The 1,153,433-nt window shown below is 40.0% G+C and overlaps 4 protein-coding genes, 3 long non-coding RNA genes, 3 other non-coding genes and 1 pseudogene across 27 annotated transcripts; 5 read left to right on the plus strand and 6 right to left on the minus strand.

The window, feature by feature from the left end:
* Window positions 1-1,968: 1,968 nt before the first annotated feature.
* On the minus strand, window positions 1,969-24,288 carry TP53INP1 (tumor protein p53 inducible nuclear protein 1). Of its 2 annotated transcripts, XM_021673508.2 has the most exons (5): window positions 24,247-24,283; window positions 16,603-16,862; window positions 15,643-16,006; window positions 5,683-5,720; window positions 4,319-4,409 (listed from the first exon to the last, which is right to left on the minus strand). In XM_021673508.2, exons 2-4 carry the CDS (start codon window positions 16,712-16,714, stop codon window positions 5,699-5,701), a joined length of 498 nt encoding a protein of 165 aa, XP_021529183.1. In that variant the 5' UTR covers window positions 16,715-16,862; window positions 24,247-24,283; the 3' UTR covers window positions 4,319-4,409; window positions 5,683-5,698. The 2 variants fall into 2 exon arrangements, with proteins under 2 accessions (XP_021529182.1, XP_021529183.1); XM_021673507.2 differs by lacking the exon at window positions 5,683-5,720 and having other exon boundaries at window positions 1,969-4,409; window positions 24,247-24,288.
* A 301-nt stretch (window positions 24,289-24,589) lies between these two features.
* Window positions 24,590-51,050, plus strand: LOC105727825 (uncharacterized). The gene is made up of 3 exons (XR_001109865.3): window positions 24,590-24,663; window positions 33,138-33,332; window positions 50,880-51,050. It is a non-coding gene; the product is annotated as an uncharacterized LOC105727825 (long non-coding RNA).
* On the minus strand, window positions 33,924-115,229 carry LOC135278036 (uncharacterized). 2 transcript variants are annotated; one of them, XR_010345584.1, is made up of 5 exons: window positions 115,166-115,229; window positions 114,617-114,714; window positions 45,915-46,094; window positions 36,699-36,967; window positions 33,924-35,651 (listed from the first exon to the last, which is right to left on the minus strand). It is a non-coding gene; the product is annotated as an uncharacterized LOC135278036 (long non-coding RNA). The 2 variants fall into 2 exon arrangements; XR_010345585.1 differs by lacking the exons at window positions 114,617-114,714; window positions 115,166-115,229 and adding an exon at window positions 107,330-108,234.
* Window positions 53,034-147,141, plus strand: NDUFAF6 (NADH:ubiquinone oxidoreductase complex assembly factor 6). 7 transcript variants are annotated; one of them, XM_064384416.1, is made up of 10 exons: window positions 53,034-53,124; window positions 55,381-55,436; window positions 120,412-120,515; window positions 123,886-124,008; window positions 129,967-130,023; window positions 134,078-134,180; window positions 135,229-135,362; window positions 136,638-136,739; window positions 140,871-140,927; window positions 146,995-147,141. In XM_064384416.1, exons 3-10 carry the CDS (start codon window positions 120,495-120,497, stop codon window positions 147,121-147,123), a joined length of 726 nt encoding a protein of 241 aa, XP_064240486.1. In that variant the 5' UTR covers window positions 53,034-53,124; window positions 55,381-55,436; window positions 120,412-120,494; the 3' UTR covers window positions 147,124-147,141. The 7 variants fall into 7 exon arrangements, with proteins under 7 accessions (XP_064240486.1, XP_021529185.1, XP_012323372.1 ...); XM_012467952.2 differs by lacking the exons at window positions 53,034-53,124; window positions 55,381-55,436 and adding exons at window positions 115,371-115,567; window positions 146,212-146,260 and having other exon boundaries at window positions 120,412-120,511; XM_021673510.2 differs by lacking the exons at window positions 53,034-53,124; window positions 55,381-55,436 and adding an exon at window positions 115,351-115,567.
* On the minus strand, window positions 65,754-69,028 carry LOC135278096 (biorientation of chromosomes in cell division protein 1-like; annotated as a pseudogene).
* On the plus strand, window positions 144,676-144,782 carry LOC135278124 (U6 spliceosomal RNA). The gene has a single exon (XR_010345682.1). It is a non-coding gene; the product is annotated as a U6 spliceosomal RNA (small nuclear RNA).
* Window positions 147,142-154,520: 7,379 nt separating the features above from the next.
* On the minus strand, window positions 154,521-159,886 carry LOC105727826 (uncharacterized). The gene is made up of 3 exons (XR_001109866.2): window positions 159,818-159,886; window positions 159,041-159,194; window positions 154,521-156,513 (listed from the first exon to the last, which is right to left on the minus strand). It is a non-coding gene; the product is annotated as an uncharacterized LOC105727826 (long non-coding RNA).
* A 53,535-nt stretch (window positions 159,887-213,421) lies between these two features.
* PLEKHF2 (pleckstrin homology and FYVE domain containing 2) lies at window positions 213,422-933,780 on the plus strand. 7 transcript variants are annotated; one of them, XM_064384418.1, is made up of 8 exons: window positions 213,577-213,659; window positions 266,515-266,661; window positions 582,806-582,890; window positions 781,306-781,468; window positions 864,469-864,567; window positions 877,923-878,084; window positions 931,292-931,445; window positions 933,142-933,780. In XM_064384418.1, exons 6-8 carry the CDS (start codon window positions 877,999-878,001, stop codon window positions 933,157-933,159), a joined length of 258 nt encoding a protein of 85 aa, XP_064240488.1. In that variant the 5' UTR covers window positions 213,577-213,659; window positions 266,515-266,661; window positions 582,806-582,890; window positions 781,306-781,468; window positions 864,469-864,567; window positions 877,923-877,998; the 3' UTR covers window positions 933,160-933,780. The 7 variants fall into 7 exon arrangements, with proteins under 7 accessions (XP_012323377.2, XP_064240488.1, XP_064240491.1 ...); XM_064384419.1 differs by lacking the exons at window positions 213,577-213,659; window positions 266,515-266,661 and adding exons at window positions 291,229-291,279; window positions 319,815-319,960; XM_064384421.1 differs by lacking the exon at window positions 266,515-266,661 and having other exon boundaries at window positions 213,616-213,659.
* Window positions 335,171-360,896, minus strand: CFAP418 (cilia and flagella associated protein 418). 4 transcript variants are annotated; one of them, XM_012467957.2, is made up of 6 exons: window positions 360,722-360,896; window positions 355,702-355,789; window positions 352,504-352,568; window positions 351,883-351,948; window positions 342,652-342,747; window positions 335,171-338,130 (listed from the first exon to the last, which is right to left on the minus strand). In XM_012467957.2, exons 1-6 carry the CDS (start codon window positions 360,874-360,876, stop codon window positions 337,977-337,979), a joined length of 624 nt encoding a protein of 207 aa, XP_012323380.1. In that variant the 5' UTR covers window positions 360,877-360,896; the 3' UTR covers window positions 335,171-337,976. The 4 variants fall into 4 exon arrangements, with proteins under 4 accessions (XP_012323380.1, XP_012323382.1, XP_012323381.1 ...); XM_012467959.2 differs by lacking the exon at window positions 342,652-342,747; XM_012467958.2 differs by lacking the exons at window positions 335,171-338,130; window positions 342,652-342,747 and adding an exon at window positions 338,141-342,651.
* TRNAS-AGA (transfer RNA serine (anticodon AGA)) lies at window positions 361,349-361,430 on the minus strand. Its single transcript has one exon. It is a non-coding gene; the product is annotated as a tRNA-Ser (tRNA).
* LOC135278140 (U6 spliceosomal RNA) lies at window positions 676,010-676,111 on the plus strand. The gene has a single exon (XR_010345697.1). It is a non-coding gene; the product is annotated as a U6 spliceosomal RNA (small nuclear RNA).
* Window positions 933,781-1,153,433: the final 219,653 nt, after the last annotated feature.

Raw genomic sequence — 1,153,433 nt, forward strand, 5'->3', positions numbered from 1 at the left:
CCAGAAACACATTAAGAAGGCACATGGTACAGTCTACAATACTCTTCAGTCTCCATAACTCACGCCCTGCCCTTATAAAGAAAATATGTTCACGATTTTACTTGAGAAAAAAAACAAAGCCGCTTAAAAAAAAATAACACACACAATTACTAAAGTTTAAAATCTCTAGAAGAAAACAACCAAAACACAAGCAAAACCACTCATACACCCCAAGCCTGAAACACACATCTAAACTCCCCAGGTACTGGTTTGGTTTTCAGAGGTCCACCTAGAAAACAAATACTAAAACTTCAGGCAAACAGAGCAAAAATGGACATTTAACAATTACACAATGTTAAAAAAAGTCATAAAGAAAATTCTCAATGATATACAAATACTGTCCACTTAAGCTTCCTGCCTTTCCAGAGTAACTTCTCCTCCCATGCAGGAGATACTGTTGCAAATAAAAGATATCCTCATCTGCATGTTTTCCAGTACCTCTTTCTCCACCCTAAACCACTTTAACTGGTGTCAGATTTCAAGTGAAATTGATATATGGCAAGGCTGACACCACTGTATTATGTAGATTTTCTAAATAAAGCATTTTATGTATAATTTTAAGCATTAAAATAAGTAGATAGGGATGCCATTACTAATATATCAGTATAGCTGATGGCAGTGAAACCATCCATGATAGAAGCTCAACTTTCAACAGTTTAACCAATATTTATGGACCTTATAAAATAAAAAGATAATTTTAAAGTAACATTACGAACATATACTAGTGTCTCCCAGTAAAAGGAGCAGTCTCTCTTAATTGACTCAAAAGATAAAAACTAATACCTGGAAACTCTTAAACTTTCCCCACTAATCTATTTAAATGTAAATATCTATCTTCTAGTTGGAGTCCTTCATGTTTTTGTTTCCAACTCAAAGCAAATGAGAATAATGAATACATAAAGATAATATATAATGTATTTCACTGAGGAGGAAGAGAAGTAGCAAGGATTTCAATGAAGACATAATGATTACAAACCAGTGTGCTATACAGATTTGAGAAGCAGAAACAATGCTCAACAGCCCACTCAAGTTTTAAGTAAACTCTCTTCTCACTCATCAAAGTACTGATACAACAGAGAATGTATGTAAACAGGAACAGTTTGCATGGGGATTGGAAAAATGTATAGGAAATTAATACATTTTTAAAAGGTCCCTGTGATAGGAAGTCAAAAATCCAATCACTTTGCATCTTTCTGCAAAAAATTCCCCAGCCAATTGACCATATAAATGCATTGCCACAGAAGATAAATAATGGATCACTAATTTTCAACTTACAGTGCAGTACACAGTTCAATTAGTTGAGGAAGAAAAATAAACATAAGATGTACATTATAAAATGTTTTATCAACAAAAATAAACTTTGAGAAACATGGTGCAATGTAAAAGCTAAGCAACTCATTCACAAAGCACTGCTTGTGTACACCACATATTCCAGACTTTTTCCAAGTAACATTCTATGTTATCAGTTAGAGCTACTAACAGAGGGGTCTTATTTCTCACTGCTTGCATTTTAAAGATATATGACTAAAGCACATTGTAAACCACTAATAATTACAATAGCAAAAAAAAAAGCTCATAATAAAATGCATTTTGGCCATGTTTCAGAGAATACTTAACAATGTTATCGTTCTGCGTTGTGGCTGGCCTTGTGTCTTACATACAGGAGATACCTAACATCTAATGACCAAGAGCTTCAACTGAATTATATAACTATTTTCCTTAATTCTTACATGTGCCAATTTTAGGCAGAAACCACAGAATGATATTCCAGGTAGTGTGGTAATCCCAACCTTGAAAAAAAGCCCAATGAATATAATTTTTTGTTTTCTACACACAAAGCATAAAAAACTAGCCCCAGATAAGGCAAACAAAAAGTCAGTAAGGAAATCTGAAAAAAGGCCTTTGCTGTTATATACAAATCTGTTTATGCTGCCAAACAAAATCTCATGGCTGAACTTCTGCAGCTTGTGAGGTACTAACAACTTACGTGCAATGTGTGAAAAAGAGACACCGTGTATTCAGAGGCTTACAGCCCAAAGACATTAAGCCAGTCTATTTTCAAGTTACCAATGCATGGCCATATAACAAACATCGTACAAAACATACACACCTTCATGGAAACTATACCGTTTCTCCCAACTCTGGTAAACACAAATAGTAAGAAAACAACTTCTAACTCAGTTTGACAAAACTTTACAGACTTGGCCCCTAATTAGAAAACAAATAAATAAAAGAGAAGTCAAAATGGGAGGGGCAATAAGGAGAAAGGGGGGAATCTAGACTCTAGTTCTAAAGAGACATCCTGGCACTTCATCACAGCCAGGAGAAGAATATTCTAAAACCCCCATGTAACTACACATTTGACCTCTTCCACTCCAAATGCTCTAGTCTAGTCAGAAAAGAGCACAGCTCTTCCCTGAAAGTCTCCCAGGGTTCCCTGCATCAAGCCACTACAGGGTTATTGAAAAATATAATACTTCACATAAGTATATGCTGCTTTTCTCTTTGAAAACATTTTATAGACCTGTACTCATTTAATTAGGGTTGCAGAGGAGATGGAAAAACAAGCTGTTTGATTATGAAGGTGACACTTCTGTCAGCAGAATGTGCTTTGGATTGTAAATGGGTTTACTTAACTTCAGAGGAAATCAGTCAGAGTGGATGGCTCAGCAAAACCCATCACAACTGCGGAAAAAGGAAGTGACTGGCTGGAGGTAAGGAAATAGATTTTCTCTATGTTAACTGGCCTATGTGTGACTCGAACCCTGCACCCTGGCCTCATTAGCACCAACACTGTGAAGAACAGCTGTGGCAGAGAAAGTGCCACCCCATCACCAGATACAGTAGAAAGGCCCCTGGAATTTCCTACAAGGTTCAGTTCTGAACAGCCCCACTTCCAATCAGTATAGAATTCTCACAGTGACTCTGTGAGGGAGGTAAATGTCACTGCTCCCCCTGTTGGTGGAAGAAACAGAGGCCAGAGTGGTTAAAGATTTTGCCTGAAGTTAAAACTAAAAATGAAAAGTCATTTGGACTGCAAGGAAGAATACTCACAATACAAGGCAATTAAAAAAAAAAAGAAAAAACTTGAACCAACCTGTCACTTGCCATGAAAGACATCATCACCAGAAATTCCCCCACATCCTTGCTTGCCACTTGGTAGGACAGGCTTCGTGACAGAGGATTTTTCACTCTGTGTGGAAATATAAACCCTATCTCTTTTCCTGAAGGCAGAGAGAAATACGAAGTCACTCAAGTGCCTGGACAAGTACTTCCGAATTTATAGCTGATGTGAGGTGAGGAGTGGGCAGAATTGGCAGGAAGGAATCGGAACAACTTAAATACTGGACTAATGGGTTAGTTACAGACATGAATTTTTCCGAATATAATTTCACAGGTCTAATTTAGTCCCTCTGCATGAGGCAAGTCTACAACACCTGTAATGTCTGTACCACATCATGCAGTCACATTGGAATTACTGAATGCGCTCTTCACTAAAGCTTAATGTACCTCAATTCCAAATGAACTGCATGACTAATCTGGGGAAAAACCATACACACAGAAATGTATCAAGTTTTCTTTCAAAAGAAAGTCCAGCCATAATTCCATTATATCCATGGCAACTATCACCTGTTAATGCTCATGTTAGTGTGTAAAAATGTATTCATCATATACAGAGAAATTATCAAGTACTGGTCAATAAAGTGTACAGCTGACCCTGAGAATAAATTTTTGCTTGCTCAAAAGATTAAGTAATACAAAATAAAATGAAAATGAAGATGCCTATTCTCATACTTGGGAAGAAATGTCTTTAAAATGCTGACTAATGTACACTCTAATAGATTTAAAGACACCCCCAAACACCAAACACTGTAATTATATTGATATGTTTCCAGAAATAATCTGAAAAAGTGTACAAAAAAGTAAATGTTAAAGGCAAGGCATTATGTGATACACAGCATATAAATCTGGTTTTCAAGATAGTGTCTAAATACACTGATAAAACTATATGATTGGTTATCAATTGGTTTTAAAGAGACAACATTTTCATTGTACATATTCACACATCCATACACATATGCACAAACCAAGAGAAACCAACCAGCAAAACTTGAAATTCTTAGTAATTGTACTGACGCGGGCAGGGCTGGTGAACAACCCAGCCATTGTGCTTGACTTGCCGAGAGTGGCAATCCCTGGTAAGATTTTGGCGACGAAGGCTACTTCTGTTAAGAGACTGTCTTTCACTGTGTTCTTTTATCCACTGGGAAGGACGAAAGCTCTTGGGTTGTTCCAGAAAAGTTGTATGAGCAGCAAGAGCTGCAACATAACAATGAATGTGCTGCCCCATTTCATTTTGAGCTTCCACTCTGAAACAGAAAAAAGTGGGGAATGTATTAAATAACAGAGTATGTTATTAATGAAACTGGAAAAGTTACTTAGCAATTCAATTTGCCGCACTAATTTGTTTATGGCTGAATGAGAGCTTGTGTCTCATGGCTGACAGACAAGTTTATTATTCTGTGACCCACCCCCGACTGACAGTGGTGGGAAGCAGAGCCAACTGTTACTAGAAAGATGCCATGTAAGCCCCAGATGGCTCACCAAGTAGACTGTATTCTAAAAAGACACTTTATGCTTTGAATTTCATTTACAGAGCACACATATTTATATAAGCTTGTCTGGGAGGAGAGCTAACATTTATTGAATATCTGCATTTGTCAATTCTTTTGCAAATATAATCTTTAATTCTCACCATAATCTTAAAAGGAAAATATTTTAATTCCCAAATTTTACTGATCAGAAAGCAGTGTGCTCACAACACCTTCGTAAGACATTTCCTGTCTATTAGTAAAATATTCTAGGAAACATGCTTTAAATCTCTTAAGTTTTTATTTATCTCACAACAGGGCATATTTTGAGATGGTATTTACATGGCAATATCATAAGACTCTTGAATAACACAATCTTAAAATACGGCTACACACAGTATGATTATGTTTTCCATATAAAAAGCTAATCAACTAGGATTACTCTAAACTATGTCAACACATAACATGAAGAGCTTTACAATTTTTAAGGATTATTTTACACAGGAAGGGCAGTTACATATTCTGCCTAAAATCACTTGAGGAAAACAGTATTATCTTTTACTACATATATACATATGTATTTTTTTAAAGTAGAATTTCAAGAGGCCACATTAAGAAACTAATAGAAAAAAAGTTAATATACAGAAAGTTATTTTTAGGCTGGGCGCTATGGCTCACTCCTGTAATCCCAACACTTTGGGAGGCCAAGGCGGGCGGATCACCTGAGGTCAAGAGTTCAAGGCCAGCCTGACCAACATGGTGAAACTCCATCTCTACTAAAAATACAAAAATTAGCCAGGTATGGTGGCACACGCCTGTAATCCCAGCTACCTGGGAGGCTGAGACAGGAGAATCACTTGAACCCAGGAGGTGGAGGCTGCAGTGAGCTGAGATCACGCCACCTGCACTCCAGCCTGGGTGACAGAGTGAGACTCCATCTCAAAAAAAAAAAAAAAAAGAAAAGAAAAGTCATTTTTAAAAGGTGAGCATTTGGTTCCTTCGCCTCCCTATGCATACATATATTACACAGTCTCAAAGTGAATATACTTACTCTGTGCCCGTGAGTCTTATAAGCAGCTTTTCCTGGCCCTACAAATGTTAAATGGTGAACTATTAAATCACTAGTAAGATTTAAAATGCTATTGTAACTTTACTATTAGGACGTGGTCAACTTTTATTAAAACTGGTTTACTATGTGCCATTAAAGGCATGTACATGTACTTAAGATTATGACAACATGTAAAACCTTCAAAAACAATTATTTATAAAGACTAAAATGCAATGAAACATGTACCCTGAAGCCCACTGTAATTACAAAGCACCTTAATTTTCTGTGCTTTATGGTAATATCCCTAAGGATAGACACAGTGGAAGCAATTTGACTTCTGAAAGACATACGATTTATTTCCTGCTAAAAAAACAGATATTTACTACAAAACTAGCCTAATTTTGGTAACACCTAATTTCAATCTTGATTTAGCAAGACTTCCTCATAAGAATTTCAAATCTCAAAATAAGGATGTTAAAAAATTATAGTTACATTATAAAACTAATAATTTACAGGATTTTCCTATGTGCAGAAAGGATTCATATAAAATTTAGTGCATTCTGGCTGGGCACAGTGGCTCATGCCTGTAATCCCAGCACCTCAGGAGACCAAGACGGGCGGATCACTTGAGGTCAGAAGTTCGAGACCAGCCTGGCCAACCCCATCTCTACTAAAAATACAAAAAATTAGCTGGGCATGGTGGTGTGCACCTGTAATCCCCATTACTCAGCAGGCTGAGGCAGGAGAATTGCTTGAACTTGGGAGGCGGAGGTTGCAGTGAGCTGAGATCATGCCACTGCAATCCAGCCTGAGTAACAGAGACTCTGACTTAAAGTAAGTAAATGAGTAAATAAATAAATAAATAAATATTTAGTGCATTATTTTAATCCTTTATATATGGAAAAGTACATATTTATTTAACTATCCTATATGTTATGTCTATCATATATAAACGCAAAAACGAACAAGTTATAAAAACAACATTCTCACTGTACCAAAACGAGAAACATATAACAACCTTGAAAAAGAAAGAAGAAAGAAGAAGAAATCTACTGAAACAAAATGGGGGAGATCACTGCCTAAAGAAGTAGTTTATAAAATAGTATATACGGGCCAGGCGCAGTGGCTCATGCCTGTAATCCCAGCACTTTGGCAGGTCAAGGCAGGTGGATCACCTGAGGTCACAGGAGTTCGAGACCAGCCTTGTCAACATGGTAAAATCCTGTCTCTACTAAAAAACACAACAATTAGTCAGGCGTGGTGGTGTGCACCTGCAGTCTCAGCTACTCAGGAGGGTGAGGCATGAGAATTGCTTGAATCTGGGAGGCAGAGGTTGCAGTGAGCTGAGATTGCAGCACTGCACTCCATCCTGATGACAGAGCAACACTCTGTCTCAAAAAAAACAGTATATATGGCATGATGCCATTTAGGTTAAAAGTATGTATATGTACAGGCACAGAAAAAACACACAATCTGGAAGGGTATACTCTAGGATGTTAAAAGTATTCATCTCTGGGTCATGAAAAGGTAATTTCTTGAATTTTTGCATATTTTCTAATTTTTTACATTGCACATATACTATTTCTGTAAATTCTTTTGCAAAGCTGCTGACCGCCCCCCCACACACTTTAAACACTGAAAAGTAAACATATAAATGCCAGTAAGTTTCAAGTTGACTAATAATATAAATTCTTTTTTTTTTTTTGAGATGAAGCCTCGCTCTGTCACCCAGGCTGGAGTGCAATAGCACAATCTCAGTTCATGGCAACCCAAGCCTCCAGGGTTCAAGTGATTCTCCTGCTTCAGCCTCCTCAGCCTACTGAGTAGCTGGGACTACAGGCACCCACCATCACACCCAGTTAATTTTCTTATTTTTAGTAGAGACAGGGTTTTGCCATGTTGGCCATGCTGGTCTTGAACTCCTGACCTCAGGTGATCCACCTGCCTTGGCCTCCCAAAGTGTTGAGATTACAGGTGTGAGCCACCATGCCCAGCCTAATTATATAAATTATTAAGTGGAATTCCTCAGAGATCAGAAATCATAATCAGGAGGGAAGAATTTTTAAGAAATGAATCTGGACCAGGCGTGGTGGCTCACTCCTGTAATCCCAGCACTTTGGGAGGCTGAGGTGGGCAGATCACCTGAGGTCAGGAGTTTGAAACCAGTCTGGCCCACATGGCAAAACCCCGTCTCTACTAAAAATACAAAAATTAGCCAGACATGGTGGTGGGCCCCTGTAGTCCCAGCTACTCAGAAGGCTGAGGCAGGAGAATCGCTTGAACATAGGAGGTAGAGGTTGCAGTGAGCTGAGATCACGCCATTGCACTCCAGCCTGGGCGACAGAGCAAGACTCCATCTCAAAAAAAAGAAAAAGAAATGAATCTGAAGCAACTCTAAAGCAGTTAAATCAATACCAACTCCAAAAAGTTATATTTTAAATTTTTGTTGGAATGCCTGAAACACCTCTTAATAAACTTGGAGCATGGAATAAAGTGCCAGTTAAAGTAACATTCCCCACCCAAGATCTTACCTAGGATATAGCCTGGCATGATGTAACATATAAGAAAATTGTTTTTCATTTTGGTACAAAGCAAAATGAAATCTGTTTAGCCTCATAAAAGATCATCTACAATATTGAGACTTGAGAGTACAGCAAGCTCTGGTAAAGTTAACAAATTAATGTCCTGCCTAAGGTTTGTTTATATCTGGAAAACAGGAAATAGTAGACAGACATAATAGATACAATACTCTTCTTAGTAGAGTCAGAACCTGGGCATGACAGCACTAACAATAGGGATATTCTGAACTGGCCCAAAAATCCACATCCACCTGGACCCTTGGCCTAAGAGAGGGAATGCCAATGCTCCCCAAATACTTTAACAGGAAATATTTCACTAAGGTACAGGATAGAACAGCGGGACTTTCAGCTAATTAACAGGGTGCTAGGCTTTACTTTAGTGGGTGGAAGCAATCTCAGATAGTTCCTGGATATATTCTCTGGACAAAGATCACATAATGTCTTTAAGTTTGGGAAAACTTAAAAAACCAGAAGGCAGAGATTACAAGAAAGGTGACCAACAATTGCTTGGGGCAACAGACAGATTGATTAATCAAGATAATGACTGACAAATGGGCAAGGATCTATTTCTCAGTCTCTGCTGGGAACCAAAGGCCTCTCCTACACAAGTGGGTAAAATGGGGATGATGAAGATAAACTCCTGGGTCTCCTTGGTATGGGAGGCTCCATGTGCTGTGGTATCAACATCCATTGGTAAAGCCCTGATTCAAGTTACAATTAGATTAAGAGAACATAAAAATATAAGGGCTAATAGGATTATGAAAGGTAGGATGTTTAAGTCGGCTTTAAGTAAAGAAGTTATATACCCTTCACCTAATTGTTTTGTGAGAATGGATATGTCTGGCTGGAGACATACTTCCCCTACCTCGTACTGTAAAACAAAAGGCATGTAAATCTGCCCTTCAAGACAATATTAATTGGCCATGCTAAATGGGAACCAGTAACATGGCCCAGGCCCATGCAGTGTACAATAGAAGCTGGAGTGCTGGCAGGGATAAATGATCTGTCTGATAGTCCTATGTGGAATGGAAACTGGTGCTTATGGCAAAAGACTGTGAGCACCTCTCAGTAACAACTACTGAGACTTTAGAGTAAGGAATTTCCACATGAGAGGCATTTACTCCCTTGCTATGGGATATTAATTGAAGCTACCCCTATGATTGAAGGACATAAGATGATACTGAAACCTGAAATACCCATGCTATCTCTGGGGATGTCAGAGAAACACTAATTGGGAGGGCAGTGCCCAGAAGAGTTCCATAATAAATGGAAATGGCTTCTACAGGATCATGTTATGTAGGGAATGTAAGGAGGACACAACCATGAGCAGGGAGCCTCTTTCCACCTTGGACTGACTCTGGAACTCTGTGAGGATTCCACAGTGCCAATAGCTCTCAACTGAATGACAAAGAGTTTCTTGGTTGTGGATGGCAATTCCAAGGTGAAGAGATAGCATCCTGTTTCGAAGGATGCCACTTTGAGCAAAGAAGGTAAAAACAAATCAGCTCTGTGGGCTGAACTGCACGCTGTTTTCCTAGTGGTGATGGAAGCCCCTTTGTTTGGGTTTTTACTGACTCGGGCAGTGGCGAATGGCCTGTCCACATGGCCAGGCAGAATCACAATGAAAACCTGGACTTTTAAAGGGTTGGCTTCCATAGGGAGCACAACCCTATGGAAATTTGAGGGGTACATTAGGATATGCTAATGGCCATCACAAGAACTCCCTTCCAGGTTTGGAAGGTGACTGGAATTGGAAGCAGATATATCCCCATGTTCTCCCTAGAGGTGCCCTCCTGAGTTCATGAAATGTGTGGTACGGGCAATGAAGAGACAGGCTGCATCTAGACGTTCCTCTTCTACCCTCTCAGGCGCAAATGCCAATGGGAACCGTTCTGCCAGTCAGCAAAAGAGACAGACTACTGATAGCAGATTCCCTGGTGGGAAGGCCCTGAGCATAGCTGGTGCTGGCAGCCCTGGGAGCTACAAATGGGTCTTAAGAAGAATAGACAGTCTCTGGAGTGGGCTTTGCTTACCCAATGGAAGATGCAAATGCTCAGAGTACTATAAAAAGCCCAGAACAGAAGATACTACATGGATGTGGATAGTTGACTGTCATTTCTTCAGACCAAAGAACACACTATACAGCCCATAATCCCCAACACCACTTTGGGAGGCAGAGGTGGGTGGATGACTAGAGGTCATGAGTTCGAGACCAGGATGGACAATATGGTGAAACCCCCTCTCTACTAAAAGTACAAAAATTAGCCAGGTGTGGTGGCAGGAGCCTGTAATCCCAGCTACTTGGGAGGCCGAGAAAGGAGAATCACTTGAACCCGGGAGGCAGAGGCTGCAATAAGCCAAGATCCTGCCACTGAATTCCAGCCTGGTTGACAGAGTAAGACTTCATCTCAAAACAAAAACAAAAGCAAAAACAAAACGGGGAGATAAAAGTATGAAAGAGTGGCTTACACTCAACATGAGTGGGACTAAAGGAGGGCCCCCACAAGATTTTCCTATTTTTCTGGTGATCTGAGGAAGAAAGGATGGGGAGAATACTGGTATAAATTATGCAGTTCTAGCCAAGAGATGAGTATGCTGGTATAATGACTTTAACTTTTTCTTTCTTTCCCACATCACCTCATTTTCTTCCCCTACCGTATGCAGGGCTGCAACTACAAGTACTGGAAGTAGGCATGGTTCCTCAGCAAGAAGCGGTAACTATGTTTTTAAACCTTATGTCAAAATTCCTAAGGGCCTTATGGGGGTTGCCTATACCCCATCTTGTAAAACTGGAGTCAACAACAAATGCAGCTATATTGTCTGAGGGTAAAAACAGCCCACTAATTTTGCACCTACGTTATCTTACCCTATCTGAATGGGAGTGGACTGAGGGAGAAGTACTTGCTAGACTAGTATTGCTGCCTGCAATCTAGACCAGCACAGTGACTAAACCTAACGTCCCTTCCAGAGATCGAAAAATTTGGGAATAAATGAAGAGAAAGAGGATAAAGGAATGAATAAATTGGTTATGAACTGGGATCAATTCATTATATTAACACCTTGAAACAGGCTCAGATAAAAAGATGACACTGTCTCTCACCGGGCGTGGTGGCTCACATCTGTAATCGCAGCACTTTGGGAGGCTGAGGCAGGCGGATCACAAGGTCAGTAGTTCAAGATTAGCCTAACCAAAATGGTGAAACCCCACCTCTACTAAAAAAGACACAAATTAGCTGGGCATGGTGGCGTGTGCCTGTAATCCCAGCTACTTCGGAGGCTGAAGCAGGAGAATTGCTTGAAGCCGGGAGGTGGAGGTTGCAGTGAGCTGAGAGTGCGCCAGTTCACTCCAGCCTGGCGATAGAGCGAGACTCCATCTCAAAAAAAAAGATAACACTCTCTCTAAGCTCAGGTATACTAGATGCCTGAAAGGGCAAAGCTACATGTTTGCCAAGATCATTTCTGCTTTTGGAAACCAACAAGATCAATGAACCTGCAAACCTGAGTGGCCTCGCCCTGGGAGACATGCTCATAGAATACAATGATAGACTGAATGAATTACTGACTGAATGGGATTCTGGTGTTGTGCCAGTATTTTTTGAGTTCCATATGCTTTTGCTGAAAGGAATCCAAGTTTCAAGACTGAGGCTGGACTGTGATATTGTAAAATATATATTTGGTCTTATCTGTTTCCTGGCATACCACTCCTAAAATCCTTGGAATCTCCAGCACCTAGGCAGTTTCAGGATGGGATTTGGTCACTAGAAAGACCAAGGCAGGGTTAGAGTTGCGGCTTTTAGCTCCACCCCTCAAACTCTAGAGAGGGAAGAGGATCTAAAGGTTAAGCCAATCACCAATGGCCAATGATTTAATCAATTATGCCTATGTACTGATGCCTCCATAAGACCCCAAAAGTACTGGGTTCAGGGAGCCTCTGGAAAGCTGAACATGTGGAGGTTCCCGGAGGGTGGGGTGCACAGAGGGCATGGAAGCCCCATGCCCTTCCCACATGCCTTGCCCTATGCATCCCTTCATCTGTATCCTTTATAATAAACTGTTAAACATGTTCCCCCAAGTTCTATAAGATGCTCTAGCAAATTAATCAAATCCAAGGAGGGGGTCGTGAGAACCGCAGTTTACAGCTGGTTGGTCAGAAGCACAAGTAAAACCTGAGGCTTGAGATTGGCATCAGAAATGGGAGGCGGTCGTATGGGACTAAGCCTTCAACCTGTGGGATCTGATGCTATCTCCAGGTAGATATTGTCAGAATTGAATTGAATCAGAAGACACTAGAGGGTGTCTACTGCTGGAGGATTGCTTGCTTGGTGTGTGGGAAAAACCCACACATCTGTTGTCAGAAGCACTGGGTGACTGTGCAGTGTGAGTATTGCAGGAAGAAACTGAGTTTGTTATTATTAAATTCTAAAAGTTTTCAAAGTTACATCATTTGATTTTTTTGTACAGATGGGGTTACATCATTTGATGTGACCTAGCTAGAAATACTTAGAAGAAAATAAATTTTAAGACCTGATATTCTATTTGAATTTGATACCCTAAATAATCCAGTCTATAAAGTCAGAGTTACATTCTAAGACACTTAGCAGAAATGCCAGTCTTATTTCTAATCAGGAGCAGAATTTTGTAAATGAGAATGCTATTATATAACTGGGGCCACGCTACATCTAACTTTCTTAAAAAATCTAAAATAGAGGAGAGAGATCCAAGATGGCTGATCACTAGCAGCTCAGGCTCCTAGCTCCCAGCGAAAGCACAGAGAACGAGAGGACGCCACACTTTCAGACGAATTTTTGTTGCTCACGGACCAAGAGATTCCCAGCGGAGGAGCCCCACGGGTCGCCAGAGCGACTCTTGTGGTCAGCGCGGCGGTTCTGCTGGCGCCTCAACGTGGCAGTTCTTGGTGCAGAGTCCGGAGATTCCCGGGCAGAAAAGCACCATCAATCTTAACACCGCTGTTTTGGCCGGCGTAGTGGGTTGCTCAGATTTCGGCGCTGGGAATCAACAAGTTGGATGTCCGCTCAGAGACCTAGTTAGAAAGTCGGTAATTACAAAGACAACAGAGGGATAAATATATAATGAAGGGAAGAAACCAGCCTAAAAAGGCAGAGAATACTCAAAATCAGAATGCCTCTCCCTCTACAGGGGATCGCAGTTCCTCATCAACAACGGAACAAGGCTTAATGGAGAACGAGTGTGTTGCATTAACAGAAGCAGGTTTCAAAAGGTGGGTGATAAGAAACTTTTGTGAATTAAAAGATCTTGTTCTAACCCAATGCAAAGAAACTAAGAACCTTGAAAAAAGGTTTAACGAAATGCTAACGAGAATGGACAATTTAGAGAGGAATATAAGTGAATTGATGGAGCTGAAAAACACAACACGAGAACTTCGCGAAGTATGCACAAGTTTAAACAGTCGAATTGATCAAGCAGAAGAAAGGATATCAGATGTCGAGGACCAGCTTAGTGAAATGAAATGAGAAGACAAGACTGGAGAAAAAAGGATAAAAAGGAATGAGCAAAGTCTCCAGGAAATATGGGACTATGTGAAAAGACCTAATTTACGTTTGATAGGCGTACCTTAATGTGACAAAGAGAATGAATCCAAGTTGGAAAATACTCTTCAGGATATCATTCAGGAAAACTTTCCCAACCTAGCAATGCAGGGTAATATTCAACTCCAGGTAATACAGAGAACACCACAAAGATATTCTTCAAGAAGACCAACCCCAAGGCACATAATCGCCAGATTTATTAGGGTTGAAATGAAGGAGAAAATACTAAGGGCACCAGAGAGAAAGGTCAGGTTACCCGCAAAGGGAAACCTATCAGACTTACAGCAGATCTCTCAGCAGAAACCCTACAAGCCAGAAAAGAGTGGGGACCAATATTTAACATCCTTAAAGAAAAGAACTTTCAACCCATAATTTCATATCCATCCAAACTAAGCTTTACAAGCGAAGGAAAAATTAAATCTTTTGCGAACAAGCAAGTACTTAGAGACTTCACCACCACCACGCCTGCTCTACAAGAGCTTCTGAAAGAAGCACTATACATATAAAGGAACAACCAATATTAGCCTTTCCAAAAATATATCAAAAAGCAAAGAGCATCAACACAATGAAAAATTTACACCAACTAATGGGCAAAACAGCCAGCTCATCAAATGGCAGTATTAAACTCATATATATTCAAATTGGATAAAAAGCCAAAACCCATTGGTATGCTGCATCCAGACCCATTTCACATGCAATGATACACAAAGACTCAAAACAAAGAGGAGGAGGAAGATTTACCAACTAGAGAGTAAAAATAAACAAATAAATAAAAAGCAGGAGATGCAATTCTCGCCTCTGATAAAATAGACTTTAAAGCAACAAAGATCAAAAGAGGCAAAGAAGGACATTACATAATGGCAAAAGGATCAATGTAACAAGAAGAGCTAACGATTCTATAGATCAACGAGACAGAAAATTAACAAGGACATCCAGGACTTGAACTCAGACCCAGAACAAGTAAACTTAATAAACATTTATAGAACTCTCCACTTCAAATACACAAAACATACATTACCACCTCACACCTATTCCAATAGTGACTACATAATTGGAAGTAAATCGCTCCTCAGTAATCGCATAGCATTTCATAGGTTTAAATGAAATATTGGTTGGCTGCTTGTTATTTTCTTCCCTTATTCCTTCCTGTCTACATCATTAAGTATAATTATTGGTATAAAAGAGGTTTTCAATACCTATTACTAAACTGCATTCTAGCTTGGGCAAGAAAGCAATACTCCCATTCTCTCTCTCTCTTTCTCTTCCTTTTTCTTCCTCTTCTTCATTCTTTTTTTTTCTTTCTTTCTTCCTTTTTTTTAAAAAAAAAAATCTAAAATAAATAAGTTTTTTTTAAATTTTTATTTATTTTTTTTGAGACAGTCTCACTCTGTCACCCAGGCTGGAGCGCAGTGGCACAATCTTGGCTCACTGAAACCTCTGCCTCCTGGGTTCAAGCTATCCTTCCACCTCAGCCTCCTGAGAAGCTGGGACTACAGGCAGGCACCACCACACCCCGCTAATTTTTTGTTATTTTTTGTACAGATAGGGTTTCACCATGTGGCCCAGGCTGGTCTTGAACTCCTGAGCTCAAGTGATCTGCCTGCATTGGCCTCCCAAAGTGCTGGGATTACAGGTGTGAGACACCACGCTTGGTCAACAAGTTATTTTATGGCTCACCTTGTGCATTATGCACATGCTTTCATAAATCTCTAACAAAATTACTTTTGCATCTTCTAGTAACTTAGCTTTGAATTATAGTAGAAATAAAACTCATGCTCAGTGGACTGCCTACAGAGAATAAAATACTTGTAACGTACCTGGGACTATTTGGGTTATGTAATTCATCAGTCCCACAGGTGGCCTCACTGAGACCGGGGCAGGAGTTAGGCACAGCATAGACAGACATGCTGGGATGTTCAATGAGAAGGTTTTCCATAGGACTCGTTTCCACCTTGATAGTGGTTAATCCACCTGCAGTAAAACATGGGGGTGGGGTGATAAACCAGCTCTCCTCCATCGGACATGACTCAAACTGGAGGAAGCAGGAATCACTTGTATCAGCCAAGCACTCAAGAGACGCCGGTAAACAGGAAAAGACTGAAGGGTGCTCAGCAGGTGACTCTTCATTGATGTCCTCCTCTTCCTCTTCTTCCTCTTCTGCTGAGAAACCAGTGCAAGTATCTGGATCGCAGTCCATATTGCAGTCCATGTGTGTTGTTGAAGAGTCCCACAGGAGGATGATTATCACATTGGGCAGTCATTACAAAGTCACCCATCAGATTCACAGCACAGAAAAAGAAGAGATGATACTATTAGCTGATGCTCACATAACTTCTTTTAGTTCAGAAACAAACCCCTTTATATTCATTTATATGATTATAAAATTACTTCTGAGCACAGAAATTGTGTATGTGTATCACTATATGGGATGGATTATGTTAACTTTGCAGGAGTGATTTTAAGACTGTTTCTATTCTGCTGAATAAATAAGTAATGAGCCATATGGGTTACCACTTGTCTAATATAAAGCGTTTTCTATTGAAGTGCCCCTGATCTAATAAATCTATAAGAGTTGCAAAACTAAAAAGTCTGATGGATTTCAGTCAATTTCACTGATATCTAGCACAGGTGGTTTTCTGCAATTTTTTAAAGACAAACTCCTGTTTACTTTTAAGGCTTAAAAACCCTCAGTTATTGGTTTTCTTAAGCAAAAACAGAGATGCAAGTTTCCACTTTTACTGTGAAGATGAACCACCAAGTATCCAAGTATACATTACCTATGAAGTCAACAAGAATCCATTCATCATCTTCTTTCTCACTGAATTCTGGTTCTTGGTTGGAGGAAGAACTGACTTCACCCACAAACATTTTATTCAGCCTCTGGAACATTGTTAAGGCAAGACTGAGTTTGGCTGGATATCTTTTACAGCTGAGATTTCAAAACCTTGTCTTCAGTTGGCCTGACGGTACCGACAGGAGATTAAAGTGCACAGGATGCTTATTCAACTTAGATGAAAATCAAGAAAAGTCATTATCCCTAAAATGAAACAGAAAGTTATTTCAAATCAGCATACACATATGTACATAAGTACATACACATATACACATACCCCTAGAAGAAAGCATATGCCTTGGCCTACATTCTACAGCTATTATTCCCTTTCTGCAGGAGTCAAACACAAGATATGCAACATAAAGTTTTGTAAATACTCTTATTTACTCAAATTCAACCTATAAATATCTTAAAATGTGAAATAAAAGGAAAAGAGTTGGTTCTTTTTCATATCTATACTTTTATAATAAGGGATGAATTTGAGTAATATCCTTCAAACTTTTCTGCAAGCAGATGAGCAAATTCTAGATATTAACAGTCTTGCTATGTGATATTCAACTGCCCAGAAGTCCCAGCAACAGTGCCTGGTGACCACCATTATGCCAGGCCCTCACCCTCCTCTGGCTCATTTTCTCTTCCACTCTGTACTTCTTGTCTATAACTGAAGCATACCTAATACACTTAAAATCTATAAGGCCAGCAAGCACACTTTGAACTTCTGAACTATTCCTACAGCTGGCATGGAGAAATTTACACTAAAGAAAACTGAGCTTGGCTGCACCTAGCATGGGAAACACCCTTTCTGTGTAGCAGCTCAGCAGGTGGGTGCTGGGGTCAGCCACTTGCGTTCAAACCCTGGCTGGCTGCTCACTCGCTGTTTGAGTTAGAAAGTTATATGACTACAGTTGGCAACAGCTCCTACCTTAGGGAATACTGGTATACTGAGATACATATGCCCATCAGGTAGCAAGGTGGAAATGGATAAATAAATCTAGAACTCCTGCCTGCTTCCCTCTACCACTCTTATCCCTAGATTAAGCCAAACTGTTGTCTCTCTGGGACTTTGCCAAAACTACCTCCTAGACAGTCTCCCTGATCTTACTCTTGTTAAAGGCAATGGACTTAGCAAAACACTTGGAATAAAGTCCTCAGTCCAGGTCAACTGTTATTCTACATGTATTTACTGAGTACCTGTTATGCATCAAGTGCAGTGCTGGGCAGAAGGCTATGAACAAGGCCCTCCCACAGTTTAACAACCTAGTGTGTGATGAATGCCATGGAAGAAGTACTTGGTGTTCTCTAGGCTACCTGAGTGGACTCCTGCCATAAATGCCTTTACTCTTGAGTGACTGAGATCAGGAATGGAGGAAGGAGGCAAAGGAACACTATGGAAGTCTGTGCATGAGTGAGAATGTGGCAACTTCCGTACCGCTCAAGGTCCAGAGGGAGGGTCACAAGAGCAGGCTGGGGGAGCTGACCAGGAACCAGGTCCTGCAGGGCCTAGTAAGCCAGGGAAAGGGGGAGGGAAAAGTCAAAGACCTAGGTTTCTGGCTTGTCCAAAAGAGGGATGGTGGGACCATTTAGGGAAATAGGAATGAATATTGCAGGAAGTATAGGGTAGGCATTTCAAACATGGTAAATTTGGAGAATATGCAAAACAGTGCAATTGGAGATGTCTAGCATGCAGCAGGATATAGAGCTTTGAAGCTCAGGAGTGTGGTCTCAGCTAGGGGCACAGATTTGGGAGCTCTCAACACAAAGACGATGATAAAAAGCATAGGAATGGATGAGGTGGGTGTGGAAGCTTATGTCTGCAATCCTAGCATTTTGGAAGGCCAAGGCCAGAGGACTGCTTGAGCCTAGGAGTTGGAGACCAGCCTGGACAACAAAGTGAGAAACTGTTTCTACAAAAAAATTTTAAAAATTACTCAAGTGCAGTGGTATGCACCTATAGTTCTAGCTACTTGGGAGGCTAAGGTGGGAGGATCCCCTGAGCCCAGGAGTTGGAGGCTGCAGTAAGCTATGATTGTGCCACTGTACTCCAATATGAGTGACACAGAGAGACCCTGTCTCAAAAAAAAAATTTATATATATGGATGAGATCACCCAGGGCTGAAGAAATGCACCTCACTAATCACCACCTCTTTTTATCACAAGCATCGGCCTTAAATTTACAGCTTCAGACTCCTGACAGTTCACTTTCAAACTTTAGCTGTAAAAGTCATTGGGATCTGTAGCTAATGAGATTACTGGTTCAGTTCCTTGTGTATAAACTGGACTGCTACAATTGTTCGGCACACTACTACACAAGTAAAACATTTCAAATAAATGACATTAGAACACTCTGTGGTCACAATTCATCTTCTTCAGCCATTAATTATTAAAAATGGGTAAACAGGAAGTATCACTTGCATAACCAGTCTTCCTGAAACCTTCTGGAAAGCAACATGGCCAAATCATGAAGGCTAGAGCTGCAGAAGAATTCAGTCAGCTTTATGCTCTATGTAAGAGAAACAAGAAGAAAAGTGGGTTCTGTAGTTTGTTGGACCTGCTGTGGTGTGATAGCTATATTCCAAGATGAGTTATCATAAGGTCTAATGTAAATAAAGATTTTTTGAGGATGCATGCTAGGAGGGAAAAATAAATTTTCAAAATCCTTCCTTCATTTATTTTAAATTGTGGAGGCAGACATTGGCCCCACATACAATTCTGTGTTTGCTGAACCAGTGGAGAGAATAAGCCCAATTCTCCAGAGCATGGTGCTGGACTCTAGCCCTGAATCAGCTATAGCCACTGGGAGAGGAGAACCACACAGGGGAACCTTTGCTTGTCCTGAGCAAATGCCTTGTCCCCCAGGCCAGATAACTGGCAGCTATAAGGCCGAAAATGCATGGCAAATCTGCTGAGGCCATGTGGGAAGAACATAGAATGGAGTTCCTGGGGAGGGCAGAAGGGGCCTGGCCATCTGTAGCAGCAGTTCTGACTGTGGCTCTACCACAGGTGGCTGGAGCTAAACTGGCCCTTCTGAGCTTCCTTCTTACCGTTGGGAAAATGGGAAGACTGTCCTGAATCACCTCATCACTCTCTTTCCCCCTAAACTTCTAGCACAAAAAAGTGAGGCTGGTTTAACTAGCAGAGCCAAGTTCTTTTGGCCCTGCTTTCCGCAAGCATCACAAAGGGCAAGGAGCTATTGGAGAGACCTTCCCTCCATTGCTAAAACTGTCCATTGAAGTAGCCACCAGGCACGTTATGCAAATGAACACTTGACATGTGACTAGTATGATCGAGAAACTGCATTTTTCATTTTACTATTTAATCCATTTACTAAGTTTAATCCAGTTAAACTTAAAAGCTGTAATTTAGTTTTTTTAACTTTCAAGTATGTTTGGAATAGTTAGGGTATGTTAATCCACTTATTCACCTTTACATTTTATGATGTCTAAATATAGATCAAATATATCATATGAAAACTTTGTATCTGAATTGAGATGTACTGAATGTGTAAAAAAAAACACACTAGAGTGTATTTCAAAGACTTAGTAGCCCCCAAAATGCAAAAGTTTTTATACTGATTGCATGTTGAAAAAATAATTTTAGTATATTAAATACATTAATAAAAATAAACTTTTTCCTTTTTAAATATGGCTACTAGAAAATTCAATTATCACATTATCAATTTCTGTTGAACAGGGCTGTTCTAGAAAAATCTCCCTAAAATCTTAATGGCCTACCCTTCTACCGATGACACAGAGACTATCCCTGCCCAGTCACTGCCTACCCTCCTACTGATGACCCAGAGACTATCCCTGTCCAGTCACTGCTACTGTTGACCTTGGCTCCTGGCCAGGGATAGAGGCTCTTAATGGGGCTGGTTCTATGTGGAGGTAAATGAAAAAGCAGAGCTTTAGACTCCTCTCCTCCCCAGATCACTAATATTCACAACACTAGGGCAATGATATAATGAAAATTAAAATGCCACAGAAAGCATGTGTCCTAAGAGGACAAATTTACAAATACAGTTCTGGAATTCAGCAAAGAGGTGAAGCAAAGGTTAGGTGGAGTAGCACTGTTGTTCTTTGAGGCACCTGCAAGCTTTCAGCCCAGCAGTTTCCCCAAAAGAGAAAAGAAACCCCCAATAGAGAAAAGAAACAGTGTCTCGGCCCTAGCATTTCAAGAAGGCAGTTTGTCCCTGTTCTGCTTGGCTCAAAAGACCTCTATCCCTTCCTTTAAAAAATAAATTATGTCTTTTTAAATATAAAATGAACAAAACCACATTATACAAAGTTTAGAAAATAAGAAAAATAAGTATTTTTCCATTGCCTTGTTCCCATCACTTAATATATTGGTGCATTTTTTTCTGGTTTTTAATTCTATACATAGTGTTTCTTTTTATCACAGTTGTAGTCTTGTGAATGCACTGTTTTGTATCTCATATCTCACTGTTACTTAACATTTTATCATCAATGTTTTTCTTATTACTACATGAGCAGAGATGCTTTGTAGGCAGAGAAAGGTGGCTGACTGAGTCTAATACGCATGGGGAAGAGCATTCTAGTTTGACTACTTAGAAAAGCAATTGTTAATTTGGAAGATCTTGTTAGCATTATTTATTTTCTCACTTTTTTTTTTTTTTTTTGAGACGGAGTTTCGCTCTTGTTACCCAGGCTGGAGTGCAATGGCGCGATCTGGGCTCACCGCAACCTCCGTCTCCTGGGTTCAAGCAATTCTCCTGCCTCAGCCTCCCGAGTAGCTGGGACTACAGGCGTGCGCCACCATGCCCAGCTAATTTTTGTATTTTTAGTAGAGACAGGGTTTCACCATGTTGACCAGGATGGTCTCGATCTCTTGACCTCATGATCCACCCGTCTTGGCCTCCCAAAGTGCTGGGATTATAGGCGTGAGCCACCGCGCCCGGCCTATTTTCTCACTTTTAAGATAGGTAGCCCACCAAGAGGCAGTATGTTGTGGTACCTAAATAAAGCCTGGCTCTGAGGCTGGGCACAGTAGCTCATGTCTATAATCCCAGTGCTTTGGGAGGCCAAGGCAGGAGGCTCACTTTAAGCCAAGAGTTCAAAACCAGCCTGGGCAACAAAGAAAGACCCCATCTCTACAAAAAATAAATTAGCTGGGTGTGGTGGTGTGCACATGTAGTTCCAGCTACCCGGTAGGCTGAGGTAGGAAGATCGCTTGAGCCCATGAGTTTGAAGCTGCAGTGAGCTGTGATCCCACCACACTCCAGCCTGGTTGACAGAGTAAAACTCGGTCTTCCCTCCCCACCCCAAAAAAAAGACAGATCCTGGAGTTAGCCTGATCAGTTTGAAATCTTGGCTCTGCTACTTGCAACCTACGTGAATTCAGGATATTTACTAACATCTTGGGGTCTCTGTTTTCTCATCCTTAACATGGGAATGACAGTTATAATACTTCTCAGCCCATGTGTAAGGATTAAGTGTATACTACTTAGAATAGCAAACCTGCGTAAATATTAACTACAAGCTCATTCAAATCCAGTTGTGAGACTGTGAACAAGTCATTTAGCATCACAGCATTTGAGTTTATCCATAAATTGTCTACTTAATAATTAGAGCTACAATTTACAGAATGCTTGTTCTATGTAACGGGGCCTTATTTGTCCCATTTTACCGATGAGGAAACCAAGGCTCAGAAATTAAGTAACCTGTTCAAAAGTGAGAGAGCTGGTTGGGGTGGAGTCAGCATTAGGACAAAAATCCATCTGATTCCAATTCCTTGTTTTCCCTACACACGGTCTTTTAGGCTCCCAGCCTCAACCTTGTGTCTCCGAACTTCAGAAAACAGCCCTTTTCAGTTAGTTCAGGCTGCCAGTAGGCGGCTCCAAAAAAACATTAAAAAAAAAAAAAGAAGCCTGCAACTTTGATGATCTAACTTCTAAATTTGTGTACAGTTGTGGCTCATTCACAGTTTCAGGAAATCAGGTGGCTAAATGTACTGTCATTGAAAAGCAGCCTCAGAATTATCCTTCTCTTTTTATCCCACCCTCTTCCATTACTTTAAAAAAAAAAAAAAAAGCAGATTCTAGTAATTTAAAACGGATTTTGAATTGCAGAAAAAACCAAGCCAAGAAAGCTGTCTTTGCTTGTTCCACTTACATGAAGACTGTTCAACTAGTATGGAAGGGAGGCTATTCCCCCAGGGACCCACCCCTGCCTGCCCTGAAGGCTGAAAGAGTGGACAAAGACAAGAGTAAGTGGTAATTCACAGCCTGATAATCTTGAATTTTGAAAGCAGGGCCATTCTCAAGAGACATAGCAGGAAGCAATGGCAGAAAAGAACAAAAGATAGGATGAGAAAACGAGACCTTGGTCACAGAAATTAGTAAGGTCCTGGTTCCAGGCAGGAGCCTTTTAAAATTCTGCTGCCAGTTCATTATTATATTGATTGCGACTTAAAAGCTTCCCAGTGCTTTCCACATCTGCAAATGAAAATGTATTTCAATTACCACGCTGGTGATTTCAGTATCTTGAGGGAACTCATTATGACCTCTGTTCAATGACCTCAAGGGTCACAGTTTTCCCCCTTTTCCCAAAACTATTGTGCATTGAGAAAAGGTTCTTTTAGCCAGGGGATGCCCCAGTCCTTGGGAGTCACAGATGTAAAGAAGCTCTGCCTTAATCCACTCCGAACTGGAATTAACTACTGAACAGATACGATCAGGAAAAGCAAAACAAAGACTCTCCCGGTAAAATTCGGCTGCCGCTTTAAAATACAAACATCATTTCCTTTTAATAGGCTGTGTGGCCTTGAGCAACTTACTTAATCTTTCTGTGCCACGGGTTTCCTACGTGTAAGATAACCGGGCCTATTTCATAGGGTTATGAGAATCAACTGGGGCAATAAAGCAAAGTCCCCAGCATAGTATATGGCACATACTCAACACTCAGCAAGCGTGAGCGATCCAAAGGATCTCAATGTTAACGGGCAAAGAAAGCGCTCTTTCCACAGGTGCAACGCCAGGTAGCGAAGAGTAAGATCAAGCTGGGTCAAGGGACAGACCGCGGATAGGCGGAGGCCGGTGGCCGGGTCACCAAGCCCCGTAGCCGCAGGGCCTCCGGAGCTGGAGGGCAGGCGCGGGGGACGGGATCGCAGGGCCACAAGCCCAAGTGCCGCTGTCTCGGGAGACGCGTCCCGACCGTGTCCGCCGGAGCCCCGATGCCGAGTCCGGAGCTGGCGGCCCATCCAATGGCCGAGCGCAGGCGGAGGAGGAGGAGTGGAGGGGAGTGAGGAGGCGGAGTTAGAGGAGGGCCTGCCGCGGCCAAGGAAAGGAGGCAGAGACCAAACACTCAACCGCCGCCCAGCGCCGGGGCCCGGCCGGTCCCTTGTCAGGGTCGCCGCCGCCTCCGCAGGCTCCGTCCGCGCCCTGGGCCCCGGGGGCCGCCGCCGACCGACCGACGGGGTGGGCAGCCGGGCCCGGCGGCGGCGAGGGGAGACAGCGAGGGGCTCGGAGAACGTGCAACCGGCGCCCCGAGGGCAGCGCTCCCGGCCGGTCCCGCCGGGCTCTGGAGCGGGCAGCGAAGCGGCCCCAGACGCCCGCCCGCCCCCCGGCACTTACTGGGCCCGGGCCGCGCAGGGCTGCGTGGGGAAGGAGGCGGCCACCGGCTCGGCGGGGAATGACGCGGGCGGCGCGGGGCTGCTGAGGTAGCTGCAGCGGGGCCGGGGTGCGCTGCGTCTCCCTCAGGTCCCCGGACGGCGGGCGCGGAGCCGGCTCCAGCCCTCGAGTCGCTGCGCCCAGGCCGGCCAGTCCAGGTCCTTTTGTTGTTGTGCAGGGCTCGCAACAGCTGATCGGCCGCTCCGCCCGCCGTCGGGCCCCGCCGCCCCGCCCCGAGCCGTGCCGCGCCAGGCCGTGCCCCACCAATCGGCGGCGCGGGGACCCCGGGGCCGCCCTGCGAGAGGTTGTCACCAACGCACGTGACCTGGCGCCCGGCCCGCGACGAGCTCCGCTCCGAAACAAGCCCGGGCAACAAAACCCGTGAGTCCAGCGCGGAGACCGGGTCGAGCGGAAGGGTGGGAGAGAGGGGCTAGGCCGGGGAGGGGAGCTCCGGGGGAGGGGAGCTCCGGTGGAGGGGAGCTCCGGGGCCGGGGCCGGCTTCCCGGCAGCGGGCGGGAGCGGGGCGCGGAGGAGGTTCTGCCCCGCGACGGAAGGGCAGAGGAGGGGCTCGCCCTCAGCGACCCCTCTGGCCGAGTGAGATATCCTTTTGAGGCACGAAGGACGCGGAGGGTTTTTTCCTGTGAGAGGAACGTTAAGGACCCTGGGAAGGCTGGGGCTAACGCCTGCGAGAGCCCCACCTGGCCAGCCTGTGGGTAGACGTGTAGCCGGGGTGCCAGGGGCGGGGTGGGGGGCGCGCTGCTGCTGAGCCCAGTTAGAGGAGCGGAGACCACTCAGTCACTGAGCCGGGCCCCACCTGCTGTAGAAACCGCCACTGAGAGCCGGCCGGGCCTGCTGCAGGTTCTGGATTCCGCCTGCCTATGGGCGAGGCAGAAGGGACTGCGAGACCAGGCCTGAAGGCAGAGAGGTCACCCGGCTTGGGGGCCTCTGCTCCAGCGGACAACACGAGCACCCCGTGGGAGCGGCCATGCCCCCAGGCAGGCGCTGCAGCCCAGCTCTCATAGTAACCCAGGGAACTTAGCGCTCTGTTCTGTTTGCATACCTGCAAAGAAAGTGTGGGCGTTCATGCCCGGCCTGCCAACTCGACAGGTTATTTATAGTGACAAGAGAGTGAAACGGTGGGCTTGAAAGTGTTTTATCCAAACCAAGGCTCTGTCCACATATAGGTGGATTAACTGTCTGGCAAAGGCAGGTGAGTCACGTTGATGCCTGTCAGCTCTCACGTGGATCCTGTTTGGACTGCGATGTAGTTCTCTGAGCCGGGGTAAACTGTATAGCAAGCCTCGAGGGAAGCCTATCGTACATTACAGTATCTGAAAGACACTCACATTCTGACCCTCACAGGAATCCTGTAGTCAGTCCATTTCCAACAATACTGGTTTTAAAGGATGTAAATTGCAGTGCAGGGAGTTCTCAGACACTAAGGAGTAATAAAATATGGTGGTCAGTGGACCTTATCTTGGGAGAAAGAACTAAAATTGTGATCTAGATAGTCTCACAGAATTGAACATGCTTTGGATTTTAGGTTTTTGCAAATGAGGCTCATTCTAATATTTTTCTCCCAAATGCTATGGTAGGAGCCCCGTGATCTCTTGTTTCTCTCTAGGAATCCATCTAAGATGCCATCTCCACTTCAGAACCAAAGTATGATGACAATTACAAGGAGCTAATTTTTAAAAACTAAAAAAGGCCTACCTTTTTCTAGTTTGATAAGGTTTAGCACGGTTAAAGCAACATGTGAAATCATATGATCTTGTTATGATAGAAAAAAAACAATATGAAGTAGATCATTTTTCCAAAGATGACCACAACAGTATCTCCTTCATTATGAATATCTATTTTTTCTTCCCTTTGAATCTGGGCTGGCCTGGTGATTGCTCTGACCAACAGAATGTGGCAGAAAGAATGTTCTGGGACTTCCAAGACTCAGCAGTAAGCAAACCCGATAGCTTCTGCTTTGTACTTTGGAAAATGCCAGCCACCCATAAGGAGAGACCACCCTGCTGTGAGGAAGACCAAGCTACCCACAAGGAGAGGCCATGTGAAAAGACAGAGATGCCAGGCCAGCTCTAGCTCTTCAGCTCATCCCAGCTGAGCTACCAGACACATGAGTGAAAAAGCCCTTAGGAAGTTCCAGCTCCAGCAGAAACCATATGGAACAGTTAAACCATCCCCACAGAGTCCTGCCAAAATGACAGCATTGTGAACAAATAAATGATTGTTTTAAGGTGCTAAATGTTGGGGTTTAAAGCAGCAATAGATAACCAGAACAGAGCTAACAGAAATGCCCATCACAGATCGATATCTCTAAACTCCACCAAGTAAAGTGTTTGTTTGTGATGAAAACATCTTATCTCAGGAGTCACTTGCTTTCTGTTTACTCTGTTGCTCATTTATAATCTTCCCACCTGGTGCTTGTTTATCCCAGTGGCAAGGAAGGAGTGACTGGGGCAGCATAGGCAAGTCTGTCCCTAGGAGGGAGGAGTACTTTACCACTGACATTGTTTGGAATAATAAAAAGCAAACTGACTTTTAGTCAATTTTATTTTAAAATTCTTTGCAGACACACAAATTTACTGTGTACTGCCTGCACCTGGGGTGGATCACTCCCATTGCCTCCCTCCCTGGTATGCTACTGGTTTACATAAATGCTTGCAGTGAAACTCAGGAGTAATGTCATCTCCACAGCATAGAGCTGTCTGAACACAACCAAACTGTCAAATCACACAAATGCAAGCCAGCTTTTCATCTGTTCGCTGACAAAGGCCCAGCCAGGTTCCCTGCCTGGGCAGATCCAGTGAATCCAACCATCCTTTAATTCACAGAATAATTCTTAGCGTGTTGCTATAGTACCCACTTCTAGGCTGACCCCTTGCTGTGGGGGTGACCCTTTCCCCATCTGTCAGAGTCCTCCTGTCTGTTTTCCACGGAGCTCAATACACTCCCTATCTACCCTAACAAAAGGGATTCAACCTCAAGTTTTGTTTTGAAGGTTCACAATATAGGACCACATTCACACCAACAACCAGATACAATGCAACTAATGCCTCTGCCTCCTGCTTACAAAAGCAGACTGTGGCCATCACCCTGCCGGTTACATCGAGGCTGCTAAAGAATGTTGTTTCCTACCAACCCATAGGATGGCTACTCCGGGCAGCCTCAGGACACAAAGCAACAAGTTCAGTCTATAATGAGGAGAGTCCCAAAGTGAAGTCTACTTAGGTCGTTTTCTATCTACCCATCAACAGGATTGGCTGGGCTTCTACCATGGACACGACGTATTGCCAAGTGTCTGGGAAAGACAAGAATTTTTTAAAATTGCATTTTAGATAAACAATCAGCATTCCAATGACATCCATTGTCTTAAGAGAAGGAAAGAAAGGGTCTCTCTGGGTCTCCAGAAAGCCTGGAACAGAAAGAAGCAAGAAATTCTGTGATCTCTGCTTTCTAAAATAAAAACAAAACAGACATCTAACTGGGCTGCCAGTTACCATCTCAGGAAGGAGTCAAGAATTATAGCTTTTCAAGACCCTGCAACCTTTGTGACTTTTGTATGTGTGTCTGTTTGTGTAACCCTATTTCCACATGGTGATTAAAATAAAATCCTTAAAATAAAAAGGATCTGTGTGCTGGCTGAGGCAGCAGAAAGGAGAAAGTAGGTGGGCCCACATCATTCAGTCACCAGTGCTAGGGAGGAGTCCCCAAGAGCTGGGGTAGCCTGCTCTGGATTGTGGCAGACTGATGATTGCTCCAGGCCTAGAGTATTTTCTCCAGTTTCTGCAAAGTCCTAACTTTCAAGGCTTCTTAGTTTCTGGGTGAATGTACAGATAAGAACCCAATTATTTAGATTAAAACTTAGAGCAGAGTCTGGGCATGGTAGCTCATACCTGTAATCCCAGCACTTTGGGAGGCCAAGGCAGGCAGATAACCTGACATCAGAAGTTCAAGACCGGCCTGACCAACATGGAGAAACCCTGTCTCTACTAAAAACACAAGATTAGCCAGGCATGGTGGTGCATGCCTGTAATCCCAGCTACTCAGGAGGCTGAGGCACGAGAATCATTTGAACCCAGAAGGCGGAGGTTGCCGTAAGCTGAGATCGCGCCACTGCACTCCAGCATGGGCAACAAGAGCGAAACTCTGTCTCAAAAAAAAAACAAAAAACAAAAAACAACTTAGAGCAGAAAGCAAGGTCATCCCTTAATGGATATGGCCTAGAGATGTGATAGAGAAGGGCCCTTCATACACCACCCCAGCTCCAAGGAGCCCTGAAGCTTGAAGAGGCTCATTATGTGGGGCAGACATGACTCGGTCTTGGGCGGTTGTCGGAGGTTAGCTGAAGTGTGTGAGCAAAGGTCTTTTATAACTCCTGCTGCCAAAGCGACTTTTTCACTCACACCGCTACTTCTGGGCACTGCCCAACAATCCACATGTGCCAGAGGCAACCCGAGGTGGGTCTGTAACCATGAATTGCTTTGTTATGATCACAGCTTGAGTACAAGTTCCTTTCTGCCCTTTTCAAAAGGATGCAGACAATATGGTTACTACTTACATAAGCCACACACTGCCTAAGTAATCTACCTATTTAAGGAAAACTTATTTCTTGGATTCTTTTTTTTTTTTGCATGAATGAACTACCTTAAATATCCATTTTATTTTGCAAGATGAATTTGTGCTTTTTTTTTTTTTTTTTTTAAGATGGAGTCTCCTTCTAGGCTGGAGTGCAGTGGTGCCATCTCAGCTCATGGCAACTTCCGCCTCCGGGGTTCAAGCTATTCTCCTGCCTCAGCCTCCTGAGTAGGAGGATTACAGGCACCTGCCATGATGCCCGGCTAATTTTTTGTATTTTTAGTGGGGACGGGATTTCATCATGCTGGCCAGGCTGGTCTCAAATTCCTGACCTCAGTGATCCACCTGTCTCGGCCTCCCAAAGTGCTGGGATTACAGGCGTGAGCCACTGCACCCAGCTGAATTTGTGCTTTTAAATGTCCAGGTTTTTCATAGCTTTGGCAAAGCCAGGCCTATAGATTTTGATCGTCTGAGGCAAGGCTTTTGGTTTCTATTCTTTTGGGGCCTCTTTTCTTGCTTTACTTCTCTTTGATGGGAGTAGGCATTTATTTCTCTTTGCAGCTCAGACAGAGGGAGGACATGAGTAGTTAGTCTCATAAAGGTTGAACAGCCTCCACTCATTCAATCAGGTTAGATTGTGTCCTATGTGTCTTTTCTGTTCACAGCCTGCATGCACTTATTCAACAATTATTTAATGAGCACTTACTCTGTGCCAGGCACCAGGGATACAGCAGTGAACAAAATAGGTAGTCTTAGCCCTCAAGAACCTTCCATCTAGTAAGTAAATATATAATTTAGTGGGTGCTGTGAAGAAAGATAAGCTGGGTAAAGGGTTACAGAGAAGTTGGTGGGGAAGTAGTATGGTCAGGAGGGCCTCTCTGAGGAGATGGCATTTGAGCATTGAGAACAAAGGGGAATAGGGCAAGAGTGGTCCAGGAGCAGAAAGAACAAGTGCAAAGGCCCGAGGTAGAAGAGTCCTTGCTGTGTTTAAGAGAAGCACTGTGCTCAGGCTACGCAGTGTAATTGAGAATTTGGCATGACCTGGTATCTCATGGTTACCTGACTGGACCCATAGGCCTACAAGCTGAAGAGCTGTAAAACTTTGAATTCCTTTGCTGTCTTCTGGGTTTTTGCAACACTTCCAGGAAGACCCACAGATCTCTGAGAAGTCACTTTTTGTGTTTATCATTATAATGTGGAACTAAGTTGTAGAGCCCTGAGAACAGGTTTCACAGAATGGGCCTCAGTCAATTCTGTTGCATGCTGGAGATAAATACACTCTATGCAGTCCGGTAAGGAAGGAAGGAACAGATAATTACGGAGTTCCTGCTCTGGAATGGGGACAGTTACTTATCTTCTAAGTGCCTCAGTTTTCTCCCCTGTAAAAGAGGGACAATAATACCAGCCCAGAGAGACAATAAAGGCAGAAAGGTGCCCGGCACACGTAGGTCTTCGATAAGCATGTTTTCTTACCAGCACGTAGACCCTTCTTGTCTTAGTTCATTTTGTGTTGCCGTAACAGAATACCTGAGACTGGGTAATTTATAAAGAACAGAGATTTATTTCTTAGAGTTGCGGAGTCTGGCAAATCCAAGGTTGACAGACCCACAGAAGGGCAAGAAAGCACACACACACAGATGACAGAAAGAGGGTCAAACTAATCCTTTTATCAGGAGTCCACTCCTGGGTTAACAGCATTAATCCATTTATAAGGCAGAGCACTCATGACCTAATCACCTCTTAAAGGTCCACCTCTCAACGCTGTTGCCTTGGGGATTTAGTTTCTAACTCATGAACTTTGGGGAACACGTTCAAATGATAGTGCTCATTTGAAAGACTTTCTCTCTAATCACCATGTGGAAATAGGATGTTACTTATCTATTTCCCTTTTTTGAACCCCAAATGGATTAAAAGGAAACAGGATTTTAAAAGAAAATAAGAGGGAAAATGCTTAAAAGCTTGAATAGCTTCTGAGAACTTGAGCCCCCTCAAACCATAAAATCAACAGGAAAATATCTTCATCTGCTTTAATAAGTCTATAAGCAGGAACCACAGAGGTGTTCTTGACCCATGCTTGAGTGTGTGCCCACCTAACCTGCATTTTGTATTATGTGAATGTTTAAAACCATAGTTTGGAAAAGAAGTCCCTCCCTATCACACACTGATACACCTGAGTTACTTTACATGCTCAACACAAGTGCAATAGAAACCAATCAATCCTGTAAATTAAACTCCTGGAAGCCATATAATCCATAACTCAGAATAGAATTTAAAGTGAGAAGCAGCTGAATTAGTTGAATCTAATGGTTAAGAGCCCTAATTCTAGAATCAGACCTTAGTGCAACCTGAATGACTTTGGGCTTGACCTCTCTTAGCCTCCATTTCCTGATGCATAAAATGGGGATGATTAGGATGCCTCCTTCAGTGGTTCCAAGGTTAATGAGATAATGCATGTAAGCATTTAATATAATGCTTGGCACTATAGTAAGAGCTTATTAAAAGGTCGTAAGAGTAACCTGAGCATGCTGGGTTCTCCAACATTCCGGCAAGTGCTATATGAGCTGGGGGGGGGTCAAGGAAGACCTCTCCAAAAGGTGAGTTCTGAGCCAAGCCCTGCATGATGAAAGGGGCAAGCAAGCTCTGTGAAGCTCTAATCAGTGACTAGTAGTAGAGGCAAAAGGAACAGTGAGTGTGAAGGTCCCAGCATGCCACAGGGGTGCTTAGAGGACCAGCAGTGTGGCTGGAGTGCAGTGAGGGAAAGGGACTGGAGGAGACCAGATCAGAGAGGTGAGCAGGGTCTGGGCCAGGAGGGAACATGCAAACCAGAATGCAAAGTCTAGATTTCATTCAAAATGTGATGGGAAATTAGAGGGTACAATAATTTCAAAAGAATCCCCTGGCTACTGTGTAGAAAAAAGCTCGTAGTGGGTAAGATGAAAGGCAGGGAAATAAGATGCAGTGATTCAGAGGAGGGGAGGGTGGGGTTAGGAGCAGGATGGCAAAAGTGGAGGGGGAGATAAATGAATGACTGAGATGAAGACAATAAGGCTGCTTAGTGGACTGATGTGAAGTGTGAGAGAAAGAGAATCAAGGATGGTGCTTTGGGTTCTGATTTCACAGGGTGAACGATGATGCTATTAAAGGGGATGGGGGCCAGGCATGATGGCTCATGCCTGTAATCCCAGCACTTTGGGAGGCCAAGGTGGGCAGATCATTTGAGGTCAAGAGTTCAAGACCAGCCTGGCCAACATGGTGAAACCTCATCTTTACTAAAAAATACAAAAATTACCCAGGTGTGGTGGTGGGCACCTGTAATCCCAGCTATTTGGGAGGCTGAGGCAGGAGAATCTCTTGAACCTGGGAGGCAGGGGTTGCAGTGAGCTGAGATAGTGCCACTACACTCTAGCCTGGGTGACAGAGCAAGACTCCATCTCAAAAACTAAAAATAAAAATAAAAAAATAAAAAAAGGAGAGAAACAAAGGAAGGATGAGGGGACACATTGAGCTTGAAATGCTTTTTATATCCAGGTAGAAATGTCCACGGCAATTGAATATTTGGGTCTGGAGCTCAAAGAGGAGACGGGAGTAGTGATATAAATGTGCAACTTATCAGCTTTAATATTTATATCCACAGAACTGGATGGAGGGAGCTAGGGAGAGATTATGGACAGAGGAGAGGGCTGAAAGCTGGGCCCAGGGCTCTGACATTTAGAAGAAAGAAGATACCCAGCCAAGAAGAGTGAGGAGGGGCAGCCAATGGGGTGACTGAAAAATAAGAGAGTGTGGTGGCCTGGGATCCAAGTACTGAAAATGTCTTCAGAAGGAAAGTGTGACCAACTGCAGAGAAGCCGGATACGATGAGGACAGCGAGGTGGCCTCTGGATCCAGCAAGATGGTCTACAGCAGATGTACTGATAGCAATAACTTCACTTACACATACCCTGAAAATAACCTGTAGTCCAAGAAGATGTGTGTTCGGAGTTATGAGCTGAGGAATGTGGGAGTGGCCAACCAGAAATTCACTTATTATTCATGAAGAACATCTAAACCTCTGGCCTACCTTTTGGAATGAGGGTTGTACAGGGGAAGAAGGCCCTTTGTTTGGGGTTAAATGAAGGTTGCCAGGTGGAGGTTGCTAAGTGAAAATGCTATACAAACTGCATGTTTTTAACAAATGGGGATGGTGCTCCTGTTCAGCCCACTGCCACTGGACTGTCCTTGGATGTAAATCCACCCAACAAATCCTATGTCTCATTTGCTGTCTCCAGGTCTCTTCTTCGGCCTCTCTGACATAGTGCCAGCCCTACTGGAGTCAGCAGGGGTCCAGAACCACAGATCGTGGTCAATGGTGGTCAGTGGTGACTGACATGGGCAGTTCCCGAGGAATGATTGTTGGCCATGGAGTCCTGACTGGAGTGGATCAAAAAGAGGAAGGAAAATCACATTTCTAAGGGAGACTGGAGGTGAGGAAGCAGACATAGGAAGTCTAAATGTATTTATTTCTGGAGCTGCCATAACTAAGTACTGCAGATTGGGTGGCTTAAAGAACAGAAAGGTATTTTCTTGATAGTTCTGGAGGCTGGAAGTCCAAGATCAAGGTGTCAGCAGGCTGGTTTCTGCTGAGGCCTCTCTCCTTGGCTTGTGGATGGTTGTCTTCTCCCTGTGTGCCCACATGCTCTGCCTGTGTTGTCTGCATCCTAATCTCTTCTTCTCGTAAGGACACCAGTCATACTGGATTAGGGATCACCCTAATGACCTCTTGATTACCTCTTTCAAAGCCCTATCTCCATATATAGTCACATTCTTCTTCTTCTTTTTTTTGAGATGGAGTCTTGCTCTGTCACCCAGGCTAGAGTGCAGTGGCACAATCTTGGCTAACTGCAACCTCCACCTCCTGGGTTCAAGCAATTCTCCTACCTCAGTCTCCCAAGTAGCTGGGATTACAGGTGCAAACCACCATGTCCAGCTAATTTTTGTATTTTTAGTAGAGACAGGTTTCACCATATTGGTCAGGCTGGTCTCGAACTCCTGGCCTCAGGTGATCTGACAGCCTCAGCCTCCCAAAGTGCTGGGATTACAGGTGTGAACCACTGCACCTGGTCATATACAGTCACATTTGGAAGTGCTAGGGATTAGGGCCTCAACATATGAATTTGCGAGACACACAATTCAGCCCATAACACTACGCAATTCTTTTCTTAGAAATTTTGTTATAAAGGAAAGCAAAGGATTGAAGTGGAACTAGAGGGGAATGGGAAGACAGGGAGATTTTTGTCTTTTCTTTGGGTTTTTACTATGGGAAGAATAACAACTACTGGTATTGCTGGTGAGAATGGTATGGCAGAGAAGCTGAAACTGGCTGCAGGAGAGAGGGGTGATTGTGGTAGCAAAGGCTGAGTACCTGAGAAGGGATGAGATCAAGAGGTATCCAATGACTTACTCAGGTCACATAACCTGTGAGTGATGGGGCTGGCACTTGACCTCAGGAATCCTCACTCTGAGACTCTCCATTGCAACCAAGCTGCATATCAATTCCTGTCTTCGAGAGCAGCAATAACCATAACAATTTCCCAGGACATAAAGGAGGAAATGCATTCACATATCAAATTACAGCTGTCCTGGCTACCTACATACTAGGTACTCAAGGCTTGAAGAGGAGGAAGGAGGACAGTGGGTTCTTGGAAGGGGAAGAGGACAAACAGATAAGACTCCATTTGCCTGATTCACAACTAAAACACCCTCAGGAAGTCCAGTTCCAAAGGTGGTTGAATATTTTGAATCCCTGACCCAGCATTGGCCTATTTTGTTGTCGTTTTTGTTTTTATTTATTTATTTTTTTTTAGAGACAGAGTCTTGCTCTGTCTCCTAGGCTGGAGTGCAGTGACACATTCATGGCTCATTGCAGCCTCAACTTCTTGGGCTCAAGTGATCTTCCCACTTCAGCCTCCTGAGCAGTTGGGACTATGGGTACGTACCACCACACCAGGCTATTAATTTTATTATTTTTATTTTTTGTAGAGATGAGATCTCACTATGTTGCTCAGGCTGGTCTCGAATTCTTGGGCTCAAGTGATCCTCTTGCCTTGACCTCCCAAAGTGCTGAGATTATAGGCCTGAGCCACCATGCCTAGCCTGACCTATTTGTATGAACTGACCTTGGCTTTGGGTCCCCACCAGTTTCAGATATTTACATCTCATCAGCTTTTCATATGCAGATTATATTCTCTGTTCCCAGCACCAGGGAACATGTGGTTTTGTGATTTTGCTTCTACAAACTCTCTTATCACAGCACTTGCATGTTAGTGTCCAGATGTTAAACAGATCAATCAATGAGTAAACCTTGGCTTCACATTTTGTGCAGACAAACTTAACCGACACATATACAAACAAAGTCTCTTAGCTACTGCACAGCCTCTGTGTCACCAGATCTTTGCCTAAAAACACTTCTTCTTTTTTTTTTTTTTTTGGTAGCAGCTTTATAGAGAGAAAATTCATATGCTGTATAATTCATCCATTGAAGATGTGCAAATCATTGGTTTTTAGTGTTTTCATACAGCTGCCAACATTTCCTTCTTGATACTGTGGTTTTCACCTGAATAGACAGGTAAAACTCCCAAGCTCAGTACGACTCTGCTATTTTCATCATGGCAATTTCCAAACCTGTAAAGGTTATCTGAAGGCAAATGCAGATATGACTGGGACTTCCCTGGTGCCTCGTTAGCAGCTGATGACTTGTCTAAGTTCATCCGGTGGAAACTGCTCCATGTCTGTTATATGGGTGGCTGTTGTGGAACGAATGAACAAGGAATTGAGTGAGCAGTTTTAATACAGTAAGGGATGGACACCTTGGTTGGTACACAGACAATGGCATCTCAGTATTTTTATTCTAGATGGCAGAACACTAAATCCCTTTCATTTGTTTCACATCTTCTTACCAACCTTTCTGCTAAATGCTCCAATTCATTATCCTCCAAAGTGTTTGTTTTGAAACCATGTATGTCTATGTCCTCCTTCCGCTCATGGAAACCACCTGTAGCAGCAACCACTGGAGCTGCTGCAAACATTTGTTTTTGATAACAATGTATTCTGAACGCCTGTGGTTTCCATTTCTATTTTTGTCCCTGACTGTTGTAGCTTTTCGAACAAACCCTTCATACCTTTTACGGGTAGCTTTGCTTTTCCCAGGTGTTTGTACTCTGCCCAACACGTCAGCTACATAAACTGTGACAAGGCTATTGCAAGATTCTATCATTATTACCCAAGAAAATGTCTTGTGAGAGACCAAAACTCTAAAAGGCCAGCACATAGACATTTTTGGCCTTATATTAATTATATGCAATCATCTCTGAACACAAAAACAGTGTCAAGAGACTATCACTCTTTTGGAATTTTGACTAACAATACAGAGAAACAAAATAAATTACTCAGTCCCAGTTAGAAAAATTTTTCTCTTATTCATCAGTGTTCTCCATGGACACATAAAATTCACCGCTACATTCTCTCACATTTCATTTTTGTGTTTGAACTCTAAGCCTACCTCATACAAAACTTCTCCTTCCTTAGTACCACCCAACCTTTCATTCATTCAATAAGAACTTTTACCATTTTAAAATCAGTACAATTATCTAATGACTTACAGTTTTCAACATGTTTTCATCTACATCGTTTAAACTGGTCCTTACAACAATTCAGAGAATGAAGTCAGAGCCACCATTATTACTCCCATTTTATAGATGAGTTACTAGCCTGGCTAGCTAGTAACAAAACTTGTACCAAGAAATTGATGATTTGAATTCTAGTCCAGGACTTTTTCCTATCATAATACTGACCTTCATATTTGGCTATGATTCTCCAATGTCAGCTGCATCAAAATCCCCTGGAGGGCTTGTTATATCACAGGTTGCCAGGTCCCGTCCCCAGCATTTCTGATTCAGTAGGTCTGGGGTGAGGTCCAAGAATTTTCTTATTCACACCCGCACTTCTCCACTTTCTCCCTTGCCTTCCCCTTCTCAGCTTCCCTTGCAGCTAGGTGTGGCCATGTGACATAGTTATGGCCAATGAGATGTCAGCAGAAGTCTTCTAGGACAACTGTGCTTTCCTGATGAAAAGGGACAGAGTTGGCTCTTCACCCTTTCTATTTATTCCTGCCCAGAACAGGTGTACAATGCTCAGAGGCACAGCAGCCACCTTATGCCCAGCACATTAAAATGGACAGGATAGAAAGGCAGGAAGAGGCTGGGTCTCTGATGGTCCTAGGTTCCTTACCTCCAGAGTAATTTTTTTTTTTTTGAGACAGAGTCTTGCTCTGTAGCCTTGGCTAGAGTGCAGTGGCAAGATCTTGGCTCACTGCAACCTCTGCCTCCTGGGTTCAAGCAATTCTCATACCTCAGCCTCCTAAGTAGTTGGGATTACTGGCATGTGCCACCATGCCTGACTAACTTTGGTATTTTTAGTAGACATGGGGTTTTGCCATGTTGGCCAGGCTGGTCTTGAACTGGCCTCAAGTGATTCATCTGCCTTGACCTCCCAAAGTCCTGGGATCACAGGCATGAGCCACTGTGGTTGGCTCAGACTTTTTTTTTTTTTTTTTTTTTGAGACAGTATCTCACTCTGTTGCCCAGGCTTAAGTGCAGTGGTGCAATCATAGCTCACTGCAGCCTCCAATTCCTAGACTCAAGTGATCCTCCCACCTTGGCCTCCCAAAGTGCTGATATTACAGCATTAGCTACAGCACCTGGCCTCCAAACTCCTTTTTTGGAGATGGAGTCTCGCTGTGTTGCTCAGGCTGGAGTGCAGTGGCATGATCTTGGCTCATTGCAACCTCTGCTTCCCAGGTTCCAGTGATTCTCCTGCCTCAGCCTCCTGAGTAGCTGGGATTACAGGCACCCACCACCACACCCATCTAATTTTTGTATTTTTAGTAGAGACAAGGTTTCGCCAAGTTGGCCAGGCTGGTCTCGAACTCTTGATCTCAAGTGATCACCTGCCTTGGCCTCTGAAAGTGCTGGGATTACAGGTATGAGCCACTGCGCCTGGCCCAAACTCCTTTTCATATGAGAAAAAAAGAATCTCTATTAAATCATTGCAGTCAGGCTCTCAGTTACTTGCAGCCAAAAGCATGTCTTACTGATACAGAGAAAAAGGCTAGAAAAAGAACAGTACATGACAGTGTGGAGACTGCATGAAAAGTGGCATTTAACAAGCATTTTTAAGAAGTCATTCTGTAGCTGACATTGTGCTAAGTAAATGAAGCAGGTGTCCTGCCCCCGAGGTACTCATAGTCAAGGTGGAAAGACCACCATGTAAACGTATAAAGAATACACTGTGAGGGCACAGATGTATAAACAAAATGCTATGGAAACCCAGAAAAGGAACCCTACCTAAGGAGGTCAGGGAATGATCCCAGGAGATAACACATGAAGAAGGACTTGAAGGATGAATACAGTTATGTCAGGAAGCAAAGAGAAAAAATCTTTCTGTGCTTGTGTCCCTTCTTTCTTCTACCCTTGGGGGCCAGAGGTTGGCTCATCTGGAGGCTGGTTGGAACAAGGGCCGTAGCCACATGTCTAACTAGGTAATAGAGGATTCCAAAACCCAAGCTGCCTGCAGAGCCAACTTCAGGAAACTCAAAGTCCAAAGAACCAGGTGGGATATGGTGAAGGTTGGCAAATAACCCTGACAGCAGGTCTAGGGAGCCAGAAGTCTGGGGCTGAAAGACATGAGTCAGAGAGCAGAGGGCATTTAGGCAGAACAGGGCAGTAGCCAGGGAAGACAGGTAGAGGCCTACTTCTCAAGCAGGTCAGAATCTCAGTGCACAAGCTCAGCAGGTCAATAAATACCCCATTTCATTATCTTATAATTCAACTTCATTTTCACAGTCAACCCTCATCCTGTTAGGGCCGTGGGAAAGTCATGTTAGTCCTTCCTGGGGATTCCCCCTGCACGCAAGGCTATGCTGAAATTCTGTTGCCTCAGTTAGCCTGCAAGGCCCTTCAGTCCCTGGTGCTACTATTTCTGTGACATAGGAACCCTGGCTGTAGGACCCTATATTTGTCTGTTTTGCATTGCTATGAAGAAATACCTCGACAGGGCACAGTGGCTCATGCCTGCAATCCCAGCACTTTGGGAGGTTGAGGTGGCAGGACCCCTTGAGCCTAGGAGTTTGAGACCAGCCTGGGCAACACAGGGAGACCTCATCTCTACAAAAAAATTTAAAAGTTAGCTGGGCATGGTGGCACATGCCTGTAGTGTCAGCTACCTGGGAATTCAGGAGATTGAGGCAGGAGGATCCTTTGAGACCAAGAGGTTGAGGCTGCAGTGAGCCATGATGATGCCACTGCACTCCAGCCTGGGCAACAGAGAGAGACTCTGCCTCAAAAAAAAAACGGAAATACCTGAGACTGGATAATTTACAAATAAAAAAGGTTTATTTGGCTTTCAGTTCTGCAGGTTGCATGAGAAGCATGGCACTAACATCTGCTTCTGGTGAGGGCTCAGGATGCTTTTGCCCATGGCCGAAGACAAATGGGGAGCAGGCATGTTACATGGTAAGAGAGGGAGCAAGAGAGCGAGAAGGAAGTGCTAGCCTCCTTTAAACAACCAAATTTCTTTCATTTTTTTTTTTTTTTTGAGACGGAGTTTCGCTCTTGTTGCCCAGGCTGGAGTGCAATGGCGCGATCTCGGCTCACTGCAACCTCCGCCTCCTGGGTTCAAGCAATTCTCCTCCCTCAGTCTCCTGAGTAGCTGTGATTACAGGCATGCGCCACCATGCCCAGCTAATTTTTTGTATTTTTAGTAGAGACGGGGTTTCACCATGTTGACCAGGATGGTCTCGATCTCTTGACCTCGTGATCCATCCGCCTCGGCCTCCCAAAGTGCTGGCATTACAGGCATGAGCCACCGCGCCCGGCTCAACAACCAAATTTCATGTGCACTAATAGAGTGAGAACTCGCTCATCACCAAGGGGATGGCACGAAGCCATTCATGAATGATCTGCCCTGTGACCCAATATCTCCCACTAAGCCCCACCTTCAGCACTGGTGGGGGAGTCATATTTTAACATGAGATTTGGAGGAGACAAATTTCCAAGCTATATCACACTCCATCTCCCTGATGTACCATGGGAATTTCCACTCAGTGCCTGATACATCCAGAAAGCATGGCACAGTTCCCTGTCATTCATGGGCACCAGAAGTATCTCCTTCCTCTTCTCAGGCCCAGCATCTCTTCCTGGTGTGGGGGATATCCCTCCCTCTAGGGCTGTTTCCATCAGAGACCCTTGCCTCAAGCTCTGTTCACCTCAGTGAGCTTAGGGCTTGGGAAATACAAGCCAGGAAGGGAAGAGTCTGCAGTCAACTCCGTAATCACCCTGCCCAGCCTGCCCTGAGACTAAGAACAGATTCTTTTAGAATGGGGAGAGGAAAAGGGGGAACCACAGGGAGAAAAACAAATTAAACTTTTAAACAATTACTGGGCTACATTCATATTGAAGGCGATGTATAATTAAAGGACCAGGTGCAGTACACACATATTCCAATAGGTGCAGACAGTCAGGAAAGGGCTTGATCTGTCTGGAGAATGGTGAGTCCCCAGGGAATGAGGAGGAAGAGGCTGGGGTGGGGTGGGGTGGAGTGGGGACAGGGCCTTGATGGGACACCCTTGGATGACTGTTTGTAGAATTTGGATTTTATTCTAAAGGCCACAGAAGTCAGGAAAGGTCAGTAAGCTATGTTGAGACATGATCTTGTTTTTATTTTTAAGGGCACAACCTTGGTAGAAGGGTGGGAGATTAAGTTGTAAAGAACCTATGGCAATAGGAATAAGCCAGACAAGGGCTAATAAGAGTTTAAGCCAGGAGTTGCAATGGAGATAGGGAAGCAAGGTCACAGTTCTAGGATAAACTCCACAGAGTTGGTTGACTTGCCATGAGGGAATGATGGCAAATGGCAGAGAGAAGTTGAAGAAGATTCCAAGATCTCTAGTGTGGAAGACTTCGTAGTTAGTAAAGTCACTTACCTGAAGGTGAGAACTTAGAAGACAGGGAATATGGACAGGGATGGGGACAGGTGATGGGGGAGGAGAGAACTAAATGAATTTAGCTCTGGTTATATGCCAGCACTGTTTTACAGATTTTTTTTGTCATAAAACCCCTATGAAGTCATATTTTTATGCTCATTTCAGAAATAAGAAAACGAAGGCTCAGAGATCATATCTGCTCACCCATGGTTACTCAGAAAGTGAGTCAGGATCAGAAACTATAGCCAGCTGGTTTCATAATCCATAAACCATGCTTTGCTCCCTAGTATGCTTCTAAGTACCATCTAGTTTGGGACATATAGGAGTCACTCGAGACTCTGAGTCTGGAGCTTGGGAGATACTGATGAGGTACAGGCATCAGTTTGGAAGTCCTTATAAAGGAGATCATTCTTGAATTATGGGAGCAGATGAGATCACCTGGGGAGAGCATGTGGGGAAAGAAGACAGAGACGGACCCTGGGGACTTCACTTGTAAGGCTTATATCAGTAAGGTTTATGTTAAACAATTATACATGTAACAGAAAAGGCAGCTCAGGCCTGTAACCCCAGCACTTTGGGAGGCTGAGGCAGGAGGATCACTTGAGCCCAGAACTCCGAGACCAGCCTGAGCTACATGATGAATCTCATCTCTATACAAAGTCAAAAAATTAGCCAGGTGTGGTAGCACATGCCTGTGGTCCCAGCTACTTGGGAGCCTGAGGTTGGAGAATCGCTTGGAGAAGGTTGATGCTACAAGTGAGCTGTGACTGTGCCGCTGCACTCTAGCCTGGGTGACAGAGTGAGATCCTGTCTCTAAATAAATAAATAACAGAAAAGGCGATTAATAAGATTAGGATTGGTTTCTTCTCATCACAAAGTTCAGCAGTGAGGCTTTCAGGGTCAGACTCTTGGCTTCATTAGACTCTCAGGCTCTCTTTTTCTTCTACTATACTTAGTGTGTGTGGTCCATCCTCAAATTTGCTTTAGTTTCACAAAATGGTTACTATAGGTCCCACCATCCTATTTCAGGCAGGAGGAAAGAGAAAGAGGACAAAGGAAAAAGGTGTCTGCCAGCCAAGTGGGGCTGCTTTTAAGGAAGTCTCTCCAGGAGACTCACTACATAACTTCTGCTTACATTGGCTAGAACTTAGAACTATTTTCAAGGGAGGCTGGAAATGCAGTTCTTAGCTAGGCTCCTTACTGCACCAACTAAATCAGGTTCCCTTGGTAAGGAATGAAATGAATGGAAACCGGGTAGACCATTGTAATATCTGCCATAAGGGGGTAGGCAGAGGAAAGAAAAAAAAGAAGGTGGAGAGAGAGAAAAAGGGGTGAGAATGATGCCATAAAAAGTGTAATCATTAGGATGCTTTTAGTTACAAGTTATTGAAAACTGAGCCCAAACTACCTTAAACTTTGATCAAGTAGCCAAAAAAATTTGTAAGTAGGGCAGATGTGTTTGTTGGGGCTCTGGCTTTGCAACTTTGCTATTTTCTTGGATATGCCCCTCTGTGTTGGCCTTGCATCCAGGCTGACCTCACAAATTATTATGGAGTGGCTGAAGCAGTTCCAGGACTCACACCACGTTGCACACCACATAGTCCACAGCAAGACACACCATCTTCCTAGAAGAAGTCCTGAAATTCATTTATTCATTCCAAAATATTTCTGAGTACCTACTGTGTGCCAGTTTTTTTTCTAGGTGCCAGAGATAATGACAAACAGAGATCCTTTAGTCATCTATTGTTGCATTATCCTGAAACTCAGAGCTTAAAACAACAATTATTTATTATTTTACAGTTTCTGTGAGTCAGGAAACTGGGCAGGGCTTATTGGGTGCCTCTGGCTTCGGATCTCTCATAAGGCTGCAATCAAAATGTCGGCTGGGGCTGGGCATGGTGGCTCGCATCTGTAATCCCAGCACTTTGAGAGGCTAAGATGGGTGGATCACTTGAGGTCAGGAGTTTGAGACCAGCCTGGCCAACATGGTGAAACCCTGTCTCTACTAAAAATATAAAAATCAGCTTGGCATGTGGCATGTGCCTGTAGTCCCAGCTACTTGGGAGGCTGAGGCAGGAGAATTGCTTGAACCTGGGTGGCAGAGGTTGCAGTGAGCCAAGACTGCATCATTGTACTCCAGCCTGGGCAAAAGAGTAAAACTCTGTTTCCAAAAAAAAAAAAAAAAAAAAGATGTCAGCTGGGGCTATAGTCATCTTAAGGCCACCTAAGGGAGGATTCAACCCCAGCTCACTCACATGGTAGCTGGCAGGCCCCAGGTACTTGCTGGCTACTGGCCAGAGTTGTCAGCTCATTGCAACATGGACATCTCTATTGGGCTGGGAGTTGGGGGTGGGAAGGAACAGACAGAAGTCAGTCTTTTTGTAAAACATTCTCAGAAATTACATCCCATTACTTTTGCCATATTTATTTTGAATTACTTCCAATAAGTCCAGGCCATGCTGAAGGGGAGGGGATTACATAAGGGCATGAATACCAGGAAGTTCAGATCATGGGGAACCACTTTGAGGCTGCTTACCACAATATTCTAGTCAGTGGAGACAGGCAATAAACAAACATGTTGGGTGATAAGTCCTAGGAAGAAAATCAATACAGAGTAAGGAAAGGCCTTCATTATGAAATGTCATTTGAGTAAAACCTGGCACATAGGGGACAGCAAGCCATGTGGGCATCTGCAGAACAGCATTCCAGCCAGAGGGAAGAGCAGGTGCAAGCTTCCTGAGGCAGGAGCATGCTTGATGTCTTTCAGGAATCACACAACCAAGGTGGCTGGAGCTGAGTGAGCAAGGGAGGAGACCAAGTCAGAGAGGTGAGGTGGGATCACGAAGAGATTTAGAGAAGATGGTAGAGACTTTCCTGGAAGGTTCTGCACAGGGGTGTGATGTTGTGATCTGGTTTGCTTTTAAAAATCTATGGTGTGGGCAATGGACGGTACAAAGGCCAAGAGCAGAAGCAGATAAACCAGTTGGGATTCTACTGCAGTGGCCCAGGGGAGAGATAGCGAAATCTTGGATTGAGTCATATTGATGCAAGTGGGGAGAAGCAACTGGGTTCTAGATGTATTTGATAAGATTTGCTGATAGACTGACTTAGGGTGGGACAGAGGGAGGAATCAAAGATGACTCCAAGCCTTTCAGAATGAGAATCTCTAAGGTCAGGATGCCCTTTGCTCAGGTCGGGAGGACAAGCCTGAGAGAGTAAATAAAGATTTTGACTTTAGTTTTATGACCATGTTAAGTCTGGGACACCTGTTAGATAGCCAAGTGGAGATGTTGCGGAAGAAGATGGAGTCTTCAGTTCAGAGGAGATGGAGGCTGGCAATAGAAACTGGAGAGGCATCAGCATCAAGTTGTCATTTAAAGACAGAGGACTAGATGAGATGAATTGCCTAGGGAATAAGTATTAATGGGGAATGAGTCCTGGAGCACTCGGAACCTTTGGAAATAAGAGGACGAGGAGGATCTGGCAAAGGGAACTGAGAAGGAGAAACCAATGACAAAGGAGAGATGATTCTGGGGAGAAAACCAGTAGGGTTTACCTAGGAGAGCAAGACGAGAGGTGCTCTTGCCCTTTCAGATGCCTCCAAGGGTCAAGTGGTGCCACTGGATTTGAAAAGTAGTAGAAGGTCTTACTTTAGAGAGAGCAGCTTGCAAAGTCATAAGGTCAGCAGCTGGACAATACTGGATTTGGAAGGAAAATTAGCTGGGCATTAGGGTGCATGTCTGTAACACAAGCTACTTGAGAGGCTGAGGCAGGAAAATAACTTGAGCCTGGGAGTTCAAGGCTGCAGTGGGCTATGATCATGCCACTGCACTCCAGCCTGGGTGATAGAGCAAGATCCTGTCTCTAAAAAAAATAAAATAAAATAATTACAAGGGAAAACACTGTTATGAAAAATTAGAAAATATCGATATCAATAACCAAACATCATAATTAAAACCCAGAACACAGAAGGAGGTAAATTGTTTTCAGTAAATATAATGAGGCTTAGGATCTTTACAATGGGAAAAAAAAAAACATGCAAATTGATAAGAAAAATACTAAGACTCTACCAGGAAATTGACAAAGGACATGAACAGACAGTTTGAAAAGGAGGAAATACAACTAGTAAACAAAGATAAAGAAAATTGTTTGGCACCATTAGCAAGGAAAGAAATACAGATTAAAACCATAAGATGACGTGTTTTCAACTATAAAATTAGCAAAAAGCTATTAATATTATTTAACTCAGAAATTCCAGGTCAGGGAATCCTAAGAAACTAAGCCAAAATGCAAATGAAAAAGCTAGTCACAATTCTATTTATAATAGTTAACAACAGAAAATAGCAAGGCATGGTGGCTCACAACTGTAATCACAGCGGCTCAGCAGGCTGAGGCAGGAGGATCTTTTGCATCCAGGAGTTTGAGATTATAGTGAGCTATGATCTTGCCTTGCATTCCAGCCTGGGTGACATGTTCCCATCTTGAAAAAATTGAAAAATTACATAAAGTAATCAAAATGCTGAGCACCAGCAGAATGGCTTAGAAAAGTATGGCACATTTATACAATAGAATATTAAGCAACCACATACACATATAAAAAATGCTTGGGAAGAATTTATGGTAACATAGGAAAATGCCTATTAATTTTTTTAAAAAGCAGATTATAAATTGTATATACCTTATCTTCTCACCTATAGGAAAATATTTCTTTTTTTTTTGAAATGGAAGCTCGCTCTATCGCAAGGCTGGAGTGCATTGGCATGATCTTGGTTCACTGCAACCTCCGCCTCCCTGGTTCAAGCTATTCTCCTGCCTCAGCCTCCCACGTAGCTGGGATTACAGGCACCCACCACTGTGCCCAGCTAATTTTTGTATTTTTAGTAGAGATGGGGTTTCACCCTATTTGCCAGGATGATCTCCATCTCTTGACCTCATGATCTACACACCTCTGCCTCTCAAATCGCTGGGATTACAGGTGTGAGCCACCATGCCTGGCCAGGAAAATATTTCTAGAAAAAGGGAAACTCACCAAAATGTTCCCTCAGCATGACACAGGAAGACTGGCTACCATTCTTTCACGCAGCACACCTTTGTCTCGAACTCCTGGCCTCAAGCCATCCTCCCATCATGGCCTCTCAAAGTGCTAGGGTTACAGGCATGAGTCAGCACAACTTTGCTGAATTCTGTGCTGGCTTCTCTGTGCCAAGTCCTGGAAGCACAAAGATAATTCAGAAAGTCCTTCCCTTGAGGAGCTTGCATCTATGATCTGAAAACAGTTCTGTGGGAGTAAACAATCAAGTCTCAAAAGCTATAAGCATAATTGGAATCCAAGAATATCACAGCAAAAATGAACACAGATGCAAGGTAAATGTTGACCGCACAGCTGAGCCTTCAGTGATGCTGCCCAGAGGCAATAACGAATTTTGGAGTGAATTTAGCTGAGTTCTTAGAGACCTCAGTGCTAGAGTAAAGATGGCCTTGACTCTAAAGGAATGAAAGTCCAGGTGAAGCTAATAGAATTGGTAGAATGAAGCTGATACTCCCAAACAGCATTTGTTGCTTAACTTCCTGCTATAAGTGGTTTGGTGTAACAGTGCCTCTCTGCCCAGGCTCTGCTCAGCATCTGCTCAGACTCACCAGAGTGACTCCGGATAGATCATTGAGCTTCTTCGATCTTAGGTTACTTCTTGAGCCCCATTCTTTGGCAAAGACTAGCTTGGCAATTCCTGCTGCAGTGTCAGGATTGGGCCAGTGGGATTGCCTCTATTTTCAGGTTTCTCACAGGTAGAGATGACAGAATGACACCTCGTATTTCTAGACTTTTTTATGTATATTTCACATATTTTTAAAATTCTGCGCCAGGCGTGGTGGCTCACATCTTACTCCCAGCACTTTGGGAAGCTGAGGCGGTTGGCTCACCTGAGGTCAGGAGTTTGAGACCAGCCTGGCCAACATGGTGAAACCCTGTCTCTACTAAAAATGGAAAAATTAGCAGGGCGTCGTGGCGGGCGCCTATAATCCCAGCTACTTGGGAGGCTGAGGCAGGTCAGTCACTTGAACCCAGGAGGTAGAGGTTGCAGTGAGCTGAGATTGTGCCATTACACTCTAGCCTGGGCAGGCAACAACAGTGAAAAAAACCTTCCATCTCAAAATAAAAAATTCTGACTCACCTGCATATTGAAGAATGATATAGTTGGTAGCTGGAAATCAACCAGCTGTATTTAAAATTTTTCTGGCAGTGCTGCCTCCATCTTGCTTGCGTTACCTATCAAACCGTAGTTATCTGACAAACACTAAATCAGAAAAACAAGGATTCTGATAGTGTCAGAGAGAAAGCTCTCCTAGAAAGCTACTTTCTGAAAAGTCCAAGCAGGTTATTCTTTAAGTGTTTTAGTCAATGGTGTAGCAAGGCAGATTTAGAGAGCAAAGAATAGATACAATGTGATTTTTTTTCTTTTTCTTTTTCTTTTTTTTTTTTGAGATGGAGTCTCATCTATCTTGCAGGCTGCAGTAGAGTGGCTAGATCTCGGCTCACTGCAACCTCTGCCTCCTGGGTTCAAGCAATTCTCCTGCTTCAGCCTGCCAAGTAGCTGGGATTACAGGCATGCACCACCACACACGGCTAATTTTTGTATTTTTAGTAGAGACAGGGGTTTCGCATGTTAGCCAGGCTAGTCTCAAACTCCTGACCTCAGGTGATCCACCCACCTCGGCCTCCCAAAGTGCTGAGATTACAGGCATGAGCCACCATGCCTGGCCACGATGTGATCTTTAAAGTATATCAAAGAGGTCACCCTAAAGGAAAATGAGTTTCTGATCATAAAATTAAGTAATTTAAAAATTCAGTTCTCCTGTAATCCCAGCACTTTCGGAGGACAAGGTGGAAGAACTGTGTGAGCTCAGGAGTTTAGGACCAGCCTGGGCAATGTAGCAAGACACTGTCTCTACTAACACTTGAAAAAAAAAAAAAGAAAAAGAGGATCATTTGGGCATAGTGGTGCATGTCTGTAGTCCCAGCTACTCGGGAGACTGAGCTGGGAGGATTGCTTAAGCACAGCAGTTGAGGCTGAAGTGAGCCATGATTATGCCACTGCATGCAGCCTGGCCGACAGAGCAAGATGCTGTCTCATAAATAAATAAATAAGTTCTTAGTTAGGTATGGTGCCTCACACCTGTAATCTCAGCACTTTGGGAGGCCAAGGTGGGAGGACTGCTTGAGCCCAGGAGTTTGAGGCTGCGGTGAGCTATGATAGCTTCACTGCACTCCAGCCTGGGTGACAGAAAAAGACTCTGTTGCTAACTAAGTAAATAAATACTCATTTCTTTTTTTTGGAGACGGAGTTTCACTCTTGTTACCCAGGCTGGAGTGCAATGGCATGATCTCGGCTCACCGCAACCTCTGCCTCCTGGGTTCAGGCAATTCTCCTGCCTCAGCCTCCTGAGTAGCTGGGATTACAGGCATGCGCCACCATGCCCAGCTAATTTTTTGTATTTTTAGTAGAGACAGGGTTTCACCATGTTGACCAGGATGGTCTCGATCTCTTGACCTCGTGATCCACCCGCCTCGGCCTCCCAAAGTGCTGGGATTACAGGCGTGAGCCACCGCGCCCGGCCATAAATACTCATTTCTTAAGAGAAATCCTCAATAATTACCATGCGATTAGGACTGAAATGTCTGAAGGCAAACTGTCTGGGTTCAAATCCTGGCTCTGCCACTTCCTGTGTGACTTTAAGCAAGTTACTTAATTTCTCTGTGTCTCAGTATTTTTCCTCATCTGTAAAATGGAGATGTTAGGACCTTCTTTATAAGGTTGGTATGAGAACTAAATGAGTTAGTGCTGAACAGTTCCTGGACTGTAATACCTGCTATATATATGCTTGTTAAATAAAATAAAACTAAAGACTTTTTTCTCGCTATCATTTGTTAATAAAACAGTCATGACTAGTAAAACAAATATGTGAAATGTTAATAATTCTGTGACAATATAGTGAAGTATTCACTTATGTTTCTTATTTTTTTTGAGACAGAGCCTCACTCACTCTGTTGCCCTGGCTGGAGTGCGGTGGTGTGATCTTGGCACACTGCCATCTCCACCTATCAGGTTCAAGCAATTCTCCTGACTTAGCCTCCCGAGTAGTTAGGATTACAGGCACCTGCCACCACATCTGACTAATTTTTCCATTTTTAGTAGAGACGGGGTTTCATCTTGTTGGCCAGGGTGGTCGAACTCTTGACCTCAAGTGATCCTCCTGCCTTGGCCTCTCAAAGTGCTGGGATTACAGGTATCAGCTACCACCCCTGGCCTGTTTCTTCTTTCTAGAGTGCCCTTCCTTCCTCTTTTCAAGCAGGTGGCTGTGCCTTCTTCTGCATGTGGCATAAGGGACGCTTGTGAGGCAGGAAGCCCATGGGAGCAGAAGGTGCTGAAGCCAGTGGCTCCTCTTGTCTTTTATGAAAGCCTGAGCCTATTGAACTGATAGGGAATGCTGGGTGTCTCAGGAGAGGTGGAGGTGGGTAAGGCTTATGGGTGCATGAAGAGGGGATAGAGAAGGAAAGCTTCCCTGAGAGGGCAGGGAGCACTAGTCCTAAGAGTCTAGGAGCTGGGGGACCTGGGCAGAGCCCAGAGTGTCTGGCATGGCCTCACAGGGAGGGCCATGCAATGTGCTGAGGCAAGAAGCACAATCTTTCAATGCCTCATTAGTCCAGATGGCACATGCTCTGGACTCCAGGGACCCTGGGGGTCTTAGACAACGAAAATGTCAGCCTTGACCATGAGAGGTCAGAGGTCAGAGCACCACTAACCAATAGATATATGAGCCACATTTGTATTTACTAGCTACTAGAATCTAGTAGCCATGTTAAAAAAAGGTCAAAAGGCTGGGCGCGGTGGCTCATGCCTGTAATCCCAGCACTTTGGGAGGCTAAGGCGGGTGGATCATCTGAGGTCAGGAGTTCGAGACCAGCCTGACCAACATGATGAAACCCTGTCTCTACTAAAAATACAAAATTAGCTGGGTGTGGTGGCACACACCTATAATCCCAGCTACTTGAGAGGCTGAGGCAGAAGAATTGCTTGCAGTGAGCCAAGATTGCACCACTGCACTCCAGCCTGGGGAACAAGAGTGAAACTCCATCTCAAAAAACAAAAAAACAAAAAATGGTCAAAGGACACAGGTGAAATTCATTTTAATAACATTTTATTTCTATCTAAAATATTAAGATTTCAACATATAACCAATATAAAGACATTACTGTAATATTTTACTTTTCTAAATACTAAGTGTATGAAATCTAGTGTGTATTTTATACTCACAGCACATCCCAGTTCAGATTGGCCACATTTCCCAGCCTCAATAGCCCTGTGCAGCCAGTGACTACCACACTGCACAGCCCAGGGTTAGCGGCTCTTGTTTTCCTGGTTCCACATAAACTTCCTGGATTCTAAACTGACACTGACAGGAAAGGGGACTTCAAGTTGTTCACACAACAAATACTTTTGAATGCCTACCACATGCTATGGTTCCCAAAACGTATGTGGCGGCACCCTAGAACACTGCAGTGAGCTCACAGGGGCTTCGAGGGAAATTTTACATTTTCAAGGGAAACATCTGTGAGACACCACATGAACTGCTGGCTCAAAGCGGCTCCCAGTTTCAACATGAGATTGCACTGTTACACTTCTCTTTAGATGCCATCCAGTTTTGCAAAGGTGCTGCTATGATAAAAAACAAAAAACAGAACACAAGTATTGTAGAAAAATTAGTTTGGAACAGGAAGCGAGATGGTAATATCCCAAAAATTCCAATGTTTGAGGCAGTGCCCAGTAGTTTCACGTCTGATTGGTAAGTAAGGGTGGTCAAGAATAAGATAATTTTTTCAATGTGTGTGCATTATTTTTTAGATAGCTACTAAGTTGTTAGGAGGTAAGTATTTATTAAGTTGCTCAGACCTAACTATTTAATAAAACAGAACTATTAGGCATTTCTTTTGGCCTAGGAACACTGAAAAATCCACTGAGACACCAAGAGTGCTGAGAATGTTTGGAAATTGCCCTACAGGTTGCTTATCTAAATATTTGGAACACATCGGAAAATAAAACAAAGATTCTGCCTTTGTGAATGGGATTTGGTGGGGAGACAGACAATAACCAACAAGGATGACAGGTAATGCTTGAGTCAAGATTGCAGCCCAGTGGGGTGGAGTTTGGGAATCAAAATTAGGTTGTTTTTAAAGGAAATACAGAAAGTGGTATTTCTTACATACCAGATGTTGTAGACCTTGATTTATCACATGTATACCCATGCTAGACTGTGTGTCATTAGTTTAATGAAAGATTAGTTGTAAGTGTTGCTATAAACTGAAAGTTCTATGTTGAAACCTAATCCCCAAGGTGATGGTATTAGGAGGTGAGGACTTCTGGGAGGTGATCAGGTCATGAGGGTGGAGCCCTCATATATGGAACTAGTGCTCTTATAAAAGAGACTCCAGAGAGCTCCCTCATGCCTTCTTCCTTATGAGGACACAGTGAGAAGATGGCCAACTATGAATCAGAAAGTGACCTTTGGCCAGACGTGGTGGCTCACACCTGTAAACCCAGTGCTTTGGGAGTCTGAGGTGGGAGGATTGCTTGAGGCCAGGAGTTTAAGACCAGCCTGGGCAGCATAGCAAGACCCCTGTCTCTCAAAAAAAAAAAAGGCCCTCCCCAGACATGGGATCTTTGTTCTTGGACTTCCCACTCTCCAGAACTGTGAGAAATACATTTCTGTTGTTTATAAACCACCCAGTCTATAGTATTTTCATTATAGCAGCCTGAACCAATTAAGATAAGGGTGTTCATAGAAGTGAGGAAAACAAATATTGTCCTTATGGGAACTCCAGAAAGCCACTCAGCCAGTCCTCAAGGTTAGGGCAGGAACATCATACCACCCTGGAAGGTGGCCATTAATTAGGAACTGGAAGGTCATTCAGGACACTGACCAGCTCTTGTGGCCACGCCATCTCCTCATCCCTTTGCAGCAGGATTGGGTTGATATCTACCTAGAGCCAAATCTTTATTTTTTTTTTAACTCTCTTTATTATAAGGAAAAAAAACCCAGTAAAACAGACCTGGTAGGTGGTAGAGGTGGAAGACAGAAAAATATAATGACCAAACAAGCTGCCCAGACATGACTTCCTGCTACGGTGAGTTGGCCTTTACCTCCCCTGCTTTCCTGATTCAAAGAAACTTGCCCCCAGCAAGGATGGGCCCAGGAGCTCCATTTTCCAATCTCTTTTCTTCCTGGGCATTTAGGAAAGGTTGTATGGTCCTCCAGCTTTTAAGATATTGAAGACAGTATGGAGAAGAAGGGAAGGATATTATAGCCTTTTGTTTCAATGCCTTCCCCAGCTTCTGCCCTCAGGATTTGTTGACGCTGAAAACCGGAACTCCATGGAATTGGGGAACATTAGGCAGCAGTATGCTGAGCAATGAGGCTGTGTTGACGAGGAAGGAAGCAGCATCACACCTGGCATGGAAGCTGTCAGGAGGCAGCGTGCCATAGGAGAGATGCTAAGGAACTTACGGGCAGAAGTAGCTGGAGCCTGTGGTCCATCTGCTCCCAGTGTGTCAGTAGCCGAGCCTTTCCCTTAAGGGGTCTCAAAGGACGTCCCTTTCCCTGTATGCAGGAAGACATACATAGACTGCCAGCTTCAGAAGCCTGTCCAGCTAGAGGCGTGGTACTCACTTCCACACCTATAGATGTTTGTCCCAAGTGTCAACCTGAGATTCAAACCCAAGGCATTCTAGGCCCAAAACAAGCAAGCAGCAGCCCAGGAAGTAAAACCAAGATCTGCGAGGTTCCGAAATGCCAGTTCCTTGCTTCTTACTTTCTCAGCCTACCAACAGAACTGCTTGGAGGAGGCTGCACTAAGTCATATGTTTGCTATTCCCCCTATCTCATTCCAATGATGAGTTGCCCCTGGAATAAAGCGAGTCTTCCTCTGCCCGCTGTAGCTGTTAGGGCCAGGTAAAGACAGTGGGCAGGTGTGGGTGGGATGGAGGATCCCCTTTGATTCACACTTAGCAGGTGGCTTTCTTGAGCTTGTTTTTCCCTTTAAAACTGTCCTATTTTAATCAGATTTTATATTTCTATACATCTAAGGTGGAGGTTGGGGAGAAAAGAGAAGATGAAAGTATGGTGAGATGTCTACTGAACTGCTCCTGCAAAGGCCCCTCCCCATGTACTCTCACCGAAAGCTGCAGGTGAGTCTCCCATGCTGAGTCAGAATCCTGCAAAGTCTCAGGCAAAGGGAGGCTATAGCAATTAGAAAGAGCACATTCGAAGAACCCCTATGACCTGCAGCTGCTGGCCTCCTGGAAACTTCCTTTGTTGCTCTTGTTTGGAAGACTGCTATTATTAGGCTCTTTTAACTACAATCACAGGGTCTAGGATTGGGCTAGAGAAAGACAGGGTGAAAGGGCAGGTGGGAGGAAGGAGGCTGAATGAGTGCTGGGAAGAGAGGCATTGGAAGGGACTGCCTTCAAGGTCATGTCTAGTCTGATATTCAGAGCATTATTTATTTTTCTTCCAAAAATTACATGTATTTTATTTTCAGCATCTTTTGTTAATTCTTTCTAATGATAATGTGCTGTTATTTTACAGCCACCCGTTCTCATTTAGTGGCTATGATTCCCTACTTTAGTTTTCTGAGCACAAGAAATCAGCTTTGGCTGTACATTGCAAAATATCCGAGAAGCTTAAAAATACTGATGTTTGGGCCAGTTGCGGTGGCTCATGCCTGTAATCCCAGCACTTTGGGAGGCCAAGGCGGGTGATCATCTGAGGTCACAAGTTCAAGACCAGCCTGACCAATATGGTGAAAATACAAAAATTAGCTGGGTATAGGCTAGGAGCAGTGGCTTACAGCTGTAATCCCAGCACTTTGGGAGGCCAAGGTAGGTGGATCACAAGGTCAGAAGATCAAGAATATCCTGGCCAACATGGTGAAATCCTGTCTGTACTAAAAATACAAAAATTAGCTGGGTGTGGTGGCACAACCCTATAGTCCCAGCTACTTGGATGGCTAAGTTAGGAGAATCACCTGAACCCAGGAGGTGGAGGTTGCAACGAGCTGAGATCGCGTCACTGCACTCCACCCCAGCAACAGAGCAAGACTCCATCTCAAAAAAATAAAAAATAAAAAATAAAAATTAGCTGGGTGCAGTGGCGGGTGCCCATAGTCCCAGCTACTTGGGAGGCTGAGACAGGAGAATTGCTTGAACATAGGAGGTGGAGGTTGCAGTAAGCCAAGATCATGCCACTGCACTCCACCTGGGTGACAGAGTGAGACTCCATCTAAAAAAAAAAACCCTGAAACCTGATGTTTGAAGAATGATGGTCACCGGAGATTGGGAAGGAGGAAAAGGGAAGTTGCTGTTTAATGGGTATAGAGTTTCAGATTTGCAAGGTGAAGCAGTTCTGGAGATCTGTTTCACAACAATGTGAATATACTTAATATTACTGAACCATACAATTAAAAATGGTTCAGAGGCCAGATATAGTGGCTCAGGCCTATAATCTCAGCACTTTGGGAGGCCCGGTCAGGTGGATCGCTTGAGTCCAGGAGTTTGAGACCAGCCTAGGAAACATGGCAAAACCCCGTCTCTACAACAAATACAAAAATTAGCCAAGCGTGGTGGTGCACACCTGTGGTCCCACCTAGGCGAGAGGGTCAGCTCAGCCTGGGAGGTCAAGGCTGAAGTGAGCCATGATTGCACCACTGTACTCTAGCCTGGGTGACAGAGTGAGACCCTGTTTCAGACAAAAAACAAACAAACAAAACACAAAAGATTGAGATGGTAAATTTTATGTTATGCTTTTCTACTACAATAAAAAGTACATAAAAATATTGACATGGGCTGGGTGCATTGGCTCAAGTCTGTAATCCCAGTGCTTTGGGGGGCCAAGGTGGAAGGGTCACTTGAGGCCAGAAGTACAAGACCAACCTGGACAACAAAAAGAGACCCTGTCTCTACAAAAAGAAATTTTTTAAATTAGTTCTGTGTGGTGGCGCACAACGGTAGCCTTAGTACTCAGTAGTACTCAGGTGACCTGATGTGGGAGGATCGCTTGAGCCTGGGATATTGAGGCTGCTGTAAGCCATGATCACATCACTGCACTCTAGCCTGGGCAACAGACAGGACGCTGTCTCTAAAAAAACAAACAAACAAAAATTGACCTGGCTAAAATGAAGCAGGCATTAAGGGCATAAGCACCTTGCTGGGTCCTCTCTCTCTCTCTCCTGTCCTTGGACATCAGACTCCAGGTTCTTCAGCCCTTAGTCTCTGGAACTTACATTAGTGGCATTCTGGGGGTTCTCAGGCCTTTGGCTTCAGACTTAACTGATGGGCAGTTAAGTCTAGGGAATGTTTGGTCTGTGGAGTAGTGGGCAATGAATGCTGAGAAGCTCTGTGAAATTATGATATAATAAAGCATATATATTTGGTTTTCCTCCCCAGTCCCTGGCACAGAGCTCCTAAAACCCTTGTGATTTCCTGAGTGACTGGGATGCAAGGTACATCTTTTGTTGTAATATTTGGTCTTAGACTCTGATTCCTGAAAAAGAGCTCCTAAATCCCTTGGAATTTCTTGGGTACTAGAAGGGTCCTTTGTTCTATTAATTATTAAGCAACTCTTGGTGGGCTCCTAGATAGCTTTGGGATGGGAAAGACCAAGCCAAGATTAGAAGCTTGGAACATTCAGTCCCATCCCCTATTCTCCAGGAAGGGGAGCAGAGCTGGAGATTGAGTTAATAATCCATCATGCCAATGTGATGAAGCCTTCATAAGACTACAAGACTCAGAGAGCTTCTAGGTTGGTGAACACATCTGTGTGCTAGAAGGGTGGTACACTCCAATTCTTGCCCTCAGAACACTTTTGGACTCACCCTGTGTACCCCTTCATCTAGCTGTTCATCTGTATTCTCTATCATATCCTTTATAATAAGCTGGTAAACAGGCCAGGCATGGTGGCTCATGCCTATAATCCCAACACTTTGGGAGGCCAAGGTGGGAGGATCACTTGAGCTCAGGAGTTTGAGACTAGCTCTGGCAACACAATGAGACCCCATTTCCATGAAAAATAAAAACTTAGCCAGGCTTGGAGGTGCACGCCTATAGTCCAGGTACTTGGGAGGGTGAGGTGGGAGGATCGCTTGAGCCTGGGAAGTCGAGGCTGCAGTGAGCTGTAGCCATGCCACTTCACTCTAACCTGGGAGACAAAGCAAGACCCTGTCTCAAAAAAAAAAAAAAAAAAAAAAAAAAGCTGGCAAGCACAGATAAACACAAGTGTTTTCCTGAGTTCTGTGAGCCATCATAGAAAATGGGAACTTTTAATATGTAGCCAAGTTAGAAAGAAGTGTGGGTAACCTATGGACTCACTACCTGCAATTGGCATCTGAAGTTTGGGGGCAGTTTTGTGGGACTGAGTCCTTAATCTGTAGCATATGGAGTAACTCCAGGTAGTTAGCGTCATAATTAAACTGTGGTACACCTAGTTGGTGTCCAAAGAGTTAGAGGATGTTTGTGGGGGAAAAAACCCTGATACATTTTGTATCAAAAGAGTTAAATGTAGTAGAGCCAAATAGTGTTTGTTTCCTATTTAAGCTCCCAGGTGATTTGAGCGTGCAGCTAAGACTGAGAGCCGTCCTGAGGATCCAAAGTCACTACTTTTCAGGTCCTCATCATTCTGGTAATTTTCTCAGATGCAAATCCCCCCTTTTGTTGAGATTTTCTGTTTTTGATGGTGTGGGCCTTTTTCAGAGGCTGACCAAGTTTACCTTTTGCCACCTGGGCTACACCTCTGCCTACACCCTGGGCTTCCAGTCCCACCTGGAGCTGGGGCCCCTTGGCTTACTTGTGGTTTCTCATCTCCTCACTTCCTTGAGGAATGCTGCCCAGTCTTCAGAGAGAGGGTCCTTCCTTGTGTTCAAAAGTGGCTATATTGGCAGGGCGTGGTGGCTCACGCCTATGATCCCAGCACTTTGGGAGGCCGAGGTGGGTGTATCATGAGGTCAGGAGTTTGTGACCAGCCTAACCAACATGCTGAAGTCCTGTCTCTACTAAAAATACCAAAATTAGCTGGGCATGGTGGCTCATGCCTGTAATCTTAGCTACTCAGGAGGCTGAGGCAGAGAATCGCTTGAACCTGGGAGGCAGAGGTTTCAGTGAGCCAAGATAGCACCACTGCACTCTAGCCTGGGCAACAGAGCAAGACTTTGTCTCAAAAAAAAAAAAAAAAAAAAAAAGTGGCTATATTGTCTTTTTTTTTTTTTTTTTGTATCCTTAAAAAAAAATCTCTTCTTGTGGTCTTATTAAGGAGATTTCAGCATGAGTTTAGTCCACATTCCTGAGATCTGGGGATTTTACTTTTTAAACTATATATTTATGTGTTATTTGAATTATTTTTGCCAGAAATACATTGCTTTTATAATCATCTTTTCAAATATTTTTATAAAAATAAATTATATTAATAAAACCTATGTAATAACCTGGAAAATATTTATGACATAATGCTAAGGAAAAAGGCAAACATATGTGCAGGAGGATCACAACAATGTAAAAAAAGACCATGACAAAAAATGGGCTGGGAACCATGGCTCATGCCTGTAATCACAGCACTTTGGGAGGCTGAAGCAGGTGTATCGCTTGAGGTCAGTAGGTCAAGACCAGCTTGGCCAACATGGAAAAACTTCATCTCTACTAAAATTACAAAAATTAGCTTGGTGTGGTGACACACATCTGTAATCCTAGCTACTAGGGAGGCAGAGGTAGAAGAATCACTTAAACCCGGGACGCAGAGGTTACAGTGAGCGGAGATCCCACCACTGCACTGCAGCCTGGTTGATAGAGTGAGACTATCTCAAATAATAATAATAAAAAGAAATAGTGGTTATGCTTACATGATGAGGTAAGTGCTTATGTGTCGGAAAGTCTTTTGTTCTTTATGTATTTTTATTATATATATATATATTTAAAAGAGCACATTCTCTTTCTATAATGGGTAGGAAATTGGACCACTCATGTTGAATGAGTTTAGTCAACTGCAGAGGTTACATATCATAAGAAACAGTTTGTGGGAGACACCCAGGCTCAAAGGAGCTACTGGGGTGTATCCTGAAAGGTGTGATGGGAATGTGGTTATTGTTAGAACACAAAAAACACTGTAACCTGTTTTTTTCTTTTGAAGAGTCTTGCTCTGTCATCCAGGCTGGAGTGTACTGGTGTGACTTGGCTCACTGCAACCTCTGCTTCCTGGGTCCAAGCGATTCTCCAGCCTCAGCTTCCTGAGTAGCTGGGATTACAGGTGCCTGTCACCACACCTGGCTAATTTTTGTATTTTTAGTAGAGGGGGGTTTCACCATGATGGCCAGGCTGGTCTTGGATTCCTGACCTCAGGTGATCTGCCTGCCTTGGCCTCCCAAAGTGTTGAGATTACAAGAATAAGCCAACATGCTCAGCCTGTCAACTGTACTTTAATGAGGAAGGCATGAAACCTTAGTTTGGTGGACATTTGTTTACCTCCATTCTCCCTTTTCTCTAGCAAGACTACCCTGTATTTGTTTAGGTGGCCACCTTTCAACAGCCCATGCAGTGTCTAGAGCTCCACCCTTTGCTCAAGAGGAACAGCACACAACCCAGGCCTATGCCAATCAGCATTTTACATTCCTCATGATTGGTTCAAAAGTGAGCAAGTCATTGAAGCCAGTTAGATTAGTGCCACCACAAAGAGGCTCTTTCCCCACCCTGATATTGCCATGGTTTTAATATGGTTTATCCTCACAAAACTCATGTTGAGGCTCTGTCTCCAATGTGGCAGTACTGGGAGGTTGTGCCTTTAAGAGGTGATTAGATTGTTAAGAGGGATTAATGCCTTACTCTTGCAGTGAGTTCTTGTTCTCTCAGTTCTGAATCAGTTCCCATGAGAGTGGGTTGTTAAAAAGCAAGGCTGCCTTTTGCTTGCCCTTCCACTTTTCTGTCACATTATGATGCAACAGGAGGCCCTCACCAGATGCAGCTGCCTGATCTTGAACATCCCAGTCTCCAAAACTGTGAGCCTAATTAACTTCTTTCCTTTATAAATTACCCAGTCTCAGGCATATTGTTATAGCAACAGAAAATGGACTAAGGCATATGTTGTACTTGAACCTTAATGTACTTGAACTTGAAACTTGATGGCTTCAACAGCTATAGCCATCTTACTCCCATGTGAAGCCTGAAAATTAAGCAACACATGGAAGGAAACACATCATTTGAGCCGCAATTTGGCCATGAGCTGCCCTTAAATTTTTTTAGTTACGTGAGTCAATACATTTCCTAAAACAGGTAAAATTGGGTTTTTGGACACTGATAACAAAAACAGTACACACTATGCTTATGGAGATTTACTTTAACAGGAGAACTAGAAAGAGATAATTTATTGCCTTTTGACGAATGCTTCCTTGAGAGAGCTGATATTCTGATTCCTGACCTCAACCACTATTTGATTGGCAGATGTACACTTATGCTCTCCATAATTACATTTTGGTCAATGATGGGCACTTAAGTCCAGGAGGTCAAGGCTGCAGTGAGCTGTGATTGCATCACTGCACTCCAATCTAAATGACAGAGTGAGATCCTGGCTCAAAAAAAAAAAAATTATACATCTTTTCTATGCTTAGACATGTTTAGATACACAAATACTATTGTGTCACAATTGCCTATAGTATTCAGTACAGTAACATGCTGTGCAGGTTTGTAGCCTAGGAGCAATAGGCTATACCATATAGGTTAGGTGTGTAGTAGGCTAAGCCATCTAGGTTTGTGTAGGTATACTCTATGATATTTGAACAATGACAAAATCACTTAATGATGCATTTCTCAAAACATGTCCTCATCTTTAAGTGATGCATGACTGTGTATCTTCCCTGAAGAAACAGCCATTCATTTGGTTAGCCTAGTTTGATGAAACTGTCTCATCATGAAACCCAACTCCTATATTCTGGGTTTACCAAGCTGTCTTCTAATCTGTGGTTTAGCCCTTTGACTGCACTGATTATCAGGCAGGCATCCTCCCATTATGCATGAACACATGGGCATTACGTTTGTTCAGTCAGTCTTTCACGAGTTTGTTTAAGCAATTAATTGCTAGAGCATGTATGTAATAGAAACCTTGAAATTCTGACTTCAAAGCTGAGAACAGTCCCAGCTTCATGGTGACCCATCATAACATGGAAGAGCCAACCAAGCTAAGACTCTGTATCTCTCTTTAACTTCAACAAGGTCATTCACCTAAAAGGAGGATTAATAAAGATAGAGCATGCATGTTCATTATGTGGTCCTGACAATACTGGTCAGCCCTGGAACATGGTAGTCCTGGGTTTGTACAGCTACTGTTTTTGGTGTAGTCTTGGGAAGACTACCATTTCCCTAAGCCTCTATTTTGATTCTTCTACTATAAAGTGGTAAAAATAACACTTCTTGCATGTGGTCATTGCAAAAACTAAATGGAATGATATACAGGAAGTCGAGGCAAAATAAAATGATAACTACTCAGAGGCAAATTTTCTATGAAGTTAATAAAGTTTCCTGGGCCCTAAAATGTATTCATATAGTCCTATGGTTTTAAAATTGTAAATTTAAGATATCTTTGCTATTATTATTTATTTTTTTATTGTACTTTAGGTTCTGAGGTACATGTGCAGATCGTGCAGAATTTGTTGCATAGGTACATACATGGCAGTGTGTTTTGCTGCCTCCATCCTCCCATCACCTATATCTGGCATTTCTCCCCATGTTATCCCTCCCCAACCTCCCTACCCACCGCTGTCCCTCCCCTATTACCCCCCAACAGACCCCAGTGTGTGATGATTATGTTCCTTTACTCCTTTTTTTTTGTTTGAGACAGGGTCTCAGTCTGTCACCTGGACTGGAGTGCAATGGCACGATTTTGGCTCACCACAATCCCTGCCTCCCAGGCTCAAGCGATTCTCTCACTTCAGCCTCCTGAATAGCTGAGATCACAGGTGCGCGGTACCACCATCTGGCTTAATTTTTGTATTTTTAGTAGAGATGGGTTTTTACCATGTTGGCCAGGCTGGGAGGACAACTCCTGACCTCAAGTGATCCACCTGCCTCGGCCTCCCAAAGTACTAGAATTACAGGCATGATCCACCACATCCAGCTGATTTTTCTTAAGTCAAGTCCTCCAAATCTTTTACTGGTATTATTTCATTATCATGATCTCATTTAAATCTCACAACAATACTATGAGATAGCTATGGTCGATACCATTTTACAAATAAGAAAACTGAGGCTTATAGATATTAAGTAACTTTTCTAAGATCATACTATGGGTGGTAGAGCCAGGATTCAAACCACGGCAGTCTGCATCCAGAGAGTGTCCAGGGCCCATGTCTTAATCACTCACTTGGTTTCCTAAGTGTGCTGGTACTGAAGAATCACCAAGGGGCACTTATTAAAGTACAGATTCTAGGGCCGACCTCAGAGCTAGCAAATCAGGGTCTCTAGGGGAGGGACCTACTTTCTGTGGTGGTTTCCGCTCTTGAGCCTCTTGTTCCAGTGAGCTGTATTTGCCTGTCTGTCTCCATTTTGGGGGCAGCAGTTTGCCCTGTGTCCTCACCTTTCTTACAGATGCAAGAAGAGTTGTTGATTTTTCAGCCTGTCCAGCTTTGTAGTTGCTATTAAGATAGAATGGCAACTTCCAAGCTCCTTACATGCAGAAGCGGAAACCAGAGGTCCTATTCAAAATAGTTTTAAATTGTATTAAACATGCACAAAAGTACAGCAATGTACTGAATCCCTGTGTATCCATCACCTAGGTTCAACAATTGTTATAATTTTGCTAATTTTGAGAAGCATTTTAAAAATTCATAGAGACCAGTGCTTAACTGTTAAAAAAACAAAGAGTTAAATAGTCAATCAAATAATTTGGGAGATAGTTAAAATAGTTTAGTAGTCAAATAGTTAAATAGTTTATAGTCAAATAGTTAAAATAATTTAACTATTTTTAAGTAAATTTAAGTAAATGACCTAAATGATTTGGGCAAGAGCCATATATACATACATATATATATATATGGGGTGGGAGGGGAGGGACAGAGAGAGTACAAATAGCATAAAACAACAAACAGATAACGTTAATTATTTTGGTAGCTCTTTTGTGTAATATCACTTTACACAAATACCCCCCAATACTCTATTATGTGAAGAGAAACCTGTTTTTTATTACATTTCCTTCTGAAACTCAGAGGGCAGAACAGTCCAATTCAATTCACCAAACTTGTGGAGCCTGTGAGCATGTGCCACCATGCCCGGCTAATTTTTTTGTATTTTCAGTAGAGATAGGGTTTAACTGTATTAGCCAAGATGGTCTTAATCTCCTCACCTCGTGATCTGCCTGCCTCAGCCTCCCAGCGTGCTGGGATTACAGGCATGAGCCACTGCACCTGGCACAATTTTCTATTTAAAAAAAAAAATCTCATATTTAGGGCTGGGCGAGGTGGCTCACACTTGTAATTCCAGCACTTTGGGAGGCCAAGGTGGGAGGATCACGAGGTCAAGAATTCGAGATCATCCTGGCCAACACGGTGAAACCCCGTCTCTACTAAGATATAAACAATTAGTCAGGCATGGTGGTATGTGCCTATAGTCCCAACTACTCAGGAGGCTGAGACAGGGGAATTGCTTGAACACTGAGGAGTCTGAGATTGCAGCGAGCTGAGATCATGCCACTGCACTCCAGCCTGGTGACAGAAAGAGACTCTATCTAAAAAAAAAAAGTTCAGAAAATCATGCATCCCAAGTTTTATGGAAAAAATAGAGTTAAGGGCAGACCACTCAAAACATTAAGAAGTTGTAAGTAGAGCCCTGATAAAACACAACTGTCCTAATAAATATCCTGACACAGTTTGTTTTCTATTGGTGTTCGCAGCTAACCTCACAGCCAGGTCTTTTTTTGCAGCTTTATATCTGGGTACACCTGTTCCTTCCTGAGACATGAAGGTCCTTGAGGACATTTGCTTACTGGAGAGATAATTTTCACCAAAATTAAAAATACAATCTAGAGGTAGCTTTCTGAAATCATTTTAAACATAAAGAGATGTGACTTTAAAATTTTTCATCTGAACTCTGAATTTTCCTAAATAGCTTAATATAGTGAAAAATTGAGAATTTCTTGAAGCCACTAAGTCTAATAAAAGAATGCACTTCCATGGGGTTTTCAGTTTCCTGTCTTCTCCTTAGGGTCCTCACAGATGAGGAAGGCCTTTTCTTTGTGAGAAAGCTCATTCTACTCACTTCAAAACATTCTGGAAAAATAGCATATGAGCTACTTTGGTTTCTGTGATATGATGATTCTGTTCTCCTATTACCTGTCAATGAGAGCTGGTTAGGACTAAGAAAACACCAGTGTGGTTAAATGGTAAATTTTATGTTATGCATAGTTGGCTACTATATATATTTAAAAATTAAGGATCTACAGAAGCTCTTGTGTATGTGGGCTATACCTATCAATGTTTACTTTAGTAGTCATTAAAACTGGGATTTTTTTTAAAAGAACACCATTATGAATAGATGATGCTAACATTGATGTATCTACCACTCAGCTTCAGAAATAAAACTTTAGTGATAACCTTGAATTCCCATGTGTGTCCTTCCCTGAATGCATTCCTTTGTCTCCTAGAAGTAACAACTATCCAGGATTCAGTGTTCATCATTTCCATGTCTATCTTTATGGGTTTTCTAAATTTAGAATATCCCCAGAGACATATAGTTTTAAATTTTTAAGCCAACACAGCCATAGTACAGTATGTGTATTATTTTAGAACTTTTATTGACTTGGTTCATCCACCCTTACAGGTGCCATTGGTCACGCAACCCCCTCCAAAGCAGAGGTGCAATTCTCCTCAGTACTTTATTAGCATGCCTTGATGTCTTGCTTCCAGTCTCTTCAGAAATTATGGTGGGGACACACCCATACACATTAATGGAATAAACACCCTTCTCTCCTCTCCCTTGGGGCTCCCTCCCACAAACAGGTCCATTGTCCACAGTACTCATTTGTGGGACTACAATATGTTCCCAGCCACAACATAGCATTACATAGAATAGGAGCTAACATGCATGGGAATCAGAATATGTTTAGAATTACATCTTAGCACACTGAAAAATGCATTGGAAGAGCAGCCATTATTGACAGAGACAGTCCTGGCTAATAGATCTGCCTAGTTTTAGGCTGCTTAGGGGAACCGGGGTCCTGGAATAAGAAGCCCCACCCCCTCCTATGAAGAGAGGAAAGCTGGAGACAAAAAGAGGAAGCGAGAGATGAATTGCAAAAAACTAATTAGATTGCAACCTCAAGGTAGCATTTCGTATAATAAGTTCTAACAATGTTCTCTTGTTTATATCAGCCTCATTCTCTTAGCCTGGCTTACTAGGCTGGTGTTTAATTCCAATGCTTCTGAGTTCATTTATTCAACTTCATTATCCTTACCATAGTAGCCTCCACTAGGGTTCTCCCCTACCTTCAAAGATCTCATCTAAGTGTATAAAGCTATTAGATCGAGGAGAGAAATCAGGATGAACTTAACAGCATTTTCATATGGCCTGTGGGTTCTGGAGCCTATGCTTTGGCAACTGAAGCTGAACTTCAGTTGTGGTTGTTGCTAACACTGGTATATCTACCACTCAGCTTCAGAAATAAAACTTTACTGATATCATCGAATTCCATGTGTGTCCTTTCCTGAATGCTTTGTCACTCAGAGATAACAACTATCCAAAATTTGGTGCTTATTATCCCCATGTCTTTCTTTATGGGTTTTCTAAATTTGGAATATCCCTGGAGACAACTTTGGCAACTGAAGCTGAACTGTGATGGTTGTTGACCTCTGATGTGCTACTTTTTAATCAAGAACTTATTTTCCCTCTTTCTCTCTCAGCTCCCACAGGCCCACTCTAGTGACTCATGACTTATATACACAGAACAATAGAGAAAAGAAAAACAGAATTAGATAAATGGGCAGGGGAAACAGTGAGGGCTATGTCTTAAAAGGAATCTTTTTTTTAAGAGTATCAAATGATTTTATTATGAAAGATAAGCCATTTATTGACCCTTTCCTAAAAAAACACAAATGTGAGAATAAAATAAACTTACATAAGACTCACTAGCCCCTGTAGGACAGGAAGCAGCCCTGGACAGAGAGCCTGCAGATGAGTTTCCTTATACCTCATGTCTGAACTTTTCACATATTCTAAGATTTCATGTTTTGTTACCTATTACAAAGGAAAGGAAACTGGGTAGAAGGCTGCAGTACAAAAAGGTCACAACTTTAAAGCTATCTGATGCTAATGACTTGTACAATCTAGTTTGGAACTCTGAGAGACAATATCAAATAAGCACTGCAAATACTACCCCCAGTTAACCTTTACTGTCATTGTTCTTTGAAACTGTCTTTGGGATTGGTTATGTTCTCTCACTGTAGCTTTCGTTTGTCCCAGAACACAAACCCTAAAGTCCACATGCAGTCTCCATGTTCAAGTAAAGTCTGTTTCAGGACAACCATGGGTTGCTGTAGTGTTTCTCTCTCTGTAGTGTCTACTTGGTGTCATGCCCTTGGACAGGGGACTAAATGGCAGCACAATGCAGGGGTTGACACAGTCAACTTTCCCGCTGCTGAATTTGCTTCCCTTTCAATCTGTTCACTGCCCATAGTCAAGGTTGAAATCTTTAGACCAGTGACGACCTTGGCCTATCTTCAGTCTGAAGTTGCCCTCTTATGTAACTGAATCCATTTCTTCACCAAAAATTGAGCTTTCAAAAGGTGTCAGGCATATTCTTAGGAAGTGTCCTGAGATGGAGCTGGTGGGTCCTGGCCTTCGGGCTCTGGAGGTGGGGGGTGCTGGCACAGCTGCTTTTTTTTTCTGGGCGGCCAGGAACTCATGAATTGCTCGTTCTATTTGTGGCCTGAAGATGTGGTTTAGTTTTGGATCCACCACCTGAGAAATAATCCTCTCTACTCCAGCTTCCAACATCCCTGACTGAACCACACTCTGCCTCAGACCATTTCGCAATTGGTTTTTGATCATTGTAGGAATCCATTCCTGCTTGTCCAGATGTGTTGACACAAAATTATCCACTTTCTGCCTCAGGTTTTGGTAAGCTGGCTTTGTGTCCACGTCGGCCAGGCAGTCCCGACGGAAGCTGTCAAAAAAGGCCCGGGCTCTTGAGCTGCTCCAACGATGAGAGCGATGAGCTGCGGGTCACTGGGAGGCGGCGAGGCCGGGTTGATGGGGCCACTGCCCTCGCTGGCCCCAGTAGCGCCTGTCACTGCCCCGGCAGAGGCCTGGCTGGCTCCACCGCCGCTGTCCGCCTTGGCTGAGCTCTGGGCCCACAAGGGAGACCGACTATAGCTTCTTCTCCAGAACAGGAGGCCTAGAATGTGTAGAGGTGGCAAAGGGGGCGGTGAAGGAGAAGGGCCCCAAGGAGGCAGAGGCGGAGGTGACAGTGGTGGTGGTGGCGGCGGCAATGGCGGGGGCGGTGATCAAGGAATCATTTTTAATTGAATTCCTTTTCTCTCTTCAGATTCCTTTTTTCTCTCAAAAGTGGGGAAAACTCTCAAATAACAAGAGCAAACAAGAAAGTAGCCTAGTCTGCACTGCATTTGCATTTCTTAGTTTCATTCCCTATTCCAAAATATCTGAGGCAAATGTGTTCTGACAGTAGAAATGAACATGTACTTAGGCCGCGCACGATGGCTCACGCCTATAATCCCAGCACTTTGGGAGGCCGAGGCAGGTGGATCGTGAAGTCAAGAGATGAAGACCACCCTGGTCAACATGGTGAAACCCCGTCTCTACTAAAAATAAAAAAATTAGCTGGGCATGGTGGCACGCGCCTGTAGTCCCAGCTACTCAGGGAGGCTGAGGCAGGATAATTGCTTAAACCCAGGAGGCGGAGGTTGCGGTGAGCCGAGATCGCACCACTGCACTCCAGCCTGGGTAACAAGAGCAAAACTCCGTCTCAAAAAAAAAAAGGAAATGAACATGTACTTTAAAATTATGGGATCTAGTAGATTTAATGGAATGAACCCTGGATTGGGAGAGCTAGGGGAACTGGCTTAGAATGATCCCAACCCAGCTATTTATTTAGTTTCTTCACTTATAAAATTAAATACACCATCTACTGATGAATGGATAAACAAAATATGATATATCTACAGAAGGGAATATTGTTCAACCATAAGAAGGAATGAAGTATGGACATGTGCTATAACGTGGATGTGCCTTAAAGACATTATGCTAGGTGAAGGAAGCCAGACATAAAGACCATAAATTACACAATTCCACTTACATGAAATGTATAGAATAGCTAAATCTAAGGACATAAAGTAGATTAGCTAATAGGTACAGGTATCTTTCTGGGTTGATGAAATGTTCTAAAATTGATTGTGGTGATGGTTGTATTTAGAACTCTGCATATACTGAAAACCATTTAACTGTATACTTTAAATGAGTGAATTGTATAGTATGTGAATTATATCTCAATAAAGTTGTTTAAAAAAAAAGAAAAAAATGAAACAGTGATTTCTACCCAGCCCAGATATGTTGTGAGGCTCAAACGAATTGTTTTTACAAATAAGAAAACTACTTCCAAATATACAATGAAAATTATTTTAGACTGAATTATTCCTTAAATTAGAGGTTGATATAATAAAGGAATTTTCCCAGTGAGAATTGGCATTTCTATAGACCAGAGTTGTACCTCTGCTTATACAGCTCAGTGGATGAAGATCAGGGAGGAGGAGCAGTTTAAAGTCGGTGAGAATGGTGAGGGGAGGGAACAAATGGCTTTGTATAGATCTTTGAGGTCAGGGATTATTTTTATCTTGTTCTCTTTTGTAATCCCAGTACCTAGTACAATGCCTGACTCAATAAATGTGAATCAGTGAATAATGAATCAATGGTCAAACCAATGAACTGAGGGTCTGAATGAAAATGATGAGACACTTTCACTCAGCCAATAAACTTTTACTAGCCAACAAATTCAGATCTTACTTTAATGTTGGCAGTGACTTGGGCTTTTAGGGATTATACCTGTTCCATTGCTAAGAGAGAGATAGTTATCTTTTATGTGTTGTACATCCAATGGTGTCTCTCTGTCACTCAAGCTGGAGTGCAGTGGTGTGATCATGGCTCACCACAGTCTCAACCTCTTGCACTCAAGCGATCCTCCCATATTAGCCTCCTGAATAGCTGGGACTACAGGAATGTACCACCTCCCCAATAATTTTTTATTTTATTATTTTGTAGAGATAGGCTCTCACTATGTTGCCCAGGCTGGTCTTGAACTGCTGGGCTCATGCAATCTGCCTGCCTTGGCCTCCTAAAGCACATAGATTACAGGTGTGAGCTACCACACCTGGCCAAAAGTTTTAATGTATAAAAACTTCGTCAGTATTGTGGCTAAGATTCATTCTATCTTCTATTAGTTGTTATGACTCAAGGAGAGTTGGCCTCTAGAACAAAAATATCCTTAGGCTTGGGCTAGTCATGCCAAGAGCCCTGAGTGACTGTGGAGCAAGCTGAGATGTCTGCTTTGCTGAAAGACAAAGACAACGAATTCATAAGGTGGTTTGGAATTAGGGCAACAATTTTGTGTGGTCCTGTCATTGTAAGTCACTGTGATGGGACAGTAATCACAAGCCTTGGGGAGAAGCAACCATTCTCTAGTTCTCTATTTTTGCCATGTGGGAAAAGACTTGTGGGTTTGGACCAAATTCACATCATGGCAAACAAGTGCCATTTACATCCGAAAAGCTGAAGTCAAAAGGAGAGCAATTCAAGGGAAGAACATTCCACTTCCTCTGATGGGTTCTTGAGTTCCCTGCTCTTTTTTCACTAAACCTTTCCAAGAAAAGTCCCTGTCACCCAAAAACTCTAATTGAAACACCTCTGAAGGACCACTCATGTCTGATGTGTAAGTAACAGCCATGGAAATGTGGTTGAAGAACTGAACTTTAGGATCTGGACTGCTCAGAGCAACAGCTACTTCATTCAAGGCCTGGAAATTTCCATTTAGAAAATAATCTGGCTTAAGAAAGGATTTCCTCATGATGCGGAAAAAATGGACAGTCAGTCAGCTTGACAAATGAGACTTCCTCATGACAACTGGTAAAGAAAAGCTTTAGGGAACACAAGGGAAGCTTGAAACAGTGAAATTTAACTGGGTGCCAAAGCCTCCTTGCAGACAGAGGAGCTCTAGGTTTCCCCATTTATGATCAGACAGTAACCCCTTCCTATGCAGGAGACTTGGCAGCCGTGACAGCAGAAGGCTTATTTGCAAAGGGACTTTTCTTCACCTTTTATTTTCCTCCCTATACCCTCAGTCACTTACTTGGACAACATGTCCTGGAGCTAAACAGAAGTATACTCTAAACTTCAAAAGCCTCAACAAAAAATGACTTGTCTAAGAGAACAAAGTAGATCATCTTTCCATTCCCTCCTTCACTGATTTCTTCCAAAACAGACATCTGAAAAGCCAGGAAACTAAGAAAGGAACAAATAAACACAAACCACTAGTAAAACCAGCTCCCTTAATAAAAAATAGCTTCCAATCTCCAGCTCCCTGATTTGGATTTGATAAACACCTTAAATATGTTTGGCTATGACTTTGGATTATTCTGCCTCTGATGTTAATTTATTTTAGATCATAAATCCATAGTCCAGTGGCTTGTACTTGCTCAGGAGGCAGTTTGAGGGATGCTGCAGCATGAACTCTGAAGTCAGGCAGAGCTAGGCTAGAATCAGACTCTGTGCACCAGCTGTCTAAATTGGTAAACTGGGGAAGTGACTTAGCATTTCTAATTTTCATCTGTAAAATGGGGATAATAGTAGCCTCAGATTTGCTATAAGAATCTAATCATCTTATATATGTAAATGAGAAAATAATCTAGAATAATCCCATACCTGTCCCTATCTACTCCCCTTTCTCCAGATAATCAATTTTATTTCTTTCTTATCACTCCAGAGATTCTTTAGGCAAATGTAAGCAAATTAAATATATATCCTTCTTTTGCCTTCTTGCTTACATAAAAGGAGCATATAACTACTCTGTGCCTTGTTTTTTTTCTCTTAATCTATCTGGGAAATCTTTCCATATCAGTACAAGGAAAACATCCTCTTTTTTTTTTTTTTTTTAACAGCAGTATGAGATTCCATTGTGTGGCTGTAACAGAGTTTATTTAACCATTTTTTATTGGAAGACATTTGGATTATTTCCAAACATTTCCTATAATAAATAAAGCTGCAGTGAACATTCTTGTACATAGTGTCATTTTGGATGTATGTGAGTATATCTAAAGGGTTTATACATTTGAAGTTTTTTAAAACAACTTTATTACATAAAATTTATTACAGCTGTAATTTGATGGTTTTTGCCAAATTGCCCTCCAAAGGAGTTGTACCATTTTGTACTGCCCAGCAATGTATGAAGGTGTACAGTAAACTACTAGAAGTAGGCACTAGAAGGTAGGGTAGGTGGGCCCAAAGAGAATTTCAAGTTTCTTTAAAAATATGACATGTGGCTGGGCACGGTGGCTTACACCTGTAATCCTAGCACTTTTGGAGGCTGAGGTGGGTGGATCACCTGAGGTCAGGAGTTAGAGACCAGCCTGGCTAATATGGTGAAACCCTATCTCTACTAAAAGTACAAAAATCAGCTGGGCATGGTGGTACGCACCGGTAGTCCCAGCTTCTCAAGAAGCTGAGGCAAGAGAATCACTTGAACCTGGGAGGTAGAGGTTACAGTGAGCCGAGATCATGCCACTGCACTCTAGCCTGGGTGACAGAGCGAGACTCTGCCTCAAAAAAAAAAAAAAAAAAAAAGACATGTTAAAAAAATTTATATATAGGTCTATGTTCTTATAGTAAAATATGGTAAGAATTGAAAGTGCCCTTTGGCCCACACTCTTCTTCTCTCCAAGCAATCCCAGTCTTTCCCATGCTGTGAATTGTTTGGTGTGTCAGTTAACAATTGTCAAATCCAATGGCCATTTCTCAGTTTCTGTCCTCCTTGAGATATCTAAAGATCTATTCCCAAGATTCTTCCTTTGGTGTTCATGACACAAACATTCTTTCGATTTGCTCATAATTCTCTGATTCTTTAGCATCTTCTCTGGCTTCTCTTTCTTCTCTTGCCTTAAAAAACAGGCCTAATAAACAAGGCAATATTTGCTGAATGCCAATGACACACAAGAATAACAGAACCCCAACCACAGGGAGTTTAAGGTCTTAGGGGTGCAGCAGATTGCAAAGGTGGTTGAGACCATTCCTCCTCTGTAAGTGTATTAGTTTGCTAAGGCTGCTGTGACAAAATACCACAAACTGAATGACTTAAACAACAGAAACCTATTTTCTCACAATCCTGGGGTTAGAAGTCCAAGATCAAGGTGTTAGAAGGGGCTGGTTTCTTCTGAAGCCTCCTGTCTGAGGGTTAGAGATGGCCATCCTCTCCTTTGTCTTTACATTGTCTTCCCTCTGTACCTGTCAGCAACTGAATCTCCTCTTCTTATAAGGACACTAATCATATTGGATTAGGGCCCACTCTAACAAGCTCATTTTTAACCTAATTACCTCTTCAAAGACCCTATCTCCAAATACGGTCACATCCGGAGGCACTGAAAGTTAGGACTTCAGCATATGTGTTGCAGGGAACAATTCAGCCCATTCCATAAACATGCCCTTTACAGGATGATTTTGCTGTCCTTTCCATTAAGGGGTTTAATCTTTCTTCACTTCCTAAGCTAGGCTGGCCTTGTGACTTGATTTGACCAACAGAATATGGCAGACGTGATGTTGAACAACTTCCAAGTCTAGGCTTGCAGTTTCTACTTACACTTTCTTGGAACACTGCCCTGAGACCACCATGTAAGGATGGATATTGCTATATCCTCCTGGAGGATATCTGGGCATGGAGGAGGAGAACTAATGCATCTCAGCCAATAATCAGCACTGACTGCCAGTCACTTGAGTGAAGTCACCTTGGACCATCCAGCTATTCTTGCCATTATCTGTCTGCAATTGCATGAGTAAGCCCAGGTAAGACAAGCTGAAGAAGTGCCATCCAGCCCACAAAAATAATGAGAAAGAATACATGGTAGGCCAGATGCAGTGGCTCACGCCTGTAATTCCAGCAATTTGGCAGGTCGAGGTGGGTAAATCATGGGGTCAGCAATTCGAGACCAGCCTGGCCAACATGGTGAAACCCATCTCTACTAAAAATACAAAAAATTAGCTGAGTGTAGTGGCGGGTATCTGTGATCCCAGCTTCTCAGGAGGCTGAGACAGGAGAATCTCTTGAACCCAGGAGGTGGAGGTTGCAGTGAGCCAAGACAGTGCCACTGAACTCCAGCCTGGTGACAGAGTGAGACTCAGTCGCAACAACAACAACAACAAAGAATACATAGTAGTTGTTTTAAGCCACTAAAACATGATTATTGTTGTAAGTCACTATTTTTACACACAACAGTCATTGATATTGGAGGAGACAGAGAAATTAAATAAATAACTATCAGCACATAAAGTTTCATAAAAGTAAACATACATGTTGAGGCAAACAGTGGGAGTCAAACTCATGTGGGAAGGGAAGAAGAAGGTCTGGGAAAGGGATGTTTAAGTTGAGATGTTTATGATGAGTAGGAGTAGTGAGGCAAACTTGGGAGAGTAGAGGGTAGGAAGAGGAGGTATAGGTCAAATTCTATTCAAATACTCACTGTCTCCCCTGCCCTGTCCTCCATGGGAAGAATATGTTTCCTTGCCCCATTTATATTGGGCTTGGACATGCGGTTTTCTTGAACCAGTGGCTCATGGTTAGAAATGATGTGCAGTTCTGTTCCTAGGCCATAAGAGGAAATGTGTGGTTCGACTGGTCTCTGGGAGCTTCCAGTTATTTAAGGCCTTGAAGACCATGTTAAAAATGATGGGCTGGGTGCAGTGACTCACACCTGTAATCCCAGCACTTTGGGAGGCCAAAGAGAATGGATCACCTGAGGTCAGGAGTTCTAGACCAGCCTGGCCAACATGGTGAAACCCCATCTCTACTAAAAATATAAAAATTAGCTGGGTATGGTGGCTGGCGCCTGTAATCCCAGCTACTTGGGAGGCTGAGGCAGGAGAATAGCTTGAAACCAGGAGGCAGAGGTTGCAGTGAGCCAAGATCGCACCAACAGTGAAATTCCATCCCCAAAAAAAGATGGGACTTTGGTGGCTCATACCTGTAATTCCAGCACTTTGGGAAGCCAAGGTGGGATGATTGCTTGAGGTTAGGAGTTCAAGAGCAGCCTGGACAACACAGTGAGACCCTGTCTCTATAAAAATTAACAAATTAGCCAGGCATGGTGGCATGTATCTGTAGTCCTAGCTACTGGGGAGGCTAAGGCAGGAGGATAGCTTGAGCCCAGGAATTTGAAGTTACAGTGAGCTATGATCATGCCACTGCACTCCAGCCTGACTGGAGACCCTATCTCAAAAAAACCAAACCAAACCAAACAAGACAAGACAAAAAAACAAGATGGATCTTTATTCCGTTTAAAATGATACAGCTGCTATGGAAACCAGCATGGAGCTTTCTCAAAAGAATTAAAAAGTAGTACTACTATATGATTTAACAATTCCACTTCTGGGTATATATTCAAAAGAATTCAAAGCAGAATCTCAGAGAGATCGTTGTATACCCATGTTCACTGCAGCATTATTCATAATAGCCAAGAGGCAGAAACAATACAATTGTTGATTGACAGGTGAATGGATAAACAAAATGTGATCTATATATACAGTGGAATGTTATGCAGCCTTAAAAAGGAGAACCTGTCACATGCTACAACATGGAGGAATCTCAAGAACATTATGCTAAGTGAAAAAAATTCATAAAAGGACAAATACTGTGATTCTACTCATATGAGGTCTAAAGGAGTTAAAATGATAGAAACAGAGAGTAGAAAGGTAGTTGCTAAGGGCTGGGCTTTAGTGTTTAATGGGCAGAGTTTCAGTTTTGCAAAATGAAAACATTCTAAAGATCTCTTTCACAATAACATGCATATACTTAACACTCCTGAATTATACACTTCAAAATGGCTAGTGTTAAGTGTTTGTAACCACAATTAAAAATAAAATTTGAGTTGGGCATAGTGGCTTGCACACGTAATACCAGCTACTTGCTTAAGAGGCTGAGGTGGAAGGATTGCTTGAGGCCAGGAGTTTGAGCCCCCATCTTTAAGAATAAAATAAAACTTGAAAAAAAAAAAAGAATAGCAGACTATTCTACAAGCACTGAGAAACCACTTCAGAGTTTGAAACAGGGCAGGGACTTGCTCAGCATATCCTTGCCTTCAAGGACTCATCCACCATTCCAGTTTCAGTTATCAAGTCTATTCTCAAATTTGGATCTCTGGCCCTGACTTCCCTCAGTGTTCCAGGCTACATCGCTTACTCCCTTTTTGTGAGATAGAGTTTTGCTCTGTCACCCAGGCTGGAGTGCAGTGGCTCAATCTCAGCTCACTGCAACCTCTGCCTACTGGGTTCAAGCAATTCTCCTGTCTCTGTCTCCCAAGTAGCTGGGACGACAGGTGCATGCTACCACGCCCGGCTAATTTTTGTGTTTTTAGTAGAGACGAGGTTTCACCATATTGGTCAGGTTGGTCTCAAACTCTTGACCTCAGCTGATCCACTTGCCTCGAGCTCCCAAAGCGCTGAGACGACAGGTGTTAGCCACTGCACCCAGCTGCTTAATCCGTTTAAACTGTTTCTTGCCAGAGAGTAAAAAAAAGGCATCACATTAATGTATCACATTAAGTTAAACTGACTCTGGGTCAGGCACTGTTGATTCAATATAGCAATCCCAAGCCTCCAGAGTCTCCTGACAGACACAACAACCAGCTTAGTACAATGAAACAAATGCCATTCTCTTTTTCTGGAAATGCCCTCTCTCTTCCCACCCTTTCTATGCCCAGGAACCAGGTCAAGAATCACACATGTTCTCTAAGATATTTTCCTTTTACCCTGAAAATTAATCATGCCCTCCATAACTTATACCTAAGTCTCATTGCCGTTGGGTTGTCTATAACTACATTTTCATCTATTTAACTGATGAATAAGTATTAAAATGGGACATCTGAATGAGAATTCTTCATTTCTCTTTGTTACTTAAGGATAATCATTATTGCCTCTTATCTAACTAGAATTAGATAATTGGATAGTAGATCTTGTGGTGATGGAGCCTGGGTTCCAGTGACCTAGGCTGCTGAATCCAATGTCTGCTCACTGTGCAGAGAAAGTAGAAAGGATGTTTGGGTTGAATTGTGTCCCCCACAAATTCATAAGTCGAAGACTAAACCACCAGCACCTCATGATGTGGCTAGATTTGGAGATAGGGTCTTTATAGAGGTAAGTAAATCAAAATGAAGTCATTAGGGTGAGCCCTCATCCAACATGACTGCTGTTATTATAAGGAGAGACTAGGATACCAATAGGTACAGAACATGTGAAGACACAGGGAGAAGATGGTTCCCTGAAAGCCAAGGAGAGAGGCCTCATGAGAAACCAGCATCTTGATCTTGGACCTCCAGCCTCCAGAACTGTTGTTTAAGCCCCAGTCCCTGGTGTTTTGTTATGGCAGTGTGAGTTGAGTACTACAAAGGTTTATGTCACTTGCTTTACTGTAAGTCAAGGAAAGAGCTTATTTGGGAAAAGAACTTATGTTCAGAAAATATGAAGTGGAAAGGTCCCATCTCAGGGCCTTCCTGTTTGGAGTTTATCCTCCATTCTGCGAAGAGGAACGTGACAGATGCAGTAGAACGGGGCGAGCTCCCTGTGTTTTCTGGCTGGGTTGTGCAGCCACGGTGCAGGCACTGGCCTGGGGCCAATGTCATCCTGCCAGGATTTCAGCGGGCACTTAAGAAGAAAGACACACACACACACACACACACACACACACACACACACACAGAATATAAGAGACAGATTTTGAGTATTTAATGTAAAAAGGAAAACTGATTTTTTTCTTCCACTAGCAGATATGCTTAGAACATCATGATGATATCCCTGAAGTAGCCGTGAACATATTTTTGACTCACTATCATTTCAGTGACTTTAATAGAGGACATTTTACTAGGTTTTAAAAAGTCCGAAGATCTCCACAGTCATTCTTGTTCCAACATGTAGAAATAGCTGGCTCTCAATTAGCTGTTTTATTAAAAGGATTCACAGGGCTACCTATTATTAGTGTATATTATTTTTCTCAATGCTTTAGACAATTTGGCATTTATTTAATGTTGCCATAGGAACCCAGGTCTATAATAAGCAGCACTTTCAATTCTGACAATTAGGCTTATAGAAAAGAATATTTTAATGAGGTGAAGAATTTGGAGAGCCTAGCCAGAGGTCTGGCGGAAGAAGAACATTGTTCTCTGAACAGTTACAAAATTAGCTTAGATTGTCCTTTGCTATAATTGCCTTCTTTGACAACAACTGAGTGTTCATTAGTCAGACCTCCCTGAAGATGTGTGGTTTTCCATAAAGATTGAGGTTTTCTTATTTCTTAGAAAATGAAATGCTATCCAATCCCATCTCCCTCTTACACCTGGGCTGCTCTTGAGTTAGAGGGAATGCAACTTCTCCTTTTTGCTGTCAAACAGAGAAGGACTAGATTGACCTTAAGTTTCACAGAAAATAAAGACTCTTTTTTAAAAAATCATTCAAGAAAAACAATTATGCCTTTCTATATTAAGAAATATTGGAAGCCATAAATCTTGTTCTTCTTATATTAAATGCCTATAAAATATTTTGGAGGAATATTTATTAATTAATTTTAATGACAGATAACCCATGCACAAAGCATAAAAATGAAGAGGAATTCTGTGAAATATTAGTGTCCCTTCCATCCTTGGCCCCAGATGACAACCATTATTACCCAATTCCTTTGTATTCTTCTAAAGTTATTCTATGTAATCAAACACACACACGCGCGCGTGCACAATGACAGCATATTAAGGATACTGTACTGTATCTTTTTTCCCCACTTACTACTGAAAGTTGCATGCCATTCTATTTCATTACATAAAGAGCTGCCTTGTTCTTTATAAGAGCCTTTTCCCGTAATTATTTAGCAGTCATGTATTGAGTGCTACAGACATGGTGTGAGACCCTATCGACATTAAGGTGAGGACCACAAAGTCCCTGCTCTCAGAAGCCCAAATGAGTAGACGAGGCAGACACTTTTGGAAGCGGCTGCTGCCTAGTACACAGTGCTCTGAGTAAGTCGGGTGGAAGGGGAAGTGGATGCATACAGGAGGGAGTCTGGCTTTGTTCAGATGAGTCACAGAAGGGTTCAGAGGCGAGATACTCAAGCAGCATCTTGAAGGGTAAACCAGGGACTTCCAAGTAGATAAAAGAAAAGGCAACTTTATTCCTGGTAAAGGAAACAATAAATGCCAAGTCCTATAGATTATAAAACAGCATGGTGTTTTGGGGAATTGAAAGTTTGTTTGGGTTTATTATGGTTGGAGAGCAGGGTGTGTGTGTGTGTGTGTGTGTGTGTGTGTGTGTGTGAAATTAAATCAGTGGTTTTCAAATTTTTTGACCCCAATCCAGTTAAGAAATATATCTCACATAGCCACACAGTGTATATGTGTGTTTGTGTGTGTGTAAAACAGACAAAAAATGTCATGAAAAAATACCTTTATCAAATGTACTCTGGTATTTTTCTACTAAATTCCATTGTACTTTTTTTTTTTGTTTGAGATGGAGTTTCACTCTGTCACCCAGGCTGGAGTGCAGTGGTGTGATCTTGGCTCACTGCAACCTCCACCTCCTGGGTTCAAGCAATTTTCCCACCGTAGCTTCCCAGTAGCTGGGATTACAGGTACATGCCACCATACCTGACTAATTTTCATATTTTTAGTAGAGACAGGGTTTTACCAGGTTGGCCAGGCTGATCTCAAACTCTTGACCTCAGGTGATCCACCTGCCTCAGTGGATCAAAGTGCTGGGATTACAGGCATGAGCCACCACTCCGGGCCCATTCTACTTAAAATGCTAGTCATAACTTACTACATTGATTTTGCAAACTACCAATAGCCACTATCTGTGAGTTGCAAAACTCTGGACTACATTGTGTCTACAGATGCAAATATTCTATAACCTAGACAGCCTCTCCCTGATTTATATGACCTTGACCACTTTTTGAATTAGAAGATATTGACTAGAGTCAAGAAGCTTATTTGGGGGCCAGGTGTGCTGGCTCATGCCTGTAATCCCAGCACTTTGACAGGCTGATGAGGGAGGATCGCTTGAGGTCAGGCATTGGAGATCAGCCTGGACAACATAGTGAGACGTGGCTGTATTTTTTTTTTTTTTAAGAAGCTTAGCTGGGCGCTGTGGCTCACGCCTGTAATCCTAGAACTTTGGGAGGCTGAGGCAGGTGGATCACTTGAGCTCAGGAATTTGAGACCAGCCTGGGCAACATGACGAAACCCTGTCTCTACAAAAAATACAGTAATTAGCTGGGTGTGGTGGTGTGTACCTATAGTCCCAGCTACTCCAAAGGCTAAGGCAGGAGAATCACTTGAGCCCAGGAGGCAGAGGTTGCAATGAGCAGAGACTGCACCATTGCACTCCAGTCTGGGTGATGGGAATGAAACCTTGTCTCAAAAAAATAAAAGCTTATTTAGACATTCATTCAGAAATATTTATTCAGTAGCTACAATGTCTTAGACACTGTGATACATGCTAGAGATACAGTGGGAAGGGAAAACGAAACTTGGCCCCTATCCTTATAGAAACAAAAACTGGTGTCCTAAATGAATTATTTGCAATAATTAAAAAATGCAAATTCTAATCTTTTTGTTAGAATTAGATGAGTGAGATATGTAACAATGCATATTTTAATCTAAAAGTAAAATATGCTTATTGTAAAAAAAATTCAAATTATGTAAAAAAGTATAACAGTAAGCAAAAAAATGGAAAAAATCTGGCTGGGTATGGTGGCTCACACCTGTAATCCCAGCATTTTGGGAGGCTGGGGCGGTCAGATTGCTTGAGCTCAGGAGCTGGAGACCAGCCGAGGGCCAACATGGCGAAACCCTGTCACTACTAAAATTACAAAAATTGGCCAGGTGCAGAGGCAGACACCTGTACTCCCAGCTACCTAGGGAGGCTGAGACACAAAAATTGCTTGAACCCATGAGGCAGAGGTTGCAATAAACCAAGATTGCACCACTGCACTCCAGCTTGGGCAACAGAGTATGACTCTGTCTCAAAAAAAAAAAAATTACTTCCCCTTACTTTTTTCTTTGAGACAGGGTCTCACTCTGTTGCCAGGCTGGAGTACAGTGACACGATCATGGCTCATTGCAGCCTTGATGTCCCAGGCTCAAATGATACTCCTACCTCAGCCTCCAGAGTAACTGGGACTCCAGGAGCACCACCATATATGGCTAATTTTTTAAAAATTTTAATAGGGTCACGGTCTCGCTGTGTTGCCCAGGTTGGTCTGAACTCCTAAGCTCAAGTGATCCTCCCCACTTGGCCTCCCAAAGTTCTAAGATTACAGGAGTGAGCCACTGCGCCTAGCACCCACTCATTATCTTTTTACACATAGTTTCTATATTTATTTTGTTAGAACAGGAGGACGGAAATTCTGCTTGAATTTCTAACCCCCTGGGAAATATTTTAGGGGAGTGTAACTCTGCTTCCCCAAGCTTCGCCATCCCCACCTTGAGAAAGCTAGTTGAATCCAGGAAAGTTGAGCACCAGGCCCTGAACCTTTGGTGTCTCACCTTGACAATGCCATATTTCAATGACATTCTGCTTAGAGGCCAACCAACTGGTCTGTCCATATCTTAATTGCAACAGGAAAGCTTCCAGGTGACTGAGGACATTGAACAATGCCATTACTGCTAAGATGATATCATCACTTTTGGTATTTTTTGCCCAGGTATTTTTTGCCTGAATCCCCTCAAGATTATCCAAAAACTAGACTAAGATTTCTGGATTCTTGCATAAACTTCTGCTTCAATTTGGCTGTCCAGGGCTGGACTCTTAAACCTCTGAAGCAGACTAAAGAGGAAACAATGTGGGGAAGTTGGATGTAATCATGCATTGGAGGAGAAGATTTGGTTTGAGTCATTCACAGATATTCCCAGAGCATATGCAGATTGCAAATTTCTGTGTGAGGAGCCTTGGGGGCCTCAAAGTTTAAAGTTCTCCACCATTTTAACATAGAGCTAGAACAGCTAGAACACTGTAAGCCTCATGGAGCATTCTTTGGAGAAGCAGAGCATTTTACAGCCATTGTGTTCACCCAGAATTAGACACACAGAGGATCAGATTAACCTGTACTTATTTAGGTGAAGTTTGAAGACAGTGAAAAGAGGATTTAGTGACTTTTATAGTAGTTGTTAAATTATGTTCAGTGGAATGCTGCATCTGACTTCATTTAGGAGTGGTTTTGTATTTCCAGAATATTTGGTTCCTGATCTACTTATAAAATGTTTCTGATCTTGTTCCCCATTCTTTTGACACTTTCTGATAAAAATATCTTTTGCTTTCAGTCTAGAGCTTTGTTTCTCCATAAAGAATGTAAGTTACTTTCTTTCTTCTCTATTATTCATTTTCTATTCAGGCCAAGGCAAGTCACAACATTATTTGTTGAACCTGTGCTGTGAACCCTCAAGAGCAGAAACTGAGTTTCACCTCTCTTTTTTTTCCCTCTGTACAAAAGCTAACACATACAAGTCCAATTTAGAATAGTTAATTTTAGCAAACACCTACTATGCAGACGTAAGCCCTGAATCCAACTTATGTATCATCTAGTAGGGAGAGAGGGCCAAGAACACAAATAATTAATATAAGAAGCAGAATCTATAAAGTGTTACTAGGAGTCACAGGCATTTGAATGATCTTGTTTGAGGGTTTGGTATAATTTTTATTGGATCTAGATGGCTGTTAAGATTTCAACCGTTATTTAACATTACTGAGCATCTGTTATGCTAGGTGCTGGGATGCAAAGTCTCTGCAACTGTAGACGACTTAGGGACTAGTAGGGAATACAACACATACAATTGACAAGTCCAGGGGAGATGGTGTCAGGCATAAGTGGATCTGGAAACTCAAATAATGTGATCCTTGCTTAGGTCTCCTCTTTTTTTCTCCCATTACAATTGGACTTCCTCTATGTGGTAGTGGTAAGAAGGCATTGTGTGGAAATTGGCCACAGACAACTTCTGGCTTACATCATCTCAGCTGTTAGACCCAAAGAATGAGAGATCTTTTCACTTTTCATGTATATGACCCTGAGAAGAGATGCTTGTAGGCCTGGTTTGGGTCATGTGCCTACAGTTATAGGCAGAGGGCCCTGGAGTCATATTCAGGAGCTATAGCAGATCCACAATGAATGAAGGAAGGGCAATTCTCTAACTACAGAGTGCACCTGGTAGGTGGGGTGCAAAGGAGGGTGGGGCCATGGAGGAAGAGATGTTGGGCAGATGGGCAGAAGAGACTTTCAGAAGGTAAACAAAAAAATTACAATAAAATATGACAAAGGCTGTAATGGAGATATGTATTAAGTGCCATTAGAACATTGATAAAGGAGTGATTTATGTCATGGAGAGGGCATTCCTGGGATAGCAAAATATCTAAGTAAGGACACAGAAGCAGGAAAGCAGTGGAGCTATTTGTGGTCCAGTTTGGCTCAGTACTGGGTAGGTATACTGAGAGGAGCAGGAGACAGAGAAGAACTGAGAGACAGGTCTAAAATGCTATTTCTGGGCCCAGTCATTGTAAGGCTGGTTGCCTTGCCGGGAGCACGGACGCACACCAACCCCTTTTTTTCGAAAGCTCAGACGTGCTCGAGCAAGCTCGGACATGCTTGGGCATGCTTGGACATGCTCAGGCATGTTCCCTTCTCCCCTTCTCCCCTTCTCGCACAGTCTGGCATTCAAACAAAGGCTTGTAACCCTACCCAATAGTAATCCTGCTTTGCCCACACCCTGCTCTCCCACAACCAATCAAGCTCCTTCACTCCCTATAAAACCCCGTGCCTGAGAGGAGTCCGTGCGACTTCTCCAGCCCCTCCTGTCGGACCGCAGAACCTCACCCGGGAGCCTGAATAAACCCTTCGCATTGGATCTTCTTATGCTGTCCTAGTTTCTTCGTTTTAAACTTTGGGAGAACAAACCTTACAGTCATAACAGAGACTCAGCCACATTTTCTCCTCTTTCACTTACCCTTAACCCTTTGTGTCTGGCTTCACTACTATCTTTCCATTGGCGAGTTCTTGCTAAGGTCATTATTCACCTTTCTTAACTTTCTTAACTCCTTTCTCCTTTTGCAAACATTCTTTTTCCTGGGCTTCCTCGATGCCACACTCTCTTGCTTCCTTCCAAACTCTGTAGCTGCTAAGTTTTTTTTATTGTGGTAAAATACATAGAACATAAAATTTGTGATTTTAACCATCATTAAGTGTGCAGTTCACTGGCATTAATTACATTCATGCTGTCTGAATTGGGATAATTAGTGCTTTATTGGGTTTCTTCCAGCAGCCTCCTCCAAGCTGTAAGCTCCAGAAAGGAATGGAGGAGCTCTGTTCCGCTTGCCACCATAACCACTGTGCCTGTCACAGACTACACGTTCAGTGTGTATTTGCTGAGGAATGTATAGAGAGAGTGCTGGTTATTTTCCACCTGCCTCACCTGATCCATTCCCCAGCTTCTCTGCCTGGGGAGGCTGACCTGTGCAGACATGGCTCCCTGGCTGGGGGGCTTTTGATTGAGTTTGAGCAGAGGAGGATGACAGCTGATCAGATGGCAGAAGGAGAGAGAAGCTGAGTTTCTGAGCTGCCTCCCTTCATGACTCTAGCTCCTAAGAGCAGCAGTTTTTGCACATCTCCAGCTTGCTATGTGCTCCAGGAACACTTTGGTCCTTGGCATGGCTGTGGCTTCCCACTGTTGATATTTTCTGGGTGTCTCATCATTACTTTTTTTTGTTTGTTTTTGAGACAGGGTCTTGCTCTATCACCCAGGCTGGACTGCAGTGGCACAATCACAGTTCACTGAGAGGAGCAGGAAATAGAGAAGAACTGAGAGACAGGTCTAAAATGCTATTTCTGGGCCCTACTGGGCCTCAATATCCTGGGCTCAAGCAATCCTCCCACCTCAGCCTCCCAAGTAACTGGGACTACAGGTGAGTGATACCACGCCCAGCTAATTTTTTACATTTTGTAGAAATGGGATCTTGCTGTGTTGTCCAGACTGGTTTTTCACTCCTGGGCTCAAGTAATCCTCTGGCCTTGGCCTTTCAAAGTGCTGGGATTACAGACATGAGCCACCACACCTGGCCCACTTTTTTGATTTCTTAACTCTACCCACAACTCTGTAATTAGTTCTTCTGTGACCCTGACTAATAACAGAGACAAACTAAGGTAGTGAGTGCTTGTACCACAGAAAAACAGTCAGAAAAGAGAGACGAGGATAAATGTACAATAAGTGAACCCTACAAGATTTAGCAATGGATTCCCCACATGATCTGTCTGTTCTGTGAGGGCAGGAATTGTATTTCATTCAGTCTTTATCCTCAATGGCTAGTTCTTAGTAGGTACTCAATAAATATTGGTAAAATGATTTATTGGAAAAGTCAAAGATAATTCTGAGGTTCAACTTTGTAGGCTCAAGTAAGGGGGGAGTCAAGTTAATGTGCAAGTAGGAATTAAAGTTGGTAACAATGACACAGAATGACAGTATCAAAATAGCAGGATTTTTAGGGTCAGATTGATCTAAAATCCCAACTTTCCCACATAATCTTGAGCAAATGACTTGACAACCCTCTTTAAAGGTCAGTTTCCTTCTTGGTAAATTGGGAGAAAAAATCTCCAACTCAGTGTTGCTGTGAGGAGTAACTGAGATTATACAGGCTGAACATACAGTCACTCTGAGCGAGACCCCCACCAAGCTAGACATCTTGAAATGTGACACAGAGACCGAAGGGCATCAGGAACCGTTCACAAGGGTTTCTTTGAAGTATAGTTCTTGTTACCGTGAAACAAGCCATTGGTTACCTATGTCTCTTACACCCCTTCCTGGAATACTGCAGCAGATATTAATCTTCCTTCAACCCTCCATTTTGTGGAATCCTAGAAAGTCACAACTTGTGCCATCATTATTCAACAGATTGCATTTTACTTTCGAACTCTGAGCTCCTCAGGGGAGGACTGGTGATATGAGCCTTCCTCCTTTTATTGTGCCTTTGTTTTAAGCACTTGAATAAGACTGTTAGGAATACATTAACCCTGTAGCAGAGATGGATTTCAGACTCAAGCCCTCTTCCACCTTTGGTGCCCTTTGTGTCTTTTCTCCCCTATTCTTCTCTAAATGCCTTTAATTAGACCAATTCCTATTGGTCTCAAAGATAGAATGTCCCCACCTCAACTGGACAGCTGGCTTCATATTTTAGTCTGTTTAGTGGGACCAAAATGGTTTTGCTGAGTAACAATGCATGCTTCCCCAGGAGACAGTGCAGTTCCAGGAACTGGGCAGATGAGAGGAAGAACTTCCCTGTCAAGATGTTTTTAATTCAAATGATGACCTCTATTGACCTACACTCAGAATTAATCTTCCCTTTTAACTCATGAGAGCTGATTTTGCTACTGTTTCTGTTGTCACTCCTTTCTCCTTTAAGACACCTCTGTAAGGCTTACGCCTGTAATCCAAGCACTTTGGGAGGCCGAGGCAGGCAGATCACTTGAGGTCAAGAGTTTGAGACCAGCCTGGCCAACATAGTGAAGCCCTATCACTACTAAAAATACAAAAATTAGCCTGGCATGGTGGTGGGCACCTGTAATCTCAGCTACTCAGGAGGCTGAGGCAGCAGAATCGCTTGAACCTGAGAGATGGAGGTTGCAGTGAGCCAAGATCACGCCACTGCACTCTAGCCTAGGTGACAGAGCAAGACTCTGTCTTAAAAAAGAAAAAAAAGACACCTCTGTAAGACTTATCTTTCAAAGAATCTATATATATTAGGTTTTATTTTCAGATTCCAGGACTTGGTGTCCAAGAACACTTGTTCATCATCATGCAGTTTACTCTGGTTAAACATTTACCACTTTCCAGACATGCTATTGTTGTAAGTTTATGAAGGCAAGCTAGTAACTTCTGATTAAGAAAGCATGCTTTAGGCCAGGCGCAGTGGTTCACACCTGTAACCCCAGCACTTTAGGAGACTGAGGTGGGGAGATTGCTTGAGCTCACAAGTTCAAGACCAGCCTGGGAAACATGGCAAAACTGTCTCTACAAAAAACACAAAAACTAGCTGGGTGTGGTAGTGCACACCTGCAGTCCCAGCTATTCAGGAGGCTGAGATGGGAGGTTGGCTTGAGCCTAGCAGGTGGAGGAGATTGTAGTGAGCTGAGATCATGCCATTGCACTCCATCCTGGGTAACAGAACTAGACTTGTCTCAAAAAAAAAAAAAAAGCATGCTTTAAAGGGTACAGTGACTCCTTGGAGTTCATACAAGCCAATATAAAGGCAAAAAAAATATCTTGAGTTTTCATTTCAAACATACAATTTATTATTTTTGTTTTTTGAGACAGAGTCTAACTCTGTCACCCAGGCTGGAGTGCAGTGGCGCAATCTCAGCTCACTGAAACCTCTGCCTTCAGGTTCAAGCAATTCTCTGCCACAGGCTTTCAAGTAGCTGGGATTACAGGCACCCACCACGGCACACAGCTAATTTTTTTTTTCTTTTGTGTATTTTATGTAGAGACAGGGTTTCACCACGTTGGCCAGGCTGGTCTTGAACTCCTGACCTTGTGATCTACCTGCCTCGGCCTTGCAAAGTGCTGGGATTATAGGCATGAGCCACTGCGCCCAGCCAACATACAACTTATTTTTAATTATCATTATCTTTCTTTCCAGGTTTCTTATACTATAGCTCCTTTGGCTTATACAGAAATGCTCCTGCTACCTCATGGAAATACTTGTACTCTAACCAAATTATTTCAGAGCTTCTGAAAGGCTGAGAGAGACCCAAGCTGCCTTCTTTTTTTTTTTTTTTTTTTTTTGAGACTCTTTGTATATTAACATTTTTCAATGATAAAATAAGGTTTTACAAATTGTAATTAAACTTCAGAACTTCTGTACAGCAAAAGAAACAATCATTAGAGCGAACTGGCAACCAACAGAATGGGGAAAAAATTTTGCAATCTACCCATCAGACAAAGGGCTAATATCCAGAATCTACAAAGAACTAAAACAGATTTACAAGAAAAAAACAAACAAACCCATCCAAAAGTGGGCAAAGGATATCAACAGACACTTTTCAAAAGAAGACATATATGAAGCCAACAAACTTATGAAACAATGCTCATCATCACTGGTCATTAGAGAAATGCAAATCAAAACCACATTGAGATACCATCTCACGCCAGTTAGAATGGTGATCATTAAAAAATCTGGAGACAACAGATGCTGGAGAGGATGTGGTGAAATAGGAACACTTTTACATTGTTGGTGGGAGTGTAAATTAGTTCAACCATTGTGGAAGACAGTGTGGAGATTCCTCAAGGATCTAGAAATAGAAATTCCATTTGACCCAGGAATCCCATTACTGGGTATATACCCAAAGGACTATAAATCATTCTATTATAAAGACATATGCACACGTATGTTCATTGCGGCACTGTTTACAATAGCAAAGACCTGGAACCAACCCAAATGCCCATCAGTGACAAACTGGACAAAGAAAATATGGCACATATACACCATGGAATACTATGCAGCTATAAAAAACGATGCGTTCGGAACCAAAAGAGAGCCTGCATAGCCAAGTCAATTCTAAGCAAAAAGAACAAAGCAGGAGGCATCACACTACCGGACATCAAACTATACTACAAGGCTACAGTAATCAAAACAGCATGGTACTGGTACCAAAACAGAGATATAGACCAATGGAACAGAACAGAGGCCTCGGAGGCAACACAACATATCTACAACCACCCAATCTTTGACAAACCTGACAAATACAAGCAATGGGGAAAGGATTCCCTGTTTAATAAATGGTATTGGGAAGCCTGGCTAGCCATATGCAGAAAGCAGAAACTGGACCCCTTCCTTACACTTTACACTAAAATTAACTCCAGATGGATTAAAGACTTAAACATAAGACCTAACACCATAAAAATCCTAGAAGAAAATCTAGGCAAAACCATTCAGGACATAGGTGTAGGCAAGGACTTCATGACCAAAACACCAAAGGCATTGGCAACAAAAGCCAAAATAGACAAATGGGATCTAATCAAACTCCACAGCTCCTGCACGGCAAAAGAAACAGTCATTAGAGTGAATCAGCAACCAACAGAATGGGAAAAAATTTTTGCAGCCTACCCATCTGACAAAGGGCTGATATCCAGAATCTACAAAGAACTAAAACAGATTTACAAGAAAAAAACAAACAAGCCCATTCAAAAGTGGGTGAAGGATATGAACAGATACTTTACAAAAGAAGACATATATGAGGCCAACAAACATATGAAAATATGCTCATCATCACTGGTCATTAGAGAAATGCAAATCAAAACTACATTGAGATACCATCTCATGCCAGTTAGAACGGCGAGCATTAAAAAATCTGGAGACAACAGATGCTGGAGAGGATGTGGAGAAATAGGAACACTTTTACACTGTTGGTGGGAGTGTAAATTAGTTCAACCATTGTGGAAGACAGTGTGGCGATTCCTCAAGGACCTAGAAATAGAAATTTCATTTGACCCAGCAATCCCATTACTGGGTATATATCCAAAGGATTATAAATTGTTCTACTATAAGGACACATGCACATGAATGTTCACTGCAGCACAGTTTACAATAGCAAAGACCTGGAACCAACCCAAATGCCCATCGATGATAGACTGGACAGGGAAAATGTGGCACATATACACCATGGAATATTATGCAGCCATCAAAAACGATGAGTTTGCGTCCTTTGTAGGGACATGCATGAACTTGGAAACCATCATTCTCAGCAAACTGACACAAGAAAACAAAATCAAACACCTCATGTTCTAACTCATAGGTGGGTGTTGAACAATGAGAACACATGGACACAGGGAGGGGAGCACTACACACTGGGGTCTGTTGGGGGGAAATAGAGGAGGGACAGTGGGGGGTGGGGAGTTGGGGAGAGATAGCATGGAGAGAAATGCCAGATATAGGTGATGGGGAGGAAGGCAGCAAATCACACTGCCACGTATGCACCTATGCAACAATCTTGCATGTTCTTCACATGTACCCCAAAACCTAAAATGCAATAAAAAAAAAAAAACAAAACAAAACGATGAGTTCATGTCCTTTGTAGGGACATGGATGAACCTGGAAACCATCAGTCTCAGCAAACTGACACAAGAACAGAAAATCAAACACTGCATGTTCTCACTCATAGGTGGGTACTGAACAATGAGAACACGTGGACACAGAGAGGGGAGCATCATAGACTTGGGGGGGCTAGGGGAGGGATAGTGGGAGGGAGGGTGGGGAGGGATAATGTGGGGAGAAATGTCAGGTACAGATCATGGGGGGATGGAGGCAGCAAACCACCTTGCCGTAAATGTACCTATGCAGCAATCTTGCATGATCTGCACATGTACCCCAAAATCTAAAGCACAATAAAAAAAATTGTGATATTTCAAGTGTTTACATTTTAATAAACTAATGCCTGTAATACAAAAAAAATTTTTACAATACAAAATAGTTGTGCCAATAAGAAAATAGTTAAAATATTTAATTTTAAAAATCCATGGGCCAGGCACCATGACTCATGCCCATAATCCCAATACTTTGGGAGGCCAAGGCAGGATGATCACTTGAACATAGTGAGACCCCAATTCTACAAAATGTACAAAAATTAGCCAGGCATAATGGTGCATGCTTGTAGTCCTAGCTACTTGGGAGGTTGAAGTAGGAGGATTGCTTGAGCCTGGGAAGTTGAGGCTACAGTGAGCCGTGACCACGCCACTGCACTCCAGCTTGGGCAACAGTGTGAGGCTCTGTTTTTTAAAAAAAAATCCATGGTACACTAAAGATGATGTAGTTTAGTCATGGATCTCAATTTTATGTATTTATTTATTTAAGTCAGGTCTCTTCTGTTGCCCAGGCTGGAGTGGCTTGATCTAGGCTCACTGCAAACTCTGCTGCCTAGGCTCAAGCCATCTTCCCACCTCAGCCTCCTGAGTAGCTGGCACTACAGGCACACGCCACAATGCATGGTTAAGTTTTGAATTTTTAGTAGAGACAGGGGTCTCACTATGTTGCCCAGGCTGGCTTCAAGCTCCTTAGCTCAAGCAATCCTCCTGCCTTGGCCTCCCAAAATGCTGGGATTATAGGCATGAGCCACTGCGCCCAGCATTGGGTCTCAATTTTAAACTTGGAAGGAAAGTGTCTTCTTTCAATTCCACCAAAGTATCTTTGTGTAACCTCCTCTGGAGGCAGTGTTAAAAGCCTAAATTCACTGCCCTTTATAAACATGGGGCCTGGGCCAAATGGCTTTCAGCTACATGCTCACTTATCCTTCTCTCCCTTACCACAAGCCAAGAATATTTAGTTGATTTGGGAAAAGTATATTATAATTTAATAGTATGTAATGAATTAAAGATGATCATCATCAGCTCTTACCGATTTCAACTGTGTAAAGAAAATCTCTGAATAATCCAAGCTTGGGTAAGTGCAACAAAGGGCAGATTTTCAGACCAGTTTCTCTCCCAGATGATGAAACCTAGCTTTTTCTTAGCTAATTTTTATTTGTGTCAGTTTGATATGTCTTGTTTAGATCACAAGCTCCTTACAGAGGAATTTTATCCAGAGCTAGTACTAAAAACAGTAATTAATATTATTAGTTAATACCCACTTAAACTGTTTTTTTGAGATGGAGTTTTCACTCTTGTTGCCCAGGCTGGAGTGCAGTGGTGCAATCTCAGCTCACTGCAACCTCCACCTACTGGGTTCAGGTGATTCTACTACCTCAGCCTCTCGAGTAGCTGGGATTACAGGCATGTGCCACCACTCCTGTCTAATTTCTTTGTATTTTTAGTAGAGATGGGGTTTCACCATGTTGGCCATGCTGGTCTTGAACTCCTGACCTCAGGTGATCTGCCCACTTCAGCCTCCCAAAGTGCTGGGAGTATAGGTGTGAACCACTGTGCCTAGCTAAACTGTTTGTTTTAATATTTAAACTGAAAAACCATTTTCCATTTTTGAGATGGGCTACATTAACATTTACAAATTTGTATTTGTAGATATGGGCTGGGCATGGTGGCTGATGCTATAATCATAGCACTTTGGGAGGCCCAGGTGGAAGGATCACTTGAGGTCTGGAGTTTGAGACCAGTCAGAGCAACATAGCGAGATCCCAGCTCTACAATAAAAAAAAAAAAAAATTAGCCTGGCTTGGTGGCACATGCCTATAGTTCCAGCTACTTGGAAGGCTAAAGTGGGAGGATCGCTTGTGCTCAGGGGATTGAGGCTGCAGTGAGCTATGATCACACCACCACACTCCAGCCTGGACTACAGAGCAGGACCCTATCTCTAAAAAACAAACAAACAAAACAAAAATAAATAAAAATATATTTATAGATGTGGAAATATCCTGAACTCCACACTTGCAAACACAGACATTGCCTCTGTCAGCTAGCACATAACACATATATACATCCATACGTGAGCAAATATCATTCACTCACATAATTGCCTTTGATTTGAAAATACCATTTCAACTTTAATCACAGAAGAGATGCTCAAACATCTGCACGTAATCTGTAGCTGAAACTACCCTTTTGTGTAGACAAATTGGCTGTTCCATGGTGTTGATGGAAACCAGATATAGTTGGATTTAGATAATCAGCCATCTGGGTCAGTGGGTTATGGGAGAGAGGGTGGATGTCACTGAAGAGATTCCCATAGCAGCAATGGAGAAAGGTTTAGGGGTCATGGTCTTCCTAAGAGGCTGAGAAATCTCACATAACCTCATCTGCTCTGGGCCAGCCCGGACAGAAAGTAGATTAATGAAGGTTAAGCAGTCTGGATAGAAAGTTGAGCTTCTCCTTTTTGTAAAGGAGAAAGAGCCAAGCAGAGATGTAATTTCAGCAGAGATCTCAAAAGAGGGCAGAGAAAGGAGTATTTAGAGAATAAAGGGAATTGACAAATATATTCCTCTATTGAACATACAGAATACTCATTTGAATGTCAATTTCCTCCTTAATATATTAAAAAGTTTATTAAAGAAGTAATGATTGTTTCTTTTCACATTATACATTTTAAAAGTATTTTTTTGTCTTAACAAAATACAGAATGCCCTCCCCCAAGTATACTGTATCAAATTAATGTGATTGCAAAATTCCCCAGCAGAGTTTGGGAAGGTCAAGTGACAAGTGTTTCTATGTAAGGAAGGCTGCTTTTCTGAAAACAAAAACAAAAAGCTTAGTTGTCCTTTTTTTTTTTTTTTTTTTTTTTTTGAGATAGAGTTTCACTCTGTCACCCAGGCTGGAGTGCAGTGGCTTGATCTCAGCTCACTGTAACCTCAGCCTCCCAAGTTAAAGCGATTGTCCTGCCTCAGCCTCACCAGTAGCTGGGACTACAGGAGTATGCTACCATGCCTGGCTAATTTTTGTATTTTTACTACAGATGAGGTTTCGCCATGTTGGCCAGCCTGGTCTCGAACTCCTGCTGCAAGTGATCCACATGCCTTGGCCTCCCAAAGTGCTGGGATTACAGGCGTGAGTCACCACATCTGGCCAAAACTTAGTTGTATTTTTAAGAAACACAATTGATAAACTGAAAACATGAAAAGAAAAATACATCAAATTGACAAAATAAATAGATCCTAAAAATTGAACTTTCTCTCTTACTCTGATGATTTAAATGCTAGTTTATCTAGTTGGGTGTTATTACCATCTGGTATTAAAGTAATTATAAACAATGCAAACAGGAGTTATGATCATCTGGAACATTAACTGTTTTTACTAAGACACTTGTATAGCTTTTAAAAAATTCGTTTGTTTGTTTGCATTCGTAACTAGACTTTCTTTGTTTTTTTTTTTTTGAGATGAAGTCTTGCTCTTTCACTCAGGCTGGAGTACAGTGGCACATCATTGGTTCACTGCAACCTCCGCCTCTCGGGTTCAAGCAATTATCTTGCCTCAGACTCCTAAGTAGCTGGGGTTACAGGCGCCCGCCACCACAACCAGCTAATTTTTGTATTTTTAGGAGAGACAGAGTTTCATCATGTTGGCCAGTCTGGTGTTGATCTCCTGACCTCAGGTGATCTGCCCCCCTCAGCCTCCCAAAGTGCTGGGATTACAGGCATGAGTCACCAGACCTGGCCTAGATCACAATTTTCAAGGGCTCTATGGACATTTACTGTTACGCAAAGTGAGGGGCTTTAATCAAAATAAATGTCAAGATCTTTTCTAATTTTAAAATTGGAATCTATTGTTCATAAAAGTTAGAAAGTGCTGTAGCAATATTTGTTTTTTTTTTTTCCCTTTTCTTTCTCTTTAAGAGCAAAAAGAAAAAGGATTATGTTCCTGAGAGAATTTGTGATTGTTCACTAAGACAAAGTCAGTCATCAACTCAAGTTAAATAGTGACTATGCAGCAGAGAACAACTGGCAGCTATTCAGTTTTAATTCTCAAACTTGAAATTAAAATTAGAAATAGTTCCTTTCAGAGTCTTTAAAAATATCCCACTAATGTTAAACTTCAGCAGTTTCAAATGTGAGGTCTCTAATGGTGCTGGTTGGGCTCTCTGGGAAGCAAATGCTGAGACAGGGTAGGGGTGAGAAAGGTTTTGTAGGGGAGTAAAGGCTGTCAAGACAAAGGGGAAGGAAGCAGGCTTGGGCAGGAGGAGCCAGTGGACCCATGCAGACTTGACAAAGACTGGCAAAGCCAGGGGAGCCCTGAGCACAAATAGTGCATTAAAGAAGTCTTTTGTGCAGTGAAAATGTCTATGCCATTATCTACCACCTGCCTCCATCACTGCTGGGGGCTGCCCTGGAAAAAGCGGGATCTTGACTGCAAAGCTGATGCTGGTCCTTAGGGAGCTGTAAACTGGAGGCTGTCACCAGCCATGCTTCTTCCAGCTGGGCTCCATGTGTTGTGGGAGCATCAGAGAAGGAGCAGGACCTTCAGTGACACGTGCTAGCCACATTTTTACTCTCAAAACTCATCAAGAAACCTTACCTATTCCCTGCCCCTCATCTTCTCCCTTTCCAAAAAGACAAGTCTAGGTTCCTCTCACTTTGTTATGCAGAGCAATTCAGCATAATCAAAGTAACTCTTCTTTCCTTGTAGATGGTGTCATCTTCAAAGAGTATTTTTCCTGGATATGAACATGTTACTCCCTTAATCTGAGAAAATGGTTGTGGGAAACTGTTGCTTTAAGTGGCACTTTCCTCTTCTTCTTACAGAGGGAAATAACTGGGGATGGTGAGAACAGAGAGTGACATTTGGGAGCCAAAGATGAAAACGTTACTTCCCTAGATGCAGGGTGTGTCCTCCTGGTGTACACTCTTTTGACCTCTCACCTTCTAAGCTCACTTTCGGGGCTTAAAGTTTTACATAGATCAGATTTGGGTTTATGGTGGGAGCAGTATTGAAGCTAAAGAGTTACTTTCTTAAATATTCATGCCTTAACTCCTAAAACAGAATTTTAGGGATTCGGACACCACCCGTTGCCTCTTGTTGACAGTTGATAAATGTTGATTCTGATGTTTAATTAATAATTCTGTATGGAGAAGGCATTTTACTCTATAAACTCAGAAGTATAATACATGTACTTCTGAGTATTTGTTTAAAACCAAATGGACATGCCCTAGACATGCCTATCTCTTTCCTGTACTGAAATTCTGGAGCCTTACAGATATGCATCATTATGAAGACTGCTTTTTCCATAGGATAGGTTCTGAAATGTGGAATTTTCAGGTCAAAGGGTAAGTGTATTTGTATTTTGAATTTGAACTTATAGTTCCACATACTAACTCATCCTCAAAATTATGAGTGTCTGATTAACTGCACATCATGGGCCTGAAAGTCATCAATCTTTTTAGCTGCAGATGGGTAAAAAATCAATTCTGCTTTTATTTTAATTTGTATATCCCTGGCTATTGGCAAGATTGAGCACTGTTTTATACGTTTATATGGTGTCTGTACTTCCTTTGATCCACTGGATCATTTGTCTTCTTACTGCTTTGTAAAAGCCTTATGTAAGTAAGGGCTCTTAACTCTTTTCAGTGTGTTTATGCTCATTTAATTTACCATTTGTCTTCTGACTATCTATAGGCTAGCAAAGACAGTCCCCTGCCCCTCAGCTCACATTCCAGTGAGAGCATCAGATGAAAGACAGATAACTGTGTTACACACAGATAATACATCTCAATAAACGTCAGAGGGGACACTCCTAATATCTGAAGGCTAAATTTGTTTTCTCATTAAAAGTACTTTTAGGCTGGTCACAGTGGCTCATGCCTGTAATCCCAGCAATTTGGGAGGCTTAGGCAGGTGGATCGCTCGAAGGCAGAAGTTTGAGACCAGACTGGGCAATATAGCAAAACTCTGTCTCAATAAATAAATAAATAAAAATTAGCCAGGTATAGTGGCACATGCCTGGGGACCCAGCTACTTGGGAGGTGGGAGGATTGCTTGAGCATGAGAGGTAGAGGCTGCAATGAGTTATGATTGCACCATTGCATTCCAGCCTGAGCGACAGAGTAAGACTGTCTCAAAACAACAACAACAACAATAACAACACACCCTTTTTAATGAGGAATAAAAATAATGTAACTCCATAGAAGGCTACTGGCATACTTTCATTATTAAGTCAGGAAAAAGATCAGTACTTTCAGTTTTGCCAGAATTTGACCTCTCTTAAACCTCATTCAACTTCTATCCCTTCTCACAGGTCCCCTATCAACCTACCACTCCCAAATTCCTTTCTTCCTCAGAATGTTTCTTTCTATTTTTCTATTTTCAAAGGAATGGTACTTGTAAGTTTGTGATAGAGATATTGTTTCTTTTTCTTCTCCTTTTTTTTTTTTTAGAGACAGAGTCTTGCTCTCCCACCCAAACTACAGTGCAGTGACACAATCATAGTTTACTGCAGCCTCAAACTCCTGGGCTCAAATGATTCCCCCCACTCAGCCTCCCGAGTAGCTAGGAAGTAGAGGTGCATACCACCACACCTGACTGATATTTTTAAATTACTTTTTATAGAGATGGGGGTCTTGCTATGCTATCCAGGCTAGTCTTAAATTCCTAGCCTCAAGGGATCCTCCTACCACAGCCTCCCAAAGTTCTGGGATTGCAGGTGTGAGCTACTGCACCCAGACTGACAGAGATTTTGCATTGGTCTCCACTGAGCCTTTAAACTCTAAATATATACATAAATGACATCTGAGAAGTCTTGCTTTCTTTAAATAGTCGATTATGCAAAAAGAAGTTTCAGATTTTAGTATCTTAAAATCAGAGAGCCTATTTCTCTGTTTAGTATTTACTCACTTAACAGATACTGATTGCATACCTCCATACAGTAGACACTGTTTTAAGTACTGTGGGTATAACATGACATCATATGTTCATGAAACTTACATCCTAGTCAGAGGGAGAGCGTGACAGTAAGCCAGTCAAAACATAAGTATATAATATGTCAGATGGTGATATATACTGCAAAGAAAAAAATAGGGCAGCATAAGTGGGGGTTACAAGATGAATTGTGTTCCCCCATCAAATCCTAACCCCTGGTACTGAAAACGTGATATTATTTGGAAAGAAGTTCTTCACAGATGATCAGGTCAAAATGAGATCACTAGGGTAGGCCCTAATCTCAGACGACTAGTGTCCTTATACAATGGGGAAATCTGGACACAGATATGCACACAGGGAAAATGCCATGTAAAGAAAAAGGCAGAGATCAGGGCAATGCTTCTATAAGCCAAGAAACAACAAAGACTGTCAACAAACCACCGGAAGCTAGGAGAGAGGCACAGCACAGATTCTCCCTCATAGCCTGCTGAACAAAACTCAGCTGACACCCTGATCTCAGACTTCTCGCCACCAGAACTGTGAGACAATGAATTTCTGTTGTTCAAGACATCCAGTTTGTAGTGCTTTATTATGGTAGCCCTAGGCAACTAAAACAGAGGAGCAAAGAAAATTTTAGATGGGGAAAGTGAGGAAAGTTGACATGTGAACAGATAATTGAATTACATCAAGCAGTTCACTGTGAGTCACAGATACGAGGTAGAGGGAACAGCACGTGTGAAGGCCCTCTGGTGGAAGAATGCTTGGTATGTGTAAGGAACACCAAGTCCGGGTACCTGATGCATAATGAACAACGTGGGGGAAAAGGGAGAAGACAGGCTAGACCATGTTGGGACCTGTGGCCATGTGTGACCGCTGGCTTTTTCTCTGGGTAAGCTGAGAAGGTACTAGAGGGTTGTGAGCAAAGAAGTGACACCCCCATTGTCACAAGTAGAGAATTCAGTTTTTGGTTAAGCAGAAAACAAATTCCAAGTTCCTGGTTTATGGTTTTGCTTATGCATCTGTGTTAGCCAGGACTCTTGGGTTGCAAGTGACAAAGATCCAACTCAAACTCCCCTAAGCAAGAGAAATAATTTATTAGCTCACATAACCAACAACAATCCCATGAATAATAATCTGTCTCCTTTTACTCTTCTTTCAGGTCTGCTTTTTCTCTGCAGACTTCATTTGCAGGCAGGCTCTTACTGTATTGTGGCAAAAGAACCCCTACAAGCTGTAGACTTTCATGTTTCTCAGTTTTGGAAATATCAGGCAATGTTCTGTCTTCTCCACCATCTATATAATCCCCCTCAAAGTGCTGGTTGACTTCCTTAGGTCATGTGCCAAGGCCTGCAGTAATCAATGATAATTTCTAGAGATAGTACTCCAATTGGCTGGCCTGGATCACATCTACTACTGTGGAAAGAGAGCAGACCCACAGGTTGGACTGTCTGGGTAGATGAGCATTTACCAAAAGAAAGAGTTCTGTCAGGGAGGTGTTGCATAGCTCCAGACTCTAACCCATTTTATAGTCCATCTGTTTGAGACCTCCTGGAGTTGTGCAGTGTACAACTTGATAGGCCATACTGAGTGGTTCTTGGTTCTATAACGTAAATAAGGAGGAAAGGAAGCTGCGCAGCCCAAACAGCAGGCATCCCCTACTGTATCTAATTATAAAGTTAGCCATTTGTAACTTTAAAAAAGAATTTTTATAGAAAAGATTATTTATGACAAGGTCTTGGTGGGGCTTCTGGCTTCCTGGAACAAAATATGACATAAAATTCAAATCTACAGTAGATATATAAATACATTTATTTTAATTTACCCAGGGAACAATACCTAATAGTTCTAACTGAGGTATACTTTTAAACTTAGGACAAGCAAATTCACCTTTGACAGGCAGTAGTATAAATGGAGTTATAATTCATAAACGCAATGGTTCTTCCTTCTAAGAACTTTGAGGATTCACTTATTTGATAACTACTAATATTGATAGGCACTGTCAATATTGCAACTATAGTAGAATTGCAACTATAGTAAAAGAACCAAACAATCTTGGTTTCTTTCCTCAAGAGTGAGATGGACATTTAGCAATGAACATACAATATATACTTTTATCTAGTGATAAGTACCAAGAAGGAAAAGAACTGGGTTCTATCAGATAAATTAGCAGGAAGTGGAAGCTGATTTAGATTGGGATCAGGGATTTATCTAAGGTTGTGACATTTAAGAAGAATGCTAAGGGATAAATAGAAATTAGCCAGATCAAGAGTGAGAAAGAGAGGAAGAATATCCCAGGCAGAGGAAATGGCACACGTAAAGGCTTTAAAGAGCTTGAGATATCACCAGACATTCCTGGCCAGGCTCACTGTTATCCCAGATGCTTACCATTTCCATTGTTTATTGATGTCCATAATATTTCAAATTAACTAAATCATACACATCCTCTTTTCATCATTACCTGGTAGAATGAATGTTTAGATTTTCCCTTCTGATTGTGCCTTAATGTATTAATGTATGAAGATCACAAAGTGATAAAAGTGTTCAAAACGTATAATTTATTAAAGGATGATTATAATTATTTCATGTTGACGATATATCTTCAAATGTTTTGCAATCTTATGACATTTCTGTTTTTATAACTTCATGGTAGGAAAAAAGATGATGAAATGAGCTAAATGTGTTAGAAATAGCTGGAGACACCAAGTTTAGATAGGAATTTCATATTTAAAGTTAATTCTTGGAAGTTCTCTTCTGGCATCTGCTAGGTGAAGGATGGAGACCTGAATACTAACTACTAGTGAGGAGTTAAAACTTGAACGTCATGGTCTAAGTCCTTGATCAATCAGAGTCCCAAAAGAAGACAAAAGAAAATAATTTGGGGTGCTTTATACACAAAGGGACTATTTTCATAGGTCTATGTGTGCAGGCATCTGGTGCTGCTGCTGCTTCTTTTTTTTGAGACAGGGTCTTGTTCTGTGGCCCAGGCTGGAGTGCGGCAGCACAATCATGGCTCACTGCAGCTCAAATGATTCACTTGCCTCAGCCTTCTGAATAGGTAGGACCACAGGTGCGCATCGCCGTGCGCACCTAATTTTTTGTATTTTTTTTGTGTGTGTGGATACAGGGTTTCACTGTGTTGTCCAGGTTGGCCTCAAACCGCTGGGCTCAGCTGATCTGCCCATCTTGGCCTCCCAAAGTGCTGGGACTACAGGCATGAGCCACCGCATCCTGCCCATCTAGTGCTTCTTAATGAGCTATAGGCACAAAGGGATGAGGAGACTGAGGTGAGGGGTCATACAGAGGCATGTGGAGTCATGGAGCCAACCTTACAGGAAGGGAACAAGGGGATTAAGCAAATTGATTTCCCTTTCCTTCATCTCTCCCTTCCTTTCTTTGATTCTATATGAACCCAGCTAGAAGCCAGAAGTCATGAGGGTCCATCGATTTGGTCTACACAGGTCAACCCTCCAGGTAGAAAGTAGGATGAAGGAGAAGAGTAGATCTGACCTAAAGAGGCAAATGTATTTGCCACAAATTTCCATGAACTTTCTACCAACTCTTAGGTATTTAGCTAGCCAGTAGCTGGTTGTCTAGTTCTATCCAGTTCTTCCTGATAATATTTCACAGTTCATAGAGGCTGAATGTGTATTAGAAAATAGCAAAAGTGTTTATCTGCTGACTCCTAGGATGCCCTACAAATTACAAAAAAGCAGGTAGTGTCAACTCCTGCTTTTCTAGTTTCAGAGTTATTTAGTGTGTTTTTCTTTAAATATCTAGCCAGTCAACTCCTAAAAATGTACAATCCAATATACTTCTGCAATCATGTGCACTTGGAACAAGTCCCTAATTAAATGATGACATCCTTGAATAAAGACATTTTGTCATACTGCTATCACCTCCACCACTCATCTTGGTTTTTCAGTATTACAGAAGTTGCCAAACATGAAGACTATGGAGAATAAGATAATGTATATTCATATGTCTACCATCCTGATTTAGAAAATGTTAATATTCTGACATGTTTGCTTTAGAATTTTTTTTTTTGAGACAAGGTGTCGCTCTGTCACCCAGGCTGGAGTGCAGTGATCACAGCTCACTGCAGTCTCAACTTCCAAGGCTTGAAAGATCCTCCTAACTCAGCCTTTGAGTAGGTGGGACCACAGATGTGCACCAACATGCCTGGCTAATTTAAAAAAAAATTTTTTTTGTAGAGATGGGGTTTCCCAATGTTGCCCAGGCTGGTCTTGAACCTCTGGGTTCAAGCAATCCTCCCACCTTGGCCTCCCCAAGTGCTGGGATTACCATACCTGGCCTACTTTAGAATTTTTAAAAAAATAAGGTGTGAGCTACCATACCTGGCCTGCTTTAGAATTTCTAAATAAATAAAATATCACCAATACAGTGAGGGTTTCTTTTTATCTCCCATTACCTCCTATTCATTAATTCATTCATCCATTAACTTTCATGTCAGAAAAATGTTTGAGCAACTACTCACTAGATTATAAAGTCAGGGGATAAATACAAATAAGCTTAAGTCTTGTTCCCTTTCCTCAAGGTGCTCCTAATCTGTTTTGTGGGGATAAGAAAACATCTGAGAAGACAGGTGGGGGTGAGAAGAGGGGGTGTGCAACCCAGACGTTGGGATAAAAACACAAGCATAAAGATGCCCATCAAATACAAATAGTATTGAATGGATGGTACATTAGAGGACAGCAACCCAATGCAGGTGCCAAAAGAGGAATGAGAAAGAGAAGGAACAGAACAAGATGCAGAAAGAAGAAGAAATGATGATTTCTTCTTCTTTAAGCCTTTAGGCTCCTAACCACTTCCCCTTACAATACACACAATGGGTGATAGGGTGATATTCACAAATATGCTATATTCCCTGGGTATTTGACTTAGGGGCTATGGCATAGATAAGGAATTTGTAGTTTCTGGTACATAGCTGCAACTCCAGCCTTTTCTCTCACACGTTGGAATGACATTATCATCTAGATAACCTAGTCATCTCTAATATACGTGTGTGTGTGTGTGTGTGTGTGTGTGTGTGTGTATTATATGTATATATTTATTTATTTTGAGACAGTCTCACTCTGAGGCTCTGGCTGGAATGCGAAGGCATGATCTTGGCTCAAAACAACCTCCACCTCCCGGGTTCAGGTGATTCTTCTGCCTCAGCGTCCCAAGTAGCTGGGACTACAGGTGTGCACCACAACCATGCCCAGTTAATTTTTGTATTTTTAGTAGAGATAGTATTTCGCCATGTTGGCCAGGCTGGTCTCATACTCCTGGCCTCAAGTGATCTGCTTGCCTTGGACTCCCAAAGTGCTGGGGTTACAGGCATGGGCCACTGCACCCCACCCACCTCATCTCTAATGTATATACAAAGGAAACCATAGTATTTTCAAACGTTGGTTCTTTATTCTAATTAGAAACTGTGCAGTGACAACCCACCATACCCATGCGACAACTATGACAAGTCTTGTCTGCGTCTTATGTAGGAGCCACCATCAATCTTTCTTTTCACACATGTGATTTTGTGTGCATTAACTCTATGGAAAATTTAGCAGGTATGCACCAGAATGGCTGATGGTCCATTTTTGGTAGGTGTGAACCGATAGAGAAAAAAAAAAAAACTAAAGAAATTACAGATTTGGTATTGAAAAATTGGCAATATAAGAGTGAAATGGATAAAACTGCAATTGCCTAACAAAGTGACCACTTTGCCTCTTCTTGTTTCTGACAGAATAGCGTGATAGGTGTCCTTTTAGCAAATCAAAAATCTATTGCCTAATAGGCATTCGATACTGGCTAATTTTGTTAGTTTCTAGTGCCCCTTCCATACTAAATGTGTAACCAGTACTAAATGTTCAAAAACTGCTAAATTGATAGATGACTTTATTTCAGATCTAAAATTGTACAATTCTATATTTTTTAAAAATGGTAATTGAGGGCCAGGAATGGAGGCTCATGCCTGTAATCCCAGCACTTTGGGAGGCCAAGGCAAGTGGATTGCATGGGGTCAGGAGTTCGAGACCATCCTGGCCAACATGGTGAAACCCCATCTCTACTAAAATACAAAAATTAGCTGGGCATGGTGGCGGGCACAAAAATTAGCTGGGCATGGTGGCGGGCACCTGTAATCTCAGCTACTTGGGCGGGGGGGTGCTGAGGCAGGAGAATTGCTTGAACTGGGAGGCAGAGGTTGCAGTGAGCCAAGATCGTGCTGGAACCCCAGGAGGCGGAGGTTGCAGTGAGCTGAGATTGCGCCATTGCACTCCAGCTCGGCCGACAACAGAAAGACTCCATCTCAAAAAAAAAAAAAAAATTAGTTGGGCGTGGTGGCAGGCGCCTGTAATCCTAGCTACCCGGCAGGCTAAGGCAGGAGAATCACTTGAACCCAGGAGGTGGAGGTTGCAGCGAGCCAAGATCGTGCCATTGCACTCCAGCCTGGGCGACAAGAGAGAAACTCTGTCTCAAAATAAATAAATAAATAAATAAATAAATAAATAGGAAATTCAGGATAAGTAAACTACAAAAAGCATGATGCATTCAAGTTCCTCTTTTTCATAATTGGTAATAGGTTCCCTAAAATCAGATAACTATAAGGCTTGATAATAACTTTTAAACAAATAGTAGGAACTCTTCACAAGGGAAAATACTCCTTTCAATTTTGTATTTTCTTCAAAATACAAAACTTGTATTTTGTATAAACTTGCTAAGTCTGATTTGCCCTTTCAGTAAGATTGCAAGCGTGTATGGTGCCTTGTTATAAATGAGAAGTTCCCCATTTGGGCTGAGGAAGGCCTGCAGGCACACGCCTCTCTGTGTGGAGGGAAAGAGTGCTCTTCCTCTGAGCAGAGACAACCCCACATCGGCCCATACCAGCCCCTCTTGCTCCCTTAGCCAGGCATGTTTGTGCAGGGCACACACTGCATAACCTGGTCCTTATTTCCAGTGCCAAAAAACTTGGCCTTTCAATGCACTAAACACCTCCCCATGCTAGGCACTTGGCCAGGCACTGGAGATAAAAAAGAGGAGTAAGAAAACGTCTACCTTTGGCAGTCTGGGAAGAGGGCCATATAAACAGATCACCACAATAAGAGCTGGCAAATCAAACAGAAACACATAAAGTGTCATAGGATCAAAACTGAGGGAACAACTCTTTTTTTCTTGGATGGGGTTATGATCAAGGAAAATTCAGGAAGAAAGAGGCTTTAAATAGGCATTCATAGGATGAGTAGAAGTTCATGAAATGGGAAAAGGGCATTAGAACTTTTGTGGTGACAAGAACAAACTTAGAGCTCTCTTCCTATATCCGCAAATCTCAGGAAAGCCTCGGGTTGTGGCTTACTTTGATTTAGATCTTGAATCACATCATTTTTTTTGGGTTTGTCTTTCTACATATCTTTTTGCCTTTGACGTGATCCAGACAAGCTTAGAAGTGGTAAAAACTGTGTAATAAACAGTGTTCATTTGCTAGGACTGTCCACTGTGTAGCTCTCTCAGAAGTCTCTAGAGGCCATAGGTGGCTGGTTAAAGGCTGGGGATTTGGGATTATCACCAAATGGTCTACTTAAAGATATGGTACACAAGGACATTCCAGGAAGAGGGAACAGCATAATCCCACAATATTTTGTTTGCCAGATGGAAATATCTTTAGTGACAAACACTTAACTTAGCACCAGGTACGACCTTCAGTTATGCAACAGAATTGTGGATCAGCTAGGACATAGTTTCGCAAAACCTAGACTGCTTATTTCCCTAAAAGAATATTTTGTCCAGAAAAACTATCCCAAGGCAAGAGACTACATTTCCAATTCTTGTGAGCCTTTTCCCTTCTTGGCACATGCTACTGGTTGCTAGAAGAATGAGGAGAGAGTATGTGCATAGAACAGCTCCTCACAAGTCACTGTCATTCTCAGAAAGAAACTCAGTATGTGTCCATTTGGCAGGAAGTCAGAGACATGTTTTCTAGACCATTAAGAGATAGCAGTCATATGCCAGCATCAAACTGATTGCATGGGGCAGAGGTGGGGAATGACTTTTATTTCTTTACCATAGTAGGCCCTCTGACCTTGCTTTGATGTTTTGAAATAATGGTGTCCTCTGAACCTGTTTGTGGAGTTCAAGGCAGACTAGAAGCTTTACTGGGCAATATTCTACATAGTAACAACATCATCAACAACAACAAACTAATTGACTATGTTTTTACTGATTAGCTCCAACTGCCTATTTCAGGCCACACACTGATTAGTCTGGTTCTCCTTTGATGAGGTGGTGCTGAGAGGCAGCACCAGCCTTCGAGAACCTGCCCCAGGGCCCTCATTACAGCAATCCAATAAAGCAGAAAGCACTCAGGAGTACCTCTCCAATGTTTATGATCCTCTAGTGCCCAAGACATTCTTTCTGAAGCATGCCACAGACTAGGTAATGAAAAACCCAGCCCACATTAGTACCCAGGAAGGAGTCATTAAAGAGAACACGAGACAAACTCAAGAACACTTTGTAAACTCAAAAGGAACAGAGTAGGTCAAAGAATAAAGATCATGGGCAGCAGTAGAGAGTCGAGGCAGTGTCAACCTGTATTTAGGGCTCCTGCTAAAGAGAGTTATGTGTCAACAAAGAGCATCCAGGAATGTATCATGCAACAAAATATCCTCATTCAAACTTAAAGGCTTCACATTCCTCAGCTCAGGGAAAGCTTCCCCATCCCCCAGTTGCTTACGTCAAAAATTTTAAAACCATCATTTCTCCCTTTTATTTCCTTCCTCCCCCATTAAATCAATCGACCAACCAACCAATCAATTGATCAGCAAACCCAACCTCCAAATTATAGACTGATGTATCCACCTCTTTATATCTCCACTGCCTCCATCCCAGCCCAAGCCTCAAGAATTTCTTGCCTGGACAACATGAATAGCCTACCTACTGATTTTTCCACATTCACCTTGGCTCCCTAATACCCCTAATTTCTGTATGGGAAAGGTCTTTGTATATAAACAAATGATAGACATTAACAAGGAAAAAGTTCTGTAGATTTGACTGTCAGGCCTCCAACTCCAAGCCTGGCCATTATAGTCTTGGTGACCCGCATGTACACCTCTGGATGGTCCTCAGGAGCCAGAAAGTCTGAAGTAACCACAAGTAAGTAGGTGGCCACAGAAAGAAGTGAAACAACTTGTTTCTGCCTCAAATAATTGCTCTCCCCCTGCAACCTGCAACCTGCAAGCATTGTTCCTGCTCAGCCTTTTGGAATTTCCCCTCTGGACATTGGGTTTCTCAGGACTCCCACTCTATAACTATGTAATTTAGTGCACCCTCCCCTCTGCCTGCAACTGATAACCTCCACCCTTATGATCATATCTATTTATAACAGATGACCCCTACCCTTGTGATCATGCGTTCTGTAACACCCTACCCCTCCCCAAGATAGATTACTGAGCCCTACCCTGTGACCATGCATCCTGTGATGCCCTTCCCCTCCCTAACATAGATTACCATCTTTAACTGACCACTTGCCCCAACCTAGAAAACCAACTCCTATCCCACTGCCCTCCACTGGTTCTCTTTTCGGACTCAGCCCGCCCATACCTGGGTGAATAAACAGCCATGTTGCTCACACAAAGCCTGCCCGGTGGTCTCTTTATGCGAGTGACATGCCTAACTTTTGGTGCCAAAACCCAGGACAGGGGAACTCCTACAGGAGACCAAACCCCCTGTCCCTACTCCTTGTGCTCCCTCCGTGAAGAGACCTACCTATGACCTAGGTTCATCAGCCTAGCCCATGCATCCACTCACCATCCTCAGATCAGGTAAGCAGTTTGCCTCAACTCTTCTCTTTAGCCCTTCTTGCTGCCTGCCAGCTTCCTTCTCCTTTGGGTTTCATTTTCCTCTCCCTTTCAGCAGAAACAAGAAAGACTGGACTTTCTGTGAGGTTCATGACTGGAAAAAAAATCCCACGTGGGTCACAGAACTGGGAAGACAGTCTTCCCTTGGTGACTGATCATTGCAGAGACGTTTGCTCTGGTCACTCACTCGCACTCACTCGTAGCTGACGGAATCAATGCTGGGGATGCCCCCTTTGACTGATTCACCCCAGGTACAAACCAAGGTTTAGTCTGAAATGCCTGCTACACTGCTTGGTCACTCATTCATCTTCCTTGTCTCCACTGCTCTTCTTAAACTATGAGCAACCTCCTGCCCTACATTCCTCCCTCCTCTCCCTTAACCAGTGTTCTAAAAACCTCAAACCTCTCCAGCTATCACCTGACCTAAAACCTAAGCATCTGATTTTCTTCTGCAATACTGCGTGACCACAATATAAATTGGACAATGACTCTAAATGGCCATAAAATGGCACTTTCAATTTTTCTATTCTACAAGACCTAGACAATTTTTGTCAACAAACGGGCAAATGGTCTGAAGTCCTTTATGTCCAGGCATTTCTTTTACATTCCAATCCCTCCCTAATCCCTGCTGTCAATGCAACCCATCCCAAATTTTCCTTCTCTCCCTTCCACCTGCTCCTCCTACATCCTTGTCCATCGACACTTCCAACCTTTCTCCTCCCTGCCTGTTGGAACCAGACCCTAATCCAGCCCTCCTACCCCGCCCCCAGCCTCCCTCCTTCTCCTCTGCCCACAACCCACCTCCTTATGCCCCTCCGTTACCCCCCGGACCTCATACCCGGTCAGGCTTGCAGTTTAGTCCCATGGCTAACTCCTCCACCCCTGCTCAACAACTCCCCTTTCGGGAGCCTAAGGCATGGTGAGGGTGCATGTTAGTTTCTCTTTATCCAACCTTTCCCAAATCGGCCAATAGTTAGGCTCCTTTTCATCAAATCCTCCAATACTTAACCCAGTCCTATAATCTTACCTGGAGTAACTTAAATGTCATCCTTACTTCTACTCTCACCCCTAAAAAACATTTATCACCCAATTAGCCCCTAACATTAAAAAAGCTACAGAAATAGAAATCTGGCCCTCAAACCCCACAACAGGAATTAATTAATCTTGCCTTTAAGGTGTTTAACAATAGGGAGGAAGCGGTCAAGCCACAATGCATTTCAGAACTACAGATGTTTGCCTCTGCCGTAAGACAAACCTCAGCCACACCACCAGCTCACAAAGACTTCAAAGTGCTCAGACTGCAGTGTCTAGCTGCCCCTCCCAGACCTTGCTTCAAGTGTCGGAAACCTGGCCACTGGGCCAAGGAATGTCCACAGCCTGGGATTCCTGCTAAGCCCTGCCCCGTCTGTGCAGGCTCCCACAGGAAGTCGGACTGTCCGACTCATGTTGCTGTTCTTTGGCTTGGCTGCTAAAGACTGATGCTGCCCAAACATCTCAGAGGCCCCCTGGACCATAATGGACACTGAGCTTCGGGTAACTCTTACGGTGGAGGGTAAGTCCATCCCCTTCTTAATCAATACGGAGGCCCAAAACTCCACGCTAACCTGTCTCCTTGGCCTCCATAACTGTTGTGGGAATTGAAGGCAAGGCCTCCAGGCCTCTCAAAACTCCCCAAGTCTAGTGTCAGGCCAGCACTCCTTTCCACATTATTTCCTAATCACCCCCACTTAATCCAGTTTCCCTGTTAAGCCAAGATAGCCTAACAAAATTGTCTGCCTCCTTAACTGTTCCTGGGCTACAGCCACACCTCATTGCTGCCCTCCTCCCTGAACCCATACCTCCCTCAATAGCTTCCCTTATGTCCACCTACCTTACCCCCAGGGTGTGGGACACCATCTCCCCATCCATCCTGTAGTGCCAAACCCCTATACTCTCCCTAACTTCTCTGAAACTCACCCGAATTCCTGAGGAAACAAAAATGCCCTGCTCCTGCCTATCCTGCCGCTTCACCCTCTTCCTCCATTATGTGTGCCAGGACATTTCCTGGTTCCACCCCCGGCTGCCACCCTTAACTCTCTTCTAAGTAAATAAATAACCTTCTTTTCCAAGGTACCCGGTGTAACTTCTTTGCATATTCCTCCTGCTCCCTTGGCTGCTCCACATAATTACACCTATTATTTACCTGTATAAAACCCGTAACTTAACCCATTCTTTGCTAAACCAATCCAACCCAACCCTTTCCCTTATATACTGCTGAAATTCAGGGTTCTGCAATTGGAGTTCTTACACAAGAGTCAGGTCCGCATCCTGTTGCCTTCCTCTATAAACAACTTGACCTCATTGTCCTAGGTTGGCCCTCATGCCTGCGTGTGGCAGCTACCTCTGCCCTACTCATTCTTGAGGCTTTCAAAATCACAGGCTATGCCTCACTCACTTCCACATCTGTTATCTGCCCCACGTCTTATCCAACTCTATTCACTCTTTATTGAAACTCTCACTGTGACTATTGCACACGGCCCCGATTTTAATCCAGCCTCTCATTTAATACTAAACATAAACACAAGCCCTGAGCCCCATGACTGTATCTCCCTAATCCATATAGCATCCTCCCCCTTTCCACATATTTCTGTCTCTCCCATTCCAAACCCAGACCACACCTGGTTTAATGATGGCAGTTCTTCAAAGCCCAGTCAGTTGACACTGGCTAATGCTGGTTATGCAGTTGTATCCCACTCATCTATGATTGAGGCTGCCATACTCCCTCCCTCTACCACTTCTCAGCAAGCTGAACTCATTGCTTTAACCCGTGCTCTTACTCTTGCTAAGAAACTACATGTAAATACCTATACTGACGCTAAATACACCTTCCACATCCTACATCACTATGCTGCTATATGGACAGAAAGGGGCTTTCTCACGACACAGGGATCTTCCATTATCAATGCTTCTTTGATAAAACCTCTCCTTAAAGCTGCCCTTCTCTCGGCCAAGGCCAGAGTCGTCCACTGTAAAGGACACCAAAAAACTTTAGATCCCCTTGCCCAAGGAAATGCTTTTGCCAGTGAAACAGCTAAGAAGGCAGCAAACGCACCAATATCCCCTCCTAGCGGACAATATTTTTCTTTTTCATCAACTACTCCTACTTACTCTCCTGAATCCTTAACCTAATGGTCGCTTCCCACTCAAGGCAGTTGGTTTTTGGATCAAGGAAAATTCCTTCTTCCTGCCTCACAAGGAATTCTATCCTCTCTTCTTTCCATAACCATTTTCATGTGGGATATAAGTCTTTGGCCTGTCTCTTAGAACCTCTCATCTCCTTCACTTCATGAAAGTCCATCCTTAAAACAATTACATCTCAGTGCTCTATCTGTCACTCTACCAACCCCCAGGGATTTTTAAGACCTCCTCCCTTTCCCACTCACCACGCATGGGGATTCACCCCTACAAAAGATTGGCAAATTGACTTTACTCATATGCCTTGTGTCTGAAAATTCAAATATCTTCTTGTATGGGTGAGTACCTTTACAGGGTGGATTGAAGCCTTTCCTACCGGAACAGAAAAGGCCACTGCTGTTATTTCTTGTCTGTTAAATAATACCATTCCCCGATTTAGCCTGCCTACTTCCATACAGTCTGGCAATGGCCCTGCTTTCATTAGCCGAATCACACCCAAGCAGTCTTTCAGGCCCTTAGCATTCGATGGAATCTCCATGCCCCTTACCGCCCTCAGTCATCAGGAAAAGTAGAAAAAGCTAATGGTCTCCTAAAAACACATCTTACCAAACTCACCTTTCAATTAAAGGAGGACTGGGTATCCCTTCTACCTATTGCTCTTCTCCAAATTTGTGCTACTCCCCGGGAACTCACCGATACAGCCCCTTTGAACTCTTATACCTTTTTGCTTGGGCCTAACCTTCTCCTGGACACTAGCCCTCTTGGAGACTACCTTCCAGTTCTCCAACAAACTAGGCAGGAAATCTGTCAAGTTGCTAACTTCCTCTTACCCACTCCAGATACCCAGTCTTATAAGAACATCTTAGCCAGATGATCAATACTGGTCAAGGACCTAACCCATCCAGCTCTACAGCCTCAGTGGAAGGGTCCCTACCTGGTTGTCTACAGTACCCCAACTGCTGTTCATCTACAAAACCCTTCCTACTGGGTTCACTGGTCCAGGATTGAACTGTGCCCATGAGACGACCAGCCTAGCCCATCCACCTCCTCTTGGAAGTCGCAAGAACTCTCTTCTACTTCTCTAAAGCTAACTAGAATTCCTGAAAAGTAGACACAAACCACACATGATTTTAGTTTATATTCTAACATTGACAGGAATCCTTCTCTTAACTTTGCTATTTGTAGGAGGACTCTACACAATCACCCCAAAAATTTGGTGTACACCTCACAAGCTCTCTATTTCTGTTGCTTTCTATATGATAATACTTCTGATCACCCTTCTTGTCTACATTTAAATGCCCTATGCCTGCTTGCCTTGCCAGTTTGCTGTTTTCCTCCAGACCATTGTAGCTAATATCTCATGGTTCTACCCACAAACTTCTACCCTCGACTCCTTCTTTGAGTGGATAAATGACCTTGTGTGGCAAGGGACACTCCAATTCTTTCACCCTAATGAAGTTCTCCTCTTTTCTACTCACTCTTATTCCCGGTCCCATTCTGTCATTCCCTACTCCTTCCTAATTACCTTCCAACCCTTACTCCCCTAATACCCATCTTCCTTCTTTTATTCAGACCTTGCATATTCCAATTCGTCTCTCAGTTCCTACAAAACCGTATTGAGGCCATCACTAATCACTCTATACGGCAAATGCTACTTTTAACAACCCTACAATATCACCCCTGTCCCAGGACCGACAAAATGCCTTCCCAACCCTCACCATTCCTTTGTCTGCCTTATACCCAGTCCTATTTCACAGCAGAAACACCAACACATTGCTCATGAATTCCAGGCAATGCCCAGCTAATGTCAAGATGCAGCATGACACCTCTCCAGAACCCGCACATATCCCTTTCAATCCAAGTCTTCTGGGACCACCCCCATCTAACCTTGGCCCAAGGCTCCATCACCACCCACCTTAAAGCTATTATGCTTCCAAGAACTTGACCAAATACTAAACTACAAGAATCACAGGCTTTTCTTTTAGGTGTCCATGCAGCCCCCTGTCATGCTCGAAGAAACCACGAGAAACATTGCCCCTACTCTCTTCTCTAACTTTTTTCTTTACACATATATAAAAAGATGGGAATGTCAGGCCTCCAAGTCCAAGCCTTGATGACCCACATGTACACCTCCAGATGGTCCCCAGGAGCCAGAAAGTCTGAGGTAACCACAAGTAACCAGGTGGCTACAGAAAGAAGTGAAACAACTTGTTCCTGCCTCAACTAATTGTTGTCCCCTGCAACCTGCAACCGTTGTTCCTGCTCAGCCCTGCAGAATTTCTCCCCTGGACACTGGGTTTCTCAGGACTCCCACCCCTGTAACTATGTAATTTACCACACCCTCCCTCTGCTTGCAACCGATAACCCCACCCTTATGATCATGCCTATTTATAATAAATGACCCCTCTACCCTTGTGATCATGCATCCCATGATGCCCTTCCCCTCCCTAAAATAGATTACCACCCTTAACTGACCCCTTGCCCCAACCTAGAAAACCAACTTCTATCCCACCACCTTCCACTGACTCTATTTTCAGACTCAGCTCATACACCCGGGTGAATAAACAGCCATCTATCTCACACGAAGCCTGCCTGGTGGTCTCTTTATGCAAGTGACACACCTAACATTGACAACATAAAAAGCTGAAAATTTTGAAAGTCAAAAAACATCACCCCACATATTTCTTACCAGTAGGAACAAGGGGCTGGAGAAGAGAGAACTTTTACTTTGTATTATACATGCATCTATATTATTTAATTTATTCAGTGACTATGCATCTTTTAAAATAAAAAATACATACAATAAAACATGTTATAAACAATTAAAAGTAAATGCACTGATTATTTGACACAAATATGACAAGAGACTTAACGGTCTTAATATACAGAAGCTCATACAGATCAAAAGGACAAACATTAAGACCATTAAAATAAAAATGGGTAAGAAAACAATTTATACTTTGAAATGAATAAGTTTTTAAATTTAAAACATGGGTAAGGATGTTAACAAAATGTTGAAAACTGAGTACAAACGTAGTAAACAAATTAAAAATGTCTCAATAGTCAAATAAGTACAAACTAAAAATGAAATATCTAGTGACAAGTTTAAACTAGTGAAAGAAAAGAGAGAAGAAAAGTGAAATATCACTTTTTACCTATTAGAATAGCAAGACTATTTTTAAAATTTTATAAATCTAATATTTTATCCATAGTTTGTGGGAGTATATAATTTACTTGGTAAGAAATTTGGCAATGCCAGATATCTGAAAGATTCACAGTCTTGATTAGTGATTCTGTTTCTAGGAATATATTATAAGGTAATAATCACAGATATGAACAAAAATTTAACCATAATCGTAACAGTAATAAATAAATATTTGGTCTCTACCCCTGGTTCCTAACCCAGAGCTCTTAAAAGCCTTATAATTTCCTGACTGGTAGGGGTGAGAGAAGCATCTTTTGTTATAAATTTGTTATATTTGTTCTTTGACCGTCATCTATATCCTTTATAATAAACCAGTAAATATATGTAAGTGTTTCCCTGAGATGTGGGAGCCATCATAGCAAACTATCAAACCTGAGGAGGAAGGTCCTGAAAATCCTTGATTTGTAGCCAAGTCAAACAAAAGCATGGGTAACCTGAAGACTCACTAATTGCTACTGGTGTCTAACTGTGTAGTCTTAAAAATGCCTGGTGTAGAAAAGCTATACATTTAGTGTCAGGAGTGTTGCATAAGTATAGAAAAATAGATTATTTTCCTTTTTAATAGTGGTTCATCTGAAAATTATTTAATTGTGGAAATTATAAGGACTGAATAAAGGCATAGTTAATGTTTTACATCTATCAATAAGATGCATATAATGCTGTAATTAAAAATGTTTATGAAGTTTCAATATAATAAAAATACCAGTCTTCCATACATTAGGTATAAATTTAACATAGTTCCAATAAAAATACCTTCAGAATTCTTTTAATTGAAAAGCTGATCCTAAAAGTCGAATGGGAAAATAAACAAGAATGGCCAGGAAGACCGGGGAGAGAAAAAGAGTAATGAGGAAGGACCAACCCTACCAGATAGCTATGAAAACATATTGTAAAGCTGCAATAGTTAAAAGAGCTTACTACTGGAACATTAATAGATAAATGAAACATTATATACACAAAATATATACATGAGTTTATTCTGTGAAAAAGGAAGCTTCTTAAATCAAAGGAGGAAAAGATGGACTACTGAGTAAATGATAATAAGACAACTACAAGATACAAAGAAAAAAGTTGGATCCATACCTTCCTAATATTTACCCCTTCAAAAAAAAAATAAGGAAATGTAAAAAAGTGAGATCTACAAGTACTACAAGAGAAAGCAGAAGGACTAGAAGAAAGCAAGGGATAACTATTATTATTTTTTTGAGGCAGAGTCTCGCTATGTCGCCCAGGCTGGAGTGCAGTGATGCGATCTAGGCTCACCGCAACCTCCGTCTCCCAGGTTCAAGCGATTCTCCTGCCTCAGCCTCCCAAGTAGTAGCTGGGACTACAGTGTGAGCCACCACATCTGGCTAATTTTTTTGTATTTTTAGTAGAGATGGGGTTTCACCATGTTAGCAAGGATGGTCTCGATCTCCTGACTTCGTGATACGTCCGCCTCGGCCTCCCAAAGTGCTGCAATTACAGGCGTGAGCTGCCACGCCCGGCCCTGGGATAATTATTCTTTTAACACATTTAAGATGGGGAAGGTCTTTCTAAAGACCGTGCAAAATCCAGAAACCATAAAAGTAAATAACGTAAATTTAACTACATAAAAGTATATTGCAAAATTTTGGCATGGCAAAGATTCCAAAAGCAAAGACAAAACCAAACTGAGGAAGATAATAGTTATCTAAATTACTGATGAAGGACTAATCTCCCTCATGTGTCATGGCAGCTGGGTTACCACAGAGTAAGTGGAGAGACAGAGAGAAAGAGAGAGAGAGAGAGAGAGAGAGAGAGAGAGAGAGAGAGAGAGAGAGAGAGGCCCCAAAATGAAATATGTAGGTGCAAACATTTTATAACCTAATCTCAGGAGTGACATTGAGTTTTTCTTTCAAATTTTTCTGATTTGTTTCCCCGTGGTATGATTTATCTTGTTTCTTGCCTTTGTTTTTCTTATAAATTTAAAAATCAGATTTAGAAGCTTAATTAACTTTATGTTAAGGCTTTTTGCCAAGAATATTTCATATGTATACTGAATTTTATGTTTCCTTTTATTAGTGAAGCAACTTTCCCAGAAGCACCACAGTGGACTTGTTCTCAAATCTAATTGGCCAGGTCAGGGAAATATGCACCGTCCTGGACCAATCACTGGTGATGAAAAAGTAACACCCGCCACTGGGGTTCTGCTACTACACAGGATGAAGAGCGGTAATCTCTGGGTGTTAAAAAACAAAGTTGGGTGAATTGGTTAGAGTTCGTAGGTCCAGAGGACAAGGTGCTCTCCCTTGCGTTTAAACAGAAACATCAACTTGGAGTCACAAAGGGAAGTGGCCAGAGTTGGGGCAGAAAGGTAAATAGAGGCCACATGATGGAGGGACCATATATAATACACAGTAAATGCTGCCAAGTAGGAAAAGGTCATGATCAGATGGATATTTTAGAAAGAACCAGTCTGGTCACAGCATGAAAAATTTAGGCAAATCTGGAGGCAAGAGGTGTCACTGGGATTCAACTGTAGGCTGCAGCTGGCTAGGATCAGATAGTTGGTAGCAGCTAGACTCAACTCTAATATTTGAGGGGCCTGGGTAAGAGTACCAAAGGAGGCCAACATACCATGTGAACAAGTATTCAAAAGTTATAAATCAAGTTAGTAAACTGTCAAAAACTCTGTCTTCTTGCCTTGATAAATAAATCTTCCTAAGGACCTGAAAGATGAGGTTTACATTGAGAATTTTGACTCCTTGGAGTTCCATGCTGGACCTTGGAGGCCCAGAAGAGCAGGCTCTGGCCTATGGCCTTCCTCACTTCCCTTCCCTGTCCAAATAAGATTGTGGAATAACACAGATTTTTGAATGTTTGGATCTTACCCGACTACTTACTATTTATGTGAATCGAGGCACTTCAGCTTCTACAGTTTTCAAGTGACACCATTAGGGGTAAAGTAGGAAACAAAATAATGGCTCTGCCCTTATGAAACCTAGAGGATAGTGGGAGAAAAAAATCAGTAAGCAGGTGAGCTACAGGTAGTGATTGATAATAGCCTGCTGTGTGGCTTCTCTCAGAGATGTTTGGGCTTTTCTCTGGGAGGTGTTAGGTGGCCAGTAGTTCTCAAACAGGGCAACATTGCCAGAGGTCTTTGGGTGTGTGTGGGCGTTTGGTGGTCACCAAGCCTGGGCATTCACGTATGGCAAACTTCCAGCAACGTGTGGGAACAGTGCTGTTGCGCCCAAAGTGCCAAGGGCGCCCCTGTTGAGAAATAGTGCGAGGTGTTCTGTCCTCATGGGGGATTTGGGGTGTAGGGGTGGCGGGGAGTAATTTTGGCAGCTACTTCTTTCACCAGTGGCACCCGTCACTTCCTGTAGGTGCTCTGAGGTCACCTGCAGATGCACGTCGGGGAAGGGGAAGAGCCCAGGACGGTCTGGACGTACTTGGGCGGGTCGTTCCTGGAACCCAGGCCGAAGAGCCGCGCCGGCGGCCCAGATGCAGAGGACGACAGCGACACCTGGCTCTTCGAGCGGCGTCCGGAGGCGGCCTTCCAGCGACTCAAAGGCGGGAAGGGGGACCTGCAGGGGCGTGGCGGGGCGTGGCTGCGCGCCGACGGCGTGGGGTTGAAGGGCAAGAAGTGCCGGCGTCATGGCGGCCTCCGCGCAAGGTTTGGCCTGGGGGCAGTTGCGGCTCGGCACCGCCGGACTGTGCTGCCGCCGGCTGTCTCGGGGTCTGTACGCTCGCGGGCGGCGGCTGCCCGGGCCCGAGGTGTCTGGGCGGAGCGTGGCCGCGGCCAGCGGACCGGGCGCCTGGGGCACTGACAGCTACTGCCTGGAGCTGCTGCGGTGAGCGAGCACGACCTTCCCTGGAGGGAGGTCCGGAAGCGAGGTCCGGGGATGGGAGCGGCTGCGCCTGACGTTTGAGCCAGCGGACCGGCGCCTTCCTCGTGCCCCCCGGGTGTGCGTTCTAGTGGGCGCCGGGTGCGGGTGTGTGGGGGCAGCGAGCCCACAGGAACATTCACGTGGGTCACAAAATTATGGCAAAATTCCTTCGAATGCCCACGCTTATCGCCCTATCTGAACCCTAATTTTAAAAGAATTCAGCGTTTTTGCATAAATAATCTTTTTTATTAACAGAACATTTATTAATTTTAATGACCACGGTAGCCAACTTTGAGTTCTTTCTGTGTGCCCGGCATTATGCAAAGTAGGTTGAGTAATTAGTCTTCAAGTTGCGACAAATGTAGACCTATCATTTAGGGTTGTAATAGAGGAGCATTAGAACAATGTCTGGCATAAAGGGACAGTGAGTGGAAGTCATTATTATCTCATTTAACATGCAAGGAAACGAGGTTTTATAGTGATTAGAGAATTTGCCAGAGGTTCACAACAATAGCTTCATAAAGCCAAGGCCCTAAAGTGTTTGTTTGTTGGGCTCTCCTAGCGCTGGGAAGGCCTGGCATTTGGGAGTTGCTCCTTAATCGTTTGTGGAGGTGGGTTGGATCAGTCAGGTCACCTGATTCTTGCGTCAGGGGCTCCTGGGAATCCAGGCCTGACTGCTGAAACCAGTGGCTTAGCCCCTTTCCCCTTCTGCTGCGTGTCATTTGAAACAGTGGAGTAAGGTCTCCAAGTACTTGGTCTCAATGACTTACCAAAAGTACTTGAATAACTAAACTAACTTGAAGTTGATTATGCAAGTAAAACCTTTTTTTAAAATTCCATTTTAGAGAAAAGTAGCATAACACAACAAAATACATGCATTTCAGTGTTTTGTTTATAATCACTTTTTAAAAATTGTGAGCTGGGCGCAGTGGCTCACGCCTGTAATCCTAGCACTTCAGGAGGCTGAGACCGGCGGATTGGATTGCTTGAGCTCAGGTGTCTGAGACCAGCCTGGCCAACATGGTGAAACCCTATCCCTACAAAAAAAAATACAAAAATTGGCTGGGCTTTGTGTCGCACGCTTGTGGTCCCAGCTGCGTTGGAGGCGGAGGTGGGAGGATCGCTTCACGCTGGAAGGTGGAGGTTGCAGTGAGCCAAGATGGCTCCACTGCACTCTAGCCTGGGCCACAGTCTCAAAAAAAAAAGCAAAATATTATTAAACCAAAACTAAGCAAAATATTATTATTTCTTCCCTACCTTATTTGTTGATTACTTGAGAAACAAGATAGCATAGTGGAAAAACGACATTAAGAATTGTAAAAGCTAAAATTGTTAAAAGATTGCATTATTTTTACATATTTAAGTTATATTTTGAAGTTAAAAAGTTTAAGTTGCCAGAGTATACCACCCAATAGCCACTAGTGTCATAACTTTCCAGCGGTGATCGTTCTTACAAATTTCTTATCTATTCTTCCAGGGATAGTCTGTGGATTTACAAATATTTAAGGCTGGAGGGATGGCTCACACCTGTAATCTCAGTACTTTGGGAAGCCTGGGCAGAAGGGTTGCTTGAGCCCAGGAGTTTAAGACCAGCCTGGGCAACATAGTGGAACCCTGTTGCTACAAAAAGTAAAAAAAAAAAAAAAAAAATTAGCTGGGCCTGGTGGCACAGCCTGTGGTCCCAGCTACTGGAAGGCTGCGGCAGGAGGATCACTTCACTCCAGGAGGTTAAGGCTGCTGTGAGCTGAGTTTGCTTCATTACATTCCCACCTGGGCAACAGAGTGAGACCCTGTTCAAAACAAACAAAAATATTTAAATATATTATTAGTTATTTTTGACTTCAGTCCCATGCTAGCTTTTCTCAAGTATATATACTGTATTTACAAATGGTCAGGTACTTAACTTGTCCATGTTATTTGTGTGGAACGGGGGCTCTTGACTCTAGTGACTTGTTTCAAAGGCTGAATTTTGCAGGCAGACCTGATTTGAGAGTATTAATCCCAGCTTTAGCACTTGGGAAAGTTACTTTAAGGTTCCATTTTGGCTGGGCACCATGGCTCACACCTGTAACCTTAGCACTTTGCTAAGCTTTCCAGACCAGCCTCAGCAACATAGTGGGACCCCTTCTCTACAAAAAATAAAATTAGCTGGGCACGGTAGTATGCACCTGTAGTTTCAGCTACTCGGGAGGCTGAGAGGGGAGGATCACTTGAACAGGGAGGTTGAGGCTGCAGTGAGCCAAGATCTTGAGACTGCACTCCAGCTTGGGTGACAGAATGAGACTCTGTCTCCAAAAATAAATAAATAAATAGATAAATAAATTTAGTTTTTTCCTAATTTGTAAATGTTTTATAGCCTGGTTGTGAGGATTAAATGTGATGATATAGTAAAAAATGCTTAGCAGAGTTCAGCTACTTAGCAAATAATAAGTTTAAAAAATGAAAACAAAGTTGAAATCGAATTTCTGGCTTCTAATTGTCCATCAATAATCTGCAAGATTTGGCCTCTGAAATTGTTTGAGCAGGGCTGTTTTGGATGTGCATTTTATGCAAGGCCTCCAAATATCAGGAAAAATACCAGGCCATAACTTCAGGCTCGCCATCCTGGGCTCTCCTAGTAATTTAGGTTCCTGGGAAAATCTCAAGCCTAATTTACATAGGCTTCTCTGACTTTGGCTTTGAGGAGGCTAAACAGAGAACCTCAGGCTGTAGTGAGAAGGTGAGGAGGTATTACTGGTGGTGTTGGAGTGCATGAATATTCTTTACTCTCCTGCAGCTTCACCAGGGAATCACTTCCTTTGTGCCTCAATGGCACAGTCCAGGGTACTAATGCACAACAGTACTAATACCCCATGTGCTTGTTTCTCATATGTCTTTCTGTCTCGACTAAATTGAAGTCAGTGCCTATCTTCAATGTCTGGCACAGTGTCTGGCACATAGTAGGTACTGCATAAATGTTAGAATGAATGAGAGGTTATTGGTCCTATTGCCATATAAAGTTGAATTTATACGTCCTTAATATGGCATTTCTCATTATCTAGGACAGCTCTCAGGTAACTGGATCTTGGTTAGATGCTTAGGACATCCTTGTATATCCATAGTTCAATAATTCATATTTATAACAATGATCCTAAGTGATGAAGAAATGGCTAAATAATCAATATATCCTGTTTAATGTGGTGAAGGGGGTAATATTGTTTAGAAAAATTTCCATCCAAAATTTAAAAATAAATTTGTTAATAGGGCAAATCCTTAGCTGTGTAGAAGATTTTATTTTCCAAATGTTGTTACAGTTCTATGTCTTCATTTCATTTTTCATTTCCCTCTAAGAAGCTTGAAGTACTTCACATATTGCTTATTTTTAGGAGCTAACCTTGATAGGTTATCAAGTTTCATTTGCAAATTGGGAAATAGGCGTGATTAGTGTCATTTCTATTAATAACCAGTTGGGTGATGGAAGTTAAGATTGTAGTTTGATTCCCATTCAGTGTTTTTCTCACTGTTTCATGTTAACTTCAATTGTTTTAAACAATTCTGAAATTTGGAGACTTTTTTTTTTTTAAGATGGAGTTTCACTCTGGTTGCCTAGGCTGGTATGCAATGGTGTGATCTCGGCTCACTGCAACCTTCGCCTCCCGGGTTCAAGCAATTCTCCTGCCTCAGCCACCCAAGTAGCTGGGATTATAGGCATGTGGCACCATGACTGGCTAATTTTTATATTTTTAGTAGAGACAGGGTTTTACCATGTTGATTAGGCTGGATGGTTTTGAACTGCTGACCTCGGGTGAGCTAATAGAGAACTCACTTATTCCCAAGGGGATGCACCAAGTCATTCACGAGAGATCCACCCCCATGACCCAAACACCTCCCACTAGGCTCCACCTCTAACATTGTGGGGGTCACATTTCAATATGAGATTTGGAGGAGACGAATATCCAAATATCAGAGCCCTAATTTCTTTCAGTGGAGAATGGTTTTCAGAAACCAAGATCTGGGTGCTAGGTGTGTTCATCAGTACCAGGAATGTGGGGTGGTGCCTGGGGGTATTGTTACTTCTAGGCTCTTTCAGCAGATGCTGCAAGGAAATATATGTCTGTACACAGTCTGACGTGAGTTTCAATGTCTTATCTCTGCCTTTCTATGTATCTGTCTATATCTATCTATGTCTTAAAAACCATAAATTCACCCCAGTATTTACTCGAACTATTTTAACTTGATTTGTACTTTTGAAGCTCATTTGAATTCTTACTAAAACAAAAGTGATTCTAAGACAGTTAAAATGATAAGTACTATATAAGTCAAAATAAATTGATAGAGATTAGGTGGCATTGGGGTACATTTTTCATAATTTTTGAGAAACAGATATAAAAAAGAAGACATGTCAGACCTTTTCTGAACTGAAGCCTCACGTTGTTGTTTTTTGAGACAGAGTCTTGCTCTGTCTCCACCCAGGCTGGAGGGCAGTGGCATAATCTGGGCTCACTGCAACCTCCGCCTCCTGGGATCAAGCAATTCTTGGGCCTCAGCCTCTCAAATAACTGGGGTTACAGGCACGTGCCACCATGCCCAGCTAATTTTTGTATTTTTAGTAGAGACAGGGTTTCACCATGTTGGCCAGGCTGGTCTCGAACTCCTGGCTTCATGTGATCCGCCCGCCTTGGCCTCCCAAAGTGCCGGGATTACAGGCGTGAGCCACTGTGCCCGACCTGAAACCTTTTTGTTTTCAGTTAATTTTGGTCAGTATTTTTATGTGCAGCTTGGAAAGTGAGGAATAACTGTTTTTTGTTTTTTTTTTCTGTCTATTACAGGAAACGGGATTATGAAGGTTATTTATGCTCCCTGCTGCTCCCTGCAGAATCCCGAAGCTCTGCTTTTGCACTGAGGGCCTTTAATGTGGAACTGGCTCAGGCTGGTATTAAGATCCCTTAAAATATAATTTGTGAAATGGTGATGTGATATGTTTAATGCTGAACAATTAAGAAATATAGTTGTAATTTATATGTTAGATGTGTTTAAGGTCTCTACTAGTGATTTCTTTTCCCTGCCAATTGTTTAGGCTTAATAATTCAATACCAAAAATAAAACTAGCTAATGAACTTAATGTTTCCAGAAATGCCATTCTGGAATTTGTTATTTCTCTTCCTGAGGTTATTATAAAACTGTGCCATTAACATTGCACATTTGTCTGTTAATTAAATAGATTAGTCAGAAAATTACTGCTTATTCTTTCCAACAATTGCATAATTTACATGTATATAGCAGTTTTTCAAAGCACTTTTTAAATTGAGGTTTTAGCTTTAATGTGAATAGGGAATGAAAGCAATTGTAGCAAACTAGGACCTTAGATCATATTAATTCACTTTTGTCTAAGAGTTCCAAAGGAAGGAGAGATCCTTCTTTTTTCTTCTTTAGAATGGAAAGAATATGTACAAATACAAAATAAATTGAAATGGGGGATGGAGATGAGGGAGTGAAAAGTGGAACAGCTTTAGTCTTCTCAGTAATAAATTGAGAGGTCAGATACTGGGAGTGAGGGAGCAGGAGAGGGTTCAGAGTCTTGAAGAGAGCAGCAAATTTTGACACAGCTTCTCTGGGGAATATGGTAGGAAGTGAACAAGGAACAAATAAAAGGATGTGAATATGGCACCGAGGCACAACTGAGATTCACAACCGTGAATCTGCAGTGTCTAATAGACTGGCTCTTTTTTCCTCTGGTATCTTCCTGGAAGTCATGGGTCATGATTTTTCACCTCATCGTTTTTCAAGTGTAAACTCTACATTAGCATGTTAAATCAGTCACAGTTTAGCCATAAATAGTTTCTAACTTGGTCTTTATTATCCTTTTTAAATGATTAAAATTTAATTTTTTAATTTTAAATTTTAGAGACAGGTCACCGAGGTTGGAGTGCAGTGGCATGATCACAGCTTATTGCAACCTTGAACTCCTGGGCTTTAAGCCATCCTCCCACCTCAACCTCCCAAGTAGCTGAAACTGTAGGTGTGCCACTGTGCCTAGCTAATTAAAAACAATTTTTTTTTCTTCAGAGACAGAGTCTTGCTATGTTGCCCAGGCTGGTCTCAAATTCCTGGCCTCAATCATTCTCCTGCCTCAGCATCCCAAAGTGCTGGGATTACAGGCAGAAGCCACTGCACCTAGTCAATACAATTTTGTTTTTAATAAATAAACCACAGAGTTCCTTCTGAATTCTCTTCACTTTGTACCTCTTTGTACACTGTACTTCTTTGTATACTTTGTACATCTTGCTACTTCTTTGCACACGGAGTCTTGTTTATTCACTCATTTAACAAGTATTGATTGAGTGCAGGGACTTTATATAGACTGTGTTCAATGCTATATCCACATAACATAAAACAGGGTCTGCACTCAATGAACAAATAAAGAATTGTGTAATGTATCAGATGGAGACTAGTGCAATGGAGAGAAATAAAGCAGGATAAGGAGGCTGTGAAGGCTGGGTGTGCCCGGCTTACTATTTTATGTAGAATAGTTAGGAGAAACCTCATGGAGAAGGTGGCATTGGAGCAGAGATTTGAAGGAGGTGAGGGAGTGAATTGTACCGATATGTGGGCAAAGAGTATTCTGGGCAGACGGAACAGCAAGTGCCAAGTCTCTGAGGTGCAAGTGTGCTTGATCAAAGAACAGAAGAAGGTAGGCAGTGCAGCAGAGCAGGGAGGAGTGCCTGGGTGGAGATTCGGTTAGGGGCTCCTGGGTCAGAAAGGTCTTGGAGACACCATTACAGTCACTTTGGCTGAGTAAGATGGGCAGCCACTGGAGGATTCTGAGCAAAGAGACGTCACCTCTTTGGTTATATTTTGAGAGGATTACTCATGCTGCTGTCTTGCTGTACTGTATGCTACTGGAATATGAACACTAAACATTGCTAAGAAACCCACCCACCCCAGGATATTTGGAAATAATTTCACATATGGAAAAGTAAGAGTAGTACAAAGAATACTCACAGACCCTTGTTGTTAGTATTCTGTCCCATTTGCATTATCATTCTGTCTACATAGGTATGCATACACATTTCTCTTTTTATGAATCATTTCAGAGTAACTTGACTATACCATGACCCGTATCCCTATAGACTTGAGTGTGTATCTCATAAGAATAAGGACATTCTCTTGTATAACCACAGTAACCTTATGAAAAAAGAAACTTAACATTGATGCAGTACTTTTATTTGATCTACCATCTGGTTTCTGGTTTTGTCAAATGACATGATAAGGTTCTTTATGGCATTATTTTCCCCTTCTGTATGGGATCTAATCTGGGATCATATATTGCATTTAGTTTTCTGTCTCTTTAGCCTCCTTTATTCTGGAACATTTCCATAGCCTTTCTTTGCATTTTATGACGTTGACATTTTTTAAGCAGTACTGTTCCTTTTAAAAATTAGAATGGTTCTCACTTGGGATTTATTTTATATTTCATCAGGATTATATTAAAGTTACAGATTCCTAGCCTAATATTACCTAAGTGGTCTATGTTCTCTTCAGAGTCACAGGGAGGCATGAAATAGCCATCTGCCTCTCTGTGGTAATGTTAATTTTAGTCACTGAGTCAAGATGTTAATACTTTTTCCCTTGCTACTAATAGGTAGCCTGTGAGCAGACCTGTTAAGACCATGTTCCTTATCAAAATTTACCCCCTAGATTTAGCTTGTGTTGGTACTTTCCTGAGTCTAAGAAGGCCATTCTTTTTTTTTTTTTGAGATGGAGTTTCACTCTTGTCACCCAGACTGCGGTGCAGTAGCATGATCTTTGCTCACTGTAACCTCCGCCTCCTGGGTTCAAGCGCTTCTCCTGCCTTAGCCTCCCGAGTAGCTGGGATTACAGGTGCCCGCCACCACGCCAAGCTATTTTTTTATATTTTTAGTAGAGACAGGATTTCATCATGTTGGCCAGGCTGGTCTCAAACTCCTGACCTCACGGGATCCACCCGCCTTGGCCTCCCAAAGTGCAGGGATTACAGGCATGAGCCACTGCGCCTGGCCAGAAGGCCATTCTTAATCAGTAGTGAGTAAGGGAGACAATGTTATTATCTTCTTTTTAAAAATTACTTAAAGAATGAATCAATGAATTTATTTAAAAATACATGCAATAAAATTCACTCTATAGTTCTAAAAAATGTAGTTATATGTTTACCACCATAGTCATAATATAGAACAGTTACATTAACTCAAAAAATTTCTTCAAAAATACTGATTTTTTAGACAGTAGACAATGCATTTGCTAAAGTTTTAAAATCCTACTTATAGGTTAAAGACTCAATCTCTGAGAAAACAATTGGACTGATGCGAATGCAGTTTTGGAAGAAAACTGTGGAAGATATATACTGTGACAATCCACCACATCAGCCTGTGGCCATTGAACTATGGAAGGTAAAAACAACAACAACAACTACTACTTTTAATTTGTAGGAATATTATGGGAGGCTACTTTTTGATGGATACAATTTGGATGCTGGTGATTATAGTGAAATCTATCCTGAAAATATTTTTAGGCTTATATATTCAGATCTATGTTAGTTTTGGCAGAGAAGTTTAAAATTACCCACTGATAATTTACACAGGTCTTTTGTGGATTTGGTTATTAAAGGAAAAAGGAAGAATCTGTTTGCTATATAATAACTTACTTTTGTATTTTCAATATTTCCATATTTGCCTGCAGAATTTAAATCCCACACATTTTATGCAATAGCAGGTAAAATTTTCTGTTTTCTCTGCCTAGCAGGAGCTCCTTATACCGGTGTTTTAATCCAGATTCTGCGCTGTAGAACATGTGTTAATCCTTTGTGAAGGGAGACTTGCTCTTAGTGTTGTCCAGATACAAATCTAAAACTCCCTTGTCTAGGTGATAGAATTACCTATCCATTGTTGAGTTTTAGGTGTTAGAAAATGGAAACCTATGGGCTAGAGTATTATTTATATAGCTAGATGTATATCGTAAATGGTTTTATAGGAAAGCAGCTGTATGGATCCTTCACTCATAAGCAGCCACACATGGCTTAGAAATATTCTGAACTGTGAGAGGAGGAAGGGAATTAGGTACTTTTCCTAACTGATCTGTGTCCCTGTTGTAATACAATGATTGCCAAAAGAGGGTTTCTGTAACAGGAGCCACCCACAGACCTGACAGTGGCACACCTCTTCTCAGGTCTACATACCAGCAGAGGCAGGCCCAGTTTCTGAGCCCCAGATTGACTTCATAGAGCCCCAGTAAAGATGGAAAGCCAGACCCCCCCAGCCGGGGATTGAGAAGAAAAATTGGATGGGAAGCTGTGAGTATTAGATTAGTTCTTTACCTCTGTTCATCCCACTTCAAGAAGCTCAACCTAGATGACACACTAAAAAGTTTCCCTGGCCGGGTGCGGTGGCTCACGCCTGTAATCCCAGCATTTTGGGAGGCCTGGGCGGGTGGATCACTTGAGGTCAGGAGTTCGAGACCAGCCTGACCAACATGGAGAAACCCCGTCTCTACTACAGATAAAAAATTAGCTGGGCGTGGTGGCGCATGCCTGTAATCCTGGCTACTTGGGAGGTTGAGGCAGGAGAATCGCTTGAACCCGGGAGGCAGAGGTTGTGACGTGCCAAGATCACTCCATTGCACTCCAGCCTGGGCAACAGGAGTGAAACTCTGTCTCAAAAAAAAAAAGTGTCCCTAAAATCCAGAAACCCTTCTATTTATTATTTTACACGTAAACTGGAGTATAGTGGAGGTGTATGTTAAGACTTGCATAAAAGGTTTTGGCCTTTGTTGGGAAATATGTGGAAGATTAGAGAGTCCTTTGATGCATATTTATCTTTCCTTGGCTTCTCTTGAAAAAACAGAAGATGGCCGGGCGCGGTGGCTCATGGCTCACGCCTGTAATCCCAGCGCTTTGGGAGGCCGAGGCGGGTGGATCACGAGGTCAAGAGATCGAGACCATCTTGGTCAACATGGTGAAACCCTGTCTCTACTAAAAATACAAAAAAATTAGCTGGGCATGGTGGCGCGCCTGTAATTCCAGCTACTCGGGAGGCTGAGGCAGGAGAATTGCCTGAACCCAGGAGGCGGAGGTTGTGGTGAGCCGAGATTGTGCCATTGCACTCCAGCCTGGGTAACAAGAGCGAAACTCCATCTCAAAAAAAAAAAAAAGAAATTACAGAATGTTTACATCTGTGCCAGTTTAGGATTGCTAAATTGTCCAATTTTAATAACTGCTTACATTTGGATGGTTAGTGTTGGCTAGCTTTCGGACATGGCCAGTGTTGAAGCTTAATGTGAATATTTGAAAGACACAGGTCATGTTTAGTGCAGTTGTCCTTGTTGTGTGTTCCCTATCCTTCCCCATCCTGCTGGAGCATATAGGGAATATTGGGTATTTGAAGTGTTGGGTTCTTGAGAAGATTAAATAGAGGGGACAGTGACAATGTGTTATCCAGAGAGCACTTTTCTACTGCACTGTTTCATTGGTATTTTTAGGGTACAAGATAGTTGAATATTTATAATTTCTTATATATTCTACATGGGTTCCCTATTTCTCTGTATATGAATTTTAGCTGCAGTTTGAATTTATGTTTATAGCCAAGGTCTTTATTATATTGGACTTCAGTTTCCAGAGTTCAAACTACATTCAGCAAATTTCTAACTTCCTTAAAATATTTTTTTACCTTGGTCTCTGATTTCCTTCTGAATCAGAACTATATTTTGTAATCAAGGATCAACAGCCATCATAGCTTCATTAAAGCCAATAGGAGTTTGGCTTTTCATTGACTAAATACTTACTGAGTACTTTTATGTGCTAGAAATGGTGCTTGAAGGTCTACAGAATCAAAATGCCCATCTGCTCAGACATGTGTAAAATAAAACAAGAACAGCAATCCTTAATGACTCATCAGCTGATTCCTGAGATTGGAAGAGAGGCCTATAGGGAGAGTGCTGCCATGTTGTAGTAGTAGGCACAGGAGTAGGAGTAGTGCCGAAAACACTTTGGAACTAACACCATGCAACCCTTTTAGCATCTGTTAGATTCCTGCCAGGCAAAGGGGGCTTAATTATCCATGCATACACCTTTGTCATGTAATGCGTATTGATGAACATGCTGGCCTTTACATTTTACTATCAGTGACATCTGAGAGTCTTAGTTGAAGTATAGCATATCCCTAGATCTTATGTTTCACTACTATATTTATTTATTGTGAAAATATACTTAATGTTGACATGTCAGACAAAAAAACATTTTAGAAACTTATTTGGAAATAATTCCAAACTTTCAGAAATGTTACAGAATTCAAAGCAGGATAAACACCTCTATACCCTTTACACAGATTCACCAGGCTGGTGTGTGATGGTGAATGATGCAAACATGGCTCACTGCAGCCTCAACCTCCTGAGCTCAGGCGATCCTCCTGCCTTAGCCTCCTGAGTAACTGGGACCACAGGCGTGTGCCACTGCATTTGGCTAATTAAAAAATTTTTTTTGTAGAGACGTGTTGCCTCACCTGGCCTCCTGGGCTCAGGCCATCCTCCCACCCTGGCCTCCCAAAGTGTTGAGATTACAGGTGTGAGCCACTGTGCCTGGTTCACATGTTGTTAATATTTTATGCCATTTGTTTAATCATTTGTCCTCACTCACATGTGCACTTTCTTTCTCTTCTCCTCTCCTCCTTCCCCATTCCCGCATTTATCTATTCACATTCATAGTTTTTTTGTGTGACTCATTTGATTGTAAGTTATATATATCGTAATCCTAACCTAAAAAATTTAGTGAATATTTTCTTTTTTTTGACACAGGGTCTCACTCTGTCACCCAGGCTGAAGTACAGTGGCACAGTCTCGGCTCACTGCAGCTTTGATCTCCCAGGCCTGAGTAGCTGGGACTACAGGCACGTGCTACCACATGTGGCTGATTTTTTAAAAAATTTTTAGTACAGATGAGGTCTCATTGTGTTGCCCAGGCTGGTTTTGAACTCCTGAGCTCAAGTGATCCACTCACTTTGAGATTATAGGCGTGAACCACTATGCCTGGCCTCAGTAAATATTTTCTTTTTTTCTTTCTTTTTTTTTTTTGAAACAGGGTGTCACTCTGTTGCCCAGGCTGAAGTGCAGTGTTGTGATCTCGGCTCACTGCAATTTCCACCTCCTGGGCTCAAGCCATCCTCCTACCTCAGCTTCCCGAGTAGCTGGGACTACAGGCACCCGCCACCACACCTGGCTAATTTTTTTTGTAGAAATGGGATTTTACCATGTTGCCCAGGCTGGTTTCAAACTCCTGAGCTCAAGTTATCCTCCTGCCTTGTACCCCTAAAGTGCTGGGATTACAGGTATTAGCCACTGTGCCTGGCCTAATATTTTCTAAGAATAGTGATATTGTCTTACATATAATTAGAACAGTTATTTTTTTATTTCTATTTTTTTTTTTCTAGAGACAGGAGCTCACTGTGTTGCCCAGGCTAGAGTGCAGTGGGGTGATCATTGCTCACTGCAACCTTGAATTCCTGGGCTTTATCCTCCTGCTTCAGCCTCCTGAGTAGCTGGAACTACAAGCACACACCAGCACGCTCAGCTAATTTCTAAAGTTTTTGTAGAGATGAGGTTGCTGTGTTGCCCAGGCTGGTCTTGAACTCCTGAACTCAAGTGATCCTCCTGCCTTGACCTCCTAAAGTGCTGGGATTACAGGCGTGAGTCACTGTGCCCGGCCAGAACAGTTATTGGCTTTAGTAAATTTAACTTTGGTAAAACAATTTCATCTAATTTTCCATTCATATTCCAAATTTGTCAGATGACTTAATAATGTCCACGATATCATTTTTCCCTTCCAGTATAGGATCCAGTCTTGGGTCAAGTACTTAATTGTCATGTCTCTGTAGTTTGTTTTAATCTGGAACATTTCCATAGCCTTTTTTTAGCCTTTTATGACATTGACATTTTTGAAGAGTATCCCCCCAACCCTGTCTTTTTAAAATACAACACTAATTTTGGACTTGTCTGATGTTTTGTCATGATTAGATTGAGGTCACGGATTCTTAGCTGGAATCCATACTTCATAGGTGGTATATTCCTTCTCAGCGTATCACATGTAGAGGCACACTTTGTCCACCTGTCCTTTATAGCATGGTTAATTTCGATTTACTTAGTCACAATTTTGTCTGGTTTTCCCACTGTATAATTCTGCTTAAAATAATCAACAGTTTTTGAGGAGAGACTTTAAGACTGCAAATATCCTGCTCCTCATCAAAATTTCTCCCTAAACTTAGTAGCCATTAATGGTTCTTGTCTGATTTGGTCTTTACTCTTATGGTTGTAGAATGATAACTTCTCAACTTCAGCATTTGGTCCACATATACCTGTTGGCACTTAGTGTTCTGCTATAAGAATGAGCTCTTATTTTCATATATTTATTTGTTTATTAATTATTGGTATAGACTCATGATTTCTTGCTTTTTATAGTTTATAATTCACTCATGTACTGATTTTGGTGTTCAGGTTGTCCCAGCTTTGGACAATGGGAACTCCTTCACACTGGCTGCTACGTCCTTGTGACATGCTTCCATCATTTTTTTGGAGCACTTTCTTATTTTCTGGCACAATAAGATATTCTAGGATTCTCTTGAATCTCTCTCCTACCCCACCTTTGCAATCGCCCATTTCTCGACAGCCTTGATTCCTTCAAGGAGAATGGTAGTGGAGACAAGTGTCTGGGCACTAGATGTGCTCTTTCCTACTGGAGTGTCTTTACTTGCTAAAGTAACAGTTTACCATGCAGACTATTTTTGTTGGAGTTTTAGTCACTCTATTTTTCGAGAAGTGGTTATTTTTGCTAAGCAGAATCTTTATCCTGTGGAAAAAAATTTGCATGTAATGAGTAAGCATAGAAGTCAGGGTGGCTAGGCACAGTGGCTCATACCTATAATCCCAGCACTTTGGGAGGCTGAGGTGGGAGGATCATTTCAACCCAGAAGTTTAAGACCAGCAACATAGTGAGATCCTGTCTCTACAAAAAAAAAAAAAAAAAAAAAAAGTCAGGGTATATCACGTAATAGAGAAGTACAGTACTTAATGCTTAATTCTGGTTTTGTTTTTGTTTGAAAGTGGAATTGTTAAGTTACTAGCAGTATAGGAAAAGAAGACAAGTTAGTAGAAAAGTATTAGAAATATAATTTTATAAATGTTTTAAAATATTTTCTAAGGACGTTTTCTTTTTCCCTGATATTTCTTTAACATAGCTGTCTATCTGGTGATGAGTTATTACAAATGTTCCCTTACTTAGTTTTGTATTTGGTTTGTTTATTTTGTTCAGATCTACAGAAGTCATTTCTAGTACTTTCTAAAAATTTATAACACTGTTTGTTTTTTAGGCTGTTAAAAGACATAATCTGACTAAAAGATGGCTTATGAACATCATTGATGAAAGAGTAAGTTGAAATTGTTCAAGTCTTAAGTTTTTGCTTCCTGTTTAATCCTGAAGCTAATTGTTTAGGAAGGAAATATTTTGATTGTATATTAATATTTTGGATAAAGGAAACTTTCAGAGAACTATGCCGTTTTATCCATACTTTACCCTTGTATACTACCCGCATCAGCCCCCAATACCCTCACATTGAGACAGACAGGCACCCAGGCAGAGGTGTATGTATGCACAACCACAATCCGCTGTTTTGGTTTTATTCTTACATGTATCTGTCACCAGCTTTAGTAGTTATCAGCACATTTCCAATCTTGTTTTATCTGTATTCTGCCAACTCCCCTCACTAATCTGCATTGGATTATTTTAAAGAAAATCCCAGATATCTTATCATTTGATCTGCAAATGCATATGTATCTTAAAAAGATAATGACAAAAAACATAACCATAGTATGATTATCATACCTTAAAAATTACTAATTATTCCCTAACATCATCAAATACCTTTATGTATACCCCAGTACTTGGATCTGTGTCTAAATAGTAGAGGGCATAAAGAAAGTCTGACAGTTCCAGTGAATGGAATCCTGTACTAAATTCTTAGAACTGAGTTCTAGGTCCAGCCAAGTCAGTGAATTGCTGTGTGACCTGGCCTAATTTGTGTGATCTTTCTGATGTACTGTTAGGTCAGTGTTCCCCTTGGCCTGATATTAATCACATACTGTTGTCATGGAAATGTAAGTTTACTTAACTTATTTAGATACAGTTTGCTAACTATATAGGCTATAGCAATAATAAGCCAAAAAGAGATATTAGCTAAGAAGACCTATTTTCAGGTGTTTTCATTTCTGTTTATACAAAGTAAAGAAAATGAGGGAACTCAAAACAGAGATACCATTTTAGTTTAATGAAAAATAACATTTGGCTTTTGAAGGGGGGATATTTGAAAGTAAAGTACTGTGAATAAACATTGATCTATAGATTCAATGCAATCCTTATCAAAATTCCAGCTTTCTCTTTTGCAGAAATTGACAGACTGGTCCAAAAATTTATGTGGAAATGCAAGGGACCCAGAAGAGCCAGAATAATCTTAACAAAGAAGAACAAAGTTAGAGGGCTCACATTTCCTGATTTCAAAACTTAACTACAAAGCTACAGTCATCAAATTGTGTATTCCTGATATAGGGTAGACAGATAGATCAATGGAATAGAAAGTCATCAAATTGTGTATTCCTGATATAGGGTAGACGGATAGATCAATGGAATAGAAATGAGTCCTGGAAACCATCATTCTCAGCAAACTGACACAAGAACAGAAAATCAAACACTGCATCTTCTCACTTATAGGCGGGTGTTGAACAATGAGAACACATGGACACAGGGAGGGGAGCATCACACACTGGGGTCTGTCGGGGGGAAATAGGGGAGGGACAGCGGGGGGTGGGGAGTTGGGGAGAGAGAGCATGGGGAGAAATGCTAGATATAGGTGATGGGGAGGAAGGCAGCAAATCACACTGCCATGTGTGTACCTATGCAACAATCTTACATGTTCTTCACATGTACCCCCAAACCTAAAATGCAATTAAAGAAAAAAAAAAGAAATGAGAGTCCAGATATAAACCCATATATTTATATTCAATTGCGCAACAAGGGTATTAAGAGAGTTCCGTGGGGAAAGAACAGTCTTCAACAAATGGTACTGGGACAATTGGATACCCCTTGCAAAAGAATAAGTTTGAATCCCTTTCTCATACCATATACAAAAATGAACTCAAACTAGATTAAATACCTAGATGTAAGAGTTAAAACTGTGAAACTCTTAGGAAAAAACATAGGTGTAAATCTTAGTGATTTTGAGGTTAGGCAGTGGTTTCTTAGATGTGATACCAAAGGCAGAAGCAAGAAAAGAAAAAATAGATAAATTGGACTGAAAGAAAAAAATTATTTGCCAGTTATATATCTGATAAGGGACTATTATCTAAAATATACAAGAAACTCTTACAACTTAACAATAAAAAAGAACCCCAATTTAAAAATGGGGAAAGGATTTGAGTAGACATTTCTCCAAATAAGGTGTACAAATGATCAACAAGCATCTGAAAAGATGTTCAACATCTTTTCATTAAGAGAAATGCAAATCAAAACAAAGAAACATCACAGCTGTTACGATGACTGTGATTTTAAAAAAAAGATGCACAATAACAAGTATTGGTGAGAATGGGGAGATGTTAAAACCCTTCAGACATTGCTGGTGGGAATGTGAAATGGTGCAACTGCTTTGAAAAAACAGTTTGGCAATTTTTTCTTCGAAGAGTTAAACACAGAGTTATCATAGACCCAAAAATTCTACCCCTAGGTTTGTACCCAAGAGAAATGAAAACATACGTCCACACAGAACTTGTACATGAATGTAGCAGCATTATTCATGATAGCACCAAAGTAGAAAGAACTCATAGTCTGTTAATTAGTTGTTAAACAAAATGTTGTATATCCATACAATGGAATATTATTCATAATTTATTCAACTAAAGAATGAAGTATTAATAGATGAATGAACCTTGAAAACATTATGCTAATGCTAATTGAAAGAAGCCAGACACAAAAAGCTACATATTGTATGATTCCATTTTTATGAAATGCCCAGAATAGACAAATCCATGAAGACAAAAAGTAGATTAGTGGTTTGCCAGGGTTGAGGGGAGGGGGAAATGGGAAGTATCTGCTTAATGGATACAAGTTTTCTTTTGGTGGGGGGGGGGGTCCTTAAAATATTCTGGAATTAGATAGTAGTGATAGTTGCACAACTTTGTGTACATACTAAAAACCAATGAATTGTATTATTTAAAGGGATAAATTTTATGGTATATTAATTATTTCAATTTTTTAGAAAAACATAAAGGATACATTTTTATTTTTTTTCTGGAATCATTGCTGGTGTCAGTGGTGTCAGTTTCTTTTCTTTCTCTCTCTCTCTCTTTTTTTTGAGAGACAGAGTCTTGCTCTGTTGCCCAGGCTGGAGTGTAACGGCGTGATCTCGGCTCACTGCAACCTCCCCCTCCCAGGTTCAAGCGGTTCTCCTGCCTTAACCTCTTGAGTAGCTGGGATTACTAGTTAAAGTTAGCCATGGTGCCACCACACCTAGCTAATTTTTTTTTTGTGATTTTAGTAGAGATAGGGTTTCACCATGTTGGTCAGGCTGGTCTCAAACTCCTGACCTCATGATCTGGCAGGCTCGGCCTCCTAAAGTGCTGAGATTACAGACATGAGCCACTGCACCCAGCTTTTTTTTTTTTTTTTTTTAATCTTGCATGTGGCATTTGATGCTGGTGTGTTTCTTTTGATTTTTAAAGAGGGTGAAATAGGGGATAATATTTTGCTCTAATAATAGTCTTCGTAAATGTATTATTATGAAAGTGGCTAAGTGTTCTTGCTGTTAAATTCTCATTTTTCTGTTTATTGAATATAGTGTTTTTAGGGAATCAACCCTGTTATTTTTTTGAGCATGGTTTTATTTTGGGGGATGGGGTGGGCACTGGTTTCTGTTTTCTTTTTCTAGGTACCTTTTCCTTATTAAGCATGTAGATTCAAGAGTCGAATGTGTGGGTTCCCATCCCCACCCCATTTATTTATTAACCGTGTGTCTTCGGACATGTTATTTAGTGTTTCTATGCTTCAGTTTCTTCATTTGTAAAATGGGAAAAGTATTAATTCCTTATCTCTTGGTGGGGGGGTTGTTTGGGTTAAGAAGATAATGTCTAAAATGCTTAAGTAAGAGCTCAGTAAAGTTGATTTTGATAGCATGGGCTTTAGATAAAATTTTTAAAAAATGCCATGTCCGTGGTGATTTGTACATTGCAATTATTCCTGGTGTCTTATTTTGAGATGGTGATTTGAAGTATCGAATGTGTGGAACTTTAATTTTCATGTTTTATTTTATTGTGTACTAAATAACATACACCAAATTTTTTTTCTGTTATTATTCAGTTCTTTGGTGCAAAAAACAGCACCTTTTCTTTATAATACTGACCATTCAATAGACTTCATTTGCGTTTTATTTGATGTAGGAAAAAAATCTAGATGACAAAGCATATCGTAACATCAAGGAACTGGAAAATTATGCTGAAAACACACAGTGCTCTCTTCTTTACTTAACACTAGAAATATTGGGTAAGTTGTTTTTTCTGTTTCATACTTCTTTTTTCCAGTAAAATACCTTTGAGATTTCACTTTTTCATAATTTGGTAAGCTAACCAGTTTAGCACTAAAGTCTTCCTTTGTACTATCTAAAGGAACAGGTTTTTTTTTTGTTTTTTGTTGTTGTTGTTGTTGTTGTTGTTGTTAGCAAGACGAGGGAATTTATATCTCTTTCTTTGTAATGCAGAGTAATCCAAGACTCAGGCTCTCATACAGCTACTTTAGCTACCTCATGGGAATGCTGAAATTAATAATCGGGTAATTGCAGGTGACTTTACTTTTTTACTGTAGCATCTCCTGCTATTTGGAAGGCCTATAACCTGACTCTTCCTTTCCTGTTAATAACACTTCCCCATGGAAAAAGAAAAGTAGAAGTAAAACTGCATTTTTAAAAGTTTTTGAGATTTTTCTTTCTCTGCTCCTTTAAAAACAAAATTTGGATGGCAGGATTTCTCCTCTGACTTTGTTGCCAGTTAGTGAGGTCTTATTGAAATGAGGAAATTATTTGGGCCAAGGACAATATCATCTCATTTGAAGAAGGTAATATATGTCTTTATACCTCCCTCAAAGAATAATACAAGTCCCCATTGCATTTCCAAGGCCTGTTCTGGCCTGCAGCTCTGGTGACATGTTTGCCATCACAGTGAAAGGACGGAGCAAAGAGCAGAATGTTTGTTAAGCATATTCTTAAAATGAGGTCATATGGAAATTGCACAGAGAAGAAACAGAAGACTTGTAAAGTTTTTCCATGAGAGCTGATTAAAATTCTAAATGTGTTCTTGCTGTGCTGTAGTCTGAGGAAAACTCTTATTTAAAGTTGAGATTGAGATTGAGATACCTGCTAGTGGTAAATGGTCAGCTTGTTTTTGTGCCCAGTTTTTCACCCATAAATCCTGTTTTTCAGATATAAAACATAGGATAAACATCTAGTTTTACATGTTTAGGTGATTTCTCTATGCCATTTCTATTGATTTATTATGCACTTAAATAGAGAAGCCCTGTATAATTTCTGAAATCATAGGTATAAAGGATCTTCATGCAGATCATGCTGCAAGTCATATTGGAAAAGCACAAGGCATTGTCACTTGCTTGAGAGCAACGCCATATCATGTGAGCAGAAGAAAGGTGTTCCTTCCCATGGATATTTGTATGCTGGTAAGGCTGTAATTTGCACCTTCGAATAATTTTACCTCAGGAATATGGGGAAGGAAGTCATCTCTTGCTTTGTTGCTTAGTCTATTCAAGTAATTGCTTTGAAAGGAATGCTTATTGTTTACTGAAAATGGTCTTCCTCTTTTTATCCCAGAGTTATCAAATCAGAATTGTGTCCATTAGGCATTTTAGATCTCTGGAGGAGCTATGAGTAGGAAGGTCCAGAGAACCTCATTTGGTATAGATTCATGTTGATGCCATGCTCCCTTCCAAGCAATTGCAGTAATTATTCCTAGTGTTCACCTTAGCCTGTTCTTTATTTTATTCTATTGGAAGTAATCCATTTTAAGTATCTGTTTATGAGAACTTTGTTTTCTTTTCCTTTTTTTTTTTTTGAGATGGAGTCTCACTCTGTCACCCAGGCTGGAGTGCAGTGTCTCGATCTCGGCTCACTGCAACCTCCACTTCCCAGGTTCAGGCTATTCTACTGCCTCAGCCTCCTGAGTAGCTGGGACTCCAGGCTCATGCCACCTTGCCTGATTAATTTTTTTATTTTTAGTAGAGACGGGGTTTCACTCTTTAGCCAGGATGGTCTCAATCTCCTGACCTTGTGATCCACCCACCTCAGCCTCCCAAAGTGCTAGGAGTACAGGCATGAGCCACAGCACCTGGCAAGAACTTTGTTTTTGATATGAGATTCATTATTATCTGTTCTTTCAAACTTTTTGTATGTTTGTTTTCTTGCTTGTATATTTTCATTCTACCTATAACTTGTTAATTAACATCTTGTTGTAGCCAGGTTTGGTGACTCATGCCTGTAATCCCAGCACTTTGTGAGGGTCACTTGAGCCCAGGAGGTTGAGACCAGCCTGGGCAATATGGCGAAACCCCATCTCTACAAAAAATACAAAAATTAGCTGGGTTTGTTGGTGCACACCTATAGTCCCAGCTACTTGGGAAGCCAAGGTGGGAGGATCCCTTGAGCCTGGGAAGTTGGACTATAATGAGCCATGATTGTTCCACTGTACCCCAGCCTGGGTGACAGAGTGAGACCCTGTCTCAAAAAACGAAAAATCTTATTGCATGTTCCAGGTGTCTCTCTCATTCTCGTTTTCTCTCTCTACACACATGCACACACACATGCATACACACATACACATTTTAAAAGACAAAATAGGCATTAAACTGTACATACTCTTCTGTCAGTTATTTTCTTGTGCTAAGTTAGTTTTAATTGTGCTTTTAGATTCCTAATATAATGTATATTTCCCTACACAGCATGATGTTTCACAAGAGGACTTTCTACGGAGGAACCAAGATAAAAATGTGAGAGATGTAATATATGACATTGCCAGTCAGGCACACTTGCACCTAAAACATGTAAGTAGGCTTTTTTTTGCCAAATCATTTAGGGAATAATCATTTCTAGATATGGCTATTCTTAGAACATGGTTATGATATTCCCAATTTGGCAGTCTTTTATTCCATTTTTCATTGATTTCCCAGTAGATTTATCTGAGTCTGTTGAAAACTTTTCTCACCTAAAAAAGTTCCTCCCCACACCTCATAGCACGTGAATGCATCCTTTACTGAGTTAATCAAGTCTGTGCTTTCTCATGTGGCTCCTCTGTGCTCCATCCGCTTCTCTCTCGGAAGATAGGGTGTCTTTCCACCTTCCAAGGCCAATGCCTCTCCTCCCCTTCCCAGGGGCTGCATCCTCAGAAACCCCCAGCTGGTGTTTTCAGTTTGCTTCTCTGACATCTGTGCTCTTTTGTCTTCTGGTTTGTTGGTGCTGCCTTCTGAATTTACAGGCAGCCTGTGAATCCTTCTGTTGGTACTTTTCTCTCCTTCCTTCCCAGTGGGAAGGAAGTGTTCTGTGTTCACTGTTACCTCAGGCCCTTACCACCTTGGCAGTGCTCATCATGCTATGATTTGGCTTGTATCCTGCCCACTCTTAATAAACAATCACTAGTAAATACTCTCCTTATTACCAGATTTAATGGTCATTTACAACTCGTTTTCATGTACTCTTCTTCTTTTTTGAGATGGAGTCTTGCTCTGTCGCCTAGGCTGGAGTGCAGTGGTGTGATCTTAGCTCACTGCAACCTCTGTCTCCTGGGTTCAAGCGATTCTCCTTCCTCAGCCTGCTGAGTAGCTGGGACTACAGGTGAAAGCCACCATGCCAGCTAATTTTTTTGCATTTTTAGTAGAGATGGGGTTTCACCATGTTAGCTAGGTTGGTCTTTTTTGACAGCATAGACACCTTTCTCTCTGTGTCACTTTCTGACTTTTCTTCCATTGATTCTCTGACGTGACTCCTGAACTAACTCCTGATTTCTCCTGCCTGTCACTTTAGTTGTTCTCTAAGAGTTAGTTCTTCATCTCTTGAACTTTTCCAAGACTTTTGTTTGGAATTTGACATTGTTGACTATACTTATCTTTCTTGAAATTGTCTGTCATTCATCTCCATGGTGTTATTCCTTTCTGGTTCTCCTTGAAGTGTTTCCTAATTTCAGCGGCTCTTGAAGACTTGGTGAAAACTTTCTATTCCTTAGGTCCCATAATGCTCATTTTTCCTAGTACTTCTTGTTACCCTTTTTTTTTAAATCTTCAATAGATTCTAAAGAGTTGGACACTTACCTGCCTACCATGAGGGTTTTGCACTTGCTGTTTTTCCTACTTTTTCCCCTCTAACCCACCTCTACTTCAGTTAGTACTCAAATATCACCATACCAGAAAAGCTTCCCTGGCCACCTTACCTAAAATAACATCTTCCTTTTCCATCACCCTCAGTCTCCTTAATTGGCTTAGCACTTTTCACCACCTGACATTAAAAGTTTCCTTATTGGCTGGGCACAGTGGCTCACATCTGTAATCCCAGCACTTTGGGAGGCCGAGGCAGGTAGATCATGAGGATAGGAGATCGAGACCATCCTGGCTAACACGGTGAAACCCCTTCTCTACTAAAAATACAAAAAATTAACCCGGCCCAGGTGGTGACATGCACCTGTAGTCTCAGCTACTTGGGAGGCTGAGGCAGGAGAATCACTTAACCTGGGAGGCGGAGGTTTCAGTGAGCTGAGATTGCGCCACTGCACTGCAGCCTGGGTGACAGAGTGAGACTCCATCTCAATAAAAAAAAAGTTTGCTTATTGCTTCCCCACTTCATTGGAATGTAAGTGACTTTGTTTGATTCTGTGCTATACTCTTCAGCATCTAAAGTACCTGATTACATTGTAATCACTCAGTAAATATTAAATACATAAGTAATCAGAGTGTAAGCTCTTTGAGGGCAAAGTCTCTATCTTCAGCTTTTTAAAATTTCCTGAATATCTAACAGTTCTCTTCCCTGACAGAGATATAGATAAAATACATGGAACTTTAGATGAGAAATTACTTAGGACTAACTAGCAGAGTTTTGGGTAAGATCTGAGCACACTACAGAATCATGAGAGGCAGGAAAGCCTTGGGCTTGCGTGGAACCTGAGCAATCCCAGTCAAAGGACACGTAAGGCACCTGAGAAATACAGATTCCCAGGCCTCACTCCTTGGAGATTGGGGCAGTAAACCTGGGATGGGGCCAGTAATTCAAATTTCCAAATAATTTTAAACAGCCATGTTTGAACACCACTGGTGTATAGGTAATGTGGTCCTGGAAGATAGGTTTGGAATGTGGATTAAAGAAAGATTATGGAGTTGTAGAGGCTTTTGAGAGGCATTATTGTGGATGAGAGTGCAAACTCTGGAACCAGAAGCTTGACTTGAAATCCTAATTCTGCCATTTACTAATCATGTAATCTTACCCTCTCTGTGATTCAGTTTCTTCATCTGTAGTAGAGGATCATTTTAGCACCTAGCTTAAATGATCTAACTTATTTGGATAAATGAGTTAACATATATCAAGAGTTTATAATGTAGTGCAGCATATTGTAAGTGAAATATGTTAATTTTCATCATCATCATCATCAAATAAAACAGTGATATTAGTGTTGCAGAGTAGGAAACCCTGCTAGTAGTGTTTGAGACAAGAGAGTTTAGAGGTTGGGTGATCAGTTAGGAGACTTAGGAGAGGGAGAAAGAGTGTCTGATTTCGAGACAATAGATGTTTATGTATGTGTATGTATGTTTATATATGTGTATACACACATGCACACAAATAACTGAAGTAGCATTAACTAGGCTTGATAACTAATTGGATTGTGGCAAGATCAGATGGAGGGAAAGTTGAAGGCTGCATGAGGAATTCAAGTATGGCACTTTGATGGTGCCATTCAAAAGCTACAGTAATACCAGAAACAAACTAATGGTATGTTTGGTGTGGCTCATTAGACTTTGGACCAGCTGCTGAACGTAATTGAATTTGAGGGTATTAGAGGACATTTAGGGAGATGGGCTATTGAAGAATGCAGGACTGTGACTTTTAAAGGAAGTCAGGACTAAAGATGATATATTTGGGAGTTATCCACATAAAAGGCTTGTAATTGAAGCTCTAAGTTTGGATGGGGTTGCTGAAGGAGAATGTACAGAGGGCCAGGGGCAGAACCCTGAGGCCCACCTCCATTTACAAGGTAAAAGGAGAAAGGGACATTTATTAGGAAGAAGGAGAAGGAAAGAATCTTCATAGAAATAAAACTGAGAGCCAGTTTCTTGAAAATCAAGGGAGGAGAAGATTTAAGAAAGAGGAATATCAGAGTTTTACATGCTACAGAAAAGTGAAGAGAAAAGATAGCTGTGGTGATTAGTAAATCATGGATGATTATAAAGTAATTTTAGTAGATGGTTGGAGTCAAACTGGAATGTAATGAGTTAAGAAGTGAGTCAGGAAGTAGAGGGCTCTTCCGGGTGTTACGGACAATATAAATGAAGACATGGAGACAAGAGTGGGCTTGGCAAACACAGGATGATGGATATCAGCCTGAGAGACCAGGTGTTCGTAGCCCAGAGTGGTAGGGAGTTAGGTTTGATGGACAAGATTAGAGTCAAGATATGGAGGCCTTTGAATTCCAGGATGAATCGTTGAAACTTGACCAATCAGGGAATTAAAGAAGGTAAAAATGAAATGATGATGTAAGGACATTAATTTGTCTGGCTGTGTGGAACGAATTAATGGTCAGGGAACACAGGCAGGAAGATGACCTAGGAGGATCTTAGTCATTTAAACAGGAGATCATGTCAGCGTAAGCTAGGGGTGCACGAGACTTGGTAATGCAAATATTTCTTTGTTTTCCCCTTACCACAGGGCTGGGGAGTCAAAGTTATTATGAGATATTGTAAGGTAGCTGGCAGACGCTAAAGCCAATTTGTAAGAAAGGTTGGAATCTTTTAATAGAGTAGTTACTTTTTCCCAAGTCCTTTAGACTTAGAAAACTAATCTGAATCTGTGGGAGACGAGCTGTTTTCTTGCATTTGAGAGAGGCCCTATCAGTATTGTTAAACTGCTGGTGTTGCTTTCAGAGGGAGAGTGTTTATTTGCTTAATTTTAAACCAGCTTCCTTTTCTCTTTCTTTTTAGGCTAGGTCCTTTCACAAAAGTGTTCCTGTGAAAGCGTTTCCTGCTTTTCTTCAAACGGTAAGTAGATTAACAGAGAAGGCTGTATAATTAGTGAAACTGATGTGTATGATCTGTTTTTATATTTTATAAAGTTCCCAATGTATTTCTTCAGTTTGGAGCCTTTGTTTTTGTTTCCCTCCCTCGTGGTAGCTTTCATTAGTTACTGATGCTTTTGCTGAGGGTCATTTCTGTATTTCTCAGAGGCAGGTGAGCTAAGATTTTAGCACTGACTTTGCAGCCAGATTGCATTGGCTTGAATCTGTTTTGCCCCTTACTAACAATGGGACCTTAAGTTCTTTTGTTTTTTTTCAGTATAAAAGTTTACTTACCTGTGTTTTCTTTGGGGTGTTTAATGCATATTTTCTGATGAGATTCATGGAGAGGTTGGGTATCCCTTATCCAAAATGCGTGGGACCAGAGTGTTTCATATTTCAGATATTTTTTGGATTTTGGAATATTTGCATCTACATAATAAAGCATCTTGGGGACAGGACCCAAATTTAAACACATACTTCTTTTCTTTTTCATATGTACCTTATACACATAGCCTAAAAATAATTTTATGCAATATATATATATATTTTTTGTTATTGTATTTGGGCTCTGAGGTACATGTACATGTCCTGCATCCTGCAGGATTGTTACATGTGCACGTCCTGCATTCTGCAGGATTGTTGCATAGGTATATACATGCCATGGTGGTTTGCTGTCTCCATTCCCCGCCACAACCCGTTGCCTACATCAGGCATTTCTCCCAGTGTTATCCCTCCCCATTCTCCCCACCACTGCCCCACCTTAAGTTCTTAATCACCACATTCCTCAGTTTACTCATAGGTGAAATGGGAATAATAGGAGAAACTACCTTGTAGGGTTGTTAGGCTGCTTATAGCTATGTAAGTATTACTATTCTGTTCACTTTTGTCTTCATTGTGACCTGACCATACTGTAGCACTGGTTCCAGAACAGTGGTTCATAGCCCACTGCTAAGCTGGTTGCAGGGGGCTAACCTGGAAAACTTTTTTTAAATATAAATTCCTGGAGTCTTCTTACTAAGTAAGACTTTTGGGATTGAGGAGGAGGAGAACAGCTCCTAGGAGAATCTGTGATTTTAAAAAGTTCCACAGGTGATTCTGATGTATAGACAGGTTTGGGAACTGTTGTTCTAAAACATATAGAGAAATCATAATTGCTACCAAATACTTAGCACCTTTTATGAGACAGGCCTTGGGTTAGGTCATTCCATCATTATTCCTAGTCTTCCTATCAAAAATATGGTTACTTCATTTTATAGATAGAAACCAAGGTTCAAAGATTTGAAATCTTTGAAAAGTGTGAACTTACGCATTTTCTGTAATACCAAATGTATCTTCTACCTTTTTCTATTGAGAGATTAATTTCGATCACTTCACATCTTCTATCTTAGTTTCAGGTCTGTGTGTTTGAAATAATTTTGTTTCTTTATTGGGTTTGCTAATTATATAAGTAGTCCGTTAATATTTTAAATGTTCATAGTGTAACAGAATGCAAAGGAAGAAATTAGAGCTCTCACAATTCCATCCTATCTAGAGATAATATCTGCTCATCTTTCTGAACCTTTCATATTCATATAACCATGCATGTATTTTGTGTATGTCAGCACATTATTCTGTGTCATCCTGTTTAGTGGTTATTTGATGGATATGCCATCAGCTGTTTAACATTTTAAGTAAGCTTCATGAAGGTTAAGGACTTTGTTTATTAACTTCTGTGAAAAAGGTTGTTCTCAATCCTGGCTACCTATTAGAATCACTTGGAGAGCCTTAAAAAAATCTAAACCATGCTTGGCCACCCCGCCCCAGACCAATTAAATTGGCGGACCCAGGCGTTGATACTTTTTAAAAGTTTTCCCTTTACTTTTTTTTGAGGGAGGAGACAGAGTCTCACTTCATCGCCCAGGCTAGAGTGCAGTGGTATGATCTTGGCTCACTGCAGCCTCTGCCTCCCAGGTTCAAGTGATTCTCCTGCCTCAGCCTCCCAAGTAGCTGGGATTACAGATTTGCACCACCACACCCGGCTGATTTTTTTGTATTTTTAGCAGAGACAGTTTCACCATGTTGGCCAGGCTGGTCTTGAACTCCTGGCCTCAAGTGATCACCCACCTTGGCCTCCCAAAGTGCTAGGATTACAGGTGTGAGCCACGGTGCCTGGCCTTTTTTTTTTTTTTTTTTAAGACAAAATTTCACTCTGTTGCCCAGGTTGGAGTGCAGTGGTGGAGTCATGGCTCACTGCAGTCTCAACCTCCTGAGGTCAAGTGATCCTCCCTCATCCTCCCAAATAGTTGGGAGTGCAGGTGTGTACCACCACACCTAGCTAATTAGGAATTCTTTTTGGAAGAGGTGGAATCTCACTATGTTATCCAGGCTGATCTTGAACTCCTGGACTCAAGCAGTCTTCCAACCGTGGCTTCTCAGAGTGTTGGGATTACAGGCATAAGACACTGTGCCCAGCCTCCTTTAGTTTTAACTGTGAAGTGCGTCTAGGCCTAAAAACCACTATCATAGACCAGTGGTTCCCAAAATGTGGTCCCTGGATCAGCAACATCCTCCTCACTGGGGAACTTGTTAGAAATGCAGATCTTGGGCTCCACCACAGACCTGCTGAATCAGAAACTCTGGGGCTGGAGCCCAGCTCTCAACATTTTATTTTTTGAGACAGAGTCTTGCTCTGTTGCTCAGGCTGGAGTGCAGTGGCATGATCTTGGCTCACTGCAGCCTCTGCCTCCCAGGTTCAAGTGATTCTCCTGCCTCAGCCTCCCAAGTAGCTGGGATTACAGGCATGTGCCACCATGCCCCACTAATTTTTTTATTTTTAGTAGAGGAGGGATTTTGCCATGTTGGCCAGGCTGGTCTCGAACGCCTGACCTCAGGTGATCTGCCCGCCTTAGCCTCCCACAGTGCTGGGATTACAGGTGTGAGCCACCACACCCAGCCCCAGCTCTCAGTTTCTATCCTGTGCCAGAGACTAGAGGGGCAACATAGCAATTGCTGAGGAACTGCTTTCGTCATATACCCTCATTCCAGCTTGGACAGGGCTTTTACTTGTTTTATATATGGGGCATCTGTTAATTATTTTGTTCAAGGAAAGGATTTGCAGTTTACAAACTCTTTGAACATTACTAGTGTAGGTATAGTATATTCTTCATAGATGAGGTTTCCAGAATTCATATTTAGAAATTTGTAATGTCTTTGAGAATTTCACCATCAATTTGTTACTCAGTTTATTTACCATTAGCTAGACTTTCTTTTGAACAAAAGACTGATGTATAAATATCCACTTGAGCTCTGTCTAATTTTGAGATCACATTTCCTCTGTATTTTAATGGAATTTTCTCCTAATCCTAAAAGCAATACATTTTCATAGTAAAGATTTGGACAGGCCGGGCGCGGTGGCTCAAGCCTGTAATCCCAGCACTTTGGGAGGCCGAGGCGGGTGGATCACGAGGTCAAGAGATCGAGACCATCCTGGTCAACATTGTGAAACCCTGTCTCTACTAATACAAAAAAATTAGCTGGGCATGGTGGCGCGTGCCTGTAATCCCAGCTACTCAGGAGGCTGAGGCAGGAGAATTGCCTGAACCCAGGAGGCGGAGGTTGCGGTGAGCCGAGATCGCGCCATTGCACTCCAGCCTGGGTAACAAGAGCGAAACTCCGTCTCAAAAAAAAAAAAAAAAAAAAAAAAAAAAGATTTGGACAATATAAGCAGTATTAGAAGAAAATAGCAATCACCCATGCTTGCTTCGGCAGCATGTATACTAAAATTGGAATGATACAGAGAAGATTAGCATGGCCCCTGCGCAAAGATGACATGCAAATTCATGAAGCATTCCATTAAAAAAAATCACCTATAATTCTAACACTCAAAAATAACTGCTAGTCATTCTGGGGTTTTTGGAAATGAATTTTTGTGTATAGTTGAAATTACACTTCACATGTTAGTGCATTGTTTATTGAGCATTTTTTTCAATCATTTAAAAAATTTAAATATAACACTTAATGGCTATATAATCTATTGTGTCTATACCTTAATTTTGTTAACTATTATAATCAGATATCATAAAGCTATTAAAATTAATATAATTCTTACAGGTGGCAAGTCGATCACAGTATATTAAGGGATAAAAAAGTAAGTTACAGAACATCAAATAGCATGAGCTCCTTTATGCAAAAAAAGGGAGCATCTGAAAGGAAGTACACTAAAATATTTTCAAAAACAAGAACATGTGAAAGAAAGTACATGGAAATATTTTCAAAGTTTTTTTCTTTTAATCTCTTTTAAAATTGTTAATACTCACTACATATTAAATAAATATATCTGTCTAGGTGTATATATTGCAATGTAGAGCATAATAAACACCCATGAACTCACCACTCAATTCAGGAACTAGCATGTCACCATTAAATTGTACTCATGTTTTTCCCATCTCATCCCCCTGCCACTGCCTTCCTCTTTCAGGTAGCTCTCCTCAATTTTATGTGTATATTTCCTTGCTTTTATTCCAAGAAGACTTTCATTTTATATATTCCTGAACAACATATTGCTAAGTTTTGTTTTTGAGCTTTATAAAAATGGATCATTTTCTATTTATGTCTTCTAGGACGTGCACACTCTTTATGTTTTTGAGATTTGGGCATATTACTGCATCTAGCTATAGTACATTCACTTCACTGCAGTATAATATTAATATTTCATTGTACAATCTATTCCTCTTTTTTTCAAAGAATTTCTGGATTGTTTCTTTTTTTTTGAGATGGGGTCTCTGTCACCCAGGCTAGAGTGCAGGCTCACTGCAAGGCTTGACCTCCCAGCCACAAGCCATCCTCCCACCTCAGCCTCCTAAGTAGCTGGGACCACAGGCGTGCACCACCACACTCAGCTAGTTGTTTTTGTGTTTTTTGTAGAGATGTTTTTTGCATTTTTTGCCATGTTGCCCAGCTTGGTATTAACTCTTAAGCTCAAGCAATCCACCTGCCTTGGTCTTCCAAAGTGTTGGGATTATAGGTGTGAGCCACCACACCTGGTCTCTGGATTGTTTCTAAGTTTCTTGCTAATCTAAAACAAGGCAGCTGGGCACATTGATGCATATATCTCCTGTCTATGTATGTACGTTTAGGGTTTTAAAAAGTAGATAATGAATTTGTTTATATTTCACTCATGTTTATAAAAGTATAGAAAAAAGTCTGGAAGAAAATATTTTTTGTTTTCTTTGTTCTCATCTGCATATTTTAAAGAATCTATAGGCATAATACCTGCATTGATCACCCAGGTTCCGTGCTGCAGAACTCTAGGAGGCGCTGTTCATGTGGACTGAAGAGGTCTGGTGACTCAGAAAAGTGGAGCACAAAACTATGTGACCTGCCTGTTTAACAAAAATCTGATTAAACTAAAATGAAAATGTATAAATTAATCAAGACAATTGAAAACCAAAAGTAAAGATAATGCACTTCATTGGTGTTTTTTATCCTGCTGCGATCCTTGTAAAAACTTTGTAAAGTTTCTTGTGGTGAGGGAAGGATGGGGTTGATAGTTATAGAGACCTGTGATAATTTTGCCTGGTTGAAAATCATGTGTTCTGGCAACAACAGGGAGACCTGTTCAACTTCTTTACAAAATAATTTTTTTAAAAAGGCGACTTGAGCTCCCCCTCATGGTACACTACATTTTGGGGGTCGGGGTGGGGATGTTTCATTTTCCCTGATTGAAACAGCCTTATTGCATTCTACTGACTCTAGTAATAAGGGCAGGCAAACATGGTTTTGCTAATCCTTTATGTCTTGATCAAAGCTTTATATATTATGAGCAGAAGAGGCTTAGTTTTTCTGGTACTAGCTCTTTGACACCCTTTTACTGGTCTAATAGAAACTTCTTAGATGTCTTTTTATTTTCTTTCTCTCTTTAAAAGTTCTCACTTAAATTCTTATTATATAGAAGACCATCTTGGAAAATAAAATAGCCTAAATACTTGCAATTATTCTTTAGTTTTTTTGTTTTTTTTTTTTTAAGATTTGATCATTTTATGATCTGATGATCACTATTCTCTTTTTTCCAGGTTTCTATAGAGGACTTTCTAAAGAAAATTCAGCGAGTGGATTTTGATATATTCCACCCATCTTTACAGCAGAAGAATTCATTACTTCCATTATATTTGTATATTCAGTCATGGAGAAAAATATATTAAAATAATTTATGGCACTGATGTTAATTCTAGTCTATTGGTTTTATAAACGTTAGGGTTCTTATTTAGGAACAACAGGAAATGACTGTTAAAGAGAAAATGAATTTATTGGATGTGATGTTCAGTGGCTCACCAAATTGATAAGAAATTGCTGTGGGACTAGGGTGCCAAGACACTGCTGAGATTCTGGCAGAGGCACCGCCACTGTCACCACCAGCCCAGACAGTGTCTGCTGTGCTGTCCCTGGAAGCTGGAGCTCCAACAGGGAATATCGGTTTAGCTGTGCTTAGGCTGTAAGCCACACTCGAGTCAGCGGGCAGGGAGAGGGAATGTCATCCTCCCTTCACCACTGGGGAAGGAAAGGGGAAAGGGCTCAGGTTATCATAGGGGCTTACATGCTGAGCAGCTACAACTCAGGTGTTCAGAACAGCTGGAAGATGCATTTAGGGGTCACAAAGAGTGAAATTAATATTTGAGGAGTATCAGTCACGTGTTGCAGGCTTTCTATCCCTAACATTTAATCTTTACAATCTTGTGTAAACATTTATCCATGATGATGACTTCTTTAAGGTCGGAGTGGCTGTCGAGAGCTAGAGCCTTAATTTGACGTTAGCTTTGGCTGATCTGGAAGCTTTTACTTTTTTGTTAATCCCACTGCTTCACTTTGTCATTCAGCATTATCATGATCATGAACAAAACTGTATTGACAAAGTTTGTATGAGTGATATTAACAGGATTGTATTGTGCATCCATTAAGGGGGTGCTACACTTTATACTGTATATTCTGTGCTCTAAATTGTATCCCAGTGGTGAGTACTGTGCTGTATACTGTCATCAGTGTTCTTGTTTGCTTTTCCTAAAAACCTACAAAATAAGGCACATTTTTATTCATTAAACCTTTAAATTGTTTGATACCAGCCTGGGCAACATCCAAAACCCCATCTCTATCAAAAATACATAAACTAGCCAGGTGTGGTAACATGCCCAGCTACTAGGAAGGCTGAGGTGGGAGGATCACTTGAGCCCAGGAGGGTGAGGCCGCAGTGAGGAGTGAGTGTACTCCATCCTGGGTGACAGCGAGACCCTGTCTCAAAACAGATGAATAATAATTAATAATATAAAACTTTTAGATTATTAAATACATACCAATTGCGAAAATCAAAATTTTTTTACATTGCTGGCCATTGGTCGATCTGACTCTGAATGAATCTCACTCTCAGGACCAGGATTATGCCACAGTTTCCTTTTTCCTGTATTTTCAGTAGTCTTGTCTCCTGACCCATTCTGCTCTGTCTCATTTAAGTATTTGGTATCAGCTCTGAATTCGTGCCTACTTAAATTGTAAGTGGCTTAAAATGTTACATTTTTGCAAATTCAAACTGAGAGCTTTTGAAGCACAAGAACACATTGTCTCAATCATCTTGATATTACCCCCACCACACACCTAGAATGCCTTCTGTTTGAGAGCAAGTAGAGATAAATATGTAATTGAATGTATGTGCAATGTGGTTGTATATGTTAGTAGACTCTTAGTTGGTACTGATTTTGAAAGTATATTCCCTTGTTTAATTCTGTGGCTCTAGAGAGCCATTCAGCTTATCTTCAAATGAAAATACAAGGAAATGGGGCTGGGCATGGTGGCTCACGCCTATAATCTCAGCACTTTGGGAGACTGAGGCAGGTGGATCACCTGAGGTCAGGAGTTCAAGACCAGCCTGGCCAACATGCTGAAACTCTGTTTCTACTTAACATACAAAAATCAGCCAGGTGTGGTGTGGCACGTGCCTATAATCCCAGCTACTCAGGAGGCTGAAGCAGGAGAATCGCTTGAACCCGGGAGGCGGAAGTTGCAGTGAGCCGAAATCACGCCACTGCTTTCTGGCCTGGGCAATAGAGTGAGACTCCATCTCAAAAAAAAAAAAGGAAAATACAAGGAAATGGGACATGTTTCCTCTTGGGATTCTGAGTGATCCAGGGTTGAAAAGTTCGTCAGAGAGTCTTTGTCAGTGAGCATTGTCTGCAGGTCTTCTCAGGTTAAGTTTGGCAGCAATCAGCTGCTAAGCTTCTTGGTTCCTTTCTAAGGGTCTTAAAAAGGAGGATTAGTGGATTCTTTACTGGCTCAGAAGCCAATTTATTATTAAGCAAATAATTTCAAAATACTTTCTAAACCATTTTAAATTTGATCCTTAGAGATCTGGATGAACTAGAGTTACCAATCTGGAGATTCAAGTGGAGTCTGTCAGTGAAATTTACTGTACTTTTAATTTCCTGGTTTAAAAGATACCCCTTAGATGATGCTGGCATTCTTTTTGATTTTCAAATCTTCTGGGTTTTTATTAGAATATTTTAAAGGAGTCAGATACATTTTCAACCCATTTTAGATGTACTTTGATATTGAATAGGTGGATAGCCGATAACAGTAAGTATAAATGACAGATTAATCTCAATGTAGGTAAAGTTGCATATCATTATGAAATAAGTTTTGAGTAGTTCTCAATTGGCAATAGTCTTTCTCTGCTCTTGTTTAAGTCTCTCCTTTTGATGAAATTGAATTCTTGAGAAATGTAACTATGGCTAACACCTATTGAACACAAACTCGAACAGGTGGTGTACTTTGCACTTATATGCTTTAACCCTCATAGTGAAGTAGGTCTTTATTTTCCAAATGATAAAACAGTCTCAGAGTTGTGAAGTTCAAGGTCATGCAGGCATTAGTACTACAGCTGGATGCCAAACCCACGTTAATTCAATGCCAAAGCCCATTAATATTATTTTTTACCATTCTTGAGATATACAATAAACTGCCAAGTTTAAAAGCTCAAAGGTACAACATTTTTTAGAAATAAGTATTGTTGCTTAAATTTCAGATATAAATTAGTTTAAAAAGGTAATTACTACATAAATTCCATCTACAAATTAGGTAAGAGAGAAATAGGCAATTGAAATAGGTATTAGATGCTGGTCACTGGGTATATATGACAGGAATGTGGGGGGATATTTAGCCGCCTTGGCAGTCAAAGAACGTTTACCAGAGCTTGGGAATGGGGTGTTGATATTTTTGTGGGGAGGTCCTGGCCTAAGAAGCAGTATGTACAAAGGCCAGGAAACAGAGTGGATGGTCTATGTCAAGACTCTTGACTTTTTGGCTTTAACTTACTTAAGTAAAAAGAACAGAATGTCCCGAGTTCTTAGGAAAGTTTGTGAATAAGAAGTGGCCACATCTCCTGATCTACTGAAACACTGAATTAAAATCAAAGACTTGCAAGTTTCTGTTTTTTCCATTTCAGCAAATCCCTAGGTACCCTTGGATATGTTTTAGCTCATATAAATTGGACTTATCTGAAGACATTGGCTTTATCGATTGCCTTGTTCAGAAAGATCCTTAGAGTTGTAAACATTATGTGGTTGGAAACAAAACAAAACAAAACATCCTACTGTTTGTTCCTACGAGGAACACAGGTCCAGAACTGGGGAGAGTGTTGGAAATGGGTCAGAAGGAGGGGAGAAGAGTTGGGGGAATGCATTAAAATAATTTTGACACTTCATTTTACCTACTTTTTTCTATGTATAGTTTTTGGGTAACTGCAAAGTTATTTCTTAAAAATTAGGACCCTTCAAATGAGAAAGATACTGGTAGAAAAGGAAGGTGAATAAATTTATGGAACAATGAATAGATAGGTAGACATGAATTTTTCTATCATATCATCAGTATATACTAGTTAAGAGTTTGTTCAACAGCAAAAAGGAGTGTTTGGCACAATAAATTATTAAAAATGTAACTCATTCTGTAGTATAAGCTGAAAAATACAAAGAGTTATTAGCTACAGGGCAGTAGTGTATTGTACAGTGATGTGAAGTACTTTTAAGAGTGTGGGCTGGGCCTGGTGGCTCATAGCTATAATCCCAGCACTTTGGAAGGCTGAGGCAGGTGGATCCCTTGAGACCAGGAGTTCAGGACCAGACTGCGCAACATGGCGAGATCCCATCTCTACAAAAAATGTAAAATTTAGCTGGACATGGTGGCAAAGACCTGTAGTTCCAGCTACCCTGGTGGCTGAGGTGGGTGGATTGTTTGAGCACAGGAGGCAGAGGTTGTAGTAAGCCAAAGCAAGATTGCACCACTGCACTGCAGTCTGGGCGACAGAGACCATCACTCAAAAAAAAAAAGGTGTCTGAATTCTAGAGGAGCCTGTGTGGGTTCAATCCCATCTCTGCCACCCTAAGAGTTGTGTAACCTCAGCAAGTTACTCCAAGCCTGTGTTGCTCCATTTGTAAAATAGGCAAAAGCCTATCGACCTCAGTGGTGGTTGAGAATAAATGAGTTTCTCCATGTAAAGTGCTTAGAATAGTGACCTACATGTAGTAAACAACACATGTTAATATTATTGTACAAAAGACACAGACCGGCAGCCTGAACCAAATTAGGCCTGCAGGCATATTTTGTTTTGCAAGCATGGCATTTGAAAAAGAATGAGAAATGGAATGTCTTAAACAGGATGTGTCTTCCAATTGGCCACAGGTCCAGGCATGAGCTATTATCTCAAACTCAGCCTGACTCAAACATTCATGTTCCTTGCTTACTCTAAACACTTGTGCTTCTGACCAGTGGTTCAGGAGAATTGGTGGATGGTGGATTAATAACAAGGGATCTGCAATTTGAGGCTGACTTCTCAAAGCACACCTGTGCTTTCTCCCAAAATGCCTGTTGTCTTTTAACTATTGTTTATACATTTCTCTCTCAATTAGCCATGTTACTAGAGTGTAAGACAATGTTTTATTTATCTTTGTATACCCAGAACCTAAAGTAGATCCTGTTGCTGCTCCAAAAATCTTTGTGGTTTGAACGAACATGCTGTAGTATAATGTGGGGTGGGGGGCTCTCAAGAAATGTAAACTGGGGTTCTGTCTGATATGTGAAGGACAAACTAGATATGAGAAAGATGGAACTGGAAGTCTGTGTAAAGCTGTGGTGTCTGGGCAACGCCTGGGCTGTTCAAGAAACGAGGTTATTAAGTACAGCTGGAAAGCAGAGTGAGGAAGTGAGGCTGGAAGGATAAAGAAATCATACGCCACATTAAGGTGTTTGGATTTTAAGAATGACATGAAATTTGAAAACAAGTACTTCACAGATGGTCCATAACACATGTATTTCGTGTATATCCTCATGGAGATTATTTACAATGTTTCTAATGTAATCATATCTGTAGATAAGCGGTGCATTTCAAATCAGATATGAGATATCTTTATTGTTATTTGATAAGTCTGTGGGTTAACATTCATCAGATATGAATGTCTTTATTGTTATTTGATAAGTCTGTGGGTTAACATTTTATTACCCTGTGTAAATAGTGTTTTCCTGTGGTGGCTCACGCCTGTAATCCCAGCACTTTGGGAGGCCGAGGCAGGCGGATCACAAGGTCAGGAGTTAAGACCAGCCTGGTCAACATGGTGTGAAACCCCATCTCTACTAAAAATACAAAAATTATCCAGGTGTGGTGGCAGGAGCCTGTAGTCCCAGCTACTTGGGAGGCTGAGGCAGGAGAATTGTTTGAACCAGGAGGCAGGAGGCGGAGGTTGCAGTGAGCTGAGATCGTGCCACCGCACTCCAGCCTGGGCAACACAGTGAGACTCTGTCTCAAAAAAAAAAAAACAACCAAAAAAATAGTCTTGCCCTGGTGTACTGTGTGTTTTCCCTTTTATTTTTAATCATGATTAATCTTCCCAGCTGCTTAGTTATATAATAATATCCTGTGTGTTTAAACACAGGCCTACAAAATGAATTTCTCAGAGAGCAAGTTCAAGAGCTTTTTAAAACCACAGGATCTCTTTTATGGGCACCACAAGGATTCTTTAGGAGCACAACATGAATGATTTAAGCAGCTATTTCACCGTGTCCTATATTTGTTTCTTGCTACAGTTTTATATGATGTCAATTTTCTAAATTGATTAAGAAATTTTTCAAGTTAATCAACATAAAGATGCTGCCCACACCCCTTTCTTATAATCTATTCCATTTAAGATGTTAGAAAGAGATTTGTTTGAATCTTGCCTTGAGGGAATGTGTAATACACTCTTTCTTAAGAAGTCATTAGAAAAATGAGTATGTTTGTTTTCTTCTTACACAACTAACTCCCATGTGCTCGTTGCAAAAATCATGGGGAAAAAATAAACACAAAAGCGTAAAGGGAAAATACTTTTAAAATCACCCATAATTTCACCAGGTAAGAGATAGCCACTGTGATATAATTCGTGTATGTGTGTGTGTGTGCGCGCGCGCGCGCGTGATTTCTGGCTCATAACTCCCATAGTCCTTGTTACAGTCTTTTGTTAGAACGTTGGAGTGCTTTAGGCCTCAGAAGCAGGCCTCGGTAAACAATCTCTCTGACCTGCCCTCGTTTACCTGCTTCTTTTTCTTCTCAAGGCAAGACTGTACTCTTCCCTCACCTTTCTGATCGTGGGTCATAAGACTCCCATTTCAGAAGGGGTGCTGCCTTATACCCTGGGGGAAGGAATGCTCCTCAGAGAAGCCAAGAAGAATCTGAACAGACAGACCTTGCTTGGTTTCCTCACTCAGTCTACGAGCATTAAATCATACCCTTTTTTGTTCAGTCACATTTCTACACAGTTGTCTTGGCCTCTCAAAGTGCTGGGATTATGGGTGTGAGCCACTGTGCCCCAGCATGAAGGGTATTTCAAATAAATTAAAGGAAATCACTTTTAAAAGAAATGTTCTTCTTTTATTAAAAATAAAAACTGTTAAAGAAGTGGGTAGTCACTCTTCACTTGATCAGTTTCATAAATTTTAGTTTTTAAAATCACTGTCTAAAGTGGGGTAGTGTAGAGTCTAGAGAAATCAAATTTCAGTCAATCCCTTCAGCTTTCTCTTTCACTGTGTTTAATGAGAACGAGAAAACTAAGGCATTTTCTCTTTTTGGTTTCCTTTTTTGTTTTCCTCCTTCTCCCTCTTCTAACAGTGAAAAGGTAGTAGAAGCGGAGAAGAGGATAAACTCGAGATCTTCATGAACCACACTGCAAGTTAGCAGGCTTCTGAGCAAAAAATGACACATTAAGGGCTGGGTGCGGTGGCTCACGCCTGTAATCCCAGCACTTTGGGAAGCCGAAGCGGGTGGATCACGAGGTCAAGAGATCAAGACCATCCCGGTCAACATGGTGAAACCCCGTCTCTACTAAAAGTACAAAAAATTAGCTGGGCATGGTGGCGCATGCCTGTAATCCCAGCTACTCAGGAGGCTGAGGCAGGAGAATTGCCTGAACCCGGGAGGCGGAGGTTGCGGTGAGCCGAGATTGCGCCATTGCATTCCAGCCTGGGTAACAAGAGCGAAACTCCGTCTCAAAAAAAAAAAAAAAAAAAAAAAAAAAGACACATTACATATCTCTGAATCATCTTAACTATCCGCTTTGTTTTTATTCTCTTGGTTTTGGACAGGTCTGAACTAAAACGTTTTTAGTTTGTTGTCCCATCCAGTTTCCCAATGGGTGACCTAAGATGTGAAGCGTAATAACCAAGAGAAGTGGCGTGCTGGGCCCAGGGCTCCTTTTAAACTAATATTCATTCAAATACATTTTCAAGTCTCAATATGGATGGAGCTGGTGCTGGGGAGGACTATTAGTACTGCCCAGAGCACTGTCTTCCTAAACCTGTCTTGGTGAAACCAGTTTTAGCTGGCTGTTCCAACAGCAACCTAGCAGGGCCGGGGGAGCAAAGTCCAGCTTCAGCACCTGGCCTCTGTCCACAGGGAAGGGAGGGGCTCCTGGTTACTGCTGAGCAGGGTGGCAGTTCTGGATCACCATGAGGCCTCGTTACTGTTCCTTATGGCCTCCACTGACACCGTAGGGAGGTGGCTTCATTGTCACCAGGCAGTGGTAAAAGTCCTCTCTCTCCACTCCGCCTCCTCTGATACCACCCCAACAAGGAGGTGGAGGTTCTGCCTTGTTACAGCTGTGAGAGGGTGGAAGTTCAGCCTTCCAGTGTGGTCTCTGCTGACACCACGGGGGCGGGAGCTTTCTGTCAGGTGGGGATGAAAGAACCAGCTCCCTGTGGCTTTTGCTGATACTACACCAATGGAGGCGAGGCACCTTGTGATAGCCGGGACTCCCAATCCCTTGGTTGGTGTGGGTGGGAGTGGACCACAGTTTTTTTCTGTGCTATTTAGCTGGAGTAAGTAGTTACTAAGAGTTTTCTGTCTTGTGAGGTTGCCCCTGTCCTAGTCCTTTGGCTAGAGAAACAGGCTTTGTTGGAGATATTTTATTTGCTCCTGTTGGTATTTCTGGGTTGCTAGTTCTTTTAGTCCAAGTCTGGGGTACAGGAAACTCATCACCAGGTTGTTCCTTGGATCCCAAAGTCCCTGGCCAGTCTGTCTTCTTCTTACCACCTTTCAGCATCTTCTTATGCATGTTTATACATTTTGTCCAGGGTTTTAGTTGTACTCAGTGAGAGCAATAAGGAAGAGTATATCTACTCCATCTTCCTGGAAGCAGCACCAAGATATCACTTAAAAATACTATTGATAGTTGGCTTCATGTTTTTGGCATTGTACAGAGATTCATTTACTGCTGGTATGCTGAATCTCCCCCAGAACAGTGTCTGCACATGGTAGGAGCTGAATAACATTCACCAACTGAGTGAATCCTCCTTTCACAGATGAGAAAACTTAGGGAATCAAGTAATTTCCCCCAAATCACACAGCCAGCCATAGGAAGAACTGGGGTTTGAATGTGGGCAGTCTGATTCCAAAGCTCAAGCCCTCAGAAGCATCACTGGGGCAGTCATGAAATTCAAGGCCCCTTTTGTTCTCTTAGGACAATGAATGAGTGAGAGGGCACTTCCACTTGAGACAGTAACAACATGACACTTTTTTACTGAATTAAAAATGAATGTCCTTGCAGTTCTGCAAGCAAATGCCCAAGGCTGTCATCTCTCCTTCCATTCATTGCCAAACTTTCTGCCTGGTGTCCTAATTACTCCCTAATTTCTGTGCAAATGGGGTTCCACTCCAGTTTCTTTTCTGCAACTGCCTTTTTTTTTCAGCCCCAAAGACCAAATTCAATAGCGTCTTTCCCAATTCTCATTCTTTTAGGTTTTTCTGCAGTATTTCCTAATGTCTACCACTTCCCAATCTCCCTACTCTTGACTCTGCTTTCTAGGTTTGCTCTCCATTCCCCTGATTGCTTTTTATCATCTTTCTCCAGCCATCTTCAAGCTGGTGAAATTCCTCAAGAGTCCTCCTTTCTCTTCATTGTGCAGTCTCATTCTCGGTTCGTCTCAACTCACTTAGATGAATTCAACACTCACTGTTCATTTATTGAGCATCAAGCACTGCTCTGTATCCATGAACAAGGTAAACAAGATGGCTGTTCTCATGGAGCTGATATCTAATGGGGGCCACAGATAAACAAACAACAACAGTTACGGAGCACATAGCATTTCAACGATATTAATCAAACTTGTAAACTTTTGTGTGCATAATATCAATTAGCTCTTAGATTTAAAAAGCATGGAGGGTCAGAGTTGCATTACCTACATAAGACTACCGCTACCACCTTATATTTACTTGCATGATGGTTTGCTTTAAAGCTGTGCTTTCACATAGTTGGTGTTTAAAAATTCTGTTGAATTAAAAATATAAAATATTGGCTGGGTGCAGTAGCTCATGCCTATAATCCCAGCACTTTGAGAGGCCGAGGTGGATGGATTGCTTGAGGTCAGGAGGTCTGTACTAAAAATACAAAAATTAGCTGGGGGCATGGTGGTGGGCACCTGTAATCCTAGCTACGCAGGAGGCTGAGACATGAGAATTGCCGAAACCCAGTGAACTGAGACCATGCCATTGCACTCCAGCCTGAGTGACAACAGTGAGACTTGTGTCTGAAAAAAATATATATATATAGATATATATATACACACACATATATACATATATACACATACGTGTGTGTGTGTGTGTGTGTATGGTTAAGTTTTTCCAAAGGCCTTAATTCACAAATGTCTCAAAGCAGTTTAAAATATTCTTGATATTTGATAATGAATTAGAAACCTGTCCAACCACATACCAGATGCATGGGTTGGGACTGGGACAAGTTACTTGACCAATCTGGACTTTCATTCATGACTCCAGGAGTTCCTTCACTCGTGAACTATGTATCTAGACAGAGACTCAGCTCAAGGCAGGTGTTTTTATTACCTTTGTGCCTCAAGGGGAGGGCCTCCTTTTTTGAGAGGCATAGCATATGGAACAAGAATGTAGTTCTGAACCTGGGCAGCTTGGGTTTATATGCTGGCTCCTCTACTGCCTACTGATTGGCCACTAGCAAGTTATTATATTTAACCTCTCTGTGCCTTAATTTTCTCATCCATAAAATGATACAGTGATAGTGCCTACTTCCTAGAATTATCATGAAGACTAAGTTGGTTAATAGTTGTGAAGTGCTGACAATAGTGGCTGGTACTTACTAAGTGTACATGTGTTTTGCCATTTTAATATATTTATATACATACTGTGTCACTTTCAGAGAAACCCAGGCCACTAGATTTTTTGCTGTTGGAATCTTGCTAACATTAAGCCTTGAATCTTGATATTTTCCATCTTGGATGCTTTAATACAATTTCAAGTTATCTAACAAATAAATTTAAACATGTTTAAAAGTAAACACATTTTTACTTCTAACTTCAGAGAATGAGCTTCTAAAAATAAGCGTTGAGTTTCTTTCCACTTTGGATTATGAAATTAAAAAGATATACATAAACAAAACAAAAATCACATAAAAATCCATGAATTCAGAAGCTGTATTTGAAATAGGATAGATGGCAGATAATTAATATATACTAAAACCATTAATGTCACATATAAGGATTATACTGTATCAACAACTTCAAACTGGGCAGCAAATTTCTGGTATCACAGTTTACTTCTACGAGTATTTTCTGTACAATTCAACTGAAATTAAAAACAGAAAAACTCTCTATTGGTTTTGAAGCATATCTCTCACGATTTTTTCCCATTCTCTTCCCCTCCCAATCACCTGCCCTTTATTATTCGCCTTGGTCAGAGGGAGAATGTAATTTTAGAAAAACACAAGCAGTAAAAAGTAATTTCTATACCAAGGAAATAATAATGGTGATAACTCAGATCACATAGAAATTAAATCTACCCTCCTTAAACAGTAAAACCAGCTAGCTTTGCATGTGTTCATACCATATAGTTATATTAAAGCATAAGGCAGACACTACCAGCACTGCACTCTCATTAGCCAGCCAGCTTTGCAGACACACCACTCCCACAGGCTGTCCTGGAGGTTTGTGTGCCTGCAGCAGGAGCTAAGAGGTCAGCTGTTTCCCCAGAGCTGACCCCAGTAACCTTTGCAAGAAGTGAGCTGCACTGGCAGAAGGTTCAGTGCCGGTCACTGGAGATTTTCCTGCCACTTACATCCCCTTCTTTCAAGTCTTTAACTTTGCACAGACTGGAGTAACAGAAGATGCTGGTTTTGACCTCATCATATTTTACCTTCTCACCTCCAGAAATTAGTCTTTGCACAAACCTCAGGACCAGCACAATGCCTGTCTTAATAAAATGTTAGTTTCCTTTCCTTCTGTATCTTCTGTCTTCCCCTTCCTGGCCACCTACTAAGACACAGGGCCTTTATGTTGGGGTGCCCTACTTCACAGTACCCCTAGACCTGCCCAGGGCTGCTCCCGATGCCAGAACCCTCCCTGTCCCCATAAGAATCTGACTATCCTTTCTTCCATTCCCTAAAAGCCTTGCTTTTCAAGGTTGAGGCTGCAGTATCCTTTAAACTAGTGCACACTTTGATGTTTACAAGGGTCCTTGGGCATCTACCGGTACTCATCTTAGTCACCCTTGTTAACAGAGCCCTTAGATGTCAAACCAAAGCAGTGACTTACACTGAGATTTGTGGCTGCCTGGGTAGAGAAGAGAAAGGGACTAGAGTTGACCATGTTTCTCAGCTCACAAGTTCCTATGATGGCTTGGAAGCCCTGAACAGCATTTTCTTCTGAACCAACACCCGCATGGTGTGTTCAGTCTTTTTCTAGATCTCTGCAAGACAAAAATACTTGTTACTCCTGCAACTTGTTGCTCCTGCATTGAGGTTGGGCAAATTACTGGGGCACTAGTGGACAAGTTGCCCTGATCCACCCATCTGAGACCACGTATGTGTGTGGTGATGCAAGCCACTGCTTTTTCAGGCTGGTGCTGCCGGATGAGAAAGTCCCAAAGTTCTATGATTGAAGGCCCAGCACAAGAGTGAGGACAAATAGCTTCACAGGCGACAAGAAAGTGGTACACGGCAGGGAGGGCAGTGGGTACCTGGGAGAAGAGCAAGGCCCGAGGAGTGAGGGGAAGCAGGCCAACCTCGAGGATCTCCCCAGTACCCAAACGCCAAGGCTGGGGACATCCTCGAGGTTGGCCTGCTTTCCCGCCTCCTCTTACACTCCTGGAGAAGCGTGAGCCCTCTGCAGGGAGGCGGCCAGACTGGCAAGCGAGTGGCCGAGGGTTTGCATGCGTGGCTGCGGGGACTGAAGCTAGGGACAGACGCGCTGAGGGCTAGAAGGGCCCCCACCGGGCGGAGGGATGCCGGATCGCGGATCGCCGCCCCGAGCGGTGCGAGTTCAGTGCTCAGCCCCAACGGTGCCGCGAGAGCGGGTCCCCTAGGCTCTCACCCTTGTGCGCGCAGCTAGAAGCCCCTGGAAAAGAAAGGAAGCTAGCTGTCGCCCCGTCGCATTCTCAGCAGATGGGGGCGGGTAGGCAGCGCCATCTTTCCCGCGCGCCCGCGCCGCTGCACCAGCCGAGGAGGGACTGGAGGTGAAGTCGCAGGTGCACTCCCCGGGGAATATCCGGGTTCGCAGCCTACGCAGCCCCGCCCCGCGTCTCCCCGCCCCGCTGCGCCTCCTCCCCCATTTCCAGGTGTCCCTCTTTGCGTTGGCAAGCTAAACGTTCCCCTTCCTCAGGGGTCCGACAGACCCTTTTCAGTTTACATTTCCCACGAATCCCATCCACTGCCACGGCTCCCTCTAACACCTTCACTGGGTGTCTTTTTGCATAACATTTAAAATAGAAGTTGATCTCAATCTGATCCCGGCTTCCAACTTACAGGACATGTAAAAAAGTCCACCCAAGGAATGCAGTCAGCAAAGCCAGGTGTGTGGAGGTCTCTCCAGAGGGTAGGGGTAGGTGACCAGGGTGTGGTGAAGGGGAGAAGCCCAAAGAGTAAAAGAGACTTAAAAACCTGCCCACCAATCCCAACCTGTGGTCCTAATTTGGATCCTGATTCAAATCAACTGTTTTTAATGGAAACTTAAAACTTTAATGGAAATTTCACCTGATTTGATATTTGATAATATAAAAAATCATAGTTAAATTTCAAGGTATGATAATGTCATTGTGCTTATTTTTTAAAAGGTAGAGTCTTTATTTTTAGAAATTCAGACTGAAATATTTATGTCTGGAATTAGTTTCAAAACAACCCAGGGAGAAGTGGGTGAGGGTTGGGATGGAACAAGGTTGGCTATGGTTTGATCATTGTTGGGGCTGGGTAATGAAAACATGAGAGTTTGTTCTAGAATTCTTTCTACTCTTGTATATTTAAAAAATACTCTATAATAAGATTTTAAAAAGAAAAAGAAAAGAAAAAAAATTGATGCATCCCAGCTGATTAGTCTCAACGTTTTTAGGGCCACATACATGTTGGGCCCTGAGAATATATTAATGATGTGACTTCAGATCACCTGGGAGTCCTTTTTGTTACTGATATGTGTGACTTGTTTGGCTTGGTGGGCTTTCATGCTTAATCGGATTGGTCTTTAATCTGGGGCCAGGGAAGTGTTTGACCTATGGCTGAGATTTCCGCCTCTCTGTGCTTTCATTCCTGAACACTAACCAAAAGTGACCCTGGGTGTCTAACCACCTGAAGATGATTTTCCATCTCCTCCAATGTCATATGTCTAAAACTGTACAGCCTTATGCACGACCTCCTAACTTCATTTCTGTGACTAGCAGAGCATTTCCTCTGCCTCTGTCACAGACTAGAAGCCATCTAGCCATCTTTGACTTCCCCCTCCTCTTTTCTCCGTACCTCCACTTAGTCAGTCACCACGTTCTATGGATTCCTTGTTCACTGTTTCTCAGACTCATCTCTTCCTCTCCACTCTCGTTGCAACTGTCTAATCCCAGTTGTGGATTTTCTCTGTCACATTTACTTCCTCACTGGTTTCCTGTCCTTAGTGTCCTCCTTCCAGCGATCCCTCCTGCCACTGCCCATTGGAGAGCCGTGAGATCAAGGGCCTCATATTATGATTAGGCTTTGCAAACTTCAAATTCCTTCTCTTACAACCTCAAAAATTTCATTCAAAGGAAGCAGGAATGATTATCAGGCAGCCAGCAACCCCATTTCTCAAATAGAGTCTAATGTGGAAAACATTATTTCTTAATTGTTAAGCAAACACATCCCTCACTGATTGTTGGTAGGTCAACAGCAGCCTGGAGTTGGACAGTTGGCAAGCAGAACCCAGGGCCACAAGGATCCCATTCATGGGTCAACAGACAAATGAAAGAGTTCAAATGACAGAACAGTCCAGAGATTCCTGATAATTTTTCCAGCATACTCTAAAATGGAGTGATACACGAGGTTTCTAAACCACGGACACAAGAGGTGACAAATGACTTTCAGATATGTGAATTCATTCATTCAGATGAAGTTTACAAAGGTGTACAATAATATGTCATTTTTAGTTATACACTTACAATCATCTTTACTATGAAAAAAATATATTAAATAAAGTTAGGACCATCCAGGAAAATTCAGTCTGTTAGGTCACCAGGGCCATATACACAGTCTCAACATACTTGGAATGAAAACAATTTCTCTAATGCCCCCAAACAGACATTTATTATTTTGTCAGCCTAGATTAGCACTCCCTTTTTGGAGTTGGGATTTTAGCCTTCCCAGGCCAACCATAAGCATCTCATGGGGCAGAGACGGGTAAATGACCCATTACCCAAGCAGTGTTTCCCTAGAATTTTCTAGTTGGCTTGGTGAGTTTCCTCTTTGGAGGAAATTAGGGATACAGCCACTCAGGGCGTGCATCTTGCACAGCCAGCCAGCCTGAGAAAATGAAGCCAACTGGGAGAGAGATTTGAAAGACTGGAGTCTCTGGTCCCAGGCATGCCCAATTCTCCAGGTACTTGAGCCTGGAAACCTTGCTTAACTAGCTCTAGGCCAATCTTGCTTCAGTCCAATACTCACCCACTTCTCCTTGCGCTATTTTGGATTACCATAGGAGAATCTTTGAAAAACACTGGCCAATGTTGGTGTGAGCCAGACTAGGTAACTACACCAAATAAAAATCAGAAAAGGAAAGCCACTGCTAGAGTCTCCCAGAAGGCTGGTGGGGTCGACCCCAGGGCTTTGAAAGCTCTAAACAAGAGTGGTGACTCACCTCTCCTAGAAATTGACCTGGTTATGTCATAAAAGGGCTCAATTTTTACATGAGGTCTATTGAGACCTTGTAAGCACAGTCATCTCCCTTTCTCCATGTGGAACACGTTCCAAGACTCACAATGGAAGCCTGAAACCTTGGATAGTTCCAAACCCTATATATACTATGTTTTTTTCTATTGAGGCCTCATGTAAAAATTGAGCCCTTTTATGATACAACCAGGTCAATTTCTAGGAGAAGTGAGTCACCACTCTTACATGAGATCTTTTTACTTAATGTTACAGCGTTAGAAAAAAATCAACCTTTGACCAGAGGCAGTTCCCTCCATCGTCACGCAATCCACAATTTTCTGGAATTATTAATAAAAATTGCCTATCTCTAGGCAGAAGCTCTCCAATGCTAGATTTTTTACTAACATTCACATAGCATTTCCCTCAAGTTCCTCCTCTGCTCTTGACCTCTCAGGGCAGCCATAGTGCTCTCAGGGTAAATTCCAAGCACCTCACCAGCACTCAGGGGTTCAAGAATTGGACCTGACCTTAGCCATCAACATCATTTCCCACTCCAGAATGAACACTTTGCCCTGGTCATGCCGGTCTCTGCATTTCCTTTAAATGAGTCTTGCTCACTCCTTTTCCACACCTTGGTGTAAGTGGCCCTGAACCGTCCCTCCTGCCTGTGTTCTTTCTCTTTGTCTTTCTTTTTCTTCCTTTAAAAAAATTGAGTGTTCACTGTGTGCGAGATACGGCCCTGGGTGCCGAGTATAAAATGACACATAGCACCTGGTTTTTGCCTTTGTCAAAGTCCTGGCCCTCAGTACCTCACAGTGTGACTGTATTTGGAGCCAGGACCTTTAAAGAAGTGATTAAGGGGAAATCATACGGGTGGGCCTGAATCCACTATGACTGGTGTCATACAAAGAGGAGATTAAGCCACAGACGTGCATACATGTGAAGACACCCGGGGAAGATGGCCATCTACAAGTCAAGGAGGGAGGCCTTTGAAAAAAATCAGCCCTTGTGGACACCTTGATTTTGGACTTCCACCTTCCACACTGTAAGGAATAAATTTCTGTTTAGACCGCCCAGCATGGGGTATTTTGTTATGGCAGCCTTAGTAAATAAACACAAGGGGGTTACAGTCTAGGGAGGGAGACAAATAGGAAAAGAAGCAAAAAGAACACAGCCTTGTAAGCACGGTCATTCCTCCCTTCCCCATAGGGAATACATTCCAAGACTCCCAGTGGAGGCCTGAAACCTTGGCTAGTTCCAAGCCCTATATATACTGTGTTTTCTCTATCTGGTAACTGAGACAACTAGTCAGTGACTAAGGGATAGGAACGTCTGCAACGTGGAGATGCTGGACGAAAGGATGATTCATGTCCCAGGTACGATGACAGAGTGGAATGGCAGGAGATTTCAGAACTCAGAACAGCTTGCAATTTAAAACTTACAAAGTCTTTATGTCTGTAATTTTCCATTTAGTACTTTCAAGTGCAGTTGACCTTGGGTAACTGACCCTACAGAAAGCAAAACCTTGGATAAGAGGGGACTGCTCTACTATGACAGGAGAAGCATAGAACAATCAATTGTAGGAGATGAGGAGGAGTGTTATGACATTTCCCAGGGGGATGGTATTCTGGGTTGTAAAGGTCATGAGAAGTGCCTGTCCCTCCATGGGTGCAAGGGTGGACCAGAAGCAAGTTCTTAGGCATGGGTGGGCTTGCTGTGGATCACATCATCCTGCTTATACCTGAGCCAAAGGCAAGCCAGTCTCAGGTGCATGGCCAGCCCCCTGAGATGGAGCTCATGGAGAGGGACCAGCCAAGCCAATCACATCTGCCTTGGCAGATGAAGCCAGCAGCTGGTGGGGAAGAAGCGGAGAGTCACAGGAAGAAGGCAGTGAGCAGCAGCCATGGGACCACAGATATGAGGACACTCATAAAGCAGAGCCAGGAGGCAGAGAAGAGGCTTGGATAAGCAGTCAGCATGGGACAAAGGAACCCATGGAGATGATCAAAGGTGGAGATGGAGGCCATAGGCATCGTGGGGCTGCTGGAGTGGAGAGAGCTGCAGAGGGTTCCAGCCTGGGTCAGTCCCCTGAGGCGTGGCTCTGCAGCTGATATGCTTGCATAATGGCATGTACCCACCACCACAGAATCATGCAGAATAGTTTCATTGCCTTTAAAAAATCTCAGGCTGGGCACAGTGGCTCATGCTTGTAATCCCAGCACTTTGTGAGGCAAGGGCAGGAGGATCACTTGAGCCCAGAAGTTCAAGACCAGCCTGAGCAACACAATGAGACCCTGTTTCTACGAAAATAAAAAGAAAATTAGCCAGGCATGATGGCACACACCTGTAGTCCCAGCTACTCTGGAGGCTCAGTGGGGAGGATTGTTTAAGCCCAGGAATTTGAGGCTGCAGTGAACTGTGATTGTGCCATAGCACTCCAGCTTGGGAGACACAGTAAGACCCTGTCTCTATTAAAAAAAAAAAAAGAACTCCCCTGTGCTCTACCTATTCAAGCCTTCCCCTCTTCCCCAGAACCTCTGGCAATCACTGATCTGTTCGCTGTTTCTTGAGCTTCGCATCATCTAGAATGTCATATAAATGGAATCATACAGTTTGCAGGCCTCTCAACCTGATGTCTTTCACATTGCAGTGTGCAGTTCCGATTTGTCCATGTTTTTGTGTGGCTTGATAGCCCATTCTTTTTTATTGATGAATAATGCATGCAGGCATTCATTGTATGGATGCACCACGGTTTGTCTACTCACCTACTCACCTATTGGAGGACTTTTTTTTTTGAGAGGGAGTCTCACTCTGTCCCCCAGGCTGGACTGCAGTGGTGTGATCTTGGCTCACTACAGCCTCCATCTTCTGGGTTCAAGGAATTCTCCTGCCTCAGCCTCCCGAGCAGCTGGAATTACAGGCATGTGCCACCACGCCTGGCTAATTTTTGTATTTTTAGTAGAGACGGTGGTTTTGCCATGTTGGCCAGGCTGGTCTCAAACTCCTGACCTCAGGTGATCCGCCCACCTTGGCCTCCCAGAGTGTTGGGAGCCACTGTGAGCCACCACACCTGGCCCTATTGAAGGACATCTTGATTGCTTCCAGTTTGTGGCAAGAAATTCTTTTTAAAATAAAATATTTTGTAAAATTTACAATACATAAAAAATTAAGGATATCTTATTGGATTAAATCTACTTTATAAATCCCCAAGAATAGCAGGTCTTTATTTTAAAGTAAATCACTGAGATAAGTGAGGTTGCTTTGATTAGAGAGCTCCATGATTTTGGTCTTCTGTTAGTTTCAGTACCCAAGACATTCCATTCAAAGGTTTGTGGAATCACTAAGTCCTAAAGATGAAAGTTTGAAAACCGTTGAGCTAAAGAAGACTGAATGAGAAAACTGGGTAAGAGGAGGAAATTTATTGACAATAATTAAGCTATAGGACCAAACTCTTAATAGAGGAAGATAAAAACTGATTCTTGAAGGAAGAAGAAATAACTTCATGTTAATATTTTTAGATTTTTTTTTTTTTTTTTTTTGAGACAGAGTCTTGCTTTGTCTCCCAGGCTGGAGTGCAGTGGTGTGACCTCGACTCACCTCCACCCCCTAGACTCACGTGATCCTCCCACCTCAGCTTTCCTAGTAGCTGGGACCACAGGTGCCTGCCACCACGCCTGGCTAATTTTTGTATTTTTTGTGGAGATGGGGTTTCATCATGTTGCCTGCTGGTCTCAAACTCCTGGGCTCAAGCAATCCTCCTGCTTTGGCCTCCCAAAGTGCTGAGATTACAGGTGTGAGCCACTGTGCCCGGCCAAATGATTACTTTCTTTCCTTGGTGCAAGCTGTTTCTGAGCACAGCAACCACAGCATTAGCTTTGGACCAAGCTATGTTGTCCAGTATTTGATGCTGGACCCTTGGGCCATTATGTCTCAGTTCACCCACTGTGCTCTTACCCCACGTTAGCCCACTCGGCCTCGTACTCAAGGACACAGCCTCTTCTTCACGCATCCTTTCCACAAATACTGAGTGCGCATGTTGGTTGCTGCACTATCTTAGGCTCAGGAACAAAAGAATGAACAAAAGTGGGCACAGGTTCTGCCCTCTGGGAGTTTACATGGAGTCCTGAGTCCTGCATCTTTTTTTTTTTTTTTTTTTTAAGGTGGAGTCTTTCTCTCTCACTCAGGCTGGAGTGCAATGGTGCAATCTCAGCTCACTACAACCTCTGCCTCCCAAGTCCAAGCAATTCTCCTGCCTCAGCCTCCAGAGCCGCTGGGACTACAGTGCATCACCATGCCCAGCTAATTTTTATAGTTTTAGTACAGACAGGATTTCACCATGTTGGCCAGGCTGGTCTCTAATTCCTGATCTCAGGTGATCTGCCCACCTTTGCCTCCCAAAGTGCTGGGATTACAGGCATGACCCACTGCACCCGGTTAGTCTTGCGTCCTTCATTCCAAAGATCCAGTTCCCAGCTCACCACCTTTGTCAGCTTACTCAGTTTTCCTGATACCCTGATTGGTGGCCTTGAGGATGAAGGATGGTGGTAGAGGAAAACGTTTAATGACCCACGGGCTCTGATAATACTCAAGAGCACAAATACCAAGAAATTAATCAACATGAAGGGAAGAGAGATGGTAGAGAGAAACAGAGCTGAAGCTAGTGGAAATGACTGAAGTAAGAGGAATAAGAGGCGTATGGTGGAAACCAGAAAATAATTAGGCTGGGTGCAGTGGCTCACACCTGTAATCCCAGCACTTTGGGAGGCTGAGGCAGGAGGATCCTTTGAGCCCAGGAGTTTGAGTCCAGCTGGGCAACATGATGAGACCCTGTTTCATTAAAACAAAAACAAAACAAAAACTGATCGTGTAGCAGTGGTAGGAAATGGGGTGGGTGCTGTGCTGCTGCTGTTGGGATGGGAGAGTGCGAGGAGTAAATAGAGAGACCCTGGTACAAGCTGTATTCTCGTACTGTCAGAATCATTTCCTTCTGTTCAGGATCACTCGAAGGTACTTAATACACTGTATGATTTCCAGTCAGATACCTAGAATTTATGAAAATAGTTTGGATTTCCTGTTTTATGAAATAATCTCTCTCCTGTTGGGTAGGGGAGCTTTCAAACTTTCATATGTTTCTTAGCATTTTTTTTTTTTTTTGGTAGAGGCGGAGTCTGGCTTTGTTGCTCAGCCAGGTTGATCTCGAGATCTTGGCCTCAAGCAGTCCTCCCGGCTCAGCCTCCTGAAGTGCTGGGATTATAGGTGTGAGCCACAGCACTTGGCCCATGTTCCTTAGAATTCTTTCAGGGTCTTATCTGTCTTTGTTTTTACATTTAACTTTTCAATCTAAATGGAATTAATTTTAGTGAATTGTATAAGGTGACGCTAATTTTTTTTTTGATCCCTAACAGCCAGCCTATTGTCTCAGCTTCATGTAGTAAATAATTCTTCCTTTCTCCACTAAACTGGTGCTCTGTCTTTGTCATACATTACATTCTTATTTGTACCTGATCTGCTTTGAATGCTATTCTGTAGCATTTATCAGTCTAGCTATCATTACAAGTTATCCATCTAGTTATTTTTGTATCAGGACCACATCTGTTTAATTCTTGAGCTCTTTGAATGTGTTTAATACTTCATAAGACTTTTTCACATTATTCTTAAATATTAATTATAGCATTTTTCACATGCCTACTCATCTAGAACATCAGTTCTTAAGCTTTTCTGTGCATGGCTCCCTTTATTAAAATCTTTGAACTCTTTCTCAGATAATGACTTTAAATGGATAAAATAAACAGGATTAAAAAGAAAGCCAATTTTATTTCAAAGTAATCATCCAAATATTTAAACCTTATGAGTAGTAAATATGTACTTCTTTATTAATGCATTAATTACAAGATCTAGCAGCAGGTCTAATACCTACTACCACAGTCTCAAAGTGGTGATGATCATAAGTGATATTTCTTTTTTTTTTTGAAATGGAGTTTCACTCTGTAGCCAGGCTGGAGTGCTGTGGCGCGATCCTGGCTAACTGCAACCTCTGCCTCCGGATTCAAGCGATTCTCCTGCCTCAGCTTCCGGAGTAGCCAGGACTACAGGCATGTACCACCACACCCAGCTGATTTTTGTATTTTTTGTAGAGACAGGGTTTCACCATGTTGGCCAGGATGGTCTTAATCTCTTGACCTTGTGATGCACCCACCTTGGCCTCCCAAAGTGCTGGGATTATAGGATGAGCCACTGCACCTAGCCATAAGTGATATTTCTAAATAGCTATAACAAGCATAATGTAATATGAAAATAACTGTGATTTCTAATGGAGACAAAGTCCCAGGGACTGCTAATATTACCATGTTTTGCTACCTACATTCATAAGTAAAGAAAATGCTACATTTCAGTTAGAGTCTAGTAAAAAGAAAAGCATAATGTTTTCCCATTCAAGATCACAGAACCCCTTTATCCATGCAACTTAGTTTAAGAACTCCTGTCACAGATAAAATCTGGAAAAAAAAAATTGTCAAATTTTAGAAAAACCCATTAGGATATTTAATGGGAATTGTATAATTTTAATCAATCAATCTGGTATGAAAAGTTCGTTCTTCCTATATTTATTATTTCATTATTTATTTATCTAAGTACATTAGTAAACCCAAGTTTTATTGCTTTTTAGATAGAAGTTTCTCATTTCTTTAGGTGGTATTCCTAGGATTTTTTTTTTCTATTGTGAATGCAAAATTTTTCCATTTAATGAATTTTTAAAGTCCCCTAGTTATTTTGAATCAAATTTTGAACACCCTATTATTTTCTTATATATATATATTTTAGTACATATCTCTAAGAGATAAAGACTTTAAAAAATGACTACCACATCCTTTAAAAAAATAATTTCTTAATATCAGCAAACATCGTCTGTGTTTAAATCTTCCCAATTGCCTCATTAACTTTTTAAAAATTAGTGCTTTGTTTTAGTTAGGATTCAAAGAAAGTATGGCAATCAGGTACCTATCATAGGACTTAGCTTTTGCAACCAAACTTTCCCAGAAATAGAACTTGGGAAAGAATTGAGGAATGGTTAGAGGCTGCAGTACTTTTGTAGCCCTTATAGCATATAGACAGAGTCAGGTCCAAGTAATTTTGATTTAGATCTACCTGATGATCTCCATACTAAAAACATCAGTGGCCTGAATCACACTCAAAGGTGTAACACATTATAATACTGCTTGCCAACTCCTTAGTGTTTTGGCTAAAGACTGATGGCCCTTATTAATGGGTTTGGATTTGCAGCCTGAAAACCTATTGGCTATTACCTGCATATTGGACAGGGATTTGTTATCTTGGTAATTAATGCCTGCCTCAAGGATAGACCCTCACATGATCCAGGGTCGGTTTGGCCCATAAAGTTCCCTTTTTGGAAAAAGAAGTTAGAGAATGTGATTCAAGATGAGAAAAGTTAGAACTAATCTAAGTTCAAAAACTTTAACTACTGAAGAGGAATCGTGGGCTGTCTTCTCCTCCTCCCATGCGTCTTCATGCTATACTTTACAAAAGGCTTAAAGAATGAGAAAATCCCTGATACTATGGTTCAAGAATATGGTTCTCATGATCATAGAGCTCTCATGGTCATAGAAAACTTCAGCCAGAAGACTCACAAAATTGGACAGGTGGTGGTTAGAAACAGAACTGTTCTAGATATCCTAAAAGGCCTCTTAAGGAGAAACATATGCCACTTTGCTGGGCACTTTGGCACGTGCCTGTAGTCCTAGCTACTCAGGAGGCTTGAGACTGTAGTGTGCTGTGCTTGTGTCTATGAATAGCCACTGAATTCTAGCCTGGGCAATACAGTCAGATCCTAATTCTAAAAAAAAAATAATTAGAGATATTTAAAAAACTATGCCACCTTAAAAGAATGCTTTGCTTGCATTTCCACAGACCTCTCTAGACTCTAAAAAAAGATTCAAGACACAAACATGAAAATCAGATTAGATAATTTAATAATACCCCCATATCTGGTTCTGCAGTTTCTGCAGATTAGGGATGGGGCTTTTTAAATTTGAGTAAAGTGGAGTCTTGGTTTAGAAATAAACTACAAACCCTGATCATGACCTATTCTCCTAGTATTTGTGTTTAAATTTCTGATCTCCGGAGTCCCAGCTGCCAATGCAAAGCCATTGTCCTGTCACATGATCCCCAGCTTACCCAGCAACAGGAGGAACGCTGAGCTTCCTTGTGTCTACAGGCTGTGTTCTCATAACTGCCTCTAGACCAGCCGGGTTATGGTGAAAATCTAGAATAACGTCCTGTCTACCCATGGCCAAAACAGGGGACTGAAAGAGAAAAACCTGACCAGGACTGAAAGAATAAAAATCAGCTCAAACTGAGAAAGAAAAAAGCAGCCCTATCTTTAATCAGGCTGGGATGACAGAGACAGGCAAAGCCATCTGCAAACAGAAGACAAGGTTCTCCTCAAGGCTGTAACATGCCATAACCCTGTCTTTGAGTGATAACTGATTTGTTCTAAGGACACACCCGATGCACTTTGCTATTTTCATTTGTTAGTGTGGACACCCCATTGCTTAGCCCCACGGCCCTCATGGCAGCACCCAGTCCCTAGTTAATCCCTGCTTCTCCCAATCCTGTTCTCAGAAATAGCAACCTGTCCGAAATGGCCTCCTTCCCATAAACCCTCCTCAGAATCCCTCAGTGGGAAGGCAAATCTGACAAAAGGCACTGCCCTCCTTTCTCTTGTCTCTTGAGTGCCTTCTCTCTGTGTGATCAGGTCAACACATCCTAGAATCCTTGCAGGGGTGGTGGCATCGTCATCTGGGCAAGGCGTCCATTGGGTGTACCATTAGCAGTTTGTGTGAGTTAGCTGGGACCAAATACAGCTTTGCTTTTCTTTTTCTTTCTTTCTTTCTTTTTCTTTCCTTCTTTCTTTCTCCTTTCTTTCTTTTCTTTTTCTTCTTTCTTTCTCTTTCTTCCTTTCTTTCTTCTTTCTGCATGGTGCATATTTATTGTAAACATTTCAAAAATATAGGAATAGAAAAAGTTTAAAGTGGTGGATACACACACAGGCACTCTCGTTCTTAAACAGTACCAACATAGGAAAGGCCCAGAAAAATCTGCAAATACAACTTTTCATATTTGCATCTTCTGTTTTCTCTTTCCTGTAATGGTTTCCCCACCCCACCTGCTGACCGCTTCTTACACATTTACAGGCATCCCCAAGGAATTTTTTTTTAATCCCCATATCTGTGATCGCTCCTTTCTTGGAGTAAGAGGCTCTGTTTCCTCAAGACTGAAGTTCCCCATTATTATTATTATTATTATTATTATTACTATTTTGGAGATGGCATCTTGCTCTGTTGCTCAGGCTGGAGTGCAGTGGCATGATCTCAGCTCACTGCAGCCTCCGCCTCCTGGGTTCCAGCGATTTTCCTGCCTCAGCCTCCTGGGTAGCTGGGATTACAGGCGCAAACCACGATGCCCAGCTAATTTTTTTATTTTCAGTAAGGATTAAGTTTTTCATGTTGGCAAGGCTGGTCTCGAACTCCTGACCTCAGGTGATTTGCCCGCCTCAGCCTCCCAAAGTGCTGGGATTATAGGTGTGAGCCACCGCGCCTGGCTAGTTCCCTGGGACTTTTTCTCATCCCATCATTTGGTGTAGCAATTGTTCTTTTGTATTTTTCTGGCTGCTGGTTCATTTCTCTACCTGCTTCCTGTATCCATGCCTTTCATTTAAACTTCCATATAGCCAGAACTCTATTTGCAGGATAAAACCTTTCTTTGGCTTCCTCCTTTCCAAAAGCACTTTTATTTTAAAACATTTAACGACATTTCTCACCATTCTGTGCCTCCATAAAAAGAGATCCCAATTTCCTTCACTCGTCCTTCTATTTTAGTTTTCATTTCCTTCTGTTAAAACACGTGGTTGCTAACATGCTGGGCCAAGGTGACCCATCACCCAGTTTTTGAGACCTTCATTGCCACTGTCACCATAGAACCACAGTGTCTTCCCTGGTACATTTCACAACTTTCAGTCTTGCTCATGCCCTTCAGAGCTGGGGAGTGGCATACATACAATTGCAACAAAACCTACTGTTTCTCAAGATCCCCTCTTCCTCCAGCTAATTGTGGAAACTTCAGCCTCTACCCGCCCAATCAGAGTGTTTCCCGATAGCAGAGGAGAAGCAGCTCATAAACCCTCCTTGGCAGCACCGAAGAGTAGCTGATCCTGCAGATGCTGCACTGGGCCTGGCACCTTGGGTCAGCTGCTCACCACCCGCATGGAGTCACCCACAGTCAGGTGCCTGCACTGCAGCTGCTGCGATGCTTGAGGCACTGCCTGCAGACCTCATGGCTGCAAGGACCATACTGTCTCAGGCGTCCACCTGGGCTCACAGCCTCTCACAGGCTGCCTCTCACCTCTGCCACAGCTATGCCCTTCCTGGGCCCCTAGAGTCCTGGCAGTGCTGGAAGGGGACAGACATGCCCATTGGATGGGGTCCTAATGTGAGGCTGCCCTTGTCCACTCTGGATTCTTTCCATATTCCCTCTAGAAATGGTAACCAGAAGGATCAAAGAACTTGGAGTCCAATGTTGGAGGGCAGGAAACATCCAGCACTGGAGAAAAGTGTGGGCTGGGAAGCTGGGCCAGTCTCTCTTTTCATGTTTTTCTGCCTGCTTTATATTTGCTGGCAGCTGATTAGATTGTGCCCACCAGATTGAGGGTGGATCTGCCTTCCCCAGACCGCTGACTCAAATGTTAATCTCTTTTGATAACACCCTCCCAGACACACCCAGGAAAACACTTTGTATCCTTTAATCCAATCAAGTTGACTGACACTCAGTATTGTAAGGTTTGTTCTCGCTGAGTTTAAAATGAAGAAACTGAGGCCAGCACAAGAAGATCCAATGCAAAGGGTTTATTCAGACTCCCGGGTGAGGTTCTGCGGTCTGACAGGAGGGGCCGGAGAAGTCGCAGGGACTCCTCTCAGACATGGGGTTTTATAGGGAGTGAAATAGCGCGATTGGTTTGGGAGAGCAGGGTGTGGTCAAAGCAGAACTACCATTGGGTATGGTTACAGGGCTTTGTTTGCATACAGGACTTGGCTGCTATTGGCTAGTAAGACTCAACTGCTATTCGCTATTAAGACTCAACTGCTATTGGTCAAAAAGACTTGACTGCTATTGGTTAGCAAGAGGCTAGGGTTACAAGACCTTGTTTGAATACTGGGCTCTTTAAGGGAAGGCCAGGTTGTGCAAGCATGGGAGAAGGGAACATGCCCGAGCATGTCTGAGCTTGCCCGAGCTTGCCCGAGCTTGTCCGGGCTTGTCCAAGCTTTCGAAAAAAGGGTGGGGGGGTTTGCGTCCAAGCTCCTGGCGAGGCAACGGCCTTACAAGTATTAACGATTATACCTTCCTAATATTAAACAATCAACAAGAGGGAGCAGTAAGAAACTGGGGGTAGAAGATAGAGGAAATGAGAGAACCATGACTCAACTTTATCTGAAGCCCGTAGTGAAGAAAACAGGGAGGGAAGAGCAGAAGTTTCACCATAAAGAATCTCGAGTCTCCAAGAAAGGAGAAATGTTGGAACATAGAGCTAGAGACAAGGAAAGTCATGAGATAAAGGCAGAACCCAAGAAGTCAAAAACAAGAGAAGGGAGAGCCCAGACCATGAACTAAGAATGAAGTAAGCACAATCATACAACTACTCACGTTATAATACTTGAGTAGCAGATGCGGGCATGCTAGGTAAATGGCCTTGGAATGCAAAATTCTAGAGTCAGAAGGAGGGGAACCCTGATTTGATACAGAGAAGCCACTTCCTGTGCACAGAGGCAGCTGTGCGGTTCTCCCCACAACCGGTGATTTGGGAAAGGGGCCACACTGAGTAGAACCAGACATAATCTGAAATATTTTATAAATATCACCCACCTTAAGGTGTCTCGGCCTCCCAAAGTGCTGGGATTACAGGTGTGAGCCACTGCCCCTGGCCCCCTATGACATACTTTGATTCCACACTAAGTATCTCCATGCCAAACCCCAAACTGATCAGCATTTTTTCTAGAGCTATTTAATATCTCATGAAACCTTTTAAGAGCAATACAAAGTCCTATATCCATTCTTACATTTGCAGAAATAGTATCCAGAATAAATCCAGTTTCTCTACTGATTGGCAATTTCATGAGAACATTTGTCCCTAAGAATCTGAATTATAGAAAACCTATGTCGGGAGAGAGATTCAAGATGGCTGATGATTAGCAGCTCGGGCACGTACCTCCCAGTGAAACCGCAAAGAACGAGAGGACGCCACACTTTCAGACGAATATTAGTTGCTCACGGACCAGGAGATTCCCAGTGGAGGAGCTCCACGGGTCGCCAGGGCGACTCTTGTGGCTGGTGCGGCGGTTTTGCTGGTGCCTTAGCACGCCAGTTCTTGGTGCGGAGTCCGGAGATTCCGGGCAGAAAAGCACCATCAATCTTAACACCGCTGTTTTGGCCGGCTCAGTGGATTGCTCAGATTTCGGCGCAGGGAATCAACAAGTTGGACGTCAGAGACCCAGTTAGAAAGTCGGTAATTATAAAGACGACAGACGGATAAATATATAATGAAGGGAAGAAACCAGCGTAAAAAGGTAGAGAATACTCAAAATCAGAATGCCTCTCCCTCTACAGGGGATTGCAATTCCTCATCAGTAACGGAACAAGGCTTAATAGATTACACCTGTGTTCCAATAACAGAAGCAGGTTTCAAAACGTGGGTGATAAGAAACTTCTGTGAATTAAAAGAACTTGTTCTAACCCAATGCAAAGAAACTAAGAACCTTGAAAAAAGGTTTGACGAAATGTTAACGAGAATGGACAATTTAGAGAAGAATATAAGTGAATTGATGGAGCTGAAAAACACAACACGAGAACTTCGCGAAGCATGCACAAGTTTAAACAGTCGAATTGATCAAGCAGAAGGAAGGATATCAGAAGTCGAGGACCAGCTCAGTGAAATGAAACGAGAAGACAAGAATGCAGAAAAAAGGATGAAAAGGAATGAGCAAAGTCTCCAGGAAATATGGGACTATGTGAAAAGACCTAATTTACGTTTGATAGGTGTACCTGAATGTGATGAAGAGAATGAATCCAAGTTGGAAAATACTCTTCAGGATATCATTCAGGAAAATTTTCCCAACCTGGCAAGGCAGGGTAATATTCAACTCCAGGTAATACAGAGAACACCACAAAGATATTCTTCAAGAAGACCAACCCCAAGACACATAATCGCCAGATTTATTAGGGTTGAAATGAAGGAGAAAATACTAAGGGCAGCCAGAGAGAAAGGTCAGGTTACCCATAAAGGGAAACCTATCAGACTTACAGCAGATCTCTCAGCAGAAACCCTACAAGCCAGAAAAGAGTGGGGACCAATATTTAACATCCTTAAAGAAAAGAACTTTCAACCCAGAATTTCCTATCCAGCCAGACTAAGCTTTATGAGCGAAGGAAAAATTAAATCTTTTGCGAACAAACAAGTACTTAGAGAGTTCACCACCACCAGGCCTGCTTTACAAGAGCTTCTGAAAGAAGCACTATACATATAAAGGAACAACCAATATCAGCCTTTCCAAAAATATATCAAAAAGCAAAGAACTTTAACACAATAAAAAATTTACATCAACTAATGCGCAAAACAGCCAGCTAGCATCAAACACCGGTATTAAACTTATATATATTTTAATTGGATAAAAAGCCAAAACCCATCGGTATGCTGCATCCGGGCCCATCTTACATGCAACAATACACAAAGACTCAGAGAGAAGGAGGAAGATTTACCAATCAAACAGAGAGTAAAAATAAACTAATAAACAAAAAGCAGGAGATGCAATTCTCGCCTCTGATAAAGTAGACTTTAAAGCAACAAAGATCAAAAGAGGCGAGGAATGACATTACATAATGGCAAAAGGATCAATGCAACAAGAAGAGCTAACGATTCTATAGATCAACGAGATAGAAAATTAACAAGGATATTCAGAACTTGAACTCAGACCCGGAACAAGTAAACTTAATAAACATTTATAGAACTCTCCACTTCAAATACACAAAACATACATTACCACCTCACACCTATTCCAAAGGTGACTATATAATTGGAAGTAAATCACTCCTCAGTAATCGCATAGCATTTCATAGGTTTAAATTAAATATTGGTTAGCTGTTTGTTTGTTATCTTCTTCCCTTATTCCTTCCTGACTACATCATTAAGTATAATTATCAGTATAAAAGAGGTTTTCAATACCCATTACTAAATTGCATTCTAGCCTGGGCAAGAAAGCAATACTCCCATTCTCTCTCCCTCTTTCTTTTCCTTCTCCCTCCTCCCCACTCTCTCTCTCTCTTTCTCTTCCTTTTTCCTCCTTCCTATTCTCTCTCTCTCTTTCTCTTTAAAAAAAAAAAAGATGTAAACGCTCTCATGGTTTCTCCCACTAAAATAAACAAATGGATAAGCAAAACCACACTCATTAAATAGAAAAAAAAAAAAAAAGAAAAAAAAAAAGAAAACCTATGTCAAGTTCCCTGAGTCAGTTTCACTGAATTCATAACCATAGTGCTCATCCTATGCTTTTCTTCTTTTTTTAATTTTTTAAAATTTTCGTTTTGTGCCCCCTCCCCTCCTGCCCATCCTATGCTTTTCACTGGGTAGCTCTTCTAATCCCTTGGGAGTGTAAGAGGTGAGTGAGAGGGGTAACGCTGTAACTTAGGTTCTAGGGTCTGCCTTGGTGTGTTTGCATTCTGACCCACCACTAGTTTCAGGACCGTGAACAACCTACTTTATCTATGTCTTGGGTTCCTCATCAGCAAAATCAGGATGATCATATCTATCTTCAAGGTTGTGAGAAAGAAAATAAACTTCTTATTTGAGGAATGCAGGGCCCCTTTCATTAACAGGCCCAGAGAAGCACTGAAACATGACAATGTAAGACAGAAGTCACGTCTCACTGTCCCTTGAACTAAATAATTATTTCTTGAAGCCACTTGCTTATGTGAAATCTAGGCTAACTGATGTCAAGATGCCTTAAAATTGATGCAAGATCCTGGGCCAGGCGCGGTGGCTCACTCCTGTAATTCCTGCACTTTGGGAGGCTGAGACAGCCGGATCACCTGAGGTCTGGAGTTCAAGACCAGTCTGACCAACATGGACAAACCCCATCTCTACTAAAAATACCAAAGTAGCTGGGCACGGTGGTGCATGCCTGTAATCCCAGATACTTGGAAGGCATTGCACTCCAGCCTGCAAGAGTGAAACTCCTCCAAAGCAACTTGGAAGTGTCCTGGGCTACAGTCCTTAACCCTGGCCTAAACAAACTATATTAATTTTGCCTCAGTTTCTTTCCTTAGGTCAACAGTTGGGCGGCTTAGATGAGATAATATAGCAATGTCCTTAAAACAATTCTTAACACATAGTAAGTGTTCAGTTAAGGTTAGGTAGCTAGTGGTATGATTGCCACACCTCTTCCCTGCAAAGAGTTCACAGTTGTTCTTCCCTCACTTAATTAGCTACTTTATTTTCTTTTGTTTTGTCTTTCTTAGGACTTCCTTCCTTCCCTCCCTCCCTCCCTTCCTTCCTTTATTTGAGACAGAGTCTCACTCTGTCGCTCAGGCTGGAGTGCAGTGGCATGGTCTAGGCTCACTGCAACCTCTGCCTCTGGGGCTCAAGCAATTCTCCTGCTTCAGTCTCTGGAGTAGCTGGGATTACAGGCACCTGCCATCACGCCCAGCTAATTTTCATATTTTTTAGTAGAAACGGGGTTTCACCATGTTGGCCAGGAAGATCAGAATGACTCCTGACCTCAGATGATCTGCCTGCCTTTGCCTCCCAAAGTGTTGGGATTACAGGTGTGAGCCACTGCATCCGGGCTCTTTCTTTCTTTCTCTCTCTCTTTCTTTCTTCCTTTCTTTCTTTCCTTCTTTCTTTCTCTCTCTCTCTCTTTCTTTCTTCTTTTCTTTCTTTTTTTTTCCTAGAGACAGGGTCTCTGTCTGTCACCAAAGCTGGAGTGCAGTGGCATGATCATGGCTCACGGCAACTTCAAGCTCCTTGGCCCAAGACATCCTCCTGCATCAGCTTCCTGAGTAGCTGGAACTACAGGTGCACAACACCATGCCTGGCTCATTTCCTAATTTTTTGCAGAATTAGTGGGAGGTCTCACTATGTTGCCCAGGCAGGTCTTGAACTACTGGCCTCAAACTGTCTTCCCACCTCAGCCTCCCAAAGTGAGGTGGCCACCATGCCTGGCTCACATTTTTCTATTGATCCTCTGCTAAGTTTGTTTGTTGGCACCCAACAGATACTAACCATCATGAAGTTAGATGGGAGAGAGATTAAAAAAAGAAAAAGACGTGGATTCCATAGGTTTGAGTTTGACCCATGGTTGTAGAAGATTCTTTCCCTCTCACAGGCAGGTATCTATGATTAATTTTCACAGTGTGCCTTGGGGGTGCATAAGGAGAAAATCTGGTGGTTTGACCAATCCAGAGATGAGGGTGAAGCTAGCTGGGAAGACCGTCACCTTAGTGTTTCTGGGGAAGGAAGGATGTGAGGGCTGGGTGGGACACAAGTCATCCGAATGGGGAAAGAGATTCAGGTCATTAATCCTTCACCCTTCGGCTACTCTCTGTGCCCAGTGGCCTCCTCTCAACCAAGTGGTAATCCAAAGGCAATTAACCTTGGACCCCAGGGTGGAGTGCAGGGGCAGCCAGCACACCTGGGACTGTCTCATTCTGGCCTGAGGCTGTTAAATCCCTTGGGGCTGATTGTTCCTCATTCTCAATCCCTCCTAAATTCTGTGCAGTCCACGCCCATCCCACCCCCATTAACCAATGCAAGAGTTTTCTTCTGTCTAAAAAAGGTCATTTAGGTTTGTTTGTTTGTTTGTTTGTTTTTAGACCAAGTCTCACTCTGTCTTCCTGGCTGGAGGGCAGTGGTGCTATCTCAGCTCACTGCAACCTTCGCCCCCTTGGTTCAAGTGATTCTCGTGCTTCAGCCTCCCAAGTAGCTGAGATTACAGGTGCCTGCCACCATGCTTGGCTAATTTTTGTATTTTTAGTAGAGATGAGGTTTTGCAATGTTGGCCAGGCTGGTCTGGAACTCCTGGCCTCAAGTAATCCGCCCACCTTGGCCTCCCGAATTACTGAGATTACAGGGGTGAGCCACTGTACCCGGCTGATTTAGCTTTTTTTGAAGTTTAAAATGGATATTCCATTTATTAGTGTAACAGCTTCTAAAGCCTAGCTCCTCCTTCAGTTTTTAAGTTTAGGTTACACATCATTTGTTTAAGTGTAGCAGGTTTTAGCAGTTACTGTTAAGGGGTCTTTGATACTTGGCCGAATTTACACATAGTTTAATTGCTGACAAGGGGTCAAATCAGGATGCAAGGGTTCCCCTTTATTTAGAAGGGTGTGACGAGGTCAGGAGATCGAGAGCACCCTGGCTAATACAGTGAAACCCCGACTCTACTAAAAATACAAAAAAATTAACCAGAATTAGCCGGGCATGGTGGTGCCCACCTGTAGTCCAAGCTACTGGGGAGGCTGAGGCAGAAGAATCGCTTGAACCTGGGAGGTGAAGGTTGCAGCAAGCCGAGATTGTGCCACTGCACTCCAGCCTGGGTGACAGAGGAGACTCGGTCTCAAAAAATAAAAAGGTGTGAAAGTTTAGGGGCTGGGGGCAGTGGAGAGAGCACTAGCTGAGCAGAGACTTAGCAACAGCTAGGAGAGTGGAGACTGCTGGACACGGACACTGCAGCCAGGACTTCAACAAAACTATTGGCCTTTTTGGGAGGTCAGGCAGAGAAGTTCTGTTTCTCAGCCACCCTGCAATATCGCCTCAATGCCTGAGGTAAGTCACTGGCCAGAACTCCACAGGTCCAGATCCGAAACCACTTTCGGGTTTTATAAACAATCTAAATGACAAAAATGAATGGGGGGATGAAAAGAGTCTTTAGTTAATAGACCAAGAAACAATAGCTGATGAAAGACAGAATTAATGTCATTGAGCACAAGTTGCTCATTTAGGCCTCCCTGTGACCTGATAATGTAAAAATCACACCTCAAAGCCGCGTAAGTAGTAAGTAGAGGAGACTGGATTCATTCTGAAAATATTTGCAGTATGTATGTCTTATTAAAAACTATTAACATCTTGCGAAAGTATTGGATCTAATTCAAAGTAGATCCTATTGCCATGTTTTCACCTGTTTCATATTCTCCCAGCCCTTAGTCCACATGACTTCTTTCAAAACTGCCATACCAGGTTCATTACCTGAGTTTCTATGGAGCAAGAACATGCAAGTCTGATTTTGTGAATTTCTTACAAGGAAAACAGCAGGAAGGGGTTGGTTCTGTGTTTGCCAATTTCCTTGTAATTGACAAAGTGGAGGCAGAGAGGTAGAGTAGACCTCCAGGGGCTAGGCGGGGACCTCTAGCAGCTCATCAGTCACCATGCTGGTGGGATCCCACCTAACGAGGCCTAACAGGGAGTTAAGGAGAGAAGCACACTCTCTGGGCCCCTGGGCCAATGAACAGAGTCATTTGTGCATTTTTATCTCCAGCTGGAAATATACATTATGAACTTAGAACGTCCCACCTTTTCAAGCTTCCATGGGAAATTACCAAAACACAGGATGCACCTGGCCTCAGATTTCCACGTGGAGAACAGTATAGGCTCCATTCCTTGACAACAAATGAAATAAGACTAAGAATGAAGAACAAAAGAGTAAATTAAGACATCTCAATTTCACGCAGCAAAAGTACACCCTTTATTGGTAACAGCTTAATTGGTGAAAGCAGATAATTGGAAACAACCGAAATATTCAACAACAGATGTAGAATAGTATACATTAAAATACTGTTGGTTGGGCACAGTGACTCATGCCTGTAATACCAGCACTTTAGGAGGCCGAGGCAGGTGGATCACCTGAGGTCTGGAGTTCAAGACCAGCCTGGCCAATGTGGTAAAACCCCATCTCCACTAAAAATACAAAAATTAGCTGGGCGTGGTGGCATGTGCCTGTAATTCTAGATCCATCGGAGGCTGAGGCAGGAGAATCACTTGAACCAGGGAGGTAGAGGTTGCAGTGAGCCAAGATCATGCCATTGCACTTCAGCCTGGGCAATAAGAGTGAAACTCCATCTCAAAAAATAAAAATAAAAATAAATAAATAAATAAATAAAATATGGTTACAGAATCCATCTCTGCCTATATTGTTGGCTCTTCAGTTGAAAATTAAGCATTTAAAAGTTCCCAAACGACCTAACTTCTAAAATGCAAAGAAATTCCATCTCAAAATAAATAAATAAATAAATAAATAAAATACTGTTACAGAATCCCTCTTCTGCCTGTATTGTTGGCTCCTCAGTTGAAAATTAAGCATTTAGAAGTTCCCAAATGACCTAACTTCTAAAATGCAAAGGCACTGGTGAGCTTAGGATCTGATGACTGGTTAGATACCTTGCAAATTACTCATCTGTAGCTAGTGAGGGATCTCTAGACCTACTGGAACAGAGAGTAGCATGCCGCTGTTTGAGGGAGATTTGTGGTTGGTTCTGGACTTCTTTGTCTGGGGTTGCTATGCAACAGTAAGAAAGGTGAGAGGAGTTTACTTACTTTCTACAGCTCCTCATTTGTAACAGGTTTCTGTTGAGAGTAGCTCATGTCTTGATGGTGATGTTTTGATCTTGAGTTCCTTCTGCTTTCCAAAAGTGAATTTTCTTAACAGAGTAAGCAAAATGAATCTCTACTGCTACATCTGGAGCATTCCTAATTGAAGGAAAGATGGTTAGCGCAATGGATACCCCAATCTGGAGTGATCCATTTTCTTTAAAAACTGACTTCTGGCTGGGTGTGATAGCTCACACCTGTACTCCCAACAGTTTGGGAGGCCAAAGTGGGTGGATCACCTGAGGTCAGGAGTTCAAGACCAGACAGGCCAACATAGTGAAACCCTGTCTCTATTAAAAATGTATGTCTTAATAAAAACTCTATGAACATTTTGCAAAAGTATTGAATCTAATTCAAAGTAGATCATATTGCCATGTTAAAATACAAAATTAGCTGGGCGTGGTGGCACACACCTGTAATCCCAGGTACCCAGGAGAGTGAGGCAGGAGAATTGCTTGAACCTGGGAGGTGGAGGGTGCAGTGAGCCAAGATTGCGCCACTGCACTCCAGCCTAAGAGACAGAGTGAAAAAACAAACAAAATGAAGCAAAAACTGGCTTCTGGGCCAGACGTGGTGGCTCACATCTCTGTAATCCCAGAACTTTAGGAGGCTGAGGCGGATGAATCATCTGAGGTCAGGAGTTTGAGACCAGTCTATAGTCCCAGCTAATCTGGAGACTGAGGTGGGAAAATTCCTTGATCTCAGAATGTTGAGGCTGCAGTGAGCTGTGATTGCACCACTGCACTCCAGCTTGGGTGACAGAGCAAGACTCTGTCTCAAAAAAAAAAAAAAAATGCTGGATTATCTTTCAGAGTGTATTGTTTCATATTCTTTCTTCTGGGCCACTACCAGAGACCACCAGTTCTCTCAGGCTTCCAGCTGGCCAAAAAAAAAAAAAAAAGATAGAAAGACCGCTCTCACGCTCTCATCTGTGCCTTCCTCCAGATTCTCTGCCTGCACCCACTTCTGTCATCTGGCCAAAACTGCTGATAGTCCATGCAAGGGGTTGACTGTAAAGAGTTCTTAGACCAGGCATGGCATAATCCCAGCTACTAAAGAGGCTGAGGCAGGAGGGTTCCTTGAGCCCTGGAGTTCAACATCAGTCTGGGCAACATAGCAAGAGCCTATCTCAAAAATTAAAAAAAAAAAAAAAAAGAAAGAAAATAAAAAGAATAAACAAAGGATTCCTAGAGTTTCCCCTGTCCCTAGCAGAGCAGAGAGCTCCCCTAGCAATAGCTTCCGGAGACCAGATTATTGGAGGTTCTATTTTTTTCCTCCTTACTCCCAGTTATGGAGTCTGAGCTTTCATCTCACTGGGGCTTGCTGCGGGCACAAGCCATCCTGACGTTCAGCTCTCCTCATTCCTAACTACCCCACTACTGCTGTGTCATCACTAGATCAGATACGGCATCTGCAAGTGCCTATAAAATAATTCTTCATTGGAGAAGTTTAGCCTCTAAATATTTTCTCTGATGCCTTTTCATTGCCCAGGGCTTTGGGAGAACATGTGCAGATGTGTCTAGGCTCTTCAGTATTGGTCTGGGCTACAGATAATGATTCTTAAATCATATGTGAGGCTTGGAGTGAGTTGAACATGGATTAACCTATCTCATCTAGAAATTGATTTAAACCAAGTAGGGACTCAATCCAAGGCTCTCTCTGCCTTTCTTCTCTCTTAATCAATTCTTGCCTTAGTTCATAAATGGGCAATTACAAACGTTCCTGAAATGAGGATACCTATAAGAATTAGGTTTTAAAAATGATTTCCTCCTCAGGATGTGGTCTGCATGCAAAAAATAAATAAATAAATAAAATAAATAGAACAATAGTAAATAGAAGACAAAGTGAATAATTTAATTTGAAAGCAAGTTCTGCTCCACAAAAACTGTGATGGAGCTATGACTGGATTTTTTTCCTCTTGAAGAGAAAAAAATTATTGATAATGAAAAGAAAATTATCTGAAATTTTTGGTCTAGATGGCTACTCCATGTCACAGGCAAAGTTGCCTCTGCTTCCTGAATATATGTTGCCTTTCACTACACTGCATTACTGATTTACTATAGGTCTTAGTTTCACTTTGTATGTTTGTTTATGTTAAACCAATTTATCCTGTATGCCAGAGCTAGTTTTGGATTGGACATTTTGGATTGGACATCTTTAGAAGTTATATTAATTCAGAAGGGGTTGGTTAAGTATTGGCTAAATGAAACAGCTTTCGGTGTGATTTATACCTAGAAACGTTTGCGTGAAGATTCTGACTCAAAATATCTATTGTGTCCATAGACTAATACATTGTTTTCTATTTTTGTAGACATTTCCTGTTTAACTTTCACATACTCTGTAATGTAGGTGTGCCTGTTACTTTGTTCTTTTAGTTGGACAAACCAAAGCTCAGCAAAACCAAGTTATTTTGCTCTCTTTCCTCCCCACCCACCTTGCCCCAAGGTCACCATAAAAAGTGGGAATAGAATCAGTGTTGGCTGCCTCCCAGCTTAATGTTCTATTTCTTGGGTTAAGCTGATCTCGGAGCACTTTTCATTTACCTACTCACTTAAGCAATCTGAGTCAGGTAAATATGCTTGAGCCAAATTAAAACCAAGTGGTTAACGTGCTTATTTTCAGAATGATTTTATTTATAGTAATTGCTTTCCTGCAATACACTGTGTTCTTAACAAGGCAAAGAAGGCTTTATTTAAACACCCCTATCTGGTGACTTAGTCCATTTTCTTTGAATCTGATGATAACATCTGGCAGCACCCTAAGTTCCCAAGTGATTCACATAATGCACAATGTTGCCCTTGTTGGTTTTCTCTTAGCTGGGACCATCTAATAGGATTTAGGCTAAGGAATTTCTGAAAGCATAATAATAGAATCTTAGATTCAGAAGGGACTTTATAGGTTAGTTGGTTGCAGTTCCCACCCAATGTAATATCTCTTCCACAACATATCTGACAGTGGCTGGCACCCCTTGTCTCCCAACTTCCAAGGACAGTGCACTCACAGCTGGGCAGGGCAGTTCATTCCATTATTGAACACTGAATTGCTGGAAGGCTCTTCCTCATCCTGTCACGATGAACTGTCTCTGTCATTCCACCCCTTCACCCTAATTTGGTCATCATATGACAAATTATATTACAGTCATATAACTCAAGTGCACCCTAACATTGAAATTCTTCTTTCACTTGATAGACACATGCATAGTTCTCATATTGTCCCCTCAGAAGATGACTCTGCCTGGGTAAACATTTCTTGTTTTCTTAATTGTTCATTCCCCTTTTGTGACTTCTGTAATCAGGATTCTTCAATTTGACAGAGACAGAAAACTCAACTCAAAATGACTCAAGAAAAAAAAATTGGCTTCTGTAACTGAAAAGTCCAGAGGAAGAGGCAGCTTCTGACTGAGCTGGATCCAGGCTCAGCCAGTGCCATCAGGGCCTGGTGTCACCTGCTATCTGTGTCATTCGGAGTTCCATCAAGAGAGAGCAGCCACATGATCATTTGAACATTAGGAAAAGTTTAATCTAAAAAAATTTTTATTTTTGAGACAGAGTCTTACTCTTGTTCAAGCTGTTGATACCAGAAGAGGGAGAAACGGCTGATAGGCAGGCAAAAATATACTATACTGGTGGTTGTTAGGAACAGAGAGTATGGGGCCAGATACAACTTGATCAACCAATGACTGTTTTCTCAGCTGTAAAGTGAAAATAGTAATAATGCCTGTTTGAGTTGGAAGGGATAAATAAATCCTACACCTTTTTTTAGCCAAAATTAGAAACAGTTGGGCAATTGACTTGAAAATCAGTAGGATGGCAAATAAAATGTCAGCTTTATTATAGAGAAAAGTTCATATTGAATAACACTCAGGGGCTGACCCTGTGTCATGGTCTCTGGCAGTGGTGAACAGCCCGCAGGACCCTGTTCCCCGACCTCTTGCCCCTCTTGCCATGTAGATTGGCTGCTGTAAAATATATGGCATAGACATCCAGCAACCTTCTTTGGAGATAGGCAAATCTCAAAGAGAAGGATAGGAGTGAGCCGGTTCGGGCATGCATGATTCTTTTTTCTGAACTCCCAATAAAATAAGCTATTCTTTTTTTCTTAGAGAAGAAGTTAGAGTAGGGCAAAAGGACGGGAATGTGATTCTAGCAGAGTTCTCTCCACAACCCCTAGCTTTTTGTTCTCTTAATTGATTGGGCTTACTCATTAAGACTATGATCAACCAGGGCTTTAACTACCCCCTCGGGGGAGGAGATCCCGTGTCTATCAGAGCCTGCTTCTTCCTTTATAAGGCTGCTACATCGTTTCCAACCACTGCTTCTTTGGGTTTTCTCCCGGCCACTTACATTATTTTATTTTTATTTTTTTAATGTGATAGAAACAAGTCTCACCATATTGCCCAGGCTGGTCTCAAACTCCTGGTCTCAAGCAATCCTCCTGCCTCCGCCTCCCAAAGTACTAGGATTAAGGTGTGAGCCATTGCACCTGTCCACAATTTTTTAAAATTCTATTTCATTACCAATATTTAAAGGGTGGGTGATATAGCACATAAAAATTCACATTTCCTAGTTCTTTGGGAAAAAAGAGGTCAAGCAACTTGGGACCCTCATTCTTACATGGAAATAATCAGTTGGAGCTGAGTATTGGCTGCCAATTTCAAATAGAGCATGGTGTTTCCTGTCTACTGCAGTCCCTGCTATTCCCAGTTCTTAAATCTAGTCACCTTGCTCGTACACCTACCTGCCTGGCCCCTGTAGGCATTTACATTTGTAACTCCCTGTGCTAGGTCCCTATGGTTGGTGCCTTCGCTACCATTCTGGATGGCTTGGTTTAACCAGGTGGACATCTTTCCATACTCTTTTAGGTAGGGCTGGTCAACACTTACCAAGTAGAGCCTAGAAGGGCCCAGGCAAAGACTGGCCTATTTCTATGACTTAAAAGGATAAAATGAAAGTAGGCATCTTACACTTGCACTTAAGCACAAAGGTACTGACTTTCCTTTTGCTCTGGACTGTTTTTCTCAACCCTGTCTAAGGATGTTGATGTAGTGAACAGCCTTGGAAGGTATAGTGTCCCCTCTGGAGCAAAGGGCATTATAACTGCCCATTCTAAAAGAGTCATGCTTCCTAATCTTCGGCTTCCTCATCCCGTTATAACACACTCCATTGTGTGTGCAGGTGCCATTGGGCTCTCTTCACATCACCCTGTCCTCTGTGTCTCTTTTGTTATGAGACCTCAGCTCCCTCACAGCAAAGTAGATTGCTCCAGGCTGGGCACCTGACCCTCGAGCAGCACTACATTGGTTGCTCAGCACTGATCATGTGGCCTGGCTGGGAAAGATGAGCTACAGCCAGAGTTTCTCTTTGAGAAAATCAAGTTGTGAGTGACGGCGTCAGGAAATGAAAGGATGCCTAGAAAGAGAGAATATTAGGATTGGGGCCACGGAGGGTAAGAGCAAGTCAAATTTTTGAGTGTAACAGAAGCACACAGAGAAGCAATGATGCTATAAGAAACAGAGAGCTCATGTAGCCCAAGAGAAAGAAAAAGTAGCCTCGGTTCCAGATGACTTCCTAGCTTCTGTTCACAAAGATCTTTATCATAAATGGCCTTTTTCTAAGGAATAAATGAGTCTTTGTTTCCATCAACCAAGAGAGCCTGACCAAGACAGCTGGCCATGCCTCTAAGCAGATGTCTAGCTGAGGTATAACACATTGTTGCTCTATCACAAAATACTCCTCTTCTAAAAAGTGACCCTGAATTTAGGGGCAACTATTTTTTTTTTTTTTTTGAGATGGGGGTCTCACTCTGTTGCCGAGGCTGGAATGCAGTGGTGCAATCACGGCTCACTACAGCCTCAACCTTCTGCACTCCAGTGAGCCTGCCATCTCAGCGTCCCAAGTAGCTGGAATTACAGGTGCATGCCACCACAACCAGCTAATTTTTTTTTTTTTTTTGAGGCTGAGTCTCACTCTATTGCCCAGGCTGGAGTGCAGTGGTGTGATCTTGGCTTACTGTAACCTCCGCCTCCCAGGTTCAAGTGACTCCTGCCTCAGCTTCCTGAGTAGCTGGGATTAAGGTGTGCGCCACCATGTTGGGCTAATTTTTGTATTTTTGGTAGAGACGGGTTTTCACCATGTTGGCCAGGCTGCTCTCAAACTTCTGAATGATCTGCCCTCCTCGGCCTCCCAAAGTGCTGGGATTACAGATGTGAGCCACCTTGCCTGGCCTAGGGGCAACCATCTTATCATGGGAATCAGAAAATTGTCTTTAAAAATATGTGTTACTTTGAAAAGGTGAATTTTATGCTGTGATAATTATATCTCAATGAAGCTGTTATTAAAAAGTGTTTTTTTAGGCCAGGCACGGTGGCTCACGCCTGTAATCCCAGCACTTTTGGAGGCCAAGGTGGGCAGATCATGAGATCAGGAGATCAGGACCACTCTGGCTAACACAGTGAAACCCCATCTCTACTAAAAATAGGGTCATGCCTGTAATCCCAGCACTTCATGAGGCCAAGGCGGGTGGATCACCTGAGGTCAGGAGTTCGAGACCAGTCTGGCCAACATGGTGAAACCCTGCCTCTACTGAAAATACAAAAATTAGCCAGGGGTGGTGGCATGCGCCTATAATCCCAGCTACTTGGGAGACTGAGGCAGGAGAATCGCTTGAACCCGGGAGACAGTGGTTGCAGTGAGCTGAGATTGCACCACTGCACTCCAGCTTGGACAACAGAACAAGACTCCATCTAAGAAAAAAAAAAGAATTACAATTTTATCTAGTAATCTGGTAATTCCATTTCTGGGTATGTACACAAAATAATTGAAAGCAGGGATTCCAATATTGGTTAAATCATTTAAATGGTTAAAATGGTAAATTTTATGTTAGGTATATTTTACCATAATAAAAATAGATAAATAGAGCATATGTAGCAAAATTTTAATCATTGAACTAAAGTGAAGAATATACAGATATTCATTGTACTATTCTTTCATTTTTCTCAATATTTGAAAAATTTTGTGATGTTTGGGTGGAATTAGATATAGATACAATTTACAATTCATCCCATTTGCAAGTTTTTTTCCCAGGTCCAAGATTTTTCCGGATAACAAACACCTCAGAGTAAATCACCCCAAAGCCTCTCAGCTCACTTGTTTATTATGTCCTTCCAAAAACTTTAATATAAATTAGTTGGACAATAAAAATCAAAGTCTGTTTGTCCAATATAATGTACAGGCCTGTCCTTTTATAATCTTTTTAGAATTCACACAACAAAATAAACTATTAAAAAATGTAAAGCATTTGATGGATTCCTGCTGCCAACAGAATAACATCCAGAGATGCCTGTCAGGGCTGTACGGTCTTCATGGCCTGAGTCAAACTTCTTCCTTAGCTTCATCTAACTTCTTTCCATGCAGGCTGTTTATCCATTGGAAGAACATCTGGAAATCATTGTGCTCTTCAGAAAATGCATTACAATTCCATAATAATATGTAGAAATTGTTGATTTGCAGAAAATTTAATTATAGAGACGTAGATATGGATAGATCGATACCTTCATGATGAACTCATATGTCCATTCATTTGTCTTCTCATGACCTCGTATCACTTTGACCTCTTCTTCTATCGTCGCATCTTCCTTCTCTAACTCTGGATTTCCTACCTCTCTCTTATAAGGACCCTTGTGATTACATTGGGTCACCTAGACCAGCCCCTGCTCACCTTGCTGATAAGGAAATTGAAACTTAGATTGGTAAAGTGAAAGCGACTTATCCAAGATCATACAGGTGAATCTGTTTCTGCCTCTTTTTGTAGAATATTTTGCTACACTTTCAAAGAATTTGTGAAGTTGTGTCAGTATGTCCTTATAAGTATTCTTCTCCACTTTATCATCTTTGAATTATCTTAATCCAATCTCCTGGATTGTGGTAAAAAGCATTCTTATTAATTTAGGAAGAAGATTCTAATGACCCTTTATGTGTTATCCATGGAGCTGTGGCAGTTTCTCCAAGAATGGTGCCCTTAGTCCAGTAATAACAAATGATGGTGACTGGCTGTCCTTAGGAGCAGTGGCATATGCCCAAGAGATGGCTGGAGGAGCAAAGACTTTAGTTTGGAGTCATAGAACAGAATGAATATCTTTAATTCTATAGCTGTGCTGTCATTAGCATCTTGCCTAACCAACACACTGCACCAGGCAGAACATGCTTCAGCTTCTCACCCAGCAACCGTCAAGATGCCTTTGTGGAGCTCTTTATCTATAGGTACAATTTCATTGCTCTGTAAGGTACGGTTCATGGGTGCCACTTACTTAAGAAGCCAGATGGGTTAGCAAAGCCATTTCAAATATCAGTGATGTACAGTGTTGTATACATTCCAGTAAGAATAAGGTAACAAACATACATTGAGTGCTTCTATGTTTCACGCACTATTCTAAGTGCTTTTTATAATCTTCCAAACAACCCAATAAGGCAGATACTATTCTTACCCTGATTGTGCAGGTGTAGCAACAAAGATAAAAGAGAAGTTAAGCCACTGATTCAAAAACAGCAGTTAATAAGTAGCAAAGATGAGGTTTGAATCCAGAAAAGCTGTGTCCAGAGATTGTGCTTTTAAATTATGTTCTTCTGCCTCCTCTGCAACTGTTAAATTGATATCATGGATAATTAGACATTAGAACCATGTTGTTATCCAACCTCCTTAAGGAAAATTTGCCTCTCCCCTTTATTTTGCTCCATCGAGGTGTTATTGGATAATATCTTTTCTGAGTCTCACAATTCAGAGTCAGCTCCAAGATTTCTGTTGCTATGGAAAATTTCTGGCTGAATGCAGTCTTTCCTATGCTGATTGGTAAATCACTTGCAACTTCTCCAAGCAATGCATTGCTAGAAAGGAATTATTATCCCAACTCTCTGATCCCCCCCTTGGAGGTGAAGCCTGGTGGGCTGGCCTTGCTTGATTGAGCCTAGAGGCCTGGGCAGGAAGCCAGAGGTTCTTACTTACAGTTATGACAGGGGAGCCGAGACACCCAGAGCATCCAGGGGTAGCCAGCAAATTCAAGATTTTTATTGTAACAAGTAGCATCGAGGTAGGTAGAGAGAGCTGAAGCAGGGAGGAATGAGATTAGACCAGTGAAGATAGGAGCAGGAAGAGGCAAGCCAAAAGGAGTAATTGGAAGGCATTCCAGGCAATTCTGAGCAACTCTATGCAAGATCAGAGACAGGAAGCTGTTGCCAGAAGCACAGACATGTTGGAATACACTTCCCAAACATCACAGAAAATGTAAAACTCTATTCAAATCCTTACTGACATATGTATCCTTTAAATACACGTGTAATCTCAGTATGATCGATTCTGTGCACTCTTTTTACTTGGTGTTTATAAAGCGTTTCCAAGAATCCACGTATTGCACATTCCTGGGTTTATGGTAGTTTGATGACATTCTTTCCTCTTGCTGTTTAGTCATTTGCTTGTTCTTGAGATGTTTCCAGCACCTTGCTTGTGTAGGTAAGGTGTTGTGGAAATGTGCCTGCTAAAGCAGCATTCCTCCAGGCACACACACACCTGCCTGCTCATCGTGGGCACCAGTATCTTGAGCAAAATAGTCATCTGGTATTCACCATGGCCAGCTGTCCACCTCCAACAATAACCAAAGGGGTCCTGGAACTTAGGACCTTATAAAAACCTCAGAGGATTAATTGAGAAAGACCAAGTCCAGACTACAAAAGAATAAAAACATATTATTTACCCTTATCCTACACACGACCATAAATTATGTGAGTTTTAAAATACTGTTTAAGGTGCTCCTTTGTTCACTTTACATCCTCCAGCCATGGATAAGCTTTTTGTACCTGTTTCCAGTATGATTCTTCTGCTTTTGCATCCTGATTCTACTGATTTCACTCCCCTGCTTAAAACCTCCCATTGATTCCTACTGCTCTTAGAAAGAAATCCATGTTTCCAACTATGGTGGACAAAATAACGCTCCCACAAAGATGTCTTTGGAAACATCCAAGGATGTTTCTAATCCTTGGAACCTGATTATGCTATATTACGTGGCCAAAGGGGCTTTGCAGATGTGATCGAGTTAAAGATTAGGTGTGCAAAGCCCTCTGCTTTTGTATATAATTGTAATGGCTTCAATGGTGGCCCCTAGAAAGATATGTTCAAGTCTGAACCCCCAGAACCTGTGGATTTGACCTTCAAAAACTGCTCTTTGGAGATACAATAACATGAAAGGTCTCAAGATGAGGTCATCATGGGCTTAGGGTGGGCCCTAATCTAGTGACAGGTGTCCTTATAAGAGAAAGACAGGAGATTTTAGACTCAGAGACACACAGGGGAGACTGGAGCTCTGCTAACGCAAGCCAGTGAACTCCTGGAGCCACCAGAAGCTAGAAAAGGCATGGAAGGATTCTCTTCTGGAGCCTTCAGAGAGTTTGAACCTTCTGGCCTCTCAAACTATGAGAGGGTAGATTTCTGTTGTCTTTAAAGCCATTCAGTTTATGGCAATCTGTTCTGTAACACAACAATCTTCCCTACACTTCTTTATTACGCTGTAAGCCGTTAAGATCCTGTTTGCCTACCGTGTTGCAGACAAAAGACACCTTGCCATCCTGTTCCCTCCCATCCTTCCATGGTTCTGCTGATTCCTCTCTCTCCTCTCCTGTGCTTTGATGACCCATTAGTATATATATCTGTGTGACTTTGCTTTTAGCACACACAGTACAAACAACGTTAAGATTAAAAACAAACAACACTAAGATTAAAAACGTTTAGCAACCAGGATGCCCCATGGCCTGACCAATCTGAATGTTGCCATGATGGAGCAAAGTCCAGATGGCCCCCTGCCGAGCCAGGCATAACCCCCTTAGGTGCTGGATCCTGGCAAGCGGATATTGGCAAGACTCCTGGTGTTACTTCTTACTGTATACCAGGGTCCATGCCGAGTAGACTGTCTCTTTGAGGCCACCGCAGTCCTGTGGGTGAGGAAACTGAGACCGACTGGAGTTCAGTGATGTGCCGAAGGGCACACAGGTTGCAAGCAAGTGGCAGAGGAAGGGCTGGAAACCTGGCAGCCTGACTTTAGTCTTTGCTTTTTTGCGGGGAGTGTGAGGAAATGCCTGGAGAGAATCATTTCTCTATGGAATAGGGAATACTTAAAAAAGATGTTTCGCCCAGTCTGGGAGCCCTTGGAAATGAAGTTATTTATTTCAGACAAATGGTGCCAGAGGGGATAGTAGCTGACTCATTATTCAGTCCCCATTGGAGCTGCAGGTTTAGGTGCTGGGAGGGAGATCTCATAGAGTAATGATCAACTCTGTCCCATCCCCATCCCAGGGAGAAGGGAGCTCCAAGCTTATGGTACAGTGAGGTCGGAGTACACAGAGTCTGAGGGACCTCCCAGGGGTCAGGAATTGTATCTAGGTCCCAGGAGATGGGAACTTGGTGGGATTTCTTAAGCCTTGAGGGTTTCCTGCATTGACTCTTCTTTCCCTGGCTGCCTTCCTGAGGTCATCTGCAGTGAAGGCTTAGCTGGGAAAGGAAATAAATGCTTTTGTTCAGGAAGAGCAAAGACTGCATTGAACAAGCAAGCTGCACCTCCATCCTTGGACTAGAGAAGTGAAGCCAGAGATAAAATGAGTGGTATTGGCAAGAATCACTTGAACCTGGGAGGCGGAGAGGTTGCAGTGAGCCGAGATGGCTCGACTGCATTCCAGCCGGGGGACAGAGAGAGACTCTGTCTCAAAAACAAACGAACAAAAAATGAGTGGTGTTGGCCTTAAAGAGAGAAGGGCCCTAAGTGGCCTGAGGCTCGCACAAGGGAAGAAAGAAGGGTAGGAAGTGGATACCTCACCCTTAGCCAGATGCAGAGTTCTGGAGGTTTAACCACTGGACCCCAGCAGTTCTCTAGAGCTCCTGACAAGCACGTGGACGTGAGAGAGGCCCACGGGAACAGCAAGAGCAGTTGGTGCTGGGAATTCACCAGTAGGTGACTTCCTTGTGATTTCCCCCCTTACGCCAAAAGCCACGATTGCTGAAAGTCAATGTCATTTTCTGGAACTGCCTATGGAGGTGTACTTCACAGGAACTTTTAAATAACTTTAGTCCCAAGTGATTCATTATTCTATTACTTTAGTTGTTGGCAGATCTGTCACACCATATACAAAAGCTGAGCTATTTCAGTGACTGTACTTATGAGTCATCTTGCTGACTTTCTGTATATATTTTCTACCACTGTTCTATAATTGCATTATTTCATTCAGCATATACGGGTGATAATTATGTTCTTTCCTTTTCCTACATTTTTCTTTCTGTGAGATTAAAATAGCAACATCAACAAAAAATGTGGATATGGTTTTCTTTAACCTATCATTGAGATTTATAAAATGGACTTTGATACCAGTGCTTCAAATTAGATCTGAAATGAAAAATAAGCTAATGTAAATGTTCTTCTGAGATTTGCAGAAACGAATATCGAAATTAGCTGGGCATAGTGGCAGGTGCCTGTAATCCCAGCCACTTGGGAGGCTGAGGCAGGAGAATTGCTTGAACCTGGGAGGTGGAGGCTGCAGTGAGCCGAGATCATGCTACTGCACTCCAGCCTGGGGGATAGAGCAAGACTGTTTTCAAATAAACAAACAAACAAAAAAAAAAAAAAGAAAAGAAAAGAAAAGAAAAAGAAAGTGTCTATTGAGATAGCCTTGTATTTGAAGGGCCAAGCAAATCATGTTCTCAATTTGCCAGATTGCCAACTCTTCAAAAATTCTTTTCATGTTTAATGAATCTAATTCATCCATCATTTCTACTGGAGTCTAAAAAGTTTGTCTTGAACACCTCAATATTTGTCAGCACCAAGAAGGCTGAAGGAAGGAGAGAAGGAAATATTCAGTGACCCCAAAAAAATGAATTTGTATGACTGAGATGACTGCAAACCATATGTTCCATTCACTATGCTATTTCTGGAAGGCATCCCTTGGCAACTTTTAAATGTTATATTATCAATTCTTGGAGACTCCTCTAGCTGTTCAAATGTGGTGAGAAGATGAGAGTAATTATAAGAGGAGAAGGAAGAGTCTTGCTTCTCTGATTGAAAACTGTTTCTGCATTTCCCTTCTTTTTATTTTTTATTTTTTCAATTCTTGAAACTCTCTCCAGTTGACTCAGCCACACTGGTTGGAGCTCTGTTGCACATACTCAGAGGAACACACACTTCTCCATTCAAACAACCGCATTGGGAAGTTAAAAGCATAACTTTGACTCAGCCGAGGCTTTTCTATCCACATATTTCACATACATGAGCTGTCAGACCTTGGATGAGGGTCTTTACACAGCTTCAAGGTTTCTTCACAGCTGCTCCAAACATGACTGCTTGGTAGATAGTTTTGAGAGAAGGTTGGACCTCAGACTACAAGAGCTGCCCACTGGTTCAGGCAGATGCTCTAAAGTGACAGATATTGGCCAGGCCCGGTGGCTAATGCCTGTAATTCTAGCGCTTTGGGATGCTGAGGTGGGTGGATCACCTGAGGTCAGGAGTTCGAGACCAGCCTGGCCAACATGGTGAAACCCTGTCTCTACTGAAAATACAAAAATTAGCTGGGCATGGTGGTGCATGCCTGTAATCCTAGCTACTCAGGAGGCTGAGGTGGGAGAATCGCTTGAACCTGGGAGGTGAAAGAATCTCTTGAACCTGGGAGACAGAGGTTGCAGTGAGCCAAGATCACACCACCGCACTCCAGCCTGGGTGAAAGAGTGAAACTCCAACTCAAAAAAAAAAAAAAAGTGACAGATGTCTACAAATCAATGCGTAAGGAATGCTCAACATCTAGAAATCTGGAATATACTCAGTTTTTAAAGTTTTTTTCTAGATGCTGCAGATGGCGATTTGTTCTTCAGTCATGACCATAGGGGCCTGGGTCATGCTTTTTACAAATGACTATACTTGCTACTTTTTTTTGTGTGTGTGAGACAGGATCTTGCTCTGTCATCCAGGCTGGAGTGCAGTGGTGTGATCATGGCTCACTGCAGCCTCAACCTCCTGGGCTCAAGCAATCCTCCCACCTCAGCCCCCCAAGTAGCTGGGACTACAGGTGTGTGCCAACACAACCAGCTAAGTTTTCTTTCTTTTCTTCTTCTGTTTTTTTTTTTTTAAAGAGACAGGGCCTTGCTATGTTGCCCAGGCTGGTCTCAAATTTCTGTGTCCAAGTGATCCTCCTGCCTCGGCCTTCCAAAGGGCTGGAATTACAGGTGTGAGCCACTGTGCCTGGCCTGGCCTCACCACATTGAAGGCTGAGTTTAACCACAGTTTGAATTAAAAGCACATGTATTTAAGATAACTGAAAGTGACTCTTTATGACTGGATTATTGTGTTGGCGCTATTAGTTAGAAGCCTTGGTTGAAATCAATAGAAATCCCAACTTATACGGACTTAAACAATGAAAATAACTCATGGTCTCACCTAAAAAGTTTGGAGGTAGTTTAGGCTCTAGATAAAGGCTTGGTGGCCTCAAGGATCTTGTTTCTTTTCCTCTCTCTGTTCTGACTTCCACTGTATGAACTGCATCCTAGGGCAGTCTTCCTTCACAGTCCCAAGGGAGATGCCAGCAGTGCTGGGATCATATGATTCCTTGTTAATGTCAGCAAGAGAGAGAACCTCTCTGCCCTCAGATGTCAGACAATTTCCTGGGCTTCATTCTAATGGGACTGGTGGCTGTATCCAGGAGGATGGGATACCCTGCTAAGCACAGATTAGTTTACCACTGGAGCTGAGGGGGAATTAATCCCATCTAGATTATGCTTGTTTTGCTGAGAGTGAGGTTGAATGGTTATGTAAAGGAAAATTAGGATGTTGTTTTAGAAAGAGTAAATAGATGCAAGGAGGCAAACAATGCCAACACTCAGTTCTACTGAGTGTATTGGTAGAAAAACTGTGAGGTCCCTGGAAAAGTGGGCGGAGGAATGAGAGTGAAGGACTTTAAAGAGTCTGAACTTGAAATCTTTGAATGACTTTAGTCAGCAATTATCACCCAACATCCACAGAAAGCTCTCCAGTGATATTTAATATCCAGTAATATTTTTACAAATAAAGCTTTTGTGTGTATGTGGTTATAAAAGTTAGATGTCTGGAGAGTGAGTAGATGAATGCCTGTTATTTTAGGCATTGCACTTTCGTTATGTTTGGAATATTTCACAATTAAAAAGTGAAAGTAATGCACAGTCTTGACAAACATTAACAGTGTTTATCAGTGTATCATTTTTTTTCTCCTTCCTGGGTGTGGTAAGACTGCACTTCTTTGTTTGCCTTTTAGTTAGACAGACTGTATGACTAGGCTGTGGACAAAAATGACATATGTCTCTTCTAGGTTAAGGCAGCAAAGTTCCTATGCAAACTTTCAGTTCTCCCTTCTCCTTCAGAATGATAGTGGAGACCTGATATTAAGATGGTGGAGTTGTAAGAACAAAGCAGCCTGGATCACTGAGTCACTGCGTGGATGTCAGCTGCCTTGGACAGCCAGTAGATGTTCTAGTTATTGATTTCTGTGTGTCCAACCCCCCCAAAACTTAGTAGTTTCAAGCAACAATTTTACTATTATCTATTATGATTCTGTGTTGGCTGACTGGGCTCAGCTGGGCAGTTCTTTCTTGGGTTTTTCATCTGATTGCAGTCAGTTGTTGACTGGAGCTGCAGTCACCCTAAGAACTTATCTGAGCTGGATCTCCAAAATGGCTCACTTGTCTGACTGGAATTAATGCTGGCTATTGACTGGGTGTAAGTAAGCTGTCAACTGGAGCACCTATGTGGCTTGATATTCTTACTGCATGGGTTCTGGGTTCCCACCAGATGCATCCCAAGAGTGAGTATTCCAAGAGACCTAGATGGGATTCAAAAGCTTCTTACAAGCTACTCTGGGATGTCCTGGAACATCACTGCTGCCATATCCTGTTGGTCAAGGCAAGTTACTAAGACCAGTTCAGGTTCAAAGGGAGGAAAATTAGACTCCTACCATTAGTGCAGTGAGTAGCATATGCCACAGAGAGGGAAAGTATTGGTAATGGTCATCTTTTATTATCTACTACACCTGACTTACAGCTGACTTTGAGTGAGAAATAAATTTTATGCGTTAAGCCATTGAGATGTTCAGCGTTTTTTTACTGCCTCACCATCAGCCTAGCCTAAGCTGATTAATAAAATGGGAGTTGTAGACAATATAGAAAAGACTAAAAAAAAAAAAAGACTATGCTTACCCTTTTATGTAATTTCTCCTGTTTTTTATACTTTTTTAATATATTGTTATCATGCTATATAGATAGGTTTATAGTTTTTATCACTTAGCATTATAATATAAACATATCCCTTTTCTATCAGGAAGTCAGTAAAGACTTTAAATTATTGAATAATGTTTCATTGTGACAAAAGTATTCAACTGCTCTCAAATAGACATTTAGTGTTTCCCACTTATTTGGTATTAGAATACTGCAATAAACATCTTTGAGCATAAAGCATTATTTCTTATAATAGTGTCTTAGTCAGTTTGGATTGCTATAACAAAATACCATAAACTGGGCTGGGTGCCTTATCAACAACAGAAACGTATTCTTTACACTTCTAGAGGCTGAAAGTCTCAAATCAGGGTGCCAGCATGGTTGGGTTCTGGTAAGAGTTGTATACTGCTTACTTCTTATATCCTCCCATTGTGGAAAGAAGCTGAGAGAGCTCTCTGGGGTCCTTTTTATGAGGGCACTAGTCCCATTCATGAGAACTCCACTCTCATGACCTCATTAACTCTCAAAGGCTCAACCTCCTAATTCTATCACATGGGGTGCGGGGGAGGGAGTTAGGATTCTAACATGAATTTGGGAGTGACACAACATTCAGTTCATGACAGACAGATTAGAATCGTTTATCCTTGGATCTTTGATTTTGAAAAATTTTAGCCTTAAAATTTTCTTGCAGGCACCCTTAACTCTACTCTCATTCCCCTTCTCTTTGTAGACAATGCTGAAATTTGTATTTTCAGTCCTGATCTCTCCCTGTACTGTAGACTTGATATTGCTATGAGAGATCACTAATAGACATTTCAAACTAAGTATGTCAAATGATTCTTGATTCCTAGGTGACACCAGGCTACCTGCCATCTTTATTTCCTTTATTGTACTCACTGTTGTCTGCAATCATCTTGTTTATTATGTCTTTTCTCCCATTGCTAGAATGTAGGCTCCCTGAGGACAGCGACTCTATCTGTTTTTCCTACCTGCCCTACCCCAGGCCATCCCCAACTCTAGGAACAATGCTTAGTTCATAGCAGTCAATAGATATTTGTAAATAAATGAATGAACTGATATATAAATACATAAGATGAATTCACTCTATCTTTTCTTTCCACTCCAACCTTGTCCCCAGTTGGAAGATTTCTATGATAATTTTGGTCTTCAAATCCATGAGGAACATGTGTTTATTTCTCTTTACATCCACAGTACTCCATTTCTGGGAAAGTTGAATGGGTATCAGAACTCTCTTCTTGTAGGAAAGCAGAGACAAGGAGAAAATAAGGTGAAGATATGCTGGAGCTCATATGGCAGAGAAACAACAGGAGAAAATCTCAGTAAACAGAAAGTGGGAAGAAGGCATTGCGTAGTAGGAAGAGGCTGTTCCTAACTTTGCATTGCCATCAGAAAGCTATTTAACTTAGTGTTTTCCAGATCAAAATTTCCTTTCTAACACTTAGGAATTGTGACCCTCATTTTAGAAGCAGACCTTTGCACCAAGTCCTGTGGTCTCTGGCTGTGAGCCTCTCTGTCTCTTGCCTCTGTTCCCTGTTTCTTGGCTGTGGTGCCACTTAGTTTCATTTCCAAATTTTGGTTTCCTTTCCTAAAAGATGGCTTGCCTTATGTGTGAATCATATGCAATAGTGATTGTATGTGCTGAGGCCCAACTGAAGTGGAATGGGGAAACTGCTCTTCAAGGAGCATGGACCCTTCTCTGAGGCCCTCTTGGTCCACCTACCTTTCCCTCTATCCAATCATGCCTGCCTGTCTTTGTGCCCACTGGCCTGGTGGCTGAACTTGAGCTAAGAAGTGGACAAACACGTCGGTGAATTCAGGTAAAAGTTAGGTTTGGAGCCAGGCACGGTGGCTCATGCCTGTAATCCCAGCACTTTGGGAGGCTGAGAAGGGCGGATCATGAGGTCAGGAGTTCGAGACCAGCCTGGCCAACATAGTGAAACCTTGTCTCTACTAAAAATACAAAAAATTAGCCAGGCATGGTGGTGCATGCCTGTAACTGCAGCTATTTGGGAGGCTGAGGCAGGAGCACTTGAAACCGGGAGGCGGAGGTTGCGATGAGCCGAGAGCATGCCACTGTACTCCAGCCTGGGCAACAGAGCAAGACTCTGGAACTAAATAAATAAATAAATAAATAAGTCAGTCAGTCAGTCAGGGCTGGAGATGAGTGTAGGAGATAGATTCATACAGAGTCAAAGGGAGATAAGATGAGGAGTGGGATTGGGTGGCTGCAACTGAATGACAGTGTGTACACATGGCATTTGTCCTGTTTGTGAACAGCCCTTGTGTGTTCTCAACTTCAAGAATATAAAGTCATTGAAGAGGCACAAAGATATTGGAAAGACCTTTGCAAGAATTGGCCAGGTACCTGTGAATCAGACACGTCAAGGATTAATATGCCATTTCCTGCCTTTTCACATGAGTGGTAAAAATTTATATTTTCTTAGTAATTTCAACAGCAGCAACATTTACTACTACAACTATTGCCAACACATCCTCTGTTTATTGAGCGTCTACTATTTGCTAGGTGCCATGCTGTGTGTTGTACTTATATTATCACTAATCTTTATAATCCTAGGGGATAGGGATTGTTTTCCTCATTTTATACATTTTACAAATAAAGAAATTGAGTTGCAGACTGGGTGTGGTGACTCACACCTATAATCCCACACTTTGGGAGGCTCAGGTGGGTGGATCACCTGAGGTCAGGAGTTCGAGACCAGCCTGGCCAACATGGTGAAACTCCGTTTCTACTAAAAATACAAAAATTAGCTGGGTGTTGTGGTGCACGCCTGTGGTTCCAGCTACTCAGGAGGCTGAGACAGGAGAATCACTTGAACCCGGGAGGCAGAGGTTGCAGTGAGCTAAGATTGTGCTACTGCACTCCAGCCCCAAGTGACAGAGCAAGACTCCGTCTCAAAAAAATAATAATAATAAATAAATAATAAATAAATTGAGGAGCAGAGCAATTAAGTCTCTTACACAGGGTTAGACAACTAAAAACTTATAAAAATCAGATTTTGAACCCAGGTCTATCTGGCTTTAAACTAAAAATTTTTATTTTATTTAAAAACAAATTTTTAAAACAAAATCATGCTTAAATTTCATATTTTTACATGGGGATGTAAATGACATATTTATGCCAGTATTCTGGAAAAATATGTTGCTATTTATTTATTTTGAGACAGAGTTTCACTCTGTCGCCCAGGCTGGACTGCAGAGGTGCGATCTCAGCTCACTGCAACCTCTGCAATTCTCCTGTCTCAGCCTCCTGAGTAGCTGGGACTACAGGCTTGTGCCACCATGCCCAGCTAATTTTTGTATTTGTAGTAGAGATGAGGTTTCATCATGTTGGCCAGGCTGGTCTTGAACTCCTGACCTCAGGCTGTCTGCTATGGCTTCCCAAAGTACTGTACTGAAAGGAATGTGTTACAGGCATGTGCCACCATGCCTAGCTAATTTTTGTATTTTTAGTAGAGATGAGGTTTCACCATGTTGGCCAGGCTGGTCTTGAACTCCTGACCTCAGGCTATCTGTCTGCCTTCCCAAAGTGCTGTGATTACAGGCGTGGCTTGCTTTTTAAATAGATTATCTTGGCAATGTTTGGGTTTAAGGTTTCTGTTGAATTTTATTTAATCTGGCACCAATTTTTAAAAACCTAATACAGTGTTCTAACTTTGCATATTTTATATTTATTTTGAGATAGTTTCATAGGACATAAGCTTATTAAATAACTGCTTGTTGAGGTTAATGTTTTGTTGTTTATAGGATTTAATGTTGAGGAATAAGGCATTTGTTGTATATTTTTCCTCTAATGGCAGAGGAGGTAATGTTCCAACAATTTCGGAATTTTCTGTGGAAGAAAGCTGCTGATATGGTGTGGCTATGTTTCCATCCAAATCTCAACTTGAATTGTATCTTCCAGAATTCCTATGCATTGTGGGAGGCACTCAGGGGAGGTAACCGAATCATGGGGTCTAGTCTTTTCTGTGCTATTCTCATGATAGTGAATAAGTCTCACAAGATCTGATGGGTTTATCAAGGGTTTTCGCTTTTGCTTCCTTCTCATTTTCTCTTGCTGCTGCCATGTAAGAAGTGCCTTTCACCTCCCGCCATGATTCTGAGGCCTCCCCAGCCATGTGGAACTGTAAGTTCAGTTAAACTTCATTTTCTTTTCAGTCTCGGGTATATCTTTATCAGCAGTGTGAAAATGGACTAATACACTAAACTGGTAACAGTAGAGTGGGGCACTGCTGAAAAGATACCTGAAAATGTGGAAGTTACTTTGGAAGTGGGTAACAGGCAGAGAGGTTGGAGGAGTCTGGAGGGCTCAGAAGAAGACAGAAAAATGTGGGAAAGTTTGGAACTTTCTAGAAACTTGTTGAATGGCTTTGCTCAAAATGCTGATAACAATATGAACAGTAAGGTCCAGGCTGAGGTGGTCTCAGATGGAGATGAGGAACTTGCTGGGAACTGGAGCAAAGGTGACTCTTGTTATGTTTTAGCAAAGAGACTGGCAGCATTTTGCCCCTGCCCTAGAGATTTGTGGAACTTCAAACTTGAGAGAGATGATTTAGGGTATCTGGCAGAATAAATTTCTAAGCAGCAAAGGATTCAAGAGGTGACTTGGGTGCTATTAAAGGCATTCAGTTTTAATAGGGAAACAGAGCATAAAAGTTTAGGCTGGGTGCGGTGGCTCAAGCCTGTAATCCCAGCACTTAGGGAGGCCGAGGCAGGTGGATCACGAGGTCAAGAGATCGAGACCATCCTGGTCAACATGGTGAAACCCTGTCTCTACTAAAAATACAAAACATTAGCTGGGCATGGTGGCGCGTGCCTGTAATCCCAGCTACTCAAGAGGCTGAGGCAGGAGAATTGCCTGAATCCAGGAAGTGGAGGTTGCGGTGAGCCGAGATCGCGCCATTGCACTCCAGCCTGGGTAACAAGAGCGAAACTCCGTCTCAAAAAAAAAAAAAAAAAAAAAGTTCAGAAAATTTGCAGACTGACTGATGATGCAGTAGAAAAGAAAAATCCATTTTTAAAAAATATATTTTATTGCATTTTAGGTTTTGGGGTACATGTGAAGAACAAGCAGGATTGTTGCATAGGTACATACATGGCAATGTGATTTGCTGCCTTCCTCCCCATCACCTATATCTGGCATTTCTCCCCATGTTATCTCTTCTCAACTCCCTACCTGCCGCTGTGCTAGAAATAGAAATTCCATTTGACCCAGCAATCCCATTACTGGGTATCTTCCAAAGGATTATAAACCATTCTATTATAAGGACACATGTACACGAAAAACCCATTTTTTTGAGGAAACATTCAAGCTGGCTGCAGAAATTTGCATAAGTAGCAAGGAACCTAATGTTAATCCCCAAGACCATAGGGAAAATATGTCCAGGTCATGTCAGAGACATTCGCAGCAGCCCCTCCTATCATAGGCCTGGAGGCCCTGGAGGAAAAAGTGATTTTATAGGCCAGGCCCAGGGTCCCCATGCTGTGTGTAGCCTAGGAACTTGGTGCCCTGTGTTCTAGCCACTCCAGCCATGGCTGAAAGGGGCCAATGCAGAGCTCAGGCTGTGGCTTCAGAGGGTGGAAGCCCCAAGCCTTGGCAGCTTCCCTGTGGTGTTGATCCTGCAGGTGCACAGACGTCAAGAATTGAGGCTTGGGAACCTCTACCCAGATTTCAGATGTATGGAAATGCCTGGATCCCCAGGCAGAAGTTTTCTGCAGGGGCAGGGCCCTCATGGAGAACCTCTGCTAAAACAGTACAGAAGGGAAATGTGGGGTCAGAGCCCCCCCACCACAGTCCCTACTAGGGTGCTGCCTAGTGGAGTTCTGAGAAGAGGGCCACCATCCTCCAGACCCCTAATGGCAGATCCACTGGTAGCCTGCAACATGCACTTGGAAAAGCTGCACTCAATGCCAGCCTGTGAAAGCAGCCAGGAGGGAGGCTTATCCTGCAAAGCCACAGGGGTGGAGCTGCCCAAGACTGTGGAAACCCACCTTTTGCATCAGTGTGACCTGGATGTGAGACCTAGAGTCAAAGGAGATCATTTTGGAGCTTTAAAATTTGACTGCCCTGCTGGATTTTGGACTTGCATGGGCCTTGTAACCCCTGTTTTGGCCAATTTCTCCCACTTGGAACAGCTGCATTTACCTGATACCTGTACCTCCATTGTATCTAGGAAGTAACTAGCTTACTTTTGATTTTACAGGCTCTTGGGGGAAGGAACCTGCCTTGTCTCAGATGAGGCTTTGGACTGTGGACTTTTGAGTTAATGCTGAGATGAGTTAAGACTTTGGGGGGCTGTTGGGAAGGCATAATTGGTTTTGAAATGTGAGGACATGAGATTTGGAATGGCCAGGGGCAGAATGATATGGTTTGGCTGTGTCTCTACCCAAATCTCATCTTGAATTGTACTCCCAGAATTCCCATGTGTTGTGGGAGAAAATTTGAATCATGGGGGAGTTTTCCCCCATAATGTTTTTGTGGTAGTGAATACATCTCATGAGATCTGATGGGTTTATCAAGGTTTCTGCTTTTGCCTCTTCCTTATTTTCTCATGCTTCCACCATGTAAGAAGTGCCTTTCACCTCCCACCATGATTCTGAGGCCTCCCCAGCCATGTGGAACTGTAAGTCCAATTAAATCTCTTTTTCTTCCCAGTCTCAGGTATGTCTTTATCAACAGTATGAAAATAAACTAATACAGAGCCACTGTGTATTTTTGTGTATGAGTATTTGAACTGGAGCCAAAATGTACCCATGATTGTGCCTTGTGTTTTGTTTTTTTTTAATAGAACAATACATACTTATTATAGAAGACTGGCTAGATACAAAGAAGAAAAAAGGAAAAGAAGCAGGCTAGCCAAAGAGAAATCATTAATAGAGTGGTGTATTTTATATGGATTTTTTATACTCAAGTTTACATATTTTACATGTAATTTACTAATCTACTTAGAATTTATTTTATTGAAGGGTGTTAAGCCTTACGTTTCTGATAGGATAGAGGTGATTATAAACCTAGTTCTTTAGTTTCCAATACGACAAGTAAATGATGTCCCTGTTAGAAATATATAAACTTAGTTTGCAGTGAGACAAATACTCAATTATATTGATTGTTGGGAAAATTCACAGGATGCAACATATACTAGATTTATATGTTAAAACTCCCAAGATCAAATTTCTGTCAAAAAACTTAATTTTTAAAAATATTGCCTGTAATCCCAGCACTTTGGGAGGCCGAGGCGGGTGGATCACGAGGTCAAGAGATCGAGACCATCCTGGTCAACATGGTGAAACCCCGTCTCTACTAAAAATACAAAACATTAGCTGGGCACGGTGGCGTGTGCCTGTAATCCCAGCTACTCAGGAGGCTGAGACAGGAGAATTGCCTGAACCCAGGAGGCGGAGGTTGCGGTGAGCCGCGATCGCGCCATTGCGATCTCGGGTCTGGGTAACAAGAGCGAAACTCCGTCTCAAAAAAAAAAAAAAAAAAAATTAATAACTGTCTCAGTTCAAATTTAAACATCACTTTTTGATTCTAAGGTGAGATAGCTTGACAGATGGTTAAAAGAGCAGTAGCCTAAGGAAAATGATTTACAATAAATATTTCAAGAGATGAGTTTAATTGCCTGCCAAAAAATTTCTCAAATAACTCTTCAAGCTTAAATTTCAACCTCTCCAAGAGACATGTGCATTATTTTTTTGAATAGATTTTATTTTTGGAGTTTTATGTTCACAATAATATTGAGCAGAAAGCTCAGAGTTCCCACATATCCTTTGACCCGCAACACACACAGACTCCTCTACTATCAATATCCTGCACCAGAGTGATACAGTTGTTATCAATACAATCCATGAATCTACATTGACAAGTCAATATTACCTAAAGTCCATAGTTTATGTTAGGGTTCACTCTTAGTGTTATACTTTCTATGGGTTTGGACAAATGTCTGATGGCATGTGTTCACCATTACAGTATCATATGGAGTTGTTTTATTAAAAATCCTCTGTGCTCTGCCTATTCACCTTTCCCTCCCCCCAACACCTGGCAACCACTGATCTTTTTGCTATCTTGCAATACACACACACACACACACACACACACACACACACACACACACACACATTTTAGAGACAGGGTCTTGCAATATGTATATATTTTAGAGACAGAGTCTTGCTATGTTTCTCAGGCTGCACTTGAACTCCTGGGCTCAAGAGTTCCTTTACTCCAGCCTCCGAGTAGCTGGGATCACAGGTGCAAGCCACCACGCCTGGTTTTGCAGTATATTTAAAGGAATCTTCTATGTAATTTAAGTAGGAAACTTTTCTGAATGGTTTTCTAAGAGCTGACTGTAAGGGTCTTTGGTAAGATGGCACAGAACTGGCTGGGCACGGTGGCTCACACCTGTAATCCCAGTACTTTGGGAGGCGGAGGTGGGCAGATCACTTGAGGTCAGGAGTTTGAGACCAGACTGACCAACATGGTAAAACCCTGTCTTTACTAAAAATACAAAAAATTAATTAGCTGGGCATTGTGGAAGGCACCTTAATTTCAGCTACCTGGGAGGCTAAGATAGGAGAATCGCTTGAAGCTGGGAGTGGAGGTTGCAGTGAGCCAATATCTGCCACTGTGCTCCAGCCTAGGCAACAGAGCAAGACTCTGTCTCAAAAAAAAAAAAAAAAAAAGTCACAGAACTGTATTTCCATGCCCAGGTCCTTCTTGCTTCAAAGCAAAAAGTATGTGATGCTGCGATTTGGGGATGAGGTTATATGTTGGATTATTCTCTTTATATAATGTAAGGAATATAGTATCTGATCCCACTTCATGCAGCCCAGGATTTGCAGCAACTGTGGTTGTGCCAAACTGGTTTGCAGGTCACAGTGGCCAGCAAAGCCACAGATGTCCCATATTGAAATGCTTAGAAAGATGCCATGGGTATGATGGGTTATTTTTCCACAGCCAGGGAACATCTTGCCTTCTGTAAGAACAGTAAATTCACTTTCTGTTCTCTGGGGGAATTAGAAAAAAATATATAAAATGTATTGCTATTTAATCATATAGCAGTCAGTTTAGGCACATTTTGAGACTGAATATTTAAGACAACTATCTTAGTTTGTCTTGCATTATTCTGAGTAGTTCAGTTAGTGCTTTATGTATATTTTAACTGTTGTTTGGGAAATAGTTTCAAACTTACAGACAGGTTGCAAAAGTAGAAATAGTATAAGGAACATTCATATACCTTTTACCCAGATTTACCTACTAATATTTTACTCCATTTGCTTTAACCTTTATGTATGTGAGTTTTCTCCTTTATATGTACTATTTAAATTATATTATATACAAGATTTATACATACACCATTTACCCCTAACTACATTAGTGTATACATCCTAAGAATAGGTACATTCTCTTATATAACCAGAACAGTAAATTTCACTTTGACACAATACTTTTATCTAATTTTTCATTTATGTTCAGTTTTGTCAACTGACCTGATATCATCCTTTATAGCACCCTCCCCTTCTAGTACAGGTCCAGTTTAGGGTTAGGTATTGCTTTTTTTTTTTTTTTTTTTAAAAGAATACAGCCCTTTTCCCTTTAAAAAGTAGAATATTCTTTTTTTTTTTTGAGACAGGATCTCACACTATCACTCAGGCTGGAGTGCAGTGGCTTGCTCATGGTTCACTGCAGTCTCGACCTCTTGGGCTCAAGCAATTCTCCCACTTCAGCTTCCCGAGTAGTTGGGACCACAGGTATGTGCCACCACGTGCAGCTAATTTTTGTATTTTTTGTAGACACAGGATTTTGCCATGTTGCTCAGGCTGGTCTTGAACTCCTGAGCTCAAACAATCTGCCCGCCTTGGCCTCCCAAAGTGCTAGGATTATAGGCATAAGCTAGCACGCCCAGCCTTTTTGTTTTTTTAAAAATATTTTCCCGGAAGTTTAGGAAAATAGCCCCTTAGGATTCGAGCTGCATGTTCAAATTTATACTGATATCCTAGTCCATCTGGGCTGCTATAACAAAATGTCTTACACTGGGTAATTTACGAACAATAGAAATGTATTGCTCACAGTTCTGGTGGCTGGGAAATACAAGATCAATGAACCAGAAGAATTGGTGTCTGCTGAAGGCGTATTCCTTACAGACGGCACATTTCTCACTGTGTTCTCACATGGTGGAAGGGCACACAGGCTCTCTCAGGTCTTTGTGGTGATCAATGTCTCAGGGCACTAATTCCATTCACAAGAGCTCTATCCTCATGAACTAATCACATCCCAAAGGCCCACCTCTTCAAACCAACCCACTGGGGATCATATTTCATCACACGAATTTTAGAGGGACACAAACATTCAGACCATAGCAACTGGAGAATGACAGTTTCTGCTTTTCTTCTGCCTTCTTCAATTCTTACATATGTGTCTCCATTGGCAGACTTTAACCTGGAACCATTTAGGGTAAGTTCTCTGGAAAATAGAGAGCTAGGCTGTCTCCCTATAGGTGCAGAGGAGAATGTAGAAGGGGGTGGCAATCATGCCGAGTTGACCACTGACAAGCTGGCACACACTCCTATTGGGACCCATGGGCAGAAGGGAGAGGACAATGAGGTCCTTGCCTCAAGCAGGTTTCAGACTCCAGGGAGACCTATAAGTTTTGTGAGGGAAACAAGCAAAAGGCTGTGACTGACAGTAACAGAGGCACTGTCTCAGACATAGTGTCCAGGAAAGGCCTCTCAGAGGCCTGAAACATACAAGGAACTGCAGCTATGTGAAAGGCAGAGACTGTGGGGTTGTGACTATTCAGGTAGAGAGGTGTCCAGGGCAGTGAGCCGCACAGTAGAAAAGAGTTTGATGTATTTTAGGAAATGACAGAAGGTCAATGTGAATGGCAGTTGCTGGAGTGTAGCATCATTTTAAGATGGAGGGGATGGCAGGGGCTGGACTGTGCTGGGTCTTATAGCACCTGGTGATGAGTTGGCATTTTGTACTAAGTGAAAGAGAATGCTCTTATTCTATGTGGCATGTTTGGGCAAATTAGATTTCCATCTTGTTGGAAAATTGTTGTAAGAAAATTTTGTAAGAATGAGTCACTGCTAGAAAATATTCATAATAAATATTAAATTTCCAGTGCCTCCAATGTGGACACACTCTCCCATATGGGTGTTCTACTCCAACTGTACAATTCTATATGGCAGCCTTGGTGGGGAACCATGGGAATGTTTCTTCAGGGAGTGACATGACCCTGTGTGGCTCCTGTGTGTGGAGAGGCCAGGAGGAGAGGAGAACAGATGAAATGAAGTGTTTTGAAGATAGAACCTACAATATTTTGGAGATAAAGAGATTGGATGGAGGAGATGGGAAAAAGGATGAGAGGATGATGACTCATCAAATTTGTGGATGGCAGTGCCATTTTCCTGAGATGGGCAAAACTGGGAGAAGACCAGAATTTAAAGGTAGAGGGGACAAAGAAATCAAGGAGTAATTAAAATCCAAGTATTTGCCATCTCTTCTTGAATGTTCCGTTTTCAATTAAAAGTTAACCAAACTCTTTACTTTTACAAAATACTTACCCATTAGATTCAAGAACAATAACGTGATCTTTTTTGCCTTTCAGGCTTAAAGAATCTGGTTAGTCAGGCTTGGTGGTGCATACCTGTAATCTCAGCTACTGAAGAGGTTTAGGAGGGAGGATCCCTTGAGCCCAGGAGTTTAAATCCAACCTGGGCAGCAAAGCAAGACCCAATCACTTATTTTCAAATGCAAAAATTTTAAAAAAGAAATTGGGGAAATATAAACTCAAGTTTTACTAATATTTTCAAGTTCCTCTATGTTTTAGCAGTGTGTCATACACTTTACACGTTATCTTAGTTTCTTCACTCAGCAGTTTATGAGGAAGTTCATATTTTTTTAGAGAGAAATGGTCTCCTTCAGTCATTCAGGCTGGAGTGCAGTGGCTGGATCATCGTTCACTGGACTGCACTGCAGCCTTGACCTTCTGGGCTCAAGGAATCCTCCTACCTCAGTCTCCCAAGAAGATGGGACTCCAAGCACCTAGCTAATTAAAAAATTGTTTTGTATAACACAGTCTCACTATGTTGCCCAGGCTGGTTTTAAACTCGTGGTTTCAAGTAATCCTCCTGCCTTGACCTTATAAAGTGCTGGGATTACAGGCCGGGTATGGAGGCTCACATCTGTAATCCCAACACTTAGGGAGGCCAAGGTGGGCAGATCACTTGAGGTCAGGAGTTTGAGACCAGCCTGGCCAACACGGTGAAACCCCACCTCTACTAAAAAGAAAATACAAAAAGTAGCCAGGCATGGTGGTGCACACCTGTAATCCCAGCTACTCAGGAGAGTGAGGCAGGAGAGTCACTTGAACCTGGGAGGTGGAGGTTGCAGTGAGCCGAGATCATGCCACTGCACTCCAGTCTGGGCAAGAGTGAGACTCTGCCTCAAAAACAAAACTGCGGGTGGGGTAGGGTGGCTGGGATTACAGGCATGAGCTCCGTGCCTGATTGGTAATTCCTATTTTTATCTTCAATTTATAGCTCAGATATGAGGTTCAAAGAGCTGTCTTATCACTTGATTTGAACAGGATACAACAGTTACAGGTTTGAGTAGGAGTGAATCTTATTCCCTTTCAGTGACTTTGAGGTCCCTGCTTTGTTCCAGCTTGGTCAGTGCTATCCAATAGAACTTTCTGCAGTAATGGAAATATTTTATACGTGCACTGTCCCATAGTCATGTGGCTATTAAGCACTTGAAATGTGGTCAGTGTGACTGAGAAACTAAAATTTTAATTTAAATAAACTTATCTTTAATTAAGGCATGGCTAGTGCTATTGTATTTGTTAGCACAGCTATAAATCAATAGTCTCCAAATTGTGGTGCATATAGCCCAGGGAGGGCATAGACTATGAAGATTACAGAAAGAAAACATACATATATATATACACACATATATTTGAAATCATTATTTCTGATTTTTTGTATATGTTGTTTTATAATGTACTTAACATACTAGGTATAATAGGTATGTATATATATAAATATACACCATATATATTATGCATATAATTGTGTGTGTGTGTGTGTATGACTGGGTCTTGCTATGTCGCCCAGTCTGGATTTGAACTCTTGGCCTCAAGTGATCCTCCAGCCTCAGCCTCCTGAGTAGCTGGGTATATTATATATGTAATATTTTTTATTTCACACCTATGTAGCACTATATAAGTGTGTATATTATATATGTAATAATTTTATTTCACACTTGTAAAGTGTGACAGGTATATGCTTTATATATATTAATTCATTTAATCTTCATAACTCTGTGATATACTTTTATTATCTCCATTTTACAAGTGAAAAAACCAAAGTCATATTTGGATGTGCCCTAAGATACAGGTTGTTAGAGGCAAAGCCAATCATGCCCTTTACTTAAGCTAAATAAGTACATGGGAAGTGGGGAGGGCAAACATTTTTACTAATAAGAGTGACCAAAAATATTTGATAACGAATGCTCTAGGCTTGACCTGAGACCACCAGTCAGACATAGCAATTCCTACTTTCAAGATTTAAAGGGATTTTAAGCATCATTTAGTCCTGCCTTTTCCCCACTGATAGATATTGCTGTGCAGGCAGAGGTGAATAGGTAGAGTGATGTACAGACAAGAGTCTTGGAGACATCTGTACTCGGAAAACTGTGTATGTGTGTGTGATCATACAACCTTCCCCATTAAAAAAAAGTTCATGTTTGCCAATTTTGTTCTAATTATTAACTTTAAAAAAAGACTTGTTTGTTTCAGAGATAAACTGTATTGAAATAGAGGAGGATGGGAGGCAGAAAGCCTGGAGGAGAATCCCAGGTGGAAGAGCAGGCGGAAACCAAGCCTGCTCTCTTCCCTAGGTGCTCATTCACGTGCAGCTTGGCTGGTAATGGCTCTAATTCAACGGCAATCAAACATAGGTTAAAACAATTTTCTGAAATAATAGATGAACAAGAAATATAAAATTTACCGAAACCTAATTTCCACCTACACACACACTTTGTTTAAAATAAGTATGCTGTTCCCCCCACCTCACCCCCATCCTTGGTCTACCCTAAGCAACTTTGTTACCTTTCCACACACCCACCAGAGCCCTTAGCTAGCAGATTAATTAGAGCACATTTAACCTTACATACTATGCTATAATTACAGTTTCTAGGTATGTGAATTAGGTTGAGGGGTTTTGTGTAATCAACATTTTGGAAAGACCAGAATTCTAAAGTATGCACTTAAAAGAAAGGGCTGGAGCACGTGGGGTATGTGTGTGTCGCCGCAGTTCCCTTGGTTTCAATAGGAGGGATTTTAGGTAAAACAAAGGGAAAGTGAGACGGAAAGGACTGCCCTGCTAAATGAGAGCAGCAAAAGCCGGTTCCGACGCCTTTGGGCATCTAAATCCAAAGCCTGCCTTTCTCGTTCTTCAGTTCCCTGGGGAGGGCTGTTGCGGGTGGGAGGTGTCTTTCTTCCATTCTTCCACTCTCCCTAAAAACTTCGTAGACAGTTGACCAATACTTAACCAAAGGCTTATCGGAGTCCGGAAAGCCAGGTAGGGCGTCCCACGTGGACCTCAACGCGTCGCGGGAGCACGTCCCGACATCACACAAGAACAAGCTCCACCCGTCCCAGGTGGGTGTGGCCTCCGTCGAAGGCCCCGCCCCTAGAGCGCGTCGCTCGGGGCGGGGCGAGGGAACTGGCGAGAAAGGGCGGGGAGCGAGTGGTGTGGGTGTGCTCGTGCCCGCGCGCTCGCGCCCGGCGTGTGGGCGGGGGCGCGCCCGTGCACGCGCACGGGAGAGGCCAGCCTAGGCTGCCGTTGTCGAGTTCGACTGGAGGGGCGGGTGAGTCACCTGCGAGCGGCTGCGCTGGCGGCCCGCCAGTCACCCGCCGCGTCTGGATCGCGCCGGCTGCGCGGGGCTGCGGACCGCACACACCCTGGGAGGCCCGGGCGGGGAACGGGCAGAGTCTGAGCCCAGCGTCCGCGACGAGGAGGAATCGGACCTTCGCCTTCGCCGCCGCCCGCGGCCGTCGGGGTAGGTGAAGCCTGAGTGGGTGGTCCGCCGGCTCCTAGCGGGCCGGGAGGGGAGACGCGAAACTTTCCGGGAGCTTCCTCCCGCGGTCCCGGAGCCGTCGCGGCGCCGGGAGGTGTCGTCGTCGCGGGCGGTGGCGGCCGACGCCATGTTGGGGTCTGTGAGAAACGGGGCGCTCCCGGCCGCTCCCCTCGCACCGGGGCCGGCTCGCCGGCCAGTCGCCGCCACCGTCCCGCCAGCCCGGGAGAGAGCCGCGCCCGCCTGTAGGACGCCGCCGCCGCCGCCGCCGCCGCCGCCGCCACCGCGGGGGAACGGGGGCCGCCGGGGAGGGTCCTGTCCACCGGTCTGCGGGGCGGGGGCCGGCGGACGCGGGAAGGAGCCCCCAGGCCGGGCGGGAAGTTGTAGGGCCTGAGGTCGGGGGTCCCGGACACGGCCAGGGGCGTCTCAGGGTCCCAACAAATTTCTGGCCGAAAAGTTTGCAGGGTCTGTACATCGGGGACGTTGTAACCTGAATTACATATTTGTATGTCACTTGGGAGAAAAAAAATGGCCCCGCAGAACTTGCTCTGATAGAAGCGATGGTTTATTTATTTGGAGCCTTTTAAAGTTTTATGATCCTTTGCTTATTTTATTTTTCTTTTTAAAAACGTGATTGAAGGCCGAGAGCGCGCTGCTGGTGCTGCTTGAATAGCCTTGTGCACTCTCCGTACATTCCAGCAATAACTTGAGTGTGTGGTGGAAGTGGGTATGAAGGTTACAGACACCTAAGCCCTCCTCTGTAATTCATAGACTCACCAAATACGTTGTTGATAAATGCTTTCTTTGTGGTGTTGTGTAGTACGTTGCTGAAGAGAGTCATTAAAGAAAGATTTAGACACAAACTTTGAGAGTCTTAAAGGCATGTGTTCTCTTAAGAATGAGGTGAAGTGATCTTGACACTTTGAAGTTTTTTCCTCCCTTTAGTTTCTTAAGGGTGAATACCTACGGTGTTTTGAGCATTTACCTTTTTTTTTTTTTTGGTACTCTGGTAGCTCGTGGGGTCTTCACGTTCATTCAGTATTAACGAAGGCTTCAATGTAATCTCTTTGGGTCCCGACCACACGGGGGGTGAGTGGTATTAAGCTGTTTATTTGGAAAGTACACGTAATCGGCCTCAAAACTAGTGTAGTGACTAAGGCACAAGAGAAAAGATTCAGCCTCAGTAAATAAATCTAAATTATTTTTAAATAAAGGCATCTTTAAAATTCTGTTAAATGAACTGAAAAGGCTCTTAAGCACAAATACAATAAGCCCTAAAACGCCAAATTCTTGGAGAATTTTACTTTTTAGATCTAAAAATACAGCTTCTGCTCATATTTGATTGCCAATTTCTTTTTACTTTTCCCTCCTTCGCTCACTCCCTTTCTTTTTCCCTTTCTTCCTTACTTTTCCTTCTTTTCCTTTCGTGAGACAGGGTCTCGCTCTGTCGCCCAGGCTGGAGTGCAGTCGTGTCATCTCAGCTCCCTGCAGCCCGACCTCCCGGGCTCAGGCCATCCACCTCGGCCTCCTGAGTAGTTAGGACTACAGGTGCGCACCACCATGCCTGGCTAATTTTTGTTTGAATTTTGTAGAGACAAGGTTTTGCCATGTTGCTCAGGCTTTATTGCTAATTTTTGTTGTTAAAAATTCTTTTAGTTTTGCTGGTATTTAACTGAGATCTTCTGACTCTGAAGCCTTCTCATTTTTCCTATAGCATAACTTTGTAAGATACATAACTCAGTCCTATGGAGCAATCTGTCCATCTTGTTTACTGTTGTCACTGTTCTTTCTGATTTGAATTTAGTACTTCAGTATAAACACTTATTTCCCAGAGAGCTGATTTACAAGTAGTTCTTGTGATGAAATTTTTTCCTTAAAAATATTTAGGGCTATATTCTTTGAAGCCTTTTCTGCTGTGTTCTCATATTCCACTCCCTTTCACTCCGCAGAAATCAGTTTCTCCCATGGTATTACTGTAAATACCGCATAGATCTGTCATGACATCTCTTTGACAGCAGGCAACACATCGGGTCTGATTTGCCTCTTCATTCCCTGCATACCAAGAACATAGCAGATGCTCAGGAAAGGTTTGAATGGAGGAGTGCACATATGTTTGTTCCTTGTAAATATGCATCATGAATTTCTTATGAAATCGTAAATTCCATGAGCAGCATAGTTAAATCTTCTTTGTAGTCTTTTTCCCATTACATGCCATCAGCTCCATTAAATCCACAAACTGGTTTATTTTGTGTGTGTGTGTGTGTGTGTGTGTGTGCATATATATGTATTTTGTTGTGGTGGTGGTGGTGTTGAGAATTTAGTAACTGAGTGAATTTTGGCCTGGGGAAACTAAACATAAATATTATGGAACTTAAATATTAATGAAATTTCTAAGTAGATAATGGATTAAAGTGTAATTACTGATGTATGAGAGAGAAGCCATGGATCATCAAAGGGATTGTAATCATAATTTTAAGTGTGATTGAATTTATTTGAACTTGATGGAAATATTGTTAATGCTTGAAAATTTTGAAGGTCATATTTATACATTTAAGCTCTTGGAACAAATCTCATTATAGCTCTATCAATTATTGTTTTGCCAGAATTGTCTTAGAATTTTTAAAATGCCCTGCTTAATAGGAAGTATATGAATTTTATTCTTCTATTGTAAGTTTATCTTTGATGAACCAACTTTGTACATGAGCTGCCTGCTTAATACTTAAAAGCAAGGTATGTGTTGATTTAAGTGAATAAAAAATACTTCATGAATACGCTTTCACAGTGCTACTTTAAGTTACAAAACTTCTCTAGGTTAAGGTGTTCTGTAATTCTGTAATGACTGTAGAATTTAGGGTTTTATTTCCTGCCCCCACCCAAGGTAACTTTCTCCCCTGTCAAAGTGTAAACCACAAACTACTGTGCTCAATTTAGGGAGGTCCTGGGAAGAGAATAAAAGGCATTCAAATAGTTGCTGTGAATGTACTGGAAAGAGAGCAAGTTGTAGGATGGACTGGAACAAATAAGCCTTGTCCTGGCTTAGCTCCTTGCTAGCTCGTGACTCGAACAAGCCGCTTCACTTCTGTAAGCTTCACTGGACTCATTTGTGAAATGGGCACAGAAATATTTGCCTCAATAATATCGGATCACCCAAGATTCAATGTTTGTGGAATGGCCTGGCATATGATAGTAGGTGTTATTTTAACAAATGAACAGAGTGGCAGTGAATTATATAGAATTATATTCTCTTTTAAAGGGAGGCAGCCTGTAGAAATACCTAGTTCGGTTTTCACCTTGGCTGCACATTAAAATCTCCTGAGGAGCTACTTAAAAATACTATTGCCTGGATCCCACACCAGGACAAATAAATCAGAATTACTGGGTTTGGGGACAGAACATAGATAATTTTGCTTCTCTTTTAAAAGCACCGATGATTTTAGTGTTCAGTCAGGTGGAGAACCTTTGATTCAACTCAATCTCTCATCTCCTTTTTTATTCTCTTCATTTTGTAGTTGAATAAAATGAAGAGGGATTTGTTTAGCTGCTAGCCAAATTCCTATTAGGCAGGCTGGAAAGGATGTATTAAATATTTGCAGCTGAGGAAAGCAAAGTGCATAGAGGTTAAGTAAGAGTTACAGTCATTTCTGGTTCATTTGGATCTGTACTTCACTAACTCCGGTGACCCTTACCCCTACTCTACATCAGCAGGCTGCATGTTATGACTATGTTACTTAACCTTGTCATTCAGAACCATTCTACCTCACGTCTTAAACCCTGTGGCCAGATGGCAATGCAAGGGTCTGTTTTCTGTTTCTCTTTTCTGTCATACCTGGTGAAGCAGCTTTTTGTCCTTATTGTCACCTCCAGTCCCTCCTAGGCCATTAGTTGTCTTCCTTCTTTCCAACCTTGAACTCTGAGGTTCATATTCTAACCATGAACTCACTAGACCACATAGTCCCTCCTCTCCTTGACCTTTGCTGGGTATAACTGGTCAATTTGCTACTTTTGTCCCTGCCCCACACTCCGCACAAAAGTCACACTTCTGGTGCTTGTTACATATTTGTTTTCTACTGTTTGTTTTCTACCAGTTGTGTACTAGTCACTTTCTAATTCAAGTTGACTCATTTTCTCTGTTGCTTTTTCACTCCAATCAGGTTGCTAACCCCAGTCTTGAAACACTTGACTTTGAGCAGATGACCTTGCTTCCTACTAAAATGATTAAGGTTTTATGATGTGAATTTTCTATTTTCTTCTTTACACCAACTTCTTCATCTTTTTTTTCTTCCCGTTTTCAGAAGTGGAACTATTTTGAAAGCTTTATACTTGTTTCATTTAAATAACAGTTGGGGAAAAATAAAGATTTTTGTGTTCTTTGCTCATATTTTTATTAATTGTACATATAACTGTATTTTGCTTTTTATACTTATATTTTTTCTACACATTCTTCTTTGTATTTTGTTCCCAAACTAAAAAGCTTTTTTTTTTTTTTTTTTAATCTATGAGGGAATGTGTTCATGACAAAATAATTAGGCATATCAAAATATTATTAGTCCAGTACTTAGATATAACTTTTTGGTGTATATCAACCACTTTTAAGTAACAAATAGGCTTATACCATATGTGCTGTTTAGAAACTTTTATTTAATAAAATGTTTTAGTAGTTTTTCACATTAAATATTATGTTATTTAAAAGTTTCCTAAAAATTCATGGAAGTACCAAAATTTATTTAATTAGTCTCCTGTTGTTAAATATTTAGGTTGTTGCTAGCTTTTCAGTATCAGAAAACAGTGAACTACAGTGAACTTCATGTGAACAACTTTGTACACTGTTTTAATTTTTGTATACATTATTGGAAATAGTATTGTTGTTTAAACTTCCTAAAGCATTTGTATTGCCAAAAATGGTATTTAGAAAAGTTATTCCAGTGTGTATACAGTATTGTCAAGAAGATGAGGCCCATTTTTAACCACATCTTAGAGAGGTGAATAATATATTAATATCATTTGAATTTTTATTTGATTGGGACTGAGTCATTTTTTAAATTTATTGGTTATTTGCATTTGTTGTAGTTGGTTTTTTTTTTTTTTTTTTTTTTTTTGAAATTGACATTGGTTTCTTATTTTTCTGTTGGGATGTTTTCCTTTTTTCTTGTAAATTTACAGGAGCCCTTTGTATATTAAAAATGTTGGCCGGGTGCAGTGGCTCACGCCTGTAATCCCAGCACTTTGGGAGGCCAAGGTGGGCAGATCAGATTGCTGGAGTCCAGGAGTTTGAGACCAGCCTGGGCAATATGGCAAAACCTCATCTCTACAAAATATCCAAAAATTAGCTGGGCATGATGGGCATGCCTATAGTCCCAACTAGTCAGGAGGCTGAGGTGGGAGGATTGCTTGAGATCAGGAGGTGGAGGTTGCAGTGAGTGGAGATTGTGCCACTGCACTCCAGCCTGAGTGACAGAGCAAGACCCTGTCTCATAAATAAATAAATGAATAAATGAATGTTGATTTTTTGCCATATAACTTTAATAGTCTTCCCCCAATGATGAAGTTTTAGAAGTTTAGGTAGTAAAATTTTTCTTTTATGATAGCTTTTTGTGATATATTTAACTATTCCTCAGCTAGAAATTTAGGTTTTGTTTTTCACGATTAGAGTTAATGCCAGAGAGAAAACTTTTTACATGCTGCACCCCCTCCACCCCTTTCCTCCAGTTTATTTCTCCAGGATACATTTTTGTGGGTAAAAATTCCAAATATTTTATTGTTATACATTACCATTAATCCTTGATTTTTTTTTTTTTTCCCCATATGTCTCACTGCTGATTGTGACCTTTTGGCAGGTTAGTCTCTGAGAGTTGTGAAACGTGAGAGCAGGTTGAAAAGGTGTTTTGTGCTCCTTTGTCTCCCATTCTTTTTTCTCTTAATTTTCCTCCTGCTTTCTAATAGGGGTTCCCCAAAGTTGAGTCCTCTGCCCTCATTTTTCTTCCATGCATCAGCCAGCATCTCTAGGTGGGTGACTACCACATCTCTCTCTGTCCTGGAGCTCCCTGCTCATCCTGGCATCTCTGTCCTGCAGATGTTTGTCTTGTGGTTGCCCTGCTGGACTTGAAGATAAGTATGTCCCAAACTGATTTCTTCTCTCTCCTGAAACAAAGCTAGCATCTGCCCAGTGGCTTACCCTGAAGCCTTTGAAGTCATCTTACACTCACTTTTTATCCACGTATTCAGTTATTTCCTAAATCCTATTTGCTGTGCCTCAGTTATCTGCCAATTATTGTGGTTCGGGCTTTTGTTACCTTTCATTTAGAGACTCTTGTAATACTCTTCTGACTGGCTTCTTTGCCTTCAGTCTTGCTTCTTCATATTCTCTTCAGTCCATCCTGTGTACTGCTTCTGTGTCTGATTAATATTTTCCTATTTAAAAACCTTTGTCTTCCCGTCGCCTGTGTAGTAAAGTGTAAACTCTTCTATCTGATGCTTGCTTTCTTTTGCAGTTTGTCTCATCCCTGTCTTACCAGACTTCTTATCACTATGCCTCCTCCTGACCCTGCCTCCTCTGGCTCAGTTATTTCCTCTCTGGGGAATATACTTGTGTACCATCATCCACCCTCAAATCCCAGATAATTTGAGCTACTACTTTTGCTTTAAGGCCCAGCTTGAATTTCTAGTGTTTGTAAGACTTGTTCTGGCCAGGTGCAGTGGCTCATGCCTGGAATCTTAGCCCTTTGGGAGGCTGAAGCAGGCAGATTGCTTGAACTCAAGAGTTTGAGATCAGCCTGGGCAATACAGTGCAACTCCTGTCTCTACTAAAATACAAAAAATTAACCAGGCGTGGTGGCATGCACCTGTAGTCCCAGCTACTTGGGAGGCTGAGGGAGGAGAATCACTTGAACCCGAGAGGCGAAGGTTGCAGTGATCTGAGATCGCACTACTGCACTCCAGCTTGGGTGACAGAGTGAGACTCTGTCTCTAAAAAAAAGACTTGTTCCTAACGTTCTACTTGGTCAAAATTACATCCCACCTCAACTCTTTGGCCCTGGGACCTTCATCACTGTTTTTTTTTTTTTTTTGAAAAAAGTTAAAGTGTTTTTTGCTTGTTTATCCTCTGCTGTTTCAGACTTTGCACAGATTTAAGTTAATTGTATACCTCAGTTTATAGGACATTATAGGGGTACTAAACCCCTTCCTTGTTTTGTTTTTTCTCTTCTTTGTTAATTACTCCCATGATCATCTTTCCTGTAGAAACACACCTGAATTATATATACTTGTCTACATAAACATGAGAATATAGCTGTCTTTCTCTTCCACAAAGGTTTTCAGTTTTGAGTATCTTCTGTCCTTTAATATTACTTTGCACAGAGCAAGTGATAATAAATGTTTGGCTACTTGGAATTCATTGAAAATTATTAATGGGTTTATTTGCTTTTGAATTAAGCACTGAGACTAAAATGCGGGAAATTAATTTTAGCTTTACTCTTCTATGCCTACTCTGCAGTTCTGAACCTGACCCATCCTTTCTATTCCTATTGTAAGTTTCAGACTCTTCATCAACTTTCACCTCTGTTTTTGTAATTACTTTTCAACTGGATCCTGCTTTCAGTCTCTTCTCAAATTATCTTTGTTTCTACAGTTATCTTAGAAAAATCCAGATCAGATCAGGCCACTTCTTGCAAAAATTTCAGAGGGAAGTCTCCAATATTACAAGATTTTGTCTTATTTTCCCCCTCTTTTCCTACTAAATAACTCCCTACAGCCTCTGCTGCAGCTGTACGGTGTGACTTTTTTTTTTTTTTTTGAGAGGGAGTCTTGCTCTGTGGCCCAGGCTGGAGTGCAGTGGTGAGATCTCTGCCTTCTGGATTCAAGCAATTCTCTCACCTCAGCCTACCAAGAAGCTGGGACTACAGGTGCATGCCACCATGCCCGACTAATTTTTGTATATATATATATTTTTGGTAGAGATGGGGTTTCACTGTTGGCCAGGCTGGTCTCAAACTCCTGACTTCAAGTGTTCTGCCTGCCTTGGCCTCCCAAAGTGCTGGGATTACAGTGTGACTTTTTATGTGCGTTTTTACTTGCAAAGCTTTGTGCCTTTATTTAGCCATTATTTGCCTTCCGAAATTCCGCTCATTCTTCACGACCTGTTTCCAGTGTTCAAATGCTGCATTCTCTGTGCCATGCCCTCACTCTTCCCTTTTTTTGCTTCCTTACTACTTTGCTAATATTTTTATTATAGTACTAACCTCCTTGTGGTTTGTATTAAACCTTGTATATATCTTTTTTCCTGATGCCTGCTTTGTTCTTTTTTCCACCAAACATGTACACCTTGAATGTAGTAAGCAGATTGTAACTGTTTTGAATGATACTAAAGAAAATTGATCAGGGATGTGACAGGATAACTAATTCCTCAGTAGTGTTTTAGTTGAGCTTTACCAGCTCTATTTTTCAGATATTATTTATTTAATTAATTATTTTCTTGGGACAGTTTCTTGCTCTATCGTCCAGGCTGCAGTGCAGTGGCACAATCATGATTCACTGCAGCCTCGGCGCCCCTCAGGCTCAAGCAATCCTCCCACTTCAGCCTCCCAAGTAGCTGGGACCACAAGTTCACACCACCATACCTGGCTAATTTATGTATTTTTGGTTGAAATGGGGTTTCACCATGTTGGTCAGGCTGGTCTTGAACTCCTGGGCTCAAGTGATCTGCCTGCCATGGCCTCTCAAAGTTATAGGCTTGTGCCACTGTGCCCAAGCTATTTTTTAGATATTATCCAATGCTTTCTCTACAGCTGTCAGCACTGCACAGCTGTCCCTGTACAAATACTTTTTGAAATGATGTGAGTTTTTAAATCTGAGTTTTGTGATGATGCAAATATGCACATAATCATCATTTTTTATTTACTAACTAAACAGCTGTGCTTTTTGGAGAAGAAATCATTTATATATATTATAATGAGATTGAAATTTTTTAAAAAACAGGATCTGGCTTGCTCAAGACTTCCAATTTTTAATTATATGCTGTTCTTAAATGGACCACAACATTTGCTTGTAAATTTAAAATCTGTGGGTCTAGTGAAGCAGTTGATGCGTAGGGTGTGGTTCCTGTTTTCTGTGAAAATTAATATAGACGTTAAAAATGAAGTCTTTGATTTTCATCAAACTCAAGATTGAGAGGCTGCTGCCACATCTAACTGCTGATCACATTCAGCTCAGTGCACATTGATGGCATTTATTGCAAGCATTTTTTTAGGTGCTATTGCAAATATAAAGTTGTAGGAAATAATGTTCTTTTTTTGGTTTTGTTTTTAGAGACTTCCACATCTGTTGGGAATAAGCAGGTACACACATTTTTATGAAACACATAGACTATAAGTACTATAAAGTGGTAGAATTAAAATGGTATGAGGATTTACCTGGCCACAGGATATACCTAGCCACAATATTTGGCTATGAGGCTGTTGAACTGAGTACATCGTGAAGAATTGGTGAGATTTCAGTAAATAGAGAAGGACAAGGGAGGGAGCTTAGTGGTAGGGAAGGAAGCCCAGGGCATATTCAGGTAATAGCTAGTAGTCTGGCTTGACTGTAACAAAGAGAATGTAGAGAAAGAGGTAAAACTGGAAAGAGAGATTGCAGCAGGCTCTAGGACTTGACCGTGAAGGGCTTTGAAAATCAGGTTAAAGATTTTAGATTTGATTCTGTTGGCCAAGGAATCTGGTTTCTGAATAGAGTTACCCAATTATAGCTGCAGTTAAAGAATATTAATCTTGCTTTGTATAGGATGATTTAAATCAAACTTGTCCAATCTGCAGCCCACGGGCTGTATGCAGCAGAGGACAACTTTCGACGTGGCCCAGTACAAATTCGTAAACTTCCTTAAAATATTATGAGATTTTTTTGTGTGTGTGATTTTTTTTCTTCTTCTTTTTTTTTCTTTAGCTCGTCAGCTATCATTAGTGTTAATGTACTTTATGTGTGGCCCAAAGCAATTCTTCTTCCAATGTGGCTCCAGGGAAGCCAAAAGATTGGACACCCCTGATTTAAATGGTAAAGTTTTAGAGGGCTTATTTAGAACCTGAAGTCCATATTGGTTCCCTCTCTCCTACCCCTCTAAAGATATTTTTAACCTCCAATGTGATTGTTCTGATTTTCCAAACTTATTTTCTAAAATCTTCAACTGACTAACTTAGTTGTTCTTACATACTATGATGAATTTCTCTATCAAATCTAACCTATTCAAAACTGCCTTTACTAGTACCCTAAATTAATCATAGCTTTTGCCTTTTACTTTCTTGTAGTGTTTGAAGAATCATTTTGAGTATATCTTTTGCTTATTACCATATGTATGTATTTTTTTCTCTTAGTTTGTCAGTGGCTATACCAAATACATAATATAGGTCCACATGCAAAAAATACTTCTGCCCTATTTATTTCTGAAGGTCAAGGTATAATGAAAAGAATACACATTAAAAAAAAAATAGTAGGCTGGGCACGGTGGCTCATGCCTGTAATCTCAGCACTTTGGGAGGCCAAGGCGGATGGATCATCTGTGGTCAGGAGTTCAAGACCAGCCTGGCCAACATGGTGAAACCCTGTCTCTACTAAAAATACAAAAATTAGCTGGGTGTGGTGGGAGCCATCTGTAATCCCAGCTACTTGGGAGGCTGAGGCAGGAGAATTGCTTGAACTCGGAAGGCAGAGGTTGCAGTGAGCTGAGATCATACCATTGCCTGGGTGACAAGAGTGAAACTCCATCTCAAAAACAAACAAAACAAAACTGTGAAGCCATTTGATAATTGCTTAGCTAGTTAGTTCATGACTCAATTTTTTTTTTTTTTGTAAAATGAAAGTAATGATCACTTAACAAAATTGAGATTATTAAATGAAAGAGTATAACGTGGATATGCTATCCAAATGTGTAAGTGCTGAGTAAATGTTATTTCCTTTCTTTCTTGGCTGAGACTGTAGAGTAAGTCTCCTTTTCAGTAATAGGCATATTTGGTGCTTAGGAGACATTTAAAAAAAAAATTGACCTCTCTCTAAATGTGATTCAGAATTTTGAAGTTTCAGTTTTTCTCAATCCAGTAATAAATTTAAAATTAACATATGAAGGTTTTTTATTTATTTGGAATATTCTCAGGAGGTTTTGGTAAAGAAAAAAAATGAAAAAAAAATTTTTTTTCGTACCAAAGAAATGAACCTCTTCCTTTGATCACTCATAATTTCCATAAGTTGGCCACAGTGGCCAGAAATCCTAGTGGAAAGGGACAAAAAAAATGTTGGCCTCTCTTTTTGATGGAATAAGTAGAGTTTACTAAAATTTCAAATATAATTTGCTAAATTTTCAAGTGTTTCTTTTTTGATTTATCATCTTAATGGTTTATCAAGACCCTTACCAAGAACTACCTGATTATTTTGGTTACTAAATTGTAGAACTTTTGAAAGTAAGAACTGTCTTGTCCCTTGCAGATGGTAGGTACTCAGAATATTTGTTCATTTGACTTAGATGTGTTAAGAGAGGAATAGTTTGCTTTAATATTATACATTTGCTCAGGAGGATGTATCTCTGGTAGTTTATTGCTGTTTGTTTTTACCTTCATTCTCCACTTGCTTGTTAGTCTCTCCCTTTCCTTTTACATTTTCTATAAAGTCTCAATCCAGCAGTAATAAGGATTTTAAAATCTTGAGATTAAAAATCATAAATTTGATTAAAAATTGTAGGCAAGTAAGTCTACAGTAAACCAGAAAATATGGCTCATTTACTATCAAAGACTCACTATTTTAAGGACAGAAAGGGATTTAAAAATTATTTACATTTTCTTTCTTTTTTTTCTTTAAAGGAGGTAAGTAATTTGTGTGAAATCACTTATTTAGTGTCTGAACCAAGATTAGAATCCAAGTCTTTTAGTTCATAGTTCATTGGTTTTCCACTACAAAGCACAGTTGAATACTGAAGCTCACTGATAGCAGGTATCATGGGTATATGTAAGAAATAAAATTAGATGAGTTTTCATTTTAAACTCATCTCTAAGGATGAGATAAGAAGTTTTGATTTCCAGTAGGGAGAACTAGGACATAGTAGTCCATGACATTTGGTCTCTCTTCTCAATTGTAAGTAGGATTCTGTGTCTTTTTAAAGAGTTTTTTTCTCTTCTAGTATTACATTTTTAACAGGTGGTAGACACCCCACTGAATAACATCTTTTAAAGTAACATGAATGACGTTACTTTAAAAGCAAGATGTTACCAAAAGACTAGGATGGAGCTTAGACAGTGTAAATGCAGTTCTTGTCTGCATTGTGAAGAAGATAACTTGAAACCTTTGATTATTTATTTTTAAAAATCGGTATATCAAAGCTGGCCTTATGAAAGATACGCTTCTGCTGTAATTCTTACGTTTTAACTGTGAATTAACACTGTCAGACACTGCTGGAAAACAAGATAAAGAACATTTAAAAAAAAAAAAGTCAAATGGAAAACTGGTAAAATTAGTAGAATTCTATGAAGTACCTGAAAAGAAACAAATACCAATAGTTTTTCTATTAACAGTTTTAACTAATTAGAAAACATACTGTGGAAAAGAGCTTAGATTCAAAGTGGCAACAAAAAGTATACAAAATCTGGGAGCCTATTTAAGAAGTGTAACTGTCTTGCAGAAGAAACATACAAAATTACTATGCCAAAAGATTTGAAGCCTTGGGAAGAGATACTACCACCCTCAAATGCTCAAAACTGTAAAGATATTAATTCTAAATTAATTTATGGATATAATGTGAGTTCCATCAACTTATCAGCGGGATTTTATTTATTTATTGTAATTAAAAAAATGGTTCTAAACCTTAGCTGCATGTTAGAATTATCTGAGGAGCTTTAAAAATATTTTGGTGCACAGGTCTTACCCTACATATTCCAGACCAATAAAATTAGACTATCTGGGGAAGAATCTAGGTATCAATATTTTTTAACCCTTGATATTTATCAGCAGAGTTCATTGTTCTTAATTTTGGGTTTTGGATTTCTTTTCTGAGTAGTTCTAATTATTATATTGATTCATATTTTATAATCATTTTTTAGAATCTTCCAAAGAACAAACACAAAATTTAGTTATTTTAAAAAGTAGAATAAAACTCATTCTAGCTTGCAGTTACCATATGGTTTCATTGGGCATGTATAAATCTAAGATATATTATAGGATCTTAGTGATTTTGCTTTTCCTAAATCTTAAAGCATTTTGCTATTTCATTTTCCTACAAATTATTAATCATTACTCACTAATTTCCCCCAATTATGCCAACAAGAAGAAAATGAAAGAGTGGTAGAATTGCCAAGTAGGGTGATGCAATGGTGAAATATAGCATCACTACTGTATCATCTCTCAAAAAGGTATGAAAACAGTTTTGAGATAATCCTTTTTAGCATTTTTGTTCTAAGCTTTTGTTTAACATTTGAGAATTCATCTTCTTTTCATTTTTTATTTTCTGTCTTTAACAGCAAAGAAAAGGCAAAGGAAGATATTTCAGAACTATTAGACAAATCAGAAGATAAATGCAAAGAAACAACATTTAAATTAATAATGATAGTGAATTTAATTGCATAAGTGAAATCTTAGACTGTGGGTGTTCAAATGATGATTTCCTAGGTGAGTTTTTTCAAACTCAAGAATTAACAGTATTTCTAAGGACAAAATATGAAAACATTACAGTTTCATGCAAAGTTTCATACAAAAGATGTTTCCTATTTTGGATATATATACCTTTAATATCAGATGGAATTAAAAGATTTGTCATGTTTAAGTTTTTATGAAGCTTTCTCTTAAAGTTTTTTTTAAACTACCCCTTTATTATTTTTGTAAATTAGTCATAAAATTCCTTAAAATATTAAAAATAAGCAGTATTTTGAACCCAGATAGTCAATTGAGGTGAACATTTTTTTCCTGATATGCCAAAGGTTAAATCTGCCTTGTGATTCCAATGTGAAGCTAAGGTTGAGAACCACTATTCTAAGTAGATTTTATCTGGACAAATAAACAAAATTAGATAAAATGTTTTTAAGAAAGTTTAGTAATGGTCTAGAATAGTCCTACCAGATATATGATACTGACATAGAATTATGAAACAGATTAATTGATTAAACCAGGTAGCCCAGAAGCAGATCTTAGAATACATAAAAATTTAGTATGATACAGTGACATAAATCAGTAGATTAGATTACTAATAGCATTAATGCAAGCTACCACTTGTTGAGTACTTGCTGAACATTTTATGTGCATTATCTCATTAATCTTTTCCTTGATAGTATGTGCTATTATTTCCATTTACAAGTAAGAATATCTTGGAGAGAGATCCAAGATGGCTGACCACTAGCAGCTCGGGATTGTAGCTCCCAGTGAAAGTGCAGAGAACGAGAGGACGCCACACTTTCAGGCGAATTTTTGTTGCTCACAGACCAGGAGATTCCCAGCGGAGGAGCCCCACGGGTTGCCAGCGCGACTCTTGTGGCCGGCGTGGCAGTTTTGCTGGCTCCTCAGCACGGCAGTTCTTGGTGCAGAGTGAGCAGGACTGGGTCCCCTTTTGGCTGATTCCCGGGCAGAAAAGCACCATCAAGCTTAACACCACTGTTTTGGCTGGTGCAGTGGATTGCTCAGATTTCGGTGCTGGGAATCAACAAGTTGGACATCCACTCAGAAACCTAATTTGAAAGTCAGAAATCACAAAGACCGCAGGTGGATAAATTTACAATGATGGGAAGAAACCAGCGTAAAAAGGCTGAGAATACCCAAAATCAGAATGCCTCTCCCTCTACAGGGGATCACAGTTCCTCATCAGCAATGGAACAAGCCCTGATGGAGAACGAATGCGTTCCATTAACAGAAGTAGGCTTCAGAAGGTGGATGTTAAGAAACTTCTGTGAATTAAAAGAACTTGTTCTAACCCAATGCAAAGAAACTAAGAACTTTGAAAAAAGGTTTGACGAAATCCTAACGAGAATAGACAATTTGGAGAGGAATATAGGTGAATTAATGGAGCTGAAAAACAACACGAGAACTTCGCGAAGTATGCACAAGTTTTAACAGTCGAATTGATCAAGCAGAAGAAAGGATATCAGAGTTTGAAGACCAACTTAACGAAATAAAACGAGAAGTCAAGATTAGAGAAAAAAGGATAAAAAAGAATGAGCAAAGTCTCCAAGAAATATGGGACTATGTGAAAAGACCTAATCTATATTTGATAGGTGTACCTGAATGTGACGAAGAGAATGAATCCAAGTTGGAAAATACTCTTCAGGAGATTATTCAGGAAAACTTTCCCAACCTAGTAAGACAGGACAATATTCAACTCCAGGTAATACAGAGAACACCACAAAGATATTGCTCAAGAAGACCAACCCCAAGGCACATAATCGTCAGATTCATTAGGGTTGAAATGAAGGAGAAAATACTGAGAGCAGCCAGAGAGAAAGGTCAGGTTACCCACAAAGGGAAGCCTATCAGACTTCCAATAGATCTCTCAGCAGAAACCCTATAAGCCAGAAAAGAGTGGGGGCCAATATTCAACATCCTTAAAGAAACAAACTTTCAACCCAGAATTTCATATCCAGCGAAACTGAGCTTCAAAAGCGAAGGAAAAATAAAATCTTTTGCAAACAAGCAAGTACTTAGAGATTTCACCATCACCAGGCCTGCTTTGCAGAAGCTTCTGAAAGAAGCACTATACATATAAAGGAGCAACCAGTATCAGCCTTTCCAAAAATATATCCAGCTAGCATCAAATGGCAGTATTAAACTCGTATATATTATTAACTGGATAAAAAGCCAAAACCCGTCGGTATGCTGTATCCAGACCCATTTCACATGCAACGATACACAAAGCCTCAAAACAAAGGGACAGCGGAAGACTTACCAACCAAACGGAGAGCAAACATAAATAAATAAATAAAAAGCAGGAGTTGCAGTTCTCACCTCTGATAAAATAGACTTTAAAGCAACAAAGATCAAAAGAGGCAAAGAAGGACATTACATAATGGTAAAAGGATCAATGCAACAAGAAGAGCTAACGATCCTATATATACACGTACCCAGTACAGGAGCACCCAGATACATAAGACAAGTTCTTAATGACTTATAAAGAGACTTAGACTCCCACACAATAATAGTGGGAGACTGTAACATCACATTGTCAATATTAGACTGATGAATGAGACAGAAAATTAACAAGGATATCCAGGACTTGAACTCAGACCCGGAACAAGTAAACTTAATAAACATTTATAGAACTCTCCACTTTAAATACACAAAACATACATTCTTAGTACCATATCACACCTATTCCAAAAGTGACTACATAATTGGAAGTAAATCACTCCTCAGTAACTGCATAGCATTTCATAGGTTTAAATGAAATATTGGTTGGCTGCTTGTTTGTTATTTTCTTCCCTTATTCCTTCCTGTCTCCATTGTTAAGCACAATTATTGGCATAAAAGAGGTTTTCAATTCCCATATTTAGACTGCATTCTAGCCTGGACAATAAAGCAATACTCCCGTTCTCTCTCCCTCTTTCTCTTCCTTTTTTTTCCTCTTCTTCATTCTTTTTTTTTCTTTCTCTCTTTCTTTCTTCCTTTTTTTTTTTTTTTTCAAAAAAAAAAAAATATCTGAGGTCACATAGTACTTGGTGTTTCTGGAACAGTTAGCTCTTTTAGAATGCAAATATTTGGAAAGCAAAAAAGTATTTTAACCCATGCCAGAATAAATTTTAGTTGGATGAAAGAATTAAATGTAGAGTTTGTGTCATAAAGCATAGATAATAAATAGGTGCATCTGATACCTGGATAGGGAAACATAGGAGTAATGGAAGAAAATCACAAAAGATTTGTAAGTTTAATTGCTTAAGAAGTACAACTGACTTCATGTCAAACACCATAAAACTATAGTAATAAAGTAGAAAAACAAAAAAAAAAATGGATTAATAGCCTTATGTGTAAAATACTCATAGATTAATAGTCCCTAAATATGTAATCTTTAAAATGTAAGTGGTTAATAAACACATTAGAAAATCACTGACCTCATTAGGTAGTTGTGGAATAAAACATTCAGTTAAATTAAAAGTACTTTTCCTTCCTATCATAGGACCTTTGTTCATAGTATTTCCTTTTCATGGCTGCCTCCTCATTCCTTAAGACTCAGTTTATAATACTACTTCCATGAGGCCTTTTTGTTCTACTCAGTCTAAATGAATTTCCCCCTGTATCTTGACAACCTGCTTGTTTCCTTCATTGTACTTCATCTTTTGGAATTACCTATTTATTTATTTATTTATGGCCTTTCTCTTCCACTGCCCTCCAAGCTCTGAGAAGAAAAGCATAATACCCACCATCTAGAAAGTGCTCAATGAATAATTGTTGAGTGAGTAAACACTGAATAAAAGTGAATAAAATAAAACAAGATGCTTTTTAAAAAATCTGTCATGCTTGCTGAATTTTTTAAAGAAAAATACCATATGTAGAACAAGGTGGAATGCATACTATCATTGTGCTGCTTGGTAAATTGGTGTTACTTCCAGAATGGAAATTTTGTAAAAGGTAGCAAGAGTCTTTCATGCCTTTTGACCCAGTAATTTTGTTTCTTGGAATTTGTTCTATGAAGCCACTTCTGCAAGGGGATGGGAAAGCTTTCTTTTTCGTTCTTCCTGTATTCACTGGTATTCTTTCCCAAGAAAAGTAGACATTAATCAAATTGGGCCATGTTTATAACTCTCTTCTGCCTCCTCTTTTGGTCCCCCTCAATGCGTAGGATATGAGAAGGACTCAGTCCTTGGCTTGTATTCCAGTGTATTCCAGTCCTTGTATTCCAGTCCTCTCACAAAAGTGTAGCGTTCTTACTGCTTGGGGCACCTCAGTGTGCTGGAGGTAAATTTATATTTGGGCTAATTTAGGGGAAGGGAGAGGCCTTGCTTAGGCCCTGAGCCAAAGGGTAGTGCTCTAATCCAGTTCACCAGAGAACAGTATTTGGAGTATCTAACTGTAACCCAGATAAAAGCAGTACTTTTGATTTTCCTTTTGATAACCTATCCCCACTCCTTTCTTTCCTTGCTGCCTCCTATTTCCTTACCACCATTCTGTCTCTTATGTGTGTATGTGACTGTGTGTGTGTGTTTGTGTGTGTGTGTGTGTGTGTGTGTGTACAGGGCAGCATTTATGTATTCCTGGGATTTTTAGTTCAATGCTTACCATCTTTTTTATGTCTGACACATACAGGAAATATTTCAGGACCAAAAAGGATAATGGAAGGGGCTGCTTAAGGCCAAAGGTCTTATGTTTTGTGCATGCCCATTGTTTTTCAGATATAAGTCACAACCCATCCATCAATCAAGTGGGCTGCCAGAAGCATTAAAATGAATGAAGAGAAAAGAATGCATTATTCATTGTTGAAATAATTATATTTGTAACCTTGCAATATGAAATATATTTATGTCGGTCATTGTCAGACTTGAAAGCTATTTGCTTTGCTGCAGCCAAATACTAATTAATAATGCCCCAAACCTCACTTAAGTTGCATTATTCTTAAACAGGGAGAAAGATTTATGAACAAAGGTTTAGACTTAATATATTGAAAAATTTGGACAATGAAAGATTATCAAGAGACCAACTGGGTAAATCATGACATATCCATCCTTTCAGGTGGTTTGTTCAAGTTAGTATTCCCTTATCTTTCTTAAGTATTTTTAGGGTTTGCAGTGAAGGTCCAGAGGTTAATAGCTTTCTTAGAGTTCTTGTAGAGTCAGTGGCGTTCTAAGGAACAATTAGTGTACCATAATATACTGTATAGCATCACAGAGAAATCAGATTTGAGGCCTGTTCTGCTGTGACAGCTTGGGCAAATTATTTAACCCCTTTTTGTCTGTTTACTTATCCATAAAATGGAGCTAATAGTGCATGTATCATAAGATTGCTGCGAGAAGGAAATATAAAGTGCAAAGTTCTCAGCACATTGCTTGGACTGCCTATGAGTAGAGTTCATTCCAGGTTAAGTTTTGCTTTTACGTTACTAAATCTCTTTGTGCCTTAATTTCTTCATCAGCTCACAGTTCAGCTAGTATTAGATACTTCTTTGGGGGACAATAAAAACTTCCATAGTAACTTCATAGGCATTCAAACAGTTAAAATCAAAAGATAAATGTGAAAAGCACTGTACAAATTTATTAATAATTTTATTCCCATAGCAGCAATAGGAAATCTGTGTTGTATATGAGTTAATTAATAACTATATGTCCAAGTGGGTGGACTTGGTAGTTAATTCAGGTGGAGACAGATTTTTTTCAGTTTTTTTTTAAAGTGCCAATGTCTTTTCCTGCCTTAGTGCCTTTGCAGTTATTCCTTTTGTCTGGAATATTTTCCCCTGTCCTTACCCCTTCTTATGTCTGCCCATCTAGTTCAGCTGAAATGACACCACTGTAGAAAGGACTTTCCTGACCATCTAGTCTGAGTATCTCCCAGTTTATCTTTTAAAAATCACTTAAAAAAATCATAGCATTGATTAGTACTAGATTCTCGATTTTGTTTTCTCTTTCCCTCTCCCCAGCTAGAATGTAAACCTTGAAGAACAGGGACCTTGCCTGTTGTTTATTTTTAAATTTTTATCTATTGTCACATACTCAAGTATGATCACCTGTATTGTTTATTTTTACTCTTCCTGCACCTAGATCCTAAGTGCCTGACAAATACTTGTTGAATGCTTGAATATAATGTAAATTATGAAAAAATGATCCATAATTATTCTTTCCAGAGATAAATTACCATTGTTTATAGTATAGTAGATATTTTCTAATTTTATGTTCTGTGTGTGCTTACATATACAGATGTCTATGATGATGCTTTTGAAATATGTATACCATTGAGTCTAAAGATAAACATTTTTTACTATATTATGTCTTTGAAGTTGGGCTGTCTTATAATCAAGGGTATGCTGTGGTTTAATTGGCAACATATTTTTCTTTATGAGTTGCACATAAATATGTCTTAAAATCTATAGCATCTTAAATGTGATGAAGCACAGTATATATTTTAAACAAAAATGGGACCAGGATGTTCATCTCTTTTCCCCACTTGAAGATTTTGAGCATTTTCCTTGTCACTAGTTTTAGGTCTATCTTATTCTCAAGAGATATGACTAAGGGTGTGTCATAACTTTTTCAGCCAATTCCTTCTGATGGATATTTGGAGCTTTTCCAATTGTTTTCCTTTATAAAAAGTGCTGTGCTGATTATTCTTATACATATCTTTATGCACGTGAGCAAAATTTCTTTAATTAGATAGATTGGTGTGTACACATATTCTCTGTAGTGTACAAGGGTACCAACTTCCCCATCTTAGTAAATTTAAAAATTTGTATTAATGTAAGTGAAAAATATCCTAATGTTTTAACATAATTTCTTTAATTATGAAAGAGAGCCTCTTTTCCTGTTTATTAGGTGTTTTTATTTCCTTTTCTGTGATGTACTTGGGCATAGGATAGTAGACTTTTAATTGACTGGCAGATTAGTCCTAATTAGAGAAACCTTTCCAGTTTGGAACCATGCAGTATCCTGTTAATTCTTGGGAACAACTTTTAGGCCTGCCACATCCTACCCTTGTGGAGGACAAGAGGGCTTTATAAGGACCCAAGATTTGGGGAGAGACAAAATTCAGGAATAACTAGAATTCTAGTGTCCTTTATAATGGGGGCCAAGAAGGACCATAGTGTCAGTTTTTGAGCTGAATACTGGAACTATGCTGTTGGTCTTTAAACTTTAAATGTTCTTCTTCTTAGGCCTTGTTGTTCTTTAGTATGACTTGGTTACAGTATAGTAGTATTAGTTTAGTAGGTTTGAAATAGGATACAACTCTGGGACTTGAGTGAAGTCAGTATTGAACCTAGAGATTAAATGTCTAGATTAATGTGGTTTTTTGCACATTGTTAAAATGTTCTTAACATTTTTTAGTACCTTTGCTGTGTCAGACCGTATCAGTTTCAAACCTAGCTATCAGATGATCTCTGCTTTTTATGTTCCACAGTGGTCTGTGGAGGAACAGATTTCAGTCCTTTGGTAAAAGTGAAGCTACAATATTCATAGAATATGAATAGCTCACAGGAAGGTTTTTAGTCTAGCATGGAATTTGTTTAAAGAAGGCTTCCTGGAGGAGATATGATAACCCTAACCAAGTCTTGAAGGATGAGTATGAGTTAGCTGCAGTAGTAATTAGTAAAAGGAACAACAGTGAAATGAACTACAAATAGTAGAGTGTTCTTAGAATATAATAATTGAGATGAAGAGAGACTTATTGTGAGGCTGGAGTCACAAGTAAGAACCAAGTAATGAAAGGTCTGAACACCCTGTATTTAATAGGTTAAGGGATCATTTTGAGCAATGATGGGGGTCAAGTTAGCATTTTAGAGATCACTGCCCAAAGACTGATTTAGGGGCAAGACTGAAGGCCAGGAGACATGTTGGGAAACAGTTCTTGTAATCCAGGTGAGAGAACTAAGGCTGTAGCTCAGTGGTGATAGCTTACTGGGAAAATGGTAGTCATTTTTCTTAGTTTATGTAACATTTGGTTCTCTATTGTTCAGAATCCCATTCAGATTACATTTCATTGAATGGGGTTTATTATTTTGCAGAGATAAGTTATGTTAATTATCCAATCACCTTTCATTCACTTATGTCTGTAGGAAGTTTATAGTTTTACATATACCTGCTTAACTAGTATAGTGCTACATGGAGATGGTGTTAAATAAGTGTTTTTGATTATTTTAAAAATTGAGAAATGTTAGCCCTTTTGGTGTGTCTAGTGATTATCTTAGAGGGAAAGAATTTTTAGAACATTTTGCCTTTGTGTAAAAGCAATGACTTGTTAGCTTAAATTTATATCTAATTTATTAACTTACAGGAATTTATCATTTCTGTGTGCTAATTTCTTTTTCTTTTTTTAAAAGGCTATTAGTGAAAGATGGTGGATCGCTTGGCAAACAGTGAAGCAAATACTAGACGTATAAGTATAGTGGAAAACTGTTTTGGAGCAGCTGGTCAACCCTTAACTATACCTGGACGAGTTCTTATTGGAGAAGGAGTATTGACTAAGTTGTGCAGGAAAAAGCCCAAAGCAAGGCAGTTTTTCTTATTTAATGATATTCTTGTATATGGCAATATTGTCATCCAGAAGAAAAAATATAACAAACAACATATTATTCCCCTGGAAAATGTCACTATTGATTCCATCAAAGATGAGGGAGACTTAAGGAATGGATGGCTAATCAAGACACCAACTAAATCTTTTGCAGTTTATGCTGCCACTGCTACGGAGAAATCAGAATGGATGAATCACATAAATAAATGTGTTACTGATTTACTCTCCAAAAGCGGGAAGACACCCAGTAATGAACATGCTGCTGTCTGGGTTCCTGACTCTGAGGCAACTGTATGTATGCGTTGTCAGAAAGCAAAATTCACACCTGTTAATCGTCGCCACCATTGCCGTAAATGTGGTTTTGTTGTCTGTGGGCCCTGCTCTGAAAAGAGATTTCTTCTTCCCAGCCAGTCCTCCAAGCCTGTTCGGATTTGTGACTTCTGCTATGACCTGCTTTCTACTGGGGATATGGCCACATGCCAGCCTACTAGATCAGACTCTTACAGTCAGTCATTGAAGTCTCCTTTAAATGATATGTCTGATGATGATGATGATGATGATAGCAGTGACTAAGGCCACACTTGCGAGTACTTAATCAGGTGTGGCTCAGAAATCAACTTTGGGGGAAATGTAGATTTTGAGCGCTCTCTTTGTTTTGTTTTAGCCATGAATTTGCCTGAGAAACTTGCAACCTATGTGCCTCAATATATTCCATAGAAAGTAGGTCCCCCTGCCTTCTCCCACTCCTCACACTCTTCTACAGGGATAGACTTTTGCAAATAGATAATTTTTTTGTTTCTTGTTGTTTATTTTTGGGTTATTTTCTTGGAAGGTTGGGAAAAGATGTCTGTTTAACAGATCATTTACTACATTGTTTTCATTTCTGTTATATGGTAAAACTAAAAGCACAGAATTATGGGAAAGGGGTTACAGTGTGGTTCATTAATAATGCTGGTAGCTTTTTTCTAACCATCCTGTTTAATGGTTAAGACACCAGTAACAAAAACACATGATTTGGAAATACTTTGGCTTTTTCATATACCTAGTGGTGCCTTATCATAATAGCACTGTTACATGAAATAAGCCCCTACCTTCTTTCTGGTTTGTTAAAAAAAGACACTGGTGCTCTTTGAAGTGATAAAATGAGTGTTTATGAATGGGTGTAATTAGGAAATACTTCTCATCTGACAGCTACAAATAACTAAGTTTGGAGTTATTTTAACTCAATATGAATAAATATTTTTCCACAAAATAGTTGTGATTATATTTTTTGTTTTACATAGGTCCCAAATTATAATTGTCAAATATATTTTTAAAATTAATAATAGGTTGTCATTCTTAGGAATTTGGTTTGAAATTTATCTGTTCCATAGAATTGTCATACTGCATTAGCTTCTACTTTTACTTAAACATATTTTTAGACATACATTCATCTGCTTTAACATTATTTCTGGGTCGAAAATCTTCTTATAAAACCCTTGAAAATAAACAGTCTTTTTTCTACAAAGCCCATGTTAGAGCATAGATTTACTTAGGCTTTAAGACCTGGAAGAAATAATGTGTAAGAATGGTCTTAAGGCAGACCACTTTAAGTTTGGCTAGACTTCATGTTGTGGAAGTATTGTCTATTTCAGTGTGAAACTATCTTGAATTTGCAAATATAGTGTTATATTTTATAAAGTTTTGTAAAGTCCCAAACAATATTTCTATTTTTGTAAAACAGTTGTATGTGTAATCTGTATCTGAAATCATTTTGCAATCTATGAAAATAGAGTAGCATTTGCTATTTCTAAATTGTGAACTTTAAGTCAATCTAGATTTCTTTTGAGAAGGAACTTTTCACTCTGCTTTTGAGGCAGCCATTAGGTTGAAAATATATATTTATCATATAAAACTTGATGCGTTTTGCACTACTTTCTCCGTTTACATGCTGCAAACAACTACAGTCTTTGAAATATGGAAAATCAGCAGTCTAAAGTTTGTTTTAAATTCTAAATTAAAAAAATCTTCAAGTCTAAATATACTGCAAATATCATGAGAAGTTTGATTCAATAACTTGTGATGGAGGACCCTTTGGTATCTTACTGTTTGGTTAAAGCACTAATTTTACTTACCTATTAAAATTTGAAAGCATCTGAGATGCACAAATCTCCCTGTAGGAAGTATGAAAGAAAAGCACAACAAAACTAGGGGTTTTTGTTCATTTGCTTGCTTTTATGATTCTTTTGGTTTTTTTAATATCGAGTGGATTTTTGTTTCTAAGCAATATATACATATAATCAACCAGCATATCTGAAAAGGATCATGAAACCTGAGAAATGCTAATGGAGGCTTGCTGGTACATAGGAATCTAGCAAATTCAGGAACCAAGGGGAATGTTCTGAGATAACATTTACATTGTCAACTTTTATTGACTTTGTTTTTACAATAAAAAATATTTTACAACACTTTCTGTTCTCTGTATGTTGTGACTTGAGGATTTCCCTCCTTTGCTAAGCTAAAAAAGATATGCATATTTTGCCTAATCATTCAACAGCTGTGAGTGCCTGCTATGTGCCAGCCATTGTCTAGGCAGTAGGTTAGAGCAGTGAACAAAACTCTCTTTTGGATATACCACACATAGGCTCAGAAAACAAACATTTTTCCAAATGCTGAAGATAAGGCTTAATGTTATTGAGAACTGCCTTTATATAATTTGGCTTTGCTGTCCAGTTACTGTCAGAAGGAATGACTGACCTGAATTGACATTTCTCAGAAGGAAACATACACGTGGCTGACAGGTATATGGAAAAATGCCCAAGATCACCAATCATCAGGGAAGTGCAAATTAAAACCACAGTGAGATAATTACTATACCTGAGACCTGCTGAATGACTGTTATCAAAAAGATGAAAGAGAAGTGTTGGGAAGGATATGAAGAAAAGGAGATCCTTGCACACTGTTGGTAGGAATGTAAAGTAGAATAGCCATTATGGAAAACAGTAGAGGTTCCTTGAAGAGTAAAAACAGAACTACCCGTAGCATCTAGCAATCCCACTGCTAAGTATACTAACATCTGAAGAAAATGAAATCACTATGTTGAAGAGATATCTGCACTCCCATGTTCATTGCAGCATTATTCACAGTAGCCAAGATATGGAGTCAACCTAAGTGTCTGTCAACAAATGAATGGATAAAGAAAAGGTGGTCCATATACACAGTGGAATACTATTCAGCCATAAAAAGTTAAATCCTGTTACTTGTGACAACATGGATGGAACTGATGGATATTATGTTAAGTGAAATATACCAGGCACAGAAAGACAAATACCTCATAATCTTGCTTATATGTGGAATCTAAGAAAGTTGAGCTCCTAGAAGCAGGAGTAGAATGATGGTTACCAGGGGCTGGTTGAGGGGGTGAGGGTGGGAGATGCTGGCCAAAGGATACAAAATTTCAGTTAGGAGAAATAAATTCAAGAAATCTATTGTACAATATGATGACTAACTAATAACAATGTATTCTTTAAAATCAGTAGATTTTGTGTTCTCACCACAGAAACTGGTAAGTATGTGATGTAATACATGTTAATTTGCTCAGTCTGGCCATTCCACAATATATCCATTCTTCAAAACATACACACAGTACCGTGTGTGTGTGTGTGTGTGTGTGTGTGTGTGTGTGTGTAAGTGTTTAAGTTTCTGTCAGTTTTTTTAAAAAAATAGGCCAGGTGGAAGGATCACTTGAGCCCAGGAGTTCAAAACCAGCCCAACATGGCAAGGCCTCCAACTCTACCGAAATAAAAAATTAGCTGGTCGTGGTGGCATGCACCTGTGGTCCCAGCTACATAGCTACATGGAGACTAAGATGAGATGATAGCTTGAGTCCAGAAGGTTGAGGCTGCAGTGAGCTGTGTTCATGTCACTGCACTCCAGCCTGGACAACAGAGCAAGACCCTGTCTCGCAAAATAAGTTTGAAAAGAGTGACTCAAGATAAACTATTTTGACTTAAACCATTACAAAAGTAATAGGGTAAAATCATAAGTTTAGATTTTTGATATAGATACTGCTTTCTTATAGAAATATTCTAACTTAAAACCGAAATTCCATGATTACTTATACCTTTTCACTCAATAAATATGTATTCAGGTATTCAGTATTTTTTTTTTTGCTAAGATGAAGTCTTGTTCTGACAGCCAGGCTGGAGTGCAATGGCTATTCACAGGTGTGATCATAGCACACTGCAGCTTCAAAATCCTGGCCTCAAGATCCTCCTGCCTCAGTCTCCTGAATAGCTGGGACCACAGGCATGAACTACACAGTACCTGGCCTTAATGAATACTTTTAATATGTTTACTATCATTAGAATGAGTTGGAACAGCAATTCATTCTTCCCCTTATTTTCATGACCTTGTTATTTTTTAAAATCATGCACCAGTGATTCTGTAGAATAACCCTTGATTAGGGGTTGATGTCTTCTCATTATTAAATTCAGGTTATGTATCTGTGTAGCATAAATATCAGAAGTTGTATTCTCATCAAATGGTGCTCAATTTTGTTTCATGGCTTATATTCACTTTGATCACTTGATTAAGGTGGTGTATCCCAGAATTCATTGTAGAGTTACTCTTTTTATAGTATTTGATGGTCCTCATCAAACTCACAGTTCATTTACTTTTCAATATGAACTCAGTTTCCTGAATCAGTGGTTCTCAAACTTGAGTGTGTGACAATCTTTTGGGGGAGCTAATTAAAACATAGACTGCTGGGTCCCATCTCTAGAGTTCCTGATTCTGTAGGAATGGAGACCTGAGAATGTGCATTTCTAACAAGTTTCTGGGTGGCATTGTTACTGCTGCTGGCCCAGGACCACATTTTATTACTTGTTATTGTCATTATTTTGATGCTTAAACTGTCTCTAATTTGGTCAGTGGCAAGCTGCCTTCTGTGCCCTATTGACAGATCTTCATTAGTTGAATGCTTCTTTTTTGCTACAACAAGATGTTCCAGGTTCATCTTGTACTTTCCCTGTCCCAACCCCGGAACTGGCCATTTCCTTAAGGTGCCCTGATTTCTTTTAGTGCTAAGTGGTACTTAGAAGCCAAGAGCTGAGAACCAGGTGTGCTCATTGCCTTAGGGAAAGTACCACTCCCAGGCCTTTTCAGGGGACAAATCTAGAGAGCATTAGTATATACATATATACACATTCCTATTTAAACTTCTTCATTTATTGAAATCCATGATATCATACAGATGCCTCCAATTCTAACAATACTATAGGGCTCCACCCTTCTATTGACATTGAGGAACTGGGTCTCACTAGCTTTAAGATTTTTAAATTATTTGATCAGTCTCCCTGCATATAACCAATCTCTCACCACTGCCCCTCTCCCACATGGACATCCTCCTTGCACTCCTAAGGCCCTGACACTTCACACCTGGCTGCTCCTATCATAGATGCTCCCTGCCTACTTGAGCTCCAACACCCTCTGCTGGCTCCCCCGCACTGCCCTGGACATCCTTCTCTCTAGTACTGCATTCTGGGCTGCCCTCACAGATGAATGCTCTCCACATCTCACTTGGGCTCTAGCACTCGACACTGGACCTCCTCTGTGGCATGGGGATGCTCTCCTCACCCTACGTACTACCTCTGACTTGCCACTCTGGGCTACCCACATGTGAGCACATTCTACCGTGCTTGATCTCTGATCCTTCTCACTGGGTCACCTGCATACCTGAGCACCCTCCTCACTCTGCTTGAGCCTTGACACCAGGCCCTAAGCCTTCCCTCTGTGGATGCCCTCACAATAATCCTCTGCGTGGAATCTAGAACTGTGCCCCAAGCTGCCAACGTAGGAGGGTGTCCTCCCCCTTCCCTCTCCTGAGGCTCGGACTAGCATGTCAGGCTGCTTCCCCGTGTGGACACCTTGCCCTCTGGGCGCTCTCTGCACTGGCTGTCCTATCCCAGTGCTACCACCACCCTCTACCTGTCACCATTGCTGCTCTCCTCAGCCATCCCTGGCTCTGACCCTCAACACCAGGCTGCTTCTCCGCATAGGTGCTTGCCTTGCTCTGGCCCACTTAATGGCTTTAGGGCTGAGCTGTTCAGGAGGAGGAGGGAAGGATTATGGCCATAGTGTCATATACATAATAGTAAGTCTTAGAAAAGAGAGAAGGCAAGAGAAAAAAGAAGGAAGGAGAAAAAATGTCTTTTTAAAACAAAGTCACCTGGAAGGAAGGGAAAGCAGAAAGGAGAATATATTTTTAAAACAAATTCCCCTGGGGGAGGGGGAGGGAGTGACGATTTTTTTAAAACAAAATCACCTGGCAGCATAAACAAGACAGATAAAACCAGAGCTCTCAAGCTGTTCTGCCTGAAGAAGGGGTTGGAGAACTAAGGAAGGAAGAAAGGAGAATATATTTTTAAAACAAATTCACCTGGGAGGAGAGACGGAAGGAAGAAATGAGGAAGGGAAGAAAAGGAAAGGAAGGGAGTGTTTTTTTTGGTTTTTTGTTTGTTTAGAGTCAGAGTCTCTCTCTCTCTCTCCCAGGCTGGAGTGCAGTGGTGCAATCTTGACTCACTGCAACCTCTACCTCCCAGGTTCAAGCGATTCTTATGCCTCAGCCTCCTCTGAGTAGCTGGGATGACAGGGGTCTGCCACCACTCCCAGCTAATTTTTTTTATTTTTTAAGACATGAGGTAGGCTGGAGGGAGGGGACTTAGGATCTTGATTTAGATGAGGAATTTATGAATGGAATTTATTGGATTTTTAAGAGTTTTGGTGAAATGAATCAAAAGTCATGACTTGGAAGTACACAATTCTCCAGAAATTATTTGAAAGTTAATTTCTGTGATGTGAAAAATAAGTAGCCACTATTGTATATAATTCTATATTTGTGTTTGAGCCAGTATGGCAAATCATGGCATATTTCAAAAAAATGCAATCTGTAAATAAAAACTTTGTTATCCACATGTTAAAGTACAAAGGGAATATTACTAAATTAAAATAATTATACAGGCTGAGTGCGGTGGCTCATCCTGTAATCCCAGCACTTTGGGAGGATGAGGCAGACAGATTGCTTGAGCCCAGGAGCTCGAGACCAGCCTGGATAACATGGTGAAATCCCGTCTCTACAAAAAATACAAAAATTAGCCAGGTATGGTGGCTCCTGTAGTCCCATCGGCTTGGGAGGCTGAGGTAGGAGGATCGCTTGAGCCCAGGAGGTTGAGGATGCAGGGAGCCAAGACTGTGCCACTGCACTCCAACCTGGGCAGCAGATTGAGACCCTGTCTCAGAATAATAATTATTGTTATACAGAATAACATGTCATTGAGGAATAGGGAACAAAACAGCAAACTTAGGGAGAATGATTTAAAAGAGATTACATTGGAAAAATACTTGTTTTTTTTTTGAAAACCGGTTTACTTTTAACTTGGTATAATAAAGCTTATGGTTGGTTTTGAGGTGTAATGACACCCAATCTCAAAGTCTTCCATATTTTGCAAGCATTTCTGGGAGATAATTTTAAAAAATGTTTTATTACATGAAAACATCTGCAAGTATCTGGAGGATATCTTAACATCTAACTCTCTGAGCATAGATGCTGAGGCCTGTGCTAATAAAGGTCAAGGTTTTTCTTGTTACTTTGCATGAATAGAAATGTGAAAACCGTGCTTCATGTGTGAGCATAAATGACTTAGAAAGTTTTTACTGATTTTCTGAAATTTATATTTCAGAAGAGGGAAGTGTCAATGTTAACAACATTAAGTTTACAGTGATAATTGAACATTTTATTTATATCCAGTGATTTAGAAACAGCTTCTGTGATCTGGAATATTTTAGTATTAGGAAGTAATTTCCATTACTTTGAATTGCAAAAATTGCATTTACTTTTGCACCAACCTAATAATAGCTTTTAAGGTCTTCAAGGCAGAAAGAATCAATGGCAAAATGTTAAAAGCATCTTTCACTTGGCTAGTTGCTAAGATGCCAAATAATCTTAACTTCAACCAAAGCAAGTTATAGAATCTGGGCAGGATGGTAGATTAATGTAATTCCTTATTTTCACTGGGAACTTCCCTTTTATATAATGTGTACAACTATTATCTATGCTCATGATCTATATGTATGTGATATAACTGAATAAAATTCACTTCTATTTGTGAAGTTTTAATTTCATGCAGAGTAACTGAGGTTTCATTGAATTAGCTGAGTTTAGAGAGCATGCATGAGGTGCTAGGAATGTGATATTTGGGTTACTTGTAAAGTAGAAAAAGGAAGTTAAAAGCACTCTTTTTTTTTTTTTTTTTTTGAGATGGAGTCTCACTCTATCGCCAGGCTGGAGTGCAGTGGTTCAGTCTCCAATCACTGCAACCTCCACCTCCTGAGTTCAAGCAACTCTCCTGCCTCAGCCTCCTGGGTAGCTGGGACTAAAGGTTCACACCACCACACCCAGCTAATTTTTGTATTTTTCAGGAGAGACGGGGTTTCACCATGTTAACCAGGATGGTCTCCTGACCTCATGATCCACCCACTTCGGCCTCCGAAAGTGCTGGGATTACAGGCGTGAGCCACTGTGACCAGCCAAAAGCATTCTTTAATGTGGATTTTTCCTGTGGTAGACAAGGGAAAATTTATATTTTATCAACAAAAAGCCCCAGAAAATTAGTTGTGATTATTGTCATGAATAAGTTGTCTCTTGTTTTCTGGCTATAGACACTTATTTTGCCTATAGTAATCATTGTACAGATGTTATTTTAAAATTTAATTAACTGTTTATTCCAAGATGGAAAACTTTGTTGAAATGTTTAGAGGTAATATGTGTTTGCAAAAGTGAATGAGGAAAAATGTCTGAAGTTGAAATTTTTTTTCTTTTTTGAGACAGGACAGGGTCTCACTGTGTTGCCCAGGCTGGGTGCAGTGGAATAATCTTGGCTCACTGTAGCCTCGACCTCCCGGGTGCAAGCAATCCTTCCACCTCTGCCTCCCCAGTAGCTGGGACCACAGGTATGCATCACGCCCAGCTAATTTTTTAATTTTGTATTTGTGGAGACAGAGTTTTGTCATGTTGCCAAGGCTGAATTGCATCTTTAAACTCATACTTTGTTTTTTTGTGGTGCTATACCTGAATCAGATTTTGCATAGTATTTTCCTTCACTGTACACCTAGGTTTCAGGCAAATTGGAATCATTGTTGCTCTCTGAGTATGCTCTGAAGTGTTCCCACCTCTGTTTCCTGCTCTCACTGTTCTTCTCATGGCAGTGCCACTGACTATCCAACCCTTGTGTATTTGCCCCATTTTCTCCCTCCGCAGACACTACCTCCTTGAAGCCGTCCTCCCTCCTTCAGAGCTGAAATAATCCCTCTGACACTGTGTTCTTCCTTACATTATAATTATGTTTAGTTGTAGCTATTTCTTTTCTAATTTTTATTTTTTGTATTTTTCATAGAGACAGGGTTTCACCATGTTGGCAAGGCTGGTCTCCAACTCCTGACCTCAAGTAATCTCTCTTCCTTGGCCTCCCAAAATGCTGGGTCTACAGCTGTGAGCCACCACATCTGGGCAATTGTAGCTATTTCTTCTTGCTGCCAGCCCTTTAACAAAAGTATGGTGCATTAAAATACCTTATAAGCCAGCAGCTTGCACATAAAAATGGCTTGATAACATTTGGATAAATGAATAAACATTTGTTTTCTTAGGACCAAAAAAAAAAAGTATTTTTTTCTCTCTAAAGTATTCATGTGCTTTGACATATAACAAAAATTTAGGGTATTCTTAATTAAATGAGTATAAAATGAATATGGCAGTAAGAATCTTGAAAAAAAACAGGGGACCATTCCAATTTGTGGATTGGTGGTAGGCCATGTTAGAGCTGCATAAAACACTTTATAAACAAATAATGGGCCAGGTGTGGTGGCTTATGCCTGTAATCCAGCACTTTGGGAGGCCAAGGCAGGCAGACCACTTAAGTCAGGAGTTCGAGACCAGCCTGGGCAACATAGTGAAACCCCATGTCTACCAAAAATCCAAAAATTAGCCAGGTGTGGTGGCATGTACTTGTAATCCCAGCTACTTGGGAGGCTGAAGCAGGAGAATCTCTTGAACCTGGGAGGTGGAGGTTGCAGTGAGCCAAGATTACACCACTGTGTTCCAGCTGGAGTGACAGAGCAAGACTCCATCTCAGAAACAAAAACAAATACTTATTATTAATTATTATTTATTGAGCCTTATGGAGTTCCTTGCACAGGGCCAAGAGTCCATTCATTGCTCCTTCATTGCTTATGTGAGGCTGTGCTGTGGATTTAAGAATCATTCAGAGGGATCCAAGATAGCCGATTATGAGCACCTCAGGATTGCAGCTCCCAGCAAAAGTGCGGAGGGTGAGTGGACACTGCATTTCCAGATGGATTTTTATTGCCCACAGAGCAGGATGTTCCCAGGTGGAGGAGCCCCACGGGTCGCCAGCGAGGCTGGTTTGTCTGGCACAGCTGTTTGGCCAGCGCGGCTGTTTTCACCGGCGCGGTGGTTCTCCTTACAAAATACATGGGTCTGGGCCCCATTTTAGCTGGCGATTGGAGCTCCTGGCAGACAGAGTTGCCCATTCAACTGATTAAAAAGGAGACTGAAACAGGGAGCCAGGCCAGGAGATTCCTGGGCAAAAAAGTGCCATGAATCTCAGCACGGCTGTTTCAGCTGGTGCAGGTGCAGTGGGTTGCCATACGGGAAATCACACAGATCCTGGTGCCTTTTCAACAGGCGACTGGAACACCTGGTAGACAGAGTCGACCGTTCAGCTAAAAAAAAAAAAAGGGCTTTGAGGTAGGGAACCAGGTGATCAGGCTCAGCTGGTCCCACCCACCCCCACAAAAAAACAGCAATTGGAAACACTCTGGATTGAGAGTTTCACAGCAAGTGCAGCTGAACCCGGGATGGTCCAGCTCTGTGGGGAAGGGGCTTCCGCCATTATCGAGGCACATCACCACTATGGAGGTAGTTTGCCATTGCTGAGGCAGCCTGCCATTGCCGAGGCAGCCCACCATTACAGAGAGAGTCCGCCATTATAGAGGTGGGCTGCCATTGCCGAGGCAGTTCTAACTACACCCGTATAAACAGGACTGCAGGGAAGTTCACAGGGCAGCCGGGCGGAGCCCACAGCAGCTCAGCAAAGCCTCTGCAGGCAGATAGTGACTAGGCTGCCTCCTTGCTGGGCAGGGCAGCCCTGAAAAAAGACAGCAGCACAACAGAAACTCATAAATAAAGCCCTAACTCCCCAGGACAGAGCACCTGGGAAAAATAAAAATAAAAAAAGGTGTTTATGAGTTCTGCTGCAGCAGACTTAAACGTACCTGCCCAGCAGCTCTGAATGAATGACGGAGCTCACAGCTCAGCACTTGAGCTCCTATAAAGGACAGATTGTCTCCTCAAGCAGCTCCCTGATCCCTGTATATCCAAAGAGTCATCTCATAAAGGAGAGCTCAGACTGACATCTGGCGGGTATCCTTCTGGGAAAAAGCAGCAGAAGAAACTGGCAGCAACCCTTACTGTTCTGCAGGCACTGCAGGTGATCCCCAGGCAAGCAGGGCCTGAAGTGGACCTCAGCAGTCCTACAGCAGAGGGGCCAGACTGTTAGAAGGAAAACTAAGAAACAGAAATAACTTCATCATCAATAAACTGGACATCCACTCAGAGACCCAATCTGAAAGTCAACAGCTACAAGGATGACAGGTGGAAAAATCCACAAAGATGGGAAGAAACCAGCACAAAAAGGATGAAAACACCTGAAACCAGAACGCCTCTCCTCCTACAAGGGATCACAACTCCTCACCAGCAAGAGAACAAGGCTGGATGGAGAATGAGTGTGATGAATTGACAGAATCAGGCTTCAGAAGGTGGGTAATAAGAAACTTCTGTGAGCTAAAATAACATGTTCTAACCCAATGCAATGAAACAAAGAACCTTGAAAAAAGATTTGATGAAATGCTAATGAGAATAGAAAGCTTAGAGAGGAATATAAGTGAATTGATGGAGCTGAAAAACACAACATGAGAACTTCACGAAGCATGCACAAGTTTCAACAGCCGAATTGACCAAGCAGAAGAAAGGATATCAGAGGTCGAAGATCAACTCAATGAAATAAAATGAGAAGGCAAGATTAGAGGAAAAAGGGTAAAAAGGAATGAACGAAGTCTCCAAGAAGTATGGGACTATGTGAAAAGACCTAATCTACATTTGATAGGTGTACCTGAATGTGATGGAGAGAATGAATCCAAGCTGGAAAGTACTCTTCAGGATATTATCCAGGAAAACTTCCCCAACCTAGCAAGGCAGGCCAATATTCAAGTCCAGGAAATACAGAGAACACCACAAAGATATTCCTCAAGAAGAGCAACCCCAAGGCACATAATCGTCAAATTCACCAGGGTTGAAATGAAGGAGAAAATGCTAAGGGCAGCCAGAGAGAAAGGTCGGGTTACCCACAAAGGGAAGCCCATCAGACTCACAGCAGATCTCTCAGTAGAAACCCTACAAGCCAGAAGAGAGTGGGGGCCAATATTCAACATCCTTAAAGAAAAGAACTTTCAACCCAGAATTTCATATCCAGCCAAACTAAGCTTCATAAGTGAAGGAAAAATAAAATCCTTTGCCAACAAGCAAGTACTCAGAGATTTTGTCACTGCCAGGCCTGCTTTACAAGAGCTCCTGAAAGGGGCACTAAACATAGAAAGGAACAACCAGTACCAGCCACTTCAAAAACATACCAAATGGTAAAGAGCATCAACACAATGAAGAATCTGCATCAACTAATGGGCAAAACAGCCAGCTAGCATCAAAATGGCAGGATCAATTCACAGATAACAATATTAACCCTAAATGTAAATGGACTAAATGCCCCAATCAAAAGACACAGACTGGCAAATTGGATAAAAAGCCAAAACCCATCGGTGTGCTGTATCCAGGAAACCCATCTCACATGCAAGGACACACAAAGGCTCAAAATAAAGGGATGGAGGAAGATTTACCAAGCAAATGGAGAGCAAAAGCAGGAGTTGCAATTCTCGTCTCTGATAAAATAGATTTTAAACCAACAAAGATGAAAAGAGACAAAGAAGGACATTACATAATGGTAAAAGGATCAATGCAACAAGAAGAGCTAGCGATCCTAAATATATATGCACCCAATACAGGGGCACCCAGATACATAAGGCAAGTTCTTAATGACTTAAAAAGAGACTTAGACTCCCACACAATAATAGTGGGAGACTTTAACATTGTCAATATTAGATCAACGAGACAGAAAACTAACAAAGATATCCAGGACTTGAACTCAGACCTGAACCAAGCAAACCTAATAGACATTTACAGAACTCTCCACCCCAAATCCACAAAATATACATTCTTCTCAGCACCACATCACACCTACTCTAAAATTGACCACATAATTGGAAGTAAATCACTCCTCAGCAAATGCAAAAGAACGGAAATCATAACAAACAGTCTCTGAGACCACAGTGCAATCAATTTAGAACTCAGAATTGAGAAATGAATGTAGAACCAGACAGCTTCATGGAAACTGAACAACTAACTGGCTCTTGAATGTTGACTGGATAAACAATGAAATGAAGGCAGAAATGAAAATGTTCTTTGAAACCAATGAGAACAAAGACAGAACATATCAGAATCTCTGGGACACATTTAAAGCAGTCTCTAGGGGAAAATATATAGCAATAAATGCCCACATGAGAAGAAAGAAGAGATCTAAAATCAGCACCCTATCATCAAAATTGAAAGAGCTAGAGGAGCAAGATCAAAAAAACTCAAAACCGAGCAGAAGACAAGAAATAACAAGATCAAAGCAGAACTGAAGGAGATAGAGACAGGAAAAAAACCTTCAAAAAATCACTATATCCAGGAGCTGGTTTTTTGAAAAGATCAACAAAATAGACCACTAGCCAGATTAATAAAAAAGAAAAGAGAGAATAATCAAATAGATGCAATAAAAAATGATAAAGGAGATATCACCACAGATTCCACAGAAATACAAACCATCATCAGAGATTATTACAAACAACTCTATGCACATAAACTAGTAAACCTGGAAGAAATGGATAAATTCCTGGACACTTGCATCCTCCCAATCCTAAACAAGGAAGAAGTCAAAATCCTGAATAGATCAATAGCAAGGTCTGAAGTTGAGGCAGCAATTAAGAGCCTACCACCCAAAAAAGCCCAGGTCCAAATGGGTTCACAGCCGAATTCTACCAGACATACAAAAAGGAGCTGGTACCATTCCTTCTGAAACTATTCCAAACAATTCAAAAAGAGGGAATCCTTCCCAACTCATTTTATGAGACCAACATCATCCTGATACCAAAACCTGGCAGAGACTCAGCAAGAAAAGGAAACTTCAGGCCAATATCTATGATGAACATAGATGCAAAAATCTTCAATAAAATACTGGCAAACCGATTGCAACAGCACATCAAAAACCTTATCCACCATGATCAAGTAGACTTCATCCCGGGGATGCAAGGCTGGCTCAACATATGCAAGTCTATAAACATAATTCACCACATAAACAGAACCAATGACAAAACCACATGATTATCTCAATTGATGCAGAGAAGGCCTTTGACAAAATTCAGCAGCCGTTTATGCTAAAAACCCTCAATAAACTAGGTATTGATGGAACGTATCTCAAAATAATAAAAGCTATTTATGACAAACCAACAGCCAATATCATACTGAATGGGCAAAAACTGGAAGCATTCCCTTTGAAATCTGGCACTAGACAAGGATGCCCTCTTTCACCACTCCTATTCAATATATTATTGGAAGTTCTGGCCAAAGCAATCAGGCAAGAAAAAAAAATAAAGCGCATTCAAATAGCAAAGGAGGAAGTCAAATTGTCTCTATTTGCAGATGACATGATTGTATATCTAGAAGACCCTATCGTCTCAGCCCAAAATCTCCTGAAACTGATAAGCGACTTTAGCAAAGTCTCAGGATACAAAATCAATGTGCAAAAACCACAAGCATTCCTATACACCAATAACAGACTTAAAGAGAGCCAAGTCAAGAATGAACTGCCATTCACAATTGCTACAAAGAGAATAAAATACCTAGAAATACAACTGACAAGGAATGTAAAGGACCTCTTCAAGGAGAACTACAAACCACTGCTCAACGAAATAAGAGAGGACACACACAGATGGAGAAACATTCCATGTTCATGGTTAGGAAGAATCAATATCATGAAAATGGCCATACTGCCCAAAGTAACTTACAGATTCAATGCTATCCCCATCAAGCTACCAATGACCTTCTTCACAGAACTGGAAAAAACCACCTTAAACTTCATATGGAACCAAAAGAGAGCCTGCATAGCCAAGTCAATTCTAAGCAAAAAGAAAAAAGCAAGAGGCATCACACTACCGGACTTCAAACTATACTACAAGGCTACAGTAATCAAAACAGCATGGTACTGGTACCAAAACAGAGATAATAGACCAATGGAACAGAACAGAGGCCTCAGAGGCAACACAACACATCTACAACCATCTGATCTTTGACAAACCTGACAAAAACAAGCAATGGGGAAAGGATTCCTTGTTTAATAAATGGTGTTGGGAAAACTGGCTAGCCATGTGCAGAAAGCAGAAACTGGACCCCTTCCTAACACCTTATACTAAAATTAACTCCAGATGGTTTAAAGACTTAAACATAAGACCTAACACCATAAAAATTCTAGAAGAAAATCTAGGCAAAACCATTCAGGACATAGGCGTAGGCAAGGACTTTATGACCAAAACACCAAAAAGATTGGCAACAAAAGCCAAAATAGACAAATGGGACCTAATCAAACTCCACAGCTTCTGCACGGCAAAAGAAACAGTCATTAGAGTGAATCGGCAACCAACAGAACAGGAAAAAAATTTTGCAGCTTACCCATCTGACAAAGGGCTGATATCCAGAATCTACAAAGAACTAAAACAGATTTACAAGAAAAAAACAAGCCCATTCAAAAGTGGGCGAAGGATATGAACAGATACTTTACAAAAGAAGACATACATGAGGCCAACAAACATATGAAAAAATGCTCATCATCACTGGTCATTAGAGAAATGCAAATCAAAACTACGCTGAGATACCATCTCACTCCAGTTAGAATGGCGATCATTAAAAAATCTGGAGACAACAAATGCTGGTGAGGATATGGAGAAATAGGAACACTTTTACACTGTTGGTGGGAGTGTAAATTAGTTCAACCATTGTGGAAGACAGTGTGGCGATTCCTCAAGGACCTAGAAATAGAAATTCCATTTGACCCAGCAATGCCATTACTGGGTATATATCCAAAGGATTATAAATCGTTCTACTATAAGGATACATGCACACAAATGTTCATTGCAGCACAGTTTACAATAGCAAAGACCTGGAACCAACCCAAATGCCCATCGATGATAGACTGGACAGGGAAAATGTGGCACATATACACCATGGAATATTATGCAGTCATCACAAACGATGAGTTTGTGTCCTTTGTAGGGATGTGGATGAACCTGGAAACCATCATTCTCAGCAAACTGACACAAGAACAAAAAATCAAACACTGCATGTTCTCACTCATAGGAGGGTGTTGAACAATGAGAACACATGGACACAGGGAGGGGAGCATCACACACTGGGGTCTGTCGGGGAGAAATAGGGGAGGGATAGCAGGAGGTGGGGAGTTGGGGAGAGATAGCATGGGGGAAAATGCCACATATAGGTGATGGGGAGGAAGGCAGCAAATCACACTGCCATGTGTGTACCTATGCAACAATCTTTCTTGTCCTTCACATGTACCCAAAAACCTAAAATGCAATTAAAAAAAAAAAGGAATCATTCAATTTGATTTACCTTTACATTAAAAGCTGTGCTGGTGTTTTACAGGCAAGATTTACTTGCACTGTTAAAATTGGCCTTCTCTCTGGTGTGGGCCTTTATTTGGAGTCCTAGTTGCCCTCACTGCCTAGGCTGGAAAGTAGAACTGCGTTTAGATCATAGTTGGTAATTTTTTGTCTTTAAAAAATTTTTTTAAGACAAGATCTCTCTCTGTCACCCAGGCTGCAGTGCAGTAGCACAGTCTCGGCTCACTGTAACCTTTGCCTCCTGGGTTTAAGCGATTCTCCCACCTCAGTCTCTCAATAGATGGGACCACAGGCGTGTGGCACCATGCCCAGCAATTTTTATATTTGACGGGTTCGCATTGTTGCCCAGGCTGGTCTTGAATTCCTGAGCTCAAGTGATTCACCTGCCTCGGCTTCCCAAAGTACTGAGATTAAAGGCACAAGCCACTGTGCCTGTACTAACACTTAATTTCACTCTGTATGTTAAGCCCTGTTCTAAGTACATTTATTAAGTCAATTGGATTCTTATGTGAACCATGTGTGACAGGTAAAATATTATTGTTCACTTACAGACATAGAGAGGTAGGTCCCATAATTAATAAGGGGCAGGCCCAGGATGTGAACCCAGGAAGTCTGGCTCCAGAGTTCATGTACCAGTGTCTAAGTTAAAGGGGCTATTCGAAGTCAAGAAAGTCCCTGTGTGTGTTTGAAGGAACTACCAAAGATTTTTGAGCAAATGAGTAACACTGGCAGATTCCTACTTTTACAGTAAGCCCCAGCCTAGCCCCGACAGGGGCCTCATCTGTCTTCCCCATTTGGTTGTTGATTTCCTGGGGCTTGCCTAGTACTTAATTTATGTATGTTTTGCATCCACCATGTTGATCCTAATGTGTCTGTTTACATATCTATCTACCCTAGTAAATGCGACTTGACTAGTAAATGTGAGACCATGGGAGGGCAGGAATTGAGAGTCCATTTTTCTCAACAAATCACCCTAAATCATAATCTAATTAGAAACAATGTGCAGGCCTTGCAAACAAGCCTTTGGGCAAAAGTCTTCCTTCCCATTCTAGACTGGGACTTCTCAACTCCTTTTACATGGAATGAGTAGCTGCTACTAGATTCTATAGTCTGATGTCAGCTACATCCCAGCACAGTGCCTGGCTCATTCACTCATGTGCACGAAGGAGCAAGTGCTTTCCTTGAACAAGTACTTCCTTCCTTGCCAGGCACTGTTTTAGGTCTTGGGATTATAGCAGGGATCAAAAGAGTTTGAAGTTTCTGCCCTCAGGAAGCTTATGTTCTAATATATAATACAGTGTCAGGGAGTCTAAGTGCTAGGATTGAAAATGGTAGAGAGAGCTCAGTTTTGACTGTCTACTATGTACATAGTGGGTGCCTCAAAAATGCTGAGCCCAGGAGTTCGAGACCAGCCTGGGCAACATGGCAAAACCCTGTCTCCACAAAAAATACAAAATGCTGGGCATGGTGGTGTGCATGTATAGTCCCAGCTACTTGGGGGGCTGAGGCAGGTGGATCGTTTGAGGTGGAGGTTGCAGTGAGCCAAGATCATGCCATTGCACTCCAGCCTGGGTGACTGACCCTGTCCCAAAAAAAAAAAAAAAAAACTGGAATGAATTAAAGTTAAAACTTAAGTTAGACATCAAGTTTACTGTTCCAAACTAGAATGAACTATAATATTATAATTCCATTCTGAAGGATGAACATTTTTTTAAGTAACCCATGCTTAAAAATAAAGTTAGGCTCCAGTCCTAGATGAAGTTCAGCCCTGCTAGAAAATATTTGACTTGGATTCAGAAACTTGCTCACTTACTGAATTAAAACAGAATGATCGTTTTCAGGGTCAAGTTTACATGCATCTTTTAATTAATGAATTTGTTAATATTTTCCTTTGGGGAGCTGAAGAAGGATTTAGCTGGCTCTAGGATGACGGAGAAAAAGACTTTTCTGAGTGAATAAATTAGCCATGCCAGCAATGGTGATAATTGGGATGCTAGCCAAAATGTAGCTCAGCCAGGGCTCATTCTCATTTAAAGTCATTCTGTGTCCTAGTCTGTCATCAGAAGAGCTGCTTTGAAGCCTGCTCCTCAGCTGCTTTGTTTGGCATTGGAGGACAACCACTAATTAGGACGTTGTGTATCTAAAGATGTAGCTGTTTCCAAGCCTTTGCCAGTTCTTCTTAGAACAATGAACTTTGAAAGCAAAGATTGGGGTTTGTGTCCTGGCACTGGAAGTTTGGAGGACACCCAGCTCCGATGTGACCACTTCTGAGAGCCTTCCCAGCGCTTGCCTCTTCACCCCTCACCTCCTCCATACTCCCTCCCTGCAGAGCCGCTGCCCTGGGCAAGCTCTGCTCCTGTTGTATGAGCGCTGCTTTATCTGTGCCCCCTTCTTAGGCTACTTTGGGACCCATTCAGGACTGGCGGCTGCCTTGTCCATCCTGTTATCCCTAGAAGCTCACAGCACCTGACATATGGTAGGTTCTCAATAATTTCTTATGGAGTTGAGTTTGATCAAAGTGTCCACTCGAGCGTACTCTCAGGAGAAAGAGAAGTGTCTTCTAATCTGCGGCCGTGTATTATTTCCTTTAAGCAGGCATTGGAAGCAGAAACAAGACCCTGCTGCTTGTTGATACTCAATTCTCTGAGTGCAAGTGCCAAGGCACGCCTGGCCACCTGTTCCCGATTAATGGGTGGGCCCTGCGGGTGTGACAGGAGGGATGGCCCACCCGGCCTCGTGTTCCAAGTGCCAGAAGGACAAACCCACAGTGGTAGGGATTTCCCTTTGAAAAGACATCTGTGCCGCTTCACCGTTCTGTGCTCTGCTTTTGCTGAACTATCCAAGCCACTTGCTTGCAAGGGCCATTTCTTGATTTTCCATATCCTCAAAAAAGAAGAGTCAGCAGGTTTTTCCTTGTTAAAGTGAGCTTTGGAAGTGACAGATGGACTGTGTTAGCAAAGGTGAAGAATGTCTCTTCCACTCCTTATCACCACTTTCCGGCTCTCTTACTTTGGTTACTCACAATTTTTTCCCAGGCAAGTCTAAGAATACTAAGCATTAGGCCAGCTTCAAATTGATTTCCATTGCCTCTCAGGAGGGAAGATGTTTCTATTAACTTTTCTCTGGGAGCAATTTGAATCTGTTTATTTATATCTACTATGTTTCCTATGAAGTGAGAAGCCAAAAGCTTGTGGCTGGTTTTTGGGTCAGTGGGGGCCGAGACCGTGATCAATTGGTAATTTCAAAAAATACAGCACAGAAGTGGAAGTATCTCTTTAAGGAATGCCATTCTTAAAGTCAGTTAGAGGGCAAATCTCTGGAAGTGAGTCCGACTGCCAGTGGAGACAGAGGGATTGAGATGGGGGTAACTGATGGATCTTTGAGCCCAAGGACACAGGAAAGCTGGGAATACTAGAGGAGAAACAGCACTTCCATTGTGCCTGGAGGGAGGAGGCCCACCAGGGTATAGTTGCAGAGAGGGGCAGCTCCCTTCCCACGACTTCTCTTTTCTTGTGAAGTTGGGAATAGGGTATTCTTTGGAAGGAACAGAGTATGGGGAGAAGTGGTGGGACAAGAGTTTTGAGTAATGGGAAGAATTTGAATCGGCTGCCATGGAGACTGGCAGGGAGAGCTGATCCAGATACCCAGAGGGACTACTAGATGGCCCTGGGGGACTTTGCAGTTGGAGACCATGAACTTGGAGTTGCCCAGTCATGACATTAAGGGGCATTTATGCAGTTTCCCTGAAGCCAAAGTTTAGAAGTGGGAGTTGGGGGTGGGGGAGCTAGAGTTATCCAGGTTTAGGGTTTTGCCAGGTGAGTGCAATGTAAAGATAACATACGTGGCAGGGGAATTAAAGAGATTTGTAAGACAGATGCACCGTGGAGTCTGGGTTTGATAGGGACGGAAGTAAAAACTGGAAGGTGTTGACAGAAAAGGAGAAAGTAGAGGAGTCAAGATATTGAAGACCTTGCTGGAATGAAACACAGATGTGGTGGCAGTCATTGGAATGAACGTGGTAGCTTGTGATCTGAGTAGACTGCTGAATTAAAGGTTTCAGAGATAGAGCAACTGTGGGTGGTGACAAGGTCCAGGGAGTGGTGGAGGGAAGGCTGGTTTAGGTGTCACTGAGAGGACACTCCTCTGAGATCAAAGAACTGAGATCTTGAAGCTACAAAGGACCTGGAGTGGAGAGAAAGACTGATCAAGGTGCCAAGGCTTCCAAGGAGGAATGATTGGAGGTTGGCATCTGACACTGGCCATGTGGACTATAAAGGCTGGTTTAGCATCATCCTGAATGTATAGAGGAAGTGTCACCTGGAACTGACATTGTGGTTCTCCTCTCAACTCCTAGGTACAGTCTGTGGGGTGAGGGAGAATAAGTGGCATCCTCTTGGGAGGAGAACAGGGGAGACCCAATGTCCTTGCAAGGATGAGCAAGGTGGAAAGAAGGACTCATTGGTGACACGGCTGCAGATGAGAGATTTTACCATGGAATGAGGTTCTAGAGGGCTCAGATAAAGGTTATACAGAGAGGGATCAATGGGAGGTTGGTCAATGGCGAGGAAGATCAGAGCTCTTTGGAAGTTAGAGTTTAGCCAAAGAGATGACCTGAGAAGCTTGCATTTTAGCCACTGATTAAAGAAAATGGGAATTTGGTGTTTGGTGACACTAACTGCCTACAAGTTTTCTAAAAGAATGAGTTCCAGAAGTCTTCTAGTATATGGGAGAAGGTAGAGGAGGACTCCACGCCTTCTGAAAGGAGGCAGCCTTCCTTGGACTGAGGAGGAAAGATTTTCCCACAGAACAAAGAGCATGGTCAGAGGCACAGAGAGGGAGTTTCACCCTACCAGAGTCCAGAAACTAAGTAGGTCAGTGCCACTGGGATGCAGTGCTTGTGGAAGAACACCTGAGTGTCAGCTGGGGCCAGATTATGAGAGGCCTTGCAGCACTTACTCAAGACTTTAGACTTTACACGGAGATGTGACACAATGGGAGTTACCTGATGCCAGTGAGAAGGGTGGGTTGAGCGCAGACTAGAAAGGAGAACAGGAGCATGAACATTCCTGGCACCAGATGGGGGTTTGGTGAGGAGAACATAAAGGGATGAGGGCTACAGAAAAGTCAGAAGTGATATCCAATGACAGAGAGAGAAAGAGAGACAAGGGGCAGGGAAAGAGAGAATAGCTAGGAGAGAGGCCGGACGCGGTGCCTCACACTTGTAGTTCCAGCACTTTGGGAAGCCAAGGTGGGCGGATCAATTGTCAGGAGTTTGAGACCAGCCTGGCCAACATGGTGAAACCCCGTCTCTACTAAAAATACAAAAATTACCCAGGTGTGGTGATGTGCGCCTGTAGTCCCAGCTACTCAGGAGTCTGAGGCACAAGAATCGCTTGAACCCAGGAGGCAGAGTTTGCAGTGATCTGAGATCGCACCACTGTACTCCAACCTGGGTGACAGAGTGAGACTCCATCTCAAAAAAAGAAAAAAGATAGGAGAGAATGAGAGATAGAGACAGAGAGAGAGAAAAAAAGGGAGTGGAGGTAGAGAGATAGGAGAGAGAGACACGAGAGACAGACAGAGACAGAAGGTGCTGAGAAGAGGGAGAAAACTTGAGAACTCTGAGACCTGCCCAGCTTACACCGCAGGAACATCTGAACGGTAACACAGGCAGTAATGAACAGATCTTTCTGTACATTTTGCTTTTTTGCGTCTGATGTGAACAAATAGGTATAGTAGCTGTTTGTTATGCTTCCTTTTGATAAATGATGATTATCGACTGTAATAAACCTCTTGCAGTTTAGATTCAGATCCTGCATCACTTAAAAACCAAATACATGTGCATCATTGATGCTGCAGTGACCATAGCACCTGACAGTCCTTCAGTGAGGCATCATCATTCTTGATGTGTAAATTTATTCATGCCATGTCTTCTTTAATTAAAGATTCCAGGGATAAGTAATTCAGAAACATGAGGACAGACTAGAGAAGTAAAACGTAACTAAAATAGAAGCCTACCTAAGGTAAGATTTAGTGCTCTGAAGAGCTACGGAGATTAATGAATTAACACGGTGAATATTAGATGTGAAATTCTCAGAGTTGTTGACCCTTGGGTTGTTTAAACATTCTGAATTTATCTGAATTTCTCCATGACAGAAATTGACTTAATTATTTAATACGAACTCATCACTATTTTATTCCTTTTGTTCTCCTGTGATAATAACAGGAGTCTGACTGGGTGCGGTGGCTCTTGCCTGTAATCCCAGCACTGTGGGAGGCCAAGGCAGGCAGATCACCTGAGGTCGGGAGTTCAAGACCAGCCTGACCAACATGCCAAAACCCATCTCTACTACAAATACAAAATTAGCCAGGCGTGGTGGTACATGCCTGTAATCCCAGCTATTTAGGAGACTGAGGCAGGAGAATCGAGAGAATCGCTTGAATCGGGGAGGCAAAGGTTGCGGTGAGCCGAGATTGCACATTGCACTCCCGAGTAGGTGGGATTACAGCCGCATGCCACCAAGCCTGGCTAATTTTTCTAGTTTTTAGTAGAGACAGGATTTTACCATGTTTGCCATGATGGTCCTTGTGATCCGCCAGCCTCAGCCTCTCAATAAACTGAATATTTTAAGGAAGAGAATAGAGAGCAGGCAAACTTGGCATTGAGTGGAGCTTCTCCTAAGGGCTCATCTGGCAGGCTTGGATGCTTCTGGTGTTTGGGTGCCATCGGGCCTGGAGTGGAAGGGCACCCTCCCTCATCACGACATCCATACATGAGAGCTACATTCTAGAATAGCACACTGGGCAGAAATGCAGCAAAGTGAAGGCCTCCTGCTGAAAATCTTTTAAGAAGAGACTGGCATAGTGTCTCAGGAAGACAAACTCAACTAGCATTTCCTCTAGCATTGGACAGGTGACTGTTTCTTCATGGAAGCACTGGGGAAAGTCACTGGTTTGCATTTGGGGATCATGGTGTGCCCCCCAAACACACATCTCTTTTGCCACTGAGCAATGAGACGCTCACCCTACAAGAGGCCCATGGTCCATGGCTAATTGAGGCGACAGTAGTGTCAGTCTTCATCCCAGTTTACTCTGGACTAAGCTCAGAGGGAGCAGGGCAGACAGTGGCATCTATGCTACATGAAAATGAAAAACTCTTTACAGGTTTTTAATTGTAATCATATAATTGTATTTAAATAATTTAAAAGCATATTTGCATGGTTGATGCCACCACAGACTATCATTTTGTTTAACCAATTAATTCCAGTACAAAAGTAATCTAAATGAGACTGTCCCAGTCCATCAACAAACCTGTCTCTCTTATGTACCTCTTTCCCAACACTCACTTTCATCAAACTTAGCTTCTATTTTTTTAGAAGAATTCTTTTAAATACCCACTAACTCCTACTAATTGTGTATTGTTTCAAAAATGATACTCACTTTCTATGTCCTTCTATTTACTTTTTTGTCTATTCCCTTCTCTAAGCTTGTTAGCTTCAGCTTATTTACTCTTTAGATGTAAGGGCAAGGGCTTTTTTAAAAAAATTAAAAAAACTTTAAATATATTGGCAGTCATTTATTGGCAGTGTGATTTGACACTTTTTATTTTTTGTTTTGACCCTTTTTCTTTTTTTGAGACAAGTTGTCTGTTGCCCAGGCTGGAGTGCAGTGGCACAATCATGGCTCACTGCAGCCTCGACCTCCTAGGCTCAAATGATCCTCCCACTGAAGCCTCCCAAGTAGCTGGTTGACTTTTGTATCTTTTGGAGAGATGGAGTCTCACAATGTTGTCCAGGCTTGTCTCGAATTCCTGGGCTCAAGCTATGTCCTCCGCCTTGGCCTCCCAAAGTGTTGGGATTACAGGTGTGAGCCACCACTTCTGGTTGACACAAGTTTCTTGATTTATTTAAGCCTGCATTCTCTTCTGTTAAGCAGGTTGATAATAGCACTTTCCTCATAGTTGTTTTTATGAAGTCAATAAAATAATTAAAGCCATCAGAGCAGATTGATCTAGTATAGCAAATGTTTAATTAATGGGAACTACTAAGATGTTCAGTTGTTAACATAATACTTGCATTCTAAATTACATGCAAATTGCTGCTGCCTAAGGATAAAGAATATTTTTTAACTCAAATTTATCTTTATTTCAGGATATCAGTAGAAATTTACATATTTGCATTTTCTGTCTTTTTCTACTATCTGTAACAACTTGTTTCAAGGCTTCAAGATGGGAACTGTTTTATGCCTTTGTATCATAGACCTAAGAGACCAAAATTATTTGAAGATGAAATGGGGGCAAAACTAGGGTCTTGCAGTCCGTACTCTATGCAGCATCCATCAAATCACCTCTGTATGTATTACTAAAGTAATGAGAGTAAGTCCTAAATCCAAAGTGCAGCTTTAATATTGTAATTCCAAAAACTAAAGCTGTGTGCAACTCTTGGAATAATTCATCAAAATAAATAGTTTTTAATATAAAATTGGTTAGTGCTGCTTATCAGTCTATGTTCATGAAGAATAAAGTGTTAGTAGCATCCTCCAATGACACCTGTTGTGCCCACATTTGTTTAGGGGCCTTCCAAAGACAAAGACAGTGTCACACCTTATACTTGACATGTTCGACGGGGTATGATTGCTTGCTCACTCACATAACTCAGTGTTTGGTACCTACTTTCAAACAGTAATTAATGTGCTCAGTTCATTTTAGTTCAAAGTTTAAAACCAAGGAACTTCATAGTTTTTTGGCATAAGCTGATTTATTATTTATGAGAACTAGATGAAGAATATTTTTATTGTTATCATCTCATTTTATTTCATCCCCACAGAACAAGTGGGGTTGGGCTATGTAACTATTTTGAGTACAGAGATTTCCTCATATCTTTTTATTTTAGTCTGTAATGAACTTTGTTTTTTAGAGCAGTGTTAGATTCCCACCAAAATCAAGCAGAAGATACAGACATTTCCTATACACTCCCTGTCCCTGCCACCCCCTAGACTCCCCCACTGTCAACATCTTGCACCAGAGTGGTCCATTTTTTACAATCAATGAATCTACAAATGGCTTTTTATTTTTTCAATCATAATACTTTCATGTTAGGGTAAGGTAGTGGGTCAAAGGGGCACAGCTGCATCTTAATCTTTCATTATCTCTTCAAGATGCAGGAGCTCCTCGGAATTGGATGGACTGGTTAGAATAGTACAACCAGTGTGTCCATTTGACTGTCCCTTTTCTTGTCTCTTCTCCTTTATGAAGTTCTTTAAGGGCCTCAAAATGCAGAAATGCAGCAGGAACCCGACAATGGGGTGGAAGACAAAGCCAGCTTCAGAGATGCCAGTGTTTACGCTGAAGGGACGTGGGCAGAATCCGCCAACAAATAATCACACCAGAGTCCATTGAGCCTGAGCGAGGTCCCAGTGGGCGTGATGAATGAGTAACTAGTGTCCCCAGCAGCCCTCTTCATTCTGCATGATAGCACAGAATAAACCATGTGGGGGTGGCAAGAATCCCAACCTCCAGTTATTGTTTCCTCAGCCCGGCTGCCCCAGTGCCCTCTCCTCTGACCAGCACGTAGGCACTCACTTACTCACTTAGAGAATCAGGCAGGAAGACATGGCTAAGCGTTAACTTTCAAATTCAGCTCTGCCCAAATTAAAGAGAGGAATGGAGTATATAGAGTTCTCAGACCTGTGTCTGGATGGTCAGCATATTCCATGCTGATTTCTTTTTTGCAAGGTTACCATACTATTAGTTATAGAAGTGATAATATTATTTCTTCTCTTCAAACAACCAGATGTTTTAAAAGTTAATAGAAGTGGAATTTGAACCTGAGATGTAAAAATGACTCAAGAACAAGGTCTCAGAAAGCCTCCTGGTAATTTTTATCTATTGATTTACTAAAATAAGGAGAAAAACATCATAAAAACAAAAGATAAAGAGGAAATCTTAATTTTTTTTAGATTTTCCCATCTTCATGTCTATGGTCAAGTATTTTGTCAAGAAATGCATTATAATCTCATTTTAAAAAGTAAACAGAACTTAGGAAGCAGATCTCTTGGAAAATAACTGGAATGGTTTCTAGCAATTTTAAAAAGACAGACTCACCTCCCCGGTGGTTTTGTAGGTCTGGTGATGGTCTGTGTTCAGCCTTGACTGACAGAAGACACCTTACCCTCTGTCTTTCACTTAGGCAAAGTGGACATCTGATTTATAGGACTGGGAAGTAAAACACACATACAAAACCCATATGACTTTGAGCTTACCTTATGTAGTTTGTTCATCAGCTGGCTCATTTAACCATGAATCTGAAAGGTTAAAAAGCTTATTTAAATGTGGGCTACTGAACTTTCCTGGGACTATAAGAACTGATAATTTGTTCAGCCATTACATTCAGTGAAACTCTCTTTTAATGAAGCTTGCTTCACATTGCACAAACTGGACCAGCTTGGCTGGAAAGGGCAGGAGGCTCCCTGTGCAGGCCTACAGTGAAAGGGGGCCAGCGTGATTGCAGACAGGGTTCCCCTCTGCTGGAAAGCTTCCATTTCTCTAACTACCAGCATCTTGCATTTTCCCTTTCAGCTTTCTCCTGTGACTCTTTTTTTTTTTTTTTTTTAATAAAGATGAGGTTTCACCATGTTGGTCAGGCTGGTCTTGAACTCCTGACCTCAGGTGATCCACCCGCCTTGGCCTCCAAAGTGCTTGGATTACAGGCGTGAGCCACCATGCCCGGCCTCTCCTGTGATTTTTTTTTTCTACTTTTACCTGTAAACCAAAAATAAAATTCAGAGCCCCCAACTATCTGAATGGACCCCTCCTCTTGGCAAGGGCATTGCAAAGCTAACCTGAAAAACTAGCTCAGGCCATGATGGGAAGGAGGGGCTGGACATGCCTCGTTATGCCCTATTCCCTTTTGGAATTACCAATAGAACAGCCCCTTTAAGTCTCATAAGAAACTGCTGGGTGTGGTGGCTCATGGCCTGTAATCCCAGCACTTTGGGAGGCTGAGGTGGGCAGATCACCTGAGGTCAGGAATTCAAGACCAGCCTGGCCAGCATGGTGAGACCCTGTCTCTACTAAAAAATACAAAAATTAGCTGGGCATAGTGGCACACGCCTGTAATCCCAGCTACTCAGGAGAATCGCTTGAACCCAGGAGGCAGAGGTTGCAGTGAGCTGTGATCATGCCACTGCACTCCAGCCTAGGCAAAAGAGTGAGGCTCCATCTCAAAAAATAAAACATAAATAAGAAACATTTACAATCTATTCTCTCGGAAGCTGCTACCTGGAGGCTTCGTCTGCATGACAAAACTTTGGTCTCTGCAACCCTATACTGTAACCCAGACATTCCTTCCTATTGATAACAATTCAACCAATTGCCAATCAGAAAATCCTTAAATTTGCCTATGACTTTTGAAGCCCCCTCACCTTCCAGTTTCCCACTTTTATGGACCAAACCAATGTATATCTTACATGTATGGATGCCTTATGTCTTCCTAAAATGTATGAGATCAAGTTGTGGGCCTACTACCTTAGGCACATGTTCTCTGGACCCCCTGAGGGTGGTATCACAGGTCATTGGTCACTCATATTTGTCTCAGACTAAATCTCTTAAAATATTTTACAGATTTTGACACTTTTCATTGATCATCTGTTTTAGTAAATGGCTGTAAAAACAGCCTCAGAGCCCATGCTTTTTGTTTGAATCAGAATTTGCTTTGAACACAGAAATAAAGCAAGAAACACAAATGATCAAGGAACCCTATCATCTGCTCTTACTCCTATTACTTTTCTGTATTAGCCAACCACTAACACTGAGCATGATGACGTAGGAGAGAGAAACAGACAGCAACCAATAGTACCTTTTCCTTTAGCCCTTCCTTACTTGTCCTAAGTTGAAAGTAGAATGTTAGTTCTCTGATTTGTATTAGGAAGTGAGCTACAATTATTGAATTAGTTTGGTGTGGCATTTCCACTGTTCTATTAAGACTGAACTATAGGCTGGGTGCAGTGGTTCACACTTATAATCTCAGCACTTTGGGAGGCTGAGGTGGGAGGATCACTTGAAGCCAGGAGTTCAAGACTAGCCTGGGCAACAAAGCAAGACCCTGATTCTACAACAAATTTAAAAAGGTTGGCTCAGTGTGTTGGTGGATGCCTGTAGTTCCAGCTGCTCAGTAGGCTGAGGTAAGAGGGTCATTTGCTCTCAGGAGTCTGAGGCTGCAGTGAGATACAATTGTGCCACTGCACTCCAGTCTGAGCAACAGAGTGAGACCTTGTCTCTTAAAAAAGAGAATGAACTGCATATGCATGTGCCAACTCTGAAATAGAAAGTAAGATGCTCTTTTCTTTTTATTTAAACCTGGCATTGTACAACGTAAAAATGAACAGAACAGTTTATTCTAATCATTTTAAAAATTACTTTTGCTTTACTGAGAACAGCATTAAATAGCAATTTTTTAATAATATTATTTTTTTTAAAAAAATTTGAGATAGGATCTTGCTGTATTGCCCAGGCTGGTCTCCAACTCTTGGGCCGAAGCAATCCTCCTGCCTTGGCCTCCCAAAGTGCTGGGATTATAGGGGTAAGCCACCATGCCCAGCCTAAATAGCAAATAAAAAATACCATGATAAACCAAAAGAGAGACTGTTGGAGAAAGAAAAAAGCTTTATATTTTAGTACCTTTAACAGCATTTTTCCCCGTTTTTGAACAAAGTGCCCCACTCTTTGGCCCTACAAATTACGTGGCTGATTCTGGGTCTCATAGCTATGGCTAAATAATTCAATCCAGCCTGTCAAATTCTGGGGCTGTTTCAAAAATAATTTCTTAAGTATAAGAAATCTCAACTTACTAACAGATCGTGTTCCAACTTGTTTTATAAGTCAGCAGCTTGGATCTTGGCACATGCTTTCTCATAGGAACACTGTTTTGAATAGTGGTCAGGTTTCCACGCTAGCCCACAAAAATGCACTGAAGCTATAATACAGCTGATTGTCTACAGTCTATTTGCTGTTATAATAATGTAGCTGGAGACCATTTGTGTGGTTTGCCAAATACTGCTCTGTGGGGCTGCACTTAACAGCTAGTTGGGTGGGGTCAGGGGAATTCTGGTTGGTTCCGTCCAAAGAGCTGTGAGTAGGGGCAAGTGCCACTCTGGGCCAGGGCCAGAGCATTTAGTGAGTGTTGCAAGACCCTCCAGGATGCTCTGTTTCTCTGCCACAGTCACTGGTAATCTTCTGGGGGTGATACAGAGCAGAGCCCTGAGTGGACTATGATGGGCATGTAGCATGAGCAGGAAATCGGCCTGTGTGTTTTAAGCCACTGAAATTTGGAGTTGTTGCCAGTGCAAAACATACACAGTCCAACCTTAGAAATAGTACAATGTGAGGCCGGACGCGGTGGCTCACGCCTGTAATCCTAACAATTTGGGAGGCCGAGGTGGGTGAATCACCTGAGGTCGGGAGTTCAAGAAATAGTACAATGTGAAAAGCTATGTCTTTGGATGAAATTGATTTAAAAAAATGTGAAGTATGTACCCTCTCCCCAGATGTTTAGACAGAAGGGATGCAGAGAGATGGGACAGTAGCTAGAGAGAGGGGCGAAGGTCAGAGATGAGTTTATTTGCTGATGCTTTTCTTATATTTTTAAGTAAGATAGGAGATGCCTAAGTGTGTGTATATGAGAGTCAAGAGAGATAGAGCTAGAGAAAGAGAGGTTAGGTACAATCAATCAGTTTACATCTGTGGGAACCGAAGACTTAATGGGGTTAAGTAACTTGTGCAAATGCTTATGTCCTCATTTTACAGATGAAGGAACTGAGACCTTAACAGGGTCAAGTAACTCATGCAAGTTCACATGGCTATCACTGGTTGAACTGTGTCTTAAACCCACGCTGGTCTGATTCCAAAGCCCACGTTCCTGACTGCTAGACTGCCTCACCTTCTTGCTTACTGGTGAGTTAACACGGGGCAGAGAGCCTGTGGCCCCACAGTTAGCGTGGGAGTCAGGAGTCTCGCTGTTCTTGGTCAAATTTCTGTCTACACAAGGCGCTGCTTCCTCATTAAAACCTATACTGCTAATTCTAAGACTTTTATATAGAGGGGTCATCCTTTTTCCTGTGAAAATTTTCCCTTAGGAAATCAGATGAGATCCAACATCCTTCCACCACTGAAACTGGGTGATTCTGAGGAAATGTAGAGTCTCAGGAAAGATTCTTAATAGAAACTCAGAATTTTAACACTAATGGTATCCCTGCCATGTAATAAAAGAAAAATTGAGATAGTGAGACTCTGTGACTTGCTTGGGGTTCAAGAGTGTATTTAAGAACATTTCCGGCTGGGCGTGGTGGCTCATGCCTGTAATCCCAGCACTTTGGGAGGCCAAGGCAGGCGGATCATGAGGTCAGGAGATTGAGATCATCCTGGCTAACACAATGAAATTTGTCTCTACTAAAAATACAAAAAATTAGCCGAGCGTGGTGGTGGGCACCTGTAATCCCAGGTACTCCGGAGGCTGAGGCAGAGAATTGCTTGAACCTGGGATGCAGTGGTTCAGTGAGCTGAGATCATACCATTGCACTCCAGCCTGGGTGACAGAGTGATACTTCATCTCAAAAAAAAAAAGAAAAAGTAAAAGAAAAAAAAGAACATTTCCAAGAGGTCAAACAAGCAAAAGGGAAACGCCAGGAACGCTGGGAGGTACCTAAGTGTAGCCGCTGGGACAACATGGGTTATTATTGTGGCCAGGGGGCCTCGGAGTGTGGCAGCAAAATAAGGCCGCAGCAGGGAAGTCGTACCCTGGCTTCTCCTCCAAAGGATGGTGGTTTGCATCCCATCCCCGCCAACTGGCTGGTGGCAGGTGATAGCCGAGTCACATGGAGGGGGTCCAGCTGTCTGGGGGTTACCACTTCCTCCTTGCCCACAACAGAGGCCCTTTGCCAAGTGGATGTGTCTATAAATGTCTCCACCTTCAGCTTTCGGGGAACCGTGGACTATGCCTTCTGAAATGACTTGTCAAAGCTGGAGTGAGCATTTCTTCCTTGGCACTCTGGCAGACAATGGGGAGAACAGGACGGTGGCACTCATGTGAAAGCACGAAGTTGGGATGAAACAGATGAAGCAATTCAACAGTGGCAGATCTTGTGATAGTGGCAGCTTGGAAATAAAACATGCCCCCAGTCACGTGGTGTCTCGCACCACCAGCTTCATGCCGTGACTGCTTTGCAAACGGAAGTTGGCTCAGGCCACTGACAAAGAACATCAAACCCCAGCAAGGCATTGCAACTGGAAGCCAGAGATGAGGCTTGATGGCTTGTTTGTGGCTTGGGAATCTACATTGGGAGTATTTTGATCTGTCCTTTTTTCTGTCTAGGCAGGGACCAGGGAATAAATGTATTTTAATAAACCTTGGCCTCTCTACACCTGTGACCTTGACCTGGCTTGGCTTACCTGCTTATCCCATGTGCACCTCACTGAGTTATTTGTTAAGATAGCATTTTGAATGAATGATTTTTTTTTTTGAGACAGGGATTTACTTTGTCATCCAGGCTGGAGCACAGCGGCACAATCTCACCTCACTGCAGACATGACCTCTCAGACTCAAGTGATCCTGCTGCCTCTGCCTCCCAAGTAGCTGGGACTACAGACACACACCACCACACCTGGCTAATTTTTGTCTTTTTTATAGAGACGGGGTTTCGCCATGTTGCCCAGGCTGGTCTCAAACTCCTGAGCTCAAGCAATTCGCCTGCCTCAGCCTCCCAAATTGCTATCACAGATGTGAGCCACCTCACCTGGCCTGAATGACTACATTTTAACTTAAATTTTAAATCTTAATTATTACCTAATATCTTCAAAAAGGTCACACATGATGTAGCATTGACATGAAATTTCCAAAGATGGCTTGCACACACCAGGCAATGGAACTGATGGCAGTAGAGATGGCCAAGTCTCTCAGAATAGATCCCAGAATTGACAAAATTCAGAAAAGTTAGAGTAACGGACAGTTTGTCAGAAACTTCCAGATGACTTTCAGGAGGAGTCATCTAATTTCTATAATGTGAAATCCCACTAAGGGAAGAAGAAACTTCAAGAGGAACTAGAAAATGCAGTCAAACTTAGGCTTCTTGAGCAGGACTTGAACTCATTATTTTCGAGGTCAAAAGCACAATTCCTGATTATGGAAAGCAGTATGCCACTGAGGATGTTTTGCAAAGCTACTGATGGCCCAACATTATTCCCAAGGATCTCCAGATGTGGAATACAAAGCAGGCGTAGACTTAAATGTTGATTATGATGCTAAAGAAGAAAGTGATATGTTAGTGTTTTGATAAATGTATGTTATTGACAGTTGAGTACAGAGGATTTATAGAGCCTTAAAACTGCTCCATATGATATAATAATGGTGGATACATGTCATTATAAATTTGCCCAAACCCGTAGAAGGTACACCAACAAGAGTGAACCGTAATGTAAACCATGATTTCTGGGTAATTATGATGTGTCAATGTAGGTTCATCGATTGTAACAACTATAGCACTCTGGGGCAGGGCGGGGAGTGTTGATAATGGAGAAGGCCATGTGTGTTTCTGGGCAGAGAATAGATGGGAAATCTCTGTATCTTCCTCTCAATTTTGCTGTGAACCTAAAAGCTTTAAAACATACAGTCCTTAAAAATACAGAATTTAAATAAGGGCGGGACTGAGGAAAGGTGAATGAGATACCTGCAGTGCAAAAGGAGGGAGATGCTCGTTCTGGCAGTTGTGCTGGTTCAAGGCTAAAGGGTTGAGAAGTCCATGGTGTGGCTTATAATCCACACTGTGTTAGAACTGAGGAAATACAGTGGGTGCAGTTTCCCCAAGGGCTGGGGTTCTGGCCTCTGTATTGGGCCTTCCTGGCCTGGCCATCTCCATATGTTTTTTTCAGCCTGAGCACCAGCTCCTCTGGGAAGGGGCTCCTGGAGAGGCCGGGTAGGTGCCCATCCTCTGCACTCCCATCATGCCCTGTACAAGTCTTTCTGAGTCCTCATCTCAGCAGAATTGCTTTTAAAAATATGTCTCTCCCCCAGACTGTGAATTCCTTGAGGAGAAAAATTGTTGTGTTATACCTGTTGTAGTTGGCCCAACAGCAATGAATTGACAAGCTCTGATGTCCTGTAGAGATGGGAGAAAAAAATGAAGTCCTTTGTGGACTGAGTGATTAATTTTTCTCCTTTAATCATCAGTGCAGGCCTCTGGTAGGCTGCTGAAATGTCTTCAGGAGTCAGATGGCACTCCCAGTCCAAGCCTTACCCTTGCCTTCAGTTGAGGAATAACTTTATCATTTGGTTAAACTGGACTATGCCAAAAAAAAAAAAAAAAAAAAGAGGACGGGCGCGGTGGCTCACGCCTATAATCCCAGCACTTCGGGAGGCCAAGGCTGGTGGATCACGAGGTCAAGAGATTGAGACCATCCTGGTCAACAAGGTGAAACCCCATCTCTACTAAAAATACAAAAATTAGCTGGGCATGGTGGCACACGCCTGTAGTCCCAGCTACTCGGGAGGCTGAGGCAGGAGAATTGCTTGAACTCAGGAGGCAGAGGTTGTGGTGAGCCGAGATCGTGCCATTGCACTCCAGCCTGGGTAACAAGAGCGGAAACTCTGTCTCAAAAAAAAAAAAAAAAAAGAAAAAGAAGAAAAAGTTTTGTTTTTTATGATTCAGGTCAACATTTTTTTAAAAACATCTCAAGGAAGTTAGTCAAAGTGCTTAGGAAACTTTGGAGAAAAGATGCCAGTATCTAGTACTAGTGCATTGCGTGAGGTCCCAGGTGCATTGTATAAGATCTCAGGTGTATCGTGTGAGGACACAGCTACTTTGTTCGAGGCTGCAGGTGTGCTGCATGAAGCTGCACGTGCATTAGTGTGGCTGTAGGCTGTTTAAAATCCTTATTGTGCCACACAACCTAAAATGCTAACTTTCTATAGTCGTGATACCTCCTAGTTTTGCTGAGATCCCCAGACAAATAGTCTGCTTTCATAGGAGCAAAGGTATAGCTTATACTTGACTCTAGTTTCCAAAATGCAATGTTTAGAGCTAAGAGCCTTCTCTATCTTGCTAGTACTCTGTAGCCACAGAATTTCCTGTTCATTGTATCTGGGAATAGTTTGGATCTGTTTGTACTGTCTGATTATCATTTCAGAAGCCTTGAGTTTGTAGCATTTAATAAAGGAATTAAATTTTGTGTAACATGTATTTTTATTTTGGGCTCAGCAGGGCAGAGAGATGGGCAGGAAGGGAGAAGTGCTGATAGCTGAAGAGATTTACAAGAGGATGAAGAAGGTCAAGATCATGTCTCATTTCCCCTTCCTAGTGATAACTGTTAATATATTTCTATCAAATCTCTTTTAGTGGTATGTATTTCAAACATTTTGTTATAAACATAACACTCAGTTATTATAGAATCGAAGGAAAAACACTTTGTAATGCCACCACTCAGATAACGAGTGTTGCTATTACGATGCCCTTTGTTATTTTGCTTTGCATATAAAGGAAAGTACTAAATCCACATTACGGCATAAGCATTTTCCTGAACAAAAAACATGGCTCACACTTTAATTGCACAAGACAGAAACAACAGCACACGGAACACACATATACCCTACATCTCAATCTTGTTTAAAGACCTTGATGAAATATATCAAACAAAACATTCACAATAGAATCCAGCAATATGGTTTAAGGAATGTACCATAACCAAGTGAAATTCATTTCAGGAATGTAGAGATTAGAACATGTTTGGAAATCTATTAATATAACCAACCTTATATAAAATCCCGTATGATCATTTTGATACAGAAAAGGCATGAAAAGTCATGTGATTTAAAAAAATCTCAAATAATAGTCAGCATTATGTTTAATTTAACATAGTCACATTAAAGTCTAAAAAAGACGAGTGTCACCTTGTTTTAACTTGTTCTAAAAATTCTAGTCAACACAGTGAGATAATTAAACAAGATATCTCAATATTGACAAGAAGGAGGCCAAATTAACTTCATTTGAAGATAATATGATTGCTTACAAAGATAATCATACAAAATTTTAGAACTAATAGAGTTTAAGACTGTACAAAAATATATACAATTAATGTATAAAATATGTACAAATATTTTAAAATCATATATTTAATATATATTTTACATAACACATAAAAATTTAGATTTTCTTATATATCAGCAATAACCACTTAAAAGTAAAATGAGGCTGGGTGTGGTGGCTCACGCCTATAATCCCAGCACTTTGGGCAACTGAGGTGGGCAGATCACGAGGTCAAGAGATGGAGACCATCCCCTGGCCAGCATGGTGAAACCCCGTCTCTACTAAAAAATACAAAAATTAGCTAGGCATGGTGGCACACGCCTGTAGTCCCAGCTACTCAGTAGGCTGAGGCAGGAGAATTGCTTGAACTCTGGAAGCAGAGGTTGTAGTGAGTCGAGATCGTGCCACTGCACTCCAGCCTGGTGCCTGGTGACAGAGCAATACTCTGTCTCAAAAAAAAAAGAAAAGGTAAAATGAAAAATATATTCCATTCACATTAGCAGCAATAAAATAAAACACCTAGGAATACAAGTAACCAAAGTCAAAAGCAAAACAAAATCAAATCAAATCTTTATGAACCTGCTCTGACAGAAATAAGACTAGAATGAATTGAGAGACAAATCTTGTTACTGGATGGGAAGACCCAATGTCAAAAAGAGGCACATCCTCCAATGGATCTCTAAATCCTGTGTAATCTCAAAAGGAGTCCCTAAGGGATTCCAAGTGAATTCTAAAACTCAGCATGAGAATAGCTGGGACCATTATAAAAAAGGCAAGTAAAATGGAGGTGCTTATCCCAGTAAATATTATTATTGTTATTTTTTTTTTGTTCTAAGTCTGCCATTGTAGTGAATGACGAACACATATTAAAACAAAGCTACAGTAACTAAGTGTGCATCATACTAATACAGGAAAAGACAGGTCAATGGAACAAGTTAGTTCAGAAAGATCTGAGTGAGTGAGTGTGTGAGCCTGCATGTATATGTGTGGGTGTTTGCATATAAATATATATATATCAGAATTTAGTATCTGATAGAGGGGGCATTTCAAATGTTTGGAGTAACTATCTTTTTTTTGTTTTTGATATAGGGTCTTTCTCAGTGCTGGAGTTCAGTGGTGTAAACTCAGCTCACTATAGCCTCAACCTCCTGGGTTCAAGTGATCCTCCCACCTCTGCCTCCCAAGTAGCTGGGACTACAGGTACACACCACCATGCCTGGCTAATTTTTGTCTTTTTTATAGATATGGGGTTTTGCCATATTGCCCAGGCTGGTCTCAAACTCCTGAGCTTGTCATCTCCTGCCTTGGCCTCCCAGAGTGCTGGGATTACAGGCTTCAGCCACCATGCCTGGCCAGAGCAACTGTTTATTAATAGGAAAACCATAAAGCTGGATCCTTATCTCATATTTTTATACCAAAATAAATGGAAGATAATAAAAACTTCAAATATGAAATATGAAACCATAAAATGCTAAAATATTTTAGGTGACTATTTTTAGCCTTGAAGTGCAGAAGTCATGATACCAAAGAGCAGCTATAAAATAGTATTTTATAGATTCACATAAGTAACATTTTCTAAAAGTCTTTTTGCATATTAAGAGTAATGAACAAAGTTGAAATACAAATGATAAACTAAAAAAATGTTAATCATACATGTGACACTGTGTTAATATCTGTGTAATACAAAATAAATTTACAAATTAATTTGACAAAGACAAGTTATTTAATTAAAAAGCAATCAAAAGATATAAAGAGGCAGTTCATAAAAGAAAAAGCAAATAAGAAATAAGTATATGAAAATATATTCATTCTCACTCATAATTAAAGGATTACAGATTAAAACATTTGCTGCCAGGTTGGTGGTGATGGTAGATTCACAGGTATGGTCAGTGTGAGAGCAATGGGCTCAAAGAAACTGTTGCTGGGGGTGTAATTGGTTCAGACTTTCTGGAGGGCAGCTTGCCAGTGTTACCATGGAAACAGGCATATTCATTGACCTAGAGAGTGCTGTCATCTGACTGCATCTTAAGGAGATAATTGGCCAAGCGTGCAAATTTTGAGTTACTGTTACGATTTTGCCATCTAAGAATTTTAAGTTGGTGGTGGTTAAATTAATTGATCATTTTCTTTGTGGTTTCTTTTGTTGCTTTTATGCTTATATAGTTCTTCCCTTTTGAAATTTTTATTTATTTCTTTTTTTTTTTTACATTTTGACAGTTACCTGGAAGGATTTTGATTGTAAAGTGACATGGTATCTTAAATTCATATTTTTCCAAGTTTTCATTTCCTTGCAATCTTTTGTTAAATAATTCATCACTTCACTGTTGATCTGAAGTACACCCTTTATCTTATGTCAAGTAAGGTAAATTACTAGATTCTTAATTCTGCTCTGTTAATGTGTCTGCCTATGACTTGCTTATACTTGCAATTTTAATTTAATAAATATTAAAAAGAAGAAGCACCAGTCACTAATCAATACTATTTTCCCCTACATTTCTTGTTTATTCTTCCAAATTTGTGAAATTTCACTAAAAATATTCCATTCAAATTTTAAATGAAATTAATGAAGCCATAAATGAATTTGGGAAGACTGACACATTGGTTTCTCATTAGCAGGAACCCTATGGGTTCTTGGTTATATAATTTTGCTCGATTAATCCAACCAGGCTGTATGGCATGGAGCTGGAAATTGACCTCAATGGGACGGTGGCTACGAGATCCATGGCAAGCCCTCACTAGCCTGGCTTATGTAAGGAAGCGGCCAGCAATCATGGGAGAGACAGGGGCACTCCCTGTGAGAATTTATAAACTAGTGGCATTAGTGACAGGGACTTACTGAAGTTTTACTCCAGGATGGATTTGTCCAAGGGGAAGCAAGATATGTTTTGACACAGATCCCTTGGTCTGGGTGAAGGGGTGTGGAACAGCAGGCTGGAACTGTCATTCCCCTCTTCCATCTTCCTGCCCTCAGTAGGGACAAACCACCCTGGTAAGAGCTCCAGGGGCCTCTTTGAGATCCCACCAAGGTTTGGTAGAGAAGCAAAAGGCAATAGGCCTCTGAATAAGGCAGACCTAGGTTTGATTTATGATGGCTGTGTGATCTTGGGCACATTTCTTAACTTCTCTGATCTTCATCTGAGACATGGATAATGGTATTTCCCTGATAAGATTGTTGTTAAATGAGATGGTAACACAAAATATTGGTATAAGTCTGGCACATGGCCATACTTGACAAATGGTAGCTATTAATGATACTAACAAGATTAATGCTTTTTGGTGGTGGTGGGGATTGCACAAGTAATGAATATAAAGAGTTATCATATTCCTGGCACATAAGACCTATTTTTATTGTTGTCACTATATTATTATTACTATCAAGGTTGTTATTGTAGTATCCAGGCCTTCCACACATGGCCCTAAACTACTTGGGTACAAAAGCACTCATTGTGAACTGTGCTGGCAGGTGCCTCGGGCCTGTGCCCCGCCTTCCTGTGTGGTGTTGCCTGCAGGAATGATAGTGGACGTGGCTCATGTGCCTGCGCTCTTGGCCATAATGATGTGGGATTCCCCCACAGCTCAGTGCCAACCACAGCCTCTTCTTGCTCTACAAATGCCCTTCCCCCAAAAAGAAGGGTCGGGAAAGCAGCCCTCAACAGGGAGATTAGAGGCTGAAGCTTCCAAGGCCCACCCATCCTTTCTGAACTGTGGTACCGTAAGCAAATCAGGTTACCGCTCAATGTAGCTTTTGCTCATCCATACAGTCAGGTCAACGTAACTAATATTCGCTCCCTCCCAGGGCTGTATAGGGACAGAAGGAGAGATGTGGAGATGGCATCTGATGCACAGTTGACCCCCAACTGCAGTCACCAGATAAATGCAGGACACCCAGTTACATCTGAACTTCAGAAAAACTACAGGAATTTTTAGTATAAATATATCCCAAACATCCACAGAACATTCTTTTACTAAAAAAAAAATTATTTGTTTTGGTAGAAGAGCACAGTAAAGACAAAAAAATTATTTGCTGTTTTTCTGAAATTCACATTTACTAGAAATCTTGTACTTTTCTTTGCTAAATCTGGTACTCTTGCCTCCAACAAATGTCAATTCTTTCCCCCTTATCATGGGTGCACATGAATTTGTAACCCTGACCGTCTTCCAGTTCATTGTGACGGTCTCATTAATTCCCACGAACTCATTCAGCCAACACAGAAGCTGCTCCAAGGCAGAGGACATTGCTTCACCAAGGTTTCTGGCTTGAGCTTGTGTTATGGAACGCCCTGGCAAGGGTCAAGGGCAGTTCAGTTGTGAGCTGTTGGTGTTATGGTGACCATTCAGGTTCAGGGCCGCCTTTTCGCCTGGAAACTCCAGAACAGCATTTGATCTCTTTTTCTCTTTCAGGAGCTTAATATAGAGCTTATTCCGTCACCTTCCCCTGGGTCTCTGGGAGGGTCAAGTGGTGCACAGGGGATTAGCACCTCCATGCTTGCAAAACTGCATCCCCAACCTGCACCCTCTTGAGCTCTGCTCACACCTACTATGAGTCAGCACTTTATTCTGGCTCCCCTGAAGGCACGAGCCCTTCCTGTCTGCCTCTTGTGGAGATGCCTTTCTTGGGCCTTCAGAGCTATAAAGGGAGAGAGCAGATGGCAGCCCTGGCCCACACCTTCAGCTATCCCCTGGGTGCTGTGTCTGCTGTGTCTGCTGTGTCTCCTGAGCAGGGAGAGGGATGGCAGAAACCTGCACTGTCCACACAATACCTCCCAGATCCTACTGGCCTGTTGAAGCAAAGGAAGGTCTCGCTTTGTGACTGTGGTCCCTGCCGGCTGGGTAAAGTGATGACCCATCCGCCATCATGGAGGACAGTGGGATGTGAGCAGATGGGTGCAAGTGAACTCTCCTCCTGCCTTTTTGAAGTGCTTGAGGTGGAGGAAAAGACACCTTGCAAAGCTCTCAGTCACCTTTAGGAGGGGAGAAATTCCCAGTGTACTTCAAGCTTTTTACAAACTTGTTTCAGGGTGACCTACGGTGGATGGTTAAGTGGCTCTCCCAAGGAAAGAACAGAGGCCCCGGGATATAGAGCTGGACCCAGCTCCGGTGCAGGCACTGTGACCTCAGATTAGCACTTCTTTATGTCCCAGTTTTCCGTCTGCAAATCTGTATAATAAGATGCCAAATTCATGGGGTTGCCGGAAGATATAATGGAAAGATGCTACAGAAGCGCTTAGTCTAGAACAGAGTATTAATAAGAGAAGGCAAAGGCTGATCTGAAGTCAGGCTGAAATGGTTTCTCTTGAGTAAGCCGAAAGGATTTCCATGAAGCCATGCTTTGTGCAGATGTTCGGGGGGATGAGGGGTGGGCTCCAGTTCCTGCTTCCCTCCCCCTGGCCTCCAGAAAGTGTGTATGAGTGTGTGTGTGAGTGTGTGTGTGTGTATGAGTGTGTGTGTGTTCGCATGTGTAGTATGGAGAGGGTGATATCATCTCACAGCAAAACTACCACTTGACCTTTAGAAGCTGAAAACCTGTTTCTGCAGAATTCCAACTAGCAGGCACACCCAAAGAGCAATGCCAGAGGAATTTTGTCACACCTGGGAAGGGCTAGTGATTAATTTAATGATGCCTCCGACCTCAGTTACAGATGGGTTTGCATCTGTATGAGGTAGAGTTTAAATGGTAAATACACCTCCTTCTCTCTATGCACACTGATATACAGCCACCAAGAAAAATTACCCCAAAACACTGACATGTGGCATCTTAGATGTGGAAAGAAGGGAAATGACATTGTTTGGGTGCAACTAGGCCCCAGGTGCTCTGTAAAACATCACTTTGTTTAAACTTCATTAAACCCCTATATCATAGATAGATTTTATCAGTTTATAGAAATGGGTACCCAGAGGTTAAGCAGCTCCCACAGTGTCATGCAATTGTAAGTGAGGGAGCCAGGACTTACACCCAAGACTGACTCTGTGGCCATAGAGGGCCTCAAGCCTCTGCCCTGCCCCCCATGCCATGGCAGGTGCTGTGCACTGACTGTGGCACTCTTTCTTGCTGCATCAGGGGCCTTAGTACTCTTTCAAATACAGCCAGCCACCACCAACCTGCTATGGTTTGAATGCTTGTTTTTCCCCAAAATTCATATGCTGAAATCCTAACTCCTAAGGTAATGATATTAGGAGGTGGGGCTTTTGGGAGGTGATTAGATCATGGGAGTGGAGCCCTTATGAATGGGATTAATGTCTTTATTCAAGAAGCCCCAGAGAGACCCCTGGTCCCTTCTACCGTGTTGGGACACAACAAGATGCACCGTCTATGAACCAGAAAGCGGGCCCTCACCAGATACCAAATCTACCAGTACTTTGATCTTGGATCTCCCAGCCTCCAGAACGGTGAGAAATATTTTTCTGCTGTCTTTAAGTCACCCTGTTATGGTATTTGGTTGTGGCAGCCTTCATGGACTAAGAGTGGGCATGCAAACTAAGCCTGTGGGCCATCCTAGCGCCATTCATGCTGTCTTCCATCTGGCATTGCTGGGCTCTTTGTGTCAGCTCAGGTAGGTTTTAGGGCCCAGCTCCTCTGCAGAATGCTGGTGCCTTGTTCAGGTAGGCAGGGCCAGGTACAGGTGTGCAGGGCAGAGTCAGGGCTTCCTATGAGAGTTTATTGTTGATATGGGGAGTTTTTTCATTAGCAACCCATGTATTTGAGTCAATCATTGCCCTCTCCTTTTTTAAGACGTGAGTACCTCTGGGATAGGTAACACCTGTACTTTACTGCAATTTATCTTCTGGATTTTTTTTCTGTCCAGAAGGATATGCTAGATTTTTCCACTCGTCTGGGGATATTGGCTGAAACCTAAAGCTTAGAACAATAAGCAAGCTCTCTTGCCATGCCCCTCTCTTCCTGCAACACACACATTTTAAAGACAGGTGCTAGACCATCCAGGCAGAACTTGCTAAGAAGTATTCCAACTGGTCCTGCAAGTCCTGGTCTTGGCACTTCATCCACCTCCAGCCTAGATCTAATCAAAAGTTAAAGATTGCTCAGAGCGGCTTTCTTTAATGAGAAAGTGTGTGCCGTCTCCCCGCTGTGGCTCCCAAATCTGATGATTAAACGCTTAGGAGTGGTATGCACTTCCACAATTTGTTGGGGCCAGGGCTGGAATGTTTTTTTTGCGGTCCAAGGTGACATGATCCCTTGGGTGGTATCCAGGCCCCAGGGACTAGAAAGCGCTTCACTCAAGATTTCTGTCTGCCAAAGAGAGGAGACCCCAACAGAAAAAGCCTCTGTGGGGGGTACCTGCAAGCAGTAGCTGAGGAATTGGAGGCAGTCAGCTGGAGAAGGTATCACCCATGCTGTTTAGATCAGAGAATGCGGCATGCTGGGGATCCCCAGCAAGCAGGTCTCCAAAAATCCACAAAAATCCCCTCCTTGAGGGAGAGGGAAAGACCTTGGCCAGATAGTTATTGAACAACAGCGCCCCCGCCCCTGCAAAGATATTCCAGTTGAGAAAATTATCCTGAATGATCTGGATAGTCCCAATGCAGTCATAGGGTTGCTGTAAAAGGGAAGGGTGGGATAAGAGAGTCACAGGTTGCTATGAGATATGAGGATGGATGCAGAAGTCAGAGAGGAGAGATGTTATGCTGCTGGCTTTGAAGCTAGAGAAGGGATTGCAAGCCAAGGAATGCAGGTGGCTTCTAGAAGCTGAAAAAAGCAAAGCAAGGGATTTTCCCCTAGAACCTCTGGAAGGAATGTAGCCCTGCTTACCTATTTCAGACTTCTGACCTCCAGAACTACAAGCAAAATAATGTGTGTTATTTTATGCATCTGAGTTGGAGACAATTCGTTCCAGCAGCTGTGGGAAATGAATACACCCTCCTTGCTCCAGAGGCAGCCAGCAGCTGAGAAGTTCTGCTAGATCAAACACAGGATGCCCAAGTAGTGCATGGGATAGTCTTATACTAAAAGAGTGTTTGTTGTTTGGCTGGGCACGGTGGCTCACATCTGTAATTTCAGCAATTTGGGAGGCTGAGGCGGGCGGATCACCTGAGGTTGGGAGTTCGAGACCCGCCTGACCAACGTGGAGAAACCCCATCTCTACTAAAAATACAAAATTAGCCAGGTGTGGTGGCACATGCCTGTAATCCCAGCTACTTGGGAGGCTGAGGCAGGAGAATCGCTTGAACCTGGGAGGCATAGGTTGCAGTGAGCCGAGATCATGCCATTGCATCCCAGCCTGGGCAGCAAGAGCTAACTAAATTCCATCTCAAAAAAAAAAAAAAAAAAAAGAGTGTTGTTTATCATCTGACATTCCAATTTAACTAGACATCCTTTATTTATTTATTTATTTTTGCAAAATCTGGTAACTCTAAACCAGAAGAGAAAATATGTAAAGACACTTTTATCCTTTGTTTTCAATCTCTCCTCCCTGCCCGGAACCTGGAAAGCCCGAAGCAGGTGGTAGACTCGAGAGGAGGAGTAGAAATGTGGGGAGGGACAAACAAGAGACCCTGACCCTCCCCGAGGCAGGTTTTTGCACTCTGGGTCAGGAATAGAGGTAGAAAACGGGGGGTGGAAGATGAAGGAGACAGAATAAAACTTGCCTGGGCCAAACCATTCGAATTTTTATTTAGACTGGCCTGGAAATTTTAATATCTGAAAATAAGGATCATTGGTTAATATCTGAAAGTGACCAAAATGTTTCAGGATCTGATCAAGATATTATCCCAGCTGGGGAAGAGAAAACAGAGAGGAAAGGTCTGAAAGGCAGGGTAAGAAAAATGGGAAAGGCAATACCCAGTTGTACAACCAGGAGCCCGGAATGGTCAGCGCTTCAGTTAGCAGTTCTTACCCATCTGTGCTCTGTCCTCTGTGGTAGTGGAGACATCATTTCTGGGAAGAGTGACACTCACATCTTACCATGCCATCATTTTACTATATTGCTTTTTTCTGTGCCAGGAAGGATGGTTGGGCATCACAGTGAGGGTGGAGGGCACCTCGGGAATAAGGACCACGTGTGAACTTCGTGACCTCTGGGGGCCTGGGCATCTCTTGAGACTGGACCTGAGAAGCTTGGTGAACCAATCCCAAATCCTACCATCAAAAAGAAAAATATGGGGTGCCGTCCAAGTTATGTGCCTGGAGCTCTCTGGACAGCTTCTGGGAAAACTTCCCAAAGCAAGGCTTTCACCAGAATTGCACATGACCATGATCGAGTTGGCCGCGGGGAACTGCTGAGAACGTCTCTCTCTACCTGGTTTTCTTGACCTTAGCAGATGTGAATGGCTTCTGTCTGTCTGACTCACCCTAAGCCTGACCTATTTGTGAAATGTTTTCTCTACAAAAATGCTGGAGATAAGTGCAGAGAATTATACATTTATAATCCCAGTAGAGATGGGGTTGCCTAAGCCTCTCATTTCAGCTGCTCCCTGCCCTGCCAGTGCTAGGTGCATGCTGACCAAATGTTGGTGAGTGTCTAATGGTCTAACTTACTTGCTCCAGTGGTAATTACCAGGAAGGGAGTGGGTGGAGGGAGTGAGGGAAGAGGGAGGCAAAGAGCCAGGCAGCCAATTAGGGGAGGCTGAGGGAATCCCAGAGATCCCTGTCTAATTCTGTGTCTGCTTCATGGTACACCCAGGAACTTCTACAGGATGAATGAACCACCTGTGAGTTATCAGCACAGTGGAGAATTGACTTGGTATAGTGGGAAGAGCTAGGACTTCTCACTCAGTCAGATCTGGGTTAGGATTCTTTCTGCCATCTTTCTTGCTGTGTGCTGGTGGCGTTTCACTCTATCTTCCTCGTTGAGGTCTGCCCTCATGCTCAGACTTCATATAAGAGTGAATAAAATACTACATACAAAAGGAATAATCTTATATGCTGCAAAGCACTCTACAACATTTGTTGAAAGTGCTTGGAGAGTTTTAAATAGGGTTTCTGAAAATTTGCCTTTTGCGTGGGTGGTAGGAAGAGAGGAGGTGGAGCTAATTCCAAACAGTGGCTGATGCTGACATGGTTCTGATGGGCTAAGCCAGCCCGGCCCTCTAACCTTCCCAGAGTCTGCTCCTACTTCACTCCTTGTCAGGATTTGGGTGTGGGAGCCCAGTTGGCTCCATGCCAGTCTGGGTCATAACTAGACTGCCAGTGTTAATTGTTCAGAGCTGCTGGTCTAGTGCCCCCGAGACATTTCTCATTTCTACCCCTTGCACCTGTAGAAGAGGCAGTGCTCTTGGTCTGGGTAAAAACGGAGGCAAAGCGGACAGCAGGTCACCTGCTGGCTGCGTCGGCCAGCAGTCATTGAGTTTGGAGCCTTGAAGGGGCATTAGAGGTGACCTTGGGCCATCCCAAAAGACACACCTGTTTCTGCTGCCAAGAGCAGCTACCTACAAGGGCAGTATGGGTTTTTTTGTTGTCGTTGCTGAGACTGGGGTTGTATCCCTCTCCTAAAGCTCCCCTCAGTTCTATCCATAAAAAGAAAAGATGTAATATGGTGGCTGAGTTAAGTGCTTGGATTCTGGCACTGAACTTGTTTTTTTTGGAGATCTGATTTGTTGCCATCAGCACCATGGGCAGGGTGGAGCTGGCTTTCTCTGCATCTGTTCTCTTCTACACCTGGTATTAACAGCATGCTTGGATTCCAGGGACTTCCAGGGCTAGCTGGGACAGTTTAGACAGTGCCAGGGATCTATATTTAGGCAAGCAGTTAGGTCAGGAAATACACAGGCACTGGAGGGCCTGACAAGGTGAGGAGGGAGAGTGGGGAGGCCCTGCCTCAGCCAGGAGTCTTCACTGTAGATGCTGTGTGCTGGGCTCTGGTATGGCCAGCACTGGGCTTACAGATGAGCTGTATTGGGGAAGTAAAAAGTGAAGAGATTGGCTGTATTGAGAAGCAGGACCAGGGCAAAATGCATTTACTGACAAAGGCATCTCTCTGAAAACTTTAGCGAACAGTCTTTTAGAATTTTTTAAGTCACTTTTGCTTATATCAACATGCAAAATTATAAAGCCATTTTCATCTTTGTCTTTTGCTAGGATCAATAGCTAAAAACACCCCAGCACATGGACAGGATGAGTATAGTGGCTAATTAAATATGCAAGTTATGGACCCAGACCAGCTGGATTCAAAATCTTACTTTACTCTCTTCTCACTGGGTGACATGGAACATGTGACTTAACCGATTTGTGCCTCAGGTTTCTCATATGGAAAATGGGGCTAATTATAGTATTCACATCATAGGATTCTTGCAGTGAGGAGAAAATGTGAGTAATACATGTAAAGTGCTTAAAACAGGGATTGGCATGAATAAATGCTCAGTAAGTGTTAGCTATTTTTGTTTCATGTCATTGTTTCAAGAGTATAATTTTCTCCTTTCCTTTTGGTATCATGGATCTGATGAAAAATAGGTTGCAACACGTGTTTCAAGTTCAACCAATTGGTTGTGGCTACCTGGAGAGCTGTGTTGAGGATTCTGGGGCTGCATCAAGCTCATTAAGGGGGAATTATACAGTGTCCTATGAGTAGGGTCTGCTACTGGGTGTGGTAGCGGGGAGTGGTGGCATTGGTGCCACATAACTTCCATTCCTGTATTGTAATTTGTCTTGTTGTAAGGCTTATTTTTCCCTGCCTCTGTCTCAGCCCTCCCCTCCCCATCTGCCTTTGCCTCTGCCAGGCATCCTGGTCCTTGGATGAGCTTGGATGCCAATAGCTGCTCTGTAGAATCTGGAGTCCATTCTAAGTAAGAATCTTCTGAGATGATGATGATGATGAAGATGATGGTGATGATGATGATGATGAAAATGATGGTGATGATGATTTTGGAGAAAGCAAAGGCCACAGTGGCCTGATATTGAGGATGTTGCTAGACCATAAAGCACCGGCAGGATCCTTGGTGTGCAGATCAAGGGAATCCTTAGGGAAACGAGGAAGCTCTTCACTGAGCAGGTTAATCTTCATGACCCCATGGTTCTGGAATTGGAACACTAATGTTTAGCACAGAAACTTCCCCACAGCCTCAGTAATCATTGACTTGTTAATTCAGGCAGTTCAGGACCTTGTGCTGAGTTATCTCTATTTCCAGTCAGTGGTCAGTCTTTTCTGCCTGGACACAGGATCACTGTGGTCAGGTCATCCAGTGGCACCACCATGGCCACCCTGGTTTGCTGAGTGCCATTCTGTCAACTTTTGTGAACTGTGCTGTCTTGAGTCAGACACCTGATTTGAATTCCTTGCTCCACCAGTTACTAGCCTTATCATTTGGGCAGGTTGCTTAAACTCTCTAAGCCTCACTTACCTTGTCTATAAAATGGGAGGAATGACAGTTTCACCTCATCAGGTTGCTGTGAGGCCTAATGAAAGAATGAATGCATTGGAAGCACTTGGTATGTGCCTCGCCCGTATTAAGCATACCAAAAGTCAGCTCTTGTTTTCCTAACTCAATCAGAAAGCTCATTAAGTGATAAGACATAAAAATAATGGCTCATATGTGTATGGCACTTTCACATTCATTATGGCTGACACAGAGCAAATGTTCGATGAGGATTCACTACAATTATTATTATTAAAAATAACACTGACAGTGACAGCTCTCCTTAAGCAGCTAGGAAGGGTAAGATAATTATCCAAGCTCTAGGCCATGCTTCTTAATTAGGGTTTCCATAGACCTGTTGGTGGTCTGGGGATAGAATTTATGGGGTTTGTGACCTTGGATGAGAAAAAAAATTAGACCTTTATTTCCCCTAATCTCTAACTGAAATTTAGAACTAATTTCAATTGTGAATGTAGGAAACAAAATACAACACCTGTGACATTGACACTAATATAAATCTGCATCTTTTTTTTTTTTTGAGATAGAGTCTTGCTCTGTCACCCAGGCTGGAGTGGTGCAGTGGCACCATCTCGGCTTACTGCAACCTCTGCCTCCCAGGTTCAAGTGATTCTCCTGCTTCAGCCTCCCGTGTTGCTGGGATTACAGGTGCCCATGACCATGCCCAACTAATTTTAGTATTTTTAGTAGAGACCAGGTTCTGCCATGTTGGCCAGGCTGGTCTCAAAATCCTGACCTCAAGTGATCTGCCTGTCTCAGCCTGCCAAAGTGCTGGGATTACAGGCGTGAGCCACCGCGCCTGGTTTAAATCTGCCTCTCTTTATCATTGTTGCAGATATCTCGAAATATTGGCTGTTTGTTGCTACTTCAAAATTATGGTAGATAGTAAATCTCTACTATAACTTGTTATTTAATATCTTAATAAAGAAGCATATATTTTGAGACTCACCTTTCAACGTAACTGGTTTTTTTGAATACTATATATTTTATTTTGTGCATTTAAGAATCACCTTCAGAAAAGTCCACACTTCATCAGACTGCCAAAGGCACCCATGGCACAAAGAGTTAAGAAGTTACAGAGTGCAAGGCCAGTCCCCAGGATCACCTCACTTCTGATGCCAGTTGTCTGCTGGGGGGTGGTGGGAGTGGGAGGGGATCAGGTCTGACCACCCTCAGATCTGATAAATCAGCAGAAGGACTTACAGAACCAGCTGAAGGCTGTTACGCTTATGGTTTATCTCAGTGGAAGGAGTGGGCCAAAGGAAGAAGTGCATGGAACAGAAAGTTCCAAAAGCAAAGATTCCAGTTATCCTCTCCCAGTAAAGTCATGGGTGACACCAACTTTTCCTGGCCAGGATGTGTGACCGTACACGTGGAATATTGCCACCCAAGGAGCCTCACCCAAGCCTTTGTGTACATAGTTTTTATTGGGGCTCAGACAGGTAGGCATGGTGGACTACCTGTGTGGCTGACCTTTAATTTCCAGCCCTTCTGGAGGTGTACTTCTGGACTTCTTCAGCCCTTCTGGAGCTGATACTATGTGGTTCAAAGCCCCCAACATAAATCATGCTGTTAGGCTATTCAATGTGGTCCAAGACTCCCCAGGCAAACAAAGACACTCTTATCAGGCAGGACATCCCCAGGAGTTAGAGGTACCTCCCAGGAACCTCCACCAATGGCCAGACATCTCTGGGTAAAGTTAATTCTTTACTACACAGTACCCCACTTTCAAAGCTGCCACAGAGCTGCACACTTGGAGTAGCTGGAGGTGGGTGAAAAGGGTGGAAGAATTAGTGAGCACACAGTTGTAGCTACTGAAACACAATTTAGTGGACGATTTCTTTTTGCACCTGCGAAGATGGCAGAGTTCATTGCTTTCAGGGGCAACTGAGTAGTTCCAGGTTAAAAAGCATCACTCGGCCTTGGTTTAGCACCTCACACTTTCCAGTGTATTTCCATCTGTTGTCTTACATAATCCTCAAAAGAAGTGGAAAGAAGGGGTGTTGGTAAGCCTGGCCTAGAGGTTGGGGCTCACAGGTCATGGAATGAGGGATCAGGAGCAGCATGTGGAAGGTCCTGGCCACTTCCCTCCCCCTCCCTGTCCCTGACTTCTCTTCCCGGTTGTTCAGAGCGAGTCCTGTGGTCAAGAAGATCAGCAGATATGTTGCAGAATCAGGTATCTGGTAATGCCAGGGTGGTGCAGGGGAGCTTACCAAGCTTTGGAGATGGTCTGCTGTGGGTTACACCACACTGGACGATTACATGAGGTCACTGCCTGCCTGATGTGACCAACTTGCTTGTAGCAAAGCAAGCTGTTTGTGGGAGCTTGCAGTCTCCGAGGTCCAACATGTTTTGACTCATCTGAAGCAAGCCTTCGCCCAGGTCATGAGCTCACCCTGAAGTTTTGGTGTAAATTCCATGCAATATCTGTGTCAACATTGAAAAGCCACTCTTTCAGGATGCTTTCCTTTCGGGGCCTTCCCCGGAGGGGTTAGACCATTTCTGTGGGCCTGCAGCTGCCATGGCTGTACCTGGCCCCTCTGCAGGAGGCTGAACCCCCTGAAGGGGAAGAAAGGCAGTGTGTCTGGGACTCTGCCTGCTTCCTCTGACCTGTATTGTTCTCGCATGCTGTACTGTTCTCTGGGGCACAGCTGGGATCTAGATAGCCTTGTGTTTTCTCTGAAGGTGACATCTGTCTTCACAAGTGTATTTGTATATAATTTGTACAGGAATTGGCACTATTTTATGGAGGTCTGTGTGGGTTTTCTGAGCTGCTGTTTTTGCTTCCTGCTTATCTGTGATGCTCGTCTGTAATTATCGGAGGCACCGCTCTTTCAGGCGGTTATCTGACCGGACTGCAGCTCCATGGGGCAGGGCCTGCCTTGTCCTGTTCACGGCTGCATTGTGGAGCCTATGACAGTGCCTGGCATGTATGGCACTTGCTAAATGTTTGTTGAATGAATACACACATGGAAAAGAATCCTATGAGGCTGGTCGCTGACTTAGTTTCCTGTGGCTCCTATAACATATTACCGCAAACCTGGTGGCTTAAAACAGCACGAATTTCTTCTCTTAGAGTTCTGAAGTCTGGAAGTCTGAAATCAGTGTCACTGGGCTGAAATCAAGGTGTTGGCAGGCTGCACTTCCTCTGCAGGCTCTAGGGGAGAAGCTATGTTTTCTAGCCTCTGATGGCTGCAGCGTTTCTTGGCTGTGGTCACAGTCTCTGCCCCCAAGGTCACATTGCCTTCTCCTCTCCTGTGTGTGTCTCTGCCTTATTAGAGCCACCTGGATAATCCAGGATCATCTCCTCATTTCAGAATCCTGGATCCAGTAGCAAAGTGCCCCCTCTCTTTTCTGTATCGGTTGCAGCCACAGTTGGTGGGATCAGGAGGTGGCTATCTGCCACACTCACGAAGGGGATGTAAACCCGAAGGGAGCTGGTTACTCCCTCACTGAGGAGCCTGGAGGGGAAGAAGACACAGGGCCCTAAACACTTTTAATTCAGGGAGAGGTGTCGACAGAGGACTCCCGTTCACGGAGAAAGCTGTATGCCCAGGGTGGGAGCCTCCATTACTGTGGAAAGTCTAAGAACTGCCTCCTTTTGCCCTTAGAGCCCATTCCTCAGCAGACCTCCACTCACGCCACCGAAGCAGGTCCCAGACCTGACCCTCATGTTGTAGCCACACCCGGAGGAGCAGGGAGCCCATCCTTACTAGGCGCGCCCCCTGGACATCCTGATCAGCACTGTTCATCTCCTCCTGCACCGTGCTGATGAGTCACTCTCCGGTGGGGAGGGGAGGGGTGGGTTGAAGAAGCAGAAAAACTTGCTGGGAGATAAGGGAAGATCATTTTAAAAGGTGAGATGCCAGATAAGGAAAGGTCAGTAACAAAGAGCCAGCCTCAGGCTAGCAGGCTATAAAATGTGGGAAATTTTCCTTTTTAAACTTCCTGGGTCCTGAAGCTGCTGCACCTGTCTTCTGTCTCCAAGCAGATGGTGAAAAAGAAAGATCCTAAGCAAATGGAAGGGGCTGGGTGTCTGCACATACCAGGCTTATCTATACTCACGCTCATTCCACATCACCCTCTATATGGAACTCCCCTGCCCTCAGTGGTTCCGAATACCTTTTTGGCTTATTGTTCTAGGTATCTTTATACCGTAGGCCCCTCTTATCCATGGGGGATACATTCCAAGACCCCTAGTGGATGCCTGAAACTACCAGGAGTACTGAGTCTTATATATAATGTGCCATGTTTTTTCTTTTATTTATTTTATAGAGACGGGGTCTCACTGTATTGCCCAGGCTGGTCTCGAACTCCTCCTACCCAGGCCTTTCAAAGTGTTGGGATTACGGGCATGTGCCACCATTCCCTGCCTACTGTGTTTTTTCAATCTGACAGTGATGCTCGCTACTAAATGCCTCACAGGCAGGTAGAGCCTATGATGTGGAGATGCTGGGCAGAGGGACTGTTCATGTCCTGGGCAAGACGTGGTGGGACAGCATGAGATTTCATCACACTACTTAGAATGGTGCAAAATTTAAAACTTATAAATTGTTTCTTTCTGGAATGTTCCATTTAATATTTTCAGACTGCAGCTGACCACAGGTAACTGGAACCTCAAAAAGTGGATAGGAAGGGATATAGTGGTTGAGATATTTTCTTCTCTATCCTTCAGATATTCTCATAAATTGCCCTGATGTCATCATTCCTTTGATTGGGTATCCTGGACCACCTAGGTAGAGTCCTCAGGAAGAGGCAGGAGCATAGCAGGGTAGAATTCCAGGACCTCTTGGCTCAGGTCCAGCTGGTGTGGGGGCGTCGAGTGGGTACAGGGTCCACATTTTCCTTCCTGTAGGGCTCAACTGTCCCCAGCCTGGGTGGGCTGCCCTTCCTGGGAGTCTCATCTCTGCCGGGCCCTGGGCAAAGTCTTTGTCCAATTTGCCTCCCTTTCATCTGATTCATCAACTGTAGGCACCAAGAGCTATTGTGGGATACTGGGCAGAGTCCTGCGTGGCGATTCAGGTGGCCTCGGGTGAACTTCTGCTCTGGATAGCTGAGTTTTCATAGACCAGAAAGCATCTCCGGGCCTCCCTCCATCTGCTGGTCTGAAGCGGGCACGGGGAAACGGGCTGATCAGCAAGCCTCTTTCCAGTGGTGGCACTCTGGGCCTCTGTGCTGCTGGGATTGGCTCAACCAAGGACCCAGCCAGGATCCTGAAGCCCAGGCTTTATTCTGCCTGTATCTGTGGGCTTCCTTTAAAGTGCTGGGATGAGCTGGTTTGGTGGCATAGGGCTCTGTGTCCAAATATGTGAAAGAGCAGCCTGGGCCTCGCATTTTCAGAGAGGAAAGGACGGGCTGTCTTCGGCATACTTGAGTGGTCGGGGGCCAGGTGGTGGGGCTGGGGCAGCAGTGCAGGGATGGAGTGGGGTTGCGGGGTCCAGAAAGCTCCAGCATCCTCCCCTCTGCAGCTCTCTTATGGGGTGGATCTGCACATCCTTTTGCTGGGTGGAGGAGCCCAAAGGGATGTACCAGGAGATGGTTGTCTGTCTAATTCAGGCTACGATAACACTGTACCATAGACTGGGGGGCTTAAACAATAGACATTTACTTCTCACAATTCTGGAGGCTGGGATTCCAAGATCAAGGTGCCAGCAGGGTTGAGTTCTGGGGCAAACTCGTCTCTGCTTGCAGACAGCTGACTGCTCACTGTCTGTTCACATGGAGACAGAGAGTTCACCTCTCTTAGGCCTTTTCTTAAAAGGGCACTAATCTCATTTGTGAAGGGTCCACCCTCATGACCTAATCAACTCCCAAAGGCCACACCTCCTAATACCTTCACATTGGGGACTAGGGTTTCAACATATGAATTCGGGGAGGTGGGGAGGGTCACCAATATAGCACTGTCCTGGAGGGGTCAGTGGTGGCAGTGTCACTCCTACTACCCATGAGGCCAAGTGGCTGCTGGGGAGTCTGGGTATGAACACAAGGTGGGGAAAAGGAGTTCCATCCTAACCCCTTCCCTGAGGATAAGCTTGCCTGGACAGAGAGCCTTCCAGTTTACAAGTGTAAGGTACATGAATGTGCTTTGGTCAAGAATAGGCCGAGGCAGACATCCAGGCCGGCATGATTCAGTGAGTTTAGACTGCAGGCATATAACTCCATTTGTTATCACAGTCATGTAGCTATAACATGGGAAGGCCATGCCTTGGCCCTATGCCGCTATCATTTGAAAAAGGTATAATTGCCCTGCTGACACTATACAGGCGCACTTGTACCCAGAGAAAGAGAGAGAAAGCCAGAGCTGTCCGTCTTTGCAGATGTAGAGGGGAGAGCCAGGACACAGCTCGGCTTGCTCATGCCCAGAGAGGGAAAGAGTTCAGCTGCTGAACCTGAAGCAAGGGAGAGCTGGCCACGCAGGTGTGTGTGGGAGCTTGCTGCTGAGAGGAGCCACAGAGCCGGAGCAGGCAGCCAAAATAAAGGTGATCAGTGTAAAGGAGCTAGTGTGAGTAAGCTGCTGCTGAGAGAGCTGCTGAATAAAACATTTCACCTGCCTCCAGCCCCCTGAGTGTTTGTTCAGCTATCTGCTCATCCACCCGCTCCTTTTGGACCTCAGCTGAAAGGTCCAAAAGATTTGGGCTTTCTGAGTCTTTCAACCCCAAAAGACTAGGGGCTGAACCCCAACCCTGAGCGTAGCAACAAGTGATACTTTTGTTAGGTCCATTTTCATTTCCGTCATCAGAAATGTCCTGAGCTCTCCCTGGGCACTGTCCTGTGGCTGGTAAGAGGCAGAGGTGAGTCAGATGTGAAGTCTACCCTCTAGGGGTTCCTCCTGGTAGGGCAGATGGGCAGGTGAACCCGGTCTGAGCAGCCCAACAAGTTAAGTGTGTACAAGGTCCAGCCTTGCCATTTTGGTATTTCCCAGATGCATCATGTTCCTTCCCACTTCAAGGCTTTGCCACATGCTGTTCCCTCTGTCTGAACCCCTTGCTCCCCTTCCTCTGACAAGCTCCAAGGTATACTTCAGGTGCCTCTGAAAGTCTTCCCCAAGGCCCTTCCCTTCATTCTGCCAGTTGCTCTTGTTTGACAATCTTATGAACCTGTGTTTCCTTTTCTTCTCCCTCCTGCAGGGCAGGGACGGTGTTGCTCCTGTTACTTGTAGCCCAGTGCCTGGCACATGGTGAGTACTCAGGAAATGTTTATTGAATGAATGAAGAAAGCTGTTGTACAGAGGAGGCACTGGTTAACTTTATCAGAAGGCAATCTGGGAAGGTTTTCTGGAGGAGGTGATGACTAAGCCAGGTTTTAGAGGAAGAATAGAAGTTTGCAGGGGATACCAGGCAGTGGAAACAGCATGCACAAAGGCTCAAAGTGGTGACGTCTTATGGAATTTCACTGTTGTTGGAATGCAGAGTGAGGGGGACATGGGGTGAGGTGAAGATATGGCTAAGGTGTGACCTGCTCATGGAAGGTCTAGTGGGCGTTTTCAGGAGCTGGGGTGGGGGGTGTGGGTAAGGAGGGGCATAATGTGACCTGTGGTTTGGAAATATTGTTCTGGTGGCTGTGTAAAGGAGCCAGTAAGAGGCTGGTGTGATACACCAGGAGAGACACGGTGAGGCTCCAACTCATGCACGGTATGAAGACAGGGAGGATGGATGAGTTTGAGATTTCAAGCTTGAGTCCCAGGGTGTGATGACTAATTTAGTGTGGTAGAAGGAGGAGTCAAGAGTGGAAGGTGATTCCACTAACCCAAACCACAGACACAAGACAGAGGAAGAACAACTTTGAGGAAGTTGGGAAGGGAAGGGCGAGATCGGTTCTGTTTTAGACATGTTGAGTTTCAGGATCTCTTGGGACTTCGTGTCAGAAGCAGAGAGTTTTATATTTGGCATCAAAGCTCAAGAGAGAGGTAAGAGCAAGTGAGCTAGATTTGGTCTTCTGGACATACGCAGTCATGCGCCACATAACGGTTTACTCAATGACAGACTGCATATGGTCCTATAGGATGATGCTACTGTATTTTTACTGTACTGTTTCTATTTTTATCTCCATTTAGAGACACAAATACTTCCCACTGTGTTAAAGTTGCCTACAGTATTCAGCGCAGTAACATGTTATTTGTAGTCTAGGAACAATAGGCTATACCACACACCCTAGTGTGTAGTGTAGGTCTGTGTAAATTCACTGTACGATGTTCACACAGCAATGAAATCACCTAACAACACATTTCTCAGAATGTATCCCCATTGCTGTCATTCAGAAACACTTGATTATACATGGAAATTAAAGTGATGGGCTGAATGAGACTGCCAGGGAGAGGGTATGGAGTAAGACCAGAAAACATCTGGGCATAGGGCCGGGTGCAATGGCTCACACCTGTAATCCCAGCTCTTTTGGGAGGCCGAGGCCAGGAGTTTGAGATCAGCCTGGCCAACATGGCAAAACCCTGTCTCTACTAAAAACACAAAAATTAACCGGGTGCAGTGGCACACACCTGTAGTCCCAGGTACTCGGGAGGCTGAGGCAGGAGAATCGCTTGAACCCAGGAAGTGGAGGTTGCAATGAACCGAGACTATGCCATTGGACTCCAGCCTGGGTGACAGAGCAGGACTCCATTTAAAAAAAAAAACAACTAAAAACCACAAAAACCAAAAAAAATCTGGGCATAAAACCTCAGAGTAATAAAAATTCAAGGCACCTTCAGAGGAAGAGGACACCAAGAAAAAGTGATCATAGTAGTAGAAGAACAGGGAAGGGAAGTTGTCACGGAGACTGCAGCAGGGGCCCTGTGTTGCCTGCTCAACACATGTCCCTCTTCCCTTCTCCCAAGAGGTATCTGTTCTCCTTGACGTAAGTGTATGGATGTTCCCAGCCCCAGAGAGCGAATCCTCATAATGGAAGCCAAAGGTGGTCATTCCATTCTCCTTGCCAGGGACTGGCTTAGAAGTAGGCCTGTGACCCATTAGGACCAAGGAAGCATGAGAGGAGGCATTCTTCCAGAGGGTTTTTGCAAAAGGTTTCCTTATTCTTAAGGCAGAGGCAAGGCTGAGATGGTTCTATTTTATTTCTGGACTTCATTGAGACTGCATGGAATACTTGGCACAGTGGCGGCTATCTTGTGACCATAAGGAAAATTAGCTTAAGGGTCAAGTCCACACACCAAAGATGGCAGAGAGGAGACAGGAGAAGAACTGGGGTCTTTTATGACATTGCTGATTCATGGTGGTCACCATCCCTAGAGTCGCCTCTCCCAGTCGGCCTTTTCTGATTGATACAATGAATTTTATTTTTGTTTGTTACTTTCGGTCAAGTTTTCTGTCACTTTCTAATACAATATCCTCAGCAGAGTCACACTCCTCAGAAATTCATTTGTGAAAAAAAATCTAACATTGTCAATTGGATTTAGGAAGATAGTAGAAACAGGGCAAATTCAGGAGGAGGCTGACCAAAGAGACCAAAAGGTGAATGGGAGGTGAGGAAGTAAAACAGCAGGTGTAGACAACTCCAAGAGAAGTGTGGATGGAGAAAGTGTGATGGAAAAGCGTCTAGTCAGAAGAGCGGGTTTTTCGTCAGTTAAGGATGGGCTCTGCTGTGTAACAAATCTACCCCTAAGTCTCAGCACTCAACACGTACCAGCATTGCTTTGTTTTGTGTTGGCATGTGCAAAGTCCCCTGTGGATCAGACAGCTCCCTTCCACCTCCACAGTCCAGATTATGGTTCTGCCATCTCATCATGAGACCTTCATAATCACCAGGACAGACGAAGGGAGAGCTGAGGGGATGCACAGGGGCTTTTCTCTGCCTTATCTTGCTGGTGTCACTTGCCACTTCTGCTCATAGTCAGTTGACTAGAACTGGTCACACAGGCCTGCCTAGATGCAGGGGAGCTGGGAAATTTGGGAAAACACATAGATGCAGTGAGCATCAACTGTATTTGCTGGATCTTGACTTTCGAGCCTACTTTTTTCTCTGTGAAATAAAAATGCCACCCAACTCACATAGTGGTTATGAACACCAAGCATGTTATAGAGGAACTCTCTTTTTCTTTGGCTTCCATGGTCCTGTTTTGTGCAGGTTTTTCCATGCCTAAACAGCCTGGGCGTTAAAAACAAATGAGCACCTACTATACAATCATTATAGCAATATCTAGAATTGATGGAGCATGTGCTATGAATCAGGCACAATTCTAGGCGCTGATCCATATACCATCACAGTGTGATTGGCACTGTTTCCTCCATTTTGCACATAAGGGAATTGTCTCATGCTTCGTCCCTGAGCACACAGAAGGCACTCAGTAAACGTTTGAATGAACTCAGCAACCTGTTCAAGGTCACAGATCTAGCAAGGGACAAAGTGCTACTCACAGCCAGACTCTCATTCTGGTGCTCTTCCCTCTGTCACATGATCTCTCTATTCTTCATCACCCCACCTGCTGCTGATTCTCTTAGCAGTCCCCTCTCTGAAGTAGAGGGTGTGGATTTAGGGCTGGGGAGGGCTTAGATCTTCCTGCCTCCAGAGTATCCTTGTGGTCAGGTGTACTAGGTAAAATAATGGCCTCAAATATATCTGGGTCTTGGCTGGGCATGGTGGCTCACACCTGTAATCCCAGCACTTTAGGAGGCCAAGGTGGGAGGATTGCTTGATTCCAGGAGTTCGAGACCAGACTGGGAAGCATGGTGAGGCCTCTACAAATTTCTTTTTTTTTTTCCAATTAGCCAGGTGTGGTGGTGCACACCTGTTGTCCCAGCTACTCAGGAGGCTGTGTGAGGTTCACTTGTGCCTGGGAGGTTGAGGCTGCAGTGAGCTGTGATTGTGCCACTGCACTCCCACCTTGGTGACAGAGTGCGACCCTGTCATATGGTTTGGCTCTGTGTCTTCACTCAAATCTCATCTTGAATTGTAACCCCGGCATGTCAAGGGAGGGACCTGGTGGGAGGTGACTGGATCATGGCAGTGGTTTCCCCCATGCTGTTCTTGTGATAGTGACTGAGTCTCATGAGAGCTGGTGGTTTAAAGTGCAGCACTTCCTTGCTCTCTCTCCTGCTGCCTTGTGAAGAAGGTGCTTGCTTTCCTTTGGCCTTCCAGTATGATTGTAAGTTTCCTGAGGCCTTCGCAGCCATGGGGAACTGTGGGTCAATACAACCTCTTTTATTTATAAATTACCCAGTCTCAAGTAGTGTCTTTACAGCAGCATAAAAATGGACTAATACACCCTGTCACAAAAAAATCAATCAATCTGTCTGTCTATGTCTTAGGCCCTGGAATCTGTGAATACAATGTTACATGCCAAAAAAGGACTTGGCAGATGTGGTTAAATTAAGCATTTAAAGGAGGGCAGATTCACCTGGATTATCCAGGGGGACCCTAAATGCAATCACATGTACTTTTATAAGAAGGAGCAGAGAGAGAGTTGATGCACACAGAAGAAATTAAGTCAATGTGACCATGGAGGCAGGGATTGGAGTAATGTGGCCACAAGCCAAGGTGTGCCAGCAGCCGCCAGCAATTGGAAGAGGCGAGGAACGGATTCTCCCCTGGAGCCTCCGGAGGGAGTGCAGCCCACTGACACCTTGACTTCTGCCCAGTGTTTCCTCTGCCTCTCTGATCCAGGAGGTCAAGAAGGGGCCTCAGTGCTCCTGTGACTGCAGCAGAAATGACAGGAAGAGGCTGAGCTGCATTGGAGTTGGACAAAAAGAGGACTTTAAAAAAATGGTGTATAGAATTCCAGGAGTCAGAAGTTGAGTGATCCATCTAGGAATCTTTATTATGCACCTGCTGTGTGTCACACCTGCTGGGAATACAGTTATAATAAGACTCGGAATCAGCTTTGGGCCTCAAAGACCAGGGTTGGAAAGGGCCTTCCCCAGAGGGAGCTGGCAGCTCTGAAAGACCCTTATTGACGATGGGGGTGAATTCATGTTGTCCAGATACTGAGCTGGGGACACAGCTGTTGGGGTGCAGGAATTCCCCAGCCCATCCTTCTGGCCCTGCTAAGAGGCAGGCCTGGGTAGGAGGGGTCTGGAATCTGGAAGCGCCCCACCCCAAAGCAGATGTGAGAGGGAGCCAGCCCAAGGTTTGGCTCAAGTTTCTCCTGGAGTCAACACAAGGGCATTGGAGGAACCCAGCCTGGAGTCCTGCCTGACCCGGAAGGAAGTTCATGGGGTGAAGTGTGAAGCTGCCAAGCTCCAGGGGCTTCAGAGGCCTGCAGCCGAGGTGTGGGGCAGGGACTGGAAACAGGAGGCCAGCGAGCTGCCAGCCTTTTCCAGGGACATCACTCTTTCAGCCTAGAGGGGAGCCATGACTGCAGTCACTGCTGTGTCTGCTGGGCCTGGGAAGAGGGTGGAGTCCCTGAAGAAAAGAAGAGCTTCCAGGCCTCTCCACCCCTTGGTGGGCCTGCGGTGTGGCCTAGACCTTGGGACCTTGGACCTTGGTTTTTATGTGACTCTCAGCTGGGGATGGGAATGGTATGTGGCCTCTTCCCAATGTCCTCCATAGTGCACTGGAGCCAAGAACTCTGGCTTGACACAGTGAGTAAGCAGGCAGGGACCACAACGGCATCTTTCTTCAACCTCACGGAAGAAACAGAGCTTAGGGAAGAGGGAGGGGGCCCTGTCAGGAAGAGAAATGAAAGAGGAGACTGGAGTCCTTAGCCAGGATCCAGGGCTAAGGACATTGGTCAGCACCCAGTGATCAGAACATTCCAGCACATTCCTCAGGAACAGAAGCCGCTGTTCTGTTCTCTTTTTGTTTGTTTCTTGGGGCAAAGGGGATGGCGCTTTGAAAGTCAGACATGGTGAAGGCAGCCGCAGCTTCGGGGGTGTTGGGTGGCTCTCTGTCTCTCTTCTCTCCTCTGTTTCTCTCTTTCTTTTCTTCCCCTCTCCTCCTCTTCCCTTCTTTCTCTCTTCTCCCTCCACCCTTCCTTTTCTCACTGTATGTCTCCTTGACGTCGGGTCTCTCTGTCTGTCCACTGCTCACATCTGTGTCTCTGTTTTTCTCTCTCTCTTGCTGCCTTTCACACAGAGCCTGGCTTTCTTCCTGTCCACTCGGCTGAAGGGCCAGGGCCCCTCAGGAAGCACCTGTGCCCGGCCCTGCCCAAGCGCACTTTTTCCGTGTTCTCCTTTACACTTCCTCATGCAGCCCTTCCTTTATTAATACTTGCCTGCAATGTCATCCATACCTTCAGGTCCCCTCACATATTTTCATCTGTTTTTATCAGCAAACATCCAGACATCTTCCTGGTGCACCCCTTCCTTTATTAATACTTGCCTGCAACGTCATCCATACCTTTCAGGTCCCCTCACATATTTTCATCTGTTTTTATCAGCAAACATCCAGACATCTTCCTGGTGCACCCTGTCCCATCCTCTTAGCCCAGACCCAGGCTGACAGAGGTTTCAGCTCTTTGGGGCCTCCTCTGTTCCATTCATCCAAGGTTGTTCAACTGGTAAGCGGCAGAGCTGGGTTTCAGACCCCACAGTCTGGCCCCAGGCCCCACACCCTTATGGTTGAGTGTTTTCCTGATGGTCAGTGAAATGCTCTCTTCTTCCACTTTTCTGGGATGGCCTGGGAGAACACAGTTGGTGCCCCTCTCCAGGTACCTCTGAGAAACTCTATTTCCAGGTCTGGTTCTACAGACAAGTGCCCACAGCGTGGTTGTCAGGTCTGCAGAAATGATAGTCCAGGTGCTAAGAGCACGGGGCCATCTCCACCTGGGTCTTCTGAGGGACACGGGGTCACTGGGTGGAAGGGAGGCTGTGATCCAGGCCTGCAGTAGCCACCTGTGTTTTTCCCTGCTCCTCAGACTTTGTTGCCACAATACACTTATTTTTGGAGAATTACCATCCCCAGTTGAGCACACTGGGCCTCTTATTTGCCAGCTGGTTTCTGTTTAACTGTGGTATGTATTGACTTTGCTGCTGCTATCTTTGCTTCACTTCTAAAAAGCGTATTCAAGAGGGAAGTCCTGTTTGTTCCCTCATTTATTTCTTCAACGAATGTGACTTCCATGTATGGGACACTGTGCTAATTACTCTGGGGGATATGAAAAATGAAATTGGTGTGGCCTTTGCCATCAGGACACACTAACATGCACGGAGGTCACTATGATGCCACATGGAGTGTGGTGCGACCTCTAGCATCAAACACGCGTGCCAGGACTTCAGACAGAGCTCTTAGGGAAGCTTCCCAGAGGAAATGTTGTATAATTAACTGAGTTAAAGTGCAGAGATGATTTATATAAGATCAATCTTAAGATGTAATTGTATTTCTCTCTCCTGTGACAGTGTGGATATAGGTGGCAGTGAGGCTGCTGGGATAGCTCAGCTCCACAGGGTCATTCAGGGACTCAGTTCTGCTCTATCTTGTTACTTTGCTCCAGTGTTCTGTAGGGTGTTGGCCTCATCTGTGTGGCTAAAACTTGGTCATTGCCACATTAGTGTTCCAGCTTATGGGCTGGGTGAGAGGATAGAGGAATACACAACAGGTTCTTTAAGGCCCGGGCCCAGAAGTGGCTCACATATCCTGTTGGCCATAACTTGGTCATTTAGCCACACCTAGTTAGAAAGGGGATGGGGAAATGTAGCTGATAACCAGATGGCCAAATGCCCAGCCAAAAGTTTAATGTGGAAAAAACAGATAACAGGGATTATTATCTCCATTACTCTATCACAATGAGTTGGACCTTAGCATATAAATAAAGCATTGCTAAGTAAAAATTAGAATGAGAGGGCATTCAGGTGCCTTCCAGAAACTGTCAGAGGTAAGGAAAGGTACAAGATGTATTTAGAGAAAGTGAATATCCAGCATAACTGAAGTGTAGGGTTTCTGTGAAGGAGGTTGTAACCTACCTACAGGTGGAGACAGGGCAGGCCTCCATCTCCTTAACAGTCTGCTCAGCCTTCCAAATAGAATGTATCCATGCCACCTGTACACCTGCTATCCAAAACACTTGATTCTTCTTTAACCAACCACACAGGATGTGTTCTCTTAGCCCTACTCAGGAAATTTAACCTTGAACTGATAGTGATCTAGATCTATCAAAACCTTGGCTTCCTAAGGGTATGCGATTTGACTACTCTTTTTAGCAATGATTCTTGTATGTATTCATGCTGATCCCATAAAGTTCTTATGAAGGACTACGTTAGCCTAGCAAAAGACTTTCACCATGTTGAGTTTCATGTTAAGCTCCTGGAAGAGATGGCCACAGGAAGAACACTTCACTATGTTCCAATAAAACATTACTGAGAATATTGCTCCCAGTTTTGTCCAGGGTATAACATGGTATTTTTAAATAAAAATCAACCAGATATACCTTGCAACATCCCATTGCTCTGTCCTTGGCATTCAAGACTTCAACAAACATTTATCAAGGCACTGACTACTGACAGATACTGGGCCAGGTGCTTGGTGGGAATGCAGAGAGAAGAGACACAGTCCCACACTTCCAAGAGCTCACAGTCTGTGGCAGGGGATAGGCATGTGACTTGTGGGGCAGACAGCTAAGTAATAGGCATTTATGACATAATTTGGTAAATGTTGTGTGAAGCACAGAACAAGATGCTGTAGGATCCTAGAGAGAGAAGGCAAGAAGGGCCTTCTGGAGGAGCTGAGTCTTGGAGGTTAAATAAGGGTCAATAATGTTAATCCCGAGGAATGGATACAACAATGTTCTAAGCAAAGGCAACAGCTTAGCAAAGTCATGCAGAAATGAGAGAGGGTGGGGCTCATGTGGATGTGGTTTAGCGGGAGGAGGGGAGATTCAGCTGGAGGGGTAGGCTGGGCTAGTCACAAGGTCCTTGCAGCCCTGCTGAGGAATTTGGGCTTTTGCCCACAGGCTCTATATTGTCCTGGCAGATGATCAGATCTGAATCTTAGAAACGTCAGTCTTGTCAACATAAATTAGGCAGGGAAGGGACTAAGAAGGGAAGCTGTTGCAATATGTCAGGTGAGAAATGATGTGGCTTTAAACATGTGAAGACAAGGTGGACATGAGGAGGTGGAACGAGGTTGGAAGAATATTAAGGAAGAAGAATCAATAGCACTTGGTGACTGATTTGGGGGAAAGGAGAGGGAGAATGTGACAGGACTGTGAGGTGTTTGGACTGGCGGTATTACTCCTTTAGAACCAGCTGACAGGGGAAGGAGCAGGGGGCAGGGGTGAGGAGTCGGGGATGAGGCATTGACTATGGAGGTGGGTCAGGCAGTCAGATATGCAGGAGGAAGTGAAAGGTTTTGGAGTTACCAATGTGCAGGTGCAGGTTACAGATAAGGAGTGTGTCCAAAGCCAGTGAGTACCGAATGACATCCCTGCTGTGTTGTCAGATGCTTTTTATTCCATATAAAAAGTTGATGCAGTGCCTACTGTGGGCCTGGAGCTTTCACAATCACTCATTTAGCCTGCTCCATAAAGCTGTGAGGAAGAATGCATTTACTTACGGATGTTTGGCTGGAGAAAGGATTTAAGCCTATAGGTATTATTACCAGGCTGATTTTACAGTGAGGTTCTGAGAAATGAAATAAGTGGTACCAGGCCAGATTGCACAAAAGGTGGTGGAGGGGGATTGAAGGGCAGGTCCTTTGCAGCCTCGTCTAGACCACAGCTGTCTTTTGTGATGTGGGTGACTTTTGAGCCGGAGAGGCTTAGCTTCTGGTGGCACATGCTGCTCACAGGGGACTACATGAGGCAGTGGGGCAAGGGCCCCTCACCATGGCCTTGGCCCCAGTGCATGCCCTGGGTTCCGACTCTGGTACAACCCTGGGCATGTACAACCAGATATATCTTGCAACATCCTGTTGCTCCGTCCTTGGCATTCAAGACTTCAACAAACATTTATCAAGGCACTGACTACTGACAGATGCTGGGCCCGGTGCTTGGTGGGAATATAGAGAGAAGAGACACAGTCCCACACTTCCAAGAGCTCACAGTCTGGGGCAGGGGATAGGGCTGTGTGACTTGTGGGGCAGACATAGTGAGCTGGTTTGGTGCTCATCTTACCATCCTTTTGGAGGAGGAGGATATCTGCCCCTCTTGGCCCTCCACATCCCCTACTGTCCTCACAGCTGGAGAGGAGGGCTGCAATGAGCCAAAACTGACACCAGGGCAGGCCCATCCATGGCAAAAGCAGAGGTGTACCGGCATTGGGTGTTGAAAGGTTTGCATGGAAAAGGAGATGGGAGGAGGAAGTACTTAACCACAGACATTTATTTAGTGCAAAGCTGGCGCAGTGGGTTGAATTGTGTTCTCCATCCCACCAGTACCTGTGAATATGAGCTTATTTAGAAAAGAAAAAGGATCTCTGCAGGTGTAGTTGAGAATCTCGAGGTGAAATCATCTTGGATTTAGGGTGGTTCTAAATCTAAATCTAGTGTCAATCTCTCTTTTTCTTTTTTTGAGAGACAGGGTTTCTCTGTTGCCCAGGCTGGAGTGCAGTGGCACCATCTCAGCTCACCACAGCCTCCACCTCCTGAGCTCAAGAGATCCTCCTGCCTTAGCCTCCCAAGCAGCTGAGACTACAGGTGTGCGCCATCAAGCCTGGCTAATTTTTGTATTTTTTGTAGAGCTGGGGTTTCATCATGTTTCCGGGTCTCAAACTCCTGGGCTCAAGGGATCTACCCACCTTAGCCTTCCAAAGTGCTGGGATGACAGACAGGAGCCGCTACACCCAGCTTGAATCTACTGTCTTTATAAGAGAAGAGGGAACCGTGACATATGGGAAAGACGGCCATGGGAAAATGGGGACAGAGATCGGGGTGATGTAGCCACAAGTCTAGGAATGCGTAGGCTTCCCAGGAGCTAAAGGAGGCAAGGAAGCATCTCCCCAGAGGCTTTGGAGGGAATGTGTCCCTGCTAACACCTTGATTTCAGCTCAGCAATGCTAATTTTGGACTTCTGGCCTACTGAACTGTGAGAGAATAAATTTCTGTGATTGGAAACCACCAAGTTTGTGGTAATTTGTTGCTGCATCCCCAGGGAACGAACACAGCTGGCAAACATGTGGCAGGCAAGTGCCTCCAAAACCCAAGGAGGACGCCAATGATCACCCTCAGTATCCCTTCTGGGAACCCAGCACTGACCCTGATCCTGCCCACAGTGCCCTCTGGCAGCTGCTACCATGTGACTGTAGCTGCCACACTCCATGCTGTGATTTAGTGCCCACCACGTTCCCTAACACTGGACTCGGCATGGGCAATTCAAAAAAAGGGTCTGGCAGGGCCACTGATCTCAAGGGGGCTGGGGCCTTGGCCTGTGTGGGCGTGGGGTGTGGGCATATCAGCTCTGGAGCAGGAACAGTGCCTGCCAGTCTCTGGACATCTGCTCAGGCCACCCAGCCTCGGCTTAGCAGCTGGGCTTCCTCCAGCTTCCAGGCTGTCCAGCTGCGACTCAGCAGACAGCGGCCTAGGACTTCACCCCAAGGTGAAGAAGTTACCCACAGAAATTTAGGCAGAGAAACTACCGTTTGAGCCAACGGATAAAGAAAACGCACCAGAGCTTGGATTTTGCCTTTAAATCCAGGGACAGCCTGGATTTAAAAGTCTATGAGATTCCTGAGGTGAATTCTTTCTGGAGCCAGGGAGAAAGACGGCACAGAGGAAGTGTGACATGGGAGGTGGGTCTTAAGGGAGAAGCAAAAGTATCCGGATATGGGAGAAAGGACAAAATATCATACAGGATGCAGCCTCCGCTGCCCTCATGAGGGGTGCTTATCCAGATGGCAAGGCGGAGATTCCTCACTCAGGGCTTTGTCGATCTCCCCCTCCTTTCTTTCCTTCAGTGCAGTTCCTTCCAATTGCTTGCCTCAGAATCACTGGCTATACTCATACAAAGGCGGATTCCTGAACTGCCTTCCAGACAGATTGAGTTGGAATATGTGTGGCTAGGACCTAGATACTTGCATTTTTAATAAGATCCCAGATGATACTGATATATCATCAGCTAAGAGTTACTGGCCTAAAGGTACTTCCAACACAGCCCACTACGCCAGTACAAAGCAGGTGTGCACACTTTTGGAAGGAGCCCCGTTTTCTCCTGGTTAATTGGTATTGGGATGTGACCAAGAGCTCCCCCTAGCTCTCAGAACAACCCTGTCCCCATACGCCCTTGCGGGCAGGCTGAGCACAGCAGTGTGGCACTCAGCCGCTGGCCTGGGAGTTGGCGGAAATAGGTTTGCTGCTTCTTAGCCAAGTGGCCTGAAGCAAACGATGTAACCCGTCTCGATTTCCTCATCTGGAAAGTGGGGACACCAATAGAACCAACAAAAGGTGTTGAGAGGACTAAGTGCCGGCATGTGTATAAAATGTACCAAAACAGAGATATAGACCAATGGAACAGAACAGAGGCGTCGGAGGCGACACAACATATCTACAACCACCCGATCTTTGACAAACCTGATAAAAACAAGCAATGGGGAAAGGATTCCCTGTTCAATAAGTGGTGTTGGGAAAACTGGCTAGCCATATGCAGAAAGCAGAAACTCGACCCCTTCTTGACACCTTACACTAAAATTGACTCCAGATGGATTAAAGACTTAAACATAAGACCTAACACCATAAGAACACTAGAAGGAAACCTAGGCAAAACCATTCAGGACATAGGCGTAGGCAAGGACTTTATGACCAAAACACCAAAAGCATTGGCAACAAAAGCCAAAATAGACAAATGGGGCCTAATCAAACTCCACAGCTTCTGCACAGCAAAAGAAACAGTCAATAGAGTGAATCGGCAACCAACAGAATGGGAAAAAATTTTTGCAGCCTGCCCGTCTGACAAAGGGCTGATATCCAGAATTTACAACGAGCTAAAAAAGATTTACAAGAAAAAAACAAACAAGCCCATTCAAAAATGGGCAAAGGATATGAACAGATACTTTACAAAAGAAGACATACAAGAGGCCAACAAACATATGAAAAAATGCTCATCATCACTGGTCATTAGAGAAATGCAAATCAAAACTACATTGAGATACCATCTCACGCCAGTTAGAATGGTGATCATTAAAAAATCTGGAGAAAATAGATGCTGGAGAGGATGTGGAGAAATAGGAACACTTTTACACTATTGGTGGGAGTGTAAATTAGTTCAACCACTGTGGAAAACAGTGTGGCGATTCCTCAAGGACCTAGAAATAGAAATTCCATTTGACCCAGCAATCCCATTACTGGGCATATATCCAAAGGATTATAAATCGTTCTACTATAAGGACACATGCACACGAATGTTCATTGCAGCACAGTTTACAATAGCAAAGACCTGGAACCAACCCAAATACCCATCGATGATAGACTGGACAGGAAAAATGTGGCACATATACACCATGGAATATTATGCAGCCATTAAAAACGAGGAGTTCGCGTCCTTTGTAGGGACATGGATGAACCTGGAAACCATCATTCTCAGCAAACTGACACAAGAACACAAAACCAAACACCACATGTTCTCACTCATAGGAGGGTGTTGAACAAGGAGAACACATGGACACAGGGAGGGGAGCACTATACACGGGGGTCTGTTGGGGGGGAGTGGGGGGGGACAGCGGGGGGTGGGGAGTTGGGGAGGGATAGCATGGGGAGAAATGCCAGATATGGGTGAGGGGGAGGGAGGCAGCGAATCACACTGCCATGAATGCACCTATGCAACAACCTTGCATGTTTTTCACATGTACCCCAAAAACTAAAATGCAATAAAAAAAAAAAAATGCCTCATCGGTGCATAGCATAGCATTTGATAACACAGAGCTTTTTAAAGAAGTGATGATGAAAACCTTACTTCAAAGAAAGAAAACTTCACTGAAATCATCACGACAAGCCCCCCTGAAGCTCTCCTGCATTTCAGACCCTCCTGGGGGAGTGTTTGGAAAACATTAGTCTAGGAACCCCTCACCAGTCCCATGCCTTCCCCATCCTTCCCTCCCACCTGTGAAACCAGAGGACTCTCTAGTGGGGGACGTCTGAGTTTTTTGAAAAAGAGAAAGCTTTCCTATGGTAAGAATCATCTGGGGGCACTTGAAGGCATGGCCTGGCCCCTCTGGAAAATTCTGCTTTGAGTGTTGGAGACAGGTTCTTGGAATTTGCATTTTTAATCAGGTGTTTCTTAACTTTTCGGCAGTTAGTGAAGCACTGGTTTAAAGTGGGTTTAACCTTCTGTGGTTGAGAGTGGTTTTGGCCTCACCCTGACCAGCTGAGGCTGGCTCCCCTGCTACCCACAATTCCTTGTGGCGACACCACCTCCATCCAGGAGGGAAGTGTCACTCATGGTGCGGAGGCCTGCGAGTCGTGTTTGGAGATTGCAAAGCACAGTCTTCGTCGGTCTGTGTATGCGTTTCTGTAAGTGTGCACACACACATTTCTGAAAGCTACCTCCATGATGGTAGGAAAAAAGAATTGGCTAACATTGTAGAAGGTGGGGGCCAACACAGTGCTCAGAGGAACTTTAAAACTAAATAAAAACTAAGGATGAGGATGGGTCCCATGGACAGACAGGGAGAACCAGAGACTCAGTTCAAGGTGGAGGCCCTCGACTGAAAGCCAGCAGTCCCCACGTGGAGCTCTCACCTTCTAGATGGCTCAGCCTCACAGGCGCTTCCCTCTGAGAATCCTGGGAGGCTCGCCCTTCCCTGGGTGCTTCAAGCCTAGAGAAGTGTTGGGGAGCTGTCCTGCCACTTGCGGGGCAAGGGAGGGCCGCTTAGCCAACCTGGTGAGACGTGAGGTAGGGAGAGGCTGCCGTTCTTGCCCTTGCCCTCCTGTGTCTTTCTAAGGATGATTCTAGAACTTTCTCTCTGTCTCCTCCGTGGGGCTGGCTGCCAAGGGGCAGCTTTGCTTACCCAGCCTGGTGCTGCTGCTGGTGCCTTAGTCTTCTGACGTGATATCTATAACAGGGACCTGAAAATGACACTCAGCACAGTACTACGCTCAAACGATCACACTTCACATTCCGAGGAACCATCTCTTCCGGGCATGTTGAGGTTTGGAGCAGATCAGTGCTAGATAAACAGCATTTTTCTAGGACTAGACCAGGAACACTAAATATGGTAGAAGTATAACAAGCCCTCGGAAGATGCTTTATAAAAACAAAACAACAAAACAGGTAATTCTGTGAACATACTAAAGACCATTGAATTATACACTTTAAATGAGTGAATTGTATGGTATGTGAATTATATCTCAATAAAACTTTTATTTATTTATATATTTTTTTAAAAGATAGGATTTGGGCCGGGCCTAGTGGCTCACGCCTGTAATCCAAGCACTTTGGAGGCCAAGGCGGGCGGATCACCTGAGGTTGGGAGTTCAAGACCAGCCTGACCAACATGGTGAAACCCCTGTCTTAAAAAATAATAATAAAAAAATTTAAAAGATCGGGTTTCACCATGATGGCCAGGCTGGTCTTGAACTCCTTACCTCAGGTGATCCACCCACCTCAGCCTCCCAAAGTGCTAGGATTACAGGCGTGAGCCACTGCGCCCAGTTCAATAAAACTTTTACAAAAAAAAGAATTAAATGCTGAAAAGTAGATGATTTCCTGGAAAGGTAGTTTGTTATTTTAAAATATAATTATTAGCCTGGGTGAAACCTGCTTTTATCTTCGACCCTGTCCTGTTTAGAAGTACCAGCATGCAGACCAGACACGGTGATTCATGCCTGTAATCCCAGCATTTTGGGAGGCCAAGGCAGGCAGATCACAAGGTAATGAGTTTGAGACTAGCCTGGCCAACATCTTGAAACATGGAGAGTCCTCACTATTCAGGTTTGCCTTTGCAAACAGAATCCTTACTACCACAAATAACAGCAGTTTGCACTTGCTGAAAAGGTCTTCTGAGCCAGGCTTGCCTAAACACATTTGGCACACACAGGAGCCCATGAGGAAGTGCTAGGAGAATCTGCATGTCACACTGGTGGAAACTGAAGTACAGTTTGAGTGAATTGCCCAAAGCCACACAGCTGTAAATGACGGAGCCAGAGTTCAAGCTCAGGTTCTAACCTCAGCTGCACATGGGAAACACCTGGAGAGCTTTAGAAGCCACTGCTGCCTTGTTCCCATCCCTGGAGAGTCTGATTTTACTGCTTTGGGGTGCGGCCGGGCACAAGCTTTGGGTTTTGTTTTTTTTCATAGCACTCTGGGGGATTCTAATAAGAACCCTGGCTCTGGGGTCCATGTTTACATTAAAGCAGCATTTACTTCTTGCCTGGTACCATGCCTGTCACTTGGGTAGCTATTCCTGGCAGCGTGGTTAAATTCCTCCATCTGGGGTTAACAGAGGGAAGGGGCATGATTTCAGGACAATGGCTGTGGCCACAGGCTTCTGCACAATCTATCTGGCCCTGTCTGATCCTTGGCCTCTGCTGACCTTTTCTTCCCCAAAGCTGGAAACCTGATCTCAGTCCTAGTCAGGCTCCACCCCACCTCGCCCATCCCACCCAAGCCCACAGCCCAATTCTCACCCTAGGTCAGGGTATTTAAGGCAGCTGTAGCTCAAGAGTGTGTGCCAACAGCAAGAATTCCTGATTGTTGATCCGCCCACGCCGGCACTGAGTTCCTATAAGCAGGTTGTGGTCTGCACTGTGAAGCTGGTTAAGGTAACTGCAGGCCTGCCCAGCTCCTCGGGGCTTAGGTCCTCATCAGGAACCTGCCTCTCACATTGCGGCCCCTGCATTTCACTTAGTGATGGAGAATCTTGTCTTTTCTTTAGCTTTGATCCCTGGAGCCGCCCCTTTCTCTTTTAGTCTTAGGTTCCTTTCCCACCACTGTGCCTGAGTAGGCAGGTCTCCCTCAGACTAGTTTTGACTGCAGTCCTCCTGGCAAGCTGCTTCCTATAAAATGTCCCTCTTTGGCCAGCTGCAGTGGGTCACACCTGTAATCTCAGCACTTTGGGAGGCCGATGTGGGCGAATCACCTGAGGTCAGGAGTTTGAGACCAGCTTGGCCGACATGTTGAAACCCCCGTCTCTACTAAAAGTACAAAATTACCTGGGTGTGGTGGTGTGCACCTGTAATCTTAGTTACTCTGGAGGCTGAGGTGGGAGAGTTGCCTAAATCTGGGAGGTGGAGGTTGCAGTGAGCTGAGATCGTGCCACTGCACCTAGCCTGGGTGACAGAGCAAGACTCTATCTCAAAAAAAAAAAGAAAGAAAAAAAGGTCCCTCTTCAAGGCCCACACACTTGTCCAGAATTTACATTTCCAATGCTTAAATAGGATCTGCTCTTCAAAATAGAGACATACAGTAGAGTCCTCTGAAGTTCATATGCAAATTAGGTTAGAAAAACAAGACTAAAATACTTGAGGAAGGAAATGGGAAACCTGAGACTAAGATCATGACCCTGGCAAAGGATGTGGCAGTTTCAGCCTCAAGAGCTCTCAGCTCTGGTCTGCTCCCCTGCCCATGCCCCGGCACGCTGGACTCCACTGCAGGAGGGGACGTCCTCTCTCCCTGCCCTTCCAGCCCTGGCCAACTACCCCTCCTGCCCTCAGGAGTCAGCTGCAGGAAGGAACCCAAGTTAGCCTCAGCCTGACAGTCACAGTGGGGAATGGCTAAACTGTCTTGGGAAATTTGGGGTCTGGTGAGACCCTGGGCCTCATTTTTGACCTTTGTCTCCAATATGGACCCCTTTTATACTCAGCCACACAGTTACTCTGACTCCGCAGCTTCCAACTCTTCTTCCTCCTTCAGCACTGCCTGGCTCTCAAGGCTTTCAGCTTTGTCTTCTAGAAAGCTTGTTCCATTGACAGGAGTTCCCTGTGGCTGGGGCCCCCTCCTCCTTCTCACTGGAGCTGAGGACACAGTGACTGACAGCCTTGTGAGTGAAGGCTGCTCATTCTGCCCCCCATTTACCTAAGGCCTGGAACCCACTGTTGGCATTCTTGAAGCTTCTTACTGCTGTTTACAGGCAAATATGTGTTCACCCTCCTCTAGAAAACGCTTCTCCGCTGAGATCTGTGCCATCCTCCTAGACCATCTGTCATGTTTAGAATTAGTTCATTTGCTGACAGAAAACCCAAAATAACAGTATCTCAAATACCCCAGATTTTATTTTTTAAGTTAAAGAAGTCTCCGAGGCAGACTGTCCCGAGCAGGTAATTTGGCTTCATGAAGTCTTCGGGGACCCACGCTTCTTCCCACTCATGGTTCTCCCACTCTTAAGGTGAGAGCTTCATCTTATGGCCCAAGATGCGGCCCATGCTTCAGCCACCACATCAGGGCTCCAGGTTGGCCGCGGAGGGAAGGAAACAGGAAGGGCTTCCAGAGCGCCCTAGAGCAGGCACATGGCCACTCCCAGCGGCTGGCTTGGATGGGCAATGTGACCTTAAAAAGTCTGGGTGGCAATGGCTCTGGCTAGAAATCAAACCTCTTCTTGCTAAGAAAGAAGGGGCTGATGGATATGGGAGGCAAGCCTTGGTCTCTCCCACGTCACCCTTGTTACTGGCCTCCACACACCTTAGGTCTCCCTTCACAAGCCCTGAGGACTTCACTGCCTGTTTCCCTCAAACTGTGCCATCATCTTGGGAGACCTCAGCACTGCATCAACCATCTCTTGAGGCCTCCATCCAAGCTCTCCCTCCATCCAGCCTCCCATCCTCAAGGCCACAGCAGGGAGCTTGTCATTCCAACTCTGAAGTATCCAGCTCACCAAACTCTTATCCTTCCTGCTCGCCCCTCTCTCTCATGAAACCTCTTCTAGGATCTCATAGGGATCTTGAGTTCCTGGCCTCCTTCCCACTTACCAGGTAAAAGAGCCCATCTTAACGCACTTCTGTTTCTGCCCCACTGCCTGCCAGCCTCACGCTCTCATGGTCTCCCGTCCTGTGCACGCACTCCCTGCTCCTCCTGCTCCTGGCTGGGCCAGCCCTTGCCTCCACTGGCTGAACCCCCCTCCTCTGCTGGGCAGATCACGCAGCCTCAGACAGCAGCTGCAGCGCGAAGAGAAGTTACGTGATTTGTTATTGTTGCTTCCCCAAAGCATCTCACATGGACTTTGTCAGCTCCTTCTCCCACTTCCCTTCGCAGCCATTTCAGACCCTAGCGCTTTCAGCAAATTTCCCTGCCTCCCAGCCATGACTGCTTCCTGTTTTTTCCAGGTGTGGCCACTTCCAATTCCTGCCCTGTCACCGGCGAGCTTCTCTGCTTGTGTTCTCCTCTCTGCCCACTTCTCCAAGGAAGGGTGGTCTCCCTGCTGAGCTAAGACTGAACTGGCCACAGGCGGTAAGCCTCTCATCCTCCTGCTTTCTCTGGATTATTACTCCTTTGAGTATCCTTCTACTGTCTGTGCCTTCAACCTCTTCTTCATTGGATTCTTCCTCCCTGGAAAGAAATATGAAGATCTCTTCCAAATGACAGAAGTCCTCTGCGTATCCCACTCTTTTGGCCTATACAGATCGTTTGCAGCAGAATTTGTTGAGAAAGTTGTCTGTACTCCCTTTATCCACTTCTCCACCCTATTTGGGCTCCCACCCTCTCCTCTCTGGCTTCTGCTCTCACCGTTTCCTGGAAACTGGGAGAAGGCTCCTACTTAGGTGGGCTTCCCAGGGCTCTACTTACAGACCCCCCTGGGGCAGGAGACACCATCAGCCACACCCACCCCTTGGAAATCCTCTGCTCCCCTAGTTTTCCCAGTATGACTCTTTCTCCACTCTGCCATCCTCTGGGCCAGCCCTTTACATCTGGGTGTCTTGGGAATGTTGTGTTCTCCCAGTGTTCCCCGTAGCCCGTGGCTCTTCTCTTTGCAGAGCCCATCTTCCCCACAGTGATCTTTCACACCCAGGATGTCAGCTGCTGCCTACCCCAGGCAGAGCTTTCTGGTTTGAGCAGAGCTGAGCTTGCCAGGCCTCAGGCAGATCTGGGCTTGTCTGGGGACCTGGTGAATGGACTCGCCCAGGTCTATTTGTAAGGGAACTAGCAGTGTCCCGGGAAAGAACCAACCTGTTGTTTTGCCTCCTCAGTGACAACCAATCAACATATTTAACTCAGCACACATGAATAAGCACTCTTCTAGAAACTAGGGCTATGGCAGGGAACAAAACAGACACAATTCTGGTCTTCATGGAGGCAGGCAGACACAAGATAAGATGACACTGCAAGAAATGCCGAGGAGAAAAAGCAGGGTGAAGGGATAGGAAGTCTGTGAGAGTGTGTGTGTGTGTGTGTGTGTGTGTGTGTGTGTTGGTATCTGTGATAGGACAGTCACTGAGATGGTGACATTTGAGCAAAGACTGAAGGGCTGGTGTGTGACCATGTGCATGAAGAGTGTTCCAGGTTGAGGGACAGCAGCTTTAATGAAGCTTATGGGAGGCCATTGCTTTGGACTGAGCTCTTGCACTAGGTCCAACAGACTAGACCAAGCCAGAGTGGAGCCCCTTGTGCTAGCTTGCCATATCATCACACTTAACTTTAAAATGGGCCCATTTTCCAAAAAATAGAAGACAAATTGGAAGGGCACCAGCTTACCTGAGCCGGTATGATAAGGAAAACCCCTCTGTTTTAACACTGTCAGGAAAGTCATTTTGAAACGAGCAAACTGCTCTTTGCTCTATTTCTGCTTCTTCAGCCCTCTTCTGCCTATAAGTCCCGCCCCCCACCTCAGTGCATCGGAGTACCTATTCTAAATCTGTAGATGGGATGCTGCCCGATTCATGAACTGCTAATAAAAGTCAAGTAGATCTTTAAACTAAATTTGTTAAAAAACTTTTTTTTGTGACAGTCCTGAGAGGACAGCAAAAATTCTTTGCTTGAGAACTGAAGGAAGCAGAATCAGAATAGCCCCAGGATAAGGTCAGGATGATAGTGGTGGAGGTGAATAGGGTGGGAATATTAGGGCTGACAATTTAGGCCTTTATAAATACTTGGGTTTTACTCCAAGGCAGGAAGACTAAGGAGGGTTCTGAGCAGAGAAGTGATGTGCTCTGATTGATGTATTAAAAGGCTCACTGTGTTAAGAATAGGCCAAAGGGCAGAAGCAGGAAGACCTATGAAAATAATCCAGGCTCTGGGCGCAGTGGCTCATGCCTGTAATCCCAGCACTTTGGGAGGCTGAGGAGGACGGATCATAAGGTCAAGAGATCGAGGCCAACATGGTGAAACCTCGTCTCTACTAAAAATACAAAAAAATTTAGCCGGGCGTGGTGGCACGCGCCTGTGGTCCCAGCTACTCAGGAGGCTGAGGGGGAAGAATCACTTGAACCCAAGAGGTGGAGGTTGCAGTGAGCTAAGATTGCGCCACTGCACTCCAGCCTGGTGACTCCAGAATGGTGGCTGGGTCTGGGCTGGGAGCAATGGAGGTAGTAAGAAGAGACTAGAATCTGCCACCTTTGTAAGAGTAGCACCAACAGAATTTGCTTATGGTGGACTCATGGATGATGCTATTTAAGACAGAGTAATCCAGACTCTGGGTGTTATTGTCTCCTTGGGCTATGCCTTCAGATTGCACAGTGTGGATTAGGGTCCTTTTTCCTTGTAGCAAATTGATGTTCCCAATGTTAACCTTTGTGGAAAGATGTTAATCCCAAGGTAGGAGGAGAGGCATGCTTGCACAGGGGCCAGGGTGTCAGTGGGGACTGGGGCAGAGATGCTGGGGACCTTCCCAGTGATGGTGGTGTTGGTGTTGTTGGTGATGGTGGGGGTGGAGGCTGAGTGAATTATCCCCGATCTAGAGGCAGGCCAGGACCTAGAAAAGGCTTGGCTGGTGAGGGACTAGGGTAGGGTTGGATCCTCTTGGTTTTCAGAGAAGCTACTTCTAATTGTGGTCACACTTCACATGCTTTTTGTGCATTTGTTCCTTTTGAAAGCAGGCAGCAATGTCCTTGACAGTGGGTACACTGGTCTCAGTGAGACAGGGCAACTGTGGTGGCTCCTGGAATGAGCAGCAGGACCTAGACATGGCTCTGAGTCTTGGGTGGTTCAGGACACCACCACAGTGGGCAGGAGCAGGGAAGGGGAAACATGGATACCTGGTGGCTCAGAAGTGTAGTTCAAGAAGTAAGTTTATGTAACCTCCTGTCCCCCACCCACATATACCAGGGTTTGCCAGGATTCCCTGGAATATGTTGAGAAGGGCTGGAGTTCCCTAAGCATTGGAGGAGGCAGAGGCAGGGAAAGGCTGTCCTGGGTGACTCACTGTCATGCTATTTTTGACTCCAGGCTCCTGTTGCCTGGGAAATGTGCCTTCTTATAGTCGGCTGACTCCCAATCTCTCTCTCCAGACTGTCTTTCTTTCCTGATATCCACATCTCTTGGGCGTCTTGCCTTAGATATCCCAGACCTCAAACTCAAAGTAAGCTCTTCTCTTCTGCAAACTTCTCTCTCTCTTCTTCTCAGGCTCCAGAATAACACCACCAGCCAGCCAGCTGCCCAGGCTGGAACCCTGGGTCAAGCTTGAATCCTTTCCTTTTGTCTGTCACATGCAGTTAACCATAAGGTCCTATGTGCTGCCTCCTAAACATTTCTTGACTCCTTCTCTTTTTTTCCATCCTTACTGCCCTGGCCAGAGTTTTGGGTGACTCCTTACAGGGGAACCTCCTTATAGGCACTTATGCCTCATTGTGCCCTTCTATCTTCTCCTTACCACCCCATGGCTCAGAGTGACCTTCCTGGCATCACCTCCTGCTCAATGTTCTTCAGCGGCTCCCATCACCTTTGGGAGATGACATATAGCAGATAAGCCCATGTCAGCATGGCCCAGGCTACCTGCCAGCCTTTGGCCACTCCCTGTAGCACTTCATGATTCTGGACAGCTAATAGTTTCTGAACACTGCTAGGGTTGGGTTGGGGTGGGGGACACTTATTCCCAGCATCTCTCTTTCTATAGACTGGAAGGAATTTCAGATTCCCAGAGGGAACTATAGAGAAGAGATACTTAGAGCTTCTCACAGACACCCTCTCTGTTCCCCTGGGGCTGGGGTTGGCTCTTTGTGACCTGGGAAAAGAAACAGAGCACACTCAGCAGGACATCGATCCTTTCTTGTCTTGAAGCAAAATGCATTCAGGTCTGTTTTCCAATGTTCATGGATTGGGAAGGAATGACCCTAAATTTGGGTGGAAGGAGTTCAATTTATGGGGCACTCTTTAGGAAACCCACTCCCTCCACAGTGCTATTTATTATTTCCTTAAAGTCCTAGGAAAACCAGGCTCTCTCAAAGCTCTGTGTTGTAGCCTCTGCTCTTCCCTGGGAATGTCCTGTCCTGCTTGCCCACATGGCAGATTTCTTTCTCGTGTCGTTTTGCTCAGGCTCTGCATCTGCTGTGGTGGCCGTGTCCCCCACCTGCCCTTTCCCGCATGCAGACTCCAGTGCTCCTTCCTGAGGCTTCCAGCACATTTTGTGCATCTTCCATTGTTACAAGAACCTAAATGAACAGCAGTGTCCTATGTCTCACGAAGCGGTGTTTTTTTGCTGGGGGGAGGGGTGTAATCTTTTCATCTTTGTAGTCCTTGTGCTTTGCAAACGGTCTGGCATACAGTCTTTTGGTAACTGCTGAATAATTCAGTTCAACCTAGTCTATTCAGCATATATTCTATTGTAGGCACCTGTACTTTGTATTGGGAAACACAAATGAGTAAGATATGATAAGGATCCCTGAAGGTGGTACAGCTTGGTGGTAAAGACACATTTGTATAATATAAGTCCTATACTAAATCTATGAAAATGTTGCACTTGTGTGGTTAAGAAGTACTGGATTTGGAATTAGGATACCAGGTTTAAATTTTAGCTTCAAAACCCACTAGCCTCAATTTTCATAGCTGTGAAATGGGATTAGTAGTACCAATCTCATAGCTCTAGGATTCAATGAGATTAAGTATGTAATCGCATCCTGCATGGTTACTGGCATAAAATACGCCCAAGTAATGTGTGCAGAAATGAATGTGCCCCATTTAATGGGAGCACAGAGCCTAGATCCTTTGGATTTGCCTGGGCAGCTGGGCAGACTTAATAGAGGAGACATTAGCACTGGTTTCAGAGAAAGCAGCTGGAAATGGCATTTCTGGAGAGAGGTCTTGGGGATAAACTTCCTGGGGCCTGGCCTGGGGGGCTGTAGCTCGGTGAAGCTGCGGGCCAGGCAGCTTCCAGAGGAGGGGCCACAGCAGTGAGATCTGTGGCAAGGTCCCCTGCCCCAGAAGTCGCTGAGTCACGCCGAGGCCCAGAAGACTCTGTTTTGTTCCGAGTGAGCTTCGGCTGAAGGACAAGCCTGAACAGGGCCTCTGTTGCTGGGACTTTGTGCCCAGCTCTGTTTCATGGGAGCAGCTTGGAGCCCTGCCTGGCCCCTTCTGTCTCTCCCATCCCTGCAGGGAGGCCCCAAGGAGCCTCAGCCCGCATTCCTAAAGTGAGTTCCAACTTTGGTTTAGAGTGGGGGTATGTTTTGCTTGGAGCTTTATTTTAAGCCTTGCAGACCCCAAAGCAAAAAAGCAGTAATTCTTGCATCATAGTGGTAGGTATAGAGGTCAAGCAGCCCCCTGGATGAAATTCCAGCTCTTTCAGTTTTTGACCTGGCGTACGTAAGTTATCTAACCTCTTTAAGCCTCTGTCAAATGGGAGTAATAAGGCCCACTTCCCAGGTTTGTTACCAGAATTAAATAAGAAAGCACACATTTTCTACTTTACACAGTGAAGAGCTTTGTGGCTGGCGTTTATTATTCAGTTGCTGTGTGGGAAGGTTCAAAGAAAGGACCTGGAGACCCTCTCCCCTGATTGAATGAATCATGGGGTCCTGCAGACTCAGTGTTTCACAAACATTATGCCCAAATCACTCAGTGATCTGGAGGAGGCACACCTGATCCAGGAGGCTTGGCGGGACCTGAGGGTCTGCATGACTGAGAGCTTCTGGGTGACGCCCTGGCTGCCCTGCAGGACACAGTGAGCACAGGGCTCCAGACACTTTCCTCCCCCTGCCCACTTCACCCCAGGGCTCTCTCCCCTCCATCAGGGGCCTGGCAATGCTCTTCTCACGGGTTTGGCTTTGTCCAGCCTTCCTCACCTCCATGCCTGCAGCTCACTGGTGCACCAAGATTCTTGAAGCATAGGAGAAAACTGCTGATGCACAGTCACGTATGATTAGAGGAGCTGCTGCCTCTGCTGGGGGTGCGGGCAGGGGACAAAGGGATTTTCTCAGGAGGAGATGGCCTTTCAGCTAGCAAAACACCTTGGAGATTGCTTGGTGTGAGGGAGATGAGGCACCCAGGGCTTGCTTTTAAAGAGCCCTTAAGTGGTCCGAGGTTTAGCAAGATAGCTATTTCAGACATGACCTCCATGTGTGGATGGTGGCTGTTAGCTTATTTGCTGTGACTCAGTTTGTCTGTTGAAAAAGGGCTTATCGGGGGCCAGGCCTGTTGAAAAAGGGCTTAGCAGGGGCCAGGCACAGTGGCTCATGCCTGTAATACTAGCTTTTTGGGAGGCTGAGGTGATGGATCACTTGAGGTCAGGAGTTCGAAAAAGGGCTTAGCAGGTATGTGGGATTGACAGTGAGGGGAACTTGCTCTGGGCAGGTGGCTGCATGCAGGGTCCAGACCTACCCTCTTCCACGGTATCACTCCATCCCTGCTTGCCTCCAGTGGAAGGTGGGAGGTGGGGAAGAAAGGGTTCAGCTCAGCCTTTCAGAAACAACAGTCACACAGATGTTTAGACAGATTTTAAGTCTTGCTTTACAGAGCTTGCAGCCATCTCCATTACGTGCCTCAAGACACTCTGGAGAAAAGAGCAAAACATGCAGATGGAGGCTGAGGGCTAAGGCTGATGTCCTGGTTGAGTGGCTGCCTGCACTGCTAGGGTCTAGATCCCACACAGGCCTTGCCTTCAGCTGGGACAACTTCCCCACAGTTTTCTGTTAGCCATTGGCTTTGGCAGGTAAGAAGCACTGTGCTGGTTTCACATAATTCTAATGTCAAGAAATATAAAATTGAGTTACTGAATTGTGCAGAAACGAAGGAGGAGCTGTGTACCAAGAAGAGTCCTGAGCTGCAGTCAGAGATTCTGCTACCAGGGTTTGGAGTGCTTGATCTCTAAGGTCAGATTCTAAGAGAAAATCTGGAGGAACATAATTTTCTAGCTGATGAATGAAAGAATGCAGATGGTAATTACTGCACATAAACCCACATTCAAGAGGACACTGGGACCCCTGTGAGGCTCTATCTACTTTTTTGGTCTTCTTGTATAAAAGAGATGATTGGCATGAGCCTGACTGGTTTGTTAGCTAAACACAGATGTGCGCTTGCAGCTGTAGTTACATTTGCTGGGCTGTCAGGAGGAAATGGTATATTGTGCATTCATGAGAAACTGATTAAAGAGAGGAAGCTGAAGGTCCACTGGCGATGGCTGTGATTCCACTTTGATGGAACAGATATAAAAGAAATGCTTTAGAACATTTGAGGACCTGGAGTTGATCCATAACACATTATTTTACACCTATGGTACCTCTGTGGGATTAAAAAACACCACTTTCATTTTATTTATTTATTCATCTGCTTCCAGAAAGTAATGGAGGCAACTTTAATTAAAAACACATATGCTGGCCAGGTGTGGTGGCTCACGCCTATAATCCCAGCACTTTGGGAGGCCGAGGCAGGAGGATCATTTGAGGTCAGGAGTTTGTGACCAGCCTGGCCAACATGGTGAAATCCTGTCTCAACTAAAAAAATTAAAAATTATCCGGGCATAGTGGTGTGCGCCTGTAATCCCAGCTACTCGGGAGGCCAAGGCAGGAGACTCATTTGAACCCAGGAGGCAGAGGTTGCAGTGAGCCAAGATCGCGTCACTGCACTCCAGCCTGGGCGACAGAGTGAGACCCCATCTCAACAAAACAAAACAAAACAAAAAACCACATATGTAAACTAGGTAGTTTAAAAATAAGTCAGAAAGAGATCAGAAACTGTAGAGAGGAAGTGGGAGAAAGTTCTGCCCAGAACCTAAGGTGAGATACTAGGTAATAAATATAATTCTGAGCCTCTTATCTTGCTTTTTTCACCTTCCTATATATGTGACTCTACTGGAGTTGCATTTCTCTTGGATCCTTCTAAAGAAGTCACGAAAAATGTCCCCAGGAGTCCCAGCTTGAGTCTGGATCATCATTTGACAGCTTTCCGAGCCTAGACACAGAGCACAGGCTTCTCTGACCTGTGGTCTCTGCTCTGTTGCTCTCTCCTCTCCCAGAAAGGTCACTGCTCACTTCCCATGTTTGCTCTTGACCTCAGACCTGGTGAAAGCCCTTGCCCTGATCTCAGCTCCCATGATGGGCCTCCAGTGGCATGGGGGCCTCTGTGAGTAGATTTCAATGAGCCAGGAGGCCCAATGCTGTGCCAGAGACTGGGTCCTAAGAACAGGCCCACAGCTGGTGTCTACACCTGGCCCACGTCCCCTGGCCAGACTTCTTCCACCTGCTCTATTAAGAAGAAACATATACCCTGTGGCTAAAGTCCAGCTTTCCTAAGCCCTCTTTCTTCCCCTCAGGGCATCCTTAGTAATTGTGGCTTTAGTGATGAGCAGCACCTGGAGGCCTTGGGGTGTGGGGCCTGCTGAGTAGGGAGAAGACAAGGCAGGGAGATAGGAGGCTGGAGTGTGGGCAGGGCCTTGATGGTCATGCAGAGAACCTAGAACTTCATTCATGTTTTAAGCAGAAACATGGCTTGGTCAGGTTTGATCTTCACTTGTCTCCCAGCTACAGTGCCTGGGTTTAGGCCTGAACACGCAGCCCACTGGGGAACCAGTTATGTGTGGAGTTTGGCTGTGGAACATGGTTGGGGTTAAAGGTGGCCAGGATGAAAGGTGCAGGCCATCCAGGCTTCCCACCTCACCTGTGTCACTCCCTCTGCTCTGCATCACTCCCCAGTCCCTGTTCTCCGAGCTCAAGTCATAGTGAAGCTCCAAGTTCCTTGGAGGGACTCTGTTTCCTCCTGCCTCTGGGCCTTCCCATGACAGCTGGAGTCATCTTGCCCAAGTATAAACCAAGAACCTTCACTTGGTGGATGCCCACTCCTTCCTCAGGGAACACTCCCAATGCCTCATCCCAGGTCAGGCCTCCCAGGCACCTTGCAGTTCCCCTTCTGAAACATTCACTTCATTTGTAATTACATGGGTGGGGTGGACAACACCTATTTTTGTGGCCTGGCAGCTTCTCTATTTGGTGTGTGGCTACAGTACCCTGGTTTTTTGGGGGGTACCACCTCTCCCTCCACTGTCAACCTGTGTGCTTTGGGTAAAGTTGACCCGACTCCTAGGAGCCAAGAGTGGGCCATGTGACCAAGGCTAGGCCAATCAGGACAATCCATGCCCCTTAACTTCAGTGATTGGCTCAGAAATAGGCAGGTGATCTAAATAAGCCAATCAGGGCTAAGGACACTCAGTCCCTGTATTTTGATTTGAGTTCTTGAGATCCTGACTTAACTTCCATGGTCTAAAGTGGTGATGTGAGCCTGAAGCTGCCTGGGCCACCATGAGTAGCCTGAGAATTGAAACAGCCCAGAGGTTGCAGAGCCAAGAGATGGCTCCTAGTAATATCATTTAAGCTCTAAGTCAAGTTGTCCCTAAATCAAATCTATCCTTCCACATTTCAGCTACAGGAGCCAATCAATTCTTTTTTTTTTTTTCTATTTTTGAGACAGAGTCTTGTATGTTGCCCAGGCTGGAGTGCAGTGGCACAATCTTGGCTCACTGCAACCTCTGCCTTCCGGGTTCAAGCAATTCTCCTGCCTCAAGTAGCTGAGATTACAGGTGGGCGCCACCATGCCTCGCTAATTTTTTTTTGTATTTTTAGTAGATACGGGGTTTCACCATATTGATCGAACTCCTGACTTTGTGATCCGCCTGCCTTGGCCTCCCGAAGTGCTGGGATTACAGGCTTGAACCACCGCGCCCAGCCTCAATTCTCTTTTTAACACAGACCTGCCTGTGTTGGATCTGGTGAGTCACCACTGAACAATCTCCTTGGCCTATGTTATCTTCCTTCTGCTATGAGCACAGGGGCTGTATTTGTGTCCGCAGTACCTAGCTCAGTGTCTGGTGCCTAGGAGTGTTCAACAAAGCAATGAATAAGAAGAAGAGGGGACTCAGGGCTTTACCCCTTCACCCTTTAATACCTGGAAATGAGATGCAGATTGTGGTTCTCTCTGGGTGATGATCTTGTTACAGAGTCCTGTTGGAACCAATTTTCTTCAGAGCAAGGAACTCCAACTTACAAGAAAGTAGCCACTTATACGTTGTGACAAAAGGGACCCTGGGAAAGATTTGTTGCTCAATAAACTTTATGAAGTGCCTGAAGTTCTATTGTTAGCAAGATTCCTTTGGCTTACGGTTCTGAGAACACTTACGAATTCTCTGAAAATGTAGGTCTGTATTTGCTTATATGAGTATAAAGAAACTCTGAAACGATACACAAGAAACTAATAAAAAACAGTTACTGGGGCTGGGCGCAGTGGCTCATGCCTGTAATCCTAGCACTTTGGGTGGGCGAGGCGGGTGGATCACCTGAGCTCAGGAGTCTGACAGCAGCCTGGGTAACATGGTGAAATCCTGTCTCTATGAAAAATGCAAAGATTAGCTGGGTGTGGTGGCATGCACCTGGAGTCCCAGCTACTCGGGAAGCTGAGGCAGGAGAATCGCTTGAACCCAGGAGGCAGAGGTTGCAATGAGCCGAGGTTGTACCACTATACTCCAGCCTGGGTGACAGAGCGAGACTCCGTCTCAAAAAAAAAAAAAAGGTAACTGAGAGTTGGGATAAGAAGTGGCCTGATGGAATGAGGCAGGCACAGGAATGAGAATTTTTATATTATTTGAATTTTGAGCCGTATGCATGTATTGGCTTTTCAGAAATTTAAAAAAGAACATCCTTGAGAGTGCAAAACCACTAGAAGCCATTAGCCGCTCTTCCCAGCTGTGGGGGAGGACATTTATTTATCAGCTTGTTTTTCAAGTGGGGTAGCTGGTTTCAGTGGGGAGACCCTGATAGACTGGACAGGAGTGGTTTGTCTTGGTTGAGGAAAAAAAGAGGTGAAAAGAGGGATGCAGAACCCAGGGGACCATCTGGAGAGGCCTGGACTGGGCAGGGCACTGAGAGAGAAGAATTAGGCAGGCTAAACAGAGGGGTGTGACATCAAAGATACTTTCTCAGGGGCCTAGCTACCTCTGCCTGGACTTGATAACTTCCAAGACTCTTTTTCCCTTTAAAAAGTTCCTTATACCAACCTTCTGTGTCTGTAGGCATGTCCCTTCAGGACCCTGAGCCTGCTGACTCATCTATAAGATGAAGGGGCTGGATAAATTACCTCGTCTACTGTCCCTGCCACCTGTGCCACTCCCATTCTCCCCAACTCTGTGTCCCAAAGCCCCACTCCTGTTCAGAAAAGATACGAGTTATTGCCAGGGAACACAACCTATATCTTCATAACATGATAAGCTTAAACACTGAAGAGGGCTTCAGTGTCAAAGCACTGACTGGGATCATTCACAGTTCCTTCCTGTGCTTAAATATGGCTCATGGAGGTCAAGCAGAAGAGCAGGTGATTAATTAGCTGAGCATGTGGCTGCCTAATGTACTTCCTGCCCTGCTCACCTGCACTCTCTGGGGCTCCCTTGCAGGCCCTCTGACGCCCTTGTGACACAGCGCGCTCCCTCACTGGCCAAGGGACTTCAGCAGAGCTGAAAATCTCCTGGTGGCCATGACCCTAGAAATGCTGCTGCACTCACTCCCCTCAGATTCTCACAGGGAAGGAAGGCCTTCCCTTACCTTAGGAACAAAGTGGTGACAGCTTCTGTGGTCATCAGGCAATGGTCAGGGGGCAGCAAAGGGGGCACATCAGCATTTGAGGATGGCTGGAAGGACACAGACCTGGTGTGGGTGATGGTGGAGCAGGCAGGTGCTCCACTATGGTCTCTGGGGCTGGAGGGTGGCATGGGCCATGGTGGAAAAACAGGAGTTCACCAAGGGCCTCAGATTTAGATTTTTTTTCTTGAGACAGAATCTCACTCTGTCGCCCAGGCTGGAGTGCAGTGGTACGATCCAATCTCCGCCTCCCAGGTTCAACTGATTCTTGTGCCTCAGCCTCCTGAGTAGCTGGGATTACAGATATGCACCACCATGCCCGGCTAATTTTTGTATTTTGGGTAGAGATGGGGTTTCACCATGTTGGCCAGGATGGTCTCGAACTGCTGACCTCAAGTGATCTGCCCGCCTCAGCCTCCCAAAGTGCTGGGATTACAGGCATAAGCCCCACACCTGGCCTAGATTGTGATATTACAGCAAATGGGACAATAAATACAGGCACAGAAATACAGTGACAGCACTGAAATATGCTCGTATCACTTAAAGCTGTCAGCTCCTGGCATCCAGCCCTTATGGTAGGGCAAGAACAGCAGCAGCTGCTCATAGACAGGAGAACAGAATGGGGAGAAAGATGCCTTTCAAGCCCTGCAGAAACCACTGCCTATAATGCACTGTAAAAAACTAAACTAAACTCTATATAGCTCTGTATGGTTTATCTGTTACCTACTATAAATATATGTAATTCTATAGTCATGTCTTGTACTTTTATGTTAATATATTTGCTCAATGTAACAATTTAAACAGTGTCAGAATTTTTGTGGCCTTGTTTTGAGACCTTTATAACTGACTTGGAGGCACAGGTGAAGGTGACCCAGACTTTTCTTCTTCCTCAGGAGGCTGTGTTGGGATTGAGTGTGGCTTGTGGTTGTCCAAGTAGCCAATGGGGAACTGGAATGGTGCTGGAGGGCACTCAGCTGTGTTCTGGAACCTTGAGCACAGGGCTTTGGCATGCATCTTTCTACCTCTATCACCTGCCCCTGCCCTTCAGCTGCCCCGGGTGAAGAAAGTGCCTTTGGATGCAGGTGCCTTCCTGTGCCAGGGGCCTGTGTGCTGGGAGCTCTGGGTATCTATTACCTGGTGGCTGGTATTAGATTGCCTGAACTCTCTTTGCCTAGAGTGTCATGATTTACACACTCATTTCTTTTAGAAATACAACCTTGATTGACTCTTACTTTGTATTTCTTAAATATTTTTCATTTCCCTAATTCTCCCTGACCTCTTCCCATTCTCAATCCCTGCTAACAGGAATGCCATTGACAAATCCACTTTCTCCCTACCTGCCCCATGTCCTGTCCCTTTCTTCCATGAAGCCCTTGGCAGAAGGCTTCACTGACTGCAAGGTGATGGTTCACAAACCTGTCTACACCTCTGGGGTGGCAAGGCAAAGGGAGTGGGCCGAGATACTTCAGCTATGGGAGGGAGAGATGAAGAGAGAGCCAGAGGATAGGCCAGATGCCGTTCTTTTTCTTTTAGTTCTGTGGTCTTCATAAGCTACTTAGGCAACATGACACAAAATCTTAGGCGTCTGCTAAATACTGTATATCTACAATGTGAGTTATACTATATGAGAAGGGAAGTTGGTAAACAAAGTGAGTTTGGGCTTTGCAGTCAAATACATTTGGACTGAAATCTCAGTTTATTTAGCTGAAGTGTGAAGTGGACAATTCTCTGAAGAATTATTATTTTTTTTTTGAGACAAGGTCTTGCTATGCCACCCAAGTTAGACATAGTAGCCTGATCATAGCTCACTGTAATCTTGAACTCGTAGGCTAAAGCAATCCTCCTGTCTTGGCCTCCTGCATAGCTAGGACTATGCCAGACTAATTTTAAAACATTTTTTTGTAGAGATGGGGTCTCGCTATGTTGCCTAAGGCCTTGAACTCCTGGCCTCAAGCCATCCTCCTGTCTTGGTCTCTCAAAGAGCTGGAAGTACAGGCATGAGCCACTGCGTCCAGCCAGAATTACCATTAAATTAGACTCAAGAAGCAACAAAAATGTTTGAACCATTATTTTATCCTATTCCATATAGTTTCCTGTATGTTTCAAATATTTCATAATAAAATATATTTTAAACAGTCAATAATGCTCAACAAACACAGACTCTTTCCATGCCTTTAGGAAAAATATTAGTCACTCTTTTCCACAGTTGTACTAATAGAAATTGACACAATCTTCTGAAAACGTAATTTGGCAATATTATCTGAATTTAAAACATGTAAATTCTATTACCAAGCAATCCCAGTGTTTTTGGGGTGGGGACCATTTTATTGTATCTCACAATTCTATGAACCATGAAACCAGACAGGCCTGGCCTGGTGATGCTTCTGCTCCACATCAGCAAAAATCACTTGCTGGTGTTTACATGGCAGATTGGCAGGTCTGGAGGGTCCAAGATGGCTTCACTGAAGTTGGCAAGGGTGGGCTCCACTGGCACTATCCACCAGAATACCCACATGTGGCCTCTACAGCATGCTTATCTGATTAGTTGAATTTATTACAGGGAAGACTACATCCATGGCCTTGCTGCTCAAAATATGGTCCACAGAACAGCAAGCAGGCATCACCTGGAAGCTGCATAATCTCTGCCCAGCAGTACCTTTTTAATCACCCGTTTCTAGGAAACACTAGCAAGCATGTGTACCAATATATGTACAAAGATATTGCCTGAGGCATTTTTTATATCAGGAGAATAATGAGACCCAAATCTCCATAAACAGAAGAATGGTTAGAGAAATCATGGAATACCCACACCATGAATACCATGAAGCCATTATAAGAAAGAAATATGTGTATATTGGCCAGGAAAGACGGCCATGAAATGCTGTTTAGTAAAATAAAAGCAAATGGCAGGATAATATATAGGACAGGACCCATTTTTAGTAAGAAAAATATTTCAGTAAATAGCTCTATCATCTAGCCATCCATTCATCCCAAAATCTGGAGGGACACTCAATGAGCAGTGTTTCTCTTCTGGGATAATGGAGGGATTTCTGCTTTTTATGTACTCTATTTCAATGCACAAAAAAGTAAGAACATAAAATAATTTTTCATTTTGTTTTTCAGTCCATTAAAAAAAAGCAACAACTCTTAAGAATAAAACCAAATCATTGTACTCTGGAAATATCTGTGCTGAACAATCATGCTCAAAGGTCATGAAGATACGGTTTCCTGGTCTCAAAAAGCCCATCGGCATTAACCCACTTGCACTTAAGATTTCCTCACTCAGCTCACCAAGGTCATTACCTCAATTTTCAACCTTTCATTGTAGGTGAGGAATCATTTCATTGTTTCTCTTTAATTTTAGATCCACTTAGATTCCTTTAAGTGCTACAGAATTGATTTTTTAAGTGAATCAGTTAGAAGGTTCCAATTTTCTTTCCCAGAAAGCTCAAGCCCACAAGCTCAAGATGACAAGTACTTCTGTGTAGAAAGGGTTGCTAAACTTCCCTGGAAAGATCCCAATATTTGGTGTCTATCCTTTTCTCCTAAAATCAAAGACAGGTGGTTTAGACTAGCGAGGATTTCTATTTTCAGCCCAAGAAAAACATTTACCTCTACCACTATGGGATATTGTTAATAGCAGGCAGATTTAGATGAAGTGTTCTGGGTGCTTTTCCTGAGACCAAAGCCCAACAAATAAACGAGATCTGGTCTTCAGTGTAGGTCTGCCCGCTACAGGTTAGATTCTCAATTTATTGGTTTCACTATCTGGAGGGCTCAGGATGGTGGGTCTTTTACAATCCTGAGTTCCTGGAGACAAATTTGACTCTTTCTTCTTCACTGTAAGTCACTATACCCCTAGAAAGGCTGCTTCAGGACTCCCTCCTTTGCTGGGTCCCTCAGGATGCAGAAAGGGCCAGAGTTGGGTTCAGAATGTGACTTGATGACTCAACAGCCAACCTGAAGTAGCAGTAAGAATTATAGACCATACAAGGGACATCTGACTGAAGCACTTTCCTTTTTCCCTATCTGGAAGCAGTATGTTTCTAGCACAGGCATTGACACATAGCTTAGCAGTTTCCATTTTGGTCACATTATAGTCAATGATGAGCAACAGGGGGATGGCCAGTGCAGGTGGGCATTTAAGTGAAATGGTCCTCTGCTTTGAAGGCTCTCTTTAAATGTGTCACTTTGGGTGTCCTGTTTTAAGATGAAACTTGGTGGGACTAAAACATTTTAAGGCAAAAAAAGAAGACAGCTGAAGGAAAAAAAACCTATCTAGAATCATGGCAGAAAGCCATCTTTAAGGTATGCATTTTTACATTGTACAGAGACCTCAACAAATAATTCACACTTATTAAGTAATTACTATGTGTCAGGAGCCTTGCTAAATGCTTTACATGAATTATCCCATCCACTTCCTCCCAGCATCACTCTCTGTGAAGTGAGCATTCTTATCCCTGTTGCACAGGTTGGGAAGAGGTCAGGGAGGATGTGTGGCCTGGAGAATATCATATGCCCCATAATGCGTAGGGCCAGTATTCAAATCCAGGCAGTCTAACCCAGGCCTGTGTTCCTAACCTCACACAATGCAGCAGCTTGTTCGGAGTGAGACTCTGCTTATTAACAGGGGCAAAGGCTTATTAACAGGTGGCCTGGAGCCCCTTTGCTGAGGACGTGGTGCTGAACATCGTGAGTGCACACATTTTCTGTGCCTTCAAGGTGGGGGCGCAGGGTCATGAGCCATGCAAATCCTTTCCTTCTCACTCCCTTGATTGATGACTGGACCTAGGATATTTCAGAGTAAATTTATGCTAGTAACCAAATACAGTACCTAAAACGGTTCCTTAAAAGCTGGGTGGAAAAAGTCCAAGTGGTCCTTTAGTGCACAGTCAGCTGCAGAGGAAAACCAAGGCCAGATGGAAGGGACTTAAAAAGCATTTGCAGGGTCCTTGCACCACCAGAGGCTGAAGCTGTAGCTATGTATGACGGAATATACCTTACTCCACTGGGAAAACTCATTTAATCCCCCATCCCTCAAAAAATTAAGGCTAAAGCATTATATTCTTTGACAGCAGATCTTTTAGAATTTTCCCTACATACCTGTGAATGTCAATTTTACTTGACTCTGAGAACTTAAAATGGCTTCTAAGTTATGTAATTTCTCTATTGTTTTTCATCCACTTTCTAGAGTCCTGCTTTCTACCTAACATTGCTAATAAGTGCTGCTCTTTGCAATGGAAGATGATGCCAGTGACTCACTTTCTTTCTTTTTTTTTTTTTTTTTGAGACGGAGTTTCGCTCTCGTTACCCAGGCTGGAGTGCAATGGCGCGATCTCGGCTCACCGCAACCTCCGCCTCCTGGGTTCAGGCAATTCTCCTGCCTCAGCTTCCTGAGTAGCTGGGATTACAGGCACGCGCCACCATGCCCAGCTAATTTTTTTGTATTAGTAGAGACGGGGTTTCACAATGTTGACCAGGATGGTCTCGATCTCTTGACCTCGTGATCCACCCGCCTCGGCCTCCCAAAGTGCTGGGATTACAGGCTTGAGCCACCGCGCCCGGCCCAGTGACTCACTTTCTAGAGGGCCACACGCTCTGAGATACTTCTCCTAGTGGGAAGAATTTGTATTGTCAACCTTTGGAGGTTTTTATTCTTTTCTGTGTAAAATGAATTGGTCATTAGGGAACTCAAACCTTGAAGTTGGCATTGACACTACACTGTTGCTAGGGGACTAAGAGAAACGTTGATCATAATACACACTCAATCCTAAATGAAATAATCATTTCTGAATGATTGCATTAGGAAAAGAGATTCATGGAACTTTAATCCTGGGAGGGACATTAAAAATTACTTAGTATAATCTCATACTTTTATACTGGCAGTAAGGACTCTTAGAGAATTTTTTTAAATGGGTGAGGCTACTACAGCTCAAAGAGCAAAGTGATATGCCCAAGGTCTCATTTGTGTTAGTGGATTGTAACCCTGGCTGTACTATGCTAGAATAAGTGCAAGAGTTGTTGAAAAGTACTGATGGTTGGGTCTTACTGCAGACAAATTAATCTGATTTTCTCGGCCTGGGGCTTGGGTTACTGGCACTTTTTAAAGCTCTCCAGCTGGCTTTATCTGAGGCCAGGGTGCAGAAGTACTGAGCTAGACAAGAACCCAGCCCCCAATCCAGAGACTGCCAGGGTTATCAAACCCGTGGCAGTCTCTCATTCCCCACTCCTGAGCCCATAGCAGACTTGATTCAGGGATCACTAAACTCTTTCCTGTTGTGCCTAACCTGGCCTTCTCATATTGTTCATGGAAGCTGCCGCCTGTCCATGAGCATTGGGAAGACAACCTGAGACACGGCTACAGCCAGGCACTGTATCTTGGTTCCTCTAAATAAAATCACACAAATATCTGAAAGTATTATTCTGGTAACACCAGGATTGTATATTCTCACAGTCCAGTGTATTCATCTATTGGCCCGTCAAGGCTCAATGGGGGAATACCAGGGTGAAAGTCCTGTGTTACTCAGCTGAGCTAGGTCTGAATACTACTCTGCCATTTACAACCTATGTAATTTTAGGCAAGTTTTTGTGCCTCAGTTTCCTCCGTGTCTCTTCTCTGGTATTGACTGCCCACAAAACTGAAACCTGGACCCTCAGTCTTTCCCAGCCTTTTTTATCTATCAGAACCCCAATCCCCTTAATCTCCGATACTAACTTGTTCTTATGAACAAAGACTTGGTAAGAGTTAGTGCTCAGGCCTCATTGCCAAGTACTCAGAGTGCCTGGAAATAGCCTTCTGACGACACTGACAATACTTGAACACAATTTTTTCTTGGGTATTGTGTACTTCTCTAGCCAGAGATGAACTTTGCAGTCTCCTAACAATTTGGATTCTATTTAAATCGATTCTGCTCATAAGTGACAGCAAAGGATGTAGGCTGCTGAACTGGATGCAAACAACCTGAAAATCTCTTTTCCCCACCTCCCTCCTTGCCCTGCAGCCTGGGTTACCACTCAGGGCCAGAGTCTGAGCCTATGTCACACATGGAAATGGCCTTGTTCTAGCAGAGACCAGCTACAGTTAGATCAAGGCTGCTCAGTCCCCACAGGGCTCTGATCCCTGTTGTTTTTTGGTTGCAATATGAGTTCCTTCCAGGCTCTCACCCTAATACCGTTTGTTTTTCCCCAACTCTTGCACCCACTGTCTCCCCTGCTTCCTTGCACTGTTGCCTCCTGGCCAACTTCATTCACCATGCCTTCTGGAATGCCCACTTCATGGTAAGTGAGCTCCTCATGCCTTTACCCTGCTGTAACTGAACATGGCTTTCTTGGGACTGTCTTCCTGAGGTCCTTTCATTCTCAAAGAGTGGGATGTCATTCTTCTCCACCTGAGTTCAACAGGTGAGGGTGTACCATCCTTCTGGGAGAGAATAACTGTGAATAATAGTACCACATACAGAGTACATGTCACTTGGAAAAAGTGCTTGTCATCTTTCTCTCTCAAAGACTTCTTCCAATTAGTTCAATTTGTATCTCATGGGACTGTATGGGACAGACTGAATTCTTAACTTAATCCTACCTATGTCTTTAGTGCAGCCTCAGATCTTCCCATTCCATTTCCCCACATTCACTATGAAAATCAAGCCAAATCAACTTACTTGTAGTTCCTCAAACACACTAAGGCATCATCAAGACATCTACTTTCTCAGGCCATGCTGTTCTTATTATCATCTTCTGTAAGGAGGAAACTCCCTTCCTCCCACCCTGAACTAAATGCCTGTCCTCTAAGAACCCATTTACTTCTGAGAGCAGTCATTGCTCATCTCAGTAGTAAGCTGTTCATTTGTTTCCTTCACTGATTGAAAGCTCTAAGAGAACACAGGTGATGTCTTTTGGAACCCATGTCTCTCTGACCCCAGAATCTGGGATCTTCCTTACCACACACACATCTCCCAATGTGTGGACAGCACAACACTAGGTGCACCAGGGTACTTTTAGAGGAACAGTACTCATACCATCTGCAAGTTAGAAGAAAACTTAACAGGCCGGGGGCGGTGGCTCATGCCTGTAATCCCAGGACTTTGGGAGGCCAAGGTGGATCATCTGAGGTCAGGAGTTAGAGACCAGCCTGGCTAACATGGTGAAACCCCATTTCTACTAAAAATACAAAAAATTAGCCAGGCATGGTGGTGTGCGCCTGTAATCCCAGCTACTCAGGAGGTTGAGGCAGGAGAGATTGCTTGAACCTGGGAGGTGGAGGTTGCAGTGAGCCAAGATCATGCCATTGTACTCTGGCTTGGGCAACAAAAGCGAAACTCCATCTCAAAAAACAAACAACCAAAAAAGAAAACTTAATAATCCAACCTGCATTTCACAGATGAGCCCAAAGACACTCTGGCTTACTTAGTGATTCCAGGGAGTTAGTGACATAACTCTCCCAGTTTCCCCTGTACCACTCATAGACTTTAAAGAACTTGAAATCTAATGTCCAAGATGAATACAATAAGCACACAAATAATTACAATTCAAGGTATTATATGAGAAACAGAACGTCTGAAAGCAGACAGGAGAGGGAGACATTACATCTTTGGGCTGGGGTAGGGTGGGCTAGGAAGAGTAATCAGGATTGTGTATCACAGTTCTCAACCTTTTTTGTCTCATGACTTTTTCACACTTACACATTTTTTAAAAGATACATGTAGGTACACAGTAGGTGTATATATTTATGGGGGTACATGAGATGTTTTGATACGGGTATGCAATGTGAAATAAGCACATCATAGAGAATGGGGTATCCATCCCCTTGAGCATTTATTCTTTGGGTTACAAAAAACTCAATTATACTCTGCAAGTTATTTTTAAAATGTACAATTATTATTGATTGTAGTCACTCTTTCGTGCTATCAAATAGGTCTTATTCATTCTATTTTTTTTGTACCCATTAACCATCTCACCTATCCTGCCAGGTCTCCACTACCCTTCCCACCTTCTGGTAACCATCCTTCTACTCTGTATGTCCATGAATTGACTTTTAGATCCTACAAATAAATGAGAACATGTGATGTTTGTGTCTGACTTATTTCACTTAACATAATAATCTCCAGTTTCATCCATGTTGTTGCTAATGACTGGGTCTCATTCGTTTCTATGGCTGAATAGTACTCCGTATTTATATGTACCACATTTTCTTTATCCATTCATCTGTTGATGAACACTTAGGTTGCTTCTATTGTAAACAGTGCTGCAACAAACATAGGAGTGCAGATATCTCTTCAATATATTGATTTCCTTTCTTTTGTGTATATACCCAGCAGTGGGATTGCTGGATCATATGGTAGCTCAATTTTTAAGTTTTTTTAAGGAACTTCCAGGCTGTTCTCCATAGTGGTTGTACTAATTTACATTCCTACCAACAGTGTACAAGGGTTTCCTTTTCTCCACATCCTCACCAGCATTTGCTATTGACCATCTTTTGGATATAAGCCATTTTAACTGATATGAGATGCTATTTCACTGTGGTTTTGATTTGCATTTCTCTGACAACCAATGATGTTGAGTACTTTTTAATATGCCTACTTGTAGTTTGTATGTCTTAAGAAATGTCTATTCAAATCTTTTACCATTTTTGATCAGATTATTAGTTTTTTCCTATAGAGCTGTTTGGGCTCCTTATATATCCCAGTTATTAATCCTTTGTAAGATGGAAAGTTTGCTAATATTTTCTTCCATCCTGTGGGTTGTCTCTTCACTTTGTTGGTTGCCTCCTTTGCTGTGCAGAAGCTTTTTAACTTGATGTGATCCCATTTGTCCGTGTTTGCTTTGGTTGCCTGTGCTTATGGGGTATTGCTCTAGAAATGTTTGCCCAGACCAATGTCCGGAGAGTTTCCCAGTGTTTCTTTTAGTAGTTTCATAGTTTGAGATCTTATATTTAAATATTTAATCCATTTTGATTTGATTTTTGTATATGGCAAGAGACAGGGGTCTGGTTTCATTGTTCTCCAGAGGGATATCAAGTTTTCCTAGCATCATTTATTGTCTTTTCCTCAGTATATGTTTATGGCCCTTTTATATTCTTAACCCCAAGAGTTTGTTTCTTTTTGTGATTATATCTATTGATTTTTATTGTGTTAGAAATTAAAACTAAGAAAACTAAAAATATACATTAAGATTATATATACTTCAAAATAATAAACCCATTATATATTATCACATTTTAATGAAAATAACTGTATTTTCCAAAACAAATACAGTGACAAGCGTGGCATTTGTTTTCTATTTCTGTTGCTCTGTTTAATCTCTGGCTTAACAGAAGAAAGCTGGATTCTCATATTTACTGCTGCATTCACTCTCTTGAGATGATAGGTTGTTTTGGTTGAAGCCTGAGAAGACAACTCAGCCTCATGTAGACATACAGTTGGAAAAGAGGAGAATAATAGTCTTTTCAGATGTGTGCCTATTTTTCAATACTACATCAAAACTTCACAAGTAGTAGTTTTTTAAAAGTTAGCTGCAATGTAGAAACTGAAATCATATCAAATGAACTTTCAGTATGCAGTAATGTTAAATCTATTGGTCTATCTTGCATTTTAAATGAATAGTTTTGTTATGTCATGTATTGGCTCCTTGGCAATACTGGTTTGCTGAATTATACAGAGCTTCCAAATATTATCACATTTCATTATATAGGATAAAAATTGCTTGTTAATATCACCACTAGTCTTATTTGGAAAGAATTTAAATAATAGGGACATGCTCGCAGTGAATACAAATTTTCTGAAATTCTAATTTTCACTTAACATTCTGTCAGTTATTTTCCTGGAAGAGACTCACATTATCAATTTTCTGAATACTCATAGTTTTTGTCTATCAGCTGTTGTTTTAGGCAAAAAAAAAGTTCCACGAAAAAAGTTCAATCAGCTCACAACTCAGACAATTGCTCAAGTGTTTAGTTGTACTTCCCATTTAGTCACACAGAATATTAAAAAGACATGTTATTGAAGGCTAAGATAATAACTTTTACTGCCTTTCTCAAGAATATTCTTATGTAAAACTGGCTTTTTTGATGGCAGGTGCACGGCATCACTGCTTTGAATGGCGCTAAGTAAGGTGCCAGCAGTGCTATCTACCATTTCCGCCATCTACACATATGTCAACACAGTGAAGAAGGAAATTGACATCTTAGTGTTATGAAAATAGATTTGATCTTGTGGACCACCTGAAAGACCCCTGAGAGTGGAACTCACTTTGAGGACTGCTGATGTACAAGATACTGGCTTTGAAAAATAAGTTGGATTTTGGTAAGATAAGATGAGGGAGTATATCTGAGGAACAGCAGGTAGACAGTTTGGTTGGAAGAGGAGGAAAGCAGAGGCAGATGAAACTGAAAAGATACTGTGAAAGGCCTGGATGCCTTCATGATGACCCACTTAGGTTTAAGCTACACAGAAAGAGGCAGGTTAAGAGGAGTATCTTTTGTTTTTTTAATAGGAAAGTTGTGGCTTCAACTTAGATAAAATAAAGCTTGCCATGTGTACAGTCACTAGTTATAAAAATAATGATAGCATTGCTGCTTTTCTCGTAGGGAATAAATAAAACAAACATCTTTACAAATGACTTGTTGTAAGAAACATGCCACACTATTACTTCAATTTAGACAGTATTCATTTTAGAAGGAAAAAGAATGAGAACAAAGCATGTAAAAGACAGTGTGGCGATTCCTCAAGGATCTAGAACCAGAAATACCACTTGACCCAGCAATCCCATTACTGTGTATATACCCAAAGGACTATAAATCACTCTACTATAAAGACACATGCGCACGTATGTTTACTGCAGCACTATTCACAATAGCAAAGACTTGGAACCAACCTAAATGCCCATCAAAGATAGACTGGATAAATAAAACATGGCACATATACACCATGGAATATTATGCAGCCATAAAAAACTATAAGTTCATGTCCTTTGCAGGGACATGCATGAAGCTGGAAACTAACACATTCTCAGCAAACTAACACAGAGCAGAAAACCAAACATGGCATGCTCTCACTCCTAAGTGGGAGCTGAACAAGGAGAACACATGGACACAAGGAGGGGAACATCACACACCAGAGGCCTGCCTCAGGGTCGGGGACTATGGGAGGGATAGCATTAGGAGAAATACCTAATGTAGATGATGAGTTCATGGGTTCAGCAAACCACCATGGCATATGTATAATTATGTAACAAACCTGCACGTTCTGCACATGTACCGCAGACTTAAAGTATAATAATAAAAAAGAATGAGAACATTTATTAAGCACCTATTCTGAATCAAACACTATGCTAGTCACTTTTCATATGTTATACAATTTAATCCTTAAACTTACAAAAGCAGTATTACAATTCATATAGATAAGGCGAATGAAGCCCAAAATGTCACATAACTTTCTAAGGCACATGACTCTGAACTCTGATTTTGTCACACTTCATTTTGTCATCTCTTATCTCAAGGCATTTGGGGAAAGTCAAATTTAATTATCATGTACACACACACACACACATGTATATATATATATATATATATATATATATAATGCAATCTTTTTTCTTTTTTCTAAAAGAGATACAATAAGATGTGGAACCTCTAAAGAGAATGTGTATTTTAAATTTTTTGTTTGCATGCAGAACTACTTTATATAAGCAATATACAAGAGATATTGCTGATTACTGGGAGCAGTAGGTTGGCTGATAGAGATTTTGTTAAAACATAACAGCTGAGAAATAATCAGGATTTGAAATTTACGGCTAAGCTTTATCACAATACTTTTGGACACAAAGACCTTCTTTTTCTTTCATACTCTTAAATATCAATAAGAAAAAGAGAGAAAGTAATTCAGATTCACAGTTTGATGACATCTTTGGCCCAAGAAAAAAAGGTACTAAGTTTATTGACATCAACAAACAAGTTCTGGGCATATACAAGAACAAGTCAACATGACCTGTTCTTCCTAAACTTGGACTTGTTCCTTTGAATACCCATGTTATTTTACATACCCATGTACACACACTCTCTTTACACATCCATGTATACACATACACACACATCAGTTATCGCATGCTTCTCCTCCTCAATGTAAACAAATTATCTGTTTAACTGGATGGTTGGAAACTTTTCTGCTGATGTTAAAAAAATTTTTTTTGACTGGGTATGGTACTTTACACCTATAATCCCAGTACTTTGGGAGTCTGAGGTGGGAAGATTTCTTCAGCTCAGGAGTTCAAGGTTGCAGTGAGCTATGACCAGATCACCGCACTCTAGTCTGTGCAACAGAGAGAGACCCTGTCCCCCTACCGCAAAAAAAGTCATCAAAATGATTTCAAATTAATGTCCATCCAAATGAATATTTTACTATAAAATAAAAGAAATAAATAAATACAGAGTAATTGTTTATTACTTACTCATTTCTAGGCAGGATAAGGGTCTGAAGAGTATAATACAGTTCAAATAAAGAAGTTACCTGGCTTAACAATAGCTACTTGCAGAAAATTATTATAAATATTAAAAACAATTAGGCAAACATCTTGAAAGTTTTATAGGCTTTGCATTTTAAAATTACAGCTGATTAGAAACTATACTTCTATACCGATACTAAAATGGTTGCATTTTCAGCTTAAATTACGACAGTTAATAATTTTTGCAGTGGTATATAAACATAATATTCTTTCTACATTTTAGTTTAAAATTGTACTATATTAAAAAGCTTATAGGCTGGGCGCAGTGGCTCATGCCTGTAATCCAAGCACTTTGGAGGCCAAGGCGGGCAGATCACCTGAGGTCGGGAGTTCAACACCAGCCTGACCAACACAGTGAAACCCCGTCTTTTTAAAAAAATAAAAATTAAAAAAAAGCTTATAAAGTACATTGCCAACAAAAATAGGAACTCACAAATATATTTCTGACATTGGGGGACTCATAATTATTATGTTATGGAATGCCAAACATAGGCAATGTATCTAAGTTTTAGGATACTTATAATGAAATAATAAAAGAGAAAAAAAACCAGGACAATTTTGTCCCTTCAAAGTAGAGGCAACGTAGGTTACTTTGGAGGCCGAAGTGGGCGGAGATCAAGGCCATCCTGGCCAACATGGTGAAACCCCATCTCTACCAAAAATACAAAAAATTAGCTGGGTATGGTGGCGGGCGCCTGTAATCCCAGCTACTCCAGAGGCTGAGGCAGGAGAATCACTTGAACCCGGGAGGCGGAGGTTGCAGTGAGCCGAGATGGCGCCACTGCCCTCCAGCCTGGCAACAGAGTCAACACTCCATCTCAAAAAAAAAAAAAAAATCGAATTAATGATTTAGTAAATTTGCTTACTGGAATAAGAAAGAATTGCACCATAATAAATAATGTGCCAAATGCTATAAGGTTCTGAATGTGTTGATCTTGTTGCTCTGCTATATTTTGTAACAGTTGACTTCAATCAACATCCCCCTATATTTCTGACTCAATTACATGTAGATACAACTTTAGGGATATATTTTTATTGAAAGATAAACTCTGTCATAATATTTTTTTTGAGACACAGTCTCACTATGTTGTCCAGGCTGGAGTGCAGTGGTGACATCTTGGCTCACTGCAACCTCCACCTCCCAGGTTCAAGCAATTCTTCTGCCTCAGCTTCCCCAGTAGCTAGGATTACAGGTATGCACCACCATGCCCAGCTAATTTTTGTATTTTTAGTAGAGACAGTGTTTCACCATGTTGGGCAGACTGGTCTAGAACTCTTGATCTCAGCTGATCTGCTTGCCTCAGCCTCCGTTGGGATTACAGGTGTGAGCCACCACGCCCGGTCTGTCATAATATCCTTAATACAAAAGTATGAGCATTGGCCATTGTAAGATCTGTTCTGTTGTAATGCTAGACTTACTACAGTAAATTTCACGAGTATGTAAATGTGTTATGGCTAGGAAAAGGATTCTAATGATCAAATCGTCCTCCCTTCAGTAGGGTGGCTGGAACAAATTCAGCATAAGACTAAGATTATAACTTTGTTGGAATTATTCCCTTTCAGTGTGCCCTGTGTCACACATTTAAACTATATAGTAGACACATGTAGCAGAGAGTCTGTGGCAGATTGGAAAGCTCCCAAAATCTCTCAATGGGGTTGGGAGCTAGAAATTTTGAGGGATCTGATTTCCTGAATGTGCTGCTATTGTAGGGTTCCTCAGATCTCAGTGATGTCAGGAGGGAGCCCAACAGGTTACCTACTGGTTCAGATATGCTTTGTCTTTTCATGTACTCACCTAATAAACGATACGTCAACCTGATCCTACCAGAAAGGTCCACAGGCTGCCTGAAAAATTATCTTACTTGCTGTTTTCTTCACTTGATGGAGTTTTAGGTATTAAAGGATAGAAAGTACTTGAAAAATCCAACAATAACCTGTATGTTTTAGAGTTTTTGTGATTTTAGGTGCATCAAACTTTTTATATATTATTGAGTATTGAAAAGAGAAAATAACTTTCAATATCTAAATAAACAAAAGAAGGAAAAATAAGCTAAAACTAGTAACATATATTTAATATTGTACATAACATTGCTTTGAGTTTGTGAGGTAAGATCAGCTATGAGGCAGTGTTTTTGCAAAATACCTGTAACTCCTGAACACCCTTCAGTTAGCCACTGATCACCTGGTTTCTTCCATGTCTAAATTATGATCTTTGCCAACAACAGATCTGTCTGGAGGAAGTGTTGTAGACATCCCTAAATGACCTCTCTGCCCTGGCCGGCTTTATCTGTTTTAACTGCTACAAGTGGGGAATGTTTTGCTAAGCGTATTAGCAATCAATGTTGAAGTTACTAATGAAAAACTAGATATTTGTATGAAACTCCATAATTTAACTTCTATTTAACAGAAGACAGATTAGTAAAGAATGTAGATGCCTGTTACTTACTAAGTGAAACATCCACATATATATGAAAAAAAATAATTCCAAAGTGTTATAATAATCTTCCTTAGTCCATCTGGTCTTAAAAACTGTGTGTAGTTGTATCAGTAAAATTCACTGCCTTTTCCCACAGGGAATGTATTGCTAGGGACCATTGCCTAAACATTATGATTAATGGATACTGCTCTCATGGATGCATCTGTCCGAATGTGCAGTCGGCATCCTTAGTGTTTACCACAAACCCAACGAAGCTGATGATCTGTCTGAAGGTCAGTCAGTTCTTCAATAGTTCTCCAGCTACACTGGCAGGCATATGCTCGTGTTCCTTTCTTCTTTATCAACTTTGCTTTTAATTTGTGGAATTCTGGTATGTTGTTCCTATTAGTAAAACAGGAAAGTTTTAGCATAGTGGCTTTGTTCAGTGTTTAATGACTCAAAAAAAAAAAAAAAAAAAAAGTCATTGCTTTCTTTCTTTTTTTTGAGAAGGAGTCTGTCTCACTGTTACCCAGGCTGGAGTGCAGTGGCATGATCATGGTTCACTGCAGCCTTGACTTCCCAGGCTTCCACCTCAGCCTTCCAAGTAGCTGGGACCACAGGCATAAGACTAAGATTATAACTTTGTTGGAATTATTCCCAACTGTGCCCGGCTTAAAACATTTTTTTTTTTTTGTCGAGATGAGGTCTCAGTATGTTGTCCAGACTGATCTGAAACTCCTGGACTCAAGTGATACACCCAGCTCAGTCTCATAATAGTGCTGAGATTACAGGTGTGAATCACGGTGCCCAGCCTATTTTCTTACCTTCCTAGTACATGAACGCTGAACAACCTAGATCCCCTCACACTAACATTAGAAGACACGCTTCAGTGTTCTCTTTCTGATGGTATTTCTTTGATAATCTGTACTTTTCATGGCAATTCTTTAGGACAGTTTACTGACAGTCGTAGAATACAATAACCTAAAGGGCTGGAGAATTATTGATTTGTCCTATCAGAGATGAAATAATATGAAAATTGGGTGGAAAGGATGGTGGTTCATCTCCTACCTCAGATACTCACCTATGCCATATTTTAAAACCCTTCAATATGGCAAGTAAAGAGAACATTAGAGGCATAAAGATCATAGACTTCTGATGAATTAACTATGGAAAATTTTCATCAGTTTCAATAATCTGCTTATTTACTCATATTATCAGTAACAAAAATGTCTATCCTGAAATACATATTAATAATGTTGAAATAATTAAATCAACAAGTAGGGCTATTATAAAAATGATAACCACCGGATTTGATACTATTATAAAAAAGACTACAGAAGTTTAATTAATAATTTTCATGACATTCCATGTAATGAGTTAATATAAATATTCCATGGCAAAGAAAAATGGAAAAAAATTAAAAATAAAATGATGAAAAAATACAAAGTGAAAGGATGAAATACAGTATGAATGCTAGAAAAAGAGATACAGCATCTAAACATTATTTGTAGGTATTACTGCAACAGAAGGCAGGCTACAAAGTGCCCTCTGGTGGTCAATGGCCACACATTCAGTATTACACTGTACAAAATTCAGGCACAATTTAGAGAAGGTTAGAACCTAACAAAACCTGAGAGATTTTCCAAGCCAACGTCTGATTTCAGGAAAGTCTGACCAGCTAGATGACTTAGCTGAGGGAAGAAGTGAATAATATAAATTTTAACAAAAAGAAAAAACCCCACCAAAACTAAGCTGTTGAGGAAAAACGTCTTTTATTTGATTTGCAAAATATTTTGAAAACTTACCATTTGATACTTGACTGAATCCTTAGAGATTTTAGATTAGGAATCATGAATAGGCAGGAATCTAATTACGACATTTCAAATGCTTTTTTAAAATGCACATATCTTAAAAGCTTAGGGAAAAATCATTCTATTCCTTAAAGAAAACACATGATTTAATAGAAAAATAAAAGCATTTTCTTCAGCTGTTGTAGCAAGGTGCTCAATAACTATAGCTTACACTTCTTTTAGAATGTTCTAAAACTCAGCTGGGTGTGGTGGGTCATGCCTATAAACCCTGCACTTTGGGGCGCCGAGGTGGGTGGACTACTTGAGCTCAGGAGTTTGAGACTAGCCTGGGCAACATGGTGAGACCCCATCTCTACAAAATTAGCTGGATGCGGTAGCGTGCACCTGAATTCCTGGCTACTCAGGAGGCTAAGTCTGGAGGATTCTTTGAACCTGGGAAGTGGAGGTTGCAGTGAGCTGAAATTGCGCCACTGGACTCCAGCCTAGGTAACATGACTTGTGAGACTCTGGCTCAAAAAAAAAAAAAAGTTCTAAAACTTCTCAAAGCTAGGATACATTTATTTCTCTCATCTGTAAAATAAAACAATAAAACAAACAACTGCACAGCCTTTCACTGTGTAACAAGTGTGCAGATCGACACTGCTAAAAATAAATGGCTCCCTGTGTTCTGCTGGACATTGAATGGTACTCTACAAACCTTTTAACTTGTCTTTGGTCACTGCCTACTTCTGGTTTCCTCAGTGATTATTCCACATCCTCTTCAACTCCCACTCCACTCCTTTATTTTCAGCAGATCACATCTTCATTCTCAAAACCAGGCCGCCAGGTATGAAACCCTTCAATTTCCTGGCAAGCTCTCCCTGAACACATCAGTACCTTGCTGGCTTCCTCACAGTCATAGAGGTCTTCCTTTTCCTGTCCAAGGCTCACCTCCCATCAGTGCTCTTGGCCCTATTGTCTGTACAACCTTGCTACTCACATGCTTGTCCCCTCCCATGTCTCCTTCCTCTGGGTTCCTCTCATCTTACGAGCCCAGTATCTAAGCGTGTCATAGACTAGATGCTGAATAATGTCTACTGGATAAAGAAACACCAATATACTATACAAAATAACTATCATATCAGTGATTTATATCCTGATGGTGGAGACTGCCTTATTTCTTTAGTTGTTCCATTCTCTTATCTCCCAAACATGTTCCTAAGTGTCTTGAGAACTGAGACAGTATTTTCTACTGATTTAAATAATGACTACTTGTTTATTTTTAATAGTATAATAAATCCTCTGGTTGTCACTGTTTTATCTGAAAGTACATATATTTTTAAACTAGGCTGCCACAGATCTCAGGTAAACCAACTGGTGGTTCTTGATGACTCTGAGATACCACAAGTAGTACCGATTAAGTTATCCATAGTTTATGCCTGTGTTCACCACTGTCTTGATGTTACATGCATTTATTATTCTATGATGGTTTTATAAAAATTCATGCTTCATCTTGGTGACATATGGGGATTATTAACCACTTATTAGATTAACTAGTAGATAGTAAATAGCAGAGGGTTTAGAAAAGTCAGAGAAGGAAAAGTGAACCTGTAGTTAAAAGCTAACTAACTTTTTCACTAATGGCTGAAAAAGTGGGCTAAGCCTAAAAGTATGGGTTCCTGACCTCGGATTTTGGGAATACATTAGGCTTTGAAACTGTGAAACTTTTCAAGTTATATTTTTTCCATGTATTTTTATATTTGAATTGTGTGTATGTGTATGAAGAGGATTCAACGCTTTCATAGATTTTTAAAGTGGTTCTTGATGTGAAAAAGTTTAAAAACAATTAAATTAGGGTATACTCATAGATTTACCCAAGAATGGCTGCCAAAGAAGGTGTAGGGGAAAGTCTCTTACCCTTTTCTTTATGCTACTAAAAAGTGCTGCAATAATACACTGTATTAATTTTTAGCTTTAAATTTTTATTTGAAAATGTCAATGAAAAGTTCAAATATATTTTTATAACTTGTAACACCTTACAGATATTAGGTATGCCGTAAGTGTACAAGAATGTACAAATTATATAAATATGAGTAAGACATTATCTCAGCCACAAGAAAGGTAGTAATACACCAACCTAAGTGCTTTAGTTTTATATTACGGTGTATAATATGTCCAAAGCACCATGAATACACAGGAAAGGAAGAGTTTTCTTTCAGTTGAGAGAGTGGTGAAAGAATCATGGAAGAACCATGATGTATTGTACTCTGAAGGACAGGTAGGGTTTAGGTAGATAAAATGATGGGAAGGCATCCTAGGAGGTAAAGAGGTTGTACAAAGTCAGAGGGAATGGGAGCCTGAGTACTCTGATGTAGCTAAAATCTTGTAAAGGTGAAATATACATTGTGGGAAGACCAAGCTGGATGATGGATGGATGGGAGCTGGATTGCGGAGGGTCATGAATGCCATGCTATGGAATTTGGACATTATTCTGTAAGTGGAAGAGTATTGGGCAGGACAGTACACTCTGAGCTATGCTTTAATTCTGAACAAGGGAAGGATGGTCTGAAAGAAGAGACTGTAGGCAGAAAAACCAGTGAAAAGGCTACTTCTGTATTCTTGTCCAGAAGTAACATGTCCTTATCTAGGCTGACAGCAGACAGATGGAGAGAAGGAGATGGATGACAGAAACACAGTCATGCATTGCTTATGCTTTGTTAGGCGATTCCCTCATTGTGTGAACATCATAGAGTGAACTTATACAAACCTACATGGTATAGCCTACTACACACCAAGGCTATATGGTATAGGCTACTGTTCCAAGGCTACAAGCCTCTACAGAGTGTTACTGTTTATACCAGCATCACCACAAACATGAGCAATGCATTACAGTACAATATTACAGTGGCTATGGTGTCACTAGGTGACAGGAATTTTTCAGCTCCATTATAATCTTATGGATCCACCATGTATATGCAGTCCATTGTTGACTGAAACATCATAATGTAGCACATGACTGTATTGAAGAGGTGAAGCCCATATGATCTGGCCAAATCCACTGAGAGAATATATCAAAATAAGAAATATGAAGTACTTGGTACATTTTTCAGAGTGAAGTTCGTTAGCAACATACCTGAAAAACAGATAATCACATGATTTGTCCCACATATAGTCATCATAGCTTACCACCAAGAAATCACAGGCTATACAACGCAGATGGTCACATGCTCTGTTCAGAGAAAAAGGAATGATATATTAAAGATTATTGGTATCTTTATGAAAACATGGTGATTTATTTATAGGACATACCACATATTAGATTACTGAATAAACAATAGAAAAGTACAGATTAATTTGATTATAAATGTTTATACTAAAGCATTATTTATAGTCTAAACCTTAAGGTTAAATTTTTGCACAAACCTACCTATCTTACTACGATCTTGTACAATGAACATACACATATATAGATATGGGAGAAAATAGATTTGTAGATCTTTTAATTCCATGGTGTTTTCAAATTATGTCTGAAGGAGACCTTATAACTTGTAACACTTTAAAGATATTAGAGCCGGGCGCGGTGGCTCACGCCTGTAATCCCAGCACTTTGGGAGGCCGAGGCGGGTGGATCACGAGGTCAAGAGATCGAGACCAGCCTGGTCAACATGGTGAAACCCCGTCTCTACTAAAAATACAAAAAATTAGCTGGGCATGGTGGCGCGTGCCTGTAATCCCAGCTACTAGAGAGGCTGAGGCAGGAGAATTGCCTGAACCCAGGAGGCGGAGGTTGCGGTGAGCCGAGATAGCGCCATTGCACTCCAGCCTGGGTAACAAGAGCGAAACTCCGTCTCAAAAAAAAAAAAAAAAAAAAAAAAAACCAAGATATTAGATATGCTGTAAGTGTATTTAAGCTAACTTCTTTAAATGCTTCCCTTCCTACTGAAATTTTCAGGAATATCTCTACCAAAGAATATGTCACATTACATTGAAATGAATCTGCTTTTCCCATAAGCTGCTGAAGTGCTGGGAAAAGATCATATTTGTTTCTACTTCCTCACAACTTGGCATAATGCATTCATTCACTCACTTAAAAAATATTTATTGAGAATCTAGTATGTGTTAGTGAGATTCTGTCTTCATGTGGCTTCAACTGTAGTGACAGAAAAAATAAACAATACTCATGATAACTAAATTATAAAGTATGTTAGAGGTTACAAGTGCTTTGAATGAAGTAAGTAGAGTAGGGTAAAGAAAACTGGGAGTATGAGGAGGGGATGGGTTCCAATTTCAAATAAGGTGGTCTGCACAGGACTCACGTAGAAGGTATATCTGAATAGTTTCTTTAAATGGAGTGGTAGCTGGTAAAGGAAGTGGGTTTAAGAGATTATGTTTAAGAGAAGAAGAAAAAGAGCATGCTGTGTGTTGATGTTCAAGATGCAGTGAAGAGCAAAACTCTGATAATGTTGGAAAGAGTGGGCAGAACTGCTAGAATGATACTTAGCATACAATAGGTATTTAATGAGTATCTGAAGAATTAAAATTACAGGCAACCCTCAAAACGCAATTATATATATACTACATAGCAACTATAAGAGTAAAATATTACAGAGCAAGGTAAAAAAGAATTATGAATTGCTGCTGCAAACAATTTGAATGCTATAATAATTCTGATGTACTTTAAGGAAACCCTCCATTGTTTGGAGTGTTCAAAAATGAGAATCAACACAGATGCATTTGATCATCAAAAAATTAAAAGGACAAGTTTTTCAGATTCCAAAAAAAAAAAAAAAAAGGTGAAGAGACCAGTAAGAGTGGAAGAAAACATTTCATTTTCAACACATGGTTAAATACTTACACTACACACAAAATACTTACTAATGACAAAATTAAAAAAAAATAAAAACAATAATCACTCTCTGTAGCACAGGCAGCAAAGAATAGTAGTTAAGGACATGGACTCTGGACACAGATTGCCTAGGTTCAAATGCTGATTCCACTATTTACTATCTGTGTAACTGTTAAAAATAACTTCTACATGACTCAGTTTCCATATCTGTAAAATGGGGATAATAAAAGTACTCAGACACTTCATAGAATTACAACCATGAGATATATTTTTTCATCAATTAATTTGGGAAAAATTAGCACTCTCATATGTTTTTAGTGGATATGTGAGCTGCTATAACCTTTTGGGAAAATTCTTGGTATTATTATTATAATTTTTTTTTGAGACAGAGTCTCGCTCTGTTGCCAGGCTGGAGTGCAATGGCGCAATCTTGGCTCACTGCAACCTCTGCCTCCCAGATTCAAGCGATTCTCCTGCCTCAGCCTCTCCTGAGTAGCTGGGACTACAGGCATGCGCCATCACACCCAGCTGTATTTTTATTTTGTATTTTTAGTGGAGACAGGGTTTCACCATGTTGGCCAGAGTGGTCTCCATCTCTTGACCTCGTGATCTGCCCGCCTTGGCCTCCCAGGTATTACTTTTAAATTAAAATTTATACCTAGCCATTATACTAGCAATCCCATTTTGGGATATGTACAAATAAAAGCACCAGTATATAAACATATATCTCAAGAATTTTTACTTTAGTATTGTCGAAGTGAAAAAAAACAGGATACTACCTGATTATCTATCAAAATGGGAAAAAACTGAGTAACATGCAGTATATTTATACTATGGAATATCAGGCAGTTGATAAAGAGCATTAGTTAGATTTATTTACTAACCTGCAGGGACATCTGAAGAAAGGTGTACACTAACATATACAGCATGATCCTATTTTTGTAAAAACAACCCCCCACAAAAATTCCTATATAGGTGGCTATAAGTTTACAAGGAGCAAAATGTAGAAAGTTATATACTACCTAGTAATACTGGTTGCATCAAGAATAACTGAATAAAGGGAAGGAATGGAGATTATTATCTTTTTCTTTATACGTGCTTCAATTTTGTTTCTATTCTTTCAATAACCATATAATACTTCTGTAATGAAAAAAATGAAATGAAAACATTATATTTTTTTCATGTATTTCCTTTCAAAGTTCAGATATACTAATTTCAAAATTGCAAATACTTTCGGCCTGAAAGTTTGAGAATAAATGCTTTATATGTCTAAAAATATTATTAACCATAATAATAATGAAACATTTAAAACCTATACAAGTTTCATAGGCAAGTCCATATTTTCTTTCAAACTGTTAGCAATTTATGAAGTTGCATTTCTATATTTGGAAATTCTACAACTACATTTGTACACATTTGAACTCAGATTTTGAATGTACAAGTCAAGAAACGCAAAATGATAGTTTCCAAAGCTACTATGACCTGCTTTCTTATGCATACGTAGTTTATTACATGATTGCACAGAGTGTTAACTTTAATGCCTTAATACATATGTGCAATTTGGCTGAATTATTGCTGTTGTGGGAACCATAATTTAGAATTTCCTGACATTTTGTATGTGTAAAATCTCAACCATAATGTTAAATATAGCTTTTTAATTTAATTTAAAATTGAGTAGTTTATTCAAATCTATTCACACTACCACATTTTCCTACAAACACTGTCCTTTGAGAAACATAAAACTAACTTGCAGCTAAGAAATCATTCCACTGCTACAATTTCCTCTATTAGATCATAATTAGTACCAGTCTATGGAATAATCCAGTCTTGCAGTAGTTTAAAAAATAGGAGAGTAAAATTCGATTGGCTTGAAAATGCCTTCATTTTATCTGTACTACTTATTACTGCCACCATGCTTCCTATTCTCTCCCCTTTCCACCAACCAGTAAAAGGCAAATCGTTTTCTAAAATCTAAAGTCATTCAGCTATACCTCAAACCAGAGCTGTATCTAGAAATCAAATAAACAACACAATTAGGCAGGATAGATTCGATTTCCTTTATGCCCTGGCCATATAAATCAGTACTTCTTTTCATGGCTGAAATATATTTCTCTTTCATAGCTATGTACATAAAAGCATATCTAATATAAAGTCATGACTCCAGTGAAAGACAAACTGTCAGGTCTTTCCCTCTAAAACGTAGAGGAAATCACATATAAGATGTCACCAATAGCTTTGTTATTTCGTCCAGCTAATAAGTAGAATTCACTGTTTTACAGATGTTTATGATAAGAATGCGCCAAAACCAACCCAATATAATCTTCTGCCCAGACACTGTGGTTCTCTGTTAAATCCTATCAGATCTGCACAATGGGACCCCAGAATCTTGATGTTTAAACAGTCTGAAAATAACAGCAGTTCCAACAGCAACATCAGCTAAGATTCTTCCCACTTACATACATTACATGGCTTTCTGCTAAGTGGTATCATAGAAAGCATAATGGATTAGGAATCAAGTCACCAATTTGAATCCTTGCTTTGTAATATTTGATGAGACACATTATCTGGGAGTTATTTTTTTTTCTCCTTTTTTTTTCTCTTTTTTCTAGAGTTATTCTTAACAACTTTCTCTCTTACCTCCCTTAGTTACTTAATCACTGGATTCTGTCAATTCTATATTCTAAATATTTCAAATTTGACTTTTTCCCTATAGCCATTGCTACCACTCAGGTCACAGCTCCCATTGTCTCTTTCGTGGACCACTCTACTGCCTGTTGACTAGTCTTCCTGTGTCCTTTCCTGTTTTGCCCCTCCAACTACCAAGCCATTTTCTGCAGAGCAGCCAACATGACTCAAGAAACACAAATCTGACCCATTGCACACAGGATATACCTTTTCCAAAATCCTCCAAAGGATTAGAGGACCTGAAGCTAAATGTCCCTCTACTCTCTCTCCAGCCCCATCAGCAGCCATTCTTTCCCTAGTCATTATGCTCCAGCATGGCCAGATGCTCTCTGTTCCTTCCTCCAGAGGAACACCACCAGTTCCTCCCCTTCGCAGGGATCTTCTAAACACGTGTGCTCTCTGGCTGCAATGGTCACCTCTCTTTGCCTAATTCTTACTCATTTTTCATATTGTGGTCTGGTTATTTGCTCAGAGAAGTATTCCCTGACCCTTCATATTAGTTAGAGTGTCCATCATCTATGCTTATAGTATCCCTTACTTTCCCTTTATGCCTCATATCCAATGGAAATTAAATACTTATTTGTGGAATCATGTATTCAAAGCCTATCTCCTCACCTAGACTGAAAGCTCATTGAGGACAGAAAGTATCCATTTATTTGTTCACCATAATTTGTTCACTTAATCCCTAGGACCTACCAGGTGGTTAATATGTGTGTGATGAATTTAACACAAGTACCTCAATCTTTCATTTATAAAATGGAGGTACAAATTCTTGATTAGAATCTTGGGTTTTTTTTCCCTGTGGAGCAGGTAAATGAATATGCATGTATAAAAAGTGCTCTGGATGGTATAAAGTACTTCACACATAAAACGTTGCAAATGCAGATGAACACGTGTTTATCTTTCTATGGGTGCAAATTCTGTTTCATGAAAGGAGCAACTAATAAAAGATCTGTGAATATAAACATTTACCTGTGCATATATATGCAACTGGTGTCTCTTCTTACAGCTGTGCAGGAGGTAGAAATGGGGTATAATTGATTTTGGCATCCCACTGGACTAATGGTATGTGATAGGAGCCTCGAGCTATGAAAACGGCTGTTCTTTTGTTTACTGAAATTCCATCTAGCAAAGATTTCGTCTGTGCTAGAACTAAGTCAAAGTACACACAAAATATTTCATATATAAGAAAATCTTAATGAAATATTACTTTTTAGGAGTAAACCAGAATGTATTTTTTAAAGATCATTTTTAAAAACAAAAGGCACCTATAAGTATATGTATTTCCTGAGATAAAATAGGAAACTAGTAGAATATAAGATTCTTGTCCCTGAGCTATAACATGAGAAAGCAGAAATAATGGATGAGACAGATACCATAATTAGAACCCAGTGTGCCCGCAGTACCTAGCTGTCTTTTGCACCACAGGCACAGTTTTCAAGTATTATTTCATTTAATCCTCAGAGTATTTCCACGAAATATGTTTAGTGTTTAAGAGTGAGGAAACAGGTTTTAGAAGATAGCATCCCTTCTTAAGGCTTCAGAGCTTATTAGTGGCAAAGTGAGGCTTTGAACTCAGGCATTCTGTCATCAGAGCCCTTCCGTTTCATGCCATAGGAGTAATCATCTGCTTCTTTGTTCCTCACTGGCCAATGTTTTGCCTTTTAATTATAAACTAGAATAGGGTTTAGGATATGGGCATTCGATGGATTTAAATAAAGGAAAAAATTCAAATAGAAAAATCAATTTGCTGTATATGAATTAAACAGATAAGGCAGCAGGAGACATGCATTAGAAGGGAGTAATGTTGCAGATAGGGAACAAATGTAAATATACTCAGACACAGAAAAACTTAAGTGGAAAGTAGAGAATGATAAGCATCCCAGTGGAAGTGGATATCTGACCCAGGCTGTAATTGGAGCTGAAGGAACTAAAGAGAGAAGAGGAACAGTAAGGATAACAATTTGGTAAAGTAAATAGTGAGTTTAGAGTTAATGTGAGATAAAGGGCAACTCTCATTTTCCTTCTGAACAAGGGAAAAACACTCAAAATAATATTTTAGGGATATTATCTTGAATGCTCTATGTGAGTGATACTAGAAAAGACGGAAGTGGATGGTAACTGGGAAACTGCTGCTGTGGTTCACGGGTGACTTGACAAACGCCTGGAATAGAGGAGGCATGGCTCTGAAAATGACGGAGACAAGTCCCAACCGAGTTGAGATAGGTAATTTAGGATTGATAGCAACAACACTAAATTCAACTCTACAGGCAGTTTGTAGCTCTAAGTCTTTGTAGAGAGAGTTCTCGACACATGATGATTCAATTACTATCAATTTTTCCTTATAGCTCTTACAGCAGGTACCAGTCCAGTGAATTTATATTAGCCTGTTGGTTGCCTGGTGTTCCCATATAAGGCTTCTCCAGACTTCTAATTTCACTTTGGTCCTATAGCCCTACCTTCTGGGCTTCCTTGGATGTAGGCTGGCACCACTACAACCCTCCAATGTCTTTTTGACTCCCACTTCTATTATTCAATACAGTTAATGTGCCACAGTGATGTTTTGGTAAACAATGGACCACATATACCACAGTGGTCCTATAGGATTATAATGGAACTGAAAAATTCCTATTCCTAGTGACATCATAGCTGTCCTATATAGCACAGTGCTTACTCATGTGTTTGTGGTGATGCTGATGTAAACAAACCTACTGAGCTGCCAGTTGTATAAAAATAGCACATACAATTATGTATAGTACTTAACACTTGATGATAATAAACTATGCTACTAGTTCAGTTTTTACTATAGTTTGTCTAATTATTTGAGAATGTACTCCTTCTACTTATTAAAAGAATTTAACTGTAAAACAGCCTCAGACAGGTCCTTCAGGAAGTATTTCAGAAGAAGGCACTGTTGTCATGAGATGACACCCCCCAACGAATACCTTCCAGTGGGGCAAGATGTGAAGGTGCAGGACCGTGATATGGATGACCCAGACCCTGTATAGGCCGAGGCTAATGTGTGTGTTGTCTTCGTTTTTAACAAAAAAGTTTAAAAAGTAAAAAACAATGAAAAAATAGAAAAAAGCTTATAGAATAAGGATGCAAAGAGAGAAAATATTTTAGTATAGCTGTACAATCGGCCTTTTAAATTGTTACTATAAAATAATCAAAAGTTAAAAAATGAAAAAGTTTATAAATGAAATAAGTTTCAGTAAGCTAAGGTTAATATTATTTAAGGGTTTCTAAAGTAAACTTAGTGTAGCCTACGTTACAGTGTTTATAAAGTCTATACTAGTGTACAGTAATGTCGTAGGTCTTCCCAGACAATCACTACTTATTCACTCACCCAGAGCAACTTCCAGGCCTGCAAGCTCCGTTCATGCTAAGTGCTCTATACAGCTGTACCATTTAAAAAATCTGAAGGCCAGCACGGTGGCTCACGCCTGTAATCCCAGCACTTTAGGAGGCCCAGGCGGGCGAATCACGAGGTCAGCAGTTGGAGACCAGCCTGGCCAACATGGTGAAATTCTGTTTCTACTAAAAATACAAAAATTAGTCAGGCATGGTGGCACACACCTTTAATCCCAGCTACTCAGAAGCTTGAGGCAGGAGAATCACTTGAACCCGGGAGGTGGAGGCTGCAGTGAGCTGAGATCACTCCGCTGCACTCCAGCTTGGGTGACAGAGTGAGACTCCATCTCAAAAAAAAAAAACCACAAAAAAAACTTTTATACTGTATTTTTGCTGTACCTTTTTAATATTGAGATACACAAATATTTACCATTGTGTTACCACTGCCTATAGTATTCAGTGTAGTGATATGCTGTTACAGCTTTATAGCCTAGTAGTGTGTAGTAGGCCAGTGAATCATCTAGCCTAGGTGTGTAGTAGGCTGTATAATCTAGGTTTGTGTAAGTATGCTCTACGATGTTTGTACATGAGGAGGTCACCTAATGACATATTTCTCAGACTGTATCCTTGTTGGTGACACTTGACTATATAACAGTTATCCTTCCAGAAATGTGATCAACATGCAATAATATAACTTAGGCCTTTTTTTCTTAAAAAATTAACAAAAAATAAGTGTTTTAGAAATAACTAGATAAAAATATTCAATAAAGTAAGCTAGGTAAGTAGGCCTCTGCCAAAAATAGAACCAAAAGCAGCAGGAGAGTAGGATTTGCTTAAAACCAAACTGTTTGCCTATATTATTAAAATGCAAATAGAATGTGCTAAGATTATGGGGCTAATATGGGTTTGGGGTAGGTGGCATCATGATTATAAGACTGCCCAGAAAGAGGTACTGAGTGAGAAAGCGAGTGTAGGAAGGGCAAGGAAGAGACAAAGAACATAGGGTTTCTGCTTTTGACATATGTAAACATGTAAAATCAAGCGACTATGCTTGAGAATGCTTTGGGTAATGCAGACCTGTAGCTTTGCATGCTAACTGGCCAAGGCAGTGTGGGTAAGGCATCATGTATCTGCATGCCCATTTTGCTTCAACTGCCTTACTGACTGGCTTCCACTGCCTGGAAGGAAGTTCACTCTCCTGTGTCCTGTGGAAACAACACCAGGATTGGAGTGATCCAGGCATTTCAAGTGGGGCTTAGAAAAGAAAGCATCAATACAATGAATAATATATACCCAACATCACAGCTTTCAATAGCTATCATCCAGGAATAATGAACAAATAATTCTTAGATTGGCTAATAAAAATACCTCTCCTTATAAAACAGACTGATGCCAAGATGATAAGAACTACATTTTAACAAGTGAGCATCCATTTGGAAAAAACCCAGTAAAAAGTATAATACATTTCTGACATCCTACCTCCATGAAATACTTGTTCCAATCCCACATGGAATAGAGCTTCCACCAAGGTACACCGGACTGCAACTAGACGTGTTTAACAGATGCAAAAATATGAAGTTATAACAAAAAGTAGAATTTGGCCCTGTCAAAAAATTTTTGGTTTTACTAACTTTATGTTCTTGTAATCAAATTGTATATTTTCCCTAGCAAACCAATTATTTCAAATAAGACATATTTATTGTAGGATCACTGCTTTATTGGATATAACCTGTACATTCAGGAACACTCAAGGAGTTAAAATGAGTAAAGGAAAAATGTGTTTGCCAAATAAGGTAAGGGACGAAGCAAATACTGAAGAATATAACAGAACATTAATTTTGAGAAACTGTTCACACTTTTTTTTTAAGCGGCAGAAAATTATTTACAATAGCAATAATCCCCCATTTAATTTCCTTTACATGAAGTGGGTCACAGACCATAAGAACACTGAAGGTATTGCTATTGGTCTTTCTCCTGAAGGCCAACCAATGCTTTGTTGTTCAATTTCACTGCTGTTTAAATGGTAACAAAATCTACTAGACTATGCTCATAGTGTTTGCTCAGTAGTATGTAGAATTCACCAAAGCAATCTCATCTTACCTTTTACCAAGGCCTTGAATGGAAGCTCTGACAGATGTGTTACCGGAAGATTTAGATTTTAATTTCTGTTAAAAAAGTAAAACAATAAAAGGCCACGAGTAACTTAGAAAATTGTAACATGAAAACTAATATTCTTTATAACAAGAATATTTTCTAAGTGACTTAAATACAAATTTTGATGGCATCATTTTTAAGTTTCTGAAATAAAAACAATGATTAAAACTTTTTAAAGGCAAAAGGGAAGTAGAACTCCCTAAGGAATTTGCAAATTACTCTACTAACTTTTAGGCTAGGAAATTGATATATTGCCATTATTAGCATGCTAAGATTTAGAGTCACTTTATAACTCTTCAGTTAATATTACAGTTCAATGATTTAATATGAAGGACCTGCTATTTAAAACTTCATTCTAGAAAAATTCAATTGAGGAAGAAAAAAACCTCAGACTCATTTTTAAAGGCTGTGAATGTGCGTCATATGAACTAAAATTAAACTAACCAAGCTCCTGTGTAACTTCAGGAATATTAATTTTGATCAAATGGAATGGTATCAACCAATAAATGTTCAAGGAAAATGTAGAGCTACCTAGTCACAACCATACAGTAGTTCCTATATGGTTACATAATATCATCATCATTAGCAAGCATTTATTAAGTGTTAACTGGTATATGGTACCAAACAACATAAACCAACCACACACTAGGACCACCGCCAAGGAGAGGAAGTGAGATGGAGAAAAGGCAATTTAAACTATGCAGAGACCTGCCTTCATTTTACATAGTGGGTGATGAAATTTAATAGAGGTGAAAATATTGTTTTACTATTTCTCTCAACTCTTATTTGATGTTAAGCAGAACTGGAAAAAATTTTGGTACATGTCTGAAAAATAGTAATTTGCACAAGTCTTTCTGTTTGGGGAGCATGTTTCATGTACCATCCAAACTCAGGTTTATGACTCTAAGCTGATACACTCTGATGTTTGTTGTTGGTTCCTGGGCTTTCTTGTGTGGCTCTGGGAACAGTTCAGAAATGCAACAAAATGGGAAAGCAGGGGATAAGGTGGGGGAGTAGTATTTTCAGGGCATAATATTAACCTCTAATGACAACGTCAGCATAGACCATCTGTTTATCAATGCTTCTTAATAACTGTTTTTTTCCCCCAATAAATGTTTTACTTAGACCTGCTGTCTCCTTTGAAGGTTGAAAAACTGGACACAATATGTAACTAAAAAAGGAAAAGATCATGCTTAAAAATTTATTTCTTCATTATTGTAAGAGCTACTTTTATTTCAAATTAGTATATCTTAAACCCAAACCAGAGAAGTATTTATCTTCTTCTGAAACACCTTAACTGAAGAGATAGCACCTCATATACAGATATGCACCCTATAGTACTTAATGAATAATAATATTAATAACTAATGAGCAACAAAACGATGTAATTTTTTCCTACTATTAATACTACTAATTGGCATTACTATTCCGTGCTTATGCACTTACTCAGCACTTATGAAGTATTCTGTTTGCAGGGTACAGGTGACCCTTGAAAAACATGGGTTTCAACTGCACAAGTCCCCTTATATGTGGAATTTTTCCAATCAAACAAGGATCGGAAATCCACTATTTGTGGCATGCAAAACCCCATATATAGAGGGCCAACTTTTCACATAGGTGGGTTATATAGGGCTGACTGTGAAACTTGAGTATGTATGGATTTTGGCATATGTGGGGGTCCTGGAACCAATCCCTTGAGTATACCGAGGAATGACTGTATTTAATATTGCTACTGTGTTGACATACTATTTAACTCTGCATCAGCTTATTAATTTACTTCAGGTGAACTGAAAATGTTTAATTTTGAAAAATTCAGATCTTAAAATCTATACTAGTCATTTGATTTTTAGTCTGGCTGACAAAAATATAAATGGTCCCTCTCCATATTCTTACCACTCCCATTACCTAGCTATTTTCAGTCCACTGTTTTGCTTTTATCTTCCCTATCCTTTAAAAAACAAAACAAAATGAAACCCCTGGTACTATATTTATTTCTTAATTTTTTTGTGATCTTTGTAAATTAGACTTCTATTTTGTATCTTTCTTTTAAATCTAACAGACATGCTTGACACACACCATACTGATAAAAATTAAAATACGTAAATTCTCATATACTGCCCAGTATGAAAAATGTAAGTGATAAAGGCACTTTGGAAAACAATTTGGCAATGGGTAGAAAAGTTGAAGATAAGCACACCTTATGACCTAGGAATTCCTGTTCTAGCTTTATGCATCCCAAAGGAACTTCTGTATATGGGTAAAAAAAGCCATGCAAAGATATTTAATGAAGGAGTAATCAATGGTTTTCCCTGTGAACATGTTAAAATTTGTATGCCTTTTCTCCAATTATTTGTAATAGCAAACAACTGGGCACAATCTAAATGTCCATCAGCAGGGAAGTAGATAAGTAAACTGTGGCAGAGTTATACAAAGGACTACTATACACAGTTAAAATTGTTTATGGTTATATACAAATGTAATAAAAGGATAAATGTCTGGATGGAAAGGATAAATGGTTATCTTTGGGAAGGAAGGCAACAGAGTTAGGATTTAGAGAGGTCTTAAAAACTATATCTCTAATTTGTACTTCTTTAAAAAAAAGGTCCAGAGAAGCAAGTATGGCAAATGTTAATATATGTTTAATATGGGTGGCTGTCATGGTATGTTCAGCACATAGGTTGCTGTTACATTATTCTGTGAACTTTTTATACAGCTAAAATAGACACATAAACATTTAAAAAATTTAAATATTAATAATTTATTGCTTCATGGGATAAGAGCAACGACATTTCATCTGAGGTGCTAAGCACATTCCTATAACGAAAGCTGTTTTTGGCCTTTTAGAAAAGTGTTCTTAGAGGCTACAAATAAATACAAGTGACCAGCTGGATGTGTGAGTTGACTTCTATGCTAACAGCTTTTCTAATTTTTTATTCTTACTGATAAATGCACAGGAAAACACATACTGAGAGTGTCTAATATTTGACTGCTTCTACAGCTCTTTAAGTGTAATAATTTCTTTAAGTAATTCTGTTTCTCAGAATTCAAAAGATAATGGGTAGCTATTTTCATCTTCTTTAAGTTATTCTAAACATGTCTTGAAATAATGAAAGAATTACTACATATTTCTAACACTTGACTTACAGATGGTTTTTTATCCAAGTTGGGCTCTTCAAATATTTCATTAATCAGACTGTCAAGATCATCTTCTCTTTTAAATGTTTCCATTGATCTGAAAACATACACACAGAAAACCCACCTGAAGTTTATTGACAGATAAAGCTAGTATCAGAAGAGTTTTGTTTTAAGTCCATTATTGGAGTTGATAATAGAAAGATAAAAGTGATTATAATTTTTTTCACTGTGGATATAGTCTAAGTTTGTTGAGACAGATATACTTTATTAGGTACAAATTCACATATGTTCTATACTATTACATACTTAAAATGAGACATTTAAAACTAGATACATTATATTCAAGAGAAGTTGGGTATGTACTTATCTAAATTATATCAAGCACATATTTAGAGAATATAAAACATGTACAATGATAAGCAGAACCAGATATTACAAATAATGGTAATTTTAACCAGTCGTTCTGACTTTGTTTCTAAAGGTTCCATTGTAAGTCAACCATATCTCTTTACTAGAGGAGCTGAAGGTCATGTAATCAAATGACCCCTCCCCTCGCCCCAAAAAAGGTGCTATTTGTTAGACAGAATATCTCAACTACTCAACTACCTCTACCTGCTGCAGGCAAAGCCATCACTGGATTATTAATATAAACCACTACTGCACAGAACTTCTATTTAATAGCTGATGCTAAATAGCTAATAGCTAAAATAGTATTTACTGAATACTTACTATATCTCAGGCATTGTCCTTAGTCTTTACACGAGTATATATTTAACCCCACTTTTTTTAGATGAAGAAAAGGCACCGAGAGATTCAGAAATCTGTTCAAGTTCATATAAATAGTGGGAAGAAAGGCTTGAAATTGAATCTAGGGCAGTCCATGCACTTAATACTACATAAGACTAACTTTCTTTAGCGTTTATATGAAGTAGATGCTGTACATCAACTTCGTAACTTCATTATTTGTTTTCGAAGACAAATTTTTTTAGTCAAACTCTTTAATTTCAGAAATGTATTTGTTCTGACAATTCTTAATATCGCCTGTCTCTGTTACATCTTGGAGTAAAATAATTTAACCTGATTTAAGAAAAGCAACAGACTGCTGTCTACTACCTAATGGTTGATTCTGTCTCCAGGCTTAGCTTTTTCAGTTGTACTGTAACTTTTACCCTTAATGTCTTTCACTGTATACCGGTTTCTTCCCTTAACTTAGGAGTATTCTCAAGGCTTTCCTCTTCAAAGAGACGTTTCAAAAAACCCCTCTCTTGAAGTTTCTACCCTTTCTTACTCACTACTGAAGAATAGTCTATATCCATGATTTCTACTTCCTTACAAGTAGATTAGATGTAAGCATCAGTTGGGTGCTAATCCTAGACAGGGGTTTCTTAACCTTGGAACTACTGACATTCTGGGTCAGATAATTCTCTGGGGTATGTATGTGGGGGCAGGAGACCTGTATATTGCAGGATGTTTTACAGCATCCCTGGCCTCTACCCACTAGATGCTATTAAATAATAGTACACCCTTCCTCAGGTGTGACAATAAAAAATGTCTCTAGACGTTGCCAAATGCCCTTTGGGTGGCAAAATCATCACCAGTCTAGGGCTACTACTGACCTACTTTAAATTATTTAATCTCTCTGAACCTCAAATATTTTATCTATAAAAATGGTATCTAGATTACTATTTAAAATTGCTTTCAGGTATCATATTCTATTTCTGGCCTCTAATCTCTTAACTATAGTGAAACTCTTCTCTCAAAGGTTTCCACTGCCCAAATCACTACAGAATAATGGCTGTTCTCAGTTCTAATCCTCTTTAATCTTTCAGAAGCATCTGACACTGCTGGGTACCAATTCCTTATATTTCTTTTTTGATAGGAGGTTGCTAAGATGTCCTCTTAAAATTTTCTCCTTTGGCTTTCAGGACATACTTTCTGGGTTCTCCTCCCTCATGCAATTTCAAGAATCAGATGCATTAAAACTCCACCAACCTAATCAGTATTGTTACAGATCCAAATTGCCAGCCTACATAAGATTCTGGTCTGTTCTTAAATCATGAAATTTCACAATGCCTACACTTGCCTATGCTTTGCTATAGTAATAAGTCAACATTTCCTTGAGAACTCATAATTTTAAAGCACTGTATAATACTTTTTTTGGTCTTTTGATGTGATAATAATCTTAATCAAATGTTAATCAAATAATCTTAATCAAATCTTAATCTTAAGCTTTTACTGGTTCCCTCTTTGTTTCTGACATTCTAATTTTTTAAAGATAGTTTCTGCTGAAAATAAAAGGTATATTCAAAATAAAAGAAACAGAAACACTTAAACCTATAATTAAGTGTGAGGTATGTATGAGAGGTATATATAGAAAACTTAAATCTAGATCTACCATGTCCTTGTGACTTAGCAATATGACTTTAAGCAAGTAACTAAGCATTGATTTAGTCAGTGAAATGGGGATAACAGTATTCATCTCATGGTGTTGTGAAGATTAAATGAAATGACATATATAAAGCACTTAGCATACCGAAAGAATTCAATAAATGTTGGCCATTATTATTATAGCTGTCATCTAGAAAGCTATATTATCTTTAAATATTCCCATGTGCATCATCCTGACCCACTTTATTCCTATTGCAGTTCTTCTCAACCCACATCAGTCTTAAAAGAAAAACAAACCAATCACATATTTCTCTTTATCATTTTGAACACTTAACAAATTGCATGTTTTGACTCTTACATTAGCATTTGTTCCTGGTATCCAGATGTAGCATGCTCATTTACAGTATTATTTGCAAAGCTATCATTTTAAGAGGTAATATCAGTATTTTAACTTTTATATGAAATACAGGTTACACTGCTATACAATTAGTAGGTAATCTCCTGTTAATAAATTCAAACATAAATTGCTTCCTAGCTTTTAAGTATCAATTTTGGCTCAAGGAAAAATTTTAATATATTACATTATAAACCAGGTTGAGACTATATTTGGTATAAGGTTTAGGCCCTTTGTTGCTGTTTTTGTATAATTTACAACTACATTGCCAGATGAAAAGTTTTCTTATAAATGACAACAGTACTGGCTCATTACAGCTTTTATGTTATTTAGTACTAAAAAATCTAATGTATCAAGGTGGGCTGAGGTACTAGAAACATTATAGATGAATTTTAGTAGAGCAAGAGCAGGCATGACACAACCCATGGTTGGAGAAGACCCACATAGATAGTCCCTTCCATTTTGAGCAGCTTGCTTCAATACATCCTGCCCCTCTGCATGCTAGTTCTCCTAAGATGAACAGCTCTGAAAAGCTCCTTTATAGATTTGCTCTAACCCCTAGAAGGACAAATGACAAGTACTAAAGAAATTGCAAAGTAACATTGCTGTGGGATAGGGATGGTAGATATGCTAATAGGTACATAAGGAATTCCAGTATACACGATAATAAAAGTTAATGAGAGTGATATTTACAACATCCAGCCAAATGAGTGTTAGCCTATTCACAGTAATTATAGTTGTCTCTGTTTTGTTTTAAAATGCTGCTCAGAACTCAACTAAGTTTTAGAAATTTTGTTTATGTACTCCTTTAGAATTTTTTCAATGCTTTTATCTTCGGAGAGTGAATTTTTATAAATAAATGTCATTGGAGGTAAGCCTGTGAATGAGTAATGGAGTTGGCTAGTACTTTGGGAAATCACACATACATCCACCAAAAAACCAACACCAAACCAAAGATGCAGCCAAAAAATTAATAAAGATGACGTTCTTAGATTGATCCAAAGTTGCTTCTGTGTAATTTCACAAGCGTTTTCAAAATATTCTAGGCAAGAGGCAATTTCCAAAAGATTCTAGCAAGAGTTACTGCAGTCTCTCATGCCATCACTGTGAAGGACAATACTCTGATGTGAACATTTTCTTTTTTGAGGGGTTGTGCGGGAAATGAGGAAGTGAAGGAAGTCCTATGATTTAATAATTACATGGAGAAAAACGACTGGTAAATTTGAAAGGTAGTTTTTAGATCAAAAACCAAAATACTCAAGAAATGTCCCTAAATTTCCCTATGTATGCCTGGGACCCTTAACTAGGGGGCCATGGAGAGAAGAAAGGTAGTTGGTTTAATGTTCATAATAATTAATCCTTTTGTCATGAATCTAATCTCATCTGAACTCCCCGAGTTAAAAAAATAAAATAAACTGAGCCAGCTGCGATGGCTCACACCTACAATTCTAGCACCTTAAGGGAGGCAGAGATGCGAGGACAGCTTGAGGTCAGGAGTTCTCGACCAGCCTGGTCAACACAGTGAGACTCTGTCTCTACAAAAAATACAAAAATTAGCCGGGTGTGTAATCCCAACTACTAGGGAGGCTGAGGTGGGAGGATTGTTTGAACCAGGGAGTTGGAGGCTGCAGTGAGCTACGATCGCGCCAATGCACTCCAGCCTGGGCGACAGAGCGAGACTCCATCTCAAAAAAACAAAACACAAAACTCAGCTAAAGACAGACTAGAAGGGAATTGTTTTCTCCTTTCTTAACAACTGGCCCCCGGATCGGCCTGGGGAGTGGGGTCTGAGGTAATGGGATGAGTTTGTCTAACAGGGCACCTCACAGGGAGATGAGAACTGCTCGGCCACACAGAGGCAAAATCTGGGCGGTCAGTACAGCCCTCTCGGGAGCTAAGAAGGGGGCGCCTGAGCTGCATCACGGTCCCCGACTAGAACCTCCTAGGCTCTGGCGGCAGAAATAAACCGGAGACCGACACGGGTCGCGGGCTCGGCGCGAGGGGCGGGGCCAGCTCTCCCGGGCTTGCCGGGGGCGGAGTCTGCGCTGAGGGAAGAGATGCCAGAATCCGCTTAGAGGGTTGAGGGGTGAGCTGCTACGGAGGGTGGGACACTGAGGGTCTGAACCCTGACGAAAGGAGGGGCTGGAGGTAGCGGGCAGGTTTCTTTTGAGTTGGGTGGCGGAGGGGCGGCTTTAGGGCCTGGAGCAGGGCGTCACTAGAACAGTCCACCCCTCCCGCCCCGTTAACCTGAGATTCTCTTTCGCCTCGGCTTGGTTCCGGTCGCTGCTGTGGGTGCCGCCGCGGCAACCTTTGGGTTGCTCGACCACGCCCCGTCTTAGAAGGTCGGGTGTGCAAAACTTGGACTCCACTTCATCTAAAAGCTCGTCCAGGTCCTCCGCCATCTTGAATCGCCTGACCTTTTCCCCCTCGAGTCGCCGAAGCCCCGGTGTTTCCAGGGGTAACGCGAAGACCCGGCTCACGCCCGCCTCACTAGGCGTCCCCGCGCATGCGCACTGCGTCCCGTGGCAGCCTGAGGCGCTCACCAGAGCTCGCGGCAGAGAACGCGGTGGGTTTGTGAGGGACAGGCGCCTGCGGGGTCGGAGGCCGTAGCTCTCCCTGCCCTGTGTCTGTGTGACTCGCGATGCTTTGCTTTTCTTCCTTCCAGTTTGTCCGGCGTGTTTCGTCCCGTCTCCCCCTCCCGGGCCCACATTGTAACCACAAGCACACTGTCGCGCCCCTTCATTCTCTCCTTTCCCGTTTGGGTCCCTGTCGTGTTCCATTCGTTTCTAAATTCCTTATATCTGCGGAAGGTTGGAGGAGAACGCTCGAAAACACAAAGTATAGGTGTTTACGACGGCAAAACGTTAATGTTCTCGTAGTCGGCAGGATTCGAACCTGCGCGGGGAGACCCCAATGGATTTCTAGTCCATCGCCTTAACCACTCGGCCACGACTACTAGCGGTGTAAGTTCTTACGATGAGAATGCATGTAGACTCTGCACAAGCGTCTGTTGCAGTAACAGGCACGTTTTGATCTGGAGGAAGGCATTGCTGAGCTGTTTTGTTAAGAGCATATTTGAATGTTACGGTGCTCATCATTTTACTGTTTGTAAAACTCTTAGGACATATTCCGTATAACTCTTTGTATCCCATCAGAAAAACGTAATTGTAGTTAAATCTGAGAGAGAGAGAGAGAGAGAGCGAGCGAGCGCGAGAGAGGGAATTTCAAAGTATTGCACACCCACCTGCTTGCACAATGTTGGAGCCATTTCCAGACACAACCAGGAACCGTGGGGCGGCTGACCAGCCTCCCGGCTTCCTTGTGGGGCTGCCTGTTCCACTTCTCTGCCTTTCTGTTTGACAAACGGCCCCCAGGACTTTTTTCCACCCATTATACATTAAAAAACGATTACCCACCGATTTAAATTCGCTCTGCAAGGTCAGACAATCCCACGTGCCATGAAAGCACTATTTTGAAAAGTGTAAAGCGTGATACAAGGCTAAGGTCTAGTTAATGGCATTCTTATAAATATTGTCCACAGTTTAACCTGTGTTTTGGGTATTTCTAAAGTGGGATAGCAAAGAGGCTGGCATCCTTGGAAACTCTGGAGATCGTTTGATCCAGATGATTTGCTTGTTCAAAATATCTTAATATCCCTGAAGAGCAACATGTAGTGGTGTGCTGGAGCGAATGGTACCTGCTCACTGCTACCCACCGTTACATTTTCAAGGATTTTGGGAGCTAGTTGTTAAATGCAACTATTATTAAAAATTAAATTATGCAAACTTGCAATTCCATTATATTAAAAGCAAATATGATGCTCAAAATTCACTACATTGTAATTAGTCCACTACATTTTACTATTATTTATAAATATCACTGAAATTGTTTACATCTGAAAGTCTTTTTCAACTTTTCATTCAGTGTTGTCACTTGGGAAGCTTGAAATGAGCCATGGTGGGTGTTATTTACAGGAGGGAAATTGCAAATGTGACAAAGCAGGGCTTTTTCTCCCCAGGAGATGGTTGTCATTTAGTAGCACATCCCATGTTACCATCAGACCAACTTGGAATATTCCCAGCAATGCAACACCCTTTTTCTGCAGGGCCGCTCTAGTTATTCTCTCTGAATCTTTGTTTTAGCTGTTAGAATCCTGGCATATATACATTATATATATATATATGTATATATATATGTATATGTATATATATAATATATATACACACACATATATACACACACATACATATATACATATAAATGTGCATGTAAACATATACATATTCACACACACAGAGGAAATCAGCATTTTTATTCAAAATACTTAAGAATATTGAGCACCACTGCCAGGATGCTTAAGAAGTATCCTGGCGGTCCCCTGACATACGTTACCCTTGTAGTCAGAATAGAGAACTCCAGAGGGTGGGGAGACAATGTTGGGGCAAGCAGAGGACTCGGACACTAGTTATTTGTCTAGAATCCTTGCATATCCTATGATTTCCCACTCATTAATTTTTTAGTTTTTTTTCAAGTTGTCTTGCTGGGCAATTTTACCTAGAACCAGCCTCCAGCAGAAAGATAACGAAAAGCTGCTTGAAAAAGTGACCCTTGCAATGTGGTTCCAGGGGAAGTCATGCATAGTTGGCATGTAGTTTGACAGGCTTACGTTAATGATTTGATTTTGCTCTCGAGAAGATGAAATCTGAGGGGATGTGTACCAGTGTTGAAAGTATCTATTAGTGTGTAGAAGATTTGCAATGAGAGATGGTGAAAAGATAAAAGAGGAAATGTTTCTGGTTTTATGTTTTGTTTTTGTGACTATTAGAAAAAAATCAGCGTGTTCCCTCCTTCCCTCACTCCTACTCCCATTTTTCTGGTCTTTTGATTGGATAATTTATTCCATTTACATTTAAAAATTCTATCTATTTTATTTTTATTTACTTTCATTTCAGTAGCTTTTGGGGTACAAGCAGTTTTTGGTTACATGGATGAATTGTATAGTGGTTAAGTCTGAGATTTTAGTGCACCTGTCACCTGAGTAGTGTACATTATACCCAATAGGTAGTGTCTATTTTTTTTCTTTTTTGAGACAGAGTTTCACTCTTGTTGCCCAGGATGGAGTGCAATGGTGTGATCTCAGCTCATTGCAACCTCTGCTTCCTGGATTCAAGTGATTCTCCTGCCTTAGCCTCCCAAGTAGCTGAGATTACAGGCGTGTGCCACCATGCCTGGCTAATTTTGTATTTTTAGTAGAGATGGGGTTTCTCCATGTTGGTCAGGGTGATCGCCAACTCCCGATCTCAGGTAGTCTGCCTGCCTCGGCCTCCCAAAGTGATGGGATTACAGGCTTGAGCTACCACTCCCTGCCTCCAATAGGTAGTGTTCTTATCTGTTACCCACTTCCCACCCCCCTCTCTTCTGAGTCTCCAATGTCCATTATGCCACTCTATATGCCTTTGTGTACCCATAGTTTAACTCCTACTTTCAAGTGAGAGCATATGGTATTTGGTTTTCCATTCCTGCCCACTCCCATTTTAATAAAATACCATGTATGGATCATCCAGAGTTTGGTATTTTGAGAATTTCATTTATGGCTCATTCAACTCTTTGGTGGGTCTCCTGACTTGAGTTATGTTATCTTTCTGGTTTGCCACTGAGTAAAAAGTCGAGTTCAGAGTCTACAAGGAGAAATGCCACGTCACATTAGAGTGGTATATGTGTATGGCTGTGTGATAAACTGTAAAATTATAGTGCACTATTAAAATCTCCAGATGTCAGAAAGAAAGTTATACAGTTATGAAATTCAACAATGAATGTGGATGTATAAGATGAAGGTAAATGTGGCTTTAGCAGGTTCTACATTCATGCAAATCACATTAGATCATTTTTTAAAACCCTGCTATATATTCCTTTGGTATAACTTTCTGTTTCCCAAACAATATTCTTTCTTTCTCTGTAATTGTTAATGTGTATAGACAATGTCATGAATCCTTGTCCCCTGTCTTTCCCAGTCATGGAAAGCATGCTGAATGTCAGATATTTCATAAACAATATGAAAGTGCCTCCAAGTGATACAACTGTTAACATGGTAAAGGGGATGGAGTGTGGTGGCTCAAGCCTGTAATACCAGCACTTTGGGAGGCTGAGGTAGGCGGATCGCTTGAACCCAGGAGTTTGAGACCAGCCCAGGTGACATGGCGAAACCCTGTCTCTAACCAAAAAAATTTACAAAAATTAGCCAGGGATGGCGGTGCTGCACCTGTGGTCCCAGGTACCTGGTAGACTGAGGTAGGAGGATGGCTCAAGTTCAGGAGGTGGAGGGTGCAGTGAGCTGAGAAACTGCCACTACACTTTAGCCTGGGCAGCAGAATGAGACTCTGTCTTCAAAACAAAACAAAACAAAAACATGGTAAAGGGGCATGTCATGTATTATTACATTCACTTAGTATTCCAAGGACGTATTTTAGGTAAAAGTTGTCCAAGTTAGGAAATTAAAGCGCTGTTGGCTTTCCCAAGTATCTGAAGAACTCTGAGCCTGGTTTCTTGCTAGCACCATTGTAATGAGTTAGAGGTGGCAAGGCAGGCTGTCCCACACAGCCTCAGGCCAGCTGCTTCAGTTACAAGGTATCCTGTAATCCTGCTAGCTACTCACATAATGAATTGCAAGGCTTCTTGGAATTCCCCTGTAGTTTGGTTTAATTTTCCCTGCCCTGCTTCTCTCCCCGCATGCCGCAGGGCTTTTAAGCAAATACCCACTGCTGGGCGGTGACATTGGCATGAGGGGAGGCATCCTCCTGGGCCAGTTGCAAGCCTCCTAGCAGCTGATGCCATGGGAGAAATGGAGTAGCACTGAAGCAGCTCCAGTTCTTTTAAGTGGTCCTTGAATTAGGCCTCGATGTCATGTAGGTAAATTCAGCCCAGAACATGCAGAATCTTTATTGGAATTTGTACATTCATCTCTCACAGCTGTGGAGAGTTTAGTCTAATCACAACTCTCACTGGGATACTATTATCTTGGTAATTTGAAAAAGGATCAGGAGCCTGCAGGCTTGGAACATCTTGAGAAAGCTCTGGCTCTGAAATACATCATCACATGTGGGGGACGCCACTTGCGGCATCATTGCAGAGCGCTGAAGAATGCTGAAATCAAGTATTTCTCTGGCATGATTTCAAATGGCTTGAGAAATCTGAGAACTTCTTGTTTTTTTTTAACTGCAAAACAGATTCTTTCCTCTTCCATCAACCCTGTTGCTGTCAATATGTCCAGCATTAGGTGCCAGAAATGAGCATAGCCTCTTAATGATAACAATGCCAAGGTTAACACAGCCGCCAGGGGCTCTCTCAAGAGTCTGTTAGGGTGTATTTTGATCCACAGACACGTTCTGAAGGCGTGCACCTCCTTAGCTTTTCTAGTCTCAGTACATTTCTCTTCAGCAGTCTGGATAAAACCTGTCACTTTTTGCCAGAACTTCTCATGCTTTGGGGCCCCTCAGACACCATTTTTCATTGACCCCATGTGTCCATATGGTAGGGCTAGGTTCAGAGTTGGTATTTGGGAACCAGCTTCTGACAGCATGGAGGCCTGGTATACTGCAGTCATTTGTTCAAAAGGCCAGGATTTGCAGATGTGCTATAAGAGTGTAATATAATTTTTGACCCCACCCAAATGGATATTTTATCACCATCCACATAGCAACCAACAAACAGATCAGCCTGAGGAGGCAAATGCTAATGTATGTGGCTCAAACCAGTCAACTCTCTGAGGAGTTAGTAGTTCAACCTCTTTTTGAGGCTTTAACATCACAATGTTCCTTTCAAGTCTACAATTATGTGAGTACAGCTCTTTCTTCCCTCCCCCTTTTTTCATATCTTTTTTTTGTTTTATAATTTTTAAGCTTTAGAAGGTTAAGCCTGATTCAAAAAAAAAAAAAAGAAAAAGAGAAAAAGGACAGTTGGGGAAATCGGGGAGGGGAATAGCAATTTCATCCAGGCATTCAAATGAAGGCAAAGTGAAACCAAATTGATGGAGGTGATGGGATATGTCCCACAGGCCTGGGCTTAGATTTGGTGCCCATCAATCTTCCATTTCCCTTGATTGACCGTATTGCCTCTTGTGAAGGAAGCCAAAGTTGTAAGCAGGCCAATTTGCTCTATTTCCTCAGTTGCTGATTCACATGTCAAACAGTCTTTATGGCCTTGCAAAAGTTGGTATCGACCTTGCCATGAACTGCCCAAGGAATATTTGGGGGCTGGAAAGGACTTTAGTAATAATGTATAAAACTCTTTCAGCCGAGGTTGCAGTGAGCTGAGATCACGCCACTGCACTCCACTCCAGCCTGGGCAACATAGTGTGTCTCAAAATAAAATAAAACAAAACAAAAAAACCTCTTTCATTTTATAGATAAAGCAATCAAGACCAGAGAGGGGAAATAATTTAGAAATTCTTTGCCTATTCAGAGATTTTCATATAACCATTTATTTCATTCTTTTATTTCAACATCATGATGCTCATTCTGAATGAGACTCCTTCCTCCCTCTTTTCTTCCTTCCCTCCCTCCCTCCCTTCTTCCTGCCTGCCTGCCTTCCTTCCTTCACTCCTTCCTCCTTCTTTCCTCCCTTTCTTTCTCTCTCTCTCTTTTTTTTTTTTTTTGAGACAGGGTCTGTGTTGTCCAGGCTGGGGTACAGTGACATGTTCATGGCTCACTACAACTTCCATCTCCTGGGCTCAAGCCATCCTCACGCTTCAGCCTCCCAGTAGCGGGGACTACAGACACACACCACCATGCCTGGCTAATTTTTATATTTTAGAGATGGAGTTTCACCATGTTGCCCAGGGTATGTCCAGTGGCCGTAAAATTGATGCTATAAATTTAATATCAGATTGCCATATTTTGGATTCTTTTCATGCCTGCCATAGACATATTAATACAAATATCTCTCATGCTCTGCTCTCAGCTTCTTCAACTCCCATGGCTTGTGCCACTCTACTGTACCCACAACTCTGTAGATTAGTGACCGTATTTAGACCTCATATTATATGTGAGGACACAAACTTCTGAAGGACAGGGACTATAACTGATGCACATTTGTTTCTCCTTATAGGGAGGGAGAAGTATAGCTTTGGAGAACATCTAAATTGAAAGCCTATTACGATACCATTTTTGGGGGTAGGGGTAGGAAATCCTTGTTGTATTCTAACAATGAGGCTGAGTCTCAGACATGAGTCTGAACCCTGTAGGGATAGTAAATCCTTCCTTTCCCCAGTTCTCCTTTCTTACTAACATGAGTGCAGAATGGCCTTTTCAAGCCACAGAAGTTCTTGGCTGAAGAAGGAGTCTCCCTGAGCACACAGGGAGGTCTTAGTTCCAGAAAAGATATGGGGGCTACAGAGAGGGCCAGAGCAGATGGGACGCTCCATACCCCAGAGCTAAGGCTAGCGTGTGCGTGGCCTGTGAAGGAAGGGAACTCGTGTTTCGATGTCCTTGGACGGATTCCTTCCACGGCAAGAGCAGCATATTTTCTGACCCTTTGTGTTTTTTCTTTTGAAACTGACAGCATCTTTAATTATATGTGGTCAGGTTCTAGAAGACATTTATCATGTATTGCCAAAACATTACCAACTGCTTTGCCAGTTCCTGTTTGCCCAGCCTGGCTGTGGCTGCTGAAATATCCCACCTGCAAGGTGAACTCAGCCCCTGAGCCAACTCAGGACTTGCTCCTCCCATGCTTAAATATGGAATTGGTCTGCATGGCTTAGGTCTGGTACACATTGAGCAAAATGCCACACTGCTGTGTTCTCCATGAACCCCTGTGGATAGGCTTCTATTCTACTTCTAGATTGAATTCCATTTCTATTCTTGGGCTGAAACTTTGTCCAAACCCCAAAGCCTTGTCCAGGGCTGTAGCAGTCTTCTAGGGCTGCCATAACAAATCACCACTTAAAACAATAGAACTTTATTCTCTGAGTTCTGGAGGCCAGAAGTCTGAGATCAAGGTATGGGCAGTACCATACTCCCTCTGAAGGCTCTAAGGGAGAATCTGCTCCATGCTGCTTCCAGCTTCTGGTGGCTCTTGGGCCACATCACTATAATCTCTGCCTCTGTCTTCACATTGCCTTCTCCTCTGTGTGTTTATTCTATAAGGATACAAGTGATTGCATTTAGGTCCTACCCAGATTATTCAGAATAAACGCCTCTTTTTCAGATCCTTAATCACGTCTGTGAAGACTCTTTTTCCAAATAAGGGTATATTTATAGGTTCCTGGGATTTGATGTGATTTGATATGTTTTTGTGGCCATTTTTCAGCCTAGCACAAGGACCCTGATAAACTCCTGGCCCATGCTGACCCCTCTTTTTGGGGGATCAGCCCCTTGTCTCTTTTGGTCCTGGCCAAGAGCGTATTTTAAAATGAGTGAGTCTGTCTGGTATCAAGCTGTTAACCACTTGACTATGAATATTTCCACAATCACACCTTTCTAGGCCTCCATTTCTATCCCCTTGGGTTTAAGTGCCAGCCTGGACCAGACTAAGCTTGCCTTTAAATACTGTGATTTAATCTGATGGACTCCTTCTCTACAAATAAGCCCAAGCTCAGGTCAGTTCTCTTAGCTTGAGCCATACTGTAATGGTTTCCATCTCCTCATCATCCTGGTGTTGAGGTCTCTGCATGCCTCTTGGCAACGATGTGTTGGCTATAGTGTCATCATGTGTATAACATGTTTTTTTGCATTCCTACCTTATTCTGAGCTCTGTATAGAATTTATTTTACTTAATCACTGTAGATCAAGAAATAAGGACAGAGAAAGGCATGGTGGCTCATGCTTGTAATCCCAGTACTTTGGGAGGTTCAGGTGGGCAGATCACTTGAGCTCAGGAGTTCAAGAGCAGCCTGAGCAACATGGTAAAACCCCATCTCTACTAATAAATACAAAAATTAGCCAGGCATGGTGGCATGCACCTGTGGTCCCAGCTAGTAGGAGGGCCGAGGTGGGAGGATCGCTAGGACTCAGGAGGTTGAGGCTGCAGTGAGCCGAGATTGCACCAATACACTCCAGCCTAGGTGACGGAGCAAGACCCTATCTCAAAAAAAAAAAAAAAAAGAAAAAGAAAAAGAAATAGAGACAGAGAGGTAAAGTTATTAGCCCAAGGTCATACAACCTGGGTCTAACTGTAAACTTCATGTTCATTTTACCATGCTGTACTATATTTTACATGTATTATTATCTATCTTACTGTTATTATCTCTCCTCCTCCTCATTAAAACAAAACAGAGACTAGAATAGGAATAAGCTTTATTTGATTTTCTAATTACTTGTGAGCACTTGGCAGACATATTTTCTTAACCAGACAACTTAATTCTTAAATTCTTGTCTGGGCGATCTTTCTAGTTCAAGATCTGTAAGTGCATGTAAGTTTGTAATCCTCTTGCCAGTTTCATTATTCTACATTTATTGCCGTTGTTTTGTGTAGCGTCTGTCTGTATAGTCTCAACATTTTCCAGTAACCATCCTGCATACACAGACAAGAGACATGAGTGCAAGGGAAAAGGCCAGAAAGTTCAGCCAGCCAGGAAAAGTGTGAAAGTCCATATTTCAAGGAAGGAGTCATGTGCTGAATTTGCACACTGCCCTATGACTGAAATCCAGATCAATATCCATGCTCTAAGTACAGTTAGACTAAAACTCTTAGAACCCAAAGCTCTTTAAGTCACTTGGTCTTTCTAGCATAAATTAGGAAATGTTTCCTCCTCTTCAATATTTGGGAAAAGTTTAAGCAGAATGGGTATTAGTTTGCCTTTAAATGTTTGATAGAATTCACAAGTGAAGCCCTGAAGGTCAGGGCTTTTCTTTGTCAGGAGAGTTTTGATTATTGATTCAGTCTCCTTACCAGTTATAGGTCTATTCAGGTTTTCCATTTCTTCATGAGTCAATATTGGTAGGTTTTGCGTTTCTAGGACTTTTGCATTTCATCTAGGTTATTCAATTTTTTGTCATATAATTAATTGTTCATAGTACTCTCTTATAATCCTTTTTATTTCTGTAGAATCAGTAGTGATATCCCCACTTTTATTTCTGATTTTAGTAATTTGAATCTTCTCCCTTTTCTTTCTTGGTCTGTATAGCTAAAGGTTTGTCAATTTTGTCCGTCTTTTCAAAAAACTAACTTCACATTTTATTTATTTTCCCTTGATTTTCTGTTCTCTATTTCATTTATCTTTGCTCTAATCTTTATTATTTCCTTCCTTTTGCTAGTTTTAGGTTTCGTTTTCTTTTTCTAGTTCATTAAGTTGTAAACTTAGGTTGTAGATTTGAGATCTTTCTTTTCTTCTTTTTTTTTTTTTTTTTAACTGCAGGTGTTCATAGTCATAAATTTCTTCCCTAGCACTGCTTTCACTGTGTTACATGTTTTGGTATGTTGTTTTCACTTTCATGAGCCTCTAAGTATTTTCTAATTTCCCTTGTGATTTCTTCTTTGATCCATTGGTTGGTTGTTTAAGAGTATTTTGTTTGATTTCCAAAAATTTGTGAAATTTTCAGTTACTTCTGTATTGATTTCTAACTATTCTTTTATGGTTGAAGAAGATACTTTGAATAATATCTATCTTTTAAAATCGATTGAGACTTAATTTGTGGCCTAACATATGGCCAATCAGAGAAAATGTCCTATATGTACTTGAGAAGAATATGGATGCTGTCAGTGGGTAGAGTATTCTGTATATGTCTATGAAATCTATTAATAGTTGGTTTATTGCGTTTTTTTTTAAGTCCTCTATTTCCTTACATATCTGTTGTCTAGTTGTTTGATCCATAATTGAAAGTGGGGTATTGAAGTGCCCAACTATTCTTGTAGAACTATCTATTTCTCCCTTCAATTCTGTCAGTTTTTGCTTCATATATTTTTGATGGTCTTTTATTAGATGTGTAAATGTTTATATTGTTATCTGTTCTTACAATTTTAAACTTTTTATTAACATATAATATCATTCTTTGTCTCTTGCAAAATTTTTTGATTTAAGGTCTGTTTCTATGATATTAGTATATCCATCCCTACTCTTTTTTGGTTACTTTTTGTGTAGAATATCTTTTTATATCCTTTTACTTCCAACTTACTTGTGTGCTTGTAAGTTGTGCTAAAATGAGTTTCTGTGGACAGCATATAATGAGATCATGTGTTTTTACCCATTTTGCTAATTTTTTTCTTTTGGGTGGGTAGTTTAATTCATTTACATTTAAAGTACTGATAAAGCAGATTTACAAGGAAAATCTGCTTTGCTACTTTCTCATTTGTTTTCTATATGGTGTATTTCTTTTTTGTCTCTTATTTCCTTTATTACTATCTTCTTCCGTGTTTAGCAGATTTTTTTTATAGTGAAATGTTTAAATTCCTTTCTCATTTGTGTGTATATATATTCTATAGTGATTTTCTTTGTACTTACCATGGAGATTACGTTTGCCATCCTAAAGTTATAACACTAATTTGAACTTATACCATTTTAATTTCTTTTCTTTTATTTCTTTTTCTTTTTATAAGACAGGGTCTGGCTCTGTTACCCAGGCTGGAGTGCTGTGGCACAATCTCAGCTTATGGCAACCTCCACCTCCTGGGCTCAAGTGATCCTCCACTTCCTGGGCTCAAGTGATCCTCTGGCCTTAGCCTTCTGAGTAGCTGGACTATAGGCATATGCCAGTGCGGCTAATTTTTGTATTTTTAGTAGAGATGGGGTTTTGTCATGTTGCCCAGGCTGATCATGAACTTCTTTTTTTTTTTTTTTGAGATGGAGTCTTGCTTTGTTGCCCATGATCTCAGCTCACTGCAAACTCCACCTCCCAGGTTCAAGTGATTCTTCTGCCTCAGCCTCCTGAGCAGCTGGGACTACAGGCACGTGCCACCACACCCAGCTAATTTTTGTATTTTTTTTTAATTGTATTTTAGGTTTTGGGGTACATGTGAAGAACTTGCAAGATTGTTGCATAGGTACACACGTGGCAGTGTGATTTGCTGCCTTCCTCCCCTTCACCTATATCTGGCATTTCTCCCCATGATATCTCGCCCCCACTCCCCACCCCCTGCTGTCCCCTCCCCTATTCCCCCTCAACAGACCCCAGTGTGTAGTGCTCCCCTCCCTGTGTCCATGTTTTCTCATTGTTCAACACCCGCCTATGAGTGAGAACATGCGGTGTTTGATTTTCTGTTCTTGTATCAGTTTGCTGAGAATGATGGTTTCCAGGTTCATCCATGTCCCTACAAAGGGCACGAACTCATCATTTTTGATGGCTGCATAGTATTCCATGGTGTATATGTGCCACATTTTCCCTGTCCAGTCTATTATCGATGGGCATTTAGGTCGGTTCCGGGTCTTTTCTATTGTAAACTGTGCTGCAATGAACATTCATGTGCATGTGTCCTTATAGTAGAACGATTTATAATCCTTTGGATATATACCCAGTAATGGGATTGCTGGGTCAAATGGAATTTCTATTTCTAGGTCCTTGAGGAATCGCCACACTGTCTTCCACAATGGTTGAACTAATTTACACTCCCACCAACAGTGTAAAAGTGTTCCTATTTCTGCACATCCTCTCCAGCATCTGTTGTCTCCAGATTTTTAATGATCGCCATTCTAACTGGCGTGAGATGGTATCTCAATGTAGTTTTTATTTGCATTTCTCTAATGACCAGTGATGATGAGCATTTTTTCATATGTTTGTTGGCCTCATGTATGTCTTCTTTTGTAAAGTATCTGTTCATATCCTTCGCCCACTTTTGAATGGGCTTGTTTGTTTTTTTCTTGTAAATCTGCTTTAGTTCATGGTAAATTCTGGATATCAACCCATTGTCAGATGGGTAAACTGCAAAATTTTTTTCCCATTCTGTTGGTTGCTGATTCACTCTTATGACTGTTTCTTTTGCTGTGCAGAAGCTGTGGAGTTTGATCAGGTCCCATTTGTCTATTTTGGCTTTTGTTGTCAATGCTTTTGGTGTTTTGGTCTTGAAGTCCTTGCCTACGCCTATGTCCTGAATGGTTTTGCTTAGATTTTCTTCTAGGGTTTTTATGGTGTTAGGTCTTATGTTTAAGTCTTTAATCCATCTGGAGTTAATTTTAGTGTAAGGTGTCAGGAAGGGGTCCAGTTTCTGCTTTCTGCACATGGCTAGCCAGTTTTCCCAACACTATTTATTAAACAGGGAATCCTTTCCTCATTCTTGTTTTTGTCAGGTTTGTCAAAGATTGGATGGTTGTAGATGTGTGGCATTGCCTCCGCAGCCTCTGTTCTGTTCCATTGGTCTATATCTCTGTTTTGGTACCAGTACCTTGCTGTTTTGATTACTGTAGCCTTGTAGTATAGTTTGAAGTCTGGTAGTGTGATGCCTCCCGCTTTGTTCTTTTTACTTAGAATTGACTTGGCTATGCGGGCTCTCTTTTGGTTCCATATGAAGTTTAAGGTGGTTTTTTTTCGAGTTCTGTGAAGAAGGTTCTCTTCCTTCCCTAGTGTTTGCTGTTTTTAAAAACTTGTTTTTGTTTGCTATTTTTTGTTTTTATTTTGTTGATTGTTGTAGGATGCCTCTGTGCCAAGAACCATCCTGAGTTAGTCTTAGTTAGAAACGTAGTCTTTTCAGGTCTTTTCTGAGACTTCACTTTTCCCCTGTGCATGCACAGTCACTTTCTAATTTTCTCTCGCTATATATTTGTTTTTGAATGTCCTAGTCTTCAGTGTCTAGGGAAGATGGGAAAAGGAAAAATGAACCAAGGAAAAACAAAGGGGGTGTCTGCCCTTTAAACCCCCTGATAATCACTTGTGCCAGAGGGGGTAGGGCTTGCAATAACTGGGGGGAGATGCAACAACAATGGTCACTTACCTCTTTGTCTGCACCTTTGTGACCAGAGTCAGTAATCACCATTCAGAGCACAGATCCCCAGTATTTGGAGGACAGGGTCCTTTTTGCTCACCCTGGCCCCAGCAAGCTATGTTCAGGTTGCTGCAGGAACACTTGCACAGCTGCCCGCCATAGAGCTAGGGGTAGGGGATGGGTAGCTGTGTGAAAAGGTGAAATTGACCAAAATCAACCCCTCTTTTTTTTTTTTTGAGATAGAGTTTCGCTCTTGTTACCCAGGCTGGAGTGCAATGGCGCGATCTCGGCTCACCATAACCTCCGCCTCCTGGGTTCAGGCAATTCTCCTGCCTCAGCCTCCTGAGTAGCTGGGATTACAGGCATACGCCACCATGCCCAGCTAATTTTTTGTATTTTTAGTAGAGACGGGGTTTCACCATGTTGACCAGGATGGTCTCAATCTCTTGACCTCGTGATCCACCCGCCTCGGCCTCCCAAAGTGCTGAGATTACAGGCGTGAGCCACTGCACCTGGCCCTAAATCAACCCCTCTTTACCATTCAAGCCTTCCCCTGGAAGTTTCCAGCTTTCAACAGTGTTCCAAAATAGTTATATCAGACGGATTCTGCCAGGACTATTGTTGTCTGGGTGGGGAGAAAGATTTCTGGTGCTCCCTACTCTGCCATCTTCCCAAAATCCTCTTCTCATATATTTTAAATTTTACCAGACGTAAGTAAAAATAACCCTTGGTGGAGCTATACCTTTCACATATACGCAAACTGCTCATGTAAGTGACCAGCTTGTGGCTGGTTTTCTTTCAGTGATATCAATGCTGTTAACAATTGTTATTCCCAGAAGTCTCATTTGTGTGTGTGTGTGTGTGCATGTGTGTGTGTGCATGTACTGTAACTCTTATATCAATACATGGCAAGGGAAATGAGTTAGCAAATAACAGAATGTTACAGAATGAATCCTGGTTTAAGAGTACAGGATGGTGGTTATTGGTCAGGCTTTGGACCTAGACTTCCTGAGTTTAAAAGTCAATTTATTTACTGACTGGTTGTACTATTTAATATATTTACTCTCTGTATGTCTTTATTTACTCATATGTAAAAATGCGGGTTAATAATAATACCTACATTATTAGAACTATTATGAGGATTAAATGAGTTAATACATGTAAAGCACCAAAATGGTTGGCATCTACCACTGGAACACTATACATACTATATGACCAACTTTACCACGCCTAAGTATACACCCAATAGGTATGAATACATGTTTCTGAAAAGACAAGTACTAGAATGTTCATTGTAGCAGTATTTGTGATATCCCCAAAGTGGAAGCTACCCAAATGCCCACCAACAATAGAATGGATAAATTGCAGCATATTTATATAACAGAATATTATACTGCTATGAAAGTGACCAAACTGCATGTACATGCAACAAACATATGAAACTCACAAACATAATTGTAAAATAAAAGAAGCCAGACACAAAAGAGTAAATGCCGTATGATTTTATTTATATAAAGCTTAAAACCCGGCAAAACTGGACAGTAGGATAATGATGACCCTAGTTGGGAGAATGAATAGAAAGTACCATAAGATGAGTTTCTAGGAGTTGTTGGACATGTATGTTTCTTGTTGTGTGTACTAATTACATGGATTAATTCCTTACTCAGCACTAGTTCTGTACACCAAAGGCTTTGATAACAGGGCCACATTTGTCAGAACACAAACAAAAATCTCCTAATAACATTCCCCCAGGGGTAAGAGTTATCTACTGGCCTTACATTTTTACAACTGTGGGATGCACTCGTGATTTTTTTATATGTGATAACTTACCATGTATTTACCTTTACAAAATCTTTGTCAGCAAACATCTTTAATTTATTGTCTAGTGTTCTTTTGTTTACCTTGCAGGACTCTCTTGAGCACTTCACAGGACCAGTCTAGTGGTAACAAATTCTCTCAGTTTTGTTGATTTGGGAATGTCTAGACATGCCCATGGTGAACTCCATTCTAGCCCCCTTAGTGTTCTTTCCAACAAACTTTCGTCCACTTCATCTCAATACATCAGTATCTAATGACATTAACCCTCACAAGAGAAGGGCCAAGGACTTTATCCTTTTCCTTCCAGGGACTTCCTACCCTCTTGGCAAAACTGTCCAATTCCTTACTCAGGACTGGTTTATACAACAAGGGCTATGGTAAGGGGGCCACTTGTGATTTTTTTCCTATTATAATGAAAATCAGTTCCAAGTCTGCTGCTTAATATTAAGGAGCTCAGTTTGTGAAAATTCAGCAAGTTGTATACTTGGGATCTGTGTATTTTTCTGTAAGTATATTGTTTTAAAAAGTTTTTAAAAAGTAGCTGGTAAATAAAAATGATATATATATTTAATTGTTTTTAGGGTTAGAAAGACTAGGTTTTGAATCCTGGCTTTGTGGTCATGGAGACTAGGAAGTCTCTTAAATTCTTCATTTCTAGAATGGTAAAGAGGTAATGATACTTGCCTTAAAGAGACCTTAGATGTTATTGAGAACTAGTGAGATGTAATGTAAAAAAATGGTACCTGCTTCTTCAATATTCAGCAGCAGACTTTCATTATAATAGGAAATCTGGAAATAGGAAAATAGAAATTTTGGAGCATATTTTCATTATAATAGGAAAAAAATAGCATGAGTCCATCCTATAGTTGTAAAAATGTCAGGCCAGTAGATACCTATTACTCTTGGGGGAATGTTATTAGGGGATTTTTGTTTGTGGTCTGGCAAAGGTGGCTCCCTTACCATAGCCCTTGGTGTATAAAACTAGTCCTGAGTGAGGAATTGGGCAGTTTTGCCAAGAGGGCAGGAAGTCCCTGAAAGGAAAGGGATAAAGTCTTTGGCCCTTTTCTTGTGAGGGTTAATGTTACTAGATACTGATGTATTGAGATGAAGTGGACGGAAGTTTTTTGGAAAGAACGCTGTCGGGGCTAGATTGGAGTTTACCATGGGCATGTCTGGTTTGGTGATCTGGATTCAACATTGGGACTTGGTTAGCATCTCATGGGGAAGGATAGTTCCTTCTAGCAGATGGCTGAGGGAGGAACCTCCAGTCCCAGCCAGCTGGGCACAGTTTCACTGAGGAATGACAACTGAGCAAGTGCAATGACCTAAAAATACAAGTGGAAGCATGACTGTGACCTGTGAACAGCAAGGACATTTCCAAAACAAGAATGATGGGCCACTGGGCTAGCAGGACCAGGGTTTAGTATGCCTATGAGGTAACCACCAAAGCAGTGGTGCTGGTGGGGTCATAGAACTTTCTAGTTATTTCTCCCACCTGGCATTTGGAAGTGTAATTGACCCTTTGGAACTGAGAAAGGCCATAGAATGTTGACCATCTGGAGATGGAGTATTGGGAAATGCCCCAAGAAAGGAATACCAGATTTTCTGTTGGTAAGGTCTTTGGGCCTTAGCAAGTCACTAGAAAAATAAATGAAACAATATTTTTACTCTAAGCAGGCGAAGCATACATCCTGGTAAATAATAATAGCTATCATTTATTGGGGGCATGGAGACTGTTCTTTGTCTACCAAAATTGTTCTCTCCTTCTTCCTAGGCCTGTAATAAGACTTCATTTCACAGCCTCCTTTGCATTAGATGTGTCCCTGTGATGACATTCATAGCAGGTACACCATGTAGCATTTCTGGGTGTGGGCCTCAGGGCAATAAAGGCATCTCCTCCATTCTCTTCTCCACTGCTGCTGTTTGGAACCCCGTAGTAATCCAGCTTTGACCAGGCAGATGCGAGCAATGTCCTGGGGGATGACAAGCAGCACAAAGGAAGGAACCTTGGTACCTGAAAGACCGTGTAGAGCAGGGCTTCCCTATTACCCTGAACTGTTACCCTGGAACTGTTATGTGAGAAAAAATAAGATTCTTGCATTCTCCAACTTTAATGGGCACAAGAATCACCTGGGTATTTGTAAAAATGCAAATCCTGATTAAGGAGGTCTTGAGTGGGGTGGACTTGAGATTCTGTATTTCTTACAAGTTCCTAGGTGGTGTTAATGCTGTTGGTCCAGTATCTATAGTTTAAGGTCCTTTCCAATAAATTCTGATTTAACTGATTGGAGTGGGTTTGAGGGACATGATACTAAAAGAACGTCCCAAATACCAAAAAACTCTCCAGGTGATTCCAACACACCAGGGTTGAGACCCCACTGGAGAAGAGAAACATTTTCTGAGGATGGAAGAATCCAGGTCCTTTCCTGATGCCCTTTGGAGGAGGCAATTCCTTTGAGCTCTTCCAAACAGTTTTGCCATCTACCGTCTCATTAACCACTTACAGATAATACTTTTGGTTCCTTGTCTGCCTCTGCTGAGAGTATGTGTCATCTTCTTAAAACTTCATTTCAGCCAGAAACTTCTTTTTTGGCATCTTGATTTGGAATGTTGTGCTTTGTCTTTGATCAAAATAATTCAACATGGTGATGTAAAGAGAAGCTGATTATTGGCTTTTCCCAAGATCTGCCTCTGGGGACCACATTTGAGCATTTAGTCTTAAGCATTATAGCAGCAGTCTAACTTGAGGTTTCAGCCTTAAAACAGACAGACACTTGTCATTACTGAGAGGGATGATGTAATAATTAAACTATTATTTTGTGCAATCAGTTTTCACCTGAAGGTTACAAAACCTTAAGAACATCTGTTGGCAATTTGTTAGTTATCACATTATTCTGCATTTATTAAGTGTTGATAATACACTAGGTGTTGTACAGCATGCAATCCCTGCTCAGGAGCCAAAAGAGGGCAAGTATGTCCCAATAAAGAAAAGGTGAGGCTTACAACAATTAAGGATTTTTCCTAAAAATTTGTTCTACCTAGGTTACTTGGAACTTTATGATTTTGGAAAAAAGCTGTCATTTGTATAAGTTGTCTCTAGTTTACAAAATACTTTTACATAATCTAATTTATTTATTTATTTATTTGAGAAAAAAATAAATATCTCTCTTGCCCAGGCTGGAGTTCAGTGGCACAATATAGCTCACTGCAGCCTCGATCTCCCTGGCCCAAGGGATCCTCCCACCTCAGCCTCCTGAGTAGCTGAGATTATAGATGTACACCACCATGTCTGGCTAATTTTTTAAAAATTATACTTTAAGTCTTGGGATACATGTGCAGAACGTGCAGGTTTGTTACATAGGTATACATGTGCCATGGTGGTTTGCTGCACCCATCAACCTGTCATCTACATTAGGTATTTCTCCTAATGCTATCCCTCCCCTAGCTCCCCACCCCCAACAGGCCCTAGTATGTGATGTTCCCCACCCTGTGCCCATGTGTTCTCATCGTTCAACTTCCACTTATGAGTGAGAACATGCGGTGTTTGATTTTCTGTTCCTGTGTTAATTTGTTAGGAATGATGGTTTCCAGCTTCATCCATATCTCTGCAAAGGACATGAACTCATCCTTTTTTATGACTGCATAGCATTCCATAGTGTATATATACCACATTTTCTTTATCCAGTCTTTCATTAACTGGGCATTTGAGTTGGTTCCAAGACTTTGCTATTGTGAATAGTGCTGCAATAAACATATGTGTGCATGTGTCTTTGTAGGAGAATGATTTATAATCCTTTGGGTATATATCCAGTAATGGGATTGCTAAGTCAAATGGTATTTCTGATTCTAGATCCTTGAGGAATCACCACACTGTCTTCCACAATGGTTGAACTAATTTACACTCCCACCAACAGTGTAAAAGCATTCCTATTTCTCCACATTCTCTCCAGCATCTGTTGTTTCCTGACTTTTTAATGATCACCATTCTAACGGGTGTGAGATGATATCTCATTTTGATTTGCATTTCGCTAATAACCAGTGATGATGAGCTTTTTAACATATGTTTGTTGCCCACATAAATGTCTTCTTTTGAGAAGTGTCTATTCATATGCTTCGTCCACTTTTTGATGAGATTGTTTGTTTTTTTTTTCTTGCAAATTTGTTTAAGTTCTTTGTAGATTCTGGATATTAGCCCTTCGTCAGATGGATAGATTGCAAAAATTTTGTCCCATTTTGTAGGTTGCCTGTTCACTCTGATGATAGTTTCTTTTGCTGTGCAGAAGCTCTTTAGTTTAATTAGATCCCATTTGTCAATTTTGGCTTTTGTTGCTATTGCTTTTGGTGTTTTAGTCATGAAGTCTTTGCCTATGCCTGTGTCCTGAATGGTATTGCCTTCTAAGGTTTTTATGGTTTTAGATCTTATTTTTAAGTCTTTAATCCATCGGGAGTTAATTTTTGTATAAGGTGTAAGGAAGGGGTTCAGTTTGAGTTTTCTGCATATGGCTTGTTGGGCTAATTTTTAAATTTTTTGTGGAGACAGGGTTTTACCATCTTCCCTAGGCTGGTCACCAATTCCTGGCTCCAAGTGATTCTTCTGCCTCAGCTTCCCAAAATGCTGGGATTACAGGCATGAGCTACCATGCCCAACCCCAGATAATCTAATTTAATCTTCACTTCAGTGTTGCTGCCTTGTGATTTAGTCAGCAGCAAGCAATAGAAAATCTGACTCAGTAAGAAAAGTAATACAATAAGGAAAGTTATAAACACCTTTAAATCAAGAGATGTAGTGGTCTCAGGGTCTTTCATATACTATAACACTCTCTTTCCTTGTCCCCTATTTTTCTTTGAGCCTCTCTTATCTGTGGTTTCAAACATTTTTGAGTCATGGTAAGAGGTGTATTTTATATAATGACTCAGTACACACAAGCATTATACACACTCACATACACCCCCTCTGAATTAAAGGTTTCACTAAACAATACTTATTCTTAGTACAGAGTGTAATGCACTCTTCTAGTATAATCTAATGTATATCTTATCCTATTCTGTCTTATCTTATTCTATTTTTAAAATTCTGGAGAAATACTGACTATCTTGATTTTATGACCCTTCCATGGATCTCAATCCTTAGCAAAGCTTCCAGGCTCAACCCTCAACTGGCTCTTTGGGCCTTGGACTTGGCCAGTCTGCATTCCCTCAACCTCTGCATCCACTACCTGCAGTGCAGTAAAGATGAAACTTACATTTCATCTCCTGGTGATTCTGGCTCTTGCTTTCCCCTGTGACAATTAGTCAGACATATTGACATTTAGCTCACCAATATGCTAACAATCTTTGTTCTGCCCAATCCTGTCTGGCTTAAGCCACTGTGAAATAGACTGGTTAGATCTTGTCGGGTCATCACAGGGCCTTTTGTCACAGTTGAGTCTCTTGAGTTCTGACACCAATAACTCATGAATGAAACAGAGATAAATGATTATTTTCTAGAAGAAAGATAAAAAAACTAGAGCATTACAAAAAGTTAGCCACTTCTTTACTTAGATTTCTGTACATTCAGATGCTCTTTCCTTTTTTGTTCCTTCTCTCTTTGTTACTAAGAATGAGGTGCTCGAGTAATGGTTTGTCCCATTTAAATAGGGAACCTCATCAACATGCATGTTCAGTGTTGGCTTTGCCTGTAGAAGTGCAGCTTTGTCCAGAATTTCTGCAGAAATACTGGATACATGCAGGTTCACCAGCCACCTTCACCCCCTCAAGTCCAGTCCATTCTAGCTCTTCATAAAGTACATAAATCATTTTAGGGAAGGTGAAAGTTCATCTGGCCCAGTATTTCTCCTCTGTTTTGGTTTATCTTAATCCTGTTTTGCTATTTTTTCACCACACCCTCAATCTTCGCTGTCTCCAAAAGAAGCATAACTACCTCTTCTTAACTTTTATAAACTCTCTTAGAAGCACTTTCTTTAATAACTTGTTCCATATGTTGCATACATGAGCTCCGTCAGGATCCCCCTACACCCCCTGCTTCCTCAATTTTGTATGGCATCCATTAGTATTTGAATCATTACAAGTAAAGGGGGAAAATACCCTCCAGTCCCACCCCAATGGGACCTTTCTCTTTGGCATGTTCAGCATGTCCTACCATTTAAAAGGTTCTGTGGGGTTTTCTGGAAGTTTTTCTAACCCAGTAAGAAACAGCTGGTCTACCTTCACTGTCCTCTCCTTCTTTCCTTTGAAAGTTCCATATGGCTTGGGTGATGCCACCTTGCCCTACTAAGGACACTGCTTTTTGGAATAAAGGACAGCAAACACCTCTGTCTTCCTTAGAAGGGTCCAACAGGAACTCTGAGTAGACTGAGGACACCTCTCTGGGTTTCCAATCAGTTTACTCTGTAAACACACTCTCAGATTTTGGCCATTCTTAACTGTAGCTGATGAATTAAAAATATTTTTTTTTCATTTTCTAAATAACTCCACTTTTCTCCATTCTATTTATTTTTGTGATCTTTGCCCAGATTCAACTGTTTCATGAGACATATACTTTTTTTTTAAATTGCATTTTAGATTTTGGGGTATATGTGAAGAACATGCAAGATTGTTGCATAGATACACGCATGGCAGTGTGATGTGCTGCCTTCCTCCCCATCACCTGTGTCTCTCCCCATGCTATCTATCCCCAACTCCCCACCCCCGCTGTCACTCCCCTATTTCCCCCCTACAGACCCCAGTGTGTGATGCTCCCCTCCCTGTGTCCATTTTTTCTCATTGTTCAACACCCACCTATGAGTGAGAACATGCGGTGTTTGATTTTCTGTTCTTGTGTCAGTTTGCCGAGAATGATGGTTTCCAGGTTCATCCATGTCCCTACAAAGGACACAAACTCATCGTTTTTGATGGCTGCATAGTATTCCATGGTGTATATGTGCCACATTTTTCCTGTCCAGTCTATCATTGATGGGCATTTAGGTTGGTTCCAGGTCTTTGCTATTGTAAACAGTGCTGCAATGAACATTTGTGTGCATGTGTCCTTATAGTAGAATGATTTATAATCCTTTGGATATATACCCAGTAATGAGATTGCTGGGTCAAATGGAATTTCTATGTCTAGGTCCTTGAGGAATTGCCACACTGTCTTCCACAATGGTTGAACTAATTTATACTCTCATATACTTAATAGCCAGGCCTCTGCTCCTAGATGAATTATTTCATTTCCTAATAATAACAATTACTTTTACCTTTCAGGTAGCTGTATCTTTTCCCTGTGATCAGAGTTTTCTTTTCTGTACACCAGCAGGCTTCATCATCCTTTACCTCCTTCTACATCTCTTGGAAACAGGAAAGGTAGCTACTCCCTTCTCCCCTCACTTGCTTTGGGGCCTGAGTGCCACAGGTGCTAGGAGCGCTCAGATTGTTTATAGGGTCTGGCAGGGCTGCAGTAATGGGAGTTGCACTTCATTATTGCTGATTTGTAAGTCCAGCCTTTCTTAAATGACTACAGGACACGGTTTTAGAGTGTTTTCCATGCCTCCCAGGCATGAAACCCCCATGGATGTGGCCAGCCTGTGGAGCTGTGCCAAGGCTCATAAGAAAAAAACTGATACATGGTATATATTTTGTTACAGCACTAATTTCTTCCTTCTTCCCAGTCTTATAAAGATGTCGCCGGAGAAATGTCTATTCAAGTTCTTAGCTCAATTTTTAATCAGGTTACTTTTTAAAAAAATATTGAGTTGTAGAGGTTTCTTAATATATTTTGGAGATTAACCCTGTATCAGATATGTGGTTTGCAAGTATTCTCTCTCATTCCATAGGTTGCCCTTCACTCTATTACTTGTCTCTTTTGCTGTTCAGAAGCCTTTTAGTTTCATGTAATTGATTTATTTTTGGTTTTGTTGCCTGTGCTTCTAGTGCCATATCCATGAAATCATTGCCAAGACCAATGTCATGGAACTTCTTCCCTATGTTTTCTTCTAGGAATTTTTATAATTTCAGGTTGTACATTTAAGTATTTGATCCATTTTGAGTTGATTTGTGTGTATGATATAGGATAAGAGTCTAATCTTTAAAGGAGACACACAAATGGCCAAGTATATTAAAAATGCTCAAGTCACTAATCATCAGGGAAATGCAAACCAAAATCACAGTGAAATATTGTCTCATACCTGTCAGGGTAGCTATTATCACAAAACAAAAGATAACATCTTTTGGTGAGGATGTGGACAAATTGGAAATCTTGTACACTGTAGGTGGGAATGCAAAATGGTGTAGCTGCTAAGAGAAAGTGTGGAGGTTCCTCAAAAAACTAAAAATTAGAACTATCATATGACCCAGCAATCCCACTTCTGGGTATTTATCCAAAATAGTTGAAATGAGAATCTTGACGAGATAGTAGCACTCCAGTGTTTATTGCAGCCAAAAAAAAAAAAAAAAAAAAGTGGAAATAAACCAAATGTCCATTGAGAGATGAATGAAGAAAATGTATATACATACAGTGAGATACTACTCAGCCTTGATAAAGAAGGAAATTCTGCACTACATGACAACATAGATGAACCTTGAGGACATTATGCTAAGTGCAATAATGAGCCAGTCACAGAAGATTCCACTTATATAAGGTATCTAAAATAGTCAAATTCAAAGAATCAAAGAGTAGAATGGTAATTGCTGGGGCTCAGGGAAGAGGGAAATGAGGAGTTACTAATCAATGGGCATAAAAGTTTAGTTAACAAGACAAATGAGTTCTAAGATCTGCTGTACTATGTTGTACCTATAGTCAACAATAATGTATTATACACTTAATTCAGTTTAAGTGTATTAAGACTATAAATTAATAAAATAGACATCACTGGGTTTGCTCCACACGTCTAAGTGCCTGCCTCTTTGCAAACACTGGCCCCATGCTCTGACACTGTTGCTGGAGGTACATCCAAGCTGATGGGGAGGCTCGATGAATTCATTTAGCCCCATGGTGCGTTGTTTAAGGGAGATTCTTCTGTTTGGCCTCATAGTGTAGTATTGAACTAAATAAACCCTGATGCCATACCGCCTGGATAAAATATCCCAACCCTGCCACTTTCTCACTATGGATCTTGGGGAGGTTGCTTAATTTTTTTGGATCTCAGTTTTCCTCATCTCTGAAATGGAACCAATAACACCATTCTCCTGAGAATTAGATAAATTAATGCACAGGAGTGCTTAGAAGCATGCTTGCCTCATCGTAAGCACCCAACAAATATTGGCTGTTATTTGTTACTTTTGGATTCCAGCTTTATTCTCCACCCACCCCACCACCCCGCATTCTAAGAACATTTCCATGAATGGACAGGAGAATTCTATTAGGTCTTCGTCTTCTATTAGTAGTTCTATGGATCCTTGAGGTGGGTCATTTTTAATCTCTGGTTTTATTTTGCCAACTTCTGAGATCTATGCAAAATATGGATGTAGGACTTCTGCATTTGGAATTCCTCCAGGGGCCCAGGGACTCATGGTAGGGAAAATAAAAGAGATCTTCAGAGATGTCTGTGTCTCTCCAGAGAAAAAGCAGTATAATGGAATCAGTTGGAATCAGCCCATGCAGTTTTCTCTGCCTAATTTTACCCCATCACCTGTTCAAATACAGCCATTACTTTGGTATTTATTAAGTGTGTTGTGATCAGCTTTTAAGGTATGTCTTTTTTTTTTTGAAATTTAGCCAGAATCACATTTTAGGGCAACCAGATTTTAATGATATTGACAGGTGCTAAAGCTTGACTTTCTAAGCTCTTTCCATACAAACTTAAATTTTGGTTTTGGTAATTTTGCAAAATGGTATAGCCAGTTTCTAACTCTCGTATGTTTCCCTGGGTGAACTGCCATTTCTATTTTTTGTCAAGTGAGCTACAGGTAAAGCTTGTGATTATAGCAAAATATGTTTAATACTTTGACAAAATTGAACACAAAGTTAACAGAATCTTTCACTAAACTGGCGAGTCAACGGAATGAAATGATTAGTTTGTTAGTTTCTTTGGTCAATTTTGCTTGAATAGTTGGTTGATCTGTTATCATAGAGCCTAGAACAGTTTCATTTCTCCTAGTCCCATGTGAAGTATTCATTGATTGTGGTTCTTTCCCAAGCAGTACTTGTTTCAAAACACCACTACCTGAGATGTTTTCAGAGACCCTTACATAGACTGTTTTTGCAACTCTTATTCCGTGGGTGAGTCAGTGCAGCAGCAGGTCTGTGTAAACTGCCAGCAGGTTGTTTCTCTGCCCAGAATCACTTGCCAGATGGTTTTAATGTTGAAGGGCAAAACTTAACATTGGTTTGCGCTCCCCCTCCTTTTTTAAAATCACCAAGCAGACCAAATACCAATTCTATAGGGACTTGGGGTAAGAGAAGTCTGAGAAGTCTCAGAAGCTGGCTCATTTTTCAGTTGGGTCTGGTAGTGAGGCAGTGCTTGAGATTAACTCATTCCTTATAGGTACAGGATCTGCCTCTTAGTTTAACAGTCTTCAACATTTTATTAATTTCCAGGCAGTAATAATAACTATTATATAACTCTTACTGCAGGTAGGCACTAGTTGAAGTACTTTAGATGTATTACTCAGTTTAATGTTCTCAGCCTCATGAGGTAGGCTCTGTTAATTATCCCACTTTACAGATGAGGAAACAAAGTGCCTCAGAGAAATAAGGTTTTTGCTTGAGGTCCCATAGCAAGTAAGTGGCAGTATTTAAGGTTTCAGAGCAAGCGTGGACAGAGCCAGGATTTAAACCTAGGCAGCCTGGCTCTGAGTCATAACTACTATACTGTACTGAGGGACTGCCTTAAGTTATGCTGAAATCAGAGTGGAAATGGATTTCTTTACAATGAGAGATACAATAACTATGATAATAAACATTGGTTATTTTCTCTGATAACTCTCTCCCAATGAGTGAATCTACTGGAAAGTCCAAATCATTGATTAATTGTTGCTAGGTGAGAATACAATCTGAACAAAGACAATAACAAATATTCATTGAATTGGAGGGGTAAGGAAACAGGAGACATCATTGCTTTTTCTGGGCTCCAGGTCACACAGCCTCGGCCTGATTTTTTAGAGGCACATCAGTACTTGGAGCTGAGGATTGAGGACAAAGTCTTGCCCCATGAAGTCTCAGGTCCGTGCCAAGAGTCTGGGGCACTATTACCAGCCCCACCCTGGCAACAAGCCGTGATGAAATCAAGGTGAGAAGCCAAGAGAATCGAGAAGCATGTGTGATGAGGAGGCTTCAAGCTGGCCCTGAGGAGGCATTCTGGAGGAATTTCCTGAGCTGGAGTCCAGTGTTTGCCATAGATTTTTACATGTGCCTCTGATGTGGGATCTTTGGGATATTTAAAGGGGCTGCTTAGGAGGAGACGTGTTTCTAGGATGCTGAGGAAGCTGGGTGGATTACCCTGCCTCCTTCCAGGGCTGTGCCTAGAACTCTGACAGAGGTCCCAGAATCAGATACCTTCTGTCTTGGGTGGATCAGAGTCATAATTATAACACTCTTGACTCTCAAATTCCTTAAAAAAATCTTTTTATTTTGAAATAGCCATAGATTCACAGGGGGCTGCCAGAATGGTTCAGAGAAGTACTGTATACCTTTAATTCAGTTTCCCCATGGGGTCATATCTTACCTAACTAGAGTACAATATCAAGCCAGAAAATCGACATTGGTGCAATCCAGATCTTTTGCAGATTTTACCAGCTTTACATGCACTTATTTGGGTGTGGGTGAATAGTTCTATGTAATTTTATCATGTGTGGATTTGTGTATTCACCATCACGATCAGGATACAGAACTCTTCCATCATCACAAAGATCCTTGAATTCCTTTTAAAAAGGAAACATCCACTTCTGAAAGTACCATTACCTCATGCTGCTAAGGTGTAATTGAGGTTACAGTCTCCTTTATATTTTTCACATTTCATTAATATTTTTGTGTGATGATGTCCTGCTTATCTCACAGATCTAACAACATTTGGGTCCTTTTGACTAGAGTAGGAGGTTATATTGCGCCCACTTTCAGGCCACCCTTAGGCAAGCCATGTAAGTGGGTGGAGGATAGGTCTCTCTTGTTTACCACTGTATACGCTGCATCTAGAACAGGGCTTAGCACACAGCAGATGCCCAATAAACATTTCTGAAAGGATTTAAGCCATTATATCTTGATTCTTAGTACTTAACATTCTTAGTGAGTGTGTCTCCCCCAACCCTGTACAGTTCTGTCCCAGCTACTGATCTTGATTTTGAGTCGGATTCAATCCCAGAACTTTCACTGCATTGCTTTTTTTAATGGATTGTTGCCCATAATGGACTACTTTGTGTTTTTAACAAAAATTGAAACAAAAAATTGTTTAGCCTAGAATGCTTTGACAAATCCCCATCTGCCTGATAGCCTGTTTCTTCTTATATCTCTTCATTTTATCGGGCTAAAACATCTACCAATTCAATGACACTCATGAACTACTCCCACTCTCCCAAAATTTAAGTTCTCATAAAAATCTCATTAGTAGAGAGAGGTGGAGCAAATTGAGTCTCATCTGTTTTGAGTCTCATTGTACCTGCTGCACATTGAGCAGCTGGCCACATGGGTCAGAGCTAATTCTCATGACTGCACCAGGGTTACTTCGTGGTTATTGAGTGGCCCAGTGATAGTGTCTGCTAGTTGCAAAGGGAAACCTGCAGGGAAAAGATGGAAGGAGTAAGGGAGGGTGGGAAGGCCGGGAAGGAAAAATCACTAAGCAGAAGGGCAGATATTTTCTTTGATTACTTAGATAGATTCTTTACTGGAAATTATAGTGATTTGTATATGTGCCAACAAGGTGTAGGCATCAGATTTTCAAATGGGCACTGGCTAAACTGTCATTCACACTAAATTTTTTTTCTAGTAGTTTTAGTTTGGACAGAGCCATTCCTTTTGTGTGTGTGTTCTGAGGTTTGACATTGGATTTGTTACCTTGAAATTCTCTAATGTGTTAATTCTCGTGGATTCCTCCCTTGACATAGCCTTAATCTAATGTCTGGACTCTTGAGACAGCCTTCTTTCAGAAACTACCCTCCCTGCCCACACCCTCATCCATACTGCATATTATTTCCAATATAACCATTAAAATACCTGGCTTTAATAAAAAGCCTAAGGGTGCCCCTTGGATTAAATTAATCCAAACTCCTGCCATCTCCAGCTCTTTTCTTGAAGCTGACTGCTCACCATTAGCCCAGCAGTTCTTCCTTCAGGCTAGTCCAGGCTTCTTATGAAGGACAACCAGTGTAATCATTTATATTTCTGTCCTCATGTCTTTTAACATGTGTCCTTGGGGCCTGTACGTGCCTTTGGCTGCCTCCTTTATACAACATCTGACTCCTACTAATATGTCCATCAAGGAGGCACAAAACAGGCAGTGGTTAAACATGTAGGATTAGCTTCCTGTGGTTTCTGTCATGAATGACCATGAACTTGGTGGCTTGTAACAACAGGAATTTATTGTCTCACCATTCTGGAGGCCAGAAGTATGAAATCCAGGTGTATTAGTCCATTTTCAGGCTGCTGATAAAGATATACTTGTGACTGGGTAATTTATAAAGAAAAAGGTTTAATGAACTCACAGTTCCATGTGCCTGAGGAGGCCTCATAATCATGGTAGAAGGAGAAAGGTAAAAGGAACATCTTACATGGCAGCAGACAAGAGGGAATGAGAGCCAAGTGAAAGGGGTTTCCCTTATAAAGCCATCAGATCTCTTGAACTTATTCACTACCATGAGAACAGTATGGGGGAAGTCACCCCCATGATTCAATTATCTCTCACCAGGTCCCTCCCACAACACACAGGAATTATGGGAGCTACAATTCAAGATGAGATATAGCTGGGGACACAGCCAAACCATATCACAAAGCAGGACTGAGCTCCCTTGGAAGGCTCTAGGGCAGAATCCTGCCTTGCCTCTTTCAGCTCTGGTGGCTCCAGTCATTTCTTGGCTTGTAGCTATGTAGCTCCAATCTCTACCTCTCTGTGTCCCCTCTAGGTGTCTCTTGGGATGCTTGTCATTGGCTTTAGGACCCATATAGGTAATCCAGAATGATCCCATCTTGATATCCTTCAATTATGTCTCCAAAGGCCCTATTCCAAATAGGGTCACATTCACAGGTTCCAGGGGTGAGGACATGGACCTGACATTTTGGGAGCCACCATTCAAACCACTGCAGTAATTAAACAGTCATACCCAAAGAGGATCAATTCTGAGGTACCAACTAATGCTATTAAAATATAAACAACAATTTGGACAAAAACATAAAACATGCCTGTTGAATGTGTGGTTAGGATGAAGTTGTGTTAGATAGATATGTACTTATTTACAACAAACCAACAGCCAATATCATACTGAATGGACAAAAACTGGAAGCATTCCCTTTGAAATCTGGAACTAGACAAGGATGCCCTCTCTCACCACTCCTATTCAATATAGTATTGAAAGTTCTAGCCAGAGCAATCAGGCAAGAAAAAGAAATAAAAGGTATTCAATTAGGAAAGGAGGAAGTCAAATTGTCTCTATTTGCGGACAACATGATTGTATATCTAGAAGACCCCATCGTCTCAGCCCAGAATCTCCTGAAACTGATAAGCAACATCAGCAAAGTCTCAGGATACAAAATCAATGTGCAAAATTCACAAGCATTCCTATACACCAATAACAGACTTAAAGAGAGCCAAATCAAGAACGAACTGCCATTCACAATTGCTACAAAGAGAATAAAATATCTAGGATTACAACTAACAAAGAATGTAAAGGACCTCTTTAAGGAGAACTACAAACCACTGCCCAATGAAATGAGAGGACACAAACAGATGGAGAAACATTCCATGCTCATGATTAGGAAGAATCAATATCATGAAAATGGCCATACTGCCCAAGGTAATTTACAGATTCAATGCTATGCCCATCAAGGTACCAATGACCTTCTTCACAGAACTGGAAAAAACTACCTTAAACTTCATATGGAACCAAAAGAGAGCCCATATAGCCAAGTCAATTCTAAGCAAAAAGAACAAAGCTGGAGGCATCACACTACTGGACTTCAAACTATACTACAAGGCTACAGTAATCAAAACAGCATGGTACTGGTACCAAAACAGAGATATAGACCAATGGAACAGAACAGAGGCCTCGGAGGCAATGCCACACATCTACAACCATCTGATCTTTGACAAACCTGACAAAAACAAGCAATGGGGAAAGGATTCCCTGTTTAATAAATGGTGTTGGGAAAACCGGCTAGCTATGTGCAGAAAGCAGAAACTGGACCCCTTCCTGACACCTTACACTAAAATTAACTCCAGATGGATTAAAGACTTAAACATAAGCCCTAACACCATCAAAACCCTAGAAGAAAATCTAGGCAAAACCATTGAGGACATAGGCATAGGCAAGGACTTCATGACCAAAACACCAAAAGCATTGGCAACAAAAGCCAAAATAGACAAATGGGACCTAGTCAAACTCCACTGCTTCTGTACAGCAAAAGAAACAGTCATAAGAGTGAATTGGCAACCAACAGAATGGGAAAAAACTTTTGCAGTCTACCCATCTGACAAAGGACTTATATCCAGAATCTGAAAAGAACTAAAACAGATTTACAAGAAAAAAGCAAGCCCATTCAAAAGTGGGCGAAGGATATGAATAGACACTTTACAAAAGAAGACATTTATGCTGCCAATAAACGTATGAAAAAATGCTCATCATCACTGGTCATTAGAGAAATGCAAATCAAAACCACATTGAGATACCATTTCATGCCAGTTAAAATGGTGATCATTAAAAAATCTGGACACAGCAGATGCTGGAGAGGATGTAGGGAAATAGGAACACTTTTACACTGTTGGTGGGAGTGTAAATTAGTTCAACCATTGTGGAAAACAGTGTGGCAATTCCTCAAGGACCTACAAATAGAAATTCCATTTGACCCAGCAATCCCATTGCTGGGTATATATCCAAAGGATTATAAATTGTTCTACTATAAGAACATGTACACGAATGTTCATTGCAGCACTGTTTACAATAGCAGAGACTTGGAACCAACCCAAATGCCCATCGATGATAGACTGGACAGGGAAAATGTGGCAGATACACACCATGGAATACTATGCAGCCATCAAAAACGATGAGTTTGTGTCCTTTGTAGGGACATGAATGAACCTGGAAACCATCATTCTCAGCAAACTGACACAAGAACAGAAAATCAAACACCGCATGTTCTCACTCATAGGCGGGTGTTGAACAATGAGAACACATGGACACAAAGAGGGGAGCATCACACACTAGGGTCTGTCGGGGGGAAATAGGGGAGCGACAGCAGGGGTGGGGAGTTGGTGAGAGATAGCATGGAGAGAAATGCCAGATATATGTGATGGGGGGAAGGCAGCAAATCACACTTCCATGTGTGTACCTATGGAATAATCTTGCATGTTCTTCACATGTACCCCAAAACCTAAAATGCAATAAAAAAAAAAATGAAAAACAAAAAAATAGATAGATATGCACTTAAAAACAGAAGGAAAAAGATTTAGAAGTCATAAGAATGATCCAAAATTAGCAAAATGGACTTTTACTTTTTGCTTATCTCTGTGACACGACATCTTACATGGCTTTGCTCTCCCACTTGCTGGGAGTTTCTTGTCTGTGTGTTGTGTGCTTAGCATATTTGTTGTATAAATGAATAAAGGGAGAACTGTGAAGCCCCAACTTTGGTTCCAATAACAGATAACATAATTAACAGACCAGGCAGAAATCCAGTCTTTTAGGAATTCACAGGGAGAATTATTCAGTAGCTTTCAAGCTCAAAACACTTCAAGAAAATGTTGTACAATATTAGGGTGCATTATTTAAAGTCCAGCTCAAAGTGGGAATAAGCCTTTGTAATTTGTACAGGCTTGAAGACTGTATAGACTCTATAGTCTTGTATAGTCTTCAGATCCACAAAAGGTGAGGACACTCTACTGCTTATATGGCCAGTTTTTCTTATTTTTTAAATCAGCTGATGGCTTTGTTTAGAAAAAGAGGGGATTCTTGTTGCTTACTTATCATGGTCATCTATAAGCAACTAGGGAAAGGGAAGTCAGTGATGAAAGCTGAAGGAAGTGGAAGTAATCATGCGTCATCAGCTGGCTCAATGTTTTAATCAATGCTTAGGTAAAGACATATTGATCTATTTACTTTTTTTTTTTTGGAGACAGGATCTCACTCTGTCACACAGGCTGGAGTGCAGTGGCATGATCTTGACTCACTGCAGCCTCAGCCTCCTGGGTTTCACGTCATTCTTGTGCCTCAGCCTCCTGAGTAGCTGGGACTACAGGCATGCATCACCATGCCCAGCTAAGTTTTATATTTTTAGTAGAGATGAGTTTCACCATGTTGCCCAGGCTGGTTTTGAACTCTTGACCTCAAGTGATCTACCTGCCTTGGCCTCCCAATGTTCTGGGATTACAGGTGTGAGCCACCGTGTTTGGCCTGATCTGTTTACTCTGTCCATAAAAGAGAAGGTACCCAACCGTGGACTCTATTACTAAATCGACCAACCTCAGTGATTGTGATGGTCAGTTTTGGGTGTCAGCTAGGCTAAGCTACAGTTCTTATTCATTCAAACAACGAAGGTATTTTGTAAATGTGACTGAAGTCTATAGAAGTTGACTTTAAGTAAGGGATATTATCCTGGATAATCGGAGCAGACTCAATCAGTTGAAGGGGCTTAAAGAAAGGCTGAGGTATCCCTGAGAGTGGAAGGAATTCTGTCTGGGGACAGCACCTTCACCCCTTGCCTGAGAGCTGCATCCTGTCCTGGCTGACGGCCTGCCCTTTGGATTTAAGACTTGCTCAGCTAGTGCCACAATCTTTTAAGCTATTCCTTGGACTACATAGCTAACTAAGATCTCTTACTGGTTCTGTTTCTCTGGCAGAACCCTACCTGAGACAGCAATTGCCTGGGATCTCTGTTAAAGGACTGAACAGCTGGGGAGAAACTGTGAGGCAGTAGAGTGTTTATCAATGTTTCTTAAACTTTAATGAGATATGAATCACCTGGGGGTGAGGCAGGAGACCAGGGAGTTAGGGTAACCAAGTGTTAAGGTATAAGTGAAAGAACAGCAGGTGCAGCAAGTTCTAGGCAAGATTAGGCAGTACACAGGCCACATCCTTGCTCTTCTGATAACAAGACAGAAGTTTCCACTTCAGCCTCTGATTGGTCGCAGGCCAATCCTTCATAGGTGTAACCAATTGGAGGCCTCTAAAGTGCACCTAGGGGAGTTACTAAACTTTTGTAACTTAATAAAAAGCCTAATCCTTGGTTGTTGGGGGAGTGGGTGCTCTTGAGCCGCTTGCTTGAGTCTGCTCCCACACTGTGAATTGTAGTTTTGCTTCAATAAATCTGTGCCTTCATTACTTTTTTTGTTATTTGTCTTTTGTTGCTTTGTTTGCATATTTTGTTCAGTTCTTTGTTCAACATGCCAAGAACGTGGACAACTCAGTCAAAACCTTCCATTCGGTAATGCGGTCTGAGTGGACTCAGATGATGTTGATGCTGCCAGTATGCTTTGATTGGCAAGACTATATCCAGCAGTTCTCAAATCAGGCTGCACATTCAAATGATCTGGAGAGCTTTAAAAAACACTGGTGCCTAGGCCACACCTCTAATGATTATGACTTCATTGGCCTGTTTTAAAGTATAGTCAAAAGTATAGAAGCAAGAGTGTAGGTAAGTGGTTCTCAAAGTATGGTCCCTAGACCAATGACATCGGCATCACCTGGGAACTTGTTAGAAATGCAAATGTCAGACTTTATCTCAGACCTGCTGACTCAAACTCTGGGATTGAACCCCCGCCTTCTGATTTCCTCCAGGTGATTCTGATGTCCACTGAAGTTTGAGAACCACTGGTGTAGGAAGATTTTGAGTCTGTAGTCAGACTTCTTTCTTAGGCAAGTAGCCTAAGCTCTCTGTACCAGACTTTAGCATCTATAAATGGAGATAACAATAGAACTCGTGTTATGGGGTTGGGGCAATCCAAGCTCATCTGTGCTGCTTGAGCTTGATTAGGGAGTTGACACAGACTATGGGGAAAAGCTGAGGTTCAGATCCCAGGAGGGTATGGGTTTAATCTGGAGCGGCTGAGGACAGAAACAAAAGCAAGATTTATAGTAAGCAAGCCAAGAGTGAGAGGGAATGGTTTGGGATCAACTGGGGAGCTGGGGTGCCCTGAGAACTTGCCTTGGTGGGCTGTGGGGGCTTGACTAAGCACCTTTATCAGTGCAGCCTAGGTGAGGACAGGCTGGGCTGCCAGGATGAAATTCTAAAGGACCAAAGTCTAGAGGGTGATATCTATCTTCTGAGGCAGTGGAAGAACCTGCTGATGGAGGGACCACAGAAGAATCTATGGGAGAAAACGGGAACTACAGGAGAGGTAAGACGTTCAAATATCAGTGGGCAGGAGGTGGGGCTCATAGCTAGAGGATGGGGCCAGGGTTCAGAATTCTGAGGCTGAGGGAAATATTAAGGATCTGATGGAGCAGAAGAGGTGGGGGCTGGGATGGGGAGGTGTGCTGGAGGCCTGGGTGTTGTGCTGAACTCCTATTAACCTCAGTAGAGAAGGCACCAAGTTCGAGAGACCAAAGAAGAGACCTAGAGCTAGCAAACGAGACTTGGGGGTTTTACTGGGGCTTACTTACAAGGGAGAGAGTCCAGTGGTGGTGAATTGGACTGGAGAACCACCTTACTTATAGAAATAATCAAGGCTGGGCGCGGTGGCTCAAGCCTGTAATCCCAGAATTTTGGGAGGCCGAGGCGGGCAGATCACAAGGTCAAGAGATAGAGACCATCCTGGTCAACATAGTGAAACCTCATCTCTACTAAAAATACAAAACTTAGCTGGGCGTGGCAGTGTGTGCCGATAGTCCCAGCTAACTTGGGAGCCTGAGGAAGGAGAATCACTTGAACCCGGGAGGCAGAGACTGCAGTGAACCGAGATCGCGCCACTGCACTCACTCCAGCGTGGGCAACAGGGCGAGACTCTGTCTAAAAAAAAACAAAACAAACAAACAAAAAAACTAGTGGTAGTGGGCCGGACGACATAACCACTGTACATATGGTCCAGTGGCGGCGGGCTGGGCAGGAAAACCACAATTGCTTGCAAACAGCATGCAGTTTATACAGTATTTTCATTTAGTACCCTCTCCTTAATGATCTCCACCTGGCAGCTTTCATGTCCTGCACCCTCTAACTCAGGGCCTCCATCCCCCATATGGCCCGTGTTCCACGGGGACGACCTGAGGGCTCAGGTGTTCCTTATAGACAAGGATTGAATCTCCGGGTTGGTGATTCCGGGATTCGCTATCTTGGAACACTTTCAGGTGCGTCTGCCATATGAGGTCATTCTCAGAGTATGTTTGCTGTTGCTCTCACGTATGTTTACCATGCACTAGGAAGTTGGCTAGTTTGGGGTTTGCTCTTGGGGGCCGTCAGGAGGAAAATGCCTGGGCCCAGGTTTCAGGACTTCTATGCAGCTGACAAACCCACCGTCTCAAACTCTAGCCCTTCTCAGGCTTATCTCAGGCCAGAGCTATTCCAAGGTCCCAGGCAAAGCCAGGACTGGAACCCTTGTCTGCTTACCTAGGGCCAGTGGTGGGAGGGCGGGGATGGAGGCAGCTGCAGTGAATCCTGCACCCCCACTTCCTAGGCCTCCTACCCTCCCCAGCGTTTTTAAAGTTCCAAACATGTTTCTGGGTTCCCCATCTTGGTCCTAAAACGACCTTGGCCTTAAGCGCCTTGTAAGTCTTTAGCGCTCTGCTCAGAACTCAAAAGGTTGATGTAACTAAGATAGAAATGCTGTGTCTACAGCTGTTGCCGTGAAATGAGAATGGAAAGGCTGCCAGGAAGTGAAGTCTAGTCTCTCTTGGAACGTGTGAGGTGCAAAGAGAGAAGCTGCTATTCTGTCTCTGAGACCTTGGCTCTCCAGGAGGAGGGATGAGAATTAGACTTCCTTGAAATGTTTTCACTTTTCTGTATTACTGCCTTGGACTGTTTCCACATTTCTTCTGCTTCTATCTTTCCTTTTGAAGAAAAAGAAGGGGGAACTGGGCAATAATCTGATTTATGAAAACTACCATGCTGTTTGAGAAAAACCAAAAGCTTTATTTCACACTAAATGACATGAAAAATTGTATATAATGTAAAATTAGTAAAACAGACATGTTAGGGAAGCATGTATTGGGATTTGTTAGAATGAAAGTACCCTGTCTCAGCTTTGAGGAACCACCACAGCCTACTGTGGGTTATGGACAAACGCGGCACACAGGACATCACACATATGCCTGTGCAGTGAAATTATCGGGAAACGGGATGGGCAGGCTCTGAGAAAAGATGAAGTGAATTAGAGGTCCAGAGCTTGACAGGGTGAAAGGGATCTTCTAGTTCTCTTTAGATGGTTGAAGCTGTTCACTTATCAGGGAAAAATGTGTTTTAGGGTATTCAAGAAAGCACAAGAAAATCAGTATTTTTAGGCTAGTTTTAAAGGGGTATTTGTTGGCTGGTGGGTTAGGCATCTAATAGTTAACTAGTAAGTTACGTTTATGGATTAGTAGCTAGGAAATAAAACATGAGATTCTTTGTGTCTTAGTTTATTCAGGCTGCTATTAACAAATTACTATAGACTGGGTGGCTTAGAAACAACAGAAATTAATTTCTCAGGAAACTGAGAAGTCCAAGATCAAGGCAATGGCAGATTTGGTGTCTGGTGGGGGCCCATTTCCTGGTTCATAGATGAATGTTCTTGTAGTGACTCCACATGGCAGGAGAGACAAGGGATCTCTCTGGGGACTCTTTTATAAAGGCAATAATCCCATTTTAAGGGATCTAATCACCTTTCAAAGTTTGCACCTCCTAATACCAGTACCTTGGGGTTGAGGATTTCAATACATGAATTTTGGTGGGGCGGGGGGCATAAATACTTTTTATCCATTGAAATTTTCAGAAATTTCCCAGAAAAACTACAGACTGAATTTTACAGATGTTTTTCAGAATCAGTAGCCTGAAGTCAGATGGGTTAGGTTCAAATTCCCTCACTAGTGTGCTTGATCCTGGGGCAAATTAGTTCTCTGAACCTTGATTTCTCTCATCTTTGAAATGGGGATTATTATGGGAATTATATGTAGTACTAATGTTTGCGAATGTGATTTGTAGAGTGCTATTTATGTATTAGTCGTTATGCTTCTGAAGTCCTATTTCCTAGAATAGAAGATTAAATTGGATATCTCATGGGGTCTCGGGAGTTTCTTTTGTTTTTTGATCCACCTATAGGCATAAACAAAATGTATTCCAGCACCATTACCAAACTGCAGTGGTACTCTGGGATCTGAGCCTAGATTTCTCTTCTTTCTCTTTTAATGATAAATAAATGAATAATCACAATGGTTGCAAAGTTCAGGTGAAGCCAAGCTTTTCCTTTTCCTCAATGCAGGCTCTCTCGGGTGGAAGCCTGTGTGGGACTAGGGGAAAGGCATGGCTGGTGCCTCTCTCCCTAACTTGTTCTACTTCTGTACCACTCACTGTGCTGCCCTGGGTGGAGGTGGGAGGTGGCAGGTGGGAGGTGGGAGGTGGCAGATGGGAGGTGGGAGGTGGTGGGAGGTGAAGGGTCTGGGAAGGTCCTGCTTGGCAGGACAGTAGTAACCTGGCATTGAGGTGGCTGGATGGGTTGGATGATGCAGTGTTAGTGCTTACTCTTGGTGGGCAGAGGGAGTTTGCAGTGAGTTTTCAGGGACTCTGGTCTTAGCAGTTTTCCACCTGCAGTTCCCTTAATGTGGGCAGTTACTCCTGCAGTTGGATATCTGTGGCTGTCCTCTTAGCCCCTGGCTCCTGGCAGTCTGTCTCTCTGTGGGGATCACCTTATCCCTTCAGGGGATCCATTTAAGATAACCAGTCTGGTTCTCTTCCATGGGGTTTCTAGTTGTCCAGTGAGAACTCTGTGAATGTCTGTTTCCCACTTAACTCTGGAGAGGCTGGCTGTTCCCTCCATTCTGCCTCTTGCTACCAGATAGTCATTCCAGCCACCTTCTCATCTTCAATACTAGAGGGATGAGTTGGGTGTCAGTCTGCAATCTCCAGAAATAAATGACAAACTCTCCAAGTTGTCCTCTTGAAGAGCCGTCTCTTGGCATAAGGAGGGGGAAGCACCACCTTCTCCTTGTCTACAGGGAGTCTTGGACACCAGTAACTCTCTTCAGAGAAAATCTCAACTACCTCCTAACTTCTGTCTTCCTGTTGAATTCTAATATTTCTTTTATATTGTCAGGAGGTGCATGATGGGCTCCCATTGGAAGTACAGTGTTTTCGGTCACTCCCTTACAAAGCCTGCAGAGAAGGCCTGGACCTCTGTTGTCTCAGCTTTGAGTCATGGCCAAAATGTTAAGATGGGAAGCGTCCCATTTGAACATCCTGCCTTACCAACGTAAGGCTAAGTGGTCCCATGGCCGAGACTGCAGCCAGTTCTTTCAGGATCCTTCTGCTTCCCCTGGATACCTGGAGGCCTTTGGGCCTCTCTTGTCCATGCCCCAAACTCCTTAATAAAAGTCTTAACTCTCTTAGTCCCATCTAACCCCAAGCCAAGTTGTTTTCCACTAGTTGTCAGACAAAACTAATCTGGTTCAAGGAAATCTCATTAAAATCAGTGCAAAACCAAGACAGTTAACTCTCCCAGAATTGTCTGCATGTTGAAAGAGATGGAAAATTCATGAGAGGGAAAAAAGTTCAACAGAATTTCAGTGTAGAGTTTCTGGCAGATGAAACCCACACTATGTCCAGCTGTGGCCACCCTGTCTAGGGCCGGGGGTGAGGCAGAGGGGTGCCTGCAGAGATTCAGGGTGCTCTGCATCCCTCTCTAGAGGGTCCTCTTCCACTTTCCCCTGGAGGTGGAAGTGCCTCTCCCTTCTGTTGACACTGGGTCGACACCAATGTGACTCATAGACATTCTCTGTAAGCTTGTAACCAGGATGGCATATGGACCAAAATGATACCCAATTTGAAAGGTATGTGGAAATAAAACAAAACCCTCCCATGTGGATTTTTCCCACCGCACCGTCTAGAAAGCCAGGGCCCTTCCCCTCCTTCCCTCTTAGCCGCTTCTTAAAATGACCAGTAGGGGGCACTGCAGGGTGAGATTCCCAGCTCTCCTGCACCTCCCATTCATGAAAAGTTATTGGAACATGAAGTGTGGAATATCATACACCTATTTTAGCTACAGTAATAGTTGCTGAGAAATTGATTACTCATAAATTTAAGATCTCAGTTGTTATTGAGATGTGATTAGATAAAGAAGGAAATTTTAGCTTTAAGGATAGGGGATCCGTTCTCACTGGATAATTGTGAAGTACTGGACCCTAATGTCCCCGGAAAAATGTCTCAGACATGATCGTTGTGTGTCGATGAAGTATTTGGACAGGGCACAGAAAGAAGGATCTGGCAGCCTTCGACTGGGGGTGCGGGAGAGCCAGAGACATGAAAGCTGAGTGTTTTTAAATATCAGGAAGCAGCTATCTTTTATGCTGACTTTATTGGATACTTGGATGCTTTATTGCATGTCGGGCAATTGAACTTAAAGCCAGCAGCAAGTTTGTTATAAAATCAAATAAACAAGAGACAAACAGTTCTTTTTGTCAAGGAAGGAAAATTGAGATACCCATGGAAAATAAAATGAAAACAAATCTTAGATTTAAAGAGTCAGATACAGAAACAAAAACCCAAGACAGGTTTTGAAATTGGGGCATTTTAATTTAAGACAAAGTTATTTTTCAGTCAGGGAATATATTCATGTGAATCAAATCAGAAGATGCAAAGAAGTTTATGTCTCCCACTCCTTTGTACCAGGCACCAATTTCCCCTCCCCACAGCTTTCTAGAGATATTTTATGCATTCTGCAAATTACGTATCATCTTAGCTTTACGTTTGTAATATGACTGTATCTTGGAAATAATTCTATTTTAGTACTACAGTGTTTTCTTTTTTATCGCTGTAAAATATTCCATTGTCCATGGATATACATCTGGGCTATTTTTAGCTGTTCCCTAGTACAGAGGAGGATTTGTTGGACAACCTTATACAGGAAGTTAGAGCTCTGGGGAGTATACTAAGATTTCCCACAGCAGTCAGCTCAGTATTAGGCTGATTCATGGAGGTTGCGATGGGGAGAGGATACATTCAGAGGGACCCCAGAGGTCTTTATATACCCACCAACCCAAGATTGTAAAAGTCTATGAATCTTTGACCTCAGCTCCAGTCCAAGGCCAGTTATAATCATTATAAACATTTGCTTGTACCATAGTCTTGCTGTGTAGATCCTGAAGAACTTCCTGAGTTTTCATCCTCTTCCTTGGTCTTTGCTGGGCCTCAGTTTCTTCATGTGTAGAATTGGAAAGCTGGAGTATAAGGTATTTTCAGATCTTTTCTTAGACCAATTTTTTTAAAACCATATGAAATGTAGGAGGAACTCTAATAAAAGCCCCAGATAAAAATGAGGTATGATATAGAATGGTTTCTTAGTTTCTTCATTTTTTATTTGCAGATAGTATTCTGTAGAATCTCTGAATTAAATCTGAGAAGCTGTAAGTATCTGTGGAAGATTATGTGAAAATAAACAGACACCAGCTGGAAAATTTTATGTTCATGTCTGTGACAAGATTATAAAAATGGCTGGTTATCATGATTCACAGGGATCTAGGTTTCTGTTGTGATCTACCATCTACCAGCTTCCACATATATCATGAAATTAGATGGACTCTGCCAATAAGGGAAAAGATCAGGGGATTAGGGCATGAACAGTAGGTCTGGGCAAGGGGATGGGAGGAAAGGAAAGACCCCCTCCCTTGAAAAAATGGTAGGAACTCGGAAAATAAAAGAGGGAAGACGTTCACATGACTTTCAGATTCATGGCTTGATCAATAAAGTATCGTTTGTGAGCTGATTCTTTTTTTTTTTTTTTTAGAGAAGAAGAAGTTCATTTTATAGAAAATACAACTTTTTCAAAAAACGTTTTAACATGTTTTCCTGTTGTATAATCTCTTTTTTAACTTTTAAGTTCAGAGGTACAAATGCAGGATGTGCAGTTGTTACATAGGCAAATGTGTGTCATGGGGCTTATTGTATAGATTACTTCATTGCCCAGGTTTTCCTGATCCTCTCCTTCCTCCCACTCTCCGCCATCCAGTAGACTGCAGTGTGTGTGATTCCCTTCTATGAATTACTGTGTTCTCATCATTTAGCTCCCACTTATAAGTGAGAGAATGCGGCATTTGGTTTTCTGTTCCCATGTGAGCTAATTCTTGAATATGAGAGGGTGTCTAAGGCAGAAAGGGACCATTCATAGGCAGGAGAGAGACTAGGAGCTACTTGAAATTTAGTTGATTTTAAAAATATGGAAGTATTTGGGTATTGATTTCATAATAAATAACTTCTTTGGACTTTAGGCAGGTTGAAAAGATTCTAAACATGGTGTGGTTAAATAGCCTGCTGGAAGCATATTTCATTCTTACTCCATCTTCCAGAGGAGGAACGTGGTGTGTGTGTGTGTGTGTGTGTGTGTGTGTGTGTGCGCGCGCGCGCGCGCGCGCGCGTGTGTGTGTGTGTGCGCGCGCGCACGCCTTTGTTATGTTGTAGGTAGATTGAACCATCAGCATTAGCCTGTGCTTTTGGTACCATTCACCTCTTAGGAACATTTTCTGTGGGCCTGCCATGTCTGGAGGAAATCTGGCTGTGGCAGGAAGAGGAGTTCAGTAGAGATTTTGACTTGGGCAGTATGGCCATTTTCACAATATTGATTCTTCCTAACCATGAGCATGGAATGTTTCTCCATCTGTTTGTGTCCTCTCTTATTTTGTTGAGCAGTGATTTGTAGTTCTCCTTGAAGAGGTCCTTTATGTCCTTTGTTAGTTGTATTCCTAGGTATTTTATTCTTTTTGTAGCAATTGTGAATGGCAGTTCGTTTTTGAATGGAAATCATAACTGTCTCTCAGACTACAGTGTAATCAAATTAGAACTCAGAAACTAACTCAGAATCACACAACTTCATGGAAACTGAGCAACTGGCTCTTGAATGTTGACTGAGTAAACAATGAAATGAAGGCAGAAATAAAGATCTTCTTTGAAACCAATGAGAACGAAGACACAACATAGCAGAATCTCTGGGACACATTTAAAGCAGTGTCTAGAGGAAAATATATAGCAATAAATGCCCACAGGAGAAGCAAGGAAATATATAAAATCGGTACCCTATCATCAAAATTGAAAGAACTAGAGGAGCAAGATAAAAAAAAACTCAAAACCTATCAGAAGTCAAATTAATTTTTAAAGGTGCTATTTGAGGAGATTTTAAACACCTTAAGGGTAGAGACTGGACCCTTTTCTTTTTATCTTGTGCTTGCCTTTCATTTTCTCAGGTTTGGTCTTTTCGGCAGAGTGAATACTATTAGTGTATTTGACAAAATAGTGATCTATCTTTCACTATTTGAAACAAATTCCTCTAAAGATCTGAAAGGAAGCTGTGATGACGGAAGGCAGTGTTATGAAGAGGATATGGATTTTGGAAGCAAATAGAGGACTTTGAGAGTGCCTGTAGGAGATGCAAAAGCATCCTGGAAATGCTGGAAAATATCCTGGACTGATTTCTTCATCCCTCAGCTGTGCGATTATAGGCAAGTTGCTCAGACTCTCAGTACCTTAGTTTCCTCGTCTGTAAAACTGGAATAACACATCTACAACACAGGGTTGTTTCTAGGATTAAATGAGCTAACATATTAGAACTTGGAACAATAGCTGGCAATAGTAATTGCTCAACAAATGTTAACTGTTCCTATCACTATTATTAAAGGTCTTGGGGGAAAGGACAGATTAGCTTTTCCCCAACCCAAAAGGTAAAATATTTAATGAATATACTTTAAAATGTTAACTTGAGAGATGTCTATGAACCATGCAGTATAGTAATTCATAGATATGGAGTCTATCATGACTTCCCTCAAATTCAGCTTCTTTGGTCTCTCTGACTCCTTGTAGGGTGGGTCTTGGGTGAACTCTAGAAGATCTGTGAGACAGTATAGCTCAGTGTGGAAGCAGCCCTGAGGCTGGAGCAGACACCTGCTTCCAGTCCTGTCTCTGCTGTTTATGACCTTGTGAGCTGTGGGAGTCACTCAGCTTCTTACGTGTCAGATGACACCTGGTGAAGTGGATGGTGAGAAACATTCTGTAGGGGTTTAAGTACAGAATTTTAATGAAATGAGACTGGTAATGTAACAAGCGTGACATTTTATGCATGCAAAATAACCCTGTCTCATTAAAAAGTATCTTGAGAGGCAAATGCCATGCATAACACTCAAAATAATTTGGTACTCCTTTTAGAATTATCTTCAGATTTATGGATGAGAACCAGTCTCTTAACTTTATATTACACATTTCACTTTTTAAAAGCTTTTAAATTTTGTGTCTAAAATTTTCCTAAACAGCTGCAAAAATAGTTTGAAGTTCCACACACCCTTCATCCAAATTCCCCAAATATTGATTTCTTGTGTAACCACAATATAATAAAAAAAGCAGGAAATTAACATTACTATAGGACTACCTTATCTACATACTTTATCCACATTTCACAAACTGTGTTACTAATGTCCTTTTTCTGATCAGCATCTAATTTAGGACTACACATTGCATTTAGCTATATTTTCTTAGTTTTCTTTAATATGGAACAGTTCCTTTGTCTCTTTTACCCTCTTTGAAATTATTTTGTAGATTTTCTCTCTATTTGGGTTTATATGATGTTTCTTCATCCCTAAAGTTATGCATCTTTGGCAAGCATGCCATGGACAAGATGCTACGGCTTTCTTAGCATGCTATGTCAGGAGGTGCCTAATCTCAATTTGTTACATTACTTAAACTTTGCTCACTCAGTTAAGGTGGGATCTGCCAGGCTTCTCCACTATAAAGTTCCTACTTTCTCTTTAAATGAATATTCTGTGGTAGATACTTTGAGACTATATAAATCTCCCTTTTCCCATTAATTCTCTCATTTTAGCATCTTTAATGCTTGCCTGGAACAATGATTACTTAGGTGTTTGCCAATTGGTCACGTTTATGTAAAACTTCAAGCCAGTATGCCCATGGCTGGTTCACTCTTATCACACTGGATTCAAGGCGACTGTGTGTTGTTGAAACTGTAGGTCGTTCAAATCCAGTGTTTGCAAATGCTATTCTTCTTTCCCTCTTCCCCTCCTCTGAGACATTTTGTGCTGCCTACATGGAGGCTTATCAGGCAGAAGAAAGCACATGTTCTTTGGAAGTAGCTTTGGATTAGAATCCTAGACCCACTACATATGAGTTGGGTGACCCCATTCAAATAAATTAATCTCTCTGTGTTTCAAGTGCCCAATAAATAGAGAATCCTGCTTCATGGGTTCTTTTAAAGAGTAAATAAGATACCATGTATAAAATCTTCCACATCAAGCATGATGTGAACCTCTTTAATGTTAGCTCAATTTTTTTCTTTTTCCAGTGAAATCACTCAAATGGCCACAGTAAATACAAACACTGAATTCTGATTCCATTGGTCTGGATGGAAGCCAGCTTAAAATCTCTGCAGGTGATTCTAATGTGCACCCAAGGTTTGGGACTGATGAATTTGATGCTCACTTACTGATTTAAAACTCTAAGATAAAATGAATATATCTTTACTGTCATTTTATCAATAAAAATGAATATTGTATAAAGGCAGAAATTTTGTGAGGAAATTTTAGGCATTGGCTAATTCATTAGTAGTTTTTTGAGCCCCTATGTTCAGGCATTGTACTAAGCACTGGGCATATGACAATGAAATAGACACAGTCAAACAACTACAGCATAGTTCAGGGCAATGTTAGCTCTGGTGGGGGCAGGTACAGAGGTCTAATTTGCCATGTAAAGGAGTTCAAATTTTTTCTCATCAGTGTTTGACATATGAAGGATATTGAGCTGGTGGGGAGGGGGTCATGATTAAGTGCTAGAAAGACTACTCAGTTGTGTTTGGAATGGCGAGGCAGGGTGATCAGCAGAGAGGAATGCTGAAGCTTTATGCTGAGATGTTACAGTGGGAATGAAAAGGAGTTGTAGGACTTGTGAGACATGTTGGAGGTGGAACGGGAGGACCTAATGACCAGTGATGTAAGGGAGGTCTGATGACTTCCAGGTGCCTGGGTAGATTGCAGCATCATTCATGGAACCAGGGAGAGGGCAAGGTTGTGGATGGGGATCTACTGAGTTCAGTGTTGAACCTGTGTAGTCAAGGCCTTTGGGAACATGTTATCTAGTAGGTGGTTTATAAATGAATCCAGAACTTGGGGAAGGTATCTCCATTAAAGAGAAACAGAAGGCACTGTTCAGTTGTTATTTGAAGCTGCAGGTATGGATGAAATTGCCAGAATATGTGGAAGAATGACAGAAAAACCAAGGACAGACCTCAAGATCATCGGCATTAAGGGTGCATTGAGGAAGAGGAGCCAGAAGAGGGGAGTCTAGGGAGCAGAATAGAACCAGGAGAAGAGAGCTGCAGGGACATGAAGGAGGAGGAAGTGTGAAGCAAGGTAGACCAGTTGGCAGTGCAGAGGCAACAGAGGAGTCAAATAGGGTAAGGCCTGAGCTGAACTACGATCACTGGACTTGGCCTCTAGGCGGGTAGGGGAGAACAGGTTGAGAATGTCTCCCCTTTCAAGAAATCTTCCCTAATTCCATACCACTTTGTTTACTCAACTCATTAGGAGGCATTGAGTGACATCCTCTCTGAGCTACAAGTCCCCATATAAGTTATTTAATCCATACCTTACTGAACAGTTGAGGAAATTAAGCCCTAGAAAAGTCATTACTTATCTGAGGTCAAGTGACAGATCCAAGACCATAAACCAGGTATTTTCCACCTTTATTGTTGTGGTACAGTTAGTTCATACCAATTTCCTACTTGTTCATAGGTTGCTTATTTATCCTCTGGTTATTTTGTGTTTATGAAATTTGTAGTTTTTGCTGTTTTTCAAGGTCATAGAGGATATGAACTAGACTACTACTATTTTACTGCCTTCTCTCTTCCTCACTGATGACCTTTTTGAATTCATGGGCTATTTTAAAGAATAAATAAACTGGCATGGATAAAACTCCTTGCAAAAAACATGATATACAATAAACATAATTAGACAATCAGAAGGTATTTAGTTGTGATGGAACCGATGAACGAATGACAGTATAGAATAGTCAGTGACAGTTCTTTTTATCGTCAACGTTTTGATCAGTGACTGCCAAATACTACGTAGGTAGTGCTGACATCAGGAAGTTAGCTACAGAGAAAGATCCTGTGTATGTCTGGATCTCAGAGGAAAAGTCTGACCCTGTCATTCTGCCTGTGGACATGTGCCCCTCTGGGATTCACTGTTCCTGAATCTATAGCCACAGAAATCTACACTAGATACCTAGAGTATGCATACCAAGAGGATGATGGGATTTGTAATGATTGTTAGTGTAATGGACATATGCAGTGTTTACACTACCTATCATCCATTTGTCCTTCCGAGAAACATCCTGATTTCCTTTTGAGGCAAGGCCTTGCTTATTGTGATGTCTTGGGACAATCCCTATGTCAGTTAGCTATTATGGAAGTGAAAAGGACAAGACTGGTTCTTTCCCTATCCTTGCATAGCCTGGGATGGGGGTAGGTGTGGCATATCACCAAAGCTTAGAAATCATACACGTCTTCCTGGGACTTTGAATTTTGAGTGAGAGGTGGAAAAATGAGAGAAACAGTTGGAATTTCTGTAGTTCAGTGGTGGTGCCCTGATCAGTTCTTATTTTTTGATTCCTGGTTCTTTGGAGCTGGCTTGGATCTTGCCTGCTACCAGGCTGGCTCTGCAGCCCCAGGTCAGTTCCTCAAGCCCCTCATTTCACTTGGCTGGAGTTAGCCAGCTGGATTAGTCTGCTTAGGCTGCCATAGACTGCAAGGCTGAAACAACAGAAATTAATTTCCCCACCGTTCTGAAGGCTGAAAGTCCAAGATCTGTGTTCCAGCAGGGGTTGTAGACTGTAAGTTTGTGTTATGGTTTCTTGTGAGGGCTCTTTTCCCAGCTTGCAGATGGCCACTTTGGCCTCTCATGGCCAAAGAAAACCTCTGTGCATGTGTGTGGGAAGAGAGAAGAGAGCATGCACAAGGGAACGAGCTCTCTGGTGTCTCTTCTTATAAGGACACTAATCCTGTTGGATCAGGGTCCCACCCTTATGAACTCATTTGACCTTAAGTACTTCCTCACTCCAAATACGGCCACACTGCAGGGTTAGGGCTTCAATATATGAACTTATTCTCGGGGAGGACACAAACTTACAGTTCATAACACCAGCCAAAGTCAGCTTTCCTTGCTTGCAAATTAGGAACATAAACCTAAATTAGCTAGTCTTATTTTTTCCTTCTGAACTCCAAAATAAAAATGCTTTGTTTTTTTCATCTTGTTTTACAAACCTAGCTCTACATAGTTGGTCAAAATAGTAGTCTAAAAAAAGCAAGGGAACTTTGACCAACACCCGTCCCCCTTTCACCTCTTCTCCTCTTGCCTCTTTGCTGGCTCATTTCTTAAGCAAGCCTGTCAGTCAGGCAGGTGACTGGAGACTCTCTGATGTCATTCTCCACACTGATGTCAGACGCCAACCTTGGGGCTGGCTGGGTGGAAAAATGACCAGCTTGGCTCTGACAGTTCTGGCTCCATGTTGCAAGAAGTTGGCAATTTTCTTCTTGCTTTTCTCTTTTTATTGCTTGTTCCACAGTCTAAGGCACATACACATCTGGTTGGCAGTTCTGCTTCTAAAGCTGTGGCACTTCCCATCTTGAAGGTTGTGAATCTGCCCAGTGCTCCAGACATGGGGACAATGACGAATTATATTAAGCCAGGTCCTTCTCCCAAGGATCCCCAAATTAGAAGTCTGTGTGGAGTCTGGCAGAGGGAAATCTCATCAAACTGTCCCCAGGATGAGGCTTTCTCAAACAGTCAGCCCCATGCCACATTTATACCTGAAGAGTCACCAGCCAGGCTGGAGAAAGGTGCATACAAACGTGGCTCTGAAAAACTTTTGGTTCATGCTCATTTCATTTTTTATTCTGCCCCAGTATTCCCCTCTGCACCTGGGAATCACTCAGTATGAAGTAAACCACAGCACTTTCCAAAACTGTTTTTGTGTTTTTTCAACTGCAGATGTCCGGGAAACAGTAAACTCTTGTTTTGAAGCTTTTTAAAAATTGAGCTTTTGATTCCAAGGAACTGAAAATGGTTCCTGTTTATGTTTCTTATTGGTGATAGTTTAACTAGCTGGATTTTGTTTTCTCTGGATTATAGTTTTTTTTTTTTTTTTTTTTTTTTTTATGGTTTTCCTTTAGGAGTTTACCAGTCCCTGGAGCTCACTGGTAGCAGAGGAAAAAAGTGTCCGGAGAAATTGAATTTCTTTTATGTCCACAAAAAAAGTGGCCAGCTGCCATTATAGGGCTTTCTTCCCAGGGGCTCATGGATTAGTAAAATCTGAGCAATAGTAATACCTTTTTTTGGGTAAGGCTAGAATATATACTTTGGAAAGTGTCTATAAAATTAAGTCAAAATAACCACTTATTTCTGGCATATGTTATGGGATAATTATCCTAATAGTTCTTTACTCTTGTAATTTAGCAAAATGGATATTTTCTTTACTCGTGAGTTGCTTGGGCAAGCATGACTAATAGTTACCAAAGTGTAGATCATTTATTAAAATGTCTAAATGCTTCTTTTTAAATCAGCCTAACAGGTAGTTGTTACCATCCCACAGCATTTTCACCAGTTCTTCCCATACCTACCAATTAAGATTGCCCAAGTGTGATTGAGAATTCATTGTGTGTACATTTCTGGGTTCCAGGATGGGACCTGAATGAAGGATGTGATAAAGGAAGTATTTACAGATAAAGCGTGCATATTTGTAGTTAATTTAGACTATAGATAATGCGGATTATGTGGAAATCAAAGTGGAGACAGGGTTGGTTTTGTCAGGGCACGTTTCTTAGAGGGGAATTTATGGAGTTGTTGGTGGGAAGTGGCAATTCCAGGCTGGAAGATGACTGAGAAGAGATGCAAATGGAAAAGCCAGGTAGGTAAGAAAACTAATTATTGTTGAGCAGTTATATGTGCCTGACACTGTGCTAGTGCTTTACCAGTATCTTTAAAAATTAAATCTTCTTTATGAATTTACAATGTGGTAGAAATTTTTTTGATTTGAGGGGTGGAACCCAAGACAGAGGTTATACAAAGAGTATTAGAGGTGATCAAATTGAGGGTTACTTGACTCCAAATAATGAAAGTCAATAAGACTAGCATGGGAGATAGTCCATCGCTGCATGGGAGGGTCTCTATGGGGCGAAGCAAGAGAAGAATTTGATTCCTTGGGACTGGAACAGTGAAGGTACATTTATATCTCATAGGAAGACAGCCTGAAGCTCCTGTATCTCCTTGAGCAGGCTACTGACATGATAGAGAAGCATATTATACGTGATATTTATCCATGATGTTGAGAGTATCAGTAGTTTTTCTTTATTGCTGTGTCATAGCCTATCGATGATGAACATTTTGGTTGTGTCCAGTATTGGCCTTCTACAATAATGCTGCTAGTGACGTTCCCATACAAGTCTTCTAGTGTTAGAAACCACTCATTTTTGTTTGAGATATTCCCAAGAGAAGAAAGGCTGAGTCACAGGCATACACGTGTTTGGCTTTTGTTGGCACTGCCAGGCACACATTTTCCCAAGTTGATTGTACCCATTTCCATTCTTATCAGCAGGGCAAAGGAGTTGCAGTCTGTTTAACTTTCATGTCTTGTCTCCCTGGAATGACTTTGGATAGGAAATTATGCAACAAGGGCATACCATTTCTTGGCCATATGGCCTGCACAGAGACTGTGGGTTACAGGGGTGTGAAAAACACCAGTTGACTTAATAATCAGAAACTCACCAAGAATCAGATTCTCCACACTACAAGAGGCTAAAGGAAACTGCAGGAAGGTCAAGATCATCCAGATTCTGACAAAGGGAACAATATGACTCAAACCTTCCACACATCGTTTGAAAATCTTACCCTGTTACTGTTTGACATCAGGATATTATTCAAAGGTGAATCAAATGACTGCAGACCACTGAGCCAAAAACTCTATTTAAATGATAGTCTCAGGCAAACAGAGATCTTTTTATTTGAGAACAATAAAATGGTTTTGTCTTCTTAGATGATCTAAAACATTTTTTAAAGCAAATACTATAGCTCTTTGTTCTCAACTTTCTCGTAGGTTCAGGCAAAGGCCTGATAACTTTTTCTAATTCATCGTTGAACATGAATGTGATGGTTCTCCTTTCATAAGACAGCAACTGTGATGGTTAATTTAAGGTGTCAACTTGACTGGGTAAAGGGATGTCCAGATAGCTGATAAAACATTATTTCTGGGTATGCCTGTGAGGGTGTTTCTAGAAGAGATTAGCATTTGAATCTGTGGACTGAGTAAAGCAGATCCATTCTCCCCAAAGTGGGCAGGCATCATCAAATTCATTGCCTGAATAAAACGGAAAGGTGGAGAATGGGCAAATTTGCTCTCTTCTGGAGGGAGGACATCTATCTTCTTCTGTTCTTGGAAATTGGAGCTCCTGGTTCTCAGACGTTTGGACTCCAGGGCTTATCCCAGTAGCCAACACCAGCTCCCCACTCTCTGTGCTGCTGGTTCTCAGGCCTTTGGCCTTGGCCTGTGAATTATATCATTAGCTCTCCTGGTTCTTAGGCTTTGGACTCAAATGAATTACACCACTGATTTCCTGGTTCTCCAGCTTGCAGATGGCATATCATGGGACTTTTCCACCTCTATAATTGTGTGAGCCAATTCCCATAATAAATCTCTACTTTTATGTATCTATTTCCTATTGCTTCTGTTCCTCTGGAAGAACCCTGGCTAATACAAAGATATAGTAAAAAGCACATGATATGCTTTTAAATCTCATCTTACACACATCTGTGCTATGTGATTCTAATTGAATGCCTCTCTGGGCTTGTTTGCTTATCTGTAATGAGGCAATGACAATATCTCCCTTTCTCTGGGTTACAAGGATGATGTGTGTGAAATACAAGTCCAGAGATGACACGTATTGGACGTAAAAAATATATCAGCCTTTTTTTCTTTGATTTCTTGGTGACAATGTGATGGTTGATGTTAACATTGGCTTTGGGGTCTGACCTGAGTGGGAACCTAGAACTTGGCTCTGCCATGAACTGGCTGTTTGACCTGGACAAGTTACTTAACCTTGCTGAATCTCGGATTCTTCCTTGGTAAGATGTCAGTGATAATACTGCCTACATTATACAGGCACAATAAGGATTAAATTAGATAATGTATGTAAAGCAAGCTAGTTAGAGGCTGCTGCATAATAGTGACTCAATGTATTTGTTTCCTTTTCCATTCTAAGATTTTTTCCCACATGAGAATTGTGGTTCTAATATTTAGAAATTCCCAAAATCTAGGATAAAGAGTTCATGTTGCAAGGTGTCTAAAGGTAGAGAAAACTTGCATTTACCCACTGATTTGAAGCAGAATATGTAAACCTGAATTTTTCTTGGCAAAGTTTATCTTTTACAATTTAGTAAAAGAATGGGACTAGGACTATTTACCTGAGCATTTCAGTTTTATAAATGATCATATGGTAATTAATGTATGATAACTAGCTTTTCAGTTTTTACTTGTTGAATAGACTTAGTCATATCAGCCCTTCCCTCCACCCCTCACCCAAAAAAATTAAGAATTCTTAACTCTTGGTAGTGAACCCAATATTTATGATGGTCTAAGTGGATGCACACCAAAATTCAAGAGGGTAACTTGTTTCTGGGCAAATAATTTCAGGCCAGTGAGTCTCACTGAGGGCATTTTGGAAATCTGTGGGAGCATTATTATTGCAAAGCACTGCTAACATGAAATGGGCAGAACCTCAGGGTGCACAATATTCTGTAAAGAATTGCTCCACACTGCAAAAATCACCTTGTTTTCCAGTCACTTCTCAAATGTCTTGATCTTCCAGATAGGATCCTCCATTTTTCTTATTGTCTCCAGACCTGAAGTTGCCATAGGTTGACATATATCATAAGAAATTTTAGTATCCATCAGCACCCCACTTCTTTCATTTTTCTGTGTGCACACAGAATGTCTTCTGATCTTTACTCAAATACAAGCATTCAGTGTGAATGGGATTCTTTCAACAGTATGACTTACGCATTAGACGATTTCATTGTTTTCTATCTCGGTCCTGTATAAGTATTTACATCTTAACATACAAATCATTTTAATATAAATTACTTTTATTTATTCTTTATATTATGGTTACTGTATCCATTTTCTGAAATTGTATATGTATGTTATATATCAGTTTAATTTCAGAATTATACATACAGGTGTAAAAAGGAGGTGATGAGGCTGATAGGAAGTCCCTTCTCCACAAGTTTTTTGGAAACATTTTCTACTTAGGTTTTTATTTCCTACCCATCTCCAGCACAGCATTCTTATATTACAGAGAAGTTACATGAGTCTTAAACAAATGACAGGAAGGAACAGATGAGCAGAGACTCCACACTGTACCTTGGTTTGTTTTCCTGCTGTGTGCTTATGATTCTTGTAGAACCAAAACATTTTTGTTTTTAAAAGGCTTTTAAGGACTGAATTGTGTCTCTATAAAATTCATATGTTGAATCCCTAACCCTCAATGTGACTAAATTTGGATATAGAGCCTTTAAGAAGGTAATTAAGGTTAAATGAGGCCATAAGGGGTGAGGTCCTAATCTAATATGGCTGGTGTCCTCAGAAGAAGAGGAGGAGACACCAGGGATGCAGAGCACAGAGAAAAGATCATGTGAGGTCATGGTGAAAAGTTGACCATTACAAGCCAAGGAAAGCGGCCTCAGGAGTAGGAACACCTTGATTTTGGACTTACAGCCTCCAGAATTGTGAGAAAATTAATTTCTGTTGTTTAAGCCACTGTCTGTGGTATTTTGTTATGGTGGCCCCAGAGGACTAGTACAAGGCAGAGGCACCTAATTTTCCGAGAGCCTGTTCCCCAGCCCCTTCTGTCCTGTCTTTTCTTCTGACACCCGCTTCCCTTGACTACCTTAAATCAGATACCTACATCCTTGGAGATGTACCTGCTCTCTTCCTAATCTTTTTACTCTCTTCTACCTGGGATTTTTGTTCTATGTTCTGCTGGATTTAATGCACCCCCTCCTTTTCTCCATTTCTGCTCATTTTCCTTCCCCTGGGCTCCACTCTTACCTGCCCATCTGGTACACACATGGAGGCATATGAGATTTATGAGTAGATCCAAGCTGATAGAATCTCCGGCTGCAGGAAGCCACGTGACCGGCAATGGCCTAGGGAGGCACAGCTATCACCACAAATCCTACCTAACAGGATGCTCCTCATTGGTACCAGTTTGCTGTGTTGGCAAAATTAGTTAAAGAGATGGGCAGTAAAGATCTGGGGTGTCAGAGGAAGACTCTTGTTTCAAAGCTTTGGGATTCTTTCAACAGTCTGACTTATTTATACTCTATTGAGCTGGGTAGAAACCAAAAAATTCTATCATGTTTTGTGTCTTCGTTAGGGGAGAGTGCAATTTATGAGCTAATCATCCTGTAGAGATGACAATGCAGTGATTAGGAATGCAGGTGTTGGATTCAAATCCTGGACTGGCTACTCCCTAGCTGTGTCATCTGTATGCCTCAGTTTCTTCATCTACATGATGGGAATGATAATGTTTACTTAGGTTGGTATGTAGAGGCTTAGTCTTTTGTCTGGCACATAGTAAGAATTTTTATGTTGACTTAAAATAAATACATTATGTAACTGCAATTTTTTTGTGTGTGTGATGGAGTTTCACTCTTTTTGTCCAAGCTGGAGTACAATGGTGTGACCTTGGCTCACTGCAAGCTCTGCCTCACAGGTTCAAGCAATTCTCCTGCCTCAGCCTCTCGAGTAGCTGGAATTACGGGCATGTGCCACCACACCCAGCTAATATTGTATTTTCAGTAGATACAGGGTTTCTCCATGTTGGTCGGGCTGGTCTTGAACTTCCAACCTCAGGTGATCCCCCTGCCTCGGCCTCCCAAAGTGCTGTGATTACAGGCATGAGCCACCACTTTTGGCCGTAACTACAATTTATGAAGCGTTTTCACATTCTCTGACTCTCTAGAGAGTCATTTTTTTTTGTATCATTGATTTTAAAACCTAAATTAAAGAATAATGATTTTATTTATGTATTTTATTATATTTATTAATTGTATATTTTGGAAGACATGGTTAAATTTATAGAATATCTAAATTCATATAATAATGATTTTGCTATGGAAATCTACAGCATTGGCTTTCTTTAAATTTTTGTTGCATGGAGCACTATTTCTGCAAGTTCTCCAAAAAAGGGTTCTATGTGAAAATATAATTGGTTGTAGCACAAAATATGCCATTTTGGAGACTCACAATGACCATCAGCATGTTAAAGGCTCACAAAAGTCCTTTAAAGAAAATGGATTAACTTAAAGTGTGATTTTAACACAGTTTCCTAGAAAATGGAATCTGAACTGAAATTATAGCCTAAGGATTTATTGGGAAGTACAATCTTAGGGCAGCAAGAGTAAGGTCAAAAGGGATGTGAAATAGAGAAAGAAGAAAAGCAAGTGCTAGATGATGTATTACCCATCTGGATGCAGTTTAATAAGGAGGAGCACCTCATGACCAAGCAAGGGCTATGTCTTCTAGACAGGCTGTATGGAATCACCATGCATTGGAATCATCTTGAGTCATTTTTTCATTGTTCAGAGTTTAACTATGGAGAGTTAACGCCACTGTACTTAGAGGTTGTGTTACCCTGGTGTCTTTGGGCAGCTGCTGGGTTAGACAGATTCCATGCTCTGCAACATGGCCTTGGGCCCTTGGGTTAGATCTGGATATTGAACCATCTGTTGTGCCGCTGCAGAGGACACTATGGTGACTTTGTTAAGGCCTTGTCCTTACTCTGGGAAAGGCTGAGACATCTTGTGGCATTGTGGAAAGGGGGCCCTGATGGCTGATGATGTGGGAAAAGAGAGGGCCAAGCAAAGGTGGAAAGGCATGTGAACCGAGTTCTATTTCCCTATCCTTCCACAAACTTTGCCTATATAAATCTCACTTCTTTCTCCTTTCCCCCTTTAAAATTATATCCCTTATTATCCCATAAAATTAGTGCCCTGCGTGGTGGCTCACGCCTGTAATCCCAGCACTTTGGGAGGCCAAGGGAGGTGGATCATGAGTTCAGGAGATGGAGACCATCCTGGCTAACATGGTGAAACTCCATCTCTACTAAAAATACAAAAAATAACTGGGCATGGTGGTATGCGCCTGTAGTCCCAGATACTCGGGAGGCTGAGGCAGGAGAATCACTTGAACCAGGGAGGCGGAGGTTGCAGTGAGCTGAGATCACACCACTGTATTCCAGCCTGGGTGACAGAGTCAGACTCGGTCTCAAAAAAAAAAAAAAAATTAGTGCCCTGAGGTGTAAATTATGCAGTGTCTCTGTTTGTAATATGAGAATCGATAAGACTGGTTTCCATGACTTTCAAAGGTGATTCTGAATAAAGTGGCAGAATTTTAGTGTCCTGTTGATGCAGGAGTTTTTGCTCCTTAGTTCAGCAAAATCTGGGTTCTTGTCTCATGACCAGGGAACATTAGCCAAGTGGACACATTGAAGGGTGAGGAGGACAGAATTTATTAAGTGAAAGGAAAACTCTGAGCAAAGAGCTGGAGTCCTGCACACAGGTTTCCATCTCACAAGTTGAATATCGGGCCACCACACAAGAGCTAAAGAGGCCAGGCTCCTCCCCTGCATATGGCCTGAATTTCTGGTGGCTCCACCCCATCTTTCCAGTGCGCATGTGGGCCCTTAGTCTGAGCCACTCTACATTGATTTATTTTCCTTACTGTGCGTGTGTGAAGGAATGGAATTTTTCACCGTGGGCATGTTTTGGCAAGCCCCTGTGCACAATGACCTGGGCGGGTCAGAGGTTCTCTGGGGACCCTCTCTTATCTGCCTAAGCATTTGTCTGTCTCCTTCCTCTATCTTTGCGGTTTCACTGAAGATATTCCACTTTAAGTTTGGGGTACCAGCTACAGCCATACTGAGTTGGAGTCATAGTTAATCCTGTGTAGTATTCCTTTGCAAAGGGTTGATCCCAAGTAATATCATCAGGAGCATTTGTGTTTCTTCCTAATGTCATTCTCCCCTTGCTCGCAAACCTTCAGTTTGTCATTTACGTTTTGACTTTATTTTTGAAATATCTGTTGATAGTTATAAGAGAACTTAAGATTTTAACCAAACATTTTATATTTTGAGACTATTTCAAACTTACAGGAAAGTTGCAGGAATAGTACAAAGAACTCCCAGAGAGTTATTTTTCATCCAGAGACCTCATTCAAGTTTTGCCAATGTCCCAATAATGTTCTTTATAGCAAAAGGATCCAGGTCAAAGTTATATATTGCTTTTAGTTATCACGTCTCTGTGGTATCCTTCAGTTTGGAACAGTTCCTCAGTCCTTCCATGGCTTTCATGATTTGGACATTTTTAAAGATTTCAGGCCATTTTGTTATATATTATTCAACTTGACTTTGTCCAATGTGTCTTTTTGACTAGGCCTCAAGTTTTTTATTTTTGGCTGGAATATCACAGAAGTGAATGTGTTGTTGTCATATCTTATAGTGTGCCATGTGATGTTGATGTGCCCCATCAATCGTAGTGTTAGCACTGATAACTTCCTGAAGATGGTGCCTGCCAGATGGTGTCTGGTGTCTATCACTGTGAACTTCCTCCCTCTTCCCCCTTTACAATTCATAAGAATCTTGTGGACGGATGCTTTGAGATTCTGTAAAACCAATTCCTCACACCACTTTTATCCACTAGTTTTCAAATACATTGATGTTTTCTGCCTCTATTAGTGACTAATGTCATATTGCCAAATGGTGACTTTGTAGTTCTGTCATTCTTTCTGTATTTGGGGGTTCGTATTCTACTATAAGGAAGATCTTTCTTTTGTCTCTATTTATTTTTTCATTTATATGAGTATGGACTCCTGGATTTTATTCAATGGATCTTAGTCCATTACTATCATTATTTATTTTGATGCTGTCCTTGACTTTGCCAGTAGGAAACCTTTCAAATTGATGTCTGTGTCCTTTTTCCATGTCCCTATCATTCTTTGAGCACTTTCTTATTTGCTCCACAGAACGAGATGTTCCATACTCATGTTTTCTTTGTGTTAGTTTTGGAATCAACCATTTCTCCAAGGAGCCTTGGTTTCTTATAGTGAAGAATGGCATTTAGAAATCATTATCTGAACACTAGGCATGCTGATTATTACTGAGATGTAACAGCTTCCACCCATCTCAGAAGGCAGCACTAGGCAATATAAGAGTGTATAAATATATATGCACATATTTGCATTTGTATTTGTTTTTGTGTCTACCTCTATATGTTAAAAGACATTTCATCCTGCTATCTTCAATTCCAATCAAACATGACAGAGTTCATCTATTTGTCCTGCTTTCCATATGTGTACCTCCTTTCTCCAATAGGGAGAAATCTGATTTCCATTTTCTTTAATATGTTTATTTGCTTGCTTTATCTCTCTGAATGTAGCTGATCTGGCCACTGTTGGGTCACCAGCCTGCTTAGACGTTCCTCACTGCAGGACCCAACCTCCACTCTCCTCACAATCCCTCCTCAACAAAGGAACGCTAGATGGAAATCTTAAAACTTAGTTGTAACTTAGATTTTCTTAGTAATTATTTCTGGCTTGGTAATTTATAAATTTTTCCAAATCTTTTGGGGCTTAATTTATACTTCCCCTTTTTACCACTTTTCTGTAATGAGTTCCAATGAGTCTAATCTTTACTTTGTGAAACAATACTTTCTATTTTTTCCTAAATTTCAGTTCCTTAAGTTTTAAAAGGTGGTCTTGAATTCTTACATTTCAGTACTTGGTGAACACATGTCCAGTAGTTTAATTTCAGCCGCCAAGTTAACCACCATAGGACTGAGCAAGATTTGTTCACTTCTTATCCAAATGGTTCATGGTTTTATATATTTTGGTCATGCCTTCTTTGACTTTCTTGTGTTCCTTCATGAGCAGTCAAATCTGCTTGTATTGTACCTGCCTTTTATCCCCTTCCCTCACCCCTTTCCAAAAAATATCCACATTTCATGACATGCTTTTTAATATCTGATTATCAGAATTTTATATAATGTTCTAGCAGTTTTACATTAGGGCAGAACTAATTTTTCTGTTTTGTTTGAATATTCTTGATTCTCCTTGCGCCACTGATGACTGCTTCTCTTTGAAGGGAGGCTGAAATGAGGGGAGGCTGGAATATTCTTGATTCAGCTGGAACTCAAATAGGAGGGACAGTTGTTCAAAGGGGCTGATATGAGGTAACCCAGAGGAAAATTAGAATTATTGTCTTAGAAACAAGGAAGACTGGCTGGGCACAGTGGCTCACGCCTATAATCCCAGCACTTTGAGGGGTTGAGGTAGGTGGATCACCTGAAGTCAAAAGTTAGAGACCAGCCTTACCAATGTGGCGAAACCCTGTCTCTACTAAAAGTACAAAAAATTAGCTGGGTGTGGTAGCGGGCACCTGTAGTCCCAGCTACTCAGGAGGCTGAGGCAGGAGAATTATTTGAACCTGGGAGGCGGAGGGTGCAGTGAGCCAAGATCATACCACTACACTCTAGCCTGGGCGACAGAGCGAGACTCTGTATCAAAAAAAAAACACAAAAAAAACAAGGAAGACCAAATAGGAAGCAGGGTAAGAAAAGAAGCCTCTGACCAATTGACACAAATAGGGTTGGATTTGGGTGTGACATTGTTGAGGCTTCTTGGTTTAAAGATAAGGGCTAAGGCAGATAGTAGCAGAACATAGAACCAGTATTCTCTGAGAATAAACTACAGTAAATGTGAGAACCTTTTCCTGGATCAGAGTTCATTCTCCAGAATGTTTCGTTTTATATGCATATTTTCAGTAACTTTTCAGTTTACTTAAAATAGATTTACCATTCTTTTGGTCACTTACAGAGACTTATAACATCAGCTTTTGACTTATGTTTTCTGTCTCACTGGGCTGTTGCTGCTGCTGCTTTTTTTTTTTTTTTTTTTTTAATTATACTTGGTTCTGGGGTACATGTGCAGAATGTGCAGGTTTGTTACATAGTTATACACGTGCCATGATGGTTTGATGCATCCATCACCCCATCATCTACATTAGTTATTTCTCCTAATGCTATCCCTCCCTAACCCCACCCCACCCCCAACAGGCTTTTGTGTGTGATGTTCCCCTGCCTGTGTCCATGTGTTTTCATTGTTCAACTCCCACTTAGGAGTGAGAACATGTGGTATTTGGTTTTTGGTTCTTGTGTTAGTTTGCTGAGAATGATGGTTTCCAGCTTCATTGATGTCCCTGCAAAGGACATGAACTCATCCCTTTTTATGGCTGCATAGTATTCCATGGTGTATATTTGCCACAGTTTCTTTATCTAGTATATCATTGATGGGCATTTGGGTTGGTTCCAAGTCTTTGCTATTGTGAGCAGTGACTGGGCTGCTTCTTTACCTGAAGGCTGTGGCAACATCAGGTCCAGACTCAGGTCTGATCTATGAAAGGGTTTATCAGCAGCGATGATGCAAACCTTTGGTAGAGTTTAGAATTAAATTATTCTTTGGGACTTGGGAACTGGTGGCTCAGTTAACACTGTGAGATAATGTGGTATATATAGTAGGAGGTACCTGGGCTTTGGATTTAGATTCAGCCTCAGGTTTCTGCTTTATTACTTACTAAGCTGTCTGTCTTTGTAAGTTGCTTACCTGTGAAGTGGAGATACTATCTACTTTGCAGAAACTGTATATAAAGTGTCTGGCCCATAGATGCTCAGAAAATGGTCGCTATCTTTCTAATTATGATTACTGGACTCCCTTATTACTTCTTGAGTTGCTCAATTATTAAACATTCCTAGGATACTCCAAGAGTGACCAGTAGATACTTGTTAACTCTGAGAAAAGCAATTTCTTTTTTCATTCCATGGGACTTGATCTTGGCCTAGAGGTTTTACACTCAGCATCTGTTTATTCCCTTGCTCCCAAGTGCCTTTCTGAATGGTGGAGGCTGGGAAGCCCACTGGGACTCTGGGTGAGAATCCATTTCCACCAATCAGATATACTCGTGTGATATTTGGAACACTGGTTGTTTTCTATTGCCAAGCAAGGTAGAGGAGATGTTGGCTTTTTCTGCAGCATACTCTGGTATCCATGAGGGTCATGGGAAGGTTGTAGGGACAGTAGCAGTAGTTTGGTACTGATTGCCCTGACTGCAGCAGCATCTGGTGCCTACTCCCTAGCTTTGTGAGGTCAAGAAGTTGTTATGGTGACAGCATAGTTGGTAGATGCTTCTTGATCCCACACCTCTTTCTTTATGGCAGAGGGAGCAGCTCCTTTGGTGGGCCAGTTTGGCAGTGTTCCTGAAGTTGTTTCTGGATTCTCATCCTAGAGCCCAAACCTCCAGCTTTCCAGTGATATTCCAGGCAGGATTTCCCTATGTCAAATCTTTTTTCTTTTTTTTCCTGAAAACTGCTGTAGTGGTTTTGTTTCCTTGAGTTGAACCCTGCCAGATATGATTCCTGTGCTCCAAGTTTGTTGAGGTTCTCTTGGTCATGTGGTCAGGCTTGTGATTGCAGACCCTGGTACCTGCTTTCCTATTTTGAGACTCGCTTTCTGGGATGGAGGTCTTGACTCAAGCCTGTCCTATGGCCATAAGTAAGTATTCTGATTGGCACTTGCTGGCCTGACTGAGCCTCAGGTTTTCTCTTTGAGTACCTCTGCTGGGCTCTACCTGTCTGGATGGACTGCCAAGTGCAAGCTGTCGCTTGAGGCATCCTGAACTTCATGTAGTCTTTGAATCCTATGCTTGGTAGCCCCTGATTCAGTCTTGAGCTGGGTACACTCTCATGGTCTATTCTCTGTGGCCATGAATGATCATGACATCATATACACCATAGCTGATCACAGATCTTTAATTAGATTAGCTCTATCTATACTGCTTTTTCTTTAACCAGAAGAATTTAGGGTGAGCCAGCAATTTGATGATATCTCTAGGTCCTTACATTTTTTAAGATCACATACAGAAATTTTAACGGTTACAGATTTCCTACAAAAATAGCAAAAGCTTTAAGTGTTTCCAATTAGAGAAGGTTAAGTCCGCCCCTGAGTTAATTCTTCCTTGTGAAGAAGTTGAAGGATGGTATTGTATTTTTAAAATGTTTCTTTCAGAGTCATCATGTATTTTTGTATGTATCATGATTGATAAAAGGGGAAAAAAGATGAATTTTTCCCATCTTCAAGATGAGAATAGTTTTTATATTGGTTAAATTAATTACAACAGTATCATTTAAATTAGGCTAAATAGTGCTATACTAATTTTCTGATAGTCAACGAGTAAATGTATATTTAAATTTTTAAAATTATTTTTTTGTAGAGACAGAGTCTTGAAATGTTGTCCAGACTGGTTTTGAACTCCTGGCTTCAAGTGATCCTCCTACCTTGGCCTCTCAATGCACTGGGATTATAGGCGTGAGCCACCACACCTGGCCATATTTTCTTATAAGTAGATATATACTGTAGTCTCAGTGTTAAAGGTTATAAAATCATTGTAGTTAACTAGAATTCATTTCTTATAAATATTTCATTTTACAATGGAAAGATATAAAACAAATATAAATCTGAAATGATAAGACCTTCACCCTGATCCTGGTAAAAACTTATTATCTGGGAGACTGAATATCTAAATGGAAAATGATCAGACTATATATAAAAATAGAATTCTAACCTACAACCTGATAGGAAAGCAAGCTTTTATCTACAAAAGCAGCCTAGGAAGCCAACCTATCATAAGTCAGACTTATAGGAAGTCAAGTTGCTGTCTCTAGCAACAACCCAGGGCACCAAACCATAACCCCTGTAACAATTGGTCTCCAATGACAAGGACTTAATTAGTAACTTCCTGATTTTTGCCCCTACTTCCAACATTAAACCAATAAGAGAAAGCCAACTGCACTCCCCTAAACATGGAATGCCCCACTTGTAGTTAGCCAGCCTACAGCTTCCCCCTGTCAACAGCCTCTAATTAGGGCTCATCTGAATGCCTTCTCCTTTTTCCACTGTAAAGTTTTCCCACTCCCTCACCCACCTTTGAGTCTTTGCAAACTGTGGGAGCTGATTCTTATTAATGCAAGCTCTACATAAATAGATTCTATTCTTGTTTGGTTGGTCTTCCTGTATTTGCACGTATCTGTAATTTCTTGAGGGAATCTTGTCTTTTAAAGATATTCATCTTTTTCTAGCTGTCAATAATGCACTGGTATTTTCAAAGTCTTGAGTAAGAAATGTAGTTTCTCAATTTCTCAACTTTGCTCTTTTTAAAAATCTATGTCTTCTGATTTGAATTTTTAATTAGGATTGAATTTGAAAATTTGGTTTATAATTTAAAATTTACCATTTTTTTAATCATAATAAAAGTTGTCTCTAATTTCAAGTTGCATTATAACTACAATTTTAACACTCTGACATAAAATCGATTGAACTCATTTTTTCTACTCAGTTCTATCTTTATGCAAGTTTTTAAAAATTCAACCTATTTACATTGTTATTTACCTATTTAAATAATATATATTTAAGGTATACCACATGATGTTTTGATATACATAAACATAGTCAAATGATTACCACAGTCAAGCAAATGAACATATCCATCATCTCATATGGTTGTGTGTGTGTGTCTATGTGGGAGGGTAAAAGTACCCCAAGACTCTGAGCAAATTTCCAGCACCCAGTAAAATATTACTAACTATAGTTAGTACTCATTCTTGTTCTAGACTTATTCATCCTACATAACTGCAACTGTGTACACTTTGATTTCCATCTCTCCAGCTCCCCAGCTGCTGATAACCACCATTCTTTGTTTCTGTATATTCAAGTTTTTTTTATATTCCCATGTAAGATTATACAGTATTTTTCTTTCTGTGAGTGGCTTATTTCACTTAGTATAATGTCCTTCAGGCTCATTTAAGCTGTGGCAAATGGAAGGATCTCCTTTCTTAAGGCTGAATAATACTCCATTGTGTGTAGTGTGTGTGTGTGTGTGTGTGTCTGTCTGTCTATATAGATCTGTGTATATATCTATATATATCACAGTCTTCTTATTTGTAGGCAGATACTTAGATTGTTTCCATATCTTGGCTGTTATGAATAATGCTGCAATGAACATGGGAGTGCAGCTATTTTGATGAGGTGGTGATTTTATTTCACTTGAGTATATACCAGAAGAGGGATTGGTGGGTCAGGTGGTCATTCTATTTTTAATTGCTTTGGCAACCCTCATATTGTTTTTCATAATGGCTATACCAATCTACATTCCCACCAACAGTGTACAAGGGATTGAATCAATTTGAATCTTAACTAGAAACATTTATGAATTTATTTTTGTGTGTGTGCTTATGTTTCACTTTGAGAAATGCAAATAATAAAGGAAGTGTCCAGAAACTAGTGCGTCATTTTTCCCTTAAGTATTTCATAACCTTCCTTTGATTTGCCATCATGTCCTCATTATCGTCATCTCATTACACCTTTATTATGTTTTATTCTCTTTCCTCCCACATTACAAAAGCTTCTCAGCTAGTTTGTATTACCAAGAAACTTTTAAAAATTTAGGATGGAGAGTAGGAGGAGGGAGAGGATCAGAAAAAGTAACTATTGGCTTAGTACCTGGTTGATTAAATAATCTGTACAACAAACCCTTACAATGTAAGTTTACCTATCTAAAAAACCTGTACATGTGCCCCTGAACCAAAAATAAAAGTTGAAAATAAAAAAATGCAGATTCTTAGGTCTTACTCCAGATTTACTGAAGTAGACTTGGAGTGAGGTCCAGGAATTTTCACTTACAACATGCTCCACAGATGATATCTGAGGATGATAATTGATATTAATCAATTATCTAATCCTATTCATCCTGTCTGTTTTTCTGTCTATAGACTCACATTTAGGAACCGCTGGTTTACTATATTCCAGGAACCCAACAGGCATTATATTTTTAATCCTTGAAATGGTCAAAACTATAAAATTAAAATTGTAATTTAAGGGGATGGTGGGTCAAATACAGTAAGTGGCTTGTCTGAGGTCATACAACTAGTAAATTATAGACCTGAGAGTAGAAGCCAGATTGTCAATAGAGAAATAATCTTATTTGGTAAAGAAAAAAATCTTTAGCTTTTCTAAAGCAATTGATCTTAATGCTTTATGGAATCAGTTATTCAACTCAGCTGCAAGAGTCTCTTTGGTGTGGATGTAGGCAAAATCGTGAGATATGTATTTGGCAATGAAACTTAACCATCATCCCTTTTATGAGATAAGCAATACCTTGCTAGGAGTTTTGAGAAAAGGAGTAAGAGATGAGTCAGTTACACCTGGAGCAGCTATAGATGATCAACTTTGAACAGCAAGAAGTATCAGCAGAGTCCCATCATTGTTGAAATTGGTACTAAACTTAAACTGTGGAAGAACGAAGTTCATTTTCTCTTGGTAAAATATCTCAAAGTGAAAGTCTTTAAAAGGCTTATAAAAACTTAAAAGGCCCTTGGACATCAAACGACTCTTAACAAATTAATCAGAAACATACAGATTAAATTTTTCGTAATTTTAAGTTTAAAATTATGTGAAAAATCTCAGGGCAAAATAACTTTTAGGTTTGTTCTAACCAAATCCTAAGTTCTTGGGGAAAGTTGGAAGTATTTTAACAATATCAGGATGACACTGAGCACTTATGTGGCATCTTCAGGGAACACATTAACACTGAGTCCTATTCTCCTGCAGTGGAGTGGGGCCTGGACTCGCATGGAAATGCAAAAAGCAGCTCTGACAGGTTCCTATGATGTTCGGTGGTGGGATGGAGTGGCAGGAGGATTTTGGAGGATGAGGATATGGTTTTCCACTCTTCTCAGAGATAGCTGGCTAGTGGCATTTTTTCTTCCTAGGCTCTGTCCTGTTCCCACCCTTAGAAAGTCTTCCAGGAGCCGCCAGGCGCAGTGGCTCATGCTTGTAATCCCAGCTCTTTGGGAGGCTGAGGCGGGTGGATCGTGAGGTCAGAAGTTCAAGAACAGCCTGGCCAATATGGTGAAAACCTTGTCTCTACTAAAAATATAAAGATTAGCTGGGCGTGGTGGTGTGCACCTGTAGTCCCAGCTACTATGGAGGCTGAGGCAGGAGAATCACTTGATCCTGGGAGGCAGAGTTTGCAGTCAGCAGAGATCACATCACTGCACTCCAGCCTGGGCAACATAGCGAGACTCTGTCTCATAAAAAAAAAAAAAAAGTCTTCTAGGAGCAACCTAGGTGTGATGGAGAGAGATCTGACTGGGTGATCAGAATACCTGCATTTTAATCCTAGCACTGTTACTTCCTAGCTGGCTGATGTTGGTCAAGGCACCTCCATACCAAGACAGAGGAATTGTCTTCCATTATCCACAAGGCTTCTTAAGCTTCAGTTTCCCACCCATTAGATGAGAGATGGCATAAAGCTTGGAGTAGTGTTGGGAAGATTTAGGTAAGATGATGATGTAATCCACTTAGCTTAGTGCCAGGTACCTTTTAAGTGCTCAGTAAGTGATTAATAATGTTATTCTTTGGCATGATCCTAATGTTCTGAGATTTCTAAGTAAAGAGAAGCTAGTTGACACCCAGAATGTGCCAGGAGGGAGGAATAGAGGAGGGGTTGGGGTTTTCCTTGCATGCAGGTAGAAGGTAGATTTCAAAATTGAATTTGAAACTAAGGATGTCAAATTTTCTTTGGATACAAATAACTTTTTGGTTCTTTATTTTAAAAAATAAGTACTAATCATTGATGCACAGATGATTATTTAGTCTTCTAAATTTTGTTTGGAAATAATCTGGCTTTTGAATATTTTCTTGTACAAACTATTGTACTAAAGAGTTTTTTTTGTTGTTGTTGTTTTTTTTAAGACAGAGTTTTGCTCTTGTTGCCCAGGCTGGCATGCAATGGCACTATCTTGGCTCATTGCAACCTCTGCCTCCTGGGTTCAAGTGATTCTCTTGCCTCAGCCTCCCAAGTAGCTGAGATTACAGGCATGCACCACCATGCCCGGCTTATTTTGTATTTTTTCTTTTAGTAGAGATGGGGTTTCTCCATGTTGGTCAGGCTGGTCTTGAACTCCCGACCTCAGGTAATCCACACGGCTTGGCCTCCCAAAGTGCTGGGATTACAGATGTGAGCCACCGCGCCTGGCCCCTGTGCTAGAGTTTTAAAGCTACAAGTGCAAAAAAAGTATTCGAAATGGATAATTGAGTCTTGTGAAAAACTTCAATCTGCTTTCATCCGTTTCTTTCATTCTTTCTGATGTAGGCTTCCACACTTGCCACCTACCTGCCTAGGGAGCATGGCCAACTGTAAGGGCAACTCAAAGCTATGTAAATCTGGCTAGATCTTCAGAAGTGGCCCACTTTCCCATTTCAACTCTTCTCTCTCCTCCAACCCAATCTCACAGCATACTCACAACTTAGGGAGACTGCATACTGGACTAAATTTGTCCATTTGAGGGCTCCACCCCCAACAATATCTTCTTGACTTAAAAATGTTTTGGTTACTGTTGTCTACATAGTACAAAAGAAGAGCTTTAATTAAGATGTATAGATCCAGCCATCATATAGTTGAGTATATTCTCTGAGAATTCTATACTTTTTTAATTAGATATTTGAAAAATATGTAAGCACCTAAGTGTGTGCTCTTTTAATAATTTGTGTCTTTAGCTCCTTTAGATTCATTTTTGTGTTCAAGTTTATATGACCTTGAGCACCATGTATCAAATAAAACATGTCTGTCATGCCTGAGAAATGTAGTGTGAATCTCTTCTGTTATTGGTTGCATAACCATTTGTTCATTCGTGTGGCTGTATATGTATTTTATTTAATTATAGATTTTAAATGAAAGAGGGCTAAAATGCAAAAATTTAATGTTACCATGACAATTCAATTTATTTTTATGATTTCCAAATTTATAGTTAACTGTAGTTTTGCTTGTATTATACAGCATTACACATTTTGGGGGTATATCTACAATGGAAAAAGCCATCTACTGCTGAGAACCTCTTGTTAAAACTAGCTTGCATAAGCTTAGGGCAATGTGTTACATAATAAGACAATTTACAGTCATCATGATAACAGAGGCTGTTTGTTGGAAAGAAAAGATAGCAATATCTGTAAAACTGCACCTGCAAGGAGGCTATAATTTCTGTGCGGCTGTCACAGACAATGTGAATCATGGATTATTACCATTTTTAAGGGCTCCATGCATTTCCCATTATTTATTATAGCTCCTATAGGACTTACCCTTGTATACTCACATGGATTGAAATAGATATATATTCAGACACACAGATGTGTATATAGTTATATACTTATACACATATATTATATGCACACACATTATGCTTGTAATTTATGGCAAAGAAAATAAATAAGCTCAATGGCTAAAACCTTGCAAAACACCCAAACTTAGACAAAAGGAGCCTTTACATCTGCCTGTTAACTCAGGACTAAATCCCTGAAAGGACTCTCAAAGCTGCTGCCCAGGTTTTCAAGGAGAAACCTCAATTTCGTTAATGAACTGAAGCCAAAGGCCAGAGTTTCCTCCGGTGTACATGCACCCAGTGGTCCCCATTTGTCATTTTGCTCTGGGCTCTACTGAACTGCATCTAGCCCCAAGTGCCCATAGATGTGACTGATTCCAGCAAAACCAAGTGGGGCTCTTTCTTTGCACTTTCCTGTTGTCATCACAAACAGTTTATACGCCCCATTCTCATGGTGCCAAATGATTCCCTGCTGCAAATGAATCACTTCTGTGAAATACTTATAGTTCAATCAATTAGATATGTAATAATTGTACATGGTAACAGTCAGGATTGGTCTTGGGCACAAAATGAAAGTGTGTCAAGTTTGATATCTGTCTCCTATCTCTTTCTTGATAACAATCTTGACCATTCTCAGACATCCTTAGTTTCAACACTCTCTATTGGTTATCTATTGCCACAATAATGCTGCATAACAAACAACTATGCAACCTCAGTGCCATAACAAGCATGCATTGCTCATTCTGGAGTTGGCCAGGGTTTGGCTAGAGGGCACTGCTAATTTTGACTGGGCTTTCTTACCTGTTTGGGGGCAGCTGGCTGTCCAGTGACCTAAGATGGCCTTAGCTGGGGCGACTTGGCTTGTGCTAGGTGTCTTGTATTTTTTATCAGGTGAGCCCAGCCATGTTCTCTTTATGTTGTTAGAGGTGCAAGCAAGAGGGTGAAGTGCGAGGAGGAGGGCAAGCTTCATGGTGAAGCACTTTTCTTTTCGCATCATGTTTTCTGACATCTCATTAGCCAAAGCAAGTCATGTGGATGAGTCCAAAGTGAGAGTGGAGGGCACTGCCAAATTACATGGCAAAGGGCATGGGTATGGAAAGGGGTGAAGAATTGGGGCCATGATTTTGGTGTATAGGTATAGAACCGTCCTTCAGAAAAGGATCTAAGCAACATTTCCACTGAACTGCAATGATGGTTTTGTGGAAAGCCTAACATGTTGCCATTACTATGTCCATCTACTTTTTGTTGTTGTTGTTGTTGTTGAGATGAAGTCTCACTTTGTCCCCCAGGCTGGAGTGCAGTGACGTGATCTCTGCTCACTGTAATCTTTTGCCTCTTGGATTCAATCAATTCTCCTGCCTCAGCCTCCCGAGTAGCTGAGATTACAAGCACCTGCCACCACACCTGACTAATTTTTTATATTTTAGTAGAGACAGGGTTTTACCATTTTGGCCAGGATGGTCTCTATCTCTTGACCTTGTGATCTGCTCACTTTGCCCTCCCAAAGTGCTGGGATTACAGGCGTGAGGCACCATGCCTAGCTGTCTGTCTACTTTTATACAAATGACAGTAAGAAAAGAAATGGCGATCCATAGTGGACTGAAGATGATCACGTATTCTTTGTCATTCCCCCATCATGAGGTGGCACATCGAGTTCCCCACCCCCTTGCATCTGGATTGGGTTCGGGGCTCTTTGATCAATGGAGCACAGTGGAAATAACCCTTTGCCTGCTCTAGGCTCTACTTTTCACAGAACTGGCAGCTTCTATGTCCTCCATTTTGGAATTTGTGCTCTTGAGATGCATCCTTTCAGAACACAGTTGCCATGGAGAAGCCCAAGCCATGTGGAGAGGCTACATGTGGGCTCTTTGGTCAAAAGCAACCTCAACTACCAACCATGTGACATTAATGCTTCAGTTCAATTAGTCCTTCAGATGACTGCAGCCCTAGCCAGCATCACATGGAAGAAAAGACCTGCCTAGCTCAGCCCAGAATTATGAGAGATGGTAAAGTAATTGTTTATTTAAGCCACTAATATGTGGGACAGTTTTCTATGCAGCCATAGATAATCAAAACAAGCTCCAAGAGGAACATTCTAGACATTAGGTCAGGGTGAAGGTGGTATTTTTGATCTTTGGGTTTTTTCTAGAGCCTTTGAAAAAGGCAGTGACCTATTTTACTTAAACTTAGGGCCAAATTCTTAAATAGTTCCCTGAAAAGGTAAATGCAGTTTATAAAGGGTGCTGACACGCAAGTAAAGAATCACAGAAACCATGCAAAGGTCTTAACTGTTGCAGGTTTTGCCTCATTAAGCACCTCAGGCTTTATTCTCTATTCTTGATTCCAGACAGCACTGCAGGGAGCGTTTCAGAGAGCAGAGAGGGGATAGCTTCTCTCATCACTTCCTAAGGCTTACATATGCCCTTTGTGCACATGCACGTGTGTTGTTATTTTTACAAATGTGCTTTTTCTGCGGATTTTATTTTTCAGTGACACCCAGCATAGTTCAGGGTCCTGTGTGCCACACCTCTATAGTTGAATACTGATCTCTGTCCCTGATATTAGATTTAATTTTGAAAGAGATTTGCTGTTGTGGCTGGCAACTCACAGTGTGTCTGGCATAGGAATTGCCACCTACTATGAATTCTCCAGACTTTTGCTCTTCTCCTTGCTGCAGATGGTCAGACGGTTGGATGCAGATGGTATAGCATACTGTATCATCATTTAGCTCAGATGATTCTCCCAGATAGCTGCAAAATTCCCACCTTGTCACTCTTAACCAGGGTCTTAAGGGCCACGGACTAAAGGCAAATAGCAAGCCTGGTGCAGTGAAGATAGTTCTGGGCCCAAGCTTAGGAGACCTGCTACCAACTAACTGTGTGGTGTCTGAGTTTCTTTAGCTTCTCATTTTCCTCATCTATAGAGCAGGGGTAGAGTAGAGATGACAGTCGTATAAGGCCTCTTCCAGCGGTACAATTCTTGGATTTTATAGAACACCTGGAGACATGAATGGTGCCTTTTGGAAACTCCTTTGAGAGTTCTTTCCATGATGTAGACAGTGTGGGGTGTCATGAGGAACATGTCCCTTAGGAAAATGAGCATGTTTCAGATCCTTACCTCTTGCTCTCACTGCTTACTTTCCATGTTTAGTTTGAAAATGAGATCCATGGTCTTACAGTACTGCTTTGATTCACTGCCAATATTTGCTGAAGGGAACCAAGGGGATGGTTTAGGTTGGAGTACAGTAAAGAAGGCCAAGTGACAAAAATAGTCACTTCAACCAATGCATTGAAAACCCAATTCTTTTCTTCATGATGGGGAGGGGTCTTCCAAGATATCTCCTGGGTTGGAGAGCTGAGACACCCCTTCCCCTTTCCCATGACATACACTTCTCTGTTTTATGAGCTGTTGGAAGCAGCCCAAACACCTAGGGTAGCTCTGGCATTGTTAGCACATCCTGATCTGGACCCAGTCCTTCACGAGGGGGGTGGGGAGCTTAGACTCTGGGGTGCAAGCTGAGGGGAGTGTACCAGATGGTCAGATGAAGGTCACATTGGCACTTGCTCCTGTGGCAGAGCTCTGGGATGATGAATGGTGCACTCAAATGAGGAGCATTACATTAAAAATTTGGAAAGGTATAGTCATATACCGACGGCCAAGCCGGTGACCATGTGGATGCACCCAACCACTTTAGTGCTATGGGGTCAGCAAAGCATAAAACTTCTTTTGCCCAGAATTTTTTTCCTCATAATTTTTAAACCCATGTGCATTTTAATGGAAATTTAATCGTATGTTTCAGATTTATTTACACTTAACTCATCAAAATGTTATTTTGCAAGAGGGATTCAAGGTCCAAGAAGCCTTTTGAGTTTTTTTTATAAGCTTTTTAAGGACCTTTCTTTTTTCTTATAAACAGGAAACCATGTATCACTGAGAGCAAACAAACTTGAACCCTGAGAGGTTCAAGTTTGATCTGAAACCTGGAAGTCATGAACACCAGGACTACTCTGTGTTGAAATGGATTTCTACATGTTTTTTCCTTAGAAATTTATAGGGAAACAACTGAGAGTTTCAGCAGAATACTATTTTTCTAAAATGAGTGAATATCCTGAAATGTAGTATATAAATTAGAAATGTTACCACTCTTTTTTTTTTTTTTAAGATCACTTGCTTTTGACACATTTTTTTCGGTGTTTTTCTGTGTAAAAGTTGGGTTAAGTGCAAAACCACATCAGAAGCAGAGATTTTTATTTCATGTCAAGTTTCTTAGTAATATTAAAGTTATACCAAATAAATAAAAAGTTAGGTGAAAAAAGGTGCCATTTACAAGAAAAACTGTCTGGTCTAACTTTTCCCAGTTATTTTGTCTGTACTAGCTGTGTCTATAGTGTTGAAGTGATTGGTTCATTTGTAGATGTCTATAACAGTCCCCCTGCAACCTCCAGGAATTCTGAAGCAATTCTCCTGAAATATCTAAATGAAAGAAATCATTGTTTTTATAGTCTGAATCAGTATTTATATACTTTATATACTTAAATCTTTAGGCTTATATGCTTATATGTTCTATTTATACTTATTTACTTATGTAAGTATATGTACTTATATACTTTTATGCTTAAAATATTTTACTTATATATTTGTTTAATTTATGCTTATTTTACTTTGTACTTATGTACTTCCTATATTTGTATAGAGTCTGGATTAATACTTAAGTTAGAATTCATTTTTACTTTGTGTAGGCTGTGCCTATATGTAATTTGCCATCCTGTTGACATGTATTTGAGGAGTTGAAATAAGCAAAATGGACTGACCATTCAACTGAGAACTCATCACTCAGTGCTTGGTTTTTGCAGTGGCTGGAGAAGTAGGAATTGATTTAAAGGCAGTCAATTCATGGTTGCCAGAGAGACACCTTTTCAGGTTGAGACCCTGCCAACAGGGCCAAATGCAGGATGAGGAGCTTCTCCATGTCTAATTCACTGGAATATGTGATATCGACTGCTCTTCTATGAGCCTGTCATTTTCCATCCTGAAGTTTTTTTAGTGTGTGTTTTGGTAGGAATGATGTGCCTTCTGTTCACCATCACCTGACTAAGCTTTACACAACTTCTGTGAATCTATGATTACAACTTTAAATATGGTTCAAGGTGAGACTGAGTTTTTAAACTAGTCTTTATATGAAAGCAGTTAATCATTTGAATTTTACCAGTACTCACTACCTACACATACATTGAATGAGTCTGAAAGTGTTTTCAACAGTATCTCACACATTAAAGAATTCTTATTTTATCACTAATATTTAACAACACATGAAAAATATATCCATATCTGGCAGAAATATTTTTTGAAGAAACAAGTAGATTTTTAAGACACTATAAAATAAAATTCGTCAATGCCATAATCACAGCCAATGAAGTAACCGACTAGAAACTTCCCCAGGTTAACATCCTTTCTGGCTGTTCAGAGGAACTGTATCACATCTGCCTGGGAGAGCAATAAAGAGACTTGGTGGTAAAACACAACACAAATAATTGCTCATCCTGTGTGAAATGCCTTCCATCCGCTCTGGGAAAACCTCCTTGTGGCAGGAAGAAGCCAGGTAGCATGGAATAAAAGAGTAAGTAATTTGTGCCAAGCAAGTACCCAAGAGCCAGCTGGCTACCAGGGACTCATGGGCAGAGACCCAGATTAAATGGCAAAAGTGAAAGGAAAAACAAGGATCGCACCAACTTCAGAGAGGTGCTCTTAATGGCCTCACAGAGAAGGCTGTGGGGGAATTCAGCACATAAATAAAAGATAAACAAACTTAAAAACAGGCTTCATAGGCCTGGTGTAGTGTGCTAGTAGTTATGGGGTCTTTGCTAGTGCCCAAGGATGTGTCATTGTGGGTGGTTATGGCTTTTGGAAAAGTGCAGAACTGAACTGGGTAGTGTAGGTAAGTTGCTGGATTTATGTAGGAGGTTGAGATCTTTTTTATGATGTTTGCAAACTGGGTCAGACTGTGTCCTCTGTATGCAGGTCACAGTAATCTTCATTCTGAATTTGACTGAATCAATCTGTATTATCAATATTGCTGCTTAATAATTATTTAAGGTCTCTTATGTGGAGTAATTCCAAGAACACATATCACATAGTTACAAACTCTACGTTAATGCTGGCATCCTCAAAAAAAGTGAGCTATTTATTACTGTGCATATATATGTCAGGGTCACTTTTGAATGTTCATTTCATTTTTTATTTTCTTCTTTAGATTTAAAATAAAAATATCTTGATATGTAACACGAATTTCATGTGGGAAGAGTACTTCTAAACAGATTTGCAGGAAGTGAGAGTCTTTCTGGCAAATTGTCCCGTTTGGAGTTTTGGTCAGATAATCTTTATTTAAATTTATTTTGGGTATGATTATAGTAAAAAAGAAATCAGAATTATTTCTTTTAAATCTGAGGAACAAAAATACAACAGCTTCTCCTTCCCTCTCCCCATAATCCAAACAAAAAATCACATATCCATCACAATTTTATCTTTAAAGGGCCTTTACTCAAAGGAACCGAAGAACTTGGACTTCTCTACTCCTTTCCCTGGAATACATTTGGCTTTGTTCTTTGCAGCATAGGCAATTGCTGTTAAAGAGACTTTCAGTTTAACATGTAATTAATAGTTTGACATTTCCCTAGGGCTTTCCTCAGGACCCTTTTCTGTATCTGTTTTGTATTACAGAGTTCCCTTGCTAAATATTTCCAGATCATATAGATTTAGATAAGACAAGTTCCAGAACTTAGAGTATTTTTTATTTTGACATTTACAGTATTTATTAGTGAAATGAAAATAATACTTTGACAAGTCCCCAAATAATAAATGGCAATATTCTCAAACTCTGAGTAGTTTAGAGTAACTTTCAGTGGCTAGTGACCACCTGATAGCCAACTGTTCTCTTTGCAGATATGTTAGCAAATTTGAAATACCTTGGGATAAGTTCTTTTAGAGTGCTTTCCCATGATGATAATTGTATTTTCCCCCCAGTACCTCTGGGTGGTCGGTGGGTCTGACATATCTTGTTCCTTCATCTGTGAGAATTAAAGAGTTAGGAGGGATGAACTATAGCTCTGGGGCAAGTCACATTCTTTGTGCCTGGGCTTAGCACAGGGCATGCTGGGAGTCATACTGTATAAAGAGGAAGCAGCCATTGCCCCCACACCATGTGTGTTAACCAGAGGGTGGTATGGGTCACTTTGAGTACCAGGAGACATGATTTAACTGGAACAAATACTTTCAAGTCAATCTGGGAACTAATTATGGTTCACTTGGATGTTTTCCAGAGCAGTCTTCAGTGAGGTGAGTTGGGTGGCCTTTATTCATTCTCCCTCTCTACCTTCTCTACAGATCTTTGCTTTTCTTATGGAACTTACCTCATTTTTGCCTCATAACTTAGTAATGTGAATATATGTATTATGCTCTGCTAGTTTCAAGCCTGGGAAAGGACTGTATTTTTCTCATTGTATACTCTCTGCGGCTCTTAGCATGCTGCTTTGTGTGAATATTTTTCAAGTTGTAGTGAGACTCTAAATCTCACAGCTCTCTGTACTTCTTATAGTAGTTAGGGTAAGGATAGCTGCTTGTGGCAAACTACCAAATTTCAATGGCTTCACCCAGGAAAGTTTATTTCTCATTCATGTAATTGTCCAGTGAGAGTGTGTCTGGTCAGAGTTAGTTTCCTCCATGGGGTCGTTCTTATTTTCAGGCTCCTTTTATTTTGTGCTCTGCTTCCTGTAGGCCCCCTGCACCCAGCCAGAGGTGGGGAGAGAGTGTGGAAAAGGGACATCTGTCTTAATCACCTTGCCCGGAAGTGATGTTCATCACTTCCACTCATATTTTATTGGTGAGAACTTACCACATGGCCGCACCCAGGCCCAAGGATGTCGGTAGTAGTCCCTGGTGAGAGTGCTGCTTCCCGGTGGAGGAGGGGAAGCTCCAGAAGGAGCAGCACACATGTTTGCAGGCCTGATATCTCCACCATCTTTTCCAGAAGGATAAACAACTTGAAAAATGACAGAACCATACGATATTAGGTCTGAAGGGACTTCAGAGCCATTATAAGCCCATCTCAGTTTTATAGCTGAAGAGACCTAGGCTTAAAGGGATAATGAGAATTTCCAGCCTGTTTAGCTAGTTAATGGCAGATTTGGGTCTAGAATCTGGGTCTGCTGACTGCCAGTTATTTCTGTGGCACTATGTCCTGTCAAAGTGTTTGTGATTTTTGCACCACTCAGGTGTAGTTACCCAGCAGGTGCTTGAGAACAGTGAATGAGGAGGGTATTTGTGGAAGGTTTTAGGATATTTTAGTTTATTTGTGTTGCTATAGCAAAAATACCACAGACTGGTAACTTATAGACAATGGAAATTTATCTTCACACAGTTCTAGAGGCTGGGAAGTCCAAGATCAAGGTGCTGGCATGGCTGTTCTCTGCTTCCAAGGTGGTGCTTCATTGAACTCACCCCCTCAGGCCTTTATACGAGGGCCATAATCCCATTTATGAGGGCTCTGCCCTCAGGACTTAATCACTCCTTAGAGACCCTACCTCTTAATACTATCAGATTGGTGATGAAGTTTCAACATACCAGTTTTGGGAGGCATTCAACATAGCAGTATGTTTAATTCATCTCCTACTTTCCTCTCTGACTTACCAAGGTCCTCTCTTTGTGTGATAACCACAATAGTAGTAAATTGGCTGGTTTGGAGGTGAGTGAGAAATGAGAGCATGATTGGGGTCAGAGGCGTGGCCCAAGAAACTGATGGGTGTTGGTGGAATCATCCTAGTACTGTCCAGGTAAGGCATTCTGTGAGTTGAAAGAAAACGTGTCTAAAACTTCCTGGTGATCAACATGAATATCTTTTTAGAGTTATTTTTTAAAAAGAGTATTTGTAAGGCTCTTGTTAAAATGTATTTATTGAAATTATTTAGGTAATATATAAGCATCCGAAAATATGTTTATTGATCTGTTTGCCAGCATGTTGATTAGTGAGCAAGAGCAAGGTCTTAAGTGAACAAGAGAGTGGACAGATCAGTTTTAAGAGGGAGTAAGAGATAGAAGAGGTTTGGAGGATGGGATACTTCAGGGAGGGAAGACCAGAGCAGAGTGCTAGGTGAGTGGTGGAGGGGGAATATTTGTCAACAGAAGGTTAGAATGAGGGCACTGGGTAACTGAGAGATGATACAGAAAGAAAAGAGGGTGTGAGAGATGATACAGAAAGAAAAGAGGGTGCTAGCTGGGAGGGTAGGGCAACACCACAGAGACAAATTTCTTCTTTCCCCCTTCTCTTTGATCGCTTGGGGGGCTGACCATCATCATCACGTGGCAGAACATCCTGGACCCTAGACCTGGTTCTGTCATTCAGTCCTTGAATAACACTGGGGCAGTGACTTTCTGGGCTTCAGTTTCTCCAACTATAAAACACAAAGAGTATATTAGACCACTAGTTGTCTATGTTATTTGGGTACCTGGGAGTCTTGCAGATGTGATTCAAGGGTATCACTGCAGGCATGGGGCCAAGTAGCAAGCAGGCATTTTCTACCCTGCTGCCCACCTCACCCCACAAAAACCAGATTAGCTCTGTGACATCTTAATTTCCACAGAAAATTATTGAAGGTCATCATCTGTGTCTAAAGAAAAAATTTAAAAAGCACTCAGCCTAGACCATTTCTCAGGCTTCCTCTGGTTCTGATATTTTGGGAATCTGGGGTTAGTACCCAAAGCCTTCCAACGTCTAAAGGAACAGGGCTAGGATTTAAAGTCAGCTGTGATTCTATGATTCCTACTTTTCTTTGGTCTAGGTGTCTGACCTCGAAATCCCCTCATGTGTCTCTTGGTTCTTTTGCAGGTGTGTTCTGCCTTGTTACGGTGACTTAAGTGCTCACCTGGGCTATAAAACCCTCACTAAGAGCAGTGCTTGGTACAAGGCAGTCTGATACATGGTGAATGACCCATCACTTACAAGCTTATCAAAGTTGCACCTCTTCTGAGGGGCGGGAAGCCCCAGTAAGTTACCTGGGACAGTTCACGGAACACCAGCCTGATTATTTTACACTGAAGAGTGATATGATTCTGGTTTTCAACAATGAGAAGTACCCCCCACCCCCACACACATACCTTAAGTCTAAAAAAAAAGTCATATATTGAGAGGTATCTGGATTTTTTTGAAGACTTTCAACCTCCCCCAGGTTTTTGCTTCTAGATCGATGTTTTTAAAGGCTTTGTCAACCTTAGTCCTATTAGTAAATGCCATTCAACCTGCAAATTAATTGTTCAGAAGCAAAATCAAGTTGAAGATGGGCTTTTAATCTGTCCTGACTCAGCCCACTTCCATGTTTGCATAAGTTTGAAAGCTTAGCCTATCTCCCTTATGCTGGCTCTTTGAATAGCGTAACCTTTGTGATGAATTCCAGATGCTGCACTACAGAGTGCTTCAGGGGCTTATACATTACAGTTCTCAGCAAATAAATGTATTTTTTCCTTGTGATTAAAAGGCTAAACAGCAGGTCATGCATACCTATGCATGCAAAAGGGTATTTATATTTTGGATCAGGTGAAATGCACCTGGGTGCTGTAAATATCATGGATTACTGTGATGTGATTGAATCTAAAAGTCTGCATGGCTCAAAAGACCAACTATAGATTTACTCTTTTTCCTTTTCCCATCTACCTTTTGCTTCTCATGCCCTTCCACACTGTTTCCTGCTCCTACCTGTCTTCCTTTTCTCTTTTTAAATACCCTTTGAAAACAAAAGTTCAGCAGGTCATTCTTTCCCATGATTGGTGATGAACCTAGATGATCAGGGTTGATATGAGGTTTTCCTTCACATCTCAGAGGGGAACCTGAACTATCAGTGCTTGTTAAGAGGTCCTGTCAAATATATTTCAGTAGGGATCACAATCTCAAAATTGCTCTAGAAGTCTGGAGCCCATGCCTTGGAGAGCCTGGACTTCCCTTAACATTGCTTTTCTAATTACTGTGTTTGAGAGGTGATTGGGATGGGGGGACTTTTCCCAAGGCTTCACATTTCAGAGCAAAGGGAGCTTCACTGGAGGGATACTCCTGGCCTCCTTCCCTACCCCCTCAAGGTGGGAGAGCTTTGCAGAAGGAATGGGGCCAAGAGCCCAGCCAGGTCAGCCTTCTTTCTGGGAACCCAAGGCAGTAGCACCTTTCTCCACCTTTACACCAGCAGGAAGCCTGGTAAGAAATAAGCTTTTCCCGTACTGGAGTCTGGGGTTTTGGCATAGGCTCAAGCCTGTGGAAAGTTATCATGTTTTTTGGCCAGTCTTAGCCATGACATACATACATACACAGGTGCACAATGTTTTATTAATAATAAGGATGATACTGGGATCTCCATCTTGTGGAGGCCTTGACACTCTCTCACTTGGTTCAGAGTGTGGATGAAGTAGGGGATCCTCTGTGATGCTAGTAGTCATTAAAGTAATCATGCTCATGAAAAATTTGAAAATCAAGAAAAATAAAAACAAGAGAAGTCATCCATAATTCTGTTGGAGTAATCCGTTTAACATTCTCTGTGTTAATTCTTGAAAACTTTCAGTCTCTTTTCTCTGTGTTTTCCCCTTCCCTCTCTCTCCCTCTTGTACAAATATAGGCAGGAAAACATACATAACATACATACATATTATGGTGGTGTGTAAGTGCAAGTATATATATACACACACACACACACACACACACATGTACCCACATACATTTCTTTTATCACAAATTAAGGTCATGCAATATTAAGAATTGCTATTATTTAAATTCTTACAATGTATCTTATGGTATAATAAGTAATAAAACCTCACAATATAACTCTATAAAGTGGGTACTATTTTTATCTAATTTTATAGACAAAGAAACTGATCACAGAAAGTTTAACTCGTTGCCCAAATTTACACAGATAGTAGTAGCAGGGGAACCTTTAAACTCAGCTTGAGTTTTAATCATCATGTGGCATAGTATGTATACTACACTGTATAGTATATTCTGTTTTGGAATCTGTTCTCTTTACTTAATACTTCATGAACAGTTTGTTCATGTCATTGAATATTCTTCTAAAATAGGATTTTAATATTGTACAGAATTTAAGTACAAGGATATGCATTTTATCTCTTACCTTAGAGATTTGGTTTGGTGGTAAATTTTCTCTATCATAAGTAACACAGCAATGAATATCCTTGAGCTGCATTTTTGCACGTAACTATGTTTATTTAGGCTAGTGCTTAGACATTAACCTGCTGAGGTGAACAGAGTCTGCCTATTTTTCAGGCCTTTGATGCTCCTGTCAAAGTCCTGACCACCAGCTCCCCCTTGCAGTTGCATGGATGCAGGGACAAAGAACTGGGAGACGCCTCTCAGGTCTCCACGTCTGGCCCACAGATTGTATTGGTTGATCTGGAATGATCTTTCTTTCTTGCTTTTTCTTTTTCTTCTTTCCTTTTCTTTTTTCCTTCCTTTTCTTTCTCCTTTCCTTTCATGATGGGGTTTCACCATGTTGCCCCAGCTGGTCTCGAATTCCTGAACTCAAACTATCCTCACACCTCAGCCTCCCAAAGTGCTGAGAATACAGGTGTGAGTCACCACACCACCCTGGTTTTTCTTTTTAACTGGTATTTTAAAGCTTAGATTTATAATAACCTTCTGCCCTTGATGAAAGATCTATGGTTAATGTCCCTCAGGATATTTTTGGTTAGCAAGAATAAGCAGGCACATATCCTAATTTCTTGGCTCTTTAATGTGATGAATGCCCATACTACCTCATCATTGCAAGACTGAGGATCCTCAGTGACATGTCCCTGACAACCTTCTCCCACCTGTGCCTCTGCTTATCTGGTGGCCTCATGCACAAGGCCCTTCACTTTCATCTTTGCAAGTCTGCATTCTATTTATTCTCAAGGGCCAGCAAAATATTACCAAATGGTACAGTATCTTTGCCTATCTTTGTTCAGAATTATCAGTCTTGTGCCTCATTTTCCTGCCTTTTTTTCCTAGAAGCTGGTTTTCCTGAAAGATAGTTTTTTTTTTTAAATCCATTGCACTCATTTTTTTCAATTCATTCATTCAAAAACCATTAGTACTGTGCTGAAAGAATAAATTGGGAAACAACATAATACATGGGCAGGCTCTTTCCTCATGTCTAGTAGAGAAGAAAGATTAGATAAGCCAAGAATTTCTGTACAGTGTGTTGAGTAGTGTAATAGGAGAGCAGTAAGTATAATGACAGAAAAAGGAAGAGATACAACATGTGAATGGGAGGATGGTGGAACATGAGTATGACTTAGCCAGGTGAAGGGGGAAGCAGGAGGAAACTCCAAGCATCTGGAACAGCATGGGAGATGGGATTAAGGGAAGGAACAACATCAACAGTTGGCAAAGTGAGGGGAGCCACAATTAGTGACTTGGGCTGGAGCAGTGTGAGGCATTAGTGGGGAACTGAGCACTTTGACATTCTATACTTACCTTCATTGTGGCTTTACCACAACTGACATGACTTCTTATTTACTTACCTAGCTCCCCCACCAGACAGCAAGTCCTTTGAGGGACGTCTCTTTTGGCCCTGTATGAACTCTGCATCCTGCACAGTGCTTGCCATGTAGTGAGTGAGGAGACTCAGTAACAATTGAATGAATGGATAGAGGAGGGTGAGAACAGGTAGCAAAGGAAGTTACCAGTAGTTTCCTGCTAGTGTCTTAGTCTGTTTGCTGCTGCTGTAACAGACTACGACAGATTGGGTAATTTATGAAGGAAAAAACTTAATTTGGCTCACTGTTCTGGAAGCTGGGAAGTCCTACCTTGAGAGGCCACATCTGGTGGAGTCTTCTTGCTGCATCATAACATAGCAGAAGGTATCGTGGTGAGAGAGAGAGAAGTGGGGGAGGGAAAGGATGAGGCTGGAACTTCATCCTTTTATCAGGAACCCATTCTTGTGATAACTAACCCACTCCCATGATAAGTACATTAATCACTCATGAGGACGTGCTCTGTAACCTAATTGCCTCTTAAAGTCACCACCTCTTATATGATCACAATATCAATTAAATTTCAATATGAATTTTGAAGGAGACATTCAAACCATGCCAGCCAGTCGTACATTCACCACTCTCACTCAGTTTCTGCATCCGTTTGAAAGTAAGCCACCCTTTTTCCTGGTCACTGCCTGACTACCTGGCTGTCTTTTCCAGGGTCAGCTTCTTCAGTTAAATCAATGCCTGCCAGACTCACTCCAGCCCTTGAGAAGAGATCTTTATTTGGTCAAGCTTCCCTTTCCCTCTAATTCTCCCTGTCATGTTCACCTAAGTTATGGTAATGCTGCATTGTTTTGGCTTAAAACAATAAACACTACTGCTCACGTGGTATTATTGTTCTCATTCTCCTTCATGGTGTTTGTCAAACATTTGTTCATTATATAATTATGTCATCAGGAGTTCTGTGTCTGCTGGAATATGAGCTTCATGAGGGCAGGGATACCTGACTTTTCTCCATTATTAATGCCTAGCATAGTGTCTGGCATGCTCAGTAATACTCAACAACACTTATAGGGCAAACGAATGTAACAAACTCCTAGAAAACTTGCTGTCTATTGCACATATTGTTGTTGCTTATACATTGCACTACTTTTGTCATTTCTATGGAAAGATTTCAAGCTTTTTGAGACTTTCGTACCATTGCCATGTTCATGCTGAGGTTGTGATACTCACTGGCTCCTCTCAGCCAATGACTGAGCAAGACAGGGATGCTGAGGCAGGCCCATTCCTGGGAGTGGCGTGTATCCTCTGATGGCCAAGCTTGGCTTCAGAGCTCCCTGACTGCTTTGCAGAAACTTCACCCACCCCTCCTTCTCTCTCTTTTGTTTACTGGGAATCAGTCTTGCCTTGTGACTTGGCAGCTCTCTCAGCTTTACCTAGCTTCCTCCTGCTTTCTTCCTGTAAAGTCGTTTCTTCTAATAAGATCTTGCCTGTGAAATCTCATCTTGGTGACTGCTTTTCAGTGGGCCTAGACCAACACAGACGACCATATGATTTATACTTCAAATTTAGGGATGTTTGGAATGAAATAATGATAGTGATGATAAAAATAATAGTTGTAAACCAGGGCTGGCCTAAGGAAACTTATGCAAAAAATTTTTGAAGAAATCTGGGTTACTTTGCGATTCCTAAAAACATAAGAAAAGCTGATAACTGGGACTTTGCTTGGTGAATATAACGAAAGAGAACTCAATCCATTCAATTCCAGAAAATGATCAATTTAGTTTAACTGTTTGTAGAGGGATTTTTGTATTCCAAGTAAGAGGCTGGAATAGAAATATGAATAAGCCACAGTCTCTTTCCTCAAGTGGCTTGTGGTCTAGAGGAGGAGATTCACATAATTTGATAACTTTACCAGAATATCATTCTTATAAACAGCTGACAATGGGATTAATTTGGCTATATAAATATAGGAGCCAGCTCCACCCAATAGTTCCTAGTTCATTCCTAGAAGGTAATGCTGGTACAGGGAGAAGGTCCTGGGTGGGCTTTGGAAGCCTTGTTGTGCCAGTAGAGGAACAAGAGGGGTAGGGATACACGCAAGGTAAAGATGGCTTCTGGTCAGGCTCTGGGATGCAGTGCAGTGTGCCCCCAGCACTTCTCCTCCTTTTTAATTGTAAGAAAACAGACCCCCTGCATTCTCCCTAACCCCCAATATGTGACAGAAAACAGCTCTATAATATACACCATGATTAGACTCAAGATGTGTTTTCTAATGAATCCCTGCCCTACATACACGTGTACAAAATCAAATCAGCTGAGTGATTGTGCGCCCTCCAAGGCAGCTTGCATTTAGCAAGTCCTGGCTGAATGACACCACCTCAGACAAGCAGACAGGTAATTGGCCTCCTCCGGGCTCTGTTTGAATCACCTCTCTGAAGGAGCTGGTGCTACCAGGTTTTTTGGCAAAGTTGTTCTTTCTGCAAGTGGGACTGGTAAAGAGCACAGTGCAATGACAAACACACACACTTGAATAAAAAAACACTTGAATAAACAGATGCCTGGTTTACTCCTCTAGCTTTTTCTTGGCCTCATGATGCCTGACAAAAACTGAGTTGAAAGGGATGGCTGGGCTAAGATGAGGCCAGCAATATGTCACCCCATCAAGCCTAGCCCTCAGGAGATGGCAAAGGCATTTAGTTCCAAGCTCAGCCATGGTGTTGCCATAAGACATGAGCCCCATAGCTCCAGTAGCTCCTCCCTTCTTCTCCTTTCCACATGATTCAATTTCATGCCACTTGCAGTTGTGAGACATAAGAATGTTTCAGTTCCAAATTCCAGGCCCCCATTCCCAAGCTCCCTTTGTAAGCCCAGGAAAGGAGGCCCAAGAGCCTCATGCATTCCTCTGGTTATAGGCAGCCCATACTGATGCTCAAGGACTAGAACCACACTCTTGGCCTTCAATTTTTAACCCTAATGGGTAGGGAATCTCTTGAACTTAGAAAAAAAAAAGTTCATGTTTTAAGAAAGAATGTTTTAAAAAAAAACAAACCATGGCAGAAGCTTCTTGAAGCCTGTGGTTTATTTCTCTGCACTGCAGGGGAGATCGTAGCATTGGCATGTGTCACTACAGTCAGGTGAAAAGGTGCTATAGTCCATTGCAGCATAGCATACCTGCCTTACCCTTGGGACAGCAAGTATCTTGGAAAACCTTGATGCCTGTGCATTCATTTGCTCAGCACCATTGCTTGACACCCGTTGTATCATAGATTGCACTTTCTACCTTCTTAGGCACTGGTTTCCACCCAAGTGGGTCCAGGATGGATGTGGCCCCCCAACCTCTGGGGCCAAAGCCAGTATTGTCACAATTAGGTAGAGATTCTTGTCAAAAAACAATGACTCTAGAGTATGTGTATGTCTTGGTAGTAAGAGGGGATTAAAAGGTAATTTTTTTTTTTGTCTTTTAATTTGAGCTGCAGTCCAAAGATACTTTCAGATGGGGGTCCTAGTTTGTAATGGAACTTACATAAAAGTAAAGCAGCCCCTTACTGTCATGACAGCAATTTAAGTCTACTTGGATGGGTTATCTTAGCACCAGGGGATTTAGGTTCCACGCAAGCAGTTCCAGAGTGATGCTGACAGGTCAGAGCCACAGATCAGGTGCAGATGTGACTGAGAGGCAAGAAAGGGAGGCAGGATTGTCAGTTGCTCTTTCAAATTTTTTTTCCAGCTAATGGAAGATCTCAAAGGCAGAATATAGAGGGAAAAATAGAAGAAAGTATATTTTTGGCAGGGGGCAAGAAGGGGTGATATGGTTTGGCTGTGTCCCCACCCAAATCTCATCTTGAATTGTAGCTCCCATAATTCCCATGTGTTGTGGGAGGGACCTGGTGGAAGATAATTGAATCATAGGGGTGGTTTCCCCCATACTGTTCTCCTGGTAGTGAATAAGTCTCACGAGATCTGATGATTTTATAAGGGGTTTCCCTGTTTGCTTGCTCTCATTCTCTCTTGTCTGCTGCCATGTAGATTATGAGGCCTCCCTAGCCACATGGAACTGTGAGTTCATTAAACTGCTTTTTCCTCTATAAATTACCCAGTCTTGAGTATATCTTTATCAGCAGTGTGAAAACAGACCAATACAAGGGGTAATGAGAGAAGAGTGAGCAATGGAGGGAAACCTTCATTTCTCTTTCCTTCCCTTCTTTTTCCTTTCCCTCCTCCCTTCCCTCTGATCACTTCTCCTCCCCTTCTCTTTTCCACTTCCCTCATTTTCCTTTCTCCCTCCCACTTAGTCAATTAAACTCTGGCAGTGGAAGAAAGTATAGTGTGGGAAGAAACAAATTATTTGTGAGAAGAAGGATTATTTGCTATTTACTGTGCATACACCTTGTCTTCTAAAGAGGACAGATTCCACTAAATAATGCTTTTTATTTACCAAATAGAGTGATAAGTGTAATGATTCATGATTGGAGAATCCAGGAGAGGGTTAAATTGTCAGAGATCAAAAATAAAAAAATAGGGCTGGGAATTGGGAATTTCTAATTCTCCAGCGAAGACAGGATCACAGGCTGGGAAATCTGCATGGGAAAAAAGTCAAGAGGAAATAATGTAACTGGGACCAAACTGGGACTTTGGAGGGAAACAAATGAATTTTTTTCTGGATTTTTATTAAGTTGTACTGGGTGATATGTGCCTTAATCATCTTCTTCATAGGCCCACAAAATTTTCAGCAAAAATTAATTGCTAATACTTGGCAGAATGAGATTTGCTTTTAAGGGCTGCAGTGAAGTGCCAAGTTCTGCTTAAGGCAGATAGGGAAGCAAGAATAGAGGATGCCCATTCTATTCTGCACTGCAGGGGAGATCATAGCATTGACACATAGAACTATAGTCAGGTGAAGAGGTGCTATGAGCCATCACATTTTTGGATGCTAGTAACAGGAAAACCAACAAATGGTGACCTTAAGCAAAGATGATTTATTATTAATAAGTCTGGAGTGAGGTGGTTCCAGGACTGATTGAACACATCTAGCATGCCCTGATGCTCAGTGTCTCTGGTATTCTCTTTGTCTGCCCCTCATGGTTGCAAGATGGCTGCACAGTCTAGTCACCAAGCCTGCAACTTGAGGGCAAAATGAGCCTCTCTCGTTTCATTAGGGTGGAAAAATCTGTCCCAGATGTCCTTATGCATCTTCCTGCCCAGCAGTGGGTCTCATGATCATCTTAACTGGAATGGAGGCTTGGAAATTGAGTATCTGGCTTTTCTCATCCTCAATAGTGGGAATGGGCAAAAGATAAAGGTGGTTGGGAATGACGTCTGGGGAGTCACTGTTGTTTGCCATCCAGGTATTTGCAGGTATTATAAGTCCTTCAGGAAGAAGCTGACTGAAAGGCAACTATTCAAGAATATTTCCTTTGCATTTTTCCTAAGAATGGATTTTTGTTTTCTCACTTTCCAATGTCTGCTTTCTTTTCAGGATCACCTCTGAAGTGTTAGAAGGCTTTTATTTATTTCGTGGTTTTTGCAAAGTGGTTGAAATTTAGAAAAAATCCTCAGTCCTTTTCACATTCTTTTTCAGATGGAATATATGTAACCAAACTGTAAGGAGACACAACACCCATTTCAGGGTATAGGTCACACTGGATTCTGGCAGGGTATGGTGGGCAAAGAGCCTGTGGCCAGCATCGCCCAGGTGTTAGGAACTTGACTTTGTGACTGAGTGTTAAAGCAGCATCCTGGTTTCTAAGTGAAAAATTTCAGCCAGGCGGGGTGGCTCACGCCTGTAATCCCAGCACTTTGGGAGGCTGAGGCAGATCACCTGAGGTCAGGAGGTCAAGACCAACTTGGCCAACATGGGGAAACCCCATCTCTACTAAGAATACAAAAGTTATCCAGGCGTGGTGGTGTATGTCTATAATCTCAGCTACTCAGGAGGTTGAGGCAGGAGAATCACTTGAACCTGCTAGGGCTGGCTTCAGGAAAAGCAGGGATGTGGGCAATTCAGTGTAGCAGAAAGCGCTTGGTACCAGGTGTTTAGAAATTGATTGTGTCCTCTACTATCTTGGGCCTTAGCAGGTAGTGTCTTCTAAGGATGAGTGTTATGCCTTGCTAATTTCCTTTGTACCTCTTTCTAGAGCAGATTACATTTTTGTTGACTGAGTTAATCTCATGAGAGGTACCTCAACTCCTCTGAACCAGTCAGTTTTCTCCTTTGAAAATGGAAATGATACCTGTCTCAGAGGGAAAGGACTAAATGAAATAAGTTTGTGTAAAGTCAAATCATACCATGGTGCCTGGCATATAGCAGATGATGAAAAGATGCCATATCTTATTTCTCTTTTTCTTTGGTGCCTCCTATTCACTACTTTTCCTCTCCTCAGTGGCCACCATTTCCTGGTTCTTTAAGGCACTCAGATCCCCTCTCTTTTTCCCCTTGTTTCATTGGTCTTGCACCTGGGCAAGCATCTGAGATTCATTCACACTGAGGTGTAGGTTTCTGAAAATGATTGAACCTGTGTTATGGGAAGTGTGAGGTTAGCCTAGGGTATATGGGAGAAAGAGGAGGGGGTAGGGATGAAGTGAGGAAAGGAGGGAGTAAAATTTGCTTTGCAGAGATGTTTGGGAGAAGAGAAAGGAGGTGCTGGAAATCTTTCTCAAACACCTTATGTTAGGGCTTCAGGCAGATCCAGCAACCTCTTTTGTCATATGGAGAAGGACGTTTTAAACAATGCAGGGCCACAGGGGCATGTCTATGAAGAACAAGACTCCTCAGTCTGCAAGGGTCATATGATTAACGTTTTATAAAATCCAGTAAGACTGGGGGCTATCCTGGAAGCTCCAGCATGATACTACTGCTGGTGGACATAAGGAATGTATCCTATCTATGAGGTGGTCTAGGCGCAAGTTATAATTAGGTCTCAGATGCATACAGTTAAGTCATGGAAGGTCAATTCATAGGGGGAAACCCCTAGGTACATGCTAAAGTTATGAGGTTGACATCACAGAATAAAGTCATTCCCTCTCACCTATTAAACTTGCTGCTCTCTAAGAGGCAATATGAGGATGTATGGGACACAAGTCACATTTCAGATGTAAAGGGAGAAGGCTCAAATTTTATCCATCAACCTTTAAATGAATTGCATTTGTTTACAGTCTAGAAATAAGTAAATGCAGTTCATCTAAGTGAATTGCATTGCTTATAGTCTATGATCTTCTAAACCTGAAAAGACTTTTTGTTCTATTGAGAAAAAGCCTTTTTAAATCTTATTTTATTAATAAACACACATCAAGTACCTACTAGGGGCCAGGCTCCATGAACAATGGTTCACTCCATTCAACACTGGGCACCCAGAGTGCTTCCTGGTCTCCAGGGCTCTCACAGTCCCAGATAATGCATCCAGCCAGTATCTGCAGTGACTACCTCGGGTGGGAAAGGGCAGAGGTAGGTGACCTTCCATGTGTGTTAACTATGTCAATACTTTCCTATGAGAAAACAGGTATTGGGGAAACTATTGCTTTATTTCATTTAATTCTAATAACCTTCTGAGAATAGATACCTGTATTATCTCTGTTGTCTAGATGGTCAAAGTAAAATAAAGCTCAGGGAGGTTTTGTAACTTGCAGGAAGAGACATAGGAGTAGTGGCAGACAGAGATGCAAGCTCCATCTGCTGCATCATGTCCAGTTTTCTCTATACTTATGCCTTAGATTCTAATGCACTAAGCTGTACTTTTAATATAGTGTGAGTTTAGGAATTCAGGACCTCCCTTTTATCTACATAAAAGGGATATCTATTACCCAGATCTGCATAACTCCCAACCCATACCTTTTTGTAGTGATACATGGATTGAAAACTGCATTTACTTTTGAGGTTGCTCTGGATACCATCTCTTAAATTATTTTCCTAAAACGTTTTTATTATGCCTGAAACTTACATGTCTAGATTAACATGTCTGGTTTTACATGAGTAGTTCAGGTAAAGGAAAATAACTCTGCCAAGACCCCAGAACCTGTACATTTCTTTCCCATCATAACCCTGCCCTAGTCCTTGAGGAAACTGATATCTTGAGTTGATGTTACTGCTTTTTGATATTTATTTTTTTAATTTTTTCAATGTTGAAAACTGCTTTAAGTCACTTCTTATAAAATACTTATTGCCATTTTCTTGTACATTAAGCTTTTAAAATAATTACTTGCTTTTTAGTTGAAATTACCATATTTAAGTTTAAGGAAAAAATGAAGAATTTTTTGAGAAAAAAATCAAGAATGCCTAATTAGAGACAATATAATGAACACACCCATATGTATATACATATATGCATATATACATATATAAATTAGATAAATGCTGATATGTATCAAAATATATGTACATGTATTTAATTATAAAATTATATAAATATATGTCAATATTTATTTAATATATTGCCTTTTTTATTAGTCTGGGAATCAAATCTGGCCAAAAGTTTAAGCTCTAAGATTGCTGTAATTTATTTAAAACTGTTTTTTATTCTCTAGATTGTAAACTTTATTTTTGTTTAATTTTTAGATTCATTTCTTTGTGGTGAGTGAGTAAAGCCTATTTGTTGCTACCTATTGAGGTTTTTTTTTTTGTTTTTTGAGAGTTACTATTTGGAAAAATATTCTTGATTTTTCCATAATTTTCAAACCTGAAGCCTTTAAAGTATGCCTATTTCGACTTTACTCCCAAAGATTCAGATTTAATTGGTCTGGGGCGAGACTAGAATTTAGATTTTCTGGATCTCAGGTGAGGGTCTCTGTTAACTATATTTAGGTATTTAGTGATAAAAGAATTTTCTCTTTGTATTATTTAGGGCATGGTCTAAGCAGCTGTAACACAAGGAGCCTCAAAATACAGTGGCTTATATAAAGCTAAAAGTTCATTTCTGTCTTACATCAGAGTTTGTGGGGAAGAGCACCAGGGTGATGGGAAGACTCTATTACTCTCAACACATTACTCTACTTCTCATCATCTCCTGGCTGGCAGGAAGAGGGGAAAGGGTCAGGGATGCCCACATCTAATCTTTTTGAGGACAAGACCCAGAAGTTGCACACATCACTTTTGCTCACATTCAGTTGATCAGAACATAGTCCAATCCGCACACTGGCTTCCAGGGAGACTAAGATGTGTGTTTTCATCTGGGCATCCATGTGTCCAGGTATAATTCTACAACAGTGAAGAACAGGCGAATAGTTTTCAGTGACAACTGTCAGTGGACCACAACCTGCTTAGCCAGCCTGTTCCCCCATCATGATAACGAAGCCTCCAGGCTGGGTGCCCCAGAGAAGGGAGGAGCAGGAGGAGCAGGAAACAGACTGTCACTGTTATGCCTTTGGGATCATAAGGAGCTAATAGCCCAAAAACCCAGGCTTTCTTGAAAGATAAAAGGAGTCCTGAAATCTAAATTCTCATTATAAAGCTTAGTGGATTATCATATCCTATTTTCTTTCTATTTATGTCATATAGGATATGATGCAGAAGAAGTTCCTCCCACCTGATGGAGGAGGGCAGAGAATGGTGGGGGCAGGGAGAAAAGATAAACACCAGGTAGGTTGAAGGGGAAGCCAAAAACAGAGGTGATATTGAGTCTCCAGACTCAACCTGAAATTCCAGGAGGATGCTGCCCCATCATACAGGGTGGCTGAGGTGGGGATGGTAGCCTGATGGAATACATCAGCAGAAAAAGGGCCTAGGAGACTCCCTGGGCTGCCTCCAGTTCCCATATGGATGGAAAGGATCCAGAAGGGTCACTTGCTCATTGAAAAGTCATTTATTGCCAGGCACGGTGGCTCATGCCTGTAATCCCAGCACTTTGGGAGGCTGAAGGGGGCAGATCACCTGAGGCCACGAGTTTGAGACTAGCTTGGCCAACTTGGCTAAACCCATCTCTACTAAAAATACAAAAATTAGCCAGATGTGTTGGTGGGTGCCTGTAATCCTAGCTACTGGGCAGGCTGAGGCAGGAGAATTGCTTGAACCCTAGAGGTAGAAGTTGCAGTGAACTGAGATTGTGCCATTGCACCCCAGCCTGGGTGACAGAGTGAGACTGTCTCCAAAAAAAAAGTCATTTACTGAAATCTTTCTTTGTATAAGACTTTGTTCTAGGCACTTGGGAACTTGGGATACACTAGTGAACAAAACAAAGATCCTTGCTCTGGAGGAATGAGGCAGGTGAGGGAGTGGGGAAGATAATACAGGCATAATAAATATGTAGCTCACAGAGTATGTTAGGTAATATGTGCTATGGAAAGATTAAAAACAGAAGAAGATAAGGGCCCCATGAGGCTCAGGGAGCAGACTGCAGTATTAAAAGGCATAAGAGGCTCATGCAGAGGGTGAGGGGTGAACAAAGGCATGAAGGACACAGGCATTTGGAAGGTGATGGGGCCTGAGGTGCCAGCTTCTTGTGTCCTTTCCTGTGTCTGCTGAAGCCCACTATGAAGCCCCATACACATATGCTTCTCTTCCCTCTGGTTTCTAATCCTTTCTTCCATATCTTTCCCCATTTCTGATTCTACCTTTTTTTTTCTTCTGTCTTTCCCCTTCCAGCCCTAAGTGGGACATAGCAAGGAAGCCTTCATGATGAGTGGAATAAGCAGGTGCCTGGAAGGAGGGCATGAGGCTGGGGAGGGAGTGGGTATCCACTCTGTGCACCATTGTAGGCTATTTTAAGGCCTTTAGCTTTTACTCTGGGTCAAATGAAGCCACTGAAGGGGTTTGAGTAAAAGAGTGATATGACTAAGTTTTATTTAAAAAGGATCACTCTGCTGTGTTGAGAATAGGCTGTAGGAGATAAAGGTGGGAGCAGGGTAGGAGGTTGAGTAGCCACTGCAAAATTAAGCAATAGACCATGTGGTTTGGTCTGGTCTGAAAGGCAGGGGGTAAGAAGTGTTTGGGTTCTGTGCCTTTAGTAGGGACTAAGAAAACATCTGAGAGTGGAGAAAGTACACCTGCCTTGTGGGGTTGCCATGGTGAGGGGGCCAAGTGAGCATGCCCAGAAACTTTGAAGTGAGAGTCCATTGGTCAGAGGAAGCATGTGGCTGACACTCTGAGGACCTGTAGCACAGCAAGAGCCAAAGTGGGGGTCTCTGGAGCCTTTTTTGGCCAAGGAAACTGACCACATACATCACCAGCTATGGACACTTTAGAGTTTGCAGTAGACAGAGGCCAATTCCCAGGTACTAGGAGCCATCACAGTGATCAACAAAGAAGGATGGTATGGGACACCCCTCCTCTCAGTGCCTCAAGGACACAAAAGTGTCATCTCATGCCCACTCTCCATGTTTTGCCTTTAAGGGAGAGAAACAATCCCAACTGAAAGTGAGTTTGAACTTTGAGAGAATATTTACCCCAAATGAAACTGCTTTAAATAGGAAGAAACCTTACAAGTTTATTATTTTTCTACCATGCTGGGAAATAGGCTTTTGAACAGGCTCCATTCAGATATGGAAAAAGAAAAGAAGCAACTGGTTTTTTTTTTGAGATGGAGTCTTGCTCTGTCACCCAGGCTGAAGTGCAGTGGCACGATTTTGGCTCTCTGCAATCTCCACCTCTTGGGTTCAAGTGATTCTCCTGCCTCAGCCTCCTGAGTAGTTGAGATTACGGGGATGCACCACTACGCCCTGCTAAGTTTTGTATTTTTAGTAGAGATGGGGTTTCACCATGTTGGTCAGGCTTGTCTTGAACTCCTGTCCTCAGGTGATCTGCCCATCTCGGCCTCCTAAAGTGCTGGGATTACAGGCATGAACCACTGCACCTTGTCAAGAAGCAACTGTTTTGCACATTAGATTGGCAGTGTGTGAATTTAAGACCCTCGATACAGATATTACCAGTTAGAAAAAATAATTGAGATCCTTTTTGATAACAATAATGAATTCTGGCTAAGTTTGTTCTGATTGGCTTTCCTGACTAAAGAAACAACTTTATGGTGGGCATTCCTGCAGCAAGATCAGAGGCCAGGCTGATGGAGAAGAGATTTGGGTCAGGTGGGCCTTTCGGGACCTCACCTGTACAACCAGGTGAGTCCTAACTGCCCTGGGTGTGGCTAGAGCTGACCTTCTAGTATCAGTGGATGCTTTAGTGGCTGTGGAGGAAACACACATGTCTTTGGAAATAACTAGTCAGAAGATAACAGCAATACTATTATTTTAAGAAAATTACCAGAGGGAAAGTTGATATAATAACCACAAGGTGTTCCCTTTTCTTTTCTTTTCTTTTCTTTTCTTTTTTTTTTTTTTTTTGAAACAGAGTCTCGCTATGTCACCAGGCTGGAGTGCAGGGGCGCGATCTTGGCTCACTGCAACTCCCTGGTTCAAGCGAGTCTCCTGCCTCAGCCTCCCGAGTAGCTTGGATTACAGGCATGCACCACCATGCCCAGCTAATTTTTGTATTTTTAGTAGAGGTGGGGTTTTACCATGTTGGCCAGGATGGTCTCAATGTCCTGACCTTGTGATCTGCCCACCTCAGCCTCCCAAAGTGCAGAGATTACAGGCGTGAGCCACAGCACCCAGTCGGTGTTTCCTTTTCTGTAAGAATATGTCCATCCCCTGCTCCCTTTCAGGTCCCCACAGCACTTGGGCCTGGAGTTGATCTTCCCAGGAGCCATCTTACCCCATTTGATTCCTGAATGGAAATCAGTGAGGTGCCTGAATATGCTGCTCTCAACTTTGCAAACCCGTTCTGAGGGTACACAGCCCTTCCTCAGGCTGCTCCGGGGGTCCAGCAAGGATGAAAGACATTTTCTTGGCATATGGCCCACTTATTACTTCACACTCTGGTTATGCTGTGATGTCAGACTCTACCCTGAAGCCTTGCAAAGGGATGAAGCCAACGCCAGGAAGCCTGGGAGTCTAGAGGAGATGTGGTTGGCTCTAGGGGCTTTGGGAGAGAGGTTGGGCTTGAAGGCAGGGGCTCCATTTCTGACTCCCAGTGGAAAAGAATCCATCCAGCACCTTCTGCTCACATCCTGGAAGAGGCGGGGAAGATGGATGGTGGTGCACTGGGCAACATCTGCCGCTGCAGTGGTAGCCCCTCCACCCTTCAGTGTAACCCGAGAAGCGTGGTGCTAGCGGCCTGGCCTGCTGCAGCCCTGCTTGAGCAGGGAGGAGGAGGCAGGGTGGGGGCCGCAGCTCTGCCAGCGCAGTGGGGCTGGACCTGTTCCTTGGCGTGTGCCTGGATGTGATTTGCTTCCTTCAGTACCAGACCACAGGCTTCTTGTGAATTGACAGAAAATAAGAAACCACCGGCAGAAAGCATCTTGTCTGGCTCTTTTCCAGACATCGTCCTTGTGAGCCCAGTAGGGCTCTGACATCCTGCTGTTTTGTGGATTTGAAGATGAAGTCAGGGTGTACCCTACCTTGTTCCAGAAGGAATTTAGGGGCTTTTTGGAAAGATGCACATGGCCCAGTGAGATGGCACATGAGTCTCCATAAATATTTGGTGAAGGTAGTCACAGGGAGACACATGGGATGCAGTTGAATATTGATAGGAGTCAGAGTGGAGAGAGCCATAAAGCCCTTGGCTTCTTTCATAGGTGCTATTAAAGCAGGGAGAATGATAGCAACTACTTTAGAGGATTGTTGTGAGGATGAAATGACTTTAGATAGGAAGTGCCTGACTGGGCGCCATGGCTCATGCCTGTAATCCCAGCACTTTGGGAGGCCGAGGCAGGCGGATCACCTAAGCTCAGGAGTTTGAGACCAGCCTGGGCAACATGACAAAATCTTGTCTCTATAAAAATACAAAAATTAGCCAGGCACAGTGGTGCGTGCTTGTAATCCCAGCTACTCAGGAGGCTGAGGCAGGTGAATTTCTTGAACCTGGGAGGTGGACGTTGCAGTGAGCTGAGATCATGCCACTGCACTCCAGCCTGGGTGACAGAGCAAGACCTTGTCTCAAAAAAAAAGAAAAGGCAAGTGGTTAACATGATACCTATATGTTAGCTGTAATTATGCATCGATGATGATGGTTATTTCTGTTGTGAGGCACTTCTAGGTGGCAGTCTTTCCCAGTGGTTCCGTTGAATGTAGACTTGAACCTGCCTCTGGATTTACTGTCTCTATGGTCATGGACAGATTAAATGACCTCTCTATGCCTAAATTTTTATTTCTATTATGCAGAGATGATAGTACCTACCTCACAGCGTTGTTTTGAGAGAAACGGGAATGTCATATTGTCTTAGCTTGGGCTGCCATAACAAAATATCATGGACTGAGTGGATTAAACAGCAGAAATTTCTCACAATTCTGAAGGCCGGGACATCCAGGATTTAGGTGCCAGCTAGGTAGGTTTTGTTAATAGACCTCTCTTCTTGGTTTGTAGGTGGCTATGCTTGCTATGTGGGCTCACATGATCTCTGTGCGCAGTGAAGGGAAAGAAAGAGAGGTGGGGCGAGAGATCAGGCTCTCTGGTGTCTCTTCTTATAAGGGCACAAATCTCATGAGAGTCTGACCCCCATGTCCTCATCTAATCCTAATTACCACCCAAAGGCCCCATCTCCAAATAGGATCACACAGGGGTTAGGGCTTCAGCATATGAATGAGGGAGTGGACACAAACATTCAGTCCATAACAGCATCCCAGAGGATCTCTGGAGCCATTCTCCACACCACTAGAAGAATCAGGAACCCCACCTCTGTTAGCAAAATAATGGCCTTGAATCTCTACACAGCTGGCAATCCCATTGGCTTCCACTTGGCTTTAGTTGACTCAAGAGTGGTGGGCCCTGAACCTCTGCCCTCAGCCTTATTCCTTCATTTATTTTATTTTACAGTCTTAGAGGTTAGGAGTTTCTCAAACATTGCATACAACATATGCATAATATCACATATAATTCTGTTTCTACACAAGCACCTAGGAACTACTTTAATAAAAGACTAAGGGTGCTAAAAAGCCCAATGGGTGTCTCCCATCTCCTGCTTCTGCCCAGGGGCCCCTTGGTCTGAATCTCTCTCCAGAGTGCGCTCTCACCTATGGGCATGATATTCAAAACACTTACCATCCAACCATTCCCATAGACCTACAATGGCTGGCCTGGGTCCTGGGGCCCCTGCTGTTCTCAGACCCTCTATTGACTGACCAGGACTGGTCCTTCCATATTTAACAGCCATTATAGCACACAGTTGTGTACCCACTAAGCCTTGGCCTTGCTCCTGCACAACCTTGACATTGAAAAGCAGTTCTTTCTGGGGCTCCTGGAGATTCCCACTCAGCACCTAACCTTCATCTGAAGCCCACCCCATCTACCCCCTTGTCTGATTTGTATGTTGTCTGCCTATTGCACTAAACAGTAAACTCCTTTGAGAACTCCAGCAGTGTTTCATCCACTGCCTGCAGGGCTCAATGCTGCGCTTTGCACACAGTAAATCTTTGAAACCACTCTGATGATCTGAACATGAACATCACTTCCTGACAGACGTGTATGGACTGAAGTTTTATTCAAGGTATTTTGTTACAGCAGCCTGAGCTGACTAAAACAGGTCTCATCAGTTTTTTTTTGTTTGTTTGTTTGTTTTTTAATGTGTTGATGGGTCAGGGAAAGGTCGTCTTACTTTTTCCTCCACCTTCTTGTCTGTCTTTGATGTGCTTTTATCACCTGCCTACCTATCAATATCTGCTCTCAAGAAAGACCTGATGTGATCAGCAGCATGAGTGGTAGGGCCTGATCAAGATTAAAGAAGAACCCCTTTCAAGGAGAATTGTAGTGGAGAAGGCACTAATGTTTTGGCCAAAGGATTTTCTAACTGTGGTATGTCAAAGATCAGGTCCTTCCAGTCATATGTGGGAAACCCAAAGCATGCTAGCCTTATGGCCCTGCTGGATATATAGTAAGCACTCAGTAGATGTTTGAAGGTGAGTTAGCTGAATGTGTCAGCGTCTACTCATCAATAGACACTAATTGGGGCATCCTGTAGAGGAGAAACAACATTTCTTTGGGGACATTTTCAACTTAAAGCAGCGTGTCTCGGTGGAAGAAAGAACTACCAGGGGTTCTAGCCTGGTGCTTTTCCCTTGATTCTTCTCAGCCAATTGGGGGTTATTGTGGAGTCTCCACATCTAACCGTGGCCTGTGGAATTAGAGAAATCTGGAGGGACTGAGGTTTCTCAAGCATGCCTGACCTTCTGTTCTCAGCTGTCTTGCATGTTTAAGCTATCTCTGTTGTTTTCTCAGGGCTAATTATCTGAAGCTTTTGAAAGAAATGAAACACCTTTTAACATGTCTAAATGCAGGATTTGGCCGTAGAAGAAAATGAACACAATATAGTGCAGTGCACTCTTAAAATTCTTTCCTGCCTAAAGATTCTTCTCTGAGCCAATGTCTCTTCAATGCTTTAATCTTTTTCTGATTTTAAAAAACAAAACTAGTCTCTAAGGAGGACAATACTTTCAAGTGGTTAGGGTGCCAAAGTACCCTCTAAGTGATCTCCTAGAGACCTAAAAGAGCTAAGTGGGCTTCCTAAAAATATTTCTTCTCTTGGGCATAGGACTTTAACTTCTCCAAGCATTTTCAGATCTGTTATCTCACTTAATGACAACCTCATGTGGAAAGGCAGAGACATTTAGGGCCAGAGGTCCAGGGATGTTGAGTGCTTTTTTTTTTTTTTTGAGACGGAGTTTTGCTCATTACCCAGGCTGGAGTGCAATGGCGCGATCTCGGCTCACCGCAACCTCCGCCTCCTGGGTTCAGGCAATTCTCCTGCCTCAGCCTCCTGAGTAGCTGGGATTACAGGCACGCGCCACCATGCCTAGCTAATTTTTTTTATTTTTAGTAGAGACAGGGTTTCACCATGTTGACCAAGATGGTCTTGATCTCTTGACCTCGTGATCCACCCGCCTCGGCCTCTGAAAGTGCTGGGATTACAGGCGTGAACCACCGCGCCCGGCCTTTTTAGAAGATCCTATAGCTGGTTGGCAGCCAAAACAAGGTCAGAGAGACACTGTGGGGAGTGTGAGAGCCTGTAAGCCTCCATCCAGGATAAATCAAATAACAAGTGTTTCCTTTTGTCCTTGGTTAGTCAGGGAGAAACTGGGGGAAATTTCTGGTGGAAGGGACATATTTTATCTACAGTGGAAGAGATGATGACATAAAGTCCAGGTGGAGTTGGGTGTGTCAGATGCCTGAGAATTACCGAAGCATTAGTTTTTTGTCATTACCAGCAGCAACAAACATTTATTAAGTGCTAACTCTGTGTAAGGCCCAAGGCTGGATGCAACAATAAATAAGACATGAGGCTTGTAGTTCGTCTGGGGAGAAAAGACACAATTACTTGAAAAAACACAAACGTCAAGAAAAGATGGTAGTTGGTGGGTGCCGAATGAGTGGTAGGAGAACAATGGCTCAAACAGTTTGACACTGGGAAGGAGAAAGTTCTCCTGAGATGGTCAGAGGGAGTTTCTAGAGAGAGGATCTTAGAAGGTGCAGGAGGTGGAGAGAGTATTTGTGGTTCAAATAGTGTAGCGAAATACACAGAGGCAAGAGAATACAAGGCTTCACACCCCCAAGGGTGGGGGAATGAATAGAACAGTTTGGAAGGAGTAGAGAGCTGATTTAGGAAATGGAATGGGGAACCACAGTAGAAAGGAAAGTAGAATGAGACTAGAATGTCAGGCTGGGAATGACTTGCAACCTCCCACTAGGGGTCATGGAAAACCTGGGAACCTTTTTGAATGATAGGTAAAAGCAGAGCTCAGGGACTAGTCTATCATCACTGTGGGGCTTTCATAAGTTGCATTGCTGGGCACCTCACTCGTGCCTGGAGACGCCAAGGTGAATAGGAACAGTTATTGTCTTCAGGGAACTTTGGCTCAATGCCAGGGATTGAACCAGAGCAAAGTCTTCTTGGTAAAGAAAACTGTTGCCAGTTTCCATCTTTTTCCTTATGTCTTACTTTGTGTCAACCTTTTTTTTAATGGTATTCCTTTAATTCTTTAAGTATTAGGTTCCATTAGGTTCCAGTGAAAACTGTTGGAGACTGAGCCAATGTCTCTTCAAGGTGACTCTGAACGCTTCTGGTCTAACTCCAGCATTATATATTGATGTTACTGTATAATGTTTAGGGGGCAACCTTGTTTGTTTTATCTCTTAATTATCAATAAATGTTCCATTGTGGTACCTGACTGCTGCATAAATACAGGTTCAACTATAAGCTTGAAAATCTGCTATTTCTGGAATATATATGACGTTTTATTTTATTTCTGAAAATAGGAGAAGAAGTTGTTCATTTCTAGTCTTCATGTCTCTCTCCATTTTTTATATTCCACATTGGGAATGGACAGTGGCAGATTCTCTTCATATTGGGTATAGGTTCGATCCAAACCTGGAGACTTGAAATTTATTTAAAGCTGTTAAATGTTTTCCTGGCACCTCAGCTGCTAGATCTCAGTCTTGCCTTCACCATCATCACCACAATGACCTTCAGTTTTGAATATCTATTTGCTAGGAAATGTACTGAGAAAATGTACTAGGTGTCTACAGTTTAATGTAAAAATGCCTACACTCATTCTAGTAACATCAGAAAGTAGATATTAATATCCCCATTAGATAAGGACACTGGGGGGTCCAATTAAATAATTTGCCCAAGACAACTTCGCTCCTAAGTGGGGGTTTGAATGCAGACCTATCCAGTTCCAAAGCCAAAGCTTGAGTCAGCACATGACACCCACTGTTTGCCCTACTTCTTTTTCTTTTCTTTTCTTTTCTTTTTTTTTTTTTTTAACACGGTCTCACTTTGTTTCCTAGGCTAGGGTGCAGTGGTTCAATCATAGCTCACTGCAGCCCCAGACTCCTGGTCTCAAGCGATCCTCTTGCCTCAGTCTCCAGAGTAGCTGGGACTGTAGGCATGTGCCATGTGCCACCACACCTAGCTTTTTTTTTTTTTTTTTTTTTGGTGGAGAATGGGGTCTCACTGTGTTGTCCAGGCTGGTCTCAAACTCCTGGGCTCAAGCAATCCTCCCACCTTGGCCTCCCAAAGTGCTGGGATTACAGATGTGAGCCACCACACCTGCCTGCCCTATTTCTTTATAGCCGTATCTATTACTTGTGGTTCCCCCAGTACCTTTCCCTGTAGGTTTCATCTTTGGAGAGGAGTCATGGAAAGGCAGACTACCTAGGTGGTAAGAGCAAAGTCTGGGAAACAGACCCGAGTTTGAATCCTGAATCCACCACTTACTTGCCACCTTAGTGACATTATTTAATCTCTTTGAACCTTCATTTCTTGTGTTTTCTTTGGAGGGGGGAGGTTGGGGGACAGGTCTCACTCTGTCATCCAGGCTGGAGTGCAGTGGTGTGATCATAGCTCACCACAGCCTCGACCTCCTAAGGTCAAGAAGTGATCCTCTTGCCTTAGCCTCTGGAGTAGCTGGGACTACAGGTGTGCGAAACCATGCAGAGCTAATTCTTTTTAAATTTATTTGTAGAGATGAGGTCTCACTATGTTTCTCAGGCTGGTCTTGAAATCCTGGCTGGAGGATCAAGTGATCCTCCCACTCTGGTCTCTTAAAGCATTGGGATTACAGGCATGAGGCATTGTGCCTGGCCAGCCTTCCTTTCTGTATCTGTAAAAGAGAGATAATAACTATCTCAGAGGATGTTGTGAGGTTCCATAGAAATGTGTGGCCTGAGGACAGGGAACTTTTGGTTCCCTCAGTACCTACAGGGAAATGTACTGGGGAACCACAGGTAATACATATGGCTATAAAGAAATAGGGCAGGCCGGGCATGGTGGCTCACATCTGTAATCCCAGCGCTTTGGGAGGCCGAGGTATGAGCTCAATAAATGGGGCTGTTACAAGATCTATGTTCACAGTCTGGGGATCCCAATTCCTTGGCACGGCTCCTGTTGTACCATTTCTTCTCATCCACTTTCCCCTGTCAAGTTCTTCCAGTCACCCCTTTGAGTTGGTTCTGATTCTTCTCTATCACTGAAACTTTTTATTTCCTTTTTTGGCTTTCATCTCAGCCTGTTTCCTACATTCTTTCCCATTGACTGAAATCGCTTCTTAATTCTTTTATCTTTTCCTTTGGCTTGGGAGTCACCAGACATAATTGATGACTGCCACAAGGAATTTTTAAAAAAGCAAAAATAGGACATCTACTATAGGCTGTTGGCACTAGTTCCTTGCTGTCCAGACATTTTGACACATGTACTTTCCCTAACCAGGGGTTCCTACACCAGTGACATCAGCATCACCTGGCAACTTGTTACCAATACAGACTCTTTGGCTCAACTCCAGAAACCCTGGGCGTGGCCAGTTACTTGTGTTTTTACCAGCCCTCCAGGGAATTCTGAAGCAATTTATGTTTGAGAAGCACTGCTAGAACCCCCTGGAAAGTTCTATGAATTGGGACCTTGGTTGTACCTCTCTAGGCTGCCCAGTGACTCACTTTTTGGGCTAGTATTAGTCTGTGGCCAGATGCTTTTGGCCCTAGTTTGTATGTTCTGATTCCTAAACTTGTGTTGAGTTGTTGGCTCTGCTAACTGATGTACTAGACACCTTTTGATGTGCTAGACAACAAATAGCTTCACAGAACTTATTTAGGGTGGTTCATTTTCCTTGATTGGAATTAAATTTAGGTTAAATTCCACTTGCTTCTTAGAAAAAATGATGTAGGCTTTTTATTATTTAGCATAAGCTACACAGCTTTCTTTTATTATAGAGCCCAAACGTCCGTTTGTGTCTTAGAGTCACCTTTCTTTAATATAGTTGGGGTGCTGTTATTGTTAGGGCTATTATCTAAAGCATATCTTATATGACATCTTGCTTGAAGACTATTCTTGGATTGGGAGGAATATGGATGATATTGTGAAGAGGTAAATATATAGACTCCATGACTCAGAGGGATGGCATGTTTGAAATAGGTTCAAGAAGAGTTAGCATCATGAGACTGTGAAGCTCTTAAGGTGGGAGTGTGTGCCTTATTTGCCTTTGTGTCTCATTATCTAGCACTGCACCTGTCAAATGTCTATTGAGCACCTACTATGCACTAGGATCTGAGGCTTACCACGATGAGCAAAACAGATGTGGTTCTTGCCTTCATAAAGTTATGATTTATCAGAACACAATAAACTAACAGTGTACAGGATTTCTTGGACTCAGGAGTTAATATCAGGGAGGATCCCCTGATGAATTGGATGATGAAACTGGGTTAAAATGACACTTTAACATTTTCTGATAACAGGTGTGAAACTAAGCTTAGTTTGAATTTCTTAGAGAAGTCATCATTGTTGGCAAAGAGATGAAAATAAACTGTATTACTTGGCACCTTAGGGTAACAAATAATGATGATAATAAGAGTGACAGTCATAGCTAGTAATTGCTAAGTGCTCCTGATATGCCAGGCAGGGTGCTAAGAGCTGTGCAACCCTTATTCTATTAGTCTCATGAGCAGTGGACAAAGAATCTCATGCTGTTCTCCCAGCTCTGCCACTACCTGTGGTGTGACTCTGGTAAATCACTTTGCTTCTCTGGATCTCTGTGTTCTTGTCTGTAAGGTGAGGGATTTAGACTCAGTGCTTTCTATGACTTTCAAGTCTATGATACTACTCTCTTCACCTGCCTTGTTAACAGTTAACCGAGAAATATTCAGTTAGAGGCTTAAGTTTAGACTTCACTCATTTCTCTCATGTTTAATTCTCAACACCCTGTTTGAGGCATGGATAATGCATAGAGATACATTAAGTTTTGCTCATATACTAGGGCACTGTGTAGTACCTACAGATGACATTTCTTAAACAGGGCCCCAAATTAGAAAGATATATACATGACTATCTCTAGGACTATCCTGTTTTTTTTAACTACTGAATTTACCTTACCAAGTAATTTTTCTTTTTATAATTAATAACATATTAGATATTACATTAAAAGGGTATGTTTATGATATCACATTATTTTGCTTATAAACAGACTATAGAACTTATGCTAAATTTATGAGACGTGCAACAGAATGTTACAGCATTCTTGAGCCACCACTGTTTTACAAATTTGGCATCTGCAGGCCTCAAAAGGCTGAAATGTTTTAAATTTATTTACACCCTGCAGTTTCCTTAGGGAACTGTTTTCCATAAGCTAATGAGGCGCTGGTGCAAGGCCTCTCTGTTATTCCTGGCAGGCACACTGAGACACATCGCCTGCTGCTCTGCTCTTTTCCTCAGTAGTCTACTGCAAATAATAAATATGGGGAAATACATCATCCCTTTGAATGTGGGAGCCAAGCTGCAGGGCTGCCAAGGTTAAAACAAAGCAATTGCAAGCTTGGAGCTTGTTCATGTCCTGTACCACATGTGCCCACATTTTAGGGACACTCCGAACGTGGCCTTTATCATGTCAGTTTGCTTATTCTGAGCACAAAATTAGTCCTTTGAAATCTACTCTATAAAATAGGTCTTTCTGAAGAAGTTGCCTTTTGTGGATTAAATTCTATCCTAAGGTCAGGGAACTTGTCTTCTGGATTATGAATCAAATAGGATTTATCGAGCACCTCCAAGGCGCCTTGCCCTGTGTTGATAGGAGTCAAGAAAAGAGGGAAGCAGAGTATACGTCTTGCTTTCACGCGTGCTCCTGGTCAGTCTGGAGGGGGAGTTTCAGATTACAAGGGCTGCTCTGACCAGGGATGGCAACCTCATGTATCCACCCAACTTCTTGGTGGAGGCTTGGGTGCACCCTTGGTACCCAGCAAGCTTCCAATGACAGAATGAATAAGTAGGGGTTGATGCTTTGTTTCTGGTCTCCCCTGAGAGCAGTCTAGTGGATGGAAGTTACACTGATTTAACGTCAGCATAGCCAGAGGACTAAACAGAAGTGGGTTAAATAGCCACGGGGTCTTCTCAGCCCCCAAACTCAGCCCCTAAACCATGCAGATAGTCCCACCTCCAGCTGTCCTTTGATATCACCCTCCTCCAGCTTAACTCCATATGGGCAATTAAGTCTGACTGATTTAATTGGACACGTTTCCCCTTCTCTTTACTGCTTTGTTTTCTCTGCTTGTCACTCAGAGCTGGTTGAGGTCAATCCACAAGTGTTTCTTGAGTTGGGGGAGGCAGTAAAGGGATTTAAAAAAATCTATTTGGTGGTTCATGAGAAATGGTCTCTTCAATAATTAAGCAGATGTTTCTGCCTTTGCTGTAGTTCTTAGGTGGTCTTTGGTCCCGGAATAGAAGGTAGGCCTGATGATTTAGAAAGTCCTTTTTCAGTTCTGGAACTTTACCAGAACCATGCTATCCTTCATGTCTAGAGGACCCTGGGATTCCAGTCAGGCCTGATCCTCAACAAGGATATGAAGTGGGTGAAGCTTGTCTTGTGCCTGCCCACCAAGGTGCCCTTTTCTCCTGCATAACTTCCTCACTCTCCCTGCCCCCGATCTATCTTTAGATTTTGCCCTTAGTTGGATGTCCCTTAGGGTATTGTTAGAAAACTAGATTGCTGGCTAATAAGGGCTCAAAGAATTTAAAAAAGATAAGAACCAGCAAAAGTGTGGATAAGGAAGTTAAGCCCAGATTTCATTGCAAATTAGTCAGTGTGCCTGTGGCCTTTAGATATATTTGGGTCACACAGGGGCCTATTCTAGACACAAAGTCAAATAAAACATAGCCTGGCATTCATTTCTTCCCTGCTTCTTTGAGACTGCGGACCCAAATGCTGGAAATCTATTCATTCTGCTGCTGTTGGGAACAGTTATTTCTGTTTAGGTTTTCCATATAGAGAGGTGTCACTGGAGAGAAAATCAGAAACTAGGGGGTGCTGTGAGATTGTTTCTCCCTGTGCTAGATATTTCACATACACTACCATTATAATTATATATTAAAGACAACTTTATAAGGTGTATACCTTTTTCACCATTTACAGATAATGAAACTGAAAATCTGAGAATATAAGTAGCTGACCCAAACTACACAGCTAATATTGGCAGAGCCAAGGTGCACACCCAGGCTGGTATTTTTGCCCCTTACTAAACTGTGGTGCCTCATTCAATCTATCAGCCCTGTGAGTTGTCTGGGCAATTGATTTAATTTTTTGCTGACCTCTGCAGGGTAGACCATCTGGTTGTGTTCCTAGGGCCCCTTTTCTGACTGAGCTCCGACAGCTCCAGGCCTCTGCAATATTCTTCCCTCTGCTTGAAATACCTTTTCTGCCTTGGTCATTGGGAGAATGTTAGTGTTCCTCAGATCTACTCTCACAGGACCATGTGTGTGACTCTAATAAGGTTGGCATCCGTCTTGCTGTACTGTCCTTATTTGTATACATGTTCGTCTCTTTAGCATGTGGAGTTGCAAGTTTCATGAGGCCTTTTTAGACCATGCCGGATGTGGCAGATGTTCAGTAAAGGTTGGCTAAATGAATGATGTAGAAAGAAACTTTTCATCGCTCCTCTCTGTTTCAGTACAACATGCAACTAATTCTTGCCTGAGCATGGGAGAAAATTGAGTCCAGTAGATGTTACTGTCTGTTTTAAGGCAAAGGCCAGCAGTGGACTGGAGGCATCTGGGTAGGTTGCTGGGCAAAGTTCTTGTGCAGTTTTGGCGCCAAGGAGGAGCAGTGACAGACTGTCCTCTGCTCGATTAGCAGTTCCTTTAGGATGATAATATTGTCCTTAAAATGGAAATGCCTCCTGGAGGGGTTAAGTCTGCTGATGCTTCAGTGACATTAATTTTGCTAATATTAGCTATTGTTATCTTAATCATTATTTTAATGTTATATTCAAACTGCTTTCAGAGAGTCTGAGGTGATCTCTTTGAGGGAAACAGATGGGGGATTAGTTTTAGGACAGAGAAATCCTGTGGGGAAGACATCACTTCAGGGAGACCACTTCTCCCCATTAATGAGATTGTGAGTAGCTAGAAGCAACATGAGGTCCAGGGAGGGGGGCTGTGATGGTGTGAGAGCCCCAGAGAATGGAACACGGAGGATGGAGATAGAGAGAGAGAGAGAGAGAGAGAGAGAGAGAGAGAGAGAAAGAGAGAGAGAGAAAATGAACGAACCAGAGAATGGTGCTATCTTTCTGATGGTGAAGACAACTTTGCAAGGGAAGATTCCCTCCCACAGTTGATGCCTGGGTGAGAACAAGTCTTGCCAGAGAAAGGACAGTATTCATCTGTGATTGCGAAAAACTGCCTTTGAAGAGGAGGTCCTCTGCTGGTATATATGGCACCTAGCACCTAGAGGTCTTAACATAAAACTAACCTGGCACAAAAGATGCCTCAGTTAACTGAAACATAACTCAGCAGAAGCCACTTAACTGATATGTTTGGGACCATCTGCAATTAACAGAAAGCATCAAGAGAAAGCAGGCAGCATCTAGGATTTATAGGGGGTGCTGTGGGGGTCAAATTCTAGGTTTAGCAAATTGTCTACACTGCCTACAGCTTACTAACGAGAAATGATTTCCAGAATAACTCTGGAGTCTTGGAAGAGTCTCATTCATCGAAGTTAGATCTTCTGGTCAAGATGAAGCCGGCAGGTGATGAGATCGTTCATTGAACAAATTTATTATAACTTACACCCAAACTGAGTGGTTTACCCATTCAGTCAAAGAAGCTAATGTAGAAATCTGTATTATGGTTTTATCCAGGTAATTCCCAGGGTCCTGTCATTGTCCGCTAGGGCCTATGATACTTTTTTCTAAATACCTTCAATGGATTCAAATCCTGTTTTGTTGACAGTGGATGGGATTTGTGAAAATGTTTCACCGTCTCTGAGTATCAAGTTTAAGGAAGAAGATAGCTGATCAAGCTTTGTAACAATTTTGATATAGAAGGATGTGTGGCTTTGACAAGTCATGGAGATGCCCACACCTGGATTAATCACTGCCATTAACTCAGCCCACCATAGAATCCAAGGCTCCCCTGTGGTCCAGGAAGGGCATATTCTGAAAAAACCCTCCTCAAGTTGTGTGCCAGCCCTGCTCCAGCAGCACTGTTTGGGTACCTTTGATGGCCACCCACACAGCAGCTGATATCAAGACCTTTTCTGCACATCTTGAAGAAAACATTTAAAGCACAGTCCAGGGGAAATCTTGGACTGACACTAAGGAGTATTCATGAACTTCTATAGAACCCAGTGGGAAGAAGGTGTTTTGCTTACAGAGTAGTGAAAGATCGTTGAGACATGGGCTTTGGGTTTACAGAGCTGGATTTGAATTCTGACACTAACTGGCCCTTCAGAATCATAAGATTTCTTGGATCCTCAGTTTCCCCACATCAGATGGATATAACAACCATAGAGGGTGATTAAGAAACTGCAAGAGAATATCTGGAAAATGCCCAGTGAATAGTAAAATCTTCCTGTCACTAACTCCCACTTGCCCTTAATAGTTTTGCTTAGACATGCCTTCCTTCAGGAAATCTCCTCTTAAGTCCGTTAGGCACCTCTTCCATAGACACTCTTTTTTCTCACCACTGCCCTTAAGACACTTCAAAGCATGTGTTTTCTAACCTCTATACACTAGGTAAACTCTCTTTTATTCCCTGATACCTAACATAGTGCCTGATACATTGTCAGTTCTTCATACTCATTTGTTGAATGAATGAAGTAAATGGATAAATGGTAGATAATATATGTTCCAGTCCTTTGAGGACTGAGAGAAGAGCCTTTCTTTTTTAGGGGAACCATTCAGGATCTAAGATTTTTATGAGTCTAATTTAGTGTTGCCAAACCATGGAGCTCCGGGAATGGTTACCTCGCTGATGCAGCCTGACCCCAGACAAACTAATTCCTTTTGCCCTGGCCACCACCAGTAGTAAAAGTGGTCACCTATGACAGGTGAGTCAAGAGGAAATGACACTTCCTTTGTTACTGCAAGTATTAAAACACTTGGTGCATGTGGTCAGTAGTCAGTAGATTTGATTGAAGAAAACCTAAATGTTTTCTTTTGAGTCTGCTTTAGAGGTTAGTGAGTAGAGCTGTTTATTTCCAACCTCTTCATTAGGTTGGAAGAGGGGTGAGGGATACTGCTGTCAGATTCACATGGGCTATGAAGGGTCTTGCTTTAGCCCTGGGCATGTGTCAGGAATGCCAGACATTTTCATCTGTGCCTGCCACCTAGCAGTATGTGGGAAATGGATGTGGAGTCAGATGACCTGAGTTTATGTGACATCTCATGCCCCTACTGGCTGATGCCCTAACCTTTCTGACCACTCATTCTTTCAGAGTCTTAGTTTTCTTGTCTGTAAACTAACTACAGAGTATTGATTTCAGGCTTGTGAGGATGAAATTAGTGCTACATCAAAGTAAGAAGTCATGTAAGATAATAATCTCTGGGCGTGGCACAAGTTGAACACACTGAGCATTGATGAGAGCACTTTCTATCATGGCAGGTATGGAGAAACCTAGCACTCCCCTATTGCTCTTCCCTGCGATGAAATCAGCAAGCTAGCCCCAGTTGGCATGTATGTAAATAGAAAAATAATATGGCCAAAGTAAACAAAAGTGGGAAATTGCATTTGTATAATTTAAAAATAGTTTATTTTTCAAAAATTCAAGTCATTTGTTTTCATTCAAGCCATTTCCTCTTGATTTGAGTGGATTTTTTTGTTGCTAATTGTACTTTGCTTAGAGCTTTCCCTATTTATTTCAAGACCAGATACCATTCTTTTGTTGACATAACCACTGACCTTATTAAACGTTTATCCAGATAAATCATGATTTTTAAGATAAGAGAGACTCTAACACAAACATGGAAAGCTGGTCACCACATGGAGGCTGAGATAAATAAATGCTCTACAATTGGTTAATAAGGGCACGTCTTGGCCTACAGTTTTGATTTGTCTTTTCAATCCATTTGCAGCTTCACTGGGAAATGGGGAAGGGCTGAGAGTTTACTCGAATATTTGCACAGAGTGTTACATTTTTAAGAAATTTCCAATGCATTTTGACTCAGACAAGCTTTTGTTGGCCGAGAAATTACGTGATGCACCCAGAATGCTTTTGCAGAGTGTGGTGTTGAGTGCCATTTTATTCCCATGAACTAGAAGTTCAGTACAAAAGGCCAGGATTGAGAAATGCAGTCTGACATTTTATATACTTACATATATCTCACTTACGACTGAGCCACTCCTGAAAGTTAAAAGTTTAAATTTTCCAAGTATATTTGGGGAGGGGAGTGGAGAAACTCTCAAGGCCTAAGAGGTACAGAAACATCTCATTTGTGGGCAATTCAGACTTTCCATTTCTTTATTATGTGTGCATGATGGAAAGCTCTCTAATGTTAAAAGTAAATAATGTCCTTTAAGCTATAGCACTCAGATTATTTAGTTTAAATATTATTGTGCATTTGTAACCACAGCCAGATTATTTGATAACACCTGTCTCTGTCTATTATCAGAGAGCACTTGAAATGCATTTCTCCTATTTTATTAAGTTTTGTTTCATGAAAGGGGGTAGATGTTTTAAAATATGATAATGAGTTTATAAAACTTCAGTTTCAGATGTAAAAAATGGTTGTTAGTTGATGAGAACAGAGCATGCCCAAAGCAGAAAGGCTTTTATTACTACCATTCAAGTTTACCTGCTTTTAAGTAGCAACAGATGAGTCTTTTTGATACTAGATAGGAAGGAGTGAATGTCCTGTGTTGATATGTAATTGTTTTAGTTATCTGCCCCTGTCTTAATTTGTCTGCATATTTAGTGTAATTATCTTATTGGTCCACATTGTCTTAGGATGCAAGGGGGAATTTGAGCATCCTTCCTGCAATCTTTTTCTCCTACCAGAGTCTCAGATTTCACTCTTCTATTTCCATTTGACTAAATCATAGGCATCTAATAGGGAGCCACTCCCACCCCCTACTAACTAGCAGAGTAAGACTGCCCAGTTTCCAACTAGTCAATTATTTGAGTTACCATGTCCTGCAGATTTCTACTTGCTGTATCTCTGCTGTATTTCTACTTTGCTGTATCTCTGCAGACTCTGGTGCCTTATTCATTTCCAATACCACTCTGCCAGTCCAAGCTTTGATCCATGCATGGCTGAACTAACTGCTCAGCTACCTAATGTGGCTTATTCTCCATAGCACTATCAGATAAATTTTCCTAATGTGGCACTTGACTCTTACCACTTCCTGCTTAAAGTGCTGCCTGCTAAATTAAGTGCCAACCTCTCCATCTGGCATGTAGGCTGCTCACATGATGGCTCCAAACTATCACACATTCATTGAAGAAAAACACTTACAGCACACTGATGGTTCTGGGGATATGGTGGGAAACAGGATAGCAAGTGCCCCTGCCATCATGGATCTTATATTCTAATGAGGGAGATGATTTTAAATGGCTTATGATGAAATTAATTATTTGAAAACCATGTAAAGAGCTGCAGGGAGAAACACCATGTGCTTGGAAACTGCTTATAGGAACATGAAGTCAGGGAAGGCAGGCTGAACTCCAGAAGCTGTTCTCAAGTGTGAGCTGAAGCGAATTAGATGGAGTATGGCTTGGGGAGGGAGACTGGGAGAGCAAAGGGGAGGACCCAGGGAACAGTCTATGGGAAGGAGTAAGGTACACATGTGAGGAAGTTACGGAAGCCTTACAAGGGGTGGGGCCAATCCTAGAGAGGACAGTTGGCTCCGTAGGCCTGGGAAAGATTTTGGACTTTCTTCTCTGGGCAGTGGGAAACTTTGAGTAGGATGTAACATGACCAGATAGGAGTTTTTAAAAGTCACTCTGCAATGGAAGAAAGGTTTAGAGGCAAGCCTGGGTGCATGCAGGAAGACCGGTTAGGAAGCTGTTACAGAAGCCCATACAAGAGACTACTGTTGCTTCACTAGGGTGGTAACAGTACAGGAGTGGAGGAGAGTCAAATTTGAGAGATATTTTGGGGGATTTGGTGATTGTTTGGACATGCAAGTAAGGGAGCACCAGAATGACTGTCAGGGTGGTGGTAACATTCTTCAAACTAGGAATACTGGAGGAAGGCTGGATTTGGGGAGAAATATCATGTTTAGTTGTTACTTTCTATGCGACATCCAAATAACGACTTGTAGTAAGCAAATAAATAAAAAGGCAGTATTGTATAGTAGTTAAAAGCATTTTTGCAGCTCATGTGACCAGCAGCTGTACAACCTTGGGAAAGATACCTCACCTGTATGTGCCTTGCAGTTTCTTCATCTGTAAAATGGGGAGATCCAAATGAGTTTAGCATACATAAAAACAGATTGGTGCCTAGTACAGAGTAAGTACTGTTTCTTTCTTTTTTTTTTTTTTTTTTGAGACGGAGTTTCGCTCTTGATACCCAGGCTGGAGCGCAATGGCGCGATCTCGGCTCACCGCAATCTCTGCCTCCTGGGTTCAGGCAATTCTACCTCAGCCTCCTGAGTAGCTGGGATTACAGGCACGCGCCACCGTGCCCAGCTAATTTTTTGTATTAGTAGAGACGGGGTTTCACCATGTTGACCAAGATGGTCTCGATCGCTTGACCTCGTGATCCACCCGCCTCGGCCTCCCAAAGTGCTGGGATTACAGGCTTGAGCCACCGCGCCCGGCCCAGAGTAAGTACTGTTTAAGTCCAAAGCTCAAAGAAGTCTGGGATGCTTGTATAAACTTGAGGCTTGTTCATAAATACTAAGCGAAGACACCTGTGGGGATGAGGCTGTCTTGGGAGTGTATATAGAGTGAGGGAGGAAGAGGGCCTAGTTCCAGGTCTCCAGGAATCTGGGAGTGGACTGAGGAGGGTGAATGAGCCAAGGTGCTGGAGACTGAGTGGAACAGAGAAAGAGAGGAGAAATTCAGAAGCAGACAGAAGAGTGTGTTTTGAGGAGTAAGGAGTTATTAGCAGCGTCAAAGGCTGCTGATAGTGCCTTAATGCTAAGACTGGAAATTGACTGCATGCTTTATCAAGCTGTTGAAAACCTTCCTAAGTTGTAGGTGGCAAAGTGGAGGTTGAGGACAACTTGAAAAGTGAAGAAAGAGGGACACAATAAGTGAAAACAAATTACTTGAGCAGTTTGGTTTTTCAGAGATGCAGACTTCAGTCAGGAAGTAGGGCTACCTCCTGGTCAAGTGTAAGCCAATCTGTAAGGATAGCCCTAAAGAGAGTCTACATCCACTTTTAACAAAGAGAGCCATAATCCCTTTCCTTGGTCATGGCCTTCAGTGGGATGGAGGAGTTGGCCTCAGAGGTCTCTTGCATTGGCAGGGTCCTGGCAGTGGTGAAAGGGGCCTGTGTTAGCAAGACTGCTGTATGCCTCCATGGTCTTGACTTCAGCAGTGGCCAACAAAAAGATCCCACCACATGGAGAAGAAGATGAAACATGAAGGATTGGGGAGCATGCAGCCAGGCTCTTTGTGGAGAGTGTGCTAGACTTCTGACTCAGGAGGAACCTGGCCTTCAGACTATGAAGAATAGACTTTGAGTCTGGGATTAAATACTTGTGTTTGGGAAGACCATACTTCTAACGTGGGTTTAGAGGAAACTCCAGCTCAAAGTAACACTTTATAAAGGTGTGTACCATCACCTTGGGAGAGGAAACCTGGGAGAGCAACTAGGGTTCGGGTTAAAAATCCATGTTTTCTGGGAACATGCTGCTTTGGGGAAAACTTTCTTATAATATTTTTGACTGCAAAGGACACAAGCTGCACATGTGGTGACTTGCTAACAATTGCTGGGATGTGGAGGTGAACCGTCTTGGGTCATCTGATTATGATGCCAGGCCACTAGTGGGTTCCAGGCAGGCTGGATTCATAGTTATGAGGTTGGATCTCATAAGGGAGAGAGTCCCTGAGATGGATGATATTCACTTTCTATAGCTTCCTCCCTCAACCCTGCCCCAAACATGACACTTTGTGTGAGAGAAAGAAGCAAATAATAGGAAGCAAAACATATAGTCAATTGTCATTATTCATAGTGGTTAGATACTATAAAGTTATTTGAATGCTGATTTAGTGAATACTAAACCATTGAGCCTAGGGGAAATACAGAGTTAGGTTCCTGTGAGCCTTTGATCATAACATTTTCATCAACTTAACAATGCATAGCCTTGTTTTATGTGTCTTTCTGTTTAAAGACATTTATGTAATAATATATATATATATATATATATGTTTTTTAAGACAGGGTTTCACCATGTTGGTCAGGCTGGTCTTGAACTCCTGACCTCAGGTGATCCACCCACCTTGGTCTCCAAAGTGCTTGGATTACAGGCGTGAGCCACTACGCCCGGCCTTATGTAATAATATATATTGTTGACTGATTAACATTGAACCCATGGCCAGCAGCCTATCACTCATGTCTCAATAAAGCTTATTTAACAAAATAGTTTCTCTGTAAGGCATATCAGAGTCTTCTTATGCCTAGGAAAGTTACACAACACTACATTTGGTAGTGGGGGCATTTTAAGCAACAAAGTTACCAAGAAAAAGCACAAAAAATGCAAACCATATGGCACCAACTATGCCATGAGAGGACACTGGTTTACAGCAGCAGAGTTGCGACAAGAAGGCAGAACACCACCTTGTTTGACCTCACTTGGGAACCTGCACATCAGGCCACTCAGGTTTTTTACCTGCTCTGTGTATGCATGTGCTTGTAAATGACTGCAAAAGCAGGGCAAATCATTATTTTGGGATTACAAATAAATTTTAGTGGCTATATGAGTTAACAAATGTAGATTCCAGAAATAATGAGGATCTGCTGTATATTAGCCTCTCAGTGTTCATGGATGTCTATAATTTGGCAAAAGTTGATTATTCTGGATACCATTTAACTCACCTTCTTACACTGAGATTCCATGATTGTCTCAAGAGTTAAAAACCAATCAGTTCAAATGTCTGTACCTTTTATACCTAAAATGCAGCAGAGTGAGGAGCTATGCAGAAAGATGATGGACATTCTAAGGCTTGCTTTTCTTATGGCTACAGGATGTTTGTAGCAGTTCTGAGCATCCCCTCCAGACACAACAAAGGAGGAACTGTTTCTTCTTGTTCTGTTAGTGAAAAATCCTTCCCTAAAACATTCCAAGAGATTTGCTTCCACATCTCATTAGCTAGCAATATGTCACATGTCTATTCATTCACTGCAAAGAGTAACAAGACCCCCATCATAGGCACAAACCAATCCTACTTCACCCTTTGGGGCTAGAGCTGCACCAACTTCTGAAGCACATGGCGTGTAGAGAAAGTGATTTTGAACAAAACTGGGGCTCTGATAAGAGGAAAAGGGAAATAAGGGAAATGGATTTGGAATAATCAGACTGTAGTGTCTACCGTACTTAGTAAAGGAGTTATGCATTACTATATGAAAAATCTTTTAATCTCAAATTGAATGTGTGCTTCATTTTTTGTTAGCGTTTCCAGAACCCAACAGACTGTCAGGCCAATTCTACAGTGTCCTCCTAAATACTGCTTTTTGGAGGGAATCTTCAGAGGGTCAGTTTTTCTTCAGACATACAAAAGAACTTGTGATTAGAACCTTGGGGGAAAAACTGTGGGTGAAAACTGAAGGGACTTAATCTTGTGATTGTAGAATCAAGTGGGGTGCTGGTTCATTGCTCCTACTCCCTTTGAGAAGTGGAGTCTGATTGCCTGTCCTTTGATTTGGGCTGATCTTTGTTGATGGCCTGACCAAAAGATTGTAGTGAAAATAAAGTTCAAGGACTTCTGAGGCTAGGTCATAACAAATCTGTCAACTTTGTTCAAGACCTCTTAGAATACTTGCTCTTGGAATCTATCCACTATGGTGTGACAAAGTCCAAGTACTCCATGGAGAAGAACCAAAGCTCCTAGATCCCAACCTGGTTGAGCTCTCAGTTAATAGCTAGCATCAGCTTGCTAGGCGTGTATGTTTGCCATCTTGGAAGCAGATCCTTCAGCCCCAGTGAACCTCCTCAGCTGATATTTCATGGGACAGAAATAATCTATCTCTGCTAAGTTCTAGCCTAAATGCAGATTCATGAACAACATAAGTGATTATTTTTGTTTTAAACCTCTACATTTTGGGGTGGTTTGTTGCCCAGCCATAGAAAACAAGAACACTTACTGCAAGGAAAAGCAAGACAGACTCAAAACTGCAGTAATTCCAGCTGGATGCTTCAGAAACCAAGAGGCCTTTAGTTAGACTTTTATTCATCACCCTATCCCCAGTGTGGTGCTTCACAACCCTTATTGAGTGAATGAATGGTCATTTTGCCCTTTATACCTTCAGAATATGTAGGGAATAAAAATAAACTTTCAGGCTGTTCTTTTCTAGGAATATGATTTCAAGCTGCAGTTCTTTCTGTTTAGAACATTCAGAAAAATCCTAGAATCAAAGGGTTGAAAGGAAGCAGGTGCAGCTTGTCACCCTGCCTCAGGGTTACATGGCACTTCATTCATATGCTTTCCAGCAAGCATGCTTCAAGCTTCTTCTTGTATTGTGTTTGTTAATGTCCTGCTGGCGTATGTGAGAGACATGGCCAAGCCCAGATTCGGGGGTAGAGAAATAGACTCTTCTTCTTGATGGGATTGATGGGAGGAGCTGCAAATGATTGGGATTTGTTTTGGCCAATCTATAATACCACTCCTGAGTCATGGATGTTCCTAAAGTGCCATGATGCTAAGTAACCTCCAAGGAGGTGGAAAGAGCACTGACAGGTGTCAGAAGAGAGTCTAGTGCCTGTGCTGCCACTTTTTTTTTTTCTTTCCTGTGGTGCCTTAGAAAAGTCAAGTCAACTTGCCTTCTCTGCCCCACCCCAGATGCAGGAACTGAAGCACATACAAACTGTTAAGCTCAGTAATCGCTAAGGTCCCTTCCAGTACTCTAATTTTATCTTTTTTCCTAGCAGAGGAGTTAGGTTCAAAGTACACATTATGGTAACTAAAAACATACTCAAGTGTGTTGTTTTATGGCAGTGCAGGGGCACCTCTCGACCAGCCAAACCCTGAGGCAAGACTCGGAACGAACCAGGCAGGTGCTAGTGCCAAGGGCCAGCGCAGCTGCGGCCACTTCCCTCTCCTTTCAAGTTTGTCTCGGGTGAGTGGGAGGTGGAAATCATTTTTATTTCTGGTCTGCTTCCTGCTGATTGTGAGTCTTCCGTTCGTGCCCTGTGCACACTGAATCTCACCTCCAAGATCCTCCACAGAGCCAGTTTCTCCTTTTACAGGTGTTTTCTTTTGAGGGGATGGTGGATTGATGCGGCCACATTTTCCAAATACAAATAAGTCAGCATGGAAGGAGCCCTTGAAAGCAGAGTGCTTGGAGCCAAGCCCTAGAGCTGTGGGGGGCCCCAGTCTCTCAGGGCTGCTCTCGCTTAGCTTCTCCTTGCTTTGCCAGTGAGGTGGCAGTGGTGATGACTGTCCCCATAAGAAAGTAGCAGTCAAAAGCTTGAAGGGAGAAGATATCAGGAATAGTGTCCTCTGGAGGTGGGGGCAGAATTGTGAATTTTGTCTTTCACCTGCAGAAACAGCTAGAATGATGAAAGGTTATGTGGCTTTTCACATCCTTGTACCTCTGATCCCAACCTCTCCTCAGAGGCATTCCAGGAGCCTGAATACAGCCCTCTGTGTGGCCTTGTTCTCTCCAGCCTCCATGTGTTTCCTTACAAACAGAACCACTGGCAGACAAAGCTCTGGAAGGAAAAAGAAGACCCAGAAGAGCAGCCTCCATGCCTAAGGTATGGAGAGGAGCTGATACACAGAGTGGGGTTAAGAGCCTCAGGACTCTGTGAATATCCCTGGCAGCAACTCCCCTAATTCCCCCTCCATTCCAATCTCAACCTCACAGACTGCCCCAGAGACCCCCCCTGCCCCCGCCACAGGGCTGGTGCCAGCAGGAGAGCTGAAAGGCCCAGGGCTTAGAGCTCCTGAGCTGAGCTTAATTCTCTATGTCAAAATAATAAAGGCCATGATGGTGGTAGTAGCTGTGGTGAGTGGGAGAAGGAAGTGAAGGGAAGGAAAGATTCAAATTGAGCTTCCCAGCCTGTCCTACAACTGGGAGCTTTTGGGCAAGTGTGGCGTCTCCTTTTATTCTACTATTGCTGCTTCTAGCAATCAAGAGAGAAAACAGGAAGAAAACATGAACCAGTAACTGGCTACCCTTTCTATGCTATGACCTATTCGGCAGAAGGCCTGCCCAATATGGGTCAGTTTCTTTGGGTGTAAAAAATTAAATAGGGTTAGAAGATTTCCAGGTAAGCGTAGTGACTCAATATCTCACCTAGTGTCTAATGACTGTTGGGACAACATAAAACAGTGAGTATTGAAAAGGAGACCATGACTGTGAGCTACAATGACCATTGTTGATAGCAAACGGGGACAGGTGTGTGTGTGCTAAGAGCCCAATCAGGAAAGGATTTGGGATGTAAGATAAGAAGGTGATATGATGGGGAGGTAGGCAGCAAATCACACGGCCATTTGTGTACCTATGCAACAATCTTGCGTGTTCTTCACATGTACCCCAAAACCTAAAATGCAATTAAAAAAAAGATAAGAAGGTGAAGTTATTGGAGAGTGTGGGTAAACACAAATTATTGAAAAAAGATAAGGGAGATCTTGGAAGAACAACAGACAACATGATTGAGTTGGCCAACGATATTTTGTCAGTCTCTCAGCAGCAGAGGGATAAAGAGTAACAGTTGTCTGCTTTTTTTGCAGACAACTGATACCATGGAGAGTCAAGGAGAGAAGAGATGACTGAGAGGCTGACTTTGAGAAGGCAGGGAACCTTGTGGAAGAGTTTTGGATTTTGGATAAGAGGGCTATGAAGTGAGAATTCTTAGAAGCATCCCATCCAACCACTGCTGATGATGTTTCCTGATTTACTCTGTCCAGGGCTGGCCATGATGAAAGATTAGAAGTAACTTGTGTAACCAATAAATCCTCAGCCTTATTAGTCTGTGTCCTACAAATAAGAGTGCACTTTTAATATCCCCGATTAATTTGCTGGAGTACCCATTGGTCTAATTGCAGGAAATTAGTTTCTCTGAAATGTTCCCCAGCTAATTCTAAGATAACTTCCTTACTGCATAATTAAAAGGGCTCAACCAAGTTACTGCATGAGAACAAAGGGATAGTCTGCTTCAAAGGCAAATTCTGGGTTGCATCCAGAAGGCAGTGACTTTTTGTTACTTTCAGAAGAGACATTCTTTTTACAGCTTTCAAGAAAGCTAAATTTGTCTCTGTAGATAACTTGTTTCAATGTAAATAATTAAGTGCCTACTGTGTAGCCAACTTGCTGCTTTGCTATCCCTAGGGTGTTGTCCTTGCTGGTGTTCCAAGGTAGCCGATCATCACATCACAGGTGAGCCAGACCAAGAAGAAAGGGGAAAAGAGGGAAGCCCTGGAAATTGCACAAACTTTTTTTTTTTTTTTTTTAATATCCCAGAACTTAGGCATGTTTTCACATATAGCTGCAAGGGAGGTTGAACATGTAGGTTTTACTCTGAATGGCCATATGTCCAGCTATAAATGCTTTAACAGAAGAAAGAGAAATCATAGAATGAGTGAAAAGCATAGCTTTTTCTATAGGCATCCAACGTATATACCTACCTTTTTTTTTCACTGGATACTTACAATGACACTACAAGATGATTATAGTATCCCCAGGAAATGTAGGCTTAGAGAGACACCTTCCATTGGCTGAATCTACCAGGAAACCAGAGAGCAAGGAAAGCTCATGTAGATAGAGAGCAGAGGAGGGAAAGGTTGGGAATGGATTTGAGAACAAATGGGTTAGTGACAGGCATGCCATTTGGAAGTCACTATGGACTTGGCATGTGGGAGAAGCCCTGCATCCTCAATAAAATGAAAATATTTATTTGATGGATATGTGCCAGAAAAATATGTGCCTAATCAAAGCACTTTGGAAAAAAGAATCCAGATAGTACCAAGTTTGACATTTGTAGTATAAGGTCAAAAGGGAAATTGTGGGCCGGGCGCAGTGGCTCACACCTGTAATCCCAGCACTTTGGGAGGCTGAGGCAGGTGGATCACGAGGTCAGGAGATTGAGACCATCCTCATTAACACAGTGAAACCCCATCTCTACTAAAATACAAAAAAATTAGCTGGATGTGGTGGCACGTACCTGTAGTTCCAGCTACACGGGAGGCGGAAATGGTTTGTTAGTTGTTTTCTGAAAACCCTCCCTTCTCCTTCCCACCCAAGCTATGCATAGGGAAGACATATCTGTGAACATTTGATAGAATTTGGATGTGGAGAGTAAATGCAAAATAAACACCAAATCAGATGTCCCTATTGTCCTCACACAAACTTGAAATGATGCAGGCATCTATACAGTATGGAAATAAAGCTGTTATAATACACTATCCAATATATGCTAATACTTTTCGTTTCCCCAGTGTTTCCTGGTCTCTTTTGCCTCCTGGCCTGTGTACATGCTGTTCCACTTGAAACTCCACGCCCATTCCTGCCTTCTAAACCCTTTTCTGTTTTCCTTTGTTTGGCAAATCCCTTCTCACCCATTATACCTCAGTTGGATGCCTCTTGCTCTAAAAGACTCTTCCCAAGCCTGAATTAGACTTGTCTTCTACGTTCCTACTGCATCACTACTATTAGTAATAATATTAATAGCCGTTACTGAGCACTTGCCATGTTCCAAGTGCTGTACTAAGTGCTGCCTATGCATTATCTCATTTGAAAACCTGAGTAAGGTATGTACTGTCATTAACCATGTTTTAGAGATGAGGAAACTGAAGATCACAGAGGTGAAGTTTATTAATTTCTTGGGGTGACCATAACAAATTACCACAAACCTGGTGGCTTAAAACTTGGCTAGACTTGAAGCCCCAAGAGCCAGACTGTGTCTTGTTGATGCCTACTCTTTTCACACCACAGTGCCTGGTTGGTGATGCATTTTCAATAACCGTATGTTGAATGAATAAGTCAGTGCCAGGTACTGTTGAGAATGCAGAACTGTTGAGGGTATTTTGTTCAATCTGAGTCATTACTCTGACTACAGAACGTGGCAATTCATTGTCTCGTGGCTCCCCACCACCCCCTTTTCTGAATGAGCTATTCACTTCCTGGGCTGTGTAGCTGTTGCTGGGGCCCTGAGTAGGCTTGAGTCTGAGAAACCTAGGCAGAGCCCAGGTTTGCTGGTCTCCCCTCATGCCCAGCACCCCAGCCCTATCTGAATGCCTCTCCACTTCTGGACTAGGATGAAGTACCACTTCATAGGGATGTACCCCAGTTTCCTGAACAGTGGAAGGGGGACTAGATGATGTAACAGAGAAATGTGGAGGATCAGGTCCCCATTGGGTAAAGCCTCTATCAGTAGGAAGCCCGGAAATTTAGGTTTACAGATCAGCTGGGGAAAGCCTGTGATAATATGTGCTTCTGTAGATGCCTTTTGACAGAATGTAAAAATTATATATCACTTTCAAATGTTTCTGTGACATTTTCTATTTGGTTCAAAAAGTTCTTGGATTGTAATTTAAAAAATGCACATATGTATGTAAATAGAAAATACAATATCACATTTAGGTGGCAAAAAACCCTGTATCTTTCCCCTTGACTTACCTGCTAAAAAGCCATACATATAGTGATGTTAGCATGTACCTTTCTTATCCCGTATTCACTAAATGGTGCTATCCATATAGTTGGTATTCATAGAGGTGCTTATATAGTTGTAGAAATTAGAAATATACACACAATGAAATGATGAAAAAGGGGCAGGGACTGTGTGGTGAGAGGCCTGGGCCCTGATTCTGAGGAGGTCATGAGCTGTGGCTGGATTGGTCTCAGAGGTGGCAGCCAGTGCAGTGCAGTGAGGCAGGAGGACCAGTGAGTTGAGGAAGGTTGGGAGGAGGGGAGAGGGCATTCCAGAGGGAGGAGGGACTGGTATGGGCAGAGGACAGCAGCTGGAGTTCATATGTCATGGCACCTCTTCTTTCAATTATTTCTTGCTTGGACCCCATGATAGTCCTTTTTAAAAAAATTGAGATAAAATATATAACATAAAGTGAGCCATTTTAAAGTGGACAATTCAGTGGCATTTAGTATTTCACAGCTTTGTGCAACCATCATCTCTATCTCTTTCCAAAACGTTTTCATTATCCCAAAAGAAAGCCCTGGACCCATTAAGTAGTGTTATAGACTGAATGCTCGTGTCATCCCAAAATTCATATGTTGAAGTCCTGATCCCCAGAGTGATGATATTGGAGGTAGAACCTTTGGGAGATGATTAGGTTTCTATAAGGTTGTGGGGGTGGGGCCCCCATCATGGGATTAGTGTTCTTTTAAGTAGAAGAAGGGATGTGAGAATCTCTCTCTGTATGCACACATCAAGGAAAGGCCCTGTGAGGATATAACCAGGAAAAGGGGCCTCATGAAGAACCCCACCATGCTGGCACCCTCATCTTGGACTTCCCAGCCTCCAGAATTGTTACAAATGAATCTCTGTTATTTAAGTGACCCAATCTATGGTATTTGTTACAGCAGCCCGAGTAGACTAAGACAAGCAGTCACCACCCATTCCCACTATCTCCCAGACTCTGGCAACCGCTAATCTGCTTTCTGTCTCTATGAGTTTACCTATTCCAGATATTTTATGTAAATAGAGTCATACAATATGTGGCCTTTTGCATCTGACCTCCCATTCTGGTCTTTTTAACATGTCTTCCATTTTCCTCATTGCCCCTTCCAATGTATTCTCCACAAGCAGTTATACTGCCCTTTCTAAACCATGAAGCTGAGCATGCTGCTCCCTTCCTGAAAACTGCTGCAAGGCTTCCCCTTGCGCTGGGATATATTCTGTGTGTTGTGCCCGCCTACTTCTCCAGTGTCAGCTCTCAGGCTCTGAGAGCCTCACACGCCACTCTCCCTGCCTATTGTTTCCAAACCCACCTCCTTTTAGCTCTTTGCACACAGCTAGGCCTTGCTATTAGGTTGGTGCAAAAGTAACTGCGGCTTTTGCCATTACTTATAATGGCAAAACATGTAGTTACTTTTGCACCAACCTAATATATGCTGTGGCCCTTGCCTGGAACACTCTACTCACTCACTACCCTTGCCCTTGTGTTAGAAAGGACTTCTAGAAAACCTCTTGATGGGGTCAGTACCCTTGCATGATCTCTTATTTTCCCCTCTTCTTTCAGGCTGATGGTAGTTACCCTCTCTTTTGCACCTGCTGGTTGAATACCAGTCTCCCCACTGCTTCCTGAGGGCAGGCACTGTGTGGGTCTTGCTTACTGTTTGCCTCTAGCATGGTGAGCTGGCAGTAGTGTTTGTTTAATGCAGGAAGGTAGGAAGGGTGATAATTTCAAGGGCTATCATGTAGAAAAGTTTTTGAAAGAAGGAGTCAGATATTCGGCAGTAATGTTATGCATAGTCAGACAGGGAGAGCCTTCAATGACAACAGTTCCAAATTCATTCTGTAGGTCAAGGGTTAACAAATCTAACAACTGCAGGGGGCAGGCAGGAACCATAGTACAGAAAGACTAAGAAAGATGCAGAAGTGCTGATGGGTCATGGTGGGCCATGGAGAGCAGGCACCAGGGACAGGGCAGCCACCGCTGCGGCAGCAGATCATTGCCAGGTGGAAACATGGGCTCAGCGTTGCCAGACTTTCTGAGTTTTTAAGAGAAGCCAGAAATCTCTCTCTCTCTCTCTCTCTCTCTGTGTGTGTGTGTGTGTGTGTGCGCGCGCGCGCGCACCGCACGAAATCTCAATTTTAAAATGTTGTATCTAAATGATGTTTTTGAAAAACACAGCATGAGACAAACAAAAGCCATCTGTGGGCTGGACTGAGCTCAGAGACTTCCAGTTTTCAGCCCCTGCTAGAGGCATTTAAGTTTTTCTTGAGTTGGGAAGTAACAGATGGCAAGTGGTATTATAGAAAGACATCTGCGTAGGTGATACACAGGATGTCTTGACAGAAGAATCATCTGGCTACAAGACCAGCTAGAAGGCTGGCACACCCTTTCTTCACTTGTTCAGCACCCACTGACCACCAGGTCTGTGCCACACTATGGGGCTGTCGCAGAAGAGAAGACCAAGGTGGCACCTACAGGAATGAATACAACACGTCCTTCTTCTCACTATAGCCCCATTCAGTGCAATGGAAGGGCTCCTGACAGCCTCTGCCAGCTTGCAGTATGCAGATGGGTGGTCTGCTAGTCGTGTGACTGTTATTTGGGGTCTGACCTCCTACCAGAGCTTGCATCCCTGGGGTATCTGTCTTGTTCTTGAGTCTTGCTTCCCACTTCATGGCTGGTGTCTTGTTTTTCTATGACAGAGACCTTGTCCTGCCTGATCCAGTGTCTCAGCTCATCTGAAGCCAGTCTGTGGCTTCCTGGATTTGAATGACGATATTTTTACTACTATTTGACAGGCTTTGGGGTGGGCTTGCCTGTTTCATTCATTTTCACCTGATCCTGGATTCCTAGTCTGTGTAGACACCTCTGTTGCTTTCTTTAGACCTTCCTAGTCCATGCTCTGACGGTCACTGCTGCCGGACGTGACCCCTGCTGTTCCCCTTTCCTTTGGGCAGGTGTTGTGTTCTGCCTGTAGGCCTCAACCTCCCTGAGAGCCTGCCGAAGGCTCTGTTCCCGCAGGGTCCCCCCCTTCCAGTGGGTGGTCTAGTTCTGGATCCTGACCCTTTATTGCCCCCCAGCTACATGCCAGGTCCTGATAAGGAGCATCCACCCTTTCCTTAGTGACAACAGAAGTAAAAGCTTAGAACATTTACACACGTTCCAGGGGTTTATACAGGACAGGGGTCAAGTTAAGCACTGAAAAGGTTATGGTCCCCCTTCCCATCCACACGTGTTTTAAAAACCGTAAAACTCCAAACACATCTATACGTTGAAATTAAAATAGCCTCTTTTCCAAATTTCAGCTAGCAAAATTCTGGTTGAATTGATTAAATATAAAGCTTTCTTATGTTTTCCCCCTGTTTTTCTAGTGCCTTAAATATATTGATCTATTCTGGGCCTGGGGTGAGGAAGATAGAAAGGCTGTGAAGCCACCCAAGGGGGAGATCCGAGCAAAGCAGCCATGACAACAGGATTAAGGTGGTGCTAAAGCAGTGGGTTTCCCAATAACTCTAGATCCTAGATGTCCCATAGTTCTTACCTATTGAATTAATGACATTTGTTGTTGGAAATAAAGCCTAAAGTTAAGTGGTCATCGCCTGGATTTGAGCTTCAAATCAGACTTGTTCTGAATTCAAGCAAAGCCAAATGAAGCTTTTTTTTTCTTTTTTTATAGAAAAAAAGCTTTCAGCAATTTCAAAAGCTTCTCAGTTTATATCAAGATCCAAGAATGGTTAAGTTAGATGGTAAAGATATTAACCAAAAGCTATGGAGCTGGAAAAGGCGGAGGCAATTGGCAGGAGGGAAGTTTCTGGTAGACAGAAAGGGGAGAAAGGGGAAAGCCCTGCCTGTGCTGCGTGAGGCATCTGAAGGGCCAGGGAAGGACAAGAGTTCAGCTTCTTGTGATCTTATTCCACCTTATGGCCAGAAGGACCGTGTCAGCTGTCAGTCAGCAAAGTGACAGCTCAGAGTTGACAGAGGCAGGTGGACCAGCTGAGTACAGCTCTGTTGGCTCTGTTGCCTCCAGCACAGGACCCCAGTGAGCAGAGCAATGAGGAACATCTCAGCAGAGGATAGCCCGGACCAGGGTCTGCAGGGCCCTCTCCACTGCTGGGGGAAATGCTGGCACTTCTTGGGAATGAGGAGAGGTAGAAAGACCTCTCAAGAGGGAGAAAGACCTTTCAAGAGGGAAGAAGCAATCCTCACAAGGAGTTTAAACTTTTGAGTGGTTTTAATTGGCTGCTTTGAATATTTTTGTTTTTCTGCCATCAGCAGATGTGGGAGCTCAAAAAAAGTAGAGTTGTTATAACAAAAAATCTTTTTTGGTAACATCTGAGTCACAGTATGTACTTTTCAAGGCTCCCCACACTTGTACATATGTGCATGTGTGCACACACAATATAGAATCATATGTAGTACTTTGTGTCTGGGTGTTGGAGACGAGGAAGAAGGAATTCAAGATGACATTGAAGTGTGAAGTCTGAATGATTAGACCAGGGACAATGTCATACATCTATAACATGAATAGGTAAGTAGGGTGTGGCGGATAAAGCTCGTTTGCCACAGATTGAAGGTAGCCAATTCTTCCACTCTGGAGGTAATCATTGGAGATATTCCTTTTTGACCCACGTTGCTCTGGGCTGCCTCGTCTCTGGCTAGAGTAGGTCTGTCTTCTTACTGGCACTTATTTAGCTGGTTGGGATCTGGAGAGAACACAGTGTAATGAAACTGTGCCCCCATGGCTTAACCACCTCCTTCAATGAGCAAAGGTATAGTCAAATTAGTTTTTGTTACCTGTGACAACTTCTGACACTATGGCTGCAAAGAAGCTTAGAATGTTTTTCAATTAATTTTGACTGCCACTGGTATAACTGAGAGTTATATGTGAAATAATTTGAGAAAATAAACTGTAAACTTTTGATGTTGGTGTTAATTTAGCCTTGAACTTCATTGTAGAAGTAAATAAGTTTAGCATCTCAGAATCACAGGATTAGATGAAACCTTAGAGGCAACTAAATCCAACTTCACCCCTACACAAAAATTCAAAGAAACGGTTTTGTGTTTTATCAATAAGATAGACTCCTCGGGGGGTGGGACTGTGCCTTATTTTTGAATTCCCAGTGCATTGTACAATGCCTGGCACATAGGAGGTACTTATTAAATGTTTCAATGGTTGTCCAATATATTGCTTAGTTGGTAAGAAGCAAACCAACATATCTTAGAATAAGTAATTTATATTTCCAAATCTAGAGTTTTGTTCATTTTAGACTAGAGACAAGTTTAGGAGATGCTAAACCACAGGTTATTGTTTACATGCTAGAAACATCTAAGTCAGTGATGGTGATGGTGATGTCAAGACTCTGCAAATATTAAAAATCTGGCTTTCTATGATGACATATCAGAATTAGAAATTAAAGCACTTAGTTTAAAAATGATTTTAAAAACTCTTCAAGACTTAGAAAAGACATACCTTTCTTTATAGCCAGGTAGGCTAAATAAAATTGTAACTTATAGACATGTTTTTTAACATTAATACTGTTTTTTTTTGTTTTTTGTTTTTTTTTGAGATAGAGTCTCACTCTATTGCCCAGGCTGGAATGCAGTGGTATGATCTTGGCTTACTGTAACCTCTGCCTCCCAGTTTCAAGCAATTCTCATGCCTCAGCTTCCCAAGTAGCTAGGATCACAGGTGTCCACCACCATGCCCGGCTAATTATTATTTTTTTTGTATTTGTAATAGAGATGGGGTTTCACCATGTTGGCAGGCTGGTCTTGAACTTCTGGCTTCAAGTGATCCTGCTGCCTTAGCCTCCCAAAGTGCTGGCATGGGCCATCGCACCTGACAAGTATTGATACTTTTAATGTTGAAAATACAGATTTCACATCTGGGAATAAAGATAAAAAACCATTTTCTCCCCCAGGAATCAGTGATATCCCATCTGAAAAGACAAATCTAGTATGCTGGGTGGGTAGGCATAATTACAGCTGTGGCAGGACCTGGAGACTTTCTGATAGGAAGAGTCACAGCAGGGAATAAGGCCAAGTAAGAAAATAAAAAAACTTTCCAAAACGATGAGGGCCCAGGTTGTTGCATCTCCATGACAACAGAAAATGCAACATTTACACCCTTATTTACCCTTCTATTTAACCAAAAATGCATGGCATTTGCCATGGTAATGCCTCCATCATATATGCATGTATCACTTCGGATATGCAGCCTGCTGTTCTAAAAACAACAAACACATACCAAGACATGAGCGTCATGTGAAACCTCCACTCATTTTACAGTGTTTTGATGGAAAAACATGCCCCGCTGGACTTTGACATCTTTTTTCTCAAGGACTGTGTTCCAGTTTCAGTGACAGAAAACCCAGGTGTCCCTCTGCTTCTTTCTCTGCTTCCAGAGTCACAGTGAGAACGATGTTGATGTGTCATTGTGAGTGGATGGGGGAGGAAGTTGGAGTAAGAGTATCAGTCACAGGACAGGTTAGAGGGGGTTATGGTTTTGACAGGACAGCGAAGGTGGCTCTGTATTCACAATGACTGATCCTATGGTACAGGGGAACACAGGAGACAGCTGTCTGTATTCAGAACTTGAACTCAGACCCGGAACAAGTAAATTTAATAAACATTTATAGAACTCTCCACTTCAAATACACAAAACATACATTACCACCTCACACCTATTCCAAAGGTGACTATATAATTGGAAGTAAATCACTCCTCAGTAATCGCATAGCATTTCATAGGTTTAAATTAAATATTGGTTGGCTGTTTGTTTGTCATCTTCTTCCCTTATTCCTTCCTGACTACATCATTAAGTATAATTATCAGTATAAAAGAGGTTTTCAATACCCATTACTAAATTGCATTCTAGCTTGGGCAAGAAAGCAATACTCCCATTCTCTCTCCCTCTTTCTTTTCCTTCTCCGTCCTCCCCATTCTCTCTCTCTTTCTCTTCCTTTTTCCTCCTTCCTATTCTCTCTCTCTCTAAAAAAAAAAAAAAAAAAGAAAAGCCTTGATAGTCCCCTTTTCCCCCAAAGCTTTCTTCTGTGGATTTGCATTCAGAGATGACGTTCAGACAGTCACATCTTTCAATTACAGCATCAATGCTGTCTCTTTCAATGTAATTAACTAGGAAAATAATGCCTTAATTCCAAAGTAGCCAGTATCACCTTGACTCATTAAAATGGATATGTGAGCTTGTTCAGGCTCTAAGAGGATTGGGCTTGGGACTGACAAGATAGGGCAGAGGAAAAGGAAGGTGTTGAGGGTGGGGTGCTGCTGGGATGGCTTTAGAGGTTTGGGACTTCAGGAGAACTAGATACTGAGTGGCTGAGGGATGGGGCTCAAGGTCCTGAAAGAGGCAAGGGGCAAGAAGAGTGAACAAATAATTCAAGAGATACTGATTATGCCAGCTGCATGAAAGATATCAGGTTCTAAAAATAAACTTCACAGTTTTTTCTGTGGCTGCCCAGGTTTTCAGCTTTCTATTGTACCCTGCTGTTGACCTGACATGAAAGTTTGGGGTTTGGCTGAGAAGCAAAGTTTCCATGCCATGCTGTACTGCCTCCATCCCTATCCTCTCCTGGGCCTGTCACAATAACATTTTTCCCAACTGCACATCCTTGGGGTGACCAGGAGGGCCACAGGAGAGGGCACTCTTCCATCACTTACCAATGCTTCCCATCTCGATTTTATTTGGCATTCTTGCTACTTTTCTCTTATTGCCAGTTATGTGGTCACCATTTTTGGTAGTGTCTGACCCAGAGACTCTTGAGGAAAAGGTCTGAGTGCCTTTATCTGAGAGTGCAGGGCTACCGTGTTCAATTCCCAGTTTAGAGTCCCATGGAGCGGCAGGTGCTTTTGGAGGCCTAGTCGGATTCATCAGGTGAGGCTCTACGCAGTCATGAACACATTGCAAAGTCTCAGCAGCTTAACATAAAAAGGTTTATTTCTTGTTCAAGCCATGTCCGGGGCTTCTCTAGGGAATCTTCCTTCCAGGCCTTTACTCAGAAATGGAGGCCTTTACTCAACATTAAATAGCCATGCTTTTGAAGCAGATTACAGGATTGAAGGAGTCATATACTGGCACGTCCAGAAGGGGCATGCATGCCTTATTTTCACTCATGGCCCATTGGTTGAGCTCATGAATCCGTGATTGGTAAATGTCTCTGCTACACTCATGATGTCCAGTGATCTATTTTAGACTTGTGATTTCCAGAATAAAATGGGAGTAGTTAGGGCACAGTTAGGGCACCATGATTGGTTGTCAAGAGGTCAAAAAGGTGAAATCTTCTGAAGACATCCACATAAAAGTAGGAAAAATCTTTATGTGCCACTTCTGCTGGGAAAGTGCTTTCTAATAAGCATTGTCCTCAGATGAGACCATCTGGAGTCCAGCTGTGGGCCACAGAGCCCCCTTCACTGTACTGCCTGTTGCCTGTCATCCCCTCAGCATGAATGGGGCATGGCTCCTGGTGTGAAAAGACTCATGGCTGGAGCTTCTTGACTCTTTCAAGTTCTTGTCCCCTAAACACTAGATGATCTGTTGCTTTTGTCTCTCAGGGGTTCCACCTGGGTTCCTGACACCACAGACCCCTCTCAGTGTAAATAATATGTTCCTTTGCCAAAGATATGAGATACTGTCCTACCAAAGAAATTGAGACTCAGTTGTTCTAGAAAATTCCTGACCTTGACCCAAATTATAAAAAGCAACCTCCCCAATTCCAACAATTGCTGCTGAGGGATGTGGTGGGAGCTAATCAAAAGAGGTGTCATTATGGCCTCAGAATGGTGAGTGTATCAGCTCTGAGGAGCAGCATGGGGCATGGGCCGAGGAAGTGGGAAACACCACACAGCATCTTGATGACTAAGCGTGTCCCCCATGGTGACCAGGAGGAGGCCAAGCCAGACTGGGCCTGCTGAGAGGAGAAGTGGTGTGATTCATCAAGCCTCACTTCCTCTGGGAAGCTGCCTCTTTTTGCTGAGACACCGGCTTCTAGTCCAAGGCTGGGTGCTACCAGTGCTTTCCATCTGCACTACACAATTTAGTGCTAAAATAAGTGGTCTCCTTTGTGGATCTCAGTGTTTGTGTGTATGTCATCACTGCTTCCCAAATGCCATTAAGTTAAAAGAAGGTAGTTCCCATGTCTGCCTGTCTCTCCGCTGCTGAGAGACAGAGGAAGAGCCAAGTTGGATCTTATCTGAGATCCTAGAAATGGAAAGCAGAGATGACCTTACCTCTGGTCCAAGAGTCTTAATATAAGAGATTTAAATCATGACTGCAGTTGGAAGTAGAAAAGAAAAACAAGAAAGATGACCATGGTTTTTGTGTCTCTGAGAGAAGGGCTGTGTTGTAACAAGCATCCCTTCTTATCATGATATTCATCTTTTCAATTGATCAGTTACACAATATGAATAAAGCCCAAGGCTGTCTTCTTTGGTTTTCTTGACAGCTCTTATGTGTAGGTAGACCGGGTAGAAATAGAACCATTTTGCAGCAGTGCCAATTCTCTTTCCTTTTCTGAAAGATCTACAACCTTCTACGGGGGGCGACATGCAGTGGAGAAAAGGAAATAATCAGACCTTTCAGGGACTGCTGGATGCTGGCTCTGAACTGAGATGAATTCCAGGAGACCCCAAATGTTGCTATGGTCTACCAGGCAGAGGAGGGGCTTGTGGAAGTCAGGTGATCAATGAAGTTTTAGTTCAGGTCCATTTCACAGTGGGCCCAATGGGTTCCCAAACCCATTCTGTGGTTATTTCTCCAGTTCTGTAATGCACAATTGGAATCGACACACTCAGCAGCTGGCAGAATCTCCACACTGGGAAACCTTCCTAACTTTTTCTCCAAACCAACTTGCCTCCCTTATTTGCTCCTCCAAACTCCTCTCCTCCTCAGCATCAGTTGTCCTTTCTTTGTGCTCTTACGGCATTGTTTATTTATCCTATCAAAATACACATCACACTCTACTATAATTTTTCATGCAATTGCTTTTCCCATGTGAAGGAAGCAACCTTTTGCTATTTATACTTGCATCTCCAGCACCTTGCTTAGGAGCTAAGTAGATAATAAATGTTTGAGGAATAACTAAATGAACCCATGAATACATCACTGAGGCTCAGAGACAGTATGACATTTATCCAAGAAAACCCAATTCATAGCATCAGAGCCAGACCTTGAACCCAGATTTCAATTCCAAGTCTAGGGTTCCTTTTACAGCATCGGACATCATCACCCCTTACTGTTGACCTTTCTCTGGCCTTCTTGTTTACAGGTTTAATTTGGTTTCTTGGTCACAGCTTTGCTGGCAGAGTGGTAGTTTTCACTAGAATTGGCTACACAACTTGCAGGACCTAGTGCAAAATGAAAAGACAGGGGTCCTTGCTCAAAAATGATGAAGAATGTCAAGACAGCAGCAGCAGAGCATTCACGCGATGCAGGCACAGGTTTGCTATAGAGTACCTTTTTCCCTTAAGGAGGTATACCTGGCTTCTGACTGCATGATTTGATTGTGTCTATTCCTGGGGCAAGGAACTTGATTAGTCACCTCCAGCAGGAAGGGCATGGTGACAGACCCTTTGCAGAACTGAATTCCAGAGAGGAGACCCTGCCCAGCGTAGTTGAGCCCCCACACAAGTCCTCCCTATGGGCTCCCTTTCCCCTCCCTCTCCTGCCCTAGAACAGTTCTCAGAGGGACAATAGGGTAGTGAGCGTGTGACGGAGTTGTGTGAGCCATGTGACCTTTCATCCTTCAGCTTCTGTATCTGAATGACTCCCTCTGATTTCACTTAGAATCCCAAATAATATAATCCACTTGCACAAAAACATCAGTGAGCTCTGTCACCTTTATGTGACACAGAGGACATATACATAGCACATCTCGGTACAATTTATAATCCCTAAACAGGTGTTTCTCTTCTCCCCTTGCTCTTCCATCTCTCCCCTTCCCTGCTCCTTCCTTCCCCTCATGGCCCCCAGCCACCTCGGACCTACTCCCCATCCCACCTCCCCTTTACTTCGGGAACTTCAGGCTCCTGGTCTTTATGAAAAATAGTGCACTTAAGCCCTTCTAACATCGAACTCCAAATGGAACAGGGACACAAGGGACCCCTCGGCTGATGGGACCTTCTTCCTTTATAAAGTGACCATCTTTGCTATTCAAGTGAGCCCTTGGAGTCTCTTTCCCTTCACCTAAAGTGATTAATCAATACTTTTTTTTTAATGCATGCACAGTGAAAGAGTACAATTCTCTTTATTCTTATTGCCTCTTTCATTCTGGCTTTTACATAGAAAATCCCCACTCCTGTCTAGCCACGGGGATGGGAAGAGAGTGGGTGGCTGAGGCAGGGGCTGAGCCTGTTCTCTGTAAGCGTGGTGAAGTCTTTTTCCCTGAGTCCCTGGCAAGAGGGAATATCTTCCTGGCATTCTGAGTCTCAGTCCTGGATTTATGGTACTGTCCATGCAGTGACTACTTTATTCACTGCTATGAGCCTACTTTTACTTTGTAAGCCAACAAATTTGGTCCAGGCTAGTATCGCCATCAGAAAGAAAGGGTATGGTAAATATCCCTCCCTCCCTCCTTCCCTCCCTTCCTTCCTCCCTTCCTTCTTTTCTACCTTTCTTTCTAGAGTCTTGCTCTGTTGCCAATGCTGGAATGCAGTGGCATGATCTCGACTCACTGCAACCTCTGCCTCCCAGATTCAAGCAATTTTCATGCCTCAGCCTCCCAAGTAGCTGGGACTACAGGAGTCTGCCACCATGCCAGGCTAATTTTTTGTATTTTTAGTAGAGAGAGGGTTTTGCCATGTTGGCCAGGCTGGTCTCAAACTCCTGGTCTCAAGAGATCTGCCCACTTTGGCCTCCCAAAGTGCTGGGATTACAGGCATGAGCCACTACACCCAGTCCAAACATTACTTTTAAGCATAGACCTCTATGCATTTTGGTATTGTCAGGAGAGAGACTGCTTTATATTTGGCAAGGCTTTGTCTTAAATAAGAGAAGTGCTTTTCTAATAAGATACAAACTTGAAAAGAACACAGGCAAGAAATATTAGCTATTTGTAGGAAACAGACAGATACTGTCTGCTCTTCCCTCAAGAGAAACATAACCCTAGGGTTAGTGTTACTAGGTGTGGTCTCATGAAGTCAGCTGGCTCAATGTTGGATGGAATCCTGCTCTTTGGGAGAACAGTATTCATGTGTTAATCTCGTATGGCAGTCAGTTTCTTTTCAGTGGGAGGAAAACTCAAATGAAAAACACAAAGGCTTACCATCTTTTCTGACCAAGCTCAGGGGTGTAGGTGATTGGCTGGGGTTTCACTCTCACTCCTGGGAGGGTGCCAGCATTGTCTTTTCCTGGTTAGTGGGGTGTGTGGGACTCTTGCATGCTCCTCTTCCTTCTTATTTCAATCCCAGCCCAACCTGTCCTCTTTCCTCTCATTTAAACCAAACCACTAGCTAACCTAGGGCAGCTCCACAGAGAGGGGCCTCTTGAGAATGGGAACTAGTTTTGTTTACAGTAATGTCCCTGGATTTTGTTTAGTGTCTGGTGTATAGTAGCTGCTCAATAAATACTTGTGGAGTAAAGAAGAAAAATGGAATGGAGAATTTGCAAAGCAATCCCTGCGTGGCCCCTATTCTGGAGCAGTTTACAAACTCAAGAGCAGTAAGACTGAGTAGTGACTCAGGGCTTTATTCACAGCTTGGGGTGGTGTGGTGTTGGATGTGTTGCAGTAAGTGCTCATGCATGTCTGTACTGGAGATGACTGAGACTGTTGCTGCTTGCAAACAGCAACACATTGCCAGAGATCCTCAGGATCTGGAAGGCAGGAAGGAATTGGAGTGAATCAGTGGCTGTCTGCTTGTAGGCAAAGCTTTCTGAAATAGAGTGTAAGAATCGTTGATGTCCATCATGAAACAAGATTCTATGAATTGAAAGGACCTCAGAAAGAATCAAATTCAGCCTCCCCTTTCTCCTTTTCTATCTTCTCCTTCCTGCTCTCCCTTGGCAGAGAGAGAAACTGAAACCTAAAGAAGTTGAGATGTATTCAAACCACATAGTTGGCAGCAGATTCTAGAAAATATTCCTGATCTATTCCCAACTCTAAAGCTCATTCCATGGTGGTTTGCTGCCTCCACCCCCGCCCCCCGCCACGTCACCTACATTAGGTATTTCTCCTAATGTTATCCCTCCCCAATCTCCCCACCCCCTGCTATCCCTAGCCCCCAACAGACCCCAGTGTGTGATGCTCCCCTCCCTGTGACCATGTGTTCTCATTGTTCAGCACCCACTTATGAGTGAGAACATGCAGTGCAAGGATCTGCACATGTACCCTAGAACTTAAAGTATAATAAAAAAAGATTACCTCATGATAAAAAAATACTTTATGATACAATGTTTACCAAATAAAGCATAATTTCAAACCATAAAAAAAAAAAGCTCATTCCATTGTTTCCGGGAACCCTTACTCCTGGAAAGTGGTTCTTAAACATTTCAGGGTCACTCTTTGATAATCGAATGGAAGCTCTATACTTGCATTAGAAAATGCATAGCCTCTGAATGATACAAAATTCTGCATGTTCTGGGGATTCCTGTAACTTACTATTTATTCCTCTGACTTATGTTTATTTACACCACTGGCATTGGACAATGTCAGAAATGCCTCTGGGTTTAAACCAAAACTTAATCTTCACTAAACGTTTTAGGACAAGCACCCTTTAAAGGCTATAGAGCCAAAAGGCAATTTTCCTATTCTGTGGGGGAGTAGTAAGAAAGCTGTAACGGTAAAATGAGATGAAAAAAGAATAAAATGACAAAAGGACTAGTATGGTTGAATCCCAGGGGTGCAAAACTTTCTGAGTGGAAGAACTTGGAGAATGTAGAGTCATTGCCCACAGTAGGGGACTCTGGCCTCACTATTTGAAGGATTGCAAACATGCCTAGGTACAGTCGTAGCACATATACCTTGGGGAACAATGTCTCTCTGGCAGGGGGCAAGTATAGGATGACTTAATAAATCTTTTCCAACTCTAATTTCTGTGATTCTGTGAAATAAAAACATGAGTCACAGACCTTCGCAAAAGCAGGCCATTTCAGAGCTGGCTTGATCACGAAGATCAGAATTAAAGTTAATGTCCACATCTGGGAATTTAAATGTTCAGACTGTGGTGTTCACAGGGAGGCAGTCAGAAGGACATTCTGGAATCAGTTGATTTTCACACTGTTGCTTTTCAGCACTGGGTACTTCAGAGGGTATAAGAAAACAAACCAGTCAGATCAGATATGTAAGGAGGGCTGTCTGACATTCTGTTCTTGTCCCCAGACGAGGCTGGGACTTTTGTGTCCAGAGACTTGGCTGCTGGTTCTATGTCCTTACTCTGTTTAACATCACCAGGACTGTGGAGAACTGCCATGGCCATAAGGATGTCCAAGTAGACAGAGATACAATTATGTAGTTTTGGGTCCATTTATTGATTCATTCACAAATTTAGAAAGAATCCACCTGACCACTAGTCTTTATTCGCCTTTGCATACTGTGTCTGTCACATGGAAGCACCCTTGGGTCTGCCTACTGAAATTAGGATAGAACCCAAACTCCTTGAGATGGCACTCGAGGTCCACCAGCGTAATCTGGCCCCTGCCTACTCTGGCCTCATCTTCCTTTCTTTCTCTTCATTCACTATGTTCAGCACGCTGCCCTTATGCCAAACCTTCGGATGCCACAACCTTACCAATCTCAGGACATTTGCACTTGCTCATCCTTCTGCATGAGTGACAGCTTTGATCTTTCCATGGTGTTCTTATCACCCCCAGGTCCCCAACCAAATATCCCCTCTTCACAGAGGCCTCCCCCTTGATTGTGTGAACTAGTGCTGTGGTCCTGGTCACTCTCTAGACTTTCTCTAGAGCACTTGCCTGTATTGGGTAAGCATTGTGTTTGTTTTTGTGTTTGTTTTTGTGTTTATCATCTGTCAGAAAATTAGTTCTAGGGCACAAAGTCTGCCTTGTTTGCCACTGTATCCTTAGTACTCAGAGCTATGCCTGGTACATAGTAAGTGCTTAGTAAGAACTTGTGGACTAACTGATTAAATAAACTTAAGTTAGATACCTACTACCTGCCAGGTTCTTTCATATCTGTTGTCACGTAATGTTTATAGCCTTATAAACTATCATCTATAACTTATAGGGTGAGGAAGTGGACTTAGGCAGAGTGACTTGTTCATGATCATAGAGCAAGTAAGTGCCAGGGTGAGACTTAAATCCAAGTCTTGTAAGCACACATTCCAAGCTCCACCTGCTAGACCCCCTCATGCTTTACAGGAGATCCTATTACGAGAAGCCTGGACACTTCAGATGTTTGTACGAAAAACCTCAGCATTCTCTTCCTGATCTAGCCAGGGAGTTTAGATCTTCCGAGATTTTCAGCTTGAGGCTTACAACCTTAACTGATAACTCACCTGCTCCTGGAAACAGAGAGGCCCCAGGGAAGGTCTCAGCATGGCACTGTGTCCCTCTTCTTCAGTCCTCTCCTTGTGACCTCCACTTCTGTTCTGAGCCACTTGGGAGTCAGTATCACTGACTCCATTCACCTACAGAGTGACTGCCCTGCCTCTTCCCCTTACCCCTCACAGCCCAACCCTCAGGTTATACTGAGTTCAGAGAATTCTGCCATAGGGCAGTCATAGGAAGAGGACCCATCCCATGTCTTGGCAATTGTGTGGGCCTTCCCTATTTCTTTCCCTACAGGTGCAAGGGCTGATCATTAGATCCCAGCTACAGTCAAGGCATGGGGGGTTTTTAGGGTCACAAACTCCTCCCCTATCCTAATCTTCCAGATCACTCTGAGAAGCCTGAAGTAAAAATAGTATCATAATAGGGTTACATCAGTATGCTTTATTCTTCCCCTTCTCTTCCTTCTTCCCCCACCCCGTTCTTTGTTCTTTCACCAAGGAGCATTTATTGGGCACTGTCAGCCCTGAGTTAGGTGAGAGTAATTCAGGGACAGATCAGACATAATCCCTGCCTTTGCCTAAGTCTGGAAGAAGGAGTTAGAAATGTAAACACATAGGTATAATTAAATTTTTATGTTTCCCTCTTGAGTAAGGTGGGCATACAATTCTAGGTAGACTGAGATTCTTCCTTAGAAGATTCCACTTCAGTGCCTTTTGGACTTCGTTATTGCTGATGAGAAAAGTGTGTCAAACTCTAAGTGTCATTCTTTGCACATAATCTGTTATTTTTCTTTTTCATGTTAAAGACTTTAAAAAAAAAACATTGATAGTATATAGTTTCACTATGATGTACCCAGCTGTGGATTTATCTATATTTTTGAGCTCAGAATTTGAAGTACACCCTAAATATGAGGGGTTTTGTTTTCTTTAATTCTAGAAAAATCTAAGCTGCTATCTTTTCAAATATTGCTCCTCTGCCATTGATATTATTATGGACCTTTATTCATCTCTCTTCCATATCTCTCTTAACTGTGTCTATCTGAGGTGAGATTAGTTTATGCTGAATTTCTGAGGGCTGTTTTTCTTTTATTTTTTAAAATTAAAATTTTTAAGATCATAATCACAAACTTACAAAATAGCTGGAGGTACAGTACAAGTAACTGTTTATCTACAGACCTATTTGAAGGTGAATAGCTGACCTGATGTGGCATTACCTCCAAATGTTTCAGTCTGTTTCCTATCCATAAGGACATGCTTCTACATAGCCACAAGGAAATTGTTAAGGTCAGAAAATTAACGTTGTCACATTGCTACCAGACTCCCTTCAAAGCTCACCCTGTTCCAATTATAGAAAAATTATTCAGGTTGGAATCACATGTTGCATTTAGTTGTCATGTCTCCTTTTCTTCTTTTGGTCTGGAATGGAGTCTCAATATTTCCTAGACTTTCATGAGCTTGAGGTTTGGAGGAGTTACAGGCCAATTAGTTGATGGGGTGTTCATCAATTTGGGTTTATCTAATGTTTCTTCATGCTTAGACTTATCTCACACACCTTTGGTGGGAATATCACAGAAGTGGTAGGTGTTCTTCTCACTGTATTCCATCAGGTGGCACATTATTTCACATTGTCCCATTACTGATGATTTTTCTTTGATAGCTTGACTAAGATGGTGTCTGCCAGACTTCGCCAGTATAAAGTTATCTACTTCCTCTTTCGAATTAATATGTATTTTATGGGGAGATACTTGGAAACTATGTGAATATACTGTTTCCGATCAAACTTTCAATTCATTCAGTCATTCTTTTGTATCTCTATGAACTGATGGTTTCCTACTTTAATGGACTGTAATCTGGTACTCTTATTTATTTTGACACTGAAATTGTTCTTGATTTGGCCATTGGGAGTCCACAGGGTGCTTCTGTGTTCTTTGGATATAGCTCCATAATTTTTTGAGGATCTCTTTGCTTTCTAGTATGACAAAATGTTCTAGTGTCATCTTATACTTTCCCTAGCCCAGTATTGGAACTTTTTGAAGAAACCCTGATCTTACAGTGAAGAATAGTACTTAGAAGCCAATATCTGAGTACTAGGTGTGCTCATGGTTCTCATGGTGTCCCTACCCCAAGGCTCTCTCAGTGGACAGAGCTACTAGGGCATATGTGCATGTGTGTTATATAGACACACAATAGATAGATATATGCATGTATATAAACATAGGTATGTCCCAGAGCTAGGGAATATGTGCATGGTGTATTATATACATACACAATAGATTGATATATGCATGTATATAAACATATGTATGTATGCACATATGTATGCAACATACAGGCTGCCCCCATGTGTGAATTCCCTCTTTACTTGGCTTGGTTTCCAGGCTGCTCCTGCGTGGATGATCTTCTCATTCTGCTTAATCTACCTTCTTTTTAATTTCACTAATTGTTTCTTTGCTTTTAGTCTAGAGAACATTACATTTTTAGAGTCTTTAAAAATTGCAGTGACTATATTTTTCATTTCCAAGACTTCAAATAAGGTTTTGAAAATCATGTGTAGTAGTCCCTTTTTTCATTTTTGCGTTTTGTTTCGTAAATTTTTTTCATGTTTAATGGTACTTTCTTTCATTTATTTCTCTGAGTATCCCAAATGCTTACTAATATTATTTTTTGAAATTCTACCATAGAGTTTCTTTCATCTGGAGTGAATTTGTGTTCAAGTGTGTTGGCTAACTTTCCTGGTATTAGGTTTCTTGTGTTTTAGAATTTTGGTTTGCAGGTTTATTTTAAGTGAGAGCTTTAGTTGTTTTGTTTTTTTCTCTTTCTTTATATCCGTTTCTTTTTTTTTGGTTCCATTTTTGCTTTATCGCCAAGCTGCCAGGTCTTAAAATTGAGATTTGATGGCAGACTTAGTTTCTTGTCATGAAGTTTTGTTTCTTTGTTCCCATATCCCTTGGCTCGCAACTTCTTATGAAGCTACAGTTCCCTTTGTGAGGTCAGCAACCTTTTATTTTCTAGCTGTTAACATAATCAAGAAAACTCCAGCCTTATGGCTTCTTGCAGGGAACCTGGCACAATGCCTACCCACAAGTGGGGAACCTTTAGTTCTCATTACCCAGTCTTGCTTCCAGCAGCTCTTGGCTACCACTTCTTCTGACTCCAGAACCCAGCAGATCCACAGTGTCAGCCCTGAATTTAGGTTTTTGTAGCTATTTTGAGCCTAGATATGTCTGATGGTTTCATCTCTTTTTATTTTGTCTATTATTTGGAAGAAAGTTGTTAAAAGCAAAGGTTTAGGCAAATTAAATTTACCAGAGTTTATTTGAGCAAAGAATGATTCACAAATTGGGTAGCCCTCAGAACCAGAACAGAACCTCGGAACAGGTTCAGAGAAACACCAGTTGGCTACATGATTAGGCAGCATTATATGGGCAGAAAATGGATATGAGATACAGAAAACAGAAGTGAGGTACAGAGTCAGCTTAATTGGTTGTAACTTGGCATTTACCTTATTTGAACATAGTTTGAACAATTGGCTACCTATGATTGACTGATGCTTGGCTGCTGTGATTGGCTGAGATTCAGCTATTTGTTACAGAAACATGCTTTTAAGTTAGGCTTTCAGTTAGTTTATGTGTACTAAGTTAGGTTACTGTTTGTTATATAAAGACCCAAATACAAAGGCATCCCTAGGCCAAATTTAACAGAGTGGAAGGCAAAGAATGAAGCCATGAGTCTATCTTGACAGAGAACCTTATTCTTACTTTTTTAATGTATGAATCTGTGAACCCTAGACCTCCCTTAGCATCATGAGACTTCACTACAACTTTTAGCCACGTACATGGAAATTTTCAGTCCTGCCTACGACTTCTGGAAGGCAGGAATGTACAGTCCTTTATAAAAGTCTTACTATTAAAGGATCAAGCACCAAATGGTGATCAGTAGATAGTGAAAATCAGTTCTCTTCCCTTCAAGGTTATCCTCACCCACACTGAATGTCCTCCGATGGGCTTTAGAAGCTTCTTCTCTGGCTTTCCCCTCCCTTCCTTCTCTTTCTCATGATCATCTCTACCTTTCCAAAGCTTTCCTCTTTTCTCCTCCCAGCTTCTATTTGTTCCTCTCCATAGAGCTAGGAGGGTGAGTGGTGCTGGTGGAGGTGGTGGGGATGTGTGTGCTTCAGGTCCTGCATTGAGAAGAGAGGTCATGAAGAAGAGGGGCTGTGTCTGAATATTCTGAGAGCAAAACTCTAGTGTGTTACTTAAGTATCTCAGTCTCTTTTCCCTGAATTTCAAATATCTTTTATTATGTTTAATGGCCAGGTTCCTTGAAAGGAGATGATCTTGCTCCCAGTTCCAGAAAAGGAGAGGGAAGGGAAAGAAAATCTCATTCTGCCATATTTTCACAAAATTAAGTTGGTTCCCATTAAATGTCACAGATATGTTGCTTTGGAAAACTTTTATTCTCCATTCTCAGTTCATAGAGCCACAAAGCAAATCTAAGGTACATCTGGAAACTTCTAACTCATTCTACAAAGTAGAATAAAAACAGGCAACTTCTTGAACTTTTGAGGAATAAACTGAGGCACGTAGGCAGAATGCAATTAAAAGCACATCTTAAACTTTTAAAAGGATCGTGACAGCAGTAGAAGCATCTGACCATTTCAAGACAAGACCCCTAGTTACAAGGAAGTCAATTTCATTTCTCTAATATTTTTAGAGCCTAATAATACAGGAAATACATGAGGTTATTTTACTTTATTTGAAAACAATTCATCTCATTTTTTCCAGTTCTCTCAAATGAAATCTGCCTGGTACCTCCAAAGGCTGGGAGCCGTTTTTTTGTTGTATTTTTACACATTTCAGATTTTTTGCTTTATCAAAGGGTCATTTTCTGTAAGTTTTACAGTGTCTTTGGAATTAGTCAATCTTATGTCAGAATCCTCTCCAAATATTCAGATTGTAATTACTGTGGTGTCAATGAAAAACAGCTTCTTTTTAGACAAAAGGATGATGATGGTAGAAGCAAAGGGCTATCTGTCTGCCCTCAGTTCCTGAGCTCTCAAGGAAAGAAATTTTTTGTTAGAGGAATTAGACTGTGGCTCTAAAGCATATGGAGAGTCTCTACCAGTAAGTTATATCATCAGGGACTAAGTTCCGTGGAGTATGCAGCAGATGAATGACCTTTTCAACCCATGACACTGGTAATTGATCACCTGCCAGAATGAACCATGAAAGGAGGCACCTGAGAACAGGAGGGACCTTTCTGTAATCACGAGTTTATAAATACAAAGGCTGTGGTGACTGTTAAGACCCTGTTCCAGTTTTGGTGACTCCTAAAATATAGGGCATATTGTTATGACACATGGATGTTTTATAGTCTTATCTATCTAGGTATGACAATATTAATTGAACTGTCAGATTGCTGGTGACTAGATGCTTGGTCTAAATACTTGGAATTATAGAGAAAAAAATTCCCAGGGGGTCAAAGCAGGTGTACTCAATGTGGAATGCAAAATTCACAGTTAGTGCTGCCTGCCTGCTTTTATCTGGTCAGAGATTCCAGGGAGCTGCGGGGCTCATTCATGCTTGAAGGATTATATTAAGATGCCTGGATCTTGCAGAGCTGTCTCAGGCAAGCATGTTGTATGCACAGCTGGTTCTGTTACCTTAAAATACCAGTTAGTTTTGAATTAAGGCTTTGATGAAAGATGTCAGTGTTGATCTTGGGAAACTCTCTACACATTAATTCAAGAGATGTGTTAGCCAAAGAGTTTGGGACATAGGTTTGGAGATGTACTAAGAAGAGAAAGGGAAACAAGGTATTATTTCTATTTTACCTGATTCTGGATGAGAAAAAGTGTTAGGCCTTGTCACTTTCTGAGATTTGGGGTGGAATTAAAACACAGATTACCATTGATTTAAAAATGTTGCGTTCATTTAATCATGAACACAGCATTCAGCATTTTCTCAACGGACATATAACAGTGGCAACTCTGTAAGAAACAAGAAGAGAATTAACTTTTGGTCTTGTAAATAGCAACCCAGAATTCTAACTGCCCATGGTTCTCTGAAGAATAAATTTGTTGAGGCCACCCAGTTTTTGCAACTGTCATAAAACCTCTTAAAGATTTTATGTTTGAAAGCCTTGCTCAAGATGGTTATTTAAAAATGACTGTGGTGTGGAATAAAAGTACCTTCAGGAAACTGTCCTGGAAACTCATAGTCAAAGACAGGTGACTGGCCACTGCTCCACTGCTCTGTTGATAGAAGTACCCCATTTTATGGAGTTTTTTGTTTTTTCTTTTCTTTTTTTTTTTTTTTTTTTTAAGACGAAGTCTTGCTCTGTAGCCCAGGCTGGAGTGCAGTAGTGCGATGTCAGCTTATGGCAACTTCTGCCTCCTGGGTTCAAGCGATTCTCCTGTCTCAGCCTCCAAAGTAGCTGGGACTACAGGCACACACCACTACACCCGGCTAATTTTCATGTTTTTAGTAAGATAGGGTTTCACCATATTGGTCAGGCTGGTCTTGAACTCCTGACCTCAGGAGATCCACCTGCCTTAGCCTCCCAAAGTACTGGGATTACAGGCCTGAGCCACCACACCTGGCCTGGAGATTTTAAGTAGTGTCTAGTTGGCTGTGCCCAGCCAGGAGGGTGATGGGAGGGTGAGCATATCACTTCCCTATTATCTTATTCATTGCCTTTACCAATCTACCCCCAGTTGGAAGCTATCAGATCCACAGCACCCACTCGGACCTGCCTATTTGTCTTCTCTTGTCTTGCTTCTAAATGAGGTTAAGTTATGCTTTTTCTTGCCTTCATATCTTTGTTAGCTCCATTTCTTTTATTTAGATTCCCTTCTACTTCTCAGAGTTCATCCCAAATCCCCTGTTTCTAAGGTTGGTACATAACCCCTTGGAGCTAGATGTTCAGTAAATACCCAAGACATGAAATGAAATGAAATGAAGTGAAACAAAACTAAATAAAAAAAAGGCCCTCACAAGATGGAGCTTTTTCATACCTTCTCCTGGTGATGTGCCCTTCAGTGGCTTCCTGAGCACTAAAGGCATTCATTATCAGTGAGACTGCCCTTGACTGGGTACTGCTATTACCCCCAAGTCCCCAAGCTGCTCTGTGTTCCCAGGAGACCTTCATGTGCCAGAGCAGGAGTGGAGAGCTCAGCATGACCTATTCTCTGTTACTCTTCACTTTAAGTATATGAAAACAGTTTTGCTTTGTCTGTTTCTTACTGGGAGCTCAGAGTAAACATAGCTACACATTCTTGATTAACATCTCTCAGCCTCTTTGTAATTCAGATAAATCCAAGTGAGAGACATCATGCTGTACTCCATTCATCCATTTATTCATGGATGAATGAATAAATTCATAGACAAATGAGTAAATGGACAAATGGAGTACAGCACAATACCTCAATTCAATGATATCCTATGGATTTGACCCCGAATCCCTTATTGGTTCAGGATCAGATCTATAGGATACAATGGTGATCCAATAGACAACATCCTTGCCCTCAAAAATTTAGGGCTATAATACTGAGCCAACTTGGTGTGCCTGCCTCCTTTGTCTTTAGGTGTTTTCCCTGTAAGCTTCCTCTGATTCTTAGCAAGTGGATTCTGGGCAGGTCTGTTTCACTCTTCTGCCTGGTGAGGCCAGGCAGGTATAATGGGGCTGGATTTAATACTACCTGGAGGTGACAGTGGGCCATGTAAGGGGTGGGAGGGATCTCTGAGTCTTTTATTCCCTCCATCCCAAGATCAGGTGCTTGAGGCTTACCCTTTCCCACTCACCCTTTGCTCGATGTCAGACTCCCACTCTTGGTTTCAGAAGGTTTATGAACCTGATAAATAGGCCTTGTCCATGTGGGACAGTTAGGATGGCAAGGCCGATATTTGGGTGATGTGCAGTTGATGGTGGAAATGAGGACAGCTTAGATGGCCACTCAGTGCAGGTGGCAAAGGAGCTCATGGGAATGGTGGCTAATGGTGTGCAGGTTGGGATCATCTCCTGCCTGGATCTTAGGTACTGGTCAATGAACACGCGTGTTGAACACGGCCCTGTGCAGTTGCTCAGAGCTGACCCAGCTCCTTTCAGTCCTGTCTGTCCAGGTCTGGCCTCCTCAGCATAGATTCACAGAGCTCTGCTCAGGTCAGACTCCCTGTTTCCTAAGCTGGGCAGCTCTCCTCTTTTCTCTGTATCATACTCTCTGGTCTTTGTCTATTTTTTGGGTCAATCCATTCATTTGAGCAGTTTCTCAAAGGGGATGCTATTGGCATTGTGATAATTAAATAATCATAATTAAAGCCCAACCCCTGTATTTCCAGCTCAACCCTACTTTCCAACGCCACTATACTTGAGAAGGAGGGGGAGGTACTACTTCTCTTGAGGATCCCAGTGACAGGGTCATGGGCACAAACCCTAAGCCTTGTTTCCTTTGGAGTTCAGCTTTTGATTCACAGAAACTACTTTTTCATCTCAAAAAGGCTGGTTTCTACGGCACAAAAATGTTTGGCTTTCTCCAATTATCTTGTTTCTGTTATTAATTTTTAATATCCATGTACAAGCTTAGAAACAGAATATTAAAATGGTCTTTTTGCATCCCTGTTGTAATTCTACCTGGGGCAATGAATAGGTGGGGGTGGGATGGGGCCTGGCAATTCCAAGGAAAATCTGTGTTCAGCATTTCCAAATTTCAGTGCAGTGCCCATGTCTGTCTCAGCAGAAAAAATATAGCTTAGGCTCCAGTGGGGCCCCTACTCCATCAGCTGTGGCTTTCTATGACATCACCTGGAGCATCATCCACCTCCACCTCAGCCCCACTTTAATCAAGATAGAGAAAAACAGCATGGCTCCTTAAGATGTCCAAAGCTAAAATCAAAGTGTCATTTTTCAGGAGGTGGGGGGCACAGATTTAGAGAGGACAAGAAACATTTCTAGTTTGAAGCGAACAGAGCTGTACCAGAAGGCAAAGACAAGGACAACTTTGGAGAAGTTGCAGAGAGGGTCACAGGCCCTCAGCCGAGGTTAAGAAAATTATTCAGCATAAAAGCAGCATCTCATTAGAAAATATGTGTGAGGTAGGTTAGTAAATCATGAAGAAATACAAATAGCTGAGAATGCTTACCTTGCTTTACTAAAAAGTGAACAGCAATCAGAATGGCAAAGAGTAAAAGGTGTATAAGGAGTAAATTGGCAGAGTCTGTTAGTACTGAGCATGGCCAAGCGGGTGGGGTGGGGAGTGGACATTTGCTTACTTAGCCATTAAGATGGTGAGCTCAGATATCCAGAACATTCTGAAGTATAGTTTGATGTAAGTGTTGATATCCTTAGAAAATATATACTCTTTGATAAAGCAATTTCACTCTTGTCTACACGAAGAATGTTTATCCCAGCATTATTTATAATGGAGAAAAATTGGAAAATATCTAAATGTAAATCAGCTGAGGATTAGTTAAATAAATTTATGGCATGGCCATTCACTATAAGGTTGATCTGTATTTATTGATCAGGAAATATAGCCATCTGTTTTTTGTTAAAAATGTTTTGACATACAAAAAAGTACATAATTAATGTATACAATTTGATGAATTTGAAGGTAAGTATATGCCTGTGAAACCACCATAATAATCTGCCATAAACCTATCTATCCATCACCTCCAATCACCTCCAAAAGTTCCCCCATCCCTTTTATTATTATGGTTACTTTTGTGATGGGAGCATTTAACATAAGCATATTTTAAATTGTACAATACAGGATTGTTAACTATAGTCACTATGCTATACAGTATATCCCTATGACTTACTTGTTTTGTATAATAGAATTTTTGTATCCTTTGACTAACTTCTCCACATTTCTCCTTCCCCACTGTATCTTTTGTTTTGTTTTGTTTTTGTTTTTTGAGACAGAGTCTCGCTCTGTCACCCAGGCTGGAGAGCAATGGTGTGAGCTTGGCTCATTGTAACCTCTGCCTCCTGGGTTCAAGTGATTCTCCTGCCTCAGCCTCCCAAGTAGCTGGGATTACAGGCACCCACCACCATACTGGGCTAATTTTTATATTTTTAGTAGAGACAGGGTTTTGCCATGTTGGCCAGGCTGCTTTCAAACTTCTGACCTCAGGTGAGCTGTCCACCTTGGCCTTCCAAAGTGCTGGGATTACAGGCGTGAGTCACTGTGCCTGGCCGTATGTTTTTAGGGGGGAAAAATAAGACTTTAAAGCATCTAAAGATAGTGTCATGCCATCCTGGTAAACATTTTAAAATTATATATCTACACACACACACACACACACACACACACACACACACGTATGTATATATGTTTGGAAATGTCTAAAAGGCTCTATGCTAAAATGCTATCTCTTGGCTGTAAGATTGTAGGCGATTTTCATTCATTTCCTTATAATTTGTCTGTATTTTCTGACTGCTTGGTAAAGAGAATAGTCAGAATAAAAGAAGGCACTTCCTCTTAGAATCCAGCTTTTCCTCTCATCAGTAGCCAAAAAATGGCCGGGAGAGATGGGACACAGAAATTTGCAAGAGTCCTGAGACTGCCTTCGGAGCTGAAGGTGATAATAGCTTTTCTTTCTGGAATAAAGAAAAAAGAAGATTCAATAAACAGTTAAATGAAGTTTGGATCTCTTTTAACTTTTGTTCTGCCATGTATATAGCCCATGTGTAAGAAGAAGGTATTTGTCATATCATACTAGTGTTTTCTTTTCCTTAGGAGGAAATGATGTATTCTGATGTCCTCACAGAGGTAAATGAAGCATGCTTATTTATCTCTGCAGGACTATTTGCACTTTTTATCTTTCTAATTGCAACAAAATGGAGCTGACCCCACCAAGACTGCCTGATGCTTATGACCTTACAGGAGGTCTGAGTTGGCTGGAGGAAGCAGGGACATGGGGAAAAATGGAGACCAAACCCCAGAATGGTTAATCAAATGTGGTTTTAGAAGCCTAGTTTAATATTATTTATTTTTCAAAGACTTTTTTTCTTTAAACAAAAGGAATGAGTGCAAGAAGCGTGGCCATACCTTGGGTCCACAGTTAGGTTTGAGCTTGGACCTATCTGCTTGGCATCTTCACTGGTGCCATGCCTCCCTCAACTCATTATTAGGTATGTGTATGTGCAAATATCAGGGATTGTAGGAGGGTTATTAGAATCACTGGAAGCCTCAAATTTGAACTCCACCTTAAAGACTGGTATTTTACTGGGAGCTGAATGATGAGAACATATGGACACATGAGGCACAGGGGGAACACACACACTGAGGCCTGTAGGAGGGTAGGGGGCGGGAGGAGAGACAGCATCAAGAAGAACAGCTAATAGATGCTGGGCTCAATACCTAGGTGATGGGAGGATCTGTGTGGCAAACCACCATGGCACATGTTTACCTGTTTAACAAACCTGTACATCCTTAGTTTTATTTTTTAGACCACTTTATTTGGGCAGGATGGACATACAAAAAGCTGTACATATTTAGGTTATACAACTCCATGAATTTGGGTAGAAGTATACACCTGTGAGACTATCACTACCGTCACATCAAGGCCATAAACACATCTATCATCTTCCAAAGTTTCCTCCCACCTTCTTTATTATTGTTATTATTATTTAATTATTCATCTTGGTGGTAACAAGAGTTAACATTAGATTTACTGCCTTAGCATTTTTTTTTTTTTAAGACAGAGTCTTGCTTTGTCACCGAGGCTGGAGTACAGTGGCACGATCTCAGCTCACTGCAACCTCTGCCTCCCAGGTCCAAGGGATTCTCCCACCTCAGCCTCCTGAGTAGCTGGGATTACAGGTGCATGCCACTATGCCAGGCTAATTTTTGTATTTTTGGTAGGGACAGGATTTCACCATGTTGATCAGGCTGGTCTCAAACTCCTGACCTTGTGATCTGCCTGCTTTGGCCTCCCAAATATACATACAGTCTTGTTAGCTATAGGCAACAAAGCAGATCTCTAAAATTTATTTATCTTGCATAACTGAAACTTTGTGCCCTTTGGTCCTTACCTCTCCTTTCCCTTGCCCCCAGGGCCCTGTTCTACTCCTTGCTTCTGTTAGTTAGACTATTTCAGATTCCACATATAAGTGAGATCATAGTGTTTGTCTTTTATAGAAACCACCAGCATTTTATTACTTTTTTGCCAGGAAGACTCTAAGTTTTGTATTATGTACGTCCTTTAGTGAATAGATAAGGGTACAGATAGCTTTTGTGAATGTATTTCTGAAAAGTGCAAGAAAATGCATTATTTACAAGCAGATTAAACATTCCTTCTGCAATTTCATTTATGTGCTTAGTTTTCCCAAACCCTTATGAATACCAACAGATAAACTCAATCTCAGTATACAATTGGTGACTTTATATATATCATTCTTATTTGATTGTTAAAACACGTATGTGTATCAGTTTTTGAGATCTGCACACCAATCTCTTCTCCCTTCTTGACACTGCCAGCCCTTATTTTGCTCTAGCTTTACGCAGTGACCTCTGCCCCTGCCAGCATTTTTGTCTGGCTAGGCCCACTTATGCGTAACTGAAATATGAATTCCAGATGAGTAGGATCCAAATTTGTGAGCTTATTCTATATGCTTATTAATTCCACTGCCCCACACAGGTGGAAATGTGGTTTTGAGAGATGTTGGACACTGTGAATTTTCCCCATGCACTGCAAGGATGGAAAAAACATGTGCTAAATAACTCTGAGCTGACCGACTGTAAAAACTCATGGTGTTCAATAGCTCTTAAATTTTTATAATGGCCTGCTTACCTTTGGTGGTCTCGTTACTAGGCTTCAGTAATTGTTATGTTGGGATTCTGCCTAATGGTGGAAGCATTAATACCTCCCAGGTATTAATTCATTTAAGAAATCTTAAAATATCGTTTAAGAAATCTTAAAAACATTGTTTTAAGATTTCTTAAATGAAATTAATACCTAGGAGGTGCCCTTGCCTCTTTTCACTCATTAAACAGAATTTCTTTCTCTCTTAGCTTACATTAAATAGATTTAAGAGGACAAAGGAGTTCCCAAAGGGAATAGAAAAATGTGCTGGAGTGAGATGTAAGAATACACCTAGTCAAACCCTGCATACAAGCATATGATAGGAAGCTTGATGGTGGTCTACTTGGTTAGATTAGAAATCTTGAAAGAACATCAGCTACCAAAGATGAGAACTGTGTGTATATATTGAAATAAAGTGGGAAAACCAGGTCAGCATGAGGATTAATAGGAGGCCAAAATGGCTTTAAAAAACAGGCAATTGAAGCAAAGTGCTTTTAAAGTTTCACTGATTTAATTAAAATCACAATTACTCATTTATCTTAAGCTGTGGTTTCTTTCTAGATTCATGGTTGAGAATACTGGTTCTGGTGCTAGACTTTCTATCTTTAATTGTGGGCTAGCTTTGTCATATTGGATGAGTTGTTCACTTCTGTGAGCCCTAGTTTTCTCATCTGATAAATAGGGATGACAGTAGTATCTGTTTTATAACATTGTTATGTAGTTTAAAGGAAGTAATCTGTATAAAGCTTAAATAGCATGATGCCTGGACTCAATGCATACTGTTAATTTATGAGTGCCTCTTGTTCCACAGATGGTGTTATTTCTGCTCTAGACTTGAAGGATGTAATATATTTCAGTATATACTTTGCATCCTCACACAAAGTATCTTATTTGATTCTTCCCACCATCTTTTGAGGTAGGCAGGGCAGGTGTTATTATCACCCTGTAGTAATCAGGGTAGGGTAGGTAATATAGTTTGGATATTTGTTCCCTCCAAATCTCATGTTGAAATTTGATCCCTGGGGTTGGAGGTGGGGCTTGGTGGGAGGTGTTTGGGCTATGGGGGTGGATCACTCATGCATGGCTTGGTCCCTTCCCCATGGTAATGGGTGACTTCTCTCTCTATTAGTTTATGTGAGAGCTGGTTGTTGAAAAGAGCCTGGATTAGTTTATGTGAGAGCTGGTTGTTGAAAAGAGCCTGGAACCTCTACTCTTGTTCTCTCTTATCCTCCCTCTCTTGCTATGTGATATGCCAGCTCTCCTTTTTCTTCTGCTATGACTGGAAGCTTCCAGAGGTCCTCACCAGGAGCAGATGCTGGCACTATGCTTCTTGTACAACCTGCAGAACCATGAGCCAAATAAATCTCTTTTAAAAATAAATTATGCAGCCTCAGTTATTCCTTTATAGGAACATAAAACGGACTAAGACGGTAGGCTTCAGTAACAAATAGGCCCCCAAAACTTTGGTGGCTTAACCCAATCAATGTTTACCCATTGCTCAAGGAACAGTCCAAAAAAGGTATTTTGGGTTAGAGCGCAGCTTTCTTTCACAGGGTCATTCTGGGATATATTTGCTGGCTTTGCCATCTCTAATATGTAGAAAACCAGGTCCTCATCATTATCGACGTGCAACTGATGGGAAGAGAAATTTTTAGCTTGAAAAATGGCTCACGTCACTTGTGCACATATTCTGTTGTCTAGGAATGACAGTCAGATGGCCATGCCTCACTAGAAGGGACACCAGAGATAGAATCTAGCTGTGTGCCTGGGAAGAAGATGAAGCATATGACAGATTTATGGTGAAGAGCTAGCTGCGTCTGCCATACCACATGCATTTAACAGGGTGAAACTGAGTTCCTGGGAAGGTAATGTGATTTGCCCAATGTGGCATAGATCTTTGTAGCCATCGTCCAACATGCTGAGATATGATGTGAATCCTAGCTAGAATCGTAATTGGGGGTAGCAGAGCAGTGAAGAGGATGTAGAAGGACGATAAGACAGAGCTGGGGTCACAGAGAGCTAGCCTGACATTTGGCATGGGGATGCCCATCCAAGCAAATTCCTTGGGGGGATGCTCACAGCTGCCTTGTTTAGTGCCCCATGCCACTTTGCTCGTATTTCTTGCTGTTTCTTTTTCCCATTTCTAGTCGCCTGGTGGGCCACTTGTCCTGGGTAAAGAAGTTTCAAATCTCTGCTGAGATAAAACAATAGCACCTCCCCAGCTGCCATTGTTGCAGGCATCCTGGCTGCAGTCTCAAGGAGAAAACCTTGAATCAATTTGTCTCATGGAGGCCGAGGAGTTGGCTGCCTGCCCTTCACAACTTGTTAAAGTGAACACTTAGACTCTAGGGGGGCGAGGGTTGATTCTCGCTCTGTGATCCTCTGCACTGATTGTTTTAGGTGCTGGGATGTCAGTGTCACAGTTCTGAGGGGGGAGGCGTTTAGTGCTGAGCCTTCCATCTCTTTCCTGCCTGAAATGCTTTTTAAAAAGTAAAACTTCAAATTTGCTGGAATTTTGCCTGGATACTTTTTCTCTCCCAGCCAGACTCAACCGCTCTCCCAAAGTTATTCCCTTGGGACAAGAGTCTCAAAAGTCCATGGCTCCTCCCATTCTGGGAGAAGTAATTAATACCCAGGTCACATACAATTCAGACCCACGATGGAGGGGCTCCCTCTCCATCCTGGCCGATGGCCGACTGGACCAGCCAACAAGTTTTGTTTTACTTGACATGAAAGCTGGTTGAAGTTAAGCAGGAGACATGTTTTTGTTTCTTTAATAAATAAAAGTAAGGACTCTGTACATGAATAAAAGTAAAAGTCATTCCCCTGAGGTTTTTAGGCTTCCAAAAATAGTCCCAAGCTTAGCCAAGGCCCATGCAGCCAGAATTTCCATGGAAAGCTTCGCTGGTGAGGAAGAGGCAGTGCCAATGCTGATGTACAAACAGGCTGCCCCGTCCTCTCCCCCAAAGCCCTTCCTGCCTCAGCCACTGGGAGTTTAGAAAACAGGTTTTTGAAATCAGGTTCATTTTCTGGTTTGAGATAAAGTCAATGGCAGCAGCAGCACTATTTATTTATCATGGAACCCAATTTGGGGGCTGCAAGGGGTCTGGGGAAGTGGATGGCGAGGTGGTTTACAATGGAGGAGTTGGGGGAATTTGTCCTTGTCAGACAGGGAGGGCTTATTTCTTAAAAAGAATGAAAGACATAGCAAGAAAATTATACTCAACAAACAGATGTTTTTAAAAAAGTCTGTTTTAAAGTAGCCTTCTTTTCCTCCAAGTAATTGATTATTCATGGCAAAGGCGAGCTGGTTGATAGCAATAAATTGTCTCCCAGTATTTTTTGCTGGACACCCCCATTCTTGAGGGTTTGCTGCTCATCTTGTCCACGTGCAGCCACAGCCCAGTTGTCTCTCCCTGAACAAGACTGTCTGAAGTATTAGCAGTTTTCTGCCCAGCACACTTTACTGAAGTTAAGGTTTTAGGGGAACTATTAGAAATATGAGGAAAAAAAAGAACTGGACTGGCCAGGGTGGGTCACACCTCCTCTGCTGTACAGTGTCCCTTAGAAGGTGCTGTGGCTCAGAGGAACAAACCTGAAGTTTCAGGAAAGCAGATTTTAAAAATAAGCACCTTTTGTGTGGAAGGGAGGGTGGTGGTGACATTTTTTGCTATTAAAAATTCAGCTCTGCTTGGGAATGAGTGCATAGTTGCTTGAAAAATGGCTATTTATAAACGAAACTGTTCTTCATGAAATCAAGGAGACTTAAAAAGGGCTCAGGAGGCAAAATCAGAAAATCCTCCAAGGGGCATCTCAAGCTGAACAAAAGAGGAGAATATTCTTTTCTGCCATCCCAAGTTGTACTTTGGTTTTTCTCATGTGTTCTAATTTGGAGGGTGTATGTGTGTGTGCAAGTTTAGGATATGGAGAAGGTTTAATTACACACATTGCCTATCAGAAACTTAGCAAATATCAGTTTGAAAGACAGAAAAATAAACTGGAATAAATAGTGATTATAAATTTTATTTTAATTCATATTTTTCTGTGGCCCAAATAATCATGGCAACAGGACTTTTAGAAGCATGCCCTCTGAAAGTTATTTTCTGCCTGTAGTTAGAAAGGGTCTGCGAGTCTCCTCAGGAAGTCAGTAGCCCTACCTGGTGAGGTGATCAAGAGTTTGCTGGCACAAAATACAAAGGTTTGTCATCTTATTTCCCTTGATTACATTGGGTGGGGCAGGGGGAAGGTAGCAAACTCATTCACTGTGAAAAATAATACAGGATATATTTTTATTCTGGAGTCTCCAAAGAAATGACTTTAGGAAGACTTCCTGGTCACTTAAAATTTTCAAACAAGGCCAGGTGCGGTGGTTCATGCCTGTAATCCCAGCACTTTGGGAGGCTGAGGCAGGCAGATCATTTGAGGCCAGCAGTTCAACACCAGCCTGGGAAACATGGTGAAACCCCCTCTCTACTAAAAATACAAAAATTAGCTGGGCATGGTGGTGCATGCCTGTAGTTCTAGCTGCTCAGGAGGTTGAGGTGGGAGAATCGCTTGACCCCAGGAAGTGAAGGTTGCAGTAAACCAGGTTTGCGTCACTGCACCCCAGCCTGGGTGATAAAGCAAGACTCTGTCTCAAAAAAAAAAAAAAAAGGTTTCAAATAAAACTACAATCACAATAACTCATAAAACAATTGTTTTTTGAGACAGAGTCTCACTCTAATGCCAAGGCTGGAGTGCAGTGTCGCAATCTCACTGCAGTCTCCACCTCCCAGGTTCAAGCAATTCTTCTGCCTCAGCCTCCTGAGTAGCTGGGACTACAGGTATCTGCCAGCATGCCTGGCTAATTTTTTGTATTTTTAGTAGAGACGAGGTTTCACTGTGTTAGCCAGGATGGTCTCAATCTCTTGACCTTGTGATCTGTCAGCTTTGGCCTCCCAAAGTGCTGAGATTACAGGCATGAGCCACTGTGCCAGGCTTTTTTTTTTGTAGCTGAGAAGGAACTCCTGGATTACAAAGACAAATCCCACTTGGGCCAGAAGCATGTGCTTACCACTGGTGAGCTGAGGTTCTTTGACAGTGCCCGTCTTTTATGCTGCTAGTCTTAGATACTCTTGTTCAATTTTAGTTGTAAACATTTTAAAGATATGATTCTATCCTGTATGTTTTGATACCCAACCCTTCAGATATTTGGTTTGTTAGAATAGTATAGTGCTGCTAAGAAATGTTGCAGTCTCATTAAAGAAATATTTTAGTGAGAATGTTCAAGAAATTGTCTGCTTGTGAATTCATGTCTATGTGTTGGGAAAACATCTGGGTAACTGGTAAAAAAAAAAAAAGTCAGTTTATAAAGGAAGTGGTGTTTTGTAGTACATCAGATCTTCACATGTTAGTCCATCCTGGCAGTGCACCTGTTGTAGACAGCAATGCCTCTCTTTATAAAAGAACATCTCCTCTTTCCAGCTTTCAGTCATAGAAACATGCATTTCAGTAAACAAGTCCATCTTTACCATATGCTATGCCTTTCACAAGTCTATAGCTTTCAATATTAACACCCCTGGGTCGTCTTTCTTACTGGAAGTGGCTGGCTCACCTGTTTTGACCCTTCCCCATACCGAAGTTTCTTTCCTTTCCCAGTGACAGTTTCCATTGTCTTCAGGTTGGTGTGCCTGTGTCTCCCTTAACCACAATCATGGATTGTTGCATGCCTTGCAGGACACCTAGATGTTACTCTCGATGTGAAGATGAAGAAACTGACCCAGGAATGGTAAAGGGATTTCTCCCATCTCAATGTGAATATAAAGGTCACCTGCTTTGTTGCCTAAATATTTCTCAGAGCTGTCACCTCCTCTTTCCCCCAACATCCTCTGCCCTAGGTCAGTATTCATCGCCTTTCTCTGGACCGTATCAAAATCGCCTCTAGTGTAGTCTCTCCTTAGCTAGCCCCTCCCACTGGAGTTAGACCAGTCAATCTAAAATATCAATGTGGTCAATGCCACTTCTGTGCTTTATACCTTCAGTGAGTACTCATCACCTTTCAGATGAGTTTCAGGTTTTTTAGCTCAGTCTGCCAGCTGCACTGTGATGTGACCTCTATCTGTCTCTCTAGCCTCATTTAAAAAAATCTTTTTCATCTCATTCTTTATGCTTTTTACATTCAGCTGCATGTGGTATCCCCAACATATGTCCACATGACCAAACTTCACTCACATTTGAAGTTTTGCTCACATTATTCCTTTATCAGTCAGATGTTTTGTTTGTAAGCAAATGAAACCAACCCTGGTTAACTTAGGTTTTAATTTATTAAAGGGACACTGGGCAGCTTACAGAAGTGCCACTAAAGCTGAAGAACTAGGTCAGAGGCTAGCCAGCTGAAACCATAGCTCAAATCATGCTCTGGAACAGATCTATTGAGGTTACACTGCTGCAGCCCACAACGTTGTGGCCAGCACTGCCCTCACCCTGACGCTGGGACCTGGGGCTGCCCCTGGCTTCTTTGGCATCACAGTCTTTGGGAATGAGACCTTGATATGGCTGCTGACAGTGCCAGAAAAGACTTTTTGTGGTCTAGTGTTTCGTTGTACCATTAGCTCGTGGTTTAATGCTTTTGGCATGTGTATCTATCTGATTGTCCAAACCTAAGTCACATGCCAACTTTTTAACTGTATAGAAGAAAGGGAAGTCTCAGGGTTGTACACCTTCTATAGTAGGAATTCTACCTACTTCAAAAGGAGGAAAATTCTCCAAACAAAGGAATGAAGTTCAGTTCAGAAACTGAGCAGCCCAAAGAAGGATAACTGGGCCTTAAAATTCCTCAGCCTTTGTGACAATTCTGTGAGCTGCTCAGTGTCCTTTCATGGATAACTTGCAGTGCTTTATATCATCTTTATTTACTAAGTTAAATCGTGCTCATGTTCTAATATAAGCACAAGTATGTTTGCTGCAAAGAAGTCTTCCTTGCACCCCAGGTTGGGATTAATCTTTTCCTTAGCCTTTGGGTGTATTTATGCCTTATCGCTTATGACATTTTATTGTGTTCCTATGTAAGTATATGTGTCTGTCTCTCATTTGTAAACCCCTCCAAGGGTATGCAGTTTGCCCTAGACATCTTTGGACTTCCAGTGCCTAGCACAGTGTTTGGCTTATATGACATGTCCAATGAATTCATTCACTCACTCACTCACTCCACTCACTATTTGTTGAACTGAATGGAACTGAATTGCCAATGATTACACACATAATCAGTGACAGAGCTGGAGTAAAACTCAAGTCTCTTGACTTTAGTGTTTCTAAAGTGATGGAAGCTGTGACATCCCTCCTTTCCTCTCCTTTCCCCCTCTTCCACTCTTCCACCCTAATCATTATTTATTTCGTTTCATAGTTCATAGACTTCTGTTAGTCTTCATCCTTCCCAGTAAATTTCTCTCCTAACCATTGCCTTGGCAAATGGTTTAAGGAACCCAGAGCTGTTGATTTGCAAACTGTGGTCCTGCCAGGTCAAGGGGAGGCATGAAGACCTTGGACTTGGAGTAAGCAAATGCAAAGAACTTTTGGGAATATATGTGCAGCTACAATTTTGTCTTCAGTAATTATGCCAGAAATTGAATTAGGTTTTCTTGGAGCAGAAGGTCTAATAGATCAATGCTCTGGCCTATGAGCCCTCCGGCCAAGAAGTGCATGCATTTTTAAGAGGAACATAAACACAGCTCACATTGGTCATACAGCAGCTTGGGTAGATGGATTTATACTTCAGCAGACAGTTGGTCCCTGGGTAGAAACGTGGCCAGGGGCCAGGGGACCCCAGTTCAATTTCCAGTTAAGTCATCTCTGTTTATTTCTCACAAAATACATATTTAAAAAACTTGAAATTAAAACGTCATGCTTAAAGCACTCTACAGTAAACAGAGTCCTTAAAAGAAGAGCTGTTGCCAGCATCACTTTTTGTTAAAGCTGTATCCAATTTAAAGTTTATTTTATACCCAGGATACGGAATGGTGTGCAGAGTGCGGCAGAAATCACCACACATCTGAGTAGGACTGATCAGATGTTTTGGCAGGACATCTCTCTGGACGGGACACCCACAAGCTTGTGGGGTTGGCTTTGGGCATTGATGAACACATGTGGACAGGCACGAGGGGCATTAGAAACAAGGTGTGTGCATCTACAATCGCTCCATTCTGCTGTGCTCAACAAGTCCTACTGATTTTACCTCTTATGTATCTCTCGTATCTCTCCTTTGTCTTTATCTTCTTCCTGTCCTGGGCCCCATCGCTATCACCTCCTAATTGGTTTCTCTGTATCCACTATTGTTTCTCTCCAATCAGTCTAGACCATTTCACTCACACCACCCTCATCTACTTCAAATCTGTCAGTGGCCTCCTGTTGCCCTTAGAATAAAGGCAGAAATTCTTAACATGGCCCAAGCCCTTATGATCTGGCCCCATCCAGCTCCCCAGACTGATTTCTTCTCTGTGGGGTGGCCATGCTGGCCTGCCAGGCATGTGACCTTGTGCCACATCCCTCCTGCCCCAAAGGCACCCTTGTGCTGTTCCTTCTATCTTGGAAGTGTTCCACGATGCCCTACCCCTTGCTCTTCACTGGCTTGATGCCCACCTGTGCTTCAAATCTTGGTGTAGAGATCACTTCCTTAGAAAACTCTTCTCTACCCTCCCACCCCCCATGAGATCCTCTTGTTCTCTACTCTCACAGTACTGCAAGAGCATTTTTCTTCTTTTTAGCATTTGTTATTACTTGAACTGACACATTTATTTCTGTGATTATTTGAAGAATCTTGTTGTTTCCACTAACAATAATGGAAACATGTCTGGAGGACTAATTGCATATCTGGAAATTTCTGTCAATATATTAACATACTTGATTTTTACAAAAATTGAGAAAGTATTTTCTATTACTACCCTCCCTGAGGGGTTAAGTAACTAGCTCACAGCCACACAGCTAGTAATCACAGATTTGAGATTTGAGCCAGGCCGGCTGACCCCAAGGGGGACATACTTCTTCATGATTCTGTGTTGCCTTCCTACTACATCCATGTTTCTCAATCATTCTTTCACATTTGCCTTCCCCATCACCCAGTTCTTGAGGCCAAAGAATCTTTGCCAAGGTATGTTTTACTGATCCTTTCCCATGTAATTTTACTACCGTAACTACACTGTTGTGTGCAGAATAATGCCCCACTCCCTAAGATATTCACACCCTAAACCCTGGAACCTGTGAATATTTTATATTACATAGCAAGGAGGGAATTGAGGCTTCAGATGGAATTCAGGTTGCTAATCAGATGACCTTGAGATGGGAGACGATTATCTGGGTTGGCCCAGTGTAATCACAAGGGCCCTTATAAGTGGAAGACGGAAGCCAGAGAGCTAGTGTCAGAGCAATGCAGTGTTAGAAAGACTTGACTAACCATTGCTGGCTTTGAGGATGAAGGAAGGTGCTATAAGCCAAGGAATGCCAGTAGCCTCTAGGAGCTGGAAAAGGCACAGAAACAGATTTCCCCTAGATTCTGCAGAAGGAATGCAGGCCTGCCAACATCGTGATTTCAGCCCAGTGACACAGCTCCTAGAACTGAAAGATAATAATCTGTTATTTTAAGCCACTGAGTTTATGGTAACTTGTTATAGCAGCAGTAGAAAACTAATACAACTGTGTGTGTGTGTGTGTGTGTGCTCTCTGCATATTTGTGTTTTATATACAAAAAGAATAAAGATTTTTCCACCACCCAAGAATTTACTTTTCCCAATATTACCCCATGGAGAATGCATGTACTGGACTACAAAACAAGAATTGTCTCTGACTTTGATCACTATTCCATCTCTTGTTCCTAGCATAGTGCCTAACACATAGTAGGCACCTAATAAGTATTAGTTGAGTAAACGAGTGAATGAATGATTGAATGACTATGAATTTGAATTAAGGACCAAATCCTGCTTATAAAAATAAAAAGGGCTAAAGGATTCCATGTTAGGAACAGAGTGAATCAATGTTTTTGAATAACTGTGAGACCATAGTACTGTGAATAGCACATTCATCACCACAGATTTATCAATTTCTAAATGTACCTGCAGCATTTGGTTAGACCAGTGGGTACCAGCAGAAAGAGTCTTGGGAATATCAGCTCTGGGGTGTGCCGTGAGCACAGTGGCAGGCAAGTGGCTTTCGGCCATTTGGGGTAATTGAATGAAAGAGCCTCATATCTAAGGAAAAGTAATCAAGATCCACTGTGAACTGGGCAAAACTTCTTGGCTTATCAATAGTCAAGCTTCCTATGTATCAGCTTCCTTTTGTACATTCTCTTTATAGAAGCCATGCACGGTCAATATTTTAATCCCTATGATGCTGCTCAGAGAAGCCAAGTGTCTTGTTCAAAATCTCTTTATAAAAATTTTCTAGGTACTCCAAACTAGAGAAGGAATGGTCTCCAATTCATTATCATTAATTTAGCTCATCACAGTCTCTAATATTTGAGTTTAAATGAGTAATTTTTAAGTTTTAGGTGGAGCCAGGGAACATCAGGGGCCTATACTATTTTTCTGCCAGTTCCCTTTCTTCCCTCTCATTTGCCAAGTGTCCACTTGGAAAGGGCTTTCCAGGGCTCCAATGTTAGTGGCCCAGCTTTTGAAGGAGAACCTATATTGTCATGTGGTCTTCTGGCCAGCTTCACTCTGGGGAAGGTGCAGGCTCTTCCCAGGGCCTGCTCTGTGTCTGTGTAGTGGTGATGACGGGAATACTAAGCTCTGTTGGATGACAGGACATGCTGACTTTGGTTTTGCCCCAGCACTGGCAAGTTGAGCACATTCCTTTTTGACCCTCCTAGAGCTGCTGTGTGGGGCAGTCAGGCAGAAGCACACCATTGGGGTGGGTCTAAGGGGATGGAGTGTGGAATGTGCTCAGCTCTGTCTTCCTTGCCAACTAGGAATGGGAAGACTGGAGGATTTCTGGAGGGAGGGCGGGGGTCTTCATGGAGGTGGCCAAGATGGGAGCCAGGGCACAGTACAGGGCAGGAGGCCTCTGGGGGAGTCATTTCTCAGGCACATGAGAGGAATGGTCTCAGAGCTGCACTTGGCAGGGTCTGTCTCTTCACTTGATCTTACCACATGGCAATCTTGGTCTCCAGGGCCCATGCATAGCTAACGAGGAACATTTGTCTGGCATTCACGATTACAAATAACTTTCCCGTGCAAGATCTCAGGATGGTGAATCTTGAGGGGATCTGGCCCAATCTCTCCATGGCTATTTTGCTTCCATATTTCAGCAGTCATTGATTCCAGTACCTACTACGTGCAATGATAATGGGAAATGCAAACATTTGGATTGCATTTTTCATTCAACATATTTTTGACTTCCATTATCCAATTTTATCCTATATTCCATCCTGTGAGACTGGATCTTATGCCCTCATATTTTTTTATGCCCTCATATGTTTTTCAGATGAGAAAATTAAAGCTTAGAGGGCAAATTAACATGTACTAGTTTGTTAAGCTGTGGATACTAATATGATCTACTATAGTATTAACACTACTGTAAGTGCTTACATTCACTTAGTTCCCAGAGCATTATTATTCTCAGTTGGCATGTTCAAAACCTGAGGTGCAAAGTGACTAACAACTTGCTCAAGATCATATAACGAATAAGAAGAGGCAGGATGTGAACTTAGGCAACCTGGCTCCACAGACTGGTTTCAACCACTGAACTATCCTACAAAGTAGGTTCAATGCCAGGGCTCAGTTCCATACTGTTCTTTCCTCTCTACCATGCTACCTTTCTGTGTCAAATGATCTGGAATATATAAAGGAAAATGACATTGTTCTTGCTTATAGGCTGTTGGGGAAAAAGGTGTGCAGCAGGTGACTCTAAGTGCTAAGCTGAGGTCAAGGGGAGCTCTAGGGAACCCTGAGGAATGGTCCAGGAGACTTAGACCTTGTAACCTCCATAGCCCCTCCCCTGCTGATCCTTTTCATACTGGTCTGGCCAGTCCTAATTTCTCCTTGAAATAGAGTAGCCCTCGCAGTTGTTCTGGGTTGGTCATTTTGACATCATATATGGGGTTTGGGGCCATTTCTCTAGGAAGTTTCTCCCTATATGCAGCATGACCAATAAACATAGAGGTCACCAGCAAGCAAATTGCTCAAAAGAAGTATCACAAAGTGCCCTGTACCAAATGCTCTACTTCCTGAAGATGAAGACTCTTTGGGCTTCTGGCTGGTTTCTCACCAACTTGGAAGGATCATTTGTTGCTGCCTCTGCTGGGTGCTGCCATTTCTAATCTTGAACTGAACAGCACATCATGGCTACTTTCCCCCAGCTATGAGCTCAGTTCAGCCTTGATATGTTTCTGGGGTTGATGGCTTAAAATATTTGCAATTAGAAGTGTCATTTAGTTACCATTACCACCATAATTTTGCCAGAATACCTACAGTTTGGTGGCTTTGATCATCACGTTCCTGCTACTAGCTCTGAAAGTGTATCTAGGCCCCCTATTGCAGTTCTTGCCAGCTCTTTCCTTGCCTACTCCAAGTATATGTCTTTGTCATCACAGGTTAAAACTTCTGGAACCCTGGCTGACTAATGCCTTGTACAGGTATTTAGGAGACATTCATTTGTTTAGTTCATGCTTTAAATTAGGCAGGAACCGCCCCCTCAAATTGACTTAGAATTTGTTTGTTTGGGGAACAAGTTATATAGAAGTTGGGTCTCACTCACCAATAAGGGTCTCAGATACTCTTGCTTTGTGGTTTATAGTGAGAAAGTGATAATCCGTGTTTATTTCTAAAGTTTTCTGATGTCATGTTTCCTTAGCACTTTGCTCTTAACCTCGATGTAGCATTTAGTACCTATATTAGAATGATTTGTTTTCATGCCTGTTTCTCCCACAGACAATACGCTTCACAAGGTCAGGAATCTGCCTCATTCATCTTTGCATTTTCAGCCCAAGCATAGTCCCTAGAACACAATATGTGTAGAAAAATCAAATCAGTGTCTTTGATCTATTTCATAAATAATTCACTATTGTCCACCACTGAGTCATAACTATATATTTATATCTCCAAGTATTAAGTTTTTAGCTTGAGCAATTTGGTAAAAACTATAGACTAAAATTCTTTTTTTTTTTTTTTTTTTTTTTTTTTTTTATTTTTTTTTTTTATTGCATTTTAGGTTTTGGGGTACATGTGAAAAACATGCAAGGTTGTTGCTTAGGTGCATACGTGGCAGTGTGATTTGCTGCCTTCCTCCCCTTCACCCATATCTGGCATTTCTCCCCATGCTATCCCTCCCCAATTCCCCACCCCCCCGCTGTCCCCCCCACTCCCCCACAACAGACCCCCATGTATAGTGCTCCCCTCCCTGTGTCCATGTGTTCTCCTTGTTCAACACCCGCCTATGAGTGAGAACATATGGTGTTTGATTTTGTGTTCTTGTGTCAGTTTGCTGAGAATGATGGTTTCCAGGTTCATCCATGTCCCTACAAAGGACGCGAACTCCTCGTTTTTAATGGCTGCATAATATTCCATGGTGTATATGTGCCACATTTTTCCTGTCCAGTCTATCATCGATGGGCATTTGGGTTGGTTCCAGGTCTTTGCTATTGTAAACTGTGCTGCAATGAACATTCGTGTGCATGTGTCCTTATAGTAGAACGATTTATAATCCTTTGGATATATGCCCAGTAATGGGATTGCTGGGTCAAATGGAATTTCTATTTCTAGGTCCTTGAGGAATCGCCACACTGTTTTCCACAATGGTTGAACTAATTTACACTCCCACCAACAGTGTAAAAGTGTTCCTATTTCTCCACATCCTCTCCAGCATCTGTTGTCTCCAGATTTTTTAATGATTGCCATTCTAACTGGTGTGAGATGGTATCTCAATGTAGTTTTGATTTGCATTTCTCTAATGGCCAGTGATGATGAGCATTTTTTCATATGCTTGTTGGCCTCATGTATGTCTTCTTTTGTAAAGTATCTGTTCATGTCCTTCGCCCACTTTTGAATGGGCTTGTTTGTTTTTTTCTTGTAAATCTTTTTTAGCTCGTTGTAAATTCTGGATATCAGCCCTTTGTCAGATGGGTAGGCTGCAAAAATTTTTTCCCATTCTGTTGGTTGCCGATTCACTCTATTGACTGTTTCTTTTGCTGTGCAGAAGCTGTGGAGTTTGATTAGGTCCCATTTGTCTATTTTGGCTTTTGTTGCCAATGCTTTTGGTGTTTTGGTCATGAAGTCCTTGCCTACGCCTATGTCCTGAATGGTTTTGCCTAGGTTTCCTTCTAGTGTTTTTATGGTGTTAGGTCTTATGTTTAAGTCTTTAATCCATCTGGAGTCAATTTTAGTGTAAGGTGTCAGGAAGGGGTCCATTTTCTGCTTTCTGCATATGGCTAGCCAGTTTTCCCAACACCACTTATTGAACAGGGAATCCTTTCCCCATTGCTTGTTTTTATCAGGTTTGTCAAAGATCAGGTGGTTGTAGATATGTTGTGTTGCCTCCGATGCCTCTGTTCTGTTCCATTGGTCTATATCTCTGTTTTGGTACCAGTACCATGCTGTTTTGATTACTGTAGCCTTGTAGTAGAGTTTGATGTCTGGTAGTGTGATGCCTCCTGCTTTGTTCTTTTTGCTTAGAATTGACTTGGCTATGCGGGCTCTCTTTTGGTTCCATATGAAGTTTAAGGTGGTTTTTTCCAGTTCTGTGAAGAAGGTCATTGGTAGCTTGATGGGGATAGCATTGAATCTGTATATTACTTTGGGCAGTATGGCCATTTTCACGATATTAATTCTTCCTAACCATGAACATGGAATGTTTCTCCATCTGTTTGTGTCCTCTCTTATTTCGTTGAGCAGTGATTTGTAGTTCTCCTTGAAGAGGTCCTTTACATTCCTTGTTAGTTGTATTCCTAGGTATTTTATTCTCTTTGTAGCGATTGTGAATGGCAGTTCGTTCTTGATTTGGCTCTCTTTAAGTCTGTTATTGGTGTATAGGAATGCTTGTGATTTTTGCACATTGATTTTGTATCCTGAGACTTTGCTGAAGTTGCTTATCAGTTTCAGGAGCTTTTGGGCTGAGATGAGGGGGTCTTCTAGATATACAATCATGTCGTCTGCAAATAGAGACAATTTGACTTCCTCCTTTCCTAATTGAATACCCTTTATTTCTTTTTCTTGCCTGATTGCTCTGGCTAGAACTTCCAGTACTATATTGAATAGGAGTGGTGAGAGAGGGCATCCTTGTCTAGTGCCAGATTTCAAAGGGAATGCTTCCAGTTTTTGCCCGTTCAGTATGATATTGGCTGTCGGTTTGTCGTAAATAGCTTTTATTATTTTGAGATACGTTCCATCGATACCTAGTTTATTGAGGGTTTTTAGCATAAAGGGCTGTTGAATTTTGTCGAAGGCCTTCTCTGCATCAATTGAGATAATCATGTGGTTTTTGTCTTTGGTTCTGTTTATGTGGTGAATTACATTTATAGACTTGCGTATATTGAACCAGCCTTGCATCCCCGGGATGAATCCTACTTGATCATGGTGGATAAGCTTTTTGATGTGCTGTTGTAATCGGCTTGCCATTATTTTATTGAAGATTTTTGCATCTATGTTCATCATGGATATTGGCCTGTAGTTTTCTTTTCTTGTTGAGTCTCTGCCAGGTTTTGGTATTAGGATGCTGTTGGTCTCATAAAATGATTTGGGAAGGATTCCCTCTTTTTGGATTATTTGGAATAGTTTCAGTAGGAATGGTATCAGTTCCTCTTTGTATGTCTGGTAGAATTCGGCTGTGAACCCATCTGGGCCTGGGCTTTTTTTGGGTGGTAGGCTCTTAATTGCTGCCTCCACTTCAGACCTTGTTATTGGTCTATTCAGGGTTTCGACTTCTTCCTGGTTTAGGCTTGGCAGGAGGCAGCTGTCCAGGAATTTATCCATTTCCTCCAGGTTTTCTAATTTATGTGCATAGAGTTGTTTGTAATAATCTCTGATGATGGTTTGAATTTCTGTGGAATCTGTGGTGATATCCCCTTTGTCATTTTTTATTGCATCTATTTGGTTATTCTCTCTTTTCTTTTTTATTAGTCTGGCTAGTGGTCTGTCTATTTTGTTGATCTTTTCAAAAAACCAGCTCCTGGATTTATTGATTTTTTGAAGGGTTTTTCGTGTCTCTATCTCCTTCAATTCTGCTTTGATCTTAGTTATTTCTTGTCTTCTGCTAGGTTTTGAGTTTTTTTGATCTTGCTCCTCTAGCTCTTTCAATTTTGACGATAGGGTGTCAATTTTAGATCTCTCCTTTCTTCTCATGTGGGCACTTATTGCTATATATTTTCCTCTAGAGACTGCTTTAAATGTGTCCCAGAGATTCTGGTATGTGGTGTCTTCATTCTCGTTGGTTTCGAAGAACGTCTTTATTTCTGCCTTCATTTCATTGTTTATCCAGTCAACATTCAGGAGAAAGTTGTTCATTTTCCATGAGGCTGTGCGGTTCTGGGTTGGTTTCTGAATTCTGAGTTCTAACTTGATTGCACTGTGGTCTGAGAGACTGTTTGTTATGGTTTCCGTTCTTTTGCATTTGCTGAGGAGTGATTTACTTCCAATTATGTGGTCAATTTTAGAGTAGGTGTGATGTGGTGCTGAGAAGAATGTATATTCTGTGGATTTGGGGTGGAGAGTTCTGTAAATGTCTATTAGGTTTGCTTGTTCCAGGTCTGAGTTCAAGTCCTGGATATCCTTGTTAATTTTCTGTCTCGTTGATCTGTCTAATATTGACAGTGGTGTGTTGAAGTCTCCCACTATTATTGTGTGGGAGTCTAAGTCTCTTTGTAAGTCTTTAAGAACTTGCCTTATGTATCTGGGTGCTCCTGTATTAGGTGCATATATATTTAGGATCGTTAGCTCTTCTTGCTGCATTGATCCTTTTACCATTATGTAATGTCCTTCTTTGTCTCTTTTGATCTTTGTTGCTTTAAAGTCTATTTTATCAGAGATGAGAATTGCAACTCCTGCTTTTTTTTTCTCTCCGTTTGCTTGGTAAATCTTCCTCCATCCCTTTATTTTGAGCCTTTGTGTATCCTTGCATGCGAGATGGGTTTCCTGGATACAGCACACTGATGGGTTTTGGCTTTTTATCCAATTTGCCAGTCTGTGTCTTTTGATTGGGGCATTTAGTCCGTTTACATTTAGGGTTAATATTGTTATGTGTGAATTCAATCCTGTCATTTTGGTGCTAGGTGGCTGTTTAGCCCTTTGGTTGATGCAGATTCTTCATTGTGTTGATGCTCTTTACCTTTTCATGTGTTTTTGGAGTGGCTGGTACTGGTTGTTCTTTTCTATGTGTAGTGCCTCCTTCAGGAGCTCTTGTAGAGCTGGTCTGGTGGTGATGTACTCTCTGAGTTCTTGCTTGTTCACAAAGGATTTTATTTTTCCTTCACTTATGAAGCTTAGTTTGGCTGGATACGAAATTCTGGGTTGAAAGTTCTTTTCCTTAAGGATGTTGAATATCGGCCCCCACTCTCTTCTGGCCTGTAGGGTTTCTGCTGAGAGATCTGCAGTGAGTCTGATGGGCTTCCCTTTGTGGGTAACCCGACCTTTCTCTCTGGCTGCCCTTAGTATTTTCTCCTTCATTTCAACCCTGGTGAATCTGATGATTATGTGTCTTGGGGTTGCTCTTCTAGAGGAATATCTTTGTGGTGTTCTCTGTATTTCCTGGACTTGAATCTCGGCCTGCCTTGTTAGGTTGGGGAAGTTTTCCTGGATAATATCCTGAAGAGTATTTTCCAGCTTGGATGCATTCTCTTCGTCACATTCAGGTACACCTATCAAACGTAGATTAGGTCTTTTCACATAGTCCCATATTTCTTGTTGACTTTGTTCATTCCTTTTTACCCTGTTTTCTCTAATCTTGCCTTCTCGTTTTATTTCATTGAGTTGATCTTCGACCTCTGATATCCTTTCTTCTGCTTGGTCAATTCGGCTGTTGAAACTTGTGCATGCTTCACGAAGTTCTCGTGTTGTGTTTTTCAGCTCCATCAATTCGCTCATATTCCTCTCTAAGTTGTCCATTCTTGTTAGCATTTCGTCAAGTCTTTTTTCAAGGTTCTTAGTTTCTTTGCATTGGGTTAGAACATGTTCTTTTAGCTCACGGAAGTTTCTTATTATCCACTTTCTGAAAGCTGATTCTGTCATTTCATCACACTCATTCTCCGTCCAGTCTTGTTCCCTTGCTGGTGGGGAGTTGTGATCCCTTGTAGGAGGAGAAGTGTTCTGGTTTTGGGTGTTTTCATCCTTTTTGCGCTGGTTTCTTCCCATCTTTGTGGATTTTTCCACCTGCTGACTTTGTAGTTGTTGTCTTTCTGATTTTGGTAATTTTAAGTCTGCTGTGGCAGAACTCATAAACCCCCTGCTCTTCCCCCGAGGTGTTCTGTCCCAGGGAGTTACTGTTTTATGATGTTCCCCTGTGCGGTTGCTGTTTTCCCTGCCCACAAGGTGGCAGCCTAGTCACACTCAGGTTGCAGAGGCTTCGCTAAGCTGCTGTGGGCTCCACCCAGCTTCCGTGTGAACTTCTGGGTGTAGTTAGAACTGCTTCCGCTATGTTGGCCCGCCCCTGTAGTGACGGAGTCTCTGTAGTGGCGGATTGCCTTGGTACAGAACAGCAGGGTGCCTATGGAGAACGCCCCTCCTCCACATAGCTGGACCGTCCCGGTTTCAGTTGTGTTTCAGGTCTTCTTGCTGGGTAAGAGGGGACACCGTCTCATCTGATCTGCCTCCGGAGCCGCTGCGTTGGCTAAAGCCGCGGCTCTGAGATTCGTGGCGCTGGCCTGGCTCCCCGTTTCAGCTCCCCTTGCTGGCTTATAGGGGACTCAGACTCTCTCACTTTATACAGTGAGCCGTTGCCTCAGGATGCCGGCCCAGCGGCTGCGCCGTTCAAGCCAGCGGCGCCAGCGGCGCTGGCGACCCGTGTGGCTTCTCTGCGTGTGAATCTCCTGGTCTGTGGGCAGTAAAAATCAGTCTGGAAATACGGCGTCCACTCACCCTCTGTGCTTTCTCTCGGAGCTGCATTCCCGAGTTCCTCCTAAGCGGCCATCTTGGATCTCCAATCTATCTAAAATTCTTTTTTATTTCTGTAGCAATCCTGTGTTCTTCCACTTCTCCAAGCATGTGATAGTAAAACTGCTTAGCATGCTGAAGGAATCTATTATTTTCACTCATGTTGATTCTAGTAACAGACATTCATATTATACTTACTATATGTCAGATACTGTTTTAAGAGCTTCCATGAGTTTTCACAACAATCCTATTATTGGCTTCATTTTAACAAGAGCCAAAGAGACTAGCTTAAGGTGATGCTAACTGGGAAAGCTGGGGTCTGGACCTGATAGAATGAGTCAGAGGGGATGCATTTAGATGCTATGTTATGCTTCCTTTTGAGTAACTTCCTTAACCAAGCAACATTTACTGAGGTTTTGTGGAATAGATTTTCTCACATAACCTTGACAATAAGGCTAAGAGGTGTAATTTTTATTAATTTCATTTTTCAATGGAGGAAACTGAAGCACAGGTTAAATAGCTCATCCAAGGTGATATCACTAGTAAAGGGAGAAGACTGAATTTAGAAACAGATGCCCTGCTCCTTCTCTCTGATCACTGCTAGCTACAAATCAATTAACTCTAACCATTTCATTAATTCTGGGGTCTAGTTTGTTAAAATTTTCACTTTGCTAATTTGCTAATTTGAGTCTTAAGAAAAGAGGCTTTGGAGTTTCACAGACCTCGATTTGAGTCCTTATTCTTCCACTTTCCAGTTCTGAGACATCAGTTAAGTCAGGTTAACTCTTGGTGTCTTAATTTCCTTGTCATGAAAATGGGTTTTCAAACACTGCATGTTCTCACTTATAAGTGGGAGCTGAACAGTGAGAACACATGGACACATGGGAGGGAACAACACACACTGGGGCCTGCTGGGGATGGTGGTCAGGAGAGGGAGAGCATCACGAAGAACAGCTAATGCATGCTGCATTAATACCTAGGTGATGGGATGATCTGTGCAGCAAATCACCATGGCACATGTTTACCTATGTAACAAAGCACATTCTGTCCATGTGCTGCTGAACTTGAAAGTTAAAGAAAAAATAAAATAGAAAATGGGTTTTATATGTGAAAATGAGATGTGAGATACCTGAGGAGGGTGCCTGGTGCATGGTTAAGCTCTGTACATATTAACTTCTATTCACAGGGTTGGCAGATGGCCACATATATGGTCCAGTGGCAGAAGGAGGATTTGAACTCACAACTCTCTGCTTGACCTTGTTGAACCCCTCTACTTTTCGTCTGTTTCCTTGTGTTCTTTTTCTGCATCCTCCCATCTTCACCTTATTTAACAGTTTAATTGGGTGAGGGTGTGTGTAAATGCCCTTTTCAGAATAAGCAAGTTTTATTAAAGTCTCCTTAATTGATTTCAAAGAAAGGAAAGTATTGATTACAGAACTAAATAGTTCTGGGAACAGTGTCACCGAGTTAAAGAAGGAGAAGCAATAGAATTAGGTCTGTGAAAATTTGTAGTCTTTGGGCCTATTGTTAGTTAAACCTCAGATAGGTCTTCAGGAAATAGTTGTTTAGAGCAATATATGGACTCTGGTAATAATAATAAAAAAAAAACCAAATCAGAAAGATTAGATAACCCCCAGGATAAAACAAAACAAACAAAAATTAAATAAAGGAAAATTAAAAAGAGATAAATAACAAATACCTTCTTACCCTGATAACAGATCTGTCCCATTTAGGAGCTATCAAACAGTGCCTGGACTTTTACACCATTCTTTTCACTCCATGAATTTCAAATGCCTTAAAGACACTAGCTTATGGCAAGTTCTCACCTTCTACAGAAGCAAGGTGGAGGTAGGTCAGCCTGCAAGGTGAACTTGGCTTTCTGGGGGAGGGAGAAGTAGCAGTCTGGCAACTTCAAAGGAGGCTTTGCCTCTCTACATGGCCACGGTCACCTGGCAGCTGCTGTAGCTTGGGCTTGGGCAACCCCAGGCTCTAACCTCTTCTCAATAACTGCTTTCCTTTTGAAAAATCACGATGTTCTTTCCCAAGTTAGGGGAAAAGAATTTTCTTTTCTAGAATGTACTCGAAGCTAGGATACAATTACTCATCTGGTTTAATTTAAAATGCAAAATCTTTGAAAAATAGGTATTTTCAAAATAAGCATTTTGGTTTGGAGCTCTGGTTCTCATTAACTTGGCTGAAACTTTTGATGATATGTTGGAACTGCTTAAACACCAGCTCACACGCCTGTTCTCAGGTGTTCCTAAACCCGCTGCTTTCCCTGGGGACCACAGGCCTGCGGCATCCTGACAGCCCCACACTACAGCCTGGCTTTCCCCTCGCTCCATCCGTGACTTTTTTGAAAGGGAGCTCAGTGGTTTAATGTGATGTTTTGGTAATCTCTGCCACTCTGCTGAAGTGCACAGGGCAGGAATGACAGTACTTGGGGGTCTGGTTCTGCCTTCAAACACTTGCAAAAATCCTCTGGTATTCATGATCTCTCACCTCTCCTTTTGTCATGCCTCTGTGGCCAGGAACTTACTGTCACTGGAGTTCATTGTACGTGAGTCTTGAAGAAAAAACTTTGGCTGAGGCTGAAGAGTCTTTGAAGCCTGATAGGAGTGTATTCAGTATTATAAGACCAAGCCAAATGTAATCTCTATACCTACTGTTAAACCTAGGATGTATGGAACAAAAAAGATATTCTAGAGGTATGTAAAATTACATGTTTAAGACATTCCTTTTATCTGTTATGTTCCAAGGACATCAAGAGCATTACCTTCTGCTTCTCAGAAATAACCTTCTTTAGGGAGGAAGGTAGGAGACCTAGGAATCCTTTTTCTACATACGGGTCCCCAGGAAAGGGATAGCAGGGCTCTGAGACTGCAGTCACCTAAATTTCAGGGTTCCAAGCCTTGGGTGTTGTGTGTGTAAGACATGACTTTTCCCTTCTGTCAGCATGGTGGTGGAGGTTCTGTACTTTCCACATGAAGTCTCAAGCCCCCTGACCTTCCCCAGAAGCTGTGATTCCACAGAGACGGTACATTTGGAAAACCTTCCTCAATCCTTCACTGCTTTGGCAGGACTTCTCTTCAGAAGACTTCAGAAGAGCTTCTCAGCAGTTTCCCATTTAGAAAGTAAGAAAGGATGCAGTCTTAATCTCATTATCCTTCTAATACTTCTTGGGACTCAACCTGCTCAAGCCATAGTTGATTCAACTGTGACCCCATATCCTTGGAATCTCAGCCCTTGCCCTAGAAGTAAAGCCTCTACTTAGAGTCCTTTTTTCTTAATACTGTCTAGGGCTTCCTCTCCCATCCTCCTTGACTCTGCTGTTCCTTCTCCCAAAAGTTCTGTTCTGTCCTGTTGGATGCTTCATCCTTGATCTTAATCTTCTCAGTGAATGTTCTTTTCACCATCTGCTCAGTAGAAACCTGTTAGAGATCTGTGCTTAGCGTTTTGCTGCTACAAGCCCACAGTTTCTTACCTGCAATTTTCAATAAAGAAACACATTGAGAGCTGAAAGCTTTTCCTCTCCCATTTGATAACAAAAACTTAAGCTGATGTGCAGCTATTTATTATATTTGCTGTTAATATCCATACATTTCTTTGTAGAAATATGTGTGTTTCATTATGGAGTGCTTCCCAGGTGTTATGTATTGACTGTATGTGTTCCATTATTAACTTTTCTAAAATCTGAAAAATTCTGAATCCAGAAACACATCTGGATCCAAGGTTTTGGATAAGGAACTGCAGGCCTGTTTCTCTAAAGCATTGCTTTCAGGTAAAGTCCTTTCCTCCATTCAAGATGTGCTTTCTGCCTATTCCCGACTCCATGTTGATATCATCTGCTCTTCTTCTGGCCATTTCCCTCCATGATACAGGCTGCTTCTCTCCATATTTTCCTTCTGCCCTCATCTCTGCACCAAATCTACCCTGACTACATTCACTATTTGCCAACCCTGAAGTCCCTTTTCAGTCTTAACCTTACTTGCTCTTTCTGTGTCACTAGAAACTGTTCACCTCTCTCTTTGCGATACTATCTTTTCCTTTTCTTTATTTGGCACCATTCTTCTCTGGTTCTTCTCTGTGACCATATGACTTGGTTAGTGAACTTTCCCAACCCCTCACCCTCTGGCCTCTTCTGCTCTCAGAAGTCAAGTAGGCAGGAGGGGTGGGTTAGCCCAGGAGATTTCAAAGGTCTTCCCTTTCCATGAGCCCTGCCTTTATCAAGGAAAGGAATTATTGGGTGGATGACTGATTTCTCAGGGTTTTGTCCTTGGTTGTTGATATAGTTTGGATATTCTCCCCTCTAAATTTCATGTTGAATTATAACCTTCAATGTTGGAGGTGGAGCCTGGTGGGAGGTGACTAGATCATGGAGGTGGATTTCTCATGAATGATGTAGCACTATCCCTTTGGTGATAAGTGAGTTCTTGCAGTTATTTGTTTATTTATTTTTGAGATGGAGTCTTGCTCTTGTCACCCAGGCTGAAGTGCAATGGCATGATGTTGGCTCAGTGTGACCTCCACCTCCCAGGTTCAATGATTCTCCTGCCTCAGCCTCCTGAGTAGCTGGGATTATAGGCACCCGACACCATGCACCTGTAATGCGGATTTCACCATGTTGACCAGCTGGTCTCGAATTCCTGACTTCAGGGGATCCACCTGCCTTGGCCTCCCAAAGTGCTGTGATTACAGGCCTGAGCCACAGTGCCTGGCCAAGTTCTTCATAGTTATTTCATGTGAGATCTGGGTGTTTAAAAGTCTGTGACATACCCCTTTTCTCTCTCTTGCTCTGGCTCTTGCCATGTGATATGTTGGCCCCCTCTTTACCTTATATAAACTTTCTGAGGCCTCATCAGAAGCTGAGCAGGTACCTGGTGCCATGCTTCCTGTATAGCCTGCAGAATTATGAGCCAATGTAACCTCTTTTGTTTATAAATTGCCCAGTCTCAGGTATTTTTGTATAGCAATGCAAGGACAGACTAATACGGTCATTCTCCTTTCTCACTTTGTAGTCCTCTAGGAGCAATCTCACACACTTAAAGCTTCACCTTCAGACCAAGTCTCCCCCTGAACTTTAGAGTGGGACATACAACTTTCTACAGGACATTGTCAACTCCATAGGATCCTCAGACTCAACATGTCCCAACATCCCCTTTTGTCTTGATGACCTCCCTGTCATTATTGTACCCATTAACCATCCCCACCTCCCCTCCAAGAATTTAAACTTTTATCCTGTTCCCTCCAACCTACTCCAGGACCAAACAAATTCAAACATTAATACATGGAATTGTTTAATTACATTAATAAGTAAAACGATTAGGCATTTCTTTCGGCCTAGGGAACCGTGAAAAAGTTACTGAGACACTTAGTTACTGAGACACACATAATGAGACATTATGAAGTGAGGAAGTTTGGGAATCCATGTGGTATATAAAAAGAGTCCTCATTTTTGAAGACCAGCTACATAATACTCATTTGGGTGGATATACATACTGTGGTTAATTCCACTGGCTCTCTGTTGATGGACCTTTGGGTTGCTTCCAGGTTTTAACTATTTCAAATAGTGCTGAAATGAATAGCCTATGCATGTGCCTTTTTGTACCTTTGCCAGTATTTCTGTGGGAGAGATTCCTAGAAGTAGGATGGCTGGGTCAAAGGGTAAATGCATCTGACATTTTGCTAGAAACTGCCAAATCTCCCTTCATGGGGGTTGTACCATTTTGTATCCCATCATCAAATTATGAGGGGGTTTGTTCCCCAGAGTCTTGCCACAGAGTATGATGTCAAAGTTTTGAATTTTTGCCAATATGATAGGTGAGAAATTGTATCTCATTGTAGTTTTAATTTGCATTTCTCTTATTATAAAAGAAGTTGAGTGTTCTTTAAAAATATAGTTAGGAGTCATTTGTATTTCTTTTCCTGTGAATTGTCCATTTATATTGCTAGTAAAATTTTTATGAGGTGTTTAATCTTTTTCTTCTCCATTTTTAGAAGTTCTCTCTACATAAATTGCAATTTTTTTTGTCCTTTGTGTTTTTAGTTACGTACTATGGTGGTGTGTCTTTTTTCTTTACTGTGCAAATTCTTTTACATTTATGTATCATATATATATGTATTTTTGGGGTGAAGCTTCTGAATTTTTTTAAATTATAGTTTAAGTTCTGGGATACATGTGCAGAATGTGCAGGTTTGTTACATAAGTATACACGTGCCATGGTGATTTGCTGCATTAATCTGTCATCTACATTAGGTATTTCTCCTAATACTATCTCTCCCCTAACCTCCCACTCCCTGACAGGCCTTGATGTGTGATGTTCCCCTCCCTGTGTCCATGTGTTCTCATTGTTCAACTTCCACTTATGAGTGAGAACATGTGGTGTTTGGTTTTCTGTTTCTGTGTTAGTTTGCTGAGAATGATGGTTTCCAGCTTCATTCATGTACCTGCAAAGGACATGAACTCATCCTTTTTTATGGCCGCATCGTGTTCCATGGTGTATATATGCCACATTTTCTTTTTTCAGTCTTTCATTGATGGACATTTGGGTGGGTTCCAAGTCTTTGCTATTGTGAATAGTGCTGCAATAAACATAATGTGTGCATGCGTTTTCATAGTAGAATGATTTATAACCCTTTGGGTATATACCCAGTAATGAGATTGCTGGGTCAAATGGTATTTCTGATTCTAGATCCTTGAGGAATTGCCACACTGTCTTCCACAATGGTTGAACTAATTTATGCTCACACCAGCAGTGTAAAAGTATTTCTGTTTCTCCACATCCTCTCCAGCATCTGTTGTTTCTGGACATTTTAATAATCATCATTCTAACTGGCATGAGAGAGTATCTCAATGTGGTTTTGATTTGCATTTCTCTAATGACCAGTGATGATGAGCTTTTTTCATATGTTTTTGGCTGCATAAATGTCTTATTTTAAGAAGTGTCTGTTCGTTTCCTTTGCCCACTTTTTGATGGGCTTGTTTGTTTGTTTCTTGTAAAATTAAGTTCCTTGTAGATTCTGGATATTAGCCTTTTGTTAGATGGATAGATTGCAAAAATTTTCTTCCATTTTGTACATTGCCTGTTCGCTGTGAATAGTTCTTTTTTGCTGTGCAGGAAGCTTCTGATTGTTGAATCACAGTTAGGACAGGTTTTTCTGTTCTATAAACTCATATTTTCTTTTAATGCACTTTTGACTTTGCCATGCCTCTCTTTGTCTAGCAAATGGGAAAAACAAAGAAAAATCATGTAAAATTTGGGAGTTCTAATTAGGTCCTTACCTTTAAGTGTCAGGACCTAAAATAACTTTGTCCATTTTCCTTTTGATATGTAGTTAGTCATCTTTTGTATTTGGCTTCAAGTTGGCTAGCCATGTGCGGAAAGCAGAAACTGGACCCCTTCCTGACACCTTACACTAAAATTAACTCCAGATGGATTAAAGACTTAAACATAAAACTTAACACCATAAAAACCCTAGAAGAAAACCTAGGCAAAACCATTCAGGACATAGGCATAGGCAAGGACTTCATGACTAAAACACCAAAAGCATTGGCAACAAAAGCCAAAATAGACAAATGGGATCTAATTAAACCCCAGAGCTTCTGTACAGCAAAAGAAACAATCATTAGAGTGAACCAGCAACCAACAGAATAGGAAAAGATTTTTGCAAGCTACCCATCTGACAAAGGGCTAATATCCAGAATCTACAAAGAACTAAAACAAATATACAAGAAACAAACAAACAAACCCATTCAAAAGTGGGCGAAGGATATGAACAGACACTTTTCAAAAGAAGACATATGAGGCCAACAAACATGAAAAAATGCTCATCATCACTGGTCATTAGAGAAATGCAAATCAAAACCACCTTGAGATACACTTTCACGCCAGTTAGAATGGGGATCATTAAAAACTCTGGAGACAACAGATGCTGGAAAGGATGTGGAGAAATAGGAACACTTTTACACTGTTGGTGGGAGTGTGAATTAGTTCAACCATTGTGGAAAACAGTGTGGCAATTCCTCAAGGATCTAGAAATAGAAATTCCATTTGACCCAGCAATCCCATTACTGGGTATATACCCAAAGGATTATAAATTGTTCTATTATGAAGACATAGGTAGACATATGTTCATTGCAGCACTGTTTACAATAGCAAAGACTTGGAATTAACCCAAATGCCCATCAATGATAGACTGGACAAGGAAAATGTGGCACATATACACCATGCAATACTATGCAGCCATAAAAAACGATGAGTTTGTGCCCTTTGTAGGGACATGGATGAATCTGGAAATCATCATTCTCAGCAAACTGACACAAGAACAGAAAATCAAACACTGCATATTCTTACTCATTGGCAGGTGTTGAAAAATGAGAACACATGGACACAGGGAGGGGAGCATTCTGCTGAGATTCCTGAAGAAACTCCTATGATCTCCTTTTAATAACTCAGCTTAGGAGAAGGGAAAGTTTATTCACCTGTTCTACCTCTCTTGGCTTTGGAAGGGTCTGTAAGACCTGACATACTTATACAAGGTTGATGTTAACTTTGAGCAAAGTTGGGATCCACAAACCCCTAATTGACTAGTCCTTCTGCCTGCACATCTACACCTACAAGTCTACACCTATCACCTCTGCTCTGCACATCTACACCTACATCTACACCTATCACCTCTGCTCTGCTGTTGACTATCTAGCTCAAAAGCGGGGGAGTTCCACACCAGCTCTCTGTGAAGAACTTTATAGAGCCAAGGGTCTTACTCACAGGTCTCAGAACCTGCTGGATACTGGAGAAGCAAGTAGATCATTCTGGGAGTACTGAGAAGGGCACTTTGCTCAGGTCCCCATGTTCCCAGAACCCCAGTATGTGTCTGTTATTGAAGGATTTTAAGCATAGGTATGACATAGCTAGATAATACATTTGAGCAAGAATTGTAATGCTGAAGGCAGAGAGACTAGTTAGGAGGTTGTGGCAGACTAGTTAGGAGTCTGGAAAAGAAATGAAGGGGGTTAGACTATGGTGGTTGCACAGCAGGAGGAAAGGAGTGAATGGATTTGAGACTTATTGAGGAGCTCAGTTCTACAGAACAGATTGAATAATTGGAGGTGGAGGCTATGGAAAAGGCAGGCATCACTAATTAACATACTATATTAATAGAATTTAGAAGACCATCAATCCAAAATCAGATATTCAGAGGATCTGCATGAACCTTGGCAAAAGAAATATAAAAGTTTAGGCAAAGCAGTTTATGCTCAATCCTAAAGAGAGTCTGAATTTAAAAAAATATAAAATCAAAAGAAATACCATCTAATTCATTCATTTTCAGAATATTTATATAGCTCCTAATTTGTGCCAGTCATGGTGCTGGGGTTTCAGCTATATCTATGAATATGAAATTATACTTGTCATTAAGAAGGCAATTGTGTCTGTCAGAAAGTTGAACAGAAACGCAATGCATATGGCGGGTCTACTTTGTCAAAATTATTTGAACATGTAATTAGAAGAAGCACACAAACCTTTTTATAATGAGCTATTTCACTAGAATGGGGAGGGAAAGCCTTTCAGATATTAACTTTGTGTTTGTTTAGTGAGAACAGCTTCAGCTACTTCATAGTAGGTGAGAGGGCATCACAGCAGAATCTCTAAGTGTATGTTGTAAAAGAAAGACAAAGGACCTTGAAGTTATTTAGAAGAGCCAGGATAAACCACTCTAGCATCACTTGAGAGGAAGTGACTGGGTCTGGTCTAGTAGGTGGTACATGCCAGCCCTGTCCTGTGTAGCACTGCTAGGGCCTGCTTAGACCTGCCTTTGTGAGCTGAGAGCTGGAGAATGTTGCCCAGACCTAGCAGAGTGAGAAGCTGGTGGCTGAGTGTGACAAGGTGATTGTCTCTCCTTAAGGTCCCAGTGGGGAAGGGCTTTGCTCCAGCACCCATCATGGCTGCAGTGGAAGTCTAGCCTTCTCCCTGCCCACAAGCCTGGCCTTCAGGAAGAGTGTCATAAATTTGGGTCAGATATCCTCCCAGTCCTGGGTAGACCCACCTCCTCTCCAGATTCAGCTGCCCTGGAAGTCCTGAGCTTCATCTTATCCATGAGGGGTGCACAACACAGCACAATTCCTATGAGTTGTACTGAAAGAATCAAATGGCCTTTCCTGAGATGCGCAGGCCTATTTGGACAAAAGTCCCTTTCACAGAGGATGTGGGAAATGAAAGGGCTTCAGCTCAAGGGGCAAGAGCTAGCTTGGCTGAAACTTACCCTAAATGTCCATGGATGACCTATTGAGAGCCATTTCCATTTCTTGACTTGATAACTGTATCCAATTTCTCACGTTCAGATGGAATCTGCCAAGCCAGCTTTACTTAGTCACAAGCAACCCAAGGCTCACCGGTCAGTGACTCAAGGTAGTACTGAACTACCTTGGATCCTGGTTGGCAGACCCCTCATATGTGGTAGGGGTCTGATGGACATGGAGTTGATTCTGTACCATTGGCTGCTCTTATTGGCACATCAGGGATTTAAGCATTTATAGTCTGGGGACAGAAAATGTGTAGAGGGACCCCATGGTAACGCTTGGAAATGAAGGCACAAATTTTCTATATTCTGGGATTATTTCAGGCATTTGATGGCATGAATAAGAAAAGAATGATCAAGGTCCTTACTTGGAAAACCTCACCTGTCACATTATTGAAGAAGAGTCTTAGTCATTTGAGGGAATATTCCTGTGAATTCACCCACTGATTCTGGGAAGATGTAGCAATTGTCCATGTATAAATTGGGATTTTTAGTGAATAGATAAGTGGGCATGAAAGAATCTGAAAACCAGCTGTGGATGTGGAGAAGAGGATTGGTGGTGATTTTACCAGTGATGTGGGCAATTACTCTCCTGCCAACATGCCATAGATATTTATGCTTCTGCTCCTTGATCCATTCTCCCTGCACCATGTTCTTTCTATAAACTCTAGGGATTAAAGCTGAAGACAGAGCCTCAAAGGATGTAAGAAGGCAGCACCCAGGACAGTAGGAAAGATGGGTCCAGAGAGGAACAGAAGGGTGAGGGAGGGTGCTAACTGCCCACATGGTGGAAGCACAGCTGGAAACCAGGAGCAGCATTAGCAGGAAACCCAGAGACACTCACCATCTTGGAACTCCCCACCTTCTCTTCCTCCTCCCCGACCTGGGTTTTCTGTACACTGCCAGGACAATGATGAATATGGGCATAGCTGTGTTGATAGTGTGGACTTGGGGACTCTGATGGTTTTAGAAGGGACTTCCACCTTCACTTGGCTCCCATTCTTCTCTCTCCTGCCACCATGTGAATAAGGACATGTTTGTCTCCCCTTCTGCCATGATTGTAAGTTTCCTAGGCCTCCCCAGCCATGCTGAACTGTGAGTCAATTAAACCTCCGTCCTTTATAAATTATCTAGTATCAGGTATGTCCTAGACTAATACAGGGACATTTTCAATTTTCAAAAGTACTCTATGGAATTACTTTTTTTGTTCTATATTTTTACTTGATAAATTATTTTATAGATTATTTATATAGATTGTAAGTTAAATGTTCACAAATTTAGGTGCAAGAGAGCACTTTTTATAGTCAATATTCCATAGTATAAGTCCTAGGCTAGAGCCCTGGGGATCCTGGGGACAGGGCATACACTTGGTCTACCTTTTTTTGATCCATGTGGTATCTTTTTAATATTTACAAGGTAGTTCTCTTGCCTTGTCTCCTCCATATGTAGGCATGATGGAATTTGGTACCCACATAGGTTTAGCTAAATCTAAATCTCATTCTCTCTCTGTGTCTGTGCTTCAACAGTTAAGACAGATCAATCTACTCTATAGATGAATTTATTTTTAGATCTATGAGAAAGAGAAGAGGGGGCTCTTCAGAGGTTTTCAAGCTCAGGCTTATTCTCCAGCCCAGCTTCCCAGAGAACCTGGCACTCTGGGTATCTTGTGCTTATTCAGCCATTACTAAAGCACTGCTTCATTTCCCGCTGTGACTTTGGTCCTTATGTGTATACTCAGACTCCAAACATATGGATCTGTGATTGATTCTTAATTGTTATCATTTTGACTTATTGAAAAATGACATGCCAATAACTTTATAATTATTCTACCTTAATTAGATGTGCTCTGCTGCATCATCTGTGTGCCTTAGCTTCCTGATCTGTAATATGGAGGTAATGACAAAAGTATCACCTAATAAGGCAGACACTTTTGTCATTACCTCCATATTACAGATGAGGAAACTGAGGCATCCAGATGATGTGCAGCAGAGCAGTTTTGAGGCCATGGAGTTTAGCACGAGAGCCCAAATATATAACCCCTATCCTATACTCTTGCAACTGCAGGGATGGTGAGCTCAGTGTGGGAAGAGACTTATCATGGACCAGTACTGATGCTTGTGCTCAGACACAGCCAAGATCAGTCACCACCAAGCATGCTTCAAGAGTTCTGCCACTTTCTGTTGTGTGGACTGTGGACTAATTACTCGACCTCTCTGTGTCTCAGTTTCCTTATCTGTGAAACAAGGATAATAATAATGGTACCTAACTAATAAGGTTACTGTGAGTGTTGACACATGGAAAGTGACTAAGAAAGTACCTAGAACACTATAAACCTTCAATAAATGCTAACTATCATTACTATTAAAAAAAAAATAAACTGTGCTAGAGGATGAATGGCCCACTTTTTAGGAAGGAGCTTCCTCCCAAAAACCCACAGGGATTAGAAGAGCAAAATCTTGCACCCTCTCCTATGACTTTAACCTTGTGGACCAAACCTGGAAAATTTATTTTCATCTGCTGAATAGTAACACCACAACATGGGAAAATAATAACTCTAAAACAATATTTTCCAAATATTGTTCCAAAGAACCCTAGTCCTCTAAGCTGTCAGTAGATATACAAGGAGTTTCATGGTCAAGTAAATTTGGGAAATTACACTTTAAATAGATGTAAATAGGTTTCTTTATTGCAGGACTTTTCAGAGCCTTTGACATGCTAGCAGTGACAGTATATCTCCAAGAAGGAGATAGAGCATGTATTTTTTTCCCCCCAGACAGATTTGGCCACAAAATCCATCCCCAGCTTCCCCCAACATACAACTCTTTTATTTGTTTGGGGCATCTCATAGGAAGAAAGGCCACTCTGGGCTTAGCACAGAACGCTAGAGGATGGCAAATTCTTCAGGAGCAGGAACTTTTCTGTTTTGTCAATCTGCCTCCCCAATACTATATGCACAAAGGGCCAATAGTATTGTTGTCCCTAATTACTTTCTTAGGGATAACATGTCCAGCATCTTTAAGTGTTCTCTTCAGATTCAGAAACATACCTGTTTTATTCTCCTTTTGCAAGGTGTTCTTACCTATTCATGGTGAAAGTCTTACATTTTTGTAGTACCTTTTCAAGGAGTTCTTTCAACATTATCTCATTTTAACCTATTGGGTAATTTAGTTTTTAGCCTCAAATCCAATTAATCCAAAGGTGTTAGGGGAATCTGATCCAATATTTGTCTGTTTAACCCTTTCTTCAGGAGAGTACTGAGTTTTCTCTATTCTGCATAGAATTACTGCTCTATAACCATAGTTGATTAAGAAAGAAGGGACATAAAATTCATGTGACAGACTTGTGGTCCCACAGAGGTCACAAGGTATTTTAGGGAAGACTAGAAGTTAAAGAAGTAAAGATAACAATAAAAATGTGTTTCTAATTTAATATGTTCACAATAGTTTACACATGGGGCTGCAACTAGACCATGTTAGAAAGATAATAAGTAAAATAAAAGCTTGAAAAACAATCTCATTTTGTGGATTGAAACATTTTAGGAGAACTATTTGCTTTAAATTAATTCCAAGGCCCCACAATGAAATTTTGATCTTTTCTCCATCGCTCTGTGGTGAGGGGTGTAGGGGCAGAGGGAAAATAGATACACAAAGTGCTTTGAAGTGTTTAGATTTGAACCAACCCTCTGTAGAAAGGCTAGAAGAGAGGAGTGTGAAAAAATTCACCACTTGGCAAATTCTCAATATAGTTTTTCTTTCATCATGTTTTCCCCTCTTCTCCCTGAGGTTCTTAATTCTGAGATAGGCATGATAAAGGGGCCCAGCCAGCCTGCTCTTGGAACCCAATTCTAAAGAGGGAATGTGCAGAATCTTCTAAAGAAACCTGATCAATTAGAGAAAGTTTTAGTGGTTCAAGCAGTGAGAGGAGGGCTGGGGCCACCCATCTGATGACTCTTACCAGGGACCAAAGCAGGCACCACTCTTGCATAGGGCCAGGATGGAGACACTCAGGAGAGCAGATTGGTTATAAAGGGTGTACTGGCACCAGGAGAACTTGGAAGACATCTTTGTCTCCCCTCTTCCCTCCTCTTCTCTCCCCTCCCCTCCTCTCTCCCTCCCTTCCTTCCTCTTTTCCTTTTTTCTTTATCTTCTTTTCTTTTTTTATATGTCAAGAAAAATAATCCACAACTCTTTATCCAAAACCACCATGTAAGGTCTGTTTTGGAATTCAGAATGTTCCAAGTTTTAAAAAGGTAATTGAGTGATAAATGTGATTATACATCTATTATGGCATAATATATATACCCCAAGCAAGGTCTGAGGAGCCACTCTTTTACAATTTGTAGTTTAATTCATGGATATTATCACTCAGTAGCAAACAGACTGAGAATAACTTCACATTAGGCTTGTTCAGGTTTTTCACTTACAAAAGCCTTTTGATTTTCAGTGCTTTTGGATTTTGGCATCTTAGATAAGGGCATTTGGACTTTAAAAATCCCCCTTGATTACATATAATTAGAATACATTTATTTTATATGCACTGTTTGATGAGTTTTAACAGATGTGTTCACTCACAATCGAGACACAGAATGCTTCTACCATCCCCAAGATTTCCCTTGTGTCCCCTCAGTATAGGCCCAGGACACTGACCTGCTTTATATTACTATAAACTAAATTTGTTTTTTCCTAGAATTTTCTGTAAAAGAAATCATATTTACTCTTTTTATGTCTGGCTTCCTTTGGTCAGTGTACTATTCCAAAGACTCATCCATTTTATTGCATGTATCAAGTTTGTTCCTTTTCATTGCTGAATAGTATTCCACCACTGATGTACCACAATTTGTTTATCCACTTACCTGTTGATGGACATTTGCATTTTTCTTCATTTTGGCTGTTAGAAATAAAGATTATAAACAATTGTTTACAAATTTCAAAAAATTCTTTGGCTAAGTAACTAAAAGTAGAATTACTCGATCAGAGCATAAGCGTATACTTTACTTTAAAAGAAACTCTAAAGCTATTTTTTAGTGGCTTTACCATATTGCATTCCCAGCAGCAGTGTATGAGAGTTTTGGCGGTTTCACATCCTTGATAACATTTAGTATTGTCAGTCTTTTTAAATTGTAGTTTTTCTGGTGGTTTAATGGCACCTTTAATCAGATTTTAGTTTGCGTTTCTCTAATGACTTAAGAGAAAATCCTTAAATTAAACTTAACAGAGATTAACTGAGCAAAGAATGATTCCCAAATCAAAGTATGCTCAGAAAGACTCCAGTGCAGCTATGTGGTGGAAGATTTATGCACAGAAAAGTGGCATACAGAAAATGGAAGTAAGGTACAGAAACAGGCAGATAGATTGGTTATAGCTTGGCGTTTGCCTTATTTGACCATGGTTTGAACAGTTGGCCCCCTTTGATTGGTCAAAACTCAGTGATTGGCACAAGGGTAGGTTATAGTCTGTTTATACCTCCATTTACGTAATAATTCGCTATGTACAGAGAGCCCTTTAGGCTGACCATAAAATATGCAAGGAGGCAGCTTTAGGTTAAACTTGATGTAACTTGATTAATGATACTAAACATTTTTTTCATGTGCTTATTTACCATTGCTATAGTTTATTTTGTAGTGTTTGTTCCATTTTATTTAAAAAACGAGTTGTTATTGAGTTGGAAGAGTTTTATTTTTTTAAAATGTATTCTGGATACAAGTCTTTTGTCAAATATATATATGCATATATTTTCTTTCAGTTTTTAGCTTGCCTTTTCATTTTCTTGATGGGTATTTTTTAAAAAAATGAAAATTTTAAATTTGAATGGCATTCAGTTTGTCTTTTAAAGCTTGTGCTTTTTGTGTTCAACTAAAAGGTATTAGCTTACCATTTGTTATTTTTTTTTTTTGGTTGAGTACTGTGTGTTTATAGACAAGAAATGGTCACTAAAGCAAAAGAACTGAAAACGATCTTAGAATATGAAGGCAACTGGTGTTTTTGAGCACGTGCTATATATCTGGCTCTAAGCTAAAGACTTGCTTATGTCATTAATCTTCATAGCAAACCTCTGGAGTTTTTAAAGGGTATGTAATAGAAGTCCAAGGGATATTATATAACTTGGTCAAAGTTATACAGCTGCTCAGTAGAGAAGACAGAATTTGAAATTAGGTCTTCTGAATAATGATAATAATAATGATAGCTTCTGTTTTTGAATACTTAATTCATGCTATTTATACTGTACTAAGTGCGTCATGTGGAGTAATTTAAACTCATTACCACAACCATCCTATGAAATGAATAATATTATTTTACAGATAAGGAAGCTGTCACTCAGAGATGATAAGTATTTTGACCAGTGTCACATAGCTCCTAGCCTTGAGTTTCCCTGCTTTATTCCAGTCTCTTTTAGGATTCATATTTAAGAGGGTATGTGGTGGGTTGTACATCTTTGGTATGTAAGTGGTAATACTTCTAGGAAGCTTGGTTCTTCACCGGCCTGGCTAGGAAACAGTTGTTTCTGTAGGTGAAGATTTAAAAAAGGATTATGATCATTTTTCTTTGCTTCAGTCCTCCAGTTCTGTAATTATTTCCTAGGAAGTTGGTTAGAACCCCATTCCAGAGAATCCCTGGGTATTTGAAGTGTGTTTGTACCCATTTAATCAAGTATTCCTGAAAATGCAGTGTCTTGGTTTTGACTCTTTGTGCTGATATTATAGGCCTAATCTAATGGTTTGACTCCACATTCCTTAAACACTGCTTTTGGTTTGAAAGAATAATTTTTGCATTGCCTATAGAAGTTTGTATTTTACAATAATTTTAAAAGAAGGTACCTAAAGATGCAAATATGGCCTAATGTAAGCCTTGCTTCACTTCTTCTGTCAGTATTATTTCTCTTTAGCGCTGCATCTCATCATTTTCTCTTTCTCTTCCAGTATGTTTTATTGTAAAGTCAGACACATTAACTATTTCTCAGGACACTGTCACCTCCAAGTTCACCATAGAAGTCTCTGTGAGTCTTATTTATTCTCATTCTCACTCATACACAACATACAGAAACACATGTACACACATGCACCCACATTGAGGGTTAAAAAACTTCTATGGAGAGGTTTGCTGTGCTTTGATACCAGACCTTCAAAAAAAAATGTTATAGAAGTCGTTCTTTTTCCTCATCTTAAAGTGAAAAAACTCTAGGTTGTCCTATGAGAACAGGTGATGGCTCAATCAAAGCATCAGTTACCTTTATGAAAAGTGTAGAATTTCTCATGAGGACAATTTGCCACAGTATTTGAAATCTGAACTGCTCAGGTCACGAGGTCACTAGATCTCTCTCTCAAGCAAATGATTCAGGACAGCCCAACTCTTTTGGCTCTAGCCCTTGAAATGGGTCTTCTCTCTCTCTCTTTTTTTTCCTTATGTATAATCTTAAATTTTTTTTTTTTTTACTTGACTCTTCACTGGCTTCCTTTTAAAGGGGAACTTATTGTACATAGGACTGAACTCTGTCATCTTTGTAGTCTGGGAGCATCAGCTCTAAGATACCAGGAATGGGGTAGAATGACAAAGGGCATTGGGGCCTGGACACTCCTCAGTTTGAGAACTATCTCAGGACACCAGCCTTTAAACTGTGTGTATCCCTAATGGTATATGTTGACTTTCCAAGTGGCACATGTGTGCAGGTGATTTTAAAGAAATCAGTTTCTGATCCTTACCTTTATTCTATTTGCATCTTTTTTAACGCTCCCTGAGAACTCACCTGTATTCATATTTACCCCTAAGTAGAATCTTACTCTGGTGGATTGTCCCAGAGTGTAGACATCTCTGTGACCAAAGAAAGTCATAATTAGAAATATTGTTTTAGAGAAGCTTAATTTAAGTATCTCAAATTGGTGAGGATTTTCTATCTTGCCCTGTTTTATACATATTTCCATTTAGGGTGGAACTGGATATGTATTGAGATGCTCTAAATTCAGAACATCCACAATGGTGTAGATTAATAATTATAGCTCTTTTAAATGTATATTTAATTTCTAATATGGAATGTTTTCTTGGACTACAAAATTTTTCAAGATACTTTTTCCAATATCCCTAGATAAAAGTTAGACATTATTTCTTTTGGATTTGGCATATTATTGCCTAAGGTGGCAAAGGCCTATTTTATCACATTGTGCAATGAACTACTTACTCTGAATTTTAAAGATTTTCTGCCTACTATTAAAAATATACTTTCAAATATATGATGAAAATTTCAGATTATTACTTAAAATGTGTGAAGAGGTTCATAATTTTTCTAAGTCATTTTAGGGACATGTGAGCAGGAGAGCTGGTGGACTACTGATGTGAGACACTGTGCTAAAATGTCCAACTCTCAACAACCTCCAGGAAGGTGGTTGAACCCTTGCTGGAAGTGATTCATTGACGATCTGCCATGCACTTGTATATGGACAGGTGACTCACTGATGATGTGCCATGCACTTGCACATGAACAGGTGACTCACTGATGGTCTTCCGTCCTTGTATGTGGAGAGGTGACTCACCATCTGCCATGCCTGTGTATATGGACAGGTCCAAATCCAAAAACAAATCATGTATAAATTTTATCTCCAGGTATTAGCAAGTGTATCCTGAATAATTTGGTAGTCCTGGAGAATATCCTATTTAAAAGATTAAACATATGTTTGAAAGAGTCAATCACTACTCTGGACCACTTGGATGTCCTGAATTTGGAACATTACAATACAGATCTAGTTCCACCCTAAAAAGAAATACATACAAAGATGATAGTTGGTTATTATCAGTGACTTTAAAAACATTTTTGTAAATAACTCTTTTTATATATCTACTTGTTAATGAACTTCATTTTCTCTCTATATTAATATGACAAAAAATAAAAGCCAAACAAAACCCATCTTGATGGATATCCTTTTCAAACTTCTTGAAAGTTTTTGTTTATGGTATATCTTGTTTTATTTATTTCTATTGAGAATATTGATTCTGATGTAAAATGTTTTAATTATCTGCCACATTTGAGGAGCCTAAGTGCTGTGTAAATTGAAGAAGTGTAGAATATGGCTTGAAGCCAGGTAGCCCTCATAAATGTAATTTTTAGCATGCAGCTGCATTTATCCTCAGAGGAAGAAAAGTACTAGAAGTACAGCAGTTTAGTGACCTGTTTTTTTTTTTAAAGCGAAAACAAACAAACACAACACAAAAACTATGCCTAAACAATGAAAAGCAGAGGATATAATAAAAAAAGTAACATGAAAGTAGCTTGTGCTGGGCCAGGCGTGGTGGCTCACGCCTGTAATCCAAGCACTTTGGGAGGCCGAGACGGGTGGATCACGAGGTCAAGAGATCGAGACCATCCTGGTCAACGTGGTGAAACCCCGTCTCTACTAAAATACGAAAAATTAGCTGGGCATGGTGGCGCGTGCCTGTAATCCCAGCTACTCGGGAGGCTGAGGCAGGAGAATTGCCTGAACCCAGGAGGCGGAGGTTGCGGTGAGCCGAGATCGCGCCATTGCACTCCAGCCTGGGTAACAAGAGCGAAACTCGGTCTCAAAAAAAAAAAAAAAAAAAGTAGCTTGTACTTATAATAGATTTAGAAAGACTAATACCTAAATAAGCTGAGGCTTTCAGAACATTCTAGCAACCATGAAAAAGAAGTTAAAAAGTGTTGGGATAAATAGAAGCAGGCAGGCCAAACTTGCTGCATGTAATGAGGGACGTACTGTGGACAGATGAGGGAGAAATAAAGGACAGCTTAACTGTTATTTTACTTTTGTCTTTTCTGTTTGGGAAGATAAAATACTAAGATGAAACTGAAGCCCAAGTAGAAGAAGGCAGGACCTATGTGTTCTAAATTAGCTCAGAAATTTGGGCCAATATCTCTTAGAATCCTATAAAAACTAGAGAATGAAATTGATGAACAACTGTTAGTGCTATTCGAGGATTGGAAATGAGCAAGTAGCATTTTAATTTTAAAAAATAGAACATGAAATTGGCTTCATGAATGCTATAATGTACAAATATTTGTTAAGCATTTACTGGATCCCAGGCACCCTGCTGGGGGCTGGAGGTGTACCAGAGAACTGAGGAACACTGCTCTCACCTTCTTGGAGTGTGCACTCAGTGGGAAGCACAGTGCTGAGTGGTTTGCGAAGGGAAATATACAGTGTATGAGATACTGGTCAAATGCCCTTTCCAGATATGAGAGCTGCAGTTTGAATTTCCAGGCAACAGTGTAGAAATAGGTCATCAAAGCCCTGATTTGGGAAGTAATAAAGCAGTGGTCACAGGGACTTCCCATGACTTCACCAAGCCACCACCAGCAACCCTATTTTTTCCTTGATGGGATAATTTGAAAATCATTCATTCATTCATTCATTCATTCAACAAACCCAAATGAAGAAAGTGGGTTTTTTTGTGAGTGTGTGTGTGTATTTTTTAAAGCATCTATTATGTTTCAGGTGCTGTTATAGGCACTAGGGATATGGTAGTGAACAAAAGGGTTAAAATCCCCATCCTCTTGAAACCGACATTCCAGTGGTAGATTTGGAAAACAGACAAGATAAATATGTAAAATATGTATATGTTAGATGTAGGTAAGTGCTAAAACTTCAGCAGGATAGAGGGATTTGAGTTGTTTGTTCAGGAAGTTGCAATTTTATATAGTGTGGCCAAAGTCTCACCGAGAAGGTGACTGTGAAGTAAGGAGTAAAAGGAAATGAAGATGTTCACCACATGGTTATCTGGCAGAGGAGGGTTTAGGTTGAGGAAATAGCGAGTGCAAAGGCCCTGAGGCAGGAATACCTAAGATACTGCAGGCTACTGGAGTGGCTGGAGCAGAGTGAGCAAAGTTGAAAATAGTAGACGGTGCAGTAAAAGATGTACCCAAGGGTCAGATCATGTGGGGTCTTGTAGATCACTGCAGAACTTTGGTTTTGAATCTGAGTGAGGTTGTTTCTGAGTAATGAGGAAAGAATGAGGATCAACGAGACCCGAGTTATGTTTTCAGGGTCACTGGCCGAAGATAGGTTGTAGACTAAAGGGCTGAACATGGGAGTAGGTGAGAGATGCTACTCCCTGATACCTGGATTGTGGCAGCAGAGATGCTGAAGTGCAATCAGATTCTGAGTACATTTAGACATTAGAGCTGCAGTATTTGCAGACATATTGGGTATAGAATGTGAGATAAACAGAGGAATCAACTGCAACACCAAGGTTTTTAGCCTGAGGGAGTGGAAGAATGGAGTTTCACTTCTTGAGATGAGAAGGCTACAGGAAGAGCTAGTTTATGGTGATGGTAAGCCAGTTATCAGAAGCTTAGTATTCAACACAGTTAAGTTTGGGAAACTTAAATATTCAAATGGAGATGCCACATAGACAGGCAGATATTCAGGCCTGGTGTTCAGAGGTGAGCGGGGCTGCAGGCATCAGCACACAGATATGGCAGAAGCTGTAAGCCTAGATGTGACCAGGAGGAGACGGTGTGGTTAGGACAGAGAAGAGGTCCACGGACTGAGTCCTGGGATGCTTCAAAGTTCAAGTGAAAAGGAAATGAGGAGGAACTGGAGAAGCAATATCCAGAAATTTAAAATGGAAAACGAAAGTGGGTATGGCTTCCTGGAAACCAAATGAAGAAAGTGATTCAAGGAAGAATGGGAGATAAGAGAAAAGCAATAGACAGGGAGTACCTGGACTTTGGCAAAGGACAGCCAAGTCCAATCAATAAGGAAAGAAAAAACTATACACTGAATGGAAAAGGTAAGCCAGATTTATAGATAACATCCCAGTTCTATTAAAGGATACTGATTTATGGAATATTACTAATTCAAACAATATGTCTTAAGCATTCAAAATCCTTGGCCCTAATTAGTAAACTTGGAAACATTTCTTGCAGTTTGTAGTGGGAAGCCAATAATTTTTTTCAATATAAAATTGTGATATTAAATATGCCTTTTCTTTTTTTTTTTTTTACCAACAATATTGCATTTTTATTTTATTTTATTTTTTTATTGCATTTTAGGTTTTGGGGTACATGTGAAAAACATGCAAGGTTGCATAGGTGCATACATGGCAGTGTGATTTGCTGCCTTCCTCCCCTTCACCTATATGTGGCATTTCTCTCCATGCTATTTCTCCCCAACTCCCCACCCCCCGCTGTCTCCCCCACTCCCCCCCAACAGACCCCAGTGTATAGTGCTCCCCTCCCTGTGTCCATGTGTTCCCATTGTTCAATACCCGTCTATGAGTGAGAACATGCGATGTTTGATTTTGTGTTCTTGTGTCAGTTTGCTGAGAATGATGGTTTCCAGGTTCATCCATGTCCCTACAAAGGACGCGAACTCATCATTTTTGATGGCTGCATAATATTCCATGGTGTATATGTGCCACATTTTTCCTGTCCAGTCTATCATCGATGGGCATTTGGGTTGGTTCCAGGTCTTTGCTATTGTAAACCGTGCTGCAATGAACATTCGTGTGCATGTGTCCTTATAGTAGAACGATTTATAATCCTTTGGATATATACCCAGTAATGGGATTGCTGGGTCAAATGGAATTTCTATTTCTAGGTCCTTGAGGAATCGCCACACTGTCTTCCACAATGGTTGAACTAATTTACACTCCCACCAACAGTGTAAAAGTGTTCCTATTTCTCCACATCCTCTCCAGCATCTGTTGTCTCCAGATTTTTTAATGATCACCATTCTAGCTGGCGTGAGATGGTATCTCAATGTAGTTTTTATTTGCATTTCTCTAATGACCAGTGGTGATGAGCATTTTTTCATATACTTGTTGGCCTCATGAATGTCTTCTTTTGTAAAGTATCTGTTCATATCCTTTGCCCATTTTTGAATGGGCTTGTTTGTTTTTTTCTTGTAAATCTGTTTTAGTTCGTTGTAAATTCTGGATATCAGCCCTTTGTCAGATGGGTAGGCTGCAAAAATTTTTTCCCATTCTGTTGGTTGCCAATTCACTCTATTGACTGTTTCTTTTGCCGTGCAGAAGCTGTGGAGTTTGATTAGGTCCCATTTGTCTATTTTGGCTTTTGTTGCCAATGCTTTTGGTGTTTTGGTCATAAAGTCCTTGCCTACGCCTATGTCCTGAATGGTTTTGCCTAGGTTTCCTTCTAGGGTTTTTATGGTGTTAGGTCTTATGTTTAAGTCTTTAATCCATCTGGAGTCAATTTTAGTGTAAGGTGTCAGGAAGGGGTCCAGTTTCTGCTTTCTGCATATGGCTAGCCAGTTTTCCCAACACCACTGATTAAACAGGGAATTCTTTCCCCATTGCTTGTTTTTATCAGGTTTGTCAAAGATCGGATGATTGTAGATATGTTGTGTTGCCTCCGAGACCTCTGTTCTGTTCCATTGGTCTATATCTCTGTTTTGGTACCAGTACCATGCTGTTTTGATTACTGTAGCCTTGTAGTAGAGTTTGATGTCCGGTAGTGTGATGCCTCCCGTTTTGTTCTTTTTGCTTAGAATTGACTTGGCTATGCGGGCTCTCTTTTAGTTCCATATGAAGTTTAAGGTGGTTTTTTCCAGTTCTGTGAAGAAGGTCATTGGTACCTTGATGGGGATAGCGTTGAATCTGTAAATTACTTTGGGCAGTATGGTCATTTTCACAATATTGATTCTTCCTAACCATGAACGTGGAATGTTTCTCCGTCTGTTTGTGTCCTCTCTTATTTCGTTGAGCAGTGGTTTGTAGTTCTCCTTGAAGAGGTCCTTTACGTTCTCTGTTAGTTGTATTCCTAGGTATTTTATTCTCTTTGTAGCAATTGTGAATGGCAGTTCGTTCTTGATTTGGCTCTCTTTAAGTCTGTTATTGGTGTATAGGAATGCTTGTGAATTTTGCACATTGATTTTGTATCCTGAGACTTTGCTGAAGTTGCTTATCAGTTTCAGGAGATTTTGGGCTGAGACAATGGGGTCTTCTAGATATACAATCATGTCGTCTGCAAATAGAGACAATTTGACCTCCTCCTTTCCTAATTGAATACCCTTTATTTCTTTTTCTTGCCTGATTGCTCTGGCTAGAACTTCCAGTACTATATTGAATAGGAGTGGTGAGAGAGGGCATCCTTGTCTAGTGCCAGCTTTCAAAGGGAATGCTTCCAGTTTTTGCCCATTCAGTATGATATTGGCTGCTGGTTTGTCATAAACAGCTTTTATTATTTTGAGATACATTCCGTCGATACCTAGTTTATTGAGAGTTTTTAGCATAAAGGGCTGTTGAATTTTGTCGAAGGCCTTCTCTGCATCAATTGAGGTAATCATGTGGTTTTTGTCTTTGGTTCTGTTTATGTGGTGAATTACATTTATAGACTTGCGTATGTTGAACCAGCCTTGCATTCCCGGGATGAATCCTACTTGATCATGGTGGATAAGCTTTTTGATGTGCTGTTGTAATCGGCTTGCCAGTATTTTATTGAAGATTTTTGCATCTATGTTCATCATGGATATTGGCCTGTAGTTTTCTTTTCTTGTTGAGTCTCTGCCGGGTTTTGGTATGAGGATGATGTTGGTCTCATAAAATGATTTGGGAAGGATTCCCTCTTTTTGGATTATTTGGAATAGTTTCAGAAGGAATGGTACCAGTTCCTCTTTGTATGTCTGGTAGAATTCGGCTGTGAACCCATCTGGACCTGGGCTTTTTTTGGGTGGTAGGCTCTTAATTGCTGCCTCGACTTCAGACCTTGTTATTGGTCTATTCAGGGTTTCGACTTCTTCCTGGTTTAGGCTTGGGAGGAGGCAACTGTCTAGGAATTTATCCATTTCTTCCAGGTTTTCTAATTTATGTGCATAGAGTTGTTTGTAATAATCTCTGGTGATGGTTTGAATTTCTGTGGCATCTGTGGTGATATCCCCTTTATCATTTTTTATTGCATCTATTTGGTTATTCTCTCTTTTCTTTTTTATTAATCTGGCTAGTGGTCTATTTTGTTGATCTTTTCAAAAAACCAGCTCCTGGATTTATTGATTTTTTGTAGAGTTTTTCGTGTCTCTATCTCCTTCAGTTCTGCTCTGATCTTAGTTATTTCTTATCTTCTGCTAGGTTTTGAGTTTTTTTGATCTTGCTCCTCTAGCTCTTTCAATTTTGACGATAGGGTGTCAATTTTAGATCTCTTATTTCTTCTCATGTGGGCACTTATTGCTATATATTTTCCTCTAGAGTCTGCTTTAAATATGTCCCAGAGATTCTGGCATGTGGTGTCTTTGTTCTCTTTGGTTTTGAAGAACATCTTTATTTCTGCCTTCATTTCATTGTTTATCCAGTCAACATTCAGGAGAAAGTTGTTCATTTTCCATGGAGCTGTGCAGTTCTGGGTTGGTTTCTGAATTCTGAGTTCTAACTTGATTGCACTGTGGTCTGAGAGACTGTTTGTTATGGTTTCCGTTCTTTTTCATTTGCTGAGGAGTGATTTACTTCCAATTATGTGGTCAATTTTAGAGTAGGTGTGATGTGGTGCTGAGAAGAATGTATATTCTGTGGATTTGGGGTGGAGAGTTCTGTAAATGTCTATTAGGTTTGCTTGGTCCAGGTCTGAGTTCAAGTCCAGGATATCCTTGTTAATTTTCTGTCTCGTTGATCTGTCTAATATTGACAATGGTGTGTTGAAGTCTCCCACTATTATTGTGTGGGAGTCTAAGTCTCTTTGTAAGTCTTTAAGAACTTGCCTTATGTATCTGGGTGCTCCTGTATTAGGTGCATATATATTTAGGATCGTTAGCTCTTCTTGTTGCATTGATCCTTTTACTATTATGTAATGTCCTTCTTTGTCTCTTTTGATCTTTGTTGCTTTAAAGCCTATTTTATCAGAGATGAGAATTGCAACTCCTGCTTTTTTTTGCTCTCCATTTGCTTGGTAAATCTTCCTCCATCCCTTTATTTTGAGCCTTTGTGTATCCTTGCATGTGAGATGGGTTTCCTGGATACAGCACACTGATGGGTTTTGGCTTTTTATCCAATTTGCCAGTCTGTGTCTTTTGATTGGGGCATTTAGTCCATTTACGTTTAGGGTTAATATTGTTATGTGTGAATTTGATCCTGTCATTTTGATGCTAGCTGGCTGTTTTGCCCATTGGTTGATGCAGATTCTTCATTGTGTTGATGCTCTTTACCATTTCGTGCATTTTTGGAGTGGCTGGTACTGGTTGTTCTTTTCTATGTGTAGTGCCTCCTTCAGGAGCTCTTGTAAAGCTGGTCTGGTGGTGATGAAATCTCTGAGTACTTGCTTGTTCATAAAGGGTTTTATTTTTCCTTCACTTATGAAGCTTAGTTTGGCTGGATATGAAATTCTGGGTTGAAAGTTCTTTTCTTTAAGGATGTCAAATATCGGCCCCCTCTCTCTTCTGGCTTGTAGGGTTTCTGCTGAGAGATCTGCTATGGGTCTGATGGGCTTCCCTTTGTGGGTAACCCGACCTTTCTCTCTGGCTGAATATGCCTTTTCAAATCTACACATTCTCTAGCTCTCCAGTATGGGGGCTCAGATGTGTCTTCTAGGGTGTTGTGTCATGCTCCTGAGTTGAAGGGAAGTCACAAAGGTCTCTAAGTGTCCCAGGTCACTGGTCTTGGCCCAGACCTCTCAGTTTTTAAAAAAATTAATGTCTTGGATGGAAGCATGTAGCAAATCATTACATCTGTGGATGTCTTAAAGCTTTAAGTAATAGCGAATACATCACATGATGAGCTCTGGACTTAATAGGAATTTGAGTAAGAATTGGTGATCTCTTGGATTTTTAAGTACAGGGAAGGTATCAGAAGGCTGGAATATTGAAAATTTAGTTTTAAATTCAAACAAAGAATTTTACCACAACCAGCTGATCACCAAATCAAATATAGCCAAGAATCTGGAGTGTATAATTAAAAGCATGATTTGTGACTATTCTGAAAAGGGAGCACCATGATGTGGCCTCTCAGGCTGCTCTCATTCTATCCCAAGACATGGTTCCCGCACTGACAGAACAAAATCAGAGTGTAAAGTAGAGTAATATAGTCACAAAGGCACATAATTTACTGTCAGGGGACTTTGGTTTGGGTCTCAGCTTCAAATCTTATTTATGTGGTTAGAAAAAATAGCCTAACCTCTGAAAATCTTAGTTTTGTCACATGAAAATGATGAAAATAATACCTTTATTATAAGTTGCTGTCAGGGTCAAGTGAGAGAGAGAGATAAAAGCCATTTGTAAAGCATAAAGTATGAAATAAACATCAGTTATTCTAGGTTAGAAAATGTTGCTCAAATGATAGTAGCTACCTAAAGTGCCCACGAGAGCTTAGCTAACTTAAGGAAAGAGTAGCACGTAGAGCAAGAGTGGTGATAATTGACATTGTCTCTGACCTGGGAAGATTCTACCTGAAGGCCTATAGTTAGGTCTGTATTTTTAGAGGTATATAGGTAAATTGGATTGTAACTACAAAACCTCATGAGAATAGTGAGAAGATTGGATACCATCCCCATGAGGAATATTTGAAGGGATTGAGAAGATTTGAAAGTGGTGATAGTGGTGATGGTAGGAGTGAGGTAACCATCTTCAAATAATTGAGGATTTCTAGATGGTAAAAGGATTTCTATTTGGTCTTGAGGGGTAGCAATGGGGCATAATGGATGAATCTAGACTTCTGGTCACAGAAGGACAGGGATTTTTGATAGATCTGGCATGGCTATAGCAGGACCAGAGAAGCCCCCGCCAGTGGAGGCTTCCAACATGGGCTAGATTACCACCTGACAGGGAAAAGAATTCATGAAATGACATAGTAATTGCATATAACCTATGCAATAAAAATTTTAAAAAACCATAAGAAGAAATAAAAAGCAGTGATTTAAAAAACCAATCCCATAAAAAATGATACAAATAAAAACTAATACAGTATAGCAAGTATTTTCAAAGTATTTACTATGTATCATAAGTAATCGAGTGCCTTTCAACCTTACAAGTCCATCATTTCATGACACCATCTATTTATTTATCTTTCTATATATCCATGTAATCCTCAAGAGCATAGTGTACTGTCATCTTCCAGAAGCTCTGTTATGACTGCACTTTCCCTATTATTTAATCCCATGTTTTGAAAGGTCATTTAAACTGAGACGTAACCTTTAATTTTTTCCTGCTCTGCTTTGGCTGCTGGACTCTTGTCCTAACCATTCATGTGCCTTAGAAACTGCAGACTCCAGAGAGCCTTCAATATATGTGAAAGGATTTTCCAAGGCCAGCTAACTGCATTCAGTCTTTATCTCAAATGAAAGAACAACTTTGATCTGTCAACTGTGAAAAGTAAACTGGGCATGACCTTCACTCATCACCAATCATCTCACTTAATGACATTTCTTAACTTTATTCTGATATTAGATCATGGTCCTTCTTTGTTCTGTCAGAGTTTTTTCATCCAAAGTCTAATTATTTCCATTTATATATACAAGGAGAGCTTGGAAGCCCAGTGTATTGGATATGAAGTTTATTGAAATATGTCTCAAGTGTTAAAGATAGTTTGTTGTATTTGCTATTTGCCTAAGAAAATGGAGAAAATAAAGAGATTGACGTTGAAGTCAGATATCCTTTAAAGTACTCACTTAATTGCCCTCGATACCCTGAGCATTTCTTTTGCTGTGTGATTGTGCGTTCTAGCTCAGTTGCTTCTGCTTTACCTTTTCACCCGGAAGGCCCCTAAATGACAATTATTGCTTCTTAAAGGATACAACTTCAGAGAAGCTGTCACCGTGAATCAGGCTAGACCCGACTTGAAGAAACCTCCTGGGATCTGCAATGCTTCAAGTGTTTTATGTGATTGAACCTTTTGTTTGCTGAAAAGATACCAGAACACCAAAAGCAGGTTATCTTTTCCCAGCATGGCAGAGGATAGGCTAATCCATTTTCTCATGAACAGTCTGAAATAAGCTAAATATAATTAACTGTATAATACTTTACAATAATTCTCAAGCATTTTAGTACCTCTTAAAACACTTTCCTTTAAACTCATATTTAAAATTTGTAATCCAAACTGGTGGTTTAAATATTCAAACCTGTTTATGGCATACATAGGTGAGAACTAAAATAACCTGGAAAATATTTGGTTAAAATCATTGGTCTAGGTAAGAAAATTGTGTCTGCCGTAAAACTGGAATTGACTCAATCCATACTGATTTACTAGTTGGTGCCCTTGAACTGTGAGCCGTGTCACTCTCTCCCTGTCCCACGTCATATCAGAAGGCTAAAATAACTTGGACACAGAGTGCAGTCAATATTTGCAGCTTCCCCATCCCTGGGTTCAACCAACAGCAAATCAAAAATACTCCAGGACAGAAACAATGCTATTGAAAAACTATTGAAATAAACTATTGAAATAAAATTTTGTAAAAGCCATAAGAAGAAATAAAGAGCAATGATAAAAAAAAAACAATCCCACAAAAAATGATGCAAATAAAACATAATATAGTATAAGTAGTTACATAGTATTTACTATGTATCATAAGTAATCTAGAGATGATTTCAAGTATACAGGAGAATACGCATAGGTTATATGCAGTTACTATGCTGTTTCATACAAAGGCCTTGAACATCCTTAAAATTAGGTATCTAAGGGAGATCCTAGAACTAATCCCCTGCAGATACCTAGGGATGATTATACATGCAAAATTCCTCATCTGAAGGGATAACAAAAATGGAAGAGAAAAAGAAACAACATATGTGAAACTTATTTTAAAAATTTATTTTACACACACACACACACACACTCACACGCTCTTGCCTTATGTATGTAGGCAGGTAATTATTTTCATAGCCACATTCCTATATATTGAATTAACTGAATTATTAAAGAATGATATAAATCAAAGTTTCTAATAAATTTTATTTCAATATAGCATAAAATTAAAAAAGCAACATCTATCAATTTGTTAGAATGTCTAGTGCTTTTTCATTGAATAAACATGAATGAAAATAAACTGTCAGAATTATTATCAGCAATGTGCTGGAAATAATAATCTGCAATATTGGGGTTAATAACCTGTGGAAGTGACTGGATTTGGTACCTGAGTTCCTGAATCTTCCCAGCACGTCACCAAGAATGACAACCATTTTAGACATTTTGACTTGAAATTAGGCTTGAAAATAGCTACTCTCTTGGGGTGAGTTAACATTTAATGTTGGGCAAGTAGAAATGACTGCTGATTTTCATTCTTTATATTAATTCCATGGGGAGGGTGAGCTAGTAAAACATTTGTGTGAGCTGGTCATTATTTGAAATTTATTTACCAAAGTGGCTTACGTAATAATCATCCCCGTGCTAAATCAGTCAGTCAACAAGTTTTTATTGAGTCCCCATTGGAATAGAGTAATGTATAGTAATGATGTATTCAGTAGTGTGCAGATGTATGCAGCAAAGATTAGACATGAGCTCGACCCCCAAGGCCTTACAAGCCATTAGAGGAGATAAACAGACACATATCATCAAGTGAAATGTAACCAGATGACTTAACTCCCAAGGCATGGAAGAGTAATAGTTGGGCTGGGATTGTTCTGGAGGGTGATGGGATGGGTTAAATGTGGGAAACTTCCATGATGTAGGTGCCTTGGTCTGGATTGGGTTGAAGAAAGCTAGTGGCTTGGTAGAGGAAAAAAGCAATTTGACTTAGTGAATATGGTAAAACTTGGACAAAGACTGAAGTAGAAGATGAGAGTCTGTTTAATTTATCTGGGGTATAGCAAGATGGAGAAGCATACAGGTAAGACAGATATTGATAGAATTATTTGAAACCCAGATTAGTAGGTTTGACACTGGAGGGGTATAAATCACATATCCCAATAAAGCTCCATTTTAGCTTTGTTGGAGTCTGATTGATAGATAAAAAACTTCATGCTTTTAATGTATATGTCTTGGTGAGTTTGGATATATGCATACCAAACTGTGATACCATTACCTCAACCAAAGCACTAAACATATTCTTTTTTTTTTTTTTTTTTATGAAAGAAAGAAAGAAAAAGAATAAAGAGAAGGAAAAAGGAAGAGAAAGAGAGAGAGAGAATGGGAGTATTGCTTTCTTGCCCAGGCTAGAATGCAGTTTAGTAATGGGTATTGAAAACCTCTTTTATACCAATAATTATACTTGATGTAAACAGGAAGGAATAAGGGAAGAAAATAACAAACGAGCAGCCAACCAATATTTCATTTAAACCTATGAAATGCTATGCGATTACTGAGGAGTGATTTACTTCCAATTATGTAGTCACTTATGGAATAGGTGTGAGGTGGTAATGTATGTTTTATGTATTTGAAGTGGAGAGTTCTATAAATGTTTATTAAGTTTACTTGTTCCGGGTCTGAGTTCAAGTCCTGGATGTCCTTGTTAATTTTCTGTCTCGTTGATCTATAAAATCGTTAGCTCTTCTTGTTACATTGATCCTTTTGCCATTATGTAATGTCCTTCTGAGGCGAGAATTGCATCTCCTGCTTTTTATTTGTTTATTTTTACTCTCTGATTGGTTAATAAATCTTCCTCCTTCTCTTTGTTTTGAGTCTTTGTGTATCGTTGCATGTGAGATGGGTCTGGATGCAGCATAGCAATGGGTTTTGGCTTTTTATCCAATTAGAATATATATAACTTTAATACTAGCATTTGATGCTAGCTGGCTGTTTTGCCCATTAGTTAGTGTAAATTTTTCGTTGTGTTAATGTTCTTTTCTTTTTGATATATTTTTGGAAAGGCTGATATTGGTTGTTCCTTTATATGTATAGTGCTTCTTTCAGAAGCTCTTGTAAAGCAGGCCTGGTGGTGGTGAACTCTCTAAGTACTTGTTTGTTCGCAAAGGATTTAATTTTTCCTTCGATTATAAATCTTAGTTTGGCTGGATAGGAAATTCTGGGTTGAAAGTTCTTTTCTTTAAGGATGTTAAATATTGGTCCCCACTCTTTTCTGGCTTGTAGGGTTTCTGCTGAGAGATCTGCTGTAAGTCTGATAGGTTTCCCTTTATGGGTAACCTGACCTTTCTCTCTGGCTGCCCTTAGTATTTTCTCCTTCATTTCAGCCCTAATAAATCTGGCAATTATGTGCCATGGGGTTGGTCTTCTTGAAGAATATCTCTGTGGTGTTCTCTGTATTACCTGGAGTTGAATATTACCCTGCCTTGCCAGGTTGGGAAAATTTTCCTGAATGATATCCTGAAGAGTATTTTCCAACTTGGATTCATTCTCTTCATCATATTCAGGTACACCTATCAAACGTAAATTAGGTCTTTTCACATAGTCCCATATTTCCTGGAGACTTTGCTCATTCCTTTTCATCCTTTTTTCTCCAATCTTGTCTTCTCGTTTCATTTCACTGAGCTGGTTCTCGACTTCTGATGTCCTTTCTTCTACTTGATCAATTCGACTGTTTAAACTTGTGCATGCTTCGCGAAGTTCTCGTGTTGTGTTTTTCAGCTCCATCAATTCACTTATATTCCTCTCTAAATTGTCCATTCTCGTTAACATTTCGTCAAACCTTTTTTCAAGGTTCTTAGTTTCTTTGCATTGGGTTAGAACAAGTTCTTTTAATTCACAGAAGTTTCTTATCACCCACATTTTGAAGCCTGCTTCTGTTATTGGAACACACTCATAATCTATTAAGCCTTGTTCCGTTACTGATGAGGAATTGCGATCCCCTGTAGAGGGAGAGGCATTCTGATTTTGAGTATTCTCTGCCTTTTTACGCTGATTTCTTCCCTTCATTATATATTTATCCGTCTGTTGTCTTTGTAATTACCGACTTTCTAACTAGGTCTCTGAGCAGACGTCCAACTTGTTGATTCCCAGCGCTGAAATCTGAGCAGTCCACTGCGCCGGCCAAAACAGCGGTGTTAAGATGGGTGGTGCTTTTCTGCCTGGGAATCTCCGGACTCTGCACCAAGAACTGCCGTGCTAAGGTGCCAGCAAAACCGCTGCGCCGGCCACAAGAGTCGCCCTGGTGACACGTGGGGCTCCTCTGCTGGGAATCTCCTGGTCCGTGAGCAACAAATATTCGTCTGAAAGTGTGGCGTCCTCTCGTTCTCTGCGCTTTCACTGGGAACTACAAGCCCGAGCTGCTAGTGATCAGCCATCTTGGATCTCTCAAACATATTCTTTATCTCCAAAAATTTCCTTGTGTTTTTTTCCTTCCTTTTTTTTTGGTAGGAACCTTAACATGGTATCTATCCTCTTAACATATTTTAAAGTTCACAATATAATAGTGTTAACTAAAGGTACTTGTACAGCTGAACTTTAGGATGTATTCACCTTGCATAACAGAAATTTTATACTCATTGAAAAATTCCCCATTCCCCTTTTCCCCTCCTCTTTGGCAACCACCATTCTGTTCTCAGCTTCTGTAAGTGTGAGTATTTTAGACACTTCATATAAGTGGAATCATGCAGTATTTGTTCTGGGGCTGGAACTAAGTTCCATTTTAATTTTGTTAAATGCAGGGCCTCTTTTGAAAAGTAGTTTAATGAGAGACTCTTGTTTCAGGATTGCTCATGGGAAGTTCCTCCCGATGCTCACCATGCCTTGCTAATTGAAGACAGCCCCAATCTTAGTGGGCATCATGCACTGAAAAATATGTATGCTATCTACAGGTTTCTAAACAAGTGCTCCCTGCTTAAGCAAACCCACTAGTTCCCTGTGGACCACCATCACTGTGTGTCATATGATAATCACTGGTGGACTTTTCCTTTTGTTATCAGTTCTTTCCTACATTTAAATAGTCTCACCATCTGGGTATGTCAAGTTAGATTCTGCTTTTCCTGGCATCCCACTTTCTTTTATATTTTGAAGGAAGACTAGATTTAGTTAAGATGGTCTAACTTGTTGATTATGGAGTGAGTGATGATCACTGCTCCTTTGAATTGTTAGGCTTCTCAACACACTTTATGGTAAAGATGTCCGGCCAAGGAGTGTGGGGACAGGAAAGAATAGTAATTGTTGGGAATAACAAACTTGCACTGGTAACTGAGCCAAGCAACTCTAATCTGAGTCTTACATGCTAACAAGTTTCAGTAATTTCTTATGTCCCTTTCTCTTTATTAGGAATAAAATGGATGTCAGTTTGGCCCATGACAAAACTAATAAAATCCTCCAACTCCTTAATTTTCAATTCAGAGACTCTCTGGTGACTCTTCATCAGATCAATAATTTAATCTAGATCACTTAATAGGCAGCTTTCTTGGGCTTTACTTATATTATCTCCTTTAAACTATACAACAGACCTAAGAGGTAGGTAATGCTAGTTCTGTCTTAAGATGAGAAAATTGAGGTTCAAGAGAGTTAAGTATTATTTCTGTTGTCACAGAGCTGAGCTTCAAGCCCAGGTTGGTCTGACCCCAGAGTCTATTCTTTCTATTTTGCCCATGAGCTCTCCAGGTTTTTATAAATAGCGGTCCTCATATAACTACCAGTTGACTATTCTAGCCCTGTTCTTGTTAAACTGAGTATGAGGATCAGAGAACATCGTGGTCCCTTCCTGCTTATAATATTTGCTCTAGTTAAATAAGTAGTTATTTATTCACACTCTGTTATAAGTTGAGAACTATGCACTCAGGGAATATAAATATTAAGGAACAAAGATTCTTGTGTTGGGATGTTCCCAGTTGGCACTGGTGTCTTCTAGTTATCCAGAACTCATTCCCTTGGCTCTTGAGGCTATTTCCTATGCTTGGAGTGTTCTTGCCCGCTGTTTCACCTAGGTAGCTTCCAAACTTTCTTCAGATACAGCACAGGGAAATACAAGTAAATTTCACTTTTCTGGGATGTTTTCTAACATTTATTTGGATATTACCATGATTTGACTGTCCCCTCCAAAACTCATATTCAAATTTAATTGCCATTGTAAAAATGTTGAAAAGTAAGACCTTTAAGAGGTGATTAGGTCATGAGGGCTCTGCCATCGTGTATAAATTAATGCCATTATTGTAGGAATGGGTTAGTTATTGTGGGAATGAGTTCCTGACAAAAAGGATAGATTCAGTCCCCATTCTCTTTGCCTCTTGAGCGTACTGCCTTGCCATGGGATGCTGGTGGCCATGCTATGAATCAGCAAGAAGGCCCTTACTAGATGCTGCCTCTCAATCTTAGACTTCCCAGCTTCCAGAACTGTCAGCCAAATATCTCTTTTTAAAATAAATTACCCAGTCTGTGGTATTCAGTATGGCAGCAGAAAATGGACTAAGACAGATGTCTATCTTTCATAAACCAGCAATACTCAGTGCATAATTCTGTTGCAATGAGTACGTTGTCATCTTTGTTTTACTTCTTTGTTTTTCCCTCAAGACTGTAAGTGCCCTGGGGATGTTACCCTAATCTTATTCATCTTTGCATTCCTATCATTTAACAGACCACTGAGCAAAAAGGAAAGAAGCCAAGACTGTACTGTCATTTAGGGGAGACTGTGAAGTAGAGTGAATGTTTTTAGAAAGGAGAAGCCACTAAAGGTCAGTCTTGCTGGGAAAGGAGGCTTCACAGAGGAGTTGGAACTTTTTTGGATCTTGAAAGATGTAATGCATTGGAAGTTGATGAGGAAGCAGGGCACAACCACAGGGAGGAGGCAGAACGCCTGTTCTTCCTTACTTTGAAGCTAACTATGCCTCTCTGTGGCTTCTACTGGTTGTTCCTAGTTCATTATCTTCAGATTACACAGAATAAGCCTAATCCCTTTTTCTAGACAGCCCTGTAATGTTTGAAAACTGTAGGTTTCCCTGAGCCTTCTTTTCTCCTGGTGGGGCTTTCCTGACACTCTGTCACCCATATCCTTTTCTGAGCTGCTTCCCATCGAGGTTCCCCTAGTGTTGAGCTGCAAAGGAGGTCAGGACTAACACCGCCATGCCTCAGGTAGAGGCTTCTGTAAACACAGACTATACTGCACCACCACTCTTGGTGGCCACATTTACTTCCTTACTCGTGTTGACCTTAGTGTCACTGAGGACTATTGAGGATTATTTCACACATGAAATTATGTCTCCCCTACTTATAATTACCTATTAGTGTCACTTACTCACCATTCATTCACTCTCTCCCTCAGTCATTCTAAAAACATTTGTTAAGCATGTACTATGTGTGAGGCACTGTCTTAGGTGATGGGGACATTGGACCTAGCAGAGTGCCTAACATAAATGTGGGATCTTGTGTTTATCTCTGTTGACTATCATCTTGTTGGATTGGGTTGAGGTTGCCAATCTTTCTTTGTCTCTATCTCTTTCTTGCTTTCCCTCCTTTTCTCTCTCTCTCTCTCCCTCTCCCCGCCTTTCTTGTATGTGTGTTCATGTATATGATATAGACAAAGATATAGAATATGCATAGTGTATATATGTATATGTATGTATATGTGTTTGTTTATATATATTTTTTTGAGTGTTTGTGATGTTTACCATTTATGTATTGATGAGTCTGATTAGGTATAGGAAAGAAAGTTTATCATAGAGATAAATTATGGATTATAATTTTAGGCAACATTAAAATCATAACTGTTCCAAAATTCTGGGGTAGAGAAAAATAGTGTGTTTGTGGGAGAGGGGACTGGGTAGCATATTTGTGATAAGCATGGGTTTTGGAGTCAGACCTCCTGAGATCGAATGTGGGTTCCATCACTTAGCAGCTGTGTGACTGACGGCAAAATGCTTAGTTTCCCTAAGCTTCAGTGCCATTTGTATATATCCCTGAATTCTCAGGAATAATAATAGTTTCTGGTCAAAGGGTTATTGTGGTAATTAAATGAGATTATGTGTATAAAGTGGTTAGTGTAGTGTCTGAGACATATTCAAGATCAATAGATAGTAGATAAAATTATGTAAGAAAAAGAGTTGACTTTCAAGGAAGGAAAATGCGACTCAATGATGTCAAAGTCCATTGGAACTAACTTTAGAGGCCATTTGAATTAAAGTTGTACTGGGATTTGACACTGAATTTTGCTGAGTTTCAGACAGTTCTGAAAAATATTTTTATTGGAGCAATATGTTGGTTGTGACAAAACTTACTGCCATATGTGTTGACTTGGATTAGTAAGTAGTTAAATTAATTGTAAAAAAAAAGAATCTCTGAATCTTAAATGTGGCTTCTTTACTTACTTTTTACATATTTCACTTCTTACAGCAAATCAAAATAGGTGATTTTTTTGTGACATCTGAATGAATTATACTTCTACCATATTAGTAGCTTTGCATAGCTTGTAGATTATATTTTATTAATTAAAATGCTTTGATTTGTTCTTATTTGCCCATGCAAAAGACTTCTAAATAAGTCGTAGGAAAAATAATTACTGGAAAATAACCAGCTGTCTCATCTTTGACTCAGATGTTTCCAGCATTGTCAATTTTAGTCTGTTTCAGAGCAACCAAGAAGTTTACATTGATGAATTAAGGATGTTGCCAAACTTGGTTTTTAAGCTACTTGAGATATTACTTATAATTTCTTAATAAATTCCAGCAGCCTTTTTGATAATTAGAGAATAAGCAAAACCCTCAGCAGCATGCCAGTACAGTGGAGTAATGGCCGTTAAAGACATGAGCTTTGGGACTATTTGGAAACAAATGGTCATTCACCAGAAAAGTAAAACAAACTGAGCAGTTTTACTCAACTTTCCTTCTTCGGCTCTGTGCCATATTTATAGGTCAACTCCAACTAGTCAGTCCTGGTGAGTTTTTTCTTTGTCAGCTGTATGAAGTTTCACCAATGCAATGCTTAGTTCTGTTCTCACTCCATGCTCTGATACTAGGTACCTGTTTATTTTATTTGAAGAAAGTGCTCCAATAAAATAAAATTATAAAACAATTAAACAGAATTGAAGCCAGTCAACTCCAGCTTATCCTGGATGAAGATTGCAAATAAATGCAGGTATAATAGATTTTGCCTTTCTGTTTCATCTTTAACATTTTGATTTAACACATTTATTTTATATTGACGGTAGCATTGGAGGGAATTTTAAGTTATATATTAGTTCTTCTACCTCATTCAGGGTATAGCTTTTTGACTATTGTGTAAAATTAACTATATGGTGATTCCTTAAGGAAAAAAGGCTCATTTTCTACCCCTTAAATAACCTGCAAGGTATTAAAATGTGATAAAAATAAAACAAGAAGGAAAATACATTGTATAAAAATGCTCACTTTTTAGTTGGACAATTGGAGTGGAATGGTTTGTTTTTGTTGAAAATATGCTAAGTAATAAAATAATAAAGCTTTAAAGAATTGTTGGGCAAGAAGGCAGGAGAAATAGGAAGCAGGTGGGACATGGTGTTAGGTTTATGCAGCATGCTTGGTGACTTTGTTTTCTTTTTTTGTGGGCTGCATTAAATTGCTGTTACAATTTTTGGTTAAGTCTGGCTGGTATCAGTTATTTCTCTGAAGAGAAAGGACAGCCTAAGATCAAGAAAGAATCATGGTAGAAAGAATGGAACATGAATATCGTTTGGTCAGAAGATTCAGGTTCCTCGAATGGCAGGACTCTAGACACTGATACTGAGCTTTGGGAAGAAGTCTGGAAAAGGTAGATATAAATAAGTTGAGAACTTAAACTAGGTTTGGTTCCTTCAGCAAATTCTCACAGAGACTCAGGCTCATGAAACAACCAGGAGTAAGAACCTTGAGACTGCTACCTCTTCATCTTAGAGATGAAGAGACTGAGGCTGCATATGGAAAGGCTGGAGGCTAGAGAGGTGCATGAAGTCACTCATCCAGTTAGGGCAAAGCTGGTGTTAGGATGCAGGTCTGAGCATGGCTCTTTTACCATCATGACATTATAGCTGGCATTATAACTGCTGTCACAGTGGGGACCAGGATACCTGCAGAGTTGTAGAGGCTGATGGTAGAGGAGACAAGAGCACAGATCACTGGGCTGGGCAACAGAAAATCTAGGGCAAAGTTGTTTCCCTGCGTCTTTGGACACGTAACAGATGCTCTAGATAACAGCTTTCTGATTGACAGATAACTACATAACTTTGCCCCATTGATCTCACTGGATCAAATGAAATACTGTTTATGAAGATGCTATGACAACCAAAGGCAATACATGTGTAGGGGATTACAGAATACCATTGGCCATTCCTTCCATAAGGAATTCTCAACAATTATTCAGAGCTGCCAAAGCATCTTAATTCACTACCACCTAACAAAAGACAACAAAGTTATTTGGCAACCAAAATGAACCTGCATCCCACCCACAGTCTTAGTTATGAAATCCTTGAGAAGCCTGCTATTAACTCAGCAAGTTGTGAACATTTATTTTATGTATTTATTCATGAACTCATTTATTGAATAAAATGAAGCACAAAAAAATAGTAGACATCGTGCCTGCCTTCCCCTCAAGGGAAAAACAAATGAATAAATAAATGTGATTTATATGGCAAGTGTTGTATATTAAGCACATGCAGTTGTGTCCTGGAGTCAGCTCATGCTGGCTCATGAGGGCCAGTTATGCACATTTCTTCCCAATCCCCATTCCAGTGAAGTCACACTGGCAACCTGAAATCAGCCATAATGACAGTATTTATACCACAGCAATTAACAAATGCTATAAATCAGGGCTTTTTTCAATCTTGAAGAGCTGGTTGTTAACATTTATCAGCATGCCACTGAGTACATTGTTCTTTAAAAGCTGATATTTTTCATCAGTTTTGGAAAATTGTAAGCCATTATCTCAAGAATTGTCCCTTCTCCAATACCTCTTCCTATTCTAGCTCTCATGTCTCTTAAATATTTTTTCAGTTTTTTCCATCTCTTTATCTTTCTGTGCTGAATTCTACATAATTTTCTCAGTTGTCTTCCAATTCACTAATTCTTTCTTCAGCTGCATATAATCTAATACATAACTCATTAATGGAGCTATCAGTGACATGCCTTTATTTCCAGAAGTTCTGTTTTTTTCTTCAAATTTATCTCTTCACAGTATACTGTTCTCTCTTTAGATTTTCATTTCTTCTTTTATCATTTTAACCATTTGAAGCATGGTTATTGTATAGTCTTTCTCAGATGGTGCTATTATTTCAAGTTTGTGGGAATACTAGCCTTCCTATTCATACAGTTTGCTGATTCTCTCTCATAATAGATTATTTCCCCATGGAATTTACAGGTTTTACTTGTTCCCCTCCAATGTGTTGAAAAATTGTAGTCAGATATATATATATATATATATATATATATATATGCCTGTTTATATATATACCTGTTAAAATGTGTCAAAAAATTGTAGTGAAACTATAGACCATCCATGACAATGATAATATCTTAGTTACAAACACAAAAGACAGATTCTCTTCTGAGGAATAATTACTCTGATGGTAGACTTCTCTATGGTTTAAACCAATCAGAGCCAACCTTGGTGCTGAGCATGGGATCAGGGAGCCTAAGCATAGGAGTCACGTAGAGGAGGGATGGACATCTAAATGAAAGCCTGTTGCTGTTAGGAAGGAGGAAGAGAATGAATATGAGGTGGAAAAACTAGGTATATCTGTAATATGGAATATATTTTTCAATCAATGGAGTCAGGCTTTTATTCAATTAGGAGAAACTGTTTTCTTCTAGTCATCTTTGAATGGTTTCTATCTTCCATGTATTTGATTCTATACTTAAGGGAGACCAAAAATTCTCGGCTGTCCCTGCTATTCTTCTATGTTTCCTCTTATTTTAATCTCTGCCTATTTTTTATATGCATTTGCTAAGATCAAGGCTTTTCTTTTGTGTGTTGGGGGGAGTGGGAGAGAGATAATAATTTACTTTTCAGCTGAGTTAATGTTCAATTTGTTTTCTTAGTTTTTCAGTTTCCTTTTTCATCTCGTTTACCTTGCTTTTTTGAATTAACATGCCTATGAAATTATTATACAGATTGAAGTGCTCATGGGGAATACTCTTCTATTCCATGGTATGTAGAATGATGTTTGTTTAATCAGGTAAACATATACCTTTGGTTAGATGTTACTGACTTACAGAAGTTACTGATAGGGAGAAGGGAGCTAACTCATGATATAAATGAAAGATTATTGATTTGAAGAAGGGAGCCAACTAGAGGTATAAATGAAAGTTCCTGGATAGGGGTACACTTTCATTTTGTTAGTTGTGTGATAAGGAGAGTTCCAGCTTTGAGCAGTCCCCTTAGGTGTGTCTTGCCTTCTCTTTCTTCACCCCTCATCCTCTCTTGCCTAACTGTCATAGACTGTGACTGACATCTCCACTCTGCACAGAAAAGAGTATTAGGTTCTAATAAATTGCTTTCATAAATTTGGTAGCATAAATTTAACAGAACTTTAGGATGTTAATTGACTGAAAGTGGGCAGGCTTCCTTGACTGTGAGGATGTGATTTCCTCCCATCCTCCTGGAAATGACCTGAATTTACTTGATGTCCAGCAGGTTCTAGACAGGCAGCCTTTGGAGCTGGGAGTGAATTCGTCAGGACTCTTTTCCTTAAAAGTGTCAGAAATCCAATGTGAGTTAGTATAAAGAAAACAAAATATAAAAGACCTATCTTATGTGCTGAAATGATGAGGTGAGCAGAGGAGCTGGTCTCTGAGTGATGAGGTCCAGGACCTGGCAGCTCAAGGCTTCCTTGTCACCTCTCATTTCTGCTTCTCTCTACCTTCTAGCTCTCTTCTCTTCAGTTGACTGGTTCCATGAGACTCCAGGAATCCAAGATGTTATGTGTTTATAGTCCAGTGACCAGAGAGGAAAAAAAGCTCTTTCCCTCCAGACCTCATGAGAAAACCCAGGGGAAGATTCTGATTGGCTCCTACTGATCATGTGTCCAGCTGTGGGTGGGATTCTGGGATAGTAAATTGGCAGCTTTCATCAGAAATAGGTGTTCTCTAAAAAAGCAAGGGAGGAGGTGATAGTCTGAGCACATAAAATAACACATTTTCACTGAGGGGAGGAATAAAAGCCTCCACATGCTTTGCAGGAACTAAATTCACCCCTGCCGAGCTGTCAGGGGATATGACCCTTCATTCACGTCCAAATATATGAGTGCCATTTGATACCTTTACCATGCTCCCTTGTGCCAAGCCCAGAAAAATGGCACTTGTTGATTTTGTAACCTCAAATAAAAATGAACCCCAGGATGTTTCCAGGTTCAGCTTAATTCCAACCAGTTGTCACTTCCTCAGCCCGGGAACTGTTATGGAAATAGGTATTTGGCATCTGCTGCTTTGTGTTATGGCTAATGCATGAGAGAGATGCTTTTCCAGAACCAAAGAACCCCAGTTACACTGCTGAGGATAAAGAAAGACTGCAGGGGACCAACTGGTTTTTGTTTGGACCACGATGAAGAGAAGGTTCAGTTGTTCTAATGCTTTTAAAATCAGCTTCGCTCCAAAGCACTTGGGTTATGTATTTGCCATCTTGTAGAAAGACTCAGCATTTGAGATGCAAGCCAAATGCTTTTAGCCCACTTATAAAAGACACTGCTGCCCTGGGCCCTGCTGGCTGCGGGAGGTGACTGGGCTGGAAGCCAGCTCTGAGACTGACTATGATAGTGCATGCCATTTAATATGAAGGGGAGAATGGTGACATGGTTTAGCTTAGAAGCAATGCTAATTGTTTACTGGATACATTTTACACAGCCCAGGCCATTTATTTTAGCCAAATTTCTCTCATTATTACATAATAAAACCTGACATTTAAAAAAGCACATTTACTTATATTATTTTGCTATTGAAAAAGCTAGTATGCAGCATATCCTGCTTCTAGGTTCACATACTAAAAAAATCAATGTCCTGGAAAAGAAGTAACAAAATTAAAGTCTATATATGGGAAGATTAGAAGTGACCCTCTTTCAGTGACCTTAAATTTTTTGAGGAGGAAAACTGCTGTCTTCTTTGTTTAATTATTTTTAAAATTTTATATTTAGTGTTAAGCACAATGCCTGGCATGTTGTAGGTAGTCATTAAATATCTGTTGAATTAATGAATAAGCAAATGAACATATAAAACATTTAGGAGCAAGAACTGACCAAAGATTCAAATGAAAATAAATATGTACTTGCATACAATGATGGATGGTCACATGAGATCAAAATCTATCTAGTTTTCTCTCTGTCTTATTTAATCTGGAATAAGAAGTAGAAGCTCCAAATCCTCAGATGAGTGGGTTGTCCTTGCAAGATATCTTACAGGAGTTTCCAGAAACTGTATAGCCCAACTTGCCAACTTTCTATCTGTAGTTTCTTAACCAAAGTGTTTCAAGATAAATTTAGTTAGATTTCAGTCAAACACATAATCTAAGTGGCTATATATAAAGAGTAACTCAGAATCCTCACCTCAGCTTTGGTATTTATGAAGTTAGGACCAGGTACATACTTTGTGAAGTTAGGACCAGGTACATACTTTGTGAAGTTAGGACCAGGTACATACTTTGTGAGGCCTCGTGTAAAATGAAAACGCGGAGCCCTTTTAAAAATTAGCAAGAATTTCAAGACAGTAAGAGTCAAACCTTAAACCAAGTGCAGGCCCTTCTAAGCATGGGACCAGTGGGACTGTTTAGGAGGCATGCCCACAGGACCAACCCTTTATAGATGGCTCATCTTCTGGGAACTCTGAAAACATCAGTGAGTTCGTATTCACAGCAAGACCATATTGAAATTGGTGGGTTATTTAATTATTTCAAAGATAGAGGTGAGATATAGAGAAAATGTAAAGTGTTGGCATAGATGAGAGTAGATTCTAGTGCTACTGGCTCCCCATCTGAGGTGTCTTTCAGCAGAGAGAGTATGACTAAAATTTCCTGTATAACTTGCTTCCATGTACTATTAAAATAAGTAGTGTTCCTACAGCTTACATTACCTTTTTAGCAGTTTGCTTTTGAGTACCCTGTGAGTTATAATATGTGGACCACTTAAAATGTCTTCTGTAAGTCTCACTTATTTTAAGTGTAGTAATTATGGTGTTTGTAATGCTGCCATGCTGTGCGATATTATTTTCTAATATTAAACAACCCTATCATTATGTAGCAGCTGAAACTAAGCTTGAAGTTAGTTTTCTGATACTTAGTCTCATCTGGTCTTACCTTATGAAAGTTTATTGGAGAGAACTAAAGCATATAGTATTGGCCCAGAACTGGGGAGAACTGAGTCCTAGTTCTTTGTAGGCCTCTAGTCTAGTAATATTCAAGAAATCATTCTTGAATATCTCAATAAGTCGATGTTAAATCATGTCACAGCAATTAACTATAGCTACCAATCAGTACTAAACAATTCCTTACCTTTGAACATCCAGTTAATGCTTTAGGAAAATGTATTTTATTCATCTGAAAATCGATCACAAAAAGATATTTTAATGATTCAAATAATATACTGAGTTCTATCCTGATTAAATTTGAATATGTCAATAAAATTATATTTCATAAGATAATTTATATGCAATTAATTTTGGGTTTATTGTAATGAACTTTTTTGATTCCGTGAGAGAGAGTTTATTTACATAAAGTAAAATTTTTCTTTTTTTTAAAAAATATATATTTTATTACACTTTAGGTTCTGGGGTACATGTGAAGAACATGCAGGATTGTTGCATACGTACATACATAGCAATGTGGTTTGCTGCCTCCATCCCCATCACTTATATCTGGCATTTCTCCCTATGTTATCCCTCCCCAACTCCCTACCCCACACTGTCCCTCCCCTAGTCCCCCCTGACAGACCTCAGTATGTGATGCTCCCCTCCCTATGTCCATGTGTTCTGATTGTCCAACACTCACCTATGAGTGAGAACATGTGGTGTTTGATTTTCTGTTCTTGTGTCAGTTTGCTGAGAATGATGGTTTCCAGGTTCATCCATGTCCCTACAAAGGACACAAACTCATCGTTTTTTATGGCTGCATAGTATTCCATGGTGTATATCTGCCACATTTTCCCTGTCCAGTCTATCATCGATGGGCCTTTGGGTTGGTTCCAAGTCTTTGCTATTGTAAACAGTGCTGCAATGAACATACGTGTGCATGTGTCTTTAAAATAGAATGATTTATAATTCTCTGGATATTACCCAGTAATGGGATTGCTGGGTCAAATGGAATTTCTACTTCTAGGTCCTTGAGGACCACACTGTCTTCCACAATGGTTGAACTAATTTACACTCCCACCAACAGTGTAAAAAAGTGTTCCTATTTCTCCACATCCTCTCCAGTATCTGTTGTCTCCAGATTTCTTAATGATTGCCATTCTAACTGGCATGAGATGGTATCTCAATGTAGTTTTGATTTGTATTTCTCTAATGACCAGTGATGATGAACATTTTTTAATATGTTTGTTGGCCTCATATGTGTCTTCTTTTGAAAAGTGCCTGTTCATATCCTTTGCCCACTTTTGAATGGGTTTGTTTGTTTTCTTGTAAATCTGTTTTAGTTCTTTGTAAATTCTGGATATAAGTCCTTTGTCAAATGGGTAGATTGCAAAAATGTTTTCCCATTCTGTTGGTTGCCTGTTCACTCTAATGATTGTTTCTTTTGCAGTGCAGAAGCTCTGGAGTTTAATTAGATCCCATTTGTCTATTTTGGCTTTTGTTGCCAATGCTTTTGGTGTTTTAGTCATGAAGTCCTTGCCTATGCCTATGTCCTGAATGGTTTTGCCTAGGTTTTATTCTAGAGTTTTTATGGTGTTAGGTCTTATGTTTAAGTCTTTAATCCATCTGGAGTTAATTTTAGTGTAAGGTATCAGGAATGGGTCCAGTTTCTGCTTTCTGCACATGGCTCAGTTTTCCCAACACCATTTATTAAACAGGGAATCCTTTTCCCCATTGCTTGTTTTTGTCAGCTTTGTCAAAGAACAGATGGTTGTAGATGTGTGGTGTTGCCACCGAGGCCTCTGTTCTGTTCCATTTGTCTATGTCTCTGTTTTTGTACCAGTACCATGCTGTTTTGATTCCTGTAGCCTTGTAATATAGTTTGAAGTCAGGTAGCATGATGCCTCTATCTTTGTTCTTTTTGCTTAGAATTGACTTGGCCATGTGGGCTCTCTTTTTGTTCCATATGAAGTTTAAGGTTTCCAGTTCTGTGAAGAGGGTCATATAGGTAGCTTCATGAGGATAGTGTTGAATTTATAAATTACTTTGGGAAGTATGGCCATTTTCACAATATTGATTCTTCCTAATCATGAACATGGAACGTTTCTCCATCTGTTTGTGTCCTCTCTTACTTCCTTGAGTGGTGGTTTGTAATTCTCCTTGAAGAGGTCCTTTACATCCTTTTAGTTGTATTCCTAGGTATTTTATTCTCTTTGTAGCAATTGTGAATGGCAGTTCGTTCTTGATTTGGCTCTCTTTAAGTCTGTTATTGGTGTATAGGAATGCTTGTGATTTTTGCACATTGATTTTGTATCCTGAGACTTTGCTGATGTTGCTTATCAGTTTCAGGAGATTTTGGGCTGAGACAATGGGGTCTTCTAAATATACAATCATGTTGTCTGCAAATAGAGACAATCTGACTTCCTCCTTTCCTAATTGAATACCCTTTATTTCTTTTTCTTGCCTGATTGCTCTGGCTAGAACTTCCAATACTATACTGAATAGGAGTGGTGAGAGAGGGCATCCTTATCTAGTGCCAGATTTCAAAGGGATATCCAATTTTTGCCCATTCAGTATGATATTGGCTGTGGGTTTGTCGTAAATAGCTTTTATTATTTTGAGATACGTTCTGTTGATACCTAGTTTATTGAGAGTTTTCAGCATAAAGTGCTGTTGAATTTTGTCGAAGACCTTCTCTGCATCAATTGACATAATCATGTGGTTTTTGTCTTTGGTTCTGTTTATGTGGTGAATTTTGTTTATAGATTTGCATGTGTTGAATTAGCCTTGCATCCCTGGGATGAAGCCTACTTGATTGTGATGGATAAGCTTTTTAATGTGCTGTTGCAATCAGTTTGCCAGTATTTTATTGAAGATTTTTGCATCTATGTTCATCATGGATATTGGCCTGAAGCTTACTTTTTCTGTTGGGTCTCTGCCGGGTTTTGGTATTAGGATGATGTTAGTCTCATAAAATGATTTGGGAAGGATTCCCTCTTTTTTGTATTGCTTGGAATAGTTTCAGAAGGAATGGTACCAGCTCCTCTTTGTGCATCTGGTAGAATTCAGCTGTAAACCCATCTGGACCTGGACTTTTTTTTGGTTGGTAGGCTATTAATTGCTGCCTCAACTTCATCCCTTGTTATTGGTCTATTCAAGGTTACAACTTCTTCTTGGTTTAGGCTTGGGAGGGTTCAAGTGTCCAGGAATTTATCCATTTCTTCCAGGTTTACTGGTTTATGTGCATAGAGTTGTTTGTAGTAATCTCTGATGGTGGTTTGTATTTCTGTGGAATCTGTGGCGATATCCCCTTTACTGTTTTTTATTGCGTCTATTTGATTCTTCTCTCTTTTCTTTTTTATTAATCTGGCTAGTGGTCTGTTATTTTGTTGTTCTTTTCAAAAAAACCAGCTCCTGGATTTATTGATTTTTGTGTCTCTATCTCCTTCAGTTTTTCTCTGATCTTAGTTATTTGTTGTCTTCTGCTAGCTTTTGAGTGTTTTTGATCTTGCTCCTCTATCACTTTCAATTTTGATGATAGGGGTTCAATTTTAGATCTTTCCTTGCTTCTCATGTGGGCATTTATTGCTATACATTTTCCTCTAGGCACTGCTTTAATTGTGTCCCAGAGATTCTGGTATGTTGTGTCTTCGTTCTTGTTGGTTTCGAAGAACATCTTTATTTCTGCCTTCATTTCATTGTTTATCCAGTCAATATTCAAGAGCCAGTTGGTCAGTGTCCATGAAGTTGTGTGGTTCTGAGTTAGTTTTTTAATCCTGAGTTCTAAATTGATTGCACTGTGGTCTGAGAGACTGTTTGTTATGATTTCCATTCTTTTGCATTTGCTGAGGAGTGATTTACTTCCAATTATGTGGTCTGTTTTAGAGTAGGTGTGATGTGGTGCTGAGAAGAATGTATATTCTGTGGATTTGGGGTGGAGGGTTCTGTAAATGTCTATTAGGTTTTCTCAGTCCAGATCTGAGTTCAAGTCCTGGATATCCTTGTTAATTTTCTGTCTCGTTGATTTGTCTAATATTGACGGTGGAGTGTTAAAGTCTCCCACTATTATTGTGTGGGAATCTAAGTCTCTTTGTAGGTTGTTAAGAACTTGCTTTATGTATCTAGATGCTCCTGTATTGGGTACATAGATATTTAGAATCATTAGCTCTTCTTGTTGTGTTGATCCTTTTATCATTACGTAATGCCCTTTTCTCTTTTGATCTTTGTTGGTTTAAAGTCTGTTTTACGATTATGTAATGCCCTTTTTTGTCTCTTGATCTTTGTTGGTTTAAAGACTATTTTATCAGAGACTAGAATTATAACTCCTGCTTTTTTTTGCTCTCCATTTGCTTGGTAAATCTTCCTCCATCCCTTTATTTTGAGTCTATGTGTATCCTTGCATGTGAGATCGGTTGCCTGGATACAGCACACCAGTGAGGTTTTACTTTTTATCCAATTTGCCAGTCTGTGTCTTTTGATTGGGGCATTTAGCCCATTTACATTTAAGGTTAATATTGTTATGTGTGAATTTGATCCTGCCTTTTTGATGCTAGCTGGTTGTTTTGCCCATTGGTTGGTGCAGTTTCTTCATTGTGTCGATGCTCTTTACCATTTGCTATGTTTTTGGAGTGGCTGGTACTGGTTATTCCTTTCTGTGTTTAGTGCTTCTTTCAGGAGCTCTTGTAAGACAGGCATGGTGGTGATGAAATCTCTGAGCAATTGCTTGTTCGTGAAGGATGTTATTTCTCCTTTGCTTATGAAGCTTAGTTTGCCTGGATATGAAATTCTAGGTTGAAAGTTCTTTTCTTTAAGGATGTTGAATATTGGCCCCCACTCTCTGCCAGCTTATAGGGTTTCTGCTGAGAGGTCTGCTGTGAGTCTCGTCGGCTTCCCTTTGTGGGTAACCCGACCTTTCTCTCTGGCTGCCCTTAGTATTTTTTCCATCATTTCAACCCTGGTGAATCTGACGATTATGTGCCTTGGGGTTGCTCTTCTTGAGGAATATCTTTGTGGTGTTCTCTGTATTTCCTGGACTTGAATATTGGCCTGCATTACTAGGTTGGGGAAGTTCTGCTGGATAATATCCTGAAGAGTGTTTTCCAGCTTGGATTCATTCTCTCTGTCACATTCAGGTACACCTATCAAATGTAGATTAGGTCTTTTCACATAATCCCATATTTCTTGGAGACTTTGTTCATTTCTGTTCACTCTTCTTTCCTAATCTTGCCTTCTCATTTTATTTCATTGAGTTGATCTTCAATCTCTGATATCCTTTCTTCTGCTTGATCGATTTGGCTGTTGAAACTTGTGTATGCTTCATGAAGTTGTATTGTGTTTTTCAGCTCTATCAATTCATTTGTATTCCTCTCTAAGCATTTATTCTCATTAGCATTTTGTCAAACATTTTTCAGCATTCTTAGTTTCTTTGCATTGGGTTAGAACATGTTCTTTTAGCTCAGAGAAGTTTGTTAATACCCACCTTTTGAAGCCTGTTTCTGTGAATTCATCAGACTCATTCTCCATCCAGCCTTGTTCCCTTGCTGGTGAGGAGTTGTGATCCCTTTGAGGAGGAGAGGCATTCTGGTTTTGGGTGTTTTCATCCTTTTTGCACTGGTTTCTTCCCATCTTTGTGGATTTATCTACCTGTGGTCTTTTTAATTGGTGACTTTCAGATGGGGTCTCTGAGTGGACGTCCCTTTTTTTTGATGTTGAAGTTATTTCTTTCTGTTTTTGTACTTTTCCTTCTAATAGTCAGGCCCCTCTGCTATAGGACTGCTGGAGGTCCACTGCAGACCCTGCTTGGCAGGAGATCACCTGCAGTGGCCTCTGCATTTTCGCTGGGAACTGCAATCCAGAGCTGTTCCTATTTGGCCATCTTGTCAACCCCGTCATAATTTTTCTTTTTTAGGTATACAGTTCGATGAACTTTGACAAACTTAAGTCATGCAATTGCCTTCACAATCAAGATACATACATACAGAAAATTTCTATCATCTTAAAAGTTTTCTTCAAGTTCCTTTATAGATAATTCTGTCTCCCTTTCCTAGTCCCTAGAAATCACTGGTATGATTTATTTTCTTCTAGTTTCACTTTTTCTAGAATGTCATATAAATATAGCCATCTATATGACAGCCTTTTGAGTCTGGCTTCTTTTAGTTACCGTAACATTTTGTTTGTAATTGTCTCTTTGAAAAACTTATTCTAATAGGTATACAGTGGTATCTTACTAAATATGCATTTATCTGAATGATATTGCCTAGGTTTTCTTCTAGGGTTTCCGTTCAGGACATAGGCATACACAAGGACTTCATGACTAAAATACCAAAAGCAATGGCAACAAAAGCCAAAATAGACAAATGGGATCTAATTAAACTTAAGAGCTTCTGCACAGCAAAAGAAACACTCATTAGAGTGAACTGGCAACAAACAGAAAGGGAAAAAATTTTTGCAAGCTACCCATCTGACAAAGGGCTAATATCCAGAATCGACAAAGAACTAAAACAAATATACAAGAAAAAACAAAACCCATCAAAAAGTGGGCAATGGATATGAACAGATAGATACTTTGCAGAAGAAGACATTTATGCTGCCAACAAACATATGAAAAAATGCTCATCATCACTGGTCATTAGAGAAATGCAAATCAAAACCACATTGAGATACCATTTCACGCCAGTTAAAATGGTGATCATTAAAAAATCTGCAGATAACAGATTCTGGAAAGGATGTGGAGAAATAGGAACACTTTTACACTGTTGGTGGGAATGTAAATTAGTTCAACCATTGTGGAAGACAGTGTAGCAATTCCTCAAGGACCTAGAAATAGAAATCCCATTTGACCCAGCAATCCCATTACTGGGTATATACCCAAAGGATTATAAATCGTTCTATTATAAAGACACATGCACATGTATATTCATTGCGGCACTGCTTATGATAGCAAAGACTTGGAACCAACCCAAATGCCCATCAGTGATAGACTGGATAAAGAAAATGTGGCACATATACACCATGGAATACTATGCAGCCATAAAAAGGATGAGTTCCTGTCCTTTGCCGGGACATGGGTGAATCTGGAAACCATCATTCTCTGCAAACTGACACAAGAACAGAAAACCAAACACCACATGTTCTCACTCATAAGTGGGTGTTGAACAATGAGAACACATGGACACAGGGAGGGGAGCATCACACACTGGGGTCTGTTAGGGGGTGGGGGGCTTGGGGAGGGCTAGTATGGGCTTGGGGGATTGATAAAGGATAACATTAGGAGAAATACCTAATGTAGGTGATGGGGGCATGAAGGCAGCAAACCACTATGGCATGTGTATACCTATATAACAGTCCTGCAAGAGCTGCACATGTACCCCAGAACTTAAAGTGAAATAAAAAATAAAAATATAAATAAATAAATAAATACATTTCTCTATTGATAATGACATTGAGCAATTTTTTTCATGCACTTATTTATTCCAAGGAGCTTCTCTGATAAAGTGTCATGTTAAAATGTTTTTTTTAAATTAAGTTGGTTTTTTTCTTACTGAGTTTTGAAAAGCCTCATATATTCTGATTTTCAGTTCTTATATGTTTTACAAATATTTTCTCCCAGTTTGTGTCTTGTTTTTCATTTCTTAACTTTGTCTTCCGAAGAGAAGATGTTTTTAATTTTGATGAAATCCAATTTATCAGTTTTTTCTTTTATGGTTTATGTTTTTTATGTCCTATGTAAGAAATTTTTGCCAAAGCAAAAGTCATAATTATTTTTTCTATGTTATCTTCTAGAAGTTTTGTGGTTTTACATTTTACACTGAGGTGTATTATTCTTTTTGAGTTAATTTTTATATACGAGCAGGGTATGGGTTGAGCTTTATATTTTTGCATATGTATATTTAACTGTTCTGGCATTATTTGTTGAAGAGACTGGTTTATCCACTGAAATGGTTTGACACTTCGTGAAAAACTGCTTGGTCATATATGTGATTTTATGTATGGACTCTGTTTTGTTCCATTGATATATGTGTTTATTTTTTCACCAATAATAAAATGTCTTGGCCTTATGGTAAGTCTTGAAATTAGGTTCCATGAGTCTTTCACCTTTATTCTTTTTCAAAAATTATTTTGGCTGTACTAGGTCCTCTGCCTTTTTATATAATTAAAAAAAAATTATTTTAGCCAGTTTGTTGGGTTCTACAGCATTCTGCTGGGATTTTTATTAGGATAAATTTTACCAGCCATAGAAATTTCCTCAGTCCTCTTAAGAAACATTCCTTCAATTATTCCCTTGCGTCTGCCTCTATTTCTTGTTTCCATCATCCCCTATATGCTGAGGTTAACGTGCAGTTGATCCAGAATGACATTAAGGCTCTGAAAGTAGCCTGAAGGTAGTCCTGTGATTGGGACTGCGGTCTCAGGACTCAGGCTGCCTTTAAACCTGGGAGAATTTAGTGTTGGATAGTGACTCTGGAAGTAGCCAGAGGCAAGAACAGGCAGGAGGGAGACCAACTCTGCGCTGTTCCTCTTAGTCTTGGAGAGACTGGAGCTAACTTCCTTAGCTTGTTCTGCACTCCTCAGAGGAAAGGCATGCCTGCAATCTGAGGAACGGTACTAAGGTTCTTTGACTATTTTAAAGTCTTTTCCTCCCCTTTCTTGCTGCTATTTTGCAAATCTCATTCATCCATCATTTACTCTACTTGTCTCTCATTCTATCCCCTTTATCTTTTTCTTCCATTGCTCCTCAAATTCTTCCTCAAATTTCTAAAGCTCATTAAAAAACAATGTTCTCTAAAGATTAGAAATGTAAAGTAAATTTATTTTGGTAGAAGTTTTGAGATAAAAAAATTGGGCATTAAATTAATCAAAGTTACTGGAATGTGCTGATTGTGATGAATGTTGGATAAAATGTTCAGACAACCTAGGAATGTTTTCCCTGGTTTGACTCCAGTGTTAATCCACAACTTCATCTTCAAATAGCAGTGTCTCTGTAGTGCATCTTTCACAACTTAGTGAAGTCACTGAGTTTCAGATTTTCTTTCTTCTTCATGTCTGGCAGCCATGGACTAATTCGCCTGAAAATATGAACATTTGGGGAGAATATCCTTCAGTGACTCAGCAAGGCAACAGATGGCAAAATGTTTAATGTTTATTTCAAATCCATTTCCATATTGATTCACATCCAGGAGTATTTAAAAACATTTTTATTTGGAAAGAGACTGTTGTTCACTGTCAGGCAACAATCTCTGTTTGAAAACATCATCATTTGAATTACAACTTCTTTGACAAGTGTGGGGCAGACACTGCAATTTCAAGGATCATGAATATGGCTTTCTATCCTCCCTACCTAGCACTCTATTTTACTTATGGCTACATTTACAAATTCTGGTTGTTGTCTTTTTACTTTTTTCTTTTTTTTTTTCAGGTGAGACTTAAAGTCAAACCTTTATTCCTAATATTAGAAATATAAAAATAAGGTATTTAATTTGATAAGCTTTGAAAGGTTGTTCTTACTGTAAATGTTCACAGGTTATTTGATATGTTTATATATTCTTCCTTTTAGGGCACATGATCATTATCTGAGTCCTTGGGAGTCAATTTATGAAATCTTGAGTCACACCTGGACCATTATAGAAGCACGGAGGCAGGTAGGACTCTCTGCTGACCCACAATCAATACACACTGACTGTTCACTCGGCTAATAAATGGGCTTTCTATTTAGATCGCTTCAGGAAACAGCAACAAACACTGGGTTTTAATGGCATTCATTTATTCATTAATTCATTTATAAAACTTGCACTGAGCAATTACTACATGTAGGTGTTTATCTGTGGATGAAAAGCAAGGAAAAAAAGACCTACGATCAAAGACTCTGTAGACCACTGGATTCAGTGACTTTGTCTAGAAGATTTATTCCTATTAAAATATTTATTTTGTTAGATAACTGTCCTTTTGTTTTTGTTTGCTACAACTGTCATACTACCGTGGCTTGAAAAGAATTCAGGAAAGCTGGTTTCATGGCTAACTACCAGAGGAAGATTTACCCTGAAGGAAATGAAACTTGTATTTCAGAGCCTCTCTTGCTTGCACAGATCCCTTCTAAGGCTCATGCGGGGATTCTATAAGTGGATTTATATGATCATAGTTTTTGTAAAATTTGCAAGGATAAGATAGTTTAATTGCAGGTGATCAAGATGGTCTCCACTTTGAATTTCCCTCTGTCATTCTGCTCCTCATGTCAGATGGTAATGAAGTGCTATGGATATTTTAGGGATACAGCTAAGTGAAAGTTCAGTTGGGGTTTACTTGGCTTGGTTTTTGCAAGATATATTTACAGCTTGTAGTCTCAAAAACAGTTTTCTAGCTGTCTCATGTAGGAATAACAGAATAAACCTGCTGATCACTGAAATGACTCCCTGAGTGTTTGAACATAAAGATGCAGGATGGGAAGTCATGGTATAGAGCAGTGCCTGGCATGAGAAGCAAGTGGTATGCAGGAGAAACAAAGTTTCAAATGTTGGCAGCCAAAAGTGAGTCTGTGGAAAATTCTTAAAAACGCTAAGTGTGCAAAATTTTAAGAAATAGATTTAATTATCATCAATGCATAAACAGAAGTTCACTCATTTGATGAAATTATCTTCCCTAATATAGCATATGCATATGTAAATGCATCATATGGTCTTTTGTTTCTATTTATAGGAACTGCATTAAACAGAATTTATCAGAATTTTTATATTTGCAGGGCAGAAACTACAGTTGTACTATAAATCGATAATACATTCGTGTTTTATGCATCCTAATGTATTCCATAGCATCTAAGCATGACATTACCATTAGTAGTAATGAACCTGAAATAAACTTTTCTAAGATATCAAGTATATAAATAATTTTTGAGCAGTTATGCTAGAGGAAAACTAAATTTTTTAAAGAAAGTTTCTCCATAGAATATATTACAATATTTTTGTCATATGAAGAGGCTATCAGAAACAATAGCAAAAAAAAAAGTAAGATAGAAAGCATTATACAGATATGTCAGCTACTTAATTAATAAAAATATTATTTTGATTTCCTGGATTTTGTGATTATGGCTTTGTTAGCTTTTTCAGTTTGTAATTTGTTGTAATCTATTTTCTCATTCTACATTAATACTTATATTTCTACCTAATATTATAATAGCAATTTTGCATTATTTCTATTAATGATACTTGATGTGATTTAGCTGTGTCCCTACCCAAATCTCATCCGGAATTGTAACTCCTACAATTCCCATGTGTCATGGGAGGAACCTGGTGGGAAGTAATTGAATCATAGGGCGGGTCTTTCCCATGCTGTTCTCATGATAGTGAATGGGTCTCACAAGATCTGATGGTTTTAAAAATGGGAGTTTCCCTGCGCAAGCTCTCTCTTTGCCTGCTGCCATCCATATAAGATATGACTTGCTCTTCTTTGCTGTCTGCCATGATTTGATTGTGAGGCTTCCCTAGCCACATGGAACTGTAAGTCCATTAAACCATTTTTCCTTTATAAATTACCCAGTCACAGGTGTGTCTTTATTTACAGCGTGAAAATGGACTAATACAATATCTTTCAAAATTTTTAAGCTTTAGGCCTTCCAGAAGCTGGATCTGCTCTCTGTTTGCCCCAGATTTTTATTTTCTTTGTCCAGTTATTTCTCAAGGGAAGAGTAAATCTTTGGGACCACAGCAATTCTATGGAAAGAAATAAAGAAAAGGGATTGGGAAGGGGTGCAGTAAAGGGTGAAGATAGGACAAAAAGAGAAGTTCATGGGTTGAACAGTTGAATGGTTGATGTAAAAGTGATGATGAATTGAGAGAAAAGAAACATGGTAAGAAGAGTGGCAATGGGGATATAGAAGAGTGGGACAGCAAATCTCATTAGCTTAGTAGAAAGAGCACAGAAGTTGGAATCAGGAAGTAATTTCCCTAATCTGTCCAGCTGCAGGTGTGGTCTTGATCAATTAACTTACAGACTATGGGCTTCCAGTTTCTTCCTTTGTAAAATGAAGATGATAGTAATTGCCCTGCTCAGTAGAATTGTTGTCAAGATTGAAGACCAAATACATCACACCTCCAGCCCACAGCATGGCCTCATTGCTGTTCCCACTGTGGTTGATCCAATCAAATTCTGTGGAGGAGGGGAGGAAGGTTCAGCAGAATGCAGAACTTCAGATCTCAAGAAAAGCATGAGAGGCAAATGTGAAGTGAAAATGAAGCCAGGAATTGTTCACTTATGAAGGGAAGTGAAAGGAAGGCTAAAGCAGGAAGGAGACTGATTAGAAAAAGTGAAAGATGATTTGGGATCTGTAAGGTAAAAAGGCAAGACTGAGAAAATGGATTTTTTATAATCTAATGTTTACTCAATGGGACGAGAAGAGAAGAAAAATGATGCCTCTTTGATGGAAGTGGCAGAGGGGCATTGGAGAAGGTTCTCAGGGCTCTCAGGTCAAAACATTTGAAAGTGGTAGTGTTGATAGGTGTGCTTGTTTGGCCAGAAGGGTGATTACCAATGTATCTGCTTCTGTCAGGCTGCTGAATAGCTGGCTCCAGGGCTCTTGGACAACAGGGTGGAGAATATATAGAAAACCCAGAGGCTACTGTCAGATAATGAAGACTCTAAGTTAACATGGGATTTTGCCATTAAGTATTGGGGTGAGCCAAGAAAAATTTCAGTTGTATCTGGTCAATTGTTATTCTTACTGAAGTTGGTGGGGTTGGAGGAAATAATAACAGACTCTAAAATAATGAAAAATAAAGAGAAATTAATCACAGGAAAATAACATGCTTCTTTTAGGGATTAAAAATGTACTCCAGTTAGGTTTTGACTTAAGAATAGTTAAGTTTGAAAGGACAAATTTGAAGTCCATGAATTAGAACCTACATATTTTCATGTTCCATTTACAAAGAGATGGAAGTGGAATTCCTTCAAAATTCATCTTGCTTACAATGCTTAAAATGGCCTCTGAACCCTCTTCTTTGACTAGGCCTTGGCCTTGGCTATGCCTCCATAGGTCAGTGTTAGCAGTGTTAGTAAACTGTGAAGTCAGTTTAGTGAGAATCTCCTCAACCTTAATATCTGATCATCCTTGATACCTGGGTCAAATTCCCCATTTCCCTACTTCCCATATCTGATTACCTAGTCCTGCCTTCAGCAAGAATCCTGTTAGGTCAGTGTAGCAAGAACTTCTACTACCAGTGATGTCATCTTTTAGGAATTTTCTATACACCCTGTCCCCCACACCTCTCCTCACTCCATATCCCCAACCTGCTCCTTAGCTACAAATCTGTACTTGTTGAGCTCTGGTTTTCATGGACAGATGTAAAGTTGTGAATGGAAATTATCATGACCACCTCTGTCTGGGTTGGTAAGCAATCCACCATGTTCAGCATTCGATATACCCTTACCTCAATAATTTTAATAATACTCATACTTGCCTCTTGTATACAATTAAGAATTTCAGAAGGTTTCATATATACTACTTGTCCCCACAGTGACCCTTGTGACATAGGCAGGGCTCGTACAGATGAAGGGACTGAGAGAGTAGAATTTCTCATTTTGCAAGGGTCCTTCAGCTAGTGATAGCAGGACTAGATCGAGGTTTCCAGAATCCTCATTGAGTGCTTTGAGTTACAATTAAAGTGTAAAATGTAAGAGAAATAGAGTATGTGAGAGATCAGAATATACTGTCCCAAAATATGAAGGATTGTCTAGCTGAAGACAATTTAGAAGAAGCAGATACAAGAAGGCTCTCTGCTCTCCCTCTATTTGCCTAAAAGCAGGGCATAGATTTACAAAAAATAACAGTATCTTATATCATTATTATTTGTCAAGTTTAAAAATAAAATAAAACACATAAAAATAAATAGCAAAAATGGATATCCTGCCTCTCTCTATTCCAGAGAGAACAAAGGTTAACCACTGAAATCAGCTTTGGACTCTTATTAGCCTTGCGATGGCATCAGAGGAAACTACATTAACAAGCTTTACTAACTAACCTTATCTGCCAGTTATTTGCCTTTGCCCAAGTTGACACCAGTAGAAGCTCAAAGTCCTCTTCGTCTTGACACCTCTCTAAAAATGTACTCTTTGGTGAAAATGCTATATAAGTTGGAATTCAAAGCCACCTCTCTGAGAACTACTCATTCTCTGGGTGTCTCCCATGTTTACATGAAATATACAGCAAACCACCGTGGCACATGTATTCCTATGTAACAAACCTATATGTTCTACACATGTATCCCAGAACTTAAAAAGAAAAAAAAGAAATATACACATTAAGGAACTTCTGTTTGCTTTTCACTTGTTAATCTGTCTTTTCTATCAGGAGCACATTCTGGCTAAGAACCTATGGGAGTTATTCTTCTCCTACCATTCATCAGAGATGTAGCAAAAAGTGAATTATGATAAAGATGAATTTGTCTACTTTTAAGCAGGGCAATAAAAGAGTTAGGTAGTAAATTGGTATGAACTTGGGCATTAGAATGGATAATTGTTTTATGGATATCTTTGACCAATCTACTTCTTTCACCTACAGAAGGAAGTTTCAATAGATTTAAATTATAATAGAAGATACTTTACATATATTAAGATCAAATCTTGTCTGTAAAGTTGATTATAGGCTCAATGTATGGCATCTTCATCACTCTACATACTAATATAAGTATCCAGTATTCTCAGACACTGGGTAAGATGCTAGAGGGACAATGATGGGAAAGATGCAGTGCCTGCCATCTGAAGCTCTTGGCTAGTTTGTCCGAGAGTGAGGCAGTCATCCATTAGTTACAAAACAGCAAAAAGAGACATGTTATTCCTGTGAGTGGACTGTGCTGATTGAAAACAGTCCTTGGTCTACTTAGCTGTGTATCTATCTATGGCGGGAGGCAGAACCAGCTGTTCTTTTCTTTCCAATTTGTTTCTTTCATTGAATCGCAAATCCCGTTTTCACAATGGCTGCTGTTTCTATTGCTATGGAAATGATGACAATGTATATCACAAATTCAAACATTATGACATGACTGCAGGACTCAAGAGGAGGAAAAGATGAGCCGTCAAGGGGCACAGTTCTCCTCCAATGCCTTTGTTAATGAGCAAGTATGTTAACAAAAAAAACTATGGAAAACATAGGGCAATTGGCTAGGAGAACCGCTTGTATAAATGCAGTTCTTCAACAGATGTGCCTGTGGTGAGTTCAGTAGGTAAATCTTAGCACCTTCCATTAGAGTATTTCTTAAGCTAAAATGCCATCCCCCAAACAACTCAAGAGCTGCAGTCTTCTGTTTTGATGCAAGAGGAGCCTGCTAGGCCTTTCTGTGAGTAAAGTGGGGGATTAGTTACCCTTGTTTCTGGGACATCTCCCTTTCCAGGTGGGAGGTGATGCCTAACATTAGGACCTGCTGATTTGACATAAAAATAAATGCTGTTATCTTGAGAAAGATGTCTTTTTGAGCATTTTCAGATTCCCTCTTCTTGGCATGGGTCTTGGGGGAAAATTGCCCAAGTACCACTGTGGCCTGCTTTGTTTTTACTTGCCCCACTCTGAGAGAGTGTTTCAACCTCATTCCTGGAACTCTCTTTCCCCTGCATTGGCAGAGAAATTGCCCATGTGGCTTAACGTTCTGTCTGAGATAGGGTTTTGGAGGGGTCCTGGAGGTTAGGCTCCAAGGTCAGCAACAGAGTTTTCATAGCAAAGCAACAGTCTCTGGTTTAAGCGGAGTTGGCTGTGTGTGTGTCTTCCCCGCCCTCTGGCCTGGTCTTCGAGGATGTCATGGTGAAAGTAAAGGAAACTTTGTTTAGTCTGCACCACAGGCTTGAATAGGCCATAAAAACTCCCCAGGCTGTGACCAGCCAAACTTGGAACAGCAGACCTCCACTGGTCACTTGTGCACCTTCTTTCTCACTTCATATTTTGTGTGTTTCTCTCTCCACCATGGTGGCCTGTAAACATGCATGTGCACACACACACACACACACACACACACACACACCCCATCTGGAAATTACTGTGCTGATGATGCTGTGTTCTGTAAGGTTCCATGCACACATTGATAAGATAATGGGATACATGCATTGCTTTTACCTTTAGGGAACAGGATTAGATATAGATGTTTAGAATTCTAGAAACAAGGTGAAATATTTGTCTGATAAAATCCCCTTTTCTAAAACCTTCAACCCCCAGCATCAAATGCTAGTGGCTTATACATCTTCATTATGATTTGAAGGACTGTAACACAGGCCTTGTTAGAAACATCTTGATTCCTTATAGTTCCTGGAAAAAATCTCAATACCTGAGCATTGAAAAAAATGTGCTTGAATATAAAGTGGCTGAAAGATTTCTCTGCATGGAAGTCCTTGTGTAACTTAGGCAAACTAGAGCAATTAAATTGTTTTTTAATTGGGAAGAAAAAAGGAGAAAGGCAAAGGGGAGCAAAAGGAGGAGGAAGAGGTGAAGGAATTAAAAAAAAGTTTGTTGCTGAGTTGAGAATTTGACTAGAAAGCCAAGGCCCAGCTTGGAGCAGAGTTTTACGGCTGAGTTATAAACTCTGAAAATAGGGCTTTATAATGGAAATGTTGACAGACTCTCTACTATAACTGGGCTAGCGGATGCCTGCCGTAATGTACTGTGTAATTTATAGGAGTCACCTGTTAAGCCATCTGGGAAAGAAAATTTCCCTTCTTTTAAAATGTTAATAACTTGATTAACCTTTTGAACTTCATCTTTATTGCAAATGGAGCCCATGCAAGCCAGTTGCTGCTAGATGGCCAATTTGTATTTGCAGATAAAATTTAGGATTAAAACAAAATCCATACTCTGTGGTTTTCTTAGTCTCACCCTGTAAGAAAATGAGTTGCTAAGGGAGAAGCTGCACCCTGATGGCTTAGGGGAAGTGCTTGCTTTCTCACACTTACCAGTTAGAGAAGGCATTAGGGCATCTTTGTGTATGAATCCATGTGCACTTTTATCTTGTCTCTTCCATTAGATTTTTAGGCAAGAAACCAGGAGCTGAGATTCCTTCTACCCTCAGGGAAAAAAAAGTTTTGTTCACTCTGGAATCTTGACTCTATAACTATTTAATGAATTGCTAAATGGCTCATATGTATGTTTTTATGACTTCTACACCTGCAGAACTGAAGGTCCCAAATATGAAGTCCCTTGTTGTCTTATATTCCTTCTTCTTTCATTTTTAATATTGCTCTTATTCTATATCTTATAGAATGAGAAGTCTTATAGACTCTCTCTGTTCTTAACATCCACTCCCTAAGAGACCAGCTCCGTAGGCTGAGCTCCACCAACTTGCCTCTCTAATTCTCAGGACCCAGCCATGGGGCTCTGGACTCTTAGGAACAAATCTCCCTGAACAATGTAACTTGCAATGACATGGATGAACTTGGAGAACATATTTTAAGTAAAATCAACCAGGCACAGAAAGACACTTACCACATGATCTCACTCATGTGAAATCTGTAAAAGTTGATCTCATGGAAGTGGGAGTAGAATGGTGGTCACCAAGAGCATTGGCTGGGGGAGGGGGAGATGTTGGTCAAAGGATATACAATTTCAGTCAGAGGGCAGGAATAAGTTTAAGAGATCTGCTGTACAACATGGTGACCATAGGTAATAACTATTATACTATTAATAACAAGAATATATTGTATCATTGAAAAAGGCTAAGAGAGTAGATGTAATGTGTTCTCCTATCGGTCTACCTACTTACCTACTTACCTACCTACCTGCCCACCTGTCTGTCTATCTCTATATATACATATATATACTTTAACATATATTGTACATGATAAATTTTAAAAAGTGTTGCTGAACAAATCTAATAGGGTTAGAATTCCCTCAGACAGCATGGAGCACTTCCATGAATGTTATATTCATTCCTTGTTGTAGGAAGATTTAATAGTTTTGAAAATTAAATTGCTCACCTGGAGTTTTCTGATTTGAGAATGTCATTTCAAAGACACACCAAGACCCTCTTATCTATTTCTTCTTGTTTGATTTTCTAGACTGACTGTTTTACTGCTAATCTGTGTTACAAGTGTTTTGTGTGAGGGACACATCAGTGTCTATAGGACATGGTATTCTCATGTGATTGTCATTGGTTAACACAGGAAATCCTTTTTGCTTTTCTCCCTAACACTAAAGCAGTTATTCCCTCAAGTAAGTCAAATGAAATAATTATCTTAAGAAATGTAATCAGGGAAGAGCCCATCAGGTTAAGAGACAGCCCCGCAGTTTCCTCCAATGCTTCGATCTGAGAGACAATGCTTCCCAAAAGGACATGTTGCCAGGAAGATACTTGTCTGATAGGAGTAAGTATCCTTTTGTACTTTCTGGGTGGTGCATTTCTAATATTTCTTAATTAAGACAATCAACCTTTCTGGTTTGCCAGCAACTCTGTTTTAGTCATGAAAAGTCCTGCATCCCCCAAACTCCCCCGTCAGTCCCAGGCAAACTGTGACAGTTGGACATCCTATTTTTACTGAGCAATTTCCTTTCTTTCTATAATACCCGATTGTATTGCATAAAATAGAAGAGGTAAAACTGCATAAGGCTTAGGATAAGGCACCTGTTTCTGATTGCTAGAGTATTCAAAAATGATGGGGCTTCTTTGAGAGATGGTGAGCTCTCTGACACTGGGAACCTCCCCACAAAAGTAGAATGGCTACCTGCATGGAGGTTGTGGAAGAAGATTGCTATTTTGACAAAAAGCCTTGACTTCATGATCTCCAAGTGTCTTTCTAACTTTGACATTTAAAATTCCAGATGATTCCAAAAGACAGAAACATGACAACTAGAGGTAGCCATCTAGGAATCTTAAATGCTGGTGTCTTTATGTGTCCTGTGTAGGTTTTATATTTTTATGTTAATCTGGTTTTGTATCTTGTCCAGAGTTCTACTATACAGGTTTGTATAGTGCTGTTTTATTTTGCAATACAGTATATACTACTTGGTTCCTAACTACCTCTTCTGTGGTTTTCAAACACTCACCCCTTCATGTGATGGAGCCTGGGCTCTTCAATGGAATATGATGCTCATTGATGCCTTGACCATTTCTCCACTGGAACTGTAGCTCCTGCCTACAGTTTGATGTCATCCACCCATCACATGCTCCGGCACTCATATACATTTCACAGATGTGTCAAGAGAGACCTCAAGATGTTGAAAGAAAAATTTTGCCAAGGCTACAGTGAGTTGTGAGGCACAGCCAAGAATGAAAAAGTCAGAAGTCTGGCTCTGAGTCCTTTTTCTAATGACTAGACACCACTCCCTCACTGAAACACGCTTGATTTTAATGCCTAAAAGAGAACACAGAATGCTGGCTGGCTTACAGAACCAAGAAATACTCTTCCTCCTGCTGGAGTGGTATCGCCTTTCTTGCCACCATCTTGAGGCCGGGGCTTTCAGCCTTCCTCAACATGTAAAGTCTCTTTCTACTCTGTCCTTTCTCTCCATGTCTTTTCCTCCCTAAATTTCTCCTGATTTATCTGTATGTAAGTTTATTCGGATATTAGTTGTTTCAGAGCAACAGAAATTTCCATAGTATATATATATGTTTACAAATAAATAGAATAATACAGGATCTAGATTAGGTAGGAGATTCTTGGGCTTTCATGTTACCTTGATGTTTCTATTGAAATCTTGTGGAAACAAAGTAATTTTATTCTTCATCTGTCTGAGTTGAGCTTGCCCTTCTTGAATTGCCAGAGAAATCTCTCACCTTCACTGAGCCCAGACCTCCCTAACATCAATCCTGTGCTCTTTTCCTCTTCGTTACCCTTTTTCTTCCCATCCCAGATGGTTGGACTCTCTTTGACCTTATTGTAAGCACTTTAACTTATTCACTAAGCATTTCCTGAACAACTAGTACATTGTATGTATCCTGCTGCTTGAGAAAGTAAAATAAGTCATGTCTCTATTGTATCCTTGAAGAACTCACTTTATATCTGGTGGTAGTCAAAGAGGGAGATATAGAAAAATCTCCCCAAAGAACTGATGATAATATAATTGGATAAATGTTTAAAGCTCTAAATGGAAAGGCATTTAGAATTTTCTGTGACAGATGAAAGGTGGCCATTGTTTGTTCCTTAACATGATCTGCTGGTTACTTAGCATGTTTTCCCTGGATGATATGACCTTAATTATGAAGGAGATGAGCACCTTCAAGCTTGTATCTGCCCATGGATAAACCAGATCAATTGAAAGACCTGCCCTGGACTTCATCAGTCTTGGCTTTCTCTAGACTTGATTTCTGACCTTTGCTTTGGTATGATGCCACGAGCTCATATTTGAGATATCACTGAAACATCCCTATGAAATTTGTCATTGTTTGTATTGTAAGAAGGTATTTAAAAGTTACTTTATACAGTGTTTTCTCTCTAGGGAGCCTAGGGAAAAATTTTTTCCCAGGCACAGGATAGGGAATAGTTCCATATTTTTGGCAAACTGATTTCAGTTTAGATTATGGAGATTGTGATGCTTTTAACATTATGATTGTTGGCCTTTTTGACCTGGATCTTCATAGTCATTTAGTTCAATCAGTCCCATTTGATACTTGTGTATCCCCTCAACTAGATGTATGATCTAGTTAAAAAAACTTTTTAGACTGTAGCCCATACTAAAAATTCATTTTGTATTGTAACCTAGTAAGCACACACATACACATGCACACACACACACATAAATTAAAAAGAAAGTTCATGACACAATATTGATATATATTGTAATGCTCTGTGATACTTTTTTCTATTTAATTTCATTCCATTCTCATTTTTAAAAATAATGGATACAATCCACTAAATTCACTTGATAACCCGTTAGTGAGTTGTCAGCCATAGTTTGAGAAACACTGATCGAATCCTTCTCTTGAACACTTCCAGCTACAGACACTGCAATACTTCCCAGGGAAGCCTATCTTATCATTGGAAAATTGGAGCTTCTCTTTCAACTGAGCTTAAACTTACCTCAATAGATCCTACCCAGTGTCCTCCTAGTTCTTTCAGTTTCATGCAGAAAAGTTCAGTCCTTATCTCTGACTGTCCTTCCAGTATTTGAAGAAAATGTATCCCCCTAAAAATTCCTCACCCACTTACATGTACTTGTGGGCAGACATCAATAGCTGAAACAAAGTGTGACGCCAGAACAATTAGAAATGTTCCCTGAAGCATTTGAGTAATTTGAAGGCGAGTGTTGCTTTTTAAAATGTGCTCATTTTAACTGAACAATTGCCCCAATTCCCTACTTTGCTTCAGCTGTAGGAAACCTGGCCGAACTCCTGCTACATATTGATTTTGCTCAAAGGTGGCAAGTGACAACACAGCCATTACATAAATGACATGAGAAAACAGGCTCCTTCCCCTATGGTATTTAGCACAGTCCACAGATGGCAACGACATAATTCAGCCCAAAGAAGAAACAAGTGAAATCATTCACTCACTTTCATTGGGTAGAGGTAGTGTGGCTCCCTGACACTCCTAGAAGAGGAAAAAAAAAAAAAAAATCCTTCCTGAAACTGCCATGCACGGGTAATTTCATTACCACAGAGTTCCAGTCACCTCTTGTTTTCTTAAACTTGTATTATTGAAAGATTAGTCTTCTGTTTATGGTTACATTGCCAAGTATCCAAAGCCGAACTCTCTCCTTCATTCGGAGTTAATCGAACTGAAATGGACATGGTATTGTGAAGGCCCATGGCCCTGTGAGATCAGAAGAATTACTCAGTCTGCACCACTTAGGACAGAAGGGTTTTTTTTGAAAGCAGTTAGGATAAATTGACAAAGATTGCTTACTTCAGAATACAGAGGTTAAAGTGTAGTTCAGAAAGACTTTATTATAATGACATGCTGTAATGGGAAAGATTGAATTTTGTATGGCTGGGTAGCAGGGCTTACCTAAGTGATGGCTAAACCCAATGTTGAGAGGTGATCAAGGATATTTACTTTCTCCTTGATCTCTTACACAAAACCAAAGAGTAAATCTGTGTCCTTGAAGGGAATCGTGGAGAAAATGACTTTCTTAGAGGAGAAGATGCTGCTATTTGAACATAAAAGGAATTTTCAACTGGGTAAAACTCTCAAACATGGAAGGCAAAACCACATGGTGACTTAGGAATATGATTGTTTATAAGGAATTCAAAGGAATGTCTACCAAAAAACTACAACTAAGTTTAGCAAGGTTATAGGATACAAAATAAACTTGCAAAAATCAAGTATATTTTAATATAGTACTAATTAACAAGTATATACTGAAAGTATAATACCTTTTGCAATTGCTAAATACTTACATGTAAATCTAACAAAACATGAACAAGACTTACAGTCTGCAAACTATAAAACTCTGATGAAAACAATCAAACATTGTCTAAAAAGTGGAGAGAGAGTCCTTGTTCATGGATTGGAATACCTTCCATAGCAAAATGTCAGTTCTCCCCAAATCGACATGCAGTTTTAATGCATTTCAAAATTCCAGCAAGATTTTTTTTTGTAGATGTAGAAAAAATTTTCTCAAATTTATATGGAAAGTCAAAGGGACTAGGATAGCTAAAACAATTTTGAAAAGAAGAATATAGTGGGAGGAGTCAGTCTACCCAATTTCAAGGTTTATTGTATGGTTACAACAATCAAGACTGTGTGGTATTAGCAGAAGCTAGATCATAGATCCAGTGATAGATAGAATAGAATAGAAAACCCAGAAATAGACCCACATAAATATTTCCAACTAACTCTTCACAAAGGTGCAAAAACAATTCAATGATGAAAAGATGGCCTTGTCAACAAGTGGTGCTGGAGCAAGTAGACATCCACAGGCAAAAAACAAAATGTAACAAAACAACAACAAAAAACCCAGAATCTCAACCTGTCTCACACCTTATACAGAAATTAACTCAAATGGACTTAAATGTAAAATATGAGCCTATAAAACTTTTAGAAAAAATAAAGGAGAAAATCTACAAGAACTAGAGGTAGTTGAAAGGTTCTTGGACTCAACACCAAAAACACAATTCATGAAAGATAAAATGGTTAAATGGCACTTTATCAAAATTAAAAATTTATGCTCTGTGAAAAACTCTGATAAAAAGACAACCTAAAAATTGGCTGAAAATATTTGCAAACTACCTTTCTGACAAAGAACTAGTATCTAGAATATATTTTTAAAAATCTAAAAAAGTAACGGTAAGGACAAAACAAAACCCCACACAACCCAGTGAGAAAATAAGCAAAATACATAAAGAGACATTTCTCCGAAGAAGATATACAGATGATAAGCACATGGAAGATTTTTAATATCATCAGCCATTATGGAAATGCAAATTCCAATGACAATGAGATCTTACTACATACCTATCAGAATAGTTAAAATAAAAAACGGTGAGAACATCAAGTGCTGGAAAGAATACAGAGAAACTGAATCACTTATACGTTGCTTATGGGAATGAAAAATGGTAGAGCCACTCGAGGAAATGGGATTGAAAGTTTCTTAAAAATCTTACCATGCAATTAACATATGACACAACAATTGCATTCAAGAAAAATAAATTAGCATTTATTCCAGAGAAATGAAAACATCATACAAAACCTGTATACAAATATTCACAGCAGCTTTGTTTTAATAGCCAGAATTCTGAAAAAAAAGTCCAGATGTCTTTAAACGAGTGAATGATTAAACAAATTGTGGTTCATCCATACCATGGAATACTACTCAGCAATAAAAAGAAACAAAATATCGATAGATGCAGCAACCTGGCTGAAACTCCAGAGCACAACACCCAGTGAAAAAGATGCAGTCCTAAAAGTTCACATACTGTGATTCTATTTCTATAACATTTGTTATATTACAAAATTACAGAAATGAACAATTTGAGGGTTGCCATAAATTAAGGAGGGAGTAGGAGCAGGGAAGTGGATGTGGCTATAATATGGCAACACGAGGGATCCTTGTAGCAATGGAAGTGTTCTGTATCCTGACTTCATCAAAGTCAATGTCCTGGATGTGATATTCTACTGTAGTTTTGCACGATGCTACCTTTGTGGGAAACTGGGTGAAGGGTCCACAGGATCTTTGCATTCTCTCTCACAACTGCATCTGAATCAACACTTACCTTGAAAAGAGAAGTTTAAAAATAAGTCTCCAGATAGGGTCTTTAGTTCACCAAAGCCCCTGCTATTTTTATTGTTTTACACCTACTAATTTGCTTTTCATAGTGTGTTATATGTCTGGCACCCAAAGGCGTGGGAAAGAGAAAGAAAGAAAAAAAGAAAGGAAAGATGGAAGAGAGAGAGAGAAAATGGGATTTGGCTGACAAAATACATGTAAGAAATGTCATGTGGTGTTCCTCTATTGGAGACAGATGAATTCACTTTAGAAAATGGAGTGGGTTTTGTGCTTTCATAATTGTTCAGAGACCCATATGTGAGAATGGGACCATATTTTTAGTAATACATTATGCTATAAGGATCGCTGTGTATCTCTCTCTTCCATTAAATTCCTTGAGGGCAAGGACCATGATGTTTACTCTTTATACTCCCCTCCATCCTCCTTTCTTCCCTCCCTCAGCATAGAGGCTTAATCCAGCATTTAATAGGGGAGCGAACAGATTTCTATGTTGATTAATAACACAGCATGATCCCAGTACTGACCACAAATACCCATGACCTGTTAACTACCTTCTCAACCTTTTTCTATGTGACTTCCCTCCAGGTGCCTAATGATGCAGCCAACCTGAACTGCTTCAGGCTGTGCACATGTTGGGGGGTTTTCTCACCTCACTGCTTTTTTCCACACCATTTCCTTTGTTTAGCATTCTCTGCTGCATCCCCATAGGCCCAGTTCCTACTGATCCTTTCACTGTTCAATGTAAAGGCTACTTCTTTTGAAGAAGCCTTCCATGCTGCAAATATGCAAAGATGCACAGTTGATATCTTTGTTACTTTCAGTTTTGTAGGAAAGATTTCCTGAGCTCTGCCCTGTGCTACTGTAAACCACTTGGGGGCAGATCTGTCCTGATCCTTCCAGATTTTCCCACAGAAACTTGTTCAGAGTGCTTCCCATAGTGGGGATTCATACATGTGCATTGAAAGAGGGAGAAAAAGAAGAAGAAGAAGAGGAAGAAGAGAATGGAATCAGATTGACCAGGATAGTGTAATGGATGCTCTAAGGCTAGCCAAATAAAAATGATAGGAAGCTAGAAAGGAAACCCAAGAGTGGGTCAGAAGGAATAGCAGACAATGTTAAAATGTTTTAAGGCTGATTTTATGTGGCATTGGTAGAGATTAGGCTGCTCACCACAGCCAGTTTCACTGTAAATCATGTAACAGACCTTGTAGAAATGCCAAGATAGTAGATGTCTGCTTAAAACGCAGAGCTATGAGAAACGCTTGACTTGAAACATTGTTTACTTTCTTCATTAGGAACTAAAGAGAAGCAAGTACAAGGCAGCGGGTAGCAATTACCTAATATCTTTGCAGAAAGAGAGATTTTTCAAAATGTGCTTTTCTCACTAATCCTTGAGGGGAAATGAGGTTTATTTATGGTGTCAGAAGAGAACAAGGCATTAATAGTAAAAGATTTTATATGACTTCATGTTTTTAGGAAAGTCATTTGTTTACAAATCCAACTCAATCAAACCCAAAGGTATTTAATATATTCCAGATTTGAATGTCACCTGATTTTTTTACCCAAATTTCAGACTAGAGGAAGTAATTCTGATAGAGTGTATACACTGATGTAAGAAGATATAGATTATAAGGATTTCCTAGCCAAGATGAAAATCTTGGAATTAGACCATCTGATAGTCCAGGGAAATAATGGAATAATTAAATGCATTTCTTCCATCTCCAGCTTTAACTAAGATTGTGTGGTAATGGAGCTGTCTAAAGTTACTTAACTGTTTTGTTTGATAATTCAGGATAAGAGTTATTTGACCAAGAAATAATTACCAAAATAAGACACAGACTGTAGTACAGCTATATGAAAATAATTATGGTTCATTTCATTCTCTTTCATTTGCCTACCAATTATTGTTATTATTTTTTTGAGATGAAATCTCACTCTCTCACCCAGGCTGGAGTGCAGTGGTGCAATCTTGGCTCACTGCAACCTCTACCTGCTGGGTGCAAGCAATTCTGCCACAGCCTCCCAAGTAGCTGGGACTACAGACATGCGCCACCATGCCCGGCTAATTTTTTGTATTTTTTTTAGTAGAGATGGGGTTTCACCATGCTGTCCAGGCTGGTCTCGAACTCCTGACCTCATGATCCGCCTGCCTCAGACTCCTAAAGTGCTGGGATTACAGGCATTAGCCACTGTACCAGGGCTTGCTTACCAATTCTTAAATAAGATCTCTAGTCACTAAAAATGATATCTCACATTTGGCCAAAACGTTATTCTTCCTAAAATATGTTTGCATAGTTTGTTTGATATTCTTACCATAATCTGACGATTCAAGCAAGGATTATTATTTGTGTTTTACCCAAGAGCAAAGTAAGACTCAAAACAAAAATCCTCAAGTCCCTCAAATCTGCCGAAGAAATATGAAATTTTAGAGCTGGAAGGAATCTTGTGAGATGATATCTATGAAAGCCTCATTAGATATGCTTAATAATGTAGTTGATTGAGCAGTCTTTTGATCCAGCTGCCACTTTAATGTATGTAGCGTTACCCTCCTGGTGTCTGGCAGGATTGCACTTTGGCTGAGGTCACATGGCTGGGAGGCTTCGGTAGCAGCATGCATACCTCACAGTGGGATAGGGAAGCTGCTCAGAGGTTTTGCTGTGCATCAGTTAAGGTCTGGTTCCAGAGCATCCAGACTCATTTGTGTACCCCAACTTCCACCCTGAATCTGCACGGGAGATGTGACATGAAGTGACTTGCACTTACAGGCATACAGCAGTCTCCTCAGTTATCAGAAAAGTGCTGAAGTGCCACAGTGAGGGGAACCCTGTACACAAAAGCAGATAGTAAGCCTCTGCAGAAGACCCCATGGCAGGTGAGCTGCTGGATAACAACTCACTCATTACATAGTGGGCTCCACTATTGATGATCCCAGCATCTTGCCTGAGGAGTCTTAAGAGTGCTAATGAAGCTACTTGCAGGCAGCAGAGACCTAGCACAGAGTCTCCTAGAGAATATCTGGCACAAAAACCTGAAGTATAATATTTAAGGTAGGGGTAAGGTGTTTTCTCCTCTGAAAAATAGAACACTGACGACAACAGATTTCTTCAGTGGATTTAAATCATATTTAAGTACAGAATTATCTAGTCAGAATTGCATGCGGGGTTTTCTTCCCATCATAATAATGGTAGCAAGAAAGTTGGAAGGCAGTACAAGTTGAGTATCCCTTTTTCAAAATGCTTGGGATGAGAAGTGTTTCGGATTTGGGATTTTTTCAAATTTTGAATATTTGTATTATACTTACAATATACAGAAATCCAAAATCCAAAGTGTTCCAAAGAGTTTTCCTTTTAGTGTGACGTTTGAGTGTCTTGCCAGCACTCAAAAAGTTTTGGATTGTAGAGCATTTCAGATTTTGAACTTTTGGATTATGGATGCTCAGTCAACTTTGTGCTTTGAACTAGGTGAGCCCTTTTGAGGGTCCCTTTCAAATTCCTAAACTCTTGCTTTGGGAGTCATTAAGCTGAAAGCTTTCCCAGGAATTGTAGTTAACTGCATTGTATTAAGTTTCCTACTATTCCTCTATTCTAGTTATTGTTTTAAAAATAAAGTGTCTGACTAACTTATAGAGTCATTAATTTGTGGTTTATTCATATCTTGGTCTCAAGAGGGTAACTAGGCCTTTGTGTTCTCTTGCCTCAGGGACCTTAGAAGTTTCTGGAAGATCCCTCTCTGAAGGGATTATGCCAGGTTTGTTCCAAGAGGAAAGAAATGGCTTGGAGGGTGGAGATGGACTTGGGCAACTTGGGAAAGTAGGAAGTATTTCCAGAGCTGGGAATGGGCGTAAGACTCTAGGTTCTTGAGCAATGAGCAGCATTTTGGTTCCTCACAGTTGTTGCTGGAAACCCTAGAAGGGAAGGTCCACCTGGGTCACTTGCTTCCAGATGGTGGAGCACCCTGCCAAGGCAAAAGCATGTGCCCTAGCATGACATGTAAGTGCAGCACCTCCTATCTTCATGAAGCTGCTTGGCTTTGAACCACTGCTTGTTTGCGGTAGAGCAGTATGGACCAAAGATGACAGGGCCTTCTTCAAACATTAGGACCAGTGAAAGTCCCACAGTGCCTTTGAATGATGTCTCCTAGCAGAAGAGGACATTGATAATAACTAAAATGAAATTTCTTGCCAATTCAGTGGCATCTGGGACAGGTCAAATTTGATTTAGAGAAATATAAGAAAAGTGACATTAAGTCTATCATTATAATAAAAAGATAGTAGACTAACAATACATGTGCAGATCTTAAAGTGTACACGATACAGTCACACCTGCTATCTCCTTTTGTCTTTGTAATAACCCTGTAGGCTGGGCGCGGTGGCTCATGCCTGTAATCCTAGCACTTTGGGAGGCCGAGGCAGGTGGATCACAAGGTCAGGAGTTTAAGACCAGAGGCTGAGGCAAAAGAATCGTTTGAACCTGGAACGCAGAGATTGCAGTGAGCCAAGATTGCATTACACTCCAGCCTGGGTGACAGGGCGAGACTCCATCTAAAACAAACAAACAAACAAACAAAAACCTGTAAAGGGGTTAATGTTGAGGTTATATCCACTTTATAAGTGATTTTCTCAAGGTCCCAGATTTTATAATGGGCAAGGCAGCTCTAGCTGTTGCCACTTGTAATAGGGGATCCCATACTTCAGGTCTGGATGGTCGCACTCAATTTTTTCTCCATCTGCAATGGAGGCAACCATCTAGCAAACATTCCCCAAGGAACTACAACACACTGGGTCCTGGATAAGGTATGGGGATCCAACACCCAATAAGACACGGTCCCTACCCTCAAGGAATCTCAGCCCTGATAAGAGCTTCTGAGGAAGGATGGGGGCTCTGGTGCGGGGAGCTGGGAGATGAGGCTCAGGGGAAGGCAGGAACCAGATGGTAAATAAATGTGTTCCAAATTTTGATTTCAGCAACTGTGAAGACCATTGCAGGAGTTTCAGTTTTTAATTTCTTATTAAATTACAGAAGTATTTGAATTATTAATGAATAATTCAGTTGAAACCAATTCAAGCCAATAATAAAGCCAGCGTTTATGGAAGAACAACACATGCTATGTAAAGCATTTGGCGCCTTAATTTAACAATTATTTTTAAGTGCTAACCTCTGTGTAATGCTGGTGACACAGTGGTAAACAAGATGGGTATGGTCTCTGTCCTCATGGAGTTTGCATTCTAGTTGGAAAGAGATAGGTAATACAGACCCTAGAAAGTGACCTTTTTTTAAAAAAAACACCTTAATAGTAATATTAAGTTTTAACAATAATATTATTAATCATATTAATAATATTGTTGTTTTTTTTCCAAAAAGCCAGTCACTTTAAAAAAATATTTTAAGTTCCAGGATGCATGTGCAGGATGTGCAGGTTTGTTACATAGGTAAACGTGTGCCATGGTGGTTTGCTGCACTTGTCAACCCATCACCTAGGTATTAAGCCCAGCGTGCATTAGCTATTTGATCTGGTGCCCTCCCTGCCTCCTCCCTGCTATAGACCCGGATGTGTGTTGTTCCCCTTCCTGTGTCTATGTGTTCTCATTGTTCAGTTCCCACTTATGAGTGAGAACATGCAGTGTTTGGTCTTCTGTTGCTGTGTTAGTTTGCTGATGTGTATTGTTTTTTGTTTTTTGTATTTGCTGATGTGTATTGTTCTGGATGTGTATTGTTCCCCTTCCTCTGTCTATGTGTTCTCATTGTTCGGTTCCCACTTATGAGTGAGAATATGCAGTGTTTGGTTTTCTGTTCCTGTGTTAGTTTGTTTGTTCCTGTGTTAGTCCTTTCCCTGCAAAGGACATGATCTCATTCCTTTTTATGGCTGCATAGTATTCCATGGTGTATATGTACCACATTTTCTTTATCTAGTCTATCATTGATGGGCATTTGGGTTGATTCCGTGTGTAAAAGCAGGTCACTTTTTAGGGTGTGTATTATCTATCTCTTGGATTCTTTGGATTTTCCATGATAGTACATTTAGAACTGTTCATTCTTTTAAATTGCTGCAGAACATTATTCCATAATAAAGATGTATTATATTTAACTCTTCCTCTATTGATGGTTACTCTGACTGTTCTAGTTTTTCTGCTGTGACAAATAGTGCTGTAATGAGCATCTTTAGACTGATATTCTTATTGGTGCTTTCTTATTGTTGGATGGGGTTCTAGGTGGAACAGCTGGCCCTAAAGGTTCATTCTTTTTAAAATTTTAATATATACTGGCAGATGACTCTTCAGCTGTAGCAATAGATGAGCATGTGAAAGTCTGCATACTTTTTCAGTCCTTGATGTTCACAATCTCCTTACTTTCTGCCAATCTTATAGGTCAAAAAATGTAACTTTATTGTTCTCTTAAATTTGTGTTTACCAGACAACTAGACCTCAAGAATCTTTCCATAGGTTTCAATGAGTATTTCATTTCCTCATAAATGAATCACCTCTGTTCATTTTTCTGTTGTATTGTTAATCTTCTCTCCAGTGTATGGGTACTCTGTATACATTAGGCATATGAACTCTTTATATAGGTACTGCATATTTTTTCTCCCATTTTATCACTTGTGATTTGGCTTTGTTTTTGGAGTCACCAAAGGTTTTCAGCAAGGGAGTAACAGATTGTATTTGCATTTCTGAAAGTCCATTCTGCAAGCACATAGAGGATTGAAGGAAAGGAACAGAATTAGCAAGGCAACTGTCAGGAGTTTATAGAAGACTGCACTATTCCAGGGAATGAATGGCGAGGGACTGAATTAAGTCAGTGGCAGTGGGAAATGAGAGGGAAAAATAGATTTGCGAGTGTAAAGAAAATGTATATGACTTTGTGACTGATTGAATGGACGTCGCAAAGGAAATTGAGATTGACTTTCAGGTTACTGACCCAGGTGAGTTGGGGGCTGTTGGTGGCACTTACTGAGAGAACGTATGAGAATGGAGGTATGAAGTTTGGATTTGAATAAGAGTTTGGGGTGCTTAAGGGATGTCCAAGTTCAGAGGCTCAATAAGCTGTTGGGTCTTGGGGTGTAGCACACAGGAGAATGGGCTGGGCTGAGTAGCAGGTGCGAGGACTTGGCAGTTCACAGATGGTGACTGCAGATGTGGAGTGAGTGAATGCTCTGAGGGAATCAGGTTTCTGAGGGGTGCAGGGGTCTGAGGAGGAAGCCTGTCAGCATACACATTTGGAGAGTTCACTGAGAAAAGGAGCTGGTAATAAAGGCTCTTTTTTGGTTTGAGGCCCCAGAAGTCAGCCCACACTCACCAGCAACAGAGGAGCTGTCAGTGCGCAGCTGTTTGATCTGATATGGGGTCTTCAGTCTGAGAAGAGGGCTGTAATGGGAGTCCCACCCCCATCTCCTGCAGACAGTTCTCTCCGTCTTCATCTTCTCTGGCTGCAGCCTCAGCAGGATCCAGGCATCCTCCCGGTTTTTCTCCCAATGAAGGCTGCAGTCCTGAAGTCTCACTGCCACCACTTCTCTGCTTCTCTTTGCTTTCAGCTGAGGCCAATGCACCCCACCATCTGTGTTTCTGTCTCTTCATATTCTCCAGGGGACCTAGGTCTGTCTTTGATCCCTATTGCAGAACTCAATTTACCATTTCAGTGAGAGGTGGTGGAATCTTTCACTAGCTCACTACAACTTAATTTATGCCAAGGAAGTGAAATGAATTCTTCTTAATGAAGTTCCAGTGAATGAGCTCACCCCACATTTGGTTTTTGATTTAAAAGACCACTCTGAGATATTGTCTGTCCTCCAAATACCAGAACACTGGCTCCTGTCCATATGGGAATATTTGTTGTGTAAACTAGATTGATATGCAGCAATTTCCACATATTACTTATACCTAATTTTTGTCCAGTGGGATGAAAGGAGTTCCAGGCTGTAGAGAAAGATATCAGTGTTTGTTTCTATTGATAGTGACACAGGTTTACAGAAGGACTTATGAACATAGACATGATCTAAGAAGCCAACGTTTATGGAAGAACAACACATGCTATGTAAAACACCTGGTGCCTTAAACAGAAACTTGATACTTTCTCATTTATCCAAATGTGACTTGGCAATTAACTCATAGTCTCTGGCTCAGTGGCTGGTTGTCTCTTCACTTTGATGCAGTGTAAATTTGGCACAAATCTAGGGCCATCCATAGTTGAAACTGCCATTGCCAGTGAGTCATAACCATTGAATGTTATGGTTGGAAGGGGCTTTAGCGATCATCTACGCCAACCCCCTCATTTTTCAGATGAGGAAACTGAGAGTAGAAACTTGCCTAGGATCATATGACTAGCTGACACCACTGGATGTAACCTGGGTTTCCCTGATCTCCAGTCCTGTGGAGCTAGTACACCACCACACAGTTGTCAATTAGTGGTAGTCAGGAATGGGTGGCTTGTGTGTTTGGGTCTATATGGAGGCGCTTACAAGTACCCATCTTCTTGGAGGGGAAGTCAGAGGCCTTGTCTGACATCTGTCCTTCATTTACCCCTCCTCATTCCCAATGTCTCTAAATAAATATACAAGTTGCTGTGGTTTGTTTGAATGTCCCCTTTAAAACTCATTTGAAATTTAATTGCCATTGTGATGATATTAAGAGGTAGGACCATTAAGAGGTGACCAGGCCATAAGGCCTCTGCCCTCACGAATGAATTAATGTCGTTATTGTGGGGGAAGTTTGTCATCCAGACCATAGGTTTTTAAGAAAAGTGAGTGTGGTCCTCTCTTGCTTTTGTGCATGCTCTTTTGGCCTTCTGCCTTCTGCCATGAGATGAAACAGGAAGAAGGCCCTTGCCAGATGCAGAGCCCTTGACTTCAGACTTCACAGCCTCCATAACTGTAAGAAATAAATCTTTGTTTTTGATAAATTACCCAGTCTCAGGTATTCTGTTAGAGCAGCACAAAATGGATGAAAACACAAGTACAACACTGCCTTTGCTAAGCAAAACCCAGCCTTAGACAAGGCCTCTGACTTCCCCTCCAAGAAGATGGGTACTTATAAGCTCCTCCATATAGAAATTGTGTAGCTATCACTGACTTGGGCTGTGAGGATTTGAATGATGAATCTGGCAGCAATGCGAAGGATACATTAGCAGTGAAGAGAAGTGTGTAATATACCACACATTAGATAATAAAGAAAGACAATGAGATAACGGGCTATACAAAGTTCACCTCCATTTTTCTCAACTTTTTTTTACACTTGGCTCCACTGATGTGTATAGTATCTTAAACACCGATAGTAGGGTTGTTTTTTTTAAAAAAATCTTCTCCCTTTATACTGAACTGATTAGTGAACTGAACAATATGGCCAAGAAGAAAAAACAGTAAACATATATTTTGTTGATGTTTGTGTATATAATCATGCCAGTAAAAATATAGGATAAATATGTACAAAAAGGAAAAAGTAATAAATTAATGCTTTTAACTTATATTAATGTATTTTTTTGAGAAAAGGGAAAAATCCTTATATCATTCAGAAAAGTAACCAATAATAATATTACAGTTTGTTTTTGAGCCTTAACTTCTGCAAATTTGTCAATGACAAATTTATCTTCTTTGCATATTCATGTTCGGTAGACAGTATAGCCAGATTCATCAACTTATCTTCACTCATAGGTGATAGAAAACTTTCTATTAATTTCTATTTCTTTTTATGTAAGGCAACAAATATATATATATAGGAAAAGTCTCACACATAACCAAATTTGACAGAGAGTTACAAAGATCCTAATCATAATATTCCAGAAATAGCAATGCTGGTCATGTCTTTTTTTTAAAGGCACATTTCTGTGGCTTTCAGATATCTCTCAGTAGAAACATTTCCATTAAATTACTTTCACTAGAAAATTGGTTAGAAATCTATTATTTCTGGTAAGAATTTCCAAAGTTTTAATTCTTAAGCAAAAAATCATTTAAAAAAATTGCTGAATGACAGAGAACATTGACATTTTCTGATCCATGGTTTTAGAACTACTGCCCAGGTCTTGGAGAAAACATTTAAGGGATTCAGATATTGCCTTTTAATTGCTTTTGGTAATGTAAGGCCAACATCTTTTGTGGTTTCTTCTGGCATTCTTCAAAGTTTAATTCTTTTTTCTAGGAAATGTTCATTTCCTTTCATTGTAATGTTGCATAGGAAATGGCCTTCTCTACTATCTTTGTGAGTTGATCTAAAAGAATCCGTTTCAAAACGTACTGTCTTGCTATACATTGTTCAAGGTGGATTCTGGCTGTTTGCAAATATATTTGTGTCTCATTAATCTCATTGTATTAGTCCATTTTCATGTTGCTGATAAAGACACCCAAAACTGGGCAATTTACAAAAGAAAGAGGTTTAATTGGACTCACAGTTTCATGTGGCTGGGGAGGCCTCACAATCATGGCAGAAGGCAAGTAGGAGCAAGTCACATCTTATGTGATGACAACAGGCAAAAAAGAGAGCTTGTGAAGGGAAACTGTCATTTTTAAAACCATCAGATCTTGTGAGACTTGGCTATCATGAGAACAGTGCAGGAAAGACCAAACCCCATAATTCAATCACCTCCTACCAGGTTTCTCCCATGACATGTGGGAACTGTGGGAGTTACAATTCAAGATGAGATTTGGGTGGGGACACAGACAAACTGTTATCATTCATTTGCCGCTTCACACCAGAAAAAAAAATTACTTGGAAAAGAAAAATAATTATGTAAAGGAAAGAATAAAACTTAAGCTATCTTTTTATGCCACTTTTTTTTTTTTTTAGATTGTGTAGTACTTCAAAGGTTGACATTAACTTTACAAAATTTGTCATTCCTGTGGGCTCAGCTTCATCTTGCCTGGAAAAGCTGTCTCATAGCTTTACCTACATTATGCAGAATTTTCCAACAAGGAGGTGATACTGAAGTGAATGAATTACTTTTTCCTTAAGTTCCAAACAAGTAAAAACTTTAGTCACACAGAATGTCAAATTGAAGTATTTCAAGCTCTATTTCTGTACTTTTACAATCACTGTGCTATTATTCTTTGTTTTGAATCTACTGAATAAATACAGTACTATGTAGAACTAGGGCTGGAGAGCTGAATTGCACCCAAAATGAGCTTGAAAGATTCTGAGCTATGACCAACCTACTTTCCAAACAAATGTGTGTTGCTGAGTCTGCATGTGTTGAGGGTTGGCTTTATAACTGGGAATTTTCTGAATTAACCTTCATGTATAATATAATATTAAAAAAACATGAAAATGTGCTAATTTGAGGCTTGCATATTAGTGTTAAAATTAAATGGAAATTGTAATAATTGTTTAGAACTTAGACCAACTAAGGATTTTTGTTGTTGTTGTTGTTGTTAGGAAACAGTAGCTTCTCATTGACATTGTTTAGAATTGCCAGCACATGGTGATAATAAAAAGCAGATCGACTTTTTAGTCAATTTTATTACTGTTTTTACATCCTCTACAGAAAATGTTCCCAGTGCACCAGTTAGATACGCTCCCTCTTCCAACCTTTGCATGTTACTGCCAGGGTTCATTCTGATTCCAGTTTTTGGAAGGTGCCTATGTACCTGGATGCCTTTGTTCTCCCATTTCTGTTCTTATCTTGTCCTTCAGAGATCATGCCTTTCCCCCACCCTTTCTTTGACTTCCTTGAAGACATGGCAGGAAAGTAGAAGGAAGATCAAATTATCATGGCAGATAAAAGCAGTTATTCCATACCACCTTCCTCCTTGTCCATTGCTCTTTTCTGTAGCAATAAAGAAAGTGTGAAGATGAAGTGGGTCAATGCAAGTCTCATATTTAGAGCTACATTTAGCACATAGTAAGTACTTAATAAATGCTGGCAATTACTTGCAGATAATCAGAATGAGAGTTAGCCCATCTATTTATAGCAGGCCCTTGAAATGGGGGCATCATTAGACTTAGATCCTTCTTGATGCCCTCTCTTTGCATGACTCTTTCGAGTGTTTGGAGACTGAGTCTTCTGCAGAAGTTACTTTCTCCATTGTGTCGAAGGAATCATGCTTCTGTATGTGACTGTCAGGCATTTTGGAGGAGAGGCATTGCAGTCAAGCATGCTGGACATCCTCATCCTGGTCTGACACCAGCTCTGGAATTGAGTCCTGAGTTACTAAGGTTTCTCATCAGATACCTTCATCAACGACACATATTCAGAGAGCCCAGTGTGAAAATGGAGATTTGTGCTTCCTTCAGATTTGCCCTGGTAGATGAGTATTACATTAAGGGAAAGAAAATCATGCCTGCCAAAGAGAATTGCCTAATAAGGGTAAGGGCTCTTCACTCATTTAAAAAATGAAATATAATTGACATTATAAAGAGAATACAGATATTAGTGTTTTCTATGTGTTTTGAAAGTTCTATACACTAATATCCCACTTAAAGCAAGATAGCTAATATTTCTGTCACAGCTGAAAGTTCCTTGGTAATTTGTTCATTTAAAAACTGGATCCATGTCTCCAGACCTTGGCTACTGTACAAGAGGTCTAGGGCAAAAGAGAGAGAGTGAAACTGGGCTTGGCAGGAACGGGTAGTGGTGTGATGTGTGGTATCTTGGCCCACAGAAGAATGCTAAAGACCCCTCCGACAGGTGGATTCATGAATGGCCCTTATAACCAAGGAAAAGAATTTACTCCAAAAGACAGAACAACCACCCCACCCACCACCAACAAAAACTCGCTAAACTAGGAAGAGTAAGAAATAAATAATCTTAATTAGATGTAGTATTTCTGTTGGTGTCAAAGAAATATCTTCATGATGTCTTGTCAGAATGGGTAGTTTGAGCTCTCAGTCTTCCAGATTATGTAAAGAAGCAGTATGTAAATATCACTCCATCTCTGTCCCTGGCTTGTTTATTCCACTTCTGACCTGAGCTTTAGGAGGCAAATGTTTGGTGGCTACTAATGGACCAAGAGAGCAGAGGCAGCATTTGAGAAGAGCTAGGGCTCCCTCAGTGACACTTGTTACCCACCAAAAAGCTAATGATCTCAGAATGTTTCTAATCCATGCTGATTGTGATAAATCCCTATTGCCAAACTAAGTCGTGAAATACTGATTCAGAGGAAAACCAGCCCCATGCTGCTTGCTGTGTATCAGTGAACTGCTCAGTGCCTTCTTTTTCCATGTCTTATTTTTTATATGTTTGACTATGTTGATGTTATACAGCTGTGAAATTGTGCAATCTACATTTATGTAACCCTTGTTACTTGAATCTGAACTAAGAGGATATTCTGTTTTGCCAAAAACTCTCGGCTATCTTAAATGCAATGAAATAACACCACACTATTAACACCTTATGTGCTATGAGAAACTTCACATTTAGCAGCCCAAAGGTTAAGCCTACGATGTTGGAGGGGTGTGTGTGTGTGTGTGTGTGTGTGTGTGTGTGTGTATAGCAACTCATCTTTTATTTTTAAGGGAGTGCTCACTTGAGAGTGCAGCAATCACTTAGATTTCTACAGAGCTATTTAGGAGAAAAGTGAGTGTGAGCAAGTTAAGCTGTTCCTCCAGTTCACTAGCAGGTTCATCAAAGCATTAACTGGAGGAAATTCTGACTGGGTAAGCAACAGTATATTAAAAGGGCTGGTAAAAGGATCTAGACTAGAGGATATTTCTCCCAGTGGTGGTCTTGCTTCAGTTCAAGGTTAAGTATGAAAGTAGTTTCAAAAATCTAGAATTGTTTTGAAAGGGAGGAGCAAACTCAGGGTTGGGTGTCTATACAAAGTATCATCCCTGGAGAATTCCCTGTAGAGGCAGAGGAGCCTCAAGATCTAAAGCAGCCAGATGGTTGAACCAGGAAGTCTGACACAATGTACTCCCATGTCTTGGGCAAGATTTGTAACCATCACGTTGTACTCCCTGATTAGAATGGGAAGAAAAATACCATGTTGCTTCCAAGGTCAGCTACTTGGGACAGGTAGATGTGAGCACAGGGCTAGATTGGGTGCTAAAAGTGAGGGGACTTGGTGTATAATATGATTGTAGGACAAGTCATTTTTCCACAAATTAAAAAAAGTCCATGTTATCTTCTCTTCCTTAATATGAGAATGAAGTACTTCCCACTCAGGAGTGATTTTTTCAGGATAGATAGAAAATAAGTGTGCTGGGCCAGCTGGAAGCAGCACTGTGGGATTACTTAGCCATGCTTTTAGGCATGTTAAGGAGGCCTCTAGGGCAAGGCAGGGCAGTTACCACCTGATGTTAATGTTTTTAGGATTTTAGACTACTTTACAAGTTGAGTTTGTATTGTTAGTGAATCTTCATTACCGTGTGGGTGCTTTTTCTGCAATTAGAGGGTTCTAACGCCAGATGGCACCTTTGTTATAATCATAAGGTCTGAAGAATTGGACTTCTCACCTAACATATGAGGGTGTATGTGTGTGTAAATGTATAAATGTATTTATGCACCCTTACTGTGTATATATTTACGTATGTATATGCATAAATGTATGTGCATATACTTTATGTAATGCATGATGGATTTATGAAAATTTTAACATGGTGGCAAAAGAGTATAGACTCTGGATCTTGACTGTGTGGAATCAAAGCCCAACTCTGTTATCTATTAGCCTTGATAATTTTGGAAAGTTATGTAATCTATCTGCAAATCACTTTCCTCATTTGTAAAATGTGGTTAATAATAGAGCCTATTTCATCGGATTGTAAGGATTAATATACTTAGGTATTTAGCATAGTGCCTGGCATATGATAACTATATAAATGTTAACTCTTATTAACATAATTTATTCAAAAGTTGATCTGTGGCCGGGTGCAGTGGCTCATGCCTGTAATCCCAGCATTTCGGGAGGCCCAGGCGGGTGGGTCACCTGAGGTCAAAAGTTCAAGACCAGTTTGGCCAACATAGTGAAACCTATTTCTACTAAAAATACAAAAAAAATAGCCGGGTGTGGTAGCAGACAGCTGTAATCCCAGCTACTTAGAAGGCTGAGGCAGGAGAATCACTTGAACCAGGAGGCAGAGATTACAGTGAACCAAGATTGCCCCATTGCACTCCAGCCTGGCAACAAGAGTGAAACTCCATCTCAAAAAAAAAATAGTTGATCTGTGATTATCCTCCCAACAGCAATTCCTCCCTGGTGTGTGGCACTCATAGGATGTGGGGAAGGAGTCTTCCCCCTTACCCACAAATACAAGTAAGGGTCCTGATTTATACAATCTAAGCAGGAGAATCCCTCTTGCCCTAGTGACTGGTTCAGGTAATCCAGATATAAGTCAATCAGCAGATAGCATTTTCCCGAACATTGGACTTTATGCAGGTGCAAGAAGGGGCGTTGACCTAGGTAATACCAACAAAATATGAGTGGAGGTTTTCTGGAGCTTTGGGGGAAAAAAGATGTCTTGTGATATATTGATGTAAACCCTAAGCTGCTACAGTTCTTGCTACTACATGGGAGGCAAACTGAAGATGTTGCTGATTTCATACAGGAAGAATAGAGAAACCAAAGAAAGCCAACCCTTGAAGATATTAAGAAACTGTTGGCAGGGCAAGTCCTGAGACCCATAGAGTCCTTCTTGATACAAGTTCAAAGTGCATCCCTATATTAGTCTCTTCTTGCACTTCTATAAAGAAATATCGGAGACTGGGTAATTTATAAAGAAAACAGGTTTAATTGGTTCACAGTTCTACAGGCTGTGCAGTAAGTGTGGCAGCATCTGCTTCTGGGGAGGCCTCAGGGAGCTTCCACTCATGGCAAAGGCAAAGTGGAAGCAGGCATCTTATATGGAAGAAGCAGGACCAAGAGGGTGGGGGAGGTGATACAGACTTTTAAACAACCGTATCTCCTGAGAACTCTATCACTATGCAGTACCAAGGGGAATGGTGTTAAACCATTCATAAGAACTCTGGCCCCATGATCCAATCACCTCCCACCAGGCCCTACCTTTAGCTTTGGAGATTATATTTCAACATGAGATTTAAGTGGGGACACAGATCCAAACCATATCAATATCTTTATTAAAATAGCTGAATCAGGCCATTATTAGTAATTACTAATCCTGTAAGATGATGTAATATGAAAGTAGAAAAATGCAAAATTCCCAAAACTTACAATCTTGTAACTATACTGGCCCCTTCTTTTTTTTGAGACAGGGTCTTGCCATGTTACCCAGGCTGGAGTGCAGTGGTATGATCACAACTCACTGTAGCCTTGAACTCCTGGGCTCATGTAAGCTTCCTGCCTTTGCCTCCTGAGTAGCTGGGCGACCTACAGGCACATGCCACCATGCTCGGCTAATTTTTTAAAGTAATTTTTTGTAGAGACAGGGTCTCACCATGTAGGCCAGTCTGGTCGTGAACTCCCAGACTCGAGTGATCCTCCTGCCTTGGACTCCCAAATTGCTGGAATTACAGGTATGAGCCACCATGCTCAGCCAGCACACTGGCCCCTTCTTACTAATCCACATCTGCAATGCAAAATTCTTGATTCTTCTTTTCTTTCACTTTAGAGCTTCAGAGAACATGCTTTGGTTCTTTGAGCTCACCTGTTTAATTCTGTGTTGAAATAATGATGTTTATCTGTAACATAGCTCTGTGGGTGAATTTGTAATGGAAATCCCAGTGCTGTAGCCTCCTTATAGCTTTGCCCCAGCTTGTTTTTTAGACCTTCTCTGTCAGATCAAATAAACTTCTGGAAAGCGGGGAAGTTAAGAACAACATAGAGCAGTTTTCCCCAAACTAGAAAACAACTTATACTAGCTAATGGTTGTTATGTTAGAAACAAAACCAAGCCATAAAGTTTCTGTGGTCAAAGCAGTTTATAAAACCAAACTCCATTCACTGGAATTTCATCATCCTCAACAGTAGCTTCCAAAGTCACCCTAGGTTTATATCCATTCCGGACAGCTGGAAAAAACAAAGAGCAGAGAAGATGGTACATGGAAGGAGCATGGATGGAGTCTTGCTCTGTTGCCAGGCTGGAGTGCAGTGGCGCAATTTCGGCTCACTGCAACCTCCATCTCCCAGGTTCAAGTGAATCTCCTGTCTCAGCCTCCCAAGTAGCTGGGACTACAGGCTTATGCCACCATGCCCAGCTAATTTTTGTATTTTTAGTAGAGACCGGATTTTACCATGTTGGCCAGATGGTCTTGATCTCTTGACCTCATGATCCACCCACCTTAGCCTCCCAAATTTCTGGAATTACAGGCATGAGCCACTATGCCTGACCGGGTTTTTATAGGCCAGGCCAGAAAGTTGTGCACATGAAGTCACATCTCCTCGACCGGATTCAGTCATATGGCCATACCTAACTGCAATGAATACTGGGAAATGTGATCTGGATAGATGACTAAGAGGATAAGGAAGTGGACTGTAGTGAAGACGTAGTAGTCTCTGCCACACACATTTTAACTCTCTAAAAGCGAAGCTGGTGGCATAAGGCTTTCTCAAATTCACTTATCTACAGACCTTCTCCCACCATCATTCTAACTTCTATCCACTCAATTATTCCATGGGACATCCTTTGACAAATGCTTATGTAGTGTATTTTCCCTTGTATCCACTTCTCAAATGGTTGCTCTTGAGATTCCTGCCTTCTGACTGTACTGGAGAAACAGAAAAAGAAATGCTGCAGAGAATGATTTTCGGGGATCATATTTTCAAATCCAGAGATGGTGTATTAGTCACTTACATTTAATTTTCTGTTTGAGAAGACCTTATTCATACTTTTTGCATGTGTGTTTCTAGTTATTGGAAGTAGAGTTTGGACCCAGCCGTAAACATTTTCCCCCATACAGCTACTGCTCCAGGATCATTAAAACACCATTTAAATAGAAATGGTCAGGCTTTTCAATAGCCTCCTTAGCAAGACAGTTCCCTTCCTTGTTCCCCAGTGCCTTTCCACATCTCCTGTTGCCTTTATGAGTCCCCTCTTGTCTTCCTACGTATTTTAATGCCTTACACTTCCACTGGCATTCCCCATCCTGTTCTCAATGACTATTTCCAGCTTTATTCACCTTCTTTTCTATTAAAAACTCATCACCATGAGGCAGAAATGACGGACAAGAATTGTGCATTATTCTTCTCTTTAGTATTCACATTTTATCATAGGAAAAACATGAAAGAAGGGGAATACACCTTTTTTTTTTTTTTTTTTTTTTTTTTTTTTTTTTTTTTTTTTTGGTAAGACAGAGTTTTGCTGTTGTTTCCCAGGCTGTGGGAATGATCTTGGCTCACCACAACTTCCCAGTGCAGTGGCATGATCTTGGCTCACCGCAACCTCTGCCTCCCAGATTCAATTGATTCTCCTGCCTCAGCCTTCTGAGTAACTCGGATTATAGGCATGTGCCACCATACCTAGCTAATTTTGTATTTTTAGTAGAGACGGGGTTTCTTCATGTTGGTCAGGCTGGTCTTGAACTCCTGACCTCAGGTGATCCACCCACCTTGGCCTATCAAAGTGCTGGGATTATAGGTATGAACCACTGTGCCTGACCAGGAATACACTTCTAATGGTGGAATTTCAAGTATCTGTAGTAGACCCTGAAAAGGTGTTTTGGGAGGGACAGTATTACTACCATGTTCAGAACATGCAGCTTGGGTATCTTTCTCCAAGGCCCATTTGTGCAGTTAGTCCTGACCAAAGATGCACTGGTATTTCTTCTACGGAAGGCACAGCAACCCTTAATTTGGCCCTCATGCCATTTCTCTGCACATAGTGGTTTTATTACAGGAGGGTAGGATTTTCTTCCTAGGCAAGTTTATGAGATGTCACTTCCCATTACAACAATTACAAGAAATTTAACAAGTTTAATTTCTTACCTGTTTTATTCCACTTTGGCCTCAAACCTAATTTGTCAAAATATAGGAGGACTCTTAGATTATTACCCTGAGTGAAAATATGACCACAGATTTGCTCTTCTCTTTCTAACCCATCAATTCTAGGTACTCAGCTCTATTTGTACCTGAGCGTTTGGGGGCGTAGCAGGAAATGCATTATTTCACACCGAATAAATCTCTGATCAAAGCTTTCTCTTATCATTAAAAATAAATATTTTGGCAAATAAGCATTAAATTTTACATTGTAAAGTGAAGAACTTGCTTGTCATTCTACAGACTCCCTTTTAGTGGAGGAAGCTGTTTTTTGGAAGTGTGTTTCCTACAGAAGGTTGCATTTTATTAATTTGCTCCAGAAATTTTGCCAAGACAAATTACAAAAGTGAGGTCATAATTTGTACATGAACTTTGGGAAACCAATGTTTTATACTAAATTTTTGCTTCATAAAAATACTAAAAAGGAATTTTAATTTTAAGATTGGCATAAATATATACTCTGGTGGAGTATTTGAGGAATTTTTCTTATCTATACTACTTGATACTGTATATATTTGTTTATTTGAAAGAATTTTAATTTGAAGTCAAATTCAAGATATTCAGTTATAGTAAATATGTAATTTTTTGAATGACCAATTCATATTTTACCTATATTGTTTTATCTTCTGGAAATCAATGGCAGTTGCAAAAAGATCAGTAGTAAGTAGAGATTCAAAGTAGGTTGGCTGGGCGTGGTGGCTCACGCTTGTAATCTCAGCACTTTGGGGGGACAAGGCGGGCAGATCACCTGAGGTTGGGAGTTAAGAGACCAGCCTGACCAACATGGAGAAACCCTATCTCTACAAAAAATACAAAACTAGCTGGGTGTGGTGGCCCATGCCTATAATCCCAGGTACTTGGGAGGCTGAGGCAGGAGAATCGCTTAAACCTAGGAGGTGGAGGTTGCAGTGAGATGAGATTGAGCCATTGCACTCCAGCTTCGGCAACAAGAGCAAAACTCCATCTCAAAAAAAAAAGATAAAACAAACACAAACAAAAAACCAAAGTAGGTATTTTTCTCCTTCTTGTCATTGTAAAAGCCATTTATTTTTAAACACAAAATTATATTTTTGGTCAAGATTACAAGTCCTGGATATTGTATGACGACCTGGATATGTTTTATATATTGTAAGACGAAAAAAGAACAAACTTCTAAAATTTATGTCATGAATAATGAAAGCTTCAAACCCAGCAGTGAACATTACCATATTGTACTGTGGTTTCAACAGGAAAATATACAGAAGCCTGCAATCCTTATATTTTTGGTAAAAGCAGCAAGTGTCTATACATTATTGTTGAATCTCCCTGCTCTTTATCAAGTCCTCCAGCTACAAATTTTCAGTGAGTACACAGGTCCCTCCAGAAACGAGGGGTGATAATTATAGACAACTCAATATATTTTTTCGAAACAATGCAGATGTAAAGCTTTTGGTAAACAATATATAACTTGTGATGAAATAATGAAACTAGCTAATTAAATTAGGCTCCCAATTTCTTGCTTGAATAACAGTTTTGCTGTGCAGATATATACATATATAGTAACCTTGAATGTTCAATTTAAATCTAATTTTCCATGTTTCACAGAGCTCGTGTCCAGTATGTAGGCTACCTATAACTCTTATGTTGATGAGAGATTCTTCTACAATAATTTATTCCTTTTCAAAAGGCAATAGCATCAAAAATTAAAAGCTTACTGTGAAACTTACAAAAACACATTTGTTCAGCTGGAACCACAATGAACCTTTTCTGCTTCCCTTGGATTCATCTGAGTTTGGTGAGCTTAAGGTGAGAGTGAGACACATCAGTTCAACATAGAGTTGGGGTGTGTTGAAGGTTGCACAGCTCTAATTAAAAAAGCCACTGTGTTTTTATGGCAGGATTTTGGAGGATTGCACTGATTTCCTGATGAACATTGACAAGACTATTAAAGCTGTGAAACAACATCACTTGAATATGGCACTGAATGAAAGAACTAGCTTAGCTATGCTGCTCTTGGGTGTTAGCAGCCGATAAACTAGAGCCACGGGGAAAATTATCCTTGGGGCCATCCATTCATTTTCTCTGCTTTGTTTGTTTGTTTCTCTGCAAAAATTTCACAAAGTAGGTAGCTGGGTTTCCCTGCTGCAGCTTTTCAACTCCATGACACAAAGGATAAGTCAGTGTGCCCCTGGGTCTTTGAGTTGCCCTAAGACACCTGATATGCTATGCCAAAGAGACTCTTATTTTTATATACTTATTTTCTTGAGCCATATTTTGACTGGTTGTATCTATATATATTTCTATGAAGGAAGACTAGACAAGTCAAATCCATTTTAACTTTGATCACATCATTTATTTTTTGTGAATCTTTAACTTCTCTGAGCCTCAGTTTTTTCCTCATCTATAAAATTGTCATGTTGATATTTTGCAAGTTTATTGTATGAATTAGAGAGATACAAATTGCCTAATATAGGTGCTGGCACAAACTAGACACTCAATAAAGGGTAGCTTTTATTATTATTATTCCAACAGTCTAGTGAGAGAAAAATGTAGTAGTTATTTGCTATTTTTATCAGATAGGCACTTGGGAGAGAAGAACAAATGGGTTTTTCCACTAAAGGAAATAAAAGGGAATCTGAACACTTGGTTGAAACTAAATTTTAGATATTTGGTAAGAATTGGCATAACTCTTTGAAGAATTAATTGTCACAAAATTATGTAATTTCACTTTTATGGACCTTTGAACAATTTTGCAAGGGAAGTTGAATGAGATTCTTCCAGTCATTGCACAAAATGTGGTAAGAATCTGAGAGTTACTTAAACTAAGAACAGATAATAGGAAAATACATATCACAATAGATGAGATGAGGTTAGAGCTGAAGTACCACATGTATTTTCTATTACGTTACTGAAATACCAAATTATGAAATTGAAAGAGGCCCCAAATACTTCTCTTCTGACATGTTAAACCTGCAAGTTAGAGTGTAATTTGCTAATAGGCAATGAGATTCTTAAAAACCTCAGTATTCTCAATCAGTAATTCCATTGCTATTTATTCATTCTGATGAAAAATATAAAATTCAGAAAATGGTCTTTGCATAGAAATGCTTACCATAGTGTTAGTTACAACAGAAGGAAAAACAATTTAAATTTCCACAAATAGGAAACAATTGAGACAATGCTATTTATGAAAAGTTTAATGAGGAAATATTTCCAGATACAGGAAAAAATACAAAATTATATGCAAAATTTATGTATATTTAGTATATATACAAAATCATGTATAAATTGTCATTTCAAATATGTAAAATAGTCATTAGAAAAAGCCTAAGAGGAAATATATAGTTATAGCATATAAAGTTGTCGATTTTGACCTATAGAAGAACTATTTCTCATGGTTCAATCTGATACTAACACATGAATATCTTTGGAAAGTGATAAAATTTCCAGTACTATTCTGTGAATTTTTGTAATTTCCTACTTTTGCAAAAACATGGTCAATTTGTATAATTACAAGAAGGATTTTGAATAAAAATAATTTAAAGAAACATAATTAAGGCAAATTTTTAAAAATTAGACTTTTTTTTTTTGGTAGTATTACGAATTTGATACCCCAAAAAGCTTTGCACTAAAATATAATCCAAGGTACTTTATAAAGTGTTTTGAAGAACTTTTTAATGCGTGACTGAGCTGGCAACAGAGTAAGGAAATCTCCAGGAGCCAAACATGAAGCAAAAGCATAAATCCTGGGAGAGAAGCCTGTGACTGCTCTTAGGGCATCTATGGATTTCTGGAGATCCAGAGATTAGGTCTTAATGCCTCATAGGGGGCAGAGAACAAATTTTAGTGTCCATATAATGTAGGGAGTCAGATTAAAGACCTCCATGTGAAGCCAAGACCCTACCTACCCGAAAGAGCCACAACTTCAGTGAACAGCAAACTACAGGGAAATCCTACTTTATAAGGGGAACTTACCTATTTTAACTTCAGCTCCAGGTGGAAAGAAAAACAAAGTTGTAGAATAAAAATAGTTTTAGGTTGGGCGTGGTGGCTCATGCCTGTAATTCTAGCACTTTGGGAGGCTGAAGCAGTGGATCACCTGAGGTCAGGGGTTCAAGACCAGCCTGGCCAACATGGTGAAACCCCCCTCTACTAAAAATACAAAAATTAGCTGGGTGTGGCGCCTGTAATCCCAGGTACTCAGGGACTGAAGCAGGAGTATTGCTTGAATCCAGGTGGCAGAGGTGCAGTGAGCTGAGATCGCGCCACTGCATTTAAGCCTAGGCCACAAAGCAAGACTCCATCTCAATAAAAATTTAAAAAATATATTTTTAATGTGACTGGCAAAAGCAAGTAAAAATTTTCTCTGGCTGAAAGAAATGCCAAATTCAGGCCTCTAACAGTACCTTCAGATAAAATTGTATCAGATAATGGACATAACAGTCAAAAATCACAAAACCAGTGTGAGAACAAGAAACATAGCCAAGAATCAGCAGAAATACCCAATAGTTGAATCAAACATACAAAGATATATGCAAATTATCATATAAAAAATGGACATTTTTTAAGTTTAAAGAAAAATAAAGGCTATAGGCAGTATGAGTAAGGTTCAGAGGCTCTCAATTATAAGGCACATTTGAAAAAAATTATTGACTTGAAAAACGTAAGTTAAATAAAGAAAAACTAAGTTTTAAAAGCAGATTAGAAACAGCTCAAGAGACTAACTAAACTGGAAGGTGAAGTTAAAGAAATAGCCAGAATGTACAAGTGTCAAAGAAATATAACTATAAAAGTGACACCACAAATCACAGATCATAAAATGAGAAGGTCTAACATACATGTAATCAAATATCCAGAAGGAGAGAGACTGGAAAGAATAAAAAATGGGTAACATTCTAAAGGATAATAGTAAAAATGTTCCCAAACTAATGAAAGACACGAATCTTAAGATTTAGGAATCACACTAAATTCCCAGGAGAATAAATGCAAAGACATGTGCACCTAGTTACATTGTAGTGAAGCTAGAAAATAACAATTTTTTAAAAAAAAACCTAAAGAATAATCAGAGAGAAAAGATAGATTAGCAACAAACAAGTAACAATTAGGTAGAAGATTGAACATGAAAAATAGGATTGAGTATTATACTACTTTCAATGTCTCAGAGAAAATAGAGGCAAACCTGGAGACAGTAAGACAGTATTTTAAGAGTCAGTAGAATAAAGGCATTTCAGACAAACAAAAAGCTCTTTATAACTAAGCAGGATATTTACCACCATCAGTAGATAAACTTCGGAAGAATATACCTCGAGGAGATAAAAAGTGATCCCAGAAGGAAGATCTGGGAAGCAAGAAAGAATAGTGAATATGGGAGTAATTGATATAAATAGTATATCCAACAATACTTAACAACAACAATGTAATGTTTAATTTGTGGGATTTCAAAAAACATGTATACAAGTAAAATATGTATGTTGGAATGATTAATGTATGAGCATTTTAGACTTTAATCCATTTTCATACTAAAATTTCTAGTTACTAAAATAACAGAAATAGAATATAAAACTTCTAGGAAAGGTAAACAATGGAAATATTATGAAAACCTCACAATGAAAAAATAAGCAGAAAAAGCAGTATAAATAAAAGGTAAAAGTAAGATGAAAAAAATTCTAATGTGCAATAAACACAATAGATCTCAATGAACTGAACTTTTTTGTTAGGTTAAGTTTGTCAGTCTGTACTTAGAAAGATCTAGCTCTATGTTATTTATGAGGGGCCTCCCTAAATTACAAAGATATAAAAATTGAAAATAAAAGTCTAAAAGAGGATATATTAGGAAAATATTTATGAAAAGTAGTGTGATAATATCAGACAAAATAAAGCTTTAAGGCAAGAATTACTACTATAAACAAAAGAAATCACTGCATATTGATAAAAGATTGAATTCCTTTGGAATAACAGTTCAAAACATGCATGTACATAAAACTATAACTTTGAATCATATAAATGCTAAAAAACCATGAGGATAAATATTTTTTAAAACCACCATCATTATAAGCAGTATTAAAACAATGCTCAGCAACTGATAACTCAAACAGAAAAATTAGTTAGGATAAAGAACATTTACCCAACACAATCAATAATGATTTTGTGCTTGATACATTGACTCCAGCACCAATCATTAGAGAAAAATTATCCTTTTCAAGCATCCATAGAACATTTATGAAAACTGACTAGTTACTGGAATATGTCTGATTAAATTTTATAGAACTGTTATGCAGACTGTATTCTCTGATCACAATGCAATTAAGTTAGAAATACCTTACAAAAAGATGAATAAAGTACAATTACACATTTTAAAATTTAAAGACAAAATTGCTCATGGGTCAAAGAAAAATAAAAATTAAATGCGGAAAATAGAATGGAATAAAAATAAAAGTATTACATATCAGATTTATTCAATGCAGATAAAGCAGTACTTATATATTTATACAGTTGAATCTTGAACAACATGGGAGTTATGGGTATTAACTCCCTGCACAGTAGAAAATCAATGTATAACTTTTGAATGTTCCAAAACTCAATTATTAGTAGCCTATGTTGACTGGAAGCCTTAACAATAACATAAACAGTCTATAAACACATATTCTGCATGTTGTATGTGTTATATACTGTATTATTACAATAAGCTAGAGAAAAAATGTTATTAAGAAAATTTTACAGTAAGCTAGAGAAAAGAAAATGTTATTAAGAAAATCATAAGATGAAATATATTTACTCATTAAGTGGAAGTGGATTATTATAAATGTCATCATTCTTGTCATCTTCAGGTTAAGTAGGCTGAGGAGGAAGATAAGGAAAAGAGGAGGGGTTGATCTTAATATCTTAAGAGTGGCGTAGGCAGAAGAGGTGGAGAAGGTGGAAGGGGAGGCAGGAGAGAGGCATACTTGGTATAACTTTATGGGAATACATCATAATTTCTATCTGACTTTTTTTTCATTTCTCTAAAAATATTTCTATATAGTACCAGTCCTTCTTCCACTGTTTGCTTTAGTTTCAGGGCCCATATCATAGAAGGGTTGATGTTGTAAAAGAAGTCAAAAACAGCCTTGAATCATTTGAAACCCTTCTGCCTTTTGTCTAATGTCAATTTGTTTTCTGGCTCTGCTTCTTCTGTGTCTTCTTCCTGATCTTCTGGCACAGGTTTTGAAGCACTCGCCTCCTTCAAGTCATCTTCTGTTAATTCCTCTGGTGTGGTATCCATTAGCTCTTGAATTTCTCCAAGACCTGTATCTTGAAACCCTTCATGCCCTACCTTCCTTGCCATATCCACAATCTTTTTCATAATTTCCTTGATTGGCTCTGTCATAAGTTCTGTGAAGTCATGCCCAAGATCTGGACACAGTTTTCTCCAGCAGGAATTTATTGTTTCAGGCTTGATGACTTTCACAGCTTTTTCTATTATAGAAGAACAATGACATCTTCATCTTCATTTGGTATAATCTTTCTAGACTTTATAATGTTCTCTCTGTCAGGGTTTTTTTCCCCATAGCATTGACAATTCTTTTCATAGTGTTCTAGGTGTGATGAGCCTTAAAGGTCTGTATGACCCCTGATCAGGAGGCTGAATTAGGGACCTTATGTGTGGGAGCAAGTAGACCACTTCAGCGTCTTCAGTGTTGAACTCATGGGGTTCTGGGTGGCCAAGGACATTGTCTCATATGAAAAGAACTTTAAAAGTCAGTCCCTTTCTGGCAAGGCACTTCCTGACTTCGGGGACAAAGCATCAGTGGGACCAATCCAGAAAAAGGGTTCTTGTTGTTCAGACCTTCTTGTACAACTGAAAGACTGGCAGGTGGTGTTTATCTTTTCAATTCAAGGCCCAGAGATTAGCAGATTTAGAGATGAGGACAGTCCTGATTATAAACCTACTGCATTTGCAGAAAACAGCAGAGTTACCCTATCTCTTCTTGCTTTAAATCCTGGTGATTGCTTCTCTTCCTTAGTAATAAATGTCTTTGGTGGCTTTTTTTTTTTTTTTTTTTTTCCAGAATAACGTGCTTTTATTTGTGTTAAAAACCTGTTTAGGTAGATGTCCTGTCTCCTCAATGATTTCCTTAATGGTGCCTGGGAACTCATGTTCTTCCTCAGGAAACTGCTTTTCCTGTTATCTTGACAGTTTTTAGTCAAACCTCTTCCTATAATTATCAAACCATCCTTTGCTGGCATTAAAATTCTCTAGGCTTAGATTCCTCACCTTCCGTTTGCTTTCAGTTGTCATATAATATCTGTTTCTCTAGAATCATATTAGAATCTATAGGTATGCCTTTCTTATAGCAATCCTGTACCCACGTAAAAGCTACATTTTCAATATTAGATAAAAAAGTATTTTACAAGAAGTACAAGGTTTTTGTGCTGATTGGTGTAGCTGCAGTGGATTAGTGAATTTTTTTCTTTGTTTTACAGTGGTCCTTACACTGGATTCATTTATCTTGAAATGGTGGGCATTTCAAGACCTTAATCTACAGTACATATAAAGCAATTAAACTTTTTCTTGTAACATCATGACTTTTCTCTGCTTCATGGGAGTATTTTTCAGCATCGCTAGTGGTACTTTGTATGGGTCTGATGATGTTATTAAAAGTTTATATTATTGCCCTAAACACTATGAAAAAATGAGTGAGAACCATGAGATATCTCTCTTTACTCTGAGATACAATTTATTAGAGACAAAATGCTCACATGGAGTTGATTAGTGTATACAGCATTTTAAGCAGGTAGTTGCAACACTTGAGTTCACCACAATTCAACAGGAGGTGGCTGTGAAATTATTAGTAACTACAGTTAATTGTATGCAGTTATGATTTAACACTGAATGTTTACATTTGTTTACATTTTCCTTGACTTCAAATGGTACCATGTAGGGTCTGTAAGTGTTTGTGTATGCAAGTTTTGATAAATTCTAACTTTTAATCATGGATTTGTGCATATTTTATTGTGGCAAATGATAAAATAGACTAGTATCTACATATATTTTATGTATTCATGAAATACCTAACTTTTTCCAATTTTTTTCAGTATTTCTAGGATACGTGCTTTGTCTGCAAGTGTTTTCAAATTGTTGCAAATCTCCAAAAACATTTCCAATGTATTTATTGAAAAAAATCTATGTTTAAGTAGACCTATGCAGTTCAAACCTGTGTTACTCATGTCAATTGTATCAAAAAGAGTGACTGAAGGTTAATAAGCTAACCCTACAACTTAAAAATTAAAATAAAATAGCAATATGATAAACCCAAAGAAAGTAGAAATAAATAATAAAAATAAAAGCAGAAATTAATGAAATAGAAAACAGAGAATCAGCAACACCACGTTGGTTTTTAAATGAAGTGATAAGTAAGATTACTCGATGTTGGCTAGGGACTGATTTTTAAGAAATGAGATAAAAGTCCAAAAATATTAGGAATAAAATAGGGGACAGATGCTTTTTTATTACTAATAAAGATACAGAAGAAATTAAAAAGATAATATTATGTATAGCATGTCAATAAAAGCTTGAATGGAATGTAAACATTCCTTGAAAAAATATAACATCTTTTCTCAAGAGGAATGAGAAAACTTGAATAGTCTTATTATCATAAAATAAATCAGTGGTTTAAAATCTTTTCACAAAAGAATGCTAGGGTCAGATGATTTTATAAGTAAATTCATGGAAATACTTTCAAATATTTAAATAACAAGTAATTTCACATTTTTGTTTCAGCATATGGGAAAAGAGAGAAAAATCTCCAATATATTTTTATGAGGCTATTAAATTTTATCATCAAAACCAGACAATGGTAGTATGAAAAAAGACAAATTACAGAACAATCTTGCTTACTAACATAATTCTAACATAATTTTAGTATAAATGCAAAAATTCTACAGAAAATAATAGGCAAATTAAACCCCCAATGAAATACATATAATTACTAAGCTAAGGTTCATAGCTATGATGCTTGTTCAATATTAGAAAATCACCACATTAACAGATTGAAGAGGCTGGGCACAGTGGCTCACACCTGTAATTCTAGCACTTTGGAAGGCTGAGGCAGGTGGATCACCTGAGGTCAGGAGTTCGAGACTGGCCTGGCCAACGTGGTGAAACCCCGTCTCTACTAAAAATACAAAATTGGCTGGTCATGGTGGCGCATGCCCATAATTCCAGCTACTCAGGAGGCTGAGGCAGGAGAATCACTTGAACCTGAGAGCCAGAGGTTGCAGTGAGCCGAGACTATACCATTGCACTCCAGCCTGGGTGACAAGAGTGAAACTCCATCTCAAAAAAACAAAAAAAAAAACAAAAACCACCACCAACAACAAAAAAAACAGATTAAAGAGTATGTGTAATCTTCTTAATAGATGCAAAATAACAATAATTAAGACCTCAAATCCATTCATATTAAAAATAAACTTAGTAAATTAGGAATAAAAATGAACATCTTTGATCTGATGAGTATCTACCAAAAAACTACATAAAATATTATTTAATTATAAAATATCAAAGCATTCCCTTTGAAATTAGGAAATAAACCAATAATGCTTTTATTATTTCTATTATGTCATTTACTGCTAGTTTTAACCTACACAGTAAAAGAAAAAAAATAAAAGGTATACAATTTGGAAAGGAAAACCAAGACTGCCATTATTGCAGATGATAGAATTATCTGCATAGAAAATAAGCAAATTATTTGTTTTGAACTAGTAAGAGAGTTTAGCAAGGGTGCTAGACATAGGTCAATACTTATGAGCCAGCATCTTTATAATCAATAACAAGCAATTAAAAGATGTGTATATTTAAGAGATATTATTTACATTGGTAAAAAAATAACGTTTTGGAAATTAATGAAAGATATGCAGAAACTTTAGAGTGAAAAGTATGACTATCTATTGAAATATATTGATAAGACCTAGACAAAAAATACTTTATCTTTTCACAGAGAGAAAGACTCCATGTCCTAAAGATATCAACTCAAATTCATATCCAAATTCAATCTCATTCCAATCAAAATCTCAGTAGGGATTTGTTTAGAATTTGATGGATTATAGAAATATAAACAGAAGAGCAAAGAGCTCTGAATAGTTGAGATAGTCCTGAGGAAGAATGAAATAGGAAGATAGCCTACATGATATAAAAAATTATTCCAAGCTCACAACTAATTACAACAGCATATTTTTGGCAAAGGTGTAGAAAATTAGACCTGTGTATCAGAATAGAGAGAATAGAAGCAAACTCACACTTGTTTGGAACCTTCAATCTTACAGAGTTGGGATTGTACATGAGCAGTGCTAGGATGACTGGCTATAGCAGAAATACTGTTGGATGCCTACCTCACATTATATTCAAAATTTAATTCCAGATAGATTAAGATGAAATTGAAAAGCCTTCGGGAGAAAGTATAGCCTAATATCATCTTTATTACTTCTGAAGAGGGAAGGATTTTATTTTTATTGAAAAATATAAGTCATTAAAGAAAACCGCTAAATTTAACCACATTAGGATGAAAAACTTCTGTTCCTTAAAGTACATCATAAACAGAAAAGAGAAGTCACATTTTGATGGGAAATATTTGCAAGAAAACTGCCAAGATTTGTTATCTGCGATATATAAAGAGCTCCTAGGAATTTATGAGAAAATGGGCAAAAGTCATGAATAGGCATTTCATAGGAAAGGAAATATGCATGGCCAATAAACAAATGAAAAAATATTCAATCTCATTAGTGATGAGGAAGAAAATGTCAATGAAAACTAGCATGACATACTACTTCACACCACTAGACTGGGAAATATTAAATCTCTAGTTTGTGAGAACTGACATCTGGTCACAGTTGGGGCAAAGGGACAATGCTGGGAGCTTGGAGATCAGCAAGGACACTGGTCAGTCATCTCGATTCACCCGTTTGGCTTTCATTTACTCAACTATCGCTTTAATATCCTTTAACTGTATTTTATAGAGAAACATCATATTGCTTTAAAAATGTTTTCGCTTATTTTCCTTTCCCTCTCCATTTGGTGACGCTGTGTGCTTTATGTAGGCATTCCATTATTCACCTTCATTTTCAGAGAGCCTAGTAACTAAATTTTCCATAATTTACTCTACAGCACTTTCCATTTATTTCCAAACCAGTGTCTTTTGTTCAATGGATCACACACATTTTTCCAAATTTTGCTTCACTGAAGTTTAGTGCCTTGTTTTTTCCATTCTGAGACTCTCCTTGGACTTAATGGGAAAAATGAAGCAGCACATTCAAAGACCCATTTGGCTGCTGTGCAACCCTGTTGATTTATCATCAATAGGTAAACAGAAACTCCTTATTTTTTTTTTTAGAGCCATGCTTGAGATCTTTCTTTTTTAAACAACCCTCAGACAAAAATTGCTTCATATGCTTTTGCAGATTTTATTTGGAGCTCTTCCATTTTGTCTAATCAGGGTATCTCTAATCCCAGCAATGCAAATGAGAGGGCCTCCAAAGGACCACAGCATTTCCTCCTCCCATCAGGTATGGCAGGCACCCCTCTCCACTCCACACACCTGCTGTGCCCTAAGCTAACATCCTCTACCCTGTAACCTTATTTGAGAAACTCTCTGGGCAAAACCAGTGGGTGTAGAAATAGCAGGTGACTCCCTTTCAGCAGTTTTGGTGGCCAGAGAGGAATTATTGCTTCCTTCACTTTGTGGCTCTGGTAAGTGCCCAAGAGGTGTAGTCAAAAAATCAACACATTAGTAATCCAGCAGGACTGACTCCAACTGTTTAACATGGCCCAGCTCAAATGTCACATCCTCAGTGATGCCTTCTCTGACCCTCTTCCTCTCCTAGTCCCAGTTTAACTGCACCCTTTGTGTTCCCACAGCCCTTTGTTCAAGTTACTTGTATAAGATTTGTCACCCATTGTCATTTTTTAAAGAAATTGCTTTTGAGTATGGTAGGAAGGCGAGAGGGTGGATTTTTAAGAAGGTTAAATTTGGGTATCCAACCTACTCTTCTGTGTTCAGGTTTGAGACTTTGAGTGAGTAAATACTCTCTCTGAACTTGTTTTCTTATTTGTATGAGAGATTAAAGGATTACATAGAGGAGAGCAGATCATACATAAAGCACAAACCTTGCCCCTTGCCTTGAGCAGCTATTTAACAAATGTCAGTTTCATTTCTTTTCTTTTCCTGATTAGATGTAAACCTGTTTGTCTTTTTCCACCAGATCATGAAACTCTCCAGGGAGATGCCTTGACATTAATCTTTTTAGCTCCCAGCTCTAGCACAGTGCCCAATACAACTGTTCAATACAAGAGTGTTAGATGCTGGATCAAAGGAATGCCAAGTCAGGCCCTGGAAAACTTGGCACAACTTACTGACCAGCCTCCTATGACAATGCATACAGGCCTCTCTTTGGTTTGCTTCATTCTTTCATCAAAGCCTTTGGCTTGAGCGTGATGAAGGGAGACAGGGCAACTTAAAGTCCACATAGTCTTCAAACTCAAGGTAGGTCAGTGCAGACTCCTTGTTAGAATTACTACTCTTTGGATAGTTGTGAGTTATAAATTAGAGGACCAAATTTGCTTGTTGAAAAAATACTGCAGTAGAACTTGGAAGCATGGTAGCCATGGGCAAGGCTTTGACTGCAATTGAGGTGCTTCCTAGGGAATGTTCCCACAATACCAATATGGATTCAGATCAAGGCTTGTTGGCCTTCTCCCATGGAAAAGCACATGCATTTGGCTGAAGAAAAAAAATGTAACTTGGCAGGAGTTTTACTGCTTTAAACTCTTCTCAATATCTGAATTAATTCTCTGTCATCACACATAGCTTCAAGCTACTATTTCATATGTAAAATCCCCTGGTGTAATTATTGCGGATGGTGTGACAATGACAGAAGTTGATGGAAATCTCCTAGTAAGAGGTAAATTATATAGATACTTGATGGTGATGGCTTGTGAGTAGTATGTACTTTTTGGACATCTTTTTCTCTTGGCTATCTCCCCCACAATGCTTTCCAGACCAGTTACTGGTTTAAGCCTATGTAAAAATCTGGCATTTCACATCTTTTCAGTTAAGTCAGCACCCACCATGAGTCAGGCACTGTATCTCCCGTCTAAGTACTGGGGATACAGTGGGAAGCAAGACATACCAAGCCTCTGCCTTCAGGGAGCACTAAAATGTGTGCCAATAAATTCCTGTTATTTACTCCCATTTTTGGTGTTTTGGCTTTCATTTCCCTACCTTTAGTCTGTCATCTTTGAATTCCTTTAAGACCATTGGGTGCACTCCATTTTGCTATTTAAAGCTTTTGACTTCTCTTTTCCACTTGAAAGTTTATTTGTTTTTAAGGCTATGATATGGTCATAAGCTTCTAGAGCTAGATGATATTTGAGTTCGTGTAACCCAACAATGAGCCTTGGACATGTATGGGTTTGTCCAGTCACATGGTGCCACTCTGGTGGGTAGGGTCCAGCTGACTCCCAGTTCATTTTTGACTCCAGCTCTCATGACTCCAGCTCTTATTTTTTCATTGCACTGCCTCCCTGATTTCCTATCTCATGCTTATTCTGGTGCATATTTCCTTTATTCAGCAAACATTTATAGATTCCAACTTCATGCCGAGCCCCGCGCTAAATAGGAGACAAAGATATAGATCCTTTATTTAGAGAGAATGGGCTTCCTTCTCTTTGTGTATTCATCTCAAATTTCCTCATATTCTGACTTTGCTGAATCTCCATATGTGTCTCACCAAATTTCTCAGTTTTTACAGGTGTTTTTAAACTTTAAATTTTACTTTTATTCTTATTGATAGGTAAATTAAATATCCCTTCTAATTCACATCTATGTTTGATATGCCATTTTACATGGTAAACAGGTTTGTATAAATAAGCACTTTTCAATTAGATTTTCTTACAGAATGATCCTAAATTTTTAATTTCAGACAGTTATTTTTCATGTTTCCCAGCTAATACAGATATAATTCCTTCTTACCACTAAGTGACCTGTGGGAGCAGCAGTGGTTTGAGACCTAGCTACATATTGGATTCCCCTGGAGGGAGGGGCTTTTAGAAAATACTGATGCTAGGACCCCACCCTAAACAAATTCATTCAGAATATCTGAAGCAGGGAATTGGACATTGGTATGGTTGAAGATGCTCCCATGGGAGTCTAACCTGCAGCCAAGATGGATAGTATTGTTCTATAGGACAAATGCCATTTCCTTCCATGATTTTTCTCTCATATCTTTTAGGATAATTTTATTTATACTAGCTCTTTTTGCACAATTCAGTTATACATCAGTTACCAGAGGTGACATAATTTTCAAACTTTCATTAAATACCTTAAACTTCATATATTTGTATTACTACATTGATTTGTATAAAGAGTCTCCAACTCAGTATTCATTTTTGACATTTTTTTCTCACTCTAAAATAGGAGCTTTTCTTTTCACTCAGTGCTCTACCTTTTTGTGCTCCCATTATTTAAACCCCACGTTCCAGCTTGAAGGTGCATTTTCTCCATACTTGTGGTATTCTTGTTTTATTGCATCTCCCTGTAGCCCACCCTAAGGGGGCCCTCTTCTTTTTGCTGTCTCAGGCTGTGTTACTGCATCCTTCTGTAGACTTGGAATCTGAGTTTCCTGTAGAGAGCTATTGTTTTTATTATTTTCACTTTTTTCCTTTTATGGTTTTTCCTGAAACTTTTCTGCTGCCTTACCTCTTGTCCTAAAATTGATTCTTTGGAAGCCAAGATTTTGATCTCCAGGGTGTTGATATCAAAAAAGAAATAGCTTTCTAATTTTCTCCACTGTTTTCTTGATGCATTTCATGTTTATTCCTAACAATTTTATATTTTCTTCTCCATATAAAACCTGAAATACATATTTGTCTATTCTCACCCTTTTGTCTCACCTGAATCCCTCTGTGGTGCCATCTTTTTGTCTGAGTTACTATGTAACTCCTCTTTTCTGTGTTACATTTGTATGATTTCTCCAGCTATGCATATAAAACATGACCCCCTTTATGGCCACATTCAAAATTCCTGGCAAATATTTAATCCTCCCTTTTTGTCGTCATAGGTCTCACTCACAATCATATTTTCCTCATGCAAATCCCCAGCTTGTTACTTCCAGTGGGACTGTTAATACAGCATCCTATCTTTTTATTTATGTCACATAATTGCTTTTATTGACCACTTCATTTATTCTTTAAGTGATCTGGGGATCCAAAACCACTCAGATGCATCTCTGTATAGATCTTCTCTGAGTGCAGCTCCTTTCTTTCCTCAGAACAGTTTTTCTAAACAAATCCTATTTCTTGTTGCTCTGGGAGTCACTGCCAAGTTCTAACTGTAGGTGATTTGGATTTTTGCAAATAGATGCTTGGACACATCCTGTAGTCATGGAACACCAGTATTGAAGTAGGTGCTACCTTTCCTCTGATCTATGCCATTTTGTCCTTTATTTGGACTTTCTTGGATTTTCTTCCATGAGCTTTTGGTCTCACAGGGTATCTTTCTCCTGCTCATAGTGTATGTTGCCCTATCGATGATTGCTTCTTATGTGAAATAGGTGGGCTGGCTGCCACTGACTCCCAGCTGCACAAACTAATTCATCCCTGGAGCTTGGCTTCCCTGTGCACTTACACATTGTTTTTCCTGCTCACCCCACTCAGAGCTGCCAATATACCAGTTGCCTTGGATTCCTTCTGCTTTTCCTCACTAGCATATGGTATGGTCTGACCTAGTGAAGCTGAGCTGAGTTTCAATTTCACTGAGAAAAGAGGCATTCTGATGTAAGCTGAACATGAAAGTAACAGAATAGAGACCCCCTCTCTCATATATGCAATAGCTTTTTCTTGAGAATTTGATCTATGCCAGGGACTTGGCTAGTATGCACTGAAGTTACAAATATAAGTAAGATTTTAGTTTTGACCTGAAGGGACTTTCAAACTAATGGAAAAAAAAACAGCAGAGTTATCCGTAATTAAAGTATATCAGCAAATATACTTTTGTTATGAGAAAAGGTAGAATAAGCTAGTGCTGAAGAGAACAGGCTTTGAAGTCAGATGGATCTGGACTTGAATTGGGACCTCACCACCCATAAGAAAATTTACAAGTTCCTTAGTATTTCTACACTTCCCTCTCTTGTCTGTAAAATGATTATAAGTGATAGTTCTTAAAATGTAAGATTGTTGGCCGGGTGCGGTGGCTCACACCTGTCATCCCAGCACTTTGGGAGGCTGAGGCAAGGCAGATCATGAGGTCAGGAGATCAAGACCAGCCTGGCTAACACAGTGAAACCTCATATCTACTAAAAATAGGAAAAATTAGCTGGGTGTGGTGGCATGTGCTTGTAGTCCAGCTACTTGGGAGGCTGAGGCAGGAGAATCACTTGAACCCAGGAGGCGGAGGTTGCAGTGAGCTGAGATCACGCCACTGCACTCCAGCCTGGCAACAGAGCGAGACTCTGTCTAAAAAAAACAAAAAAACAAAACAAAATAAAAACCCCACATAAGATTGTCATTAAGTGAATGAATAGAGGTTACATGCTTACTCAGTAAATGCTCAGCAAATACTGGTTTTAAATATGAAAGTGCTATGTACAAGCTACCGTGAGACTACAGACTACAGTGGGAGTGTCAAGGAAGATTTCTGGTAAGAGGTGACACTGAAGTTGAGTTTTGAAGGACAGGGAGGCAAGAGATAAATGAAATGAAGAAAATAAATTGTAGGCAGAAGGAAACAGCACATACAAAGATAAGAAGGTGTGAAATAATATCATAAATCATGAACTCCAACAAATTCTATATGGCCATACCAGAAAAATCCATGACAGGAAGAATGGTGAATGAGGGAGAGACAAGATCAGAACTCATTTCAACAGAAGAAATTCTGTAATAAAAACACGTCACTCATCTACTGAGTGCCAAGATGAGAGAGATGCAACCTCAAACTTTCAAAGCCGTCTCAAAGAATCTTCCCTTAAAATATCAAGTGGAAAGAACTGCAGAAAGAAAAAAAAAAAGAGGTGGCAGACTTTTTAATGGTTTTTTACTTGTAAATTCATTTAAGTTCTTTATAGCTGCTGGATATTAGACCTTCGTCAGATGCATAGTTTGCAAAAATTTTACCGTTCTGTAGGTTATCTGTTTATTCTGTTGATAGTTTCTCTTGCTGTACAGAGCTCTTTAGTTTAATTAGATCCCATTTGTTAATTTTTCCTTCTGCTGCAATTGCTTTTGGTGTCGTTGTCATGAAATTTTTGCCTGCACCTATGTCCTGAACAGTATTGCCTAGGTTGTCTTCCAGGGTTTTTATAGTTTTGGGTCTTTTAAGTCTTTAATCCTCTTGAGTTAATTTTTGTATTTGGTGTAAGATAGGGGTCCAGTTTCAATCTTCTGCATATGGTTAGAGAATCCTTTCCTTATTGCTTATTTTTGCCAGGTTTGTTGAAGATCAGATGGTTGTAGGTGTGTTGTCTTATTTCTGGATTCTTTATCGTTTCGTTGGTCTGTGCCTATTCTTGTACTAGTACCAGCCTTATTTGGTCACTGTAACCCTGTAGTATAGTTTGAAGTCCAGTCATATGGTGCCTACAGTTTGTTCCTTTTGCTTAGAATTGCCTTGTCTATTTGGGCTATTTTTTCATTCCATATGAATTTTAGAATAGTTTTCTCTAGTTCTGTAAAGAATGTCAATGGTAGTTTAACAGGAATAGCACTGAATTTATAAATTGCTTTGGGCATCATGGCCATTTCAACAATATTGATTATTCCTATCCATGAGCATGGAATGTTTTTCCATTTGTTTGTGTCATCTCTCATTTCTTTGAGCAGTGGTTTATAGTTCTCCTTGTAGAGATCTTTCACTTCCTTTGCTAGTTGTATTCCTAGGTATTTTATTATTTTTGTGGTGATTGTGAATGGGAGTTTGTTCATGATTTGGCTCTTGGCTTGACTATTGGTGGTGTGTAGGAATGCTAGTGATTTTTGCACATTGATTTTGTATCCTGACACTTTGCTGAAGTTGCTTATCAGCTTAAGCTTTTGGGCTGAGATGATGGGGTTTTCTAGATATAGGATCATGTCATCTGAAAACAGGGATCGTTTGAGTTCCTCTCTTCCCATACCATGCAGCAAAAACCCCAAACAAATGAACAAACAAAAACCATGTCCTTTGCAGGGACATGGATGGAGTTAGAGGCCATTATCCTTAGCAAACTAATGCAGGAACAGAAAGCCAGATACTGCATGTTCTCACTTAGAAATGAGAGCTAAATGATGAGAACATATGGACACATAGAGATGAACAACAGACACTGGGGCCTGTCACAGGATGGAGGGTGGGAAGAGGGAGAGGATCAGGAAAAATAACTAATGGATACTAGGCTTAATACCTGGGTGACGAAATAATCAGTACAACAAACCCCCATGATTCATGTTTACCTAGGTAACAAACCTGTTCATACTTTACATGCACCCTTGAACTTCAGAGTAAAAAAAAAAAGGTGGCAGAAATGATGGCATCCTGACACTCAATTAGAAACATATCCAAAAGTCTGCAAACTTGCAACCTGTACCCTCCTACAGACCCAAGACAGCTCAAATCCATATCCACCACATTAAACTTTTAACTAGTCTCTCTCCCTGCTTTTTGTTTTCAGACACATAAGCGTGTAGCCTAAGATCTTAATGAAAGAGCAAAGCAACTTGGTGCTGTGACACCTGAGTCTAACAGCTGTGTGTGAATGACCTGCAAAAAGAAAAGCAATACTCCTTGTCTAAGCAACCTAGACATGGCTGTACTGTGTCCTGTAGACACCCAGGGTTGAATTTGTGCAGTCATTGCCAGAAAAGCACACCACACCCACATGTCAAAACAAACATGATATCCAGGGGAGGAAAATCAAGGTTTCAGTTGTTTCTTTTCTTCCCTCTCCAAATCCCAAGAATCCAGTGAGTTTTAATAACACTTCTAAAATGTCAGGAGAAAAAATCATACTTTTAGAAAGGTTGAAACAACCAAGGGGGTCTTTTGTGGGGTCTAGTTTCACTCTGAACCCCTTGGGGATGGTAGGGGTGCAGGTGTGCCTTGCTTTAAGAAAATGCTGTGAAAAAAATCAGGCATAGAATACAGACTTTAGGAGGTGATTATTCATATTATAATATGGATTTTAAATGTATCTGAATCACAGATTTGCTTTAAAACAGCAGTTTCTTTCCTGTGAATCAGTGGCCATTTTCAGATTGTTAATTTGGTAGAGTTGGGAAGAGAGTGTTGAGAAATTTAGTGTTCAAGGATTAAATAAGTATTTTTATTTATGGAAGATATGTCAAAAACAAAGACTAAGCATTTTTGAAACATTTGTGAAACACTGAGGAGGGAAATGATATTTATTAAGTATTTATTATATGTAAGGCACTTTATATATGTGATGGAGATAAAATTTATTAAAGCATAATTCCAACTTTACTTCTTTCCTTCTTGTTCTCTGCCTCTTAGTCAATGCAACTTCTCTCTTTATCGCCCTTGTAAGAAGAAACCTGAATTTGTGGCCAGGTTCTTACAATTTATAAACCCAGAATCAAGAAAGTAGGTAGAGAGAGTAGAGACTAGATAGTTCTGGAATAAAGCGGGGAGGAAACACGAAAACAAGAGCTAGTACAGACAACAATATTGAGGAGAGCTTGGCAAAAGTGTCACCTAGTGAGGGACTCTAGAAAATCTATGGATTATGAAAAAACAGAAATTTTAGGAAGTCATGTTTTTAAGTTACGACTTACGTTTCCTTTATGTTTTCCAAAAGGTGCAAAGAAAGATTAAATTTTTTTTGAATCTTGGACCCTGCTACTTTAAATATGAAAATACATTGACACTTGTGCAAGAGGAGGCTCTGAGATTTATGTGATCTCATTTAGTCCTTCAATGACCATATGAAGTAGGCATTTTATTTTTATGTACAGCTAAAAAGACTGAGTTACAAAGATGTTCAGAGACATGCCTAAATCACACAGCTACTATATGGCACAGCCTGGATTTTAAAATAGGTCTGTTGACTTTAAATAAACTTATAAAAAGCATAGGATTGAATTGTATTTTCTTAACCAAATCTGAGTCTTTGATTTTCAATAAGAAATTTTAAACCAGTTATACTTACTGTTTAAAGTGTTGTGTTTGTTTTCCTGTAATATTTTTATATTATCTTTGTGTATTCATGTCAACTACCCTTTCTTATTTTCTGCAGTTTCTTCTTTTGCATATGGAATAGAGCTTTAAAAATGTTTTTCTCTTCCCCAATCATTTAGAAAATTTTAATCCTATTTCAGTTCAGCCGGTGGTTAGCCTTAAGTTGTTCAAAAGCATTTCTTATGAGTGTTATTTTTTTCTGTAAACAAAGTCAGTAATGCATGTGTTTTGATTCTTTTCTATGTAAAATGTGACACGTTTTCTTTCCTATCCCTGTCCCACATATTTCCTTCCTCCCTCTTAAATTTGTAAATAAATACAGTACATGTGTTTTATTTATATTCCCTTTTAATAATTATTTTTGATATTTGCATACAGTTTTTATCAACTATAATTCTCATTTCAGCTACATAAATATAGAAGAGTTTCTTTCATATTCTGGCAGTGAGTTACTTGACAATCAAATAACTATCCTATCTTTCAGTGCTATATCTTTAGGTATTTAATGTGTTTTAATAAGACTTTTAGTGGAGGAGTGAGTAGGAGAAGAGGGAAATGTACGAGCTCTAAATAAACATCTTTCATAAGAGCAAGCTAACCAAAAAATTAGTACATAGAAATATAACCTTATTATAGAATAAATAGCTAAACTATAAAATTAGTTGCTTGGGGAATGGTAAAAGTGAGGCAAACTACTGTTTTTTTTTTTATTACATACCTTTTAATATAATTGGATTTTTCTTAAATGATGACTTAATTTTTGAAGTAGTTCTGTGCATATTATATATATGTATCCATATATATGCACAGAACTACTTCAAAAATTATATATTTATAAATTAAAAAGTCCTGGTTTAAAAAATAAGTATGGAATAAATGTGGAAGAATATATGATATATCTAGACCACTTTCCCCTCTTCTCTCAAAGAAGTATAAGACCCTACAAACTAGGGGTTGGGAAGAGTTAGAGAACATCAAGATAGATTCTGGTGAATGTCCTTAAGAATATACTCTGCAGCCTGCCCTATCCTGTATAGAATCCCTGGAATTGCCATAGAAAGTCCTGGATATATTTGAGGATCCAAATATGGAGAGGTCCTGTGTTCCATTTCTTGTTGGGGCCTTGGGAGGCAGTAAGCCTGTTTCTTGAGCCGCTTTGAGTTAGACAAAGAGAAGCACATATACAGGTACCAAGGTAGACAGACCTAAGGCAAATCCATTGATCCTCCATGTGCCTTAGTGGGTGCAAGGGATTAAAATTCCTTCATGTGATTGACAATGTCCAGCACTTGAGACTAGAAGACTTGGAGGATGGAAATGCCATAGTAGATGGGGTGTGATCTGCAAGTCTAGGGACCTGTAATTCCAAATGAAAAGAACAACATCTCAGGTGTGGCCAGCCTGGAGATGGAATGCTCACTAAGGATTGAATAGAACAATGCATCAGCTCAGCAGTTATCTGTGTGGAACAAATCATGATCCAGGAAGAAGATGCCTTTGGTTGAGACACTGCTATGTCAAGCCCTGTGGTTCTTGCATGCCTCTCCCCACCACCCTCTCAGGGAGATTTAGGGAAAAATACTTGCTGAACTTGTCAGGACTTTTGGTTCCAAACAAAGAAAGCAACTCTAGTTAACGTGAACAAAAAAGGAATTTACAGGAAGGACACGAGAGAGTTTACAGAATCAATGTGCTCAGGAAAAGGGCAGAACTGCCTTTAGCCAAAACCATAGCACAGGAAGCTTCTGGTTAGATGCTGATGACACCACTACTGGCATGGCCACTTCAGAAACGGACACAGGACATCACTACAGTTAACCTCTGCCACTGATGCTGCTGCCAGAATAAATCATCCAGGATCTCTCATTTCCTATGCACTGTGGACTTCCTGTCCTGAGTAGGACTATCCTGTTGGCCAACATTAGTCATATGCTCACTCTCCAGTTATTTTTGGCTTTGATCCTGATTGGGTGGGTTTTGCTCTTCTTTATTGTGGCATTCCATACCCTCTGTCTCACCCAAAGGAAGAAGGCTCATGCTCATACAATAAAAATGAGTGTTCAACATTCTTGAATTGAATATCTTGAAGCAACCTGATTACCTGGAATTAACTAATTTCTGCTACTGGAAGGAATGGGAGGTTAAGATATAATCTAAATTCCACCACAGAAAAGTATAAGCTTATGTTTCATACACCTGAGCTTTGGTTTGAGAAATTTGTATCTGGGTTATTCAGTGGAATAGAGAACACCTTACCCATGCACATGGATGCCCAACTTAACCATTCAGCAACCACCCTGGACTGCATTACTAGCCCCTTTTTCAAGCCAGGAATCTCAAGGCCAAGGAAGTTAAGTGACTCTTTTACACCAGTAATTAGCAGAGTGAAGATTTGATCTTGGGGGTTTTTGTTCTCAAACTTTGAACCCTATCCACTACATTGTGATTTTTCTCAAGATATTAGGGCCAGATGACAGCTGAATTACACTATTCTAGATAATTTGTTCTGAAACCTTGTCCTTAACATGGAACCATTTTCTCCTATTATGACTAAAAAGAATAAACCACATTGTAGTGGATATGGTTCCAGGCTTGGGGAATCTGTGCATGTCAGAAATGCTGCATGTCTTCTCCAAACACAATCCTGACATTTAATAAACCCAGCAGAATTCACCCTTCTTAGCTCACAGTCCTGTGCCACCAAAGAAACAGAATTACCCAGAAACAAAGAGCAAAGCGCTCATTGTCTACTCACCACATTTTATTCACTTATCTGCCAAGCTCCTTCCTTCCTTTTCCACTGCCTGGGTATCAATGGCAAGAGATGAGAAGAAAGGTATTTTACAATAATCTTGTCTGTTGTGCTTCACCTTGAGTGTGCTTGGTGACATCATGGATCTCCATTGCTTTACCTTCCTTTAGCTGAGCAGAGTAGAAGCAGGAAATGTTTAAGACCAGAACAGTAATAGGTTTAAGTAAAAAAACATATCTGTTTTCCATTAAGGAGATTAACTTCTCTGTTGGGGTTGTTGTTATAGGACTAGGTCAGGGGCTGCTTGGGGCTGAGTGGTGCCTCTTCTGACTGGGTGGGCATTGCCCCCCTCCTAGCTCCCCTTTGGAGCAGGGGTTACTCTTTCTAAATTTGGCTTCCCCTGATGGAGTCAGAATGATCAGATTCCCTACTTCAAGTATTGACACAATAGGGTTATAATGGTGAATCCTTGTTTTCAGGACGTTAGAACAAAAGAAGGAAGTATTTTGGCCATGTACTTTACAGCCATTCAGTGAGGATGATTTCATGCTGAATTGCAAAATGATTACATTTTATGTAAAAATAACACCTTATATTGGTTTCCCACATAACATGTTTACCTCTTATGTCAACCCAATTCTAGTATGGTGCCTTGCATGGTGTCACTATGTAGTAAACATTTGAGGAATAGGAGAATGAAAACTCAGTAAAGACAAAAATAGATGCAAATCCCTACAACCCAACAAACTGGATGCTGGTGAAAAATAATTGACAACTAGGTGCAGCTATTTATTTGTTTTCAGAGCTTTCCTTCTTTCCTTCTGTATTGCAAACTTTCATTATGATAATTTTCAAGGAAACACAAACATAGAATTTTCCAATGAACCTCTATGCATATATCAACCATCTTTCATAACTATGTATTTTTCTGCCATTATTCTCAACCCCCATTGCCTGATACTTTTTTGGAGAGGATAGTTTAAATAAAAACCCGGACATTATTTGTTTCTACTCACAATCATTTTAGTATATATTGTAAACAGAAGAGGACTTTTAAGAAACCTACAACCACAATGCCATTATCACTTCCTCCCAAATTAACAGTCTGTAATATTGTAATATCATCTAATATTCAATGTGTGTTTGGTTTTCATCTCTTCTGAGCTTCCTGTAAAGTTTCTTCTTAAATTAACATTAATTTGTGGCTTAAGACTAATACTTTTATTACTCTGTTAGAGATGTAACCTCCAACACCCTTCTTTCCAAACCTTAATTCAATACTTAAAATTGCTAAATGAATAACTTACATCTCTGTTAATTCACTGAAGACTATTTAATGAGCACTTAAAATGCTGCTGACATTATAGGAGGTGGATAAAATGAATAGCATCTCTGGCCTCAACAAGCTTACGGTTTTAAGGAGGATATGCTAGGCTTGGATGTCCCTCTAACATTATACTCAGTATGAAAAAAACTGATTTCATCTTGCCTCTGACAGCCAGCTCCCTGGGGGTCCTGCCACAACTGACAGTGGCCTCACCATTCTCCATGCCCCCCAGTCTCGACATTTGGCTGTTTTTCTTTATCCTCTGTATCTAGTCAGTTTCAAATCAGACTAATTTTCTTCTGAAACGTTTTCCATTCTCATTTTTTTTCTCTAGGAGTTCATCCCTCTGTGATAAAACAAGACAAATAAATTGTTAGAATTTACATGAGTCCTTCCTTCTGCATTGGGGCTAATCGAGAGGGAGGTGTTAGCAGTTCTGAGGGTATGGAGTCCAGCATTGTGCCGGAAAATGCTTCTTATGAAGTAGGTCCACGGATGCAACGTTAGGTAGATGTACAACCATATGGCATTTGGCATCCAAGCCATAACCATAAAAGGCATCCCATAGCATGCATGTGGCAAGTAGGGAATGGGCAAAAGGAAGTAAAGTTGGGACTAGGATTGTTGAGAATGAGATGAGGCAGATATGAGGCATGACTCTGGCTGATCCTTTGGAATTTTATTTAGAAGCAGAGAATTAGTGATTGATCACTTTCTTTAATTTGATATGCAGCAACAGAAAACAATCAAATTACTGCAAAGTTATCAGTTTCCAACAAGACTCATTTATTCTCTCACATTTCTGCAGGTCAGAAATTCAGACAGCTTGACTGGGTTCTCTGCTCGGGGTCTCTTGCACAGGGCTTCAAGGTTTTGGCCAGCCTGGGATCTCATTTAGAGGCTGGGGAAATCAACTACCAGCTTTATTGCCATTTTAAGTTATAAAATAGAGGAAAAGACTGTCTTCAAATGTTGGGGATGATTTCTACTTTATCTGCAGTTTTTTTCACTGCGGTATTGATACCAAGAATGAACACAGTCTCTCTACTAGTTTTCTCAGATTGAATAATGGTTTAAGCTTTTACTTAACATAGAAGCCCATTCTCTGTTTATTAAAAACACACATACATAGAATCATAGGTTTGTGTGTTTTATATTTAAAGTAAATTCTTATAACTTCATGACCTCACGCCATTGAAAATCGAGATGGTAAGACCCATTGCTTTTTCTCATTGATCTCCAGGCCAGGGCCATCTGAACTATTTACTGTATTTAACACATGAGCACATCAACAATAAACTTTCTGGTTGTTTTTTTCAAGAAGGTGTTTCTTACTCAGTTTACAAAAATTATTAAAAATAAGTCTCACTTTTTTGACACATGGTATATACTCCAGATTTTCTTACTTTCCACTTTTTTTCTTAATGGATTCAGGAGTTCACTAATTTTCATTTTTATTTCTGAGGTTAACATTTGAAAATGATGGAGAATTTTCAATAAGCTAAATTATGATACCAAATATGTGATTAAAAATTTATGAATATACTGCTCAGAAGAAAATAACCTTTAATTTTCTTTCAAACCAATGAGGACACTACTTTTCTCATAGCATGGATTTGCAATGAGAACTTACTTATTTCTTAGCATTTTAGAAAAAAATACCTATCAGCCTCATTGGGGATCTAATAGTTTTCCTATATAAATGGAATTTTAAAAATAATACATTTACTAGCACCTAAAATTTGATTCATGCACTTTGAAAACAATGTCAATCTTAGATAGAGTTCTTAGAAAACCCAAGCAATATTTATGGGTGTTCAAAAATGACATTCACATGGTTACAGGGTTAGGTATGTTAAAAGACAAAATTACAACAAATTTAATTTACAGCTCTTAATTGGCTCTTATAGATGATTCTAGAATCAGGCGACATCTCATTCTATAAAGTAGAATGAGTGTTTCATTTTGACGAGCAGAGGAGGTTGGCCTTATAGACCGAACAGGGCTAAAGAAAGCTGAAATGAAGAAGAAAAAGCAGAGTGGTCATTTCAAAATTACTTTCCTTGTAAAGAGGGTGGTGGACTTCCTTATCACGACAGCTAAAATCTACCCATTTGGGGATTTGGATTCTCTCTCCTGATTTCTTGGAAGTTAAGATAAACAACTCAGTTTTTATTTAGTGGTGTGGAACCTTAGCACAAGTGACTCCATTTTGGTCTAGTCTGTTGGGCCCTGGTGCAGGAGTTCAGTCCAAACCAAAGGCCTCCTACAGATTTTATTTAATAGGTACTATTACCTGATCAAAATGAGATGACAAGATTGATTTCTCTATTTTCAGGTTTCTCAACTCCAAACCAATTTGATGTAATGTTGACTTAAATAGCACCCTAAAGAAAACCATCCAATTCAAAAATTATTTCTACTCAACACCTTCAGCTATTTTGAAATTTATGTTCCATTTTATCCAGAATGAACTGGCTGAGAATAAGTTAGAGATGGCTTTAGTGCACCTGTATTTCCATCATTTCTTTCTTCCTCTTTGTCTGAACAGATCCTACTGGATCAAAGCAGTGATGGTAGGAATGCCTGGCCTATAGTTGATGCTCTGTAAATAGTTTTTGAATAGATGAATGAATAAATAAATGAGGATGGCATAAAAGCAGGAAGGGGGAGTTATTCTGGAGTGGTTGGTTTTTAGCTTCTCCAAGGCAGCAGGTGATTTTCAGTAACCGAGCATGGAACAGCTGCTTCCCATCACCTTCCTCAAAACTCCAGCAGTGAGTGTTGCTGTGACCTCAGTCTTGCTGGCACTTACTGCACAGGGAGGATGTGCAGGTTCAGAAATCTTGTGAAATAGAGTCAAGAAAATTTACAGGATGCCTGCTGGGCAGGGGGTACCAAAAAGACCAAATGGGAGTTTATGTAGTGACTGTACCAGCAAAAACTTCCCCTGGTGCCTGGCCGTGAAGTCCAGAATTTGGCTCCTAATGTCATCAAGAGTGACACATGTTATTGATGGCACTGCTTCCTGGAATCTACTTGAATCTTGCACATTTTTTTTCTTGCTGTCTTTATTTTTCTCTCTCACTTTCTCGCTCTTTCCCTCCCTCCCTTTCACACACACTCTTTATATTTCCATGGTGGTGCTGAGCAGGTGTACAGAGGGTGACTTTTTACTTGGTGTCTGCTGAGGCCAAGGGGCAGCTTCTCCTGTGATAGGCACATTTGTGAACTCAGGGTCATACTCCAAGAACATCTAAAGATCTAAAGATGATTCAGCATCAGCATGAGGTACTTTGAGTTTTTTGGCATTTTCTAAGCTACCGGGGAGGGGGACAAAAAGGTGGAAATGAATCACTTCATGTAAATAAAACTTCAATAGTACTTTTCTGGAAAAAAAACAGAAACAGCCCATCATAGAAATGACAGTCTTCAGGCCAAGAGGGAAGTGAGCAGGGAGCACTTTGAACATGCACCCAGGTCACCTCCTGGAGTAGTCTGGTTTTACCTCTGGGTAAAAAATGAGATTATTCAGGCAAGAAAAGTAAGGAAGGCAAATATGTGAATAAATATTATGATGAGAATCATGATCAATAGTTGTCAGAGGAAAGAATAAAGCAGCCAGGCAGAGATGTGTTAACGAATTTCCTTCCCACAACTTTAAGATAAGGTTCTGGAATTATTGTTGTTGTAATTATTGTTATTTACTTAGAAAATTCACAGTGGCTAGTGGTTAGGGATTGTTCTCTGTCCTGATAGGGCTGGTGTGAGGTCTTGGTTTGTTAAATTGTTTTCTCATACAAGCTGTATTGTAAGACCTAACAATTCAAGTGCTGCCTTGACATCTTTGAACCTCACAAGTCCCTCAAAACCAAACCATGAATTCCTCTGCTTTTCCTAGATATGCCTTCCACTAAGTGGGAAAGGATCCCCCATTCCCCAACCTGTGATTATTTCCCCATTGATCAGACCAGCTTCACTCAACCCAGTCACTAAACTAACAGGTTTCACTTCCCTGCCTGTCTGTGAAATTACTTCAACAATCCAGTGGCATCCTCCATGGGAACCAATGGACACTTCCACCTCTTGATATTATAAAGTCTGCCTCTCAAAGCCCCTGGTTGCTTAGTTTATTCTTATGTGCTACCACTGTGTGGCCCTGCCTGGATGGGATACAGCATCTTCCTCCCTCAGGCTATGGTATATGTGACTAATAAACTGCTGTCAATCTCATCTGTTTAACATCAAGTTTTGTGTGTTCAGCCATCTCATACTATTTAGTGTGGGAGACCCCTTCTCTACCAGTAGGGTGAATGGGAGTTTTTAGAACATGAGCACACTCATGACTTCAGGGTATTGACCAGTGCTTGGCTCATCCATAGGTCAAGGCCTATTCAAATTTCTGGAGACACTCACCTGCAGAAGCATAGAGAGCCAATACATAGTCAGAATAAGGAATCAGTAGGCATAGAACTGACCTTCCAATCCTCAGATTTTTGAAGAACGCCTCATGACCCAGACACAAAGCAAGGATCAGGAGTCTAAACTTATCTCATGAAAAATCTGAGCACATCCTGCTCTGTCTCCACACACCTGTCTTTCCCCAAGGTAAAGCACATTCTTTAAGACTCCTGATATTCTGTAATCAGCCATTTATCTTATATCTGGAAATTGTAGTTCTTGAAGTCTCCTAATTGCATTTCTTTAAGGTGGATTCCATATAGAAACATCAACATGAAAAAACAATATTATGTTATTTAAACTAGAATTCAGAAACAAGGTACTACCTTAGGTATTTTCAGCTTAATTAAAACAGCCATAATACTAAACAGTTGAGTTGCATTGACTTGCAATTAATACTTTATATTTGGCTTTGTTATTCTGTGTCAAAAAAGTTTGGTTCTCTTTTTCCCATATAGAACCTCAAAATGCCATCAGTCCATGGAATATTTTCTTTAAACTAGTCAATTTGGTGGAGTAATTTATTTAAAATAGTTTTTTAAAATATAGTTTTCTCTTTATTTTGCAAAATGAGTAATGCAAGCTGGGATGTGGAGCTATAAAGTCATTGCAAAAAAAAAATTACACAGCAAAACTGCTATTTTTGGCTTCTAATTCTAACCCTTTTGCCAACTTGTTACAAGTTATACTTATCAAGGGATCATACACTTTTTCCATCTTGTTTCATCTTGAACCCTAAAATGCTAACAGATACCATGAATGGTACTTGATTTAATTAGCTAGTGTTGCTATTGCTTGCTACATCTCCCAACTCAAGATCTCTCTAAAAATAAGCTTCTTTTGAATCCAGCTTTTAAGTGACATAAATTGTATTCACAGGAGTAATAAGCATTACTTATCTATGATATATTTGTTTATATTTCAACTGGAATGCTTTATTGCACAGTCCTTAGTTTATGTTATAAAAGGATGGATCTACAAGTTAACAGAAACTGCAGGCATTCCTTTGGAATAACTCAATGGGAAACAACAAAAAAAACAATGTTTAAAATTAAATTTTTAAAGAAAGTAACTTTATTTTACTAACTCCCTATGAAATTTGAGATATTGAAATTAAACATCCATAATATATAGTACACAGGTGCAGTTGCTATTTTTTTTTAAAAAAACAGGAAGTATTTAGTGAATATCATTTTGGTCATTGTAATGAAATAATTTTTACCTATTTTACACAAAGACAGACTTTCTCCAAACAAAGGATAAAAAAATGTTATTTAATAGTTAAAAGTCTTTGTTGGCCAGAATTCAAGGAAAACAATTGCCCAATTCAGATATAAAGCTCAACAGAGCATGTGGTAGGCAGAATTCTAAGATGGCCTCAGAGATTTCCTCTGTTTCAACTCCCTATGGCTGTGTAATCCCTGGGATTGTGAATATGATGGATTCTACTCTGTGATTAGGTATGTCACATGGGACAGTTGACTTTAAGGTAGAGAGATTATCTATATAGTCCTGACCTAACCATAAGGGCCCTTTTCTTTGGCTGGTCATAGAAGAGGAAGTCAGAGACTTGAAGGATTTGGTGCACTGTCACTAGCTTAAAGATGGAGGCAGCCAAGTGACAAAAAATCACTGCTGAGAGCAGACTCTGCCTGTCAGCTAGAAAGGAAATGGGGAGCTCACATCACTGCAAAAACACCAAAATTCTGCTAACTACAAGAATGAACATGGGAGTGAACTTTTCTTTAGAGCCTCCAGACAAGAAGTCAGGAAGTTTGTATCAGCCAACACCTTGATTTTAGCCATATGATACCCTGATCAGTGAACCCATCTGTGCCATGCCAGACTTCTGACCTGAAGATGGATGCTCTAATAAGAGGATATTGTTTTAAGTTGTTAAGCTTGTGATAATTTGTTATATCAGAATATAAAGCTAACACAGAGCATAAAATCATATTTTATGGGACATGTAAGTAGGAAATTTTAGGGGTCAGTTGAGCAAGAGGATACAATGATTGTAAATATATATTCACCCAAAACTGGAACACCCAGATATATAAAGCAAATATTTTTAGAGCTAAAGAGAAAGATTGATTCTAACACCATAATAGCTGGAGACTTCAGCACCTCACTTTCAGCATTGGACAGATATTCCAGACAGAAATTTAACCAAGAAACATTGGACTTAGTCTGTGCTGTAGATCAAATAGACCTAACAGATACTTACAGAACATTTCATCCAACAGCTGCAGGATACACATTCTTTTCCTCAGAACATGGTCTATTCTCAAGGATAGACTATGTTAGGTCACAAAACAAGTTTTAGCCATTCAAAAAGTTGAAATAATATCAAGCATCTTCTCTGACCACAATGAAATAAATCTGAAAATCAATAGAGGAATTTTGGAAACTATACAAACACATGGAAATTAAATATGTTCCCAAATGACCAGTGGGTCACTGAAGACATTAAGTGGGAAATTTAAAAATTTATTGAAACAAATAATAAAGGAAACACAACATACCAAAATCTATGGAATACAGGGAAAGCAGTACTAATAGGGAAACTTATAGCTATAAGCACCTACATCACAAAAGAAGAAAAACATCAAATAACCTTATGATGCTTCTTAAAGAACTAGGATTATGTTTATAGATTTGTGTGTGTTGAACAAGCCTTGCATCCCAGGTATGAAGCCAACTTGATGTGATGGATAAGCTTTTTGATGTGCTGTTGGATTCGGTTTGCCAGTATTTTATTGAGGATTTTCGCATGAATGTTCATCAGGGATATTGGCCTGAAATTTTCTTTTTTAGTTGTGTCTCTGCCAGGTTTTGGTATCAGGATGATGTTGGTCTTATAAAAGGAGTTAGGGAGGATTCCCTCTTTTTGTATTGTTTGGAATAGTTTCAGAAGGAATGGTACCAGCTCCTCTTTGTACCTCTGGTAGAATTCGGCTGTGAACCCATCTGGTCCTGGATCTTTTTTGGTTGGTAGGCTATTAATTGCTGCCTCAATTTCAGACCTTGTTATTGTTCTATTCAGGGATTCAAATTCTTGCTGGTTTAGTCTTGGGAGAGTGTAAGTGTCCAGGAATATATCCATTTCTTCCAGGTTTACTAGTTTATTGCATAGAGGTATTTGTAGCATTCTCTGATGGTAGTTTGTATTTCTGTGAGATCAGTGGTGGCATCTCCTTTATCATTTTTTATTGCATCTATTTGATTCTTCTCTCTTTTCTTCTTTACTAGTCTGGCTAGCAGTCTATCTTTTTTGTTCATCTTTTAAAAAAACCAGCTCCTGGATTTGTTGATTTTTTGAAGGGTTTTTTGTCTTCATTTCCCCCTCCTCCAGCCCTTACTAACCACCATTCTATTATCTGTCTTTTTGGGTTTGACAAGTTTAGCTTTCATATATAAGTGAGAATACATTGTCTTTCTATCCAAAAATGTCCAAAGATATTTTTACCTGGTTTTGAATCAGGTATTCTTTAGTTTATTGCTATTGAGTTGTATGAGTTCTTTATATGTTTTGTATATTAGTCCCTTATCATGTATATGGCTAGCAAATATTTGCTCTCATTCCATAAGTTGCTTTTTCATCTTGTTTGTTGTTTCCTTTGCTGTGAAGAAGCTTTTTAGTTTAATGCAGTTCCATTTGTTTAATTTTGACTTTGTGGCTTATGATTTTAATGTCATATCCAAAAATCTTGCTGAGACCAAAATCAAGGAGCATTTCTCCATGTTTTCTTCTAGGAGTTTTACAGTTTTCAGTTTTACATTTAAGTCTTTCATCCATTTTGTTTGCTTATTTATTTTATTGAGGAAAAATTGTATATATTTGTGGTATATGAATGCTTTGATATACGTATACATTTTGGAATACCTATAGTAAGCTAATTGACATTTGAATTACTGCATATACTTCCTTTTTGTGACAAGAGCACTTAAAACTGCTCTCTTAGGAATTTCCAATTATACAATGTATGGTTATAAACTATAGTCACCATGATGTACAGTAGATCTCTTGAACTTATTTTTCGTGTCTAACTGAAATTTTGTATCCTTTGACCAGCATCTCCCCAGTCTCTTCACTCCCCAGCATCTGGTAACCATAATTCTACTCTCTGCTTCTGTGAGTTTCAATTATTAAAATTTCTTATATAAGTGTAATCATGTAGTATTTGTCTTTCTGTGCCTGACTTATTTCACTTAACAGAATGTCCTCCAGATTCATCCATGTTTTAGCAATTGACAGCATTTTCTTCTTTTTAAATGCTGAATAGTATTCCATTGTGTATATATACCACTCTTCTTTATCCATCCACAAATTGATGAGCACTTAGGTTAATTTAATCTCTTGGATTTTGTGAGTAATGCTATAATGAACTCAGGAGTGCAGATACCTCTTAAACACACTGATTTTATATCCTTTGGATATATACCCAGAAATGGGACTGGTGTATCATATGATAGTTCTAGTTTTAATTTTTTGAGGAACCACAATACAGTTTCCAATCTTAGCTGTACTAATTTACATTCTCACTAACCATGTATAAAGCTTCCTTTTTTCCCAACATCCTTGCCAGTACTTATTATGATTCATATGTTTGATAATAGCCATTCTAACAGATGTGAGGCAATATCTCTTCTTGGTTTTAATTGGATCTCCCTGATGATTAGTGATGTTGAGCCTGTAATTACCTTAAATTAAAACATTTCTTCATAGCAAAGGAAACAATCAACAGGGTAAAGAGACAACTGATGGAACAGGAGAAAAAATTTGCAAACTATGTATCTGATAAAGAGTTAATATTCAAAATATATAAAGAACTCAATTCAATAGCAGGGAAACAAGCTGATTTTTAAAAAGGCAAAAGACCCAAAAAGGCATTTTTCAAAAGACAACAAATAAATAGCCAACAGTTATATGGAAAAAATTTGTGAATCTATTTTGAATCTACTTTTGCGTATGGTGGAAGACAAGTGTCCAAGTTCATTCTTTTGCATGAGTATGCCCAGTTTTCTCAACAACATTTATTGACGAGACAATTGCTACTCATTGTGTATTCTTGTAGCCCTTGTTGAAGGTTAGTTGACTGTTTATGCCTGGATTTATTTCTGGGCTATTTTGTTCCATTGGTTTATGTGTCTGTTTCTATGCCTGGATGATACTGAATTGATGACTACAGCTTTGTAATATAAATTGAAATCACATAATGTGATGCCTCCAGCTTAGTCCTTCTTGCTTAAGATTGTTTTAGCTATTTGGAGTCTTCTGTAGTTCCATAAGAATTTTACAATTTTTTTTTCCATTTCTGTAGAAAATGCCATTGGAATTTTGATAGAGATAGTATTGACTCTGTAAATAGCTTTGAGGAATGTGGACATTTTAACAATATTAATTCTTTGCATTCATGAACATATCTTTCCATTTATTTGTTTCTTATTCAATTACTTTTATCAGTATCTTACAGGTTCTGTTTAGATATTTCACCTCGGTTAAATTTATTCTTAAGTATTTTATTCTTTTTGATATTATTATAAATCAGACAGCACTCTTAATTTCTTTTTGGATAGTTCATTTTTTTGTATAGAAACACTACTGATTTTTGTATGGTGGTTTTGTAAACTGAAACTTTACTGAATTTGTTTATTCTAACAATTTTTGGTGGAGTTTTTAGGATTTTCTAAGTATGTAGTGATGCCATCTTCAAATGGACACTTTTACTTACTCCTTTTCAACTTAGATGCTTTTAGTTTCCTTGATGCTTAATTACTCTACCTAGGACTTCTAGTACTGTGTTGAATAGCAGTGAAGAAAGGGCATCCTTGAGTTCCTGAGCTTTGAGGAAGGGCTTTCAACTTTTCTCTCCCTAATTGGTTGAGAGTTTTTTAAATCATAAAATAATTTCAAATTTTGTCAAATGCTTTCTCTGCATTCGTTAAGATGATTGTATGATTTTTGTCTTTCCTTCTGTTAATGTGGCATATCATATTTATTGATTGTTAAACCATTTTTACATCCCAGGGATAAATCCCAGTTGATCATGTGTATTATCCTTTTAATGTGCTATTAAATTCAGTTTGCTAGTGTTTTGTTGAGAATTTTTGCATCTGTGTTAATAGGGAAGATTAGTTTATGATTTTGTTTTTTTGGAGAGTCCTTGCCTGGCTTTGGTATGAGGGTAATGCTGACCTCATCAAGTGAGTTTGGAGGTTTTCCCTCCTCTTTAATTTTATGCAAGTGTTTGATAAGGATCAGGGTTAATTCTTTAAATGTTTTGTAGAATTCCACCAGTGAGGTCATGTGATCCTAGGCTTTTCTTTTTTGGAAGATTTTTGATTACTGATTCAACCTATTTTCTATTTCTTGATGATTTAGTCTTGGTTGCTTATATTTTTCTAGGTATTTATTCATTTATTTCTAGGTTATTCAATTTGTTGTCCTATAATAGTTCTTAGAGGACAATACATTGTCTTACAACAGACACATATAATTCTTTGTATTATTATAATTATTATATTATTTTAACTATTTGTATTATAGACACATTTCTGTGGTATCAGTTGTAATGTCTCCTCTTTCATTTATAATTTTATTTGAATTTCTCCTTTTTTTTAATTGTACTTTAGGTTCTGGGGTACTTGTGCAGATCATGCAGGATTGTTGCATAGGTACATACATAGCAAGGTGGTTTGCTGCCTTCATCCCCCCCATCACCTATATCTGGTATTTCTCCCCTCATTATCCCTCCCCACCATCCCTACCCCCACTGTCCCTCCTCTAGCCCCCCCACCCACCACTGACCACAGTGTTTTATGCTCCCTTCCCTGTGTCCATGTGTTCTAATTGTTCAACACTTGCTTATGAGTGATAACATACCGTGTTTGGTTTTCTGTTCTTGTGTCAGTTTGCTGAGAATGATGGTTTCCAGATTCATCCATGTCCCTATGAAGGACACGAACTCATCGTTTTTTATGGCTGCATATGATTCCATGGTGTATATGTGCCACATTTTCTTTATCCAGTTTATTGATGATGGACATTTGGGTTGGTTCCAGGTCTTTGCTGTTGTAAACTGTGCTGCAATGAACATACGTGTGCATGTGTCTTTATAATAGAACAATTTATAATTCTTTGGGTATATACCCAATAACGACATTGCTGGGTCAAATGGTATTTCTATTTCTAGGTCCTTGAGGAATCACCACACTGTCTTCCACAGTGGTTGAACTAATTTACACTCCCACCAACAGTGTAAAAGTGTTCCTATTTCTCCATATCCTCTCCAGCATCTGTTTACTCCAGATTTTTTAATGATCGCCATTCTAAGTGGTGTGAGATAGTATTTCAATGTAGCTTTGATTTGCATTTCTCTAATGACCAGTGATGATGAGCATTTTTTCATATATTTGTTGGCCTCATCGATATCTTCTTTTGTAAAGTGTCTGTTCATATCCTTCGCCCACTTTTGAATGGGTTGGTGTTTTTCTTGTAAATCTGTTCTCTCCTTTTCTTCTTAGGCTAGCTGGAGGTTTGTCAGTTTTATTTAAAAAAAAAAAAACAACAACAACTGTTTTATGATCTGTTCTACTGTTTTTCTAGGTTCCATTTTTATTTATTTCTGCTTTGATTTTTGTTATTTCCTTCCTCTTGCTTACTTTGGGCTTAGTTTGTTCTTTTTTAACTCCTTTGAGGTATAAAATTATGTTGTTTGAGATCTTTCTATTTCCTTCATATAAGCATTTGGCATTATAAATTTTCCTCTTAGAGCTGCTTTTGCTGTATTCCATGTTTTATTATTTTCTTTGTCCATTTTTGTTTGTTTCAAGATATTTTCTGGTTTTTCTTTTTGATTTCTTCTTTGACCCATTAGTTGTTTAGGAGTGTGTTAATTTCCACATATTTGGAAATTTTCAAATTTCTTTGATACTGATTTCTAGTTTCATACTAGTGTGGAAGGACCATTGTTAGAAAATAATTCTTAGTTTTATAATTTTAGTCTTCTTAAAGTTGTTAAGATTTTTTTGTTTCCTAACATATGATATATTCTGGTGAATGTTCTATTTATGGTTGAGAAAAATGTGTACTTTGTTGCTGTTGGATGGAATATTTTGTCTATGACTGTTAGGTCTATTGGGTGTTGTACAAGTCTGCTGTTTTATTCTTGATTTTCTGTCTGGATGATCTATCCATTACTGAAAGTGGTATATTGAAGTCCCCAGTCATTATTATTTTGTGTTTGCCCTCTCTTTTCAGATCTATTAATATTTGCTTTATATATTTATGTGCAACAATGCTAGGTGCATATGTACTTATAATTTTTATATTCTCTTGATTAATTGACCTTGATACCGTTATATGGTGACCTTCTTTGTCTCTTTTTACAAAAAGTGGATTTCATCTTATATAAGAATAGCTATTCCTCCTGTATTTTGGTTACGTTTGCTTGAAATATATATACTTTTGCTTCTATTCACTTTCAGCCAATGTGTGTCCCTTAAGGTAAAGTGAGTTTCTAGTATGCAATATATTGTTCAGCTTTGTGTTTTATCCATTTATCTACTTTGTGTCTTTTGATTGGAGAATTTAATCCATTGACATTTAAAGTAAGTATTGAAAGCTAAGGACTTATAATTGCTATTTTATTAGTTGTTTTTCAAATGTTTTGTTGTTTGTTCCTTTCTGTCTGTCTTCCTTTTTGGGTTGATGATTTTTTTGTAGTGTTATGCTTTGATTCCTTTCTTATTTTTTGTGTATCTATTAAAAGGTTTGTCTTTGTGATTGCCATTTATAATTCTTTGTGATTGCCATTTAATAATTATAAAAGTTTATATAATGTTTATATTGTTATAAACATAATGTTTATAATGTTATAAAATGTTTATTTAAATCACTTATAATTGTAACAGACTGATATGGTCTGGATTTGTGTCCCTGGCCAAATCTCAATGTTGAATTGGAAGAAGGGCCTGTGGGAGATGATTAGATCATGGGGGTAGATTTCCCCCTTGCTGTTCTTATGATAGTGAGTGAGTCTTCATGAGAGATGATGGTTTAAAATTGTGTGGCACTTTCCCCTTTGCTTTCTTTCTCTTTTGCTTCACTGTGGTAAGACATATTTGCTTCCTCTTCACCTTCCACGATGATTATAAATTTCCTGAGGCCTGCTAGTCATGCCTTTTGATAAGGTCTGTGGACCTGTGAGTGAATTAAACCTCTTTTCTTTACAAATTACCCAGTCTCAGGTAGATTTTTATAGCAGTATGAAAATGGACTAATACACAGGCTATTTTAAACTGGTAAAAACTTTGATTTCACAAAAAACTCTGTTTTTACACCCCACCCCCCACACACATTTGAAATTGTTGATGTTACTATTTAAAATTTTAAATAATGTATTTTCATTAAAACATTATTGTGACTATAGTTCTTTTTAAATATTTCTGTCTTTAAAGTTTTATGCTATGGTTAAAAGTGGTTTATGCACTACCATTACAGTATCTAGTATTCTGAATATGACTATATACTTACCTTTACTAGTGTTATACTTTCATGTATTTTCATATTGCTATTTAGTTTCCTTTATTGAAACATGAAGAACTCCCTTCAGCATTTCTTGTAAGGTAGATCTAGTGGTGATGAATTCCCTCAGCTTTCATTGTCTGGAAAAGTCTTTATCTTTCTTTATTTCTAAAGGACAGCTTTGCCAGGTAAAGCATTCTTGGTTAGCAGAATTTTTTTTCCCCTCTTCATCACTTTGAATATATATCATCCCGCTCCTAGCCTGGAAGGTTTATGCTGAGAAATCTGCTGATAGTGATACAGGAGAGGGGCAGGGAAGTGCTGGGTAGAGAAGGACAGGGTCCCTAATGAGGGCCTAACCCTGGGGTCTGTGCCCACAGACCTAAGTGAAGATAGGCACTCCTGTTTGTGTACTCAAGACCACTCTGGCCCACCATGCCCCTCATCCCATGCTTATAAAAATCTCAAGACCCTAGCAGGCAGAGACACAAGTGGCTGGATGTTGAGAGGGACACACTGGCAAAGGACATACCGACAGACACTAGCAGACCATCAATGGTGGAATGATGCAGATGCCAAGGGAAATTTGGCTGAAGGTGGCAAGGAGCAACTGCTGAGTGGCCTGTCTCCAGGGGAAGACCACCTTCTCAGTCCTTCTCCCTTCTGTTTCCCCATTCATCTGCTGAGAGCTAATTCTACCACTCAATAAAACCTTGCACTCATTCTCCAAGCCCATATGTGATCTGATTTTTCCAGTACCTAGGGCAAGAACCCCAGGACACAGAAAACCCTCTGTCCTTGCAATAAGGCTGAGGGTTTAATTGAGCTGATTAACACAAGCTGCCTGTGGATGACTAAGCTGAAAAAGCACACTGTAACACACACCCTCTGGGGCCCTTCAGGAGCTATAAACACTCAACCCTAGATGCTGCTGTGGGGTCAGAGCCCATGCTCTCCATGACCTGCCCATAGGGGTTTGAGCTGCAGGGCACCAAAAAAGTGAGCCACACCCTCGTCTCATGCCCTGTGAGGGGGATAAGCAAAAACTCCTCCCATTTCAGTAGTCTTACGAGTTTCTCTTGTATATGAAGAATCACTTCTCTTTTGCTTCTTTTAAAATTCTCTTTGTCTTTGACCTTCTACACATTGGCTGCAATTTGTCTTGGTGAATATCTCTTGTTCAGTCTATTTTTGATTCTCTGGGTATCAAAGTTATGAATGTTAATTTGTTTCCCCAGACTTGAGAAGTTTTCTGTCACTATTTTTTAAAATAAGTCTTCCTCTCCTTTTCTCTTTCCCTGTCCCTTCTGGCATTGTCATAATGCTTATGTTGTTTTGTTTGATGTTATCTTATAAATCATGTAGATTTTCTTCACTCTTTTTTCTTTTTCTTTTTGTTACTTTGACTGGATAATTTCAAATGACTTGTCTTTTGTCATTAATTCTTCCTTCTGATTGATTGAGTCTGCTGTTGAAGCTCTCTATTAATTTTTTTCAGTTCAGTCATTGTATGCTTCAGCTCCAGAATTTCTATTTTGTTTCTATCACTTTGTTAAAATTCTTATTTCAAAATTTATTGTGTATAGTTTTCCTGATTTCACTTAGTTGTGTTCTCTTGTAGTTCACTAAGAACCTTTAAGATGACTATTTTGAATTCTTTGTCAGGAAATTTGTAAAGCTCAATTTCTTTGGGATCATCCACTGGAGCTTTATTTTGTTCTTTTACTGGTATTGTTTCCTTGAGTCTTCGTATTCCTTGAGGTCTTCCATTGCTGCCTTTGTTTTGAAGAAGCATTTCTCTCCTCAACTCTTTAACGAGTGCTTCAGGAGAGAAAGACTTTCACCATTCAGCCCAACCAGAGATTCTGGGGATCTCCCAGGTGTTTTTCTTTTTCTTTTTTTAAAAATAGACATGTTTACCCAATTCTTCTTGTTTCTTCTTGGAGGGGGCATGTTAGAATTATGTACCTTCTCTTATGCCACACATTTAGGGCAAGTTCTGAGAACTTCTTATGCATTTTTCCCAGAGCAGCACCCTAAGGTATTCAAGATCACACACCTTCTTCCAATCCTGCAGAGTTAAGTAGACTGCTGATATCCATATGCTGTTTGCAGGAGTTTGCATGAACCCTCTGTGGAAGCCCAGTGTCTGTGGAGTCTTGTGTGCACTGTCCCAGGGTTAAATGTGGTGTGCTTGGGACACATATTAGCTATTTAGGGGTGGTTAGGGGATGCATCCCACTGGTTTTTGGTGGAGTTTGCAAGCCATTTAGTAGGATATGCAGATGGTTTTTGAGATCTGTGTGGTGGTTGCTGTGAGCCTCCACCCCTTTATTTGCTCCTAGCTATCCCCAGACTAATCAGTTATATCTATCCCTTGGTGATCTGTAGGGAGTAAGGCAGAAATAGGACTCCTGGGCAATGTCCCATAAAGCTAAGGAATCCAGATGTTCATTCTACTCTCTTTCACGAGCACAGGGGCTACTCTCTTGGCACTATGCTGTGCTACGTTGTGGGACGGATGACCCAGGTGAACAGAAACTGTTCCTTTTAATCCCCTTTTCTGATGGTAAGTATTGAGTGTCAACTAGATTGGATTGAAGGATGCCGCACATTGTTCTTGGGTATATCTATGAGAGTGTTGCCAAAGGAGATTAACATTTGAGTCAGTGGACTGGGAAAGGCAGACCCACTCTGGAGATGGGAGTGGAGCTCCACAAAGAGACACCAATGTTATTATTATAATTTTTAAACACAAAGGCATGTATATATCAAAATGCTTAAAAGAAATTTCCTTGGACCAGCTACATATTGGAATTTTGGGTAAGGTGGAGAATTGGGTAAGGCTGAGAACTGCTGGATAGATTCACTCAGAATCCCTGAAAATTAAGTTTATATCAGACAACTGCCAAGAGAGTGCATAATGGATTAAAATGTTATTCACGGTGATTTATCAATGTTTTTTCTTCCAACTAAAAGACACAACTGAGTACAATGTTACTCATGGTGATTTATCAATGGTTTTCCATCAACTAAAAGGCAGAGGACATCAAGTATAATTCTACTAGGGCCAGTCCTTTGCTGGTGCTAGTTTGAGTCATGACTAATGAGTTAGGATGGAATATACTCATTAAATTTACAATTGGTAAGTTGTCTAGGACCTTATATAACTGCATTAATAATCAGAAATACCGTGTTAGTATAAACATGCTTGGTATTCTGTTTCTAAGACAAGCAAAATGTAGGAAACAATAAAAGCATCGCAATGAATGTGTTTAAACTGTTGACAGAACTGGATTTTGCCAACTATTCAGTAAGCACATGGTGATACCAAGAAACTGGCCAAGATTTGAAGGCTACATTACAGTGGAATGTGTCTCACTATGTTAGAGTGGATGTCACACTACTAGACCATTACAGTATCACATTTCTGGGCATATGTGTGAATGTTGTACACTCAATGCTTTGTAAGAGAGAAGCTTAGAGTAAAGCATGTCATCGTAAGCATGCTTAAAACTAAAGACAAAAAATTTGGAAGAAAATTGAAGCTGAATTTTTGATCTTATATGAAACAAGGTAGCCCATGTACATCCTGAAAGTTATTCCAAAACTGCTGTAGGTCAGTGACTCAGTGGCTCCTAGGGTGTTATATAAAAATCAACAGGATTGATTTTTCTGATTCTTCAAGTTGGTTCTTTGATGAAGTGAACAATATGATAGTGAAGAAGAAAGAAAGAAAAACAGCATTTTTTAAACTTTAGGAAGGTTTTATAATACAAACTGTATGCCATAGCAATAAAAACTTTTTGAAATTTAAATCATTATTTAGGATGTATGAGAGATGACAGCTGAAATGGTGAAGTGATGAGCTTTGTAGACCTTCTGTCCAATGAAACAACCATAACTGGTGAAAATTACTAAAAAAGAAAAATTGAAATCTTTGGAAATTGTTCTAAGATCATATAATTATAAATGTGTTTGGATAAAGTACATTTATGCTTCAAGAATAAATGAAGAAAAATGTATTCAATAAAATCTACTCTGTTTCAGTAAGAATTGCAGAAGTCTGTGTGTCTGAGTCAAAACCTGCTCTTTTACTACTCCCTGTCCAGCATGATGAATCTCTACTCCAAGTGTGTGTAGCCAATAACACGAGGATCTCTCTCCCCCTAGCTCCTGATTGAGAGCTATGTTATCTTTCTGGGAGATGCAGGTCACCAGAATTTCTCATTCCCTGTCCCAGGTCAATGTTGCAGAGGCTTTATTTCCAGAAATAGTGGCTGAGGTGCCTGGAGTTTAGTTTCCCTAGTCACCCCTTATAGGGTAAAAGCTCTACCCCAAGCATGGCAGGCCAAGAATATTGTAGTCCTGATTTTTCTTATCCAGTCTTGCTTGTAGAATTGAGGCTACACATTGGGAGAGGAAAGGAAGCTGAGAAACCCAGAGGCGGCTGCCCTAGCCTAGTACCCTGTTCATAAAGCAGAGGTGTCATTTGAAAGAAGTAGATTGTCGTCACAGCCCCAAGTTTTGGAGTGGTGGTACAGAGGTATTGCCCAGGGACAGAGATCATATGAACATAGTGCTCCAAGCTCTCCCCAGAGGAACTGACTTTATTTGAAACAGAGTGTAGGAAAGTTCATGCCTAGATTTAAAATGCATAATAATAATAGTACAAAAAAGAGAAAGTGAGGATAGAAGTATATAGAAAAACTATTATATTTTACTGAAATTAAGTTAGTATAATCTGAAGTATATTCTTACAAATTAAAGTGTGTATAATAATCCCTACAACAATCATTTAGAAAATAACTAGGAAACAGTAGTGAGGAAATTATTAAAGGAATTAAAATATTAATTCATTTAAGCAAAAGAAAGCAATAAAAGTGGAAGAGAGGACCAAAAAGACATGTAATGTACAGAGAACAAAATGCAAAATGACATGTCAACCCAACTAGTATCAATAGTAACATTACATATGAATGGACTAAGGAATCTAAATGTGAGTGGACGAGAAGAGTCAGAGATTGTCATATTGCATAAATAAACAGGGTCTAGCAATAAGCAGTCTATAGGAGACATAGTATAAATTCAAAGATAAAAATAGTTTTAATACAAAAGAATATAGAAAGATATATCATTCAAAAACAACAAAAAGAAAGCCAGAATGGCCATATTAAATAGACAAAATAGACTTAGGAACAAAAAAAGTTACTAGAGATAAAGAGGGATATTTCATAATGATCAAAAAGTCAATCCATCAGAACAATATAATAATATAAACATATACATGCCCTACAGCATAGCCCCAAAATACATAAAGCAAAATCTGACACAAGTGAAGAAAAAGACAATTTAATAATATTTGGATACTTCAATATCCAACTTTCAATAATGAATAGAACAGAAGATAAAAACTGTTAAGCATCTATAACTAACAGACATGTATGGAACACCTTCCAACAACAATGGAATATGTATTCTGTGTGGGTGAACATGAAGCATTCTCCACAATAGACTATATACTATTGATAAGATATAAAACAAATTTGATAATTTAAAAAAATATTGAAATCATGTAAGTGTGCTCTCTGACCACATTGGTGTAAACTTAGAAATCAGTAATAGAAAGAAGCTTTTGAAATCCAAAAATATGTGGAAATTAGTCAATACACTCTTAAGTGACCGATGGGTCACAAAGGAAGTTAGAAAATACTTTTAGATAAATGGAAATGAAGAAAAGCATACGAAAACTTATAGGATGAAGCTTAAGCAATGTTTACGAGAAAACTTACAGCTGAAAATGCCTTTATTTAAAAAGAAGAGGTGGCCAGGCGCAGTGGGAGACCTAGATGGGCAGATCACCTGAAGTCGGGAGTTCAAGACCAGCCTGACCAACATGGTGAAACCCTGTCGCTATTAAAAATACAAAAAATAGCCAGGTGTGGTGGTGCGTACCTGTAATCTCAGCTACTCAGGAAGCTGAGGCAGGAGAATCTCTTGAACCTGTGAGGAAGAGGTTGCAGTGAGCTGAGATTGTGCCACTGTACTCAAGCCTGGCCCACAGAGTGAGACTCTGTCTCCAACAAACATAAGATAAAATAAAATCAATTACCTAACTTTCCACTTAAAAACACTGGAAAAAGAAGAGGAAACTAAGTCTAAAGTATAAGAAAGGAAATAGTGAAGATTAGGGTGAAGATTAATGAAACAGAGATTAGAAAACAATAAAGAAAATCAACAAAATCTAAAATAGAAGAAAAATCAAATTATCAAGAATGGATGAGGGGAGATCATTACTGACCTTAAAGAAATAAAAAGCGTTATAAAGGGTGTTATGAACAACTGTATGCCCCCAAAATTAAATTCCTAGAATATTAGAAACTTCCAGAAAATGAACCTCACCAAAATAAAAAAAAACTTCTGTGCTGCAAAGGACACCATAAAGAATGTGAAAACACAATCCATAGAACGAGTAAATATATATAAAAAATATATATATATATTTAAGATAGAGTCTCGCTTTGTCACCCAAGCTGGAGTGCAGTGGTGCAATCTTGTACCTCTGCCTCCTGAGTTCAATCGATTCTCCTGCCCCATCGATTCTCCTGCCCCAGCCTCCCAAGTGAAAATATTTTCAAGTCATGAATCTAATAGGGGACCTATATATAGAATATATAAAGAACTCTTATAACTCTAATAAAAAGACAAATTACCCAATTAAAAATGATCAAAGGACCTTAATAGACATTTGTCCAGGGAAGGCATACAAATGGTCAATAAACATATGAAAAGATGCTCGACATCATTAATCATCAGAGAAATGTAAATCAAAACCACAATGGGATACCACTTCACACCTATTAGGATGGCTATGATCAAAAAGACAGATAATAACAAGTGCTGACGAGGGCATAAAGAAGTTGGAATCCTCATACCTTGCTGTGGGTATGTAAAATGGTGCAGCCACTTGGGAAAAACAGTCTGGAAGTACCTCAAAAGATTAAACTTAGAATTACCATAATATCCTGCAATTCCATTCCTAGGCATTTGCTTAAGATAATTATGAAAACAGCATTCACACAAAAACTGGTATGGTAATGTTCATAGCAGCATTATGTATTTTATAATAGCTATATTTCAGAAAAGTAAAAAAGGTGGAAACAGCTAAAATGCTCATCAACTGATGAATAAAGAAATAAAAATGGTGTATTTATACAATGAAGTGTTACTTGGCTATAAAAAGGAATGACACATTGATAAGTGCTACAACATGACCAACCCATAAAAAACTATACTAACTGAAAGAAGCCAGTTAGAAAGAGTACCTAGTTTCTGATTACATTTATGTGAAATGTAAAGAATAGGGAAATTTATTGCAACTGAAGTTGATTTGTGGTTGCTTAGGGCTGGGGGTTGGGATGGAGGGTGATTGTTAATGTATATGAAGTTTTTTCAGGAGGAATAATGAAAATGTTCTAAACTTAGATTGTGATAATGCTTTCACAACTGTGTGAATATACTAAAAATCATTTAATTGTATGCTTTAAATGGGTGAATGGTATGATGTGTGAAATGTATTTTAATAGGCTTTATTAAAAGTAAGGGAAAAGAAAGGTATGGTTAGAGCATCTCAGCTAAGCAGTTCTTAGTGACAGTGTTAGTCTGGGGAAAGGGAAAGGCCTATGGATTAATTGGAAAGGTAAAAGATAATCATAGGGAGTTCAATGGAGGGCTGTTTCTTGGCCTCGTTATACTTCATTCAACAAACAAAGAATCAAGGAAACATTCATTCATTCATCATTCATTCATTGGTTCATCTAGCCACTATTTATTCACTTATTCAGCTGACATTTATTTAGTGTCTGCCATGTACTAACACCATGCTTAGGTCAAGAGGTTGTATCTGGCCCCAATCCTGCCTAATTATCTAAGAAAGGATTTGCTGTATCATAGTATTTGTGATCTGGAAGGGCTTTGAGGATCTTATTGCTGTCAAATGTCTTATTTCACAGTTGGTAAAAATGTCACCAATAGATATACAAAGACACATTGTGACTGACTAGAAAAGCTGGCTTCTGACTTCAGTTTGAGGAGTAACAGTTTTTACTTAGCATATTAATGTTTATCTAGGTAGTACTTTGGGTAAATGGATTCACGGTGGAAATGACCCAGGCAAATAGGCAGGTGGGCTTGTTACTAACTCTGGGGCTAGCTTTGTCCATGAGAATTGCTGTTATTTCTTCTAAATTTATGGATGGTGATGTTAATGCAGATTTTTTTTTTTTTTATGAAAAAAGAAAGATATTTGCCTTCTGTTTAGTCATTGTCTATGCAGTCATTAGTGAAGGAAGAATTTGGAAATTGGTGTAAAGTGCGTGAGTACATCTGGCTCTTCATCTAGTAGCTGTGGTCTAGGTGTATAGGTCTGTAGATATTTGAACCGCAAAACAGATCAATGTCACATGTGTACACAGCATAATGATCACTTGCATTTTTGTATTGAATTTCACTGCCTAAAATAGACATTTCTATTTATTTTGGCTCTTCACTCATCCTGGTTTAGCATATAAACTCTTAGTAAAAAGTCAAGGGAGGCCAGGCGCAGTGGCTCACGCCTGTAATCCCAGCACTTTGAGAGGCCGAGGCAGGTGGATCACGAGGTCAAGAGGTCGAGACCATCCTGGCCAACATGGTGAAACCCCGTCTCTACTAAAAATACAAAAAAAATAGCTGGGCATGGTGGCATGTGCCTGTAGTCCCAGCTACTCAGGAGGCTGAGGCAGGAGAATTGCTTGAATCCGGGAGGCAGAGGTTGCAGCGAGCCGAGGTCACGTCACTGCACTCCAGCCTGGCACCTGGTGACAGAGTGAGACTCTGTCTCAAAAAAAAAAAAAAAAAAAAAGGTCAAGGGAATACTTGTTTAATTTTGCATCCTATGTGACTTGGTGTGGATTAAAGACTGTCTTGTACTATAGAAGCTGAAAATGCTGGATTTTTGCTTTTCCAACCTATTTGCAGTAGAACACAGTCACTTAACATGTCAATCAGTAATACCTATGTCAGAATTTAATTCAGGAGCTAGTAACTGAAAAAATAAAAAGAACCTGTTCTTTATGGCTAAAGGGCCAATCAATAGAATCTGTTTCCTCACTGGGTTCTAGATGGGGGATTTTACATAGCTGCTGACCTTCAAGCTCTACTATTAAAACTGTAAGTTACCTGTTATCTTCTTAATTAATTCAGTTTTCTTCTTAACTCAGCCAGAATTTCCCTCTGTTGCTTACAACTAAAAGTTCTAATACAACACTCACAACACACTATCTAGTTAATCTCAAGGTTAATCAGTCACCAGAATGAGCTGCTTTTCTGGAATGTGAAGGGTAATGATATTAAATGGAGGAGGGCATGTAATAAAAGTAAAAGAGAGAAATGCATTTATAATTTTTCAAACATATTTGAAAAACTAAAAATTTATTTTTAATAAACTTAGTTGGGAAGGAAATACTTAAAATGAATTGTATACATCTGTTTGTTTCTTAATAGAAAATTAAAGGTAGTACAACAAAATGGATAAATTTCCAAATAAATCAGAAAGATGAGAGAAGGTAAAAAATTAAGTTATGAAAATAAGATGGAGGTTTGCATTGAGGTTTTTGCAGAAAATATATACTATGAAATCTAACATTTGCTAGAGATGACTAGTCCTAGTGTGACTATAATTTATTGCATAAATGGGGGCACTTAATGAAAGGCAACTTTCTGGTTAATTACTCTATGACAATGGATGTTAACCTGAAGTTTTTTGAACAAACAGAAACATAAGGTTATCCTAAATAGTGCGGGCTGAGTGCAGTGGCTGGCACCTGTAATCCCAGCACTTTGGGAGGCCCAGCTGAGTGGATCACAAGGTGAAGGGTTCAAGACCAACTTGGCCAACATGGTAAAACCCCATCTCTACTAAAAATAAAAAAATTAGCCAGGTGTAGTGGTGCACATCTGTAATCCCAGCTACTCGGGGCTGAGGCAGGAGAATCACTTGAAGCTCAGAGGCGGAGGTTGCAGTGAGCTGAGATCATGCCATTGCACTCCAGCCTGGGCAACAAAGTGAAACTCTGTCTGAAAAAAAAATAATAATGTATAAGGGCTTATTTAATAAACTTCTCTCTCTCTCTCTCTCTCACACACGTAAATACAGTGAACACTTAAATAAACTTGGACTTTATTCTATCTAAAGTCTTGGCATGCTGCATCAGCACATGCTCAGTTATGTTGTGGGAAAGAGAAGTTCTCAAATTTCAGTGGATTGAAAAATAAAGTTTCACACCTTAATCATCACATCCACTGATGGAGAGTTGGGACTTTCCTCTGTTTCTTCATCATTACTCAAGATACATGATGGTGAAACATTCACTATATAGAACATTCTCAATTCCTGTGTCAGCGGGAAAGGAGTATCTTATAGCAGGAACTAATTGCTATGTCAGGAAATACTTGCAGCCCAATTCATTGGCCAGAGGTAGTAACGTGACTACCAGGAGTCCTGGAAGTGCAATCCTACTATGTGCCTGGAATCTGGAGATCTGCAGATATTTGGTCAGCATCATTAACAGCTAGCACATATAATTTTTTAAAAACACACTATCCACTATTTATTTATTTATTTATTGTACTTTAAGTTCTGGGGTACATGTGCAGATTGTGCAAGTTTGTTACATAGGAATACACGTGCCATGGTAGTGGTTTGCTGCATCCATCGCCCATCATCTACATTAGGTATTTCTCCTAATGCTATCCCTCCCCAATCCCCCTACACCCTGCTATTCCTCCCTAGCCTTCCACCCTCCAGGCCTCAGTGTGTGATGTTCCCCTCCCTGTGTCCATGTGTTCTCATTGTTCAACACCCATTTATGAGTGAGAACATGCAGTGTTTGGTTTTCTGTTCGTCAGTTTGCTGAGAATGATGGTTTCCAGTTTCATCCATGTCCCTGCAAAGGATGTGAACTCATCTTTTTTCATGGCTGCATAGTATTCCATGGTGCATATGTGCCACATTTTCTTTATCCAGTCTATCACTGATGGACATTTGGGTTGGTTCCACATCTGCTATTGTGAACAGTGCCACAATAAACATACGTGTGCATGTATCTTTAAAATAGAATGATTTGTAATCCTCTGGGTATATAGCCAGTAATAGGATTGCTGGGTCAAATGATATTTGTATTTCTACATCCTTGAGGAATCGCCACACTGTCGTCCACAATGGTTGAGTTAATCTACACTCCCACCAACAGAGTAAAAGCGTTCCCATTTCTCCACATCTTCTCCACTGTCTGTTGTCTCCTGATTTTTTAATGATCACCATTCTAACTGGCATGAGATGGTATCTTAATGTGGTTTTGATTTTCATTTCTCTAATGACCAGTGATGAACCTTTTTTTCCTGTTTGTTGGCTGCATAAATGTCTTCTTTTGAAAAGTGTCTGTTCATTGCCCACTTTTTGATGGGATTGTTTGTTTTTTCTTGTAAATTTGTTTAAATTCTTTGTAGATTCTGGATATTAGCCCTTTGTTTGATGGGTAGATTGCAAAAATTTTTTCCCATTCTGTTGGTTGACGGTTCTCGGCCTTTTGGCTAAGATCAAGTGCACTATCCTTTTTTAGAAAGAAACTTATTTTGGAATAGTTTTGGATTTACAGAAAAGTTGTGAAGATTGTATGATAATTTTTTTAAAAAAGAAAAGGGGTCTTTATAATTGAGGAAATGGTGATGCTTAGTTTAAAAGGATACCTGGTAGGAAAGTAAAACCAGAGTGTATTGTTGCCCAAACTCTCTATTTTCTGGTTATTTTAAGTCCTACCTTCTGCCAAACAATGTTTCAAATGCAGCAATCAATTCTAGGCTTGCCCTGCTACTTGAGGATCTACCAATAGCTGCCTCTGCCACCTGCTAGCAGTCAGAGGAAGAATTATGTCATGTTCTTTGACTGATCAGAGACTAAAGTCATCAGGTGCCATTTGGAGTGACAGCTTTCTGTAGAATCCATAAAACTGACCTGAACACAAAAACAGGAAGGAGGTGCCAGTTACAGAAATAAACTCGGTCAATCATCATCAGAATATAAGCTTTGGGTTTCCTGTTTGTTCTAAACTCTGAGGGTGTATCACTGATGCAGCAAAGGAAAGACATGGGCTGTGTTTAAAGGCATGATGTAACAGATGTGATCTATGCTAATGGTACCTATCACATTCTTATTGTGACATGCATTTTTTGGAGTACAGAAATCTGCTATTATTATGTAATGTAGGCGATTGGAATGATACTTCCATTATTTTTTAACCCATGTGATGAAAGCAAGTATTTGAAGTCAGATCAAGAGGTCAAATAGAAATTAGGTAACTAACTATTTATCTTCTAGAATGTGAGGGCCATGATTGCACTGAAGGTGAATTACACATTTGATTCCAAGAATCTATCAATGGCTGAAAACAAAGTGGGAAACATGACCAATCCTGTAATTTAGAGTCCAGGAGACAAAAATATAGCAGATACTCAAGAGAAACAGTGACATTGCAGCTGAAAACAGAGAGAAATGCCTCCAGGAGTTCTTAAACAGAACAACAACATAATATAATGGACAGCACCATTAGCAAATACTGTAATGAATTACATTGAGCTATTTCACATAATGCTGTTCAATATATTCCACTGTGTCAAAATACCATTTCATTAAAATAAATGGAATGTATTTAATTAAGATAAATGGGTTATTAAAGTTACCATATAGTTTATCATCAACATACTTGTGAGAGTAAAAGGCGATGCCTATTAACCATTTACACCCAGCCCATGAGTGTAAACCAGGTCTGTGAAAGACAATGGAACTTAGTTAAGTGTCACCTGTTTATAATAGACACTGTGTCTACTATAGAAGGTGTGAATGCTTCGTTTGTGAATGTCTACCAATCTTTCCAGGCAGTCAATATTTCTTTGGAGCCAACCAGGCATATGAAGTTTCAGAGATCTGGAATCAACGTGATCTTAATATAGAGCTTTTTCTCATTGATCTCAGACCTTCATCTTTTATCTTTCCTATGATCTGGCTTAATCAGGGCCACCTTAGTAACATCAGATGCCTTTTTTTTTTTTTTAAACATTTAACTGTAAGTGTTCAGCCCCTTCACTTAAATGTATGGATACTTCACTTATACATTGACTTGCCCATGTATTTCCATTAAAAAACAAAGCAACCTCTATTATAAATTATGCTGTTATGATGAACATCCTATACCCACATCTTTGCACAACTTTTTATTATTGCCTTAGGCCTGATGTCTAGCATTTGAATATCTAGGTATATGTATGACAGTTGTAAGGGTCTTGATGCCTATTTTTGAAATTGCTTTTCAGAAATTACCCGTTTGAATTCTTACTAGTATCACGTGAGGAAGCCTATTTTTTTTTTCTTTTTTATTTGAGATGGAGTTTCGTTCTTGTTACCCAGGCTGGAATACAATGGTATAGTTTTGGCTCACTGCAACCTCTGCCTCCCAGGTTCAAGCAATTCTCCTGCCTAAGCCTCCCAAGTAGCTGGAATTACAGGCATAAGCCACCATGCTCAGCTAATTTTTGTATTTTTAGTAGAGACAGCATTTCACCATGTTGGTCAGGCTGGTCTCGAACTCCTGTCCTCAGATAATCCACCTGCGTTGGCCTCCCAAAGTGCTGGGATTACAGGCATGAGTCACCACACCCGGCCAAGAAAGCCTATTTCTATATAACGATCAACATTAAATTTTTCTTTCATTTTGTGAAGCTAGTATGTAAACCATTGTATCTTATTTTAATTTCTATTTCTCTAAATACTGGATTTTAGGCCAATAAAATCTGAGTTTTTAAAATTTCCTCTTTTCCTATTTTTAAGTTTAACTTTATAATCCATGTAGCATATTAGTACATGTTGTGAGATTGAAAACTATTTTTCTCTAAATGAACAAATATTCCTGTTTGAATTTTCACCCTTAACAATTAAATTCTTACATATTTTTGGATTTAAAAAAAAAGGTATAGTCCATCTATTGAGCACCATGTTGGGACAAAAATGTTTTACTTATTATAACTTTTTGATGCTTTTTAGCTATGGCAGTCTTGCCCCCAACACCAATTTTATGGCTTGTTTTCACTTAATTTTCTATGGATTTTATAAATTTTACAGTCATTACATTAAGAAAATCACTTTGGTATTTAATGTAGTCACAAAATTACAATTGCAGTTGCTCTAAATATAACTGTTAATTTGTGGAGAGGGCAGATAATATTTCAAAAAAAAGAATTAGGTTTAATTTTGCAAATTTCTTGATAGGAATTCTTCATGTATAGAGAAATATTATGTAGAAAACCATTTTAACTTGCAAGAATAATCAAATGATAAAAAGGAGTGATATATACTTTATAGACTTTCTCATAGTCTTTATACACTTGGTAGCTTTTCACATAGTGTTGTGAAAATCTATGGCAAAGGGCAGAGTGGCCAGAGGGTTTTTTAGAAGAAAAGAATGTCAAAAGATGGTGAAATGATGTGTGAGAATGTTGTTAAGGGTAGGGAAGAGAAGGGTGGAGAACGGGGAAGGGTCTAAAGGGAGGAAATCCAAGACTAAACTGGACATTTTGAAGAAATCTATAAAATTTTTCACTTTTAGTGAAATGGCCCCAGAATTTTTATTTTCATTCTGGAGGGTGGTAATCAACATCAGGGAATGGTAGACATGGAGCTTTGGGAAGGGAGACGTCACCCTGGACTTAGGGAGGCCAACCAACACAAACACAGTAAACCTAGCCCCTGAGTCCTCCTGAGAGGGAGGAGAGTCCATGCTGCCTGCTGGGGGGAATCTTGGAGCAGGCCAGCAGAATGCTTTGCCAAGGTTCACAAACTGAGATTGAATTTCGGCTGAATTTCCAGGAAATTCAAGCCAAATTGTGAAGGGACCTGGGCTGTGTGGAATGTCAGGTAGGAGGCATGAGGAGATTATTTACTTTAGGATTAGTTATTTGATCCAAAACTGTAAAATGGGGGAGTCTAGGAAATATAAATTCATGGGGAACCCTCCCCAGTAAGATTTTTCTATCTGCTTCATCCATCTAGGCTTTGTGGATCTAGGGCTTTGCAGGACATTAGCCTGTCTATTCCCCCATATAGTCTTGAATGTAGAAAAGCCAAGACCTGTGAGTTCACCTAGAATGAAAAGAACACCACCATTCTTTCTTTGCAATGTTTGATTGCAAAAAAAAAAAAAAAAAAATTAATGTTCTTACTGAATTAACTGTTAGAAAGTTGGAGATGGTATAGAAATTCTTTGTAGGTAATTTTTGAGAAAAAGGAACTCCTTACCCTGACTTCCTTAGTTTTCTAGCATTGAGACTAAGAGAGGAATACACTGATTCCATCTGCAAGTAACTTTAGTTACTTTAAGTTCCATAAGGAACTTAAACTTTTGTTTTAGAATTTTTTGCTTACATTTTGCTAAGGCATTAGGAAATTGCATTTATTTAAATGTTTTAGAAATATAGTCTGCTTAAGAAAACTTTATGCTCCAGCTCTATCTTTTAGCTATCCATGGGACATAGGATGGTATATCAGGTTGAGCAATGACAATCTTGGCTCTAGATTCAACTTTTTCACTAACTACTGGATGGATTTGGAGAGAAATCACTAAACTGCTATGAGAAATTTCTTCAATTTGGAAAATGAGGTTATTGGACTAGATAATTTTTTTATTATTATACTTTAAGTTCTGGGATACATGTGCAGAATGTGCAGGTTTGTTACATAGGTATACATGTCATGGTGGTTTGCTGCACCCATCAACCTGTCATCTACATTAGGTATTTCTCCTAATGCTATCCCTCCCCTAGCCCCCCCACCCCCAACAGGCCCTGGTGTGTAATGTTCCCCTCCCTGTGTCCATGTATTCTCATTATTCAGCTCCCACTTATGAGTGAGAACATATGGTCTTTGGTTTTCTGTTTCTGTGTTAGTTTGCTGAGAATTACGGTTTCTAGCTTTGTCCATGTCCCTGCAAAAGACATGAACTCATTATTTTTTATGGCTACATAGTATTCCATGGTGTATATGTGCCACATTTTCTTTATCCATTCTATCATTGATGGGCATTTGGGTTGGTTCCAAGTCTTTGCTATTGTGAATAGTGCTGCAATAAACATACGTGCACATGTGTCTTTATAGGAGAATGATTTATAATCCTTTGGGTATATATCCAGTAATGGGATTGCTGAGTCAAAGGGTATTTCTATTTCTAGATCCTTGAGGAATCACCACACTGTCTTCCACAATGGTTGAACTAATTTACACTCCCACCAACTGTGTAAAAGCATTCCTATTTCTCCACATCCTCTCCAGCATCTGTTGTTTCCTGAATTTTAATGATCACCATTCTAACTGGCGTGAGATAGTATCTCACCTCTATTAGCTTTAAATTTCTAAGTTTATGTATAGCCACTTAGAGGTAGGAAAAAATGTGTATATTCAAACAGAATAACCAGAATTCCAGAATTATCAGAATTTCTGCCATAAAATAAAATGAATATTTTTATTGCTTATGGATACTATTTACTATTAAATAATATCAGAGTTAGCTTATGCTTATGATCAATTTTGATAACTTTTTACCTTCCAACCAGATGTTTGAATGCAGGATTTTGCAAATTCATACCTAAACCTTAGCAACAATAGCTGAGTGTGTATTGGAGCATGTGTTTGTGTGTACATGTGTGTTTTCCCTTTGGAACAAAATCATCTTCAGCTGAGGAAGTGAGCCTTCAACAAAAATAGCTTCATTACATGAACAATCATGACCATTTAAAAGTGTCGTTAGTTAAAAGAAAAAATAAATGTCCTTAGCCAATTTGCAGCTGTATAGCTGTAGCTCTGTTTTCTTTCTCACCCTGGAGCAGTTTGGTTCCTGGTCTTCTGTAGGAAACCTCTTCCTAACCTAAAAGAATTATGTGATGTGTCACTCGATTTTTCTCTGCAGTGTCTTTTCTTTGTTATATAAGCTTAGTTCAAAAGAAAAAAATAATATTTAACTTGGAATATGGAAATGAAACAAGCCTTATAAAGAAAAGCCAATGCTTTGTATAGGTATTTCTATATGAGGTAGGAAAAGAAAGTATTGCAGTACTTCAGGAATAGCCACTTGTCTTTGAATGAGTACTAGGTAAAATGTAGAACTCACCAAAAAGTGATGTCTAGAACTTTGTTTTTCCATCATCATTAAAACCCTGAGTCTACCTACTACTGTTGAAGAGTAGTCTTTATAATACAATCCTTATATTTATCCTTATAAATGATCATAGCTTGAATTCTTCCTTTAGCTACATTTGGGGTCTCAGAGTATTAAGAAAATAATTGAAATGATCTAGTACAAATCACTAATACTACAAAAAATTTACAGCCAAAAGGGAAGGGTCAATAATGATATATCATTACATCCACTGGAAAGGCCGAAGTTAAAAAGTCTAATAACACCAGGTCTGAAGTGACTAGAACTCTCATACAGTGCTGGTGGGAATATAGGATAATATCACTTTGGAAACAATTTGCAAGTTTTTAATAAAGTTTAACATATACTTGCCATATGACATAGCAATTTTAGCAGCCCCAAGTATTTGCCCAGAAAAAGTAAAAAAATCATGTCTACACAAAGACATTCTACACAAAGACATGTCTACACAAACAATTGAATTAGCTTTGTTCATAATAGCCCCAAATGGAAAACAACCCAAGCGTTTGTTAACAGATAAATAATTCTAGTACAAGTAAACAATGGAATATTACTCAGCAAAAGAAACAGATGAACTGCTGATTTATGCAACAGCCTGATGAATCTCAAGAACAGTCTTTTGAGAAAAAGAAGCCAGATACGAAAAGTACTTATTGTATAATTCAATTTATATAAAACCCTAGATAAGACAAATCAAATCTATAGTGATAGAAAGTAGATCAATTGTTACTAAGGCTAAGGGTGGAGTTTGGGAACTGGCTGGGAAGGGTTACAGAGCAGCAATGGAGATAATAGAAATTTTCATATTTTGATTGTAATGGTGGTTTCATGGATGTATGTATTTGTCAAAACTCCTTGAACTGCAAACTGGTTCCCTCACAGAGGCACACCAAAAGTGCAGTGATGGGAGCAGGGCACTCCAAGCTACATGGAGTAGGGACATGCAGTGTCTGCAGAGATTTTAAAATAATAATAAAACTGACTAAAAGTCAATCTGATTTTTATTATCCTCATGTATTAGCAATTCTAAACAATGTCAGTGAGAAAATATCTTGAAAAATTTTCATTAGTTTAAATTCGAAACAATTGTTGCCATTATTTATTATTTTTCAATAGTACACATGCAAGCCTCAAAGTAGCAACTGTAATTCAGGTTTTCACCAACTATACCTTAGGTCAATGCAGCAGTAGCTTCCTAGGCCAGTTGTTCTCATTGTAGTCTCTTTGGTTTTCCAATCTATCCATACTGCCACCAACCACCTCCTCTGATTAAAGGTACCCACTATTTGCCTTCCCTAAAGATTAAGGACAATTATTTAACTAGAAAAACTAACACTTTCAGGTTCTGGATCCAATTCTTCTTTTCTAGACCTTCATAGGCCACTTCTCATCATACCTCCTATTTTAGTATATCTCACAGTGTAGTCCATGGACCTCTGCATACAGCATGAGGAGGGTGGAAATGGATATACCTATGACCTGCCCCCAAATCTGCAGCATCAGAATATCTAGGGGGACAGGTGAAGTCTGGATCTCCTCAGATAATTCCTAAGCTAAGCATAATAAAACTTAAGCATTTCTGCCATAATTTCACCAGCTATTTCATTGTTTTCCTGAATATGCGATTAACGTCGCATAGAAGCCTTTGGTAGTTCTCTTTCCTCTTCTAGATACCCCTTTCTTATCTTACTTTTCTTTTTTCTTTTTCTCTTCATTTCTCTCTCTCTTTCCCTCCCTTCCTTTCCTTTCCCCCTTCCCCTTCCCCTTCCTTCCCTTCCCCTTCCCTTCCCCTTCTCTTTCCTTTCCTTCTTCCTTTTCTTTCCTTTTGAGTCTTGTTCTGTTGCCCAGACAGGAGTGCAGTGATGCAGTCTCAGCTCACTCACTGCAACCTCCATCTCCTGGGTTCAGGTGATTCTCCTGTCTCAGCCTTCCGAGTAGCTGGGATTACAGGTGCCTGACACTTCTTGGCCCTTGGTCATTAGGAGTCATGTTACCAGTTCTGAGCAATGAGTTATGAGTGGAAGTCTATATGCCACTTCCACAAAAGAGTGAGCATTTATTAGAGCCTCCCCTTTTTCCTCCCCTGTGGCAACTTGGTAATTTTCCAGCAAGTGGTTATGGACATTCATCTGAAGGGACAGTTGACGGAGATTGCTTTGTGAGCTTTTATGTCTACCACCCATACATATATTACTTAGAGCTATTGGTAACAATACCCATGAGAAGACTTTCTATAACAATTTAGATCCCACTTTTTTGGCTCTTTACTCTTCAGTAAGCCAAAGCATGGAGATAGCATGGAGCACAGATTGAAAAGCCATTTGGACCTCGGTTCAAAGCCCAGTTCTATCATTTATGAGCTGTGTAACCATGATTAAGTTATTGAAGCTCTTTAAATTTGTTCTTAAAATTTTTAAATGAGAGCAAAAATTTCTATTCTAAAGGAAGATAAGGTGTAACCATGTTAGCACGTTGCCAAGCATCTATTATTACTATGGTGACTATAAAAGACCACCTGCATCCACCTGCCTGACCACTTGCCTGAAGGCTTTTACCTTTTTAAGCCACACATCAACTATCTAATTCTATTATCTAAACCTTCTGGCTCAGTTAGGTAGTTTTTTCAAGCAGAAAAATGTGATTACTTAAATTATATCGAGAATATAATCAGGTGAGAACATTTACATAAAACTGAGAGCTAAAACAAAATGCTTAAACCTTTGTTTAGCCACTTTATGTTTTAAATCCTGAACTTTACAGTTTTGCCTAACAGCCACAAAGAATTAGTACCATAAAAATCTCTGTGTATGACGAGGACATACTATTCATTGTTGTTGCTTTTCTGGCATTCTCACTAAAGTATGAAACTTAGGTATAAAGACAAAGATATTCATAATTCAAAATGTCTTCAGAAATAATTTGATTTACTATTTTCATCTCACAGTTTAAGAGACTATAACCTAGTTAGTTTATGGGATTTATTAGGGTTAAATCCCCAAGTCTCTTAAATGAATAATTTTACCCTAACACCATATTTCTCTAGACTTTATGCTTTAGTTATGGTTTACCAACAGCTGCTCTATTATTAATATCAATTTATTCTTTTACAAGAACTCTACAGAAGCATGAAAAGGTACAATAAGAGAATGAATGCCCAAATAGTCCTTATCTTTATAGAATCTCACATCATTTAAGTTATTCTGTTGATTCATTCATCCTAGTATACTCAGAATTTAAATCTTATTCATGTGCCTGCTTTTGCAGCATGCATGGTAAAATCAGAATGATACAAAGAAGATAGCATGGCTTCTGCATGAGGGTAACACAGAAATTCATGAAGCATTCCTTATTTTTTACAAAGAGAAGCTTGTCAGGCAAATAGTGGACGCTACAGCAGAAACCTTACAAGCCAGAAGAAATTGAAGGCCTATTTTCAGCATCCTTAAAGAAAAGAAATTCCAACCAAGAATTTCATATCCCACCAAATTGAGCTTCATAAAAGAAAGAAATAGAAAGTTATTTTCAGAGAAGATAATGCTAAATGAATTTGTTACTAGATCTGCGTTAAAGAATGGCTTTAAGTGAGTGCTAAACATGGAAACAAAGATCAATACCTGCTACCATGGAAACACAATTATATAGCCCACTTACACTACAAAGTAACTATACAATCAAGTCTTCATACAACCAGATAACAACATAATGACAGGATCAAATCCTCACATAGATATACTGACCTTGAATGTAAACAGGCTAAATGCCCCCACTTAAAAGACATTGAGTGGCAAGTTGGATAAAGAAGCAAGACCCAACTGTCTGCTGTCTTAAAAAAGACCCACCTCACATGCAGTGACACCCATAGGATCAAAGTAAATGGATGGAGAAAGATCTATAGGCAAACAGAAAACAAAAAGAGCAGAGGTTGCTATTTTTACATCAGATAAAACAGACAATGCTCAAAAAAGACAAGGACATTACAAAATGATAAAGGATGCAATTCAACAAGAAGACATAATTATCCTAAATATATATATATATGCATCCAACATTGGAACACCCAGATTCATAAAATAAGTTCTAGAGACCTATGAAGAGACTTAGATAAACACACAATAATAGTGGGAGATTTCAACACGACACTGATAGCATTAGACAAATCATTGAGGCAGAAAACTAACAGAGACATTCTGACCTTAAAACTCGCAGTTGACCAAATGGACCTGATAAACATTTACAAAACACTGAGGCCAACAACAAAATATACATTCTTCTCATCTACATACAGCACATTATCTAAGATTGACCACATGCTCAGCCATAAAGTTTCAACAAATTCAAAAAGACCAAAATTATACCAACCACAGTCTCAGGCCATAGCTCAATAAAGACAGAAATCAGTACCAAGATCTCTCAAAACAATAAAATTACATGGAAATTAAACAACCTACTTCTGAATGTCTTTTGGGTAAAGAATATAATCAAGGCAGAAATAAAAAAATTCTTTGAAACTAATGAAACGATGTGATTGGTATAACTTTTATTTTTTGAATTTGTTGATACTTGCTTTATGGCAGAACATGTGGTCAATTGTCAATCTTAGAGTATGTGGTGTGTGCAGATGAGAAGAATGTATATTCTGCTACTGGGTGGAACATACCAGAATCTCTGGGACACAGGTAAAGCAGTATTAAGAGGAAAATCTATAGTGCTAAATGCCTACATTAAGAAATTAGATCTCAAATTAGCAACCTAACGTTGCACCTAGAGAAACTAGAAAAACCAGAGCAAACCAACCTCAAAGCCAGGAGAAGAAAAAAAAATAACCAAAATAAGAGCTGAACTGAACAAAATTCAGATGTAAAAGTCCATGTAAAAATTCACACCAAAAGTTTGTTTTTTGAAAGAATAAATAAGATTTACAGACTGATAGCTAGGTTGTTAATAAAAAAGAAAAGATCCAACTAAGCATAATCAGAAATGAGAAAGGTGGTATTACCATCTGACCCCACGAATATATAAAAACCTTCAGGAACTATTGTGAACATCTCTATGCATGCAGACTAGAAAACATAGAAGAAATGGATAAATTCCTGGAACCATACAGCCTCCCAATATTGAACCAGGAAGAAACTGAAATCCTGAACAACAGACCAATAATGTGTTCTGATGTTGAACTGGTAATAAAAAACCCTACCAAAAAAAAAAAAAAAAAAAAAAAAACCAACCTCGAGATGACACAGATTCACAGCTAAATTCTACCAGACATACAAAGATCTCATACCAATTCTATGGAAATTATTCCTCCCCCCCGCCAAAAAAAGGAGAGGGGTTGTCTCCCTAACTCCTTCTATGAAGCCAACATCATTCTGATACCAAAGCCTTGCAGAGACTTAACAAAAAGAAAGCTTCAATATTTGTGATAAACATAAATGCAAAAATCCTCAGTGAAATAATAGCTAACCAAATCCAGTAGCACATCAGAAAGTTACCACAATGATCAAGTAGGCTTTATTTCTGGGATGCAAGGTTGGTTCAACATTCACAAATCAATAAATGTGATTCACCACATAAACAGAATTAAAAACAAAAACCACATGATCATCTCAATAGATGCAAAAGAGCCTTTTGATAAAACTCAATGTCTCTTCATGTTAAAAACCCTCAACAAACTAGGAATCAAAGAAACATAATAATAAGAACCATCTATGACAAACCCACAGCCAACATCATACTGAATTGGCAAAAGCTGGAAGTATTCTCTTTGAGAACTGAAACAAGATAAGGATGTCCACTTTCATCACTCTTATTCAGCATAGTACTGGAAGTCCTAGCTAGAGCAAGTGGGCAAGAAGAAATTAAAGACATCCAAATAGGAAGAGAGTAAGTCAAACTATCTTCACAGATAATGATTCTATACCTAGAAAACCCCATAGACTCTGCCAAAAAGCTCCTAGAACTGATAAACAACTTTAGGAAAGTTTCAGGATATAAAATCAATGTACAAAAATCAGGAGCATTTGTATACACCAATAATGTACAAGCTGATAGCCAAATCAAGAACACAATCCCATTTATAACAGCCACGAAAAGAATCAAATACCTAGGAATATGGCTAACCAAGGAAGTGAAAGATATCTACAGCACATTTTTAAAACACAACAGAAAGAAATCAGAGATTTGTACCAGTATCATGCTGTTTTGGTTACCATAGCCTTGTAGTATAGTTTGAAATTCGGTAGTGATGCCTCTGGCTTTGTTCATTTTGCTTAGGATTGCTTTGGCTATTTGGGCTCTTTTTTGATTCTATATGAATTTTAGAATAGTTTTTTCTAATTCTGCAAAAAATGTCCTTGGCAGTTTGATAGGAATACAATTTATGGCTGAGTCCCCAAAAGCAATTGCAACAAAACCAAAAATTGACAAATAGGACATAGATAAGCTAAAAAGCTTCTGCACAGCAAAAGAAACTATCAACCCAGTAAACAGACAACCTATCCACGGATGGAAAAACATTCCATGCTCATGAATAGGAAGAAACAATATTATTAAAATGGCCACACTGCCCAAAGCAATTTACAGATTCAATGCTTTTCCTATCAAACTGCCAAGGACATTTTTCGCAGAATTAGAAAAAACTATTGTAAAATTCATATGGAATCAAAAAAGAGCCCGAATAGCCAAAGCAACCCTAAGCAAAAAGAACAAGGCCATTAAAAGGAATGAGATCGTGTCCTCTGCAGCAACATAGATGCAGGTGGAAGCCATTTTCCTAAGCAAATAATGCAGGAACAGAAAACCTAATACTCAATATTTTCACTCATTAGTGGAAGCTAAAGTGAATACACATGGACACAAAGGTAGAAACAATAGACCCTTGAAATGGGAGGGTGAGAGGGAGTTGTAGGTTTAAAAGCTATCGGGTACTATGCTCACTACCTGGGTGAAGGGATTATTTGTACACCAAACCTTAGTGACATGCAATTACCCATGTAACAAACAAACCTGTACATGTACTCTCTGAATCTGTAAGTCAAAAATAAACAAACAAACAAATCTTATTCACGGGAAGTTGGCATCCCTTATGAATTCTTATTTTTCAAAAGTTTTACAATGTATTTTATATCCTACTATCTAAATTATGTTCTTATGTATGTGTCCATAACCCTGGGGATACAAATTGTTGGAGCTTGCTCAGATCATTTACAAGTAACTCTATCCAGATCAAGTTATACTATTGTCCTATAGCTTTTTTCCTTCCCTTCCTCCCTCCCTCCCTCCCCATCCCTAAAATATTTATTTAGGACTTACAGTGTCAAAGTGCCAGAGTTAGGAAATATAATCGTGAGCAAAATCAACAAGGAACCTGACCTCAGAGAGCATAGCACCTCTTCAGAAAGAGAGACGTTAAGCATGCAAATATAATCAAGGGTGATCAGTGTTACAAGGAGGAAATACTAAAATGGGTAAACCTTTCAGTGGGGATATTACAGTTTGTGATTTTTAAAATATAATAGTTACAAAGTGATTTTAGCAGAATGCCTGAAGTAGCAGTGACTAATAATATGTTTACATTTTGTCCTTCTTTTGACCTTTGACGCCATTATCGTGTTCTGTCTACTTTTCCTTCTTCCCTCCTTTCTCTCTGTAGCAACACAATTCTGTGTTATTGTTCACCTGCATAAAACCTGCAGTTGGTTCTCTTCAACGTTTCAGAATCACCACTTACATCACATAGAGTACTTTTTTTTTATATAAAAAGCAGTTATAAATTATAGTGAAGGACAAATATTTATATCTTGAAAAATTCCAAAACCCCATATCCTAATATCCTTGACTTTTTCTTTCTTTATCATGATTTTTTATGTAAGATGTGAGGATGTGGTTATTAATTTATGTGAGCTGATATATACCTATGTTGCTCCTGAGGGTAAAATATGTTATATATATTAACAGTGTGTACTAACACATGAAATTTTTGCTTGACCTCAGAAGTCACTATTTTGATTCTACCTCTTTTCTGTCTCCCAATTGGTAGTGGACAACATTGTTTCTACAGGTAAACTGATAATTGGTTATTAGTTTGTTTCTCTTTTTTTAATTTTTTTTTTTGAGACAGAGTTTTCACTCTTGTTACCTAGGCTGGGGTGCAATGGCGCGATCTCGGCTCACCGCAACCTCCGCCTCCTGGGTTCAGGCAATTCTCCTGCCTCAGCCTCCTGAGTAGCTGGGATTACAGGCACGCGCCACTATGCCCAGCTAATTGTTTGTATTTTTAATAGAGACGGGGTTTCACCATGTTGACCAGGATGGTCTCGATCTCTTGACCTCGTGATCTACCCGCCTCGGCCTCCCTAGTTTGTTTCTCTTAGCAAGACCTATGGGTTCTGAATTGGGTTCACAGAAGTTCATGGACACAGCAGCAAATCATTCAGGGAAAATTATCTGGTTCCTGATCTCTTCATGTTGTACAAGATTAGAGTGCCCCATTGGCTTCAAATTCAACCTTATGTTTGCACTTGGGATTCCTGCCTTCCTCTGAATGTTCTCAAGGTCTCCTTATTGGCAGGTCCATTGAGGGCCCAGTGGCCTGCCCACCAATCCTCAGCTTATCTGCATTCTGATTCCTCCTCCCATTCAGCAACCTGGTCTGTTTCATATATCACTGTCACCAAAAAGAGGCATCTCTTTTTGGCTGCCTTCCTCTCCTTGTTGCACACAGATTTAGCATGTGACCTTCTCTCCCTTTTAATTACTTACTTAACCTGCTTAAGATCTGCAGAAAAGAACATCTGAGAATGAAACTTACAGTCCAAACTGTACTTTCATCAGGGAAGAAGAGTTTGATGTTGGAAAGCAAACTTCATTTTGGCAATTATTTAATCAGCCACTTGATTATGAATTATTTCATCTTCCTTTCCCTTTGCTTCTTGGTTAGTTCAAGGCTCTACACAACAATTTTACATATAGTTACCTCTTTACATCTTGGCAATGTGTATAAGTTGGAATAAAATGTGGTTCAGATGGGATTTCCCATTTTCTTATATATTTAGCTAGGCAAGGCTTCAAGTAAGAAATCAGTGCCACTATTCTGCATGAAAATATTTAGATAAATTATTGTTCAGATTCTCATATGGAGCAGGCTAGTTTGTTCTTGATGGTCCTTGAAAGTCCTTTTTTCTTTTTAACCTGGTCACAGTCAACTTAAGCTGACCTGGCAAGTGCTCAGATTGCTTGTACAATAATTACAAATTATTAGTGTCATTGACTCTTTCACTGTGCAAATGGCTGCTAACGTTTGAGCAACAACCAGGCAGCACTTAGACCCAGCCAGCCTTTCTAAATGTCCTTTAATGAAGAAGACCATGTTCATTTGCTTTCAAGATCAGAATGTTCTTTCTGGGTTTTCTTAACAACTCATCTTACCTTTGCCCTTCAATTTCCTACTCAATGGATAAGTAATTGCCAAAGAAGAGCTGTCTCAGAAAAGGCTTTGTGTGCTAATCCCAGCCACTGGTCCCCAGGAGCTTTACTAAGACAGGCATTTATTTTTTTACATTTGAGTCATAGGAGGGAGATAAGCTCTTCTGGACTTCAGTGGGACTTTTTCTTATGAACACATGGCAATAAGACCTAGTGACAATCACTATCTACTGCAGTATTGTATGCATTGTCTTTGGTCTTTCAGCTGCTTTCTTCTACCAAACTCAGGGTCCCTTCATCACTGGACTTTTCTCTTTGGTAGATATAAGAGATTATTTGGAAGAACTCGTGAAGTTACCTGAATTTTTTACCTTCTAGGCAAAGTGAGTTTTAGTAGTGGAAGGCAGATGATTATGGAATCAATTGTGGTATGTCTAGTCAGCCCAGTTGATTGGGGGATATCATGGCTTTAGAAATGTATGCAAGATACATTATCTGCTCAATAATGTTGACTGAATATGGTCTAGGGAAAAGGCAGAGTTGTAAAAATCAGTGGTCTTACGAGAAAGAAGTCAGAATCACGCATTAAGGAATGCCAGATCTATCATGGCACTCTTTTCTTACTATTTCTAGTTGCTATAAAAGTATTGCAAAGATTGGCTGGGAGTGGTGGCTTACACCTATAATCCCAGCGCTTTGGGAGGCCAAGGAGGTTGGATCATTTGAGGTCAGGAGTTTGAGAACAGCTTGACTTACATAGTGAAACCCCCTTTCTACTAAAATACAAAAATTAGCCAGACATGGTGGCGGGTGCCTATAATCCCAGCTACTCGGGAGGTTAAGGCAGGAGAATCACTTGAACCCAGGAGGTGGAGGTTGCTGTGAGCTGAGATTGTGCTACTGCACTCCAGCCTGGATGACAAAGCAAGACTCCCTCCCCATCCCCCAAAAAAAGTATTACAAAGATTTAGGAATATTATGAAATGAATAAGAAAGAACTTGCTGCTTAGGAAACTATCTGAGTTTCTTCTCTAAGATGGATAGAGTATGCTGATATCCTTTAAAACACATATGCCTTATTTTGAGTCAGGAGTGCTCTTGATTTCCTTACTGACAGTGCTCTTGATTTCCGTGCAATGTGAGGTTTGTGACTTGACTTTTCTGTTCCTTATTTCCTTTTCCTATAAAATGGACAAAACAATCCCTGCGTCTATGACAAAGTAAGTAAAATAATTGTATTACATTTTTTACAAACATACTCCAAAATTTTGCCAAAATGATTTTCTTCAATTAAAATGAACAGTAGCACAATAATTGTAGGATACTCAAGTAGTTATTTAATTCTTTAGTGGGGTGCATTTTCTCAAACAAGGATTTAAAATAAAATTCTACTTCTTTTAATAGTGACTCTATTTAAAGTTCCCCATTACTAATACATTGGGATTTTGTGTGCATGTGTGATCTGGAATCTCTCAGCTAAAGACTGGGAAATATTGTTAGTGATTATATGAAAACGAATCTCACTTTGGGAATGAAGGAAATGAATATGTTTGAGAATAACTTCAACATTCATGCGTGGGTTTGGGGCAGGACTGTCTTAATGTCGTAATCCTTTTTGAAGGTTCTAACTGAAGTAGATAATTAATTTGTTCTGCAGAAAGCTTTCTCAGATTACTCTCTTTATGTGCAGGGTGGTTCCTACCCCATTGGAGGACTTCATTGTTCAACACACTCTTCATTCATCCAGAACTGAGTGGAGTGGAATGAGGGAAGGCTAACGGGAGGGCTTTGTGTTTTCAGACAGTTCTTAGCTTCTAGGAAAGTTAATTAGGAAGTGAAACCTTAAGCAGTTGACAGTGTGCATTGTTGGCTACTAGGGCATGGTGACAAATAGCCCTGAAAGGTCTTCACTTTCTTTTGTAAACAGAAAGGTAAGGAATTTGCACAAAAATGCTCTGGTGAAGATCTGCTTTTCATCAAGTCAACCACATAGTAAACAACAGAAATAACTTGTTGTAATAAAGCATGGTGTTGAAGCATTTATCAGCAAGTCCTTTCTACTGGCTTCAAAAGGTATATTTGAATAAGAGAAACCTTTATCCAGAAGAACACAATCTGAAATTTAATTATATCATTTTCTTTATGTCAAGGTCAAGAAACTTAAGGGAAAAGTTTGACTTTCATGTAATCATGAATTTATCTCTCATTAGGTTGTGATATTTTGACTAAGTATTCACTTGATATTTGCGGGTGGATACAGTTGATGAAGAGAAGAGAACTCTGAAAAATACTTGATCTGAAATGTTTTAATTAATTGTATTTCTCTAAAGGTCTGATTTCTACCTCTTTCTCTGGATGGGTGTGTACTGAGTTCTGTGGGAAGAGCCTTTGAAAATGTAAAATGTATTATTGTGATGAGAAAATACAATAAGAACCAGGCGGATCTGATAGAAAGTGTAGGTAAATCTGGGAGGCATGGGAGGCAGCTCTGAGCTTAGCCTAAGGATAGTCGTAAAGTGTTGAGATGTAAAACTCAAAGAAGTGAGTCTGTGCAGTCCAAGCAGATAAATTTGAAATGAAAGAGAAAGAGAAGGGAATAACTGACATTAACACAGTAGTTTCCAGGGCGGGGATGCATCCTGAAGGCTGGCAACAATTACAGAGAAGCAAATATAATTTCTTTTTAATCCAACAGGATTTGTTCAAGTCTCAATTTCTCTCTTCCAAGTAAAGAGAAGAACTTTCTAGGAAGGCTCTACAATTCTGTCTATAGAATGTTCTGAGGTGTTGGAAATGAACTTTAGTGCTGCCTGAGACTGTGGCCACTAATGACATGTGGCTTCTGAATACTTGAAATGTGGATGGTGTGTCTGAGTAACAATTCTAAATTTCATTTAATTTTAATTAATTTTAACTTTAATAGCTGCATGTGGTTAGTGGCTATTATTTTAGACAGCATAGCTAGGTTTACCTCTTCAGATTGCTATACATCATGATTAAGCAATGGGCTTTGTCCTAGGTAAGAAAGAATAGTTTTGAGAAAATTTGAGGGTTCTTCTAAAACAGGACTTCTTATCTGAAGTCTCTGACTGTTCTAAGCCCCTCAATTTGCACTAATGCAAATATTTCCCAGTTGTAAATATTTCATGCTTTGTCTCCCCTTTCTGTACTCAGGATGTAGACCAAACTACCCTTGCCTAATCTGGCTGTAGTGGCCGAAAGAAGAGAAAGGGGGAAGTTCTAGCAGAGAATTAAAGAGCATGCTTTTTAAACTTAATTAGATGAACCATCTGAGTTTTCTTCTACTTTGGCCTTTGAATGAGTACTGAATTGCCCAGATTTCACAAAGAATAGAATTTGTTGAATATAATAAACATAATTTTTTGCTATCAGTTTTAGAAATTTGTTGCAATATGTTATGGTTGACTTTCATTATGAATTAATTTTTATTGTCGACAGAATATTCTTTAGTCATTGGACAATCCAAGAAACAGTGTTTCTGTCCAGAAATATTGCCATAAAAAGAAATGAAATAATGGCATTTGCAGCAACTTGGATGGAATTAGAGACCATTTTTCTAAGTGAAGTGATGGACTCTGGGGACTAAAGGGGAAGGATGGGAGTGGGGTGAGGGATAAAAGACTATACATTGGGTATAGTATACACTGTTTGAGTGATGGGTGCACCGAAATCTCAGAAATTACCATTGAAGAACTAATGTAACAAAAAACCACCTGTTTCCTAAAATCACTGAAACAAAATAATATATATACATATATTTATTCACAAGTTGATATGCCTAGATAAAGCGAAATGTAGTAAAGAAACAACATATGTAAAAGGACCACAGAGGAACAAAAGGAAAATACGTTTGGACTAAAGCCTTGGTATAAGTATGAATAACATCTAGAGACGATCTCTAAGTACGTCTTGGCAAGATGTTGTATGATGAGACCTAGAATAATTAAATTTCCATCCAGTTGGAACCCACTCAAATGCTGACCTAGGATGAGATAATTATTTTTAATTGGTAACTCGATACACAAAAGGATTTTCATACCATCTGTGTAGTTCAGTCCACCTGGACAAAATCAACCGTTCAGTCAATTTGAGCAATTAGCCATCCATTCCTTCATCTCATTGCTGTTCTTTTCTTTGTTTTCCTTTTCACCAACAATGACCATGAGGAATTCAAGTATTATAGCAGAGGTGCAGTAAGGTAAATCTTAGTTTCCATTTTACCACTTTTTAAAGCACCAACTACTTATGAGATCTCAACTGATTTAATAATGAACTTATAATTTATGATTATTCTTGCTGACAGTTTATGAAACACAATGTTATTGAAAACAAGAAAAGTTGTTGTGACTTTGCTGTCTTCTCCCTGGTGCATTTTCAGCTCTTCTCACCCCTGTTACTCTCTTCATACTTTTTATTATCTGCTTCTTGCTCTATGAAGGCAGGTATTATATCTGACTTATTCAGTGTAGTGTCCTCACTACCGAGACTATGACTGAAAAATAATAGTTGCTAAATAGATGTTTACTAAATCTTGTTTTCAAAAGCATAAATATCTTCCTATTTTCCTGTAATCTTTTGGAACTGTTGTGTTATATATGTATTTTTAGAAATCTGGGTGTAGATACATTCATAAGCAGACATGAATCAATCACACACATATATTTTATTTTTATTATTTCTTTCTAACTTTTATTTTGGGTTGGGGGTACTTGTTCAGGTTTGTTTGTTACATGGGTAAATTGCGTGTTTTGGGGATTTGATGTACAGATTATTTCATCACCCAGAAAATAAGCATAGTACTTGATAGGTAGTTTTAAAATTCTCATCCTCCTCCCACCTTTTACTCACAAGTAGGCCCTGATGTCTATCGTTCTCTTCTTCATGTCCATGTGTACTCAATGTTTAACTTCCATAAGTGAGAACATGCGGTATTTGGTTTTCTGTTCATGTGTTAATTCACTTAGGATAATGGCCTCCAGCTTCATCCATGCTATTACAAAGAACATGAATTCATTCTTTTTAGTGGCTGTGTGGTATTTCATCATGTTTATGTGCCACATTTTTCTTTATCCAGTCTACCATTGATTGGCATTTAGGTTGATTCCATGTCTTTACTATTGTGAATAGTGCTGCAATGAACGTATGCATGCATGTATCTTCATGGTTTATATTTCTTTAGGTATATACTCAGTAATGGAATTGTTTGGTCGAATGGTAGTTCTATTTTCAGTTCTTTGAAAAATCTCCAAACTGTCTTCAATAGTGGCTGAACTAATTTACATTCCCACCAGCAGTGAATAAGTGTTCCCTTTTCTCCTTAACCTTGTCAGCATCTGTTGTTTTTCGACTTTTTAATAGCCATTCTGATTGGTGAGAGACAATATCTCATTGTGGTCTTGATCTGCATTTATTTAATGATTAGTGATGTAGAGTATGTTTCCACATGCTCATTGGCTATGTGTATGTCTTCTTTTGAGAAGTGTCTGTTCATGTCCTTTGACCTTTTTTTTTAAATGGGATTGCTTGTTTCCTGCTTGTTGGTTTGTTTAAATTCTTTATAGATTCTGGATATTATACCTTTTATGGATACATAGTTTGCAAATATTTTCTCTCATTCTGAGGGTTGTCTGTTTACTGTGTTGATAGTTTCTTTTGCTATGCAGAAGTGCTTTCATTTAATTAGGCCCCATTTGTCAATTTTTGTTGCAATTGCTTCATCATGAAATCTTTGCCAGGGCCTATGTCCAGAATGGCATTTCCCAGACTTTATATTTTATATAAGTTCTTGATGAAGCATTGTTAAAGATTTTATACAGTGAACTGAGAGAGTATCTGGGGTTCTGAAAAAGCATCTTCAACTACTTTTTTGCAAAGAATTTTTACAAAAGACAACATTCTACATTTTTATGGGATAATTGTGTCCCTACTATCTAAGAGTCTTTGGATTCTTTATGTTTTTCTAATTTCCATTGAATTTTTGGGGCTCAAAGAAAGGAGACAAGCTCAACTTGTTACATTAACTAATGAATCAGTTCATCACAGGCCTTGACCTCCTCATATGTGAAAGTGACTGGTCAAAGTGATTAGACATTGTTGTGCCTGCCTTTGAACTGAAGTCAGTGTTACTGTAGAAGTGTAAATCCCTGTGCCTCCTTTTTCAACACACCTGTTTGGTTTAAAAACAAATATAAGATCTACATTCTATAGAGAACAGAAATTTTCTCTACTTTTAATGGCTTCTAAAATGTCTGGATAATTTCATAGCATTAGTGAATATCATGAAAGAGAATAGGAAGTTAAAAAAAAGTGAGAAAATGAAACTTTTACTGCTTCAAAAACAGTGGCAAGTTCCCTCAAGTGGTAAATGGACCATCTGTGTGCTCTGGCACCAGAAAATGTATAATTTCTTTAAAAGTACGAGTACATAGCTGTCCTTTTGAATGAATATCTGAAATAATGTATAAATTGTGTATGAAAATAAAGCAGGGAGATGGAGTAGACTTTTAAAGTACAGTGTGTGCATTTACTTCAAAACAATTTTTTTCCTTGTCAATAAGAGTACAATTTATTAACATAGGTAAATATAAAGAGTAGGCCAGGTGCGGTGGCTTATGCCTGTAATCCTAGAACTCTGGGAGGCCGAGGCGGGTGTATCACGAGGTCAAGAGATCGAGACCATCCTGGTCAACATGGTGAAACCCCATCTCTACTAAAAATACAAAAAATTAGCTAGGCATGGTGGCGTGTGCCTGTAATCCCAGCTACTCAGGAGGCTGAGGCAGGAGAATTGCCTGAACCCAGGAGGCAGAAGTTACGGGGAGCCGAGATCCCGCCATTGCACTCCAGCCTGGGTAACAGGAGTGAAACTCCATCTCAAAAAAAAAAAGAGTAGTCAGCTTTTTTTTTTTTTTTGCAATAAGAAGGGTAAGTAGATGACGTCGAAAATCTGTCTGCTCCCATTTGGAAAAGCATTACCTTGAATCCTGAATGCTTTATTTGAAATACTACACACATTGCAGTTGTGTGGTTGGAAAGGGGTAACTTAAGTTCTGACGGAACCCACTTACTCTCCCAGTAGTTTTAGTACTTGCATTTTTGGGAACACCCAAGTCCTACCAACAGTTTTTATAGTTGTTCAGCATTAAACTCAGAATCAAGAGAAAGAATTTGTGATGTCCTTTGTATCGTTTCAATTTCTTCCTTCTTTTCAGTATGAGTTTTATAGCAACACAGAAATTAGAGATTAAACATCTTGGTAGAATTAATTTATTTCTTTTCTATAAATGCAATTTTTCTGTTTACCTCAGAATTCTCTGTGGGGAGAAAGTGGCAGTTATCAGACGTGATAACACTGAGACCCAACCAGTAACATTTTAGCAGAACACAAGCTTCTGGAATTTCTTTTTTTTAAATCTTTAATAATAATCTTTTATGTATTTATTTTTATTAAACATTAACACTTATTTTTATAGGTTTTTGGAGAACAGGTGGTGTTTGGTTACAAGAGTAAGTTCTTTAGTGGTAATTTGTGAGATTTTGGTGCACCCATCACCCAAGCAGTATACACTAAACATAATTTGTAGCCTTTTATCCCTCACCACCTTCCTGCCCTTTCTCCCACAAGTCCCCAAAGTCCATTGTATCATCCTTATGCCTTTGCATCCTCATAGCTTAGCTCCCACTTATGAGTTAGAACATATGATGCTTGGTTTTCCATTCCTGAGTTACTTCACTAGCAAAATAGTCTCTAATTCCATCCAGGTTGCTGTGAATGCTATTAATTCATTCTTTTTTATGGTTGAGTAGTATTCCATCATATATATACACACACACTACATACACATACACACATACATATGGATGTATTCATATATATATAGTATTCCATCATATATATGTGATATATATATACATATTCATATATATAGTATTCCATCTATCTATCTATCTATCTACATATGATGGGTTGAGGTTACATGTTCAGGTTTGTTTGTTACATGGGTAAATTTTGGGTTGGGGTACATATCTATATCTATATGATGGTATATCTATCTATCTATCTATCTATCTATCTATCTATCTATCTATCTATCTCACAGTTTCTTTGTCCACTTGTTGATTGATGGGCATTTGGGATTTAGGTTGGGTCCACATTTTTGCAATTGTGAATTGTGCTTCTATAAACATGTGTGTGCAAATATGTTTTTCATATAATGACTTCTTTTCCTCTGGCAACACCCAGTATTTTTCTGGAAATACCCAGTAGTGGGATTGCTGGATCAAATGGTAGTGCTACTTTTAGTTCTTTAAGGAAACTCTACACTGTTTTCTGTAGTGGTTGTACTAGTTTACATTCCCACCAGCGGTGTCGAAGTGTTTCCTTTTCACCACATCCACACCAACATTTATTAGTTTTGAGTTTTCAATTATGGCCATTCTTGAGAGTTACTCCCTCAAGAATGGTATTGCATTGTGGCTTTGATTTGCATTTCCCTGATCATTAGTGATGATAAGCATTTTTTCATATTTTTTCCATTTGTATATCTTCTTTTGAGAATCATCAAAAACAAAGGTAAATTGGTGGGACTTAATTAAACTAAGGAGCTTCTGTATGACAAAAGGAATAGTCCAGCAGAGTAAACAGACAACCCACAGATGAAAGAAAATCTTTACAGTCAATGGAATTGCTTTTTTTCCAACATTCCTCTTGAGGCAGCCTTCCCCAGGTAAAGGTTGGCATTGCATTTCTGCCAAGCTGATCTCCTTTCAGTATTTGGCAAGGGTCAGGGCCTTTGGCATCTCTGCACCTTCTCATTTGCTGTTCCCTCAGCCTGGAACACTCTCCAGTGGGCAAATTTCTACTTATCCCTCAGATATCAGCTTAAATATTTTCTCTCCACAGCAGTTGTTTGTCCTTTGACTTAATTTATATTGCGTGTATTTTGCCTCTAAAAGAGATTTGTAAAAGTTGTAATTTTGAAGTTGAACCAAAGAGAAATTGTTGTCATTTGTGACCAAACCAAAATTTATTTATTATTATTAAAAAATAATCTCTGTTTCTGAATGATATTAAAGACACTATATATGTTTTTTCTCTTTTTCAATAATGCTTCTTCTTTTTCTCTGGTATTGAGTTTCTTCTCTTCACATTGGGATGATTTCTTTTTTACTTTTACTTCCCTTAAGTTTTCATAATATTAGCTTGGTTGCTTTAGAGATTATCACTTAACTCTATTTTTTTCTCCTCTCATTTTTATTGCAAATATCACATATACTAAAAAGTGCATGAAATTTATGGATACCGTTTAACAACTCATTATAGGACAAACACCTGTGTAACCACTAGCCACTTCTTGAAGTAACAATTATCATGACTTAAAAAAAGATTTCCTTGGTTTCTTTACTATGTATTTATGTATACTTATATGATATAGTTTATTTTTGCTTATTCTTGAAATTTACATACACAGAAAATGCTACATATATTTTTTGTGGCTTGTTTTAATTCAATATTAAAGACTTACCAGTTATTGAATGTATTTGTAGATTATGTCTAAAATTTGTTTACTCATTTTACTTTTAAGGGAATACAATTTGGGTTGCTTCTAGATGTATATTTTCAGGTATGTATCCTGATGTATATATGCATGAATCCCTCTTGAATATATAGGCTTAATTTTGTTAGATCATTGGATATTTATACCTTTATTTAGATCATTGGATATTTATACCTTTATTTTTACTAGATAATGGCAAACTCTTTTACAAAGTGATTGTACCAATGAGCACTTCTACCAGCAGTGAGTTTTCATTGCTCAGCATTTTTGCCAATGTTTGATATAATTAAATTTTCATGTATTTTTATCCTTTTAATGTGTGTATTACTGACAAATAAATAGGTTTTATGTCTTTCTACATGTTTATATGCCATTTGCATGTCTTCTTTTGGTTAGCTGTTTGTCCATTTTCTCCTTGAGTTACCTGCTTTTTTTCTATTTATTTGCATGGGATTTTTATATTATAGAGTGTTGGGAGTGAAGAGGGCTCTGTTCCATGCAGTCAGTCAAAAGCCCAAGCTCTTCCAGTCAGTAGTTCCGTTACCTCCTAGAACCTTGGAATCCTTCACCAGATCCTCCACATTTGGCCAGCATCTAAGGAGAGACATAACGTGGGAAGAGGAGGAGGAGGATCATGTGGAGAGTTTTACAGGAGTCAGGCCTATATATTGGTGCTGTATATCGGTCACTTTCACCTAAATTCCAGTGACCAGATGCCAGTTATATGGTCCCAGGGAAATACAAGTGAGGTTCAGAGATATGCTCAGAGTGCCCACAATAAAAAAGATATTGGGTTTCATGAACCCAAAGCACTGTTTCTGCCATATATCCCATGATCATGATGATAGATGACATTCTCCTTTATCATTTTCTAAAAGCTTTATAGTTTTTATTTTACATTCGAACATTTAATTAATTTGTAGTTATTTTTGGTGTGAAGTAGACATCTGATTTCACCTTTTTCTTGATTTAGATGTCCAGTTTTTCTACCATCATCTGTAAAAATCTGTCCTTTCCTTGCTCCATAGTGTGGCATCTATTATTGATCAAGAGTCAGTATTTGGGTAGGTGTGTTTTGGAGCTATTTTGTTTTTTTGCTCTACAGATCTTCACTATGTCAATATCACATACATCACATTGTATACATATACAATGCCTTTTTAAAAATGAGAAACTAAGGGAAAACTGTCTGTCTATAACTGCCTTACTCAGGCCTTAAAGAAGGTATTTAACTGTTGTAGGTCGAATGTCTCTACAATGGAGAGAATAGTAGACTACTAAGACAGTTGATGGGTTAGGTTTAATTTATAAAAGGTACTATTTAATATTAAATAACATTCACACCATTTGGGCCTGTGAGTATTTATATTTAGGTTGATTATACATTTCTTTAAAATGGCAAAGCAATTTAAATGACAATTTAGTACATCTGACTTATAATAGTCACTTCTTACCCTCTTTCTGCTGCATTAAATAATGATTGTGTTCTCTTGGGAAAATTAGCAATATGAGCCACTTTCTCTTACAAGAACTTTTGTCTTGTTTATTTTCCCATCCATTTGATGTCTTTCTTCTTTTTATCCTTGTTTATTTTCTGAAGGTTTCAATTTCTCTTAATCTGAATAGCATTCATTTATATAGAATGATCTTTAGCCATTTGCTAAAAACCCCATTCCATTATTTTCTCAGTTGATTTCCTTTCCTTTTTCTATTTAACAAAAAAAAATGAGTTATTTTTGCTTTTATATCTTTGAAGAGTCCCTTATGAATCCACAGAATCTATTTCTTGTTGCTTGCATTGTTTTCAATGAAACTACAGCTGATTTCTTCTTTTCGCAGTTCCAACTCTCTTCTATAGGAAGCTATGTGTATTTTTATAGCTTCCTCCCCCACTCCAGGGGTTCCCCACCTGTTCACTCATAAGCCATGAGTGGCTCACAAAGCTGTTTCAGGTGGCCCATAAGCCGCCTGTCAGCTCACCACCCAGCCTTCACAAGCAAAGTGGGTCACCAACAAGGCCTTCTCATGCTTCCTAGCAACTGGTAGGGCCCAAACCCACCTGCTCCACAGTTTCTCCCTCCACCATGGGAGAAAAAAAACCTTCATTCAAGTTTTTGACTTATAACATTATAAATGAAGCATATCAGAGTAATCTGAATAATAGAAAAGAATGCCATACCAACTCACACCATACCAACAGGAAGTCCACATTTCCTTAAGATTTGCAAACCAAGTATGAATTCAGTCACAAACTCAGGGTCACCTTGCAAAATATCATGGTTTTATTTATCAATAACTAACTCAGCCTGGATGTAAAAACCTGCCTTGGCTTGGTAGGCTCAGTAGTAGAAAATTTGCCAGCTCCAGAAAATTCTCTAACTTCTAGCACTTGATTCCTTAGTAGGGAAAGAGTGGTAATTAGCTAAATGAGTATTCTCCACTCTATCTGCTCTATCTGGAGTTTTCTCTTCCTCCTGGGTTGGACTGGGGACCAAATCACATATGTCATAGGGTGTTGTGTGGGGAGGTTGGCATGCATCCCTGATTACCTTCTGTGCTGGTTTGCCCCTTCTGAGATGGAATTCGTCCCTTCAAGCCTTGGGCTGTGCTACCTAAGTCTGCATCACCTGCTGCTGGTGTCAGCCATTTCTCCATGGCTCCCAGAGGTTGTCTTCTCTTATTCTGTTCTCTCCTGACTCTGTGCTGCCCTCTTACCAGCCATGAGGCCTCTTCTCGTTTATCAGTCCCTCAGCCACTTGTATGCATACACAGTGGCAGGTGGAGGGAAAAGGAGTGTGAGAGGATAGAGGCCAAAAACTTTTCCTACAGCACTTTGGCATGCTCAGGATTCTAGGAGTTTTCTTTGAGGTCTGTCTTCTTAGAAACATTCTTCAGTCATTATTGCTTCTTTACTGTTTTAGGTATTGGCTTGGTAGTAAAACATTTAATCTTGCCAATTCCAGAAAATTTACTGACTTTTAGTCTAACATTTGGTCCTTTAGTCGGGAAGGGGTGGCAATTAATTAGCCAAATTAGGATTCTACACGAATCCTATGTGGCTTGCAGCCTTTCAGTTTCTGTCCCAGGATTTCAGGGGGCTACTTGGGAATCTTCTGTTTTGCTTGGGGATCTTCTCTGAGCTTTCTGTTACCCTGCTGCTCCTGGGGACTGGCTCAGGATACTGGTGCTGCTGCTCTCTTTCCTCTCTTTGACAAGGGGATGGAGCCCTCTTCTTCCTCTGGGTGGATGATGTTTTTACATTACCCTGCATTCATCTAGTTCATGGTATAAATCATGTGAGTCCTCCAGGATTTGGTGCTTTATACTGAATCCAACTTCTTGAATTAAAAAAACCTTTTTTCTCCTTTAAGTGCCTGACTCTTGCAACTGAAAAGATGTGGCTTTTAAGATTGTTTCTGCTCTAGATGTATAAAAAAAAATCGATTTCAGAACTAAACAGCCAAGAATGTAATATTTTATTTTCTCCCCCAAGTCCCTTTCCTAACGTAAGTGCATGGTGAAAGACCTTACTGCTGCTTGAATTTGGGGTTGGGGATGGAAAGTGAGGAATGGAACCACTCACATAGGGATTCGACTAAAATATTACCTTTTTCAATTTGTCTTTCTTTATGGAAAGTGTGTGATAATCACAAAATGATCTCTCTCTTTTTCATTTATTACTCTCTGAGTAGTGCTATCATATTGGAAAATGCAGTGACTTGTAAGTGCATGAAAAGACTAAATAATTGTAAGAAGCTATTGCCTATGACAAAGTCAATTGCCAAGTCCTGTGAATGCCTCCTTCACAGAATCTCAGAGGACTAGACACTTAAAATACAGTCATGACATTCTAAAATATTTAGAAATGTATTATTTCATTTATAATTTTAATTATAATGATACAGGTATTTTAATGGAGGAGATGTGAGAGTATTTTATTTCCATTTTGCACTCTGACCTATGTAGTGGTTAAGAAAATAAACTGGAATTGTTTTAAGACACTGTGTTTGTCTTAACACTGTGTTTGTCTAGAATTGTGGTCATTTGTTACAGCAGCCATGGAAAATGGATACATGATTCTTAAATCTGATTGGCACAGACTAGGCTATGTGTATGAGACTAAGCCTCAAATAGGAAGACTGGGAAAATGAGTGCGAGTTTTCAGTTTCTTTACTGGGAAATGGCCTCTGCTATCACTAAGACTCATGATAACACAAGAAGTATGTTCTGATACTAGTAGCTTACCCCAAGCACGCAGACAAATACTATTGACTATAAGAGTTTTTATATGGTGTTTTCCAAATGTATTAGATAACTGGCTCTCTATTTTCTATTTTTTATTGGCACATCTCCAGAACCTCATCTAGAAAGGCTGAAATAGAATGATAAAGAACATAGCACAGTGCCCAGTACATAGTACACTCAAAAAATAGTGGTCTCTCTGTGGTTGCTATTGCTAAGCTACACTAAGCCCTCAAATGACAAATTTGATTATTGCAGAAAACTACTGTCTATTAGACTTCTTATGAAAGGAAAAAAAATACTCTGGTGCTAATGATGGGAAGATTGAGGCAGTGGAACCTCAGTAAACAATCAGGAAGTAGACGAGGAGCAAGACTTGAGGAGGGAGAAAGAGTAGCCTGGCAGTGAAGTCCAGTCCTCTGAGATTCTGTAAAGGAGGGATTCTCAGGGATTGGTAACTGACTTTTTCATATGAAATGGATTTGAAAAGAGTCAAGACAGCTAGCTGCAAGGTTTGAAACCTAGAGACCATTAAAAAAATAGTGGTAGCAAATGGAGACTTGGAAAAAGGAGCTGTTTGGGGCACTTTTTGGGTTTATTTTTAGGTTTCCTTTAGGCAATTTGAAATTGGGGCTAGAATCAGTCGAAGTGTTGGACTTGTCCAGGTGCAGTGGCTCACCCATATTCTAAACATTTTGGGAGGCCAAGGGAGGAGGATCACTTGAGGTCAGGAGTTCAAGATCAACCTGGGCAACATAGCAAGGCCTCATCTCTACAAAGTTTTTTTTTTTTTTGAGATGGAGTTTGGCCCTTGTTACCCAGGCTGGAGTGCAATGGCGCGATCTCGGCTCACCGCAACCTCCGCCTCCCGGGTTCAGGCAATTCTCCTGCCTCAGCCTTCTGAGTAGCTGGGATTACAGGCACGCGCCACCATGCCCAGCTAATTTTTTGTATTTTTAGTAGAGACGGGGTTTCACCATGTTGACCAGGATGGTCTCGATCTCTTGACCTCGTGATCCACCCGCCTCGGCCTCCCAAAGTGCTGGGATTACAGGCGTACAAAGTATTTTTTAAACCAGGTGTGGTGGCACAGACCTGATGTCTTAGCTACTTGGAGGCTAAGACAGGAAGATTTCTTGAAACAGGAATTAGAGGTTACAGTGAGCTATGATAGTACTTTGACTATAGGAAATTTTTAGAGTGGGTGAACATGTGGGAGAGACATCTGGAGGGACAAGAATCATTTTAGGAGACGATTCTTGAACTCCTTAAAATTAACCCCTATAGGAAGATCTTTTGTGGTTTGTATGCCCAACCCAGTCCAGAATATTTTATCACTGGCTGAAAATTCTCAAGGTGTGAACTCTAAATAAAGATGAGCAAATTCCAGGTACATAGTGGAGTCATGGAGGCCTGCTTAGTCCAGTTTGAGAGAAAGGCTTAATTTTTAAGTATTAATAGTATTAATAGTATATCCTGTTGGTCTGGTTCCCTGAAAACTTCATTTTCTAGCCCAGGCCTTTTCTGATTAGTCTAGTTTCTGTTTTTAGATCTTTGGTCATACCCGGAGCATTTCATCTTCTACCGCCTAAAGGTTGAGAGTCACATCTCATCGGCATGAAGTCCCAGGTCTACTCAGGTCCCTTTAATTATAAATTCCTTTTGAGCTAACTTTTCTCTTGATTCTTACCTTCTATTTTCCAAACTACTTTTTGGTTCATTTCCCTACTTAGAGCTATTCCTAATAGTAGCTTGTCTGAGTTACCTATTTAACATGTACACGTGTAAGAATCCAGTTCACATCTCAACATACACAGCGCTGTAAAAAGGCATGTATGCAATTTGGACATAAATAAGGCCTTGGTTATCTTGCAGGAGCGATCCATGATAGAGATGGCACATTTGGGGAAGTCATAGGTTTGGAAGTGATATTTCAGAGCAGTAGTGAAGTAGATAGTGTAGGAACACCAGAACCAGGTACAGACTCTTGGTTTGAAAAGCTTGGCTGAGGGGAAAGACTGGGGTAGTAGTTGTCAGGGTTTTTAAGTTGCAGTTGTTTACTATTTTTTTTTTTTTTGAGACAGAGTCTGGCTCTGTTGCCAGGCTGAAGTGCAGTGGTGCCATCTCGGCTTACTGCAACCTCCGCTTTTTGGGTTCAAACAATTCTCCTGCGTCAACTTTCTAAGTAGCTGGGACTATGGGCGCGTGCCACCACACCCAGCTAATTTTTGTATTTTTAGTACAGAAGGGGTTTCACCAGGTTGGCCAGGATGGTCTTGATCTCTTGACCTCATGATCTGCCCTCCTTGGCCTCCCAAAGTGCTGGGATTATAGGCGTGAGCTACTGCGCCTGGCCTTGTTTACTTTTAAGTAGAGGCTGCTATGAATAATGGAACTGGGAGACAAGAGAGCATAGTGATTAAGAGCTGGAGCTCAATATACAGAGTTGGGTGTTTGGGGGCATGGTGCTTTATTTATTGTTTATTTTTAAACTTTAAGTTCTGGGATACATGTGCAGATGGGGAATGATTCTTAACCGTCAAAGTCCTTGCTACTCAAAGTGCGGTCGTAGCACCTGGAGCTTGTTGGAAATGCAGAATCTTGGTCTTTCCCTCTGGTCTGTGTATTTTGAAAAGATGCCTGAATGATTCATGTGTATATTATCATTCGAGAAGCACCACTCTAAGCCAGAGTTCCCTCATTTTTGCAACCGGAATAATGATGATACCTATGAAATGGCATGATGCATGTCAGGGACATAGTAGGTGCTCAATACATGTTTGATTGTTGTTATGATTGAAGATGCTGCAGAAGGAAAGTATAAGTTTGATAAAATAATTCCTTAGCAGGAAAGTAGGGATAATTTTTAGATGTAGCCATAAGATCTAGCTTTAGGGAGATGCAGAGCTGCTTTGCCACAGGGCCATCAGGGACAGATTATCTCTCCCTAAGAATTCTCTTATCCTGGAGGGGGGCAATCTCTGAGCCCCAGCTCCAATCCCTCAGAATCTTTAGTTTTTCCAATTCTTTTCAAAAAGTGTTAAAATTCTGAAAATAATGAAAACTGTCTTTGAATACCCCTGTAGAAAGTAACTGTATTCACTAAAGACATTTAAGTGAATCCAACAGTCGGGCTTTAGAATTAAATGTGGGTAGAGGTGCTGGTTTTGACCTAGTACCCAAGTATTTGTTTGAATTTTACTTAAATTGGCGGCAACTTTTGAATGCATAGTTCTGTGAAGGAATGGACAGTAAAGATAATGTTATTTCTGTTGTTTCCATGACAACGGACATGCTTCATGGAATATATCCATCATGCATAGTCTCGAACCATCTGGTTTCCAAGTCCTTGGTGAAAACCCTAGGAATGAAGTGTAGGTAAACTTTAATCAGTTTTATAATTACTGTAGTCTTTGCAAAAATTATTTAACTTGATTTTGCAGCTGCTTCAACATAAGGCCCAGAGGTCTTATTAGGGTTTTTATTGCCACTTTTAAGGAGCAGTTTAAGAGTCATGATTGTACTGTGGCTGCAGATGCCACTGTTTCTGTCTTTGGTTCTGAGACTAGGTTGCAGTGACATCACACAAAGATGGAGAAAGGGCAAAGTTATTTTTTCCAACTGGCTCTGTCAAATATAAAAATTAACCATACTTTGAGCTGGGTTTTATGTATTGGTAATGTATGTTTATTTTAGAGTTTCTGTCAAAACAGGGATTAAAGATAAATGTAGCTAATTAAAAGAACATTTGCTTAGAGCTCCTGGTAATAGATACCTCTTTGTGAGGTCCTGAGGTATGGCTTTCTTTAAGAACTGATGCAATTTGTGTGACTGAAGAAGAGGGGAGACTCGATTTTCTGAAAATAAAACATGAGTCTGAGAACTATCCAGAATGAGCTCTAAGGAAATAAACGAAGTAGTGGTTAGGTAAAGTTTGCTTATGTGGTGAGTTATATAAAATGCACGTCTACCCTATTTCTGACCTTTCACACCACTAAATAATGTTTCCTGACAGTCTTTGAAGCAAAGCAGTACCTCTTAGCTGATACTAGATGAGTCATCTTATTTCAAACTGAACTCTAGATGATTAAAAATAAAACCAAAACTTTCAGAATCAAATTAGGCAATTGTTGCCCTTTTTCCCTTAATTCTACCAGGCAATTGAACTTTTTCTTCTACTGACTACATTCCTGGCATCTGTGTTTTCTTGTTTTCCTGCAGTGAGGGGGAAAAACGTGGGGACCAAAGAATAGTTTTTCTTGCCTCCCATCGACCACCAAAGCCTACAGGATTAAATTCCTACAGGACTAATCAATTTCTATGAACTAGAAGGCATCTTACAAAAGTGATAGCCTCATTTACTGCTCATAAACTCATTGCATATTTCTATAGTGCTTTGCAAAAGAACAATTGCACCTACCAATGAAGAAGTTTAAATATAGGATGCAGTAGAATTTCCAAATGAATCACAATGGTTACAAAATATTTTGATATTTGAAACTTTCATATTTGAGAGGGTGAGGGACTATCAAAATGATCTAATTGTTGGAGTGACTCTGGAATTCATTTCTAACCTCTAATTGACATAACTTAAGAAGTGCTATTTCTTGAATTTAAATATTTATTAGCTTCAAACCCCTTGCCAGGGACTACCCCTGCTCCCCCAAACACACATATACCACAGCGAGCTATATAAAATAAAGAGCTTTATAAAGCTAGTGACTATATAAAGAGCTGCACTCATTTTAATAAAATGTTCTTTGAAGATTGAGAGTTGCCAAGTTTCTGGATTTAAAATGTAAGTTTTTGCCACTAGATTACTAAGAAGGGTTTATGCTAGAAACTTAATTGTAAGTATGGTAATTCTACCACCAGAGGGCTCCATATTTTTTCTTGAATGTAGCCAGAGAGAAAGAAGAGATGAGTCTTGGTACTACAATATTTTTTTCTCATTCCACCTGTCCAAGCCATAGACCTTAGCTTAATGGCAAAAACATAGGTTTCCATTTTTCTAGCCTGGGTTTTAAAAACATATAGAAAAAAATTGCTTTTCTGTCTCTAGGGCAGTTTTATTTCCTTTATGGGGTAAAGGAAAACAAAATCGAAGCATCTTATAAGCGCCTATCATTGGGTGTGTGTGTCTGAAGTTGAGATTCTTATTTCCTTGACAAATCTTGAGGTGTCCTTAGAATCAGGAAAAGTGAGGAAGATGAAGATAGTGCTTTTGGATAATTTCTAATTTGCTATTAGGAATTTCAGTAAACTATAAAGATTGGCAGCTGACTTCAAGAAAATCTGTGGAGGACTCCAGTTCTTATTGAGGAGTACTCTGTGCTGAGCAACAGGCTGAAGAAGACACAGCACGCAGAAAAACCATGATTTACAATTTATACAATTATATGGAGCTTACAGTGGGAGTTGAAAATACTGGATTCCTATGAATACAGTAAGAGTGAACAACACTAAGTAAGAGAGTAGTTATTGCAGAGCATAAAAATACTGCAGTAACATTAGTGTGACTGTAAGGGACTAGAATTTGTTGATGTGAATGTCTAAAATATCTATCTCATGTTTCTATTCATTTATCATCAATTTATGCTTACATTTTTGGAAAAAGTGATTTAAAGCAATGACTTCATTTAATTTTTTTTTCCAGTTAGCCTATTTAATCCCCTGTAACCTTCATAGTGAAAAGTCCATTTGTTGGGAATTCTTATTTCTGATTCTGGCACCACTTAACTAGCTCTGTGATGTTGAGCAAATTACTTTATCTCCCTGGTCTTCAGCTTGTTGTATATATATAAAAAGAAAAAGATAAGTATAAAACTTCCAAAATCTTTTTATATTTATACTTCAATTTTTCTGAATCACTTTTAAAAGGAACTTTCTTGGGACAAAATTTGTATAACAAATTCACCTCATACAGCTATACAATTTAATAATTTTCAGAAAAGACATAAGAGTCCTATGATGACTACCATAATCCCGTTTTAGAACATTATTATCAACCCAAAATTCCCTCATACCTGTTTGTATTCAATCTTCCATCCTGAGGCTGAGGCAAACAGTAATCTAATTTCTGTTCCTTTTTTTTTTTTTTTTTAGGAAATTACATATTAATAGAATCACACAATGTGTAGTTGTGTTGTGCTTGGTGCTTACATTAGCATAATTTTTTGAGATTCATCTATAAGTGGCATGTATCAGTAGTTTTTTGTTTTTGTTTTTTTTTTTTTGCTAAGTAGTATTCCATTATATGGCTATGTTACATTTTGCTTTAAAATATTTGTTTCCAGTTTGGAGCTATTATGAATAATGCTGCCATGAACATTCATATATAAGGCTTGGTGTGAACACATTTTTATTTTTAGGGGTAGATACCTAAAATTGGAATTGCTTGGCCATGTGAGAATTACATATATGATTTTAAAGAAACTGTTGACATTTTCCAATGTGGATGTATAATTTTACTTTTTCATCATCAGTGTATGAAGGTTCCAGTTTCTCCACATCCTCACCTACTAGAGGTATTGTTCATCTTTTTTTTAAATTATAGCCATCCTTGTGATTATGTAGTGGTATTCCATTGTGGTTTAAATTGTGTTTCTCTAATGACTAATGATGCTGAGCATTTTTGTTTTACACTTAATGGCTACTTGTATGTCTTTGGTGAAATATCTATTGAAATATTTTGTCCATTGTGTTTGCTGTGTGTTTTCTTATCATTAAGTTATAAGAACTATTTATATATTCTGTATATACAAGTATTTTTCAGATGTATACTTTGTAAATATTTTCTCCTAGTCTGTGGCTTGTCTTTCCATTTTCTTAGTTGTTTAAAGAGCAAATGTTTTTGGTTTTGATGAAATCTATAGTATCAACCTTTTCTTTTAAGGATCATGCTTTTGTTATTTTACTGTTCAGCAATAGAAAGGAAAAAACTATTGATACTTGCTATAAAGAAAGCTTTGGCTAATTCATTTTGAATTAATGTTTTATTTGTGGTATTTTATTTATAATATAATGAAATGTAATATAATGTAATATATTTATTTGTTATAATTTGTAATATTTGTAATATTACAAATATTATTTGTAATGTTTTATGTGTAATATGAAGTGCTGGTCTAATTTTATTTTTTCTGTACTTGTATGTGTAATTGTCTCTGCACAATTTATTGAAAATACTATCTATTCTTTCTTGAATTTTCTTGGAAAATTTGTCAGTAAGTCAATGGAACAAAAATGTAAGTGTATTTGCTGACTTTCTGTTTTGTTCAATTGATCTATATGTCTGTCCTTACACTAGTACCATATTGTCTTGCTTATTATTGTAGCTTTCTAGTTAGTTTTGAAATAAGGTAGTATTGTTTTTATTTTTATTCAATTTCAAAATATTTTCTAAGTATCCTTGTGATTTCTTCTTTAATCTATGGATTATTAAGAAGAGTATAATTTCCAAGATTTGGGGGATTCTCAAATTTCTTTTTGTAGATTATTTATAATTCAATTCGATTGTGGTAGGAAAGCGAATGATTTCAAACATTTAAAATTCACTGAAAAAAATATATATATATGTATGCTCCTGCTATTGGATGGAGTGTTCTATAAATGTCAGATTAAGTTGGTTGGTAGTATTCTTGAAGTCCTCTGTGCCCTAAATAATTTTCTTTCTATTTATTTAGTTATTCAGAATGCAATATTGAAATCTCCAACTACAATGTTGAATTGCTTCTTTCTACTTTCAATTATCAATTATTACTTCATGTATTATACCTGAGTATGTATTTATATTCCATCATGACATATTGACCATTTTATCATTTTGAAATGTACCCCTGTCTTTAGCAATATTTTTTGTACTAAGGTGTATTTTGACTAATATTAATATCATCTCTCCAGTTTTCTTGTAATTATTGTTTTCATGTTATATCTTTTACATCCTTTTATTAACAATCTATTTGACAGTTTCCTTAAAGTCATCTAAGTGTATTTCTTTTGGGTAACATATAGTTACTCTTGTATTTTCATCTAGCCTGAAGATTTGTGCCTTTTGATTAGAATATTTAGTCCTTTCACATTAAATGTAATTATTGATATGGTAAGATTTATATCTGCCACTTTGCTGTCTATATGTCTCATTCAGTTTTTTCCCTCTCTTCATTTACTTCTTTTGTATTAAATATTTTTAGTATATTATTTTAATTTTTCTATTGATTTTTAATTTTTTTGAGTTTTTTTTAGTGGTTGCTCCAGGGATTGCAGTGCTCAACTTATCATAATCTATTTCAGGTTAATACTGGATTACTTTGGTAAAATATAGCAATTTTGTTCTAATATTGCTCTACATCATTGCCCACCTTTGTGCTACTATTGTGTATAACTATTAATGTTATAAGCCTAACAATATTGTAATATAGTCATTGCTTTATACAATTTGATGTTTCTAAGAAAATTAAGAGAAGAAAATAAAAAACATTTAGACAGTCTTTTATATTTACCACGTTTATCATTTTGGTGCTTTTCAGTTTTTCCTGTGCTTTAGCATTATCTAGCATCATTTACTTTCAGTTAGAAAGACTTTAATTACTATTCCTTAGCATGGGCCTCTTAAAAACAGTCTCTCAGTTTTGGTTTATATCAGAATGTCTTTATTATAATCTTCATTTTAGAAGAATAGTTTTAGTGCATACAGCATTTTAGTTTGAAAATTTTTATTTCTTTGGATATGTCATTTTACTATTTTCTGACCTCCATAATTTCTAATTATAAGTCATCTACTAATCATATTCTTTCCCTGCAAGATACGAATCATTTTTTTCTAGGTGCTTTCAAGACTTTCTTTCTTTTTTAGTGGTTTGACTATGATATGTATAAAAGTGGATATCTTTGAGGCTACCTATGTTATGTTCATTGAGCTTGTTTTTCATCAAGTTTGAGAGTTTTTTGCTCTTATTTCTTCAAAATTTTTTTTCTGTCTCTTTCTCTCTGTAATGAGGAGCTCCCTTTGTACATACATTGATATATTTGATGCTGTCCCACAGGTCTCTGAGGCACTTTTCATTTTTCTTCTATTTTTTTCCTCTCTGGTCTTCAGATTGGATCAGTAGAAATTCTTTCTTCTGTTAACTCATATCTGCTGTTGAGCCCATCCAGTGATTTTCAGTTGGTTATTGTACTTTTTAATCATAGACTTTCCATTTAGTTCTTTTTATAGTTTCTATTTCTCTACTGTATTTCTGTATTCATGGGATCATTGTCATCATATTTTCTTTTCATTCTTTGAAGATGTTTTTCCTTTAATTCTTTGAACATCTTTTTAATGGCTGCTTTGAAGTCTTCGTCTGTTAAATTCAACATCTGGGTCTGTGTTCGTTTGTTGTACATTGTCATAAAGAAGTATCTGAGGCTGGGTAATTTATAAAGAAAAGAGGTTTCATTTTGTCTCAGATTTCTGCAGGCTATACACTAAGCATAGTATCAGCATCTGCTTCTAGTGAGGGCTGCAGGAAGATTACAATCATGATGGAAGGTGAAGGTGGAGTAGGCATCACATGCAAGAGAGAGAAGGGGGAGGTCCCAGACTCTTGTAAGCAACCAGATCTCACATGAACTAACTGAATGAGAACTCACTCATCACCAGCGGCATGGTACTGAGCCATTCATGAGGGATCAGCACCACAATCTAATACCTTACATTAAGCCCCATCTCCAACATTGGAGGCCACATTTCAATGTGAGATTTGCAGGGGACAAACATCCAAACAGTTCCCGTCCCATCAGAGTCAGTTTCTATTGACTATTATTTTTTTTTTCCTTGTATGGTTATGTTTTCTTGGTTCTTTGCAATCTCATGATTTTTTTTTGAAAATTGAGCATTTTATATACTGTATTATAGTAACTCTGGCTTCTGAGTTTCTTTTCCTAAGGTTTGTTGTTACAATTTTTAGTAACATGCCAGGGCTTAATCTGCAAGACCTGTCTCCTTGACAATTTACAAGCCACAGATGTTTTTGTTAATTTTTTTTAAAGGCAGTCATATTTCTTACCCTGGATTTCAAGAAGTTATCCCTGTACCTGTGTAGCTTTCTGGTCAGCCAGTCATCAGGCAGAGGCTATGCTTCAACCTCTTAGCTCTTAAGACTTCCACTCCACTCTCTGCCATGCAATTTGTATTTGTGTTAAGGTGCACATTTAAAGTCCTGACAATTTTCAGTCCTGCCTCAGTTTTTACTTTCTGCTGACTCCCCTTGGAGCTTCCCAATTGGGAAGCCTGCCTATAGTTTCCGAATCAACCAGAGATAAGCACGAACTTGTTTAGCCATTCTATAGCTCTCTCATATCCAAAGTTCCTGGCTGAAGTCACACTCTCAGGCTGGTAGAGCTGCCTACACCTCTTACTTTTACTGACAATACGCTGCTGGGCATTAATTTCCACTCTCTACTCCAAAATGGCCTCTACTGGCAGGAAGCTGGTGATTTCCTCAGTCAGACTCACCCTGGTAACAGAAAGCAGCCACACTCAAGCCATCTGTAGGCTCCCAATGTTACTATTCAAAATTCTAGTAGTTTGTCATGAATTAATGCTTCTTAAGATAATGTTTATTTTTGGTCAATATCCAAAGCACTGAAATGCATATTTTTGACAATTTTGTCACTTTTAACTTGTTTTTTTTGGGGGTAGAGGATTTCCTAGCCTTTTGATGTTGCTGTAACTGTGTTTCATCCTGAATAATTTTTAAATTCAAAGTTGTTGATATTTATATTTTTCCACACAATATGATTTTTCTGTACCATTGGGAGGATTACTAACATGTTATTTATTAAAAGAATGCTCTAGTGTGATCTCTAGTGTTTTCTTCTGGTTACTGATGCTTGCTGTGCAAGTTTTGATTGTGAAAATGTTTTGATCTGGTCATAGGATATTGACAAAAGATGGTCAGAATATAAACCATGCTCATATTCTTCAAATAGTTCATTTCTAAAAACCTTTTATTTTAGGTTAAGGTGTACATGTGCAGGTTTGTTTTATAGGTAAACTGCATTTCATAGGGGTTTGACGTACACATTATTTCATCACTTAGGTAATAAGAATAGTACCTGATAGGTAGTTTTTCAATTCTTACCCTTCTCTTCCTTCCACTTTCAAGTAGGCCTGGTGTCTCTTGTTTTCTTCTTTGCATTCATATATTCTTAATATTTAGCTCCCACTTATAAGTAAGAACATACATTATTTGGTATTCTGTTATTGCATTAGTCCACTTAGGATAATGGCCTCCAGTTCCATTAACATTGCTGCAAAGAACATGATCTCACTCATTTTTATGGCCGTGTAGTAGTTTATGTTGTGTATATACCACATTTTCTTTATCTAGTCTACTGTTGATGGGCATTTAGGTTGATTCCATGTCTTTGTTCTTGTGAATAGTATTGCAATGAACATATATGTTCATATTCTCAGTGGTCGAATGATTTACATATTTTGGTCAGTCATGGTGTCTCATGCCTGTAATAACAGCACTTTGGGAGGCCAAGGTAGGTGGATCACCTGAGCTTAGGAGTTTGAAATCAGCCTGGGAAACATGGTAAAACCCTGTCTCTACCAAAAATACAAAAATTAGCTGAATGTGGTGGTGGTGCCTGTGGTCCCAGCTAGACAGGAGGCTGAGGTGGGAGGATTGCTTGAGCCTGGGAGGTCAAGGCTGCAGATAGCCATGATCACACCACTGCACTCCAGCATGGACAGACTGAGACCCAATCTCAAAAAAAAAAAAATGATTTATTACTTTGGGGGTATATATCGAATAATGGGATTGCTGGACCAAATATGAAAAGACTTAGATAAAAAAACAGTAATAATGGGAGACTTCAACACCTCACTGACTGTATTAGACAGATCATTGAGACAGAAAAGTCTGTATTAGACAGATCATTGAGACAGAAAAGTAACAAAGATACTAGGACCTAGACTTGACACTTGACTAAACAGACCTAATAGGCATCTACAGAACTTTCCACCCCAAGACAACAAAATATACATTCTTCTCATTTCTATGTGCCACATAGTCTAAATCACAACTGAACATAAAACAATACTTAGCAAATTAAAAAAATTGAAATTATACCAACCAAACTCTCAGACCACAGAACAATAAAAATAGAAATTAATACCAAGAAAATCTCTCAAAACCATAAAATTACATGGCAATTAAGCAGTCTGCTCCAGAATGACTTGTAGGTAAAGAATGAAATTAAGGTAGAAATAAAAAAATTCTTGAAATTTATGAGAACAAAGATACAACATACCAGAATCTCTGGGACACAGCTAAAGCAATGTTAAGAGAGAATTTTATAGCACTAAATGCTCACATTAAAAAGTTAGAAAGATCTAGAATTAACAACCTAACATGACAATTAGAGAAACTAGAGAACCAAGAGCAAACCAACCCTAAAGATAGCAGAAGATAAGAAATAACCAAGATCAGAGCTGAATTGAAAGAAACTGAGATGCAAAAAACATAAAAAGATGAATCCAAGGGATTGTTATTTGAAAAATAAAATAAAATTAATAGACTGCTAGCTAGACTAATAAAAAATGCAAATGAAAATAATCAGAAATGACAGCAGACATTACCACCAATCCCAAAACACAAAAAGCAAACTACCTCTATGAAAACAAGCTAGAAAAACTCTAAGAAATGAATTCCTGAAAATATACAACCTCCCAACATTGAGTCAGGAAGAAATTGAATCCCTGAGTAGACCGATAATGAGTTTTGAAATCAAATCAGTAATAAAAATTCCTACCAACCAGAAAAAGCCCAGGACCAGACAAATTCATAGCCAGATTCTACCAGAAATATAAAGAAGAGGTTCCAAAAAAATTGAGGAGAAAGGACTCCTCCCTAACTCATTCTATGAGGCCAGCATCATCCTGATACCAAAAACCTGGAAGAGACACAATAAAAAAAGAGAACTTCAGATCAATATCCTTGATGTATAGGGATGCAAAAATCTTCAGTGAAATATTAGCAAATAGAATCCAGCTGCACATGAAAAAGCTAATCCACCATGATCAAGTAGGCTTTATTCCTGGTATATAAGGTTGGTTCAACATATAAACCAATAAATATGAATCATCCCATAAACAGAACTAAAAACAAAAACTACATGATTATCTCAATAGATGCAGAAAAGACCTTTAGTAAAATTCAATATCATGTTTAAAAAAAAACCATCAACAAACTAGGCATTGAAGGAACATACTTCAAAATGATAAGAGCCATCTATGACAAACCCATAGCCAACATCATGCTAAATGGGCAAAAGCTGGAAGTGTTTCCCTTGAAAACTGTAATAATTGAATAGGAGTGGTGAGAGAGGGCATCCTTGTCTAGTGCCAGATTTCAAAGGGAATGCTTCCAGTTTTTGCCCATTCAGTATGATATTGGCTGTTGGTTTGTCGTAAATAGCTTTTATTATTTTGAGATACGTTCTGTTGATACCTAGTTTATTGAGGGTTTTTAGCATAAAGGGCTGTTGAATTTTGTCGAAGGCCTTCTCTGCATCAATTGCGATAATCATGTGGTTTTTGTCTTTGGTTCTGTTTATGTGGTGAATTACATTTATAGACTTGCGTATATTGAACCAGCCTTGTATCCCCGGGATGAATCCTACTTGATCATGGTGGATAAGCTTTTTGATGTGCTATTGTAATCAGCTTGCCAGTATTTTATTGAAGATTTTTGCATCTATGTTCATCATGGATATTGGCCTGTACTTTTCTTTTCTTGTTGAGTCTCTGCTGGGTTTTGGTATCAGGATGATGTTGGTCTCATAAAATGATTTGGGAAGGATTCCCTCTTTTTGGATTATTTGGAATAGTTTCAGAAGGAATGGTACCAGTTCCTCTAAAGGATTATAAATCGTTCTACTATAAGGACACACACACACGAATGTTCATTGCAGCACAGTTTACAATAGCAAAGACCTGGAACCAACCCAAATGCCCATCGATGATAGACTGGACAGGAAAAATGTGGCACATATACACCATGGAGTATTATGCAGCCATCAAAAACGATGAGTTCGTGTCCTTTGTAGGGACATGGATGAACCTGGAAACCATCATTCTCAGCAAACTGACACAAGAACACAAAATCAAACATCGCATATTCTCACTCATAGACGGGTGTTGAACAATGGGAACACATGGACACAGGGAGGGGAGCACTATACACTGGGGTCTGTTGGGGGGGAGTGGGTGGGGACAGCGGGGGGTGGGGAGTTGGGGAGGGATAGCATGGGGAGAAATGCCACATATAGGTGAAGGGGAGGAAGGCAGCAAATCACACTGCCACATATGCACCTATGCAACAATCTTGCATGTTTTTCACATGTACCCCAATACCTAAAATGCAATAAAAAAATAAAAATAAATAAATAAATAATAATAAAAAAAGAAAACTGGAGTAAGACATGGATACCCTCTCTCACCACTCCTATTCAACATAGTATTAGAAGTCCTGGCCAGATCAATCAGGCAAGAGAAATAAATAAAAGGCATCAAAATAGGGAGGAAATCAAACTATCTCTGTTTATATATGATAGGATTCTATACTTAAAAACACCATAGTCTCTCCTCAGAAGCTCTTTGATCTGATAAACAACTTCAGCAAAGTTTCAGGATACAAAATCAATGTACAAAAATCAGGAGTATTCAAATAGTTCCTAAATGGTTTGTTGACTAAACTGCTGAGGAGTTGTCAGCAATTATTTGTTACAATAAATTCCATCAAGATTAACAACTAAACTTGTTCATATACCTACATGGACAATTTCATTGCAACCATCAGCTAGGTAACAGTAATTGTGAGAGTAATCCCAATTATGAAGATATTAAAATGTGTAGAAATGAACCTTTTAGAATTGATAAAATATGTTAATATCATAATCCAGTATACTTTAGAGAATAGATAATTTTTACTGTAGTTTATACAAGAAGCTCAGAGACTGAAGCAAACAAGAGGTCTCTATCCATAAAGGGATTGTGTACCTGACATCATCTTTGAGAATGAATTCAGGAAATAAAGTCACAGAGAAAATCTTATTTACTTCTGTATTCATTTTTACTGAGATTATGATTTTGTTAAAAAGAAAAAATATTACAATTTGAGTGGAGAAAAAGGGAAAGACATTCTATCTTAAGCTGAATCAAAATCTTGCCTATGGTGAGCTTTCAGATTGGAAGTTGACTTTAAACTATGAAATGAATCTACTTTTGCCTTTGAGTATTAAATACTTTAAAAAATAGTCGACATTCAAAGAACTTGAGTAGGGTTTATCTTTATATTTCTCTCTGTTTTGTACTTTGTAAGCAAAAACCTATAAAAACTATATGCTATTTAAGGAAACACCAGGAGATATGAGCATATTTATCCTTATCAGTTGCTTCTGCATTGAGAGAAAGGCCTTTGTGCCTTTTGTGAATGCCTGCCTTACACATCTGTTATAAAATGGATAAGTGAGGAAGACACTGTGCCCAGGAGTTCTGACTTTTGGCTACACGGATAACCACCATCAAACAATAAATGTATAGGGTTGGAAGGAATTATAGAGATTATTTAGACTTGATGACACAAACACAAAGGCCTACAGAGACCAGAGAAGTAATGGAAATGAGTGAAGTAGGGCAATTTTATGATTTTGCTCATTTTTCTTGAAATACAATGTTCTCTTAGTGTGTGTATATATATAGATATATTTTTCTCCATTGTTGACAGTGACATAAATAGTGAGAAAATTTCCCTGATAAAAACAGTAGTGATAGTGAAAAGATCTATGGCAGAGGTTAGCAAACTATAGCCCAATGTCAAATTTAGTCCCTTGCCTGTTTTTGTAAATAAAGTTTTATTAGAACATAACACGTTTATGTATACATCCTCTATGGCTGCTTTCATGCTACAATGATGGGGTTGAGTACTTATAATAGAGACAGGATGATTCACAAAGCCTAAAATATGCATGGTCTTTTAAAGAAACAGTTTGCCAACTCCCTGAAAATGGTAACTCATCCAACCTCAGTGATGGGGAGATAGAAAGTAGTAGTACTGTTGCAAATGGGAGAGTGTGAGCTTCATCATATAAGTGTTGCCAGATCTCAATTTGTAAGAGAAACTCAAATTTTAAATTTTATGTAAAATCTTTCTATTTTAAAAGCTTGGTTGAAATCTTGTTTAAACATTGTAGTCCAAACCCTCAGTATCTCTTTGTGTTGAGGGTAGATTTGACCCTCAGACTTCCATTTTATAACTTAAGTTCCTTTACTTAATTTTGGTTATTCCATTTTTTAGTTTTAGGTGCTCTCTTTGGTTTTCATTTCCAAATCTACTATGTTACTTTTTATAGTTTCTTTACTCTCTGTATATATTTTTGAGCTTATTTTTTAGGTGTGATTGTTTTATAATGCGATTTTTTTTTTTTCCCCCGAGACGGAGTCTCACTCTGTGGCCAGGCTAGAGTGCAATGATGTGATCTCGACTCGCTGCAACCTCTGCCTCTTGGGTTCAAGCGATTCTCTTGCCTCAGCCTCCTGAGTAGCTGGGACTAGAGGAGTGCACCACCACACCTGGCTAATATTTTGTATTTTAGTAGAGACGGGTTTCTCCATGTTGGCCAGGATAGTCTCGGTCTCCTGACCTTGTGATCCATCCACCTCAGCCTCCCAAAGTGCTGGGATTACAGGTGTGAGCCACTGCGCCTGGCCTATAATGTGATATTTTATCTAATTTTGTTATCTAAGTTTTGTGAATCTGTTTTCTGTTGCTTGTTATTTCTGATGCTTATCACTTACAGTGCCTTCTTTTCTTAAAGACCTGGTTATCTTTGACTATAATATGTTCATTATACTTGAAAAATTTATTTGTAGGAGTAACTTGAGGCTAAAGATTAAGGGATTCTATTTGCTTCTCTCAGGCACATGAGATTAACTAAAGTCCAGGGTCACCTTTATTCACAATGAAGTTTCCAGATTTCTTGAATCATGGAAAGTGAATTTGAAAGAACATGAGAGAGTAAGTTTATTTTAAAGTTCTAACTTACTGTGAAGAGATTACCCTATTACATACTTCAGTTATGTGGGTTTAGGCTTTTAAATTTCTATGTCCCATGCTAAGTGAGGCCAAAAATTCACATTTGTTGAAATAGGCAAATGCTCTCAAGACAAAAACATTTTCTTTCCTACTTACTGCATTAATTCCAACTTTACCTTCAGTTTTGTCCTAGTAATTCCTTACTTTCTTCTTAGATCTTTGATGTTTAAAAAATATTTGCATGTAGTTTATTTATATTTATTTGTGCATAGTTTTGTATACATAAATACAAATGTTATTTATTTGTGCATAGTTTTGTATACATAAATACGAATGTTATTTTTATTTAGCATTTCTAGTTTATGGTAGAAGCATTATCAAATTGCAATACTTCATTATCAAAAACTCAAACCTAATCTATTTCAACAGCTCTCACTTTGTATTAATAGATGAAGAAACTTTAGACTCAGAAGGTAAAGTAAATGATTCAAAGCCATACAAATTGCACTTTGCAAACTTGGATTAGCACTTAATTCTCCTTATTTCTAAACCAGAATTCTTTCCGTCACCTATACTCTCATTTGGATTGGTAGTCAGTGGTATGCTGTCAAATGCTTAACAATTACATTTCTGAAAAAAAGGTTCTGATAACTGTATTTGCCAATTTCTGTGATATAAACACTTCCACCATGCCCAGTTTTGAGTTCCCAACTTGATAACACTGAACTCAAGAATGAACTGAAGAAGAAGAGAAGGGGACAATTGACTCTCATGTGCTGCTACAACCTGGCTTTAGCACACCACTGTATCCAGTTGAGAGAATTAATATTTTTGAATATCTCTACATGCTAGGCACTTTATTTATACCATTTGGTTTAATTTTCACAACAATATTGCTTGGATGTTATCATCAGAATTGCAATTTTGTAGATATGAAATTTGAGATTCAGAAAGATAAAGCTACTCACTCAAAGTCACATAGTCAGCAAGTGGCAGAACCAATATTTGAAATCAGGTTTGTGAGACTACCAAAGCCAGTGATTTTCAAGAGCAGCCTGTACTATTTTCTGAGTGGTATGATAGACCCAATGTCCCTAGAGAGGGCGGGATAATTGTGGACATAGTGGAGATTTTCTTTCCAAGTGATTCCATAAGCTGCTTTCGCTTATTACCATCTTCTGGTTTGTTTTCCTTTGGCTCTATTACACTTTTCCAAGAAGCATCATCCAAATTAATGCAGGTATGTTCTCATGCTTATTCTATCTATGAAGCTTCCTAAGCTGACTCCAGAGTTCCAAACCCAAATCTACTTTCTTCCTAGATGCTGGCCATGTCCCTTTGTTGATGCATATTTAGTCCTGGTTTCTTAAGAGCATTTGTCCATTTATCCATCCATCCATCCATCCATCCATCCATCCATCCATCCATCCATCCATTCGTAATAGTGCTAGACATTGTGAAAGGTTCTGGGATACATAAATTAATGTGGGAGGTTAATAGCCTCTGCCCTAAAGATATTTTCTAACATTGAAAGAATGTCAAGAATGGATCTCAGGATGAAACCATAGTATAAAGACATTGGTACTCCTTCCCCCAGGGAAATAAAAAAATAACAGTGTTTTACAAAATCCATGGAGTTTTTAAAGCTGAGAAATCAAGGTAGCCTAGTTAGAAGCTGGTTTTCTCCCACTTCCTTTGTTCTCTATTCAGTAAGCAGCTCCTTTGTAAGCACTGAGAGGGAAGGAGCATATTTTAAAGTGACAGGGAGACAAACTAGCATTCTCCAGTGGTCCTCCCACCTCCAGCTGCATAGGGTGCCCCCTTTGACCTAGTTGAGACCCATTTAACTCATCCATTTCGAAGGATGGGGACCGAGTTCCCTTTACACTCCTCCCAGCTGCAAATTCCTAGTCTTCTTCCCTATTTTCAGTAATGATTTAATGTAAATGTATTTAAAATAATAATCATGTGCCCCCTCTGCCCTCCACAGCTGTGGCTTCCTACCTTGAATTGCATTTGAACTGTGATTAATACATGTGTTTAAAGGAACAGTCATTTCTCCCTTTTTTTCCTTTCTCACAGCTGTATTTTTCCCACCCTAGCAATTCCTCTTCTGTCCATATTACCTATACATATTTTAGTTCCAGGTTCAAAGAAAATTTTTAAAAATACTGGATCTTGTAACTAAGCTTTTTTTATGTTTTAGGAGTGTCTTGACACTTTCGTTTCATATCAAAATCCAGAAATGTACTTGAACAGATATATCCACATGTCTCAAGGTCATGTGAATATCAAAGTTCTGCTGACAAGTGCCTGGTGGCCACAGCTCTTCCTTGCATTAACAAAGACAATTACCCATCTTCCTTCTTGACACTGCAGTGGAGCAGAGTGAGCTCCATAGTTCAGAGCATTCCCAGAATCTTAGGTGCAGAAGCTTGTATCCTCTTTAATGGAGCATTCTCCTCTTCACATCAACTTAAGGCTGAAATTTCAGAAGATCTTTCCAGACCATGTATTTTTTAAAATTGAAGTGTAATTTACATAACATAAAATTAATTATTTTAAAATGTACAATTCAGTGGTATTTAGTACCTTCGCAATGCTGTGTAACTATCACCTCCATTTATTTCCAAAATATTTTCATCACCTTCCAAAGGAGACTCCGTGCCCATTTAGCAGTCATTGCCCATTTCCCTCTCTCTTTATCTCCTGGTTTCCCCTGGAAACCACTAATCTGCTGTCTGTCTCTAAGGAAGGGCCTATTTCTTGGAGGGAATTGTCAGCCATACTACTCATTCAAACACCTTTGGAATGTGGTTTGTTCCACAGCTGAGTGATGAAGGTCTCGAAGCCACAACTATCTGGCAACAACATGGCACTAGCACATTGTACTTTGCAATGGATGATGGATGGATCTGGATCTGACATGGTCCAGACTTCTTGAAACCCAGATTTAACACATGACAATTTGAACATTGTGAGAAAAAAAAATTCAACTCCTTCCAGCCCTGACTGAAGACCTAGCAATAAGCTGTCAAGGATGTTTTAAATGAGATTAGTCATCAGCATGGAAAAAAATGCCAAAATAATACAGAGAAAACATAAAACCTGGATGGAGATTGAGGAGAGTAACATACAGAAAATTTCTAAGTACCAAGTCCAGAGATTCTGTAATGTCTCTGTACAAAATCAAAATGGAAGAAGGAGGAAGTCTTTAGCAACCCTAGACTTAGTCCTGATTCTGTATCCTCTCTTCTACTGGACTAATTGTGAAAGTGTACAAACTCTGGGGAGGATTAGGCCTTTGTTTCTCTCCTCATTACAGTATCTTCTTGGTGACCTCCCGCCGTTCCATGTGGTCTGTAGGGCGTCAGTTGTGGAGGGTTTTAACAGATGTTATGTAAAAATGGTTTCATGATTTGTTCATGTATTCATTTTCTCATTCATTTATTTACCAAGTGTTTATTAAATTCTTCTAGTATGCTTAGCACTACACTAGGTGCTGAAGATTAAAGGGTAAACACATCAGATAAACCAAGTTTGTAAATTAGAACAGTTTTCTTTACTACAGATTCTTCGAAGACCTTTTTATTTATTTTTTTTTTTTTTGAGACAGGGTCTCACTCTTGTCACTTAGGCTGAAGTTCTGTGGTGCGTTACAGCTCACTGCAAGTTCCATCTCCTGGGCTCAAGTGATCCTTCTGCCTCAGCCTCCCAAGCATCTGGGACTACAGGAGTGCACTACTGTGCTCAGCTAATTTTTCTTTTTTTTTGTAGAGATCTCAAAAATTTTGTAGGGGTCCCACTATGTTAACCAGGCTGATCTTGAATTCCTAGGTTCATGTGATCCTCTCGTCTCAGCTGCTCAAAATGCTGGGATTTCAGGCGTGAGCCAATGTACCTCACCTCTAAATTTATTAAGACCACATGAACTGTGAAGCTTCAAGAGGAGTTTAAAAGAATTTCTCTGAGAAGGAGCTTGTATTCTTTTGAAACACACTGGGAAATGCATTAACTACAAAAAGAGTTTCTTTTCCTAGAATTTTCTATTGCCACTATGACTTAAAGGGACCCCAAGAAGGTCCCCTTAGGATTCTCTGTAATAGAGAGATACTTTCTTTCTTTAGAGTACTTACCAAAGTGTGAAGTTCTGTGTTTGTTTCTGAGTCAACGTTATGCTTGTCTCTGCTGCTGTACTGCTAGCTCCATGAAGACATCATACATGACACCTAGCAGGCACTTAGGGTATAATATGCATTCACTGAATGAATAAATAAATTTACTTACCTATCACCTTTCATGAGTTTTACTCAGTGTTCTTATTTCTCTAAGATACAGGGACACCATAGAAGAATACCAGGCAGATAGACTACCACAGATAAGGGCTGCATATAAGGTCACATTTTTTTCTTGGGTTTAGTGATTGCTGCAGAAAATGACTTTATTTTTAAAAAGCACCTGTACTCAACAGATGATAAATATTAAAATAATAACTAACATTTTTGGTATTTTGTTTAGCTCTATTTTAAGTACTTTTATGTACTTAAGTACTTTTAAATACTTTTATGTAGAATAACTCATTTAATCATTATAACAACCCTATACTGTAGACATTACTATTATCTCTTCTTTGCCAGTAAGAAAACTTAATGGTGAGGTTAAGTACCTTGTTCAAAGCTACGTGGCTGGTAAATGGCAGCACCAGGATTTAAACTCTGGTAGTCAGGGTCCACACCCCATGCTACAGTGCTTAACATTTGTACTTTAACATTTTCATACTCTTGGAATGGTAATACTCTCCTGTCCTTGAAGCAAAATCAACTTTCACAGCACTTCAATATTAGCTAGGAAAAACAATTGCATCTGTGAGTGTTTCAGTAGCTGTATGTTGCAGAAGATACTGCCAGTCTTGAGAAGAGAGAACATTTTTAAGAGTTAACTATTTTTCCCTGATTATTCTGTGGTATATCTGCGATTGAACTCCGGTAGTCTTACTCCAGTATCCCACATTAATTAACTGTTAAATCATACTGCTTCAGGATATTTGTGGCCAAAGCTCTGTTGAATACACATTATTCCCTTGAGAAAGTTTTTCTATTTTCTTTATTTCTCTTTGTGGCTTTGGTATCTGTTTTTTTGTTTAATTGGTTTTATGTGTGAACACGTGAATATGTTTAAATTTTAGTACTAATTGAGAAAAGTTTCAAAGGATTGAAAGGCTTAGGTCTTTTTGCCTTGGAAAGAGTTTCTGCTGGTGTTCATTTACTGAATAAAGTGGAAAGGGGGAGAAATTGGTGACTAGAAGGCTTGGGATCTAAGGGACCCCATAGCAGCAGGCCTGGATCTCCAGTGAGGAAGGCATTTCCTCCTCCTTTAAATAGACAGAGGAGACCAGGTCACAAAATAGAAAAAGAGAGCCCCAGGCAGATGGGTTAGGAGATTGCATGTGTGCTGCTATGTTCCTGAAAGGAGGCAGAAGACACTGTGTGAGGGTATTGCAACATTTAGCAAGGAGGCAAACTTCACAGGAGCACATCAAGATGACTAGAAAGGCCAGAGTAGAGTCTCAGAAGATCATTTGAATGGTTGTTTCCATTTGAAGGGTGATGAAATTCAGTCTTGTGAGGTGCTGCCTGGCTCATAGACACACACCTGACTAATTATTTTGACTATTGGTAAAACAGAACTCCTCAAACTCTACTGCACATGCAAATCAGTCTGGAGAAGGGCCCAAGATTCTGAAGTTCTAACAAGCTCCAAAGTGAGGCCAGTGCTGCTGGTTTGTAGACCACACTTTGAGTAGCAACATAGCCTTGTACTCAATCTTCAGATGAGAAATAATAGTTTTCATTCATGGACACTTTTGTATAATTGGGTGTATCTGTTTACACTATCCTCTGAATGGAGGTCTTGATGGAAATAAGGGAGAGCAGAAAGAATCATCTTGCCTCAGAAGAGGAATCTCAGGAAAAGCTTCAGTGCATCTTGATAGCAGCTTGAGAGCACTGGATTCTCTGTGAATGGATTTATAGAGGGAAGCCAGGCACCAGCCGAAATACACAAAAGGGCCTTGTAAACAAAACAAAACAAAACCAAAAATCCCAAACTAGAACCACTCTGGGTTACAACTGAAGACACGTATTAAAGCACAGTTCTAAACAAGATAAGCAATGGCACGTTGGGGCATACTACTACAGGGAAGTGTGTAAAAAATTCCTGTTACATTGCCTAGTGTCTTAATCTGCTATAGCTGCCATAAAATGTTCCACAGACTAGATAGCTTACGCAACATAATATTTTTCTGACAGTTCTGGAGGCTGAGAAGTCCAAAAGCAAGGTGTCAGCAAGGTAGGCTTCAGACTGATGCCTCTTCGCTTGGCTTGGGGGTGGCTGCCCTCATGCTGTGTGCTCACATGACCTCTTTGTGTGTATATGGAGAAAGCGAGAGCTCTGATGTCTGGTCCTCTTCTTATAAGGACACCAGTTCTACCAGATTAGGGACCCACCCTGATGACCTCATTTAACCCTAATTACCCCTTTAAAGACTCTATTTCCAAATACAGTCACATTAGGGGTTAGAGCTTCAACATGTAAATTTGGGGGGGGTGCGAAATTTAGTCCATAACAACTAATATACAGTAGATATTCAATACGTTTCAAGTAGATTAAATACCCTTAGGGGCAAGGGCTGTGTCTTATGAATCATCGTATTACCATATAGTGGAATATAGTAGTTATTTAATAAATAATTGCTAAATAACTAAATGAGACATTGAAAAGTCTAGTGTCCAAAAACCAGAGATAACACATTGTGTAGTTTGGGTGTTGAATGCCAGCAGCTATAAAGCCAAAAACTGCCTTTCTGGAGTGCCATGGGGAGGGACTTCTGATTGGTCACACTTGCACCTTGTGGTAAACACCACAGGGTCATCTTTGAATAGGAAGGACAACAATTCATGATCTACTCTTAGAGGGTGGATCACCTCCCATTTACTTTTACTAGTTTATCCCTAATGTGTTCTTTTGGGTCCTTAGGAATCTGTCATCTTTGAATATGTTTTCAACAAGTGAAAATTAAAACATATGTGTTGGTCCACTGGTACTTGGCAGATACTGAACCAAGGTAAAAACATCTAATTTTCTTTCCTTTCCCATTGGCCTCATATCATTCAGGATGCAATGATAGTATTCCATTAGCATTGAGAGAGTGCTCTTGAATATTATCTTCTTGTAAACATGCTCAGTGTAGGTAAGGAAAGAGACAGAAAAGGTGACCTGGTCTCCAATATCATTGTTCTGATGGACTGCAGAAGCAGTTAGGGTTGAATTTTTCATACCAGTTGAGCCCGATCCCTGAAATAGCTCTGGGTATGCCATTCTTTTCTTCCTCCCAGGAACCTGGGTACCATTTAACAATTGCCTCTTCACTGATTCAACAGGAAGGCCATAGTCTCCTATCCACCCACAAAAAACTGCAGCTGATTCCAGGAATGTGAAGGAGGGGCTGGCATGCCCAGAGTTTCTCCAAAGGAGAAAATTCAAGATTTAGGAATGGATTCAGAGTCTTTGTGGGAGAATAAAATAGGAATGGGGTGGGGAGAAATTTTACATTTTTTTTCCTCTGCTAACTTTATAGGAGACTCTTTCCCAAATTGTCTCTTGAGATTTCTTTATTAGCACAACTGGCTTTTAGTTAGACAGAATAATTTGGGAAGGAAGGGAAGTATGATTTTCAGATTACATGTGCTTTTCTAGTAACATTTCAAAAACTTGGCGGGGGGTTGGGTAAGGCAAACAGAATATTGCCATAATTTTAGTTTGCTGAATGAAGATATTACAAACACACACACACTACTAACGTCTGCTACAATGAGCACTTCAAAAGAGAAAGGGCATTTTATTTTATTTTTTTTTTTTTTTTCTTTTTTTTTTTTTTTTTATTGCATTTTAGGTTTTGGGGTACATGTGAAAAACATGCAAGGTTGATGCTTAGGTGCATACGTGGCAGTGTGATTTGCTGCCTTCCTCCCCTTCACCCATATCTGGCATTTCTCCCCATGCTATCCCTCCCCAATTCCCCACCCCCCCGCTGTCCCCCCCACTCCCCCACAACAGACCCCCATGTATAGTGCTCCCCTCCCTGTGTCCATGTGTTCTCCTTGTTCAACACCCGCCTATGAGTGAGAACATGTGGTGTTTGATTTTGTGTTCTTGTGTCAGTTTGCTGAGAATGATGGTTTCCAGGTTCATCCATGTCCCTACAAAGGACGCGAACTCCTCGTTTTTAATGGCTGCATAATATTCCATGGTGTATATGTGCCACATTTTTCCTGTCCAGTCTATCATCGATGGGCATTTGGGTTGGTTCCAGGTCTTTGCTATTGTAAACTGTGCTGCTATGAACATTCGTGTGCATGTGTCCTTATAGTAGAACGATTTATAATCCTTTGGATATATGCCCAGTAATGGGATTGCTGGGTCAAATGGAATTTCTATTTCTAGGTCCTTGAGGAATCGCCACACTGTTTTCCACAATGGTTGAACTAATTTACACTCCCACCAACAGTGTAAAAGTGTTCCTATTTCTCCACATCCTCTCCAGCATCTGTTGTCTCCAGATTTTTTAATGATTGCCATTCTAACTGGTGTGAGATGGTATCTCAATGTAGTTTTGATTTGCATTTCTCTAATGGCCAGTGATGATGAGCATTTTTTCATATGCTTGTTGGCCTCATGTATGTCTTCTTTTGTAAAGTATCTGTTCATGTCCTTCGCCCACTTTTGAATGGGCTTGTTTGTTTTTTTCTTGTAAATCTTTTTTAGCTCGTTGTAAATTCTGGATATCAGCCCTTTGTCAGATGGGTAGGCTGCAAAAATTTTTTCCCATTCTGTTGGTTGCCGATTCACTCTATTGACTGTTTCTTTTGCTGTGCAGAAGCTGTGGAGTTTGATTAGGTCCCATTTGTCTATTTTGGCTTTTGTTGCCAATGCTTTTGGTGTTTTGGTCATGAAGTCCTTGCCTACGCCTATGTCCTGAATGGTTTTGCCTAGGTTTCCTTCTAGTGTTTTTATGGTGTTAGGTCTTATGTTTAAGTCTTTAATCCATCTGGAGTCAATTTTAGTGTAAGGTGTCAGGAAGGGGTCCAGTTTCTGCTTTCTGCATATGGCTAGCCAGTTTTCCCAACACCACTTATTGAACAGGGAATCCTTTCCCCATTGCTTGTTTTTATCAGGTTTGTCAAAGATCAGGTGGTTGTAGATATGTTGTGTTGCCTCCAACGCCTCTGTTCTGTTCCATTGGTCTATATCTCTGTTTTGGTACCAGTACCATGCTGTTTTGATTACTGTAGCCTTGTAGTAGAGTTTGATGTCTGGTAGTGTGATGCCTCCTGCTTTGTTCTTTTTGCTTAGAATTGACTTGGCTATGCGGGCTCTCTTTTGGTTCCATATGAAGTTTAAGGTGGTTTTTTCCAGTTCTGTGAAGAAGGTCATTGGTAGCTTGATGGGGATAGCATTGAATCTGTATATTACTTTGGGCAGTATGGCCATTTTCACGATATTAATTCTTCCTAACCATGAACATGGAATGTTTCTCCATCTGTTTGTGTCCTCTCTTATTTCGTTGAGCAGTGATTTGTAGTTCTCCTTGAAGAGGTCCTTTACATTCCTTGTTAGTTGTATTCCTAGGTATTTTATTCTCTTTGTAGCAATTGTGAATGGCAGTTCGTTCTTGATTTGGCTCTCTTTAAGTCTGTTATTGGTGTATAGGAACGCTTGTGATTTTTGCACATTGATTTTGTATCCTGAGACTTTGCTGAAGTTGCTTATCAGTTTCAGGAGCTTTTGGGCTGAGATGAGGGGGTCTTGTAGATATACAATCATGTCGTCTGCAAATAGAGACAATTTGACTTCCTCCTTTCCTAATTGAATACCCTTTATTTCTTTTTCTTGCCTGATTGCTCTGGCTAGAACTTCCAGTACTATATTGAATAGGAGTGGTGAGAGAGGGCATCCTTGTCTAGTGCCAGATTTCAAAGGGAATGCTTCCAGTTTTTGCCCGTTCAGTATGATATTGGCTGTCGGTTTGTCATAAATAGCTTTTATTATTTTGAGATACGTTCCATCGATACCTAGTTTATTGAGGGTTTTTAGCATAAAGGGCTGTTGAATTTTGTCGAAGGCCTTCTCTGCATCAATTGAGATAATCATGTGGTTTTTGTCTTTGGTTCTGTTTATGTGGTGAATTACATTTATAGACTTGCGTATATTGAACCAGCCTTGCATCCCCGGGATGAATCCTACTTGATCATGGTGGATAAGCTTTTTGATGTGCTGTTGTAATCGGCTTGCCATTATTTTATTGAAGATTTTTGCATCTATGTTCATCATGGATATTGGCCTGTAGTTTTCTTTTCTTGTTGAGTCTCTGCCAGGTTTTGGTATTAGGATGATGTTGGTCTCATAAAATGATTTGGGAAGGATTCCCTCTTTTTGGATTATTTGGAATAGTTTCAGTATGAATGGTATCAGTTCCTCTTTGTATGTCTGGTAGAATTCGGCTGTGAACCCATCTGGACCTGGGCTTTTTTTGGGTGGTAGGCTCTTAATTGCTGCCTCGACTTCAGACCTTGTTATTGGTCTATTCAGGGTTTCGACTTCTTCCTGGTTTAGGCTTGGCAGGAGGCAGCTGTCCAGGAATTTATCCATTTCCTCCAGGTTTTCTAATTTATGTGCATAGAGTTGTTTGTAATAATCTCTGATGATGGTTTGAATTTCTGTGGAATCTGTGGTGATATCCCGAGAAAGGGCATTTTAATATAAAGTCTTTTACAAGAAACAAGGATTGGCAAACGTGGCGCACGCGCGCGCGCGCACACACACACACACACACACACACACACAAGAATGTTCACATGCAAATATCCTCCTCATTTTTCTTATTTTGCGATGAGCTTGTTAGGATTTAATCTTGGACAGCACTGGTAAGAGCTTAAGTTCTGAAACCATGACTGTTCTGAAACCATGGGGCTAGGTAATTTCTAGGGCTGCTTGAGGTCTAAGATTCTACAATTTAATAAATAATTCTGACATCATATCATTATTTTTCTTGCATACCCCATGAATATCTTAAAGAACAGAGTTATGAGTCACAGAACTAAAACACACAGACATTACTAAACATGACACACAGAAGTGAAAAATAGAAAACATATAAAGAAATTGCAATGCTACATGAGTTTTTCTCTTTGACCTAGGTGTTTTTTTTTGGCCAGGACACAAATTCATTCATTCAACAAAGCATATAATTGACCATTTTCAAGGTTCAATAAATGTCCAATTTCATAAAAGTTGCTTCAAGTTAAAAGTGTTGCTCAATCCTGTAATGTAGCCAGAGCCAAAAAGAGTTTCTTCTAAATAAATTTCATGAGGAATTTGTAACATTGTGTGTTTATTACATAGGTTAAACTTTTTCCTACTTAAGGTATTTAAAAAACACAGGACATCTGATCTAGCTCCCCTTTAAACTCTTCCTAGATGCTTTTTCTTTACCCTGTTTGCACAAATACATTGCCACCCATTTCCCAATGGCCCTGATCTGATATTACATTCTGTCCACAAGAATCTTATTATTTATCATTCACGTACTCAACTAGTTAGTATTGCTGTCTAAATTTTGGCATTCTCCTGTTGTATTATCCTCCAGTTACTTTTCCAGTTATTCTGCACCATGAAATACCAGGAATCATACTGTGGTTCTCCCTGGAAGAACTCCTGAAATCCTCCTGCTCTGTTTATGTCCTTGGTCATAACATTCTTGAGCTTATTGTCATAGTTATTTAGTGAGGTTTCTGGTACAGAAACATCTTCTGTGCATGGAATGTGTGTTAAATGACCAGCTGGCTCGGAAGTGCAAGAGTTGAAAGTTTCAACTGAATGGAGGGGTGAAGTTATTATTAAAAGTTATCTCCTCTGAATGAGAAATTTTAATATGGATGTTTTATAACTACCCAAAGTTCATGTGGCCAGATTTCCCTGATTAGTGCAATCTTTTGGAGATTATAAATTGCATAGAAGATGCTGAGTGAGAGGAAGATGAAGGAGGAGATTATTGGTGCCAATTTTCCCTAGTTGAAGATGGATTGGCAGCTAATATGGTGACATGAAAGAATGCAGAAAAGGAAGGCATAATTAATGACAGTGTGGTTTAGACTCATTGGCATGTGATGAGTTTAGCTGAATTGTCCTGGTCAATGTATCATGAGTTCATAGACTTGAAAGAGATTGCCAAAGATATCTACTGCGGATCTTCTCAGGACTTCTTAAAATGCATCTTCTAGGACTTTAGCGACTGTGGAACCATCATGGAACTTTATCAAAAAGAATCAGATTATTTAGGGACCTCTTTCCACCAGTATCTCTCTCTATCTCCATTATATAAGCAGGACAATATATAGAAAAGTGGGAATAAAGGTTGAAATAGGCAAGGAAAATTGTTTCAGGCTGAAAGAGAGAAGAATGAGGACTCTGTTAGAGAAGCATTTAGAGAAGTGAGAGTAGTTGTAGAAGTCAGGATTTGTAAAGTATCATTTCTAGTGTCTTGAAGCAAGAAAGGACCAAAGATCGTAGAATAAGAATTTCAGTTATCAAAAATAGAAAAAAAGTGCTCATTGAAAGTTATAAAAGAAGAAAATTATGTCCTGACTGTAAAAATACAGTTGAAATAAAAGATCATCAACAAAGCTTTATTGAGAAAAAAGGAGAGGAAAAGGTGACGGAATGTGTGCTTAGCATTTCAGAGTGTACAAAGCATTTGTTTATACATTACCTTACTTGATTTGTAACATAATCCCAGGCACTAAAAGAACAACTAAGATTTTTCCTAAGGAAACTAAGACTTGGAGAGATGGAGAAATGCCCTCAAAATCATGGAGCTACCCAGTGGTTGGCCAATAATCTCATTTTCCTAAATCAGGGACCCATGTGCATTCCTCTATACTATGCTGCAAATCTGGGGCTCCCTTTTGGCTTCAGTTCCATCCTGAACATTTGTCCACTTCTGTAGTAAAAACATCATCCACTTCTGGAGTAAAACATCATGGATTTTGATCCACTCTTTTACAGATAAAGAAATAAAGGAATTCTTTCTCGATCCACTCTTTGAAGTGGATGCACAATATTCTACTTGAGAAGTGGAGTTTTTTTTTTTTTTTTTTTTGTAAAAAGCCAAATAGTAAATATTTTAGGCTTTGAGGGCCATAAGGTCTCTGTCCCAATTACTTAACACTGCCTTTGTAGCATACAGCAGCTGGAGGAAATATGTAAATGAGTGGGTGTGGTTGTGTTCCAATAAGACTGTATTCAAAAAAGTAAGTGGTAGGCTGGATTTGATCTGTAGTCCATAGTATGCCAGCTCTTGTCCTACATCATAAGATGCCATAAATCTTGTTGTCCTTGTATAAGAGCTCCTAAATCCTTCCTCTCTGTTTTATACATAACCTTTTCATCTAGAAAATTCTGTTTTTAGGGCTAGGACCACTTCGGGCTTATCAATGTACTCATACTTCTTAGTGGTATCCAACTCAAGCAGTGTTTGACAATTACTTGTCGAATGAGTATTTTCTATATTAGTTGCACACATTTTGCCTACTCTTTTGTATCTCTTCCTTTTTCTCCACTGTCTAATCTCTTCTTCATGTTTAGCATATTTTATTTTGCAAAGATGGCTGCAACAATATCTCCTGTCCCACATGCTCCTACAATGTGTTGTTGACACTCCTCCCATTGAGTTGGGAGACGACATTCCCTCCACTTGAGTATAGTTAGGCTTGTGATGACAGCAAAAGTGATGTTATGAGACTTCTGAGGCTGTCATGGAAAGTGACATTGCTTTCACCTGGTTCTCTTGGAACTTTCAGTTACCATGTAAACAGTTTGACTCTCCCAAAACTTTCATGCTGTGAGGGAGACCAACATAGCTCATGTGGCGTGATCCCACAAAGAGGGCCTGAGACAACCTAGAGAGATATAAGTGCTTGACCAACTTCCAGCTACTTTAATTCCCCCAACCCCACCTCAGCTGTCCCAGTTCCAGGCACTGTTCGACCACAATGGCATGAAAGATCCTGAGCTGAAAGCCTTTCTGTATTTCTGACCCATAAAAACTGTGACATAATAAAATGATTGCTGTCTTAGTCTAAGTTGTTATGCAGCTATACGTAACTGGAACACCTCTTTCCTCTCTTCCTGGGGAGGTGGTGTCACATAGTAGTTAAAGGTGATGACTTCAGAGTTAGTCTTTGTTTTAGTCTCAGCTTTCACATTTTCTAACTATGGGGCATTGTGAGATGGTTAGAGCTTTTTTTCTTAAATGTCTATTTAAGAAATGCTTTTCTATTTCAAATTTATAGAGATATTTTATTTATTTTGCAAATTCATAATTTTAATTTTCAAAACTAGATTTGCAATCCATTAGGAAATTCATTTTCATGTATGGTGTGAAATAAAAGGTCAAGTTTCAACTTTTTTACCCCTGTAGATACTCAACTGAACCATCATTCTTACAAAGGAGATAATTCTTTCCCCACTACTCTGAGCATGACTTTCATTATAAATCAAGGGCTTTATATCCATCGGTCTGTTTCTGGACACACTATTCTGCTCTGTTGTCTTTCTGTCTATATTTGAACTTATGCCACACTATATCAATTACTATACCTATAGAATAAGTCTTGATTGAATAAATTAAGTTTTCCTATTCTCTTTTTTCTTCCTTCTCTACATTCCTCCTTTTTCTTCTCATTGTCTTCCTTCTTTTTCTTATTCTTCAAGAAATCTTGTCTATTTTTGGCCATGAACAATGTGAGATTCTCAGAATATCTTATCTCTATTCCCTTTAGACTTTTATACTACAGTTGTTATTCATTTTAATTATGTGTGTGTATATACACACACATATACATGTATATACGTGTATATATACACGTATATATATGTATATATATATATATGGGAACATATATATATATGGGAACATTAGGAGACATTTCTATTACTGTTTTACACTATAAATATTCATTGAATTGATTAATATATTTACCATTTCCTTTACCGTATGTGGCTTCTTGAATCTCAGAGCTTTCTTCTGCAATTATTTTGTTGTTGCCTGAAGAACACCTTCTAGTGTTTCTTTTAACATTGTTTGGTTGGTGACAAATTATCTCTGTATTTGCTTGCTCAAATGTCTTTATTTTTCCTTCATTTTTGATGAATTTTATGTGCATAGAATTTAACCATGTTGTTGTGTATACCAGAAGTTTATTTAGTTCTATCATTAATGTTCTAATATATGTATATACCTGGATTTATTTATCTAATTTACTAATAATGGACTTTTTGTTTGTCTCCAGTTTGGGATATTATGAAGAATATGCTGTGAATGTGTGTGTGTGTGTGTGTGTGTGCGCGCGTGCGCGCATACATGCATGTGTGTGTACAGGTGTACAGATGTATGCATTTCTTTTAGGCATATACCTACAAGTGGAATAAAAGTAGATATGGAATTCGAAGATGACAATTATTGTGTATTGGCATTTTTGAAGTATCATTCCATTTTCTTCTGGCTTTCATGTGTTTGTTGTTAAGAAGTCAGGGGTTAGTCTTATTGCTCCTTTTCTAGTTTTTCTCAGTAGGAAGACTAATCCTAAACAACCTAATCAACCATGCCAAAATACTTCCAAACTGATCTTTAAAGAGCATAAATCAAATTGTATTATCCTATGCTTAAAATGCTCAGTGGCTTTTTCATTGTTCTTAATAACCCAAACCCCTTAGTCTACTTTACCAGATCTTATCCCATCTGGCTACTGTATAACTCTGAATTCTTCTCGTGCCACGCTTCCTCTGGTTTTCTAGATTCTAGTTACACTAGACTTGATACCTTTCAAAACAGTAATCTCATTGTCACCACTGATGACTCCTTTTAACATTAAAATCTCAGCTAAAATGATGTCTTGTAACGGAGGCTTTCCCTGACCACGTAAGTAAAGTAGTTCATTCCACCCATTCTTTCTCACATCACCTTGTTGATGTTCCTATTGCACTTAACACACTTCTAATTCAGCTTATTCATGTTGGTGTTCTTGTTTATTTCTCTACCCTTCTTCCATACATTAAATGCAAACTCTGCAAGAGCAGAAGCCTTACCTGTTTTATTTATTGCTGTATTCCTAGGACTGAAAGCCATAGCTGGTATGTGGCCACTGCTCAATAAATATCACAGAATCATAGAAAGCTTGAACAACCACTTCCAGAAATGTTTTACAAGGCTGATAACAAGAAACTAAATTTAGAGTGGTTGATCTGAACAAAAATTATTTTAAAAACCTATATCAGTATTATTTTAGAATTTACAAAGCACTTTCCAAATATATCACTACTACTCATTTTTTCCAGACAAAAAAATGTGATAGGAGCCAGAATACAGCAATGTTATTGATTAAAAAGATGGAACTCTTTTTCTATCCTAAAATTTTGGTAGATTTTTAATGATGAATTTCATGCCTAGTGAATTATCCCAATGTTTGGTCAGGTAAAGACTTTTGAAATTGTACTCTAATTTAAACTTTTTCAAATGACAATATTGCTTTTGACAGTTACATAAGTCTAATTTGTAACAGTATTGTTTTCTCTTCATATTTTTTCATAGGTCTTGTAAAATACTTAAGAGCTACACAAGGACCTAGATGTTAGGTTTGCTCCACAGGACTATACTTCCAGTTCTGTTTCACTTGCAGTTGTTCCCAGTTTTTCATGCCTTTTCTCTGGTGGTTGCAGAAGCTGCAATGACCTGATTCAGCCAGGAGAGGAGAAAGCCAAATCAAGAGCCTGAATAAGCAATACCCAGCATAATTTCATTGACCACGTTCAGTCTATCAGTCTTTTGGGAAATATTTCTATTTTTCCTTCTCCCTGCCTTTGTCACCAAAAAATTTCACTTCCCTCTTAAGTAGCTCAGCTTAGAAAATAACTGGGAAAGTGGGAATAATCTCTTAGGAAAGGCAGCCAAGCCACAACACACCTTGTTCTTTTGGAGTCTTGCTCATCCTCCCATTTGAAGTTATGTAAGTTGTTCTATTTGTGTCTGTTCCACTTATACCTGCCACCTTTAGGGCTATGCCTTGTAAAGTGGCAGAAGTTGGAAACTTTAGTAAACATTTCTTTTTAAAATAAATATATTGCTTGTGAGATCAATCTGTTCCTAAGGGACTTTACTACCAGTCAGTCTTCTAAACCAATTTGTATAAGCCACAGATGTTTCCTCAGTAGTATAATAGAGTACTTCCCCCTCCCCTACCAGCACCACAAGTTAATTTCCCTGGATTTGGGACAGTTTTCTTTATAGTCCAGTGTGGTCTTTATTCGCAGATGGCTTGGTCATAACACATATATGACAATAAGTTGCTTTCCCTTGTCCATAGAAATCAGACTCCAACCCTCAGACACCAGAGCTCTAACTTTGGGGAGTCTTCCTGTCTTCTCCAGTTTCCTAAAAACAGACCACACAATGGTAATCAGTGAAAAGAAGCCAAAAAATTAAACAACCAGATGCAGGCAAATTTCTCCTATCATGGAATGTCTTTTCACAAGCTTCCCACTTTTCACTGCGTAGGGCTCTGTCATGAAAACAACGTGGGGGCTGAGGGTGGGGGATCAGTCAGGAAAGAAAGAACAGTTATTTTATTACTCCATTTGTGACCTAGTACTCTTCAAAAGACAGAAAATGTTAATTTTACAGAAGGGAACTGTAGATTTGAGCCCTTTAACATGCAAATGTTCATCCTGATTAGATTCTAACAGTTTCACTGGATCATTCTTTCTGGCACAAAATGTCTTCAGTTATCACTAGAGAATTCTGATTCCTCTCTTGCTTTTCTTTCTCAAGGTGGTTTTATCAGGTTGCTTCATTGTGGAGTTCATTTAAACCCTTGAAATCCAATCGCAGTTTATTTTAGATTTTTTTTTTTTTTAATCTATAAACTTGGACTCTTTCAGTAGGCTTATAGCTGAGCCAGGTTTGCTGACCCTTGTACCTGGTTTCTGTTAAACAATTGACTGAATTGTACAGTGCACATTTGAGTAAAATGTTAGATTTCAAATGCCATCAAGAAGCTTCTGTTTCCCAAACGCCTTGGTGTAGTGAAACAGTCAGATGTGAAACTTAGGGGAGTGAAGTTCAGAAGAAATTGGAGACCAAGGTTTGCTGCTAATTTGATATTTAGAAGCAACATTTCAGGCCCTGACCAGGCTGCCAAAATGGAATTTACTGCCCATATCCCAAATGTTGGTTCAGTTTATCCCAGGGTATTGTTGCAAGCCAACAATATCCTTTTGGGGGCTCCCGCTGCTTTTCTTACTTTCTCTGCTCTCCCATCTATTTTTGGACACTATTTTATTAGAAATTGCCTGATGATGACTTGATGCATTTCTGACTCACCACCATAGCAATCCTGGTTAAAATCTGAAGCCCTCCTATAGTCATCTGCTAATGGCAGATGGCATCCATATGGGACCTATGGTGTTTTTCTGTAGGAGATGCTGTTCCTCAGTTGTAGTTTGGTGATGGAATATACCAAAGAATAGCATAAAATGCACTTTAACTCACAGGGATCCAACTTCCTTGGTTCTCAGGAGTAATGACTATGAAATCATTTTTTAAAAATTTTCTAGCTCTACTAACTAGCACAAAACTGGGAAAAGAATATGACATAGCATAGTAAAAACCAAACTGATGTAACAGCACCTATGTTTACATATGTATTATTCTTTTGGGATTCAAGCACTGGTTCTGTAATTTGTGAGTGATTTAATGAATTTTCTTTTTTTTTTCCTCTATATTTACTTTTCATTGAATTTGTTAATATTACAGAGTTTTTGCACTGCCAAACCATGCTTGAGAATTCAAACAAATGGTACAATGGACAGCCTCATCCATGCATCACATAGTATATTAAAACTTGATTCATGTACATTTTGATATTTTCACAATCTTTAAAGAAGTTATAACAAGTGTTGGAATTTAAATCTGCTGCAGGTCTTCAGATTTTGAGTACAGAATGCCTTTACATAACAGCTCCACTTACTCATCTCTGTTCATTCTTCAATACCATAACTCCCAACAAAATTTTCCTGGGAAAAAATACATACTTTTCAGGGAAAATACACAGTTCAGCAATGAAGAGACTATTTTTTTAAGATTTTTGGTTCCCAAATAAAGTCTTCAGTTTACCAAGAATCCCATTTCTGATTTAATCATTCAACCTCCCCTTGGCTGGCTCAGCTACTCACCCAAATACATTAGAAGACAGGCATCCTGCCTGCCACCTCAAATGCCAACATTATTGCCCAGACGTGGGTGGCAGGTCCCATCAGGAGATACTGTAACCCTCCTCGGAGTCCAAATTTTCAAGCATAATTTGATCTATGGGCAAATTCCGCCTTAAAAGCTGGAGCTGCAGAGTTGGCCGCCATCTTTAGAGCATTCAGGAACCCTACCATTCACCTCCGTCTCTTCCATGTCTACTTATTTTATTGGCATTGCTTGCCAGTTCCCTCTAGGTATCTGAGTTTGCAACCTCTATTCTAAATATCATATCCTCTACAGGATGCCCCTGGTTCTATTCAAATTAACCTGATATTTTTCTCATCTAAACCCTTTCCCTTCCCTGATGTGAACCTTTACTGTAGCACTTAACACTTTTCCGTAAGAACATGTCTCCGCCCTCCGTACTCGTAAGTACTTTTCTATTCTCATGACTGCAGACGAACAATAGATTGCACAAAATCACAGATAAAATAGGAATTGAAATCTGGGAGATAGCCACTTATATATCTTCTTTGGGGAAGTATCTGTTCAGGTCCCATTTTAAAATGGGTTTATTTGTTTTTTGCTTATTAATTTGTTTAAGTTCTCTATAGATTCTGGATATTAGCCTTTATCAGATGCACAGTTTGCAAATATATTTTTCCCATTATGTAGGTTGTTTGTTTTCTCTGGTGATAGTTTCTTTTGCTATCAGCATACTAGAAGCTCTTCAGTTTAATTAGGTCCCACTTGTCTGTTTTTGTTTTTGTTGCAATTGCTTTTGGGGACTTAGCCAAAAATTCTTTGCCAAAATTGATGTTGAACAGAGTATTTCCTAGGTTGTTTTCCAAGATTTTTATGGTTTGAGATCTTACATTTAAATCTTTAATCCATTTTGAGTTGATTTTTTTAATATGGTGAAAGGCAGGGGTCCAGCTTCAATCTTCTGCATATGGCTAGCCAGTTATCCCAGCACCATTTATTAAATAAGGAGTCCTTTCTCCATTGCTTGTTTTTGTTGGCTTTGTCAAAGATCAGATGTTGTAGGTGTGAGTTTTCTATTTTGTTTCACTGGTTTGTGTGTCTGTTTCTGTACCGGTGCCAAGCTGTTCTGGTTACTGTGGCTTTATAGTATAGTTTGAAGTCAGGTAGTGTGATGCCTTTTGCTTTGTTCTTTTTCCTTAGGATTGCTTTGGCTAATTAGGCTCTTTTCTGGTTCTATGTGAATTTTAGAATAATTTTTATTCTAATTCTGTGAGAAATTATATTGGTAGTTTGATAGGAATAGCATTGAATCCCTAAGTTGCTTTGGGCTGTGCAGCAATTTTTGTAATATTGATTCTTCCTATCAATGAGTACAAAATATTTTTTCCATTTATTTGTGTCATCTTTGATTTCTTTCAGCAGTGTTTTGTAGTTCGCCTTGTAGAGATCTTTAACCTCCTTAGTTATCTATATTCCTAGGTGTTTGATTTTCTTTGTGGCTATTGTAAGTGGCATTGTGTTCTTGATTTCACACTCAGCCTGGACGTTGTTGATGTATAGAAATGCTACTGATTTTTGTACATTGATTTTGTATCCTGAAACTTTACTAAAGTCATTTATCAATTCTAGGAGCCTTTGACATGTGACAGAATGCTCAGTGACACTAATCATTAGAGAAATGCAAATCAAACCACAATGAGATACTATCTCACACCAGTCAGAATGGCAATTTTTAATAAGTCAAAAAACAAACAGATACTGGTAAGCCTGCAGAGAAAAGGGAATGCTTATACATTGTTGGTGGGAATGTAAATGAGTCCAGCCACTGTGGAAAGTGGTCTGGAAATTTCTCAAAGAACTTTAAACAGAGTTACTTTTTAACCCAGCAATCCCATTACTGGGTATATACCCAAAAGAAAATAAATCATTCTACCAAAAAGACACCTGCATTTGTATGTTCACTGCTAGGCTATTGACAATAGCAAAGACATGGAATCAACCCAGGTGCCCATCAGTGGTAGATTGGATAAATAAAATATGGCATATTTATACCATGAAATACTACATAACCATAAAAAAATGAAATCGTGTCCTTTGCAGCAACATGGATGGGGCTGGAGTCTATAATCTTAAGTAAATGAAGGCAGGAATGGAAAAATAAATACTGCGTGTTATGATTGATAAGAGGGAGCTGAACAGTGAACACATATAGACAAAAATGCAGGAACAATAGAAACTGTGGACTACTAGAGGGTAGAGGGAGACATGTGCTTATAGTACCCCAAACTACCTGTTGAGTACTATGCTCAGTAACCGGGTAATGTGATCCATACTCCAAACCTCAGAATCACTATTTTCATGTAACAAATCTGCACATGTACCTCCTATATCTAAAATAAAAGTTGAAATAAAAAAAAAATCTGCGGGAGAGGTGGGGAAATTAAAACAGATTTTTAGGTCACAAGATCTGACATTTAGCAGAGAACTTAAATGTTTCTAGTGGTCAGAACAAAACAAATAATAATTACCTGTTTCCTATACATGCCCATAAAGAAAAAACATGCGGGCCGGGCGCGGTGGCTCACGCCTGTAATCCCAGCACTTTGGGAGGCCGAGGCGGGTGGATCACGAGGTCAAGAGATTGAGACCATCCTGGTCAACATGGTGAAACCTCGTCTCTACTGAAAATACAAAAAATTAGCTGGGCATGGTGGCGTGTGCCTGTAATCCCAGCTACTCAGGAGGCTGAGGCAGGAGAATTGCCTGAACCCAGGAGGCGGAGGTTGCGGTGAGCCGAGATTGCACCATTGCACTCCAGCATGGGTAACAAGAGCCAAACTCCGTCTCAAAAAAAAAAAAAAAAAAAAAATGTGAGTTCCTCAGGGAAAGCAAAGATAATCTCCAAAAATTGTAAATCCCTTGAGTTCTAGGAACAAGTTTGTTTTTCTATCTTTGCATTGCCCCATAGCTCCATGGCAGTTCCATGCACTGTGCACGGATTCAGTAAATATTTGTTAGATATTTTCTGCAGAGATTTCACTGAGTCAGGGAATGGCCAATTTGAAAGTACCTCAACTCTGTAGACTTACAATGTCAACTCATGCAGCATATCATCATCTTGGAGGTTCTCGATGACAATAGCTAATAGCTGATCCATTGTGATATTTTACTCCAAATACCCACTGCTTCCCCTACCTATTTAATGGTTGATGTATTTTTTCATCTCATTGAACTTAGTGACTTAAACATAAACTCAAAATTTCCTGCCTTTTCTTTACTATTTGTTTTTCCCAATCATAACTTTTACAAATGTTTCAAATAATTTCTTCAAAGATTTGCACATTAATTAACAGAAAGTAGTTGTGGTGAGGTACCAAGAAGCCCCTCAAATTTACTGGACTAGATTCTTGGTTTTATATGTCCACATGTAAGTCTGTTGATTAGAGGCATGAAGAAGCCATGAAGAACTGATTATCATGAAGACAATGGCAGAGTAATAAGGACAGCAACAAACCCTCCTGTTTGTCCAGGCTTTTTATTTTCCTGGACTGTTTTCAAGGTTGTCTTTATTCTCATCTGTGAAACAGAAGAAGAGTTTGGCTCAGAAGCAGCAGCTAAGAGAACGCCTGCTATGCCATGTCCCTGTCTCCCTGCCATGTCCTTACAGGTAGGAGTGATATACCTGGCTCCCTGCCTTGGTGCCTTTGTTCGTGGCTCCCAGGAATCTACCTTTGCACCCTCCACTTTCCCTTCCTTCTCCACCCTGCCTTTGGCCCACTCTTTCAACCTGAGAGCTTAACCTGGCTGCCAATAGGCAGTGCCAATGCCAGCTTAGTCTTTCTTACTCAGGTGGCTAAAGGCCAATGTTTCAACATGAAACCTTTCCCACATACTCATAGCACCTCAGCACATGTAAACTTTTGTATTTTGAGTTGCTGGAAAGAGAGAGCTGTCGGGTATACAGAGGTACTACAATGGAAAGCTTTCTTTGTTCCATGTGATTATCTTAATGAAGAAAATATGAGTGAATCCAATGACTTTCTCAAACATCTCCCTGCTTCTGGCATATACCTGTTCATGTTTATCCTCAACTTCTGAGTAATCTTTTCAGATGGTTTATCATATCCCTGTTCAGGAGCTACTATCTACTCTGGGAAATATAAACACTTCATTTTGGTGTTTAAAGTGGCTTAATTTTTTAAAATTGTTTTAGTTTACTATTTCTGCTGTAACAAATTACCACAAATTTTAGTGGCTTAAAATAATCCAGATTTTTTCTTATTTTTTATTTTTATTTTTTTTTATTGCATTTTAAGTTTTGGGGTACATGTGAAAAACATGCAAGATTGTTGCATAGGTGCATACGTGGCAGTGTGATTTGTTGCCTTCCTCCCCTTCACCTATATGTGGCATTTCTCCCCATGCTATCTCTCCCCAACTCCCCACCCCCCGCTGTCCCTCCCCACTTCCCCCCAACAGACCCCAGTGTATAGTGCTCCCCTCCCTGTGTCCATGTGTTGCCATTGTTCAACACCCGCCTATGAGTGAGAACATGCGATGTTTGATTTTGTGTTCTTGTGTCAGTTTAGTGAGAATGATGGTTTCCAGGTTCATCCATGTCCCTACAAAGGATGCAAACTCATCATTTTTGATGGCTGCATAATACTCCATGGTGTATATGTGCCACATTTTTCCTGTCCAGTCTATCATTGATGGGCATTTGGGTTGGTTCCAGGTCTTTGCTATTGTAAACTGTGCTGCAATGAACATTCGTGTGCATGTGTCCTTATGGTAGAATGATTTATAATCCTTTGGATATATACCCAGTAATGGGATTGCTGGGTCAAATGGAATTTCTATTTGTAGGTCCTTGAGGAATCGCCACACCATCTTCCACAATGGTTGAACTAATTTACACTGCCACCAACAGTGTAAAAGTGTTCCTATTTCTCCACTTCCTCTCCAGCATCTGTTGTCTCCAGATTTTTTAATGATCTCCATTCTAACTGGCATGAGATGGTATCTCAATGTGGTTTTGATTTGCATTTCTCTAATGACCAGTGATGATGAGCATTTTTTCATATGCTTGTTGGCCTCATGTATGTCTTCTTTTGTAAAGTATCTGTTCATATCCTTTGCCCATTTTTGAATGGACTTGTTTGTTTTTTTCTTGTAAATCTTTTTTAGTTCATTGTAAATTCTGGATATCAGCCCTTTGTCAGATGGGTAGGCTGCAAAAATTTTTTCCCATTCTGTTGGTTGCCGATTCACTCTATTGACTGTTTCTTTTGCCGTGCAGAAGCTGTGGAGTTTGATTAGGTCCCATTTGTCTATTTTGGCTTTTGTTGCCAATGCTTTTGGTGTTTTGGTCATGAAGTCCTTGCCTATGCCTATGTCCTGAATGGTTTTGCCTAGGTTTTCTTCTAGGGTTTTTACGGCGCCCCCTGCCCCGCCAGATTTATTCTTATGACTCTGGAGGTCAGAAGTCTGAATGAGGTCTCATGGGGCTAAAATCAAGGTGTCAGCAGGACTGTGTTACTTCCAAGGGCTCTAGGAGAGAATTTGCCCTTCTTGCCTTTTTCAGCTTCTGCAGGCTTCCTGCATGCCTTGGCTCATGGTCTCACAATACAATGACTAAAGTGTAACATGGGTACATTAGAGGGCCCCCAAGGACCTATTCCAGTGCTATTGCTGTTTTCTATTTGTAGTGTGTTGAATGATGTACCCCCAAAATTCATGTCTATGTGTAACCTCAGAACATGTTCTTATTAGTAAATAGGATTTTTGCAGATGCAATTAGTTAAGATGAGGTCATACTGGATTAGGGTGGGCCCTAAATCCAATGACAGGGGGCCAGGTATGGTGGCTCACGCCTGTAATCCCAGCACTTTGGGAGGCCGAGGTGGGTGGATCACGAGGTCAAGAGATCAAGACCATCCTGGCCAACATGGTGAAACCCCATCTCTACTAAAAATACAAACAAAATTAGCTGGGTGTGGTGGCGCGCACCTGTAGTTCCAGCTACTCGGGAGGCTGAGGCAGGAAAATTGCTTGAACCTGGGAGGCGGAGGTTGAAGTGAGCCGAGGTCATGCCACTGCACTCCAGCCTGGCGCCTTGTGTTGGAGTGAGACTCTGTCTCAAAAAATAAATAAATAAATAAATAAAAATAAATAGACAAAAAATAAAACAAAAAAATTAGCCAGGCATGGTGGTGCACACCTGTAGTCCCAGCTACTTGGGAGGCTGAGGCAGGAGAATCACTTTAACCCGGGAGATGGAGGTTACAGTGAGCTGAGATTGTGCCTCTGCACTCCAGCCTGGCAACAGAGTAAGACTCTGTCTCAAAAATTTAAAAAAAAAAAAAAAAAAAAAGGGAAGATCACAGACAGAGCCATCCAGGGACGAAGGCTATGTAAAAATAAAAGCGGAGAATGCAATGATGCAGCTACAATTGGGAGCCACCAGAAGCTAAGAAGAAGCAAGAAATGAGTCTTCCTCAGGGCCTTTAGAGAGAGCACAGCCCTGCAGGCACCTTGATTTTGGAGTTCTACCCTTCAGAACTCTGAGAGAATATATTTCCATTGTTTTAGGCTAACAAGTTTGTGGTAATTTGTTTTGGCAGCTCTAGGAAGCTAACACACCACTCTGTCTATGCCATACCAGCTATAAAATGTTATGAATTCAAGACAGGTTGTGTGCCCTAGTCAGCATTTCAAAATGGCTGTATTTTCTCTCTTGGACAAGTTTATTTTAGGGTCAGTAGATGAGCAGACTTCACAACAAATTTCATTTGATTCATCTTTGAATCAAATGATGATTTGCTGGTACATCTAGCTTAAAACTGCACATTCTAATTTGCTTTAATAAAGGATCTGACCTTTTTCCAGTCTCATCAAACCCAATAGGAGTCCTCACCATTATAATGTATTGGTTTCTATCCTGTTATATTAATCTAGCAATTTAAGGCCTGTCCCAAATAATGCTAAGAAAATGAGAGAGAAAATGCTCGGCTCTAGGCTATGGGAGCTACCAGCTCATGTTCTAATTTACATCACACCAGATTTATAAATTCCCTAATCTGAAGAGCCCCAACTTCAGATTGTGAGGCTGTGTTCTTCACTATCCTGGCTTAGAAAAGATATTGAGCTGGCTCTGCTCAGCTCCTGATTGGGTCCTGGGGACTTTTCTTCCCCAACGCTATTACTACTACTTCAGTAATTCAAGATTTATAGATGTCCTAGGAAATTACAAGGGAATAGTTTCTTCAGGCATGGGTTGGCATCACTTCTCTTTGATGATTGTCAGAGAAGTGTTAGATACAAAGTGCAGTCCTCTGCAGATCACTATGCATGGGTCACCTATTCAGTACTCATTGCAGTGACAGGTAGGCTGACCTGGATGCTGAATCAGCTCCCACATGGCCCCTGGGTGCTCAGACAAGTCCCTCAATACAGGTCTTTGCTAAAACACTCTTGTTTCTGTCAAATGACCCCTCACCTCTCTATTCTCCTTAGCTCCTTATCTATTTTATTCTCTACCTTTTTGTTTCATTTGGGGAACCTTTGTCTGATAGGCAGAAAATGTACTACTCTCTCCCTTATATTTCTCTCAAGCATTCTATCTGTCCCTAGAAATGCTTTTATTCCTCCAAGGGATGAGGCTTTTGCAAACAGAGCCAGAAAGAATTCTTTGGCTTCCTTCCTTGTTGTTTCTTTCCCCTGATTCTATGAGCCCAGAATGGCCTAGCTGCTTGTGAAGATAAAGAAGATAAACTAGAAAATTTCTGAGTAAAGATATCCATTAAATCTTCAAAGATACCATTCCAATGCATTAAAAATATTTTCAAAACTCTTTTACAGTTAACTCACAATTTTCAAATATTGTTTGCCAGACCCATGAAATAACTTCAGATAGATGTACAAGGGGCCTATAGACTATATAAAGACCTATAGACTGTGATGAGGTTCTAGACACAACCTTTTCAGGGGCAGGAGAGGCATCTGTCATATTAACTTGGGACAATCCTTAGTACATGTGGCTTCTTAACAATGTTTCCTGGTGTCTCTGATGTCCCTAGGCATGTATCCATAGACCTATCAGCCTGGTCAGGACAGAGATCTGTTTCCTCTTTTCATGAAAGGTAAATAATGTTTTTGGGCCAGCCATAGCATTCAGAACCAACTGAGAAAGTTAGCAGGAAATAAAGATGAGTGATACTCAGTTCCCAGCTTCTAAGAAGGGAAAATCTCCTTTGTTGTTGCATTCATCTATTTATCCCAACCAAATGTACAATCATCTTATTCCTTGATTCTGACGTGAGACATCTATCTCTGAGCCTCCAGGGGCATTACTTTCCTCTTCTCCTAGGTGGGAGGCGTGTGTTTCTGGCATGTGGATTATGGAATTATTACAAATCGCTGCTTGGCTATGCAGCTGTGTAAGGCTTGCCTGGCTCTTCCAAACACAGCTACCTTATCTTTTCTTGCCTCTTCCTCCCTGAAGATATTACCTTATTTTATTTTATTCTTTTAGATTAAACAGCAGCCTTCTTTCTTCTTGGTTTTCTGGATCTATTCCTATTAACCCAGCACCTGAAGTCCTCACAGGCAAAAAGCCTAACTGAGCAGAGACGATGGTCCCAGCTCAGCTCAGGCCATCTGGGGCCCATTTTCCTACATACATTAAGTCCTGACCTAGACCACTGGGGAACTGCTGAAAGTCTGTAGCTTACTGAAACTCACAGGTTGGAGAAAGGATTATGGAATCATCTTTTATAACCTCCTCTGAACTTATCTGGTATTTCAGAGAACATAATTTCTGCCTGACAACAAATGCATGAATGTAAAAGAGGACACCTCACTTTGAGTTCTCTCTTACTGAGGTCACTCTGTCCCAGGTTCACGTGGCAAGCATTTTACATTCTAACCAGATCCTTAACTCTTACTATCAAAGAAAATTTATTTTAAAAAATTAATGGTCCTTCTTTATAAATTATGTAGACAGGCTTGGACAGCCGTTGTCTCCCTAATCCTTCTTACTTATTTCATCTTCAGGAAGAAACACTGCTCCCAGTGATAAATCTGAGAAGCTTCTTCTGTTTGATGTCTGATACATCACTGTGAACACAGACATAGGAAAAATGTAAGGGCTGTTTTTACACCCCCACTTTAGAGTTGTTAATCCTCCAGCCACTCTCTTTTCTATCTTCGTCACCAAATTTTGTTTCCAAATCTTTCAATGATTTCTTTTGGGTTAATGTTATATTTTTTCTTAGTGTAAACCATTTTATTAGCCACCAACCCTATCGACTTAAAAAAATTAGTATTTTTATTAGGCAACCAGATAGTATATGTCTCCATTGTGATACAATATATCACCTATGATGTGTTCAAGCCAAAAATGTTTAACTTGAATCCTTTAAGCCTTTAGCTGCAGGAAAACAGTCCTATGAGTCAATGTCATAAAACCCAGTTGGAGCGGGGATGTGCTAGATTAGAAGAGGGGTAATAGACAGAGCAAGCAGATGTCACATGTGATCCTGAATTGGACCCGGTCTGAACTGCTCATCTCCAAAAGATGTTTTGACACAACTGGACAAACACAAAGCTAGGTTAGGAATTAGGGAAAGTAAACATTTTTGGGTATGGAAAGGTAGAGATTAGCAATGGAAAAACATAGATTACAAAACGCATGTGTGATATCAGAATTTGGATTAAAAACACACATTTTAACACACATATACATATACATGTGTACATATATATTAAATGCAGGAAAAATCTTGGAACATACACAATACTTAGTGTCATTATAAAAGTCTCATGTTTTTATTTTCTCATTGTTATTGATCTGTATTTTCAAACTTTATACAAGACACATACTGGTTGTAATAATTACTTTAATGAATTAATTAATAAAGGGAGGAGTCTCATTAGTAATGATCTAATGACTCTCACTGCTTTTGGTGGGGCATCAAATAGAGCTGTGAGAATTTTAGTAAACATCATAATCCATTTGATTATCATAATTGCTAATTAAGATAATCAATTATCTTAATTTATTAGTCCATTTTCATACTGCTTTAAAGAACTGCCCGAGACTGGATAATTTATAAAGGAAAGAGGTTTAAATGACTCACAGTTCAGCATGGCTTGGGAGGCCTCAGGAAACTTACAATCATGGTAGAAGGCAAAGGGGATGCAAGGCACTTTCTTCACAAGGTGGCAGGAAGGAGAAGTGTTGGGTGAAGGGGGAAGAACCCCTTATAAAACTATCAGGTCTCGTGAAAACTCACTCACTCTCATGAGAACAGCAGAGGGGAAACTGCCCTCATGATCCAATTACTTCCACCTGGTCTCTCTCTTGACACTTGGGGATTATGGGGATTATGGGGAGCATAATTCAAGATGAGATTGGTGTGGGGACACAAGGCCTAACCATATCACTTAATTATTGTGATTCTTAAGTATCATGAGAAGATAATTATTCTGAAATCTCGGTCTTTGTTTACTGCTGCCCTTGGTCTCCTTAGTTAATTTTTGAAGCATTTACTCAATGTATTAAAGAAGAATAAAAAAAAATAGTCACTGGCAAAAAAATCAATCCAAATCTTGATTAACTAGGACCAATCTGAAGCTTTATTTTCATTCACACATCTCTCTTTTTGTTAAAAAGAACTATTTAGTGAAGAAGCCTGAAGGGAGGCTGTCTGCCTGCTAGAGAAAAGGGGCAGAAAGGAGATCACTTCTTTTTTAAATTTAAATTAATTAATTAATTTTATTATACTTTAAGTTCTGGGGTACATGTGTAGTTCATGCAGAATTGTTACATATACACATCCCATGGTGGTTTGTTGCATCAATCTCCCGTCGTCTACATTAGGTATTTCTTCTATTGTTATCCCTCCCCAATCCCCCCACCCCTGCTATCCCTCCTCTAAACCCCCACTCCCGAGTAGGCCGGGTGTGTGATGTTCTCCTCCCTGTGTCCATGTTTTCTCATTGTTCAACACCCACTTATGAGTGAGAACATGCGGTGTTTGATTTTCTGTGCTTATGCCAGTTTGCTGAGAGTGATGGCATCTGGCTTCATCTATGTTCCTACAAAGGGCATGAACTCATCCTTCTTAATGGATACATAGTATTCCATGGTGTATATGTGCCACTTTTCTTTATCCAATCTATCATTGATTGGCATTTGGGTTGGTTCCAAGTCTTTGCTATTGTATACAGTGCCACAATGACCATACATATGCATGTGTCTTTATAATAGATCAATTTATAATCCTTTGGGTATATACCCAGTAATGGGATTGCTGTGTCAAATGGTATTTCTATTTCTAGATCCTTGAGGAATCACCACACTGTCTTCCACAATAGTTGAACTAATTTACACTCCCACCAACAGTGTAAGAGTATTCCTAAAATCTGGAGACAATAGATGCAGGAGATGACTTCTAGATGACAGAGGTTCAACTCTTGATTTTCAAATTTGGACTGTATATTTACTTGGGACTTCAAAGGACATAGAATTAGGTAGGTACTGTAGTTTGAACCTTCATCACTGAGTTTGCAATTAACCATGATCTCATTTCTCTCATTCATTGGACATTTTCAGAACATAGAATGATGTACATATGCCTATTAAATTGTGCCACATTTATATTTATCTCATCATGTTAGTTTTTTATGATGCTTACAAAATTCATGCAAAGTTAAGATGTTTTCTTGGCTTCTAATCATTCATGCTTGTGATCAGCTTGCCATTAATTTAATGGAATATAGTTGAGGAAAGGACCCTACTGCATGCCATGAGAAGCATCCCTGGAGAAAGATAGCAAAAGCAGTCATGAAACAAGTTAATAAATCCATCTAACTATTCCTGTTTCTTGTTTTGTCTTGAAGGATGCCTTGAGATACTGTTGAGAAGCTGACTAAAATACAGAGGCACAATGCTGTTTGTTTCCTTGATCTGTTACTCTAGAAACATTATGACAAAATAAAGTGAGACTTTTCCAACAAGGCTTGCTCTAACAAAACTCATACTAGCTTCTTTTAATTATATCTTATAAAATCTTGCCTCATGTCACATCAAACTCACTGATGTATGCTTTGTACAATCAATATTTTTTATTATTTTGAAAAATTTGAATTATCCCATTGTTAGTGATGCCACAGAGATAACTGATAGAAGTTAGCTGATCACCTTGTAGTCCCCAGGATGCAATTCTCATTAGAGTTCCTGAACTCAATTAGAATACTTATTTGTTCTTACAAGTGCCAGTTTTGCACTGAGCTCCAACTTCACTCTCTTTATGCAGTATCTGTCTCTTCCTTTCCAGTTGAAAGATGAATTGTTTTCGTAGAGAAGATGGATGCCTCATAAGTTTTACTACCTTTCTTTCATCTATAAAATTACAGTACTATCCTTTCTTTATTATTCTTTTCCCCAACACTAAAAAGCTATTTCAGTGTTCTTTTTACATTTTCAAGTTTCAGCTTATTCTCAGCATTAATCTTCTGGACACCATTATTTCTGCATTCTTTTGTTGATCCTTGGTTATGTGCCTTTATTTCTATCTTTTGTACATTCCCTTTTTACTTTAAGCTACTTGGAAAGTTCTCTGTGTGGCTGCTAATTTTTAGGTTACTTCTCCCATTTCTTCCTCATTGGAATCACCTGCAATTGCCTAGTCAGGATTATGGTTTAGAGAACAGCCTGACTCCCTGGAACTACTTTTTTATCATTTCACAGAGCTGAATTATCTCTTCTCTGGTACTTATGAAGTCTGCTGGACACAAGGTCTATGGTTGTGAAAGCAAGCATCTGATTGTAGCAGCTCCCTCTCTCAGTTTTGTGCCTATGGCTGGCATCACTGATCAGTCAAGGTACTCTTTCCATGGTCTGCATTCTTCCTCAATACTTGGGGATCTACATCTGCCACCAGGCAATCAGAGTTGACCCTTGATCTGCTATCCCTGCTCTAAGGCACCTAATTCTTACAACATTCTTACATGGTTGTTATTTCCATTTCAACAATATATTGCTCCAAATTAATTAGATTTAGCACTTTTAAGATATAAGAAGGTATTATAAGTGAAGAAAATAATTAGATATATTATAAACAGTGCAGATTGGGCTGACAGTCTAGGTAGACTGACTCCTTTAAATATCTCACTGGCCTATTAATCAACTTATAAGACACTTCGGATGCTTTCTTATCCCTTGTTATCTTCTCTCCAGACTGGTTCCATTAAGGAAGGAATTCTCTATCATCACATTAATCTAGTAATATTCATAACAACTCCCTAGTACATTCTTTGGTCTGGTCCACTAATGCGAGTCTCTAATTTAAATTTATTAAAAATGGTTCATAGTGGCCATCTGTGTTTCCGGTAGTTCTGGTTATTTATTGAGGCATATCAAACCATCTCAAACCTTATGTCCCCAAACCCCACTATTCATTTATTTTTCTCATAGTTCTGTAATTTGGGTAGGATTTTCAGGGATGGTCTATCTCTACTCCATGCAATGTTAGCTGGGGCAGTGGTACTCAGGGCTGGAAGATTGATTTCAAGCTAGTTCACTCATGGCTGGCAAATTGATGCTGAATCTCTGCTGAAAGTTGAACCAGGACTTGAGCCAAGGGTTCTCAGTTCCTCTCGGCCTTCTTGCAAGTTGCCTGGATTTCCTCACAGCATGCTATCTTGGTTTTTAACATGACCCAAGCAGAAAGCAGAAGTGCATGGCATTTTATGACCTAGGCTTGGAAGTCACATGGTACTTCTTCTCCCATACGCTAATGGTTAGGGAAGTAAGAAAAACTCACCCAAGTTCAAGAAGAGAAGACATGGACTCTTCCTTTTGATGGAGATAGCAAGGGTCTTGAAGAACATGTGGCTTGGAATATATGGTTGTGGCCATCTTTGGAAAATACTATCTGCCACAATAGCAAACTAAGTTTGTTCAATGGTCACTATCTTTTAGCAAATCGAAGGAGATCAGGTAAGCATGATTACTTTATATAGCATCACCATTATGGTTTGAAGAATATTGCCTTAGTTCCTCTTACTCATTCAAGCAACAGATACTGACAGCCAACTGTGTGTCAGGCACTGTGTTAGGTGCTCTAGTAATTCTTCAATTTATATCTGAATTTTGACAAGTTCATTTCCATCATATTCTTACCTTTGAGTACTTCATAGAAATTTGGTCCTTTTTATCTTTTATTCTCATAAAACAAGTATTTAAAAACATCTACAGTCTTTATTCTGGACCCAAGAGGATATTTGCTGCAGGTATAGTGTGACTACTGCTCACTTATTAATAGATTGATATTCAAGATACTTGACAGTTGCTTTGGCTTGCAAAGCCAAAAGTCTGATCTGGCCAATCAGATTAGAAGCTGATCTTATAACTGATACAGTCGTATTACTAACAGTATATATGGTAGGTAAATACTTGCTTACTTTTTAAGGAGTCTTATTTTTCATTGTTTTTTCTCCATTTAAGTAAATGAATGTATGTTAAGCATATATTATGTTCAAGAACCTGGCTTTGGCACTGAGGAAACTGTTTCTGTTCTCAATAGGATTTAAAAGGCCTTTTGCAATTGCTATGTTCTCTTCCCAGAAGGCTCTTTCCCCAGATAGTCACGTGGCTCACTCCACCACTTCCTTCCCTTCTTTGTTCATGTGTTACCACATCAGAGAGTCCTTCCCTGTTCACTGTAAATAAACTAGCACCCACTCCTTATTTCCTATCCTTAATGTATTTTTTCATAGCAGATACAACTACCAAGCATATTGTAAATTTATTTATTATTTACTTCCTTAGCAAGAACTAAAGTACATGAAATTACATCCCTAGCCCTAGAAATTATGAACACACAGTAGGTACTCAGCTAATACATGTTGAATTGAACTGATTACTTGTTGAGATGTGGAAATGAAGAGAGATGACAGAGAAAAAGGTAACTGAAGTTCAAGCCAGGTTGTCAGGAGGAGTAGTGAGGTTATGAACAGAAGTAGAGAAGAGTTGAGGGGGAAGCATTTTCATTGAGCTTCACTGTATTTGTGCCATATCTGAAGATTTGTCTCTTTGGAGGTACACAGTTGATTGCATTCTATATATACAATTTTAAAACAAGCAGCTAAATATTGCAAAATGTTTCTAGACAAGTACAACACTTTGTTAGCTATCTGACTTTCTGCCCGTTACCTTCCAGCATCTCCTGGGACATCTTTACTACAGGAAAGACCACTCCTAGTGTCTTACGATGATCCGTCTCCATAGTTAGTTAATAATCAAAGAAAAATGATAATGACTCATGTTATCCTTTTATCCTTGGCAAAGCTGTTTCCTAGAAGTAATATCAAAACATGATGAGGTGTGGAATCTCAGTTGCCTAAACTTAGAAGGTTAATGTTGGTCTCAGTTCCCACACAGGTGCATGAGGTCGGGGGACATAATGTAAAAGGGTTGGAAATCCCAGACACAAACAGGACCTCAGGGTCAAGGAGGACTTCCCAAAAATAACAACTCTTGAAGAGCCAAGGTCTCTTTGGGTGTGAGCCAGTGGACATCAATAGTGCACACAGCACTCAAGTGGAAACAGAGGCGAATGATTTGGCAGTGGTTTCCTGGCCATATAAAACAACGTTCTATTAACATAAAGCTACTAGAAGGATTGCTGCAGCTGTAATGTGACTACATTTCATGTATTAATTTCTGGGGCCTCACAATAATGGATTTTTTGCTGGTTTTAGTATGTAAGAGACCCCAGAAATAATCCCAGAAACACTAGAAATAATCAGATATTTCATGATTTTCTACTTTGGTGATACTGAAGAAACAGAAGGTATTGAGTGTCTGCTTGCGAAGGATGAAGTAGGAAGACGATAAACTGCAATGAGTTTTCTCTACTAGTACCAACCTATATCCCCTGAACAGTGGTTTTCAAACCTTGCTGCCCATCACCTGGTCAGGATATAAAAATTACTATTCCTTAGGCTGCTCTGGAGATCAACTGAATCAGGATTCTGGGCTGGGTCCTGATATATGTATTTTTTTTTTTCTTTTTGAGACGGGAGTTTCGCTCTTGATACCCAGGCTGGAGCGCAATGGCGCGATCTCGGCTCACCGCAACCTCCGCCTCCTGGGTTCAGGCAATTCTCCTGCCTCAGCCTCCTGAGTAGCTGGGATTACAGGCACGCGCCACCATGCCCAGCTAATTTTTTGTATTAGTAGAGACGGGGTTTCACCATGTTGACCAGGATGGTCTCGATCTCTTGACCTCGTGATCCACCCGCCTCGGCCTCCCAAAGTGCTGGGATTACAGGCTTGGATATATGTATTTTTAAAACTCTCTATAAAACAGTCATACAAAACTAATACACCTAGCCTCTGCTAGACATATGAAGACATTCAATGCCTGCCACTGAGGTTAATCCCCAAAAGAAAAATCATTCTGTAGAGAATATTTATATCTGAACAATGAGAAGGCAGCATCTGCCTTAAAATAACATCGTGCAAGGCACTGAAGTCCACTGCAGTCCAGACTCAATCTGGGTGACTATGGGCCTACATTATTTTTGGTGAATAACAGGTTATTTTGAATAAGGAAGTGGTGATAGTGAGAAAAGTCAATTTCAGATGATGAATTCCTTTCATGGGAAAAATGTGAACTCCAGTAATATTTTATCTGATATAGATAGTAAGATTAATAGGTATCAGAAACACACTTGAAAATTCAAAGAAGATATCAGGAAATAGTATTAAATTGAGAAGCCATGTGAGAAAGATTATTGTGAAAGAGGTCTAAATGGTGGAGTGAGAAGAAAGACAGAGAAAGAGAGCAAGAGCGAGAGAGAGAGAGACAGGAACAGAGAGAGAGAGAGAGAGAGAGAGAGAGACAGAGATATACAGGGATCATGGAAACAATCCAAAGATGTCACAAAGAAAAAAAATACAGAATAGGTAAAACTTACACAGCATTTTGGAGTATCAGTTTTGATCGCCAAACCTTTTGTGTCTCCAGCTGTTATCTTCAGCAGTCTTCTAATGACTGTAGTTATGTCCCACTCTGTTTACCTCTTTCTTCATCATTGTGTTATAAAGGGTTACTTCTTGCCATGGCTAGACCTACCAAAATTAACACACATTTTGCTGGTAGAGAAGTTATCTGTGAATGGGCAAAGACTATATGCATCTCCTAATTATAAAGACTCAAAAGAAGGGTTTTATGAAAACTTTATTACTAGGTAGATCCCGTGTGTTCTCCCTTTTGCCTGATATCTGGTGCACTAGAATCAATTATTGAACAGAGTAGAGATGTTTCAGTACCCTAGGTTTAATTTTTATTAGATCTGTCTATTAATAAAATCTCCTGGGAGTGTTTACCTCACCCTGATAATGTATAAAAATTCAGTCTCCAGACATATAACAGGAAGGCTGTGTGAGAATGTTCACGTCTCTGGCTCTTGACGATTCCCCAGCTTTGCTCTCTGGCTTTGTATCTTTGAAAAACTAGCTGAGTTCATAGCTTTTCATGTGATTTAATAGCCATAGCATATGTACTAGCTGCTTTACTCTGCTGGGCCTTGATTCAGACCTTGTTAAAGGAAGCATCCTCTGAACTCTCCCAAAGATACAGTGAGGGTGGATGAGCAGATATTACATGAAAAATCCATGGTAACATTCCAATTTCTCGCAGGCTTTGCATACTTCCTCTACAGCTTATTAAGGAAGTTCATTTTCACTAAAAACCCTTCAATTTGTTATTATATTTCAGCTACTTTGTAGACCCAGAAGCCCCTGAAATAAAGGGGAAACTGGGTCCCCTTGAGGAAGAAAACGGCCCTACTGCCAATAATAAATGTGGTCCACTGATCAGAGTAGGGATTTATGGTGATCAGGTGATCAATGGAATTTTGGTTAGGTACATCTCAGTGTGGGACCACTGGGTCCTGAAACAACCCTGTGATTATTTTCTTAGTTTTGAATAATTGGAATAGACACAGTCAGCAATTGGTAGATACCCATGGCTGACCTGTGGAGTGGGGACTATTATGGTAGGAAAGACCAAGTGGAAGCCATTAGAACTGCTTCTATCCATCAAAATAGTAAATCAAAGTCAGTGCTGAATTCCTTGAATAATTTCAGAAATTAGTGATTCCCACTTTATCTTTGTGAATTTCATATAATTGATCTGTGTAGAAGACAGATAGATCTTGGAGAATGATAGTGGCTGTTATAGACCGAAAGTTGTTAGGATTTCATATGTTGAAATCCTAATCCCCAAGTTGATGGTATTAGGAGGTGGAGGCTTTGGAAGATAATTATGTCATGAAAATGGAGCCCTCATGAATGGGATTTGTGTTCTTATAAAAGGAACCCCAGAGAGTGCTCTAGCTTTCTTTCCGCGCTGAGAGGGTACAGCTATCTGCCACCCAGAAGAGGACACCCACCAGAACCTGACCATATTGGCACTCTGATATCAGACACCCAACTTCTAGAACTATGAGAAATAAACTTATGTTGTTTATAAGTCACCTAGTCTGTGGTACTTTGCTAGAACAGCCCAAACTAAGACAAATGAACTGCTGTAAACATAATCAGGTAGTGACTGCAATTGCACCTGGTGTTCCAGATGCCATTTTATTTCTTGGACAAATCAATACATCCCCTGGCCTCCGGCTTCAGGCTGTCCCTGACTTGAAGGTGGGGATTTACCTGGAAACTGCTTCTTTCTGCCCAGGAGCCCGTCTACCTCCTGCTGCTATTCATGGCACCCAGGCTATTCCTGCTGAGGGGCACCGGCAGACCCACACCAAGTTGCCCTCACCACCACCCCACTCAGCCTCACTTCCATACTCGTTGGCACCCAAAGTCTAGAGGGGGCTGAGGTGGCATGGGGCTGGTATATCAGCACTGCCTCAAGCATATGCACCGCCAGCCAGGTTACAAAAGCAGCCAGGTTCAGCATCAACTCCATTCTAAGATTGGAGTGAGTGCCAGGAGCAGGGAGAGGCCAGGCAGTGGGAGCAGGTACCTTCGAGCCTGCAGAGAAAGGGGGACTTCTGGGCTCCTAAGAGTGCAGAGATGCTCAGGCCTGCAACTGTGGCTTGAGTGATTGGAGCTGTGCCTGGGAGGGTGAGGCTCTTGCCTGCTCCTGGCCCTCAAGAGTATAAGGATGCCCAGGTCCACAACCATGGCTGGGCAGCCACAGCTGTGCCTAGGGAGTGTGAGGCTCTTGCTCTGACCTCAGAGGTAGGGCAGGGCTTCTGCCTGTTCCTGGCTCCTGCCAGCTCCATGAAGCACACGGCCCAGCCGTAACCTCCCCCACTGCAATTGGCGTCATGGCAGCGGCTGCTCCAGACAGGTCGCTACTGCCATCAAAACCATAAAACATTTTTCTCTTTTGATTTTTTTCATGAATAAATATTATTTTACAATTAGAGAGTCTTATATTTTAAAACAATTTTTACAACTTAAACAGAAAGTGGTTCCTACTTCATGGCCACTGCAGACCATTTGGACTGGAGGTGGGGACAGGGATATTAGAATATGGAAACTTTTCTGTGCTGGGCCAGGATACCACTGGTAGGGTGCTGAGCGAAGTTTCTTCACTGGGAGGGTAATGGTTAGAGTGAGGAAAGAGAGGCAGTGCTTCTAGTGAAGGGATGTCCAATATTTTGGCTTTCCTGGGCTACATTAGAAGAAGAATTGTCTTGGGCCACATATAAAATACACTAACACTAACAATAGCTGATGATTTTTAAAAAATTGCAAAAAAAAACCCGTAATGTTTTAAGAAAGTTTTTGAATTTGTGTTGGGCCAAATTCAAAGCTGTCCTGGGCCACAAGTGGCCCATGAGCCACAGGTTGGACAAACTTGCTCCAATGGTTAATCACACACATTCTTGTGCTAGCCTATTTCTTTTTTATTATTTTATTTTATTTTTGGCACAGTCTCACTCTGTCACCCAGGCTGGAGTACAGTGGCACGATCTTGGCTCACTGCTACCTCCACTTCCTGGGTTCAAGCAATTCTCCTGCCTCAGCCTCTCAAGTAGCTGGAATTACAGGCATGCACCACGACAACTAGCTAATTTTTGTATTTTTGGTAGAGATGGGGTTTCATCATGTTGGCAAGGCTGGTCTTGAACTCCTGACCTCAGGTGATCCGCCCACCTAGTCCTCCCAAAGTGCTGGGATAACAGGTGTGAGCCACTGCGCCTGGCCGTGCTAGCCTATTTCTTATCCTATTCCATCCCTTCTTGCTGTGCAATCTTGGCAAGTTATTAATTTGTTTCTGCCTCAGTTTTCTCATCTGTGAAATGGATACAATAAGCGTAGCTACCACCTAGGGTTGTTATAAGAATTAAGTGAGTTAATATATGTATATTTGCTCAATAATGAGAGCCGTTATTGCTATTGCTCCTAAGTTTGGCCTTGAGGTTGTTCTGAGCTAACAGTGGCAGTTCTGTGCCATAAGGGAAGGTGCAAGGAACATCTCCTCCTCAGCCCTCTTTAAACCTGTCCTGACTGCTGCATGTGGGACCATCTGGGTTCTTGGAGCTATGTGGGTTATTTATATTTGTTTCCTCTGCATGTCAGCATCAATCTTTCCACAACTCTCATGGAGCAAAATGCTCTGTGTCCATTGCTGATTTTTAATCACTATTGTTAATGTTAATAACTTTTATTAAGCACAGTTATAGGTGGTATGAAAAGCAAAGGAATCACCAAACAAGGGACCTAACCTTTCTACCCCCAAAACAAAACAACAAAAAAAGATCACAACGTGCTTTTTCTTTTTGCCCTTTCACTTCCCATGTTTTAAAACGTTAATTCAAAATGTCATTTTGAATTAAATTTTTATTTGCAGGAAATGTTAAGTAAGACCAGTCTGTGCTATTTTTAGCAGTGACTTGTCCCCCAGTTCAATGTGAGAATGAAAATACTGTGTGTAGGCTATAAATTCCATGAGGGCAGTGACCTTATCTGTCTTCTACATTGTTGTGTTTCTCATTCTTTGAGTGTAATACATGCTCAATAGGTGACTTGTTAATAAATTCTGAAGTGAAAAGTATAGCAAGTTCTACTTTTTATCTTTGCAATTCTAAAAAAATTGCAAATGGAATGGTTATGTTGATTATGGTTGTTACAATTATGGATGGTAAAAACAAGTGGGAATTTTTTTATTAGGAGAACTCAAGTTTTTATATATATATATGTGTATATATATCACACACACACACAAACACACATGTATGTTTGTCTCTCCGTACACACAATTACATATATATACATATGTATCTATCATATTTACCACAATCATGCATGTGTCATCATAGTTAATATTTATTGAACATTTACTAATTTCCAGAAATTAGGCTACACACCATACATTGGGACTTTTTTTGGAAGCTCACAAAACACTCTGAAGGTAGATGCTAGGATTGTCCTCATTGAAGAGTCGAGGAAACGGGTATGGAGAGATGAGGAAGTGTGTCTGACATCACAGGGTGAGAAATTATAAAGTTGAGTTTGAACTCAGATAGGTTCATTCCAGGTAATGCTGTGCCTCCTATTTATCAGTACTTCTGCTTGCCTGTGTGACAACAGTGAGTGGTATAAATATGAGGAAAGAAAAATGTGGAGGTTTTTCATTTATAAGATTGGCAAGAGCTGGGGACAGCCTTTCAGCTCTTGAAAAGGTAGACTCTGAGAATCAAGCTTGTTCTTCTTTGAAACATCGGTGAGCAGAAATAAGAACTGGGAACTGGAGTACGTTCCTTGAGACATAATTTTCTCAGAAAGTGAGTGAGAAGAAGATAGGAATATTGCTGTTGATTAACAATCCTATTAGAAGACAGTAGCAGGATAGCTTTCCTTTCTTCCATTCTTCCTTCCTTTAAAATTTATTGAGCAACTACTTTTTGCTAGGCCCTGAAAATGCGCAGTTGGAAAGTGTACAGAAACTAGCTTGAGAAGCTCACAGTCTAGGGGCTAAACAGACACATAAATATGACCACAGTACCATGTATTAATCAAATGGAGGCATATGCAGCCTGTTGTGGATCACAGGGGAGGATGTGACTCATTCAGTCTGGGGATGTCCGGAAGTGCTTGGAATCAAGGACATGTCATTTGAACCAAGTTTTGAAGAATGAACAGGAGTTGGGGGAGAAACGAAAGAGTGGAGGAAACAGCATTCATTTCTGTGTTCACTCAATCATTCTCATGCTTTCATTCAATGTCTACTGTATTCCAGTCCTTGTGCACAGAGTATTCTGAGGATATAAGATGAAATATCTTCTTTAACATTTCTAGTTTTAAGGAATCACACTGTCTTTTAATACCCTATTAATAGTGTAATTTCCCATCGATTTTATGACAGGAAGCCCAGTTTTTTCCAGTTCCCTAAGGTTCATAGCATATCTTGGTTGTCTCATCCCCTCAGCCTTGGCTTCTGATCACAACTTCATTTCACTGAATGACTTCTTTTTTACCAGGAAACCAGCTTTCCTCATGCTCCTGCTGTTCCCCTCCCCTTACCTTTGCCCAAAGTATGCATGCAAACCAGACCCTTAATTTCCCAGAAGAAAACAGCTATAAGCAAATTGTATTAAGAGAAGTTTACTGAAAACTTACAGATAACAAATAGAGTTATAATGCAGGAAACAACATCAGTGACAACGTAATGTAACATGGACATCAAAACCAGATACTACTGCTCCCTAAACACACAGGCCAAGTTCTTCTCTAGAAGTTTCCCTTTTCATTCATTAGCCTTAGCCAGTTGCCATGCTCCAGGTATCATCCTACCTTCCGTTTCTCTGAAAGTGCCCTGTAGCAGTTGTCCTCTGTTTGGAAGCTAAGTGATCACAGCTCTGAGATTCTTGGAGAAATCAAAACTCCAATTTTCTTATAAAAAGACTGTGAGCTTCAGAGATGTAATTCTGTCCATAATGATGAAAATATATAAACATATAACACAGATACTGTAGCCATATGATCTCTGCAATCTTTCCATCTCAGCATAAAATCCTTGCTTTACCTCTGCATAGAGAAAACAACTTCAGCCAAGGGGCCACTACCAGGCCTAAGAGACAGGCAGCCCTAGAGGCAAATTCCCATCTCCTGTTTAGAAAGAAAATGACGACTCATAATTTTAGAAATGGCAAACCTCTTACAAATGGATTTTGACCATCCCAACTATCCTTCTTAAACATTTTAATAAGTCACTGAGAATTAATATCAACTGTAGAATGTTGCTGTTGAATATTAGTGTAGGACAGGTTTTGTCTCACCTTGTATGCACCAATGCAGCCACACTATTTTCAGTCATGCCATTTTAAAAAATGGTTAATGTCCATCTGATTGGTCAATTGTTTGTTCTAATTAGCTAGTCCTATGTTGTACCATTTGTTACAAACTTTGAATAACACCTGACCTCAGAGATCATCTGATTTGGGGGGTCTGGAAATATACGTTATGTTCGCTGTTATTCCCGGGGCCTTGAATGACATTACTTATCTTACTTATTTGTCTTCTCTGGGTCTGGACATAGCTTTATGATCTTTGCCATTGCAGCTTTATGATCTTTGCCATTGCCGCTATGAATTGATCAGCCTTGGAATGCAGGACAATATCTGTTTGTCCTCCCAGATCTAGTTGAAACCCATTATCTTTCAGATGAGACTCTGTCCACCAGACTAAAAAAAAAAAAAAACCCATATTGTAGTACAGAGTTATTTGTATGCCTGTTACATGACATATAGCCTATGACAAAGTTGGGACAGTGAGCAAATGTAAACACAAAGTTTGCAACACAGTAGGCACATTAAATGTTGGCTATAGGGTCTTTCAGTTGTGTAAACCTAGATTTTGTGGAATCAAGTTTATTAAATCCTTTCTCCTCTGATTTCTTTGGAAAAGAAGAGTGCTCACTTATGTAAAGGTAAATGTCTCTGTTATATATTGAAACATTTCTTGCTTTCTATGCTGTTACACTGAGATTTCTCTCTTTGTCCCAAGTCTCTCTGGAGCCTGTCAAGTGAGCTAACTTGTATAAACTAGAGCATAGTATGTTCCCTGTGAATAAATTCAGTGGGACAAAACACAGCATTCACTTCTTGGATGAAAATCAATCTACTGGAAGAATTTCTTTCCTGCTTAATATGTCTTATGTGTTATGTGAACACTAGTGCATAAATTGTTGTTCAGAAATTGCTTTTTCCATTATATATTCCAAGAAGTTTTTTGTTTTCATTTCTTGAAATTAATGAAAGACTTTTCAAGTATAAGACCTGAAGATATAACTTTCGCTTTGCTCATTGCCATCTTAAATGGCTGACGATGAGTTCATGGATGGTACCTTTTCCATGGGACAGATATTGCTTAGGTACAAGCTTTATTTCTCTCATTCATTCTGTAGATAACTTACAAAACTCTCAAAAAGGGAAGATGTTCCAATCACAAAGTAGAGATGCAGTAGCTGTATGCAAGGTCTGAGCTCAAGAAAACCCATAAATATACTTCCATAAACTGGTCCCGAGTTCCTGCCACACTGAGCTAACTGGTTTATCTAGCGTGGGATAGATAAGCAATTAAAACTGAGTTCTATCCAGCTTGGTGATAAACATATTCTACCACAATTCTATTTAATTTCAGAGGAGAGGGTATATTCTATGATTAATAAATTTCTGAAGACTTCCTGAAGTCATGTAATAGGTATATAAAGAACTCTGTACTACATTATAAGTTCCCTTTAGAACTATACTTAGAAACTGTGTGACAATTCCCATGATTCAGGAACAATATTGCAGTTGAAAAATACACTCCTGTAATCCCAGCACTTTGGGAGGCTGAGGCGGGTGGATCACCTGAGGTCAGGAGTTTGAGACCAGCCTGGCTAACAAATACAAAATACAAAACTACAAAAATTACAAATACTGAAAATACAAAAATTAGCTGGGTGTGGTGGCAGGCACCTGTAGTCCCAGCTACTTGGGAGGCTGAGGCAGGAGAATCACTTGAATCCAGGAGGCAGAGATGGCAGTGAGCCGAGATCATGCCACTGCACTCCAGCCCGAGTGACAGAGTGAGACTCAATCTCAAAAATAAAAAAAAAAGAAAAGGAAAAGAAATCAGATAATTCTATAACAGATGAGGATCAACTGAATCACTAAAAAGTAAATAAACACTTTGGCCTTGTAGAGTGATGTATCTTTACCCTTATAATTCAGTGTCTAAGAACTGCTGCTTAATTAAATATATCAACCATGTAATAAGGTGTTTCCTGCTCTTACTTTTTAAGAGTTACAAGAGTGACTAAGTTATTATTTAGCACTTCAAATATTTAGGGACAAACTAACCACTGGCTTTCACCTTAGATCACATTTTTATTTTTATTATTCTTAACCTTGTTCCTCTGTGGATAAGTTTTCCATACCCCTCTAGTTAGTTGCCCTCATGATTTTCTGTCTTTGATTTTCTGCAGTTTGAATATTATATGACTCTGTGTGTGTGTGTGTGTGTGTGTGTGTGTGTGTGTGTGTGTTTGGCATTTATCCTGCTTGGTGTTCTCTATGTTTTCTTATTGTTTGTTATTTCTTGTGAATTTCAGAAAATTTTCTGCCATCATTAGTTTCTGTTCTTCCTTAATCTTCTGGTACCTCAATCATACTTACGCTATACCATTTCATATTGCCCCACAGAGTTTGGATATTTTATTCTGTGTTTGTTTTCTCTTTATATTTCAGTTTGGGTGATTTCTATTGATTCATCTTCAGGTTCATTGATTCTTCTCTCATCTGTATTGAGTGTACTGAGGAGCCTGTCAAAGGCATTATTTATTTCTGTTACTCACCTTCAGGTTTCTCGCATGTTGTCTGATTCTTATGTTTCCCTGCCTCTACTGACATTACCCATGTGGTCTTGCATGTTGTCAGGTTCTAGCCCAAAGTGAGGTCTGAGAGGAGTCGATGGGTGGGTGGCAGGTAGGTGGAAAAACACTCGGGGAATCATAGGCAGTCTTGACATGCTTTATTCTCTCTCTGGTCGTGAGCCAAGCTGTCTGTACAGCATCAGCAGGGTAGTTATACCTTTTACAGACTACAGTGGCTCTAAGCCAAGCACAAGCTCACGTGAGTAGCCATCTAATGACCCTCATGTGTCATGGTTACATAATGTGTGGGGTTGTACACTTGTGCTCCAAACCCGCTGAGTCATGCTGCACTGGTAGGCTGCCTCGGCCTACTACTGACTAAAGTGCAGCCATTTCCCTTACACTCCACCCTCTAGTCCAAGAGTGTCTTCCAGGTAGGGATATGTGTCCATAGGATGGAGCCCTGAATCCATAACTCACAACAAAACACAGCAACAGCTTACTACTAGGATCCCAGCTATGCTACTTATGACTATTAGGGCCCAGCATAGGCCAGATCCCAGGGATGCGCAACATCTCTGCAGGGAGTTGTTAGTAAGGCTCTTTACTGCCTTAATCTCCCATGAGACCCCTTTCAGGACTGCTGTTATGTTTTGTCTATTGTCAGGGACAAAGGTACGACATTGTGTTCCTAAAAGAGCAAAGGTGCCTCCTTGGGCAGCAGTTACTATGTCTAAGGCCATTCAATTTTGCAACACCACCTTTCTAATCTGATCAACCTCATCTGTTAACAAGAGGATGGCCACGTGGGTGTAATTCAGAGCCTGAGCAGTGTGCTCTACAAGAGCGGTAACTTGTGCTTCTACAGTTATGACACCTGCTCCAGGGATAGTCACTGCCAGCGGGTATAACCACCAGGGGGCTTGTCATACTGGCAAAAACCGAAAGCATGATGCCTCCCAGTTATGTGGGTATCTGGACAATATGGAGAGAACAGTGGCAGGTACATAGGGCCACCCCTAGGTACAATGTCCAGTTCAGTTCACTGGTAAATAAGGCTACTGTGTCCCCACAGATCCATAAACTTCCAAGGGGCACAAAGTCCACTGGGGCCCGACCTTGGTGGGGCCACTTGTTCCATCATACCTTTGGTGTGGTGACATGTATTATGTTTACACAGGCTGTGACAGGTACCCATCCCACAGTGGTGTTACCCCAATGTTGCTCTGTGCACTGCGGTGCCTGGGCCAGGGGTACTACATATTCTTCCACTAGCCAACCCTACCCATCATAAATGATATGGGCCAGCCAGAGGGCAGGTGCACCATGGGTCTTGTGATGTCTTTTGTCCAAAACTTGCCACACTGTGTTCCAGGCATTGGCCATGGGACCCCAAGTCTCCAGTCACATCCAGTTCCCTGCAGACGTTGAACGTATGTGCCAAGGCAAGCTGTCCACAGCTGCTGGAAGGGTGGTGCAGATCCAATAGCTGGAAACATTGGTCACCTCAACGTAGATGTGGATCCAGTCCACAATGCAGTTGGAGCATGTTAACCTATTGTCAAAATGACAGAGGAGGCACAGGCACTAACAGAGGTAAATCACATCCCTCAGGCAAAATACAGGCTAACTTTTTATCCCTAGATAACAACGCAGCTGCCAAAGGCTTCTGCCCTGAGCAATGGTACCACACCTTCTCAGCTCCCCATGGTTCCTTTGGGTCCTGTATCCATGCCAAAGTTATGGGGAGCTCATAATATGCCACACAGACAGTACATATGTCCCCCAGAGGAGGGCTCCTTCCCTGGACATTCCTCTATGAACAGTTAGCTGCGGGGGCCATGTATTGAACACCCAATGAGTGACATGCAAATCATACTGTAGGCCCTCCCTCCAGGGAGCTATGATGGCTAACCATTGGCAGTGGGGGTCCTAGAAGGTCCATAGCCACAGCCACATTTTCTGTTCCCCTGCCTTCAAGGCAACAACAGGTTACCATTTGTCCTCATACCTGGTCAGAGGAGGTCATCCTTGGTGTGTATCTGCAACCAAATAGGGGTGGTGGCCCAGTGTAACAGAGTCTCCACTGGGGCTGGGCCACCTTTCTGTGGCTGTTCATTTAAGGTTTGGAGCACCAAGTCCAGCCTGGAACTCCAGCCCCTCAAAGATAGGGGTGTGACACGCAAGAGTAACCCATTCTTCAAAAGCTCATGATATTACTCAGTCATACCCATAGTGTGCGGGTTGTATGGCATATGGAATACCCACTTTATGTCCATTTGTTGTGCCCATTGTTATGCCTCTTGTCCAGTGAAATGTGTTCCCCTATCACTCTCAATAGCCAGAGTGTGACCATACAGGGCACATAAGTGTTGCAGGGCCCGGATGGTGTTCTGTTGGTCAGCCACCTTGTAAGGGTAGGTGAACAACAGGCCTGTGGCCATGTCCACAGCTGTTAGCACATGCATATACCCTGGTGACTTCAGCAACAGCCCGAGGTAGTCTACTTACTCTGTACGCTCAAGCTGCTTTGTGTCCTTGCCAGGTCAAAGGCACTCCCCCTATCATCATGTGTGTAACAGGGGGCAGCTGCCTCTGTTTAGGCTATAACTGAACATAGGCTGGCATTTATGACAAACTTCTCAAGTATCTTGCATGGGAAGGAAAGACCCCAATGCTTATTGACTTGTTGCATCAGTTTACACCCCCACCCCCCAGATATTCCAGTTTCTGATGTAGCCGCAGGCCTCATCTCATGTAGGTGCCAACTCTAACCATCAGACCTTGGCCAAGGCATCTGCCTCATCATTACCAGGGGTGGCCAAAGGCATATGGCCTGACGCATGATAAATAGTTACATTTTTCTGATGACCCATTTCCCAGATGTCTTGTCACAAGGCTTATCCCCAACTGGGTTGTGGCTGACTAGCCAATTCTGTATTATCCAAGTAGTTAACCACAAGGTTAAGCCTTGATAGACTACCCAGTTATTGGTATAGATTACCATAGGTGTCTCCTCCTTGATGATCACCATCCATACTGCTCTAAGTTCAGCCCATTGGCTACTTTGCCCACACCTGGTTCCCAATCGTATGGTGTCAGTACCAGGTTGGACTACAACAGTGGTTCAGGCAGCAGTAGCACCTCGGCTAGACCCATCTGTGTACCATGGCCCATCAGGAATGGGGAGATGCACTTCCTTAAATGGTGATAGCTTAGGGTCTAAGGGTGCCTCAGCCCCATGGCCTTCTCTTGCATTAGGACTGCAGGTCCCAAGACCTCTTGTAACTTGGCTTCTAAGGGGCTTGTACTCAGCATACTCTGCTGCTCCAAGTAGATGCCCCACTTTGTCAAAGTGGATGTTTGCACCATGGTCTGGAGGTTCGTTACCCATTAACACACCCATCCCACTATTGGGTAAGTCATCCATGATGACTGTAGCCCATCCTGTCACACTCTCACAACCCTGAAGGGTGGCATATACAACTGCTAGCTGTTTCTCTATCAAGGAATATAGGAGCTCAGCTCCCTACCATAGTTGAGACCAAAAACGTACTGGCATTCTCAAGTGCTCTGTGGGCTGCCATAGGCCTCAGCCAAAACCATCTGTGGTCACGTGCACATCCAACTTAAACAGGTGTCCTTGGTCAACTGCCCATAGGGCTTGTGCCTGCTGAATAGCCCACTTGACTGCCAGGAAGGTGGTCTCAGCCACATCATCCCAATCCCTGGTAGCTTCCTGTTTTGTTAACTGATACAATGGTTTTATCATTTGAGCTAAATGGGGCACAAATGCCCAAAAGTATCCAAGGAGGCCCACAAAAGTTTGCAGCTGCCTCACTGTGGTGGGCCAGGGACATGCCTGAATTTTGTCAGTGATGGCCTCTGGTATGGCCTTTGTCTTATCCAACCAAATAACTCCCAAGAATTTGGTAGATAATCCAGGCTCTTGTACCTTTGATTCATTGACAGCCAAACTGCATGCGGCCAAATGTTGCCATAAGAGGGGTGCCACCACTTCTAAATCTGCAAGAGAATCAGAGATTAACATAATATCATCAATATAATGGAATACTTGGATCCTTTCTGGACCTAGCCAGACAGCTAAATCTGTGACAACGAGATCATGATATCTGGTGGGGCTATGCAAACAGCCCTGAGGCAACACTGTACAAGTCCATTATCACCCTTCCTAAATGAAGGTGAACTATTCCTGGCTCTCTGGAGTGATGTTAATGGAGAAAAATGCTTTGATCGAGTCCACTACATAGTGGTACTGTCCCAGATTTGTTGTCAAATGGTCCTTCAAATTCATGATTGACGGTACAGCTGCATGCAAAGGGGTGTTGCTTTATTCAGTTCCTGATAGTCCACTGTCATCCACCAAGTTCCATCAGGCTTTCTAATTGGCCACACTTGAGAATTATAGGGGCCGTGGGTGCCACACACACCCTCCTCCAGCTTTTTAATTGTCTCAGTTATCTCCATATGCCCATCCAGCAAATGGTATTGATGGGTGGAAGTAACCTGTCGGGGTTGTTGAAGGACCTGAACCTGGTGATGTATATGTCCTTGGAGTACTAGCTTCATCACATGCAGTCAAAGTCTGAATTCCCTGGCCGTGGTTTGTAATGCTAGACCATGTAAAATGTCCACCCCTAGAATGTATTCCCACAGTATATCAATGGGGAGCTAAGTGGCTGATGCCAAGGTATAGAGATACAGGTTTCACTTTCACTGACCGGCCTCCATAACCATTAATGTATGCAGCTTTGTCCAGAAACTTATCTGGGTTCCCATAAATAAGGCCACAGTCTGCACTAGTATCTGCCAGCGCCAGTACCTGCTGTATGTTGGTGGGGGACGAGTGGATTCCTAATTTCATATGCCTGTGCCTGGAGGGCCCTTACCTGTGCTGCATCCCTCAGGGACTGGGTATATACTTGTAGCACAGTCAACAGTAGCCATCCAACTCTGCTGGCAAAGGCTCGCTCCTTCTCAGTGTTTTGTGCTTCCAGCTGCTTCAGCGCCTTCTCCTTGCTAGAGGGGGACTCATCTACTGCTGCCCAAGTTTCCACCAGAGTCTGTCTGAGCAGTTCAGCTGCCACCGAGTACCATGACCCATGATGTGGCCATATAGCCAACCCAGAATCAGCAGGTACTGAAGGCTCACTCACCTTGGGATCCTGCTCATAGCACCAACTGTCAGGTTTGAGCCCAAACTGAGGTCTGAGGGGAGTTGGTGCGTGGGTGGCAGGTAGCCTGAAAAAGACTTAAGGAATCGTAGGCAGTTTCAACATGGATTTAGTCTCTCTCTGAGCATGAACCAAGCCATATGTACAGCATCAGCAGGGTAGTTATACCTTTTACAGACTATAGTGGCTCCGAGCCAAGCATGAGCTCATGTGAGTGGTCATCTAATGTGCCTCACATGGCATGGTTACATACTGTGCAGGGTTGTGCACCTGTGCTCCAAACCCGCCGAGTCATGCTGCATCAGAAGTCTGCTTCAACCTACTTCTAAGATGCAGCCATTTCCCTTACACATGTTGTCTACCTTCTCTATTAGAGCCTTTAATTTTTTAATTCATAGTTATTTTTAAATTCTCTGTCAGTTAATTCCAACATCTGTGTGATATCTGAGTTTGGTTTTGATGATTGCTTTGTCTCTTCAGACTGTATTTTTGGAATATATTCTAAATTCTTGGTGATAGTTGGACATATTGTATAAGGAAATAGATAATAAGGTAAAGAGACTTTTAATGTGAGGATTTATGTCAATCTGACCTGGATTTGGGCTAAGTTTGTTTGTTTTAGCTATGGATACCAGAGGGTTCAAATTCTTCTGGTAACTTTATTTTGAGTCAGCTTTGGGGCTTCCACTTCGTGCTGTTCCTGAGAGGCAGTATTTCTCTTGCAGCTCTTTTAGCTGTAAAGTAATGCTATTGTCACTGGAGGATTATTAGCATAATATTAACACATAAGGGTGTGTGTATTGGGGGCAGCACACTCTCTAATCTTTTGATGAAGCCTCAGTCTTTGGAGTACACATCGAGCCTGTGTCTTAGGGTTGTGGCCTTTATAGGTGTTTCTGTCCCTTCCGTAGGAATAGAGCTTTCTTCCTCCTGCTCTTTATCCCTTTCCAGCCTTCAGCAGGTGTTCTCCAGTTTTCCCAGTCTTCATTTGTTAGAAACTTCTCCCCTGTAGATTGTTCCTCTGCTTTCTTAGATAAAATAGGATAGAGTGGAACAGAGCTCCCTAAGCCCAGCTGGAATGGAATTTTACTGTTGCTGTCTGACATGTCCTCCATGGAGACTAGGCCTGAGAGTGAAACAATTCAGTGGATTTCTCCACGGCTACTCTTCCCTTGCTCCTGTAAGAGCCCCAAGGAAACTTTTTGGACTGTCTCCTTGATCTGCCCTAACAGCCTGATGAGATTCTGAAAGAAAAGTCTAGTTATGTATGGAGGCCGCCCCACGGCCTCCCCTCAAAATTTCTCACTTTGATGTTATCTCACATTTGACTTCTAGAATTCATAAAAAATTCTGGTTTAATATTCCAGAGGCAACTGCTTTAGGTAAGCAAATGCTCAGGTTCTTTATCTCTCTGGAGGTACTTCTCTGTCTAGATTTTGGGAGGTAATTTGCTCTGTGACCTTGGCTTTGGTGGGTCTAAGAAAAGTCTTTTTATCTCCCAACATTTTGTTATTGTAAGAGTGGAGTGACAATGTCCAAGCTCTTTTTATGTCTAAACTGAAATGGAAAGTTCACACATACTTTTGTTTTTAATGCTCTTTCTAATCTAATTTTAGTGATTCCATTAGGTTTAGGTACACCTGCAGGTAACACGAAACCCAAGATAATAGTGGCTTGGACAAGATATATTTATATTTGTCTCAGTAAAACATCGTCTATAAATGTTGGGTAGCTGAGGATGGGGGACTTTCTCTGCTCCTGGGCCAGCAATAATCTATGAAGTTAATAAAGATACTCTCATTACCTACCAGTAGGATAAAATAAACATTATACAAGGCATAGAATGATTTCATAACATGCAAAGTAAAACAAATATGAAGAAATTATCATTATTATCTATAAGCCACAAAGGCCATTGCTTGTTTTACATTTGTTCTAAATTTCTGAGCCAACAAGGAGTTAACAAAATGCTACCCCACCCCTTATATGACAATTAATGGTATGTCTAAAAATAGTTACTAATTATAATAGGCTTTTATTCAGAAAAGGAAAATATCAAGACAATCCCTCACAGAAGGAAAATTATCTTAGTTTCCATTAAGTAATTTCCAGCTCTCCCACCCCCTCCACCCACCCCCATGCCCCTGCACCCAAAATACTTACAGTCGGGTTATGGGCTCCTTGCCTTGGTAGGCTCCACTTCTTTGAGTCACTTTACTGTTTCTAACATCTCTAACTAATCATAGTCACAGAACTGACAAGTCCAAACTGGACAGCTGTTTCTTGAAAATAAAATGTCTAATGGCAAAAACTATTGCCCTTGCCAATGAAAAAGCAAAGGCATCTGCACTTCGCAACAGAAAGGAGCTGTTTCTTGGTTTTTCGGTTCCTTTGTAGTTTCAGGCCACGTTTAGATGAATCTGTTTTGCTAAAATACTGAATTTTCCAGTGAAATGAGTCAGGTATTAGCCTTTTGTCAGGCATTACAGAATCACAACATGCTTAAAGCTACAGCATGCTTAGTGTAACACTAATAGCTGTTTTAATCTTTTTTTTTTTTTTTAATTCTGAGGAAGAGGAGATGCCATGGCCTGGTTGTTTGGAGAAATTTTGGAGCTGAAAAATAGCCATCATTTCTACTCATTTGTTTCCATGGTGATTGTGATGTGTTTCAGGAGACGTAGCCATGCAGAGGAGCTCAATCAGAACTGCCAAATGCCAGGGTGGACAACACTGACAGGCGATCAAGGACTGTACATGTAAAGAGCAATGTGATTTTAGGGCTTTTTAAAGAGAAAATTTGGGCTAGTCTACTTTTAAAAGTAAGATTCAGAAACACATGCTTATCAAAAATACTATAAATATTAGGTTGGTGCAAAAGTAATTGCGATTTTTGCAATTGAAAGTAATGACAAAACCCGCAATTACTTTTGCACCAACCTGATAATAATAACAATAATAATTTGCTGGTTTCCATTTAAGGAGAAAAAAGGTTATAGGAGAAGAGAGATAAAAAGACAAGAAAAAAATGAAAAAAATTTAAAAATTACCAAAAAGAGCCATTCATGTATGTCCAAAGAGACATTTTCATGGAGTAATTACCCAAAGTGTGGCTTTTAAAAATATTGGCTGATAAAGACTTTTTATGACTTTATGGAGTTTTTGTTACTAGTGTTTCAATAATAGAAAAATTATTGTATTTTTACACTTTTTTTTTCTCAAAGTATGGTGAAGGCCTGATTTGAGGTTTTAGAAAGTTCTTATTCTGACCTGAAGTTTGTAATTCATCCCATCTTACAGAGTGCTTCAAACTGTGGAAATAATACATAAGAATTACTGTAAAGATGTTCACACTGTCACAGAAATTTCTTTTTCTCATTAAAGCCTACCAAACACATCAAGGACACAAACAAACAAACAGAACTAGATTAACAATAATAGTGTTTTAGAGATGGTGATACTTAAAGTTATTTTAACATAATGCCTTCATTTTACAAATGAAAATATCAATCCCTCCAAAACTGAAATAACTTATTCAAGGTTCATAAAGGTAAATGGTGATTTGGAATCCTAGTTGTGGCTTCTATTTCTGTTCTCCTGCATCTGCATATAGTAAAGCTATGACATGCATGTAACCCTGTAGAATTTTCCACAACATTCCACATATACTCAAAAAGCCACCTTGAATAACTGAGCCAGATGCCTAGTTGATGAAAAAATTACTCTTGTTTTTCCTAAAACCTCTGGATTAAAGATACCAGTGATATGTGCAAGCAGATTTTCTTTAAGTTGCTAGTAATTATTGGAATTTCTCTGATTATTCCCATGCCAAAATAAAAGAGTAGAATTTTAATTTTTGCTAGGGCTGTTCAAATTCTAAAGAATTGAATGAGGAAAATAGATGTATCCATGGAATGAAACTACTAATTTCTTATTTCCCTCTTCTCTGGAACCTATAACAACAACTTACATCTGAGCCATCACCAGAACAGATGAGGAGCAACCATCAAATAGCTGAGATTCACAAGTCAACCCTGACCTTGTGCACATACTGTAGCCAAATACTTTTAGATTAAATTGCAAACATTTTCTCATTGGAACACTCAGAACATATAATCAAAAATGTCATTTTTCAATGAGTTCATTTCCAGTTGGTGGATAAATCTATTTCTAAATTTGATACTAAACAGTTGTAGGACACTTAGCAAAACATTTTAGCATTATATAACCCAATTTCCCCTTCAATAAGATGGATATGATCTGACTTTTCCTCACTTGGATGTTGGGGCAATTAATGACAAATTCACAGCTCTGAACATCTTAGTCCATATTAAAGTAACAAGCTAAATATTATAACAAATTGAGGTGTGAGCCACTTTTTAATTCATTAAATCTAATTTTATTAAAGCTATATAAATTCCATGATGAAGCTGCCCCTGAATTGAATCACATATTTTCACTTTGGTACAATAGATGAAATAATAGAGGCTAAAATAGGAAATTTCCCCACATACAATCTCATGTTCCCAAAGTTTCAAATAGTTTGGGGATGAAATGTTGTGAATAGTAATAATGGTCTACAAGAATTTACAAAAAACACTTCCCCCTTTAAATCTGTTAAATTGTCTAATAAGAATACATTAGATTATCTATAAATCTTTGAAAATCATAGGAGCAAGTAAAACACCATATGAAATCACTAAGTTAGCATTAGACACTGTGAAACGCATTTTGAAGAATGATGTGCAATATAATTGGCAGGACATTGAGCACCACAGTCAGAAAGCCCTTGTTCTCGACTTTTATTGCATTTTTTTTTCCTCTTCAAAAACAGAGGTTAGAATTTTCCCATGGAAAGAGAAATTATATTTTCAGTTTGTAGAACTATCAGGGCATGGAAAATGAGAACTCTAATTCCTAATTGTTAGCAACTCAAAAATTTGACAGGGACTATTTCTGCCTAGCTCTCAATTAAAAGTATCCAAGTGTTTCTGATGAAGTGATATTTCTACTACATATTTTAGACTTTTGGACTTTTTCATTGTTTATTTAAATCTGCATTAGAAATTATTCTAATGGGCTGAAAGAAATTTAGATTTATCAATTATGAGGTTACCTCAATCAATTTAGGCTGACTGGATAATTCATTCATTTCCCAAAGTGATTGTATGGTTTGAGTATCTAGGTTTATTAACACGTATTAGCTAAAAGTGTACTTCCTTTTTAAAATTTGAGGACATCATGTTGATAAACCCACTTAGGTGAGAATGTGGGACTCATTAAAATGTGATGTTAGGTCAAAATATTTTTGGCATTCTTTATGGGATTAAACACAGACACTCTGTGGAAAAAAACTGTTTCTATGTGTTTACATTATGAAGATTTAAAGATTTGGTATGCATATCTAAAATATAAAGTCAGGTTTGTTTGAATCCACTTGATATTGTATTAAATCATATCTTCTACCATAACATATTGGTATAGTAAAAGCCAAAGATAAGATTAGTCTATAAAGGAAGAACTGAAACTTATGTCTACTAATACTAAAATACAAATGTAATTCCTCATAATTATATCCTGCATTTAATCTGAGATGAATAAAAACTCATCAATTCTAATATTGTACAGTGTTCTTGGTAGACATTCAATTAACTTATGCTCTCTTTCATATTTTCCTTCATTCATCCATCTAACCCTCTCCATTCATCTAGCTATCCAACATAATTGGAAAGATCTTCACTTGTCATGTTGAAACCCTTGTACAAGTACACCTTTAATGGACAGATTTTAATTCCTAGAGGCAACAATAGACCCTAAACAAATAGAAAGAGAGTTTTCTAAATGCCTTATAATTTACAAGTCTGTCTATCTGCAATGGAATTATTACTTTCAGTGGCAAAAACCACAATTACTTTGGCGCCAACCGAGTAATACTTCATGTTATGGAAAGCAATATGATTTCATTTCCTTCATTCTCTCCTTTTTCTAGTTTTAAATTTAATTCTCACTCCTTTTTACTTTTAAAGTGTACTCTTTTGGTCCTGGAAGTTATTAAAGTAGACCCCTTGCTGAATCAGTTACCTGTTAATTGATATTCCCTTAGCCACCCAAAGATCAGAAAAGCTTTGAATCAATTTTAGAGATTCTATCAAGTTTTAGCTAAGACCTGGCTCCTCCTCAATTGGAGGTTGGAGGGAGTTATTGACATAAGAATGACAAGATGGAGCAATGATTTTAGTCTTCCATTTTTTATTGGTTCAATTAATAAATATTTATTGACTGCTTACTAATTGCCAGGACCTGGATGGTTCTCTTTCATCCCTATGGACTCCTCCTTGATCCACCTCTTTAAAAATGGTTGATTTCTTCCAGGGGTCTGCTTTGGTCTCTCTTTTTCTCATTGGCTGTGGACTCTGTAAGACCCGTTAATGGATATAATGAAATTGCCCTCCCTTGCTATCAGTCAGTTGGTTCTTAACTTAAAAGGATCAGATAAATAGTATAAAGGGATTACAAATTGAACAATCTAATGCATTCCTGTCTTGGAAACATTAGAAGTTTTAACAGGTAAATATATGTCATGGTAATATATCTATAAAATTTCAGGTTCCAGTTGTAAGGCTGAGGGAAGGGAATTTGACACAGGGGGCCTTTTTCTCACTTGTGCAAGACACACCTCTTATGTCATTATCTCTAAAAGGTTGGCCTACTGTCCTCATCTAGTCAGGTGAAGCAGGACCGTTTGCTGGAACCAAGCTTGTATTGGGGTTCACATCACTTTTAGAGAAGCAGAAGTTTGGAAGGATAGTGATTTTGTTTTACAAGGAGGACATTCTCACCAGTCTGAACAGTAGCTCTACCACTGCCTGAAAACATTAGCAACCTGTTTGTTTAAGGAAGTCACAGCAAGGACTCCTATTTATAACAATATCCTCCCATTGCGTAAGACTTTCTCCCTACCATTTCCTGTGGTAAATTTGTTGTTGGATTCTAGAAAAAAGAATAACTTGGGAGAAACTAAGATTTCTTTATAAGATTAAAACAACTCAGACATGCTCTCTGAGAAGAAAATGCCTCTTTGGAGCAGACAGGAGGAAATTGGCCTGATTTGTAAAGGCTCCTGACCCATTGGGGAAGGACATGCTGCCCTCACTGGGGCCGGGTCAGCGCCAGTTGTATCCTCAGGCACCTTGCAGTCTAGGCCTCCAAGGGCCGCAGGTGGAATCCTGTGGCTGAGGACGTGACTCAGAAGTGGTGGCCAAAATTCCATGAATCTTTTCTCTCTGGCAGGTGGTCAAGGTATTGAAAGGGCTGGGCCTTGAGAGCGGGAGGACCTGGGCCAAAACCTGAGGGAGTCTCAGCATGGAAAAGCTGACACTTGGCCTGGAAATCAAATTCCAGGCACATGTGGCAATGTGGTTGCTGTTTTACAAGAATGCTCAGGAAAAAAATCTCAGAAACTGCCAGGCCCGGGTCATCTGCATCCTGCCCCAACTCTACCGAGAGTCACATGTGGGAGAGCGTTGGGCTTTTTTTCCACCCTCAAACTTCTGGTGCACACGACTGATAGGATTCATGCTACCCTCCCGCCTCTGCAGTCCGCCTGCACCACTGGCTGAGGTCCTCAAGTGGACTCTCTTTGCCCTTGGTGAAGCCTATAAGCTTCTCAAAATAATCTTTTTAGATACATAAAATACACAGGATTACAATGGAAACTCATTTCATTGAAAATGAGTTATCAAAAATATTTTTTTCATTTATGAGCAATAGAAACATGTATATACCTTATCAGTTTGTTAAATTACAAGATTTAATGGCAAATCTAATAAGTGATGTAATTTCAAAGTATTGAGTGTCAAAAAGGTTTTAAGACATCTGTAATAACTGAAATGTGATTTGAAGGCACTTTATCTGATTTCTGTTGGTCTGTGGCACAGGTGTTCCTAGTGCCACTCAGATGTGTTGCCTATAGTTAAGAATGAAGGAAAGACTAAATTTCAGTTAGATATTGATAAAAAACAAAATGTGATTTTTTTTTTCCTCAAGCTCATGGATGTCCAAGTTTAAACTCCTGCTTTAGTGATAGTCTTCTGTATTCCTCATTAACAATCACACATCACTTCTTGCCTTCTAGAATATCACGTATTCTGGAATGTCTCCTTCACCATGCTATTGCTATTTGTAAAAGACAAGAAAGGGTTGAACAATTTTGAGAGTCTTCCATGTGCTGAAAGCTTTCAAACATTTTCTCATTTAATTCGATCTGCACAAATACTCAAAGTAGAAATGGCCTCCTTTACTAGATAGGTGAGGAAACTGAGCCTCAGAAGACTCAGGAAGCTCATCTAAGGCTGCAGCTTGTGAGCATCAGAACCAAGATTTGAATCCAGCACCCTACGCAGCCATGCTTCCTCCTTAAGTTTATCTCATTTTCTTAGGAGAATTAGTCACTATCCTAAAATCAGGGACTATGCAAGACTTAGAGATTTGCTTCTAAGCTAACACGGTAAGGGTTACAGCATGGTGGTTAAACTTATAGGCTCTGGAGACAGACTTCCTGAGTTTCAGCCCCAACTCTGCCATAACTTTTTAACTTTGGGCAGGTTACTTAACCTCTGTGTCTCAGTTTCCTCACCAGGTAATTGTGAAGGTTCCATAAACTAACTCAAGTAAATGTTAGCTAGTATAATATTATTTGCGAGTCATGTAGAAAACATCTCATTACTTTATAGCCATGCCTTATGTTTCTTTATGCCATCTTGTCTTTAATCTTATCCCATCCATTCATTCTTCATAATAAATCCGGACTTTTATTTCCAGTCCGATTGTGTCATTTCCCTGCTTAAAGTGGTACAGTGGCTCCCCATTGCCTTCAGAAGGAAGTCTAGACTCAGGCTGGTGACTTTAAAGACCCATGATGAACTGGCTTGTCCTTGATTTTTTTATTGACTTCATTTCCAATCTTGTTCTTTATATTTCAAACATAGTGAATTATTTAAATTTCCTGGGTGCCTCATGCCCTCTGTAGCAAGCACTGCAGAATGTAATAGTAATTTCCCTGTTCATCCTTGCTAAAGAATCCTAAATGTATTTACTGGTTCTGCAGCAGATATATCTTTTGAGAAGGCTGGGCCTCTTTCTAGCTATTGGGAATAAATCTTAATTATAGTCAACGTATTACCTTTTCAAAATAGTTGATTTAAGCACACCAGTGACATTAATTATATGACACTAATTTGACAAATTTTTGTTCTGACAATTAGTGTCACTACTGACTGAGAGAAAGTTTGTTGAAGGTTTTTGGGATCCAAGACAGGAATGATTCCTATCATTACCTCTGGAATTTGATGAGTAAAGATATGATGCCTAGAGCTGCTAGGGCCAACTTATGATCATGATTGGAACTGATCACTGTTCAGAATGTCAGAATGGAAAAATAAAATAATATGGATCCTTGATGTTTTTGTGGAACTATTAAATTAATCTACCCTTCCTCCAGGCCTGTTGCAATGTGAGGTAATAAGTGACCTTATTGTTTGAAGCATACTTACTTGGTTTTCCGTTTCTTGTATCTGAAAGCCTAATATGTTCTCTCACCTGTTGTCCTTTGCACTTATTTTTTCTTTACCTGTCCCACTTATTCTTTACCTGGTCAACTTCTACCTAGGTGGGTACCAAATTTTTCACCCTCCCTTACTACTGATGATGGCTGCATAATATAGCCTGATCAGTCAAATAAAATACAAATTTAGCTGAGAGGTTTTTGGATAGCTGTGGTGTTCCTGAAAAGAAACAAACAAACAAACACAGTTGACCATCATGTCCCTTCTTTCTACCTATTTATTGACTAGGATGTGGAAATATTATTTAGAGCTGCAGCCGTCTGGTAACCTTGAGAAGAAATGCATTAAGAAAAGGGCAGGATAATCTCAAAGACATGATCACCAACATCACTGAGCTGCTGAAACAGTATCAGTAACTACCTAAATCCAGAGTTCTTATTAGGTGAGCAGGAGAAATCCCTATTTCTTTAAGTCTCTGTAGTCAGGTTTTCTATTACCCACAGCCAAATAGATTCCTTACAGATACAAAGGTACTCAGTAAATATTTATTGAGCACTGGATTAAACATATTGCAACCATTTTGCTCACTAATAGTGAATAGTCTTTGAAGAAATTTCCAACTTCTAGTATAATAAAATAGATTGTGGCAGGTTGATTTTTCTATTGTAACAATGGAAAAAGCCAGGTAACTGATAAGAATTGTGTTTTAAAGACATCACAGAGCTGTGAAAACTGTGAAGAATAGATAAACTAAAATTCTAGAGAGTGGAGGACTAATTACAAGACATTTTATTATTTAAAAACTTGTTGTATGGGTTTAGCAACAGATTGGTCACAGCAGATGAAAGGAATTAGTGGCCTAGAAGTTATGTCATTAAAAAGACACTCAAACTGAAGCACATGGAGAACAAGAAAATTAAAAAATTGCATAAGAGACAAGTGAGAAATACTTAAATATATGTATAAATGGTTTCTACAATAAGGGTAGAGAGAATGTTAGAGATAATAACTAAGCATTTTCCAAAAATGCAGAAAGACATTAGTTCACAAATTGAAGAAACTTAGTATGCCCCAAGCATTATAAACACATAGATAACCACATATAGGCACATAGTTATTAAACTTGTAAATTAAATGCATACAGAAGATTTTAGAAACATTAGGAAAAAAGAAAAGAAAAACAACTTAAAGACTTACATCTGAGTTGTCAAAGGAAATTATAGAAGCCAGAAGAAAATGGAGTAATCTCTCTGAAGTCCCAAATAGTGGAGGGAGGGGGGAAGTGAAAATATTCTTCAAAGATGAAGGCAAAATAAAAATATTTTCAGAAAAGCAGCAACCAAAAATATTAATCACCAGTAGGTCTTTACTATAGAAAATACCCAAGGGACTTCTTTAGGCAAAAGAAAATGACCCCAGAATGATAAATTAAAAGACAAGAGGAAAAAACAAAAAGAATACCAGAAAAGATATATATGTGAATAAATAAGAAATATTATATGTAAATATATATGTGGGTATGCAAGTATATATGGGATATAGAAAACAGTTATAGTAATGTCATCTGAAGTTTCAAATATGTGTACAACTAAGATATATATATCAAAAATAACGAATAAAAGAGAAAGATGTAAACTGAGTTTGAAAGGTCTAAAAGTATTTAGGAAATGGAAAAGTTAGAAATCTGTATTAGATTCTATTAAGTCACATCATAAATTCTAGGGTAACTATTAAAACAAAAGAGTGTGTATAACTAACAAATTAGAGAAGGGGGAATAGAATATAGAATACTAAATATTTAATTAACCTATAAGGAGACAAAAAAACAAAAACTAAAGTAATATAAAACAGATGGCCAAGACAGGGGGACAGAAGTTAGCAAGATGGTAGATACAAGCCCTACAATATTTGTAATTACATTAAATATAAGTGGACTAAATAATCTAAGCAAAACAATAAGATTGTTAAACTGGATAAAAAGTAAAACTTCACAATATGCTGTTAATAAGAGATGTACTTTAAATACAAAGATCAAAAAATATAAGAATAAAATGATGAAAACAGATATATCATGCAAGTACTAACAATAAAATTTTGGGTAGCTATACTTACATCAGAAAATTTGGACTTAAAAGGAAAAAGTTTCATTGGGGATAAACAGGGACATTTCATAATGATAAGGAAATCATTATAAAATGAGGTAATCACACTTTTAAATCTGTGTGTACCCAATTGTGTAGTTTCAGCCCACATAAAACAAAAAATGACAGAAATGACAGGATTCTTGGAAACATCCATGGTGATAGGGAGACTGTGATGAATTAAGGTATATATTGTAAGCCTTATATTAGGTATTAGCAAATTTTTTCTATCAAGAACCGGATAGCAAATATTTTTGTTTTTGCAGGCAATATGGTCACTGTCACACCACTCAAGTCTACTGTTATGGTACAAAAGCATCTAAAGCATCTATCAACAATAAATAACTAAATGGGTGTAGTGGTATTCCAATAAATGTGTACTTATAAAAACAGTGCACACATACACAACATACACACACAGTTAATAAGCCAATAACAGAGATCATAAATTAGTAGGAATCACAAAGAGCACTCAATTCATCCAAAAGAAGACACAAAAAAAGAAGAAAACACTTGAGCAAAACAACAACAAAACCCTGAAAACCTCATACAACTGGCTTATCACTAATGAAAGTGACATTTTGAGCTTCATTTTTGTGTCTCCTCTGTCTACTTCTCAATTATTTCTGACACCAGGTAGAAAGAAAGTATTATTTATTGACTTCCTAAAGCACCAAAATCTATCAGTCTCAAATTGAATTCAGCCCCTTTACTTTCAAATGCCCATCTGCCCCCAAACACACACACAAGCACACACACAAATCTTACTTACAGAAGTATTTTCGTGTACAAAAAAGTTTGCTGAAAATTTAGGAAAATGAAAAGAAGATTTTACATTATAGCCACATGTAAACTTCAAGTTGCATGTTAGACATGCTTCTTCTTAAACGTCCTTTGTCAGGGTTCTGCTCCCAGCTAGGGTAGAATAGATCATAGGGGGCAGTAATCTCATTGAGAAGAACTAGAACTAGTAGGTAAAATAATTATATATGTGAAGGGATAGCAAACTATGGTCTACAGGCTCATTTCAGCCATGCCTATTTTTGTGTGTCTGATGGCTGTTTTGTGTTTTGTGCACAGTTGAGCCATTGTGACAAAGGCTGTTATGGCCTTCAAAGCCAAAAAAGTTTACTATCTGGGCTTGACAGGAAAGTTTGCTGATTCCAGATATTTAAAGGATCCAGAGAGGATCAGAAGTGTTGAAGACTAAAAGGAAGATAATTTCAGAGAAAGAAGAAATATTCAGAGAAAAGTTGAGGAAACACAGCTGTCCCTGGGGGCATTTGCTGATTCTTAGTGAAGGCTAGAGTGTGCGGATCTAGGTTTGGCTTGGGTAGAGAATCCTGGATAAATAAGCAGAGATTTTGGAGGTCACATGGTACAGAAGCAATAATACTGGCAAGCTGAGGAGATTCTTACCTGAATTCCAAAAGTGGGTGCAGCATAAGGCTAAAGACTAAGCTAAAGCCTTGCAAAGCAAAGCTTCCTATTGCATGGGAGACAAAGCCCCACAGAGGGAGGAACCTGCTGACATCTGGTGAGAATTTGAAGCTTTAGATTAATAATCAGTTAGCATTGGTGAGTTACAACTCTTTTACTCTAAGGTAACTTGCTTATCAGAGACATCATGAGTGGAGAATCCATGCTAGGACCTTAATGAAGGCTTAGGTCCTTTGTTAGAGAACAGAGAAACAAGTCCTCTAACAGTACTTCCCTTGGTGGGGGTAAATGACTAGAAGGAGACAAAACAGGGGCTATGTGTTGCTAATGTTTCTGTTTCATAGTCTGGGTGTGTTCATTTTGTAACAATTCATTGACCATACAATTTGGATTTGTGTACTTTAGGGTATGTTATATTTCAATTAAATTTTTCCAAAAAATAGTCCCTTAGACTAACCATCCTAACTTTTCCTCCATCCACAATTTCTTTGAGTTTCCAAGATAAAACAATTTAGTTACATCTTTTGGTTACTTGACTCCCACTAACCCACACCTTGAAAATCTCACCTTATACCACAAGACACTTACTGATTTAACTTTATAAATGCAGTTTCTTTCTTTCTTTCTTTCTTTCTTTCTTTCTTTCTTTCTTTCTTTTATTGCATTTTAGGTTTTGGGGTACATGTGAAGAACATGCAAGATTGTTGCATAGGTACACACGTGGCAGTGTGATTTGCTGCCTTCCTCCCCTTCACCTATGTTTGGCATTTCTCCCCGTGCTATCCCTCCCCAACTCCCCACCCACTGCTGTCCCTCCCCTACTTCCCCACAACAGACCCCAGTGTGTAGTGCTCCCCTCCCTGTGTCCTTGTGTTCTCATTGTTCAACACCTGCCTATGAATGAGAACATGCAGTGTTTGATTTTGTGTTCCTGTGTCAGTTTGCTGAGAATGATGGCTTCCAGGTTCATCCATGTCCCTACAAAGGGTGCGAACTCATTGTTTTTGATGGCTGCATAATATTCCATGGTGTATATATGCCACATTTTCCCTGTCCAGTCTATCATCGACGGGCATTTGGGTTGGTTCCAGGTCTTTGCTATTGTAAACTGTGCTGCAATGAACATTCGTGTGCATGTGTCCTTATAGTAGAACAATTTATAATCTTTTGGAATTCTGGATTAGTGATTAAAATAATTTATTTTCACTCCCTTTTAGAAGTAATGGCCATATTGTATTATGTATCGGTCAGATTAGCAGAATATCACAATTTAAGAAGAGCACAGAGAAATTGGAACATGCCCAGAGGAGGGCAAATAGCAAGATAAAGAATATGGGAATTATGTTGCATGAGAAACATTTTTAACCAATGGAGATATTCCAACTGAAACATAATAGATTAGAGTCAGAGGGGTAATAAAATCAATGCTTTCAAACCCATAACATATTTTGTAAAAGAATGATCCATTATATTCTAAGTATTTTGATGTCAGAATAGGGATAAATGGTTGGCCATTACATGTTAGAGTTTCCCTTGAATGCTCAATTCTCATTTATGAAAAAAAGGTTATGTTATTCATTCTCTAATTGAACAGAAATTTATTGCATGGTGAACACATTAAAGTCTCTGCTGCCAAGGAGGTCATATTCAAGTATGGAAGACAGGTCTAAATGATTATATAAGAAGGTAAAGATTCACATAATCACATCATGAGGTGATGTTGGAGCTCAGAAGAAAGAGAGATTGGTAAAGAGAAGGAAGTGAAGAAATGAGTTCAAAAGTAGAACTCAAGGGTCTTCTCATCTCTAAACCTGCTCTGCATTCCATATATTGTATAGAAAGGAACAACCTTGCTGTCCACTCAGTTACTCAAGCTGGTAGCCTGAGAACCTACCATGACCTCACCCTCTCCTACACCCTCACGTCTAAACCCAGCAGCCTCTCATTTCTATAGATTCTAGCACAAAATATTTCTTAAAGATATGTTTTCATTCCTGTTACCATTGCTGAGTTTAGATCCCTGTATCCCATACTTGAATAGTTCTGTAACATCCTAACTGTTCTGCCTCCAGCCTTGGCCCCCTCAAATTTGAGCTCACACAGACCTTAGGGTTACTTTTCTAAAATAAAAATCAGGTCATATAAATGTCCTGCTTCAAGTCTTTATAGGCTCTTAGAGGTTAGGAAACCCCTCATTCTGTCACATAGGATATGAGGCCCTTTCCTCTTTGGCTCTTGCCCATCCATTCAGCTCATCTCAGATCAGCCACACATTTGTACATGCCCCACGTTCTAATAGTCACTGACCCATTGTAGGGATTCTGCACTCTGCTCTATCTTACACATCCACATCTGTATTCTCCATTTCCCTCTATCTGAAAGCCCCTTCCTCAGCTTGCCCATCTGAGAATTCTTCTCCCCTCTGTGCCTCAGCTTTAACCTCAATCCTGTAAGTCCTCTGGGCCTCTGCACTTGGAAGAGAGACAGCATCTTTCTTTGTGCATTCACTTTTTTTCTGCAGATCTCTAAAATAATTTCTGTCTTCACCTCTCTTCTCACCAGGCTTTGAGCTCCTGAGAAGCATGAACAAGGCTGTGTAACATAGTGGTTAAGAATGTAAATTCTAGAGTCAGGTGGCCTGGATTTGAATTCTGGATCCATATTCTGTTAGCTGTGTATCTTTTGTTTGTTTATGGCTTTGAGCCTCAGTTTCTTTATCTGCAAAACAGCCCTGTAGGGTTGTAGCAAAAGAACCAAGTGAGGAATCACCTGTAAAGTGCTTTGAGCATAGTAATCCCTTAGTAAATGTGATCTATTATTACTATTGTAACTACTATCATCTCTGCATTGGGAGTGTGTTACCAAGAAGATAGTACATAGGAGGTCTTAATAAATATTTAATGCATGTTTTCCAACTTTATACTTTGCAAGAAAACTGTGTTAGAATACACACACACACAGACACACACACACACACATGCATGCACACACACACAGCTCTGGGGACTAGAAGGTGAGAAATTTACCTTTCATATATATTACATCTATCATAACAATCTGTTTTTGGTCCTCAAAGGGGAAGGTTGTCCTTATAGCCAAGTCTCTCAGTCCTATAATCTTCCTGCTGCAGCATTTTAGGAGGAATTCAGTACTTTAAATTAAAGAGGTAGCTATAGAGCTACCTCAGTGACATTTATCCCTAAAGCAATAACAGGTGGGAATAAACTTGTGGATGAAAATCTGAACCCACAGGAGATATTTGACTGCTCTGTTAAGGAGCAAGTTTTCACATAAATCAATACTATGCTCCAATCCAGAAGTATTAAAAATGTCTTCTAAGCAAAAACTATTTACTATGAGTTTCTATAACATTAGAGTTTGACACAAAAGGTTATGCAATACAATCTTTGTAATGACACTATTTTTGGCCTGTCCTTGTCACTTCGCCACACCAAAAACATCTAAGCCTAATTATGTGGTAAGATTTTTTTCTTTTATTCCTGGATTCTGAAAAAAAAATTGTTTGAGCTGCAGAATACTTCTTTCTTTATATTTCTAGGGAAGATTTCATAACATGGTGGCCAAATTATGTGAAAAATGTATCCCTGTGGTGATGTCATTTTCAAGGGAAAACATACTTGGGATATGAAGTATTCCCATCAGGAATCTCAGAGATCTCACATCTGTACTCTTAACCCCAAGAGGTTATCAAATGATAGTAGTGGATTGTAAAAGGATGACTTCTAATGGGGTGTTGGCAGGCAGGCTGGCCAACAGTCAGAGGTCACTGCACAAATATTTATAGAGGAAGTGAAGGCTTCATTTTTGCTTTCACTATCAGACAGCTCTCACAAACGTGCAAAGAAAGACTAATGCTTTGGATTAAGATGCCCTTGTACATGCGAAAATCCAGAAATTGTTAGCTTGTTGCCAGATTCTTACATGATGTCAAATGCCAACCTATAATTATTCAGTGTGGGCCATATAAAGGATTTTCATAAGAAAGAGAAAATGTCCTAAATAAATAAACAAAGCCAGGTCAAGAAGTTTGAAGAAAAATGCATCACCTGCCCAAATAGAACATGAAGAATCCTTTAAGAATATGTTGATAGTAATTACAAAGCTGCATGGAAACATTTATTTCTTGATGACTTTAAGATGGCTGCCAATATCTAAAAGTAGCGATACTTGTTAAGTCCTCTCAGACCAAAGATATATAATGGCGAGTCCTCTAATCTCCTATTCATTCCCAGAGCAAGGTATGAATGATCATTAGTACAATTAGATGATGAAATTGGAAAAGCACAAGTGGATACTCAGGTGGTCTTTTAGTTGGCTCATTGGGAAAGCAACATGGGGGTGGTGGCTAGAACACAAGCTTTGCAGCAAAAATAAGTCAGAAGCCTGTCTCCACTTCTTGTTAAGTCTGCATCTTTCTCAACTTCTCTAAACTCCGTTTTCATCTTCTGTAAAATGGAGACAATCCTCAGGGTCATTGTAAGGATTAAATGAGATCATGACCATGAAAACTTTAGCATGTTTCCTAGCATTCAACATTATTCCAAAATATCAGTTATTGTACTATGGAATGAGTGACTAGAGGAAGGGGTCACCTTTTGTTTCATTCATTTCACAGGGTGCAACCTGATTTTTCAGAGAATGTTGACAAGTCTTCTCAGGGACCAGTGTCAATGTTTTCAAGCTTCACAGGAGAGCCAGAAGAACCCAGACACAGACTTCCCAGCTATAAAGTAGGAGAGAGACCTGTTAAAGCCAAGAACTGCCTAACACCAAATATTGTGAGTCTGGCTTACAAAATAGTTTATGTTGATTCTTTGATTCATTGCTATGGGTAATGACTACTGCAGGAAAGTTGGGACCATAGTGATGGCAGCAGAAGTGAGAGTTCTAGGATGAGTCACAGAATAATCACATCAGACCACATGGATTGTGCATGCTTGCCAGGCAGCTGACTTCTTTCAGTGTGCAGATTTATTGATAGGCATATATGAGGATTTATTGATCTACTTCCAGGTATCAAAAAAGTAAACACAGTCAACAGACAGCAAGGCTTGCAGCTAATTGGTAGCCCATGAATCTCTGGTTCTGGTATTGTTAGAGGAACCATAAAATGTAATTTCACGTATGATGTCTTTCACAGTTACCCAATAGGAAAATTTATGACATTCTTTATATATATTACAATTAGCTGATGACAACAAAAGTAAAATATTGACTATTTCCTAAGTTGAGAAAAACTCACATTTTTATACAATTAAGCCCTAGCTGTCAACTCTTCCTGCTAATTTTGTTTTGAATTGGGTCTCTTTACAAAAAGACCTGACAACTTAGACATATGCTATTTATTAATAACTGTTTTATAAGGTTCAACCATCCCATAAATACGTACTGTACTCACATAACCAACATCTAATGTTCTCAAAAGACTAGACCAAGCTCTGTTATTTCATATCAAATGTGTGAAATTAGTTATCTTCACTAGTTACAATACAAAAGATGCAACAAACCCAATTAAGCCCGGAGTACTATTTTATGTTCAGTACTTAAAAAATTATTTTTAATTGACAAATAATAATTGTATATATTTGCATGGAACAGTGTGATGTTTTGATACATGTACATGTTGTAGAATAATTAAATCAAGCTAAGTTATCACCTACTTATCATTTTTTTGTGGTAAGAACACTATCTTGAATACACTTTAAGAGCAATCTATGATGACATGATTGCAGCTCTGAGTGCATATATGCATTATATACGCATCTGTGTGTTTATGACTAGAAGGGAATATGCACGTAACCTATTGTGATAAGTAGTGGCATTAAAACAGATTGAATTCTGATCCTCCAGATCCCTACCTTACTACATTGCTAATGGCTTTCTTTCACAATTAAAATAACATAAGATGAAATGAATTGGCCCAATTTTTTGCTTCAGAATACAGAATTTAGTGGCATCTCTTTGGGATCATTTAGAACCATATAAGGACTTGACATGAGCATTGTGAGCATCAAATTTTAATGGAAAGTAAATGAAAGGAAATCAAGTGTGGTGACTCCAGAATATGATGTTCAGGTATATTAGTTTCTTGTGGCAACTGCAATAAGTTACCTCAAATGGGGAGGCTTAAAACAACAGAATTGCATTCTCTCACGGTTCTGGAGTTCAGAAGTTCAAAGTCAAAGTGTCGGCAGGGTCTTCACTAGTTATGGTACAAAAGATGCAACAAACCTAATTAGGCCTTTATCTTGGAGTACTCTTTTATGTTCAGTATTTAAAAATTTATTTTTAATTGACAAATAATAATTGGATATATTTGTGTGGAACAATGTGATGTTTTGATACATGTACATATTGTGGTATAATTAAATCAAGCTAATTAAGTTATTACCTACTTATCATTTTTTTGTGGTAAGAACACTATCTTGGAGTACTCTTTAAGAGCAATCTATGTTGACATGACTGCAGTCTGTGATGACATGATTGGCTCTTTCTGGAGGACTTGGGGGAGAATCTGTTCCATGGCCTCTGACCCAGTTTTGGTGGCTGCTGGCAATTCTTGGTGCTCCTTGTCTTGTAGATGCATCGCTCCAATCTCTGCTTCTGTCCTCACACTTGGTGTGTCTTCTTCCATTCTTTTCCCTTATATGAACACTTGTCATTAGATTTATGGTCCATTCTAATCCAGGATGATCTCATTTCAAAATTCTTAATCACATTTACAAAGATCTTTTCTTCTCAAATATGGTCACATTCTGAGATTCCAAGCCATCTGCAAGCCAAGGAGAAAGGCCTCAGAAGAAACCAAACCTGCCAACACTTTCATCTTGGACTTCCATCCTCCAGGAGTGTGAGAAAATAAATTTCTGTTGTTTAAGCAACCCAGTCTTTGGTATTTCTTATGATAATTCTAGCAAACTAATACAATGTCTTAATAAAAGCAAGTAGTTTTCTTCAATATTAGTACTCAGAAAGGAAGAGCATACATTACAGTCAAATCCTTCAAACATTACAAAACATACAAACAAGCATTTTATATTAGATAGTGTGGTATAGATTGGAGGAAAAAACACTAGCTTGAAATGACTATAATCAGTGCTAGTTTGGGATGTTGTATGGGGTAACCTAACAAAACTGGTAAAAAAAATCATAATAAAAGGAAACAAATTATTTCACAATTATTTCTAAGTATATAATTTCACAATTACATATGTTAAATTTTATTATTTTAAATTTGATTTTAAGATGTTTTTAAAAATCAATACATTAAGTGGTTATGTTGTAGAGATAAAGCATTCACTTGCAGGTTAAATAGAATGAGTATCTATTATATAATATGAATGGGTTGGAAGAATATGGCTTAGGATAAAACTTCCAGTGACAATATTATATATAAATCCAAAAAAGTGCTAGTCCTCTATCTGGAACAACTTAGGTAGATGTGAGAATGACAATTCCATTGTAGAAAACTGTTATGCTACCTCCAAGGTGACTGTGTTGATTATTGTATTTGCACCATTTTTTTTCTGGTGGATAGGGAGCAGAAGACTTTTAGTTCACAGATAGTTAGATTGAGAGGAACTATACCTGAGGAAGTAGACCCAGGGAGACTTTACTGCATATAGACCTGATTTAAGTTTTGGAATCTGGGATGAGACTTGCTTTCGTAAGAACCCTGAGGGGTGTGTGTTTGTTGATGATTCTTCTCCTAGCATTGTTCAGAGGCTGAGATTGATGGAAGGTCTGCCATCTTTAACATGTTACATCTAGGGTCACCTTGCCTATTTATATCCATTGTCAGAGAGGTTAATATTGAAGATACATGTGAAAAATTTGAGTAAAGTTGTTTTATTAAATATGAGTGAAATAAAGTAATATATTTATCAGTTTTCACATGTAAATACTTGTAAGTAAATTAAGAAATTAAATATTATAAATTGAGAGTTGATTATTTCAATTATATTCTCTAAAACTTGATATTTTAAAGTTGGTCAAAATAATACATTTTTAGACCTTGTTATTGGAAAAAGAAGAGATTGGCTTATGTGTGGCATCATTTTCTATTCAAGGATACATAGAAAATGTATTTTAAAATTATTAATTCATTGTTATGTTACATTACTCCCAAAAATGTGTTCTGAGGAATAGCAGTCCCTTTACTACTTTAAAAAGACAAGTTTTTCAGTCAAGCAACTATGGGAAAAGCTGCACTCTCAGTCTTCCTCATAGTGAATCCAGCACAGATCAGCTTAGTAAAAGGCTCTGGAAAGATTTTCAGTAAAAAACTAGTTTAATTTTGTTTAACCTAGCATCTCCCAAACATGATTTATTCAAAAGACAGATCTCTCTATTGTTAAAAAACAGACTTTTCTTTTGCAGCAGTTTTAGGTACAGAAGCATTGCATTGAAAGTACAAAGAGCTTCCATTGACCATCTCTTCCCCTGTACATAGGTTCTTCTATTATTAACATCTTGCATTATTGTGGTACATCTGTGATAATTTGTGAACCAATATTGATACATTATTATTCATTAAGGTGCATAATTTACATTAGGGTTCACTCTCTGTGTTGTACAGTACTATGGATTTTAACAAATATACTGTGTCATGTAGCCACCATTCCAGTATCAGGAAGAATAGTTTCACACCACCCTAAAAATGCCTTGTGCTTTGCCAGTTCATCCCTTTTCCCTTCGCCCTAAATGCCTGGCGACCATTGACCTTTTCGCTGTCTCTCTAGTTTTGCCTTTGCTAGGATGTCAGGGAGTTGAAATCATGGAATTTGTAGTCATTTCAGACTGGATTCTTTCACTTGGTAATATGCACCCCAAATTCCTTCGTGTTTTTTAGAAGTTGCAAACATTCTTTACATTTTCCTGATTCACATACATTGTCAGTTACACGTATTACAAATACTTTCTCCCAGTCTGTGTGCCTGCCATTTCATTTTATTAACAAGTCTTCTGTAAATAAGAGTTTTTAATTTTAAGTAAGTCTAATCTATCAGTTTTTCTTTTATTGTTAATATGTTTTGTCCTAAGAAATAGTTGCCTAGCCTAAAGTCACAAAGATACTCTCCTATATTTTCACATAGAAACCTTATTAGTTTAACTACTATGTTTAGATCCATCCTTCAACTCAAATTAATTTTTGTGTATGATGTGAATAAAAGATTGAGATTCATTATTTCCCATACAGATATCCAGTGTTTTCACCACCATTTGTTGAAAATACATGTCTTCTCTATTTAATTACCTTAGTGCCCTTGTTAAAAATAAATAGAGGGAGCTATTTCTGGGTAGTCTATTCAGTTCCATCTATCTATGTGTCTATTCATTTTGTTTACTGAAGATTTATAGTGTTTCTTGAAATCAGTAGTCTTCCAACTTTGTTCTTTTTCAAGATTGTTTTGGTTATTCTAAGCCCTTAGCATTTCTATATAGGTTTCAAAACCAGTTTGTAAATGTCTACCAACTGCCTGCTTGGATTATGATTACAATTGGGTTGAATCTATAGATCACCTTGGAGAAAATTAATATCTCAGTAATATTGATTCTTTTTATCAATACACTTTATCTCTCTCCATGTATTTAGTGTGTTTTTGGAAAATTCTCAGTTGCGTCTTTTAATTTTTAGTGTAGAAATTTTACAAAAGTTTCCTTAAATTTATTTCTAATTATTATTTATTTTCAATATGGTTATAAATGGTATTTTTTTTTTTAAGATGAAATTTCACTCTTGTCACCCAGGCTGGAGTGCAATGGCATGATCTCCATTAGATAGAGGCTCGCTGCAACCTCCATCCCAGGTTCAGGTGATTCTCCTGTCTCAGTCTTCTGAGTAGCTGGAATTACAGGCGCCCACTACCATGCTCAGCTATTTTTTGTATTTTTAGAAGAGACAGGTTTTTGCCATGTTGGCAAGTCTGCTCTTGAAATCCTGACCTCAGGTGATCCACCCGGTTTAGCTTTCCAAAGTGTTAGGATTACAGGTGTAAGCCAACATGCTCAGCCACCAGTGGTATTTTAGAAATTTTATTTTCTAACTGTTTGTTTCTATCACAGAGCAATTTTGTAAGTCAATCCAGTATCCTATAATTTTGCTATATTATTAGTTCCATTCACTTTTTTGTAGATTATTTGGGACATGTTATCTGTGAATAACAACAGTGTTCTTTCTTCCTTCTCTTTTTTCACTATTTTTTTCTTTATTGCCAGGCCAGGGTTTTCAGGACAATGGCAAGTAGAAGTAATAAAGATGAATATTCCTATTCTTCTCCTAGTTTAAAGGTGACAGTTAATATTTCATCATTAAATATGATGATATTTATAGATTTTAATAGATGTTCTTTATGAGATTGGGAAAGTTTCCTTCTATTCCATGAATGTGTGTTGAATTTTTTTCAAATGCATTTTCTGCCTCAAACAAGTTGATTTTATACTTTTCTACTTTATTATGTTAATATGGCAAGTTGTCTGATTTCAAATGTTAATCCAACTTGCATTCTAAGATCAATGAATTGTTATTCTTCTGCAATGTTGCTGGATTTGATATTACTAATATTATTTTATATGTTTGTGTATATATTTATATATTGCAGTGTCTGATTTGCTAATGTTTTATTAAGGATTTTTGCTTGTATGCTTATGAGAAATAATTGTTTGTAGTTTTGTTCTCTGTATTGGGCTTTTTTGGTTTTTGTATCAGAGTTATGCTGGACTCAGGTTAGATAGTATTATCTCCTCTTCTATTTTTGATGCTGAATTGCTGTTATTTCTTCTTTAATTTTTTAGTATAATTCCTCAGTGAAGCCATTAGGATCTGGAGTTATCTATTGTGGAAATTTTTCAATTATAAAATCTATTTTTAATAGTACAGGGCTATTTAGATTTTCTATATCTTGTGTTTTTTTAGGAGTTTGTTCATTTCATCTTATTGTCAAATTTATTGACATAGTTCTTCATAATATACTCCTATTATTTTATTATAATTTATGTAGTTATCAATAGTATCAATAGTGATGAACCCTACTTTGATTCTTCATATTGCTAGTTTGTGTTTTCTCTCACTCTCTGTATCTAGATTATTCTTGGTAGATTTTATCAAGTTTATTAATCTTATCTTGGAAGTAACTTTAGCTTGTATACTTTCTCAATTTGGGGGATAAGCTATTTTCTAATTCATTGTTTGCTAATCTCATCTCTATTATTTCCTTTTTTATATAGAATCTGAGTTTAGTTTTCTCTCCCCTGCCCCAGCTTAATGAAATATAGATATTTATTATTTTTTGAGTATATGCTTTTAAAGCTACAAATTTTCTCCAAGCATTGTTTTAACTTTATGTCACAAATTGTGATTTATTGTGTTTTCATTATCTTTCAGTTTAAAACATTTTCACATTTATTTTGTGATTTCTTCTTTTACACATGGATCATTTACTTGTGTTCCTTAATTCCCAAATAGTTGGGGAATTCCTGAATATCTTATTGTTATCGATTTCTAATTAACTTCCATTGTGGTGAGAGAAAATACTCTTATTTTATTGCCCAAAATTACAAGGTTTTTAACAAACATCCAGGTTTACTTGAGAAGTATATGCATTATATTATTGTTGGATGAAATATTCTATAAACGTCAAATAGATAAGTTACTTGATAGTGTAATGCAAATCTTTTATATCATCACTAAATTTTTTCTACTTGTTTTATCAATCACTGAGAAAGAAGTGTTAAAACTTCCAATGATAATCATGGATTTGTCTACTGAGTTCTGTTTTTGCTATCAAAACTTTGTTTTAGCTATTACACATTCAGGATTACTATGTCCATTTGTTGAACAGACCCTTTTGTCATTATTGTATGTTTTTAAATTAATTATTAATATGATTGGGTTTAATTCCATGACGTTGTTACTTGCTTTTTATTTGTCTCATTTGTTAGTTCTTGGTTCTTTTTTTCTTGTCTTCTTTTCAATTAATCAAATATCTTTTAATATCATTTAACTTTCTTTACTATCTTTTTAAGAATAACTGAGTATTTGTGTGTGTATGATTGCTCTGGATAGAGATTAAAACATGAATCCTTAAAGTCTACATTAAATTAATATTGAGCCACTGAGTTTATAATGTAAGACCCTTTAAACATAATTTAACACTCCTTCCATCCTTTGTGCTATTACTGTTCTATAACCTTGACAGTACACTGTCATTATTTTTGCCTTAATCACCTTTCTTAAAATACCACATGAGAAATATATTCTTTTATATCTGTATACATGTTATTTTTAGTGCTTTTTATTTCCTCCTGTAGATCCAAAGTTTCCTTCAGGTATTCTCTTTTATCTACAGCACTGGAAATGAATTTTCTCAGCTTCTTTTAATCTAAAACTGTCATTGTTTTGCTGAAAGGTATTTTTACTGGTTATAAATTTTTAAGATGACAGTTTCTTTTTGCTTTCAGCATTTTAAATGCCATTTTAAAGGCCATCGCTTCTGGCCTCTATGATTTTCAATGGGAAATCAGGCATTGTTCTTATCATTTTTCCTTTATTATTTGTCTTTTTTTTTTAACTGCTTTTAAGATTTTTTTCTGTATCTTAGATTTCCAACCATTTTATCATGATATGCCTAGTTGTGGCTTCCTGTGTATTTATCCTGCATGGAGTTCAATTAACTTCCTGGATCACTGAATTTAACTTCTCCATTTTTTCTCTGCCCTGCATCTGAGATCCCAGTTACACAAAAGTTTGTTTGATTGCCTTGCAAGTCATTGAGGCTTTCTTCCTTCATTTTTCAATCTTTTCCCTCTTTCTGTGCTTTGATTTTAATAGTATCTATTTACTTCACTTCAAATTTACTGCTCCTTTCTGATAGAGTTTCTGATGTGCTTCTTATTAATAACATTTTGTTTTCTCATATTTTATTTTTCAGTGCTAAGATTTCCAGTTGGTTCTTTTCAGAGTTTCCATATGTCTCCTGAAATTGCCCATCTCTTAAGTCATTGGCAATCCATCTTTTTGTTTAAATTCCTTAACATATTTAATCACAATTATTTTAAAGTTCTTATCTGTTACTTCCAGCATCTGTGGGTCTCCTTCTATAGACTATATTTTCTCTTGAAATATAGGTCTTTTTTTTCTGTTTCTTTGTCTAATAACTTTTTAAGTTGAACAGTATGTTTTCTTGTAGAAGATACAGAGATTCTGGCTTTTATTCCTCTAAAGTGTGATTTTTTGTTTCAGTAAATGCTAAATTACTGACACTATCTCATTTCTGAAAAGATTTGGTTTTAGGGCTTTATTAGGGAAGATTTATTTTGGTTCAGTAAAGACACAGTTCTTAATTCTGGGATATGGTCCTTACTTCTAAGGCATGACCCTTCAGAGGTTTTAATGGAAAGCCTTAGCTGTTTACTAATTCCCTCTAACCTGGAAAGATTTGAACTCCAAACTCTAGACAGAGTGAACTCCTCAGCAGTTCACCTACTGACATCTCTGCTCAATTCTTTGCTTCCAGCTATGCATTTGATTGACTTCTGCTTGGAGGCTTAACTTAGCATTCATAGTTTTAGAGTCAGCCAAATATTTGAGAGGAATTTTCATGCAGATATGTGCTCCTTCATACATGACTAATTCCTTTTCAGAATACCTCCCCCCACCATCATTTAATTCCTAGCTGTGCTGGCAGCTCAAGATCCACTCTCTGACTCCCCAGTGCAGTCAGACTGATGCTTTTGGTCTGAGCTCTGTCCCTTCCTTCCATGCAACTTAGGGTATCCCTTAGGGAAAAAGTTGGATAAATGTGAATTTCAGTCAATTTGTATATTGTCTTTCTCAGGTCAAGTCTTCTCCAGTGTACTCCTGATTTTAGGCTCTCTTCAGTGCCTTCCAAGGCTTCAAGTTCAGAATTTATAGGTATTATTGGCAAGAGGGCTAGTCCAATACAAACTACTCTGCCATTAACAGAACTAGAACTCTTCTAATGACCTGCTTGTTATTTAAAACACACTTTGTAAATAAATGAGAATGTATATTCAGGAGCTACCTCTAACACTACCATTGTGGTTCCTGGTTTATTTTCCAGCACATGTCTCCATAAACATTATGTAACATCCCGAGTCATTTTAAACCATTTAAAATCACACAATGAAGTGTAAACGCAAACCTGTTTTGAAGTAGTGAAGAATTTCATTCCATATGTCAGCCTTGGCTGCCTCGAATTCAGTTTGTGCAGCAGGGGAAAGGAGCAGTTTTCCCATTGAATGGGAAGTATCCGTCCTCATTTTCCTCAACAATATCATCTGGAGCATGGAAACCTCTTAGGCATGTAACACATGCCCACAGTTTATTCTACACTTATAGCACTCAGCAAGTTCCACAAAGCACTGGCAGGTCATGTTACTTGTTTCATTTTCTACGTAGCTTTTTTTTTTTCTTTAGGGCCCAAACATAGATTCACCTTTTAAAATTGAATTTTCACACAGCTTAGGGCCCTATCATCCCCAAAAAAATAAACAGAGGAGATCTGGGTGAGAGTGAGTTGTTGAACTTTGTGCCTTAGCTGGATTCTGCTTCCTACCTTGGCCACCTTGGATTTTAGAATTTCACTGGTGCAGTGAGTTATGAAATTGTCTATTTCTCTGCCAGGAGCTATCATTAAGTATTTACACCTATTATTGTATTTCATCCTCACAATAGACACATTTTATAGTTGAGAAAGTGGACACAAAGATTTAAGTTATTTCCCCAAAATCACAGTCAGGTGTGATTCCACCCAAGCAGGTTATTTCACATGAGATCAATAGGCCAAGTTGAACCATCATCTATGCTCTCCCTTATTTATTGGACTCTTCTGCCCTCAAGTCTTGTTAAGCTCTGCCCCTAGTTATAATCTGTAGAGAGTGCAAATAGTCCATGCCATGACCTACCACCTCTTTGATTTTTTATACTTTCTTCCTCAATGTTTGTGTGGTCATTCTGCCAGATGTTGGACATGCCAGAGTGTTTCTCCCAGGGTCACTCCTTCATCTCAGGAGCTGAAGTTGCATGAAGCCATCTTCCTTGGAATGGTCAGAATCTGAAGGTCTTCAGTGTGGTTTATGTAACATATCTCTAGTAAGCACGTCCTTTATGCCAGACATTACCTAAATATTGGGGATAAAATAAGATCATCACTGCTGGCCTTGAGAATTTCAGGGTCTACTGGTAAACAAGTCTACATATATAGAGATAGACAGATGACAAAAATCTGTGGTATATACCGTAGATACCTGTACAAAGATCTGTGAGGTCACAGAGAAGGAAGCAACCAGTTGGCAATTCACCATACTTGGGGGTTTGGGGGAAGGTGACAATAACAAAAGTGTTTTATAAATGGAGCTTAGAGATATACACAGAAATTGGAAGAACATGTCACACAGAAGGAGCAGCATGTTTAAAAATATAAAGCAGGAATGAACATGGTTTCTCAGGAGGGAAGTGAGAAGGTCAGTATAAATGTATAGAGATGGAAAATGGTGGATGAGCCTGTATAAGCAAACAAAAAGACTGTGAAGGAATTTGAATTTATTCTGAAGAATTATCATGATAATCTCTAACCTACAGCCTGATTTCATTACAATCCTTTGAGCAACGCCACCTACTCTTCATGTCTCAAACATACATATAGACACACACACACGCACACACACACACACACACATACACATATCTATTGTTCTTTTAGGCCTCTCTTCTCAAGAGTGAGTGAATAGCTTGACAAGAAAGTATATTCTTCTATCCCTGCTGGATTTAAGAACCAATCTTCCTTTAAAAATGATTCATAATTTTGCTTTTGCCCTTCCAAAATGGATTTCCCAAGCATCTTCAAGAAGGATCAAAATGGGCAAAGAACTAAAGGCCCCAAAGAAATATAGCTCACTGTTTTCCTGTTCTCTTTCACCTCTCTGCTCCCATCTTCCAAACAACAAAAAGCAAGACTCTTTTTAGAATGCATAATTAGGTTTATGCCAAGTAACCTGCTGCTTATTATTCTTCACTCTGAGGATGATTTATCTCTGTTTTACTTAACTGCTAAGAAGTAGGGTGTCAAGTTGAACTAGGTATTGTCTTTTTCGCTCATGTTATTTGTAAATAAGCCACCTGCCCTTTGCCACAACTGAGAGGCTGAATTGGGCCTTTTGACTTCCTACCTTCCCAGATGTGTAGCTTCAGATTAGACTGAGGTCCAGAATAAATGTTGTTATAGGCTTTCTCTTCAAGTCTCATCCTTTTTTTCCAGAAGCTAATAAATTCTGAAAGTGTTGCTATAGCTGCTACTGAAGCCAGCCTCTGAAAAAAGACCTGTTGTGCATGACTTGTGTGACTGCTGTAAGCACAGAAGGGAGAAATAGAAAGATAAAAAGGGCAATTCTGACTCATCCCATCTCTTATTTTTCTTTCAGACTCTAATATTTCCTTTCTTCCTTTTTTCCCTTATTTTCTCCCTTCCCTCCTCTTCTCTCCCCTCCCCTTCTCCTTCCCTCTCCCTTCCCCTTCCCTCTCTACATCCCTCCCTCCCCCTTCCCTCTCTCCATCCCTCCCTCCCCCTTCCTTCCTTCTTTCTTTCCTTCCTTCTCTCCTTCCTTCCTTCCTTTTGCTCCAATCTTTTTCTGTTCCTCCTTTTAAATTTATTTCTTACATTTCAAAAGATGAATCATTTATTTAAAATTAAGTTGAGAGCTCACAATGTGTCAGTCTCTGTAATTATCGATGGAGTTTTTTTAAAAAATGGAGCAAAAGAATATACAGAATTCCTGTCTTTAGGAAGATTTTAATTTAGCCCCTGTAGCAATGAGCCAATTAATATCAGTTTGAAAATATATCAATGCACTATATTTTTCTGTGTAGATTTGATGTGATTTTAGTTAACTTCATAAGATTTCTCCAGTCTTTGAACTAAATTATGTGATTACATTCTTTCTGCATTTCAGTGTTGACTTTGACTAGATAACATTATATTAGCATTTTCTCTGAGAGATTATCTTTAAGTGGGAACATATTTTCTAAGTTTAATACATTTTCTACATTTTAAAAATTAATTTTCTATATTTTCCAAAATTTTTATAAGAAACATCTATAATTTTTATAATGAAGTTATTTCTGATTATAAAAGCAATCATGATTTTTCTTACAGTAAAATGATATAAAATGAATTCATCTCTCTTTGAGGGTTTTTTTCTTATAACATTTGAATATAATCTACTTAAAATATTTTAAAATCATATCATTAGAGTTAAAACAGAGGCATAGAAGAAAGAAAATGCAATAATGCTAATCAAAAACATCATTCATTTTTACATCTTCCATTTCTTCCTAGTTCCTGTTTGCAGGCATGCATATTTTTACATGGTTGTGCTTATAGCTTCAGTTAGGTTTTCATCATCTGTACATGAGAATGTCTTTTGTCGTTACTTATTGTAAGAACTCCAAACAATAGAGAAAGATAAAAGTGGATGAAAATCTACTTTCCTAATTTAACTCCTCAGAGGAAAGCGCTGTCAGCAGTGGTTGTAATTGCTTCTTACTTTTTAATATACAGATAAGCAATTAATGCTCTGCTTTGGTTTTTGCCCATTTAAACATCTGTTCATTCAATAAAATTTTATGGAATAGCTTGGTATTTTTGGGGGGGCAGGGTAGATTTTGGCTTTTCTAAAGGATCCCAGGAATGGGAAGGACCTTAAAGATCTACACCAAGAATGTCCAATCTTTTGGCTTCCCTGGGCCACATGTAAGAAGAATAATTATCTTGGGCCACACATAAAATATACTAACACTAATGATAGCTAATGATCTAAAAAAAAAATGCAGAAACATCTCATAATGTTTTAAGAAAGTTTATGAATTTGTGTTGGGCCACATTTAATGCCATCCTGAGCTGTGTGTGGCCCATAGGCCATGGATTGGACAAGCTTTATCTAGACCTTTCTGAACTACTTGTGTGCCTCCCCAAACTCCCACCTCCAAACCACCCATTCAGAATTCTTCACACATTGGTTGCCTGGCCTCTGCCTAAAGAGCTGAGTACCTGTCTTTTCCGAAACTACCCTTTGAGGGGAGATTTATAGCACCTTGTAGTACAGTATATGATATTTGGCTAGTAAGATGTGATCATTTAATATTTTTCTTTTTTAAAATGTATTTATTATACCTTAAGTTCTGGGGTACATGTGCAGATCGTGCAGGTTTGATACATAGCTATACACGTGCCATGGTGGTGGCTTGCTGCATCCATCGCCCTGTCATTAGGTATTTCCCTAATGCTATTCCTCCCCAATCCCCCCACCCCCTGCTATTCCTCCCCTAGCCCCCCATCCCCCAGGCCCAGATGTGTGATGATCCCCTCCCTGTGTCCGTGTGTTCTCATTGTTCAATAGCCACTTATGAGTGAGAACATGCAGCGTTTGGTTTTCTGTTCTTGTGTCAGTTTGCTGAGAATGATGGTTTCCAGTTTCATCCATGTCCAGGGAAAGGACATGAACTCATCCTTATTTATGGCTGCATAGTATTCCATGGTGTATATATGCCACATTTTCTTTATCCGGTCTATCACTGATGACCATTTGGGTTGGTTCCAAGTCTTTGCTATTGTGAACAGTGCTGCAATAAACATATGTGTGCATGTGTCTTTATAATAGAATAATTTATAAGGTTTGGTATTTTTCTAGGTGCTAGTGATACTGTGGTGAATAAGATAGAATTAGTGTATACACCCTCACAGAATTTGGTGTCAAGCAGGTTGGGCATGAGGATGAGCATTCATAAGAAAGAGAACATCTGTTGGTGATATGTTGTATGGTTATGGGCATATCTATGCCAGCACAAGTTAAGCTACTTTATCATTTTTAGTAGCTGCATAGTAGTCCATAGTATGGTTATAATAATCATAATAAAAAGAATCATAATGCTTATTGAGTGCTCACTGCAATAGATGCTATGCTAAATGATTGCGTGCTTTATGTTAACTAAAGTGTCACTCACAGCCACCAATAAATAGGTTATATTATTTTCTGTATTTTACAAGTGAAAAACATGGGTTTATGCAAGTGAAGGATCGTGGTCAAGTTCTCACAGCTAGGGAGAGCTAAAATCCAAACTGAGTCTCTGACTCCAAAGCCTGTAGTTTTTACTTCTCCACCATAAATATTTCATAATTCACTTATAAAGAAGCTTATTGATAAACACTTAGGATACTTCCAGTTTTCCCATTTGTAAATAATGCAGTAATTTACATTATACTTGTATGACTATTTATACACTAAAATAGCCAAAATAGGAATTTTTGATTTAATTAAATACATATAATTTTTATAGAATTGTAAAAACATCCATCTCAAAACAAGTCTATGAGAGCTCATATTGTTAACAACTTTATCAAAGCAACAATTCTCAAAAATTTCTAAATGAGTTTTAAGTAACAAATGTTTCTTTGGAATGTAACAATTAGTATGAATTAGACATATAAAATAAACACACTTAATAAATATTTTATTATCATCGTCATTATTACAGCAAAATCAAAAGCTGTTGTTCTTATTATATCCCTTATATTTTAAGGACTGGACATTGTGCAAAGATGAGTAAGTTTGGATTATAACTGTTTGGGTTAGTTATATTATCTATTGTCAATCTTCCCATTTGAACTATTTAGAAGCTCAGATTTTAAACCAGTGCTCATTAACCATATTCCTGAAGGAGGTTGCTGGCCCTAGTACATTCAGCAAAATGATTGGTCCAAGTATAGATTAAGTGGAAATTACTTACCTTCCTCTTCTCAAAGCTGTGAGGTTTCTGCCTCTCTGATTACTGCCCCTGGGTTTTATCCCTTTCCTATTGCAATCTAAAGAGAATTTTGCAACTCCAACTTGAAATGAATAATGCAATAATGGAGGCAGCAAACCTTCCCATGTAAAGCTATTAGGTTGGTGCAAAAGTAATTGCGGTTTTTGCCATTAAAGGCAATGACAATTAATGGCATTTAATGGCAATAATGGCATTGCCTTTAATGGCAAAAACCACAATTACTTTTAATGGCAAAAACCACAATTACTTTTGCACACGTTTATTTAAAAATAAGTTGATTGCTCACAATATGTCATTCTCTGTAATTAGCAGTAGGGCAAAAAAAAAAAAAAAAAAAAAAAAAAAGGAACAAAAGGATCCACAGAATTCCTGTCTTCAGGAAGCTTCTAATTTAGCCACCTGTAGCAACAAGCCAAGTAATGTCAATTTGAAAAGAGATCAATGCACTGCATTTCTCTGTGGTAGACATGACATGACTTCAGTTAACTTTGTAAGATTTCCCCCATCTTCGAACTAAATTCGGTTGTATTTACCATTTTTTAATAGCAAAAACTGTAATTACTTTTGCACCAACTTATTATTTTATTTTATTTTAGAGACAGAGTTTCACTCTTGTTACCCAGGTTGGAGTGCAATGGCATGATCTTGGCTCACTGCAACCTCCACCTCCCGGGTTCAAGTGATTTGCTTCCCTCAGCCTCCTGAATAGCTGGGACTACAGGCATGCACCACTGCACCCAGATAACTTTGTATTTTTAGTAAAGATGAGGTTTCTCCATGTTGGTCAGGCTGGTCTTGAACTCCTGACCTCAGGTGATATGCCCACCTTGGCCTCCCAAAGGGCTGGGATTACAGGCATGAGCACAGTGCCCAGTCAACTTTTGCACCAACTTATAATAAACATCCCTTAAGTATGCAAAGCTAAAGAATCACCACCTGTTTACTCATTTCATGATCCCTATTTATAAGCTACATAAACAATTAGAAGAAAAACTGGAGTCTTGCGGTTCTTTTATAACATGTACACAACCCAGTTTGTTACTAGCACCTTGATGGCATATCCAGCAATACCCTCATTTCTTGGAAAAGTTTAAGTTGAGAGCCGTAAGTTGAGATTCCTGCTTGGTCTTTTATTTCTTTCTTTCATTAATCTTTATATTTTTTAAATTTAATTTTTAAATTTATTATTTTTAAAATTAATCTTTTATTGAGACTCTGAGCTTGGTGTTAGCCTTCTGAACTTAGATTTCTCTTTTATGAAAGAGGATAAGACCAACCATTTCCCTGCCAACATGGATAGCCAAGATAGTAAAGTGTAGGAAGTTTATGTACGACCAAGGGAAGAGGCTGGCTCTAATGACATGTAGATCTACTTTAGTGAAGAAATATCTGTTCTCTAGAATGAAAACAAGCGGCTTGGTGCTTATAGCCCAAAGGAGAAGGGCATGTAGAGAAAAGGAACCTGTCTAAATACTTGAGTTATTTTTTGCTGTTCTGTGTGACCCTCTGTGACCTTCCCTTCTCCCTCCTCTTATGGCCCCAAACTCAGCTATTTGACTAAATGTTTCACTTCTCAACAACTTATGTTGGTGTTATGTAGAGACAGACTTAATTAAAGTTTGCATGTGGTGAGTGAGAAAGAGAAGGGCATTTAAACTCACTGAGTCAGGACCTGTTAGAAAAAAAAAAAAAAAAAAAAAACAGCTGTGACAGAATGACACAAGGAAAAGAAGGAGGTGCAAAAAGCCATTTGGTTCGAACTCTGTTAATTCAGGCCAGGGAAGAAGTAATGCAGAGGCCCGAGGGGGTGAGTTAAGGACAGGCTTTCTGCCTTAACTCTCAACATGCTTGGTTTTATTAGTTTAGGCCAGGCGGCTGCTAACATTATTTTAGTATCTATTTTGTGAGTGATTATGTTGTATGCATGGGCAGGAGGTCAGGCAGGTCAGGCCTTTCTGCTCCAGACCATCTCTGCATGAGCCTTTCGCCTTTAGATCTTGCTGAAACTTGCCACCTGTAAAAGCAGACAACCTAATGGGAAAAAGAGCGGCACTTAAAATGCTGTTTTTTCTCCACTGCTCTCTAGTGTAAAGAACGTTGTAAAAATATTTCAAACTTGATTTTTTGTTTTGGTTGCGTTAACTCTTTGTTTGACCGTCGTCACAATTTTCCCACAAAATTTACTTTCGGTAACCAGAGATGTTTTGGAGAAACTGAATATTATGTCTGCAAACAGAGGGAAGCAGTCAGAGAAACCCAAAGGGAGGCTTGCTAATGTTCTGATCGCTTAAACTCCTCTGTCCTATCACACACAATGACCACAGCTTTGGAAAGCTAACAAACCAGTTTCTTTTTTAGGGACTCACTTGCATTTGTGTTTGAACGAAATGGTCATGAAACATGGACCAGCTCCAACCACAATGTTTTTGAGAGCCAACACCCAATAGAAGAAGGGATGCAGTCTAGATCTTAATCCTAATTTCTTACCCAACTGCCTGTGTGACCTTGTCTCATCATTATGCCTCAGTGCCTCAGTTTAACTTTACAAGGATTTACTTGCCTCATTGTTTGGGAGATTGGACTCATTTATTCACTGTTACTCAGAGCTAGTAGGTAATCAAGCAGGAATCATGGACCCACAATGGGGTGAGGGGCAGGGGTATAGATGGGACCAGATCTTGCCACTCTCCAAACTTTGGTTTTACCCAGCAGCAAAAACTTCATTGTAACTAGCAGGTGCTGAGGTCTGGTGCAGAACAGCAATGTGGAGATGCACATTTGGCTATTAAAAAAAAAAATGCGGCTGGGTGCAGTGGCTCATGCCTGTAATCCCAGCACTTTGGGAGGCCAAGGTGGGTGGATCACCTGAGGTTAGGAGTTTGAGACCAGCCTGGCCAACATGGGGAAATCCTGTCCCTACTAAAAATACAAAAATTAGCTGGGTGTGGTGGTGGGTGCTTGTAATCTCAGCTACTTGGGAGGCTGAGACAGGAGAATCACTTGAAACCAGGAGGAAGAGGCTTCAGTGAGCTGAGATCACACCACTGCACTCCAGCCTGGGTGACAGAATGAGACTCCATCTCAAAAAAAAAAAAAGTTACTGGCCTCACTTCCTTCTGAACCCTGATGCTCTGAAACCCCTCCTGCTTTCCGTCTAAGCCTTCTGGAAAGCATTCAGTTATTCCTTCACTCACTCAACAAATATTTGTCAAACATCTCCCCTGCTCGAGGCACTGTGCAGAGATGCTCTAGGACCAACTCTTCACTCTCATGAATCTTCTACTCAGTGAAGAGATAATGCATGTTCAATAAATGAATGAATAAATAAATATACAACACATCAGACGGTAAGTGCTGTGAAGGAAAGTTTAGCAGGATAAGGGAAGGAGAAAGTCTGTCAACTCTAACGAGGTGACAATGAGTAGAAACTTGGATTCAGTGGAAGACTGAACCATGCAGCTATCTGGGGAAGAGCAGTCCAGGCAGAGGAAAGAACGTGCACCAAGGCCCTGAGGTGGAGGTGTCTGGAATGTTCACAGACAGCAAGTGGTCTCATGGGGTAGCGCAGAGCGAGTGAGAAGGACAGTGGTAGGAGGTGAGGTTGGGAAAATAACCGGGGCCCTCTGTGAGCAGGGCCTACACGACAAGTTAAACATTTGGGATTTCATTTTGAGCATGATGGGAAAAATCAGTGGACTGTTTTGATCAGAGAAGTGTAATGGTTTGCCTTTTTCTGAAAAAAGGACCAGCTGGTTCCCTGTAGAGAGTGGATTAAAGAGGGTCAAGAGGGGAAGCTGTGGTACTAGTTAGGAGTCTGTTTTGGAGGAATAGGTGAGGGGTAACAGTGATGTGGCCTAGGGTAGTGATACCATGACTAGAAAAAGGTGGTCTGATTTGGAGTGCACTTCAAATGCAGAGGTAAAAGGATTGATGATGGTTTGAACATGGGATATGAGAAAGAATGATAGTCAAGAATGATACTTAAGCAAGTAGATGCCATTACAGAGAACATTCTGGAAGAAAGACAAGGGAAGAGCAGCTAGCTTGGGGGCTGCAGAGGCTGATGGGAAAGTCCAAAACTGTGTTTCAGGCATAAATTACAAGGACCATCTGAAAAAGAGAGTGCCTACTTTCAAAGCAAAGCTACTTCATAGAGAATAGAGGGTCAAGGATGACTCATGTGGGCCAGAGGTGGAATGGTGTACTCTATAGGGAGAAAGCCACATTCAGGCTAACACTCGATGGTGTCACTATGAGGCAGGAACCTTTCTTTGACCAAGGTAGCCAATAGTGACCATTAGACCCTAATGGCTATTGGGTCTGGATAGAGAGAGGCTCCTGGTTAGAGTCCTTAGTATCCAGGCTTCTAGATGCTATTCTAACAGCAGCTTGATCAAGGGTGAGACAGGCCAATCTAGTAAACACCAGAACCTGGACACCCTGCTTCTTACCATCTTCCCCACCCCCCTGCATCCATCATTGCTCCCTTCCCAGAAAAGTGGCAGTGAATACTGGAAGGTATTAGCTGCAAACAAGATGGTAAGAAAGAAGTTGAAAGGCCCAGAGTAGTCAGCACAGAGGAGTGTGGCTGTCCATAATTGATGGAGGTCCAAGCAGGTAAATCTGCAGCAGCAGAGACATAGTGCAATAGGGAGAAGGGGTCCATTATGGAACACGACTAGGGCAGGATGTTAAGGGACGTCAGTTAATTTATTTACTTCCTCCTTCCTTCTCTTCCTTCCCTTTCTCCATCCTTCTGTCCCTTTTTCCCTTACCCCTTTCATCCTTTGCAATTAAGCATTTATGCCTTCAGCAAACATTTATTTAATGCCTGTTGTGTACCAGTCATTGTGCTAGGTCTTGAGAACACCTAGAAAAAACATAGGCTTGACCTTCCTGAGGCTGAGAATTTAGTGGAGGTGGGGGGAAATTCCCCAAATTCCCTCCTGGGTCAGTGGAACAGACAAAAAAAGTTTAAGGGTAGGAGCCACACAGGTCACCTAACCACACACATATTTGTAGTCTGTTTTCAATGTAAAATATGAAACCGCCCTGCTCTAGGCTTTCTTTGTTATCTTTTATGTTTCTGTTCAGTGAGTGGCAGGGCCTCCTTTCCTGTGGGTTTTTTCAAAGTCTTATCATATACATCCTTCTGATGCTTCATTTTCATGCAGAAGTTGACCTTTTATATAAAAGGATATTATTGTTTGCTTGATGCCTTACAAGAATATCTTCAGAAATTTTTTTAAGAAAGTATTTTTATTAACATTCTAGGCAGGAAGCACAGTGGTTAAGAAAATTGATTCTGAAATCAGACAGATCTAGGTTGAATGTAGGCTCGTATATCTAACAGCTGTGTGACCTTGGACAATTTGCTGTTTTGAGCCTCGATATCCTCATATGTAAAAAATTTTATCTAACTCATAAGGTTGTCATATATATTAAATAAAATGTTATAGGTAAAGCATTTGATGCATAATTAACAATAAACCCAATAAATAGCTATTGTGAGTTGTCAAATGCCAAATTCACACATCCAGTGTTTTCTTCTAGTGTTTATCTATACCACTGTGTCTCTTGCCTTTCCACATATTTACTTAATGTCAGTTGGTCAATAAACTGTGTGTCCAAATTGTCCTGTATGTTGCTTCACAGAATAATTATTTAGGGGAAAAAGACCCAAGTTGAAATTAGAAAACCCCTATAGGCATGGAATTAGCAGCCACAAACAAATTGATCCCAATTGTGAGGACATAATCAGGAACAGTAATTTGGGGGAACTCTGTGATTATTGCCTACTCTCAGAAATAAAACCCAGGAAAACTGCCGAACAGATGTTAAAAGTAAGAGTTGGGTTCTGGCAAATGGCGTCACTTCAGAATAGAGGTCCTCATACATTCCACTGGAAGCTTAAAAAAATTGTGTATCACACATTTTGTTACTGTTTAGCAAAAAATGCATTAACAGGTTTGCAATGGAAAATGGATTCCTTGACCTATGCCAATTACAACTGATTGATAGTAGCTGCTGGGAGAGCTATGATGAAGGCCTATGAGGTTTCATACTGTATCCATGATAAAGAATGCTGTGACCCATTAAAAATATCTTGCATGGATGGGCATAAGCATGGGGAATGTTGGTATGAGTATTCTATCTTGCCATTCCTCATAAACACTGCTAACCTGGGGACATTTCCAGTTTTAGTAATCCTTAAGATAAAACAAAAGTATCTACTTATCCTAAACTCTTTTTAGGCTTTATTAAATTATTTACTCATTTATTCATTCATTTCTTTTTGCACAGACTTATCCCTTTAACAAAAAATACTTCTGAATCTGTGTTCTGTTCTAGTCTGGAATTAATTCAACTCAGGAAAACATATATTGATAACTAGACTTGAAAAATGGATAAATGGGGAAAAGCAGGAATAAAAGATTACAAAGGAAAAGGTGAACTGGTAATTCAGTAGAGAGAAATCTGCTGAAGTAGAAAAGACTAAAGGTTGACCTTATTCAAAAGAACATGCTATATAAGGAGGATAGAAAATAGAGAGTTGTGCTCAGATTTACAGTTGTTCTGAGAGAAGGAAGTGGAATGATTATAGAGAGTCATGCTAAAAAATTCACAACTGGGAAGCTCTTAAGTTGAAAAAGAAAGAAAATTTGAAGCTCCTGGTCAAAGGATATTACTTTGAAAAAAATTACTAATTTTACTGTTGATTAGTGCAAAGTTATGATCCTCTTTATATTTTTAAATGGTTGAGCAATACACAAATATCCTATGAAATGAATCAGTCAAGGTGGAATTATTAAAGTATTTGAGCAAGTATGTGAATCTCAATCAATCAATCTTTACAAAAAGAATTCACAGCAAATGTCAAATAAAACTTTTTAAAAGTAATGCAGAAAACATAAAACATTTTTGTTTGCTTGTTTTATTTTTGACTTTCCCATCCACAATTTATCATAAACTGGGTAACCATTTGATTGGAGAATTATGAAATGCACTATTAAGGTCAAATTTTTATCATTCCTGAGAATTTAAAATGACGATACTGGACTGGTTTAAGTGCTTACTTAAACCAACTTCTATACTAACAGCTGTCCACACTTTTCTCTTTTGCCTCTCACAGCAAGCGAGTTAATTGTTATAATCTTCAATTTAAGATAAAGGTATGAAGCCTTCGAGATTAATAGCTATAATTATATAACAGTCAATATATTAATAGCTAATTAATATATTAGTTCTCCAACTGGAGTTGCTACAGCTAAGAAGGATAACCTCAGGTGGCAGGAGCTATAGGAAACCCAGAATGATTGTTTGTTAGGGCCATATTTCATCCTCAGAGCTCTCTTCATGGAAAGCAACCACTCACCCAGCACTGAACAAATTACCATTGCCAATTGGACATGCTGGGGAAAAACCATATTACCATATGGTTTAGCTCTTGGAAAATGAAGCACTCTCCATCTGTAACTTTATGCAGCCATATTCCTTAATTTTCTCTGTCTCTTGGTTCCCCCATTGGGAGTGCAAAAGAATGTCTTCAAAACTCCCCAAGCGCAGAACTTACCAGGCCATAGAAGAACAGGCATGTTGAAGCCATCCATTCAGCTGCTCATTTAGGAACTTATTTCCTGGTATATCTAGCTGGCTTTTCTCTGCCATGAAATAACAGAGTGAATTCTCAGTTTTATTGGTGTTTTAGTTTCTCAAGTTGTGTGAGATCTGTAGAATTACAAAATTGTAGTACAACATCCCTCTTTAACCTTGCAATTTACACACTTATATGTACTTTTATCTTTAGTACCAGAAACCACTGTTCTTTAATTTGTTAGAATGTGTAGCTCAATAAAATACAATAGCAATTTATATGGAGAATTTTAAAAATCATATTGATTAAGGGAACAAAAGGGACTGGTAATACTTTTAATAACATTCAGCTTTCTCTAAGTAGCCCCTCCCCCACCTTGATTTCACAGTGGCTTTGGAAAGAATTTAAATCTGATACCAAATCACTATATTAAATTTCCAAAGTCCCCAAATTCACCTTTAAATTCCTTTCATCCTTACCCGCTGGATTATGACTTTCATCCAAGGGTTCCCCCACATCTTTGTGGTCCCAGAATCAAGAAAATTCCTCTTTACATTAGACTGATCTTTTGGCTGGTAAAATAAAATTCACCTGGATATTCTTCTCTAATCATACTGTTATGATCAGTTTGAAATGGAAATGACCAAACTTCATGGACTACAAGAGAAAAATATTCTCCTTAAAAAAAATGAAACCAAACAAAATGTAAATGGCTAATGGGAAATGCTGCCCCAGGCCTATGTTTGTAGACACAAACACAAACCCTGAAAATTGGGGCAGAGGGCTGGTTGAGAAATAAACAGTCCATCAGTTTTGCTTAAAAATAGTCTAAGAATTGGTGTGAATTCTTTTAAGTGCAGTTTTGGCTTTATATAGACACATCTATGGGGTTAGATATTTTCTGAGTACGTGAAGCATTTACTTAGAGCCAACTGAATGTTGTGGCAGAAGTCTACACAAATAATTCATTTGCCAAATATTTATTGAATTCCTAGTGTGCATCAGATGGAAATCATGGGAAGCCTTGGAGAATTATCTTGATGAAGTCAGACCCCCTTTTGTATTTCGGTGGGCACTTAAATTCTGTTTCTAAATAAGTGACTGTGTTATGTTCTTTTTAGAGGAAAGAAGCTACATCTTTTTCATAAATGTCATAGTTTAATAAATAGTAATCAGTTTCAAATACACCTGATTTATAGCAATGAGGTGGCTAGTGTCTTGGTGGCTCTAATGCTAAAATATCAAACTGCTCAACAAAGATAAGGTTTTAAGACATATCTCATCTCCAAAATGCTCCTTAAAATACAGGCAGTTTCCCCTGATTTACACAGGAGGAGAGAAACTGAGACGTGACTAAATAAAATGGTAAATAACAAAAAGTAATACATCTTCTACTTTAGTGCTCACATTTATATATGGGTGTTTTTTGGTGAGACACCAATGAAACTCATTTCCAGTGGAATCCTGTTGCCATGCTTGAGGATGTGACTCGGGAGGAAGTGGCAGTTTTCTAGTTTCCTACTTCTGCTCCTATTCAGCAATGCATCTAACCACATCCACCCTGGGACAAGTCTATCTTCTCTGATTCAGACAAAATGCCCACATACAAATCTTTCCTGGAGTAGGAAGTGGCTTAACCATCTGGTTTTCAAAGACATGTTGTGCAAGCAAAGTAAACAGGGAAGCTTATTGAATTAGTAAATTGAAATTAAGCAAATTATTTCCTAACCCTTAATAGTAGCTACCCAAGATGTCAACAAAGCAAGGATCAATGTCAATAATATTAGAAGCAAGGCTAGCAGCACTTATTACAAGACAATCCAGTGGCAGAGAATAAATTTCTTCTAAGTTCCTGGATTCTAAACATCTCCATGAAAGGCAATGATTTTGTATCTTTCTCTGGGTCTTCCAAATTGGCAATTGGAAACAAAATTGCTATTAAATAATATTAATAAAAATGATGATGATGATAATAATGATTTCTTTGTTGGGGGCAATGCAAAATTTATCCGTCCCATTTGTTTCCCTCCACTCACATTTTTGCTGTAAGTGAATGGGTATTCTATACAAGAAATAATTCTCAGTCACAAAGTGTGTAATTCCATCCATAAAGAATCCCAGCTCCCTGCAGAAACCTGGGTTTACCGATGGTTGAGATGCACTGATGACGCCTCAGATTGTACCCTGTCTCTTGATTGAAAGCAGAAGGACCCCCACTCCTGCTTGGCCTCCTTACTTATGAACAGTGTCGATCCATTTCCTGTTCCCCTCTGTTAATTCATACCAGGACAGACACAAGATCAGAATGAGGCACCCAGCGTTTCGGCACCTCCTTGGAGCAGTGTTGATGGGAATAAGTGTTTGCAGACTGAAGGTTCCTGTTCAGGCTACCAGAGGGTGACTTTTCAATTCTTAGTTAACCAGTTCCAGCCCAGAAAAGTAGCCACTGTACACTAGCACTGCTCAATATTGTTGGGCTTTTCCCCCTCTTCTCTTGAAGTACTGACCACCCAACCATTATCACTCCCAATTTAAAATGAAATATGGAGCACTTCATCTGGGTTTCAAATGAGATGAAATTGTCTCTTTGTTCTGCTGAAATCAATCAGAATCTTGCCCACATGGAGGGTTTCAGGTTACCACAAGGAATGTGTTTCCAGGAGTGTTTGCTCTGAAATAAAAAAATGTGATAATCATTACATAGAGAGTCAATAATTATAAGCATTTCCTCTTGGAATCACAGAGAAAAAAATACAGGGAACATATCAACCTCAAAAAAAAAAAAGATCATTGAATTTCTGTCTGGTACATTAAGGCACCTGGTTGGGGCCTATGGCCACACTTCCTTTCAATGCTGCTGCATTTTAACATCATTTGTAACCCTGATTGAAGCTGCCACACTATTTTGCTAAAAGTAGTGCTGAATTTGTCCAAATGCTTTTTTCTTAAAGTGAAACACTCTAGTAGAATCAAAGCTGAAAGTATCAAAAACACAACGTAGTATTTTGTGTGTCAGGTACATTCTAACCTGTAAGTGGCAACTGATTCTAGTTCTAGTTAAAGGTCAAGATGCATTCAAAAATGAGATCTTCATGGGCAATTACAGGCACCCTCTAATGTCATACAGTTTGTATATTAGGTTGTATGATCTGTACTTAAAAGAGGCATGGTTGCTGCTTCAGAGACAAATATTTCAAAATGTAGTAGGTTATTTTCCACCGCACATTCTTGTCTTTTTCACTAGTTCAAAGCAAATGGCCTAGCAGGTCGGGCTGATTCCATTTGCTCAACTCAAAAAAGACTTACCTTTTTAGTTTTTTCTTCAGCCTTTTAATGCCCACAGTTTAAATACATTATTTTTAAAATGTCCTAAATAAAGGCTATTTGCACGTCAAGTTCGGATGCTCTCAACTGTGCTAGAATCCACCTTCAGGTTTCACTTTCCAAATCTCTGTCCCTGTTTAAGTCCAGAAGGTTTCATAAAGCAAAATAACCCCAAGCAGGAACTAAATAGCAACAGGTTGATAGCCCTTAGTTGCTCTGGCTGAATGGCAAGCAGAACACTGAAGGCTGCTTGCAGAATGATTGCTTCCACTGCTGTCTCATGGCTGTTTCACCAGAGGCACAAACTTCTGAATTAAACTGCCAAAACCTCACGTGATTCTGCTGTAGGAAAAACCCAGGACAGTGTTTTGCACCCTCAGACTAAAAGTCCTACCTCCTTTACTTGTACCCTTGCCCTTGACTACACACAGATGAATCCCATATAGGATAACTGGTAAGCTCTGTTAGAACATGCAAATGGGTGAAAACCAAGGTTAGATGTGCTTTATAATAGACAAGCCTCTACTGGACATTTTCTATGTGTGCTTGTCCCTGTATGGGCTATCTCATTATATCCTCAGAAGAAAACTCAAAAGGCAGGTGTGCCTATCCCCATGCTAAAGATGTGAAAACTGAGATTAGCAAAGGAAGTCAACATTTCCCAGGCCTCCTATTAGTGGCAAAGTAGGGATTTGCATTCAGCCCTGCCCCACTTCAAAGACATCCCTTTTGCCTAAACCAAGTAGCCAGTCAATTCTTAGCATCCATAGACACCCAGAAAGAGGAGGGCCTAGATAACGCCTAGTTGAGCCCATCATTTTAGACCTGAGGAATCTGAGGTTAAGTGACTCCCCTGAGGCAAACTGAGTTAAGACCAGATGCAACTGGCCCGCTGGTCACTAAGCAGATAGTGCCACTTAAGGACAAACACAGTTTTAAGAGATGTGCCTGCTAACCCAAAATGTGCTCACTTACCACCTTTCCTGAATCTTGTTGCTGCCAAAATTTCCCAACTGCCTTATATACATATGGATTGGTTTTTCCTTTCTGAATGCATTTAATAACTTAGAGTCATTTCTATGAGGCTTCATAGTTAAGAAATTAGGTTTTTGAAAGGAAAGAAAGTGCCTATAGTAAAGTTCTCCTTTAAAATATGGCCATGGTGACGATGATTTATGTGATACTCATGCAGCAATCTGCTTGACTTTAGTCTATAAACCTTCTTTACTTGTCTCTTCTAAAAACTCTTTCACACATATTATCACATTTTATTCTTTAAAGGAACACATGAGGAAGAAAATTTGCAACAAAACAAACCTTGAGACTTTCTACCATGTTTGTGGATTTTGATTTTCTCTTTTAATTTGTAAAACAGTGCTGAATCTGGTAAAAAATCTGGTAGAAGTAGAAGAGGGAGTAAGAATATGCTTAGGGCAGAGGGAGAAGAAGAGAGATGGACATCAGCTCTGTGTAGATATTTGCATGAGAATTTGAATATAGGGGAATTGGACCCCAGATTAATTACTGATAAATATCAGAGTTTAGTAAATTAATGAATGAGAACCCAGGGACAAATGGAGATTAAATACAGCTCAGTAAGCAAGAGGCAAGCTGATGGGACAGAACGTTACAGAAATGTACCATAAAAACTGGAGCTCCAAAAAAATCTGTCTGCAGTGGTGGTTCACACCAAGGGTCTCTGGAGACCCTTTAGGTGCACACATGCCAAGAGTGCCCTCTGTTGTCTACCAGCAATACTAAGAAGCTTCAGGAACTCATCCCTGCTAGAATTTACACTTCTTTGCCCACAAAGGTTTTTCTGCCCTGGCAAAGGGTCTAAAATATGGGTTATGCACTAGAATGAGAGCTTATTGAATCTATTATAGAATATTGGAGTTTGGAGAATCTTTGATAGTCACCTGATAACAGTTCTCCCATTATAGGTGGGGAAAGGGAGGCTGACTAAAGATGAAGTATCTCACTAGAGAAATATCCAGTTAGAGGCAGACCCTTGTCTTGAACCAAGGACTCCAAGTCTGGTGCCACATCTTATGCAGTCTCCTAACCCTTATTTTTGCCTCCTTCATTCTGTTTAAGGATGGATGGATGGATGAAACAGAGTAACAGACTCATGGAATGCTTGAACAGAAGGAACTCCATGTTTTCCTAATAGAAAATTGAAGTCTCTGACTTACCAGAAGTCCTTACCTTAAGTCACTTAAGAAAGGTAGATCCCAGACTCCAAATTTAATTACTTCTGTACAAAATTATTAAGGGAAGGTGAGGAGAAAAGGGTAAAATTTTATCATTTTTCCTTTATAAGATGTGGTTCTCTCCTCTACTTCCATGTGTACACACCCTGTCCTCCCCTTCACTCTTTATGCTTAGGCTCACAAGCTCAAGCCAGGCACTTAAACATGACAATGTCATTGAAAAGCCAGATGGGAATGCAGGCTGAAACCAAGATGAGATGGCCCAGAGCACTGGGATGAGGAACTGGAGGGTGAGGAGCAGGGATGGTGGCTGTCATTCAGGGGAGAGATGACAGCAGGTGATTGGGTGCCACTGTTGGGTTCAAGGTTGGGCCCAGGGAGATGCCATGTGGGACCCTTGCCCAAGATGAATATCAGAGGACTTCTCTGTGTTATTGAACAAAGTGGTAGTAAGGAAGCAAAATGCCCCAATGATATTCCCACTTAAGCAATAATGTCGCATGCTCTGCAGGGGCTGGGGAAGATGGGTCTCCTCAAGTGGCTGCTGCTCAGAACTACCTCCACTGGGGGCTGCATCACACCTTGTGTCTGAATTCCTCAGCCCAGCTGATTGACACTTATTTCCTTATACTAAGCCTTAGAGCCAATGTCACCGTAGAATTGATTCTTTCCGAAGAGGATGGAAAGAGAAACAGAGAAGCGTAAGATTTCTGAGGGCTTATTGTTAAAGACACTTGGCTAGGTGTTTTCCTATGTATTACTCTTTTTAATTTTCATCTTTATTCCCCATCAGGTAATGCTATTATCCTGAATGCTCAAATAATGAAGCTGGCACTCAGTGGGGTAAATTACTTTGCCTCAAGTCCCACAGTTGCATTTGAAGGCAGAGAGCTCTTATTTGAAACCAGTCCTCCCAAAATCTAAGTCACCTCTTTTTCTTTGAGTAAAGACAGGTGGAAGCTGGATGGCAAGCTGGTGTGGTTAGTCTACCTGACCCCATCACAGAGTCCCTGCCTCCTATCCCTCTCCTCATCCCTGGCTTCGGACCACCCATCCAGTCTGTGGACTGCTCTGGCTATCTTGGTGGAGAATATTATGCTCCTCTGCTTCTAAACAGTATATCTGGGTTTCAGGACACAGAGAAGTCCTCTGATATTCATCTTGGGCAAGGGTCCCACATGGCATCTGCCTGGGCCCAACCTTGAACACAGTCTATGGTTTTCTAAGTGTGAAGCTTCTTCCTCCAGTTCTTCTTTACCTGGTTGACATCTTGAGCCAGGCTCTTTTACTGTGTGGCAACTCCCCCCGCCCCAGAGATTAGCTCAACCACTGAGAAGGAGGTCAGTTGGAATATCAGGTGTGTGGCCCTGGACCTCACTCTGGTGGACAGGCCTGATACACAGGACACCTGGGAACAATGCCACTGTTGATGCTAGTTTAATGTCTTAAGTAAGACACTAATTCCTGAGGCCTCCTACACCACCTATAGCATGGGCCTCATACTGCCTTTCAGACTTGTCCCAGGATTAAGTAAGATAATCATTGCAAACTGCAAAGGACACACAGTAGGAGTTCAGTAAGTAGGAGCACCCCCTTGGTGCTCCCTAGCAGACAGAGACAGTGCCTCAACTAATTGACAAAAACAGCCATTTTTTTCTAGGTCACAAAGATGATCATATCTATGTTCTCCATGTTTTATTTTCCTCCTGCATCTCTCCAGAGACATACAGAAATTAGATGCACAAATCCTTTTTGTTCCAGAGAGGCTTTGCAAACAGTTTACTCTCAAGTTAATCCCAGACCCTGGGTTTCTCATGCAGTCTTCAGACTACCCATATTACAATAGAAAACCCACTTAGGAAATTGGAGCTGACAAGTCTTGAGCTGGTTCCTCCACTAATTTCCATTCCTGTGCCATTTACTAAAAGTGATACAGGTGGGTGGAAATCAGGTGAGGCCTGCTTCTCAGAAGTAACCAAAGATGCCTGCACACCTCTGTGTGTCACTCGGCCTATTCTTCCCGGGATGGCGAATGCAGTCAGGTGTGGGGCCTGGGCTTGTAGGGATACCCAAATATTTTCTTGGGAAGTAATCTCAGTTTATTAGAGTTTCTTGTCTCAATTCAGAGTATAGATTTTTGAATGCGTTTGCTGACAGATTGACCTGGACTGTGTTTTCCCCTTATTCAGGGAGCGATCGATCTTTATCAAAAGGATTTGTTGACTGATGGGCTTTCACGGTTCTAATGTGCTGTTTGATACTTTTAAAAGACATATGCCCCTTTGTATAATGAAATTATCTGATAAAACAGGGAATGAAGCTCAGGTTTTCTGAAGCATCTTAGCTCTTGACTGCTTTAGTGACTGCCAGGGAATTTGTTTTTATTTGCCTGTGATGGAAACCTTACAACCTTAGTGAAATTGTTTTTGAATATTCAAGTTTCTAGACCATATACTGTGCTTCTAGGCCTAAGGGCCTGAACTAAACCAAGATTGTGTTTCCCTCAGGTAAGTACTTCCAGACACTCTATCCTCTCTGTCTTTACAACCCTCTTCTCCTCATTACTGTACTATGTAACACTAGATGTGCATTATAGTCCACATAAAAAGCCATTTCTGTAGCATCTTGTCATCGGTTCATGAACGCTGCTTTGAAGCCGTGTTGAGTTCTGAACTCAGAGCCTAACAGCAAGGCTCAAGTGCACTGCACCGTATTATTTACCCAGATGGGGTTAATTGTTAAATAAAAGAATGGGCCCTTTCAGTTTACTTTTTTGCAATCTCTCTCACACTGATTATGGAAGACAGGGAAGTCTATGATAAATATCAAACTTTCTAATCAGAAACGAGTCCAGTTGAATTTGAAATCTTGAGCTTAATCCAGAATCAGGAAATGTAGCCACTTGTGTTACTGTTGCTGAAAGAAGAAAATGACCTTTTTATTGTAGCTTACATTCACTATTGTACTTGAGAGCTACAGAGCATGGAACAAGTAAACGTAAAGGCTTAAGTAGAGTTTTCCTTTTAACAGGAAGGGTACAACTTGGTGTGCTGAAACCATCCTCTTATATTTTCAAGGGATTTTTGCCTAGAGTAAAGCCTGCACTGAAACCTAAAAATTGTATTTTGCCTAAAACTTTTATAACAAAAACTTCTAAGGTTCTGATGTCAGTGTGGCTAAATGGCTACTACTATTAGCTTTATTCATTGACTGAGATATAATTTGCAAAGGGTAAATTTCACAGATCTTAAGTGTAGGGGTTGACGAATGTTTATATATATGTGTGTGTGTGTGTGTATATATGTGTGTGTGTATATATATATGTGTATATTTACACACACATATGTAATCCTCACGTATATATTCCCACTGCCTAGAACAAGAACAGTTTCTCTTAGGCCTCTCTCAGTCAAAGCTCTCAAAAGTAACCACTCTTATAATTTCTGTCACCATAGGTCAGTTTTGTTCGTTTTTGAATTTTATGTCAGTGGAATCATATTCTGCATACTCTTTCCTGACTGGCTTCTTTCACTCAGAATGATGTTTTTGAGTTTTATCCCTCTTGTTGCATGAATCATACCATCATCTTTTCAGATATCATACCATTTTGGAGAATCATTGTTAAGTGCAGTAGATTTCCTGAAGAGAGGCTTTCAAGGCCACACCAAAGTAAGGAGCAAAAGAGATTTTACTTCTTCTACTCCAGTATTTCTTGTTGACCTTACTGTGGTAATATCATAAAGAGGTTCAGGGGATTTACTTAATCTAATGCATAAAATATAAAAATAGATTTATTTACATGTACACCTGTATAATATGTATATACAAAAATATATTCACATTTTCATGAAATATCATCCACAGACAAGTAATTTGCCACTAAAGTCAAATTCAGGACTTATCAGTGGATTTTATAGGACTACATGTGGAAAAAAAAGTCTCTCTCAGACCTAATCAAGATGAAACATTAGAACTTGAGCTGCCCAGCTGTCTAAAAAGCATATACTGAATGAAATTTTGAAGTTATTTTGGGTACATTTATTATGAGCCAAGCTGTTGCAAACTCTTTACCACTGTCTTATTACCCTGAGTTTCACAGGAATTGAAAAATTTGGCTGGGCATAGTGGCTCACACATGTAATCCCAGCACTTTGGGAGGCTGAGGCAGGTGGATCACTTGAGGCCAGGAGTTTGAGACCAGCCTGACCAACATGGTGAAACCTGATCTCCTCTAAAAATACAAAGAATTAGCCAGGCATAGTGGTATATGCCTGTAATCCCAGCTACTTGGGATGCTGAGACAAGAGAATTGCTTGAACCCAAGAGGTGGAGGTTGCCATGAGCCAAGATTGCGCCACTGCACTCCAGCCTAGGCAACAGAGTGAGACTCTGTTTCAAAAAAAGAAAGAAAACTAGCATAGGCTAGAGCTCCCACTAATTTACTTACCCATTGGATAATTGTTCTAGTTACTGTGGACTCACCAGTAAACAAGGCAGATTAAAGTCCCTATTCTCGTGGAGTTAATATTCTAATTGAGAATACACAATAAAAAGTGAATGAGTACATAAATTAATAAATAATAATCACTTCAGATAATGATCATGCTAAGAAGCTAATATAAAGATTATGGGTAAAAAAGCAATGGTGGGATTGGGCCTATTTTGGATGGGGTGCACAGGGAGGCCACTCTGACGAGGTGAGATCTGAGCAGAGAACAGGCAGAAGGAGCTGACCATGCAATGATCCGGGGGCAAGAGCATTCTGGACAGTAAATAGCAAATGCTCAGGCCCAAGGCAGGAACTGGTTGATCTTGCTCAAGGGAGAGAAAGTAAGTCAGTGTAGCCAGAGCCTGGTGGAAGGAAACAGTGGTGACGATTAGGTTGGGGAAGTAGGCAGCAATGTCCCATAGATTCTGGTAGGGACAAAAGTGTCTTTTAGTTTCAAATGTAATGGGGGGTCATGGGGAGATCTGAAACAAGGGTGATAACATGACCAGATTGATTCTGTTATTGAAAGTTTGTTCTGGCTGCTGTGTGGAGAATGGATGGTAGAGTGGGAAAAAAAAAAAATGAAAATAGGATGACCAGGTTATTAAAAGATGATTTCAGCTTAGACTTGGATAGCAGCAGTGATAATGGGAGAAATGAGGATGTAGGGTTCATCATTATTTTGGCAGGCAGTAAAGCCAACAGGACTAACTAATAAATTGGATGTAGGGTATGAGAGGCAGAGCAGTTCTTTGCAGTTGTTGGCCAAAGCAAGTGAGTAAAAGATGGGGCCATCACATGCAATGGAGAAGACTGGAAGAGTAACAGTTTGGGAAGGAGATAGCCCCAAGTTCTATTCTAACTATGTTAAGGTTCAGATACAGATCAGATCAACAAATGAAGGCATTAAGGAAGCAGTGGATATAGTCATCTGGCAGTGAAGGGAGAAGTCAGAGCTGGAGACAAACATTTTGGAGCCATTAATATAAAATCAGTATGAAGAGCCGTAGGATTGGATAGATTGACTTAGGAAAAGCTTATGAAAGACAAGATAGAGTCCCAGGTATACTGGCTATATTGCCATCAATTTTGTCTTCATCATCACGAAAATAATCATTATCACTATTATTTTTTATTGAGCACAAAATGTTTTAGGCACAATGGTTCTAGGCTCAAGAGAAAGATTAGTAAAAAAGAATTGTTGCTATAAGGAGGAGGGGGAAGGCAATGAAAAGCTGGAATAATAAATGCTATGATCATGGTTAACTCAAGGGGCAGTGGGAGCAACAGACTGTGCAGGCCAGCCAGGCTTTGATGAGGAGGTGACATTTGGATATTTGAATTGGATGTGTGGCTCTAGAGCAGTTTGATCCATGGAGAAAGCCTTCCCAGGCAAAGGGGAGCATGCACAAAAGTGGTAGACACACAAGGGCAGGGGAAGTCTGGAAGCTGAGGGTGGTTCTGAGTGAATGTGGCGCAGGAAGTGCGGCAGGAGTTGAAGCTGAGAAGCAGCATCATCTGGGTCATCAAGACCCAGGAACGTCATGCTGGGAAGATTGAAACTCTTTCCTGAAAGGCAATGGGAGAGGGACACATGGTAGACCAAGAAGTCCTTCAGAACATGACTTGAAGCTAGCGAGGACAGTGTGATGACATTGGTGATATTGTTTAGCTTCTCTAAGCCTTAGTTTCCACATCTGTATAATGGGTAAAATAATAAATACATGGCAAGGTTGTTGTGAGTATTGAAGACAGTAAGTATAAAACATTTGTACCCAATGCAGAAAAAGTGATGGTGATTATTTCTGCTGCTACTACTACTATTATTAGTGGACATTTATAGAAGTTTTATAGGGGAAGGATGAGAAATTATTATATTAATGTGGATAAAAATGATGAGCCCTTGGTGGTGGGGAGGAGAGGACAAAAGTGAGACGGCTTGCTAACCGACAGGCCAAGGGAGGAGTAGGGGTGGGAGGGAAGGAAAGGGCGGAATCTCAAGTGACTCAGGTTTCAGAACTTGGCAGCTGAGTAGGGTGGCAGAGACTTTTTTGAAATTGGGAATATTGGGAAATAATCATGTTTTGTGGAGAAGGGAATGAGTCCATTGTCGATGTATTATTTTGTAAGATCTGTGAAGCTTACTTTATGAGTCTGGAGCTCAACAGAAGACATTGGGCTGGAGATACAGATGTGTGCAGCTCAGGTAGACAAGGGGGAGTGTATTGAGTGAGAAGACCAAAAAGAGGATTAAAGACCTCTGGGGAACGTAATGATGGAGCTAGAAGTGTCAGGAATGTAGATTAAGAAGAAGTAAGGCAGAGACATAGAAGGAGGTCCAGAAGGGCAGCTCTGAGACGTGTTCCTCATCTCACTCACCCAAAGGGATACTCACATGTGCTGGCCCTCCAAGCTCTTTCCTCTTCTTAGAGGAAGGAAGAGATATCTGCCCCTTTTTTCTACCCCTAAGCATGACTGATTAAAGTTCAGAGTAGAAAGCGTTCGATCAGATTGGCAGAAATCATAAAGAGGTTTGGCCTCTTCCAACCTCCCTTTTAATGCCAGGCCCTTTACTTCTGGCCCCTACACTCCAGCTGTTGGCTCTCCTGGGTCCCACTTATACGGGGCCAAGGGGACTATAGAACTCAGAGCTGAAAGAGACCTCATGGATCATCTAAGTGAACGCCCAACTCCCTTATATGAAAGGTCAGGACACCAAGCCTCAGAGAAGGCAATTCCAACAATTGCGATTTTAACTGAATGTAATTAAAATGCTTTCTCAAGATCTCTGCTCAGCAATACTGCTGCTCTACATTATTAGGTGATGTTGGACTAAAGTGAAGACCTGCGCAGGAGTTGGAGTTGACATCTCACTACTACTCCAATCCTGCCAAACCCAAATTTAATGGTGGCAATCCAGACATCAGAATCAAATAATGGGAGAGAGATGAGGTCTGCCTCCAAACAAATGCACTGTTGAAGTCAAAATTGAGCAATACCAATAGGTATTTCCAATAGAAAATACAAAGAGAATGATATGATTTTCCAAGATCATTTTTAGAGGAAAATGGATCTGCAAAGTCTCTGCATGGGTTGTTGAATAAGGAAAAGGAAAAACTACATGTGATTTTTGTGGTTTCTGAGATCCAAATAATCAAAAGAGATTGTTCCATGAAGCATTGAAGATCTTTTTACTGATTTATTGAGAAAAAACAGACTGGGAAGTGATCCGAAAAGACGTGATAGCCTAAATTAACTAGTAGATTAACATAATTAATTTTACTCTATTCTAGAAATTAGTTCTTATGGCAGAAAGGGTAGTTTTCTACCCCACTTCTATTTTTGCTTTTCTCCTTAGAAGCAGAACCCTGGTTTTTAGCTGGATATATTCCCACATGGCCAAAAGAATCCATTTCCTAGGCTCCCAATGGTATAATATGTATAAATAGAAATGTAGTATTATTAACAGGAAATAAAGTGTTAATTACAGAAAAAGTATCCATTCTTTTTTTCCTTTCTTTTCTTTTCTTTCTTTTTTTTTTTTTTTGAGATGGAGTCTCACTCTGTGACCCAGACTGGAGTGCAGTGGCATAACCTTGGCTCATAGCAACCTCTGCCTCCGGGGTTCAAGCTTTTTTCTTCTTTTGTCATCCAGCTGCATTCAACATGGACATGGTGGCCCTAATTCTAGCAGCCATCTTGGACCATGAAAATGAGGGCCACAAAGGAAATGCCCGCACCAGCCCTGGACTTCTCACTTCTGAATTTCTGTTACACAAGAGAGAAGTGATCTTCTATTGAGTTTTAGCCATATTGTTCTATTAATGCATCTCAACTTAATCCTTACTGATTATTTGTTTTCTTTTATTGGGTTTTCAACACTTATTAGAGCAAAAGCCATTGGTAATAGTAACTTAAAGAATATGATCAAGAAGTTAATTGCAAGTTTGCTACATAAAAAGGGTACCTTATATTTGTAGAGTGATTTAAATTTCACAAAGCACTTCTTACCTTATTCTTAAAATATGTCTTTACTTTCAAGCTGAATTATTTCAGCTTGAAATAGGACTTTTAAAAATAGCTAAAATAGGCCAGGCATGGTGGTTCACACCTGTAATCCCAGCACTTTGGAAGGCTGAGGTGGGTAGATCACGAACTCAGGAGTTCAAGACCAGCCTGCCCAACATGGTGAAACCCTGTCTCCACTAAAAATACAAACATTAGCCAGGCGTGATGCCACACATGTCATCCCAGCTACCCAGGAGGCTGAGACAGGAGAATTGCTTGAACCCGGGAGGCAGAGGTTGCAGTGAGCCAAGATCATGCCATTGCACTCCAGCCTGGGTGACAAAGTAAGACTCTGTCTCACAAAAAAAAAAAAAAAAAAAAAAAAAAAAATGGCTAAAATATAGCTAAGTGCAGTGGCTCATGCTTGTAATCCCAGGACTTTGAGATACCAAGGTAAGAGATCACTTGAAGCCAGGAATTTGAGAACAGTCTGGGCAACATAATGAGACTCCATCTCTCAAAAAAAAAAAAAAAAAAAAATTAGTTTAGTGTGGAGGCATATGCCTGTAGTCCCACATACTTGAAAGGTTGATACAGGAGGATCACTTAAGCCCAGGAGTTTTAACTGCAGTGAGCTATGATTACACCACTGTACTTCAGCCTGGATGACAGATAGGGAGACCCAATCTCTTAAAAAAAATAGCTAAAATAGATATTCATGTTACCATGGTGATTTCTAGCTTAGCTATTTATTGTTTATGTCCCAGACAACAATTCTTAATTTCTAAGAGACTGTTTTTTTTCATCAGTCAATCATGGATAATGATTTCTTACATATATAGAATTAGAGCAAATGACAGAAGGCAATGCAACATACTGATTATAAATATGAATCCCGGCTGGGCACAGTGGCTCATGACTGTAATCCTAGCACTTTGTTAAGCTGAGGTGGGTGGATCACTTGAAGCCAGGAGTTCAAGACCAGCCTGGGCAACATGGTGAAACTCCATTTCTACAAAATATAAAAATGTTATCTGGGTGTGGTGGCATGCACTTGTAATCCCAGCTACTTGAGAGGCTAAAGTGGGAAGATAGCTTGAGCCTGGGAGGTGGAGGTTATAGTGAGCTGAGATTACACCACTAAACTCCAGCCTGGGCAACAGAGTGAGATCTTGCCGCAAAGAAAAAAAGTATTAGTCCCAATTAACTCCCAAATTTGCTGTGTGACCTCAAGCAAATTAAGTTTCTGTGCCTTGATTTTCTAGTTGTACAGTGGAGATCATAATGCATATGTCACTTGAGGATTTTGTGAAGAGTCATTGAAAAAATGCACTTGAAGTATTCATCAGAGTCCCTGACACACTGTAAGGGCTGAAGAAGCATTATTGTTTTTCCCAAACTGTCTAGTAAAGAACCTTGTTATGTCAGGGTCACTCAACAGATGACATTGCTCCTGCTGTACATCCTTTGCGACTTTTAGAAATCTCAGAAAAATTTGGAGATTGGAGTAAGTTCAACGGTCCTGAGAAGAAAAAGAGAGGCCCAATGCCAGAATTAGAGGAGGAAACCTGGCCACCTGCCACAAGTGTCTTCTGAGCCATAGGGGAGGTCTTGGGTCCTGAGCCAGAAAAAGAACTTTGCACGCTAGCCGACAAAAGACCGTTTTGCTCTATACCCTTTGTGGTCCCCAGAGCATGTCAGAGTCACAGACTCAAACTACTATTTGAGATTGAGTAAGCCTCCAAGGTCATTCAGAGAATAATAAAGACCCTGGAGGAGACTGCAGGCTAAGTGCGCCAATCCTGACAGGTGACCAGGGCAGGTGGGGAAGGAAAGCACAGCCCCATGTGGACAGAAATAGCACCACGAGAGTGAATGCAAGATGGGCTCCTGCAGGGGAAAGAGACCCTCAGAGAAGCTCATGCACATAACCATGGAGGCAAAGAGCCTGGGGCATCTGCTGACTCCAGTAGTGAAACCAGATCAAGGAAATGCTGGGAATGTAGACTGCATGCCTAACAACGGAAAGAAGATTGTGGGAAAGAGTCTGCAGCGAGGCTACAACAGCTATCCTGAATTCTCAGGGAGGCTACTGCCTAGAAGCCCCACACTATCCCCTACCAGTGGGGTGACCTTAGATAAGTCACTGAGTGCACAGAATAGGCTTTTGTCCAAGGGCAAGGCTTTGGAACTGGGTTCAGGCCTGAATCCAATTCACTAGCTCTGTTACCTTCATTCAGCAAGTTACATAACCAGCCAAAGCCTCCATCTTCTCATCCATAATATGGATATTGTAATACCTGTACCTACCTTATAGCATTGGTCTGGGGCAGCACTGATTCATAGAACTTTTGGAAATGACAGTAATGTCCTACGCCTGCATAGTCCAGAACAGTACCCACTAGACATGTGTAGCTATTGAGTCCTTGCAACATGATTAATATGATTCACAAACTCAATTTTCTAATTTTATTTCATTTGAATCTATGTAATGCATTAAAACTTAGCCACATGTGATTAGTGACTATCTATCTTACTGGACAGCTCTAGAAACCAAATGAGGCCAGGCGCAGTGGCTCATGCCTGTAATCCCAGCAGTTTGGGAGGCCAAGGTGGGTGGATCACCTGAGGTCAGGAGTTCAAGATCAGCATGGCCAACGTGGTAAAATCCCACCTCTATTAAAAATACAAAAATTAGCCAGGCATGATGGCAGGTGTCTGTAGTCCCAGCTGCTCAGGAGGCTGAGGCAGGAGAATCACCTGAACCCAGGAGGCAGAGGTTGCAGTGAGCTGAGATTGCACCACTGCACTCTAGCTTGGGCCACAAGAGCAAAACTCTGAAAAAAAGAAAGAAGGAAAGAAGGAAGGAGGGAAGAAAAGAAAGAAAGAAAATTAAAGAAAGAAAGGAAAGAAAGAGAAAGAGAAAGGAGAGAAACTAAATGAGATAATGTCCTTTATCACTGTGCCTGGCATCAGGACTCAAAAACTACTAGTGTTTCCATTAAACTTTAGCCTCAGTTTCCTCATCTGTGAGACGATCTTAAAGATATAATAGTATCTAAGACTAGGCCTGGCTGCTCACACCTATAATCCCAGCACTTCAGGAGGCTAAGGAGGGAAGACTGCTTGAGTCTGGGCCAACTCACTTATAGCAGATTTATTGTCCTTTTGTTGTTGAAGACCAGTCAGGGCAACACAGTGAGACCCTATCACTACAAAAAATAAAAAATTACCTGGGTGGGGTGGTGCATGCCTGTAGTCTCAGCTACTCAGGAGGCTGAGGTGGGAGGATTTCTTGAACCTGGAAGACTGAGGCTGCAGTGAGCATGTTAGCACCATTGTACTCCAGTCTGGACAACAGAGCAAGACACTGTCTCAGAAAAAGAAAAGAAAGAAAAGAAAAGAAAAAAATAGTATCTAATTTATGAGATTGTTGGGAAAATTAAATAAAATATGGGTGAGAGAACTAGCACAGTGATTGGCACATTATAGGTGCCTAGCAAATGTGAGTTTCTTTTCTCCTCTATTTAAACTTCTTTGGCACTAATGAAATCACTGTCTAATAATGCACAAGGCCAGTGAGAATCTATAGTGAGATTCTTGGCAAGCAATTGGATTGTTCAGTAGTCACGTGCACATCTCTAATGCTGGCTTTGGCTGGAAAAAAAAAGTCTTGAGCAAGCAAGAAAAAAAATATTGGCAGTGATATGTACACTACGAGAGTTCCACAAATATGCATTTGGCAGAAGCCTGATTGTCCAGACAGATCACAAACCACTAGGCAACACACCTGCTAGACGACAGGGAATGTTATTACTGTTATAAAGATATGATTTATGAGTAATCTATACCCCAGGCAAAGACTCTCTTATGGCAGACCTATTGTCCAGACTAGTCATCATCTCTCCAACTGGGGAAATGACAGCACTGATGGAAGAGACAGCAGAGGAGGCCATGGAATTAAGCAAAACACTTGACCCTTTGGTCCATGGGAGGCTGAGCCCCAAGACAGGAAAAGACGCTGTGTTGTAGCTACTTATCCAGATGTTGCACGATGGCTGATGTGGCAGAAGAAAACAGAACAACTGCAGGTGCATTGGTCTCCAAAGGAGTGACCGTTTTAGCTTTTCCCAGATAGGGGAATTTTAAGCAATGTCTTGTTTGAAAGAAGTCAGGAAAAGAGAAAAGACATGATCAGAGATAGTCTCAGGAGGAGCAGCTTTGTTCATGCCCCCAAAATCATTCCCAGTAACTACTCACTGGTTCTCAAAGTTCCAGCTAGAGACTGGAGTATTTCACTTAAGGATGCCCTGTCATGGGTAAACTGATATAAGATTTGATGCCAAGTACAGGTTTTGACTCTTGGGCTGTGGTGCCTTCAAACCTTATAAGTTATTTACTAAGTTTTCAGATTCTTCCTAAAAGATAAGGAGAGGAGGGGCAATAACCTAAGTATATGGAGTCATCGAAGTGATTTGTGTCATGGAGGGATGACATTTGCTATGAAGACAGTAGAAAGATATTAAAAAGGGAACATTTCCTACCAGGGTTGTACTAAAGAAAACACATCTATTTCCTGGAAAATGATCAAAATGCTGTAATAGTAATACAAAAAGCATTCTGAGGATAGAATTTGAATTCTCTCCTCCTCCATCACCACCACCACTATCACCATCATCATCATCTACCTTGCACCAGTCTGCTAGGTAACTGCTGGTGTGGAATTTATAATTATCATAGCAGATTCTCACTAACAGTGTAGGTATTGTTAGTCCCATTGTACAGATGAAGAAACTGAGGCTCAGAGTGTATAACTTAAATAAGTCAAGGTCATATAGCTAATAAGTCACAGAGTCAGGATTCAAATCCAGATATCTTTCACATATGCCTGTGGGTTTTTCATTACCAAAGTGCCTCTCATAATTAAAAACAAAAACTATTTCTGTCTCTAGCACCCAGTTCTCTGTTTACAGTAGATGCCATATCTAGCTAATGTGAAGAACTAAATTTTTAGTGTTATTCAGTGGTAATTGATTTAAATGGTCACATATGAACAGTGGCTACCTTATCCAGTGCAGTTCTAGGGGCCAAACAAGAGAATATCCTTTATCACTGTGTCTGGCATCCAGCCTGAAACTGCTAGACCTTCATTCTAATGTCTAGAATTTGTTGAATACAAATTTGTTGAATGGTCCATACATTTATGGACCATTCCTTCCCAACCCAACATATTATTTTGATAACTTAATTGAGACCAGACAGTAACAAACAATAAGTTACTCTTGTTTTCTGGTTTTTCATTCTCTCATACTGTTTTACCTCTCCTTTCCAGGTTTTCATCTTCCTTGTTTCTTATAGCTGCTGTAGTAGCTGTAAACTCTGTGGTGTTAAAGCAAAAAAAAAAAAAAAAAAAAAAAAAATCTGTAAAATAAAAAATATGGCATTAGGAAATGTATGAAAAACTATGTGATGATGCACTAACCAAATGCAAAATTGCAGATATTGATACACAGCCGTATTTGCATAGTGACTGACGATTTGATACTTTTCCATACTTTCTTTAGTAGTATTCACTAAATTCTCTGCATTCTCTACCTATCCCTAAATTCAAGAACCTTTTTTCAACATTTATTTAAATGGTCTCTTCCTGTATGTCTCTTTCTGTATTATAGGCTACTTCAAATACCTAAAGTCAGATTCTAATTACACCATACTAATCAAAATAAGTCAATGAACCTACAAATAAATGATTAACAGCCTCATTAAAGGAAAGGAGAAACATGAAGATTGGATATTGGAAGCAATTCCTCTTGAACTGGCTTTGGTAGGCGGCACTAAAATAATATTTACTGTGGAGAACAAATTATACAGATCAAGTCTGTATTGTCCGAATAGACGAACCACACAGACAGAGAGAATTCAGAGTCAGCTTCATGAGGGAGGGATGACTCCTCCTGACGTAGCTGCCCAAGCGTCTGGATGGATTGGGGCCAGGGCTCCAGTGTCCCTGGAAGCTTGTCTGCCAGGAGAACAAAGCTGTGGCCCCAAACTGAAAAAAAAAGTCACCCATAGTTTTCTTGTTAACTACCCAAGTTCCCCTACAAATTGACTGTTTCATAAAATGTTTTTGTGGTTTTGTTTTGTTTTAAGATTTACAAAGAGGAAGAAAATGCTCCTTTTAACAACTTCTCAGATTTCAGTTTTGCCTCTTTTGTTACATTTTGGGTTATTCTTCCAAAACATTGATTCTATTTCATGTCACTATCATGAGGGCTGAGTTCCTACATGCATTATTTCATTTGGTCCCTCAAAAACCTGTCAAAGCTGTATGATTGTTATACATTATTCCAATGAGAAAACTGAAATAAGAAGTGAACTAACTTGCATTTAGGTATTTAATTGAACATTCATCTGTCCTGATTGTATGCCAGGCAATTAACTCACTGCTTGCCCATGTTACCTCCTTGCATCTACATAACCATCCTAGGAACTGGGTTTTATTCTCTTTATTTTAGAAACTGACATTGAGGGGATTTAAATAGCATGCCCGCAGTTATCAGTCATTGTAAGCTAGAATTCCAGAATTCATGGAAACTGAATTCTGGAATTCTAACTAACTCCAAAGGTCTTGGTCTATTTATGTTGACAGATATGAGGTGGAATAAATATAGTTATATAATTTTTTATTCATTCCATCACTTAAATAAATATTGGCCTAAAATTTCCTGCAGTAGAGGAATGGAGCTCCTCTCCCACTAGCTAGCAACATTTTGATCTCATTTCTGTGACAATACTGATGTAACCAATTACTTCATTATAATTACTTCAAATTAGTTCAATATTTTAATAAACATTGGACATCTCGTTCCAGTATAGAAACTCAGAATTAAATGGAGGCTAAGAACTGCCTTAGAATTCATCATTTGACACTGCAAGGCTCAAGTCATGCTAAATCAAGATTAGAACCAACTGTGCCATCCAGTGTGCTAAGAAGACCATCTAACTGGGTGATAAAGACCTGAAGATCACATGAACCTCTGAGAGTAACTGAATGCAGATAAAAAACTTAGACACAGCCGTTTCTTCAAAGTAACAGGCATCTTTGCCCTTTTCCTGCCCTTCACTCTGCCCTCAATCCCTCACCTTGGAGTCACTGTAGGATTCCTGGAGGTTGTGCTGCCCCAGTTTGGGCTCCCAGGAGCTCTGGCATTGCCAGTCTATGGTGAAAACCTTCCTCTTAACCTATGCTCTTTTGATCAAGAACTCCCAACAAATCCTTCAAGTAGCACAACTCCTGTGGATACACTCCACCTTGTATGGAAAGGAAAAGGTGCCCCATGGCCTTGGCCCTTGCTTGTAACAGAACATCTATTATTTTGTCTGCCTTATAGTAGGGGACTCAGCTAGACTTAGTTTGAAAAAAAAACCATCTGAAGGCCACCAGCCTCCTTTGTCGTTTGCAGGCACCTTCATTTGTCCCCGAGGCCATTTCTCAGAACCTTTTCCCACAGTCATTAGTTATGGCACACAGTAATAAGATTGATATTCTTTTGTGACTCATGGGGATTATTTTTTGAATTCTGAGCTATATCTAACCATCTCATATCACCTTCAGCCCAGAGGCTGTCTCCCTGGCATCCGGGCAAGTCCTTAATTGTCCAGAGGCTACCATGGTTTGCCCCAAATCAGAGCCTTTGCTACATCAGAGTTTCCTTAACTTGTGAGTCTGCTGTCAAAATTCCAACCCCATCCTTCCTGTTCAAGAACCTACTTCCACTGCATCTCTTAGTTCAAATTCCCTAAAAGAGTTAATTTGTGATTTTATATTTATTGCATTGGTAGGTCATAGGTCATATGTCCACTCTGTTCCAATCATCTGTGGCCAGTGGGTAGCAATGTGCTATGATATGGCATTGAGGCTTGTCCCTTTAACAGGAGCAATGGGAAAAGAAAGTTTCGAGAGTAGAATGCCACTGACAAGGTAGACATTTAAGACAGTCTACTGTGAAGCTGTATACAATCAAGTTACCTGAGTACTTGTCCACCTCACAATTCTAAACATGTAATTATTTTAGAGTTTATATTTTGCTTATGGTCTCACTCTTAGTACTGAGCAATGAGCTTGGAGTATGGCTATTCGATACATGTTTATAGGACAAATGAATAGATGAAGCAATAGCTATGAAGATATGTAGAGAGATGGACACAGCACTCTTGAATGGATAGACAGTCTCTATAGCACAGTGATGGAGCACATGAGCTCTAGAGCTGGACTGCCTGGGTTCAAATCCTGGCTCTACTGCTCCCTTGGCAAATTAGTTAACTTTTTTATTTTTTGGCTCAGTTACCACATCTTAAAACAGGAATAATAATACTACTTTCCTCATAAGGCTTCTGTGGCAAGTAAAATGAGTTAATCCATAGAAAGCACATAGAATAGCACATGGCATACAGGGACTTCTCAACCATTTCTTTCTATTTCTGTTATTGTAACTACTATCATTGATGGAGGATATCATAGGTCAGTATGCATAGGTAGAGGACAAACAAAATATGATGAAATGGCTTGTGAAAATCAGAAACAACCTTGAACTAATGACAAAGAGAAACAAGACAGAAAATTGTTTCCAATATCAGGGAAAATATAAAACCAAACCTGCAGCCTACTCATCAGAGGGAAAGAAAATGTTGGGGGAAAGTTCATGGGGGAAAGAGGACCTAGGCAGGCCAAGTGTGGTGGCTCATGCCTGTAATCCCAGCACTTTAGGAGGCCAAAGTAGGAGGATTGCTTGAGTCCAGGAGTTCAAGACCAGCTTGGGCAGCATAGTGAGACCTCACTGCTACAAAAAAATAAAAACTTAGCTGGGTGTGGTGGTGCATGCCTGTAGTCCCAGCTACTTGGGAGGCCAAGGCAGGAAAACTACTTAAGCACGGGAGGTTGAGGCTATAGTGAGCAGTGATTGTGTCACTCCACTTAGCTTGGACAACAGAGTGAGACTCTGTCTCAAAAAAAAAAAAAAAAAAAAGGAAAGAAAGTAAGTAAGAAAGAAAGAGTACCTAGGCAGTATTTGTGTCCAAGATTTGTGTCCAAAGAGCTGGTAATTACTTCCTTGAACAGGACAGTACAATGAAACCAATGTTGTTGCCTGTTACCATCAGTTCATCTGTTCCCCTGTGATGTTCATCAATATCTTTGAGGGAACTCTTGAGTGTACCGTGTTTGTTAAATGCAGAGGATTAAGAATATAGGCATAAGCAAGAGGACTTGGTTAGGAGAAGCTGCATTCCAACTATGGAGACTAGTTAGTGTCAATTTTGTGAGCTACAAAGGATGCTTTGTTGCCATGGCCACTGGACACAGTGGGCCCAGCTGAGGGAAATCTTGGGGGCCTGAAGTCCAGAATGTACTCTGATTGCTGAGCCATGAGCCCCAGCACAGGCCTGAGTCGCCTGGAAGAAGGCGCCTCTTTGCTAATTGGCTTGCCCAGAGGGGGCTCTTTCTGCAGGTCTCGCTCCCAGAGGGACCATCTTTTTCTAATTAGCACAGAGGCCCCTCAGCGCTTCCAGCAGGCCCTATGTGCAGCCCTGGGAGGTTTTTAAACCAACTGCAAGATAAGTTGGTTTTCAGGAAGAGGAGAGATTAATGGGGCCACGGAAAGATGGATGGGAGCTTGGCGCTGCCTCTGCCTCCCCTCACACACACTGTGGCTAGCAGTGAGGCCAAGGGGAATGACCCTGAGTAGAGTTACATATTTTTCACACCTCCTACTAAAACTCAGCAAATGCTTGACTTGTTGTTCCCAGCACAATTTTTCTTCCTGCAAAACGTGTTGGGATTATCGCTTTTAGCCACATATGTGCTGGAAGTACTTTGTAGGAGCCCCAAGGACTGCAACTGTTCAAATCCCTATCTTTGAGAGGGAGCTTGGGGAAGCAGGGACCCAAAGTGCTTGTCTGAGAGCTCCCCCATAGAGGGCTGGTTCCCACTAATTAAGTCCAGTTTCCAAGACTGAATCAAAGCTGCCATCCAAATGATTTTAAGAGTCAGGAGGTAAAATACAAGTTTCAACCCCAACACCTTCCCCTTATCCATCTTCTTGAGCCATTTCAGGACATTGGTTAACATATGACTTTTCTTTAGTCAATTCGAGATATTATCTTCTGAAATAGCTCTACTGGTATGAGAGGGAGGTTTCAAAATATGTAACAGATGCACAGCTGCCACCTGAGATGATGCATTATGAAGTCGAAACTGTCATCACCTCCCCCACCACCCCTACCCTCACCCCAAGCACATATTTGTTCATGTGGTTTACACCTGTGAGATTGCGGGATGCAAGACAGGAATCCGATTACTGTTTGGGAGACAAGCCCATCTCTAAAGCAAATCCATGTATCTTTGTTTCCCTGGAGAAGCTTGAAATCTGTTGCCAACTCTTCTTGTGGCCTAGCTGAGTTAAAGCTCCAGTCCAAGTTTTCTGGAATTTGGTACCAATGACTAACTCTGAGGCCATCATACAATAAGCATTATGATGCCTCTCCATCTCAGTCTCCCCATTTGTATCCTGCCATGAGGGCAGAGCAATTTTTTAGTGCCTTCATAAGTAGATGCCCTCATGTACTCTGGCTAACAAGGAAATGGAGAACTCCTGGCCCATGCTCATCTGAGGCAAACGATTACTTTATTTGACTGATTTAGGGGGTGGGTTCCTGCCACTGTCTGATTAAAAAAAAAAAAAAACACCCTCCAAGTAAGTACCAGCAACAACAACAAAAATAACTCCTGAGAAGACAAAGACAAGCCTTCTGGCTGTTCCAAGAAGTTGGTGTGGGCAGGCAACAAAGACACAATGAATGTCTGATCAGAGAGGGCCCTTCTGCAAGAATACAAATTGAAAGAATTTCTGCTCATCAAGACCCTTGCACAGTTTTTTATTATATGTTGATATATTAACTTGATTAATATTGGTTTACTGCAATAGATTTAAAACTCCATGAGAGCGGAAAATCCGTCTGTTTTGCTCCTCATTGTGTTGCTTATGTCTAAAATAGACCTAGCACATAGTAAGTGCTCAAGAAATATTTTTTGAATGACAGAATACCCCCCAGAATACAAGCTGTATATCTGAATAACTGATCTCTAGAATAAAATCCCCATTCTTTACAGAGGGAACTCTGCCTGCAAATGTGAATGTGGGGTAAACTTAGTTGTATTAATTCAAGCCTTTTTTTTTGTTTTTGGGATAGAGTCTCGCTCTGTCACCCAGGCTGGAATGCAATAGCACAAATTTGGTTCACTGCAACCTCCGCCTCCTGGGTTCAAGCAATTCTCCTGCCTCAGCCTCCCAATTAGCTGGGATTACAGGTGCATGTCACCATGCCTGGCTAATATTTGTATATTTAGTAGAGACGGCGTTTCACCATGTTGGCCATGCTGGACTCAAACTCCTGACCTCAAATGATCCACTTGCCTCAGTCTCCCAAAGTGCTGGGATTACAGGAGTGAGCTACTGCACCCAGCCAAGCCTTTGTCATTTTATACACAGGTTGGCAAGTGCTACTGATCACCACAGAGTCTCTTCTCCCAGTCTCGGCTCTGCAGCTGCCACCCCTACCTTCTCAGGGAGGTGGATATGATACTGACCCACACTGGAGCTGATGCACTTCTTAAGCCGCTCTTATTCTTCACTCCTGGAGGAGAGGCAGGAATTCTTGGTTTTGGCTCTGTAAGTTGCTACTTCTCATCAATGCATAGGTTTGGTGTGCTATCCTAAATGGGTCAGCTGAAGATCGAAGTTTACTAGTTGAGTTCATTGAGAGTCCCAAAGCATAAAGTCATGTTCTAGGCCTTCCTACAGCATCTTAATTATGCATGTAGTCCCAGCCCTTCTCATACCCTTAATTAGTCTATAAATCTAGAATGTGGTTCATGTCTGTTTGATCCTGGTCCCAGTCCCATATATCCCTTTCTGTTTGTCTATATCAGGAGAAGGGAAGTTGGTGGCAGCAACATCTCTGAAGAACTCACGAGATATTCACAAGAGTATTGGAGGTTGGACTTTCTTTTTTCCCTAATCAGGAGAACAAATTAAGTGTTTGAATGGGAATATCAACAAACACAGGGGTCAGAAGTCAAACCAGAAGTTTGACTTACATGCTCAATTATTAAGGCAATGAAGATAAATGTCTCAGCATCACAAATGTATTGAACACTCATACACCTACCAACCATAAGCCATTTCAAGGACGTGGATTCCAAAGGAGATAGCAAGAAATTGATGTATTTATCACAAGCCCTGGACAGAGGGTTGAGATTTTAATTGATACCTTGTCCTTTAGTTTGTGTTGACCTTTGGTTCTCTATTCTGACTGCCTGGTGATGGAGGATCCTTAGTTTTGATCTGTTGAGGAAAGGATCTCACCCTAATAGTAATGATCAGAACACCAGAAATGTAGACTGCTCAAAGCAGCACTTTGGACCACATTCCTCAGTTTCAGGGGCTTTTAGTTGACCAGCCCTCTTCTTGCTTCCAAGTTTGTCAAACTGCTGGTAGCCAAACTACTGGTAGCCAAACCTCACATCCTTTGCTTAGTGAGCACACTGGACAATGTATCTTCCCTCTGACTATTTCTGCCTTCCACCCCCAATAAAATATTGGGAGGTGCACACTTGTTGCTAATACCTCCATTGCATAGCAAACATCTCCATCCCTCATCCCGTGCACACATATCAACACACCACACTGCAGATAACTGAATAACTCTAAACCCATACTTATGCAAGTAACTCATTACCTTAAGGAGAATCCAAATTCTGAAGTCTTTTCCCAATTCTCCTCTCACAGAATGGAGAGGATATGATGTTAGGTGCAAATGGAAAAACTAGACCTGGCTCACTATTTTTGTTTGCAAGAATATATTTATTCCTTTCCTGGCCCAATAGCCATAGAGTGCTCTAGTGTTGCCTACATACTCTGAAGAAGTAGATGCTCATCAGATTTAATAAAATCAGAAGAAAATGATAGGAAATTATTTCTGCTTTGAGTATCACAGGACTACAATAATTTTTTAAAATTCAAAACACTATTTATTAAAAGAACAAAACATGATTACTAATGATTTTTTATTAAAAACTATTAAAAACTATTTATTAAAAGAACAAAACATGATTACTAACGATTTTTAAGTTAAAGATGAAGTACAGTTTAGAATAATACCTAAAGAAATTCCTGGAATCAATCTAAATGCCCATCAGTGAAATTGTAGTACATATACACAATGGAATACTATGCAGCCATAAACAAGAAAGAGATCATGTTTTTTGCAGGAGCATAGATGGAGCTGGAGGCCATTATTTTTAGCACGCTAACACAAGAACAGAAAACCAAATACCACATGTGTCACTTATAAGTGGAAGCTAAATGATGAGAACACATGGACATGAAGGGGAACAACAGATACTGGGGCCCTTCAAATGGTGAAGGGTGAAGGAAAGAGAGGATCATGAAAAATAACTAATGGGTACTAATCTTAATAGCTAGGTGATGAAATAATCTGTACAACACGATACAAATTTATCTATATTATAAACTTACTTCAGGAATGAAGTAAGTTTACATTATATTATTTTAAAGTAAGTATATTATTTTATATATATTATATATAATATATTTTATATATTATATTATTAAAGTAAGTTTATATTATATAAGTTTAAAGTAAGTTTATATTATATTATTACTTCAGGAATGAAATACTCCTGAACTTAAAAGTTAAATTAAACTTTAAAGTAAAATTTTAAAGTAAGTTTATATTATTTTATTATATATATTATATATAATATATTTTATAATATATATTATATTATTAAAGTAAGTTTATATTATATAAGCTTAAAGTAAATTTATATTATATTATTACTTCAGGAATGAAATACTCCTGAACTTAAAAGTTAAATTAAACTTTAAAGTATAATTTTAAAGTAAGTTTATATTTTTTTATTATATATATTATATTATTAAAGTAAGTTTATATTATATAAGTTTAAAGTAAGTTTATATTATATTATTTCTTCAGGAATGAAATACTCCTGAACTTAAAAGTTAAATTAAAAAAAAAAAAGAAATTCCAACACCTAGGAGGGATAGGCAAGTTCCTTACTCATTAGTCCTTGTCTGATGTTAATCATCCTAGTTTCTCCTAAACTGGAGTGTGACATGGTTCATCTCAATTAGACCCTCTAACATTAGAGTAAATGATTACTGGGCCATATAGATAAATCCAGAAGAGTAGAGAGCAATTTGCTATTAAAAGCCTTCGCTGAAAGCTGCTTTCCAATTTTCATTGCTTACTTTCCCTAACTAGAATATGATAAGTCACTTACATGACTGAAAAAGGCAATTGAAGGCCTTACTATTCTCCCTGAATCCTCTAAGGTTATCTCTTTCCTACTTTCTCTTTTACACCAGTTGTACAATACCTTCTCCCACAAACAGCATGAATGGTCTGCTTACCTTCATTCCAGGCAGAAGTGGCTCCTCCTTATGTGCTGTGGAAACTCCCCGCTTACTCTCCAGCATTCTGTATTAGCAAGTGGTCTCCATAGCAACAACTTCTACTTCACAACCAAGATATGAGACCATTTTCTTCTTCAAAGGGATCAAATCCTCTTTCTTAGTGCAATTTCAAATTTATAAGAACTTGATTTTAACCCACTAAATCTGAGCATGGCAGGGTTGTTGTTTTACCAATCCAATGTCTGGCAAACCGAGCAAACTTATGTAGTTTAGTTTTATATGTACATTATATACCATATGTATGTGTAGGCTGGGATAAGAAGTGAACAGTATGTTTTCAAAAACACCCTAAAATTTTAATAAACATAGTCTCCAGCCATATTTCTTGCCAGATATCTTTGTTAATGTATTATTCCAACTAGGCAAGTACTGGATCTTAGTTTCCTCATTCATAAAATGAGGGTCTTGGACTGGATGGGTAGTTTTCAAACAATGTCTCTAGAATTATAGGATTTCTTTTTTTTTTTTTTTTTTTGTAGCACAATTCAAGTTTATTCCATTTGTTCTTGCAACACAAAACTTAAACACAATATTATTTAGCATTCGGATGTACATGAACTAGGATAGGATTTCACAAGCATATCCTCAGTGGCTACAGAGTGTGGGGTAGAGGGATCTGGGGAACTGAGTGAGCAGATGTTATAGCTTCACATTCCTACTTTACAGGGGAAATATGCTTTTTATCTGTTTTATACATGAAGTTTCTAAGTAAGATTTAATAAAATTAAATGCTTTGTTGGGGAAGCTTAACCACTTCTTTGGAAACCACTGGCTCTAAATTTTGTCATTCTTGCTCTAAGTTTTCAAGAGACTGATTAAAATTTTAGTCCCGGGGCCAGGCATGGTGCCTGTAATCCCAGCACTTTGGGAGGCTGAGGCAGATGGATAATGAGGTCAGGAGATGGAGACTGTCCTGGCTAACATGGTAAAACCCCATCTTTACTAAAAATACAAAAAAATCAATCAGGTGTTGTGGTACGCACCTGTAATCCCAGCTATTCAGGAGGCTGAGGCAGGAGAATTGCTTGGAGCTGGGAGGCTGAGGCTGCAGTGAGCCAAGATTGCACCACAAAACTCCAGCCTGGTGACACAGTGAGACTCCCTCTCAAAAAAATTAAAAAAAATTATAGTCCCTATTACACCTCATTGGTATAGACCCTGTTAAGGTCAGAGTGAATTAGGGTGATGGAGTAGAGAATCAGGAAGCATTAGAGACCTGGACTTTAGGCATAAGGCTTTAGAATCCTCAAAGAAATTTGGTCCATAAAATAGTGATACTTGCCTATTAAATATTTTTAGTTGTTGGGAAAAAAATAATCTTGTGCTGCTCAAGGAATCCCCCTGCAAACCTCCTTAGTGAACATTTTTATAGTTGTCAAATCTGAACACCAAGCATTTAAGGTGCTTCCAAGTGAGAATGCTTAAAATGGTCTGAAGCTTGATGCGTTCTTCTACCTAAAGGAAATAAAGTGAAATGTCAATTATGTATTAGACAAAATGCCCCTGCCAGTTAAAAATAAATAAATAAGTACATAAATAAAAATAGAATTTTGGGTGTTTGAGGTCAACTTTCTATGTGATGATACGACAGTCTATTTGCCAGGGTAGCTCAGCCTTTTCATCGCTGGTGGCAACCTGAACCCACAAGGAACTGCATCCCCCAGACAGCCCACCTGGGGTCCTTTTGATTGCCAATTGGCCCTTCACACGTGTTCAGCCCTGTATAGTAATAACTGAACCCTGACCTCTAGTGGCGGGAAAGAATTAGCAAGAAGAACAATGGGGTAGTATCTGAATCCTAACTAAGGGAGGTTTCCTATGGTCCATGGGTCCTATGTGGCCCAGTTGCAGAGGCAGCTAATCTGGGAAGCCAGTGACATACAACAATGAATAACCTGTAAAAATCTCAGTCTTAGGGACCTCAGATATTATGATCCTGGCTTCACTGAGAAAGTGGAGGTATAATCCTAGCATGAGAAACTTTTTTTTTTTCTAACTAGTAGGACTGACCCACATGGGACTAATGAGTAGGAGTTGGGGATAGATGGGAAGGAAAACATATTCATCATAAACCAACCTTATATACAAGGCAACTAAATTTGGTTGATAATTTTAGAAAGAAAAAAATTTCCTTCTTAGGAGGACATAAAACTTCATTGGAAAAATTAGTACCTGTTTCAGGTAACAGCATAAATAATTCCCACAAAGAATGATGAACTGAAAGAGATACAAAGAATATATACAAAATTCTAATCATATCAGGTTCAAAACTAATCTCTGGTGATAGAGGTCAGAATAGTGATTAAAGGGGATATTGACTAGGGGGTGGACATGCGAGAGCCTGCGGGGAGAATGAAAATGTCTTCTCTCTTGACCTGTTGTTAATTGCACAGCTATGTGCATATGTTAAAATTCCTCAAGCTGTACACGTAAGATCTGTGCACTTTGATGTACATAAATTATGCTTTAACAACAACAAAAAATCAAATGAGTACAGTAGTTCCTGCTTACCCACAGTTTTGCTTTTTGTAGTTTCAGTTACCCAAGGTCAACTCTGGTTTGAAAATATTAAATGAAAAATTCCAGAAATAAACAATTCATAACTTTTAAATTGTACAGTATACCTTTCTGAGTATTGTGATGAAACTGTGTGCCGTCCTGCTCTGTCTGTCCTGCCTGGAATGTGAATCATCCCTTTGTCCAGTGTATCCACACTGTGGGCACCAGCCATCCTTAGTCACTTAGTAGCCATCTCAGTTATTAGATAGGCAGATCACAAGAAGAAGAAAGGTGAATACAGTACAATAAGGTATTTTGAGAGAAAGAGGAAGAGAGAGAAGGAGAGCAGGAGAGAGGGAGAGACACCACATTATAACTTTTATTACAGTATGTTGTTATAGTTGTTCTATTTTATTATTAGTTGCTGTTAATCTCTTACTGTGCCTAATTTATAAATTAAGCTTTACCACAGGTATAGATGTATAGTAAAAATCTTATAGGGTTTGGTACCACCCAAGGTTTCAGGCATCCACTGGGTATCTTGAAATGTATTTCCTGCAGATAAGGGGGGGTCTACTGTAAAACCATGCCTGGCATATAGTTTAAACTTTCTAAATGTTAATTAAAGGATTTAATTAACTAATATTTCAGCCCCATATTATCACGAAAAGAAAAGTGACCCATGGTGCCGGGTGCAGTGGCTCACGCCTATAATCCCATCACTTTGGGAGTCTGAGGTGTGTGGACCACGAGGTCAGGAGTTTGAGACCAGCCTGGCCAACATCGTAAAGCCTCATTTCTACTAAAAATAAAAAAAATCAGCCAGGCATGGTGGCAGATGCCAGTAATCCCAACTGCTAGGGAGGCTGAGGCAGGAGAATCACTTGAACCCCAGAGGCGGAGGTTACAGTGAGCTGAGATCACGCCACTGCCCTCTGGCCTGGGTATAGAGTGAGACTCAAAAGAAAGAAAGAAAAAGGAAAGAAAGAGAGAGAGGGAGGGAGGGAGGGAGGGAAGAGAGGGAAGGAGGGAGGGAAGGAGAAAGAAAGGCGACAGGGTTAGAGAAGAAATAGGACAAAGAGAAAGAGAAGAAAAAGGAAAAGAAAGACAACAGTCTTTTAAAAACAAGGCATGGAAGAAGGTCAGGAGAAGAGAATAAATAAAGAGGACAAAACATGAAAAGAGAAAGGAGAAAGTTGGACCCACCTGAGGATGGAAATGCTTTTCTCACACAGTTGCTTTTCCCTATGATTGCCCCTGAAAACTATTCTCTATTTAGAAATAGACTTGTAGATCTTAGGAAATAGCTAAGTCTTTTTCTAGGTTTAATTTCAAAGTTTCTTTTAAAATATTTTTTCACAAAATTTTTGTTTTATATTTTTTAAAGGAATAACTAAAGTTGTAGCTTTACACTTTGAACCATAAGTTGTCTCAATTGTCTGTTAAATGCATGAGCCATCCTTGAAAGATCATCTATTGAACACATATTTATTGAATACCCAACATGTGCCAGACACCATGCTGGTTGCCAGGAGTACAACAGAGAACAAAGCGGATAGAAACCCTGCCTGCCCGGTGGTACCACTCTTAGTTTCCTTCTTTATTCTTTAGAAACACAGGCATATCTATTTCACAATATCTAACAGTTGTCTTTGAAGCCATCCTATTCCTCTTAGCTGTTTTTTTTTTTTTTTTTTTTTTTTTTTTGGTATTTGTTTTAATTAAAGCAGGTGTTATTTTGTTTGTTTTTGATTGGGTATAGAGGTAATCATCATCATCATCATAAAGTAAGAACCCTTGTAGAATATATGGGTTAACTATTTTGATTTCCAGTTATCAAGCTGCTCTTAGCATTCTGGCTCTTGCTTTTCTTACACTGTAGCCAGAGTGGCCCACCACAGGTGATGTTACTACTCAAGCTCTGTGGCCTGATCAATAGCTTCTTATACTGAAAAGGATGACATGAAGCAATAAGCTGGATACTGATGTAGGCTGCAATGCTCAACTCTGCTCCCAACTGTCAATAGTTAATAGCCATACAAAGTCTTGAAGGTCTTCATTGACAGTTTCTCTCTAGTATGAGCAAGTAATAAATATAACAATAGCAAACCATTGTTTGTCATATGCTAATCATTGTTTTAAGATATATAATAATCCCATATAAAGTGGATACAGATGGGGAAACTGAGACACAAAAAGTAAGTAGAAAAAACAGGATTTGGCCAAGCAGTCTAGATCCAAAGTAAGCTTTTTCATATAACCTTATCGATCAAGATTTTCAAAGTTTTATAAAATCAAAGTGTACAGGACAGAGAACAGGGGATTGGTTGGGTTTTAGACTTCTCCACTATCACTTACTAACTCTGTTAACCTTAATCACTTGAACTCTTTGGATCTCAGTTTCCACATTTTACTTTATTTTATTTTATATTTTATTATTTATTTATGAGTAGGAATGCTTTTTTCTTTTTATATATATAATATATAAAAAAATATATATTTATTCACATGTATCTAGAACCTAAAATGCAATCATATATATATATATTATACAATATATATGTTGCCATGTATGTACATATTGCCATGTATGTACCTATGCAACAATCCTGCCTGTTCTTCACATGTACCCCAGAACCTAAAATGCAATAATATATATATTATACATGGGGTGTAGGGAGTTGGGGAGGGATAACATGGGGAGAAATCCAGATACAGGTGATGGGGATGAAGGCAGCAAACCATATTGCCTTGTATGTAGCTATACAACAATCCTGCATGTTCTTCACATGGACCCCAGAATATTATATGCAATATTAAATGCAATAATTTTATATGCAATATTATATGCAATATTAAATGCAGAATATTAAATGCAATAATATTATTGCATTTTAGGTTCTGGGGTACATGTGAAGAACATGTAGGATTGTTGCATAGGTACATACATGGCAATATGGTTTACTGCCTTCATCCCCATCACCTATATCTAGCATTTCTCCCCATGTTATCCCTCCCCAACTCCCTACCCCACACTGTCCCTCCCCCACACTGTCCCTCCCCTAGTCCACCTCCACAGACCCCAGTGTGTGATGCTCCCCTCCTTGTGTCCGTGTGTTCTCATTGTTCAACACCCACCTATCAGGGTGTTCTCATTGTTCAACACCCACCTATAAGTGAGAACATGCAGTGTTTGATTTTCTTTTCTTGGGTCAGTTTGCTGAGAATGATGGTTTCCAGGTTCATCCATGTCCCTACAAAGGACCCAAACTCATTGTTTTTTTTTGGCTGCATAGTATTCCATGGTGTATATGTGCCACATTTTCCCTGTCCAGTCTATCATCGATGGGCATTTGGGTTGGTTCCAGGTCTTTGCTATTGTAAACTGTGCTGCAATGAACATTCGTGTGCATGTGTCCTTATAGTAGAACGATTTATAATCCTTTGGATATATACCTAGTAATGAGATTGCTGGGTCAAATGGAATTTCTATTTCTAGGTCCTTGAGGAATTGCCCCACTGTCTTCTACAATGGTTGAACTAATTTACACTCCCACCAACAGTGTAAAAGTGTTCCTATTTCTCCACATCCTCTCCAGCATCTGTTGTCTCCAGATTTTTTAATGATGGCCATTCTAACTGGCGTGAGATGGTATCTCAATGTAGTTTTGATTTGCATTTCTCTAATGACCAGTGATGATGAGCATTTTCTCATATGTTTGTTGGCCTCATATGTGCCTTCTTTTGAAGAGTGTCTGTTCATATCCTTTGCCCACTTTTGAATGGGTTTGTTTTTTTCTTGTAAATCTGTTTTAGTTCTTTGTAGAGTCTGGATGTAAGTCCTTTGTCAGATGGGTAGATTGCAAAATTTTTTTCCCATTCTGTTGGTTGCCAGTTCACTCTAATGATTGTTTCTTTTGCTGTGCAGAAGCTCTGGAGTTTAATTAGATCCCATTTGTCTATTTTGGCTTTTGTTGCCAATGCTTTTGGTGTTTTAGTCATGAAGTCCTTGCCTATGCCTATGTCCTGAATGGTTTTGCCTAGGTTTTCTTCTAGGCATTTTATAGTGTTAGCTCTTATGTTTAAGTCTTTAATCCATCTGGAGTTAATTTTAGTGTAAGGTGTCAGGAAGGGGTCCACTTTCTGCTTACTACACATGGCTAGCCAGTTTTCCCAATACTATTTATTAAACAGGGAATCCTTTCCCCATTGCTTGTTTTTGTTGGGGTTGTCAAAGATCAGATGGTTGTAAATGTGTGGCATTGCTTCTGAGGCCTCTGTTCTGTTGCATTGGTCTATATCTCTGTTTTGGTACCAGTACCATGCTGTTTTGATTACTGTAGCCTTGTAATACAGTTTGAAGTCAGGTAGCGTGATGCTTCCAGCTTTGTTCTTTTTGCCTAGAATTGACTTGGCTATGCGAGCTCTCTTTTGGTTCCATATGAAGTGTAAGGTGGTTTTTTCCAGTTCTGTGAAGAAGGTCATTGGTAGCTTGATGGGGATAGCATTAAATCTATAAATTACTTTGGGCAGTATGGCCATTTTCACAATATTGATTCTTCCTAACCATAAGCATGGAATATTTTTCCATCTGTTTGTGTCCTGTCTTATTTCCTTGAGCAGTGATTTGTAGTTCTCCTTGAAGAGGTCCTTTACATCCTTTGTTAGTTGTATTCCTAGGTATTTTCTCTTTGTAGCAATTGTGAATGGCAGTTCGTTCTTGATTTGGCTCTCTTTAAGTCTGTTATTGGTGTATAGGAATGCTTGTGATTTTTGCACATTGATTTTGTATCCTGAGACTTTCCTGAAGTTGCTTATCAGTTTCAGGAGATTTTGGGCTGAGACGATGGAGTCTTCTAAATATACAATCATGTCATCTGCAAATAGAGACAGTTTGACTTCCTCCTTTCCTAATTGAATACCCTTTATTTCTTTTTCTTGCCTGATTGCTCTGGCTAGAACTTCCAATACTATATTGAATAGGGTGGTGAGAGAGGTATCCTTGCCTAGCGCCAGATTTCAAAGGAAATATTATTTCCAGATTTTGCCCATTCAGTATGATATCGGCTGTGGGTTTGCTGTAAATAGCTTTTATTATTTTGAGATATGTTCCATCAATACCTACTCTATTGAGAGTTTTTAGCATAAAGTGCTGTTGAATTTTGTTGAAGGCCTTCTCTGCATCTATCGAGATAATCATGTGGTTTTTGCCTTTGGTTCTGTTTATGTGGTGAATTTTGTTTATAGACTTGTGTATGTTGAACCAGCCTTGCATCTCCAGGATGAAGCCTACTTGATCATAATGGATAAGCTTTTTGATGTGCTGTTGTAGTTGGTTTGCCAGTATTTTATTGAAGATTTTTGCATCTATGTTCATCATGGATATTGGCTTGAAGCTTACTTTTCTTGTTGAGTCTCTGCTGGGTTTTGGTATCAGGAAGAAGTTGGTCTCATAAAATGATTTGGGAAGGATTCTCTCTTTTTGGATTGTTTGGAATAGTTTCAGAAGGAGTGGTACCAGCTCCTCTTTGCACATCTGGTAGAATTCAGCTGTGAACCTGTCTGGACCTGGCCTTTTTTTTGGTTGGTAGGCTATTAATTGCTGCCTCAACTTCATCCCTTGTTATTGGTCTATTCAAGGTTTCAACTTCTTCCTGGTTTAGACTTGGGAGGATGTAACTGTCCAGGAATTTATCCATTTCTTCCAGGTTTACTGGTTTATGTGCACAGAGTTGTTTGTAGTGATTTCTGATGATGGCTTATATTTCTGTGGAATCTGTGGTGATATACCCTTTATCGTTTTTTATTGCATCTATTTGATTCTTCTCTCTTTTCTTTTTTATTAATCTGGCTAGTGGTCTGTCTATTTTGTTGATCTTTTTGAAAAACCGGCTCCTGGATTTATTGATTTTTTGAAGGGGTTTTTTGTGTCTCTATCTCCTTCAATTCTGCTCTGATCTTAATTATTTCTTGTCTTCTGCTAGGTTTTGAGTTTTTTTGATCTTTTTCCTCTAGCTCTTTCAATTTTGATGATAGGGTGTCGATTTTAGATCTTTCCTTGCTTCTCATGTGGGGCATTTGTTGCTATAAATTTTTCCTCTAGACACTGCTTTAAATGCATCCCTGAGATTCTGGTACATTGTGTCTTCATTCTCGTTGGTTTTGAAGAACATCTTTATTTCTGCCTTCATTTCATTGTTCATCCAGTCAACATTCAAGAGCCAGTTGGTCAGTTTCCATGAAGCTGTGCAGTTCTGAGTTAGTTTCTGAATTCTGAATTCTAATTTGATTGCACTGTGGTCTGAGAGACTGTTTGTTATGATTTCCGTTCTTTTGCATTTGCTAAGGAGTGATTTACTTCCAATTATGTGGTCAATTTTAGAGTAGGTGTGAGGTGGTGCTGAGAAGAATGTATATTCTGTGGATTTGGGGTGGAGGGTTCTGTAAATGTCTATTAGGTTTGCTTGGTCCAGATCTGAGTTCAAGTCCTAGCTATCCTTGTTAATTTTCTGTCTCGTTGATCTGTCTGGTATTGACAGTGGAGTGTTAAAGTCTCCCACTATTATTGTGTGGGAGTCTAAGTCTCTTTGTAGGTCATTAAGAACTTGCTTTATGTATCTGGGTGCTCCTTTATTGGGTGCGTATATAGTTAGGATCATTAGCTCCTCTTGTTGCATTGATCCTTTACCGTTATGTAATGTCCTTCTTTGTCTCTTTTGATCTTTGTTGCTTTAAAGTCTGTTTTATCAGAGACTAGGATTGCAACTCCTGCTTTTTTTTTTGCTCTCCATTTGCTTGGTAAATCTTCCTCCATCCCTTTATTTTGAGCCTTTGTGTATCCTTGCATGTGAGATGGGTGTCCTAGATACACTGATGGGTTTTGACTTTTTATCCAATTTGCCAGTGTGTGTTTTTTGATTGGGGCATTTAGCCCATTTACATTTAAGGTTAATATTGTTATGTGTGAATTTGATCCTGCCATTTTGGTGCTAGCTGGTTGTTTTGCCCATTAGTTGATGCAGTTGCTTCATTGTGTCAATGCTGTTTACCATTTGGTATGTTTTTGGAGTGGCTGGTACTGATTGTTCCTTTCTATGTTTAGTACTTCTTTCAGGAGCTCTTGTAAGGCAAGCCTGGTGGTGATGAAATCTCTGAACAATTGTTTGTTCATAAAGGGTTTTATTTCTCCTTTGCTTATTAAGTGTAGTTTGGCTGGATATGAAATTCTAGGTTGAAAGTTCTTTTCTTTAACGATGTTGAATATTGGTCCCCACTCTCTTCTGGCTTGTAGGGTTTCTGCTGAGAGATCTGCCGTGAGTCTGATGGGCTTCCCTTTGTGGGTAACCTGACCTTTCTCTCTGGCTGCCCTTAGCATTTTTTCCTTTATTTCAACCCTGGTGAATCTGAAAAAATATGGAATGCTTCACGCCTGCCCAGCTAATTTTTTTGTGTTTTTAGTAGAGACAGGCTTTCACCATGTTGGCCAGGCTAGTCTTGAACTCCTGACCTCAAGTGATCTACCCACCTTGGCCTCCCAAAGTGCTAGAATTATAGATGTGAGCCACTATGCCTGGCCTGGTTTTCACATTTTAAAATTGAAGATGTTGGTCATTTCCAGCCTTTAATACCCTTGAGCTTGTGGAGCTTACATTTTGAGATGCCCTTAAATATTATTTAATCCCACAGTGATTTTACCTAGACGACAGAATAATCTGGAGAGCTTCATCCCAGATCAACTGAAACCAAATTTCCGGGGGTAAGGCCAAAGAATTTTTTTGTTCAAGTCTACCCAGAAGATTCTGATATGTTTGAGAACCATTGAATTAGTTCAACTTTTCTCAGTGCCTGTGTCCTCTCTGTATCATGTTTTTTCTTAGAGAAAATATCAAACATACAAAAAAAAAAAAAAGAGAATATGATAATAAACTCATCACCTAGCTTCAATAATTATCAACTCATGACCAATCCTATTTTATTTTTATTCCCGCTCACTTCATAGAATTTTTGGCAGGTGATGGTAAACCTGTTTCTCTTAAATACCTGCAACATTGGAGACCTTACTATCTCCTGAGACAGCTGGTATTATTTAGAGTTTCTTGAACTGAAAATGACAAATACAACCCATCCCAACTCTAGTTTAATTAAGAGAGACCACTCTTTGGAATGACACTAAGATATTTCGTACTCTTCAAGAGTGAGCTGAGTGTCAAGAGTTGTGGGAGAATAAGAGGATTGTGAGACTCAGGAATATCTGGAATTCAGAACTCATTGCTCTTTGTTTTCCATCTCTCTTCTCTTCACACTTTCTCCTTTTGGTGAGAAACTCTTCTCTGGTTTTGTCTCTTAGAGCTTCAGCCACAGGCAACTCGACTGTTCTTCATTCCCAAATCCCATAATCCCAGGGACAGAGCTCCTTGGCCTGACTTGGATCAGGTGCATTCTGCAGTGTATTCCTGTAATAGCCATGAGGGTGTGGGAAGTTATTCCCCAGAAGTTGGGATGGAGGAGATAAATGTTCTGGTACCCATCATGTGTCCAACCCATTGAATTTTCAGATCTCACTGGCTATTGAAACTATCTTTCCTGTAGAAGACCAATCTCTCCCTTTGTCAATCTCCACCTCTAGGTTTCTACTCCACTCTGGAAACATGCAGACCCTGTCTGTTTTTCTTTCCATTTAATTTGAAAACAACTATAAAATCCCCATTTAATCTTCCCTCCCCTAGGCTAAACAGCCCTGGTTCCTTCAACACTTCCTGGCCTAACATGATTTTGAGCCCTTTCTTTGTCCTGGTCATTCTTGTCTGGATGGGCTCCAGTTTGTCACTTAAAAATTGGCACTCGGACTGAAGGCAATAAATATTCCAGATGTGGATTGGCCTGCAGAGCCAAGAGCAGGACTAAGCAAGCCCCACACACCACACATGTGCATATGTACATTGTGGACACAACATTGTGTCAGCACCACTCCAGCCTGCAATCTTCCTCTGGAGCCTTGGAATGCTCAACTTAGGCCGGGTTTGCAGTCAGCTAAATCCCAGCTCTCTTCATGGAAATGGCTGCTAATCCAGCAACCTCTCCTTTTCGTCAATCTTTTCCTTGAACCTAAAATATTGATTCCAGGTTTTAAAAGTATCATGTTAATTTGGCCTGATTATTCCAGGCTGTCAGAATCTTTTGGAATATTTATTTTGCTCCATCAAATATTAGTTGTCCTTCTCAGTTCTGTCAGCTGAAAGTGTGAGAAGCAGGCCTTCTTTGTCTTCGAGTCATTGGTAAATGGCTAAAGAGAACCAGTCAGAACACCAGGACACAGGAACATACTGCCAAAGACTTCGTTCTTATTAATGTGGCTCCATTGATCAGCTTGCTTTGCTATGATGATTAGTCACTATACGAAACTACAAGTCCACAATTCCTTATTCACAGTTCTAAAATTTTAAAATAAAGAAATTAAATTTAAAAACTCTCTTTTCAATGAAATACTGGAAAATCAAATCAATAGCATATTTAAAGGATTATGTGTGATGACCAAGTGGGACTTATCCCAGAAATCTAAGAGTGGTTCACATATGAAAAATAATCAAGGTAACACATTACAAAAAAAGGGAAGAACATCTCAATTTTTGCAGAAAACATTTAACAAAATCCAATATCCTTACATGAATAAAATCTCTCAGAAAACTAGGAATAGAAGATAACTTCTGAAACATAATAAAGAATGTTTATTTTTTAAAACCCAAAGCTAACATCATATTCAATGGTGACAGACTGAAAAACCTCCCTTCTAAGAACAGGATGCCCCTTTTAACCAGTATTATTCAATATTGTACTGAAAGTTCTAGTCAGAGCAACAAGACAAAAAAAAAAAAAAAAAAAAAAAAAAAAAAAGGAAAAGGAAAGAAGTTAAATTAGCTTTATTTGCAGATGAGACAATCCTATATATAGAAAAGTCCAAAGGATCTATAAAAAGCTACTGCAGCTAATAAATTCAACAAAGCTGCAGAATACAATGCCAACATATATTTAAAAAGTTGTTTCTGTATACCAACAATGAACAATCTAAAAAGATCATTAAGAAAATAATTCCATTTATAATAGTGTCAAGAATAAAATACCTAGGATAATTTAACCAAGGAGGAGAATGACTTGTATGCTGAAAATGATGAAGCATTGATGAAAGAAAGTAAAGACTTAAATATGTGTGCATACATCTACATTCATGGATTAGAAGATTTAATATCATTAAGATGAAAACACTACCGTGTGCTCTGCAGATTTAATACAATCTCTGCCAAAATTCCAGGAATTGTTTGTTTGTTTCATTGGTTATTTTTGTTTGCAGCAATGAAAAAGCTGGTTCTCAAATTTATATAAAATCCCAGGGAGCCCTGACTAGCCAAAACAATCTTTTAAAAAGAAGAACAAAGTTGGAAGACTCACACTTCTCAATTTCAAAATTTATTACAAAGCTATAGTAATCAAAACAGTGTGGTACTGGCATATAGACAGATGAAACAGAATTAAGAGTCTAGAAATAAACCCATATATCTATGCCAATTAGTTTTTCATGAGTGCCAATTACACTCAGTGGGGAAGGAATAGTCTTTTCAACAGACGGGACTGACACAACTGTGATTTCCATGTGCAAAAGAGTGAAATTGGACCCCTGTCTCATACCATATATAAAAGTTTACTCAAATTGGATCAACAACATAAATATAAGAACTAAAATCATAAACATTTCAGAATAAAATCTCAGAGTTAATCTTCAGATCTTGGACTTGGCAATGAATTTTTAGATATGATACCAAAAGTCCAAATGACAAAAGAAAAAAAATAGATAAATTGGCCTTCATAAAAATTAAAAAAAAAAATCTGTGCATCAAAGGATATTATGAAGAAAGTGAAAAAACGAACTACAGAATGGGATAAAATATTTGCAGGTCATACATATGATAACAGTCTAGTCTCTAGAATATATGAAAACTCTTACAACTCAACAAAAACAAAAACAAACCCAATTTAAAAATGGGCAAAAGATTTGAATAAACATTTTTGAAAGAAGAACTACAAATGGCCAACAAGCATTAGTCATTACAGAAATGCAAAGCAAAACCACCATGAGATACCACTTCACACCCACTAGGATGGCAATAATGAATTTTTAAAAAAAACATAAAGTAACAAGTGTTGGTGAGGATACATACCTCTTGCCCCCACACATGCATAAGCACCCTCCGCCATTTTCAACATTCCCCCTAGAGTGGTACATTTGTTTTGACTGACGAACACATGACACATCATAATCAACCAAAATCCTTAGCTTAAATTAGGGTTCACTATTGGTATGATACATTCTTTGGGTTTGGGCAAATATATGGTAACATGTATCTGCCATTATAGTATCATCCAGAGTATTTTCACTACCCTAAAATCCTCTGTGCTCTGCTTATTCATGGCTTCTCTCCCCAGCATCCTAAACCCTGACCACTACTAACCTTTTTACTGTATCCATTGTTTTGTTGTTTCCAGAATGGTACATAGCTAGAATGTCATACAGTATGTAACTTTTCAGGCTGGCTTCTTTCACTTAGTAATATGCATTTGAGGTTTCTCCATATCTTTTTCTGGCTTAAAAACATATAGCTCATTTCTTTTTATCACTAAATAACATTCCATTTTTCTGGATGTTTCACAATTTATTTATTCATTCATCTACTGAAGAACATCTTGGTTATTTCTAAGTTTTGACAATTTTAAATAAAGCTGCTATAAATACCTGTGTGAAGGTTTTTATGTGGACATATGTGCTCACCTCCTTTGAGTAAATAGCAAGGAGTACAATTGCTAAATTATATGGTAAGAGTTTGTTTAGTTTTGTGATAAACTGCCAATCTTACAAAAATACAAATGATCATAAGAGAGTACTATGAACAATTATATGCCAACAATTTGGATAGATCTGAAGAAATAGATAAACTCCTAGGAGTGCACCACCTAGCAAGACCTAATCATAAAGAAATAAAAACATCTAACATTTAAGCAGACAAATAACATGTAAGAAGATTGAATCAGATTGTTGGCAGTGATCAAAAACCTGCCAACAAAAAAAATCCCTAAATTAATGGTTTCACAGGTGAAGTCTACCAAGAATTCATGAAGAATTAATGCCAATCTTTCTCAAACTCTTCCAAAAAACTGAAAAGAAGGAAACACTTTCAAGCTAATTTTACAAGGCCAACATTAAACTTATAACAAAGACAGATAAGGACACTATAAGAAAAGAAAATTATAGGCTGATATCCTTGATGGACATAGATGCAAAAATCCTCAACAAAGTACTAGCAAACAAAATTCAACAACACATCAGAAAGATTATACACCATGATCAAGTGGGATTTATCCCCAGGATGCAAGCCTGGTTCAACAGATGCAAATCAATAAATGTGACATACCAAGTTAACAGAATGAAGGATAAAAGCCATATGATCATCTCAACATATACAGAAAAAACATTTGACAAAATTTGGTATCCTTTTATGATAAAAACCTTCTACAAATTAGGTATAGATGAAATGTACCTCAATATAATAAGGACCATATATGATAAGGCCATAGCTAACATCATACTCAACAGTGTGAAGCTAAAAGGACTTCCACTAAGATCAGGAATAAGATAAGTATGCCCATTCTTGCTACTACTATTCAATGTAGTACTGGATGTCCCACCTAGATCAATTGGTTCAGATAAAGAAATAAAAGCCATCTAAATTGAAAAGGAAGAAGTTAAATTGTTTCTGTTTGTAGATGACATGACCCTGCATACAGAAAACCCTAAAGATTCCACCAAAAAATTGTCAGAAGTAATAATCAAGTTCAGCAAAATTGTAAGATACCGTATTAACACACAAAAATCGGCTGCATTTCTATACACTAACAATAAACTACTTCCAAAATAAATTTAAGAAAATAATCCATGTACAATAGCATAAAAAAATCAAATACTTAGAAATAAATTTAAGGAGGTAAAAGATTTATATACTAAAACCTATAAGACATTGATTAAAGAAACTGAAGAAGGTACAAAATAAACGGAAATATATTCTGTGTTCAGGGATTGGAAGAACTAATATTAAAATGTTTACACTACCTAAAACAATCTACAGATTTATTGAATGCCTATCAAAATTTCAATGACATTTTTCACAGAAATAGATAAAACGGTCCTAAAATGCATATGCAACCACACACACACACACACACACACACACACACACACACACAGCCTGAGAAAGAAAAAACTAGAGGCCTCACACTCCCTCATTTTATACTAGATTACAAAATTATAGTAATCAAAACTCTATGGTACTGGCATTAAAACAGACACATAAACCAATAGAACAGTATAGAGAGCTCAGAAATAAGTTCAGACATATGTGGTTAACTAACCTTTTCAAGTACACCAAGAATACGCTATGGAGAAAGGACAGTTTCTTCAATAAATAGTACTAGGAAAATTGGATATCCATATCGACAGGCACAAGAACAAAACTGGGTCCGTTTCTTACACCATACAAAAATTAACACAAAATGGATTAGAGACTTAAATGTAAGAAATGAGCCCATTAAATTTCTAGAAGAAAACAAAGGGAAAAACTTTTTGACATTGGTCTCAATAGTAAATTTTGGATGTGATACCAAAAGCACAGACAAAAAAAGCAAGCATAAACAAGGGGGACTATATCAAACTAAAAAGCTTCTGCACACCAAAGGAAACAATCAAAATTAAATATCCAAGTAGATAAGAAACTCACTTAAACTCTTTTTTCAGACTTAAAGAAGAAGAAAGGAAATTCTGCTTAAATTCTGAAAAGAAGGAAATCCTGCTATTTGTGACAACACAGATGACCCTGGAGGACATTATGCTAAGTGAAATAGGTCAGACACAGAAAGATAAATACTGTATGATCTCATTTATATATGAAATCTAAAAAAGTTGAACTTGTAGAAGCAGAGGGTGGGCTGATGGTTGCCAGAAGCTGGAGGTGGGAAAAATGGGGAGATTTTGGCTATAAGAGGAATAAGTTCTGAGGATTGAATGTACAGCATTGTGACTATGGTTAATAACTGTATTGTTTACTTTAAATTTGATAAGAGAGCAGATTTTAAGTGTCCTCACCACACACATGCATACAGTAACTGTGGGTGGTAATGGGTGCAGTAATTGATTGTGGTAATCACACGTGATGTATATGCATATCAAGTCACCATGTTATACAACTTGAATATGTATAATTTTTATATGTCAATTAAATATTTAAAAATAAAAAACTGTTAAACTGCCATCCAAAGTGGCTGTATTATATTGTATTCCCACCAGCAATAAATGAGGATTCCTGCTCTTCCTCATCCTCATCAGCATTTCATATCAGTGTTCCAGATTTTTGCCATTCTAATAGGTGCGTAATAATATCTTGCTTTAATTCATATTTCTCTAATGACATATAATGTGTAGCATCTTTTTATATGCTTATGTGCCATTTGTATATCTGTGGCTTCTCTTTCTCTTGACATTATCTTTTAGAGAGAAGTTTTTAAGTTATTCAATTCTTTCATAGATTGTGCCTATGGTTTTGTATCTAGAAAGCCATCACCATATCCAAGATAGTATAGGTTTTCCCTTATTAACTTCTATTTTTATGGGTTTGCATTTTACATACAGGGCTATGATCCATGAGTTACTTTATGTGAAAGGTATAAGATCTGTGTCTAGATTCATTGTATTGCATGCGGATGTCCAGTTTTTCCAACATCGTTTGTGAAAAGACTTTGCTTCATTGTATTGCTTTTGCTCCTTTGTCAAAGACCAGTTGCCTATATTATGTGAGTCTATTTTTGAGATCTCTATTCTATTCCATTGATTTATTTGTCTATTCTTTTGCCAATACCATGCTGTCTTAATTATTGTAGCTTTATGGTAAGTCTTGAGTTCAGATAGTGTTGGTTCTCTAAACTTTGTTCTTCCCTTTCAATATTGTGTTATTTATTCTAGGTCTTGTACCTCTTCATATAAACTTTAGAATCAGTTTGTAAATATTCATAAAATAATTTGCTCGGATTTTGATTGGAATTGCATTGAATCTGCAGATGAAATTGGGAAGGCCTGACATCTTGACAATATTGAGTCTTCCTGTCCATGAACATGGAATATCTTTTCATTTGCTTAGTTCTTCTTTAATTTTGCTCATCAGAGTTACGTAGATTTTCTCATATATATCTTATATATATTTTGTTAGATTTATACCTAAGTATTTCATTTTGGAGGATGCTAGGTTTTGGGTGCTAATGTCAGTGGCACTGTGTTTTTCATTCCAAATTCCACTTGTTTATTGCTGGTATATAAGAAAGGAATTGACTTTTGTATGTATGTTAACCTTGTATTCTCCAGCCCTGCAATAATTGCTTGATTAGTTCCAGGAGATTTTTTTTTCATTTTTGAGATATGGGATTTCACAGTGTTGCCCAGGCTGGTATGCAATGGCTTTTTCCAGGTGCAATCATACTGCATTGTAGCCTCAAACTCCTGGCCTCAAGTGATCGTTCTACCTCACCCTTTTGAGTAGCTGAGACTACAGATGCTACCACCATGTCTGACTTTAATTACAATAGTTTTTTGACAGTCCTTTTGGGTTTTCTACATAGACAATCAAACCGTCGTGAATAAAGACGGTTTTATTTTTTTCTTCCCCATCTGTATACCTTTAACTTCCTTTTCTTATATTTTTGCATTAGCTAGAAACTCCAGTACAATGTTAAAAAGGAATATTGAGAGAAAACATCCGTGCCTTGTTACTGATTTTAGTGGGAAAACTTTGAATTTCTTGCTATTAAGTATGATGTTAGCTGTAGGTTTTTGTACCATGCTGTTTTCATTATCTTGTGAGCTCTTAACCAGGGCTTTATAACCCCCTGAAACTTGGATTTCTGGTGAGGATAGGCCTATTGCTTGCAATAGATTTTCAAATGTCTTCTTAACTTAAAAAAAAAAAAGAATTACATACCTTGTAAAAGAGAATCTAAATATGCAGAAACTTTAATTACAAAGAATGTTTGGTCTTCATTTTTGGAAGAAATGGCAAATACCGAGTGACCAAACTCATACTAAGGTTTTATTCAAAAAAGTAGTACACCTGCCTCTGCTTTTTCACCTCGTGTGCCAGCATCACAGCAGGGAGTGTAAGTAAGTACATATGATCATCAGCTGGAGCATCCTGGACCCCTGGATCCAGGTGTTTCAGGTTGAGATTTTGTTATCCAAATAACACTTAAGGTAGTCACACTTAAAAAAATAAATAAGTGAGGCCAGTATGAATGCTCATTGCTCACTCTCCTCTACAAGGTGTAATTGGATATTTATCAATTTCCTACTTCTGAGAGTCATGGGGAATAGGAGCTGAGGAAAGCTACATTCACAGAAATGTGGATGACCATTTTCAAGGGGTAATGGGGATTTACATAGCTTTTGGCTCTAAATATCCCCATTTCAATGTATTTGAATATAGATATTCCCAAGTTCCTTGTGCTGATGAAATGAATGTACTAGAAGCCTGTTGTATATTCATTGCTTGTCATGAGTGATTGTACCCTCTGGATCTACTAAGATACCTGTGTAGTGAAAGAAAGGCTTAGGGGATTCTAGTAGATTAGTCCCATACTCTGTAATAATACTATTTTCAAAAAGTCTTTTTGGCCGTAGCTAAGTACATAAAATAGCCTTTTCTATCCTATTGACTATAATCCCAAGGCTTTGGGAATTTTACTTTTATAACATGAAGAGAACAATTAGTTACAATTTATACATTCAGTCCTCAAGCCAAAATAAGAACAAAACTCAGGTTCTGTTATTATTTCATAAAAGTTAATAAAAATATTTCTTTATCTCTTCGTTCCCCCTTCAAACAACAACAACAATTAAACCAGGTAGCCTCCTTACTGGAATGTTACTAACATTGAAAGAAGTAGGATTATTTGTTACAGATCTGATCCTTCAGGGAGTCTTGTCTAAACCTTATTAAGAGAAAACCATGATTATGAAAGATTATCCAATAAATTTGAAAGAGTGTTTTTTACTCATGTAACATACAGTGATTTTTATCCTTGTTCATGACCTTTCATATGGCCTAAATACAAGAGGTCAGTGAACAAAAAGGTCATTATTCTTCAGAATCCAAACATGCAGGCTCTGGTTTTATAGCTGAGATGCTAGTCAGTAAAATGAAAAGTCTTCCTTAGAACCACAGGCTTGGTCTCCACCAGTGACAATTGACAGTGTTCTCTTGCCCCTTGTGGGTGCCTCAAGACCTTGTCGACAGGCAGAACTGCTGGGCATTGATTCGCCAATAATAATTTAGTAGCTAACGCAGGCAAACTTATTAGGGATTGTCAGAAACTAAAATAATTACCACACGCAAATCCAAACCATCTGGTCTATAACAAAGTATATCCTTCCATAGGTTTTATCTTGCTTTTTCAGTAATAAATTATTCTATCACATTCCCAATAAAGTGCTAGAGAGGAAAGGTCAGGTGACCCTAAAGCCTCTGATTTAATTCAGTCTCTGCAGCTCCACATTTTATCACCATCTCCAAAGCAGAGGAACATTTCTTTCTTTTCCTGCTGGCCTGACAATCAGGAATGCTACTTGCTGAGTTATAGGAACCGTGGAAGCATTCGTCAAGCCCTGTTCACATAGGCAGGTGGCAGGAAAGAGAAAAGGGGGTGTAGATAGTCCAGGAGAATGGTTCCTAAACTTGACTTATTACCAGAATCACATAAAGAACTTTTTAAAACACAGATTCCTGAACCTCAGAGCATGTACTTCAGTGAGTGTGGAGATTAGTTTTTGCTAAGGTAATACACCACCTGAACATCTCAGTGGCTCACACAAACATGTGTGCTCATGTTTCATGAGAGCTGTGAGTCTGCTGCAGCTTTCTTGGACTTGCCTGGGCTTGACCTAGAAGCATTCCTAGAAGTGTATTCCCACTCCAGAAGCCAGGCTAAAGGAGTATCCACTAACAGGGCATGCCGTTTTCATAACTGAGGGAAGAAGCTCAAAGGGATGCCAACACATCTAGTGTTTCTACATTGGTGTGGCATGCATCATGTTCACTTATAATTCATTGACTAAGGCAAACCTGTGGCCATGCCAAAGTTTTTGAGGTGAGGAATAAATTACCTGAAGGAAAGCATGGCACATATGGCAACAACCCTGGGTATAGCCAGGAACACAAATGACTGTGAACAAGTAATACAGCTATTACACTTTAGAATATATAATTTTAAGAGCTTCCTAGAAGATTCTGATGATTCCTTCATCCCTACTATTTCACGGAGAAGGCATCTTCCTTTATGCACCTGCTGTGACAACTGAGCATCCATTAGTATAGACTCTTTAGCAGACAGATTGAACTAAGTAATTGGTTAGTGCAATTCAGACTCTCATTCCATCAACACACATGTCTATTCAATGCATGAAGAAGTCTGATGCTTCTGTAAGTCTTAGCAGTTTGTGCGATGTACATTTCTATCCTTAATCTTATGTCATCTTCATAACTTATTCAATAGCTATTGTTATTCCCATTTTGAAAATGTCTTAACTGAGCCTTGGGGAGATTAAATGCTTTGATGGCAACACATCTAGAAAAGAGTGGAGCCAAGGGAGATGAATGTTAAACAAGTAAACAAGTCAACTCATGTTAAATGGCCACAGTTGGAACATATGTCAGGTGAGGACAGTGCCATAAGGGAAAATGACAGATTTTTGGCGTGGTCAGAGTCAGCCATAGCTAGATATTACAAGAAGTAAATCCTTTTAAATAAATGAAGAAAGAATTATTAAACTGTTTTGGTTCTCAGACTTCATCAGAGGATGAAATATTTCTGGAACTTCCTTTAAATTACTCCCGTGCTTCAAATATAAAGAATAAACTCACATTGAATTTGATGGGCTAAATCATGGTTTTTTTGACAGGTTAATTACTAAAATCCAATTCTTATTAAAATGATACGTGCGGCCTTTTCAAATTCTTTAGTTATTAGTAATAGTAAAAGCAAATTAAAATGAGCACATTTGTAATGTTATCTGGTATCTAGAAGGAACATCACTGACTGCATTGCAACTGAACCTCAGAATTAAACACCTATTATAATGATGAACAGGTATCTTGAAATGTCTCAGTTTTAATAAAGAAAATTCCCATAGTCGGCATATTCCCTACCTGCTTATTTCTGTTGAAACTTCTCTTCCCTTGAGAAAAACTGAGGAAAGACATTACTCTTAGAATCTCCTCTTATTCACTCATATAACAAATACAATTTGAGTACCTATTATATGCCAGGCATGTATCTAGGAACAAGGCATACTACAATAAACAAAACAGACAAAAATTTCTTGCTCTTATGGAGATAATCATCCAGCTGGATGAAGACAGATTATTAACAAAATTATTTGCTTGTTTGATAGAGGTTCTTGGGATCTTAGGATGAAAAGTCCAGATGGGCGCTTGCTCTCAAGCCCTGAGGCCATGCAGACAGGAAGCAGCTCAGTGTTTCAGCATACAGGCCTTGTTACCACCGACACAGTTGTTAGGTGTAGGCCCTGGGCACGTCCCACACTGGCAAGTTGGTTAGGAGATGTTGTACTTTAAGCCTTCTGGCTCCAACGTGGATCATCTGTCAGGCAGTATTTCTGTCTAAACTCTCAAATCTGGTTATGGGCCATCTAAAGCGAGTGCGACACGATCAATCGTTGCAGAATAATTTGTTTGAAGAGGCATCATGGGCCACAGCTGGAAAGGAGCACATTAGGAGTGACAGGATCTTGGCACTGACAGAGCCTGAGAATTTGCTTCTTGCTTTTCAACCAAACCAAGTGGGATGGCTGGGCATTCATTAGGAAGAAACAGCCTTCCCCATTTTAAGACTCCCTTATGACATCAACAGCCCCAGCCCCCACTCAAAGACTGAAGAGGGCAGCCCCAAGGTTTCGGTTGATCAAAAGTTGGCTTGATCGACTTTTATTACAGAAGTAAAATTTATTTTGAGAGTCTGAAAATGATATCATAAAATCATTGCTAATTTGGGTATTTACTTTATGAGTAGCTTCAAGTATTCAATAAAGAAAACATAAATGGAAGAAAACTCCTATAGACACCTTGTGTTAAAAATCAACAAACTTTAACCAAGAGCTTGTTCTGTATATTATGTGCCTGAAGTCCAGCCATTAACTCAGTGAAAAAATAATAACGGGGAGGTTGGGGAATTGTCTTAGCAGCTGGTAATTTTACATTGCAGGCAAAAGGATCTGGAACATCTGTGATATTCAATTGGACACAATTATCAAATGCCTACTTTGTGCCACACACCATGCCAAGACCTTTGCATGCCTAACCTTTCCGCCTCTCCACAGCCTTATGAATTAGTGCTGTCATGACATTTGACATCTAGGAAACAGATTCAGAGAATTTAAGTAACTTGCCCAAGGTCAGAGCTGAGATTCAAGTCCAGGTCTGTCTGGCTTCAAATCCAGTGTGCAGTTTTCACTATTTCTAACTGACGAAAGACCTGTTTTTGACTTGCAGCAGCAAAGACCAAGAAATTAGCCACACTCCCTCCTGAGACAGTTCTTTATTAAAGACCAACAGCTAATGGTAACACACCAAGGGTGGAATTTCAGAGGAATTTCACTCTCTTTATCAAATACTGCACAACATTTTACTTTTAAAAATAAAGGATGTATAGTTCTTTTGTAATATAAGAGCATAACTTGTATTTCATAGTTATAGTGCAAAGTTCAGTGCCTTGAAATTTACTCATTGTCTTTCCTGTCTATCGACCTTCCTCTTTGTGATACTGTCTTATCTACCCATGCATTGTTGTGAAGTGGTCTAATCTCTAAGGAAATCACCAGCTAAGGAAGACTTGGATTGCAAATGACAATTTATGTTTGAAATCTTCAGAAAGGGGCCACATTGAGAGGTTGAGAGGCTTCTCTTTCTGTAGGCCTGGGGAGAAGAAAGGACAAACATATACCCTGGTAGTTCAGGAATTCGCCCACGGGGCTGGACCAAATGATCCTTTATCTTTGAAATGGAGATAACATTTCAAGTCCTAGGACTGGGGTGAGGATTAAACAAAATAAGCCATATAGAATAACCAGTGGTATGCCTGACAATAGTTGGAGCTCAACTGATGCTACTTTCCTGTCATCACCGATGGAGACCAAAAGACATCCAAGAAGTCATTTCTAATGGAAGAGCTCATTTTAATATAGAGCCCTTCATCCTCACCCAGTTGTGTGGCTCAAAATTGCTTCAAATTGAATTTGATTTTGAACTTAATGTTCTTGGGTGAAAAGTTCACACAAACTAAAAGAGGCCAAAGAGGAAACAGAGCAGGGCATTTTATTACCTGCTTGTCTTTGTCCTGCAGATGGGCCTTGAAATTGCCTGGTTCTAATCCCAATTTCCAAGACTTTGTCATTTACTAAACACTTAGAAATTTCACTGGAGTAGGATTATTTTGTGTGTGAAAAACCTCAAAGCAAGAACAGTTCGTATTTCCAAATAGAGACCCCATTAGTAGTCAAAACAACACTTTGGATCACACCAATTAGTTATTTACTTAAAGTTCCACATCTTCTTTCTATGACTATAGATAGTCTCTGGGGAGCATGACTTGTTTTTTCCTTATGGTTATTGTATTAGGTTACTCAAGTTAACGCACTACATCAGGAATGTTCCACTTGCTAAGGTTTTTGAGGATTTTTTCAATTCACTAACATATTCATCAGCTAAATGTGAAATCCTCTACAGAGCTTTTGTCCTTCCTTTTCATATTCCTCTCCTCGTCTCTGAAGTGAAAATATATGCTTGATTAGTAATAGCACTGTCATGTTCTTTGGGGATACCTGTAACTTTGGCAGAGAGGTGCTATCTCAGGGCTTACGTAGTTCAGCTTGACTTCTGAATGTCTGAAAAGCTCAAAAAGGAAACATTCTGAGACAGCTTGCCCATCTGTGTGCATTTTCTCTGAAGAGAAAAGGATCAAGAGATGACAGAGGAGAGGATAGAGGAAAAGAGATGGCTCAGAGGTGAGAAGGGAAGACATGGACATAGGACAGGCAATCAGAGTATCCCACACTCTGGAACTGCTCCTGGTATGATATTGAATAGAATTGCTCCTGGCTTCGGCTTGCAAATCGTATCCTTCCTGAGCCCATGACAGGGATCAAGATTGCCTCTGAGTAGCAGAGTCCCCAGATTACTCATACAACATTCAGGTATGCAAAGGAAATTAGCTACTTTATTTCTTTATACTTAATATAATTTTTAATGAGCCTTCTACCTATTTGGTTAGCAAGGAAAAAAAACAACTATATTTAGTCCAATTTAAAGTTAGTTTGGCCCAATTATTTATGCAGAAACTCTATATTAACTAGTTTTTCTGCTAAGTTCTTCACAGCTGTCTTCTTTCTTGCTTGCTTCTCTCTGGGTCCCATGGGTCATGGCTCTGGGGGAAGGGAGGCTGTGGATTTGCATTTGTGCTTGGGTGTGAGGTACCTGGTGTCTGCTGAGGAATGACTGGCACCACCCTATGGCTGGCGTCCCCAGCTGGTGCCCACAGCTGACATCTGTGGCTGATGGACTTGTGGTCTATTTCTGCTTTGTTTGCTTAGAGTATGGGGGCTCCTCCATGAAGACTTGCCTCATTCCCCACCCCACTCTTGCTGGTGAAGACCCTTTTGAGTCTCTGCCATATCTGCAACTTATGAACCCAGCTGACAACTCTGGAACTGTGGCTACAGGTCACCTCAGCCTCCAACCTAGCAGTCTGTGGCAGATCTATGGCTTCTCAGATTGGCATTCATACTGTGGGAGAACAAGGGGAAACTCAGGTGCACAGATTTGGCTCTTTCTCAATCTGCATGTCCCACTCCACACTCTGAACTACAGGAGGCTCCTGTCATGGTTGTTTCCATCCAAACAAGGGGTGGGTCAAGAATCCCTGTGTTCTTAGTCTGGTACTAACCTATCCATTGCCCTCCTTACCCTGTGGGGTTTGAAAACCCAGAGAGGAGATATTCAGCTGACTGCATTCTTTCCCACCTCTCTGGGCTCTTCACTCCATCATTCCCCCTCCACAATCCCTTAGGTCTAAAAGAGGCAAACTTTTCTTTTATGTTCCCTTCGTTTCACCCTTACATAAAACCATATAAAATATTCCACCAGGACTAGTATTGATACATTAAAAGGCACTAGAGTAATTTAGAATATATCACTCAATAATATTTGCCTTCAAGATTATTATCTTGCTGTAAAATTGTACTTTGAATGTCAAAACTCCAATAATTTTCTTATTTTTTCATTACTTTTCAACAACATTATTTTGTATCGATTAGGAAGTTGATCATGGGAAAAGAAAAGAGAAATAATATTAAAAAGAAAAGAGAAATAACATTAAATCATTCAAAATATTATGTTATCATATGTGTTCTGAGAAAGAAATTGAACCACCAGTAGGGGGATAGCAGAAGGGAAGAGATGTCCTCCCTGGGCTCCACCCTCAGTGGGTTATGCCTCGCAATGGCTAATGCATCTGACTGGTGCTGGGGTTTTCAGGGTAGCAGCTCCTATTTCATCTCCTAGAAAGTGTCTGTCACTGTTTCTCCAGACTCTAGACTATGGGGGCCTCCTTCTTATAGGATGCTGCCAAGGTCCTGTGACTAAAATGCAATAATTTTGATATTCTATCCATTCATCAAATATTACTTGAACACCTACTAGGTCATACACACTGATCAAAGTGCACTGAAATGAAGAAGATGAAATAAAATAAATCTGCTAGAAATTATTTTAGCTAAGAATTTGAGCCTCTCTTCTGGTACTGTTTATCCAAAGCAGCTCGAAGTGGTGAAAGTAGTTGATTTCAGTTGCCTCTCCCTGGCTTTCTGAATACCAAGAGTTATTTAAGCCTCTTCATTTATTCGTTCATTCATCGATCCTTTCAATAAATGCTTATTGATTATTCATTATATGTTAGGCACTTTGTTAGGTTTTGGGGAAACTGAGATGATTAAGATATATCTTCTTACTCAAAAAGTTCTAGTTCATAAGGAATACGGACATTTCACTGGCAAGAGTAATGCAGTGTTACAGCTGTTCCCTTTACCCTGTTTGTGGACCATGGTTTAATGAACTGCAGGTTCATTAAACCACCTGCAGTGAGCACCAGGAAAGACATGGTCAATCAACTTTTGGTTGAAGGAGAAGGTACTTAGGAAGGCTAAATGAAAAAGAGGATCACTTAATTGAGACTTCCAATATTCACTGTGTATCCTTTTTCTGTTTATTCTCGTATAAGCAAGGAAAGATTTCTATGCAGAGGGAAGGGCAAGAGCAAAGGCCTGAAGATGATCAGTGCATAAGGTGTCCAGGAAGCTATAAGCAGATGGAATGAGTATAGAAGAAACCAGGGACAGAAAGAGGTGGAGACCAGCTTCTGATGCACATGCCAGAGAGTGGGAACAGGGGCCATTTCTGGGTGGAAACTATTCCAGTTCTTTTCACATCATACCCCTGATATGGTTTGGCAGTATCCCTACCCAAATCTCAACTTGAATTGTGGCTCCCAGAATTCCCACATGTTGTGAGAGGGACCCAGGGGGAGGTAACTGAATCATGGAGGCTGGTCTTTCCTGTGCTAGCCTCGTGATAGTGAATAAGTTTCATGAGATCTGATGGGTTTATCAGCAGTTTCCACTTTTGTTTCTTGTTCATTTTTCTCTTGCCACCACCATATAAGAAGTGCCTTTTGCCTCCTACCATGATTCTGAGGCCTCCCCAGGCATGTGGAACTGAAGTCCAATTAAACCTCTTTTTGTTCCCAGTTTTGAGTATGTCTTTATCTGTAATGTAAAAATGAACTAATACAACCCCATAAAACCTATCAGCTCATAAAGTCAATCACTAACCAGCACTTCAAAGGAAGGCTACATGCAAAGGGCTGGAGAGGAGGGAGAACTGGTACTCTTCTTGTGGACAATCTGATATTCATAATTTGGAAAAATCTGCCAGTGGCACCTGCTCCTTTTGTTATATCACCAATTCCATATCTCCAGTATCAGAAATTTCAACAAAACCATCTTCCTGGGGTGACAGGCAACAGTTTCTAGTACTATGGAAATTTCCCCAATCATTTAAAGTATCAATGTAAATCATATGACTTTTAAAAAATTTACCCAATTTTGCTCCTCATTTTACATTTGTTTCACTTTTGATCCTTGTAAACTGCTAGTGCCTGCACATAGTAGGTCCTCTGCACTGCTTATTTCCTTCACAACCACTAAACAAGATAAATGCAGCAACTATCAATTTTCCTGTTTTAACAGATATAACATGTGAAGGCAGAGGGCAAGGAAGGACTAGTTACAGAAGAGAAAAAGCTAGTGATTATTAAGCACTTCTATATACCAGGCAATGTTCTTAGCAGTTATGTGGATTAACTCTTCAAATCCTCAAGATAATTTTGTGAGATGGGTACTATTGTTATTGTACCCATTTTACAGATGAAGAAACTGAGTCACAGAAACTTTAAATGACTCTTGCAAGGTCACACAGCTAGGTAGTGACAAGGCAGGCATTCAAATGTAGGCAGCCTGCTCGAACATCCACATTCTTGTGAGCCACTTAGGCCAGGGATATGTCCATGAGCACAGAGCTGGGTTGTCATAGGGAAGAAAAATCGTATGTCCCAATCTCTCTCTCTCTCTCTTTCTCTCTCTCTAATCTATATTGAATCTGAGACAAAATAACTTATCCAACTCATCAAAAATATTATGAACAAAGAGGGAATTAAAGTTAACATTTGTTAAGTGACTTCCATGAACTGAGGCCTATGCTAGATGCTTTAGATCAGGGGTCCCCAACCCCCAGGCCATGGACTGGTATTGATCAGTGGCCTGTTAGGAACCAAGCCACACAGCAGGAGGTGTGTGGTCAGCCAGCGAGCATTATAGCCTGAGCTCCACCTCCAGTAAGATCAGTGGGAGCAGTACATTCCCATAGGAGTGAGAACCCTATTGTGAATTGTGCATGCCAGGGACCTAGGTTAAATGCTTCTTATAAGAATCTAACTAATGCCTAATGATCTGAGGTGGAAGAGTTTCATCCTGAAACCATCCCCTTCCACCCCCCGCCACACCCCATCCATGGAAAAACTGTCTTCCATGAAACCGGTCCCTGGTGTCAGAAAGGTTGGGGGCCATTGCTTTAGAGTACTTGCCACACTGAATACTCCCTACAGCCTGGGTCTGCATGAAATGGTGAGGTTGCTGCCAAGAGGGTGCCTGGGAGTGGTGGTTTGAACATCCTTCTCAAGTGTCACTCTATAGCCTGCCCCATTTCCACCACTGCATGCTACCTGCACACAGTGTGGAGTGCAGAGATATGCCAAATTATCCCACAGAGCTCCTATCAGATTTTAGGTAAACAATGGGGACAACAAATGAAAAAGGAAGATTCCTTCTGCAATAATTTTAGTTTATGATGGATGGGATCCAACCAGATGCCAGGTCCTAGCTCTGTGTTTCTTTATTTATGTAGGGTTGATTAGCCTACAGGCAGCCTGCCAGGTCCCTGTCCTTTTCCAGCTCAGCTTGCTTCAGAGGAAATGCCACACATGGAAGGAAGGTTTGGGAATTGACAATTTGGTTACATATGCCTGGGGGACAATATAAAGTAACCACAGAACAATGTGGAACTCTGTGACTCTCACCCTGCCTCACTCTCACTATGGCTGTCCTGGTGAGCTGAGAAAGGCAGAAGCTGTTTTTGCAGCTAATTTTTACAGAGCCCAGACACACTTAAATATCTGTTTACTTCTGTCACTCAAACGTAACCGTTTTGTCTGCACAAAGCAAGCAGGAACAATTTGATACCTAACTTCTTAGGTCTCATTATACAAAACAGGCAGAAATAGTGGAGTGTCACCCACAAACTACAGTCAATGCGTAGCGGCCTCTGGGATCTCAGCTATATCACCTACATGTGCCCCTCAGTTTCCCTCTTTATGTGGGAGGAAAATGAGATCAACCCTCGGGTGCTTTGAGAAATTCTTGATTCTAGGTAAATAAGGGGAGGCATTAGAATTGAGTCTTTAGGAACACCAGGGAATCAGATCTATTTGAATTCCAGTGTTTCATTGGCAAATTGCTTATAATCCTGAACCCACTGGTTCTTCATCTATAGTATGGATATGATAATAATGTCCACCTGTGAAGGGTGTTGTCAAATTCAAATAAGACAATGCATTAAAAATACTAAGCCCAATGGGATTCTAGAAATAAGGAATTAGTAATCATTTACTTTTTTGATTAAATGTCATCTTTTTTTCTCTGTAGCAGCAAAGAACTGTTGTTTAAGTAGGAAGCACCACAAGCCAGATTAATAGAATGCATTAAACAGAACATTTAGCATTAATAAACATACACACAGACACACACAAAATCTAAAAAACAAAACAAAACATTTTCATTGGTATTTGAAATGGTCATCATATTAAGGAAAAAAATCCTCAAATTGGGTGATTTCCCAGTCAAAATATATAACTGAGCATGATATCAAGAAAGTAAAAACTTGGTTCTTATGTATAGCTGAGGAATGCTGCACAGAGAGGGGGAGTGAAGAAAAAGATATTGAGAGCTGAAGGGATTGAAAAGCACAGGATGTTGAAGAAAGTCCATGAGCTGGTTGAAAGCTTTTGGCTGGGTTTGGTTTATCTACCAGCCCTGAGCAAGTGTCTTCTGTTTTCAGATCAAAAGCACTTACTGGAAATGTATTATGTGCCCCAATAAATGCTTTAAAGAATTCATTGAAAGTTGAGGAATGCTGTGATAAATTGTTTAATGAAGACCCAGCAAGATCACCCTTGGAGCATAACGGAGGGGTGGAATTGGGTACTGACAAGGATGGGAAAAGATGACAGACAAATCTCTGATTTCTAGGGACTTAAGGTCTGGTTAGAGAGACAAGACAAAAGGGTTAGGAAAGGACTGACAACTTAAAGACAAGTTTTAACTAAAAGGGGCCAAGTTGTCCCTAAGAACACGTTTTTGCATATAATTTTGTGTTGATTAAAATTACTATTTCAGGCCAGGCATGGTGACTCACGCCTGTAATCACAGCACTTTGGGAGACCAAGGTGGGCGGATCACCTGAGGTCAGGAGTTCCAGACCATCTTGACCAACATGGAGAAACCTTTTCTCTACTAATAATACAAAAACATTAGCCAGGTGTGGCAGGAGAATCACTTAAACCCAGGAGGCGGAGGTTGCAGTGAGCCGAGATCACACCATTGCACTCCAGCCTGGGCAGTAAGAATGAAACTTCCTCTCAAAAAACAAAAATAAAAAAAGTGATTTCATTCACCACACGTGTAAGGTAACTATGTGAGGTGATGGATATGTCAATTAGCTTGATTGTAGTAATCATTTTGTAATGTCTATCTATATCAAACCATCACGTTGAACCCTTTAAATATATACAATTTTATTTGTCAATGATACCTCAATAAAGCTGGGAACAACTAGTTACAGGAATATTTTATTCTGAAAAAAACCTAAAAAGTTATTTCATGCATGAGTTATTAGATCAGAATTTTTCATACTCATTCTTCTCAAAGCACCAGAAAACCTCTATGTCCTGTACTTAAGGAACTATTTTATTTTATTTAGCAAATAGGTATTGAGAATCCACTATGTGTATTGCACCTTAACATTACAGAACTGTTTTTTTTTAAGTCCAATCAGGACAGAACTAACTGACATGTGAAAGTGGTAGGTCTCTATATGAAGGGGCTGTTGTGTCTGGTTCCAGACATGGCCTCTGCAGTGAGACTGTGTGAGAGTGAGTGTGATGAGCAATTCACTTAATCTCTCTGGGCCTCAGTTTCATCTTCAGCAAAGTAAGCATAGTAATGGAATCTGCTTTATAAAATTGACATGAGGATTAAATAAAGCATTGTATTTAAAGTTTTTAATAGTGCTTGGCAGATAGAAAATATTCAATAAATGAAGGAATAATATTATGATTACAGCCTAAGTAATACTATTATAATGTTCATAATCTTTTTTCTGTATATACAAAACACTGACAACTTTTATATTATTCCAGAACCAGTGGAACTGTGGCTGCTTGGAATGCCCCTTCCCTTTGCCATCCACTTGACCTGACTATTCCTGATGGTTCTTCCAAGACCTCTTCAAACCCAGGGTGAGTGGCTCTTCTGTGTGTCCCTGGGGCACTGTATATGTAGTTTTGCCATAGCAATGTGGCTTTTGGAATGTGTTATGGATGTGATTTTCTATTCATTTGTCTCTTTCTGTCTCACTCACTACCACTATTCCTGCCTCCAAAGGACAAGGTAGGGCTGCATCTTGTTTTTTGCTATTTCTTCAGGACCTAACATGATGCCTGACATAATATTAAAGACATATATGTTTCTTGGAAGGAAAGAAGGAAGGAAGGAAGGAAAGAAGGAAGGAAGGAAAGAAGGAAGGGAGGGAGGGAGGGAGAAAGAGAGAAAGGGAGGAAGAGAGGAAAAGAGAAGGCAGGAAGGGTGGGTAGAGGTGCTCTGGTCCTGGCAATGGGACATTTGTCTGAGTCTGCACAGCCTTTTCTCTCCCTCCCCTGTCCCTCCTGCCCTATAAAGTGGAGGGAAGTTTGAGCAATGAGAATATTTTACTTACCCCGAATCACCACTGGAGAAATCCATTGCATTACTGAACACTGGTAATGGGTTGGCCCCAGTTCAGAATATAGGGTTTTGCTGCCCCTGCCAAGCAGGCTTATGCACGTGGGGCTTAGATGATGCCTTTGCCCACACCTGTCTGGCTCAGAGACCCTGCTGGGCTGTCAAGGGGAGAGCTGGGCATTGAGAGAGGCTGATGGACTTTGATGAAAAAGAGAACCGGGCACACAGGTCTCATTTATAATCCATTCCAGCTGCTCCTCTGCTGGGGGAAACTGGCATTCTGTTTTGTTGGCCCCTTTTCCATCAGGACAGCTGTGAAACCCTACTCAGTGAAGTAATCGCAATAACAACCGCCACTTTGCATGTTGATGCCTTTCTTCCAAGGAACTCAAAGTTCTTTGGAGACATAACCTCATTAATCCATCCTGCATGAAGTGGTGGCTGATGGGGAGGGGTAGGAATTCTTACTCATATTTCCAGGGCTGGGGGATTTAGGAAGGGAGAATTAAAAAGGAAGAAAAAGACGTTTCTGAGGTGGGAAAGATAAGCAATGGTATCCCTTTCCCCTTGAACCCCACTCTGGGACAAAGATAACACTTCACAGGACAATACTCAGCTAAATGTATGAGCAAAAGACACTCTGTATACTCCTCACTCTTCCCCAAAAGGAAGAGAATTCTAGATGAGGACTTAGAAAATCTGATTTCTAGACCTGATATTGACACTAAATAGCCATGTGACCGTGAGCCAATCTCACCCTCAGAGTAGTAGTTTCATGTTAGAGCATGTGACCTCTTGGTAATGTTGAAGAAGCACAGACTCAAAAGTCAGCCGACTGATTCCTGTCTCGAGAGGGGCATGCTTGCAGCTCCTGAGTCTCAATTTTCTTATCTGTGAGATGAGGAAGTTGGACTGGATTATCTCTAAAGTTCTTTTCAATTCCAATAAAACCAATGGTTTTAGAATTGGTGGGCTGGGGAACATCAAATCTTCTCGGGGGCTTAGAGTTTAGGAAAACCAACAAGTATTTGTTTCAGTTTTCTATTACTGCCACCCCAAGACTCAGTGACTTCTATGAAATGATAATTTATGAATTCTTACAATTTTGTGACTTGCTTGGCCAGTTCTAGGGTTTCACCTCAATGCCCAGCCCACCCTCAAGCTGAAGTTGGACTGGGCAATGAGCTTATCTAGGACATGTGAGATAGCAGGGCCTTGCTGGCCTGTAGTCCTTTCATCCTCAAAGAGGCTACACCAGGCTACCTCATGTAGTGGGGGCAGCACTCCAAGAGGGCAAGCCTCAGTGCTCAAGTGCCCATCAACCCTTCCTTCCTTTTTTCTTTTCCCTCCCTCCCTCCCTTCCTCCCTCCCCTTCTTTGTTCCTTCCTTCCTTCCCCCTCTCCCTCCCTTCCTCCCTCCCCTTCTTTGTTCCTTCCTTCCTTCCTTCCCCTCCCTGCCTGCCTCCCTCCCTCCCTTCCTCCCTCCCTCCCTCCCTCCCTTCCTTCCTTCCTTCCTTCCTTCCTTCCTTCTTTCCTTTCTTTCTTCCTTTCTTTTCTTTCTTTTTTTAAGGGGGTCCCACTCTGTTACCCAGGCTGGAGTGCAGTGATGCAATTTTGGCTCACTGCAACCTCCACCTCCCAGGCTCAAGCGATCTTCCCACCTTAGCCTCCTGAGTAGCTGAGACCACAATTGTGAGCCACCATGCTCAGCTCTTTTTTGTTTTTTTTTTTGTATTTTTGCTAGAGACAGGGTTTTGCTATGCTGCCTATGCTGGTCTCAAACTCCTGAACTCAAGCCATCTGCCCACCTTGGCCTCCCAAAGTGCCGGGGTTACAGGCATGAACCACCATGCCCAACCCAGCCCAGCCTTTCTATGTCAAATTTATTGCTGTCTTGTTGACAAAAGCAAGTCATATGACCCAGAATCAATGAGGGAGGGAATGACACAGGCCAATATGATGAGCCAAATTGCGTCCTTCAAAACCAGAAGTTGAAGTTCTAACCCCCAGTACCTCAGAATGTGACCCTATAGGGTAGAAATGGGGTATTTGCAGATATAATAAAGTTAAGATGACATTGTACTGGAGTAAAGTGGGTCCCTAAATCAAAATGACAGGTGTCCTTATGAGAACAGGGAAAGACTCACAGACACAGAAGGAAGATAGCCAAGTGAAGGTGGCAGAGATAGGAGTTATACTGCCACAAGCTGAGAAACTCGTGGAATTACCAAAAGCTGCAAGAGGCAAGGAAGAATCCTCCCCTAGAGGCTTCAAAGGGAGCATGGCCCTACCAACACCTTGATTTCAGACTTCTGGGCTCCAGAACTGTGAGAGAATACATTTTTGTTTGAAGCCACCTAGTTTGTGGTATTTAGTTACAGCAGCCCTAGGAAACCAATAGAGGCCCCAACACTGGGTGACATGGTTCTTTGGGAGCCATTAGTGTAATGATCTAACTTATCACCTATTTTAATGGACATGAATACGTAAGTGTTATGGGATTATTGTCCAAAATACGAGAAAATGCAAGTGGGATAGATTATAATAATGGTCTCAATTCTTTACCCTTTCCTAAATCCATGCCTTTTGCCATATAACTGCATGTCCCACTGCTGCTAAAGAGGTGGAGTGTATTTCCTCTCCTGATGTTGCAATGGTCATGTGACTTGCTTTAGGAAGAAGTGCCTATATGCCAATTTCTTAAGAGGACTTTTATGTTTCTGCAATGTGCTGCCTGCTGCCACTACTCTTGGAAACCAGGTTCCTATCAAAGATGCACTCTCTTGGTGCTCCCAGAGTGGTCTCTCCTAAGTTGAACACAGCACCTCCACTCTCAGCATGCTCAGGGTTCCAGAGCCTTGTGCTACTTTGGGTTGAAACTGGAGAGAATGCCCCCATCTGTTTAGGGATCAAGCCTCTACTTAGACTGGCCATGGCCTTCCCTCCTGCTTTCTTCTTTTCTTCCCCTGGGCACAAGTGTCTCTAACACTTCTCTCTGGTGTCCTTTCTCCCATGCTTAGCATGCATGCCAATAGAAATGGGATCCAGCTTTTCTACTCTGGTTACATAAATGCAAATGCCTTTATTACTGAGATGGGATCATACCATACCAATTACTCTGCAACCCGCTGTTTTTATTTAACATTATATCATCGAGCTTCTTCCATTACTGTAAACACAAACTCAAGTCATCATTTTTAATAGCTGCATATATTTCCATATGCACATAGAACTCTTTTTTATTTAAACAATTCTCTATTATGTAACTTTCTGTTTATTTGCATTTCTACTTATAAAGAATGCTGCATGAAACACACTTTTAAATTAATCTTTGTATACTTGTTCAGTTATTTTCTCCATATTAATTCATAGAGATAGAATTGCATGCATAAAATGCTTTTTAAGGCTTTTGATATATATTTCCAAATTACCTTCCAGAAACACTATATCAATTTATACCCACCAGTGTATGAGTGCTAATTTTTTTATTTTCATATAACCAACATTTTTTTACAACCTTTGTAAATGCAAAAAAAGTTTGCATTTACAGTACATTCTTCAGCCAATTTTATGCTTCTGTACTTCCCTTTTAAACAGTTGGTAGTTTAAAAATGCATATCTAATGTTGAATAAAAAAGGGACCACAGGACTATTGATGACACTAGAAATGAGCTCACAAAAAGAAACAGAGAGCAAGGAGGGAACAGATGCAGTATATCGAGGCACAGTTGATAATAGTAATGCCTCATGGGTTTTTGTCTGGCACATTAATTTAAGGTGGCTAAGATGTGAGTGAATTCACACTGTAAGTCACTATGCTCAGGGAGGTTGGTAAAGCAGTATAGGAATACCAAGTAAAAGAAGATCTTGGAAAATATAAAATAATACATCAGGGAAGAAAATTATTCCAACAACATGATGCTAAGTAGGAGAAAAATGCAGTACTCAACAAAATATACTGGGGAGTAGCCAGATTAGATATGCACTTGCAGAGTGAAGAGAACTGAGAGAAGCCAAGATATATGATTTGAGCATGGGGCCGTGCCTGCCATATTGGTCTAAGATGGGACTGGGTTCTGCAAACTGTGGACAAATCCATTTGGTTTAATACCTCCATATTATCTACAGTGGGTGGTGGCTTTAGAAATGGAAAGGATGTTCTATCTGTTGGCTAGGGGTTAAAGGAATTAAAAGGATAACGTTCTATCTGTCACTTTCATTCAGGTCTGATAGGAGTAAGTTGGTTCAGTCTCCCCAGAGGATACATAACATATATGTGTTTGGTACATGTCAGAGGTCTTAAACATATGCATACCATGTGACCCACAATCCCACTTCTAAGAATTCATCCAAATTAAATGATTTAGCATTTATCCAAAGATTTAGCTATAAGGATGTTCACTGACCCACTGTTTATAAATACATTGTGAGAAAATTTATATGCTAAAACCACTTTAAATGCTGTTACAGAAATATATTTACTGGTGTCAACAGAAGATCATTATATATTTGATTTTAAAAGCAGGTTATAGAGTGTGACATAGCATTTGTATGTGTATGTTAGGTAGAGCAAGTGAACAGTCTATGGAGTTCCCATTAAGGATAACTATCATTGATGCCTGAGTTTTAGCAGCTTCTTAACTTGCTTTTTATGCTGAGGTAAAGGAGAACTACTGCAAGGTTGTTTGGAATCCTAGATTTTAAGCTCTCACTTTTGCCCACTGCATCTTCATCTCCAGAGTGCACTAACCTAGAAAGCTGGGGCATTGGGAGTGGGATGGATAGGGGCTGACGTTATAGCTACACCCTGAATCCAGAATCATGACTTTATCTTTCAGTCCATGTTTCTGAGTTTGCCCCAATTATCTTGGACTTTTAGGATGAATTCTTTCTTAGGAACTTCATAGATCCTCTTTGGTATTGGCTTCTATGGAGTGTACATCACTCCAAACACACACATCAAGTTTTCCAGACATAACTATATATGCCTGAACCTCAAATTTGAATTCCTTTCCCTTAAGACTCCTCCAGGCTCCATGTAGATCATGTGGAACAAACAGGTATTTGGGAAGAGCGAGACTATTAAGTCTTGAAGGATATACATCAGAAACATCAATAGTCTCATGATGGAGTCATAGAGAATTTCTTATTCTTTTTTATTTATGTCTTCTAACTTCTCTACAGTGATCATGTATTTCCTATAAACCATTAAACATAAAAAGTAAAATTTTAAATATACTCTTAAAAGTACCATTTTGAACAGCCACTGAGAGGAATCTATTAGTTCACTTTCAATCATTCTATAGTGACAGCTATTACATTGGGTTTTTTTTCCAGTGCTATCAATTCCACTGCTTTTGCATCTTATAATAATTTTTAGTCTTTTTTAAGGGATCTAATCCTATTATTTAATCACAGCAAACCTACAGATGGTCTGTTTATTTGGGATTGATAATTTTGATGAGTATTGTGGAAAGACTAGGTAAGGTATCCAAGTTTGAAAATACAAGAGAAAACCTTACAGAGAAGCTTCATGAAACATTTGAGAAGGCGATTGGAAATTACTGTAGGATTATAAGGGGTACTGTACAAGCTGGAAGGTTTGTAGTGTGATAGAAGTGGCCAAATTTGTGATAAAGACACTGGCTTGAAGTCTGGGAGATGGAATGAAATGTGATTGCAAACAGAAACAAATAGAGACTCTGGTAAAGACTGGGATGGTGGGGTGAAAGAGATAAAGGCAGATTCCAACTTTATGGTAGAAGAGGAGGAGACACTTGGCAGCAACCACAGATTGACTCCTTCAGTGTCTGTTCAATTTTTCCCTAACATTCCAGCCCCTCCGACTTTACGTGGTGCCCAGTGGGCTGCCCCACCCTTCAGATCCACCCAGCCTTGATCTCAGGAGTGACCTCCATGTTCACGAAGGCATTCTGCCACTATTCGGTTCGGCCTCAACCCCACCAGCCTCCTCAGAGATGGGGCATGCCAAAGTTCTTTCGCAAGTATGTAGTGAGAGTTGAGTCACACTCTTGCTTAAGAGGATAGTCTATGCATTTTCAGACATATGACTAACTGAGCAAAACGTTTAAAAAACAAAATTTAGAATAACAGTGTTCACCAGGACATTTGTTTTTTGCTTTCCATGTTATTTGGGGGGCTTAGGAAAGGGACAGAATAGGATTGGCCTGAAACATGAAACATCATAATGAGACAGATAGAGAATCAAAGACCCTGAATGGCATTTAATTTCCATGTTGCTGTTTTTCCTGGTATGGTTTCAGAAATCCTGACAGTTGGACTATTTGCTATTTAGTCATTCTACTGTACTCATTTTACTGACAATCAACAGGCATTGCCTAATTTGACACTCAAATGAATAAAAAAGACCAAAGTATATTACAATGTAAAGTATACATTTAATTTGATGGCATTTTTGAATATTTTTTAAATAACATATCAGTCATAACAGCAGCAAATATCCACAGTTGGAAGACATTTAAGTACATTCGGGTTTTAGCCAAAACAGCTTGCAATAACTGGATTTAAAAAAAAAAACCCTAATTGGAGGCTTTCACATTAGGTTCTGACACACATTTTTTGGTCCCCTTGTGCCTTATTTCCAAGATGGTAGCACCTGGAAAAACATGCAGCTTGATTTTCGTAATAGATATGAGCTCAGATAGTAAGGACTGCATTACACCAGTTCCTTTGAAACGGGTGGCAGTTATTGCTGGAGTCCAAGTGGCTGAATTGCATGCTTGGAAATAGGAGTATATTCATCTGTTTGTGAAAATCACCAGGCATAGACCGTTTCCACCCAACACCCCGTAGAAACTCGCAAGCCTCCTGTTACCAGCAAGAACTGAAGCCAAAACTCAGCAAGAGCAATGCCAGATAATTGCTGCTGTTTTCCTTAAGCCTTTATTTTGAATACTGGACCTTGCATTACTATACATTCTTTCCTAAGTGAGAACCTTCTGCCAGACCAATGACAGTGTCCTTCATGAGGCAGTGGCAATTTCCAGCAAATCCCTGACCCAAAAAGTATCCAGTGTGTGTTCGCTTTTCATCACGACTTGATTAATTACCCCAGGAAACCTCATTTCATTCTGCTTGCTAAAATGAGAGTAATTAGAGCAGCCTTTGACCCTTTCTTCCCTACCCCTCTTAGTTTACAGTGAGCTGTGAAATGTGATAAGTTAATTCTTAAATATAGACTTTTATGCCAAGAACAAGTATCTCCTATTTGACTTGTTCTTCCCCCACAGGAACTTGGTATTGTTTATTTAAGAATTTGACATCCAGCCTTTTTGTCAGATGAAATTGAGAAGAAATGTCCTCCAGATGACACAACTGCCCTATCAATACAGGGTTCATGAACTTGCCCCTTATCTTAATATCTGCAGTAATAACTGGACTCTTGCTCCATGTGGAAGATACCGTTTTCATTACCAGTTTGAACTAAATGTGCAACAGGTCTAGATCCAGTAGGTAAGGATCCATTGTAATGAAATACATAAACACCAAAGGGATTGCATTCGGAATTTAAATACTCAGTTGTTCAGGTGTTTTGAAACATAACCTTTGATATGTTTGGTGGTGCATTGTGGGCCAAAGGAAGCTATCTTGAATTAACTCATAATCATGAATTTTCAGACTTCAATAATGTACTGTTTATTCAAGATTATACATACAGTTTATGTGTCATATAGAAAATATGGGAAACAAAGAAAAGTATAAAGAAGAAAATTAAAAGTAAAATTTTTAATCCTACCTACATAGATAACAACTTCCAAAATTCTGGTATATTTCTTTCCAGTCTACTTTTTGTTGAATTATATAAAAACTAGATCTTGCACTATAAACAGTTAACTGTTTCATCATGAGCATTTTCATATGTTGTTAAGCATATGCCAAAAACATGATTTTTTTTGTGGCTGCAAAGGTTTCTTTCCCATGGCATCAAGAGTAGCCTGCATTCTTGCTGAAATGCAGTGAACAAAGAACACCATATAGTTGCTAGAGCTCCTCAGTTGCAAGAGACACCAACACAAGTGGTGTGACTCTTGCTCCATGTAGAAGGTACTGTCTTCATTAACCATTTGAACTAAAAGTGCATTCTTGCTGAAATGCAACCGACAAAGAACACCATATTGTTGTCAGGACTCCTCAGTAGATATCTACTGTTTCCAGAGTTTCAGCTGTTGGCTTCAGGTCTCAAAATCTCTTCTCTCCTCTCTCTCAGCAAGAGTACTGACATATCTAAGCCTACTTTCCTCACAGATTGAGATCAAAAAGAAAGAGAAAGTGCTTTTTTTTTTTTCCACTCTATCTATTTTTTATTTAACTTTTAAGTTCAGGGGTACAAGTGCACGTTTGTTACATAGGCAAACTTGTGTCATGGAGATTTGATGTACAGATTATTTAATCACCCAGGTATTAAGCCTAGTACATAGCACACATCAGTTATTTTTCATGGTCCTCTCCCTCCTCTGACCCTTCACCCTCCAAAAGACCCCAGTGTGTGTTGTTCCCCTCTATTTGTCCATGTGTTCTCATCATTTAGCTTGCACTTATAAGCGTGAGCATGCAGTTCCTCAAGGATCTGAATACAGAAATACCATTCAACCCAGCAATCCCATTACCTTGTGTATACCCAAAGAAATATAAATCATTTTATTATCAAGACAGACACATGCATATGTATGTTCACTGCAGCACTACTCACAATAATAAAGACATGGAATCAACCTAAATGCCCATCAAGGATAGACTGGATAAAGAAAATGTGGTAATATACACCATGGAATACTATGAAGTCATAAAAAAGAATGAGATCACGTCCTTTGCAGGAACATGGACGAAGCTGAAGGCCATATCCTTAACAAACTAACACAGGAACAGAGAAAGCACTTTTCTTAATTGTCCCTGCAAGACCTATGGAGATAATAACTAATTGTCCTCACAAGGGTCACATGCTCATTTCTCAACCAAATTCTTCCCCTGGATGATGGGGTGCTCTGATTGGTCATGTTTGGACCACAGCAGGGTTATATACAGGAGTCAACTGCATGGGATTGGCCCCAGGCAAGGTCAACAGGGGGAAAGCCTACATCTTCATCCTCTCTCTACTGCTTTTCTTTCTTTTTCTTAAAATTTGTCCTTACTAAGCATCAGCACCAGTTGAACAGTGTAAGTCAAGTCTTGCCTCTCATGTGATATCTTTAGACAAATACACTAAATACATTTGTGAACAATGGACTAAAAATCACCAAATTTTTTTGTTGGAACACAGAAGAAAAATTAATTCTAGAAATCACGAGAAAATCATTTTTCTTGCATTTTCAAACTGTCAGACTGTCATTAAGATTATCATTCAATCTGATAGGTATTAAGTGAGTATACCTTAATTTTAGGATATTGAATGGAAGTTAATAACACAAAAACTTTGAAGGAGAGTCAACACTTAGAATTATAGGCACAGTTTACTTAGTGTTGCCACTATCATTCCTGATTCACTAAAGTGCTATTCTCAGAAAGAGCAATTAATACACAGTTTTTCTCCCCAGCTTACCAGCCAGAATGAGAGACAATGCACAGTCTTGGGCTCTCAGCTATTGGATCACCATGCAGTGCCCATTCTTCCTCTTCTTCTTCTTCTTTTTTTTTTAGGTTGCAGTGCAGTGGAGTGATCTTGCCTCATTGAAACCTCTGCCTCCCAGGTTCAAGGGATTCTCCTACCTTAGCCTCCCGAGTAGCTGGGCTTACAGGCACGTGCCACCATACCCAGCTAATTTTTGTAGTTTTAGTAGACATGGAATTTCGCCATGTTGGACAGGCTGGTCTTAAATTCCTGACCTCAGGTGACCTGCCCGCCTCAGCCTCCCAATGTGCTGGGATTACAGGTGTGAGCCACCATGCCCAGCCTTTCCTCATTCTTAATGGTAGTGAAAAATCTGTTCATTATTCATCTGGGGAAAATTATTTCTGTATTTTAGCCCAAAGTGGCTGACAAAAGGCGTGCATGCAGTGGTTTTGAAGGTGCTAGATGATATCTTATCAAGTTAAAATGCAAATTCTGCAGCAGGTTGAGGTATCTTCCAGGAAATAGTTATGACATAAAGACTAAAACCCAATAGGGTTTGAGGGGAAGCCCTTTTCTTCATAATGCAATCTGGAAATATTGGCCAATAACTGTAAGAATACCAGCTGGGAGGATGGCATTGTTAGTGGCATATCATGGCTTCTGGGGCTTTAAAGAAGACAGAAGAGAAACTACAAAGATATTATGCCAGGGACACCTCTTCATGGGGACTAACACTGCTTTATTATACTTGGATAACTATGATCCATTTAGCACTCCCATTCCCAGGAGTGAATGCTCTGGACTAAACTTCATAGTCCGGATGGCGGAGAGAGGCTAATTGTTAACCAGTGAAGATCAAGTAACCCATGGGCAATTGATGCCATTCTGAATCAATTTCCTGAACTATTCTGAGCAACTGGTAAGTGGTCTTCTAGAGCCACCAAGTAGAATCCATTTTTGATTATCTGTGTTGGTGGAAATAACCTTGATTGTGCTAGCTTTTAATGGATCTGGAATGTGCAGCCATCATAGCAACTCTCCTGGAATTATCTGTCTACATCTCCATCTTCCTTACTAGACTGTGAGTCACTCAAAGGCCAAACTGGAGTCTTATCAATCTTGGGATTCTTCCGTGTAGCAGACCATCCTCCTTATAGTAAGCACTTCATACATATTTGTTGAGTGGGTGAGTAAACACTCAAGACGTGATCCTCCCATTGTCCTTGTCCTTATATCTGATCTGCCACCACATTTTCTTGAGGGAAAAATAGCTCTTTAATCTGCCCAATTTTCTTTATCTTCACACCAGTCACTAGTCCAGGCCACCAACATTCCTTCCCTAGACAACCACAACTATTTCGGAAAAGCTTCTCTGCTCTCCCTACTGCACAACACAATTTTTTTTGTTATTGTTTGTAAAAACCATAGAGGATTTTCAAAAATATTGAAATACCTCTACTGGCTTTAAAATCCAGAACCCAACCACCTACTTCTCTAGGGATGTCTCACTCCTCCCTCCCTAGCTTCCTCTCTCTGCTGAGTCATGTTGGTGTCTTTCTGTTTCTATAACTCACCAAGACCTACTCTGCCTCCAGTTTTTGCACAGGCTGTTCTCTCTGTGATGTCCTTCCCTACCACCTTCTCCCAACCATCTCTTGCTCATTCTGCAAGTCTCATCCTAAATGTCACTCCCCCAGAGAAGGCACCCTCATCATCCCAATTTAAGGTAGAATTGCCTGAGAATGTCTCTCCTGGCACCTGTCATTTTCCTTCATGATGCCTTTTGAGGTCTGTAATTATGTAGTTGGTTAACATATTTAATAAGCATCTCTCTTACTAAACTTAGGCTTTTCCTTGAGAATAAGGACTGTATCCATTTAGCTCACTACATCAGACATCTTGTGCACTACCTCATAACTTCTCAGCCTTAGCTTGTGGCCCTGGCAGGGACTTCCGAGAAGCTTCAAACTGCTCTGCATTGAAAGAGAACACCTGAAGCTTGCACCACATACTTTTGCTTTCTGCCCAGAGACTTCTCTAACTCCCCTGGGTGGGGCATCTGCAGGCTCCTGCTTGACATTCATACATGTGCAACCCAGAAGTGTCCAAATGTTAATGCTATGTGGGGTAACTTCTAATAAAAGCAGGCCAGGAGCCAGTGAATAAATGCTTCTTCCTCCGATCCCTTTTATGTACCTTTTGAAAGGTACCAACAGGACTGAGCACCAGCCACCCACACTGGTGGCCACCTCTATAATGTATCCTTGTATTGGTTTCTACCTTCCTGTTTCACTCTCCCTGGCCCCTCACTTCTTCCCTCCAAGTTTACTTCCCAAATAAACCATCTGCATGCAAACCTTAGCTTCAGGCTCAGTTTTAGGGGAAACTCAGGCTAAGACAACACTGCACACCAACTGCCTAGCACAGCACCTGGCATAGAGTAGTGATTCAATAAGATTTTTAAGTCAACAAGTCAGTCAAGTATAAATGAATGAAAATTACTGCAAAACCAAGGGTAAAAACAGAAGTAGGATATTTAAAAAGCATTTCCATATCTGGTACAATAAAATTCATCATTGCTTAAACTTACCAACTCAGCAAGGGCCCTCAGCATGCCATGCTGGAGAACTCAGAAATGTGCTTTATTTTTAGGCAGATGACTTTTTGCCAAGAGCTATCCACTTAACCCTCCCCCTGTAAGCTGTAGATAGCTTGGGATAGTGAAACAAGAATGAGGTTTAGAATTAGGCCTAACTGGACCTGAATCCCCATATTGCCACTACTTTCTACTTGTATGACCTTACCAAGTTTTCTAGTTCATCTGTCTGTCAAATGTGAATATAAACATTTGTTTTATAGAGTTGCTATAAAAATTTAACATTAGGTCCTTAAATATATTGGTTTTCTTTTCCCAAAATATCTACCTTCCTTTCCCTGCCCCTTCAGTGAAACACACACATTGTGTTTAAGAATTTGTTTCTGCAAAGAGACCACATGGGCACATGGAAGGGAACAGCACACACAGGCCTGTGGGTCAGGGGTGGTGGTGGGGGGAGAGGGCATCAGGAAAAATAACCAATTCATGCCTGGCTTAATACCTAGGTGATGGGTTTGATAGGTCCAGGAAACTGGACATATTTACCTCTGTAGCAAGCCTGCACATCCTGCACATGTACTCTGGAACTTAAAATTTAAAAAATAAAGAATTTGTTTCTAAATGTGTGGCCCATGACTCTGAGCTGAACACTTGGTGCAGGAATCTTCTAATTTTTTTTTGTTTTTGCAGTCTCTCCACCTACAATATACCAACTGGAATTTCCCTTATTTGAAAGAAAATCTTCAGGGTAAAGAAGACATTTACAATGACACAAAAAGATTCCAAAGGTATCATGGTCCTAAAGGGCTTTCCCCAAGGGACAGCACAGTGTGTTCCAGGCCCTGATGAGAGGTGAGTCTGTGGGCACGGGTGTCTCGTGAGCCTGATGCTCTCCATTCCTCTCTGATCACTTACGCTTTTTGTCTGTCTGTGCTTTCAAAGGTCAGACCCTTGTGAGAAATACTTGCTCTATTAATCATCTTGGAAGACTTCTCCAGACACATTTTCAGAAGGGATGCAGTAAGTTTTGTCTGCACAGTGCACCCTGGGAAAAGAGTTTCCCTTCCGAAAAGCAATCTTGCTTTCAGCCAAGTCTTTTCTTTTCCATTTTTTTGGTAAAGCAATTAAATTATTGCATGTTCCAAGGGCATCGTGATGTACGGCCACCCCTTTGGCATTGCATGTCTGTACACCCAGGACGCATATACCCAATTAGTGAGTTCCACATGACTGCTGGTGCTGGCAAACATCTACATCCAGCTGGTGCTCAGACTTTTGGGGATCAGTGGAAATTTTAACCATTATTTGACACACACTTATTTGGTCAGAGAGACACAGTTGTATCACAGATAGCTAAATGTCCAAAGCTAATGAAAGATGATTCAGCAATTAGATTGACTCACAATCCAGATAATAATTTTTATACTTACATTTTGACCACATAAATAAAAGAGTAGGACTGATTTCCCCACTGCATTGCATATGAGGGGAGGAGAATATCATTCTCTCTTCCTTCTTCTTCTGAACATTAGAACTTTTAAACCTTCAAACGTGGCAGGGGCTTTTCTACCCATCATTTGAATGAAAGCCAGTCTCACCTGCCTGTCTTTCCATTCAGCAGGGGATCACTTCCTGTGTGCATTGGTGAAGCAAGCAAAAAAGATAGACATGTCAGGTCTTGCTCTATCTTCTGTAGAATTTTTATCTTGTGCCTTTTTTGCTTCCTAGTCTGCACATGACCTAATATCCTATTCCTCATGGCCAACTCTTGATAACAATGAGAAAACAAGTTCTGATAAATGTGTTATGTATTCATTAAGCATTTCTATCTTGTAAGACTTTTTTTTGTTTTTGTTTTTTTTTGGCAAAATCATGACATTATCTGTTATATTTCATATATAATTTTAACAAATCTGTAACCTGAATGAAAGCAGGATTCATTCTGTAATTTTCAGCTGGGATGAGAAATAAATGATAAACAATGTCCCACTGGAAGAGACCCCTCTAAAACATCATGCCAAAGGAGGTAGACCACCATGTTCAGTGAAAATATTTAACACCTTGGACTGTTTCCCAGTGGGATGCAGACCAGACGAGAAGAACAATTCAGGCTGCTTAGGAGACTGTCTGGGGATCTCTGTGAATGGCATCTGCATTGGATAGATATTTCTTCCCCTCAGATTCCTGCTCCTGTGTATGTGCATGACTTACAGCTGAGTCATACTTTTCAAGAATGAATGTGGGTGTCGCAGTCAGTGATCTGTGATCTATTTCTGCTCCCGTGTATGTGTGCAACGTACAACTGAGTCATATTTTTCAAGAATGAATGTGGGTGTCATTGTCAGTGACCTGTGGTCTATCATTTCATAAATAGATTGTTCCAAAAGTACTCTAGGCACAGCTGAGCACAGATAGTCCTTTAGATGGCTTGTATCCAAGCCCGTTTCAATATGCCTCTTTTTATTATCCACACTTCTTTCTACTACCACTGACTTAAATAATCCTTATAATCAACTAGAAGAGTTTTCAGTGAAAAATCATCTTTGAACATGAGAAATAAGAACTGGGAAGTGGTAACCAACTTAAAACTGAGGTATTCTGAAAAGAGTCCTAATAATGTCCCCCAGGCCTAGCCATATATGGTAATTTGGTAAATCAACAATGAACTCTCATGCAACAGTGATAATCTAAGTATCAAGCACTAGATAAGCTTCTGGGCAATAGAAATACAAAAAAGAACACTGCTTTACCCCACCCCCAAGGAGATCTTAGCAACAGAAATGTCAGCATCTACTTCAATACAATGACATCTGAGTGACTGTCTCAAGTGAAAACTGAAGAAATTATCACAGGAGAGCTGATCTTGAAGAAAGAAGAGGAGTTAGCCTATTAAAAAAGAGAGCCTGGTCACAGGTGCCTGTAATCCCAGCTACTGGGAGGTGGAGGTTGCAGTGAGCTGAAATCGCACCATTGCACTCCAGCCTGGGTGACAAAAGCGAAACTCCATCTCAAAAAAAGAAAGAAAAGGAAAGAAGAGAAGAGAAGGGAAAGGGAGGGGAGGGGAGGGGAGGGGAGAGGAGAGGAGAGGAGAGGAGAGGAGAGGAGAGGAGAGGAGAGACGAGACGAGACGAAACAAGAAGGGAAGAGGAGAAGGCATAGTCATTGAAAGAACAATGACTCTATTGGTCAAAGGCATGGCAGTGTGAAAATCATGACAGAGTCGTAAGATCGTATCGTATGGCTGGGTATGTCTGGAGAGGGTCATGGGTGGGCCACAGCACAAAATGAATTTCTTTGTCAAAAAGCTATAAAAACCTACACAGATAAATCAGAGATTTGTTATAGGGAATAATAATATTTCATTGAACTCAAGGCTAAGAGATACAAGTAGGCTGAGGAACAGGAACAGTATTGGAAACTGAGGCTGGAGCCAGCCTCTCTTTTTCTTCTTTTATGGGTCATGAGGTCACTTATCACTGCATCTCAGTTCATTAGTTGACAGTTCTGAATTGTTCAGTCACTCATCTATCCAACAAGAATGGATGTGCCCATCCTCTGTGCTGGGTGTGCTCTTTATTAACTACATTGTGGTGGAAGATGAATTATGGCTGGCTTCATGGGAACTGACTTCCACAGTCAAATGGTCCCACATTTGGTTTATTGTCCTGCTATCACTATGTTGCAATTATGAATAATTTTACAGAACTTGTGTTTTGTAAGAAAGTCTAATGGGATGAGGGAGCATGCACATGAGCAGAGGAAATGTCGCAGTGCCTTCCCATTCACATATAGCATTTGTGATGATATCTCATGAGCACAGAATTTGGTGGCCTACAATATTCAAGCATTCAGTGAGACTAAAAGCAAGTACAAGGCAATTGTGTTAGGGCTACTCCTAAGAAAGGTGGGGAGGAGGCAGGTGCTGACATCCTAGAGGCCATGCTTTTTTGCTTGAACCAGAACAAGAACCAAGGGGACCCTATTGCATTTTTTCTTATTCATATTATTTCTCTGTATTAGCCAACCACTTTAACGCTGAAATGCTAGAAGGAGAGAAAATGTTAGGACAATAGTTTCTCTTCCTTTCAATCCTTCCTTACCTATCATCAGTAAGGTGAAGGTAAAGACTGTTGGTGGAAGGTATCAAGATATGATTAAAAACCATTGAGTTTCATGTAGCATTTCCACTGTTCTGGTAAGAGTGAAATATATATGCATTTATGAGCTATAAATATGGATTGTGTAATTTTTGTAATTTTTTGGTTTTTTTTTTTTTTCTCTCAAAATTTTTTAGATTCAGGGAGTACATGTGCAGGTTTGTTACATGGATAAATTGAATGTCTCTGAGGTTTGGTGTATGAATGATCCCATCACCCAGGCAGACAACATGGTACCTGATAGATACGTTTAGCTCCCACTTATAAGAGAGAACATGTAGTGCTTGGTTTTCTGTTTCTACATTAGTTCTCTTAGGATAATGGCTTCCAGATGCATCATCTATGTTTCTGCAAAGGACATTTTCATGCCCTTTTATGGCTGTGTGGCTTTCCATGGTGTATGTGAACCATATTTTCTTTATCCAGTCCACCATTGATGGGCATCTAGGTTGATTCCATGTCTTTGCTATTGTTGAGTATTGTTGCAATGAGCATATGAGTTCATGTGTGATTTTGGTAGAACAATTTATTTTCCTTTGGGTAAATACCCAGTAGTTGGATTGCTGGGTCAAATGGTAGTTTTTTAAGTTCTTTAAGGAATCTCCACGGTGCCTTCCACAGTGGCTGAAGTAATTTAGATTCCCACCAGTGGTGTGTAAGTGTTCCCTCTTCTCCAGAAGCCAATTTTTAAAATGGGCAAAGGACATAAACAGAAACTTCTCAAAATAAGACATATATGTGGCCAAAAAATACATGAAAAAATGCTCACCATCACTAATCATTACAGAAATGTAAATCAAAACCACAATAAGATACCATCACACACCAACCAGAATGGCTATTATTAAAAAGTCAAAAAGCAACAGATGTTGGTGAAGTTGCAGATAAATTTTAATGATTTTTGTGTAAGAGTTAAATGCTGCTATATTTGCATTTAAAACTGACATTATACATTATAAAGATTAACAGTAAATCATACGAATAATTTTAAATTTACATTTTTAAACTAAGAATATCATTAAATAGCAAATAAAGAAACACAACGGCAAGTTGAGAGAAAGAGACCATTCAAGAAAGGAAAATATCACACCTAGTGCCTTTAGCAGCACTTTTCCCCTTTCTTTTTTTTGAACAAGGCACCCTACATTTTTATTTTGCATTGAGCCCCACAAATTGTATAGCCAGCCCTGACCTGGAGATGAGCAGGTGAACGAAGCAGACAGAGTCCCTGTCACCATGGAGTTACTTTCCATGGGGGAGAACAACAAAAATATATAAACAAGAAACCTCATTGTCTCAGAACTGTTTTGAGGAAATAAGCAGAGTAACATGATTAAGCAAATCAAGGGAAGGAGATCTACTTTAGTTTGGGTGGCAGAGAAAGTCTCTCCAAGCAAGTGGCCTTTAAGCTGAGACCTGAATTAGGGACAGTTCATAAACAACTTTGCTGCAGTGAATTCTCCTCCTCCGTTCTGATACCCTCTATTCCACACTCTGCAGCCAGCCAGACCAAGCCTGTTTCCCTTACACAGTTTCAAAGATGGCGGCCAGGTCTTTCCCAGGCTTCCACATTTCTGTCTACACTACCTCGGCCCCTGGGTGACCATCCTCTGGACTCACTTGTCAAAAGAAGTTCGGGAGACTTTGGTTGTCAAAGCTATCAGTAGCCCAGAAGAGGTCGAAGAGAATAACAACAAGAAACAAGAAGTGCCCCTGTTTCTTCCTGAAAGCTTTGAAGTGCCCAGAAACATACTCTCTGAAGGAAGAATTCCCTGTTTTCCCAGTAACTCCTGGGAAAAGCCACCTGCCTTTGTGAGTCATGGCAAAGAAGGTCACATCAGAAGGAAGGGTGATTTGAATGAGCCCAGATGTTTCACTTAAAACCACAACCAGGCATAGCATTTGAGCAATTTTTATTTGCAGTCATTTCTTTTCATGTCATGCAAATGATCAAAAGTGGTCTAGGGAGACAGCATGTCTTAAAAGATGACAATTGCAAATGGCAGCAAATAGCAAATGCAATAATAACTTGTCATGTTTAACACAGAGTTACAGCAAAGGCAAGCTATTTAGCAGTGAGCAGATGTGGACTAAAAGATAGTTTGCAGATAGCTAAATGCAGGCAGGTTGCAAAGCATTTTGATAAAGGATTATAAAAATACTACCCATGGTAGAACATATGTAGTAAATATAATATTTCAGGAAGGATTTAGAAATGTACAAGATTTCCTATTTGAGAGTTGAAAAAAAAGCACAGATGATGTCTCAATCAAAGGAGTTAAGAGTTTTGCCAAGTGAAGCAGAATATGATTATGTAGAGGATTTTAAACTAGGATTTACTATTTTTTTTTCCAAAAAGAATGCTGCACTTGGCAGCTCTCTCAATTCCAGTGCACAGAAGTTAGTAAACTGATGAAATGGCAGGGGATTCTTCTAGAGAGAGGTGAATTGCTATATCAGTTTCTGCCAACAACATTTGAAATAAACTCCTCTGTCCTTTTTGTACTATTTCTGGAAAAAGACCAGAATTGACAATTAAAAGCTCAACAAGTAAGATGTAAATTTAGGCATTTGGGCATAGTATGTTTTCATCAAATATTTGTTGAATTAATGAATAGATAGAGAGAGCCTAGAAGTTTAGGTTGTAGGACAGTCTTCTGGACTGCGCTGTATATAGGGAGCAAAAGATGCTTTTCAAGAGCATAGTCATAGATTCTTACACAATTCTTTACATACACATGTTAAATTACCCAGCATACATGAGCTGGGAAGTCCTAACTCATGCCAATAAGGAATTTGAGAAGTTTGGTCTAAACATGGAAAAAAGATAAGTTCACTTGCCAGTGGGTCACCTTGGTATGAGAGAGGACAAGGTGGCTTTGACAGGTGACTGCAGTCAGTAGCACAGGTTGCATGCAGGTTTCCATTGCCTCATCCTGCAAAAGTTGGGACTGTGACCTCTGAAAACAGGTCCACGTGTGATGCAATGCAGCAAATGATTCCAACTGTGACTGTTCTGCAAGCCAGTCCTCACAGCCATCATCAGTTTATTAGATATTTTGAAGCACTTAAATCAGTAGGCAGATGCTGTTTATTTTTTATTTATTTATTTATTTTTATTGTATTTTAGGTTTTGGGGTACGTGAAGAACATGGAAAATTGTTGCATAGGTACACACATGGCAGTGTGATTTGCTGCCTTCCTCCCCTTCACCTATATCTGGCATTTCTCCCCATGCTCTCTCTCCCCAACTTCCCACCCCTCACCGTCCCTCCCCTATTTCCCCCCAACAGACCCTAGTGTGTAGTGCTCCCCTCCCTGTGTCCATGTGTTCTCATTGTTCAACACCCGCCTATGAGTGAGAACATGTGGTGTTTGATTTTCTGTTCTTGTGTCAGTTTGCTGAGAATGATGGCTTCCAGCTTCATCCATGTCCCTACAAAGGACACGAACTCATTTTTGATGGCTGCATAATATTCCATGGTGTATATGTGCCACATTTTCCCTGTCCAGTCTATCATCGGCCTTTTGGCTAAGATCAAGTGTAGAGCTCTTTTTTTAGGGGAAGGGAAGGGACTGTGATTGGAATAGGGCTCATGGAGGATGCATAGTATTCCATGGTGTATATGTGCCACATTTTCCCTGTCCAGTCTATCATGGATGGGCATTTGGGTTGGTTCTAGGTCTTTGCTATTGTAAACTGTGCTGCAGTGAACATTCATGTGCAAGTGTCTTTATAGTGCTCACAATAAATCAAAGATATAATTGGGCATATACGCTATATGCATGCAGTAATAAAATTGATTAAAACTTGTTATTTGAGGGTTGGGCGCAGTTGCTCACATCTGTAATCTCAGTACTTTGGGAGGCTGAGGCAGGCGCATTGCTTGTGCTCAGAAGTTCAAGACTAGCCTAGGTAATGTAAGGCCAGTTGTCTCGCAGGGAGCTCGGACACACCCACACCCCTCCGCGCCTAGAAACTACATCACCACTCCATGCCCGTCACCAAGCTCTGCACTCAGCACCTAGCTCACCGTTAAAGAACCCTGCCAAAATTTAAAAGAAGCCCCACGAGGACCTGCCCAATAGCATTTTGTCCCGTCCAGGCCCCACTCCCCCTGGGCAGTCCACTCACCGGAAATCCGGCCTACCTGCCAATAGCAGCTGCCCCCGTCCACGTCCGGTTTCCCCACAACCAATCAAAACGCCTCCACTCCCTATAAAACCCCACATCTGAGAGGCGTCCGCGCTACTTCTTCGGCTCCTCCTGTTGGACCGCAGAACCTCGCCCATGAGCCGATTAAATTTCTTCATTTCAATAACTGGCCTCCATTGCCTCTCATTTAAACCTTACAGGTAACATTGTGAAACTCCTGGCTACTTGGAAGGCTGATGTGGGAGGATTCCTTGAGCCCAGGAGGTCGAGGCTGCAGTGGGCCATGATGATGCCACCCCACTCCAGCCTGGGACACAGAACAAGACCCTGTCTCAAACAAAAAGAAAAAGCAAGTTTGTTATTTTAGCGGACTTTTAAAAATTATTATTGTTGTTACTGTTTAGTCTTCCACAATTTCGAATCACTAGTGAGTTTTTTCATTATTCTTACCTTTACCTCTTGGGATTTCTAATCAAGTGGCTTACTACCAAAAATAAGTAAATAAACAAATAGTACATCTGGGTTTTCCAGCTGTAGGGTATAATACTTGCTGAAAGTGAACTCTGCCTTGGAATTTAGTCCTCACTCCCTGAGGCCACTTTGTACTTCCTCTGGGCAGGCAGTAAGATCCATCTGTTTATCTTCAGCCTTGTCCTCACTGGCAGACCCACTCACACACTGGCAAAGAGATGTCTGTCACCTTGCATTTCATGGAGTCCCATGGGCTTGTGACTCAGACATTTATGGTCTATTCTCTTCCATGCTTTCTGGGTCCAGGATACTGGGGAGTGACATAAATGGTTAGTCATCAGCTGTTCTGAGAAGACTTCCAAGAATAACTGCTACAAAACTTTTAGCAAAACTGAGTTTTAAAGATCTAGAATGTTGTCCATCACTGGTCTAGAGTGAAGACTATGAAGTAGTGGCCAAATCATCCCACAGGCATGTTTTGTTTGGCTACACTACGGTTGGCTTGTGGAGTGTTTAAAACATACTTAATTAGTTCCCAACATTGAAAAATCGGGAGATTTCATATAAAAAAATCCAGATTTCTGGCATTACTTGATTTGGTCACATGGAGTCTGCATTCCCACCTGGCAATCATCTGCTTGCAGCTAGAGAGCAGTTACCCCATCTACATGGGGCGAGCCCACTCCAGTTCTCATCCCTACCATTCTCCACCAGGCCTGCTTCATTTGTCTCCATAAAATGTCTGGCTTTGGTAGGCTTTTGAAGTTAGGATCCTTACTTTAGAACTACACTGTGCTGGCCAGGAGCAGTGGCTCATGCCTGTAATTCCAGCACTTTGGGAGGCTGAGGTGGGTGGATCACAAAGTCAAGAGATTGAGACCATCCTGGCCAATATGGTGAAACCCTGTCTCTACTAAAAATACAAAAGTTAGCTGGATGTAGTGGCACAAGCCTGTTGTTCCAGCTACTCAGGAGCCTGAGACAGGAGAATTGCTTGAATCTAAGAGGCAGAGATTGTAGTGAGCTGAGACCGCATATCTGTACTCACACCTGGTGACAGAGAAAGACTCCTCAAAAAACAAACAAACAACAACAGAAAAAAACTACACTGTGCTAAGAACTGTAGGGAAATACAAGAAAAAGATATAAAGCATTTGTACGCCTTCCTTGATTATCCTCTGGTAAGAGAAAATAACGATATAATAATAAACAATAATAGTAATAAAGCTAATTTATGGGTCAGTCGAGGTCTTCATTGTGAGATATCAAGCACAGAAATAGTCCTGACCTACTGTGTTAGTCTGTTTGTGTGGCTATAAAGGAATACCTGAAGCTAAGTAATTTATAAATAAAATAGGTTTAATTGGCTCATGGGTTTTCAGGCTGTACTGGAAGCATAGTACCAGCATCTGCTTCTGGTGAGAGCCTCAAGAAACTTACAATCATGGTGGAAGATGAAGGGGTAGCCAACACATCACATGGCAAGAGCAGGAATAAGAGAAAGTGGGGGAGGTGCCACATACTTTTAAACAAACACACCTTGCATGACCTCAGAGCATGCAAGGGGATGGCACTCATCACCAAGGGGATGGTATTAAGACATTCATGAGTGATCTGCCCCCATGATCAACATACCCACCAAGTCTCACCTCCCACTCTGTGGATTATGTTTCAACATGAGATCCAGAGGGAACAAATATCCAAATGATAGCACCTATAATACCACTAGTACCTGGCTCATCCATAGAAGTAATGGCCAGGAACAGGCAGCCTTGCAGGTCCATTCATGAGACTGGTTGAAGAGCCCAATAAAGAATTTGTCTATTGGGCCGTATAGGTTCCTCTACCATGGAGTTCAGAGATTTATCGTGCATTTGTTCACTCATTTTTCCTTTCAACAAATGTCTAGGGACTCCTGCAGAGGCCTTGGGTTCGCCATTCAGGTACCTCTTCAAGTGAATCTACATGGGCAGCCTTATGACTACAGCCCCAGAAGCTGCCCCTTTGCATCCACTGTGCACCCAGCTTCCCCAGGCTCACTCTCAGCTACTGTTTGAGCATGATGAGGGACCAGGAGCCAGGTCATTCCTGTCCAACATCGTGTTTTTCCAATGGGGCAACCTTTGAATAGGCTTTCCTTTTAAGCCTGACCAAGACTTTCTCATAACTGCACTATGGTCCAAGGTTCTTCTTCATTAAACCTCCTTCCTTTCCTCTCTTCTTTCACAGGTTTAAGTCCTATGACACAGTCTGAAGCTCTCCTGGTACACTCTAGCTCCCTCCCCTTTATCCTTCACAGGTGTTTCTTCTAACAAGTTTCTTACATGTCTCATCCCATCTGGGCATTTGCTTCAAACTGACACATCTGCCCACTATGTGTCAGGCACTGTGCTAGGTGCTGGAGACCTAAAAATGGATAAAACAGACAAGAGCCCTCCATTCACAGTGCTTGCATTAGAGTGGGAGTAAATATTCCATAAATAAGAGAATAAATAGATAAAATAAATTTAAAAGCCAGATAATGACTTGTTATAAATTGATTGGTAGTCAGGGAAGGTCTTCTGAGGAGATGACACTTAAGCTGACACCTGAATGAGGAGAAGAAGCTGGTCAACTGAAGACCTAGATGACAGTATTGTAGGCAGAGGGAAGAGCAAGGGCCAAGGGTTGAGAAAGGAACTAGTTTGACATATTTGAGGGGGAAAAGCCAGTGTGGCTGAAGAATAATTAAAAGGGGAAAGAATGGAATAAGCAAGGACATTAAAGAACTAGGGAAGAGCCTGATCATCACATTAAGGTATTTAGAGTAGGTTAGGAAGAAGACCATCCTCTATCAGGATAGAACTGTGAAGGCTATGTCTGCTGCTAAATGCTGCTATAAAAAGACAAGAGCTTTCATCACACTACAGATACAATCTTTTGAGTCCTCTTATATTGAGCAGACTTCTTTGTGGACCCTCCTAAGAAAGTAGATGCCACAAAAACATTACATCTATGCAAAATACAGGGCTCCAATCCATAGATCTATATATCACATCGTGTGTGTGTGTGTGTGTGTGTGTGTGTGTGTGTGTAAAGTCAGCCAGTTGTGAGCTGAGCATGACTCCTACATGCTTTCAGAGAGAAGAGAAAGGACCATGTACTGGAATAAGCCCTAGAGAGAACTTCTTGGAAGAATGGGAAATTAGATGATCAAAATCACATTACTTTCTAAAAAAGAGTAAAATGGCAGGCAGTTTCTTTTGCTAAAACTGTCTGGGTGGATTTCCATTCTAAGAAAATTACAATAATGTGTAGTTTCAAATAGCTAGAAGGGGAATACTGAACGTTCCCAACACAGAGAAGTGATAAATGTTTGAAACGTTAGATATGTTCATAGCCCTTACCTGATTGCTATACATATATGTATTGAAACATCATTATGTAGCCCATGAATATGTGCAATTACTATAATTCAATTAAAAAATAAAATTAAACAAAGAAAACAAGGGGTTAACAGCATCCATTGTAAATGTGCTACCTCTCCACTTGACTCATTTATGAAGTTGGGAAGCTCCTGAACAGATAACGAAGTGCAATGAAATTTGGAGAAGAACTCTAGTATGTAGGTCTAGAGAGCAGACGTGCAACTTCTTTGGAGAATATTCTTTGGGTAATAGCTTCAAGAGCTGTCCCTGGTGGAGGTTCGTGGAGTAATGTTTCTTGAGCAGAGGACCTGGCAGGTTATTGTTAACTTCCACTCCTGCCTCTACCCAATGTATAGTTTGAGTCCTAAGAGGCTTGGCCTTTTTACCTTGCCTTTCACCCCAACAGGGGCAGCACACTGAGAAATAGATCTACAATGGTTCAGAGACCTTTCCTTTGGAGAGTTGCTGGGCAGCTGCCCATACTAAAAGTTTCCTGAAATAGAATTGCATTATCTGAGGCCTGGAAAATGTGTTGGAAAAGCTCACTTAACTATGGGGAAACTGATGAAAGGCCTGTCTGGTTTCTGACCATTGTCTGGGGAGCTCAAATTCAACGCCCCAAGGTATCCCATCATTTAGCCCTTGCCAAGGCTGGATCAACATGCTGGCAAAGAAGTGTCTGAGCATTGAAAAATCCTCCAACCTATAATCTCATGAGAGAAACCCAGTTATTTGAAATACAAGTTGGATTTTAAAATTTCTATCAGCATGTTTTTAAATTAACCTTTTGTTAATCTAAATATGCAGAAAATTACATTTATTATAAGTAAGCAGATCAATAAATTTTCAAAAAGTGAATATAACCTTACGGCCACATCAGATCAAGAACCAGACATTACCAGCACCCTAGAAGTCTTTCTACTATTCCCTTCCTTCAGAAGGTAACTGCTCTTCTGAATTTTAATACAGATAAGTTAACTTTCCCTGTTTTGTATTTTGTGTAAAGTCATACCATATACAGTACTGATCTCAAGAAAGAAGTTTTTAGCATCTTAATATTAAATACAATAAATCATGTAATTTTTTGGTAGATTTTTAAAATCAAATTTAGAAAGTTCCCTTCTACTACTTCTAGTTTATGAATTTTTATCGTGAATATATGTTGAATTTTGTCAAATGCTTAATTTTATTGAGATAATCTGCTGTTTTTTCTGTTAATATAGTGAATCACATTGATTTATTTTTCTAATGTTGAATCAACCTTTCATATCTAGAATAAAATCTATTGGTCATATTGTATTTTCCTTTTTATATAACACTTGTTTCCATTTTCTAAAATTTTGCTAAACATTTGCATTTATGCTTATAAGAGAGAGTTGATCTGTCATTTTAATAGTAAATTTTATTAATTAAATAGATCTTGTACCAATCAAAACTTCTTTTGTCAGTTGGGATAAGTAATATTTTTATCTGAATTACCAAGTATGTTCATGTAATTTTGAATAATACCTTCTTATTATAATTTGATCTATAGGATCTGTAGTCATGTTCCCCTTTTCAATCCTGATATTGATAATTTACTTTTAGTTCCCAATTTTGCTAGGAATTTATGAATTTTATAAATTTTCTCAAGGACCTAACTTTTTGGTTTTATTTTTTTCTATTGTATGTTTGTGAGTTTTTAAAATCTTAATGATGAGTGCTCTTACTTTTATTATTTATTTTCACTTACTCTTCTTAAGTTTGATTTGATGGGCTCTTTACTCATTTCTTGAGATGGAAGTTTAAATCATTGATTTCCTGAATTTGCTCATTTCTCTTCATTTAGAGTTATAAATTACACACTAAGCAGCATATTAGCTGCATGCTACAAGTTTTAATATATCTATCACAGTGTAGTTCAAAATATTTAATTTCAATTTGATTTATTCTATGATGTCTGAATTATTTATGAATCTATAATTACTAGGTAGTTAAAATTTTTCTAATCATCTTTTTATGTTTTTTATTTCCATAGGTTTTTGGGGAACAGGTGGTGTTTGGTTACATGAGTAGGTTCTCCAGTTCCATCCAGGTTTTTTATAGATGGCTTTTATTACATTAAGGTATGTCCCTGTATGCCGATTTTGCTGAGGGTTTTAATCATGCAAGGATGCTGGATTTTGTCAAATGCTGCTTCTTCATCTGTTGGGATGATCATGTGATTTTTGTTTTTAATTCTGTTTATGTGGTGCATCACCTTTATTGACTTGCATATATTAAACCATCCCTACATCCCTAGCATGAAACCCACTTGATCATGGTGAATTATCTTTTTGATATACTGTTGGATTTGGTTACCTAGTATTTTGTTAAAGATTTTCTCATCTGTATTCATCAGGGATATTGGTCTGTAGTTTTCTTTTTTTGTTATGTTCTTTCCTGGTTTTGATATTAGGTGATGGTGGCTTCATAGAATGATTTAGGGAATATTTCTTCTTTCTCTATCTTGTGCAATAGTGTCGATAGAATTGGTACCAATTCTTCTTTGAATGTCTAATAGAATTCAGCTGTGAATCCAGCTGGTCCTGGACTTTTGTTTGTTGGCAATTTATGCATTACCATTTGAATCTCACTGCTTGTTATTGGTCTGTTCAGGGTTTCTGATTATTCCTGGCTTAAGCTAGGAGGGTTGTATATTTCCAGGAATTTATCCATCTCCTCTAGTTTATGTGTATGGTTTTCTAGTTTATGTGTATGAAGGTGTTCATAGTAGCCTTGAGTGATCTTTTGTATTTTTGTGTCAGTTGTATTATCTCCAGTTTTGTTCCTAATTGAGCTTGTTTGAATCTTCTCTCTTCTTTTCTTAGTTAATCTTGCTAATGGTCTATCAATTTTATTTATCTTTTCAAAGAACCAGCTTTTTATTTCATTTATCCTTTGTTGGGTTTTTTGTTGTTTCAATTTCATTTGCTCTGCTCTGGCCTTGGTTATTTCTTTTCTTCTGCTGGTTTTGGGTTTGGTTTGTTCTTGTTTCTCTAGTTATTTGAGGTATGGACTTAGATTGTCTATTTGTGCTCTTTCAGACTTTTTGATATAGGCATTTAATGCTATGAACTTTCCTTTTAGCACTGCCTTTGCAGTATCTCAGAGGTTGTGATATGTTGTCATTATTATCGTCCAGTTCAAATAATTTTTTAATTTCCATCTTGATTTCATTATTGACCCAATGATCATTCAGGAGTAGATTATTTAATTTCCATGTATTTGCATGGTTTTGAAGGTTCTTTTTGGAGTTGATTTCCAATTTGATTCCACTGTAGTCAGAAAGAGTACTTGGTATAATTTCAATTTGCTTAAATTTATTGAGACTTGTTTTGTGACCTATCATATGGGTCAATCTTGGAGAATGTTCCATGTGCTGATGAATAGAATGTATATTCTGCATTTGTTGGACAGAATGTTCTGTAAATATCTGTTAAGTCTATTTGCTCTAGGGTATAGTTTAAATCCATTGTTTCTTTAACTTTCTGTCTTGATGACCTGTCCAGTGCTGTCAGTAGAGTGCTGAAGTCCCCCACTATTACTGTGTTGCTGTCTATCTCATTTCTTAGGCCTAGTAGTACCTGTTTTATAAATTTGGGAGCTCCAGTGTTAGGTGCACATATATTTAGGATTGTGATACTTCCTGTTGGACAAGGCCTTTTATCCTTATATAATGGTCCTCTTTATCTTTTTTACTGCTGTTGCTTTAATGTTTGTTTTGCCTGATATAAGAATAGCTACTCCTGCTCACTTTTGGTGTCTGTCTGCATAAAGTGTCTTTTTCCACTCCTTTACCTTTAGTTTATGTAGTCCTTATATTTATGTAGGTAAATAGTAGTCCTTATTTATGTAGGTAAATCTCTTAAAGGCAGCAGATACTTCATTGATGATTTCTTATCCATTCTGCCACTCTGTATCTTTTAAATAGAGCATTCAGGCCATTTACATTCAGGGTTAGTATTGAGATGTGAGGTACTATTCTGTTTATCATGCTATTTGTTGCCTGAATACCTTGGTTTTTATATTTTAGTATTTATTGTGTTGTTTTACAGGTCATGTTAGATTTATGCTTTAAGGAGGTTCTATTTTGATATTTTGAGGATTTGTTTCCAGATTTAGAACCACTTTGAGCAGTTCTTATAATGCTGACTTGGTAGTGACATATTCCCTCAGCATTTTCTTTGTCTGAAAAAGACTGTATCTTTCCTTCATTTATGAAGCTTGGTTTAGCTGGATACAAAATTCTTGACTGATAATTGTTTTGTTTAAGGAGGCTGAAGATAGGGCCCCAATCCCTTCTAGATTGTCTGGTTGCTGCTGATAAATCTCCTGTTAATCTGATAGGTTTTCCTTTATAGATTACCTCATGATTTTGACTCACAGCTCTTAATATTTTTATTCTTTGGCTTTAGATAACCTAATGACTATATGCCTAGGTTATTATCTTTTTGTAATGAACTTCCCAGGTGTTCTTTGAGCTTCCTGTATTTGAATGTCTAGATCTCTAGCAAGGAGGGGGATGTTTTCCTTGGTTATTCCCCCAAATATGTCTCCTAAACTTTTCTCTTCTTCCTCAATAATGCTAGTTATTTTTAGGTTTGGTCATTTAACATAACAAACTTTTTGGAGGCTTTGTTCATTTTCTAAAATTATTTTTTCTTTGTCTTTGTTGGATTGGATTATTTCAAAATCCTTGTCTTCGAGCCCTGAAGTTCTTTCTTCTGCTTGTTTGATTCTGTTGCTGAGATTTTCCAGTATATTTTGCATTTCTGTGTGTCCTTGATTTCTTGAAGTGTGATTGTTTTTTATTTAAGCTATTTCACTGAAGATTTCTCCCCTCATGTATTGTATCTTTTAAAAAAAATTTCATTAAGTTGGACTTCACCTTTCTCTAGTGCCTCCTTGATTAGCTTAATAATCAAACTTCTGAATTCTCTTTCTGGCAAATCAGGGATTTCTTCTGGGTTTGGATCCATTGCTGGTAAGCTAGTGTGATTTTTTTCAGGATGTTAAAGAATGTCATTTTGTTATATTACCAGAATTGATTTTCTGGTTCTTTCTCATTTGGGTAGGCCATGTCATAGGGAAGATCTGGGGCTCAAGGGCTTCTGTTCAGATTCTTTTGTCCTATGGGGTGCTCCCTTTATGTAGTACTCTCCCTCTTTTCCTAGAGATATGGCTTCCTGAGAGCCAAACTGTAGTGATTGTTATTTCTCTTCTGGACTAGCTACCCAGCGGGACTACTGGGTTCTGGGTTGGTACTGGGGGGTGTCTTCTGGTCTCTAAGCCATTGATAGCAACGCCTGCTCTAGTGGAGGTGGCAGGGGAGTGAAATGGACTCTGTGACAGTCCTTGGTTGTATTATTGTTGTTTATTGCACTAATTTTGTGCTGGTTGGCCTCCTGCCAAGAGGTGATACTTTCAAGAGAGCATCAGCTGGCTAGGCATGGTGGATCACATCTATAATCCAAGCACTTTCAAAGGCCAAGGAAGGAGGATCACTTGAGGTCAGGAGTTCAAGACCAGCCTGGTCAACATGGTGAAACCCTGTCTCTACTAAAAATACAAAACAAAATTAGCTGAGCATGGCGGTAGCACCTGTAATCTCAGCTACTTGGGAGGCTAAGGCAGGAGAATTGCTTGAACCCAGGATGTGGAAGTTCCAGTGAGCCAAGATCATCCCACTGCACTTCAGCCTGGGTAATAGAGGGAGACTCCATAAAATAAAAATAAATAAAAAACAGAGAGAGAGAGTATCAGCTGTGGTAGTATAGGGAAGGATCAGGTGGCGGGTAGGGCCCTAGAACTCCCAAGAGAATATGACCTTTGTCTTCAGCTACCAGGGTGGGTAGAGAAAGACCATCAGGTGGGGACAGGGTTAGGTGTGTCTGAACTCAGATTCTCCTTGGGCAGGGCTTTCTGTGGCTGCTGTGGGGGATGGGGACTCTGGTTTCCAGGTCAATGGAGTTATGTTCCCTGGAGGAATATGCCTGCCTCTGCTGTGTCATGCAGGTTGCCCGGGAAGTTGAGGGAAAGCCAGCAGTTACAAGGCCTCACCCAAGAAATTTCTGTCCAAGAAATTTTGCATTTGGTTGGAATTGTTATAAAGTTCAGCTGGAGGTTTCCTTCTCTCTGTGGTATTTTCTCAGTTCCTCTGGCAGCTCTTCCCAAGGACCCCAATGAGACACAGGCAGAAATGGTTTTCCTGGGGCCCGAAACAGCTGACAAGGCTCTTCCTGCTGCTTCCTCTACTCCTGTATTTCACTCAGCTCTCTAAATTATCTTAGGTCCAGGTAAAGTCAAATACTTTTCCCATGATCTGTACCTTCAAGTTCCCCAGTGAAGGTGTCTGCTTGAGGGTAGGTGATCCCCTTTCCCACTTATATACTTTGGGCACTTAGTATTTGGGCTGTCTCCTGGGTCTTGCAGGAGCAATCCACTTCCTTCAGAGGGTCTGTGGGTTCTCTCAGCTTTCCTGGTATGTTCCTGCAGTAGTTCTTGGAGCAAAAGTTCACGATGTGAGTCTCCACATGCTGCTCTGTCTGTCCAAGTGAGAGCTACAATTTAGTCCTGCCTCCTATTCACCATTTTCCCTGAAAATGTCTAATCATCTTTTTGTTAATTTTTTTCTTGATTTCACTATAGTCAGAAAGCATATTCTATATATCAATTTTTTAAAATGTGTTTAGACTTGCATAATGGCCTAGCATCTGGTCAATTTAGTAAATATTTTATATGCATGAAAAGAATGACAGTTTTGGTGCAATGTTCCATATTTATCAAGTAAGCCAAGTTTGTTAATTGTGTTATTCAGATTTTATGTACTGTTCTGAAGTTTTTTGGCTGTTTGTTGTATCAGCTATTGACTATGTTAAATCTTCTACCATGATTAGGTACCTATCTATTTTTTACATTTTGCCAAATTTTCTTGAAATATTTTGAAGACTTATGGGGTACAATCAGATTTAGGGATATATCTTTGAGATAGACTGAGCCATTTATTTTTAGGAATTATTGTAAACTATCTAAAAGTATTACTTTATAAATTCAAACTTTCTGTTAAATTGTCTTTTCATTTAATTTGTCCATCTTCTATTTTCTTTAATGTATTAATCTCTGGTCTTTATCTGTTCATTCCAATAGCTAGAACATCTGTGGATTTGTTTCTATTATTTGTCTTTTCTCCTGATTACCAGCCATATTTTCGTATTTGTTCACAATGTATTTTAAAGTATACTAGACTTCGTGTTAAAAAAAAAAAAAAAAAAAAAAACTATATAGAGGCTCCAGATGACACTATCTTCTACCAAAGATGGCTCTTTCTTTCCTTTGTTAGATAAGAACCAGAAGCTGATTAATTCCATCTAATTGAGAATTGAGCTGGGATGTTGCTGGTTGCAGTTGTAAATTCAGTTGGCTTCTTGTTCCTTGTGTGGCCCTTTGGGCTCTTGATTAAGGGCCTGACAGGTATAAATTGTCTCATCCTTGGGATACTGTGGAATATAGAGCTTTGCATTTCAGAGGTTCCCAGACCAACTCTCCAGTTTCCTGCCTCAGGACTTCAAAACATAACAAATGTGTTGAGGGGAGACTGGATATGTGCTTTAGAATCTTTAGAATGGTTTATTTTCCCAGAAACTTTTTTTTCCCTAAGCACTGAGCAATGGAGAGGGATTGCACTCTGCCTTTTTGAAGCTTTTGACCTAAGTCCTTAAACATGGTGCTTATTTTTATGTGACAACTTCACTATACTATAGCACTGAGTTATTTAATCAAAAACTAATTTAGGTGTTGTTATGAAGGTATTTTGTAGCTGTGATTAACATCTATAATCAGACAACTTTAAGTGAAAGAGAATGCTCTCAGTAATGTGGGTAGGCATCATTCAATCAGTTGAAAAGCCATAAAAGCAAAAATAGGTTTTCCAGAGGAAAAAAAAATATCTGTCTCAAGACTGCAGCATTGACCCTTGCCTGAGTTTCCAGCCTACTGACTTGCCTTTAAAATGTCAGACTTTCTAGTCCCCAAAGTCACGTGAGCCTATCCCTTGATATTGTTCCCTCTCTATTTCTCTCTGTAAGTATAGATGAATAGTTATGAACAAGGCATCATTTTATACATACACATACATACACCCCCTCACACTTGTTCCTCATTATCCATGAGGAATTGGCTCCAGGACATCACCACCTTGCTCCCCAAGATACCAAAATCCATGGATGCTCACTCAAGTCCCTTATATAAAATGGTATAGTATTTACATATAACCAATATGTATCCTTCTGTATAATTTAAATCATCTCTAGATAACTTATAATACGTCAGGCAATGTAAATGCTATCACATTCATTACAGAAACAAACATGTATTTTTTACAAATATTTGAAAGAGAACAATTTTTAATTTTCAATTCCAGTCTTGTAAGAGCACTAAAATCTTTGCTAGTGTCTGTTCCCCCAGCAGAGATTTACTTGCTTGGCAAAGATCAATCATGCACTCGTTCCACAATTCCCAGACTCTCTGGGAAATGTCTTTTACTCTTGTGTTTTAGCTCATTTAGTTCTTACTTCCCCAGCTCTCAGAGGCTTTTAAAGGTATAGATTTTTAGAATATATTTGTAATTTTCTGACTGTTGAACTGCCATAATCTACAGCTTTCTGGAATTAGCAGCAAGAAAATACCTTTAGCTATGAAAATATTAAGGGCGTGATCTCACAATAGAGAAAAATATTTCCAAAGAAGAAAAATCATTTATTTTATACCGACATATACATTATGTTGTCTTTATCTCATCTCTGTATACCAGTAAAATCGTGGGGCTTTGTATTTATTTGGGCTTAATTGTTCTGCTAGAAACAAAAACTCCTTGAAGCAGGAAAGTCACTTCATGATGTGACAGAAGCTCAAAAATTAGTGAAGTGGGATATATGGGTGAGTAGTTATGAACAAGATATCACAACAAAATCTGAAGTCTTAGTTCTGAAGTTCAGTCATTCACCCATCAAGAAAGGTGTTACAAACATTGGGAGTTGCCAGTGAAAGGGCAGGGAGTCCATTTAGGATATTGTGAATGTATCAGTACGATTTTACCATAGGCTGAGGATGGAAGAGCAATGGAAGATAAGGCTGGAAAAGGGGTAGAGATAATGAGAGAAGTTTAGATCCCAAAATCACTCGACTGCTATGAAACTTTTTATGGCAAATAAGGGGAGCCATTTGAGGAATTTTCAACAGCCATGTGACATAATCTCATCTACATCTTTTATGTTGTATACACTACTTACAACTTTTCCAAAAGAGAACTGCACTTAAGTACAAGCATTTATTATAAAATTACTAATGCATTATTTCTTCCCCAGCCTTACTAAGCTGTGTGTCTCTTTCCAACTCCACTTTCAATTACTTCTGGTGGATTGCAGGAGTATTTATACCACAGAAATTGATATTCACTACAAATTGTGGTTCTTTTTTTTCTTCTGGAGAGCAAGCCGTTAAATACTTATCATCACATTACTGCCTGCAGGCAACAGAGTTGAGACGGCAGGGGATATGGGGCTGCTGTTTTGTTAGGGAGCCTTCAGATGAGTCAGTGAATCCCCTAAATGACCACCAGTGCCTGGGCATTGCTTGCGGCTAAGTCTGGTCCAGCATCTTGAGAAATGTAAGAAGCTGATATTTTTCTTCTCACTACTTCCCAATCTACCATCAGGATAATCACTGTAAAGAAGTAAGGTAAGCCTAAGAGAATAGCACTCCTCTGTCTGGCCACCTCCAAACTGCTGGAGCCAACTGTCTAAACTGCACTCAGGCCAGAGGGAGTGCTATAATATTTACGATGGATGAAACCAAGTCTTAATGCCAGATGACGCTGCTTTATCAACTGAAATTATAGAAAAGTTAATAAGACTAATAGGACTAACATGTTGATTGGTGGCCATTATTCAGGAAAAAAATAAATCTCTTTTTATTTGATGGAGTCTTGCTCTGTCACCAGACTGGAGTGCAGTGGCGCAATCTTGGCTCACTGCAACGTCTGCCTCCCATGCTCAAGCGAGTCTCCTGCCTCAGCCTCCCTATTAGCTGGGACTACAGGCACATGCCACCACGCCCAGATGATTTTTTTTTTTATTTTAGAAAGAAAGAAAAAAAGAATGAAGAAGAGGAAGAAAAAGGAAGAGAGAGAGAGAGAATGGGAGTATTGCTTTCTTGCCCAGGCTAGAATGCAATTTAGTAATGGGTATTGAAAACCACTTTTATACCAATAATTATACTTAATGATGTAGACAGGAAGGAATAAGGGAAGAAAATAACAAACAAGCAGCCAACCAATATTTCATTTAAACCTATGAAATGCTATGCGATTACTGAGGAGTTATTTACTTCCAATTATGTAGTCACTTTTGGAATAGGTGTGAGGTGGTAATGTATGTTTTGTGTATTTGAAGTGGAGAGTTCTATAAATGTTTATTAAGTCTATTTGTTCCAGGTCTGAGTTCAAGTCCTGGATGTCCTTGTTAATTTTCTGTCTGGTTGATCTATAGAATTGTTAGCTCTTCTTGTTACATTGATCCTTTTGCCATTATGCAATGTCCTTCTTTGCCTCTTTTGATCTTTGTTGCTTTAAAGTCTACTTTATCACCAGATGATTTTTTTGTATTTTTAGTAGAGACGGGGTTTCACCATGTTGGCCAGGATGGTCTCAATCTCCTGACCTCGTGATCCACCCACCTCTGTCTCCCCAACTGCTGGGATTACAGGTGTGAGCCACTGCGCCCGGCCAGTAAATCTCATTTTCGTGCCAGAGTAGTTGAGATGTCTTATATGATTGAAGAGGAATAAATCTAGTGATTTAGAGCCCTAGACATCCATAATTAAGGGTGATCCAAGTTAACTAGAATATGGAAATACTTCATCAATAATCTGAAAGGGGTTTTGAGAGAAGAGTATTTACTGAGAGGAGGTTTGATGGATGACACAGTGAGCTAAACTGCTTTCCCAAGAGGGTGTTCTCTCAGATTCCTGGACAGATTTGTGCTATAATTATTCCACAATAGATTGCTACGAATGCTTATTTGATTCTTCTGGATTTGTAGTGGATAAATGAAAATAGGAAAGTCATCCATTTAATTTCTAAATATCTAGGACTGAGAACCCAGTTTGTGAATTTGCTCTATATCCTTTGTCTTTTTGTCTGTACATACCTGCCATCAATCAGTTCCAAAAAGGAAACTTGTTCAGAGAGAAGAAAGAAAAATTCAAATTTACCTTTTTATTGTAGCAATTTACCAGCTCTGATAAATGTTTGGTGGGAGGACAGGTTGAAAAGTTGTACTTAAATTGAGTTTTAAGAAGTTACTTGTTGATTTTCTTTACCTAACTCTATTATACCTCAATATGAATCACTAAAAACAGAAGAAAATTGGTAGATGACGTAATTACAATGAAGAATGTGTTTTGTAGCCTCCATGGGCTGATTATTTTTAATTTCATCAAATTTTAACAAAGGCTTTGTTGAGGTAAGTGCTATTATCCTGTATTACAGTAAATTTTAAGAAAATGAGGCTCGGAAAGGTAATGTGACTTGAACAAGGTCACAGAGTAAATGGCAGAGTCTATTTTACACCTTAGTTTCAAATCCAATGGTTTTCCCACTACACCAAAACCATCTTGATATTCTGACTTGGTTTCATATTAATTGTATTATTGGTCATGGTAGGAATATTCATGAATACATACCAACTATTTAGTAAGGGAACAATTTAAAAAGCTTAAGTTTATTAGAAATGGCCAATTTAGTTTTATAAGGAATAGGTCATCCTGAAATAAGTCACTGGATTTTTCTAGGATATAGTTTCCATAGTGACCTTGGAAAGACTGGCATTATACACTTGGAATTCTAAAAAGGTTTTGGTAACATCGCAGAGATTATTAGCTCAGATCTTGGACTGTGGGTAAAGTACCTTATTAGATAGAAACCAGGCTCAAAACAGCAAGTGAAAGGAGAGAATTTTGTGGCTGGAAAGTAGGCAGAAGCAGAACACTCAAGCATCAGATTGGGTGTTCTTATTTGTGAGTCACAGTAATGTTTAGAATTGTAAATGCAATGTTCCTGATGGGTTGACAATATATAAATTACAAAAAAGTAGCCAAATTCAAAAGAGTTCACTTTAACACATCTTCAATAATTATTATAATTAATCTAATCCCTTTTGCAAAAGATAATGGGCTAATTGGCTAGATAAATGTCTGGATGTACAGACAAGTTCAGAGTAGTCCCCATAGGAAGAAAGTACAAGAAACACTGAGCCCTTCATTTTTTTTTAAAGTAAGAGAGTAATAAATAATATGTAGGAAAGAAAAATAAGATAGACTTAAATAGAAATATATGCAACTCAATGCCAAAAGAAACACCTGAATTGCCCTCTAATTTTTAATCTTTGTTAACCATTCTGCATTGACCAAAATGTGACACAGAGATAGAAAGTGAGCATATACCGTTAGAAATATGGCAGCAATAGACTTGAGTCAGGGTTGCCACAAACTTTCAATTTGTAAAAAATGCAGTGTCTGAGAAGCACAATAAAGAGAAGTATAATAAAGCAAGGTGTGCTGTAGATGGAATCATACAATATTTGACCCTTTGTGTCTGGCTTCTTCCACAGCATAATGCTTTTGAGGTTGATCCATGTTTCAACATGTATCAGTACTTCATTTTTTATAGATGAATAATATTCCATTGTGTTTATATACCTCATTTCATTTCTGATATCATCCCTTGATGGATATTTGGGTTGTTTCTACCTTTTGTCTCTTGTGAATAGCGCTGTTATAAACATTCATATACAACAATTTGTTTGAATACTGTTTTCAATTCTTTATGGGTATATATCTAGGAGTGAAATTGTGGGACTATATGGTAATTCTATGTTTAACTTTTTGAGGAACCACCAGAATGTTTTTCATAATGGCTGAACCATTTAACATTTTCAAGCATCAATGTATGAGAGGTTTCTCATGCATACATAATTTCTCTACATCCTCACCCCATCTTGTTATTTTCTGTTTTAGTATTATTATTACTATTACTGGTATCTTACTGAGTGTGAAGTGGTATCTCATTGTGGTTTTGAATAGCATTTCCCTAATGACTAATTCTTGTTGGCCATTTGTATATTTTAAGACATGTCTATTTAACTCCTTCATCCATTTTCTAAAATTGGGTTGTCTTGCTCTTCTTGAGTTGTAAGAGTTCTTCATATATTCTGAATACTAGATCCTTATGGTATACATGATTTGAAAATATTTTCTCCCATTTTGTAGGCTGTCTTTTCACTTTTTTGATAATGTCCTTTGATGCATAAAGGTTTTTAATTTTGATGAAGGTCAATTTACTTATTTTTTCTTTTGTTGCTCTTGCTTTTCGTGTCATATATAAAAATCTATTGCCAAATCTAAGTGATAAAGATTTACCTCTGTTTTCTTCTAAGAGCTGTATGGGTTTTGTCCATATATTTATGCTATTCATCCATTGTGAGTAAAAATGCTGTATATGATGTGGGGTAGGGGTTCAAGTTCATTCTTTTGCATGTGGAAATCCAGTTGCCCAGAATCATCTTTTAAACACACTATCATCTCCTCTTTTATTGAGTTTGCCACTCTTATAAAAAAAAAATCAATTGAAAATAGATGATGTATGATTTTTTTTTCTGGATACTTAATTTTATTACATTGGTCTATATGTCTATTCTTATGCCAGTACCATACTCTTTTGATTAATATAGCTTTGTGGTAAGTTTTGAAATCAAGAAATGTGAGTCTTCCAACTTTTTCCTTCTTTTTCAATATTGTTTTGTCTGGTCTACATTGAAAAGAATTAATGAGAGATCCTGTTCCAAGATGGCCGATTAGGAGCAGCTCAGGATTGCAGCTCCTAGCAAAAGCATGGAGGGTGAGTGGACACTGCATTTCCAGATGGATTTTTATTGCCCACAGACCAGGAGATTCCTAGGCGGAGGATCCCCACGGGTCACCAGTGTGGCTGTTGTTTTGGCCAGTGTGGCTGTTTTGGCCAGCACGGCTGTTTTGCCAGCGCCCCAGTGCGGCGGTTCTCTATACAAAGTACACGGGTCCTGGTGCCGTTTTAGCTGGCGATTGGAGCTTCTGGGACACAGAGTCACCCATTCAACTGATAAAAAAGGGGACTGAAACAGGGAGCCAGGCCAGGAGATTACTGGCACAAAAGTGCCACAAATCTCCACGTGGCTATTTCAGCCAGCAAAGTGGGTCGCCGCATGGGAAATCACACAGATCCCGGCACCTTTTCAACAGGTGACTGGAACACCTGGGAGACAGAGTCAACCATTCAACTTAAAAAAAAAAAAAGCTCTGAGGCAGGGAGCCAGGTGATCAAGCTCAGCTGGTCCCACACTCACAAAAAAACAGCAATCAGAAACGCTCTGGATTGAGAGTTTCACAGCAAGCACAGCTGAACCTGGGATGGTCCAGCTCTGTGGGGCAGAGGCATCTGCCATTACCAAGGTAATCCACCACTATGGAGGTACTTTGCCATTGCTGAGGCAGCCCACCATTACAGAGAGAGTCCACCATTATAGAGGTGGGCCACCATTGCTGAGGCAGTTCTAACTATACCCATATAAACAGGACTGCAGGGAAGTTCACATGGCAGCTGGGCAGAGCCCATAGCAGCTCAGCAAATCCTATGCAGGCAGACAGTGACTAGGCTGCCTCCTCGCTGGGCTGGGCAGCCATGAAAAAAGGCAGCAGCAAAACAGAAACTCATAAATAAAGCCCTAACTCCCCAGGACAGAGCATCTGGGGAAAAAAAAAAAGGCAGAGGGCTTATGAGTTCTGCTGCAGAAGACTTAAACGTACCCGCCCAGCAGCTCTGAATGAACAATGGAGCTCACAGCTCAGCACTTGAGCTCCTATAAAGGACAGACCGTCTACTCAAGCAGCTCCCTGACCCCTGTATATCCAAAGAGTCACCTCATAAATGAGAGCTCAGACTGACATCTGGCGGGTATCCTTCTGGGACAAAGATAGCAGAAGAAGAAACAGGCAGCAACCCTTACTGTTCTGCAGCTGCTGCAGGTGATCCCCAGGCAAGCAGAGCCTGGAGTGGACCTCAGCAGTCCTACAGCAGAGGAGCCAGACTGTTAGAAGGAAAACTAAGAAACAGAAAGAAATAACTTCATCATCAACAAACTGGATGTCTACTCAGAGACCTGATCTGAAAGTCAACAACTACAAAGATGACAGGTGGATAAATCCACAAAGATGGGAAGAAACCAGTGCAAAAAGGATGAAAACACCCGAAACCAGAACACCTCTCCTCTTACAAGGGATCACAACTCCTCACCAGCAAGTGAACAAGGCTGGATGGAGAATGTGTGTGATGAATTGACAGAAACAGGCTTCAGAAGGTGAGTAATAAGAAACTTCTGTGAGCTAAAAGAACATGTTCTAACCCAATGCAAAGAAACTAAGAACCTTGAAAAAAGTTTGACAAAATACTCACGAGAATAAACAACTTAGAGAGGAATATAAGTGAATTGATGGAGCTGAAAAACACAACATGAGAACGTCGCGAAGTATACAAAAGTTTCAACAGCCGAATTGACCAAGCAGAAGAAAGGATATCAGAGGTCAAAGATCAACTCAATGAAATAAAATGAGAAGGCAAGATTAGAGAAAAAAGGGTAAAAAGGAATGAACAAAGTCTCCACGAAATATGAAACTGTGTGAAAAGACCTAATCTACGTTTGATAGGTGTACCTGAATGTGACTGAGAGAATGAATCCAAGCTGGAAAATACTCTTCAGGATATTATCCAGGAAAACCTTCCCAACCTAGCAAGGCAGGCCAATATTTAAGTCCAGGAAATACAGAGAACACCATAAAGATATTCCTCAAGAAGAGCAACCCCAAGGCACATAATTGTCCGATTCACCAGGGTTGAAATGAAGGAGAAAATGCTAAGGGCAGCCAGAGAGAAAGGTCAGGTTACCCACAAAGGGAAGCCCATCAGACTCACAGCAGATCTCTCAGCAGAAACCCTACAAGTCAGAAGAGAGTGGGGGCCAATATTCAACATCCTCAAAGAAAAGAACTTTCAACCCAGAATTTCATATACAGCCACACTAAGCTTCATAAGTGAAGGAGAAATGAAATTATTTGTGAACAAGCAATTACTCAGAGATTTCATCACCACAAGGCCTGCTTTACAAGAGCTCCTCTTGAAAGAAGCAGTAAACATAGAAAGGAACAACCAGTACCAGCCACTCCAAAAACATATCAAATGGTAAAGAGCATCGACACAATGAAGAAACTGCATCAACTAACAGGCAAAACAGCCAGCTAGCATCAAAATGGCAGGATCAAATTCACATGTAACAATATTAACCCTAAATGTAAATGGGCTAAATGCCCCAATCAAAAGACACAGACTGGCAAATTGGATAAAAAGCCAAAACCCATCGGTGTGCTGTATCCAGGAAACCCATCTCACATGCAAGGATACATAAAGGCTCAAAATAAAGGGATGGAGGAAGATTTACCAAGCAAATGGAGAGCAAAAAAAAAGCAGGAGTTGCAATTCTAGTCTCTGATATAATAGGCTTTAAAGCAACAAAGATCAAAAGAGACAAAGAAGGACATTACATAATGGTAAAAGGATCAATGTAACAAGAAGAGCTAATGATCCTAAATATATATGCACCCAATACAGGAGCACCCAGATACATAACGCAAGTTCTTAATGACTTACAAAGAGACTTAGACTCCCACACAATAATAGTGGGAGAATTTAACACCCCTTTGTCAATATTAGACAGATCAATGAGACAGAAAATTAAAAAGGATAGCCAGGACTTGAACTCAGACCTGGAGCGAGCATGCAAACCCAATAGACATTTACAGAACTCTCCACCCCAAATCCACAGAGTATACATTCTTCTCAGCACCACCTCACACCTACTCTAAAATTGACCACATAATCGGAAGTAAGTCATTCCTCAACAAATGCAAAAGAACAGAAATCATAACCAATAGTCTTTCAGACCACAGTGCAATCAACTTAGAACTCAGAATTCAGAATCTAACTCAGAACTGCACAGCTTCATGGAAACTGAACAACTGGCTCTTGAATGTTGACTGCATAAACAATGAAATGAAGGCAGAAATAAAGATGTTCTTCAAAACCAATGAGAACAAAGACACAACATACCAGAATCTCTGGGACACATTTAAAGCAGTGTCAAGAGGAAAATATACAGCAATAAATGCCCACATGAGAAGCAAGGAAAGATCTAAAATCAACACCCTATCATCAAAATTGAAAGAGCTAGAGGAGCAAGATCAATAAAACTCAAAACCTAGCAGAAGACAAGAAATAACTAAGATCAGAGTAGAGCTGAAGGAGATAGAGACACAAAACACCCTTCAAAAAATCAATAAATCCAGGAGCTGGTTTTTTGAAAGGATCAACAAAATAGACAGACCACTAGCCAGATTAATAAAAAAGAAAAGAGAGAAGAATCAAATAGATGCAATAAAAAATGATAAAGGGAATATCACCACAGATTCCACAGAAATACAAACCATCATCAGAGAGTATTACAAACAACTCTATGCACATAAACTAGTAAACCTGGAAGAAATGGATAAACTCCTGGACACTTGCATCCTCCCAAGCCTAAACCAGAGAGAAGTCAAAACCCTGAATAGACCAATAACAAGGTCTGAAGTTGAGGCAGCAATTAAGAGCCTACCACCCCAAAAAAGTCCAGATCCAGATGGGTTCACAGCCGAATTCTACCAGACATACAAAGAGGAGCTGGTACCATTCCTTCTGAAACTATTCCAAACAATCCAGAAAGAGGGAATCTTTCCAACTCATTTGATGAGACCAACATCATCCTGATACCAAAACCCGGCAGAGACTCAGCAAGAAAAGAAAACTTCAGGCCAATATCCATGATGAACATAGATGCAAAAATCTTCAGTAAAATACTGGCAAACCAATTCCAACAGCACATCAAAAAGCTTAATCACCATGATCAAGTAGGCCTCATCCCGGGGATGCAAGGCTGGTTCAACATATGCAAGTCTATAAATATAATTCACCACATAAAAAGAACCAAAGACAAAAACCACGATTATCTCAATTGATGCAGAGAAGGCCTTTGACAAAATTCAACAGCCCTTTATGCTAAAAACCCTCAATAAACTAGGTATTGATGGAACATATCTCAAAATAATAAAAGCTATTTACGACAAACCAACAGCCAATATCATACTGAATGGGCAAAAACTGGAAGCATTCCCTTTGAAATCTGGCACTAGACAAGGAGGCCCTCTCTCACCACTCCTATTCAATAGTATTGGAAGTTCTAGCCAGAGCAATCAGGCAAGAAAAATAAATAAAGGGTATTCAATTAGGAAAGAAAGAAGTCAAACTGTCCCTATTTAAAGATGACATGAATGTATACTTAGAAGACCCCATCGTCTCAGCCCAAAATCTCCTGAAACTGATAAGCAACTTCAGCAAAGTCTCAGGATACAAAATCAATGTGCAAAAATCACAAGCATTCCTATACACCAATAACAGACTTAAAGAAAGCCAAATCAAGAACGAACTGCCATTCACAATTGCTACAAAGAGAATAAAATGCCTAGGAATACAACTAACAAGGAACGCAAAGGACTTCTGCAAGGAGAACTACAAACCACTGCTCAATGAAATAAGAGAGGACACAAACAGATGGAGAAACATTTCATGTTCATGGTTAGGAAGAATCAATATCATGAAAATGGCCATACTCCCCAAAGTAATTTACAGATTCAATGCTATCCCCATCAAGCAACCAATGACCTTCTTCACAGAACTGGAAAAAACCACCTTAAACTTTATATGGAACCAAAAGAGAGCCCACATAGCCAAGTCAATTCTAAGCAAAAAAAAAACAAAGCTGGAGGCATCACACTACTGGACTTCAAACTATACTACAAAGCTATAGTAATCAAAACAGCATGGTACTGGTGTCAAAACAGATATAGACCAATGGAACAGAACAGAGGCCTCTGAGACAACACTACACATCTATAACCTTCTAATCTTTGACAAACCAGACAAAAGCAATGGGGAAAGGATACCCTGTTTAATAAATGGTGTTCAGAAAACTGACTAGCCATGTGCAGAAAGCAGAAACTGGACCCCTTCCTGACACCTTACACTAAAATTAACTCCAGATGGATTAAAGACTTACAAGACCTAACACCATAAAAAACGTAGAAGAAAACTTAGGCAAAACCATTCAGGACATAGGCGTAGGCAAGGACTTCATGACCAAAACACCAAAAGCATTGGCAACAAAAGCCAAAATAGACAAATAGACCTAATCAAACTCCACAGCTTCTGCACGGCAAAAGAAACAGTCATTAGAGTTAATTGGCAACCAACAGAATGGGAAAAAATTTTTGCAATCTACCCATCTGACAAAGGGCTGATATCCAGAATCTACAAAGAATTAAAACAGATTTACAAGAAAAAAAAACAAGCCCATTCAAAAGTGGGCAAAGGATATGAACAGACACTTTACAAAAGAAGACATACATGAGGTCAAGAAACATATGAAAAAATGCTCATCATCACTGGTCATTAGAGAAATGCAAATCAAAACTACATTGAGGTACCATCTCATGCCAGTTAGAATGGTGATCATTAAAAAATCTGGAGACAACAGATGCTGGAGAGGATGTGGAGAAATAGGAACACTTTTACACTGTTGGTGGGAGTGTAAATTAGTTCAACCATTGTGGAAGACAGTGTGGCGATTCCTCAAGGACCTAGAAATAGAAATTCCATTTGACCTAGCAATCCCATTATTGGGTATATATCCAAAGGATTATAAATCATTCTACTATAAGGACACATGCACACGAATGTTCATTGGAGCACAGTTTACAATAGCAAAGACCTGGAACTAACCCAAATGCCCATTAATGATAGACTGGACAGGGAAAATGTGGCACATATACACCATGGAATACTATGCAGCCATAAAAAATGATGAGTTTGTGTCCTTTGTAGGAACATGGATGAAGCTGGAACCCATCATTCTCAGCAAACTGACACAAGAACAGAAAATCAACACCACATGTTCTCACTCATAGGTGGGTGTTGAACAATGAGAACGCATGGACACAGGGAGGGGAGCTTCACACACTGGGGTCTGTCCGGGGGAACTAGGGGAGGGACAGCAGGAGGTGGAGAGTTGGGGACAGATAGCATGGGGAGAAATGCCAGATATAGGTGAAGGGGAGGAAGGCAGCAAATCACACTACCATGTGTGTACCTATGCAACAATCTTGCATGTTCTTCACATGTATCCCAAAACCTAAAATTCAATAAAAAAAATAAATAATAAAAATAAGAAAAAAAAAAAGGAATGAAACTGGCTTTTAAATAAGTAAGACTTTTGCTGGCATCCCAGCTCTATCAAGTCACCTCTCTAGCTTCGTTTTTTCTTTGTAAACTAGGCCCTCCTCTCAGGAGGGGTCAGGGATTAAATGAGACAACATAATAAGCAGAGGCACCCAGGAAATGTTAACTTTCCTTCCTTCTGGGGGTGGTAGCTTTCAGAAATGTGGGTGCGAGAAGCTACTCCTGTCCTATGCATCCCAGACCAGAATAGATCATCTTTAGAAACAACTGTTGTGTTTATCACTCTTCCATAAGAAGCATGAAGGTAATGTGACCAGGGGACAAGGCAATTCATTTCAATCTACCTTATTCAATCAACAATAACTAGGACCGAGAGTGACCCAAAATATCAAGAAAAGCTGTCATGGAAAAGGTTAGCTCAGCTCATTCTATGCCAAATCAAACCACTGCATCACACCTACTCTAAGACAAAGCTGTGAGGACTAGCTTTTGCATAGTTGCGAACTGTTTCAAAGGGCATTCCTTTCTGTAACACTCTCTGGGAATGTGATTTGGACTGAGAAGCAGTTTTGAAGAGTTTGGATCTGCATGTAAAGAAAGGGCCAAAATGAAGGTTGGAGTAATAGCTTTCACCTGACAGCCAGTGGAGGGGTTTACTTGGGTAAATGGTTTTCTAATTGACAGTTTTAGGCCCTGGCAACTGCAATTGAAGTGGAGCCCAAATCCTTTGGAGGGACCGTAACTGTAAAAGCTGTGTTAATGCGATAGATTAAATGTAGCAAAGCTGTGGCAGGTCGGCAGCAGACCCCGGTGTTGGGGATTGCCTTTTCCTGGTTTCACAACTGTTTATTTTGATTGCTTTAAGTGTTGCAAAGCTCCATCGCCTTTCTTTCACATTTCTGGCCCACCTCTACCCATATTGCTGGTTCATTGCAGCTTCTATCCAAGTTTCAATTCCTCACAAAGCCTCTGTTAATCATGAGGTCAAAGATTTTGGGTGGTAAAGTTTGGTTACCCTGAAAATCCATATGGTCTAGAATTCTCCCTTTTCCATGCATTTGTGGGACTTTTTCACACACGTTTCCACTGTAGTAGTCAGCTTATGGTGTATCTAAAACAATTTCAAAAATCTCAGGGCCTTGTGGGTTATAGGTCAGCTATGGTTTGGCTAATTTATTCTGGGCTCAGCTGAGAGGCTGTGCTTTAGGGTGTAGTACTGGGTTGGCTCCAGGCTTTAGGTTGAATTCAGGTATGCTCCATATGGCCTCCATCCTACTGGGACCAGCAGCTACCTGGGGCCTGTCATCAAGGCAAATGGAAGAAGCTTAAGAGGGAAAAACAACCACACATTTCAGGGCCCTGCTCATGTCACTTCCTTTACCATCCCATTGGCCACAGGAAGTCACATGGCCAAACCAAAAGTAAAGGGCAGGGAAACACACTCCTTCTCTAGAGGGAAGAAGGAAAGTCACATGATCAAGGGTGCAGATGTACAATTCTAACATAGGGATGTGTGAAGAGTTGGAAACCAGTGAGCCATGCTATTACAGCCCTCTTCTTCAAGTCCTGGTCCCAGTGTTGGTCCTGGATAACAATGAAAAGAGAAGATATAGAGAATATGAAGCCCCATAGGGTATTATGTTTATTGCCTCACCTTCGACTCCATTTACTCTTAAATTTGGAGTTTTCTTGGGTCTTACTAGACTTTATGTACTGATGAAGTTACAAAAATCATGACAACTCTTAACTTCATTAGTTGTGCTCCTATTGGTATAATGTAAGACACACTTCGAAAACTTCCCCAATTAAATCTGGGACTCCCTATGAGTATCTGACATGATCTCACTAAGACTGCCTTTATGTCCTTCTGCCCTAACACCCCCTTGCAGATGCTGATACTGATGTCAATGTCTGTGAATTGTCCAAGAGAGGGAGCCTCATCAGCACCAATATTATCAGGGCCCCTGTGACAGCTTCCCAGTGCTCTCAAACCCTAAACCTCAGCATTTCAAACAGGCAGTGCATTCTCTGTAAGTTCCACTATGTGACAGAGAAACAGAGCTACGTGTTTCCCTCCAATGCCCTCATCTTCCTTGTCATGTTCTGAAGAAGGCTTGCTTATTGTCCTCACACCAAACTAAGTGTAAACTAAGTAGAGCAGATGCTGTCAGCCCCCACCCCTCATGTTCCTTACATATTTCATTCTTCTCCAGATAACTTCCACGTACCAATATCTGAATCTTTGTGGTTGGAAGTTTTTTTTCCCCCAGAATTGGGAAAGGTGACTCTTGCATGTGCAGTAGACCAGAGGTACCAGAGAATCCACAAAAAATTCTCAGCAAATGTTTCTTCTATGAATAAAGTGCCCACCAAGCACTTCGCACAGACCAGGACTCCCTTGAGGAAATCATTTCACTTCCAAGGGCTTCAGGGTGGCAGTGCAAAATTGAAGTGTTGAACCAGAGGGACCCTAAGGTTCCTTCCATTCTCGAACATTCTATGGATCTATATATTCAGGCTATGCTTTCCAGGGAGGTACTGTGAGATCATTTCTAGGATATATTCTTGAGCCAAACTCCTAAATAGTGTTAAGAGTGGGAAAGTTGTTCAGCAGAAACAAGAAAGTTTCCTGTTAGATCTTCACAGGAAAGAATCAATATAAGAAAGATGTAATATCTAATAACTCAGAAATAAAGTGTGCTGTTAGCACACTATGAATTGAAGGAAGGAGTAAAAAGCAGAGAAAAAAAGTGGTCTGGTAGCAATTATTGCAAATGCCAATTATGAATTTTTCCCAAACTCTAATCATTGGTCAGAATCATGAAGAGGGAGAAGAAAACTCACTTAACTTGACAAATAATCGTTCAGTGCCTAGTATTAGCCACATGCTGTGCCAGGCACTGAGGACACACTACTAAGCAAACAGACATTCTCTGACCTCTTAAAGCTTGCTGTCATCTCAAATCTCACAGTTTTACTGAGTTCATTTAGCTCACATCACTCCTAGTTCCATCCTTCCTGATTCATGCAAAATGAATTCATTGCAGTCTGCATTTCCATAATTTATCATTTTATCTTATGATCTGTTTGGGGTTCAATGCCAAGTTCTTAATATTGCCCAAACATCACCTGAGAATGAGAGGAGAGCCCAGGCTCACAAAAACATACTGGGGAGTGTGTCAGAGTCGTATTAAGAGGAGGAGGCTGAGCAGAGTTATGTCCCAGAGGGAGTTCCCAGGTCTGTTGCTCTGCTGTAAACAGCAGTTGTTCAAAGCAAGTCAGAGAAATGTGGAAACAGCAATGCCCATCTACATGGTTGGCCACTTTCCTTTGCAATGTAAAGAAATAATTAACAAGAAATTGAGCTAGGGTCCTCAGAGCTGCTTTGAGAAATTCTGAAGACAAGGCAAACCAGCAGGGGAGGCAAGGAATGAGCAGGGTACAGAAGAAAGATTAAAATATCAAAAAGGAAATCAGTAAATTTGAAACCTCAGACCTGGAAACAATTAGAGGTCAGCTGGCAACTGTCAAGAATCAATATAAGTAAGATGTAATTTTTAATAACTCAGAAATAAAGTGTGCTGTTAGCACACTAGGAATTGAAGGAGGGAGTGAAAAGCAGAGAGAAAAAAATGTGGTCTGGTAGCAATTATGGGGAATGCCAGGGGCAGCTTTAAGGAGTCACTCTCACCTTCTCAATGCACCAGCCTGAGTTGTGTTTCTGCCTCGATGCAGTGCCCACCAGCCTGGCATCCCCAGGGCACAGTTGGCATTTCTGCTACTCAGCTAGTTTAAAACACAGTGTGTCCAGGGTTTCTCTACATGCCATCAGTCCAAACATGGATGTTTCTGTCACTCTCTTCTCCAAAAAACCTAGTGTCATGGAAAACTTCTTTTGTAATTAAAGAGCCCTTGAGTCACCTATTCATTCATTTATGTGCTAAATTGATTTTTAAATATTGAAAGCTTACAGGGGCAACTCAAAAGTAGCTTAAGCAAAGATTTTCACACTTGGCAAGTTTTTGTAGATCTAACTAAGATAGGAATGTGCATCCAAATTGAAAAACATCTTTTCAAAAGACTTTGGGATAAGCACAACTTGAAGATGACTGGAGATGAACACTTCTCCAAAGAATGAAAACTATCTTAAAGACCACGACATGCAAACAGACAGGAGGATCCCTGAAAAGGTTAGACTGACATTTTCCAACCTATGTTCTATGGAATCTTAATTCTGAATTGTTTTAATAGCCATTGCAGAAAACAAATCAACGAAATGGGTCCCAATATCAAATAAGTTCACAAAATGCTAGGTAACCCAAAGTTAAACAGACTCCCTTAGTGTAGCAGTTTTCAGATACTTTCTCTGATCTGGATGGGAATTTAAATGGGATTGTGACCCACAGAGTCTGTATGTGGGGTGGAATTTACTATTGTACCATTGTAAAGTTAAATCACCAATAAGACAATTTTCCTGTTGACAATTTCACCAAATTCAGGTACTGGTTGGCCTAGGTTTTTCTCTTTAACTCGGCAGGTACCAGTATCTTAAGTACATTGAAATTCAAATGGATTATTATAAGAATAGCCATCATAGAAAACATCTCTGGTACCTTTTTCAAATATTATTTCTTCTAATAAGATCTCTGGGATAAAAGAGAACTCTAATGTTGCTTGCTTCTGAATGCCTCTGATCAGTGAGTTTTACCTGATTCAGGATCCCAGACGAGCATCAGGCAAGCCTTAATGCCAGTCTCATTTGACCTTGGAGTACAAGTAATTGTTCCCTGCTTTGTTTCCCTGGACCTGAAAGTTATTAGAGCTGAAAGGAGGCTGAGAGATCGCCTGTCCCAGAAACTTCAGTGTATAGCCAAGGAAACTGAGGCTGGCAGATGGGAAGCAACTGGCATAAAAGCCACACATCCACTTTTTTCTAGAAATCAAGCCTTGCAAAGCCCACCCAGATAACTACACTCTGCTCCCCCTCCCGGCACTTCTGAGGCATAAAAAGCTTCACATTTCCTTCGACCTCATATCCCATTTGGCTCTTCAAGAGTCTAAAGTAATTCCAATGAGCCTCCCTATGCCCTGTCACAGACTGGAGCACATTAAGGGCAGGAAATTAGGCAGGGGTGTGTTTGTAGATCCGGTGCTGATTACTCTTCCACTCAGATTGTGCATCCACCAATACGGAATGGATTTATCTCTAATTTATTAAAGGTCGGTCAGCATGGATTGATAAAGGAAAGGCCATGTCTGATACATTTGCCTAAATTGAATTCTAGGGCCACATTACCAAAACAACAGACATAATTTATCTGGATTTCAGAAAAGCATTTAGTGCTGTACCATATAACAGATGCATTTGCTAAGGCAAAGCATTGTGTGACGGTTAAGTGTCAGGTGACAATTCTGGAAACAGGTTTAAAATGGCCCAGAACCCAATGCTGGGTGCACCGACAGGAGACACTTAAAAGTACAGACAGAGAGGTCAGTCTGGGGGTCATTATTTCAAAGTCCTTGACCCTAATTATAATTTAATTTCCACAATGGTCATATCTCTTGAGAGCAAAATTGGGATGAAGGGGACAGTTTTAAAAGGAACAGACTGAAAACAAGTTCTGGATTTCTTTTTTCAATCAGACTGGCTTAGGGATGAATGAGTTATTCTTCCACCAAATGAACACAAATAAACAAAAGGGAAAAGAAGCCAAAGACTTCTGTCCAACAAAGAAATGCACTGAACTCTGAACGGATGGCCATGGCAGCCAGTGGGTTTCACTAATACTCCAAACTCGCATTGTCTAAATGGATACCTTGAGAGAAACAGATATGGCATTTGGTGTTCCTGAGCTATAAATAGGCTCAAATAATTACATAACTGTGAGTCATTAATATTCCTGCTACGGTCTCAAAAGGCACGAGCTCCTAACTCTGGTTTGAATTTACTTCTTCTTAAAGTCAAGATTTATGCATTAGCTTTACATCTTCATGCAGGCAATGTGGAATGGATTTCTCTCTAATTCATTAAAGGTCAGTCAGCATGGATTGATAAAGGAAAACCCATGTCTGATATATTTGCTTAAATTGAATATTTCCTCTGGGCTACTGCAAAGGTGACCTGAGGTGACTGAAATCAAGAATTCGCCCAGGCAGTGTTAAACTGAGATCTACGCCTAGTGTCCTCACCAACTCCTTAGGAACCCAAAACAAAGCAGTAGCCAAATGCAGCCTTATTGTCTTACTTGGGAAGAAGCTGTGGTATTTGGGCTACTCAATGACTAGTTTCCAGATCTGCCTGCAAGGTTGAAGCTAAGGATGTCGACAGTACTGAGCACATGACTTGAGCATGTGTATTCTTGCACACGTTGTTCTGTCTCCATGCCTCACTCTCCCACTCCACCCTGTCAAAGCTAGCCAGACACCACAGCCATCTCTGGCTGATGCTTACTTCCCTCTGGGATGCTCTTCTTGTTTGGAACTACTAAAGGTGTGATGGCCAGTTTTATCTGTCAACTGGAAGGGTGTTTTTGGATGAGATTGACATTTAAAGTGGTGAACTTTGAGCAAGCAGATTGCCTTCCATAATTTGGGTGGGCTCCATCTAATCCATTGGAGGCTTAAATAGAACAAAAAGACAAGCCTCTCTGAAGCAAGAGAGAATTCTCTAGAAGACTGCCTTCAGACTCCATTATACCATTAGTTCTCCTGGGTCTTCAGGCTGCCTGTCCACTCTAAAGATTTGGATATGCAAGTCTCCATAATCGTATGTACCAATTGCTTATAATTCATTTGTTTTCATAGATACAGTGTATATGTGTGTGTGTGTGTGTGTGTGTGTGTGTGTGTGTATACATCATGTTGGTCCTGTTTCTCTGGAGAACCCTGACTAATATGCAGAGATATCAATAATTATACTTCTATTAAGATTTTGGTAGCCTGTAACTTCAGGTAAGCTCTCAGTGTCCACTTCAATTCTCTGTTTTTAGGAAACTCTTTGGATCTGCAGTTTTAAAAAAGAAGTCATGGAACAGTAATGCTACAGGATTGTAGTAGCAGGAATTAGACTGAATATCTATTCTAAGAATCCAGAATTTCAAAATTGTTATCCTGACTCCTAGAGTCAGAAGCTGCTACTCTTTTAGCATTTAAGACATAAGCTCTTTGCATGTTCTTTCCAGCTTTCTTAAGAAAATCAGCTTTTAGTGGGAAATTGTGGCATTTCCTGGAAAGTGGCCTGGAAGGCTTTGAGTGCCGGTACCTTGAATCTCCTTTCTAACTGTCTCCTTGAACTATCACCCAGGGCACCATCCCTTCATCCTTAGGAGCCGCAGGCAGTTCATGTCTCCTTGTTTTGACCAAAAGCCTTAATTCCAGTATCCCAAAGCCTTTCCTATTTCTCCTATGGTATCTAGTGTCAAGAATGTCCCTAGGGAGAGAATCCTAAACCCAAGATGAGGAGTGGGACTACATCAATCCAATTCCAGGGTAGTCATTGAGAACTAAGGGGGAAGCTAGCCCAGAGAAAAGGGAGAGGATACAATTTTTGAATGAATATATTGGAATTTTTATTGATGTCAATTATACTGTCAGTTCACTTCTGAAACAAGGCGAAGAAGAGCAGAACAAGCTGAGCTGGAATGAAGACAAGAATGCCTTTCCACATCTGCCCAGTGACACAGAAACCCCAGGTACCCCAAGAGACCCAGGCAGAAGCAGAGCAGGCAGAACCTCACGCTCCTGTCAAACTATGAAGAGTGGGGAATGGCTGCATCCTGATGGCACTGGGGGAGGTCATGGCACTTCCACCCTTAGCTTAACTTTAATTAAAGCTCCTATGGCTTGTGTGTTGAGGACTTTTACAGCATATATGCCTTTCATTGGTTGAAAAAATAAAATGGATCACTTCATAAAAATGGATCCTCCCTCTTCAAAGATAAATGGGCGTAGAAAATGACAAACACGTATGTCTTTGTGAAAGTGGGGTTTCTGGACATCTGACAATCAAAAAGTGGTTTCAGGGTATGTGAGGGGAAAATAATTAGTGAAGACTTTCTTTCCTACCAAGTCTTCCAAGTTATAGGTAAACTATTTTAAGTAATTTTGTTGTTTTTAAATCTGTAAGTAAAAGATACAAGGCTCTAAGAACGTATATAAGTCCAAAGGATTTTTCAGTCAAATAACTCTCTCATCTCCTTCTTTTTTTCAAACTTAGAGTAAAATTGAGTAATAACAGTATTTGACCATATCAGCTTCTCAGGCCTCCAGTGGTGCTCTGAAGTGTTTCCAAACTGTGGGCAAAGATTGGAGAAATGCTCCCTTAGGTCTACCATGCATGTCATCAAGACTTAGATTGGGTATATGAAAAGAGCTTTGTCCACAAACAAATCATCTGGTCATTCCTTTTCCCGTTCTAATGGTCCACCTCCCACTTTTACACCCAAGATGATTTACAGCAATAACATCCATCACAGCATTCTTTTTCAAATGCATTTGAGGCACAGAGACATAGATTTCTTCAATTCCTTAATAGAGATGATACAGAAAAGCAAGCTTGCCAGAATGTCTCATGAAAAAACATAGGACATAAAGACTGGAAACCATCTTGTACTCTGTTCATTTCCTGTATCATAATTACATAAATTATCTCTGGGGGCTGGAAAAACCAATTCTTATTTCTCCAGGACAGTTTTCCAAATCACTATGTGGACAGATGGGACAGTTTCCCTTGTAAGTGAGAAACTGGCCAGGAGAGTAATCAATGCATGTCTGCAGGGCTGTCCAGGGCTCCTGGTCCATGTACATGTGCACAGCCAACCTCAGTGGGGCCTGGCCTACACACCTGTTAAATGGGCCATCAGGTGCCACTGTGCCCACTGCACTGACCATGAGACATAAGGCCAAAAAGATGAGTTCACACATCCAAGTTTATATAAGCCATTTAGAAATGGAGCTGAGGACACTCAGTGCTGGGCTGTGTCCTCATCAGCCAAATGGATCTTTGGATACGATCACTACCTGGCTTTCCTCCAGAGGACTGCTGAGTTGAGAATCTTGAACTTGATTTACAATAGAGCCTCCCGAGCCCTGCCTACCACCCTGTATCTCACACAGCTATTCAACTGCAGAAAAAGAACAAACAGAGAGAAAGGTAAGGAGGAATTTTGAGGCTTCTTGTCTTCTAGTCCTCCTTGATGCAATCACAGTTTTCAAGCTTTACATATGATGCTTGTTTTGACCTGAAAAATTCATGTTTTCTTGAGCTGCTAATAATCATTTTTTTAAATTTAACATAGGAGGCAAGGAAGAGAAGACATTTACTACAGTGATTCTGTGGAGGCATTTGGGTAAGGCCACAGTTGTAGGGCCATAAACTAGCTGCCCAGTGCCATTTGAAACACTGCCAATTAACTTATCACTAACATGTTTCTTAAGAACAGAGCCTTTCCTCTCTCCTTCCCCAGTCAGTTTGCCAAAAGCTTTATATTGCCACAGCCAGTGACAAAATGGGATGGGATAGAAGTGTGCATTAATTGTATTCTGAAGCCTGCCATAAATTCGCTGCAGTGATTCTGGATGGGAAGATTAAACAGCATTTAAGGACATTTTCCAAAAAATTACTTGAGGATAAAACAGTGGTTTGTGTAGGACAGAAATAAGATGTCACAGGATGACTTTGAGTTATGTGTGTTGCTTGCCAGGTTGCTGCTCTACGGAGGAAGGAGTGAAGTTTTCATTCCATACAACTCTCCACAGAAACATACTCAATATCCTGCCCATAGTGTCCATTCACTGAATAATGCCATTGCCTGGTGGGCCATATCATGAATGAGGCTACTTTATGGGCACCACAGGGACATAGCAAATACCAGGCTTTGAAGAAAGAAGTGACAAATATTTAACAAAGAAGAGATTGAAAATATGTGAGAAAATTACAAATATGGGAACCAAGGGTTAAAGAAACTTAGGATGGCCATGTAATTTTTTGTCCAGACTGAGATATCTTTGAGAGATAAAGGAAGCACTATAAACATTAGACCAGGATAGCAAGCATAAACTAGAACTATCTTGTCCAATTAGGTATAGGCACCCTCAGCATAATGTTCTTTAGCAAAGGAACTTAAGCACTGCAAAGAAAGTGTATCTGCTAATAGTGTGAATTATTGACAAGGTCAGGAAGAGGTACTGTGTTAGATCTTAGAGCTGCTATAACAAAATGCCACAGACTTGGTGGTTTAAACAACAGATGTGTATTTTCTCACAGTTCTGTAGGCAAGAGGTCCAAGATCAAGGTGTTGGCAGGGTTGGTTTCTTCTGAGGCCTCTCTCCTTGGATTGCAGGTGACAATCTTCAGCATGTGTCTTCATATGGTTTTCTCTCTGGACATGCCTGTGTCTTGATCTCTTTTTATAAGGACATTTGTAATATTGGATTAGGGCCCACCCTAATCAACCCTCCATTTAACTTAATTACCTCTTTATACTTGATCTTAGCCAAAAGTCCCAGAAGCAATTAATTGCCTCTTTAAAGGCCCTATCTCCAAATACAGTCACATTCTGGGGTACTGAGGGTTGGGATATCAACACGTGGATTTGGAGGGAACACAACTCAGCCCATAACAGGTACTGATTCCAACAAAGACCAGAGTTTTGTAAAAGCAGTTTGCGCATCCAAAAATAGCTGGGCCCTTAAAAACAAATAAACAAAAAAAGATCAAGGATTCCCCGATTCTGAGATTTTCAGACTCCCAGGTAGAGGTCACTGGAGGCTGTAGTCACATGCCAGCACAGCAGATGGAGCCACAGCAGATGGAGCCATGTTTAAATATTTAACTGAGATGTTACAGGTCCTGACAAATTGGTAGGAATATCAGCCACTGAACTAGAGAAGGGTGTAGGAGGGTTCCTGCTGTGTCTAGGGTTGACCTCCAGTTCCAGGACAATGAAGAAGGCCTGCTGGGCGAACGCTGGAAGAATTAGGGCATCAGGGGTTACTCTGGGGATTAAGGAAATAGCTATTTACTAACCATACAGAAATCCATATTTTAGCAAATAGTGCAAAAGAGTTAAGTCTTACCAGTTCCTAGGTATACAGTTTTGTCTGATAGCACCACTTCTTTAGGCTTTAGTTTTCTAGTTTGTGTGAAAGCTACATGTCTACTAGGCTCAGGTACTTGACGTTCAAGGTATGGTCATTGCCATGTTAACAGTTTTTCCTTAAGTTTAATGACTGGCACAAAAGCCCCACCTTCCAAGGGTACCAATTTCCTTTCACTTTCTTTCTTTTTCTACTTCCTTTTCTGTCACTCAGGAATTGTCTAGAAGGGTAATAGAGGTCTCTTTCACATAATCAGCCAATACTGTTAGCTTGACATGATGAAGTTACCTTTTGAAAGTAACCACTGGACACATTGAGGAGGATTTTCAACCTCATTCAAGAGACCAGATCTACTTACATGAACAATCAAAATCTTTAGTAAGCAACAAACTGTAAATTAACACTTTTGTATGTACTTGAACTGTGCTCAATTCCCTGGATTTTTTCATCCTGTGATCTGGGCATTGGATTTTCCAAATTCAAAAAGAGGAAGCAAGTGACAGACAATACACAGAGCATAGTATTAAAGGCTAGCTGAACTGATGGAGCGATAGCAAAACTTCAGCAACCCACAGCTTGGAGCAGCCCACCTAGAAAATATTTTCATCATTTCAAGTTGTGTCATCCAGAAAATAATGATAGACTGTTAACCATTTCTGCCATAATCTAAAATAGTAAGAAATGGGCATAAGGAAGTATTCCTCGGCACCAGAATTCCTGAGTGAAATTGCAGAATTTTGTGCTTTTACAATGCTTAAAATCAAAGCAGAGATTCTTCTCTAGAGACAGCAGGATGAAAGATGATTTTTAAATGTTCGATCCAGTTTTGTATGATGAGGATTAAAGTACTGAAGACAGGAAAAGCCAAAAATTATCTGTGAGGCTTTGTAGGCAAGGAATAGGTGTCAGTCCTTTAAAAAAACAAACAAAAAAAAGTCTGATTTTCTTTCCTGGATTTATTGTAAAACCATTTGCAGAGGAATTTGGGGGAAACCCTGGAACAAGAGATCATTTTATGTAGTAAATAATTCCAGCCAAAGACCAGACATGTATCTCACCCCTGCCTGACAGAGGAATTGGGAAACTTACCAAGCAAAGAGAGGATTATGTTGTATTGGAGCTAAATCTCAGAAGAAAATATTGCTGGGTGGATCTTCATACTTTTGTTTCTAATACAGACGATGGAAAAAGGAGGGAGATAATGACCACCAACAGTAGATAGGAAAATGTAACTAAATATGGCAGCTCCAAGAAGATAGATGGGAGGAGGAATCCCAAAGCGTTCAGACTCACTTTAGAATTTACAGGTGATGATTCCCTTTGATTCATGGTTGCCGTTCTTAAGGGCAAAAGAACTTAGTTGGCTAAAGATGGGATACAAACAGAAAGAAAGGCTACTCCAGCTGGGAAAACAAAAGATGTTTGGGATGATGTTGATGAAAGCTTTTTTAAAGTGAGAGGTACAGAGAGAGTGTAAGAGGAAAGCAGCTGGAGTTTTTCCAGGTCGGCTAATGACGCATGGAGCTGCTGACACAGCAGTTCATCCAGCCAGTGCAAGAGAGAGCTGCCTCGGGGACCTGCCCTTTCTCTCAGGGCTGGACCCCAAGAGCCCAGGGTGGGGAGGCTTCACCACTTGGTTTATAAGACTTTTTTTTTTCTTGAGCTCTAATTTAAATGCTCACCATTGGGACACACTTAACTAAAACTCAGCTTAATTTTCCCCTTTTCGGAATTTGTTCCCCTTAGCAGGTATTTAGTTTCTAAGATCAGGAATCAGCAGGGGAGAGGACGTTCATCTGGGTTATAAAATAAAATGAAACGCCTCCACTTTTTCATCCTCAGTTACTCAAATGCCTGGTGCTTTGCTCATGAGGCTGAGAAAAATCCAAACTAGATGTAAAATGCTCACCTACTTGATCATTTACTCTTCCCAGGGACGAAGGGAACTGTGGGCCTTGGTAATTATGTCTGCTGAGTTGTGAGGCTGTGCCTATGTGATCGGAAATGTAAAATATTGTGCATGATGAAATGTTGCATTTTAAACTCTCTTTTTTCATGCTGTTTCTCCAATGGAGACAAGATGACATTTAACACAAAGCTAACATGTATGATGTTCTTCAAATTTATGACTTCAAATTGCAGATCCCATTTAACTGTCTCCCCATGATCAGTAAGTGATCTCTAACCCCTCCTTATGTAATTTCAGTGGGGGGAACTTACTGCCTTTGAAAGTCACTCACTCCATCTTCAGAATTTAGTATAGAATAGACTCTAAGTTTGACAAAGGTGCTTTCCAGATGACAGCAATAGGTTGATGTGCTCATGTCTGAGGCCTGTGCTCACCTGAACCCACACTGCAGAAACTGCCTTCCTATTTATAATTCACATCTACAGCCAAGCTCTTCCCATGCTATCAGTTTTTATGGAGGAACAGTTCAGATGCATTTGTGTTTGGCCTCATTTTGGTGATAATGCTTTACCTCTAGCACACTGGATTCAGTTTAGACCTTAGGAAGAATTTCCTCATACATTTCCAAGGTTTCTACACGTTGGAACAGTTACTATGGGGAAGAGTAGAGTGTGAAAAATGTCCTCTAAATACCTTTCAACATTAGAATTCAACCAATTCTAATTTCTCCATGACAGTGCTGCATATGGCCATGCCTGAAACAAAGGAATGTACTAGCTACCTTTTCCTTGATTACATCAGATACCTCTCAAATAGCAACAGGATGGTCCTAGAGATTAGTCCATCTCAGGGGTCAGCAAACTATGGCCTATGGCCAAATATATTGTATTGCCTGTTTTTGTAAAGGCTTGCGAGCTAAGAATGGTTTTTACATTTGTTAATGGTTGAAAAACGATCAAAGGAAGACATTTTTTGTGACATGTGAAAATTACATGAAATTCAAATTTTTAAATACATAAAATATAGTTTCATTGGACAACATCCATTTATGTGTTGTCTGTGGCTGATTTCACATTACAAGAATAGAGTAAGCAATGGTAACAGAGACTGTATGGCCAACAAAACCTAAAATATTTTATCTAACCCTTAAAAGAAAAACTTGCTAACTTCTGATGTATATCCTCCCCAAGTCTTCCTGATCATAGTGCCTTAAATTCAAATATAGTCTTTTTGTAGTTCATTGTTTATAAATCTTTCTATATAATGCTTGGCATATACCCAATTCTCAACAATGCTTAATGAATAAATATAACCCATAATTTTATTATAAGACAAACAGAATAAGATAATAGACACTCTGAAAATGAAAAACAAGTGTGACTTCTTGTTAGAAAAGCACTGTGCTTATTGATCAAAAGTATTTCTTGATCAATAGGCACAGTTTACACTAAAATGCCTTCCATTTTCTCTGTATGAGATCTGAAACTCAACGGCCTATGCGCTGGTTCTAGATCCTGGCTTGTAATTACAAAGCAAAATCCTCTAATGTCAGTAACAAGACCAGCCTCTATACCTTTTAAGTGCAATCTTCTTGATTATAAGCAGCCACTGACCAAAGACATCAATTAGAGAGGGAGATTTCTTAAACCCTGGGGCAAGAGTTTAGTTAAAAACAACTTGGGAAGTGGTTTAACTCTTTGGCTATCACCCACCCTCAGCACACAACATTCAAAGCAGATCCATTATTTCTTACAGCAGGGAAGAAAATAACTACTCTGAGTTTCTAGTTGGGTAGCTCCTCTCTTCTAAACACCATCACCCCATTTAAAGCCAATGTAGAGGCAGTACAGGTGGGAGATAGATCTGTTTGCTTGTCCCTGTCTTGTTATTCTATTTCAAAATATCTGGCCCTGGTTTTAGAGCATTTGGGGGCTTCAAACCCTTTGGAAGATCACAGACATAAATCCAAGCTATACTTATCCCAGGGGACTGCTATCATCCACCATATCTCAGAAAGAGCCAAGAATTCCTGTACTGAAGCCAGCCAGCTGGGAAGTAGAATGGCAAGGAGAAACCTAGAGAAATTTCAGAAAGAGAACCAAGAAATGGCTCACCCCCACCCACCCCAAATGGAATGAAGCCTGTAATTTACATGCATTTTTCGAGGATGTAGAATGAAAAATTGGAGCAATCAGGTATGAACTAGAGCAATGTGACACTCCTATACACACATTCATACAGTCACTCACTCACTCATTCTTTCTGTTGCCTTTTCTTTGAAGCCTTTTTGATTTTTTTTTTTTTTTGAGTTAGACCAAGTCACTGTCACTCATTCTCAAAGTTCCTCACACTTGGCTTCCTTTCAACCTGTTTGAAATGCAGTAAATATATATGTATATGGTAATGCTATTGCTCTTACTGGCATACTTCAGCCTCTAGAGAGAGCTCAAACCTCCAAGTCCTGAAGAGGAAGAGTTCTGTTGTGATGTATGGGTTAACAAATCGGACTAAGGTATCAGTGGTGGAGCATTTGGTAGGAGAAGCAAGAAAGTTTAGAGCTCTCCCTGTTCCTGGAGAACCCATCAGAGGCTCCTCCTTTCAAGATCCCCCTTGTCCTCTTAGCTTTCTTAGAGAAACCGTTTTTGAAAAATTGCTTCACTTTTTCCTTTCTGCCCATGTAGCTGCTATGGTCACCTAAGCAAAATAAATCCTCCCAGCTCAAATATGGTCTAAACTAGCTAATGAAGAAAGGGGATCAGATAGGTATTTTACACACACACACACAAATCCAATTAGTAATATGTGATGAGACAAATATCGAGATAGCTGAGTTCTGAGACTCAACCCCCAATAGTAAAAAGGTTGAAAAAATTTTTTACTTGTCAGTTGAAGGTCCAAAACCTCCTGTATGCTCTTAAAAGGAAGGTTTCTTTCTATTTGGGAGCAAGGCTAAGTTGACCTACTTGATGAGGTACAGTCCAAGGGAGAAGCAGGAATGAAGGCAAGGAGAAGAGTGGCTGGAGGGGAGGCCCTGGAGCAGCTGCAGGTGTAAGAAAAATGGGTGGGAAAGGAAAGGGGCTCCAGCAGGTGTTCCTGTGGATCCCCTTTAATGTTCATTGCAGCGCAAAGACCAGACTCCCTTTTTCATTTACTCTTGGCTTTAAATTCATTTCTGGACACAATGTTTTGAAACTGAACTACATGGGTCACCAGGTTAATATGAGCTTTCCAATTTATGATTATTTCTTTTGATTATATGTTATTTTTTTGAAGTTTTACCTTTTCTATGTATTCAAATATTTTAAATTATTTTATTGCTTTAATCTGACATAATTATGTCTCTTAACAAAATAAGTGTATTTTCTGCTATTTGGGGGATGAAAATTTTTGTAATTGGTTTATTTTGTGTGGCTATGTGATTTATCTCAACTTGGTATTGTTATGCAAAGGCATTTATTATGGATCTCCACATATTCTAAGGGAAAACTAATAAAAGAGTAACAAAATGTAGTAGTTCTACTACCTAGCCTCTGACACTAAAGTGCTGTGTTATCTTGGACAAGTCTCTTTGGTTTGATAGACATCAGTTTATGCATCTCTAAAACAAGTGAATTGGACTAAGGTCTTTTCCAGAATTAACGTTTGATGATTCTCTGAACAATGACCCCTATGTCAGGATAAGAGAGGTGCCCCCTGAGCACCCATCTGCAGCATGGCCATCCAGGCCTTCGGCTCTTGCTTTTCGCACTTCCCAGCTACCTTACAAATGTCCATGGCCATGCAGCCCTGCTGAAAGCCAAGGGCCCTGCATATTTACTTCATTTAAGAAGGCTGCACAGGATATGCCTGGCTGACATAAATGGTGCCTAATGGGCTGTAAATGACTTTTGACCACTTGACCTTGGTCATGTTGATACGACCCCCATCAGGTCCCCTCCACTGTGGGACCACGAGGATGCCCACGCACCACTTCGTAAATGAAAAGGGTATTTCCCTTAATTGGGTAGAGGAAACAGGGTAATGCGGAGCAGCAGCAAGTCATGCATTTCATGAATGCGCAGCCTGATTGGATGCCACAGTAAATCACCCACAGCTCAGCCCTGTCAATTTTTCTGAGCCACGGCTTTGAATTACTTGCCTAAGCTTCCATTTAGCCCCACTCTAATCCCCGCCCTCACCCTCACCCAGCAGCGTCTCCTGTCATGCTTGCATGATCCTCTACTACATCTTGCTCCTACTTTCTAGTTAAAGATATTTTTCCTGCCATCCCATACAAAACATTTTCTTTCATCAAGATCTTTGTGCAGTACTCAGATTCCCTGAAAAGGTTTTCCTGTGTGATGTTAATGATAGCAACAGTTACAACTACTCTATTACTGCCCCCATTATCACCACCACCACCATGAACTGAGCCCCTGCTATCTGGCTAGCACTACATTACATATTTTATAAACCTCTTATCTCACAGCCAGACTGCCTGAGTCTGAATCTTAGCTCTGTGACTTTCTAGCTTTCGTGACCTTGTTTAGGTCATTCAACTTCTCAATGACTCAATTATCTTATCTGGAAATCGGGAATATCTATAGTACTTATTTGATAGGAATTATATGAGGATTAAATGTCTTAATCTTCTTGGCTGCTATAACAACTGTAACAGTGTGGCTTATAAACAACAGAAATTTATTTCTTACAGTTTGAGAAGATTAGAAGTCCACTGTCAAGGTGCCAGCAGACTCAGCATCTAATGAGGGCCTGCCTGTTCCTCATAGACAGTGCCTTATCTGGCTGCATGATCACATGGTGGAAGAGACTGACAAGCTCCCTCAGACCTCTGTTTTACGCACATTAATTCCATTCATGAGGGCTTTACCTCGTGGTCTAATCACCTCCCAAAGGCCCCACCTCCTAATACTATTACCTTGAGGGTTAGCATTTCAATGTATGAATTTTGGGGATATACAAGCATTCAGACTATAGCAAATGGGAAGTATTTAGAATAATACCTGGCATATAGTAAATTTCCAATAAATTTTAAGTAAAAATGATGTTGATGATGTCTTCATCATACAGATGAGAAAACTGAGCTTCAAAGGGATTATTTACCCAAAGGTTCAAGTTATCTGCTGCTGCATAATTACCTATTCAAAATTTTAGTTGCTTTAAATAGCAATAATCCTATTCTAGTTCATGGTTTTCTGTGTCAGGAGTTTGGGCTGAACTCAGCTAGTCAGTTCTTCTGCTCCACCTGGCATTGACTAGGGTCACAGCTTGTGGCTGGGCTGGAAGGTCCAATATGACTTTAATTACATACCTGGCACCTTTATAGAGGTGTCTGCAGGCTGAGATCAGCTGGGCCCCTATCCATCTCCATGGAACTGCAGGCCCCTCCTATGTGATCTCCCCATCACAATGGTTAAACTTTTTATAAGGCAACTCAGAGCTGCAAGAGGCCATGTGGAAGCTGCCAGCTGAATTAAAGTCTAGGCATGAACCAGAATAAAGTAACTTCTATTGGTCAAAGCAGTCAATGTCCAGCCCATATTCAAGAGGAGGGATGTAGACATTACCTCTTGTTGGGAGGAGCATCGAAGAACTTGTAGCCACCTCTAATCTAGTACACTGAAATCTCATACTTAGCAAATGAAGTTAAATCAGATATTACTTTAAAAGAATTAAGCATAATATGTAGCACCTATTGAGCAACCCAAAATCAATAGCCATTAAAAAAATGGAAACCTTTTTCTCTCTGGCTGCAAATTCTGTGCGCTCAGCCTATGCTCATCTCACATCATGAAGATAACATCCCCAATTAATGCACAGCCTGGGTTCAGTGGGCTTTTATGAAGGACTGCCATGGACATGTCTTATTTCCTAACTTAGGCCCAAATTTTCATGAGACAGGCATCTAACTTTATTTTTGTTTGAATCCCTTAGAGTACCTAAAATAATGCAGTGCATTCAATAATAATTCAATTAAATCATTTAATAAATTTTATTAGTCACAAAACACTAAAAATAAATACTTAGTAAGAGTATTGTTTTTAAGCATGTTGTCCATTCATTCACTCCTTCAACAAATGCTAAGCAGATTAAAAATGCATATTGTATTTATGGAGTTTGTGTTCATAGATACAGAAAATGTTAGAGCTGAGAGGGAATACCAGGATCATCGTGTTTGACACTCTCATTTTGCATAGAGAGAAATCCTGGTCCACAGAGCATAACTGACTGTCTTAGCTGGAAGTTTGCTACATCAGAGCAGAAAGTCAGGTTTTATGACAGGCCACTATTTTTTCCACTAGGTCATCTGACTCTTCCCAATACATAGTAGGTATTCCAATCTTGTTCTAAAGATGTACTGTATGTTTAGGTTAACAGTATATAAGAGTTATAATATTAAATTTGAGTTGGAAATATTAAAATGACTGAATAATTTTATATCTTTAAAAAATGCATATTTTTAGTGCTGTCCCCTGAAAAAGACTCTAAAGCAATGATGACCCAGTAGCAATGAGCATCCTTGGTAGCCAATTAAATGTCCCATAATAGCATTTCCAACAAAGAGAAACAAGAGAGCTTCAAAGAAACAAATAACTCCTCATTTGTGGCATCATTTTGTGCCAGAAAGCAAGAAAACTATCAAAGACTAGCTGGGTCCTGTCAAAAGGACAACGTGAAGGGATTTTCACTAACAAAAGAATTAACAAAGAATGACAACTGCAATGAATTTTACATTACAAGCTCATGGAATGTAACATATATTTAATAAAGGAAAATGTTTTTCTCTCTGACTGCAAGTCCTGTGCACCCTGTTTATGCTCATTTCACGTCATGAAGGTAACATCACTGATTATGCACGGCCTGGGTTAATATAAAATTCCATGAGCTTGGAATGCTACTTTACACAAAGAACAGAAAACACCTAATTGGTCATTATTCCAATTGCTAGAATATCAACTATTTGCTCTGAAACCTTATGAAGGAAAGAATTAAGCATTTATTTTGCCTTTTCTGCATAAGCTATATTTTAGAGTTGCCAAATAGAATGTCAAGTAATGTAATGTTCTTCTTTACAGAGGAATTCCAGCCAATAAAGAATAATGGAATTAGAGAATTGCACTTGTACCACTACTAATGAAATCATGGCTCCAGGCAGATTCCCACTGGGTGTTAAAACCATTAGGTGAAACTTGATAATGGAAGGATCAGGCTGAGTCAGCATTACTAAAAATAATACACATCATAATGAGCTACAGTAAGAAATATGCAGCGCTACCTGTGCAATATTATTGCTTAAAAAGTTAAAACTGAATGCAGTAAAGCCTTTACATCTAACTATTGATTTAGAGGAAATACAGGAGATAGAGGAATCAAATTAAGCAACCAGGAAGTAATGAGCCAATCACAGAATATAGGAGTGTCAGCAGGTCAAGTAGCCTGGTTTCTCCAACAAATCAACTAGAAAAACAAGGTGAGAAAGAAATTGTTCTAGAATAAGAATTGTATATCATGTGTGGATTTTGAATCCTGATTCAAACAAACTAGTTAGAGAAAAAAAAAACTTTAAACAATTGCAGAAATTTGAATATGGGAAAACTATTATGTGATATTGAAGAATTGGTGTCAGTTTTATTATGGCATAGTGGTGATAAAAAGTAAGTTCATTATCAGTTATAACTGTACATCAATGTGAACCAATTCTTTGAATAGTTCCTTTGGATTTTTCTCTTGCATCCATCAGTATCTTTCCAGCATCACAATCTTGACCCCAGTAGCCCTTTAAATAGTGCCTTTATCGACCTCATTTAATTCCTCCTTTAAACCAAACATATTTAAGAATAAATTTGACTTCAAATTGATCATAGTGACTTGAATGGATACAGTTTTATTTTTCTTACAGAAAAAATTCAGAGGTGGGCAGTTGCCAGCTTTGATTCAACAGACAATGAATGTTAGAACTGACATCTATGTTTTGATCTCTTGAACTTTCCTATGTAATAGCAAAACAGCTACAACACTTAGAGCCATCACATCCCTGATCAGGTTGGAAATATGAATAGGGGTGTGCATCCGTAAACCTCTGTCAAAACAAAAACATTTCTAGGAACTTCCTCACTAGATTTCCCATTATTTCTCTTCGGTCAGATCTGAGGGGAAGGTGGGAATGTAAGTCAGGATTGTCATGCCTGTGTTAGACTTTCATAATCCAAGGCCTGGAGATAGGAAATGAGGTGGCTCTGAACAAAACTGGAATTTGCTTAGTAATAAAGAAAGGAAACTATTTGGGTAAGTAACACATATACGATAATTATCTAGATACGTCTTTCTAAAATATCAATGTCATCAGTTTCTCTTTTTCACTCCTGTTCAAAAGTTTTCAGTGGTCTTTGCCTGAAGCAACCTTCTCCAGAGGGCTCTCTGGCATGCTGCTCTTGGAAGATACTCCTCTCACCAAGGCTGGATTATCTACTGCCACAGCTGATTGTCCAACATGCCAAGAACAGAAACTAAGGCTGCTCCTCGATATGGTAACATCACTTAAGGAGATTCAGCAGTCACTTGGTGACGAGTTGATTATATCAAAATCCTTGCATCTTCAAAGGGGAAAAAAATGTTTTAGCTCAACAGAGAGGGACATGTGTTCTAGATGTGGGTTTGCCTTCTCTGCCACACTGCCTTAGCCAGGACCATTCCTTGGGGGTTCTGATCTATTGGCATGATATCCCTCATAATACTGCCTCAGAGCAAGGCACCTGCTTAAAACAAAGGAGGGATGACAGTGGGTATATGACAGTGGGTCCTACACATATGGCACCATCCAGAAGCTATCAGCATTGGAATGGCCTCTTGAAGAGGCAGCTAAGACTTCTGCTTAGAGATGACCCTGTGATGATGGGGTGCCAGTGTTTAGGATGTGCTATATATCTTAAACCAATTACCATCATATGGTGCCCTGTTCCCGAAAGGAAGAATACACAGATCTGAGAACCAAGATATGGAAGGGGTGGCCCCACTGACAATCACTCCCAGGGACCTACATGAGGAATCTGTGCTTCCCATAACCATAACTTTAGGTTATGTGGGTCTAGAAGTCCCAAGTTCTGGAGAGAGACTCAATCAGGCAATACAGGAAGAGTTCCACTGAACTTACAGCCAAGGCTGCTGCCTGAGTCCTTTGGGCTGCCTCTGCCAGTAGAGCAGCAGGTGCAGAAGGGAATGATGATACCTGCTTGAATAATTAAACCTGCTTATTGTGAGGAGGTAGGACTGCAGTGACCTAATGGAGGTGGGAAGAAATATGTTGGGCACTCATGGTCAACTGGGTCACTCAGGCTTTCACTAGAAATTGTCAAGTAGAGCAAATGAGGCCTAACAAGAAAATAATACAGAGAAACTCACACCTACCCCACCCCATACAAACCACTTAGACTAGCAGAAGTTTGGCCAAGAGATAAGGAGAATGTAGAAGGAATGGAGTCATGAGAGTCAGCTACGGCCCCAGGACCAACTGTAGCAGCCACTAACCATGAATCTTAAGCTTTGCTGTAAAATGTGACAATCAAAGCTGAAAGAAATTGTGCCAGGATGAAGGGAACTTAGTGTGAAAGGCAAGGAGATCTGAACAGGGACCAGGGGGGAAATGCAGTCTGAGTCCCACCACATCCATTTTACCAGACTGATGTTCCCTCCCCAGCTGCTGTGTGTGTTGGCTGCTTCCTGCTCATGGCACCTCTTTTCTCCAGAAAATTGCCTTACCATGAAGTAATGCATCCCCCTTCCTCAGGGGCTGGGGAACCACAGCCAGTGTTGGGGAATAAACAGACATAGGAATAAAGCCTTTTCCTCAGAGTGGGGCAACTCTGTGGTGCTGTTTGTGATCCAGAGCTCCTCTTGAGGCCAGGCTGAAACTGGACTCCAGTTGAACCTACTTCCTTGGCTGGCTTCTTGCCCCTCTCTTAGCCTGCTGACCTCACTCTCTGTCTCCTGAGAACATTTTGTCCAACATTCATCTTCTCAAGATTCCCCCTTTGGGGCTCTGTTTTTAGCAAACCTGATCTAAGATACTGTCTGTTTGGGGCTAAATTGTGTCCCCCAAAAAGATATGTCCAAGTGCCAACCCCTGTGAACTTATTTGGAAATAGGGTCTTTTTTAATGTAATCAAGTTAAAATGAGGCCATATTGGCTTGGGATAGTTCCTAATCCAACAACTTGTGTCCTTGCAGGAGGAAGAATACAGATAGACCCACACAGAGGGAAGACTATCATGTTACAATGGGAGCTGAGATTAGAGTTGTTCTGCCATAAAAGGGACCATTGTGGATTGCCAGCAACCACCAGAAGCTAGGGAGAAGCAAGGATGCATTCTTCCCTAGAACCTTCAGAGAGAGCATGGCCCTACCAACATGTGGATATTGGATTTCTAACCTCCCAGTTTTAAGCCACTCATTTAAGACATTTTTGTTGTGCCAGCAATGGGAGCCAAATACATTGTCATTGGAGGCCCAACTTAAATTTCATTTCCTCTGTGAAACTCTCTCCCTGCTGAGTCCTGCACTGTTGACACCAGAATCTCCACCATAGCACCAGAAGCACACATTTTCCCCTCCATTCACTGCCTCTTACCACTTGCAGCCTGGTAATACATCTTCACTGTTTGTAGGTGCTAGACTATAAGCTCTTGGAGAGCAAAGACCAGAGATGATACTTATGCGACTTTCCCAGTTTAAGGAGTCTCTTTAGTTAGTACTATGTTTGTGATAGAAAACTATAAAGATATTTTATTGTGCATTCCTATTTTAGCAAACACTCCCCATGAATAAGAGATAGAAAAAAAAAATGAGAATCATTCAAAATAAACAGTTTTTCTGTCTATATGAAAGTTTTCATTTCATTTTTGTGTGTTGGACCACTTTGGCTGGTAAGGAGGAAGGTGTGTTAGAGCACTGACTGACATAGTTAGGGAGATGTACTTTTTAAAAAATGTGGGCTGGTAAAAGTATTGAAAAATGCATGGAATATTCTTAAAAGTTGGTCAAACCAATATGATACACCAATTCTACTCCCACATATATATCTAAGAAAAAATGAAAACACGTCCACGAAAAGGCTTGTTTATGAATGTTTGCAGTAACATTATTCACAGTAGCCAAAAAGTAGAAACAACCCAAATGTTTACCAATTAATGAATAATTCATAAAATGGAATATTATTCAGTAATAAAAAGAATAAAGCACTGATGTATGCAACAACATGAGGAAACCTTGAAAAAAAAAGTTGGATTTGTTAGCCTGTTTGCTTAAAAAGGTGCTAAGACTCTTGGTATTCTAAAGTCATCTCATTTTCAAGGCTCATGTTCTTAAATTTCTCTGGAAACTGAAGCATATCTAAAACAAATACAGGTGAGTGGGAAAAGGTTATTTATAGATTTAACTGGAAACCAGAAACATGCTGGGCTCAATTTCAAACTCTTTGATTTTAGCATCCAACAACATTTATTAATTAAGGAGACATTCACATTCTTTTTAGTGTTCTCAGTTCGCATCTGGAATGTTTCCTTTGAGAACAAGTGTCCCACAGAATGCCAGCGGTCTATTAGGACTACATTTCTGGGACTATTCTCTTCTGATTAGACTGTTCTGGGAGGTTAGTGGAAGGGAGGCAACAAAGAGAGTATTGCTAGCCCTATAGAGTAAAAGATTAATAATATCAATAAAACAATCTCATTCTTGGGCGCTGTTGGAAATTGAAGACTTAGTATACATTCTTCAAAAACAATTTGTGAGACTGAACTTCAGGAAAGGAATTCCCTGATCAATGTGAATAACGACAAATGTTTTAAATTTAACATTTTTGCCTGGTTAACTTAAAAATAAGTCCTAAGAAAATTAAGTATTAAGTTTCTTTTCTTCTAAGTTCCCAAAGGACAGGTGGAGATGATTTAATTGTAAATGACTTGGATAACTTTAAATACAGTAAGATGGCCTATCGTCAGAGTTTTGATCTGGAATACGGCAGATGATGAGCAGAATAAAGGCAGGATCACTTACTGACATATCCAATTTTATAGAATTAAAAATAAGAAACCCATTAATGATTTTCCTGGAAGATTTATTTTTGTCCCTTAAGGCTATCTTGTGTTCCTTCTTTTTCTTAAAACACATCAAAATGTTAGCAGAATGAGGACACTGTTCTTCTGCCCTAGATGTCTTATATTCAAAATATTCAAATGTAAAATCGGATCAAAAAAGAGGTCCCGTTTGAGAAGGCAAAGAACATGAGAACATTTAGAATATCTAGTGTCATTCTACAAAAACCTTTTCTTTCCTCTTGAGAGCCTTTGATACCCTGCCCTGGAAAACCAATACACATTATTGTACAACTTGATAACGTGTGCATACTGCTCTGTGAGAAATTGGCAGAAAAAGTAAAGGGAAGAAATAATACTCGTAGTTATAAAGGAAAATAATAAGGTCACTGCAAGCACAATTTTTCTTTTTTCCAAGTCTCAGTACCCATCATCTTTCTAAGATTGGATTTCATTTGCACTTTAATACTGGGTGGGAAAACTTCACGTTAGTTCTATCAGCTCACCTGCCTGTGACAATCTCAAGATCTTAATAGCTAGACCACCAAACAGGAAATAGTCTTGCAGATCAAGTTTTTGAAGCTATTAGTCCACAAACCTTGCTTGCCAAGAATATTTTCCGAAGCCTGTACAAATTTACCATTATACTATATAAATTTAAGACAAATATTTTGTTTATGTCTTTTTACATACAACAGAAAATAAGATGTATCTCAGGGCAAATTAATTCATTTGCATGTATCTATTTGTTTATTTGCATTTTATTTGTTTATCATTTATTCCTTCAACTAAAGTCAGGAACTGTGCTAAGTGGTGAAAACGTAAAGTTGAATAATCCATTTTCCTTCAAAGAGTTCTTAGGCAAGTAGGTAGGCAACCACTAACATATAATGTGATGCACAAAGAGATGCATCCAGTTCTAAATAGGCCAAAACAGCTCCACCCAAGTGGAAAGAAACATTTAGAGCCCTTCAGAACCACTAGGACAGTTGGCTCTGATCTCAGATAAGTGGAGAAAACAGATCCCCACTCAACTGGGAATTTGTTCCTCTGTGCAACTTTCTAAATCTTTGAAAGCCAAGTTCTTCATTTTCTTTCTTGTTCTCATTCCAAGAGCAGGTAACATTGAGTTTGCTCTGCCTGAAACCCCTCTTCAAAGTGTGTTGATATTTCAACTGGTTTTAAGTAAACCTCAGTCTTTTATTTTGTTTCTTTAATGCTGAGCGGAGGTGGGGGAGGACAAGGACTGTATCTCTTTCAGGAATGTTACCTGCCTGTGAGCAGAGCCACTTGCTGCCTACATTCTGCTTACCTGGCCTTCACTACCCATGCAGCTCTGGGATCGCTTATCAGGTAAGAGATAAAAAAGGCAATCAGAGCTGCAGCAGCAAACTGTTTCAGCTATCGAGTCTTGCTCCAGTTAGCCTGATTCCTCTCAAGCGTTTCTTCTGTATCCTTCCCACACTCACTGACCCCTCAGCTCCTGGTCTCCAAGTTTGTTTCCTCATGCAGTTGGTCAGTGGCTCTGCTAGTCTTTACTCCCTCATTCTGATTATGGACAAATATGTATTACAGACTTTCAGCCTTATCCTGGCGTTCAAATTTCTCTGACCTTTATATTTTACTGCCACTTTCCTAGAACTAGATACCTTCCTTGTTCTCAGGGAGGGCTAACAGCATAGTGGACTGAATGAGGCTTTGCAGATAGACCTGGGTTTACTTCTTGACTATAGCATTTCCTAGTTGTGTGACTTTAAGCAAGACCCAACCTCTCTAAGCCTCAATTTCAAATACTATTACCTTACAAGCTTTTTATGAGGATGAAATGAGATAACAATTAAAAAGCACCTAGCATATAGTACAACCAATTAACAGTGGCCTTTTTATGATTATTTTTGTATACACCCTGCTTATAGCCAAGGCTGGCCATGCCTACTTCCTGGGGAGTATATCCATTCACTTGCAGTATGCAAAGAACTGTGCAAAATCCTGACACTATAACAGTGATACATACAAGGTCCCTGTCTCAAAGGAACTCTTGGATCTTTTGGAAGGGACAAGTATGTGCATAAATTATTATGACACTAAGTTATAAAATGGCAGAAAAGAAGATACAGTGCTTTGGGAATACAAGAGATAAGACTGTAGCATGCAGCTCACAAGAGAGAAATATACCTGTTAAGTTAGAATTCAAAAAATAACAGTTGTGCAAAAATTTTGCCCTCTCCACGTACCAGAATCTCAATAGGAGAAGCCCAGTTAGCACAAGCATACTTATCAACAATGAACTATAAAAGGTACACAGTAATCCCCACAATTTCCTGAGAGTATCAGTAAGGGTTTGGTTAGAAAATCAGAAATCATTCTAGATATTTCAAGCAAGATGATTTTAATTCATGGAACTGGATACTTACAAAATTATGGATAGAATTGGCACAAGGGCGATCAGAGAAGACCACTGCTAGATCTCAGGGGTGCTGTTAGCTTTAAGGAAGTCAAGAAATTACAGGAACAACAAGAAACTGCTGACAGTACCCACAGCTTTGAGCTGGGGTTTCTCTGAGGTTGACACAAAATCTCACGCCTGCCTACTGGTGTTGGAAAAACAATAATACAACTTCTGCTTCTGCTCAGCCTTCCAAATCTCATGTGAGTGCCTACATTACCCATGCCTTTATTTTCTGATGCTTTGACATCTTGGGACCTTGCTGACCCAAGAGGCACTACCCCACCCAGGGTTAGCTAATTCCTCAAGATAACAAACAAATCTCCTTTAAGCACGCCTTTTATGAGCAAGCTAGCCAATCTGGACTCCATACCAGAACCACCTACTTTATGGGAGTCTCCCACTCTGGGTTGCTAGCTATCTGCCCTAATCACTCCAGGCCCAGACACCAGACAACTAAGGACAGCCTCTACATCCCAGAGCCCACTGAAATTATTCACAGTAGCCAATCCTAAACCTGCGTGCCCTACCCCACCATGGGTAGGGTAATTTTACCATGGAGGAAACTGGTATACACTATCTAAACTGAATGATTAAAGTGAACTTCACCATTAATCAGACACATCCCCACCTGATATCATCCAATAAGAATAACACCATCACTTCTGTGATATTCTTGCCAAAGATGCACAACTTGAATTCAACCTCAAGAAAACGTTATATAGGCCAGTGCAGTGGCACAATCCTGTAATCCCAGTGCTTTGGGAGGCTGAGGAGGGAGAATCACTTGAGGCCAAGAGTTTGTGACTATCCTGGACCATATCGCAAGACCCTATCTCCACAAAAAATAAAAACAAATAGGCTGGGCAAGGTGGATCACACCTGTAATTCCCGTACTTTGGGAGGCCAAGGTGGGCAGGTCACCTGAGATCAGGAGTTTGAGACCAGCCTGGCCAACATGGTAAAACCCCATCTCTACTAAAAATATAAAAATTAGCCAGGCATGGTGGCAGGTGCCTGTAATCCCAGCTAACCAGGAGGCTGAGGCAGGAGAATCGCTTGAACCCGGGAGGCAGAGGTTACAGTCAGCTCACACTGCACCATTGCACTCCAGCCTGGGTGACAAGAGTGAAACTCCATCTCAAAATAAATAAATATAAAAACAAATAATATGAAAATATTATACAAACTCAAGGTGAGGGGCATTTCACATAATAACTGGTTTGTAATTTTCAAAAAATTCAAGATCATGAAAATCAAGAATATTGAGAAAATATTCCAAAGTGAGTGAGGTTTTTAAAACTTGACAATTAAATATGATGTGTGATTATGGACTGATATCTATGTGATAAAAGGACATTATTGAGATAACTGGAGTCTGTGGATTAGATGGTAGTGATACATCAATGTTAATTTCCTGATACTGATGGTTGTATTGTGAGAATGTAGGAGAACGTTCTTGTTTGTAAAAAGCACACATTTGAGTTTCTGAGAGTGGCATGGTATCTGGGGGCATCATTTCAAATGATGTGGGAAATAAAGAGTTCTTTGTACTAGCAAGTTTTCTGTAAATTTGAGATTAAGAGCTTTAAAAAAAATACACTTATAACTTTAAAATAGTTTTAAATCTACAGGAAAACTGGGAAGATAATGCAGAGAGTTCCATATACCCCACACTTCCTTCCCGTTTGTTAGTAACGTCTTACATTGCAGGTATTAGTATGGTGCACTTCTTACAATTAATGAACCAATATCAACACATTATTATTAACTAAAGGCCATAGTTTACTTATATTTTCTGAGTTTTAGTTTTCTTTGTTCCAGGATAGTATGCAGGATACTCCATTACATTAGCCATCATGTATCTTAGGCTTCTCTTGGATGTGATGATTTCTGAAACTTTCCTTGTTTTTCACGACCTTGACAGTTTTTAGTAGTACTGGTCAGGTATTTAGTAGAATGTCCCTCAATTGGTATTTTTCTGATGTCTCTTCTAACAAGTAGACAGGCATTAGGGATTTTTAGTAGAACTACCACAAAGGTAAAGGGCTATTGTCACTGTATCACATCAAGAGTACCTAATATCAGTCTTGGTGCAGTGGCTTGTACCTGTAATCCCAGCACTTTGGGAGGTTAAGGAGGATCACTTGCACCCAGGAGATTGAGACCAGCCTGGGCATCATGGCAAGACCTTGTCTTAAAAACAAACAAACAAAGAACACCTAGGCATGGTGGTGGATGCCGGTAGCCTCGGCTATTCAGGAGGCTGAGATGGGAGGATTACTTGTGCCTGGGAAGTTAGGGCTCAAGTAATCCTCCCATTTTGAACCATGATCATGCTGCAGCACTCCAACCTGGGCAACATGAGGCCTCATCTCAAAGTTTTTTTTTGTTTTTGTTTTTGTTTTTAAGGTACATACTATCATTAGACCTTATTACTGCTAATGTGAAATTTGATCACCTGGCTGAGTGTTTTGTCAGGTTTCTCCGATGTAAAGTCCCCTTTCCCCATTTTCCACACTATATTCTTTGGAAGGAAGTCACTATGCACAGCCCACACATACAGAATGGAGAGTTGTGCTCCATTTCTTTGAGGGAAGACTATCTACATAAATTGTTTGAAGTTCTTCTGCATAGGAGATTTATCTATTTTCCCCTATTTATTTATTTACTTTATTTATATCAGTATGGACTCATAAATATATATTTTATACTTTTCAATACTACTTTATTTTTTGCTCAAATCTTTTCAGTTTGGGTCATTTGGGAGGTCTTTCAGTTAGCTCCAGTGTCCCTTTGACCCTTCAACATATTCCCATTATTGGGTTGTGTGTGTGTGTGCGCACACACGTGTGCACGCGCATGCATGCATGTTTGAACACTCTTTCTGGCACTATAAGATGCTCCAGGCTCATCCATATTTCATCTTTATTTCTTTTCCCAATATTAGAACCCATTATTTCTCTAAGGAGCCCTGGGTCCTTTCATTGGAGAACAGTACTAGAAATCAAGTCCTGGGTCCTAAGTATGCTCCTTGTTGCTGGGGGTATTGTTGCTTCTAGTACCTCTCAACTGACAGAGCAAGAAAACACGTGTGTACACTAAACTTTTTATATATACATATCATAAATATTTCTACATGCAATTTTTTATATATATACTAAGCTAAATGTGAGTTTACACTAATGCCTCCTACTCTAATTCATTACTACATGGATCGTCATAGCCTCTTCCTCCCTTGCTTATCTGTAACTTGCTACTTCAACAATGAAAAACTTGGTTCCCACCATCTACCATCCATTTACTTAATTGTATAGTTACATGCATACTGGAATCAGACAAGTAAGTAAATGGGTGCCTGATGATGGAAACCAGGTACGGAATTATTCACCTTTACTCTCATGGGAAACAACTTCATCAACTAGACTTCAGCACTTCTGCCTTAGTCTTACAGACTACACTCATCTCCAAAGTTACTCAGGCCATTTCTTCTTCTGCTTTCTCCTGAAGTGAGATTGTTTCATACATTGAAATATAGTCAGATTATTTTCTTACATTCCGAGTTCCATCTTGAGATTCCCTGACTTCCTAAATATGTTTTAAAATCTGCATACATTAAGGTTCATTCTTTGTGCTAAAATTTTGCAGGTTTTGACAAATGGATATTGTCAAGTATCCAATATTGCAGCATCATGCAAAAGAGTTCTACCATCCTAAAAAGTCCCATGCCTCATCTACCCAATTGTCTCTATGGGTCCCTGAACTTCTGGGAAACACTGATCTCTTTACTGCCTCCATCTCCATTGCTTTGCCCTTTCCAGAATCTCATATAATTGGAACCATATACTATCTATGTACTCTTTTCAGACTGGCTTATTTTATTTAGCAATATACACTTAAAATTCTTCCATATCTTTCCATGTTTCATTAGCCCATTCTGTTTTATCACTTTTTATTGGAATAAAATTCCTTTATATGTATGTACCATAATTTGTTTATCCAGTCACTTATTGAAGGATATCTTTTTTCCCAGTTTTTAATAACTATAAATAAAGCTGCTATAAACATTTTTATTCATGTTTTTATGTAAAGATAAGTTTTTAAATCAGTTGAGTAGATACCTAGGAACACAATTGTTGGTCCAGACCATGTCTAGCTATGTAAGAAACTGAAAAAGTTGCTGTACCATTTTGAATCCCCACAAGCAATAAAAGAAAATTTCCATTGCTTCACATTTTGCCAGAAATCAATATTGTCAGTTTTGGGATTTTTGCCATTCTAATAGGTCTATAATACTGTCCAATTGTTCTTTTACTTTGCATTTCCCTGATAATAAGTGATTTTGAGTATTTTTATGCTTATTTTCCATCTATGTATCTTCTTTGGTGAGGTGTCTATTCATTGACCACTTTTAATTGAGGTGTTTGTTTAACCTAAAATGTAATAAAATATATTTTTAAAAGTTTTTAAAGTGTTTGTATACTTAGAAAGAGAAAGAAAGAGAAAACAAGGAAGGAAGATTTATTAAGCATATACTATATGCAGGCACTATTCTGGACACTTGAGATGTATTAGGGAACAAAATAACACCTGCCCATATAATGATTTTATTCTAGTGGGAGAGTAGAGAAAAGCAACAAATAATATAAATGAATGAATCAAAAGGTAATACAAAAAAATATTAAAAGGGATGTGGTGGGCAGGTATAGGTAGCAGTATAAACATTTGTTGTCAGAGAAGGCCTTATGGAAAAGGTGATACTTAAACAAAGACTTAAAGGAGATGAGTAACCCAAGGAATATCTGGAGAAGAGCTCCTGAGCTATAGAATACTTGAACAAAGCCTCTGAGGCAGGAATACGCCTAGAGCATTTGAGGAAAGGGGAAAGGCCAGAGTGCCAGGAAAGCAATGGGTGAAGAGAAAGAAGGAATAAGAGGAAGTCAAATAGGTCTAGAGTTGACAGATCAGGATGGGCTTTTTGATCATTGAAAGGACTTTGCCTTTTATCTGGGAAAAAGATGTTTTGAGTAGAAGAGTGACATTACCCAAGTTACATTTTAAAGCGACTGCTCTAGCTGATATGTTGGAATAAGACTATAGTGGGGAAAGGTTAGAGCCAGAAAGACTTGTTAGAAGACTTCTACAATAGTCTAGGCAGGAAAGGAGGGTTGCTCTAGACCAGAGTGGTGGAAATGGAGGTGGTGAGAAACCATTGGACTTTGGATATACTTTGAAGTACCCACAGCCTGATTTCCTGATGGATTGGATATGAAATAAGAGAGGAATAGAAGAGTTAAGGTTTCAAGATTTTTGGCCCAAGCAAGTGGCACGATAGATTTGCCATCACCTGAGATGGAGACAGCTTTGTGGGGAACACTCAATAAACAGGCCAGAGTAACACACCCAAATGAGGAATATGCTGCCTCTAAAACCCAAATAGGCCCACTAGGCATTGTGCCTCTTGCTTGCTTGTAGGAGGGGCCAAATCCAGCAGCTTATCCTTCACCTTAGAATAAATATCTTGTCAGGCCCCACACCACTGGACACTAGAAATTTTACTGAGGTAGAAGGTCCCTGAATTTTATATTTATTTCCCATCCTCTGGCATGCAAACATCTCACTAATAAGTCCAGTGTGTTTGCTACTTTGTGCTCACTGGATCCAATCAGCATAATGTTGTCAATGTAATGGACCAGTGTGATATCTTATGGAAGTGAAGAGTTATCAAGGGCTCTCCAAATAGGATTATGACACAAAGCCAGAGAGTTGATATACCCTTGAGGTAGGACAGTAAAGATATATTATTGGTCTTACCAATGGAAGGAAAATTGCTTCTGGTGGGCCTTACGGACAGGAATGGAGGAAAGGGCATTTGCCAAGTCAATGGCTGCATACTATTATCAGGAGATGTGTTAATTTGCTCAAGCAATGAAACCACATCTGGTACAGCAGCTGCAATTGGAGTCACCACTTGGTTAAGATTACGACAATACACTGTCATTCTGCAAGATCCATCTGTCTGTTGCACAGGCCAAATGGGAGAGGTGAATGGGGATGTGGTGGTAATCACCACCCCTGCATCTTTCAAGTCCTTGATGGTGGCACTAATCTCCAAATCCCTCCAGGAATGCAATATTATTTTTGATTTACTATTTTTCTAGGTAGAAGCTGCTTTAATGGCTTCCATTTGGCCTTTCCCACCCTAATAGCCCTCACCCTACCAGTCAGGGAGCCAATGTGGGGATTCTGCCAGCTGCTAAGTATGTCTGTGCCAATTCTGACACTGGAGAAATGGCCACAGGATGAGTCCGGAGACCTACTTGACCCACTGTAAGTCAGACCTGAACTAAAACTCCATTAATTATCTGACCTCTATAAGCCCCTACTTTAACTGGAGGGCCACAGTGACATTTGGGTCCCCTGGAATCAACATCAGCTCAGAGCCTATGTCTAGTAGTCCCCAAGATGTTTGATCATTTCCCTTTCCCCAGTGCACAATTACCCTGGTAAAAAACCAGAGGCCTCCCTGGGGAAGGATGGGAGAAAGATTAACAGCATAAATTTTTGGTAGTGTAGTGGGGTCCTTCCTCAAGGGGACTCAACCTCCCCTTCACTGAAAGGGTTTTGGATCTCTAAACTGGCTCAATTCTGGAAATTGATTGAGGGGCTGTGTTATCTGTTTTTATAATTCAAATTAGTCTTTTGTCCATTTGGACCTAGAGGTTTTCTGCTTATATAAATTAAGCAGGAATGTAGTAGGCTTCCAATCAGTTTCAATTCTAGGAACACCATGATTAGCCAATGCCAGAGCTCTACACAAGTCAGACTATTCTGATTTCTGCTTTGCCTCTGCTGTCTATTGCAGTATCTATGCCCACATTGCCTTTGATAGTTGAGTGCCACCATCATCCTGCCATCTTAAGATCTCATTATTCCCATTGTATTTAAATTTTGTAGTTGAGTGACTGTGGTTCCTACTGTCAGTTCTGACATACAGAGAACAGTAATTATAGGGCTCTTCAAAAATGCAGGTGCTGCCCTCACAAATCTATTGTGCAAAGCATTGGTCAAGGGGATATCTTCTGGACCCTCCCAGATGGGATGAGTAGGTCTAACGTGAATAATCTACTCCACCATCCCAATCTCCCTAGCCTTTGGATCCCTTCCTGTGCATTAACCCAAGGGCGATCAGGCATTTCCAACTTGCTCACAGTGGGCCATCTTTTAATCCATATATCAGCTAACCAAGCAAATAAACTATTAGAATCTTTTTTAACTCTGCAAAATTAAATGCAGAATCCCTACTTAGTGAGCCCAAAACAATAAATTCAGCCTGATTCAACTTTATGTTCCTTCCACCGTTATCCACACCCTTAGTATCCATTCCCATGCCTGTTCTCCATATTTCTGTTTATATAAATTAGAAAACTCAAGCAGTTCTTTTCGAGTACACTCATTTTGAGTACACTGGAAGTGCACCTCCTCATGGGTCACACTCTCAACCTCACCTCTAGGGGCCTGCCTGGACTTTAGTTATAGGTCTAGAAGCAAACAGGGGTGTTGGGGGTGGCTCTTGAAGGGAATCAACATTATCTTGGCTGGCAGCTGCCTCAGGGTAGGCCATAACTGTTGCCTCAGGCAATGCAGGGTTTATCACCTAAGACAAAGGTGGAAAGGCTGATGGTAGCATGGGTCAGGGAGAGGAGGTTGCCACTACTGGGGATGGGAAAGCTGTTTCTTCTGGCAAGAAAGGTTCATCAGAGTTTATAAGCTCAGTGTCCCCAACTTCATCAGGGTCCTCCCACACATCCCCATTCCAAGTTGCATGGTCCCATTCTTTTCCAATCAATGCCTTCACTTTAACAATAGACACTTGGCAAGACTGTGCATGCACCTTTTGCTGCAGGTCAGCCACTTGCATAAGAGTTCGTGTCTCATTTTTCTACAATTTCAGCTCTTTCTCTACAGAAGATAAGACTCTGATTCAAGGCAATCTTAGAAGATATAAGGCTCAGTATCTGCTTCTAAAGCCAGAAGTTAGAATCCCTGAGTTCATCATTTTCTTTCATCACTTTGTCCAGTGAACTTAGGAGCAACCAACCAGCTTCATTAATGTTCCTTGTTTCTCTATATATGGTGAAGGGTTATATGTATCGAGTCACTAAATTCCTTGCCTCTCATGAGCAGTGAATCAGGATGCTGAATGTGTTTATTTTGCATAACTCTCTAAACAGTTCATGCCAAGAACTATCAGTGTTCTTCATACTAATAGAAGTAGAGTACTTAGCATTTTTGTGTCAATCATATTAAGCAGCCAACTCCAGAATCCCAAACCAACTAAAGAACTCCATCCTTAATATTCTGTTCCTCTAGAACCACTCCTGGTACCAAAATCTATATTAGTCAGTCTTCTCTAGAGGAGCAGAATAGGATAGCTATAGGTACATATAGGGGAGTTTATTAAATATTAACTCACATGATCACAAGGTCCCACAATAGGTCGTCTGCAAGCTAAGGAGCAAGGAGAGCCAGTCCGAGTCCCAAAACTGAAGAACTTGGAGTCTGATGTTCAAGGACAGGAAGCATTCAGCATAGAAGAAAGATGTAGGCTGGGAGGCTAGGCCAATCTAGTCTTGTTATGTTTGTCTACCTGCTTTATATTCTAGCTGTGCTGGCAGCTGATTAGATGGTGTCCACCCAGATTAAGGGTTGGTCTGCCTTTCCCAGCCCACTGACTCAAATGTTAATCTCCTTTGGCAACACCCTCAGAGACACACTCAGGGTCAATACTTTGCATCCTTCAGTCCAACCAAGTTGACACTCAGTATTAACCATCACAGCATGAGAGTAGGTTTTGCTTTCCTTGCCCCATTGGTGCATGTGTGTGCACCCTGCCCTACCACTGCTGAGGCAGGAGTACAGTTCATTCTTTCTCCCCACTGCTGACTGCATTCTAGTCAGAGCCTTGGCAGACATAGAGCCTGCCAGCCCCACCCCTGACAGCCCCCATCCTTGTGCCAACACTGCTGAAGGAGTCAAACTAGGCACAGAGAACAGTAGACCTTCCCCTGCCCTGAGTGACCACCCCTACCTGTGATGCACAGACAACACATACAGACCTGTACTTGCGAGTTTCCTGCCCTCATGTCAACACCATCATTAGTGTGACCACACAGTTGCCAGCAGGGACCCCCTGCTTCCCTGAGCCATGCTGCTTCCACCACTGTAGTGAACACCTGCACAGAGGAAGTCACCTCAGCACCTGCTAGCACCCTGCTGCAACCAATAAGTGTGCACCCTGCTGCAATGCCACTGCCACTGCTGCTGCCATGTGCAAAGAAGAATGGATCCCATTGTCACCATACTATAAAACACTGTGGCTGATACCAGCCATCGTAATGTAGTGACCAGTGGTCCAGGAGCACCTCAGCACCACTGGCACAATGGATTCCTAACCTTGAGGAGCTAGAGAACAAAGTTGGGGCCCAAGACAAGTTCCCCAGAGTTAGAGCTCACAGTACAGGGGTTGGGAGCTGAGTGTCAGCTCCCTGAAATCTTCCAGAAATTAAGCCAGTTGGCCAAATGCACCTTATACCGTAATTGAACCCCCAAAGTTATCAAGTAGGATAAAAGAAAAAAAAATCCAAAGGTCAACAACTTCAAAATAGAAGGAAGATAAGCCCACAAAGATGAGAAAGAACTAGTACAAGAATTGTGACAACTGGTTCTGAACCAGGTTGAGATGGCTGAAATGACAGAAACAGAATTTAGAACACAGACAGAAATAAAGAACATTGAGATGCAGGATACATTGAAACCCAATCCAAGAAAGCTAAGAATTACAATAAAATGAGATAGGAGCTAACAGACAAAATAGCCAGTATAGAAAAGAACATAACCAACCTGATAGAGCTGAAAAGCACACTACAAGAATTGTATAATATAATCACAAGTATTAATAGCCAAACAGGCCAAGCAGAAGAATCTCCACAGCTTGAGGACTGAAATTTGGCTTTCTGAAATAAGACAGTCAGACAAGACTAGAGAAAAAATAGTGAAAACGAATGAACAAAACCTCTGAGAAATATGGGATAATGTAAAGACACCAAATCTACTACTCATTGGTGTCCCTTAAAGAGATGGAGATAATGTAAACAACTTGGAAAACATTTTTGATTTCCATTTTAAGGTGATGTCTGTGCAGCTGGTCTCCCCAGTTCTGGCTGTTCTTTGTCCAGGAAGAAGCCCATTTGTTGAGGCTGACCTTCCTGAGAACTTCCCCAACCTAGCTAGAAAGGCCAACATTCAAATTCAGGAAATGTGAAGAACTCCAGTAAGATATTTTACAAGAAGATCATCCCCAAGACATCTAATCATCAGCCTCTTCAAAGTTGAAATGAAAGAAAAAAATATTAAAGGCAGCTAGAGAGAAAGGTTAGGTCACCTACAAAGGAAAGCCCATGAGCCCAACAGTGGACCTCTCAGAAGAAATCCTACAAGCCAGAAGAGATTTGGGGCCAATATTCAACATGACTGAAGAAAAGAAAAAAACAATTATTTTGAGACAGAGTCTTGCTTTGTCGTCCAGCCTGGAGTGCAGCGGTGCTATCTGGGCTTACTGCAACCTCTGCCTCTTGGGTTCAAGCAATTCTCCTGCCTCAGCATCCTTAGTAACTGGGATTACAGACGTGTGCCACCACACCCGGCTAATTTTTGTATTTTCAGTAGAGACGGAGTTTCACCATGTTGGCCAGATTTGTCTTGAACTCTTGACCTCGTGATCCACCCACCTTTGCCTCCCAAAGTACTGGGATTTCAGGCATGAGCCACGAAAAGAAATTTTAACCTAGAATTTCATATCCAGCCAAACAAAGCTTCATAAGCGAAGGGGAAATAAGATCCTTTTCAAACAAACAAATGCTGAGGGAATTGGTTACCATCAGACCTGCCTTATAAGAGCTCCCAAAGGAAGCACTAAATTTAGAAAGGAAAGACCATTACTGGCCACTAAGAAAACACACTTACATACACAGACCAGTGTCACTATAAAGCAACCACATAAACAAGTCTGTATAGTAACCAGCTAACATCATGATGACAGAATCAGATCCACAAATATCAATAGTAACCTTGAATGTAAATAGGATAAATGCCCCCAATTTAAAGGTACAGAGTGGAAAGCTGAATAAAGAACCAAGACCCATTGGTGTGCCATCTTCAAGAGACCCATCTCATGCAATGACACACATGGGTTCAAAATAAAGGGATGGAGAAAAATCTACCAAGCAAATGGAAAACAAAAAAGCAGAGGTTACAATTCTAATTTCAGACAAAACAGACTTTAAACCAACAAAAATCAAGAAAGACAAAGAAGGGCATTACATAATGGTAAAGAGTTCAATTCAAGAAGAAGACCTAACTATCCTAAATATATATGTACCCAACATGAGAGCATCCAGATTCATAAAGCAAGTTATTAGAGAACTTCAAAGAGAGACTCCCACACAATAATAGTGGGAAACTTTAATAACCCACTGACAGTATCAGATCAGTGAGGCAGAAATTAACACATATATTCAGGACCTAAACTCAGCACTGGATCAAATGAATCTGATAGACATCTATAGAACTCTCCAACCCAAAATAGAATATACATTCTTTAATTACCACATAGCACATACTCTAACATCAATCACATAATCAGACATAAGACACTCCTCAGCCAATTGCAAAAGGATTGAAATCACAACAACTACTCTTTCAGACCACAGTCCAATCAAATTAGAAATCGAGACTATGAAATTCACTCAAAACCATAATTTCATGGAAATTGAGTAATGTGCTATTGAATAACTTTTAGGTAAATAATGAATTTAAGGCAGAAATCAAGAAGCTGTTTGAAATAATCAGAACAGAGATATAACACACCAGAATCTCTGGGACACAGCTAAAGCAGTGTTAGAAGAAAAATTTGTAGCACTAATTGCTCACATCAAAAAGTTAGAAAGATCTCAATTTGACCACCTAACATCACAACTAAATGAACTAGAGAACCAAGAGAAAAACCAACCCCAAAGCTAACAGAAGACAAGAAATAACTAAAATTAGAGCTGAACTGAAGAAGACTAAGACATAATAAATCATCAAAACATCAATAAATCTAGGAGTTTTTTTTTGAAAAAATTAACAAAATAGATAGGCCACTAACTAGACTAATAAAGAAGAGAAAAGAGAGACTATTGAAGTAAACATAATTAGAAACAACAATGGGGATATTACTACTCATCCCACAAAAATACAAATAATCATCAAAGAATATTATGAACACCTCTATGAATATAAACTAGAAAATTTAGAAGAAATGAGTAAATTTCTGGACAAATACACACTTCCAAGACTGAGCCAGGAAGAAATTGAATTCCTCTACAGACAAATAACAAGCTATAAAATTCAATCAGCAATAAATAGCCTACCGACCATAAAAATCCCATGACTAGATGGATTCACAGTTCAATTCTACCAGATGTACAAAGAAAAGTTGGTACCATTCCTGCTGAAAATATTTCAAAAAAAATGAGAGGTAGAACTCCTCCCTAACTCATTCTATGAGGCCAGCATCATCCTGATATGAAAACCTGACAGAGACACAACGAAAAAAGAAAACTGCAGGCCAACATCCTGGAAGAACATTGATGCAAAAATCCTCAGCAAAATACTGGCAAACCAAATCCAGCAGCACATCAAAAAGCTTATCCACCACAATCAAGTAGGCTTTATCTCTGGGATGAAAGATTGGTTCAACATACACAAATCAATAAATGTGAATCATCACATAAACAGAACTAAAGACCAAAAAACAAAACAAAACAAAACAAAACAAAAAACCATGAGTATCTCAATAGATGCAGAAAGGCTTTTAATAAAATTCAACACTCCTTCATCTTACAAATTCTCAATAAGCTAGATGTTGAAGGAACAAACATCAAAATAACAAGTCATCTACGAAAAACCCACAGCCAACATCATACTGAATGGGTAAAAGCTGGATGCATTCCCCTTGAAAACCAGTACAAAACAAGGATGCCCTCTGACATCACTCCTATTCAACATAGCACTGAAAGTCCTGACCAGAGCAATCAGGCAAGAGAAATAAATAAAGCACTTCCAAATAGGAAGAGAGGAAGTCAAACTACCCCATTTGCAAACAACATGATGTTCAGAAAATCCCATAGTCTCAGCCCAAAAGCTCCTTCCACTGATAATTTCAGCAAAGTCTCAGTATACAAAATCCATATACAACAATTACTAGCATTCCTATACACCAACAACAGTCACACAAAGAGCCAAATCAGAAATGCAATCCCATTCACAAAATGAGATTGCCATAAAAGGAATAAAATACCTAGGAATATAGATAACCAGGGATGTAAAAGAGCTCCACAAGGAGAACTACAAAACACTGCTCAAATGAATCAGAGATTACACAAACAAATGGAAAACCACTTCATGCTTGTGGATAGGAAGAACCAATATTGTTAAAATGGCCATACTACCCAAAGCAATTTATAGATCTGATGTTATTCTTATAACTACCAATGAGATTCTTCAGAGAACTAGAAAAAACTATTTTAAAATTCACATGGAACCAAAAAGAGCCTGAATATCCATGGCAATCCTCAGCAAAAAGAACAAAGCTGGAGGCATCATGCTACCCGACTTCAAACTATACTGCAGGGCCATGGCAACCAAACCAGCATGATACTGGTACAAAAACGGGCACATAGACCAATGTAACAGAATAGAAAACCTGGAAATAAGGCTGCATACCTATAACCATCTGATCTTTCACAAAGCTGACAAAAACAAGCAATGAGGAAAGGACTCTCTATTCAAATAAATGGTGCTAGGATAACTGAGTAGCTACATGCAGAGGACTCAAACTGGATCCCTTCCTTATACCATACACAAAAATTAACTCAAGATAGAGTAAAAATTTAAAAGTAGGCCGGGCGCGGTGGCTCAAGCCTGTAATCCCAGCACTTTGGGAGGCCGAGGCGGGTGGATCACGAGGTCGAGAGATCGAGACCATCCTGGTCAACATTGTGAAACCCCGTCTCTACTAATACAAAAAAAAATTAGCTGGGCACGGTGGCGCGTGCCTGTAATCCCAGCTACTCAGGAGGCTGAGGCAGGAGAATTGCCTGAACTCAGGAGGCGGAGGTTGCGGTGAGCCGAGATCACGCCATTGCACTCCAGCCTGGGTAACAAGAGCGAGACTCCGTCTCAAAAAAAAAAAAAAAAAAAGTAAAAACGAAAACTATAAAAACCCCGGAAGACAACCTAGGTGATACCATTCTGGACATAGGAACCGGCAAATACTTCATGATGAAGACACCAAAAACAACTGCAACAAAATAAAAAATTGACAAATGGGATCAATTAAACTAAAGAGCTTCTACTCAGCAGAAGAAAATACCAACAGAGTAAACAGACAACCAACAGAATAGAGAAAATTTTTGCAAGCTATGAATCTGACAAAGGTCTAATATCAAGCATCTGTAGGGAATTTAAACAAATTTACAAGAGAAAAACAACCCCATTAAAAATGGGCAAAGGACATGAACAGACACTTTTCAAAAGAAGATACACATTTGTCCAAAAAGCATACGAAAAGAAGCTCAACATTACTGGTTATTAGAGAAATACAAATCAAAACCATAATGAGATACCATCTCACACCAATCAGAATGGCTATATAAAAAGTCAAAAAAATAACAAGTATTGGTGAGGTTGTGGAGAAAAATGAATGTTTTTACACTGTTGGTGGGAGTGTAAGTTAGTTCAGCCATTGTGGAAAACAGTGTTGCAATTATTCAAAGACCTAAAAACAGAAATAAATTCAACCCCACAATTCTAGTATTGGGTATATGCCCAAAGGAATATAAATTGTTCTATCATAAAGACACATGCATGCATATGTTCATTGTAGCACATGGAATCAACCTAAATATCTATCAAAGGTACACTGAATAAAGAAAATGTGATACATATACACCATAGAATACTATGTAGCCATAAAAAAGAAAAAGATCATGTCCTTTGCTGCAACATGGATGGAGCTAGTAGTCATTATCCTTAGCAAAGTAATGCAGAAAACTAAACACAACATGTTCTAACTTATAAGTGGGAGCTAAATGATGAGAACACATGGACACAGAGAGAAACAACAGACACTGGGGCCTCTTGGTGGGTGAAAAGGCCCCCCAGGTGGGAGAGGATCATGAAAAATAACAAATGGGCATGAGGCTTAATACCTGGGTAATGAAGTGATCTGTACAACAAACCCCCGTGATACAAGTTTACCTACAAAGCAAACCTGTACATGTACCCCTGAACTTAAAAGTTAAATTAAATTAAATTGTAAAATCTTATATTTTTTAATGAGAGAAATAATAGTAAGCTTGTGTGCCGATGGGAATGATTCAATAGAGAGTGCAAAAAAAAATTGAGGGGTCTAGAGAGAGTTGAAGAATTGCTGGAGTGCCACCCTTCAAATGACTTGGGGTGGGATCAAGCATGTAGACAGAGGAACTTGCTTTCTATAGGGACATAGAATGCAAATCTACAGTAGTAAGCAGGAAGGTAGAATATGGAAACTACATGTGCAGATACTGATGCATAGAAAGATGTGGGATTCTGGTGAAGTTCTCCCATGACTGCTTCAATTTTTAGTATGCAGTTGGAGGCAAGGTCTTCATTTGCAGATATTTACTTTTAATCATGTCATTCCTACTTTCATGTTGACTACAACTTTGAGGCCAGAGAAGGCGGAATGCCTTACCACAAGAGATTATATTTAGCTGAACTGTGGGGATGGGAGTAGGGGTGCAGGGCTCCCATGTAAAAAAGCAGGCAAGTCTATTGGAACATCGATCAATTTTTTTCTGCCTCTGAAACACAGAGTGCATGTTTGGACACAGATGGGAGAGGAGGCTGGAATGGTATTTAGGGCCAGATCATGTGATAACTTGAGCATAATTCAATATCTAATAGATAGCGCTAATAAGAGGAATAAAATAATGCAATTTTTCACTTTACAAATATAATTTATTGGCCTCATAGTAAACGAATACCAGTAGAAAGAGAGATGCAAGTCAGGAAAATGGGTTAAGAAAATACTGCATTTGTGCAAATGGAATGTGTTGAGAACACAAATGAAGGCAGCAAGAAATGAAGAGCACGAAAGGAAGAGAGTAGTTGAGATATAAGCAGTAGAAAAGACGCAAACTGGTGGTTATTTGAACGTCGGGGTGAAAGAAAAGAAGTCATCCAGGATATGAAGGTACCCCAAAACCTAAAATGCAATTAAAAAAAAAAAAAAAGAAGGTCCCTAAATTAGGTTACTAAGTGGATGGTAGATACCTCGCCTATGGTTAAGGTTGAAATTACAATTAGAAGAGAAAGTTAGGGATAGGGAGAAAAAATGAGTTTGGTTTTAGACATTTGACCTCAAAGTGCTTTTAAGTCATCCACAATGATGGCAGATTTCATGGAAGAGAGTTGGGCTAAAGATTTAAGTGTTGAAACATCAATATACAGCTGGAAGCACCCAGAAGAACTTATAGAATGAACTAAGAAATACAAGAGGAATACCAACAGTTAAAAGGGAGAAGAGGAAGAGAAGAGACTAATAAATTGATGTCACAGAACTAAAGGAAAAAGGAGTTTTGGAAGGTGGGTGTGGGGGCCATGGGGGGATGGCTCATGCCTGTAATCCCAGCATTTTGAGAGGCTGAGGTGGGCAGATAACTTGAGGTCGGGACTTCAAGACCAGCCTAGCCATCATTGCAAAACCCCATCTCTACTAAAAATACAAAAATTAGCTGGGCATGTTGGCATATGTCTGTAATTCCAGATACTTGGGAGGCTGAGGCACAAAAATTGCTTGAACCCAGGAGGTGGAGTTTGCAGCTACTGCACTGCAGCCTGGGTGACAGGGTGACTCTCTTAAAAAAAAAAAAAAAAAAGAAGGTGAGTGTGGGGATAAGGGAGTTTAATGCTATCAATCACAAAGTGAGATTTGTCCATCAGAAAACACAGAGATCACACCTGCAGAATAAATCCAAGCAGAGTGTGGACAGTATTTACTTACAGCACTCCCAGATCTAAACAGGCTTTTCTCTAATTCTTCAGTCACCCTGAGGTTTAAATAGCTGCTAATGGCTTAAAGCTTTAGCTTCCCTTGGAATGAAGGAAGAGATGCACTGAGGTCAGACATTATTCAGCCAATGTAGGTTGGATTGGTGGACAGAGATGAGAGTCTAGAGGCTTTCCTGGAGCTCGTAACATCACACCATTGCTCACTATGTAGTGGCTCTTCCAGTGTCAGATGTAGCCAGGCAGGGGGAGTGTTTTACTGTGCATATGTGCCGCTTACAACGATTGCTGTCTGTTTATGGGTTTGTGGCCAAAAAGACTAATGTGTGGCCTGCCTCCTTCCCATGCTGGGCACACGTGCATATTGACGTCTGCTTGGCAGAAGCATTCATGATTTGCACAGCCTGTTGTAATTTTCCTCTTATGTTCACAATCACTGTGGGTTTTACTAAAAAACAGCTATCTCATTCCTTGGAGTTGTGTTCCAAGACTGCCTCTCTGTACTATATTTTTTCTCATAAACACCAAAGGTGATTCTTTCATGCTTTATGGTTTCCAAAGCAAGTTCACATTCAATATATTTTATCCCAGCCTCACAACAACCCTTGTGAGATAGATGAGTAGTTGTTAATAATATTTCTCTTTTATGTATGAGAAAACCATACTCAAGGAAATAATTTAATAAAATGTGAACAGTTAATATTTGGAAACAATAATAGTAGCTAAATTCTGCTACTGCATTTACCCTGTGCCAGCACTGTTCCATGGTCTACATATTAATTTATATTGTAACTTATATAATCCTTTCAACAACCCTGCAACAGAGATGTCATTATTATCACAATATTTTTTTGAGACCGAGTCTCGCTCTGTCACCAGGCTGGAGTGCAGTGGCACGATCGCAGCTCACTGTAGCCTCTGTCTCCTAGGTTCAAGCAATTCTCTCGTCTCAGCCTCCCGAGTAGCTGGGATTACAGGTGCATGCCACCACGCGCAGATAATTTTTGTATTTTTTAGTAGATATGGGCTTCACCATGTTGGTCAGGCTGGTCTCAAACTCCTGATCTTGTGACCCACCCACCTCAGCCTCCCAAAGTGCTGGGATTACAGGTGTGAGCTGCCGCATCTGGCTTATCACATTTTATAGATGCAAAAACTCTGGTACAAACAGGATATATGCAATAGAATAGAAGCAAGCTTTTGATTATTTGAATGCAGAGGATAAATGGAAAGAAGTCCTCCAGGATATGAAGATCCCTAACTTACATTTCTAAGTGGATGGTGGAAGAGACCTTGACTATCGTTAAGGTTGGAAATACAATTATTAGAGAAAGTTGGGGGTAGGAGGAAAGAGGGGGTTTGGTGTCACTTGTCTAAACTCATGAGTAGTATAAGATTCAAACTCAAATAGTTTTCTTTCCAAACTAGCTATGCTGTCCTTGATCCTTACTTCCAATTAAACCATAGTATTTTCCATATCATGTGGTCTTGGGCTTAATATAGCAATGAAGTATTTCATATAGCACTTGCTGCTTGAGTTAACCTACTTTATCTAATTCCTCAAAAGTCACTTCAGATTCTACTTTTCCATTTTCCATATATATCGAATTCCACAGAAGTGTAGTAAGATAAGCAATATCTATTTTTTAAGACCTTTTTCTTTCCATCAAATGTTCAGTACCACTCAAAGAACCCAAAGTTGCTTGAGATGCTGGTTTTGAAATTTGAGGTGGTCTAAGAGCTCAGTCCTGTGTGAGTTCTCTGTCTCTCATTTTCTTTCCTTCTCTTTTTTCTTTGATTTGTAGCATTTTCCAGTTTTCATGATGTAAATACTTACATTATTGCTTATTTCCATCTACCAACATGATGTCCACATTTTGTGAAATTCCTGGAAATTTAATGAGCTCTAATTCTATCCTAAGGGCTTTTTAGATAACATACTTAAAACTCTTGTCAACATCCTTGTAAGGGATGTTCTATTTACTAGCAATGTTTTACAGATGAGGAAACTGAGGTGTAGAGAGTTAACTTGCTCAAAATCAAATAGGTACCAAGCGGCAGAGTAAGGGCTTGGGCATGGGTATATATTTCCCCTGCTCTTTTCTGCTGTGCTATACAGCCAGCCTCAAACATTGGCTTGACCTTTCAGTTTCATTCTCACTCTTTCTAAAAAAGAAGACAAAACTTCAGCAATTGATTCCAAAGTTTCCAGCCTCCCATCTCTCCATTCCATCTTATAGGCTGCTGACAAAACTCTTTCTAAAGAAAAGAACTGAGTATATAAATCCCTGCTCAAGTGCCTTCAGTTTGCTACTACTTATAGGATAAAATACAAATTCCTCATCTGTGTACTCATGTCCCCTGTGATCAACTCTAAAGGCCCATTATTTTTTAGTCTTTGTTACAGCTCACCTGAAAGTTTCATCTGTTTCAATTATACCAAACTAATTGTGATTTCTAACAAACCATGTGCTCTCTTAAGTTCACTGAATGCTAATCTCACTGTTAAAGTCCTACCGTCTTTCGAGGTCCTATACAAATGCCACTTTCTCTTAGAGAAAGATGGTAGGATCTTTGTAAGGTCCTCCCACATGCCCTCAGTTGGAAGAATCTTTTTCCTGCTTCCCAATTGTCCCACCTACATGTGACATGTAATATCTCTACTACAGCACTTACAACAATATGTTTTTATTATAGTTATAGTCTATAGTGTGGGAAATATGTCTTTCTCTCCTACCATGGAATGAGTCTTTGAGAGCAGAGGCCATGATCCATTCCTCTTTATGTCTCCCTCACAGATCCCAGGACAGTGTCTTGTTAACAGCAGAAGCTGAATAAATATGTGAATTTTATTGTTATATGGGATCAATGAAAATCTAAGTTTGGTGTAAACTGAGTATCCATTCTCCTCTTTTCCAGATCATGGTGCACTATCCACCCCAGGTCATTCCCTGAGGGCAGCAGTGTCGGCTTCCTCAGTCAACTAGGGAAGCAGCTTGGGGAAGCACCTAAGAAAGTCAACTAAGGAAGCAGCAAAACACCTGTACTGTGGCCAAAATGGGGCACATTTGTAGGAGATGAGCAGTTGGCCAGGGGCAGTCCCATTTTAGTTCAGAGTCTCAGTCGTCTCCTCTTCCACTGACCTGGGATGGCAATGATGCCTTCCACTGCCATCCTCTTCTTGGTTACAGACACAGCCACCTCCAGGCCTGCAAGTCCATTCTATAAGGTGGGATCTTCCCCCTCAAAAACTCAAAGCCCAAAATGTCTTTTCCACCCCACCCCTTCTTTGTCTTTGCTATCTCATTTTAAAGCCTATGAAAAGAAAACAGAGCCATGTGTCCACCCTCCTAAACTGCACAGTTACCTGAAAAGTAACTACCCACATGGCATAATAAGTAGAGTTGATATACTGCCTCAAAGGACTCTCAGGGATGATTGAGGTGAGTTTCTGGGACTATCCTGGATAGACCATGAAAAGGTAAACAGTAACTGCACTTAATATCTCCCTATATTAATATCTCAACAGCAAGACTATTGGTATTTGGGACTGCATAATTCTTTGTTGTAAGGGCAACCCTATGCATTATATTAGGTTGGTAAAAAAGTAATAGGATACTTAGCAGCATTCTCAGCCTCTACCCACTAGATGCCAGTAGCACCCTCTCCCTCAGTTGTTACAACTGAAAATGTCTCCATATATTGTCAAATGCCCATGGGGTGACAAAATCTCCCCCGGTTGAGAACCACCAATGTAAGGCTTTCCTGGCACAAATTGCCACATATGTGACCCGTATAAGGCTGAGATTCCACTGGTCTCAGCTCCAGCCATCCAACTGGCAGCCCACAATCAACTATATACCATCTTTGGGATTAGTGTCTTTAGTGTCCATAGTTCAGCCCCTGGCATGTGGATGTTCCTGGATGGCCACCTTCACCATGGGTGGCAAGGCTGTTAACTGCAACATTGGAAGTAATTCCCAACAGAACAGAATGTGAGAGAGGTGTGTCTCTAGTAGATGTTTTGTACAGGTTGGGTACTGCTCCTTTGAGAAGTCTCTATCTCTGGGACTAGAACCCTGAACCAGAGCCCAGCAATGGGTCAAACAAAGTGGGGCAAATAAGGTCAACTCCGAAGCTCTCTTTCTAATTGGATGGCATTTCTTTGTAGAGAATAGTTTTGAAGGGATTTCATTTTATGGAATCTTGCCATAATTTCAAGCAACACAAGACATCCTCCTCAGCTGCTTTAAGAAACTCCTCAAAGGGCCAATAAGGTGTTTGGGCTATGTATATAGCATATATTCTTTTATTGTCAAATTCCCATCCTCCTTCAACTACTCTCTCTCAAACACACACACACACACTTTTTTTTTAACCTAAGTTGTTCTTTTCCTTTTCAAAAGGCTTAATACATGTTTGTAAGTGAAAATATCTTGTCATTAAATATAACAAAGTACAGAAATTGTTCACAAATATCTCAATAACTTGCTTTTCTGTAAAAGGCAGCAGGACACGTTTATATTATATGGGTGTTCAGAACATTTCTTTATGAAGCTTTTTCCTTGGTGTTAAATGGCCTAAAGTACCATATGTTTCTTAATAAAAAGCCATGTAAAAACCTGCATTAATAAACTGAACTCAAAGAAAAGCTGCCCCAAGACGGCTCTAACTAAGCCTTTTTATGGGCTTGCCAACAATTTCAAGATTGTTTTAATGAAAAAAATTTATGTTCCTGTCTTTGTGGACCACAGCACACCAATTCCCCCCAACCCCCACCTCATTCACCCCTACCCCACTCCCCAGGCCCAGCCAATACTCCAGTGCCCTACAGAAGGGGTCACTCATACCTTGGCAAGCCGTTCACTAGAAGGGCTGAGCCATCTGGAACCCCCTGAGTGTGTGCACGTGAGCACACATACACACAAACACACACACACACACACACACACACGGCCAAGCAGCCACTTCCAAGTCCTCTCCTGCTAACGTTTCCAGGCACCACACTGCCACCTCCATGCCCACTCCATCCTCTTCTGGGGCTATATTATACAAAGCAGAGGAGACTATGGCCTAGAGACTTTTACAGGGAGAATTCCTTGGAGCCCAGCCTAAGGAACCATCAGCACGTTTTCAAATTTAATGCTTCTCAATGTGTTGGAAGGAAAAGAGCATGACCTTCAGATCAATATTCATCATTCTACATTGTAATTGCTTATTTAGTCTCAGTTACTGAAGGGTAAATTCCCTGAAAATGGGATTGTAATTTGTTGATGAAATATAGTGCAAAGCATAATGCCTGCCTTGTCAATAGGACTTCAATCTATATATATTAATTTGATTGTTTTCAAATTACAGTTTAGCTGTGTACTGGTTATAAGTTAATAATATTTAATGAATGAATGAAAAAGAAAATGTCAAGTAACTACTACATGTAACTACTATGTGATAGAAGTTAATAAAGGATGATTACCGTCTTAGTTCATTTTTGCTGCTATAACGAAATACCCCAGATTGGGTAATTTATAAGGGACAGAAATTTATTTCTCACAGTTCTGCAGCTGGGAAGTCCAAGATCAAGGCACCGGCAGGCTTGGTATCTGGTGAGGGCTCTGTCTTTGCTTCCAAGATGGCACCTTAAATGCTGCATCATCTAGCGGGTAGCAAATGCTGTCTCTTCACATGGTGGAAGGAACAGAAAGGGAAAAAGTTCCTGGGTATTTCCTTCCAGGCTTTTTATAAGGCACTAATTCCATGTCTGAGGGTAGACCCCTCATGACTTAATCACCCCCAAAATGCCTCACCTCTTGATACTATTGCATCGGGAGTTAAGTATTAGCATGAATTTTGTGGGGGGATAGAAACATTCAAGCTTAGCAGTCACCTATATTTTTATTACTATTATTAATGCTACTATGTGCACTTGAGACAATTTACCCTCTCTAAGCTTCAGCTCTTTCATCTGTAAAGTGTTTTATAACATCTACTTCCTTACTAGGTTACCATGAGGAGGGTTAAGAGGCCCCTAGTAGGTGCTCAATAAAGGTTGATTCTTCTAGTTCTCTTTTCACAGTAGAAGTAATGACCACTGTGCTCTCTACCAACCATCTGAGCACAAGATCGCCACAGCTCCCTAGTTCAACATTTGATATAACACCGCTATAATCCTTCAAAGGGACGATGAAATTCCACAGCAGTCTCCTTTCTCCTGTCTTATAAAGAGCAAATAGAAGGACTCACCCTGGCTTGGGAGAAATACTGATCAAATTTATGAAAATGTCTATTGATCATACAGTCACTATCTTTTTTCATTTTTTCTTCTGCTTTTTTTTTTAATCCTTTTGACTCTTAATACATTTCTTTTTGCAAAATGCCAGCTTGTTTCTACACAGTTAATAAGAAAAAGAAAGCATTGTTAACTCTGTAGTTTTGTGAAGACAGCAGGATATTGCTTAAGACTTGGTATCTGAGAGTGAACTTTTCTTGGAGTGGGAGTGAAAATGGCAACGCTGGTCTTCTGTTGGGTGGGGCATCTCTTTCCCCCTGTAATTATAACCCTAATAAAGCAAGCAAAGACACCAGGGGCTTTTTAAAGTCTCCTGGAAAATTTTGTGTCTTGGGTTTTTTAAAACATTTTTATCCCTTACAGGTTTGTCATATAGAAAAAAAAAAATGTGTGTATGTGTTTTTGGGTGGTGACAGACAGATAGTCAAGATAATGGATAGCAGTCATAAGGATGAAATTCTCAGCCTTTACAGAAAGAATATGCCAGAAGTTAGAATGTTGTAACAAAAGAAAGGAGCTGGCTAGAAGGCAGTGAGCTCATCACCCCTGGAAACATGAAAGAAGAGATTGCCTAACCTGATCAGATATGCCACCGAAGAAAGTCTCCCTTTGAGTGGGGAATTGAACTAGATGACATGTAACAAAACTAAAGATTTTTTGCCCCTGTGCTTATTATTATATAAAGTTGTTCTTATTTCTGACCTTCCATATCTACCCAAACTGAATGAATGTATATACTTTTTGCTATAATCAGACCTACAGAGCTCAGTATCAGGTTGGTTTTTATCTCAACAAATGCCACCTGGCTAGGAAGGAAAATGCCTTTCAGACAAGGGATTTTTACAGCTAAGGCCTGATAGTTGTTCTCCTAGCCCCCTTGTCTTGTCTGGCCAAATTTACCTTTTTTCTTCTCCTTTTATCATCAGACTAGTTTTCTCCCCTCTCTGGTTTTCATCTACGTGAAAAGGTTCTGACCCTTGACTTCTCTTGACTCCAAGTCCCTGCACATGCCCTGATTTTTGTTTGTCTGCTTGGTGTCTGAATTTCTTCTTTTCCTTGATCTTAATTTATATTTGGGCCCAATTCTTAACTACCCGAAAACTTGCTATGATGGCTAAGTGACTGAGCTCTGCATTAGGCTGGCTTCAAATTCTGTTTGTTGCTAACTGGCACACTCTGGACAAGTTACTTTATTCTGGACAAGTTACTTTATTCTTTTTATGCTTTGCTTTTCTTAACTATTTAATTATAGTACCTATGTAATGGAGGAATGGCACACAGTCTATGACCAATAAATGTTACCACAATTATGATTTGATGAAGACCTCAATTCAGCCTATATTCTCCGGTGCCAGCTTCCTAATTCTCAGTTCTGACACATTAACCACTATTCCAATACAGGCAAAGTCTTAATTTAGGCTTCCTCTTGCTCAATAGAATGGATATGTTCCAGCTGAGTTGTTATAAACACCTTTTCCATAAACTGAGTCCTATGTTGTCATTAAATTGCATCCTAAAATTGAAAACACAATTTTCTCAAAAACATTTTGGACCCTGTGTATAGTAAAGGTGAACCCCAGAATCCATAAAATCTTTAAAAATAAAAAATGATAACTTACAATGAGATATTGTCTATATTTAGAACAGTTGTCACAATCACATACTGTTCACATAGTTAAAATGGGCACAAGACACATGTAGCCCCCAGATTCCATCCATCTGTAAGGTACAATCTTTTAGAACGAATGTGTGACTAAATTCATGAATTTGTAAGTTTAGAAGGCTATCCAGCAAAGTGAGATCATTTGTCAGTGTTGCAAAATCACTACTCACTACTATGTTTAGCATTATTATTCTGTCTCAGGACAGCCAAGTTAAAGAGAACCAGATATCATATGGGTCCAGACAAGAGAGCCGTGGAAATGTTTTTGATGAAACAGGCACAGTGCATTCTTGTTAGCCATTGGCTGTTTCCTGAATATGTCCATCAATCTAAAATTCAACAGACTCCTGGAAACAGAACTTGAACCAAACCTAACTCCAAACCAATATTCAAATGGAATTGAACCCAAACGTTAATGTTTCACTAAACCATGAACTGGAGCAACTTTCCCTGAGGAAGAAAAAAAATAACTAAAGCAGTTTGATTTGAAGCCAAAACTATATGTTTTATGAAACTATTGAACTGGGACAAAAATCAGATCAAAATATTCCCTGAACTGAATTTAAACTAAACTAAATTTTTAGATCTTTCAAACTGAATCCCTGGCTACAAATAAGGATTTCTTTAGTGCATATATTTAATTCAATACACATATAGCTTATCTTAGGCAAATTCTCTTAGCGTCAACGTTCTTCTTTATACAAAGGTGACAATGATTACTACCTATTTCAGTAGAATTATTTAGGGAGTTACATAAAGTAAGCAAGTATTTCTGCTGTCATCATCATTACAGTCTGATCTACATTGTATACAGCACACATGGGGTGAACTTTGGGTTTTAAGTCCTCCAATATGTTCACTGGCCACCAGAGGGCAGCAAAAAGGTAGAAACCCTTGCTAGAACTTACTGTGGAACTTGTCCTATTAATAAGGACAAGCACTGAAGACTTACTATGTGCCCAACAGTGTTCTAAGCACCTTACATATATTAACACATTTAATTCTTAACGCAATGCATTGAGGTGGCTTCTGTTATTTGCATAGAGCAGATGAGGAAACTGAGGCAGAGAGGAGAAAAAATTTGTCCAAGATCACACAATTAGCAGGTAGCTGAGCCAACATTTGAACCCAGGCAATCTGGCTACAGAGCCCTCACTCTAAACCTCCAGCTGACATCTAATATTCTGTTTAGAGGATGCTAACCCAGGAGAGGCTCAGATCCTGGCCTTGTTCATAGGCATGGGTGAAACTGCAATCCAGGACGACCTTATAAAGGCTGTCCACAGTTTAGGACCTGGAGTAAAAAGAGTCAAAACCTGAGCCAGAGGAGTTTAATGTTGTCAACAGTAGTGTTAGGGGATTAGTAAAGGCACAAGCATTAACCAAGTCAATGGGAGAAGTTTCAGTGAGGGGGACAGGAGATGGGATTCAGGTATAAATGTAGAAAAATGATCAGGAGACAGTTGCCCTTGACAAAGAAAAAAAAAAAAGTTATCCTCATAGTGGCTTAGTCCAACTGGCTCATCCCCCTAAAGCTGCAGTATGTCCTGGGACTTAAAGAACCAATACTAGCAAGACCACAGGGAGCTGACTCCGTTCCATTTTCATAACCGTTTCCATCTCCTATTTTCTGTATATTTTTTTAAATGAAAAAAAAAAAAAAAAAAAAAAAAAAAAACCAACCCTGTCATTCTGGTCATCGTCACAGCCAAGGCTTTCAGAATAGCAGGCCATACTAACTTCCCAAGCCTTCCTCAATGCACTCCATCAGATTCTTTCCTCACCACTTCACTGAAACTAACCTTACCAAGGTTACCAGTCATCTGAAAAATGTCAAATCCAGCAGCTACTTGTGCATCTTTTCAGGTGTGCCTGTAGCATTTGACATTGTCAGCTACTCTGTATTCATGAAACTCTCCTGCCTTGGTTTGAAACTCCTTGACTGGCTATAGTCAATCCTGGATCTACCCCTGCTTCTTGGAATACCATTTCTTATGTCTGCTTACTGACTCGTTTTTTCCATCGCCTCTTGGCAAAAATAATGCAAAGACTTCTAACTGGTCTCCCTACCTCCAGTCTGGACCCTTGTATCCATCTTCAACATTGCTGGAATCTATCTTCAACATTGCTGCATAGAAAGCTTCCAAATACTAATCTGGTTGTGTTTCTCCTTTGCTTCAAATCATTCAATGGTTCCTGTTTCCCACTTTATGGAAATCATTTACTATGACATTCAAGATTCCTTTTGGCTTCTTGCCTACTCTTTATGTGGTTCTAGCAATGTCCCTATATGTGCCCTTTTTCTACTCATACTACTCAGTCATTCAAATTCTCATAGTTTCTCAAGCCTCTTTTCCTTTGCATCTTTCAAATTTTGGCTTAATCATCCTTTTTGCCTTCTATAAAGATTTCCCCAAAACCTTACCCATAGATAGAGATGCTTCAGCACCCAGGAGGCACTGGACAGCTGTGGCTCATTCACACCATAAGCTCCTGTACCAGTCCCTGACCTCCTTGAGTAAGGGACCATGTGGGATTTGGTATCTGCAGCACCTAACACAGAGAGATACTTAATATATGTCCTAAAGAGTGATTAAATTTTCTTCAGAGAAAAGAAAACAACCAACAGGAATGATGAAACTGAGATACAAGGACAGGCACATTCGTGCTTACAAAATGTTAGGTGACTTGAATCGGAATTCTGACTTTGAATATATCTCGTTAGTTATTATGGATTGGAAGGACAGAGGCAATGTTGCAAACTGTACATTGTAAGTCAAGTGCTAGTCATCAAACTGATTTTACTTCATCAATGGGAAGGCAATAAGAATATTAATTAAAACCAAAAGGGACAGGTCAAACTGTGGGCCCAGCTCAAGCATCACAGGTTTGCAGGTACAGAGAGCAGTCTGCAAGACTGGCTTTTCTCTCCACCTGCCACTCAACAGCAGTCCGTGACAGCTCACCAAGGGGCATAAAATGTACTTTCTGGTAACAGGACATTTAGCATATTTGACTAGCATCATGTGGGCCAGATTTTTTTGTTGTTTGTTTGCTTGGCTTGCCAAAGGGAATATAATCTGTTCATTCTGCCTCACTCCCACCTCCTCAGCAGTAATTTAATAGTCTGAGAAAATTTGTATGTATAGCTTCCTCATTTGTTTAGTAAAAGTTCAGAGAAGCATCATCATTGCTCTAATCTCTTGTCCTAGCAGACAACTGGGCTACAGCCAGAAGAGGCAGAGACACCTCAGGCAGTGCCCTTGAAGCACTTGCTCACCTGCTGAGTCAAGTTTTATTTTTGCTTTGACTGCAAGGGTATGAGAGGAAGATAAATGTACACTTCCAGCTCTTCCCCAGTCTATTCTCTGACGGTAAGATAGGCTTCTCTGAGTTGGGATGAGGTGGGAAAGGGAGCAAGGCGAGCTTCTATTCTATTACTGTAAGTCAGCAATGCAGAGTATTTCATTCCTTCTCATGGGACTCACCCCCAGTTTTCTGTGCTATATGGTGATTATGCACATGGACTTGGCATTCAACTTTCTGGGTTCAAATCCTAGCTCTTCCAGTGATTAGCCATGTGACTTTCAGACAAGTTATTTAACCCCTTGGGTCCTCAGTGCTCTCAATTCTAACACAGGGATAATAACACCTTCCTCAGAGAGTTGTGCTAATGAGAAAATGCCTGTAAAACGCTTGGCATTGAGCCTGAATCAACACTTTGTAAATGTGAGTTGTTATTATTTAAACTCTTGGTCTAAATTCTTAGAAATCGGATTGGCTTTCAAGAAGCTCCAAAATCAGTCCAAGCTCAGTGTGCCTTCACATCTGGCCTAAAAGCATTTGGAAACCTCAGGATGGCTGCCATGACAGTAATGGCAGAGGACCACGTCAGTGGAGGAGAAAGAGCAGATCTGCTCCCTGTGGCAGAAGGTAATCGCTCTTGCAATCACAAGCAATTTTTGCTACTGTCAGCATCACTGAGCCAATGTTGATCTGGACGAGAAAGCTGGATCACTCTTAGTGTGTTCATATATAAGCCAATCTATCAACAAAGTTCCAAATGCCCCCTCTTCTGAGTGATGAGGTAACAAAGGAGTTGACAGGCCAGGTCATCAGGTCTGGAATCCTGCATCCCACTGCGTCCCACATGCCCAACATCAGATCAAAGTGAAAAATAAATCATGAGAGAACTGAGCCAACTTTCCATGTGCAAGACTAAACATCATTTGATTTTTAAATTTCAGACCAAGTTCTCAGGCTTGACCACTGGAAAAGTTCTTTTGGATTTTCTTCTTTAAAGTCAGATCTAAAAATCTTAGAAGAAATAAAGATGTTGTTTTCCCAGCCACTCTTAGGTGTAATCTCCTTTCTCTAGATATAAAGCAGACTAGTCAACAGAGGGACACCAGTGGAGAAGAGAAGTAAGGAGAGGTTAATAAAAACACCTTGGAAATCTTCCCAGATTTTATAACTTCAGCTCTTTTAAAGTAATCTCTTAGGGGAGGTGCTGGAAAATCACTACAACAAGGGTATTTTCACTAACACAGATCACCCAAAATGAAATGAAGAATACATTGCAACAACAAGAACAATAACAACAAATATAGGCCTTCAACCCAACCCTCAATATCAGTGTGACCAATAGATTTGGTGTATCAGTCAAGATTCAGTCAGAAGCAGAGACATGGGATACATATACATGCATACATATGTAGACACATGTGCCCTTATACATATATCCTGTGGTTCTGCTTCTCTGAGTCCTGATTATGGGAATTTGATCTGGAACTTAAACTCCATAGGGCAGATAGTTAGGAAGGGAAGATGGATGTAAAGTTGGGGAGAATTTACAAGCATGAGCTAGAGGCCTGCAAGGACAGACTGAACCCATGCCATTCTTGTCACCTCTGACTCTAGTGGTATGGATGGCTGGGATCCTTCATCATGGAGCTAAACACACCTACTCTTCTAGGAGTTGAAGAAGCTAAAGGAGGATCCAGGGTACAGTGAAGTAGTTGCAAGCCTAGCTACTACTTCACACCATTGAAGGTTGTCAACAGATTAGTGACAACATGCTGAGCTACAAAATGGCTGCTGCTTCACTTCCCCCCTCCAAATCTCCCACTTCCTCTTGTGGCCCACCCTTCCTGGAAACAGAAAGGGGAATTCTGGGAGATGTAATTCAGCTTTGCCACAGTGAAACCACCACAGATAAATATTAGACCTCTCTGCCCCTTTCTGTGTAACTCCTCTTTGGGGAAATGCCTTTGAGTCTAGAATGGTTTAAAAGTACACAGAATAAAGATTATATTCTTAATTCATCAGATCAGTCATAAACTTAAAAAAATTACTTCAATTTCAAAAGTAATTTGAATATTCAGAACTTTTAGTTGAATTCTCGAGGCCAAGAAAGACCATTACAAGATCTATAGGAAAAGTTTATCTATTATATCAAGAACCCCTTAGTCCTATACATGTATATGCACATACACACTAATCTGTAGTCCATAAACATCATTCCACAAGTTCTAGTTCCATGTATTTTCAGTATTTGGTAAATGTTAGGTCTTGGCTGGGATTTTCATTGTGAAGCAAATGTGTCTGCCCTCAACTGTCCACTTGAGCACCTGTGCCCTTTAGATTGAGAGATCACTTTGCCTGACACCACATCATCTGGAAAGCATCAAATCTCGGCTGCTTGGCTGCTCTTTAAAGTTTTGTGTCTCTTAGTTTTATTATAATCACAGAGTATTGGGATCTTAGAGGTGAATTACCATTTTAATGAACCCTTTAAAATAGAACAAAAATGTAGGGAGCAATCACATGGCAATATTAAATATTTCTTTCATTATATTTTATAATTCTCAAGCACTGCTAATCATAAAAGTCTTCATAATGTGTTTATTGAAGACCAGTAATCAATGCAGGATGGAATTTTCAATATAACAGGCAGCCCAGGTTTGATGGAACACTGCCCTTTTGCTGGAATATAAACTTGACTCTTTCTTTAAGGCATTGAGGTAGTAAAACACAAGAGAACTTCCTAATGGAAATGAGACCATTCTCATTAAATTAAATGAGAACATTTAATGTGGGTGAAAGTGATTTAAAATTCACACACCTCCTGCAAATATGTTCTTGATTTACTTTTTAAAGAGTAAAATGGGTTTAGTAAATATTGCTAGTTATAATAAATCATAAAACATTTAAACACCGATTTGTCAAATGTAGTTTACATGAACTAGCACTTAGCATTATTTATGCCAGACTGAATGAAATAGCTGATATGTTAGCAGGGTTTTCAGCCAGTTAGGAAACATGCAGTGAGAAAAACATTGTTCTGGGTGGTATGTTGGTTACAGAAAATTACACGACACCACATTATCCCCAAAGTGCTTACCATCTGGATACGGTACTTAATCTTCAATACAAGGTAGAATATGAGGAAACCTGTCTACACCAGCTCAGTTTCAGTTAAACCAACCAATCAAAATTACCCCTTCTTATCTAATTCCACCCATCACCCATACCCGAACACCATGCATTAAGAAAGTTCCAGCCCTCTAAAACTGTTGACCAATTAGTTTGTTTAAATCATCATAATTCATGGACTTAAACATATTTTATGGGTTTCAATCAACTGCAATTATTATCTTTTGTAAAGCTCAAATTGTTCTATTTTTGGCCAATGAGAGTCTCTTCCTGCTGGCTCCTGGGTCCTTTTGACACAATCCTGAAGTCATTGATAGCTTCCCTGCTTTTCAGAATAATGAGATGTTCTAGGCTGATCTTGTGAATTTCCTGCCCCAGAACTGCAACCAACCATTCCTAGAAAAATCTCTGGTTTCTTTCAGTGATAAATTGAATTTCAAAATCATCATGTAGGTGCTGGGAATGCTTACTACTAATGAGGGCATCTTTCCAGTAAACAGAACCCATCACACCTCATGAATTTAAAGGACAATTCCAATTCTATTTCAGTATTCCTTTTTTCCTAAAACTTTTCAGTATTACATCTATTCATCTCTGTTCTCCTAAACTGCAAACCCTAATTCTCAAGGACATAGAGGACAGTAGAAGTAGAATATTCCATAATCACTCACTTATTTTGTCTAACATTATGCTCACAAAAGTTTAAGAACTGTAATACCACAGCAATGTAATTACTGAAAATTATAACAGTTGCACTGCATACATTATCTGAGAAGCCATTAGACATGATGCTTTTCCTCTTCATACCCTTGTTCATCAGTGCTATAAACAACTAGAGGTTTATGCTCACCACCAGTCTTTGCAATTTCTCCCCCTATTAACTTTGTATGGAATTTGGTTTTCGTATATTTATGTTTTTCATTTTTATGTAAAATAAGTTTTCTAGAAGGAGGCATGATTCAGGCTAGCTTTTTAAATTTCACAGAGCTCCTTCTATTTTTTGCTTACTGTTTCTTTTTTCTTCTCTATTTTTATTCATTAATTAACAAACTAATTTATTTATTTTGGGGGTTGGGTGTTGTGTTAAAAAATATGATGGCTCACTGTCTGAGATTTCCTAGCACTGTTCTTCTTTCCCATTTTTACCTGAATCTTCTCTTGCCTTCATCTCTAGTGACCCTTTTCTGCTCAATTTTGATTCTCCTTCCAACAGGCTTTCCTCGGTGTAAGATCCTGTCCTGGAAAGGAGACCTGGAAAGTCAGTTTTGAGAGTGTATGGGGTTTAGACTGATCCAACTCCTTCAAATCTTCTTGTGAGCCCCTTGCATTAGTCTACAATTAAACTAGGAAAAATACTCTCCATTTCAGCTGCTGTTCTCAGGTGGGCCTCCTGGTGCTTTACTCTCACCTGGTTGCATTTGGGAGTTCACAGGCCATCTCTTCCTCCAGTTTTTAATAGTGTCCGTGGAATTTGCTTTTTCTAACTAGTTTCTGTTTTAAATGTGGGGATTTGGAAAGATTTAAAAATCTGTGATGACACTGTTGTCATCTTCCAAGAATCTCCTTTGGATTTGTTTCCTTTTTTTCTTTCTTTCTTTTTTTTGACACAAGATTTAAGAGAAGTTTTGTTGTTAGTGATATTGTTTTGTTTTTAAAAATTTGTTTATTTTTAACTTTTAGGAAGAATTACCTTTTACTTTTTGGTTTTATTATTAAATTCCTGGATTTATTATAAGATTTCTAGTTTTTGTATTCAGGGATGATTTTGGGTGCAAAGATACTCATATCTGCATTATCTTCATTGTGAAGTGTATTCTTTACCATTATAAAGTTCCTTTTATTTAAATAATTCTGCATTAGATTAAGTTACTTTATGTTTGCATTTCCCACAATATTTTATTATTATTTATTTAAGCAGTGAATTGTCTTTTAAAAGGATTAAAACTGGGAAGTTTAAAATTTATATTCATGGAAAGTAGAATAGTGGCCACCAAAGCTTTCCAAACCGTAATCCCCAGAACCTGTGATTGTTGCATTACAAGGCAAGAGTCAATTAAGTTTGAAGACTGAATTAAGTTTGCTAACCAGCTGACCTCAAAATAGGGCGAGGATCATAGATACCTCAGGTGAGCCCAACATAAAAAAAGAATTCAGAGAAAATCCAATCATTATAAACAGGCCTAGACATGACAGAGAGAATAGATTAGCACATAGGATCTTTAAAAACTATTATAAATATTAAAAACATTCTTGCCAGGCATGGTGGCTCATGCTTGTAATCCCAGCACCTTAGGAGGCCAAGGCAGGTAGATCATGAGGTCAGGAGTTTGAGACCAGCCTTGCCAACATGGTGAAACCCTGTCTCTACTAAAAATACAAAAATTAGCTGGGCATGGTGGTGGGCACCTGTAACCCCAGCTACTCGGGAGGTTGAGGCAGGAGAATTGCTTGAACTCGGGAAGCAGAGGTTGCAGTGAGCCGAGATCGTGCCACTGCACTCTAGCCTGAGTGACAGAGCAAGACTTGTCTCAAAAAAACAAAAAAACCCACAAAACTCAGGAATGTGAACGGAAGTATTAACATTATTGGAAGAGAAATAGAAGACATAACATAATGAAACATTATTATGAAACATATTAACATTATTGGAAGAGAAATAGAAGACATAACAAAATGGAACATGTAGAAATTAAAAGTGCCTGAATGAAAATACACTGGATGAGGTTAATATGTCTCTAACATCTTAGACACTGAAGAAAAGATCAATAAACTTGAACAAATAGTGATAGAACCTATACAAATGAAACACAGAAAAAAAGTTATGAGAGTCTCCATGATATCTATTACAATAGCAAGAGGTCTAATATTAGGTATAAGGGGATTCTTCAAAGAGGAGGAAGAGATTTTAGAAGTTTGAAAAAAGAATGGTTAAAACTGTTCTAAATTTTATAAAAACTATACACCTTTAGGATCAAAAAGATCGATAAATATCGCATAAAGTAAACATAACAGAAATGAAACCAAGGCACATAGTAAGATTGCTCAAAATCAATGATAAAGAGAAATTTTAAACATAGCCAGAGGGGGAAAGAGACACATTAGGTACAAAAAACAAAAATGCGAATGACATCATACTTCTAAGAATTTTCCACACCAAAAGAAAAGGAAGTGATGTCTAGAAGGCATTTAAAAAATCAACACTCATTAGAATTCTATACCAAATGGAAATATCTTAAAATTGAGGGTGACACAAAGATTTTTTTCAGATATCAGACCCTCAATATAAGAGACGTTAAAGGAAGCTCTTCAGGCAGAAAGACAAGGACACCAGATGGAAATTTATATCTATATAAAGGAATGAAAAGGGCCATAAGTGGTAAATATATAAATAATATTGCATTATTTCCTATTGCTGCTATAACAAATTGCCATAAATTTGACTTACAACAACATAAATTTATTATCTTACATTTCTGGAGGTCAGAAGTCTGAAATGAGTCTCAGCTGAAATTAAGGTGTTGACAGAGCTGCATTCTTTTCTGGAGGTCCTAAACAAAAAATGATTTTCTTGCATTTTCCATCTTCAATGGCTGATCACGTCTCTCTCACAATGCCTCCTCTCTGGTTCTGACATTTCTGCCCTCCATCATCCCTATTTAAAGGTCTTGTGATTTACATTGGGCTCACCTGAGGTATCTAGGATCCTCGCCCTATTTTGAGGTCAGCTGGTTAGCAAACTTAATTCAGTCTTCAAACTTAATTGACTCTTGCCTTGTAATGCAACAATCACAGGTTCTGGGGATTACGGTTTGGAAAGCTTTGGTGGCCACTATTCTACTTTCCATGAATATAAATTTTAAACTTCCCAGTTTTAATCCTTTTAAAAGACAATTCACTGCTTAAATAAATAATAATAAAATATTGTGGGAAATGCAAACATAATGTAACTTAATCTAATGCAGAATTATTTAAATAAAAAAGGGAACTTTATAATGGTAAAGAATACACTTCACAATGAAGATAATGCAGATATGAGTATCTTTGCACCCAAAATCATCCCTGAATACAAAAACTAGAAATCTTATAATAAATCCAGGAATTTAATAATAAAACCAAAAAGTAAAAGGTAATTCTTCCTAAAAGTTAAAAATAAACAATTTTTTAAAAACAAAACAGTATCACTAACAACAAAACTTCTCTCTTAAATCTTTGTGTCAAAGAAAGAAAGAAAAAAAGGAAACAAATCCAAAGGAGATTCTTGGAAGATGACAACAGTGTCATCACAGATTTTTAAATCTTTCCAAATCCCCACATTTAAAACAGAAACTAGTTAGAAAAAGCAAATTCCATGGACACTATTAAAAACTGGAGGAAGAGATGGCCTGTGAACTCCCAAATGCAACCAGGTGAGAGTAAAGCACCAGGAGGCCCACCTGAGAACAGCAGCTGAAATGGAGAGTATTTTTCCTAGTTTAATTGTAGACTAATGCAAGGGGCTCACAAGAAGATTTGAAGGAGTTGGATCAGTCTAAACCCCATACACTCTCAAAACTGACTTTCCAGGTCTCCTTTCCAGGACAGGATCTTACACCGAGGAAAAGCCTGTTGGAAGGAGAATCAAAATTGAGCAGAAAAGGGTCACTAGAGATGAAGGCAAGAGAAGATTCAGGTAAAAATGGGAAAGAAGAACAGTGCTAGGGAATCTCAGACAGTGAGCCATCATATTTTTTAACACAACACCCAACCCCCAAAATAAATAAATTAGTTTGTTAATTAATGAATAAAAATAGAGAAGAAAAAAGAAACAGTAAGGAAAAAATAGAAGGAGCTCTGTGAAATTTAAAAAGCTAGCCTGAATCATGCCTCCTTCTAGAAAACTTATTTTACATAAAAATGAAAAACATAAATATACGAAAACCAAATTCCATACAAAGTTATTAGGAGGAGAACGGGAAGTGGAGAGAGAGAGAGAGCACGAGAGAGAGAGAGAGAAAAAGAAACAAAATACTGTCTGAATACCAGAAGGACATGCTCCAATCTGGGTCAAAATTGTAATGCACTATTTCAAAACTGGCTAAGAAATGCTAAGAAAATTATATAAGATATAATACTGCATAAATTTTCTTAAATGACATATAACATTTAATATATAATATAAATAACATAGTAACATATAACATAATTACACAAGATCAACATTAGAATTGAATTATAAAATAAAATATCAGACAGACCTCAGGGAAAAAAACATGTAATAAAAACCACCTCATTGCAGAAATAAAGACAAAACTAAAAGGAAGACAAGAATAAATGAACACAATAGACAATGATTCAAGAAGAACAGAAGGTTACAAAAAAGGAGGAAATTTTTTAAACAGAAAAGAAATGAGGTAAAAATTATTTTAGAAAAAATAAATATGTTGAAGAGAGGCAACACATATTCTGTAATTAAAAAAACTTTGCTGAATTTTTTTTTTAAGATGAAGTCTCGCTCTGTTGCCCAGGCTAGAGTGCAGTGGTGTGATCCCAGCCCACTGCAACCTCCACCTCCCAGGTTCATGAGATTCTCCTGCCTCAGCCACTCAAGTAGCTGGGATTACTGGCTCACGCCACCATACCCAGCTAATTTTTGTAATTTTAGTAGAGATGGGATTTCATCATGTTGGCCAGGCTGGTCTTGAACTCCTGACCTCAAGTGATCTGCCCACCTCAGCCTCCCAAAGTGCCAGGATTACAGGTGTGATGATCTTTTTTTCTAAAGTTAAGACTGAAAGAACACATCATGTACCTGAAAATGTGATGACCAACACAAAAATACATTCTAGTCAAATTATTGGATTTTAAATAAAAATAAATGCGTAATACTTTTAGGCAAAAACAAGTGACTTATCAAGGCAAAACTATTAAATTATCATCAGATTTTTTTGACAGCAACATTTCATGCAAGAGTAAAATGGAGTGACATATTTTGGATGTTCAAGTAAAGAAAATATAAGTCAAAGATTTCACATCCAGAAAAATGGACTTAAAGTTTATCATCAACTATTAACAGTACACAAGAACTCAGAAGACATTATCCCATGTCCCCTTCTTTATAAATTTAGTAGAAAAAGTAACTTCAGACAATCAAAATGAGTAGGGAGAAATTGCAAAGACTGGTGGTGAGCATAAACCTCTAGTTGTTTATAGCACTGATGAACAAGGGTATGAAGAGGAAAAGCATCATGTCTAATGGCCATCTTCTCAGATAATGTATGCAGTGCAACTGTTATAATTTTCAGTAATTACATTGCTGTGGTATTACAGTTCTTAAACTTTTATGAGCATAATGTTAGACAAAATAAGTGAGTGATTATGGAATATTCTACTTCTATTGTCCTCTATGTCCTTGAGAATTAGGGTTTGCAGTTTAGGAGAACAGAGATGAATAGATGTAATACTGAAAAGTTTTAGGAAGAAAAAGAGGAATACTGAATTAGAATTGGAATTGTCCTTTAAATTCATGAGGTGTGATGGGTTCCGTTTACTGGAAAGATGCCCTCATTAGTAGTAAGTACTCCCAGCACCTACATGATGATTTTGAAATTCAATTTATCACTGAAAGAAACCAGAGATTTTTCTAGGAATGGTTGGTTGCAGTTCTGGGACAGGCAATTCACAAGATGAGCCTAGAACATCTCATTATTCTGAAAAGCAAGGAAGCTATCAATGACTTCAGGATTGTGTCAAAAGGACCCAGGAGCCAACATGAAGAGACTCTCATTGGCCAAAAATAGAACAATTTGAGCTTTACAAAAGATAATTGCAGTTGATTGAAACCCATAAAATACGTTTAAGTCCATGAATTATGATGATTTAAACAAACTAATTGGTCACTCTCAGAGGGAAGCAGCAAATGGAGTAAAGTTGGTGAATAAAAGGAAAGATCTGAGTACTTAGCCTGTCTTTCCTATATGACTGGCAGATAAGGAAAATAAAAACCTCTTTATACAAGAAGTACAAGTAATAAATGAAAAAGAAATGATGAAATTAGATGATCACTATTTTGAAGTCTGCAAAGAATTAATGGATCTAGATAAGGAGCATCAATGGCTGCCAGCATCAACAAAAGGAGAGACAACCTGATGGAAGAATCCACCCTCACTTAACCCTTCTTGCCAAAGGGACAGACCACAAGTCTGATCTGACTGCCAATCTGGAGAAAATGCAAGGGTCAGAGAGGCAAACCTGTGGATTAAAGAATGTGAAAGACACAATTTTTTAAAAAATGAGAAACACTAAGATCTCTAGGCTGCATATGGGTGATAAACTGTGAAGATATTCAAGGATGTGAGAAACTCCAAATAAATTCTGAACGCTATCTAAAAAATAATAATAATGAGAATATGCATCAAGACAGCTAAAAGTGTTCACCAGAAAATGCATAGCCCACAGTGCTTATACTAACAAGAAAGAATTTTTTAAAATGGATTAAGAATGCAACTTAAGTTATTTAATGAAAGTAAGAAAATTATTAGTTAAAATAATATGTTTTATGAAAACATGTACTTTTTAAAATAATATACAAATCAAAAGGCTGAATGAGAAAACCAAAACCAATATGTTCAATTAACTGTGTAATAACCTGATCCAAAAAAGTGAAAGGAGAAATCATAAATATGTAAACAAAATATGATAAGAGAAAATAACTACAAATATAGAAGAAACCAAAAAGTATCATATTCAATGACTTTCTCAACTTTTTGTATATGTTAGGAAACCTTAATGAAATGAATGATTTTCTAGCAGAATAAAATTTACTAAGCTAACTGTCTCCAGAAGGAAAAAACAATCTAAATAAATCAATTACTGTAGAAAAAAAAATGGAGGAAGCTAATAAACAGCTATTTTCTTTCAAAATGACCAACCCTAGATAGTTGTATGAGGAGCCTCTATCTGTTCCTAAGGAAAAAAAAAAAAAAAAAAGTAATAATAATCCTTCAGCTAAACTGTTCCAAACAGAAAAAAGAAAGCTCCCACCTTTTTAATGCATCAAACATAACATTGATAAAATCCAACAAAGATTATGCAACAGATCTATAAACCAATCTTATGATTATTGATGCAAATAACAAATAAATGTTAGTAAACAGACTCCAGTAGCTCATTAAAAGATACACTACATCTAGTAATGTATTTCAGCAGTGTGAAGATGGTTTAATAATGAGAAAAAAATGTGATTAAATATATTAACAGCTCTAAAGAAAACAATCTTGTGATTATCTTCATAGAGTTTGAAAAGACTTTTGGTAAAATTCAAAATCTATTTTTGATCTTGCAAAATAATTGAAGAAAATTGTTAATTAGATAAAAGATATGAAAATATTCTTAACATAATAAAAATCTCTCAACACATAAACCAGAATAATGCTTAATGGTAAGGCACTAGAAATATTGCCATTAAAATCTGAAAAAAAAAGACCATGATTTCCACTACGACCACTAATATTTAACTTAACATTGCTTATCGGCATTAGGCAAAGCAATTTTGCCAAATAAAGAAATTAAAGATATAAAAACTGGAAAAAAAGAAGTAAAAGTCTCACATTTTGCTGGTGACTGAATGAAAATTAATATCTAACCAGATGTAATATAGACAAAATAAGGAAGATAAATTTACATTTATAGTAACAGCAAAAATGAAAAGTACTAGAAAAAAACAGCATGAAATGTGAAAGTTTTCTTGTTGAATAAATATTTTAAATATTCAAGGGACATAGAGAAGACTTGAACAAATGACAGGTAATACCATGTTCTTGGAGCGGAAGACTTAGTATCATAAGAATGCCAGTGTCTGCCAGATTAATTTATAAATACAACATAATCCCAATAAAACTAAACACTTTTTTTTTCTGGAACTAGGCAAGCTGATTCTGAAGTTTATGCAGTGAGATACACAAGTAAGAATAGACAGAATAACTCTGAAAAAGAAAAGTAATAAGGATGTATTCCAGAGGAAAAAAATATTATAATAAAGTTTAATACATTATTAGAGGATCAAGAATTAAAACAGTGTGGTACTGGCACTTGAATGGATAGATTACTGTACTGCAATAGAAAACAGAAAAATATAAACAAATCTATAGAGGAATTTAGTTTTTGCTAGAGATGATATCTCAATTTTATTATTATTATTAAGTAAATGGGAAATTTTTTTGTAGGGAAAAATTATTATTAAGTAAATGGCCAGGAAAGCCAGAGATATCCATCTCTAAAAACAAACAAAAAACAGTGGATTTACACCACATACATTACTCAAAATAGATTACACAAAGATAGAATAATAAGTATTTTAAATGTAAACACTGCAACCATAAAATTTCTAATAGGGAACATTCTCTTATAATCTTTGAGCAGGGAAGGCTTTTCTAGCTATGACATAAAACCCAGAAGGTGTAAAAAAAAAAAAGTTAATAAGTTTGGCTACCTTGTTTTTTGTTAACTGCAAAGCAAAAGCTATCATATGCAAAGTTCTTTTTTTTAAAAAAAGACAAATTAGAAAAAAGTACTATCGATTTTTGTTACAAATTAAGGATTAATTTCTCTAAGATACAAAGAACTCATCAATAATTAAAAATACAATATGCCAGTAGAAAAATGGGCAAAAGACACAATTAACTAGTTCTCAAAAAACTTAAGACACTTAATCCCACTCATAATAAGAGACTTGCATATTAAAAATACACCAAGAAAGCATGATTTGTGTATCAGATTATCAAATATCAAAAAGTTTGATAACACACTCTATTGATATACACATGGAGAAATAGGCACACCCATGCATAGCTGGTGAATGCAAACTGGTTTAACCTCTGTGGAGGTCAATTTGTCAATATTTTACAGTTAGACATCTATACACTTTTTGACCTTGTAATATCACTTCTCAGAATTTGTTCTAAAACACAAATTCACACACTCCAAATGGCTTTATTCGGTTTTACACAGCATGAGTAACAATAAAGTCTGGAAACAACCTAAATATCACCAATAGGGGACAGGTTAATGCATGATCATGCAGCCATTTTTAAAAGACTTAGGAAACTATATATTTATATAAAAAGTTTTCGAAAATAAATTGTTCAGTGAAAAAGAAACAAAGATATTTGATCATTCTGGAAAATGACAAGGTGTACATAGCATTTTACTATTCATAAATGAATAGGTATGGAGGTGAGGAGAATGTGTGGGGGGGTGTGTTTATATATATACACATGTATGTACATACACTCATATATACATAAAAAATATATTATATGTGCATATGTCTATATGAATATATGTATATTCATTTTCTTCTTGTATGGATAAAGTAGTTCTGGATAAAATATCTCCAGAGAGCCATTAAAGAAACTATTAGATTGGTACAAATGTAATTGCAGTTTTTGCCATGGAAAGTAATAGCACCAACCTAATGTGTTTTCACCAACCTGATAACCTAACAAAAATTAGTTTGAGATGTGGAGAGGGAGATTGTAAGGCTAGAGAATAAGGGCAGGTAAAAGACTTGTAGTTTATATACATGTTGAAATTTAAACTGTGTAAATGCACTAACCTACATATATGTGTGTATGTGTATATATCAATGTATATGTTAAATATATAAATATAAATTATATATGTATATGCCTGTATATACAAATATACAAAAAATACAGAATATTAATAGTAAGCCTCTGTTTGGTGTGATTATTGGTAATTTTACTCTTCTATATTTTCTGGGTTTTCTATAATAATGTTACATTATAATTACATAACTGTAAATGTCATATTTAAAAGATTACAGGGATCCTGTTATACTAAAAGAAAGCTCAACATGAGAATAAGATGACCTGGGTCTTGTCCCCAGATCCAATAGTTACCAGCTGGGTGCTATTTATCATGTCTTTTAACTTTTCTACCATATATAATAAAATAGGGACAGTGCTGGTTTTCCTGCATTCATGGGAAAAATTATGAGAAAATTATTTGAAAGTGTTTATTAATTATAGTACTAAAGAATTGTGCAGTAGTACTATAGTTAATGACGTAAGAAACACCACTGAAGTATTAGATATCTCTATTTCCTGCTTAAGATACAAATTGGCCAGTGAGTTGAGCAAAACTCATTAGGGTCTCAAACCGCTACAAGGCAATTGAATCCTGTCCTCCACTGTGACTTTGATTTGGAAAATAGAAAGAAGAAAGAACAAGTTAGGAAGGTTCTACAGGAATATTATAAAGGAAAAAGATTCTCACCCAAGGAGACAGCATTGCCTTTTGTTCTCCTAAAGCCAATAAGCCACATCCAATTCTGCCCACTCCATTTTACAAGGACCAATTTGTTTCTGCTGCACAAACAAGTTGCTCTATAAATATTGGTGCTTTGGGTACATCTGCTTTGTTGTCCATACTCAGAAAAATCTGAATGGACCCAAAGCCAGATCTGGCACTCCCCTGAGAGATTTTCCTCCTCACCCTACACCCAACACACACACATGTGCATACGCATGTACACATATTTATCTCACTATTTTAAAAAATTATGCATAGGATTACCAGAAAATATGCTGAAACCATGAAATAAATAGCTATATCAGCAGGAATGGGGGATTGGAGCTCAGTGCTGCTTGTAAAACAGTATATTATTTCAACAAAAACGAGGCCAAAAGATCAAAAACAGTTCTGAATCAGTGTCCAAAAAGCTCCATTTTAAAGTAATGGTTTCCAAAGATTTTTTTCCTTTAACATCTGAGGCAATAAACCAGACATGGGTAGCGCAGCTGGATTCCCCTCATCTTGGCCGGCTTGCTGGATCTCTTACTCTTCCTTTTTTTAGGCATCAGGGTCTTTCAAAGTGTGTAAAGTCAGAACCCTAGCCTTCATGAGTGCAAGGAAATTCATTCACTGAAGGTCAGGGACTCACACACTTTTATCTGCTGCACCACTCAGCAGAGTGCTACTCAAGGGATGCAAAAGTCTAGAAATAAATGAAAAAAACACACTTAATTGTTATTGGGTTTTTCCCCCCTAATTTTTAAATACCATACAGAACCCTTTAGGAGAAATCAGGATGGGGTAAAAGAAAAGAATCAGTCCCTCTGGGGAAAAAAAAAATCACTATGCCTCTTTTTTTTCTGCCACATAGAGTTACTGAACGAATGTAATGTAATTATCCCTGAAAAGTACTGAGCATAATGCCTAGGACATAATAAGCATTCAATGAATGGTAGTTGTTATTTTATTGATTATTGGTGGTGCCGCAACAAAAATTACTAACTGGTGCTTGAACACCTTGAAAGAGTTAATGTTCTTCTTCAAGCACCTACCCTCAGCATCTCAATACCATAGAGACTTGGGTACTATGGAGAATTGAATTCTCCAGATAGCAAGCACTATGTAGCTTCTTATCTCAAGTTCAGAAACTCTGCCTCTCAGTGTGGACTGTCAATGTGTGCTTCAAGAAAAACATATGCAAGCAGGCCAAAACTATGTCTTCTGTCTTGAAGTGAAGGATGCTGACGGGCTGGTATGTTGCATTCGATTTTTATTAGACTGGCTCCTCTCTTGCTGCATTCCAGCTCATCCCTGAGCTTCAACAGATGGGTGGGCAATGCAGGAGTAGCACGGAACACACCGCTTTTTTTCAGCATCTTAACACTTCAGACAGATGAAAAGAATAATCCTTAAACTGGCCCATCATTGTAGACTGTGTCTTCAACAGGACATACTTCATTTTTTCCACAAGTACGACCAAATGACCTGTTGATGAATGCTTTAGGGAAGAGCTCATAGCAAGAAGAAAACTAAAGGCATATTTGGGTTTATAGAGATACCTAATTTTCCATCCCTGAGAGATGTTCTTCTTTATCTCCATGTATGTTATTCATCAAGAGATCCTGACATTATTTACTGGAAAGTAATGGCACTGTTTACCAGAAAACTAGCTTAATCTGCTACTCATTGTTTTCATCAGTTAAATAAAACTGACCTTTCATCTTTAGCATTGTGCTTCCAACAAAATCGTGCCAAAATCACTAATGATCTGTATTCCTCAGACAGCTGCAAGACATTCTCCATGAGCTAAGGAATGGTGGGATCGTCACCCCATTCAGAGATAGAAGGGACTGGCCTTTCAGGCCGTGTTAACAGATTGTCATTCAAACCAAGCCATTAGGATCCAGAGGAAAGCATCAGTGAAGGTAAAAACCTGGAAAATAAAATTCCCAAACCCGGTATAGAAATCATACATTAAAATCCCCTAAATCAAGAGCATCAAATCATTAAGACTGAATTGACAAAGCTCAGGATCAAGGGTACATTAACAATCAGTTGATAAAATCAAGTCTTATAGGGTTTCACACCACAAAATTAATGTAGATATTACACAGCGGGACAATATTTACACTAATCAGTGTTCTTTAGTCATCAAGACTAGAAGACCTGCCAACTGTCCTCTTCATGTATAATGATACCAATATAATACATAGTTTTATTTTACTGCTGACATTGATAAAGGTGCTTATGTAAACTTAAGTTCAGTCTCAGTTCATCTCTAAAAAATCAAACTTTACCCATTCACGGGTTATAGGATGATTATTCTCAACTTAGATCTAACACCCAAAGCACACTATCAGCATTCTCCCATAGTTCAACCAAATTACAAAAGTAAAGATATTTACTTTAAACAGGTAAGTTCTCTAATTTTGTAGTTTTGCCTGTTGCTTTTGCTCACCCACCATCCATCGATCCAACCTACCTGAAATAACAGTACCTTGATTCTCCTTTGAGAAACCATCTCATGCCACTCCTATTCATGTATTTTAATTTGCACTGTAAGTTATATATATACAAACATTTTCAATACAGTAAAAATTTAGAACAAAACTAAATTTGGGCTGTTTAATAGGAGAATAGTTAAAGAAACTATAGAGCATCCACAAAGCATAATTTCTTCCTGTTTTATCCATGTCGTCACACATGGTAGTATCTGTTCAGATTCTTTGCCCATTTTTAATCTAGTTTTTTGATTGTTTGTTTGTTTGGGTTGGGAGCAGTTGCTATTGAATTGAGTTCTTCATCTATTTTGGATATTAACCACTTATCAGTTGTGGTTTGAAAATATTTTCTTTCAATCTACAGACCACTTTTTCATTTTGTTGATTGTTTTCTTTGCTGTGCAGAAGTTTTTTAGTTTGATGTTCCACTTGTTTATCTTTGCCTTTGTTGCCTGAGCTCTGGCGCTGTTTTCAAAAAAAAGTATTGCCAAGGTCAGTATCAAGGAGATTTCCCACTATGTTTGCTTCTAGAAGTTTTATGGTTTCGAGTTTTATGTTTAAGTCTTTAGTCCATTTTGAGTTTATTTTTGTGTATAGTGTAAGATAAAGGTTCAATTTCATTATTTTGCACGTGGATATCCAGTTTCACAGTACCATTTATTGAAGAGACTCATCTTTTCCCATTGTGTCTTCTTCATGGTTGTCCTTGCTAAAAATTAATTGACTATATATGCTTGGGTTTATTTTGGGGTTTTCTGTTCTTTTCCATTGGTCTATGTGTCTCTTTTTATCCCGGTATCATACTGCTTTAATTTCTATAGCTTTGTAGTATAATTTGAAATCAGAAAGTGTGATGTGTCCAACTTCATTTTTCTTTCTCAAGACTGCTTCAGCTATTTGAGGTCTTCTGTGGTTCAATAAAAATTTTAGATTTTTTCTTTTCTATTTCTGTGAAAAATGTCATTGGAATTTTAATAGGGATTACATTGAATCTGTGTAATTGCTTTGAGTAGTACAGACATTTTAATGATATTAATTGTTCTAGTTCACAAATATGGGATATCTTTCCATTTATTTGTGTTTTAAATTTCCTTCATCAATGCTTTGGACTTTTCAATATACAGGTCTTTCATCTCCTTGATTAAATTTATTCCTAAGTATTTTATTCTTTTTGATAGAATTATTTTCTTGATTTCTTTTTCAGATAGGTCATTATTGATGTACAGAAATGCAACTCATTTTCAAATGTCGATTTTATTTCCTGCTACTTTAAAATACTGCATGACCTCATTCACATGTAGAATATTTTATAATGTTGAATATATAGAAATGGAGAGTAGAATGGTGATTACCAGAGGTGGGAAGAGTCAGGAAAGGGAAAGCTGTAGGTCATAGGGTACAAACATGCAATTATGTAGGATCAATGAGTCTAGAGAACTAATGTATAGCAGGAGGACTAGAGTTAATAAGATTGTACTTTATATGGAGAATTTGCAAAGAAAGTAGATTTTATGTGCACTTACCACACACAGAAATGAGGTAACTATGGAAGATTATAGATATGTTAATTTGTTTACTTTTAGTAATCATTTCACTCTCTCTACATATATCAAAACATGTTGTACACCTTAAATATAGACAAAAAAATTTTTTTAATTGAGTAATAGAATTTCTTACTTTCTTCACAATGGTTTGTTACTACATACACTATAATTTTAGTGCTTTCTAAAAACTTTAACATTGTAAACAGTGTGTGATATTATTTGGTGTCTATGTTTAATTTCTACAGAAAATCAACAAAAAATTAACGATGTTCTGCTACAATTTCTGCCAAATAAAGACAATTCTCATTATTTTACTCTTATTCATGAATAATCATCAGAATACTAGACATCACCATGCTGGAACTGCATTATATACATCTAATAATGCTATGCCGATATTTTTTCTTAAAATTAGTATAATCTATTCTTCAGCATTTCTACATACATATCTTTCAAATTAAATTTCAGTGTGGATATTTAGTATTACTGTTGATGTATATTTCAGTTTCAGTTTCTTTGCATTTACTAAGCATATCTGATAAATGTGGCCATTTTTTATACTAATTCTCATTCTTCAGTGGGTTTGTCTTATTCCCCCAAAGTTTGCAACATTGACAAAATACAGAATAGTAAGTAGTTGGATAAATAACTTGAATCTAGTGATTAATTTGACTATTTGGAATAATTGATATAGAAAAAGTTTTACAATATATCTGTAATATCTTTCAGAAGCTTAAATTTTGTACTGTGGAGGTTAAATTTCTGATAGGACAATAACACTGCATAATATTCAAATTACACAACTACACACTTGGAGCCACAGAGAGTGTGTTTAATGAATGCAGTTTAATGAATTCTTTTGTCTTATAAAAAAGAAGTTATGGAGTACCTATACTAAAATATTATGCAGAATTTAAAAGAATGGGACAGATCTATATATACTAACATGGATCAACTTCCACAATTATCATTAAGGGTAAGAGCAAGCATAGAATAATATGTATAGCTTGGGCTGGGCGCAGTGGCTCATGTCTGTAATCCTAGCACTTTGGGAGGCCAAAGTGGGCAGATCACAAGGTCAAGAGATGGTGAAACCCCATCTCTACTAATAATACAAAAATTAGCTGGGCGTGGTGACATGTGCCTGTAGTCCCAGCTACTTGGGAGGTCGAGGCAGGAGAATCACTTGAACCCAGGAGGAGGAGGTTGCAGTGAGCTGAGACCATGCCACTGCACTCCAGCTGGCAACAGAGCAAAACTCCATCTCAAAGAAAGAACAAAGAAAACATGCCTTGATCTAATTTATGAAAATGTGTTATAAATACAAATGTAAATGCACAAAACTTATCTCAATAGATACTCACTGAATTAATAATGATGATTATTCCTGGCTAGAGGAAAAAGAAGTGAAAAGGATCATTAGCTTAAATTGCAATATTCTATATTAATTCTTAAAACTAATGAGATACTGTATTATTTTAATTCTATATAATTTACATTTTTCTAATAAGCATGATTTAAACAAGATTTTTTAAAAATTTCATGAAAAGAGTATGAGATAAAAAATAAAGCCTTTTTATAAAAGTGAATTATGTCCTAAAACTTTTGGGAAACGCTTTGTTAACAAAAGTAGCGTCTGTTAATGAATTTGTGGGCCTAGCTATCATATTCTCTTCAGACACAGATAAATCAAAAAAGTGAGTTTTCAGCATGTCACTTACTCATTGATGAAGCAATATAGTATTTCTTTAAACTGCTCAAGTAAAGCTGACACCCTCCTTGCTCCAATCACAGGCCCGTGCCAAAGTAACTACTGTTGATAGTATAAGACAGTTTCTTGCAGATTTACAAGTAAGTGCATGAACATGGAAATAGGTATAGTTTAGCTGTATCTTTTGATTCCTCAGGTGAGTTTTCAACACCTGCTTTCTAGGCCCTCAAACTCAGGGAAACACATATCAGCCTTTCCAAGTGGTCCTCACATAGCCCCTCTCACATCAAAGAAATGATGTCCTTAACTTTTAACTGTAAACTTTTAATTCTTTTGTACCCTGAGTTGGATTATAAATCATTCTATTATAAAGACATATGCACATGTATGTTTATTGCAGCACTGTTCACAATAGCAAAAACTTGGAACCAACCCTATTGTCCATCGATGATAGACTGATTAAAGAAAATGTGGCATATGTACACCATGGAATACTTTACAGCCATAAAAAAAGGATGAGTTCATGTCCTTTGCAGGGACATGGATGAAGCTGGAAACCATCATTCTCAGCAAACTAACACAAGAACAGAAAAACAAATGCTGCATGTTCTTACTCATAAGTGTGTGTTGAACAATGAGAACACATGGACACAGGGAGGGGAACATCACACACCAGGGCCTGTTGGGGGGTCGGGGGGACTAGGGGAGGGATGGCATTAGGAGAAATACCTAATACAGATGACAGAGAGATGGTTGCAGCAAACCACCACGGTGCTTGTCTACCTATATAACAAACATGCACGTTCTGCACATGCACCCCAGAACTTAAAGTATAATAATAATAATAATAATAAAACTCAAGGGCCACAGAACTTGTTAGTCTTTTATGGATGATCCAGGCCCTAACTTTGGAACATGGAAACAATTGCCACCTATTCTTCAGACATCATCCAGAACGAAGAATAAATTGCATTATTTCAATTGCAGATTGTCAAAAATTTAAAACTAATGAATTTTAATATGTTGTTCCCATATTTAGCCACTTTGCTTAACTATCTTATTGGTTTTAAGAGTTTTCAGTTATTTCTCTTGGATTTTTAATATAAAAACGTCATTTTGGACATACGTGATAATTTTTCCTTTCTTATATGTTTTATTCTTTCTTTTTGTTTTAGTGTGTTGGTTAAAATCTCCAGTACAAAGTTTAGAGCCTGTGATAATAGATATCCTTGTCTTTTTGCTGACTTAATTAGAAATACTTCTAATATTTGACTATTAAGTATGATGTTTGCTCTAGATTTATGTTAAATGCTCATAAAAAATTTTAAAAATCTATCTAATTTTTAGATGACTAAAAGTGTTTATGATTTATGGGTGAATAGACTGTATCAAATACCTTTTCAACATCCCTTGGAGATAATTGAAAGAGTCTTGTTTAATTAGTCTTTTTTTATTATTTGCATAAATTAAATCAGCCTGTTAATGTACTAAATTACTTAGACAAAATTTTCTTGTGTAGAGTCATCTTTGCAGTCCTAGTATAACTTTACTGAGTCATGGGCTTTATCTTTTTAATACAGTGATGTTCTATTTAGTGACATTGAAATAAAAATTTTTTGCTCTGTATTTTTAAGAAAGAACAACCTATCCTTCCCTTCTCTATTGTTTCTATTGTTACCAGTTTTTGAAGTCTGATAAATGAGTTATATAGGTTTATATTAGAATTTTTTTTTTATTCAAAACAAAATTTTTATGTACTGGAATGGCTTTTGAATTATGAACCATTTTAGAATTAAGCTTCAGACACAATTCTAAAGGGTACAAGCCACTGGGCAGCATGGAGTTTTATACTTTGTCTATGCAAGGACAGGGGTACCTTTATAATGTTTCTAGTTTACCCACATGTTACCAAAAAAAAAGCCATTGCTAGTATCCATTATATTAACATGGATGTCTGGGCTTCTGATTAGAAGCTTTAACATCCTAAACTAAATACTCTTAAATAGTATATTCCTGATCAAAATACTGATCACACCTTAAATATAGATTAAAATCTACTCATATAATTATAACAGTCCTTAGGCAGTTAAAGTATATTACAGATAAGATAGCAAGAAAGTATAAGAAAATAACAATTTCTTAAGTTCCATTCTTACAGAAAGAAAGGTCTTCACCTTGCCTCACCTTCCAATCATTACCACTCTGTCCCACTTTCCTTTATAGAGAAACTTCTCAAGAGTGGACTTCTCTTGCGGTCTTTGATTCCTCACCTCTCCCTCATTCTTTATTTCACCTGGTCTAGCCTCTGCCTCTAGTGAGAGCTATCTAGGCTACCTCTTATTAAAATCACAGTGCAAATATTTTGGTCTTTCTTGTCCCTCCCTTCTGAAACATCTTTTTCTTTGGCTTATATGTCATTTTACTTTTCTAGTTGTCCACCTAACTTTCTAAGCATTTCTCTTTAGTCTCCTTTGCTGACTCAATCTCTTCTTCATAATTTCAAAATTTGCATACTTTATTAGCTCATCTTAAATTATTTCATCCACAACTATGTCTTCAATCACAATTTATCTACCAATATCCAAATATATACTTCCAACTCTAACTTCTCCAGGCTTCAGACCCTAATACCCAACTGCCTACTTCACATTTCTCTTCAATGTCTCAAAACCAAACCTCAGCATCACACAATATACCTTTGTAACACAGCTGTACATTCTCCCCTTGAATCTAAAACAAAAGTTGAAATTATTTTTTAAAAAAAAGCACTTCAAACTTAGTATACTTCAACTGGAATGTATTATTTTATTCAAAACGAGGTCTTCTCCTAGTGATTTTTATTTCAGTAAATGGTTCTACTATCTGCTCCCAGTCATTCTAGCCTAAATTCTGGAAGTAATCTTTAGCGCATTCCCTCCCCCAAGGCCATTGTTGACTCTACTTCCTTGATATCACTTGACTCTGTCCATTTCTTTATATCAGCATTGCTGCTATTCTAGTCCAAGTCACTACCAGTCTTGCCAGGTAACTCAGTCTCTTATGCTTTAAAACTCAGTCTGCTTTACGTAATGCAGCAGAGACTGCTAATTATCTTCACAATTTGTTTTGCTCTTCAAGAAAAAGGCTGATTTTATTTGTGATGTTATAAAAAAAGATCACATTTCTCAGCTTCTTGGAGCTAAGTATGGCTTATATGGGTAAGTTCTGATCAGTAAGATGCAAGCCAAATAATGCATGCAACTTCCTGCAATGCCTTTTAAAGAGAAGTGTTCAATTGAAGACTGTACCTCCTTTATCTCTGTCCACTTTGCCCTTCTTGGCGTCTAGAACACAGGTGTGTGGCCAATGTCCCAAAAGCATTGCTGAGATTCCATACCAGAATTGTCCAGCGGAGCCCATCCTGAATTCCTGACTGACAGAAGCCATGATCAATAAAGGATTGCTCTTGTTTAAAGCCATTGTGTTTGGAAGTGATTCTTACACAGCAAGAGAGGACTTGAGAAGACAGCAGTGATGCCATCTGCTCTGGGATTCTCCCAAAAACTTACATGGGGCATTCATTGCCTCTTTCTTTTCAGTAATCCTCTGTGGAGGAGCAGCCAAGGTACTGAGCCTTTTCCAGAGGCCCACAACTTTTAAGTTCTAGTTGCTTCCTGTCTCATCTCCTCCTTCTTCCCTCTAGTGAAACATGATGCTACTCCCTTTTCAATGAAACCAATTCTTATGTCCTTGGGCAGATTCTTTCCAATCTGCTGTTAATGAATGAACTTTGTGCTCTCTTCCTTCAGGTTTTGACTTGATATTTCCAGTCAAAGGACCTTTATCCTCTAGCCTTTTGAGTTGAAAGCCATGGCTTTAACAACTCTTGTCTCTGCTAAATATTTACAAAAGTCAGTGTAGTAAAAATGTTTATGATGCTAAATTTTATGTAATATGTTTTTAACCATAATAATAATACTACATAATAACAAGAAAAAAGTCAGCATAGAAACTCAAAAGCCAGGATCTGAAGTGTTTATTCTCTATGTATCAAACTTTCCTGAGAACAGTGCATATGGAAAAATAGAGAAGCAAAAATAACTGAAAATGAAATGTGCAATTTATCTGTTATACTCTTTAAGTTAGTTGGCATTGGAATTAGAATAAAATTCAAAACATTGAACCTGACCTTATAAGAGCCTGCATAACAGGGCCCTGGTCTACTCTAACTTCATCCTGAATCATTCCCCTTTACTCAGAATACTATAGCCACCTTGGATTCCTTTCAGATTTTTTGATGTGGTATGCTTCTTTCAGCCTTGAAACACAGTTCCTCTGCCTATTTCACTCTTCTCTGTATCTCACATCCTCAGAAATGCTTCTGTGACTCTACTAGACAAGGGAAATGTTGTCCCTATCAGATTCTTCTTTAGCAATCTTTATTTCCATGCAAGTAAATAATTAACTGTGTAAATAGTGGCTTAATCTTTATTTCCTTTCCTAATCTATGAGCTTTGTGAGGACAGGGCACTAAGTTTGTCCTATTTACCATCGTATCTCCAATGTCTATCACAATACTTTCTGCACAATAGCAAATTAGCAACTAGTTATTGAATGAATGAACACATCTGTGAATGAATTAGTAGGTCACTTTGTAGTTCTTGGATCACAGGAGTTGGATTTCAGGATGCCTAAGTTCATTCTATCTTTAAAGACATGTCTTTATTATCGTATTTCCATTCCAGTACGGACCATTTATCACAACTTAGCCCATACATATAAGGTGCAAATTCTGACCTGTGTAAAGTTTATATTGTGCAGATGTTCTCACCAGTATTCGCTTTCCAGATGCTTAGTTGATGCTATGACTGCAAATATAGTTGGAGATTGAATGCACAATTGACAGGCTCAGGTAGGGCAATGTGGTAATGAAGATCCAAAGGAGAGAGTGATCCCAATCATGGTCATCCTCTTGCTTTTGGGAAGCGTTGATTGTTTAATTGTCCAAGGTGTAACATTTTAGGCTCTTGTTCATCACAATAAACTGAACATATAAAATAGTGCCTGAAATAGAACAGTTGTTCAAAAAATATTTGATGAATGAATGAATGAATAATTGAGCAGTCTCTTGCTATGATCATGCACATGCAGCCCATTCAGATATGTTTGTAACAAAGCAGGGCATGGTGGTACATGCCTGTAGTCTCAGCTGCTGGAGAAGTCAAGGTGGGAGGATTGCTTGAACATAGGAGTTTGAGTCCAGCCTGGGCAACATAATGAGACCTGTTTCAAAAAAAAAGGTTGTAACTAATCAACCTCACCTTACCTACCACTAAACATGTATGGTCCATGGGTCTCTAAAAACTAATTCTGGATGCCCTGCCCCAGGTGAAACTGCTTTAAGGAAAATGTACTGATCCAATTGAAAAAGGATCCAGTTGAAATTTCAGTTAAGGACTTTGGCAGAATTGCCAGCCATCAAGCTGAAAGAAACCCAAGGTGTTTAGGTGTAATATTTGTACCTGGTAAACTTCAGAGGTAGGATCTCTAATGCTGGGCTTTTCAAAATGGGTCACTAACTGCTACAAAAGAATCAAAGTGGAGGAGCATGGATAGGGAAGATGCTGAGAGATTACGTAGCCTAGCACGTCCTCAAATTCTATCATTTGAAAATGGCCTTAATTAGAGCTCTTTTTAAAGTGTCATTCCTAAGTGGAGTAATAATACTCGCTGAGTAGCCAGTAGGGAGTGAGCTGGCAACAGGCATTTTTTTCACACAGATCAAGTAACTAGAGGGACCAAGTGCAAATTCTAACACTCACAATATTACATGGACTGTAGCCAATTTTTCATGGATTTGATTCCATAAAAATGAGTTTTGGCAGTTCAGGACAGTAAAATATTGTTTCCTTGTTCTTAAAGGAGATTAATTCTGGGGAAACCTTTTCTTCTCCCACCAGCCTCCTTAAATTTCAACCTCTCACATGCCCAATGAAGAAATGCTTACATAGATTTGTGCTGAACTTCAGGGGTCACAGTTCCCTTAATTTCATTATTCTAATGGAGTGACAATGAGCAACCTTGTTCTTGAGTGAAAAGTTCAGATTTTCTGAGATTTGCTGATCCATGATAATAATTACCTAGCATCCCAGAGCTGGTGCCAGAAATTGGATAAATTCCAGAAGGCTGCTTGGAGGCTTTCTAATCCTGGTCCTAGCCTCAGTGGGCACCTCTGGGCTCTAAGAATGAAAGCAAGCAAAGGAAGACCAACTGCTTTTCCTGAAGAAAAGAGAGATGTTTCCATAGGAGAGAAGCTGAGGTCCTAGGACACAGACTACATGGATATGAAACAAAACAATGAGATCCCAAATACTAAAAAGGAAGCAAATAGAGAAAGGATAAGTAATACTCAGGTCAAATTTCTCTTAAATAGAGCACTAGAAAAAAAGAGTGTGGTGATTCCTCAAGGATCTAGAACCAGAATTACCATTTGACCCAGCAATCCCATTACTGGGTATATACCCATAGGATTATAAATCATTCTACTCTAAAGACATATGCACACATATATTTATTGCAGCACTATTTACAATAGCAAAGACTTGGAACCAACCCAAATGTCCATCATCGATAGACTGGATAAAGGAAATGTGGCACATATACACCATGGAATACTATGCAGCCATAAAAAAGAATAAATTTATGTCCTTTGCAGGGACATGAATGAAGCTGAAAGCCATCATTCTCAGAAAACTAACACAAGAACAGAAAACCAAACACTGCACATTCTTACTCATAAGTGGGAGTTGAACAATGAGAACACATGGACACAGGGAGGGGAACATCACACACGGGGGCCTGTAGGCAGTGAAGGGCAAGGGGAGGGAGAGTATTAGGACAAATACCTAATGCATGTGGGGCTTAAAACCTAGATGATGGGTTGATGGGTGCAGCAAACCACCATGGCACATGTGTACCTATGTAACAAATCTGTGTGACCTGTACATGTATCCCAGAACTTAAGGTAAAATTTAAAAAAAAAAAAAACAGGAAAAAAAAAAAGAAAGAGGAGAGATAGCCTAAGTGTACTAAGTGTAACTGGATGAAAAAAAAGTTACTAGGATCCAGAAAACTCTCAGAGAAAGAGAGGCATTTTCTCACAGGCAGAATCTGAAATGATTCCTCCAGAGAGGGACAAAATCCAGGAAATATTGTGATTCCAAGCCACAAGTAACAAGCTCATAGTAAAAGCAAGCAGAAAATTGCCCTATGAATGCTAGGAGAGCTGTATTAAGTATACAAAAGAAAAAAAATCTGGACACATTTGAGAAAGGAAGGCCGGGAAGACCAGTGAAGAATACTTGAAGCATGATCTGTGAGTTTCAAGGAATACAATCATTGTAAGCAGAGCTAAAATGTGTTGCCTAGACTCTAAGGGGACCTGCCCTAAAAAGTCATGGAATTGGTCTCTAAGGAAAGCACACTGGAGATAAGCCACAGTGAAGGGGTACCAGGAAGAATAATAATAAGTCAACCTAGATCTGGGTTCAATGCCTGTCTCATGGTCAGAAGAGTATCTCCTGTTACTCCTGTACTGAGAGGCCTCCTAAATCTCTCATTTCACTTAGAGTAAAAGTCAACTCCTCAGATCAGCCCACACCCTCTTAGACCTGTCCTGGCCCTTAGCTCTCTGCTTTATCTCCTACCACTCCCCTCCCTTGCACAATCCACTCCTATCATACCAGCCTCCTTGTGCTCCTGTACACTCTCCTTTCAGAGTTTGACTCTTTTGTGCCCTCCTTCCTTTTCAGCCAGGCCTTCCCTTACCACGCTATTTTGAAGTGCAACAGGCCCACCCAACTCCCAGGCACTTCCTCCATACCTCTCTCCTTTCACTTCTCTTCCTGGCACTTTTCATGATCTGATAGACATATGCTTTAGCAATGTGTCTTTCTTGTCCATTTCCCTCCAGAAACGGACAAGAAATGGATGCTCTTTGAGAGCAGGATTATTGTCTCTTTCCTCTGTGAATTATCTGGGGCAAAGAAAAATGTTGGCACTTAATAGATGCTCAGAATATACTTGTCAAATATATTGAAAGATCTTCTTTTAATAATGGAAGCTTTTGGCAGGCCCAGAATTGATCATGCCATAACTTTCTCTACAGGAAACACTATCTAACAAAATCTAAAGGAATATACCAGAAAAACAAAAGTGTGGGACTAAAAGCAAAGCACAAGTAAAAGCAAGACAACCGTTCTCTCCCAGCCCGTAGCTCGAGCCCTGTATGTACTGGGGAAGAAAAGGTTCAGCTGTTGCAACACCAACTAAGCTTCTTCAGAGGAAGAAGGAAACAGCAGATAGGAAGAAAGCATTGGAGGCATACTCCAGTGTTGCAGAGCAAGACGCAACAGAAAGCCTCCTCAAGATCTGAAATATTCAAACCTCAAGGAAAACAAATGCATGCATGAATTAATAATCACTGAAACTGCATTATAGGCAGACGACAAATTTATTATATTAATCTGTCTACTTTTGTATATATTTGAATTTTCCATTAAAAATAATGAGTTAGGCAGGGCGCGGTGGCTCACGCCTGTAGTCCCAGCACTTTGGGAGGCCGAGGCGGGTGGATCACGAGGTCAAGAGATCGAGACCATCCTGGTCAACATGGTGAAACCCTGTCTCTACTAAAAATATAAAAAAATTAGCTGGGCATGGTGGCGCGTGCCTGTAATCCCAGCTACTCAGGAGGCTGAGGCAGGAGAATTGCCTGAACCCAGGAGGCGGAGGTTGCCGTGAGCCGAGATCGCGCCATTGCACTCCAGCCTGGGTAACAAGAGCGAAACTCCGTCTTAAAAAATAATAATAATAATAATAATAATAATGAGTTAAAAAAAAAGGAGAGGGAGGGTAGTGCCTTGCGAAGTACCTGGCAGAGAGGTACTGGGAGTCACCACCTTCCCAGGGACATAATCTCTAGGAGCGAAGACAACAGCCTCAATTCATGAATCCGCTGGGGACTATCCTCCAGCTGAACAACTGTGGGCACAGAGACACCTTTCATCTAAAAAGTCTCCACAAAGCAGCCAGCATGGCTCAAAGGAGAGAATGGATGCCATGTTACTACTCATGGACCCCAGTAGATAGTGCTGGTCTAGGGTGCCAGAAACTGGATCTTAAAGGAAGCAGATAAACAAAAAGATTGGAGCATTGCTTAAGAAAACAACAAAAGCAAAAATAAAGCACACCTCACATAAGATCTGGTGACTGGGGCTAGTTTCTAAACTCTGTAAAGAGTCATTCTGTCTCAAAGGCTACTCTCTGAGAGAAGAGACAACGCTCTTTGGCAAAAGACCCTTCACTCCATATAGTCCTTGCTCTCTTAGGAGACAGTCCCCTTAATATGAAATGAATCATGGATTCTGGACAACTGATAGAGTCTAACTGCCTCTGAAGGAGCTGAAACCATGTTTTTTTGTTTTTTTGTTTTTTTTCCCAGCAACATTCCTTCCCTTAGATGGCCATTGGTATTTGACTCTAGCAACATAATTCTGCCTGGTATAACTGATAAGGGCTAGAAATTACTTTGTTTCCTGAAAATGGTGGGTATGAGACCCCTCCTGTGATAAATGTGCCTGTCTTTGAATTCTTTTCATAGGAGAGCAATTTACAGGCTTGGCATTGAACTGGGTCAGCTTCATAGGTCCTAAAGGAACTCTGCCCACTGCAGGGAGAGATACTCAGCCCAGGCAGCACCTGCTGAAAGAATTCCAACTGCCCCACTCACTCTACAAGCAAGAGCCCCTCAGTTGACAGCAGAATAAAAAAGGCAAGGATGAGTCTTAGACTTAAATTGCTTTTAACTAATCTGGGCAGGATAATTTGATGTTGCTCTTAATTCCATTAGCCTTGAAAGTTTGGGGTCTTTACCTTGCAAAAGGAATTAATTTGAGGGCCTTCATTATTTCCAGGCCAACTGATAATAAGAGCTTTTAAAATTCTATTAGAACACTTCTATTTTGTTGGCATTTTATTATTAACATGTATTTATGCATTTTGGTATTGGAGCATCTTAATGTTTCATTTATCCTGTGGCAGAATCTCTAATTGTCTACATTTTACACATGGCTGAATATAAGTTGGGATTAGAATATGTTATTTGTTTTTGGCCTTAAGGAAAATGTAGCATTGAAGTGCCTTTTCATAATGCTCTGTTCTGACCCATCTCAGAGCTTTCTGAGGTAAAAATCCTCAGTACTCTCTAGATGTCCCTCAAAGGGAAGGGTGTGGCCTCTCCTGGGTAAGAAGGACTAACTTGGTCAATTGCCTGTCTCCTCTCTCAAAGGGAAAGCCACACTCCTATCTTAATCATCCATTCAACAGGCAAACCTAATGGATAAAGAGAATTAAAGCCTGGGGAACTATGGAGGGGAAAGTCCACGTCCTTCTTTTTATTTCAATGAAAAGAGATTTCTCTAATCATTCCTGGCCTCCCTTCTGCTCCTCCCCATGGAGATGGTGTGACATACCTGGCCAGTGACACCCAGTCAGTAGCCACAGCTACCATTCCACAATTCTTCACCAGTGAAGCTCATCTCTCAAAGATCCTAAACACAGGAAATTTGCTCTCTTTTTCCTTCTCTCCACTTGTTTCAGGGAAGGCAATGACCTGGCTAACAGTGTTTGCTCTGCAGATTCAAATTTTCCTTTGGAAAGGTTTTTCCAAGGTCTAGATAGTAAATTAGAAAGGCTGTTTATGATCCCAAGCTACATCCACTAACATAGCCTTTATCAATAGTAAGGATCATTGCTTATTACTCCATCTTTCTTCTTATTTCTATAGTGCTTAAAATCTTAGGCAGAGAAGGATGTGTTACATTAGCCCTCAGAGTTCTTTGAGAATTGCTTGAAATAATTCGTACAAAACTCTTATATTGGTGCCTGGGTACATTACAAGTGCTCAGACGCTCCGGCAATGTCAACAGTGACCTCCTGTGTAGTAGGTTTCCATGTGGCATGGTCCTTCAGCCTTCATGTATTGCTTGACTACTTCTTGATTTGTTTTCCAGTTATCCGTGTTTGTGTCATTAGGGTCTATAACTGTTGAGGTCAGAGATCACATCTTCATCATCTTTGCATTATCTGAAGCACCAACTATAATGCCTTGTATGAAGAGCATGCTCAATAAATAATTACCTTTGCACATGTATGTTCATTGCAGCACTGTTTACAATAGCAAAGACTTGGAACCAACCCAAATACCCATCAGTGATAAACTGGATAAAGAAAATGTGGCACATATACACCATGGAATACTATGCAGCCATAAAAAAGGATGAGTTCATGTCCTTTGCAGGGACATGGATGAAGCTGGAAGCCATCATTCTCAGCAAACTTACACAACAGAAAACCAAACACCACACGTTCTCACTCATAAGTGGGTGTTGAACAATGAGAACACATGGATATAGGGAGGGGAACATCATACACCAGGGCCTGTTGGGGGATTGGGGGGCTAGGGGAGGGATAGCAGAGGGTGGGGGCATTGGGGAGGGATAACATTAGGAGAAATACCTAATGTAGATGACGGGGGAATGGTTGCAGCAAACCACCATGGCATGTGTATTTCTATATAAAAATACTGCACAATCTGCACATGTACCACAGAACTTAAAGTATAATGAAAATAAATTAATAAATAATTACTTTAAAACTAGATGATCCAAGGGCAGTCCACTGTTTACTACTATTAACCCTAGAATTCCATATTTAAGTAACCTCACAAAGTAGGTCAGTCATTCTTTTGTGTCTAAGTGGAGTTTGTTCTTAGACAAAATTATCAACAAGAGAAGAACCTGCAGTTGATCACATGGGTCACCTAATCACAGAAAATAAAACCAAATCTCAGTGAAACTGACATAGTTGTTTTCTCCAGGGAAGCTTAAAGCACTTTACAGTCAGCACAACATCTAGGCTCAGGGCAGTCCTGGGAGTAGCTGGGTGATCCCTCACAGCTACCTAAACACTGTGTATGCAATGCATTTCCCCCTTTGAAATCCTTCCTTTAGTGCTAGAAACTATGTAGATGTTTAATAAATATTATTATGAAAAACAATATTATTTATTTGAGGTCCCATGGTGAAGCTAAGAAACTGAGCCCAGCTGAGGGTCATATCAGAATCTGCAGTCTCCCTCAGCAAAGTACAAGAAATTTGTGACTACACACCCACTATGCCAGGCAGTCAACAAGGTTTTTTAAGTGTTGCTCAGACAGGTAAGCCTCACCACAAACCAAAGAAGAAATAAATACATAAAATACTGAGGCAGATATGATTCTTGGCCTAGAGTTGCTCTCTATCAAAAGGAAACAGAAACTCTTCAAAAAATGGCACCATATACCATCAGTATGTACAGGTGCATAAAGCCACTTGGTTGTATATAGCTACAAGACTACATAACGAAAAGAGTTCCCAGGGTCAAAACATATGTGTTTAATCTTCACTTTGCTTTTATTTGTCTGATTAGTATAGTTGTTTCCATTGTAATTGTTCCATTTACAGTTATGTAGTCTGGGGTTCACTCTCTTTTGACCTTAGTATTACTATCTGGAAAATGAGATTTTAAAAAGTACTAATTTAGTAACAATATTAGGATTAAATAAAATAGCTTATATAAAATGCTTAGCATGGTATTTGTTATATAAGAAGCTCTCAAAATTGCTATTACTATTGTCTATCTTCTTCTTGCATGTGTCATAAAACTGAAATTGTGTATTCTAGTTTATTTTTGTTTTTGTTTTCTGATTATAAAAGTCTTACATATTCACTGCAGAAATTTTAATAAATGTAAAAAAGTACAGTTGGGAAAATAAATCTCACCCATAATTCTATAGTCCAAAGGTAAAAACTATTAGCATCACAATAAATTTCTAATTTCTAAGAGCAGGGATCATATTGTTTCATCTGTGTAAAGTACCTGGCATGTAGTAGGTACTCACTGAGTGAATGTTGAAAGATCTCAGTCAGGAACAAGTGTATGACAATAAAGCTATATTTATATATTGTATAAGTAAAAGGAAAACATGCTAAAGGATAATCCCTGGGCTCCTTTCAAAGTAAAAAATCACTCTGAATTAATGGAAGAATAAAAAGACAGATTCTCTAGGTTATACATAGGGTACCCTCTAAGACACACTACCTGAATGTTGATAATTATAATGAAATGCTTGCTCTGCATAAACTGCACTCATTTGCTCACTTCTGTGTGATGATTCTTATATGTTCCTATTTTTTCCTTTTAGTCCTAAATTCTATTACACTGATAGATTGAAAACCATAAGAGCAGGCATTTGCGGCCTTCTCTTCCTCTTGGATTCTCCATTATCTCCTCGTCCCAGACTCTGCACTCGGTGGTCACACCCTACATTTTATGGACTGATAAGCTGGGTCAGCATCTATTCCAGATCACTGACTTATCTCAACCAGGTAGGGACAATTTTATCTAAATCTCTCAAACTGTAGGGGATAGCCCAGTTGGTCTTGAGTTGTTCCTACTTAGTCTCTTGCATCATATCAAAGGCATTTGTTGAGAAACTGAGCCACTAAGCACCTCAGGTTGAGTTCCCAAGACTCTTCTTTGCTGGTCTATAGCAACCTCCTTCATGATCAAGGTAGCATAGAAAGAATGTGGCTTTCAGAGCTGCATTGCCTGTGTTCAAATCCAGGATCCACCGCCTACTACCCAATGTCGAGAAAAATACTTAATTCCTCTGAGCCTGTTTTCTCATATGTCTGGCATATGACAAGCATTAAATAAATATAAATTACCACTTTAGCAAAAGTAGAAGTAGTAATCAAATCAAACCTACTGGCTGGTAACCTAGCAATATCCCAGCCTAGTAAGAGTACTGCCATGAATCAAAGGTTGCATGGTTATAATCTGAACCTCTACAGGTCACATTTCTAACCATTCATTCATTTAGTCATTGATAAATATTTTAAAAAGCAGTTATTTTGAGATCACCATTTTAAGAATCATAGGGAACAAAAGAAGAGTAAAACATACATCTTGCTTTAATAGTTTCATAATGCAGTAATAGAAGGCTCAGAGACTCAAAGTCTCAGATTGCATTAGGAGATGTCTTTGTGAATAGTGTGTAGGACTATTACTTCCATATGACAAGGCACATAAAATACAATCTAAAGACTAAAGTAATCAGGGAAATGGACTCCCTTTCATTCCTGCAGATAGTACTCAATTTCCAAATTAGTCATGTCATAAAGTCATTCCTCACAAAACTGAATACCAAAAGTGTTAAAAGCATACGTGTGCTATAAAAAAAAATGATGTTATTGACATTGTTGTTAGTGTGTTAAGAACAGCCAGAAGTCAGTACTGCCACATCAAAGAGGAATTTTCAGGGTTTTTTTTTTCTTTTTTTTTTTTTCCTCTTAGTGGGAAGGAAAGAGAAACTGGGAACATACAGCCAGGCAAAACTACATACTTAGATATAAAATGCAGAAACATAGACTCAATGACATACAACCACATGCTGAAGGCCTTACAAAAACATTAGGCTCTGATCTCTCAGTGGCTTAGGGCTTGATGAGGGATATCAGAAGAGAGACTCTGGGTTGTCCCAACCCAGCTTACAGCAGGACAAGCTACTAGAGTTCAATTACAAATGGGATAATATTTAGGGAAATGTAATTTATCCGAAAAACAAAGTCAGATAAGGTGTCCATTGTTCCTCCTGCTCCTTCTAAGATATTCTTTATGAGCAGGTCACCACATAGAAGTTCAGAGCTGGCTAGGCCAAGAATGAGCACCTCACCCAAAGGCTGCTCTGTAGGCTGACCACAGTCCCTGAAGTGGCCTAACACTGTCCAATGCGAGTATCTTCTCCAAGCTGGTGATTAGATCCTGCCTCTGAGGGAGCATGAGTGCCTGACAGAGAGAAACATAGACATTTGGGGACTAAATGTTGATAGCGTCAAGTCAGTAAACAAAGTGAATTAGACAGCAATCATCATGTGACCATAGAAGCTAGGAGTAAGCAAACATCATAACATAGGAAAGTGAATAAAATGTACTCAGTAGGCTCCAGGAAAGTTGAAGAGGTGATGTTGAGTAACTGAGCCCCAATAATGTTAGATTACCGAATAGGGTAGGGTAACTGCCTTCTGTGGGGACCATCGGTGATGCTGGTGTAAGGCCACTTGAGTTACAGTTGCATATGGCTAATATTTTGGTTCTCTGAGGCCTGGCTGCAATATTTTTTTCTGCCCTGACTTCCTTATGTATTCTTATTGCATTAACTCTCCATTAACTAAGATAGTTAGGGAGTCTTGTTCCTTGCAATATGAAAGACCCCAGCTAATTAGAATTACAGGTGGTAATTCTGGTTATTTAAATTACATACCACTTGATGGCATACTGAGATCCAGTGTAGCTTAGTGGTTACAAACATAGGTTTTGAAGTTAGATTGACATGGTTTCAAATTCTAATCCTCTCACTCAGAAACTGCTTGAACTAATGTAAATTCCTAAAATTCTCCGAGTTTCAGTTTCTTCCTCTAGAAAGCAGAAACAAGCCCACTCTAAAGTGAAGTTGTGAATATTGCATAAGACCACATGTATGTATGTACAGTGCCTAAAGTTAGTACATAGCACACAGTAAGCACTCAATAAGAAGTAGCTATTATAATGACTATTTCATCATTAATGGTTATTTTCAAGCATTGACTTCAGGATTACCACATACTATATATATATGCCATCCTTGGGTCAGAGTACACATGCTTGAGGGCTTCATTTTGGGCAAAAAGGCAGCAATTTCACCAACGTGCGATGTGCTCAAGTCTCTATTGCCGTCTCTAATGATCACCTAGTCTCTTCAGGTTTTGATTTGGTTTCATATCTGGACTTCACAGTGTGTCATCTTTCCTTGCTGTGAATACTCCTCTTCCACCTGCTTGCAAATCAGCTTCCTACATTCCTAATTAACCCTGAGGTTAATGCTAACCCTTTGTGCCTGTAATGATCCAGTTCCTGCATGGATTCTCTCTCTGTCCCACACTCTCTGTCCTGTCTCTTAGGAGACATAGAAGGTTCTGGTGGGATCCGTGTTTCTATCAGACTGTAAATCCCTGCAGCTTGAGGACTGGTGTTTCTGTATTCTTGAATACATCTTTTTTTCTTTTTGAGACAGAGTCTCACTTTGTCGCCAGGCACCAGGCTGGAGTGCAATGGCGCAATCTCAGCTCACTGCAATCTCCGCCTCCTGTGTTCAAGCAATTCTCCTGCCTCAGCCTCCCAAGTAGCTGGGATTAGAGATACGCGCCACCACACCCAGCTAATTTTTGTATTTTTTAGTAGAGACGGGGTTTCACTATGTTGGTCAGGATGGTCTTGATCTCTTGACCTTGTGATTCGCCCTCCTCGGCCTCCCAAAATGCGAATACATCTTTACCACAAGTTTAAATCTGCATCTAGACCTGCTATAGCAGTTGCATGCCCTTTTTCAAGTCCTCTTCCTTTATCTCTCTGCACTTAGGGCCCCAAAACACAAAGTGGAAGGAAGTGGTGAAGGCAGAAACAAAGCCTGATTGGCGACTCCTGCTTAGACCAATAGATTCACACTGTTTGCTTTGGGAGGGAAATAGCCTGAATGTTTTCCCTCTGTTTGCATGAACCTACAAAGCATCTGATCCATCCAATTATATCCCATAGTAGGGGCTGATGGATATTTAAAATTACATGGGTCGGGGCTCCAAATACAAGTGCACTTCTCCCGGCTTGAGTTAAATCAAGTATTTACTTTGAGACCAAAAGTACAAATTGTGGGCTGTTGAATCAGCTGGAGTTCTCAAAATAGAATTGAATAGAGATAATTCCATGAACACACTACTGGAAACCAAAGTGCTTATCTAATCTGTAAGTCTGGCAGCATTACTGATCGCTGGTACTGGTGAGTCTTAATTTTTATGTCTAGAGGAAATTAAGCCAAGAAAAAGCATACCCTTTCATTGAGAGGAAAGATGTTCATACATTTTACATTTTAAATGATTCCATTTGAGCACTTGGAAAATTAAAGGGCTTTCAGCCAACAGTTCTATGTCACTCTGCTATGTGGAGCTTAACTACAGGTTGGCCTTATCTGACTTCTCAGAAATACACTAACCAGAGACTCTCTAAGAGTTCCAGAACTAGCATATGCCTACAAGGGATTAGAGAGAAGCCAAAGTCGAGGAAAGCAATTTACTCATAATGGAGAGTATAATGGTTATAGATACCAAGTATGGGAAGGGCCATTCCAGACTGTCAAAATGAGATTCTCACTCACTGTCACTAAAAAAGCGTTCCCAGTGTGGGCAGGAAAGAGCTCTGGTAATTCCTAATAATAGTGAGAAATGGAATTCCTCTCGGGATCTTTAAAAGCCCACCTTTCCTAACAGTGAAAGGCACACAGTTCCAATGAGGAGGAAAACAGCTGTTACTTTTCACAGAACTATGTATATTCTTAGCCTTTATTAACAGAGCACTCAAGTATAATGTTATCAGGGAGGGATTTTAAAACAGTCAACAAGCTGAGAAGTATGACTTCAAGAATACCTAGAATGCCTTCCCACTATGCTCATCCTATTGGCTCAGTTCATTTGGACTACTATAAGAAACAGCATAAACTGGGTATCTTACAAACAAGAGAAATTTATTTCTTGCAGTTCTGGAGGCTGAAAGTCCAAGATCAAGGTGCTGGCAAATGCAGTGTCTGGTGAGGACCTGCTTCTTAGTTCACAGGCAGTGCCTTCTCTCTGTTGCTCACATGGTGGAAAGGATGAATGAGTTCCCTCAAGCCTATTTCATAAGAGCATTAATCCCATACATGAGGACTTTGACATCACAGTCTAATCAACTGCCCAAAGTCCCCACTTCCTAAACTTAGGGTTTGGAATTTCAACATACAAACTTTGGGAGGACACGAACATTCAGGCCATAGCATCCTATCTGTATACATACGCTTATACTAGGTGAAGAATACACACACACACACATGTGTGTCATTGGGAATAAAAGCTGGAGTTAGGGTAATTGTGCACTTAAGCTCAGATATTTAACTATGCATTAAAAACATAAAGGGACATAAAAGCAGAGACTGATGGATGAAAAACCAACATGGCCTTCTGAATAATGCTGACAGAAGCTACCCCTTTGCACAGCAGTTAAAGTTTAGACACAAAAAAAATCCTATAATTCAGAAAAAGCTGCAAATAGCTGCAAATATCTAAACTGCAAAGAAAATGTGAGCGATTCTTGAGTCAATTTGTCAGACATCGTTTTTCCCATTGAAATGACATTTACAATTGTTTTATACAATATGTATATCATTACATAAATTTGGGTTCCAGCCTCTTCTGCAGTCACCATGACATATAAAAAGATGTATGTATATACATCATATATACACACATATATATGAACTATATACATAGTTCTTTTCAAAGAATTATGTATGTTCTTAGCCTTTATTAACAGAGTATGCAAATATAATGTTATCAGGGAGGGCTTTTTAAACAGTCAACAAGCTGGGAAGTATGACTTCAAGAATACCTAGAATACCTTCCCACTATGCTCATCCTATGAACTTAGTCCTTTCGGGCTACTATAAGAAATAGCATAAACTGGGTAAAGTTGCAAAAATAGTATAGTACACATATGTGCACATATGCATATATAGACATATATAGACGTGTACAGTTAATCCTCATTATTGGCAGAATCTGTATTTGTGAATTTACCTACTCACTAAAATTTATTTGTAATCTTAAAATCAATACTTACAGTTCTTCCATGGTGATTTGCGGACATGTGCAGAGCAGCAGATGCCTGATGAATACAGGCAATTCAAGTTGCCCGATGCATACAGTCCCAACTGAGTTAAAATAAGGCAACAGTCAGCCTTATTGTATAATATCAGTTCCCATATTGTCATACTGTCATGGCATTTTTGTGGTTTATTTAATGTGATTTTTTCACATTTCTGTGCTTTTGTTTGTGACTTCACTGTTTAAAATGGGCCCATGCGTAGTGTTGAAGAGCTGTCCAGTGTTCCTAAATTTTAGAGGGCTGTGATGTGCCTTACAGAGAAAATACGTGTGTTAGATAAGCTTCATTCAGGCGTGAGTTATAGTACTGGTGCCTGTGAGTTCAGTGTTAATAAATCAATAGCAGATATTAAATATTTAAACAGAAACACGCATAAAACAAGGTTATATATTGATCAGTTGACAAAAATGTTGTGACCAAAGGCTTGCGGGAATCTAACCCTGCATGTCTCCTAGGAGAAATGGTTCGGTATTCATCAATTCAGTGTTCACAGAGACTTCAGCGATCATAGCTAACACAAATAATGAGAATTTGCTATACATACCTTTTTATTTGAAACTAATTTAAGACTCTCACTCACAAGAAGTTGCAAAAATAGTATTTTCTGTATATATTTTACTCAGCTACTGCCAATGAAAAAATCTTATTTTCAAAACTCAGAAATTGATGTTGGTACAATATTTTTAACTTAAGTATAGACTTTCATTAGATTTCACCAGTTTTTAATATATATACAGTTCTATAAATTGTATCACATGTACAGATTCATGTAAAGATCACCACAGTTTGCATGTAGAACTATTCCATCACCACGAGAAAAATTCCACATTACCACTTAATGGTCATACCCTCCCACAACCCTATCCCTAAACCACCACTGATCGATTCTCTATGACTGTAATTTTGTGCCTTTGAATGGTTCTATAAGTGGAATTATGCAGTATGAAACTTTTTGAGATTAGGTTTGTTCATTTAGCCTAATGCTCTTGGTGTCCATCCAAGTTGTTGTGTATATCAACAGTTCATTTTTTCTTATTGTTGAATTATATTCTATTGTATGGATGTACCACAGTTTGGTTATCGATTCAACCATTGGTGAATCTATTTGGGTTGTTTCCAGGTTTGCTTTTTTTTTTTTTTTTTTTGGCTATCACAAATAAAGCTACTCACCAGGCCTGATATAGTTTGGATACTTGTCCCCACCCAAAACCCATGTTGAAATGTAAGCCTCAGGGCTGGAGTGGGGCCTGGTGGGAGGTGTTTGGTTCAGGGGGCAGATCTCTCATGGCTTGGTGTTATCACTGTGATAGTGAGTTATCTTGGAATCTGGTAGTTTATAAGTGTATGGCACCTCCCCTTGCTGTAATCTCTTGTGTTCTTGCTTTCACCATGTAACATGTAAGCTCCCACTTAGCCTTCCATCATGACTAAAAGCTTCCTGAGGTCTCACCAGAAGCCACATTTTCTGTTTAGTCTGCAGAACCATGAGCCAATTAAACATTTTTTTCTTTATAAACTATCCAGTCTCAGGTGTTTCTTTATAGCAGTGCAAGAACAGACTAATACAATGTCTTTTCAGATCTAGTTAGAGTTGGTTCAAACACCACAACAAGTACAGTGGGGAAAGAACCTTTATTTCTCCTGAGGGACATCTGGGATGGGTGCGGAATGTGACTGAGCACTTATGTTTCTATTAGTTGTCTCTGTCTTCAAGATCCCACTTACTTCTTGAATTCTTAAACTTCATTTGCTTTCACTTTTCTTGTATACTAGTTATTGTCTGTTCCATGTTGCCCTTCTCAGCACGACTATGGTGCTTTCACTCTCCAAAGCACTGCCTCCCCACTGAAGGTTATCTGTGAGGGGGCTTTGCTTATGGTTCCAGACAATGGAAGAGGATTACATCACTATGAACTATAGCAACAATGCGTACATCCCTAGTCCTAAATGTGCTTGGATCATTCCTACATGAAGGATTTTGAGTGGTCTCTGTCAAGAAGGCTCTGTCTGGCTTCTCTGTCTTTAGGCAGGTCTCCTTCTTGTTTCCTTGACCTCCTTCTTTTCCAGTCTAGCTTATCAGCCCATAAACTCTCCGTCCATTTCTTATGCAGAAACAGTTTGATTATTTTGGTCTCCCTTTTTGCTCCTTCTGTACTAGCCCTACAAGCAATCTTTCCAGAACTAAAATTGTTGACCCGTCAAACTGTTTTGCTAAACAACTTACTCTTCAAGAGAGTTTATTCATTATCTCTTAAACTACCTTATTTTCCTTCTTTCATTATATTTATGATGGAAACCGTCAGAAACACAGGACTTGTTCTACTGAAAACTGCTTTATAGCCAGTTTTGTGTTATTTGAATCTATGAAAAATATGTATGCACGCTTCCAGATATTACAGTATATTTAAAAGAAGTCAGAGACTGACACCTACAGAAGTCTGCCATGTGCTCCCACTAAGGGATGCCCATGAGTCCACTCCTGGGCCATCCAAGGCATGAATCCTCCTGCTCAGAGCTCCTAATCACTCCAACTGAAACCTCTCTAATTTTTACAACTTTATCAGCTTAGCAGAAAGACTTACTGCATGGCGGGGTCATGTCCCTTTGCAGAATAAGGGGAACAGTGGCATGACACGGGGGAAAAGATTCATGAAGAGCTGTGCTAACCCCTGGGAAGAGAAGTGGCTCCCTCTCTTCTTCTCCCACGTCTATCCTCTTCCCTTGTGCCTGCTCCTAAATCAGTCCTATTCAACAAATAGCCACTGAGCACTCACTTGCTGCTGAGCTGTGGGTAAAGGATACAAATATGAGAGCACATGGCCCTATCCTCAAAATGCTCCAATGGAGTGTCAGGGAAAGATAGGAAAAAAGACAAATCATTTTAAAATGGTGCTTTTCCAGAGACAGAGCACAGCTAAGAGTTAGACTGCAGATATTTAAGCCTACAGAAATGTAAGCAGGAAGATAATGTGATCTGCTTTGTGGGAGGCAAACTCCTTGGCTGTAATATTGAAGGGAATGAACTCAAATGAGTCTAGAAAGCAAATGCAATAATCCAGATTAGAGATGGTAACAGTCTTTTTCAACGCAGGTTCAAGGAGATGGAGTTGAGAGGCAAAACACAGATGAGTGCAGTCTCAACAGGGTTTGATGACTGACCACAATGCGGTATAGGAAATGAAGCATAGAGCAAGGTTCCTAGCCTGGGAGGCAGGGTGCAAGTGTCCTGTTAGCTAGATGGCTACGAAAGGAGAAAGAACAGATCTGGAGGTGCATCAAATGGGGATGGCCAGGAAAATAATACATAAGTATCATTTCCCTCCTCTGATGTAAAATATGTCTTTGGATACAGAGGTCGGTGATTCAGAATGCAGCCTTAAATCTGATGGACACATATCAGGGGCTCAATAAATGTTACTTGAATGAAATACATTTTGGAACTCAGAAGAGGGTGGAACATGTCATAGGAAATCAGGGTTGCAAATGTGACCTGTTGTCACTTAAGAAGTATTCTGTTCCAAAAGGACATCTCAGTCCTTTCCTTCTTCCTCTCCACATCCCCACACACACACACACACACAAAAATTCCTCTTCCCCTTTGTCTTATTAGGAAAATATTTCATAATGCTACCTAAAATGCTTAGAAGTCACCCAAGCACCTGCAATTTAACTGCATGTATTACTTTTATATAACTGTACATATCTACTTTTTACTATTGTAGTTTTTAAATATCATGTTAAAAAGAAAGCTGTTTTTAAACTTTTATTCTAATCATATTCTCTCTTGATCGAGTCATTTCTTTATATGGAAAATTCTCTAACACACAACAGCAGTATTTTCTCCAGCTATGGAGGGAAATCCTTTATTTCTATGTGTCCTGTCAGGAGATCTAGTCTTTTGTCACCTTTGTTTTTATGAGTCTTGGAATTAGCAATTTATAATTCTTCTTTCCCCGAACTCTTTTTTAGATAATCAGATATACCTAAATAGGGACTTGGAATAAAGTTTACAGTTCAGAAACAAAATAGAAGAAAAACTTTTCACAGCTCTGTTACTCACTAACAGAGCCAACAATAAGAGGCATTTCACATGGTTATGTATTAACCAGACGTTTCCCGTTTCTTCCAAACCATATGTTGGAAGTATTTGGAAGACTTTGCCTGTAGTTTAACCAAATTCTCTTTCATTAGCATTCTTACTTTTTTCTTTTCTTTTCTTTTCTTTTTTTTTTTTGAGACGGAGAGTTTCGCTCTTGTTGCTCAGGCTGGAGTGCAGTGGCGCAATCTTGGCTCACCGCAACTTTCTGCCTCCTGGATTCAAGCGATTCTCCTGCCTCAGCCTCCCAAGTAGCTGGGATTACAGACATAAGCCACCACACCCGGCTAATTTTTGTGTTTTTTAGTAGAGATGGGTTTCATCATGTTGGCCAGGCTGGTCTCGAATTTCTGACCTCAGGTGATCCGCCCGCCTCAGGCTCTCAAAGTGCTACGATTACAGGAGTGAACCCCCTCACCTGGCCTTCATTCTTACATATTCTATGCATGTCTGGAATGGCTTCTGTGTCAGTGAATAACTCACATGCACCTGTTAATCCTTGCCAAGGGGTCTACCTGAATGGAACTTTCTTTCACAGCATTTCTGGCAGCTGTGAAGGAATCACTGGGAACAAGCTGAAGTCCCCTCACTCTTACCTTCTGCGTCTTCTGTGAAGAGAAGCCTTGTGGGCCCACCTCCATCCCAGCTGAAGAAGTGGACTGGCTCCTTGTGGAAGAAGAAAAGAGCCACGTCTACTTCAGAAGGTCTGAGAGACTCTGCCTCCAGGTGTCCCCAGCAGGAGAGGTGCACTGCCCATGGGCCCAGGGCCTCTCTGCCTCTTACCCTCAGAGACTGAAATCGACCAACAGTAATCTGGAATGTTGGTGGCCACGTGGCCTGATCTAATAGAGGGAAAAGAATGGTAGCTGATTCCAACCTTCTCTTGGGGAAAGACAAGCCAGGAACAACTTTTTTTTCCCTCCCTTTTTATAAGTTCACTGCTTACCCAAGTTAGCTCTAGAAATGCTTACTTTGATTCTAGAAAAGGACCACCCTATTTTTCCACAAATCATTCCCAGAGCCACTTGCCTATGCCTCATTCTTGCAAAACAACAATGGTCACACACTCTTTATTAAAACTTATTGTAAATTTTATTTGATTACAACTCAAATTGTTTTCACTTCTGCATAGTCTCCACTGTTTGCTATTTATATAATAAATATGTGGCCAGGTACAGTGGCTTGCACCTGTAATCCTAGCACTTTAGGAGACCGAAGCAGGCAGATCACTGGAGGTCAGTAGTTTGAGACCAGCCTGGTGAACACGGTGAAACCCTGTCTCTAGTGAGAATACAAAAATTAGCTGGATGTGGTGGTGGGCACCTGTAATCCTAACTACTCAGGAGGCTGAGGCAGGAGAATTGCTTGAACCAGGGAGGTGGAGCTTGCAGCAAGCCAAGCTTACATCATTGTGTTCTAGCCTGGGCGACAGAGTGAGACTCCGTCTCAAAAAAAAAAAAAAAAAAAAAAAAAAAAATCAAAATTGAAAATTACATGCATACTAGGGAAACAACTAATTTTAAAGTAAAGCGGGGTGGGGGAAAGTGCATGAAAGAAATGTTAGTAAAACCTGCTGAGCTCTGAGTGGTAGCTGTCTTTGGGGAGGGGTGAGTAGACTTCAAGTCATTTTTTTTCCCCTTCTTGCTGTGTTTCTCCATTTTTCACTTTTCCTTTAATAAGTATGTGTTTCCAAAGTTCTACCTCCCATATGCTCAGTAAGTAATGACATGCATGTGCCCTTTTGACTCTCTTGCAATTTTTTGGAATCACCCCCAGGTTCTTCCAAAGCCTGGTGTTTCATCGTTCTTGGATCATGTGGGAAGGTTGTGATTGGGATAAGTGTCTGACTACATGTTTTGGATGCTTCTGTAGTTAAGAACTAAGATGGGTGGAAGAATGAGTAACACAGTGACTGAAAAATTAGAAAAGTGATTCATAAAATGTACCCAGAGACCTTGTCTTACTCAGTTCTCTAAATGTCTCTCCACATTTTAGCTTCAGTTAACATCATTGTGCCTTTCCCTGAGGGGATAGGACTGCTGAGGTCAACGCTGTGCATTCCAAAGCGTCGAAACGAGCTGCCTTATGTCTTTACTCCAAGAGTGTATACAATTCCTTAACAGAATCCAGAAGCCTTTGGGGTCCAAATACATGTGCTTTATTGCCCATTTTCTGCCACTCCCATTGCCTTGGTCCTCTCACTAAAGAAAACATTTCTACCACAAATTTCTAAGAAAAGAGAAACTCAAAAAGATATGAACAAGGGTTCTAAGATCAGCTTTAATAATTCATTGGTGCGTGCATTGTGTTAAGGCACAGAACTAGGCATAAGAATCCAAGGGACAGCTCATGTCTTCAATGAGATCAAGAGCGAATGAGGCAGAATTATAGGAAAAGCAATTATAACATTCTCTGAAAAGTGAAATGTGGATCAACACAGAGGCTTTAAGAATACATGAGAAACTTCACTCAGCTAAAGTTGAGGATATGGCCAGAGAAGGCTTCCCAAAAAAGGCAAGTCCCTGAAGGAAAAATAGGAGATAGAAGTGGAGAGAGAAGGGTAGGCATTGCAGGTGGAGGGAATGTTGTGTTCAAAGACTGCACCAAGAGAGACTCACTTCGAGTCCTTCAGAATGGGTTGGCTACAGAATACAATAAAAAGAGAAAGAAGATACAGCTGGAGAGGACAGTGGGGAGCTAGCGTGCTATGCTAGGTGAGAGTAGTAGGCAAAGTATTGTATTGCTTTTAAACAAATGAAAGATATGATCAGATATTATATAGTTTTAGAGCTAGAAAAGATCTTATAAATAATTTGATGTGTCATCTTGCAATTGAGAACACTGAGACCCAGAAAAGTGAAGTGACTTGGACAATGTCATGCAGCTTGATAAGGGTAGTGTTGAATCTAGAACTATCTGGGACTCTTTCCACGCCATCACATCTTTCCCAGTAGGGCTGATTGCAATCCTGTGAGTGGAGCCACATCCTCCAGAGTTTTGCACAAGACTTTACATTCAGGAATTCAGGCTTATGTCCTCATGAGGCAGTTGCAAGTTTAGTCTCCTTCAATGTGAAAGGAGGCTTCACCACCAACAAGGATTTTCCAAGCATTTCTGAAACCAGGGCAATGTTCCAAGATTGAAAGAATTAGAAGAACCTAAGAAAAGAATGAAAAAGTGGGTTCAGCAGAGCAGAAGCCCTGTTCTTTCAGCATCTTCTGTTCCACTGCCTTTCAATCAAATAACCTCAACCTCCTTCCCCTCTCCTTCCTCTCACTTTTTCCATGACCCTTGTTTTACTCTGGTCTCTGTTTTTATCCTTTACTTTCCATTACTCTCAATTCCTCCTTTCCTATGCCCTAAATGGTAGGCAGACATGGTTAGGATGACTGAGTGAGAAGGAGGTTAGGATCATGAGGAGCAAGCTCAAAATGACCTAAGTTTCTTTCTTTTCCCAATCAGCATCCAACCCAATATTAACCTTTTTCCCCTAACCTATTGTCAGGCTGCTGTCACACAGTGGGAACCCCAGCCAGGCAACGATCAGTGGCGCTGCATCCTCAAGGCTGAGCAGTTGAGCCATTGGACTCCCCGATCATCCCACCAGAGATTAAAAGTGACCCAAACACAAAGCCAACCGGCATTCCAGCTTCTTCTGCGCCATCTAGGTGGAGCAAGTGGAGGGAAGTGAGGCACTCGGAGGTCAGCCATTCTTGTCTGGCCAGGCCTGGCTGCTGGGCCCTGGCAAGTCTGCCAGAAAGGCTGCAGCTGCTGCCCTCACCTGAAGCCAGGCTGGGCTCTGGGGCCTGGGCCCGGCTGGATGAGTGGGAGAAGAGAGGAAGATTTCCTCATCCTCTGCTCTTTTGAACTTGTTTGGATGCCAGCAGGAAGACCGCCAGGGACTGGGGCACTATGAGAAGGGAGAAGATGACACTCCTCCCGAGGGAGTCGCCAGGACTCTGTGTGATGTATCGGCCCTCAGAAGCCAATCTCACTTGCAGATAAAGCGCATTTGTTTTGTCCAGCTTGGAGCTGACAGGAGGAGGTTTGCTGGCGGGATGGCTTCCGGCCTGTTCATCCCTCTTCTGGTAAAACCACCTCTTAGGGGAAGGCGTCTAGGTTGTTTCCTCTCCTCTGTGGCTGCTAAGCACCTGCTGGGTGTGGGGCCTTCTGCTGGCTCCAAACAGCCTCCACCGCACAGGGACTTCTTGCAGCAGTCACCTGAGCCACACAGCCTTCTAGCAACAGGCTTGTTGACAGGGAGCAAATGACTGATGAGACTAGAGGATCTCATCCGTTTCCCAGGAAGAAGATGAAAGCAGCAATGAGCTCAATCCAGCAGAGGTGATTCCTGCTCTGCCTGGCAGCATGGCTGGGCCTGATGGAGCATTGGAAAGGAATGCGCCCATGAGAAGAGGGTGGGAGAGGGGAAGCTCACCGGCAGGCAGAGGCTCTGCTCTTGTCCTTGTCATCAGTCTGGCAACCTAGAAAGCCCTGGAGTCTATGGGAAAATCACCTCTAGCCTTTTTATGTTCTGATTTAAGTTTAACACATTACATATTAGGTGCTTCCTGCATTTGCATTTAACAAAACAGCCCGATTGTAAACACATTGTCCTTTTCTATACCACCTCATTCCGTTTCTCTTTGTAAGTTCACATTGGAAGATCATTTATTGGGTCATTCAGTGATTCTGTAAATATCGTTGAGTGCCTATATCAACAAATCTCCAGTATCTGCACTCTCTGGAAAACAAAAATGAGTGACATCAGGTTGTGTCCTTAAAGAGTTCATTGTCGTAGAAGAATGTGTAAATGAATTATTGAGGTCCAGTGGTACAAAGACTTTGAACAGCTATGGTGTCCAGTTCTGGGAGCTCAGGGCAAATCAGAGACTATGTGAGAGAAGAAGAGAAGACAATAATATTTGCCATGGGAAAGGAAGGAAGAGTAGGGAGAGAGAACAGCAGAGTCAGAAGTGAATGGGCTTAAATGGTAAGGTGTGTTCATGAGTTGTGGGAAACCTTGTGTCATTTGGACTGATGCAAAGGTTTCCTGTTGAACACCATAGAGAAATGGCCCTAAAGAGGAAAATCAGGATACCCTCATCCCCCATACAAAGCTCTGTGTGCTATGGTATTGGCATTTGTATTTCATCTTATGGGCCAGGAGTTCCCAAAGTTTTTGAATGTGAGAATCGCTTTCTTTGACCTCAAATGTTTAGCAAATTAGGAGAAAACAGGGAGCCCATGGAGGTTTTTAAAAAGGGAGGTCCTTAAATCTTAATGTTTTAGTTCTTTCTTGATAAGTATGGAAAGAGTGCTGATGCATTATGCTCCTTACCTCACTTTGGGTGCCAGAAATTCCTAAGCCCCCACCTGTATGCCACACCCTATTTTACCCTGCCCCCAGTCATCGACCACAAAGGCCACATCCTACCTACTCCCTGCCTACCCTGCCCCCAGTCATCGACCACAAAGGCCACATCCTACCTACTCCCTGCCTTCCCTGCCCCCAGATTTGCAACTCAATGAAAGGGAGAGTGTCCAGGCATTCAGGGCCACTGCTGGTCTCCGCGATTTGGGGGGCAGTGGACCCCTGGCCCAAACTCTCTTTTCTTGAAAAATAAATAAATAAATAAACAAAAAGAGGGAGAGTCTTTACTAGCTTCCTTGCTTGTGCAAGAAGGAAGGGAATGGAAGGATGATCAGATATTTGATATTCCCCAGTTCTGTAGTCTGACTCCCCGCTCTGCACGCAATTGCTTAAGGACAGCAACTCTGCCTCTCCTGCTCTTCTTTGGATCCTCTGCACCCAGAAGAGTACCCAGCACACAGTAGGGTCCAATGGACATCTGCTGACTGACTGATGAGTTGGGATACTTAGATTTGTTGGTCAATTGATTTAAGTACCTGTATTAGCACCAAGAACCCAGTAAGAGCTTAATAAATGTTTGACAAAGATGATGCAAGCAGCTTCCCCCCACAAAGATTACAATCAAAAGGAAAGGGGATGTATTCGTTTATTGTGGCTGCTGTAACACATGGCCACAAACCAGGTGACTTAAAACAAGAGAAGTTTATTCTCACACAGTTCTGGAGACCGGAAGTCTAAAATGAAGATATTGGCCCAGGGCTGGATCTTTCTGGAGGCTCTGAGGGGTCATCTGCCCCATGCCTTTTGCCCAGCTTCTGGTGTTTGCCACAATTCTTGGTGTTCCTTGACTTGCCGATGCATCGCCCCAATCTATTTTTATATTGATTTCTAATTTTATTATATCATAGTCAAAAAATATTTTTACTAAATTATTTAGTAGTTGATGAGATTAACTTTGTAGTCTAGTACTAAATAAATTAAAAAATTTTTTTACTTGTGTTTTAAGATATGTGTCCAGTTTTCTATATGTGTCCATTGGAACTAACATGATAATTATATTTTTTCAATATTTAATATTCTTACTACATTTTTATATGTTTATTACTTTTTGAGGGAACTATAGTAGTCTTCCTTTATAATTGTAGAGTAGTCCATTTCTCTTTATAATTTTTTTCCACATTGAATAAATGTTTAGATATACACAGATTCAGAATTTAACATATTATTGTTAAACTGTTTCTGTTATTATTAAATAATAATTTCATCCCTGATAATATTTGTGCCTTAAATTTCACTTTAAGTAACAGTTTGCTTGACATACATATTTTCCATCCCTTTATTTTCTTATGTTTTTTCCCATGCTTTCTTGGTATCTCTTTTTATTTCTCCTGCTTTTAAATTTGTTTTTATTTTACTAGATTCTTTAGTTGAATACATGTTCACCGTTCTTCTTCATAGTGGGCACTTATATTTCTGTTGGTCAAGCTACTTTCCTTTCTCACATAAAAAATACCCACTTTCTTTTGCGCTCCACCCCCTCTCTAACACATGTTCTGAATAGGAGGTAGATTGCACCTGCCTCTCTGGCCCAGTGATTGGTATCGGTCAAGAGGTAGGAATCTGATTATGCTAGACCAATCAGAGTTCTACTCCAGGATTATTCAAACTGGAGCTGAAAGAAATGGGGAGGAGGCGTGGGAGGAACCTTTTCCTCTATGATGGTATAAATAAGAACCCTGATGCCACTCCATGGAGAAACTCAGTCTGCAAAAGGAGAGAGTGCAGCTGACACACAAATGGAAGCAGAAACAGGAGGAAGGAGAAAGAATCCTGGGACAACTGAGCACCAGCAACGTCCATCCATACTTCCCACTGGTGAAACAATAGGTGTTCCTTTTTGTTCCAACTAGTTAAGGTTAGCTTTGCTTCCATCCATAAGATTCCCGAATAATATTTGTTTTAATGATGAAAATAGGAGGGAATAATGGGAGGTATGAATACAGCTTTCACTGCATCCTTTAAATTTTGCTATAAACTGTTCACATTACTATTAATTTGTAAATTGACCAAGAGTATTTAGGATAGTATTTTCTTTTTCAGATGTATACGGTTTCCTCTGTTTATGTTGTTTAATTTTACGCTATTCATTTCTAGTTTGGCTGTGTTGTAGATAAAGTATGTAACTCAACCCCAAGCTGTTTCTATTTTTGGAATGTATTGGGATTTTCATTATGGTCTGTTTTGAGGTCAGTTATGAGAACAGCTTTTGTAAATGATCCATATGTATCAGAAAGAAAGGTATGTTTTCGATGGTGTGTTATCAATGAATAACTCATAATACTATTAGTAATAAAAACATTAATGTTTGATAAAAAAAAATCTTAGTAACATTTAATGTCTCTTATTTTTAGTTTACTTAAACTATCAAATACTAAAAGTAGCATATTAAATTCATCCACTATTATTGTATTTCTGGTGATTTCTACTAGTATATATAAGCTAATTGTTATTTGATTTACTTTTATGTGTTATTTTTGTTATATTTCAATATTGTTATTAAGTGCAAAACTTCTTCATGACTCTAACATCTGTCTTGTTTATTTTACAGGTTATCAACAACATAAAATAACTTGCATTTATTTGATGTTTTTGCAGCTAATTAATATTGTCTAAAGTAGATATTGTCAAATTAGTTTTGGTTTGTTATTGCCCGATAAATATTTCCCCTTCTGTTACATTTAACTGTTTTCTGTTATTTTGCTTTTAGATGTGTGTGATCGTCAAGTTCATATGTCAACTTGGCTGGGCCATGATGCCCAGGTATTTGGTTAAACATTATTCTGAATGTTCCTCTGAGGGTATTTTTTGGATGAGTTTAACATTTAAATTGGTATACTCTGAATAAAAAAGATTGCCCTCCATAAAGTCAGTGGGCCTTATCCAATCAATTGAAGGCCTTAATAAAGTAAGACTGAACTCCCCTGAGCAAGAAAAAACTCACTATCAGACAGCCTTCAGACTTGAACTGCAATAGCAAGAGAGCATATGAGTGAGAGAAAGGGAGAGAGAGAGAGAAGAGATGTAGATATTGATATAGACTTACACACGTACACACACACACACATACACACACACACAGATATCCTATTGGTCTTGTTTTTTTTTTGGAGAACCCTGACTAATACAGTGTGTTTCTTAAAAAAACAAACCAAAACAAACAAAAAAAACCATGAAATACAGTTTTGCATATTGATCTAAAATGATCATCTTTTTTATTAACGTGAGTATCAGCAAATTTACTCTAAGTAAAAACTGTTGTTTGATCAACTGTAATCTCATAATATGTTATCTCTTTTTATTTATCCCTAGTCTTTCCTTTCTTTCCCATATTTTAGTGTAAGTGTTGTGTAGTTTTATTTCTTTGTTTGGTTGGTTTTGGGTGTTTAACGAATTGGAAAGAAAATATGCAATTTTTAATTAGTCTCACAGTTACTTTTATATTTTTAAAATACATTCAGCCTATACTTTTCTAAATACCAATATATAATACTTACAGATTGAAATAGAAACTTGCCTTTCCCAGAAAATCCTCCATGAGCCCTATTCCAATCACAGTCCCTTCCCTTCCCCTAAAAAAAGAACTCTACACTTGATCTTAGCCAAAAGGCCAATGATTGACTGGACAGGGAAAATGCGGCACATATACACCATGGACTATTATGCAGCCATCAAAAACGATGAGTTCGTGTCCTTTGTAGGGACATGGATGAACCTGGAAACCATCATTCTCAGTAAATTGACACAAGAACACAAAATCAAACATCGCATGTTCTCACTCATAGACGGGTGTTGAACAATGGGAACACATGGACACAGGGAGGGGAGCCCTATACACTGGGGTCTGTTGGGGGGAGTGGGGGGGACAGCGGGGGGTGGGGAGTTAGGGAGAGATAGCATGGGGAGAAATGCCACATATAGGTGAAGGGGAGGAAGGCAGCAAATCACACTGCCACGTATGCACCTATGCAACAATCTTGCATGTTTTTCACATGTACCCCAAAACCTAAAATGCAATAAAAAAATTAAATAAATAAAATAGGAAAAAAAAAAGAGCTCTGTTCAGACTTTCCTCGTAATCCCTTCCTGCATGCCTTTAGGGTTTGTTTTATCCCTGAGTGCATGTCCTTTAGTCTTGCCTATCACTTATCTTAAGTCTTTTTTGGTCTTCATGTTCTCTCTATTCCTTTCTTTTCCTTATAAATCAAGCATTGAAGAATCAAAGATTTTAACCTGTAGAGTTTCCTATGGCCTGTGTTTGCACAGCACATGCTCTTGGTGCACCTCAACATGTTTTTGGCCCTTGTAGTTTTCTGCAAATGGACAGCTGGATCCAGAAACATTATGTGCCTCCTATTATTTTCCCGATCCCATTATCCCATTGGCAAGATAATAGAATGCACATTACATATGGTTCCTCTGTTTTCATAATGTTAATAGCCATTAGTGATCAGAATTGCAGGTTGAAGCATGGTAACATTAAATTTTGTCATTTTGTTTTCATTTATTAGAGAAATAATTTTAAGATGTTTCCCCTCATCTACCATTTGGCTACTCCATGGTACAGATCATACACAAAAGGGCAGGATTCTTTTGTTTATTCACCCAGTTTTCAAGTTAACATATTAATTCCCTGTTATCGTCAGAAAATAACCAATTGGTTTCTTTTAAAATATCCCATGGATTTAAGGCCATTAGATGAGTTTCGATCTATTCCAATAGATCTGACAATCTTGGCTCTCAAATACACAAGAGATGATAGAAATAGAATACCTCATAATTACTCACTGCTTTATCCGCTCTTCACATACAACTGTCTTAGAATAGCAACTTAATACTGCTACCGCCAATTATAATTACTAGAAATAGTTCTAATTTTGATTTGCTCTTGTTTTCACCATTCTTTCTCACATTTTTATGGTTGGGTTGTATCTATATTTTCAGATCTTTTAGCCATTATGTATTATAACCACTTCCTTTTAAACTTCATACAGTCTTATTTCTGCAAATAATTATATGGTTAATACTTACCACGTGTCTTTAGGTTGTTGTTTTACTCATCATTTTGCTTGTCTAAAGCCTGCTTTTTCAGTTGATTCTTTAGTAAATCTCATGGGAACAATATTTCTTGAGTTCTTAAAAGTTTATAACAGATTGTATTTATATTCAAAAGAAAATTTTACTGGACAAATTATTGGCTCATTTTTTTCCTTCACTATCTTAAAAATATTACTTCATTTTCTTCTTACACAAATATTAATGTCAGAAGTCTGAGGATAATTTAATTATCTTTTCTTGTACGTTATTGCTTATTTTTGCCTAGACATTAAAAACATTTTTTTCTTTAATATCCTGTAATCTTGCTAAAATATATCTTGGCATTGGTCATTCTTCTTAGATATACAATGTACTCTTTCAGTATGGTATTTCAAATATTATTTTATTTCAGTGAATTATCCTTGAATTATAGTCCTCATTAGTCATTCTGTTCATTTCCTTGCCCTCTTCTGTGGTGACTCTTATTATCAATATTTTGGATCTCCTTTTTCTATCTTCAATATTTGTCACTTTCTGACAACCCCTTTTTTTGTCTTTTTCTTCTCTTGATTCTGATGTTTTCTCTTTTTTTGTTCTATTTCACTTCAGGTATTTGTCGTATTTATTCATTCTTGCTTTTCTTCTATTTAGTCATTTCTAAAATTTTTTTCTTGCATGTTTAATTATTGAGTTCTGTCATCTCATTTCTTAGATTTTCTTATTCTGATTCATGTTCTTTCATGTACAGTATTATTTTCTTAATCTTTTCTCTTGGTTTTGGAATAATCTATTACAGTTTCATCTATTGCAGTTTTATGAACGTGTCTTTCTGGCATGATTTCATTGTCTACAAGGATGTTATTCTACTTCTTAATCTCTTTTTTCCTATAATACCTCTGCAAGAGATTTGGCCTCAGTAATTTTCTGTTGCTTATTTTTATGCGAATTTAGCTTTTCTTAACTTTTAGAAAGAGGTTTGGCTCAGAGATCTTTTTTAACTTTACATTGGACAGCCTCTTACATTGTTTTTGTGTAGTATTTTAAAATATAGTGGCTTATTTTCTAAAAACTCCTGGCTCTGCTGCCTCTATAATTCTCCCAGAAGTTTCTTTGGTATGGAGCCCTGGTGGGTCAGTTTTGAGATTTCATGGAGATATACTGTTTCAGCCACTTTAGGCCTTATGGGGAGTCCCTTGCACTCACAAACTACTATAAAGGCAAAAGTGTGCTCAGATTTGTCAGCTTTCTCAAATCAGCTGACTATCATCCCCAGGAAATAACTTGGTCTATGCATTCTCTCACTCACAGGTCCCTCTGCTTTCTCTAGCACTAACGGAACACACACACTTGCGGCTATGGTGATTTGTCACTTTTCATTTACATTTGGTTGTGGAGATACCTTATCACCTAGTTTTTAAAATGATATCCATGAATTTTGTTTTGCTATCTACATGCTCTGTTTTTCAGATGTGGGGATTCAGGAATGTCCCAGAGCTATGCAATCACCACCAAAGCTGTCTTTCCTAATTCTTAAGATTTTATTAACTTATACTCTCTGGACCAACTGAAGTGCAGCTAATTGGTGTTTTCAGCTGTTCGTTTATTCCAGGAACATACATAAATGATCTACTTCCTGAGCTCTTTCTTATCCTGAAATTTCTTTCACATTTGAAAGTTTACTGAGTATAGAACTCTTGAATCTGAACCATTTCTTTTTAAGTTCTGTACAGAGTATTCCTTTATTCCCTAGTTGTCAGTATTGCAAAAAAGAAATTCTGTATCAGGTTTCTTCCTTTATTTATTTAAGGTATTTTTGTGTTGTTATCGTTTATAAGGCTGGTCATTGTTGTTGTGGTGGTTCATTTGATGATATTTGTATAATTTTAAAGTTTTACCAGAATATATCTAAATCAGCTTTGCCAAAACTGAAACCTGCAACAGTGATGTTCAAACTGACAGATACATAGGCTTGGTGGCATAGAAAGACTTTCCAATTTGTATGTGGGCATAGATATAAAGAAATTCATTTCCAGATTCTCAGCTTCTATATGTAAATTTTCGTAAAATTGATCTGCCTAGCAAAAGACATGCAGTCAAGACATCAAAATGTTCTTTTGTACTTCCCCTTTCACAATCACCCTTCTGCTATTGCTATAGTTTGGATAGTTAGCCTTCCACATGTCATGTTGCAATTCTATCTCCCATGTTGGAGATAGGGCCTGGTGGGAAGTGTTTAGACTAGGGGACAGAGCCTTCATGAATGGCTTAGTGTCATTCTCACAAGAGTGAGTGAGTGAGTTCTCAGTATTAGTTCCTATGAAATTGGTTCTTGAAAAGAACATGGCTCCTCCTCTGCCTTCTCCTTCTCCTTCTCTCCTCCTCCTCCTCCTTCTTCTTTTCTTCTTCCTTTCTCTCTCTCTCTCTCTCTTGCTCTCTCTCTCACTTTCTCCCTGCTCTCACCATGGGGTGGGCTTCCCTTTGTCTTCCACCATGAGTGGAAGCAGCTTAAGGCCCTCACCAGATACAGATGTCAGCACCATGTTACTAGTACAGTCTGCAGAACCGTGAGCCTGATAAACTTCCTTTCTTTATAAATTACTTAGCCTTAAATATTCCTTTATACCAACACAAATGAACTAAGACAGCCACTTCAGAAAAGAACTCCTGTACTCAATCTAAATCTTAACAAGGTGTTGTAGTGGTTTTTTAAAAGTGACTGCTAGGCCTTTGACATTTCTTCCATCAAAAAGTAGAGTCTCCTTAGATTTGGGCTAGATTATAGCTATTTTAACCAATAGAGTACAGTAGAAGGGATGCTATATGACTTCCAAGAGTAAGTCATAAAAGGCAATGCGGTTTCTGTTTTGCTTACTGGAAAACTTGTACTGGAGCTCTGAACCCCCTATGAAGTCTGACTATACCAAGGCTGCAGTGGTGTAGCTCAAGCCACATAGAAAGGCTGTGTGGGCCTTTGGATGGACAGTTTCAGCTAAGTCCAGACCTTAAGTAATTTCAGTCCAGATGCTGGGCGTTTGAATGATAGTGTCCCTGCCAAAATTCGTATGTTAAAATTTAATCAACAATGTAGTAGTATTAAGCGGTGAGACCTTCAAGAGGTGACTAAGTCAAGGGCTGAGCTCTCATAGATTGAGAGGGAGTGAGTTTGCTATCTTCTACTCTTCTACCAAGTGAGAACACAGAAAGAAGGTACTCACAAGATGTACAATCTGCTGGCACCTTGATCTCAGACTTTTCAGCCTCTATGGCCATGAGAAATAAATTTCTGTGCTTTATAAATTACCCAGTCTGTGGTGTTCCATTATAGCAGCACAAATAGATTAAAGTAAGAAGCTTCTAGGTAATTCTAGTCCCCAGCGTAGGGTCAGACAAGCCTTTGATTTTTCTCAGCTGAGTCTCCACACATCAAAGAGAGGAGATAAGCATCCTCACTATGACCTAACCAATTCTTAACCAAAGAATCTGTAAATAAAACAAAATGGTTGTTTGCTTCTGAGTTTGGGGAAGGTTTCTTATGCAGCAACAGGAGCTGATTGTGCATTGGCCCAATCAGGAACCAGGAACCCAGGTGCCTTGGCCCAAGGTTTAAAAATTTCCAAGGCACCAAACAAAGGAACCATTTGGAATATTGGAATAGATGTTGATAAAATGAAGAACTCAAGTGACTGTCTAGCATGTATTGTTACATGACATGTGATTTCTAATTCTTTGCTTTCAACAAAATTATAACAAGCCTTCATAGATTTATCAGCTGTTAGATAATTAAAATAATTTTTGATGTCTGGTAGCTATGTGACTTTTGGTATATAAGTCATAAACAATTCAAATAATATACAATATTGGCTATAAAAATCTTTCTAGTCCCATTTATGTGAACAAAATTTCATTGCATTTTCAGTTATAAAAATAAAAAATAAGAAGAGTGGATGTGAGATTATGTTTTATTCTAATAGTAATATTCACCCATGATCATCTGAACTGACTAACCAGAAGATAAATAGACCTAACCATCTCATTAAGAACAGCATTTTCAAATAAAACCATACTTCTTGTGGTTAATAATTATTTATCAAAATGTGTGATAGCCAGGTGCAGTGGCTCATGCCTATAATCCCAGCACTTTGGGAGGCTGAGGTGGGTGAATCACTTGAGCTCAGGAGTTCAAGACAAGCCTGGGCATTACAGCAAAACCCCATCTCTACTAAAACCACAAAAATTAGCCAAGTGTGTGCACCTGTAGTCCCACCTACTGGGGAGACTGAAGTGGTGGGATCACTTGAGCCCGGGTCAATGCTACAATGAGCCATGATTGTGCCACATTATTCCAGCCTGAGGGACAGAGTGAAACTCTATCTCAAAAAAAAAAAAGGGTGATGTAGTTACATCATTTTAATCAATTGATAACAACAATTGTAATTATATCTCAAACTAGAAAAAATTTGTTTAACACTTAGAGCCTATGGTCACAGAAAAATATTTTCTGTTTTTATTGAGGTAAAACTAGCAAAAACTGCATATATTTCCGGTATACAACATGTTTTTATATATGTACGTATTGTGAAATGATTACCACAGTAAAACCAATGAACATATTCATCACTTCACATAATTTGGGCGCTTTGGGGTGGAAAAAAGGAGATAATGGTCAAAGGGTACACATCTTCAGTTCTAAGATGAATAAGTGTTGGAGACATAATGTATAGCATGGTGACTGTAGTTAATAATAATATACTGTATACTTGAAATATTTTAAGAGGGAAGATCTCAAGTTTTTTCACAGAAAAATTTTCAAAATTAAATTTAAATGTATCAAGTTTAAATTTAAATGCATATCATATTTCTGCTGTTGAAAATATAATAATCAATTTTTTTAAATCCATGCTTAAAATATATCCTACAGGGAAAGGAAAATCAAACTGAAAATGTGAAAAACTACTTTAAATTTTTAACTGTTAAAGATGAGCTTGTTCATATACTTTTTAAAGTAGATAATGGTCATTATAAAAATAATTAAGGTATTTAGAATACACTGGACACATTTAAAGTAGTGATCATATAGTTTTGTTTTGAATTATTAATGTTGATAATACACCAGAAAGATCCTTTTCAACTATTCAAACTTATGACCTCAACTTAGAAAGGTATGAAGCAGCCAGGTACAGTGGCTCATGCCTGTAATCTCAGCACTTTGGGAGGATTACTTGAGCCCAGGAGTTCAAGACCAGCCTGGGCAACATAGTGAGACCCTGTCTCTACAAAAAAATATGAAAAATTAGCCAGGCATGGTGGCATGCACCTGTAGTCCCAGCTATGCAGCAGGTAAGGGAGCATGAGGTGAAAGGACTGCTTGAGCCCAGGAGGTCGAGGCTGCAGTGATTTGCGATTGCGCCACTGCACTCCAGCTTAGGTAACAGAATGAAACCCTGTCTCAAAGAAAAAAAACCAAAAGGTATGAAACATGTACATTTCTTTGTTACCTTTCTTTACCTCATTGAGCCTTTTTAATCTCTTCCTACACCCTAAACAACTTACTTTTAATCTTAATCTATTGTCTCATCTTCTCTTTCCTCTTATTTGATAAAGAACATGTTTTGAGAATTTTATCGAGAACAAAAAACAGATGCTTTTAAAGATTGATTTTGTATTCTTTCAGTTAACTGGTTTTTCTAACACAAGTTCTCCTTGGTATCTTCCATGAACGGTTTGTTCTTTCTTATATTTCATAATATTTTCATAAGCCATTTGTTGATTTTTCCCCTTGTGCTCTGATTGTCTATCTCCTCCTCAGATGTGTGAATTTATTACTGTATGTAAGCAATGGAGGTGGTTGGACATCCCCAGATGCATTTCTTCCTAATTTTGCCATATCTTTTAGGATTCTATGGGTTGATGCAAATTCTCTCTACAGATTACAAAACCCTTGACTAGTGCTCCTGTTGATGTTACTGAAATCTTGCATTTTTTTCAGTGATTGTTATAATAAAGCCAGTAGGGAATTCTTAACCAGTCACCCTGGTAATCTATAAGTTAGGGATGGGAAGCTTTCAAATGTTTATATCAATATAGCAATTTTTGTTTTTATAGAGTCATAAGGGAATGGAGTGTGTTGAGAATGCCACAAGTGGCAGGAAGAGGTGTGTGGCAATGAATCCCAGCTCATAGTTCACTGAAAATCAGCATGCTGTAAGATGCTGATCTTTGATTCAAGCATTTCCTTAGCCCAGCTGCTGCCTAAGAGCCTTTAATTAGAAGAAACACAATACTTTTCAAACTGTGATATTGGCTAGCATCCATTTGTATTTGGTTCTTGCAAAAGCCAATATTTAATGCCATCAGAGCTCACTCTGGATAGCATTCGTGCCTAACCTCCTAGAGCCAAAAATATCCCCCAGGCACAAACACAAACATAGGTTCCATTCTACACTAAGTTGAAGCAACATATTATTTTTCTATAATCAGCAAAGTTGTAAGGAAAACAAGCACGCAAAAGGCATTTCTCTGAGTAGTGCTGAACTGTGCAGATGACACCTATGGCATTTTCCACTCAGTCCCTCCTCAATCCACATAGTTAACATGCGAAACTCCATGTGAGTGTAGTATGATCCCCACCCTCCACTCAGCTGATTTACCCAGAGCTGGGCACCAGATCCAAGCTAGACCAGTCCAGTGTCCCATCTCTCCAGCTACAGCTGACTGTTCCAGGAGTGAGCACCTATATCAAGCTGTGCCAGTAAGTTCCATACTGAATACTTGGACTTGGGTCTGAAAGAATTAGATCAGTCTCTTCTCAGTGGTGAAGGGAGAAACTCAAGTCATATTTTCTACCACGTGGAGAAAGCCAGACGACACTAGGAGAGCATTCCAGTTAAAATGGAGGCTCATCTGCAACCCTGCTACTTCTTTTTTTTTTTTCTTTTCCACTCAGTCACCTAGCTGGAGTGCAGTGGCACAATCACGGCTCACTGCAACCTCTGCCTCTCAGGTTCAAGCAACTGTCCTGCTTCAGCCTCCCAAGTAGCTGAGACTACAGGCACATGCCACCATGCCCAGCTAATTTTTGTATTTTTAGTTGAGACAGGGTTTCACTATGTTGGCCAGTATGCTCTCGATCTCTTGACCTCGTGTTCTGCCTGCCTCAGCCTCCCAAAGTGTTGGGATTACAGGCGTGAGCCAATGCAGCCAGCCAACCTTGCTACTTCTATAGCTAACATCTTTAACTCTTCCTTAGATTTTCCTTGAGGATCAAGAATCTTGAGAACAAAGTACCATTCTTGGTTAAAATGGTTTGAGTTTGATATCTAGATTTGCAAACAATGAATTCCTGACTTATAAAATCAGCAGGTCTGACTACAAATGAGTTACCAGTCTTTATTTTTATGAAACAGAAAGCGATATTATTCCTCTCGGTCACTGTATCTTTTCTTTTGTTCGTTTCTTACAGTTTTCTTTTTTACTATTCTTGGGGTTAGAAAATCCTTTCAAAATGACCCCTTACAAATAGCGATTGCTTTGAGAGTTTATCTACATAGGACTGTTCCCACATGCACAATGCTTGATAACTGCAGTAAAATATCCAGCACTTGTGCCTTCTACTGCCAAAATTCTCTTAGAAATGGAAACCAGAACAGCCTTTTTTTTAAAGATAGGCCATATGCCAAGATTTTGTTCATTTAAGAAAAAATATAGGAAGCAAAACAAATGAAAGAAAAACAAGTCATGGCCTCAAGAAAAATTGTGCACATCATTCAGCAGCTGCTACACCAGACAGAGGGTACATGGCTACCACATAGCATAAGTAGGGCTCACCAGAAAGCTGGGAAATCATTGTTCCTGCCCCAAAGGCAGAAGCCATGAGCATGAGTGCCTCTGTGATTAGAGAAGGAGATGGGGTAAGACAGGATGCCATGAATGTGTGTGCGTGTGTGTGTGCATGCATGCACATTCATGTTTTCAGTCTCTCAAGCAATTAGGATTGTGAATAAAAACAGAAATTTGCCCAGGAAACAAACCAGAAACTGGCAGAAACCAATGAAGGCAGTAGGAAGAAAGAGTGGTGGTCTCACCATTATACATGATTATCTGCATACCAGCTTTGGCATAGACACTCTTCAACATCCCTACCTTGTTTTTCCACCCTCCATTCTCAATTGCATTTCGATGTCACCCTCAAGCACTCATGCTACAGGAAAGGAGTCCTCTCCAGTGGATTCTTCTATGGTCAAAGTAACTCCTGCTGGAAATGAAATTGTCTCAGAATGCATACACATGAACAAAATAGGGGTGGCTCTTTGTTCCCCTTCTGAAACATAGCAGGTTTTGATTTCTGTCTCCATCTTTCCTTTAAAAATAGATGTAATTAAAGTTTTCTTCCTGCTCTTCCCTACACAGCACCAGTTAGCTTTTACTCTCTGAGAGTTTTTTGCACAAAACCTAGAAATGAACATCAGTCCCTGTTTATACAGTGAAAAGCTAATGAACCAAGATTTCAGACCCCTTCTTCATCCTTTTCTTTTCATTTTTTCTGTTCATACAGAAGATGCTGCTCTTGCTGCAGACATTGACTGCAACTTCTAGCACAGGGAGTTAATTAATTGCCAATTTGGTCAAAACAATCAGTATTGCTGTATTTGTTTTAGAATCTTCTTCTTTCTAGTTGTACACAGAAGAGGAGACCATGGAATTAGTTATTGAGGCATGGTCATTCCACAAACATGGGCAGTCACAGCAACACATAAGACACAAACAGAAGTCTGGGATCGCCAATTACAAAACTTGAACTCAGGAGCCAAGCTCTGTTGCCCACTGTATGTTTGAGGTAAGGCAGCAGAGCACATCCAGCAATCAGGCTGGGAAGATATTCTCTGAAGTCTGTTGATTGCTTCCTCTGTCCAGAAAGTTTTTAGGTATAAGACCCAAAACAAGAAGCCACAGATGACAGGCAAGGGATTTTTTTTTTTTTTTTTTTTTTTTTTTGAGACGGAGTTTCGCTCCTGTTACCCAGGCTGGAGTGCAATGGTGCGATCTCAGCTCACCGCAACCTCCGCCTCCTGGGTTCAGGCAATTCTCCTGCCTCAGCCTCCTGAGTAGCTGGGACTACAGGCATGCGCCACCATGCCCAGCTAATTTTTGTATTTTTAGTAGAGACGGGGTTTCACCTTGTTGACCAGGATGGTCTCGATCTCTTGACCTCATGATCCACCCGCTTCAGCCTCCCAAAGTGCTGGGATTACAGGCGTGAGCCACCGCGCCCAGCTTTTTTTTTTTTTTTAAGATGGAGTCTCACTCTGTCACTCAGGCTGGAGTGCAATGTCACTCAGGCTGGAGTGCAATGGTGCAATCTCGGCTCACTGCAACCTCTGCCTTCCAGGTTCAAGTGATTCTCCTGCCTCAGCCTCCTGAGTAGCTGGGACTACAGGCATGTGCCACCACACCCGACTGATTTTTGTATTTTTAGTAGAGATGGATTTTCACCATGTTGACCAGGCTGGTCTTGAACCCCTGACCTCATGATCCACCTGCCTCTGCCTCCCAAAGTGCTGGAATTATAGGCGTGAGCCACCATGCCCGGACACAAGGGCAATTCTTATAGGAGCTCTTCTTTTGCCAGATTCTTCAGCTCTGGTTGTTAAGTGAAGTAAGACGAGTAAGGCTGCATGGGTTGTGGCCTCTAGATTCTCCAGCAGCATTGCAGCTGTGGTCATGTACATTGGCATTGCCACACAATGTACAATTGAAGATAGGCAGTAAGATACAAGCCCAGGTTAGGCTGAGGCTCAAGAAAGTGCTTGGTCAGCTATTGTTTAAATATTCAGCTAATATGGAACATGTTGGCTTGAATGCAGTTCATTTTGAAGAACTAGAATCTTCTAGGAGTGAAGTTCATTAATCCTATCAGCCAGGACTGCAAACATGTGGGGTTCACATTGGCACATCAGAATTCAGTTCCAAGAACTTTTCTTATAAAGGAAGAGGACAATCTGTATGCGACATGTTCTCTGCAGCAGAGGCTGCCCACAGGTCCTAACTGCAGGTGTGCAAGCCAGCAGCTAACCCTACACGGCCTTCGGGAAAAGCAATGTGCCTGGGGAGGGTCAGTCACAGAACACAAGGCCTCAGCCGCGTAGCCTGAAGTGCATCATTGACTCCTCCCATGCTATTTCCTCAAACACGAAAGGAGAGATTGAATTAAATGATCTCTAAGGGCTTTGTCTGGGAGGAAAAGCCACAATTATTCTATGATTACTAAGTAGATTTCAGGGAACTCAGTGGCATATAAGGGTTTTTTGTTGTTGTTAATTACTGCTGTGATAAATGACATACTTGGAACATTATTAGTGCAATAATCAGGTGCTAGACAGCACACAACATACTCCTAATATTTTCTCTTGGGTCTTACAAAGTACAAACTGACATAGCAGAGATGATCAGTGTGTGAAGTGAGTCCCTTAATGAGAATTAGCTCTTTTTATGACAAGGCATATTTTGGTCACATCTCTTACATTGGCTCTCAGCCAGGGGGAAAAATCATTTGAGCTCAAGATAGGAAACATTACAAAAATTAATAAAATATTACAGCAGCTTTAATGGATGTTATTACCTTAGGGGTTGGGGGATGGGTGGTTAAATACACAATGTGACCCCTGAATCATCTGTGCATAAGAGAACTGCATGAGCACACAAGCAGGCTCCCGCATGTGTTTGCCAACCAAAATATGAGTGCTAAGTTCACACTAAGCTCTGGCTTTTGAAAGATATTCAAGACTGATGAAAGAAAGAAAGAAAGAAGAAAGAAAGAAAGAAGGAAGGAAGGAACTGCTAATAATGGTTATTTAAAAGTGGACAAAATTATAGACATGACATGTATTTCAAATTAGAATAGTGTACTAATTATGTTAAACAGCTAAAGGCCAAGTTGTGGAGACATTAGGGTCACAAAAAGAAAACTTCAATAAAAACTACTAAAAGACTTACAGAAAACAGAGAAGCTATTAGATTTATGGAAAAAGAACAAGACAGTATAAAAAAAGAACATTAAAGAGAACAACAAATACTCTTGGAAATTAAAATACGAGAGCAGAAATGACACATATTAAAGGTTTTGAAAATGAAAGTTGAGGAACTCTCACAGAAATGTAAACAAAAAGACAAAGAGATAGAAAGTGGGGGGAATAAAATTAGAAAATAGTCCTAGTGAAGAATTTAGAAATTAGAAAACAGTGAAGAAACAAGAGACGGGGAGAGGGAGGGAGAGAGAGAGACAGAACGAAAGAGAGAGAGAGAGAGCAGAGAAGTCATTAAAAAAATAATTTAAGAAAAATTTCAGAACTTAAGAACACAGGTGTCCAACCTAAACAGGCTGACAACTGGGAACAATGAAACAGGCCCACCAAGGCAAATCATCAAGAAATTTCAGAAGACTAAAGAGAATATTACATAAGCTTGAGAGAGGAATAAATCCATTTCAAACAAAGAGTCAAAAAGAAAATGACACCGGACTTCTCAGCAATAACAGCTGAAGGTAGAAAACACAGGAGTATCACCAGAAACATTCTCTAAGTAAAAATAATGTGCAATCTAGAATCCCACGCCCAAATCACACTGAGATGTAAAATGTTCAAGCACGAATACTATCAAAACGAAACCAAAATACAACAGTCCCACAATGCACTCTTTCTCAGGAAACTGTTGGAGAATATCCCTGTGAGGATCACAGAGCGAATGTCTCACAGCTTTAACTTCCTCTTCCTCCTCAGCTCTGCTTTCAGATGCTGGGCTGGACTCTGCAACCACCATTTCTCCTTTTTCAGCGGGCTCCATGCTAGTCTCTGCCAATAGGGGGCACAAGCAAGAGAGGCTGCAAGACTGGAGGAGGAAGACGTGATGTGTTCCTGTTGGCTTCTTGTTTCTGTAAGTTTCATCCCAACTTAACGGTCCTCACCTGGGTAGCAACGGTTCATTCCAGTTGGCAGGTTTTATACATTATCCTTTCAGAGATAAAAGCTTTAATTGGTGCCCACTCCTCAGAGAAATGAATCCCAGCAGTGTCTCCCCTCTAAGCTCCAGAGCCACCCAATACTGGCTAAACAATGCTCCTTTCCCAGGGATCTGGATCCCAGCTCTGCAGGAACCCCTTTCTGAGCCTTCCCAATAGTTCCTTTATTTCCTCAGTCCTATCAGTAGCACCTGTTTCCTGTACTCCCTTTCTCTGTGACACCTTAGGTTTTGCCTTTTTTAGTTTACTTGCAATTCACTATATGATATCTTCCCTGTTAAAATAATTGGCGTGCTTTCTGCCTCTTAACTGGACCATGACTGATACAATGCTTTCCTAGAATGATGGAGCAAGTCATGAAGGAGGAAGGCATGGGATCAAAAAATGAGATTCATACAAAAATGGAAATACTTAGAGGATGAAGAGGAACGCCAAGACAATAGCCATGCAGCTGGAGACCAACTCATCCATTTTAGAGCACAACAAAGGGCTCTCAGAAAGCTTTCTTCAAGAAGATGAAAATCACAAAATACTTCATATGCTTAAATATACTGAGAAGAGATTTATATTGCTGAAGGAAAGTTTGGGATTGAATAAGTAATCAGAATGTAAAGACTAAACAAAGAAAGACAAATGAAGAAAGAAGGTAGTTAAAATGCCAGGGAAAAATGAATGTTAGGCAGCTAAGGATGAGTGTCCTTCCTGTACATGGCTCTGCTGTGAATAGCTTTTTCATGAACATTTTTACATAATAATGTAACTACTTATTATTGATCTCATTAAAATTCTACGATATATACATAGGGAGGATTGGAAAATATAAAGTGTGTGTTTGTGTGTAAAAGAGGTCATATTTGTATGTGAAAGAAAGAGGAATTTCCATTTTTCATAAGGGGAAAGTCAGCATATAAGGCCTAAACTGAAAAAAGTAAAATTACGAAGCTCACTTGTACAATGATAGGAATAATAATTGAGTCCGTCTCCACGGTTGTCAACATCAAATGAATTAATACATAGATAGCATTTAGAACAGTGCCTGGCCAGTGGTAAGAGCCATGCGTGTTTGTTTAGTGAATGAGCCATATGAACAATATGGGTAAACTTTTCTTTAGATCTCACCGAAGAAACTTAAAGCTGCATTTCTATTGCATTTCACCCATAACTCAAAACAAGCAAGTACCTGAAAATTATTTCTTTCCTTGCTCCTCTTCCAGAAATCACCAAAGGTGGAAAACATGGTGCAATGAATCAAGTTTTTTCAGAATTTTAAGGGAGAATTAAGAAACATCAGGAATGGTACCTGGAGTTAGCCAAACTGCCAGGTTAAGGGCATGGTCCTCCAGACTGCCAATGCTGCCCAAGACTTCTGTCCCCAAAGACGAAGAGTTAGGGTCCAATGACAAAGTTAGAGGGAAGCATCCACACAAGAGCACCCTTACTCCAACTAAGTTCAAGAGTTTTCCGAAACCACCTGAGTTTCGATAACTCACTAGAAGTCTCACAAACTCCACAAAACCCATGATATTCATTACAGGGAAAAGATGCATTAAAGTCAGCCAAAGGAAGAGATGTATAAGGTGGAGTCTAGCAAAATCCCTCAGAGTTCTGTCATCCCAGGAAGATCACCCAGGCTTCTGTGTCCAGAATTTTATCGAGGCTTCATTACACAGGCATGATTGATCGATTGGTCTATTGATTGTCCACATGAATGAACTCAGTCTCTAGGTCATCTGATACCATGTGACCCAGAGCTCCTGCCCTAAATTCATAAAGTTAGTCTTTCTTTTGTAGTCATCCCCCATCCTAAGACTATTGGATGTGGCCATCCAGAGGAGGAGAAAAACAAGGGGAAGAGGATTTAAAGATGAGGGGAGGCAAGGCGAGGAAGAGACAGAGCAGGAAATTTTCTTCCGAAAAAAAAGAGATTAATTCCCAGAGTTCATCACCCACAACTCAGTACTAACTGCCATTTGCTTTTCCCTCCATATTAGCCAGAGCATTTGTATGTTTCATAAATTTCACAACTACTCTCTGAAATGTTTAGAGTTTTATAGATGAGAAAACTGAGACTCCAGAAGATCCAAATAAATGACCCTATATCCCCCATGCCAGAAAGAAGACACACGGAGGCTGAGGCCGGAAACCAGGTCTTCTGGCCCCACATTCCTATTCTTTCCAATACAATTTTACAGTGTCTGTTCCCCACACTTATGTCAGTCTTCTTTGCTTTGCTTCAATTCTGCAAATTTTCAACTTTTTAAGTAATCAGGACAATCTCTTTCCTTCTCTGTTAACTTTCTAAGCATCTCATAAAATTTTGTGAATTAAAAAGATGCAAATCCAGCAATGTTGTAACCGCGGAACAATAATCTTGGGCCAAAATTTGTTGTCAAAGAAATATGCAAATGTTTGCTTTGTTCTGGAATTTTGTCATAATAAAGCATTGTCATTTGTCTCTTAGTTTCTTTCCTTCCCAGCCCCTCCACCACCACTCCCTATTGGTGAAGTTGGCACATGTCAAAGAGCCCACAAAGGGATCTTCCCAAAGGCCTTCATTGTGTGCACAAAGGGTTACTGGGTTTGGACATCACGGTGGACTGAGGAGAGGCAGGGAGAGCCAAGTGCAAGACATTTTGACTCCAATGATTAGACTGTCCTATATCCAATTCCTGTGATTGTTCCTTTTGCCATTGCATTGATAAAAATTTTCCAACCACCAGCCCTTTATCTAATTTTTACTGAGTGTTACTGGAAGAAATAATCAACACAGATCATTGAGTGCTAATGAAACTAACATTGGCTAAAATTGTAGGTGATAAAATTTGGTATAGATGAAAACCTGAAAAATTAAAAATGGAAAACAGACTTGGTTGAAATAAATTTTTAAAACAAAATCTACAGTATTTAAAACTTTTTTAGTTAAAAGTGGATCAAGTCTTTGTATATTTATATAATTTGATCTGAGAAATGAATTGGTAGAAATAATTTCTGCAAAATAAAACTCATAATCACAGAATATATAATTAGGTAAAAGTTAAGGTAAATAAATCGCATTAGAAAATAATTGATCCTAATTATAATTAATATTAAAATAATGCTTTTATAAAAATGATTTAACTATTTTTGAAAATGTTATCAAATGGTTGAATTAACAAAGATTCTACCTTAAAAAGTATTAATTTTGGTGTAATTCTTATTAAAATGTTTGTATATACAAACACAGATAAAATATTTATAGAATCAATAAGGAAGTATAAAACAGTGGGATCAAAACAGCAGCGTCAAAATATTATTTATTCTTTTGTTCCTTTCTGTGAGCTGGATGTAAGATTATACAACCACTAATGTGGCCAAATGCAAGGAGTTGCTATTGAAAATAAGATCAATACCTACATAAAGGTTGCCAATGTGAATAATTTGGATTTGGTTCATGTATCACCTGAAATGTAGAAAACAAAGTCAAATTGTATCTTGTGGTTCCTGCTGGGGCTTATCCTGGACCTGGGACATAAAAGCAGAGAAGAGCAGATGGCGACTTAAATTGTTGGAGCCTTCTTTGCCTCGAAAGTTCTCACAATGACCTACAAGACCCCACATGATCTAAATCCCCTTCTACCATGACCTTATTTTCTTCCACTGACGCCCCACCCCCAAAACCTTTTCCATTCACATCTATGGTAGAGGAGGTTAGAGAGGGGGATAAAAGGGAAACAAGAAGTGCTTTAAGTAGTTCTGATCCAATTTGTAGATGAGTCAGCATCAGTTTACCTAATTTTTAGACCACCATTTAACAGGTGGGCATCTGCCAGCTGTTAGAACTAAGCTCCCAATCTGAAACTCAAAGGAATCTACTCTTTATCCTGTTACCCCAGCACCACATCATGAGCATCCCCTCCTACCTCAAACCACAATGATCAGAATTCTGCCCTCAAACTTTAGCTTCACACTTAGGTAAGCCACCTGCTACCGTACTAACCTGAGCCAAACCTCAAAGGGCTGGCTGTCATGAGGCTGCCCCTGCCTGAGGAAGACTTTACTTTTGTTCTGGTCATCTCTGTTTGCCTGAACTACCACCAGAATGTCTGAGGAATGTGTTTAGTCCATAGAAATGACTACATTTCTGTTACCCATTTTTGGGTCTGCCCTACCTGGTACCTGTCCCAAACCGGTGACATGCCTGATTTGAAGTCTAAACCCTCTCTGTCTGCCAATTCCTGCTTTTCTTCAGTCCAAGTATGACAAGGTGAGCCATGGGCTGGCCTCCATCTCCAAACAGCCTTCATTGTCAAGCCATTCTAACTCAGGCAGACAGCATTCCAGTAGGCCCAGATGGATACGTGGTGATCTATAAATGACCGTCATGTCCCTTTCAGGGATCTCTGAATTAAGTTTAGGACCCAGGGAAATTATAGATTACATGTGCTGAAAAAGTCAGTCAAATTCTTACCAAACACCTACTGGGTCTAGACAAGGCTTCAGCCCCAAATATTTCTTCTTGAAAACAAAATAAAACTATTCTCCTCTGACCTCGTGACTGCTACCCCCATCTCCTCCTCTCATCCTTCCAGTCAGATTCACTAAAATTGGTTTCTCATTGAATTCCATTTTACTCTCTTGGTCCCAATTGGCCTGGCAGTTCTAAATCCACAAGTTGTTCTGTAGAGCTAGCTTTCCAAAGGAGTCATGAGTTTCACAATCAATAGACATATTACAAAACAAAAATAAAATAGCACATCACACTGGGTTGAAGCCATCTTGTAGATTTTTTTTTTAACCAGAAGTGGGGATTTGTGATATAAGCAGCTGCTACAAAACCAAACAAATGACAGCACTCAACTCAGAGTTTGAGCCTATCCAGGGGCTGAATGATGTTTGCTTTGAGGTTTTGTGAAAGGTCATGAGGCCTAACAAAGTTCGAATGAAACTTGGCTGTTTCTCTGCTAGGCTCTGACTCAAAACTTGTGGCGTTTCATGTGGTTTGGAGTTTTCAAACACAGTGCTTTGCACAGCGCTAATAAATGATTCTCTCTCAGCATGGAAAGCAATTAAATGTATGGCCTCTTGGGCTTTGGTCTTAAAATCAGTATTTATTTATTAGGAGCTGGGAGAAGGGCTAAATGGCCTAGAAGAGGGATCACGCATAATGAGGTGAGTGAATTTGCTGAAGACACCACATTTAGATGAGGGGAGGCCTGAAAAGCAAGAGAGGAACTCTTGAGGAACCAATAAAATTAGGCCACTGGGAAACTTGCTAATGAATGGAATTTAGCATCAGCCTACGAGGAACAAGTTGGAACTGCTTGCAAAGCCCCAGAGAAGGCCACATGAAAGGACCCCAATACCATCTGTCTTCAGCCTTCACTGGCCACTCTGAAGGGCCCCTGTGAGTTTCTAGCACACACAGCTCTCGGAGTTTCCTCCATGGTCATGCCTCTCCAGGCAGGCAGCTTGGAATCACCCTCTACTCACACCAGGATGGGGCTGGGGGAGTCCCTCCTAACAAGTCTTCCTCTGGCTGTTCTCTTCTAACTAAGGGAGTGCAATAGTTTCTAAAATGATCATAACAAAGTACCACATACTGGGTGACATAAACAATGGAAATTTATTTTCTCACAGTTCTGGAGTCTGGAAGTTGAAGATCAAGGAATTAGCAAGGGTGGTTTCTTGGTCTTGCTCCTTGACTTGTAGGCAGTCATCTTCCTTTGTGTCTTCACAAGGTCTTTTTCTCTGTGTATGTTTGTGTCCTAATCACCTTTTCTTATAAGGACATCAATCATATTGGGTTAGGGTCCACCTATATTATCTCATTTAACCTTAATACTTCTTTAAAGGCAAATCTCTCTCCAGATACAGTCACATTCTAAGGCACTAGGGGTTAAGACTATAATATGAATTTTGGAGGCACATAACTAGTCCATAAGGAGAGGCATCACACCCTTCCGTTCAGTGCTATATCTTTTCAAGCTGTACATCTGAGCCAACTCTCCAACCCCTATTGGAGAGTGATTAGGTAAGAGAAGGCCCTGATTAAGGAAAGGCTCTTCTTGTTTTTCATGCCTCCAACTGAGCATTAAGTTAATCAAACCTGAAAGGGTGAAAGAGACAGCAGTTCAGCCTGCTTAGAGGTACAGAAGGAAACCATTTAATGCTTGTTTATTTTCAGGGACAATTGTCTGCTTATGCAAACTTGCTGCAGTATAATAATTCCACGAAGACCATTCTCCAAATAGTGAACCCAGAAGCCTTCACTTATGGCTTCAATAAAAATTCACCAGTGAAACAGAATAGATAGCCCAGAAATAATGCCACACACTTAACAACCATCTGATCTTCCACAAAATTGACAAAAAGAAACAATGGGAAAAGGACTCCCTGTTTAATAATTGGTGCTGGAATAACTGGCTAGCCATATGCAGAAGATTGAAACTGAACCCCTTCCTTAAACCATATACAAAAATCAACTTAAGATAGATTAAAGACTGAAATGTAAAACCTAAAACTATAAAAACTCTGGAAGATAACACAGAAAATATCACTCTGGATATAGGACCTGGCAAATATTTCATGATGAAAATACCAAAAGCAATTGCAACGAAAACAAAAATTGACAAATGGGACCTGATTAAAGAATGAACTTCTACACGGCAAAAGAAACTCTCAGGAGAGTAAACAGACAACCTACAGAATGGGAGAAAGTTTTTGCAGACTATGCATCCAACAAAGGTCTAATATGCAGAAACTATGAGGAACTTAAACAAATTCACAACCAAAAAACAAACAACTTCATTAAAAAGTGGGCAAAGGACATGAACAGACATTTTTCAAAAAAAGACATACATGCAGCTAACAAGCATATGAAAAAAATGCTCATCATTACTAATTATTAGAGAAATGCAAATCAAAATCACAATGAGACATCATCTCACACCAGTCAGAATGCAATCATTAAAGAGTCAAAAAACAACAGATGCTCATTAGGCTGTGTAAAAAGGGAATGCTTATACACTGCTGGTGGGAATGTAAATTAGTTCAGCCATTGGGGAAAGCAGTTTGGAAATTTCTCAAATAACTTAAAACAGAATTTCTAGTCAACCTGGCAATCAGATTGTTGGATATACATCAAAGAAATATAAATCATTCTACCATAAAGTCACATACACACATATGTTAATCACAGCACGATTCACAATAGCAAAGAAGTGGAATCAGCCTAAGTGTCCATCACTGATAGACTGGATAAATAAAATGTGGTACATATACACTGTGGAATGCTATGCAGCCATAAAAAAGAATGAGATCATGTCCTTTACAGCAACACAGATGGAATTGGAGGCCATTATTCTAAGCAAACCTACACAGGAACAGAACACCAAGTGCTGCATATTCTCACTTATAAGTGGAAGCTAAACACTGACTACATATGGACACAAAGAAGAGAACAACAGACACTGGGGCCTACTTGAGGATGGGGGTGGGAAGAGGGTGAGGATCGAGAAACTACCTATTAAGTGTTAGGATTATTACCTGGAAGACAAAATATTCTGTATATCAAACCCCCAGGGCACACAATTTACCTGTATAACAATCCTGCACATGTATCCCTGAACCTAAAAAAAAAAAGAAAAAGAAAAATTTACTGAACACAAATTAAAGTTTAGGGTCACTGAAGCTGCAGCCGTGTTCTTACCGGGCCTCAACTTTAGTAGAAGATTCTGACAATTAAAAAACAGATAATTTGGTAGCTAAATAAATCTTCATTGTCTGAATTAATGCACCCAACAATGATTGGAAGATTGATTACATTAATGATGCCAGCTCTTTATCTGCTCCTCTGTCCATGTCCTTTGCCATATGACTACAGTTCCTCCTAGCAAGAGGTGGTGTCTATTTAATCACATGACTTACTTTGACTAGTAGGATGTTGGCAGTGTGACACAACAGAGGCTTAGAAAAAAACTTAACCATTTCTGATTCTGCTGTTGCACTTGGGACACGGTGCTGAGAACCAGCCTGGGCTAGTCTGCTGGAGGAGCAGGAGAACTTGGGGAGAAGAGCTGCATTAAAACCATTTGACCACCAGCCAATACCTGGAAGTGTGAGTTCTCTGCCAACAGGCTGGATGACCCCCAAATATGTAAGTTCGGTTGAGACCAGAAGAATTTCCCAGCCTAAATCACCAACCTAAAGACCTCCGAGCTAGATCAATGTGCATCATTTGAAGCTCCTGAGTTTGGAGGTGGATTATAATACACCATGATGATGGCAATAGCTGATTTAGGCACTGAAGGTCCTCAATAAATCTAGACATTATCTGAAAAAGGTAGCTCCTTAAGGCATTATTGGCCATTAACACCCTGACTGACAAGAAGTGTAAGATCAGCTTGTCAAGGCTCTAAGAGACGGGATCAAAATAAGAGATGCAGGATAGATAAAAAGTTTACTCTATGGTATGAGGGTGATGTGGGAAATGGAGTGGTAAACAAACGCATTGAAAATTTCTAAGAGCCGTTGAATGGCCTGCTTACAATACTTTTGGGGCTCCCTGTAACCTTCAGTACAAAAATCCAGATTCTTTATTCACAACATACAAGGTCCTCCTGTCATGTGCCTGAAGTTTTCTCTCCAGAGTCACTCTCTTCTGAGCCACAGAGGGCTAAATTCCATGGCCTGTGTCTACCAAGGTCCCTTGCTTTCTGGCTTCCAGTTGAGTTTGTCAATGAAGGCAAGAGCCAGATTATTAAAAGTTGGGAGGACAAAGAGTTTGTATTCCTCTGGCTCTCTCCTGCTGGGTTGTAGTTTGGCCATGACTATGCTTTATATTTAAAGACCACGGCTTCTTCAGGGCGGTGCCTTCCTATAGCCAAAGCTCTCACCATTTCTCAGTAGCTCTTCCTTTTCATGGCCCCCCGGCCTAGGAAGCGTAACATTCCTGATTGTTGCTAATCCTGGGGGGGTTTGATCATCCCTTGTTGACTTCCTTTAACCCAGCCCAAATATTATGAAAGGGCCCTTTAACCCAACATTGTAAAAAGGCCTTTTGATTGCCCCCTTTAAGAGTGCCATCTGTTTCCTGCTGGGACCTTCCAACACATGACTTTTTCCAACCTGACTGATCACACACCACTCTCCTTACCAGACCCACATTCCAGCCAGAGTTTCCTCCCTTTCATGCTCCCGTACTCTTGCTTCTATTGTACCTTTTTTTCTTTTCTTTGAATGCCTTTCCCCTTCCTTGGCCAGACTCTCACACAAGCTAAAACTGTGAACTCAGATGTTTCACCTTTTCCAGGAAACCCTCTCTGACTGCTGTCCTGTCATCACATAATTCCCCATACAGAGTTGGGTGCTCCTTCTATATGCTGCCATCACAGCCCAAATCCTAGCGTTTAATTATCATCTATGAATATGTCCACATCTCCATGGTGAGCAGAATGATGGCCTCCCAAAGATGTTAGACCCTAAGGCCCAGAATCTGTGGACATGTACATGGTAAGGGTAATTATATTTGCTAATCAGCTGACTTTAAGATGAGGAGATTACCTTGAATTACCCAGGTGAGCCCCGTGTAATCATAAGGATACTTAGACATGGAAGGGGGAGACAGAAAAGTAAGAACTAAGGATATGACCATTGGAGAAAGACTTCACTGGCCAGTGCTGTCTTTGGAGATGGAAGAGGAAGCCACAAGCCAAGGAATCTGGACAGCCTTTAGAAGCAAGAAAAGGCAAGAAGCAGATTCTCCCTGAAAGAGTCTAGAAGGAAAACAACTCTGCCTGCATCTTCACTGTAGGCCAGTGAGATCCATTTGGACTTCTGACCTCCAGAATTGTAAGATAAAAAATTGTGTCATTTAAGTCACTATGTTTGTGGTAATTTGTTAACAGCAGCAATAGAAAATGAATATAATCCCCCAGTAGACAGATAGATTCTTGAGTGCAGGAATCATGTCTTTCTTTTGTGTCTTCCAAGTGCCCCTCACAAAACTTGTGTTAGAGTGGTTCTCAAATACATTTGTTGAAGAAAAGATCTGCAAAATCATCCGGCTCACCCATGATTTCTAAATCCTTCTGGGTCTGTGGTCCATGTAACAGTTGTTTATCTGTAGGAAGAGATCTGCATTTGCTTATAAAATTTTTATAACTAGCTTTCACTTATCAATCTTCCATATAATCATTGAGAAAAATTACTTAGCTGGTTTCCAAGGAGAACAAGGATACAGGAATGTGGAGGCACTCACAATGTCCTCTATCTCGGGAAAGCAGCCGTGGTAACAGTGTCCTGATTCAGGACATGCCCAGCTCCCCAGATGGGCAGGGAAAGAACAAATTGTTCCTTCCCCCAGAGCAGCTGGCCCTGGTTTTGGCTGGATTTGAAATCCTGGGCCTCATGGGCACTGCTTGCTATAGTTTGGCAAGGGCCTCCAGAGGGCTGTGCTGTTACTAGTCTGGAGCAGATACCTTTTATCATCACCATAATCTTGTCTTATAGCAGTATCAACAACAGATGATCTGCGAATCCCACAGCCTGTTCATGAGATGAGAGCTAGTGCCTTGGTTTAAAGCCCCTTTGACTTTGCTCAGAGTCCTGTACCAGGAGCCAAGAGCCCTGAGGCCTAGACTGGCTCTGCTTCCAACCAGCTATGTGACCTTGATTGATTTCCTTACCTAGCAAGTGAAAGGAGTAAACTTCTGTGGTCACCATGAGCTCCTGCATTCTAAGGATCTATAACAATTATACAATTCCCAAACACATTGATGCTTGGAAAAATGCCAGTGACAAACTGCCCCACTAAAAAGGACATTTCACTGGGGTAGAAAATAAAAGAACCTGAGAAAGGAAGAAAATAAAGGAGAGAGAGAAGGAAGAAGGAAAGGCAGATGGAAAGAGGTAGGAAGAAGGGAGAATTTACTGAGCACCTAATATGTACCAGCCCCTTTCACCTGTCTCAGCTCACCAACATTTCAGACCAGAGCCTCACAAAATTTTCCACCAAAGTGCCTCTGACTTTGAAAGAGAGTGATAAAAACCTCTGGGAATCAAGCCTATAAAGCAGGAAATGTAAATTCTCATTTTATCTTAAAAATGATGTGAATTTTCTGTCCTATACCATAAACAGGGGTTTTATTTCTTCCATGGAATAAAACTCTTGCTGTAGGAAAATGCAGCATGTTAACCCTGTCATATGCAAACCCCAGTCCACGTCTGCATCTGTCTGAGATAGAACATTCCAGTTTGGGAGGTAGGAACCTGAAGTTGAAAGGCAAGATTTATTCCTCTAGCCCACCAAGGTCATGAGAAAACTGGGATGTTACCTAATTTATTACAGCCAGAGAAACCAAGCAAAAAAACTGAAATTCAATAGCCTAGCAATGTTGTCTTTGGAAAACAAGAATGCTCATTTTACTGGGGCAGCTCTACCTGCCCATCAGCCTGCACCAGGCTCCATGTCTGCTGATGACTGTTTACAGCAGTGAAGCACTTTAATACTCTATTTGCAGCATTGTCAGCAACTTGGAAAGGCACATTTGGAAGTGTTTATTTTCAAAAGCAGTAGAAATCAGAAGGAAAGGGAACAAAAGTGCTAGGAAATAGAGACCACATGCTTCGGTGTTATGCAGGAGGGCCTAGTCAGAGAGACTTAGCTGCCACCAGGGGAAAAAATGGGACTTAGCCATGGACCCTACAGAGTAAGGAGGCAGCACCACGTGAGACTCCTGGAAGGCCAACCAGGGCCAAGTCTAGATGCAAAGGAGTTGTTATTATGAGTGGAACAAGCCCCATAGACCATCCTTAAGGCAGCTGGGAGGTAAAAATGAACTTGTAAATACCTGCCAAATGATAAGTGAAAGTGTTTGCTAGTATTATTATTACTATCATAATCACCATCATGCATTAGGAGTGAGGTCACCTGCTTTTGTGGCAAAATCAACCTTCAGGAGCAGACTTCAAAACTGGGCAGAGGACAGGAGACAGGAACTGAGGCTATATTTGCAACACTACTACAGGGTTCTTGAGGAAGAACCTGAAAATTATTGAAGCCACTGCAAGGAGACTAGGAAGGGGTCTTTTCTTTTGGGCTGGTAGGATTTAAGACTAGAGGATTCAAAAATGATGCTGAGTTACGAAGAAATGGAACATCACACAACTAGAATTGGCAAGAAGAGCAAGAAACTGGGAAGAGGGAAGGGCGACATGACCTAGGACTTAAGCTCATGGACGTAGGTTTGACTCTTGACTAGCACATCTGGTTGTGTGACTTTTGGCAAGCCATGTAACCTCTCTGAGCCTGTTTCAACCTGTTTAAAATGAGAATAATTAGAGTACCCATGTCAGGTTTTCTTACTATCAGCTGTTAGGTAGTTATTGCAAAGTAAGTGAATGATGCTTTTTCTGTATTAAGATTCTGAGACTGGGTAGGGAAAAACTTTGCTAGGAAAAAAATTCTTCATCAGAAATTTTATTTTGGAGCAGTCAAGAGTTGGAAAGAAGAAAGAAAAGGAGGAAAGGGAGGAGGGAAAAAGAGGAAGAGGAAAAAGAAACCATGGTGGAGACAAAGATGACAGGAAGAGGAGAATGGGGAGAGAGAAAAAGGCAAGAAGAATGGTCTTGGTAATTATCCACAAGGTAATTAACATGGAATATTCCAAAACATATCTTCCATTGGCTCCTTCTTCTCAGCTTCCCTCATTCTTCAGATTAAACTTTATATGTGAAAGTTCTTTAGGGGCCTGGCTCTGGCCCTATTTTTTTTTCAATGTACAAGATCCTCTTAGGCAATGCCATCCTGACCAGGGCTTCACTTACTGCCCATTCATTAATCCTCAAGCATTTATCTCCAGCATGGATATCTCTCTTGAGCTTCAAATTTGACCTGAATAGATCAAAGTCAACACAAAACAAATCTTTCATCTCTCCATAAAAATATCTTGCTCTTTCTCCTTTATTCTTTATTGAGGTTCCCTGCAGCCCCTTCCCCTCAAATCAGAAATTTGGGACCTATGCCCAGCCCTCTGACAGTTCTTCTGCCTTAATTTTCTTCAAAACTGGCTTTAACTATCCATTCTTATATTTAAGGCCCTCAACCAGAGTTTGTCAATTGGTCTTCCTGATGCCAGGTCTATATCCACCCAATTTATCCTCTATAATCAGACAGAGATGATGTAATAGATGACATTCCCTGAAAAATACTTCAAGAATTACCTTCTAGCATACAGGACAAAAATATAAATTTCTTAACATACAAAGCCCTTCACCTGACACTTATTTTTCTAGCTTCATCTATCTTCCTCTTCCCTATTCCCTAACCCACATTCAAGTGGTCCTAACTGAACCACTTATTTGAAGACATTCTTCTCTCTGCCTGGAGAATTTATGAGTATCCCATCTGCCTGGCAAACTCCTGGCCAGCCTGTAAGACTCTACACCCATGTTTCCTCCTATGGGAAGCCTTGTCCGACTTTGCTATGAGCACAATTAAGCATTCCTACACTAGTTATTTTTCTGTAACTCTTTTACAGTACTTATCATATTCTATAATTATTTGTTTAAAATATGGTCTTTCCAACTAAATTGAGAGCCCCTGTTAGGCAGCGATTGTGTACTGTTCATGGTTGTATTCCCAGTATCTAATAATATGTCTGGAACATAGTGGTAATCAATTTGTTACATAAATAATTGAATAAATAGGCCTGGCATGGTGGCTCACACCTGTGATCCCAGCACTTTGGGAGGCTGGAACAGGCAGATCACCTGAGGTCAGGAGTTCCAGACCAGCCTGGCCAACATGGACAAATCCCGTCTCTACTAGAAAAATAAAAAATACAAAAATTATCTGGGTATGGTGGCTCGTGTCTGAAATCCCAGCTATTCAGGAGGCTGAAGCACGAGAATCTCTTGAACCCAGGAAGCAGAGGTTGCAGCCAGACAAGATCATGCCACTGCACTCCAGCTTGGACGACAGAGCTAGACTCTGTCTCAAAAATAATAATAATTGAATAAATGAACAAATAAAGAACATTTAGAAGAATCTGAATATAGTTATACCTATGAACCAAATCCCAACTAACCATAATTTCAACAGATTTAAAACAAACTAACATTTAGCACTCATGTTTATAGCAAAAGAGATATAGAGCTCATCTAGACACCCTCATGTCCACTCAGGTCCTGCCATCTTGGAGGTCTACTAGGATCATCTACTGAGGTCACTAGTAGATGCTGTCTACTAGTGTTATGCACAACATAACTGCCCAAAACTTTAATTGCCAGTGTCCTATAGTCAGAATTCTCTCAGCAGGAGAATCTATGGATAAAACAAGATTATAATCAGAAAATTTCCTTGATAAACATGCAATTAGAGGAAGAGGAGTCGGCTTAACTTACTTGTCCACCCAATCACTCAACATTCTCTCTCTCTATCCTTCCTGAGTTGATGGAAATGGCCCCAAAGACTAGCCAGAGTGCCATCTTCTTTAGACAGTGATAGAGATGCTCTGAAAAATTGTATTTCTTTAGCTTCTCATTTTCTAGACTTCATCACCTTATGTTCACTGGGAAGACACAACTGACCAGGTCTCAATGTTAGACATGTTAATAATCATATAATTCTTTAACTTTTACTTTGGGTTCAGGGGTACATGTGCAGGTACATTATATAGATAAATTGAGCATCATGAGGGTTCAGTGTGCAGAATAATTTTGTTACCGAGGCAATAAACATTGTACCCAAGAGGTAGTTTTTCGATCCTCACCCTCCTCCCACTCTCTACCCTTGATGTCTCTTGTTCCCTTCCTTGTGTCCGTATGTAATCAATGTTTAGCTTCCACTTATAAATGAGAACATGCGACATTTGGTTTTCTGTTCCTGTGTAGGTTTGCTTAGAATAATGGCCTCCAGCTCCATCCATGTTGCTGCAAAAGACATGATCTCATTCTTTTTTATGGCTGCATAGCATTCCATGGTGTATATGTACCACATCTTATCTTCTTTATCCAATCTACCATTGATGGACATTTAGGTTGATTCCATTTCTTTGCTATTGTGAATAGTGCTGTGATGAACATATGCGTGCATGTGTCTTTATGGTAGGACAATTTATATTCCTCTGGGTTTATACCCAATAATGCGATTGCTGTTTTAAGTTCTTTGAGAAATCACCAAACTGCTTTCCACAGTGGTGGAACTAATTTACATTCCCACCAGCAGTGTAAGCATTCTCTTTCTATACAACCTTGCCAGCATCTGTTGTTTTTTGACTTTTTATAATAGCCATTCTGACTTGCATGAGATGGTATCTCATTGTGGTTTTGATTTGCATTTCTCTAGTGATTAATGATGTTGAGCATTTTTTCATGTGCTTGTTGGCCAAGTCATTTGCATTCTTACCATTATACTTGGGTTAATTAAATATCTCAGCCACTATATTCAAATTATTGCTTAGGAAATGTTAATTTTCTCAGGAGATTGAACTCATTCAAAATAAGTTTTTGTAAGCTTTGAGGGGAGCCTTATTTTTATGCCTTTGTGCTGAGTTTACTATTTTTTTTTGGAGGTATAAACAGTCTGGAACATTAAAGCTCCACTCCAGTAGGAAGCATTTAACACAGATGAGGCTAAATAGAAAAATACACAAAATAGGTAATAGTAATAACATAAATTGAGCTTCTGTCTTTCTTTTTTACTTGTTGGGGACAGTTCTAGAACAGGAGGATCACATAGCTTCTGAAAGAAGGAATCCATCCATGTAGGCCAGATTTCATCAATCTCTCCATCCTGACATGTCTCTCTTCTCCACAGCATCACAAGACATTGGTTCAGGGCCTGGGGTGGAGGAGACAGCTGGCTTGGGCTAGAGAAGGGCAAGCACCTCCCACCAGGGGATCTGGAAGACTGAGTTGGGGGCTGAGGGCCACTGGGAAAGCCCCTCAGCAGACACACCTGTGAGTGTTAAACATGCACAGATGGGAAACCTATGCTTGCCTATGGTTTAGACACAAGATTAGAAAGTCATATTTAAAAAGTAGCTCCCAAGAACCCCCTGGAGGAAACAAACTTTGGGTTAAAGCATTCTCCGGAGAGACTCAAAGAAATTTTTTGTCTCATTGAGACATCATAAGATAAATGAGGACCCTCACTCTTGGCCTTTTTCCCCTATTATAGTTTCTCCAGATGCTTGGAGTCACGTGATCTACTCTAAGCAAATTCTGGCTGAGGTACAACATGGGGGATCCAGGTTTTGTGAGGCCTGAATATAATACGGTTATTGTAAGGATTAACAGAGACAATATATGTAATATTTGGCTTGGTGCTTTGCACAGTGTAAGGACTCAATAAACAATAGTTGCCTAAGGGACAAGTCGTGAAGCAAGGAGTCCAGTGAGGAAACTCCCTCAATGGTGTGGGCCAGAGATGAGAAGGGCTTACACTGCCACTGTTGTATGGCAGTGAAGATGGAGAAGGTGGAACAGCGCTGGAATAAATTAAGAGGACAGGAGTGGATTTAGAGGATGATTTAAGAAGTGGGAAGAGGAAAGTGCCAGCCAAAAAACTGAGGAAGAACAAACAGAGCACCAAGCATCAAGTAGTGATCACTGAATGACTCAGTACTGCCCAGCCTGGACACACCTAGGAAATGTTAGCTAAAGAAATATTATACTTGTCTAAGTGTATAAATGTCAAATGAAAGGAGGAATGTATAAATTTCATTTTAAAAATAAATATTTTTATTCATACTTATAGTCTCATATGAATTAAATAAAGTACTGAAAAATGACTTAAGTTACCCAAAAGTGTCATCATCATGTAATAAACTACAAAATAATTTTATTTTGGCTAGTAAATTATTAGAGATATAGACAAAAGACAGAATTAAATCACCACTTTGTATTTTTTCTCAGGATAAAAAAAATTTTTTTAAAATAGAGAATCTCATATGGTTACCTGTTAATAAACAACAACCAGTTAGGAAAGGATATTTGATTGGAAGTCAGTGTACTAGTCTCAGTTCCTTAACTTACCCTGTGATTGTTAGGGGGCTACTTACTCAGTTTCATGCTATGTTGAAATTCTAACACTAGTTACATTGATGCATATAGCAAGTGACAAGGAGTCAAGCAGATAGGTCATCAGGAAGAGAGAAGACACCTGGTATGAAATGTACTCATCATTAGCATAGAATAAATCAAGATAGGCAAATAGGCTCTGATTTCCCATGTTATGCTGTAGAGACATTAATAAATCTCAGCATCCTTTCCCATTGAATCAAAACGTACACTTTATAGTTCAATGCTCTAAGTAGCCATTGGCAATCAAGAGTTGACATCACAAAAAAATTGTATCCATCATCTTGGTTTATCAGTCAGGATAGGCTAGGTGATGCTTCATTAATTAGTAACTTGAAAATCTCCATAGCGGAAAACCACAAAGATTCATCTTTTGTTTAGATTACACGTCCTTTAACAGCTGGCTGAGGGCTTTGCTCCACATCGTGATCATGCCCACTTCAGGGCTCTAGCTAATGAAGTACACTTATCTGGAACATTGCCAATCAGAGAGGCAAAGGAAATGTGTGGAAACACAACCTGGCTCTGAAGGCTTTCACATGGATGTGACACCCTACACTTCTGCTTACCTCCCATCGATCAAAGGAAGTCACACAGCACAGCCATTCCTGATGACTGCCACACTGGGATAGACCCAGAGGAATCTGGCCCAGCTGCAGAGCCCAGCTCCAATGGTACAGTCAGGTCAGTAAGCCCCACACTTATTTGTAGTCTAATCTACAGTTAGTTCCTAGAAGCTTAAAGTCTATTTTAGAGGGACTTTAGAGGGAGGGTGATATTCAAGAAAACAGGTAATTACAATATAGAAGAACAGAGAGCCACCACAGGGTCATTAGATGCAGTACAAGCACATACGAAGGGCACTGAACCCACCCCAGAGGGATCAGAAAGGGACAATATTTAAGCAAAGACCTAGAGAATTGTTAGTAGTTTCACCAAATATAATGAGGGAAAGGAAGGAGAAAGAGCAGCTCATCTGCAGGCAACAGTGTGCGCATGACCCAGGAGTGAGAGGGAACAGGGTCAGCTGCAGGAGAGGCCCCAAGGTATATATGACTGAAGACTGTCAGGAACAGAGCCTGGAGGGAAGGGGGCTTTATCACAAAGGGCCTTGGTAGCCGTGCAGGAGACTGTGGGCAATGAGAAGGCAGGACCAGTGTTATGCAGAGGAACCCTATAACCAGATTTACATTTTAGACTTACTCAGGGTCACAAAGCAAGAAGCTAGCAGAAATTCTGCTTAAAACTGAGTCTGCACAGTTATTTTGTTGAAAACATTTTGTGGCAAAACTTACAGAAGAGACTGCATATGTTGTCACTTGAAAATGGAGGAAACGATGTCTTTTTCAGTTAGATGTATTTAAAAATAACTTCCAAATATGTCTTATTTTTCCTTGGCCCTATTTAAGAAAATATCTTTGAAAGCAGAATAGCATGCCCAGTGCAAAGCATCCTTACCAAAAACTAGTGAGAGGGTCAAATCAGATCAAAACCCAAGTTAGCTCCAGACACAAGCCTGTGAGATGCTTCTGGCCTTCAGACACAGCAGGAACATCTGCTGGTGGGACTTGAGACATAGGCTCGGGTTCTCTGAAGGGCTTCCCCAGAACTGGAGAATGAGGAATTCCGTGTGTGCTCGCATATGTGTTCTGTATCTTCATCTGCTGCATGAGCTGAATCCTGAAAGGAACATCTGCCTAGCAGGGAGTGCAGATGGCCAAATCTCACTGAGTCAGCAAACAGAGCCCTTGCAAGGGGTCGGTCCTCAGGTACAGGCTGCCTCCAGGGGACCCTCCCACCTCAGAGAAAAGCTGCTAGAATCCTGGACTTCTGAGCATGAGAGCCAGGTAGACTAAAAAATCCACAGGAAGAGGATTCCATCTGTGCCATCTCAGAAGCCAGATCTTCTCGGAAGATCTATGCTCTCTTTCGAAGACCTTCCCACAACCCAGAACATCACTAAAGGAGGATGAAATTCATTTCAGACTTCTGTCTCCTGAAGTTAATCATATGGTTCCAAATGAGGCTCCCTATCGGTTCTAAGCAATATACACTTTGAGGGTCTTTTCAATTCATTTGTGACCTGCTTTCGATCCATTTTGTGTAGCCCTCCAATTGCTAGACATTTCCCCTTGAAACTCAGTATAAGACAGAGTTTCATTTCTTTTTCTGGTCTCTGTCAGAAGCAGAATGGCAAGGAGAAATGTATACTGGGTTTCTTTTCTTGAACGGTTTTCATTTTTGCACTTCACAGCAGTGAGATTTTTTGTGGCAGGGATTACCCAAAAAACATGAGCCCCTTTTCCTGAGATATTGCCCATCTCCACAAACCCTTCAAATTTCAGTATTTTGAATTCTAACTGCATCATTATGTGCACAGAATTTTACATTTTTATAAGCTTAGACAAATGCATAAGAATTTTTTTCATCAAGGATTTTGATTTCAAAAGTAAGCTCTGTTACAAAACTGTTGTCTTTTCTTTGAGAAAAAAGATTCATATTATAGTTCACATACAAAAAAGCACTCAAAAATTATGCTATAATGTAGCATAAAATGTATTTTCAATATACAGACATTTACAAATTTCTTTCAAAATGAAACTACTCTGTAGTAACTGGAAGAGATGAGCTCATGAGAAATGGCAACATCACTTGTTCATACCAGCTGCAAGTTTTATAAATTTTACAAATTAGTCCTTGGCTTATAGCTACTTCCAAGGCAGTATCACTCTGCAGCATCAAGAGGGCAAACTTAAATTAGAAGAAAAAATACATTGTTCATAGGAATCCACTGGGATCCCAGCCAAAACACTTGCAGGTTAACATAAGAAAGAGTTCGAGTTCGGGCAAAGAAAGAAAGAAATATGGTTTCATTTTAAGTTAATTCAATATCTGTCTAGTTGGGCTGAATTTCTGATTAGTTTAAGGTAAATAAACTTATTTCTGGAGGACAAGTGACTGCTTCCCTTTCTTCCCTACATTGAATTATTCATTCTTTCTCTCTTCTGTTCCTACAAAGCATGGTTATTTATGCATTTTATAGCTGGCTTAGTAAAACCTTGCTCACTTTCTGCTCAAATCTTACTATTGGTCAAAGAAGACTCTTTCACTCATAGGACATAGGGGATTACGTTGAGCAGCTCATTGAAATGGCCAAAACCACCCAAGTCTGCAAGTGGCTGACAGGGAATCTCAATATTAAAATTTCTAAAAGAATAGCCAATTCCAAATATGAGTTTTTGAGAGCAAAAATGCAGTGATGCTGTTACTGTTTTGATTGTCTGAACAACCTATGTGAGGTTACAGCATCCTCTACTTGGAAGGAAGGCAGAAAATGTTGACCACCAGACTCAGCTGTCTCTTTTGGAGCCAAAGCATGAAGCAGTCTTGATCCACCACAAGATCACAAATATCCACCTCAACATGTTTTCAAATGTGGGTTTTATTATTATACGGGTATGAAAAGGCCAACGGATCAAGAGACAGTTGCCATTGAAAACACAGTACTTTCTTTTCAAAAGGTAGCTGAAGGGATGGGGAGTGTATGCAGTCTAATCGTGAACTAACAGGTGAACATGTTGCACCTGTTATATTCCTGGTAGGAGGAACCCAGACTTTGACATGAATGCTGAGAAAGTTTAACTTGGAAAGATTGCTGAAAGAGAACAACACTGGAATCAAAAGTATCACTTTCTCACAAGTCACTCAGAGTTCCTACGTGCTTAAATTCTCTGCATCCTCAGAAACAAATAAAAAAAAAGGAGGGAAGAGTATTAAAAGCATTTTTAAAATAAAATTTTCTAAGTCAAAAGTAAAAGAACAAAGCTTTAAAAAGAAGCCAGGTCAACATATGCTCTGATACAAATCCCAAGGAATAACGCTTAAAGATTTTGAAAATATATATAACTTCTTGGAGGTGCAATACATATAGTTAATATTAAGACCAAAAGAATACCAGAAAACATGAAAGATATGGAAGATGAAGAACAGAAATCCAAAATGCAAACTATAAAAGCACCTGAAGGGCAAAGTTAATGATCAAGGTATAATTTCTTAAGATCTATAATTTTAAAAAGAATTGATTAAAAGAACCATAAATTAATTAAACAGAAACTACCTCTGGAAGGTAAGTATTAAAATGCTTCAACTTTGAGAATAAAGATTTCACCATTTTAAATGAGCCAAAATTAGAATTTCTTCAGGTTTCTTTACTGCTATCCCAAGATAATAGAATTAAAGCTTTAGAATTTTTAAGGAAAAGAAATCTGATCTAAGAATACTATACACAGTCAAGCTGTGAGTTGTAGGAAAGACAAAAATTTTCAAATGGTCAATCTTTTAGAAAACTGCCAGAACATGTTCTCTGCAGAGATCACATGGGGTGTTAACCAGCTCAGCAAACCCTGGGACAGGAGCATAAGAAGGAGTTTCTGGAGGGGAAACCTGATGTCTAAATGCAGCCTGGTATCCAGTAAAGTCAGATTTCCTTTTCTTCTTTTAAATATAAGCAAATATTAGTAGGAAGAGATAGCGAGTTGATATTAACAGAATAAGAGCAAATCAGAAAAAAAAAAGGAGATTGATATTGCTGAAACATTTAACTAATGGGAGTAATAATTTAAATAAAAGCAGGACAAAATAAATAAAAAATAATGAAGGAAAAAGTGCCTCAGATTAAGAAAATAATGAATAGATGACCAGGGGAGCCACAAAGCACAAAAATATCTTATCCTCCATAGACAAGATACCAAAGTAATTGTGTTTAAATACACAAACGTAAAGTAATATTAGACTAGAAAACATGTGGCAAAAGTGATTATGGCTAATTTTCTAGTAATATATTAATGACTACTGCAATTAAAGATGCTTACGGCCTGTTTAAAATTAGTCATAAGTAATGGTAAGTGTCGAACATTAAACTTTCAAATTATTCTAGCATGAAAAAGAATGCAATTAAAAAAATAAAATAAATATGTTCATACAAAAAAAGAAAATATTACAGTCCATTAAAATTCATAATATAAATGAAAAAACATGGAAGTCAAAAAACGTAAAATAGGAAGATACAGAATTCACAAAATAAAGAACATAAAATTATGTAGAAACTCATCAAGACATCCTATTTGATTATTTAAATCGATGCATGAACTTAGAGATGCACACAAAGCATGAAGAGAGTCAATAGTTTAAAATGTAGTGTGGGCAAATATTATTAATGAACTTTTGCATATAAGCGAAAGAGATCATTATGTTGTGATGGCAGATAAAAGTTATTTATAAAAACATAACACTTTTTGGAAAAAAAAGATTTGAAAGCACCTAAAAATCAGTAACAAAAAAAATATAGACAGCAAAAAAAAATGTTTAAAACAGAAGAATAAATAAAAAGTCACATTGTATTTGGACATTTTTATTTTTATAAATATACAAAAATCTCTAAAATTTAATTAATATTTTAACTGAAATAGAATCAGCAATAAAAGAACAAACATCATAACCAACTACTTATTATTTCAGAAATAGAATTATAACTTAATATTTTAAGATCTTATAAAATACACAAAAAATGTGTACAATCAAATTTGTTCAGCAGATGCTGTAATTAATCAATAGTGTACTAATTAAACTCAAGAGCAAAACAAAGAAGACTACCCCTACCTTTTTTATTTTAAAATGTACTGGAGATTTTTAATAATGAAAAATTTTAGGACAAATAAGAAAAATATATATTAGAAAGAGACAGGCAAATTAAAAACTAGAGATGACATGATTTTGTATAGCTGAAAAAAAAATCCAAGAGAATTATATGAAAACCATTCAAAGTCATGAAAGAATTTATGTAGAATAGTTAAAGTTCAAGATAAATTCTGTAAAATCAGTATCACTTCTTTGTGCTGGCAATAACTACTTAAATTATGTCATTTCTATAAAAAGATAGACCCAGATTTCATTTAGAATAGGAAGGAAACAACAAAACAAGTAAATTTAATGAAAGAAATTTAGAAAGTATATTTTAAAAGACTAAATATTACTGCATTTAAAAAAATTTAAATATGTAAAGAGATTTATCATGTAGATTTATAGTATTCTTAAAAACTAGAAAAGTTAAATTTTCCACCTGTATTGTTTTACAATTGAACACAGTATCAATATAGTTGCGGAATTTAGAAAACACCGATAGTTCACAAGGAAAAATCTACATGTGAGAATAACAAAAAAACATCTGAAAAATGCACAATAAGGGTATGTCCTTCTATTAGTTACTAAAATTTGTTGTAAGAAAATAATAATTCAAATGGAGGGGTATCAGGAAAACAAAAACTATTCAATGAAACAACAGTCCAGAAATAGACCCTGTTATCTATAAAACTCAATACTTGATAAAGTAAGCTTTCTAAAATAATCATAAGATGAATTTTAATAAATGATTAAAAATTCAGATATATATGTAAATTTTAGAAGAAAATATATTAGCAATATGTCTTACAGCATATACCAGAATAAATTGCAGATGGAATTAAAGAGTTAAATAGAAAATAATGAACTGAGTCCATACAAAAGTGTTAATAGAGCTCACTGCCACCACCACCACCACCACCACCACCACCACCACCACCACCATCAGGATAACGAGACTTAAAAGCTATAGACAGCATAAATGTTTATATAACAAAATGTGGTAGATTGTAAAAATGGCCACAGTCTTTCGTGGTTCTTCTCATCAACAGGTGGAGTCTATTTCTCCACTACTTGAGTTGGGACTTACTTTTGAAACTTGCTTTAATCAACAGTATGCCATGGAAGTCATATTGTCCAAGTTCTAAGCCTGGGCCTCAAGATGCCTTAAATGCATGCTTCTACCTTTTCTCTTGGAACCTCTGATATTGTTGCCATGTGAGAAAGTTCAGCTTTACCTGCTGGATGGTAGGACACCACGTAGGGCAGAGACAAGCCACTGCAGCTGAACCATCTCAGACCAGACAACCTCCAGCTAACCAGGCAGCTGCCAGCAAATGTTTGAGTGAGTTTAGTCAGCCATAATTGGCCCAGCCACCCAGCTAAGCCAGCCCAAACTGCTGACCCATGGACTAAATAAGTGTTAATGCTCTAAGCTACTAAACATTGAGCTGGTCTATTACACAACAATAAATAACGTATTTTGGGTACGCAAACATAAGAGAGAAAACTATCAGTGCAGCATCCTTGAGAAACAGATGGGATTTATACAGAGAAAAATTAACTCAGAATGTGTGCAAGAATCCTCAGGAAAGGATTATATTAAATGATGAGACGAGCACGATGGTTCACATCCAAGGAGAAAGCTGATATTAGGAAGAAGCATGGGGCAAATGAGTATTGAACTCATTGGGATGCAGACATGACTCCCAGAAGCTAGTTAGTAGCAAAAAAAAAAAAAAAAAAAAAAAAAGTCTCCTGTGATAGTAGCCATGTTTAGGGTGCAGGGATTGAGCAATACCCCAGATGGCTAGCTTTGCCTGAAAGGGACAGAAGGTATCCAAGACCAAAAGAGATGAAAAGTATGCTCTCTGACTACAATGGAATTAAATGAGAAGCCAGTAACAGAAAGATAGCTGGAAGATATCAAAATATTTGAATATTAAACAACACACTTCTATATAACACAGGGGCCAAAGACCATGTCTTAAGAGGAATTTGAGAATATTTGGAACTAAATAAAAATAAAAGTGTTAATCATCAAAATTTGGTGGATACAAAAAAAAGCAATGCTTAAAGTGAATTTGCAGCACTGAATGTACATATTATAAAAGAATAAAGATCTAAAATCAATACTCTAAATGTCCATCTTATGAAACTTAAAAAGAAAGAGCAAGCCAAATCCAAAGTAAACAAATAAAAGAAATAAAAATTACCACAGAAAGCAATGAAATTTAAAACAGGAGCTCAATAGAGAAAACCAATGAAAGCAAAAGCTGGTTCTTTGAAAGGATCAATAAAATTGACAAACTCCTAGCCAGTCTAACTAAGGAAAAAGGAGAAAACATTAAATAACAATATAAGAAATAAAAAGGATTCTCATTACCAATCCCATGGTCATTGAAAGGACGATAAAGGAATATTATGAATAACTATGCTCCCAAATTTGATAACCTAGTTGAAATGGGTTAATTACTTAAAATACACAATCTACCAAAACTCAGTCAAGGACAAATAGATAATCTGGATAGATGAACTAGATAGCTACATATCTATATCTATATACATATACATATAGAAAGAGGTAGGGGTTCTTAGGTTAAAAAGAAGTTTACAATCATTGATCCAGTAATTTTTCTTTGGAAAATTAATATTTTAGGAAGAAACTCAATATAATACAATATGGTGACTTCTATGTCCAGACAAGATGGAGCAACAAAGAACAGATTTCTTCTATCTTAAATAAGCATACAACTGGACAAACTATATGAAAAACAATTTTCAGACATAGGACCACAGGCAGTGCAGTAATACTGAAAAAAGGGGGAAAAAAGTATGCCTTACAATTATACTAAATTACAGCCCAGAGGCAGTCTCCAGGACACAGTAAAGAACTGGGTATCCTGAACAGAGCTCAGTGTTTTTTCTAAGCTGAGGAGGCAAAGATGGGACTTTAACACTAAAAACCTGAACAAAATCAAGCAAATCCTGCTAAAGCTTTTACAACTAAGAACATAGACTAGCATAGATATTGGTATCAAAGCATGATTTACACAGGCTCCCATAGAAATGGAGGGACTTTAGGATTGGAAAACTGACCTTATTGGGATGAAGACTGTAAAAATTTCATTAGTATTCTGGGATTATAATCTAGCATAACAGCTCATTAAATTATCACCTGATAATAATTTAGTGCAGATTTGGAAATAAGCAGAACTGAGTTTGAATCCTGGCTACACCACTTGTCACTTATGTGACCCTAGGAAAGTTACTTAATGATGCAGTCGTGTAAAATGTTCCACAGATGGCCTAGAACACATTAAGTTCTCGGCAATATGTGTTATCTACGGTTGTTTACCATGATTCTAAAACTTTAAAGCCCATTCATCTAATGTACCACCCTCAACTTCTCATCATTCAGATTCTTTTCTAATTCAGTCAGAATTAGTGAGGTTTGACTGTACATTGCATAATGTATAAATATTGAAATACAGGGTCACATAAGCAACTGATCATAGTGCTTTTTATTTTATCTTTTTTTTTTTTTTTTAAGAGAAATCATCCTCTAGATTGTCCTCTCCAAGAAATCCTTCCCAGACAGCCCCTTTAAGAATTGTAGCTCTTTCAGGATTCTTCACTATACTGAAAGAATTTAACCTTATTTATGTTGTCCAGTCAAAAACTTGGTAGTTCACTTTTAAGAGCATGTTTTCTAAACATCTCTGGTAAATGGAAATTTTGACTTTATGCCCGGGACACCCTGAGAGCTGCTCCTACAGAAAGAAGCTAATAGGATAATAAATCCCAAGTTCTTTTTAAATTTTTTTCTCTCCGAACAAGAGTTGTTTTAGTTAAACTTGCATTCGCTGTTCTCTGAATGCTGCCCCCGCTCTCCTCCGACCATTGTGTTTAGTACAGGACTTTTGACTCACCCATCATTACTCACACTTTACTGATTTTACTTTAAACACTGTTAACTAAAACGACAATTTATCAAGACTGTTTTGCCTAGCAGTGGGGGATAATTTATTTTCCCGTTGAAGGGTTTGATATTTATTAGCGCGGCAGCGTGCCGGTCAGCAGTGATCCACACTCCAGGGGACAGGCTCTGAGACCGGCTTCATGGCCTGCTCCACCCTCTCCCGCTCCCCAGCTCCTTAAGGAACTCCGGGCTGGTGCCTGAGGATGCTGAGAGGAGAGACAACTGTGGGGCTCTTTCTCTTGGGAAAAGGAAGCTCAGGGTGTTCTGCTTCCCTCCCCTAGGAAGCTGGACTCACAGCTGTGAAGATGCATAGCCAGCAATCCCAGGGAGAGAGGTGAGCCCCCAGACCCTCTCCTCATCGGTAGAGTCTCCTAGATCCCTGGTGTGCAGACGAGGACTCATCACAGAAATATGTGTATCTGCACAGAAAACTTGCCCGACTTTGGAAGCCAAACAGCATCTGGTTACAAGAGATTGCTCAGGTAAGTTGGGAGCTGTTTGAGAAGTGGAGAATTCCAGACCTCTAATGCCAACGGGAAACGCTGCAATCTTTGTAGTGCAATCAGAGTGGCTGGCAAGGATAGGCTTCTAGTAATAGTTTACTGTTGAGGCAAATGAATAACTGAAAGAAAGGAATTGGTGGTTACTGTGTGTCTGTCACTGTGCTAGGTTTACATACATCATTTTTGTTTCATCCTTGCGATAACCCCAAGGATGAGTATTGGTATCTAATGGGCCCTGAGAAGTTATGTAAATTGCCTGTATTTGACAGTGAGTAAGTGGGAGAACCTGGGAACAAACCCAGATCTGTCTGAAGCCATACCACTTCCCTATCGAAGGAGGGCCGTGGAAAGCTGGCCGGGACAGTGTGGTGCTGGAGTTCCCTCCATTGGAGTCACTCGAGTTAGGCCATTATCTCTAACAGAAATATATTATCTAAGTAATCCATTAGCACTTAGGCCACATTAGCAGGAAGGGATTTAAGTTTTTTGCTTTTCCAGAATAGAAAAAATGGGACATGACACAGCTAAACTTTGATGCTTCAAGTTCACACACTTCTGGGGTTGAAAGTGTAAGGAGGAACAGTCTTATAAAATGCCACACACTCTTGTGGGCAGACCCACATACAAGAGTGAGAGCATATGAAAACACACACCTGTAGGAAGATGAAGGGAAAGGAAAGTTTTGATGGTCTTTTACAAAGGACACAGGTCATAAGCTTTCATGCCCCCATCACAGCCGATGCACCGAGCTACAGGTTCTGGGAGATCTGAGGTCTTAGACATTTCCAGACATTTGTCATTGGCCCACTATGTGTGAGGCACTGTGCTGAAACTAAGGTTATAACACTAGATTAGATAGAGTCCTCATGCCTGAGGAGTTTATAGTATTTGCCCTTGAGAATTTAGGGAAATTTATAGCTTGTTAGGGGAAGGAAAAATCATGGAAGCAACTTAGTAAAAATAGAGGAAGCAGGTTAGGAAAGGAGGTGAGTGGCACTGACGATGGAGTTCAGCTCCTCCCAGGCCTCTGTGGAGGTACCACAGCAGTGGCACCTGCCCAGGCAAAGGTAAAGCCCACCCACTTCACAGCAGTTTTGTCTTTAGAAAGGAGGCCTCCAGGCTCAGCCAGTCCTCAGAACCTACTGGCTGGTAGAACCTTCTTATTCCCTGAGAGCTCACTTGAGGGGATGAAGGATGGATGAGGGAAGGGGATTGCACTCCCCTTCTTCTCAGCACAGAGGAATTTGACATTGGCACTAACCTAGAGGGAACTGCCCCTTTGTCTATCAACTCCACTTTCTCCTTTGCTATCCTTAGAGAGTAGCCCTTCCTGTGTGCTCTTCACTCACGCACCACACTCTCCGGCCTCACCCTGGACTGTGTAACACTGCCATAAAGAAATGAGGTGAGGAACATGCCCGCACTGTAGAATGAACGAACTCAGAACACAAATTCACTGAGGGATAAATTCCACTTTGAGAACTTCACAGGAGGCTTATTTAAGACTTGCAGTGATGGGAGACTGACAGCAGCCTGAAGGCCAAGCAACAGATGGTGCCCAAGTTCCGCCATGATCGCGTCACCATGGAAAGTGGTTGCAACACCCAAATTGACCAGCAGTTCATCAGGGCCCCCGCCCTCAGGCCTCTCGCCCCTGCCAATCAGCTCATTGTTTGAAGGACTCAGTTCATTGTTTTGTTCAGTCCACCATGGAACAAAATTCTTTCCAGGGCCTTGATTAGGCTTATTAGAGCTCATAAAACTCAAAAGTATTTCAGTCTGTCCAAATGTCTCCATTTTCTTCTAGATATTTGTGGTTGGGGGTATTTTTGCTGTCCGTTTTCAATTAGTAAAGAAACATAGCAAAAAAAAAAAAAACCTAAAAGAAGAACAAATTAGAGTCTGGAAGCATTGCTTCTTAATATCCTGTAAAAAATTATGACAGAGGAGTGGCTCAACCCCAGGAAGGGAGTGAGATAGAAAACACCGTCATCTTTTTCACTTTCCAAGACCAAGTCAACGCTGGCTTGTGGAACCCATGTCAGGCCATTCCATGACATAACATGAGCCTTTTTATTTTCATCACAAGCTGAAAATCTTGCTGATACATGTCAATATTTATTAGGAGTCTTCCTATTACACAGCTTGTGTGTGGTCATGGGCTGTATGCTATCCATTAATGATAGGACATTGACCTTAGCTCTACTCTAAGTTCATTGAACAGTTCCTTAGGGCCCAGCAGAGCACAAAACGTTTTTGCCAAAGCTGTCTCTGCAACCCTTCTTCACCCTCTTAATTTTAAAACCCGTGTGTATTTTAACAAAAATATTATCCATCTGTTTCTGATTCATGTACACGTAACTGACCAAATCTCCTCTTGTCAGGGCTATTATGTCTCACAGGCTCTGCATTGGTGTATAATATCATGTTGAACCCTTCTTCCCTGAATATTAAGAAGCCTTATTTAGCCAAGAGATTACATGCTTCACTCTGTAGGATTGAAGGGGTGCAGTGGGAGGGTCCAAATTCCAAATCTTTTGGTGCTTCAGTCCACTATGGGCTTGGCAAAATGTCTCCATTCATCCGTGGTGATGGCTTGATTGAGTTGTTATTGCTATGGTGTATGAGTGTGATTGTGTTTGTGAGTGTATGTGTGTGCATTGACTCGTGGTGATTAAACATATTTTGTGGCATTAACTCAGACTAGGGGTAGGCTTCACTTCTCAGACCAACTGGCTGACTTAGGGTGAGACTGAATTGAATTCCTCTTATGACTTCCACTGTGCTGGGTTTTATCCACCTGTCAACCAGGAGCAGAAAAATGAGAAGCAAGGCCTCTCAAAAACAGGAGGAAGAACTCAAGTTCTGGGAGTTCTCCCAGCATTCTTCACTTCAGGCAGCTTTATTCTTAGCTGGGAAGAAGGTATACAGGAGACCACTAGGTCAAGTCTGCTCTCAGCATGGACAAGTGAGAGAAACAGTCGCTATTACTGCAGCTGTGTTGAATACTGGCATCATGCCAGTCCGCCCAGAGCTTCTCTCAAACTGGAAGCCACAAAAAAAGACCTGGGCCACCTAAGTCTGCCCTCAGAGCCCAGACGACAGTTGGCATGTCAAATGATGAATGCTTTCTCTACCTGTTCCACAAGAGATAGATAGGGCCATCTACAGCTAAACTATCAAACCCAAAAGTTGCTTTAAAAAAGGGCATTGAAACTTTAGTTATTCAGCATTCTGCTACTTCTGATGATATTCAGCATGATAAAACCAGTTGCTTCTTCCAATCCAGTTTTTATAATAAATCTTACTTTTATAGACTCAGATTTACCTATTTCTTCATTATTTTTTATCAAGTTGTGAGTCATATAGAAAATTTAACACAAAATTCGTTACATTTGTGCAGTGACATGAAATATTTGGGCTTACAAGTTGAGTGTGGGAAAAAAAAGATCTCTCAAAATCAAGCTCAATACTATCTCCTAACTTAGTAAACAGGCACTGGGTTAAGTAAGGAAAATAAACTTTATTCTGGAAGTACAAGAGGTCTGAGTCTACTTGAGCGTGTGGGGTATGCTGCAAGTGATGTGTAGTTAGCAATAAAGTACTAAAGTTTGTGAATAATTCACTTTTAAATAAAACTTGTAGTAGCTTCAGGGTAACCCCTATAATAATGTCACTTTAAACCACCACATTCCCTGACATGCTTTACTGAGTTGGAGCAAAAGGGTTCATGTTACTTCGAAGACCCCTAGAATGTGCATAGGGATGCAATGGAAATGAGTCCTGCCTGTGAACATCATCCATCACTCAAGTTATGCAGAAACAGTTGGGAACGTCTACACTCAAGATCTAAGTACATGTCATAGTTGGAATTGTGGGCTTCTTTCTCACTTTTTAATGTAGAAGGATTTGATTTTTAGCCCTTAATATTATATAAAGCAAACTCACACTCAGAAAAAGATATTTAATGGTTTTGCTGGCCAAAGTGGCATTCCTGTGCAGTGTGATCTTCTAGTAAGGCAGACTTAGGAAACAGCACTGGCATTAATGTAATTCTCCTTTCTCTCTCCCTCCCTGCTCCTGTGTGTGTGTGTGTTTTCATGGGTACAGTTGATTAATTGGTTGGTTGTTTAGTGTAGAAAGTGAATTACTGCTTCTGTGAACCATTGGCACAACTGTGTCTGAGATAAGATTAGGAAAAGCATCAACCACTTTGCAAATGGCCCTAGATGGAATGCTAATGAGGTCAGCATCATGACTCCATGTTCAATCTATGTACTGAGACTACTTAATTTATTCTATAGGCATGACCTGTGAGTTTTCTAAATCCCATCCCCGAATCAGCCACTAGCCAGTATCTCCTAAATACATACTATGGTCACCATCTGGACCAAAAGATCAAATGTGATAATTGTTACGGATCGCTGAGAACCTCAGTGCTCCTCAAACTCCTACTTACAATCAAAAACACTTACTGCCAAGGATATAAAGAACAGCTCCCTGCAGTGGCATTTTAAAACTTTCCAGTCTCTGGATAGCTATGTACATCTGCCTTGCAGACTGAGGGTATACTATGCATCCAGATGAGGAAGGAGATCACACAATTTTTCCAGGCCAGTGGGCAGGGACATTTCATCTGTTTCTTCTTCCAGCATGCACTCATCACCTCTGTTCTTTACTACCATCTGATATTGATACAGAGGCTGTGCTTTTAGATTTGGACAAATTTTTGCCATCATCCACTGGGCAAAAGAAACCTTGACACCAGCCATTCCTCCTTTTACCTACAACTATTAATAAGCAAAAATACAGGGTAGGGTTGAGTATGAGTCCCAAATGTCCCAACCAGCTATATCAGGTAAATTTTGCCTTATCTTTCACTTTCCCAGTCTTCCCTCTCATGTCTATCCTTCACCTTAACCACTACTACTTTCTTCTCTCTCTCATGTTATTACCAATTCTAGAGTTTATCAGTCCAAAAGGTTTCAGCTGCTAGTAGCAGAAATACAACTCAAACTAGCTAAAATATCAAGGAATTATATTGACTAAATAGCTGGAAGTTCAGAGGTGGGCAGGTTATTCTCATGATAAATTCAGGTCTCCATTTCTCTGTAAGTCTCTTCTCTCTTCCATTAATTAGCTTTATATGAATCTGACTTCCCTTCTGGCCATAAGATGGCAGCCAACAGCCAGAGGTAGGGGATCACCCGTTCTTATTCACATCCTTTGAAAGAAGCAGCTGACTTCTGTCCTACTCTCCCAAGGACAAGAAAGAACTCACCTGAAGTCTCCGGTAACCCATTTTTAGACCAGAATTGGGTCATATGCCCATTGCTGAAGCATTCACTGACAAGTGGATTAGATTCCCTAGCTGGCTTCAATTAATTGAATCTTACCACTGAAGTTAGAGATGGGGTAACTTCCCCTAAATCGTATGAATAAAACTGAGATGTCATTGTGAAGAAAGGAGATAATGAATGCTGGATAGGCCATCAACACTGTCCAGTAGATTGGGTATGTTCCCTTTATCTATTTAGACGATGCATTGGTATAAGAAATAATTAACTGTGAAGCTCCATTCCATTGCCTTTTAGGATTGTGGAGGATCTAGAGAGCTTTGTCTCACCTAGGGGAAACCATGTTTGAAAGGCATTGTGCCCCTGTGGGCTCATTCCCTTTCCACAGGGCAGCAGTTACACAATGAAGTAACAACAAGGCCTGAAAACTTCTCTAAACTCAGCTCCCTTCCTGGAAAATTGGCCAACTCTACATTCCCATGTCACAAACCATTCAAGCCCCTGCGTGCAAGTGCCTCGCTCCTAGTATTTCAAAGGGCAGACCATTCCTCAGATGGTGAAGGCAACTGGGCAGGGCACAGGCACATGGCTCACATTTTCCTACTCACGATATTTTTTCCATTGACTCAAGCCACAGCTGCTTTTTGGAGGGCCATGTTTGCTGACGATAACACAGACTATTTCCCATCTCTGAAGTGGTCATCTTCAGATTGTCCAGTGTGATATAACCTCTTTGGAATCAAACTTCTGTTGCCCTAAATACCCTTGTGATTCTAAAACAGGACTTGGGGTTTAAGAACCATACATTAGCATGTAGACATAGCAGTTTCTTCCAAGCAAAAGAAACCAAGATTGTTATCACTGATCCCTTGGCATTGGCTGGTCCAGAGTTGCCCTTTCTCAACTAATTCATTCCTTATGTTCATATCCTGTAAGATTCCAGAACCACCCCACCCTTGCCTCATCTACACCCAAGAACCCCTATACAAGTTCAAGTCTGTCCTTGCAAACTATCACCTAGAAAACCTTCCTTCCTTGTTCACAGCCCTACCCTGACTGCTCTGATCTATTACCATAGACAACACCAGCTCTCCATCTTCTACTTTGCCAAAAAAGTATTTCAGTGCTCCTATTCTTGGATTTCTGACTTTTGCTTGAGCAAATCTAGCTCCAGTTCTGTTATTTCAATCTAAACTTCCATTCAGAGTACATTAGTTTGTATATTTTCATACCACACAGAGTGGATGCAAATGTAGCTCCATCAATTGCTAACTATGTAAACCTAAGCACATTACTGTTACTCCTCATCATGTTGTCAACATGTATTTATTAAGGGCCAACTATGTGTCAGACAGTGTGCTAGGCTCTAAGACTAAGCTCCTTCATCTATCAAAAGGAACTAATAAAACACATCTCATAGGGTTGTTGTAAGAATTAAATGAGATAATACCTGTCAAGTTCCTAGCACAATACCAAATGCATAGGAACCATCCATAAATGGAGGCTTGAGTAGTTGTTGTAATTACTGAGAAAGCATCTGGTCCATCTGCTTCCCCCTACAGTGTGATCCAACTGAGGGGTTCAGGAGTTCCTCAGTCCCTTCTTCTGCATTCATTTCAATCTGTCATGCTTCCCGGATATTCTACAGATATAGATTGGGCAGCTGCTTAAAATTGGTCTACTGGTGATGTCAACACAATCGTGTCCCCACACACAGAGCTTGGTGCAAGCACAGGGCTTAGCCAACCACAGACTCAAGTCCCAAGTGCCATGTCCTTGGTTTGCCCTGGAGTGTGAGTGTGCTGTGCCTGTGTAAGAAGTGCACATGTCTTTAGCCATAAATGTTGCATGGCTGTTATAAACCATGAGGCCTGGTAATACCAGCAGCAGCTTATCAGGTTTCAAATGTACCACTTTCTTCCAGGTTTCCAGATGCTCTTTATTCATTCTCTCTCTCTCTCTCTCTCTCTCTCTCTCTCTCTCTCTTTCTCTCTCTCTCCCCACCACCACCCACTCTCCTTTTCCTATCCTCATTCTAAAATGCTCCATACTGTTTACTTTAACCTAACAATTTGTAATTAAGTTGAATAAAACTTAAGAAGTGAGGAAAAAACAGCTAGAAATGTATATTTAAAGGAGAAACAGGAGTGGAAACTTACCACATGCCTCACTGTCCCATGTGGTTCTCACAGACCATTCATTGATCAGGCAAACTAAATGAATGTGACTCAATGCTCTTCAACTTAGAGGAAAGAAATGAATGAGAGGATCTGAATTAATATCATTACAAATTAAACACCTTATTTTCAACATATTTCTCAGTGTATAATATCTAGTCCCTTAACAAAAGCAAAGGCCTCTATTAAGGGGGCCTGCTTACTAGAAAACATATCTGGTCTCCCTACTGCAAAGGAAAAATCCCTTCTCCTAAGACAAAGCCTATTTTGGCAAAAACAGCAATGGTTGAAGAGTTACTACTAAAAGAGATGATCTTGGCAAGTGGCTCTTTCTTTCTTGACTTATCGCTTCCTTTGTAAAACGGAAATTAAAACATAGCACCACCTCTGTTCTTTAAAGGACCTCAAGAGGGCTACTGATACTTTCTTCCCCTCTAGCCCTTCATGGTGTTTAAGAGACTCTGTGCTTCCTAAGAAAAGTATTAAGATGATGTCTGTGTTAAGGCAACATGACCCTTGGAAGGAATATCATAGAGACGTCATCCCATTGGGAAGTTATTTATCCCATTAAGTGATTGCTACTCCATGGCAAAGGGCCAATGAGTGATGAAATCAGACAGAGAGCCAGGAAGCCAGGAGCCTGAGCACCTCTGGTTGGAATGGTGATGTCACACTCAGAGTGCCAGCAGACAGAGTTGTGAAGAGCATTGTAAGATGCTAGGGGAAGAGCAGCAGATGGGTAGTTGTGTAAAAAGGATGGGAGGACACGATTTGCAGAACTCCGTTGAGCTTTTCTGATTCTTATGACACATGAAAGCCACCCAGGAAGAACTTAAGCCACCCAGTTTGTGGCACTGTGTTATTACACCCCTGGAAAACTAACATAGATTTTGGTACCAGAAGTGGGGTGGCTTAAAACAACAGAAAAGTATTGCCTCACAGTTCTGCAGAATGAGAGAATGAAAGTCTGCAATTAAGGTGTCCACAGGGCCATGTTCTCTCTGAAACCTGCATCCTCTTTCTAGCTTCTCATGGTGGGCATCAATCCTTGGCATTTCCTGCAGCTACATCACTCTAATCTCAGCAACTGTCATCACATAACATTCTCTTTGTGTGTCTTTGTCCAAATTTCTCTCTTCCTGTGAGGACACAAATCACATTGATTACAGTCCACCCTAATGACCTCATCTTAGCTTGATTATATCTTCAAAGATCCTATTTTCAAATAAGGTCACATTCATAGGCCCTGAAAGTTAGGACTTCAACAAATGTTCAGATTTTTGGCAGGGGGACGCAATGCAACCATCAACCCCCGAGTAGACTATGTCATAGGTCTTCAGTTGGCCATTAAGCATGTACTTGATTGAACTTCCAAAGACTAACTTGTGAGTGTAAATGCCACATCAGGTAATGAAAATTATGCTGGACATGGAAGGCCTCCAGGACTTGGGCAGGTTCCTCTCTTTATTTACTCAACAGCTTTCCAGGCTCTCATGAAAGTTTGGGGAGCTGTAAGAGAAACCAGGGACTTTTGGCTGCTAGTGACATGAAAGTTGTGAAAGTGGTGCAAGGTATCAAATGCTTTCATAGGATGCTGAATACTTTATTCCCAGCAGGCAGTTTGATCTTCTCTGGAACTCAAAACACTAAATTTCCCAAGACACTAGACAGAAATAATCACAACTTTCTGATGTACAAATCATTCTGGCAATAAATTTTCCAAAGAGCAAAGGATCCAGGATTCTTTTTTGCTGAAGCAAATCTAAGTGATGACACAGAGAAGCACGAGGACATTTATGCGTCTGTCATGGAAGAGGATTACATTTCTACGTCTTCCGGTTCAAGGTTTTCAGGTGCAATCATTGCTCTCAGTTTGACTATTTCCTCTCCACATATAGGGGGCTATTCAGAGACTCCTTTGGCATCTGGCAACATGGGTTTCATGAACACAAAGTAAAAATGAAATAAGGCACATACCAAAACATAAACACATTGTAAAGTGCATTCAGTCTCAGATTCCAAACTCAGCGACCCTGCATGATTTAACAAAGGGGGAAGCCAGACTTCTGTCCCAGCAGGGAGAAACAAGGCCTCCAAACTGACAGCTGCTATCATTCCAAAACAAGTCATTGTTTATAAATGAATATTCTTTGTGATAAATTATTGAATTACAGGAAAACTCTATGATTGTCTGCTGCTGCCAGATTTGGTTTTGGTCTCAAAAGCCAGCATGGAATGTGCTACAGACAGAAAGCAAAATTAAAAACTGCTGTCCTTTCTCACAAAATTCTCCAAACTCTCAGTCTCCCCCAAACTTGTAATACAAGTTCTGGATTTGGACACCCACAAGACCCTTCAGTACACTTATATATGGTTTTAGATTAGAGATACTTTGGCTCATTCTGAGAAAAAAGTAGGTATGAATCACAGCTCATGATTTACTTTATGATAAGTAGTACTCAAAATCTAAAAGTAAAGAGAGCCATGACTTTTCATAAATATTCACTATGTGCCAGGCATTGTCCTGGTTGCTTTACATAGTTATCTCGTTTAATCTTCACAGTAGTTCTAAGAGTTCATTATTAGATCCAATTAGCAGGTGAAAACAACCGATGCATGCAAAAAAGGTTAGATGATTCACCTAAGTTCACACAACAGTAAATTGAGAATGGCAGGTCTAGAAGCTAGCATTTGATTCCAAAATTCATACTCTTCCCTCAGTAGCACAGTTGTTCCCACCACAACTTAATAGATAACTACATCTGGTACTAGTGTTCAAAGAAAAATACTGTGCCATTTTCTAAACACTTACATTGATTCTTTACTATTTTTCAAATAGGCCTATTTTAGAAAAAAACACTAAAAATGAAAAAATTCCTATTTATTTGTGTTTTCCTTTGGAATAGGTTTTTCCTCCTCCTTCTCCTCCTCCTCCTCCTTTTCTTCTTCCTCCTAATTAACTGAAAAACAAGTTAATTCCAGTGAAATTAGCAGAAATAAGAAACAATAGCAGTACATTTAATCCCAGTTTTGCTCCTCATTCACTGGGTATAAATGTAAATCTCAGCTCCTCCCTTATACAAGGAGGATGACAAAAACTATGTTGCCTATTTCGCAGGTTGTTGCAATAATTAAATGATATAATGTCAGGAAAAGCATTTTATAATCTATTAACCTCAAATTCTGTAAATAATTATTATACCCTGGATTATTCTCTGATAGTTCAATGAGAAAAAAAAATTTATAACAATAGTCCAGTGCTAGCCAGTTGTCTGTGGATAAGCAGAATCTCTGATAAAAACAATGACAACTGATATTTAGTATTTGCCAATTCCAATGGTGTAAATACTCCTAACAAGAAGTTGGTAGCTTTGGGAGAACTATAAGCCAAATGAACCTCTTTTCTTTATATTAGAGTAAATTACCTACCCTCAGATATTCCTTTTTAGCAACACAAAACAGACTAAGACATCAACCCAACAAATCTTGCTGTTTGCTGCTTTGACTTCTGTCTGAGGAGTGAGAGACTGCCTCATATAAAGCTGGTGTGCTGCCCAGGGAAAAAATGTGCTCCAGGGAAATGTCATTACTGCAGTCAGACACTGGGTGCCAAGAACCAGAACTCAATACACCCACTCTTTTCTTGTTCACAGTATAACAGTTAACATTTGATTTGGCTACATATAATACAGACACAGTGGCTTAAACAAGATAATATCTCTCTCTTATAAAAGAAGATGGGAAATGTGTCAACCAGAACCAACCTACAACAAGAACCCAGGCTTCTTCCAGTTACCTTCTCCACTGTCCTCATTATCCAAAATGTTTGCTGGCACTTCAGCCATACCATAGAAGCTCCAAGCAGTAGGATGGAAAAAGAAGTGAAAATAAGGGCACATTATCTCACTTTTAAGGACACTGCCTAGACGTCCCACAGAGTACTTTGCTTATATCTTGCTGGCTAGAAACTAATCAGAAGGCCATACCTAATAACACAAGAGCCTTGAAACTATACCTTTTATCTCAGAGGCAATGTGTCTAGCTTTCTTAGTCCATTTTTGTGTTGCTATAGAGGAATACCTCCTGAGACACGGTAATTTATAAAGAAAAGAGGTTTATTTGGTGCCTAGTTCTGATGTCTGGAAAAGTTCAAGATTGGGCATCTGCATCTGGTGAGGGCCACAGGCTCCTTCCACTCATGGCAGAAGGTGAAGTGGGGGCTGGCCTGTGCAGAGATCAAATGGAGAGACAGAGGAAGTAGGGAGTTGGGGAAGGTACCAGGCTTTTTTGTTTAGCAACCAGTTCTCCCAGGAAATAGTACAGTGAGAAATCACTCACCTCCAATCTCCAGGGAGGGTATCAATCTATTCATGAGAGATCTGCCACCATGACCAAACACCTCCCATTAGGCCCCGCCTCTGACACTGGGGGTCAAATGTCAACATGAGGTTTGAGGGACAAACCTTCAAACTACAAAACTAGCTAAATATCAGACTCTTTTATGAAGGAGGAAGGGAAAATAGGTATTGGGCTAAGCAAGTAACTGTCTCTGGTGTATATTTGCTTTTGTTTATACACTAAGTCACCAGAGGGTAAAGAAAGGAAGGAGAGAAATACTTTTTTTCTTCTACCTGAAGCTCTGTGGGCTCTTCTCCCCATTCATCTACTGTGGGGAGTAACTAACATGAGAAGTTAGCAGTCTACAGATAATTTAAATTGCATGTATACTGAGGGCCAAATAAAGAGGAACTATATTTCTGGGATGTGTGTGCAAAACATATTATAACGTCCTGATCATCATTATCTGGAAGATAGCAAGAATTATATATGATCATTATTAATATTATGGTTGGTAGAAGTAGGTAGAACTTCTTGTCCTCTAGATACACTTGTCTTAATGCAGCTCTATCAGTTACCTACTTTGATAAAAGTAAGATATATATCTGACTATAGCTGATGCTGACAAAAATTACGGAGAATACTCCTACTTTCCAAATATCACCCATTTAAACTTTTTGTGGCATGGTAGTTGGAAATCTGTTTATTACATGAATTCTATTCAGAAAGTTTTGTTTGAGCATGCACATGCCTGCCTGCAGCGCTATGCCCATATCCTCCATCTCTTGTTCCTATTGGAGCTAGTGAGTAGCTACCCAGGCACCAAGAACATTTGTCCCTACTCCTAGAAGGAAGAAGTCTCAGCCAGCTAAACAAGGCTCTTCATCTTTATTTTTTCCAAAATAGCATGGGTGCAGAACCAGAGACACATTAATCCACAGGGAATTCTTCCAGTGACAAATGCAAGAGCCACACAAGCATGCAAATATGTACATAAGAACATGGACAGCTGCCCTGCTGAGACTAAAAGTATTTGCAGATTGTCAAACCATATCCAGGGATGAGTTATGTCCTGGTGACTCTATTCCATTTCATACCACGAAAGAAGCCCTATTGGACATTTCATCTAAATCTCCAACTTGCAATTTTATTTTAATCTGATTTAATGTATTGTTCCATGACCAGTCTGATATACCAATTCCTTTCACCTGCATTCATCCCTGAAGAGCTAAAGTCCTTGACTTTCTAGGTTTTAGCCTTCTGCTCACATACAGATAATACAATGGATAAACTCAAGCCTGCAATTAGTTTAGTCATGTGATTCCCTGGCCTTTGGCCCTGCAGTCATTCTTTCACTTATTCATTTATTAATTCACTCAGCAAATAATGAGCACCTACCCTGTGCAGGTACCATGACAACAGTGGGGACACATCAGTAAGCAAGATATTCCCAGCCCCTCCCCTCTTGGAAATGGTAGTCTGAGGGGAAAGGCTACCATTGAACAAAAGGCAAAGGGGCAAGAGGAGGTTGGAGACGAAAGGAGGGACCTCATCAAACAGGCCTTACAGGCCATCACAGGAGTTTGGGGTTTTATCCCGAGGGCAACGTGAAGCTACTTATGAGTTTTAAGGAGGGAAGTTCAATGATGAGATTTGAAATCTAAGAAAATCATCTGTCAGCAGGTTAGAAAAAACCAACTGGAGAGAAGCAAGGATGGACACTGCAAGACCAGTTGTGGGACTTCTGCAGCTTTCCAGGTGAGAGGTGTTGGGGTCTGTGGAGAGAGAAGGAAGTGGACCAATTTACGATGTGGTTGAATATGGGGTCAAGTGCAAGGAGGCAGCGGAGCTCATTTATCCTCATCCTCACCCTGGCAAAAATGTAGCCTACCATTGGTGAAAATCTCGGGAAGAATGTTGCCCCTCTTCTGCATGCTCTTTCCAGCCAAAAGGAATCTGAGAAGAACTCACAAAGCTACACATATATAATAGTCAATCCTGCAACAATGAGTGTGTTTAGTGAAAGCCTGAAACTCAGGAATATAATATTGCTGGATGAGCCTGTCATAGATACACATAGATACACGGCCATTCTCATTTCTTCCCAGACTGAGCATTTCTCACTCTAATCACTGTTGCTCCATGAAACAACACCTGTGATGAACCTGTCTGTTAAATCCTTTTGGATGGAGTATTAGGATTATCTCCATCTCCTGCTAAATCATAGCAGCATATGTGACAATGGTCCTTTAAGATTAAAATTCAGCTTAAAAATTTTTATTGCCTACTAACGTTGTAGCTATTGTAACATTGTAGCACAATGCATCACTCACACAAATTTATGGTGAAAAAAAGAAACCACCATGGACATATTCCTGAAAAGAGTGATACCTTCTCAAAGAGAGCCTCAGGCAGGTCCTTCAGGAGGGATTTCACAAGAAGGTATTGCTGTCATAGAAGCTGACAGTTCCAGGCGTGTTACTCTCCCTGAAGACTTTCCAGTAGGACCAGATGTGGAGGTGGAAGACAATGATATTGATGACCCTGACCCTTGTTGGCCTAGGCTAAGGTGTGTTTTATGTCTTGGCTTTTAACAAAAAAGTTTTAAAAGTAAGAAAAATATTAAAATTTTTAAAAATAGAAATAAGCTTATAGAATATGGATACGAAGAAGGGTAATATTTTGCACAGCTGTACAACATGACGTGTTTGTGCATTGTTTGTTTGTTTTTTGAGACTGTGTCTCACTCTTGCCCAGGCTGGAGTGCAGTGGTGTGATCTTGGCTCACTGCAACCTCCGCTTCCAGGGTTCAAGTGATTCTCATGCCTCAGCCTCCTGAGTATCTGGGACTACAGGTGTGAGCCACCATGCCCAGCTAATTTTTGTATTTTTAGTAGAGACAGGGTTTCACCATGATGGCCAGGCTCGTCTCAAACTCCTGACTACAGATGATCCATCCACCTCAGCCTCCCAAAACGCTGGGATTACAGGTATGAGCCATGTACCAGATAGTGTTTGTGTTTTAAGCAGTTATTACAAAAGGGTTAAAATTTTTTTAAAGTAAAAAGTTTATAAAGTTAAAAAGTTACAGTAAGCTAAGGTTAATTTTTACCGAAGAGAGAAAAGTATTTTTTCCTAAATTTAGTGTAGCCTCACTGTACAGTGTTTATAAAGCCGCCAGCAGTGTACAGTAGTGGCCTAGGCCTTCACACTTACTCACCATTCACTCATTGACTCACCCAGAGCAACTTCCACTCCTGGAAGCTCCATTCATGGTAAGTGTCCTGTACAGGTGTACCATTTTATATCTTTTATATCATAATGTTACTGTACCTTTTCAATATTTAGATACATAAATACTTACCACTGTATTATAATTGCTTGCATTATTCAGTATAGTAACACTCTGTACAGGTTTGTAGCCTAGAAGCAATAGAATATGCTGTATAGACTAGGTATGTAATGGACTATACCATGTAGGTGTGTATAATACCCTCTATGATGTTCACACAACAGAATTGCATAATGATATATTTATTAGAACATATTCCCATCATTCGGCAACTCATAACTGTGTAAGTAACCTCCTCTGGTCCAATTCTGCCTGAAAAAAAAAAGGTAGCAGAAATCACAACATGATACATACCATACTAGAAACACAGCCCCAAATATGTGTTCCCACTTCCAATTTTCCACATAGGTTGGCTAAAACCAGGTCCTGGAATGTTAATTAGGACCTGATCGCAACTAATGGACCAGAAATTATGAAATGCTTCATGTTACCAGTCATTTAAACTAGATAGTTAAGAATCCAGTTATGGTTAAGTTCAAACTGAGGCTTAAATCTAATATATTTATTGCAAGTAACACTGAACACTCAAGTACCCTTATTTTGAATCTAAACGCCACCACGCATTGTATCCATTTCCTGAATCTTTGAACCATGCAGCAGCCAAATCTGTCATCTTTCTTTCTCATTTGGGAGTATTCAAAGTGACATCTCCTACTATGTCACCATACCTGAGAGAAAACGGGGAGTTCAGTTCCCATGCACTGTTTTACATTAGAAGAATTTAGTCTGAGAATCTAACACAAAGCCGGTAACCCCGCTGCCTGAGTTGTGAGCAGGGTGGTATACCAGGGTCAGAGTTGCTCCTATTTTTTTATTTTTGGCCTGTTTCCTTCATAAAAACATTTTCCTTGCCTTAGTCTATCATTATGCCACTTTTTCTTCTTTTTCCTAGAAATATCCTGGAGGAATGTGCACTAGATGTGGAAATACAAACACGAACCAGAGCTGAGAAGGGCCCGGGTCCCCTGACATCAAGGTTTTTATAAAGAAAAATACACAAAGGCAGCCACGCCTCACTCTGGCTTCCTAGTAACCCCAGAAAAAAATTCCAGAAATGTGTTTTAATTCTTTAGCCTGAGTGACAAAAAGGTTAAAATGTTTCCCAAAGTCCACTTAAGAATAATTCCGACCTTGGGAAAATGGATTTTGTTAGCCCCAAAGCTTATTAAGATTAATGGCAAGAGGGGCTTGTTATTCTGCCAGAAAAATCTACTTACAAATCTAAGAGGGGGATTTTACCCTGTCCATTCCTAAAAGCAGGGGGCTTAGAGTACCTGACAAGTACCCCCTAGGAAGGGGGTGCACTGTATACAGACAGCAGGGGTGCGTGACTGGGATGCTTACTTGGAGAGGTATTGGCTAGGCCAGATAAAGGGTCCTTACACGCGAGTTCATATATAGAGAGGTCACCCTGCTCTCACTTCTGAAACCCACCACCTTGACCACACAACCAGGTTTTATGGAGTCCAGAAAGATATTCAGAAACTGGAGCCTTATTCAGCCTATAAACAGCTCTCATGCCTGTTGGCTTTGTTGCTGCTCCATAGCAGGAGACTGTGGCTTATTCAAGTGCTCGGCCGTGACGATGACCCCACCAACTCTTGGGCCTGCTGCCCCAGCCTCAGCCACTGCTGACTGACTGACTCTGCACATGCCTTGAATGGAAACTCATAGGCAGGATCTGCACAATTTGCTTGTTCAGCACAAAGTGCCAGGTATCTCTGTGGGGCAGCACCCGTGGGCAGCTGCATTTCAGGACAGTCCATGGACGGTAGAATTTTGGCCACATACTCATCCCTGGTTCTCTTGGCAGGGAAAGCACAGAAGTCTGTTGCTGAGAGACCGGAATTCCCAGACTCAGAGATGGCTAGGCAAGGATTCTGGCTTTGATTATCAGCCCATGGAATTGGAGGGAGGCAAATAGGCAGGAAGCCTTTGGGTTTTTAAGGAATTTGGTTCAGTCCAAGAAACCCAAGCCTGGCTGACAACATCCTGTGATTACTCAACTCCTGAGGTCATTTCCAGGCCCCTCACATTTGCACCAAAAAGTTATGGGCTCCAAAGAAATACAGATCTCAGAAAGGGCATATGTGCCAATATCCATCTCAGATGAGCCAAGAGGACAATGGACAAGGGAGATGTTCCCAGAGAGCACATCCAGGATTTGCCAGATTGGCTAACCAAGGAACCAAGGACACTTCACTGTTTTTGTCAAGCAGGGAAAAATACATACAGTGAACCAGAGACCACTGTGTATCATTTTCTTATTGCCTATTTCTTCCAATAAATGTTTTCCTGGAGGCTATCCTCTACCATTTTATATTTACTGAGTTATCATAGAAAGGAGAACAGGCTTAGCTATTGCAACAAAAGGACCTAAAACTAGAGTGGCTCAAAGAAGACAGAAAGACGTTTATTTCTCAAGTGCTAAAGCAGCACTGTCTAATAGAAATATAATGCCAGTCCCATTTGTAAGCTAAAATTCTACAGTAGCCACACTGGAAAAAATAAGCAGTGAAATTAATTTTGATAATATATTTCTTTTAACCTAATATGCCCAAAATATTATCATTTCAGCATGTAATTGATATAAAATACTATTGATATATTTTGCATTCTTTTTTGGGAGCGACTAAATTATAGCCCATGTCAATTCAGACTAGCCACATTTCAGGAGCTCAAATGCCACATGTAGTGGGTGGCTACCGTATTGGGCAGTGCAGAGTAGGAGAGTCTCTAGCCAGGAACTCACAGTTCTTTGATTCCCTTATCCCACCATTCCTTAGAGCAGCATTTCTCCACCTCAACACTGTTGACTTTTGAGGCCTGATAAGGCTTTGCTCTTGGGGCTATCTAGTGCATAGTAGGATGTTTAGAGTGAGCCTGTCCCATACCCGCTAGATGGCAGTAGCACTACCTCCCTGTCCCTCCACATGTGACAATCAAAAATACTACCAAATGTTGGAGGGTGTAGGGCCAAAAAATCACCCCAGCAGTGGTTCTCAAACTTACGTGTGTATGCCCTGGAGAGCTTATTAAAACAGACATTTCTGGGTCCCACTGCCATAGTTCTTGACTCACCAGTTCTAGAGTAGGACCTGAAAATGTGTCTTTCCAGTGAGCTCCCTGAACTGCTGGTCCAGGACCCCTCTTTGAGAACCACTGGCCTCGGTTGTTGTGCTCTTCTGCCTGCCTGGCTCACACCACATGGCATTCTCATTCCCAGGAAGGGAGACAGATCAGAGAGGACAAATGATCTATTTTAAGGACATAATGGAGAAGTGGTATGTTTGACTTTTGTTCACATTCCTTTGTTGTGAATTTGGATTCACGACCACACCTGATGTCAAGAAGTCTAGGAAATGTAGTCTCTAGCTGGGTGACCATGTGCCTGGTTAAAAATCAGGAGTTCTATTACTAAAGGGAAGATTGGGAGATGAGATAATGAGGGGTAAATTGTAGGGTTTTCCACAGAAGTGGATAATATTATTCAGCTATATCAGACTATGAAACGCTCCATCCAAAAACTAACCTAAAAGAAGGCACATCAGCCACAAATCCATAAGTTAGAGCTCAAAATGAGTCTTGGAGTAGCCACCTTTGAGAGAGAGCTGCTTGTGATTCCAGTAGGCATGAACTTTTGAAGATGTACCTAAGGAAAGAAAGGAGTGTGTGACATGGAAGAAGCCAGAGGAGTAGACTTGTCAGTGGAATGTCTTCCTCCCATTTCTTCCATTCCTGATAAGACAGGAAACTTCCCAGATTTCTGGTTTCAGCAGTTTTAACTCCACTTCCCCAGCTCCAGAAATTAGCCCTGATTGGTCTAAGCCAATCAAGGAATCAGATTTCCCTAGTCACACTGATAGGTTCAGGGATGAACCTATGACTTAAACTAGTCCAACCAGAGGGAAGTTTGTAACTACTGTTTGGTGTTTGGGACAGCAGAAACCATTTTTCTCCTTGGATATCAATGGGGAAACTAGTCCTGGAGCAGCTAGCAGCCGTGTGACACAAAAGAAGCCAACCCAAGATGAAGCCAAAATACGAAGCGAGCAAAACCAAGAGGAACCCAGGAAAACGGGCATACAGCCCTGGTGATATGCAGAACCTCTGAACCAAACCATGCCTGATCCTGCACCTCTGGAATTTTCAACTAAATGAGCTAAGAAACTTCTTATATTGTTTAAATCCATTTGGTTCAAGTTTCTGTCACTGGTAACCAAAAGTGTTTCCAGTAACAGCTGAGCTGAATATGTTTCTTCTTGATACCTAAAAACTCCTGATGAAGGCAAGGGCAAGTTTATCTCCTGAACACCTACTATAAGCACCTCATTGTGTGTGCCCTTGGCATACACTAGCTCATGTCAGTCTCACAGTAACCCTGGAGGTAACTATAAATCAGGAAATTGAGACTCACAAAGATTAGCTAACGTTCCCAATGTCACTGTGAGAATAAGTGGCTGGCCTGAGAATGGAGCTCATCTGACTCTAAGTCCAGTGCTCTTTCTATATCTTTGGCCTCATATGTTATTTTTTGAACTATGTATATAAATAACAAAGGTTTATATGTTTACTCAAAATTCCATGTGGAAAACCATTGACTTTTGAAAATCTGATTCAATGATCAAAAACACATGTAGAATATTAGTTAGAAGGTGGTGTAGACTGTAGTAGGGTTTTATAGGCATCTTGGGCAGGTCCTTCAGAGTAATTGGGATGTGGAATGTGGAAGTCATTTTTATGGGAGAGTTGGGACATGGCCTCCTGTAGGCAGCCTCAGGCAAAAGAGTTAGTATATCAAGAAAAAAAATCACATTGAACCTGGTGATAAGGTTCATGAGGATGTTAATTAAAAGAAATCTCATATTTCAAGGCTATATCGGTGGTATAATTTCAAGCAATGGCATATGACTAACACACAACAGAACTATAGGGTTTTGCCCCAAGATGTCAGTATTCTTTTGAAAATGGTACATATGGTTTATAAATTGTCCATAGAATTCTTCTCTAGTTCACCTACATTATTACAATGCCTGCTCTGCTTCTCCTCAAATACTCTGCTTCAGCCACAGAGAGTAGAAAGATGACTATTTTACATTTCGCTTGATGATGATAGAGTTTGGTGAACCACACTATTTTAGCCAATTCAAAGGCCTCCTTTTTGTGTGTTATTCAAAATAATTACAGGCATACCTCTTTTTATTTTGTTTCACTTTACTGTGCTACACAGATACTATATATTTTTTTTTACTAATTGAAAGTTTGTGGCAACCTGGCCTTGAGCAATCCTGTCGGGGCCATTTTTCCCAATAGCATGTGCTCGCTTTGGGTGTCTATGTCACATTTGAGTAATTCTCACAATATTTCAAACTTTTTCATTAATATTATATCTGTTATGATGACCTATGATCTGTGATCTTTGATGTTACTATTGTAATTGTTTGGGAGTGCCACAAACCCTGCCCACATAGGATGATGAAAGTAATCAATCTATGGTGTGTGTACCAGCTGTTCCTTTGTCTCTCTCCCTTCCTTGGACCTCCCTATTCCCTGAGACACAATAGTATTGAAATTAAGCCAATTAATGACTCTATAATGGCCTCTAAGTGTTCAAGTGAAAGAAAGAGTCACTTTAAAGGTCTCTTACTTTAAATCAAAAGCTACAAAGGATTAAGCTTAGTGAGGAAGGCATGTAGAAAGCTAAGACAGGCTGAAAGTTAGTGCTCTTGTGCCAAACAGTTAGAGCCAAGTCGTGAATGTGAAGGAAAAATTCTTGAAGGAAATTAAAAGCGCTACTCTGGGGAATACACAAATGATAAGAAAGTGAAATTGCTTTATTGCTGATATGGAGAAAGTTTGAGTGGTCTGGTTAGAAGATCAAAGCAGCCACAGAATTCCCTTAAGTCAAAGCCTAATTTAGAGCAATGCCTAAGTCTCTTCAATTCTATGATGGCTGACAGAGGTGAGGAAGCTGCAGAAGAAAAGTGTAAAGCTAGCTAAAGTTGGTTCATGAGGTTTAAGAAAAGAAGCCATCTCCATAATATCAAAGTACAAGGTGAAGCAGCAAGTCCTGATGGAGAAGCTGCAGCAAGTTATCTGGAAGATCTTGCTAAGATCATTGATGAAGGTGACTATTCTAAATAATAGATTTTCAACATAGACAAAACAGCCCCCTATTGGAAGAAGATGCCAACTAGGACTTTCATGATTACAGAGGAGAAGACAATGCCTGGCTTTAAAGCTTCCAAGAACAGGTCGACTTGAGCCAATGCTCATTGGACCATTCCAAAAATCTTAGGGCTCTTAAGAATGATGCTAATCTACTCTGCCTGTGCTCTATACATGAATAAACAAAACCTGGATGACAACACATCTGTTTACAGCATGGTTTGCTGAATATTTTAAGCTCACTCTTGAGATCTACTTCTCAGAAAAAGAGATTCCCTTCAAATGTTCATTGACAATCCACATAGTCACCCAAGAGCACTCATGGAGATTAGTCTTATAGATGGAGATTAATGACGTACAAGGAAGTTAATGTTGTTTTCATGCTTGCTACACATATCTGTTCTGCAACCCATGGATCAAGCAGTAATTTTGATTTTAAAATCTTACTATTTAAAAAATACATTTTGTAAAGCTATTGCAGCTATAGAGCCATTCCTCTGATTGATCTCAGCAAAGTACATAAAAGCCTCTAGAAAGGATTCACCATTTTACATGCCATTCAGAAAATTCATAATTCATGGGAGGAGGTCAAAATATTCTTGTTAACAAAAGTTTGGAAGAAGTTGATTCCAATCCTCATGGATGACTTTGAGGGATACAAGATTTCAGTAGAGGAGGTCATTTCAGATGTGGTGGAGAAAGCAAAAGACGTAGAATTAGAAGTAGAACCTGAAGATGTGTTCAAATTTCTGCAATCTCATGAGAAAACTTGAAGGGATGAGGAGTTGCTTTTTCATGAATGAGCAAAGAAAGCGGTTTCTTGAGATGGAATCTACTCCTGGTGAAGATGGCGTGAACATTGTTGAGATGACAACAAAGGCTTTAAACTAAGTTGATAAAGCAGTGGCAGGTTTTGAGAGGATTGACTCCAATATTGAAAGAAGCTGTACTGTGGGTAAAATGGCATCAAACAGCATCACATACTAGAGAGAAATCTTTCAATCACCAAAGAGTCAATTGACGTGACAAACTTCCTTGTTATTGTATTTTGAGAAATAAGGCTGGGCATGGTGACTTATGCCTGTAATCCCAGCACTTTGGGAGTCCGAGGTCAGGAGTTCGAGACCAGCCTGCCCAACATGGTGAAACCCCATCTCCATTAAAATTACAAAAATCAGTCAGGCGTGATGGCACATGCCTATAATTCCACCTACTTGGGAGGCTAAGGCAGGAGAATCGCTTGAACCTGGGAGGTGGAGATTGCAGTGAGCTGAGATTGTGTCACTGCACTCCAGCCTGGGTGACAGAGCAAGACTCCATTTCAAAAAAAAAAAAAAAAAAGGCTGCCACAGCCACCCCACCCTTCAGCAACCACCACCCTCAGTCAGCAGCCATCAGCATCAAGGCAAGATCCTCCAAATAGCAAAAATATTATGACTCAATGAAGGCTCACAAGATTGTTGGCACTTTTAAGCAATAAAGAATAAAGTACTTTTCAATTAAGGTATGTACATTGTTGTTTTAGGTATAATGCTACTATAAACTTAATAGACTATAGTACAGTGTAAACATAATTTTAGATGCACCAAGAAATCCAAAAATTCAGCTGGGTGTGATGACTCACACCTGTAATCTCAGCACTTTGGGAGGCCAAGGTAGGAGGATCACTTGAGGTCAGTAGTTTAAGACCAACCTAGACAGCATAGCAAGACCCTATCACAATCCCTCAAAAAATTTTTTAATTATCCACGTGTGGTGGTATTCACCTATAGTTCCAGATACATGGGAGGCTGAGGAAGGAGGATCTCTTGAGCCCAGGAGTTTGAGGCTGTAATGAGCTATGATTGTGCCACTGTACTCCAACCTGGGCAACAGAATGAGAACTTGTTTCCAAATAAGATAAAATAATAAAATAATTTAAAAAGAAACAAAAATATTCATGTGACTCACTGTGTTACAACATTTACTTTATTGTGATCTAGAACCAAACCACAAGATATGTAAGTTATGTCTGTATTCTCTTGGCAGGATCAGAAATAAGAATTATTCATTTTTATATCCACAGTAACTCACACACTGGGATTGTTCTTGAAATTTATCCTTTAAATTGAAATAAATACCTGCTCTATCTCCTAAAAAGCAGAAAAAAATACACAACCTTACCCTCACTCCATATTTTTCTAACCATTGGTCCCATTTTCCTTCAGAAAGTTTACATCAAAAATGTTCTCAAAGCCCCCAAATTTAGCTTGAGAAAATACCAATGTTAGTCTAATGATAAAAGTAGTTGAGAACTCAGCTTGATCCAGAAGCCTATTTGCAAAAAGCCATTTTTACCACCTAAACATGCATGTAATTATGTCTATAAATAAATACTAAATTGTCAGTAAAAGAGGTTTGCTGGGATCCTCTAATATCAGGTACTAGCTATCAAGCATATTTAAAGCCCTTACCATTTAATTTGTATTCTTAATTTGTCTCTTATGAAGTAAAAAGTATTTAAGAAAAAAAATCTGCACCCAGATTTTGACATTTTGTTTAAAAAGTTTTCTATGTTATTATGCTATTTTCCTCCATGGCAGGGATTATTGAAAATGTAGATGTTCACTAGACCCAGTTCCCCTTCATGTGTACTCAGCTAAACCACATTTTCCATCTCCCTTGCATCAGGGTGATGCCACATGGCCAATCTTCACCACAGGTATATGAGTCCAAGTAGTGTGCCCCTACTAGATGGAGGCAACTGGAGTCAGACAGTCCTTCCCTTTTTTCATTTGTTGGCCAATCAGATGCAGAATACCCAGAAGAGGACTAGGGGTCACTAAAAACAAAAGATCCTGGATCCCTGAATGACAATGTGGAGCAAAACACCCAACCCACTTCAACCCCAGCTGATCCACATTGGACTGGGACATACACAAGAAGTGTACCTTTGTCAGACTAAGTCCCTGAAATGTGGGCACTGTTAGTTATAGTATTACCTAAATTGCCCTGTGAAAGAGTGGTTAAATATTGTCTAGTGCCTTTGGAAGGCCAAAAACTTGCAGGGCATCAAGTAACCAAGCAAATCCATGACTCTAATAGTCTAAACCACGACACTTAGCCCTTGAGTGCTTCCTGCCTTGCATTAGCTCCTCATCTCAACTGCAAGCACCTGGAAAACAAAGTCTTTACTACTTGCCTACTGCAACTAGTACATTTTGAATAATTAATCATAGTGGTTAATTAATAAAATGTTTCAAGAGCCTGCTTACTTTTAGTTAGAAAAGATCTGGGATGGAGAAATGAAAGCCGCATTTGCTGAAACGCTATTGAACGCCTGGTGCCTTGTAAGTTCTAATGCAGATGTCTCTGGATATTGTCACCTTAAGCCTCTCATGCCACACAAGGGGAAGACCAAAGCCTTCTCTGTAAATGTCTAGGGAAGCTAACCCTCCCATGGTCATCTGTAGTTCAGATTTCCATCCCCTGCTGCATCTATTCAGTTTGTGGATCATCTTTCCATCTCATACATCCCCCATCTGGCCCACTTCATGTCAACTCAATCATGAAGTCCAACCTCTTCAGTTTCTACCACACACATCATATCTATGCACACAAATGCTTGCTCTTGCTCTCTCCCTCTCTCTCTCAAATGCTGTTCATGTGTGTGATACACTTGATCAAAGATTTAGCCAGAGGAGAGATGGTTTCATCCTAGCAGTTCACCTAACTTAAACATTATCCTTCCTATTCTTCAAGGCTCTTTGCCTCTGACCATCAGACATTTTTGGGGGTTCCTTCTTACAACTCCAGCTTCAGGTCATCTCAATAACTTTCTCACACTCTCTCCTCTTATCTTCCTTCTCATCCCTTTCCTTCCGGGTAACTCCAGTGCACCCCCAAACCATATACTTTTCACTCCATTATAGAAAGGGTCCAGCTTACCCCCAATCCTACTGCCTAAGGCTCCAGGCACACATTTGCATATATTAACTGAGACTCAGCTGACCCAAAGGAACTTTCCGTCAATGAAAGGCAGCCTTTCTAGAAAGTCATTGTGGCTTAATTTTTTTTTCTTCCTCCACCACACACACAAATGCATATAATAATAAAATCATTTACCTCCACATTGGTCAATTCTCAGATCTCACCCTACTTGACTTCTCAATAGCATTTGACTCTAAAGGATCAGTCCCTCCCCTCTGAACACTTTCTTCATTTGACTTCCAGGATAACATACCTACCCGGTTTTCTTCCTACCTTCCTGGCTGCCAGACTTCTTTACTGGCATCCCCTACCATCCCAACCTCTAAATGTCAGTTTTTGGATCTATTCTCTGTTTCTAACTCTACATTTACCAAAATTAGACTAGATATTACCCCATCCAGTCTCACGGCTTTAAATATCATCTCTTTGCAGACAATTCCCAAACTTATATCTTTATTACAGATCCCTCTCCTAAAGTGTAGATTTATTTATCTAACTGCCATTGTATATCTTTTTTTTGTTTTGAGACAGAGTCTCGCTCTGTCACCAGGCACCAGGCTGGAGTGCAGTGGCCTGACCTCACTCACTGCAACCTCCGCCTCCCAGGTTCAAGCAATTCTCCTGCCTCAGCCTCTCTAGTAGCTGGGACTACAGGCGTGCGCCACCACACCCAGCTAATTTTTTTGTATTTTTAGTAGAGACAGGGTCATTGTATATCTTTACTTGGCATCTTAAATTCAGGAGGTCCAAAAACAAAGTCCTGATTTCCACTCCTTGTGACAAACTGACTTCTCCCCAAACCTTCCCCCTCTCAGTAAATGGTGACTCCATTCTTCCTGTTATTCATTCACCTCTGAGTCCTCTTTCTTTAATATCCCACATCTACACCAGTAGCAAATCAGTTTTACCTTGAAAATACATAAAGAACCCAACCACTCCTCACCACTTTCATGACTACCACCCTGGCTCAAACACTAGCCTTTCTTATCTAACTGGTCTCCCTGGTTCTTCTCTTGGTTCTACATTCTATTCTGAACACAGCAACAACAATCATCCTGTTAAAATGCATGTCACTTATCTATCTAAAACTCTCCTCAACTCAGAGTAACAGTCCTTACAGTGACCCATAAAACCCTACATGGTCTGACCCCTGTCACCAGACCACATTGATTACTACCCTCCACCCCTGTCCCTCCTCTCCAGTCAGCTAGACTAATCTACTCTATTTCTCAACCATGCCATGCATATTCCTCCTTCAGGGCCTTGGTTCTTATCTTCCATCTGCCTAAAATGTTCTCTCACATTCTTCATTTCTTCCTGTCAACATCATTTTCTTCATGTAAATATCAATTGCATACTTCCTATCCTCATTTCTGCTGCATTTTTCTTCTTACACTCTTATTACCATCTAACATATAGATATTTTACTTACTTGTTTTGTTCCTTTTCTGTCTTTCCTACCAAAATATGGGCAGCCACTTTGATTGATGTTGTTCACTGCTGTATTTCAGTGGTTACAACAGTGCCTGACATGCAGAAGGTACTCCATAAATATTTGAATGAATATCAATAACAGCTCTGGAAGCAATTTTTGTCCCATGCTGCATATGAGGAAACAGAAGGTCAGAGAGGTGACAATAATTTGTTCAGTTTGCAAGCAAAGCTGGGATTCAAATTCAGTTTCAGTGCAACTCTAAATACTATATTAGTGTCATAACACAATATTATCTTCCAGAGAGACTCAGCACTTCACAAGGAGAGATCTCTGCTACACTTCTGAGGCCTGTGAAACCGACTGAAATCAACTAAACACTAGCAATTTTCAAATACATTGCATACATTATCTCATTCATTCATTTAGTCAACAAATATTTAGAATCTATTGTGTGACAGGATATGTGCCAGCACTAAGAATTCACAGATAACAAAAACAGACAAGGTTCCAATCTTCCCAGACTTGAACCAGAAACCATACAAGTCAATGGAAAATTGCACCTATGATAAGTTGCAATGAGGAAGATGCGTACAAAGGTCAGCCTACCTATAAGTCAGAGACGGCTTTTCTGGAGTAGGGACATAAAAACTGAGTTCTAAAAGGTAAGTAGGAGGGGAAAGGGGAATATTCCAGACATAGGGAGCAGCACGTGCAAAGGCCCCATGGTGAGAGGGTGCATGGTGAATGGGAGGGATGGAAAGAAGGCCGGTGTGTCTGGCATCCATCATTTGTCAAACACAACAGATCCCTTAGGAAGATATTACTAGCCCATTTCCTGAAAAAGGAGATTGAGTCTTTTAAGAGTTAAGTGCAAGCCCAAGGTCACATGGCTGGCAAGTGGCAGAACCAGAATCTGGAAGCAGACTAGATCAACTTTAAAGCGCATGTTCTCTCATCTAGTAAATGAGAAAAGGACAGAAATGCTGAGGAAAGCAGCCCCTCACCAGGGGCAAGATGAGGGCAAAAATTCCCAATGACCTTCAAGATATCTGCAAGAACCTCTGTGTTCCATCCTTCTCTACCCACCTACCCTGAGGTAGGAGAGACCTGTTTCTCAGCTCTCTGGGTCCTCAGGGCTGCTCTTCCAAGTCATCAGGGCCCAGGCCAAAGAGCAGGTGCTAAAGAGATTAACAAACATTGGGGTGTGATTGAAAAGTGACTGAAAAGTAGAGGATCAAAAAATATCAATAGCTCATATAGTCCCAAGAACTATAGGAACAGAGGAACTCAACTCTGTATTTCACTTGGCTTTTTCAAAAAGGTATTATTAATTACTATTATTATTATTTTATTATTTTGATGAAAGTTTGAGACAGTGGAAAAAGGACTGGATTGGGAGCAGAAAGGCCTGGTTTCAAGTCTTAGCTCTGCCATTTGAAAACCTGAGCCTCCCTCAGCTTACATAACTAAAGAAGGCTTTAGAGGGTTGCTGGGAGAGTTAAAATAGATAATGCAGGTGAAAGTGCTGTAAAGAAGATTTAAGATGTGAGATCATTCTTGTGGATGGACATTCAACTTTCACAGTATTATGGGACACATCTACTGCTCTATCTGTTTTAGAAACATAATTATTTTCTTGGCTTCCCTGGTTCCTCCTCCAGCAAGCTGACCCTTGAATGTTGGGGCCCACAGAAGTCTTAGTGTCCTTTTTTCCCTCTGCCATGAAGACGCTCTATAGGTGATCATCTCTGGTCCCATGGTCTACACAATGACTATCTTGAAACCTCTCACAGAAGCTCCAGAGCCATTTCCCAACTAGATCTTTAACATGATGTCCTGCAGGCCTCTCAAACATAGTTCAGAATGGAGCTTGCTGTCTTTCTCCATCCCTTCAACACCATACACACCATCTTGGTGAATGACACACTCTCTCTCTCATCCTCGCTGTAAACTTAGAGTCATAATAATTTAAGTTACATTTATTAACAACTTTATAGCTGTTGGAGCCTGGTCAACTTGATGAAACCCCGTCTCTACTAAAAATACAAAAATTAGCCTGGCAAGGTGGCAGGCACCTGTAGTCCCAGCTACTCGGGAGGCTGAGGCAGGAGAATCACTTGAACCCGGGAAGTGGAGACTGCTGTGAGCCAAGATGGTGCCATTGCACTCCAGGTCTGGGTGACAGAGTGAGACTCCATTTCAAAAAAAAAAAAAAGGTAGTTGGGCACTGCACTAAGCATTTTATATGCGTTTTCTGATTTAAGTATTAGAAGAACCACTGGAGGTTTACAGTGCATTCATTAGCAGCCTTATTTCATAGAGAGGAAAAATGAAGGTTAGGGCAATGTTAGATGTCCTGGCCATGGGGCTCAAAGCTGTTACTTCAGAGCCTTGCTACGCTGTGTAGCCTCATATTCAACTCTTCCTGTCTTCTCATCTGTCCCATCCCACTGGTCACAAAAACCACTGAAATTGTACCTCAAAAATAAATATTTCTCAATTCCAGCCAGGGCTTCCTTTCTATTCCTACTGCCAATTACTTAGTCTTGACCATCAGTATCTATTACTAACATTCATTTATTTTACTTAACAATTATGTATAACACATGAGCTATGTCCCAGGCACTATTTTAAGCACTTTACAAATATTAACTTATATAATTCTCCTAACAATCCCATGAGATTTATTATCCCCAATTTATAGATGGGGAAATAAGTAACCTTCCCAATTCACATAGCTAAGAAATGATGGAGTTGGAGTTTGAACCAAGCAGTGTGGCTCCAGCTGTAATCTTAACCATAAATTACATCATGATATCCCTCCATATAATCACAGCAGGGTCCTCGGTGGTTTCCCTGCCACCTGCTCTCTACTCAGCCTCAAGAAATTCTCCAGAATTTGTTTCACAAAAGTGAAAACTCTGATCCTTTCTCCTACATATAACCCCCTGGCTTTCTCTTGTTAGAGCCCATACTCAACACAGGCTTTTATGATCCGAATGCAAAGTAACATCCAGTCCCGCCTCTCTTCATGCACTTCACCAATCACTCCAAAATCATGAGTCTTCCCCAGGCCTGTCCTCAATCCTTGAGCTTGCATCTGTTTTCACCCTCTATATGAAATGCCATCCTCTCTGAAATAAAAGTCCACTCATTCTTCAAGACTCAATGCCATCTCCTCTTAAGAAGCCTCATTCCTTTCCTTTAGTACTTATCAGAATACATTCCAAAGAATTTCAACTCCCTTTTCTGCACAGCTTCCTTCCCCATCACCCTCTGCCTCAAATCAGGCTGCTAAACCCTCTAAAGCTGACAGCTATCATGTGCATTATTTCAGCCCTTTCCATGACTCTCGAGACATAGCAGGTTCGCAGTCCACATTTGTTGATGACATGTAGAGTCTATATAATTTGTCCAGAATCTTAAAGGAGGATATTGAAATACTAGGGCTTTGAAATTCCAATTTGAAAAGAAGGTAAGTAGTTTAAAATACGTAGGAAAAGATCAAAAGTGTGCATTGTGCATTTCTTTCTATGGACAAAATCGGAGTTGAGTGCAGGTGTACAAAATTTGAGAAAATAAGCAAAGCCATCTTTTAGGGGGGTTTTCTTTTGGTTTAACAATCACTACATAACCTCAGCAGGCTGCGTAGTACCCAGAGCACACACATGACTCCCCCACCCTCCCAGAGCTGACATTGCTTGGGAGAGTGGAACATCTGTATGGAATTCATCCTCTCAAGTATTCCACAAACATTAGCTGGAGTCTTCTCACGGTTGGTTGACTCTTCTGTTGATTTTTCCCTTTTTTGTTGCTTTGTTGTTGTTGTTTACTTCTTTTCCCTTGTTAATGTTGTTTAATTTTTTCCCTTATTTGTTGCCTTTGTTGTTGTTCTTATTGTTGTTTAGCCCTTCTCGTCTTTAGTTTGTCCAATAACAATAATGGCAAACATTTACTGAGCATTTCCTGTGAACCTGGCACTGTACTAAGACTTCTGATAAAATCAATTTGTGGACTTCTCTCTTGTGAGCACCAGAGTGAAATAAAATTTCTGGATCTGAAGGTCAAACTGGCAGTAAATATGTTTGAACATATATTCTTTGAAAAGAATCATTCTTACTGATGCTTCTATTGTGTCAGCTAGAATTCTAAATATAAGACTACAGTGTAAGGGGAAAGGCAGGCCTGATTTGGAAAGATGCTACTAGGTGGAATTCACTTCCACCAGCAAGGAATGAAGGTATCTGCCTTATTTCTACCACAATGGGTGTTGGCCAACTTTTTCATTTTTGATAATCTACTGAACTTTTAAAAAGTGACAAATTGTTCCCATTTGTATATCTACAACTCTAGAGAGTTGAACATCTGTTCATTTATGTTTGGACATTTTCAGTTTCGATCCTGTGAATTATCTGTTTATAAATTTTGCCAATTTACTACTGGATTTTCATTTTCTGATCAATTTGCGAATATTCTTTATACTTAAGAGCTTATAACGCCTTCCCAGGAGGGACTGAAAAGAATTAAATATGCATCAATAGAGAAATAGTGTCAAATAAATTATGCCGTGTTATGGAATGTTGTATTTTTTAAAAAACTGAGCTAAATCTGTTTGTGTTGAATTGGAAGGATCTCTGGGACCAACTGTCAGTGAAAATAAACAAATTGTAGGTAATTTCTTTATCATGATACAATTTTTATTTACAGAAATTAGAAAATAAACCCTACTGGGTGCGTGTATGTGTGTGTGTATGCATATGTATATGTTTTTATAAATATAAATTTTATATTTTATAGATAAGTTTGTAAAAACACAGTGAAAATTGTGAAAGGGTATACCCCAAACTGTCTCTGCAGAGAGTAAGATTAGAAAAGAAGGAGGGAGTAAATACTTTTCCCTTATATGCCGCTCTATTCGATGACTTACTTCAATGAGCAGTATTAGTGATATTTTTTGAAATCTAATAAAAACACTGAATTTTAAAAATAAACTATGACAATCATTTCCCAAGCCCCCTTATATAAAGGTGCACAGTCCCAAATATATTTCCAAAAATGCCAGGAACTAGAAAACATATAGGTTATTGTGCCTTACCTTACCTTCAATGGTTCCATTCCCTTAAATTTACAGTTTAGAGAATTTTGTCATTTTCTTCTGTGTCATTAATGACACACATGTAAAACAAATCTCTCTCCCTCATCCATCTAAGGATATATTTATAAGGCTGAAAATGTCAGAATGGGAGCCAGAGAATGAAGGGGAGAGTCTTCGATGGGTGTGCCCTGGCACTCCCCAGCTGGCCTGGTCCCTGTTCCCACGGTGGCTGCCTCAGCTACCCTGGGGGCGTAAAATGCTCTCTGGAGCCCAGAGAAAGTTTCCCAGGTGAAATGTACGCCAATTGCCCTACAGCTCACTGATTACAGAAGTCCTTCCCTGAGAGCTTTTCATTCCTTTTGTGTAAGTCTTTTCTTCCTCTCTTAAAAAAAGAAAGTACCCCTAGGAGAGGCCATCTATCAAGACTGATGCGCAATTTGCACCTCATTGAGAATGAGTTTATCTGCTTCTGTCTCCAGAACAGGATTAAACAAGAGGCACCTGCAATGGAGCAGAGCATAAGGACCTGAGGAAGACATTAGAAGCCAGAGGCATGGAAATGAAAACTTTGCTTAAATCACTCTTTTGCCTGAGGTTAAGCAATTTTCCCTGACACTAGCCTATTGTGGTAGGAGTGGAAAGGCAGGATGTGTGAGGCAAGAAAGGATCCACATGATGCAAACACACTGAGAGGCCCTAGGGTTGGGCCCTGAGTGGATGACTGTCCAGATCACCAAAGACCTTTCTGCCCTTCAATGCTGCTTCCACCTCTTTTGCACCACTGTCCATCCTTCATGGAAAGAGATCACATATGTAAAAATACACAAATATAATCCAGGTTTAGCTGAGTTGTTTAACATATCTTGCTAACAATTCTTTTCAACAGTAACACAAGCATAAAAATACTTACCTTTCAAAACTGGGGAGCAGGGAAGATCCAAGATGGCCACTTAGGAGCAGCTCAGGATTGCAGCTCTCAGTGAAAGTGCAGAGGGTGAGTGGATGCCACATTTCCAGATGGATTTTTATTGCCCACAGACCAGGAGAATCCTAGGCGGAGGAGCCCCATGGGTCACCAGTGCGGTTGTTTTGGCTGGTGCGGCATTTTGCCAGCGCCCCAGGGTGGCGGTTCTCCATACAAAACAGACTGGTCTGGGTCTGGTGAGTGGAGGTCCGGGAAGCCATAGTCGCCCATTCATCTGATTAAAAAAAGGGGACTGAAACAGAGAGCCAGGCCAGGAGATTCCCGGGCAAAAAAAAAAAAAAAAGCGCCACAAATCTCAGCACCGCTGTTTCAGCCAAGTCAGTGGGTCGCCGCACGGGAAAGCACACAGATCCTGGTGCCTTTTCAGCTGGCGAGAGAGTCAACCTTTCAACTAAAAGAAAAAAAAGGCTCTGAGGCAGGGAGTCAGGTGATCAGGCTCAGCTGGTACCACTCCCACAGAAAAAAAAAAAAAAAAAAAAAAACCAGCAATTGGAAACGCTCTGGGTTGAGAGCTTCACAGCAAGCACAGCTGAACCTGGGATGGTCCAGCTCTGTGTGGGAGGGGCGTATGCCATTACCGAGGCACTCCACCACTACGGACGTAGCCCACCTTTGCTGAGGCAGCCCGCCATTCCCGAGGCAACCCGCCATTACAGAGAGAGTCCACCATTACAGAGGTGGGCTACCATTGCCCAGGCAGTTCTAACTACACCCATATAAACAGGACTGCACGGAAGTTCACAGGGCAGCTGGGCGGAGCCCACAGCAGCTCAGCAAAGCCTCTGCAGGCAGACAGTGACTAGCCTGCCTCCTCGCTGGGCAGGACAGCCCTGACAAAAAGGCAGCAGCATAACAGAAATTCCTAAATAAAGCCCTAACTCCCCGGGACAGAGCACCTGGGGGAAAAAAGGGGGTGTATGAGTTCAGCTACAACAGACTTAAACGTACCTGCCCAGCAGCTCTGAATGAACAACGGAGCTCACAGCTCAGCATTTGACTTCCTATAAAGGACAGACTGTCTCTGCAAGCAGCTCCCTGACTCCCATATATCCAAAGAGTCACCTCATAAAGGAGAGATCAGACTGACATTTGGCTGGCATCTTTCTGGGACAAGATAGCAGAAGAAGAAACTGGTAGCAACCCTTACTGTTCTGCAGCTGCTGCAGGTGACCCCAGGCAAGCAGGGCCTGGAGTGAACCTCAGCAGTCCTACAGCAGAGGAGCCAGACTGTTAGAAGGAAAACTAAGAAACAGAAATAACTTCATCATCAGCAAACTAGACGTCCACTCAGAGACCCAATCGGAAAGTCAGCAACTACAAAGATCACAGGTGGATAAATCCACAAAGATGGGAAGAAACCAGCGCAAAAAGGATGAAAACACCCAAAACCAGAACATCTCTCCTCCTACAAAGGATCACAACCCCTCACCAGCAAGGGAACAAGGCTGGATGGAGAATGAGTGTGATGAAATGACAGAATCAGGCTTCAGAAGGTGGGTAATAAGAAACTTCTGTGAGCTAAAAGAACATGTTCTAACCCAATGCAAAGAAACCAAGAAACTTGAAAAAAGATTTGACAAAATGCTATCGAGAATGGACAACTTAGAGAGGAATATAAATGAATTGATGGAGCTGAAAAACACAACACGAGAACTTTGCGAACCATGCGCAAGTTTCAAAAGCCAAATTGACCAACCAGAAGAAAGGATATCAGAGGTTGAAGAGCAACTCAATGAAATAAAATGAGATGGCAAGATTAGGGAAAAAAGGGTAAAAAGGAATGATAAAAGTCAACAAGAAATATGGGACTATGTGAAAAGACCTAATCTACGTTTGATAGGTGTACCTGAATGTGACGGAGAGAATGAATCCAAGCTGGAAAATACTCTTCATGATATTATCCAGGAAAACTTCCCCAACCTAGCAAGACAGGCCAATATTCAAGTACAGGAAATACAGAGAACACTACAGAGATATTCCTCAAGAAGAACAAACCCAAGGCACATAATCATCAGATTCACCAGGGTTGAAATGAAGGAGCAAATGCTAAGGGCAGCCAGAGAGAAAGGTCGGGTTACCCACAAAGGGAAGCCCATCAGACTCACAGCAGATCTCTCAGCAGAAACCCTACAGGCCAGAAGAGAGTGGGGGCCAATATTCAACATCCTTAAAGAAAAGAACTTTCAACCCAGAATTTCATATCCAGCCAAACTAAGCTTCATAAGTGAAGGAAAAATAATAAAATCCTTTGTGAACAAGCAAGTACTCAGAGATTTCATCACCACCAGGCCTGCCTTACAAGAGCTCCTGAAAGAGGCACTACACATAGAAAGGAACAATCAGCACCAGCCACTCTAAAAACATACTAAATGGTAAAGAGCATCAACACAATGAAGAATCTGCATCAACTGATGGGCAAAACAGCCGGCTAGCATCATAATGGCAGTATCAAATTCACACATAACAATAAACCCTAAATGTAAATGGACTAAAAGTCCCAATCAAAAGACACAAACTGGCAAATTGGATAAAAAGCCAAAACCCATCAGTGTGCTGTGTCGAGGAAACCCATCTCACATGCAAGGATACACAAAGGCTCAAAATAAAGGGATGGAGGAAGATTTACCAAGCAAATGGAGAGCAAAATAAAAGCAGGATAAAATAGACTTTAAAGCAACAAAGATCAAAAGAGACAAAGAAGGACATTACATAATGGTAAAGGATCAATGCAACAAGAAGAGCTAACAATCCTAAATATATATGCACCCAACACAGGAGCACCCAGATACATAAGGCAAGTTCTTAAAGACTTACAAAGAGACTTAGACTCTCACACAATAATAGTGGGAGACTTTAACACCCCATTGTCAAGATTAGACAGATCAACCAGACAGAAAATTAACAAGGATATCCAGGACTTGAACTCAGACCTGGACCAAGCAAACCTAATAGACATTTACAGAACTCTCCACCCCGAAAACACAGAATATACATTCTTCTCAGCACCACATCACACCTACTCTAAAATTGACCACATAATTGGAAGTAAATCACTCCTCAGCAAATGCAAAAGAACGGAAATCATAACAAACAGTTTCTCAGACCACAATGCAATCAAGTTAGTACTCAGAATTCAGAAACTAACTCAGAACTGCAGAGCTTCATGGAAACTGAACAACTGGCTCTTGAATGTTGACTGGATAAACAATGAAATGAGGGCAGAAATAAAGATGTTCTTCGAAACCAACGAGAATGAAGACACAACATACCGGAATCTCTGGGACACATTTAAAGCAGTCTCTAGAGGCAAATATATAGCAATAAGTGCCCATAAGAGAAGCAAGGAGAGATCTAAAATTGACACCCTATTGTCAAAACTGAAAGAGCTAGAGGAGCAAGATCAAAAAAAAAAAAAAACTCAAAACCTAGCAGACGACAAGAAATAACTAAGATCAGAGCAGAACTGAAGGAGATAGAGACACAAAAAACCCTTCAAAAAATCAGTAAATCCAGGAGCTGGTTTTTCAAAAAGGTCAACAAAATAGACCACTAGCCAGATTAATAAAAAAGAAAAGAGAGAATAATCAAATAGATGCAATAAAAAACAATAAAGGGGATATCACCACAGATTCTACAGAAATTCAAACCATCATCAGGGATTATTATAAACAACTCTATGTGCATAAACAAGTAAACCTGGAAGAAATGGATAAATTCCTGGACAGTTGCCTCCTCCCAAGCCTAAACCAGGAAGAAGCTGAAACCCTGAATAGACCAATAACAAGGTCTGAAGTTGAGGCAGCAATTAAGAGCCTACCGTCCAAAAAAAGCCCAGGTCCAGATGGGTTCACAGCCGAATTCTACCAGACATACAAAGAGGAGCTGGTACCATTCCTTCTGAAACTATTCCAAATAATCCAAAAAGAGGGAGTCCTTCCCAAATCATTTTATGAGACCAACATCATCCTGATACCAAAACCTGGCAGAGACTCAATAAGAAAAGAAAACTTCAGGCCAATATCCATGATAAACATAGATGCAAAAATCTTCAATAAAATACTAGCAAGCCGATTGCAACAGCACATCAAAAAGCTTATCCACCATGATCAAGTAGGATTCATCCTGGGGATGCAAGGCTGGTTCAACATATGCAAGTCTATAAACATAATTCATCACATAAACAGAATCAAAGACAAAAACCACATGATTATCTCAATTGATGCAGAGAAGGCCTTCAACAAAATTCAACAGCCCTCTATGCTAAAAACCCTCAATAAACTAGATATCGACGGAACGTATCTCAAAATAATAAAAGCTATTTACGACAAACCAACAGCCAATATCATACTGAATGGGCAAAAACTGGAAGCATTCCCTTTGAAATCTGGCACTAGACAAGGATGCCCTCTCTCACCACTCCTATTCAATATAGTACTGGAAGTTCTAGCCAGAGCAATCAGGCAAGAAAAAGAAATAAAGGGTATTCAATTAGGAAAGGAGGAAGTCAAATTGTCTCTATTTGCAGACGACATGATTGTATATCTAGAAGACCACATTGTCTCAGCCCAAAATCTCCTGAAACTGATAAGCAACTTTGGCAGTCTCAGGATACAAAATCAATGTGCAAAAATCACAAGCATTCCTATACACCAATAACAGACTTAAAGAGAACCAAATCAAGAACGAACTGCCATTCACAATTGCTACAAAGAGAATAAAATACCTAGGAATACAACTGACAAGGAATGTAAAGGACCTCTTCAAGGAGAACTACAAACCACTGCTCAACGAAATAAGAGAGGACACAAACAGATGGAGAAACATTCCATGTTCATGGTTAGGAAGAATCAATATCGTGAAAATGGCCATACTGCCCAAGTAATTTACAAATTCAACGCTATCCCCATCAAGCTACCAATGACCTTCTTCACAGAACTCGAAAAAAACACCTTAAACTTCATATGGAACCAAAAGAGAGACTGCATAGCCAAGTCAATTCTAAGCAAAAAGAATAAAGTGGGAGGCATCACACTACCAGACTTCAAACTATACTACAAGTCTACAGTAATCAAAACAGCATGGTACTGGTACCAAAACAGAGATATAGACCAATGCAACAGAACAGAGGCCTCAGAGGCAACATAACGTATCTACAACCATCCGATCTTTGACAAACCTGACAAAAACAAGCAATGGGGAAAGGATTCCCTGTTTAATAAGTGGTGTTGGGAAAACTGGCTAGCCATGTGCAGAAAGCAGAAACTGGACCCCTTCCTGACACCTTACACTAAAATTAACTCCAGATGGATTAAAGACTTAAACATAAGACCTAACACCATAAAAACCCTAGAAGAAAATCTAGGCAAAACCATTCAGGACATAGGTGTAGGCAAGGACTTCATGACTAAAACACTAAAAGCATTAACAACAAAAGCCAAAATAGACAAATGGGACCTGATCAAACTCCACAGCTTCTGCACGGCAAAAGAAACAGTCATTAGAGTGAACCAGCAACCAACAGAATGGGAAAAAATTTTTGCAGTTTACCCATCTGACAAAGGGCTGAGATCCAGAATTTACCATGAACTAAAGCAGATTTACAAGAAAAAAACAAACAAGCCCATTCAAAAGTGGGTGAAGGATATGAACAGACACTTTACAAAAGAAGACATACATGAGGCTAACAAACATATGAAAAAATGCTCATCATCACTGGTCATTAGAGAAATGCAAATCAAAACTACATTGAGATACCATCTCATGCCAGTTAGAATGGTGTTCATTAAAAAATCTGGAGACAACAGATGCTGGAGAGGATGTGGAGAAATAGGAACACTTTTACACTGTTGGTGGGAGTGTAAATTAGTTCAACCATTGTGGAAGACAGTGTGGCGATTCCTCAAGGACCTAGAAATAGAAATTCCATTTGACCCAGCAATCCCATTACTGGGTATATATCCAAAGGATTATAAATCATTCTACTATAAGGACACATGCACACGAATGTTCATTGCAGCACAGTTTGCAATAGCAAAGACCTGGAACCAACCTAAATGCCCATCGATGATAGACTGGACAGGGAAAATGTGGCACATATACACCATGGAATATTATGCAGCCATCAAAAACGATGAGTTTGTGTCCTTTGTAGGGACATGGATGAACCTGGAAACCATCATTCTCAGCAAACTGACACAAGAAAAGAAAATCAAACACCACATGTTCTCACTCATAGGCGGGTGTTGAACAATGAGAACACATGGACACAGGGAGGGGAGCACTACACACTGGCGTCTGTTGGGGGGAAATAGGGGAGGGGACAGCAGGGGGTGGGGAGTGGGGGAGAGATATCATGGGGAGAAATGCCAGATATAGGTGAAGGGGAGGAAGGCAGCAAATCACACTGCCACGTGTGTACCTATGCAACAATCTTGCATGTTCTTCACATGTACCCCAAAACCTAAAATAAAAAAAAAAAAGAAAAAAACCTGGGGAGCATTAAATGAGATAATGCATGCCTGGCATAATGCCTGGCCTTCAGTGGAAGAGAGTACCCTTCTTGCTCACCAGAGAAAAGTCAGAACAATCCAAAAGAAAGGTCAAGGCTCAGCACAACTGTCCTCCTTCTCTATTAAATGCAAAGGTATTTTGGGATGCACAATTCATGTTAATTTGCATAATCTCTTGCTGATTCTGTGCTTATTCTGGGGATAGGTGACTTCAGTCATCAGCACTGTCATCTCGTTCTCCTTATAAGTGCCAGGAACATGTATCAAAGAAAAAAGGAAAAAATAAGAGGAGAAATGAAAGGAGAGAAAAGGAGAAGAAAGGAGAGGAGAGAAGAGGAGAAGAAAGGGAAGGGAAGAAAGGAAAAAGAGAAGAAAGGAGAGGAGTGGAGAAGAGAAGGAGACGGAGGTGAAGAGAAGGAAAGGGAGGTGAAGGGAGGGAAGGGGAGGAGAAGGGAGGGAAGGGGAGGAGAAGGGAGGGAAGGGGAGGAGAAGGGAGGGAAGGAGAGGGGAAGGGAGGGGTGGGGAGGGGAGGAGAGGGGAGATAAAACTTGTATGTTGAACAAACTATACAAGCTAACTATTTTCCTGGTAACTTAATTGGCATAACACCACACAGAGCAGAAAGGACCCTGGTAACATGCCAGGAACACTTGGGACCTTCAGTACATTCAAACAGGTTCTTTCACTCTTCTTTTAATTCGTCTGGCATTAAACCAATAATATCCTATTTGTTTTCTATTTAGATGGTGCCTCACTCTTCCACATGGAGTATCATGAAACCTTATGTTGTGCAAAAGATATTATTCACACCCAGCTAGGGCCATTTTTCAAGATTCTCCACCCAGGCATGGGAAAGATTGAGAATCAATAACTCAGCCTGCTGGGCAAAAAATAATAATATGAATGAAAGGAAGTACCACCACATTCTAAATAAACGTGGCAAAAAATCAACTTTTTAAATCTTTCTTTATTGGAAGAGGAAGTGGTGGTGGTGGTGAAGAGGACGATAGAATTAAAAAGTTTAAACTAATTTTCCCAATGTTTACCTTCCCTGTTGTGGATTATCTAGATGTTATCCTCCACTGCACTCCTTCTTGCTCACTCTTGCTGTGGTTCTCTTTCATGCAGCATGAGTCTCTTTTTGCTATTTCCAACAACATTAAAGCATCCTGAAACACCACACACACACACATACACCCCTCCTTGTTCCCACTCTCACCTTCACCTGCCATTTTTGTTTCTCTTTGCTGCACCCTGTCTCCTCTTCCCCATTTCCCATTCATTCTTTCATCTGCTAGGATTTTGCCTATCACTTCCCAAAACCTCTCTTTTGAATGTCACCCCCAAGATCTCCTTGAAAACAAACCCAAAGAACAACTGTGTCTCAACAACTTTTGGCATAGTTGACCTCTCTCTCCTTCTCTCTTCCATGCTGGGGGCCGTCCTCATCTTGTTTTCTGTACCCTTCATAGCCAGTCCTTCTGCCTGTCTTTGCTGGTTCCTCCTCTGGCAGTCCTGACTTTTCCCCTTCCCTTTCCTTCCCTTCCCTTCCTCTTTTGTTCTTTCTTTTGCACTTTCTTTGACACACGATCTTGGCACTCACGGGAAAGATGGAGTAACCGTGATAATGGCTAAAGTTACCTATCTATCCCAAGAATAAAGTCAGGATTACCAAGGCCCTTTGTTTCTCCATCTGCATCCTCTTTAGAAGATCTCATGAACCACATGACTTTAAAAACATATCTGTGTTAATAACTCCCAAATTCAGAGACCTGCCTTCAAATCCCCAGTCTCATATGTACTACTACCTTCTCATAAGTTCTATTTCATAGATATTTCAAAGGTACCATGACCAAAAAGGTGCTCTTGAATCTCCCTGCTCCCCAGTCCATTAAACCCCCATGCCCAACCAAACCCCTTCAATTCATTGTTCTTCATTTGAGTAAATAGCACCAACAGAAACTTGGGAATCATTCTTGATCCTGCCCTTACCACATGTACACACACACACATACACACACACACACACACACACAGAGTGATTTCAGCTCATCAACACATCCGGAAAGCCCCCCTTCCAAAATACAGCTCTAATCTGTCCACCACTCTTTATTAACTTGCACTTGGTACCCTCATCTTTCACCTGGATGATACACAATTACAATAACCCGCATCCTGCTCTCCTTGCTTCCACTCCTGCTCTCCTTCTATCTAGTCTCCAAAAGGAGGCAGAAAGATATATTTTTATGATGCAGGTCATACCTTTGCCCCACATAAAGTCTTTGAATAGCTTGTTTTTTGTTGTTGTTTGTTCATTTTGAGTCAGAGTCTCACTCTGTTGCTCAGGCTGGAGTGCAGTGGCATGATCTTGGCTCACTGCAATTTCCGCCTCCCAGGTTCAAGTAATTCTCTGCCTCAGCCTCCCAAGTAGCTGGGACTACAGGTGCCCGCCACCACAGCTGGCTAATTTTTGTATTTTTACTAGAGACAGGGTTTCACCATGTTGGCCAGGCTGTTCTTGAACTCCTGACCTCGAGATCCACTCACCACAGCCTCCCAAAGTGCTGGGATTACAAGTGTGAGCCACTGCACCTGGCCAGCTTGCTAGGTTTTTTTTTTTTGAAAAAAAGTGCAAACTATTACCACAGATACATGGCCTATATGATCTATATGATCTGGCCTCTGCCTCATCCTCCAGTGGCATCTCAAGCCACTCTCTCTGCCTCATCCATGCCATCCTCCCAACAATACCTGGAAAACACCAACCTCTTTCACCTCAAAGCCTCTGCATGTGCTGTTGCCTGAAGCTGCCGAAATACTCTTCCCTGGATCTTCCAATGGCTGCTTCCTTCTCTGCTCCTAGATCCAGTTTAGTAGCCAGTTTCTTAGAAAGGCTACCCAGATTAGGTCGTGCCCCTCTGCCATCTTTGTCACAGCACTTCATTACTTTTGCAATACTTCTTATTACATGTATTGGAGTGTCATCATGGCCAACCTCTAAGATCACCCACAGTGACTCTCCCCCACTTAGAATCCACAACCTTCTGTAGTCCCTTTCCACTCTGTACCAAAGCTGACTTGTGTAACCAATACAATAGAGAAGTGATGGATGGTATGTCACTTCTGAGACTAACTTAAAAGCCACAGCTTCCATTTTACTCTTTCTCTTTCCCTCTAGGGTAACACTCCAGGTGAAACCAGATGCCACTGTGTGACCAATACCATGGAGAGGCTCACAGGCTGAAGAGTCAAAGCCTCCTGCCAGTAGCCACGCAAATGAGCTGGGAAGTGGGTCCGCCAGCCCAGCCAAGCCTTGAGATGACTGTAGCCCCAGCCAACATCCTGATACTGACTGCAACCTCATGAGAAACTCTGAGACACAATTACCAGCTCAGGCACTTCTGAGTTCCTGACTGTCAGAAACTGTGCTGGATAGCAGCATCTGTTGGTTTAAGGTGCTAAGTTTTGGTACAATATGTTACTTAGTAAAAGAATGTATTTATTGATTGATTATTTAAATTTATAAATATAATTTATAAATTTACATATACATTATTTTACATATTAATTGTCTGTCTTCCCCACTGAAAGGTTTAAATCATTCACTGTTGTATTACCAGTGGGTAGAATTCTGCCTAACACACAGCAGGCACTCAATAGATATTTGTAGAAGAAACAATGAAAATGTGTTACTATTTTTACCATCAATAAAACAATTATCACTGTACAGCCTAAAAATACCTGCATTATCTCAGTGAATCCTATACCTAACAGTAAACTAGATATGCCTTCCATTTCATAATGAAAAACCGGCAGCTCCAAGACCTCTGGTGATTTGTTTACGGCCACCCTACCACTATATTACAGAGCTAGTGTTCCAACCCTATGCTTCTGATTTCAACTCCGGGAATTTTTCTTCTACACACATTGACTCTTATCAGTCATCCACAGAGCATGAGTTCTGTCACTCCGACGTTCATGTTTCTGCACAAAGCATCCAGCATGTTCGTGTCCTGGGGCAGCTACCTCTTGCCCATCCAACTTGTAGCTTGACTCATCAGGCTTATTTGACCCGATGTCAACACTGCGAGGAAAAATTCCTGTGTGGGAGCACAGCATTGTTAATTTCCCTTTTTTTTTTTTTTTTTTTTTTTTTTTTTTTGAGACGGAGTTTCGCTCTTGTTACCCAGGCTGGAGTGCAATGGTGCGATCTCGGCTCACCGCAACCTCCGCCTCCTGGGTTCAAGCAATTCTCCTGCCTCAGTCTCCCGAGTAGCTGGGACTACAGGCGTGCGGCACCATGCCCAGCTAATTTTTGTATTTTTTAGTAGAGACGGGGTTTCACCTTGTTGACCAGGATGGTCTCGATCTCTTGACCTCAAGATCCACCCGCCTCGGCCTCCCAAAGTGCTGGGATTATAGGCATGAGCCACCACGCCCGGCCTAATTTCTCTTTTAAATGTAATGTATTACATGGGTTTTCTTTCCTCTACCGAAACTATAAAAGGAAGCAAAAACATGCTTAACAGCCCCCAGTACTCAATTTTAAATATACTACCAAGCTCCAAATTCTCCAGACTTCTAAAAGTGGATCATTTGTTCAATTCCTACAAAAACATTATTTTGACTGATAGCCAGTTCCCGAGCAGATTATCTAAGAATCCTCCTTTCTCCCACCCAAGTAAGTCCTAGTTTGGTACAGGTGAGAAAGAGCATGTGTTTAATTGAAATCAAGACTCAGTGACCAAAAAAGCCTTCACAACTAAGCTAGAACGTGTTTCTTTGTGCCATTCTTAAGCCAAATACAACCTGATTTAAAAGGATGAAAAAGATTCCAATGAATAGGTTAAATTAATTTGCCTTCAAAATCAAGTTTTGGAAATGTTTTTAGTATCACATTCACTGATAATTACCATTATTATTTCTCAGGTTTCTATAAGAAAATCCTGACCCAAGATAGAATTAATCAAATTAGGATCCCAGATTTGTTTCTAGAGCATTCTTGGGTTTGTTGCCTCTGATTTACATATAAAATGGGGATGATAAGATCCCTACATCGTAGACCGGTTGTTGTAAGGATTAAATAAGTGGTTAGAAGAGTGCCTAGCACCCAGCGAACATTATGTAACTGCTGGTTATTAACATTGCAGTTGTTACCATTTTATTGTTATTATTTTTATCATTATTATTAAATTTTTCATGTCTTTGCTTCCCTCTAATAGCATAAATATTTAAAAATTTATTTTCTGAGCCAGGCGAGGTGGCTCACACCTATGGTCCCAACTACTCAGGAGGCTGAGGTGGGAGGATTGCTTGAGCTTAGGAGTTTGAGGTTGCCGTGAGCTATGATTGTACCACTGCACTCCAGCCTGGGTGACAGAGTGAGACCCTTTCTCTAAAAAGAAATAATAAAAATAAACATAAATATATTTTCTGTATGTGGGTTCTGCAGGCCATATAAACACATGTACCTCCTTCCAGTTGTTTTCTCCTTCGAGGTTACTTAAATAAGTCACTCCTGTATCTTTAGTCATTCAGGTCCTAAACAAAAACATTTAAGAAAGATCTTGGCGAATGTCCCATATACGATTCCTAGTTGCACCACTGCCTTCCTATGTCATTTTGCTCAAATAATGTCTCTAATCTGCCGCCAGAGGATTTTATGATCCCTGGCAGTGGAGTGAGAAGTTGGTAGTGATTTTGGGACTGAAGAACTATCAAATAATTTAGGTTTTGTTTGAGAGGCACTGGGTATGAGATTTTGTATTATTCTTATTCTGTGCCCTGAGGGTAAAAAAAGAGTAAGGGAGATAAGCATTCTTTGCCCAGATGTCTCCAATCAGGATTAGGTTCCCTGAGTCATTTCCAAGATAAAATCTAGATTGCCTTATCTCATACACCTTGAACTAAGAGGGAATACCTGTAAAACAATAGAAATTTTGGAGCTAGTTCCCTGAAGTGTTCATTCACATGAAAAAATTATTTTTCACTATCAGTATTTTTCTCCCCATGATTTCCAATTGTTTCAGATAGATTAGATTAGATAGATAGACTGATAAAATCTCCTTAAAGGAACATTAGTACTATGCAATATAGTAAATTCACTTCATCCTTAATAGATATCAAACAATTTTCTTTGCATAACAAAAGGATGGTTTTTTATAAGTTTTGTATATGTTTATTGACATATGACATGATGTCTATACACTTCCAACAAAAGTGATTCAACATAACCATAATGAAGACAGTTCCAAAAGAGAAGCAAAATGTGTTTTTTGGTATTTTACCAGAGCAGTGTTTTACCTCAAATAGTCTAACTCCGGAGGGTGCATTTTTAAACTCTAAGTGACACCGTGCTGTTCTGGTAGACTCCAAATACTATCTCTTGTCAATGACTTAAAATTTTCTGCTCTAACTCAGCCTGTTTCTTGAGCCTTTAACTGCCTACAGGGCATTTGTACGTGATCATCTAATAGAAGAGCTCAAACTTAACTAATCAATCACTCTTGTCTCAATGTTTACACAACACTTTGGAGAGACTGCAGGATGTTATGATCTACCTATACGTAGCAATCTCATTTTCTAGAACATTAAAACCCAGAATGCAGAGATCTTTCGAAAATCTATTTTTTTAGTTTTAGCACATGACAGGTATTTGACAAATGTGTGTTGAACAAATATCTGTTTTGGTAACTACATTTATGACGCGGGTTAACAAAAACATAGCACTACGAAGCAGGCAGAATGGAGTCAGGTTGGCTGACTGGGTGAGTATAGCAAAGCGGGATAAATGGTCACAAGAGGTCAGGGGATAGAACAGTCATGATTACAGGTCTCCAATCTACCTTTACCACATACCTGATACACAGGAAGCTCCAAACTCTCATCACTGCCCAGGCCACTTTTATGACAGTTCTCTTGGCAATAGATTTTTGCCAGAGTGTGAAAGAATTTCATGTTTAAAGCTTCAGAGAAAGCTGATAGTTCTTCCTTTTCCAACAGGTCAAATATCAAGCAACTAATAGGGAGTATTAAAAACAAATAAAATTAAAAATAAAATAAACTTAATTTAATTTAATTTAATTTAAAAAGAAACTAACAGAGAGTGGTTCAGATTCATAAAAACTGCACCAAGATGGTTTGGCCCTTTGGAGTCTCACTGAAGTCAAAAATGTCCTAGCATATTGAGGCAAACAAGGATGTCATCTCCCAAAGCTGTAAAATTCGACTCTCCCACAGCTGTAAGGTGTTTCTGCAGACCTCCACAGCAAAAGGGTTCGTCCTGGTTGAGAAAAGTTCCATTCCAAACATAAAAGAATCTCCTGTATTTAGAAGGGCATATAGGTTCTCAAACATGGGTTTGTAAGAGGTGCTATAAATAAACTAACTATATAATTTATTTTCCAATCTGAGACACTTTTGAAATGGAACACTAATAATACCCTGAGATAACAGCGTAAGTCAAAACTTTCCTAGGCACACCAGGGCAGGAGGTGATTAAAGCGGCAGAGGAAAGGAATGAAGGATTTAGGAATGTGTGTACAACTCTGTCCTCATGCAATCCCATGGTGATGAATAAACACAGAAAGTCCTCAGCAAACTGAACCCTACTAACTCAGAGTTTGTGCTAAATGCAGACACTTCAGATGATTTTCATACTTAATTTCATTACTTCATCCATCAAGAGTTTGGACTATCTGGGGATAGAGGCATGATGGATTTTGACCAGTCTATATAAATCCTCTGTATCTAATTACTCATTTAGTCTTTCAGCAAACTTTTGTTAAGCATCAAGTACAATTTGGGAACTAATTAGAGTTCTGGGCAGGGCAGTTACAAAAATGAATGACACATACCTTCCCTCAAAGAGTCAGTGTGCTAATAGTTGACATACATGAAACCAAATAATTGCAGTGCAATATATTTAAATGCCAAAAGCACATATTTCCCAAGAGAGCATACATGACTAGTTAAAATCCTTGAGGCCACTGGCATCCCTCATTACACAATGGCATCTTATTTTGTGATGTGAAACCCAGGTAAATTGTCATTCTTCCTTGCCTCACTTTTCTTACTGAGGTCTATTTGTATCTTAGTTCACAACATGTACTTAAGATTTATAAAATTACATGTATTTAAATATGTTCCATAATTCAGGTTGTTAAACTAAAAAAGAACTCTCTTCTTTCCTCTCTTTCTTCTAGCTTTAAATTACATGGTTCTGTGATTTTCCTTTGCCTTTTATTCCACATGAGTAAAGGTTTGCTTTGCAGGAATACTTATTAAGAAAGTATGGCCACCTCAGCCAAATTGCAAAATACACCACACAGTTTTAAGTAGGAAGCCAGATAAATGAACAATCTGAAATTCCCCTTCACTTCAATACTACTGAAATGTCTCAGCTGTGAGGTGACATTTCCATGAACTTCTCTTTTTAAGAATTTAGAATTCTATTCTGTGGACCAGATCAATTCCCTTCTGAAAGTTGTTACATGTGCTCCTATTTTCACCCCTAGTTTTAGAAGTAATCAACACCTCCAGTTTTGCATTTACTCAGTCATCTAAGCGATTGCAAGACGTCTGACATACATTGGCTCATTTATCTAGCTTTATTTCCTCTCAAATCAGGAAAGCTTTCCAAGTGGGTAGGTTTATTTGAGAAAGGTAGACAGTGAAATTAGTTCTTGCACCGATGTATTATTTCTCCCATTTTGCACATAGTAAAGTAAAATTTGGTGGACATCTGTGAAACTGTCCGCCAAGCAACCCCTCCATGTTCTCCTGAGATCTAACCCCTTGCTCCTTTCTCCCTTAACCCTAGTCCCCATGGCTACTCTGGGAGTCACATACTCTTACATGACCCTAGCCCTGGACATTATTGGTGGTTCCAGAGTACACACTGACCTACTCAGCCAGTCATATCATCCTGCTCCCTGCCCAACCATAAGCCTCACCAAAGCCAAATGGTTTGGGGTAGACTGACCAGTCTTGGGCCAATTAAGTCCTTCAGGATTATTGAAAAGTGCTAAGATATTTATTCCTCTCTCACAAAAAAAGTCATAGCATGAAAAATTGATATAGATTTATACTCAGAGGACTTGAGAATTTTGCATCCTTTCTCCCTGTATTCATTTTATTATTGAAAACATTATTAATCTTTTTTGCTCTTCTTTTTTGCAAAAGGTGAGTTTTATTGTTATGCACTTCCTGAATATTAAGAAGGGTTTCTCTTCACATGTTTATTGGCCATTTGATTTTCTTTTTCTATGAATTCTTTGCTCATATCTTTTGTGCATTTTATATTGGGATGTTGGTCCTTTACTGATTCATGGAAGTTCTTAATAGTTTATGAATATTATCCTTTTATCAGCTTCATATGTTAATTTTCTACAGTTAAAAATAGAGACTTTTGGCTGGGGGTGGTGGCACCTGTAATCCCAGCACTTTAGGAGGCCAAGTTGGGTGGATTGCAAGGTCAGAAGTTCAAGACCAGCCTGACCAACATGGTGAAATCCCATCTCTACTAAAAATACAAAAATTAGCCTGGCATGGTGGCAGCTGCCTGTAATCCCAGCTACTCAGGAGACTGAAGCAGAATTGCTTGAACCCAGGAGGTAGAGGTTGCAGTAAGCCAAGATTACACCACTGCACTCTGGCGTGAGTGACACAGCAAGACTCCTTAAAAAAAAAAAAAAAAAAAAAAAAAAAAACAGACATTTATAGTTACAATTTAGCTAATATTATTTAGAAGAGACACACTTAAGCCAAGTAATAGAGAAAGGCTTAAAATATAAAGATTGTAAACATGTGCCAATAAAGTGCTAACAATAACAAAAACAGATTTGACAACATAAAATTCATTCAATCCCTACAGGTCAAAATACATCTGGGCCAAGTGTGATGGCTCCTGCCTGTAATCTGGGAGGACAAAGTAGGAGGACAGCTTCAGCCCAGGAGTTTGAGACCAACCTGGACAAAATAATGAGATTCTATTTCTTAAAAAAAAAAAAAAAAAAAAAAAATTGGAACAAGGATCTCTGAGGAAATAAAGAAAGAATAAATTAAGAGAAAAAATATACATAGGAAAAAACAAAAAAAAATAGTAAATAAAGTTCATTCACAATAGAATTCAAAACAATAAAAATAAATAGGCAAAATATTACTTTGGCTTTTAATAACAGTAATCGACAGAGAAAATGTAAGGGTAAAATGTTAATGGCATGCAGTTAACAGTATGGATTTGAAAAATAAGAAACATAAATTACAGGAAATGCAAAATGTAATTCACAGGGCGATTTTAAAACACTGTCTCTAAAATTAGCAAATCATTCAGAGGTTCTGAATACAAACTATCATGCTAATTCTAATACATACCTATAAAGTTTTACACACAACAAAGGAAGAAAATATTTTTCAGACACCCATGACATAGTTACTGAAAAAAGCTTATCAAGCCAAAAGATAAAGTGTTACTAAATTTTATAAACAACAATGTATACTGAGTCCAGATTCTCTGCATAGTAAAATGAAAATAACAATAATGTCAAAACAATGAATAAAATAATATCTATGCTAGTTGGAAATTTTTAAACTCTTCCAAATAATTGTTAGATGAAAAAAGAAATCAAAATGGAAACTACAGATTATTTATAAATGTATGACAGAGAACAATGTATTAAAATCTTTAGGCTGCAGTTCAAGTGCTTTTTATACACTAAATATACTCATTAAAAAAGAAAGACAAAAAACAAACATAAAATCCTAAGCATTAAAAGTTTTGACAATGCTCTAAACAAATTTGCCCAAAGTATGGATAAATTAAGCTGAGAGAAAAAAATAATAAAGAGAAAGAAAAAGAATACATAAAATGAAAACCAAAGCTTTCTTCAAAAGGCCAAAGTAGGAGATCAATTTTTGTAAGCAAAAAATAAAAAAGACTCAAACACCATTAGAAATAAAAAGACATTCACTATACATATATAAATTTTAAAAAATAAATTAAAAAGATGATTTTTCTGGGAAGATATAAATTATCAAAATTAAATGAAGAAAATTTAGGAAACTTGAATAAATCAATCTCCACAGAAGGGAAAATTTAGTACCAAGCCTGAGCGATTTTTATGCACAAATTTTACAAAATATCTAATGAAGAGACTCTGTTATATAAACTCTTCCAAGGCATGAACAATAAAAGGTAGAAATCTCCTGAATTCATTTGATAAGACAAGTATCCTGATACAAAAACTGAACAATTATAATACAAAACAAAAAGGTATATTCTCCCTTATGAGCGAAAATACTAAACAAAACAGTATTAACTCAAAATCAGCAGTGAATAAAAAACATTATGCATTCCATGAACACAAGGATAACTACACATTCAATTAAATCTGAATTCATATTCAGAGAACTAAGAAGAAAAACAACATATACATTGAAGCATTAGTATGCATCAAGCACCCTTCTAGGCAATAAGGATGCGGTAATGAACAAAACACAAGAAATTCCTGCCCTTATGGAGCTTACATTTTAGTGGGGGAAGATAGACAACACACAAATAGACAAAATGTACAATATGTCAGATGCTCATAGGAGCTGTAGAGAAAAACTAAACAGGAAAATAGGAGAGGAAGAAGTAGATATTGTAAAAATGTTAATGGAGTGGTGAGGGAAGAATTTATAGAAAAGCTGGTACTTTAGCAGAAACTAAATTGATCAGAGAGTGAGTGAGAGTAAAAGAATATGAGTCAGAGGTAATGAGGAAGGCTGATCATACAGGATCTTAGATGACACTGTCGGAATTCTGGCTTTTTCTCTGAATTAGCTTTGATATGGAGGAATTCGAGCAAAGACATAATCTGAGTTACAAACTTAAAGAATCTTTCTGGTTCTTGTGTTGAGGATAGATGACCAAGGCAGAATTAAGGAGACCAGATAGGAGGCTAATGCAATAATCTACCAAGAGGTGATCATGAACTGAATCAACATGGAAGTGGTAGAAGCGATGGAGGTAGTGAAATAATTCTGCAGGTCTTTGGAAAGCTGAGTCAACAGGATTTTCGTTTGGTTAATAAAATTTGAGAGAGAGTCTAGTGTCAAGAATGATGCCCATGATTTTCATCCAGAAGAACTAGCAGTTTAGAGATGTCATTGACTGAGATAGGAAGTTTGCAAGCAGAGCATGTTGGCGAAGAGGGCTGCGGGATGTCCACAACAAGCAATACATATCACAATCAAACGTGTGAAGCAGCCCCAATCATAAAAGAAAAGAAAAGAATACTCCCAATTGTGGTAGTTAATTCAACATTACTCTTAATCTCTTCAACAGTATGTGGATACTATATATATATGCACACATACATATATACATGGACTATGAAAATTTTCTTCATTTTGAAAATGAAAGTATTATTGGCATTATTTGAAGAGATTGTAACTATCTAGAAAATCAGAAATAATAAAGACAAAGATTTAGAAAGTTCAGCAAGGTAAATGGATATTAGAGCAATATGAAAATACCAGTAGCTTTCTTATACTCCAACAATAATCAATTATAATATTTAATTGAAAAAAGAGACTCTTTGTAGGCCAGACACAGTGGCTCACACCCGTAATCCCAGCATGTTAGGAGGCTCAGGTGGGTGGATTGCTTGAGCTCAAGAGTTTGAGACCAACCTGGGCAACATGGTGAAATCCCATCTCTATAAAAAATTAGCCAGGTGTGGTGGTCCACACGTGTAGGCCCAGCTACTCAGTGGGAAGTGAGGGGTGTACTGAGGCAGGAGGATCGCTTGAGTCCAGGAGGTTGAAGTTGCAGGGAGCCTTTATCATGCCACTGTATTCTAGCCTGGGTGACAGAGTGAGACCCTCCCAAAAAAAAAAAAATAACTATTTGTAATAGCAACAAAAACTGTAAAATGTCTAGGAATAATTTAACAAAAAGTAAACAAAGCCCATAGAAATAAAATTACATGCTGAAAAATATTAAGGGATAGCTAGAGAGAAAACGTAATAACAAAAAGAGTCAATTATTTTCCAAATGGATCTATAAATTTATTGAAATCCCTCTTCAAAATCCCACCAGAGAAACAGAGTAGAGAATCCAGAAATAAATCCACATTTTTGTAGCCAATTGATCTTCAACAAAGCTGACAAGAACATACACTGGGGAAAGGACACCTTTTTCTTTTCTTTATTTATTTATTATACTTTAAGTTCTAGGGTACACATGCAGAAAGTGCAGGTTTGTTACATAGATATACATGTGCCATGGTGGTTTGCTGCATCCATCACCCCATCATCTACATTAGGTATTTCTCCTAATGCTATCCCTCCTCAATTCCCCCACCTCCCTTAGCCCCCCTTCCCCCAATAGGCCCTGGTGAGTGATGTTCCCCTCCCTGTGTCCATGTGTTCTCATTGTTCAACTCACACTTATGAATGAGAACATGCAGTGTTTGGTTTTCTGTTCTTGTCAGTTTGCTAAGAATGATGGTTTCCAGCTTCATCCATGTCCCTGCAAAGGACACAACTCATCCTTTTTATGACTGTATAGTATTCCATGGTGTATATGTGCCACATTTTCTTTATCCAGTCTATCACTGATGGACATTTGAGTTGGTTCCAAGTCTTTGCTATTGTGAACAGTGACACAGTAAACACGTGTGTGCATATGTTTATAATAAAATGATTTGTAATCCTTTGGGTATATACCCAGTAATGAGATTGCTGGGTCAAATGGTGTTTTTATTTTTAGATCCTTGAGAAATTGCCATACTGTCTTCCACCTGGTTGAACTAATTTACACTGCCACTATGTAAAAAGCATTCCTATTTCTCCACATTCTCTCCAGCATCTGTTGTCTCCTGATTTTTTAATGATCGCCATTCTAACTCGCGTGAGATGGTACCACAATGTGGTTTTTATTTGCATTTCTCTAATGACCAGTGATGATGAGCTTTTTTTCATATGTTGGTTGGCTGCATAAATGTCTTCTTTTGAAAAATGTCTGTTCATATCCTTCACCCACTTTTTGATGGGGTTGTTTTTTTCTTGTAAATTTGTGTAAGTTCTTTGTAGATTTTGATTATTAGCCCTTTGTCAGATGGGTAGATTGCAAATTTTTTTTCCCATTCTGTTGGTTGCTGGTTCACTCTAATGATAGTTCCTTTTGCTATGCAAAAGTTATTAAGTTTAATAAGATCCCAATTGTCTATTTTGGCTTTTGTTGCCATTGCTTCTGGTGTTTTAGTCATGAAGTCCTTGCGTATGCATATGTCCTGAATGGTATTACCTAGGTTTTCTTCTAGGGTTTTTATGGTGTTAGGTCTTATGTTTAAATCTTTAATCCATCTGGAGTTAATTTTTGTATAAGGAGGACACCTTTTTCTATAAATGGTGCTGGGAAAACTGGATAACTATACACAGAAGAATGAATCTGGATGCCCTATCTCTCACCAGATGCAAAAATCAACTCAAGATGGATAAAGACTTAAAGCAAAAAGCCCAAAACTGTAAAACTACTAGAAGAAATCAGAGGGAAAACTCTTCAGGACATTGATCTAGGCAAAGATTTTATGGCTAAGACTTTAAAATCATAGACAAAGGCAAAAATAGGAAAATAGGACTATTAAACCAAAAATCTTCTGCACAGCAAAAGTATCAACAGGGTGAAGAGACAATCTGTTAAATGGGAGTAAATATTTGCAAGCTACTCATCCAATAGGGTACTAGTAGCCAGAATATTCATGGAACTCAGACAACTCAACAGTTAAAAATAATAATAATAATCCCATTTTAAAATGGGCAAAGACCACAAGCAGACATCTCTCAAAATAATATAAATGGCCAACAGAAAAAAAAAAATCCTTAGCATCATTAATTACGATGGGAAATGCAAATGAAACCACCATGAGATATCATCTTACCCCAGTCAGAATGGCTATTATCAAAAAGACAAAAAAAAAAAAAAAAATTGGCAAGGATGTGGAGAAAAGAGAACTATTGTACACTATTGGAGTGAATGTGCATTAGTAAAGCCACTATGGAACAGTATGGAGATTTCTCAAAAAATTAAAAATAAAACTGCCAGCACTCCTATTACTGCATATTTACCCAAAGGAAAACAAATCAATATATCAAAGGAAAACATGTACTCCTCTGTTTATTGCAGCACTATTCACAGTAGCAAAGAAATAAAATCAAGCTACATGTCCATCAATGAATGAATGGATAAAGAAAATGTGGCATTTATACACATTGTAATACTATACAGCCATTAAAAAGAATGAAATTATGTCATCTGCAGCAACATAGATAGAATTAGAGGTCATTATGTTCAGTGAAATAAGCCAGGCACAGAAAGACAAATATTGCATGTTCTCAGTCATATGTAGGAGCTAAAAAAGTTGATCACATGAAGGTAGAGAGTAGAATGATAGATACTAGAAACTGGGACGGAATATAGGTGGGGGTGGAAAGATAAAGAGAGGATGGTGAATGGGTACAAACATACAGTTAGATAAAAGAAATATGAGCCAGACACAGTGCCTCACACCTATAACCCCAGCAGTTTGGGAAGCTGAGGCAGGTGGATCACTTGAGGTCAGGAGTTCAAGACCAGCCTGGCCATCATGGCAAAACCCATCTCTACTGAAAATACAAACATTAGCTGGGCATGGTGGCATATGCCTGTGATCCCAACCACTTGGGAGGCTGGGGCCCAAGAATCATTTGAACCCAGGAGGCAGAGATTGTAATGAGCCGAGATTATACCATTGCATTCCAGCCTGGGTGACAGAGTGAGATTCTGTCTCAATTAATTAATTAATTAATTAATTAATTAATTAATTAATGTTCTAATGTTTGATAGCAGAGTAGGGTGAGTATAGTTAACAGGAATGAATTGTACTTTTAAAATAGCTGGAAAAGAGGACTCAAAATGTACCAAACACATAGAAATGCTAAATACTTGGGTGATGGGTACCCTAAATACTCTGACTTTATCATCACATAATCTATGCATGTAACAAGATTCACACATACCCCATAAATATGTACAAATATAAGTATAAACATTTTTAAGTATCACTTAGATCACATCAAATTGTGTAATAATAGCAAAAAAAAAAATCTTAACAGAACAACTTCATGAAACATGGCAAGCCAATTCTAAACTTCACCTGGAAAAAAGAATATGTAAAAAGAGGGAACAAAATTTTGAAAAAGAAGAAAAACAACGAAAATGTCTTATCAATTAGATAAAGAATAATTTAAAACATGCTGTATTGGCTCAAGGATGGACAAATGGATCAATGAAACAAATTATGGCTCAGAAACAGACTTATATATACAGGGGAATTTGTAATATGATATAAGTGACTTTTTGAATTATAGGAAAAAATAAGAGAGGGTCAACAAATAGTGTTAGGATAATTGGACATTCATATAGGAAAAATCTCTAATCCACAGTGAACATAAAAACAAATTTCAGACAGGTCAAAGATATATCTTCGTTGTTCAATATGTAGCCACTATTCAAATATGACTATTAAAACTTAAAATTAATAAAATTAAAACGTTAATGGGGAAATAATTGTTTCTTCAATAAATAGTGCAGGAAAAATTAGATTTCCACCTGCAAAACAATGAGATTAGATTCTTATCTTACACCAGGCCAAAAAATCAACCCAAAATGAATAAAAGACCAAAATGTAAGACTAAAACCATAAAACTCCTGGAAAAGAACATAGAGGAAAAACTCCTTGGTAGTGATTTTTTTGGATCTCATACCAAAATTTCATTCTACAGAAGCAAAAATAAATAAATAAGACTACATGAAACTAAAAAGCTTCTGCACAGCAAAGGAAACAATCAACAAAATGAGAAGGCAATCCCTGGACTGGGAAAACATATTTCCAAGCCACATATCTAATAAATAATTAACAATTAAAATTTATTTTTTTTAAAAAATTCCCAAAACTAAATAGCAAAAAAAAAAAAAAAACCCAATAAAAAAATGAACAAAGGACCTGAACAAACTTTTCTCCAAAGAAGATACAAAAATAGTCAACAAGCATATGAAAAAGTGTTCAATGTCACTAATTATCAGGGCAAAGCAAATTTAAAACACTGTAAGATATCCCCTCACACCCATTAAGATGGCTATTACATATTGTGATGGACACAATATGTGTCCATCAATGGATAAATGAATATATATATATACACACACACATACACATAAACACAATGAAATACTATTAAGCCTTTTTATAAAAAAGAGATCCTGCCATTTGCTACAACATGGATGGACCTGGAGGACACTATGCTAAGTGAAATAAGCCAGACACAGAAATAAAAATATTGCACGATCGGTCTTACATGTGGAATTTTTTTTTAAAAAAGAAGAAAGGTAAAATATATAGATAGAAAAGAAAACAGTGGTCACAGGGAATGGAGGAGGCAGGTGGAGGAAATGAAGTAGCAAATAAGCTTATTTTCTCACAGTAGTAGATAGGTAGCATGAACAAGTGTAGTGATCTAAAGCATAATATAAGGACTATAGTTAATAAAATCGTATTATATTTGGGGTTTTTGTTTACAAAGTAGATATTAGCTGCTCTTGTCATAAAAATAGTAACTATATGAAATTTCTTCAATATGGTATCCATTTTACTATCTGTATGTATCCCATAACATCATGTTGTAAACCTTGAGTATATACTATAAAATTTTTTAACAATAAAATAAAATTTAAGTGAATTAGGCTGGGCACAGTGCTAAGGATTATGCCTGTAATCCTAGCACTTTGGAAGGCCGAGATGAGAGGGTCATTTGAGGTCAGGAGTTTGAGACCAGCCTGGCCAACATGGTGAGACCCCATCTCTACTAAAAATACAAAAATTAATTGGGCATGGTGGCAGGCATCTGTAATCCCAGCTATTTGGGAGGCTGAGGCAGGAGAATCACTTGAGGTTAGGAGTTCGAGACCAGCCTTGCCAACATGGTGAGACCTCATCTGTACTAAAAATACAAAAATTAGTCAGGTGTGGTGGCAGTTACCTGTAATCCCAGCTACTCGGGAGGCTGAGGCAGGAGAATTACTTGAACCCAGGAGGTGGAGGTTGCAGTGAACTGCGATCACACCGCTGTACTCCAGCCTGGGTGACAGAGCAGGACTCTGACTCAAATAAATAAATAAATGAAGTGAATTAAAACTTCAATTCTTCAGATGCACTAGCCACATCCTAAGTGTTCAACAGCCACATGTTGCTAGTAGTACCGTATTTTTTTAGCATTATTCACTTTAAGTTCTGGGGTACATGTGCAGAATGTGCAGGTTTGTTACATAGGTATACACATGCCATGGTGGTTTGATGTATACATAACCCATCTACATTAGGTATTTCTCCTAATGCCATCCCTCTCTTATCCCCTCACCCCCTGCTATCCCTCCCCTAGTCCCCCACCCTCCACGTCGAACAGCACAGATGCGGAGTATTTCTATCACTGCAGAAGGCTCTATCGACACTGAAATATTTTAAACACTATATCCTTGTTAGAAAAAAATAGAACAATATCTTTATTATCTTGGAGTAGGGAAGGCTCTTCTAAAATACAAACAAACCCGAGAAGTAATAAGAGGGAAGACTGCCAATTCAATTACTCAAAACTAAAAACTTCTGTTTCAAGAAAGATACCGTAAAGTTAAAGGACAAGTAACAGAATGAAAATATTTGGAACATGTGTAATACAAAAGGAATGTGGGAAAAAGACCAACAACCCAATAGGAACACAGGTAAATGATATGAACAGGCAGGCAATGTACAGAAAAATACAAAGATGAAAAGACATTTTGGAACTTTCATTTTAAAGAAAAATACAAATCAAAACACCGATGAAATGGTAAAGTTTGCTTATCAAACAAGGCCCTCTTGGAGTATCAATGGTAAAGTGGCTGAGAAATCTGTAAGCTAATTTCAATTTATTTAAACCAATGTGTCTCAAATTTATTTATCAAATTATCTCTCGCCCCAACTGTTTAGGAAATACAGCTGTAGTGTAAAAAAGATGGCCAAACAGAGGTCCGCAGCAGTTCTATTTTAATGAAATAGAATTCTTTCTATGTTTTTATCAATACACTTGTAAATGATTGAGGCTTTAATGTATTTACTGTAGTCAACTACTTAGTAATTCTTTTCCTTCACAAATAACTCAGAGATAAACTCTAACTCTTGATAAAAGTATTATAAATTCAGACTTAAATAAGGACTAAGTGATTCAAATAAAAATTTCTTCTATATATCTACTAATGAAAGTCTTGTTGGTTAAGAGCAGTGGTTAACCAGCAGCTTTCTTTCTTGGGTCTCAGCTGGGGAGGAGGCTGTTCCTACTCACCATGTACCAGTAGGACAAACCAAAAGGGGGAAAGTGTAGCAGGGTTCCTCAGAGGACTTGTAATTTAAAAGAGCCTCTAGGAAGTTGTACTTATCTTTATGGAAACATACCTCCATCTCTAGCAGAGAATCACTAGTTAAAATGATCTACTTTTGGCCAAAACAAATTTTTATCTTCTATTTTCTACTTATTAACCCAGAAGTCTCTCACTAGCTTATTTGACCAGCCTATGTCATTTACATGGCAGTCTGAAGTTTTAAACTCGCGATTTTCTGTGTTCTTCATATATCTACTCCAAAATAGTAAAAAGCAGTCTTATCCAAAATATAGCCTATCTGCAAACATGTTTTTGCAAAAATCTAATTTTTATCTATCAAAATTTTGTTTTCTAGTTTTCAGAAGAATTTTCAAAGTTTCTATTCAAATATTCTCCAAATGTCATTTTTGCAAAGTAAGTAGACAATGTGGATATTTTAAACTCCATCTGCCTTTCTTCAGAATTAAAGATGAAAACACCCTACTAACTTTAATTTTAAAACTGATTGACAATTCATGCCTTCAGTAGCATTAAAATATATCATTTATTTGAAGATTTCATCACAGAAGTACAAAAGAGCATTCTGATATATTAATAATATACTTACTTAATATTTATTAGGTAGAATTGGATGTATTTATGAATGAAAATTTCAATGTTCTTAATTTTATTTTCCACACCTCAGAATCCTATTGACTAATTTTTGAAAAATGACTGTTTCATGTACTGGAAATCACTAAATTGTACACTTTAAAATGGTTAAAATGGCAGGCTTTATGTCATGTGAACTTTATCTCAATTTTTATTTTAAAAATTACGTTATCAGTCAGATCTTCTAAAATTAGCTGTAGATGCTGAGGACAAATCATCCCTCCCTAATAACTGGCTTTGAACAACAGACAATTCCTTTGAAGTACCAAGCTCAGCCCCATAAGCCTCATTCTCTGTAGTTCCGTAAATTACAGGCTATTTATTTCGCATCGCACTCTTCCCACAAACTTCGTATTTTGGATACACGGTACTGTAAAACAAGCATTCTTCACTGCTGATGGCAAAACCACTGTCCTAATCTGCCGTTCAGTTTAAAATCTGATAATAATGGTTACTTTACCTCAAGAGAAATCCTACAGGCAAACATGTCATGAGTGACCCAGTTTGACTGAGAACAGATCCAGGCCACTGGTCATAAAGGGTAAACACTTAAGACATTTAACCCAGCCCAACAGTACTAAATGGAAGGGGATGGTCATCTGGATTATGAATCACCTAATTGACATGTCAGAAAATAAGCATTTTATTGACAGAAGGTGATTGTAGGGGAGAGTCATTTTTCATGTAAATGGCCAGATACCTTCCCTCCCTCTCTTTGTATTCATACTTCTGGGAGAAGGGGGAGCGATCCTCTGCTACACTTTAGTATCACATGATACACTCGTTTATTTCTTGCTTTGGTTTTCATTTCAACAACTCTCCAGAAATCCGTAACTGTTCACAGTTTCTAAACAAATCTCAATTGTTTATAAGACATCTTTAACTTTCTCTGTACATCTTATCAGTAGTTTAATGAATAATTTTACAAGGAAGGTTGGTATTAGCCCCTTGTCCAACTTTCTCAGTTGGACACTTGTCAGTGGTTAGTATGCACACACACACACACACACACCACAACTACCACCACCACCCACACACCACATTTCTCTCCCAGACTGGGACTGAACTAACTACAAATGGCTTAATCTGTAAGATACTTGAGGTTAGGAGCCTGCTGTTACCTGTCTTTATACCTCCTCCTAACTCTGCTCTACCTCGCTTGTGTTTAAAACAGTTGCTTTTATATTAGGTACTCAGTAAATATTTGTTAATTTTTATTTGTTAATTAAATGTTTGTAACTTTAATTTTAATTTGTTGAGATGTATGGATTGCAGAAAATATTATCAGGTATCTTCATGGCAGGATTAATACATTTGAATTGAAAAAATAAAATTTTAAAATTAACACAAAGCATTGCACTGATTTCTCAGTTAAAATCACATTTTATTTTAATTCTAATATATGCAACAGGCACTCAATAAGTATTTTGGAAGTCAACTTAATTGAATTGTCTTGTGGTGAGGTTTTCCAACTAACTCCCTGAATTCTATAAAGTATCTCATTCTATACTGCATGTTGATATATTTCCCACCTTTAAAATCCTTCTGTAGGAAGATAACACCTTTAATCTAATTTATTTCTTTAGTAATGAGATCTTGGCTGAACAAGAGCTTTAATATATTCCATTTTACCTTATAGAAATAATAGCCCTTGGCATTCTTGAGTCACAAAGTCAGAATCAAAGCTTAAACTGCGGACCTTACACATGACTGATAATATAAAGGGAAGATGCCCACTGTGTAAACATAAAATAAATAAATGATGAGGAAATACATATGTAGAAATCAGAGATAAGTATTGTATTTCTAGGGAAAACTTCCTACAGTTTTAAATTATTAAGATGTTAGTTGGTATTGTATTAATTTTCACAACAAAGTATATTCTCTTATTTCTTTTATAATTTATAAAAATTATAGGATTATTGATTTGTCTGTCCTCACCCCTTACCAACTTACCCCTCAGGTGAGGGTACCCAGTGGTTTCTACTCCACAGTGTGCCTGTGGAGGGGGCAATAATATATACACATACCCAAAGCTCTAGGTCTGTTCGGAATTGGCAAATAATAGTCCCCAAGCATATTTGACAGTCTCCAATCCTTTTTTTTAAAAAAAAAAGAAAGAAAAGAAAAGCAAAACAAACAAACAAAACAAGATTCAAGGACAACTCTTTTAAAGCAGGTCTTCTTTAAGAAATAAATCAATCCTGGCTGGGCACAGTGGTTCATGCTTATAATCTCAACACTTTGGGAGGCCAAGGCAGGTGGATCGTTTGAGCTCAGAGGTTGGAGATCAGCTTGGGCAACATGGCCAAATTCTGTCTCTACAAAAAGTACAAAAATTAGCTGGGTGTGGTGGCATGAGCCTGTAATCCCAGCTACTCAGGAGGCTGAAATAGGAAAATCACTTGAACCGGGAGGCAGAGGTTGCAATGAACCAAGATGGCTTCACTGCACTTCAGCCTGGGCAACAGAGCACAAGACCTCGTCTAAAAAAAAAAAGAAAGAAAAGAAAAAAGAAAGAAAGAAATCAATCCTCATTCTATCAAGGGAAAATACAATGAGCAATATGTATTTGAGAGATTACCATCCACTAAGAAGTCAAAGCATAACACAATTTGAGAATCTTGAATAGTTAATACCAAGCACTTTTTGTATTTCATGATTGGTTAGGTTAAGAGGACTGCAAATATCTTCATGTCACAGGTGTTTGTTATAAACTTCAAGAATGACTTCTTGGCTCTGGGAGTAACCTAGAGGAAGATTCAAGCCTACCTGCTCACAGTGGGAGCTAAGGCACATTTTTCCAAATAACCAAGTTACTTTATAAAAGAAATTTTATAAAGACAGTGACAAATCAGGGATCTCAAGTAAGGCTTTAGTCATCTCTGGGAAGGGATAATATCTCAAATTTCTTGGTATCCCCAGTGCATAGTTTAGTTTATAAGACTGGTATAATATCAATCAATATTTGGTATTAATGACAGAGAGAGGGAGAAGTCAGGGAGGTTTTTCAGATTTGGAATAGGAAAAGCATATTACTTAAGACAAGAATAAGGAAATGTTACTTATCCCAGTTGCAATGAAAACCCAGAACTTCCAGAGATAGCATTGAAAGGAAAATCTTCTGGAAGTTGGAAACAGCTGAGCCACATGATGCCAATTATGTTCTCTTGAGATTCACCTTCCCTTTTTGGGCAGGGTTTCTCAGTCTTACCATTAAGGACACTGTAAGCTGTATGGTCCTCTGTCGTGGAGCTGTTCTGTGCATTGCAAGACTCAGTTTAGCAGCATCCCTTGTCTATCCACTAGATGACTGTAGCATCCTCTCCACCAGTTAAGACAACCAAAAATGTCTCCAGACATTGCCAAATGTTCCCTGGGAGGCAAAATTGCCCACAGATGGAACTACCATTTTAAGAGTCTCTCCTCGATTATCTCTGGCCTCAGGACATTCACTCCTTTAAAACTGGCCCAAGTGACAAATAGAAGAGCTAGGGAAATGCCATGTCCAAGAGTGTACGGACCATGGTAAATGATCCTTGGCTTCTTTAAAATGTGCACAAAACAGGATAAAAGGGAGAACTCTCCTGCATTTTTTAAGGGCGTTTAAAACTGGCATGTGTATAGAAACTGCTAATGTGAAAGATATAAACCTAGACTCTCAGTGGTGAAAGTAATCTGTAACACATAATTATTAAATAGAATGATAGAAATGTAAAAACAAGCAAACAAAAACCTACTGGCTCAAGTGTGCCCAGAATTCATTGCTTCTGGGATATAACAAAGGGGAAATAAATCCAGAGAAGACCATGAATCTAACTAATCTTATTTACAAGCTATGGCTGACTGAAGCTCAGAGAAACAAATGATATTTTGAGATTTCTTCCTACCTCCTGGTTTGCCTCCTCTTGATAGATACCACCTTTAAGGCTTTCTCAAAGGAAAATCTTCCCAGACACATGAAATCCTTAAAGGCTAGATCAAGGGTTCTTTCTCCAGCTGACATTACCTGGTCTTCTATCCCACTTCCTATCTGGGATATTTCTCTTCCTTCAGGTAACTGAAACAGGAATAATCTCATCTGCATAACCATACATTGATAAAATAAAATAACCATGACATTTATTCAATAAGAGGAAGCAACTATAGTTTCAAGGGAGTTCTTTCCTTATACAAGGTCACACGTTACATCTAACCTAATTATTGTAAAAGTTACACATGCTCTCATATTTTTCTCAGAATATCTACTGCTTCTTACTGATCTCTGAGATTTCCAGGGAAGGACGTGGTGAACAAGAGAATGAGAAGAATCTGTTTTTGGATGCTCAGTTGGCTGGTGTCTACACAACACATCTGCATGTTGTGATGGACGTGTTAGATGATCAGAGACCAACATTTCTGCTGTAAAGCCTTTCATTTGTTTTTCATCACAGTGACACACAATTTCCTGCATTCTCTGCCCCCTGGGGTGTTTTCTGCAAAGAGAAAACATTACTTTTGACTTTTAGCATATCTGCCCTAAATTAGCCTCATAAGTTCTCTGTGTTCTCCAAGACCAAGGGATAAAAATTAACAGAGCAAAACTGAAAATTAAGTAGAACCAACAAATTCTATGTTTCTTGGAGAAAGTCTCTGGAGAACAGTTGTACTGGACTGACACCAATCCTCCAAGCAGAAACCAATGAATAAGACCAATTCTAACAGGTGTTTGAAAATGAATTCACAGAGAGTTTAGGAACCATTCTGAAGTCTCCAAAAATACTTGGAAGTACACTTGGGCTCAAAGAGATGCATATTCCAAGTGATAAAGAAACCAGAGCAAAAGTGCGTTTATTTTTGAGGAAGGGCTTGGGACAGCATCAGCTTAACGATCATTCACAGCCTTGAGTCCTACGGCAGCCACTCATTTGCTGTTTGGTGTTAAACAAATCATTTAGCCTCTTCTGCTCTCAATTCCCTCATCTGTAAAATGAGAGTCTAGAAAATTTTTTGTTGTTGAGTTCTAGAAGTATATGTGCTATTTTTTTTTTTCAGATTGGAAGTTCTCATAATTATTTTTAATATAAATGTGTGGAATAAGGATTTTGTCATGCAAACTTTTTTCCAAAATATTCTCTGACCTTAACTCTTTTACCTTCCATTAGATATGATATTTATTGATTTAACACTGTCTACTCTGCCTAAACCGTCCTTCTGAGCACTTCTGTTTCACTCACTTATACTTCCACCATCTTTACTCGTCTAAAACCTACTCATTTGTTAAGTCTTGGCTCAAGCATTGACCTCTCCTAGTACAATATTCCATTTGCTAAAGAGAACACTTTCCTTTCTCTGGGCTTCCTGCAATACCCTCTGCATGTATCTATCTGTACTTAGCATGATATATTAAAATGATCTGTTTCAGGAAGTTATATAAGCAGAATCATATCTCTTTTATCTTTGTATCTGCAGAGCCTAGCCTAGTGACTAGTAAATAATAAGCCATTGAAAAAAATACATATTTAATTACTCTTGTTGAATGTATCTGTGATTATAGTGCCTAGCCTTACAGAAACAGGAACTCTAACTAGTGCATTACTATAAAATGAGGTGATTCTACCAGTTTTATATTGTGTTCTAAGGCAGTACAAAGGACTAAAGAAAAATTCAAAAAGTGAACGATTATTCAACTTTTAGAAGAAAACTTTAAATAAACATAAATTGCATGGCCAAAGTAAAAGATAAAGTCCTATAAGGGTTTATAAGGCTTACACAGTCTGACTTGACCCCTACCCACTACCTCTGTGACCTCATCCACTTCATTCTCTTCCTTCCTCTCCTAGTCCAGTCCATCCAAAGACAGACACATCTAGCCTTGAGGCATTTATATTTAGTATTGTATCTGCCTAAATCTCTCCTCTCTCGTTAACCACGTCTTGGTCTTCATTTCCTTTTAGATCTTGCTCAGAAGTTACCTTCTTAGTGAAGTCTTCCTTGACAACCCACTTCACTCCTTATTCCCCTTTTCTGTTTTATTTTCTCTGGATTTTATCAACATTCAACATACTGCATATTTTACTTATTTGTCTTGCTTATTGTTCATCTGTCTCCAGTAGAATCTAAGCTCTAAACATATTAACTACTGTGTATGACCCTATTTACCCTATGCCCAGAATAGTACCTGGGACAAAATAGGTGCTCAGTAAATAATTAATTAATTAATAGCTAAGCAAATAGAGAGTCAATATGCCTGACCTTGATCAAATTACCTACATATTTCCTAGTGGCCAATATATCTGACCAAAAACTGAACTCAGCATTTGAGTATCAAACCTCCTACCTGACATCTCCACCTGAATGGTTACTATGTGACTCAAACTTAGCAAGTCTAAAACCAATTGCTTAGTCCAATTGTCTTAGTCCATTGGGCTTCCATAACAAAATACCATAGACTGAGTAGCTTGCAGACAACAGAAATGTATTTCTTACAGTTTTGGAGGCTGGGAAATCTAAGATCAAGGTACCAGCAAATATTACAAGGCTATAGTAACCAAAACAGCATGGTATCAGTATAAAAATCGATACATAGACCAATTTAACAGAAGGAGAACTCAGGAATAAAGTCATATACTTACAGCCAACTGATCTTTGACAAAACTGACAGAAACTTACATGGGGAGAAGGACACCCTCTTCAATAAATGGTGCTGGGAAAGTTAAAGAGCCACATGCAAAAGAATGAAACTGAACCCCTATGTCCCTGTGTCTCACTATATAGAAAAATCAACTCAAGGTGGATTAAAAACTTAGACATAAGATTTGAAACTCTAAAAATACTTGAAGAAAACATAAGGAAAACTCTCCAGGACATTGATATAGGCAGGCAAAGAATTTATAACAAATACCTCAAAAGCACAAGCAACAGAAACAAAAATAGACAAATGGAACTTAATGAAACTAAAATGCTTCTATGTCATGCAAAGGAACTAATGAAGAGTGAAGAGACGACCTGTTGAATGGGAGTAAATATTTTTGAACTGTTCATCCTGCAGGGGACTAATAGTCAAAATAGACAAGGAATTCTAATAACTCAAAGGTAAAAGAAAGAAACAAATAATTTCATTAAAAAGTGGGCAAAGGATAAGAATGGACGTGTCTCAAAAGAAGACATATAAATGGCCAACAGGGTTAGGATTTCAACATATGAATTTGGGTGGAATGCAAGTGTTTAGATCATAGCAATCTCTTCCACAAACTTATTCCTCCCACAGTCTTCCCCAGCTCGGTAGTAGATTGAGTAACCAACAGTATGTAGTACAGTAACCAATAATCTCAGTATGTACATTGAGTTACAATCCAGCCAATTACTCAAGCCAAAACCAGGCAGTCATTTGGGGCAGAGATTATGCTATGTGTTCACAAACCTATTTCACTTTTTTTAAACCTGAACATACAGCCAGATTACATTTCCCAGTGCCCCCTACAGGAACATGGTTATGTTATTGAGCTCTGGCCAGTGAGAATGTAGGTGAAAGTGATGTACTGCACATCAGGCCTGGCTCCTAAAATGTCCTATGTGGTCCTCCATGCTCTCTCTTTCTATTCTTTGGAGGCCACCTGTTGAAAATGGAGGCTTCATAAGATATGGAGCAGATCTCCTCATTCTCCTGTAGATCCATATTGGACTTGTGATATGAGAAAGAAGAAAATGAGTTAAGTCATTGAGATTTGGAAGGGGATGTTTGTTACAGCAGCTACTACCCTGCCTAATACCTGCTTTTGCTACTTTTCTTTCCCTCCCAAGTGCAACCCCTCATCTAAATTCTGAAAATTGTCTCATCATAATATATCTCCAATTCTTCCTCTCTTCTTTATCTTCATTGCCAACACTCTAGTCAAGGGTCAACCAGGTCTTACTTGGACATCTACAATATCCTTTTTATTTTCATTCTTGTAACCCTCAAATTTATTCTCCAAACATTCAGAATAATATTCATCAGTTTCCTGTACACTTATAATTAAATCCTCTACTCTCACATGACCTGTACCTCACCCCTGGCCTATCTCATTTCCCTCTTTATTCACTATACTTCAGCCTTTTTGACCTTTTCTTTACCACCTCATAGTCCTTTTGTTCCCTCATCCTATTGTTCCCTCCTCCAGAAGAGTGCTAACAGTGACTTATCATATGGCCAATCTCCTTTCATCTTTCAGTCTTATCTTAAGCCTCACTTCATCAGGAAGACTAGGTTTTTTTTTTTTTTTTTTTTTCATGAGATGTGTGAATTGACCTTACTATATCCATTAGTCATGTCCAATATTATTGTCACTTGATCATACATATTCACATATACATATATATGTCTTTCTTTTTAAAGAAAGAAAGAAAGAAAAAAAGAATAAAGAAGAGGAGGAAAAAGGAAGAGAAAGAGAGAGAGAGAATAGGAGTATTGCTTTCTTGCCCAGGCTAGAATGCAGTTTAGTAATGGGTATTGAAAACCTCTTTTATACCAATAATTATACTTGTACTTGATGTAAACAGGAAGGAATAAGGGAAGAAAATAACAAACGAGCAGCCAACCAATATTTCATTTAAACCTATGAAATGCTATGCGATTACTGAGGAGTGATTTACTTCCAATTATGTAGTCACTTATGGAATAGGTGTGAGGTGGTAATGTATGTTTTATGTATTTGAAGTGGAGAGTTCTGTAAATGTTTAAGTTTACTTGTTCCGGGTCTGAGTTCAAGTCCTGGATGTCCTTGTTAATTTTCTATCTTATTGATCTATAAAATCGTTAGCTCTTCTTGTTACATTGATCCTTTTGCCATTATGTAATGTCCTTCTTTGCCTCTTTTGCTCTTTGTTGCTTTAAAGTCTACTTTATCAGAGGCGAGAATTGCATCTCCTGCTTTTTATTTATTTGTTTATTTTTACTCTCTGATTGGTTGATAAATCTTCCTCCTTCTCTTTGTTTTGAGTCTTTGTGTATTGTTGCATGTGAGATGGGTCTGGATGCAGCATACCAATGAGTTTTGGCTTTTTATCCGATTAGAATATATATAACTTTAATACTGGCATTTGATGCTAGCTGGCTGTTTTGCCCATTAGTTAGTGTAAATTTTTCGTTGTGTTAATGTTCTTTTCTTTTTGATATATTTTTGGAAAGGCTGATATTGGTTGTTCCTTTATATGTATAGTGCTTCTTTCAGAAGCTCTTGTAAAGCAGGCCTGGTGGTGGTGAACTCTCTAAGTACTTGTTTGTTCGCAAAGGATTTAATTTTTCCTTCGATTATAAAGCTTAGTTTGGCTGGATATGAAATTCTGGGTTGAAAGTTCTTTTCTTTAAGGATGTTAAATATTGGTCCCCACTCTTTTCTGGCTTGTAGGGTTTCTGCTGAGAGATCTGCTGTAAGTCTGATAGGTTTCCCTTTATGGGTAACCTGACCTTTCTCTCTGGCTGCCCTTAGTATTTTCTCCTTCATTTCAACCCTAATAAATCTGGCAATTATGTGCCCTGGGGTTGGTCTTCTTGAAGAATATCTTTGTGGTGTTCTCTGTATTACCTGGAGTTGAATATTACCCTGCCTTGCCAGGTTGGGAAAGTTTTCCTGAATGATATCCTGAAGAGTATTTTCCAACTTGGATTCTTTCTCTTCATCACATTCAGGTACACCTATCAAACGTAAATTAGGTCTTTTCACATAGTCCCATATTTCCTGGAGACTTTGCTCATTCCTTTTCATCCTTTTTTCTCCAATCTTGTCTTCTCGTTTCATTTCACTGAGCTGGTTCTCTACTTCTGATATCCTTTCTTCTACTTGATCAATTCGACTGTTTAAACTTGTGCATGCTTTGCGAAGTTCTCGTGTTGTGTTTTTCAGCTCCATCAATTCACTTATATTCCTCTCTAAATTGTCCATTCTCATTAACATTTCGTCAAACCTTTTTTCAAGGTTCTTAGTTTCTTTGCATTGGGTTAGAACAAGTTCTTTTAATTCACAGAAGTTTCTTATCACCCATGTTTTGAAACCTGCTTCTGTTATTGGAACACACTCGTAATCTATTAAGCCTTGTTCCGTTACTGATGAGGAATTGCGATCCCCTGTAGAGGGAGAGGCATTCTGATTTTGAGTATTCTCTGCCTTTTTACGCTGATTTCTTCCCTTCATTATATATTTATCCATCTGTCGTCTTTGTAATTACTGACTTTCTAACTAGGTCTCTGAGCAGACGTCCAACTTGTTGATTCCCAGCGCTGAAATCTGAGCAATCCACTGCGCCGGCCAAAACAGCGGTGTTAAGATTGATGGTGCTTTTCTGCCTGGGAATCTCCGGACTCTGCACCAAAAACTGGCGCAATAAGGTGCCAGCAAAACCGCCACGCCGGCCACAAGAGTCGCCCTGGTAACACGTGGGGCTCCTCTGCAGGGAATCTCCTGGTCCGTGAGCAACAAATATTCGTCTGAAAGTGTGGCGTCCTCTCATTCTCTGCACTTTCACTGGGAACTACGAGCCCGAGCTGCTAGTGATCAGCCATCTTGGATCTCTCTCCGACTAGTTTTGAGTGCTCAGTCTAAAGCAGGTCCCCAGATTATTCTTAGTCTTGACACTTTGCTTTTTCCTTCATATCACTTCACAGTTAGCAATTATATGTTTATATTTACCTGGTCAAAGTCCACTGATTATACAGTAAGTTCTGAGACTGTTAGGATCTTATCCATTGTGGTCACTACTGACTATCCAGCACATGCACAGTGCCTGGCACATGGCAAGTACTCAATAAATATTTGCTGAATAGATGAATGGATTAATGTAAATTGATCACTGACTGTCTGGAATTCATCATTTCCTTTTTCTCCCAATACTATGTGTTCCTTCAGATATCACTTCATTCATCATTATGGGAGCATCTTTTTTTTTTATTTGCAGGTTCACCTCCAATTTTACCTTCTCTTTGTTTGTAACAGAAAAACATTTCTAATGACAGAAAATGAACGACACAATCTCAATGGTACACTACCAGAAGTATTTTCATTATTTTTGTTTGTGGTACAGGGAGGACTATGTAGAAGAAAAGACTGGAAATAGATGTTGAGTATCAGCCACATAAGAGTAAATGAGTATGATTCAAGCAGTCAAAAAGAGTTGGATAACATGCTTCAGTAAAAGACTTCCCTAAGAACCTTTCCAGAAGTTTCCAGAATGTCATAATCTAGAGACAAAGCTGAGTTTGGAAAATGGAATTTAGTCAGGAGCAGTTCTTAGTAATGCTTAGATTCTACCAAGGGCCTTTCCTGTCATATTTTAATTTTGTAATTTTTTTTTTCTTTTGACCACTTGGGCTTCTTGAGCTAAGTCAGTTCTTCCTATTTTCTCTCAGTCTTTATCTATGCTGTTATATTTTTTATATAGTTTAAATCACAAGGTCATGAAATTTATATTTAATTTTTGTTACTACACAGGCTTTCTACCATGATAAAGGTTGAATAACAATGTACCAAGTTGGTATATTACTTCTCTGTGTGCAGTATAGCATAGAGACTAAAGATCCATGCTTCACAGCCACAGAGCCTGGGTTCAAACACTATCTTTGCTACTTACTAGGACCTTAAAAAATAACACAAACTCTTTATAATCTATTTTTCCCCATCTGCAAAATGGAATTAATAATGATACCTGCTTCACAGAGTCACAAAGAGGATTCAGTGAGATATCAGATACAAAATATTTAGATCAGTACTAGGCAAATATAGCATTTTTTATCACTGGATATTTATGTTCCCAATTTTTTTTAGAATGACCAATAAAACATAAACAATGCATAAAGCTATTTTCTTCATTGTTAACCATTTATCTAAAAAGTTCTTTGCCTTTTCATCTTTTTTCCAAGACTAAACCATATCCCTCCCTTAGTAACTGTATTTCCTTTAAACAACTGACAATTGGAAGTTGGACTATGAACAAGCTTCCATTGGACCAATTTTAAGTAGCAGGAGCTCATTCATTTATGCTGAGGCTTGAATTCTGAGGTTGGACTCAAAGTAAACAAGCAGGTGAAGAGGTTGGGATGATGAAAGACAATAGACCATTACCCAAGCCTAATGGTGTTGTAAAGGAGATAAATGTCTTTGAAGTAGCACCCTTAAAACCTGTGACCTTTAGATTGACCTTTCCTTTCAGATTATGGTATGCAGGTTGTTGTGGAGTCTGTGCAAAGTCAGCAATTAGAAAGAGGGACCTTGAGAGAAACAAGTCTTTGAGTAAGGTGCCTACCCAGAGGTATGACTCTATTACTTCTGCTAGCTACCTATTGGCTTCCAAATTCCCCAACTGCTTTCAAAATGTTGGAGGTCTATGGCTCGCTCTCTCACCGGTGTGCTTTCTCCAAGACAGAAAATACATTGAGTCCCACCCCATTGTTATAGTCTATGCTGTAAGCACAGGAAAAACCCAACACTGGAATCTGTGCAAATTGCCCTTTACTTGTGAGGAGTAAAGTAAATGCAACAGATGGTTAATAACACTAAACACTAGTCACCTGCAAAGAAAATGGTATCTAGAAGAATTATTCATTTTGCTAAGGTCATTGAAGAAAATACAGGATTGATGAGTTTGCTAGAAGACACCAGAAACCATACACCTTTGATCAGAATGAATGATTTAGGAGGTAGTAAAGTACTATGGAGATTATTTGAAACAACTCACATTTGTACAGTATGTTAAAGTTTTCAAAAAACTTCCCCTAGAGATGACAGTTCATCTTCATGCAGAATTATGAGATGTGAAAGAGGATGATTATTATTCTCCCAGTACCCAGAGCTCTTAATATTTGTAAGTTAAACCCATGCCATGCTGGGCCATACTGGAGCCTGAGACAAAAGAAAAAAATCAGCAATACTGATCCTATTTTTATTTAAAATTTTGATATTGGGGATTTGCATTTATTTTGCAGATTTTAATTTTTAAATACTGCACTAAAATGTTATTTACTTTGATTACTGAGTTTTTTGATGCTCCCCACCTTATCCATGAATTGTCTATTAGAATGTCCCTTTTAAATAGTATTTTTAAATGTCATTACACTTACAACCCAATATTATGAGTTAGTAAACTTGGTTAAATACTATAGAAGTATGTGGAAATTTTACACCTCGGACATATTCTGCTTTACCTTCGACAGCTCAGATGCCAGTGAACCATCCCCAAGGAATTGACTATTTTTTCTTATTCTGTTCTTAGTTGAAGTAGAGAGTAATAGGCAACATGACTGATTTCTGTTTAGTTTGTTTAATTTCTTGTTTAAAAATGTTACCCCAAAATATACTTATACAGAATTTTATCTTAATCAAAGCTAAGCAGAGCTTATGATGAAGAATGTCTTCCCTGTCATGTTTTCCTAATATAATTTCCAAGAGCAACATTTTTTACAAAAGCCGTTTCTTCTTGTATATCTGCCATTATTTTAAATAAGAATTTACCTCTTCATTTATCAAATAGATGCATCATTTACTGCTGTTATGATAGAGCTCAAATTCTCTAACCCCAACATACCTTTTCCTTTCCTTCACCCTCCCAGTAATCAGATATTTTTAGTAAAATCAATAAGTGTTGTTTCCATTATCGTGAAAACATAAAATATTGTTCTCTGCATAGCAAATGCTATAATATAATTATGCTTCTTATACTTTTTTATTTTTACTAGTATTTCCTAATTATCCCTTTTTATCATCATCATCTATATCTTTTATCTCATAATTATCTATAAACAATATCCTTAGATGTTTCAAACCTCTCCATCATATGCCTATGTTTAAACATACCAGATGATGTATCAATTTTCTGTTGTTCCTGGATATCTTTCTCATGAAACTCTTCCTCCTATTTCCCAATTCTAAACCGGTTGTTCTCTGGACTCAAGGATGGCTGGTACCCTGAACTTAGATTTTACAAGATCTTGTCTAGAATATCCTATATCCTGAAGCTCAAGTTTTTCCCTATCTTATTTTACTCTCTAATTGTGCTAGAGCACATACTTTTAATTTCCTCATAAGGGTGAGTGAAAGCAACGTTTGTAGTATATTATTTAATTCCCACATAGTTTGAATTTTCCAGATTTTTTTATGTCATTGATTTCTAATTTAGTTCCATTTCTAAACATATACTTTGAAGGACTTGAATTCTTTCAAATTTATTGAAACATATTTTATGACCTAAAACATGATCTATCTTGCTAAACTGTGTGTTGATTTATTTGATATGTACTTGGTCCTTGATAAACTTGTTCCCTGTGTACTTGAAAAGAATATGTATTCTGCCGTTGTTGGAAGGAGCAGTCTATAACTGTCAACTAGGTCAAAGTAGTTGATACCATTGTTCAAGTTTTCTATATCAATCCTTTCTGTCTCATTGTTTCATACATTGAGAAAAGGGTATTAAAATCTATGACTGAAATTGTGGATTTGTCTATTTCTCCTTGTGGTTCTATTGGTTTTTGCTTCAAATATTTTGAAGCTATATTATTAGGTGCCGACATATTTAGTATTGCTGTGTCTCCTTGATTTAGTGACTCCTTTATTATTAAGAAATGACCTTCTTTATCCCTGGTCATATTTTTTGCTCTGAAGTTCACTTTTCCTGATACTAATATAGCCAGTGCAGATTTCCATTAAATCATACTAGGATTAGTATATGTTCTTCCGTCCTTTTAGTTTTAATCTATTTGTGTCTTTATATTTACATGGGATCTCTTGTAGGCAACATATAATTGGAGTCTTGCTTTTTTATACAATCTTATTATGTCTGCATTATAATTAGGATGTTTAGGACATTTACATTTACTATGATTATTGGTATCACCATCATGATATTAGTTTCTATTTGTCCTGTTATTTGTTTACCTTTTCCTCCTCTTTTTTGTGCCCTTTTGTTTTGTATTATTTTTTGTTATTCCATTATATCTCCTTTGTTAACTAATTAGCTGCAATTCTTTGTTATTTTAGCGGTTACTTTGTGGTTTATAGTATAATCTTTAAGTTACAACAATCTCCCTTCTAGTAATATCATGCCACTTCACATATGGTTTAAGAACCTTGCAATAGTTTACTTTTATTTCTCTCTTTCTAGCCCTTGTGCTAATGTTGTAGTATATTTTACTTCTACATATATTATGTACCCCATGCTACATTGTTATCATTTTTGTTTAAGTAGTAAGTTATCTTGTAAAGAGATGTAAATAATTTTTTTTAAGTCATGTACTAACCAATGGGGTTACTTTTTAATTTTATTTTATTTTTGGCTGAGCACAGGGGACTTTATGATGGTACAGTACATGGCAAGGTGGGGCTCCCTAAACCCCTCTCATTCTTCAGGGTTTCTGGCGTGAAAACTGTGTCAAGGGGGGATTCTCAGTGTAGGGGTGAATGATTGTGGCAGGGACTTTCCCAGCCACTGAAGGCCCCTCTCCTCCATGCATGCTGTCACTGGGGCTGGTGGTCCAGGGGGTTCTTACTCCTTGAAGGCCATGTGGACTATAAGGTCTAACACCCTGTTGATATAGCCAAATTCATTGTCATACCAGGAAATGAGCTTGACAAAGTAAGTGATCATTGAGGACATTCTACCAGCATTGAAGGGAGAAGAGTGGGTGTCACTGTTAAAGATAGAGGAGACAATCTAGTGCTCAGTGTAGCCCAGGATGCCCTTTAGGGGAGCTCTCCAATGCCTACTTCACTGCCTTCTTGATATCATAATGTCTGTCAGATTTCTCCATATGGCAGATCAAGTCCACAATTGATACATTGGTAGTGAGGATATGGAAGGCCATGCCAGTGAGCTTCCCGTTCAGCTCAGGTATGACCTGGCCCACAGACTTGGCAGCACCAGTAGATGCAGAAATTATGTTCTGGAGAGCCCTGTGGCCCTCACACCACAGTTTCCCAGAGGGGCCATCCACAGTCTTCTGGATAGCAATGATGGCATGGACTGTGGTCATGAGTCCCCCTCTACAATGCCAAAGTTGTCATGGATGACCTTGGCCAGGGAGACTAAGCAGTTGTTGGTTCAGGAGGCATTACTAATGATCATGAGGTTCTTTTTTTTACTTCTTATGGTTCATGCCCACCAAAAACATAGGGGCATTAGCAGAGACATAAGAGATGATGATCCCTTTGGCTCCCCACTCTAAGTAACCCCCAACCATCTCCAAGATACTGAAGATACTGGATGACTCCACAGCATAATTAATTCCAGCATCAACCCATATGATTTTGATGGGATCTTGCTCCTGGCAGATGGTGATGGTATTGCCATTGATGGCACACTTCTTGTTCACAGCCTTGACAGTGCCATGGAACTTGTCATAGGTGGAATTATACTGGAACATGTAGAAATATGTAGTTGAGGTCAATGAAAAATTCACTGATGGTGACAATATTTACTTTGCCAGAGTTTAAAGCTGGTGCTGCATGAGAAGTTGCAGCTGTGTATCAAATAGGAGGAACAGAGACTAGTTGCCATTTCTGATGCTCATCATTCCTTTGTATAGGTCCATATTTCTATCTGGTATCATTTTCCTTCAGCCTGAAGGGCTTTCTTTAACATTTCTTATAGTCTGTGGGTGATAGATTCTTTTAACTTTTATGTTTCTGAAAAATTATTTAATTTAACTTCAGTTTCTGCTTTGAAAGATATTTTCTCTGATTATTGGAGTCTAGGTTGAAATTTTCTCTTTCAATATTGTTTAAAATGTTGCTCTACTATCTTCTTGCTTACCTCATCATTGTTTCTCATGAGAAATCTTCTCTAGTTCTAATCTTTCTCTCTCTGTCTGAAAGATGTCTTTTTTCCTTACTTTAGTAATTGTCTATTTATTTTAGGTAGACTAGGAAACAATAACCTCTAAAATAAACTCTGGTTTTCAAGCAGCATTGTTTTGAGAGATGCCCATTTAAAAAGCATAGCAAGGGCTGGGCGCGGTGGCTCACGCCTGTAATCCCAGCACTTTGGGAGGCTGAGGCGGGTGGATCATGAGGTCAAGAGATTGAGACCATCCTGTCGACAAGGTGAAACCCCGTCTCTACTAAAAATACAAAAATTAGCTGGGCGTGGTGGCACACGCCTGTAGTCCCAGCTAGTTGGGAGGCTGAGGTAGGAGAATTGCTTGAACTCAGGAGGCAGAGGTTGCGGTGAGCCGAGATCGTGCCATTGCACTCCAGCCTGGGTAACAAGAGCAAAACTCCATCTAAAAAAAAAAAAAAAGGAAAGAAGATCCAAGATGGCCGGTTAGGAGCAGCTCAGGATTGCAGCTCCCAGTGTAAGTGCAGAGTGTGAGTGGACGCCGCATTTCCAGATGGATTTTTACTGCCCACAGACCAGGAGATTCCCAGGCAGAGGAGTCCCACAGCTGTTTTGGCCGGTGTGGCTGTTTTGCCTGCACCCTGGCACAGCAGTTCCTGGTGCAGAGTAAATGGGACTGTATCCCCACTTAGCCAGCAAGGAGAGCTGAAACAGGGAGCCAGGCCAGGGGATTCCCGGACCAAAAAGCACCATGAATCTCAGAGTCACGGTTTCCGCCGGCGCAGTGGGTCGCTGCATGGGAAATCACACAGATCCCGGCGCCTATTCAACAGGCGACCAGGACACCTGGGAGAGAGCTGACTGTCCAACTAAAAAACAAAAGACTCTGAGGCAGGGAGCCAGGTGATCAGGCCCGGCTGGTCCCACCCCCACAAAAACAAAAACAAAAATTAAAAAACAGCAATTGGAAACGCTCTGGGTTGAGAGTTTCACAGCAAGCACAGCTGAACCCGGGATGGTCCAGCTCTGTGGGGGAGGGGTGTCCACCATTACCAAGGCACTCCACCACTACGAAATCAGTCTGCCATTGCTAAGGCAGCCTGCCATTGCCGAGGCAATCCGCCATTACAGAGAGAGTCCATCATTACAGAGGCGGGCCACTATTGCCGAGGCAGTTCTAACTATACCCATATAAACAGGACTGCAGGGAAGTTCACACGGCAGCTGGGCAGAGCCCACAGCAGCTCAGCAAAGCCTCTGCAGGCTGAGAGTGACTAGGCTGCCTCCTTGTGGGCAAGGCAGCCCTGAAGAAGAAAGAAAAAAAGGCAGCAGCACAGTGGAAACTCATAAAACCCTAACTCCCTGGGACAGAACACCTGGGAAAAAAAGGGGTTTATGAGTTCTGCTGCTGCAGATTTAAACTTACCTGCCCAGCAGCTCTGAATGAACAACGGAGCTCACAGCTCAGCACTTGAGCTACTATAATGGACAGACTGTTTCCTCAAGCAGCTCCCTGACCCCCGTATATCCAAAGAGTCACCTCATAAAGGAGAACTCCGACTGACATTTGGCAGATATCCTTCTGGGACAAAGCAGAAGAAGAAACTGGTAGCAATATTTACTGTTCGGCAGCTGCTGCAAGTGATCCCCAGGCAAGCAGGGCCTGGAGTGGACCTCAGCAGTCCTACAGCAGAGAGGCCAGACAGTCAAAAGGAAAATTAAGAAACAGAAATAACTTCATCATCAACAAACAGGACGTCCACTCAGAGACCCAATCAGAAAGTCAACAACTACAAAGTCGACAGGTGGATAAATCCACAAAGATGGGAAGAAACCAGCGCAAAAAGGATGAAAACACCCGAAACCAGAACACCTCTCCTCCTACAAGGGATCACAACTCCTCACCAGCAAGGGAACAAGACTGGATGGAGAATGAGTGTGATGAAATGACAGAATCAGGCTTCAGAAGGTGGGTAATAAGAAACTTCCATGAGCTAAAAGAATATGTTCTAACCCAATGCAAAGAAACTAAGAACTTGAAAAAAGATTTGACAAAATGCTAAAGAGAATGGACAACTTAGAGAGGAACATAAGTGAATTGAAGGAGCTGAAAAACACAATACGAGAACTTCGCGGAGCATGCACAAGTTTCAACAGCCGAATTGACCAAGCAGAAGAAAGGATATCAGAGGTCGAAGATCAACTCAATGAAATAAAACAAGAAGGCAAGATTAGAGAAAACAGGGTAAAAAGGAATGAACAAAGTCAACAAGAAATATGGGACTATGTGAAAAGACCTAATCTATGTTTGATAGGTGCACCTGAATGTGACAAAGAGAATGAATCCAAGCTGGAAAATACTCTTCAGGATATTATACAGGAAAACTTCCCCAACCTAGCAAGGCAGGCCAATATTCAAGTCCAGGAAATACAGAGAACAGAAAGATATAGCAGAAAGAATAACAGAAAGATATTCCTCAAGAAGAGCAAACCCAAGGCACATAATCGTCAGATTCACCAGGGTTGAAATGAAGGAGAAAATGCTAAGGGCAGCCAGAGAGAAAGGTCGGGTTATCCACAAAGGGAAGCCCATCAGACTCACAGCAGATCTCTCAGCATAAACCCTACAAGCCAGAAGAGAGTGGGGGCCAATATTCAACATCGTTAAAGAAAAGAACTTTCAACCCAGAATTACATATCCAGCCAAACTAAGCTTCATAAGTGAAGGAAAAATAAAATCCTTTGTGAATAAGCAAGTACTCAGAGATTTCATCACCACCAGACCTGCTTTACAAGATCTCCTGAAAGAAGCACTAAACATAGAAAGGAACAACCAGTACCAGCCACTCCAAAAACATACCAAATGGCAAAGAGCATCAACACAAAGAAGAATCTGCATCAACCAATGGGCAAAACAGCCGGCTAGCATCAAAATGGCAGGATCAAATTCACACATAACAATATTAACCCTAAATGTAAATGGACTAAATGCCCCAGTCAAAAGACACAGACTGGCAAATTGGATGAAAAGCCAAAACCCATCAGTGTGCTGTATCCAGGAAACCCATCTCGCATGCAAGGATACACAAAGGGTCAAAATAAAGGGATGGAGGAAGATTTACCAAGCAAATGGAGAGCAAAAAAAAAGCAGGAGTTGCAATTCTCATCTCTGATAAAATAGACTTTAAAGAAACAAAGATCAAAAGAGACAAAGACGGACATTACATAATGGTAAAGGATCAATGCAACAAGAAGAGCTAACGATCCTAAATAAATATGCACCTAATACAGGAGCACCCAGATACATAAGGCAAGTTCTTAATGACTTACAAAGAGACTTAGACTCCCACACAATAATAGTGGGAGACTTCAGCACACCATTGTCAATATTAGACAGATCAACGAGACAGAAAATTAACAAGGATACCCAGGACTTGAACTCAGACCTGAACCAAGCAAACCTAATAGACATTTACAAAACTCTCCTCCACAAATCCACAGAATATACATTCTTCTAAGCACCACATCACACCTACTCTAAAATTGACCACATGATTGGAAGTAAATCACTCCTCAGCAAATGCAAAAGAATGGAAACCATAATAAACAGTCTCTCAGACCACAGTGCAATCAACTTAGAACTCAGATTTCAGAAACCAACCCAGAACCACACAGCTTCATGGATACTGAACAACTTTCTCTTGAATGTTGACTGGATAAACAATGAAATGAAGGCAGAAATAAAGACGTTCTTCGAAACCAACGAGAATGACGACACAACATACCAGAATCTCTGGGACACATTTAAAGCAGTCTCTAGAGGAAAATATATAGCGATAAGTGCCCACATGAGAAGAAAGGAGAGATCTAAATTGACACCCTATCATCAAAATTGAAAGAGCTAGAGGAGCAAGATCAAAGAAACTCAAAAGCTAGCAGAAGACAAGAAATAACTAAGATCAGAGCAGAACTGAAGGAGATAGAGACACAAAAAACCCTTCAAAAAATCAGTAAATCCAGGAGCTGGTTTTTTGAAAAGATCAACAAAATAGACAGACCACTAGCCAGATTAATAAAAAAGAAAAGAGAGAATAATCATATAGATGCAATAAAAAATGATAAAGGGGATATCACCACAGAATCCACAGAAATTCAAACCATCATCAGAGACTATTACAAACAACTCTATGCACATAAACTAGAAAACCTGGATGAAATGGATAAATTCCTGGACAGTTGCCTCCTCCCAAGCCTAAACCAGGAAGAAGTTGAAACCTTGAATAGACCAATAACAAGGTCTGAAGTCAAGGCAGCAATTAAGACCCTACCACCCAAAAAAAGCCCAGGTCCAGATGGGTTCACAGCCGAATTCTACCAGACATACAAAGAAGAACTGGTACCATTCCTTCTGAAACTATCCCAAATAATCCAAAAAGAGGGAATCCTTCCCAAATCATTTTATGAGACCAACATCATCCTGATACCAAGACACAGCAGAGACTCAACAAGAAAAGAAAACTACAGGCCAATATCCATGATGAACGTAGATGCAAAAATCTTCAATAAAATACTGGCAAGCCGATTGCAACAGCACATCAAAAAGCTTATCCACCATGATCAAGTAGGATTCATCCTGGGGATGCAAGGCTGGTTCAACATACGCAAGTCTATAAATGTAATTCACCACATAAATAGAACCAAAGACAAAAACCACATGATTATCTCAATTGATGCAGAGAAGGCCTTCAACAAAATTCAACAGCCCTCTATGCTAAAAACCCTCAATAAACTAGATATCGACGGAACGTATCTCAAAATAGTAAAAGCTATTTACGACAAACCAACAGCCAATATCATACTGAATGGGCAAAAACTGGAAGCATTCCCTTTGAAATCTGGCACTAGACAAGGATGCCCTCTCTCACCACTCCTATTCAATATAGTACTGGAAGTTCTAGCCAGAGCAATCAGGCAAGAAAAAGAAATAAAGGGTATTCAACTAGGAAAGGAGGAAGTCAAATTGTCTCTATTTGCAGACGACATGATTGTATATCTAGAAGACCCCATCGTCTCAGCCCAAAATCTCCTGAAACTGATAAGCAACTTCGGCAAAGTCTCAGGATACAAAATCAATGTGCAAAAATCACAAGCATTCCTATACACCAATAACAGACTTAAAGAGAGCCAAATCAAGAACGAACTGCCATTCCCAATTGCTACAAAGAGAATAAAATACCTAGCAATACAACTGACAAGGAACGTAAAGGATCTCTTCAAGGAGAACTACAAACCACTGCTCAATGAAATAAGAGAGGACACAAACAGATGGAGAAAATTCCATGTTCATGGTTAGGAAGAATCAATATCATGAGAATGGCCATACTGCCCAAAGTAATTTACAGATTCAACACTATCCCCATCAAGCACCAATGACCTTCTTTACAGAACTGGAAAAAACCACCTTAAACTTCATATGGAACCAAAAGAGAGCCCGTATAGCCAAGTCAATTCTAAGCAAAAAGAACAAAGCTGGAGGCATCACACTACTGGACTTCAAACTATACTACAAGGCTACAGTAATCAAAACAGCATGGTACTGGTACCAAAACAGAGATATAGACCAATGGAACAGAACAGAGCCCTCGGAGGCAACACAACATATCTACAACCATCCAATCTTTGACAAACCTGACAAAAACAAGCAATGGGGAAAGGATTCCCTGTTTAATAAGTGGTGTTGGGAAAACTGGCTAGCCATATGCAGAAAGCAGAAACTGGACCCCTTCCTGACACCTTACACTAAAATTAACTCCAGATGGATTAAAGACTTAAACATAAGACCTAACACCATAAAAACCCTAGAAGAAAACCTACCTAGGCAAAACCATTCAGGACATAGGTGTAGGCAAGGACTTCATGACCAAAACACTGAAAGCATTGGCAACAAAAGCCAAAATAGACAAATGGACCTAATCAAACTCCACAACTTCTGCACGGCAAAAGAAACAGTGATTAGAGTGAATCGGCAACCAACAGAATGGGAAAACATTTTTGCAGTTTACCCATCTGACAAAGGGCTGATATCCAGAATTTACCATGAACTAAAACAGATTTACAAGAAAAAAACAAACAAGCCCATTCAAAAGTGGGCGAAGGATATGAACAGATACTTTACAAAAGAAGACATACATGAGGCCAACAAGCATATGAAAAAATGCTCATCATCACTGGTCATTAGAGAAATGCAAATCAAAACTACATTGAGATACCATCTCACGCCAGTTAGAATGGCTATCATTAAAAAATCTGGAGACAAAAGATGCTGGACAGGATGTGGAGAAATAGGAACACTTTTACACTGTTGGTGGGAGTGTAAATTAGTTCAACCATTGTGGAAGACAGTGTGGCGATTCCTCAAGGATCTAGAAATAGAAATTCCATTTGACCCAGCAATCCCATTACTGGGTATGTATCCAAAGTATTATAAATCGTTCTGCTATAAGGGCACATGCACACGAATGTTCATTGCAGCACAGTTTACAATAGCAAAGACCTGGAACCAACCCAAATGCCCATCGATGATAGACTGGACAGGGAAAATGTGGCACATATACACCATGGAATATTATGCAGCCATCAAAAATGATGAGCTCACGTCCTTTGTAGGGACATGGATGAACCTGGAAACCATCATTCTCAGCAAACTGACACAAGAATAGAAAATCGAACACCGCATGTTCTCACTCATAGGCGGGTGCTGAACAATGAGAACACATGGACACAGGGAGGGGAGCACTACACACTGGGGTCTGTTGGGGGGAAATAGGGGAGGGACAGCAGGGGGTGGTGAGTTGGGGAGAGATAGCATGGGGAAAAATGCCACATAAAGGTGAAGGGGAGGGAGGCAGCAAATCACACTGCCACGTATGCACCTATGCAACAATCTTACATGTTCTTCACATGTACCCCAAAACCTAAAATGCAATAAAAAAAAAAAAGCATAGCAATTAGGGGGAAGTATCAGAGAAACAATGTTAGAACTGGCGTGAAGGTATGGCACAAATTTGTGTAGATGTCGCGATGTCATGCCAATTCCTGACATTTGGAAAGCCCACAGCAGGATTACATTTAGTTATCATGACAACAACCACCATAGGAGCCGCTTATTTTGCATCCACTTTAAAATGGAAACTGAGGATTAGAGGTTGAGATGACCTGTCAGGGTCACATGACTGCTAGTGGTCAGTGACAAATTTGGGATTCTATCTTGTCCAATATCTTCCTCACCACCCTCCCACCCCCACCTCATTTGTTTTCTATATAGACCATAGAGTTACCAGTAAGAGTATCTTTGCAGAAGTGAAAAATTCTTCCAGTCTGCTTCCTGATGGCTGTGGTCATTCACCAGATCCCTGTTCCCCTCTGATAGAGCTGGTCTCTTGCAGAGAGCACTCAGGAAATCTGCCAGTACCTCAGCCTAGGCCTCCAACCTGGCCTCTTGCTCTCGGTGCAGGTAGGAGGGAAGCAGCAGCATTCAGGTTCCAGGACAGAAAGGCAAGATGGGTCTGGCGGGGTCGCTGCTGCTTTTTCCTTGCCCAGTCTCTGGCCTGCAGTCTGCATTCTGGGAAAACAGTACAGAAAGAGCAGCGGGGATGGTGCAGGGGGATGGGATGCTGCCTGAGTACAGGCTAAGAGCCAGCCTTTATTAGAAAAACATGGTGTAAGACCTAAAACATCTAAGGGTGAAATGATATAATGCCTGGTCTTTGCTTCAAAATAATATAGGTGGGAGAAATCAGGTGAAAGTTGAGATGAGTTGAGATTGGCCATGAATTGCTAAGCATTGAGTCTGAGGAATGGGTGTGTGAGGGTTTATTATACTCCTCTCTACTTTTATATGTTGGAAATTTGCTATACGAAAAGAATTTTAATTAAACTGTTAAGAAATTCTGTGAGTGAGCAAGACTTGTGTATTGGTAGTCTACACTCTGGTGAAATGGGTCAGCAGCATGCCAGTTGGATTTGGGGAACTCTTAGTTATCAGTAGGTGAACGTCTGGAGTTTCCCCAAAGAGAAGTTTTCCAGTTTCCTACCTAAGGATTGTGTGCTTGGAATTTTATGTTTTCAGAGATGGAAAGAGGGGCATATCCTAAGGGTCCTGTGCCTCATTAGGGTGGGTTTTCCTTACTCTTCTGCTTCAGCTCAACACCTTCCCTGCCCTCCTCTCTATCTGATATCCTTGAACGATTCCAAAGAATACATTTTCAGCATTATTCTTAGACTAGAATCCCCTGCTCACATAGTATGGGAAGGAGATACTGGGATCCAATTGTTCCTTTTGCAAAATTTCAGTTCAATAAGTTTTCTGTATTCAGTCTCACACATTATGCTTACCTTCAGGGCTTCTTGATGACTCTAAATTCTTAAATACTACAGAAGGAAGTTTGCAGGGGAGAATGAATTTGCTTGTTATCAGTATCCTTCTTGGTCCCTCATCAGCATCACTTTTAATAAGTAATTTAGGTTATAACTTCCTCTATTCTACTATGTCAGGCACAACTCCTGGTTCTGTTTTCCATCTTCCAAAAATTGGTTTAAAGATTTTATCCTTATCCTTTAATATTTCTTTCTTTTTTTGTGGGCCCCAAGAGGTAAAGGGAGAAGAAAAATAAACACATGAAAATCAACGCATTAATTTAACTAAGACCAGCTAAGACTGATTTAAAATAAAAGCTGCTTCATGGGAGAGACTGTTCATCTTGTTTACCATCACACCTAACACAGTGTCATGTGCAGAAGTAATTCTGAATCATGCTTATGAGAGTCACAAATTTTTTTATTTAGGATGTGTGGCAGGAGGTCAAGGGCACAAGAGCAGAGGCCAACTCTTCTGCTTTACAAAGAAAACGGGAAAATGTCCAGAGCTCAGAATTGATTGGTGATGTATGTGCCATTATTCTTTTCAAAGCTACATTTAAAATATTTTAGACTTTAACTTTCCTTCCCTTATACCAATCATTTTAGTTGTTAAGTTTGTTTAGAAAGTAATTTTTAAAAGATTGCACTGATAACGCCAAGCCAGTTTGAGGCAGGCTGAGTCTGCGGATGTGGAACACTTAAAATGTCCATTAGTACTCCTCTTTCGTCACTTACCACCCAGGGGGTCACGCCTTTGGTATGAAAGTTGTTTATAAACTGGTAGCTTTATTTTAAAAACAGAATGGAAGGGCTGAGGTGGAGCTAGGCAGAAGATTGTATGATTAAAGTTTTAGAGATCTGTACACATTATGAACCAGCCCTGGGTTTGTGAGTATTTTATCACTCAGCCATTAACCACTAATCTGTTGGAACCTGATGCAAAAAGTCTCAATCTCTCTCTAAAGCCATAAGGTACTGTTGGGAAGCCAATTCTTTCTACATAATCCCTCAACAAAAGGAGATAATAATAACTTCTATTTAGATGACATAATTTCATGAAGCTTATGATTATCTATTTCACAATTATTTTGGCATTACAGAAACCTACTCTGATGTTTTCCATGTTTTGGAAATGTGGTTAAAGAGACTAAATTGATCTAATTTAACCAGGCTTCAAAAATCACACCATCTTTTTTTTTTTTTTTTGAGACCAAGTCATGCTCTGTCACCCAGGCTGGAGTGCAGTGGCATGATCCTGGCTCACTGCAACTTCCACTTCCTGGGTTCAAGCAATTCTCCCATCTCAGCCTCCCAAGTAGCTGAGACCACAGCTGCATGCCACCATGCCTGGATAATTTTTGTATTTTTAGTAGATACAGGGTTTCACCATGTTGGCCAGGCTGGTCTCCTGACCTCAAGAGACCCCAAAGTGCTGGGATTACAGGTGTGAGCCACTGCACCTGGCCTCACACCGTCTTTTAGATAATGACTTCCCTCATGCTTATAGTGACTTGTTATCCCTCTAAGATTTTCATTTGTGTCATCTCCTTCCTTCTACTCAGGTACTCATGGTTGAAGCTGACTCTCTACCTCCAGCTTTTATTGGCTTAAGCGATCTGGCCATTATTACTGATTTAGGGCAGACATGTGACATATATGACATGTGCTGAACCAATAACAGTAAATCTGAGGACATGTGCTTTGAAATATTGGAGGCTTGCAGTGCTACAACCATTCTTTGTTTTTGTTTTGTTGAGACAGGGTCTCACTCTGTTGCCCAGACTGGAGTTTAGTGCCATGATCTCAGCTCACTTCAGCCTCCACTTTCCCAGGCTCAAGTGATCCTCCCACCTCAGACTCCCAAGTAGCTGGGACTATGGATACATGCCACCATGTCTTTAGAGGCCTGTACCAAGTTTTTAGAGATCCGTATACATTATGAACCAGCCCTGGGTTTGTGAGTATTTTATCACTCAGCCATTAACCACTATGGTTAGAACCTGATGCAAAAGTCTCAATCTCTTTCTTAAACCTAATTTTTGAATTTTTTGTAGAGATGTGGCTTTACCATGTTCCCCAGGCTGATCTTGAACTCCTGGGCTCAGGAGATTCGCCCACCTCCACCTTCCAATATGCTGGGATTCTAAGCCTGAGCCACTGTGCCCAAACTTACAATCATTTTTGTCATGATAAGGCAGCTCTGCCTGAGAATTGAGCTACTACCTGATGGGGAGCAGAACCAGCAAAATCATGGCAAAACAGAGCTGGGACTATGATTACTAATCTACTTTTAAAAACGACCTACTTTGCATATTTTCTGAGGTAAAAATTTCCCTTTATTGTTTAAGCGTATTTGGGTCAGGTTTTCTGTCACAACAAAAAGTGTTTGCAGTCATATTACCAATCCTCTTGGAGTCTACATTTGGAAAAGCAACATTCAAATTAAATTTTATTTTGTGTGTGGCAAAAGTGAAAGCAAGTACAATGACGTTCTGAAATGGACATGGAGAGGCTGAGCAATGACCCACAGTTTTAGAGTGAGTCACAAAAAATGAACTTGATCTCTTGATGACTTTCTCTATGCCTGCATGCTCACACTTTCTCATACACAAACGTTTCTGGTGTATGCTAATGTATAACCTTCATTCTTTCAACACACTCCCCTATTTCACTGATGTTATAAAAATCCATGTAAAATATTTAGATATCCTTCCCACAGCAACCAAGCAGATTACTCCCAAGAGAAGGGGAGAAATGACATCTTTATTTGCTACAAGCCTACTAGGACTATATGGTAGGCAGACTAATACCCCCACTCACCCACCCACAATGATATCCACATCCTAATCCCCAGAACCTGTGACTGTTAGGTTACATTACAAAGGGGAATTGAGCATTGAGCTTGCCAATTACCTGGCCCTTTTTGTTTTCCTTTTTTGAGACAGAGTTTCTCTCTGTTGTCCAGGCTGGAGTGCAGTGGTGTGATCTCTGCTCACTGCAACCTCCACCTCCTAGGTTCAAGCAGTTCTTCTGCCTCAGCCTCCCTAGTAGCTGGCATTACAGGTGTGTGCCACCACACTAAGCTTTTTTGTAATTTTAGTAGAGATGGGATTTTGTCATCTTGGCCAGGCTGGTCTCAAACTCCTGACCTCAAGTCATTTGCCCACCTCAGCCTCCCAAAGTGCTGGGGTTACAGGCATGAGCCACCGCGCCTGGCCGCAAGAGTCTTTATAAATGGAAGACAGAAGCAGAAGAGTGAGAACCAGAGAGATGGCCACAGGAAGACTCAGCCCAAGGTTGCTGGCCTTGAAGATGGAGGATAGGGCCACAGAGCACAGATTGTGGACAGCCTCTGGAAGCTGGAAAAGGCAAGGAATCAGATTCTCCCCTTGAGTATCCAGAAAGAACGCAGCCCTGCCAACACCTTGGGTTTAGCCCAGTAAGACCCATTTTTTACTTCTGACTTCCAGGATTTAAAATAATAAATTTGTATTATTTTAAGCTACTACATTAGTTGTGATTTGTTACAGCAGCAAACAGGTAATGCAGGTCACAACAATACGTTTTTAAAATTGAGCTATTTGTTAGTAGAAAATGTAGTCCATAGAAGGAAGGCCAGGAAAGGTAACAGGAAGTTTAAGATTGTTTGAACTCCAGGCAAGTCACTTGATACCTCCTCTACATTGCTCTTGAACATGACTCAGAAATAAGAACTGGAAGGTTTTTTAAAAATATATATAATATATAATCATAGAGACAATTTGTGTAAGATTGAATGTTCTCCTTCCCTTATGCATAATCCAAAATGTCTGATTCTCTAGAAGAACCTGTTACTACATGATCTTCCTTTTTTATATGCCCTCTGGTTCCACAACATAATACAAACTAAAGTACTTTAGCTGATATTTGTATAAAGCATAATTATCTATTGTCTTTAAAAAATGTTGATCTTTCTGCTTTTATAAATAAACAACTGGACACAATTTAGCTTTTGACACTGAGATGTAATGGTCCTAAATATTTCCTTTCACTGTCAAGGGATAGTTAATAACAACTAAGGTTTATGAGCACTTATCATGCATTGGACACTATGCTAAGCCATCACAAGTGTTATTTTTTAACAGTTTTATTGAGATATAATTAATATTCAAAAAAACTGCACATAATGTATACAATTGATGAATTTGGGCATACGCATATACTGTGAAGCTATGACTACAATCAAGCTAATAGACGTATCCATCAATCATCTTCAAAAATTTCTTTGTGCCCTTTTGTGTGTGTCTGTGGTAAGAACACAGTCTACCCTCTTCACACATTTTTAGTGCACATTACACTATCGTTAACTATGGGCGCTACACTGTATAGCAGTTCTCTAGACCTTCTCACCTTGCTTAGCTGAAACTGTACAGCAATTGAACAGCTCCCTTCTTCCCCTCCCCACAGCCCCTGGTAAGCACTGTTCTATTCTCTGCTTCTATGAGTTTGAATGAGTACATATGCTCTTTAATTTACTATGGGGAAACATCCTGATAATCCAATCATAAGTTGAAAACATCATAAGTCAAAAGTGAATTTAATGCATGTAACCTGCTGAGCACTATAGCTTAGCCTAGCCTGCCATAAACATGCTCAGAACATATACATTGACCTACAGTTGGGCAACACCTAGCCTATTTTATAATAAAATGTTGAATATCTCATGTAATTTATTGGATACTGTACTGAAAGTGAAAAACAGAATGGTTATATGGGTACTCAAAGTACGGTTTCTACTGAATGCTTATTACTTTCACACCATCATAAAGTCAAGAAATCATTACATTGAGTCATCGTAACTTGGGGACCATCTGTAGTTATCATTGCTGTCCCCAATTTACACATGAGGACACTAAAGCTTAGACAGATAAAATGACTTGCCCAGTATCTCAAAAAAAAAATCATGCATGGAAGCACTGGGACTTAAACCCACGTCCCCTATCTTCAAAACCCAAATCTTCCATTCTGTACATGCCAAAGAAGTTTGAACCCAACTCTGAAGGACATGTAACCAAGTTCTGGAAGTTATTTGTGAGTGGTCCTTTCTGAGCTTTATTTGCTTGTTTATCAGGATTTTGTCAGTCATTTTCCTTGTTTGTTTATTTTACTAAATCCTGACCTTGATTCATGCACCATAAGATTTACCTCTTAATTTGGAAAGTGAACTCCAAGTCTTGGTTATTGGAGTTCTAGTTAATTGGAGTTTAACTGAACAAATCCAGAATAGCACAGCTTTTTTTTTTGTTTTCATGCAAACAGCATCAGCAGGTTGCAAACTGGACCTTGGGCAGGCTGAGCATTGGAAGCAGAATTAGCCATTGGTTGCACCTTCATGAGAACCACAGTTCCTGCAGGAGGTGGAAAGGAAATACACTCAATCTAATTCTGTTGTATTGCGTGGTTTTCATGGGTCACCTGGCATGTCTGTCAAAGGAGTGGAAAGTAGTTTCCTCAAGAATCTATGAGCCACAATCACCCACAACCACCTCTCAGTGACAGTCACTTGTGTGAGTAAGCTGGGACCCAGGTTCTGGGTCATTCCACTGTTATGGCTTGAGAAGCACACAAAATCCTGTCTTTCATTCTTCTGCGAGGACTCCTGGCCCACAGTCAGAATATGGCCTTTTCTCCACTGCATCGACTGCACTTTCATTGATGGTAACAAAGGCTATCCTTCAAAGGGTTCCTTTCATTTGCAGGTACTGGCCTAGGTACTTTGCATACATTCTCTTATCCCCACAATAATACCCTGAAAGAGAGGTTATATTGTGCCCATTTTGCAGATGAGCAAGCTGAAGCTCCGAAAATTCAAACAACTTTCATTAATTCAGTCAACGAGTACTTATGACTGTTAGGCATTTTGCCAGACTCTCAGGATACAGAGATAAAGCACCACCACCCTCAAGGTGCCTGAGGTCTGGTGGGAGTTCCAGACACAGAAACAGACAAATGTATCACAGGAAATTAAATGATAGAACTGTGAACAGGGTGTTGTGGGAGCAGAGAGCAAGCACAGGGAATGTGGGGAGAAGAAAGTTGAGAGGAGGCTTCCTGGAGGAGGTGACACACAAACTGAGTCTTCAAGTCTGCATAGGAATCAGATACAGAGATTGAGGAGAGGAAAAGCAACTTCTGGGAGAGAGCGAGGTATGTAGAAGCAAAAAGACATGAAACAACTTGATGTGGGCAGAAACCCAGTGGAGTTTCAGCGGAGTTTAATGACGCTGCCACCTACAGGGAGAGGAGAAGATAAAGGTGGGAGCTAAGGCAGGAGGTGCAGACAGAAGTCAGATTTAGGTGGACTTCATATCCTGTGGTAGAAATACTTCATTTTCTCCTGGAGTTTTAAAGCATTTTAAACACAGTGTTGACCAGAATACAATGTATCAAATTTTCTAGAAGTTAGATCTCATGGCAAATGTTCTCGCCACAATGAGAAATAGAGAAATCTTAGGGCTATATCCTTTATACTTTCTGACTCTTTCAAATTTTCAGGGAACCTAAGGGAGAACTTGATTTGGGGATCTGTTCACAAGTCGGCATGTCCCTTTTGTGAAATAGTCTTCATGCTCGATTTGTTGTTTGTTGCGGTCAGAAGCTTCAGTAGAGGTTATCTCAGGTCTCGGCAGCACTTCTCAGTTTTGCTTTTTGTTGCTACAACCTTTGCCTTTTTGTACAGCCCACAAAGGAACCATAACAGGCACCCAGGCAAGAGTCCCAAGAAATGTACGCAGTTTGACACCTACATTCTTCAAAGAGAAAAGAGCTGGAAATAAAATGAATCAGAAAAGGCAAGGTCCCAGCAAAACACTTTTCTGAATCACCTTAACAGAACAGTGTCAAAAAGATGTCACTGGGGACAATATCTATGACATAAGGAAGTTGACGTTAAATGTATCCATGGCTGCAAAACAGCTCATGATAACATAATCTAGTTATATGGCTGTGCTTTAAGAGACCAGAGCACCATTTATGGAGTGTTCATATGTACCAAATGATCTCTGAAAGGACAGGCCTTATATCTTAATTTTTTCATGGTGTCTAATACTCTGTAAAGTAGAATAAAACAAATAGTAGGAAGTAAATAAATGAATGAACAAATATTGCAAAGAATTTGGATACCAAAAAATAAAATAAAATAAAATAAACACAGTTGTGTAAATCCCAAAGGGGCCTTAGAGATAAATTCGTGCAGCCCCCTCTTTGCCAGCTTAGGAAATAGAGGTCAATAGAGTTTTATTATTGTTATCTATAAAAATCATCACAGGGCCCATAGAAGTCAGCTGAACCACAGAGAGTACACTTGCCAAACCTGAAAAGAAAAGGGTTCTATAAGCGAAGTGAGTCATAACAACCTCTTCTAATTGTGGGAACCAAACAGTGGCAGGTTATAAAAGGAAAATGCAGCATGTTCCCATAAACCACAGGGTAAGTCCTGCAGACGGTGTTAACAGGCTTTAGAATATTCTCCTCTATCTTATCAATCACTGTACCTATCCATGGGAATTCATAGTCTAATTAATAAGAAAACATATTGGGAGGCCGAAGTGGGCGGACCACCTGAGGTCAGGAGTTTGAGATCAGCCTGGTCAACATGTGGAAACCCCATCTCTACTAAAATTACAAATATTAGCTAGGCATGGTGGCATGCACCTTTAATCCCAGCTACTCGGGAGGCTATAGGAGAATCGCTTGAACCCAGGAGGCAGAGGTTTTAGTGAGCCGAGATGGCACCACTGCACTCCAGACTGAGTGACAGAGCGAGACTCCATCTCAAAACAAAAAAAAAGAAAAAATATACAGCCCTCACAGTGCCTTTAAGTCACTCAAAGAGTCACTTTCAATCAAGAGAAAACTAGTAGAATGCAAGTGACAAGGGATAAGGCATCCAGGAATAAAGGATAGAAAAACTGTTACTCACGGACAGGCAGGAAGCTTTTGCCTGCCTATCAATTGAAGGTTCACTCTAGCTTGTTTTCCCAGTAAACACGGTAGGCTACACCAAACCATTACCACTCTCTCATCTCTGTGTGTGAACACCAGCTCATAAATTTAAAAGAGGTTCCTTGACCAGTGGTAGAGGTGCGGCCCATAGCCAAGGTAACACTTTTCTTTCTTTGACTCCATTTGTCTTTTTAAGAAATCAAATATGGCCATGGCTAAAATATCACACCCCACACAACTCACTTCTCAGACTAGATGAGAAGATAAAATAAAAGTCACACCCATAACCATGAACTTTGACTTGAGCCAGAAAGCACTATCAGGGTTCTAGTAACTATCAGAGGTGTGGTTCCAAAGAATCATTTCTTATCTCATTTGTTTATATGCAGAGTTGTCTTCTACTTTTGAGAAATAGCTGTACTCATTCATGCACACTGTTTCATGCTAGATTTTGTTGTTGTTGCACCCTAGGGAACACAGCCAGTGTGAATAAGGAAGTCTTGCTCTGAAGACTCACCAGGCTTGCTTTCTAGGAGAATGATCTGTGCTAGGGTGTGGGCAAGGGGGACTTAGCATAAGAAGCATCCTGGGGTCCCCACTTCCCTCTGCCCATAGGATTAAGCTCTTAAAAGAGAAGTGCCACAGGCCTGGGATGCTATAATTATCTCAGCCATTTAAGGATTATGCTCCTGGGAGACTATAATTATCCAAATATTGTTGCATTTGGGGATATTTTACTTACAAGGAAGCGCCTTCATTTTTACAGGATCTTTCAAGAGGACCCAAAGGGTGTGTCCTCTCTAATGTGGTTCCTAAAAAAAAGCTGGAAATAAACAACTGCATCTGGCTTGAGGGTGGGGTCCAGCTGAATCCACCCAACCAAGGACTTTTGACATGGGCAGAAAAAAACAAATAGCTTCCTTTTGTCACCTTAAGAAACGGTTATCAGTCATTCTAGGTCAAAACCTGGGGACTTTATTCTTTCTTAGTCCCACTGTTTCCTCCTCCTCACCCACTCATATAAACTTCTCCTGTCTTAATTCCATCTACTTCAAAAAATTATTAAAGAAAGTTCTGGGCATTTAACATATAGATTCTTCCTGAGGTTTGTGTATCATATTATTCATATCATAATACCCCTCCCTTTATTTCTCCCTCTAATTCCAATGCAATGATACTTTCTGTAAAAATAATATAGTCTAAAGTGGGTGGGAGGACTGCAGAGAAAAAGAAGAGCAGTACTATAGCAAGAAAAAGAGATGGTTGATTCAATTCAATGAGCTGCCTGGATTAAATAGCTAACATTTATGCAGTCCTTGCTATGTGATAAACATTATTCCAAGCATTTTGTGCATCGCATTAATCCTGACAGCCTCTTTATGAGGTGTCTACTGTTATGATCCCCATTTCATGGATGATAAATCCAGAAACAGAGAGGTTGGGTAACTTGCTCAGAATTGTACAGCTGATGGGTGACAGGATGAGGACCAAGACCCACAGCCTGACTCAGAGCCCCTGCTTAGCTACTGTGCCATGACACCTCCTTTTCTTGGGTGCATGTCCCATGCCAGTCATTGTAAGCCACACAGTGACAGGAACAGCAGAATGGAAAGATATGGTTCCTACTTTTCGGGGCTTTGTGAGCTATGAGGAAAGAGACACATGTATAAAAATCACCACAGAACAAGGAAAAATGTCACAGATAGAATAGGAGAGGCATAGACAACTGCTTCAGGAGCTTCGATTAATTCCTGTGTGGCATTAGGAATGGCTTCATAGAGGAGGTGGCATTCGACATGCGTACAGACAGGGAAGACCTGGGTGGATGGCATTCCATGCTAAGGAGAGCCTGGGAGGTTCAGGACAGGCCAGGACACGGCATGCACGGAAGGCAGCTATGAGAAACAAGATTACAAAAGTCTACTGGGGTCAAGGTGTGAAGAGCAAAGAGATAGCGAAGAATGTGGTGGGACAGGGTCCTCTTTGGCTGGGGTTGGGGGAGGCAAGGAAGAAGACAGGCATTGACTTTAGGGTTGGCCAAGTTTGGGTTCCTGTGATCTAGGAGACCATAAAGTGTCTGCTGATTCAGTCAGAAGGCCTTTTTTCTACAGCTTCTGACTGCTTTTCTCATATTACCTCTGTTC

This window comes from Aotus nancymaae, unplaced genomic scaffold (genome assembly GCF_030222135.1).
Source record: "Aotus nancymaae isolate 86718 unplaced genomic scaffold, 86718_ANA_hifiasm-v0.15.2.pri h1tg000036l, whole genome shotgun sequence".
Taxonomy (NCBI): domain Eukaryota; kingdom Metazoa; phylum Chordata; class Mammalia; order Primates; family Aotidae; genus Aotus; species Aotus nancymaae.

Coding starts and splice junctions, on each gene's coding strand:
- CFAP418 (XM_012467956.2), bottom strand. CDS start 360,876: ATGGCGGAGGACCTGGACGAGCTTTTAGATGAAGTGGAGTCCAAGTTT. Junction 355,790..360,721: donor GAGGCGAAAGAGAATCTCAG/GTTAACGGGGCG, acceptor GTATGTTTTCAG/ATCAATGGAAACATTTAAAA. Junction 352,569..355,701: donor ACTTGGATAAAAAACCATCT/GTAAGTCAAGTG, acceptor CTTTTTTAACAG/AAATTAAAATCTAAATCTTC.
- PLEKHF2 (XM_012467954.3), top strand. CDS start 235,644: ATGGTGGATCGCTTGGCAAACAGTGAAGCAAATACTAGACGTATAAGT.
- TP53INP1 (XM_021673507.2), bottom strand. CDS start 16,714: ATGTTCCAGAGGCTGAATAAAATGTTTGTGGGTGAAGTCAGTTCTTCC. Junction 16,007..16,602: donor GATTCTTGTTGACTTCATAG/GTAATGTATACT, acceptor ACTGCGATCCAG/ATACTTGCACTGGTTTCTCA. Junction 4,410..15,642: donor CATAACCCAAATAGTCCCAG/GTACGTTACAAG, acceptor TTTCTGTTTCAG/AGTGGAAGCTCAAAATGAAA.
- NDUFAF6 (XM_012467949.2), top strand. CDS start 115,371: ATGGCGGCCTCCGCGCAAGGTTTGGCCTGGGGGCAGTTGCGGCTCGGC. Junction 115,568..120,411: donor TACTGCCTGGAGCTGCTGCG/GTGAGCGAGCAC, acceptor TGTCTATTACAG/GAAACGGGATTATGAAGGTT. Junction 140,928..146,994: donor TTCCTGCTTTTCTTCAAACG/GTAAGTAGATTA, acceptor TCTTTTTTCCAG/GTTTCTATAGAGGACTTTCT.